At 41.7% G+C, this 1153433-nt stretch overlaps 8 protein-coding genes across 17 annotated transcripts; 3 read left to right on the top strand and 5 right to left on the bottom strand.

Annotated features, from left to right (window-relative positions):
• Positions 1 to 197086: 197086 nt before the first annotated feature.
• On the top strand, positions 197087 to 210310 carry LOC119646155. Its single transcript, XM_038046529.1, has 3 exons — positions 197087 to 197327; positions 202119 to 203722; positions 210110 to 210310. The coding sequence occupies exons 1-3, from the start codon at positions 197087 to 197089 to the stop codon at positions 210308 to 210310; spliced, it is 2046 nt and encodes a 681-aa protein (XP_037902457.1).
• Positions 210311 to 400721: 190411 nt separating this feature from the next.
• On the bottom strand, positions 400722 to 479106 carry LOC119647674 (E3 ubiquitin-protein ligase MIB2). The gene is made up of 10 exons (XM_038048755.1): positions 478268 to 479106; positions 448496 to 448541; positions 423582 to 423888; positions 417030 to 417197; positions 416723 to 416894; positions 412604 to 412719; positions 412300 to 412485; positions 412043 to 412238; positions 411820 to 411982; positions 400722 to 403690 (listed from the first exon to the last, which is right to left on the bottom strand). The coding sequence occupies exons 3-10, from the start codon at positions 423637 to 423639 to the stop codon at positions 401513 to 401515; spliced, it is 3237 nt and encodes a 1078-aa protein (XP_037904683.1). The 5' UTR covers positions 423640 to 423888; positions 448496 to 448541; positions 478268 to 479106; the 3' UTR covers positions 400722 to 401512.
• Positions 479107 to 506698: 27592 nt separating this feature from the next.
• Positions 506699 to 508329, bottom strand: LOC119647682 (odorant receptor 33a-like). Its single transcript, XM_038048767.1, has 3 exons — positions 507548 to 508329; positions 507018 to 507378; positions 506699 to 506960 (listed from the first exon to the last, which is right to left on the bottom strand). Exons 1-3 carry the CDS (start codon positions 508252 to 508254, stop codon positions 506907 to 506909), a joined length of 1122 nt encoding a protein of 373 aa, XP_037904695.1. The 5' UTR covers positions 508255 to 508329; the 3' UTR covers positions 506699 to 506906.
• Positions 508330 to 516554: 8225 nt separating this feature from the next.
• LOC119647692 (odorant receptor 23a-like) lies at positions 516555 to 521907 on the top strand. Its single transcript, XM_038048777.1, has 3 exons — positions 516555 to 517263; positions 517408 to 517768; positions 521625 to 521907. The coding sequence occupies exons 1-3, from the start codon at positions 516557 to 516559 to the stop codon at positions 521676 to 521678; spliced, it is 1122 nt and encodes a 373-aa protein (XP_037904705.1). The 5' UTR covers positions 516555 to 516556; the 3' UTR covers positions 521679 to 521907.
• Positions 521908 to 539889: 17982 nt separating this feature from the next.
• On the bottom strand, positions 539890 to 1045962 carry LOC119646684 (dual 3',5'-cyclic-AMP and -GMP phosphodiesterase 11-like). Of its 8 annotated transcripts, none has more exons than XM_038047243.1 (21): positions 1045627 to 1045962; positions 961415 to 961442; positions 854440 to 854520; positions 788943 to 788999; positions 586801 to 587029; positions 581993 to 582133; positions 571337 to 571553; positions 568371 to 568510; positions 563145 to 563295; positions 562744 to 562899; positions 551283 to 551581; positions 551161 to 551224; positions 550935 to 551093; positions 550559 to 550735; positions 550225 to 550311; positions 549967 to 550134; positions 549769 to 549878; positions 546777 to 546965; positions 546359 to 546587; positions 546207 to 546290; positions 539890 to 541616 (listed from the first exon to the last, which is right to left on the bottom strand). In XM_038047243.1, the coding sequence occupies exons 4-21, from the start codon at positions 788956 to 788958 to the stop codon at positions 540960 to 540962; spliced, it is 3273 nt and encodes a 1090-aa protein (XP_037903171.1). In that variant the 5' UTR covers positions 788959 to 788999; positions 854440 to 854520; positions 961415 to 961442; positions 1045627 to 1045962; the 3' UTR covers positions 539890 to 540959. The 8 variants fall into 8 exon arrangements, with proteins under 8 accessions (XP_037903171.1, XP_037903170.1, XP_037903169.1 ...); XM_038047242.1 differs by lacking the exons at positions 961415 to 961442; positions 1045627 to 1045962 and adding exons at positions 921343 to 921599; positions 921661 to 923070; XM_038047241.1 differs by lacking the exons at positions 961415 to 961442; positions 1045627 to 1045962 and adding an exon at positions 921343 to 923070.
• LOC119646145 lies at positions 799759 to 800742 on the bottom strand. The gene has a single exon (XM_038046507.1). The coding sequence runs from the start codon at positions 800740 to 800742 to the stop codon at positions 799759 to 799761; it is 984 nt and encodes a 327-aa protein (XP_037902435.1).
• Positions 1045963 to 1112070: 66108 nt separating the features above from the next.
• LOC119651608 (ring canal kelch protein) lies at positions 1112071 to 1137216 on the top strand. 3 transcript variants are annotated; one of them, XM_038055264.1, is made up of 8 exons: positions 1112081 to 1112570; positions 1123173 to 1123325; positions 1123406 to 1123807; positions 1123916 to 1124380; positions 1124451 to 1124739; positions 1124863 to 1125222; positions 1125281 to 1125405; positions 1134219 to 1137216. In XM_038055264.1, exons 1-8 carry the CDS (start codon positions 1112404 to 1112406, stop codon positions 1136347 to 1136349), a joined length of 4092 nt encoding a protein of 1363 aa, XP_037911192.1. In that variant the 5' UTR covers positions 1112081 to 1112403; the 3' UTR covers positions 1136350 to 1137216. The 3 variants fall into 3 exon arrangements, with proteins under 3 accessions (XP_037911207.1, XP_037911192.1, XP_037911200.1); XM_038055272.1 differs by lacking the exon at positions 1112081 to 1112570 and adding an exon at positions 1122950 to 1123102; XM_038055279.1 differs by lacking the exon at positions 1134219 to 1137216 and having other exon boundaries at positions 1112071 to 1112570; positions 1125281 to 1125379.
• A 5761-nt stretch (positions 1137217 to 1142977) lies between these two features.
• Positions 1142978 to 1148713, bottom strand: LOC119647071 (signal-induced proliferation-associated 1-like protein 2). Its single transcript, XM_038047829.1, has 3 exons — positions 1148584 to 1148713; positions 1147043 to 1148512; positions 1142978 to 1145334 (listed from the first exon to the last, which is right to left on the bottom strand). Exons 2-3 carry the CDS (start codon positions 1148373 to 1148375, stop codon positions 1143119 to 1143121), a joined length of 3549 nt encoding a protein of 1182 aa, XP_037903757.1. The 5' UTR covers positions 1148376 to 1148512; positions 1148584 to 1148713; the 3' UTR covers positions 1142978 to 1143118.
• Between the last annotated feature and the right edge of the window lie 4720 nt (positions 1148714 to 1153433).

Genomic DNA, 1153433 nt, shown 5'->3' with positions numbered 1-1153433 from the left:
TGATGGGGAAGCATGGTTTTGGTAACCATGACGTGGTTTTCTGCACCTTCCACTCTTTCGTCAATGCTTGCAATAAGGCTGGGTATTAACTAAGCGATACCAGCAATCATATTGACCACTTTGCAATCAACAGTAGATTTAATAGTTGCGTTTCGAATGTTCGTAAAAAGTCTTCGAAAATTGTCATCATTCAATGGTCACTTGCCTTCACTTTCTTGCTGCGTCCGTAATTTCTCGCAAGTTTGGAGAGCGGCGGCCCCAAATTCAACATCGATCGCTTTTATGAGCGACAGTAAGAGAGCTATCTTACTGATAAGACGGCATATATTCTGAGTAAACCGCCTATGAATATCTGTGAACATTGGATTGCCCTCAAAAAATGACATTCTCTTAAGTGCTACGCAGGTCGTCAGCGACATCCCATAGGTGCTACTGGATCTGGCTAACTTCGGAATAGAGCAAGCGGATCGATACTCTCGAGGCCTGATATCGTGCGAAATCACAGAAGGCTCAACTTAGTGGGCACCGTGACAAAAGGTAATGTGGTCAAGAAAGCGGAAACTGCTGCACATAGCAACGTTTTCTGAAGTGTACATGTCATTACGGAAAAACTTGTATTTGGTCGTTGACGATCAACTCTTCATCGACGATGACAAGCAGCTGAAGAGGTGGAACGAACACTTCACCACGGTTTTAACATATTGTGTATGAAATACACATAATGGGCAGAGCATCAAAAACGTTGATCAATTTGTACATCTAGGAAGCGAGGTTTCTGTCGAGGTTTGACGTCGGATACCAGTCGACTCAGCTGTGAATGAATACCTGAGTTAAATCCGGGTAATAATCCCTGACCTGATGCTATTTCGAATAAAGAACTTTGTCGGCGCCCAGGCCAGTTACTCGTGGATGGATGATTTAATCAGAAGTGGATAGGTCACATTAAGAAGGCGCGAATTCTATTGCTGGCTACGCCATGCAGTGAGATCCGCTATTCAGGGTAGTCGTCGAGTGGGCTGTCGCATGAGTACTTGTCACGGAACTAGAAGGAGTGTAGGGTTCTCGGGAAGTCCAGGGAAGAATTGAAGCTCATTTCAGTGGACCGTCTGCGACAGCACGTAGCCGCGCTTGATACGCTGTACCCCACTAAGCGGTGAATTGCAACCATATATTACTATTGATACTGTTTGATAACTTTAACTTTAACAACTAAAACAGGGGCGAAGGGGTGTTTGCATTTTAGTGGTAATGACTTCTAACACATTTTGAGAGGGGGATTTGTGGGCTGTCAACTCGTATATTTCAGAATTATTTTACTATGGAACGTCAAACATGCCCCGGGTAGGGAGTGATTTGACTGCTACGTACTATGGCCGCTGAAAAAAGGCTTCCATTACATTCTATAACCTGCGTACGCTTCTCGACAATGGTAAAAGCGATCGCAGAGTGCTAACTTCCGAGAGGCGTTTGAAATTCCTTACCTAAGTACGAGAAGTATGCACAGTTGACTATGCCAAACAGAATTCCACTATTGAGTTGACCAGGGCAGTAGAAGTTGCCGTAAATAGTAATAATTTCGCTACTATCTACCGCAGCACAAAAGAACTCCCACCTTTGGACCATTGTAAAAGAGTATGGGGAGCTCAACGCATTGATAACAAAAAATTCTCCTTCACTGTTTTGTCCGCAATATGGAGGCAGGTCAACGCCGATATAAAGTTTAGAGAATTAAAACGCAGCACCGTCTCCGTCGCTAATAGTGTTTTTTTTAAGGTTTTGTTTGTAAAACAAAACCTTATTAAAATCAGTTCAATGTCTGTCTGTCTTTCTGTCACAGGCATTTTTCTCGGAAACGGCTATACCGATTGATACGAAATTTGGTGACAAGGTGGGACCTGTGGATCCCCAGACATGCAGTGAGTGATATCCTTCTACGTAGAGATTTAGGGTGGTCCCCATACATGTAAAAGGGGGGTGTAAAATGTTTTTTCACCAAATAAAGTCATGCGTGGGGCATTAAATGAAAGGTCTCAATTAGTACTTTTCGAAGCCGGTCTTAGTTTTGAGATTTGTTAAAAACGCGTGGAGTGGGAGGGGTGGAAAGTGATGATTTCTTTAACGGACCCACTCTCAGAAACTACCCAACCGAAAAATCTGAAAAAAAATCATGAAGCTGCCTCTATATAGTGCCCAGGCTTCAAAATACTCCGCATATCGATATCTCTTCAAACTAAGTTAATAAATTAATTAGGAAGATTGATATCCTTTCTAGGCGGTATCCCGAATTACTGATACCAAGGGTAACATGACAACGAGGTTTCACTTCGATAAGAAGTTTGAAACACGTTGGAGTAACAAGGCAAACTGGGAGAGCGTGGCTGCGATATACGGCTTAAACTAGCAACTGATTACTTGGTACACTGACGGATCCCTCACAACAGAGGGAGCGGGTGCTGGTGTCATTGGTCCAAGGAAAATTTACTTTGAGCCAATGGGCAGGTACACTAGCATATTCCAGGCGGAAATTTACGCCATAGACAAATGTGCCTCCTTTAATCTGCAAAGGAACTACAGGGGGCAGAACATAGCTATTCTCACCGATAGCCAAGCAGCGATCAAGGCACTTAGGTCCAACCAGGTGAACTCTAAACTGGTATGGGAATGCCTTGAGAGACTGAATACACTCGGCTCGTCCAACAGGGTCTGGATACTTTGGGTTCCACGCCATGCTGGGTTGGAAGGCAATGAGGCAGCGGATGAACTAGCCAAGAAGGGAGCAGGGATGCCTTTACACGGGCCAGAACCCTTCTGTGGAATCGGAAACGGTTTCATGGCTATAAATCTAAGAAACGAAGAGAAACGGTTGAGGGAACTATATTGGGCGGGTTTACCAGGGATGGAGCAGTCCAGGGTGCTCATTGGGGGATACGAACCCATGCTACAAAGGATTGCTTAAACCTCACCAAAAAGAACCTCCGAATCATAGTGCGAATTCTCACTGGTCATTGTCGGCTGAGCTATTACCTAGGGAAGCTAGGGATATCTACGGACACTGCCGGCAGGTTTTATGAGGAGGAGGACGAAGCCTCTATGCACATCCTGGGACAGTGTCCGGCACTTGTGCAAATTAGGTCGATACATCTGGGAGAACACTTAATACCAGATGCAAAGCTGAAACTTCTGGAAGTGGGGAACATACTAAATAAAAATAATTAGTTAATTAAATTGAGAAAAAAAACCCTTAAGTTTACCCCAGAGTTATAAAAGTTGGTAGTAGTATAAAATATATTATGAAGCATATTATCTCCAAGTTTGATCAAAATCATACTATTAGTAATAAAGTTACAGTAGCTCAAAGTTGTCTTTACCGTGTAAATTTACAACCCGAAGTATTATACTAAATCTGATATGATAAATGCATATTCTTAACGGGCTACGTACAAATGGGATAGTTCTACACTCAAACATACTAACACAAGAAGCAAACAAAACCTTTCATACCTGAAGTCCCCAGCTTCCGGTTTCCCGACTTGTTTTATTTTTTATTCGACATATATATGTATCAATATTTCGGGAGCAAGTTGTGTTGCGTTTTAGTTCCTTAAACCTTTTCGCTACGAATACACATTGACAACCAAGTTTGGGCTATTCCGGGCGAAATTCTGCTTCCAATCAAAAAGGGGCTAAGAGCTCAAAGCCTTCTTCAACACTTACCTGCGTCACGTAATCGCTTCGTCAACGTACGGGCCAAATAGGATGCAAACTTCTGGGAAAAGCGTGACTATAAGATTCCAACAAGGCTAAGGAATTCCACAAATGCGTAGTGCACCGAGGGAGATTTACGATTTGGTAGAGAAGGATGCATTATATGAGCAGTTACATACACTCCAGGAGAGGCATCTTCCCCAGGCATAGTCTTACTGATTGTAATACCAACGGTGCTACGGTTTTGTGGACTTCTGCAACTTTCACCGTCTTGTCATCGGCGGCACACTGTTAGACCGCACAGCCGGAGATCAGGGTCAGTTTTAACCGAGCGGCAATGGATATTTAATCAGATCGACCATATCGCGATCAGATTTATGAACTGTTTTCTGAACGAGTCTAACAAAAGCAGTGATGACATCGGTGACCATCATTCCATGACGCATTAACAACACAAATACACTTCCGCGGTTTTGTCTAAAATTTGAAAATATATGTTCCACGCCAGTGTTTTTTCTGTGATACTGTATGCAAGTAGTGCGTCGAAGGTGATCAACACTGTAATTCAAAAGATCGAAGTTTTCATCAATTCGTGTCTGTGACGTGTCACCGTAGTATTCTGGCCTTAGGTAATAACTAACGAAGTATTTCATCAGCGTGCAGCTCATTTACCCGTAAATGTGATAATGTGATGCTAAACGTGGCCGTGGACAGGTCACATATTAAGGAAGGGCGGCCACTCTATTGTCAGTTATGTAATGCAGTAGAACCCACTATCCTAGAATGATCAACGAGTTGGTGAGAAATACGTGGCGTAAAACAGGCGAGGCTAGTGCAAGTTGCTCTGGAAATCGTAGACATAATTTGATAGCGCCTAGGTTGACGCGCTATGTTCCACATAAGGTTTATGACAAATCAAGAGAGATTAGAAAGAATGCGTGAAGCTGCTTTTATCTGGCCTTAATAAACGCTACTAATTATAGTATTTCAATCGTTTTTAAATCGATTGCTGTGGAGAGAAAATCTGATTGGTTGCTGATTTCTCCGGAGCAAACCTCTTTTATATGGGTCGATGATGTTCTAAGCGTATGGGACTATCTGAATATTTTATAGACGACACTCAGCGACGTGATAACTATAAAGAATGATAGATTGACGATTAAAAATATTATTACAAAATGTTATAGTGCTAGGAAGTTTAGAACCTATCAACACTTCTTTTTTCCGGCGGGCATACTTCTACTTCGGTTTAAAGAAAAGAAGCGTGATTCGACACATTGTCTTTCTGAAGCTAATAGCCAAGTGTGATTACCATTCCAAACACGCACTTATATTACGTTTGCCATTTATTGGCTACTAGCTGACCCTGCGAACTTTGCTCCGCCTTGGAGGCAAAAACTAAGCAGATTTTTGATTTAATTAAGTTAATTTTTTTATTTATCAAGTATTTCAATGCTTTTTTAATAGGTTGCGCTCTTCAGTTAAGTACCTTGTGATACACGACATTTTTTGTTTTATTATCAGGCGCAAGAACAAACAACGCAGATGGTCTTCCGATCCATGAACATGCCGCATATAATTGACAATGTGAAAAACATTGATTTTCCAGATTCAGACCACAAACTTTCAAGGATTTACCTGTGATTTGTTAATGGTCATGGCGAATGCAAGACGGATCAGTAATTGAAGTCTTTTAAACTCAAACGGCATATCGGTTGGAATCATCGGCATCTTCGGAATGAGAACTTCGTCACCTTCGAATTTTCCTTTGAGTATCGTCGCGTAAATCACATTCTTCATCAATTTACTTACCACCAAACGCGTACCATTGCAAAGTTTTGGTGGGTTTATGTTTCGAAGCAGGATTACTACGGAGCCAACCTTTAGGCGTAAATTGTGCGGTGGCAAGCCAGGCGTATCCAAGGAGTTTAAAAATTCAATTGGAGTTGGTGGCTTCATCTTTATTTGTTACACAGTCAATGGATTTGAAAGAATGCATTGCTCCAATCATATCAGTCTGAAATATGTAGGGGATTGAACTACTAAATCGAATTCCTGGTGATCATATTCACGTTCCCGTTCCAATTCTCGATTAAATGCGTGTGAACGGGACAAAGGCTGAAGAAAAAGAAGATGCATTTCACGATTTGGCGCTGGCATTCCTAACCTGACTAATAAACTACCGCACCTAAGGTAACACATGTCTTCGATCAAGAGTAAAGCCGGGATTTCTGGAACTGATACGTATTTGATGTCAAATATCTTCTGACATATTATCCTTGTATCTATGCCACAGGTTAGATAGGTTCGATGGAAAGTATGTCGAAATGATGATTGCAAATAATGTGCGTATCTGACTTGAAGATGCAGAGATAATGGCTTCAACGATGGTCGTATCCCAATGGGCATCGTTTTCCAGTAAATTGAATTCTTCACTTGCAGCACGATATATTGGGAATATTCTACCATTAACAATCCGTAGTCACTCAAATGACGTTGGCCCACGCACATTTACCAGCAACAACTGCAAATAGAAGCATTCACCATTCTTTGGATCGACTGTATGTATCCGGATAACCAGGAATCGTATCGCCTTGCTTCCGTCGTTGAAAATTCTTCGATGAAGCATTCCAAGTGTAGTAACGTTGCACCTCCCAGTAAAGTAAAGTTCGGATCGCTTTGGCAGATCGCGAAGAAACTGGTTAATGTTGTCGCTGGATGTGTTTCAGCACGTTGAACAACATTCGAAGCCGTGAAATATACTCGTTGACCATTCTCCAGATGCACCGCCAAATGCACAACAATAGGATGACGTTCGTGAATAGGGGATGCGAATATACGCCAAATCGCTTCATTGCAGTTCACATAACGACCAACTTGATAGCGCGCAATTTCATTGGTATTGGAGGATTGGATGCCAAAAACCGCCATATCTCTGTCTTTCGTGACATATTTACAAATGTATTTTATGGACTTTACTGAATTGCAATACTCAACGTTGCAATGTGTCTTGATCATTTTGTAAATAAATGGCGAATATAGAACAATCCAACTGTTGTTGACAACAAAATCCATTCTTTTCACTTTTGTTGTGACAGTTCGACCGTTATCATCGGGTAATCGACGGCGATACAGTGGATAACCATCGTTGCCAATGACGGTCTCCGCTGTTAATTTCTATGGTTATCGTTTGGAATACTTGCCGTCGATCATATCGAAACGCTGCTCGATTCAAATCAGCACTTGATAAATCTCTTCTTGTGCGTCGAAAATTATATACTTGTTGATCTCTGTTATTGGCTCGACGATTTCGCATTGCCAACCGAGCCGTTTCGCGAGCTGCCTCCTTTTGCTGTTGTGACTGAAAAGCACGAAGTTGAGCCATACTAACGCGGCGCTCTTCAGGGCAATTCCTTGTGCTTCTTCAGTCACTTCATTCACAATGTTTCGTATCTTCTTGCATTACGGCTTTGTCGGGAAAGATTCGATCGTGTTGGTCGCGGCATTGTTAATAATGATTCAAAGAGAATACAAATTACTGATGATTATATATTTCTGACAAAATTTATATTATCAAATTTTCTACTTAACCATAGACGTTTAGCTGTCATTTGCGTTTTGTTATTCCATGTCAGATGCGTCTTTGTTATAACACGTTTTATAAGGACTTCACGGAAACGCGGTCGAGCGGGATATCCTATGTCCGTCTCCTGGTTCTAAGCTACCTCTCCACCAATTTTCAGCCAAATCGGTTCCGCCATTCTTGAGTTATAAATAGTGTAACTAACACCACTTTCTTTTATATATATAGATGTTTCAGTCATCACCAGTCAAGCCTTCGGGTTTTTTTTTTGTGTGATTTATATACATAGAATGCTAGCCGAAGTGTTTTCATAGCCCATACTAACATCCTAATTTGATTGCTTCCTTATGAGTTACAACTTATGAAACGTGCATCTGTCATTTGATCTAAAACATTCTTACCTATTAGTATTTCTTTCATCTACAGTATCAATTGCAAACATTTTCCCTTCCGCCTTGATATTTTTTTCCACCGAACAAATATTTTTTTTCTTCCCCAAATCATAAATTATGAATTTAATGAAGTTTTCACCAGGCAAGAAAAAAAGATACCAAGAGGGTTCAACACTTTTCTTCGAATAAACTGGAAAACGGGTAAGTTTCTTTGACTCCTCTTCGTATTCAAAACATCTTGATAAAAAGTTAAAATTTTACAATTTACATTTACACGGAATTCCCCGAAGTGTCCATGCTTCGCTGGAGTGCGAAACCTCCCTGTGGGAAACGACGCCCGAAAGAATTTCTTGAAAGTTATATTTTAGGATTTAATCCTAAAATGAATGTATTTTACCTTAAGTTATAACAGAGCGGCGAAAAGTTTACAAAAGTTGAACAAATTGGGAATACAGATTTTATATTGATTTGTGGGTATCTTATATGGGAGAATATTTCCTAAGGTCTTTCTAAGCACTTTAAAAGAGCTTTAGATCAATTTCCACCAAAAGATACTGATTTTTTTTAGACATTACGAATTTACGTCCGATAAGCCATAACTCTGTTCATATTGTACGTAAAAAACAAATAAAAAGATTCATTCTTTTTGTTATTTAATATGCTCTGTTTCTGTTTAATATCATTGTTACATGAAATGTATAGTTTTCGAGCTATTTGCGAAAAACCGTTGAAAAACATGCATTTTTTTAATGAAAAAACGACATGTTTGAAGATGAATAACTCGAAAACTACTATTTGTATAAAAAAAATTCACTAAACATTTTTTACTTTGAATCGACCAGTTAATCGATTTCCTGGAGGCGCAATCGGTGCTATATAACTTTTGCTTCCTATGCCACGCTCTACCCCCACCCCAAATTCCACGTCAATAGGTCTTGACTGAAAGAAGTCGGAGGTTGAAAGCTTTAATGACTGCACTATTCACAGACCACACACTGCCTTCTCGATGAATTTCGTGATAATAGCTTCAGCCGTTTCCAAGTAAATCGGTTGCGACAGACATTCCAATGAGCTTTTGTCTCACATAAAATCCTAACAAGTCAGGATATCGGAAGCTTAAAGCTTCGGGACACCGCGAGATTTGCACAAAACTTGGCAGTATTATGCGCAATGCTGCCCTCTATGCGACTGCAAAATTGAGTGTACCCGAAAAGGCGAATGGAATGGAAAGAGGAAGGTTAAGCGACACCTTCAACACCGTTATTAGGCTCCATCATTTCGTGGAGGAGATATGGGCGATATGCGCGGAAAAGTGGAGTGGGTTCAATAGGTGAGAATCCCACACACTGCTGCAATCTGGCGTCTTTTTAAGATTTCCACCTTCACCCATAAAAACCAAATAAACTTAAAGAGGGTTTAGTACAATAATATGCAATTATTAATTTTATTTGAGCAGATATTGGAATGGGATGTATTTTGAGGCCCAGATTTTTTATAGGCCCATCACATCTTGTTTTTTGGTTGAATAGGTTCGGAAATCGAGACCTGTTGCACTTTTTGGAGCACACATTATGTTTTCTAACTCTCCTGCGTTTCCCTCAATATCACAAATATGAGAACAAAATTGCTTCTCCCTTTCGCATGTATGAGGACCCCCCATCCCTTAAAACCAACACAAAATGATTAAACTCATTGCACGTTCATCACAAACCACATATATGAATTGGTGCTTTAAGCTTTCGCATGTGATTGAGGTGCGGTGATCCTTTTAGAATTTGTCAAACTGTTACGGGTGCAACGTGTGATGCAAATCCGCAACAAAATCTGCAAGACTTCTCTGCAGCATCTGACGTGAAATTAAAAATGTTCTGCTTTTCACGATAACTTTAGACTTGCGGGCTACCAGAAGATTTTCGCGTCAGCCAAAAATATCGCAATAATAGCATGGCTTCAGCCCAAATGACAAGCAATTTTCCAATTGGGTAAACTCTTTTCATGAAACGCAGTAATTTGATCTTTCCCATTTTCATTTAACACATTTTTTCTTCCTTTAGTTTTACAAAACTCTACTGATGACTATCATAAGCATAATTGTGTTTCCATAATTTATGAATTTATTATCCTTCTGAAGTCGATTGCTAGCAATTTGCATACTTTTCCGCCCTTAACTTCAGGTAATTACTTTTGTGAATTTTTTCGGTCGAAAGTGGCAGATTAGGTGGAACTCAAAAGAGCAGGGCGCCACTTATTATATGTAAATGGATTCATAGATCACACGTTCTTATCGAATTTCGTGACAATATGTTCTGCTGTTTCAGGTTTAGATGACAGATAGACACACACGCAAACAGGCAGACAGACATTTTATCGAATTTAATAAGGTTTTCGTTTCACACAATACCTTAAAAACAGTAGACTACAATTATTCTTATTATTGTGTACAGACGTGCATTTTGGAAGTCACTTGCTTCCTTCCTGCTATCTCTATAGCAATTATCCATAGTTGTAGCCGTACTCGAGAAAAGTGCGGGTGATAGACAAACCGATTATCTATCGGCAGACAGGCTTTCGAGGAGTTGTCAGATCTCTCATCAGGCGCGACCTCAGGTGGCGGATAGATGGACAGACAGACTGTGCTGTTTCCTCATCTCTACTGCGTGGACCAAAATAGCTGGGAAACATACCCAAATATGGGAAACATACCCAAATATAAACCCAAAGGGAAGATGGGAGAAGATAGATACTTACGGTGCAGAACTCGAAAAGCCAGTACTGGCAGGTTTTGTAATTTCGTATTAATATCCCTCGACTGCAGTATCTCGGATAACGCAGTCACCGTGGCGTCAAACGCTATAAGTGAATTAGATTTGGAGAAGGAGGTGTTCAAGGGAAGAAAAACCTTAGCAAAAGCAATAATCATGAAGGCGACAAAAAAGTTAGGCAAAAAGGAGGTATTTGTGGTAATTGTAGGAAGGACCCCACAATTCCCAAAAAAAATATTTTCAGTTCTGGCCAAGCTCTGGTCAATAAGGCGGATTTGCGCTTAATATAATTCGTCGTCATGTCGTGTTCTGCGGATTATATAAAGGAGCACTTAACATCTGCGAGCCGCTTCGGTCACGCTGCCGCCAGGGCAGAGGTGAGGCAGCGTTTGACGATTTGCCTCTGCCCTGGTAAGAAGCCGTAAAGCCGTCTACGCCTGACATTTTTTTAAAAGGAGGTAGTTTGGCTATTTAGGTGGCGCAGCAAAGAGACAGCACACCCAAAGCCAAGCAGTAAGGTTTTCACAAAAAAATTGGATGAGCAAACCTTCATGGAACTGTAGCCCGTTGACCTACATGCTAAGATCGGTGGCCCCACGAAAACGCAATTTATTGTCATGGCATGTGACGCGCTCAAATTTAGGAAATGCACATTCCCTAATAGAAGAACAAACTTCTGCTGGGAGTGTGATCCGTACTCTGCTCGGATGCAGACTTAAATCCATGGGGGCGGGTCTATGCGAATATCTGAGCCGACTCAGAGGTTAGTCGTCTCTATACATCACGTGCCCTACTCTCTTCATCGAAATTATCCAGTGACTATCTGCAGCAGACTAGGCTACAACAAAGTTCCAAGCCCGGAAAGAAAACCACGGGGTATTTCTCGCATCATTGAAGCACCAAAAATACTGCTGCTTTTGTTGAGAGCCAAAGAAGCGTTTTAGATCGCTGTATGAGGAATGGAAAGGGGGGAGGGAAAGGGAACGACGGTTTATCTCCAATCATTGGATAGAAATGTCTGCTTATGTGAAAATGCTCTTTAGCGCAATAACTATCATTAATTTTTTCCGGCATCTCTTCCTGGTTTTTGAATTATGGTATGGGTAAATTCCCAGCGCAAATACTAACAATTCGAAACTATCCGAAAAGAACGACAAAAATACATGTTTCTGAATATCTGAAAAGTATTAGCAGAATTCAGTGTAGAATACACTATTCCCCGATAACAAAAATCTTCTTTAATTTTCATTTGACCATTAATCAAAATTCTTTTAAAATCCTAGATATAGTGCTCTCCTGGTTTCTCCCTCGACCTATTTAATTGATTGTTTTCCTGTCGAGCAATACCCCCCGAGTAACAATGAAAAATAATTTTAGGCCAGGGATTCAAGTTGAAGACCATCACACAGTGTTTCCAACGTCACATAATAGTCGTCGTTATTGTTATAAGCGGCTAGTAATTGGTGAAAAGCGGACAAGCGGCAACAAAAAAAGCTAGCAGAAAGAAACCAAGAGCTATTTAATCTGGTTTCTTACCGTTTTAACATTTCTTGGTCTCTTTCGCCAATTTAAATTTTACTTTAAGTATCGCTGCCATTGCCTGACTAAAGTCCTTACACCACTATGAAGATGCAATGCAATCTTCCATTTCTTTGCTATAAGCTAGCTATAGCTTGACAGATAGCATGATACATAATTATATATATTTCAATATGGCTAAATAAAAAACACCAGAATAAAAGTCCCTATCAGGAAATGTTGGATCCGTACCATGGGCTGTTTACACGAATTCGGTTGATCAACGTTGTGAATATCTGGTCCGAAATTTCTTTAACAATACTTCGTATTCGCTCAAGAATGTCACTTCAATAACCAATGCTTGTTACCCATGCCGTTCTTTCCTTCTGTGTTCTACTCTACATAGATTTAATTCAGATTTAAGTAGATTTCCGAATTATACCCAGCGAATACACGCCGAATTATCACCCTCGGGTGGTGGCAATATTGGATCAGGGCTTATCAATATCAGAAATAAGATCAGTTCCGGAAAGTACTAATCGAGCCTTTTAATTTGATACCCCATATGACCATACTAATAATAATATTCGGTGGCGCAACTACCCATATTGGATCAAGGCCTTGAAGTGGGTTAGAGCACTTCATTGAAGACCAAAGCGGCACACTACAGTACACTGCAGGAGGTAATGCGGTCAGCATTGTGCTCGCATAAGATTATTACCCTGATTTGATTCAGGTACTAAGTCGACTGGTATCCGACAACCAGTCACGATAACAAATCCACTACGACAGCCCAGCACTCTACCCACTTGGACCATGAGTGGACAAGGTTGTCTTCAAACTAAACCCGCTTGGAAAATACAAGACTGAAGAGCCCTCTGCAAGTTTGTGTATAAGGCCAGCAACTTAGTTTTGGACTTTGAATAATCCTTGTCCAAAAGTCCCTCTCTCTCGCTCCAGATTCCAATCTACGAATTGCGTTGATATATATGTTAATAAATATAATTGCAATTCACCCCTTGGCGGGAAATAGCACGCCCAGGACGCCTATGCAGTGACGAACACGGTCCTACGAAATGCAGTTCAACTCCTTCCTGGACTTGCCGAAATCTCACACTAATGCTCTACTGTTCTGCGCCAAGTGTTCTTGGGACAATCACTCATCAACTATCTTGGAAGGCCGGGTTTTATCGCATGGGGAAACCAACAATATAATTATCGTGCTATCCATTGTCACTTCTTCATATCTTCTGATCACGATAGGTTTGAACCCTGCGCCGACCTAGTTCCTTGTTCTAGATAATGTCAGGACAGCGTATCGAGTTGATACATCTCAGACAAGTATTGGCGAACACTTGCAGCTTCTGAGTAGTAGTGGTGGTAACACTTTCCATGTGCTACTACCTTATTGCAATACAGAAAGAACATTTGCCCAGAACAGTTTCAGTTTGGTGTTGACATAACTACATTTCCAAATTGAAAACAAGACAGCGAAAGCGGTTCGAGCGCTGTTAATGCGTCGAGCGATATCAATAGCCAAGGTCCATTATCCGGTGAGAGAATAAACAGATGTCATGAGCGTAGAAGAGGCGTTTGTGGAAAGATATCATAGTCAATTGAAGTCCTCCACGTCTTCCTGACAAAGCACCAAGGAGAACGCCACCGATAACAAGAAGAAGGAAAAGCAGGTAAAACAAAGATTGAAATTTCGCGCGCTGTTCTAAAATGATATGTAGGGTCAGACCGAAAACTAGTCTGCTCTCTGTCGATCAAGCTGTCAAGGTGGGTTATTTTAGCTATTACCTTTGCGAACATGAAATATGAAATCCAACCGTCAATAAAAGCCATATTACACTGTTTGAGCTTTCACTCCGCTATGTTTTACCCAGTTCCATAACTAGTACCAGTTTCCAAAAGTACTAACTGAGCACTTTGATTTGATAACCCCACATGGCCATATTCTGTGGAAAAAAACATTTACACTCTTCCCTTGCTTTTATGGGGAGCTCACCCACCCCTCCCTACACTCAACATAAAATGACGCTACAAACTATTTGTAAAGGGATTCATAGACTACACTCTTTCACCAAATTTCGTGATAATAGGTTTAGTCTTTTCCGTGTAAATCGGGTGTGACCGGAAGACAGACAGACATTGATCTCGATTTTAATAAGGTTTTGTTGCACACAAAATCGTAAAAAAAACAATTCAACGTATAACGGTTCACCACCAACGAGGACGATTATTTTTAGGATCATACTTTTAGATGGCTTAAAGAACCTACCTCGGAAAAGTGTGTAGACCTAAGTGGAGATTATGTCAAAAGAAAAAAAGAAAATATAAAATATTTCTTTTTCAAGGTTTTGTTTGTGGGACAAAATAACAATAATGAAATAATATTGGGCATGAAATGAAAGGTTTCAATTAGTACTTTCGAAGCCAATAATATTGACATTTGTTTGGAAGGCGGTGAATGATCTGAAAACATGAAGCTCCCTCCTTACGATTTTCAGCAGGCAGCAGCAGGCCTCAAAATACTCTGCATATCGATATCTGCTCAAATTAAGTTATGTTTTTGGAAAATTGACTAGAAATCACCCTTAAATTTGTAGTAATGTAGACTATAGTATGGAGCATGAGATCAAACTTTTGAACCCAAAATAAAAAAATTTCCAAGTATGCATGTACATTACGGGCTACGTATAAATGGAACGGTTCTGCATTCAAATATACTTCCTTAGACAATAAACAAAATCATTCCGGCCTGAAGCGTCGCACTTAAAATTTTCGACTTGTTCAATTTTTTTTTGACGGATTTTTTGAATGTCCCTCGTATATTCTGAATTTACTCTGACAACCTCTCTGATAATTCAAATTTTTCATTGATAAATTTGCTCATTTTGAAACAGCCCCAATATTTATGAATCTTCGAATCTTGAAACTTCCCGTTATTTTGTTGATAGTACTTTCAATAAAAGTGTTGATAAAGACTTTATATAGAGGGTCCCTTTTCATTTCAGCGAAATTTTAAGCCAGCTTTCAAATCATAACTGGTCCAATAATTAAGAAAAGTACTTAAGTATGTTATTATTTTTGAAATTGTATGAAATCCCCCCTGAATGCGTCCTACGATTATAAAGTTTCGTGGTGATGTACATACATAGCTTAGCTTGGTGAGGAAGCACTATCCACCCAGCCCTTTTATTAGGCCCAGTGTACCGTCGCCTGAAGTTGCCTAGTCAATAACCTACTATCCATCGTAAAAGACGACTAAAAGGGGTAGAAATCTGAAAGCTAGCCCAATACTGCCGAGTCATGATGCATTCAGTAATACTATCATACCTGGGACACCTGCGGTAATCGATAAGCTGACGTCCACCGAGAGAGTCTAAGCAAAATGGTTCTGTTAAATAGTCAGATGGTATGATCTGCATCCTGTATGTTTTAGATGTTTTGGATTCGATCATAAAGTGGCTGATTGCCGAGTTAGAGATAAGGCTTGTGCGCATTGCCCGCGGACTTGCCTTCTCCAGGGGACTTCGACTGGTCACATGCTGCGGTTGATGTTGCGATCTATCTACGGCGGAAGGGTGGGTAGGGTTAATGCCCGCCACTAAGTGTAGTATCGTTCAGATTGGTACAGTTGAACTGCGCTAGAGCAACTGTTATGATGCACGATCTTGGCCAGCACTTGCGCGAGCTTAAAAATATGCGGGCGATTACTGTTAGGGGGTCGGCCAAGGCGGCTGCTGCAATTAATTATACGTCTCCCGATTGCGATTGAGTCTAATGAGTGACACGTGTGTTTCTCAATCACGCGGCCTTTTGCAAGGTGGATTTGCCTACTCATATACTGTATACGCGTAGATCGCTTGCAGTAGTATACTGTGTATCTGGTTGTGGTGGTTTCGCATCTTTACAAAATTATCCATTATCCTTAGGCATGAACTATAATGCCCGGGCAATATCTTGCCCCCGTGCTAAACGTAGGGGAGAGGTATTTTTGGAACATTTGTAAAGCACAAAAGAGCCTTTCTAGCAGTGATACGCTTAGATGCGCCGGTGAATACGCGCATGTTTCACCTGCAGTGGGCCATATGATGGGCGAATGGCCCGTCCGCAATTCCGTGGACTTTGTGTTGGTTTCTCTTGTCATGTCTTATCTGCTGGGTTGTACGCAGAGCAGCGACTGGTGGAGAGATTTCGTTTTGGTTTTCTGCACCGGTCTAGTCAAGCCGTTGTCTCATGTACTCGAGAGGGACGATCAGGCGATCAGGGACTCTGCAATGAGAGTCATTTGAAATGATTTTTTTCACGAAGCCTTACGGAGGGTTATCTGATACTATGAGAACCGGGATTGTTCTCTGAGAGCCTATAATAATAATCGTTGGGGCAACAACCCAAGTGAAGTATGTTAGAACACTTCATTCAAGACCGTAACGGTACAGTTTACAATACCCTATAGGAGGCAATGTGGTCAGCATTGTGCTCGTCCGAGATTATTTGATGATTTGACTCTACTCATTCACAGCTGAGTCGACTGGTATCCGACATCAAATCCCGAAACAAATCCCACTGTCACCAATGAGATTTGAACCGCGACCTTCCGTACGGTAGCCTTGTGTTCTAATCACCTAGCTATCGGGACAGCAGCATATGCTGCATGATAATTCCTGGAGGATTCGTTCTCGGCCCGGTTATTTGCGGTTAGTCCCCTTGTGATTCTGACTGTGTCCATTTGCAGGCAACGCTTTTTATGGGCTCAAACAGAGAGTTGCCCTCCTTTTCTGCAGAGGAGTTAGATAGACTCCCTATCCACTGGGATGAATGCTGAGCCTTCACTCAATATAAACCAGAACTGCGATCTGAGTTAGATTGTGATGCTCAACTCAATTCGTGTCCACAGTGGAATTTTGCCTCTCTGGCAGGTACTCACGTTAAAACCTCAGGATTTTCTTCGATACCACTTTTCATCAACGTACTCGCGGGTAACTGGCCTGCGTGTAGACGAAGTTCTTAAACTGAAATGATATCACACCAAAGTATCCCATACAATACAACGCATATAACTACTCCCATATAGCAACGCAATTTTCTTACTGCGTTGCTATATGGTAGTAGTTTTCGTCGTACCATGAACCAGCATCTACTTGATATTGCTGTTGAGATAACTGCATTTCCAGATTTATTAATTTCAATGCCTTCGATTTTCTATCCGTTAATGCAGATGCGAAGCGCCATTAGACTGCAAACCCCAGTTTTCTTAGTATTTATCCTCAGTTTGCCACTTTTCCCAAATCCGAAGTCAAGCACCATAATCCGGTGAGAGAGCAAATAGATATCATTAATTAAGGTATTTGAGGAAAGATCCATAAAGCGTTGGCGAAAGCGTTTATCAGACGAGAATTACTTTGAAGGGGATGAAATTGATTTGGAAGAATAGATAAAGAATTTACATTTTATAAACAAATTCACCATACTTTTTCATCACAGTAGTATGTTAGTTTGTTACCATTACTGCCGACGAAGGATTGTCCTTTCACGCAACAATTTACCACTTTTCTGTTAAAAGCTGATTGATTGCTTCAAAAGCAACAAGTAGGAAACACTAAACCGTACGCTTTCACGAAAATACGATCCAAATTATTCGCTCCGTGAAGTCACAGGAAGTGACCAATCACCGCGTTTTCTTTTCCGCTTTATGAAAATTCAGTTTTTAAAACATTATAATTAACGAGTGTTCCTCCAAATAGAAGTTCGGATCGCCGGATACTAGCTGACCTCAATTATACAAAGTTGACAACTTGAAAAATGCGAAGATTATTGGTAGATATATATCTATTAATTATTAGTTTGAATTTTTCATCTACAAAATTGTTGTTCCGGAAACTGGTTTTATTGTTATGAAATAATTGCATTTGTGATATTTGCCGCTTTCCCGTTATCTTATCTATATAAGTTTATGGAAACGCGTATATAAGGGTTTTGCGAATTCAATTCAGATTACAGCCAAAGGTTAAAACAACCCAATCATGGATGGTCCTATAGTTATAAAACGTACCATATACACATACCGAATTACGAAAAAAGGATATTTAAAATATAAAAAAATTGTTTGGTTTTATTATGTATTTAAAAAAAATCCTTTCATAGGGAATAATAGGTTAGATGTTGTCTTCTATTTGTAGTTAAGTATAAAATTGATAGACCAGTAGCTTATATATATGCTATAAAATAAAATTGTAGTTTGGAGTAAGCTACTGGTCTACCAATTTCATAGGGAATATAAGTTTCCACAAAAAATATCCTTTTTGTAGTACCCATCAAGAATCAATTGTTTATTTTTCCAGATTGTTATATGCATACAAGATAGAAGGACGAGCTTTTCCGAGTTCTAAAATATTGCTGCCCATTGACACCACAAAGTTCATTGTAAATAGAGCTATTAAAATGAAAGATATCGAATCCCCGTACGTATTGAAAATACCAACCCCTGTCAGCACCTCCCTTCCACCCATATAAATTGCAGTTTATTTTCACATAACTCTTTAAGAGGTGCCAGCTCCCATTTACGGTAATTTATTTACGGGCAGGGCATCAGTTCTTTGTTCGACGAGCCGCCAGGATATCTCAATTAGACCATAAGTTCGAGCTTCCATCACATCAGATATCGAGCAGTGAAACAAGTCGAAAACCAGATGTTGGACGTTTCAAGTATGATAGGTTTTGTGTATATCCTTTGGAAGTATATTTGAATTCAGAACTATTCTATTTATACGTAGTCCGTAATGTATAAGCATTTTCATGTCAGACTACTGACTTGAGCGTGATATTCATATTTAATATTTTAGATTGCAGTACATTTGCACAAAAGAGACCACTTTGAGACTATAACTACCCTCCACCCTCCGCTCGCATTTCCACTTAACGTAAAAAGATGTAACTCGCTGTATGTGCATTCACAGTTCCCACCTTCCCACAAATGTTCGTGTTAATTGATACGGTTGTATCTGAGAAAAGTGCATGTGACAGGCAAACAGACAGATAAACACGCAGAGAGAACCCACTTAAATTAGATTTATTTTTATACAAAACCTTAAAATGGCGTAGAAACTGTCTCCCACACAGGAATGTCGACAGCTTGACATAGCCACGTAAGTGTACGGCACACAATTCTAAATTTGGTTCTCTCTAATTACGCATGCTATCCTTTTGTAGTAAACGATTGACCAAGTGCATGTTTAGCCCATGCAGACTTGAAACTATTAATTAAAATTACTGGGCAGTTACGATACAACCACAGAGTACAAAAACATTTTCCTGTTTTCTGCGTTCGTTTGAAAAATAATAATGGGGAATAATGGGGATTTCCGGTTGCAATTCTACAAACACTTGCTTCTACTTAATTCGAGTGTATTAATCGCAAATCGAAATTTACTTTTATCGAGAAACAATACTTCTTTTTCATTTGAGCTTTTTATACCTTCATCCTCAACCAATAACCTTGTGAAATTGCCAATATTTAGTTGGATGTTACGAAATAGAATCTCTTCTTATGTATCGTCCTGGTAAACACGATATAATTTGCATAATACAGAATACATGTATATTGAAACACGACTCCATCCATGTTTTGGTTGTCTGCAATATTGAAATAGGATCAATCAAAACTAATTATGTTAAACATCAAATTGGTGCCGGACTAAATAGGCAAAAATTTATTTTTATAATTCATCCGTTTGTGTATATGTTGATGCCAAGCCCCAAAAAGAATCTGCTTTTGTATTCGTATCCCCATTGCTCCTCACAACGCTCTTCGGACTTCCTCAGATCTGGATAAAAACATTTTCCTTACTTATCTCTCATGGTTTCTAGCCCTGCCTTGCCTTCTAGCCTGGCCTTGCAGGAAATGAATGTTTACCCTCATGTAACATTCAATGGCGCAGAACGATAACAACATCCTTTGATCGTATATCTGTAGTGACCGCGGCTGCGCGACGGGAGCGGAATTTCATTCGGCTCTTTCTTAATCAATTTGCTTAAACAATGCATTTAATAGTGTGCAATTGCCTTAAAGTTCGCCGCAGATTGCACATTATTCAATGTATTGAAGCGAATTGATCTTGACAGGAGGGGAATGATTTGCCGCATCTGCAGGCGCATGCGCATGTTGCCGCAACATTGCCGAGTGAGAAAGGCTATGTAGCGGGAATAGAAGCGGTGCACGAACAAAGGCAGCGAGAATGTTGCTGGGAGAAGGTTTTTGGCGGGAAGGAAAAAACGGAGGAGTTGGATTTGAGATCTAGAGGCGAGCGGTTGAAGGAGATTCGAGATGGTTTTTGGAGTTTTTTGGTTGAGAGATCTAGATCTAGAGGCGAGTGGTTGGATGTGATTCGGGAATTGATTTGGAGTTTTTGTGTGAAATCTAGAGGCGAGTGGTTGGATGAGATTCGGGAATTGGATTTTGAAGATTGGAGTGGAAGAAGGAGAAAAAGGCAGCAGCGAGGTTGTTTTCTTGGGCGAAAGAGTTTAGGAGGTGAAGGAGGAAGTTTTTGGAGCTTGAGAACTTAGCGAAGGAAGGTGATGTAATGACCATAGATTCACCATAAAGAAGCAATAGGCACTGGATAAATTTTCACCCGAAAGCAAAAATTGGAAAGGTAATAACACATAATTGACTTAAGGAAAAGATCAGTGAAGCGATTCGCTAATGATTTGATCAGACGAGCAATATAAGTGCCTCTATTTAAGAAATCAGTGAAGTGTTTCGCTAATGGTGTGATCAGACGAGCAAAATAAATACATTTATTTAAGAAATCTTTGAAAAAAGTTGTACCTATAGTCGGAACTAAAAAAGAAAAAATATAGTGAAACAGAAAAACTGTAATTATCATATTGTCATTGCATACGTGACATAATTTATTGTTTTCTTTTAGAACCTGTATACCAGCCGTTAACCGAGCTCGGCGTGACGACTAGAGTCTCCACTAATATCATTACAAATGGCGCCCAACGTGGGGCCCAACATTTCCTGGGTTCAGGCATAATTTTATTATTTACAGGTTTCCTGAATCATGTGGAAGATAGCCTATTCCGTCTCACAACTTCGTTTGGTGGTGTCGGATAGAGAATCAATAGATTCTCAATATTGTTCCCGGCTAGGCTCCACGTACACTTGTCTTCAGATTTCTAGTTTTAGGTTTCACGCCTTTTTCCCCGGAAGCAAGTGTTCCTAAGCCTCAATTTCCTTTCCCACCTTGTAACGTAGAGTTTCCTGCCCTATCCTTGGTAGAATACCAAAAGAGCTAGTCGTTTGTTGTGTTTGTCTTGAGACTTAACGTCTCGTAGGTGATTGCCTCCCAGAAGTCTCTGGATCTACGGGCCTTTGCGGCTATAAGCTGAAAGGTATTGCCGTCCGAGCTTCTGAGGAGTGTCCTTCCCTACCTTTATGTGAAACGGCTATCTCTTCGATTCAGATTTGAAGAAAATTAAATATTCTTTCTTCTTTGTAGGGATGAAGTGACGGGTGAGATGGATCCTTGATGGAATACGGAGGTAGTCGGCTATATGCTGTGCCATTCCGTCCTCAATGATTCATCTTCACTTTGTTCTCTGACTCCAGACGAGGAAGATTGAATTCTCGCGTTCCCTTTTTGCTTGTTCTTTTATTTAATATTCTGCGACGGGGAGCAACTCGATTGTTGTCTCTTCTTGGAAAACACTGTGTGTGGAAGTTCTACACACAGATGAAAAAAATTTATGAGGTTGGGATGGCTTTTTAGTCATCCGAGAGTTTTGCGGGAGTTGACTATGGAGTTGACAAATTAGAGAGAGGGAGGAGTCCTCGTAATTATTATTTTTTTCTTTTTTTTTTCTCTTTTCTTTTCTTATCGTTCGATTTAGATTATTATATAGTTAATTTTTTTTATTTCCTTTAGTTTGCCTTATTTTTTTTATTTTTTCTTCATTTCTTCTTTTTGCTTGATTTGATCATTTTACTCTTTTTTTTCTATATACTTCGTTTCTTTTTCCAATTTATTGCTTCTTTTCGCTTTGGAATTTCGTTTCGTATTTTTCTTGGACTTCCTTTTGGTCGTTTCCAATTTTATTTTTCTTTAAATTTTAATAACGATATGTCCCATCAACGAGATCACGGGTCTCGCGACCTTTATCGTTTCCCTTCCACGTTACCTCCAGGTCAGTGGAGCTCAGCGGAGCCTGACCTGCCAAAACGCCGCGACGACTGACGGTGGCATGAGGCGGCGAGGAGAGATCCTGTGGGTTGGGTTGATCCTTCCACGCGGGATGCTAGGGCGACGGACGCTTCACGAGTTGAAGGATCGGTTCGAGAGCAATTTGCTACGCTTCGAGAATCGAACCAGAACACGCACTCAGTGCATCAGGCAGCTCAACATCAGCCTGCTTCAACTCGTGCAGTGCATTTTGCAGACAGACGTGACTATGGACATAATAAAGACAATTTTTACATACATGACCATAGACGTGACATTGGTTTTTACGGACTTGACGATAGGTCTGGATCCGAGAACTTTCAACGACATGACGACAGATCCGGACTCGACTATATGTACAATTTTACTAACTCTGACGATGACGATTCGCCGTATGGATGCCAGTCACGACCGCTTAGTACCATGTCAGCGGATCGTGTGTATTCAATTTTGGCATCCTGGAACTTGGTTTTTGATGGCACATCGAAAACTTTGCCCATCAACCAATTTTTGTTCCGCGTGGAGGCTTTGACCAACACAACCTTACAGGGGGATTTTGGCCTGCTGTGTACTTATGTACACACTCTTTTCAGAGACAGAGCAGCAGATTGGTACTGGGACTACCACCAGTCTGTCGGACGAATCGAGTGGACCTCTTTTCGTGAGGCTCTTCGCCATGAGTTTAAGGATTCTCTAGATGACTGGGATATCCTTCAACTGATGAGGGAGCGAATGCAAGGTCCATCCGAAGATTTCTACAGTTACTATAAAGCTGTGCGTTCGCTAGCAAATAGGCTAGAAAATTCCTTAACGGAAGAGAAATTGGTAGAGTTGCTACGTCGTGGGCTGAGACCCGACGTTCAGAGGCAACTTCTCTATTTTCCAGCTAGTACGGTTCGCGAGCTGCGTAAGTTAGTACAGCAAAGCGAAATTTTAGAGGAGCGTCTCTCAAGCAGGCTCTCTCACCAATTACACAGCTATTCTGCTGAATCTGAAGAGGGTGTTGACATAAAGAACATCTCAGGAAATCCTCAGTCTGAGATTCATGATCGATATTTGGACTTGGTCTGCTGGAATTGTCGGCAGATTGGACACTTGTTTGAAGACTGTTGGGAAGATCCCAAAGTCTTTTGTTTCGGTTGCGGGCGCCCGAACACTCGTAAGCCCGTATGTCCAAATTGTCGAGTTCCAGAGCCCAGCCCCAGTCATCAGGGCGCTCCTGCATTGGACGCACGTGACTGCGCAGGCGTTGCGACAACGTCTTCCACAGTAACTCCGAAAGTTACCGTGTTGAAGCGGTCCGATAACTTAAATATGACCTACCCGGATTTGACCCCACCACCAATTGTTTCAAGGAAACCGATGCTTTCGGTTCTGAGGCCGTTGCACGTAAGACTGCAACAATATCAAGCGGCCGGAGAACGGATCTTCGGAGTAGCAGAGATGGCGACAAAAAAACCGAAGCGCTCAACTCTTCGCTTACGCCAATATTGGATGCGAATAATGCGCAACCGTCGTCTTTACTACTCTGCCATTCTCACGAGTCGGCCCAATAATGATATTCGCCCGTATGCGGATGTCACAGTCTTGGGTGAGCGTGTTTCAGGACTGATTGATACCGGAGCCACTGTAAGTTGCTTAGCTTCGGATTTCGCCCGGAAAATTATTAACGACGGTCAGGACGGCTGACGGGACTAGCCACTCGACAGTAGGCAGAGTGTCAGCTGACATCACGTTTCGTGATCGGACGGAGTCGATGTCGTTCCTCCTTATCCCGTCGTTAACGCAAAATCTTTACCTTGGAGCTGATTTTGTGCGCAAGTTCGATCTTGCACAGGACTTATTTGTACCTTCCATTTGTTCAATCGAAAATGTTGAGAACGTCAATCAACACCAGTTGACGACACACCAGCGAGCAAGGCTCGATGCTGTCATTGGCAGTTTTCCATCTTTCGAGTCGGAGGGCTTAGGACGTACAAGTCTTACAACACACGTCATCGATGTCGGCGGTAACAAACCGATTAAACAGAGACACTTCTCAGTCTCTCCCGCCATCGAAAAGCTCCTCTACGAAGAGATTGATAGGATGCTGGCTTTGGGAGTCATCGAAGAATCGCAAAGCGCCTGGTCTTCGCCAGTTACCCTTGTGGTGAAACCTGGTAAAGTGCGACTTTGCCTTGATGCACGTAAAGTGAATAGTGTAACAGTGAAGGACGCTTATCCTTTACCTCTCATCGAGGGGATTTTCAGTCGTCTCCCGAAGGCTAGATTCATTACGAGTCTAGATCTGAAGGATGCGTTCTGGCAAATTCCTCTGGATGAGGCGTCCAAGGATAAGACTGCCTTCACCGTCCCAGGTCGACCACTCTATCAGTTTGTGACCATGCCGTTTGGGCTCTGCAATGCACCTCAAACCATGCAGCGACTGATGGATAAGGTCATCCCTGCTCACTTACGTCATCAAGTCTTTGTATATTTAGATGACTTGCTACTTATTACAGAGACCTTCGATCAGCACCTGCTGCTCTTAAGCGAAGTGGCACTCTGTATGAGACGCGCTGGCTTGACGTTGAACATCCGGAAGAGCAAGTTTGTCATGAAGGAAGTTCGATACTTGGGGCACATCATCGGTAACGGGACGATTTGTACCGATCCCGACAAGGTACACGCCATCAAAGATTTTCCGCGGCCGAAAACCGTCAGGCAACTGCGGCGGTTTCTTGGGATGTGTGGGTGGTATCAGCGATTTGTGCCAAATTACGCTTCGCTGACTGCACCGTTGACAGACATGCTTCAGAAGAAGCGTCAGTTTTGCTGGTCTGAGGAAGCTATCTCGGCCTTCGACGCTCTGAAAACGAGTCTCTCCTCGGCTCCAGTTCTGCACAGCCCCGACTTCTCCAAGCCTTTCGCCATACATTGTGACGCAAGTCAACATGGCATAGGAGCGGTGCTGATGCAGAAGACAGAGGAGGGACATGAAGTTCCTATAGCGTATATGTCGAAGAAGCTTACACAGCCTCAGCGAAACTACACTGTCACTGAGCAAGAATGTCTGGCAGCGGTGGAGGCAGTGCGCAAATTCCGAGCGTATGTCGAAGGCACAACATTCGAAGTGGTAACTGACCACGCTTCGCTCAAATGGCTGATGAACCAGTCCGACCTTCACGGCAGACTGGCCAGATGGGCACTGAAGCTTCAAGGATTCTCGTTCATCATTAAACACAGAAAGGGATCACAACATCTGGTCCCGGATTCTCTATCTCGAATGTATTCACCAGCGGAGGTGGATGCTTTGGAGAGAAGTGGGAACAACGCAGACGTGGATTTTAATTCACCACATTTTCGGTCTGCGAACTATTTGCAGTTAATAGAGCGTATTAGGGAGAATTCCAACAAACTCCCTGATCTGCAGGTATGCGATGGGTTGGTATACAAACGAACCAATCATGCTTCAGGAGATGAGATGCAGGAACAACAGGCTTGGAAGCTTTGGATTCCGGAGGAGCTGACGATGGAGGTGATCACCCGTGCCCATGATCATCCTTTGAGTGCACATGGGGGGGTTGGTAAAACCTTGGGTAGACTGCGGTTGTGGTTTTATTGGCCTAAAATGGTTTCACAGGTCAAGGACTATATCCGCAATTGTGAATCGTGCAAGACGTCAAAAGCTCCCAACCAAACGCTCCAACCTCTAATGGGAAAAGCGCTCATCTCCGATCGAGTATTTCAACGTTTGTATATCGATTTGATCGGCCCATACCCCAGATCTCGCGCCGGAAATATCGGAGCAATAGTCGTTCTCGATTCTCTCTCAAAGTTTTTATTTGTGGAGCCGATTAAACGGTTTACCGCAAACGTGCTGACAGAATACTTGGAGAAGAGAATCTTTCATGTGTTTGGAATCCCTGAGTCGATCACATCTGATAATGGGGTACAGTTCAAGTCCGTGGCTTTCAACGATCTTCTGAACCAGTATGGCATTCAACACATTTACACCGCTTTATACTCCCCGCAGGCAAACGCCTCGGAGCGAGTGAATCGCTCACTGTTGGCTGCTATACGCGCTTATATCGGTCCTGATCAAAGAGATTGGGATAACAAGTTGTCATCCATCAACTGTGCCTTGCGTTCAGCGAAACACGTCTCGATAGGGACATCACCCTATCACGTCGTTTTTGGGCAAAGCATGGTCACCCATGGGAGTACCTACGCCCTTTTACGACGCCTGAACGCCTTACCTGATGCAACCTTGGAGATCTGTTCTCAGGATAAACTTGCTATTCTGAGAGCAGAGGTTCAAGGGCGAATCCTTCGGGCAAGAGAGACACAGGAAAGGGGTTACAACTTACGATCCCGAGCTCGTGAATTTCAGGTCGGAGATATCGTGTATAAGCGGCTCTTCAACTTAAGCAGTGCAGCAAAGCGATATAATGCCAAATTGGATCGGAAGTTCGTGAAGGCGAAGGTCATCGGTCGAGTCGGAACGGTTCAATACGAGCTGGAGGACATGGAGGGTCGTAACCTGGGCATCGCTCACGCGAAGGACCTCAAGGCCTAATGTGGGTTTGGATCTCGGTCTACCTTTCCTTGTAACCGCCAACACCCAGCCGCTATCAGCAGTGAGGCCCTCACTGGTCTTCAGCTTTCTTTCCTCGAGCGGGTCTCGAAAACCCAGCTGCCCTGTAGTGACCGCGGCTGCGCGACGGGAGCGGAATTTCATTCGGCTCTTTCTTAATCAATTTGCTTAAACAATGCATTTAATAGTGTGCAATTGCCTTAAAGTTCGCCGCAGATTGCACATTATTCAATGTATTGAAGCGAATTGATCTTGACAGGAGGGGAATGATTTGCCGCATCTGCAGGCGCATGCGCATGTTGCCGCAACATTTCCGAGTGAGAAAGGCTATGTAGCGGGAATAGAAGCGGTGCACGAACAAAGGCAGCGAGAATGTTGCTGGGAGAAGGTTTTTGGCGGGAAGGAAAAAACGGAGGAGTTGGATTTGAGATCTAGAGGCGAGCGGTTGAAGGAGATTCGAGATGGTTTTTGGAGTTTTTTGGTTGAGAGATCTAGATCTAGAGGCGAGTGGTTGGATGTGATTCGGGAATTGATTTGGAGTTTTTGTGTGAAATCTAGAGGCGAGTGGTTGGATGAGATTCGGGAATTGGATTTTGAAGATTGGAGTGGAAGAAGGAGAAAAAGGCAGCAGCGAGGTTGTTTTCTTGGGCGAAAGAGTTTAGGAGGTGAAGGAGGAAGTTTTTGGAGCTTGAGAACTTAGCGAAGGAAGGTGATGTAATGACCATAGATTCACCATAAAGAAGCAATAGGCACTGGATAAATTTTCACCCGAAAGCAAAAATTGGAAAGGTAATAACACATAATTGACTTAAGGAAAAGATCAGTGAAGCGATTCGCTAATGATTTGATCAGACGAGCAATATAAGTGCCTCTATTTAAGAAATCAGTGAAGTGTTTCGCTAATGGTGTGATCAGACGAGCAAAATAAATACATTTATTTAAGAAATCTTTGAAAAAAGTTGTACCTATAGTCGGAACTAAAAAAGAAAAAATATAGTGAAACAGAAAAACTGTAATTATCATATTGTCATTGCATACGTGACATAATTTATTGTTTTCTTTTAGAACCTGTATACCAGCCGTTAACCGAGCTCGGCGTGACGACTAGAGTACGTAAGTGGTTGGATTTTTTTTTTTCTCTTTTATTTTATTTTATTTTCTTTTTTTTTTTTTTATTTATGTTCAATATTTTTCATTTGCCATATTATTTCTTTTTTTTTTGAATTGGTATAATTAGTTATTTTATTGTCACCTTCGTGTTAATAGATAATATCTTAGAATTTTATATTAAATAATGAATTTTTCGTAATCGGAAGTAGTTTGAGGACTCCCTCTCCTTAGTTCCTCCTTTTTTCCCGCGGGATTCTTACAATAGGGACATCCTCTAAAAGAATAACTGGCCGGAGGATGTCGAGGAAGGGTGGGAACCTCACCGGCCGCGCCTCGTTCAAGATCTGAGGCGGAAGGGACGGCAATCGGGAAGGTGATCCGTCGTAGATTTTCCAATACTTGATCGCGGCACTCGGGTCCGGAGACAAACGGCTCCACGCGCGCGGTCGAGCCGTTTTTTTTTTATTTTCCAATTTAGCTCGCGTTCTGGTTTTATTCGATAGGCCGTCGCGAATTCTTACGTGAAATTCGATTTTAAAATCCGGTGCGGACCCACGCACCGGTAAAGACACGTTATTTTAGTAATGAAGCGTGAGGGATCAAAGCGCTCAAAGGACCCCCCCCACATTCCCGAGCCTGGCTAGCACAGAGGCGTGCAAGAACGTGTCGACCGAGAGCTTTGATAGAGCTGCAATCTTCGTGGGCGGACCTTCACGGTCAAATTTTGACAAATTGTTTAGTTTTTTTGGGATAGCTCTGCCCTCTAGGTCGTTATCGGCCACTCAAGGGATCGACTTGATCTCTTATCTCCACAACTATCATTACATATCATATGAAGTTTATTGTCCCAGGAAGCCTTTTATTACTATCATAAAAGACAGGGCTGCCTTCTCTTCATATTATAATATAATTCACCAACAAAGTTATTCGCCGCGTTCCACGTTTGTGTTCATCGAAAACGCCTCTTTCTATCATTTCGAAAATCAAAACACTATATGGAAAACGCCCACTTCTCTCAGGGTCTAAGCCTTAGCAAACTGCATCATTAAGTCAAGTTTGATGTATGGGGGTAATGATACTGCCTCGACTAGTTTTTTGGTTTGTTCCAGATATTTCTAGAGTTTCACGGTTCAGCTTCTTCCTCTTCTATGCCTAATGTTCGTAACTGGCTGATGTTCAACGACATGTTTACGTCTTTGATTTGCCCCAAAGTACGATCAACGGCATGGTAGGACGCATACCCTAGCGGAGGAGAATATTTGGGTGCACAACTGTTCCATTTGCACATACCTCGTAGTGCATACGCATTGGGTATTTCCAACTGTTCACTTGGCCGACGATCAAAAGACCATCCTAATTAGCCGAAGACAGCCAAGAGGGGTGAGACCTGAAAGGGGGGGCGGGAAAGGGTTGATTCGACCCTTCACGTGCTATTTAACGAAAATTCCATGTACAGATGCGTGAATCCGTATTGCAACCTGAAAACCTGAGTTTCGCGGGTTTAAAACGAGAAGAGAAAGGGAGTCCTCAGAATTAAAGAACTTAGACATTTGTCCCATTAGCATCTAGCACGCAATGTATATGCATATCTTATGACAGAATGTTCACTTTCGCATGCTACCGACATTCGGTCTTTGAATTTGCATTGAAGCGATAACTTAGACCTATTATAACTTTGAACTTTGTTAGCAATAGTTTGATTTCCTCCAAACTTGGTAGCATCCCGCTTTATATTATAGCCTATATTACTACAAGTGATTGATTCATACTTGGCCCCAACCGCAAAAGGAGCCAGAACGGCTGGTTTGACGATGAATGTAAGCTAGCAACGGTACGGAAGAATGCCGCATACCGAGTAATGTTGCATTTTCAAAGAACGCGGGCACGTGCAGAGACATATCATGAACTCCGTCGAGCGGAGAAGCGACTTCACAGGCGGAAGAAGGAAGCCTGGGAGAACCAACAAGTCTGTGAACCAGAAAAGTACCGAGAGCAACCGCACCAGGCGCGCAAGTTTTACCAATAAGTCAGCAGGATGAAGCCTTATACACCTCAATGCTCATCCTGCCGAGAAAAAGAGGGAAATCTAATTTCCGACGGAATGGGCATATTGGAGCGATGGGTTGAGTACTTTGATGAGCTACTGTACAGCCAGAACATCGGCGAGTTGGAGGTCCCGCCCACTGAAGGTGACGGACAAATACTGCCACCACCAAGTATAGGGGAAACAGTCCGTACAATTCATCGGCTAAAAAATCATAAGTCGCCAGGAGCCGATGGAATTAGAGCCGAATTGGTTAAATATGGAGGGGACCAGTTACACCAAGTGGTTCATCAACTGATGCTCAAGGTATGGGACAGCGAATCAATGCCTGACGATTGGCAACGACGCATTGTCTGTCTCATACATAAAAAGGGAGATATCACACAGTGCAGCAATTATAGAGGTATCACGTTGCTGAGTACCATCTATAAGATATTCTCCTCTATCTTGCTAGGCCGGATAGCCCCATACGCCCAGAACATCATTGGCCCATACCAAAGAGGGTTCACTCCAGACAAATCAGCAACATATCAGATTTTCTCTCTGCGGCAAGCGATGGAAAAACTGTTGGAATATGGACAACAGTTGCACCATCTATTCATCGACTTTAAAGCCGCCTATGCTAGCATAGCCAGGGTAAAACTGTACATAGCCATGAGAGAATTAGGTATCTCGACGAAATTTATAAGACTGACTAGGCTGACCCTGACCAATGTGCGAGGTCAGATAGAAGCAGCAGTATCACTCTCAAGACCATTCGACATCAACAACGGTCTACGACAAGGGGATGCGCTATCATGCGTCCTCTTTAACCTGGCCCTCGAGAAAGTGATCTGTGATGCCGAGGTAAATGCAAGAGGTACGATCCCCTTTACGTCCACCCAACTACTGGCCTATGCTGACGATATCTACATCATGGGAAGAACCACCCGAGACGTACAAACTGCCTTCATCCGGATCGAGCAGGCGGCGAGTTGCGCGAGATTTTGTACTGCACATCAATGAAGGCAAGACAAAGTATATGGTGGCAATGTCAGCACCAAAAACCAACCAGCCAACAACATCGAACCGCACTGGTCAAACGGGAAGAATAAGGACAGGAGAATACAACTTTGAGACCGTTGATAATTTCTCCTATCTGGGGTCGAAAATCACAACCGATAACAGCTACGATGATGAAATCCGTGCACGGTTGTTGGCCGCCAACAGAGCGTATTTAAGCTTACAAAAACTGTTCCGCTCGGAACTTATCACCATAGGGTCAAAGCTCTTACTGTACAAGACAATGATCTTGCCAGCCCTCACGTATTCCTCGAAGACTTGGGTTCTTAGCAAGAAGAATTACGAACTCTTGGCCGCGTTCGAGAGAAGAATCCTCCGAAGAATTTTTGGCCCCCTACATGAGGATGGACGATTCCGTAGCCTACACAATGACGAAATCTATGAGCGATACCATGACCGTCTGGTTGTGGGTAAAATCTGCCTCAATAGGTTACGGTGGGCGGGTCACTTAATCCGTATGGATGAAGATGATCCAGCCCGGAAAGTCTATAAGGGCAATATCTATGGTAGAAAAAGAAGACGAGGCAGACCCTGCCTAAGATGGAGCGATGACGTAGGCCACGACGTCTGGATGTTCCTTATTAGGGCATGTCTAGACCGGATACCGGTTGTTGCGACGTTGATGATGATGATGCTGATTGATTTTAGGATGAGCTTAAGGGGGATTTTGTAGTCAATTACTAAAACTTATAGTAATATACATAGTATAAGTATTGACTTTATTTGAATAGATATTAGCATGAATAAAAATTTTGGAGCTTAGGCATCGTACAAGGGCAGCTTCGTGATTTTTTTAGATTTTTCCGTTGAGTAGGTTCTGAAAATGGGTCAGTGAAAAAATTGACCACTTTCAACCCCCGCTCTCCCCCCTTGTACATTAAATGTCAGAACTGAGGCCAGCTTTGCAAAGTACTAATAGGTTTTTGTTTGACACACCATAAGTAGATTGTTACTAATGTAAATGATAAATTTGGAATTGAGGCTCTTCTCCCAGAGCTCTCGGGTTGTTTCACGAGTACAATACGGTTTAAATTTTCAAATGTGTAGTTGCCCCGCTTTCTATTACCAATGAAAAATAGTAAACTAAGTCACATTTCAGCCATATATCCGCAGTACCCTCAGTACTGTACAGTACAGTATAGTACACCCTGGTTGGCCGCATCACAATACATCCGCATCTATTCGCTGCCCAACCGAGCAAATCAATTTAAGGGCACATGCACCCCGAACTTTAAAGTCCATTAAGGGGATCATCCCGTGTGTCATATCCGCCGAATCGAATGTTTTTTTTGCATCAATTGTATTTAGATATAGTGTAGAATATATGGGCAAAGTGATTTTTTGATATTAGGTGCCGTTCGGAAATTATAGTGTTAAACACGTGATAAGTCACATGCCAGATTTATGTCGATCGCCGTAATAAAGCTCGTATTTATCGGTCCGAATGACATTTGAATGACTTCGCTAAAAGGGCAAGAGTTGAAGCCAAGGGTGTACATGTGCTTCTTCAAGAAACCTAAGGTTTATGGATTAGGTATAGCAGATTAATGGTCAGTTAAGGTTTTATGGCTAAAAATCGCATTCCACTTTTTAAATGCGTTTTTCCTGAAACTGCATGTTGAAGATCGGCTGCCACCATAGCTCAAAATCTATCCAACCAAATTCTTTGAAATTTTCACGACTTATTCAGAGCATATTTCTACGGTCCGCAAACTAGGATAATTGCGATTCATTTAGTAGTCTTTTTTTATTCATTGAAGAAGCCGTGAAAAAACACAAGTCTTATAACATATTTCGAAGGAAAATAACTTCAGATGGGGATTTCATGGGGAATAAACTGAATGTTCTCCTTCGGATTAACGATGTTCTTTCTGTTCTTAAGGAGTCATTCCACGACAATTAGCAAATTTACCAACAAACCACTTAGCACCTGCAGCATGTATATATGGCCAGAACTCGGTGGGGTGCGAGCGATTTATATTAGCGGTGTAATGTGATTTACAGGATTTAGAAGAATCGTTGAATGACAATGCGCAAGTGCTCGCTCTGCATTAGCTTTACTATGTTTTGTTGATGAACAAGCGGGGAGATCGGAAGCTGGAGGCTAGAGGTATGAAAGGTTTTGCGTATTTCTTATATAAGAATATTTGAGTAGGTATTTGCATATTATGTCAGATTGTTCACTTAAGTGTAAGCCTGACATTCAGTATAGTATATTTGCACAAAAGAGACAAATTTGACCTATTATAACGTAGTTAGTAATGGTGCGATTTCCATCAAACTTGGTATAATCATGCTTCAAAGTATAGCTTATATTACTGCAAAAAGTTTCTGATCTATGGGTTTGCAGACAACTCCTTAAAGATTTAATAATATATTATAGTATCATTAACCTTATTTAAGCAGATATCGACATGGAGGATATTTCGGAACCTAGACACAATTATAATGCCAACTTTCCGGAGTTAATGACAAAGTATCAAAAATCAAGAGGCGACGAAAATAGATTACGGTTTTGTATCAATGTAGAGGCAACTCATCATACAATGTAGTGGTTCGCACCTACGTTGTGCTTTCCGTATTATAAAGAGGAGTGTATAACACCTGCAAATCGTTTCAGTCACGTTGCTCCCAGGGTAAGCGATGCAGCGTCTAATGAGCTGCCTCTGCCCTGGTACGAAACCCTAAGACCTCTTCGCCACCTCTTGATTTTTTATTTGAGCAGTTATTAATGTGAAAAGTATTTTAAGGTCTAGATGTCGTATAGAGGCACCGCCATTATTGTTTCGAATAGGTAGTTTCTATTGAAAAAATAAAAAAAAAAAATTCGGGTAAAACACACTATTTTTCAAAATTACTTTACTTTACTTTAATTCCACCGAATTTTCAGAATTTATTGCGAATCCTTAAATACAGCAGATTCTCAAGGGATTCAGCATACTTTCAACTTATATGAGAAAACAAATTGTTACGGTTTTGTATGAAACAAAACCACTTTATTAAAATCGATTTAATGTCTGTCCTCAGTCTGTCTGTCATACCCGATTTACTCGGAAACTGCTGTAACCAATATAATAGACATGCGCGTACCTTGTTACCAGCGGTCTTCAATTCACATACATATATATGTGTATGCTTTTATCCACGGGGTAAAGTCAAATTGCGTGAAACTGCGATAGATCAATTTAGATGTACACATACATATATATATATATCTATGTGTCGTCATGCGGTAATAGGCAATGTTTGATTATTTTGGATGAACATAGTATTTATGGCTTGATTGTAATATGAAGGAATATTTTGTATTCCTTGCTATGTAGGAATGGAAAATCTTGCATAGAGAGTTTCTCACATAACGCAAAACCTTTATACTCGAAGCGCCCAGCTTTCGGCATGCTGACTTTTAAATTGATTTTAATGTCAAAAATTCAGGTGAATACATTATTTTGATCATATCCCAGTTAATATTTATCGCCCCAACTTCTACTAAACCCTTATTTCAAAGGCCTACTCAAGCACAAAGGTTCAGTTCAATTTCCACGAAAAAGTTGGTGATTTTGCATTATTTGACGTTAAAAGTATTCATTTCTTTAAACCATTACGAGTTTATGTTTGACGAGTCATAAGGCAGTCAATATTGGTCCTACAAAATATGCTTTGTTTCAGTTGATTATTATTTCTATATAACATTATTATTATACTGTTAAGGGGAAGTTGCACCGCGTCCTTAAAGAACTATTTTGCCCCTTTTACTGGTTATAGTGCACCTATTAACTATAGTATCCCAGGAAAGCCCATAACCGTTATGAATTTTAGTATATTCCCTACTTCCAAATCTTTCAACTTTGCATCTGGTATTAACTGTTCCCTCAAGTGACTGGACCTACTTTGCACAAGCTGTCCCAGGACATGTATAGAGGTTTCATCACACTCCGCGCAGAACCTGTAGGCAGTGTCCTTAGATATCCCTAGCTTGCCTAGGTGATAATTTAGTCGGCAGTAACCAGTGAGAACTCCCACTATGATTCGGAGGTTCTTCTTGGTAAGGTTTAAGCTGTCCTTTGTGCGCTTGGGTTCGTATCCCCAATAAGCACCCTGTACTGCTTCATCCCATCAACCGGATCGATTCATTTTTGAAAGTCATAGACATGAACCCGTTTTCGATTCCACAGAAGGGTTCTGGCCCATGTAAAAGCGTGCCTGCTCCTGACATGGCAAGTTCATTCGCAGCCTCCTTGCCTTCCAACCCAACATGGCTTGGAAATCCAAGTATTCAGATCTTATTGAACGAGCCGGGCATATTCAGTCTCTCAAGGCATTCCCATATCAGTTTAGAGTTCTCCTGGTTGGACCTAAGTGCCTTGATCGCTGCTTGACTGCCAATAGGAATAGCACTGTTCTGCCCCCTGTAGTTCCTTTGGAGATTAAAGGAGGCGCATCTGTCTATGGTATATACTTCCGCCTGGAATATGCTACTGTGTTTACCTGTTGGCTCCAAGTACATTTTCATTGGAACAATGACCCCGGCGTCCGCTCCCTCTGCTGTGTGCGATCCGTCAGTGTACCAAGTAGCCAGTTGCTGGTTTAAGCCGTATGTCACAACTAAGCTCTCCCAGTTTGCCTTGTTGCTCCAACGTGTTTCAAACTTCTTATCGAAGTGGAACCTTATTGTCATGTTATCCCTTGTATCAACAGTGTTAACAATTCGAGCTACCACCTAGATAGAAAATCAATCTTGCTTCGCTTTAGGCAGCTCCCGTCTCATTAATACTCCCGGCCATGGTGAAGATTGTCCTCCTTGCCTGCATTTGTATGTGCAGATGGAGAGGGGTTAATCCTAGAAAGATCTTCAGGAATGCCGCTGGGCATGTCGCTATTACCCCGCTAATAGACACGCAAGCCAATCTTTGGAGTTTGTGTGTTCCCCAGCTTGTGTGCTGAGTTCATTTTTTTCTGCCCGTGGTAATCTGAGTAATCATAGATAATTATTGGCCTTACTATCGCAGCGTATATCCAAAGAGGTATTTGCAGGCTGCAACCCCATCTTTTTCCTGCTACAGATTAAAACAATGTCGTCCGCGTAACCCAGGACCGGCAGTCCAGTATTTGTTAGCCCGTCTAGGAGTTCGTCCACTATCATACTCCACGTAAGTGATGATAGTACCCCGCCCTGTAGACAGCCTTGAGTAGTATTCGTCACAATAGAATTTGTACCTGTCGGTACTTCTTTGGCTACTCTCTAGCATTTTCCCCATGCAGAAAGCCAGGGTGTTTCCCACTCCCTTGGGTATCAGGGCATCTTGTATTTCTGTGTGCGATATGCTATCGAATCTTCCTTCTATATCCAAAAAACACACTCAGTGCTATTTCTTTTGTTTCTATAGCATCCCGGAGTACATCCGTCAGCTATAGAACGTTAGTTTCAATATAGTTGTCTATCACCTTCTCCACCGTTTTGAGCACAAACGATGATGTCAGACAAATTGGTCTGAAGGATTTAGGGTGAAGAGGAATAACGTTTACCCGCCTCCATACTCTTGGTATATCTCCCAAGGTTATGCTGCCTTTACCACCCTCAGAAGAGAGTCTAAGATGATTTCTAGGCCTCTCTGGATTAGTGCTGGGAAGATGCTTTCTACTCCGGGTGCTTTTAGCGGTTTAAAAGTTCCCACTGCCAACCTTACCCTATCTTCCTGGCATACCTCTTTTGCTAGTATCCAGTTCTCAATGACGACTGAGTTGAGGTTGTTCACCCCTGTTTCTAGTTCCAGTTCGCTCCTGATGTCACCGGAGGTGAGCCATATTGTTGGGGGCGTTGGATAAGAATCCCAATCCCTTTCTCCTCTCTTGTTCTTCTTATCTCAGAGTTGCCCTCAAACTTGAATCTGATAATTCTGTGATTAGACATAGAGGCCTAATCCAACCCCTTCCAATACTTGACCAGCCCGTTCCTGTCTAGTGCTGGTTACGAATGTTATGTATTTCTAACTTATTGCTAAGCATAAATTCAAGAAGGTACTCTTCAATTGGTGTCGTTGTTTCCCCGGACTTTGTGATAGGCGTTGGCATCGCAGCCGAGGAGAAGTGGTAATGCACTCTTCCCACAGTATTGTCTCGGATATCGTCTCCTGGGAAGTATCCCGATGCCACCACTGCCTTTCGAGTGCTCCCTCCGGCTTCCAGACTTGGATAGCCAAAAGGGACTCTAAAAGACATATATATTTTAAATTACGTTTAAGAATGATGCAAGCTCTTGGTTTTTCACAAGAAGAGCCCCAAATGACCTGCATGCTTCTCCCTTGCAGACCGCGAATCTACCCCCGGTACACCGAGGATTCCTGAGGTAGTACTATTCCAATGTTCTCCTTGGAACTTGCCCTTGCAATTACCTCAAATGCGGCTTTCACATGGGGGAGGTTTATCTGGGCTATCTTAGTGCTGACCATTGGCTACGTTATTGTTTCGAGCTCTTCGCCACTATCGAAGTATCACCCTCCTCCTTTGACATGACATTTTCCTACGCGTCACTGTCCACCCTAAGCCCTAAAAGATGTAGGTCGTCCGGCTTCTGCTCTTCACTGGGAAGCAAGTGTACTTCCCTGGTTAATCCAGTCTTTTCCGCCTCTATGGTTTCCAAGAATGCTTCGAAGACCTTGGTATATTTTCCTCCCGGTGCCTCCTCCGAGATGTCTTTCCACGGCTTTTCCCTAAGTACGTGCACTGATATATTGCTAAATCGATAGTTGATATGGCAACTCCGACGTTTGATTGCCACCAGGGATCGGCCATCTACCCCGAGCGTGAGGAGTTTACCGTTGTCCTCCATTTTGGTTCGGAAGACTCTCCATAATAGCGTAAGGAGATTCTCGTTCTGGGCTATTAGGAGGTTCATGAGATCTTTTGTCTTCATTGTTGTAACCTTCGGGAAAAACACTATCACCATGTGTGCTCCTAGTATATCATAATCAGCACATGTTGACAGTTCTGCTATTTCCCAGCCTGGCAATTTAGGAACTATGGTCCTAAGCAAATCTACAGTGTCTTCCGCAGCGCTGTCCACCAGTATGTGAGCTGGTCGAAAGCATATCCTGGTGAACACAAGTTTCGCAGTCCACCTCTTGCATATCGTCTGACGGCAAAGTCTTCGATAGTTTCCTGCTCCTCACGACTGAGTATTTGCTCGGGAAACATTTTTGGCAATATGGCCAGTCGAATGTCCTTGATCACATGAGCATAGCTAATGGCGGGCTTCCTGATTCCTGCCTTCACCCCTGATTGCACGGATTTTGTCCCCTTTTGGGTTCAGGTTTGGATTTTTCGAGCGCATTCCCTTCATGTGGGCTAATTTTCGCTGCTCCCCGCTTTTTTGTCTCCGATAAAGACAGGTTAGGTGTGTCCTGAGCCTTTTTCTGGTTTCAGGCCTTCCTTCAAGGCGCAAGTACCATTTGACACCTGCGCCACTGAGATCTGTCTTCTTCCTAACGTCTGATATATTGATCTCAAACGTGCTTTTGCTTGTACCTGCTTCTTGAGCAGTGGTCTTTGTTGTTTGTTGCCCTTACAGTATGCTAATGTTGACCTTGGATCTACTGCTTCACGTCCCAACTTCTCCCTTCTTGGGTGTAATCACCTGGCTCTCAGGATTTCGGAGATGTGCCTCCACCTGGTTAACCAATTTGTATGCGTTACAGGGTTCCGCTTGTTTTACTCATTTGATCCACCAGAGGATTCTGGTTACCAGATCCGCCATGCCATAGCCCCCGTAGCACAGCAAGGTTAAACTTACTCACTGAGGCGACCAGATATCAGTGAGCCTGCATACTGAAAACTATCCCATGGGCACGACTCACATGACACCCTGGATTGGGGGATGTGTTTGTCGACTCCTTAGGCTAGGTCCGTAGCGTTTTGTTAATACCATAGCAGGTGGTCAAAGGGTAGTATAGGTCCCGGGGCGAAACGTGGATTGGTACCCACGATGGAGCATAAAATCTGGGAAATGCCTGCTGAACCAACACCAACAGCTCTACTACCAAACCCTATCTCCACCTCCACGTGGTGACCGCTGGGAGCTCTTTCTTGACGAAAAGCTGCAGACGGAGAAGGATGAAGGCGAGTCTCCCGCGCCTAAAAACGGGACAAATTGTACCAACTGGTCCTCCAGGTTGGGGGTTGGGTAGGGCTGACAACCCTACACGGAAAACAACCGTTACGAAGCCACAACAGGAGCCTCGGATAGGATGGATATTAAAACGACGAACCCGGCAACGACAAAGGAACAACGATTTGCGCATTTTCTCATGGAACGTGCGCTCCCTGTACAGAGATGAAGCTGATAAGCAGCTAGCCGATACCCTGTCCCAATATAGGGCTGATGTAACAGCGTTGCAAGAGATGCGATGGACAGGGACCGGTTTCCTGGAGAAGAGCCACTACACCATATATTATAGCGGCCATCCAGTAAACCATGTGCTCGGAGTAGGTTTCTTAGTCAGCCAAAAAATGAAACCTGCTGTTATCGGCTTTGAAAGTATAAGCGAACGGCTATGCACTCTGCGCTTGCGAGGCAAGTTTAGAAATATAAGCCTCATAAACGTTCACGCCCCTACAGAGGAGACTGCAGAGTCGGAGAAGGATACCTTCTACGAGGCAGTAGAAAGAACCCTCGAAGCCTGTCCCAGATATGATATCAAAATCATACTTGGGGATTTTAACAGCCAAGTAGGGAAGGAGCCCGTATTCAGGCGATACGTTGGCTCCCATAGCTTACACGAAAAAACAAATGATAACGGACTGCGGACTATTCAATTAGCAGGGTCACACGAAATGGTTGTTGGAAGTACCTGGTTTGCGCGGAAAGCGGTCCACAAACATACGTGGGCCTCTCCAGATGGGACCACTTTCAACCAAATTGACCACGTGTTGATCGAACGCCGCCACCTCTCAGCCTTGATGAATGTCAGAACATATAGGGGGGCCAATATAGACTCGGATCACTATCTCGTTGGCATGGTGTTCCGAGCTCGAATAACAATACCACCTAGAATCCCCTCTGACAATCAGGTGAGAGTGAACACTGAAGCCATCCACAACACAACCCTCCGCGACACCTATAAGAGGGAAATGGATGCCGCAATAACCGCAGTCAATAGAGGACCTGGAGATGAAGCATCAACTAATGATCTTCACAACCACCTGAAGTACGTTATCATGGATACGGCCACAAATATACTTGGCCCCAGCCGCAAAAGGAGTCGGAACGGCTGGTTTGACGATGAATGTAAGCTAGCAACGGAACGGAAGAATGCCGCATACCGAGTAATGTTGCATTCTCAAAGAACGCGGGCACGCGCAGAGACTTATCACGAACTCCGTCGAGCGGAGAAGCGACTTCACAGACGGAAAAAGGAAGCCTGGGAGAACCAACAAGTCTGTGAACTAGAAAAGTACAGGGAGCAACCGCACCAGGCGCGGAAGTTTTACCAACAAGTCAGCAGGATGAAGCCTTATACACCTCGATGCTCATCCTGCCGAGACAAAGAGGGAAATCTGATTTCCGACAGAATGGGCATATTAGAGCGATGGGTTGAGTACTTTGATGAGCTACTGAACAACCAGAACATCGGCGAGTTGGAGGTCCCGCCCACTGAAGACGACGGACAAATACTGCCACCACCAAGTTTAGGAGAAACAGTCCGTGCAATTCATCGGCTAAAAAATCATAAGTCGCCAGGAGCCGATGGAATTACAGCCGAATTGGTTAAATATGGAGGCGACCAGTTACACCAAGTGGTTCATCAACTTGTGCTCAAGGTATGGGACAGCGAATCAATGCCTGACGATTGGCAGCGAGGCATAATCTGTCTCATACATAAAAAGGGAGATATCACACAGTGCAGCAATTATAGAGGTATCACGTTGCTGAGTACCATCTATAAGATATTCTCCACTATCTTGCTAGGCCGGATAGCCCCATACGCCCAGAACATCATTGGCCCATACCAAAGAGGCTTCACTCCAGGCAAATCAGCAACAGATCAGATTTTCTCTCTGCGGCAGGCGATGGAAAAACTGTTGGAATATGGACAACAGTTGCACCATCTGTTCATCGACTTTAAAGCCGCCTATGATAGCATAGCCAGGGTAAAACTGTACACGGCCATGAGGGAATTCGGTATCCCGACGAAATTAATAAGACTGACTAGGCTGACCCTGACCAATGTGCGAGGCCAGATAAAAGCAGCAGGATCACTCTCAAGACCATTCGACATCAACAACGGTCTACGACAAGGGGATGCGTTATCATGCGTCCTCTTTAACCTGGCCCTCGAGAAGGTGATCCGTGATGCTGAGGTGAATGCAAGAGGTACGATCCTCTTCAAGTCCACCCAACTACTGGCCTATGCTGACGATATCGACATCATGGGAAGAACCACCCGAGACGTTCAAACTGCCTTCATCCAGATCGAGCAGGCGGCGCGAGATCTTGGGCTGCACATCAATGAAGGCAAGACAAAATACATGGTGGCAACGTCAGCACCGAAGACGAATCAACCAACAACATCAAACCGCACTGGTCAAACACAAACACGAACAAGAATAAGGATAGGGGAATACAACTTTGAGACCGTTGACAATTTCTCCTATCTAGGGTCGAAAATCACAACCGATAACAACTACGATGATGAAATCCGCGCACGGTTGTTGTCAGCCAACAGAGCCTATTTCAGCTTACAAAGACTGTTCCGCTCGAAACGTCTCACCATAGGGTCAAAGCTCTTACTGTACAAGACTATGATCTTGCCAGTCCTCATGTATTCCTCGGAAACTTGGGTTCTTAGCAAGAAAAATTGCGAACTCTTGGCCGCGTTCGAGAGAAGAATCCTCCGAAGAATTTTTGGCCCCCTACATGAGGATGGACGATTCCGTAGCCTACACAATGACGAAATCTATGAGCGATACCATGACCGTCCGGTTGTGGATAAAATCCGGCTCAATAGGTTACGGTGGGCGGGTCACTTAATCCGTATGGATGAAGATGATCCCACCCGGAAAGTCTATAAGGGCAATATCTATGGTAGGAAAAGAAGACGAGGCAGACCCTGCCTAAGATGGAGCGATGGTGTGGGCCAGGACGCCAGACAGCTTTTAGGGATATCGAATTGGTGGACCTCGGCGCAAAACCGGGATGTCTGGAGTTCCTTATTAAGGCAGGCCTAGACCGGATACCGGTTGTTGCGCCGTTGATGATGATGATGATGATGATAGCAGGGTCCCCTTGTACAGGATGTGGCTATCACCACTCAGTAACGGTTTTGGTAGACCATAGGCTTAGTCCCTGGAAAGCCACATATCATCCTAGAGGAGAGATAGCTCACTCTTAGAGAGAGATCGGTTGACCCTAGGGAGCTATATTCCGCGTCAGTCCATTCTGCAGTGCACTGCCCCCTACATAATATGCATGGTTTCCGAGATATTTGCGATTTTACACCAACCTCCTCCCATAGACTCCACATAAAGAGATATAATCCGCCACATGTTCGAAGATCACAATTTCAACCCCTGTGTCAATATGGGAAAAGTGCGTGTGACAGGCAGGCAGACAATGAACTAGTTTTTCACAAAACCTTACAAATTATTGTTCTGCAATGTAGACTATTAGAGCTGTTCGTCTATGATTGGGTATCTTCAGCTTTGGCTTCCCGAGAAATTTGCTTATTAGAGACTAGTCTTGCAAGAATTTAATATCACGAAAAGTTAAGTGAAATTTTAATGACAATGGATAAATGTACACTTCTAAGGATCAAATATCGTAGGAATGAAATTTAAAGTACTGAACTTTGGAAATGTACATTTGATTGAAAATGTACATTTGTATGTATGTTTATAGACAGTGCAAAATTTGAAGGCTTCGACGATTCACGAGTAGTGTTATTTCCTCAAACACACAGGACTCTACCATTCCCCGGTTTTATATGGATGGACTGATAAAATACTTTGTCCTCCATAATAAATTCAAAATCATCTTTTGGTAGATTATATCTCACATTCATGCGAGTACAATGTAGCCACAATCAAGTAGTGGATAGCTAATGGAATATAATAACAAAGCTGAGAAGTTGTATAATTCCAATGAGATCTCATAAATGGCGTGGTTTGCGCCAACTTTGGATGGATGCCTCGCAAAGTACCACAAATTATAAGTTTATCTCTCAACTTGTAGGATAATATCTCATTCATTTTCCTTCATATTTTCCATAAATTGAATTTCAGTTGTAGTTTAATGGCAGTTTTATGGTAATTTGGATGTTTTTAGAACTCTGTAAGTAATACAAAAACGGATCCAAATTCGCTCTTAAGGCCAGTCAAAGAACATTATCGCGTAATAAAACTGATATGCTTTCGTATTATAGTCGAAATCGCTGATACCACTCCATAAAAAATATCCAACATAAATTTGTGGGAAATGATTCGAAATGTTTAAATGAAATCACGTTCGGATTCAGCATTAAAACACACAAGGGCGTTACATGGAAGCAAATCTCTATGACCGAACAAAATTGGAGCTCAGAGAGCAACTTGGAAACGCTGATGATGTGATGGCAGATGCGATGGTACTGTTTGAATTAGAATGTATGTCCTTAATAGTTTCAAAATTTTCTGATAAGGCGGAACATCCCACTTGTCTTAGGTGTGAAAGGTAGCGATTTAGCATGAATCACGCTTCCATTTCACCCTGAAGGGACATTTGGCAAAAGAAATCCAAAGAAACGAAAACATTTTTCCTTGAAGGGCACTTCGTACCTCATTATCTGCGTTCTACTTTGTTAACTCACAATTTTCCAATTCTTGACGTGCGGTTTATATAGGCCTATGTTAGCGATGGTTTTAAATGAGAATATTTAATTAAGTTTTTTGTGGGTAAAGTTGGTCTACCAGGAAGTGCGAGCTAAAAGAGGATAATCAGATAAGAAATCCGGAGGCATTGGATTAAGATCTCCCCGCATCTTTCTATTCATATTCATAATAGTGTTTGACCTTTCACTTCTGCAGAACCGATTTAAATTTATAAAAAGTTTCTGAATGGGCGAGGGGTTTGTAGATGCTTTAAACAGTCTGTCTGTCACATGGGAAGCTCCTGAAGACAAATAGGTCCCTAATCTACGGTTAACAAAAAGTGAGCATAATGCAGATATAAAGGAGATAGAGAAGGTTAAGTTTGAATAATATTTTGATTTTATTCTCCCAGGGCGAACAGTTAGGGGTGCTAGATTGTATTTTTTTGTTAGAATGAAAAGTGAACTTTCTACCTGGATTTGATTAAGTGTATTTTGGATTAGCATTAATCAAAAAGGAAAATGAAATGTTTTTGCAGGTCATAGAAAATTATTGATGTGTATTGAGTTTATGCACATTTTTTCATTATTGAACATCTCATGGTATTTTTACCCTTCTTCCCTTGAATATCAGCATCAATTACTTAAAGAAAACATACATATTTTGCTAGGGGTCAAGCAGTGCACTGCAAGATAGACTGACGCAGAACATAGCTCCCTGAGGTCAACATATCTCTGTCTGAGGATGAGCTGTCTCTCCTCTAAGGCGGTGCGTGGCTTTTCAGGGGCCATGTCTCTCGACTACCAAGACCGTTAGTGAGTGGTGATAGCCACACCCTGTACGAGGTGACCCTACTATTAATAAAACGCTACAGATCCTAGACTGGGGAGTCGAAAAACACCTGCCCTAATACAGGGTGTTAAGCGAACCGTGCCCATTGGAAAGTTTGCAGTCGGGGGTAACTGACTGTATTCGAACGGAGCCTCACTGATACCTGGTCGCCTCAGTGAGTAAGTTAGACTTTATAGTATTACGGGGGGCTATGGCACGGCGGACCTCCTAACCCTCATACTCGTGGGAATCAAATGAGTACAAACAAAAAAGAAAATAAAACGAAAACCAATACAGCGGGGCCCCGTAGCACACAAAAACTGGGTAATCAGCCGGAGGCACATCTCCGAATTACTGAGAGCCAGGTGATTACACTCAAGAAGGCAGAAGTTGGGACCTCAAGCAGTGGATCCAAGGTTGACATTGGTATACTACGTGGACAACAACCAACGAACGCCACTGCTCAAAGAGCAGACACCAGCAAAAGCACGTCTGAGATAAATATAACAGACGTTAGGAAGGAGGCAGGTCTCCATTGAGGACCTTGTCGTCAGGCAGATGATCAAGGGATGGACTTCGAAACTTGTGTTCACCGGGAGACGCTTTTAACCAGGCTTTATACTAATGGACTGCGCGACGGAGGACACTGACCATAGTTTCTAGATTGCCAGACTGGGAAGGGGTGGAACTGTCAACATGTGCTGGGGATGATATACCAGGAGCCCATACGGTGACAGTTTTTCTGCCAAAAACCGCGACAATAGAAACGGAAAACCTTATGGGCCTCGTAATCGCCCAGAATCTCCACACCCGACTATAGAGGGGACTGGAAAGTCTTCAGAAGCAAGGTGGAGGGCAAGGGTAAACTGCTCACGATCGGGGTAGATGACCGATCCCTGGAGGCAATCAAACGTCGGAGTTGCCATATCAACTACCAATTCGGCAACATATCCGCGCATGTGCACAGGGACTGGATCAACCAGGGAAGTAGACCTGCTGCCCAGTGAAGAGCAGAAGCTGGACTACCTAGACCTAGGACTCCTAGGGCTCAGGGTGGACAGGGATGCGCGGGAAAGCGTCATGTCTGAGGAGGAGGGCGATACTCCGACAGTGGAGAAGACCTGCAAACAATAACGAAGCCAATGGCCAGCACTAAGATAGCCCAGATAAAGCTTTACCATGCGAAAGCTGCATCTGCAGTAATTGCAAGGGCAAGTTCCAAGGAGAACATTGGAATAGTGCTCTCTCAGAAGCCCTGGGTGTCCCGGGGGAGATTCGAGGTCTACAACGAGGTAGCGTGCAGGTAATTTGGGACTCCACTTGTGAAAAATTTGAAATACATATGTCTTTCAGAGTTCTTAACCTTGTGGCTATCCAAGCCTCATTCGAAGCCAGGAGGAGCACTCGAGAGGCAGTTGTGGCATCGGGATACTTCCCAGGAGACGAAATCCGGGCTCCACCGGAGCAAGTCGGAAAACTGACGAAGTATTGTGAGAAGAGGGCGTTACCACTTCGTTACCACAGCGACACCAATCGTCAAGGTGAGTACTTTCTTGAATTTATTCTTAGCAATAAGTTAGAAATATATAACTTAGGGAACACTCCAATATTTGTGACCAGCACTAGACAGGAGGTACTAGACATTACTCTAGGAAATACTCTAATGAACGGAATGGTCAGGAATTGGAGGGTGTCGAATGAACCCTCTATGTCTGATCACAGGATAATCAGATTTGACAACCACATTCGGCAACAGCATATCCTCTGTCTGTTTGAAGAAGGAAGATGGGACATTTACCGAGAATGAGGTGGACAGGGTACACCTGCTTCTCAGAACTTATTTCCCGGGGTCCTACCCCACGGTGGCAGGCGACAACATTCTGCCTGACACCCCAACAACGAATAAAAGGGGAAGAAAGGAGAGTTGGAAACTAGCAAAAGAGGTATGCTCAGAAGCTAGGCTAAGGTGAGCAGTGGGAACTTTTAAACCACTGAAATTTCCCGGAGTAGATGGCATTTTCCCAGCACTAATCCAGAGAGTCCTAGGAATTATCTTAGAGTCTGTTCTGAGGGTGGTAAGGGGGAGCATAGCACTGGGATACATACCAAGGGCATGGAGACGGGCAAAAGTGGTTTTTATTCCGAAAGCGGGTAAACAGGATCTGTTTCAGCGTTCTCCTAAACGGCCTCTTCCAGTGAACTACCCTGCTTAGGCGTTGGCCAAGCTCGCGCACTTGCTCCTGGATGTTTAACTAGAGGACCGTGGTTGCTCTCGTTCCGGGTTGTCGAAACTTAACTTCGGAACGATGGGGTAATCAAACACCACTGAAACAGAATACACTAAAGGGGTTAGGAATAATACTTACTTGATTGGCTTGGCTTAAGTAAAAGAAAACACTCGCGACTCTACTTCAACAAACCTTTATTTTCTAATCACAATATTCTATTTCTCTCTTATTAATAATTTTTACTTAATTAATCTCAAAAGCGATTTAAAGTAATTCCCGCGCGTAATAAAGTGTTCTCGGATAGAACCCTTTAGCTCTGTTCAGAGGCTTGTTAACAACTCAAAAATTAAAAGTAACGTTATTCTTAAAATCACCTATGTTTGACCCTTCCGTGTTTACACATTGCTTTGAAAGTGTTCTTGTACACAACACAATAACACTTGTTTATTATTATAAATTTGGTTGTCGGCGACAAATCGACACCTGCTGTTGCGCTGCGAACTGCTGACACGGAAGAAAGTCATGTCGAGGCCAAATATACCATTTGGTATGTAACATGCTGATGCAAAGGCGGAAAAGAATCTCGTGATGTCCAAACAGGCCATTTGCATAGCATGTGATGTAACGACGGAAGAGGTTAAATGCGCAGGCAGACTGGGTTTCATGGGGCTAGCTCCAAAGATGCGGCTGCTGGAGAAAATCCGGTGAAATCGCTTGAACAGGATCCCTTTCACCTGTGCTATTCCTATTGGCAGTCAAGCAGCGATCAAGGTACTTAGGTCCAACGAGGTGAACTCTAAACGGGTGTGGGAATGCCTTGAGAGAGGGAACACACTCGGCAAGGTCTAGATACTTTGGGGTTCAGGCCATGCTCTCCAACCCAGCAACGAGGCAGCGGACGTACTAGCCAAGAAAGGAGCAAGAACGCCTTTACACGGGCCAGAACCATTCTGTGGAATCGGAAACGGTTTCGTAGCTATGACTCTATAAAATGAAGAGGAACGATTGAGGGAGCTACAATAGGCGAGCCTACCAGGGATAGAGCAATCCAAGGTGCTTATTGGGGAATGCGAACCCATGCGCACAAAGGATTGGTTAAACCTTACCAAAAAGAACCTCCGAATCATAGTGGGAATTCTCACTGGACATTGTCGGATGAACTATCACCTAGGGGAAGCTAAGGATATCTACGGACGCTGCCTGCGGGTGTTTAAGCGATTTCGCCGGATTTTCTCCAGCAGCCGCATCTTTGGAGCTAGCCCCATGAAACCCAGTATGCATGCGTATTTAACCTCTTCCGTGGTTACATCACCTGCTATGCAAATGGCCTGTTTGGACATCGCGAGATTCTTTTCCGCCATTGCATCAGCATGTTACTTACCAAATGGTATATTTGGCCTCGACATGACTTTCTTCCGTGTCATCAATTCGCAGCGCAACAGCAGGTGTCGATTTGCCGCCAGCAAGAAAATTTATAATAATAAACAAGTGTTATTGTGTTGTGTACAAGAACACTTTCAAACCAATATGTAAACACGGAAGGGTCAAACATAGGTGACTTAAAGAATAGCATTACTTTTAATTTTTAGTAGTCAAAAAGCCTCTGAACAGAGCTAAAGTGTTCTAACCGGGAACACTTTATTTCGCCCGATAATATCTTTAACTCACCTATAGAATTAATTAGTGAAATTGTAAAAAAGAAAAAAAGTAGAATATTGTGTTGTAGTAATAAAAGGTTTGTAGAAGTGGAAACGCGAGTGTTTTTTTTAACTAAATCCAAGTCAATCTACGTAAGTATAATTCCTAACCTTTTAGCCTTTTCTGTTCCAGTAGTTTTTGATTACCCCATCGTTCCGAAGTTAAGTTTCGGCAACCCGGAACGAGAGCAACCACGGTCCTCTAATTAAAAATCCAGGAGCTAGTACGCGAGCTTGGCCAACGCCCAAGCAGGGTAGCCCATTGGAAGAGGCCGTCTAGGATATAGCCGAAACAGTTTTTTTTGGTGAGGAGTATGACGAAACCTCTATACACGTCCTGGGACACTGTCCAGCACTTGTGCAAAGTAGGTCGAGGCATCTGGGAGAACACTTAATACCCGATGCAAAGCTAAAAGATCTGGAAGTAGTGAACATACTAAAGTTCCTGACGGTTATAGGCCTGCTTGAGATACTATGATCAATAGATACACTATAACCAGTAAAAGGGCACAATCGTTTTTTAAGGACGCGTTGCGAATTTCCCTTAACAGAATAATAATTCTATGAAAGGAAATTGCACTGCGTTCCAAGAGCACTATTGTAACCTTTTAGTGATTATTGTGTACCTAATAACTATAGTATATCAAGCAAACCGGTTTTTGCAATTATTCCCTACTTCCGAGGATTTCAACTTGGCATCTGGTATTAAGTATTCCCCAAGTGTCACAACCTAATGTGCACAGTTGCCGGACATTGTTCCAGAACATGTATCTAGGTTTCGTCACTTTCCAGGTGATAGTGGGTATAGTTTGAGCGATCCCCTGAGCGGTTGGGTTGGTATCCGCGAACAACCTGGATTGCTACCTTCCTGATAAGTTCATTCAGTATAGTGCCCTCAATCGTTTCTCTTCATTTTTCAATCTAGTAGCCATGAATCCATTTTTGATTTCACTGAAGGTTTCTGGCCCGCATAAAGGAGTCTCCGCTCCTTTATTGGCCAGTTTTTCTGTTGCCTCATAGCCTTCTAACCAAACGTGGACTGAAACCCAGAGTATCCACACCTCATTGTGCGAGCTGAGTGTGTTTAATCTCTCAAGGCATTGCAATACTAGTTTGGTGTTCATTTGGTTGGACCTAAGTGCCCTCTATAGTTCCTTTCAAGGTTGAAGGAAACAAATCAGTCTATGGTGTATATTTCCGCCTTGAATATACAAGTGCGTAGTACGTTTTCCTTGGATTAACGAACCCCGCAAACCCCCTGAGTAGAAAGTAATCATTGGCCTTACTATCATAGTATATATCCAAAGTAGTATCTTCGGGATGCATCCAAATTTATTTCCTCTTATAGACGTAAAAGTCATGAAAGCCCTCGTGATTTTCCGACATGTGTTTCCAACACAGTAATTGTTGGTGTAGTATAATTACCAAATACTTACCCTTTGTTTCTCGTTTCACCACTGTGCCATGTAATCTAATGGCTCTCAGGTGATCGAGCCTGCGCTTCCTACTACGGTTGCTTTGGTTGGATTTATGGGCAGCCTTGCCGTCTTGCAGCAGGTACTAGTAATTCCTAGTCCAGTTTGAATTCTTTCAAATATTTCCCCCTAAAGATTAAAACAATGTCGTCAGCGTAACTCTGAACTTGTATTCCAATATTTATTAGATCTCCCAAGAATTCATCAACTACCATATACCACACAAGCGGTGATGGTACCCTACTCTATGCACAACTTTGAGAAGTATTCATGACACGTTCCTGCCGTAATTCTATTTGCCTACTCTTTAGCATTTTGTCCGTCTAGAAGGAGCGCAAGTTCTTTGCAGAACAAGGCATCTCATATTTCTTTGTGCGTCCTTGCTTGTTCTCGAACGCTCCTTCGATGTCCAAGAATGCACACAGTTGTCTCTATGGTATCACGTAATATATCCGTCAGACGGTGCAAGGCAGCGTCGGTTGATCGTCCTGTCTGGTAAGCGTGTGGAGACTGATGCAGGGATTGCGCATAAGAAAGTTAGTTATATTATAGTGTTTGGAGTTCTTCTGCACGATCGGAGTATTATCTTTGTCCTCCGACATGGTGCTTTCCTACATGTAAAGTCTAGGATTAGGTCGTCTAGCTTTTCCTCTTCACTGGACAGCAGGTTTACCTAGTCCTGCCCTTTCTGCTTCTCCGGCCTCCGCGATTTTCTCGGGGACCTCGGCAAATATTCCTCCCGATGTGTCCTTCGACGATCTTCCCTAAGCTCCTCCCTGTGCACTTTGGCCTCATCTTTGTTACTAATTACCTAAGCCCATATAAATCAAAATAAATTATTCTGGGCAATTTCAAATACCAATTTATGCGAATAGTGATGTATATTTACACTATTCTTCATACATGCCAGTATGAGTTTACAAATGGTATGGATACACACGGTGGAGATCTTTGGAAACAATTTGGGAGAAAGGTAATGCTAGATACTTCCGAGGAACGTTATTGTTAATATGTTAGTATTGCTCGCGTGTTCCGTTAGTGTACAGCTTTTCCTGCATTTACCTATGATATTCTCGAAAATTAACACATGATTTTCTTTCCAATGAACAGCACAAGGACTATATACTCACCTTCATATGGGAATATCCAGCGAGGAACCCAATCGTAATATCACCTCTAGTGCTCGAATTCCAGGACGTTTTATGATTCGGCTTCCGCGATGTGCTGACAATTGATGTTGGGTATAAACAGCACATCACAAGTATCCATGTTCTCCAAGATGCAACTATTGCCATTTGCGTTTCAATAGAATATTAATCTGGAGATGGAATGTATGCATCCGTATGTGTATGCGTATGCGTTTGCGTTTCAATAGAATATTAATCTGGAGATGGAATGTATGCATCCGTATGTGTATGGAAGTTGGTCCCTCGACTTACAGAAAGGAGCGTTCACTCTGCAAATGGAGAAAACATAAGATATGAATCGAGGCTATGAATATGAAGAAGGGTTAGCGGTGGGAGGAACAAACAGAATTTAGAAACCGACAGCAATATGTTTCCGCTGATGCTCTTGTATGTTTGGACAACGAAATAGTTCAGTGTAACTGCCACATTGTCACCACAGATGGATCAAAAGTAGCAGCAACGACCCAATTTCTACAAAATAAACGAATATTCAAATTGTAACGATGGAAACATTAAAATTCAGGATAAAGTTGAATGCAATGGCAGCACGTAACATACTTAAGAAAGGAAAGCATAAACCCTGATGTTTTAAGTGAACACTATTTTAAAACCGATTCCATGTCTACCATTCCGTCTGGTTGTCTGTCACTAACAGCAAAACCTGTTACCCTGAAATTTGGTGAAAGTATGTGGTCTGGGGAATACTTTAAATGAAAAGGGAATGTAGTCGTGTGGGATGAAAAATAAATTGATTCGGTTGGCTATCAAAACTAACTTTATTTCCGACGTCAATTCAAATAGGAAAATGAGGGTTCAATACATCTGGTCTGGTTCTTGGAACCTACAAAACTGAAATATTATAAAAGAAGTGGTAACGATGTCCCTGTATGAAAGTAGCACCTTGAATTCCCTCTAAAGTTCTCCTAGTAACGTAACATGCTATGCTGGCGATGAATGACAAGGTTACATAGGAAAGTGGCAGGTACAAAATGGCATAGAGTGAATTTCGATTCTAACTCATATAATAAAGAATACATTAGTCGTTTTGCCGTCATCTTAATTATTGTATTCTGTTTGTGGGTCATAGCGCGTCATTCCCGGTAATGCGTTTGAGTTTCCTTTACGACTTTCCGAAAACCTTGCACACATCCGCTATTTTGGGATAGTGGGCTTTATTACATGGAATGGTTATCAGAAACGACACTATCCACATAAACAAATTAATCGACGATGTTCTGTCCACTAATATAAGTGAGAAGAGTGCGTAGGCCAGTGAGAATGAGCTCTCTTTGGTGTCTACCTTCATTCCAACTCTGTTAATTAAGGTCCATGACTCGATGAGAGAGCAGGTAGATGTCATCAGTGTAGTTGGAATTTTGCAAAAAATCGGTCATGGCCCACTGAAATGCCCACGGGAACCATTGTATCCCTCATAAATTTCGTCTTTATATAGGCTACGGAATCATCTAACTAAGAGTGCGTAAGTCTTAGAGGAATACATGAGGACTGGCAAGATCATTGTCTTGCAAGGTAAGAGCTCTTATGGGGCGTTTCGAGCGGGAGGAGTCAGCCTCCTCCCTGGTCGGGTAGTGTGCATTGAACCGGTATTAGTAGACCGCGTTGCCCCGAGCGAGCGCTGATCTGTCCGTGAATTCCGGGATCAGCTAAGTCTAGATCGGGCCTCAGAGTACCGGGGTAGGAGCTTTGTCTCCGAGGGTATACCCGTTCCTGGCTATTGCGGACCGCTCCCTTGCACACGATGCGCTGGTAAAAACTTAAAAGGCGAATAAATAAAATATAAATGAGGAGATAATGGCAATGGAGAATGAGTTGGCTGCGTTTGTACGTAGCAGGAAAGCGTAACGCTCGCCCCAGAAAAAGGCCCCCAAAGCGATGCGGCACCGGCGACGGAGACGGCAACCCAAACAATGCCATGCAGTGCTGTTTTCGCGGAAATAAGCACAGTGATAACTAGTGAAACTGCCCAGATGGATTCGAATATAAGCCGAGTGGGAGCCCTGTCAACTACTCTTGCGAAAGCCGAAGAGGAATGACTTATCAAAAAATGGCAGTTGTGAAGCGCATGTATTCCACGACTTTCCTCCAGAAAAACATCAGAAACGGTGAAAAACGGGCTGATGAAGCTGGAGGAACTTTTGAACAGAATTTCGAATTACAGGCGGGTAAGAGTGTAACAGAAGATGCGTGAAAAACAGAAACAATCGCGCCAACGCTGAGGACACCGCGAACGCCAAATGGATCGCAGAGAGCGCGTTTGAGAACGAACCGGGGGAAAAACGAAAGGAGGAAGAGGCATCTGAAGAAGACTTCACTCAGTTACTTTCCAGGGCTTAAAAAAGAGAGAGAAGAGACTAGACGGCCAGCTCTGCTTATTAAGCCGACGGAAGGCAAGACCGAAGATAGCGGCGTGGAAGTATGTTCCATTCGGAAAACAAAGGGTGATTGAGTCCTCGTAAAATTAGGCCCGAGAACAATAAATAAAGGTAGGTTCTGTGGCAAGGTCAAGGGTTTCGTTGGTTTCTAGCCTAGAACCCACGTCCTCTGGAAATACGAGATCTTGACTGCCTCGAATTCTCGAAAAGGCGGCGAGAATAGGACTTGTCGTTTTAAACACTGGATCCACCCCAACGTCACAGCGCCAGGCTGCGAGAAAGCATCCCAGACGTAACCTTCGCGAATCACTGGTGTCGATGGTGGACGGGTGGCGAATTCTGGAAGATTTTTCAGCAAGCAACCATCAATATATTGAATTTGAAGTGCTTGGCACTAACTCTCGGTGTGCGCCACCCCGGCTCTTTCTGTGCGTAGAACGTCGCGAAAGTGAACACGTGTCTCGGAAGGATGAGTATCGATACTTTTATCCAATTGTCCTCTTGGTAAAACTTGCATGCCTGGTGCTCCACACTTCAGGTATGGGGAGTTTTGTGTATTTTCGATGCTAGAATATTTGAGTGTACATTTGTCACAATTCAGTTAAAGGTAATCACCGCTTTCCTTACAGTAAAGAATATTATGACTCATGATCACCAAAGTGATGATCGCTCCAAGGATTTTAAACATGTTTCAGAGGAAAATTGGGTATTCATCCCAAACAAAGTCTAAGCATATTCACAAGCACATCGTGTAATTACTGCAACCGTTGAAGTTTCTGATTACTCACCTAGGATAATTGTTTCATTAGGTACAACTTAATGATAACCCACTCTTGCCGTTTGACAGCATTTTTAAGGTTTGTGTCGAAAAAAAAAACCTTATTAAAATTGGTTTGTTGCCTCGGTCTGTCACATCCACTATCTCAGAAATGGTTACTCCTTTTGTTACGGTATTTGATAGAACGGTAGGACCTGTCGATCCTATTGCATGCTGGGAGAAACATGGTTCCACAGTGAGTTTAAGGGAGGTCCTCATATATGAAAAAAGGGAGTGTAATTTTGTTTTTTCACAGAGTACAATCGTACGCAATGCAGACTACATTGCCTCCTATAGGGTGTGTGTGTGTGTGTATGGTGGGGGAGAAGCTACAGCGTCTGAGCACTCGGGCCGTGTTGGCCCATTGTACTCGCCTACCCCGTCTAACGGAATATTCCGGATTCGTTAACGTATCGCAGGATTTCCGTTAGTGGATGTGATGCTACCCGTCGCAATTGGAGGACATCGGCACCAAAGATCTGATGCCTGATGCGTCCATAGGGGGGGGCATTCACATAGGAAATGCTCCGTGGATTCCGCTTCCTCATTACAGGAGGAACACGTATCATCTTCGGTAATTCCTATTCTGAACATATGCCCAGCTAGTGAATTATGGCCTGTCAGAATGCCCACAATACACCTGCAAGTCCTCCTGCTTTTCGACAGGATAAACTTTGCGGTACGTATGTTGGGTTCTGGCAGGAAAAGTTTGGTGTGTCGAGCAGCATTTAAGCTCTGCCACCTGTCGTTATGGGAAACTTGTTCCCAGTTTTTGAAAACAGATTTAGCCAATGCTACTGATACCCTAATTGCTGGCTCCGGTCCCGGCATAGGGGAGATTGACCCCTCTTCCGCTAAAGCGTCCGAGATTTCATTTCCCTCTATGCCACAGTGACCAGGTACCCAGAGTAGTTCCACCGTATTGAATCTAGACATAGAGTTCAAACGGTTTCTGCATTCCTGAACGATTTTCGAAGTGATCAAAGGACTGCTCAATGCCCTCAGTGCAGCTTGACTGTCACTGCAGATTGCGATTCGCCTGCCCTTCAACCGCTCGTCAATCACCCAGTTTGCCACCCTTAGGATCGCATAAACTTCGGCTTGAAAAACCGTTGCATATTGTCCCAAAGGAAAAGCCCCCTTCTCGTTTTTATTCGAGAGGTAGACTCCGGCTCCAGAACCCTCTTCTGTTATTGAGCCATCGGTGTAGAAGACTTCCATATATCCCGCCACGCATTCCTCTGGCTCTTCCCAGTCCTCTCTACGCTTCAGGGTAACTACATATCTTCTACCAAACAGATATATGGGGACACAAGAATCGGAAGGCATTGGAAGAACTGAATTTAGTCCTCCAGTAACTCTTCCAATGCTCTGTGCCCCCCACATCCGTTGTTTTCTTATATATCTAGTCGAATTAGCCTATGAGCTGCTCTCATTGCAGTGCTTTGAATAAATATATCCAGGGGCTGCAAATTGAGTAGTGCATTCAGAGCTGCGCCGGATGTCGTGCTCATGGCACCAGTGATACCCAGACAAACAGTTCTTTGCAGTGCGGCTAGCAAACTTTGCAGTTCGCATAGCAGTGAGTCGATCAACATACTCCACAGAAGCGGCGAAAGCACACCTCCTTGGGGGCAGCCCTTCGTGGCTTTCTTAGTCAGGTAGCGATCGACCCCTACCTCAGCGCACAACAATCTTTGCGTTAGCATAGCATGGATCCACTTAATTAAAGCATCATCAACACCATGCGCTCTGGCGGCATCACAAAGTTTTTGAAAAGGCGCACAGTCAAAAGCCCCTTCAATGTCCACGAACACCCCCATCGCGTACTCACCATTCAAAGTTGCATCCTCAATCTTTGTGACCAAAGAATAAAGAGCAGACTCACAGGACTTTCCACGTTGGTAAGCATGTTGGTTTTCACTAAGTGGGTGTGACCTAAGTGCGTTTCCACGAATGTGACGCTCCACCAGTCTCTCCAAACCTTTCAGCAAGAATGAAGTCAAGCTGATTTGTCTGAAGTTCTTTGGATTAGAATAGTCATCTTTCCCAGGTTTCGGTATGAAAACTAACTTAACCTGTTGCCCAGAAGAAGGCACGTAGCCCAGAGCAAGACATCCTCGAAAAATATTTCTTAGAGGTCGCTCTAAATGCTCCATACCCTCCTTTAGCATTGCCGGATAGATGCCATCCATGCCCGGTGCTTTGAAATGTTCAAAGGACAGTATGGCAGCTCTCACCTTTTCATGGGTAACAACCGCTTTCGCAGTGTTCCAGTTCCCCTTGCAACACCTGGGTGTTGATGCACGCAAGAACATAGATTTGATGCAGAAGAAGTGTTGGTTGCAAGAACCGTCAACTCTCCCCCTACCACTTCTCTCACCCGTTCTCCCGGGTGGTGTTCTTCCAGGAGGGTCTGTACTGAGTCCAGTCTGGAGCTCGTGAAAGTACCGTCGGGTTTTCTAAGAGAATCCAACTTGGCCGACTCATCCTTTTTGAGGACTCTGCACAGCCTTGAAGTCTCCCTTTCGCCTTCCAGTTCCTCACAGTATGCTCTAAAGGAATCTCGTTTCGAGCACCTCACGAGCCTCTTATATTCACGTTGTGAGTTCCTGAAATTTAACCAGTCTTCGTTCTTGTTACTTTTGCAAGCACGATTTAGAAGTCGCCTGGTTGATTTCCTGAGTTTTTGCAGTTCTCGGTTCCACCAAGGAACCGTTTTACCGGTTTGACCTCGGGAAATAGGACAAGCCTCTTCATAGCACTCTAAAAGTGTGCAGTTCAGAGTTTTCACTTCATCTTCCAGCACCAAAGGAGTCCTTAGTCGCCTAGGGAACTGTACTTTATTGCCAAGAAGATCTCAATGATCTTCTTGGCAATAAAGTACAGTTTGCCCAATCCGTTTTCCTAGGGTTCCGTCTTTGTATTGCAGACTGTTCGCCCGCAATAGTCAGATTGAATTCTAGATATCGGTGATCTGACAGTGAGACCTCGTCAAGCACTCGCCAGTGTGTAATCAACTCTAACAATTTTGGGGTACAGATTGTTAGGTCAATTACTTCGCTTCTTCTCGGTCCCACGAACGTAGGGGCGCACCCTACGTTTGCAGTCATAAGACCAGCTGAAGTGATGAAATCAAATAGCTTCTCTCCTCTTGGATTGCATTTGCTACTGCCCCAACAAATATGTTGAGCATTTGCATCGCAACCTATTAAGAGTTCGAGACCACTTGATTCTGCATACGCCACCAGATCCCTAAGTTCTTGCGTCGGTGGAGGATACAAAGAATCATAGGGTAAATAAGCGGAGGCAACTATGATGGTTTTCCTCTCGCCAATTATTCGGTATTGTATGATGACCGTAGCTAAGTCCTGGGAACAATATTGTCTCAGCATAGTTGCCTCTAACTCTCTTGACATCAGGACGCAAGCTCTCGGTCTTATGGATCTTTCGTCGTAGAAGATCCTAGCCCCCTTTACTGATCCAATGCCACAGATTCTGTTAGATCGAACCCACGGTTCTTGCACCAGAAAGATATAGGGGAAATCCTGCAGCTTTGTCATTTTCGCTGCCAACAGGTAGGAGGGAGCTTTGGCATGCTGCAGGTTGATGTCTGTATGTTTTCCACTTAGCACCTTAATTGGTTTGCGGTGTCCGGATTGCATAGATTCGATCACTCGAACTGGCATCAAGTCAGTTCCGTTCACGTCTCTGGCTTCCCTTCCTTCCGCCTGTTCCTTGGAAGGTGTAGGCGAAGTTACTAGCAGGTAGGTTTCACTCTGTAGTCCCTTCCCCAGTACGAGCCCCCATATGGGGGGCACACCGGTCCTAATCCCCGCGAGACGCGTGGCGCCCTGGTGCGGAGCACAATAAAGCGTTGTCCACAGCAGATGTGTTGGTCTTACGCTTCTTGCGCGCATTACCGCTGGCAGAAGAGTCTGGTGCGTCCAGTGTGGATCTTACCGGGGTTTCCAGTTTATCCCCACCTTCCGCCGGAGATTCCGCTTCCTTGTGTCCGATTTCTCTGGGCGTTACCGCGCCTAGTGGTACAGCCACGTCCATGTCCTCATTCCCAAGGTGCTTCATCTTCCTTCGCAGTGCTCTCTTCTGCCGTCGGCTTCGGGCCTTTCCAGGTTCACGGTGTCCGGACCGCTCGGATCCATTTCCACACACCGGCGTTAAACCAGTAGCGTCCACGTCACCAGCTTCCCATTCTTCCGCTCTTCCTGGTAAGGATGAAGGAGAAGGTTCTAACAGGCAGAATTCAGCCGTTGTCGGATTTCCAGTTTCTCCCAATTTGAAAGTTTCCGTACTTTCCTTTCTGGCTAACTTCGCCGTAGGCACCAAGTGCAAACTTTCCACTGAGTCGGAAAGCATGCCTTCTACAGATTGATCTATAGGCGAGTATGAATGTGGTGAGGCCTCCAAAATCCGCGCCTCGGCCGCGACATGATTGCTCATGGTCGCGGGTGAATTCGAAGTCTGTGACTTCTTACCACTTGGAGAGTTTAAATCCATCGTTTCCATATTCATATTTTTGGACACCGGGTGTAGTAGAAAACTACTACAGGCTCCCCCACCACGACAAGGTGGTGTCCGAGGGGGAGCTATAGGGTACTGAGATTCTGGAAGGTTCCGTTACGGTCTTGAATGAAGCGCTCTAACACACTTCAAGGCCCTGATCCGCTTGGATTGTTGCGCCAAGGATTATTATTATTATAGTCGTGTGGAGTATCAGATAAAGGATCTCAATTAGTACTTTACGAAGCTGGTATCTATTTTGAGATCGATTGGAAAGGGGAGGGGAGCGGGGTCCGAACAGCTGAAAAGGGTCTTAAGTAATTGACCTAATTAACCTGTTCTTAGAAGCTATCCAACCCAACTATCTGAGCAAAATATGGTAGTCCATGCACATGGTGTATTGGTCTCAAAACAGACTCCATATCAATACCGGTTTAAATAAAGTTAACAATAGTATATTACAATATTCACTTTAAGTATACTTTTTAGAAATTAATTGGAAGTTTATCCTAGAATCATTAGTTTTGCAGCAATAAAAGTTAAAAACTATAGAGCACGATACTGCCAAGTTTGGTGGAAATCTAACAATTTCTAACAGAGTGATAATAGGTCGAAGTTGTCACTTTTGTGCACATTTTTTGTATTCTATGACTTTGTATGTCAGTATCATACTAACGTGAATAATTTGACAAATTAAATGCATATACATTATGAACTAGGTACAAATATGCTTATATAAGCGATGCACAAAACCTTTCATCTCTGAAGCGTTTAGTTTCCGATTTCTCGACTAGTTGCACTTCCACATGAAGACTTTTTGGTAACCAAACTTTTTGGTAAGGTGAAGTTCAAGAACAAATGTCCCCCAATTTCAAAATTATAACATACATATGTTAATAGTAGTTCAAACTTAAGGGTTTATTTAATCAACGCCGCTTTTAAGCAGGCTAGCCTTTAGAGCTGATAAAGATATGGGAATGTATTCTTCAGTATATTATGTAAGGATTTAACGAAAAACCGTAGCTAAAGTAACCAACCAATGCACGAATTGGAAATGCCGGGATAAAGAATCTACTTTGAACGTTAGCAATTTGACGAATTCCACGAGAAATTACTGTGGTAAAGGCGGCGAAATTTTGAAATGCAAAATCACTTTAATTGAAATAATGAAATATAATATATATATAAATTGGTCCAATTCACTGTTATCACTATATAGTCGCCGGCAACTTCCAACCTCCTTGGTGGTTGAGACAGAAGAGACCGGCTTATTTCCATGCGGTCTTTTCTGTCCCAACCAACGGCACTTTCTCACCGCTAATTCTCCACTCCCGTGGCGGGTTCTAAAACGAGTGGAGAGTTCCGCGCTACCTACTTGTCCGCATTCGCAACATTTGAAATAAATTTCGAATGCTGCAGATCCTGCCGCGCCACAAACCTTCTAAAGGAATAAGGTTTCTCGAATTTTGCCACGGACGAAGCGATTGCCAACGCTGTTGCTTGCTGAGCGACAGTTTACCATACCAAATACACCGAGATGAAACTAAAAATCAAATCGCTTTCTCAAGTTTGAACGAGAATTCCAACGATATAAACTGGATATTCTGGGCCCAAACCAAGTAAGATGGTCGGCCTCTGGAGAGTACTTCTCCCCTGCTGCTGCGAGGTAATTCTGTACTCTGAAAAGCATACGCAAATCCGGTGTCGGATTCTTACTGGCAGCTACCGCAAGGCGCGCTCTCTTGACCTGGAAACCATTTCTGGCAGACCCCACGATTGTAGTCTAGGTTAAGGAGCATCACGACTGTACAGTGCTATGCACCAACGAAGGATCGTGATGGATGGTCAGAACGCCAACACCCTGTTAGAAGAAACACTTCACCACGGTTCTTAACCATATGAAATGGCTAGTCACCATAACATGCGGATAGGGACTTCCTAGCAGAAGAGAAATCGTTTCGGCCATCAATATACTCAAACGGTATAATGCCACACTCAGTCTCTCCCCAGAGTTATTTATCATCGCTTCTGCAGTGTCTGAAAATGAAATGTAATGCAAAATGTTCGGTAACTTTATTTACTAGTTGTTAAGTTTTGTGGGTGTTAACTTTATTTATGGCGCTTGACGACACACTTTCCAACCCAAGGATATTATTAATTTCATTTTTATGCACACACGTGTTTCAGTTAATCTTGCCTGCAGTACTGTCGAGAAAATGGACTACAGAGTTCTGAGGTGAAAATTCTCTAATTATCCCCTTTTTTCCATCGAAATTTCTATTTTCAACCTCCTTGAAGATTTCGGACTCCACAACGTATCAAGAAGTAAGTGAGGAAATTGCAAGAATTATGTGGTCCTGGAGGTTACTCCTAGAGGAAGCCACCGCCACATCAGGCAGTTACGTGGATACCATCAAACCGGAATGAAGAATGGATGGTCGGATATACTGACGTTTTCTACATCAATGGCTCAAAGATAGAACAGGGATCTCGAGCCGGAGTCTACCTCTCGAATAAAAACGAGAAATGGGCTTTTCTCCTCGACAATATGCAAAAAATTTTCAAGCTGACGTGTATGCGAGGCTAGCACTGGTTGCCTAGGTAATTAACGAGTGGTTGAAGGGCAGACGCATCGCAGTCTGCAGCGATAGTCAAGCTGCATTGAGGGCGTTGGGAAGTTCACTGATCACTTCAAAAATCGCGTAGAAGCCGACTGAACTCTGCTTCTAGATTTAATACGGTGGAACTACTCTGGGTATCCGGCCATTGTAGTGTAGAGGGAAATGAAATTTCGGCTGCTTTAGCAAGAGATGGTTCAATCTCCCCCATGCCCGGATCGTAACTACCAATTGGGGCGTCAGTAGCATTGGCTAGCTTATTATAGTAGAGTTTCAATGCTACTGAAAGCACCAAACTGTTCCTCTCAGAACCAAAGAAACATACGGCAAAGTTTACTCTGTCGAAAAGCAGGGAGACATGCATAAGTGTTGTGGGCATTCTGATTGGTCATATTTCAGTAGCATATATTCAGAATAGGGATTCTTTAGGATGATACGTGTCCATTCTGTAATGGGGGAGCGGGATCCACAGGACAAGAGAGGCTATCAGGAACGTGGCTCAACCTGCTACAGCTGCTATGCTGCAATCCATAGTCCCACTTCAAATGGTTCGCAGAGGCAGTGCATGAAGATTCCACAATATACGCAAGTAAGTTTGAAGCGGATGGCACACGAATGCCACTTTATCACTCGTAGTGACAGAATCCCGGAAGTAAGGGATGAATTCCAAGTAGCGTGTATATAGCTTTCAGAAATTGACCTTTTGCATAGACTGACCACACTCATGCATTTCCAGCAACTCCGTGAATCTACGCGAAAATCAGTGATGAATCTGCGACTGTGTAATTTGTGTAATGTAATGCAAACTTGACTGTCGGATTCCACGACCAACACAAAACATAAAACCTTTGAGCCGAGAGCGTTCAGCTTCACGTTTCCCGACTTATTTGATCATTTCTCCAGATGCCACATATGACATTCTGTATTATGAAATTTTATTAGGTTGGGCAGTATATGTGCAATTTTAGGTTAATTTAGCTGTGAAGGTTCCCGTCAAATTAAGCATGTTTTAAATGTGATATGAAGTATATACAATATGGTTAGGTTTATGTTGTGTCCTGAAATAGGCTAGGAGGGATATGACATTTTTTTTATCGAAAATGACCTAGTGGGGTATTAAAAAGAAGGTGTACATTAGTACATTTGGTTGGTTCTAAAGGGAGAAGTAGGAGGGGAAGCTAGAAAATAAAAACCAAATAAGAAACCATTTTCAGAAATCACCTAAACAAACCCCCTCCCCTCCAAAAAAACACAATGACATTCCTGTGCAAGATCCATCCCCCCATTACAATATCACCTAAAATAAAATAGCATACATAATTATATTTTACGAATTTTCGAGAAGCCTTCCCCTTAGTGTATCTTCCTGTCAATATAGGCAGTAATAATACTGGGAATTTCGGTGAAAATCATAATAAAGATATATCATATGTAGAGCTGCAAGTTCCCTTCTTCACATATATTCACTATACCTTAACACATCACAGAGTGGCGGTATCATAATACCTACCATCCATATCTACTGCTAAAAGGATCAGCTCGTCTTGATATTCTCTGCTTTTTCTTGGGGGTTTCGGTTTGAGTTTTTATCCCCTTGGGTTGCAGAGAAAATTTACTAATTCAGAGTTCTAACTTATAGTTTAGGGTAGATACTTAAGGAAGGAACCCTCTAATTTGTTATTTCTATTACCACATTCCACATTCGTAATTTTAAGCACTAACTTCAAAAGAAATATTTGTCTCATGAAATATTAATTGACACCATTTATAACTATGCATGTATGAAGACTCACTTTAACATCAATGTAGAATGTTTTCACCACACAAGTGCAGGTTCATAGTTCCAGCATTCAAGTCAAATTTCACATCAATAGGTAGAACCGTCTCAGATAAACGAATAAGGTGACAGGCTGTATTGGGATAAAGTTTTGCTGTACACCCAACTTTAAAAGGACATCGCGAAAATCAATTTTCCTGTCTGAAATGCCACAACTGGATGGGAATTTGATGGAGATGACTCCATGTAATACTATTCAAATAGCCCTGTTGCTCATCAATATTCAAGGCCCATCAGTGTCTTCTTCCCAATAAAAAACATCGGTTGTTTTGACACCCCCCGGCATCCGGGTTCAATATACAAATTTGAATGACTTATGTCGAGGACAGAAATCACCATACACAAGCGAACCATTCCGTCGCTTTCACAGGAATGTTGGAGCACAAATTCGGTTGATAGAGCGTCGGTATGGGCTTGTGACCCAAAATTTCCTTTTTGTGGATTACATGTAGCACATGTTCGACTGTACACGTAGCGTGAAGTCTGATAGGGTGCCAAGATAAAAAAATATTGACGAATATTGGGAGCGAAAAGAATAAATGGGGTAATGGAAACTAGGCTGGAATTGAATTTCGAGGAGAATCAAAGAAAAACACTAGCCATTTGGGGTATAATCTAATGGCAATATTCTAGTGTTTATCAACCCGGAGCATTTTGCCGGGGATATTACCAGGATGTTAAACAGGTCGGGGACTGAGGTGAGCGGAACAGTCGAGATTATAAACAACAGGAATACCAGAAGCCTGACATTTCATTGGGTGTCAACTTGCTGACGTTTGGAAAGCAATTATTGGCAGGAATTTTAGCGCATTGAACAATATACATACATATTCCACATTAAAAGCATTACACGTACCAAGGGTCAAAACTTAAAACTTAATAAATATGGAACAAAGCGTAACAAAAGTACTGAAAGGGAACCGTTGGAGAGATGTAGGGGAATAGCACCCGAACATGGAATCCATGGATCCGTTGTTTCACTCTGTCTGTCTGTCTTTTTTTTTTGAGGAGGTGGAAATCTTCAAAAGACACTGGTCTGGACTTACCAGCGTGTGGGATTTTTACCCACTAAAACCACCCCCGACTCCCTCCCTGCCCCGCGGAACCACCATAAGGTATTACATCACGGGGCGGAGTCAGCTCACTCTAGCTTAATCCCATTTCTTCTATACGCGGCGCACGTGACCGCGCTTTTCTCCTTTCCTCTGCCTTTCGCAATTTATCTTGAATAGATGCGATCATGGAGTTGACCGCATCCCAATTTTCTTGATGTGCTAGCATTTTCGGCACCAGATTTTCTGGTACCAGCACCTCCCCTAGAGTCTCCTCTAGATTCCTCCTTTCTTCCACAAATCTCGGACAGTGGAAGAATACATGCTCTGGGTCCTCTGGGACTCCCTCACAATTTGGACAGCCGGGTGAGGTCTCCAATTTAAACCTGTGAAGGTATTGGAGATATCCTCCATGTCCCGTGAGAAACTGGGTGAGATCATAATTAATCTTATAATTAATCTCACCGTATCGTCTCTCCAACCACTCCTTGATGGCAGGAATGAGCCTGTGAGTCCCACCGACCCTTTCCCGAGCGTTCCCACTGCTCTTGCCATCTATTTATGGATCTCTCCCTTTCAGCGTTCTTCGTCTGCGATAAGGGAGAGATTGGCTTCGCATTGTATATATTCGCCATCTCATCTGCCAAGATGTCAATCGGCATCATTCCAGAGATGACGAATGCTGCGTCATCTGAGACTGTCCTGAAGGCAGATCATACCCTCAGAGCTGTCCTCCTGTAGACTGCATTCAGTTTGCTAGTATTAACTCGCATCCGCAATGCCTCGCTCCAAACTGGGGTCCTCCGGAAGGGGAAGATTAAGTACATCGTTGTACATGATGTTCCACAGTAGGTTGGAATATGTCGGTGCTCTCCTCTTGCTGGGGGAATAACCCCTGGATGATTTTCAGGATGAGGGTAGGACACGTGATTTGCGGAAAGGAGCGGCCCCTAAATGGTCCCATCACTATTCGATAAGCACTCCCCCACGGGTTTATGTCCGCTTCTGAGCAGAGCCCCTTAAAGCATTTCGTCTTGCTTCGCTGGATGGCGAGCTTGAGGGTTTTGCGGGCTGCCTTATAGGCGCACTCTTTCTGCTCCTGATCGGCTCTACCTACCGCCCTCTGAGCCGCTCTTCTGCCTCGGTGGCAGGCTGATCGAAGACCGGTCAGTTCATCATCCCACCAGTAGTTTGGTCTTCTACTGGGGAATGAGCACCTCCTAGGCATAGACGCGTCACATGCTTTGGCGATGCATTGAGCCAGATGGACGGCTCTTTCCGTAGAGGCGCCTGCTTTACCAGGTTGATCTAACCACACCTGTATGAAGGTCTGCTCATCCAAAGATTTTGCAGACCAGCCAGAAACCTTTTTCTGTTTCAGGCATGATAGCTCTTTGCCCTGTGGCTCGACACATGTGAAGATTGCCTGGTAATCACTGTGGCTGTAGTGTTCGCTGACGCACCAGGACATACCACGCGCCAGCGCAGGGCTGATAAAGGTCAGGTCTACAACCGAGCCTGACCCCCCTTTCTGAAAGGTGTTTACGGCACCTTCGTTAGCCAAAACCATGTCCATCTGCTCAAAAGCTTCTAATAGACTGCGCCCCCTAAGCATTTGATTCTCTGCTACCCCACTCTAAGGCCCAAGCATTGAAATCACCAGCAATCACCTTTGGACTTCGTCCCCTTGCGTCGAGAACAAGATTATCAAGCATTTGCTCGAATTCAGACAGTGTCAAACTTGGTGGGGCGTAGCAGCTGTATACATATACACCACTTATTTTCGCCCACACAATGCCACTGGCTGCCTGACTTGCAGTACATTGTATGGCCTGTCGACCACAAGCCCATATCGCCGCTCCACCAGTCGAATCTGTGACCCATACGCCACCGTGACGGTTTCTATACGGTTCACTTAGGATGGCAACTTCCATCTTAGATTCGAACGTGGTCTGCTCAAGTAAATCCTGAGCGACCCTGCAATGATTCAGGTTTATTTGAATAAACCTCATTTTCTCATTGCAGTGAGCGCCTTCCTACATTCCGGACATTTGCCACTTCCGGCAATGTGCCGGTTATCCTGTCCCTCTTTTGCTTCGCACAATAGGCATTTGGGGTCCCTATTGCACTCTCTGGCAATATGGCCTTTAACCCCACACCTTCTGCATCGATCGGACCGATCAATGCTGCTGGTGCATGCCTTCGCAAAGTGCCCAAACATGAGGCATTTAAAGCACCTCTTTAGTGAAGTTTGCTCCCTTAAACGGCAGACAACCCATGCAATCCGAACCCTTCCGTCAGCTAACAACATCTGCGCTGCCTTCACTGGCACTCGTATGGTGGCCGTTTGAATGTCACCATAGGCTTTCCATAGACCGACAACAGACTCCTCTGTAAGTTCTTTCAACTTGAATTGCTCCTTCAGAGCAGTACAAATTTCTCCTTTCGATGTAATTTGATCGAGATCCTTACATTGTATATAGATCTCATGTTTTTGGGCACGCACTGCGGCATTCTCCCCAATTGAGTTTTTCACTTGAGTGCGGAAGTCATCAGTTTTGCCACCGCTGGATCTTTTCAGCTCGAACATGAGACCTCCTTTCTGGGTTCTTCGGATTCTGTTCACATTTCCACTCAGATCTTTTAGGTCGGGATCAGCTTTGACATTTTTGAGTATCTCCGCGTAGGACAGATTGCCCTTACTGGAGATAACAATCGCATCTGGACGAGTTCGCACTTTTGCTTTTCGTTTCGCTTTTTTGTTGGTAACTTTAGTCCATCCATCGTTTTCGTTCGGCTTGGGCTTCGCAACGCTGGTCGAGTTTCCTAGATCCGCTGTATGCTTTCCTCCTTCTGAGCTGTTGGTGCTGGTTTTCAGAATGTCCTGTCCGTCTTTTTTCCTCTTAGGCGCCTGCTGATTATTTAAAGGATCCCCCTCTTTTTCACGTACTCGCTTATTTCGCTGGGATTCGATGGTAGTACGGTTAGGCGTCACTTGCGTCGCTTGTGATACTGTTGGCACAGCGGGGTTCGGCGTGTTCTTATTATTCTTTTCCTCCATCTGTGATCTATTATAGAGGACTCTAATAGCCCTAACCATATTCTTTATGGCTTTGTGCACGTTGTGCTTGTCCTTGAAAAAGTCGGACAGCTCAACTATGTTCGCCCCAAGCAGGGTGAAAGGTAATTCCTCCGGATTGGGACTCTGCTCCCTATAAGTCCCGGCAGGGTTACTCCTTTTACATGGTCCTTCACTTTTGGCCTGTCCTTTATCCTTCACCGTCTTTGTCATTGGTGGAGACCTCAAAGCTGATGAGCTTCTTTTGAATGAATATCTTCCTTGTTCCTGGAGCACCTCCTGCTGTCGAGCATCTTGATGTGCGCTGGGTGTTGTCACGGTTTTTGTTGTCCAAAAAGCTGCTTTTAGTTCATCTTTATTTGGTCTTGTTATTGGTGTTCTCGGTAAAGTCGTACTTCGCTTGAATACCTCCTTCTCCAGATCCAAATCACTTGTAGCATTATATGCCAAGGTGGCCAAGTTGTCCACCACATAGGCACTGCGGTCGAGGGATATCGACGACCGGGAGCCCGCTTGCTCACTCCCAAAAGGCGCCGGTACTGGGGTTCCGAGCCCCTGCACCGTAAGTTTCCTCCTTCTCTCGTCTTCCATGGTGGTTTTATGTTCTGGGTATCCTTCCCATAGCCATTTTGGTCCGCGCACCAGAGATGAGCAAACACTAGCCCATGCACAGTCAGAAAAGAAAAGTGCATGAACACATATTTACACATCAATAGGTACGCCCCAATTCGCCAGCTGGGGTCGCGCCTGATGGGAGATCTGGCCACTCCTCACAGGTCTGTCTGTCTTTTTTTTTTCATCGTTGGAAGGTGGAAAGGTTCAAAACCTACTGCTGGCTCCTGCCAAACAGTTATGTGGGACTTCTCCTCACTAAAACCACCTCCTTCTTCTTCCACTCTCCCCACGGGACTGCTATAAGCATTGCATCGTGGGGCTGGATTAGTTCTTAACTGCGGCGCATTATTGTTCGCTCCCTTTCTTGCTTTCTTCGCAGTTCTTCATGCCTTAGCTGTTCATGAATCATTTTCAGCTCAATTGCCACTTGATTCCAAGCCTCCGTTGATTCCAACATAAACTCCACTATATTTCCAGGTGTTAAGCGCCTGTCTGCGATCGCCTCCAGCCTAGTTCGGTGTGCTGTAAACCTTGGGCACTCAAACACAACATGCTCCGCATTCTCAGCCACGTTACCACATCTTGGGCACCATGGTGACTCGTCGTGTCCAAATCGATAAAGATAAGCCCGATAACCTCCATGTCCACTTAAAAACTGTGTTAGCTCGTAGCTTAGTTCCCCGTGATTCCTTTCCATCCATCTTCGAATGTGTGGAATGATACGGTAGGTCCAACGGCCAGTTTGTGCCTCGTTCCATCTCTTTTGCCATTTTGCGATGGATTCTCGCCGTGCTAGTTGCCATCGAAGTACAATAGACTCACCGATTGCATACATATTGTCGTTGAGCCGCCGACCTTCATCCGCCAAGATGTCTATGGGGATTGTCCCTGCCAGTACATATGCTGCTTTTCCTGATGTCGTTCGATAAGCACTGCATACCCGGAGTGCACTTAGTCGATACGCCATTCCTAGTTTTCCGCAGTTTGATTTGTTTTCCAGAACGGTTGCCCAAACTGGAGCTGCGTAGAGTAGCACGGAACTAACTACCCTTGAAATAAGACGACGTCGACTTTGTCTTGGTCCACCAATGTTCGGTAGTATCCTCGAGATCGTTACAGCAATGGAAGATGCTTTAGTTGCAGCGCACTGAATGTGTTTTTTAAAGTTGAGTCTTTTGTCAATCATTACTCCCAAATATTTAAGCGACTCTTGGGAGTAAATTGTTTTTTCACCAACTTTAATTTTTACGGTCGTGTCTTTCCTTCCTTTGCTGATTAGCACTAGTTCCGTTTTATGTTCAGCAAGTGATAGACCGGACTTTCTCAACCAGGAATTGATCTCCCATATCGCTTCATTTGCATTGATTTCGATCTCGTCTAAGCGTTTTGCCACTATTGTTACCCCGATATCGTCCGCAAAGCCAATAGTTGTCACGCCGTTAGGAAGGCGTAGCGTCAGCACTCCGTTGTACTTTGGAACCTTTAGTTTGGCTAGAGCCTCTACGATTTTCGTTCACTTTGCAGTGTTGAAAGCATTTTTGACATCGAGTGTCACCACTGCGCAGCATTTGCCATCTTGTATTGCAGCGCGAGCCAGGCCAGTCACCATGCTGATTGCATCGATGGTTGTTCTCCCCTTACGAAACCCGAATTGCTTGTCGGATAGGCATCCTTCCTTTTCCGCAACAGCGAGCAGCCTGTTGTATAATACTCGTTCAAACAGTTTACCAATGGTATTAACCAAACATATCGGTCGATATGAGGAGGGGTCTCCCAATAGTTTACCTGGCTTCGGAATAAGTATCAACTTTTGCAGCTTCCATTGCTCGGGGAATTCTCCTTCTCTAAGGCATGCCGTAAAAACTTTGGCAAACAAACCCGGTGCTGACCTGGCTGCCACTTTCAGGGCGATATTCGGGATTCCATCTGGCCCTGGGGTCTTATTTTCAGCGAATTTACTTGGTGCTTCAAAAATTTCCTCTTCTACCACTTCAGGAATTTCGTCGGGGTTTACATGCACTTTAGGCAGATTTGTGTAGTTCACATCCTCTGGGAAGAGAGTGTCCACTATGTTTTCTAATAATTTTGGGCAGGTAATCGGTGGGGAGCACTTGCCTTTCAGTGATGACATTACAGACCTGTAGGCGCCACCCCATGGATCAGAATCAGCTTCGGTACACATCCGCTTGAAATGTTCGGATTTGCTCTTCGTGATAGCTACGAGTACTTGCAATTTTTTCCTCGTGTTCTTATATTGCATGTGCAGCTCAACGAATTCAGGTTGATTTCTTCTGCGCTGGGAGCATCTCCTAGCTCTGAGGCAGTTTTTCCCCCATTCCTCAATTTCTGAATTCCACCAGAAATTGGGATTTCGTCTTCGGAAAGCGCTACGCCGTGGCATAGAGGCATCGCATGCCCGCTGCAATTTTTCCGCGCCCTGTAAAGCTTTTTCTTGTGCGCTTCCCGATACTAATGTGTCATCTAGAAGTACCTCCTTGAACATTTCTTCATCGAATTTGTTAGTTACCCAGCTCATCGTTATTCTTTTTGGTGGCTTCATATAATTCCTACGCGGGGTTTGGAAGACAATAGCCTGATGATCGCTGTGTGTGTACTCTTCGCTAACATGCCACTGCAAGTCTTTGATAAGGGTGTCACTGACGAAAGTGAGGTCTACTACCGATTGTAATTCTGCCCTCCGGTATGTGTTGGCTCCCCCAGAGTTCGCAAGTACGACATTTAGACGCGAGAATGTCTCTAGCAGTATTTGCCCCCTTGCATTTGTTTTCCTGCTTCCCCATTTTTCTACCCATGAGTTGAAATCACCGGCAATTATTTTGGGATTATAGCGCCTGGCATCAAAGGATAGTTTATCAAGTAACAAGGTGAATTCCTCCAGCGTGAGACTCGGGGCTGCGTAACAACTATATACTATAACTATATATGTATATATCTCCTATTTTGGCACGTGTAAATCCGTTCTCTGGCTGTTTTTTTACATCTTCTATAGCACGACTTCCGCAGCTCCATATCGCGGCTTTGCTGTTTTTGTCAGCTACCCATACTCGCTATGAAGATTTTCATATTGTTCGCATACAATAGCTACGTCGATATTATTTTCAAACACGCTCGGGGAGAGCAGGTCTTGGGCCGCTCGACAGTGGTTCAAATTTAGCTGCATAAACTTCATTTGTGCTTATTTATGAACGCCTTTCTGAATACTGGGCAATTACTGCTTCCTGCAATGTGGGCGCTGTCGCTATTTTTTATTTCGACACAAAACACGCATTTGGGCTTTCCGTTGCAATCCTTCGCAAAATGGCCTTGCTCTCCGCACTTGCGACACAGACTAGATCTGTCTTGTGAGCTGGTACAGGCTTTCGCAATGTGGCCGAACTGCCAGCACTTAAAACATTTATGCACCTGACTTTGCTCTCGTATCCGGCAAACCACCCATCGAATAAGAACTTTGCCTGCTGCTATCGCCTTTTTTGCTGCTTCGACAGGAAGACTTATCGACGCTATCTGTGTATCCCCGTACGCCTTCCTAAGTCGTAGCACGTTGGCCTCGCTCACTGACTGTAGTCCTAATTGAGATTGCAAGGCATCCAAGTCGTTACATTCTATCACCACTGAATCTCTGCTCATTTTGATGGCTGCAGCCTCACCTAGTGCCACTTCGATTTTTTTCCGTAGGTTTTCGCCTGCATCTTCACCCGCTTTAAGCTCCAGCAACAGATCACCTTTCTGCGTACGTCTGATACGCGTAACATTACCACTTAGTTCAGTCAGGGAGGTATCTGCTTTTACTGTACGCAAAATCTCCGCGTACGTCAACTCGCTAGTTTTTGTTATGATCAGCGCGTCTGGCGCGGCTCTCCTTTGCAACCGTTTCTTACCTTCTACTTTAGTCCAGGTAGATTCTTCGGCGCGGTTAGTGGCCTTTTCCGGGTGGGCCGATAAGCTTCCGTCACCTGTCTTCGTAGGTTGTGCCGGAATTGGTTTCTCCTTTTTGCGTTTCGCTGTCCGTTGGGGTGATTGTACCTCTTCGTTGGGGTCTCTTTGTCGCTTATTGCGCATTGCTGAGATGTCTCTTTCACCTTGGATACCTTCTTTGTCAAAGAGCCTCTTGGGAAGAGATGTTTTCACCATAGTTTGTGTTGCTACAGTAACCATCACTTTCTGTTGGCTGTTCGGCAGTATACCTTCTTCGCGTGCTTTTACATCCTCTTTAGCCTTAAAGTACGTCGCCCTGATAGAACGCACTTGGTCTTTGATAGCGTGATGGACGTTATTTCGCTGACCAACGTACTCCATCAGATTTTGGATCATTGCTCCCAGCTGTGTGAACGCGTCAGCCTCATTTAAAGAATTGACTCCACAGCTGCTGCTCCTTTGATCCGACATCTGTTTCTCACTCGATTTCGCTGGAGGCGATCGCACTAATTTACCGCTCCGCCTAAAAAGATCATTAAGGCTAAAAACCATCAAAGGCGACTCCCCACTAGCCGTTTTGCTAGTGGGAAGCCCCCCGAAATTCTCGGCTTCCTCCACTGTTTGCAGTGAAGTAATTTACAAACAAATTTGTAGTTGATTCCTACACGCTCTTACTTTGGCTGCTGATCGAACTGAAGGCTATCCACCCGCAAATGGTTCTAAACTGGGGTTTGTTTATTAATGCTTAATGTTTCAAGAAAAAAAGGATCGTCCCGCGCTGCAGCCCGCGATTGAACCTCGATCCTGAGAAACAGCGGCCAAACGTGCTTCCTTTAAGCTGCGCACTACTTGGAAGCACGAGCTCTGCGTAGTGTAGACCATGTAATTATTACACTTTCTAATTAAACTCAATGAAGTTGACTAGAAAAAAAAAATCAATTCAGCACTCAGCGAGAGAGCCGAATAAAGGGAAAGAGTTGCTCCTGTTGCTATTTCGCTTTCTCCAACTACCAACGAACCAAAGACCGATTCAGAACTTCAGAACGATTTGGTCTAGTTTACGATTTTTTGTTTGTAATTTTTTTCTTTGTATAAATAGAAATAAATAGAAAAAAGAAGGCTTACGAAGGTAATCAAACGAGGGGCTACTTGCCCACGAGCAACCGCGCTGCCACTCAGCTGTTCTCAATGTTGTGAAATCTGTTCCTGTGCAACTTGTTCAATGTTTTCAACTAACAGTCGTTAATGTATTGGAAAAACAAGTCGGAATACCGGAAGCTCGCGCTTCGGATATAAAGGTTTTGTGTTCATCTTATCTAAGAAATTTCAACTAACATTTTTCTATCCGTATAGAGCTACAAAACTACGAGACATACGTACATATTACAGCCGTAGATGTTACGTTCACCCTAAACAAACAAACTGTCTATTTTCGAATACTGTACACATATACGCACGTATATAAATTGATCGTACCCATATTTCCGATTTACTTCTTATATCTATCTGAATTAGGCACTACCCGCGAAGTCCATTAGCACGCATATATTATATACCTACATACACACACGTCCCGTTGGAATAATTGACATTCACATACAAATGACTTAAAATCTAAAACAAAATAATCCTTTTCCACCCAATTCATTCGTGGTGGTATTGGCGAATTGATATATGATGATGACGTCATGCAGGTTGTAGAGTGCACGAAATTCACAAAAAATTGTGAAGTTTTACCCCCTATAACTTTGTTAATAATAGTTTGATTTTTTAAACTTTAAACTTGACCAAATTGTGCACTATGTTCTTCTTTATACGCATGCCAAATTTTGTACTTCTGGGATGAAGATAAGGGGGGTGCCGGGTAAATTTCTAAAATGTGGAAATATACTATTATTAACTTTATTTGTGCAGATATCGGAACCGGATATATTTTGAGGCCTAGATTTCGTAGAGATGCACTACTGTGATTTTTTTCAGATTTTTCGGTTGGATAAGTTCTGAGAACGAGACCTGTTACACTTTTTGGGGGTCATATTTCGGGCCCTCACTCCCCTATGTTTCAGCCAACATCAAATATTGAACCAGTTTCGAAAAGTACTAATTGAGACCTTTTATTTGATACCCCACATGGCTACATTCTGTGAAAAAAAATTTTGCACCCTCCTTTCACATGTATGAGAAGCCCCCCCTTAAACTTAACACCAAATGGCGTCAGTTGCTGCATGTAAAGGGAACGGCAGATTACATACTCCTACCAATTTTCGTGACGATTGGTCCAGCCGTTTCCGAATAAATCGGCTGTGACAGACAGACAGACAGACAGACAGACAGACGGACAGACAGACAGACAGACAGACAGACAGACAGACAGACAGACAGACGGACAGACAGACATCGAATCGATTCTAATAAGGTTTTGTTTCACACAAAACCTTAAAAACGGCAACCAAGTGACCGGTTCAGCGAGGAAACAACAAAGAACAAGAAGAAACACTTGCTACTTTTGTTCGTGGTTTAAATAAGAAGTGGTTTTAGATTTCACTTCATCTCCAAGCACTCGCGCACCATACACCTTCCGGCAATTTTTCCGCCAAATCAACTAAAACAATCTTTGTTTTTTTTCACTTCCTATGCGATTTAATTTCACAGCGCTTCCAATTCACGTTCGTTATTATCAACGTACGCGATCTGTCTGTCTGTCCGTCTGTCTGTCTGTCTGTCACAGCAGATTTATTCGGAAACGGCTGGACCGATCGTCACGAAAATTGGTAGAATTATGTGATCTGCCGTTCCCTTTACATGCAGGAACTGACGTCATTTTGTGTTAAGTTTAAGGGGGGCTCCCCCTACATGTGAAAGGAGGGTGCACAATTTTATTTCACAGAATGTAGCCATGTAGGGTATCAAATGAAAGGTCTCAATTAGCGCTTTTCGAAACTGGTTCAATATTTGATACTGGGTGAAACATAGGGGAGTGAGGGCTCAAAATATGACCATCAAAAAGTGTAACAGGTCTCGTTCTCAGAACCTATCCAACCGAAAAATCTGAAAAAAATCGCAGTAGTGCATCTCTACGAAATCTAGGCTTCAAAATATATCCGGTTCCGATATCTGCACAAATAAAGTTAATAATAGTATATTTCCACATTTTAGAAATTTACCCGGCACCCCCCTTGTGTTCATCCCAGAAGTACAAAATTTGGCATGCGTATAAAGAAGAACATAGTGCACAATTTGGTCAAGTTTAAAGTTTAAAAAATCAAACTATTATTAACAAAGTTATAGGGGGTAAAACTTCACAATTTTTTGTGAATTTCGTGCACTCTACAACCTGCATGACGTCATCATCACATATCAATTCATCACAACGAAATAAGTTCGTATGAATTGGGTGGAAAAGAATTATTTTGTTTTAGTTTTTTAATCAGTTTATTCATATACAAGAATATCAATTATTCCAACGGGACATGTGTGTATGTAGGTATATAGTATATGCGTGCTAATGGACTTTGCGGGTAGTGCCTAATTCAGATAGATATAAGAAGTAAATCGGAAATATGGGTACGATCAATCTTTATACGTGCCTATATGTGTACAATATTCGAAAATAGGCAGTTTGTTTGTTTAGGGTGAACGTAACATCTACGGCTGTAATATGTACGTATGTCTCGTAGTTTTGTAGCTGTATACGGATAGAAAAATATTAGTTGAAATTTCTTAGATAAGATGAACACAAAACCTGTATACCCGAAGCGCGAGCTTCCGGTATCCGACTTGTTTAAGTTTTTGGTAGCTCTGTCCTCTTAGCTGATCTTCTGGGAGGGTGTTTTGACATATCCTTCTCTTAATTCTCGCACAGCTCCTAAGAAACGATGAATTCAGCGTAACTTATAAAAGGTAACGAATCAGTAAAAGTATGAAAGACTCCATAGACATTACTTGCATTCCAGCCAAACTTACAGTTATTATCAATCAGTATATGATGGTACATTTTACCTGCTACTATGGCGAAACAAACGTAAACAATTTTTGACAGCGAAAGTTGTTTCTCGATATCAAGGGAAAAATCGAATTATTCTGTCGCTTTTGTCTGGTGATGATGACCAGACCTACCTCCGCATTCGCATTTAATTTAACATGGCTTCTCCGCAGTTGCATTTGGTTTAAAAAATTTTTTCTTAATAATAATAATAATAAGTAGGAAGCGGATGAAATGGACTGAAGAAATGAACCTCTTCATCATCCGTTCCTACTACGAAATAACGGCGGGCGCGGGTACAACATCTTACCGCCCCTTGTTGCACCAGAGATTCGTCGAGCGTTTCCCGCAATTCGCGCACGTGACTGTGCAACGAGTCGCAGACCAGTACCGCTTTATTACTCGCAGCAACACAATCCCGGCCACCATCAGGGAACGTGTTCGACTTGAAGTCATCGGGAAAACTGGTGACCGAGAGTCGATGGAGGCAGAGGCGGTGGCATCAACAACACCACGACGCACTACAGGCAACAGGTTCAGTACTCGCCGAAGCACTCTTCTCCACCGTCCAGCTGAGGTTTCCGCTGAGGTTCGGGACGAATTCCAAAGAGCGTGTATAGAATTCTCGGATATGGATCCTTTGCATAGACCAGGTATTCCCAGGCTCCATGCATCTCCAGCAACTCCGGGAATTCTATCTCAAATCAATGATGAGATTGCGTCTCGACTGTGTGCTGATATTACGCTGCTGCAACTACAATCACTTGTGTATTGTGGTGCAGTTGCGGCTATCAGATTGCACGGTCAGAAGATTCGCTTTCGTGTTATTGGTTTGAGTGACAAAAGAGATCCACCATGGAAAATTCGTCTGGAACGTCGGCGGGACTCACTAAGGCAGGACATTGCTAGACTGATTCAGATCAGCACTGGCAATGCCAGCTGACGGGTGAGAAACAAAGTGCAGAGGGTTTACCGGAACTAGGCCATCCCCAGTGAGACACCCGTAGTTGAAATTCCGGACACACTAAAACAGAAACTTTCTGTCATATCCAGTCGGTTACGACGGTATGGCGAAAGTTATTCTAGACGTGTCCAGAATGCAACATACGCGAGGAACCAGCGGAGCTTTTTCAGATCTCTCAACGAATCCCAACAGAGCGCCCAGACAATACAGTCCTCGTTGACGGAAGCGAAAGAGTATTGGGGTGGACTTTGAGGGTTACCTGCCCAGCATGCTGAGTGGATCACCGCTGAAGGCACCCGCCATGCCAATACACCTCGCATGAATTTTGCGGATGTTACCGAAGAAGAAGTTCGACGAGCCATAAACATCTTGAAGAACTGGAGGGGCCCAGGTCTGGATCGGGTGCAGAATTTCTGGTATAAGAAATTTACCAGCGTACACAGTCGGTTGGCACGCAGTATAAATGAGGTCATGAGTCGGCCGGAGAAATTCCCACCTTTCCTCACTGCGGGGAGTACCTACCTTATCCCTAAGAAAGACAAGGTCCAGGACCGCGCAGACACAAGACCGATCACTTGCTTACCAACCGTCTACAAATTCATCACGTCAATTATTAGTGGAAGGATCAATGCGCACCTCGAGACCAACAACATTCTGTCCGAGTTGGGTCAAGGGGTTACAAAGAGCAACCCATCATCGACTCGGTAGTTGTAGGACAAGTAACTAGTGGCTAAAGGAACCACTTTAGTTGCTATATAGATTATGATAAGGCTTTTGATAGGGTTCCGCATACCTAGCTAATCGATATCCTACATCTGTATCGCATTGATCCGAAACTAATAAAGTTTTTGGCGACAGTCATGGAAGGGTGATATACCACCTTATCAGTATGTACATCTGAGGGTGATAATACCTCAGAGCCCATCCGGATACGAAGGAGCATCTTCCAGGGGGATTCGTCGAGTCCCCTTTGGTTTCGTATGACACTGAATCCCCTTTCATGGCTACTGAATGATGCTAGAGAGCATGATTTTGCAATAAAGTATAGCCTAGGTGCTAATTGCGAACCGACACACTTGATATACCTAGATGACATCAAGCTGTATGCTGGTACTGACGACCATCTTAGAAGTCTGTTACGAATAATAGACATGTTCAGCCGTGATATTCGGATGGAGTTTGGATTAGACAAATGTCGAATCCAAGCCATCCGCAAAGGTCATCACGAGCCGCATGCCGGACATAGCATTGGTGACCTCCACACCGAAGCTATGACCGAGACAAACTTCTACAAGTACCTAGGAATTCTGCAAGGAACCCATGCTCGAGTTGGTGATCTGAAGGAAGCTCTGCTGTCCGAATTCCTGCGACGTGTAAAGCTGGTGCTGAAATCGCATCTCTCGGGGAAGAATAAAATGAGCGCGCTATCCCTTCACTGGCTTATGCATTCGGAATATTGCCGTGGACGAAGACCGACCTGGAAAACGTCCAGCGGCGGAAACGGACAACTATGTCTAAATTCCGAATGCATCAGCCAAAGTCTGCCGTGGAGCGAATGAACCTGCCTCGTGACATCGGAGGTAGGGGCGTGGTTGAAGTGGCGGCATAACATCATCGCCAAGTCGACTCGCTGCGCACTTATTTTTACAGCAAAGAGCAGGCGAGCCCCTTGCATGCGGCTGTCTGTAAGGCAGACTGTGGACTGACTCCACTTAACTTGAAGGATCGATCTTTCAATCCTTTGAGTGGGGTGAAGTCGGACCAAGAGCGGATCGATGAATGGAAGTCGAAGGCAATGCACGGTAAACACGTGAATTATCTTTGGCAGCCATTTGTCGATTTGCATCTGTCGAACAGATGGCTGTGTGCTGGGGAGCTGTTTGCTGAGACGGAGGGGTTCATGTGTGTCATTCAGGATGGCGTGGTCGCCACCCGAGCTTAGAAAAAGCTCATCATGAAAGAACGGGTGGAGAACGACTAGCGCAGAATGTGTGGTTCGGCGTTAGAGACGTTGGACCATCTCATTTCTGGCTGTACTGTTATGGCACCGGTACAATACATCACCAGGCATAATGCTGTATGAGAGGTTATCCATCAAACCCTTGCATATAAGCATGGGCTGATCACGGGATCATGTCCGGTTTATCGATGTGAGCCGCAAACAGTATTTGATAGTTCTACTGACAGCGTGTATTGGGACCGGCAAGTTCTGACTGATCGCCATACTGCACACAATAAGCCTGACGTACTGTTAGTTGACAAGACGGGTCGCTCCGCGTATATTATTGATGTTGCTATCCCCCATAATAGCAACATTGAACGGAAATAGGTGGAGAAGAAGGTGAACTATGAGCCATTGGCTCGGGAAATCAAAGAAATTTGGCGTCTCGAGCGGGTGGTTGTAGTTCCCATAATATTGTCAGCTTGTGGCGCGGCAGGATTCGCAGCATTCGAAATTTATTTCGAATGTTGCGAGTGCGAGCGAATAGATGGTGCGGATCTATCCACTTTGCGTAGCACGCCAATGGAGTGGAAGATCTCAGAAAAGTGTGCGATGAGTAATTTTGTTTTAGGAGACCTGTCACAAATTATAGATATCAAGTTGGGAATTGAGCAGAGAAGTCTTTTTGAGTTCGTTGAATTAAAAAGAATGTTAAGTGTACATTAATGAAAACAACATATGAATTGTTAATTTAAAAATATCTTAAATATTTATAAGGATTGTTGAAATGAGAAGTGGTGTTAATTACTTAACGGATTATTAAAATAAAAAAGTAATTGGATTACTTAATTGGTGACCCCGGAACTTCCTAACGCACAACCACCAGTTCAACTACCTCAACTTCAACAACGCCAATTCCAAGAACCCCAACGACGCCTCCTAGTCCCAGCACAACAACCACGGTCAAGCCTCCTCCGAATTGCCGCCACTTCGATGGACCCTCGTTCATCGGAGGAATCGTCCTTACCATTGGCCTGCTAGCCATCTCCTTCGTGGCCTACAAATTCTACAAGACTCCAAAGACTACTTCAAACGGAAACTGGATTACGTCCAAGAACAAATCGAGAAGATCGATATGCTCCAAATGCAGAAGTCTCAATTCCTCAAGGCTGTGCACGAGGTGTCATATAATTGAAAAACTCAAGCACATCATCATCCCCATCAACAAACCTTCTCTACACAGTGTACTGCGCAACACACGTCGGGACATCACCATCAGATTACTCGGCTATCGGAATAAGAAGACCCCACGACGAAATACATACCAAATGTAACCGCTGCAACTTAACGACCTGAGGAAATTCTCTTTAGTTTTACTTTAAAATGCTCGCGTGGCACGCATGTATTTTTCACTCTTCTTTAAGCGTAATGAGTTTGTCCCAACTTTTTGTATAAATAATAATAAAAAAAATTGAAATCGCTGCAAGAGACGGCGTGCAAGTGTTTAACATCGCGAGTCCTCCATTCTCATTGGTGGTGTTTTTGGTCTGCGCTGGATAGCGTCCGCTTCGTTTTTTCTCGTTTCGTGCGTGCATTTGTGGGTGCGGCCTGCCGTGTCGGTGTAAAGTTCACCGCGTTTCAGAATAAACTCACCGCGTTTGCATTTCAATCTCGTACTTTTCGTGAAACAAGATGTCTTTTGACAATAGGGACGCGGCGGGCCCATCGAACCCGCAAGTGACCGCCCTCGCCGTACGCGTTCCTCCGTTTTGGCGGCGGAACCCCGAACTGTGGTTCGTGCATCTGGAAGCACAGTTCCAAATGTCCGGCATCACATCGGACGCGACCCGCTTCAACTACGCGGTGGTCGGCCTGGACGAAGAGTCCATACTTCTGGTGTCCGACGTGGTGAAGTCGACATCGTATGTGCAGCTCAAGAGCGAGTTGATCAGGCGCCTGTCGGCAAGCGAGTCGGCAAAATTAGACCACTTGCTGGCAGGTTTAACCTTAGGTGATCGAACTCCCAGCCAATTGCTTCGTGAAATGAGGCAATTGGGTGGGAGTAAGATCGGCGAAGACCTGATCAAGTCGCTCTGGCTGCGTCGGCTCCCGGAGGGCACCCAGGCGATCCTCGCTTGCGTCTCCGGTTCCTTAGAGGAACTGGCAGCGACGGCCGACCAGGTTCAGGAGGTGTACGTACGCCCAACCTTGGCGGCCGTTCAACCACCGTCGGAGGAGGTGGGTGAATTGAGGCGCGAGATTGCTGCATTAACAGCCAGTATGGCCGAGATGCGGGCGACGTTGGACGCTCAGCGTTCGGGCGCCAGATCGCGAGCACGCTCGCGGTCTGCCATCCGAAAAGGGCGATCAGGTAGCAGGTCGTCAAGACAGTCCACGGACCCAGGGATTTGCTGGTACCACCGCAGATTCGGGGATAAAGCGACAAGATGTACGCTACCGTGTAGATTCTCTTCTACCGCAAAAAACTAGGTCCGAGGGGGGTCTTGGCGGCGGCCACCCAGAACGCAGCGCCACGTCGCCTAACTATTTTCGACCCTCTCAGCAGGCGCGACTACCTCGTCGACACGGGTGCGGAGGTCTCGGTCCTTCCCGTACCCCAGCATCATCAACTTTTCCCTCAACCGCTCAAACTTGCGGCAGCAAATTCCTCCCGCATAAACACGTACGGGTATAGGCAAGTGGACGTGAGTCTTGGCTTGCGTAGGACGTTTTCGTGGCGTTTCATCCTGGCGGATGTCAGCTTCCCCATACTAGGCGCAGACTTCCTGTGTCACTATGGATTGCTGGTGGACTTGCAAAACAAGTCTCTTATAGATTCCACGACCAACCTTAATTCGTCGGGACATATGGTATCTCACCCAGGCAATAATCTTTCCGTTCTTTTAGAAGACATTACCGACTCTCGTGTTCGGGCACTTCTCCAAAAGTTCAGCCAGATTACTACCAACTGTAGTCTCTCCAAACCAGTGAAGCACAATGTGCAGCACCACATTATCACTACTGGTTCCCCGATCTTCTCGAAGGTGCGTCCTCTACCATCTCAGAAACTGGCAATTGCACGGAAAGAGTTTGAACAACTCGTTCAACAGGGTATCTGCAGGCCCTCAAACAGCTGTTGGTCTTCCCCACTGCATATGGTCCCTAAGCCAAACGGCGAATGGCGCCCATGTGGGGATTACAGAAGACTAAATGCACAGACTGTTCCTGACCGATATCCAATTCCACTCATCCATGACTTTGCGCATCACCTCGCGAATTGCCGCATCTTTTCGACCTTGGACTTAACCAAGGCTTATCACCAAATTCCAGTAGCTCCTGAAGACATTCCAAAGACGGCAATATGCACACCCTTTGGACTCTTCGAGTTCACCCGAATGACTTTCGGATTGTGCAATGCGGCGCAAACCTTTCAAAGGTTCATTCACTCAGTCCTGCGAAACCTCGAATTCTGTTTCGTATATTTGGATGATGTTTTGGTCGCTTCTACCACTGAGTCTGAGCACTTAGCCCATCTCGAGTGCATTTTTCAACGTCTCCTTGAGGCCGGTTTAGTCCTAAACGTTGAGAAATGCAAATTCCTTCAACAACAGGTGAGATTCCTCGGCCATTTCATTTCCCCTGAAGGAATACAGCCCGACCCAGACAAGGTGCAAGCGATATCAAGCTTCCCGCGTCCAAAGACAGTGAGGGAGTTGAGGAGGTTCTTGGGCATGCTAAACTTCTACCGTCGTTTCCTGCCCAAGGCCGCCCATCTCCAGTCCATTTTGAACGCGTACTTGTCTGGCCCCAAAACTAAGGACACACGAGAGATCGTGTGGTCTGAAGAGGCTATCTGCGCGTTTGACAAATCTCGTCAACAACTGGCTGACGCTACGCTCTTGGCATTCCCTCTGCAAGATGCACCCCTAGCCGTTTTTGTTGATGCCTCTGACAACGCAGTAGGTGCTGCCCTTCACCAAAAGGTGGACCAAGTTTGGCAGCCGTTGAGCTTCTTCTCGAAGCAGTTGAATCCCGCTCAACGGAACTACAGCACCTACGATCGCGAACTGCTCGCCGCATACCTGTCCATCAAATACTTCCGTTTCTCCCTAGAAGGCAGGCCGTTCACAGTGTTCACGGACCATAAGCCTCTCACGTTCGCTTTGAAACAGAAGCCCGACAAAGCGTCCCCTCGTCAGCTTCGACACCTGAGCTTCATAAGCCAGTTTACGTCGGACATCCAGCACGTGTCCGGGAAGGACAACATTGTTGCTGACGCTTTGTCTCGTGTCTCCAAAGTTAACATCCCCGCCTCACTCGATTTCTCGGCTATTGCCAAGGCGCAAGTGGATGACGCAGCACTTCAGAGCCTCAAGTCCAACCCCAAATACAAATTTCGGGAGTTGCCCATCTTCGGCTCAAGCCTCTCGCTCTGCTGCGAAGACTCGGAAAAGGGACCTCGGCCATACATTCCGGCCACATTTCGCAAGGAAGTGTTCCACGCAGTTCACGATTTGGCGCACCCCGGCATCAGGACAACAAACCGGTTAGTCACCGGAAAATACTTCTGGCCCTCCATGAACAAGGATATTAATTCCTGGGCCAGAGAGTGCATCGCATGCCAAAAATGTAAGGTCTCCAGGCATGTTAGGAAAGAAGTGGGCTCATTCCCCCGCACTACCAAGCGTTTCCACACCATACACCTCGACATAATAGGGCCTTTGCGAGACTCGCACGGTTATAAGTATTGCCTCACAATCATCGACAGGTTCACGCGGTGGCCTGAGGCAATACCTCTGAAAGACATCACGGCGCAATCATGTGCTGAAGCCCTCTGTCGAGAGTGGATACCTCGCTTTGGCGTCCCTGCAGTGGTCATCACTGACCAGGGAATGCAATTTGAGTCCACCCTTTTCTCCGAGTTAGGCAAACTCCTTGGTTTTAAACGCCAGCGGACTACGGCATACCACCCACAATCCAATGGGATGTTGGAACGTTGGCACCGGACGCTGAAAGCCGCCATTATGGCACGCGACGACCCGTCCTGGACGCAAGTCTTGCCTCTCGTCCTACTCGGCCTTCGAACAACCCGCCGAGAGGAGTTTGCTGCCAGCCCCGCGGAGCTGGTTTACGGGGAGAACCCGAGACTCCCAAGCGATCCGGTCTTCGACAAGAGATCGGGTCTCACGGAGTCGGGGTTGGTGCGTCTGCTGAGAGACAATCTCCGACGCATCAAAGCGCCACCACCCACTCGACACTCGTCCATACCTGCCTGTTCGCCCAAGGAGCTGGACACTTGCACGCACGTGCTGATCAGGACGGATGCCGTCCGGAAGCCGCTGCAGCCTCCATATGAGGGCCCGTACCGCGTTCTCGAGCGGGGAGAACATTTCTTCCAGCTCGAGATCGGTGGTCACAAGAAGGCGGTCTCTTTGTCCAGGCTGAAACCCGCGTGCGCCCCGAAGCAACGTCGTGTCCGCTTTGTGGATTAACGGCGAACGAAGTTCGGGGATCAGTCGCTGAAACCCCTAGGTTTCATCTGGGGGCGGAGTGATGTGGCGCGGCAGGATTCGCAGCATTCGAAATTTATTTCGAATGTTGCGAGTGCGAGCGAATAGATGGTGCGGATCTATCCACTTTGCGTAGCACGCCAATGGAGTGGAAGATCTCAGAAAAGTGTGCGATGAGTAATTTTGTTTTAGGAGACCTGTCACAAATTATAGATATCAAGTTGGGAATTGAGCAGAGAAGTCTTTTTGAGTTCGTTGAATTAAAAAGAATGTTAAGTGTACATTAATGAAAACAACATATGAATTGTTAATTTAAAAATATCTTAAATATTTATAAGGATTGTTGAAATGAGAAGTGGTGTTAATTACTTAACGGATTATTAAAATAAAAAAGTAATTGGATTACTTAAAGCTACAGGTATTGTACCTAAATCCCTCACGGCTTCCCTTGATGTCATGGGACTTTCGCACGGTCTGGTTCAAACCATGCAGAAGTACACCATTCTGCATACGTGCTCGATGTTGCGGGGAGTACTCGACGGATTCTGCCACTGACCTACCACCGGCCACCACCACCAGTGCCCCTTTAGTTTTTAAGTAGGTAGGATCGTCCGAGCCTCAATGCTTGGCACTTAGTGCTAGTATTAGGTAAAATCCGGCATCTGCCGAGATTGTGATAACTCGGAAAAAATAATAATAATTGATTAATTGATAATTTAAGATTAAAAATAAAAAATACTGAGTATCAAATCGTCAACATAAACTCTTTATTAAATACGAGTTAAGTATATTTAAGCAACACTACATCGAAGTCAAATTTCATTGGTAGCGTTGCTTTTTGGCTGGAGGACAGGAGGAGGTCTTGTGAAGCGGATGCCAGACATCGCTCCGCTACAGTCTAATGATCACGGTTCCGCTCATGACATATGATTGCCCTCCCACCGACTCATGGACCTTGATCAAAGTGCTACGGATTTGGAGAAGAAAGCAAACCGCAACTGAGGCTAAATATCAATAAACAGTCTCCCTGTGTGATTCGTCATCACAATCGTCCTACTTGCATTAATGAGCAGAACATCCAATTCGTCCAACCATTTGTTTATTTAGATACCGTTACATTGCGAATGTCAAATAATTGTAAATCTAGGAGGCGTTTCAGTTAAATACCCGTAGTCGCGTTGATAAGGAGGCAGAAGTGCCAGCGGACAGACTACGCGTTAGGGAAGAGCGAAGCCATGCAATAGAATCTACGATCCCAAAATAGCCGACAAGTGAGTCGCCCCAAAAATACAAGGCGCAGAACAGTGGAGTGTCAAAGGGTTATATTTATAGTGGACCTTCGGCTTGCTTGAATTTTCGGTGGTATCAACCCGCCTCTGGACTTCACGTATCAACTAGAGTAGTATATCCTGAGTGAGTTTAGTTTTTGTAATTATCGATTCTAGGCACGTGATTAAAATCTCTGTGTCCTGACAGGGCGACAATATACGAGAACTAAGAACCCCCTCCCCCCCCCCCCTCCCCCACTCACCGAATTTCTAGCATTCGGATTAACTACAGTACGTACCGTCCGGTTCCATACATTACCACGCGCAGTCAGTGTTCAAGACCGGCAAACCTATTAGGGGAGTTTAGTTGGTTAACCTTGTTGGTGCCAAGGTGATGCATCGCCTGCTCTCATTGTAACACCGAAGATATTTCTTTGTGTTATCGTAACGTAGAGGCGTTCAATGGACGATGGCATATTTCCTCAAACACCTAGACTACGTTGATGATATCTGTTTGCTATTTCAGCGAGTCATGAACCTTGACCAAATGGCTCTGGATTTGAAGTAGAGTTGGACTGAAGATAAATACTAACAAAATCCAGATTCCCATTCTTACGAGTCATTGGACTCTACTTATTTGCATTAATGGACGAAGCATCGAAGGCGTCGAACAATTTGTATTCTAGGAGGAATGATTTCTGCGGACGGTAGCAACGAACTGGATGTTGCCTGATGCATTAACAGCGTTAGACCTCCTGGTTGCTGCCTTGGCTTAAATCTGTATATGTTGTTATCTCGACACCAAGATTAAGTCGAGACTGTTATGTGCCAGTGTTCTTTCGGTGTTGCCATATGGAAAAAGCACAGGGAAATTGACCATTACTGCCACTCGAAAACTCTAAGACTTTGTGAACACTTGCCGACGGCGTGTCACCAAAGTACCCTGGCCTAACACCCGAACGGGTGAGAAAGTTGAAAAAACCGGCTTTCTAAATGGAAAAATTGTGATGATTCCAGTAGAGAAAGCCCAGAAAGAGCATGGGCGACCAAAGAAGAAGCTCGACAATGCAAAATTGCAAGCAGTATTGGATGCAGACTCCTTTCAAACGCAAGCACAACTTGCTAATTTGCTAAATTAATAGAAAAAACTTACTAATAACTTCGGCTGCTTTTCTAAGTATTGATGTAATTCACCAACCTATCTTTAACCTGGAAACAGCCTTAACAATAAAACATAAGAAAAGTTAGTATTATGTATGTCGTTTTGTCCGGTTTATTTTGTCCAGGAAAAAAATTAAAAAGAAAAAGCAAGATTGTTCTTTAACTGCTGAATAACATTTATCTCCGATATACCGGTATTTCGGGGACCAGTTGTCCTTGACAAGCCGAACTGAACGTGGATGGCACGCTTTAGAAAATGTGCCACTTAACAGGAAGAGCGAGCAGATTTTGCCCTCACCAGGATGAGGCTCCTTCACGTAATTTCAGGGAGGGTATATCCAATGGACCACTTTCTGATATTTGAAAGAAATGGTTCATTTGAACACCTTTCACATAAAACCTTAAAAACGGTGAGTGTGGGGACTCCCCTTAAACTACATACAAAATTATGACTTCAACTTTATATGGTATTTTATTGTCTATATATGTCCACTAGATGTCCGTTAGTGGATTTAACGTTTTTCAAGTGCATGTGACAGATAGATATATGAACAGTAGTTTGTCCGTAAACCGATTTTACCAAAATTTTTTTTGTCCCAACAGCTTAAAGACTATTGAGTGATCGATCTCAAAAGTAAATACGGGGTGCGGCAGCATAACTTCTTTTTTTCAAAACTCAATAAAAACTATTGTATGCATCGGAAAATATTTATTTATTTTTTATAATGTAGGTACATGTCTAAAGTTTTTATTCACATTGTTTTGAAGATCAAATCTGTTAGGTGACGTCCCCCATTCTCCATACATTGCGTAAACCGATTTCTGGCGTTTGTCATAACTCTTGTTAGCATAGCAGGTGTTATGTTGGCAATTTCTTCTTGGATGTTAGTGTTCAAATCTTGTAGGGTTTTTGGACGGTTCACATAAACACGGGATTTCAAAAAACCCCATAGAAAAAAATCACAAGGGGACAGATCGGGAGAGCGTGCCTGCCATTCCGAATCGTCTCTAATTGAGATAAGGCGCTCTGGAAAGTATTCCCTCAAAATAGCCATCGATGCTCTTGAAATGTGTGCTGTTGCACCGTCTTGTTGGAACCAAGTGTCCCCCAAATCCAAATTTTCTAGCCGTGGGAAAAAAAATTCTGTAGCATGTTTACATACCGGTCCGAATTCACTGTCACTGTAACCTCATTTTCCTCAAAAAACCAGGGACCAATAATTCCAGCTGAGGAAATTGCACACCACACTGTGACTTTAGGTGAATGCAAAGGCTTTTGATGCAATTCTCGAGGGTTGGTGTCAGCCCAGTAGCGCATGTTTTGTTTGTAACCGACCCACACAAATGAAAATGGGCTTCATCGCTAAAAAAAGCAATAGCACCCTCGGGAACGACATCAAGAAGAAGCTCACACGCGTTCATCCGAGAATTGAAGTCACGTTCTGAAAGTTCCTGCACTATCGCCATCTTATAGGGATGAAAATGAAGATCATCACGAAGAATTCTTCTCACAGAACGATCGGATAGTCCAAGGGCAGATGCGTGTTTGCGCGCAGAACGCCGTGGCGATCGCAACATTGACGCTCTCACTGCTTCAATGTTCTCAGGTGATCTAACGGGCCGAGGGACTCCAGTTCTTCCTTTTGTCGCACTTGCAGTTTGTCTGAATGTAGTGACCCATGTAACAATTGATTTGCGGTCTGGGACGGGAACCAACGGGGCTAAATTAAAGCGATTCCGAAATGCACGCTGTGTTGCAATAACCGAACATCCGCTTGAAAAGTAAACCTCAACGGCAAAGGCACGCTCGTCACTATTCCAACGCATGATGGCGACTGAACCGTGTCGGGACAAAACTTTACAGTATGCCCTCTTGAACGAGACCACTAGCGCTCCGCTATGACATCAGTGGCGCGCATTTTAAAAAAGGAAGTTATGCTGCCGCACCCTGTATAACGGAAACCGAAGTCTATGTCTTCATAGTTAGGAATACTCCCAACTAGTCACATGCCTGCACCTATAAAACATTAAATATTATATGATTTATGCTCTCATTTCAACCCCCCTGAGCTGAAAGGGTTGCTAATACAACTCGTGATTTCGGGTAATTAACAGAATGGCAAAAAGTGTGTCCTCCTAAAGCTAAATCAAAACCTCAACAAATATAAGTGGAAATATCAGTATTAGACGAAACCACAGCATTGAAAATTTTGGTAGATTAATTACAAGCTAGATAAATTATAATCCCTCTCATCCAGTGTGGCTTTGATTACAATAGTTCCATAGGGAAGCGCTAGATAGCTGGGTTCCGATCTCTGGGAAAAAGCAATTGGCAGCTGTCTGCCTATCTGCCTGTCCCCTTTACTGTCTATCCATCTAATTGTTTTTAATTGTTTGAAGCAAATCCTCCGCAAAGTAATTATTATATAGAAATTATACGAAGTCATGCATTCCATTGTGTCTGCATTGAAAAGACCCATCTATTCCAAATAGAGAGGTTCCAAAAACGTGATTCAAACATCGCCTCAGATATGTAAATATTGAGAAATAAACCGAATCCACGCAATCTGGGGGACGGTATTCATACGAAACTAATTAATTCAATAATCTAAGCCTCATATCTAGCGATGTCAACCATCAGAACTGTGTATTTGTGGATTTGCATTCGATTAAGTTTCGGTTTGTTTTGACCGTGGTGAAGTTTAGACAAATAGGGCTGAGGGTGATTATGGTGTCACGAGGTAATCAATCTTAATTTGGTTCGAACAGTCAGAAAGCATGTTCTGCACATTCATATAGTATATCAGAAAGGTGGGGAGGACAACGTTGCTAAGACTTAACGTTCAGACTGCTTGAAGCCCTGATATATTGCTATTTTGTCCTTAGCTAAGCTTTCTAAACAGTTATTGCTTGTATCTACGCAATATGAATATTGTGACCGAATTCCGGTACCCTCAACACTTGCAAGTTTTTATTGTTGTAGATATCGAGTCAAGGACTAGAGATACGTCTGAATCTGAATAAATGGGTTTATCTGGGTACGAAACCATTGTTGTGTTTATTACCCGAAAAGTTACAACAGAAGTGTCCGCGCTTATCCGATTTAGAATTGAATGAGCCTTTGTCACTAGCGGCTGAAAAGGACCGAAATGAGTGCTTTTGAATTGCCTTTCCACATATACGAGTCCAAATGTTTATAGCGTTTCAAAAAAAAAGGGAATTTCGGAAATAGTCGTCATTGCCCATGCTTGATGATTTCGAACGTTTGAAGCGTTGGTCAAACAACTTTATTTGCTTACTAACGAAATGAAGTTGTATGGTATTCAGAAGACTTGCATTTGTTGTATAAAGGAATCCAAACTTAATTGTGAGACAAAAAATTGAGAAGTAGATTCTTGATTTACTAGGCTAAAAACAATTGGTTTCAAGTTCATTCGTTACGCTAAAATTCGATAATACTTTTCAAAATTTGCAACTCACAGAAATGAGAAAACCTTGGAAATTAGAGCAAATAATTTACTTACATGTGTCGCTCTGAAATTGGAATAAATGCTACTAATTTCCACGCTTAGAAAGTCATCATCTGTTTATAAAATATATACATTTTATCGTCAAGTGCCTTAACCTGAACCTCGGCGACTTAGAGCAGAATAGACTGCGTTGCACTCATAGGAATAGGACTCATGATAGCTGTAGGACCCCTACATTTGCCGTTAACAGACTCAAGGCTGAAAATCTAGCTACGGCTTGATTTGCTCGAAAAAGCTCATTTTCGAATCGAACATTGATGTAAAGTACTTATCCATTGGTCTTAACTCTATAATCAACTCGCCATTCGGCACGGAATGTAAGTTCGGCATTCTATTTTTAATCACAGTTTCTTCGCACGTAAGGCTGCAATGCACCAATATGCTCTCTCTCTGCGCTTATTCAACAGTGCTGGCAACGACATCTTCCTTTGGCCCTCCAGTGTCTCATGGATCAGGGCGCAGTCTCTCAGATAATACCTTAATATCCACAAGAAATAAGTTGGGAGGGATCAATTCCTCAGATTCCCCATGGATCCGCAACTACCTCGTCGGCTAGCTTCTGCCAGCGGTAAGCTTTGATAATAATAATAATAATAATAATCGTTGGCGCAACAATCCAATTGGATCAGGACCTTGAAGTGTGTTAGAGCACTTCATTCAATATCTTAACGGTACACTACAGAATTACAGAACTCTATAGGAGGTAATGTAGTCAGTATCGCGCTCGCCCGAGATTATTACCCTGATTTGACTCAGGTACTCATTTACAGCTGAGTCGGCTGGTATCCAACATAAAATCACGATACACCAGTGAAATTTGAACCGCGACCTTCCTTACGACAGTTTTGTGCTCCAACCACTCAGCTTTGCGGACGGTAAGTTTTCCTTTTTGTTTATCGTGCAGCGGAGTTCCTCCTGTTCCTTGTGCCAAACGTCAGAGGTTATGACACTCCCTGCGCAAGTTGGCATTTTTCGCCATCCACTAATACATAGAGGACTTGACACGGTTGAGTGCCCTCCGGAGCATGGAAGCCCCGCAAGCTGCCATTACTATTCTACTATAGGGCATATGCAGGAATCATAGAATTGTTAAAGCTTTTCGATCACGTAGATCATGACTTGTTCGAATGGCACAACACACAATGTAAGAATTCCTGTTCCTTCTAGGAAGTAACGCATGCTTGGGTCTAGGAATAGAATGGCAACATTATTAATCAAAGTCAAACCAACTAGCATTGACAATTTCTCCTATCTAGGGTCGAAAATCACAACCGATAACAACTACGATGATGAAATCCGCGCACGGTTGTTGTCAGCCAACAGAGCCTATTTCAGCTTACAAAGACTGTTCCGCTCGAAACGTCTCACCATAGGGTCAAAGCTCTTACTGTACAAGACGATGATCTTGCCAGTCCTCATGTATTCCTCGGAGACTTGGGTTCTTAGCAAGAAGAATTGCTAACTCTTGGCCGCATTCGAGAGAAGAATCCTCCGAAGAATTTTTGGCCCCCTACATGAGGATGGACGATTCCGTAGCCTACACAATGACGAAATCTATGAGCGATACCATGACCGTCCGGTTGTGGATAAAATTCGGCTCAATAGGTTACGGTGGGCGGGTCACTTAATCCGTTTGGATGAGGATGATCCCACCCGGAAAGTCTATAAGGGCAATATCTATGGTAAAAAAAGAAGACGAGGCAGACCCTGCCTAAGATGGAGCGATGGCGTAGGTCAGGACGCCAGACAGCTTTTAAGGATATCGAATTGGTGGACCTCGGCGCAAAACCGGGATGTCTGGAGTTCCTTATTAAGGCAGGCCTAGACCGGATACCGGTTGTTGCGCCGTTGATGATGATGAAACCAACTAGCTACAATTCTGAGGACTAGGGACTAAACACTAGGGACTCCAATGCAGAGGCAATTAATTTAACCAACGGTTTGCTCAGCGAATTTTTCGATTTTTTAAATGTGCGCACGTCCTCGGTAACGACATCGGGGTCCTCAGAATGCTCACTTGTTTCGACTTGAGCGAACGTTCCAGCGTTCCAAGTAGGATATTCTGGGATTAAGTGAAGTGAGATGCTGGGACTCTGCAGAGAACTAATTTCTCTCTTGCGGCTCAGTACAGAATGAGAAACATTTAAATAGTGCAGTATTACACGACAACGGATTCCTAGCGGCATTGTGACGGCGATGGGTAAACTAAATACCAAAGAGGGCTCTGATAACACCTTGTTCAGATATGTGTTTGCGAAATACGGTCTTCGAACTGTAACGATATTGAAGGGGGGCAGCTGACCTCATGTGCCCTTACAACTCACTGGAAAACATACGAGCAATAAGATTGATTCAATTGCGATCAGTATTAAAGTTAGGAGTTGACTTCGCTTGCACCTTCCATCTGGCTCTTCTCGGAAGACTGAAAAGCTATGACCCCGGGAATTCACCATTTACCAATTATATGATCCAGGCTCTCTTGACTGCAAAGCGGAAATGACGCGCTGGAGTTTCGATTCCGTACGAAATCGGGGGAAGTTACAAAAGTAAACTTATTATTATGTTGTTTAGGGAATGTCGAGTTGTCGCAAATAGCAATGCTTTCTGATCGTATACCGCATCACCTTAGAGATTGCTGGTGGTTGCAAATCTTTCAATGGACCTTTGGGAAACGTTAACAGTGTACCCATCAATCACTAGAAAAGGGGCAGGTAGAGAATAATGAATGCGATGAATAGTAATCAGGGACGAGTGCAATGGTGACCACATTGTCTCTAATAGTATATCATAATACGACCACAGATTTATACCTCTTTGCGTGAATTCCTAGCCTCAACCTCACAGGGGAGTCACTACCTCAGTGGCTAAAAGATACTATAAAAGCACCGCCTAAATGTTACAGGGCCATTCAAACTATAGTAATTTGTCCCTCCTCCATTGTCAAACGGGCTTATGATCGTTTTTTGCGGAGTTTGAGAAAATATTAAAAAAAGCAGATAAAACAAAAAATAGATGAAAGTATGAAAGTGAAGTGAAATGCAGGGAATTATGATTTCAAACAAAATGGAGTGAGTGGAGATTTTCTTAGTTTCCCAACATCGTCAAGTCATCACCGTATTTCGATTTGAACTTAGTATGCGACAACGCCAATTCACACCGATCACGAACTTACTCCACCACTACGACTTCCTTTCTTCAAAAAGGGAAAATTGTCCCTATTTTCTCACAATCTAAAAACTGATTCCCCTCTAAATTGTGCAGCAATACTTAAATACGTCAATGTTTCACATTCCCAACACACCATTATACAAAATAGAATTGCTAGCTCACAGCTGTATATGGGAAAACGACAACAAAAATAGTTAATGATTATTTTTAGATATTGGTGGGAATTACAAATTTGAAAGGAGGATAATGGAGGTGGTAAAAAATGCTAGATCGGTGGAAAAGGACAAATGTTGTGTACATGGAAATGGGCCATTAGCTCAGTTCGGTGCAGGGCAAAACCGAAAAATATTGTAATATACTATTATTAACTTAATTTGAACAGATATCGCTGTAGAGGGTATTTTGAGGCCTGGACACCATATGGAGGCAGCTTCATGATTTTTTTCAGATTTTTCGGTTGGGTAGTTTCTGAGAATCGGTCCGTTAAAGAAATCATAACTTTCCACCCCTCCCACTCCCCGCCTTTCCAACAAATCTCAAAATTAAGACCGGCTTCGAAGAGTACCTTTCATTTGATGCCCAACATGGCTATATTCGGCGAAAAAAATGTTACACCCCCGTTTTGCATGTATGGGGACCCCCTTAAATCTCAACGTAGGGGGATATCACTCACTGCATGTCTGGGAGTGCATAGCTCCCACCTTCACACCAAATTTCGTGCCAATCGGTATAGCCATTTCTGAGAAAAATGCCTGTGACAGAAAGACGGACATACCTGTGAGGAGGGGCCAGATCTCCCATCAGGCGCGGCCCCAGCTGCCGGATTGAGGCATACCTATTGATGTGTAAATATGTGTTCATGCACTTCCCTTTTCTGACTGTGCATGGGCTAGGGTTTGCTTACCTCTGGTGCATGGACCAAAATGGCTATGGGAAGGATACCCAGGACATAAAACCACCACGGAAGACGAGAGAAGGAGGAAACTTACGGTGCAGGTGCTCGGAACCCCAGCATCAGCGGCTTTTGGGAGTGAGCAAGCGGGCTGCCGGTCGTCGATATCCCTCGACCGCAGTACTTCGGTGGTAGACAACTTGGCCACCTTGGCATATAATGTTACAAGTGATTTGGATCTGGAGAAGGAAGTGTTCAAGCGAAGTACGACCCTATCAAGAACACCAGTAACAAGACCAAGCAAAGATGAACTGAAGGCAGATCGTTGGATGACAAAAACCGTAATAACACCCACCGCATATGTTCAAGATGCGCAACAGCAGGAGGTGCTCCTGGAACAAGGAAGAGATTCATTCAGAAGAAGCTCGTGAACTTTGAGATCTCCACCAATGACAAAAACGATGAAGGATAAAGTACAGGCAAGGTCAATAAACGCCAAAAGTGAAGGAGCGTATAAAAGGAGTAACCCTACCGGGGCATATAGGGAGCAGAGTCCCGATTCGGAGGAATTACCGTTCACCCAGGTTGTCGCAAAATAGTTGAGCTGTCCGAGTTTATCAAGGACAATCACAACGTGCAGAGTATGGTTAGGGCTATTAGAGTCCTCTATAATAGATCACAGATGGAGGAAAAGAATGATAAGGATACGCCGGACCTCGCTGAGCCAGCAGTATCACAAGCGACCCAAGTGACGCCTAACCGTACTATTATCGAATCACAGCTAAATAAAAGAGTACGTGAAAAAGAAGGGGATCCTATAAATAATCAGCAGGCGCCTAAGAGAAAAAAATGTGGACAGGACATTCTGAAAACCAGCACCAACAGCTCAGAAGGAGGAAAGAGTACAGCGAATGTCGGAAACTCGACCAGCATAGCGAAGCCCAAGGCGAACAAAAACGATGGATGGATTAAAGTTACCAACAAAAAAGCGAAACGAAAAGCAAAAGTGCGAATCCGTCCAGATGCAATTGTTATCTCCAGTAAGGGCTATCTGTTCTACGCGGAGATACTCAAAAAGGTCAAAGCAGATCCCGACCTAAAAGATCTGAGCGGAAATGTGAACAGAATCCGAAGAACCCAGAAAGGCGATCTCATGTTCGAGCTGAAAAGATCCAGCGTGGGAAAAACTGATGACTTTCGCACTCAAGTGAAAAACTCACTTGGGGAGAATGCCGCAGTGCGTGCCCAAAAGCATGAGATCTATATACAATGTAAGGATCTCGATGAAGTCACATCGACAGGCGAAATTTGTACTGCTCTGAAGGAGCATTTTAAGTTGAAAGAACTTACAGAGGAGTCTGTTGTGGGCTTACGAAAAGCCTATGGTGGTACTCAAACGGCCACAATACGAGTACCAGCGGAGGCAGCGCAGATGTTGTTGGCGGCGGAAGGGTTCGGATTGGATGGGTTGTCTGCCGTTTAAGAGAACAAACTTCACCGAAGAGGTGCTTTAAATGCCTCATGTTTGGGCACTTCGCAAAGACAAGCACCAGCAGCACTGATCGATCCAATCCATGCAGAAAGTGTGGAGAGAAAGGCCATATTGCCAGAGAGTGCAATAGGGACCCCAAATGTCTATTGTGCGAAGCAAAAGAGCGACAGGATAGCCGGCACATTGCCGGAAGTGGCAAATGTCCGGAATGTAGGAAGGCGCTCACTGGAATGAGAAAATGAGGCTTATTCAAATAAACCCGAATTATTGCAGGGTTGCTCAGGGTTTACTTGAGCAGACCACGTTCAAATCTGAGATAGAAATTGCCATCTTAATTGAACCATAAAGGAGCCGTCACGGTGGCATATGGGTCACAGATTCGACTGGTGGAGCGGCGATATGGACTTGCGGTCGACAGGCCATACAATGTACTGCAAGTCAGGCAGCCAGTGGCTTTGTGTGGGCGAAAATAAGTGGTATATATGTATACAGCTGCTACGCCCCACCAAGTTTGGCACTGTTTGAATTCGAACAAATGCTTGATAATCTTGTTCTCGACGCAAGCGGAGGAAGTCCAAAGGTAATTGCCGGTGATTTCAATGCTTGGGCCCTAGAGTGGGGTAGCAGAGCTAGACGGAGCAGTTTATTAAAAACTTTTGCGCAAATGGACATAGTTTTGGCTAGCGAAGGTACTGTAAATACCTTTCAGAAAGGGCGGTCAGGCTTGGTTGTAGACCTGACCTTTGTCAGCCCTGCGCTGACGCGTGGTATGTCCTGGTGCGTTAGCGAACGCTACACCCACAGCGATCACCAGGCAATCTACTTTGAGTCATGAGCCGAGGCACAGGGCAAAGAGCTATCATGTCCGAAACCGAAAAAGATTTCAGGCTGGTCTGCAAAATCATTGGATGAGCAGACCTTCATAGAGGTGTAGTTAGCTCAACCTCATAAAGCAGGCGCCTCTACGGAAAGAGCCGTCCATCTGGCTCAATGCATTGCCAAAGCATGTGACGCGTCCATGCCTAGGAGGTGCGCATTCCCCAGTAGATGACCAAACTACTGTTGGAATGATAAATCGACCTTTGATCAGCCTGCCACCGAGCCAGAGGGCGGTAGGTAGAGTCGATCAGGGGCTGAAAGAGTACGCCTATAAGGCAGCCCGCAAAACCCTCAAGCTCGCTATCCAGCGAAGCAAGAGGAAATGTTTAAGGAGCTCTGCTCAGGAGCGAACGTAAACCAGTGGGAGAGTGCTTATAGAATCATGATGGGACGATTCAGAGGCCATTCATCTCCGCAGATCATGTGTCCCACCTTCATGCTGAAAATCATCCAGGGGTTATTTCCCCAGCAAGAGGAGAGCACCAACATATTCCAACCAACTCTGATGTGACGGCAATTCCTCCAGTCACAGGGACAATAAAGCGCCGGGCCAGGAGGGAATACCGAATAAGGCCCTTAAGTTTGCTATGAAATCTAGGCCGGATATGTTCGCTGAGTTGTTCGAATATTTGCACTGCATGGAAGCGGCAGAAGTTGGTACTTCTGCCAAAGCCTGGTAAACCTCCAGATGAATCATCATCATACCGACCCATATGTCTTCTGGACACGGTGGGGAAAATGTTAGAGCGGGTAATATATAATAGATTACTCCCGGTTGTTGAGAGCTAAGACGGCCTTTCGGATCCGAAGTATGGGTTTCGTAAAGCCAGGTCAACCATTGATGTCATCAAATTGGTTACTGGCTTGGCGGAAGACGCAATTCGCAGAAAGGGTAGTACCAGCAGATATTGCGTGGTAGTAACTCTGGATGTGAAAAATACGGCCAATTGGAATCTAATACGGAAATCCCTAGCGAAAGTTGGTATTCCCGCCTATCTCGTTGCTTTGTCGATAGTTATTTAACTGAAAGGAGGCTCCGGTATGACACTGATGACGGACCCCAGGAGTATGTTGTTTCCGCGGGTGTCTCTCAGGGCTCCGTATTGGCTCTACTGCTGTGGAACATCATGTACAACGATGTACTTAATCTTCCCCTTCCGGAGGAAGGCACAGTGGTGGGTTACGCTGACGACATAGCGCTGGTTGTTGTCGCAAAGCATCTCGAAGATTCTGAGTTATACTCAAGCGAGGTAATTAGTGCTGTTAAGAGTTGGCTAGAGAGCTCTGGTCTGACACTGGTGGAGGAAAAAACAGAAGCGGTCCTCATCACTAAGCGCAGGAAGAGAAATCACGCCTGCATTAGAATCGGGAATCATATCATCACTTCCAAGCCTGCCATCAAACACTTGGGGGTGGTGATAGACAGGGAGCTTAGCTATAAGCAACATGTACGATGTGTTTGCGACAAATCATCAACTGCAAGTATGGCCCTGGCAAGAATGAAGGATGTAGGAGGGCCGCGGCATATCTGTAGGTTGCTTATAGCCAAGGTGGAACCCCAGTGTGGAGAGAGGCGTTGTGGATATCAGGGAACGCTACCAAAGTGAGTTCAGTCTACAAGAGGACAGCCCTGAGGGTATGCTCTGCCTTCAGGACTGTCTCAGATGATGCAGCATTCGTTATCTCTGGAATGATGCCGATTGACATCTTGGCAGATGAGATGGCGAATATATACAATGAGAAGTCAACCTCTTCCTCAATGCAGGCAGAGGGAGAGATCCATAAATAGATAGCAAGAGCGGTGGGAACGCTCGGGAAAGGGTCAGTGAACTCGCAGGCTCATTCCTGCCATCAAGGAGTAGTTGGAGAGACGACACGGTTAATTATAATCTCACCCAGTTTCTCACGGGGCATGGAGGATATCGCCAATACCTGCACAGGTTTAAATTGGAGACCTCACCCGACTGTCCAAATCGTGATGGAATGCCAGAGGACCCAGGGGATGTATTCTTCCACTGTCCGAGATTTGTGGAAGAAAAGAGGAATCTAAGCGAGACTCTAGGAGAAGTGCTGGTACCAGAAAATCTGGTGCCGTAAATGGTAGCATTTCAAAAAAATTGGGAAGCGGTCAACTCCATGATCGCATCAATCCAAAACAAACTGTGAAAAGCAGAGGAGTGGAGAAAAGCGCGTTCGCAGGTGCCGCGTATAGAAGAAAGGTGACAAAACTAGAATGAGCTGACTCCGCCCCGTGATGTAATACCTTATTGTGGTTCTGCGGGACTGAGGGGGGGGGGGAGTCGTGGGTGGTTTTAGTGGGTAAAAATCCCACACGCTGGTGTGTTCAGACCAGTGTCTTCTGAAGATTTCCACCTCCTGAAAAAAAAACAAAACCTTAAAAAATGTACACTACTTTCGCATGTATGGGATTCAGGCGTTTCCGTGTAAACCGGTTGTGAGAGACAGGCGGACAGACGGGCAGACCGGACAGACGGGCAGATGGACAAAGGGATAGACGGACAGACGGACAGACGGACAAACGGACAGACGGACAGATGGATAGACCGACAGACGGACAGATGGATAGACCGACAGACGGACAAATAGACGTCGGGCCGATTTTGATCAGGTTTTGTTACACAAAAAACTTTAAAAATGAAAATATTTTTCATTATTATATTATTTTTCAATTGGTGTAAAATTTGTAAATTTGGTTATTTTCACCGACATTCAGGTTCATATTCCCAGAAGATACATTTGTAATTTAAAATTAAAACCTCTTTAGTTTGAGATAAAAATTGGAATCGATATTCGCAATTCAATTTGAGAACTGTAGTTACAACTTTTAGCGGATTATCGTGTAACTTTGTTATTTTTGGCTGAAAAAATTATCGAAAATTTTCCAAAACATGACTAATATAATGTCCAAATTTAATTGAATTCCAATTAATTCTTTTTAAAAATCCCAAAAAATACGTGAAAATAGGCCTTCGATTGTAGCTCGAGGCTAGCTGTCAAGCAGCTAGCCGACACCCTGTTCAAATATAGGGATGATGTAACAGCGTTATAGGATATACGTTGGACAGGGACCGGTTTCCTGGAGAAGAGTCCACTACACCACATATTATAGCGGCCATCCAGTAAACCATGTGCTCGGAGTCGGTTTCTTAGTCACCAAAAAATGAAACCTGCTGTTATCGGCTTTGATAACATAAGCGAAAGACTATGCACTCTGCGTTTGCGAGGCTAGTTTAGAAATATAAGCCTCATTAACGTTCTCGCCCTTACAAAGGAGACTGCAGAGTCGGAGAAGGATACCTTCTACGAGGCAGTAGAACGAACCCTCGAAGCCTGTCCCAGATATGACAACAAAATCATACTTGGGGTTTTCAACAACCAAGTAGGGAAGGAGCCCATATTCAGGCGATACGTTCGCTCCCATAGGTTACATCAAAATACAAATGATAACGGACTGCGGATTATTCAATTAGCAGTGTCATACGAAATGGCGAAAGCGGTCCACAAACATACGTGGTCCTCTGCAGACTGGACTACTTTCAACCAAATTGACCATGTGTTGATTGAACGCTGCCACCTCTCAGCCTGGATGAATGTCACGTCATATAGGGGGGGAAGCAATGTAGACTCGGACCAATATCTCGTTGGAATGGTGCTCCGAGCTCGAATAACAACACCACCCAGAATCCCCTCTGACAATCAGTTGGGAGTTAATTCGGAAGCCATCCACAGCAACACCTATAAGGGCGAATGGATGTCACAATAACCGCAGTCAAAAGAGATCCTGGAGATGAAGCATCAACAAATGATCTTCACAATCACCTGAAGAACGTTATCATAAATACGGCCACAAACATACATGGCCCCAGCTGCAAAAAAAGTCGGAACGGCTGGTTTGCCGATGAATTGATGCTAACAACAGAACGAAAGAATGCCGCATACCGGGAAATGCTGTATTCTCAAAGGACGCGGGCTCGCGCGGAGACTTATCACGAACTCCGTCGAGCGAAGAAGCGACTTCACAGATGAAAAACGGAAGGCTCCCCCCTCCCCAAACGAGTTTGTGAACTCGAAAATTACAGGGAGCAACCGCACCAGGTGCGACAGTTTTATCAACAAGTCAGCAGGATGAAGTCTTACACACCTCGATGTTCATCCTGCCGAGACAAAGAGGGAAATCTGATTTCCGACAGAATGGGCATATTAGAGCGATGGGTTTAGTACTTTGATGAGCTACTGAACAACCAGAACATCGGCGAGCTGGAGGTCCCGCCAACTGAAGACGACAAACAAATACTGCCACTAGCAAGTATAGAAGAAACAGTTCGTGCAATTTATCGGCTTAAAAATCATAAGTCGCCAGGAGCTGATGGAATTACAGCCGAATTGGTTAAATATGGAGCGGTTATGCTGAAGGTGTGGGACAATGAATCAACGCCTGACCACTGGCAAAGAAGCATTATCTGTCTCATACATAAAAAGGGAGATATCACACAGTGCACCAATTATAGAGGTATTACGTTGCTGAGTACCATCTATAAGATATTCTCCACTATCTTGCTGGGCCGGATAGCCCCATACGCCCAGAGCATCATTGGCCCATACCAAAGAGGCTTCACTCCAGGCAACTCAGAAGCAGATCAGATTTTATCTCTGCCGAAAACGATGGAAAAACTGTTGGAATATGGACATCGGTTGCACCATTTATTCATTGACTTTAGAGCCGCCTATAATAGGAAAGCCAGAGTAAAACTGTACCAGGCCATGAGAGAATTCGGTATCCCGATGAAATTGATAAGACTGACTAGGCTGATCCTGACTAATGTGCGAGACCAGATAAAAGCAGCAGGATCACTCTCAAGACCATTCGACATCAACAACGATCTACGACAATGGGATGCCCTATCATGCGTTCTCTTTGACCTGGCCCTGGGGAAAGTGATCCGTGATGCTGAGGTAAATGCAAGGGGTACGATCCTCTTTAAGTCCACCCAACTAGTGGTCCACGCTGATGATGTCGACATCATGGGAAGAACCACCCGAGACATACAAACTGCCTTCATCCATCGAGTAGACGGCGCGAGATCTTGGGCTGCACATCAATGAAGGTAAGACGAAGTATATGGTGGCAACGTCAGCACCAAAAACCAACCAATCAACAACATCGAACCGCACTGGTCAAACGGGAAGAATAAGGACAGGAGAATACAACTTTGAGACCGTTGATAATTTCTCCTATCTGGGGTTGAAAACCACAACCGATAACAGCTACGACGATGAAATTCGCGCATGGTTATTGGCAGCCAACAAAGCCTATTTCAGCTTACAAAAACTGTTCCGCTCGAAACGTCTCATCATAGGGTCAAAGTTCTTACTGTACAAGACAATGATCTTGCCAGTCCTCATGTATTCCTCGGAGACTTGGGTTCTTAGCAAGAAGAATTGCGAACTCTTGGCCGCGTTCGAGAGAAGAATCCTCCGAAGAATTTTTGGCCTCCTGCAAATGCAGCCGTTTCCTTTGGTTCGAGGATAGCTTTGCCCTTTTTGTCGACTCGGATCGTCGGTTTTTAACGCAGAACCCCATGTACGCCCAACCTGTTACCGTTTTCTAAGCGATTCAGTGGAAATCAAAATAACACATTAGTTGATACCCTTTTGACTATTCCTTCTGAGTAGTATGGTTAATATTATTACTCCTGGGAATCAGCAACGTTCTTGTATTCTTTAGTGTTCAGTGTAATGGATTCAGCGCTCACTAAGAAATCGCATTCAATGTCGTTAAAAATGAATAAAAAGCTTCGGACAGATGCTATGATGTTCACCTCAGCCGATGCGGCAGGACTCACCCCAGTTCTGCCAAGAGATGAGCAAGGGGTCTTGCGGTGTAGACGGTGTCAGGACGTAAGTAAATTAATCTAAGCAAAGCAAACCAATGCCTGCACACTATATATTGGTAACTTCATACTAAATATTGGTAACTTAAGACGTAGTAATTCGTAACACTTCAGCGAGTGATCGCAGGATGGTGACTGAATCCGCATAAGACACCGACATTTTATCACCGTTTCTATCAAAAGTTTCTCGTCGATGAAACAAACAAACAAGAATTCAAATCGAGAAGCAAAGAAAGTGACCACAGTTACTCGAGCAGTCCATTACAATGATCGGTAAACTTAATACCTGAAACCGCAAGAGATCCGATAGAAACGCATCGAGCATATTGAAGACGGCTGTTACATTAATAATAAGAACTATACTTTGCTTACCGACAGATGGCAGGAATATTTCGAGTAGATTTCAATGAAAATTTCTAGTCATCATCCGCTTTCACAATCAATGCCGGCATTTGTGGGAATTCTACCTATAAGCGCCACTGACGTCGAAGAAGCAATCAACCGAATAAAACCGGAAAAGCAACAGGACCTGGTGTCATCACAACTGAGTTCTAGAAAGTGAGGAGTTTCAGTCGGGTTATTAAGGAAGGTAGAACACCATCTGCCTGGCAAGAAAGCACACCCTCCCAAAATGGAAAAGACAGCAAAATGTTCATATTACATTATTATATTCTGATCCGGTTGCTGTTCCATACTATGAATATTTCTGAATGCACTTTTTACGTCATTCAAATCAACGTGAACAAGCCAGGTTTATCAAGAACTGCGGAACTTCTGACGCAATACACACTGTGAAGGTTTTTATGGAGAAACAATGTGTGTGGAAACGCCCTCTCTATATTGCATTTCTGAATCTGAAGAAGAAGTTTGACCCTGTGTTGCTCAAATTTATGTGGTATGCTTTACGACAAACCTAGGGTCGCAGGAACTCGTGAACTGGGATAATTTACTTTACCGCGATCTGAAGTGTGGCAGGTAAATCAAAACCGCTTCGTGCCACTGTCGGTGATTATCAAAGAAAGGTCCTGCCGCAAAGCCTCTTTGCTTTTATTACCAAGAGTATCACATGGGACATCAGACGTCCAGCGCCATACACACTTCAGATGATATTCTTCTACCATAGTAAAGCTGATCTTGAGCAACTTTCCCAGAAGCGGAATGGTAGCCCCATGCAATACGGTCTAAGACTAAATCCAAAACAAATAGAATTTTTAACAACCGACCACAATGAATCAGGCATTGCCACTGTCAACGGCTACTGAGGGCTGAGCGATTTAAACATATTGGATCAATCATCATCATCATCAACGACGCAACAACCGGTATCCGGTCTAGGCCTGCCTTAATAAGGAACTCCAGACATCCCGGTTTTGCGCCGAGGTCCACCAATTCGATATCCCTGAAAGCTGTCTGGCGTCCTGCCCTACGCCATCGCTCCATCTTAGGCAGGGTCTGCTTCGTCTTCTTTTTCTACCATAGATATTGCCCTTATAGACTTTCCGGGCTGGATCGTCCTCATCCATACGGATTAAGTGACCCGCCCACCGTAACCTATTGAGCCGGATTTTATACACAACTGGACGGTCATGGTAGTAGGTGTGTAGATGTGTAGGTATGTAGGCTACGGAATCGTCCATCCTCATGTAGGGGGCCAGAAATTCTTCGGAGGATTGTTCTCTCGAACGCGGCTAAGAGTTCGCCATTTTTCTTGCTAAGAACCCAAGTTTCCGAGGAATACATGAGGACTGGCAAGATAACAGTCTTGTACAGTAAGAGTTTTGACCCTATGGTGAGACGTTTCGAGCGGAACAGTTTTTGTAAACTGAAATAGGCTCTGTTGGCTGACAACAACCGTGCGCGGATTTCATCATCATAGCTGTTATCGGTTGTGTTCGACCCTAGATAGGAGAAATTGTCAACGGTCTCAAAGTTGTATTCTCCTATCCTTATTCTTCCTGTTTGACCAGTGCAGTTTGATGTTGTTGGTTGGTTCGTCTTCGGTGCTGACGTTGCCACCATATATTTTGCCTTGCCTTCATTGATGTGCAGCCCAAGATCACGCGCCGCATGCTTGATCTGGATGAAGGCGGTTTGTACGTCTCGGGTCGTTGTTCCCATGATGTCGATATCGTCATCATAGGCCAGTAGTTGGGTGGACTTAAAGAGGATCGTACCTCTTGCATTTACCTCAGCATCACGGATCACTTTCTCGAGGGCCAGGTTAAAGAGGACGCATGATAGCGCATCCCCTTGTCGTAGACCGTTGTTGATGTCGAATGGTCTTGAGAGTGATCCTGCTGCTTTTATCTGGTCTCGCACATTGGTCAGGGTCAGCGTAGTCAGTCTTATTAGTTTCGTCGGGATACCGAATTCTCACATGGCCGTGTACAGTTTTACCCTGGCTATGCTATCATAGGCGGCTTTAAAGTCGATGAATAGATAGTGCAACTATAGTCCATATTCCAACAGTTTTTCCATCGCTTGCCGGAGAGGGAAAATCTGATCTGTTGCTGATTTCCCTGGAGTGCAATCTCTTTGGTATGGGCCAATGATGCTATCATAGGCGGCTTTAAAGTCGAATAGATGGTGCAACTGTTGTCCATATTCCAACAGTTTTTCCATCGCTTGCCGCACAGAGAAAATCTGATCTTTTGTTGATTTGCCTGGGGTGAAGCCTCTTTGTTATGGGCCAATGATGTTCTGGGCGTATGGGGCTATCCGGCCTAGCAAGATAGCGGAGAATATCTTATAGATGGTACTCAGCCACGTGATACCTTTATAATTGCTGCACTGTGTATTATCTCCCTTTTTATGTATGAGACAGATAATGCCTCGTTGCCAATGTCAGGCATTGATTCGCTGTCCCATACCTTGAGCACAAGTTGATGAACCACCTGGTGTAACTGGTCGCCTCCATATTTAACCAATTCGGCTGTAATTCCATCGGCTCCTGGCGACTTATGATTTTTTAGCCGATGAATTGCACGGACTGTTTCTCCTAAACTTGGTGGTGGCAGTATTTGTCCGTCGTCTTCAGTTGGCGGGACCTCCAACTCGCCGATGTTCTGGTTGCTCAGTAGCTCATTAAAGTACTCAACCCATTGCTCTAATATGCCCATTCTGTCAGAAATCAGATTTCCCTCTTTGTCTCGGCAGGATGAACATCGAGGTGTATAAGGCTTCATCCTGCTGACTTGTTTGTAAAACTTGCGCGCCTGGTGCGGTTGCTCCCTGAACTTTTCTAGTTCACAGGTTTGTTGGTTCTCCCAGGCTTCGTTTTTCCGTCTGTGAAGTCGCTTCTCCGCTCGACGGAGTTCGTGATATGTCTCTGCGCGTGCCCGCGTTCTTTGAGAATGCAACATTACTCGGTATGCGGCATTCTTCCGTTCCGTCGCTAGCTTACATTTGTCGTCAAACCAGCCGTTCCGACTCCTTTTGCGGCTGGGGCAAGTACGTTTCTGGCCGTATCCATGATAACGTTCTTCAGGTGGTTGTGAAGATCATTTGTTGATGCTTCATCTCCAGGCCCTCTGTTGACTGCGGTCATTGCGGCATCCATTTCCCTCTTATAGGTGTCGCGGAGGGCTGTGTTGTGGATGGCTTCAGTGTTAACTCTCACCTGATTGTCAGAGGGGATTCTAGGTGGTATTGTTATTCGGATTGTATCAATACTATCAGTAAATGGTGAATTAAGTTGTGGAATTGTTTCACGCATTAGCAAAAGTTCCATAAGTGATTGGCGCATAAACGAACGTCTCAGATTTACCTCAGTGTCGTCCTCTTTGGTTCTGAGTGTTGGCTAATTGAAAAAGACAATGAAGGGCGCCTCGTAGCAATGGAGACAAAGATGTTGCGTTGGAGCAATGGCGTAACACTGATTGATCACATCCAAAATGTGGGTATTCACCATCGAAGAGGGCATTGTGAGAGAACGGAATGACATGTCCATAATTCGTGTTGATGAGAACTCTCTTGCCAGGAATGGTTTAGACATCGAAAATGATAGCTAATCATCAAAAGCGCGATCAAAGCAACGATGACTTGGTACCCTCAATGATGATTTGAGGATTTCTCATCCAGATCAGTCCCCCGACCGAGTAACATGATGTAATCGATCAAGAAGAGTTGGCGGACCTCAGAGGAAAAGACAAACTCCACACACATACACAAAAAACACACACCTGATCTGTATATGCTGCTGAGCTTCTCTGCCCAAAGTTGTCACCAAATGCAAGGCTCAATCCTTCCATCCTCCTTGCGTTCAACACTGAATTCATTTAAAATCTGCACTGAGGTGTGATTTCCGAAAACAGCTACAAACATGCTTTCCTCTGCGTCCTTCTTTTGCTTTCTTAGAACTGTACTTATAGCTAATCTACTACATCGCTAATGGAATGTTTAAATATTCTGGGGCTGATGTCGACGTTCTTTTATCATTTACAAGCATCACGATCACATTCTTGCCTTTTAAACCCTTCATTCGTTCCTTTTCAAATCTTCTCGTATTTTTCGAGTGTACAAGCTTGTTCTCACGCTTTATAGTGTCACAAACAGCTGAAATATGAATGATATTTTGAAGCTATTTCCCAGTACGTTTCATTTTTTGCGGTCTACGAATATCCTTAACTGAACCATTCAATTGAAATTTATTCAGCTTGTCATCCGACAATTTCTTTCAGTTGGTCTCCAATTCCGTTCCTTTTTCGCACTGCATCTTCAATCTTCTCTGCCTTTAACGTCAAGATATTATTTTCAACCCAGCTCCGCTTTGCTGAAAGCAAAGAATTTACTTTTCACTCTATTCATGTTAGCGGAATGAATAGAGCTTTATACACGGAATGAAAAATGAGGACCGTAAATATGTAGATGGAAACAAATATAATACGTTGCTTGCACCGCAGGGAAGACTTAGTTGCCTGTTAACGGGCCTCGGATTAGATTTTGCAATGAGAAGAAAATGAATAATGGATTTGATCCTTTGTTCCATGGTGGTATGTGAACCATAAAATGTGTTGGAGCGATATAAGCAGCGCTGAATGTCGGCAGTTACAATTAGCAATGCCGAATTTTCAAAATTAGCTTTTTCCTGAACTCTTTAAACATTATAACTTCGCGTTCATAAGGAAAACTTTCCATTTGCGAGCGATTTCCTCTTCCCATTCAAAATTTATTCTTTACCTGATTGAAATTCGCTTCAGCTGAAAGGATGATGTTTGCATTGTAATCAGTCGTTACTATTCCATCTGATAGCCATCTACAAACATACCGTCATCCTTTGAGCATAACATGGAATGCAGATCAGGTCTGTATTTTTCTTGTACTATTCACGCCTCATGGACGACTGCTGGGAACGTTCTCCAATTGCTCGTTGCAGATTCACGCCACGTTCTGTCAACAATAATAAAAATTTCATCGTTCCCGGAAGTTCTATGGAACAGTCACTGTGATAATTACAATCACGAGCTCCTTACCAAGTTTATTTACGTATCTTCATTTGCTTCCTTGCTTCCTGTTATGTAGTTCAATTTTTGCTGGCCTGATTGCGTTCATTGCTTCAACATTACCATTGGATTCCCATGGCTTGTGTAACATAAGTTGGAGCCATTCAAATTTGTGTCTTGTCTGCTGGGAATGATTCAGTAATTGCCGTAAGAGAGGAACTGGACATTGCTCAGCTAGATTTTGCGGGCATTCACTTACATATTCTGAGATTCCGAAAACTTTCAAGCATTTCCTTCCACATCAATATACTACTATATATCATATATTATAGCTGAAAACTTTGTCTTCTTTCTATAACTGCAGTACGGCACTTTTGAACATAAGAATAACTCCTCAATTCGAAACTGACAATGCTACGAATACCGGCTCCTAGGTCGTTGCCCTCAGAGTATCTACAGTCGATCAGTCAGACAGCATGATGCTCTGGAATGATAATATTGCTACTACGAACGAAAATAAAAGCTAAGAACACAAAAATTTTCGAATTCAATATTTACTTTTGGACGTCCTTTCATAATATCATACGAATACTTCAAAGTACCACTTTGTTAAAAAAAATGCCTGAAATATATTTAGAGATTTTAAAAAAAAAGATCGTTCATTAAAAATTAAGTTACCCAGAGTCTTTTCTAATAACGGCTATTTTCCATCTTCATGGAAAGTAACAGAAATCGTTGCGATCCGAAACAATAGTTTCTCTTCCAAGCCACACAATTTCAGACCCACTAAGGCAGGACATTGTTAGACTGATTCAGATCAGCACTGGCAATGCCAGCAGACGGGTGAGAAATAAGTGCAGAGGGTTTACCGGAACTATGTCATCCCCAGTGAGACACCCGTAGTTGAAATTCTGGACACACTAAAGCAGAAACTTATGGCGAAAGTAATTTCAGACGTGTCTCGAATGCAACATACGTGAGGAACCAGTGGAGTTTTTTCAGATCTCTCAACGAATCCCAATAGAGCGTCCAGACAGTACAGATTTCGGTGACGGAAGCGAAAGAGCATTGCGGTGGACATTGGGGGTCACCCGCCCAGCATGCTGAGTGGGTCACCGCCGAAGGCGCCCGCCATACCAATACGCCTGGCATGAATTTTGCGGATGTTACCGAAAAGGAAATTCGTCGAGCCATAAACAGAACTGGAGGAACCCAGGTCTGGATCGGGTGCAGAATTTCTGGTACAAGAAATTTACCAGCGTACACAGTCGGTTGGCATATAGTATAAATGACACAACATCGATTACTTGCTTACCAACCCTCTACAAATTCATAACGTCCGTTATTAGTGGAAGGATCAGTCCGCACCTTGAGACCAACAACATTCTGTCCGAGGAGCAGAAGGGGTCCCGAGTTGGGTCAAGGGGTTGCAAAGAGCAACTCATCATCGACTCGGTAGTTGTAGGACAAGTAACTAGTGGCTAAAGGAACCACTTTAGTTACTATATCGATGATGATAAGGCTTTTGATAGCGTTCCGCATACCTGGCTAATCGACATCCTACATCTGTATCGCATTGATCCGAAACTAATAAAGTTTTTGCCGACAGTCATGGAACGGTGGCATACCACCTTATCAATATGTATATCTGAGGGTGCTAATACCTCAGAGCCTATCCGTATACGGAGGGGCATCTTGCAGGGGGATTCGTTGAGTCCCTTTTGGTTTTGTATGGCATTGAATCCCCTTTCATGGCTACTGAATGATGCTAGAGGGCACGGTTTTGCAATTAAATATGGCCTACGTGCTAAGTGCGGACTGACACACTTGATGTACTTAGATGACATCAAGATGTATGCTGGTACTAAAGACCACCTTAGAAATCTGTTGTGATTAGTAGACATGTTCAGTCGTGATATTCGGATTGAATTTGGATTAGTATCGAATCGAAGCCATCCGCAAAGGTCATCACGAGCCGCATACCGTACATAGTGTTGGTGACCCCTACATCGAAGCTATGACCGAGACAGACTTCTACAAGTACCTAGGAATTCTGCAAGGAACCCATGCTCGAGTTGGTGATCTGAAGGATGCTCTGCTGTCCGAATTCCTGCAACGTGTAAAGCTTGTGCTGAAGTCGTATCTCTCGGGGAAGAATAAAATAAGCGCGTTGAATGTATTCGGTATCCCTTCACTGGCTTGTGCATTCGGAATATTGCCGCGGCGGAGCGGATGAACCTGCCTCGTGACATCGGAGGGAGGAGGGTGGTTGACGTGACGGCACAACATCACCGCCAAGTCGACTCGCTGCGCGCTTATTTTTACTGCAAAGAGCAGGCGAGTCCCTTGCATGCGGCTGTCTGTAAGGCAGACTGTGGACTGATTCCACTTAACTTGAAGAATGGAACTTTCAATCCTCTGAGTGGGGTGAAGTCGGACCAAAAGCGGATCGATTAATGAAAGTCGATGGCAATGCATGGTAAACACGTGAATTTATCGAATTTGCATTTGTCGAACAGATGGCTGTGTGCTGAGGAGCTCTTTGCTGAGACGGAAGGATTCATGTATGCCATTCAGGACAGCGTGGTCGCCACCCGAGCTTATAAAAAGCTCATCATGAAAGAAGCGGTTGGAGAACGACCAGTGCAGAATGCGTGGTTCGGCGTTAGAGACGTTAAAAATCTCATTTCTGGCCGTACGGTTATGGCGCCGGTTCAATACACCACCAGGCATAATGCTATTCATCAAAACCTTGCATACAAGCACGGGCTGATCACGGGAACATGTCCGGTTTACCGATATGAGCCGCAAGCAGTACTTGATAGTTCTACTTACAGCATGTATTGGGACAGGCGAATTCTGACTGATGACTGTACTCCACATAACAAGCCTGACGTATTGTTAGTTGACAAGACGGGTTGCTCCGCGTATATTATTGATGTTGTTACCCCCATAATAGCAACATTGAACGGAAATATGTAGAGAAGAAGGCGAATATGAGCCATTGACTCGAAAAATCATAGAAATTTTGCGTCTCGAGTGGGTTGTTGTATAATAATTCCCAAAATATTGTCGGCTATAGGTATTGTACCTAAATTCCATACGGCTTCCCCCCATGTTCTGGAACTTTCAGACAGTCTGGTCCAAACCATATAGAAGTACTCTATTCTGCAAACATGCTCGATAATGCAGGGAGTTCTGGACGGATTTTCCCACAGACCTACTATCCTACCACCACCAGAGTCTCTATATAGTTTTAAGTAGGTAAGATGGTTGGAGCCTAAATGTTTCGGAAAATAAATTGAAGAATATAAAAAGGTCACAAAGTGCCAGAAGAAGATCGTACCCCTCCCAAAGTTCTGGGGTTAGTTTATAAGGAAAGCAGCGAATTGTTTCTCTCATAAATATGTATAAAATGCCAAAAGTTTTTATTAATTTAAAAATAATTTAATTTGAAAATAAAGAAGATATTCTATTATAGGTTATTATGAACAAGATGCAATCTCTCATTAATTTTGAGTAGATGTTAAAAGCTAATGGGCTTTCGAAATCAGGGGTAGTTTAAACCGTCGGGCCGAAAGACCATATTCTAATGCTAAAAGCAGGAAGATTTCCATGTCAAAATCAGTTACAGTACAAACCATGAAGAATTAATTGATAGCTGCAGTCTGAAATTTCTGGATGAAAGAAGAATAGACCGAAACAAGTCGGGAAACCGGAAGCTGGGCGCTTCAGGTATGAAAGGTTTTGTTTGCTTCTTATGTGAGTATATTTGAGTGTAGAACTATCCCATTTGTACGTAGCTCGTTAAGAATATGCATTTAGCATGTCAGATTTAGTACTTCGGGTTGTAAAGATAAAGACAACTTTGAACTACTGTAACTTTGTTACTAGTAGTATGATTTTGATCAAACTTGGGGATAATATGCTTCATATTATATTTTATGCTACTACAACTACTATAACTCTGGGATAAATTTAAGGGGGGTTTTACTCAATTTTAACAAAAATATGGTAATATACTATTATTAACTTAATTTGAACAGATATCGATATGGAGAGTATTTTGAGGCCTGGGCACCATATAGAGGCAGCTTCATGATTTTTTTTCAGATTTTTCGGTTGAGTAGTTTCTGAGAATGGGTCCGTTAAAGAAATCATCACTTTCCACCCCTCCCACTCCCCGCCTTTTTAACAAATCTCAAAACTAAGACCAGCTAATTAAGACCTTTCATTTGATTCTCCACATGACTATATTCGGTGAAAAAAAATTGTACACCCCCCTTTTACATATAGGGGGCACCATCTTTTCATCGACTTCTTGGCTGCTTAGGATAGCGTAGAATTCGATATCCCGATGAAATTAATAAAATTGACTAGGCTGACCATGACCAAAGTGTGAGACAAAATAAAAGCAGCAGGATCACTTTTGAGACCATTCGACATTAACACGACGGTCTAAGGAGAGGAGATACCCTACCGTGCACGCTTTTAACTTGATACTGGAGCAAGTGGACTGTGATGTTGATGTAAGTGCGAAAGGCAATATGCTTTTTAAGTTCACTCAACTATTGGCCTATGTTGACGATATCGATCGAGCAGGTGGTGCGAGATTTTGCCAGTCCTTATGTATTCCTCGGATACTTGGGTTCTTGGCAAGAAGAATTGCGAACTCTTGGCCGCATTCGAGAGTAGAATCCTCTGAAGAATTTTTGGCCCCCTACATGAGGATGGACGATTCTGTAGCCTACATAACGACGAATTCTATGAGCGATATTATGGCCATTTTGTTGTGGATAAAATCCGGCTCAATACGTTGCGGTGGGCGGGTCACTTAATCGGTAGTGATGAAGATGATCCCACCCGGAAAGTCTAGAAGGGCAATATCTATGACAGAAAAAGAAGACGAGGCAGACCGTGCCTGAAAGTGGTGGCAGTGGCGGAGCCCAAAACGCCAGATAGCTTTTGGGGGGCGAGGGGATTATTGCTCAAAAAAGAGATCGTCCTCAATGTGGAATATCTTCATAATCGAAGATTTGTCATTAAAGTTGAATATGAGTCTCAATAACTTGTTTTTGGACCGTTCCTCAAACTCGATATAGCATGATGCTATTTAGTAAGGTTCACAGTTTGATCCTCCCCAATATAGTTCGTGTCATTAAGTGTAACCATTTTTGAAAAAGGGGCGTGTGGCAGACAAGCAAACTGACTGCAACCCGATTTTAATAAAATTTCTTCTTACACGAAACCTTAGTAAAAGTTAAAGATTCACTTAGTGAGCTTCGGTCAAGCTGACATCTAAGGCTATCTACATACATCCATACATACATATGTATTTATGGAAAGTTTCGACACTTTATCTTGCCTTTCCATTCAAATCGCCTTCAGCTTAGAGAGCCAACTCATGAATCTATCATATAATAGGATTACAAACTATTATAATCATTTTATCCGTGTTCACCTAGCCTGCACCAGGCTGTACGTAAGCCGGCAGAATGCTTCACCAGGGTGGAATAACAAAGGATAGAATACTTGTCAATCCAGCAAGCTCTCTCACACTTTTTATGTCTGTACATACACGTATATGTTAGCAGATTTCCCTGGATCAATTAAATTCGAAGGCACATGCTAGACGCAATATTTGGACAAATGAATTGATTTTGAAACTGACTTCTACAAAATTGGGAAATAGAACACACAACGGGGGTTGTGTATTTAATGGAAGAGAAAAAAGTCTTCCCTGTCTCCCGAAATGTTTAGAGTCCACACATATGCGAGCCTTGTTAAATTGAAGAAGAAACATGCAGGAGGCGAGCAGCCGATGAAAAACCTACCAAACTCGATTATTCATGTATCCTGTGCGATTTCTAAAGCATCTGTTGTTCGTCTGCACCGTTATTAGATTTCCTACGACAAAAGGCGATAATTGGAAATAAAGGATATGTTTGTGTGGGTGTGATAACACGACTACTATTTTCAGACAGTTGATGGGGTGTTAGGAATGTGAATTGTTAACAGGAGCTCAAAATACTCTGGTAACATATATACATCATATAAGTTTCGTTGGGTCTTTTGAATGAACTGAGCTCAACAATTGTATCTTTCTTTAAATCTTTATGTGGTGATTTGCCTTATTTATCTTCGTTGGGTTTGACCGTATTTTCGCCACATTCAACGTCAGGGATTTTTATGTTAAATTTCCATCGTCAGGGGTTTTATGTCCGATTTTATGGTTTCTGTGCTCAATTTATAACCCTAGTTATGATCAGGATGCTGGTCACTTTATATAAAGAAAAATTTTTCTCAAAGGTTCTTTTTACTTAAGAAACTTTGGTTGAGTGACTGTTTCATTTAAACGTTATCAGAAAATCAAGTTTTGTGCTTTTTTACTGAATTACCGTATCTGCTCTTAGCTTGTCAAACTGTTCACTTTAATGTGATACTAGCGTTCTTCAAAATTTTAGTGTGTGGTTGGTTTGCATGAAACAGGCACAACAACATGGCTAAAGAGTACGAAGTTTGAGTACTTTTTTTCGTTTGAGTAGTTCCTGAAGATGATCCTGTCTCGCTGTACTGTAAATATGTACATATTTATTGATCCACATTTATTTAACTTGCAATTGAAATCATTGCCAATCCGTGCACGCGAAAAGTAAATTTTGGAGCGAGTATGGTCAATCATGGAGCTATCTTAGAAACTAGAAATATTGCGAAAGTTAAATGTGATAGTCCGCCAGCATCTAAGTCCATATCTACTCAAGGGTGGAAACCGCATTAGGCTGTTTTGTGAATGCTATCCTAGAATACGCTTCAGAAATTTCAAATCAAAATTCACAGTCCTTTAACTTTTGTAGGTGCAAAATTAAGCAATTGTCGGGTACAGGCTAGGGGCCCACTGTCCAGGAAGTAAGCGCTCACTTGTCCTTACGAAATCTTGTAGGATTAATTAAATGTTGTGTTAGCCCCTTGTACGCGCGACGGGAACAACATTTATATATTATGAAACCAACAACGTCGGCACTTCACACAGAGCTCTCAGTGAAAACAGTCTAAGTTTTTCCTTTTTTTTCTTATTATTCGTTCATGACGAGTTGTCACAATCTCGGTAGATGACGCATTTTACCTAATACTAGCGCCAAGTGCCAAGCATTTAGGCTCGGACGATTCTACCTACTGAAATGCTGAAGGGGCGCTGGTGGTGATGGCCGGTGGTAGATTAGTGGGAGAATCCGTCCAGAATTCCCTGTAACATTGAGCACGTCTGTAAAATGGTGTACTTCTGCATGGTTTGAACCAGACAGTGTGAGAGTCCCAGGATATCAAGCGAAGCCGTGAGGGATTTAGGCACAATATCTGTAGCTGACAATATTATGGGAACTACAACCACCCGCTCGAGCCCGTGGCTCATAGTTAACCTTCTTCCCCAGGTATGTCCGTTCAATGTTGCTATTATGGGGAATAGCAACATCAATAATAAACGCGGAGCGACTCGTCTTGTCAACCAGCAGCACGTCAGGTTTGTTGTGTGAAATGTTCCCATCAGTTAGAACTTACCGGTAACAATGCAGGCTGTAAGCAGAACTACCAAGTGCTGCTTTTGGCTCATATCGGTGAACCGAACATTTTCCCGTCATCAGCCCAGGCTTGTATGCGAGGTTTTGATGAATCACCTCACATACAGCATTATGCTTGGTGTTGTATTGCGCCGGTGCCATTAAAGTGCAGCCAGAAAAGACATGGTCCAATGTCTCTAACGCCGAACCACATATTCTGCACTGGTCGTTCTCCACCCGCTCTTCCATGGTGAGCTTTTTTTTATGAATCCCACGGTCTCACCAAGGAACTCCCCAGCACACAGCCATCTGTTCGACAAATGCAAATCGACAAATGACTGCCAATGGCAATTCACGTTCTCATCGTGCATTGCCTTCGAATTCCATTAATCGATTCGCTCTTGGTCTGACCCCACCCCACTCAGAAAATTAAAAGGCCGATCCTTCAAGTTAAGTAAAGTCAGTCCACAGTCTGTCTTACAGACAACCGCATGCAAGGGACCTGCCTGCTCTTTGCTGTACAAATAAGCGTGTAGCGAGTCGACTTGGCAGTGATGTTGTGCCGTTGCGTCAATCACGCCTCTAGGTCCGATGTCGCGAGGTAGGTTCTTTCGCTCCACGGCAGAGTTTCCACCGCTGAACGTTTTTAAGATCGATTTGCGTCCACGGCAATATTCCGAATGCATAAGTCAGTGAAGGGATAGCGAAAATGCTCAGTGGGCTTATTTTATTCCTGCCCGAGAGATGTGATTTCATCACCAGCTCCACACGTCACAGGAATTCGGAAAACGGAGCTTCCTTTAGATCATCAGCTCGAGAATGGGTTCCTTGCAGAATTCTGAGGTATTTATAGAAGTCTGTCTCGGTCTGTCTATGTGGAGGTTACCAATGCTATGTCCGGCATGCGACACTAGTCTAATCCAAATTCCATCCGAACATGGCTTTTACTCACAATAGACTTTTGAGGCGGTCATCAGTACCAACATACAGCTTAATATCATCTGCATATATCAAGTGTGTCCGCTCACACTTGGCAGGTAGGTCCTCTAGTATCATCCAGTAGCCTCAGTGCCATGCAAAACCAAAGGGGAGTTAACGAATCCCTCTGGAAGATGCCTCTCCGTATACAAATAGGCTCTGAGGTAGTTGCTCTAATTGCTTGCTCTACAACTACCGAATCGATAATGAGTTGCTCTTTGTAACCCCTTGACCCAACTCCGCAGCCGTTCTGCTCCTCGGACAGTATGTTGTTAGTCTTGAGGTGCGCATTGACCCCTCCACTAATAACGGACGCTATCACGTTTATGAAGGGTTGGTAATCGGTAAGTAATGGGTCTTGTGTCTGCGAGTTCCTGCACCGTATCCTTTTTTGGGACAAGGTGGTAATTCGCGCAGTGAGGAAGGGTGGAAATCCGCCTGCCCGACTAATGACCTGATGACTTATGTGCCAACCGACCGTGTACGTTGGTAAATTTCTTATAGCAGAAATTCTGCCCCCGGTGCAGATCAGGGCCCCTCCAATTCTTCGAGCTCTTTATGGCTCGTCGAACTTCATCGTCGGTAACATCTGCAAAATTCATGCCTGGCAAAGTGGCATGACGGGTACTTTGACGGTGATACACTTAGCATGTTTAGCATACTGGTCGGGTAACCCTCAGAGCCACCTGAATATTCTGTTGCTTCCGTCACTGAAAATTGTACCGTCTGGGCGCTCTGTTGGGATTCGTTGAGTGATCTGAAAAAACTCCGCTGGTTCCTCGCGTATGTTGCATTCTGGACACGTCTGGAGTGACTTTCGCCATACCGTCGGAATCGACTGCATTGACAGAAAGTTGCTACTTTAATGTGTCTAGAATTTCAACTATGGGTGTTTCACTGGGGATGGCATAATTTCTGTAAACCTTCCGAACTTTGTTTCTTACCCGTCTGCTGGCATTGCCAGTGCTAATTTGAACCAGTCTTGTAATGTCCTGCTTAAGTGAATCCCGGCGATGTTCCAAACGAATTTTTCACGGTGCATCTTCTGACCATGCAATCTGACAGCCGTAACTGCACCAGAACACATGAGTGATTGTAGTTGTAGAAGTCACAATACAGCACACAGTCAAAATTCAATCTCATCATTGATTTGAGATGGAATTCACCGAGTTGCTGGAGATGCATAGGACCTGGGAATACCGGGTCTATGCAATGGTTCCATTTCCGAGAATTCTATATACGCTCTTTGGAATTCGTCCCGAACCTCAGCGGAAACCACAACTGGACGGTGGAGAAGAGAGCTACGGCGAGTATTGAAACTGTTACCTGCAGTGCGGCATGGTGTTGTTGATGCCGCCGTCTCTGCCCCCATCGAGTCTCGATCACCAGTCTCGGCGATGACGTCTGATGATAGCCGGAATTATGTCGCTGCAAGTAATAAAACGGTACTAGTCTGTGACTCGCTGCGCAGACACGTGCGCGAATTGCGAGAAATGCTCAACGAATCTCTGGTGCAAGAAGGGGCGGTAAGATGTTGTACCTGCCCCGCCGTTATTTCATAGTAGGTGCGGATGATGAAGAGGTTGATTTCTTCAGTCCACTTCATTCGCTGCCTACGCAAACATACTGAAGTGGTTGCCAGCAAGCGGAACGATGCTCCTGGTCATCGTGGCGCCTAGACGTTGAATCGCTCCACGACTAGCGGTTTCGACGCCACTCACCAAGTAAGAAAACTCCCGCCAGTTACCCTTATCGGACCTTAAAATTCTCCTTCTCCTGATTTTTGGTAGTGCACTTTATCCCCAACTGCCAAGTGCAGTGATAGTTTCCGCAGTTAGTATTCAGCAAGACTGAAAAGTTCCCGCACTTTCCTTACCTACCCCCTAAGACGCTGCGGTGGTGTACAGCCGTTCAGACTGAAGCTATCTATCTCTCCTCCTTTCACAACCGGGACCTTTTATTCTGTTGCATTATTTATTTTATTATTTTTGCTTTACCAATTTGAATTCGTTATCTTTTTAAGGGTTAATTCTTATTTTTCTTCCTTTCTTCCTTTTGTTTTCCTTTTTGTATATAAGTTATTTTATGTTTCCTTTGTTTCTGATGTTGTTCAGGAATTTTCAATATAGCTGTTACGATGATTTCTAGTTGAATCTATTTAATTTGCGGACTTGCTTCTTCTCTCCTCCTTTTTGACCCCGCAAAACTCCCATAATAAGGACATCCTCCAAATAATGGCCTTAGGAAGTCAAGCAGGAGAGGGAGCTTGAGAGGCCGCGCCTCAATAAACATCTGAGGCAGAAAAGGGAGGGATCGAGGCTGTGATCCGTCGTGAATCTTCCCTCTCGATAGCGGCACTCGGGTCCGAAGATTTACAGCTCCAGGCGCGCGGTCGGACCATCGTCTTTTTTTATTTTTTCATTTTCCAGGTTTTAAACCGCGTTTTGGTTCTTCTTCTAAATCGTCTTCGGCGACTCAAGATGGTTGTTTGATCATCCTATTTTCCAATAGCTTCATTACACCCCATCCGAAAGGGCATTTTTCAAAGGCGTTTTACTCAAAATGAAGTTTTTCACATCTACGGGAATTCTACCTTAAGAAGTAATGAGTCGATCGCTTTGAAATTTGGAGGCATAATTCATTCTAAATAATTAACCAATCGCTGCACAAGCAAGCAGGGAGTTCTGATGCCTACTGATCATATGTAATCACCAATAGAGAAGAATGGTAGTGACTGCCAAACTTTTCACTTTGCATACTTAATGAGACGGATCGGACTTAGTGTGTTCTCGGAAATCCCGAACATAAAACTGGCCCGAAATTTCGGAAACAACAACGACCAACTGGAGGCAAAGCTCAGGGCTCTGCCAAATGCCTTCAAAACCACGTTGAAAGTTCCGTGCCCTCAACATACAGCAAAAAGAAATTGTAAATGTGATGGAATGAAGATCTGTTCAACCTTGGAAAGTCGACTGGGAAAGTCTTCAACATCTATCACAGGCATAAATGCATTTAACATGGTTTGCACCAAGGTCATTAAGGAGACTCCCGCCAGGAGAGGTGTCTTACCCATTGGGGATACTCATGCTAAGAATCAGGACAATTCAATCTAATTTGGGATGTTGCCAGTCCATCAGGAAACCCTTTGCTCACAGCAAAGGGTCGCCAGAGGATGGCGTCATCTTGCCGGTTGAGAGTGATGGATGAAATTCTATGGATATTGAACAGGCGCGGGGTGAAGGTGGTGGAGAACGCTGACGACTTGGTGATACCGGGGTCAGAAATATTCTAATCCATTATGAATGAAAGAGGGTGGATTGAGGAAGGTGTGCTGTAGGGCTGTAACAATCTATTGGACGACTATTGACAGCTTCCACCAATGTGAAGGCTTAAATTGGAGACTAAACATAGAACCCGGTAATACTCAGGCATTTGCAACAACGTTCACCAGTTCTATATCCCTAAAGCTGTCTGGCGTCCTAGCCGACACTATCGCTCCATCCTATTAATCCCAATTCTGTCCATAACCAGACGGTCGTGGTGTCGTTCATAAATTTTGTAGGCTACGGAATTCACCCTCATGTAGGGAAGCAGCTAAGAGTTAGTAATTTTTCGAGCTAAGAGCTGTAGTCCCCGAGGAATACATGAGGATTGGGAAGATTATTGCCTTGTATAGTAAAAGCTTTGACAATATGGTGAGAAGTTTCGTGTGGAATAGCTTTTGTAAGCTAAAATAGGTTCGATCCTAAATAGGAGGAATTATCAGCTGCCTCAAAGTTCTAATCACCTATCTTTATTGTTTCAATTTAACCAGTGCCATTTGATGTTATTTGTTCTTCGAGTTCACAGACCTGTTAGTTCTCTCTAACTTCCTTTTCCGGTCTGTGAAATCGATTCTCCGCTCGACGAAGTTCGTGTCAGGCCGCTGCTCCTGCCCGCGTTCTTCTTTGAGAGTGCAGCATTGCCCATTATGCAATTTTCTTCAATTCCGTTGCTAGCTTACATGTCTGTGGCGTGTCAAGGATAAGTTCTTCAGGTGGTTCTGAAAATAATTTGTCGATTTTCATCACCAGGACATCTGTTAACTGAAGTTATTTTTGCATCTATTTGCTCGGAGAACCATGTCAACATTTCGAAATTTGAATCCCAAACGCCAGAATACATAACAGCAGGTTTGATTTTTTAGCTGACTACGAAACAAAAAGTTGTTATTCTGACCGACAGTGCATTGAGCGTAAGGCTTTATACTTACTGGCGCGATCCTCTAGGCTGATGGGGCAGTGTAGGGATATGCTGAGCAGATAGGCCGTACGGTCAAAGCCATCCTTCTCTGAGCTCCAGGTCATAAGGGTTAGAAGTCGGTCTGTGCACTATTCGGGCGGGACTTTGCTCTCAAGAGTGATAAAACTAGGTAGCTTGCTCCTACTGCAATATATTTTACTAGTTATAATAGTAAATACGTATTTCGAAAGGTACTTACTCTCTTCCTCAGTACTTAAGCTACTTGGAACGATAACTATCTCAAGAGTGCTTTGTGCAGTTAGCGTCACGCTGGTGACAGCCAAAGGTAGAATCTACTTGGGCTATTTAATTGTCGGTGACTTCCGATAATGAAGGTTCACTACCTGCGGTAAGTTGAGAAGGATTTAGTTCTCCTCTAAGAGGAACCAATCGCGAGAGATTTTGGCCCACATGGACCTACCTATCGGATACCATGCCGCCAGACTCGCTACACCCAACTAATTCGCATTAATAAAGCTGTGGAGCTTTAGATAAAGCCAGGCTGCGGACACTAGGTATGGAATTCTTCCGGGACCTCAAGATAGCGACACGATGATCTGGCTCTGAGCTGGCAGGATTCTGTTCCCCTTGCTCTTTCCGCAGCAATTATGATCTCAAAAGTGTGTAGAATCAAAACGGTACACCACAGGGCAAATTCATAAGTAGTACCTTTGTATGAAATCCACCATCCGTTGAACACAAAGCCTGCAGTGTCCTTAGTTTCCAAACAAGTACGCGATGGAACTGTTGATAAATATAAAAATACTTTTGCCTGTACGCTTTTCCTGAAACTTTATGATATTCCCAGAGAGCATGATGATGCTTAAGTTAAGTGGAGACTACCCTGCACTGAAGTAAACGTTGACCGCTACGTGATGGCAGAAACAGTGAAAGACTGCCCCAAGGGGTGAATGATATCGCCACTTCTGTGGAGTATGTTTATTAACTCTTCGCCCAAATCAAAGCCCAAACGTATACAGATGACGTTTTTGATTAAATCCTCAATAGAATATACATCGCACCAGTTATTTCGCTGGTAGTTAGGCTGCAAGTAGCAGAGACCAAATGCCGCTAGACACATCCTTTTTTTCTGCTAGAAACAAGCAAACTAGTGTAAAATTTGTGCTCTTGAATGGTAAGAAAGTTTGACTGCCCATAACTCACTAGCTGGACATATGTTTATAATAGGAATATTACAACATGATTAAAATGATATGTGACCCTCCTGTACTAAAAAAGCAGAATTTACGGAACAAATTCGACGAATCGTAGAAGCGGGTCGATGAGCGGAAGGGATTGAACGCTCTATTACCGCTGCGTGGGATGGCAGGCGTGACAGGGTTAAATTCCGATACCACCTTCCTGAGAAGTTCAGCGCGCTGTGACAAGAGAGAATGTGCTATTGCGTTGGTATTACAAAAGAGCTTGATTCGTGACCACATCGCTAATCTTTTGATGGTCCTGCGAAGGACGTCAACTGTGACCTGCTCATTCACGACGACGAGCAACTGAAAAAGTCGAAGAATACTTCACTACGATTCTTAGCCATATCACATCCGGTGAGGCTTCTCCGCTTGTCGATGAGATGGCTAGTCACCGTAAAATGCGAATACGAATTGTTCGTCTAAGCAGAAGAGAAATCATTTCGGTACTCAAACGGAGCCGTTGGGCTTAACGAGCTCCCCGCATAGTTATTATATTTATCGCTGCAAATGCAGTTTCTGTAGGTCTGCTACTTCCACTCGTACATAGAATCCTAGACTTTCCCCAGAGGATGAAAAAACGAATTGATCGTGAAGACTTCAAAGAAGGCCACCTGTTTTGAATGTGACAATTGAAGCGATGTCTGGGTGCTGTCGCTAAGATAATAGCTAAAATAATCCTGAAACGCATCAAAAAACATCTCGAAAACTTGATCGACAGAGAGCACGCTGGTTTTCGCTTCGGATCCTCCTACATTGACCAGTTCAGCACCCTATTGATAACTTTTGACCAGTGGGCGGAGTTTAAATTTTCGTTGTACCTGCTTTTCATCGATTTCGAGAAAATTTTCAATAGTATGAACAGGACTGTATTTGGACTGGTCTACGCAAGAGGGGCAATTCGAAGAAAATAATAGCCATTATCGGAGCGACACATGATAGCGCAAAATATCATGCCCTGCACCGAGGTAAAATCTTCTAAGATTTTGAGGTAGACCAAACAAGGTTCTGAGTCTGAAGGTCATTGTACTCCCGTTATTCCTGTCGGTGTTGACCAATTTGTATATCTAGGAAGCATGGTTTCTACTAGGTGTTGCGCGATGGATGAAAAACGCTAGATCCGTTTTCGCTGTCATGTCCAAAAGCCCACTGAAGAATTTTGAAGTCGTTTATTTCGGGACCGTAGGTATAGTGTAGAAGGCAAAGTGTTAAGCTTTGTGCTCCCCGGAAATTGTTGTACCGATTTAAATTATGCACTCATTTACAGCCGTGTCGAGATCCGGTTAAATACAAATCCCTTTCCGTAGCGAGATTTGAACCACTAAACCATTTGGACTTGGTTCGACGTACTCTCGGCCGTCTTTTCATTCTTGTTTGTGAGGTTCTGTCAGCAATGTTTGTTAGAGTCCCTAATATTTGTTGGTTTTCTTGACGGTGGCAATAAGACACCTGACATTTTAGATTACGATGTGCGAGCAGGTCAATGTTCTCTCTGCGCTGTTATATAGGGGTAGCATATGGAATATTACCATAATAAAAGGAGCCAGCCTTCGTTAAGACCTGCCTCCGACGTGTCATACTCGCAATCTGGTCTCGGAAAATCTCGAACGATGACCTAGGTTGGCATATGTGTCAGTTCCCGGTGGATTTATTGATTAGAGAATGGAAGTGGTGTTGAATAGGTCACACTTTAATAAAGGGCTATGTGCTAGGTTCATATAAAAATTAGATACTAAGTGGCAACATCTCCGAAAACCCGTCGTTGGATATCGGCCCAGCACTCTCGGCAAAAGAAAATAACTAAAGTTTCGTGAAATAACAGGAGTAAAATATAGTCAATAGCGTGTGCAAAAAAGGGTTGCAAGACTGGCATCAAACTGCTTGGTAACTGTAAAAGCAGGGCTACCTACAACGAATGGGTCCTCGCTGCAAAGAATGCTCTGATCCTGGAGAATATGGTGCATTCCATCAAGCCAGTAACAGACAATAGAAGCCGCAGATGACGCCAGAGCCAAGGCGAAACTGTCAAAGACGCAATGGTCCCTTCGGAACTAACTACAAGTTTAAGACGTGATGCGTTTGATGACTCGATGGTGCTGTAATCCAGCAATTTAAAAAATACGATCAGTACATTGATTCTGGTGCGAGTATGCACTTGCTTGCTATAGCAGACTTTAATTCCTCCACAACATTGCAAAGTGGCTGGTTGATGAATGTCAAAAACTACGACCCTCCAACGGAAAACATGCTGCTCAAGAAGTTATTATTAAACAGCAGAATATACCCTGGCCTGTGGTTCCCTCCTTAGTTCTAACATGACCAGGGCACGTAAGGCTGAGGCTCATAAGTGCACCTCCTGCATCGATTGGATCGATCACTGCTGCTGGTTCATGCCTTCGCGAAGTGTCCAAACATGAGGAGCTTGAAGCTAAAGAGGTGCTTCAATCTGAAATCTGCTCTCACAGGCGGCGGACAACCCATCTAATTCGAAACTTTCCGGGCGATAATACTTTCTGCGCTGCCTACACTGCTAGTCGCATTGTGGCCGTTTAAGTATTACCTTCCAGTTCTTCCAACTGAAATTGTTCTTTTAAGGCAGTGCATATTCTACTCTGGATATCACTTCGTCAAGATCCTTGCACTGTATTTTATCCTTTTGGGCCCGAACTGTAAAATTCTCCTCAAGCGAGCTCTTCACTTGAGTGCGAAAGCCGTCGGGTTTGCCCAAGCTGGATTTTTTGCAGCCCAAAGATGAGGTCGCCTTTCTGGGTCGGATCTTGCTGAAATTTCCACCCCAAATCCCTTAGGTCGGGGTCACATTTCACCTGTTTTTAGAACCTCGCGTACGACAAATTGCTCTTAGTGGAGATAATAATTGCCTCTGGGCGAATTCGCACTTTTGCTTTCTTCTTCGCCTTTTTATTAGCGACCTTCCTGTATCTACTATTTTCGTTCCCCTTCGGTTTGCCATCGATTGCTGACGCTCGCAGGGGGGGGAGGGGCATAGGTTTTTACCTTTCGTGCTTTTAGTTCCATTCTTCGGAACTGCTGGTGTACTTCTTTTCCTATTAAACGCCTGCTGATTCCCTAGCAGATGACCGTCTTTCTGTCGAACTCTTTTGATTGCTGGTTGGTCGCCAACACTACCGTTAGGAGTCACTTGGGTCGCCTATGATACTGTAGAAATGGCAGGCTTCAACAAATTGGTCATATAGAGACCTTAATGGCTCTCAGCGGGTTTTTAATAGCTTGGTGCACACTGTGCATGTCCTTGATGAATTCAGACAGTTTAAATATTTTTAGCCCAAGCTTTTTGAAAGGTAGTCCTTCCTGGTCTTGGCCGGGTTACTCCTACTAAACACATCTTCACCCGTAGCATTTAAAAATAACATGTTTGAACATGAATAAGTTGAAAACTCCTACCTGTATGAAAAATTTTCACTAAACATTTTTAGCTTATAATTGACTATTTAATCAATTTCTGTGGTTATTTCGAAAAAGGAAATTCCCACCCCAGAGGAGGTGCCACTCCGGGGAGCAGGCGCACATAGGCACTAAACAATTTTTGTTTCTTAGACTACTCTCTACCACCACCCTAAATTTTATGTCAATCGGTCTTGCGTGAAAGAATTCGGAGGTTGAAAGCTTTAATGACTAGACTAGACAGAAAGTCTGGAAAGCAAACACTTGGCTACCTAGATGACATCAAAGGTTACCGAATATAAAATCTTAAGGGTGCGTGACTACAAGCAGAGACGTCATTATCATGGAGATCAGTACATCTATTATTGAAGGCGGAAAAAACTCCCATTCAGGGGGGATACAACTTGTGAGGATACATTAGTTCAATAAACATCAGATGGCTCTGAAAGTTTTTAATATAATTTAATATAATAAATAAACAAGTCGGAATACCGGAAGCTCGCGCTTCGGATATAAAGGTTTTGTGTTCGTCCGTATATAGCTACAAATCCAACATAATCCTTCATATTTTTCCAAACTACGAGACATACGTTCATATTACAGCCATAGATATTATGCTCACCCTAAACAAACAAACTGCCTATTTCCTTATACTGTACACATATATGCACGTACATCAATTGATCGTACCCATATTTCCGATTTACTTCTTATATCTATTTGAATTAGGCACTACCTGCAAAGTTCATTAGCACGCATATATTATATACCTACATACACACATGTCTGGTTGACGAATAACTAAAAAACTAAAACAAAATAATTCTCTGCCACCCAATTCATAAGAACTCATTTCGTTGTGGTATTGACGAATTGATATGTGATGATGACGTCATGCAGGTTATAGAGTGCACGAAATTCACGAAAAATTGTAAAGTTTCACCCTCTATAACTTTGTTAATAATAATTGGATTTTCTTCAAACTTGACCAAACTGTGCATTATGTTCTTCATTACACGCATACCAAATTTTGTACTCCAAGAATGAACATAAGGGGGGTGCCGGGTAAATTTCTAAAATGTGAAAATATACTATTATTAACTTTATTTGTGCAAATATCGCAACCGGATATATTTTGAGGCCTAGATTTCGTAGGGATGCACCACTGTGATTTTTTTCAGATTTTTCGGTTGGATAGGTTCTGAAAACGAGACCTGTTACACTTTTTGATGGTCATATTTTGAGCCCTCACTCCCCTATGTTTCACCCAATATCAAATATTGAACCAGTTTCGAAAAGTACTAATTGAGACCTTTCATTTGGTACCCCACATGGCTACATTTTGTGAAAAAAAAATTTGCACCCTCCATTCACATGTATGGGGAGCCCCCCTTAAGCTCAACACAAGATGGCGCCACTTACTGCATGTAACACCAGATTACATACTCTCACCAATTTTCGCGACAATCGGTCTAGCCGTGTCCGAATAAATCGGGTGTGACAGACAAACAGACAGACGGACAGACAGACACCGTCTCGATTCTAATAAGGTTTTGTTTTACACAAAACCTTAAAAAAGACAGAACGCTATGGGATATCAAATACATGTTTCCCAGAGCAAGAAGGCATTGCGAGGGGATGAGAAGAAACGATGGTTGTAAGCAGTGAAAGAAGAACTTCAGTGTTGTCAGGATAATAATGCGTGGGAGCTAGTGGATATGCCAAAAGACAATGAAAGTGTAGTGAGGTGTAAGTGGGTACTGCGTAAAAGCTGGACAATAACAATTGTGTTCGTTACCGTGCCCGATTAATGGCCAAGGGATACATGCAGAAGAAAATGTGCACTATCTAATACTTTCTAGTCTCTGATACTCTTTTACCTGTGGTGAAGCATTTGATTTTGAGATTATTATTCGCTGTTAAACTTAGGTTAGACACTACACACCTAGATGTCACTACAGATTGCTTAAACAGGGATCTTGAGGAGATAATTGTGCAACCGTCAGAACGTTCATTAGATTCTCAGTACAATAAAATCAAGTTACCAAATTGAATAGTGCAATACATGGACTCAAACAGTCCTCAAGAGCCTGGTACAAAAATATCGATGAATGTTTTTAATTTTTTGTGTGAAACAAAACCTTATTAGAATCGAGACGATGTCTGTCTTTTTTTTCTTTTTTTGTTGAGGAGGTGGGAATCTTCAAAAAGACACTGGTCTGGACACACCAGCGTGTGGGATTTTTACCCACTAAAACCACCCCCGACTCCCGCCCCTGCCCCGCGGAACCACCATAAGGGATTACATCACGGGGCGGAGTCAGCTCCCTCTAGCTTTGTCACCTTTCTTCTATACGCGGCACACGTGACCGCGTTTTTCTCCTCTCCTCTGCTTTTCGCAGTTTATTTTGGATAGATGCGATCATGAAGTTTATCGCATCCCAATTCTCTTGATGTGCTAGCATTTTCGGCACCAGATTTTCTGGTACCAGCACCTCCCCTAGAGTCTCCTCTAGATTCCTCCTTTCTTCCACAAATCTCGGACAGTGGAAGAATACATGCTCTGGGTCCTCTGGGCCTCCATTGCAATTTGGACAGTCGGGTGAGGTCTCCAATTTAAACCTGTGAAGGTATTGGAGATATCCTCCGTGCCCCGTGAGAAACTGGGTGAGATTATAATTAATCTCACCGTGTCGTCTCTCCAACCACTCCTTGATGGCAGGAATGAGCCTGTGCGTCCACCGGCCCTTTCCCGAGCGTTCCCACCACTCTTGCCATCTATTTATGGATCTCTCCCTCTCAGCGTTCTTCGTCTGCGATAAAGGAGAGATTGGCTTCGCATGGTATATATTCGCCATCTCATCTGCCAAGATGTCAATCGGCATCATTCCAGAGATGACGAATGCTGCATCATCTGAGACAGTCTTGAAGGCAGAGCATACCCTCAGAGCTATCCTCCTGTAGACTGCATTCAGTTTGCTAGTGTTAACTGACATCCGCAATGCCTCGCTCCAAACTGGGGTCGCATAGAGCATGATTGAAGTCACCACCCTGGCTATAAGCAACCTAGAGTTATGTCGTGGCCCTCCCACATTTGGCATCATCCTCGCCAGGGCCATACTAGCAGTGGATGATTTATCATAAACATACTGTACGTGTTGCTTATAGCTGAGCTTCCTGTCTATCACCACCCCCAAGTATTTGATGGTCGGCTTGGAAGTGATGATATGATTCCCGATTCTAACACAAGCGTAATTTCTCTTCCGGCGCTTCGTCATGAGTGTCATCCGTCATCAGTCTCATACCAGAGCCTCCTTTCAGTTAAGTAACTATCGACGATAGCAGCGAGATAGGCGGGAATACCAACCTTCGCTAGGGATTTGCGTATTAGATTCCAATTGGCCGAATTGAATGCATTTTTCACGTCCAGGGTTACTACCACGCAATATTTGCTGGTACTACCCTTTCCGTGAATTGCATCTTCGGCCAAGCCAGTAACCAATTTGATGGCACCAATGGTTGATCTGGCTTTTCGGAACCCATACTGCCGATCTGAAAGGCCGCCTTGGCTCTCAACAACCGGGAGTAATCTATTATAGATTACCCGCTCTAACACTTTCCCCACCGTGTCCAAAAGACGTATGACGATGGTTCACCTGGAGGTTTACCAGGCTTAGGCAGAAGTATCAACTTCTGTCGCTTCCAAGCCGCCGGAAATATTCCTTCGGACATGCACGCTTCGAACAACTCAGCGAACATGTCCGGCCTGGATTTCACGGCAAGCTTAAGGGCTTTATTCGGTACTCCGTCCAGGCCCGGCGCTTTATTGTCTCCTATTCTACCCCAGATCTCCAGCAGTTCGTCTCTGGTGACTGGAGGAATTGCCGTCACATTCAGAGGTGGTTGGAATATGTCGGTGCTCTCCTCTTGCTGGGGGAATAACCCCTGGATGATTTTCAGCAAGAGGGTGGGACACGTGATCTGCGGAGTGGAGCGGCCTCTGAATCGTCCCATCACTATTCTATAAGCACTCCCCCACGGCTTTATGTCCGCCTCTGAGCAGAGCTCCTTAAAGCATTTCGCCTTGCTTCGCTGGATGGCGAGCTTGAGGGTTTTGCGGGCTGCCTTATAGGCGCACTCTTTCTGCCCCTGACCGACTCTACCTACCGCCCATTGAGCCGCTCTTCTGGCTCGGTAGTAGCTCAGTAGTTTGGCCTTCTACTGGGGAATGAGCACCTCCTAGGCATAGACGCGTCTGTCTGTCTGTCTGTCTGTCACACCCGATTTATTCGGAAACGGCTAGACCGATTGTCACGAAAATTGATGAGAGTATGTAATCTGGTGTTCCCTTTACATGCAGTGAGTGGCCGCATATTGTGTTAAGTTTAAGGAGGGCTCCCCATACATGTGAATGGGGGGTGCAAATTTTCTTTTCACAAAATGTAGCCATATGGGGTATCAAATGAAAGGTCTCAATTAGTACTTTTTGAAACTGGTTCAATATTTGATTTTGGGTGAAACATAAGGGAGTGAGGGCTTAAAATATGACCCCCCAAAAAGTGCAACAGGTCTCGTTCTCAGAACCTATCCAACCGAAAAATCTAAAAAAAATCACAGTGGTGCACCTCTATGAAATCTAGGCCTCAATCCGATTCCGATATCTGCACAAATAAAGTTAATAATAGTATATTTCCACATTTTAAAAATTTACCCGGCACCCCCCTTATTTTCATCCCGGAAGTACAAAATTTGGCATGCGTGTAATGAAGAACATGGTGCACAATTTGGTCAAGTTTGAAGAAAATCCAATTATTATTAACAAAGTTATAGAGGGTAAAACTTCACATTTTTTTTGTGAATTTCGTGCACTCTACAAACTGCATGACGTCCTCATTACATATCAATTCGTCAATACCACAACGAAATGAGTTCTTATGAATTGGGTGGCAGAGAATTATTTTGTTTTAGTTTTTCAGTTATTTGTCAACCAGACATGTGTGTATGTAGGTATATAATATATGCGTGGTAATGAACTTTGCGGGTAGTGCCTAATTCAAATAGATATAAGAAGTAAATCGGAAATGTGGGTACGACCCATTTATATACGTGGATATATATGTATAGTATTCGAAAATAGGCAGTTTGTTTGTTTAGGGTGAGCATAATATCTACGGTTGTAATATGTACGTATGTCTCGTAGTTTGAAAAAATATGAAGGAGTATGTTGGATTTGTAGCTATATACGGATAGAAAAATGTGCGTTGAAATTTCTTATATAATATGAACACAAAACCTTTATATCCGAAGCACGAGCTTTCGGTATTCCGACTTGTTTAGTATTGGCTATAAACGCTCCAATTTAGAATATATACTGAAATTAAGGACGGTGGAGGTACAAAAGTAACTTTGTATGTCGATGATTTTTTTATATTCAGTAATGATAATATTGAATGTAATAATTTGAAAAGGTGTTGGCTTCAAAATTCAAAATAAGATATGGTTAAAAATTATTTAAGAATGACGGTTAATGTTGACGCACAGTAACATACTGTAACGTGGCTGATACACCATCAAATTAGGAAAATCAATTACATTATCAGCAACTTATTGGCGACCTTAGGTATTTAGCAATGCTGGCTAGACTCGACAGCTTTTTCAGTAAATTTTCTAAGCCAATTTAATAATTGCTATATTTCTGAGGCTTGGACATATACTGTACGAATGTTGAGATATATTAAGAAAACGAAAGACTTTGTGACTAGTGTCCGGATAGCTGAGTGGTTAGAGCACAAGGCTGTCGTACGGAAAGTCGCGGTTCAAATCTCGCTGGTGGCAGAGGGATTTGTATCGTGATTTGACGTCGGATACCACTCGAGTCAGCTGTGAATGAGTACCTGAGTCAAATCAGGGTAATAATCTCGGGCGAGCGCAATGCTGACCACATTGTCTCCTACAGTCTACTGTAGTGTACCGTTACGGTCTTGAATGAAGTGCTCTAACACACTTCAAGGCCCTGATCCAATATGGATTGTTGTGCCATCGATTATTATTATTATTAAAGACTTTGGAAGAGAGGTTTAGGGCCGAAACACAACAGCGCAATGACTGCGTGCGTGCGGAGTAAGAGTACTTTCAAATGAAGTACATTACACGGACTTTTATGATCCAATATCCAACAAGTCCGATGCGCAGTGTGGCATGCAAAAAAGTTCGGAAAATTGAACTTTGAAGATTATGTGCAAAGCCGCGATTTTGTGCGCGGACAATCGACCCGCGCGCAATGCTATGAATATCATACAGTTGAATGCCACTAAGGGTGCACACACCTCCGGCTTAAATTCAATTTTTATGATTGGAAGTGACGGGCCTAATACAAGTGGCATTAATAATTAGCACTTGCAACGCAAATAGTAACTTCCGCGGTTCTCAAAACGAATTCATTCAAGAGTAGCAGATAGATAAACTAAGTACTCGAGCAATTAAGCAAAAGAATAACTGATTCGAAATGGTCAATATATTATATAAAATAAAATATCGGAAGATATTAAAGTGTCACTTGCTTTAATAAAAGGATGAAATGTTGAAGATTCATAACCCTAATCTAAAAAAGCCTTAAAGACTCGTCTTAAACTATTTTGTGAGCAAATTGCATATAATTTTCCCCAGAATGTTCACAAAGCGTTGGAATAGTGGAAAACTTGACAGCATCAACTTTTCCTTTTGTATTGATGGAATGAAAAGTGAAGTCATTCGCTTTCAAAAGCACTGCTGCAGCTGGATAATTCAAAGCGCCTTTCAACGCCTTTATGTGAGTAAATAAATTTCAAACAGACATTGCATTAAAAGCTGCGACATCAGAAACTAGAAATTTATTTTCATGGGAAAATTTCTAAACTTATCTCAGTTGCAAGGTAGGAAAAAGCAAATTCCTGCACAGATTTTGAGATTACTCAGATATTTCAATAATAGTCAAACGAAATACATTTGCATCTAATATTTCAAAGATATTTCTTCAGCAAGGTTGACCTCTTTTCATTACCTCTCTTAATCATAACAACTTTTGGAAATCCAATATTTTTGTTTGAAGAAGTAAAGAACTGAGATGGTAAATGCTCGGAATTTTTGTCGTTTCATATAATCTTGATTTGCGTTCCACCCCATAGTTGAAAGCTCCAAAAAAGGATATCAAGCGCTGGTGAAAAAAGAAGGGATAAATTTCTTTTCCGCGAACTGTGTGTCTGTCCGTCCGTCTGTTTGTCTGCTTATCTGTCACACGTACTTTCCTCAGAAACGGTTACACCTATTGATACGAAATTTGGTAGAAAAGTTGGAACTTATAACCCTCACATATGCGATGAATTAAATTTTGTGTTATTCTTGTGTGAGAAACGTTTTTCCACTTGCCACAGCTGAAAATTCCAAATATTCTTTGATATGTCTCCAAACCCTAACTTTGCCGTTCACTTTATATGATGAAGACTTCATATAAATCTCAGAGCGCAATAAATTCACGCGTAATACAGAACTTTGATCTTCTATAACTTTATTAACAATAATTGGATTGCCTTCAAACTTCGGAATTATGTCTAATATTATTACTTATATTGATACCATGAATTTTGTGCTTTCAGAATGGACTTAACGAATGTCTTTAGGAAATTTTTAACATATAGTAATATGCTATTATTAACTTTATCTGAGCAGATATTGCAAAGCGGACTACTTTGGGGCCTAGATACTATGCACACGGGCTACCATATTTTTTTTTTAATTTTTTAGGTTTGGTAGCTTCTGAGAACGGGTCTTTGAAATATCTAATTCCTTTCGTACCCCAGTACTCCTCTCCTTTGCAGCCAATGTCAAAACTAATATCTTCTTTGAGAAGCGCTGATAGAGACACATGACTATATTTTGTGAAAACGAATTTTGCATCCCCCTTTGCATGTATCAGACCCTCTTGAACATAGCATGATGTTACTCTCTGCGAGCAAGGAAATTCACATTTCCCACCTTTTCACCAAATTTCCAATCAATAGTAGTAACCGTTTCTCGTTGGATTAGTGGCCAGACATGCCTTGATCACATCCGAAATGAGACTATCCAGGATCGATATGGGGTTGCACCGATCTTGGAAAAATTGCGAGAGAGGCGTCTTCGATGTTATGGTCATGAAATTGACGCTTATGAGAATTCACTTGCCAAGATTGGGCTGAACATCGAAGTCGATGGGAAGTGGCCAAAAAGCCGGCCGAAATAGTAGTGGCTTGATACACTCTATGCTGATTTGAAGGCCTCGCAACTACATCCAGATAAGACTTTCGATAGAACAAAATGATTGAACTGATCACAACGAGCCGACCCCTCTTGTGAATGGGACAAAGGCCAAAGAAGAAGTGGAGTAACCGTTTCTAAGGAAATGGGTGTGGTAGACCGACAGACGGATAGACAGACAGTGATACGGCAGGCTTCAGAGATGTTTCGGTCCTCTCCTGTGGAACACAATGCTCCTCACTATGCCAAAGGAGCCAACCATAATCGGCTTCGCAGATGATTTAGCCATGGTTGTCATCACGAAACAACCTAAAGGCGTTTAAGTATATATTAACGAAACCATTGGCTTCATAATAGCGGGGCTGAAATTGGTTCAGCTTGATCTTGCTGAACAAAAGAAAGAGATGTTTTTGATTACCAACCATAAAAAGGAATATGATAAATACAAGCGGTGGTGGCCATATCATCCCTTAAAAACCGATTATCAAATACCTGGAGGTGAATATTGATGCTAAGATAAATTTCAAGGAACACCTGAACTATGCAAAAAAGTCAAGCGATGACGGCTTTACGGTTTCTTACCAGGGCAGAGGCAAATCGTCAGACGCTGCCTCACCTCTGCCCTGGGTGCAGCGTGACCGTAGCGGCTCGCAGATGTTGAGTGCTCCTTTATATAATTCGTAGAACAGGACATGCCCACGAATTATATTGAGCGCAAATCCGCCTTATTGACCAGAGCTTGGCCAGAGCTGAAAATATTCGTTTTGAGAATGATGGGGTCCTAAGTCCGCATCAATTTAATGCTGGACCAGACCAAATGTGGAGCACTTACTCCCTCTTTCCTGGTCCATGAACCCCTCGCTTAGGGGAAAAGTTTGGGTGCAAGCGGTGGAAAAATGTCACATTGCTAAGGATTGGGATGAAAGACCCAATTGTCTGTTCTGCAGGCAAATGAATGGCAACAATAGCGCCCACATCATAGGTAGCACACATCTGGTGTTTACAGCCAAACTTGAACCATTGCAGCTGCTATTCCAGACAGTACTGCAAAACAAAATCCACGTTGCCAATGACTGTAAACAATACAAAGACTTACACAGTTGCAGATAAGAGCGGAAAATGGCGATGAACAAAGAAAGTCCATGAAAGTGGCTTCACAAGAGCGAAGATAGTTGCAATATCCATCTACAGTTGTTACGTGGAACCTAGTCTTACGAGAGAGTAGTTCCAATCAATGCCGGAGAAGCCATTGAGGGACGCAAATGACTATAGCTCGCAATTTTAAGGTATGGGCGACGGCCGAGAAACGAACGCAATAGGACGTGTATCACTTGAAGCTCTGTCTTTTCTGAATCTTGCTCCTGGAAATGCAAATGGTTTCATCAACACTTTCCAAAGAAGGAAAGTGGGGTCGGTGATATGTTTCAAATTTGTTAGCGACACTTTAGTTGAGGCACTCTAGTAGCACGTTAAAGAAAGTTACACATACAAAGACCATCGGGCCATAATTTTTGAAATGAAACAATTTCCAAAAATAAATTGATTTCGGAAGGAAACTGTAAAATGGGTAGTCAATAAATTTGACTTGGAGATTTTCAAAGAGGTCCTGCTGCAAAACACAACGCTAGAGGGAACGCAAATTATAAGGCTTCCCGGATCGGCGAAAAATTACGACGAGCATGCTACGCGTTCATGCCAACATGTACTGGTGGAACCCAGAAATCGAGGAATGCCGCAAAGCTTGCCGCACGGTCAGAAGAAGCAATCAGCGAACCAGAGACCGATCTAGATACGAGCAGCTACACGAACAATACAAAGAGGCGAGGAACACTTCAAGCGGCTGTATAAGGAAGCTGGTTCAGACCAGTCAGGAGCCAATGGTAGAATTTCCACCTCAAAATACAAAGAAACAAGTCGGAATACCGGAAGCTCGCGCTTCGGGTATAAAGGTTTTGTGTTCATCTTATGTAAGAAATTTCAACGCACATTTTCATTTTTCTATCCGTATATAGCTACAAACCCAACATATTCCTTCATATTTTTCCAAACTACGAGACATACGTACATATTACAGCCATAGATATTACGCTCACCCTAAACAAACAAACTGCCTATTTCCCATATTTCCGATTTACGTCTTATATCTATCTGAATTAGGCACTACCCGCAGAGTTCATTGGCAAGCATATATTATATACCTACATACACACATGTCTGGTTGACAAATAACTGAAAAACTAAAACAAAATAATTCTCTGCCACCCAATTCATAAGAACTCATTTCGTTGTGGTATTGACGAATTGATATGTGATGATGACGTCATGCAGGTTATAGAGTGCACGAAATTCACGAAAAATTGTGAAGTTTCAGTTGAAGTTTGAAGTTTGTTAATAATAGTTGGATTTTCTTCAAACTTGACCAAACTGTGCATTATGTTCTTCATTACACGCATACCAAATTTTGTACTTCTGGGATGAAAATAAGGGGGGTGCCGAGTAAATTTCTAAAATGTGGAAATATACTATTATTAACTTTATTTGTGCAGATATCGGAACCGGATATATTTTGAGGCCTAGACTTTATAGAGATGCATTATTGCGATTTTTTTCAGATTTTTCGGTTGGATAGGTTCTGAGAACGAGACCTGTTACACTTTTTGGGGGTCATATTTTGAGCTCTCACTCGCTTATGTTTCACCCAATATCAAATATTAAACCAGTTTCGAAAAGTACTAATTGAGACCTTTCGTTTGATACCCCACATGGCTACATTCTGTGAAAAAAAAATTTGGACCCTCCTTTCACTTGTATGGGGAGCCCCCCTTAAATTTAACACAAGATGGCACCACTTACTGCATGTAAAGGGAACAACAGATTACATACTCTTACCAATTTTCGTGACAATCCGTCTAGCCGTTTCCGAATAAATCGTGTGTGACAGACAGACAGACAGACAGACCTGTGCGGAGTTGCTAAATCTCCCATCAGGCGCGTCCCTTCGTGCGGATAAGGGAATGCTCGGCAGATGCGTAGGAATATGCACATATACGCATTTGGAGGTGTGCGTGTATGGGCATGCTTATGCGCAGGCCGGGTAGGTGGGAAGTAAACGCCCGCCCGTGGATAAAAATTGGCTATGGGAAGGATACCCAGAAATAAAACCAAACATGGAGGAACAGAAGGAGAATAAAGTTACGGTGCAGGGCTTCGGAAACCCAGTACCGGCGGCTTTTGGGAGTGGGCAAGGAGGCTCCCGGCCGTCGATATCCCTCGACTGCAGTGCCTCGGTGGTGGATTACTTGGCCACCGTTGCATCAAATACTACAAGTAGCCTGGAGAAAGAGGCATTTAAAAGGAGTACATCACTCCCGAGAACGCCTGTTCAAAACCCAAGAAAAGATGGGGCACAAACTGGTCAGGTATTAGCCCATAGCGGGGTAACTACACCTGGTCGAAATATGTCGCAGGACTTAGTGGTTGATCCATTTAAGAGAAGCTCGACGATAGCGCGATCTCCTCCGAAATCAACCTTGATGAAGGAAGGAAATCAGGGAAGCATTCGGAAGGCTAATAAGTACGTAAGCGCCCAATATGAAAACCAAGCGGAGGAGCTATGTCAGAGTTCGAAAGAATCATCGTTTGCCCTACTCGGAGGTAAAATAATAGAGTTGTCTGAATTTATTAAGGACAAACACAACGTGCACCAGGCCATCAAAAACATGGTGCGTACCATTCGGGTACTATACAATGGTGCCAAGGAAGAAAAAAACGCCTCGAAGAAATCAAGCGTCACCCAGGCAACACAAGTGACACCCCCTCAAAATCCAAAGGGCGGTAAACTTGAAAAGAGGAGTAGAGAGTGCGGGAACGATTCTTTCGGATCCTCACAGGACGCGAAAAGGCAAAAAGGCCTCTCACTGGCAAAAGGCAAGGGAAACAAAGTTACCAACATCGTGGAAACTGCGGCGCCGGCTTCAATTGACTCAAGGGAGGCAAAGCCTCAAAAAGGGACCAAGGAAGCATGGCCCAAGGTTGTTGGAAGGAAAAACACGACGCAGAAAAGAAGATTACGGCCCGAATTAATGATCATCTCCAAAAAAGGGGATATGACTTACGCCGATATCCTTAGGAAGGTCAAATCCGATCCTAAGCTGATGGACCTTGGAGAAAACGTCAGCCGAATCAGACGCTCCCAGAAAGGAGACTTGATGCTGGAGCTGAAGAAGTCTCCGGGCAAAACGGTAGAAAATTTCCTCGGCAAGGTGGAGAAGTCCTTAGGAGAAGAAGCTCAAGTACGGGCCAGAAAGCAGGAGCTTGTCATAGAATGCAAGGACATTGACGAAATCACGACCAAGGAGGATGTCCGTGACGCCCTAGAAAAGCAGTTCGGACCACTTGGCTTGCAAGATTCCGCAATCAGGGGACTGAGGAAGGCATACGGAGGCGCGCAAACGGCAACTATAAGCTTACCAACTGAAGCAGCGTTCAAACTGCTGGCGGCTGGGAAAGTAAAAATAGGTTGGGTCGTTTGCCGACTCAGGGAGCAGGTATCCCTTAAGCGCTGCTTTAGATGCCTGGAATTCGGCCAAATAGCGGCGAAATGCACCGGTGACTGTGACAGGTCAAAATGTTGCAGAAAATGTGGGGGAGAAGGCCATATGTTCAGGGAATGCAAGGCTGAGCCTGAATGCATGCTCTGCAAGGAAAAAAAGGGCGTCGACTGTCGGCACGTTGCAGGCAGCAGCAGATGCCCAGTGCTTAGGCGAGCCTTGAATGCAGTAAAAAAATGAGGTTGATACAAATCAACCTCAACCACTGCGAGGCAGCGCAAGACCTTCTCTCGCAGACCATCTATGAGAAGGGAATCGAAGCTGCGATAATCAGCGAGCCCTATCGCAACAATAAGAGCGGTGCCTGGACTGCAGATGAAACTGGCAAGGCGGCAATATGGGCGTGTGGAAATCAGGCCATTCAAGAAGTGATGGAGTTTCCAGAAGTTGGATTCGTCAGGGCAAAAATAGCTGGTATCTATATTTATAGTTGCTATGCTCCACCAAGCGCGATGATAACAGAATTCGAAGGAATGCTAGGTATGCTAGTCTCGGATGCAAGAAGTGGAAACCCGAAGATCATAGCTGGTGATTTCAACGCGTGGGCCGTGGATTGGGGCAGTCGCACTACGAACACCAGGGGCCGTATCCTGCTCGAGGCTTTCGCGGAGCTAGATTTGGTGCTTGCCAACACGGGAAACGTTTCCACTTTTCGTGGGACAGGGTCGGGCTCAATAGTCGATCTGACATATGTGAGTACCACATTGGCGAGGAGAATGACATGGTTTGTCAGTGAGCATTATACTCACAGCGATCACCAGGCGATTTTCTTCCAGATCGAAAATGGGCCATGCGTCGATGCGTGTTCCCGTGAGGCTGGAAACCGGGGCTGGTCCGTGAAAGGGCTTGAGGAGGATGCATTCATAGAGATGCTATTGGGAGGCCAATGTCCCGGTGGTGCGGCTACGGAAAAGGTAGAGCAAATGATGGGACGCATAACAAGAGCATGCGACGCTGCTATGCCGAGGCGACGAGTTCTCGCAAAAAGGCGCTCAAACTATTGGTGGAATGAAGAGATCGCGGTGCTACGGAATGCATGTTTTCGTGCTAGAAGGATCTGCCAACGATCTAGAGCAAGACCAGACTTCGACGAGAAACGGCTAGCATATGTGAACCTTCGAGGTAAACTTAAGCAGGCTATACGGACCAGCTAGCGAGAATGCTTCAAGGAGCTTTGCACAGAGGCAGACCAAAGCCCCTGGGCAACAGCGTACAGGATAGTTATGAAGAAGATGAGAGGGCGAACACCACAATTGACCTGCCCGCATCTTCTGCTCGATATCGTGACGGCGCTCTTCCCCCCGGATAAAGGGGTGTGCAAACAACACAAGCGAGCACTCGACGTCTACACCATACCTGCGGTAACTGAGGAGGAACTTATGCAAATTTGCCGGAGAATTGGTGATAACGAAGCACCCGGTCTGAATGCTGTTCCCAATAGAGCCCTTAAACTCGCTGTTAAAACCAGACCCGACTGGTTTATCAGTGTGTTTGAGACATGCATGATAGAAGGAATTTTCCCCGATCGGTGGAAGAGGCAAAAACTAGTTTTGCTCCCGAAGCCGAATAAACACCCAGGACACCCATCATCATACCGACCGATTTGCCTTATCGACACGGCAGGAAAGAAGCTCGAAAGGGTCATCTACAACAGACTGCTCCCTATCATCGAATACAAGGATGGACTATCGGAGCGACAATTTGGATTTCGTCAAGCCCACTCAACGATCGACGCCGTAGACGTTGTTTTGAAGCTGGCTCGAGACGCGATGTCGTCTAAAAAATGCTGTGCCGTAGTGACATTGGACATCAAAAATGCGTTCAATTCTGCAAGCTGGGAGTGGATAAAAAGTTCACTGGCTAACACGGGCGTCCCTAGTTACTTGACTAAGCTCCTCAACAGTTACCTTTCGGAGAGGACACTGTGGTACGACACGGATGAGGGATCCAAGCAGTACACCGTCACCGCAGGAGTACCACAGGGCTCAGTGTTGGGTCCTCTCCTGTGGAACGTCATGTACAATGGGGTCCTTGTCCTTCCCGTGCCAAAGGAGGCCACGATAATCGGTTTCGCAGATAATCTAGCTGTGGTTGTAGTCGCGAAAGAACCTGAAGACGTGGAAATGTACGCTAACGAAACCATTAGCGCCATAAAAGCGTGGCTGGAGATGGTTCAGCTTGACCTTGCGGAACAAAAGACGGAGGCGGTCTTGATTACCAATCGTAGGAAGAGGAATACGATTAATATTCGCGTTGGTGGTCACGTCATCACTTCGAAGCAGGTTATCAAATACCTAGGGGTGATGATTGACGCTAAAATCAATTTCAAGGGACATCTGGACTATGCCTGTGAGAAAGCGGCAAATACCAGCGTATCATTAGCGCGGATGATGCCTAACATTGGAGGTCCAAGGTACAGTCGAAGATTACTTGTGGCCGGAGTGGTTCGCTCCACACTATTATACGCGGCACCAGTTTGGGAGGAAGCATTAGCGTGTGAGAGTAATCGTAGGAGAGTGAATATGACTTACCGCTTAGTGGCGCTAAGGGTGTGCAGCGCCTTCAGAACAATATCAGGCGAGGCAGCGTGTGTTATTGCGGGAATGATCCCGATAGACATTCTGGCAAGTGAGACACGCTGCCTGTACGAGACAAGGAAAATGAATCCTCTTGAAAAGGATGCAGAATGCCGAAAGGCGGCAAGGCGAGAGTCGCTGGAGAAGTGGCAGATACGGTTTGATGACTCGCAGAGGGGTCGCTGGACCCACACTTTGATTCCCCGTATTGAAGAATGGATCCAGCGACGACACGGTGAGATTAACTACCATCTGACGCAATTCCTGTCAGGACATGGCGGTTACAGGAAGTACCTGCACCAATTCAGGCTGGATGATTCTCCTTTGGGTCCTGAATGTGGTTGCACACCTGAGGACCCGGAGCATGTTATGTTCCACTGTTCACGATTTCTCGCAGAAAGGAGAAGTCTGGAAGACTCCCTGAAAACCACTCAAGCCCGCAGAAAAAGGAGAAAGTGGGGGTGGTTTTAGTGGGTGAGAATCCCACACGCTGCTGCAACCTGGCGCGGCAGTGCCTTTCTAAGATTTCCACCTCCATCCATAAAAAAAAAAAAAAAAAGACGGACAGACAGACAGACAGACAGACAGACAGACGGACAGACGGACAGACAGACACCGTCTCGATTCTAATAAGGCTTTGTTTCACACAAAACCTTAAAAAGACTGATAGGCAGACATTTCACCGATTTCAGTTTTTTTTTTTTACATAAAGCCTTAGAAATGACATGATAAATAACGAATAAAACAGAAAACAAGTCGGAAAATCAGAAGCTGGACACCTCAGGTTTGAAAGGTTTTGTGAATTTCTTTTATAAAGATATTTGAGAACATATATTATGTGAGAATATCCAGTTTCGGGTGATATTGACATTTAAAGTCTTGAATTTGCAAAGGAGCGACAACTTTGACCTATTATAACTTTGTTAGTAATCGTGTGATTTCTACCAAACTAGGTAGAATCATGCTCTATATTATACCCTATATTGTTGCAAAGCTTTGTGGTGCTAGAAAATAAACGTAAGGGGGTTTTGCAGCCAATTACAAAAAAAAATACAGTAATTTATTAGTATTAACTTTATTTGGACAGATATCGGTATGGAAGGTATTTCGGAACCTAGGTACCATATAGTGGCAGCCTCTTGATTTTTTTAAGATTTTGCTGTTGGATAGTTTCTGAGAATGGGTCCATTAAGGAAACCTAGACCTTTCATTTGATACCCCACGTGACTATATTTGATGAAAAAAAATAATACCCTCCTTTTGAATGTATCCCCCCTTAAATTCGATGTAGATTTATGTAACTCACTGTATGCATGAGCGTCCACAGTTCCCCCAAATTTGATGTGAGTCACTAAAACTGCTTTCTTTTGTATTACACCCCATGCACATGTATATATATATAGCTAGTCATACGATTTCTAGGGGGGCGAACATAAAAATCAAAGGTTCACTCCTTAGCTGAGTATAGGGCCTCCCCACAGTTTTTTGTTGTTGTTGCCTTTGTCTTTTCTTATTTTTCGATGAAACTGTGCTTCAGTTTCAGTACATTGCGTAAGTGATAAGCTCGCAGTAGTTAGACAAACCCGAAACGGACGCAGACATCCATGACGACTGGGATCCGAACCCTGAGTAACGAAATTCGGAGGTTGACGTTCTACCCCTCAAGTATCGCGCCATCAATACAAACTTAGGATGAAGATAATAAGTTTAAGGTGCTAGTACCGTGAAAAGTAATAACAATTACGTGAAATTCAATTCTTTTTCTCAGGTTTTTTATTATAATAAAAAACTCGACGCTAAACATTATTTTAACCTTCGAGAGTTTTTGTCTTTTGTTATTTGTCAAAAAGTTATACAGAACGTTGGAAGACAGGCACTCCAAAAATACACCTTTCCAGTGCACACACCAAATCTCGGCAATGGCACGTCTAAAACAAAAGAAACGAGCAGCATTTCAAAAAGAAAGGCTTTTTACATGACAATTTACAACCGTTTGTGAACAATCAATGGAATATAAACAAGTCGGGAAACCGGAAACTGCACGCTTCAGGTATGAAAGGTTTTGTGTATTTCTTTTCTAAAAATATTTGAATGGACACTTCAGAGAGACCTTTCATTTGATACCCCACATGACCTCATGTGGTGAAAAAAAAATGGACCCCCTTTAGCATGTATGTCGGAAAAATCGACATTTTCCTGAGAATAACTGTCCGCAGTTTGAAAACGTATTAATCCAAGAAAAATGCATTTAAAGCTTTTTCACTATTTATTTAGGTAATATTTTTTAAGAACTTACGTTTTAACATTTACAATTGTTTGCTATCCCTGTACCCCTGAGATGACATTCTCATATTCCTGCCCTTCTCTCTTTTTGGACAAACATCGTCGATGCATCCCTTGCAGTTTTTTCGACATCTCCTCATCTTTTTGTACCCTGTTTTCGTAGGACCCATTACGTCTAGAATTTTTACTAGAGTTATCTGTCCTTCGCACTACCTAGCAGCCGCGGGCCTGAGATGGCGAAGGCTTACAAGCTGTGTCAAATCAAGGAGAATTTGGCCCGCTTATAACATAGTCCGATCACGAGAGCACCTGTGCCAGACGCGTGCAAATCCATTCAAGATTATGGCGGTCTGCACGGGGCACTGGCCCATAGGGGACCATGCCGCTAGCCTCGGCATACCCTACAACTCGCATTGCCGAAGCTGCCGAGAAGGAAGGGAAACACTCATGCACTTTCTCTGCGATTGCCAGCTCTGGCTAGAGTCAGGCTGCGGACACTGGGTAAACCATTCATTGGGGAGAGAGATTTCTAGCTGCAGGGTCGGAGAGCTGCTTTCCTTGGTGAATGCTACGGGCTGGCTGTGAAGATCCGAACCGGCTGGACTCTACTTCCCTGTTCCTATAACAACAGTCACGGTCTCAGGAGTTTGTGGCATCAAAACGGCGCACCAAAGCGCTAATTGGACTCCTCGGAGCGGCCACTGATACCTACCCTACCCTATCTTTCCTTCACTGAACCAGTGAAATAATAACATCCGTGGACCCAATAATCCAGTTGGATCAGGGCCTAGAAGTGTGTTAGAGCGTTTCATTCAAGACCGTACGTAACGGTACACTACAGGATTATAGTACCCTTTTGGAGGCAATGTGGTCAGCATTGCGCCCACCCGAAATTATTACCCTGATTTTACTCAGGTAGGTACTCATTCACAGCTTAGTCGATTGGTATCCGATGTCAAATCACGATACAAATTCCACTACCACTAGTGAGATTTGACCTTCCGTATGACAGCCTTGTTCTCTAAGCACTCAGCTATCCGGAGAGTGAAATATGCTCACCCAATTTGACAACTTCTCTCTCGCGTTTAATATATTCCTATAACTCTAGACTAGGGGCTTGTGCATCTCTTTCTTCGCCTCCAAGTATTTCCAGCACTCTAGGTTACAGTTCTTGTATTGCGCTGGCTGCTGCTACATGGATAAAGATGCATGCAGTAAAACTACTGCAGATTTAATATTTTTTTGAATTTCTTGATGAAGATGTAGCACGTGATTTTAAGGTACATGGAATTGAAAAAAGCAAAAAGCAAAAAATCGATTTTGAAAACTTTTCACGATGCTAGTACTTTTAATAATAGTAAAATTAGCCAAGAAGTGAATTCCTTAAAAATGCCAAATTGATAATCATTTCATTGATTTATGCCTCTTCCTTTATATACATAGATCTTATTATATTCCTCATGTATATATCGATGCATGGATTCGGAGTCAATTTGAGCGCTGAAAACGCACTGAAGAATGGGAAAGATACGAAATGCCGAGCAACATATTTTAGCGTTTATTAAAGATAGTTATGCAACATAATTGGCCTTCAGGGAAAAGATTCAACTTGCAATAGGTTCTATTATGATAAAAGGTCGCCTGTTTGGAGCAAATTCAATTAATTTTTTTCGTATAATCCTCCTTGTATGCTTTACCTAAAACGAGAATACAATCGTCTCCAAATAAAATTATAATCCATTTCCCTTTTGAATACTCTGAGGGCTTTGTATGTGGTCAGTCCATTGTGTAAGCTTTGCGGTTAACCAAAAATAGAGAGATACTAGATAACGAAACAAGGACTTTCTTAGCACAACTTACTGGTTAACTTAAAACCATACAGAGCTTGAGAGCTTCTAATGGGTGTTATATGTAGAATTATGAAATAGAGAAATAAAAATTATTAGTTACACATATGTATTATATGTTAATACATATTTTATGATAACTTATATTGGTCTCAGCAGAACTTCTTAAGAAGTTTAGATTCTGCTCATACTTCATTTTAGGCCAACCGAGTAGTAAATCATGTTGAGAAAGTGAGAACGATTGTGCACGGTGATCATCAACAGTTGAATTTCAGCGAAAAATCAAATCAGTTGATTGATGAAAGTCTTTCGAAACAGGTAAGCAAAGATAACCTTTTAGATAACGAAAAGTAAGCTTTTGTCCCTTTTTCCTTCAAACAATGTATGATATCCAGCGAAAAAAATTTCACTGACACGCAAACATAAGAACTTTCAGGTATTGGTCTTCTTTAGGAAAAGGTAACTTACCTGACGATATTGTGGAGTCCTCTAAACTTAAAAGTAACTCCCGTTAAAGCTGCATCTTAATTGAAAGAAAAGTTGAAAAATGTCTTAGACAAAGTTCTGTAGTGAAAAAAGAAATATAAGGAAAAATGATTGAAGTAGTTATTCTTTCTCGGGAACAAGGCAGCAAACAAAGTAATCTGAAAATTGAGTGGGAAAGTTCTTATCGGAGAACAATGGGAAATGTAAAATGAAAAACCTGCTCCACATTCTATATAACTTCCGTAACTTTACATCCTTACGGATGCAGTCAGTAAAAACTATTCATATCTTCTTTCTTTTTCTTCAGTCTTTGTCCCGTTCACAAGCGGGGTCGGCTCGTCGTGATCGGCTTCGCCATTTGGCTCTATCGAATGCCTGATCTGGGTGCAATCTCGAGGCTTTCAAATCCCCATCCAGCGTATCAAACCACCGTTGCTTAGGTCTGCCTTTTGATCGTTTACCATCGATTTCGATGTTCAGACCAATCTTTGCAAGTGAATTCTCGTTTGCACGAATTGCGTGACCATACCATCGAAGACGCCTCTCTCGCAACTATTCATATGGAATGCATAATATCCTAATATTATATAAAAACTCTTTCAAATGCTGAAATAGCTCAAGTTTTGGGAATGAAAGTGGAAAGAAAAGCAAATAGCTAATGTGTATGTGAGAAAATATTGCCCATCTGAACTAGGGGCAAGGTAGGAATTAGATTCTATAGAAAAGATAAATTGGAGATATAGTCATTATTATCATTTTCAAATGGGCACTTGTCAGAGGGAAGCATTGCAATAGTACGTTGTGAAGTCCGTGCAAAGAAGGCATATACATCTGACAAAAGCCGGGGGGCCGGAATAGAAACTTCAATGGTAACAAGGGGGCTGAATCTCACATAGCCGCAATTCTGGAGAAAGGGAATGAATCTTACAAGGAGGATATGGAGGTTTGGAAAAAGGTGGCACTTTGGAGAAGAAAAGATAATAAGAAAATATGATTCCGAACGAGGTGAAGGATCATACATTGGCATTCTCAAGAGAGTGAAGGCGGACCCAAAACTCACCAATTTGGAAGATAATGTTAATCCCAGAAAGGAGATCTTATATTGGAGCTCACGGAATCTAAAGATGTAACCGAGGACAAATTCTTCAGCTAAATTGGAAAATCCTTAGGACAAGAAGTCAACATAAAGACTAAGAGGCCTCAGATCTCCCTAGTCTGCAAGCATATATTACGAAGAGGTCCATGAGACCTTAGAAAAGGAGTTTGACCTTATCGGAATTGAAGAGTCAGCGGTAAAACGGAACAAAAAGGGACACAAACCGCCATTATCAATCTACCAAAGTGAAGGTAGCACCCAAACGATCAGCAGCACTGAGAGTGAAAATAGGCTCAGTTGTATGCCGTCTTAGGAAATAAGCAGCACTTAAACAGTGCTTTAGATGCCTTAGCTTCGGTCACATTACGAATGCATGTATCAGTGCTGATGCAGATGCGGTCGAAACAATGCAGAGAATGCGAAGAAGGGGACCATGTCAATAAGGGACTTACCCAAACTTCACACTGTAGAAGGGAAAGAACGGTATGGACCATCGGTCCGATGCAGGTAACAGCAGGCGCCCGAAGTACAGGAGAGCATTTAACATAACCAACACAAATCGTAGATAAGGTTGGCGCAAATCAATCTTAACGACTGCCAGGCGACAATGGGGTGGATTTCGCAGCACAAGAGTTTATATCGGCATCTTAACATTGCTATTTCAAGTAGTCCACCGTGCTTTTTCGAAGAGGCATCTCTTTTAAGTAACCACGCAATGAAAATGCATGAGACCCCAACATTCGCGAGTACGGGCTAAGCAGCGTTACGGGCTTACGGAGGATAAGCACTCCGAGAAATAATGCAGCACCCGAAGGAGTCATTTATCATAGCGAAAGTGAAGGGAATGCACATATATGGCAACCTAGCGCAACACTTGCCGAGTATGAGCAAACGTTGAGGGCTCTGGTTTTGGACACCCTAAGTGTAGGGCACCAGGTTTGGATGGCATCTGCAATGTAACTTTGAAGTTGGCGGTGAAGACTAGACGATCTTTTCGTCAACACCTTCAAGACGTGCCTAAAAGAACGTAGCTTTTCTCCTCCTCTCCTCTTCAAAGTCAATAGCTAAATGGAGAATCACCCAATTTATTTGTTGGATACAATGGGGAAGATGCAGATGGAGAGAGACATATACAACAATATCTTATCCATCATCAAATGCGGCAATGACCTATCGGGACGTTAGTGCCGGTTTCGTTGCGCCAACACTACGAGGCATGTAATAAGCACGCCAGATTCGAAAAAAATTTAATTCGTCCTCAACTATGACTCCAATCATGGTGATGCACATCCACCTCATTAGGGCAACCATTCCTTTCTTGTCAAATTGTTGTATCTGTAACCGCTGCAGTTATTTAGCTGAAATGGTCATGGATAGTTCAATGGGATAGTTGAATATTCCTGAAAATCGTATGGGTTTAAGGGAGTAGGCGTTACGGCGCTCAAGTTGGAATTTTTCTAGAACATATGCTCTCAGAGGCCATCCCAGAACTTACTATTTAGCCTGCGCCTGCACAAGGCGGCTAAACAGATGAAAGGATGCTTGTTTGATCTGAGTTAGATCACAAAAATTAATGAGGCCAAATACCATTTTATTCTTTTCAGAGAAAAAACGCTGACGACCATGTTATCGTGATACTTCGGACATGTTTTAATTGGCCTCTTATCGGTTGAACGTTCAGGGTAGTAAGTAGCATTTATTTTTTTCTTTCCAAGAGATCAAGGGGTATGCAACAAAGCTAAGTTGACTTGTTATAAGTTACAATCCTACTTTACATTTAGTACAGTTTTTGCCATAAAACTTCATATTGAACATTTTTATTTTAATTGAAACTGGTCGACAAGAGTTTAAATTAATAGATAGATTTAAGGTTTTTAGAGTGGTCAATGACTATGAAAATGGGTCTAATATCTTGTAAAAACTCTAGTCCGGTATCATGAAAAACAAAATTTCTGAACATTCCCTTGAACGATTTCACTGAAAAGCATGTTGAAATGGATGGCCTATGGTCAACCACGAGGGTTCAGCTATGCCAAAGTCTTAAAATAATTAGCAAAGTTCAACGCATAGGTCCACCAGCACCTGAAATGTTCTGTTGATATGGTTTGCAGACCTTTGTGCTGGCCAGGTTCGGAAATCTAGGAGGAATCCTTTTCCTACAGCCTCACTCTATTCACGTCATTACCAAAATTCCGGTGTCCTGAGTCCGATGCGTCTAATTGTTGCAGAAATGATATACAAAAGGGATATCGTGCGACATTACGCAAGTACTGTGAACACGAATGTGAATTAGATGATTTTTATCCAATATAATTCGTCAATTATAATAAGATTTGGGCGAAAGTTCCCAGTATTGCGGTGCAGCAGGCAGTGACGCCCTCTCAAAATTCAAAAGCCGGTAAACTTGAAAAGAGGAATAGAGAAGAATGTGGCCAATGAATCTAACGAGATAAAGCCCCAAAACGGTACCAGGATAGTTGTAGAAATGATGAAGGTCACAACAAATTTAATAAATAACACTAGCGGAAAAGCAAAGCCAAAATTATTTCAAATACTTTAATCGCTAAAAACACCGCAAAATTACATTTAGACAGTCTGGGAGGCATGGACTAAGGTTGGCGGAAAGACGAACGCGACATTGATCATCACCTCTAAAAAGAAAGATATGACAGACGCTGATTTTCTCAGGAAGGTTAAATTCGATCCGGAACTGATGGGCCTAGGAGAAAGCATTAGCCGGATCAGGTGTTCCCAAAAAGGAAATTTAATGCTGGAGCTGAAGAAGTCTCAGCGTAAGGCCAAAAATTTCCTCGGTAAGGTAAGAAGCCTTTAGGGGAAGAGGCAAAAGTATGGGCTCAAAAGCAAGAAATTTTGATACAGTCTAAAGGCGTTGGTGAAATCGTTATCAAGGAAGACATCGGCGAAGACCTAGAAAAACAGTTCAGGTCACTCGGTTTGCATGAATCCACAATTAAAGGAGTGTAGAACTGACTCTGAATTTATTATTATTATTATTAAAACATTGAAAGTTACTCTACGTACTCTTTCTGGACGTCTTAATTTTTCTCTATGAAATTTTTGATTTGAAATAGTTGCGATAAATTGTTAAAGTATGAAGAGATAAAGTAATTGGCTCATCTCTCAATAATTTCACAAAATTTTTTTTACGCATTCTCTCGGCCAACCAACTAATTCGTTTATTACCTCTGTATATCCACACAAAGGTTAGTATTGGTCAAATTTCTAGCAGAAAATATGGACCCATTTCGGGCAGGACTGCTTTGGCTTTGGTTGAGTAACCTATTCAACATGCTAGGGGGTCTCACAATGCTCGCAATGCGTTGAAGTATATAGAGAATCTGCTGTTCGATAATCTGGACAAGTACTGCTGATTTTTTGCATACTTCTGTTCCATGAAGCTCATCCTGTAACTATCAATTGGCAGCATCTTGACTCGGAAATGCATGGGTATTATTTTGATCCTATTAACGACACTTGAGTCCGCTTCGGTTTCATGTTCGATTCTCCCTACACACAAATATTGGTTCTCATTGTCTGCAGAGATGCATATATTTAATACCACTCACCAACTCAAGTCAGAGGCAAGGGTCATTCTGTTCTGAACTGAAGGATTATATTTCCCCATTTAATGCATTATTAATCCTTTTTGTATTATATATAAGCTCAATTCCATAGAAAATTTTTAGGAAACTTAATCTAATTAGAAGCAGTAAAGACCTAAAATAATTTTGAAATCCATTTCAAGAGAATAACTAACGAAAAGCAGAAATGAATATGGGTTGGGAGGATAATGTCACTTTTCTCCCAAAAAACGGCTCAAGCCTCTGTGAGAAATTGGGAGGCATAAGTCATTGTAACGTGGGCCATTGCTTGTCGCAAAAGGTGATTAATAGGAAGAGCATTTTCGATTTTCCTATTACACCAAAAATGTTTCGTTTAAAGCGCCCAGTTTCAGAAAAACCTGATGACAACTCCACACCAACTGCCTTGATACGTCGTTGCTGTTACTGATAATGCTGTTTGGCTATCGGAACAGATTCGAATGATGCGACGCCGCCATTTTTGTCCAAAACATTTTCCGCTGATAATGAAATGGCATATATTTCCGCCTCAAATGTGGTCATCACTTTTCCGAAAGGTCAGGCCAGTTCCTTAATCGGATTACCCTAGAAGGATTAGATTTAGGATACCTTCGAATGGCACGTCGGCGTACCACTCATTGCTCTAGTAATACTAAGGCAACCAAACCAGTCCCCAGGTTCCTGAATATATATACATTAGCTTGGAGTCGAAATGTACTCCTAAATATTTGACTGTTGTGACAGCTGAATTTCCGGCCCTGCTAAGGTGGGTAGCGTATGATTGTTCCTAATGAACATAACTAGTCCAGTCTCCCTAGCGTTCACCGTGAGTCCATTATGGAGGCACCAACTGTGGAATACATGCGGATTTGCTTTCAAAGGTCACATACTGTACCCGCAAACATTCCAATTATTATTACGACTAGATCGTCCGCGAATGCTTATGCGATGGCCTTTATGTCTTTCAGAAGCCATAACAAGGTATCCAGAAACTATAGGAGAGTAGAGAGCCCTATCTATGAGCAACCCCTAAAGCACCTTGCCTCAATAGACTTCTGTCCGACCAACATGTGGATCTTCCTCCACTCTAGCAAGTGAAGAATCTGACTGACCGACAGTGGATCGATTCCATGCTGTTTTGTCGCGTTACAAATTGCCCCGAGTGAGGCATAATTGAAGGAGCCTTCGATTTCCACTAATGCGCCTATGGCGTATTCTTGATCGGACATCGCTTTCTAAATTTCAGCCGTTAGCTCATGGAATGCTGTCCCCGTGGATTTGCTTTTCTGGTGGTCATGTTGTGAAATGGTAACCTTGGATGTATGTATACCTTATGGACTGATCTAGTAGTCTTCCCAGTCTTTTTTACTTACGTGTAGGTGGGTTTCCCTGGATTGGGAAAGAGGTGATCCCTTCACAACCCGCCACATAATTGGAATATAAGCGTGTGGTAGGCATGCGAATATGCAGATGTAGGGCATTCATTTCTCCGAATTGATGACCACACCCCGGAGAAGTTGTTACCGCGAATCTCCTTGGGACAGCTTTTCGTCGTATGTACCTGCGAGTTAGTATAGCTTAGATCCGCTTAAATAGGGTATCATCATGGTTGCATCACAAACTTGGGAAAAGGGCGCACAGTCAACCCTCTCGGAATCATCCTTCCAAGTTCAATGAGTGATGAGCACAGTTATAGAACTTTCCACGCTGGCAAGTGTGCGACATCCACCACCCTCTCTAGACACTTTATTACAAAAGATTTTAGACTGTTTTTCTGAAGTTCTTTGTGTTTGAATTGTTGTCTTTCTCAGCCTTCGACATAAAAACAACAGTTAGCCCAAAGCAAAATATGCTAAAGAATTGGAGGTCCCTTTAGTTGCTTGCCACTGCTCTCACAATGTTCCAATTCAACCTAAAAATTCTAACTCACTGAACTTTTCCCAATCTGTTTTCCTATATTTTCGCCTTTATAGTCCGTTTGCTCGCGATAGTCAGACTAAATTCTAAGCAACGGCGATCTGAGAGTGGGACTTCATCTAACACCCGACCGTTTCTAATCGAGGCTAATAGTTTTGAAATAGAAGTTGTTGGGTCAATTTCTTCACCTCTCCTTGGCCCGCATTGGCACAAACCCTACGTTCGCAGTCATAAAACCAGCTAACGTGAAATTAAAGCTCCTCTTCCCTAGTAACGCATTTGCTTCTTTCTCAACGAATATGTTAATCGTTCGCATCACAACCTATTAAGTGTTCAAGACTCCACTTACGCTACTAAATTCCCTAGTTTTTGTGTCGATTGAGGAGACAGAACCATATGACAGGTACACAAAGCAACTATGATGCTTTTCCTCTTACTTTTAACCTGGTGTTGTAAGGTAACGCTGCAAGGTCCTGGGCACAGAATTATCTCAATATCGTAGCCTCTTTTACTAATCCAATACCGCAGACTTTATTGAACGGAATTCATGGCTCTTGCACCAGAAAGATGGAAGAGCAAGGGCATAGAAAGGAAGAGGCACTGACATGCTGCACGTAATTTGAAGTGACATCTATGTAGCTTGTCACCACTTTCCACCGCTTTCCTGCATCCGATTGCTCTGGCCATTGCCACGCTGGGTGGTGCAACAAGACCCATTATCTCATTCCCACCAAGCCTCGCCCTCCTTCGCCATGCTCTCTTTAATAAGATTGCTATCATTGGCTCCCAACCTATCCCAGTAATTAAACACATTTTATTGTCTACCTGTCTGCCACACGAACTTTTCTTAAAAAACGTTGTACCGGTTGACAACAAATTTGGTGAGAACTAAGTTACACCGTTATATACGATACTTATCTGCCAGACATGAAAAAGGGGGATGTAAAATTTTTTTCCACCAAATATGGTCATGTGGGGTATGAAATGAAGTGCCTGTTAACAAGGACAAAATCATTGAGTTAGGGAACATCTAAAAGAGATAGAGTTAACCAAACGCCAGAATCATCATTAACGGCAGAACAACCGATATAAGGACTAGGCCTGCCTTAGTAAGGAACTGCAGACATCCCTAAGAAAAAATGTATAATCGGGATTCCCCTAAATTGTCGTTAACGATCGCTAATCGGGTGAATAGGTAAATCAACTGGAAGCCGTGAAGTTAAGGTATTTCCAACTGTAGCATGTCTTGTAAGATTGGGACCTAGAAAATTTTTGATATTATAAGAGTTCTCAGTCAAATTTAGGAGCTGGTATTTAACCTTTTATACTTCTATTATTCGAAATAGGTTTTTGACATATTTTTCGTATGTTGCAGAGTTCAATATACAATTTCAAGAAATTACTCTTATTATAAATTACTCTTATAATAACTTCGAGAGATTAGAAATAATACTGATTTCCGTATGTAACTGTTTTCTTTCTGCACGAAAATCTTTTCTTTCACCGTGACAGCCAACCAACTGTTTTTTTTAATTCTCATTATTATTTTTCCTATCTGACGTTTTTCGTCACCTACTCTGTTCTTCACTCTTGTAGTGAGTTCTGAACTGAGTAGAGCGCCGGTGACGTCATCTGTCCGCTGGTATCCTGCCGCGCCACAATATCTTTACCATCTACGAAAAAAACACCATCCTTACTTAACATTTGTTAGATTAGATTGGCAAATTGCGAAAGCTATATATGCTATAGACAGCAGCTTCACTTCGATCGGGGATAAGCTACCATCACGATTGGATTTGGGAAGGAGATTATTCGATGAAGCTCACAATGAATTCTACTGTGAAAGATCAGACAGTTGACTTGTAATGTGTGGTCCAATGTCCACATACTGAATTTGGAGAGCTGTATTATTGGAAACATCGACATATCTGGAAAACCACATAGAGTTGATTACCTTATAGAATATCAAACGAATTTATAAGAAAATGCCAGAATCAGAAGAAATGCGAAATACGAATAATGCATCAGTCATGACAATAATACGATTAGACTTAGAAAATGATAATGAGAATGAAGAAAGTATATTGACAAGGATTTGAATATTAAAGAGGTACGGGAACTTCTTCTTTAGCCTTTGTCCAGTTCACAAGCGACTCGTCGTGATAGGTTGCGCCATTTTACTCTTGTCATTTACCCGATCTAGACGCAGCCGCGAAACTTTCAAATTCCCATCCACCGTTGTCTCTTATTGTCGGCCAGCACTCAGACCCGTAGAGGACGACACTGCGGTAAATTTTAGATTTGAAACTTTCGTTGATACGTGGATCACAAAGAACTCTACAGCCATTTCATCCTGGTTGCGCTAATGCGTGAAGGATCGATCGACAAACATTCTTTTATTTAGATTCAATCTGAAACCGTTTTGCGTGAGGCGATCATTTCATTTTTGGACAAGATACTTGAGATCATCTTCGCTATGAGACACTGGGAAAACATTTCTGTCACAAAATATAAAAAAACAAATCGGGAAACCGGAAGCTTGACGCTTCAGGTATAAAAGGTTTTGTGTTTCTCTATGTGAGGAGCATAACGTAGTTCTTCATTGGCTTATAGCATTGACCAGAGATATTGAAATCGCTCAGTTCTGGGCAGATTACTGCCATTGCCAGAACTGAGCTATTTAAATATCTCGAAGCGCAGGTTACTGCTATTGCCAGAACTCAGCGATTTAAATATTTCGAGTCAATGCTATCAGCCAATGGAGAACTACGTAATGAAATTGTTTCACGCATTAATGCAACCTAGATGAAGTGGCATTCCCCAACTGGTGTTCTTTGTCATCGACGTATCAGCGCACGTCCCAAATCTAAAATTTACTGCAATGTCGTCCGTCTGCCGCTCTCTATAGTTCTGAGTGTTGGCCGACTATAAAAGACAACGAACGGCGTCTTGCGGTAATGGGGACTGTACTGGTGGCGTGATACGTTTTGATTAAGTCTAAAATGAGAATATCCGCGATCGATATTGATTTGCACCGATCGTGGGAAAACTGCAAGAGAGGCGTTTTCGATGGTGTGGTAACGTAATTCACGCTAACGAGAATTCAACAATCAGTATTGGTCAGAACATCGAAAGCAATGGTAAGCAACCAAAAAGCCGGCCAAAACAATGGTGGCTTTATAGACAGGATGGGGATTTAAAGGTCTCGCGATTACATCCTGATCAGGCATTTGATAAAATAAAATGACGAAACCGATCACGACGAGCCGACCCCACGTCAAATATAAACATGTCGGAATACCGGAAGCTCGCGCTTCGGGTATAAAGGTTTTGTGTTCATCTTATGTCAGAAATTTCAACGCACATTTTTCTATCCGTATATTGCTACAAATTCAACATAATCCTTCATATTTTTCCAAACTACGAGACATACGTACGTATTGCAGCCATAGATATTACGTTCACCCTAAACAAACAAACTGCCTATTTCCGAATACTGTACACATATATCCACGTATATAAATTGATCGTACCCATATTTCCGACTTACTTTGTGCACAAAAGCGTTCATATGTACATAGATAGTACGTATATTAAATACCACTGGTTTAATGTACAAATATCTGAATTAGATACTACTCGCAAACTTCACTAGCACGCATATACTATATACCTACATACATACGTGTCTGTTTGAAGTAAGTGTGATTAAAAAACTAAAACAAAATAATTCTTTGCGACCCCAATCATAAGACGAATTGATATGTAATGATGACGTCATACAGGTTGTAGAGTGCACGAAATTCACAAAAAATGGCAAAGTTTCACACCCTACAACTTTGTTAATAATCATTTAATTTTCTTCAAACTTGACCAATTTATGCATTATGGTCTCCATTATACCCATGCCAAATTTTATAATTCTGGGATGAACATACGGGGGGTTTCCGGGAAATTTTCTATTATTTGTGCAGATATCGGAACCGGATATATTTTGAGGCCTAGATTTCGTAGAGATGCACCACTATGATTTTTTTCAGATTTTTTGGTTGGATAGGTTCTGAGATATATGGTGGCAACGTCAGCACCGAAGACGAATCAACCAACAACATCAAACCGCACTGGTCAAACACGAAGAAGAATAAGGATAGGAGAATACAACTTTGAGACCGTTGACAATTTCTCCTATCTAGGGTCGAAAATCACAACCGATAACAACTACGATGATGAAATCCGCGCATGGTTGTTGTCAGTCAACAGAGCCTACTTCAGCTTACAAAGACTGTTCCGCTCGAAACGTCTCACCATAGGGTCAAAGCTCTTACTCTACAAAACTATGATCTTGCCAGTCCTCATGTATTCCTCGGAAACTTGGGTTCTTAGCAAGAAAAATTGCGAACTCTTGCCCGCGTTCGAGAGAAGTATCCTCCGAAGAATTTTTGGCCCCCTATATGAAGATGGACGATTCCGTAGCCTACATAATGACGAAATCTATGAGCGATACCATGACCTTCAGGTTGTGGATAAAATCCGGCTCAATAGGTTAAGGTGGGCGGGTCACTTAATCCGTATGGATGAAGATGATCCCACCCGGAAAGTCTATAAGGGCAATATCTATGGTAGGAAAAGAAGACGAGGCAGACCCTGCCTAAGATGGAGCGATGGCGTGGGCCAGGACGCCAGACAGCTTTTAGGGATATCGAATTGGTGGACCTCGGCGCAAAACCGGGATGTCTGGAGTTCTTTATTAAGGCAGGCCTACACCGGATACCGGTTGTTGCGCCGTTGATGATGATGATAGGTTCTGAGAACGAGACCTGTTTCACTTTTTGCGGGTCACATTTTGAACCCTCACTCCCCTATGTTTCACCTAATATCAAATATGGAACCAGTTAAAGCTAATTGAGCCCTTTATTTTGATACCCAACATGCCCACATTTTATGAAAAGAAATGTTGCACCCTCCATTCACATGTATGGAGAGCCCCCTTAAACTTAACACAAAATGGCGCCACATGCTGCATGTAAAGGGAACAACAGATCAGACACAGTTACTAATTTTCGTGACAATCGGTTCAGCCGTTTCCGAATAAATCGGCTGTGACAGGCAGACAGACAGGCGGACAGACAGACAGACAGACGGACAGACAGACATCGAATCGATTCTAATAAGGTTTTGTTTCACACAAAACCTTAAAAAAGGCTGGGGAGAATTAGATTCTGCTTGAATGGAATTTTAATATTTCACTGGAATGACAATTATTCTCGTTAATTATGACGTCAGCATCTGATTTGCATGGCTTTGGAAGCAGTAAAATTGCGAAGTTTGAACTGCTATAACTTTGGTGTTAATAGCCAGATTTCCACGAAATTTAGCACGTGTATACGAAATATTGTCTTCTATGCTGGTACAAAATTCAGAAGTCCTAGGATGATTCTAAGGCGGGTTTTCAGTAAATTTTTAAAAAGTACCAATATACTATTAGTAAGTTTATTTGAGCAGATATCGGAATGACACATAGAGACATGAGGCCTAGATTTCATCTAAGCGCACCACCCTGATTTTTTTTCCGGATTTTTAGGTTGGGTAGTTTCCGAAAATGAGTCCTGTCTCACTTTAAGTGCGTACATTTTGACTCCTTACTCATGCACTTTCCAATTCACGCCGAAACTAATATCATTTTCGAAAAGTACAAATCGAGACCTTTCATTTGATACCCCACACGACTATATCCGGTGAAAAAATTTTTGAATCCTCCCTTTGCATATATGGGGAGCCCCCCTTTAAACTCCACCTAAATTTATGCCACTCGCTGTATGCGTGAGATTTCGTCCGCCAAATTTCGTTCGGATCGGTTGAGCGGCTTTCGAGAAAAATGCGTGTTGCAGACAGACAGACAAACAGGTACACATTGAATCGATTTTAATAAGGTTTTGTTTTACACAGAACCTTAAAAAGAGCACATTACCTGGAATGTCACTATCACAAAGGATCGCCAAAGTAAAGAAAGTTCTCGCGCACTCATAGATATCGTAACGCAATATCGTAAAACTTCTTTCCGTGTTCTAAAGTGCAACAGGATGGATTGACATATTAGTTGGTTGTCAAATCTAATGTCAAATTTTATCTTTGCGTTCAGAAATTTAATTTGTAACAAAACTTAGTATCTAGTCTAGGTCTAGGTAGTCTAGTTTGGTCTTGAAATATTTATGGAAATTCAGAGAAGGTTTAAACGGTGAGAAACAAGAATACTAAAAACAGAAATTCTATTTTCCAATACAACATGTTCTGAGCTGTGAAACATTTGATGTCTTTTGTCTTTTTAGAAATAAAAGATTGTCACTTGGTTGTCAAATATTTCTAGTTGCGTTAAAAAATTGTCCGTTTCATAGCTGTAATATGAGGTCCGATGAACACAGTGAGTGATTGAATATCAATAAAGTTCAAATTGACTCTAAATTTTATTTAGAAAAAAACGTTTATATGGGAAGAAGAAAAGTGCTGTTTTTAGAGTTTTACCGGCAATTATTCGAATTTTACTCACCTTTTAAACTTTCCCTAGACCTCCACGGACATTTCAAAACCAAGATAAGATAAATCCGTTCAGCCGTTCTCGACTTTTAGCGAGACTAACGATCTACAAGCCGCCTGGTTTTGATAATTACTTCCTTCAGCTTTTATGATTAAATTGAAGCAGATCGACAACTTGTTTACAATTACTGCTTGCAGGGGAAATAATATTAAACATACAACCGTTTGTGTTTTCTTTGGAATTAAGGGAGCCCTGATGGCAGACTGGATCAATTTGAATGAGATTTCTCTGGTCCATGGACGTCTTTTCCACCTTCGGCCAACTTAGGCCACAACGTATATGCAGTTTTTAAGTTGAATATAATTCACACCCATGCTGCCACTGGGGATGAGTTGCCCCTGCCTTAGACGAAAATGTAGTCTTCTGTATTTTTGTTTTTTTCTAAATCATTCAGTTATAAAAATTTCCACCAGTGCTGTTCTCAGTGTTGGCGGACTATAAGAACAATAAACGGCACCTCACGGTAATGGAGACGAAGATATTGCATCGGACAAGTGAGGAGGTGAAATGAGGATATTCGCAATCGGTATGGTCTTGTACCGATTGTGGAAAAATTACGAGAGACGCATCTTCAATAGTATTGCCATGTAATTCATGGTAACAAGAATTCACTTAGGAGTTGAACAGCGAGCTCGATGAGGAACGACCAAAAGGCTGATCGAAGCAACGGTGGCTTGATATGCTGATTGGTGATCAGGCTTTTGACAGACCAAAATGGCCCAACCGATCAAGACGAATCGACGCCGGTTCTGAAGGAGATAAAGACTGGAGATGAAGAAGAAGAAGTATAAAATCAGTCATATTCATATTACCAGCTTTCCTTTGTGCTGCTTTTTGTGGTCAAGGCGGAAGATAAAGTTCTGACATGCAAGTTTCACTCTATAGCCCCTCTTTTTTACCGTTGAAAGTTTCGCTGAGCCTTCCTCTTCTATTTTCTGTAAGGATTAGGTAGCACCGACCGATCGTAGTTGATTTACATTTACATTTTTGTGGTCTAGCGAAAATTTCTGAACTCCTACCTCTGGAGCCTTCAGCATTTGATAAGCATACCAGCCATTTTACAGTTTCGGCTTTCAATGTTAGATCCCAAAAAGGATGTCATTAAGCGGGATTAAATGCAATTAAGAATAATAATTAGAAATTGGAGTAGGAACATTTAATTTTCGGGCACGGTGTATAAAAGTCTATTAACAGTGAAATTTTCCACTTTACGAACCTTCCAAAACTCTCTCTCGCTGAAATTCAAAATCTTCCCATTTCACAATCTCTGCCCTTGTCGAAATTCGTTGAAGCTGAACCTTTCGACGCTGTAGATCCGTCGTGTTATTTTCCGGGAAATATTTTCTCTCTAATAGGAACATTTAAAGAAAGGACAGGCACAGCGGAATTTTAAATGGGGTGACATTTACCAGCTACAAAAACCCTGGTACAATACACACTTTCATTGGGTAGGTTTATGTTGTTTTTACCTCAGCATGCCTTTGTTCGTGTAAGTAGCGAGATTACTCAAAAACGATGTGGTTTCCATTCTGAAATACTCTCTACTAATTTGAAGAGAATATTTATTGCTCGGTATCCTTCAGTATTGTGTGTGTATGAGAATATTGCGAATTGGATACCGCTTGTATGAAAATGTAAAATCTGAATTATTGATGAGGATTTAGCGGGGACGAAAAATTTTGTATGTTGCCTGAAAGTAATCGCACTCGACATTCGAGAAATAGGGAAACTTAGCGAGTACAATACCATATACGTTCCCATGTCTACTTGAAAAAGGAAGGGGTAGTAATAACAGCAATCTGAATCATCATCAACGGCGCAACAACCGAGAATGGTCGCAATAAATATACAACGGTTAAAGGGTATATGTAAATTTCCTTTTGTCATTTCAGGGGCGCAGGATATACATCAGTCCTTCTAAAGGGTACTGTGGGAGTGGTAACGCGAAAACAATAAGATGGGAATTCAATACCGGGAAATAATTTTGAAAAGCTAACGTTGAATAAAGTCATCCATGGCATGAACCCCACATCCTGCAGTAGGTAGAGAGAAAACCTGAATGTTGTTATTAACTAGCGTCATCCGTCTAATTCTGACACAACAATTGCCCTGTTGAAACAGTGAAATCCCATGTTTTTACAAAGATTAACTGAAACGGTTAAAAATTTACTTAGGCAGCAATGATTTTGTAATATTGAATTACCTATGATCACCTACTCCGCCATAGATAGTCGTTTGGAGAGGAGAAAGGAAGTCACTTTCGTCTAAATAGGCGCGTAACACTTTGGTGGGGGAAACCGGTGCCACGCTGAGGTAATAACTCCCCTATGAGTTAGAGGTTTTAGAATTCACTCAAAGTATTACCTCCTTGCCGGCAAAGATGAGTAAAAGCAATAAAGATCGTTCAAAAATTTCTCCTATCTAGGGTCGAAAATCACAACCGATAACAGCTATGATGAGGAAATTCGCGCACGGTTGTTGGCAGCCCATAGGGTCTATTTCAGCTTACAAAAACTGTTTCATTCTCACCATAGGATCAAAACTCTTACTGTATAAGACTATGATCTTGCCAGTCCTTATGTATTCCTCGGAAACTTGGGTTCTTAAGAAGGAAAATTTCGAACTCTTGGCCACGCTCGAGTGAAGAATTCTCCCTTCGTGAGGATGGACGATTCCATAGCCTACAAATAGACTAAATTTAAGGATTAAAGGATTAAATCAGGTGAAGCATTCCTCTTCCTCAGCGTGAGTCCGGTATCGGACTAAAGCTCACCCCATACGCTAAGCACAATTTCATGTCCTAGGAACCAGTATAAGACAGAATAACAGCTGCAAATAGAATGGCCTGCAAAATGGGCTCTGAAAACGCCCTGCTAGAACATCTGATGGGCAAACGCTGTCTTGCAGACCGGAAAGGTAATGGTGAGAGGTTTGACAGTTTCGCCATTATTAGTGTTACATTGTGCGAACATACAACCTGCCATAAGGTTGGTTGGGTGTCAATTGCTCGGCAATCTACCTCAAACCATGTCAACTATACCGCGATTAACAGCAGATATGTTTCGTCTTCAGAATGTGCGAAATAAACTTATGTGTCGCGTCCGCATCTTTTCCTAGTTGATTTTCGACCGACGAAGCTCAACACGATTTGCTTACAGAATTAGGCTGTCGTTCGTTAGTGACGAAACTACACTATTTCATGATCGGAAGGCAGTCATCACGGACAGCTCGCCGCTATCAAAAGTGTTCGACTCTCTGATGCAAATGACTTTATCGGAAGAGCAACATAAATGCTGGTCCGCAACATGAAGGTGGATCGATAAACGTGGTCTTTATTCTTATAGAAACTGAATAAATAGCACTGCCTGCGTTAATTGGCGCCGAAAGCACATTCGACAGTACATTTATTTATTTATTTAATGAGGACAATACACAGAAAGCAAATTTCTTATTACAGCAGAAGCACGAGATGCCCTGTTTCGCAAGAGAATCGAGAAGCACTTGGTCTTCTCGATGGGCAGGATGTTGAGAGTAGGAAAGTAGAAGTGCCGACTGGTACAAATTCTATTGCTGCGAACACTAATCATGGTTGTCCACAAGATGATGGAATCCTATTCCTGATGACCAAACACCCCCTTGAATGCTCCCCTTTGGGCGAGTAAGTGGCTATGAATTCCTTAGCAAGTACAGCGACGGGGATCACTCCCGCGATCAACATTACAACTGGCTTTGAAGGAATATCGTAAACAAACCCCACCAGCAAAGCTCTCCATCTCTGCACTTGGAAAAGGCGCTTACGATACTCGTATACCTCCATGCAAGAGCACCAGCGTATACGTCTACCTTGTATAGTAGAATGGATTGCGTCGCACTCATGAGATGGTATGTGAGACTGTGCGATGTTTAACGATCGAGATGACCAAGAACGGAGAGCTATTCAGAAAACCTAAAAAAATTGGCAAAATTTACCGTGAAGATCAGCCTGTAAATACTGAAGCTTCACCGAAGTCTTCTATTGATACGCGCTTCCTTGCCTCTGTGCTGACTAGGCGCGGGAATGTGGGAAGAGGGGAGTGTCCTTTGAACACTTCGATTCCTCACATGCCATTAACCGATGTGTAGGTGAAAACAAACAAAAACGAGACTTTGCGCAAATGTCTGGAATTGAAAGAAAAAATAACGGAACGGCCTTGGCATCCTTAGGTTCTAAGAGTCGGAGGATATCGCTGTCATTCTTGTAAAAAAATTATTTTGGTTTTCCAGCTAATGTTAGGCAGTAATTTCCTGTGAAATGTTGCGATAACGAAGCCAGTTCCTGTTCGGTAGATATAACCCAATTCACTGAGTGATAAATTTGTTATAAGTAAACAATCATTATCGCAGTGCTCCATACGTGCGAACCCAATGATCTGATGTTGCATCTCATGTAAATTGTAATCTTAGCACATGATCGACTTCTTATTCAATTTCCCCATGCTCCTTCATATAGAGAGCAGTAAAAGGGTTCTAAAATCAAATTGTTATTGGACAAGGCAAGTGAAATGCTGCACATGTCGCAAGTTATGTTTAAGGAGCCGTCAAAATTAAATTATTTCACTAAGTGGCGGTAGGCGTGAAAAATTGACTGTAAATATAACTACTCCAAAAAACATTTTAGAAAAATGGTATCTAGGGGGAAGAAAATAAAGCAATTTAAGAATGGGCTGACGGTTTGAATTTCATCCATAAATAAAATCTTACCATATCTGAAACTAAGCGGGAAATATTCAATTAGTACCAAAATAAATTACCAAGAACTTAAAAATTCCCGCCTACTTTAATAGAAACCAGTCGAGACTTCATCGCCCTAATCTATAAAGACATTACCAAGCGATTTTACTCATTTAAAATTATATTCCGAGAAAATTGAATCCAAAGAAAGTTTACGAAACGTTGATGGAATCTCCAATGATGAAACGATGAGTGATTGAAAAGCAGTCATCCGCTGTCAACGGCACTGCGATGAACCGGATAATCCGTGGATGTCATACACAACAAAAGTGCCTTCATCCGAGCAATGAAAAATGTTTTAAAAGGACATGCTAGGGAAAGCTGTGACATGAGAAACTAGCAGTCTGTTTCCATGAGTGCAAATAAATTGCTGTATCTTTTAAAGCAATTTTATTGGTATGTGCAATAGTGTGCAAAATACCTGCAGAAATATTCTCAATTTGTGTTAGTTGAATGATAAGAGATGAAAGTTGATATCTTTCATGAGCAGAACTAGATATTTTAATCGTGTTCAAAGCAAATGGTGTCAAATATTTTAGAGATATTTCTTCAGCAAGGAAAATTCATCTCTTCCTTCACATTTTATTGGAAATCATGTCCTTTGAGTCCACTCTTAATTCCTTCCTCCTACTTTCCAACGTAGAGTACGGAAGGCGAGTACATTATAGGAGTGTTCGTGGAGATTACCATAAAGGGACCCATGATTGCGCACCTTTCCAACAACTTTGCAATTCTGCCAGAGAGCAAGGTATTGAACACACTTTAGTTAAGTAAATCTATGCTACGCTAATGTCGATGTTGATCGCTACCTATTGACAGAAGAAACGAAAGGCTGACCCAAAGGGGTTGTGCTATTGTCACTTCTGTGGTGTTTGTTGATCGATCTATCTACAATCTAGAACACAAAGACAGCAAGGAAGGCTTGGCCAGCAACGACTCAGCTTTCATTTGCAGCCAAAGCTATTAAAGTCGATGGATGAGTCCTGTACGACGACACCAACTTATCCGGTTGCGATACCGAGCAATGCAAACAGCTTAGAAGGAAACTAATTCCAGCAGTGCTGAAGTTTTGGAGCAACTTGGTGTTCAGAACAACCTCCACCTGCACGCTGCTAGGCAACAAAGCATAAATCAGGAACTTTCCTTACTATCGGTCTTCCCGGACCGGATATTAAGAAGTTTCGAGAACAATACGGGCTACCAACTCTACTACGGGCTTGGGAACATCACGTTACAAGTGACGGCCCCTAAAATCATTAAAGGGGCGTTCAGTCCATGGCATCTTTATCTGAAGCGTAGATTAAGTGCCATATATCTCAAACAAATTTACAGTATTGTAAAGCGGCGACTGCAATTATCTGTCAGCGGATCAATAGCTGCAAGACATTTATATACCTCATAGAGGAACCATAGGTTGCTGGTGGGGTAGTCAGGGGTTTAAACTTCCAACATGCTGACTTGTTGTATGACAATGAAAGTGATAGACCCGCTCCTGCATGGTGGTCTCAAAAGACCTTCGGGCTAATTTGGTTAGCGACCTATGTGATTACGACACTACAATGGCCATGGCAAAACTATCAAAAGTGAAGAGGAGATGGGGAGATTCTATGGTGATTTCTATATTTTCCATATGATGCAGAAGAACTTCTTCTTCTTCTTCCCGTAAAACATTCATCAGAGTCAATCAATTTGCCGAAGGTAAAGGCATGGGGGTAATAGCAGGATGTAGCCTACAACATATGCTGGGGAAGTTCCAACATCAACGCCAGGGGATCGAAACTATTAGAGTATTTGATAGGAACCGATCAGCAGATCCTCAATTTCGATAACTTTCCTCAACGTGATCCGACGAGAGGTCATAAACATCACGGTGGCATCCTCTGACATTGCGGCTCTCGTCAGAAAGTGGAGAGTATTGAACGATATCGCACTCTCGGATCACAGGCGAATTGAGTTGGTAATGGGCGTGGATCCACCTCCAGCTACTCCATTTCGGAATCCGTATATAATAGAACTAGAACTAGTATTGTAATCTGTACTGTACCGTTACGGTCTTGAATGAAGTGCTCTAGCATAATTTAAAGCCCTGATCCAATATTAATTGTTGCGCCGACGATTATTATCATTATTATATTATCGAACTGAGCGTTCGTTACGGTCCCTAGGAGAGGTATCAACTCCATTGCTGGAATTAAGAAAACAACCCAGATGATCAAAACTAACATGAGAGAAGCTTTCGAAGGACGCAGTCCACTCAAAACCCCAAAGAAGGCTGAAACACCATGGTGGAGCTCAAATTTTGCTAAACAGAGGAGAACGACAATCGCGCCTTGAAGTCTGATTAAACTGCTACCTGGAATCGGTATAAAGAGGCACAGGAAACTCTAAAGAAGAGCATAAAATCGAACGTAGCTAGAAGCTGAGTAATATACGTTTACAGAGCGGGAGGAACACAGAAAGCGATGAAGAAACGGCAAACCATCTACTTGAAGTGCACTTCCCAGGCAACATCCAAAATGTCACCTCGCGGCCAATAGGTGCACACAGCCTTCCATCTAAGGACTGGAATCTGGCATGCAAAGTAATATCAATAGTTTGCAGGTTCGGATGGCATTATTCTTGCGCTAGTAATACCCAATGTAGAGGTAATGGATGCCCTGGATCTATATATTTGGAATATATACCTTGCATGCCTAGCGCACGTTTATATTCCATTTAACTGACGTGATGTGAAGGTGATATTTATTTCCAAACCAGGAAAACCCACCCACATGGACGTAAAAACTTCCTACCGAGCAGTCTGACGTCCTTTCTACTAAAAGAATTGAAAAGACTAGTAGATAGGTTCCTAAGGGATACATATATTCCTAAGCGGCCACTTCACAAAAAGGCGAATCCAGCAAAACAGCACTCCATGAGCTCACTGCAAAATTGAAAGGACGATGTCCGAAAAGGAATACATCTTACATGCATTCATAGGCGTCGAAAGTGCCTTAAATTATGCCTCATTCGTTGCGATTGGTGGCACCGCAAGACAGCATGGAATCGATCCACAATCGATTGGGTCCTTCAAATGCTGGAATGGAGAAAAATTCACGTTCTGGTCGGCCAGAAGTCTATTGAGGGGTAATGTCCTAGGGGCTGCCCGCAAGGAGGAGTTTTCTCTCTCCCATGTTATGGATGCTGGTAATGGACACCCTGCTATAGTTTATGGAGGACACAAAGGTTTTGGCACAAACATTTGCGGACGATCTAACCGTAACAATTAACGCAAGTGTACGGACTGTTTGAATGCAACTCTGCATGTAATCCACTCGCTGGATCTCTAAAAGTTGTCGGCACTAGCATCAGTTTAAAAATGTTGCTTGACATAAAAAATGAATATTGATCACCATTCGCTAAAAGCTTGCTCTTTAAGGTAATTTAAATTAAAAAAAAATGTAAAAGTACATAAGAATATACCTAGTTTAATGTTAAAACATAATGTTTAATGATAAAAGTTGTGTTCACTGCACGATACCCACTTTAGCAACGGCGGACATCCAGCTGGTACAAACAGTCAAGTATTTAGGAATATATTTCGACTCGAAGCTTACGTGGAAGAACCATATCCAAGAATAATATCAGAAATCGTACAGTTTGCTCTGGTACTGTCGGACCGCGATAGGTAAGACTTGAGAACTTTAACTTCAACGGATTCATTGGATGTATACATCCACAAGAAAACCCATTTTAATGTATGCGTGCATGGTCTGGTGACTGAAACTGAGCTTCGCTAACATAGTATTACTGGAGCAATGAGTAGTACGCCGACCGCGGCATTCGAAACTCTCCTAAATCTACCCCCTATTCATTTGTAGGTGAAGCCGAAAGCAGCCAACGACGCGTATAGACTTAATACAATTGGCGCATGGGAAAGAGGCCAATCATACGGTTATACGTCCACCTGGAAATTCCTTGATAAACACTGATGCAGACCGATCATATGATTTCCAGATTCGTCTTTGAAAAGACATACTTTGTGACAATCACCAAAAGAGAAAGATGGTCGATAAATTGCCACAGGTCAGATTCACCGACTGATCAGTCATGGAAGACAAATCAGGCGCTGGGGTGTTCTCGGGTAACCCGATTATGGAACTAGCCCAACTCCTCTGAAAAATGACGACCATATTTCAGGCGGAGATAAACATATACTATTTCATTCGACAAAAATGGCGGGGTTGCACCATTCGAATCTGCTCCGGTAGTCGCTATCAGAACTAAACGGCAACAACATATCACGCCAGTTGGTGTGGAGTTTCCTTGGCCGCCTAAACGAACCATTGCTGATGTGGATGCCAGGGCATTCAGATACCTAAATTAGGAAGCTGACAGACGGTGTCGCCAAGAGACTGAATTCAAACCTGCCAAAACCAACTTTTGTCATCCTACCATGCACTGTCAAATCATTGTTTGACAGTTTGTCTGAACTCCTTACTGTCAGATTCCCTTCCCTCCCTTTATTCCTTTGCGGAGATTTCAACCTCCCCATACTCAACTGGCCAAATCATCCTAGCCTTCCAATTCCTTCCAACAACCTCTCCCATTATTTCCTTCCACTTTCTACCTTTATGAACACTTGCTCTGCCCTGAATTTCAATACCACCAAAAACTCCTTGGGCCGCACTCTTGATCTCTTCCTTTCCAACCTCCCCGAATGCCACCTCTCTTTATTTCCTTGTACATTTCCGTGTGTCAAAACTAACGCTCACCACCCCGCGGATGAATTCGAAGCGGAGCTCCCTCGTTCAAAACCAAAACGAAGCGTAAATCCACTAAGTTCAACTTCCGCAAAGCCAATTTTAACGGTCTGAACTCGGCTTCAGCGTCTTTCAACTGGGTACCTATATTAAGCAACTCATCGTATGATCAAGATCTAAACACCTTTTACAATATCCTCTCCGATCTCCTCTCCTGTTCTGTCCCTTCTTCCCCTCCCTGCCTACGTTCGTACCCAACTTGGTTCACAATGGAAATTTACTTGAAACATACACTGCGGAAGAAGTTTCGGGCTTCTAAGAATGACGCCGACCTTGCTCACTTTAAGGTTATACGCTCTACTGTGAAGTCAATCGTCAGAAAAGCGCGTAAAAGGCACTTGTTGAACGTCGAAGTCGCCCTTGCCCACGGTAACTTAATACCCTTCTGGTCTCACGCGCGCAATTCTCGTAATACCACTCAATCTCTCCCTTCTTTTATCAATTTCGCTGACTCCACTGCCAACTCCCCACAACAATCTTACGACCTTCTCTGCACCTACTTCTCTTCAGTGTTTTCTTCCTCGAGCCCTCCACCCTCTACACCTCTCATAACTGCAGACTGATCAGAATCACTGGCCATTCCTCTCCTACGCCTTCCTTGGTTGAGTTCCTCCTTGGTAATGTTGACCCCCCATGTCGGACCTGGCCCCGATGTGCTTCCTAACCTCTTCCTCCTTACCTGCAGAAAACACATTTCCCTGCCCCTGAGTATAATCTACAGCAAAAGTATAGATGAATGCTACTTTCTTCGTCTCTGGAAAGCGGCTCTTATCATCCCAATTCTTAAGAGCAGAGACCCTTCTCTCGCTGTGAACTACCGTCCCATTTGTGTTCTCTCCTCTCGCTCCAAAATCCTCGAAAGATACGTGAATCCTGGTTGACCGCGCACTTTGGTCACCTCATTGTCAAAGAGCAGCTTGGTTTCTTGAAACATAGATCTACGGCTTCAAACCTTCTGGTCTTTACCAACTTTGTTGCTAAATGCATGAATTCACGACACGAGGTGCATGCTATTTATACTGATTTCTCCAAAACCTTTGATACCGGTGACCATAACATTCTCGTCTCTAAACTTTCATTGCTAGACTTCCCTCCCTCAGTCATCTCCTGGCTTTCCGCCTATCTTTCAAAACGTTCCTGTAAAGTTTCTTTTCATGGTTTGTCCTTCCCTCCTTCCTCTGGTGTTCCCCAAGGCTCTATACTTGACCCGCTACTTTTCCTGTTTTTTATAAATGACCTCGCCTCCATTCTCACCTGCCCGTATTTGCTTTACGCAGACGACCTTAAATTGTTTGTCCCTGTTCCGTCTCCGTTGGGCTGTGCTCTCTTACAGACCAACCTTGATAATTTAGTCCGTTGGTGTTCGGTCAACAAGCTAACACTGAATGTCAACAAATGCCACTGGATGTGCAATTTGTTTTCTGTTATTGTCCTCATTGAATAAATAAATAAATAAAGTCTACTCTGAAGGGTAAAATTGCAAGGATTCACGCAGCCGAGTGGAGAAACTTGAATTCTTACCGGCAGACGAAAATCCTTGTGATGGAACCCGGGGCCGCTAGAGCGGCATTTTTGTTGTCCCTTAAGAAGTGGGACATGAAAACTGGCTTTTGACGAAGCCTTGCCCCTTAAACTAGCGTATGGAAAATATTAGGGTGGTGGTTGCGACTGTATGCAGCCAATGCAAGGAGGAGGAAGAGACGCCCTGTACCTCATATGCAGCTGTCCGGCCTTCTTAGATCTCAGACGAAGACACCCCGGTAAGGTTTTCTTAAACGAAGAATCTCCGCACTCTTTGTCTCTGGAGAATGTTCTCAGATTCGTAAAAGCCTGCAAACGCCGCATGAGGGAAGCCATTGAAGAGGCGATTTATGGGGATATCACAATGAAGCTGATAAAGGCTTGAGTGCTCGAAGCTGCAGCTCCCCCACAAAACTAATACCAAATACTTTCGCAGCTCTTTTACGAACGGTATCTACATATATATATAAAAAACACATCATCAAGCAGTGTAACATCTTCTACATATTATAAGTAAAGCTGTTTGCTACTTTACGATATCTGGTATATAGATTTATACCCGAAGCTTCAAAATATTGGTAGAAAGGCGGGACTTTTTTCTTCCTGCTACATATCTTCTTTACCCACTCACTATTCGTGGGTATGCAAACCCAACTTTACCATGATGATATCAAAATACTCCCCATTAGAGCCGCCATAACCCTGCGAGGATATAACTCAAAACTAAACCCTAACGCTTTAACATGTAGATAGCCCTACTTTGAGGAGCCATGGCATTTGAAAAGGTGGTGACCGCCACAATCCTTTAACGAGATTTCGTCTACATATCCTTGCAATCCAATTCAAATTGGTCCATGATGCAGGCAATACAGAAGGAGCAAACCAAGTGTCTGGGGTCAACGGTATCCGTGAAGTAGGGATAAGATAGCCTGCGGTTGTAGTTGTATCAGTGTATCGATGACGTTCTTACATGTGTTTCTCTAACTAACTAACACGAGACCTAATGCACGGAAATTTTCTCGCGCATTCGCCGTAGACGGTTGAACATGGGCAATGATTTTGTCTATATCATACAAGTTCGAACAATGCGCTAGGAAATGAATCTCCTGTGTTTAATCTTTTTGTCATGGGAATATAAAAAACACTTTGAAGAGCCATCACTCTTTAAGGAGGGTAATCGCCACGAGTTTTATTCGATTTCAAAGAGGGGCACCTCCCCTTTCTCTTCTTCGCCACATACGTGGGCCAACAACCTGCGATATGCAATTTAATTGATATGATATTATTACCTTTGTACCTTTCATGTGATCGTAATATCAACCTTTTTTTTATATAATGTGGGTATACATATGTATATGTAAATTCCCGTGCGCCTGGCTGTTTGTTTATTGTTCGATTTTCTCGCAAAAAAAAGAAGGTAATTCCTACCCATTCATTCCAACGAAAATACTAAACATTACTACCACAAAATAATTTCAAAATTAAGTTGCAAAATTCTAGGGATTGTTTGTAGTGTAAAGCCATCCACAATCAGTTTTGCCTATCAGTTACACCTGAACAGTCCGTAGTTGACCCGCGGGTGGAGTGTGGGCGGGGTCCGATCGGTCTATCAGTTTGGACTATTCACGCGGCCGGTGATCGATTGAATAAAGTTTCGTCTATCCGATCGGCTGGAAAGGAGATAAGGCAATCTGAATAGCTGCAAGATAATCGTTAGCTACACCCCACCATCGGATTCACCAAGGTATACCTTATCACACTCCTGCAGAATTGTACTTGATTATTCGGAAGTTTGTTAATTTTTCATAAAGTGGTTCACATAACCTATGAAAGTTCATTGCACGCTGCCTGGCCAATCAGTGAACATTGCATCTATAATGACGTTGGCGAAGAGATTCTCTAGCAAATATTTATAAATATATAAAAACTGTAAGGATTTCGTTCCATCCGATGTAGAAACGATATTATCAGGCTGTCATCACCCCACTTTCAATTTTAAACAGTGGAAACATATCAAGGATTTTAAAATAGGCTGACGTACCCGCGTATGTAAAATACATTATCTGGAATCATTTCGCAAACACTAGGACCCTTGATGATGAACAACCATATGAAAGTAAAATAACCTAGAGGATACCTCAGGGATCTGTGCTCCGCCTATTATTTTGAATCTGTTTGATAATATGCTTTAGGCAGGCTACACTTAATAACATCGCGACTGTAGTTGCTAATAAATATCTCAAAGCCTGAGCATATAGAGCACCGATAAAATTTATGAAGACTTGTCTGGCAGCATATGGAGACAGGATTATTGGCTTTTGATGACCTTTTATCGTCTTACGGTGAGCTTCATAATTCCCTATTAGTAGAAGAAAATGCATTTCTTGGCGAAAAAGAAAAGAAGGTGCTGATTTGCCGCCTCATCTGATTCATTCAAAGAGTTTTGGGGAGAGCGAAGCAAGTGAAAGTCTCTTAGCGCAAAGTCAGATGAGTATGCTGGATAAAGCATTACATCCCACGTAAGCTCCAATCATTTTTGACGGGCGTGTAGTCTCCCATTGTCGTAATGGAAAATTTTTTTACGATTGACGGGTTCCCAGCATTTCTAAATGAGGGCTGTTTTCAAACTGCCGGATAGCCAGTAATACCTTTCCGCATTAATCGTTCGTTTCCTTGCTAGAACGTAAAAAAAAACATCTAAGCTTGCAAATCCCATCACACTGAGAGTATAGCCTTCCTTTGATGGTGTTTTGCTTTTTGAAATCGTTTCAGGCCGATGATTATGCCAGGACCAACACCATTGGGGTTGCACATTGTTGAAAGCTATTCACTTCTTATCACCAGTTATCAATCTTTTCAAAATATATGTTAGTACGCGTTGTCAAATTCTTTGAATTCATGAACAATCCAAATAAGGTGCTTGTTCAAGTATGGAGGATTCCTTTTAACATCATTAATATCGAAATTTCCAGCATGGAATGGCACTGACTTCCTCGTGGAATATGGTCACCGTGGACATGACATAATTTTTCCAAGGTATCCGCCGCGTTTCCCTTCACGGAAATAAAAATTAACGAGGACGTACAGTTTGGTCTTCTATTTTCAGAATCTCCAAAAATTTAACTAAATCGTTTTAGTTCAAACCACCAGCTGTCAAACGAAATATAACAAACATGCATACAAAGGACCCGTTTGGTACCAAAACTGTACAAACACCATCTGTTGCACTTTTTAGTCAATAGAATACTTCGAATTTGTTACTTTCCTGTCCAGTTCCTTGTAAAGAATATTGGATCCAAACAATCTTCTTCTTTTTACTGTGATTTGATTAATTTTTATTTTTTCATTGAGTCTGTGCTTTACTACCATCACATTTAATGCTGTGAAAGTGATAACATCAAAGAAGCGAGGCAAGCACAAAGTCGAACAAAAACATCTATAACAATAATAATCGTTGGCAAAAGAATCCATATTGGATCAGGACCTTGAAGTGTGTCAAAGCACTTTATTCAAGACAGTAACGGTGTACTACAATACATTGTAGGAGGCAATGTGGTCAGCTTGGCACTCGCCCGAGATTATTACCCTGGTTTGACTCAGGTACTCATTCATAGCTGAGTCGGCTGGTATACGGCATCCAGTCATGATAACAAATCCCTCTGTCACCAGTGAGATTTGAACCGCAATCTTCAGTTAGGACAGCCCAGCGCTCTAACCACTTGCGCCATCCAAACACAAACATCTATATCGACTGGAATTCGAACCGATTTTCCCGAAATTAATAGCTAGCGCCCTACTCCACAACCATTGTGAAGCAGCCTGGGGGTATAGAGTGCGGTAAAATTCGTCAAAGCCGGTCTGATATCATATGGAAACCGTAAAGTTTCACGTAGAAAAATACTTTATAGAGTCTAAACCCAGCATCATGCAATGTTAGATCTCCAGATTTGCTTCAAAAAGAACATTGGCGCATACAAATCAACGAGAAGCTAAAAAGAGTTTGCGGAAGCCCTCAAAATAAAAGCATATAAGCGGGAATTATTGACGATATAGTCTAAGTAGGCCTCGAGCTCCTACTGTATTTCAGCAACATAGGATGAAGGTGCATTCGTGGATATTGGGATAATACCAATTCAATTAGGAGCACTAGCAAGATTCGTACATACCAAATATAAAGATTTGGGTAGTGCGAAGTCCAGGAATCATCTAATGGTCACAAGAACGGAAGGGTCCAGTAAGAGGCATTGCAGGATGTATCCAGGAGAAGCTTAGATGGATGTCAGGACGAGAAAAATTGCCAGAAAGTCTACAGGATTGTAAGCCTAATATTTCTGGAGAGTCAGGTGGGGGATAAGCGGTCGTTTCAGAAGGCATGTACCACATCGTGATCTTATTCAAAACAAGAACATTTTTTAAGTCAGAAATTTCGCCTCTATAATTGGAAAGATATAGGTCATGAAGAAAAGATACAGATATAGAAGGGAAGCTTTATTTCGACATACAAATCCTACAAATAGATGAGTTTATCAATATTTAAGATCATTATATGGCTTCTCAATGAGACTCTTTCCAATATAAATATCATACAATTCTAGGTTGGTCAGGAATTGGAGGGGGCCCTCTATGTCGGATCACAAAATAATCAGCCAAGTCACATTGGGTTAGAAGGCAGTAAAGCAGCGGACGAGCTGGACAAGAAAGGAGCGGCGACGCCGCCATGCTGCGAGGAAAGTGATGAACCCTCCACACATATTTCGGGACCGTATCCCGCACTTGTGCAAAGTAATTTGGGGCCACTGGGAGAATATTTAGTGCCGTAATGCTAGGTTGAAACATTGTAAGAATTGAACACAATAAAGACACACTAACAATGCCACTCACTGTTAAGCGTACGACAGTTTCCTGCCCTCCACCGTCGTCACACACACACAGAGTGGACCTGTAGATTTGAATACGAATAGAAAGCGATCCAGTAGCGCTCCTGCTTAGACCCCATTCCTACCTGATGATACGCCTCAGAATACACAACAAAGTGCCGACTAAAATCAACAAGTAAGAATATTGGAAACTCGGCGCCTCGGATATAAAGGTTTTGTGTACATTTTATGCGAAGGATCGGCACGTTTTACCTTTCCAAACATATGCATATACATATCTGTCTCCAGTAATTGATACTTATGTACAAATGACTAAAAACAAGTCGGGAAACCGGAAGCTGGACTGTGATGTGTCACCTTATGTGGTTGTTGCCAGTCCACTTGGCAATCCCTGTGATGTGCCACCTTATGTGATTGTTGCCAGTCCACTCGGCAATACCTTATTCTTCTTTCTTTCTAGATTAGATTATGGTTAGTCGGAGCAGCTAAATGCCAAAACTCCAGACTAACCAGTTATGGGAGCAGCAATTGCCTGAACTCCACAATGACCTAATCAAGCAGTGTAAATTATGGGAGCAGCGAATTGCTTGGACTCCACAGAATGAAACACGTTAAGCTTGAGTTTGATAGTTCCAACGAACTACGTATTTTTAATTTATATTTCCTTTTTTATACAATTTTTACCTATACTTAGTAGGCCGGTACATATCAATTTACAGTATTTTAGGAAAAATATTACATAGTAGGCAATGATAAGTTTACAGTATTTTTAGAGAAAATAATACATAGTAGGCGATGATAAAGTGAATAAGTTTACAGTATTTTACACCTTACCCCTTTTGAAAAAAATGAATTGTCTTTAGGAACGGTAGACAATTCGTTTTTTCTTTATTGTTTATATTATGTATAGTTAGAAGTTTTTTTTTTTCTTTTTTTTAACAATAATGAGTAATATTTTTAAAGTCTACTTATTGTAATAGTATTGTATTGGTATTGATTAATTAGGTGGTATATTTATATTTATAACAGTATAGGCAATTTCAAAGCAATTTTGTTTATTTTATTTATTTATTTATTCGTCTTAACCTATTTTTGTGAATTTTAGATATTTTATTGTCCTGGTCTTTTATCAGGCAATTTACATTGTCAATTGATATTATGCTATAAGGACCTTCATACAATGGGTCTAGTTTTCGTCTGTTTTCGACGGATAACAAAACTTGATCTCCTATTTTCAATGATAATGGGTTACATTTTGGGTCATTTTGGTTCTTTGTCTTTTTCTTTGCTTTTTCTAGAAGTTGTTTGGCTTTGCTAATGGAATTTTGTAATCTGTATTTTAGTTCATTATTGTACAAATCGTAATTATATATTGGTTCTGGTTTTGTTTTAGAGAGTTCTGAGGGTATATTTACTTTTTTTCCAAACACTAACTCGAATGGTGTGTAACCATGTATGGAATTGGGTGACGTGTTGTAACAGAAAGAGTAGTATTGTACCCAATCATCCCAATCGTCTTTGTTTTCGTTAACGAAACTTCGTAGGTATTCGTTTAGACACTTATGGTTACGTTCTAGAGCTCCTATGGTTTCAGGATGAGCTGGTGTTGCAAATATTTGTTCAATTTTTAGCAATTTACATATCTCTGAGAATACTTGATTTTTGTATTCAGTACCGAGATCTGTTTTTATTTTGTTCATGGGTCCGTAGTTTAATATGAATCCATGGACAATTGCTCTTGCAACAGTGTTCGCTTCTTTGTTTGGAATAGGTATTATTATCACATATTTGCTCAGATCACACTGCATAGTTACAGCGTATTTATTACCTTGGTTGGTTTTGGTAAACGGTCCAACTGTGTCTATGGACATGGTATCGAATACTTTGGTTGGTGTTGTTGTTATCTCTAGTAATTCCCTATTTTGTTTTTGATGTTTATTTTTTGTACATGAACTACAGTTTTTAATATAATTAGCGATTGTTTTTTTCATGTTTTTCCATTTGTATATTTCACGAAGTTTTTTTATACATTCTACTCTGTCCAATGTGTCCTGCTGTTGGAGTAGAGTGATTATTATGCAATATTTCTATTATTTTCGATTTGTCCGTTATCGTAATTAGTGGTTTGTATATTTGGATATCCATATTTTTCAAAGTATGATTCGCTAGCGTTTTAAATGCGGTTGTATTTAATATAGTGAATAATTCACTTTCGGCCGATAGTTTCAGAGTCTTGATCTGAAACCTATTATTTAGATATTTTTCCAACTCTGTGAGTTCCTGCACTAATGCGGGTTCAATTGATTGGTTATTATTTAGATTTATATACCGCTTTATTTGGACTTTATTTTTATGTATTATGTTTATCTCTATATCAGTATTTTTATTTTTATATTGCGCAATATTAAATTTCAATTCCGGTAAATGCATTACTTCATTAGGTGATAGAACCTCGAAAACGTGCAGTTGATCAGGCTGCATGTTTTTGTTAGTAATGTGGTTTTCTGAAGTATTGTGAATGAGTTTTGATTGATTTGTGTTTTTGGTCATTGCTCTTGTTTGTATTTGCAAGATATTTTTCAGGTTTGTCAGGTCTGTTATATCTAGTTCTATTCTAGATAATGTATCTGGGCCAATGTTCTCTTTACCTTTAATGTACTGTATGTCAAATTGATATTCTTCTAGATCAAGCCTCATCCGTGTTAGTTTCGATGATGGGTTTTTCATCCCAAATAAGTAAATAAGTGGCCTATGATCTGTTCTTACTATAAAATGTCTTCCATAAACATATGGTTTGAAATACATTATTGCCCAATGAATTGCTGTTAGTTCTTTTTCTATGGTAGATTTATTTTTTTCACCTTTAGTGAATGTTTTGCTAGCGAAAGCTATTGGCAATTCAGTTCCATCTATTGTCTGTGATAGTATTGCTCCACATGCATTTTCGGATGCATCTGTGGATATTGTAAACTGTTGTTTAAAATCAGGGTACTGAAGTATGGGTGGGGACATTAATATTGTTTTAAGGATGTCGAATGCAGTGCTACACAGTGGTGTCCATTCGAATTTCACATTTTTACGCAACAATTGATTTAAAGGTAGGGCAATTTCAGCGAAATTTGGGACAAAACGTCTGTAATAATTACAGAATGCGACGAATCGTCTTACTTCGTCTGGGTTTTTTGGTACTGGAAATTGTTTAATGACTTCGAATTTTGAAGGATCAGGTTGTATTCCTTCGGCAGAGATCTGATGTCCAAGATATGTTACTTCTGATTGAAAGAATTTACACTTATCAGGGTTTAACTTTAAATTTTTGGCTCGTAAGCACTGAAATACTGAAGTTAGATTTTTTAAGTGATGGTTTTTCGAACATCCAGTGACTATTATGTCGTCAATGTATAAGAAAGCTGTGTCGGGTGATAAACCTGATAATGCTATGGTCATCATTCTCTGAAAGCTATTGGGACTAATATTTAGTCCGAAGGGTAGGCGGGTAAATTGGTAATGTCCCTGGTTTGTAGAAAAAGCTGTGTATTTTCGCGATGATTGTTTTAGAGGTATTTGATGAAATCCAGATAGTAAATCTAAAGTGGAAAAATATTTGGCTCGACCCATTTGGTCAAGAATTTCATCTATTCTGGGAAGTGGGAATTTATCTGCTACCACTTTTTTGTTAAGATTACGAAAATCAACTACCAAACGCCATTTCTTATCTCCTGTTGATGACTTTTTAGGGACTAGTAGTATAGGTGAGTTGAAATGCGATGTTGAGTGCTCAATGATATCGTCGTCCAACATTTGTTTGACTTGACGATTTATTTCTGTTTTGTGGGCTTCAGGTATACGGTAATTTTTTGTGTATACCGCTGAGTTATCACTCAACTGGATATGTTGGCTATAAAAGTTGTTGGTGGTTAATGGCTCATTTTCCATATTAAAAATATCCGCGAATTCTCGGCATAGTGTTTTAAGGTCTTTTATTGCATATTCTGGTACGTGTTCTACGTTCAATGTATTTAACAATTTTTGCATTCTTTGTGTGTTATGCAATTTATCGGTATTGTTGTATACAGAATAATCCGAAAGGTGTTCCCATTGAGGGTTGAGGTTTTTGATTTTTACTGTACTTGAAGTGGTGTTTAGGATTTTAACTAGTGGGTTTTGAGGAGAAATAATTGATCCTGCTAAGAATATTCCGGGTTGTATTTCTTGTCCGGGTATAACTATGTCGTTTAAGAATTGATTGTTTAGTTTGCGTATTACTTCGCATCTGGGCGGGATTAAGATTGTGTTCCGTGTAGGACCATCTAGAATTGGAATTTCATGAAGAATATTATTGATATTAATTGTCAATATCCAGGTGTCATAGTCGATTATTGCCCTATGTTTAGTAAGGAAGTCTAAACCTAGAATTGCATCTGCGTCTAGTGGAAAGTCATTAGCAACTATTTGGAATGTGTGCTCAATTGAAAGAGTACTATCGAATTTTATATGGGTTTTTGTTGCACCAATTGATTCTTTTTGTACCCCAGTAATGCCCTGTATTGTGCATGTGTTATTTGGATAGTATATTTGATTATTGTCAATTTTTCCCCGTTTAAATATAGAAATGTCAGCTCCTGTGTCTATTATAAAGGTACATGTTGTGTTGCACATGTCAACGAAAGCTCGTACAAAGCTTGTGAGCGATGGATTTATAGTATGGAATGTGACCTTTCTTATTGATTTCCCCCCAACCGATTTTGGTTGGTTTCTAGCACCGACTGAGGGGGTTGGGATTCCCCCGAACTCAAATGGTTTATATTTTGTCGGTTGTTACTGTTGTTCCAGAAGGGTCTTCGGTAATTGTTGTTATTATTTCTGAACCTGTTATTTTGGTTGCGGTTATAATTTTGGTTTCTATTTGGAGTATTGTTTCTGTTAAAATTTTCATATGAATTTCTATTTGCGGTATTATTAAAACTTTGATTATTACGTCGGTTTTGGTTATTGAAGTTATTATTGTGATTGTTACCTCTTCTGTTTGTTTTGTAATGATAGACATTTTTGGGAATTGGTTTATCGACTGCAATTGCCTTTGCAATTGTGTCGGATAGATTTGTAAGATTACCGGCACGCAAAATTAATGAGGTTTCGCTGTTCGAAACATTTTCCGCTATTGTTTGCATTGCAAATTTTTCGGCTAATTTCTCTGCAGTTTCGCCCTCTGCGACTTTTTCTGATATAAAGGCTCTTGTCAATTGCCTTGACAAGTCCTCTATTTTATTTGTAAAATCAGTTAATTTGGTATTTCCCTGTTTACAACTTTTAAGTTGTGCCAGAACGGCATCAGACGATATTTTTATAGAGAATTTTACTCTCAGTTTATCGATTAGTTTAGTTATTGTGTTTAATTCCTCGGATACCGTGTATTTGGCTTTGCCGGTTATCCGGGTTTTCACAAATTTAAGTAGAATACCTTTGTGTTCTACTGGTGTGAGTTCGTTCAATAGTGAAACTGACTCAATGAAGGATTCTGTTTCCTCTGGGTTTCCGTCAAAGTATTTGACTAAAGCTGTGGCTGTTTTAATGTCGAAAGCCATGTTCCCTAATTGTTGTTTGTCTAATATTGAAAGTATTTCAGCAGATAGTTGCTGTATTTCCTTGCAAACTCCCTTAATTAGAGTTGCTGTTTTAACGTCTGTTCGTATATTTTGTTCAGTCGACTTTGCGTCTATTAGTGTTTGTTCAATTAATTCGCGTTTTTCACGTATAGTTTTTTCACTGTAAGGACGATTTACACTTTTCCGTAGATTTATTAGTGTAATTTGAAGTTTCTCTTTTAGAGATTCTAATTTGTCCATTTAGAAAAAGCAAAGAATAACATTTTCAGACATCTACTTTTATATTGTTATATTGTCGTGCTTTCAATCATGTGATATAAATACTAACATTATTTAGAACAAACAAAAAAATCATTTATTATTTATTACTATTACATTTATTAAACTATCATAATTCTAATTTGGAACAAACATTTTTTTTTATATTATTTTACTGATTAACTTTATTATTTTTTTTTTGCATTTTTTTTAAATAATTTATTTCTTTTTTAACTTTGGTTATTAAATATTTATACTTGTTGGTCTCTTCTGGTGTAGCTGCGATTTCCTCTAACCGTTTATATTTTATGAACTGCCGCTGGAGTTCTCTTCTTCGTCCTCCTTTAGCGCTGACAGATTCGTTATTGGATAGTCGTTTCGTACGTTTCTTATATTCTTCTATCGTAAGGCGTCGAGGTCCCGCAAGTTTATCATCAACCGTAATTGTCGATGTTGATTCTGACGGCTTCCAGCGTGGTGGTTGCTCTCCAATTTTATATAGTGTTATGCCTCCATTGTTTTGCTCTGGTTTTTTGAGCAATTGCCAGATTTTCTGGTAAAGCTGGTCGAACTTTTCCCCAATGTCGTTCATTTACAGGACCTTGATTTCCAAATTTTCACGATAATAAGTAGAAACGCTAGTAAGCAGAAGTCTTTAGACTGTTACTTATGTATGAAGTCTTTAGACTGTCACGGTCGCCATGTGATGTGTCACCTTATGTGGTTGTTGCCAGTCCACTTGGCAATCCCTGTGATGTGCCACCTTATGTGATTGTTGCCAGTCCACTCGGCAATACCTTATTCTTCTTTCTTTCTAGATTAGATTATGGTTAGTCGGAGCAGCTAAATGCCAAAACTCCAGACTAACCAGTTATGGGAGCAGCAATTGCCTGAACTCCACAATGACCTAATCAAGCAGTGTAAATTATGGGAGCAGCGAATTGCTTGGACTCCACAGAATGAAACACGTTAAGCTTGAGTTTGATAGTTCCAACGAACTACGTATTTTTAATTTATATTTCCTTTTTTATACAATTTTTACCTATACTTAGTAGGCCGGTACATATCAATTTACAGTATTTTAGGAAAAATATTACATAGTAGGCAATGATAAGTTTACAGTATTTTTAGAGAAAATAATACATAGTAGGCGATGATAAAGTGAATAAGTTTACAGTATTTTACAGGACGCTTCAGGTATGAGAGGTTTTGTGTATTTTTTTTGTAAATATATTTGTCCCATTAGTACCTCGCATGTAATATATGCATATATATTACGCCAAAATATTCACTTTGGCGTGATACTGACAACTTTAACCTTTGATAACTTTGTTAGTAATAATGCGATTTCCGACACTTTCAATTCAATTTCGTGATTCTAGGATGAACGTAAAGGGGGTTTTGTAGTCAATTGTTAGCTTTGTTGAACAGATATCAGTATGGAGGGTATATCCGAGCCTAGGCACCATATAATGGCAGCTTCTTGATTTTTTTTCAAAATTTTCGGTAATGCAGCTTCTGAGAATTGGACCGTGAAAGAAATTATCACCACCTTTCCAGCAAATGTCAAAACTAAGACCAGCTTCAGAGAGAACTAATCGAGACCTTTCATTTCATACCCCACATGACTATATTTGGTGAAAAAATGGAAACCTCCCGTTTTTGCATGTACCCCATTAAATTCGAGATAGAATGATGTAACTAATTTAGTGTCAATCGCTATAACAGTTTCCGAGAAAAATGCTTGTAACAACAGATAGACAGTAAAACGATTTTAATAAGGTTTTGTTTCACACAACCTGACTGCAGATAATTTAAACATGTGAGCCTTCTAGTGAAAAAAAAGTATGTTTAACACAAAGTGGGGTAGTTTATTAGAAGTTTTTGTGCAGTTAGATATATTAGTGGTCAATGATGGTGATGTAAATGCCTGTCGGAGAGAAGGATCTGGTTCGAATGTAGATTTGACTTTTGCCAACGCTGCGCTGATGCTTAAAGTATGAAGAGAGCCACTGGATGGAGATTCGCATATCCAAAACCAAACCGGAAGTAGACAGTAGGTTGGTTTATATAGCCATTGGGTGAGCAATCATTCCTAGCGATGTGACTAGAGCACTCTGATAAAGCTGGCTTTCAAAAGAAGGCTCTTCATATGACATACTACCTACGAAGCACATATTGCTGTTGAAGTAGTCAATTGTCTAAACTTTGATCGACCAACTTATAAGAGAAACCCGGAAGCTCAAGCTGGCCATTTAACATATTTGGAGAGTACCCTTTAAGGAACTCTGCTTAGAGGCGTACGTAAGCATTTCGGAGGCGACTTGTGATAGAATATGCAACAACAAAGGTCCGGGGCTAGATGGCATAGGAATAAGGCTTTTATGTTCGCGATGAAATCCATACGTCAAATATTCGCTATGTTATTAGAAGCATGTATGAAGAAGGTATCTCCCCCCTCCATTCACCTATAGAATCATATATTTCCTAGAGACTATATAAGAAAACGTTAAAGAGAGGGAGATGCATTCGAGCCTCTGAGAGCCCAGGCGGACTTGGCTGAATGAGTATATATACAATGATACCATATCTTCACGGTAGTAAATTACGCTGACGGCATGGCACTGGCGGTGGTCATGCAACATATCCAAGCGAAGCAAACTATTTTGTTAAGGTTTAGTTAAAAAGCGCTGAACTAACTCTTATGGAGGAAAACAAGCAAGCGGCGCTCATCACCTAGCTCTATAAAACAAATTACGCCCACATCGGAGCTGGAAATCTTATAATCACTTCCAAATGTTAAACACTTAGGAGTGATGAGAGACACAAGATCAGTTTTAAACAATACTTGCAAGGATGATGCCCGATGCAGGAGAGCCGCGGTATACTTGTAGGTTATTCCTATCCTGGGGTCGTGAGCTCGATCTTGCCTTATGCAGACACAGTTCATGCGAACGGCCTCATGTAATCCATGTAAACTGAGTGCAATCTACGAAAAGACGGCCTTCGTCATCTCAGGAATAATGCATGGCGATCATATACAATCTGAATTGCAAATGAAGAATGGAGAGATCTATAAATACGGGGCAAAGTGATAGGAATGATCAAAAAGTGATTGGAAAGCATAGGAAGATCAGTTATCATATATATAAGATCAGTTATAACCTCATCCAATTTCCTACATGACATTAAGATATCGCCAGTATTTCTACAGATTTAAATTCCATACATTACTCAATTATCTAAACTAAGGAGGAATCCTGGAGTACTCATAGCATATAATTTTCCATTGCCCTACATTAGTGAAAGAAAGGAGACACCAAACGCAAATTGTGGTAGGAGAGGAGGTAGGCTTTTAAACTGTTGAAACTTCGTTCGTACTTTAACCCATTGGTTACTTTACCTATGACTTGATTTGACTACAAATCCAATGCTAAAAAGGGAAAATGAAGAGGTTTTCAAAACCGGTCAATTTAAGATCAATTAATGAAAATATGTACCCATATCACGTAACTTGCTGGAACATAATAGAAAGCTCTCTTCAGAACCTTAAATCCATGTGCTTTAAAATGTTGAGTATTTGAACTCATTTAGACAAAATTTCCAGCATTTTGTCTGCTAATCTCAAAAATTTGTAGCCATAAACTCGCAGCAAGAGATGGAAACAGAAGGGATTCCATAACAAATTGGCATAATTGATTTAAACCTAACAAATTTCAGTTTTGTTTGTAGCAAGATGAAAATATAATCGCCTTACTCCTTTTTTGGCGTCCAGATGAAAATATTATACAGAGAAACAACCTCAAAAGAAAAGTCGCAGTTAAGGCTGAATAATGTGTCCAGGGAAACAACAGCGAACCTTCAAATAATTTACGTCATACTTATATCGGGAGTTTTCTATTAAGAAATTCATTGAGTTCGTACTCAATGTGTCGATAATTTGCCTCTTAATACTGCACTAATTGGGTGGGTTGAACTCAAACTCTGTGCACGCGCGGCAAATTTTGTGATTTTGTGACCTAGAAAATCCGGGAACAGGAAGATTCAGAAGGTAGTACCGCTCCGGTTCTGAATTAGAAGACGCGCTTGTTTTACTAAGAATAGTGGAGGCGAGGACACTCTTGGAACTATAGGTCAGACTATTCGTTAAAAATTGACAATTGACAAGTTACTATTTTTTTGAACAAATTTGACCTGGTGGTCAAAGGGTAGTATAGGTCCCGGGGCGAAACGTGGATTGGTACCCACGATGGAGCATAAAACCTGGGAAATGCCTGCTGAACCAACACCAACAGCTCTACTACCAAATCCTATCTCCACCTCCACGTGGTGACCGCTGGGAGCTCTTTCTTGACGAAAAGCTGCAGACGGAGAAGGATGAAGGCGAGTCTCCCGCGCCTAAAAACGGGACAAATTGTACCAACTGGTCCTCCAGGTTGGGGGTTGGGTAGGGCTGACAACCCTACACGGAAAACAACCGTTACGAAGCCACAACAGGAGCCTCGGATAGGACGGATATTAAAACGACGGACCCGGCAACGACAAAGGAACAACGATTTGCGCATTTTCTCATGGAACGTGCGCTCCCTGTACAGAGATGAAGCTGATAAGCAGCTAGCCGATACCCTGTCCCAATATAGGGCTGATGTAACAGCGTTGCAAGAGATGCGATGGACAGGGACCGGTTTCCTGGAGAAGAGCCACTACACCATATATTATAGCGGCCATCCAGTAAACCATGTGCTCGGAGTAGGTTTCTTAGTCAGCCAAAAAATGAAACCTGCTGTTATCGGCTTTGAAAGTATAAGCGAACGGCTATGCACTCTGCGCTTGCGAGGCAAATTTAGAAATATAAGCCTCATAAACGTTCACGCCCCTACAGAGGAGACTGCAGAGTCGGAGAAGGATACCTTCTACGAGGCAGTAGAAAGAACCCTCGAAGCCTGTCCCAGATATGATATCAAAATCATACTTGGGGATTTTAACAGCCAAGTAGGGAAGGAACCCGTATTCAGGCGATACGTTGGCTCCCATAGCTTACACGAAAAAACAAATGATAACGGACTGCGGACTATTCAACTAGCAGGGTCACACGAAATGGTTGTTGGAAGTACCTGGTTTGCGCGGAAAGCGGTCCACAAACATACGTGGGCCTCTCCAGACGGGACCACTTTCAACCAAATTGACCACGTGTTGATCGAACGCCGCCACCTCTCAGCCTTGATGAATGTCAGAACATATAGGGGGGCCAATATAGACTCGGATCACTATCTCGTTGGCATGGTGCTCCGAGCTCGAATAACAATACCACCTAGAATCCCCTCTGACAATCAGGTGAGAGTGAACACTGAAGCCATCCACAAGACAACCCTCCGCGACACCTATAAGAGGGAAATGGATGCCGCAATAACCGCAGTCAATAGAGGACCTGGAGATGAAGCATCAACTAATGATCTTCACAACCACCTGAAGAACGTTATCATTGATACGGCCACAAATATACTTGGCCCCAGCCGCAAAAGGAGTCGGAACGGCTGGTTTGACGATGAATGTAAGCTAGCAACGGAACGGAAGAATGCCGCATACCGAGTAATGTTGCATTCTCAAAGAACGCGGGCACGCGCAGAGACTTATCACGAACTCCGTCGAGCGGAGAAGCGACTTCACAGACGGAAAAAGGAAGCCTGGGAGAACCAACAAGTCTGTGAACTAGAAAAGTACAGGGAGCAACCGCACCAGGCGCGGAAGTTTTACCAACAAGTCAGCAGGATGAAGCCTTATACACCTCGATGCTCATCCTGCCGAGACAAAGAGGGAAATCTGATTTCCGACAGAATGGGCATATTAGAGCGATGGGTTGAGTACTTTGATGAGCTACTGAACAACCAGAACATCGGCGAGTTGGAGGTCCCGCCAACTGAAGACGACGGACAAATATTGCCACCACCAAGTTTAGGAGAAACAGTCCGTGCAATTCATCGGCTAAAAAATCATAAGTCGCCAGGAGCCGATGGAATTACAGCCGAATTGGTTAAATATGGAGGCGACCAGTTACACCAAGTGGTTCATCAACTTGTGCTCAAGGTATGGGACAGCGAATCAATGCCTGACGATTGGCAGCGAGGCATAATCTGTCTCATACATAAAAAGGGAGATATCACACAGTGCAGCAATTATAGAGGTATCACGTTGCTGAGTACCATCTATAAGATATTCTCCACTATCTTGCTAGGCCGGATAGCCCCATACGCCCAGAACATCATTGGCCCATACCAAAGAGGCTTCACTCCAGGCAAATCAGCAACAGATCAGATTTTCTCTCTGCGGCAGGCGATGGAAAAACTGTTGGAATATGGACAACAGTTGCACCATCTGTTCATCGACTTTAAAGCCGCCTATGATAGCATAGCCAGGGTAAAACTGTACACGGCCATGAGGGAATTCGGTATCCCGACGAAATTAATAAGACTGACTAGGCTGACCCTGACCAATGTGCGAGGCCAGATAAAAGCAGCAGGATCACTCTCAAGACCATTCGACATCAACAACGGTCTACGACAAGGGGATGCGCTATCATGCGTCCTCTTTAACCTGGCCCTCGAGAAGGTGATCCGTGATGCTGAGGTGAATGCAAGAGGTACGATCCTCTTCAAGTCCACCCAACTACTGGCCTATGCTGACGATATCGACATCATGGGAAGAACCACCCGAGACGTACAAACTGCCTTCATCCAGATCGAGCAGGCGGCGCGAGATCTTGGGCTGCACATCAATGAAGGCAAGACAAAATACATGGTGGCAACGTCAGCACCGAAGACGAATCAACCAACAACATCAAACCGCACTGGTCAAACACAAACACGAACAAGAATAAGGATAGGGGAATACAACTTTGAAACCGTTGACAATTTCTCCTATCTAGGGTCGAAAATCACAACCGATAACAACTACGATGATGAAATCCGCGCACGGTTGTTGTCAGCCAACAGAGCCTACTTCAGCTTACAAAGACTGTTCCGCTCGAAACGTCTCACCATAGGGTCAAAGCTCTTACTGTACAAGACTATGATCTTGCCAGTCCTCATGTATTCCTCGGAAACTTGGGTTCTTAGTAAGAAAAATTGCGAACTCTTGGCCGCGTTCGAGAGAAGAATCCTCCGAAGAATTTTTGGCCCCCTACATGAGGATGGACGATTCCGTAGCCTACACAATGACGAAATCTATGAGCGATACCATGACCGTCCGGTTGTGGATAAAATCCGGCTCAATAGGTTACGGTGGGCGGGTCACTTAATCCGTATGGATGAAGATGATCCCGCCCGGAAAGTCTATAAGGGCAATATCTATGGTAGGAAAAGAAGACGAGGCAGACCCTGCCTAAGATGGAGCGATGGCGTGGGCCAGGACGCCAGACAGCTTTTAGGGATATCGAATTGGTGGACCTCGGCGCAAAACCGGGATGTCTGGAGTTCCTTATTAAGGCAGGCCTAGACCGGATACCGGTTGTTGCGCCGTTGATGATGATGATGATGATGATGATTAATGAAAGTAAATTAGAAAGTTATGACTTGTATTGCTGGATATATATACACTCCTAAGATCGATGGAAGTTGGGCTTTAACTTAATTTGTCTAGATCAAGAAATTCTGGCGGTCTAAACTGCTACGGTTGTGTACTTTCTGGGTAAGGATTCCCTTTCACTTTCTATATATACTTTTCAACGGCTCAAATTTAATAGGATATTTTTCATAAATTCTTGCTTTTATGAACACTTAGAGTTTTGCTCTTTGCTCTTTGATATTTCGAGTTTTTTTCATTTTTCGTTGGACATTTTTTGGCGATAGAGGCATGAACCTTGACCAAATGGCTTAGAGAAGGAAACTGTTGAGGTCGGTGTGAAGGTAAATATCAACAAAACCAAGATTCTCAATCTGGTCATCGCATTCTTCTTATCTGCATTAGTGGACAGTGAAGTCCTCGGTGTTTAACGTAGGTACCTGTCTTGAGACTTAATCCTACGGTCCTCTTAAGACACGGATTGATTTTGTGACCACAATCAGAGCCCCGCTGAGACAAGTCACAACGGTACCAGTCTATACCAAGTGCATGGCTTAGCATTCATACTGGTGGATGCATGAATTACCTAAATCTCTACCGGACTATGGAGTACGGCATCCGTGTTGATACGCAACACCACGTCGAGGCCCGAAGGTCTCTTCTCGCTCGAGCACAACCACAGCCCCCATGAAACTCCCACAATGGGGCCAACCGCAACCAACCGAGCTGTACTCAGATACGACAGGAATTCTCCTGAAGTATAAGAGTCCAGGGGATACCTCGGTTCTCATGGTACCAGTATACCCCTGGTAAGGTTTCGTGACGGAAGCCACTTCAGATGAATTCCCGTGTAGACTCGGGTCTGATCGCCCTTGCTAGGCCTTGGAGCATTCGCCTACTGCATCACGGCCGGCAAGCCAATGCGATACAGCGTTTCCCGGCGCCACCACGTGGAGGTTCTCCTCGGCACTTGGTTTTGGTTCAGCCGACAGGGTTGCCGCCCCTTCTTGCTCCCCGCCGCCTCAGAGTACCTGCATTAGTGGACAGAACATCAAACGATTGTATTTCGAGGAAGCTTTATTTCTGGCGACGGCGGCACGGAACTAGATGTCGGCTGACGCATTAACCAGGCTGAATTAGTCTTGGCTGTCTTATCCAAAATCTGGAAATGCAATTATCTCAGCATCATTGTCAATTTAAACCTGTTCTATGCCAATGTGTTCTCTCTGCTACTACATGGTTGCAACGCATAGTAAAGTGAACGCCGCTTTGGGCCAGGAACTTGAAACTTTCATCAGTTCTTGTGGACATAGTATAATGGGGATACATCGGTTTGAGTGAACAACATAAATAATTTTGACCGTGCACGACACGTGCGCATATTCTTAAGAATATCGAAGATGTAGGGCATATGTCAAAATTCTGAAAGGGATGAGGATTATCTCATGCAATGGAGTCGACTATCCCGCCCACTTGTGCGTTGGTTTAGAGCCTCGTGGCACAGAACAGTGGAACTCCTCGATACATCATCAAATCGATGAAGCACATCACTCGAAGTCCACAGCAGCGGTTGACGCGCAATGCCCGCAAGGGGGTTAATGGTACCGATATACCTTACGCTTCATTGAGGTGTGACCCATCTGTCAGGTGAGAATTAAGAACTCCCTACGTGTCGTATAAGGCAACAAAATTTGTGAGCGAACTTCGAATACTGACTTTAGCTCTTGAAACGTTGTTCACACTTTGGATAAGGATGAACTTATCGATTTTTGCATTTCTATACGTTCCTCAACGCCGGTATAGGCGACGCTAATAATACTACTTCTTTTAACTTAGGCGAGAGTTTAACTCGTGCAAATAAGTTGGACCAAAGATTCGTCGAGCGTTTCCCACAATTCACGCACGTGACTGTACAACGATTCGCAGGCCAGTTCCGCTTTATTACTCGCAGCGACACAATCCGGGCCATCATCAGGGAGGGGCTCGATTTGAGGTCATTGCGGAAGCTGGTGACCAACAGTCGATGGGGCAGAGGCGGCGGCATCTACAACACCACGCTGCACTTCAGGCAACAGATTAAGTACACGCCGAAGCTCTATGCATTGCTAGCAACTCAGAAAATTCTATCTCAAATCAATGATGGGATTTCATCTCGACTGTGTGCTGATATGTCACTACTGCAACTACAATCATGTGTCTATTGTGGTACAGGTACAGCTGCCAGATTGCACGGTCAGAAGATGCGCTTTCGTGTTATTGGTTTGAGTGACCGAAGAGATCCACCATGGAAAATTCGTCTGGAACTTCGGCGGGACTCACGAAGGCAGGAAATCGCTAGACTGATTCAAATCATCTCTGGCAGTGCTAGCAGGCAGGTGTGAAATAAAGTGCAGAGGGTTTACGGGAACTACACCATTCCCAATGAAATACCCATAGTTGGAATTCTGGACACACTAAAACAGAAACTTTTTGTCATATGAAGTCGATTACCACGGTATGGTGAAAGTCACTCCAGACGTATTCAGAATGCTTCACTCAACAAATCCCAACACAGCGTCCAGACAGCACAGTTCTCAGCGACGGAAGCGAAACAATATTGGGATGGATTTTCGGTGTTACCCACCCAACATACTGAGTGGATCACCGCCGAAGACACCCGCCATCCCACTGCGACTGGCATGAATTTTACAGATATTACGATATGAGAAAGCTAAACTACAGGTCCATCGTGGAGACCTTGTTTACAGCAATTTGAAACTGTCTTTCTGGACTCCACAATCTGGGCTATCGGATGAAGGAGGAGCAGAACCCAATCATTATCTGCATAACAATGTATTGATTAAATAATGAAACTCTTTGTATCTTTGCAGAAACTATGGATTTCCCTTAGTGACAAACCCTGGGCCTTTTTGATGGAAAAATCTCAATTACTGGTGTCCATCAAATTAAAAGTAGCATCCACTCACATTCCAAGGAATAAGTCTTTTACGAGAGTTTCAAAACCAGGTCCTACTACAAAGAGGAATATTAGTTATTTCCAGTAGCTTCAAGAAACTTACTGTTGACGAAAAAGAAGGACATAAACGACAACAGCGCAAGTAAACAGCAAGTCTGCGGCATCTTTTCGGCAACCGCACAAGCGAACACCATCGGTATTAGTGGAACAAATGTTACACTGTACATTATGATCGAACCTGGATCACAAGCCTCCTTCAATGTATGAAGGCACCAAATAAGCTGGGATCACATAAAAAGAAATTTGAAAAGAGAAAATTGCTGGAATACCTGCAGCAGCAAGGCGGTCCATATAGTACAACTATTTCTCCCATTTTCCAATCAACATTTTCAATTAGTTTGACAGCTTAAACCATGGATTTGATTCTGGGCGCGGAAAACTTCCAGGAAATTATCGGCCAACGCAACAAATGAGAGAACAACAAACTAAATTAAATTGGACGCCATCAGGCAAGCTGTCATATCATTCGATCCATTTCAAATATATCGACAGTGGATTTCAGAAAGGCACTCCAACGTCTCTTTGAGATGGTTCGTTTCCGCCATGCTGGTTCCAAGCCCAGATAAAGGAGGAGGATTTGAGATAAAGTAGTTTGTACTATCCCCAGTAAAACAAAGGCTAAAGAAGACTCTCTAGAAAATGACTGCGAGATAGTTTGTCAAACTTCCAGTTGTCTGCCCGGCTGATGAAAGATACACAATAACTTTCCCAGAATGTACTGTATCCCGACTAACGAACTCCAGAAGTATCGCGATGAACTCTTCTAGGCAATTGAAGAGACATCTAGTCAATGATCTGAACCACCTAAATCATGTCATGACGCAATAAGAGAGTATCTTCAAGCGGGGCACATTGAACCAGCAGTCCCATTCCTTGGATCAGCAATACCCCGTGATCAAAATGAAAAAATCCATGTGGAGACACAGCGCGATGGATTTCTTTTTATATAACCTATGGAGCGGAATTGAAACAAGGAGGAATGTAAAGACACTCATTATCTGAATGATGGAGATGCTAAAACCAGGCAAATGCTCTGAAACCAGCCGCACGATTTTCGCCTAAATGAGATCCAATAAAAAGGTGAAACTAAATCAAAATAGGAAACTGGAAGCTGGATGCTTCAGGTATGAAAGGTTTTTTTTTAGTATTATATTGTATTTTTGTATATTTATAGAAACATATAATGTCCCATTCGAACTTACCACGTATTATATGCATATATTATCCATTTTCGCGCGATACTGCCAATCAAAGTCTTACATTTATACAGAAGCGACTTTGACCTATTATAACTTTGTTAGTAATAGTTCGATTTCCTCCAAACTTGTTAGGATCATGCTCTATGCTATAGCCTACATTGCTGCATGATTCTAGGAAGAACTTAAGGGAGGCCTTGCAGTCAATTACTGCTACTACTACACTATTAATAACTTTATTTGAACAGAGATATCAGTATGAAGAGTATTTTGAGGCCTAGCCACCATCTAATGGTACCCCCCCTACTTTTTTTCAGATTTTCCGGTTGAGTAGTTTCTGAGAATGGATCCTTGAAAGAAATGATCACTTTCGACCCCCTGCACCCCACACCTTTCCAACAAATGTCAAAACTAAAGCCGGTTTCAGTAAGTACTAACTAAGGTCTTTCATTTCATACCCTACATGACCCCCCCCCCCCTGAGCAGTCCTTTGATCGCCTCGAAAATCGTTCAGGAATGCAGAAACCGTTTGAACTCTATGTCTAGATTCAATACGGTGGAACTACTCTGGGTACCTGGTCACTGTGGCATAGAGGGAAATGAAATCGCGGACGCTTTAGCGAAGGAGGGGTCAATCTCCCCTATGCCGGGACCGGAGCCAGCAATTGGGGAATCAGTAGCATTGGCTAAATCTGTTTTCAAAAACTGGGAACAAGTTTCCCATAATGACAGGTGGCAGAGCCTAAATGCTGCTCGACACGCCAAACTTTTCCTGCCAGAACCCAACATACGTACCGCAAAGTTTATCCTGTCGAAAAGCAGGAGGACTTGCAGGTGTATTGTGGGCATTCTGACAGGCCATAATTCACTAGCTGGGCATATGTTCAGAATAGGAATTACCGATACGTGTCCCTCCTGTAATGAGGAAGCGGAATCCACGGAGCATTTCCTATGTGAATGCCCCGCCAATGGACGCATCAGGCATCAGATCTTTGGTGCCGATGTTCTCCAATTGCGACGGGTAGCATCACATCCACTAACGGAAATCCTGCGATACGTTAACGAATCCGGAATATTCCGTTAGACGGGGGTGGCGAGTACAATGGGCCAACACGGCCTGAGTGCTCAGAAGCTGTAGCTTCTCCCCCACCATACACACACACACACACCCTTTTACATGTATGCCCCCCCCCCTTAAATGCAACATAGAATCACATAATTCACTATATGCGTGAGCGTTCACAGGTCCCACTTTCTTTATAACCTTGTCCTAGAAAAATGCGTGCGACAGACAGACGGTTTTGGATTACACAAAACCTTAAAAAAACATCCCAATGAATCGCAATTATCCTAGTTTGGGAACCGTAGAAATATTTTCTGAATAAGTCGTGAAAATTTGAAAGATTTTCCTTGGATAAATTTTGGGCTATGTTGGTAACCGATTTTCCACATGAAGATTCGAACACATTTAAAAATTTAAATTAATATACTGTAATTAGGCCATAAAACATCGGTTTCTCCGGAAAACACATTTAAAGCCATGGCTTCAATTCTTGCTCTTTCAACGAAAGTCATTCGAACAACGTTCGGACCGGTAAAGTCGCAGTCCATTATAGCAATCGACATAAATTTGATATATATTAAATGTTATCTCTTTAGAACTGTAATTTGCAAACGATTCGGAATATCAAAAAACTACTTCGTCTAAATATTCTACGCTGTATCTAGACACAATTGATCCAAAACAAACACAAAATCGACTCCACGGATACGACACACGGGATGACCCCCTTAACACTAGACAATAGTAAAAGTGAGCCAACTTTGCGACTGATGTACTCCAGTACCTTGTTCGTAGAAGTAACGAACGCTAGCCAGGACATAGACTGCTGTTTAAATGAGATACTTGGATTTAAGACAGCGCAGGGAAGTGGAGCTTCGTCCACGACGGGAACGATCTCGAAGGGTTGGACAGCTGTATTGCGGGTAAGCTGCGAATATCCCGTTGTAGGTGCAGAGCAGCGAATCAGGATTAGCGACTTTTTCGGAATAGCTCCAGTGGGAAACTGGGCAACTGCGCAGGCTGTATTGTAGAGTAGGCCTCAGTCAGGGCAGCCGTCTGGACAGCAGGCGGTGTGCAGATGAAAGAAACATGTGAGCCAAAGCCCATTGGTTGTGGATGTACCCAGCTGCCATAGAAGTAGTTCCAGGATCATTGGATGTTGGTATTCGACGAAGTTTTCACGGAATTCTGTCTATGGGCGATTCCAATTGCTGTGGAATAGAGACTAGCATGTTCGAGTGCTGATGGAGTAGGCGAATCGCATATGCAAGCGATGTTTTGCGGCAGTATCACAATGATAAGGAATATTGGATGCGTATTTCGCATGTGAAAGGTTGAAGGACATTTAGTATGGAAAAATAATCAGGTCTAAAAACTTCGTGATAATTCAGGCTAATTGCAGATGGCACAAAAAGTATCGTAGATTGGGGAGTACTTTGTCATTTTGCTTTGAAAGAATTTTACAAGTCTAATTCAGAATTTTCCAAACGAATTCAGACTTTTAGAAACGAATTCAGAGTTTTCCATACTATAATAGTTTCAGAACTTTCCAAGCTAACTTTAGACTTTTCCAAGACAATTTCAAAATTCTCCATTTCAAATTCACACTTTTTCATTTCCAATTCAGAATGTTTTCAATAATTTACTATCAAGTTTCATTTCAACTTTTTACCGCTGGATAAGGATTAACTTATCATTATTTGTTTTATACAGAAACAACACAAATCAAAGTAGAAAATGCAGCACCGAGGACTTAAATTTCTTTTCTCGAGTTTCATGTGACTTACTTTACTGAAGAATGAAGAAAGGCAGAATTCTAACAAATATAGCATATGCTTGTGATGGAAAGATGGCCACAAAATATCAGAATTTGCTTTCATAAATAATTTAACAATGATTGAAACAGTACAAAATTCTAGCACATATTTTATTACTAACGCGAAGGAAGATTGTCAAATTTGACTTTCATTCAGAAAGGGGACACACAGTATTTGCGGAGGGCAATGGATTAAATAAACCATCTTCATGGAATTTCATATTCAATACTTTAAAGGTAGGTCCAAGTAAAGTGCACTTAACGTACGTAACTTCAAAGACGAAGATGCAAAATTTAATTTTGAGATTTTCAGGTGTACACTATCAGAGTCAAGAAGCAGTAACACCGAGTTTTTTTCAACCACTTTCTAACCAGCATTTCTGCACAACAATAGAGTTATCGTAATTTGAAGGATCCCTTATCGGAGGATATTTTTACTAGACACCTGTGATGTCCTCAATAATTATAATTGCTCGGCAATTAGAAATCTACATTCCTAAACGTATATTTAAAGTCTACTGGCAGTTGTGGGTGAATGTCAATGTCGACCCTAATCTCCCGAGTTCAAATCTTAGTTCCCGTCATAGATGTCTCAACTGACCTTTATTTTTATCCGGGTGCTGCCCATTATTAGATATAATGATAATGAAATTGAAAAATTTTCTCATTAAAGCAATGGTTCGTCTTAGTTGCTTGCTAGCTAGTGACACTGGAGTCCAATAGCAAAGGAAGATTATGAGTTAGATTTGGGCTGCAAGTAATCCTACCTTTTATTGGAAATTTCGTTTTTAATTTAATTTAATTGGGCTCGAAAGATAAGAACGAAAAATGATAGCCTAAACTTACCAAACGACAACTATTCTTTTGCTGACGCTGATATATTTCTAAACAACGAAGGTCTAGGTCGGGGCACGGCTCCCCAGCTAGTTTTTATATCTGAAAAGAGGAAATAAATAAAAAATCTGTAAATACTCTGCACAAAGTAATGTATCGATACAAATAAATGGGTTCATCATTTAGAAAGATAACAAATCAGATAATTACTAAAATTGCAAGGAGTAAGGATGCAAAGATTCTAGTTTTAAAGTGCGCGTCAAAAAGTCGGTGGATCATTTCTACGTAATTTTGGAAGAAAAGAATAGGAGAAATGGAAAATAATATTCCCGAAGAGCGGGATTCCTGCTTGTATTTTTTGAAAAGTACTTGATGAAAATCAGGCTAGCACAGAGACTCCGATATAAGGTATGATTAGCTTGTTCACGACTGAGTTAAAATGGGGCCGTGAATACAGAATTCTGCGTACTGAATGCATTTCAATTAAAATCTTGCCTCATCTCGAAAAGAAGGAGGCGCATATAAGATAAGATAAGTTGGTCAACCAAAAAATCTCTTCTCGAAACTAAAAATTAAACTGCAATCTTGATGACCATATTCTGAGACAGAGAGAAGCATCTCATCTATCGAGAATTTAGAATTCAATATTGAGCGAGACAATGTCGGATGTCGCAGGCTTGATATTCTGAACGAGACTGTCTTGACCATGATGGGGGGGCGAATTCTGGTTGGGATGTTTTCAATGCCGGGGACTTGAATGGGGCATGCTTTCCAAAACTGTACAGGGAAATAGATCCCCGAAATGGCGGCGAAAACCGGGCTCATAGTTTTAAGCCCTGGGTCTAAAACGGTCTTCCAGTACAAAGCGAACATTCCCCAGCTCGGTCAGTTATGGATCTTCAATATATTGGTGAATGGTGGAAATTGGCTGGTTGCGGAAGGAGTCTTAAAGGCTCCACCATTTGGCACAACATGCAAACGACCGAGAGGAGCATGCACAACTATTACAGTACAGGTCAGCGAAAACAAGAATCCACAACGAGGTAAATAAAAGAAAACTCTGCTGCTGACAAGACCACGTCAACAAAATGAGCGCGAATCCATTTAGACTTGGTTAAAAACCGTTTACCCGAAAAATCAGGATTCTACAGAAACTCTTTTCACTTAATGCCGAACACATGGACCGTATTGTACCGGCATTATTCCTGATACATCATTTACGGGTTGATGATAACAGCGTGGAAGGTGCCGAGAATTGCCCACTTTTCACCTTGAAAGCAGGAAGAAGCAGTCCGGTCCTTCAGAAACCAAGGGCCGCCAGAACTGGATTGTATCCCGTGCGTGGTGTATAAACTGGTGTTCCACCAACGCCCAGATTGATTTCTACGCGCATTCAACGCTTGGCTGAAAAGGGGCATATTTCCTTCCCGCAGGGCGAGAGACTCGTGCTGATTAGCAAATGGAAAAAAGACCCTCAGCATCCGTCTGCATACCATCCATCCTGCATGCTTGGTACAGACTTAAAAGTGCTGGGAAAGCTTCTGAAGAGTATACTCGCTAAAGCCATACGTTCTGCGGAAGACTTATCTCAAAGACAGTTCAGTTTCAGAGTAGGTATCCTATCAAAGAGATTGTAGTTCATTAAGTTCAGGTACGCAGCAGCCGTTTTCGATGGATAATGTTCCTTATAACGGGCTATGTCAGAAATGCCGTTGATAATAAAGTAAAAACCAACGGTTAACTGCCTTGGATTGACGCTCGACATCAAGGTCCGCTTTTCAGGGCAAATCAAGGTTGCAGCAAACAAGACTGCAGCTGGAACTCGTTTATAGCAAATATTTAGGGTCCTACATCGGACAGACGATGTTCACTGCTCTACGGTACGAGAATGTTGGATGTCTTGCTTAAGTGCAAAGACGGGGAGCTTTACGACGAACCTCTGCGTATAGCACTGTCTCAGTACCGATTGTGATGGTGATCGCAGCAGTGATCCCTTTGCCCTAAGAAACATAAAGCCATGTATAAGAGCAAGGGAGAAGTTTTAATGGAGATGGTTACTCGTGAAGAACAACAATGCATAGTAAATGAGTAGCAGCTTTCTTGGCAAAACGACTCAAGAGGCAGACGGACTGTGTCGCTCATCATCAACTTAGGTTCATGACTGAATCGAAAGCATGGTGAGAATAACTATTTCCTTACTTAGCTTCCAAGCTAGCATAAAGGTCTTCAGTCTTACCCTATAAACGATTGGGAAGGCACGATACCCCAACTGTGGATTCTGCAATTGGGTGGGGAACAACGCACTGAAAGATGGTCTCGCGCATTATGTTCAGGTTACTCTTCTTGTAAAGAAGATAAGCTCGACTGGTGGAAGTGTCGGATAGCGGAGGGTTCCTTAAACTAAGAATTTCCTGACTTGAAAACTCCCAAAGATGGGAAGCAGAAGGGCTAGCCCGAAATAATGTGTCAAACGGTTTCAGGCTAGTTCTCTGACGACGGAGAGGTGTTTAGTTAGCAGTTTGATTGCGTACCGTTGCGGAAGTCCAACACTCTGTGCATATAAGAATTCATTTGTCATATCCAGAACAAAAAAAATCATTTGGTTTTCCGGACCGGAGGCCAACTATGTCCACGAGCTGCATATATAACGGCCCTTACGAACGATAATCAAATGAATCACGGGACTCAGCTAAAAGGAAAGGAAAGGGAGATCCCTTATAAAACTTTCCTTCCTTGAGCCAACCAGGGTATACGCTAACTTTCCGGCCGTGTTTTCTTGACTTAAACTTTAATTCTTTTCATCAACATACAGCTTTAAAATGCGAAAACCCATTGATTTATTTAAGGTTTTTTCTGCCTGTCTATCTGGTGGTCAGATTGGCGGTGAGGATGACGAAGAAACCAAGTGGCCAAGAAGAACCTTCATAGTGGTGGCACCCGGGAACCCTATATTTACTTTGGTTTGCTGACCGCGATGCAGTAGGTGAATGCTCCATGGCCTAATTAGGCCGATCAGACCCGAGTCCCCGAACTTCAGTGCGCCCAGTTTCCGCTCTCCAAATTGTTTTTCTTTCCCATTGTCTTTTTGAACCTGAACATTTACAATAGCCCATGTGTGAGTTCGAAAATTAGTCCTTAGTTGTCTTTAAAGTAACTTCTATTTGAAGGGCATGCAATCCACAATCAGAAAACAAGTCAAGAAACCGGAAACTGGGCGTTTCACATATAAAAGGTTTTGTGTATCCTTATGTGAGGAACTTTGTGTGGATGACAGTTCCACCTGTATATATTTAGCAATTCAATTGGGAACTATTTTGTAAAGAGCCATTCACGCAAATCATTTGATCTGAAACGTGCGGAACTAATAATAGCCAACTTCATACACTTTACACTAGAAGTTCAATATTATCAGGAGGGATGTCGGAAGCTGGGTGCTTCAGCTATGAAAGTTTTGTGAGTAACGTTAAGTGCATGGCAGTTACACTTGTATAATAATTGAAAATTCAATTGCGCACCATATTTCAATAGTCATTTACACTAATAATTTGCTTTGCTCTATCGATTGCGAAAACGAATTCTATCTCACTTTAAGTCCGCACATTTTGTTTTACACGAAGCCTTAAAAAGGGCTGAGGAGAAGTAACGGCTTCATATATGGGACTTTAGTATTACACTCTAATGTCAATTATTCTCGTTAGTTATGACTTCAGCATCCTATTTACATGGTTTAGGATGCGGCAAATTTCCGCAAAATTTATAAGTTTGAACTGTTATAACTTTGCCGTTAATAGCCGAATTTCCATGCAACTTAGATACTGTCCTTTATGCTGGTGCAATGTTTAGTACTCCTAGGATAAAAAAGGCGGATTTTCAGTCAATTTCTAAAAGCTGGTAATATACTATTAGTAAGTCTATTTAAGCCGATATCGGAATGGAATAAATTTCATACACTTACCTCATGTCATTTAGCTTTTAATATTAAACAAGCAGGGATATCGGAAGCTGAGCGCTTCGGGTATAAAGGTTTAGTGTTCATCTTATCTGAAAAACTATATTAGCTATATAAATACTGTGTTCATCCTAATGAACAGACACACTGTCTACTACCGAATGACGATGCACATAATATATATGCGCGCATCTAAATTGATCTGACGCATCTTCACGTATTTCTACTTTAGTCCGTGCATAAAAGTATACATATATACGTTATGTACGTAAATTAATAACCGCTGTAAACCAGGTACGCACATGTCTCTTTTATTGGTTACTACCCGCAGGCTTTACTAGCACATACCCATACATACATATGTCTACCTCGAGTAATTGACAGTGATATGAAAATAACTAAAAAAAAGCCAAAAAAGGAAAACTAAAACGTCCCCATGAACCCCGCCGTTCATATAACTTCACTTTATATGATGATGATGTCATACACTTCTTAGGGTGCCATAAATTGACCTGAAATGGGAAACTTTAACCTCCTCTAACTTTGTTAATGACAGTCGGATTGCCTTCAAACTTTTCAGAATTATGTCCTATATTCTCGCCTATGCTGACGACAAAATGGAATGTATCTGTCTAGATTTTATATAGTTACATCACTGTGATTTTTGTTCAGATTTTTCGGTTTCAGAATTAAGATCAGTTTCGAAAAGTACTAATCGAGCCCTTTCATTTGATATCCCATATGACCATATTCTGTGAAAAAAAAATTTACAGCCCCTTTCGCAAGTATGAGGAGCCCCCGTTCAAACTCAACACACAATGGCGTCATACGCTGCATGTAAAGGACCACACAGACCACATATTCTCACCAAATTTCGTGACAATCGGTTCAACAGTTCCCGAGTAAATCAGATGTGACTGACAGACAAACGGACAGACGCAGACGAATTCACACAATTGTGTTGGATCTGTTACAAATAAGTTTTCATTTATGCACGTGATTAGAATGTTTATATAAAGTTTATATTGTGGAATAAGTGTTTTTATTGAAATGGCAAATAAAGGAAAAGAAAGAGAGAAAAATAATTATTAAATTATGGAATGAGGCACGAAAATTGCGGTAGTAATCAAAAGACAACATTCATCCATCCAACAGCTTGCCGTTCTGGTCGTCCGTCAATGTTGCCCTGGGGAGAACGGCGTAGTATTCTAACAATGTTGAAAAAAATCTTCGACGAACTGCAGGGGCGATAACAGTGGAAATCAAGCAGAAGTTCAATAAGCAAATTTGTGTGGATACCATCAAGAAAATACTTAAAAAGGCTAAATACCGTGGTCGAGTCACGCAGCCAAAACATTTCATTTCGCTGATTATTCGACAAAAGTCGGAAAACCGGAAGCTGGATGCTTCAGGTATGAAAGGTTTTGTTTACTTCTTTTATGAAGACATTTGAGGGTGCATCTGTCCCATTAGTACGTAGCACGTAATCTTAATATATATAAATCTCGTGTCACAATGTTTGTCCTCAATGGACTCCTAAACCACTTAACCGATTATAATAAAATTCGCACACCATGTGCAGTTCGATCCAACTTGAGAGATAGGATAGTTTAAATCTCAAATTATAGTCGCAATTTTAATTTATTGCTAATTATTTGTCTGTTATTATTTGACAGTCACAATTATCTGTTAACTCCAAATGATTCTAACAGATGTCGATACCTTTCGATTGGGTTGAGTAAGTAATAAATAGATGGCGCTGCTATGGTAAATCTACGATCGTGTCATATAAGCTACATTTTAACAGCATAATTACCACGTGTTGTTGACGCTATAAAATTAATTAAATTTATTTTGTAGTGAACGAAATACCGTATAATTCAAGTTGAGTCTGATGTTTTTGGCCAATTCGCGAAGACATTGGTGTTTGGTGATGTTCCACGTTATTTCACATGGAACAAATCCAGTAAAAAATGGGAGCCACGGAAACAAGGAAAACCACATCCTTCTATTACAGGCATATTCAAAGCTAAAACATTGGGGAGACTTTACACGGTACATCCAAAGCAACGTGAGTGCTTCTATTTACGTTTGTTATTGGTGAATGTTCCCGGACCAACGTCTTTTGAATTTTTACGAACAGTTAATGGTCGAGTATTCAATACATACCAGGATGCATGTCGTGAACTGCAATTGCTAGAAGACTATAACCATTGGGACTTAACGCTTGCTGATGCTGCGTTGACATCAACACCGAATAACATTCGTCAGTTGTTTGCAATTATTTTGACGACATGTTATCCCTCGCAAGCACAAACTTTGTGGGAAAAATATAAAAATTGTATGACAGAAGACATCTTGCACCGAATTAAACAAACAAATCAATGCCAAAACATAGATTATACACCAGAGATGTACAATGAAGCATTGGTCTTGATCGAGGATTTATGTGTTCTTATTTCAAATTTACCACTTAATCATTATGGTATGCCATCACCTAATCGTCCAGCCACCGACTTAGTCAATACCGATTTACAACGAGACAATCAATATGACCATGGAAGTTTAGCAACAATTATCATGAACAGTGAACCATTACTGACAGCAGAACAAAAAATTATTTATGATCGGATTATGCTGGCTGTTGCTGCTGAACAAGGCGGTTTTTTTTTCTTGGATGCACCCGGCGGAACCGGTAAGACATTTTTAATATCGTTGATTCTTGCCAAAATACGGTCGCAACAAAAAATCGCATTAGCAGTAGCATCGTCAGGCATTGCGGCTACTTTACTGGATGGTGGGCGAACAGCACATTCAACTTTCAAGCTGCCATTGGACGTTCATAATAAACCAGATGCAATGTGTAAAATCAAAAAGAATAGTGGAATAGCAGCAGTGTTGCGGAAGAGTTCTATAATAATTTGGGATGAGTGCACAATGGCACACAAATATTCACTTGAAGCATTAAACAGAACTATGCAAGATTTAAACAGCAATAATAAACTTTTCGGTGGTGCTATCTTACTTTTGTCTGGTGACTTCCGGCAGACCTTACCGGTTATACCTCGCTCTACTTTCGCGGATGAGGTTAATGCATGTTTGAAACAATCATTCTTATGGCGAAGTGTTGAAACACTTCGATTGACCATAAATATGCGAGTACAATTGCAAAATGATCCATCAGCACAAATATTTTCCGAACAACTACTAGATATTGGGAACGGTAAAATAGAACTGCAACCAAATACGCAATGCATTAAACTACCAGACAATTTTTGCACTGTTGTTCAGGATAAAAATGAATTGATTCAGAGTATTCTCCCGGATATACAGAATAATTATTTGAATCATGAATGGCTTAGTCAACGGGCGATTTTGGCAGCCAAAAACGTTGATGTTGACGAAATTAACTTCCAGATACAACAGTTGTTACCAGGTGATCTGATGTCTTTTAAATCAATCGATACTGTTGTTGATGAAAATGAAAGTGTAAATTTTCCGATTGAATTTTTAAATTCATTAGATATCCCTGGAATGCCACCACATAATCTTCGATTAAAGATTGGTTCCCCTATTATTCTCCTCCGTAATTTGAATCCACCTCAATTATGTAACGGTACGCGTTTGGTCATCAAAAAGATCACCGGAAACATTCTTGAAGCAACCATTTTGGCTGGGAAGTTTAAAGGAAAAGTGGTCCTGCTGCCACGTATTCCGATGATACCATCAGATTCTACCATACCCTTCAAAAGGCTACAGTTTCCAATTCGTTTAGCTTTCGCCATGTCTATAAATAAATCTCAAGGTCAAACAATGTCCATTTGTGGTTTAGATTTGGAAAATCTATGTTTTTCTCATGGGCAACTATATGTTGCGTGTTCACGTGTTGGGAAACCGTCGAATCTATTTGTGTTAGCTAAAGACAGGTTAACAAAAAACATTGTGCACCGATTGGTGTTAAATTAAATTGAAATTGAAAGTATTTATAATTCAAAAAAATAGATATTAATGTTTAAAAGTTTAAGACTGTCTGCCTTGCCTACCTCATTCATGAGTTTAAGCGTCACATGTTATTTACTGTATTATACTGTAATATACTTATATTTGTTATAAAATTAAATGGAAATAATAAATCTGATAAATTTTTATTTTGTACCTATTGATTTCTGCTTAATATCAAGTGTAAGAACATTTTAATTAATTGTGTTCAACGTACTTCCCCTTCAAATCTCAATCCAGTGAATTTGTATACCAACATCAACATTTTCGTCTTTGTTCGTAAATAATTTCATTGTACTAAAGGGTTATAGTAGTAGAAAGTCAAATAAGGAGATCACCATATTTTTTTACAAATTCCATCTGTGCGAAAAAGCATAGTGGACTCCGTGACTGATGTTCTCTTATTGTTCCTCTTAGATTGTTTACTATAATGTAATATAACAAAAACTTTAGCCACAGCAACGCGTGGCCGGGTCAGCTAGTAATGATCATAATAATCGCTACCACAACATCTATATTGGATCAGGGCCTTGCAGAGTGTTAGAGCACTTCATTCAAGGCCATAACGGTACACTACAGTACACTATGAGAGGTAATGTGATCAGCATTGCGCTCGACCGAGATTATTACCATGACAGCTGAGTCGACTGGTATCTGACGTCAAATAACAATACAAATACCACTGCCACCAGCGAGGTTTGAACCACGACCTTCCGTATGAGAGCCTTGTACTCTAGCCGCTCACCTATCCAGACAGGCAGCACGCAATATATCCATATACTATGTGGGGATATCCACTTTAAGGTGATATTGATATTTATAGCCTTGAATTTGAAAATAAATCACAACCTATTATAACTTTGTTAGTAATAGTGCGATTTCCTCCAAACTTGGTAGGATCATGCTCGTTGCTACGTTGTTGCCCGTAGTGCTAGGATGAACTTTAGGGGGATTTTATAGCCAATTACTAAAAAGTACTATACTTTATATTATACTATTATTGATGGACCTCGACGCAAAACCGGGATGTCTGGAGTTCCTTATTAAGGCAGGCCTAGAGCGGATACCGGTTGATGATGATGATGATTATTAACTTTATTTGAACATATATCGATATGAAGGGTATCTCGAAGCCTAGGCAACATATAGTGGCAACATTTTTCAGATTTTTCGGTTGGGTAGTTTCTAAGAATGGGTCCCTTGAAGAAGTGATCACTTTCGACTCCCCGCACTCCCCACGTTTCCAACAAATACCAAAACTAACCCGCTTCGAAAAGTACTAACCGATACCTTTCATTTGATACCCCACATGACTATATTTGATGAAAAAAAAATGTAAACCCCCCCCCCTTTGCATGTATGGAGATCCCCTTAAATTCCATGTAGAATGATGCAACGCACTGTATACAGCCCAAGATTCGTTATTTTTCAAGCGGTTTGTTTAATATTATACTGAAACAAGTCGGAATGCGTACGTATATTGAATATCGCTGGGTCAATTTACAAATATATCTATCTGAATTAGGCACTACCCCAAAGCTTCATTAGCAGTAATTTATATTGGTTAAAAAAAGGTTAAATCTAAATGGTTAAAAACTTAAAAGAAGTGATTCCCTGCGACCCCGCATTTATATGAACTCACTTTGTTGTGGTATTGACGAATTAATATATTATGATGACGTCATACACATACATTTTAAACAAATGCACGAAATTCAGATAAAATGTAAAAATTTTACCTTCTATAACTTTGTTAGTAATAGTACGATTTCATTGAAACTTCCAAAATTATGCCGTATCTTCTTTTTCCTTCTTCTTCTTCAGCCTTTGTCCCGTTCACAAGCGGGGTCGGCTCGTCGTGATCGGTTTCGCCATTTGGTTTTATCGAATCCCTGATCTGGGTGCAATCTCGAAGCTTTCAAATCCCCATCCAGCGTATCTAGCTACCGTTGCTTAGGTCTGCCTTTTGGTCGTTTACCATCGACTTCGATGTTCAGACCAATCTTGGCAAGTGAATTCTCGTTGACACGAATTGCGTGACCATACCATCAAAGACGCCTCTCTCGCAACTTTTCCACGATCGGTGCAACCCCATAACGATCGCGGATATCCTCATTTCGGATGTGATCAAAACGTGTCACGCCACTAGTCCAACGTAACATGTTCGTCTCCATTACCGTATGACGCTCTTCATTGTCTTTTATAGTCGGCTAACACTCACAACCATAGGGAGCGACTGGACGGACGACATTGCGGTAAATTTTAGATTTGAGACGTTCGTTGATACGTCGATCACAAAGAACACTAGTTGTAGAACGCCACTTCATCCAGGTTGTGTTAATGCGTGAAGCAATTTCATAACGCAGTTCTCCATTGGCTCATAGCGTTGACCCGAGGTATTTAAATCGCTCAGCTCTGGGCAGATCACTGCCGCTGACAGTGATTGTGACTGTTTCATGAGGATCGGTCGTCAAAAATTCAGTTTTGTTTAAATTCAATCTGAGACCAGACCAGACCTGCATGAGGCGATCATTCCATTTTTGGACAAGTTGCTCGAGATCATTTTTGCTATCAGATGCTACGAAAACATTATCTGCATAAAGCAATGTGTAAGGCGCTGGAGGTTGAATGTCTCGTGTGACGATGTCCATAACAAGAACAAAGAGGAGTGGTGAGAGGGCGCTTCCTTAATGAACACCAACAGAGACACGAAGCGGTTTTGATACACCCGCCATACTTCGAACTTTACTTTTCGGATCGTGGTGGAGAAATTGAACCCAGCGTACGAGTTCTTCTGGCACGAAGTGTTGTCGTAAAGCATACCAGATGAGTTCGTGTGGTACACGGTCAAACGCTTTCTCTAGATCCAGAAAGGCAACGTAAAGAGAGCGATGCTTCTCACGGTGTTTCTCCATGAGTAACCGCGCAGCGTGTATTGCGTCAGTAGTTCCGTAGTTCTTGACAAATCCGGCTTGATTCACGGTTATTTCAACGATTTCGCGAATACGGTTGTCAAGAATGCGTTCAAAAATCTTTATGGTATGGGAAACTAACCGGATCGGACGGTAATTTGAACATTCTGCTGGACTACCTTTCTTTTTCCATATTGGAACAGTGGTACTTTCTTGCCGGTCAGATGGTGTTCTTCCTTCCTGAATAACCCGGTTAAAGAATTCACTGAGCCACAGTGTTCACTCCCAGTTCTTGGTTTTCCAGAGTCCAGATACGATGTCATCAGGTCCTGTTGCCTTCCCCGACTTTATTTGTTTTATTGCCTCCTCGACTTCAGTTGCGCTGACTGGTGGAACTGCTCCAAATTGCATTGATTGTGGAAGTGGAGGATGAGCAAATTCTTCAGTTGAAATCTACTCGTATTCTTGCCATCTATCCGTTGGGGCTCGACGGTTGGTAAGCAAAGTACCGTTCTTGTCATTAACACAACAGAAGTGTTCGTTATCCTGTGTGCGTTCATTACGGCTTTTAGCAAGTCGATACAGATCTCTCTCGCCATCCCGAGTGTCCAATTTATCGTAAAGATTTTTGAAATGATTCGCTCGGGTGACAGCGACCGCTTTCTTTGCTTCCCGGTTGGCATTCTTATAAATTTGCCAATTAACAGGCGTTTTATTGTCGAGAAATTTGTGGTAGAGCCGTTGCTTTTCACGGACCTTCATTTCCACATCATCATTCCAAAGCCAAGTATCTCAGTTAATGTATCAGTTAATCGGCAATCGTAGAAGTGAAATCGTTTCTTCTTTCTTCTCACCAAATCGCCACCATTTAATGCACCGCGTGCCAGTGCGTTCCTCACCCTGTTTTATCGGCGACTTAATTCGTAGGACGGCAACCTACGGCCGATGTTGAGGTGCGATGGTCTCATAGGGAATGACTTTGTAATCAGTGACAGTGGTAAAATGTTGGCGTCTTATGAGAATATAGTCGATTTGCGTTTTATTGTTCCCACTATAAAATGTGGGAAGATGAGACAATCGTTTTATGAACCATGTATTCATAAGTACAAGGTCATGGGTGTCCGCAAAATCGATTATAAGCTCGCCACCCTCATTGCGCGCTCCGAACCCCTTTCCCCCATGGCACCTCTTACCGTGTACCTTTTCACCCACATGACCATTAAGGTCGCCGGCAATGATTATATAATCGTCAGCAGGCACGTGACAAGTCTTTTCATCGAGAAGTTGGCAGAAGGCATCTTTCTCGGTATCAGGTCGACCTTTCTGCGGTGCGTTCGCGGTGAAGAAGTGAATAGTGCGATCAGCTGATATAATGGGATCATCAAATCGTTCGACTTCTTTAATTGCATCACGGAAACCCTCTGAGATGGCAATGCCAACACCATATTAAGTGTGTTGGTTACCGAAATAGAGAAGTTTGTAGCCATTTTTACCGCGTTCGCGTTCAATGTCGCAGCTTTTGGCACCAGACCATCGGGTTTCTTGCAGAGCGCAGATATCAATGCGCCTTTCCCGAAGCGCTCTTGCGAGTTCCTCGGTCTTTCCAGTTAGGATACCAACATTTAACGTGCAGACACGTATTTGTTTTGTTCGTTGTGTATAGACTAATTTGCTTACGTCCTGACGCCGTCCATGTGTCAAGAACCTTTGCCAATTGCTCGACAGGACCGGGGCCTGCCCTGCCGCGTCGACTGAGCATTTCTCTGAGGCTTGTGACGCAATCCGATCATCATGTTTGTAACGACATTGTATGCATTTTCTTGGTCGACCTGTCGCGGGGCCTGTCACCAAGAGAGATCAGGTAGGATTTAGCATAGTAGAATAACTCCAACTATACTCTATTTATCTCTTTCCCTGATCTCAGCACTTTATTTTTGTTTTACTGAGGATAGTGCAGAGTACGTTGCCTCAAACCTTCCTCGTTTACCTGGGCTTGGGACCAGCATACTATGTTAATAGCATGGCCGTATGCTATCCATTATACCACTGCCATTTTGTATAATACTTCTAGCATGAACTTAAGGATAGTTTCCGATCAAATTTCTCAATTATGCTGATATACGTGCTACGTTTCACCCGATATCAAATATGGGATCAGTTTCAAAAAGTACTAATTGAGCGCTTTTATTTGATACCCCACATGATAATATTCTGAAAAAAATGCTGCACCCCCCTTTCGCATGTAGATCATAAACTCAACACAAGATTGCGTCACTGGCTATTGGTAAAAGGATTCACAGACCACGAATTCTCACAAATTTTTACTTAAATTTTAATTTTTTTATTAGAATGATACGTGCTATGCACCTATCAGAAAAGGAACATGGATTGATCAGAGGGTTAAGAGAGAATGGTCGAGAAATTAGTGAAATTGCAGGAAGACTTAATCGTCATCAAAATAATGTTACTAAGTTTCTAGAAAATTCATATACGTATGGTGTGTGGCGAAGTGGCAGAAAGTTGTCGATTGTTGACCGGCACAAGCGGGCTATTCGACGTCTACCGTTAAGTTTAATGTGACCAGGAATAGAATTTGCCAAATGAAATGAAATGCATGAAAATTGAAACGTTCAATATGCTTCATCAATAGTGAAACCTATGTTGAAACCAATTCATTTAGGAGCCCGATTGCGACTTGCGAAAGACATTACCCTTGGAGGCTGGAATTTCTTCAAGTTATATTGAGTGTTGAAAAAAAAATTAATTTCGATGGCCGTCGATAGCCGAACGAATTGGTCTGGTTTACGACGTCCGAGAGAGAGCAATTTGGAGGCCAACATGTTCGTAGAACTATTTGATAATGTGCCTATACAATATGGTGAAAAAGTTTATAGAGATAACTTATCACCAAGAAAATGCCGCCATTCATAAAGCAAAGGTCACCATCAACCCTTTTAAATTCAAGAATATACCCGTACTGGAGTTGCCAACTAAAAGTCTAGAGTTAAATCCAATCAAACATTTATTCAGTGTACTATTGACCCAAGTTTTCAAAAATGGAGGTCAGATTGCGACTGTTAAAGACTTGAAAGTCACTCTGGAGGACAAATTGTGGAAAATTGATGACAATCTCCTAAAATCATTAATTGATTCAATGCCATCTTGACTAGGAAGAGTTTTATCTAGCGAAAGAGATCCTATTTCCTATTAAACTATATTTTGCATTGAAAAAATTGCATTAAAAACAAAGACTTTTTCGGCACATATCTATATATATATATATATATTTATTAAGAAGTTTTTAAATTTTATGCTTTTTTGTTTATTTTTGTACTTTTAGAATAAACATTGTAGAGCACATTAAACCCATCATGATTCTGCAAAACAAGGTTAAATTAAAATAAAGATTTTTTGTGAAGGAAGAATTTTTATGTTGCACATATAATTATTTAAAAGGGTGTAGTTTGTTAGAACATGGAAATATATTCTGGAATTTTTTAGAAATTGTCAGATTTAGTACCGATATTAGAAAGACTGTAGATAGTGCTTCGGCGGAGTCTCTTCGTCATGGAACGTAACGTAGACTTGGGGTGATAAGTGTTCTCGGCTTCACTGCCAAAAAGAAGAACTTTATTGATCGCGTGAGGATGGTAGTCGCTGCTCGTCGTTTCACAAAAAGTTTGCTGCTTTTTGGCCTTCCTCCTCCGGGTTTATGTTATTTCTCGCAATTTGGTTGCATTTGTCATGACTGGAAGCTTTTTCCAGACCGCCGTTCTGCCACCAGAAAGCGTTTCCTTTCTTTCAATTGATGTATGAGTGAATTCGATTTGATCAGACATATTTTTCAACGCTCGCTAAAAACTCGAGTTAGCAGAACAGGAGTATGTAAAAATAGGATTTCAGTAAGTATCGAATGTCAGACTAATAACTCGGCAGACAGGGAACACTGCGCCATTCAATGGGGTTGAACTGAATTATTAACTGAATTCTAGGTTTTGGAATACATATGACGAAATGTATTTCCTTAGAGCTGCCTACGGCCCTGAATAATTGAATTCAAATTTAAGCTTCGCGAAAGAAAAACCCAATCAGACTTGCTTCGCTTAATCTAGAATTGGTAAAGGAGATGTGACAATGACAATGTCCATCCAGATTCCACTTAATGTCCTTTATAATCAATTTTTCCAGCCAATGCACCGAAAGAGTCAATCTGCCACCATTTATGATGATACAAATATAGATATGCATGTATAGCTTTTTTCATCGTCTAGAATGTAAATCATGAGCAACCAGCCGCGTGGGCGCGTGTTTGACTACCAATGGACATTCGAGATTTCAATACGTCATTTCAATTTCCATTAATTTTTCGTCACTATGTGTTTACACTTCATTCTGGTAAAGGACCAAGATTTACAACACCCAACAAATCTCTAAAAGTCGAATCATTCTCATCACACATGAGAACGAGTTGTCAGAATTCTTCGACATAAGCAGAAGGCACCCTTTCTGCCTTTCCTTTCACTCCCTCTTTTCCTGTTGAGTTGTCCATAGTAAATTGGCTTTTTGTAATATCTTAAGTGGAGAGTGGAGAGGAGAATTTTCATTTGATTTCAATAATTCCATTTATATAAAGCTCGTAGCGTATATATGCATATTAAGTAAGTCGGACTATTTACTTGAATGTAGTATTTATATTTTACTAGCTGACCCGGCAGACTTCGTACTGCCTTCTGTAATTTTTAAAAATTTGTCGATTAATTATTTCCGATACATACATTTTAGTACATATTGAATATTATAAAAAAATATTCTGGTATATAATACCTTGAAAGTGGGCATGGAATTGTCCTGTAAAATATGTGTAGCGCCAAATGATGTCATCTGGAAACAGCTGTTATGAATGTTGGCCAAGAAGTGCTTAGAATCATCTCCAATCCCAGAAACTAAAGATCGTAAAAGATCTGGTGGTGGAAGCAATTGTGACAATTTCACTTTGCCTCCAGCACAACATAATCCAGTAGATTCATGAGTGTATTTTAACGGCTTACAATATTTACAAATCATTTTCATTTCCCCAATTGTTACCGATTTGTCGGCACTATAATCATTTGCCGGATCATCATAGTGGAATGCAGCTCGTTCGAGAATCACAGGAGCATTCCGTCTGCGGCTTCGATCAATTTCATTATGTCGTGATTGCTGTTGTTGTGTTTGATGTGCACGAACTCGTTGCATTCTAAGCCTATCTACTTCATTATCACTCACTAAATAACGCAATTTTGACATAGCAATACGACTATTTTCTTGATCTGTCTCTCTCTGGTCATCAGTGCGGTTAGCACGTGAGGTAGCTTTTCGCACATTTGATTGACTGCGAAGTCAGGTCGTCTTCTCCTCGGCATCGTAAATTGTAAATAATCAAAGTGAGAAAATTTTTCACTCACTTAGCAGTAAAGTGTCATAATCGCAAAATATCAAAAAAAAGAGCACATTTCCTGGAATGTCACTATCACAAAGTATTGCCAAAGTAAAGAAAGCTCTCGCGCACTCATAGATACCGTAATACTTCTTTCCGTGTTCTAAAGTGCAACGAGATGGATTGACATATTAGTTGGTTGTCAAATCTAATGTCAAATATTATCGTTGCATTGAGAAATTTAATTTGTAACAAAACTTAATATCTAGTCTAGGTCTAGGTAGTCTAGTTTGGTCTTGAAATATTTATGGAAATTGAGAGAAGGTTTAAACGGTGAGAAACAAGAATACTAAAAACAGAAATTTTATTTTCCAATACAACATGTTCTGAGCTGTGAAACATTTGATGTCTTTTGTCTTTTTAGAAATAAAAGATTGGCACTTGGTTGTCAAATATTTCTAATTGCGTTAAAAAATTTGTCCGTTTCATAGCTGTAATATAAGGTCCGATGAACACAGTGAGTGATTGAACTTTATTAAATATCAATAAAGTTCAAATTGACTCTAAATTTGATTTAGAAAAAAACGTTTATATGGGAAGAAGAAAAGTGCTGTTTGTAGGGTTTCACCGGCAATTATTCCATTTTTTCTCACCTTTTAAACCTTCCCTAGACCTCCACGGACATTTCAAAACCAAGATAAGATAAATCCGTTCAACCGTTCTCGAGTTTTAGCGAGACTAACGAACAGCAATTGATTTTTATATATAAGATATATAATATACGTCGTAAGATGCAGTAAAAGCAGACGGTTTTTACAGCTGCGTTAATAATAGTTATAAAAATATTAGACGATGACGGCTTTACGATTTCTTACCAGGGCAGAGGCAAATCGTCAGACGCTGTCTCACCTCTGCCCTGGTAGCAGCGTGACCGAAGCGGCTCGCAGATATTAAGTCTCCTTTATATAACTCGCAGAACACAATATGAATACGAATTATATTGAGCGCAAATCCGCCCATACTGTTAACCAAAGCCTGACCAGAGCTGAAAATATTTTTTGGGAATATTTATATTTCTGCTTAACGTTCCAATGCGATGCGTGATCTATGCATATTGCCGCAAAACTGTGTACTCCTTGAACTCAACCCACCTTATTCTAACCCCCACAATCCTTACTTTCGATCTGATTTCAAAACTAAAATCTATTCCTGAAAACAGTAGTGGATACCTTTCATTTGATGGCTATATTTGATAAAAGAAATTACACCCTCCCCCCCTCCTCAATATACTACAAGCATTTGGGTTCAAACTTCCAACCTTGTTACCACCGTGTCAACAGGTGGAGTCAAAACATGCTTGAAACCGACAACAACAGATCGTTGACAGTGAATTATGATAAAAACCGAATATTGAATCAAAAGAGCAGGAGCAGCGGAGATGTTTCTGAAACTAACGCTGACGTGCTCATATGGTCGGTAACAATGATCCAAAATCCAATGCAGTACGTTAACCAGCGAAATAAAGTATACAATGTAATCAAAGAGCATTTTATAGATACAGAAGATGTAAAACCACGTGGGGAAGAAAAATAGTGCCAATCAACCAGTGATGGTGGTGGTTGCAGTAGTAACACAAACGACACCAAAGAAAGACCAGTTGAAGTCATCAAGTCAAATAGCTTCTCTCTTTAAAAATTGCGTGTGCTACAAATATGTTGACCATTGGCATCACAACCCTATTAGGAGTTCAATACACTACCAGATACCTTAGTTCTTGCGTCGGCGGAGGACACAAAGAGTACTAGGGTAAGTCATCATCATCATCAACGGCGCAACAACGGGTATCCGGTCTAGGCATGCCTTAATAAAGAACTCCAAACATCCCGGTTTTGCGCCGAAGTCCACTAATTCGATATCCCTAAAAGGTGTCTGGCGTCCTGACCTACGCCATCGCTCCATCTTAGGCAGCGTCTGCCTCGTCTTCTTTTCTACCATAGATATTGCCTTTATAGACTTTCCGGGCTGGATCATCCTCATCCATACGGATTAAGTGACCCGACCACCGTAACCTATTGAACCGGATTTTATCCACAACCTAACGGTCATGGTATCGCTCATAGATTTCGTCGTTATGTAGGTTACGGCATCGTCCATACTCATGTAGGGGGCCAGACATTTTTCGGAGGATTCTTCTCTCGAACGCGGCCAAGAGTTCGTAATTCTTCTTATTAAGAACCCAAGTGTCCGAGGAATATATGAGGACTGGCAAGATCATTGTCTTGTACAGTAAGAGCTTTGATCCTATGGTGAGACCTTTCGAGCGGAACAGTTTTTGTAAACTGAAATAGGCTCTGTTAGCTGCCAACAACCATGCGCGGATTTCTTCGTCGTAGCTGTTATCGGTTGTGATTGTCAACCCTAGATTGAAGAAATTATCAATGGTCTCAAAGTGGTTCTCCTATCTTTATTCTTCCCGTTTGACCAGTGCAGTTTGATGTTGTTGGTTGATTGGTTTTCGGTGCTGACGTTGCCACCATATACAAGGGTAAGTAAATAGAAGCAACTATGACGTTTCTCCTTTTGCAGTATTGGAAGATGATGTAGTTAAGAGCAGATAGTTCTGTGCTACTCAACGCACATCCATTTTTAGTGGCTATGCAGCAAAAAAAACAAGTTAAGGGGGTCATCCCGTGTGAAGGCCGTTTTATTTTCGCCTTTTTTAGAAATTTTTTGTGAAAAACTGGATAAAGATACAAATACGAATTTTTCACCATATGTTTGCTAATATCTTGAGCATGCGCAATAACTTTTGCAGCCCGATTGCATAGTTCGTTATTGAAATACAGAGCAATTTATACACCCATCTCCAAAAAAGGTGTTTTTCTTCTCCCACGTTAGGGGGCGCTGTGACCATTTTAAAGAAAAAAAAGTAAACGGCATTTGAACGTGCAGACTTAACTACAGTCCGCAAACTAGGATTATTAAAAATATAAAAGCTAAATTTTTGGTCCCGTGTTAAAAGTTTTTTGGGAATTTGTGTTTTTTCACGGCTTCTTCAATGGATACAAAAAAATATTGAATGAATCGCAATTATCCTAGTTTGCGAACCGTAGAAATATGTTCTAAATAAGTCATGAAAATTCAAAAAATTTCTTCGAATAGATTTTGACCTATGATGATAGTAGATTTTCAATATGCGAAGTCATTCCAACATCATTCGGACCGATAAATTCGAGCTTTATTGCGGCGATTGACATAAATCTGGCATGCGACTTAATCCGTATGGATGAAGATGATCCCACCCGGAAAGTCTATAAGGGCAATATCTATGGTAGGAAAAGAAGACGAGGCAGACCCTGCCTAAGATGGAGCGATGGCGTGGGCCAGGATGCCAGACAGCTTTTAGGGATATCGAATTGGTGGACCTCGGCGCAAAACCGGGATGTCTGGAGTTCCTTATTAAGGCAGGCCTAGACCGGATACCGGTTGTTGCGCCGTTGATGATGATGATGATGCGACTTATCACCTATTTAACACTATAATTTCTGAATGACTCGGAATATCAAAAGATCACTTTGCACATATATTCTACACTATATCTAGATGCAATTGATGCCAAAAAAATTCAATTCCTCGGATGCGACGCACGGGATGACCCTCTTAAACTTCTGAAAACTTTGAACAGCGTCGATACGCTGTTCATTCCGAACATGCAGGGTTTACTGGACAGCATGAGTAACATCCCACAAATGATTTAGATTAGGGGCCAAGTACGACCCTACCAATTACAGTAATAACAAAATGGAGAATGATAGGTTGATCAGAAATGATTAACTGACGAGGATAATTTCAACGCCCACCGTGTTTGTTCAGGTCGGCCGACCGCAGGAGGTCTTGCCTTGACCAAGCGCGAAGTAGAAGATTGATTTGAACGACATTTCGCCCTATCGAATGCCTGATCTGGGTGCAATCTCGAGGCTTTTAAATCCCCTTCCAGCGTATCAAGCCACCGTTGTTTAGGCGTGGCCCTTTGGTCGTTTAGACCAATGTTGACAAGTGAATACTCGTTAGCACGAATTGCGTGACAATATCATCGAAGACACCTCTCTCGCAACTTTTCCACGATCGGTGCAACTTCATATCGATCGCGGATATCCTCATTTCGGATGTGATCTAAACGTGTCACGCCACTAGTCCAACGTAACATCTTCGTCTCCATTACCGCAACACGCTGTTCATTGTCTTCTATAGTTGGCCAATACTCAGACACAACACTCAGACCCAACACTCAGAACCGTCCAAGACGGACAACATTGTGGTAAATTTTCGATTTGAGACGGTCGTTAATACGTTGATCACGAAGAACACCAGTTGTGGAACGCCACTTCATCCAGATTGCGTTAATGCGTGACGCAATTTCATAACGCAGTTCTCCATTCGCTGATAGCGTTGACCCGAGGTATTGTAATCACTCAGTTTTGGGCAGATCACTGCCGCTGACAGTGATTGTGCCTTTTTCATGGGGATCGGTAGTCAAAAATTCATTTTTGTTTAGATTTAATCTGAGACCGTGTTGCATGAGGCGATCATTCAATTTTTGGACAAGTTGCTCGAGATCATTTTTGCTATCAGATGCTAGGAAAACATCATCTGCATAAAGCAGTGTGTAAGACGCGGGACGTTGGATATCCCGTGTGACCTTGTCCATAACAAGAGCAAAGAGAAGTAGTGAGAGGGAGCTTCCTTGATGAACACCATCAGAGACACGAAGCGGTTTTGATACACCCGCCATACTTCGAACTTTACTTTTCGGATCGTGGTAGAGCAATCGAACCCACCGCACGAGTTCTTCTGACACTAATTGTTGCCGTAAAGCATACCAGATGAGCTTTCTCTAGATCGAGAAATGCAGTGTAACGAGAGCGGTGCTTCTCACGGTGTTTCTCCATGAGTAACCGTGCAGCGTGTATTGCATCAGTAGTTCCGCAGTTCTTGACAAATCTGGTTTGATGCACGGTTATTTCGACGATTTCGCGAATACGGTTGCCAAGAATGTGTTCAGAAATCTTCATGATATGGGAAAGTAACCGGATCTAACGGTAATTTGATCTGCTAAACTACCTTTCTTTTTCCATATTGGAACAGTGGTACTTTCTTGCCAGTCAGATGATGTTCTTCCTTCCTGAATAACCCGATTAAAGAATTCACTGAGCCATAGTGTTGGGTCTAAGCTCTTCGCTTTCCAGAGCCCAGATGATATATCGTCAGGTCCTGTGGAGTTCCCCGATTTCATTCGTTTTACTGCTTCTTCGACTTCAGTTGCGCTCACAGTGAAGCCCATAGTGTTTTACGTAGGCACCTGTCGTGAGACTTAATCCTACAGTCCTCTTCAGACACGGATTGATTTTGTGACCACAATCAGAGCCCCGCTGAGACAAGTCACAACGGTACCAGTCTATACCAAGTGCATGGCTTAGCATTCATACTGGTGGATGCAAGAATTACCTAAATCTCTACCGAATTATGGAGTACGGCACCCGTGTTGATACGCAACACCACGTCGAGGCCCCAAGGTCTCTTCTCGCTTGAGCACAACCACAACCACCATGAAACTCCCACTAGGGGGGCCAACCGCAAATAACCGAGCTGTCCTCACATACAACAGGAGTTCACCCGAAGTATGTGAGTCCACGGCCTTTCCCGGTTCCCATGGTACCAGTATACCCCTGGTAAGGTTTCGTGACCAATTTGCCACTTCAGATGAGTCCCCGTGCAGACTCGGGTCTGATCGCCCTAATTAGGTCTTTGGAGCATTCGCCTACTGAATCACGGCCGGCAAACCAAAGTGATTACAGCGTCTCCCGGTGCCACCACTATGGAGGTTCTCCTCGACCACTTGGTTTTGGTTGAGGGTGCAAAGGCCACTTTGTGGATCGTGTCTTTCATTTGGTTATTTTTATCATTTGGTATGAGTGAGATCGTTTCTTCTTTCTTCTCTTCAAATCACCTCCATTTAATGCGCCGCGGACCAGTGCGTTCCTCACGCTCATTTATCAGTGGCTTAATCGCAGGACGGTAATCAACGGAGATGCGATGGTCTCATAGGGAACGACTGTGCAATCAGTGACAATGGTAAAATGTTGGCGTCTTATAAGAAAATAGTCGATTTGCGTTTTATTGTTCCCACTATAAAATGTAGGAAGATGAGACAATCGTTTGATGAACCATGTATTCATAGGTTCAAGGTCATGGGTGTCCGCAAAATCGATTATCCGCTCGCCACTCTCATTGCGCGAAGCTCTTTCCCCTACGGCACCTGTTACCGTCTGCCTTTTCACCCACATGACCATTAAGATCACCGGCAATGATAATATAGTCGTCAGCAAGCACGTGACAAGTCTTTTCATGGAGAAGTTGCCAGAAGGCATCTTTCTTGGCATCAGGTCGACCTGTCGATGATGAGTACGCGGTGGAAGAAGTGAGTAGTGCGATCAGCTGATATAATGGTGAGCTTCATCAGCCATTCATCAAATCTTTTGACTTCTTTAATGGCATCACCGAAACCCTCTGAAATGGCAATGCCAACACCATATTGAGTGTGTGAGTTGCCAAAATAGGAAAGTTTATAACCATTTTTACCGCATTCGCGTTCAATATCGCAGCTTTTAGCACCATGCCATCGGGTTTCTTGCAGAGCGCAGATATCAATGCGCCTTTCCCGAAGCGCTCTTGCGAGTTCCTCGGTCTTTCCAGTTAGGCTACCAACATTTAGCGTGCAGACGCGTATTTGTTTTGTTCGGACTAACTTAATTACGTCCTGACGCCGTCCATGCGTCTAAAACTCTTGGCCATTTCTCGATAGGACCAGGGCCCGTAGTACCGCGTCGACTGAGATGGACACCCTACCATTTCTCCGAGCCTTGTGACTCAATCCGATCATCATGTTTGTAACGACATTGTATGCCTTTTCTTGGTCAGCCTGCCACGGGGCCTGTCACCAAGAGAGATCACGTAGGATTTAGCATAGTGGAATAACTCCAACAATACTCTGTATATCTCTTTCCCTGATCTCAGCATTTTATTTTTGTTTTACTGAGGATAGTTCAGAGTACGTTGCCTCAAATCCTCCTCCTTTACTTAGGCTTGGGACCAGCATACTATGTTAATATCATGCCGGAATTATGATTCTAGTTGGAATAATTGCCAATATAGTCGAAAAAATATAACATGGTCGAATTTGATATAATCTTACCTAGTATTACATTGACCAGTACCTCTGTAAGTTTAAATTGGACATTCCACCTGATTGCGATGCAACGGAGTCCTGGAGGACCAAGAAAACGTATTCATGGACCGTCTAAGGTACATGCACAGAAGAAGCTAGTACCGGAAAATTTTCTACGGAGAATGCAGGCATGCCAAGAAGGAGATCAGCTCGAAGAACTGGATCCGTCCAGGATAAAATGTGAAAGGCCGAGGGAACTAAGCTAAAGAGAATTAACTCCACACCTTATAGTGGTTCCAGGGAGCAGGGAGCAGAGAGCGGAGGTGGTTTTAATGGTTAAAATCATATAGGTTTGCTTATCCAAACCAGCCTTCTTCGAAGGTTTCCACCTATTTAAACAAGTCGGGATACCGGAAGCTAGGCGCTTTAGGTACAAAGGTTTTGTGTTCATCTTATGTGGGGAACTCTCTATGCACGTTTGTCAATTCCATAGCTAAGAAGGCAAAACATTCATATAATGCCAAACTACAAATTATACATATGTATATATTAAATACATAAACACCGCATGATCATAAACAAACATTGTAAATCACCATATACAGATGCATATATATATATGTACGCATAAAAAATTGATATAATCCATCTTCAGGCATTTCCGCTTTATTCCGTGCCTAAACGGAATAAAACAACTTTCGCGCTCAATGCTGTTTTATCCTCAATGCGGTTTTTATTCACAGCTAACATCTTGGGAGGAGGAGCTGGCCATAAAGTCACAACTATGGCCAGGAAACACAGGAAACAGTGCAGATTTGACCCTGAAGAGAACAAATCTAGAAAAAACTTTATAAACGATACGGCTGAATGAAATTCCGGACGATTTTACTAAAAATTTATACCAATCCATGCCAGGACGAGTTACAGAGGAGATTAAGGCGAAAGGATTTCATACGAAACACCAAAGACTGAAAATAACAAAAACAAGTCGGGAAACTGGGCGCTTCAAGGTTTTGTTTGTTTCTTGTGTGAGTATATTTGAGTGTAGAACTATCCCATTTGTACGTAGCCCGTTAAGAATATGCATTTAGCATATCAGATTTAGCATTTTGGGTTGTAAATTTACACGGTAAGGCAATTTTGAGCTACTGTAACTTTGTTACTAATAGTACGATTTTCATCAAACTTGGAGATAATATGCTTCATATTATATTTTATACTACTACCAACTTTTATAACTCTGACATAAACTTAAGGGGGGTTTTACTCAATTTTCCCAAAAATACGGTAATATACTATTATTAACTTAATTAAACAGGTATCGATATGGAAAGTATTTTGAGGCCTGGGTACCGTATAGAGGCTGCTCCATGATTTTTTTTCAAATTTTTCGGTTGGGTAGTTTCTGAGAATGGGTCCGTTAGAGAAATCATCACTTTTCACCCCTCCCACTCCCCGGCTTTTTAACGAATCTCAAAACTAAGATCGGCTTCGAAAAGTACTAATTGAGACCTTTCATTTGATACCCCACATGACTATATTTGGTGAAAAAAAATTTCACACCCCCCTTTTACATGTATGGCCCCCCCCTCCCCCCTAAATCTCAACGTAGGAGGATATTGCTCACTGCATGCCTGGGGGTCCACAGTTCCCACCTTCTCACCAAATTTCGTGTCAATCGGTATAGCCGTTTCTGAGAAAAGTGCCTGTGACAGACAGACAGACATTGAACCGATTTTAATAAGGTTTTGTTTTACAAACAAAACCTTAAAAAGCGAAAATTAATGTCTAAACTTTATTTGTGCAGAAATCGAAACCGGATGTATTTCGAGGGCTATCTTTATGATTTTCGGTTGGATAAGTTTGAAGAACGAGGCATGGGGCACACATTTTAAACCTTGACACCCCTATATTTCATTTAGTATCAAAGACAAGATCAGTTCCAAAAAGTACAAACCAAGGCCTTTTATTTGGAATCCCACATGACCATATCACGTGAAAATTTCACACACCTTTTCGCATATATGGAAAACTCTCCCTCAAACTCAACGCAAAATAGTGCCGCTGGCTATATGTAAAGGAATGCACAGCCAACATCTCACCAAATTTCATGACAATAAGTTTTCGAGTAAATCAGGTGTCACAGACAGACATTGAATAGATTTTAATAAGATTTTTTACACACAAAACCTTCAAAGTGACAGATAATAAACCAATTTTAATAAGGTTTTGTTTCCTATATCTTAAGGTAACTTAGAGAAGGTAGTAAAGTTCTTTAAATTATTTTTCACATCAGATTAAATTTTCTTTGAAAAAGGTCACTTACTGACTTATTGAACAAGTCATGCTGAAGAAAACGCAAGAAAATTCTAAACGACCACTAAAAAACTTTTAGCAAACGGGCCCGACTCCGGTCTGCTCTTAAATGTGAAAATTCAGAAAGCAGGAAATTACTTTAATTCATCATAACAATTACTTTGAGTGAATTTTAAGACTGCAGACTTAGAAGCAAATACTATCTTAATGATTTATTTGATGATAACAACATGAAATTGGCCCAGGGATTTTGTCCCTTGCCCTAAGTATGATTGACGTAATCTTCGAGGAAGTGAAAATTCCAGCGAAATAAAGAGTAAGAGGTAGCTTCAATCATTTTTTCTATGGGTTTAATTGAAGTTACTCACATCTCAAGGGGCATTCAAGAAAATTGTTCTTACGCTTGTCATCTTCTACGTCCATTCATTCAAGCGAGAGGAAAGTACAGGATCATATACGTTGAACTATGACCTATTTAAATTTCAATTTGAAAGGAGTTGTCCAAGAAAGGATTAACCACAGACTAGATAAAAAAGCAACGAAATTTGTCTCTCTTATAAGTTTGGAAAGTACAAAATAAACTTTGATCACCATTTCGTCAGAGGTGGATGATGTGAAAGGACAGTTTAGGGTAAACAAACGAATATTCAAGGACTCGGGTAGATTATGAATTAATCGGTTCAAAATCGATTCAAGATGAAAACAAAACGTCCGAATAAAGAGTGGATATAATACCAAGGTCATTGTCGAGAAATTGTTTTGAAATTAAGGGAATTCTGATTTTAAAACTGTTCTACATTTCGATGTGTATGCAAGGAAGGATTATGTTTCTATGAGATTAGTTTGAATTTATGTATAAAGTTTGCGATGCCACATAAAATCAGCAGTTTTTAAAATTTATTTTTTCAGTCGCATAACTAATAAATTGCAAGATGTAAAAACAATTATAAATAAGTCAGGAAACCGGAAGCTCGGCGCTTCAAATATGAAAGGCTTTTTTTGCTTCTTCTGTGAGTATATTTGAGTGCAGAACTTCCCATTTGTACGTACCCCATTATGTATATGCATTTAACATGGCAAACTAGTCACTTCAGTGGGATATATTGTATATAATTAGTTGTAGTAAATTTAAAGAGTAAAGTCAGGTATGAAAGGTTTCGTTTGCTTTTTGTGTGAGTATATTTGAGTGTAGCCCGTTAAGAATATGCAGTTAGCATGTCAGATTTAGTACTTCGGGTTGTACATTTACACGGGAGAACTTTGAGCTGCTGTACCTTTGTTAGTAATATTATCATTTTGATCGAACTTGGGGATAATATGCTTCATATTATATTCTATACCGAACAACATGAACAAAAACCGTGACAACACCCACCGCTCAAGATACGCGACAGCAGGAGGTGCTCCAGGAAAAAAAGAAAGGGATCCATTCAAAAGAAGCTCATCAACTTTGAGATCTCCACGATCCTCCAGATCAATAAACGCCAAAAGAGAAGGAGCGCATAAAAGGAGTAACCCTGCCGGAGTTTATAGAGAGCAGAGTCCCGATCCGGAGGTATTACCCTTCACAGAGCTTGGGGCAAAAATAGTTGAGCTGTCCGAGTTTATCAAGGACAAGCACGACGTGCACCAAGCCATAAAGAATCTGGTGAGGGCTATCAGAATCCTCTATAATAGATCGCAGATGGAGGAACAGAATACTAAGGATACGCCGGACCCTGCTGCACCAACAGTGTCACAAGCGACCCAAGTGACACCTAACCGTACTACCATCGAAACTCGGCGAAATAAACGAGTACGAGCAGGCGCCTTAGAGCAAAACAGGCGGACAGGAAACTCTGAAAACCAGCACTAATAGCTCTGAAGAAGGAAAGCGTACAGCGAATGTAGAAGAGTCGACCAGCGTTGCGAAGCCCACGACGAACGGAAACGATGCATGGACTAAGGTTCCCCGCAAAAAACCGAGACGAAAAGCAAAAGTTCGAACTCGTCCAGATGCGATTTTTATCTCCAGTAAGGGCAATCTGTCCTACGCGGAGATACTCTAAAACGTCAAAGCTGATCCCGACCTAAAAGATGTAAGCGGAAATGTGAACAGAATCCGAAGAACCCAGAAAGGGGATCTCATGTTCGAGTTGAAAAGGTCCAGCGTGGGTAAACCTGATGACTTTCACACTCAAGTGAAAAATTCATTTGGGGAAAATGCCGCAGTGCATGCCCAAAAGCATGAGATCTATATACAATGTAAAGATCTCGTTGAAGTTACATCGAAAGAAGAAATTCGTGCTGCCCTGCAGGAGCAATTCAAGTTGAAAGAACTTACCGAGGAGTCCGTTGTGGGCCTGCGAAAAGCCTATGGTGGCACTCAAATGGCCACAATACGAGTACCAGCGGAGGCAGCGCAGATGTTGTTCGCTGCCGGAAGGGTTCGGATTGGATGGATTGTCTGCCGTTTAAGAGAACAAACTTCACCAAAGAGGTGCTCTAAATGTTTCACGTTAGGGCACTTCGCAGCATTGATCGATCCGATCGGTGCAGAAGGTGTGGTGAGAAAGGCCATATTGCCAGAGAGTGCAATAGGGACCCCAAATGTTTATTGTGCGAAGTAAAATAGGGACAGGATAACCGGCATATTGCCAGAAGTGGTAAATGTTCGGAATTTAGGAAGGCGCTCACTGCAATAAAAAAATTAACTTTATTCAAATAAACCTGAATCATTGCAGAGTCGCTCAGGATTTACTTGAGCAGACCACGTTCGAATTTGAGATGTAAATCGCCATCATAAGTGAACCGTATAGAAACCGTCACGGTAGCATATTGACGATTGAGTTGAGTTGTGCAGTTGATCATACTTTTCTTCAAAATCGAGATCATGGGATGTTAAAGGCATGTTGAGTTCATATTCTTCCAAAACTGTTTTCATTGTTTAGTTCTAACTAATGAATTTCGGTTGAAGTAAGAACTGGGAAGCTGTCTAAATAAGGAATCGGTTGAATAGCAAATGGTAAATTCGGATATTTCATTGTTCCCATTTTTTTTATCTCTGTCTTTTACACTCAACCTAACTGAAATAGGACATAGTCTTATTTTACTCAACAAACAATAAACTTATATGTACATGCATATATTGTACACAAAATTGATCTAACGCATCTTCACGCGGTTCTACATTATTCTCTGCACGAAACCAGTCATACGTACTTGCATGTTCATCTTATTAAACACTACCCGCATATTTCTTTGTCGTATATATATATTCAAATAACTGAAAAACCTAAAAAAGAAAATCGAAAGTATCTCTATGAATCCCGCCTTTGATATAAGTTAACTTTATACATATGATGACGACGTCATACACGTCCTAGAATGCAATAATTTTCCATGAAAAGCAATAATTTGACTTCCAATAAATAACTTTGCTAATAATAGTTGGATTGCATTGCATTTCCAGAATTATGTCTTAAATTATCAGCTACACTGTTGCCAAATTTTGTACTTCCAGCATAAACTTAAGGGGGCTTCTCGGGTAAATTTCTTAAACATGGTAATCAGCTATTATTAACTTTATTTGTGCAGATATCGGAACCCAATGTCTTTTGGCGTCTAGATTTCATATAGATGCGGTTGGATAGGGTCTGAGAACGAGACCTATTTCATTTTGGGGTACACATTTTGAACCCTCAAGATCAGTTTCCGAAAGTATTAGTAGAGCTCTTTCACTTGATACCCCACATGACTATGCTCTGAAAAAAAAAAATCCCAACCCCTTTCGCATGCATGGGAAGCCCCCCTTCAAACTTAATACAAACTGACGCCAGTCGCTGCATGTAAAGAGACGCACATACCACATGTTCTAACCAAATTTCGTGACAATCGGTTTAACAGTCGGCCAGACAGACATTGAACCGATTCTAATAAGGTTTTGTTTCACACAAAACATTAAAAAATCTAGAAACGATGGCATCTTATGTACATACATAAAGTTATATAAATTAACTACAGCTGCTAGAAGCTTGTGAGACTTCCTTTATTCCTGGTAATTCCAATAATCACTTTTTCATTGATTGTCTGTAACTTCGGTTGTTTCCAGTCCATCTTTATTTGTTGCTCCTGTTGCTTTTACTCGTCAGTTAATTTCATCCCCTAAATGCTCAATAGAATTAAAGTCTGGGGACTGAAGAGGTGTTTTCAGATGCCGGGGTGCATTATACAACAGCCATGTTTTCATAAACGTATGCTTCGGGTTGTTACATCGCTGGAAGACGAAAGAGAATGTCAATGTAGACGTGTTGGTCCATAACTCCATTTATAACATGCAAGGCACCAACTCCCTTTCGACTTAAACAGCCCTAGACCATAATAACGCCACCTTCATGTTGTGGGTCGCAAGTTTTTTAGTTTCATCCCGTCTTTCGTATCCACAGCCCAATTCGTCGTACCTTTTTGAGATTTTGGGAACTGTACCTAGATTTTTATTGATAGTCCTCCCAATTTCTCTGACAAAGATATATCTTAGACTTAGATCGACTTTGGTACTTCTACCGTGTATGTAAGCCAAGTATCGTGGTCCCTTACCTTCATGCTAAAATAATGGTGATAGGCTGTCTTAACCAAAGGCGTAAAGTCGCGTTTCTGTGAAAAAAACTTATTCTTCCACAAATGTAACAATAAAAATACTATGAAATTCGCCGTGACCGTTATAATATCATTTATAAAAACCTTCAAACAGCAGATTTATTTGTATTTTGACAGTTAATAGGTGCGCCAACATCAACAATCAAATTTCCTACAAACTGAAGATACAGAATATAGACAATATAGAATGTCGATTGTATCTTTAAAAGTAGAGCTAGTCGAAACTTCGTCATTTTGAATTTAGCAGATGAAACTATCATATATTAGAATAGGTTATTTTCAGCCCCAAATATTTTCATTGTGGGGCAGTGAGTTGGTGTCATAGGTATGTATTTTTAAAAGATCCAAATAAAACTACAATTGCATTATTACTGAAAAGGAGAGAACTGAATGGTCTTTAGTTTCTAGAGATGAGGAGTACAACCCTTCAACTCTCTGAAGATTTGATGTTTGGTAGAAAATGTAACGAAACTGGGTCCAACCAGGATATATTGAGGTCTCTTACACCGATGTTTTAAAAACAGGAGATTGGACTTGGACTTTTTCTTGGGGACAATATCCAACAGCCTTTCAGGCTGAAGTATATATTCGCCTAGGGGCACCAACCTGAGTGACTGAGTAGGGTTTAAAGGGCAGGCGCATCGCAATCTGCATTGAGGGTCTTGATCGCCTTAAAAATCGTTCAGGAATGTAGAAATCGATTGAACTCTATATCTAGACTAACTGCGGTATGGTAACTATTGTTACCTGATCCCTTTGGTGTGAAATTTCGGATGCCGGAGAGTTCAATTCGTCCTTGCTAGAACCAAAACCAACAATTGGAGTGTCAGTAACATCTTCCTATACTGTTATCCAAAACGGGGAACAAAGTTCCCATAATAATATAATAACGATATATAATATAATTAAACTACAGCGGAAAGAATCGAGGATACTCCATTAGACGGAGGGTGTAGAAGAATGGACCACTATCCTGTAAATGCTCAGAGGCTTTACCTATTCACACACATACACCTCATTATTGATAACGCTTAGTTAGTTAGTTTAGTTTAATGGGGGCAGTCGAAGCTCCGAGCACTCGGGCCGTTGTTAAGCCCATTGTACAATCCCCGTAAATCGCCTATTCAATGGCTTCCCGCCTACAGTGTTCGCAGACTATAGCGAATCTGAGACCATTCTCCAGAAGCAGAGAGTGTGCAGATTCTTAATTGAAGAAAACCTTGCCAGCGCGTCTTCGTCTGAGATCTGAGGATGCCGGACAACTGCATAAAAAGTGCAGGGCCGTCTCCTCCTCCTCCTCACATTGGCTGCATATAGTGGAAACCACGACCTTAATCTTTTCCATATGGTAGTTTAAGGAGCAGTGTCCCGTTAAAAGCCCTACTAGGATTTTCATGTCGCACTTCTTAAGAGACAACAGAAATGCCGTTCTAGTGACGCTAGGCTCTTTAAAAAGGATTTTCGCCTGCCGGCAAGAGTCCAAATTTCTCCACTCGGTTGCGTGAATCCGTACAATTCCACCCTTCAGAATATAGAATATGGTCGTCATTTTTCCGAGGGGTCGGGCCAGTTCTATAATCGGATTCTCCGAGAACACCCCTGCGCCCGATCCATCCTCCATGACCGACCCGTCGGTGGAGATTATTAAGTCTGTCATCTGAAAAGACTCATGGCCATTTGTCGACCATTCTTCTCTTTCGGTGATTACGACAGTGTATGTCTTTTCAAAGACGAATCGGTCGGCATCAGGGCTATCGGATGTTTTTCAAGGAATTTCCAGATAGACGCATGACCGTTTGATTGACCGCCTTTCGACGCCTCAATGGTATCGAGCCTATATCCGTCGTTGGGCGTTTTCCGTTTCACCTCCAAGTGAATGGGGGGTAAATTTAGGATAGCTTCAAGTGCCGCAGTCGGCATAGTACTCATTACTCCAGTAATACTTAGGCAACCAAGTCTCTACATCTGCGTTAACAACTTCCTGCTGTTAGCAAAGTTCAGTTTTGGCCACCAGACGATGCATGCATACATCAAAAGGGGTTTTATTATGGATGTATACATCCATCCGTTTGGGTGAAAGTCCCCAGGTCTTACCTATCGCATTCCTACAGCATATGATGCTTCCACGTTAACTTGGAGTCGAAATGTACTCCTGAGTATTTTGTTTGTGCCAGCTGGATTTCCGTCCCTGCTAAGGTGGGTAGCGTATAGCTGCCCCACCTGATGTTTTTAGTGAATATAACTAGTCCAGTCTTCCTAGCGTTCACCGTGAGTCCATTGCGGACCCACCAACTGTGAATTTCATGCAGAGTTGCATTCAAGTAGTCACATACGGTGAACGCAAGCTTGCCAGTAATTATTACGGCTAGGTCGTCCGCAAATGCTTGCGCGAATACTGTTTTGTCCCCCAGGAGCCACAGCAGGGTATCTATTACCAAGAGCCATAACAGTGGAGAAAGAACCCCTCCCTGTGGGCAGCCCCTGAGACATCCTGTTTCAATAGACTTCTGGTGACCGATATGTGGGTTTTTCTCCACTCTAACATGTGAAATATCCAACTGATTAGCAGCGGTTCGATCCATGTTGTCTTGCCGCATCACAAATTGCCGCGACTAAGGCATAATTGAAGGCACCTTCGATGGCCGTGAATACGCCTAAGGTGTATTATTTTTCGAACATCGCCTTTTCAATTTTTGCCGTAAGTTCAAGGAGTGCTGTCTCCGTGGATTTGCCTTTCTGGTAGGCGTGTTACCTATGGTCAAGTTACCACTTAGGAGTGTGTGTATCCCTTATGAACCGATCTACTAGTGTGTAGAAAGGACGTTAGACTGATCGGTCGAAAGCACTTCAAGCAAATGGTTTGCCGTTTCTTCGTCGCTTTCTGTGTACCTCCCGTTCTGTAAACGTAAATAACCCAGTTTCTGGTTACGTTCTTTGAGCAGAATCCGCTTCACCTTTGAGGTTGCCTCAAGAGAGTTAGTTTCTTCGCAAAAGCGTTTCCATGATGATCGTTTAGCCGATCTTATGCTCTTCTTTAGAGCCTTCTGTGCCTCTTTATACCGATTCCAGCTAGCACCTGAATCAAACTTAGGAGCACGATTGAGGAGCATCCTTATCTTTCTCCTCTGTTTTGCCAAATCCGAACTACACCATGGTGTTTTACCCTGCCTTGGCATCTTGAGTGGACAGCTTCCTTCGAAAGCTTCTCTCTTGCTAGTTGTGATCATCTGGGTTGTCTTCTTAATTCCATCAATGGATTTGATGCGCTTCCCAGGGATCGTGACTCGGGCGCTCACTTCTATTTTGTACATCATTCAATCTGTCTTCCTCGGATTCCAAGATGGAGTAGGTGGAGTTGGATCCATGCCCATTACGAAATCAATGCGTATGTGGAACGAGAGTGTGATATCGTTTGATACTCTCCACTCTCCGATCAGAGCCGCGATGTCAGGAGATGCCACCGTGATGTCGATGACCTCTCGCCTGACCACTTTGAAGAAAGTGGGTTCATTACCCAAATTAAGGATCTGCAAATCGGTTCTTACTAGCCACTCCAGTATTCTCGATCCTCCTGCATCGATGTTCGAACTTCCCCAGCATATGTGGTGAGCGTTGACATCACATCCTGCTACATATTACCCCCATGTCTCTACTTTTGACATATTAGATAGCTCTGATGAATGTTCCACTGGGAACGTCTTCTGCGTCATAGGGAAAATATGCAGAGCACCATAGTATCTCTTTATCTCCCTGTTGACTTTTTATGGTTAGCTTAGCCGATGTGGTGTTGCCATCACGACAAAGCTTAATATTACATATAATTTCCATCCAGATTAAGCTGTATGTAAAATTCTAACGAAGTATTCATTGCAAGTGTCATCACACTCAAACACAATAGCTATTTTGTCTATTTTCCAGAACCTTCGTTTAATGAAAGTTCTACACATAGAAAACTGTGAACGATGGAAAAGTAATTTTACTATTTAATCTTTTCCTTTTATCACTGACAAGAGCTAAAAAAATCTTAAACTTGTTTTCATTGTTCTTTTCCTTTATAAAATTAACCTAATGAAAACAAGTCGGGAAACCGGAAGCTGGACGCTTCAGGTACGAAAGGTTTTGTGTATTTCCTGGTACGTAGCACGTAATATATCCATACATTATGTGAGAGTATCCACTTTCGGGTGATATTGACATTCATAGTCTTCAATTTTCAAAGAAGCAACAAATTTGAGGTATTATAACTTTGCTAGTAATTGTGCGATTTCCACTAAACTTGGTAAGATCATGCTCTATATTTTAGCCTATATCACTGCAAAATTGCATGGTACTAGGATGAACTTAAGGGGGGTTTCTAATCAATTACAAAAAATAGTAGTAATATACTATTATTAACTTTATTTAAACAGATATCGGCATGGAAGGTATTTCGGAGCCCAGGCACCATATAGTGGCAGCTGCCTGATTTTTTTCAGATTTTTCGGTTTAGTAGTTTCTGAGAATGGCCCCCTTAAAGAAGTGATCACTTTCAACCCCCCGCGCTCCCCACCTTTCCAACGAATGTCAAAACTAAGATCGGCTTTGAAAAGTACTAATCGAGACCTTTAATTTGATATCCCACATGACTATATTTGATGAAAAAAAATTCTACACCCCCCTTTTGCATGTATGGGGACCCCCCCTTAAATTCGACGTAAAAGGATGTAATTCACTGTATGTGTGAGCGTTCACAGTTCCCACCTTTCTACCAAATTTGGTGTCAATCGCTATAACCGTCTCCAAGAAAACTGCGTGTGACGGACAGACAGACAGACAGACAGACAGACAGACAGACAGACGGACAGACAGACAGACAGACAGACAGACAGACAGTAAACCGATTTTAATAAGGTTTTGTGTTTACACAAAACCTTAAAAAAAAAGCACTGAAGTGTCCAATTCATACAATGAGCACATAGCAAAGAATGAACAAATGAAAAAAATAAACTTTGGCTTCTTTCCAAGTTTTAAAAGTAGCAAATGATTCATGGCCACCATTGCATCGAGAACCAGGGACTGCGACCAGAGTAAAACTAAAATAATTCAAGTAATCTGTGCCACAAATCCTGAACTGACCTCAGAAGCATTAACTTGTGAGGAAACAAATACACTTTCGAAGAATTACATAAATCTTGAATTCGTATTAATGGAGTTCTTATTACTATTTGGATTTCTGAGAAACTATCTTCAAATTGGTTCAGATACGATTATACACTTATGGTATATGCTATAAAGCCCTATTCAGAATACTTCCATAGGCATTGTGTTGATTTCCGATACTCCATGCAAGTTCATCTATCCTCAGATTAATTACCACATTTGGCTTTCATCAAGTCCAAATCTCATAGAGAGTCTAATTAATTGATTTCGTACTGCCTAGCGAGCAGCTTTGCTTCATTTCACATATCTTCCTCCTACTTATACTTAAACAAGCAGAAGTCCACTCCAAATTCTACTATATATAATATCATGAATTAGTTATTCTCTGCTTCATCATCGTCTACTTTCAACGGACTGCCTCATTAATCCTCACGTGGTACTGACGAGTACAGATTTTAGCGAGAATAAACTTCAATTCTGTATAACGCAAATAAATAGTTAAGCTCTGAACGCATATTTATGAACTAAGGCAACCTAACAATAAGAGCGAATCATACCAGTTGTGAAAGTTCAGTTCAGGTGAGCTCCGTTAAAGCCATGGTGTGAAACCGTAGGAATGTAGTGAATAACATCGTTCTACAGTGAATTTAAGGGGGTCATCCCGTGTGATGGCCGTTTTTTTTCGGTTTTTTAAATTTTTTTTTGTGAAGAACTGGATAAAGATACAAATACGAATTTTTCACCATATATTTACTAATATCTTGAGCATGCGTAGTAATTTTTTCAGTCCATTAGCATATTCTATTATTGAAATACAGAGGAATTTACACTCATCTCCAAAAAATGGTGTTTTTCTGCTGCCACGCTGGAGGGCGCTGCGATCATCTTAAAGAAAAAAAGTGAACGAAATTTTATACGGACAGACTTAACTACAGTTCGCAAATTAGGATTATTAAAAAATAATAAAAGCTATAAGAAATTTTTGCTGCAGTGTTAAACTTTTTTTTTGTGAATTTTGGTGTTTTTTCATGGCTTCATCAATAAATAAAAAAAAAACTACTGAATGTATCGCAATTATCCTAGTTTGTGGACCATAGAAATATGTTGTAAATAAGTCAAGAAAATTTAAAGAATTTCGTTGAATAAATTTTGAGCTATGGGGACAGCAGGTTTTCAATATGCGGTTTCGAGAAAAACGTATTTCAAAAGGATGTGATTTTTAGCCATAAAATCTTAACTGACCATTAATCTGCTATACCTAGTCCATAACCCTTAGGTGTCTTCAAGAAACACATGTACAGCCTTGGCTTCAATTCTTATCCTTTTAGCGAACTCATTCGAGCGTCATTCATCATCATCAACGGCGCAACAACCGGTATCCGGTCTAGGCCTGCTTTAATAAGGAACTCCAGACATCCCAGTTTTGCACCGAGGTCCGCCAATTCGACATCCCTAAAAGCTGTCTGGCGTTCTGGCCCACGCCATCGCTCCATCTTAGGCAGGGTCCGCCTGCTGTGTTGTGGATGGCTTCAGTGTTAACTCTCACCTGATTGTCAGAGAGGATTCCAGGTGGTATTGTTATTCGATCTCGGAGCACCATGCCAACGAGATAGTGACCCGAGGCTATATTGGTTCCCCTACTGTTCTGACATTCATCAAGGCTGAGAGGTGGCGGCGTTCGATCAACACGTGGTCCCGTCTGGAGAGGCCCACGTATGTTTGTAGATCGCTTTCCGCGCAAACCGGGTACTTCCAACAACCATTTCGTGTGACCCTGCTAATTGAATAATCCGCAGTCCGTTATCATTTGTCTTTTCGTGTGAGCTATGGGAGCCAGCGTATCGCCTGAATACGGGCTCCTTCCCTACTTGGCTGTTAAAATCCCCAAGTATGAGTTTGATATCACATCTGGGACAGGCTTCGAGGGTTCGTTCTACTGCCTCGTAGAAGGTATCCTTCAAAGAATTTCGTTGAATAAATTTTGAGCTATGGTGGCAGCAAATTTTCAATATCCGGTTTCGAGAAGAACGCATTTAAAAAGTAGGATGTGGTTTTTAGCCATAAAATCTTAACTGACCATTAATCTGCTATACCTAGTCCATAAACCTTAGGTGTCTTCAAGAAACACATGTACAGCCTTGGCTTCAATTCTTATCCTTTTAGCGAATTCATTCGAACGTCATTCAGACCGATAAATATGAGATTTATTACGACGATCAACATAAATCTCGCATGTGGCTTATCACATGTTTAGCACAATAATTTCCGAATATCAAAAAATCACTTTGCCCATATATTCTATATAAAAAAACTCGATTCCGCGAATCGGACACATGGGATGACCCCCTTAAGGGCGATTCCCATACCTGGCAAAGGGGGGGTATTTTTTTTACTGACGATAGCTACGTGGAATATTAATTAAAGGGTCTCGTAGTACGTTCCAAAGCTAGTCTCAGTTCCTACATTTGATGCGAAATGTGGGAATGAGCGGTTGCAAAATGGTAGCTTTTTTCACAGATCTATCTCAGAAATTGCAATGTCGAAAAATCTAAACAAAAACACGAAGCTGCCACTATAGAATGTCTAGGCCCCGAAATACCCCCTATTTCGATATCTGCTAAAATAACTAACAAATTTATAATAGGTCAAAGGTGACGTTTGAAAGCAAATTTACGGCAATCCAAGACTTTGAACAATCACACTAGCCATAATATATACATATACATTACGAACTATAGGACAAATTTTTACTCAACTATTCTTATATAAGAAATATACAAAACTTTTCATACCTGAAGCGTCGAACTTCTAGTTTCTGATTTGTTTTAAAGATATAGACAAGTAATCGACCACCAAAATTTATCGTCACAGCTCATTTTCACCATAGAAAATCGTTGCACTTAGATGAGTCAAACCGGTCTTATCTGTCACATCAGCTGAAAAAGGCCACCTTATCACATTAGCCGTTGTACCCAGCGTTACGAGAATTGCACCTTGAACTTATTTAGCTTCTTTTTCTAGACAACGATATTGAAATGAAGGTCCGTGAAAAGAAAAGCCTGTACCACAAGTTTCTCGACGATAAAACGCACGCCAACTGGTAAATTTATAAGAATGCCAACCGGGAAGCAAAGAAAGAGATCACTGTCTTCCGAGCGGTCCATTACAAAGATCTTCACAGTAAAATAGACACTCGGGATAGCAAGAGAAATCGAAGCAAGGATATCGAACACTTCTGTTGCGTTAATGACAAGAACAGGACTTTATTTACCGACTGTCGAACCGCGACGGATAGATAGCGAGAATATTTCGAACAGATTTCAACTGAAAAATCTGTCCATCCACCACTTCCTCAATCATTGCCGACATTTCGAACAGTTCCACCTGTCAGCGCAACTGGTGCTCAGAGGTAGCGGCGAGGAAGATGGGGCGGCAACCCTATCGGCCAAACCAAAACCAAGTGGTCGAGGAGAACCTCCATAGTGGTGGCACCGGGAGACGCTGTAATCACTTTGGTTTGCCGGCCGTGATTCAGTAGGCGAATGCTCCAAAGATCTAATCAGGGCGATCAGACCCGAGTCTGCACGGGGACTCATCTGAAGTGGCAAATTGGTCACGAAACCTTACCAGGGGTACACTGGTACCATGGGAACCGGGAAAGCCCCTGGACTCACATACTTCGGGTGAACTCCTGTTGTATGTGAGGACAGCTCGGTTATTTGCGGTTGGCTCCCCTAGTGGGAGTTTCATGGTGGTTGTGGTTGTGCTCGACGTGGTGTTGCGTATCAACACGGGTGCCGTACTCCATAGTTTGGTAGAGATTTAGGTAATTCTTGCATCCACCAGTATGAATGCTAAGCCATGCACTTGGTCTAGACTGGTACCGTTGTTGCTTTTCTCAGCGGGGCTCTGATTGTGGTCACAAAATCAATCCGTGTCTGAAGAGGACCGTAGGATTAAGTCTCACGACAGGTGCCTACGTAAAACACTATGGGCTTCACTGTGAGCGCAACTGAAGTCGAAGAAGCAGTAAAACGAATGAAATCGGGGAACTCCACAGGACCTGACGATATATCATCTGGGCTCTGGAAAGCGAAGAGCTTAGACCCAACACTATGGCTCAGTGAATTCTTTAATCGGGTTATTCAGGAAGGAAGAACATCATATGACTGGCAAGAAAGTACCACTGTTCCAATATGGAAAAAGAAAGGTAGTTTAGCAGATCAAATTACCGTTAGATCCGGTTACTTTCCCATACCATGAAGATTTCTGAACACATTCTTGGCAACCGTATTCGCGAAATCGTCGAAATAATCGTGCATCAAACCAGATTTGTCAAGAACTGCGGAACTACTGACGCAACACACGCTATCCGGTTACTCATGGACAAACACCGTGATAAGCATCGCCCCGTTTACCCTTCATTTCTGGATTTAGGGAAAGCGTTTGACGGTATGCCACACGAATTCATCTGGTATGCTCTACGACAACACTTAGTGTCAGAAGAACTCGTGCGCTGGGTTCAATTGGTCTACCATGGTCCGAAAAGTAAAGTTCGAAGTATGGCGGGTGTATCAAAACCGCTTCGTGTCTCTGTTGGTGTTCATCAAGGAAGCGCCTTCTCACCACTCCTCTTTGTTCTTGTTATGGACACTGTCACACGGGATATCCAACGTCCAGCGCTCTACGCATTGCTTTATGCAGATGATGTTTTCCTAGCATCTGATAGCAAAAATAATCTCGAGCAACTTGTCCAAAAATGGAATGATGGCCTCATGCAATTCGGTCTCAGACTAAATCTACATGAAACTGCATTTTTGACGACCGATCCACATGAAACAGGCACAACCACTGTCAGCGGTAGTGACGTGCCAGAACTGAGCGATTTAAATACCTGGGTTCAATGCTATCAGTCAATGTAGAACTGCGCTATGAAATTGCTTCACGTATTAACGCAACCTGGATGAAGTGGTGTTCCACAACTAGTGTTCTTTGTGATCGACGTATCAGCGAACGGCTCAAATCTAAAATTTACCGCAATAACGTCCGCCCTGTCGCTTTCTATGGTTTTGAGTATCGGCCAATAAAAGACAATGAACAGCATCTTGCGGTAATGGAGACGAAGTTGTTGTGTTAGACTAGTAGCGTGACACGTTTTGATCACATTCACATTCATCTTCTATCATCACATCCATTATGGGGTTGCACCGATCCTGGAAAAACTGCGAAAAAGGCGGCTTCGATGGTTCAGTTGCCAAGATTGGTCTAAACATCGTAATCGATGGTGCCGTGCCGGCTAAAACAACGATGGTTAGTACGCTGGATAGGGATTTAAAAGGCCTCGTGATTGCATCCAGACCAAGCATTTGATAGAACCAAATAGCGAAACCGATCACGAAGAGCCGAACGGGGCAAAGCCTGACGAAAAAGAAGCATGCATGGGAGCTGAAGAAAATGCGTGTGGCAAACGGGCAAACAAAAACAATGGATGGATTAAAATTACCAACAACTAAGTCGGAAATCAGAAACGTGGTGCTTGAAGTAAAAGGTGTCTTTGATCTTTTATGTAAGAATATGGGGGTATCGGGTAATTCGATGTGGTATTGACATCTTCTCTAATAGGGCTTATTAATTGGAAGCGAAATAGGCGGCTTTTACCTACTATAATTTTGTTAATAATAATAGGATTTCCACCAAACTTTTCGGTATGATGCCTCATATTAAAACCGATATCATCCAGGATGAACCTACGGGTTCGTAGTAAATTTTCAACATATAATCATTTTCACCTTTATTTATGCAAATTTGGCAACGGAGAGTATTTTGAGACCTAGATACCATATATATGGTCCAACAAAATTCTAATCAGATTTTTCGGTTTGGTGGTTTCCGAGAACAGATCCTTCAAGTAATTGCTTTGAAAAGTATTTATCGAGATCTTTCATTTGATACCAAACCTGGCTATATTCGGTGAATCACCTACCAAACTTCGTGCCGGTGTATAACCGTTTCTGAGGCAAACATACATACAGACGGACTATGGAAAACATACATACAGACGGACAGCCATGCCTTAGAGATGGGGATTCTCTCGTAGAAGACTCAACTACTGGAGAAATAGTGAACCCATCAACTTGCTACTAAGCTGAACGAATGGCTCAGAGGGCGGCAATTGGAATCGATCAGATGTAAAAAGAGCACACATACAAGTAAGCCCCAAAAAATCTCAAGCTGGCCATCCAGCGAAGCAAACCAAACGCTGTAAGGAGCTCTGTTCTGAGACGGACGTAAACCCGTGGGGGAGCACCTACAGAATTGTGATGGGATGATTCAGAGAGTGGTAGTCTCCGCCGATCATGTGCCCTCTCCTCTTGTCGAAAATGTGCAGGGATTATTCTCACAGCAAGAGAGGGGGCTGACACTTTTTAGAGATCTCTGAATGTGATCGCAATTCCGACAGTAATGACAGACGAGCTGCTTGAAATTTGCAGCAGGCCCTAAAGTTCGCCATGAAATCGACATCAAAAATGCTCCATGAGTTGTTCAAAGCATGTACGTAAGAGGGAATATTCCCTACAGCATGAAAGCGGCAGAAATTGGTATTGTTGCTTAAAGCTGGCAAACTAAACCCTATGAAGAAAATGCTGTAGCTATATAAGCTATATAATAGACTGCTCCTGGTCGTTGAGAGTCAAGGACGCCTTTCAGATCGACAATGTGGGTTCCAAAAAGCCAGATCAACCATCGATGCTATCAAATTGGGGACCTATATCAAATTTAAAACCTACAGTATTTTAAGCCTAACTCAGGCTAAAGCTAAATTTGTTGTTGTTGTTGTTTTTGTTTCGCACCCTTGTCGTGTTGGCGATTATATTGTATAGAAGGAGCGATTTCCATCTGTTGCCACTTTCGATTACGCTGCTCCCAGGGCATTTTCTTTATGAAAATTATTACTATCATCGCCAAAATTATCACATTCCTAGAGCTCCGCAATACTTCCTTTTTGTGTCATATTCAAAATTTATACTTGGGACAAATACAAATCTAATGGATAATTCGTAATTTTCAATAAAGCGGTATTAGTTATTAGCAAGAAAAATTGCGAACTCTTGGCCACGTTCGAGAGAAGAATCCTCCGAAGAATTTTTGGCCCCCTACATGAGGATGGATGATTCCGTAGCCTACACAATGACGAAATCTATGAGCGATACCATTACCGTCAGATTGTGGATAAAATTCGGCTCAGTAGGTTACGGTGGGCGGGTCACTTAATCCGTATGGATGAGGATGATCCAACCCGGAAAGTCTATAAGGGCAATATCTATGGTAGAAAAAGAAGACGAGGCAGACCCTGCCTAAGATGGAGCGATGGCGTAGGTCAGGACGCCAGACAGCTTTTAGGGATATCGAATTGGTGGACCTCGGCGCAAAACCGGGATGTCTGAAGGTCCTTATTAAGGCACGCCTAGACCGGATACCGGTTGTTGCGCCGTTGATGATGATGAGTTATTAAACGTGGAGACCGAAATTCGACCTCCGCATACATATGAATACAATAGGCAAACGGAGGGCTATAAAATGTTTGTTCTGTAGTAAGTTCCTTGATTGATCAATATTACTAGAAGTCAATTGGTTTCTCAATTTGTATGGTTAAATAGAACATTCTGCCAGTCATTTTTAAGGTCTAGTGTGAACCAAACGTTATTCAAATCGATTTATTTTCTGGTTGTCCTATGCTTGCCACGCCCATTTTCTCAGAAGCAGTGACTCCTATTGATACGAAATTTGGTAGAATTATGAATCTATTTGAATGCAGTGAGCAACATCGGTCCAAGTTGAATTTGAAGTCTCATACATGCAATATAGAGGTGCAAAAATTTCACCAAATATAATAATGAAGAGTATGAAATCAAAGGTATTCATTAATATTCCTCATTTTTGGCATTTGACATCAGAGGTGGAAAGGTTGGAATTCTTTCACGCGCCCGATTTTCGAAACTTTTCAACTAGAAATTCTGCCGCTATTCGGTGTCTAGGCCTCAAAATACCCCGCTATTGACTTGGAATTCTCCTTTCTGGGGAAATGGGAAGGGAAGGTAGGGTAGGTAAATGCGTTTACACACATAATATTGGAATTCATGGACAACCAGACAAACACCACTGTCAGAGAAGTAGTCTGGAACCATTTATCGTATTACTTCGGGCTAACCCTCCCACCTTGGGATGCTTTCAGATCATGGAATTCCTTACACGAACGTGCTGAAGAAGGAGGCGGAAGGGAAATGTTACTTTAAAGAACACTCTACCATCCTTTATTGCAATAAGGAGAACTCGAAGGTAATGCCCAACACGGTCCCACATGTGCCGGTTGAGAGGCAGTTTGATAGGCAAACGCCAAGCGCAAAGCCCCCCGTTTCTATATTTCCGCAAGACGTTTGCGATATAACTCCTTGTTAAGAGCATCAACCCACATTTCCTCTTCGTAGAACAGAACAGACTCTGCTGCACTCAATGAAAGACATCGCCTGCTAGATGTCGGACCCCCAAAGTTTGCCATTAGTCGACTTAAGGCCGAAACTCCAGCTGCAGACCTGCACACTGCTACTTTGATTTGCTCGAAAATGTTAATCCTTGAGGCGAGCATCAATCCGAAGTACTTAAGCATTGTTTTGGGTTGATTATCAAGGGCCAGGATTCTCTTTACAGTCAGCATAACTACATCGTTTTTTGCAGCGCAAGGCTGAAACCACAGTCATACATCCGCTTACCCGTCGCATCGAAGTCTGGCTTTCCCCCCTCTTTAACAGTGCGTCCAAGTACCGCAAAACCATCTGCATAACCGACCATGCGTGTCTATTCAGAGCAAGCAGTGCTTTATCAAATAATACAGTTCGACACGTGGAATGTATTGTCCAGTGGAGGACATTTCTCCATTTTACAGAATTAACGTTACGAGGAGAACCATCTGTCAAGCTCGGCGGCTGTGTGTCTCTTGGTAAACCGAATCCATGACTTGCATGACAGCATATACTATGGATTTCCCTGCTCTAGAACCCAATTGTCTTGAGGATAAATATTAAGAAGCACGTATCGCTTCACCGAGTTTACTCCTGATAAACTTTCCGAGCATTTTTCTGACCGTGCCAAGCATATAAACTGGTCGATTGCTGATCATTATAAAACTCGCACCTTCCAGCGGCAAACATTGAATTCTAGCCGATGTTGGAGCAGCAGTTTGTATACCTTTACGGGATACAACCGGGTCCTGGCGCTTTTTTATTTATCATACAGCCTCTGGGTAACCCTCGGTGCTTTCCACGCTCCTGTCCCTTACCCGTAAACGATGTGCAGGGAATAGTGCCCGTAGTGTACCGGTTCGAATTCGTGAGAAAATCAGCTGTAGCGCTGTTACCGTCAGGAGTGTTCTTCAGCGCAACTTTACCTGCCCCAAGAACTTCGACATAGCTCCCAATGTTCATTTTCGCGACGTTCCACGCACAGAAAGGACACCACGCTGGTGCACACTTGGAGGTAGCGTCAACCACTTCGAAAACGATGTATTGATAGTCGCTTTCCAGAGCTTTCCACCCATCCACCAGTGATTCCGGCACAAAGATTACGTCGGGAATGGCTCCTTCGCAGTCTGGGCACCTGAACGTTTGTGTGGATCCGGCGTTTAAAACTACGAACTTTGCTCTAGCAGCTATTTCGAAAATTCGTTTTACTCTGAAGTATAGGGGAGGCATACCCTATTCAAATGCCCAGGCATTGAAATCCCAACCAGGATTGACGCGTCCGTGTCCAAGACAGCGTCCTCCAGAGCATTATTCCTGCGTCGAAAGTTCGGCATCGGCTCATTCGATGTTAGACAAACCCAAAAAGAAACGTTACCCCATCCCACAAAATCTAGACAAACCCATGCACTGGACCTTAGGCAAAAACGCTAAGACGGTTGCCTTCCCGAAGTTTCCTCGTGTATTGCTCGGCAACTTCCACTATATAAAGTTTTTATCCTCAGGAATTTGCAGACGTGATATCCATCCGGACATTGGTTACCTCCGGACATTCGCGCTTAATGATCTCTTCCACTTCAACCTTTTCTGTGAGGCAATCAATATCTTAGATTTCCAGTGCTTCACAGAACGTACTATTGTTTGTCGTTTTGGGAGCTAATTCGACGAGGACTCCACCACGATTTGAATTCCGAATGGAAAACACTTCTACTCCGCTGTCTGCAGATTTAATCCTAGATTTCGCTGAGGATTCCCGCAAAGGTCTTGCCTTTCGTCGATTTCTATTATTCGTGTCCACTTTAACTTCAGAGGGTCTTTTGAAGGCGCTGCGTATTGTTGCCTTGTATCCCTCTTCACCTTCTTCCTTCGAGCCGTGGAAACTACCTGAGTGAAATCTCCTTCAAAATGGCCTTCCCCCTCTTACTTTTGCCCGAGTTCGCTCTGGAACAGGCTTCTGCGATCCGTTTATCGGTTATGGTGGAAGATTGATATTCTTTCTAGGCGGTATCCCGAATTACTGATACCAAGGGATAACATGACAACGAGGTTTCACTTCGATAAGAAGTTTGAAACACGTTGGAGTAACAAAGCAAATTGGGAGAGCGTGGCTGCGACATACGACTTAAACCAGCAACTGATTATTTGATACACTGACAGATCCTCACAGCAGAGGGAGCGGCTGCCGGTGTCATTGGTCTAAGGAAGATGTACTTTGAGCCAATGGACAGGTATTCCAGGTGGCATATTCCAGGCGGCAATATACGCCATAGACAAATGTGCCTCCTTTAATCTGCAAATTCTCTGCTATTCTCAGCAGCGATCAAGGCACTTAGGTCCAACCAGGTGAACTCTAAACTTTTGTGGGAATGCCTTGAGAGACTGAATACACTCGGCTCGTCCAATAAGGTCACGATACTTTGGGTTCCAGGCCATGCTGGGTTGGAAGGCAACGAGGCCGCGGACGAACTAGCTAAGAAGGGAGCAGGGACGTCTTTACACGGGCCAGAACCCTTCTGTGGAATAGGAAACGGTTTCATGTCTATGAATTTAAGAAATGAAGATGAACCGTTGAGGGAATTATCTTGGCAGGCCTACCAGGGATGGAGCAGTCCAGGGTGCTTATTGGGGGATACGAAGCCATACGCACAAAGGACTGCTTAAATCTCACCAAAAAGAACCTCCGAATCATAGTGGGAATTCTCACTGGTCATTGTCGGCTGAACTATCACCTAGGGAAGCTAGGGATATATACGGACCCAAGCACGATTGCGAAAGGAGGAAGGATGGGTAGCTTTAGTCTGAATGGCTGTACGCCACCGCAGCGTCTCAGGGGGTAAGTGAGGAAAGTGCAGGTACTTTGCAGTCTTGCAGATTACTCACTGAGGATGCTATCACCACACCTGGCAGTTACGTATAAAATGCAAATCCATCTATAAGAAGATAAAGGAATTTAAGGTCCGGTACGGATAACCGGCGGGAGTCGTCTGACTTGGTAACTGGGTCGGGCTCCCGTAATGGCCAGCACGGCGTCGAAACCGCTAGTCGTGGGTCGGTTCGACGTCAAGGCGCCGCAACGACCATGAGCATTGCTCCGCCTACTGCGGATGAAATGGACTAAAGAAATGAATCTTTTCATCAGCCGCTCCTACTACGAAATAACGGCGAGGGCGGGTACAACGTCTTGCCGCCCTTTCTTGCACCAGAGATTCGTCGAGCGTTTCCCACAATTCGCGCACATGACTGTGCAGCGAGTCGCAGACCAGTACGGCTTTATTACTCGCAGCGACACAATCCCGACCACCATCAGGGAGCGTGTTCGACTTAAGGTCATCAGGGAAACTGGTGACCGAGAGTCGATGGGGACAGAGGCGGCGGCATCAACAACACCACGCCGCACTGCAGGCAACAGGTTCAGTACTCGCCGAAGCACTCTTCTCCACCGTCCAGCTGAGGTTTTCGCTGAGGTTCGGGACGAATTCCAAAGAGCGTGTAAGGAATTCTCGGATATGGATCCTTTGCATAGACCAGGTATTCCCAGGCTCTATGCATCTCCAGCAAATCCGGGAATTCTATCTCAAATCTATGATGGATTGCATCTCGGCTGTGTCCTGATCTGTTGCTGCTGCAACTACAATCACTTGTGCATTGTGGTGCAGTTGCGGCTATCAGATTGCACGGTCAGAAGATTCGCTTTCGTGTTACTGGTTTGAGTGACCAAAGAGATCCACCATGAAAAATTCGTCTGGAACGTCGGCGGGACTCACTAAGGCAGAACATTGCTAGACTGATTCAGATCAGCACTGGCAATGCCAGCAGACGGGTGAGAAACAAAGTGCAGTGGGTTTACCGGAACTATGCCATTTCCAATTCTGGACACACTAAAGCAGAAACTTTCTTCCATATGCATTCGGTTACGACGGTATGGCGAAAGTCATTCCAGACGTGTCCAGAATGCAACATACGCGAATCCCAGCAGACCGTCCAGATAGTGCAGTTTTCGGTGACGGAAGCGAACGAATATTGGGGTGGACTTTGGGGGTTACCTGCCCAGCATGCTGAGTGGATCACCGCCGAAGGCATGAATTTTGCGGATGTTACCGAAGAGGAAGTTCGACGAGCCATAAACAGCTCGAAAAACTGGAGGGGACCAGGTCTGGGTCGGATGCAGAATTTCTGGTATAAGAAATTTACCAGCGTACACAGTCGATTGCACGCAGCATAAATGAGGTCATGAGTCTGCCGGAGGAATTCCCACCCTTCTCACTGCGGGGATTACCTACCTACCCCTAAGAAGGACCTCGCAGACGCAAGACCGATTACTTGCTTACCAACCCTCTACAAATTCATTACGTCCATTATTAGTGAAAGGATCAATACGCACCTCGAGACCAACAACATTCTATCCGAGGAGCAGAATAGTATTGGTGACCTCCACATCGAAGCTATAACCGAGACAGACTTCTACAAGTACCTGGGAATTCTGCAAGGAACCCATGCTCGAGTTGGTGATCTGAAGGATGCTTTGCTGTCCGAATTCCTGCGACGTGTAAAGCTGGTACTGAAATTACATTTCTCGGGGAAGAATAAGATAAGCGCATTGAATGTATTCGCTATCCTTCACTGGCTTATGCATTGGGAATACTGGCGTGGACGAAGACGGATCTGGAAAACGTCCAGTGGCGGATACGGACAAATATGTCCAAATTCCAAATGCTTCATCCAAAGTGGAGCGGATGAACCTGCCTCGTGACATCGGAGATAGGAGCGTGGTTGACGTGGTGGCACAACATCATCGCCAAGTCGACTCGTTGCGCGCTTATTTATACAGCAAAGAGTAGGTGAGTCCCTTGCATGCAGCTGTCTGTAAGGTAGACTGTGGACTGACTCCACTTAACTTGAAGGATCGATCTTTCAATCCTCTGAGTGGGGTGAAGCCGGACCAAGAGCGGATCGATGAACGGAAGTCAAAGGCAATGCACGGTAAACACGTTTGTCGATTTGCATTTGCCGAACAGATGGATGTGTACTGGGGAGCCCATTGCTGCGACGGAGGGGTTCATGTGTGCCATTCAGGATGGAGTGGTCGCCACCCGAACTTGTAAAAAGCTCATCATGAAAGAACGGGTGGAGAACGGCCAGTGCAAAATGTGTGGTTGGGCATTAGAGACGCTGGACCATCTCATTTGGGACTGTACTGTTAACGCACTGCCGCAATACATCACCAGGCATAATGCTGTATGTAAGGTTATCAAAACCTAGCACACAAGCATGGGCTGATGACGGGAACATGTCCGGTTTACCGATATGCTGACAGCACGTATTGGGATCCGCAAGTTCTGAATGATCGCCATACTCTACACAACAAGCCTGGCGTACTGTTAGTTGACAAGACGGGTCGCTCCGAGTATATTATTGATGCTGCTATCCCCCATAATAGCAACATTGAACGGAAATACGTGGAGAAGAAGGTGAACCATGAGCCATTGGCTCGGGAAATCAAGGAAATTTGGCGTCTCGAGCGAGTGGTTGTAGTTCCCATAATATTGTCGTCTACAGGTATTTTACCTAAATCCCTCACTACTTCCCTTGATGTCCTAGAACTTTCGCACAGTCTGGTTCAAACCATGCAGAAGTACACCATCCTGCATACGTGCGCGATGTTGCGGGGAGTTCTCGACGGATTCTCCCAATAACCTACCACCGGCCAGCTCCGCCAGCACCCCTTTAGTTTTTAAGTAAGTAGGATCGTCCGAGCCTAAATGCTTGGCACTTATTGCTAGTATTAAGTAAAATCCTGCATCTGCAGAGATTGTGATAACTCGGAAATAATAATGTGCTCTCAGCAAATACGTGGTTGGTTCTATTGCTATCGATGTCCGCCTATAGAAGAAAATGCGATCAAGGAATTTCTCCGCTTCCATATGTCCGAGTGTTACGTTTTACCGCACTTTTTCTTTCCTCTTCGCAAGGAACTCGCGGACAGATAAGCACTTGTTCCGCGCAGGAATATCGCCAGCTAGGGTCAGGACTACTTGCTCGGGTGTCACTAGGACGCTATTAAGGATCGCTGACAACCCTAGTGCACACTGGAAATCCCCCTTAAGTTTATTCTAGAATCGTCAAGTTTTGGAGTTATATAGGCTACAATATAGAGTGACATATTAAATAGTTGAGCATTACAATTAGATACAAATAGCGCAAATGTACATTACACTATTCTAACATTGGAAATGCACAAAATCTTTTCAACCTGAAGTGCCGAGCTTTTTCCGTCTCCGGACTGGAAAGTGCCTCCACAAGCAGATTAGTTCCGATATTGGCGCTAACTGCTCGGTTAGTAAGTGAAAATTTACCTCATTTTCGTCTTTTTAGCCAGCACAATGGTGGTTTCGGAGAATGACAAGGATAATTCCAGAGTCTAGCCCTACGTTGCACATACAAAGAAATGAAAATGTGAATTTAGATCAAGCATCGCCGCTTATCCCCTTTTGGAAATGGAGCAAAATAGTTTTCGGTCCTTTTCTTTCAACTGTGACCTATTGAAATTTCTATATCATACAAATAGCAAAGGAAATATGAGAAAAGAAACGCAGTCCCAAATCCAAGTTGGTATACTATAAAAGTGATGATATCATTTCCTGGGACGTGGATGACACCGAGGTCAATCCTGCATAAACAAGGTATGTGGAGCATTTGAACCGGAAATATGCATCAACCAAGAATTTCAAAATGGATTTCAGAGGAATGCATTGCAGAGGATTTGAAATGATGAAATACTAAGGGCACAGTGTTCAAATAAAGGGAGCTTTTTCAAAAATATGCTAGTCCCTAGCTTTAGCTACTCCTACTAAACGATAAGTCTTAAATCCATAGATATGATATTGATTTACATTGCCACCCACAAATTTATCTATTTCTACTCCGCTTAATACACTTTTATTGACTCGTAAACTTATGAACTTCTGAACTCTCTTCTGACGTCAAAATTCAGTCGAATTCCGCATTTTAAAATAGTAGACAATATCGGTTGCTCTGTTGAAAGCTAATACGTTAGTAAATATTGTCAGTTTCTGCATGGGAGCGCATAAAAGCCATATTTTAAACGTTTTTTGAGTTTTGTCCTGCCCACGTCAGGATATGAGTAAGTGAAATCTTTTGAGGAGATGATATCAAGGTCTTTTCACAAGTATTATGCCACGGGAATGAAAGCGCGTTATTATTAGATGAGATTCACAATAGGCACGCAAAATCAACCTCTCAATATTCATACGACGGAGCATCATTTTTGAGGATACACAGCCTTTGAGTATCTACAGGTTTGATGTTAGCAAATGTAAGGTAATTGTTTATTACCGGAAACCAGAATGTATACTCATGAAAGATTCAGGTTTCAATAATGAACTGTGGGCAGCATTTTGGAAAAATGAGAAGATTCTTAACTTTATTGAATTAAACCAGGGAGGAGGAGGAGGAGAAGCCGCAATTTTTGCAGTTTGTTTTATGTGTACAACTTTTATCTCAGTTGTTTAATTTTTACCCAATTTTAGATAGGAATATGTACAAAATGGCTAATGATGGCCTTTTCACTAAAAATTTCATCATCTATGGCATATAAGGAACTTTTTATTCCATCCATGTGTCTTAAATATATCCATATTTCTTACGCATTTTTTAATAATACCGTTTCCAAATAAACTGTATTCTCAACATATTATAAATAGAAAGTGAATCAAATTAACGTTCTACACGAAATGTTAGATAATTTCACAAGATATGTTGAATCAACATCTACTCTGACGGATGTCGGTCTTTGACTTTCCGCAGCCAGCTCCTGTATCTAATTCACGATTCACTGGGCGTGAAATTCTTCCAAGAACTTATTACTCGAAGGCATTAACTGCCGGTTGTCCCACTTGATTGGCATCGTTGCTATAACATTTGAATGAATCAAAAGCCTTATAAATTGCCTAGTCTATCTTCCAGTGTTGCGTTAAGGTTTTGTGTAAAAGGAAACTTTATTGAAATCGGTTCATTATCTGGCTGTCGGTTTGTTCAGTTTGTTTATCTGTTTGACTGTTTATTATTTTTGTTTTCTTTCTTAGAGGTGGAAAGCTACGTTTCGATCTCCAGCGTTTTGTCTTAAAATGGAATAATTCTTCTTTAACTGAAGCTCTATTCATACTATCCAGCAGCTAATGTGTTCAACTGGTACCGTGCCCAGCACAGAATAGACCACAATATTCATACTATTCAGCAGCCAGCGTGCCCAGCACTAATCGTATAACACACAAATTATTCCATACATTTACTATGAGAGCATTCGTACTGTTCAGCAGCAAGCGTGTCGTATCCAGCACGGAGCGTGTCAGACACGTTATCGGTAGAAGCCAAGCAGGCACGTCCCCTGGCTTGATTTGTATGGTAAAAGAGAATTATTGAACATGTAATGATGATTTCATCAATGCGAACCAATGAAGAATAAGTGAATGTCAAATTATAATAGAATAGCTTTTATCGACAAATGCAACTACCATACTTTCTGCATGACATTTTAATAATTCGTCCATTTATCCGAGCTGATGATAAATTTACAGCTAAAAAAGGAACAAATCTTTCGCAACACTACTCTTTTCGCGAAATTCACATTGCAGCCTTCACATTGAAACACTTTATATTTGCAAAAATTATGCTTGAATGTTTGAGACAATTATGATATAGATTCGTCTCCGTCAGAACAACTCCTAAAAACCCTTGCGGGTGTCTGTGCTTTTTTGCTTTCAATAGGATGGCTTTTCAATTTCCCCACTAGGACGCATTTTACGGGGAAAAGAATTCTTTGCAGGAATTCTGACTTGTACTGTGCAGTGTTTCTTCAGATACGGAACGCCTGCTGCTGGATAGTATGAATACTATCAATACTTCAATATATACAAGAATTCTTTAATATCTAATACATGAGGTACTGGACACGCTAGTTGCGGGATAGTTTGCTTATATCTTGAATTTAAACAAAATAGAAATTTGTACGACCAACCATAATGAAACAGGCACATCATTGTCATTAGTGTTGACCTGCCCAGAACTGAGGGATTTCAGTATTTCAGATCAGATCAGATCAGATTCAGATCATTCAGACGATCGAGAAATATGGCGCAATCAATCGAAACAAACTTGGAAAACTTGGCTCAGTCTAATAAGCAGAGGTTATATTATGCAATTGAATTAATCCCATTTTAGGGGAGCAAGAGAAAAGCGAACATAACATATTTAACCGCCCACAGTTCCATGTATGAAAATACTTATACTTTGTTTTCCAGAGAATGGACCTAACTTGAACTTCTTTCTTGAGTCGCTTCCTTCGGGAGATACGCCTCTTCAACTCTGATTAAAGAGACATGCAAGAGGATCTATCAAATCCCCCATTTTCACACCCCCTGAAAACACGAGCAGTGACCAACCTTTACAAAGTTAAGAAGCCCCCAAGAAGGGCTATTTTTATATCATGTGTAATGGCAAAAGGAATTGCGTGTTGGCAAAAGATCATCCTAGTTATTCATTGTAAACCTGCAATGGAAAGTTATCTCCAAGATCGGCTAATTGTGGAAATAAAATCTCGGATGCCTTAGCAAAAGAGGATTCAATTTCCCCTCATGCCCGGGCCGGAAGCAGGAATTAGGGTGTCACTAGCAGTGAATAAAATTGGGAGCAAGCTTTCCATAATAACAGGTGTCAAAGCCTTAAGGCTGCTAAATATACCAAACTTTTCCTGTCGGAACCAAACAAACAGAAAGCCCTGAAAAAGGAAAAGCAAGCAAGCAGTTTCGTGGATACACATCTAGGCCAATCAACTGTGCCATTAAAAAAGAAACTAACAGTTCCAGTTTTACCTTGTGTATAAGGCACAATGGAGTAAACTGGAAGAATCCTCAAAAAATACCCAAAATTTGTACCATGTTCACGTCTATGACTAAAATAAAAAAAAAAGTTAAAAAAGGTAAAACTAAGATATTCACATACTTCTTGCTTTTCAGGACCCAATTTATGAGGATGACGTCCAACACGTCTTAGAGTGCAATCAGTTCATATAACATACAAAACCTTCGCCTTCTATAGCTTTGTTAATTTTGGATTTTCTTCAAACTTCCGATTTTGTGTGTTGCGCACAAAACCTTAACAAAAGCCAAACAAGTCGGGAAAGCGGAAGCTGGCCGCTTTAGATATGAAAGGTTTTGTGTATTTCTTTTATAATGATATATCAGTTGAGTGCGCATTTGCACCTAATATATGCATATATTATGTGAGAATACCCACATTCAGTCTTGAATTTGCAAAAAAATGACAACTTCAATTTATTATAACTTTGTTAGAAGTAGTGCGATTTCCACCAAACTTGGTATAATCATGATCTATGTTTTTTCTGGTTTCCTGGTGAACTTAAGCAGGGTTCTGCAGCCAATTACGAAAAATTATAGTAAATACTATTATTAATTTTATTTGAACAGATCTCAGTGTGCAGGGTTTTTCGGAGCCTAGGCACCATATATTGGCAGCCTCCTGATTTTTTTCAGATTTGATCACTTTCGAGCCTCTACACTCCCCACCTTTCCAACAAATGTCAAAATTAAAACCAATTTTGAAAAGTACTAACCGATTCATTCGGTACCCCACATGGCTATATTTGGTGAAAAAAAAATTTACACCCCCCCTTTTGCGAATATTGGGACGCCCCCTCCCCCTTAAATTCAATGTAGAATTATGTAACTCACTGTATGCATGAGCGTTCACAATTTTCACCTTTCCACCAAGTTTGGTATGAATCGCTACAACCTTCTCCGAGAAAAATGCGGACGGACAGACAGACAGACAGTAAACCGATTTTAATAAGATTTTGTTTTACACAAAACCTTAAAAAAGGCAAATATCTCTTATTTTTGTTTGAATTTTGGGTGGCTCGCATTCTTGATTAAATAGAATGGTCGCGCGAGGCCTGGACTAGTGGGTGTAGCCATTCTCGGCAGCAAGGTTTGGATAGACATTCTCAAAAGCTTTCCTGCTAAAAGTTTTCAATTTGATGATTTCTTTTGGAGTGAGAATCATTCTTCGGTGTTTGGGGAAGGTTCGCCCGTAATGGCGAAGATGGAACACGTCGAGGTGAAATTAGAGAATCCTGCACAAAATCTGAGCTGTTGACAGTGGACGCTGAAGCCTATTCAAGCCTAGGTCTGGTTAAGTTCCTATTGGGCATTAAGCTGGAGTCCACTTTTAATACCGGACACTGTCCTTAGAGCGTTGGTTGCAGCTAATATATTAGCTGGTAAGATATCGTCAAAATGAAGTTTAACAGCTGGTTATCGTTCTGCCAAGAATTTGATAGCTGATCTCGTATCCTGATAATGAGTTCTTTTTTTTGACGTTTTACAAATTTTATGATGGAATCAGATCCGCCAGTGAAAAAGGTTGGGGTACACCAGCTATAGTTGGTTCAAACGGAGGCAGCCGCGACGGTGGATGGTATTGAGCCTTTAGCAGGTTGAGGTATTTGACATTGTATTCGTCATTCCATGAGAATTTTTGTTGAGTTTCCTGCGAGGAGTTCTAGATCCGTTTGATGAAAGTCCGGACTACTGAAAGATTAGAGGAGGCTTATTTCCATAGTTTTGGCTTCCTAGAATTATTTTTAATGTGAAAAGCAGCCTGTTAACGTCTGTGCGAAAGGTAAATACATTGCTTGATGGAGAAAGGTATACGGAAACAGTTGTGACATAGGGTTAAAGGTTCTTTATGCAAGCTATGATAATATCATGATACGTTTTGTATGGGACTCTTTGGAAAGCAATGTTGTGTCTGAAGGGGATTGCAGCACACCCAAACAGATCTGGTTTAGTTTAATTTAACAATGATATTGAAATCAAGAATGGGGAAATTACTGCTTTTCTCATAGTATTTGAAAATTTCTGCCAATATCACTATATCAACATAAAGATTGTGAGCATGATATTCAGGAGACGCCTTTCTCCTTCAATTTTCCATTTTTGACGTAAGCGTTCACATTTTTAGCAATGTCAAGGATGACACGAAAACGCGAGAAACCGATTTTCTTTTGATTGCTGCGGAAAAGTGGAGACCATTCAGGCTTTTCATAATTCCTTCTGGCTGGAAAACCTTGTCAACTAAGACTGAGAATAATTTTTTAAGAATGCTTTCGGCTATTGCGCGTCCCTTTCATTTTGGGGGACATCTGGAGACATGCAAAAGAGGCGGGGATACTGACCCGTCCCTTTGTGTCCGTTTTTCTTTTTGGGGCATATTAAAGTCAGGTTTTGGGATTTTATGGGAGCCACTGATGGATATTGATGATCCATAACCGCGGCTTGCACATATAATCGACACATTGGAGACAGAAATGGTTGATTTTCCCTTCTGTTTGTTGATAAAAACTACCCAAGTAGAACGACCGGCACTAACTGACAGAAATTAAGCAGGAGTTCAGAAACAGGATTACCTCACAATTGGTAATCAAAACATTTAGTAAATGGATTTCAGCTGAATGTGTTGTAAAGAAATTTTCCATTAGTTTACAGCTAGCAAAACACGTTCGGCGTATTATATACCTATAAGACACTTGTATAGTGTATTTCAAACTATTGACTTCAATGTGGTGCTAATATTTGCTGGTGTTTTTAGAATGTAGTAAATTCAAACGAAGAAGACAAATTTGTTGCTATAACTTTGCTAATAGTAGTAGAATTCATATAAAACTTTATGGTACTATACGTTTTCTTATGAATTCAACTTACAATAGAGTAAAACGCAAGAAAAAATTCATATAAAAATTCCATATAGCCCATATGGTTGAAATCTCCTATAGCCCCCATCAAAATACTATAACTCGCCAAAAGTCGTTAGCCCTACCGCACGTGGTTTGCCTTTATGGATGTGCAGCCCAAGATATCGCGCCAATTGCCGCCTGCTCGATCTGGATGAAGGCAGTCGGTACGTCTCGGGTCGTTCTTCCCATGATGTAGATATCGTTAGCATAGGCCAGTAGTTGGGTGGACTTAAAGAGGATCGTACCTCTTGCATTTACATCAGCATCACGGATCACTTTCTCAAGGACCAGGTTAAAGAGGACGCATGATAGGGCATCCCCTTGTCGTAGACCGTTGTTGATGTCAAATAGTCTTTAGAGTGATCCTGCGGCTTTTATCTGGCCTCGCACATTGGTCAGGGTCAGCCCAGTCAGCCTTATTAGTTTCATCGGGATACCGAATTCTCTCATGGCCGTGTACAGTTTTACGCTGGCTATGCTATCATAGGCGGCTTTAAAGTCGATGAATAGATGGTGAAACTGTTGTCCATATTCCAACAGTTTTTCCATCGCTTGCCGCAGAGAAAAAATCTGATTTGTTGTTGATTGGCCTGGAGTGAAGCCTCTTTTGTATGGGACTATGATGTTGAGGGCGTATGGGGCTATCCGGCCTAGCAAGAGGAAGACATCTTATAGATAGTACTCAGCAATGTGATACCTCTATAATTGCTGCACTGTGTGGTGTCTCCCTTTTTATGTATGAGACAGATAATGCCTCGTTGCCAATCGTCAGGCATTGATTCGCTGTCCCATACCTTGAGCATCAGTTGATGAACCACTTGGTGTAACTGGTCGCCTCCATATTTAACTAATTCGGCTGTTCCATTGGCTCCTGGCGACTTATGATTTTTAAGTCGATGAATTGGACGGACTGTTTCTCCTATACTTGGTGATGGCAGTATTTGCCCGACATCTTCAGTTAGCGGGACCTCCAACTCACCGATGTTCTGGTTGTTCAGTAGTTCATCAAAGTACTGAACCCATCGCTCCAATATGCCCATTCTATCGGAAATCAGATTCCCCTCTTTGTCTCGGCGAAATCAGATTCCCCTCTTTGTCTTCTGCTGATTTGTCGGTAAAACTTCCGCGCCTAGTGCGGTTGCTCCCAGTACTTTTCTAATTCACAGACTTGGTTGGTTCTCTCAGGCTTCCTTTTTCCGTCTGTGAAGTCGCTTCTCTATTGATGCTGCATCTCCAGGACCTCTGTTGACTGTGGATATTGCGGCATCCATTTCCCTCTTCTAGGTGTCGCGGAGAGCTGTGTTGTGGATGGCTTCAGTATTCACTCTCACCTGATTGTCAGAGGGGATTGTAGGTGGTGCTGTAATTCCAGCTCGAGCACCATGCCAACGAGATAGTGGCTCTGAGTCTATATTAGCCCCCCTTTATGCTCTGACATTTATCAAGGGAGAGAGGTGGCGGCATTCAATCAGCACGTTGTCAATTTGGTTGAAAGTGGTCCCGTCTGGAGAGGTCCACGAATGTTTGTGAACCGTTTTCCGCACAAACCAGGTACTTCCAACAACCATTTCGTGCGATACTGCCAACTGGATAATGCGCAATCCGTTATCATTGGTATCCCTATGTAAGCTATGGGTGCCGACGCATCGCCTGAATACGGATTTCGACCCTACATGACTGTTGAAATCTCCGATTATGATTTTGATATCATACTTGAGACAGGCTTCGAGGGTCCGCTTAACTGCCTCGTAGAAGGTATCCTTCTCCGACTCTGCAATCTCCTCTGTAAGGCCGTGAACGTTTATGAGGCTTATATTTCTGAACTTGCCTCACAAGCGCAGAGTGCATAGACGCTTATGTTTTCAAAGCCGATAACAGCAGGTTTCATTTTTTGGCTAACTAAGAAACCTACTCCGAGCACATGGTTTACTGGATGACCGCTATAATATATGGTGTAGCGGCTCTTCTCCAGGAAAGCGGTCCCTGTCCATCGCATCTCTTGTAACGCTGTTACATCAGCCTTATATTGGAACAGGATATCCGCTAACTGCTCAGCAGCATTCGGTCTGTACAGGGAGCGCACGTTCAATGAGAAAATTCGCAAATCGTTAATCCGTTGTCGTTGCCGGGTTCGTCGTTGTAAGATCCATTCTGTCTGAGGCTCATTTCGTGGCTTCGTAATATCGGTTTTCCGTGTAGAGTTGTCAGCCCTACCCAATCCCCAACCTGGAGGACCAGTTGGTACATTTTGTCCCGTTTTTAGGCGCGGGGGACTCGACTTCATCCTTCTCCGTCTGCAGTTTTTCATAAAGAAAGAACTCCTACGTCGAGGTGGAGATAGGGTTTGGTAGTAGAGCTGTTGGTGTTGGTTCAGCAGGCGTTTCCCAGGTTTTATGCTCCATCGTGGGTACCAATCCACGTTTCGCCTTGAGGGTAGTATAACCCTTTGGCCACTGACTACAAATTCTCAGCTAAATTCATGTCAATAGCCTGAGCCGTTTCGGAATAAACCGGGAGTGACAGACAGATAAACAGACGGACAAATTACAGGCAGACATTGAACCGGTTTTAGTAAGATTTTTTTTAACAGAAAACCTTAAAAAAACCATTTAGAGAGGCAATAACGTCTACAGGGGGTGATCACCAGCAGGGCTGCGATTGAAAATTATATCTTTATCAGTTTTTAAGATTTTGTGTGAAACAAAATCTTATTAAAATCGATTCAATATCTGTCTGCCCGCCAGTCTGTCTGTAAATCGGGTGTGACGATTTATTCTGAAACGACTGAACCGATTGTCACGAAATTTGGTGAGAATATCTGATCTGTGTGTCCTTTTACATGCAGTAAGTGGTGTCATTTTGTGAGCTGAGTTTGAATGATGTTTCCCATGGTGTGGTACCAAATAAAAGCGCTTGGCTTAGTACTTTTCGAAACTGCTCTTATTTTTGATATTGGGTGAAATATAGAGAAATGAAGACTGAAAATGTGTGCCCCGAAAAGTGAAACGGGTCTCGTCCTCAGAACCTATCCATGCAAAAATCAAAATGATAAATCTACGCCTCAAAATGCGTCGATATCTAAATAAATAAAATTAAAAATAGAATATTTACGTATTTTAGAAACTTTACCGAAAACCCGCCTTAAGTTTATCCTGAAAGTACAAAATTTGGTGGCGGTATAGTATTGCGTAAAACAAAAGCTTAATAAAATCAGTTTTTTGTCTGTCTGTCTGAGAAGCACGAACTTTCGTAGTAATATAGGCAACATATAGTACACAGCATTATCGCACATAGTTTGATTGATATTCCACTATTATTAACATAATAGCTCAAATTCTAAGACTTTTGTCAGTACCACGCTAAATACTCTGACATAATATGCATATGCGTTACGGGTTAGGTATAAATGGAAGAAATGTCCACTCAAAAATTTTTATATAGAAAGCACACAAAGCCTTTCATCCTAAAGGGTCCAGCATCCGGTTTCCCGACTTGGAAAAGAAAGGATTTAAAATTTTAACGGTTAGGCGTTCCCTTTTTAATATGTAATTCAGTATGTGATGAACATAAAAATTGTTTCGGTAGTTCGCACCTATTTTTAACATATTTATACTAAAATGAAACACTTATAAATTAGATTCTTAAAATACTGACATCATGAATCGATGCCCAGATGAATTTTGAATTTGAAACATCTAACTACTTACTTATACACATACGATCACAGAAAAATAATTTAGAACACTTGGTAGTGCGGGAATAAATGCTTTCACGACCGATAACGAACCACTAACACCAGATTCTCGAATTTGATGTTTACATAGCTTCTGAAAGTCCTACCTATATGTATTTCGCTTATCAAAACAATGATCTCTGCTAATCCGTAATTATATCAGTTGATTTGATTTTTTTCCACCTGTTTGGCATTCGTAATTAGCTTCCAGACTTCTGAAGCGTAAAACCATTAATTTAATTGTTCCAAACTCTCATTCAGAGCAGTTGACTAAACTGGAATTGTATGTTGGCTATTTAACCACAACCAACCAATCTGATGGATAATGACAACTATCGATGATCTTATTCTGTGTACTATCGAAAGAGGGTCCAAATCAAGCTGATTTCAATTGCATCACCGTACAAAAACTCATCCTTCCAAATGTAGTTCGTCACACAGGAAGGCATACATATTCTAGAACCCAACTCCCTATCCCTGCAGCTAAGGTACTTTCACGGATTTCCTCACATTCTACAGCTAATGAATTAACTATCTAGCATTGCATTCCTGTAGCCGAGAAATTCATTAAGAGTTTGTACTATGCATACATTATTCCCCCAAAGTCTGCTCAGAACCACCCAACCGAACTTTTATCAACAGGATCTAGAGCGTTTGTCTGACTTTGGGAAAGTGTAAGCGTAGAGTAACAATTAGTATGCAGAGGGTATCCAAAGAACAGCACGACTAAAAAAATACACACAAATGCATAAATTTTGCATTCCCACAAGGAACGGATCTAAAAAGCAAAATTAACTTGCTTAAACCAGTACCATGAAAATTGGACGCAGAATTTATCTTCACCTAATCTTGAATTTAATGAGGATTTCCACAAAACGGAGGCTTCTGCGTTTATACACAAAGGAGAGTAATATAAGTTGAAGCATAAATTTTCCTTATGCATCCAAATGTTAATAATACGATGCCCATACCTCAACTGGTTAGCATCCAAGGAGCTGTTTATAAAAACAAACACAATTCCTCACCGGAATCACAACACTACCCGAACACCTTTCCAAGAACTCCAATTTCCCGCTCAAAACATTTTCATCACATTCCAGTAAACACACTTTTTAAACACTTGAACAATCCTCGAACTGTTTTTCATAATTACCTCGTCCACTTCCCAAAACTTTTTTCTCATCAAATTGAGCACATTTCCGATACCTACGCGCTCAATGGATACGAATGAATGGAAACAAATTTTCCGATAACAGGAAGTTTTTAAAGGACTTATTTATTCTTTCCACTGACCGGTCAGGAGATGCCGAATTTAGCTTATTTCCCGTGGAAAAGCCGGCACGAACTGAATCAACAGCGTGGAGCACAAACTGTTTTCTTTCATTTGGGCCGAATGTCCTTCCGGTGGGGCGAGAAAGATTTCAATGTCACTACGCAAATTCGGAACATTTTAGGGTTGCTGTTCTCTAGGATGTGCAAATTGTCTAGATAAATTTAATTTTATGAATAAAGATATTGTTTCATCATGTGAAACAACTTCCGGTGTCCGGTCCAGGCCCGCTTTAACGAAGAACTCCAAGCATCCTGGTTTTGCGCCAAGGACTATCAATTCGATAGCATAAGCAACTTCCTAGCGCTCTGGGCTAAGCCATTGCTCAATTTGAGGCAGCTTCTGCTGCGTCTTTTAAGGTTTTGTGTAAAACAAAATTTCGCTAGAATCGGTTTACTGTCTATCTGTCCGTCCGACTGCCTGCCATTTCTTTTCATCGTTGGAAGGTGGCAAGGTTCGAAAGCTCCTGCTGGCTTCTGCCATGCAGTTATGTGAGGCTCTTACTCACTAAAACCACCTCCTTCCCTTCTCTCCCGGGGCTGCTGTAAAGTAATGCGTCGTGGGCTTGATCACTTCTTAAGTGTAGCTCGTTATGCTTCTCTCCCTTTTCTTTTCTTCGGAAATCTTCCTACCTAAGCTGTTGGTTAATATTTCCTAACACTTGTTTCCAAGACTCCAGCATGAACTCTTCAATATTTTCAGATGGTAAGCGCCTATCTACGACAGTCTCCAATCTCATCCAGTGCACAGTAAGCCTGGGCCAATCTAACACAACATGCTACACATTTTCAGCAATATTAACGCACCTTCTAATAGGTAAGCGCGATAATCTACATACGTGCTCAAGAATTATGTCAGCTTCGTCCAATCCATCTTCAAATAATGAGGTATGTCCAACTACCAGTTTGCGACTCATCCCATCTGTGTCCAATGTCAATATTCTCGAGATCGTTGCAGCGATGAAAGGCGCCTAGTGCTGCACACCCGATGCGTTTCTTGAAGCTTAGTGCTGGTTTAACAAGGTTATTTCCTTGCTTATTTTGCTGATTAGAACTACTTCTTCTTAATTTTCAGCAAGTAATAGTCTTGTTAGCACTGATGATGGGAACAAGTGGTTCCCGAAAGAATAAATATCTACACCAACGAAAAAGAAACGAATAAGTTTTTTAGTATTTCAAATAATTCATATGTTTGTCGGGTTTTCAATTAAACAAAGTGGAGCAAAGTGTCACCTGTAGCCCGTTTCAGTCAAGGTGCTACTCAGGGTGGAGGCTCATATGTAAATATATCTGAAAGTTTGGAAACGATTATGAGGGAATACTTTGAATTTTTATCTGCAAAAAAACAAGTATAGAAAGTTCCTCAATAAGATGAACACAAAATCTTTATACCCGAAGCGCCCAACTTCACCAAAAGGTTTACGTCGTCTGTAGTTGCCGCGGCTCAGCGACGGGAGCGGGATTTCATTCACCTTTGTCGGGGTCAGTTTGACCAAACAATGCATTCGATCATGTGTAATAATCCCTCTAGTGTGGTGTTTTTCTCTAACCCTTTGTTTTAATACAATTCCCTCCCTCCTTCCTTTGAATATACATTTCAATTAATTAAATTTACTCCCTATTTTTTTAAATCCACCCACTGGCGCGTCTACCTTAAAGTTCGTAGCATATTGCGCATTATTGAATGCAGGCAGGCGAATTGATCGTGACTGAGGGAGATGATCTGCCACATCCGTCGACATAAGTGCGTACGTTGCTATCAACGCAGAGCCGGCAGGATTTATTGGGATCGAGAACGGTTTACCGATGGACAGCTAAGGAGCGGGTAGGCTGGACCGGCAATAGTCACTCTTGAAGTGACTTTGAACTGGTGGAAAAGTTCTCAAGAAATAAAGTTTAAGTCCATGCATTTTACTTTCGACCAAATCTGAACATAAAGATGAAAAGGTTTGTGGAGGATTTCTTGTTTGCACAGAAAGGGAATTGGGAATCCTGTGGTTTTCTGCTGCAATTCCAATGTGTTTAGTCGTTGGGTGGTGCTAACGGTTCAGGTAAGGTAGCTTTGCTTATATCAAGGATCCGTGAAGAATACCCAGATAGAATAATGAACACATATTTCGTTGTACCATAGCCAACAGTATCAGATACCATTGTATCTAAAAGCATACAATGCCGCACTGTTCGTAGGTCAATTAGTCGAGAATACAGACGTGACGGACTTCATCAAGCTGAAGCTCCCTGCGACATCTGATTTAGGACTCGGACTTATTGGATTACCTGTGAATTTTGAAGATCAAATGTGATCGCGGGAACCAGAATTTAACCATCGATGGATCCGTTAATAAAATGGAGAGATCAGTGATTCGAGTGTCTTGAGCAAATAACGAAAATCAAACCGAAACCAGCGCGGCAAATCCGAAAAAAGCGCAAAGTTGCAAAGTTGTGTAGCTGCGTCAGGACCACGTACGATTACACCACGGATCATTTTCCGACGACGTAATGACCAGGCTCCATTCCACGCTAGACTGATTTGACGTTTCGCGTTCGCTGAACAACAGCCTTTTACGATGATCAGGCTGGTGGCACTTTATTTACTTTTTGTTGTTTTGGTTGGTGAGTGGAGATAGCTTGGAAAGGCGGCTTGCCAAATTGGTCAGCGTTGAGAGTGAAATCATGTTTTGGAGTGAATTTGAGTCCAATATTTCTCGTTGCTATCACCGGAACAATGGGAGCAGCATTTTAATTGAAGTGTTATCAATATCAATTAGAAAGATTTGACAGTGGGATAGTAGAACTTCGTAAGAATGGTCGGTACTTGAGGTCGATTTAGAATTCTTTCGCTCAACCATTTCGTGCAGCAACTGGCAATCTAGGTTTGATCTATAAGCAAGGGAGTCAGATCAAGAGTTTATCACATAGCCTGCGCCTTATTCGTTTATTCTCAACACAGGGAAACTACTAATATTTGTGTTTTTGGTTATAATACTCTATTTTCCATTTTTGGAAGTAGAATCAATTATCACGCAGAGCGGTGTGTCACAATCTGGCTTACCTATTACGAGCAACAAGTCCCAGTCATTTAGGCTCAGGCGATCCAACGTTGAACACGTATGCAGAACGGTGTACTTCGCATGGTTTGAGCCAGACTGTGTAAGAGTCCCAGGACATCAAGGGAAGCCGTGTACAATATCTATAACTAACAATGTTATGGGAACTACAACCACTTTCTCTTTCTTTAATTTCATAGTTCAACTTTTTCTCCACGTATTTGCGCTCAATGTTGCTATTATGGGGGAGCAACATCAATAATATACGCGGAGTGACCCATCTTGTCAACCAACAGCACGTCAGGCTTGTTGTGCGATATGTGGTGATCAGTTAGAACTTGCCAGTCCCAATACATGCTGTAAGCAGAACTATCAAGTACTGCTTGCGGCTCATATCGGTAAACCAGACATATTCCCATAATCAGCCCATGTTTGCATGAAAGGTTTTGATGGATGACCTTACAGACAGCATTACGCCTGGTGATGTATTGCTCCGATGTCTTAACAGCGCGGCCAGAATTGAGATGGTCCACCGTCTCTAACGATGAACCACATATTCAGCACTGGTCGTTCTCCACCTGTTCTTTCATGATGAGCTTATATAAGCTCGGGAGGTAACCAAGTCGTCCTGAATAGCACAGATGAATCCCTCTATCTCAACAAAGAGCTCTCCAGCACACAGCCATCTGTTCGACAAATGCAAATCGACAAATGGTTGCTAATGACAGTTCACGTATTTACCGTGCATTGCCTTCGACTTCCATTGATCGATCCGCATGCAGGGTACTCGCCCGCCTTTTGTTGTAAAATAAGCGCACAGCGAGTCGATTTGGCGATGATATTATGCCGCCACGGCAACCACGCCCTCACGTCCGATGTCACGGGAATATTCTGAATGCATAAGCCAATGAGGGGATAGCGAATATATTCAACGCGCTTGTTTTATTCTTCCTTAAGAGAGATGCGATTTCAGTACCAGCCTTACACGTCGCACGAATTCGGAAAGCAGAGCATCCTTCAGATCACCAACTCGAGCACGGGTCCCTTGCAGAATTCCCAGGTATTTGTATCATAGAAGTCATGCGGCTCGTGATGACCTTTGCGGATGGCTTCGATTCGACACTTGTCTAATCTAAGTTCAATCCGAATATCACGGCTGAACACGTCTACTATTCACAACAGATTTCTAAGGCGGTCGTTAGTACCAGCATACATCTTGATATCATCTAAGTACATCAAATGTGCCAGTTCGCACTTAGCACGTAGGCCATATTTAATTGCAAAACCATGCCCTCTAGCATCATTCAGTAGCCATGAAAGGGGGTTCATTCCCATGCAAAACCAAAGGGGACTTAACGAATCCCCCTGGAAGAGGTCCGTCCGTATATGGATAAGCTCTGAGGTATTAGCACCCTCAGTGGTACGCACAGATAAGGTCGTATTTCACCCTCCCGTGATTGTCGCCAAAAACGTTACTAGTTTCGGATCAATGCGATACAGATATAGGACATCGACTAGTCAGGTATGCGGGATGCTATCGAAAGCCTTGGCATAATCGATATAACAACTAAAGAGGTTTCTTTGGCCTCTAGCTGCTTGTGCCACAACTACCGAATTGATAATGAATTGCTCTGCCCCTTGACTCAACTCGTCAGCCCTTCTGCTCCTCGGACAGAATGTTGTTGGTCTCGAGGTGCGCATTGATCCTTCCATTAATAATGGGCGTTATGAATTTGTAGAGGCTTAGTGAGGAAGTAATTGGTCTTGTGCCTGCGGGGTCCTAAACCGTGTCCTTCATAAAGATAAGGTAGGCAATTCCCGCAGTAAGGAAATTCCTTCGGCCGACTAATGAACTGATTTATGCTGTGTGCCAACCGACCATGTATACTGATGAACATTTTGTACCAGAACCTTCGGCGGTGATCCAGTCAGCATGCTGGGCGGGTAAACCTCAAAGTCCACCCTAGTATTCTTTCGCTTCCATTACCGAAAACTGCACTGTCTGGACGCTCTGTTGAGATTCGTTGCGACATCTGGAAAAGCTCCGCTGTTTGCTCGCGTATGTTGCATTCTGGACATGTCTGAAGTGACTTTCGCCATACCGTCGTAACCGACTTCATATGGCAGAAAGTTTCTGCTTTAGTGTGTCCAGAATTTTATCTGCGGATGTTCCTATAAACCCTCTGCACGTTATTCCTCGCCCGCCTGCTGGCACTGCCAGAGCTAATTTGAATTAATCTAACAATGTCTACCTTTAGTGAGTCCCGCCCACATTCCATACGAATTTTCTATGGTGGATCTCTTCGTCCATTCAAGCCAATAATACGAAAGCGAATCTTCTAACCGTGCAATCTAACGGCCGTAAGTGCACCACAATACACAATTGATTGTAATTGCCCGCCCCCACCGTTATTTCGTAGTAGGAGCGGATTATAAAGAGGTTCATTTCCTCAGTCTACTTCATCCGCTGCCTACCCAAACCTATTGAAGTGGTCGCCACAGACTGTGGGGAAACAGTTGCAGCAGGCGGAGCAATGCTCCTGGTCGTATGGCGCCTAGAAACCGAACCGCCCCACGACTAGCGGTTTCTACGTCTTGCAGTCCATTACGGGAGTCCGACCTAGTCACCAAGTCAGACGACTCCCGCCCGTTATCCGTACGGGAGTTTCCATTTCTTCTCATTAGATGGATTTGCATTTGATACTCAACTGCCAGGTGTGGTGATAGCTCCCTCAGTGAGTAAACTGCAAGACTGCAAAGTTCCTGCACTTTGCTCACCTACCCCCTGAGACGCTGCGGTGGCGTACAGCCATTCAGACTAAAGCTATCCATCCCTCTTCCTTTCGCAACCGGGCTTGGGACCGCGACGAGGGAGTTTTATTCCCTTCATTTTCCGAGTTATCACAATCTCGGCAGATGCCGGGTTTTACCTAATACTAGCACCAAGTGCAAGCAATTAGGCTCGGACGATCCTACCTACTTAAGGGGGTCATCCCGTGTGTCGGGTTGGAGAAATCGTTTTTTTTTTGCATGAATTGTATCTAACATATATATAGTCGAGAATATGTGGGCAAAGGGAGTTTTCGATATTCCGAGTCATTCAGAAATTACAGTGTTAAACAGATAAGGAGTTTGCAGCCGCGGCTAGAGTACTCGATGAGAAAGAGCATCGAATCTTTTTTTACCTGTTAGGCTCAGGTAAAAGAGCCTTATAAATTCGAACACAGGTATAAATATAAATAGATGGAAAACCAGTCAATTGTCTAAACTTATTTGCTGTTTGGAATAAAAAGGATAATCTAATCTAGAGTGAGCACTGAAAGGCTTTCAAGCTATACTCAGTTATATTTTGTTGTAAGTATTGTGCTGTTTGTGTGTTCAGTGATTTTTTTAAATGGATCGTACGAAGGGAGATCGCTTTAACGTTCAATGTCATGCTCGCACTAAAAAACGAGTATTTCATGGGAATCGATACTTATCAGAGAAGAAAAAGGACTTCGCATCAACATCAGCAAAGAAACTTTTAGCAAGCATGAACATGGATGTTCCAATTGCGACAAGTTTTGTATATTGTATATTGGATTTTGCTGGAGTTTTGTCCGGTATTTCTGCAGATTTCTGCAAATAATAAAATATACATAGTAGTAAAAAAGGAATGCGTAGGACATGTGGAGAAAAGAGTGGGAACGCGGCTTAGAAATGCAAAGAAGAATCACAAAGGCATTAGTGGAAAAGGGGCTGGAAAACTTACTGATAAGGTTATTAATGACCTCACCAGCTATTCGTCGACGCGCAAATTCGATAGAATGAATGAAGCAAGAAATTCGGGCAACTTTCTTCCATAAATGTTCTACAGACGAAAATCCTCAGCATTAAAATTGTCCAGCAGGCAAGGACAGTTGGTGCAAATGGCGCAAATCGGAAACTAAAGGAGAACTGGATAGTTTCCACCACGAGAAGGCACCTTTGACTGAAGAAGTTTAAACAGTCATCAAACCAATCTACGAAGATTTGTCATGAGATGATCTCTTGAACAGATGTTTAGGAGCAGAGACCCAGATTAACAATGAGTCGTTAAATGCATTGATCTGGACTTTCGCTCCTAAACACCTTCATTTTGGGGCCTAGGTCGTAGAAATAGCCACTTTTCTGACTGTAATTATTTTCAATGAAGGATTCAATGGCATTCTCAAAATCCTAGTCACAAAGGGATGTCAAGTTGGTCACATATGTCACGTTTATGCCGACCACCGTAATGAAGCGCGAATTTGGCGGTCCGAACGACGATCGACTAACATCGCTAAAAGAGCCAGAATTGAAACCAGAGAGCAACAATCTGCCTTGCAAGACTTTTTTAAAGAAACGGAGGGTGCTCTCTATAGACCAGGTATAGCAGATTAATGATGAGTAAAAATTTTACTGTTGATAATCACATTTAAATTTTAAAATGCGTTTTTCTCGAAACTGCATCTTGAAAATCGACTGTCACCATAGCTCAAAATCTATCCAACCAAATTCTTTGAAATTTTTACGACTTCTTTAATATATATTTCTACGGTCCGAAAACTAGGATAATTGCAATCGGACGGGTCGCTTTTTTTTATTTATAAAAAAAGTCGTAAAAAAACAATAAAATCCAAAAGAATAAGTTTAAAAGCCCACAAAAAAATTTACCCTTTAATATTTTCTAATTATCCTAGTTTGCGGAGCGTGGAATATTGTGCACATTAAAATGCTGTTTAGTTTTTTTTCCTCAGATGAACACAGCGCCGTCAAGCGTGGCAGCAGAAAAACACCCTTTTTTGGAGATGGGTGCATAAATTGACACGTATTCCGAAAACTAGCTACGGTATCAAGCTGAAATGAATTTATCACATATACTAGAGATATCAATAAACATATGGTGAAAAAATCACGTTTCTATCTTTATCCAGTCCTCCAAAATAATTTTTCAAAAAAAGGCAAAAAAACGGCCTTCACACGTGATGACCCCCTTAAAAACTAAAGTGGTGCTGGTGGTGGTGGTCGGTGGTAGGTTAATGGGAGAATCCGTCGAGAACTCCCCGCAACATCGATCACGTGTGCAGAATGGTGTAATTCTGCATGATTTGAATCAGACTGTGCGAAAATCCCAGGACAACAACGGAAGCCCTTTATTTTTTAATTTATTATTTAAATTTTACGAGTATATTATCTTTTAGTTGTATTCCCAACAAAAATTGTTATGGTTCCTTTTATTTTGAGTCATTTTTAAGGTCTTGTGTAAACCATCAATCAATCGGTTTACTGTCTGTCTGTCTGTCACTCCATTTTTATCGGAAACAGTTATAGCGATTGACATCAAATTTGGTGTAAAGATGGGAACTATGAACGTCCACGCATACAGTGAGTTACATCATTCTTCATAGAATTTAAAGAGTGGGGGTTCCCATACATACAAAAAGGTGGTCTAACAACTTGTTCACCAAATATAGTCATGTGGGGTATCAAATGAAAGGTCTCGATTAATACTTCCCCAAGGCGGGCTTAGTTTTGTCATTTGTTGAAAAGGTGGGGAGTGCGAAACTGGTCATTTCTTCCACGGACCCATTCTCAGAAATTACCCAAACGAAAAATCTAAAAAAAATCAAGAGGCTGCCACCATATGGTGCCTAAGCTCCGAAATACCCTCCATACCGATATCCTTTCAAATAAAGTTAATAATAGTATATCACTAAAGTTTTTGATAATTCACTGCGAAACCCCCCTTACGTTCATTAAAATTTTGTAGTAATGCAGGCTATAACATAGAGCATGATTCTACCACGTTTCGTGGAAATCGCACTATATTAGTATAGTTTCGCTTTGTTAGCAAAGCGATGATAGGTCAAAGTTGTCACAAATTCTAAGACTTTGAATGTCAGTATCACCTGAAAGCGGATATTCTCACATAATATAAGCATATATTACGTGCGAGGTACTAATGGGACAAATGTCCACTCAAATTGTGTTTATAAAAGATGATATATATGATGAATTTGAGTTAAATTCTTGTTCGTTGTGGATCCTTCCTTTCGATCGCGGCACTCGGGTCCAGTGTTCTGTTTTACTTTCAAATTTAGCTCGGGTGTGTTCATATCGTTAGGTGCACGCGAATCCCCGCGTTTGTTTATTCTTTTTTAAGATCCGGCTCGGACTCACGCGGCGGCCAAGACACGTGAATTTTTGATTTAATTACACGTCCCTAACGAAGCGCTCAAAGGACATTCCCGGACCTGGATAGCACGGAATCGTGCAAGCATGTGTCAACGGAGCGCTTCGATGGAGCTTCAATATTTGGGTGCGAAACCATGTATTGTGTATTTAAGATTATATATTTCTACCTTCCGGTCTACCTACCACTTTCGGTCACGCTGCTACCAGGGCGGAAGTGAGGCCGCGTCTGATGAGTTGCCTCTTTCCTGGACGAAACCGTTAGTCTTTCTTTTTAATAAAAAGTTGAAAGCCAATCCAAGCCAATAATGTATACCTTAAACACAAAAAATAATAGTGGACTTATTTTGCGGAGGTCATTTTCACAAAAAAAAGACCTCTTCTCTGCAAATCAATATTGAGAATTTTCTAAAATAATACCGTAATTTTGCTTTATGCACAAAAAAATACATAGGAAGAAAATTTCGAGAAAATGGGGTGGCTGTATAACTTTCGCAGTTTTCTTCATGCCCCGAATAGCATTATCAAGGGGCCATCATCTCTTGAACAAACGTCTACCATATGAAAACGTGGAAAAGTGTTTATTTTTCTGAAAGCCCATTTTCAATCTCTACAACATCTCCTGTAGTATGTCCGCAGTTCGTCGTTATCATCCGCTGTCCTGTATATCGTCACGTGCACAGTTGGATTTTCAGGACATGGCGCGTAAAAATGAAAAGTCGACTGGACTCCGGACGATTGAGGTCAGTGGGCGCTCGCCACTTAACTTAACTATCCTGTGTAAACTAATATTTAGTAGTACTCACCGGATGGGGTTGATAAACTCGGTTTTGGGGCTCCGCCACGGATAAAAGCTCCCGTTCGGAGTGAAGGTCACTTGGCGTACAATGGACCTTCCTCCAGCGGATTTAGAGGATATCACAAGGATTGGTTGTTTCCCCGTAGAAGTTATAAAGATTTTCGAGTGCTTCTTTGATCTTCTATAATGCATTTCGGCGTGTTCCGATTTCAGTCACTTTCCAATACGCACTACATTGACACAACACTTCCCCCTTTGCAATACTGGAAGCGCAAAGTGACGTGCGATTTTGCGCGTAACTTTTTGTTTTTATTTCTCAACAGCGCGTTGTCGGGAAATAAGTGGAAAGGAGGACGAGACTAGGAAAATTTATAGGTGAAAGTTTTTGTGACGAGGTCTCAGCTATGTACTATAAAGTTACAACCGAATCTACATACACTACGCGACGCGATCACTGCACTCAAAATATTGTTGATATGTTTTTATAGGGGAGCTGGGGGGACTGGTTTGTTCGCTTATCAAACATGCAAACTTGGAATTGATTGTGATGCTAGTGAAATATGAGCTTCTCGCGTCGCCACAGTTGTACTCAATGCGGTTTTGCGTCCCGTAACACAGATGAGGTCGTCCGCTTAGACTGGATAATAGACCGTGTGAAGTAGACTTATGTTTGGGAGTACCAAATAAAGAATTTGAGATCATGGGTTAGTATAAGGAAATAAAAGAATATTCCGTGAGTGAAGAAGAAAGGAAAGTATCCTTGAAGACTTGAAAGGACAAAGTTCATTCCAATAGAACAGAGAAAGTGTTGTGGGAGGCGCAAGCAAACTGAAGGTGAAGATTATGAGAAGACTTCAAGAGAACGTAAATTTCCCGCGTTTGAAGATGGGACACCGGGAGAGGATCCGCAGGTTAGTTCACCGATTTTTTATCCACGCGAAATTCTCTTACCTTACTTCCATTTCCTTTTCAAATTAATTTGATCTTTTTTACCATTTTCTCGTTGCCACAATATCGATTGATATCGGATTCCAAGTTCCGCGATCCTACCTACTTAAAAAATCAAAAATCCCAGGGGTGGTGGCCAGTGGAGGTTAGTGAGGGAATCCGTCGAGACCTCCCCGCAACATCGAGTATGTATGCAGAATGGGGCACTTCTGCATGTTTTGAACCAGACTGTGTGAAAGTTTCAGGATATCAAGGGAAGTCAATACCTGTAGCTGACAATATTATGGGAACTACAACCAACCTCTTGAGACAAAAGTTTTTTGTTTGATTTCCCGAGCCAATGGCTCATAGTTCACTTCTCTTCACATAGTCCCGTTCAATTTTGCTATTATCGTTTGCTTGTTGTGTAGTACAACAAGTTTAAACTTGGGGATTTCAATATATGCCGTAAGCGGAACTATCACGCAGTCACCTGTTCGGCAGATGCAGATCGAAAGTGGCAGTTCACATTTTTACCGTGCATTTCCTTCACCTTCTATTCATTGATCCCTATAAGCATGTCATTTAAGTACATCAAGTGAGTCAGCTCCCACTTAGCAGTTAGACAATATTTTATTGCGAAGCCATCCCCTCTAGTATCATGCAGCAGGTTAGGTCCCATACCTTGGAAGATGGATCTCCGTATACGAATGAGCTTTAAAATGTTGGTACCCTCAGATGAACGTACTGGCGAGGTGGTAAGCCACTCTTCCTTTGGCCGTATCGTCACAACCGACTGCATACCACTGGCCTAAATTTCAACCACGGGATTCTCATTGGGAAAGACATACTTCCTGTAAATCCTCTACACTTTATACGTCTGCTGGAAGTGCGAATGCTAATTTCAGCGAACGTGGCAATGTTCTGTCTTAATTTCGGATCTCTTCGTTTACTCAAGCCAGTAAACCAATGACACGAAAGCGATTCATCTGGCCATGCAACCGTATAACCGCAGCAGCGCCACAATTCACAGTCGAGAAATAATCTCATCATTGATTTGAGATACAATTCTCGGAGTTGCTGGAGATGTATATAGCGCCTGGAAATACGTGGCCCATGCAAAGGATCTATTTCCTAAAACCCTATTCACGCTCTTTGGAATCTGTCCCGAACCTCAGCAGAGACTTCAGACGGACGATGAAGAGAGAAGAGAATCATGTGTGCTTATTGCAAGAAACGCTCGTACCTATCCTGGGTAGTTATTTCGCAGTAAATCGGTTGGCGAACCTGCTCAAATGGTCGCAACAGAGTGTGGCAAAAAAGCTGCGGCAGACGGAGCTGTCGAACTGCTCCACAATCGCGCAGTGCTTCCATTACGGTTATCCTTACCGGACCTTAAATTCCTCCTCCTCAATTCATGGATTTGCATTTTATACCGAACTGACTGAACTGCCTTTTCCTTGATCACAGGACTACCGCTGCAAATGTGCCTGCGCCTTAATCGTTCGTCAGTCACTCAGATTACTGGCTTCAGGTTCACATACACTTCAGCCTAAAAGTCCGTTGCATCTTGCCCCAAGGGAAAATGCCCGGTCCTATTAGAAAAGTACACTTCTACTCCAGAACCCTGTTCTGTTTTTAAACCACCTGTGTAGAATACCTAAGTATATCCGGCTGCACATTCTGTTTCTGTTACCAGTGTGACGCTCAGCCTATCCCTTCAACCATTTCAACAACAATGATCTTAAGTTAATCTATCTGAAGTTCTTTGTGTTTGCTTGCTTGTTGCTTCAATATAGACACTACATTTTCAAATGACTGTACAGCCTTTTAAATGGTAAGCACGGCTCGCGCAGGATTTCGATTCCTCTTGCAGCACTGAAAGATTCGCAGAAACCGCCAACTCCCTTCTTCCCACTTCTATTACTTGTTCCTGCAGATGGTGTCCGAATAAGTCTATACTGACTCAGCTCTGGAAGTTTGGAAAGTACCATCTGGTTCTGGTTGACTCGTCCATTCTAAGGGCTCTGCATCGCCTTGAAGTCCATCATATTCCGTCCAGTTCCATACAGTATATTTTAAATAAGCTTAGCTTCGAAGTTTATATTCACACTGGGAGTTCCCGAAGTTTAGCCGTTTCTTTTGTTAAGCTTCTTCAAAGCACTCCAGAAATGTGCGATTCAGAGTTTCCAGTTAACATTTTATCTCTGAAGGAATCCTTAGTCGCCTAGTTCACAGAACTTTCTATAGTGCGCCTTTCTAGGATTCTTTCGTTGTATTACACTCCCATTCTTCTGTAATTGTCAGACTGTCCATGTATCGGTGGCCTGACAGTGAGACTTCATCTAGCACTTGCCAGTCTCTAATCAAATCTAACATTTTTGAAACGCGTATTTTCAGGTCAATTACTTTAATTAACCTTGCACGAAAAACAGAGGGACACACCCAACCTTGATAGAAACGATAAATATTTAATGGGTCATTGCGAGTCAAACATACTTATAAGCAATCGTTTATAGTTCGCCGAAATGTCCTTGAACTCCACGCAGGACGCTGCACTCCTCCTCCACTGTTTTGTGTCATGTGCTGCTGGAGCGACTTATTCATCCGCCAATTTGGGATAGTGGATTTCTTTGCATAGCCCAGTCAATAGTGGAATTATCATCCTTTCTTTATATGTAATCCATCTACTGTCACTTCCGCCTTCTGACCAGCATTTCGGTGAATCTATTTTTATGCATAGTCGGTTCATGCCCGTGTATCCACACATTACATTTACTCTATAATATATTTTACTGTGAGAATTTCGTCCATCTCGTTTATGGCGAGTACCTTGGATGTTTCTTCAACTCAATTTGTTAATTAGGTCTTGTAATTGCTTCATTTTTATGGTGAGTAAGATAATGCATGAATAATGAATGCATGAATTATTGATAATAGCAAGACAGTGTATCAAAATATTGTATTATTTGAGTATAGTTATTATTATAATTATTGTTCGTTGATACACTACACCTGCCTTGTGCGCCGACCAAATTTCTCTTTTCCAGAGGTCGCCTGTAAAGGGCTAATGATAATTCCTTACTTTAATGCCACCAGGCGGAAAGTCGTCGACATCAGGATATAACACTCTTAGACCACAGGCGCATTGATGCCTCCTCCACAACGATTTCACGTTCATCAACGACGCAACAAACGGTATCAGGCGTAGGCCTGCCTTAATAAGGAACTCCAGACAACCCGGTTTTGCGCTGAGGTCCACCAATTCGATATCCCTAAGACCTGTCTGGCGTCCTAACCTACGCCACCCCTCCATTGGATACACTTTTCGGGCTGGATCATCCTCATCCATACAGATTAAGTGTCTGTGTGTCCGTGGCCTCCTCCGGAACCGGTCGGTTAAGTACATCATTATGCATGATGTTCCACAGTAGTGGGCCCAGTACAGAGCCCTGTGGGACACCCGTAGAGACAGTGTACTCCTTGGGTTCATCATCGCTATCATACCAGAGCATCCGCTCTTGCAAGTAGCTATCGAAAATAGCGGCGAGGTAAATTGGAACACCAATGGTCGCCAGAGATTTTCGAATAAGGTTCCAATTGGCTGAGTTGCAGGCATACCTCACATCCAGGGTCACCACCACTCAATATTTGCTGCTGCAACCCCTTCCGTGAATTGCATTTGCGGCAAAGCCATTAACCATTTTGATCGCATCAATGGTTGATCTGGTTTTACGGAACCCATACTGCCTATCTAAAAGGCCCCTTTGGCTCTCGGCGACTGGGAGTAATCTATTATAAATTACCCGCTCCAACATTTTCCCCATAGTGTCTAGAAGACAGAGGTTTGCCAACCTTAGGCAGCAATACCAGCTTCTGCCACTTCCACGGTGCAGGAAAGATACCCTCGGACATGCACGTTTCGAACAGTTCCGCGAATATATTCGATCTACATTTGACGGCAAGTTTGAGGAACTTATTCGGTATGCCGTCCAGACCCGGGGCTTTGCTGTCGCCTATTCGACGACAGATCTCCAGCAGCTCGTCCCTGGTGGCTAGTATAATCGGCGTCAGATTCAAGGGGCGCTGTCTTTTTTTCTTGAGGAGGTGGAAATCTTCAAAAACACTGGCCTGAACACGCCAGCATGTGGGATTCTTGCCCACTAAAACCACATCCGACTGCCCCAAGCCAAGAGTGAGCTCATTTCATCTTAGTCCCCTTTCGTTTCTACGCGGCGTACGTAACCGCGCTTTTCTAGTCTTTTCTGCCTTTCGCAGTTTGGATAGATGCTCTGGATAGATGCGACCATGAAGTTCATCGCATCGCAGTCCTCCTGACGTGCTAACATTATTCACACCAAATTTTCTGGTATGAGTACCTCTCCTAGGTCTCCTTTAGGTTCTTCCTTTCCTCCACAAACCTTGGACAGTGGAAGAATAGATGATCTGGTTCCTCTGGGACTCCATTGCAGTTTGGACAATCGTGTTAGGTATCTAGTTTAAACCTGAACAGGTACTCGCGATATCCTCCATGCCCGTGAGAAACTGGATAAAATTACAATTAATCTCACCGTGCTGTCTCTCCAACCACTCCTTGATGGCAAGGATGAGCCTATGTGTACACCGACCCTTTCCCGAGCTTTCCCAACACTCTTGCTATCTATTTAGAGATCTCTCTCTTTCGGCATTGTTCGTCTGCGATAAAGGAGGATAGACTTCGCATTGTATATATTCATCATCTCATCTGCCATGATGGCAATGGGCATCATTCCAGAGACGACGAATGCTGCATCATCTGAGACACTCCTGAATGCCGAGCACACCCTTAGGGTTGTTCTTCTGTAGACTGAACTCAGTTTGTTAGCGTTAGATGTAACCTGCAATGCCTTTCCCCAAACTGGAGCTGCATAGAGCAGGATCGAAATCACTACCCTAGCTATAAGCAACCTGGAAGCATGCCGTGGCCCTCCCACGTTCGACATCATTCTTGCCAGGGCCACACTCGCAGTGGATGCTTTGTCGGGCGGCTTATAGCTAAGCTTCCCATCTATCATCACTCCCAAGTATTTGATCGTAGGCTTAGAAGTGATGATATGATTCCCAATTTGAATACGGGCCAAATTTCATTTACGGTGCTTGGTGATGGTGGTTTTTTCCTCCGCAAGTTTCAGACCAGAACTCTCTAGCCAACCCTTAACAGCACTGATTGTTTCGCATGAGTGTAACTCAGCATCTTCGAGGTGCACTTGAAGCACCCCTTAGAGAAATCTGCTCTCTCAGACGGCAAACAACCCATCCGATTCGAACCTTCCTGGCCGCCAATAACTTCTGCGCTGCGTCCACTGGTAATCGCAATGTGGCCGCTTGAGTATTGCCATTGGCTTTCTGCAAACTCACAATGGACTCCTCGGCAAGTTCCTCCAGCTTGATCTGTTCCATCAAGGCAGTGTAAATTTCTGCTTTGGATGTCCCTTCATCGATATCCTTGCACTGTATATAGACCTCATGTTTTCGGGTCCGTACTGTGACCTTCTCCCCGAGTGAGCTCTTAACCTGAGTTCGGAACCCATCAGTTTTACCCAAACTAGTTTTTTTCAGTTCAAACAGTGCGTGCGAGTAGTAGACCTATGCGCCGACCAAGTTCTTGGTGTGAGATAAGCCAACGTACTCCGATGATACGACCCAGACATCTATTGACGAACGCTTGGAGCTTCTGGGTAACAGTCAAGTTCAATATCCATGTGCTACTCCCTCTTAGCAACACATAAAGGACATTAGCATAGAACAATCCCAACTTGATCTTTGTGTTGAAATAACTGCATTTTCAAATTTTAGACAGGGCAGCCAAAACGGATCTAGTGCTGTTAATGGAACATCCAGTCCGGTACCGCTATCGACTGAAACCACGTTTCCTAGATATATAAATTGATTAACACTTTCAATGCTCTGTTTTGTTGGTGTTTATGTAGTTCAACTCCACTTGACTCTCTTTCCAAATGCAGAGCCATTTAGCCTGGGTCCATGACCCGGTGAAAGAGCAAATAGATGTCATCAGCATAGTCGAGGTGTTTGAGAAAAAATGTCATTATCCATTGTATTCCTCCACGTCCTCCGGAACGGAAGCATGAAGAACTTCACCGATAACAAAAAGAAATAATATTGAAGACAGGATGGCAGACTCCGCTTCGGACCTCAAAATACTCCGAGATTTTACTTCGGTTCAGCACGTGACATTTTCCGCCATCATATGTTGCTCTAATAACAGCCATTCATTCCTCCGGAATGCCCCTCCAGCGTAGAGTACTCCAGATACACTCTCTGTTCACACTATAGATAGCTTAATCAAAATTGATGAAGAGCAGAGGCAACAAAAATCTAAATTCCGCGCACTGAACCAAAATGATCCATAAGGTGTTGATGTGGTCATTGCAGGAGAATCCGGAACGGAAACGAGCCTGCTCTCTGTCCATCAAACTTTCGAGATATTCTTTGATGCGTACCATGGATTACTTTAGCTATTATCTTTGCGACGGCAGGGAGCACGTAGTTACCCTGCCGGTTGTCGCACTCAAAACGGGTCCCCTTCTTTGAAATCGTAACCCTCTGAGAAAGGTTTCGGATTCTCAGGATTTTCGTATAGTGGAAGTAGCAAATCTGCAGTAACTGCAGGGGCAGCCATAAATAACTCTGCGAGGAGAACGCCAATCCCCATGACTTTACTCCGTTTGAGTGGATTCATGGCTGAAATGATTTCTCTTTTGCTTGGAGGAACAGTCACGTCACCGCGCACACTACGCTGAATTTCTCGGGATTTCGCTCGGTATTGAAGTTTGAGTGCGTCACGCCCGGTATCACCCGCAGCAGTCAGTAGAGCCTTCACCCCCTTCCGTTCCTCGATCCGCCCGTGTAGCACCCGAGAAAAGAACATTTTTGATGACAGCCCAATGCTCATCGATATTCCCAAGTGGTTTACTCAGTATATCTGCCGCCTCATCAGGGAGATAGCTCTCCCACTGTCGAGCGACAACTTACGACAAGCAGAGAAGGCTTTCTGTTGCTTTTCCCGATTGCATTCGTTTTATTGCTTCCCCGACTTCAGTGGCGCTAACAGTTAAGTCCTTGAGGGTTTAACGTGAGCACCTGTCTTGCGACTAAATCCCACGGTCTTCTTAAGACACGGATTGATTTTGTGACCACAATCAGAGCCCCGCTGAGACAAGCAACAACGGTACCAGTCTATACGAAGTGCATTGCTTAGCATTCATACTGGTGGATGCAAGACATACCTAAATCTCTACCGAACTAATGAGTACAGTACCCGTGTTGAAACGCAACACCACGCCGAGGCCCGAAGGTCTCTTCTCGCTTGAGCATAACCACAACCCCCATGAAACTCCCACTAGGGGACCTACCGCAAATAACCGAGCTGTACTCACATACAACGGGAGTTCACCCGAAGTATGAGAGTCCACGAGCTATTCCGGTTCCCATGGTACCAGTATACCCCTGGTAAGGTTTCGTGACCAATTTGACCCTTCAGATGAGTCTGATCGCCCTGATTAGGCCTTTGGAGCATTCGCCTACTGCATCACGGCCGGCAAGCCAAAGTGAGTACAGCGTCTCCCGGTGCCACCACTATGGAGGTTCTCCTCGGCCACTTGGTTTTGGTTTGGCCTACAGGGTTGCCGCCCCGTCTTCCTCACCGCCACCTCTGAGCACCAGTGGCGCTGACAAGTGGAATTACTCCAAACGTCGTTAACGCGTGAGCAAGTGGGGGATGGACAAATTCTTCCATTGCATCCTGGTCGAAGTGTTCTCGCCATCTATCCGTTTCGGCTCGCCGATTCGTAGCCAAAGTACAGTTCTTGTCATTAACGCAATAGAAGTGATCAATATCTTGTGTGCGTTCGTGTCGGCTTTTAACAAGTCAGTACATCTCTATCGCCATCCCAAGTGCCCAGTTTACCGAAAAGATCTTTGTAATGGATCGCTCGGATGAAAGAGATCTCTTTCTTTGAGTCCTGATTGGTTTTCTTGTAAATTGGCCAATTGGCCAACGTTTTATCGTCGATAGACTTGTGGTAAAGGCATTTCTTTTGACGGACCTTCATTTGAACACCGTTATTCCAAATCTAAGTGTCTCGGCCGATGAACCGCTTGCTGGCTTGGTGACTCCAAGGATTGCATAGACCGCTTTGTGGATCGTCTTTTTAACGTGGTTCCATCATTCTCCCACATTCGTAATGGTTGTTATTAGCGTAAGTGACATTATTTCCTTTTCGCCGAATCGCCACCATTTAACACGCGGCGGGCCAGTGTCTTATGAGAATAAAATGGTTTTACGTTTACGGCTAAATTTTACATAGATCTATCTTTGAACCAGTTGTGGCTAATCGTCGCGGGAACTGAAGGCAGTACAATTCAAAGCTTTTTCCAACCCTAGCGCCTCCTCCTTCAATATAGCTTCCTCTCAATAAACTGAACCATCTGATATCAACTGTTTGTTGTTTGTATGCTACGCTCACTTTAATACTTCCTCTAGGCCGAGCATTTCTAAACCTTCTGCCCTTATCTACCCAAATAGAAGTATGTGCTCGAGATTTTTAAATAGCAAACTTTTTTGGATAAAACAATTATGCAGACAGCTTATACTCAAATTTTGTACAAAGAGCGAACCAGAACCCTACGAAAAATTTAGGTCTTAGGTGCAAATCATGCACAGAAACTCAGCCGAGGTCAATATAGTGTGGCCCCACTGTTATCCCCCTTTTTAAGGTTTTGTTTTCAAAACTTTTCTCAGAAACGCCTATACCGATTGACACGAAATTTGGTGAGAAGGTGGGACCTGTGGACCCCCAGACATGCAGGGAGTGATATCCTCCTACGTTGAGATTTAGGGGGGTCCCCATACATATAAAAGGGGGGTGTAAATTGTTTTTCATCAAATATGGTCATGTGGGGCATCAAATTAAAGGTCTCGGTTAGTGCTTTTCGAACCCGGTCTTAGTTTTGTCATTTGTTGGGTAGGTGGGGAGTGCGCGGGGTGGAAACTACCCAACCTGAAAACCTGAAAAAAATCAGGGGGCTGCCACTATGTATATGGTGCCTGGGCTCCAAAATACCTTCCATACCGATATCTGTTCAAATAGTATATTACTATAATTTTTAGTAATTGGCTGCAAAAACCCCCTTAAGTTCATCCTAGCACCACCTACCACCATCCTAGCAGGGATGTAGGCTATAATATAGAGCAAGATCTTACCAAGTTTGGTGGAAATCACCCTATTACTAACAAAGTTATAATAAGTCAAAGTTGCTACTTCTTTGCAAATTCATGACTATGAATGTCAATATCACCCGAAAGTGAATACTCTCACATAATATATGCATATATTACGTGCTACATACTGATGGGACGAATGCACACTCAAATCTCTTTATAAAAGAAATACACAAAACAGCAACGCTTCAGGTATGAAATTGAAGCGTCTACCTTCCGGTTTCCCGGTTTGTTAATTAAAATTTCTATGCCCCACGTTGGTTTGTTAATATACACCTACATACATGAATATAGAAAGACTTGTCATTTGCGCCGTGGAATCGACCCTTTCACTTCGATTTAAAGAAATTAAAATACAGTCGAATCCCGATAATTCATATGGTCAAGGGAGTGACGATTTTGTACGAAATATCGGGATCACCAATTATTGGGAGTGCAAAATAAAGAAAGGACCGGCAAATTTATGCGAATTAGCCAGAAATAGAATAATCGATGTACGAATTAACGAGATTCCATTCTATATAAAATATTTGCCCAAAAGTTACAAAATTTAATCTGACCAAGAAGAATTTTCGACTGTATGGTTTGATGGTTTGACTGTATTTTGATATCGGAACTCATTCCTGACATGTGAGACATCTCTAGTCGGCGCTCGTTGTTTGTCATCAACTTCCTGTACTTTATTCACTTACCACCGTAAAACGCTTCCTGGTTTTCTCACATTTAGATTTTTGGTACATGTTAGTGCTATGGTGGGGTGGCTGGTATTCTTGGAGGGGAACGAAAATACGAATATATACATCAAAATTTAACAAAAAATAGACGTGCTAGCGCAGAGAAGTAGGGTATTTGTCAAAAATTGAGAGACAGTGCCCCGAAATATAAAGTGCGAAAAGTACGCATGTCGGGGTGTTCAATTGTCCGAAACTACTCAAAACCTCTTCACAATCCTCGGACTTCCATATTAATGAAAACCTGCAAGACAATGTCGACGATAGATTTCGGGAAAGTTCCATTTCAAGCAAAAAATATTGGATGGAATGTCTTCTGGGTGTCTGCATTTCAATTCTGCTCACTGTATATATTTTTCTGTATTGTATTGGAGGAGCATATGCCCTGACTCAACTGCATTTTGATAAATGAACTACCTTTGGATTACAGGATACAGAATTTGCTTATATTTACTGCCGGTACAAAAGTATTATCCAAAGTGTAAACTCCCTCCTTTCTTCCTTTTATTTCTCAGTAGAATCAGTTCCAAATCGCCCGAAGGTCCTAGTACCCAGAATTGAAAATAAATGAGCTTGTGGACAACACCAATTGAAGAAGTGTTAATATTCCAGTGTACTGAATAAGACAAAAGTAAATAGGTATTAAGTACATTAAGGAAGTTCACTGGGGTTACCATCGTGATAATGCCTAAAACCTGCAATCCAATTCGCCAATTTTCTCTTTATTACCTTCGCCATAGGTATATTGAGATAAATGAAATTGAAATGAAATTACTCAACTGTCTTTCCTCCTACGTAAGTAAAGTTAAATCGTCCTAATCACCGCAAGCCAAACACCTGATATTAGCTATCTTTCAAATAAACTTATTGAAGCGGATCCCTAGTGAAAAGGATTTTGCAGATTCCCACCAGGTTTTACGAAGATTTATTGGGAGCCTTGCGGAACATGTATCAGATGTAATTTGCGATTGTTTACTCGCGTAGACGAAAGTATGCTAACCTACCACCTGTTCATTATATTATACATTTGTGTGATAAATTATTGAAGGGAAAGATAATATTGATATTCTTAAGACACGCGCCGACTTCGGAATTCAACAATAGGACCGACTTCAAAAACATGCCAATTGCTTGGAAAGTGACAGCTGAAAACACTTTGGTTCCTTCCAAGCAGTGAATGCAAAGTGATTTGTTTTTATAAAGGAGACATGGATTTTTAAGGATTAGACGAAAACGTAAGTATTGTGAAGTGGTGATTGACATAAAGATTTGAATGTCCTTTAGGCTCCTCGGATTACTTACAGTAATTAGATTACTAATTTATTTTTCTTTTTTTTTGTAATTACTATGACTGCTTATATCAATCATCATAGCGGGTTTCCCTTTTATATTAAAATACCCCGAATAAAATGCACATTTCCTGTTTAGGGTACACCATCGGCAGTACCTGTTTCCCTTGAATTTTATTTTAGTAATTTATCGCCACACCTACACTTTCTGCTGATCTGCTACTTCCACTGGTACGGAAATCTTGGTAATCCGAGACCTCCCCCAGAGAGTGGAAGAATGGAATGATTGCTAACATCCCAAACATCCCATTTTGAGTGTGAAATTTGCAGAGGTAATCTTGGCATGCATGAAGAACATCTCGAAAGCTTGATCGACAGAGACCGAGTTAATTTCGGCTCCGGATCGTCGGGGATTGACCAAATCAACACTCTACGATTTCGAAAAGGCTTTTGACACCGCGAACAGTGGACGTATCTGGCGTGATCTACGCAGGAGGGGCTTTCCGCAGAAATTAATAGTCATTATCAAAAGATTTTAATGTCCAAAGCGGAGTCCGCCGGAATCCATCTATTCACCGATATTATTTCTTCCTGTTATCGGTGAAATTTTTCATGCTGTCTTATCCGGACGACGTGGAGGAGTTCAATTAGCCATGACCATCTTTCCACAAACACCTCATTTACGCTGATAGCATGTTACCTCTCTCACCGGGTCATTTACCTTGGTCAAGTGACTCTGGGTTCCCAAAGAGAGGCAAATAGACTTGGAGTGAAGATAAACACCATCATCAAAGTATGCTGGCCTGCTGTAATTTCAAACGAAGAGCTTGGTGGAGACACGGGCCTGTCACCCGCGGACGATTTAATAGAAAAGCGGAAGTAGTAGTGGGCAGATCTTACATTAAAGAGGGGCTAACTACGCCATGCAGGATCCATACCCTTTCCGTAGATGACCAACGAGTGGGTCGCCAACAAAAGCACTTGACTCATAACAGTAGAGGAAGAGTGCAGGCATTTCCAAAATTGCTGGGAGGAGCTGAAGCGTATTTCAGCGAACCATGAACGAGGCGCACAGGTGTATTTGATGCACTATAACCCACCCAGGGGAGAATATTATTATAGTCACCTGTGTGTAGCATGACAAATCAACCACACCCACATGTAATTGTCAGTTCTCGGCAATGTATTTCAACTGTCCCCACGATTTCCCGTGGAGTTTATACTCCTCCTTCAATGTTCCGTGCCAAACAGTTGGATAGTATAACCCGCAATGGAGGTGCCGCCCTTTCTCAATATGTGACATATTCACGGTCGATTATACCTTCTAATTAACATGTGGACGGATCTCAGGGTCATACTCCAATCTTGGAGCAGAAAACCCCGGTAACACAACGCAAACACCAGTTGATGATCTGTCGAGTAAGCGTTCAAGGGTTCTTTTGTGCCTTGCAGTTCAGTGGGTGTCATTTTGAAGGTTTTGTGTAAAACAAAATCTGTCTGTCTGTCTGTATGTATGTCTATCTGTCCGTCACACGCATTTTTTTTTTTAATCTGCCCTTTCTTCACACATATTGAAAAGATCTCAGATTGGCAGGATATACGAATGAGTGGAAGTAACTGCAGAGGCTGCACGGAGCAATTCCACAAGCAGACTACCGAATCCAACGGCACTGCTCAGCTTGAGTGCATTAACTGCCAAGATAAAATCATGTTTGTTTGGAGGAGCGATACGTATCCGCTAGTTACAGTGATTAAGTAGTTCCCTCCTTAAGAGCTGGAACAGCACCAGATGTTCTATGCTTGAAAACTGGGGTGAAATGATCCTTCCACCTCTTGAGCTGCTCATCATCGTGGTTGAGGAGTCTACCGTTAATGTTCTTGACCGGACCTTCACACTGTAATCGGCCAGGTCTTACGACGTTCTTCTGAAACGTGACTTGCAACTTCAGTAGTGGCAGAAAAAAGACATGGCGGCGAATGTTCATAAATATTCTCGGGTGGGTTCTTTTGAGTGTGTGCTTTTGCGCAACAAAAAAGTGTTCACGAGAACGACTGGTATTGTACTTAGGGAGCGAGCCTTTGTTGCCCTATGATCATACTAAATAGTGACACGCAAAGTAAGGTAAGCAACCATCAGATTTCTCCATCTTAAGTTCAGATTATTGGCTTTGCATTCCGGAGTAAGATTGGTTATGTTCAATGGAGCGGGCTCCTTCGCTGGAAGTAGACTCAATCTATGTATTGCTCTGGTGAATGTGTCACTACCTTTGTAAGCGAAGCAACAGAATATTGCAATATTTGCCCCCTGTGGCTGTTGTCCTCTGAGTTGGAAGTGGTAGTATATAGGACCACAGCAATCGACATTAGTGTTTATAAATGGTTGTGCTGACTATACTCTTAGTGCTGCTATGTTAGCTTACCCATCATTTGGGCCGATTGCATTTGAATGAATCTCGCTAGTCTTTTGCTCTTAAGTGGTGAAGCCTGTCTTGTTAAGGCTAAAAGACCTTGAGAACCCACACGGATATGATGGGGATTATATCTTGCATGATTATCCTGGTTATGTGGTCTGGGAGTAATAGATAAATTTGTTACTTAAAATCTGCTACCTATTCGAAAGATCCCGTGTTCGTTTAAAAACGCAGTAAAATGGCTTATTCCGATGGAAATATGAAGCTTTTGATGTAAGTGTCCTTCGTCCTTGAAATGTTCTCGTTGGATAAGTCCGCCGATGCATCATTTCGCGTCAGCATCCTTGACATTGCTTTCTGCAGTGATTAATGAATTGCAATATGAATCCCTAGTGTCCGTCTAGCCAGAATGTGAGGTGAGTTCTTCTTAGTACTGACGTGAGGGGGACGTTGAAGGTGGTCCGCAAATTTGTGAATGGCAGTGATCCTTTTAGCCACAAACGTGGGTAAGGCACAAGACTGTGATTGAATCCAAGATAAGGCAAGTATCTGTCCAGTAATATGTCGGAGTATCAGACACGTTCAATATATCATTGATATAATCTGTTAACTCTACTGCCAAATTAGCTGTGCACAGCTCCAACCGTGGTACAGTGACTTGGTTACATGAGACTTTGCTCAGAATAACCTTTTACCTTTTACCTGAACGTATATACGTGCCAGCGCGGTATATTCCTTTGATTTTCTCTCGATTGTCACCGCATGGCTACATTTTTCATTGCCTCGAATCCTTGCGAAATTTCATCCATTTCGTATGTGTTTCCATGGCCACCGCAGCATCTCAACCAGTTCAGTTTTCGTGATTCTAGTGGAGTTGCTTCAAGTTGTATTGGTATTAAAATCAACGGTCCTAAGGCCTACGATAATAATTATAATACTGAAATCAAGGCTCATGATGTCGTCGACATATCAGTTTCGTAATATTGCTTGTGCCGCGTAAAGATGACTGGCCTGCCATTTCTGGCCAAGCTTTCTAACACTCGCTTGCAAGATATGGAACTGACTGTATACCATACGTAATAGTATTTAACTGATACGGCCTTACCCGTTCTTCCGAACTTCCTGTGTGTTCAACGGAATTTTTTTTCAAAGTATGTGGCCATCTGCGGTATGTCAATTAGTATTTTTTCAAACTGGTCAAATATTTGATATCGGGTGAAACGTAGGGGAGTAAGGGCTCAAAATATGAGCCTCAAAAAGTGTAACAGGTCTCGCTCTCAGAACCTATCCAACTGAAAAATCTGAAAAAAATCACAGTGGTGTATCTAATCGAAATCTAGGCCTCAAAATACATCCCGTTCCGATATCTGCACAAATAAGGTTAATAATAATAAATTAGCTTTATTTAGAAATTTAGCCTAAAACACTCCTTAAGTTCATGCTAGAACTACTCATGCAGGCAGTGGTATAAGGGATAACATAAGGCATAACTTTGGGAAATTCGAAGGAAATCCAACTATTATTAATAAGATAAGATTACATTTTGTGTAAATTTCGTGCATTCTGAAACGTTTATGACGTCATTATAATATATCAATTCGTCAACACTACAACAAAGTGAGCTCACGTGAATGAGAGGTCCCAGGGAAACATTTCGTTTTAGTTTTTTTATCACTTATTATGTATTAATATGTATATGTAAATGAAGCTTTGGGGTAAAACCTAATTCAGATAGATATATTTGTACATTGAGGAGGCGGTATTCAATATACGTACTTTGTATGTACATACACATGTATACTTTTATGCACGAAGTAAATCGAAAATAGGTGTACGATCAATTTATATACATGAAGTAGTATTCGGTAATAGACATTGTGTGTTTGCTTAGGGTGAGCATAATATCTACGTCTGTCATATGTACGTAAATATTGTAGTTTGAAAAAAGTATGAAGGAATAATTTGGGTTTTTACCCATATACGAACGGAAAAATACACGTAGAATGTTTCTTACATAAGATGAACACAACAACACAACAGTTTCTGCTGCATGATGGGACCCATAAAAAATATTTCGAATGCGAACGTTGGAAGTAGTTTATTTGACGCATTGAAGATCATCCTGATTTTTTTTTTTGGCACTGTCAGACTTACCAACGCAATGATGAGATAACAAGTAGTGCGACTGAGGGAAGTCTGTTCCTCCTGCACGTGGCTCAGTTCCGGATACTAAATACCATAAATTTGATGTAAGTACATGCTAACTTGCATTGTTTTTCACTTGGTGAGGTATTCTGTTTGTTATGGGAAACACTGTCTCTACAAACTTCCTACTGTTCATACAGACCTTCTTACTTGATTGCGATTCTATATGCCGCGCTGTTTTGCTGCGCTGTCCCCTGTACAATATTTCTCAGGATAGGGAAGCTTTCTCCCAGCTTAATTTGTGATAATAGAACTTGACAACAAAAAGCAAATCCACTTCATCAGGCGTGTAGAAGTGTAGGTCTGCCTGAATATTTCGTGGGATTTTCCACGTGCTTACATCAGATTTCTTTGAAGACTGCGAAGAAATGCCTCTACTTCCGTTAAGAACGCTGTGACTTATAGATTTAACTCCAATTGTTGTGTATTGTATTATTGCAATTTTACAAAGTCAACTGGAGCTTCTTAAAAATCCGTTCTTCCACTCGGCTTTTGAAGAGATCTGAAAATTCATAGTTCGTAGTTTCTCTTAAATAGATCTTTTAACTCTATAGCAATGGGCTTGATGATTTCTTTTGTGGCTTTGTTAGCGACGTTCTCTGAAGTGATTGACCGCCTTCACGAAACTTCCCTTTGGAGCATCTTGTTGCGTTAGATGTGAGAGCAGTCAAGTTATCCGCCACTAAGTCACCGTACGCAAAATATCTCACCAACGGAGACCCGGCTTGCCCATTCCAAGAAGCCGGCACCCGAGTTTTAGTCCATCTAAGAAATGTATGAAGAAAGACAAGGCATATGCTTCCACCGCCCACCTTTGCATTAAGATCTCTGATCACTATTGCAATGACCCCTTTAGGAAATCTCTCCTGAACTGCGTTGAGTTGCTCATAGAAAGCGCCTTTCTTCTCTACATCGGTGGTTCCCGCTGATGCGTTAGACTGCACTAATGAGGTGTTCCTAATCGTGGACCGGAATCTCGCAGTTAATATGCTGTCTGACACCGGTTCCCAGAAAAAGAGGGAAGATATAACGGATACCGTCTAATTCTGGCAGACTTGCTAGAATATAACAGCAACAAGCCGCAGAAGGAAAGGGGGCCCCGCCTCGCTGAAGTCGGTACAACCGAACATTCTGCGGCGCATCGATACCGTCGTCGAGCACCAAACTCCATCCTAAATCGTTGACGGGAGCTAAAATTGAAGAGCCATAACCACTTTCGAAGTATAATCAATTTCAAGATTTGCAGGTTGCTAAGCCCACAAATATCTATGGCTTTCTATTTTAGTCGCCTTTCACGACAAGCAGGAAGTACTTTAAGCGGATTGCGCAACCTCCAACTCATAGAGAAGTCACAACCTCAGCGGATCAACAGCTTCTCGTCTTAATAAAAAAGCACCTTTCGCCAGGGTCGGGTTCCTACTCGGTCGGCCTACTTCCTGAGATAGGGTATTACGCGGCTATTCTGATCATAGCGACCCCTCCCTGCTCCTTTCTCAAACAGGCTTGAAGGTGTTACTCGAGCCTAAAGAGGCATCGTGAAATAGTAATCGCGAACTTTCAGGAATCCTTACCGGAGGCACTTACGGCTTTTAGACGCCTCTGTCTCCGACATAAATTCCCGCAGTAACCAGAGACGAATTACTGAAATCTGCGGTAGAATAGCGAACGAAAAGCTCGGGGCCATAACGAATGTCACCCTTAAGCTTGGAGTGGAGTATGTATCGGCAATTTATCGATATTTAATAACCCTGGTGCTGCATTGAAAAGTATAATGAACATCCCGCAATCAACGCGACAGTCGGAGATACATATGCTGCCTGGTTCGATCCGCTCAGATAATATGTATCTACTGCGGACTCGAATTTAAATATACATATATACATCATTACAATGCTAAAAAGGCCAATGATTAGTTCTTTTTTTTCCTCTAGCATTATTTTGAGGACATTCTTTACTCTCAAGTCACAGGAGATTTCGATGAGGTCGATGGTGCATTGATTTAGTAGTGACTAGTATCAGCAATGCGTATTATTTCCCCCATCTACTTACGAAGGCATCTAAGCCTTTCTCGTCTATTCTTTCTAAGTATATGGTAAATGTAAATAAAATTTAGTATTAATGAAAATAACTTCATTTGCCAATTAAGTAAAATTTAAATTTTCAACTCTAATGGTAGTCTTCAAAATTGCTTAATTCCTCTTATTTTTATTGCACATTTAAATGAATTTCGAATTTCTGGATTGGTATTAGTAATACTGGACTATAATATTATTATTAGGCCAAATATCCTCGAACAATCAGTTGTGTTTCCATGGTATTTCCACAGAATACACAAATGAAGTTTCGTTCTTGCCAGCAGTGCAGAAACCAGGAATTGTGAATACGAGATGCATTGAAGGGAATTTCTCAAATTGCTGTTATTGCTTCCTCAGATACGTGCATGTTCTCATAAAATCGTCAGCATTGGTCATCTGGAATATTACATTTTCAGAGACCTTCATAGAATCCTGTCCGGCAGAAAATATCATTCCCAATCCACTTCATTACATCTCCACCAGCAACTAATTCCTTTCCAAGGTGGGTATATTCGCGGTACTGCGGTAGATTGTCCTGCACGAATGCGACTCTTGTTGTCACACATTAGGGAAACATTCCACTTGCAATTCTTCGAAATTTTGTTCACTCAAAAGTCCAGAGGAGACTATTTGTGTAAAGTCTGCTTTCAAAATGCTCTTCCATGTGACGAGGAGCTTCCGAATAAATATTTTCTTTGTTTCCTATTTAGCCAGTGGCAGGTGCGGAGGTGTCCTCAGATACTACAAGATTGAAAGAACGGTTTTCAAAAATATGTTTGCTGTCTAGAAATGATAGATTATGGAACCTCATGAAAGGAAAAAGTGCGATAATGTCCTTGCCAAATGGAATGGAATCACCGATCAGATAAATAGGATTATTTTGTTTTGAAGTCAAGTTGGCTCCCAATGAAAGATTTATTTGCGGGATTCATCTGAATTTGACGGAGAAAATACCCAGACAGATGAAATGGACGATACGGACTGAAAATAGAAAAATATTTAAAAAGAGCACAACCATTTCATATTATCTTTTTCCGTAGTGATATTTTGATTTTTGCCAGACGCTTAATTTATAATCCTTGTCTGGAGTTTACAAGGGAGTTTCAAATAATACATACACGTGTAAATGCACTGCAATAGTTGTCTTATTTCCTCTATTATTCCGAAAATAAGTTTGAGAAAGCAGCATATTATGGCTCAAAATGATCGTTAGGTCGAAAAGAAATACTATTTGTATGCCAACAACAACTTTCTTTTGTTGTACAACAGCGACGTAGCAATATGCGAAAATTGTCGTTTAATACGTTATTTCAAATGTATGTGACTATTGGGGAGTTTTAAAGCAATACTATTTTTAAAACTGACATTTTCTTAAAATGATAACTTTTGTTTAAATCAATTTGGCAAAACTTCTTCCATGTTGGTTCCGCTTTAAAGAAAAGCCTTGTGTGTGTGTGTATGTATATGTGTTTGAAGTGAGGGAGCTGCAAAGCCTCTGAGCACTCAGAGCTTAGTGGTCCATTGCACTCGATTCCCCCATCTAACAGAATATCCCGGATTTGTTTGTACATCGCAGGATTTCCGCTAGTGGATGTGATGCATTTGGAGCATATCAGCACCAAAAATCTAATGTCTGATGCGTCCAAAGGCGGGGCACTCACATAGAAAATGTTCCGTGGATTCCGCTCCCTTATTACAGGATTGACACGTATCATCTCGTATAATTCCTATTCTAAACATATGCCCAGCTAGTAAGTAAGGGCCAGTCAGAATGTCCACAACACTTCTGCAACTTTTCCTGCTTTTCGACAAGATAAACTTTGCAGTATGTTTGTTTGGTTCTGACAGGAAAAGTTTGGTCTGTCTGGCAGCATTGAGTCTTCACCACCTGTCATTGTGGGAATCTTGTTCCCAGGTTTTGATAGCAGCATCAGCCAATGCTACTGACACCCTAATTGCTAGTTCCGGTCAAAGCATGGGAAAAGTTGAAGTCTCTTTTGCTAAGGCATCCGAGATTTCAATTCCTTCAACACCACAATGACCAGGTACCCAGAGTAATTTCACCCTATTGAATCTACAAACAGACTTCAATCGGTTTCTACATTCCTAAACGATTTTTGAAGTGATCAAAGTACTACCCAACGCCTTCAATGCAGCTTGACTATCGCTACAGATTGCGATGCGACTGCCCTTCAACCGCTCGTCAATCATGCAGGTTCCCGCCCCTAGGATCAGATACAATTTAGCCTGAAAGACCGTTGCGTATTTTCCCAAAGGAAAAGCCCATTTCTCGTTTTTATTCGAGAGATATTTCCGTTCTTCGAAGAGTTGAAGGGTTGTACCCCTCATCTCTTGAAGGCAAAGACCATTCAGTTTCCTCCTTTTCGTAAATAGTACCATTGTGGTTTTATTTGGATTTACTGAAAGGTCATGCCTGAGACACAAACTGTCAATCAAATCAACGGCGCGTTGTGTATTTCTACACACCATTCCGAGATCCCGACCATCAGCCAGCACAGTTACGTCATCCGCATAAGCTTGAACGTGTATTGGCAGATTTGATCAGCAGACTCCATAGAAGTGGCGATAGCACACCTCTTTGAGGGCAGCCTTTCGTCGCTGCCGTTGTTAGGTAGCGATCAACACCCACTTCACTACACAGTAATCTCTATGTTAGCATAGCGTAGAAACACTTTATTAGAGTTTCGTCAACATCATACTCTCTGGTGGCATCACAGAGCTTTTGGAAGAGCGCACAGTCAAAGGCCCTTCAATGTCCACGAACACCCCCATCGCGTACTTACCCTTCAGAATTGCATCCTCCATCTGTGAAACAAAAGAGTGAACAGCAGACTCTCAGCATTGTCCATGTTGATAAGTATGTAGGGTTTCATGTAGTGGGTGCAATCTTAGCGCCTTCTCACGAATGTGACACTCAACCAGTCTCTCTAGACATTTCAGCGAAAGTGATGTTAAGCTGATTTGCCTGAAGTTCTTTAGATTTGAATAGTCATCTTTCCCAGGCTTTGGTATGAAGACTACCTTCTACCAAGAGTAGGACACGTAGCCCAGAGTAAGACATCTTCGAAAAATATTTCTTAGAAGTTGCTCTACGTGCTCTATACCCTCCTTTAGCATCGCTGCGTAGGTGTCATGCATGCCAGGTGCTTTGAAGTGTTCAAATGATAGTATAGCAGCTCTCGCCTTTTCATTGGCAACAACCGCTCTCGTAGTGTGCCAATTCCCCTTGCAACATCTTCGTGTTGAAGGGTTTGCAGAAACCGCCAAATCACTTCTTCCCATTTCTGAGACCTGTTCTCCCGGATGGTGTGCTTCCGAAAGAGTCTGTATAAACTCAACTCTGAAGAAGAACTCTACACAACCTGGAAGTCTCCCTTTCACCTTCCAGTTTTTCACAATATGCTCCAAAAGAGTCTCGTTTCGATCGTTTTACGAACCAATTATATTCACGCTGCGAGTTCCAGAAGTTTAGCCAGTCTTCATCTTTATTGCTTTTGCAAGCACAATTTGGAAGTCGTCTGGTTGATTTCCTGAGTCTCTGCAGTTCTCGGTTCCACCATGGAACCGTTTTACCACTTTGGCCTCGGAAAATAGGAGAGTTTTAAATCGATCTTCTATCGCCAAAGGAGTCCTTAGTCGGCTAGGGAGCTCAACTTTGTCGCCAAGAAGTTCATTGAACTTCGTCCAATCCGCTTTCCTAGGATTCCGTCTTTGTATTCGCCTGCAATAATCAGACTAAATTCTAAGTAACTGTGCTCTGAAAGTGAGACTTTATCTAGCACTCGCCAGTTTCTAATCAACTCTAACAACTTTGAAGTGCAGATTATTAGGTCAATTATTTCACTTTTTCTTGGCCCCACTAACGTAGGGGCACACTCTACGTTCATCAGACCAGCTGAAGTTATAAAATCAAATAGCTTCTCTCCTCTAGGATTGCATTTGCTACTGCCCTAACCAATATGCTGAGCAGCACATCACAGCCCATTAAAACTTCAAGGCCATTTGATTCTACTTACACTACCAGAACCCTTAGTTCTTGCGTCGACGGAGGGCACAAAGTATCATAGGGTAAGTAAGCAGAGGAAACTATGACGTTTCTCCTATTACCATTAACGTGGTATTGTAAGTTGGCCGTAGCAAGAATTGTCTCAGCATGGTTGCCTCTAACAATTTTGACATCAGAACGCAAGCCCTCGGTCTCGAGGATCTTTCATCGAAGAAGATCCTAGCTCCCTTGACTGATCCAATACCACAGATTCTGTTAAAACGGCTCTTGAACCAGAAATACGTATATAAGGACAGTCCTGCAACTTTGTCAGCTTTGCCGCCAGTAGATAGGAAGAAACTTTGACACGCTGCGGGTTGATTTGACTAACCCTTATGTTTGTAGCCATAAGTGGAGTCTAATATGAAAACTGCCGCTAACTGAAAAGTCTGCCGCGTTCAGTGTGGATCTCACTGGGATTACCAGCTTTTCCGCACCTTCTGCCGAAAGTTTTGATTTCTTATATCCGATTTCTCTGGATATCGCCACACTTGGTGGTGTAGCAACGTCCATGTCATCATTCCCAGGAAACTTCGCCTTCCTCCGCAGTGCCGTCCGTTGTCGTCGGCTAGAAGCCCTCCCAGGTTCAGGATTCCAGGCTGCAAGGATCTGCTTTCACATACCGGCGTTAGACCAGTTGCGTTCACATTACCAGCTTGCCTTTCTTTCGCAAGGACTTAACGGAGACAACATAAAATCCGAATTAATTTTTGTCGTAACGAGAGATACTTTACTAGAGGAACAGGATATGATATTAAACAGTCTGAAGTTGTGGTGCGAAATACAACTGAAATACAACAACAATTGAAACTTGCTGTGACAGACCAACACATTGCACTTGCCTTCATATGAACAACTAAACGCCTATGTGCAGGTAGTTTTTTTAAATAACACCGTAAGGACGTCAGACTGGAATTTGACAAAAAGGCGGACTACCGAGTCGGAAAAAAAATGTTTCCTCAGTTGGAAAAAACATTTTTGACAATTTTGGCTCTTTCCTTTGTTATTGCTATAAGATCAGAAAGAAAGTTATTCGCACATCGAAAATCAATTTTAGAGGTTTAGGTGGTTTAGACTTCATTCCCAGCGCCCGGAAAAGCGACTTATTGCTTAATTTCTCCAAAAATGAATTCCCTTATATGCAATGAAAGAGTGGAAGGTGCCCCTACTCCTTTCAGGGATTAGAAAATCGGTGACGGCTGCATTTTCCGGTTCAGAGAACAAAAAATACCACTATTAGAGCTGTCAGCGTATAGTGCGGGTCTGAATCCCACGAAATAATCGGTGGCGTTACACGTCAACCAACATTTATAAAAATAAAACGCAAAATCGCACTTTCCGTATTGCAACGGAACTAAGGCTAAGCATAAATGGGGTATAGGGTCAAATAGACCTCAGTTTGCTTCAAACTTTAGCGAAATTCATGTTAAACCGAATTTTCGAAATTGTTCTAAAATATGATAGTCCTGTTTCTTATTAATAACTACGGTTTAATAGGTTTTTATAAATGCGTTTAAACGTATATGTGGCCCAATTTGATGCAAGAATTTACAAAAAATGTTATTAAAAATACGGTAATATCCTTTTGTTAAAAACCTAAAAATATGAAAAGAAACATACTAAATTTGAAGTAAAAAACAACTAAGCATAATTTTTTTATAATATTTAAAAGTAACACTAAAAAATGTAATTTTTCAAATGTGCGTTTATACTTATACGTGTCAATATGTATTGTAGCCATATGCAAAAATCTAGCACCCTCTTCTCACCGAACAGGCATGTTGAAAACTTTTCCTTGCATTGTTCCGGTGTCTTGGATCAGTTTGAAGGGAATGGTGGGGAGAAGCAAAGCCTCCTGAGGACTCAGAGAAGTTTCATGGTGTTGAATCTTGAAACAGAGTTGAATAGGTTTCTATATTCCTGAACGATTTTTGAAGTGATCAACGCAATAAACGTAGTTTGATTATCGCTACAGATTGCAATGCGCCTGTCCTGCGACCGCTCGTCAATGCCTCAGGTTGCCGCCGCTACCCTTCACCCTGAGGGACTGTTGTATATTGGCCCAGGGGAAAGTCCATTTCTCATTTTTACTTCAGAAGTGGACTCCGCTCCCGAACACTTTTGTGTTTTTAAGCCATCGGGGTAGAAAACTTGAGTATATCTTGTCACGCCTTCTTCTCGTTTGTCCCAATTTTCTCTAATTTTGAAGATAACTTGATATCTACTACCAAACAGATGTATTAGACTGAGAGCTGGCTACATGAAAATTTGCATGACTTTGCACGGAAAGTTTCACATCGAATAGTCAGAAGGTCTACTGGAAGACTAAAGCGGGGCGGGCTGTCAAACCTACCAAATTTTCATCAAAAACGAAGTGATTCTTGTACAGGTGAATTTTTGCATAGATACCCAGCAAAGACCCACAAATATAGGAGAAATATTGTCAGAAGCCTATGTGGAAGATAAACGGCTATCAGAAGGCTTAAAGTTGGAAGAATCACGTAAAATTTACATATTAAAAAGCACTTCGACAATTCCTTCACGTATACAGGGTGTCTCAAAATTAGTTGACTAACTGTATGCCAAGCAATTCCTCATGCAATTCTAAGCAAAAAATACTCAGTAATTTTTTTCTTAACCCTTTATATGCCACAGACATTTCAATTTCGATCATGATTTTAACATACGCAATAAGTCAATTTTCTTACGAAAAATGAATTTCTTTTTTATCGTGATATAATTTTGTTAACTACATTTTATCTTAGGTGTTCAATTTATGGTTGTTATGATATGTTAAATGAAAACCCACCCATTGAAAAGAAACACATGTATCCATGGCTTTGCAACAACATTTGCCTCGTCCAGGGACAATTTGACAAGAGAATGTTTTTAGTATAATAATATGCAACACTCCTTCGTTTTCTCACGTTTTAGCACCACTTAGCTTTTCTAATTTGTTCCTTTCAATTTCCTAATTTCCATCCCAACATTTACTGATGTCAAAAATTTAATATTTAGATTTAGATATTAAGGTAACAAATCTGGTTATCGTGTCAATTTTCACTTTGTTGAAAATTTATATTTTGATTTTATTTTAGCGTTTTAGCAATTCTTGTAAAACAACAAATGGTCCATCATTGGAGAATACAACAATGCAAGGAAAAGAAGGATACGAGAAATAACATCTTGAAGTGATGTCCTTGGGCACATGAAGGAGTTCAATTCAATTAACGTGGAGGATGCCATTGAGTAGGAGGTGTTTGTTTCTTCTTCTTCTGTGAAAATTTCACCGGAGGGTAAATTCATGGACAATTTCCCCGAAAAGGAGGACAGGGTAGAAAACTGGTACATCGAAATGTCAATGATCCCACAAAATAAATTTCTTTCGCTGTGGAATTTTCAACTGACTATGAGTGCCGTGTGGGTAATTATTATTCATTATTATTACACACGGATAATACAAAGATGTACTGTAATTATTTCAATATGCTGAATTTGTGAATTTGATTACTTCGATCCAGATAACAATTGCTGTTGAAGATCGCATAAACTAAAATATTCAGAAAATTTCTTTATACCACTTGTAAATCATGAAGGCGGCTGCATTAATAAAATTTGTGGATGCGGGGACGAATGTAAAAAATGATATTATACAATTGTGGAACACAACACACATACAAAAATTATCCGTAATTATTTGAGAACCAGACCTTCTCATAAGGCTTTTCTTTATTTGAATTTCGTTCATTCTCCTTTTAAAATCCTGGGTAGAAATTATTAGAAACCAACCTACAGGGTCTTATATTCTCCCAGACCGATTGAACCTATGAATCTTTTTTTGCGGGATATACCGCTGGGATCATCAGGGGAGGAGTAGCATCTGAGATCATCAGGGTTTAAGGCTTCCACCTAATTTTAGAAGCATTACATTCCTTCTCAATAAAAAATCACGTTAATGGAGACTGCTATAGCCTGGTAAATGTCGTACAAAATCATCCGATTTAAATCCAAAAAAGTCGGAACACCGGAAGCTGGTGCTTCGGGTATAAAGGTTTTGTGTCTATTTTTGTGATATGAGTTCATTTTGTTGTGATATTGACGAAATGATATCTCATGATGACGTCATACATGCTTTAGAATGCACGAAATTCACATAAAATGTAAAAGTTTCATCTTCTATAACTTTGTTAATAATAGTACACCGTACCACACTCCGGACGCATAAGCGAACATTGGCTTAATGATAGATGATGACATATATTCACATTATTACCTAAATCCAATGTAGAGGCAAAGGTATGCTTACACAGCCCATAAACTGTGAGAGCTAGTTTCATCTTTGCCTTCACACTTCTGGTTGATGCGACCTTAATGCCTTCTCGTGGATATGACGTTCAACCAGTCTCTCCAAATATTTCAGTGAAAATGACGTTAAGCTGATTTACCTGAAGTTCTTTACATGTGAACAGTCATCCTTCCAAGACTTACGTATGAAGACTACCTTAACCTTCTGCCAAGAAGTATCTAACTAGCCTTGAGCAAGCCATCCTCGAAAAATATTTCTTAGAAGCTGCTCTTAGTGCTCGAAACCCTTCTATAGCATCAATGGATAGATGCCATTTATGCCAGGTGCTTAGAAGTTTTGGCCGACTCATCCCTTTTAAGGACGCTACACAACTTGGAAGTCTCTCTCTCATCTTCCAGTTCCTCCTCGTACTTCAAACCTCTTACGACCGTCTTAATATCTTCATCTTCATTCTTATTGCTTTTAAAAGCACGATTCAGAATTCGCCTGGTTGATTTACTGAGTCCTTGCCATTCTCAATTCCACCATGGAACCGTTTTACCAGTTTAGCCTCGGAAAGAAGACAAGATTCTTCAAGGCACTCTAAAAGTGTGCGATTCAGAGTTTCCAATTGATCTTCTATCGCCAAAGGAGTTCCACTTTGCCTAGGGAGCTGCACTTCATTGCCAAAAAGTCCGTTGAACTTTGTCCAATCCGTTTTCCTAGGATTCTGTTTTGTATTGAATCCTGTGCGCCTATAATAATAATCGCTAGCTCAACAATCCATGGTGGATCAGAACCTTCAAGTGTGTTAGAGCGCTTCTTTCAAGACCGCAACGGATTCCTACAGTACACTATAGGAAGCATTGTGGTCAGCATTGCGCTCGTCCGAGATTATTATCCTGATTTGGCTCAGGTACTCATTTCCAGCTAAGTCGGCTCGAATCCGACTTTCAGTCACGATAACAAATCCCTCTGCCACCAGTGATATTCGAATCGAGACCTTCCGCTACGACTGGTTAGCGCTCTAACCACTTGGGCCATCCGGACACTGATACAATAGTCACACTAAATTCAAAGTAACCATGATCTGACAGTGTTACCTTTCCAGCACTCTAGCACCCACCACTGTATTTCATTTAGGCTCTACGAACCTAGGGGCGTACCTAACGCTCGCGGTAATCTGACTAGTGCTAAAATCAAACAATTTCTCTCGTCAAAGATTGCATTTGCTACTGCCCCAACCAATATGCTAAGCGTTCGCCTCAGAGCCTATTAAGAGCTTAAGGCCACTTGATTCTGCATGCACTACCAGATCCCTTAGTTCTTACGTCGGCGGAGAACACCAAGAATCGTATGGTAAGTAAGCAGAGGCAACTATAATGTTTCGGTTCTTGTCATTAACTTGGATTTATAAGTTGGCGCAACTAGGACCTAGGAACCGACTTGTCTCATCATGTTTGTTTTTAACAAGTTTGACATTAGGACACAGTCTCTTGCACCAGAAACCACCTTTATGTTTGTAGACGCCAATGTAGTTTAATATATAAAGCGGCGCTAACTGGAGAGTCTGCTGCGTTCGTGAATTTCACCGGGGTTACCAGCTTGCCCTCACCTTCCGTCGAAAGTTTCGCTTTCTTGCGTCCGATTTCTCTGAATATCGCCACATTTGATACTGTAGCAATGCCCATGTCCTCATTCTCGAGAAACTTCGCCTTTCTACGCAATGCCTTCCCACCTTCTCAAGTTCATGTTGTCCGGACTGCATGGACCAGTTGCATCCACATCACTACCTTCCCTTTCTTCTGCTTTTCCTAAGCGGCGGCGGAAGAGAAAGGTCTAACAGGTTGCTGTTCACTCTCCTTTGCGGCTGAAGTGTCCTTCTGCCGAGTTTTTCTCTCCTCTTTTCTGGTAGAATTTTCAACGAGGTCACCATAGGTCGCCCGTAATCAGATTTCCAGTTTCTCTCATTAAGAGAGTTGCTGTATTATAATTTCTAACTGACCGCCTGGATTAGCTGGATACAGGCGTTCCTATGAAGTGAAGAGCATGTCTTCCACCGATTTCTCCGTGGAGAAAGATGAATTTGGTGTGGCCACCAAAATTCATGCCTTGGCCGTGACCTAATTTTCTCAAAGCTGCGGGTGAATTCGAAGTCTGTGACTGGTTACACCTTGAAGAGTTACATTACTTCCATCTTCATATATTTTGGACACCCTTATTGTAGTAGTAAAACCAGTCCAGGCTCCCCGGTCACGACCAGGTGTTGTCCGAGGTAGAGATAGAGTAATGTGAGTACCAATATTGTTGTATATTATTTCAGCAAAGAGGAAGTTGAAAAGGGCACAGCTAGATACGAATGAAACGATACAATTAAAACACATTTATTCCGACGCTAACACGAAGTAGCCAAAGAGAATGAACATAGTCGAAAAAATACAATCATGGCAAGAACAATTAACAGATTCCAACCAAATTCGAGCATTCACTAAATTGGAAAGTATTGAATTAGTTTCGTGGAATACTTTCCTAAAATTTTTGGAGGAGATCTGCTATATCTGGACCTAGAATGTATGGATCTGGAGTTCGAGTAAATGCTACCATCACGTTAAGGTTTACCGATAACGATTCTTGTTGATGCGTTTTGTAACAAGTTGAAACATAGCGTTCTAGTCAATAAACACCAATCTATTAACTCGGGCCGCTTTGAAACCCCAAATGATTCCGGCCATTATGCTTGCTTTAAGGATTCTCTTTAATCATCAAATACAGAAATGGCTCACAACATCTGGTGCCTAATATTGTATCTCGCATGAATTCACCACCGGAGGTGAATGCTTGGTAGAAAAAGGGTAATGGCGCAAAATAGCCTCCTTTTATTGTGCGTGTTATTTTTCCAACAACTACCCTTACCCGTCTGTCGACAGATCCTAAATCCGTTTTACTCTACTGTATCACCCCGAAAGTATATAGAAGGACGGAAAAATCAATTATGCTGATTGCCATGATTTTATTTTTCCCGAGCAGCTCAGTTTTCATAACAAAATCCAGGTGCAACTAAAATTCCCTCAGCAATTTAGGCGGCAAGCGATGGAAAAACTGTTGGAATATGGACAACAGTTGCACCATCTGTTCATCGACTTTAAAGCCGCCTATGATAGCATAGCCAGGGTAAAACTGTACACGGCCATGAGAGAATTCGGTATCCCGACGAAATTAATAAGACTGACTAGGCTGACCCTGACCAATGTGTGAGGCCAGATAAAAGCAGCAGGATCACTCTCAAGACCATTCGACATCAACAACGGTCTACGACAAGGGGATGCGCTATCATGCGTCCTCTTTAACCTGGCCCTCGAGAAAGTGATCCGTGATGCTGAGGTAAATGCAAGAGGTACGATCCTCTTTAAGTCCACCCAACTACTGGCGTATGCTGACGATATCGACATCATGGGAAGAACCACCCAAGATGTACAAACTGCCTTCATCCAGATCGCGCAGGCGGCAGTCGGCGCGAGATCTTGGGCTACACATAGATGAAGGCAAGATAGAATAAATGGTGGCAACGTCAGCACCGAAGACGAATCAACCAGCAACATCAAACCGCACTGGTCAAACAGGAAGAATAAAGATAGGAGAATACAACTTTGAGACCGTTGACAATTTTTCCTATCTAGGGTCGAAAATCACAACCGATAACAACTACGATGGTGAAATCCGCGCACGGTTGTTGTCAGCCAACAGAGCCTATTTCAGCTTACAAAGACTGTTCCGCTCGAAACGTCTCACCATAGGGTCAAAGCTCTTACTGTACAAGACTATGATCTTGCCAGTCCTCATGTATTCCTCGGAAACTTGGGTTCTTAGCAAGAAAAATTGTGAACTCTTGGCCGCGTTCGAGAGAGGAATCCTGAGAAGAATTTTTGGCGCCCTACATGAGGATGGACGATTCCATAGCCTACACAATGACGAAATCTATGAGCGATACCATGACCGTCCGGTTGTAGATAAAATCCGACTCAATGGGTTACGGTGGGCGGGTCACTTAATCCGTATGGATGAGGATGATCCCGCCCGGAAAGTCTATAAGGGCAATATCTATGGTAGAAAAAGAAGACGAGGCAGACCCTGCCTAAGATGGAGCGATGGTTTGGTTTCGCCGAACAAGTATTTTTGATATATCTCCAAACTCATCTGCATGCCAATATCCCGGCTGAGCTGGATGGTTGCGTCCAGGAACAAACGAAATTGGTTTTCTTCCTGATGTCATTATTATATATTAAATCACTTTGTGTACATTTCGACTTTACACCTCTGGAACGCTTTGACAGCTTAGATCTGGAAATCTTCTGCTCAAAATTATTTTGTAGATCGAGGTTGCTTTCCAACCTAGATCGGCAAGATTTTTGTAAAATCTTCTATGGTTTTGGACGAATTAGGTATTGTGTATTGCACAGCCAAATAATTGGTGACATATATAATAAGTATATATTTCAAATTATGTAAAATCCAATCTTTTGTAGACGGCATTCACGATCCTGCCACGAAACGAGTGGTTATTAAATGACCAAAAGTACCCTCCCGTATTCTTAGGCCTGCCCAGCAGAGAGGTGTGCAAGGACGTGCTCTCACTGGGCTACATTCCTTGAGGACGGAGCTTCATGGTCAATTTTGTCTTTTCTGTAGGTTTTTGGGGCAGCTCTGCCCTTTCGGTCTCTGGCAATCGCTCAATGGCATAAATCATCATAAATATTGGCCTTGGTTGGCTAGTCAAGTGGAGAGGTCGCTCATGGGCTGACACAAATCTTCATGTGCAGTGTGCGCCGACGAAGATCCTAGATTCATATCCAGATATACAGTTCTTTGCAGTGACAGTTCTTAACTAAAATAACTTCCAGATATTTCACTTCATGATAAGTTCAGGGTTTGTTCTGCTCATCTTTGGAAACTCAAGACAATTCAGTTTCCTCTTTTTTGTAAATAACATCATTGCGGTTTTATTTGAATTTGTTGAAAACACCTACCTAAGGAACCAACACACGACCTTTCACGGTGATTTCAGCAAGACAAGTCGGAATACCGGAAGCTCGCGCTTCGGATATAAAGGTTTTGTGTTCATCTTATGTAAGAAATTTCAACGCACATTTTTCTATACGTATATAGCTACAAATCCAACATAATCCTTCATATTTTGCCAAACTACGAGACATACGTACATATTACAGCCATAGATATCACCCTCACCCTAAACAAACAAACTGCCTATTTCCGAATACTGTACACATATATGCACGTATATAAATTGATCGTACCCATATTTCCGATGTACTTCCTATATCTATTTGAATTAGGCACTACCCGCAAAGTTCATTAGCACGCATATATTATATACCTACATGCACACATGTCTGGCTGGCAAATAACTAAAAAAACTTAAACAAAATAATTCTCTGGGACCCAATTCATAAGAACTCATTTCTTTGTGGTATTGACGAATTGATATGTGATGATGACGTCATGCAGGTTGTAGAGTGCACGAAATTCACAAAAAATTGTAAAGTTTCACCCCCTATAACTTTGTTAATAATAATTGGATTTTCTTCAAACTTGACCAAATTGTGCATTATGTTCTTCATTACACGCATGCCAAATTTTGTACTTCTAGGATGAACATAAGGGGGGTGCCGGGTAAATTTCTAAAATGTGGAAATATACTATTATTAACTTTATTTGTGCAGATGTCGGAACCGGATATATTTTGAGGCCTAGATTTCGTAGAGATGCGCCACTGTGATTTTTTTCAGATTTTTCGGTTGGATAGGTTCTGAGAACGAGACCTGTTACACTTTTTGGGGGTCATATTTTGAGCCCTCACTCCCCTATGTTTCACCCAATATCAAATATTGAACCAGTTTCGAAAAGTACTAATTGAGACCTTTCATTTGATACCCCACATGGCTACATTCTGTGAAAAAAAAATTTGCACCCTCCATTCACATGTATGGGAAGCCCCCCCTTAAACTTAACACAAGATGGCGCCACTTATTGCATGTAAAGGGAACACCAGATTACATACTCTTACGAATTTTCGTGACAATCGGTCCAGCCGTTTCCGAATAAATCGGGTGTGACAGACAGACAGACAGACAGACAGACAGACAGACAGACAGACAGACAGACAGACAGACGGACAGACGGACAGACAGACACCGTCTCGATTCTAATAAGGTTTTGTTTCACACAAAACCTTAAAAAAGCCCGTATAATCGCAATTGTTTTTAGTAGCTTTGTACTGATGAAGAGGTAAGCTGCTCCCGAAATGTATATCTACATTGAAAAATAAAAATTGTAGTTTGGAGGAAGCTACTGGTCTATCAATTTTATTTCACATTAACTAAAATAGGACAAATATTTAAAAAAAAAAAAACCCCAAATATAGAAAGCCGCCATTACACACACGAAGTGTCTTATGCTGCTGTGGAAAAGTGTAAAACACAACCAGCTTTAGCGGACAGGAACTGGCATTTTAACATCAACCTTCCTTCAATCAAATCGAGGTACTGTCAAAAACTTTTCCACAATACCCACGAACAAATTATCATATGAGGCCATACAGATAAAGCCGAGATGCTGAGCATCAGTCTCAGTCAATTCGCGCCATTGAAATTTCATACTCAAATTACTCGTATTTTATTATATTTGGAGCGTATCACACATTTTGCAGTCGTGAGACCAGCTGAAGTTTTTCTTTTCTCCAACGAGTAATTATGCGTTCGCATCACAACCTAGTAAGAGTTCAAAAACACCTGACTTAAAATACCACCAGATCCAATACTTCTCCAGTCGGCAATTGACAGGAAGAATAATAGGCAACTGTGTATGATTTTTTTTTGTCATTATCCGATTATTGTAAGGTGATCACCGGCCTGGCCTGAGCACAGAATTTTCCCAACATAGCAAATTCCGCCGAGTGTTCCGCTTCCTTGCACTTCTCTAATTATTACCACATCTAGTGGCTTTCTTTCACTGTCGTCAACCAGAAGCTATTCCTGGACACGGTGACCCTTCCACATGGATCCGTTTTCACATATTGAGCTGAACTCTGCTTCCTGGCTAACTGCTCTGCACTGAATGAGCGCAAACTTTCCACTGAAGTGGATTTCTGTGTAGGGAACATGAATCTATTGAAGTATCATCAAAACCACGGATGGATTCGAAGTATTCCATATTCATATTTTGGTCACTGTTTAGTAATAGTAAACTATTACTAGCCAAGTTGGTGCCCGAGTGAAGGCGCTAACCGTAGTTCACCACTTGATTGGCTAGTAGCTATCCAAACCGGCTGTCTGGAAAATATGATTCCACCTAAATCGGAAATAAATAAGGATCATTCCTAACCAACAACTTTCCGTTGTGGGGCTCAACGCTTTTCGTCCCTGTCAACAATTATGACTAGTATAGATTAACTTTGACATCGTCTTTAGTCAAATTTATATATTCAACGGGTCTTTTATCAAAAATGATATCTTTCTATTTTCCAGAATATCGAAAAAGGCATCTGTAAGACTTGTTATTGTCTATAATCAAAACTCTGCTATGTGGAGAGGGAAATATCTTTAGCACAACACCATCTTACGTGGCTCAAACTGACAGCATCCAACCATGTGCATATAAGCGAATGAGGTTGAGTCTGGCAAAGACTGAGGTCATTGATTCTGTCCTAACGCAGGAATTTCTATTTCTTCCAGTTGCATTTTATTAAAAGCGGAGATTACAATGAGCGCCGTCTTGACTGCCAGAAAATCAAGGTAAACTCATGGAATATGAAGCACAACGCACCCATCCTTGTGCACTTCTGCCGTGAAGGGAGCGTAGCAAATCCTCGAAGTCATGTTGCAATTTATTGCACTATTTTGAATGAAAACATTCGCACTCTAGGAAAGGACTGTTGGCAATAGTATGCATTTCCCTCCATTTGTTAAACAATCTAAAATTTAATGAAATTTCTGCCGAGAGCAGTGCGTTATAAACGATTTCTGTTTCCAGTGCAAGCATGAAGTGTTATTAACCTAAATCAATTTCTGAGTGGAATTTACGGGCCACAAAGCATTGGAATACATAAATTCAGTAGTTCACAGCAATATGGCTTCCACGTGAAAACTGGTAACAAATGGAATGGCGCTCCTCTTCATATGTTTGTTCGCTTCTCAATAAATACAATTCTAGATTAATCGGTGAACTAAGGGTTGAACTAGAAGTGAGAAGTTGTATATGCGTTTGTATCCTTGCTGGGTACTCGAAACGTATTCAATTGCCAAACTTGCATTCAAGATACGATTAAAGGTTCGATGTGTTTCAAATGAATGCAGAATGGGTTATCATTCAACCTAACCTACTTTGTCCGCATCCAGTATTTATCTAAGCTGCTGTCTTTGCAGGATTTTATTGGCAGGAGAGCATAAGCTCTATGAGTTGTCAAACGATAAATAATTAGTAGGATGCCGTGCCAAAACCCGCAGGTTATATATGGTCCGCATGCATAAATATTAAAATATAGCCCTGTTATCAGTTGATTTATTGGAAACCCTAGTTTTGAACGCACGAAAAAGCTGCTACAACTAGGCTGAGAATTAATGGGGATGAAAAGTAATTAATTTAAATTAATGCGCCAGGTAATAATCACTGACCATTTCTGCCGCCAAATGTCCTGCTTCTTCGGACAAATATTCTAATATTCTCACTACGAGGAGTGCTTTGCAGGTGTCGCCAGTTATAATGAGTAAGAATGTTGATTAAAGGCGAACACAAACATCCATGACGAACCAGGATTCGAACCAGAAGCAACAAGATCTAGTAATCGATGCTCAATCAACTTGACTTGCACTGTGAAATAGAAACTTGGCTTAGTTAAATGTTTAACTCACCATCCGACTAGACTATTGGTAACTATAAGCGCACGAATAATTGCAGTTCGACCACCAGCACTGATGGAAGGAGCAATAGGGTTGTCCCTAATCGAAAAAATCAACTCTTTGTTGTCCTAACATCGCATTGAACAAAAAACATATAAGTGGTTATCCCCATTTCAGACTTCAACCAGGATGGACCTTATAACCAGAAATGCAAATAGTAATGTAAATCGCTAAGAGTACAGGCAATTCGGAACAAAACACAGGTTCAGAAGCTACGTTAAAGAAGAATTAAATTGGGCGGTGCAGATATATTACGGATTTTACGGAACTAGGATGAATTTTAGGGTGGCATAACAACGCTAAACTATCGTACGGAAGGTCACAGTTCAAATCTCACTGGTGGCAGTGGGGTTTGCATCATGACTTGACATTGGATACCAGTCGACCCATCTGTGAATGAGTACCTGAATCAAATCAGGGTAATAATCACGGCCGAGTACAATGCCCACCACATTGTCTCCTACAGGTTGCTGTAGTGTACCGTTATGGTCCCGAATGAAGTGCTCTGACACACTTTGAGGCCCCGATCCTGGATTGTCACGCTAATAGTTATTAGTAAGGGGGGTTTGGTATAAATTTTCAAAGTATAATGATATACTATGCTTTACTTTAAGCAGATTCCTTATGTAGAGTATCCGGCCTTTAATTAATTAATTAATTTTTAATTATTTTAATTTAAATTGCAACCAATATCAAGGCGAACATCTGCATTTCCGCCCTTATTTTACATGTATGGGGACCTCACCTTAAGATCAAAGTGTACTAATATAATTCACCGCATGTTTGGAGCACATTAAATGATGGTATGTCTTTTTTTTTTCTTTGTGCGTACACGGAGGTGGAAAATCTTAGAAAGACACGTCCGCCGCAACTCCGCCGCCCGAACGGCGGAACTACAGCGGGCGCGTGTGGGATTCACACCCACTAAAAATCACCCTCGGTCTCTCCAGCCCCAGCCCCGCGGGACCACCATTGAGGTATTACTTCGCGGGGTAGGTTTGCTCTTAGGCACTCATCCTTCTCCTATTTGCAGCTTTCCTCCTTCTTTGTTCCTTCAGCAACTCCTCCTGCATTTGCGCGTTGCTAGAGATCAAGCGACTCTGACCTTGCCGCATTTCTACGCTGTGCATACCCCTCCATATGTCTTGCATTATACAGGACACTCATTTCTTTGGCCAGAATGTCAACCGGGATCATGCCTACTACCACCAATACTGCCTCATCTGATGTGGTTTTGAAAGCACTGCAAACCCTCAAAGCCATCCGCCGGTAAACCGAGTTCACCTGCTTCCGTCTCTGAGAGTTTGCAAGCGCCTCTGCCCACACAGGCGACGAGTAGAGCAGGATGGAGCGCACCACTCCCGCTAGCACCAACCTCCGGCAATGTTTCGGTTCACCAATATTTGGCAACATTTTTGCAAGCGCCGTGATGGCACTGGCTGCCTTTTGGCATGCATACTCTAGGTGTTCCCTAAAACTCAATTTGGTGTCAATTATTACCCCCAGGTATTTGATAGCCGGCTTTGATACGACCGTATGTCCACCGACCTCCACTTTTACAGTGTTATTTTTCCTGCGTTTCGTTATTAAGACCGCTTCCGTTTTCGCGTCCGCCAAGGTCAGCCCGGCCTTTTCTAGCCAGGACTTTACCGCTCTCACTGTTTCCGTTGCGTAAACATCCACATCTTCTGGGTGTTTTGCTGCAACAACCACAGCTAGGTCATCAGCAAAGCCGATAATCGTAGTCCCCTCTGGGACGGGAAGAGCAAGCACCCCATTATACATGATATTCCACAACAGGGGACCAAGTACCGATCCCTGTCGTACCCCGGCTGTGACAATGTACTCTTTGGGGCCCTCATTCGTACCGTACCAGAGAGTCCTCTCTGAGAGGTAGTTTTCCACCAAATTCGCTAAGTATCCGGGGACACCTATGTCAGTCAACGCCCCTTTAATTCTATTCCAGTTGGCCGAGTTGAATGCGTTTTTCACATCCAACGCCACCACGGCATAGCAGCCGCCAGAAATCAGTGCACCTTTTGCCAGGTTTACCGCCATGCCAATTGCGTCGACCGTAGAGTAGGCGCGTCGGAAACCAAACTGGCGTTCCGACAAACCATTGTTGGCTTCGACGATGGGCAGGAGTCTGTTGTAAACGACTCTCTCCATCATCTTCCCCATTGTATCCAACAGGCAGATAGGACGATACGACGCTGGGTTTCCAGGTGGCTTGCCAGGCTTCGGAAGCAACACCAACTTTTGCTTTTTCCACTGGGCAGGGAATATTCCTTCTTTTAGGCACGCCTCGAAGGTGTTGGCGAAAAGGTCGGGCCTAGTCTTCACTGCCAGTTTCAAAGCTCGGTTGGGGATGCCATCCAAACCTGGGGCCTTGTTGCCACCGAACCTACCACATATTTCCCGCAGCTCCTCCGCAGTTACAGGCGGTATTATGCTGTCATTTAGCTGGACAAAAATTTGCCTTTCCCTATTTTCGTGGTGAGGGAACAGAGTGTTAACAATCTGTTTCAGGAGGCGCGGACAGGTCACCTGGGGTGATTTCCGCAGCCTTTTCATCACCACTCTGTAAGCCTCGCCCCAAGGGTTTATGTCGGCATGGTCGCACAGTTGTTTGAAGCAGTCCTTTTTGCTCCTCCGAATGGCTTCCTTTAGGCGACCACGCAATTGCTTGTGCACCTCCTCTCGACCGTCGCCACCGGGTTTTCCCCTGAGCCTCTAGCAAAGCCTCCTTGCCCGAAAACATGCGGCTCGCAAACTTGTGATTTCGTTGTTCCACCAGTAGTTGGGTTGCCTACTGGGGAACAATCGCCTTCTGGGCATAGTAGCATCGCATGCTTCCGTCACCCATCGAGTGATCTGGATGGCTTTCTCTCCAGCCGTACCATTCAGGGATATGTCGGATTTGAGCACCGCGGAAAACGTGTCCCCCTCGAACGCTTTCACTGTCCAGCCAAGCATACCACCCGGCATTTTGCGAAAACTCTTTTTCGAGCTCGATCCGAGCTTGATCTCTATGCATCTCTATCTCTATCTGGTGGTCGCTGTGAGTATAGTCCTCACTGACATGCCAAGCGATTCTACTGGCTAAAGTGGCACTCACGTATGTCAGGTCCACTATAGACCCTAGGCCCCTTACCCGGAAAGTGTACGAAGACCCAACATTCGCCAGTACCACGTCCAGCTCCGCGAATGCTTCGAGGAGAACACGTCCCCTCACATTAGTTATGCGGCTGCCCCATTCAAGAGCCCACGCATTGAAATCGCCTACTATTATGATCGGCCAACGTCCTCTTGCATCCAAAACAAGAGCAGCAAGCATCCGCTCATACTCGACGAGTGTAGCGCTGGGTGGAGCATAGCAGCTGTAGATGTGGATGCCCTTCACCTTCGCTCTGATGGAGCCCTCCTCCGGGTGCTCCATTATTTCCTGGAAGGCTTGTTCTCCACAAGTCCACAGTGCTTCTTTGCCCCTTTTGGTCTTTGACCCAAATGCTACCACCGCGATTTCGGTATGGTTCACCTAGTATGGCCACATCGATGTTTTTCTCGCGGGTGGTTTAGGCGGGTTTATCCTGCGCCGCCTCGCAGTGGTTGAGGTTAATTTGTATCAACCTCATCTGCGATTTGTGCTAAGGGCTCTTCTGTATTCCGGGCACCTGCTGCTGCCCGCAATATGCCGATGGTCCACACCCTCCTTTGCTTTGCACAGTAGACAATTTGGGTCAGCTCCGCAGTCTTTGCTGATATGGCCTTCCACTGCGCATCTCCTGCATTGCTTCGACCTGTCATTTGAGTTAGTGCATGCCTTCGCAATGTGACCAAAGCCAAGGCATCTAAAGCTCCGTTTTAACGCCACCTGTTCCCTAAGGCGACACATAACCCAGCCTATTCTTACTCTCCCTGCTGCTAATAGTTTGAGTGCGTTCTCCACCGGTAGGCTGATGATGGCGGTTTGTGCTCCCCCATAGGCTTTCCTTAGCGATGGCGGTTTGTGTTCCCCCATAGGCTTTCCTTAGCGTTTTCACCACTGACTCTTGTAGTCCGGCAAGATCGAACTGTTTCTCCAACGCTTCGCGAACCTCCTCCTTCGTCGTGATTTCATCTATATCTTTGCAGATTATAGTGATCTCCGGCCTGCTAGCTCTTATGTCGGCTTGCTGCCCTAAAGTCTTCCCGATTTGGCTTAAGAATTTGTCCGCGGTTACATCCTTGGATTTCTTAAGTTTCAACATAAGATCTCCCTTCTGGTACCGTCTAATGCGGCTGACGTTGTCTCCCAAATTAATGAGTTCGGGGTCTGCCTTCACTTTCCTGAGAATGTCGACGTATGACCCTTCGCCCCGTTTGGAAATGAAAATCACCTCCGGTCTAATCTTCCTCCGGTAATTTCTTTTCCGCGGTTCTACCTTCCTTCAAGCTTCCGCATCCGCCTGTGAAGGTTCGATCCCTTTTCTCGAGGTAGCCACTGCAGTATTTTCACTGGGAGCTTCAGATGTACTTTTCATGAGCTCCGCCTTTTCGGGAGTTTAGTCCTTTTTTCTTTTCGGGGTTTGCTGGCCTGTTGAGTCATTCCTTCTCGCGCAGCCTCTTCCCCGGTTTCTCCCCTTTTGTGTTTTGAACCGGCGTTACTTGAGTTGCCTGGTTCACTTTTCCAATCGGCGACTTCCCTACTCGTTCATCCTGAGCCTTGCCATACGTCAAACGGATGCCGCTTATCATGGCCCTTATATTTTGGTGAATGTTCCTGCGCTCCTTTATAAAGTCACACAGCTCCATGATCTTTTTACCGAGGGCAGTAAAGGCAGCTCCAGACTGATCATTGCCCAAAACATCGCTCGGGTGAATCGACGTCAGTGATTCTTCCTCATCGAAGACTCCCGCTATATGCTTCCCACTGGGGGTAGCGATCGTGGGGGCTTGTGCCGGTGTGGAAGGGGATCTGCGAAAAATCGAGCTCCTTCTGAACGGATCCATCATTGGAGCCAGTTCAAGTTCCCCCCGTACGCTTATAACATTAGATGCCACAGTAGCCAAGGTTCCCACTACTGAGACACTGATGGTATGTCTAGAAGAAGTAATCCGGCCAAGGCTCATAGAGAACAAACCCCTAACACATCCAGCTTGAAGCAAAAATAGTTAGACTGACTCGATTAAGGATAAACACAACATGCACCAAGCAATCAATAACATGGTGGAAGCCATTCGATTTCTCTATATGTATAAAAGACCGCGGGAAGAGGAAAAACCAAGAAAGCAAAAGCCGAAACATGTCGTCCCAATGTCATAGGCAACCCAGGTGACAGCTAACCGCAACGTGATCGACTTGCCACTTCATTGAGAAAGTCAATAAAGAGGCGCTTCAAGTGCCTTATGTTTGGACATTTCGCGGAAGCATGCACCAGCGGCATTGATTGGTCCGCATGATGAAGAAGATGTAGGGAGAAAGGCTATATTACCAAGGAGGTGCAATAGAGACCTCAAATGCTTATTGTGCTAAGGCAAGGAAGGACAGGATACCAGCCGCAAGTTAATTTAAAGAAATGTTGACTGTTTCGGAAAACTGAAGTATATTCGAATAAACCCAAATTATTGAAGAAGCACTCGGGGTTTACTTGAGGAAACTGCCATCATTGGTGAACAATACAGAAACCAAAAAAGTGGCCTATGGATTAGAGATTCGGTGTGGTTGCCGTTCGCTTTGTGTGGACGAATATAAGCAGTGGGTATGTGGATGCTATGCCCCACTCAGTCTCACATTGTCTAAAGTTGAAGACATGTTAGACAACCTCATTCACGACGGGAGAGAACCAAATCCAAAGAAGATTGTCGATAATTTCAATGCGCGGGCCGTCGAATGCCGAAGCTTAGACAACAATTAGAGGCTTTTACGCAGTTGTATATAGCTCTAACCAACGAAAGTGTTTATGAACACCTTTCGGAAAGAGGGGTCGGCCTTTATCATAGACCTGACCTTTGTCAACGCCTGGTGCGTAGTATATACTGGCACGTTAACAACGCCTACATCCACAACGACCACCAGATAATTATCTTCGAAGTATAGAGAGAGCCACACGTCAGCGAAACAGCATATCCAAAACCGAGAAGGACATAAAGGTGGTCTACAAAAGCATCGGGATGAAGTTCATCAAGATCAACCTACTAAGGTAGGCATCTCCACAGAAAGAGGTCTCCATGCGTCGCAATGCATCACCATAACGTGTAACACATCCATTCCGAGAAGGTATACATTCTCCAATAGTATTCATGGAATTGTGAACTGAACGATCAGCATTCCACCGAGTCAAATGACTTAGAGGACGTTAGGTAGGATTGATTGGATACAAAAAAGCAAGCATATTAGGATACCACAAAAACCTCAAGCTAGTCATCGGGGTGAACAAGAGGGGATGCCCTTGGGGGGGAAACAGAGGGAGCTCTATTATAGCTCGCCCACGAGGAGTTGCGTCCGCGATATTGGCACAACCACCATGAAATTGCTTCAAGGGAGCCAACCGCAAATAATGTCATCAAATTGGTAACTGACTTGGCGTAGAATGCAATTCATGGTTAATAAGACCCTTATACAGAAGTCGCTACCTCCCTGTGGGGCGTACTGGGCCCACTGCTGTGAAACATATTCTGTAATGATGAAATTAATCTTCCGGTTCCGGAGAAGGCCACGATGGTGGATTACGCCGACGACATAACATTGAACGTTGTCACAAATCATCTCTAAGATGCTGAATTGTGCACATGTGAAGGCCTGGTTTGATAGTGCTGGACTGACATTTGCGAAGGAAAAGACAAAGCGATCCTCATCATCAAGCGCCGTAAGAGAATTTAGGCTCGCATTAGAGTTAGGATCATAGTTTCACTTTCTAACCGACCATCAAATGCTTGGATGTAATGATAGGTACAATGCGCAACTTTAAGCAGGACGAGCAGAATTCTTGCGGAAAGACATCCACCGGGAGTATGGGTCTAGCCGAATGTGAAAAGGCAGTGGCATATTTGCAAGATGTTTATAGCGAGGCTGGTTAGTTCTATCTCGCTGTATGTAGTTACAGTTTGGGGCATAGTATTGCATGTTTATGTAACGCACATAAACTGAGTGTTGTCTATGGAAAAGAAGCCTTAAGGGTATGTTCCGCCTTCAGAACGATCTCAGATGATGTGGCATTCATCATCTAGGGAGTGTTGCCGATTAACATTTCGGCAGACGAAATGGCGAACATATGTAACGTCAAATCCATCTTTCCTTTGTTGCTGGCGAAAAAGCCTAAAGAGAGAAATCTATAAGTAGATGGCAATAACAATGGTATAACACAAAAAATGTGTATTACACAAAAAATGGATCCGAGGAATTGCATTTTTTTTTTGCATCAATTGTATCTAGATATAGTGTAAAAGTCGTTCGGAAATTATAGTCTTAAACAAGTAAAATGTCGCATGCCAGATTTACGTCGATCGCCGTAATAAAACGCGTATTTATCGGTTCGAATAACGTTCGAATGGTTTCGCTAAAATGATAAGAATTGAAGCCAAGCCTTTGCATGTGTTTCTTCAAGCAACCTAAAGTTGATGAATTAGGTATAGCAGATTAATGGTCAGTTCAGATTTTATAGCTAAAAATCACATTCTACTTTTTAAATCCGTTTTCCTCGAAACTACATTCTGCTGCCACCATAACCCAAATTCTATCCAACGGAATTCTTTGAAATTTTCACGATTTATTTAGAACATATTTCTACGGTCCACAAACTAGGATTATTGCGATTCATTCTGTAGTTCTTATTTTATTCATTAAAGAAACCCTGAAAAAACACCAAAATTCACAACAAAAGTTTAACAAGGCACCAAAAATTTAGCTTCCAATATTTTTTAATAATCCTAATTTCCGCACTGTGGTCAAGTCCGCACATTAAAATTCCGTTTACATTTTTCCTTTATATGCTCAATATATTAATAAATATACGGTGAAAAGTTCGTATTTGTATCTTTATCCGGCTCTTCACAAAAAAATTCTAAAAAAAGCCAAGGGGATGACCCCCTTAATAGAGTGGAAACATTCCGGGGCAAGTTGTTCACTTAATAGTGAGTCATTCACATTATTTCGAATGGTGGTAGTCGTGTTGACGCAAATTTCATTTTCCTATTGATTGTACATGCAAACGAGAAATTCTATGGTAATGCGACCAGTTTGACCAACTCGTGATTGGAAATAAGGAAACCTTTCACCGTTGCCGTTGCGTTCACAGAAACCATATTGCCTTATTAGGAATCTGAGCAGGGTGTTATCAAACACCAGCTTGACCTGGCTTTTCAATCTCTCACAAAGACGAAAATGCCACCTTCCCTAGACGCTTAGCAATACAAGAAAGTATACTACGTGCAAATTCATAATTTCAATTTCACGAGCGAGCAACTATCACTATGGTATGGTCAATGCATTGGAACTAATATAATAATCTCTTCAAAATAATTGCACTTGAATTTTACCCAACCTATTCCCTAAAGATGTATTTCCCAGTAATTCAAACTTGAATGACTTTCCATCCTCATTCTCTAACCAGTCGCCCATCCTAACCTTCACACATTTAAATGAAAGAAACCCTAGTTAGAATTCCAGTTTGTAAGCTTACATGGAAATATACTTCCTTATTAATTACAATTAATTATAAATAAATGAAATTCCATAATTGAATTCAACTTCAATGCATGGATAAACGTGATATTCTGAAAGGTGCAGGTGCATAAACTGTGAGTAACACGTAACCTGCATATTGTATAATGAACTGGAAAATTAAAATATTTCCTGGACTAAAAGCGCTTTCACTAAATTAAGGTCATGAATATTCCCTCTTTGTGTAATTAATTAGTGATAATTGGCATTAATAATTTGAATAAAGGGTAATCCATTAAGGATTATTTTCATAACACAGTTTCAAGCTAATCCATGCTCCCTAATTGATGAAAATTACCTGGACCAAGTTTTTTTGTCTAATTTCCAAAATTTGCACAGCCTTGAGAGGTCGCTAAAATGTCATCAACCCTGATGGTGGATAAGGTGTCAGAATTGACGGAAACTTCCCATTCGCTGAAACGCCCACCGCCAGGTAGCTGATTTTAGTTCAGGAAAGTGAGAAATTGATGGGTGAATAGACATTCCCTCAAGTTACTTTACTTTTCGGCAGTAATGGTAACAGGCTATATAGCATATTCTGACCTTACCTGAACGGCGGGCTTTTCAGTCCTTTTTGAATTCGCTTCAAATTTAAAATGCTGATAATTTCACACACACAGTTTTTTTCAAAAACGGGGTTTCAGAGTTTTGTCAGATTACACCATAGAAGTGATTTCCGCCGTTAGTCAAAATAAGACGGGGACACTATTAGTGGATTTTTCAATTTTGCTGTTGGAGCAGAGGGTAGTTGAACTGTAAAGGGGCCAGACTTATCACCTGTCGTTAGGCCGACTAGCTTTGCAAACCAGTTTTTCTGCTTGCGTGGCCTTTTGATATTTTGCCCCCCAGATAGATGCCCGATTTTGTTCCCAAGTAAACATAGGGATATATCACCAAGTTTCCAATTAACTTCGAACACTTTATAGTTTTACTGTTTATTTAGCTTCTTGCACGCTTTTCACCAATTCATTTTATTTTTTCCACGCTTATTTTCATAGCCATCCTTTTTCACTTTCGGCATCACTGGCAGATAAAACGTCCGTTCATCTCGATAGATTGAGTCCAAACTATAATATTAAATATATATGTATTCTATAACCAAGTAACTAACGTTTCCGAAGTCGCTGGACGCATTAGCAACGCTACATCGCGTACAATATTTTGTCCATAATCTGAAAATACAACTAACTAAACACGACTATCCAATTGTTGCTTGTCAATGGTTCCTTTGTATATGTGTATATTATGGGATTAGTAAAGGGAAAGTGAATGTCGCTGGTAGTAAAAAGCTCCAAGCGTTCATCAATTCATATCTGCGTCACATTGTCGGGGTTTCCCGGCCTGCGACAATAATAAGTAAAGAACTTAGTCGGCGTACGGGTTAGATACCCGTAGAAATGTTGATGAGAAGGCGGAAGTAACAGTGGATAGTTCACACACGAAAGAAAGGCAGCTTCATTACGGGTGATGACATGCAATAGGCCCCACTATGTCGGGATGGCTTACGCGGGGATCCCCCAAAAAATACGTGGCCAAGAGCAGCGGGGCTTCCCAGAAAACCGTGGGATGAGTTGAAATGCATTTCACGAAACCAACAACGATGAAGTGTCGGCGTGGTTGATGCGCTATGTCCCACTTTGATGTTTATTATCATCAATAACGGCGAAACAACCGGTGTCCGGTCTAGCTCTGCCTAAGTAAGGAATTCCAGACATCCCGATTTTCCGCTGAGGTCCACCAATTCGATATCTCTAAAATCTGGCTGGCATCCTGACCTACGCCATCGCTCCATCTTAGCCAGGGTCTGCCTCGTCTTCTTTTTCAACCATAGATATTGCTCTTATAGACTTTCCGAGTGGGATCATTCTCATCCATATGGATTAAGTGACTCGGCCACCGTAACCTATTGAGCCGGATTTTATCCACAACCTGATGGTCATGGTATCGCTCATAGATTTCGTCGTTATGTAGGCTACGGAATCGTCCACCCTCATGTAGGGGACCAAAAATTCTTCGGAGGGTTCTTCTCTCGAACGCGGCCAAGAGTTCGCAATTCTTCTTGCTAAGAACCCAAGTCTCCGAGGAATATATGAGGACTGACAAGATCATTGTCTTGTACAGTAAGAGCTTTAACCCTATAGTGAAAAGTTTCGAGCGGAACAGTTTTTGTAAGCTGAAATAGGCTCTGTTGGCTGACAACAACCGTGCGCGGATTTCATCATTGTAACTATTATCGGTTGTGATTTTCGACCCTAGAAAGGAGAAATTATCAATGGTCTCAAAGTTGTATTCTCCTATCTTTATTCCTCCCGTTTGACCAGTGCGGTTTCATATTGTTGGTTGGTTGGTTTTTGGTGCTGACGTTGCCAATATATATTTTGTTTTGCCTTCATTGATGTGCAGCCCAAGATCTCGCGCCACCTGTTTGATCTGGATGAAGGCAGTTTGAACGTCTCGGGTCGTTATTCCCATGATGTCGATATCGTCAGCATAGGCCAGTAGTTGAGTGTACCTCTTGCATTTACCTCTTGCATTTACCTCAGCATCACGAATCACTTTCTCCAGGGCCACGCTAAAGCCTAGCAAGATAGTGGAGAATATCTTATAGATGGTACTCAGCAACGTGATACCTCTATAATTGCTGCACTATGTGATCTCTCCCTTTTTCTGTATGAGACAGATAATCCCTCTTTCTCAGTCGTCAGGCATTGATTCGTCCGTCGTCCTCAGTTGGCGAGACCTCCAACTCGCCGATGTTCTGGTTGTTCAGTAGTTCATCAAAGTACTCAATCCATCGCTTCAATATGCCCATTCTGTCGGAAATCAGATTTCCCTCTTTCGCGCTTGGTGCGGTTGCTCCCAGTACTGTTCTAGTTCACAGACCTGTTGGTTCTCCCAAGCTTCTTTTTCCGCCTGTGAAGTCGCTTCTCCGCTCGCCGTAGTTCGTGATAAGTCTCCGCGCAATATTGCTCGGTATGCAGCATTCTTCCGTTCCGTAGCTAGCTTATATTCATCGTCAAACCAGTCGTTCCAAATCTTTTTTCGGTTGGGACCAAATATCTTTGGGACCGTATTTATGATAACGTTCTTCAGGTGATTGTGAAGATCATTTGTTGATGCTTCATCTCCAGGATCTCTGTTGACTGCGGTTATTGCGGAGGGCTGTGTTGTGGATGACTTCAGTGTTAACTCTCACTTGATTGTCAGAGGGGATTCTGGGTGGTGATGTTATTCGAGTTCAGAGCACCATGCCAATGAAATAGTGATCTGCGTTTATATTGGCCCCCCTATATGTTCTGACATTCTTCAAGGCTGAGAGATGGCGGCATTCGATCAACACGTGATCAATTTGGTTGAAAGTGGTTCCATATCGTTCCGCACAAACCAGGTACTTCCAACAACCATTTCGTGTGACGCTGCTAATTGAATGATCCGCAGTCCGTTATCATTTATATTTTGATATAAGCTATGGGAGCCAAAGTATATGGTGTAATGACTCTTCTCCACGAAATCGGTCCCTGTTCAACGCATCTCCTGTAAGACTGTTACATCAGCCCTATATTGAAACAGGCTATCGGCTAGTTCCATTTCTGTACAGAGAGCGCACGTTCCATGAGAAAATGCGCAAATCGTTATTCATTTCTCGTTGCCGCGTTTTTCGTTGTATTATCCGTCCGAGGCTCCTGTTTTGGCTTCATAACTTCGGATTTCCTTGTGGGGTTGTCAGCCCGACCCAAATCCGAACCTGGAGGACCAGTTTGTACAATTTGTCCCGTTTTTAGGCACGGGAGACTCGAGCTCCCAGCGGTCACCACGTAGAGGTGGAGATAGGATTTGGTAGTAGAGCTGTCGGTGTTGGTTCAGCGGACGTTTCCCGTAAGCGTATTAGTCATAGGTGCGTAATAAATGTGGAAAGAAAGGAATGTGTATATTTGAGAGAATATAGTATTTTGTGCTTTGATATTGTTAATTTTAGTCCAAGTTTAGATTTCGAATCTGCTACATCACTCCTTGGCTTTCAAAATATAGATTTAAAAAAAAACATATTTGTTTCTTGTTATAAGAAAGGACTTTCTGGCCATATTCCAATAATTCCAACAGATTTCCATATCTGATCTGTTGCTGCAGTGAAGCCTCTTTTGCATGGGCCATTGATGCTCTAGATATATGGGGCTATCCGACTTGGTAAGATAGCAGAGAATATCTTTAGATGGTACTCAGCAATATTATACCTCTATAATTGTTGCACTGCCTAATATCCGCCCTTTTTTGTATGGAATAGATAATGCCTCGTTGCCAATCGTCAGGTATTGATTCGCTCGCCACACCTTGAGTAAAATTTGACGAGCCTGGTGTAGTTGGTCGCCTCCATATTTAACCTGCTCCTAGCGACTTACGGTTCTTAAGCCGGTGGATTGCACAGACTGTTTCTTCTATGTTTGGTGCTGGCAGCATTTGACTTAATTTTCAATTGACACGACCTCCAACTCGCCGATATTTTGGTTGTTAAGTAGTTCATCAAAGTACTCAACTCACCGCTCCAATATGTCCCTTCTGTCAGAAATCAGATTTCCTTCTTTCTCTTGGCTGGCTGAGCATCGAAGTGGATAAGGCTCAATCCTGCTCATTTGTTGGTGCCCGGTGCGGTCGCTTCCTGTACTTTTCGAGTTTACAGGCCCATTGGTTCTCCCAGACTTTCGTCTGTGAAAGGAGCTCGTCATAGGTCTTTGTTCGTGCCGTGTTCTTTAAGAGTGCAATATTACACGATATGCATCATTCTGCCGTTCCATAGTTAGCTTATATTCACCGTCGAACGAGCCGTTCCGACTTTTTTAGCAGTTGGAGCCAAGAATGTTTTTGGCCACACCAATGATAACGTTCTTCAGGTGGTTGTGACGATCAGATGGTTTATCTTCAGTACCTCTGGTAACTGCGCTTATTGCGGTATCCATTTTCTTCTTATTGGTGTTATGGAAGGCTGTCTTGTGGAGGGCTTCAGTCTTTACTTTATGTCAACCAGATAACGGTCCGAGTTTTTATTGCCCCCCCCCCCCCTATTATATGTTCTGACATTCATCAAGGCTGAGCGGTGGTGGAGCTCAATTAACACGCGGTCAATTCGGTTGAAAGTAGTCCCATCTGGAGAGGCCAAAGTATATTTGTGGACCGCTTTCCGTCCAAACTAGATACTATTAACAACCATTCCGTGCGACACTGCTAGTTGAATAGTCCACAGTCTATTGTCATTGGTAGTTTTGTGTAAGCTATGGGAGCTAGCGTATTGCCTGGAAAGGCTCCGTTCCTACTTCTCTGTTAAAATATGGGGATTATGGCAACCATATATAGTGTACGCGTCTTTTGCTACACGTGCAGAACTTTATTCGCCTCTTCCAGAGGTAATCTTAAAACAAAATGCATTTAATAATAGTTAATATTGTTCCCTTTTCTTCAATTTTAACACCCTTTTCCTTTCCCAATATACTTCCAGAATTTCTTATTTCCCACCCACTTACATTAATCATATATTGTCAATTTATAATTTCATTTCTAGTTTCCGTGTTACCTTTTTCAAAAATGTCCAAAACCCATTTCCATTTTAAATATTTGTCCATTTGCACATAATAATAATTCTTGAATAGTGCATAACCGATCAGAAAGAAACATTGGCCTTGCAAAAAAATGACGGCTTTACGGGTTCTTACCAGGGCAGAGGCAAATCGTCTGACGCTGCCTCCCCTCTGCCCTGAGAGCAGCGTGACCGAAGCGGCTCGCAAATGACTACGAGTTATATTGAGCGCAAATCCGCCTTATTGACTAGAGCTTGGCCAGAACTGAAAATATTTTTTTGAGAATTGTGGGGTCCTAAGTCCGCATCAACTTAATACCGGATGACGATTTGCCTCTGCCCTGGTAAGAAGCCGTTATCGCCTGACATTTTTTTCAAGTTTGGGTGCTAAGCTTTAACAAGGGGTCCGTGGGAAAAAAAAAAGAGTATGTTTGATTGTGGTTATCAGTGGCGACTTTTTTCCCAAATTTCCTCAAAAAAATCCAGCGCTGGTGGTGGTGTGATTTCAGAAATCCTTCTGGAAACGAGCTAACTTAGCTCAAGCGTAAAATTTCGACGAAAAACCTCGGTTTGAGGTTGTTCTCTGTTAAAGAAAACATTAGAGTGCGTTTTCAGTTTTGAAGGATTCACCAAGAGTTTCTATCAATCCACTGTACTACAAAAGGAGAAAATCAAATGGGCACACTCCTTTCTTCAAACTCACAATGGAAATTAGCCAGCCTGGGAGTTTTGGATGGGTGAGAAACTAGAGTGCACATGAATAAGTGAAAGGAATGACCAATAATGGAAATTTTAACAGGTGACCTCAATTCGACGTTTTGCTCTGAAACTTTCCTGTGTGTTGTTACTGTTGCGGCCGCGACCACCCAATGAATAGATGCATTTTTCCCTTCCCGGGGTCTTGCTCCGCTTGCGTTCTTCACGTATCGAGAGGGATGCTAGTGCACCGACGAAATATTAAAATTGAAAAATATGCGAGCAGTGGTTGGAAACAAGTGAAATTGTTTCGGATTTTCGCCGCGCGAACGTTGATCAGCGATCGGGGATATTTAACACGAAAAGAAGGACTATGTCTTGTCAGTATCTTTTGGACACTCTCAGCATCTTGAGTGCGCCGTAATTCCGAACTAAAACGAATTTATCCTGTATTCTCCAACACGCTCGACTCAATGCTGACTTCATTCTTTCTGTGTTCTATCGGACTTTGCTAAAGTGAACATAATTCAACCGACACAGATCGTGTTGATTTCGTGAAAAACTCCTGAATGGCATAAGCTATCTTCTTATTTTTATTTCTTTTCCTTTCTTTTTTTGTCACAATCTCAGCAGATGAGGGATTTTACCTAATACTGGAACTAAGTGCCAAGAAATTAGACATGGACGATCCTACCTACTTAAATTATAAAGGGGCGCTGGCAGAGGTGGTAGGTTTATGGGAGAATCCGTCGAGAACTCCCGCAACATCGAGCACGTACGCAGATTGGTATATTTTTGCATGGTTTAAACCAGATTGTTTGAGAGTCCCAGGACATCAAGGGAAGCCGTGAGGGATTTTGTTACAATGCCTGTAGCTGACAATATTATGGGAACTACAACCACCCGCTCGAGACGCCAAATTTCTTTGATTTCCCGAGCCAATGACTCATAGTTCACTTTCTTCTCCAAGTATTTCCGTTCGATGTTGATTCTATGAGGGATAGCAACATCAATAATATACGCGGAGCGACCCGTCTTGTTAACTAACAAAACGTCAGGCTTGCTGTGCAATATGTGGCGATCAGTTACAACTTACCCAATGCATGCTGTAAGCAGAACTATCAAGTATTGCCTGCGGCTAATATCGGTAGACCAGACATGTTCCCGTGATCGACCCATGCTTGTATGCAAGGTTTTGATGGATTACCTTACATACAGCGCTATGCCTGTTCCGATGCCATAACAGTGCAGCCAGAAATGAGATGTTCTAACGTTTCTAATGTAAACCACCCATGCTGCACTGGTCGTTCTCCACCCGTTCTTTCATTATGAGCTTTGAGGCGCACATAAATCCCTCCGTCTCAGTAAAGAGTTCCCCAGCACATAGCCATCTGTTCGACAAATGCAAATCGACAAATGGCTGCCAAAGACAATTCACGTGTTTACCATGCATTGCCTTCGACTTCCATTCATCGATTCGCTCTTGGTCTGACTTCACCCCAATCAGAGGATTGGAAGATCCATTCTTCAAATGAAGTGGAATCCGCGCTCAGTCTGCCTTACAAATAGCCGAATGCAAGAGACTCGCCTGATCTTTGCTATAAAAATAAGCACGTACAAAGTTGACTTGACGGTGATGTTGTGCCGCCACATCAACCACACCCCTGCCTCTGATGTCACGAGGCAGGTTCAACCGCTCCACGGTAGAGTTTGGATGATGCATCCGACATTTGGACATAGGTAGTAGTGCGTATCCGCCGCTGGACGTTTTCCAGATCAATCCAAATGCCGGTGAAAGGATAGCGAATATCAGTACGCCTATTTTATTCTTCCCCGAGAGATGCCACCCTTTCATGATTGCCGTCAACAATTTTATTAATTTGGGATCAATAAGATACAGATGTAGGACATCAATTAGCCAGGTATGCGGTACGTTATTGAAAGCCTTGGCATAATCGATGTAGCAACTAAAGAGATTTCTTTGGCCTCTAGTTGCTAGTCCTACAACTACCAAGTCGATAATGAGTTGCACTTTGCAACTCCTTGAACCAACTCGGCAGCCCTTCTGCTCCCCGGACAGAATGTTGTTGGTATCCAGGTGCGCACTGACCCTTCCACTAATAATGGACTATAAATTCATAATTTATAGAGGTTTGTCAAGCAAGTAATTGGCTGCGGGGTTCTGTACCCTGTCTTTTTTGGAAGAAAATTCCTCATGCCGACTAATGACCTGATGTTATGTGCCTACCGACTGCGTACACTGGTAAATTTATTATACCAGAAATAACGCATCCGATTCTGACCTGGGCCCCTCCAGTTCTTCGAGCTGCTGATGGCTCGTCGAAATTCGTCTTCGATAACATTTGAAAAATTCATGCCAACCAAAGTAGCATAGCGGGTGGCTCCGGCGGTAATCCACTCAGCATGCTGGGCGGGTAACCCCCAAAGCTCACCCCAATATTCTCCCGCTTCCGTTACCGAAAACTGTACTGTCTGGGCGTTCTGTTGGGATTCGTTGAGGGATATGAACAAGTCGGGAAACCGGAAGCTGGGCGCTTCAGGTTTTCTTTGCTTCTTGTGTGAGTATATTTGAGTGTAGAACTATCCCATTTGTACGTAGCCCGTTAAGAATATGCATTTAGCATGTCAGATTTAGTACTTCGGGTTGTAAATTTACACGGTAAAGACAACTTTGAGCTACTGTAACTTTGTTACTAATAGCATGATTTTGATCAAACTTGGAGATAATATGCGTCATATTATATTTTACACTACTTTTATAACTTTGAGGTAAACTCAAGGAGGGTTTTACTCAATTTTCCCAAAAATATGGTAATATACTATTATTAACTTAATTTGAACAGATATCGATATGGGCACCATATAGAGACAGCTTCGTGATTTTTTTTTAGATTTTTCGGTTGAGTAATTTCTGAGAATGGGCCCGTTACATAAATCATCACTTTCCACCCCTCCCACTCCCCGCCTTTTTAACAAATCTCAAAACTAAGACCGGTTTCGAAAAGTACTAATTAAGACCTTTCATTTCATTTGGGATATCAACCCAACATGACTATATTTGGTGAAACAAAATTTTACACCCCCTTTTACATGTATGGGGACCCTCCCTAAATCTCAACGTACAAGGATATCACTCACTGCATGTCTGGGGGTCTACAGATCCCACCTTCTCACCAAATTTCGTGTCAATCAGTATAGCCGTTTCTGAAAAAAGTGCTTGTGACAGACAGACAGACAGACGGACAGACAGATAGACATTGAACCGATTTTAATAAGGTTTTGTTTTGCAAACAAAACCTTAAAAAACTCGTCTGGTTCCTCACGTACGTAACCGACTGCATATAACAGAAAGTGGTTGCTTTTCTGTGTCCTGAAGTTGGCTTGGCATGTTACTGTAAACCACCTGTACTTTATTTCTCACCCGCCTGCTGGCATTACCAGCGCTCTTTGTTTTAATTTTTATTTTTCCACTTCCTTTTTCTTATTTATATTTTCTTATCTAGAGTTTCTATTATTAATTTTTTTATTACTCTGAATTTATATTTTTTATTTCTTTTTATGAAATGCAAATTTAAATGAATTCGAACTAATTTCCTTTTAATTTGAGGACATTCTTTCCCCCTATTCTTTTTTAACCCCGCAAAACTGTTACATAAAGGACATCCTCCAATATTATGGGCTGAGGATGTTAAGGCAGGGCAGGAACCCCAAAGGCGGTTCCTCATAATACATCTAAGACACGGGATACCTTGATTGAGGATGTGATCCGTCGTGGATCCTCCTTCTCGATCGCCCCTCCCCCCTTAAAAAAGCACAATCCTGCCAAGTTTGATGAAGATGCGTTAGATCAATTTGTCGTTGCGATGATAGACACAGTATTTATGGCGTTGATATGTATGTACATATGTGTATCTTAGAGTTTAGAAAAATATTGTGGAATATTTTGTATTTTTAGCTATGCATGAATGGAAAATCGTGCCTATAGAGTTGCTCACCTAAGATGAACACAAAACCTTTTACCTGAAGCCCGAAGTTTCCGGCATTCCGACTTGTTTTATTTTTTTCATTTCGAGGTTTAACTCGCGTATTGTTCATTTCGATAGGTGCGCACAAATCCCCGTGTGTGATTTATTTCTCAAGATCCGGTGCGGATCCACGTACCGGAAAAGACACCTGAGTTTTTGTGAAACGACATGTGAATGATCGAAGTGTTACTTTGGTATAATTTCTTTAGTGCTTTAGTGATCCCACTTCGCTATTTTAGTTCAGTATTTAGTCATAATTCTCTACCCATTTAAAAGTTTGCCACAGTCTTCAAGAGCCTAGAATTTTAATTTACTCATCATGTTTATTCGCCAGAAAATGAACACTTTGTACTACATCATAATAAATATTTTCCTACGTGTTTATTACTATAAGCAATCCAATTCTATCCGACCCCTAAAGTTTATACCGATTCAAAGAATGTTTATGAATACATAATGGCGGTGGATGCCTACCTTCGGTTTATTGGCATGCCTGGACATTTGTTGTACATGTTCAGTGGACCTGGAATTAATGAGGACGATGACAAATAGATCAAGGCCAGCGAATAAATACACCGTTTCCGAGCCCCCTTTAATTTTGCCGTTTTCATGGTACAAGACGCGAAGCCACAATTGACATAATGCGAAAAATTTGTCATCTTTCCACTTTTAATATAACAATCGAGACGAAACCAAGCTTTTCAAGAAACAGCTTAATTGTGTAATTTTAAGCAAATTCGACACAGAAACTCCAATATTAAACCGCACGTGGCTTGCGAGCAAGGGAGAGTAGTAATTATCTTCCCCATTTCTTTGTAATTTCATTTTGAATTGTAAATAGTCATTTAATTAATCTATTTAGCTATTCCTCGAAAAGCTTGCGTCTTGTTTTTGAACCTGGCTTATATTACCCCTGGCCCCACAACACCAGCCCCTGCGTCTGAGGGCCTCATTGTTAATTCGAAATAATGGATTTGAAGAATTGGATTGAACTTCTTCAGGTTAAAAGATAAAGAACATTCACTTTGGATGTCGAGATGGCGAGACGATTTCTGTTTTTGTTAATGGAAATCTTCAAGAAAAGTTTAAAGGGCAAGGATCCGTTTTGAAATCACTCTTATTTGCGAAAATTAGTGTCACGTTTTCGCCATGAAAAATGGATACTATGTACATCTGTACGTATATATATATATACCTGCTGACACTCGACACTCCTAGAAAATGCTAGGCAGGATGTAGCCAATGCTGTGTATAGATACTATGTATATGGCATGTATCCATATTTATTACTTTTATGGAAATTCCTGTTCTGAGGTTTGGATTCGGTTTAATTAAACCGTATTGATTACGTGGTATTGCATATTTTATTATTTTGTGGCACTCGTAGTTGGAATATCCCTCTTGGGGTCCCTTCCTTTATCAAATGTGTATGAATATAAGTTTGTTTTAGCAGTTTGAAGTGGAAATTTCAAAGTGTAAAGGAGTGTAAAGGAGTAATAGAAAACAGTTGTGTGTCCAATATTGATTTTTAGCTGTTCAACCAAGAAGATTGGCAAATGTTTGGAAAACAAATTGAAGGTAAGGGGGGGGGGGAGTTATGAGGGACAAACCACCCACTACCCCCTTCTTCGGGTTGAAAATTCAAACTTTCCCTTAATATGAAAAGCTCCCGGTTCGAGGCTTCTCCTTAAAGACGAGCGCACGGTATCCATTCTGATGCTGTTTTTCTTTGCATGTTTTGAGACCAATAACATGAGCGAGAAGCACAAGCATCCGATTATACATCGCGCCACCACCACCATCCAATCTACAAGGCTCAGTTTCTCATCCCCGGGGCCTTAATATCTCTGATCCTCTCGCATTTTATCTGCAGTTTCTCCTGGATGTATCGCACACTCGTTAATTTCCACTAGCAGTTGCCTTCCACTGTTTTTGTGGTTTGGAAGAATAGTGGTAGCAAATTGTTTGAAAAGGCACGAGCAGGTTATCATCATCATCATCAACGGCGCAACAACCGGTATCTGGCCTAGGGCTGCCATTTTGAAGCTCAGACCCTCTACCACTAGCAGTGATCGCAAATTAAGCTCCTTTCTGCGAAATTCTCAATATTAACGGAGATATAAGCGTTTAAAGTTTTTCCCCAGATTCCTCCAAAAATCAGAAATTTTCCTGGCACCTAGACCCCACAACCTATATACCATTTTGAAGCTCAGACCCTCTATCACTAGTAGTGATCACAAATTAAGCTCCTTTCTGCGAAATTCTCAATATTAACGGAGATATAAGCGTTTAAAGTTTTTCCCCAGATTCCTGCAAAAATCAGAAATTTTCCAGGCACCTAGACCCCACAACCTATATACCATTTTGAAGCTCAGACCCTCTACCAATAGTAGTGATCACAAATTAAGCTCCTTTTTGCGAAATTCTCAATATTAACGGAGATATAAGCGTTTAAAGTTTTTCCCCAGATTCCTGCAAAAATCAGAAATTTTCCTGGCACCTAGACCCCACAACCTATATACCATTTTGAAGCTCAGACCCTCTACCAGTAGTAGTGATCACAAATTAAGCTCCTTTTGCGAAATTCTCAATATTAACGGAGATATAAGCGTTTAAAGTTTTTCCCCAGATTCCTGCAAAAATCAGAAATTTTCCTGGCACCTAGACCCCACAACCTATATACCATTTTGAAGCTCAGACCCTCTACCAGTAGTAGTGATCACAAATTAAGCTCCTTTTTGCGAAATTCTCAATATTAACGGAGATATAAGCGTTTAAAGTTTTTCCCCAGATTCCTGCAAAAATCAGAAATTTTCCTGGCACCTAGACCCCACAACCTATATACCATTTTGAAGCTCAGACCCTCTACCAGTAGTAGTGATCACAAATTAAGCTCCTTTTTGCGAAATTCTCAATATTAACGGAGATATAAGCGTTTAAAGTTTTTCCCCAGATTCCTGCAAAAATCAGAAATTTTCCTGGCACCTAGACCCCACAACCTATATACCATTTTGAAGCTCAGACCCTCTACCAGTAGTAGTGATCACAAATTAAGCTCCTTTTTGCGAAATTCTCAATATTAACGGAGATATAAGCGTTTAAAGTTTTTCCCCAGATTCCTGCAAAAATCAGAAATTTTCCTCGGCACCTAGACCCCACAACCTATATACCATTTTGAAGCTCAGACCCTCTACCAGTAGTAGTGATCACAAATTAAGCTCCTTTTTGCGAAATTCTCAATATTAACGGAGATATAAGCGTTTAAAGTTTTTCCCCAGATTCCTGCAAAAATCAGAAATTTTCCTGGCACCTAGACCCCACAACCTATATACCATTTTGAAGCTCAGACCCTCTACCAGTAGTAGTGATCACAAATTAAGCTCCTTTTTGCGAAATTCTCAATATTAACGGAGATATAAGCGTTTAAAGTTTTTCCCCAGATTCCTGCAAAAATCAGAAATTTTCCTGGCACCTAGACCCCACAACCTATATACCATTTTGAAGCTCAGACCCTCTACCAGTAGTAGTGATCACAAATTAAGCTCCTTTTTGCGAAATTCTCAATATTAACGGAGATATAAGCGTTTAAAGTTTTTCCCCAGATTCCTGCAAAAATCAGAAATTTTCCTGGCACCTAGACCCCACAACCTATATACCATTTTGAAGCTCAGACCCTCTACCAGTAGTAGTGATCACAAATTAAGCTCCTTTTTGCGAAATTCTCAATATTAACGGAGATATAAGCGTTTAAAGTTTTTCCCCAGATTCCTGCAAAAATCAGAAATTTTCCTGGCACCTAGACCCCACAACCTATATACCATTTTGAAGCTCAGACCCTCTACCAGTAGTAGTGATCACAAATTAAGCTCCTTTTTGCGAAATTCTCAATATTAACGGAGATATAAGCGTTTAAAGTTTTTCCCCAGATTCCTGCAAAAATCAGAAATTTTCCTGGCACCTAGACCCCACAACCTATATACCATTTTGAAGCTCAGACCCTCTACCAGTAGTAGTGATCACAAATTAAGCTCCTTTTTGCGAAATTCTCAATATTAACGGAGATATAAGCGTTTAAAGTTTTTCCCCAGATTCCTGCAAAAATCAGAAATTTTCCTGGCACCTAGACCCCACAACCTATATACCATTTTGAAGCTCAGACCCTCTACCAGTAGTAGTGATCACAAATTAAGCTCCTTTTTGCGAAATTCTCAATATTAACGGAGATATAAGCGTTTAAAGTTTTTCCCCAGATTCCTGCAAAAATCAGAAATTTTCCTGGCACCTAGACCCCACAACCTATATACCATTTTGAAGCTCAGACCCTCTACCAGTAGTAGTGATCACAAATTAAGCTCCTTTTTGCGAAATTCTCAATATTAACGGAGATATAAGCGTTTAAAGTTTTTCCCCAGATTCCTGCAAAAATCAGAAATTTTCCTGGCACCTAGACCCCACAACCTATATACCATTTTGAAGCTCAGACCCTCTACCAGTAGTAGTGATCACAAATTAAGCTCCTTTTTGCGAAATTCTCAATATTAACGGAGATATAAGCGTTTAAAGTTTTTCCCCAGATTCCTGCAAAAATCAGAAATTTTCCTGGCACCTAGACCCCACAACCTATATACCATTTTGAAGCTCAGACCCTCTACCAGTAGTAGTGATCACAAATTAAGCTCCTTTTTGCGAAATTCTCAATATTAACGGAGATATAAGCGTTTAAAGTTTTTCCCCAGATTCCTGCAAAAATCAGAAATTTTCCTGGCACCTAGACCCCACAACCTATATACCATTTTGAAGCTCAGACCCTCTACCAGTAGTAGTGATCACAAATTAAGCTCCTTTTTGCGAAATTCTCAATATTAACGGAGATATAAGCGTTTAAAGTTTTTCCCCAGATTCCTGCAAAAATCAGAAATTTTCCTGGCACCTAGACCCCACAACCTATATACCATTTTGAAGCTCAGACCCTCTACCAGTAGTAGTGATCACAAATTAAGCTCCTTTTTGCGAAATTCTCAATATTAACGGAGATATAAGCGTTTAAAGTTTTTCCCCAGATTCCTGCAAAAATCAGAAATTTTCCTGGCACCTAGACCCCACAACCTATATACCATTTTGAAGCTCAGACCCTCTACCAGTAGTAGTGATCACAAATTAAGCTCCTTTTTGCGAAATTCTCAATATTAACGGAGATATAAGCGTTTAAAGTTTTTCCCCAGATTCCTGCAAAAATCAGAAATTTTCCTGGCACCTAGACCCCACAACCTATATACCATTTTGAAGCTCAGACCCTCTACCAGTAGTAGTGATCACAAATTAAGCTCCTTTTTGCGAAATTCTCAATATTAACGGAGATATAAGCGTTTAAAGTTTTTCCCCAGATTCCTGCAAAAATCAGAAATTTTCCTGGCACCTAGACCCCACAACCTATATACCATTTTGAAGCTCAGACCCTCTACCAGTAGTAGTGATCACAAATTAAGCTCCTTTTTGCGAAATTCTCAATATTAACGGAGATATAAGCGTTTAAAGTTTTTCCCCAGATTCCTGCAAAAATCAGAAATTTTCCTGGCACCTAGACCCCACAACCTATATACCATTTTGAAGCTCAGACCCTCTACCAGTAGTAGTGATCACAAATTAAGCTCCTTTTTGCGAAATTCTCAATATTAACGGAGATATAAGCGTTTAAAGTTTTTCCCCAGATTCCTGCAAAAATCAGAAATTTTCCTGGCACCTAGACCCCACAACCTATATACCATTTTGAAGCTCAGACCCTCTACCAGTAGTAGTGATCACAAATTAATGCTCCTTTTTGCGAAATTCTCAATATTAACGGAGATATAAGCGTTTAAAGTTTTTCCCCAGATTCCTGCAAAAATCAGAAATTTTCCTGGCACCTAGACCCCACAACCTATATACCATTTTGAAGCTCAGACCCTCTACCAGTAGTAGTGATCACAAATTATGCTCCTTTTTGCGAAATTCTCAATATTAACGGAGATATAAGCGTTTAAAGTTTTTCCCCAGATTCCTGCAAAAATCAGAAATTTTCCTGGCACCTAGACCCCACAACCTATATACCATTTTGAAGCTCAGACCCTCTACCAGTAGTAGTGATCACAAATTAAGCTCCTTTTTGCGAAATTCTCAATATTAACGGAGATATAAGCGTTTAAAGTTTTTCCCCAGATTCCTGCAAAAATCAGAAATTTTCCTGGCACCTAGACCCCACAACCTATATACCATTTTGAAGCTCAGACCCTCTACCAGTAGTAGTGATCACAAATTAAGCTCCTTTTTGCGAAATTCTCAATATTAACGGAGATATAAGCGTTTAAAGTTTTTCCCCAGATTCCTGCAAAAATCAGAAATTTTCCTGGCACCTAGACCCCACAACCTATATACCATTTTGAAGCTCAGACCCTCTACCAGTAGTAGTGATCACAAATTAAGCTCCTTTTTGCGAAATTCTCAATATTAACGGAGATATAAGCGTTTAAAGTTTTTCCCCAGATTCCTGCAAAAATCAGAAATTTTCCTGGCACCTAGACCCCACAACCTATATACCATTTTGAAGCTCAGACCCTCTACCAGTAGTAGTGATCACAAATTAATGCTCCTTTTTGCGAAATTCTCAATATTAACGGAGATATAAGCGTTTAAAGTTTTTCCCCAGATTCCTGCAAAAATCAGAAATTTTCCTGGCACCTAGACCCCACAACCTATATACCATTTTGAAGCTCAGACCCTCTACCAGTAGTAGTGATCACAAATTAAGCTCCTTTTTGCGAAATTCTCAATATTAACGGAGATATAAGCGTTTAAAGTTTTTCCCCAGATTCCTGCAAAAATCAGAAATTTTCCTGGCACCTAGACCCCACAACCTATATACCATTTTGAAGCTCAGACCCTCTACCAGTAGTAGTGATCACAAATTATGCTCCTTTTTGCGAAATTCTCAATATTAACGGAGATATAAGCGTTTAAAGTTTTTCCCCAGATTCCTGCAAAAATCAGAAATTTTCCTGGCACCTAGACCCCACAACCTATATACCATTTTGAAGCTCAGACCCTCTACCAGTAGTAGTGATCACAAATTAATGCTCCTTTTTGCGAAATTCTCAATATTAACGGAGATATAAGCGTTTAAAGTTTTTCCCCAGATTCCTGCAAAAATCAGAAATTTTCCTGGCACCTAGACCCCACAACCTATATACCATTTTGAAGCTCAGACCCTCTACCAGTAGTAGTGATCACAAATTAATGCTCCTTTTTGCGAAATTCTCAATATTAACGGAGATATAAGCGTTTAAAGTTTTTCCCCAGATTCCTGCAAAAATCAGAAATTTTCCTGGCACCTAGACCCCACAACCTATATACCATTTTGAAGCTCAGACCCTCTACCAGTAGTAGTGATCACAAATTATGCTCCTTTTTGCGAAATTCTCAATATTAACGGAGATATAAGCGTTTAAAGTTTTTCCCCAGATTCCTGCAAAAATCAGAAATTTTCCTGGCACCTAGACCCCACAACCTATATACCATTTTGAAGCTCAGACCCTCTACCAGTAGTAGTGATCACAAATTATGCTCCTTTTTGCGAAATTCTCAATATTAACGGAGATATAAGCGTTTAAAGTTTTTCCCCAGATTCCTGCAAAAATCAGAAATTTTCCTGGCACCTAGACCCCACAACCTATATACCATTTTGAAGCTCAGACCCTCTACCAGTAGTAGTGATCACAAATTATGCTCCTTTTTGCGAAATTCTCAATATTAACGGAGATATAAGCGTTTAAAGTTTTTCCCCAGATTCCTGCAAAAATCAGAAATTTTCCTGGCACCTAGACCCCACAACCTATATACCATTTTGAAGCTCAGACCCTCTACCAGTAGTAGTGATCACAAATTAAGCTCCTTTTTGCGAAATTCTCAATATTAACGGAGATATAAGCGTTTAAAGTTTTTCCCCAGATTCCTGCAAAAATCAGAAATTTTCCTGGCACCTAGACCCCACAACCTATATACCATTTTGAAGCTCAGACCCTCTACCAGTAGTAGTGATCACAAATTAAGCTCCTTTTTGCGAAATTCTCAATATTAACGGAGATATAAGCGTTTAAAGTTTTTCCCCAGATTCCTGCAAAAATCAGAAATTTTCCTGGCACCTAGACCCCACAACCTATATACCATTTTGAAGCTCAGACCCTCTACCAGTAGTAGTGATCACAAATTAAGCTCCTTTTTGCGAAATTCTCAATATTAACGGAGATATAAGCGTTTAAAGTTTTTCCCCAGATTCCTGCAAAAATCAGAAATTTTCCTGGCACCTAGACCCCACAACCTATATACCATTTTGAAGCTCAGACCCTCTACCAGTAGTAGTGATCACAAATTAAGCTCCTTTTTGCGAAATTCTCAATATTAACGGAGATATAAGCGTTTAAAGTTTTTCCCCAGATTCCTGCAAAAATCAGAAATTTTCCTGGCACCTAGACCCCACAACCTATATACCATTTTGAAGCTCAGACCCTCTACCAGTAGTAGTGATCACAAATTATGCTCCTTTTTGCGAAATTCTCAATATTAACGGAGATATAAGCGTTTAAAGTTTTTCCCCAGATTCCTGCAAAAATCAGAAATTTTCCTGGCACCTAGACCCCACAACCTATATACCATTTTGAAGCTCAGACCCTCTACCAGTAGTAGTGATCACAAATTATGCTCCTTTTTGCGAAATTCTCAATATTAACGGAGATATAAGCGTTTAAAGTTTTTCCCCAGATTCCTGCAAAAATCAGAAATTTTCCTGGCACCTAGACCCCACAACCTATATACCATTTTGAAGCTCAGACCCTCTACCAGTAGTAGTGATCACAAATTAAGCTCCTTTTTGCGAAATTCTCAATATTAACGGAGATATAAGCGTTTAAAGTTTTTCCCCAGATTCCTGCAAAAATCAGAAATTTTCCTGGCACCTAGACCCCACAACCTATATACCATTTTGAAGCTCAGACCCTCTACCAGTAGTAGTGATCACAAATTAAGCTCCTTTTTGCGAAATTCTCAATATTAACGGAGATATAAGCGTTTAAAGTTTTTCCCCAGATTCCTGCAAAAATCAGAAATTTTCCTGGCACCTAGACCCCACAACCTATATACCATTTTGAAGCTCAGACCCTCTACCAGTAGTAGTGATCACAAATTAAGCTCCTTTTTGCGAAATTCTCAATATTAACGGAGATATAAGCGTTTAAAGTTTTTCCCCAGATTCCTGCAAAAATCAGAAATTTTCCTGGCACCTAGACCCCACAACCTATATACCATTTTGAAGCTCAGACCCTCTACCAGTAGTAGTGATCACAAATTAATGCTCCTTTTTGCGAAATTCTCAATATTAACGGAGATATAAGCGTTTAAAGTTTTTCCCCAGATTCCTGCAAAAATCAGAAATTTTCCTGGCACCTAGACCCCACAACCTATATACCATTTTGAAGCTCAGACCCTCTACCAGTAGTAGTGATCACAAATTAATGCTCCTTTTTGCGAAATTCTCAATATTAACGGAGATATAAGCGTTTAAAGTTTTTCCCCAGATTCCTGCAAAAATCAGAAATTTTCCTGGCACCTAGACCCCACAACCTATATACCATTTTGAAGCTCAGACCCTCTACCAGTAGTAGTGATCACAAATTAAGCTCCTTTTTGCGAAATTCTCAATATTAACGGAGATATAAGCGTTTAAAGTTTTTCCCCAGATTCCTGCAAAAATCAGAAATTTTCCTGGCACCTAGACCCCACAACCTATATACCATTTTGAAGCTCAGACCCTCTACCAGTAGTAGTGATCACAAATTAAGCTCCTTTTTGCGAAATTCTCAATATTAACGGAGATATAAGCGTTTAAAGTTTTTCCCCAGATTCCTGCAAAAATCAGAAATTTTCCTGGCACCTAGACCCCACAACCTATATACCATTTTGAAGCTCAGACCCTCTACCAGTAGTAGTGATCACAAATTAATGCTCCTTTTTGCGAAATTCTCAATATTAACGGAGATATAAGCGTTTAAAGTTTTTCCCCAGATTCCTGCAAAAATCAGAAATTTTCCTGGCACCTAGACCCCACAACCTATATACCATTTTGAAGCTCAGACCCTCTACCAGTAGTAGTGATCACAAATTAAGCTCCTTTTTGCGAAATTCTCAATATTAACGGAGATATAAGCGTTTAAAGTTTTTCCCCAGATTCCTGCAAAAATCAGAAATTTTCCTGGCACCTAGACCCCACAACCTATATACCATTTTGAAGCTCAGACCCTCTACCAGTAGTAGTGATCACAAATTAATGCTCCTTTTTGCGAAATTCTCAATATTAACGGAGATATAAGCGTTTAAAGTTTTTCCCCAGATTCCTGCAAAAATCAGAAATTTTCCTGGCACCTAGACCCCACAACCTATATACCATTTTGAAGCTCAGACCCTCTACCAGTAGTAGTGATCACAAATTAAGCTCCTTTTTGCGAAATTCTCAATATTAACGGAGATATAAGCGTTTAAAGTTTTTCCCCAGATTCCTGCAAAAATCAGAAATTTTCCTGGCACCTAGACCCCACAACCTATATACCATTTTGAAGCTCAGACCCTCTACCAGTAGTAGTGATCACAAATTAAGCTCCTTTTTGCGAAATTCTCAATATTAACGGAGATATAAGCGTTTAAAGTTTTTCCCCAGATTCCTGCAAAAATCAGAAATTTTCCTGGCACCTAGACCCCACAACCTATATACCATTTTGAAGCTCAGACCCTCTACCAGTAGTAGTGATCACAAATTAATGCTCCTTTTTGCGAAATTCTCAATATTAACGGAGATATAAGCGTTTAAAGTTTTTCCCCAGATTCCTGCAAAAATCAGAAATTTTCCTGGCACCTAGACCCCACAACCTATATACCATTTTGAAGCTCAGACCCTCTACCAGTAGTAGTGATCACAAATTAATGCTCCTTTTTGCGAAATTCTCAATATTAACGGAGATATAAGCGTTTAAAGTTTTTCCCCAGATTCCTGCAAAAATCAGAAATTTTCCTGGCACCTAGACCCCACAACCTATATACCATTTTGAAGCTCAGACCCTCTACCAGTAGTAGTGATCACAAATTAAGCTCCTTTTTGCGAAATTCTCAATATTAACGGAGATATAAGCGTTTAAAGTTTTTCCCCAGATTCCTGCAAAAATCAGAAATTTTCCTGGCACCTAGACCCCACAACCTATATACCATTTTGAAGCTCAGACCCTCTACCAGTAGTAGTGATCACAAATTAAGCTCCTTTTTGCGAAATTCTCAATATTAACGGAGATATAAGCGTTTAAAGTTTTTCCCCAGATTCCTGCAAAAATCAGAAATTTTCCTGGCACCTAGACCCCACAACCTATATACCATTTTGAAGCTCAGACCCTCTACCAGTAGTAGTGATCACAAATTAAGCTCCTTTTTGCGAAATTCTCAATATTAACGGAGATATAAGCGTTTAAAGTTTTTCCCCAGATTCCTGCAAAAATCAGAAATTTTCCTGGCACCTAGACCCCACAACCTATATACCATTTTGAAGCTCAGACCCTCTACCAGTAGTAGTGATCACAAATTATGCTCCTTTTTGCGAAATTCTCAATATTAACGGAGATATAAGCGTTTAAAGTTTTTCCCCAGATTCCTGCAAAAATCAGAAATTTTCCTGGCACCTAGACCCCACAACCTATATACCATTTTGAAGCTCAGACCCTCTACCAGTAGTAGTGATCACAAATTATGCTCCTTTTTGCGAAATTCTCAATATTAACGGAGATATAAGCGTTTAAAGTTTTTCCCCAGATTCCTGCAAAAATCAGAAATTTTCCTGGCACCTAGACCCCACAACCTATATACCATTTTGAAGCTCAGACCCTCTACCAGTAGTAGTGATCACAAATTAAGCTCCTTTTTGCGAAATTCTCAATATTAACGGAGATATAAGCGTTTAAAGTTTTTCCCCAGATTCCTGCAAAAATCAGAAATTTTCCTGGCACCTAGACCCCACAACCTATATACCATTTTGAAGCTCAGACCCTCTACCAGTAGTAGTGATCACAAATTATGCTCCTTTTTGCGAAATTCTCAATATTAACGGAGATATAAGCGTTTAAAGTTTTTCCCCAGATTCCTGCAAAAATCAGAAATTTTCCTGGCACCTAGACCCCACAACCTATATACCATTTTGAAGCTCAGACCCTCTACCAGTAGTAGTGATCACAAATTAAGCTCCTTTTTGCGAAATTCTCAATATTAACGGAGATATAAGCGTTTAAAGTTTTTCCCCAGATTCCTGCAAAAATCAGAAATTTTCCTGGCACCTAGACCCCACAACCTATATACCATTTTGAAGCTCAGACCCTCTACCAGTAGTAGTGATCACAAATTAAGCTCCTTTTTGCGAAATTCTCAATATTAACGGAGATATAAGCGTTTAAAGTTTTTCCCCAGATTCCTGCAAAAATCAGAAATTTTCCTGGCACCTAGACCCCACAACCTATACCATTTTGAAGCTCAGACCCTCTACCAGTAGTAGTGATCACAAATTAAGCTCCTTTTTGCGAAATTCTCAATATTAACGGAGATATAAGCGTTTAAAGTTTTTCCCCAGATTCCTGCAAAAATCAGAAATTTTCCTGGCACCTAGACCCCACAACCTATATACCATTTTGAAGCTCAGACCCTCTACCAGTAGTAGTGATCACAAATTAAGCTCCTTTTTGCGAAATTCTCAATATTAACGGAGATATAAGCGTTTAAAGTTTTTCCCCAGATTCCTGCAAAAATCAGAAATTTTCCTGGCACCTAGACCCCACAACCTATATACCATTTTGAAGCTCAGACCCTCTACCAGTAGTAGTGATCACAAATTATGCTCCTTTTTGCGAAATTCTCAATATTAACGGAGATATAAGCGTTTAAAGTTTTTCCCCAGATTCCTGCAAAAATCAGAAATTTTCCTGGCACCTAGACCCCACAACCTATATACCATTTTGAAGCTCAGACCCTCTACCAGTAGTAGTGATCACAAATTATGCTCCTTTTTGCGAAATTCTCAATATTAACGGAGATATAAGCGTTTAAAGTTTTTCCCCAGATTCCTGCAAAAATCAGAAATTTTCCTGGCACCTAGACCCCACAACCTATATACCATTTTGAAGCTCAGACCCTCTACCAGTAGTAGTGATCACAAATTATGCTCCTTTTTGCGAAATTCTCAATATTAACGGAGATATAAGCGTTTAAAGTTTTTCCCCAGATTCCTGCAAAAATCAGAAATTTTCCTGGCACCTAGACCCCACAACCTATATACCATTTTGAAGCTCAGACCCTCTACCAGTAGTAGTGATCACAAATTAAGCTCCTTTTTGCGAAATTCTCAATATTAACGGAGATATAAGCGTTTAAAGTTTTTCCCCAGATTCCTGCAAAAATCAGAAATTTTCCTGGCACCTAGACCCCACAACCTATATACCATTTTGAAGCTCAGACCCTCTACCAGTAGTAGTGATCACAAATTATGCTCCTTTTTGCGAAATTCTCAATATTAACGGAGATATAAGCGTTTAAAGTTTTTCCCCAGATTCCTGCAAAAATCAGAAATTTTCCTGGCACCTAGACCCCACAACCTATATACCATTTTGAAGCTCAGACCCTCTACCAGTAGTAGTGATCACAAATTAAGCTCCTTTTTGCGAAATTCTCAATATTAACGGAGATATAAGCGTTTAAAGTTTTTCCCCAGATTCCTGCAAAAATCAGAAATTTTCCTGGCACCTAGACCCCACAACCTATATACCATTTTGAAGCTCAGACCCTCTACCAGTAGTAGTGATCACAAATTATGCTCCTTTTTGCGAAATTCTCAATATTAACGGAGATATAAGCGTTTAAAGTTTTTCCCCAGATTCCTGCAAAAATCAGAAATTTTCCTGGCACCTAGACCCCACAACCTATATACCATTTTGAAGCTCAGACCCTCTACCAGTAGTAGTGATCACAAATTATGCTCCTTTTTGCGAAATTCTCAATATTAACGGAGATATAAGCGTTTAAAGTTTTTCCCCAGATTCCTGCAAAAATCAGAAATTTTCCTGGCACCTAGACCCCACAACCTATATACCATTTTGAAGCTCAGACCCTCTACCAGTAGTAGTGATCACAAATTATGCTCCTTTTTGCGAAATTCTCAATATTAACGGAGATATAAGCGTTTAAAGTTTTTCCCCAGATTCCTGCAAAAATCAGAAATTTTCCTGGCACCTAGACCCCACAACCTATATACCATTTTGAAGCTCAGACCCTCTACCAGTAGTAGTGATCACAAATTATGCTCCTTTTTGCGAAATTCTCAATATTAACGGAGATATAAGCGTTTAAAGTTTTTCCCCAGATTCCTGCAAAAATCAGAAATTTTCCTGGCACCTAGACCCCACAACCTATATACCATTTTGAAGCTCAGACCCTCTACCAGTAGTAGTGATCACAAATTAATGCTCCTTTTTGCGAAATTCTCAATATTAACGGAGATATAAGCGTTTAAAGTTTTTCCCCAGATTCCTGCAAAAATCAGAAATTTTCCTGGCACCTAGACCCCACAACCTATATACCATTTTGAAGCTCAGACCCTCTACCAGTAGTAGTGATCACAAATTAATGCTCCTTTTTGCGAAATTCTCAATATTAACGGAGATATAAGCGTTTAAAGTTTTTCCCCAGATTCCTGCAAAAATCAGAAATTTTCCTGGCACCTAGACCCCACAACCTATATACCATTTTGAAGCTCAGACCCTCTACCAGTAGTAGTGATCACAAATTATGCTCCTTTTTGCGAAATTCTCAATATTAACGGAGATATAAGCGTTTAAAGTTTTTCCCCAGATTCCTGCAAAAATCAGAAATTTTCCTGGCACCTAGACCCCACAACCTATATACCATTTTGAAGCTCAGACCCTCTACCAGTAGTAGTGATCACAAATTATGCTCCTTTTTGCGAAATTCTCAATATTAACGGAGATATAAGCGTTTAAAGTTTTTCCCCAGATTCCTGCAAAAATCAGAAATTTTCCTGGCACCTAGACCCCACAACCTATATACCATTTTGAAGCTCAGACCCTCTACCAGTAGTAGTGATCACAAATTATGCTCCTTTTTGCGAAATTCTCAATATTAACGGAGATATAAGCGTTTAAAGTTTTTCCCCAGATTCCTGCAAAAATCAGAAATTTTCCTGGCACCTAGACCCCACAACCTATATACCATTTTGAAGCTCAGACCCTCTACCAGTAGTAGTGATCACAAATTATGCTCCTTTTTGCGAAATTCTCAATATTAACGGAGATATAAGCGTTTAAAGTTTTTCCCCAGATTCCTGCAAAAATCAGAAATTTTCCTGGCACCTAGACCCCACAACCTATATACCATTTTGAAGCTCAGACCCTCTACCAGTAGTAGTGATCACAAATTATGCTCCTTTTTGCGAAATTCTCAATATTAACGGAGATATAAGCGTTTAAAGTTTTTCCCCAGATTCCTGCAAAAATCAGAAATTTTCCTGGCACCTAGACCCCACAACCTATATACCATTTTGAAGCTCAGACCCTCTACCAGTAGTAGTGATCACAAATTAATGCTCCTTTTTGCGAAATTCTCAATATTAACGGAGATATAAGCGTTTAAAGTTTTTCCCCAGATTCCTGCAAAAATCAGAAATTTTCCTGGCACCTAGACCCCACAACCTATATACCATTTTGAAGCTCAGACCCTCTACCAGTAGTAGTGATCACAAATTAAGCTCCTTTTTGCGAAATTCTCAATATTAACGGAGATATAAGCGTTTAAAGTTTTTCCCCAGATTCCTGCAAAAATCAGAAATTTTCCTGGCACCTAGACCCCACAACCTATATACCATTTTGAAGCTCAGACCCTCTACCAGTAGTAGTGATCACAAATTAATGCTCCTTTTTGCGAAATTCTCAATATTAACGGAGATATAAGCGTTTAAAGTTTTTCCCCAGATTCCTGCAAAAATCAGAAATTTTCCTGGCACCTAGACCCCACAACCTATATACCATTTTGAAGCTCAGACCCTCTACCAGTAGTAGTGATCACAAATTAAGCTCCTTTTTGCGAAATTCTCAATATTAACGGAGATATAAGCGTTTAAAGTTTTTCCCCAGATTCCTGCAAAAATCAGAAATTTTCCTGGCACCTAGACCCCACAACCTATATACCATTTTGAAGCTCAGACCCTCTACCAGTAGTAGTGATCACAAATTATGCTCCTTTTTGCGAAATTCTCAATATTAACGGAGATATAAGCGTTTAAAGTTTTTCCCCAGATTCCTGCAAAAATCAGAAATTTTCCTGGCACCTAGACCCCACAACCTATATACCATTTTGAAGCTCAGACCCTCTACCAGTAGTAGTGATCACAAATTATGCTCCTTTTTGCGAAATTCTCAATATTAACGGAGATATAAGCGTTTAAAGTTTTTCCCCAGATTCCTGCAAAAATCAGAAATTTTCCTGGCACCTAGACCCCACAACCTATATACCATTTTGAAGCTCAGACCCTCTACCAGTAGTAGTGATCACAAATTAAGCTCCTTTTTGCGAAATTCTCAATATTAACGGAGATATAAGCGTTTAAAGTTTTTCCCCAGATTCCTGCAAAAATCAGAAATTTTCCTGGCACCTAGACCCCACAACCTATATACCATTTTGAAGCTCAGACCCTCTACCAGTAGTAGTGATCACAAATTATGCTCCTTTTTGCGAAATTCTCAATATTAACGGAGATATAAGCGTTTAAAGTTTTTCCCCAGATTCCTGCAAAAATCAGAAATTTTCCTGGCACCTAGACCCCACAACCTATATACCATTTTGAAGCTCAGACCCTCTACCAGTAGTAGTGATCACAAATTATGCTCCTTTTTGCGAAATTCTCAATATTAACGGAGATATAAGCGTTTAAAGTTTTTCCCCAGATTCCTGCAAAAATCAGAAATTTTCCTGGCACCTAGACCCCACAACCTATATACCATTTTGAAGCTCAGACCCTCTACCAGTAGTAGTGATCACAAATTAATGCTCCTTTTTGCGAAATTCTCAATATTAACGGAGATATAAGCGTTTAAAGTTTTTCCCCAGATTCCTGCAAAAATCAGAAATTTTCCTGGCACCTAGACCCCACAACCTATATACCATTTTGAAGCTCAGACCCTCTACCAGTAGTAGTGATCACAAATTATGCTCCTTTTTGCGAAATTCTCAATATTAACGGAGATATAAGCGTTTAAAGTTTTTCCCCAGATTCCTGCAAAAATCAGAAATTTTCCTGGCACCTAGACCCCACAACCTATATACCATTTTGAAGCTCAGACCCTCTACCAGTAGTAGTGATCACAAATTATGCTCCTTTTTGCGAAATTCTCAATATTAACGGAGATATAAGCGTTTAAAGTTTTTCCCCAGATTCCTGCAAAAATCAGAAATTTTCCTGGCACCTAGACCCCACAACCTATATACCATTTTGAAGCTCAGACCCTCTACCAGTAGTAGTGATCACAAATTATGCTCCTTTTTGCGAAATTCTCAATATTAACGGAGATATAAGCGTTTAAAGTTTTTCCCCAGATTCCTGCAAAAATCAGAAATTTTCCTGGCACCTAGACCCCACAACCTATATACCATTTTGAAGCTCAGACCCTCTACCAGTAGTAGTGATCACAAATTAAGCTCCTTTTTGCGAAATTCTCAATATTAACGGAGATATAAGCGTTTAAAGTTTTTCCCCAGATTCCTGCAAAAATCAGAAATTTTCCTGGCACCTAGACCCCACAACCTATATACCATTTTGAAGCTCAGACCCTCTACCAGTAGTAGTGATCACAAATTAAGCTCCTTTTTGCGAAATTCTCAATATTAACGGAGATATAAGCGTTTAAAGTTTTTCCCCAGATTCCTGCAAAAATCAGAAATTTTCCATGGCACCTAGACCCCACAACCTATATACCATTTTGAAGCTCAGACCCTCTACCAGTAGTAGTGATCACAAATTAAGCTCCTTTTTGCGAAATTCTCAATATTAACGGAGATATAAGCGTTTAAAGTTTTTCCCCAGATTCCTGCAAAAATCAGAAATTTTCCAGGCACCTAGACCCCACAACCTATATACCATTTTGAAGCTCAGACCCTCTACCAGTAGTAGTGATCACAAATTAAGCTCCTTTTTGCGAAATTCTCAATATTAACGGAGATATAAGCGTTTAAAGTTTTTCCCCAGATTCCTGCAAAAATCAGAAATTTTCCAGGCACCTAGACCCCACAACCTATATACCATTTTGAAGCTCAGACCCTCTACCAGTAGTAGTGATCACAAATTAAGCTCCTTTTTGCGAAATTCTCAATATTAACGGAGATATAAGCGTTTAAAGTTTTTCCCCAGATTCCTGCAAAAATCAGAAATTTTCCAGGCACCTAGACCCCACAACCTATATACCATTTTGAAGCTCAGACCCTCTACCAATAGTAGTGATCACAAATTAAGCTCCTTTTTGCGAAATTCTCAATATTAACGGAGATATAAGCGTTTAAAGTTTTTCCCCAGATTCCTGCAAAAATCAGAAATTTTCCAGGCACCTAGACCCCACAACCTATGTACCATTTTCAAGTTCAGACCCTCTACCAGTAGTAGTGATCACAAATTAAGCTCGTTTTTGCGAAATTCTCAATATTAACGGAGATATAAGCGTTTAAAGTTTTTCCCCAGATTCCTGCAAAAATCAGAAATTTTCCAGGCACCTAGACCCCACAACCTAGATACCATTTTGAAGCTCAGACCCTCTACCAATAGTAGTGATCACAAATTAAGCTCCTTTTTCCGAAATTCTCAATATTAACGGAGATATAAGCGTTTAAAGTTTTTCCCCAGATTCCTGCAAAAATCAGAAATTTTCCTGGCACCTAGACCCCATAACCTACATACCATTTTGAAGCTCAGACCCTCTACCAGTAGTAGTGATCACAAATTAAGCTCCTTTTTGCGAAATTCTCAATATTAACGGAGATACAAGCGTTTAAAGTTTTTCCCCAGATTCCTGCAAAAATCAGAAATTTTCCTGGCACCTAGACCCCACAACCTATATACCATTTTCAAGCTCGGACCCTCTACGAATAGTAGTGATCACAAATTAAGCTCCTTTTTGCGAAATTCTCAATATTAACGGAGATATAAGCGTTTAAAGTTTTTCCCCAGATTCCTGCAAAAATCAGAAATTTTCAAGGCACCTAGACCCCACAACCTATATACCATTTTGAAGCTCAGACCCTCTACCAGTAGTAGTGATCACAAATTAAGCTCCTTTTTGCGAAATTCTCAATATTAACGGAGATATAAGCGTTTAAAGTTTTTCCCCAGATTCCTGCAAAAATCAGAAATTTTCCATGGCACCTAGACCCCACAACCTATATACCATTTTGAAGCTCAGACCCTCTACCAGTAGTAGTGATCACAAATTAAGCTCCTTTTTGCGAAATTCTCAATATTAACGGAGATATAAGCGTTTAAAGTTTTTCCCCAGATTCCTGCAAAAATCAGAAATTTTCCAGGCACCTAGACCCCACAACCTATATACCATTTTGAAGCTCAGACCCTCTACCAATAGTAGTGATCACAAATTAAGCTCCTTTTTGCGAAATTCTCAATATTAACGGAGATAGAAGCGTTTAAAGTTTTTCCCCAGATTCCTGCAAAAATCAGAAATTTTCCAGGCACCTAGACCCCACAACCTATATACCATTTTGAAGCTCAGACCCTCTACCAATAGTAGTGATCACAAATTAAGCTCCTTTTTGCGAAATTCTCAATATTAACGGAGATATAAGCGTTTAAAGTTTTTCCCCAGATTCCTGCAAAAATCAGAAATTTTCCAGGCACCTAGACCCCACAACCTATATACCATTTTGAAGCTCAGACCCTCTACCAATAGTAGTGATCACAAATTAAGCTCCTTTTTCCGAAATTCTCAATATTAACGGAGATATAAGCGTTTAAAGTTTTTCCCCAGATTCCTGCAAAAATCAGAAATTTTCCTGGCACCTAGACCCCATAACCTACATACCATTTTGAAGCTCAGACCCTCTACCAGTAGTAGTGATCACAAATTAAGCTCCTTTTTGCGAAATTCTCAATATTAACGGAGATATAAGCGTTTAAAGTTTTTCCCCAGATTCCTGCAAAAATCAGAAATTTTCCTGGCACCCAGACCCCACAACCTGTATACCATTTTGAAGCTCAGACCCTCTACGAATAGTAGTGATCACAAATTAAGCTCCTTTTTGCGAAATTCTCAATATTAACGGAGATATAAGCGTTTAAAGTTTTTCCCCAGATTCCCGCAAAAATCAGAAATTTTCCTGGCACCTAGACCCCACAACCTATATACCATTTTGAAGCTCAGACCCTCTACGAATAGTAGTGATCACAAATTAAGCTCCTTTTTGCGAAATTCTCAATATTAACGGAGATATAAGCGTTTAAAGTTTTTCCCCAGATTCCTGCAAAAATCAGAAATTTTCCTGGCACCCAGACCCCACAACCTGTATACCATTTTGAAGCTCAGACCCTCTACCAGTAGTAGTGATCACAAATTAAGCTCCTTTTTGCGAAATTCTCAATATTAACGGAGATATAAGCGTTTAAAGTTTTTCCCCAGATTCCTGCAAAAATCAGAAATTTTCCAGGCACCTAGACCCCACAACCTATATACCATTTTGAAACTCGGACCCTCTGCCAATAGTAGTGATCACAAATTAAGCTCCTTTTTGCGAAATTCTCAATATTAACGGAGATATAAGCGTTTAAAGTTTTTCCCCAGATTCCTGCAAAAATCAGAAATTTTCCTGACACCCAGACCCCACAACTTATATACCATTTTGAAGCTCAGACCCTCTACCAGTAGTAGTGATCACAAATTAAGCTCCTTTTTGCGAAATTCTCAATATTAACGGAGATATAAGCGTTTAAAATTTTTCCCCAGATTCCTGCAAAAATCAGAAATTTTCCTGGCACCTAGACCCCACAACCTATATACCATTTTGAAGCTCAGACCCTCTACCAATAGTAGTGATCAAAAATTAAGCTCCTTTTTGCGAAATTCTCAATATTAACGGAGATATAAGCGTTGAAAGTTTTTCCCCAGATTCCTGCAAAAATCAGAAATTTTCCAGGCACCTAGACCCCACAACCTATATACCATTTTGAAGCCCAGACCGTCTACCAATAGTAGTGATCACAAATTAAGCTCCTTTTTGCGAAATTCTCAATATTAACGGAGATATAAGCGTTTAAAGTTTTTCCCCAGATTCCTGCAAAAATCAGAAATTTTCCTGGCGCCTAGACCCCACAACCTATACACCATTTTGAAGCTCAGACCACCTACCAGTAGTAGTGATCACAAATTAAGCTCATTTTTGCGAAATTCTCAATATTAACGGAGATATAAGCGTTTAAAGTTTTTCCCCAGATTCCTGCAAAAATCAGAAATTTTCCAGGCACCTAGACCCCACAACCTATATACCATTTTGAAGCTCAGACCCTCTACCAATAGTAGTGATCACAAATTAAGCTCCTTTTTGCGAAATTCTCAATATTAACGGAGATATAAGCGTTTAAAGTTTTTCCCCAGATTCCTGCAAAAATCAGAAATTTTTCAGGCACCTAGACCCCACAACCTATATACCATTTTGAAGCTCAGACCCTCTAGCAGTAGTAGTGATCACAAATTAAGCTCCCTTTTGCGAAATTCTCAATGTTAATGGAGATATAAGCGTTTGAGGTTTTTCCCCAGATTCCTGCAAAAATCAGAAATTTTCAAGGCACCTAGACCCCATAACCTACATACCATTTTGAAGCTCAGACCCTCTACCAGTAGTAGTGATCACAAATTAAGCTCCTTTTTGCGAAATTCTCAATATTAACGGAGATATAAGCGTTTAAAATTTTTCCCCAGATTCCTGCAAAAATCAGAAATTTTCCTGGCACCTAGACCCCACAACCTATATACCATTTTGAAGCTCAGACCCTCTACCAATAGTAGTGATCACAAATTAAGCTCCTTTTTGCGAAATTCTCAATATTAACGGAGATATAAGCGTTGAAAGTTTTTGCCCAGATTCCTGCAAAAATCAGAAATTTTCCAGGCACCTAGACCCCACAACCTATATACCATTTTGAAGCTCAGACCCTCTACCAATAGTAGTGATCACAGATTAAGCTCCTTTTTGCGAAATTCTCAATATTAACGGAGATATAAGGGTTTAAAGTTTTTCCTCAGATTCCTGCAGACACCCTGGTTTTTCCCTAAAAGCTGTCTGGGATCCTGACCTACGTCGTGGCTCCATCTCAGGCAGAGTCTGCCTAGTCTTCTTTTTCCACCATAGATATTGCCCTTATAGACTTCCCGGGCTGGATTATCCTCATCAATACGGATTAAGTGGCCCGCGTTGTAATTTTCGACCCTAGATAGGAGAAATTATCAGCGGTCTCAAATTTGTATTCTCCTATCTTTATTCTTCCCATTTGACCAATGCGGTTTGATGTTGTTGGTTGGTTGGTTTTCGGTCCTGACGTTGTCACCATATACTTTGTCTTGCCTTCATTAATGTGCAGCCCAAGATCTCGCGGAGCCTGCTCGATCCGGATGAAGGCAGTTTGTACGTCTCGGGTCGTTCTTCCCATAATGTCGATATCGTCAGCATAGGCCAGTAGTTGGGTGGACATAAAGAGGATCGTGCCTCTTGCATTTACCTCAGCATCACGGATCACTTTCTCGAGGGCAAGGTTAAAGAGGACGCATGATAGGGCATCCCCTTGTCGTAGACCGTTGTTGATGTCGAATGGTCTTGAGAGTGATCCTGCTGCTTTTGTCTGGCCTCGCACATTGGCCAGGGTCATCCAAATCAGTCTTATCAATTTCGTCGGGTTACCGAATTCTCTCATGGCCGTGTACAGTTTTATCCTGGCTATGCTGTCATAGGTGGCTTTAAAGTCGATGAAAAGATGGTGCAACTGATGTCCATCTTCCAACAGTTTTTCAATCGCTTGCCGCAGAGAGAAAATCTGATTTTTTGCTGATTTAGCTGGAGTGAAGCCTCTTTGGTATGGACCAAAGATGTTCTGGGCGTATGGGGCTATCCGGCCTAGCAAAATAGCGGAGAATATCTTATAGATGGTACTCAGCAACGTGATAACTCTATAATTGCTGCACTAGGTGATGTCTCCCTTCTTATGTATGAGGCCTCGTTGCCAATCGTCAGGCATTGATTCGCTGTCCCATACCTTGAGTACAAGTTGATGAACCACTTGGTGTCTCCATTAATACCAATTTGGCTGTAATTCCATCGGCTTATTTTAGCCAATGAATTGCACGGACTGTTTCTTCTATACTTGGTGGTGGCAGTATTTGTCCATCGTCTTGAGTTCCCAACGTTCACCACGTGGAAGTGGAGATAGGGTTTGGTAGTGGAGCTGTTGGTGTTGGTTCAACAGGCATTTCCCAGGTTTTATGCTCCATCGTGAGTACCAATCCACGTTTCGCCTGGGACCAATACTACCCGTTGACCACCACCTATACTACCCTTTGACCACCACGAGCAGGTTGCCTGGGCTTATATTTGTCGTTGGCATGTAAACCAAGTCCCAAAGGAATATATCGGCATCCTCGTATACCTGTTTGAAGATACCTTGAACCGCGTTCAACTGCACAAACATTTCGAGCAAAACAGTACCTTTGAAATTTGTTTTTCGATTCCTCCAGTTTAGAGCACATGCGTTATGATTTTCGGGCTGTCTCGTTTCGCGTCCAACACTAGGGAGCACAATATCTGCTCAAATTTTAGAAAATCTACCCCAACCAAAGATGTTGCTTTAAATCTATTTCCATTCTATTGCCATGATAATATGAGAAACGAGATCATCCAAGATGAGCATGACGTTACACCGATCGTGAAAGAAATGTGAGAGACAGGCCTCCTATGCTACGAATATGTAATTCGCAGTAAGGAAAGCTACTCAGCTAAGATTGGCCTAAACATCACAATCAACGGGAAATTACTAAAGCAACGATGGGTTGATACGTTGATAGTGACCTCTCGACTGCATCTGGACCAATCCTGTGACCGAGAAAAATTACGCAATAGATTAAAATGAACCAACCGGTTACTAAACGAGACAAAGTATAAAAAAAATGCTGTGCTGTGTTAATTGTTCAAGTGGGGAATAAGACGGACCACCTCCTAGCTGGGAACTTCCTCCAAACTAAGAATATTTTAAAATCACCAAACTGTCTCCGATAGCAGCGATATTTGCAGGTTCTTTTACATTGCTATTTTCGTCGTTAACTCAATCCAAATGCTCCTTTTAATGTATGTCAAACAAAACCTTACTAGAATCGAGACGATGTCTGTCTGTCTATCGGTCACCTCCGATTTGTTCGGAAACAGATAGACCGATTGTCACTAAAGTTGGTTAGAGCGTGTGGTCTGCGGATCCCTTTACATACAGCAAGTGGCGCCATTTTGCGTTAAGTTTGAGGGGGGCTCCCATACGTGCGAAAGGAGGGTATTAATCAACGGAAAGGACTCAATTAGTACTTTTCTAAACCCATATTTGATCTAGAGTGAAGCGTAGGGAAGTGAGGACTCAAAATATGACCCCACAGGTCTCGTTTTCAGAACCTATCCAACCGAAAAATGGTGCATCTAAACAAAATCTAGGCCTCAAAATACATTCCGTTCCGATATCTACATAAATAAAGTGAATAATAGTATATTAACATATTTTAGAAACTTTCCGGAAACGCAAGGGAGGTCCTGATACTTCATCGCCCTGATCCAATATGGATTGCTGCGCCAACGATTATTATTAAGGGGGGCTTCATTCATTCTAGAAGTATACAATTTAGCAACAGTATAGGTGGTAAAATAGGGCATAATTTCTGAAAGTTTGAATGCAATCCAGCTATTACTAACAAAGTTATTAAAAGTAAAATTAAATTAAAATGTTACGTAAGTTTATTGCACTCTAAGATGTGTATGACGTCATAATCATATAAATCGAACTTATCTAAACGACAGGGCTCCTGGGATGATTTTCGTTTTTCCTTTTAGCTGCTTTTAATTATTTGAATATCAGTATCAATTACTGGTGACAGGCATATGTATGTATATGTATGTGCTAATGGAGTTTGCGGGTAGTGTTCAATAAGTTGGACATGCGTGTACGTATGTAACAAATACTTTCATGCATAGAGTAAAGTGGAAATGCACCAAGATTCGTTAGATCAATTAGATGGAATATTTGTTTATTTAGGATGAACACAATATTCGCATATACCTTTAATATGCTCACATAAGATGAACACAGCCTGAACGGCCGAGCTTCCGGTGTTCCGACTTGTTGAAACTAATGCAGCTTTTTTGCTTTTACATCATCGAAAAGATATGTTACAATAAATTTTTTAAAGCTCTGTGTAAAAATACCTTAACTTTACACGAAATCTTCTTAGACCCGGAAAAAAAAGGGTGTCCTGTGGTTGGTTTTCGCAAGTGGACTCTTAGGGATCATAACCCGGGCGCTCACTTCTATCTTGTACGTCGCCGAATCTACCTTCTGCGAATCCCGAAATGGAGTAGTTAGAAATAGAATAATGCCCATTACGAAATCAATGCGTCAGTGGTTTGAGAGCGTTATATCGTTTGATACTCTCCACTCTCCGAAAAGACCCGTCATGCAAGGGGATGCCACCCTAATATCCTTGACTTTTCACTTGACCGCATTGCAGAAAGTGTCTTCATTACTCAAGTTGAGGACTTGAATTGCCAAAGTTAAAGATTTGATAGTCTCCATACTCTCGTTTTGATGTTATTAAGTAATCAAGGGTCGTCAACGATCCTTAACGTCCGGCTTACGATATGGGGAGGGGCGTCCCAAGGTGCCCGAGTAAGTAGTTCTGACCTCCTAACTGGCATAATACCTCAGTCCTAGGTAGTAACCCCAAGAAAGTTTCTCGCGGACGGTGGAGAGCGAACTGCTAATGACGGATACAAACGGCGAGTCCGCGGAGTCGTCGATGACTCCTTGCCGACATTGATGGGGTGATGTGAACCTAGCTATGCCAAGGTGGTAGTTGTAGCCTGTATCAGAAGCCAGCCTCTTCGGGACGCTGGTTGGGTAGTGTGCATTGGACTGGTATTAGTAGACCGCATTGCCCCAAGCGAGAACTGATCCGTCTGCGAGTTCCGGACCCTGGTCGGGGAGTATGCATTAAACCGGTATCAGGAAACCGCGTTGCCCCGAGCGACCGTTGATTCGTCCGTGAACTCCGGGATCAGCTAAGCGTAGATCACGCCTCAGGAAACTACGGTGGGGGCTGTGTCCCCGAGGGTACACTCATTCCCGACTGCACACGATGAGCTGCTAAAAAACACAACACAAACAAAACGGACGAGGAGATAGTGGGAATGATGAACTGACTGCGTTTATACGCTGCACGAAAATGCGTGCCTCGCCCCAGCGTCCAGCGAAAACGCAGCAAGGGCTGAAATACTCGACGAGACATCGGGATGCGCAGATGGAGAAGAAGATTCGCAAAGTAATGCGACACCTGCAACGAAGACGGGAACCCAGACAGTATCACATAGTGCTATAGTTGCGGAAAGAGGCACAGTGGAAACTGGCGAAACTAACCAAATGGTTTCGAATATAAGCCGAGCTTATAAAAGAGTTATTAAGAAATGTATGGCAGTTGTGAAACGCATGCGATCTGCGACGCTCCTCCAGAAAAACATCAGCAAAGGGGTGAAAGACGGGCTGCTGGAGGTGGAGGAGGCCTCGACCAAATGTTACAGATGTTTTAATTATGGGCACACGTCTGCAATTTGTCGGGGACCTAACAGAAGGGCAATATGCCACAAATGTGATCAATTAGGCCATAAAGTAAACACTTGCAATGAAAAGGAAGGCGGCGTTTTATGGGGAGAGCGCGCGTCTGTTGAGAACGTTGCGCACACTGCGGGCTCAGAGCGGTGTCCAGTCTTCAGAGCAGAACTGGAAAGAGGTAGGACGTGGTCAACATGATTTGCATCCTACAAATCAAATGCACCAGAGGGCAACCGCTCACGAGTTGCTAGCGCAGTTTGCTGCGGAGACTAGATTTAGTGCTCATCAGTGAGCAGTACCGAAACAAGGACCCAGCTTCATGGCACCCTCACATATCAGGTACCGCTGCCATATGAGTTCGGGACGGCACTCTCCTTAGGGTTCTTACCCAAGGCCCAGGGGACGGCTTTGTCTGGATTCGGTGCTCAGGGATAACGTTTTTCAGTGTCTATCTTACGCCGAATGAGACGATGCCGGACTTTCGACACAGGCTGGATGCTGAGGAGAACCCGATCTTGGGCACGAATGAGCGGATCCTGGTCGGAGGTGACTTCAATATCCGGGCACTTGAATGGGGCGGTCACTGGTATCGCTGGTGGACGGGTTGCGAGTTCTGGAAAACTATCAATGTGTATGGAATGTCGCGAAAGTGGATACCGGGAGGTTTTCCGAAACTCTTGGAACAAGAGGCTGCGCTCCTGAGGTGCCGGTGCTGCAGCTGACAGTGTCGTAAATTCAGTTATGAACCTGATAACCAGCCTCCATGTCTCGTATTGGTGGACAGCGGAAATTGCAGAGCTCCAGCTCCGCCGCTTAACATAACGTTTAAACGACCGGGAGGGGCATGTACCATAATAACGGAGACTCCGCAGCGCAATAGACAGGTGCAAAACCTCGCTGCTGTCAGGATCTGGTCGAAGAGGTTAATGGGGAACTCGGTTACAAACTGATAACACGAAAAATCGGGGTTCTGATGAAACCGTGTTCACTTAAGGCCGAGCAAATGGCCTGTATTGTACGTGCACTATTCCCTACGCACGCCGTATGGGAAGATGACGTCCGCGCGGACAGCGCCGAGGACTGTCCACTTTTCTCTATAAAAGAATTGAAACAGGCAGTCCTCTCTATGAAAAGCGAAAAGATACCAGGATCCGATGATATTCCAGCAGAGGTATGCAAATTGGTATTCCAACGCCGGATAGATCTACTGCTCGGTGCATTTAAGGCTTCGCCGAGAGAGAATGCATGTTCCCTGCTCGTTGGAAAGTGGCGAGTCTTGCGCTGATCAGCAAAGGGAAAAACGACTCTGAGTTGCCGTCTTCATACCGCCCACTTTATATGCTTGACAGTGCTGGAAAAGTGTTCGAAAAGTTCATCAGAAGTAGACTCGCTGAAGCGATATGCGCTGCCTGAGACTTATCTCAACGGCAGTTCGGTTTTAGAGCAATTGTCATGAAAATTATGGATGCCGTTCGACGAGCGGAGGCACATGCCACCGAACTCGTCTGGTAGTGCTGTTCGTAACGCTTGATGTCAGAAACGCCGTTAATTCCGTAAGACATTCTAGGCACACTAGGCAATACTTTCCACGTACCGAACTATCTCTTACGGATATTGAGGGACTATCTAAGGAACCGCTCCCTGCTCTATCAAACGTCACAGGAGGATGGAGGTCACGTTGGGGGTAGCACAGGGATCCATCCTAGAGCCGGACCTCTGGAACGCTACCTATGATAGTCTAGTTAAACTCAACATGCGGAAGGGTCGCAACTGATCAGTTATGCATATGGCTCTTGTTGCTGGACGCACTATCAAAAAGGCGCAAAGTAGACGCGGCATATTGATGCGACGGATAAGCAGATGAATGGCTATTCATGGTTTCAATCTTGCACTGGAAAAAACTGAAGTAGTCATCCTAAATAAAAAGAGAATTCCGACCGTGCGTCCCATATCGTTCGGCGAGTTGACAATCAAGTCAAAACCAGCCGTAAAGTTCTTCGGGCTCACTCTTGACTCAAAGATGAGCTTTTTTGAGCAAATCAAAGCAGCAGTGAACAAGGCTGCAGCTGGAGTTTCGGCGTTAAGTAGGCTAATGGCAAATATTAGGAGTTCCACATCTAGCAGGCTACATTTACTGATGAGTTCAACGCAGTGTGTCCTGCTCTACCGTACAGAGGTATGGGCTAGCGCTCTTGGCAAAGAAGTATACCGTAAGCGCCTGGCGCAAGTACAGAGACGAAGAGCTTTGTGTCTTACCTGCACAAGATCGGAAAGGTACGATCACCGGATTGTGTGTTTTGCATGGAGTTGTGGAGGACGCCCATCACACCTTTTTCTCTTGTGGAAGATAGAACGGAATTCGTCAGCAGTTCTATTTAAACAGAGGGGATCTTCCTCCATACAACATTGTTGAGGAGATGCTGAGAGATGCTGGCAGGTCCTTCTCGTTGAAAAGAAGATAGAGTTCAACCGTTGAAGTAGCCGGATGCCAGGGGATTCTCTGGACTGGCAGTTCCCCCACTCCTCTCTCCTCCCGTTGGTGAAAGGAATTCGCTGATTTGAAGGCTCCGCAAGGCGAGAGAGTTCGGGGACTACCCCGAAGTAATGTGACAAATGGTTCCAGGCTAGCTCTCTGACGATGGGGAGGTGCTGAGTTGCTGACCCGACGACGTTTCGTTGCGGGAGTTCAACACTCTGTGCGTAAATGCAATCACCTACGCCACCCCAAAAAAAGTAAGTCCTGAATAAATGTGGTAGGCGTTAAAATTACATGCTGCTATTACCCCATGCCTTTATTCCAGCATATTGGATACGTCTAATGAAGGTTCTTCTGGTCCTCGCAAAAGGGAAAATAAGCACAACACCATCTCCACCTTCTATGGACTTTTTATGGACAATGTGACCGTTGTTTTGTGCACTGACCGGAGGTGCATGAACTTGTAACTTTGCTCCCGAACTTTCTTAAAATCCGGTTCAGGAATGTTTTAGTGCTTTATTGCCTAAAAGCAATTAGGTGGCATTATTGAGGTTATTCTCGACACCAAGTTTTCCCGGAAACTTAATGCCATTACGCGTTTGCTCCTGTATCTTTCTTAAATTCGGAATTTGGAAGTCGGAGAAGAGGCTGAATTTTAGCTTCAGCAGGTAACGCCGAATGAATCCCGGGGTCAAGAGTGCTAACAGAATGAACCTGCTCCGTTTCACCTGTTCCTTAACTGGTATAAAAATTGGATTAGTTCTCAATTGAATCAGTCTAAACTCTTGTTTAGTTTTGATTTATGTTTTAATTCTTGTTTTATATCGTAAAATTTATCATATTTGGCTGTCATGGGGTTTGTTTCATCGTAAGTCGGTGAAGTAAGTCGATATTTTTGAAACTGGGAATCGCCTGGTACCCAGAGCCCACCATTCACATCTTGGCCTATCTCAACATGGTATTCCTAGTTCGGTTTTGGGTTTGGTAATCAATATGCCATTAACTTCCTTGCTTACAGCTCAGTCTCAACTAGAGACTCTCCTGAACGAATAGCGAGAACTGGGCCTGCTGTTTCTACATTCTAGGATCCAGTTGAGTAGTTATGAGTTCATTTATGTGATCGTTTCTTTCTATTTCGATAAGTCGATGCTGGAAAGAGGTCAAGCTTTTCTGACAATCGTGGGGTGATTTGGAGCATATTGCCAACAACCGACAGTGAAGGTGTGTCACATAGGGGTGTATGCGAAACATGTAAAGCCGATAAACAAGCAGTGTCAGGAATCAGAGTGAGCAGGAGCTCCACTCTAATAGTTGAAAACGGAAAGCCTCTTTTTCACTATTACCACAACAAAGTGGTGTTAATCGAATTTTACTAACCAAATTAAACATTTTAAAAGAGTTTAATAATAAACGAACAACTTTGGAAAGTATTGAATTCAATCTTAAGTTATCAAAGCTTTCGCTTATTCTTCCTATTATAAGTAATCAGGAAACCTCCCACACAAATCGATAAAGACCATCAATTTGCGTCTATAAAATTCGAGGTAAACTTTTCCAATTCTTCACCAAGTCATAGGCGTGGGAAGGCAGTCTATCTCGTTTTAAACAGCATCATGGAATATTCAATGAAAATGGAAAAGTTGGGCATTAGTGGACAAATTTTGGAGGTAAAAATGGGAAAGAGATAAAATTTCACAATGCTATGCTACATAAAGGCTTTGATAATAGTTAGCCAAAATGAGTTATTACGTATTTCACTTCTGCAAACACATTAATAAATGATGAAAATATACGAGCCTGAAATAATATCGAAAATTTGATTGCAGAAGGAGAGGATATTGATTGATGTCCTCGAATAAGTACCACCCATGATTGACTGAAATTGCCAACTAAATATGAAATTGAACCAAAACTCTTATCTTTTATTAATAATGAAACCGTGAAAAACATCCTTTCAAATTTATTATGTTTGCATTTTTAGAAAATGAAGCTATGGCGAAGAAAAGGGATACTTCCAGTTAACTAACTGTACTTGCTTACCTCCACAAATCTAGAACAATGGAACACCCTCGGGATACTGTCATAGCTGGGACATAGTGAACTTTCCAGTTTAAAACTATATGGATTTCGAAAATTCATTGAGTACAACAAGGTTTCTACCAATTTACCAAATTTCGTGTCAGTAGGTATAACAGTTTCTGAGAATAGCGCATGTGACAATCAGACAGACCTATGGGGACCTATGGGAATTCGCCAGACATCCCATCCCATCCCATCAGGCACATGTTAAAAACCATAAAAGGTAAAGCACACTAAATGCCTGAGAGTTTTCACACTCAATTTGAAAACTCGCTTGGGGAGAACGATATCCATATACAGCGCAAAGATCTCGATGAACTGAAATACAAAGGAGAAATCGACACTGCTATGAAGTAAAACCAATCACACATCCTTTTAGATCAACAGTATGCGTTCCGTAAAGCTCGATCAACTATTGATGCCATCAAAGTGATTTCTGACTTGGTTTTGCAATTCACTGAAAAGGTACTACGGGGGTAGGTAGGATTGTAGGTACGGTGTAGTTTTTACCCCGGGCTTGACAAATGAATTCAGTTCGGCCAATTGGAGCCTAATATGATAATCTTCAATTATCTCACTGCTCTTGTGGATTAAAGGCGAAGGAATAACTCTGGTATGACACCCATGACGGACCTCAGGATTACTTTATCATCACGGATGCCGCACCGAGCTCCGTACTGACACATCATGTACAATGATATATTTAATCTTCCTGTTTGGGAGGAAGCCACAGTGGTGGGATGCACCGACGATACAGCACTAGTTGCATCCGCAAAATATCTAGAAGATTCTGAACTACACTAACGCGAAGCAATCAGTGCCGTCCAAGCTTGCGTAGAAAACTCTAGATTAACACTTGCAAAGGAAAAGATGGAAATGGGCCTCATTGCCAAGCGCCATAAGAGAAATTACGCACCTCTTAAAATTGGAAAGTATGCATACCATCACTTATAAGCCAGCCAGCAAAGGCTTGGGATTGATGATAAGCACGAAGTTCAGTTATAAACAGCACGTACAATGTCCACGTTCATCCAAGGTAAGCATAGTTCTAATAAAAATGATATCGAATGTAGGAGAGCCACGATATACTTAGGAACTGCTTATAGCCAGAGTGGTGAGCTTGATTTTGCCCCTGCCGCCCCCGTTTGGAAAAAATATCTCATTTTTTGCTTACAAACTGAGTGCGCCCAGATAGCTGAGTGATTAGAGCACAAGGCTGTCGCACGGAAGGTCGCCGTTCAAACCTCACGGGTGTCAGTGGAATTTGTATCGTAATTTGACATCGGATACCAGTCGACTCAGCTGTGAATGAGTACCTGAGTCAAATCAGGGTAATTATCTCGGGCGAGCTCAATGCTGACCACATTACCTCCTATAGGGTACTGTGACCCTGTAGTGTACCGTTACGATCTTGAATGAAGTGCCTTAACACACTTCAAGGCCCTGATACAATTGGATTGGTGCGCCAACGATTATTATTATTAAACTGAATGCAGTCCATCAAAGCACAGCCCTAAGGGTATGTATGGCGAGCACATTTTGAGCGTTCAGGAAAGAGACCCACAGGCTAACCCGTACCATTAAGGAGTGGTTAGAAAGACTGAATGGTGAGATCAATTATAACCTTACCCAGTTTCTCACGTAATTTGTAGGATATTGCCAATTCCTGTGCAGGTCACACGATTACCAAAACTGTGATTAAATACCAGAGGTCCCAGAGCACACGACGATTCCAAATTTATGGAAGAAAGGAGAAACCTAGAGAAAACTTCAGACCGGGTACTGGTACCAGGAAATCTGGTGCGCGAAATCCTGACATATTAGGAATCGATACAAAAGGTTGAGGAGACCACCAAAGTGAGTTTACAAGGGCCTCGTATAGATGAACGGAAACTCAGCTAGGGTACGCCTACTGCGCTCCGTGATATAATACTTTATATTGATTCCACGGAGCAGGAGGGAATTCAGAGGTGGTTTGTTGTTACCCCAGACACTACTAAATCTAAGCTTTTGAAGATTTCCACTTTCGCAAAAAAGAGAAACCGGTGCTCTGAAGCGATAAGTGTTTCAAGGTAGTGAGTCCTTGAATATTTTACGTAGGTACCCGTCGTGGAGACTTAATCCCATGGTCTTCATAAGCACGAATTGATTTTGTGCTGTGACAAGGAACAACGGTCTCCGGTCCAGTCTATACCAAATGCATGGCTTAGCATTCATACTGGAGGATGGAAGACCTACCTAAATCTCTACCGAACTAAGGAGTACGGCACCCGTGTTGAAACGCAACACCACGCCGAGGCCGGAAGGTCTCTTCTCGCTTGAGCGGAACCAATAACGCCCATGAACCTCCCACTAGAGGGCCAATCGCAAACAACCGAGCTGTACTCACATACAAGGGAATTCACCCGAAGTATAAGAGTCAAGGGGCTACCCCGGTTCCCATGGTACCAGTATACTCCTGGTGAGGTTTCGTGACAAAATTGCCACTTCAGATGGGTCCCCGTGCAGACTCGAGTCTGATCGCCCTGATTAGGTCTTTGGAGTATTCGCCTACTGCATCACGGCCGGCAAGCCAAAGTGAATACAGCGTCTCCCGGCGCCACCACTATGGAGGTTCTCCTCGGCCACTTGATTTTGGTTCGACCAATAGGGTTGCCGCCCCGTCTTCCTCACCGCCACCTCTGAGCACCTGTTTCAAGGTAGTGCAAATTTCTGCCGTAGAAGTGACTTCGTCTAACTCGTTGCTCTGGATTGAGATTTCATGTTTCACGCATCGCAGCTTTGCTGTCGCCGCCGCTATATGTAGAAATAATTCTTAATAATATATGTAGAACTGATTTCCGCCTCGATTTCCATTTTCTCGTCACTTTTTAGCCTTTTCTTGCCCAACGTCTCATCATATTCTTTATTGCTTGGCGCACGTTGCGAGCTCCGAGCAAAATAAAAGATGACTCTTTCAGGTCAGACTTTTCTTCAATAGCTCTTTTTCGCGCCTGAGTGACCTCCACTCCTACTTTGTCACACGTGATGTTGAGGAAAATTTTTTGTATCACTTCTCCAACCGCCCTAGGTATTAGAGAGAGTTTCGCAATCGCTAAGCTTTTCTTGAATGGATTCAACTCTCGATCATGTGAAGCCTTTTGTGGTTTCTTACGCTCAGATGCGATTGATGTCATTACGGCTTGCAATGGCTATCGGGTATTCTAGGACGCCACGTACCTTTGTTCTAAGCTTCCTGCAGTATTAGATGCCAGGCTGCAAATGCTGTGCATCATCAAGACACTGCCCCTCCCAGAAGGAAGTTGGGGGGTTCGAAGTCCATGCACTTGAAATTTTCATCTTTTTTCTCCGTCCATATTGTTTTATTGTTCTACGTGCCCTTCCCACAGCCGTTTTCCGCCCAACTATCCGACTATTCACTTTAGTCTGATACTGGCATTCGTCTTAAATTGCATTTAATTTACAGAGAGCTTTGATCTATTATAAAAAAGAGACAACTTGGATATATTATAACATACTCTGTATGTATTATCCTCTTCTTTTTCTTCAGCCTTTGCCCCATTCACAAGCTTAGAAAAATATATTATAGCCTATATTATTACAAATCTTGACGATTCTGGGAAGAACCTAAGGTGGGTTTCCAGTCAACTGCTTAAAAATATAGTAATATACTATTATTAACTTTATTTAAACAGATCACGATGTGGAGGGTATTTTGAGGCCTAGATGGTGGCTGCTCCGTGATTTTTTTCAAAAGCTTAGGTTAAGTAGTTTCTGAGAATGGGTCCGTGAATGAAATTATTACTTTCACAGACTACTTCCTCCTTTTGCATCAAAAGTAAAAAATTAGACCAGCTTTAGAAAGTACTGAGTAAGACCTTTTATTCGATACCCCACATGATTACATTCGTTGGAAAAAATTGATACCTCCCATAAACTCAACGTAGAACGATGTTACTGCATGTGAAAGGATATACACTATCAAACGGAGTAACCGTTTCTAAGGAAATGGGTGTGACAAGCAAGTAGAGAGACAGATATATGCACAAACAATAAACTGATTTTAGTAAGGTTTTGTTTTACGAAAAAGTAAATAAGGTTTTTGTTTTATACAACACCTGCCTGTACCTGTATGCAGAAAACATACAAGTCCGGAAACCGAAAGCTCACCGCTTCAATTATGAATGGTTTTGTGTAGTTATTATATAAGAACATTTGAGTGATCATTTACGCCATTTGTACCGAACTCGTAATGTTTATGCATTTACTTTGCCAAAGTAGATTAGAGTAGAGTAGAAAGTAGAAAAGAGTCGTAGATTGTTATAAATTTGCACATAGGAGGTACTTTTTCCTATTATAACTTTCTTAGTAATAATGCGATTTCCACCAAATCTGGTAGTATCAGTGGGGCTTAAGAATACACTCTTCCCTAGTGGTCGTAACTGGCGGCTAAAATGGATGAAAATTGGTGAGCTTGTAACCTGCTCATTTTGCAGCTGCTACCGAAACCGAACAACCGATGAGGTGCAAAGGACACTTCACCATGGTTCTCCTCCGTAAAGACGCTGTCCTTGACGGTCTCCCCACAAAGTTGTTTATCGCCGCACCTGCAGTTACTTCCGAAATCTTGGGAATCCGAGACAATAGCTAAAATAATCCTGGAAGGGAACAAAGAACATCTTGAAAGCTTCATCGACAGAAAGCGAGGTTCCTGCTCTGGATTCTCCTGCATTCAACACATCAACACCTTACGGATCATTTGGAAACAGTGCGCAGAGTTTAGATCTTCGTTGCATCTGCTCTTCATCGATTTCAAGAAAATTTTCGACAGCGTGAACAGGAAGTGTATATGGAGAAGAGAAACTAATAGCTATTATCAGAGCGACATATAATAATAATCGTCGGCGCAACAATCCATATTGGATCAGGACCTTGAAGTGTGTTAGAGCACTTCATTCAAGACCGTAACGGTATACTACAGGATAACCTATAGGAGGCAATGTGGTCAGCATTGAGCGGCATATCATAGCAGAAAATGTCACGTGCTCAACCGAGGTGAAACCTCGGATGATCTTGAGGTCCAAAGCGGAGTCCGCCAGTGTTGCATCCTGTCATCGATATTATTTCGTCTGTCTGCGTATTGTCAACGGGTTACGCTTACCTGACACTATCTCAAACGAAGAACTTGGTTGGTGTACGGGGCTGACATTCGTACGCACTGTGATCAGAAGATGGAAGTGGCAGTGGATAAATCAAACATTAAGAAGGCGCGACAATTGCATTGTGGGCTATGCAATTCGGTTGATTCCACTCTCCAAGATGGCCGACGAGTGGCTCTTCCCAAGGCCATTTAACGCAGAACAATAGAAGAAGAGTGCGAGCGTCTCGATAAGGCGTGGGAACTGCTGGAAGGCATTTGGCGTAACTGCGAACGATAGCGCGTTTTTTGTAAAACAAAACCTTACTAAAATCGATTCAATGTCTGCCTGTCAGTCAGTCCCCCCTGATTTACTCGAAAATGACTGAACCCATTGTTACTTAATTTGGTGAGAAGCTGTGGTCTGTAAATCCCTTTACATATAGCGAATGGCGCCATTTTGTGCTGAGTTTGAGGAAGGGATCCCCATACATATGAAAGGGGGTATTTCACCAAATGTGGAGTATCAAATGAAAGGGCTCGATTAGTACGTTTCGAAAATGATCCTGTTTCCAATATTGGGTGAAACAACAAATCTATATACGGATAGAAAATTGTGCGTAGAAGTTTCTAACATAAGATGAACACAAAACCTTTATCGCTTCAAGTAATCCAACTTGTTTATTGTATGCATTCGAACTGCTGGCGAAATTTATTGATTGTGCCCAGAAATTTTCGCTTTCTCCGCCACATAGTATCTTTTATCATTCCAATAATCTCATTTCGTCCCAATTTCTCCTTAATAATAATTATCGTATTTTAAAACGTCTGTTATATAAGGTGTATTTTAAAATACTTCGAATGTATAAGGCTCTATCCTGCTGACTTGTTGGTAAAACTTGCGCGCCTGGTGTGGTTACTCCCTGTACTTTTCGAGTTCACAAACTTGTTGGTTCTTCCAGGCTTCCTTTTTCCGTCTGTGAAGTCGCTTCTCCGCTCGCCGGAGTACGTGATAAGTCTCCGCATGAGCCAGCGTTCTTTGAGAATGCAACATTACTCGGTATGCAGCATTGTTCCGTTCCATTTCTAGCTTACATTCGTCATGAAAGCGGTCCTTCCGACTCTTTTTGCGGCTGGGACCAAGTATGTTTGTGGCCGTATTTATGATAACGTTCTGCAGGTGATTGTGAAGATCATTTGTTGATGTTTCATCTCCAGGATCTCTGTTGACTGCAGTAATTGCGGCATCCCTTTCCCCCTTATAGGTGTCGCGGAGGCTTCAGTATTCACTCTCACCTGATTGTCGGAGGGGATTGTACGTGGTGTCGTAATTCGAGCTGGGCGCACCATGGCAACGAGATAATGATCCGAGTCTATATTGGCCCCCCCCCCTATATGTTCTGACATTCATCAAGGCTGAGAGGGGGCGGCGTTCAATCAACACTTGGTTGACGTCTGGAAAGGTCCACGTATGTTTGTGGACCGCTTTCCGCGCAAACCAGGTACTTCCAACAACCATTTCGTGTGACACTGCTAATTGGATAATCCGCAGTCCGTTATAATTTGTGTTTTTCCCTACTTGAGTGTTAAAATCCCCAAGTATGATTTTGATATCATATCTGGGACTGGCTTCGAGAGTTCGTTTTACAGCCGTTTCCTCTGTAGGGGCGTGAATGTTAATGAGGCTTATGTTTCCAGATTTGCCTGGCAAACGCAGAGTGCATAGAAGTTTGCTTATGTTTTCAAAGCCGATAACAGCAGGTTCCATTTTTTGGCTGACTAAAAACCCTACTCCGAGCACATGGTTTACTGAATGGCCGCTATAATATATGGTGTAGCGACTCTTCTCCAGGAAACCAGTCCCTATCAATCGCAACTCCTTCAATGCTGTTGCATCAACCCTATATTGGGACAGGATATCGGCTAGCTACTTGGCAGCTCCATCTCTGTACAGGGAGCGCACGTTACATGAGAAAATGGGCAAATCGTTATTCCTTCTTCGTTGCCTAGGTTTGTCGTTGTAAAATTCATCCAATCCGAGGCTCCTGTTGTGGCTTCGTAACAGGTTTTTTCCGTGTAGGATTGTCAGCACAACCTAACCCCCAACCTGGAGGACCAGTTGGTACAATTTGTCCCGTTTTTAAGCACGGGAGACTCGCCTTCTCCGCCTGCAGCTTTTCGCTAAGAGAGAGCTCCCAGCGGTCACCACGTGGAGGTGGAGATAGGGTTTGGTAGTAGAGCTGTTGGTGTTGGTTCTGCAGGCGTTTCCCAGATTTTATGCTCCATCGTGAGTACCAATCCACGTTTCGCCCTGGGACCAATACTACCCTTTGACCACCATATATATTGGAATTCCCTTTCGATTACGTTTTTGTACTCCTAATGGACTTCATTGAGGATGACGCTGCAGACGTCAGATGTTGTAGGAAAAAAAATTCACTGGACTACCACGGCTAAACACTCTCTTGGTAGCTTGATATTCATTATCATTATAAAAATAGCCGCTGTGTCCGGGCACTATAAGATAACCACATGTTCCATTTTTGCTGTCCTCATTTCTTAATTTTGGTAATTAACAGGGTCTTATGAATTTTTCGCAAGCTGTAATTTCAATTGTATTTACATTCTGTTCTTGTGCTCTTTTGATGCGGATGGAATATGCGGATAGTAGTTAGACGCTGTTAACTCTTATAAGGATATTTGTTTTGCAAAAATAACAAATCTTGGGGTACCAAACCTTACGTGTCTATAATTAACTAGCAATCATTCCTCAGTTTGTCAACCGTCTCCTCGTAAATTTTTGATAAAATCTGATATGGTACTGGAGTCCGAGTTGCCGAAGGGCTTAACTAAATAGAAGTTCGTGTAAATGTGTGGCACCGTCAAAAATGTCAAATTTCCTGAAGAAAATAGTTAGCCCATTATTGGTGTGACAACGGAAACAATGGAAGGAAAAGGTGAAGGGGTTATTGGTTTCGTACTTGCTGGTTTCCTATCCTGAGGGGAGTGTTTTTTTCTGAGGGTGGAGCGCAACAGAAGTTAGTCGACCTGGCGAGGGCGAAAACCACAGGAGATTGGTGGACCGGGTTAGTCTTAGACATCTACGTGGAAAAGCGCTGTTAATGATTCAGTTTTGTTGTCGGAATTTTGGGAGCGGCTACCATGGTGGGAGAAATGTAATTAAGAATTGGTCTAATATCTCCCCTATCACGTAAAACATTGGTTTTGTTAGGATGCTTTCCAAGAGCCACAAGTCCACTCTCCCTAGGGAATCACACAGCGTGATTTTTTACCATTTTGATCAATGAGACTGTATCTCAGTTGCATTGTCATTACCCTTAACACTATGTATGTGATAAATCGACAGCAGCAGGTAACACAAAAATGAAAACATTCATGACAAACCAAAATTCAAACAATCAGCAAGGACACGACTTTCGTGGTTCTTACCATAGCCAGACAGATAGAGCCACCCGTCGATAGTTGAAATACATACAAAAGAGAAATGGATTGAAAGTTATCGAAATCACTTACAACCCTTTTTTTGGGTGTAGGGGGAGGAATAGGAACTATTTGAATTTCAAACCAACTCCTCCGAAATAGGTTTTTAATTGAGCCAGTCAGTCTTGTAGATACTTGTTACAAAGCGACGTGTTATCTTGACATTTGATTCGAAGAAGATCGAATCTTTAGGAGAATTAATGGAAACGACATTGTACGCAGCTCTGGAATTTAGGTAGCTTGTTATCACTATATCCTATTTAAGTTTTAGGAAAGAAACTAGTTTATTGAGTTCTTACTTACATGTTTTGCCCGTAGTAGATGGTGGAAAGTAAGAGTAGACTATAAACAGTCGTCCCTATTTTTCATGATCATGTTGTCTGCAAATAGAAACCTGTTAGCAGTGCCTATCTTGCAAAACATGCTTTGACACGACATACCTACTTATGATAGTGAAAAAATATAAATGCGCGTTGGAAGAATATTAATAGGAACATGGATTTGAAGAAAGGTTTTATTTTACGAAAGTAATGTTCTTTGGTCTTTTGTTTTACAGAAGTCCTCTAGTAAAGATTTGTAACTTTTGCAGGTAAATTTGCTAAAGTATTGCTTAACTAAACTTTTCAGTAGCTTTATACTGATGGAGGGAGTAAGTTGCTCCCGAAATGTATATATACATAATAAAATAAAATTGTAGTTTGGAGTAAGCTACTGGTCTATCAATTTTGGACTTAACTACAAATAGAAGACAATATCTAACCTCTTAAACTAGATAGTTTTTAATCATTTTTAATTTACAAATACTTCTTTCTGCGGAAGCTTTACTTATAGGCATAGTCAACATAATTGTAACAGCAATGTAAACATATTTGTAATTATGATACATGTTCAACAAGAAAGTGACCGCCATTATTCAGAAAAAATAAATCAGACAATTTGTTACCAAATTTTTTGTTGAAGTACATGATGTTGTATTGTATTGCGCAGTCACTCAATAATTTGTCAGATCGCTGTCATTATTTATTATAGCTTCACACCTTTTTTCCATATTTTTTGACGAGATTTTCCGCGGTAAAGACCGCCGTATCTTCCTAATTTGATAACACAGTTGCTTCTCCATGAATACTGACCTTCCTTTTAATTGCATTTTAACGTAAGACCACACATTTTCTATTGGGTTCGCGTCTGGAGACATTGCCAGCTATTTTATACATTCTTTCAGCATTTAAAATACAGGTGAACACAATAAGATAACCACTTTTTTCACCGGATATAGTCGTGTGAGTATCAAATGAAAGGTATCGGTTTGCACTTTCTGAAACTGATATTAGTGAACTGTAAAGTGCGCGAGTAAGGAGTTAAACGGTGCACACTACTCAACAAAAACTACCAAAAAAATCAGGGTGGAGCGTTTATATGAAATCTATTACCGATTTTTAAAAATTGATCGAAAAAAACCCCTTAAGTTCATCCTAGAAATACCAAATTGCAACAGCATCTTGCACACAGATGCCAAATTTCATGGAAATCTGGCAATAAACCCCAAAGTTATAGTAGTTTAAACTTAGCAATTTCGCGCGAATTTACAGTTTCTAAAGCCGTGTAAATAAGATGCTGACGTCATAATTAACGAGAATAATTGACATTCGAGTGAAATATTAAAATTCCATTCCTGAAGAATCTACTTTCCCCCAGTCCTTTTTAAAGTTTTGTATGAAAGCATTCCTTATTAGAATCGATTCGATGTCTGTCTGTCTATCTTTTTAAAACAAAACAAACAAAACCTTATTAAAATCGGTTTAATGTCTGTCTGTCTGTCTGTCTGTCCGTCTGGCCGTCTGTCTGTCACAGGTACTTTTCTCGGAAATGGCTATACCAATTGACACGAAATTTGGTGAGAAGGTGGGACCTGTGGACCCCCAGACATGCAGTGAGTGATATGCCCCTACGTAGAGTTTTAGGGGGGGGGGGGGCCCAAACATGTAAAAGGGGGTGTACAATCTTTTTTCACCAAATATAGTCACGTGGAGTATCTTAATTAGTACTTTTCGAAGCCGGTCTTAGTTTTGAGATTTGTTAAAAAGGCGGGGAGTGGGAAGGGTGGAAAGTGATGATTTCTTTAACGGACCCATTCTCAGAAACTACCCAACCCAAAAATCTGAAAAAAATCATAAAGCTGCCTCTATATGGAGCCCAGGCCTCAAAATACTCTCCATATCGATATCTGTTCAAATTAAGTTAATAATAGTATATTACCGTATTTTTGGGAAAATTGAGTAAAACCCCACTTAAGTTTATGTCAGAGTTATGAAAGTTGGTAGTAGTATAAAATATAATATGAAGCATATTTTCTCCAAATTTGATCAAAATCATACTATCAGTAACGAAGTTACAGTAGCTCAAAGTTGCCTTACCGTCAAGCGACGACGGCTTTACGGTTTCTTACCAAGGCAGAGGCAAATCGTCAGACGCTGCCTCACCTCTGCCCTGGGAGCATTATATTGAGCGCAAATCCGCCTTATTGACCAGAGCTTGGCCAGAGCTGAAATATTCGTTTTGAGAATGAAGGGGGTCCTAAGTCCGCATCAACTTAATGCAGGACCGGACCAACTGGGGAGCAACTTACTCCCTCTTAAGTTGATGCGGACTTAGGACCCCCTTCATTCTCAAAACGAATATTTCAGCTCTGGCCAAGCTCTGGTCAATAAGGCGGATTTGCGCTCAATATAATTCGTAGGCATGTCGTATTCTGCGAATTATATAAATGAGCATTCAACATCTGCGAGCCGCTACGGTCACGCTGATCCCAGGGCAGAGGTGAGGCAGCGTCTGACGATTTGCCTCTGCCCTGGTAAGAAACCGTAAAGCCGTCGTCGCTTGACTTTTTTTAAAAGTTTGGGTGCAAGCCCTAAGCGAGGAGTCCGTGGACCAGAAAAGAGGGAGTAAGTTGCTCCCCAGTTGGTCCGGTCCTGCATTAAGTTGATGCGGACTTACATTTTGTGTGGAATTTCGTGCATTATAAAACGTGTATGACGCTCACGTGAATGGAAGGTGGCAAGGAAACATTTCGTTTTAGTTTTTTAATCATTTAATATTACTATCAATTACTCCAGACGGCCATATGTATGTGTTCATATGTATATGTAAATGAAACTTGGGGGTAGTGCCTAATTCAGTTAGATATATTTGTACAGTGAACAAGCGCTATTCAATATACGTACTTTGGATGTACATATGTATACTTTTATGGACAAAATAAATCGGAAATATGTGTACGATCAATTTATATACATGCATATATGAGTATAGTATTCGGTAATAGGCAATGTTTGTTTTGTTCAGGGTGAGTATAATATCTACGTCTGTATATGTATGTGTAGTTTGAAAAATGTATAAAGGAATATTTTGGGTTTTTAGCCATATATGAATGCAAAAATGTGCGTATTAAGTTTCTCACATATGAATGAACACAAAACCTTTATATCGGAAGCGCCAGCTTCCGGTATTTCGACTTGTTTTGTTAATATAACCTTCTTTTTTCAGCCTTTGTCCCGTTCACAAGCGGGGTCGGCTCGTCGTGATCGGTTTCGCCATTTGGCTCTATCAAATGCCTGATCTCCAGCGTATTAAGCCACCGTTGTTTCAGCCGGCCTTTTAGCCGTTTACCATTGACTTCGATGTTCAGACCAATCTTGGCAAGTGAATTTTCATCAGCACGAATTGGGTGACCATACCATCGAAGACGCCTCTCTCGCAATTTTTCCATGATCGGTGCAACCCCATAACGATCGCGGATAACCTTATTTCGTACGTCATCAAAACGTATCACGCCACTAATTCAACGCAACATCTTCATCTCCATTACCGCAAGACGCCGTTCGTTGTTTTTTATAGTCGGCCAACACTCAGAACCATAGAGGGCGACAGGACGGACGACACTGGGGTAAATTTTAGATTTGAGACGTTCGTCGATACATGGGTCACAAAGAATACCAGTTGTGGAACGCCACTTCATCCAGGTTGCGTCAATGCTTGAAAAAATTTCATTACGCAATTCTCCATTGGCTGATAGCGTTGACCCGAGGTATTTAAATAAATCACTGCCGTTGACAGTGATTGTGCTTGTTTTATGGGGATCGGCCGTCAAAAATGCAGTTTTGTTTAAACTCATCTGAATGTAATTACGCGGTTTTCCTAGCGATTAAAAACTTGTTTTTCCTATTCGCTAGTGTTGATTTATATTTTGAAAACACCGATATTTCGAGAACCACTTGTTCCCTTTACCAGTGCTAATAAGTCTGCTCATCATTAGGTTTGTTAGCTATAGCTGATAGCGTTGACCCAAGGTATTAAATCGCTCAGTTCTGAGCAGATCACTGCCGCTGACAGTGGCTGAGCCGGTTTCATGGGAATCGGTCGTCAAAAATTCAGTTTTGTTTAGATTCAATCTGAGACCGAGTTGCTATTAGATGCTAGGATTTGCATAAGGTATAAGGATGCGTCATCTGCATAAGGCAGTGTATAGAGCGCTGGACGTTGGAAGACCTGTGTGACGGTGTATATAACAAGAACAAAGAGGAGTGGTGAGAGCAAGCTTCCTTGATGAACATCAACAGAGACACGAAACGGGTTTAATACACCCGCCATACTTCGAACTGTACTTTTCGGATCGTGGTAGAGCAATTGAACCCAGCGCATGAGTTCTTCTGGCACTAAATGTTGTCGTAGAGCATACCAGATGAGTTCGTGTGGCACACGGTCAAACGCTTTCTCTAGATCCAGAAATGCAATGAAAAAGGGGAATGCTTCTCACGGTGTTTCTCCATTAGTAACCGCGCAGCGTGTATTGCGTCAGTAGTTCCGCAGTTTTTGACAAATCCGGCTTGATTCACGGTTATTTCAACGATTTCGCGAATACGGTTGTCAAGAATTCGTTTAAAATTCTTCATTCTGCTGGACTACCTTTCCTTTTCTTGCCAGTTATATGGTGTTCCTCCTTCCTGAATAACCCGATTAAAGAATTCACTGAGCCACAGTGTTGGATCCCAGCTCTTCGCTTTCCAGAGTTCAAATACGATGTCGTCAAGTCTTGTGGCTTTCCCTGATTTCATTCGTTTTATTGCCTCCTCGAATTCAGTTGCGCTGATAGGTGGAACTGCTCCAAATGTCGGCAATGATTGTGAAAATGGAGGATGTGCAAATTCTTCAGTTGAAATCTGCTCGAAATATTCTCGCCATCTATCCGCTACGGCTCGACGTTTGGTAAGCAAAGTACCGTTCTTGTCAATAACGCAACAGAAGTGTTTGATATCTTGTGTACGTTCGTTACGGCTTTTAGCAAGTCGATACAGATCTCTCTCGCTATCCCGAGTGTCCAGTTTAAAAATTTTTGTAATGGCCCGCTCGGGTGACAGCGACCGCTTTCTTCGTTTCCCGGTTGGCATTCTTATAAATTGGCCAGTGTTTTATCGACGAGGAATTTGTAGTAGAAACGTTTCTTTTCACCGACCTTCATTTCAACATCGCCATTCCAAGGCTAAGTATCTATAATAGATTAATGTATCACTTACCCTTGTTTGTGACCCTGAAGGTTGTAGAGGCCGCTTTGTGAGTCGTTTCTTTAATTTGGTTCCAGGATTCTTCCACATTCGTAATGGTTGGTCATCGCGTAAGTGAGATCATTTCTTCTTTCTTCTCACCAAATCGCCACCATTTAATGCACGGCGGGCCAGTGCATTCGTCACGTTATTTTATCCGTAGCTTAATTCGCAGGATGTTGAGGGGCGATGGTTTCATAGGGAAAAGCTTTGCAATCAGTGACAGTGGTCAAATGTCGGCGTTTTATGAGAATATATTCGATTTGCGTTTTACTGTTCCCACTATAAAATGTAGGAAGATGAGACAATCGTTTGAAGAGCCATGTATTCATAAGTACAAGGTCATGGGTGTCCGCAAAATCGATTATACGCTAGCAACCCTCATTGTGCGCTCCGAAACCCTTTCCCCCATGGTACCTGTTACCGTCTGTTTTTTCACCCGCATGACCACTAAGCTCGCCAACAATGATGATATGGTCGTGACAAGTTTTTTCATCGAGAAATTGTGTAGCGTATGCGGCGAAGATGAGAACAGTGCAATCAGGTGATATAATGGTGAGCTTCATCAACCAATTATCAAATCGTTCGACTTCTTGAATGGAGTCACGGAAACCCTCTGAGATGGCAATGTCAACACCATATTGAGTATGTGGGTTACCAAATCAGAAAAGTTTATAGCCATTTTTATCGCGTTCGCGTTCAATGTCGTTTTTGCCACTAGACCATCGGGTTTCTTGCAGAGGGCAGATATAAATGCGCCTTTTCCAAAGGGCTATTGCGAGTTCCTTGGTCTTTCCAGTTAGGGTGCCAACGTTTAGCGTGCACGTATTTGTTTTGTACGGACTTACGTCCTGACGCCGTCGATATGTCAAGAACCCTTGCCCATTTTCACAGGACCTGGGCCCATCCTGCCGCGTCGACTGAGGTGGGCGCCGTAGCATTTTTCCGAGGCTTGTGACTCAATCCGATCATCTTGTTTCTAACGACGTTGTAAGCATTTTCTTGGTTGGCCTCTCGCGGGACCTGTCACCAAGAGAGATCAGGTAGCATTTAGGATAGGATTTAGCATAGTGGAATAACTCCAACTATACTCTATTTATCTCTTTCCCTGATCTCAGCATTTTATTTTTGTTTTACTGAGGATAGTACAAACTACGTTGCCACAAACCCTCCTCCTTTGCCTGTTTGTGTTGTAATATAACCGTCTATAATAAATTCTATATGCATACATCGAAAGTTGAGAAGGTTTGTAACTAATATTATGAATATTACATTGGACAAAAATTATATTTACGAGGTCCATTGTCAACGATACTGATAATCTATCTATCTATACTGATTTCTTACTTGATAAATGGAATTCATTCAGTTGAAAAATTAGTGATTTATTCATTCGATCGTTGGTTCAAACAAGATAAATAAATATAGAAGGATCCGATCATTCGAAGAAAGTAACCAACACTTTCAATAATTTTTATACAATCCGTATAATCAGTAACAATTTAACACAATTAGTAAAAGTAACTAACTAAAAATATCTATATATATATATATATATATATATATATATATATACCTGGCGTACCAGGTTTACCCTCACCTGAGTTGCAAACGTAGAGCTGCATGCGACCAGGCGCGTGTCATGGGTTGCGGATAATGACATGACCCACCGGGTCAGCTACGAATATCGCAAGTTAATCTTGTAAATAAGTAGCCGCGGACAAGCAGAACGTTTCCCTTTGTGTTCGTCCTCCCTTACCGATTCTTCCCGTTCAGGGGGAGTAAACCTCCTTTACAAATCCGTAATCCGGGGTGAAGGGATCGACGCGCCTATCGGATGAATTGCAGTGACGTTACACTGTATTTCAGCGGCTCCCCTCCAAATACCTTCCCTACCTTTGGAGGTAACCATGGGGCATCGCAACATTGGGGCTCTGTTGCAGGGCTGACTGGTTCCCCATTACTCGTGGGAATAAAATTGGGGACTTTGGTTTAAATTCTTTAAATGGGACCCCAGGGACACGAAGACAGTACCCAACACGGTTAAGGGTCGTTCAACAACATCAGAGCGGCTCTTCGCCCTTGGATGTTTTGGCGGTTATGCCGTCAACCACCAGGGACGGGAGACCTAGGCGTCGTATGGTTTGGACGAGCCAACTCAACGAATTTATCGTCCGCGCCTATTACCGTGTCACGGATTTGGAACGGAATCCATCAGGGTACAGACATCGACTACATGACGCGTTCATAACCCGATTTCCGGAGCTAAGTCATGTTCCGGAACAGAACGTCGTCAACCAGTACCGAGTGATCGTGAATAACAACCGAGTTGCCTTACCAACTAGGCAACAAATCTTCCAAGAGGTTTCACTTGAGCTCGGGCTGGAGTCATCAAATTACCGGACTAGTCAAAGGAGTAACACAAGTACTCCACCTGTAAGGCACTCCATGAATCCAGTAGTCAGGAGAAGCTTAGTAACTGGGGATGTCGACCCAATTTATAATGAGGCTTTGACCGCATTCCAGGTCGCATTCACAGAGTATGCTGAGATTCTCCCAGACGCTAGGCCAAGGATCCCAAAACTGAAGTTTACTTCGGCAACTACTAACATCATTGCTGCCGTTGACAGAATTTTGGCTGATCGTTTGGCTAGCGAGATTACTGCTACAGAGGTTCACAGCCTGATCTACGTTGCAGCTGCCACGGTTATTCGTCTCCATAACCAACATCTTAGTGCGAATAACAGAGGTATGCGCAGAGGGACTTTACCGTTCTGGGTGTTTCGACTCAACAAAAGAGTCGAAAAGTTGAGAAAGGAGATTGGTCGTGTGACGCAAGCACTCCTTGGAAATCCATCACCAAGAGTGCACAGATGCGTTGCGAACATCATTGGAAACTACCATCTATCCAATGATATGCCAATCGAAGAAATCCTCGAGGTGCTGAAACAGAAACTTGCGGTATGCTCCAATCGCATCCGTAGGTATCAGAAAAGCTTTCAACGAAGGACAGACAACACCTTGTTCTTCCAGAACCAACGAGGATTCTACAAAAATCTCATCAACTCAGGTAGGGAAAGTAACCTCAATCTGGATCAGGCAGAAGACTTCTGGAGAAGTGTTTGGAGCGAATCCAGTCGTTGCAATTTAGAAGCAGCGTGGCTCCCAAACCTTATGCGTTCATGCGAGGCCCTCCCCGAAATGACCATGCCTGACGTAACTGAAGTCGACGTTAAAGCAGTCCTTGACAAGGCAGGTAACTGGAAGGCGCCAGGAGTTGACAAGATTCACAACTTCTGGCTGAAGCGGTTCAAGAGCACTCACAGGATATTGGCAAATCAATTTAATCAGATGATTGCCGATCCTGATTTAGTTCCACCATTTTTCACCAAGGGGATAACTTTCCTCATCCCCAAGGAACAGGGTGCCTCTTGCCCTTCAAAATGTCGACCAATTACTTGTCTTCCTACCATCTACAAGGTCTTCACTTCAGTTCTGTGCGCGAACATCTCAAAACATCTTGATGTTCATAAATTGATAGCTGAGGAGCAAAAAGGATGCGCAAAAGGCTGCCGAGGCTGCAAAGAACAGCTTATAATCGATACGGTAGCTGTAAAGCAGGCTGTCCACCAAAAACGAAACATCTCGACAGCCTACATCGATTATAAATCAGCCTTTGACTCCATATCACATTCGTGGTTACTACAAGTGTTACGCTTGTATAAAATCAACCCGAATGTTGTTCTTCTACTGAGAACAGTAATGAAGAATTGGAGCACGAAGCTATCGGTATCTTCGCAAACATCAGGAGAGATACCAATCAGGCGTGGCATTTTCCAAGGCGACTCTCTAAGCCCACTGTGGTTTTGTTTGGCTTTGAATTCGCTATCCCATCTTTTGCATGAAAGCAAATACGGGTTCCAAGTCAAGCATGGCATATTGTCGAAATGTACATTGAGCCATTTAATGTACATTGACGACATCAAATTGTATGCCAAAGACGAGAACCAACTTCGTTCCTTGCTGGACATCACCATCCAGTTCAGCAGGGATATCGGCATGCAGTTGGGTTTGGAGAAATGTCGCATAAAAACAATTGTTCGGGGAAAACACACCGACAACGAAGGATACAGCCAAAATAACATCCGAATTGAGGGCATGGATTCGGACGACGTCTACAAATACCTCGGCATATTGCAAGCAACAACACCTGCTGTGGCAATCTAAGTTGCTGGGGGAATTTGAGCGGCGTCTGGATCTTGTCCTTAAAACTGAGCTGTACGGGAAAAATAAAATCATGGCAATCAACACCTTCGCCATTCCCGTCCTTCTATACACTTTCGGTGTGATACAGTGGAGTAATACTGATTTAGAATCTGTCAATAGACGGGTAAGGGTAGTTCTTGCAAACAACAACATGCACAATAGAGCTGCCGAAAAATTGAGAATCACTATCCCATGTCATCAGGGAGGAAGGGGGGTACTTGATTTAAAAACGATGCACTACAATCAAGTGCATTCTCTTCGTGAGTTTTTCTACGAGAAACAATCCTCTAGCCAAATAAATCAGGCTACCGTCATGGCAGATAAATAAAATAAATAAATAAATTATCTCCTTTGAACTTGAGAAGCAGAGAATGGGATCCCGTGTCGAATGTTACTTCAGTCCAACAGAAGATCGACATGTGGAAAGAAAAACCCATTCACGGAGGTCATATAAAAAATTTGTTGTTGTCAGGCATTGACATCAAAGCCTCCAACAAATGGTTGACAAATGGTGTACTTTTCTATGAGACCGAAGCATTCCTAACTTCAATTCAGGATGCTTCGCTCCCAACAAAAAATTATAAACGGTACATTCTTCACGACTCCTCAATCACCAACTCCAGTTGTAGGTTATGCAACTGTGAAGAGGAGACCATCCAGCACATAACATCTGCGTGCATGATGTTGAGCGGTACCGAGTACACCAATCGTCATAACTCCGTCTGCAAGATTCTCCATCAAAACCTTGCGTTGAAGTATAACTTAGTGGCAACCTACCATCCTTACTATAAGTATACTCCGCAGAGAATCTTGGAAAATGATCGGGTCAAACTACTGTGGGATCACACTATTGCCACCGACCACAGTGTTAATCATAACAGACCCGATCTAGTTCTGCTTCTGAAGGAAGAACGAGCGTGCTTTATAATCGATGTAGCCGTACCGTTGGACCGGAACACTGTTGAAAAACAGCACGAAAAAATCCGGAACTACGGCCCCTTGGCAGACGATATGAAGCAGACTTGGAGACTACAAAAGATCCAAGTAGTCCCAGTAATAATTTCAGCGACGGGATTAGTCCCGCAGAACTTACATAAAGCGCTGAAAACGCTCGATCTTAGGGCTGGACTATACATGGAGATGCAAAAAGCAGTTATCCTGGCAACCTGTGCTATAGTCCGAAGAGTCCTGTCCGGTAACAATCTGACCTAATGGGTTTCTGTCTTGATCCGCACTGTCTTCAATATAAGATCCATGTCTCTGTAGTGTAGGACCTCCGCGTCATTGGCTGAAGTGTTTGCGACAATCGGGATGTAGCAGTACATTTTCGCATGGTCGCACACACTTTGCGTTAAAACGCATCATCGCTGTGATGCGGGCCTTTGGATGTTGCCTTCAGCCCATCCTTAGGTTGGTCGCCCCTCGGTCCGGTTGGGCGGGAAGAGGGTCCGTGGGCTTTTTGAACTATATATATATATATAGTACTTATAATGAAATGACGACATTATTACGGATGTGAGAGACAGTTAAGCCCTTGTGTGTTTAACGTAGGTATCTGTCGTGGAGACTTAATCTTACGCTCCTCTTCAGACACGGATTGATTTTGTGACCACAATCAGAGCCCCGCTGAGACAAGCAACAACGGTATTAGTCTATATCAAGTGCATGGCTTAGCATTCATGGTGGATGCAAGAATTACCTAAATCTCTACCGAACTAATGAGTACGGCACCCGTGTTAAAACGCAACACCACGCCGAGGCCCGAAGGTCTCTTCTCGCTTGAGCACAACCACAACCACCATGAAACTCCCACTAGGGGGACCAACCGTAAACAACCGAGCTGTACTCACATACAACGGGAGTTCACCCGGAGTATGAGAGTCCAGGGGCTATCCCGGTTCTCATGATACCAGTATACCCCTGGTAAGATTTCGTGACCAATTTGCCACTTCAGATGAGTCCCCGTGCAGACTCGGGTCTGATCGCCCTAATTAGGCCTTTAGAGCATTCGCGCACTGCATCCCGGCCGGCAAACCAAAGTGAGTACAGCGTCTCCCGGTACCACCACTATGGAGGTTCTCCTCGGCCACTTGATTTTGGTTTGGCCGACAGGGTTGTCGCACCGTCTTCCTCACCGCCACCTCTGAGCACCGGATGTGAGAGACAGCAAGACCCGAACAAAGATCGGGGAATCCCCAATTCATAGACAAACTTTCTTATTATAAGCGACTCACCCACTCGAGTCACACGCGCCAAGTTTAAATAAGCGAAAAGTTGCCGTGTCTTTATAAATCGTAAAACTGGGTGTTATGTTTCGTGGTTATTTCAGGTTCAGGAAAGTGACGCGTGAGTTATGTACCCATCGTCACATAATTTAAATCAAACTATAAGCAACGTGATTTCTTACCTTGATCAGATATCGAGTCTAGACGCTGAATCAGCACAATAAGTATTTCAAAGAACCTGGCCAGGTAGCTCAACCCCCAATATATTGTAACCAGTAGTACAGTTTTTGTTAATTAGAATTAAACCAGTTCAGTTCTAATAAAGCACTTCAAGTGATAACATCGTCTTTTCAAATGTTGAGCAACTTCTCTTTTTGAAGATCCGCTCGGTAACACAGTTAATTCGCAATATTTTTTAGGTTTTTATTTAATTTAAAAATAAACGAAAATTTTAAGTCTGGTGGCATTGCATTTAAAGAGGCCTCGTGAGGCGCTTTAAGTGCGAGGGTCCGCGATTGGCCCCAATAGTCCGAAATTTCGCGGAAAATGCAGCGTACCATAAGAAAACAGAATTTATTATTGGACTTGTCAGGGAGGCAAATAATAATTATTTGACCACAGTATACCGCCGAAATCTGAAATCTTTCCCATCGACAAATAAACACCAACAAAACCAGAGTTCTAAGTCTGACTAGCAATTGAACTCCTCTTATCTGCAATAAACATCGAAGGCGTTGCGCAATTTGTCTCTCTGGATGGACTGAGCTTGACGTTACCCCACGCAATCTTACTCAAAGGTTCCAAAACCTATCCTCACCGTAAAAAGTTGCGTTGAAGTATGGGCCAGGTACTGATAGACGTATTGACGTGATTGTAGAAGAAATAGTGAATAGGTCACACTTAAAGCAAGGGTGATAACTCCATTGCTGCTATGCCATGAATCCACTTCTCAGAGTGGCTGACAAATAGGTCATCATAGAAATACTATACATTGCCCAGAAGAAGTGGAGATGAATTTATGTTATTCTGGAAGACTTGGGTACGGCACGTAGGGTTGCTCGACCTCCTATCCTTCATTTAAGAGATATTACCAAGTATTTACCATAAAAGTGGATAATGTTGCAAATTTAGCTTAATAATTCCATTCTCTAGACCGCCAACCCCCCCACCCCCCATTTGAACAAAGAATTGAACTGGAAAAACTAGGATACAAATTAGTCGTGAAAGCGAACACCGCTCTTTTCTAGTTATAAAAATACAGAAAATTGTGAAGCAATACGAAACCATGTCTCCATAGGTTAAGGGCCTAGGTAATTCTATTTTTGTAAATGTAACACCCTTCTGTGCGAAATTGCACGGCAAGAGATGTGTGGGTGACTAATGCGTATTCTCTCTAAACTTTAAATTACTCTTATGAATAAAAACAAATCCCCGCCGAAGCTAAAATTATATTTTTCAATTTGTTTTTCTTCTTCCTTGTAAAGTAAAATTGTACCTAATTCGAAAAGTTTTATAAACAACGACATTGGTATGGTAATTTCCGTTGTATAGGTATAAAACTCTGATCCATTATATCTTGTTCGCATCCTTTCCCAGTTGCAATCTAATCAAGCAGCACGGCGGGATATAAATCATTCGCTCCCAGGCAGCCGAACTTCTCCTTTATTTTGCCTTAAAAAATGACATGGAAATGTGTTGGAAAACAGAAGCCGAATTGAGCAAGATATCAACATAATGTTATGTGAAACAAAGGGGTTTAGCCTATCCATTCCTTACCGGAAAATTGAAATTCTAAGAAAAATCTCATCATAGAAAATGAGGAAAGGATATTTAGGAAAGTTTGAGTGACACGTTTTCCATTTCGGTTAGTAATATTTTCCCGTTTAGGCTTTGTAATGTGAATTGCTTCCTCCAGAAGTGAAGACATTCACTGAAGTGGAACCGTCATCTAAATGAAAGAATAAAATAACTCCTCAAGTGCATGACCAACAGAAGGGTCCTGAGTACTCTCGTGATAAAATTATATAGACCCTTCAACTTTAGGTTTTGGAACTCATTCTAATAAATGAGAAAGGTAAGATTCCAACTTATCCAGATAGAACATCTAATGTACCTGTTTAAAATCATGCTAGCGCTGCTTTCGCACCATATACGGCCCACAAAATCTACTCAAACAAATGCTCTTCATGCACAGTTCAATTCTGATACATTGTTACCTCAGATGAACATATAGAGGCTGGTATGCAGCCCTTCTATGTTATGGCCAAACATTTTATTATGGAGAAATCCAAGAGGAAGAAAATAGTAGCTAATGTGAATTGCTGGGTATTCAATGTTATGCACAGTTATACACATTTCATTTGGTCCTTGTTGCTTGTTCTTTAAATACCGAATCGATAACCAGGCCGGAGAGTTGCAGACAACAACTCATAGTTGTTTGCAACTCTCCGGCCCAACTAGTCGGCCTTTCTTTTAGTCGGATAAAAACCAGCTGCCCTTCGGGGGCGCCTAGATTCTTCTGTTATATATTGAATTTACGATGTGAGAAAACAAGTCATTAGCTATGGGTATGAAATAATCTATTCGGAAGAAGATAAGTAACTTTCACAATGAGATATCATACACTAATAGCGTTCCTTCACCGAAAGTGGCGATTTCGATCAAAAGTCCTTTTCAATCATGCTCTCCAGTTTATATGGAACATCCGTTCTTCACTCTACTTGGAACTAAAATTGTTGAACATGTTGAAAGCCATCAGTCGCTTGTAATCATATACCCGGCAATAAACAAACCAGGAATGAAAGATTTTGTATATTTAATATGGGAGAATACTTTGCTGCACGACGAATCCATTTGTACATAACTAATAGGTCGCAGTATATATGAGTTTAATATGCCAAACTATTCACTCTAATATGATACTGGCATTCTACGCTGTCTTGGGGTACAAGAAATTCACATTTTTTATTTGGTTTCGAAAGAGGAAGTTTGATATGTTTTAGTGGCTTTAAGGCTCTTCCACTTGTCCTTATGGGAAGCTTACTTATAGTTTTTGATAGCAATGGCAGCCAATGTTACTGACTCTGCAGTTGTTGATTCCTGTCTCGACAAAACAGAAGTTGAACCCTTTTTTGTTAGGGCATCCGAGATTTCATTTTCCTCTGTGACTAGTGACCTAGAAGATGTCAAACGGTTTCTATATTCCTAAATGATTGTTAAGGTGAAAATGAAAAACCTGATCAATGTCCTCAGTGCAGCTTGGCTATTGCTGCACATTACGATACGCTTGTCCTTCAATCGTTCGTCAATTACCCAGGCTGTTCCTCTAATGGTTGCATACACTTCAGCCTGAGTGACTTTAATAAATTGTCTCAATTCCGGTTTTTATCCAAAAAGTAGGGTCCTGCTCCAAAACCCTATTCTGTCTTCAGGCCATCAGTGTAGCAATATGGTGAAATATAGTGGATTCCAGTGCATAATGTAGCCACCAATGGAATTGTCGTTTTTCTTTAATGTGTGACCCATTGGGCCAGCGTATTCCGATAATACGATCCGAGCAGATGTTCATGAATCCTCGAAGCGTTCCCATTTCCTTCGATTATCAGCCCATTAACGCAGATAAGGAGAGTGCGATTACCTCTCAGATAACATTGGCTTTGTTGGCGTTCATCTTCAGTCCAACTCTACCTGCCTCTCTTCCAAAATGCAGAGCCATTTAGCAAAAGCCCATGACCCGATGAGAGAGCAAATAGATATCATTAGCGTAGCCGAGGTGTTTGGGGAAAGATGTCATAGCTCACCCACGTCCTCTGGACAAGGCAGCATGAAGAACATCACCGATAACAAAAATAAATAATATCAGTGACAAGATGTAACCCTTGCGACTCCGCTTTCGACATTAAATTTCTCTAAGATTTGACTTCGATACAGCACGTGATAGTTTACACCATCATTATGTCACTCCAGCGGAGAGCCCAGTAGATACACAACCTATTCACGGTGTTGAAAGCTTTCTCGAAATCGACGAAGATACAACTATGTCCAAATTCCGAATGAATCATCTTAAGTCTACCGTAGAGAGGATGAACCTGTTTCGTGACAACAGAGGTAAGGGCGTGGTTGACGTGGCGGCACAACATCATCGCCAAGTCGACTCGCCGCGCGCTTATTTTTACAGCAAAGAGCAGGCGAGTCTCTTGCATGCAGCTGTCTGTAAGGTAGACTGTGGGCTGACTCCACTTAATTTGAAGGATCGATCTTTCACTTGGTCCAACCGCAAGAAAAGTCGGAACAGCTGGTTTGACGATGAATGTAAGCTAGCAACGGAACGGAAGAATGCCGCATACCGAGTAATGTTGCATTCTTAAAGAACGCGGGCACGCGCAGACACTTATCACGAACTCCGTCGACTTCACAGCCGGAAAAAGGAAGCCTCCGAGAACCAACAAGTCTGTGAACTAGAAAATTACAGGGAGCAACCGCACCAGGCGCGCAAGTTTTACCAACAAGTCAGCAGGATGAAGCCTTATACATCTCGATGCTCATCCTGCCGAGATAAAGAGGGAAATCCGAATTCCAACAGAATGGACATATTGGAGCGCCGGGTGATGAACCGCTCAACAACTAAACTATCGGCGAGTTAGATGTCCCGCCAATTGAAGACGACGGACAAATACTGCCACCACCAAGTATAGGAGAAGGAGTCCGTGCAATTCATCGGCTTAAAAATCATAAGTCGCCAGGAGCCGATAGAATTACAGTGGTTCATCAACTTGTGCTCAAGATATGGGACTGCCAATCAATGCCTGACGATTTGCAAAGAGGTATTATCTGCCTCATAAATAAAAAGGGACATATCACACAGTGCAGCAATTATAGAGGTATCACGTTGCAGAGTACCATCTATAAGATATCCTCCACTATCTTGCTAGGCCGGATATCCCCATACACCCAGAACATCATTGGCCCATACCAAAGAGGCTTCACTCCAGGCAAATCAACAACAGATCAGATTATCTCTCTGCGGCAAGCGATGGAAAAACTGTTGGAATATGGACAATAGTTGGACCATCTATTCATCGACTTTAAAGCCGCCTATGATAGCATAGCCAGGGTAAAACTGTACATGGCCATGAGAGAATTCGGTATCCCGACGAAATTGATAAGACTGACTAGGCTGACCCTGAAAACTATGTGAGGCCAAATAAAAGCAGCAGGATCACACTCAAGACCATTCGACATCAACAACGGTCTACGACAAGGGGATGCCCTATCATGCATCCTCTTTAACCTGGCCCTCGAGAAAGTGATCCGTGGTGCTGAGGTAAATGCAAGAGGTACGATCCTCTTTAAGTCCACCCAACTACTGGTCTATGCTGACGATATCGACATCATGGGAAGAACCACCCGAGATGTACAAACTGCCTTCATCCAGATCGAGCAGGTGGCGCGACATCTTGGGCTAGGAGAATACAAATTTGAGACCGTTGATAAATCCTCCTATCTAGGGTCGAAAATCACAACCGATTACAGCTACGATGATGAAATCCGCGCACGGTTGTTGTCAGCCAATAGAGCCTATTTCAGCTTACAGAAACTGTTCCGCTCGAAACGTTCGTAGGGTCAAATCTCTTACTGTACAAGACTATGAACTTGGGTTCTTAGCAAGAAACATTGCGAACTCTTGGCCGCGTTCGAGAGAAGAATCCTCCGAAGAATTTTTGGCCCCTACATGAGGATGGATGATTCCGTAGCCTACATAACGACGAAATCTATGAACGATACCATAACCGTCCGGTTGTGGATAAAATCCGGCTCAATAGTTTACGGTAGGCGGGTCACTGAATCTGTATGGATGAGGATGATCCCACCCGGAAAGTCTATAAGGACAATATCTATGGTAGAAAAAGAAGACGAAGCAGACTCTGCCTAAGATGGACGGGATATCGAATTAGTGGACCTCGGCGCAAAACCGGGCCTAGACCGGATACCGGTTGTTGCGTCGTTGATGATGATGTGATGATAGACTTAGCACTCCTGAAATAGATAAATAAATAAATCCAAATGTAATTTTCGTTAATTATATTAAAGACAAGTTGTCAAAGCGAAGTATTTCGTCTGTTCAACCGAGTTCAAACAGAGTAAGTTAACATTGGGGTGGAAGTACGTTTATTACGATAATCTAAACTTTCTTTTTCTTCAGCCTTTGTCCCGTTCACAAGTGAGATTGCCTCGTCGTGATCGGTTTCGCCATTTAGCTCTATCGAATGCCTGATCTGGGTGCAATCTTGAGGTTTTTAAATCACCATCCAGCGTATCAAGCCACCTTTGGTTCGACCTGGTCGTTTCCCATCGATTTCGATGTTCAGACCAATGTTGGCAAGTGAATTCTCGTTAGCACGAATTGGGTGACCATACCATCGAAGACGCCTCTCTCTCGCCTTCCACGATTGGTGTAACTCCATAACGATTGCGGATATCCTTATTTCGGATGTGATCAGTACGTGTCACGCCACTAGTCCAACGCAACATCTTCATCTCGTCGGCCAACACTCAGAACCATAGGGCGACAAGACAGACGACATTGCGATAAATTTTAGATTTGAAACGTTCGTTGATACGTCGACCACAAAGAACACCAGTTGTGGAACGCCACTTCATCCAGGTTGCGTTAATGCGTGAAAAAATATCACAACGTAGTTCTCCATTGGCTGATAGAGTTGGCCCGAGGTATTTAAATCGGTCAGTTCTGGGCAGGTCACTGCAATTGACAGTGATTGTGTCTGTTTCATGGAGATCGGCTGTCAAAAATTCAGTTTTGTTTTGATCTAATCTAAGACCGTGTTGCATGCGGCGATCATTCCATTTTTGAACAAGTTGCTCCAGATCATTTTTGCTATCAGATGCTAGGAAAACATCATCTGCATAAAGCAGTGTGTAGGGCGCTGGATGTTGGATATCTCGTGTGACAAGAACAAACAGGAGTGGTGAGACAGCGCTTCCTTGATGAACCAACAGAGACACGAAGCGATTTTGATACACCCGCCATACTTCGAACTTCACTTTTTGGATCCTGGTAGAGCAATTGACCCCAGTGCACGAGTTCTTCTGACACTAATTGTTGCCGTAAAGCATACCAGATGAGTTCGTGTGGCACACGGTCAAACGCTTTCTCTACATCCAGAAATGCAATGTAAAGGGGGCGATATTTCTCACGGTGTTTCTCCATGAGTAACCGTGCAGCGTATATTGCGTCAGTAGTTCCGCAGTTTTTGAAAATTCCGGCTTGATTCACGGTTATTCCAGCGATTTCGCGAATACGATTGTCAAGAATACGTTCAAAAATCTTCATGGTATGGGAAAGTAACCGGATTGGACGGCAGTTTTAACATTCTGCTGGACCACCTTTCTTTTTCCATATTGAAATAGTGGTACTTTCTTGTCAGTCAGATGGTGTTCTTCCTTCCTGAATAACCCAATTAAAGAATTCACTGAGCCACAGTGTTGGGTCCCAGCTCTTCGCTTTCCAGAGCTCAGATGCTAATCTAAATAAATGTTTAAAACAAGATTACGATTGTAAGAATTGGAAATATTGGAGCTACAACGAGAAAACGGGCAACTCAAAGTTCGCAATAAAAAAATACTTAGACGTCTACAAATAGCAGAACGTACTATTTCTTCACTCACGGATGTTTTCACGAAAAGGCAAATTCGGAAAATGGGAACTCCAAACAAAAAGATACGTCGTGAAGATAGTGAAGATATTTCTTCTGCCATTTCTCTTCACTGTGCTGGATCATGAGCATACGAGCTTCTATACAAGAGAAAGGTAGCACTGCCAAGAGTTCCGACACTAAGGAAATGGGCTGCAAAGATATTACTAAATACTGGAATCGTGGATTCTGTGCTGCAACTATTATAAAAATCAAAGTACGACATTAAGGAACGACTATGTGTTTTATCTTTTGACGAGACAAAGATCAAAAATACTTTTGAGTATGATAAAACCAACGACTGTGTTTTGCATCCATATAAATATGTGCAAGTGGCCAAGTAAATAAGTTTTGTAAATAACAGGAATCTATTTACAAAACTTGGAAGCGAGTCATATATTACGATTATGATTGTGCTATGACCGTCTCAATATCTAAGCATATAGTTGAGAGACTACGGAGTATTAATTTCACTGTTGTAACCGTAGTTTCAAATATGGGACCCGCAAACGTAGCATTACCCAGAGAACTTGTAATGAATGAAGCTAAGCCATGGTTCGAAATATCACCAGATGAAAAAATTGTCTTCTTCTTTGATGTACCTACACCTTATAAAATAAAATTATAAAGGGTAAATTCATAAATACTCAGTCAATAAAAGACGCTTTGAATTAAAAAACAGGTGAGTTATTTTTTAGTACTTTTCGAAGCCGGTCTTAGTTTTGACATTTGTTGGAAAGGTGGAGAGTGTGGGGGTCGAAAGTGATCATTTCTTTAATGGACCCATTCCCAGAAACTACTTAGTCCAAAATTCTGAAAAAAATCAAAGGGCTGTCACTATATGGTGCCTAGGCTCCGAAATACTCTCCATACCAATATCTGCCCAAATAAAGTTAATAATAGTATGTTACTATAATTTTTAGTAATAGCACTACGAATTTGTAACAATATAGGGTATAACACAGAGCATGATCTTACCAAGTTTAACGGAAATCGCGCTATTACTAACAAAATTATAATAGATAAAAATTGTCACAAGTTAACTGATTTAGCGAAAACTGCTGAAGACAAGGGAGCGGGATCAGTTTCCGCTGAAAAAACTGTAAGCAGCCTGCAGGGAGAAATAAAAAATATACTCTTCGGCTTGAAGAAACCAAACCAACATTTTATTGAATTCGTCTTCAAATTAGAGGAAATATTCAAAAGGCTAAATGGAGACAAAATTTTTAGTTACAAAAGTTACTTAAAAAGGCACATTTCCTACCCTAAAGGTATTCCATTAGCTGCTAACACCAAAAAGTTATTTTTTAAATGCGTCTCTATTTTCGAATTCGTCATCATCATCAACGGCGCAACAACCGGTATCCGGTCTAGGCCTGCCTTAATAAGGAACTCCATACATCCCGGTTTTGCGTCGAGATCCACCAATTCGATATCCATAAAAGTTGTCTGGTGTCCTGACTTACGCCATCGCTCCATCTTAGGCAGGGTCTGTCTCATCTTCTTTTTCTACCATAGATATTGCCCTTATAGACTTTCCGGGTGGGATCATCCTCATCCATACGGATTAAGTGACCCGCCCACCTTAACCTATTGAGACGGATTTTATTCACAACCTGACGGTCATGGCATCGCTCATAGATTCGTCGTTATGTAGGCTACGGAATCGTCCATCCTCATGTAGGGCGCCAAAAATTCTTCGGAGGATTTTTCTTTAGAACGCGGCCAAGAGTTCGCAATTCTTCTTCTTCTACATTGGATGCTGTTATGGAGGTCGTAGATGCGTTTAATCGAGCCGGGGCACAAAGCCGCCGATCTCGACGGATAGTGCTCCTCATAATGCTTGATGCCAGAAATGCCTTCAATTCCGTAAGATGGACAGATATGCTAGGCACACTAGAGAACTCCTTTCACGTGCCAAGCTATCTCTTGCGGATATTGAGGGATTATCTGAAAGACCGCTCCCTGCTCTATGAAACGCTAGAGGGCCAGAGGAGGATGAAAGTCACGTCGGGAATAGCGGAGGGATCCATCCTAGGGCCGGACCTCTGGAACGTTTCTTATGATAGTCTGCTGAGACTCGATATGCCAGAAGAGTCGCGCATGGTCGATTATGCAGACGACGTTGCGGCACTTGTTGCCGGACGCACTGTTGAACAGGCGCAAAGCAGACTTGGCATATTGATGCGACGGGTAAGCGGATGGATGGACTGCTCACGGTTTCAACCTTGCGCTGGAAAAAACCGAAGTAGTCATGACCAGAAGGAGAATCCCGACCTTGCGTCCCATATCGATCGACGAGTTGACTATAGAGTCAAAACCAGCGATTAAATACCTTGGTTTAATGCTCGACTCGAAGATGAGCTTCTTCGAGCAAATCAAAGCAGCCGCGGACAGGGCTGCAGCAGGAGTCGCGGCCTTGAGTCGGCTAATGGCGAATGTCGGCGGCCCTATATCAACTAGGAGATGTTTCCTCATGGGAGCAACGCAGTCCGTCCTTCTCTATGGTGCGGAGGTATGGGCTGATGCCCTTGACAAGAAGGTGCATCGTAAACGCCTCGCTCAAGTGCAGAGGCGGAGCGAGTGGCGTCTGCTTATCGCTCCGTCTCCGAACCGGCTGTAATGGTGATTGCGGGAGTGATCCCCGTTGCCCTCCTTGCCAAGGAGCGCAAAGCTATCTATCGCCGTAAGGGCGAGAAGTGGTTGCCCGTGAAGAACGTCAACGCACCCTTAGCGAGTGGCAACTTTCTTGGCAAAATGAGCCAAAGGGCAGGTGGACTGCGCGGCTCATCGACAAATTAGACCCATGGTTGAACAGAAAGCACGGTGAGATTGATTATTTCCTTACCCAATTTCTAAGTGGTCATGGAGTTTTCAGTCTTACCTGCACAGGGTTGGGAAGGCGCGATCTCCTGATTGTGTGTTCTGCAATAGAGTGGCGGATGACGCTAAACTTGCGAGAGGTGGGACGGCCTCCGCCAGCAGCTTTATGCAGACACAGGGGAACTCTCTCCAGGCAACATTGTCAGAGAGATGCTGAAGAGCGCTGGCAGCTGGAATCGTATTGTGCATTATGTTCGGGCTCTTCTTACTACGAAGAAGATTGAACTCGACCGGCAGAGGGATCGGACGGTAAGGGGTTTCCTGAACTAACAACAACTCCCTTCCTCCCCTCCCCTCCCGTTGGTGAAAGGAATTCCCTGACTTGAAGGCTCCCAAATCCGGGAGAGCGGGAAGGCTAGCCCGAAGTAATGTGTCAAACGGTTCCAGACTAGTTCTCTGATGCCAGGGAGGTGTTTAGTTGGTAGTTCGCCAGCGTTGTTGCGCTGTTGCGGGAGTCCAACACTCTGTGCGTAAACGCATTCACCTACCCTACTCCCAAAAAAAAAAAAAAAATACTATCATATGCAGCTTTAAAGTTGATGAATAGATGGTGCAACTATTGTCCATAAACCAACAGTTTTTCCATCGCTTGCCGCAGAGAACAAATCTGATCTGTTGCTGATTTGCCTGGAGTAAAGCCTCTTTGGTATGGGCCAATGATGTTCTGGGCGTATGGGGCTATCCGGCCTAGCAAGATAGCGTAGATGGTACTCAGCAACGTGATACCTCTATAATTGCTGCACTGTGTGATATCTCCTATCTATTTTCGAATTAGGCACCTAAATTATTTTCTTCCGCAAACGGCCACTAAAATAAGGAAAATTATTAACACTATTTATTAATTTTATATCTTCATGGTACGTTTATGTTCTTTATTGAACATCGATTAATTTTATTATAAATGAATTTTGCAAATTTTTATTTGAATTTCTGAAAGTGATTTACTAACAAAAAATTTTAGTGATGGCTTTATTTTTGGTTGCAATATTAATAAATCTGTGATCATCTTACCAAATTGGAATTTCGAAATCGAATATCTCTGAGACTTTCATAGAAATGGACTTTATTCCTAGATGGACACCTACAAATCTTAATTTATAACTTTCCTTTAGCCATATTAGTACAGAGATACAAAATATTCATTAAATTTCACTATACATTACATCGACTCAAGAGACGTCATCAGCAATTTGACGTTTCGTATTGATATCACCTTGTCTAGTCTGTGTACATTGCCTTGCATTTCTGGTTAATCTTCCAATGTTTCTCACTAATCACAGTTATTACTTGTCATGACGATTGGTTGAAAGGTGTATAATTTGATCCATTGCAGCATCATCTAGGGATAATTTAGAACAACATGGAAAGCACCAAAATATTTTCCATTAAAAACCACATATATGTATATACCAATTTTCATAGGGATTGGGTGAACAGTATCGAAGCGAGCTACAAAAACGTAGATGGGATCGACATATTTTCTATGAGAAAATACAGTCCGCATCACCAGTTTTTCTTGCTTCCGCTCTTACTGATAAGAGTGGAGAGAGTTCTAAGTGGCAGCCTATAGGCCTCTTCCCTTGGCAGTGTCACAGTCATGCTGTCTGTAGTCGGATTTCAAGCTTCTCTTCCTGGCGACTGGCCGCGCCATAGCTGCTAAGGTAATTCGAAATTTTCGACTTTTTTCACTTGGAGAGTAAATATCCTGACTCCATAATCTCTCACTCACGCAACCTCACGATAACAAAGTTGTGTACGAGAGGAGATTATTCAGTGACTTTGGAATGAAATTTTTGAATTCTAACAAATTAGTCACATTCGGACGAATTGGAACCCATGCTATTTCTTTACAGTAAGCTAGCCGAAACGAAAGGCAATTTTTTCGTACCCCTCAACAATTTTTAAATGAAAGCGGTTTTGGGCTATTGTATTGTTGCATTTTTTGTATAACGGGTTAACGCAAATTTCTTCCGACATACCTAGAAAAATCTGGGTAAACTCTTGTTATAAATTGTAGGGAAGGGAAGGAAGGGAGATATTATGTTAAGACCAAAGGTTTGGAGTGCTATCGGGACCAATGTCCACCGTTAACGTCATTTTTAAAGGTTTAATGCAAAAGAAAACCTTATTAAAATCGGTTCATTATCTGTCACATCTGTCATGCAATTTTCTCAGTAATGCTTATACTTATTGACACAAAACTTGACGAAAAGATTGGAACGCCCACGCATCCGGTAATTAACATCGTTCTCCTTTCAGAAGGGTAACTATACATCCAAAAGGGGGTTGAAACTTTTTTTTAAATCGAATATAGTCACGTATCCCCTGTTTGTTGAAGTTTAAGAACTCACTCAACGTATTGTCTTCTTATCGCAAAAGGCTAGGGGATAGAAATTTGTGGGCTAGCTATTTGTAATTGGCTACCGAAACGGATAAGGACCCACCACACAGTTACGAGCTTTAGCTGTCGAAAACAGACTATGATTAGCTTCTGAAATGTACACACGCTCCTCGACAACGATAGCCAGTTTCCCCAGAATGCTTCCCATGAAGCCGTAGTCGAGCTGATATTGACTGCTACCCCATGGGGCGATTTTTTTATTTGAGAATCGGTTTCTGATAGGATTTGGACTGCAAGATTCCGGTCCAGGTTAAAGAGTATAGTAGAGCAGCATGGTTTCTACGAGCAATTCCACGGATTTCAGGAAAAGTTTCCTAACGGTGAGATTGTAATCATGATGGGTTATCCGAATGCCAAAGTGGGCACTGGCTCGCCAGTTGGATTTCAACTGACCGACACCGCACGAGAAATCAGATCGACCACTTTGCGATCAGCAATAGATTTAGAAGTTACCTCCGAGCTGTTCGGAAGGAATCACCATCTGATGGCCGTCTGCCTTCACTTACCTGTTGCATCCGCCACTTCTCGTAAGGTTGAAGAACTGTAACCCCTCACCACCCGCAAGTTTAACATCGATCGCTTAAATAATCCAGCTGTCGCTGGCTTTCTTACTAGTCGGACCGCCAATACCCTGAATCACCCGCCTGAAGAGCATTGGGTCGCGTTCACAAGATCTGAAATCGCAATCAATTCAGAACCATATACCACCTCACAAAAAAACTTGCTCGTGCTCGAAAACCATTCAATGGTCCTGTAAGAAGTGTTAACAGTCGACGCCTCATCCAGTATGGTAAGCAGCTGAAAAGCTGGAAGGAACACTTTACCACGGTTCTTAACCGTATGGCTGAACAAACTGGTTAATCACCGTGACATGCAGATACAGACTGTTCCCCAAACATTAACGGACTCCCCGCAGAGTTGTTTATCGCTGTTTCTGTAGATCTGCTACTTCCATTCAAACGGAAATTCTTCCCCAGAAAGATTCCAAAAATGGCGCCCGTCTTGAGTGCAATAATTGGATTGCTGCGTGCTCGCTGTGTTCGCAAAGATAATAATTAAAATTAGACTGGAACACATCAAAGGACGTCTCGAGAGCTTGAAAAGAGAGCACGCTAGTTTCCGCCCTCGATTCTCCTCCATTTTGTAACAGTGCGCGGAGTCCCAATCTTCGCTTCGCTTGTTCTTCATCTATTTAGGCTTTTGACAGCGTGAAAGGGAGAAACTAATAGCTAATATCGGAGTGACTCATGATGGTGCAAAATGTCACGTGCTACATCGAACTAAAAACTCAGAGGAATTTGAGGTCCAAAGCGGAGTCCGCCAGGGTTACGTCTTGTCACCGATATTATTTCTTCTTGTGATCGGTGACGTTCTCCATGTAGTCTTATCCTAAGGAAATAGGGGAGTTCAGTTGATCATAACCATATTTCCCCAAGCACTTCCAACATGCTGATGACATCAGAGAAAAAGATTTTTCAAAAAGTCATGAAGTGCTTAAACAGCATGATTTCAGGATCGATTAACATGAAAATCAATAAGAAGAGGCGACGGTGTCAAATATGGTGAACCGGTAGAAAATAAAATGAAGCGATTGTCAACAAGGTTGGCCATATCAAAGCAAAGATTTGGTTATTGCCATTGCGATTAATTTTAGATTGTAAAGCGGGGAAAGGATTCATGGACTGTATAAGAGTTGTTATATAATTAGGGTGGACGGAACGACCGGGGGAAACGAGCAATTCACTTGAAGGGAAATTATGAACTTAGAGAGATGACTAAAGGTAAGTCAGTATATTAACCTGAGAGAGCGTATGTATATAACCTGATAAATTCTTCAAGAAGATACGCTGGACACGAACAGGGTGAGTAGACATATGATATTTTAAACGGGCACTTTTCGAAGGGGGTTGGACGTTTGGACACTAACAAGAGCCAAACAACGGAAATTAAATAGAGCTTCCCGGAAAATCTCATAGATGCATTTTGAAATAGGATGGCAGATCTCTTATTTGATTGCTATTAATTAAGATCGGGATGCGTCTTATAGGTTTCGAGCCACCACATCATACTATGCACGCAAGTCCAAAGAAGTCTGCATGTTGAAAGTGACGTAACTGCATCAGCAGGTGATGCAGGGTTAATGCATTATGCAGAGCTGCCGCGTAAATGAACTAACCAAACAACAGCATTTTCATGTTTATCATTTAATGAGGTTTTATTCATTATTGCATATTGTGCCATATTAACGTTCAACATTTGCTGCCTTTTTCTCATTTCGAGTTTTTTCATGCTTTCCATTCAAACAATTTCAAATTTGAGTTATCTTTAACTCTACAATAACTCCATTCAAATCTTAGATTATTCCATCTTAAATAGAATTTCAAGAATGTTATAGCTCTATGAAACTTATAATTTCAAGAATAGATATGAGATAAAATTAAAAATTACAAATTAAGACTGCACTAGGAAGTGCCTTGTTTTTATTTTATTGGAAAGGATGTCTCGCAACCATATTTGATTATATCTAACAATTTATATCATTCCAATGGACGATCTACAGAAAGACAGCTACCGATGGAGTGGCAAATGTATATTAGTCCATGACAATTCAGAAACAAACTACACGACGAATTCCAAGGAACCGAAACTTGTCAAGAACTGCGAAACTACTGACATAACATTCCCTTTGCAGTTACTCATGGAGAAACACCGTGAGAAGTACAGAAGGCTTTTGATCATATTCCACACAGATTAATCTGGTATGCATTGCGACAACATCTAGTGCTAGAGTAATTCGTGCACTGTGTTATATAAACGGCTCTACCATGATACGAAGGGCAGGTGTATAATAACCACCCCATGTCCCTTTCGATGTTCATTTACCACTTGACCCAGTCGTCTACACACTGCTCTACGCAGGTGATGTTTTCCTAATGCTCAGAGCCGAAAGCTAAACGATTTAAGAATCTGGGGTCAATGTTCGCAGCCAGGGATAAACTACGCTATGAAATGACTTCACGTTTTATCGAAACTTTGAATGAAATGGCACTGGGGTTCTTTGTGATCGACGCGTCATCGAATGTCTCGAATACAAAACCTATCAATGCTGCTGGCCTTGTCTTTCTTTATGATTCTGAGGGTCCACCGACTAACAAAGATAATGAACGGTGCCTCGTGGGAAAATCGTGGAGGAGGCCTCTTTGATGGCATGATCATATAATTCTTATTGTCGAGAGCTCACTAGCTAACTAAGTGATAAATTCAATTTAGATGAATCGGCTCCGTTTCTGAACGGGCAAAGATTAAAGCAGAAGAGGAAGTGATATTCCTTTGCGACCCTTGTCATAATAGCCGAAGCACTCACAGAAGCCATCTGTTTCGGGCTTTTGGTAGTAGTCATTTAGCCTTATCTTTGAGTAGCCGCCCGGGAACTTTTCTGCCGTCTACAGACTCTGCATACGTGACCGCACCCTGGAGCGTTCTTATCTCAAAATGGAAGGGGGCTTTTGATTCATCTTATAATAGATACAACTCACCGTTGTTTCTTCTTCGCCATCAGCCATCCACCTTCACTAAGCCTAAGATTCACCTAAGGACTGTACCTTCAAAAACATATATTTTCTGCTCTTCGGCCTGACGGCTGGCCGAATTAACATTTTATACATTTTCTCCCTCAAGCTTTTCCAAGGCGTCCACTGTTTTTCGCTTGTGTCAAGATATTTATATCATTCACGTATGCCACTATCTGCGATGCAACGTGCCATTTACATAAATTTGTTAGTATTTTTCGGATTAGATACTCAAAAACGATTTAGAATAATGTTGAGGGCAGCCCATAATAATAGTAATTGCGCAACAATCCATATTGGATCAGGGCCTTGAAGTGTGTTAGAGCACTTCATTCAAGACCATAACGGTACACTACAGTAGCACTGTACGAGGAAGTGTGGTCGGCATTGCGCTCACAATAGTATTAATAATCGTGGCCCGGCATCCGATTGGATCTTGGTCTTGAAGCGTGTTAGACCGCTTCACTTATTCACAGCTAAGTCGACTGGTGAGCAACATCCAGCCACGATACAAATGCGTTTGCCAGCAGTAAGATTTGAAGCGCAACCTTCGACAACGAAAGCCTAATACTCTGACCACTGAACCGCCCGCATTTCCAGCCCATAGCCTTGTTTTACAATAGTTAGGAAGGCACGAAAGTATATTGCTAGTTGTTTTGTATCCTTACAGAAACGCTAGGACGGCTCATTGGCATTCTAATTAGTCAAATCAATTTCGCTGAAATTTAGACAATGTATGCCTTTTTGAAATCAACTGAAAGTTGATGAACATTAGCATTATATTTTCAAGACTTCTCCATCAAGAATATTTTATCGATCGTTGATATTCCACGTTTCAATCCTCCCTGATATTCGCCAATAATAGTTTTTGGTTAGGGTTCGTGCTTTCTTTCATTCTTCTTCTTTATTTTTGACAATACTTTTAACTATGTACTATAGAGCCGCAGAGTTGGTTTCTTTTTCTAGAAATAGTGCAAATGACACTTTTGCGCTGATCCTTCCGCATAGTTTCGTCAGAACCCTTGAAATCAGTTTACAATAGATGAGGGTAGAAAGAAGTCGCCGAAAATAAGGGGCCATTCTCAGAAAATGTCCAAAAGTTTGAAAAAAACGGAGTGATGCCTTATATAAAATCTAGCCTTTGAAATATCCCCATTGCAATATACGTATTAGTATTAGTCCTACATATCCAATGAATATTAGTCCGGCGTACTTAATGCATATTAGCCCGACATAGTTAATGCTTATGCAAGTTTCACTAGAAGCCAGGGGAGAAACCGAGAGGCAGCCGTTGCATCGCGCTACTTCCCAAGAAATGACTCCCGGTCCCACCGGAATTAGTTGTTATACGGTGGTAGTTCTGCGAGAGGAAGGCACCACTACTCCTGGACTCCGATGCTAACGTCTATCATGAAAGTTATCCTTAGTAATAAGCTAGAAGTATATAATGTAGGGAACATGGGTGTCGGATGAACCCTCTATAATGGATCAGATGTTCACCAGACTCGACATTCAGGACAACTTCGAAATAGAATGAATAGGAAGGAATCTCAGAAGAATAGAAAGGCAGCTGAACAACAACATGGCTCACGTACAGGTGTTCGGTGACATCAGGAACGGAATAGAGTTGAAAACAGTGGTGGAAGATCTCATCAGTATCGTCATTGTCATCATCAAGGGATGAAGCCCGGTGGCACAGAGACCTACCCAAAGTGAGAACAGAGGTCAGAAACTCTTCAATAGCGCAAAACAAACCGGGAACTGACAGAGATATAAAAATATACTGACGTATAACAACGCGATCAGGGAATTATTTGACGGGATTTATCAAACCATAAAAGCATCCAGGCTATACAGAGCTATGATAAAAGGCAGGGCAATATCTTATGTTTGTCACAAGAAGGAAGATGGGACACTTACCAATAATGAGGAGAAAAGAGTACATCTGATTCTGAGAACTCAATTCTCGGAATCCTACTCCACGGCCGAAGACAACAACACACTGCCTGACACCCCAAACAGAAGGGATGAAAAGAAAAATTGGAAACTAGCAAAAGAGATATGCTGAACCACTGAAATCACCAGGAGTAGATGACATTTTCCAAGCAGTACTTCAGACAGCTTTCGAAATCATGTTAGGATCTCTACTAAAGGCGATAACGGGCAGTATAGCTTTGAGGTTATATCAATGGCACGGAGGCCCTAAAAAAGGTGTCCATCTGATTACGGACTAAATGATCTATGAGGTGCCATCATCCAACAGGCGCACTTATTTAATTGTATGTTACGTCTTGAATACTTCCCAAAATGCTGCGGTATAATAGCCTGAGAGGAGAAATTCTTTGTCTTCCTGAATATGTAAAATAAATCTGATCTTTTTAAGTTTTATGATTTGATAATTTTTAAGGTTCTATGTAAAACAAAACCTTATTAAAATCGGTTTACTGTCTGTCTAACTGTCCGTCACACGTATTTTTCTCGCAGGCCATTATAGCGATTGACACCACATTTGGTGGAAAAGTGGGAACTCTGAACGCTCACGCATATAGTGAGTTACATCCTTTTACGTTGAATTTAAGAGAGGGTCCCCATACATGAAAAACAATATGTGGAGTATCAAATGAAAGGTATCGGTTAGTACTTTCTGAAGCCGGTCTTGTTTTGTCATTTGTTGGAAAGGTGGGGAGTGCGGGGGGTTGAAAGTAATCATTTTTTTAACGGACCCATTCTGAGAAACTACCCAACCGAAAAATCTGAAACAATCAAGAGGCTGCCACCTAGGCTCCGAAATAACTTCCATACCGATATCCTTTCAAATAAAGTTAATAATAGTATATTACTATATTTTTTTGTAATTGGCTGCAAATCCTCCCTTAAGTTCACCCTATTGCAGTAATGTAGGCTATAGCATAGAGCAGAGATTCTACTAAGTTTGGTGAAAATCGCACTATTGCTAACAAAGTTATAATAGGTAAAAGTTTCTTTGCAAATTCAAGACTATAAAAGTTAATATCACTCGAAAGTAAATACTCTCACATATCACATATGCATATATTACGTGCTACGTACTAATTAGACAAAGGCACACTCAAATATCTTCATATAAGAAATACACAAAACCTTTCTTACCTGAAGCGACCTGCCTCCAGTTTGCCGACTTGTTTATTATAGATGGATGCAAAGGCAAATGTAACGCCCAAGTTCGTTGAAAAGGGTGTGAGAATGAGATCTATGGGGAGTGGGCGGTTGATCGATTTTCACCTGGGGCTTAATTTTCTTTCTATAGCCCTGGTGTAGAAGAGGTCTTTCCAGAACGTCCCCGATTATTATGTTTCAATGAAGGACACCTCGAAAATTAATGGCTGTGGATATTGAAATCCTTCGTGAATCTGTTGATGCAAATCCGTCATCACGCACTAGTAGGTTATTCGCCAAACCGGAAAATTTCCAAAAATCACTTGTTCGACCTCTCCGTGCAATGAAATTAATGCTATACTCAGTAAAATAAAAATAAATTGCTGGGATCAAGGAAAGAGGCAAATAAAGTACAAGTATATAAGTTGTCCCGGTCTGCTGTCTGTCCCATCCAGGGAAGACCGCCAAAGGGAAACGCATTCATTGTTACAAAAGAACTAATCATCAATCGACGTGGCAGAGCGGGAAATGAGCAAAGACTCTTGAAATTTGGACAGCTTCCGGACGTAAACATATTAGCCCGAGTCACACATCCATGCTTACCATAATATTCGTGCCCTCCCTGATAACACGAAGGAATTTGCAGAAGCCCTTTAAAAGAGGCGCACCGAAATCTTCGCTCGCAAGGAACTCGTTGGGGTGGTGCCAAAAGCTATGATATATAATGTAAATAGCGATAAACATTTTTGTAAATTACTATACTTGCTAAGCCCATGCATTCAATATGTTGCTTTCATCGCCATCTCTGAGAACTATCATCAGTTCATTAAAGAAGTCGAAAGATAATGATCACCGCACGATTCATTGCTTCACCGCAACCGGTGCCAGTGAGAATGGCAAGCGTATTGTCAAATTTGCCGATACTTACAATCTCGCACTTCTCAGACATGGTTTATTATTTGGTTACCTTGTTATTCTACCTTTTAAGTTAGAATAGTCAAACCCAAGTCGCACCTCAAAATCGGCAATTGATTGCTGTGCAAATCAAGCCATCATTAAAACAAAGTGAGGAACGCACTGATCAGCCGCGAATTAAATGGTGCCGATTTCATGAGAAAAGAGAAGAAATTTGTTGCTGTGCCTGTCAAGGAAACAAAGCTGCTGCAGAACTTGTATGTGATAGTAAATGTTTAGATGACCCTGCGATTCGCAGCTGAAGAGATGGACGGAATACTTCACCACAGTTCTTAATCGTGAGATGCGGACGAAATGGCTGGTCACTGTAAAAGTGGATACGGAATTCTCCTTCAAATAGAAGCGAAATCATCTCGGTTGGGTTGACGATCTCCCCACAGTGCGATGCATCGCTGCTTCTATAGTTTTATGTAGAGCTGCTACTCCCCCTTATATGAAAATCCTGAGAATGATGATGATCATTAAGGTTTCGGAAAAGGATACCCGTTTTGAGTGCGACAATTGGAGCGGTATTTGCGTGCTTCCTGCCGTTGCAATGATAGTAGCTAAAATAATCCTGCAACGCATGAAGGAAATAGGAGCTTGATCGACAGAGAGAAGGCTGATTTCCGTTCTGGATTCTCCCGCATTGGCCACATCAACCAACTGCGGATCGTTTAAAACAGTGCGCGAAATTCAGACCTCCACTTCCCTTGCTCTTTCGAAGAGGCTTTCGACCGAGTTACAGAGAGTGTGGAGTGCAACAACTAACATTTAAGTTATTATCAGAGCGACAATAATCGTGCAAAATGCCAGAGAAATATGAGGTCCAAATCGGAGTCCGCAAGGGTTGCATGTTGTCACTCACATTATATCTTTTTTTATCAAAAACAATCTTGCTACGTTGTCCAGAGGACGTGGAGGACTTCAATAGACAATGACATCGTCCTTCAAACAATTTGGTTACACTGAAGACATCTGTTTGCTCTGCTTGCTCTTTCACCGAGTTGTGAACCTTGAACAGATGGCTCTGGATTTGTAAAAAGAGAGAGAAAGAGTGGAGTTAGATTAAAAATGAACACCGAAAAAACCAAAGTTGTCAGTTTGAAGCCCCATCAATAATAATAATAATAATCGTTGGCGCAACAATCCATATAGGATCAGGGCCTTGAAGTGTGCTAGGGCAGTTTATTCAAGATCGCAACGGTACATAGCGAGCAATATGGTCAGCATTGCGCTTGTTCGAGATTATTATGCTGATTTGACTCAGGTACTCGTCCACAGCTGAGTCCACTGGTATCCGACATCAAATCACGATACAAATCCAACTGCCTCCAGTGAGATTTGAACCGCGACATTCCGTACGACAGGTTTGTGCTATAACCACTCACGGAACACGATATGTACCATATACATATGTGGACTAAATCCGAAGCTCAGGTGTGGATTTTTTATTCCTGTAAGCATAGTTTTGGCTTGGTGAACATTTAAATTCTTCTAGCCACTCGTAGAGCCGATCTTTGACCATTGCGTTAAGTGTCTTCACCGGTACGTTGCTTAACGAAATTGTTCTAAAGTTGCGGATGTCTGTCAGATCATTGTTTTTTTTTAGAATCCGCAAGATTCTTCATTTAGCGGTTACCTGCCTCTATACAGACTTCAGAGATTGTAACAGTTCCGTGTGAGCTGTCTCATTATCATCCAGGGTTGCGTTTGAGAGCACAATCATCAGACCAATCGGTGCTAAAATTTGTAGTATACAGGACAGAGTAGGTTCGGACGGGAGTAAACGCGAGAGTGCATCCTATTGAACCTTTAGCAAATCAAGATATTCGAGGTTGTACTCCTCGTTTCAGGAGAATTTTAGTTGGTTGTTCAACCAGGAGTTTTAGATTTGTTTGTTGAAGGTCCTAGAATTTGTGATATTGGAGAAACGGCTGATTTCCTAAATTTTGGTATTCCAGTGCTGACCTCACGGACTTTTTGTTTTCATTCCTCTGAAGTTTCTTTGAATAAGCCAAATGGGTTAGGTGTGGCATGAAAAGCTTTGTATAATCACTGTTTTAATCAAAAAAGGGTTTTAGACGGGGATTCCATCAGCTTTTGGGTTCATGGAGTTATTAGAACGAAAATTGGAGTTCGATACTTCAGACTGTAGACCAGACCCCATCTACCAGAAAAACTCGTTGATTTGGATTAATCGGGAGCCACGTAATACGCTCTAGAGCATGGAAAAGCGAACAACTGGTGCAAGACAGGATGGGGCTCTACCCTTCCTAGATCTGAGTATCGTCAACTCTAGCGGGAAGCTAAATTCACGATATACCGTAAATCAACAGCAACGCAGAGAACGATACCAGCCTATAATTTATAATTCACCGACTAATCACATACCCTCTTTCGGAATACGGCTCCAATAAGGAACGACAGCATATTATTGACACTGCTATTAAGAATGGGTATAATCCTCAGACTATTGAGGAGCTGATCGTAAGGAGCAGCCTACAAGAGAAAAATGCTTCCAAAATGTCTAAACTCGAGCCCAAAAGAGGGGAAATCTCGGGCCAATCAGGAGTGAAGGCAGGAGCCAGGAGACCCGCCGTTAGCTCTGTTAATGCGACGGATCCATTACGGCAGAAGGAGCAGGCGCTGGGGCCACTGATCCAAGGAAAACGTATTTTGAAACCATGGGTAACGATACCATATTATTCGTGGCAGAAATACACGCCACAAGTACGTGTGCCTCCTCCAACCTCGAAAGGAATTCTAGGGGGCAGAACATTACTATTCTAAAAGGACCAACCAAGTAAATTCTAAACTGGTATGGCTTCACAGGCTGAACACGCTCGTCTCGCTCAACAAAGTCTGAATACTCTGGACGCCAGACCATATTGAATTAGAAGGCAATGACGCACTGATCAGAGCCATTCCGTGGAGTCAGAAATTTGTTTATGGCCAGTATGCTACAAAATAAAGAGGAACAACAGAGGGAGCTGTACTGGGCGAGCCTACTAGGAATGGAACAGTCCAAAGTGCTCACGGGCGAATACGAACCCAAGCACTCCATAGATTGCTTAAACCTTACCAAGAAATGACCTTCGGATTATAGTGGGAATACTGGGGTAATTAGCGATATATTCGAAACTGTCTGCAACCTCTGCAAAAAGAGTGATGAAACCATCACACACGTTCTGGGACAGTGTCCGGCACTTATGCGAAGTAGGTTTCGGCACCTTGGAGAATACTTAATACGGGATGCCAGGTTGAAGCACTTGAAAGTAGGGAACAGAATAACCTTCCTGTCGGTAACAAACTTAAACGACATACTATAGCTTATGGGTATACTATAACGAGTAACGGTAGCTAATGGTTCTTTTAGAAGGCAGTGCAATGTCCTGTGAAAATATGATTATTAGGTAACGATTTCGGTTTTTCAATGAAGGCGTTGGGGCATCGCAGGTTCCACTTAGAATCGGCATGTTAGAAGCTGAAATAGCTGACTTACCCTTTTGTCAGTTGATAGAAAAGCTTACTCAAGTAAGGTACCCGAACTAATTGAAAATTCAATTAGCGGACAGATGTCAGAATACCACATGTTCCTTGATGCCGTCAGATGTGGAATCATAGAAATCAAGCGCTGGAATAAATCCACACTCCACTAAAAATAGAATTTACTAGGCACAAAAAAGAAAAACACAATCCGCATACCCCGGCGGCCGTATGAAGAGTATTTGCGAAAGCAACTTCCACGTAAATTTATATTAATTTGACTTCTGACGTGTAAGCGAGTAAATATCACAGGAAAAGTACTACTATATTTCAATTTCATCAGTTCAAGTTATAATCCAAGCAACTGAGCGCTATTTTTCTTACTTTTCCGCAAGCTAATTTTCTGACGAGCCCACAGCTTACCCTGACAACTTCAACATCACCCGGACCAAGTACATGAACCTTCGACCAATAAACTACCAGAAGAGCGTCAGAATGAACACATGCCACCATAGCTGCAGACGAGACACACATTCTGCTCAGAACTCGCATTTTCTGACTCTTCCTCCCTTTTATCAACCCTGCTGAAATGCTGTTACAACCAAAGATTTGTGTTCAAACTTTGGAAATCCTCAGAAGAACTCCAATGTACAGTTCGACTCTCAAAGCCGCCTCGATAGCTTAGCCTGAACGTGATTGAAATAATATAAAATTCTATAGAATTAACCAAAACATTTAATGTAAACACCATAATCTGCAACATTACAATTGAAATTTCAGTATTAGTTCTCTCTTGTCATAGTATTCCTAAATCGTCGACAAAACGTTACGTTGCGTTTCGCTACAAGATTTCATAATCATTGCTTTCGTTAATCCATTTTCACTTAACTTGGAAAAAAATAGTTTCGAGACATCTTTTCTCGTAAGTCTCAGAGAAATGTGTATAATGTGACTGACAAATTTCATAAATGCCTAAATGAGGATATAATGACAATTGAATCGAACCAATGAATACAATAATGATTAAAATAACTATTAACAATTAGGGAAAGATATAAATACTGAAAATTAATAATAACATAATAGTAAAAACGAATAGTTTTAAATAAAAAGTCTAAATGGATTTTTTCGAATTGTTAAGATACATAACGGTCGTGAAAGTACAGCGTTCGGAATGCTTAGTAGGAACAAAATAACTCCGTTCAATTCTTAAAACCAGAAATCTGTGAATTTCGTGGGAAATAAAACGAGAAACACCGTTCATGCTGTTTTCAGTCTCAATTTTAGTTTGTGTTTACGGAAATTTAGTGCCATCGTCTTGCAATGTCGTTTGGCTTATCGAAAGGATGTGGCAACTACGATCTGTATTGGGCATTAAAGCCAGCAAAAACGCAGCAGCTCTTGCTATTTCAATGGTAAGCTTTCCAAATGCTTTACATCCACGACTTGTGAAAACGAAACATACGTCACACGTCAAAATATATATACATACATAATAGTGTCCCACTTTAATATAAGTTTATCTTTTTCGCGATTGTTTTCCTACACATGTGGCAGGTACGTAAGGTTTCGGCGCATTGGGAACAGGACCCGTGGCCGCACAAAAATGCCACGTCTCTTGTACGTTCCATGCATATACTACAGTAGTGAGTCTCCTCGTACTCTTGAACTTTATTCTCTAAATATCGCAGACGGTCGGCCGACGGTAGCCGATTTTGTTCCTTATTGCTTACGATACGCCCATTGATGCCGTATCGGCGTTCGATCGGGACGCCACACGACAGGCATTTCTTCATGCGTACACCGCATTCTTCGCATGAAATTTGGTGTTGGCACGGCTCAAATGTGATAAGGTGAAGGACTTCATTGCAAACTATGCATTCTTGCGGTTGCATATTGATTGCTAGCGGTTTGGCAATGGGCGTTCCACTGTTCACGTTGTTCAGTTGCTTCCGGCTGACGTGACGCGAGGCAGTGGATGGCAAACTGTCGTTGCCTGCAGCTCCGCTTTTGTTTTTATTCGCCACCATTTCAACATATTGCGATGAGTGGGTTATTGGGGAGGTCATTTGCATTCGATTGGAATCTATATTGATCTTCTTTGGCACAGCCGGGAGGGCGTTTGGTTGATTCGCGTCGTCACAGTTATGGTTGCTGTTAGCGATCTGAGAAAGCGGAGGAGTAGCCGCATCTCCACGACTATTTAGGCGGCTGCGCTGAGCTGGAGCAGGGGCGTTTGATCCCGATGAATTCGCCTCACCTATTTCAGTCATACTTGTATTATTGCTGCTGCTTGCATCTGCACTTTCGTTCAAATTCAATGATTGGATATTGTCGATAACATTTCTCGTGATTTCAGCACCTGTGCCGGACTCTAATTGTAATGTGCCGCTTCCATCAAGTGATCCGTTTTGTTGGTAACCAATGATGGTATCTAATAATTCTCTGTCTGTTATCCAATCGGTAATCTTTGCCCCCTTGTTGTTTGCCTCAATCGGACAGCCTTTTTTCATGAGATAACATAAAATAGCGTACATCATGCGATATTCTGTTACTGCATGCAAACTATTGTAAATTTCTTGAATCTCAGGAGCATCAGTAGGCGCGGCAGCCTGAATTAAATTCGTCTTCTTAATGACACATAAATGCATTGCATTGTCGCCTTCCTCATCTTTTGCTGAAATATCACAACCCAAGCTGACAAGTTTCTCGATTGCAGCCGGATGTCCTTGTGATACGGCCAACAAGAACGGCGTCTGTCGACGATTATTTCTAATATCTATTTCAGCTCTGCCCTCATTTATCAGAACCTCAACGACTTTTGCATGCCCGTTCAGAGCAGCCAAATGAAGCGCGGAAAATCCGTCATCCTTTTTAACGTTCACTAACTGCCGAGCAAGTTGCAGAATTCGTTTTGTTGCTATCACATTACCCTTCAGCGACGCGTGATGAAGGACGTTGAATCCTCGTTTGTTCCGCACAGTAAAATCTAAGTTAGGAGCATTGCACAGCAACTCTACAACTTCAGTGTTCTCCTTTCCGATTGCGTCATGTAACGCAGTATCTCCGTATGAGTCCTGTATGTTTACGTCGGCCCTAAATTCGAGAAGCACACGCACACAATGCGGTGTTTTCTTATGCGCACAGATATGTAGAGCTGAACAATGGCTCGCATTTAAAAAGTTAATATCCGCCCCATTCTGTAGCAAAATTCGCATTGTTTCCTGTTGATTCCCGAAAGCTGCGTAATGTAAAGTTGAATCGCCTTCCTTATCAACTACATTAACATTTGCTCCTAAATCTAATAAGTAACGAACTATATTAACGTGACCTTGATGAGCGGCAACTTGCAAACAGGTTTTCCCGCCGCTCATCACATCCACCTGATTGGGATGTTGATCTAAGTATTGCTGTACGTATTCGAAGTGCCCCTGTGCTGCCTCTCGTACAAGTTTATCAGCCAGAGAAGTGCCCGACAGTCCAGATAGAGGGGTCATTACATGGTCAGCGCGCTGATGACTTAAATCCATCATACTGTTTGACCTTTCAGCGGCCGTAGCGAGGGGTGATCGTTCCAATTTGACACATTTTGGATTGAGAGTCCACTCAGCACTGTCGTCCAACTGTTGAATCCGAAGGTCACCATCAGAGTAGACTTTGATGACTTTGCAGAGTTTTCCTAGAGCCTGAAAAAAAATAGACATAAAAATCAATTATGCAATCGGAAGCAACCAACACAACTGTATAAACATCTTCAGTAAAATGCTTCATTTTAAATCTACAAAATGCTCAATTAACAAAAAGCTGTAACCTTTCTGATTGAATATTCAAAATATTAATATATGGGGCTTCCAGAAAGAAGTACAAAACGCCGACAGGAATTACCAAGATTACCAAGTTTCTTTGGTGCTTGGAGATAATATGGAGTTGGTCCCTATCGAATCGAAGTAATAAATGGGCGGCAAAATGATGACAATACTTTCTTCTCAGTTGAAAGAATCAAAATTCATTCATCACGTGCCTCTACATCAGTTTTGCTGGCAGTAGTCGTACTTAAATTGTCAGGCGTATTTCATTCAAATAAGGTACCACGGGACAGTGTAGATCCTGGAGCGAAACGATGGAGAATAACACTCGGGAATCACCTGCTGAGCCAACACCAACAGCTCTACTACCAAGCTTTATCTCCACCTTCACGTGGTAATCGCTAGGAGCTCTTTCATAATTAACAACAGCAGACATGGAAGGATGAAAGAGAAACTCCCGCACCTAAAAACGAGACAAATTGTACCAACCGGCCTTTCAGGCTGAGAGTTGGGTAGGGCTGACAAAGCTTACGGAGCCATAGTAGGAGCCTCGGGCTGGATGGATCTTACAACGGCGGAGCTGGCAACGAAAACGAATGAACAATTTGCACATTTTCTCATGGAGCGTGTACTCCTTGTACAGAAAAAGAGCTCCCAAATAGCTAGCCGATACCCTGTCCCAATATAAGGCTGATATAACAGCGGACCCTCGAAGCCTGCCTCAGGAATAATATTAAAATCATGTCGAAATTATTTTCTAAAAAGTCATAGGACAGCCCGAATCTTTTAACTTTTGCATTAAAGCACTGATCATGCTGCCATAGACTGCTCCCCAGGATGGGGTTCCGTGTGTACTGGAGTGTGAAAAGGCTCATCATAGAATACTCTGCCAAAGCTGTCCTCACTAGCCGCTGGAGAACTAAGAACGCTCCATTTTATCATTTCTACGCTTGTAAATGAACTCCCCCCCACATAACGTTTTTGCTACTTTTCAAGCAGAAAAAGAAATAATCAGGATCAAAAGAGAAAACCCAATCTTCTTCCAGGCTCTAAAAGAAACTCCTAACGAAAAAAATGGGTCTTCCAACAGACCTTTGGCAACAATGTAATAAATTGCTGCCCGAAACTCTTTCCTGACATCACTGCTTTAACCACATACAGGAATTGTATCTCGGAGGCAAGTTTGTGAAGTGGATGCTAAAGGCTTGTACCACAGGATCACCTTCTGGTTACCAAGAAGAGACGAAGCCAATCAACCTGACGTTTGTACTCACAAAGCAGTTCAAGCGGCGGTTAGTCAAAGACTCTCATCAAAAGGTCAAGGCCGTTGTCACGGATGCTTGTGTTCTAAGGAAATAGATTACAAAGAGGTGAAACACGGAATATCATATAATAGCGCATGTAATAGGTAGGCCAAAGAACAGTTTTTTGCTAACTTGTTTCCAACCATTCCAGTGAAACCCTCCATCCCGATCTCCTCATTAGAGGTAGCACCAAAAGGCGGGCAAACAATTGGTGGAACGGAAAAATTGTAGAACTACAAGAGCCAAGTTTTCAAGCATGAATGATCTGCCAACCAGGAAAACTGGATGGCAGTTCTAAACTCCTGGGGAACAGCGTACAAGGCTTTTATGAAGAATTTGCGTGGGCAAACGCCACAACTGTCTTGCACGCATCTTCTGGCTACCTGATGGCACTCTTGCCCCATAAAGGAGAGCGAAAAAGTATAAACAAATGGTAGACGTCTTCACCATACCTGCCGTAACTGAGGAACGCGCCGTAACGCGAAACGGATTATCATGACCTCCTTTGGCATTGGAGGCACAAACACCATAGGAGAGGACCCAACACTGAGCCCTGTGGTACTCCTGTCGTGATTGTGTCCCTCATCCGTATCGTATCATCCGTTTCAATAATGAATTTCTGCCTCTTTCACCATGGGGGAAACCCTCCTTCTACCATTTATGTTTCAAATACGCTGATAAACCATGGCCTGGTCATAACAGCGTGTTAAAGGCTCTATTGGAAACAGGATCCAAATCGGGAGTTTTATTATTACCCATTCTCGGCAAATCTTCCTAAGTCCGTAACAACCGTAGAAAAAGAAATCCACGTTGGGGTCCACACTGTCGCTTCAAAGCCGGGTACGATTACCTAGGATCAATTATCAGCAAGAGTTGCGAAGTTGACTTCAATTGCGTGTACAATGAAAGACGGCGTGGATCATGGGCACATTTCAAGAAGCTGCAGATGCCCAGTCTATAGAATGAGCCTCAGCCACAGCGAGGTGACATAGGTCTTACTCTCAATGATGCCATAATCAGTGAGCCATCCAGGAATTCCGAGAGCAGAGTTTGGATGCAGCAGCGCTGTTAAGTTTGAGGAAGTCTAACCTTCGATAAAGCAATGAAACAGCCAGAAGCAGCAATCAGTGGGGCGAAGATGGAAGAATATATAGATTTCTCGATTGACTGAGCTTTAGGAGGCACAAGCCTGTCCTGAGCATCGCCTGTAAATGTCAGTGTGATTGTTTCCGCAGTCACCGCATTTTTCGGCAGAGGAATTTTCCTTGCGTAATGGGTATTTAGCTATCGAATGGAAATCACCGCATAGGAGGTATACAGTTGGAAGTGTGCAGTATGATTTCGTATGTTGCGTTGGTTTTTCAACTGCTATTCTCCTATGAAGAAGATATCGCCAGGTTTAAATAGAATTACCTTTGTTAATTTTTTTAGGATCCGGCTCCAGACTCTGAATCGGTTCTTAACATTACATACTGATTGAAAGAGCAGAGGCCGCACAGGCCCCTACCCAACCACCTGCACGAAAAGAAGGATGCATTTAAAACGACCAGAAACAAGAAAGCGCCTGGTGTGGATGTGTGGAGTTACTAAAACCAATTGACAATACAACGACGAACGGCAACCAAAACGGAATAATAATTTGCGCATTTTCTCATAGAATCAGCGGTTCCTGTGCAAACAGCTAGCTATATAGGGCTGATGTAACAGCGTTGCAAGAGATGCATTGGAGAAGAGCCTTTACACCATATATTATAGTGGCCATCCAATAAACCATGTGAGCAGATCGTTTTTTAGTCAGCCAAAAAATGAAACCTGCTGTTTTCGAGCTTGAAAATATAACCGAAAGGCAAGGTAATGCCTCCCATAGCTTACATAAAGATACCAATAATAACGGACTGCGGGTTATTCAATTGGCAGTGTCACACGAAATGGTTGTTGGAAGTACCTGGATTGCGCGGAAAGCAGTCCATAAACAAATGTGGGAAACCATTTTCAACCAAATTGACGATGTGTTAATCGAATGCGGCCAACTTTCAGTCAGAACATATAGGGGGGGCCAATATAAACTCGGATCACTATCTCGTTGGCATGATGCTCCGGGCTCAAATAACAACATCACCTAAAATCCCCTTCGACAATCAGGTAAGAGTTAACACTGAAGCCATCCACAGCACAGCCCTGCGTAACACCTATAAAGAGGAAATGGATTCCGCAATAACCGCAGTTAACAGAGATCCTGAAGCGTCAACGAATCGTCTTCAGAACAAACTGGAGAACGCAAAAAAGGTCGGAACGGCTGATTCGACGATGAATGTGAACTAACAACGGAACGAAAAAATGCCGCGTACCGAGAAATGCTGCATTCTCAAAAAATGCCGGCACGTGCGGAGAAGCGAATTCACAGACGAAAAAGGGAAGACTGGGAGCACCAACAAGTCTGTGAACTCCAAAAGTACAGCAAGCAGCCACATCAGGCGCAGGAGCTTTACCAGCAGATCAGCAGAATGAAACCTTATACACCTCGATGTTCATCCTGCCGCGACAAAGAGGGAACTCTGATTTACGACAGAATGGGCAAATTGGAGCGAAGGGTTGAGTACTTTGATGAGCTACTGAACAACCAGGACATCGGCGAGTTGCAGGTCCCACCAACTGAAGACAACGGACAAATACTGCCGCCACCAAATATAGAGGAAACAGTCCGCGCAATTGATCGGCATAAAAATCATAAGTCGCCAGGAGCCGAACCGGTTTACATATGGAGGCGACCACCAACACCAACCGATTCATTAACTTATGCTCAAAGTGTTGCACAGCAAATTTGTCCCATGCATAAAAATGGGGAAATTAGGCAGTGCAGCAATTATAGAGGTATTACGTTGGTGAGTACCATCTATAAGATATTCTCAGCTATCTTGCCAGCTCGGATAATTCCATACGCCCAGAACATCATGGGTCCATACCAAATAGCCTCTACTCCAGGCAAATCAACCACAGATCATATTTACTCTCTGCGGCAACCGATAGAAAAATTGTTGGAATATGGACATCAGTTGCACCATCTTTTCATCGACGTTAAGGCCGCCTATGATAACATAGCCAGGGTAAAACTTTATACGGCCATGAGGGAATTCAGTATCCCGAAGAAATTGAAAAAACTGTCTATGGTGACCCTGATCAATGTGCGAGGCCAAATAGTAGCAGTAGGATTACTTTCGAGACCGTTCAACATCATCAACGGTTTAAGGCAAGGGGATGCCCTATCATCCTCTTTAACAAAGCCCTGAAAAAAGTGATCCGTGATGCTGAAGTAAATGGAAGAGGCACCATCGTTTCGTATCGGCATCATGGGAACAACGACCGGAGACCTAAACACTACCTTCGTCCAGACCGAGCAGGCGGCGCGAAATCTTGGGCTGCACATCAATGAAGGCAGGAAGAAATATATGGTGACAACGGCAGCACCAAAAACCAACCAACAACATCAAATCGCACTGATCAAATCAGAATAATAAAGATAGGAGACTACAACTTTGAGACCGTTGATAACTTCAAAATCACAGTCGGCAGCCTACAGAGCCTATTTCAGCTTACAAACGCTGTTCCGCTCGAAACGTCTCACCATAGAGTCAAAGCTCTTACTGTACAAGACTATGATCTTGCCAGTCCTTATACTCGTATATTCCTCGGAGACTTGGGTTCTTAGCAAGAAAAATTGCGAACTATTAGCCGCGTTCTAAAGAAGAATCCTCCGAAGCATTTTTGGCCCCCTACATGAACCATTTCGTAGCCTACATAATGACGAAGTCTATGAGCGGTACCATAACCGTCTGGTTGTGGATAAAATCCAACTCAATAGGCTGCGGTGGGTGGGTCACCTAATCCGTATGGATGAGCATAATCCAGCCCGGAAAGTTTATAAGGGCAATATCTGTGGTAGAAAAGAAGACGAGGCAGACCCTGCCTGAGATGGAGCAATGGCGTAGGCCAGGACGCCAGACAGCTTTTATGGATATCGGCACAAAACCGCGATGTCTGGAGTTCTTTATTAAAGCAGGGCTAGACCGGATACCGGTTATTGCGCCGGTGATGATGATGATCAGAGAGGATTTTAGCATGGATATTCAAGGGTTAATCAGATATTCCCAGTGAGGCGAATATTGAAGAAGTGTCGGGAATATAACGTTGATGTCTACCTAATTTTCAACTTGAAACAGGGATACGAAAGTATCGGCCGCTTGATACTAAACACATTATTATCTGAGTTTGAAGTTCCAGTGAAACTGATTGCGCTTATTGGAACGGCAATTCGTCGCTCAAGAGAAGCTGGAAAACCAGCAAACAAGTTGGTTCGATCTAGATTTCGGCTGGCTCCAAAAATTATTATACATCACTCTGAAGTATATAATCCAAAAGTTGTCAATGCATCTGAATTCATCATCCCAAATAGTAGCCAACGTGGATGATATAAATATCCTGATGATCCAGGTGCAAAGCAAGTTCTGGTAGAGCTTGATGAAGTAGGACGGAAGACACAAATTAGAAGAAAGACGCCAATCAGACAAACTATTATATAATACTAAACGATTGAGTGAATGTGTGTGTTTTCAGTATGAGGGAAAGGCGTAGCCTCTAAACATTGACCATAGTGGCCCCTTGTACTCGACTCGCCCGTCTAACAAAATAGTCCAGACACGTTATGTACCCTACAATTTCCTTTAGAGAATGTGATACTACCCGCTGCAACTGGAGCACATCAACACCAAAGATCAAATGCATCCGTAGATAGGCCATTTACATTGAAAATGCTCTGAGATACTATTGTACGGAGTAACTTCCAGTAAGCAACAACTCTCCACAAAATGTCTCTATCAACCGCTTAACAATCAAACAGATGACGAGGCAGCGTTTACTGAAGCAACCTAAGTCAGATTTTAGATTTCAATTATGCCGTGCAATATTGATATTCTATGAAATATAAGCGTAAACTTCTGATGGTCACGCAATTCGTGCTAACGAGAATTCACTTGCCAAGATTGGTCTGAACATCGAAGTCGATGGTAAACGACCAAAAGGCAGGCCTAAACAACGGTGACTTGATACGCTAAATGGGGATTTAAAAGCCTCGAGATTGCACCCAGATCAGGCATTCGATAGAGCCAAATGGCGAAACAGATCACGACGAGCCGACCCCGCTTGTGAACGGGACAAAGGCTGAAGAAAAAGAAGAAGAAGATAAGCCTAAATTTCTGAAAAGCCTTGACTTACATAATATTGTGTTAGCTAGTTACAGATATATTCCAGCTCTCTTTGTTCGATTGCCGAATGCAGGAAGCAAATCAAATAATAATTTCCGGAAGTATTTTCCACATAATTGAGCTGTTGTACCTATTATAGTGAAAATCCATTTCCAAATCAAACAAAACTCTTCCAGTATTGTTCGCATAAAAGGAAATTATCACGCCATCCAACTTTATGCAATGGAGTGGAGTCAATCCTTGCAACACAAAAGAAGAATAGTTAAATTCATTTGACACCGAGAGATTTGCCGATAGGAATGTCTGTCGTACTGCACTGAATTGATCCAGATGTCTTACAGAGCGAAATACAAGAACAAAACTAGTTAAACGAGTATCTCAGAAACAATCAAAGCCCCATTGAGGGAGTAACTCAATTGTCACCAAAATGCAATAAATTGTCATGTCAGTGCCAAAATGACTTTGGTGATTCACGATCACGTCTCGGTAAAGTTATTTCGTTCGTCCCGCAGAAACGAATAAATCATACTTCGTCGTCATGAAAACAAACTATTGTTGGATTAGTCACAAATGTGATCGAAAACTTCACGACTTCTACAATATTACAATCACAACTAGAACTGTGAATCAACAATCTGCTCAGCATTTCCAAGTCACCGTCAGCTGGTATCCAATTATGTTAATCGTAAGCCTGACACTGAGAACCAATCAACTAATAGCAAATCGACCCTACTAAGAAATCATATTAACTCCCAAAGTAGAGGTTGATTTGCTACTTTTTTTTAAGGTGTTTCATTTTCGAGGAATTCCTTTGGAACGACGTGGGAATTTTCTCTAGGGAATCCAAAATTATACTCTACGTTATAAACTTTATTCCATTTTCAATAAATCTCCCACTGGGGAAAGTTGTGCACATTGGAAAGTGTTGTAGGCGCACAATTGCATACAATGTAAGGACAATAAGCGTCGTTTTTGAATGCAGGAAGGCACAAGGAAATAATGAAATATTGCGATCAGATAAGTTATTCAATTAAATTTATGTTTTCGTGACTTAGAAGAAAGTTGAACTTACACGACGAAAAATACGCCGAAAATAGAATACATTGGAAGGAATAATGCGTGGGATAATAGACCGCAGAGGAAAAGCTGATTAATAAAGAAACTGATATAAGGGGAAATGAACATTTAACGACAATAAGAGCAGACGTTCATCTAAATAACTCAAGTGATATCAGATCAGATGCTAACGCTTAATTCATTATGGTTTGATTTACTAGACCCAAGTTCAGATATCAGGGATTCAAACATTGCGAAAGATTGAAATAAAAACTAAAATTCCTTGTATTCCTCATAATTCGCTGCATATCAGTAGCAACAAAACACTTAAAAGCAACAATTCAAGATGAATTCGTGTTAGCACTTATCGCAAATTCCCACATCTACTTACATTTTTCATTGTATCCACCCATTCGCCGTGACCTTTTTGCAATTGCTGAACTTTAGCTGCATCATTGATTATAGTCACAAGATCGCCCACACGAAACGAACAGACTTTAACTAAAGCGGCCGGATGAAATGTCCATCGATTTGGACAATTTTCATATTGTACTCTGGAAAAAAACGAGAAGCAATAAATCTCGATGATGACATAAATCCAACTTTGAACTTACCTAACATCTCCTTTCTCAGTTATCCGATGAACTGTACCCAATTTCGCGAGATGATCAATCATTCGTGGATTCCATCCACCGTGACCTTGTTGCAATTTCATCAACGCATCCACTTCTAGGCAAACTTTTACACGATCGCCAACAGAAAACGTTGGCCTGACAGTTGGAACAACTGGCTGTTGCTCCTCAGGTTGACCTAGAAATTTTAACTTCATCAGTTGAACACATTTAAATGGATAAATGAATGTTACACGAACCTAACACAGGCATGTGATCTTTATAATAGTATCCACCAAAAGCAGGAACGACGTATTTCAAATCGACATTGCCTTTATGGCCAAGTCTGTAGACATTCGTAGAACCAGATACCCATGAAACATTTGCAACGCTTCGACACGATTCGTTGTCCCAGCCTCTTATTTCCATAACACGTCCAGTTTTACCTAAACAAGAAAGCAGGGCATTGTGACAATGGTACTAGAAAACAGTGTAATGATAAATCTTTGGCATGATTAGATTCAATGCAAATCATGATCAAAGATTGTTCATGTCGATACAAACCTTCACCTCCATCCTGTTGGCCCCACTCCCAATCGGGTCCACGGACAACTTTAGCACCAACAAATATGCCTTTTAATCGTAGCTGAGCTGAACCTTTTCTGGGCGGAACACGAACACTGAAATTGTAATCATATATCAAACTTCTTGTTTACGCTAGGAAATGCAAACACCCATTAATTACGTAGCTAAATTTTATCTTATGTATGAAATTGAAAGGAAAGAATTGGACTGTACAAATCTACCCAGAGTATTCATTGATTGAGAGATTAAATGGCATAGATATAGCCGGGTAATTTTTAAATTTCGATAATTTGGAAGCAATGACCAAACCTCAATATTATATTGACCATATTATTTTCGGTTGTCAGATAAACACTGGAATGGGCACTTGTAATGTATATGTTCAATAGTATTAACAGGAATTTACCTCACGGGGAAGGGGAATTTGGGATATTTTTGATGTGAGCATTTATCAAAAGTCTTAATTAGCGACATAAGATTCTCGTTCACATCCTAAACAAACACGAATTCCTCGTTCACATCCTAAACAACCATTTCTGGGCGATTGGCCGAATCATTTTCATTCGATCACAGGCCGCCGAACAATCAAAACGGGCAGATCAACGCATCCCATCCACGTTACGGCCGCCGGCCAAACTCGGACTATTCAGGTGTAACTGACAGGCCGAACTGTACGTGGATGGCGGGCTTTAAGCAGCAGTAAAGCCGCTCACATCGCGTGTGAGTGAGAACTTTATGGGCATCTTTATCGCTAATGAACATTTTCATGTCAGTTCAACTGGCGCCCGGGTGCATTGAATTGTCAGGATGACTTTAGGATGACGCTAAACAAACTTTGAATTGATCTCTACCAAACGTTGTACCAAGGGGACTATAAACAAAAGGAGCAACTTCAGCGGCACAGCAGCATTGAATCTCATTGTGCACCTTTCATGTAGGGACAAGGTAAGTAAGACCCATGTTGTTAATGTATTGGTGTGTCGGTGTCTGTAACCATATGTTTTCTTGTATATGTGCCCTCATCATATTCAGCTGGAGAAGAATGCACCCGAAAGTTGATCTTGAATACATCTACTTATTTCCTCCCTTCACTTCCTAGGAGAGCTAACATGAGTGAATCTATTGCCCAGAATGTTGCGCGTGTTTGTTTCCACCAAGCTTCCCATAGAGGAGTTTTGAAGCATCATTCGCTTACATTAAGATCCAATACCATTATTCCGAAATTAGTCTTTAAGGAAGCTCTGTATTTGGTTTCCGCTGGGATGTGCGAAGCCATAAACAGCTCTGCAATATCTATTGGTGTGACAGATGCCGCCACGTGCCCGCAGCCATGTGCGCGCAACCATGAGGGTGCACACCAACGCAGGGATTTTGGGTTATGCAAGTCCCATCGCGGTCGAAGATCTACAGGGATTTTCCGTCACCATAAAATTTCAGAGCTGTGAGTTGAATCTCCTGTGTATAGTCTAGTTGCGTTGTACTGATTCCGGTGATGTACAGCCAGGCAGCGATCGATTTTTTGTGCTGTGAGAACTCAAAAAAAAAACGCAATTGTTATAAGGAATTTGCTCCAAGTTAATCAAATATTATTTACTGGTGTGATCAACTTAAACCCGGCGCTGCAACCGTCGATGACGCCCAATGCTGTAGTCGCTCATATTCGGCAATTTTTTCTTGTACGACTTGCGGGTTCATCCTGGGCGGAGGCAACTCATCAGACACTGCCTTGCCTCTTTCCTTGGAGCAACGTAACCGAAGTGGCTACAAGACAGTTTTGACTACTCCGTATATTTTGTATATTTGGTGCTAGCACAAAACAGAGAGTCTGTAAATCACAGATAATGCGAGAAAATTTCTTCTCAAGTTGTCCAGTCCACCATCAAGTGGAGGGCGGATTCCGGATTTTCACAATTCCAAGAAGAAGTTTACTTCTGTTTTTTCCCCGAAAAAAATATTAAAAGGATACACATGGTGCATGCATGGGCGATTGCATCAGATAAGTGGCACTCTCAAGATATCAGGAGGTAGTATGTTTATAACTTCACAGGAACACCTGAGAATGAATAAATTGTTTTAGAAGTGGGGGCCACGTTTGATCACATGTGATCAAAAATAAGAACGTGTCTAAGATTCAAAACGCTATTTGGGCTGCTCAAATAAGATAAATACGAAATAATAACAAAAATTTAACCTAAATCCACTGATACTCAATCGAATCAAAAAGATCAGATCAACTGAGTGAACAGCAACCTCTGAAACGTGTCCAAATGGACCAGAAATCCAAGGCAGCTGTCAATGTCACCATTTTCAGACTTTAGAAGGCGCGTCATTGAATCAATTGTCGGTCAAATTTAATGAAAAATACTTTGAATTACGTCACAAATGATTTTTGATAATATTAACAGAGAGTGTGTCTGACGCATTCTGTCTACTAGGGTGCATTATTAGAGCGGTAGAATTACAAAAGTGTTGCTGGCCTCGAAAAGGATCTATCCAATGATCACTTACGTTCCCTTACGTGTCGCTACTCTATCTGCTCGCAGGGGAATAGAGACCCGAATTCAATACGAGCCCAATATAGTCGGTGGGAGTGAATGCGAACCGCTGGAGCTCCGTTGCAGTGAAAAAGTACGGGAAGTATAGGGTAGCATATGTCATGACAAAAAGAATTCCACTATTGCTTGACCCAAGAAGCAGAAGGTGCTACAAATAAAAACGATGTCGACACCGTTTACAGATTGCAACTTGCAGGTAGTCGTAAACTCTTTCGATAGTCCTATGAGGGACGTTAACTGATAGCTTTTTACTCTCGATGATGAGCCGTGATTCTAAATCGTGGAACATTCTGTGACCCCTCGTGCCCATGAAATAGCAAGCCCCTTAATATGTGCTCTTCCAAATAGAAGGGAAATTATTTTTGCTAGCAACGAATTCAAGCAAAGTATATCAGCCGGATACAACGATCTCCCTGCGGAGTTGTTCCTTGCACCGTCTCTGCAGGCGTACTTCCGCTCATTTACAAATCCCATGAAGTTGAAATCTTTTCTAGTGAGTGGGAGGAAAAGGGAAATGAGTATTTCGATTCGGAAGAATATCCGCCTTGAGCGCGATAATTGGAGGAATGCTCGCGTGTTTTATGGAATGGATCAAAGAAAACTTCGAAAGCTTGATCGACACAGAATAGGCTAATTTTTGTTCTGAATTCTTCTGTAGCAATCATAGTAATACCTTCCGAATCAATGTGGAGCAGTATGCGTGGTTTAGATCTCGGCTGCTATTTGGTACTAGTACTCGAAAGCTACAAACTATCGTCAAATCATGTCTGCGTCAAATTACTGGGGTACTCTGGCCTGAGACTATATGAAGAACTTCGTTGACATACGGGCCGAATAGCCATGTTTGTGTTGATCAGAAAGCGGAAGGGCAGTGGATTGACTGAACATTGTGGATTATGCCATACAACGGAAACCATTATCCCAGATGACTGATGAGTGTATCGTCCTACAGTTTCATAGCGCAGAATGGTGAAGGCTGAGTGCAAGCTTCTCAGTAAGAGGTCGTGTTTATTGGCTTTATTGAGGTCGGAGTGTATATTAAACTTGCCGTCCCAAAGACAATAAAACATATTCTGCTCAATTATAGACCGTTCTCTCAAAATATTGCCTGTTCATTTCGAATTTCTAGGCATAAGTAGTTTCCGTTTAAGAAAAATATTTAAACTACCAAAATTAGTTTATAAATTAAGCCTAACAACAAGAGATTGTCCCATCTTCATAGACATATTATCACCAACTGATCGCTCAGGAACATGAAATCTGCTAGTAGACTAGTACCTAGTAGGTTTTGTTCTGAGAACCATAATTCAGAAAAATTAAAATTGAGAAAATCTCTAACTTTTTTCCCATCTGCTTTCGATCAACGATTATCCACCGATGCGGACGTTCCACCCCCTAACAGTCACAATCACCGGAAAGCACAATATTCAATTAAACTATTTTTACCCGTTCTAAAAATATGAAGCATTGATACTGAAATTCCAATACCCAATTCACTTCGAAAATTCTTATCTCCACAGTGCAAATTATAAATCATACGTACCCAATAGAATTTGGTGTTGTATATCTAATGAATGAATGTTCTGTATCGTGTACGTCAGCACCGTAGCAAGCGGCGCACAAATGGTAATTCGGGCACTGAGCACAACGAAAAACAATTCCAGCTATTCCACCTTTCGAGCAACCATCACACACCACGTTTGAATGTCGAACACCTAAATTAGAATTAAGAAATCCACATTTAATTATTTTCAGATAAAGATAGGTGATTTCAGGAACGAATCCTTCTTGCACGAGATGAGTAGTTCTTCCCACATGAGATGGAGTCTATTCCGAGTCAATATACTTACCAACTTGGGCATTATCAACGATTATCAAATCATACTGCCCTTGGTAGCCTACGCGATAGTTGGTTCGATGTCCGGAGTCCCAATTCACGACGACTGTCTTCTCGGGCGAATGTGTCGAGCCGAAACGTCCAATCTCACAAACCGTCCCCACATGACCTTCCCCATCGTCTGCCAAAAGAGGAAGCAACAGGAGAACACATTAGTTACATACACTCAAGGGGGTTCAATAAAATCCAATTTAAATCAGAGAATATTTTTTCCTAAAGGCAGGGATCTATGTTCTCAGCTCTCCTCGAAGTAGATTTGTTCAAACTTCTACTGTGAAAAAGCCGACTTAATTGTTTACCTCATTTCTATGGAATACCAATTTGAGAATTATATAGCGTACTTCCTAGTGTTTCCTAGTAACTGCAAGAGCCACAAAGTTATATTTTATTTATATTTTATTTTTTATATTTTTCCACAAGTGAACACAATTAACGAACTAAGAGTGTATGCTATACCCTAGACGATTGAAAATAGATAATGCATTGTAAATGTGTAGTAAATCCTAAAAAGACGACTGCAATCTATTTTTAAATCAAGTCTGCATGTTCATATGGTCCCAGAACTCACTACAAAAAAATTTGTTTCAGGAGAAAGGAAATGTTGACATTAAATCAGTGACACGAATCACATTGGGAATGTTCCCCTAATACACAGGACTTAAAGTAAAGACGGGAAATAGAAAAAATCGATATTTTGCAATCACAGAAACAAAACCAGGCGTAACTAGTAAAAGATGGAAGAAACGATTTTTTCTAGCTCAGATGCTACTATTGGTCCGAAATTTGATACAAAGTTTGGAATAGTGAATCCCCGGTAAATTACATTGTTCTACGTTAAACTTAAGGGTGGTTCCGATAAACGGAAATAAGAGATGAAACATTTTTTCATTGTATATAAGCATATAGGGTCGCTGTACCCCACATGCTTATATGGGGCAACAAAAGTTTGACACTTTCATTTTTAATTAGGGTTATTTTGTAAATTGGATGTTGTTTGTCATAGTTTAGCGATATTTTATTTAAAATTTCAGAAAAATTAGTGAAAATGGATACCAGAAAATACACATTTGATGATGCTAGTCTCGCACTTCCCACCAGTACAAAAAAAAAACAGTTTTCGACGTGAATTGAAGCAAAGTTTTAATGAAACCCAAAATGCATATGGGTCGTATGCACCCTCTCTGAAAATTGTGTCAAATTGGAGGACGAACCCCACGAAAATCGCCCCAAATTTTCGACTGTGGAAAGGACCTAGTAAAAGCTAAAATAAACGCAGTTCCCAGATTGACCCAAGAAATGGTTGACAATGAACTGAGCTATAATGCCAAGTCTGCGGCAAGAATATTCGATCATCGATAGATTCCATGCAATGTAAAAGACCCTTAAAAGCAGGCACGCGTTCATTTCCTTCCTAATCACAGCCAGTCTAATGTCTTGAACAACATCAAAAATCAACCCGTTCGCAAAGGCAAGGCAACAAAAGTCAACACCAAGACTGATGATGTCAACTTATTTTACCAAAGCTAAAACTGTAGCTGCTATTCTTCCAGAAACTGGACAAATAATAACAGCGAAGTGATATACAAAAAGATGCTTCCCACAAGTTTTCACGCCAACTTTATACAAAACCTTAAAAAGAGCCCATAAGGGTGTAATAAGATAATAGATAGTACAATGTTTTCATATGCAAAGAACAGGGAATCATGATTTTTGCGAATGGGCATTACTTCATTTAAATCTTATCCCTGCTTGGTATAATTAAAGTTTACCCATCACACACAAAATCGAAATCAGCTTTTCACATCAAAGCAAGAAGAGAGAACAACAAAGTCGCCACCGATGGCCGGTATCAACGACCGCTTGTACTAGGAAATATTACATAGACCAATACTATACACACATCAACCAGCAGTCGACATTTATTACAAACCGTAGCATAAACCAATTACTTAAGCCCAAGAATCTGCATCCCCATATTCACATGTACTTGAAGTCATTTTTTAGCCCAAAGTCAGCTTCACCATCGGCATCGACAACTGCCACCGCGACTTGGTAGGAAGAGGAGGGTCTTGTGATATCACATGGGTCATCCCGTGTGTCGAATCCGGGGTTTCGAATTTTTTTTTGCATCAGTTGTATCTAAATATAGTGTAGAATATATGGGAAAAGTGATTTTTTAATATTCGTAGTCGTCTGAAAATTATAGTGTTAAACACGTGATAAATTACATGCCAGATTTATGACAATCGCCGTAATAAAGTTCGTATTTATCGGTCCGAATGACGTTCCAATAACTTCGCTAAAAGAACAAGAATTGAAGTCAAGGCCGAACATGTGTTTCTTCAAGAAACCCAAGATCTATGGACTAGGTATAATAGATTAATGGGCAGTTAAGGTTCAATAACTAAAACCCGCATTCTACTTCTACTCGAAACTGCTAGTTGAGAATCGGTTGCTACCATAGCCGAAAATCTATCCAGCGAAATTCTTTGAAATTTTCACGAATTAATCAGAACATATTTCTACGGTCCGCAAACTAGGATAATTGGGATTGATGCAGAAGTTATTTTTATTCATTGAAGAAGCCGTGAAAAAACACCAAAATTTACAAAAAAAAAGACTAACACGGCACCAAAAATTTATCTTTTAATAATCCTAGTTTGCGGACTGTAGTTAAGTCTTGACGTTAAAATACCGTTTACTTTTTTTTCTTTAAGATAATCATGGCGCCCCCTAGCGTGGCAGCAGAAAACTACCTTTTTTTGAAGATGGGTGTATAAATTGCTCTATATTTTTCAATAACGAACTATGCGATCAGACTGAAAAATTACTATGAACGCTCAAGATATTAATAAATATATGGTGAAAAAATTTGTATTTGTATGATATCTTTATCCACTTCTTCACAAAAAAAATTCTAAAAAAAAATAAAAACAAAACGGTCTAAACACGGGATGACCTTTAAGATGATATAATTTTTGTAATAATACATACATCACCTATCTCTAATATGCAGCCAATGTATGAAAGGGAAGAAGATGGCATCGCCTTTCATATGCAGCTGCTCCGCAGAGAGAAATATTTCAGAGAGGCGTTCTTAATTACGAAAAGTCCACACTCAGCAAGCTGCCAGAATAGACAGACGGAGAAGGATAAAGGCGAATCTCCCGCGCCTCAAAACTGGACAAAATATACCAACTGGTCCTCCAGGTTGGAGGTTGGATAGGATTGACAACCCTACACGGAAAAACAAGAAGATTTTCATGGAACGTACGCTCCCTGTACAAACCGAATGCTGCGGGTATGCTAGCCGGTATCCTGTCCCAATATAAGGCTGATGTAAGAGCGTTCCAAGAGATGCGATGGACAGAGACGGGTTTCCTGGAGAAGAGCCACTACACCATACAAAAAGTAGCCATCCAGTAAACCATGTGATCGCAGTAGGTTTCTTAGCCATCCAAAAAATGAAACCTGCTGTTATCATCTTGGAGAATATAAGACTCCCATAGCTTACATAGGGATACCAATGATAACGGGCTGCAAATTATTCAATAAACAGTATCGCATGAACTGGTTTTTGGAAGTACCTGGTTTGCGCGGAAAGCGATCCACAAACATACGTGGGCCTCTCCAGACGGGACCACTTTCAACCAAATTGATGACGTTCTGATTGAACGCCACCACCTATCAGCCTTGATGAATGTAAGAACATATAGGGGTCAATATAGACTCAGATCGCTATCTCGTTGGCATAGTGCTCCGAGCTCGAATTACGACACCACCTACAATCTCCTCTGACAATCAGGTGAGAGTTAACACTGAAGCCATTCACACTCAGCCCTCCGCAACACCTATAAGGGAGAAATGAACGCCGCAATAACCGCAGCTAACATATGTCCTGCAGATGAAGCATCGACAAATGATCTTCACAATCACCTGAAGAACGTTGTCATTGATACGGTCACAAACATACTTGGCCCAGCCGCATGAAAAATCGGAACGACTGGTTCGACGATGAATGTAAGCTACCAATAGAACGAACGAATGCCGCATATCGAGTAATGTTGCATTCACAAAGAACGCGGGCACGCCCAGACTTATCACGAACTCCGTCGAGCAGAGAAGCGACTTCACAGACGGAAAAAGGAAGCCTGGAAGAACCAGCAAATCTCTGAATTCGGAAAGTACAGAGAGCAGCCACACGAGGCGTGGAAGCTTTACCAGCAAGTCAGCAGAATGAAACCTTATACACCCCGATGCTCATCCTGTCGAAACTAAGAGGGTAATCTGATTTCCGGCAGAATGGGCATATCGGAATGATGGGTTGAATGTTTTGATGAACTACTCAAAAACCAAAATACTGGAGAGTTGGAGGTCCCGCCAACTGAAGACGACGGCATAGAAGAAACAACAGGGCGTTATCTGTCCCATACATAAAAAGGGGGATATCACGCAGTGCAGCAATTATAGAGGTGTCACGTTGCTGAGTACCATCTATAAGATATTTTCCGCTATCTTGCTAGGCCGGATAGCCCCGTATGCCCAGAACATCATTGGCCTATACCAAAGAGGCTTCACCCCAGGTAAATCAGCAACAGATCAGATTTTCTCTCTGCGGCAAGCGATGGAAAAATTGTTGGAATATGGACATCAGTTGCACCATCTTTTCATCGACTTTAAAGCCGCCTATGACCGAAAGTACGAACAACATCGAATCGCACTGGTCAAACGAAAACAACGAAGATAGAAGACTACAACTTTGAGACCGTTGAAAATTTCTCCTATCTAGGATCGAAAATCACAACTAATAACAGCTATGACTATGAAATCGCGCACAGTTGTTGGCAACCACCAGAGCCTATTTCAACTGATAAAAACTGTTTCGCTCGAAACGTCTCACTATAGGGCTAAAGCTATTACTGTACAAGACTATGATCTTGCCAGTCCTTATACGTTCCTCGGGAACCTGGATTCTAAGCAAAAAAACTGCAAACTCTTGGCCCCGTTCGAGAGAAGAATCCTCCGAAGAATTTTTGGCTTTTTGGATGGACGATTTCGTAGCGTACATGACAACGAAATCTATGAGCGAAACCACGACGGTCTCGTTGTGGATAAAATCCGACTCAACAGGCTGCGGTGGGCGGGTCACTTAATCCGTATGGATGAGGATGATTGGTCGACCTCGGTGCAAAACCAGGATGCCGCGAGTTCCTTATTAAGGCGGGCCTAGATCAGATACAGGATGTTGCGCTGTTGATGATGATTTATTTTGGTACTATATTTCGGAAACTTTTTCCCTTCTTTAGTGCTATACATCGTACTAAAGAAGGAAACAAGTTATTTCCGAGATATCAATATATGCGCACCAAAATGAATGCAAACGAGAAAGAAACGTCATCTAATCTAAAATCTGAGTGGTTGGAACTGCGACTCTGCCCCTTCACAGACAAAATAACATCATGATCGTAGACTTCTATCTAATCGTTCTACAAAATGATTGACGGAAAATATCACCACGCATTGCACTAGCTTAAGCGACGTGGAAATGTCAGATGGGCAAGAAGATTTCACACTTGGGAAATACAGCTGCTAAATTGGAAGCAATATACTCTAGATGCCTAAGTTTGTTTTTGACTATTTTGTTATTTATGTTGAAAAGAGGCAAAAATAAAAAATGTTCTAAGATATGGCAGAGAGATAAACAATAAACGAAACATAAAAAATCTCATTGAAAAATGTTACTTCATAATCTTAAGTTCCTTACAAATGAACTGTAGGAAGGACCTTATGATTTTCGATACCGGAAGAAACTGTCCTCATATCGGTTTAAAATCTTATGTATGCACAAAAAAAGTAAATAGAGATATTTAAAAAAAGGCACACATACCGCATTCACAAACTTGGAAACATCACAGATAAAACAAACTAACATTAAAAAAACGCATCAAAAACTAAGACAACATTCCCAGCTGATCACCAAGAAATTCGTCTAAAATTCTTAGAACCTAAGCCTCCACGATGAAATGATCAACTATCAAATCAGTACAAGCAAGCACCAACCAGACTACATCCAAACCCTAACATTATCACTTCCCACGCAACTTCTTCGAACATCTTCCCTATTTTTTGCTCCTCCAACTTATTCAGTAAGACACGCGCCCTTATTGATTGCATCTTATGTGACAACATCTGCACCACATAAATACCGTCTTAATGGGGTTCTTACGGAAGTGGGAGAGTCAGACACATGAGAAGCGATGATAGGAAGGAAATTATTGGACGAAGCAAAAAACCGAGCAGCAATTCCACTCGAGATATTCCCCGAGTGCTAGACATACAACCGCAACACGTCCATAAATAACACAGTCAAACTTTAAGAGGATTCCCTGCATCTATTCTCCATGGCTTTGACAATATCAGTTCATTAATCCTGGGGCGTTCCAACAATTCTATTTCTGGATAGCTGCAGACGCTCTCACATTTGCCTTAAGTGTTTATTACTCACCTTGGTTTTGCCATATCCAATGAGGACCTCGCACCACTCGGATTCCCGGCGGTATCATACTGCGCGTGAAGACGTAGCAGCAGGAGCAGCAACAACAATAAACAACAACGGCAGCAGAATTAACAAATTCCAGAGATTTATTTCGTCTAGTCTAGAGCAATGTGCAGCGACGACGTCGACGACGATTATGACTTGAACCGCACACAAGTTGGATATTCATCAGATCAGATTCTTGGGTGGTACTCTCCGCCAGCTTCATCAACCCGAGACATCGAGCGCAAAGTGATGTGGAATTTTTAGTGAAATTCTGGAAAAAATTAAACGAAATAAATAAGTCATTTATGTGGAATTTTATGAATAGGCGCATGAAAGTATTTTGCGAGATGAAAATACTGCGTGGATTCGGTAAAATGTCCCAGAAATGGACCACATTAATCAAACCGTTCCATTCGCAAATAAATAGGAAGTGAGGCACATAAATATTAAAATAGTCGAACTAACTAAAACTAAGAAAGGGTTTGGTGTGTTCTTAATCAAAAAGCACAATAGCAAGAGACCGACCAGGCTGTAAGGCCCACAGGTCCAATTTTCCGGGACGATAGCTGTAAGTCATAGAAAAACTGAGCCTCGTTCTATTATCACGATTTGAAGGCAACGAAAAGTTAACACACTCTTTATGCTTTCCTTCAAGTGCAGGCAATCGGCGACACCACATGGTTCACCTCCGTAGTCCTTTTTCTGCCAACGCAATGCTGACTTTGGGAGCTGAAATCTTTGATAAGAACCATTTCAAAAGTGTGAATGAATGTACTACACAGGGTCAAAAAATTCGCGGAGTCGAAGTGAAGAAATCGTTTTTCCTGAATAAATTTTATTTATTGTTCAACATGTTCCCCTTCTAGAGAAATACACCTTTTGCGGCGTTCCACCACCCTTTCTACACTTTTCCTAAGGTAGTTTCGTAGTTTTATAGAACGCCACAAAATAAGCCTTGGTTTCCTGTTTGACCACTTCATTCGAGTAATATCTCTTGTCCTGTTGCCACCTCTCCAAGTTCAGGAACAGGAACTAATCGTCCAGGGCCATGTCTGGAGAGAAAGTGATTGGGAAAATGTTCGTAGTTTAATTTAGAGACTGCCTTTTCAGATGTGTGTAATGCGCGGACGTAGAACGTTTTTTTCTTGATGTGCGATTGCCTTTAAAGCTTTGTGTAAAACAACATCTTATTAAAGTCTGTTTACTCTGTCTGTCACACGCAGTTTTCTCGAAAAACGTTGTACCGGTTGACACCAAATTTGGGGAGAATTATTAATACTCATACATGCAGTGAGTTACACGTTATATGTGGAACTTATCTCATAGACATGAAAAAGGCGGATGTAAATTTTTTTCCCACCAAATATGGTCATGTGGGGTATCAAATGAAGTGGCTGTTAACAACTGAAAAGGACAAAATCAACAGAAAGAAAAAAAGCGGGATATAATGGATGAAGTGTAATAGCTACCCAAAAAACGTACATTGGCCAGATAAAAAAGTTTGTTCATGCTCGAGTTAGGGAGCATCTAAAGGAGGCAGAATTAGCCAAACACCAGAATCAATATCATCAACGGCGGAACAACCGGTATAAGGTCTAGGCCTGCTTTATTAAGAAATTACAGGCATCCCTAAGAAAAATTGTATAATCGAATTCTCCTAAAATATGAATATGAATAAAATATGAAAAATGAATCAACTGGAACGCGTGAAGGTAAGGTATTTTCACCTGCAACAAATGCTGCTGCACCATTGTTACTTAATATTTGTTGTAAGGAGTTCGAGTGAGCTCAGGTAGAGATAATTAGATAGGCAAATTGAGAAAGCTATATATGCTATAGACAGCAGCTTCACTTCGATCGGGGATAAGCCACAATCACGATTGGATTTGGGAAGCAGATTACTCAATGAAGCTAACAATGAATTCTATTGTGAAAGATCAGACAGTTGATTCGTAATGTGTGGTCTAATGTTTACATTGGTCCTATCATTTTCAGCTGTTACTACTGAATTTGGAGAGGTGTATTATGGAAAACATCGACACATCTGGAAAACTACATAGAGTTGATCGAATATCAAACGAATTTATGAGAAAAAGCAAGAATCAGTAGAAATGTAAACACAAATTTAGCTACAAATAGTACATCAGTCATGCCAATAATGCGATTGGACTTAGAAAATGATAATGAGAATGAAAAAGATATATTAACAAGGAACACTCAGAACAATAGAGGACGACATTGCGGTAAATGTTAGATTTGAGACCTTCGTTGATACGTCGATCACAAAGAACTCTACAGCCATTTCATCCAGCTTGAGCTAATGCGTGAAGCAATTCATATTCATAATACAGTTCTCCATTGGCTGAGAGCATTGACCCGACCCGCTCATTTCTGGACAGGACACTGCCACTGACAGTCAGTTCATAGGGATCGATCGACAAAAATTCTTTTTATTTAGATTCAATCTGAAACCGTTTTGCGTGAGACGATCATTTCATTTTTGGACAAGTTACTTGAGATCAGCAAAATATTTTCAAAGTAATCTCTCTGCTGGAATCCTATTAGATCCTCCGGAAATATATTTTCTAAAATAGCAAAAAATGTTGAGGATATGTGAATATAAACCTGATAATGTGGAGGTCAGCCTAAAATTTATTAAAAATCTCCAAACCCTCCTGCCTTTGATAATTACTTCCTTCGGGTTTTATAATTAAATTGAAGCTGCTCTACAACTGGCTTTCAAGTACTGCTTGCAAAGGAAATGATAAAAAACAAACAACCGTTTGTTTTGTTTGGAATTAAGGGAACCCTGATGACAGACTGGATCAATTGGAAAGAGATTTTTCTGGTCCATGGACACCTCTTCCACCTTTGACCAGCTTAGGCCACAACGTGTATGCGGTTTTTAAGTTGACTATAATTCGCACCCATGCTGCCGCAGGTGAGGCAGCACTTAATGAGTTGCCTCTGCCTTGGACGAAACTGTAATCTTCTGTATTTTTTTTTATAAAATCTTTTCAATGATAGAAATCACAGTTAAGTAGCATAGATGAAGATAATCAATTAACGACTACTTTATGCTAGCCGTTTACAGCCGGAACATGGTCTGCATCTGTAGAAAGGATTTTTTCTACATTTGATCCGGTCCAACCTAATCTTCGGAGGAGGCTGGACAGTGAAAAATCAGCAAAATTGGTATTCTTTTTTAAATATTTTAGTAAAGTGTTGTTGTTAATTGATTGTCTTATTCATTTGTAGTTTGCTTTAATAATATAGTTTACATTAATAAATGAAAATACCTATTCAAGTATATTTTTGGTGTATGTAACTGATTTGATTATCAAGATTTTAGGTAAGCATAACATCTATGAAAAAAATCAATTCTGATTTAAAACAAATTTTTTATAGAAAAAATCACCTGATATAAATAATTGATTTAAATCAACTAACCCTGGTTTACAACGCACCAACAAGGGGCAAGGGATGAAGTCAGAAAACCAAACCGTAAGCAATTACAGTCACATAAAATTGTAGACGGTAGTTTAAATAGCGTTAGAGCTCCTAGAAGAAAATCCCAAAAACCCTAAAAGTGGGAGTGGGTTGTAAGACAAGTCACGATAATGTATATTGAAAGACCCAGAATTACCTATCAAGCTGCTTTAAAGTTTGAAGAGGACTCATGCGACAATGAAAGTTCATTTTTGTTGGAGAGATGACAGATTATTTGTAAAAAAACCAATCGACGAGGGAAACTAAAATACGAGAAGATTTAAAAATAACGTAAACTTCGTTTGAACTGCCACAGGCTAATAGAGTCGGACATATAAAGCAGTGGCCCTGGATAGCCACTAAAGCGACTAAGTAATGTGAATGACGACGATGACGACCGGGCTTGACATGAACTGCAGATTTGACTAAGATTAGGAATTGGTTGCATATGAACTGACAGGTAGTACATTCTGTTGCCTTACTATACCAGAGTATTTTGTGGCTAATGTAATAGCAGCCTCCGTTCAAGAATACTCGTGGCAAATTTACAAGTATGCACGTAGCTATGAAACTATTGAAGTAATGAAGACTCAGTTGCGACGGGCTGGTAACTAGTTCTAGTTCTCTCCGTGCTTGCATAGATAATCACGGAAATATTCAAAGACGACCGTCCATAGTGGACTGCGACTGGGACCGATCAAATAACAAAACAATAATACGGACTACAACAGTGACAACCCAACGGATAATAGCTGAAATTTTTAGGAGTAACAGTATACCACTCAGCTGTCTTCCCAAATGAACAAAATTTATTTTACCATACATCCTGTTGCAAAAAGTTATAGCAGTCCCAGTGGGGGAGGGGGCAGGAAAAGGCGGATCTGGTACTGAGAAGGAGAAAAGCATCACAAATACCAATGGCTTACCATAGTAAGTCATCCATAATAGTAATAGCGGCACCAAAGAAACAAGAAAAGGGCAAGCCACGTCCAAACACTACCGGAACGATTAAAAGTCTTCTAAGTTCTTTACAAAAACCGCAACAATATCAAACCGATATTTAGGCCCATTGTTCAGCTTCAAAGACTGGTTGCAAATATTGTCTGTAATTTAGGTCTAATGATTGTTGGACTCTGCCAATTTCAACCCTTCATTTTTTAATAAGACTGCGTTTCTAACAAATAAACGCTCTATATTCAAATTCTGAAAAAGTGAGGAACAGGGATGTGCTATTTGCTTTTTCAGGCTTTCTTTTTCGTTCATTTATCTGCAGATTAAACTGAACAGGAAAAATTATTTCGACCTTAATTCGAACTATGCTCATGTATGAATTGGACAATTTCAATCGAATCTGACCAACCACAACGTTCACTTTCTCGCTTAAACACTCTGCATTATTGTATTCCGGAAAACCGAATAGTAGGCGGATCTGATAATGGACTAATGCTAAGTGAATCCACGAGGCACTCCTCCAAATCCCGTGAACCGGTGTCAGAAAGGATACTGACTGTAGAATTCTGGTCAGAAATAAGGAACATCTCAATACTATTACTACTACTATGCAATAAATGTATGGGAAATACAGAAGAGAGGGAAGTTTTCTATGAGCAATTAAGTGAGGTCCTGCAGAGGTTTGGGTGGGTGATTTGCATGCCGCAGTGTGCTCTAATAACACCTTGCTCGAACATGTGTCCGAGAAATGCGGACTTTGATACCTTAACGACAACGTTGAAAGCTTTGTGTTCTTCTACAGCTTCCTCCGACTCATCAGTGATGGAACATTGCTCGAGCATAAAGCCTGCGATTAGGTCATTTGTGTTTTAGTTGGCTGACAACGTATATCTAATCAAATCAGCCACATTGCAGTTAGCAACAGATTTAGTAGTTGACTTCTGAAAAAACTGGACAAAGAGGCGTTCACATCGGTCAGGCCCTAGGGTACATGTGTTGATAGCCACTGACCTTCGTTTGCATGTTGTGTTCGTTGTTTCCTGCAGCTTTGGAGAGCTACGACTCCCTCAATTTAACATCGACCGTCAATTGGAACTGTGGTTCGACAGTGGGCAAACTATCTTACTGATCCGATGTAGTTGTCCTGAAGGGACCGACGAAAATGTTGATAAATATTACACCCAATTAAGAATAATCTTTTTCTCTGGCCTTGCTGGTATTGTTCTCCTAAAGCGGCGTCAAAAGATTTGCTTGACCACGGGAATGTCCAATCGGATCGATAGACGTAAGAAGTTGAAGGCCCTACTGTGTTTTTTTGAAGCGTTGAACTTTTTGGTTGTCCTGTGTTTCAACCCTATTGTTTTTATTAGCATATATCGATATTTCGGGGGCAAGTTGCTCACTTCTTCAGTGCTTACAATCAGATATATGCTAATAGGATTTTCTCAATCAAAAAAACAATATTTTCATTTAGTTGAGGGCCGTATAACATCCGGTAAAGTTACACTTCTCATTTATGAAATTGTTAATCTTCGTAACATGCGCTTCTCCAAATAAAAATGAAGTCATCTTTGCCGCTAATAGTAACGCGGAACTTTTCTAGCGGCAGAGGCCGTCTTTCCGGCATTTTTGCTTATACTTATCCAACAATTCTGGATATCCGAGGTAATTCCTAGATAGTGGTAAAAGAGGATGATCGTCAAGATTCACACACAAGGTAATGCGGTAATTGGAGGATTATCTGAGTGCTCTCCGCTATCGCAAAGACTATAGTTAAGTACCAAAGAGCGCCTCGAAAGTTTGATCGACAGAGGAAATAGAGCCGGTGTCGTACTACATCATCATGTGTTGACCACATCAATACCTTAAGGATTGTTGTAGAACAATGTGAGCAATTCAAATCATTGGTTTGCTTAATTTCCATCGACTTTGAAAAAAATTTCAACCAAGGGTATATTTGGAGAGACATTCTGGAGAAAATGATTGTTATTATCAGAGCGTCAAACGATGGCGCAAATTTGATGTACTGCATCGAGGAACACGAAATCGAAAGTAGAGCCTGCCAGAGTCGCATTCTTCCATCTCGTTATCGGTAATATGCCGCCCTCGCTGAAGGGCGTGAATCTCGACTATGATGATATTTACTTTTTTTCTTCCAGCTCTGGATTTGGACAGGGAAGCAAAACGAATCGAAATAAAGATAAATACAAACAAAATCACGGTTCTCAGTCTATCTGGTCATCGTGCTTTTGCTATTTGTCTTAATGGGCAGATGATTGTAGCGTCGATTCTGTGGCATTATTTCTGCTGATGGTGACATCGAACTTGATGTAACTGGACGTACATATCAATTTTGCTAAATTCAGCCATTTCCGGATACCTGAGTGGTTAGAGCACAGGGCTACCATACGAAAGGTCGCGATTCAAATATCACTGGTGGCAGTGGGATTTGTATCGTGATTTAACGTCGGATATCAGTCGTCTCAGCTGTGAATGAGTCCCTGAGTCAAATCAGGGTAATAATCTCGGGCGAGCGCAATACTGACAACATTGTCTCCTATAGGGCACTGTAATCCTGTAGTATACCGTTACGGTCTGGAACGCCTCTCCACGCCTACCAGAAAGGCAAATCCACGGAGACAGCACTCCATGAACTTACGGCAAAAATTGAAAAGGCGATGTCCGAAAAAGGATACGCCTTAGGCGCATTCATGGACATCGAAGGTGCCTTCAATTATGCCTCATTCGCGGCAATTTGTGATGCGGCAAGACAGCATGGAATCGAACCGCTGCTAATCAGTTGGATCCTTCACATGCTAGAGTGGAGAAAAATCCACATATCGGTCGACCAGAAGTCTATTGAAGCAGGATGTCTCAGGGGCTGCTCACAGGGAGGGGTTCTCTCCCCACTGTTATGGCTCTTGGTGATGGATACCCTGCTGTGGCTCCTGGAGGACAAAAAAGTCTTCGCGCAAGCATTTGCGGACGACCTAGCCGTAATAATTACCGGCAAGTTTGCGGACACAGTATGTGACTGCTTGAATGCAACTCTGCATGTAATCCACAGCTGGTGCCTCCGCAATGGACTCACGATCAACGCTAGGAAGACTGGACTAGTTATATTCAGTAGGAACGTCAGGTGGGGCAGCTATACGCTACCAACCTTAGCAGGGGCGGAAATCCAGCTGGCACGAAACAGACAAGTACTTAGGAATACATATCGACTCCAAGTTAACTTGGAAGCATCATATCCAGGAACAATATCAGAAATCCTGCAGATTGCTCTGGTGCTGTAGGAATGCGATAGGTAAGACCTGGGGACTTTCACCTAAACGGATACACTGGATGTATACATCCATAATAAAACCCATTTTGATGTATGCATGCATCGTCTGGTGGCCAAGACTGAATTTTGCTAACAGCAGGAAGCTGCTAACGCAGATTCAGAGACTTGGTTGCCTAAGTATTACTGGAGCAATGAGTACTACGCCGACTGCGGCACTTGAAGCTATCCTAAATTTACCCCCCCATTCACTTGGAGGCGAAACGGAAAGCGGCCAATGACGCATATAGGCTCGATACCATTGGGGCGTGGAAATGCGGCCAATCAAACGGTCATGCGTCTATCTGCAAATTCCTTGAAAAACATCCGGTAGCCCTGATGCCGACCGATCATATGGTTTCCAGATTCGTCTTTGGAAAAACATACACTGTCGTAATCACCGAAAGAGAAGAATGGTCGACAAGTGGCCATGAGTCTTTTCAGATTACAGACCTAATAATCTTCACCGACGGGTCAGTCATGGAGGATGGATCGGGTGCAGGGGTGTTCTCGGAGAATCCGATTATAAAACTGGCCCGACCCCTCGGAAAAATTACGACCACATTCCACGCGGAGATATATGCCATTTCATTGGCAGCAGAAGAATGTCTGCGACAAAAATGGAGGGATCGCACCATTCGAATCTGTTCCGACAGTCGGGCGGCATTATCAACACTAAATGGCAACAACATATCAAGCCAGTTGGTGTGGAGTTGTCATCAGGTGCTGCTGAAACTTGGCCGACTGAACGAAACATTCCTGATGTGGGTGCCGGGGCACTCTAACATCGCCGGCAATGAGGAGGCTGACAGACTGGCTCGCCGAGGGTCTGGATCCACAATGGTGGGGCCAGAACCAGCTCTTGGAATCCGACCATCTACTGTCAAGTCTACTCTGAAGGGTAAAATTGCAAGGATTCACGCAACCAAGTGGAAAAATTTGGACTCTTGCCGGCAAGCGAAAATCCTTGTGAAGGAGCCTAGGGCCACTAGAGCGGCATTTTTTTTGTCCCTTAAGAAGTCGGACATGAAAACCCTAGTAGGGCTTTTGACGGGACACTGCCCCTTTCGGCTGTGTGCAGCCAATGTGACGAGGACGAGGAGACGGCCCTGCACTTTTTATGCAGCTGCCCGGCATCCTCAGATCTCAGACGAAGACACCTTGGCAAGGTTTTCTTCAATGAAGAATCTGCACACTCTCTGCCTCTGGAGAATGTTCTCAGATTCGCTAAAGCCTGCGAACTCCGTAGGCAGGCAGCCATTGAATAGGCAACTTACGGGAATAGTACAATGGGCCTAATAATGGCCTGAGTGCTCGGAGCTGCGGTTCCCCCCAGTTAACTAAACTAACTAACTAACTACTCTAACACACTTCAAGGCCCTGATACAATATGGATTGTTGCGCCAACGATTATTATTATTATTAATATAAATTCGGTCGTGTTGCTTAATCTAAAATCTGAGAAAATAGATACCTCAAAGGCAACATCAAGTTGAAACTGTTCCGATGAAACTGTTCCGCACCAATGTTTTCTGTGCTACTATTATTCGAAAGTTCGGAGCCTTCTTAGACACCTGTCTTTGTACTCTACTCCGACATAAACTGGAGGCAAGCACTTCGTCGGCGAAGAGAGCAGATAATCGTGGACCTATTTATTAAAAGGTGGAGGTGGCAGAGAATAGGCCGCACTACGCACGTTGATGCGCTAAGTCCCATTTAGGGGAAAATGGCAATCTTATTTACTACTTACTTTTTACAATTATGTGTACAAAGATGATTAGTTTAGCTTTTATCCAGAGATCCAATTTACAACTTTCGTTATTCAAGAATTTTGATTTGTGATTTGTGCAACTTTTAAGACCTAATAATAATCTTCTGGAAAAAGATACTTGTCGCAGTGTAATGCCAGAACATATGTATTAGTAGTCATGCTTACAACGCAGGCTGATATATTGGGTTTGTGAAAAAGAAATGTCGTATTTTGCCAATAGAAGGCGACACTTAAACATATTTTGTGTTGTACTTATTTCATCGGGTCATACTATACAGCGATTTAAAGACGACAATATGTGCTACAAGTGTCTCTTTGACAGTGTTGTGATCGTACGTTTCAGTCTCAAGTTATAGCGCGTTAAAGATGGAGTCCACCAAGGAAGAAATTCGTCATATTTTACGTTTTTACTACCTGAGAGGTAAAAATGCGTCGAAGGCGGCCGAAAAAATTTGTGAAGCTTATGGGCCCGATACTGTAACGATTCGAACAGCACAGCATTGTTTCGATCGATTTCCTTCTGGTGTAATGGATGTCGAAAATACACCCCGTACTGGTAGGCTAATCGTCATAGAAACCGATAAAATCCTCGAAATCATCCAACTAGACCGGCATGTGAGTATTCGCTTGATTGGCTAGGAACTGGGTATAGACCATAAAACCGTTTGGAACCATTTGCAGAAGACTGGATTCCAAAAAAGCTGGATGTTTAGGTGCCACACAAGTTGACGCAAAAAAATCTCTTGAACCGAATTAACGCCTGCGATGCACTGCTGAAACGGAACGAATTCGGCCGGTTCGAAATGTTTGCGTGATGCCAGTTAACCCGTTGGGGAGTTACGTCTGCAAGGAACTCATCTGAAGTGGCTCTGCCACGAAGCCTCACCGGAGGTTAGCTAGTACCATGGGAACCGGGATGGCCCTCTGAGAGCATATGCTCCAGGAGAATTCCTGGAGGATGTGTTTTCGGCCCAGTTATTTGCGGTTGGCCCCCTAGTGGGAGTTTCATGGTGTTTGTGGTTATGCCTACATCGCGGGCAGAGCTCCTCGGAGCTCAAGCGTGGAGTTGCGCTGTACAACTCGGGCGCCATACCCCTTTGTTGCGGCAGAGGTGTTAGATAGGCCTCGCATCCACTGGTATGAATGCTGAGCCTGCACTGAGTATAAACCAGGACCGCTGTGCTTGCATGGCGGGGCTCTGATTGTGGTCACAAAATCAATCCGCGTCCGAGAGGATTAAGCCTCCACGGCAGGTACTCACGTTAAACCCCCAGGACCCAGGCGCATATTTGATTTAAATCGGATCATTCTAAGTATGTTAAATAAAGCGTCAAATTTCGATCATAAATACGACATTTATTTTTCCCCAACCCTATATATAAGACACGACTTATTTTGCTACTTTTCCAGCACTTATAATTGATAAGAGCCAGCCCATATAATAACATAAATGGCATACTAGTAGATGTATGTATACTGTGTCGGTAGCTTATTACCTAGAGAATGTCGAATGACGGTTGTAGCCTAGATCCAGGTAGGTTTATCAGAAATTTAACGGTGACCTCGCTACCAATTCTTCCCAATCTGCTCCAAAAAGTATTTTTGAAAACTGGAACAAAAAAACGTGCTTCAATAAAATTAATTTATAGCAGCTAAACTCGTGACTCATATTTGTCACCAGTTACTACAGTATGTGTTTCTTGTATGAGAGAGAAATTAAGACCGAAAAATTGCGAAGCCTATGCTAATTCCGTCAATAAAGAAGACTTACAATCACCAAGAGGGTTTTCCTCCTCTGAATCATCTCATCATCTGCGGTTTCACAAAATTAGGAGCAAAGGTCAATTATCGAAATTCCCGAAAATGAATAATCTTCAAATAACCAAGAAGAATGAATACATGTCAGAGAATTTCCCTACATGGCCCAAGGCGAGACAGCTCCAATAACTACAGAAAGGTATGAATTTCTCCTCATATGCAAATCTGTCATACTTCAACAAATAGACTTTCTGTTGGCTTTCAGATATTGGCTGAGGCCATTAGCGGTAGCAGACACGAAGCAATTAAAACCATGCAACGACGATGATTCACTTTGACGAGTCGCGCAATTTATAATTCAAGTGAGTGCATGAGTATGTGCTTCTGGGTGGTGATTGGATTAAAGAGGATCAACAAAAATCTACGTAAACAACTGCAATAGAAATATTAGTCATTAGCCATAGGCTAGCGATCCAAAGTATATTTTCTAAGGGAGTAATGTTATGTTCCTGTTTTCTATAGAAGAATTATGATGAATCATAAGCAAAACACAAATACTTTCATAGCGAATGAATAGCCCTGAAGTAAATTTTTGTCAAGTCTATAAAGCACCACCTCTGAGTAAAGAGAAATAGTAGAAATTACTAGACTGATACAAGTGGGCTATTAATTCAAATATCCAAGGGAAACCCTGGGAGTGCATTTGTTGCTGGTGAATCACCAGCGAGAATCGATTACAACCATGTCGGCCACAAATTCATCTAGTCTCCCCACTAGAACACCCCCTTAAATAGAAACAAGACCCATTCATCAATTGGAAACGTAGATTATATTAACTTTATCGGTTTAGGCAGCATTTCTGCGTTGAATTCATTTCTTTGAACTCGTGGATTATTGGATTTCATTGATAAAATGAGGAGCAGAAAAACTGTTGTGTGCACGGATGGCTGCTTGAAGTTTCCATGTCAATGCCGTCGGTGAATTCAATTTATAATTGAATATGTTAACTTTTTATTGTAGTCATTCGTAGCGGCGATGCTTTCCGCCGGTCTCGTGCCGGAATTTTAAATGGCACGAGCTAATTTGCATTTAGGGTGTGTATGTACATAGCCAGCTCCGTCGGTTGATAAGTTGAAAATATTAATTGCTGGTGATTTTTGAGAAGAGTAAATCATATATGGCATGCCGGAGTGATTATTCATAGTTTGCAAACAGTAATCAGCGGAAATCGTATATACGGAAGCTGTGTATTTGATTTCTATGCTAGTTTATGAGACCGTCCCCAATCTAAAATTGTATATATCCAAGAGAGTTGGACGAATCATGCAAAGCGTCCTCTAAATAGCAACATTCTCCGGATGTTTATCGCGCCATATTCGATTTGCGTATAAATACCTCCGTCTATTTCAACGTTAGTCATTGCGATGTTGGAAGTCATCTTTGTGCATACCAGAACGTCAGAAGCTAATGTCCACGATTCGTAATGAAGTTTGTTTTTATCTATTAAACGATCAAGCATCGTCAGGGTGTCTCGCCCTGTGAGTTGGGCCTGAAGAATACACTCAAAAGTATTGTCGTAAGAGGCGACTAAAAGGTATAGAAAATTTTGGACTAACAACCTGCAAATTTTCCAAACTTTATTGTTACCGAAACGTCAACAACGCCTTTGATAGGGGCTGATCTATTGCAACGACATTTGGCTATCGAAAACGGGCTATGATTGGTTTCGGCAATGTGCGCATGCTCCTCGACAACGGTAGCAATGGTCCCTAAAGGTGACATTGTAATCGTCATGGGTGATTTGAATGCCAAGGGGGGCTCTGACAACACCTTCCTGCCGGAACACGGTCTTAACGTAACGATAATGCTGGGAGGTTTGTGGATTTCTGCAAATTCCATCACCTCGTCATTATTGATACATTGTTCGAGCACAGAGGTTGCCATAAGGTCAGTTGGGTTTTAACTGACCGACACCGTATCAACAATCGCGATCAGTAGAGCTATGAATTGCCTCCTGATATACGTAACAAGACAGGTGCTGACATCGGCTTTGAAAGGGATGGCCATCTTACGTGCGCTTGTGTATTGCATATGCCAATTCTCGCAAGGTTGGGGAGCTGCGACCCCCTAAGTTCAACATCGACCGCTTGTATGATTCAGCTATCGTTCGACAGTGGGAGAGTTATATTGCTGTTCGGACGGCAGATATACTGAGTAATGCGTCTGAAAATATCGATCAACAAGTTGGAATACAAGATATACATACATATTACAGACGTGGACATTATACTCCCAATAAAAAAAAACAAACATTGCTTATTACCGAACACTATGCTTATACACCCAGCGAAATAATTATATGTGCAAACAATTATTTTGAAATTGATAACAAAAGTGGTTTTATTTGATTTTGTTTATATTTTTATTGAAACAGGTTTAATATAAGAATACAAAAAATAGATTGCCCTTTTTATTCTGTTGGCTCTTTTAGTCAATATAAAGTGAAAAAATTAAGCTCCGAAGGAAATATTTATATGTGCAAAAGTAAATTAGATTATAAAAAAAATAAGAAAGATAAGCTATAAAAACAAGAATTGATATTTTAGTATTTAGTATGGTCTCCATTATTATAAACCACTTGACTTAATCTAAATGGCATAGAATTAATTAAGGAATGGAGCGTAGAATCGTCGATTTTGGCCCATTCTTCCTTGATAGCTTCTTTGAGGTCCTTGAGGGTGTCAAATTGGCGGCCATTTTTATAGACTTGCTGAGAAAGAATACTCCACAAATTCTCCACTGGATTTAAGTCTGGACTGACAGCAGGCCACTCCAATAAAGGCACATTTTTGGAAGCAAAGAATTGCTTTGTAAACTTAGCAGAATGTATTGAAGCGTTTTCCTGCTGAAAAGTCCAGGACTCACCATAAATATCTTCAGAAAAGTCTAACAATACATCGTTAAGGAGTTCCACGTACATCTGCGGGTTGACTTTATGCGAAATAAAGCAAATTGGTGTCTTTCCATGGTACCCGAAACCTGCCCATGCCATCAGAGATCCGCCGCTGAAATTGCGAGAGTAGCGCGTCTGTCGTGGTTGTCTGGAATCTCGCCAATACTTTTGGGAACCATCTGGTCCATCCAGATTAAACTTTTTCTCATCGCTGAAGATGACATTTCGCCACTCTTCGCGCCAAAATTTATATTTTTCAGCGAACTGGAGACGTGCCTTCTTATGGTGAGGGAAGAGTCTGGGTTTGGCATTGCGGTTTTCATATCGAATGTTACTGCTTTCATGTAAAATTAGTTGAATACGACGCCTAGTCACTTGCAGATCCAGTTCTGCTTTAATTTGTCCAGCACTCATGTTTTTGAACACAGCTAGGCGACCGATTTCCCGTTTGGTCCTATCACAAACCATGGGTTTTCTTCCACTTCGCTTGATTTTGGCATAATTTTCAGAGTCGTCCAGAAAGTTTCTAATCGTATTCCGATGGCGATTAACTCTTGCAGCAATTTCCCCAATTTTCATACCAGATTCATGAAGACCAATTACGATCCCACGCTCATTTTCCGTCAGAGTGGTTCCACGTGGCATAGTGCTTTAAAAAAAATTTTTCTGTTCGAAAAATAACTATTTTAATCTATAAATATAAATTTACCTTCTTCTTGAATTTCCTTACTGATTAAAATACTCACAAAACGTAATTACTTTCACACTGCGCGCTTCAAAACACTATCGCTATTGAAATGCACATATAAATATTTCCTTTCACAGACAGACGCCGCCGCAGGTTTTTGTTAAATAACGGTACCGCAACAGAGCGAAAATGAAAAAAAACCGATTGTGTTAAGAAACTACACACATACACGAAGTTATCTGCGTACTCAATGAATAATAACAATTATTATAAAAAGAAATCATACCAAATATATTTTTGCACATATAATTCTTTCGCTGGGTGTACATGCACGTATATAAATTGATCGTACACACATTTCCAATTTACTTCGTACCAAAAGCATTCATATGTACATATACAGTACTTATATTGAATACCGTTGGTTTAATGTACAAATATATCTATATGATTGGTGCTCCTTCAAAGCTTCATTAGCATATACATATAAATACATACATACGTATGTCTGTTCCAGTAATAGATATTGATATACAAATGATTAAAAAACGAAAACGCAATGTTTCCCTGCGACACCCTTTCATATGGACTCACTCTGTTGTTGGTATTGACGAATTGATATTTTATGATGACGTCTAATACGTTTTAGAATACTCGAAATTGACATAAAATGTAAAAGTTTCACCTTCTATGGCTTTGTTAATAATAGTTGGATTGCTTTAAAAACTTTCCAAATTTATGCCTTATGTTACCCCTTATATCACTATCAGATTGCCTTATACTTCTAGCATGAATTTAAGGGGGTTTCCGGTTAAATTTCTAATATATGTTAATATACTATTATTAGGTTGTTGCAAATGAAATGTCGGATATTTGAGTAAAATTTCAAAAAACTATAACTTTTATGAAAATTAATTTTATTAGTCAAAATGAGAACCAGCAGCTTCAATGCACTTCTCCCAACGAGATACAAGGGCATTTATTCCAGTTTCGTAAAAGTCTGGGTTTCTAGAGCTAAGAAATTCTTCAAAGGCACTTTTGACAGCTACTTCATTGCTGAATTGTTTCCCCGCCAAAAAGTGATCCAAATGCTTAAAAAAGTGGTAGTCGGTTGGCGAGAGGTCGGGTGAATATGGTGGATGAGGAAGAGTCTCATATCGTAATTCATTTAATTTTTGGACTCATGTTTCCAGAAGGTCGGGCGTTATCATGGAGCAGTATCACTCCATCTCTGTTGACCAATCTAGGCCGCTGAACACGTAATTTCTCGTGCATTTCATCAAGTTGGGCACAATATTTCTCTGCATTAATTGTTTCACCACGCTCCAAAAACGAATAATGAATAATTCCAGATGCAGACCACCGAACAGTTACCATTACCTTCTTCGGGTGAAGGCTCGGTTTTGGCATGTGTTGTGGAGGCTGATCGGCATCTAGCCATTGCGCTGATCTGCGACGGTTGTCGTACAATATCCACTTTTCATCGCATGTCACTATTCTGCGCAAAAAGGGATTGTTCCTGTTGCGGTTGAGTAGAGAACTGGATATTTCCATTCGCAGCGCCATGTTTTGCTCGTTGAGTTCATGCGGAACCCACTTATCAAGCTTCTTCACCTTTCCAAGCTGTTGTAAATGCCGAGATACTGTCGAATAGTGTACGCCTATTTTCTCTGCAATGTCACGAATCGATGATCGGGGATCAGATTCCACTATCAAACGCAACTCGTCGTTGTCGATCGATGGTCCTGGGTGTCCACAAGGTTCACTTTGGAGGGTCATGTCGCCTGATCGGAATTTTTCGAACCACCGCTGTGTCGTTCGTTCGTTTGCTGCGTCAGCTCCAAATGCTCTGCAAATGTTTCTGGTTGCCTCCGCTGCGTTGTGACCAAGTTTAAATTCATATAGAAAAATTAGACGTTTTTGACTCCCTTCCATGCTTTTTTCTTTGAGTTTTACTTGGAACTTCAATGACGATTGAAACTGAAATGACTCCTTGATCGAACGAACGACTATCTATACTCAATTATCCCATACCACCAGAGTCACCTTGCGGCAGTTTTAAACATTAAAATCATAACTAACTTCACTTCATTGAAAAATCCGACATTTCATTTGCAACAACCTAATATTAACTTTATTTGTACATATATCGGAACAGGATTTATTTAGAGCCTATTTCATTTAGATACACCACCGCGCTTCTGGTTGGATGAATAGGTTCTGAAAACGAGACCTGTCACACTTTTTAAGGGTCATATTCTGAGACCATATTCCACCCCAGGTCTTCGGTTATAAGATCTGGCTGAATGCGAAATCGTAGAAACGGATCGATGGACGGAATGAGTTGACATTGAATTCCGATAAAGATCAACATAATGTACGCCGTGACAAGAGAGAATTTGCTATTGTGCTAGTCAGGAAAGCGGAAGACACGGCAAAATGCAATGATTTCTGAAGTGTGTACCCCATTTCGAGAGAACCCGCATGTGGTTGCAAATTTTTCAATGATCCTGTGAAGGACACCAACGGTCAACTTCTCATCCATGATGATGATCAGTTGAAGAGGTCGAGATAATCATGCATCTTAACCATATCACATCCGCTGCTCCTACTGCAGTTCTTCTACTTCCACTCGTACGAAATCTTCTGCATTGACCATTCCAACACCTTACGGATCATTTTGAGACAGTAAATGACGTTTAGATCTTCGCTGCACCTGGTCTTCATCAATTTCGAAAAAGTTCGATAGCATGAGCAGCGAGTGTACTTTGAGAGCTGTACAAAGGAGGAGCATTCCGGAGAAATAAATAGCTATTATCAAAGTGACACATCTGTTTGCTCTATCACCGGGTCATGGACCTTGCCCAAATGGCTCTGGATTTAGAAAAAAAGGCAAGTAGATTTGGACTGAAGATAAACACCAACAAAACCAAACCAAAACCAGTCTCACAGATCATCGCACTCATCCTATCTGCATTAATGGGCAGTGCATTGAAGGGAATTTGTATATATACGAAACGTGGTTTCTGTTGACGGTGGCACTGAACTAGGTACATATTGTCCGACGCATTAGCAGCGGTAGATCCGCTTTCATTGCCCTGTTTAAAGTTTGGAAATGCAGTTATCTTAACACCAAAATCAAGTTAGGACTGTTTTGTGTTATAGTTCTTTCTGTATTGCTATATGGTAGAAGCACATAGAAAGTGAGCTCCACTGTTCTCCAAGCTCCAAGCCTTCGTCAATACTTATCTGCGTCGGATCATTGCAGTATGCTTGTCTGACACTAACTCAAACGGAGATCTTAGTCGGCGCACAGGCCTCGCACTCATACGCACTGTGCTCAGAACATGGAAGTGACTAGGTAATACATTAAGGATGTGCATTGCTCGGTACGCCATGGAGTGGAATCCACTCTCCTAAGATTGCCACGAGTGGATCATTCCGGGGCCCCTTAGCGCAGAACAGTAGTGGAGAAGTGCGGACGTCTCGGAAGGTCGTGCGCGAACGATGGCGCGTAGGTGTGGTTGCCGCACTGTGTCCCACCAAAGGGTAAATTGCGCTATGTTTGGGTTTTAGATCAACGCTTTGAATTCCAGGTGTAGTTTGAAGTGTCTGTTAATCAGCCAGAGTACATAGGGTACCAAATTTCGGGTTGATTTGAAATCTCTCTTTTTCAAATATGATTTTTCCAGATGAGTTTCCTACTTAATGTATTTGGTTCCAAGAGGCTGCGGGGTGAATACGCTATTCAGTTCGACAGAGTAAGGCGGCATAATTGATTTCCCTCTCTCGGTTGCGAATCCCTTAAACTTCATTTCTTATTTTGAGTTTCCGCCAATTACGAGGAGAGCGGACAGAAAAACTATTTAGAATATGTGATTTCCTGAATGTACTCTCTCTCTCTCTGACATACAGAGATGCAATGAAAGGATGTTCAAAACGAACGTCCCAGCAAATAGCGGAGAGTCATACTCTTGCAGAGTGTAATAAAGTTTGTATTCGCAAAGGATATCCCGCCTACATCACAGACTTAATTGCGTAAAGAAGAAAAATACGCGAGAAATAACGTAGTCTCAATCATCTTCTAGAAAAACACATCAGAGCTTTCGAAAATATATCCATCTTAAGATTTCTACAAAATTTAATTGCTAACAAACCCACCAAAAAATTTGAAGAGACCCCAGATGAATGTCCGTCGCTAAAAATCAATTCTCCAGGGACTTTCTCGGCAAATGCATCGCTAAGATCAGCGACACCTGGAAGAGTATAAAGCTCAAGGTTGTCCTATACAACGAGATTCCCGCGAGAATCCGTAAAGGATATCCAATATGATTCTGAACACTGCAAGCGGAGCTTCAAGAACAATTTTACTATGAGTTTTCCAAGTAAGGCAGGAGAAGAATGGATATCTTGTAAGGTATTGCCACTGTATTCTTCAGCAGCGCAGGGGTTTTCTTGGATAAACAGAGTCTAGCCAAGTCGTACAGTTTTCCCGAGATTCACCAGTGAATTCCAAGGGAATTTATTGGCAATACCTGTCTATGGTTAGAGCATGATTCAAACACCAAGCGTAACATACCCATTCTGGCCATAGGTTCTGTCAACGACAACAGCGTACCATTGCTCAGATTTCGAAATTGAACACACGATCGATGGATTGAGATGGTTAGACGAAGGATATATAGAAGGTCCGAAGTGCGCTGTAAAGTCCCGACGACAACGACGACCAAATTTATAGTGTAAGTCAACGACTGATAGATTTGAACAAGACAAACGAATATTTTTTTTTTAATTTTCAAATAAAATACTTCAGTTTAATCAAACATGGATTGGTTTATTTGAATATAAAACGCGTTACCAGACTAGCTTCCCAAAATAGAATTTCTTAAGTCAATCAAGATTGATAAGGAGATGAATCTAGAACAACGATTACAATTGGAACCAGCGTGTATGTAGCCTTAAGTTCCATCATCCATTTTAACATTATTTCGTCTCCTAAAAATAAGTGCTTGCGAATCAAGAGTAAATAATATATAAAATAGCAATACAGAAAAAACAATGGTTCCAAAATAAACCCAATTCAATTTTGATGTTGAAAGGATGAAAGGAGCTATAAACAAGCAAATCAGTCGCAATTCATTTCATTCTTTTCAACTCCGTGTAAGCTGGGGAAATACATTAATGTGGGCTCAATCATTGTTACCAGGGAATTGATTGCTTAAAAGCTATATTTTTTAGGCACGGAGTGCTTTCCCATCTGTGGGAAAGTTGCAACCCTTGTGCTGATAAGCAACGGGCTCTTAAACTGGCTTGAGTTTGCCCATCTTTCGGCATGTTAAACGCAATGGGTAACCCCATCAAGCCAAGACTGACTAATGCGATAACGTGCTACAGGAGACCTGACATCAAAACAGAATGGAAGCGGACAATCCACAATGATGCGGCTTAGAAGATGGCCCAAGTAGTCCGACGAACTTAGGCATACGACCGCAATTGTCTACAAGTGACACTCTTCATAACGCGTTAACAAATTACTCCAATTCCGCAAGTTGGGCTGACATGTTTGAAGCACTGAAAATCGTTTTCTCGTTTCAGACTCCCTTTATTGAAGATTACCTACTTACTCTATGAAACCCGGCAAGGATAACGGATAATGAAAATGACAACGGGAGTGGTAGAGAGATCTATCCTTTTGGATCTTTGGAACACCTCAAATAGTGGTTTGCTGCGGTTCGATACGCCCAATTAAGCATAGTTGGTAGGATACGCGGTTGCAGCATTAGTAGTTTGTTTGAACAAATCCACTGGCAATTATGATGCAGCGAATCAGTAGATGGATGACTTTTGTAGATTCTTCCTAGTTCTTGAGGAAACTGGAGTGGACGTCCAGGACAGTGGACGTAGCAGGATTACGATCCAATCTAAGCCTACGTAATAGACAGGCTTAAAGATATGCGATTCTTTCAGGAAAGGTGAGGAGGATAACGTATCACTCGCCCTCTCAACACATAGCAGAAATACTGGGGTTGTACTAAATTGAATAGGTCTAGCCTGGTGTCCTGACGCAACATTTATCTATTTATCTATTCCTACGACACTTTACTCCGATTTCTTTGGATTCAAATATTTGGCCAAGTTTCGTCGCAGGAAAAAATTCATTTCAGAAATACATCTGCAGCCTTTCCCTTGCAAATGTCATAAATTAAGCTGCCAAAAAGAGTGGCAATCACCTGACACTGTTCTATAAACCTCTATAGTGATTATTATCTCACATTAGATATAACTTCAAACAACCTGATTCCCACATATGTGCCGAGGGGAGGTGTGTCGAAATATGTAATGAAATAAATCTTAATGAGTACTTCTGAAAACCTCACCTCCCTATGTTAATATTGCTGCGTTCTTTGTTAAGTCAAAGTTCCGCAGTTCTAGACTCGACCTTTCTAGAAACTAACAGGTGGGGTATGGGGTAAGGTAGTTTTCTATTGAAGCATCAAATCATCAAATCAATAATTTAGTTTCGCAGCGACGCCCTAACCAGCATTGCGGAAAAATACAGTTGCAAAGACAACATTTCAAGGCGGATAAACGGATAAAATGTCCCCATGGAAGAATGTCATGCAAACCAACGGACTATAAAGAAATGATTGAAATCGAAAATATGAATCACTAAGAGAAAATATCCAGTGAAATTCACAGATGTCCTATCGAGCTTTAGAAAAAGAAGAATATTGGTCCGTGATTGTTTTTGGAAGGGAAATCGCGCATTGATATCAAAGAGCGTTTGGATGTTATATACGGTGTGTCTGTTATTGCGATGTCGACCATAAAAAATTGGTTTAACCAGTTTCAAGAGAGAGATAGCTGAGACAGAAGTCATCTCAAAATACCGTGTGGGTCATATCCTGCAGAAAATTTTGGCCATGAGAAAATAGTCGGCGCGATGGGTGCTGCGTTTGCTCACTCCGGACAACAACAACAAACGCAACCATGAGACCAACTCAAAGCAGTGTTTGACGTTGTTTAAGCAGAAATGGGAAGGAGTTTCTGCACCGTGTCGTGACCGTCGACAAAACATGGCTCCACTGGTACATACCGGAGACCAATCAACTGTCGAAATAGTGGACTTCAACCCACGAACGTGCTCCGAAGAAGACTGCCCTATCGGCCAGAAAAGTGATGGCCACCAGTATCTGGGATTCACAAGATGTGGTCTGCATCGACTACCTGGAGAAAGGCAAAACCGTCACAGGGCTCTACTATGCCGAATTATAGGGCCGATTCGACGGCAAATTGCTAACAAGAGGCCTCATTTGGCGAAGAAAAAACTGCTCTTCCACCGTGACAACCAACTAGCTCACAACTCCGTTGTTGCCACGTCCAAACTGGGCTATGAGATGCTACCACATCAACCGCATTCTCCAAATTTGGCCCCGTGCGACTCTTTTCTGTTTCCAAACTCAAAAAAAATCACTCGCCAGTCAGAAATTTTTGTCGAATGAGGTGATCATTGTCGCCACGGAGGCTTACTTCGCGACCTAAAAAAACGTATTTCTTAGACGGGTGAAAGAAGTTGAAGCATAACTGGATCAAGTATATCGAGCTAAGAGAAGACTATGTTGAGGAATAAATAGCTACCTTTTGAAAATTTACATTTTTCTTGTGGTGGCTAAGTACTTATCGAGCCGCCCTCATATATCATAAAATAAAATATTTATATTTCTCGCTTTTTGCAAAAGGAATAAACTAAAATTTGTGGTGAAAAAAGAAGACGCGGTTATGGCTAATATCCTGTTGTTCCTAAAAACAAAACAAACCATACCTCTGATTCTCAGGCCATTTTTTCCTTTTCCTTATAAAAAAGTACCAATGTGACGAGTTCAGTATTCCTACGTTAAAATGTTGATCTTATAACGGAGAAAAAATCGCATTTTCATGCACTATTTTCTGCTTTGAGAACTTATAATTTCCCCACAAAAATGGATTTGTAGCTCAAATATATTTCTGCTCACGAAAAACACAGGAAAAGCTATTCGAATGGTTCTAGGCAGCATTTAAAGTTGTGATAAGAAAGCGTTTTATAGTTTTCAGCTGGCCCCATGTCATGACTTCTAATTACTGATAAATAAAGACGTGTGGAAACTGATGTTATTGAATGAATCACACAATTCAATTTTTATCCAGATATTTAGTTTTTCTTTTTTTCCAAGATGAGTAATAAAATTAATAGAAAGAAACTTTAAAAGGGGGGGCTAAATCGGAAAAAAAAACATAAAATCTTGGATTCGATTGTGATCGCTTGTAGGCGGAATATGAGTTTATGGTGATGATCAAGACATTTTTTATATTAGATAGTTCAACGTGATTGTCCCGGAAAAATAATGAGACCCAAATTAGATAAATAGCATGACGCAAAAGTTTCTAGACCTTTTATTCTTTGTATGAAGTTTAAATGAAAAAAGGAAAGTTAATCTTTATCATTTCATTATCAGGGACACATTAGGTTATGTAAAATGAAAGTAATGAGTGTGCTTTCCACAAATTTTTTAGGTCCCCTGCCGAAATTGGGTTCCACTCAAACTGTATTCGTTCAATCAACTGCTGTCTGTTTTTGGGTTTGAGCTCCGTAGACCCAGTTCCCTTCAAACTGGATCACACATTTTCTGTGGGATTTTAACCCGGAGAGTTGAAAATTCACTTTGTCCAAACATTTGCGAAGGGCTCGTAAATTCCTTGGTAAGTTGTCAAAGCTTTGTATGGTTGAGCTTCATAAGTTGCCAGACACAATTGAGGCGTTTTGTAAACATAGTATTTTCCAATAACGAATGCTTCTTCCTGAACAAAGTGTAGTCGGCTTTATCCGCGACTGCTAGCCAATAATGACTTTTACTTCGAATATCAGGGACTATATTACGGGAATACTCGCAAGATCGCTCATTCTCACTCTCCTGTTGTGTCGATTGAGCAGAGAATGCAGTTGTGCCTACGATTCGACCTTAAACAGGATGTTTGTACGTCGCTCCCGAAAACAGGCTTTATCATTATTAGCGAAAAGCAAGCTTTTTGGTCAACTAAGTGAATTCTTGCGAGTTTCTTATTGTAAATACATAATAAGCCGATTTTTCAACTTGTTTCTTTCTTCAGTACTATACGGTTTTAGATAGTTTGCCTCGGCACTTTTTACCGAGCCCCTTGGATCCTATCAACTGTTTTGCCACTGTGCCTGTGCGCGTGCCTACTCTTGGCTAATTTTCGGATTTTTCTTTTCACTTCTGCGAAAAGCGTTGTTGTTCAAACGATTTCTTTTCATTAAAATCGACATTTCCGCCTGTTGAGAAAATTTATGTTCACATAGTGTTCTTTTCAACCCCCAATATCTTAGAGATATAGCCGTTGCTATAGTCAAACCAATGAATTTCATTTTTCGATTGGGGTGTTCATCATCGCTATTGTGCAGCAAGTTCACTTCTATGCAAAAAATCGCGGTGCTTACCTAGACATGCAGTGTTCATTTCAGCTAACGATAGTTTATTGAAGAAATATTCTTTTTGGATACTCTTGTTATTCTTGGAGACAGCACTCGAATCTTAATAAAAACAAAAAGTCCTCAGATAATGGGGCATTTGTATATTTTCTTAAAGGTTGCACGCCCTTACAAATCATCTTCAAATTTTCGTACCTGCTCTTAGGCATTTTTAAGCCATTGAAAATTTGATAACCTCTCTGTTTAAAAGAGAGTTAGAAGAGAAGAGAGTCCAGAAGTTTTTGCGTCACCCTTATGTCAGGTAAAAAATTCTAAATAATGTTCTTCAGCCTCCATCCAGCTGTACGAGATATTTCGAGTGAAGTTCCACATTTCAGAAACAACTTGAGGAATTTATTTTTATATTATATTTATATTTATTTATTCAAAAAAAAAGTTAGCTATATTAGTATCACTACTTACTTCAGTTTCTCAGGCGCCTTGAAAAATAATCAATGACGTCTCTAACCTGAAAAAAAGATATTAGATAGTTCAATTAATTCAATTTGATCTGATGATATATTTTCTATTTATAAAGTGCAATATTCTAGCAATATGCTTTAAGTTGAAGGATTAATATAACAAGAACACAAAAAGCGCATCTAATGGAATAACTTGAAGTTGTTGTCTCTAGTAAACTGATGGAAACCCATTATTATAGAAGGTAGGCCTGAACTGGATACTGGCAGATTTATGATAGTGATTTGATGGTATGCCTTTCGGCAATATCTAGTGCCAAAGAAACTAGTGCGCTGCCTAAAACTGCTCTATCGAAATCCAAAGACTACTGTTCGAAGTCTAGCAAGCCATGGTATCAAACAGTCTCATGTCTCTGTCGATGTTCAACAGGGAAGTGCCCTCTTCAAAACAAAGCCCATACACCTAAAAGGGGGCTGCATTTTTTTTTGTGGGATATCAAAGGAAAGGTCACGACTTACTACTTTCCGAAGCAGATACAGTAGGATCCCGATAACTCGTACGGTCAAGAGACTGTTGAGTTTATACAAATATGGAGATTACCAATTATCGGGAGTGCAAAATAAAGAAAATTAAATCTGGATGAACGGCAGATTTGTACGAATTAGCCGGAAATACAAATAATATTAGTTTTGACATTGATTGTGGGAAATTTGCTTAACCGTATACAGAAATTTCCAAAAAAGTAAGGATAAAACGCCGACAGTAAAAATTTTATTTATGGGGAGTGCAATAACAAAATTAAGAATATAAGGATATTCCAATTTTAATATGTCCATTGGATGCTATTTTTTTGCCACGAAATTTGGTTAGGGCAGTGCCATTTGAAGCGTCGTGTCGGTGAGTTCTCTTCAATTCTCGGTATTTTGTAAATATTTCGGAAAAACTAATTTCTGAGAATTATTTCAGGCTAACAATTTCAATCGAAAAAAGCGAAATATTAAAAAGACAAGGGGAACTCTCTAGAAAAAGTGGGAAAAGCAAAATTGCAGTTTTAAAAGAAACTGAAATTTCAAGTTGAATTAATAGATCGGATTTTTTTTAAAAGTTTTTGTGAAGAACTGGATAAAGGTACAAATATGAATTATTCACCATTTCTTTATTAATATCTTGAGCATGCGTAGTAATTTTTCCAGCCCGATAGCAGAGTCCATTATTGAAATACAGAACAACGTATACACCCATCTCCAAAAAAAGGTGTTCTTCTGTTGCCACGCTAGAATGCGCTATGATCATCTTAAAGAAAAAATGTAAACGGCATTTTAACTTGCGGACAGTCCACAAACCAGGATTATTAAAAAATATTGAACGCTAAATTTTTGGTGCTTTTCTGAAATAATAAAAAACTTCTTTTTCTTTGCTGAACCGGACCAAATGGGGAGCAATTTACTCCCTCTTTCCTGGTCCACGGACCCCTCGCTTAGGGCTTGCACCCAAACTTTTCAAAAAAATCAAGCGATGACGGCTTTACGGTTTCTTACCAGGGCAGAGACAAATCGTTAGACGCTGCCTCACCTCTGCCCTGAGAACAGCGTGACCGTAGCGGCTCACAGATGTTGAGTACTCCCAGGGCAGAGGTGAGGCAGCGTCTAACGATTTGCCTCTGCCCTGGTAAGAAACCGTAAAGCCGTCATCGCTTGACTTTTTTTAATAAAAAACTTGTTGTTTCTTTTTCGTTGCTGTAGATATTTGTTCTTGCAAATACCAATATTTCGGGAACCACTTGTTCCTTTGATCAGTGCTAACAAGTCTCTTATTAGCACTGATTAAATAACAAGTTTTTTAGTATTTCAAGATAATTAATCGTTGGAAACACCGCATAATTACACTCAGATTTTGGTGCTTTGTTTGTGTTTGTAAATTTTGGTATTTTTCGAGGCTTCTTTAATGAATAAAAAAACCCGAATGAATCGCAATTATCCTAGTTTGTCGTGAAAATTTCAAAGAATTTCGTCGGATAGATTTTTGGCTATGATGGCAGCAGATTTTCAATATGTAGTTTCGAGAAAAACGCATTTAAAAAGTACAATGCGATTTGTAAAATCTTAACTGACCATTAATCTGTTATACCTTGTCCATAAACATTAGGTTTCTTGAAGAAACATAAGTAAAGCCATGGCTTCAATTCTTATGATAGGGAATTCATTTGAACATCATTCGGACCATTAAACACGCACTTTATTACGGCGATCGACATAAACCTGGCTTGTGACATTTTACCTGTTTAACACTAACTTCCGAACGACTCCGAATATCAAGGACTGACTGCCTATGTATTCTACACTATGTCTAGATACAATTGATGCAAAAAAATCGATTCCTCGGATCCGACGTACAAGATGATCCCCTTAAATTGGATGACAAATATAGCATTTCCACTTCAAATTTGCAGGAAACATGAAGATACAGCCGGCAAGTCAACATTTTCAAGGAAAAAAGTATCTAAAAATGGGTTAAGCGCATCACGAATTGTGTCAGAATTGCAAATTCCAACTAGAAAGCATCGAGTGTAATAGATTTCAAGCGTGGATAGAAACATCAAATGGAAAAAAAAAACGATTACATAGAAAGTCATATGGCTTGGACGAAAAAGGGGCATAGAGCCAATATTTCAAATGAGAAAAGGATTAATCTAGACGGACCCGACAGACGTAGCTTCTATTGGTAGGATCTGCGTGCAAATAACCCCTCAGGAGTGAACCGTGCGTCGATCATGATATGGGGAGTAAATTCTTATTACGGAAAACTGTAATTGTGTTTTATAACAAACAAAATGTAGACAGAAAGATTTGTGGGGATCTTGGGCGATGTTCTAATTAACTATTCAAAAGACAAATCATGTAGCAAAAACGTAAAAAAATGTCCACCTCGATAAATACTACATCCGTGTCCGGATGGCTCAAGGGGTTAGAGCGCTTGGCTGCCGTAGTGGAAGGTCGCGGTTCAAATTTCACTGGTGGCAGAGTGATTTGCTATCGTGACTGGATATCGGACACCAGTCGACTCAGCAGTGAATGAGTACCTGAGTCAAATCAGGGTAATAATCTCGGGCGAGCGTAATGCTGATCACATTGCCTCCTACAGTGTACTGTAGTATACCGTTACGGTTTTGAATGAAGTGCTCTAACACACTTCAAGGCCCTGATCCAATTTGAATTCTCGCGTCAGCGATTATTATTATAGGCAAATGGTTGGTAGTATTTAACAACAACGCAGTTAAAAACGGCAATTCTGCAAGGGTGGCTGGATTTGGACATAAAGATACCTCGAAAATTAACTAATTTACTGCCAAAGAAAAATTAAGAAAAGAACTAGGTATTGTTCCTTATACTGTAAATATTTTTATTTTCCTTCCACACGTTGCGCAGTTTCCTTCATTGTGATTTAAGGTTACCTGCCTTCCTTCTTTGATGATACATATACTTCCCACTGCATCCAAAAGGTGGGTTTTCTGCACCCGCTTTATAACATCCACATTGTCCATCGTTACGGTATGTCCCTCTTCCACCATATGCCTTGCTACCATTGACTTGATGTTTCGAGAGTCGTCGCTTTTCCGTTTTGTGTACTCTCTTATGGGTTCCTCGAACTTGTGGTCACTAGCCGTTTAGTCTGACCAAAATATACTTTTTCACATTCTGGGCAGCTAACCTTGTAAATTCCACTCATCTCTCTCTCTCTATGTATCATACTGTTGTAAGCCGCCATTTTCTACCCATATGTATGTTTCGACGTCCTCGGATTGGATAGCATGACTAGACGTCGGATATCAGTTGACTCAACTCACTTAGCTCAAATTAAGATCATAATCATGGTCGAGCGTATTGTTTACCACATTGCTCCCTGTCCCCGGCATTAAGAGGAGAAATCCCTGCACATTTTTTTTTTAATTTTGATCATTCACCATCTGTAAAATGTATTCTTCGCCTGAAAAGTTCCTGTATATTCCCCAAATTTACCGATTTCCCTTTGTGAATAATAGGGACCACTTGCGATATTTATGTGTCTTGTGTAACAGCCGTTCATTATTTTCAACGAAACAGTCTAGAGAGAGTTTAAGTAAGTATAACTCATTATAAACTATCCTTTTCACGAACGAAAACTTTAAATGCGATTTTCTCAAAACGCGTTTTTTCCCGCGCTGTTCAATGTAACTCAAAAAGCAATGAAGCAACTTCAAATTTGATACAGATATTCCTCAACTCATTAACCTTTGCATGAAACTAAAATTTCAAATTCATGCAAAAAATGTGTTTCTTTGGTTTTTTGGCCTTTATTTATTTATCATTTTTTTCTCCAATTTGTTTTTTTTTGCCGACACAAAAATTTTTCTGAATACCTTTCAATGTCAATAATATCATACAATAATATATTGATGACGATTCAATACATTCTGAAGGAACATTCGAAACTAAATAAAATAAAGACATTAATTGATATAAGACGGTAAATTACAACTCGTGAGTTCGCTGATTCTTATTACTATTTTAGGACTCTACCTTACAATATCGCACTCAATTCTGAAATTTACTGTCGTCTACTGGGTAAACTGAACGAATCACGAAAATAAAAGTTTAATGTGAGACCTCACATAAGTTAGCGTATGAAAAACTTTTACCGTTTTCTCTGAATCTGACATTTTCCGACTAGTGCCTACTTCGGTCTCTACAAAATTTCTTGAAGTAGTAAAAGCTTTACTTCAAAAAGCACTTGGATCACTTTATTCGTCGGTAGGGAATTATCAATACATCATTGAGATGCTAAGTTCTGGCCCTCGGAGAGAGACTGATCATTGACATGTAAGGTTAAATAATTTGAGTGAGTCAAAAGGTCATTTTCTCCATTCCATTAATAAAAATCTACGGTCCAAATAACGTCATTCCTAATCTATTTGTACAAGGAATCGTGCACATAGGCCTGCTTATCAAAAATAATTTCCGCGAGTGATTAGCGTTCAAATCTGGAAGTTAGGCTTTAATAACACCCTCAAAGTAGTTCCTGCTTGTCAAAAAGGCGACTAAAAGCGATCGAAATTTGTATGATACTACTACTCTGCTGCTACCAAAACGTCAATTAAATATCAGATAGTACCTGACTTCGATAGATGTCGTAGAGACAGCTATCGAAAAAGATTTATGATTGATATTTTTAATATGTGCGTGTCCGGATAGCTGAGTGGTTAGAGCACAAGGCTGTCGTACGGAAGGTCACGGTTCAAATCTCGCTGGCGGCAGTGGGATTTGTATCGTGATTTAACGTCGGATACCAGTCGACTCAGCTGTGAATGAGTACCTGAGTCAAATCAGGGTAATAATCTCGGACGAGCGCAATGCTGACCACATTGCCTCCTAGTGTATCATTACGGTCTTGAACGAAGTGCTCTAACACACTTCAAAGCCCTGGTCCAATATGGATTGTTGTGCCAACGATTATTATTATTATATATATTTAATATGTGCACGTTAATCCAATCTAGAAATTTTGGGCCCAAACGAAATATGATGGATGGAGATGATGGAACTTTGGAAAATGCTCCCCACTCTGCGACACTGTGTTTTTATGTTCTAAAAAGTCTAGGGGTAGGAACAAGAAGATTACATAAAGAAGCCGATTTCTGACAGGATCTAGACTGTACGATTCTGTTTAAAAGAATTTCACATTTGCACGATACTACGCACCAAAGGAAATTTATTATATAGTGAAGAAGGATGTGTTCTATAAACAAATATGCGCAGCTCAGGAGAAGCTTCTCAAAAGTGACATTGTCATTCTGATAGGCATTGTGATCATTGTGATTTAAATGTCAAAATGGGCTTTGATAACATCTTACTTGGACATGTAATATAGAAGCAAGGTCTTGATGACCAGAACAAAAATGATGAAAGGTTTGTAGTCTTCTGCAACTTGTCAAAAAACCTGAATTACAGCATAGTCTGTGCCGTCGTAAAAGGAAAAACCGCAATTGGGGTAGAGAAACTGGCGCTGCCTAACACAGGAAGGGCATTGCAGAGAAACTAACAGTTTTTATCAGAGCGAACTTGGCGGTGTAAAGTGACATGTGCTTCATCGAGATACAATTTCAGTGGAATTTTGAAGTCCAAAGCAGAGTTCGCCAGGGTTGCAGCAATATTTCTCCGTTTCGTCATCGGTGTTATTTTTTAGGCTGACTTACCCGGGGCCTTGAGGTGCAATCTAGGAACTTGGCGAAATTGCTCTGGATTTGGAGAAGGAGGCAAGGATGGTTGGATTGAAGATAAAGACCAACCAAATCAGGGGGGAAGACGGACGGGTTATCGCACTCTCTTGCATCAATGGATAGAACCATCTCAACACGAAGAAGTTGAAGCGGTTATACGGCAATATTCTCTCTATCCTGCTATATGGGAACAGTATATGAAAAGTGACCACCACAGTTACTCAAAAATTCTAAGCCTTCATTAACTAGCCGGAAAAAGCAGTAGATATGTCTTATTGTGTGTTATGACATGCATTAATATAATCTACTATCAGGGGATGGTTGGCGAGTAAATCGTCCTAAAACAGGATAGGAAGATTGCAAACTTTTCGGAAATTAGTAAGATGCATATTGCCAGGAATTGACAGTTTTGGCGCATTGGGGTAATTGACACAGACCAACCATATATATATACATAATGTGGAAAATCGGCAAGAATCTGCGACTACCTCCATTTTAAAGTCCAAAGTGATGTAGACATACATCGCTTAGCAATCGAGGTTGAACTTTGGTAGTAGTAAGAAAATGAGGCATTACTAGAGAAATGTAAACTGCGCCATTAGCGGCCCCCGAAGCTGTCCTAAATCCCCGTCCCATTAACGTGGAGGTGAAATGCGAAGAGGCCATTGAGGTATATAAGCGCGAAAAAAGGGTGGTTTGCCATATCACGTGATCACATTCTGGGCAGACATGCGGAATTAACAGTACTAAATAAAAACACCATATCAATTGGTGTGGTATGCAACTGTCACCAGCGATTCTCAAGTATGCAACTGAACGTCATTCAAAAAAAGAGGCCATTAGATAAGTTGACAAAGGGTATAACTCCAAAGTTGTGAGACCAAAACTAGCTCAAGTCGCAACGATTCCCACAGTCAAATGGAATAATTTGAAATGTAATCGAAACTCTTCACAAAAAAACCTGACATCCTTACTGTCCCTCAAGAAGGGATGGAATGGAAATAATTCGCTCGAACTTTTTTTTCAAAATAAAATTTACACAGACGACAAATATGTTTCTCGAACTACGCCTTTAGCAGGAGCAAATGACTAAAGAGGAAAAATTTGACATTACAAGTGGATTTCCAAAACGTTCAGTAACAATTCAGCTCTAAATAATATAGGGAGCTATGAACTGTCACAAATTATTTCAATTTAATATCCCGAGTCTCCAAGCGAAACTTATTATTTTCCCCCACAAGAAATGCACTACTCATGGAGTCGCGAAGACAAGCAATTACATCCACTTCGTCCAGTGGTCAACGATCCAACTTCCAAAGTACACAACCAAAAATAATCTCTGAATGGTCTGCGTAAAATGGAGTTTTCTGTATAAATACATAGCTATGTTCGGGTCGTTGTCAGCACAACTTTCTTATAAGTCACATTTCCGGGAGGGAGCCCCAAACACGATTACACAACAACCCAAGCGTTTAACAATTTAATACTCCACCGGGCCGTCCAGTGTAGAACTGTCCATGTGGCCACCTAAACTCATACCGGGAACAATATACCGAACAAAACGAGAACCTGTTGATTTGCATGAGGTAATATTTCGTTTAATTTCCACTTTCCGGTGGAATATTTATAGATTACGCTCATTTCAACAATGACTGGGCAAAGAAGACTTCCACTCATTATACTCGATGTTGGCGTTACATGAGTTTTCTAGACGAAGACCAATCCTTCGCGGTCTGGCTGCGTCCTAAATGTACATTGAAAGTGTGCGAACATAAAGCCTTAAAAGTTCACTACCTTACCCTGTATTCTTGCTAATTTGAGTGAAAGCGGATCAACCAAGTGAAAGAGCTCGAGTGAGGCTCGTTTTACGGAACAAATGGCACACTCGTGCTAGGCAAAAGTAAATATTGATACGCAACCCCCACGAGAAAGGCTGTGAAGTACTTAGTGTAAATCACTATAATAGTAATAATGGCGCTCTTGAATGGCTACATACATTAGGTGTCACGGGCTATTTTCCACGAAAACCCTATGAAGTTTTAGCTTTGATTGGATTAAAGTTAAAATTTGGTCTCCTGAGAAGCAGTGTAGGTATGCGGGCAGTCCGCAACGGTCTTATCTCTTTAAACGAATTAGAGACTCCCACATAGCCGCTGTTACATTAGCACCTTCTAAACACTCTCCTATGAATTAGTGTAAATCAAATCACAAGAGATAGTGTACTATACTCCCAGTTGCCGACAGTCAGTGAAGACTTAGGAATTCTAACAGTGCAGGCTGATACTCATGTTATCTATTATTGTTAGTGGCACCCTCGCTCGTCGAAGGAAAATGCGATTAGAGAAATTTTCTGGGCAATGAAACCAGTGAGTTTCGAATGCCTCATGCAGGCATCCCATACGCCTACCCACTTGGGGCGAAGCAATGTAAAAACTGTCGGCTATGACTTCGCAGGTTGTGTAGTCGCATCGCACCCACTCGAAGTCGTTCAGCCATAAAATATCTTTTGAAATTTTAGCTTTTATCCGGAAGAAGAGGTGAACTGAGCAGGGGAGAATTTTTACATCACATTTGTAAAGATTGGCTTATGAAATAAATATAAATAATGAAAAAGGAATTGGGTCAACATTTCATGGAACGTAAATTTAGGGAAAGTTAGTTTTGATAAATCCTTTTTTGGGTTCTTATTCACTATGAACAGTACGATTATCGCATGGGTATATACTTGGCTTTTCGGTTCGTTTGTATGTTTCTGATTCTGAGCGCTTTACTCAAAGGGAGAAAAGCCAACAGGAGGAATAAAGCCTAGGAATCACCTAGAACAAAAAGAATTTTTCGTTGCGTTATTATATATGAGTTATAGTTACTATTACCTATACCTCTAGTAAGCGAAGTTGTTATATGTAGTCATTAAGGGGGTCATCCCGTGTGTCGGATCCGCGGAAGCGAATTTTTTTGGCATCAATTGTATCTAGATATAGTGTACAATATATGGGCATATTCGGAGTCGTTCGGAAATTATAGTGTTAAACACGTGATAAGTCACACGCCAGATTTATGTCGATCGCCGTAATTACGCTCGTCGTTATGTCCAAATGACTTCGCTAAAAGGACAAGAATTGAAGCCAACGCCGTACATGTGTTTCTTGGAGAAACCTAAGGTTTATGGACTAGGTATAGTAGATTAATGGTCAGTTAAGGTTTTATGGCTAAAAATCGCATTCTACATTTTAAATGCACTTTTCTCGAAACTGCATGTTGAAAATCGGCTGCCCAAAATCTATCCAACCAAATTCTTTGAAATTTTCACGACTTATTCAGAACATATTTCTACGCTCCGCAAACTAGGATAATTGCGATTCATCAGTAGTTTTTTTTTATTCATCGAAGAAGCCTTAAAAAAACACCAAAATTCAAAAAAAAAGTTTAACAAGGCACCAACAATTTTTTAATAATCCTAGTTTGCGGACAGTAGTTAAGTCTGTACGTTAAAATTCCGTTTATTTTTTTCTCTAAGATGATCGCAGCAGCCTCTAGCGTGGCAGCAGAAAAACACCTTTTTTTGAAGATGGACTTTGCTTTGTATTTCAATAACGAACTATGTGATCGGGCTGGAAAAATTACTATGCACGCTCAAGATATTAGTAAAGCTATGGTGAAAAATTCACAAAAAAATTCTAAAAAAAGCCAAAAAACGACCTTCACACCGGAGGACCCCCTCAATGCACTATAATAATAAATGGGACCAGTCTCATCAAACGTCTCACTGGTAAGCAATGGAGATTAAAAATTAGTTCTTACTCCAAAACCAAATTCCCATAAGGCTTAAGAACTTCTCCAAATTATAAAGACTGCATCATCGCAAAGCATCAAAATTCGCTTGTGAGTCGGTAGGTGTATGTCGTAAAAAGTTGCAGCTGAACTTTGCCCAAGAAAGATTGACTCAGGCAGTACTGCTCCTCTCTCCATGATGTATGAGAGAGGGCGCGATTAACCTCAAAGGTCTTTGAGCTGCCATCGTTCAATAAGTGCTTTAACTGTCAACAGGCAGACTGAAAATGTCAACTCCTACGATCAGTGGAGGACGTACAGCCCACGGCATCTTTATCTAAGATTAGATGTAAGTTCTCAAATAAATTTCCTACATTATAAATCGGATCAATTACTGGAAACCCTTTATATACCTCATACATCCATGGTTGGTGTTCCCGAACAAGGAGTTTAAATTTCCGACTCGCTGACCAAGGAAGAAGTGGAGCATAAGGTCGACTAAATAATCAATATACAAATGATTGTCCGAAGAGACTAATTAGTTCAAGGCAACTACGAATTTAAATGGGAGTCCTTGTAAAAGCATATAGCCAGCAGTCGGGTAATCTACGTTTACATTCTAATTGCCTGGGGTGCTGTCATACAAGGACGGAAAATGAGACTAACTTCTGTGTTACTAAAAGGGCTGGAGAAGGAGCGGATCAGTTCATTGGAAACATGTATTTCAGGTAGCCGCTTATCTGCAGGCAACATACATAGTAGAAAGGCAAATCCATGGAGACAGCACTCGCCACTTGAGCTCATGGCAAAAATTGAACATGTGATATCAGAAAGGAAATACGATCTGCGCGCATTTATGGACATTAAAAGGGTGCCTTCAACAAAGCAGCGGTTTGAAACGCAGCAAGACAGCATGGAATCGATCCTATTGAAGCAGGATGGGCTACCCACAGTTCTTATCATTGCTATTGCCCCGGTTGCTCTAACCTTAATAAAAATCAGCTAGTTTGCAGATACAATATGTGACCTCTCGCATGCAACTCCGCAGAAAATCGACATTTCGTGGCTGCTTAATGAACTCATGATGAAAGCTAGGAAGGCTGGATCAGTATGGGGGCGGATTGAGATCAGGAGTGTTTTTGGAAAACTAAATGAAGGAATTATTTCGACCTCTTAGAAAGATAGTCATATTTCAGGCGGCATGTATATCATTTTATTGGCGGCAGAAGAATGTTTGCGTCAGAAATGACAGAGTTCACGATTCGAATCTGTTTCCATAGTCAAGCAGCGCTATCAGGACTAAATAGCAACACTATATGGAGTCAATCGATAAGGGATTAGTAGTTGCCACTAAGTCCTGGTCTTGCTGGAAATCATCCGATTGAAGGAAACATTTCTGATGTGGATGGAAGGGCGCTCAAACACCGCTTGTAAGACTGATCGACTGGGTAGTGGCACCAAAGCCAACATTTACATTTGCATTGATGTTGAACTATCCGTCTAAATACTTAACACATGAATCCAATGTGTCCTTACAGTTGAAAATCAGACTCCCATTTCTTGTTTTGATCCTTCATCCTGCTGATTTGTTGGTAAAATATCCGTGTCCGTTCATAGACTTACTGACACTCCCAAATTAGTTTCTTCTATTTATGAAATCGCATCTCTAGTTCGCGGAGTTCACCATAAAAGTCTTCTCATGCACCTGTTTTTTGAGATTACTGCATTGCGCGGTACGCAATATTCTTTCGTGACTTTGGTAGCTTACAATCATCACCAGACCAATCTTCCCGACTACTCTTGCGACTGATGGCAAATATGCGTGAGACCTGTTAGTAGCCAGCAACGAACAGCATCAATTGTTGATGCTCCATCTACAGAAAATCTGATAGCTGCGGTTATTGGGGCACCCATTTCCCCCTTGGCCTACTACGGAGAAATTTGTTATGGTTATCTTCAATGTTTACTTTAACCTGATTCTCAGGCCAGATTTGCGATGGTGATATTCAGAGTTGATTTGCGCCCCAGAGAACCATGCCAACAAGATGGCGATCTAAGTCTTTATTGACCCCCATGTGTTCAGAGAGTCACCAAGGCAAATATGTACCCAATTTGGTTAAAATAGTCCTGTTTCCTGAAATTGCAGCAATATTTTGCCTGAACACAACACGATTATGGAACTACGAAATTCATTCATAAACTTCCGTTCCGAAGGCGTGGTTAGTACATTCTTTCGATTAAACCCACATTTGTTGATCACTTTTTGCTAAATTTGATATACTCGAAAATTGCTGATATTGGAAGACATAGAATCCACATGGCTAATAATACATCATTTAATTTTGAATTTAAGTGAAATCAGTATCATTTTCGAACCTAAATTTTTCCCCGGCGCCCGCATAATTTCAAAATCTTTCATACTTTATGATTACACCCATTTTCTGGCTCTCATGTTAATATAATCTACACCAAAGTCGATTTTTCGGCTCACTCTGTAGCTGTTAGTAACTCGAGTTTGAAATAAACGAACCAGAATACTCCAAGTGCGCTCTGATAAGTATTGGAAATGATGTTCGCTTCAGTGAAAATTGTTTTCACTCAATGATTATGCTCACCGACAATGAACTCTTCGTGATACCCCAAAGCATAGTATTTGATGTGAATCATTTTGTGGGGAATGCAACCAGATTAGACTTTCGGTAGATTGGTTCGACGATAATTGAAGTCATTTAGGCGTTGACTATTTTGATGAATTGGATTATGGAAATTCGGGCTAGATTCTACCAAGTGGGAAGAATTTTTTCTGAATTACGCCCGGATTTCCATTGAGCACCCATTTGGCCGAGTGATGAAACAAGGAACCCCAGAGCTCAGGAATGCATCAAGTAACATGATTATAATTCAGATGAGAATCTCGACCTTATTATCGAGGGCTTTCGCTATGACTGTTCAATGCCCCATTTTATAGGAAAAATCTCTAAATAAAACCACATAACTTGAAAGAATTCAACCCTCCGCCGACACGAAGGAACCAAAATAAACGGACAATTTGAAAGCATTACAAAAAAACCATTTCCGCTTGCGACAAGTTTTCAAGCATCCAACAGCATGAGAACTTCCAATTTCCGATGAAAATAAATAAAAAGTTCCCTCCTGGCACAACCCCACTGAAGTTTATTTTCCACGGAAATTTCTATCATCAGACGATAAACCAAAATGAAATATTCTACCGGAGGCGAGGCCCATATTCGCGTAGGCACACTCGTAATGCAAAGCTTTCCATTTTCCATCTTCATTTCCAGCATTTTCTAAACAATCGACTCGCAATATAGTCTCGGACTGAGGATGTCACGTATTCTGTTTTTTGCCATCATCCATTATGGAAAAATTCATCGAGTTCATCTGCATACTATGTAGATAAAATGTTTGACATACTCAACTACAATGTAAGTGAAGGAAAAGGTTAAGCCACTAACAAAATAGGGCCAGGGAAGGAACAGAACTTCAACGAAGAAGGAAAGTAAGCGCCAGCCATTAGCGACCCTGCACCAGCTTCCCTTGCGGGACGAACGGACTCGTTACATCAATGCAAATGCCATTCAAATCCCAGAACATTGCCTTAGGAATCCATTCGGAAAATTAATTCACAGATTCTACGGGCAAATGTTTGATCTGCCCATTTGTATGTGTAGCTGCTTCAAGAAATCAATAAATATGGAGCCTTGGGTTGTATGGTGCGGTACAAAAATAGAAGCAAATAGTAGAGGACTTTCAGGGAATTCTTTCTCAAAAATGACGCTAGGCTTATGTAGGCATAAAGCCATTTTATGATAGCGAAATCAGGAGCCGACAAGGAAAGACAATTCAACTCCCAGAAACATCCCCAGCCATTTATAAGTAGCTTCACATTTTTGGGTGCTGGATAAAAGTGAAAATTCATAGGAAAAATTCCACAGCTTCAATCTCTTTAAGAAATTCTTCCAATAAATGTTTTCGGCAAAGTGAGTGAGTAACGAGAGAGGAAGAGGTCTTTTAGGATGAATCAGTTCATTCAAATTAACTTCCTAGTATTCCTTTGGAAAACGCAAACTTTCAGCAAAGAACAAAAAAATCTACTTTAAAATGATAGTATACCTGCAGCTAAAATTGGACAGTCACAAAGCACTCTTTAAATGCTGATCCTTAGTCACCATTAATCATGCAATATCTGGTTACCTAATGCGCCAACTGAACAGAACAGTGGGAATATAAAACTCTGTAAACAGTTCATGCCACCAAAGACGGAAAAACTGGATTCCGAAGACAAAAGAGTCATATGATGAGCAAGGGAGAGCATTTATTTATTTAATTAAAAACAATACAGAGAAAGTAAATTGCTAGTTACATATTGTGCTCAAAGGGAGGAGCAAGTAAATGGTTTAACTTAAACTTACGCTACAAGAGAGCCCAGTCCAGCGGAGACGAAACAGAGATGTAGGAGGAAACGCTATTTTAATCATCGACTTTACAGTGGGGCACATAACCTTCAAATGGGGCATGGTCGGCGTCGTTCTTTGAAGTCCGAAATTTCTCCTGCAATGCATGATTCAGGCGAATGTTATTAAGGATCTCCGCTGTGAACCAAGTTGGGTAAGAACAAAGACAAATAGGAAAAGAAGCGACATAACAGGAGAGGAGATCGGAGAGGATATTATAAAAGGTGCCAAGAGGTTGATCACGCGTTGAATTTGATACTATTGATTGGCGTTAAGGTTGAGTTGAGTCTGTCAAATTTGGTTTTCCGGAAGTTCACAATAAACAATAAATGAAAAGAGAAGAATAGAGTGCAAGAGGTTGTTGGAAGGAATAGTATAGCTGGGATGATTAGGCTAGGCCGCAGAGGAAGAAAGGAAGGGAAGGAAATTTGACAGTAAGGATTTCAGACAACCCGTCAAACAATTCTCCGTACGGGTGGGAAGGACCTAGAACAGGATACACGCATAGAATATCCACAGGGCAGTATACTAAGACGAGGCAGACCCTGCCTAAGATGGAGCGATGGCGTAGGTCAGGATGCCAGACAGCTTTTAAAGATATCAAATTGGTGGGCCTCCGCGCGGGATGTCTGGAGTTCCTTATTAAGGCAGGCCTAGTCCGGATACCGGTTGTTGCGCCGTTGATGATGATGATGAATACACTACCACTTCTATTGTTTGATAATGTAGTGCACAAACTACTAATCTTGCTGAACGGAGCAAGTTGTCATGTACCCTGATATTATCAACACACTAATATCGACAAAATTCGCGCAAACGGATTCAAAGTTGAAGGATCGTGTGAAGTCAATATTTTCACGATAAACTACCACATGACCAATCTCTCCTACTTTTTTTTTGGTGAACAATTTTATTTGTCAAGTCAAGCCAAATAACTGGGAGTTATCTTTGATACGAAGTTAAATTGCAGCAAATATTTCGAACGTGTATTAAACAAGGCCAAGGACACTTTTCACCACAAAAGGGACCTTTGGTAAGACATAACGATTGAAATCATACTTAGTACACTTGATGAAGTTCTAGAATTTGTAAATTTGTGGACATTGATAATGAATCTAGTAACCAACCAGTATCGTCTACGGAAGCATCCCTACACGATGACGGTTGATCAGGTTCACCTAGTAAATTATCTATTTAGTCCAGCCATTAGGATTAGGATCTATAAGATATTCTCCGATATCTTGCTAGGCCGGATAGCCTCATAAGCTCAGAACATCATTGGCCCATACCAAAGAAGCTTCACTCCAGGCAAGTCAGCAACAGATCAGTTTTTCTCTCTACGGCAAGCGATGGAAAAACTGTTGGAATATGGACAACAGTTGCACCATCTATTCATCGACTTTAAAGCCGCCTGTGATAGCATGCCAGGGTAAAACTGTACATGGCCATGAGAGAATTCGGTATCCCGACGAAACTAATAAGATTGACTAGGCTGACCCTGACCAATGTGCGAAGCCAGATAAAAGCAGCAGGATCACTCTCAAGACCATTCGACATCAACAACGGTCTACAACAAGGAGATGCCCTATCATGCGTCCTCTTTAACCTGGCCCTCGAGAAAGTGATCTGTGATGCTGATGTAAATGCAAGAGGTACGATCCTCTCTAAGTCCACCCAACTGCTGGCCTTTGCTGACGATATCGACATCATTGGAAGAACCACCCGAGACGCACAAACTGACTTCATCCAGATCGAGCAGGCGGCACAAGATCTTGGGTTGCACACAATGAAGGCAAGACAAAATATATGGTGGCAACGTCAGCACCGAAGACGAACCAACCAACAATATCAAACTGCACTGGTCAAACAGGAAGAATAAGGATAGGAGAATACAACTTTGAGACCGTTGACAAATTCTCCTATCTAGGGTCGAAAATCACAACCGATAACAGCTACGATGATGAAATCCGCGCACGGTTGTTGTCAGCCAACACAGTCTATTTCAGCTTACAAAAACTGTTCCGCTCACCATAGCGTCAAAGCTCTTACTGTACAAGACTATGATCTTGCCAATCCTCATGTATTCCTCGGAAACTTGGGTTGTTAGCATGAAAAATTGCGAACTCTTGGCCGCGTTCCAGAGAAGAATCCTCCGAAGAATTTTTGGCCCCCTATATGAGGATGGACGATTCCGTAGCCTACACAATGACGAAATCTATGAGCGATACCGTGGCCGTCCGGTTGTGGATAAAATCCGGCTCAATAGGTTACGGGGGGCGGGTCACTTAATCCGTAAAAATGAGGATGATTCCACCCGGAAAGTCTATAAGGGCGATATCTATGGTAGAAAAAGAAGACGAGGCAGCCCCTGCCTAAGATGGAGCGATGACGTAGGCCAGGACGGCGGACAGCTTTTAGGGATATCGAATTGGTGGACCTCGGCGCAAACCGGGATGTCTGGAGTTCATTATTAAAGCAGGCCTAGACCGGATACCGGTTGTTGCGCCGTTGATGATGATGATGATGATTAGGAAGGGACTTTCCACGTTAACGAACTCTGGGAAAAGTTATAGCAAAGAGACTAATCACAGCACCTCATCTATTCATTCATCCAGAGAAATGAACAATTGTTATTGGTAGGACACTCTACCCAATATTCTAAATTCAAAAGGGTAGAAGCCATGAAACTGTGATGTTAATGGTCACGATATTTGTTGGAGAAATTTTAGTATCAACAACAGACTGTTGAACTATCTACTGAAGTCAGGAGAATAATTCAATTTGTATTTGGATATTATAGTAGCATCCCCTAGTATAGCGCATTTAGTCGGAACCTGGTATTTCTCAAACGATATCACGCTCTCAACTATAGTACTGTTACGTACGAAGTGCACTTCTCCCGCCGAAACATAAATGTTAACCTGTCCAAGCTTGTCCCTCAATCTCAAGACATGGCATGGAAAATTTTCAATCAAGTGGGCATTTAACTCATTCCATGGATGCAAATTTGGGGCAACAAATACCACCGCTCCACTAGTGATAAAAAGAATAGCTACCCTAGACTTGGATCTACATAGAGGAAATGTTTCCGACCGATCTACCTAACATCGTTTTTCATTGAAGGATTGGCAACTTTATCCATAGGAACTGCTTATATTTTCAAGTGCCCGTTTCATGGCAGACTACGGAGACAGTCCTCGTTGAGATTGTTATTACACTTGCGACAGTAATATTCCAGAACCATATCGCTCAAGGGACCTATAATTACATAATGTTCATCTCTCAAATGGCAAGACAGCAACGAACTGGTCTGCTTCTAAATAACTGGGTCATCTACAGACTAAAACGGAAGCAGGTCCTTATTATTGTTGAAATTAAACGCGAAGGTACGTTGAATCCTCACCATTAAAGAAACATGGACCCATTATAATATGCTAGGAACTAATGGATGTGTTTAAATAAAATGAATGCGAAGGGGACAGTCTAACCAGCTGAAAAAACCCCGGTTAAGATCTTCCTGAGTTCCTCTTTTTGGCAAAAAACAATACCAGGGGAGCAGTGAATAATTGGGCAACTAGCGGCAAAGAAAAAGGCGATCGTTCTTTACCTGTTTGGGACTAGTCAAAGGACCGCACTCAAAACCCAGTTATGGATCTGGACCAGCCCTGGGAAGAAAGAAAAAAATATACCTGGCGAAGATATTCAACGTTACATTAGCAACAAAAAAGGATGCGGTAAAACTGATTAGGTAGTACCATTCCAACTTATCCTGACAGCTAATCAACATTTCAAGAGTTACGCTGCATCAAGTCAAATGAAATCGGGGTGTTTAAAGTCCATCGATTGAACAAAACATTGGTGATATTGGTCCTATCAAGCATCACTGATAATGAGGCTGACAGATTGGTTCGACAAGCATCAGACCCCAGAAACATCTTACCCCAGAGTCACCATCTCAAATTAAAGTAAGCATTGCTAAGCTTATCCTCAAGGGAGAAGCCGCAAGGATCCAAGGAGCTAAACGATGAAACTTAAAAATTGCGAACGCACACGAGGCTGCTTGAGCAGCATTTTTATTATCTCTTACGGAATGGAGCATGGTGTTTTGCTTTTTTTAAAAAGCAATTTTGAAAGAAAATTGGAGTAAATAAAGAAACCGGATAATCGTTATGACACAGAGAAGATCCAATTGAAATTTATTCAAAGAGGTTTGTATATTTAAGATGATAGGAAGCTAAAAAAAATTGTATACAACTGGACGACACTATTGCCAAGCTTTACCGAGTGATCAAACGAAACATATGACGTGTGAGCATTTTTGCGAAACAAAGAGAAGAGAAAAAACGACTTGCGGGTCTGAAATCTTGAAGGTGCAAAAGTTGACCGAGTATTTGAAAAGGACAAGAAACAAAGCAAGAATTAACCAATAACACAACAGGACGTTTACCAAGTCAAACTTCTTCAAATTATATTCATATATGTGCATATCATATGTCTAATCAACAGGCAAGAAGCATTCTCATGTTACACACTATAATCCAAGAGATTCTCCCCATCTCCAAATTCAAATTTGCTCTAGTGTCGCAACTACGACAAGGCCGTTCGCGACTTCGCTAGAAGGCGAAATGTCGAAGAAAACTTAATCAATACACGTTTAAGTGGAAGAAAATGAAAGGAACTGTCGCGCAAAACCCACATTGGAGGAAGCGAAACGAATGAACGACAAGCGTAAAATTAAAGCATAAGAGCCTCTCTCACGTTGTGTCGCCTCAATTCGATTCTTTACCATGAAAACATAAAGAGCCCGTGACGTGTACTTTCCGCGCTTCGTTTGTGCACTTCCTTTACCGCCCCTTTGATGTGACTTCCGCATTTAGAGGACTTCGTGAACGTTTATTGACATCCTTTCTCCTTGCTCTTCAGGATGGCCATTGAACTTGTTGGAAAATGTATTGGCTGAGTGTGAAGGATATCGCATTGTAAGGAAGTTGTGTGGAAAGTGTGAAAATGAATTTCCGACATTGATAAGGTGAGGGTTGAAGGATATTTTTGAATTGTGAATACAAGGCAGGATATGTCGGTCAGCCCTAGTTTTTAATTGTGGAAATAACCTACTCAACTAAAGATAACTGTAGACATTCATATCAGACGAACAATTTCTAAATTATATTTTAGTTATTCTCAGTTTATGTGAGTTTCCCAGGGGGAATGTTCTAACGCACATATTCAGAACTGGGAAAAATTGGGTAGATTTTGCGTCTTTCAGTAATGGAGCATTGCTTAGCACGGAAGTGGAATCCACATGCGATGATCTTGTGGTCGAGAAGCTTCAATCATAACAGTGTAGTTTAACTGATGAAATCCGCTAATAAAAGAAACAGCCTACACTCTGCGATCTTTCGACCTGGGCGTTCTAACTTGATAATGGACAAGTCGGGAAGCACAATTATATTCGGTGAAAAAAAAATGTTACACCCGCCTTTTGCATGTCCCCCTTAAACTCAAACTCAGCATAGAAAGATGTAATATACCCCACGCGTGGGCGTTCACAGTTCCCATCTTCTCACCGGATTCCATGTCAATGGGTATAGCCGTTTCTGAGAAAAGTGCGTGTGACAGGCAGACAAACATTGAACCGATTTTAATAGAGTTTGTCTTACCAACAAACCCTTAAAAATGAAGTTCGGGCGCTTCCAAATACAAACCAATTGTTTAGTAGTTCAGAAAATTGAAATCTCACCTCCCGACCAGTTCATCAGCAAGCATCATACATTAGGAAGACTACAGCCCACATAAGACAATACCTCCTGTCAAGCATTACAGAATGTAATATCTTTAAAAAATCGCAAAATTCCCCAGCTTTACTGCTGGCATTCAAAAAACGTTTACAATAACGAAAGCTCTTTAGACAGGGATGGTTACTTTTCTTAAAACTAAACTTTGCACCGCAGTACCCACGGTTGTCGATTTATAGCATAGATCATCTAGTTTGTCAATACATTGAAGCTACTCAGCAACAAGCAAGCGGGAATACTGGGATTTTAGGTGCAGCAGATCCATAACAGAAGCGACAGCACTTCTCGAAATAATCCGGTAATTCCGTACGTTTCTGATTTTCATTCTTCCATTCATCCAGTTCCATCGAACGTCAAGGTATTTCTCTACGTTGCACTAGTTGTCATAATTGGTGTACCTTTAGCTTTATGCTTAACAAGCTTGTGTACTTGCTGACACAATAAGTTAAAACTGCCTCCCAGTGTAGAGCGAGAGGAAGTCTCCACTTGAAAGAGGAATCCCTCGAGGGAAGTAGCGCCGTGCTAACCTGAGATTTTCACATTCCATCGTGAATATGCATTGGCCTGCAGCACATTTCTGGGACTAGCTGACATTTCTACGGTGGAGGTAAATAATGTAGGCACACCTCTCGTCATTTGCGATGGACAGACACGGACAGACACGGACAAAACACTGTTTCTTTCTTCAATTACCAGTTTTCTTGGCCAGTGTAGCATAGTTGAGATGAAAACCTTGACATAACTATCAAAATTAATAAAATATTTTTTTTTTCGAATTTAGATAAAATCTTTTTGATTATTGCAAAGATTTCCAGCTTCGACCACATACCGTAGAAAATCTGAATAATAAACTTTCCGTGATACTCGTTCATTTTAGAATAAACAACAACCACTCAACTGTCGCCATAATTCAATTAAACATCAATTAACCTTCCCGTTCGCTCTGAATTGTATGGCTATCTTCACGCATACTAACCCACACAAGTAGGTTACTGCAGTGCCTCCACCCTCATATTTCGCTTAGATAGTATCGCACTTCGAGAGTTTCTACGGTAATTATTTAATTTGCGTATCAATTTACTTTCGCGCCGATGTGAACTTCGTTTTATCATCGACTGACATGCACCAGAATTTTCTCGGCACCGGCTGTTGCCGCTTCTTCTAATTTATTTTTAGATGGAATCTAACTCACAATGAAATGGAAAAGTTGGAAAACATGTCTTGGGGGCGCAGTTTGTAAACCAACGGTTCTCAGAAGAAAGGTGAACCATAAATTTCGTAAACAAATAAATAATACGTGGCGCCCGGAATTCTTTGAATAGAAGCAAAATATTTTCGCGATTCTGACAGGTTCAGTTTTACGCATTCATCGAAACTTCGTCAATGGAACAGTTTAGGGGGTATTTTCATTGTTAGGAATGGGGAGAGGTCTATAAAATAGAGTGGACGTCAGCAGTAGACTGAACTTTCGAGAAAGAAAGTTCCCACTTGACAAGCAGAAAATCAAGGAAACCTAAATATGGCTGGATAATTGGCAATGCTAACAATAGCAATAGCTGGATTGGATTTATTTACGTTTATTCTTTTCATAAGTCGATAATATAATAATAGAAATATGATGACGATGAGGTGATGGCACCGTGAACCACTTCGAACCTTAGTTCCTTGAATAGATTTCCAGCTATCTTGCTTTAGGGACCGGGTCCTCCGATTTGAAAATCTTAGAAACAATTTGCTGCCTGTGTCAATTTAGACTTTCTACATTTTCCCTGTAGTTGATCTCCTCCACTCTACGTTTAACGAGGCATTTCGGGATTCGATCTCTGTGATTTCGCTCTATATAAATGACCTATAAGAACAAATCGATGAATACGTTGACACTAAACGTCAGCAAATGCCACTCGATAAGTTGCTGGCTCAAATCCTCCCCACTACCCTTTCTCTACTTTTTTGATGGACGGCTGTGTATGTGTGTATGGTGGGGGAGAAGCTACAGCTTCTGAGCACTCAGGCCGTGTTGGCCCATTGTACTCGTACTAAGGCTAAGGCTGATGGACGGCTACTGTGATCTCTGAACTCCTTTCAAGATCTAGGTGTAACTTTCATCGACAAGCTTTGTTTCAAGTCCCAATTCTCTCGATCCCGTTACCTCATTCGGTCTTGGTTGCTTTTGTTCGTCTTTGTGCTGTCTCGGTGCTGTAGATTTATCACCCTCACAGCATTAAGCTTCCGTTTCATTTACAAATATTAAAAAATAGCAACAATAAAGAAAAAAGGCTGTATGAATACCCTGTACTCCACAAAGAAATGAACAGGAAACATCTAATTTCGGAACCTTCGCGCTACAGTAACGGACACTACCTTGATGAACGAATCTGGGATTTTTCGTTTATGAAACTTAACAGGAATATTCATACCCGCCCTAAATCTACTCCAGTCCTTTTGGCAACGATGAGGAATGTAGCGGGGAATTAAAGTTAGATTAATGATGACAAAGACCGCGAAGTGCTGCCTTAAGTCATGGAAGCCGCTTCCAGAGCAGAGTCTAATTACGGAATTTCAGCCTTGGATGAAAAGGAGACTTGACACAAAAAGGGCTATACTCTATGAGTAATCAGCTGCTTAGAACCGAATTCATAAATATGACAGACACACTTTCTCTTACAAATTTATACACATATGTGCTGTCGCACAGCGGCCTTCCCCTCTCCAGGACATAATACAAGCGAATTTATTAAGAAACGCAGGGATATGCACAAGAATATAAAGACCATAATACGAGACATCAAGTTCGAATACGGTGAGGCCCAAATGTCGTCGTCATCATCAACGGCGCAGCGTATCCGGTCTAGACCTGCCTTAGTAAGGAACTTCAGACACCCCGGTTTTGCGCCAAGGTCCACCAATTCCATATCCTTAAAAGCTGTCTGGTTTCCTGACCTACGCCATCGCTCCATCTCAGGCAGGGTCTGCCTGGTTTTCTTTCTCTCCCATAAATATTGCCCTTATAGACTTTCCGGGCTGCATCATATTCATCTATACGAATTAGAAGACCCGCCCACCGCAACCTGTTGTGCCGAACTTTATCCACAACCAAACGGTCATGGTGTCGCTCATAGATTTCGTCGTTATGTAGGCTACGGAATCGTAGGGGACCAAAAATTCTTCGGAGGATTCTTCTCTCGAACGCGGCCAAGAGTTCGTAATTCTTCCTGCTAAGACCCCAGGTCCACGAGGAATGTATAAGGACTGGCCAGATCATAGTTTTGTACAGTAAGAACTTTGACCCTATGGTGAGTCGTTTCGAGCGAAACAGTTTTTATTAGCTGAAATAAACTCCGTTCGTAGCCAACAACCATGCGCGAATTTCGTCGTCGGTTGTGATTTTCGATCCTAGATAGGAGAAATTTTCAACGGTCTCAAAGTAGCAGCCTCCTATCTTTATAGTTTTCGTTTGACCAGTGCGATTCGATGTTATGTCATTTACAGCATCAATGAGTAGTTCTGGACCTATTCTCGGGGACCTCCAAAAACATTTTTATTCCACAACGAACCGCAAGCGCCTTACATCGGACCCACACAGTGAAAAAACTTTGGGAATCTTCTAAAATCGTCTGACAACTCTCTAAGGAATTTTATATTATTGGAATTCCCCTAAATTACCGTACATGATCGTTAGTCGGGTGAATAGGTGCTGTAATCGCGTCAATCCAATTGAATAAGGGCCCTGAAGTGTGTTGGAGCACTTCATTCAAAACCGTCACGGCAGAATCCTGCAGTTACAAATATTGCTTAACATTTTTTGTAAGGAGTTCAGGTATCTAACTGATAGGCAAATTGTGAAAGCTATATATGCTATAAAAAGCAGCTTCGGCTGATCACCTCATAGAGTTGCAATGCAAGAATCAGTAGAAATGTAGATAATTCGATTGGACTTAGAAAATGATAATGGAAATGATGAAAGTATATTGACAAGGATTGAATATTAAAGACGCGCGAGAGCTTCTTCTTTTTCTTTAGCCTTTGTCTCGTTCACAAGCGAGGTCGGCTAGTCAAGATCGGTTGCGCCATTTTGTTGTTATTTGCCTGAACTGAATGCAATCTCGAGACTTTCGCCATTCAGCGTATCAAACTACCGTTGTTTCCCATCAACTTTGATAATCATACCAATACCAGCAAGTGAATTCCGCTTGGCGCGAAATACGTGACCATACCATCGAAGAGGGCAACAGGGCGGACGACACTACGGCAAATTTTAGATTTGAGACGTTCGTTGATATGTCGATCACAAGGAGCACCTGTTGTGAAACGTCACTTAATTCAAGTTGCGCAAATACGTGAAGCAATTTCATGACGCAGTTCTCTATTGACTGAAAGCATTGGCCCGAGATATTTAAATCGTTCGGTTCTGGGCAGGTCACTGTAAATAACAGTGATAGTGCCTATTTAATGGGGATTGGTCGACAACCATTCTTTTTTATGCAGATTCAATCTGAGAGTTGCTCGAAATAATTTTTGCTATAAGATGCTAGGAAAACATCAAATTAATAAAGGAAAATATTTTCAATTTAATCTCTTTGCTTTTCTGGTCCATGGATTGCTCTTCCAGCTTCGGCCACAATGTGAATGCGGTTTTCAAGTTGAATATAATTCGCACCAATGTTACCAGAGGTGAGGCAGTGCCTGATGAATCGCCTCGGCGTTGGATGAAACCCTACATGAATACAGATGGCTGTATTTCATTATACAATTTTTGAAATGATGGGAATCCAAGTTAATCAGCATAAATAAGCATGGTCAACTAACGCCAGCATCTGTAGAAAAAATTCTTTCTACATTTGATCGGGTCCAATCTACTCTTCGGAAAAGGCTGGGCAGTGAAAAAGTGGGAAAATTGGTATTCTTTTTCAAATATTTTAGTAAAAATTTATTATTGTTTGATTTTCTTACTCATTTGTAGTTTGCTTGGTATAGCAAAGACATAAAAAGAGAGATATCACACAGTGTAGCAATTATAGAGGTATCACGTTGCTGAGTACCATCTATAAGATATTCTCCGCTATTCAAGCTATCCGGATAGCTCCATACGCCCAGAACATCATCGGCCCATACCAAAGAGGCTTCACTCCAGGCAAATCAGCAACAAATAAAATTTTCTCTTTTCTCTCTTTTTTTTTCACGATAGAATAACTATTGGAATATGGTCATCTTTTCTTCGATCTTAAGACCGCCTATAATAGCAGAGCCCCACGGCCATAAGAGAATTTTTATAAGACTGATTAGGCTGACCCTGACCAATGTGCGAGACCGAATAAAAACAGCAGGACCGCTCTCGAGACCATTCAACATCAACAACGGTCTAAGACAAGGGGATGCAAGACATAAAGGCAAATGTCAAGCATGATGGCTGGAATCGATTAAGATGGGGCTTCGAAGCGACCAGAGTGAGTCATTTAATATGTTAGGCATAAAGCAACCGTTTGTCTTCTGTCAGGACAATGACCCCAGGTACATTTCATTCTCGGCATAAGAAGACTGCCTTGGTAAGGAACTCCAGACACCCCGGTCTTGCTCCGAGGTTCACCTATTCGGTATCCCTAAAAGTTGCCTGGCGCCCTGATCTACGCCATCGCTTCATCTCAGGCAGAGTCTGCCTCGTCTTCTTTTCTACTACAGATATTGCCCTTATAAACTTTCCGGGCTGGATCATCCTCATCCATACGGACGATCTCAAAGAATGTGTTTCCTAGTGAACATAACCTGGCTCTAGCTAGAGCTGGGCAATCGCAAAGAAAGTGCTTGAGAGTTTCTTCCTCCTCTTCGTAGCTTCGACAAGGCGAGAATGCAGAATCAGGCAACATGGTTCTCTAAAGGCCAGTGCTTCGTACAGACTGTCGTAATCCTGTACACATTTGCCCCACAAGCTCTTGCGATCAGGTTTTGTTACAAACGGTGAGTGTTCGTCATCTCAAATCAATGGCTACTAAGTAGAGCGAATAGATTCCATTCCTGACGCCAGTGGGACACAATTTGTGCCCATGAACTACCAAAACCAAAGCCTCGCCTAGCCAATCCGCTCATTCCCCTCTATGTTCCCATGAGCCAGACCTTGCAACACACTCTAGTTGCAAAATCCATAGCAAAATTCCAAGTAAAACTCGGCTTAAAGTTGGCCTTGTCCGTTGGGAACACCTAGAGTTCTCGAGGTGCATTCGCCTAGGTTATTACTATGGTCATAATGCTTCACTATCCAACACCCGGGCTCACGTGGTCTGAAAGTACTGCACGCTGTAGCGAATTGAATGTGCTGCGCAGGACTTCAGATCACTTGTTTTTTTAATCCTATTAAGCTTCTTTCTATTGTACTTCTTGTTCAGCATCTGCCACCACACAATAGAGCCGTACGTTATGATTGGACTATACGGGCAACTATGAAACCTCTCTACCCACAATACTTTGCGTATGTTCTAGGAGTGAACATGTCTGAACGTAACTGTCGCATTCCTTCGAAGTCGCAGCATTCTCTGTGAAATACGAATGACAGTGTGTTGTTTTCGCCAGCTTCGAACTGCATTTACTAAAACCGCTACTTTGTTTTTACAATTTTACAGAAATTTCACGAAGCGATCACAGACGGTGTAATGTTACCATTTCAATCGGTATACTAATTACCAGCACCTATTGAGTACTGAAGGAAGGAAAATAAATACTAAGGTACCGTTGAACTTCAAATAACAACTGGGTCAGGGCGCTGAACTGTGTTGAAGCACTTTACTCAAAACCATACCGATACAATACAGTACCATGTAGAAGGTAATGTTATCAGCATTGCGCTTGCCCGAGATTATTACCCTGACTTGAGTCAGCTATCACTGACAACTGAGTCGACTGGTATTCAACATCCCGTTACGATAGCAAATTCCTCTGCCACCAGTAAGCTTTAAACCGTGACCTTCTTCTATGAGAGACCAGCGCTGTTACCACTTAAACTTCAAATGGAACTAAATTTGTTGTGTTTGGTAACAAAAGCCCAAACCTGCTCGAAACTGATGGGAGGGCTCAGTGAACCACACCACACAAGCTACATAATTCTAGATATCTGAAACTGGAACCCCCATTACTCGTCCAAGTGTCCTAACAATAGACATTGCACAGTTGTTAATGGCTTCCCACATGCCAGTGGGAATCAAAGGCATAACTTCCTTAAATATTCATTTCGCATTAATGGTAATGGATCTTTACGGAATCAGTAAGCGAATGATCCTTCAAAATTCCTCAATCGAAACTTGGTACAAGCAAACACGCGCAACGTCTTTGGCGATTTATGTTTGCTCTCCTAGGAAGTGAGCAGGAATTAAGTAAATGCAACCAAGATCAATTTTTCGGATTTATGCGTTCCCTGCTGGGATAAGATGAAGAAACTCACAAGACAACCATCCATCGACACACTGACACACCAATTGTCTACCACGTCCCTACCCAAAAGGTCTTGCTGAGAGATTCCGTGCCCCTTAGCCGCTTAAGTTCCTCCTGTGTTTAGACTTCTTGATTAAGCTGTATTCATACTTACCAGTGCGTAGCGTGTCCGACAGAAAAGTATCCTTTCTTATATTTACTGTGTGAGTATTCATATTTGCAAGCAGACATAGGCAATAGCAATAGCAGGAATGGATATTGTTGCCGTGCGATGAATATTCATCCGTCGTGTCTGCGGAGGGCTGTACTTTTCTATTCGACCAGTGCCTATTTGTGGCAGTAATGCAAATTGTTCTCAATTAAATTTGCTGTGTTTAGTTTTCACATTGAAAGTGGACAATGAGGCATTGATTTAATTGAAGATTGGTATAAGATTTTCACACGACGCCTCTGCAATTACTTTTGTATTAACCCTTTGGCCTATATGTCTGCTGGGTGTAGTCGTATACGTTACCTGGTTGGAAGCATGAATACTTTGGTCCGCGTTACGACTGACACACTAGACACGTGCTGAACACGATACGGTTACTGCTTTTATATATATATATAGTCGCAAAGTGATTAAATGAAAGAACACTTTTGTATCTGACATGCTACGTGCTGGTAAGTATGAGTAGGGTTTTACTCGTTACTCATTTTAAGTCGTTGGGGTTAGAAAATCCCGGTATGAATGATGTAGCGACATGGGTGTCCCCCATTTTCCTTCTCAATTTCCGGTTCATCGATTCATTGATTCCCATTGGGTGAAGGGACGACATAGGCACCGGAGCACAGAAATATCCAAGAGCAGAAAGTCAATTTGTGGAACGGTTACTTTTGTAAAATACTTTTTAGGGATCGAGTGGCCAGTCTTCAGCCTCTCCGAAGAGTCTCCTCACCATTTCAAGCAAAAACTTCAATTCGGATTTTGGTGCTTTTGTTGTTAATGCCCTTCCATAAATCACAGATAAAACAAAAGAATAAAAGATCACTGAACAACTACGGGAGGATCCTAACTCTGTCAAAACTTAACGGCCGAAAGGCTGAAAAGGAAAACGCCCACCTTAAGCAGTGATACCACATGCACATCTAACAGTCATATCAGCGGAATCGAGGCCTGTCTGGAAGATAGAACTGCAACCAGCAGCCGGTTGGAAGAAAGCGTAACTGCACTCCAAGTTCAAGGAACTATCCCCGGACTGCCAGCACTCCCATGTTACCAATTGGATCCGTGCGATCGGGCATTGGTCACCGTCCCACTTTACTCATTCTTCGTTATCCTTGGGTTTTATCCTGAAGTCATCTTAGTTTTGGCTTGAAACTATTCGACGTTCTGTTGTACTTTTAGTTAATCTTCAAACGATGTAAACGTAATTTCATACTTGGGAATCACGGAATTCATCCCTTCAAACGGAGTAAGGAACTGCCTAGCATTTCAAAGCGAATCCGGCAAAATTAGCCGAGCCATAACACAATAACCAATTTAGTCACAATCACAAAACTTTCGAACAGTTGTGTCGTTTGCTGCGGTCGCTGCCCCGCATAAAAACTATCGTTTGCAAATCGCAGGTGAACGAAAGGTGAAAGAACAGCGGAAGTGGTGTGCGGCCAACCGTTGCAAAAGGCAGTAAAGCATTTCACCGCGCGGAGCGATATCTGCTCATGTGGCACTCGGATTCGAGGGGACACCGGTGCACCTCGGGACGCATTCCATGGGAGCGGGATCGGCGAGTGCCATTCGCTCGCTGCTCCAGAATCGAATGATTCCGTCAAACCAGTTGACCCAACATTTCCTTCTGTGGCAGCTCGAATTTCCCTCAAACGATGAACGAACAAATGCAACCGCCGCCCACTCGCCAGTAATCAAAATAAAGCGCTGGGACGGGATCGGCCTGCAAGCCGCACACTTTCGGGCCATGCACTGAGACGTCACGAGGTCGCACGCGACTTCCGGCCGGGGTTGCGTCAGCGGGTCGCCGGAAGAAACCCAATCTGGACGGAATTCTCAAAAAACGTGTCAACTTACTTCAAGAAATTGTCGCCGTCGAAGGCTAGCGTTCCAGCAGGAGGCGCGGGGTGGGAATCCCCAGCTTTGCGTCTGTCAGGCGACCGACAGTGAGTCAGCGAGCGACGTTGACGTCTCGCGAGGAGCTCGGCAAGCGGACGCTGGGCGCCCTTGCACTGACGTCTGGGGTTCTTTCCCTGGCAGGAACCCTTCTTTTCGCGATTTCTTCAATGACGTCTTCTGCAGCAAGTGGTTCTCTCCTCGCGCCTTGCACTTACTTTGCCACTTCACTGGTACCCGACAAACTTGCGGCCTTGCTCACTCCATTCACGGCTCCGAATTTGGAATCCATCGACGGCCGCACTTTGCATTGACGAACACACACACGCACGCACTGTGAAATTTTCTTGGCACTTCTCTGCAGATCACAACCGACGAGCGGAAACTCCTTGGTCACTCGCGGAATCACTCGCCCCAACGACACGGAAAATGCGAGCAATTGGCACAGGACTCACGACAGCCGACTGGACATATCAAAGCAAACTCCTACCAACGCGTCCCCAGCGAATTATCAGGAATTTTCTCCAGATTTTGACAACCGTCCAGCGACACACGAACAAGACGAACGTCCGTCTTTTGCAAACAATTACAAATGGCTGACAGCCTGGGCCAGTGTGGTGAGTATGTCGGATGTGTCGTAGGTGAAAAGTCCGCGTCGAGGGCCATCTAACGGATGCTAGAAATTTACATTAACCAGTGTTGAAATCTGTTTTTCCCTTGGTTCGGACCGTGGCTAACTATTTCAAAATGGAAAATAGTAAATAAAGTATATACCTTTTGTAACGACCTCGAAGGCATCGGTTATAACCGTATGCATATACCAGATGAATACTCCAAAAATACTTTTTATTTATGATAGAAAACAACAAAAATTATACATTCTACGTAATTTACTCAACAACATGGCTCAGATGATTTTAGTTCCGTTTTTACAAAAAAAAATCGTCATTTTAGTTTGTTTTTGAGATTTCCTGTTTTTCTGTGTCTTCCAATTACTTTTTCCAAATGTAATAAAGCAAAATCTGTTTTATCTTCTTTCAAACTTTCAATAAATATAAAAAAAAATAATCGCTGAAAATGCACCCTTCAAGGGGATCGATCATCCCGTGTGTCGGATTCGCGGAATCGAACTTTTTTACACCAATTGTATTTAGATATAGTCTAGAATATACGGGCTAAGTGATTTTTTGATATTCGGAGTCGTTCGGAAATTATAGTGTTAAACACGTGATAAGTCACATGCCAGATTTATGTCGATCGCCGTAATTACGCTCGTATTTATCGGTCCAAATGACGTTCGAATAACTTCCCTAAAAGGACAAGAATTCAAGCCAAGGCTGTACATGTGTTTCTTGAAGAAACCTAAAGTTTATGGACTAGGTATAGCAGATTAATGGTCAGTTAAGGTTTTATGACTAAAAATCTCAATGTACTTTTTAAATGCGTTCTCTCGAAACTGCATGTTAAAAATCGGCTGCCACCATAGCCCAAAATCTGTCCAATGAAATTCTTTGAAATTTTCGCGACTTATTCAGAACATATTTCTACGGTCCGCAAACTAGTATAATTGTGATTCATTCAGTAGTTTTTTTATTCATTGAAGAAGCCGTGAAAAAACACCAAAATTCACAAAAAAAAGTTTAAGAAGGCGAAAAAAATTTAGCTTTTAATATTTTTTAAGGTTTTGTGTGAAACAAAACCTTATTAGAATCGAGACGGTGTCTGTCTGTCCGTCTGTCTGTCTGTCACACCCGATTTATTCGGAAACGGCCGGACCGATTGTCACAAAAATTGGTGAGAGTATGTAATCTGGTGATCCCTTTACATACAGTAAGTGGCGCCATCTTAAGTTAAGTTTAAGGGGGGGCTCCCCGTACATGTGAATGGAGGGTGCAAATTTTTTTTTCGCAGAATGTAGCCATGTAGGGTATCAAATGAAAGGTCTCAATTAGTACTTTTCGAATCTGGTGCAATATTTGATATTGGGTGAAACATAGGGGAGTGAGGGTTCAAAATATGACCCACAAAAAGTGTAACAGGTCTCGTTCTCAGAACCTATCCAACCGAAAAATCTGAAAAAAATCACAGTAATGCATCTCTACGAAATCTAGGCCTCAAAATATATCCGGTTCCGATATCTGCACAAATAAAGTTAATAATAGTATATTTCCACATTTTAGAAATTTACCCGGTATCCCCGCTTATGTTCATCCCAGAAGTACAAAATTTGGCATGCGTATAATGAAGAATATAGTGCACAGTTTGGTGAAGTTTGAAGAATATCCAACTATTATTAACAAAGTTATAGGGGGTGAAACTTTACAGTTTTTTGTGAATTTCGTGCACTCTACAACCCGCATGACGTCATCATCACATATCAATTCGTCAATACCATAACGAAATGAATTCTTATGAATTGGGTCGCAGACAATTATTTTGTTTTAGTTTTTTAGTTATTTGTCAACCAGACATGTGTGTATGTAGGTATATAATATATGCGTGCTAATGAACTTTGCGGGTAGTGCCTAATTCAGATAGATATAAGACGTAAATCGGAAATATGGGTACGATAAATGTAGATACGTGCATATATGTGTACAGCAGGTAATAGGCAGTTTGTTTGTTTAGGGTGAGCGTGATATCTATGGCTCTAATATGTACGTATGTCTCGTAGTTTGGAAAAATATGAAGGATTATGTTGGATTTGTAGCTATATACGGACAGAAAAATGTGCGTCTCTTACATAAGATGAACACAAAACCTTTATACCCGAAGCGCGAGCTTCCGGTATTCCGACTTGTTAATAATCTTAGTTTGCGGACTGTAGTTAAGTCTGTACGTTAAAATGCCATTTTCTTTTTTCTCTAAGATGATCGCAGCGCCCTCTAGTGTGGCAGCAGAAAATACCTTTTTTTGGAGATAGGTGCATGAATCGCTCTGTATTTTAATAACGAACGACGTTATCGTGCTGGGAAAATTACTATGCACGCTCAAGATATCTATGGTGAAAAATTCGTATCTGTACATTTATCCAGTTCTTGACAAAAAAATTCAAATAAAAACAGCCTTCACACGGGATGACCCCCTTAAAGTAGATGGCTGGAAATCGATAGTTTCATCCGTTTTCATTTCGCCGGTATTTATGTTTGAATTCGCATTTGCATTTGTGAAAGCTAAAATTTCATGTTCAGCCATATCCTCGACTGTTTCAAGTTCGTCATCAATACTTGAAAAATCTCTCCAACATTCTTGTGTTGCCAAAGTGCGGACCCATTAAGCTAAAGGTAGATTATTCTCATCCTCATCTCGATCATTTTGTAGCTGTGATTGCGTACCTGAGTCAAATCAGGGCAATAATCTCGGGCAAGCGCAATGCTGACCACATTGCCTCCTATAGGGTACTGTAATACTGTAGTGTATCGTTACGGTCTTGAATGAAATACTCTAACACACTTCAAGGCCCTGATCCAATATGGATTGTTGCGCCAACGATTATTATCATTTGTTTCGTTTAAATTAAATCCTGCATGTGCAAAAGAATTGGCTATTGTGCGTGAAAAAACACAATCCCAAGCTTTTGAAATTAAAACAAGTCGGAATACCGGAAGCTCGCGCTTCGGGTATAAAGGTTTTGTGTTCATCTTATGTAAGAGACGCACATTTTTCTGTCCGTATATAGCTACAAATCCAACATAATCCTTCATATTTTTCCAAACTACGAGACATACGTACATATTAGAGCCATAGATATCACGCTCACCCTAAACAAACAAACTGCCTATTACCTGCTGTACACATATATGCACGTATCTACATTTATCGTACCCATATTTCCGATTTACGTCTTATATCTATCTGAATTAGGCACTACCCGCAAAGTTCATTAGCACGCATATATTATATACCTACATACACACATGTCTGGTTGACAAATAACTAAAAAACTAAAACAAAATAATTGTCTGCGACCCAATTCATAAGAATTCATTTCGTTATGGTATTGACGAATTGATATGTGATGATGACGTCATGCGGGTTGTAGAGTGCACGAAATTCACAAAAAACTGTAAAGTTTCACCCCCTATAACTTTGTTAATAATAGTTGGATATTCTTCAAACTTCACCAAACTGTGCACTATATTCTTCATTATACGCATGCCAAATTTTGTACTTCTGGGATGAACATAAGCGGGGATACCGGGTAAATTTCTAAAATGTGGAAATATACTATTATTAACTTTATTTGTGCAGATATCGGAACCGGATATATTTTGAGGCCTAGATTTCGTAGAGATGCATTACTGTGATTTTTTTCAGATTTTTCGGTTGGATAGGTTCTGAGAACGAGACCTGTTACACTTTTTGTGGGTCATATTTTGAACCCTCACTCCCCTATGTTTCACCCAATATCAAATATTGCACCAGATTCGAAAAGTACTAATTGAGACCTTTCATTTGATACCCTACATGGCTACATTCTGCGAAAAAAAAATTTGCACCCTCCATTCACATGTACGGGGAGCCCCCCCTTAAACTTAACTTAAGATGGCGCCACTTACTGTATGTAAAGGGATCACCAGATTACATACTCTCACCAATTTTTGTGACAATCGGTCCGGCCGTTTCCGAATAAATCGGGTGTGACAGACAGACAGACAGACAGACAGACAGACGGACAGACAACAAAACCTTAAAAATGGCCTCAAAAATATGTAACACCTTTTTCTCTGATGTCTTTTAGAAGTTTCATGATTTGAAGTTTTCTAAGATGTGTTTCCAGTGATTTTATTACGTCCTGATTCATGAAGGACTGCCGTAGTATTTGGAGGGAGAAAGACCAGTTTTATTGCTTTTTAAATTTTTAAATTGCTCACCGGGCGAGCTGGACAGTTATCCAAGAACAATAAAATTTTCTTTTTTTGCCGAATAAATTTATTGTCCCATCGCGCAATATTTTTCTTCAAACAATGCTGACATCCAGGCTCTTGGGTTGTTTTCACATTCAACAGGCAGTGATTTAACATTTTTCAAGCATCAAAGCCGTTTAGCTTTGCCAATAACCACAAATTTAAATTTTTCTGATCCAGGCATATTTGCTGCTACAAGAATAGTTAATTGAAATAATAAAAACTTGTTGTTTCTTTTTCGTTGTCAGTCTTCCTGACATGCTAACATTCTTCGCACTAGATTCTCTGGTACGAACACCTCTCCTAGAGCCCCCTCTAGGTTCTTCCTTTCTTCCACAAACCTTGCACAGCGGAAGAATACATGGTCTGGGTCCTCTGGGACTCCATCGCAGTTTGGACAATCGGGTGAGGTATCTATCTGAGACAGTCCTGAATGCCGAGCACACCCTTAGGGCTGTTCTTCTATAGACTGAAATCAGTCTGTTAGCGTTAAATGTAACCTGCAATGCCTTTTCCCAAACTGGAGCTGCATAAAGCCGGGGTCCGTCATCGGTGTCATACCAAAGCCTCCGTTCTTGTAAATAGCTGTTGACAATAGCTGCAAGATAACCGGGAATACCAATCTTCGCCAGAGATTCCCGTATTAGGTTCCAATTAGCCGAATTGAATGGATTTCTCACATCCAGGGTCCCTACTATGCAATATTTGCTAGTACTGCCCTTTCCATGGATTGCATCTTCGGCCAAGCCAATAACCATTTTGATGGCATCACTGGTTGATCTGCCTTTACGGAACCCATTTTGTCCACAGTGTCCAAAAGACAAATGGGTCTGTCGGAGGTTGGCTCACCTGGAGGTTTGCCAGCCTCAGGCAGTAGCACCAACTTCTGTCATTTCCATGATGTAGGAAATATCCCCTCGTACATGCAACGCTTCGAAGAGCTCAGCGAACATGTCCGGTCTGGATTTCACGGCAAGCTTAAGGGCCTTATTCGGCATGCCATCCAGACCCGGAGTTTTCTCATCTCCTGTCAAAACGCAGATCTCCAGCAGCTCGTCACTGGTGACTGGCGGTATTGCCGTGTCGTTCAGAGGTCGCTGGAAGCTGTCTATGCCCTCCTCTTTCTGAGGGAATAACCTCTGGATAATTATTCACAAGAGTGAAGGACACGTGATCTGCGGAGATGATCGGTCTCTGAATCGCCCCATCACGATTCTATAGGCGCTCCCCCACGGGTTTACGTCCACTTCTAAACAGAGTCCCCTAAAGCATTCCCTCTTGCTCCGTTGGATGGCGAGCTTATGGGTTTTGCGGCCTTCCTTATAGTCGCGCTCTTTTTGCCCTTGGTCGATTCTGCCTACCGCTCTTTGAGCCGCTCTTCTGCCTCGGTGACAGGCCGATCGAAGGCTGCCCAGCTTAGCATTCCACCAGTAGTTTGGTCTTCTACTGGGGAATGAGCACCTCCTCGGCATGGACGCGTCACACGCTTTGGCGATGCATTGGGCCACATAGGCAGCTCTTTCCGTAGAGGCGCCTGCTCAATTAGGTTGGTCTAACCACACCTCCATGAAGGTCTGCTCATCCAGAGCTTTAGCGGACCAGCCTGACATCTTTCTCGGATTCGGGCATGATGGTCTTATGCCCGGTGACTCCACTCATAGCCCAAAGAAGATTGTCTGGTAATCGCTGTGGGTGTAGTGCCCGCTGACGCACCAATTCATACCACGTGCCAGTGCAGGGCTCACGAAAGTTAGGTCTACGATTGAGGTAGACACCCCTTTCTGAAAGGTGTTTACATATCCTTCGTTGGCCAGAATGATATCCAACTGTGCGAAAGCGTCTAATAGACTACGGCCCCTTGCATTTGTCTCTCTGCTACTCCACTCACGGGCCCAAGCATTGAAGTCACCGGCAATCACCCTTGGACTACGACCCCTTGCGTCGAGAACAAGACTGTCAAGCATTTCCTCGAATTCGATACAAATAAGAATTTTTCACCATATATTTATTGATATCTTGAGCATGCGTAATATTTTTTCTAGTCCGATAGCATAGTTATTGAAATACAGAGCAATTTCTACCAAAAAAAGGTATTTTTCTGCTGCCACGCTAGATGGCGCTGCGATCATCTTGAAGAAAAAAAAGTAAACGGCATTTTAACGTGCAGACTTAACTACAGTCCGCAAACTAGGATTATTAGAAAATATTAAATGCTAAATTTTTGGTGCCTTTTTAAACTTTTTTTTTGTGAATTTTGGTGTTTTTAAGGCTTCTTTAGTAAATAAAAAAAACGACTGAATGAATCGCAATTATCCTAGTTTGCGGACCGTAGAAATATGTTTTGAATAAGTCGTGAAAATTTCAAAGGATTTCGTTGGATAGATTTAGGACTATGGCGGCAGCAGATTTTCAATATTCAGTTTCGAGAAAAACATTTAAAAAGTAGAATGTGATTTTTGGCCATAAAATCTTAACTGATCGTTAATCTGCTATACCTAGTCCATAAACCTTAGGTTTCCTCAAGAAACACATGTACAGCATTGGCTTCCATTCATGTCTTTTTTGCGAAGTCATTTGGACCGATAAATACGCGCTTTATTACGGCGATCGGCATAAATCTTGCATGTGACGTATTACCTGTCTAACACTACCATTTCCGAACGACTTCGAATATCAAAAAAACCACTATACACTAGATACGATTGATGCAAAAAAAATCGATTCCACGGATCCGACACAGGGGATGACCCCCTTATACGTTCGTACTCTTCCGTTTACGTTATTTTCACTTTTTCATTCTCTTTCACTATTTGTGTGTTTTGAAACAAATTACGGTATTTTTTCTATTTCAAACACATTTTTCAATGGTTTTTTTGCGATTTACTCCTCCGTCTATTTCTTTAACTGGCGAAAGGTTTTCAGCAATTATTGAATGATAGCAATCACTTCTTCTTCTTCAATCTCCTTCTTATGATACAGTACCAGCTCAAAGATTAGAAAACAAATTTTTGTCCAATTATAATTCCTAATTTCCAAGCGTTTTTAATAATGGCAAAAATAAGGTCCTTTATCAGATTTCAAAAGCGTTGCATATAAGATTAATTGTTCGAAGAATTTATAATGTGTAAAATAATGTCCAAAGTAAATCAAAAGGATCAGGAAATGAAGGAATCATTTATTTTAGATTGCCTTTTGCCAGCTTTTGCGGACAAGCTTATGACTTTGATCTAACATTCGATGGGAAAAATTTTGGACACCGACAAATAGTTGCGCTTAGTCTAGCTAAGCAAACCCTTAGTAAAATGAATTGCCTCTTCATGGGAAGCTTTTTATGTTCAATTGCTCGTCCTCGGTATCGATGTTAGTCGATGAATTTAACTTTTGGTCAATAATGTCGTCATTCTTCGATCCAAGCTCCATTGCTTGTTACGCGCATTTGAAATCCATACATTGTAAGTTTGAATGATATTAAAAAACTCATAATCTACCATATTTGATCCAGAAATTTTAACAGATCTATACTTCCTGTCTAAGCTTTGAAATAGCAACAGAATATTATCTTCCTCTTACCAATCACTTTTCTCGGCCATGTTCGTAACAGTGCTATCGGCTCAGTGATCAAAAGTTTCTTTCTCGAATGCAGTACAGTCTGAGAAACAGAATCTCAATTGAGCTTTGAAAACAGAATAGCTTTCCGGATTGTAGCTTTTTTTGAATGCACTGACTGCCTTTTTTTATACATAGCAATTTTAATGTTTCAGGTTTGATTTACCGAGCCTCAGTTTTCTTCATTGATAGTTTTTAAAAGTTATGATTATCTGGTTTGGTATGTTGTGTGTACATATATGACCACAGCTAACATGATTCGCATCGAAATAATTCAACAGCTCACGAGTTGCTAACACAATTCGCTCCGGAAGTAAAAGCTAATCTAGTGCTAATCAGCGCGCAGTGTCGGAAGAAGGACCCAGCCACATGGCATCCCAACTTATCAGCACCGCTGCCAGCTAGGTTCGGGATGGCGCCCGACTTCGGGTTCGGGCCTAACACCTGGTTTTGTCTGGATTCGCTGTTTAGGGATAACGTCTTCCAATGTCTATCTAATACCGAAGCGCCCAGATTGCCAAGGAAAGTTTCCCGACGGATTCTTGGCATTGGAATCAGTACTGTCGTCGGTGGATTCGTGGCGACATCCCGGCGAGCGACCATCAATATATCGCGTTTGAAATAGTTGACCCTGCACAACCGCCAGACGCTTTCCCAGCATGTAATGTGGCAAAAGTTAACGTCGGGAGATTCGTTGAAACTCTTAGAACAGGCAGAGCACTTGCAAATTTTGTTATAAACCAGATAACAACCGCTTGCGGGCTCCCATATCTCGACCATGACAAACCTTCTTTACACGGCGGAAATTGCAATAGTTGGAGACTGCGCGTCTACAAACTTTCACTCGAAAAATTTCAAAATTTCATTATAGAAATATACGTGATTGTTATATCATGAGAAGTCAACGCATCTTGGTCACACAGATCTTTGTATATTCACCAATATATAGCATATTTCGAAGAAACTGTCTTGACATTCGGAGCCGAGGCCAGAAGATCATCAAAGCTCGTTACACTTAAGAGATCATAAGAGCAATTAAAAATGAATCCCAAGTACAAACTTAAAATCTTCTTCTTTCTTCTTTCACTTCTGTCTTCTGTCCCGTTCACAAGCGGGGTCAGCTCGTCGTGATCGGCTTCGTCATTTGGTCGAAAGCCTGATCTAGACGCAATCGCGAGGCTCTCAAATCTCCATCCATCGTATCAACCCACCGTTGTTTCGGTTGGGCTTTGGTCGTTTGGTCAAAGGGTAGTATAGGTCCCAGGGCGAAACCTGGATTGGCACCCACGATAGAGCGTGAAACCTGAGAAACGCCTGCTAAACCCACAGCAACTGCTCTACTGCCAAACCCGATCTCCACCTCTCCGTGGTGGCCGCTGGGAACTCTTTTTTAACGAAAAGCTGCAGACAGAGAAGGATGACGGCGAGTCTCCCACGCCTAAAAGAGGGACAAATTATACCAACAGGTCCTTCAGATTGGGCATTGCTGACAACCATGTACGGAAAACAACTTGTTACGAAGCTACAAAAGGAGCCTCGGACTGGACTGATAACACAACGATGAACCCGGCAACGAAAACGGCGACAGTAAACGGCCAAGCAGATAGCCGATACCCTGTCCCAATATAGGGCTGATATAACAGCGTTTGTGGAGATGCGGTCCACAGGCTTTCCCGGAGAAAAGCCATTACATCATTATATTATAGTGGCAGTAGAACGAACCCTCGAAGCCTGTCCCAGGTACGATATCTAACTCATACTTGGGAATTTAGGGACGGTGCAATTAGCAATGTCACACGAAATGGTTGTTGGAAGTACCTGGTTTGCGCGGAAAGCGGTCCAGAAAGAAACGCGGGCCTCTCCAGACGGGACCACTTTCAACCAAATTAACAACGTGTTGATCGAACGCCGCCATCTCTCAGCCTCGATGACTAATGTAGATTCGGATTACTATCACGTTGGGATGCTGTTCCGGGCTCTAGAACAACACCGCCCAGAATTCCCTCTGACAATCAGGTGAGAGTTAACACTGAAGCCGTCCACAGCACAGCCCTCCATAACACCTATAAGGACAAAATGCATGCCGCAATAACCGCAGTCAACAGAGATCCTGAAGATGAAGCATCAACAAATGATCTTCACAATTACCTTAAGAACGTTATCATGGATACGGCCACAAAGATACTTGGCCCCAGCCGCAAAAGGAGTGGGAACGGCTGGTTTGACGATGAATGTAAGTTAGCAACGGAACGGAAGAATGCCGCATACCGAGTAATGTTGCATTCTCAAAGAACGCGGGCACGTGCAGAGATTTATCACGAACTCCGTCGGGAGGAGAAGCGACTTCATAAGCGGAAAAAAGACGCTTGGGAGAACCAACAGGTCTGTGAATTCGAAAAGTACAGGGAACAACCGCACCAAGTGCGGAAGTTTTACTAACAAGTCACCAGGAAGAAGTCTTACACACCTCGATGCTCATGCTGCCGAGATAAAGAGGGAAATTTGATTTCCAACAGAATGAGCATATTGGAGCAATGGGTTGAGTATTTTGATAAATTGCTCAACAACCAGAACATCGGCGAGTTGGAAGGTCCCGCCAACTGAAGACGACGGACAAATATTGCCACCACCAAGTATAGAAGAAACAGTCCGTGCTGATGGAATAACAGCGGAATTGGTTAAATATGGAGGCGGCCAATTATACCAAGCGATTCATCAACTTATGCTCAAGATGTGGGACCGCAATTCAACGCCTGACGGCAATGAGGCATTATCTGCCTCATACATAAAAAGGGAAATATCACACAGTGCAGTAATTATAGAGGTATCACGTTGGTGAGTACCATCTATATGATATTCTTCGCTATCTTGCTAGGTCGGATAGGCTGATACGCCCAGAACATCATCGGTCTATACCGTCACTCCCGGCAAATCAGCAACAGATCAGATTTTCTCTCTGCCGCAAGCGATGGAAAAACTACTGGAATATGGACATCAGTTCCACCGTCTTTTCATCGGCTCGGAGACCGCCTATGATAGCATTTGGTATCCCGACGAAATTGATAAAACTGACTAGACTGATCCTGACCAATGTGCGAGGTCAGGTAAAAGCAGCAGGATCAGTCTTGAGACCATTCTACATCAACAAAGGTCTAAGACAAGGGGATGCCCTATCATGGGTCCTCTTTAACCGGTGATCCGTGATGCTAAAGTATATGCGAAAGGCACAATCCTTTTTGATTCCACCCAACTACTGGCCTATGCTCACGATATCGAAATCATGGGAAGAAAAACCCGAAACGTACAAACTGCCTTTATCCGGATCGAGCAAGCGGCGCGAGATCTTGGGCTGCACATTAATGAAGACAAGATTAAATATATGGTAGCAATGTCAGCACCAAAAACCAACCAACCAACAATATCAAATCGCACTGATCAAACGAGAAGAATAAAAATAGAAGACTACAACTCCGGCCGTTGATAATTTCTCCTATCTAGAGTCGAAAATCACAACTGATAACAGCTATGATGATGAGATACGCGCACGGTTGTTGGCAGCTAACAGAGCCTATTTCAGCTTATAAAAACCGTTTCGCTCGGTGCCCCGGTCAAAACTGTTACTGTACAAGACCATGATCTTTCCAGTCCTTAGATATTCCTCGGAGACCTGAGTTCTTAGCAAGAAGAATTGCGAACTTTTAGCCGCGTTTGAAGGATTTTTGGCCCCTACATGAAGATGGACGACTCCGTAGCCTAGATAATGACGAAATCTATGAGTGATACCATGACCGTCAGGTTATGGAAAAAATCCGGCTCAATAGGTGGGCGGGCCACTTAATCCTGCCTGAGAAGGAACGATGGGGTAGACCAGAACGCCTTTAGGGATATCGAATTGGTGGATCTCGGCGCAAAACCGAGATGTCTAGAGTTCTCTATTAAGGCAGGCTTAGACCGGAAACCGGTTGTTGCGCCTTTGATGATGATGATTTTGGTCGCTTATCATCGACTTTGATGCTCAGACCAAGTACAAGCTGAAATTGCTTGCTAAATCGGTTGTTAGGAAGAATATCGCGAACAACTGATCAACAATCACACGAATACTATGACGTCAAATATCGTCAATTAAGAAACTTTGGAATCAAGTGAAGGAACTCGAACTCAATATTTGGGAGATGACAGATGACAGATGATATGCTGCTGAGAGTTATCTGGATCTGCTAGAAGCAATAAGAGATACCCTCATCAAGCTGGCGTCGGAACGAGTGAAACTTTTGGGTTTCTGAGAACTGCAACACAGAATCCCCATAAGGCTACCGAAACTGAGCCAGCCCCGTTTTGATGGAGACTACGGGAAATAGCGACAGTTTACTGGTTTATTCGATCAGTTGCCGATTGCCAGAAGGTATTTTATCTCGAGGCAAACCTTTCTGGTGCGGGAGAGAAACTGATAAGACCAACGAAAATTATCGGGCGGTATGTAAACCACTTTAAGACCGCTATGAATACTTGTGACAACATTAGTGAATAATTTGTTGGCACAACTCATAAATAGTTCAGAATCGAACATAAACGCCATCAAGGCTATTCACGACACAACAAAGGAGTACTTACTTGGTTTGGAAAACCTGGACATATCAACGAGACACTAGGATCCAATCTTGTCGTCACACTGGGGCCTTTTCTTCGTAAATAGTGCTCAAAACCTTAATTTTAATTTTACGTTAGTTTGAATTTATTATATGACTAAGACAATGTAAATATTTCGGCAAATCATCAGGTAAACAGGTTTAGTCCCAATTGTTTACTTTTACCATTCTTAGTCCTTGTCATTTCCCGTTAGTATTAGACTTAATTATTACATATATTCGAAGTGGCAAAAGCAAAGATACGTCAGTGTCTTATCTTTCGCAAGTTCTGCTTCAAATTACTGGGGCGAATTCTAGTAATGGTATGTAATACATTAAAATGCAAAAAACAAATTTTAATGGTGAAATTAGGGAGAAATTTGCATTCAAATCTGACCAGTCACTTTTATTTTTGAATGTAAATATTTCAATTTCGCGCAAGGGGATTTCAAACCCGCCAATGTAATGTTACAATAGAAGGTCCAAATAAATTTAATATGAACGAAAAAGTGAAATCCTCTTGCGCAAAATTGAAAAAATTTTCGTTCTATTCTAGCCGATTCTTGCACTCAAACTTCCATCACAAGAAAGAAAATGTGCGAAATATTCTTCAAAACTAAACAAACATCATTTGATGAAAAGTTTGAAGATGCTTAGAAGTTTATTAGTCAAAAAGTACCATCGCAAGTTAATCGCCTGAATCCATGCCAAATAACTTTAAACATTTTTAAAACGCACTTAAAAATGCATAAGTTGCAATAGACATAAGGACCGATTTTTTCAAATAGAAAAGAGATGGCTAGAAGGGTCCCGCGTATTTCAAATCAACCGACATTGAAGAGGTGGTTGCGGTCGGCACTATTAGATTTCCAAGCAAGTACCAAGCAGACGCAACGTCGGAAAACAGCACCTTTGCGTGTTGGGAATAACCCAGATGTTTTAGCTTATGCTATGCAAATGCAATTGGGGGCGAGCGGTAGAAAATTTGAAGCAGACGTGGTGAAGAAAGTAACCGAAATACTAGGGTTTGCTCAAAAACATATAAAAGATAAATATGTCCAGAAGTGAATATATTTGCTAGTAACTGATGTGTCCTGTCTATGATAATTGAAGCTGAATTATCCAAAAAAGAATATAACGTAGTTCGAAGTTATGCGAAGCAATTATTCCCCAATTACAAATTTGCACAAAAAGAAAAATTATAATGTTACCCAGAAAACATTTCATTAAAAGAAAGTGAAGCTGAGATACCATTACAATCAGTTTTAGACCATACTGCCTGTCGGCTACTGTCAGCGCAAAAAGATGTTATTAGAAGTTTGGATCCATCGGATTCTCTAACCCTAATTTCAAAGTGGGTTTCAATGGTAATTCAAGTCATACGCAGTACAAACAAAAATTCGATGCTATTTTTCGGTGCCGCGTCTAAAGATTTTAACAACTAACAATGAATATTATCTAAAATTCTCGATGGCTTTCTGTCATTTAGTATTTCAGTGTTACATTCATGGATGAGAACATTTGAATTTTGACTGCAACTATAATATAAATTACCGATTAAATCTTGGCGAATCGCAACCGATATTGTTGAGAACAACAAAAAAAACATCGTCAAGAAAAAGTTGGGAAAAAATGTTACTAGTAATCGGTCAAACAACCAAGAATTTTTTTCAAAATTTCAAAGAATCCGCAACTATTTCTGGAGTTGATAAAGAACTTATTAGACATTATTATTGATTCTACAAACAATTTCAAGTGGTTTCGATATAAATAAAGAAAAAATTCAAAATTTATTATTTAGAAACTGCCAAATTATACATACGATTATATCCATGGAAATACATAAGTCGGACTGTGCATAAGATTTTAATTCACGTCCCAGAAATTATTTTGCACGCATTGTTCCCAATCGGACGACTTAGCGAGGAAGCACAGGAAGCCCGAAATAAAGATTTTAAGGCCTACAGGGAACATTTTAGCCGAAAGACTTCAAGGCTTCATAATATTACAGACACTTTCAATAGATTTTCAATTTCTTGTGATCCCTTAATTACTAACCTACGAAAACTACCAACTGTAAACAGAAAATCATTGGATAGGCAGGTTTGTAATATGCTAACGGTGGACTTGGATAATTCAGCTTCAACTTCAAAGCACGGATTTTGATGATTCCGCCTAATCAGATTCAAAATTTATTACTGGCTCTAATATGAATCAAGTGCAAATAAATACATTCATATTTCTTCCCATTTTTTAAGGTTTTGTGTAAACTGTCTGTCTGTCCGTCTGTCTGTCTGTCTGTCTGTCCGTCACACGGATTTTTTTCGGAGACGGTTATAGCGATTGACACCAAATTTGGTGGAAAGGTGGGAACTGTGAACGCTCACGCATACAGTGAATTACATTCTTTTACGTTGAATTTAAGGGGGGGTCCCCATGCATGCAAAAGGGGGGTGTAAAATTTTTTTTCATCAAATATAGTCATGTGGGGTATCAAATTAAAGGCCTCGATTAGTACTTTCCAAAGCTGATCCTAGTTTTGACATTTGTTGGAAGGGTGAGGAGCCCGGGGGGTTGAAAGTGATCACTTCTTTAAGAGGGCCATTCTCAGAAACTACCAAACCGAAAAATCTGAAAAGAATCAGGAGGCTGCCACTATATGGTGCCTGGGCTCCGAAATACCTTCCATGCCGATACCTGTTTAAATAAAGTGAATAATAGTATATTACTACAATTTTTTGTAATTGGTTAGAAACCCCCCTTAAGTTTATCCCAGTACCATGAAATTTTGCAGTGATATAAGCTATAATATAAAGCATAATCTTACCAAGTTTGGTGGAAATCGCACTATTACTAAGAAAGTTATAATACCTCAAATTTGTTGCTTCTTTGAAAATTGAATACTATGGATGTCAATATCACCCGAAAGTGGATACTCTCACATAGTATATGGATATATTACGTGCTACGTACAAAGAAATACACAAAACCTTTCGTACCTGAAGCGTCCAGCTTCCGGTTTCCCGACTTGTTTTTTATTATAATCATTTTTTATTGAGATGATTCTTATCTTAATATTTTACCTTACTTACCGTACTTAACAACCGAACCAAGCTTTGAAAATATATTATAAATGTTCTCGGATTTTTCACTTTTATTGTTTCAAATTTTTGCGTTTTATATTAAATATAAATATATTATGCGAAATTAAGCCTTTTCTAGTGATGCCTGTTTTTATCTCATTATTTATTATTTACAATAAGATTCTAACACGGAAAAAAATGGTTTTGAAATTTTGAGCACGAGTGCCCTGTAAAGGCCCCAGTGTGGTCGTTGAAAAATCCGAGACAACTTCAAACCATAGACTGATTTTTGGAATTTCTTGAAACACGGTTATAGTCACTTGAAGCCTTATTACTGAAAGGCATCAATCGATAAACAGGCACCGCCAAAAGCAACTCAAGCATTCATATCAGTAGTGTCACTTTCATGGAACCCTTAACGAGAGAATGCAAATTGTCCGAAGGAACCATCTGGGTGCCAACTGCCCCAAATCCAACCATACCTGTGGAGGGAGTTTCTGGGCGAGAATAGTGCAACACACTGTTGCATAATGGTAAGGGAAAGAAGAATACGACACGACAGAAAAGAAGGCATGTAATAAGCCACTCAAGATGATCAGTAAACAGCAAAATATTATATGTTCTCTTGAGCACTGCAAGGGCGACAGCCAATGGGCAATTTGGAATGTCGAGCTGTACTAGATCCAGGATCGCAGGTGAATCTCATCACAAAGAAATTAGTGAGGAAATTGGGTGTGACCACAAATTTAGGCAAATTGTCCATTCAAAGCATTGGTAATAGGAAACAACCTACTCAAAGTTGGACTAAAGTGCGATTAGAATCTAGAATCACGGAATTCTCACAACCCTTTGAGGCATACGTTTTACAACAAATGGTACCTCCGCAACCAGCAGAGACATTCGACATTAGGAAGTGGTTGATCTCAAAAAATATCAGTTTAGTAGAACCCGGCTTCAATATTTGACAAGCCATCGACGTGCTAACTGGTGCGGAATTTTACAATAAATTGTTGGTCATCGACCAAATGAAGCTCCACAATGACTTTTCAACATTACAGAACTCTGTATTCGGTACGATCACATTTCTGGCGGGATAAAGGACCATGCAAACCAAAAAGCTGGCTTCTGGCAAATCGAAGAAATAGATTCAGGCGCAACAACACTAACGTCTATGGAAAAGCCCCGCGAAAACCACTTTAATCCAACAGCCAACCGATCACCAGATGGAAGGTTCACGACATGTTCACACACTTCAGTGGAAAACCTACAGCCGGTGACTATGGTGCGATCAACCAGAAAGATGGTGCAGCAACTTTCTTAGTTAGAGGAACTGGAAACATGATGCTGCAGGCCTGTCTGTGACACTCTTGTCTAATTCTTTCAGAAAAGGGAGAGGAAGGCTCGGCTTCGCTCCCGGAACCTCCTCCCTCACCTCTACTAGAAAAAGCGGAAGAAAGGGAAGCTATTGATGTGGACGCAAGGGGTTTAATTCTGGTATGCAGAAACAGATCCATGCAGCCTGAACACCGTGCACCTGGGAGGACTCCCAGCCGATGACAATGGAAGATTCTGCGAAAGAAGGCGAAACTTCTTGAGAATGAGAATATGGGCATTGCTAAACCACCGAGTGTGGTGATGTCCACAGAAATCAGACACGAAAAAGAGGAACTTTCGACGGAAGGTGAGAACAAACTGGTAACCCCAGTGAGACCCACATTGAACGCAGCAGACTTTTCAGTTAGCGCGGTTTTACTTATGCCTCCAAACATAAAGGATAGTCAAATAATCATGCAGCATGCCAAAGCCTCATTTTGTCTACTGCCAGAAAGGCTTGCAGGACTGTCCTTATATATTTCTGATCTAAGAGCCGTGAGTTCATTTCAATAAAATCGGTGGTACTGATCCAAAGTAAAGGGGACTAGGATCTTCTTGGATGAGAGATCCTCGAGACTGAGGGCCTGTGTCCTGATGCCAAAATTGTTAGAAGCAACCATGATGAGACAATCCTGTTCCCAGGACCGGTCAACATACCACGTCAATGGTAAGAGGAGAAATACTGTGCCACTTAGGACTCCTTTGGCGATAGAAGAGCAATTGGAAACTCTAATCGCGCACTTTTACAGGGATTTGCAGAGACTTGTCCTATTTCTTGAAGTCAACGCGATAAAACGGTTTCATAATCGAACCGAGAACTGCAAAAACTCAGGAAATCAACCAGACGACTTCTAAATCGTGTTTGCAAAAGCAATAACAATTAACACTAGTTAAACTTCCGGAGCTCACAGAGTGAATATAAGAAGCTTGCAAAACGGTCGAAAGAGGCTTCTTTAAAACATATTGTGAGGAACTGGAAGGTGAAAGGGAGACTTCCAGACTGTGCAGAGTCCTTAATAAGGATGAATGGGCCAAGATGGACTCCCTTAGAAAACTGGATGGTACTTTCACGATCTCCAGAGTTGAGCCTAAACAGACGATCTTGGAGGTACGCCACTGGGGAGAACAGGTCTCTGATGTGGGAGGAAGAGAATTGGCGGTTTCTAAAAACCCTTCAACACCTTGAAAAGGCGAGAGCTGGTATACTATCTTTTTAATACTTCGAAGCACCTGGCAGGGTACCGAGCGCTTAGAGCAACAGCTAAGAAATATTTTTCAGGGGTGCGGCTGCTATGGGCTACGTACTTTCCTCTTCACAAAATGTTAAGATAGTCCTCCTAACGAACTTCAGACAAATCAGCTGTCTGGAGAGACAGGTCGAACGTCACATTCGCGAGAAGGCTCTAAGGTGTCACCTACTAAATGAAAACGAATCGTGCGTGCAAAGCGTGTAAGGTACTGTGAGTCTGCTTTTCACTCTTTGGTTTCAAAGATAGAAGACGCGACTCTGAAAAGACACAATGGAAGTGTTCGTGAACGTTGAAGGGGCGTTTGACTGTGCGCACTTCCAAGGCTTGATGAACAACTGAAGCGACGAAAGGCTGCCCTCAAGGAGGTGTAATATCGCCACTTCTGTGGAGTATGTTGATAGACTAACTACTATGCAAATTGCAAACTCTGCCAATATGCTTATGCGGATGACGTGGCTGTGCTGTTGGTTAAGTTCTCGGAACGGTGTGTAGAAAAAGCCACCGCGCCGTTGATTTGATTGACAGCTGGTGACTCAGGCATGGACTTTCAGTAAATCCAAATTAAAAAACTATGGTATTATTTACAAAAAGGAGGAAAATAAATGGTCTTTCCTTTCTAGAGATGAAGGGTACAACCCTTCAACTCTCCGAAGAAGTCAAACATCTTGGAGTTATTCTAGACCAGAACATTCTTTACAACAAACATGTAAACGTAAAGATGAAACGACCTCTCACAGACCTTTGCCTTGACATGGGGACTTAGATCTCTGGTAGTAATATGAATATATATTGCTAACATTAGGCCGATGTTCACTTATGCATCCGTAGTGTGGTGAGTTAAGGGGAAACAAAAGAGTTTTCGCTGTAAACTAGCCACACTGCAAAGAACTGCGTGCCCGGGTATTACCGGTGCCATGAGCACGACATACGACGCAGCTCTGAATGCATCACTTAATTTGCAGCCTTCGGATTTGGTCATTCACGGGAGCAGCTCGTAGCCCAATTCGGGTAGATCTAGTGGCAAACAATGGACGTGAGGCGCACAGAGCATTGGAAGAATTATAGGGAGAACTGAATCCAGTTTTCGCGATGCCTTCTGATTCTCGGATCCCCAATACAGTTTGGTAGAAAATATGAAGTTATCTTGAAACGAAGAGAAAACTGGGGCGAACCAGAAGAATGCGATACAGGATATACTGATGTCTTCTACCACGTTGGCTCAAAAAACTGAACAGGGTTCTGAAGCAGGAGTCTACCTCTTGAATAAAAACGAGAAATGGACTTTTCTCTTGGGACGATATACAACGGTTTCTCAGGCTGTGATCCTAAGAGCGGCAACCTGGATAATTGGCAAACGGTTGAAGGGCAGGCGCATCGCAATCTGTAGCGATAGTCAAGCTGCATTAAGGGAGTTGAGCAATCCTTTGATCAATTCAAAAATTGTTCAGGAATTGATTCAGGAAATTGATTGAACTCTGGTTCTAGATTCAATACGGTTGGGGTTGGTATTGGAGGGTTCAATTTCCCCCATATCCGGGGCGGAACTAGCAATTGCGGTGTCAGTAGCATTGTCTAAAACTGGGAACTAGCTTCCCTTAATGACAAATGGCCGAACTTTAATGCTGTTAAACACAGCAAATTTTTCCCGTCAGAGCCAAAAACACATATGGAAAACTAGGAAGGCTTGCAGAAGTGTTGTGGGCATTCTGACTGGCCATAATTCTCATAAGAATTCTCGGAGATGGTACGTGTCCATCTTGTAATGAGGAAGCAGAATCTGCGGGATATTTCTATATAAGTGCCCCGCCTGTCGACGCCTCAGACATCAGATTTTTGGTGCTGATGTGCTACAGCTGCAGTGGGTTGGATCACATCCACTATCGGAAATCGGGGGATTCATAAACGAATCCGGGCTATTCCGTTAGACAGGGAGAATCGAGTATAATTGGCACTAGGGTCTGAGTGCTCAGAGGCATAGCCTCTCCCCCAACCCAACAGCATCGATAGAAGACGAGGATAATATCACAAATAATATCAGTGACGGAAGTTCAGTTTCAAAACTAGAATGAATCTTAGCATACGTTGTGGAATTCATTAATCGAACAAGAAATTTTGAAACGTCGCTTACAACAGAAGAGCTGAGCAAACCTCTTCAAATAATTGTTAAAGATTCCTAAAGAGACGACTTCAAGGAGATTTGTCAACTGCAACAACATGGTAGGGTCGACCAGAAAAGTTAATTAAATGAGTTATCCCCGTTTCTGAATGATAAACGAATTTTGCGTGTCACTCGACGATTAACAGATTTGACTCTAGCATGCCCAGATATTGTTGCCATATTCTTGTCCCATGACAAAACTAATAATGAGTGAACGTCATCAGCGTAAAAGTCACGGAGGGGCGAACGCCTTACTAGCCGGCACTAGGAGGAAGTTGTGGCCTGCACCGGATGCACCGTCACCAGGTCTGTAGCACATCATTGCGTACGATGAACAAGGGTGAAGCTAAAAATGGTCCAACAAATGATGGAGAACTTATCATCTCCAAGAATACAACCAGCTCGGGCATTCATAAATTCCGGTGTTGATTTCGGGGGTCATTATGGGTTGATTATAGGGCCAGTGGCAAAAGGTCTCACAAATGTCATCTGGCAGTATTCTGTTGCTTTGCCACTTAGGCATTGCATCTTAAATTCGTCTTGGAATTCACCACTGATTCATTCACTGGAGCACTTAAGTGATTTATGGCTGGAAGAAGAAGATGTAAGGAGCTCTATTGCGACAACGCAACGAATTGTGTTGGATCTGGCTACGATCATTTATTCAAATGAGACACGGGAGACGATATAATCACTGGCAGCTCGAGAGGAGTCAATTTCAACTTTATTCCCCCTTGAGCACCAATTCCAATAACAACGATATCTGCTAATCCCTACGATCTGACCACTCTAATCTCCGGCCATTTTCTAATAGGGGAACTTCTCAGAGCCTCCGTTGATCCAGATCCAGGTGAAAGAAAGCCTAGCTTAATCAACAGATGGAAACTGGCTTCTCATCTTAAACACGAATTTGGCGAGGATGGACTCGCAAATATTAAGCGAGCTGGAGTACCAACGAATGAAAAACACCATCTCCAAATGTGCAACTCAGGGCAATGGTTATTGTCTAAGATGAAAACCCACCAGTTCTGAAATGGCCGTCAGGGAGATTTGTAGAAATTCACACTGGAAGAGATGGTTACGTAAGGGTGATCGGTGTTAAAACTTCAAGTACTGCAAACTTCGATCCGGAATTGAAAACTTCGTTGAACTAGAATCCACCATGGTTGATATTCGTCGTAATTAGCAGACAAGTCGTAGTGATACTTTGAAGAGGAGAGCTAGTCGAGAGCTGTCGACAATTACTTGCCAAGTAATTTTTACCACCTGTAATCCCCGAACAGGTTTATGACGACCATTATGAGGTTAAATTTTTTCAAGTGGTGCAAATATCGGGCGAAAATTGATCCTCGAAGACAGCATTTAGGCGGGAGGTTTTTTTTTAATTCAGAAAGTAGAAGAGTTTTGATGGTAGCAGCCGGAAATAGGTTGCTGACAGGAACACAACAACGCACAAGTTTGCAGAATGGTGAACTTCAGTATGGCTTGAACCAGACTGTGCGAGAGTCCCAGGACATCTATCATAGCCATGAGATATTTAGACACAACACCTGTAGCTGACAATATTATGTGGACTACAGCAACCCTCTTGGGATTTCAATGTCAATTTCACCCTTTTCTCCGCGTATTTCCTCTCAATATTAATATAATTATATATTATAGGTGGACGTTTCCCAAATCGATCGAATGCATATGTCAGTGAAAGGATATTATATATTATTTTTCCCCGAGAAATGTAAATCCAACAGCAGTAGACTAGAAGCCTGCCTCGACCATAACTTAGATGTAGAGGTTACCAATGCTATGTCCGGCACACGGTTTGTGATGAACTTTGCGAATGGGTTGGATTTGACACTTCATCACCATCAACGGCATAACAACCGGTGTCCGATCTAGGCCTATCTCAATGAGGAACTCCAGGCATCGGAGTTTTGTGCTATGGTCCACAGATTCGCTGTCCCAAACAGCTGTCTGGCGTCCTGGCGTATGCCGTCGCTCCATCTGCGAAATGATTTGCCTTTATAGACTTTCTGGTCTGGATCATCCTCATCCATACGGATTAACGGTCAAATGGCGCGATTTCATTAACGACTTCGTTAAAGGTTAAACCTTGCAAAATATTTCCCTCAGGAACTCATTCATCAGCATCGTTCATAAATCTCGTCATTATATACATATTCATCCTCTTGTAGAGGCCCAAAAATTCTTCGGTGAATTCTTCTCTAGAACGCGGTTAAGAGTTCGCAATTTTTTTTGCTAAGAACCCAAGTCTCCGAGGAATACATGAGGACTGGCAAAACCACTGCTTTGACCCTATGGTGAGACGTTTCGGGTGAAAGAGTTTTTGTAAGCTGCAATAGGCTCCTATGGTGAGCCGTTTCAAGCGGTACAGTTTTTGTAGACTTTGCTGACTTCCAACATCTATACATGGATTTCGTCGTAGCTATTATCAGTTGAGACGTTCGATCCCAGATAGGAAAAATTATCAACGGTTTCAAAGTTGTATTCTTCTATCATTTTTGTTTTCATTTGACGAGTCCTATTTTTAAGGTCTTGTGTGAAACAAAACCCTATTAAAATTCAGTCGATGTCTGTCTTTCCATCTGTCTGTCTGTCATACCCGATTTATTCGGAAACGGCTGGACGGCTAAAGCTGGTTAGAGCGTGTGTCCTGTAGATCCCTTTACATACAGTAAGTGCCGCCATTTTGTGTTCAGTTTAAGGGCGGGGGGCTCCCCATACATGCGCAAGGAGGATGCAAAACTTTTTTACAGAATGTGGCGGCGTGGCGTGTGAAATGAAAGAGTTCAATTAATACTTTTTGAAACCAGTTTCCGGTATTCTGATTTGTTTGTTGTTTCTTTCGTTTTTAAGGTTTTGTGTAAAATAAAACTGTCCGTCTGCCTGCCACACGTATTTTTCCCGGAGACAGCTGTAGCGATTCCCACCAAATTTAATGAAAACGTGAATTCTACATTGAATTTAAAAGGGAGGAGGGGGGGTCCTCATATATGCAAAAGGGGGCGTACATTTTTTATTATCAAATATAGCCATGTGGGGTACCAAAGGAAAGGTCTCGATTAATACTTTCTGAAGCCGGTTTTAGTTTCGAGATCTGTTAGAAAGGTGGATGGTGCAGGGGGTCGAAATTGATGATTTCTTTAACGGACTTATTCTCAGAAACTACCCAACCGAAAAATCTGAAAAAAATCAACAGACTGCCACTATATAGTGCCTAGGCTCCGAAAGACCCTCCATGCCGATATATGTTCAAATAAAGTTAATGATATTATATTATCATAATTTTTAGTAATTTGCTGTAAAACTCCTCTTAAATTTATTCTAACACTACGATGCAACAATGTGGAGTATAACATAGAGCATGATCGCACCAAGTTTGGTGGAAATTGCAGTATTACTAACAAAGTTATAATAGGTCAAAATTGTCGCTTCTTTGCGAATTCAAGACTGAATGTGGATATTCGCACATAATATATTCATATACTTATTACGTGCTACTTAGTAATGGGACAAATGCACACTCAAATGTCCTTATATATACGCAAAACCTTTCATACCTGAAGCGTTCAGCTTGCGTTTTCTCGACTTGCTCGATTTAGATGAAGCATTTTGTACATTTTGGATTCTTCTTATCATAATTTCGATATTATCACCATAGGCTAGTAGGTGGGTGGACTTGAAGAGGATAGTCTCTCTGGAATATCTGGAATATCAGCGTCGCGGATCATTTTCTCCAAAGACCAGGTTAAAAAGGATGCATGATAGGGCATCCCCTAGTTTTAGGCCATCGTGGATTTTGAATAATCTCGAGTAATTCTGCTGCCTTTATCCGGCCTCGCACATTGTCCAAAGTCAGCCTAGTCAGTCTTATCAATTTAGTCATGATTCTGAATTCTCTCATAGCTGTTTACAATTTTAAGTCGAGTAAAATTGAATGCAACTGATAGCCATATTTCAACAATTTTTCCATCGCTTGCCGCAGAGAGAAAATCTGATCTGTTGCTGATTTTTTTAGAGGAAAGCCTCTTTGTCATGGGCCAATTATGTTCTTGGCGTGTGAGGTTATCCGGCCTAGCAAGATAGTAGAGAATATCATATAGATGGTACTCAGCAATATGATACCTCTATAATTGCGGCAGTGTCGAAAGACACTGATTCGCTGCCTCGCACCTTGAGCGGAATTTCATATTTAACCAGTTCGGCTGTAATTTCATTCAAACTTATCTAAACCAAATTCAATTCAAATATTATGTTCGTGAAGCACATCAAGTATGTCACCATCACCATCAACGGTGCAACAACTGGTCTCCGGCCTGCCTTAGTAAGGAACTCCAGACGTCCGGATTTTACGCCGAGGTCCCCTATTTCAATTATGTCAGATCGCATTTAATACACAGATTACATTTTATTGCAAAGTTGTGCCCTCAGGCATCAGTCGGTCGCTATGGGTGAGGATTTACAATATCAAAGAGGACTCAATGAATTCCTTGGAAAATGGATATGGATGAGCCTTGAAGCGTTGTTTGGCTCAGATGATCGCACTGGCAAGGCGGTATACACCTTTCCATGACACTTGCCAACAATTTTACCATTTCAGATCTATGTGATACGGATATAGAAAATCGATTAACCGGGTATGTGAGACGCTATCAGAAGTTTTGAAGTAATCCCTGTGCAATCCGTGGATTCTTCTTCTTTTCGGACAAAATCATATTAATCTCGAGGTATGTACTGATCGTTCCGCAATAAAAGACGTTAAGAATTCATAGAGAGGGTTCTTTTTGGGATGCAGTCCCGCGTCCTTTCAAGGAGAAGGTGGATACGCTCCACCATGGAAAAAATGGAATTTCCTCCGGCAGACTAAAGTCTATACTTTGTACCTATCAAAACTGCATATTTGCATTGAACTTGTTGACGGGCGGCTGCCTTCGGCGGCTGTATTATCTGGAGACTATCACTCCCTATTTTCTTGATTACGTTGCATTCTGGACATGTTTGGAGTGACTATCGTTCCCGATTGCAACCGTGTTTGAGCGTCCAAAATTTCAACTACAGGTCTTTTAATGGGAATGACATTGTTGCAGTAAACACTATACACTTCGCAGTTTTGAATTAATCTAGCGATGTCTTCTTTGACAGTACTTTTGATGTCTGATTGGCATGTATCGGAAGACACTCCGTGAATAATCGGGAAGGCGTTGGCTTTGGACCACCAACTTCTGTGATTGCTTCATTGCCATATTGCATATTGTGAGAAACGCTCGAAGAATCGTTAATCCAACAAGGGGTGATATGATGTTCTACCTGTGTGGGCTGTTTCGAAGTAGCATCGAATTATAAATAGGTCCATTTACTCTGCCTATGGGTATTCGTTGAAGCAGTTGTTATACATTCTGACGAAGTGGCTTCAACAGGAGACAACGTCATGCCGAATTGTCGAAAAACCCAATTTCAAGCAATTGCAACGTCATGTTAAACGATTCCAGCCGGTTATCCGCACCAGACCTCGCTCTTTGGTGGCGCATTTTATATCTTATTGCCAGTATAACGATAGTTTTTCCAGTTAGTATTCAAGAAGACCACAAAGTTTTCGCACTTTCCTCATCTATCCCCTGAATAAATGCGGAGGCTTTCACCCATTAAAATTGAAGCTTACCCTCCCTCCTCCTTTCGCAGCCGAGCTTGACACTAACAAGTGTGGCGTTTTCTTCCGATAATGCTATTGTTATTATTAATTTTTCCTTTTTTTCTTTCGATTTAATTCAGTTGGTGGGAATGTGGGGCCTCTGAGTGAACTCGCAGCTAGCAGCAGAATTCAAGAGAGGGGGGACTCTCTCTTCCCATACATGCAAAAGGGGTGTGTACATTTTTTTTCATCAAATATAGTCATGTTTGGTGTCAAATGAAAGATTTCTATTAGTACTTTTCAAAGCTGGTCTCAGTTCTGACATCTAGAACACAAGGGGGGAGGGCGAGGGGTGAAAAAAAGTCATATCTTTCACGAACCCATTCCCAGAACCTATCCATCGGAAAAATCTGAAAAAAATCACGAAGGTGTCAATACTGATGGTGCATTATAATAAGTCATATTTGCCGGTTCAATTCAAATTCTAAGACTTTGAATGTCACTAGCATGCGAAAGTAAATATCCTGACATAATATATGCATATACATCACGTGCTAGGTACTAATGGGATAAATGTTCACTCAAATATTTTTATATAAGAAATACTCAACGAAAATTCGCACTCTTTTTTACTAAAATTTGAAAGTTTTTAACATTTTGTAGGTTCAACTAGAAACTATATGTTTATAATTAGCGAATTTGGCATGCCAATTTCGACGTCCTTAAAATAAGTGCAAATATTATGGCCATGTTGTTTTTTTAATGGTATGCGGATTTAGGGAGTCCTGTGTCCACATCGACAGACTGGACTATTTGGGAATCAACTTACTTCTTGAAGGAGATTCCGCGAAGAATTGAACAAAGCTTGGATGCATCTAGGGTATACAGGGCTATAGCCAAGGATAGAACAATATCCTTTCTGTCTCAAGAAGGTAGATGGGACATTACCGAGAATGAGGAGGACAGGATACATCCCCTTTTTAAAATCCATTTCCTGGGGTCTTATTCCAAGGCGGGGGACAACAACAATATATTTGACACTCCAATAACTGAACAAAAGAGGAAAAAGGAAAATTGGAAAATAGCAGAAGAGGTATGCTCGGAAGTTAGAGCTAGATGGTCAGTGAGAACCTTTAAACGACTGAAATCATCGACAGTAAATGACATCTTCCCAGTACTACTTTTGAGGGTCCTGGAGAGCGTCTTGGACAATTACATTAGAACTAGTGTTTTAGCACTTAATCCCTTGTATCCATGTCAAAATGCTTGTCGAGCAAAACATATGTATTTTTTCTGTTGAAAGAGCTTTCGACAACACATCGCCTGGAGAGATAAGAATTGGTCTAATCCGCAAGAGAGTCGGGAACACCTTGGCATTCTGGCTAGGCAGAATGTTAGAGAACAGGCGAGTAGAACTACTAACAGGTACTGATCTTATTGTCATCAACACAACTCAAACAGGCCGCGGGGTGGAGTACCATCATCGTTAATGTGGAGTATGGTAGTTGACGACGGGCGAACAAATCTGGAGTACAGGTTCAGGGTCACATTGACCATATTGCATTAATCTTCAGGACCGCATGTTTTTCCGTCTTATATTGTTTGAAAATCAAAGGCTTTTAACTTTATAAACATAGCTATCACCAAATAGGGTTAAGTAGGATCGAAAGCCTCTATTTTGTGCTATATTAAAGGATATAATGATGCACGCTTAAGACTAGCACAATAACCCAAAAGTATAGTTTATGTTATGTCTCGCGATTATTAACATTCAAAAAATTTTATATTTATATATTTATCATATAATATTTTTCGTGTTTTTGGGGCTCAGCCGATTATAATGATTTAAAACTTTAGATCCTCTTGGTTGTCGAAATAATTTGAGTCCCATAATTAATTTATTTAATTGGTTTTAAGAGACAATAACTTCGATCTTCTGAAAATAGTTATTCAATTATTGAGCTGATGTAGCACGGCAAACAGAGAATACGAAGATTTCAACACCTAAAATTAGAAACATAAATAGGGTCATTTGGAAGTGGTAGACATAGCAAAATTTACCACTAAAAATGTCGGCAACGAAACTGGAATGATTCCTCCAGCTAAAATTCGAAGATTACGACTGGACCGAATTAGCATTCCCAGCAAAACGAGCTTGAATTTCTGGTCCTGATCACTCCAATTACAAGAATAAACGGCGGTCATAAACCGCTCGCTCAAATATTCAAATTCACTCCCAAAGTAACACTGAAGGCTGTTCACCAGAAATAGGGATGTAGCAAATCCTGCGAAACAACATTTTACAAAGAAATCATCATCCCAAAACAGGATGTGGTAAAGGCTTGTGCAAATGGCCATCTGGAATGCGATTAGTACTACCATGAATGTCTTGGACATGATTTGGTTAAAGTTTGCGATAATGCTGCAGAAAAAAAAAAAGAAATTTATTATATTTCCCTTAACAAGGTTTGGCTAAATATAGGGAGGAAGCTAGAAGAATTCTTCAGCGTCTCTGCGACTCTATAGAAATCTCGCTGGATTTGGACTTTTGAATATAGTATGTAACTAAGTTGAAAATCCTATCCAAGTACCTTATAATCATCTGGTGTGTGCGAACGCATCCAATTAATTCCTCGTAGTTTTCCCTGTTGCTTTTAAACTGGTCGTAACCGATTCTTGAAACTCTCTCTCCAAGGACATACAGATGACCGGGTATTATTAAAATGTAGATAATCCGCACTAAATCACCCAACAAATCCTCAAATGCTATACATGCATATGAGAGCAACGCACAGCAGAGTACTGTCCAATAAATAAGTCGCGAGTTTTGCCAATCAAACGGGATCCACATCGGGAAAAGGAGTTTTCCGGTGAGAAGTGCAGAAAAGATAGCCGCCAAACAGGTACTAATGCTAACAACAACGTAAGCGCGACACAATTGGCTCCCGAAACGGATTCGTTTGCACAAGTAGTCTTTCAACTCAGGTTGTTGGACTTCTAGATCCAGTTTATGAATTAGATTTGCGAGGTCGGATAATTTGCGAATATTGAGAGCGATGCTGGAATATTTCCAGAAAAGAGTTACTACCGCGATGAAAACAGCAAGAGTTTTCATGGTCTCTTCATGAAAATTCATAACGAGTTGCATAAACGGCAGAAATAGGAAAACAGCGTTTCCGGTAGAGTAATATAACGCAATTAAGATCCTCTTAGGGAGCGCGTTATAATGCGAAACAATTAGAATTTCGGCCCAAGATAAAAGCCTTTTGAAAAGGTCTTGGGAAAAATGACTCCCCATACTCGCTAACGACGCGATATAGTACCATTTAAGAATAACCGAACAGAATGCAGACCCTCCTTGAAGTCTCTTACGAAAAGCTTTAACTTAAATCCTTACTATTCTGTAATGTTATTTTTTTGCAATCTTTTATACTTGAACAATGACGCCCTTGATTGATTGTATAATGAATAATTTGTGATGATGTCCGCCTCTACGTAATATTAGACACGTCGAACAAGAAAATTGGACAATTTAGAATCATCAAAGGGAAAGTATGATTCGAATGTATATTTTATTATATCAGAGAGTGGGGCGATGAAATTCAAAGTGCAAGAAAAATCGGCTGCATGCATGACATCCTTTGAACCTCTCGTAAGTATTGAATAAAATTTCAATGGAGCCTTTTGGAAAACTCCTACCAATGACGCCCTCGAGCCGGTTTTTTGAGGACGAAAGTCCATTGATTGTTATCCACTATTTAGTTCAACACCCACTCTAATTAACAAACTTAAGGCTAATGGAAATAATTCGAATGACAATTTCTTGAGTTGAGTAGAAAAGAGCCTTTGACTGGACGGATTTTACAACGACGGACTCGGCAATTGAAAATGGATTAACGATTTACGCATTTTCTCATAGAACGTGCCCTTCCTGTATAGACTGAATGTTGCCTAGCGGCTAACCAATACCTTAATATAATAATAATCTTTGGCGCAACAATCCAATTGGATCGGGGCTTTGAAGTGTGTTAGAGCACTTCATTCAAGACCGTAACGGTACACTACAAGATTACAGTACCCTACAGGAAGCAACGTGGTCGGCATTGCGCTCGTCCGAGATTATTACCCTGATTTTGACTCAGGTACACAGCTGAGTCCACTGGTATCCAACGTCAAATCACGATACAAATTGCATTGCCACCAGTCAGATTTGAATCGCGACCTCCGTACGACAGCCTTGTGCTCTAACCACTCAGCTATCCAGACACCTTCCGGATATCCTAATATCCTCTCCCAATATAAGTCGATGTAACATCGTTGCAGGCGATGCGATGGACAGGGAACGGTTTTTTGGAGAAGAGCCACTACACCATATATAAAAACGACTATCCGGGACACCATATGCTTGGAGTCAGTTTCCTAGTCAGCCAAAAAACCTAATGGCTTTGGAAATTAACTCATTAACTACGGAAGAGACTTCTACGAGGCAGTAAAGCGGCCAGAGTGAATAATGAAGCTATCCACAATAAAGCCCTCCGTATCACTTATAAAGGGGAAATAGATGCCACAATAACCGCATTCAACAACTTCACAACTACATGAAGAATGTTATCATTGATACAGCCACAGACATACTTGGCTCCATTTGCAAAAAAGTCAGAACGACTGTTTCGACGAAGAATGTAAATTAGCAAAGTAACGGAAGAATGCTGCATATCGGACTATACTGCACTCTCAAGGATCGCGGGAACACACAGAGTGGAGAAACGTCTTCACAGACGGAAAAAGGAAGCTCGAGAGAATCAATAAGTCAGTGAATATCACGCAGCTCAGCAATTATAGAGGTATCACATTGGTGAGTACCACCTATAAGGTGTTCTCCGTTATCTTCCTGGGCCGGATAGCGCCATAAGCTTAGAACGTCATTGGTCCATACCAAAGAGGCTTCATTCCAGGTAAAGCAGTAACAGGTAAGATTTTTTTTTTGGGCGGGAAGCGATGGAAAAACTTTTGCACCATCTTTTCATCGACTTTAAGGCCGCATATAATAGCATAGCCGTGGTAAAAGTTTAGGAGAAGCAGTCCGTGCAATTCATCGGCTAAAAAATCATAAGTCGCCAGGAGCCGATGGAATTACAGCCGAATTGGTTAAATATGGAGGCGACCAGTTACACCAAGTGGTTCATCAACTTGTGCTCAAGGTATGGGACAGCGAACCAATGCCTGACGATTGGCAGCGAGGCATAATCTGTCTCATACATAAAAAGGGAGATATCACACAGTGCAGCAATTATAGAGGTATCACGTTGCTGAGTACCATCTATAAGATATTCTCCACTATCTTGCTAGGCCGGATAGCCCCATACGCCCAGACCATCATTGGCCCATACCAAAGAGGCTTCACTCCAGGCAAATCAGCAACAGATCAGATTTTCTCTCTGCGGCAGGCGATGGAAAAACTGTTGGAATATGGACAACAGTTGCACCATCTGTTCATCGACTTTAAAGCCGCCTATGATAGCATAGCCAGGGTAAAATTGTACACGGCCATGAGGGAATTCGGTATCCCGACGAAATTAATAAGACTGACTAGGCTGACCCTGACCAATGTGCGAGGCCAGATAAAAGCAGCAGGATCACTCTCAAGACCATTAGACATCAACAACGGTCTACGACAAGGGGATGCGCTAGCATGCGTCCTCTTTAACCTGGCCCTCGATAAGGTGATCCGTGATGCTGAGGTGAATGCAAGAGGTACGATCCTCTTCAAGTCCACCCAACTACTGGCCTATGCTGACGATATCGACATCATGGGAAGAACCACCCGAGACGTTCAAACTGCCTTCATCCAGATCGAGCAGGCGGCGATTGAAGCGAGATCTTGGGCTGCACATCAATGAAGGCAAGACAAAATACATGGTGGCAACGTCAGCACCGAAGAGGAATCAACCAACAACATCAAACCGCACTGGTCAAACACAAGCACGAACAAGAATAAGGATAGGGGAATACAACTTTGAGACCGTTGACAATTTCTCCTATCTAGGGTCGAAAATCACAACGGATAACAACTACGATGATGAAATCCGCGCACGGTTGTTGTCAGCCAGCAGAGCCTACTTCAGCTTACAAAGACTGTTCCGCTCGAAACGTCTCACCATAGGGTCAAAGCTCTTACTGTACAAGACTATGATCTTGCCAGTCCTCATGTATTCCTCGGAAACTTGGGTTCTTAGCAAGCAAAAATTGCGAACTCTTGGCCGCGTTCGAGAGAAGAATCCTCCGCAGAATTTTGGGCCCCTACATGAGGATGGACGATTCCGTAGCCTACACAATGACGAAATCTATGAGCGATACCATGACCGTCCGGTTGTGGATAAAATCCGGCTCAATAGGTTACGGTGGGCGGGTCACTTAATCCGTATGGATGAGGATGATCCCACCCGGAAAGTCTATAAGGGCAATATCTATGGTAGGAAAAGAAGACGAGGCAGACCCTGCCTAAGATGGAGCGATGGCGTGGGCCAGGACGCCAGACAGCTTTTAGGGATATCGAATTGGTGGACCTCGGCGCAAAACCGGGATGTCTGGAGTTCCTTATTAAGGCAGGCCTAGACCGGATACCGGTTGTTGCGCCGTTGATGATGATGACGTGGTAAAACTGTACACAGCCATGAGAGAACTCGGTATCCCGACGAAATCGATAAGACTGGCTAGGCTGATCTTGACCAGTGTGATCTTCAACATCAAAACGGTGTAAGACAAGAGGATGCCCTATAAAGCAAGCCTCTCTAACTTGCCCAGGGAAAAGTGATCAGTGACGCTGAGGTAAATGCGAGAGGCCTCCTCTTTAAGTCCACCCAACTACTGGCCTACGCTGACGATATTGACATTATGGGAAGAACAACCCGAGATGTACAGTCTACTTCCATCCAGATCGCGCAATTGCCGATCGTTGCGAGATCTTGGGCTGCACATTAATTAAAGCAAGATGAAGTACATGGTGGCAACGTCAGCATCAAGACCCAACAACATCAAATAGCACTGGTCAAACAGCAGCAAAAAAGATAGGAGCTACAACTTTGAGACCGTTAATAATCTGATCTGATTCCCGGTATTCCCCGGGGACCTCGGTGCAAAACCGGAATGTCTCGAGTTCTCTATTAAAGCAGACCGGCCTAGATGGGATACTGGTTGTTGCGCCGTTAATGATGATGAATGGAAGGGAAACCGCAGTTCATAGTCAGCAAGACTTCAGAAGAAAGCAAAGACAATTAAACTTATCCCGAATACTCGGTTCACCATACGGGATAATGTGACTAAGCCATTTCAAAATCGGAAACCCGCGCACAAGCTTAAAAGTCCTCGAAATTGGGGGTTACATTGGGCTATTTGTGTGAGCTGGAGGAGAGGCAAAGCCTCTGAGCACTCAAACCCCAGTGGTAAATTGTACGCGGATCCCCGTGTAACGGAATATTCCGAATCCATATATGTATCGCAGGATTTCCGTTAGTTGATGTGAAAATTTTCCGGGGATCCCGTCTCCTCATTTCTGTTAGTATATGTGATGCGACCCGTTACAACTGGAGCACATCGGCAAAGAGCCGATGTCTGATGCGCTCATAGACGGGCATTCACAAGGAAAATGTTCCATGAATTCCGCTTCCTCATTACGGAGGGACGCGCTTCAACTTGAATGATTCCTATTCTGAACATGTGCTCAGCTAGCAATTATGGCCAGTCAGGATGCTTACAATACTCCTGCAAGTCTTGCTGCTTTTCGGCCGGATACGTTTTGCGTGTTTTGTGTGTCCGGATAGCTCAGTGGTTAGAGCACTAGGTTGTCATACGCAAGGTCGCGGTTCAAATCTCACTGGTGGCAGTGGAATTTGCATCGTGATTTGACGTCGGATACCAGTCGACTCAGCTGTGAATGAGTACCTGAGTCAAATCAGGGTAATAATCTCGGGCGAGCGCAATGCTGACCACATTGCCTCCTAGTGTACCGTTACGGTCTTGAATGAAGTGCTCTAACACACTTCAAGGCCCTGATCTAATATGGATTGTTGCGCCAACGATTATTATATTATTATTACGTTTTGCGGTATGCATGTTTAATTCTGACAGGAAAAGTCTGGTGTGTCAGCGTTTAGGCTCTGTCACCTGCTGTTATGGAAAGCTTGTTCCCAGTTTATGACGGCAGCCTTAGCTAATGCTACTGATATTCCAATTGCTGTTTCCGGTCCTGGCATGGAGGAAATTGAACATTCTTTTGCGAAGGCATCCGAGATTTCATTTGTCTCTATACCACAGTGACAAGAAACCCAGAGTGGTTCCACCGTATTGAATCTAGAGATATAATTCGAACAGTTTCAGCATCCCTGAACGATTTTCGGGGTGATCAGAGGAGTAATTAACGCCCTTAACGCCCTCACTTTGCTCCCTTTAGGATTGCACAAACTTCAGCTTGAAAATCCGTTGCATATTGTCCCAAAGGAAAAGCCCACTTCTCGATTTTATTCGAGAGGTAGAGGCCGGCTTGTGAGTGATTTAAATATCTCGGATCGAGAAAAAGAAAAGATCTGATCAATTCTTGGCTTTTGACATTGAAATCCTCCGTAACATCCAGGAACAATATTTTTTTTGAGAAAGGTTCGGGCCTTCTTTCAGGCCTTTTTGACAGCATTTTTTAACATGTGCACAACAACATTCCTCTTGGTTCTTTCAGATAAGCTTGCCACATTTCTAAGGTTCAGTCTAAAACAAAACTTTAGTTAAATCGGTTTATTGTCTGTCACACGCATTTTCCTCAGAAACGGTTATGCCGATTGACACTAAGTTTGATAGAAGGGTGGGAAGTGTGAGTTACATTGTTCTACGTGTAATTTAAGAAGGGGATCTAAAATTATAATTTTTTTTTCGCCGAATATACTCATGTGAGGTATCAAATGATTAGTACTTTTGAAGGCTGGTTTCAGTTCTGACATTGAATGCGCAAAGGTTGGGGGGGGACTGAAAATTGGTCCTTTCTTCCACGAACCCATTTTTGAAACCTACACAGTCGAAAAATCTGAAAAAAATGCTGCCACTATACTTTGCCTATATGCTCCGAAATCCCACTCGTATCAATATCTATTCAAATAAAATTAATAAGTATTATTATAATTTTTGGTAATTGACTGTAAAACCCCCTTAAGTTGATACTAGGATCATGAAATGCAATAATAATATATATAGTTCAAAAAGCACACGGACCTTCTTCCCGTCCAACCGGAACGAGAGGCGACCAGCCTAAGGATGGGCTAAAGGCATCATTCAACGGCTCGCATCACAACGATAATGCGTTTCAACACAAACTGTGTGCGACCATGCCAAAATGTATTCCTACATCCTGATTGTCGCAAACCCTTCAAACAATGACGTGGTGATTCTATACCACCAATGGAAGACAATACGAATCAAGACTGAAGCCCACTAGGTCAGATTGTTACCGGACAGGACTCTTTGCACTATAGCACAGGTTGCAAGGATAACCGCTTTTTGCAACTCCATGCATAGTCCAGCCCTAAGATCGAGCGTTTTCAGCGCTTTATGTAAATTTTCCGGGACTAATCCCGTCTCCAAATCTGCTTCATATCGTCCGTCAAGGGTCCATAGTTCCGAGCTTCTTCTTGCTGTTTTGCCAACAGTGTTCCGGTGCAACGGTACGGATTAGGAAGCACGCTCGTACTTCCTTGAGAAGCAGAACCAAATCAGATCGGTTGTGGTTAACACTGTGGTCGGTGGCAATAGTGTGATCTCACAGTAGTTTGTCCCGATCATTTTTCAAGATTCTCTGCGGAGTATACTTATAATAAGGATGGTAGGTTGCCACTAAATTATACTTCAACGCGAAGTTTTGATGGAGAATCTTGCAGACGGAGTTATGACGACTGGTGTACTCGCTACTGCTCAACATCCTGTACGCACCTGTTACGTGCTGGATGGTCTCCTCTTCACAGTTGTATAACCTACAACTGGAGTTGGTGATTGAGGAGTCGTGAAGAATGTACCGTTTATAATTGTTTGTTGGGAGCGATGCATCCTGAATTGAAGTTAGGAATGCTTCGGGTAGAATAGAAAAGTACAGGAGGCTTCGATGTCAATGCCTGACAATAACAAATTTGTATGGCCTCCGTGAATAAGTTTCTCCTTCCACATGTCGATCTTCTGTTCGACTGAAGTAACAGTCGAAATGGGATCCCACTCTCTGCTTCTCAAGTTCAAAGGAGATAATTTATTATCTGCCATGACGGTAGCCTGATGTAATTGGCTAGAGATTGTTTCTCAAAGAAAAACTCTCGAAGAGAATACACTTGATTGTAGTGCAATGTTTTCAAATCAAGCATCCCACTTTCTCCTCGCTGACGTGGGATAGTGATTCCCAATATTTCGGCAGCTCTATTGTACATGTTGTTATTTGCAAGAACTGTCCGTCTATTCTTCTTCTTCTTCAGCCTTTGTCCACTTTAGAAGCGGGGTCTGTTTGTCTTGATCGGCTGCGCAATTATCCTCTGTCAAATGCCTGATCTGGATACAGCCGCGAGGCTTTCAAATCGCATCCCACCGTATCAAACCACCGTTATTTCGGCCCTCCATTGGCCGACTTCAATGTTAAGACCAATCTTGGCAAGTGACTTCTCGTTAGCGCAAATTACGTGACCATACCCCATATCGATCGCGAGTATCCTAATTTCGGATGTGATCAAAACGTGTCACGCCACTAGTCCAACACAAAATTAGATGTGGGAGCCATGCTGTTTCTAAATCGCGACGAATAGGTTGGCTCCATTCATTCCTCTTCTGCCTGATCCAGGTTACTTTCCCAACCTTAGTTAGCGAGCTTCCTATAAAATCCTCTTTGGTTTTGGAAGAACAAAGTGACATTTAACCTTCGCTGACAACTCTTTCAATACCTTCAGATGCGATCGGAACATACTGTCAATTTCTGTTTCAGCAACTTGAGGATTTCTGCGGCTGGCATATCGTTGGAGAAATGGTAGTCTCAAGTGATGTTCCCAAAACATCTGTACACCCTTGGTGATGGATTTTCTTTCTCAACTTTTCAACTCCCCGTCATTATTGCTCGATTTCCAAACATGTAAAAATTATGGCCCACATAATTTTGAGTTGTCGTTTAGGTCCAACTGTTATACTGTTTGGCCCCAGGTCACATTCGTATTGTCTTAACTCAGTTGACACTAAGAATTATTAACGACATTTCATTCCTCCTTTTCTTTCACTCAAGCTTAAAACCGTCTTTGGCAACGAATAACCCATAATAGTTTTGTTAATTCTCGAAATTAGGTCAAGGTTTCTGTTAATTTGAAAGTTCATCACTTGAAAGCGTAGAATATGAAACCACTGCATGAAATAGTCACTCTATTAAGAAACAATTTCCTTTGTCCGCTATGCAGAAATTTCCCCGGCCAAAACCGCAGAAATCCTTTTGAAGTGGAAAGTTGAAAGGAATCTTCCTCGTGGGAAAGAATTTTCTTGGTGGAAATAAATGTTTCTTGAATTGCCATTGCCAGTACTGTGAGTCGTGATCGTTTGGCAGCATGGACGTTCATTCCTCTGAAAGTATTTTTAATTTTTTATTCGCTTGTGCTCGTCTGATAATTCCTTTACGGGAGCATGGGATCACTAAACGAATCCTAATTATTTTGTATTTTCTCATAACGAACGGTGCTTTATTATTGTGCATAGGCATTGAGTTTTATGCAACCGAACGAAAAGATATAATCAAACATATTTTGGAGTTCGTAGCCGTTTTCGTCGCCTTCTGGAAATTCACCGACTTCCTTCTCAAAGTCGACAAGATGACCACCTTAACCCATTCAATCCTTGAATTGGAGAAGGAAATCAACGACGCGGAAATGGAAGGTTATTTGAGTGAACGCATTTCTTTCGGAAAGAACCTCTGCCGCGTATTTATGACTCTGAAATTTTGGACTTGGATTGGAGCGCTTATATCCGTCCTTCTAACGAAGCAGCTGGCGTTCCCGATGTGGTTTCCCCTAGACTGGGAAGGGTCTACATTGAACTATTACATCGTAGTTTCCTTCCAATTCGTTTCATACGCTGGACTGGTTTTCCAAGACACTATCAGCGATCTAACGCGGTTGATGTATGTTTTGATCATGTCGGGCCACTTACATGCGCTGGGGATCAAAGTATCGCGAATTGGCTACACTGATCCGTATAATTGGCACAACAATAACGTAGAATTGAATAAATGCATTCAGCGGCACCAAATTATCATAAGGTATTAAATTGAATCCCAACAGGATAATCCTTGCTTTGACTGTAATCATATTTCCATATATCCTTTCCCGTTCAAAGGAATCATTTTAAATTTAACTTTTGGGAAACAGCTTTTAAAGTAATTATTTATCCTTTTTCGTTACAGAATTGTCGACGAATTGAACGCAATCATATCCAAAACTTATCTGGTCGTGCTAATCGTGGTTGAAATCAACATTTGCGGTAGTTTCTACCAAGTCCTGTTTTTGGGAGAGGAGGCTTACATGAAGGCATGTTTAATTGCTTACGCAGTGTCCTTGAGTATTTCCACTGGTCTTCAGTGCTTTTTCGGGAGTGAAATCCAGGATAAGAGTGAGCGTTTCATGGAGGCAATTTACTGCTGCAATTGGCCCGATCAAGACCAAAAATTCAAAAAGTCTCTACTCATCTTGATGACGCGATCGCGAAAGGATATACTGATAATGGCAGGTGGAGTTATGCCCGTATCACTACCGACTTGCTTGGTTGTAAGTTTTGTTAACAAAATGTTGGGTTTTCTCAATCGGCTCTTTCAGAAGTTGCAGGTCTGATTAAATACTTTCAACTTCGCATAATTATATTACAATTCAACCAGTTTCAATTATAAATGCACACTCAACGTATTTCTTGTTTGTCGTTGAAGATGGCAGTAAGGAATTAAAATTTGTAGGCTAGCATTCCGTAAATTTATTGAGGTGAGTGATGAGACTCTCGGGAGTACGTCTCTCCCTGTTGCACTGCGCTTTGGCACTCTGGAAAGCCAAGTATTATATCTCATAAATGGTACTCAGCAACGTCATACCTCTATAACTGCGGCACTGCCTGATATCCCCCTTTATATGTATGGGACAGATAATGCCCCGTTGCCAGTCCTCAGGCATTGATTCGCTATTCCACACTTTGAGTATCAGTTGATGAATCGCATGGGGTAGTTAGTCGCCCCAAGAGTTCGGCTGTAATTCCATCGGCTCCTCGCGACTAATGGTTTTTAAACCGATGATATTGACGACTCTTTCTGCCATGTTTGATGGTGGCAGTATTTGTTCATCATCTTCAATTAGCGGGACCACCAACTCACCGTTATTTTCGTTGTTGGGTATTTCATTAAAGTACTCAACCCTTGGATCCGTATAGCTGAGTAGTTAGAGCACAAGGCTGTCGTTGCGGTTCAAATCTCACTGGTGGCAGTGGGATTTGTATGGTGATTTCACGTTGGATACTAGTCGACTCAGCTGTGAATGAGTCAACATCATCATCAACGCCGCAACAACCGCTATCCGGTCTAGGCCTGCCTTAATAAGGAACTCCAGACATCCCGGTTTTGCGCCGAGGTCCACCAAATCAATATCTCTAGAAGCAGTCTGGCGTCCTGATCTACGCCATCACTCCATCTCAGGCAGAGTCTGCTTCGTCTTCTTTTTCTACCATAGATATTGCCCTTATAGACTTTCCGGACTGGACCATGCTCATCCATACTGATTAAGTGACCCGCCCACCGTAACCAATTGAGCCCGATTTTATCCACAACTTGACGGTTATGGTATCGCTCATAGATTTCGTCGTTATTTAGGCTACGGAATCGTCCATCCTCATGTAGGGGACTAAAAATTCTTCGGAGGATTTTTGTCTCGAACGCGGCCAAGAGTTCACAATTTTTCTTGCTAAAAACCCAAGTTTCCGAGGAATACATGAGGACTGGCAAGATCATAGTCTTGTACAGTAAGAACTTTGAACCTATGGTGAGACGTTTCGACAAAAACCGTGTGCGGATTTCATCATCGTAGCTGTTATCGATTGTAATTTTTGACCATAGATAGGAGAAATTATCAACGGTCTCAAAGTTATAGTCTCCAATCTTTATTCTTCCCGTTCGACCAGTGCGGTTTGAAGTTGTTGGTTGTTTGTTTTTTGGTGCTGACGTTGCCACCATATACTTTGTCTTGCCTTCATTGATATCTCGCGCCGCCTGCTCGATCTGGATGAAGGCAGTTTGTACGTTCGTCCCATGATGTCAATATCGTCAGCATAAGCCAATAGTTGGGTGGACTTAAAGAGGATCGTATCTCTTGCATTTACATCAGCATCACGGATCACTTTCTCGAGGGCCAGGTTAAAGAGGACGCATAATAGGGCATGCCCTTTTCGTAGACCGTTGTTGATGTCGAATGGTCTTGATGATGATCCTGCTGCTTTTATCTGGCCTCGCACATTGGTCAGGGTCAGCCTAGTCAGTCTTATCAATTTCGTCGGGATGCCGAATTCTCTTATGACCGTGTACAGTTTTACCTTGGCTATGCTATCTTAGGCGGCTTAAAAGTCGATGAATAGATGGTGCAATTGATGTTCATATTCCACCAGTTTTTCCATCGCTTGTCGCAGAGAGAAAATCTGACCTGTTGCTGATTTGCCTGGAGTGAAGCCTCTTTGGTAGGGGCCATTGATGTTGTGGGCGTATGGGGCTATCCGGCCTAACAATATAGCGAATATAGAATATCTTATAGATGGTACTCAAGCAACGTGATATCTCTAAAATTGCTTCCCTCTTTGTGCTGGCAGGATGAGCATCGAGGTGTATAAGGCTTCATTCTGTTGACTGTTGGTGAAACTTCCGCGCCTGGTGCGGTTGCTCCCTGCACTTTTCGAGTTCACAGACTTGTTGGTTCTCCCAGGCTTCCTTTTTCCGTCTGTGAAGTCGCTTCTCCGCTCGACGGAGTACATGATAAGTCTCTGCGCGTGCCCGCGTTCTTTGAGAATGCAACATTAATCGATATGTAGCATTCTTCCGTTCCGTTGCTAGCTTACATTCATCGTCAAACCTACCGTTCCGACTTTTTTTGCGGCTGGGACCAAGTATCTTTGTTGATGCTTCATCTCCAGGACCTCTGTTGACAGCGGTTATTGCGACATCCATTTCCCTCTTATAGGTGTCGCAGAGGGCTGTGTTGTGGATGGCTTCAGTATTCACTTTCACCTGATTGTCAGAAGGGATTGTAGGTGGTGTCGTAATTCGAGCTCGGAGCACCATGAAAACGAGATAGTGGTCCGAGTCTATATTGGCCTCCCCTATATGTTCTGACATTCATCAGGGCTGAGAGGTGGCGGTGTTCAATCAGCACGTGGTCAATTTGGTTGAAAGTGGTCCCGTCTGGAGAGGCCCACTTATGTTTGTGAACCGCTTTCCGCGCAAACCAGGCACTTCCAACAGCCATTTCGTGTGATACTGCTAAATGGATAATGCGCAATCCGTTATGATTGGTATCCTTATGTAAGCTATGGGAGCCATCGTATCGTCTGAATACGGGGTCCGTCCCTACTTGACTGTTAAAATCTCCAAGTATGATTTTGATATCATACTTGGGACAGGCTTCGAGGGTCCCCTCGAATGCCTCGTAGAATTTACCCTTCTCCGACTCTGCAGTCTCCTCTGTAGGGGCGTGAACGTTTATGAGGCTTATATTTCTAAACTTGCCTCGCAAACGCAGAGTGCATAGCCTTCCGCTTATATTTTCAATGCCGATAACAGTAGGTTTTATTTTTTGGCTGACTAAGGAACCTACTCCGAGCATATGGTTTAGTGGATGACCGCTATAATATATGGTGTAGCGGTTCTTCTCCAGGAAACCGGTCCCTGTTCAGCACATCTCTTGCAACGCTATAATATCAGCCTTATATTGGGTATCGGCTAGTTGCTCAGTAGCATTCGGTCTGTACAGGGACCGCACGTTCCATGAGAAAATGTGCAAATCGTTAGTCGTTGTCGTTGCCGGGTTCGTCGTTTTGAAATTCATCCTGTCCGAGGCTCCTGTTGTGGCTTCGTAACAAGTTGTTTTCCGTGTAGGGTTGTCAGCCCTACCCAACCCCCAACCTGGAGGACCAGTTGGTACAATTTGTCCCGTTTTTAGGCGCGGGAGACTCGCCTTCATCCTTCTCCGTCTTTATATAAAAGGGGGAATTTTCCAATTGGGATCAGTAGTACTAGAGGTATTGAGTAAGCATGGGTTAAGCACGTATTTGTTGGGAATTGTAGTTAAGAAAAAAACCTGAGACAAAAAGCTTTCAGTCTATTCTTAAACCCGCCTTTACTTCTTTTGGCAGGCAAATGCTTTTTCCTTTTTATACATTTTTCAAAATTTAAGAAAAGTACCTGCTTTGGTTTTCAAAAAGCTCCAATAAATAATTTAGGTTGAAGATGCAGGGAGTGAATGAGAGGTGAGGCAGCGTCCGATGAGTTGCATTTGCCCTGGACGAAACCGTCAGTCAACCTATTTTTTTTTTAAAATAATTTATGGTTTAAATAAACCTGAGTATTTCGGACTTCCAAATTTAAAATAAATTTATTTTTAGGTCTTTAAATCATCATACTCGCTGTTTGCTCTATTGCAGCAAATGAACCGCTGAAGCCGGTAAGACGCCTTCAATTTGAGCTTGTGTTTTAATATAGGTTGAAAACATATGAACCTCCTGGAGGAGTATACAATTACCATATAAAAAATTGAAATATTTGGTAGTGTACCCTGCACAGTTTTCGGATACTTTTAAACAAAACGACATCGTTTTTAGTCTCTAAGATGAAGTTCATCATAGTTAGAACGAATTTATACACGTTGTTACTTAAGTACAGTTTTAAATACATATGCATGTTTGAATATGCACAATAATTTGTTATTTTTTATTTAGTTTCCTCTGCTTATCCACCGATAAGGAACTCCAGACATCCCGGTTTTGCGCCGAGGTCCACCAACTCGATATCCCTGAAAGCTGTCTGGCGTCCTGACCTACGTCATCGCTGCATCTCAGGCAGGGTGTGCCCCGTCTTCTTTTTCTACCATAGATATTGCCCTTATAGACTTTTCGGGCTAGATCATACTCATCCATGCGGATTAAGTGGCCTGCCTACCGCAGCCTGATGAGTCGGATTTGAACCACAACCTTCGTTATATAGGCTACGGAATCGACCATCCTCATGTAGAGGGCCAAATATTCTTCTGAGGATTCTTCTCTCGAATGCGGCTAAGAGTCCCCAATTTTTTTTTCTAAGAACCCAAGTCTCCGAGGAATACATGAGGACTGGCAAGGTCATTGTCTTGTATAGTGAGAACTTTGAGACGTTTCGAGCGAAAAAGTTTTTGTAAGCTGAAATGGCTCTGTTGGCTGTCAACAACCGTGTGCGGATTTCAACATCATAGCTGTTATCGGTTGTGATATTCTACCCTAGATAGGAGAAATTTTCAACGATCTGAAAGTTGTAGTCTCCTATCTTCATCGCTTTCGTTTGACCAATGCAATTCGACGTTGTTCGTGATAAGTTTCCGCGCGTGCCTGCGTTCTTTGAGTATACATTACCCGGTATGCGGCATTCTTCCGTTCCGTTGCTAACTTACATTCATCGTCAAACTAGCCGTTCCGACTTTTCTTGTGGCTGGGGCCAAGTAGCTTTGTGGCCGTTTCAATGATAACGTTCTTCAGGTGTTTGTGAAGATCATTTGTTGATGCTTCATCTCCAGGACATCTGTTAGCTGCGGTTATTACGGCATCCATTTCCCCCTGATAGATGTTACGGAGGGCTGTGTTGTAAATGGCTTCAGTATTCACTCTCACCCGATTTTTAGAGGGGACGATCTCAAAATACGACCTCGGAGCACTATGGCAACGAGATAGAGATCCGAGTCTATATTGGGCCCGCTATATGCTCTAACATTCATCAAGGCTGGGAGGTGGGGACGTTCGATCAGCACGAGGTCAATTTGGTTGAAAGTGTTTCCGGGCTGGAGAGGCCCACCTATGGTTGTGTACCCGCAAACCAGGTACTTCCAATAACTATTGGATAAATGAATAATCCGCAGTCCGTTATCATTGGTATGTAAACTATGGGAGTCGACGTATCGCCTGAATATGGGCTCCTTCCCTATGTGACTGTTGAAATCTCCAAGTATGATTTTGATATCATACCTGGGATAGGCTTCGAATGTCCGCTCAACTGAATCGTAGAAGGTATCCTTCTCCGACTCTGTAGTTCCCTATGTAGGGGCGTGAACGCAAAGTGTATAGCCTTTTGTTTATATTTTCAAAGCCGATAACAACAGGTTTCATTTTTTGATTCACTAAGAAACCTACTCCGAGCACATGGTAATGGTTTACTGTTACTGTTACATCAGCCTTATATTGGGACAAGTTATCGGTTAGCTGCTCAGCAGCATTCGGTCTGTACAGGGAGCGCACGTTCCATGAGAAAATGCGCAAATCGTTATTCCGTTGCCGTTGTGGGTTCGTCGTTTTGAAGCCCATCCTGTCCGAGGTTCCTTCCGAGGCTTTGTAACTTTGTTTTTCCTTGTAGGGTTGTCAGCCCTACCCAACCCCTAATCTGGTGGACCAGTTGGTGAATTTTGTCCCGTTTTTAGGCGTGGTAGACTCGCCTTCATTCGAGAAGCCAAAACGATTCTAGCAGGCTAATGGCATGAACGTGAAGATGAATTAGCTAGTGCCTAAGACAGACCCAGTCATTTGCCAGTTACAAACACAGAAGTTTGTTTGACACAGACATTTACCGGAGACAGACATTTATCTGACACGGAAATAGACATTTGGTTGTCTGATGCCTGAAACAGGCACAGGTCTGCCGGTTATCTAAGGCGGACAGAGACATTTATCTAAGCCAGACAAAAGTGAATAATAGTGTTTTCAATGTGAATATATTGTAAATACTTTAGGCCGTGTCATGTTGTGTCAGACTCAGAAGGCGTTCACAATGGGGGTTAGAAAATCGATCACTTCATATCGTGCCGTTCCCAATTGACGCTATCCTTTAGATGGCAATAAATCCGCATGAAATAGAAAACCTTGACCTACTGTAACTTTGTTAGCGCTAATTAGATTGTGTTCAAACTCTCCAGAATTGTTATATTATCACTTATTCTGATGCCAAATTGTACTTCTGGAATAAATTTAAGAGGTTTTGGGGGGCTATGGTAATATCCCATTCTTAAGTGTGTTTTGAGCAGATATCAGGATGGGATGTATTTTGAGGTTGAGATTTGATATGAGCACATCACCCTCACTTTTAAGATTTTGTTGAAAAAAAACCTTATTGAACGTGTGTTCATCTGTCTGTCTACCCAATCCATTTCTTCGGAAATGGTTACTCCTATTAATACCAAATTTTGGTATTTTGGTTGCGGTGGGCCCGGTTCGATTAGGACTCATTCTCAGAAACTACCCAACCTAAAAATCTGAAAAAAAAAATAATTGTGGTTCGTGCACATGCGATTTAAGCATTATTATATTTTTAAAATGTATTGCGAAGTTCACCTTAGACCCATTCGCAATGAGGTAGACTTTAATAGAAAGTATCACACTAGAAAATTTGGTGGAAATCCTACTACTATTAACAAAGATATAGTTACTCAAATTTATCCTTTTCGCATCAGAACCCTAGTCCCAATGTTAGTGCCACATCGATTTGAATATAGGAGATATTCAACGTGTATACACTACGAGCTATTTGCAAATATTATCACATAAACAAGTCGGGAAACCGGAACTTCCGCGCTTCAGGTATGAAAGGTTTTGTTTGTTTCTTCTGTGAGTATATCTTACTGCGGAACTATCCCATTTGAACGTAGCCCGTTATGTATATGCATTTAATATGCCAGACTACTCACTTTAGTGTGATATTGATATTTAGTACTTTGGGTTTCAGTAAATTTACACGGTAAAGACAACTGAGCTATTGTAACTTTGTTAGTAATAGTATGCCTTTGATAAAACTTGGAGATAACAACATTTTTATAACTCTAGGATGAACTTAACGCGGGGTTTCTACTCGGTTTCCCCAGAAATATAGTAATGTACAATTATTAACTTAATTCGAGCAGCTATCGATATAGAGAGTATTTTGAGGCCTGGACAACGTACAGAGGCAGTTTCATGATTTTTTTCAGATTTTTCAGTCGGGCAATTTCTGAGAATGGGTCCGTTAAAAAAATCATCAAATCAAATTTCAAAATTAAGACATCAAAGAGTCCTTTTATTTGATACCTCTTTTGCATGTATGAGAAACCCCCCTGGATAGGTTCAGAGAAACGAAACCAGAAAAATCCTGAAATCGATTTGGAAAAATATCAGGTCTGGAACTAGTTTGGAAAATTCTGAATGTGGTTTGGAAAATTTTGAATTAGGCTTGCAAAACCTATATACAGACGCCCAGTATAGTTCCCTCAAACTTCATCCACCTCTTCATTTTTTAATGTCATAGCCATGAACCCGTTTCCTATTCTACAGAAGGGTTCTGGCCCATGTAAAGGCGTCCCTACTCCGTTCTTGGTAGTTCATCCGCTGCCTGATTACATTCCAACTCAACATTGCCTGGAACCCAAAGTATCCAGACCTTATTGAACGAGCCGGATATATTCAGTCTCTCAAGGCATTCCCATACCAGTTCAGAGTTCACCTGATTGGACCTAAGTGCCTTGATCGCTCCTTGGCTGTCAGTCAGAACAGCAATGTTCTGCTCTCTGTAGTTCCTTTGAAGATTAAAGGAGGCACATATTTTTACGGCATATATTTCCGCTTCGAGTATGCTAGTGTACTTACCCATTGGCTCCAAGTAGATTTTCCTTGGACCAGTGACCCCGGCACTTGCTCCCTTTGCTGTTGGGGATCCGTCAGTATACCAAGTTATCAGTTGCTGGTATAAGCCGTAAGTCACAGCCACGCTTCCCCAGTTTATCTTGTTACTCCAACTTATTTCAAACTTCTTATTGAACTGAAACTTCGTTGTCATGTTATCCCTTGGTACAATAATGCCATTGGCGATGTCCTCATTGCCCTACTGATACACACGCAAGCCAATCTTTGGAGTTTGTGTAATTCCTTGGCTTTCGTGCTGAGTTCAGTTCTTTCTGCCCAGATTTTCGCCAATGGGTAATCCTTGGCCTTACTATTGCAGTGTACAGCCAAAGTAGTGCCTCCGGGCTGCAACCCCATTTTTTTCTGCTATAGATCTGTGTCCTGATAGCTGAGTGGTTAGAGCACAAAGCTATCGTACGGAAGGTTGCGGGTCAAATCTCACTGGTAGCAGTGGGATTTGTATCGTGATTTGACGTCGGATACCAGTCGACTCAGCTGTGAATGAGTACCTGAGTCAAATCAGGGTAATAATCTCGGGCGAGCGCAATGCTGACCACATTGCCTCCTACAGTACACTGTAGTGTGTAGTGTACCGTTTCGGTCTTGAATGAAGTGCTCTAACACACTTTAAGAACCTGATTCAACTGGATGCGCCAACGATTATTATAATTATTATATTATGTATTTTTCAGAGTATTTTTTAGTTATGGGAAGATGCCATTTACTTCGGGTGATGTCAGGGGTTTAAAAGTTTCCACTTCCGACCTTACCTTAGCTTCTGAGCATACTTCTTTTGCTAGTTTCTAGTTCCCCTTTCTTCTCATTTTATTCCTTGTTGGGGGAAATGAGTTCCGAGAAGCAGCTATAATCTGTCCTCTTGATTCTCGGCAAATGCCCCATCCTCCTTCTTCAAACAGACAGAGGATATTACCCGTCTTTGGCTACAGCTTTGTAAAGGTTAGTTGTTTCTGAGATTTGTTCGATCCCTTCACCAAATTCCCTGAAGCTGTTCCGTTTTGCTTCCTTGATCGTGTTGCTATACGCAGTCAATGCATTTGTGCACCTCGGCCAGTTTCCGGCTTGTTTTGCCCGGTTGAAAAGTTTTCTTACCTCTGTTCTCATTCTGGCTAGGTTCCACCAGGGTACATCCCCTGATGACTTAACTATCTTAGCCGGACAGATGGCCTCATATGCGTCAATGGCGACTGCGCTGAGGTTTTCCACCACTATTTCTACTATAGTTCCAGTTCGCTTCTGATGTCACCGCCCCCTTGAAAGTAACTATGTTGCTTCTCAGATGCGTTGCATAGGAACCCCAATCCGTTGTCCTGGGATCCCTAATTATTCTTTTTATTTAGGAGTTGCTCACAATGTCGAATCTTATTATTCTAATGAAGTGGTATAGTGTGACAGGTTGAAAAAAAAGATTTTTTTTATTTACATATTTTAAAAGTATAAGATATTGAAAATGTTTTTTGTTTGTCAAAATCTCAGTCAACTATCCTGCAGTTGCTCTAATCGCCCCTGCAGACATGTCAGCAGTTAGCGTTGTTATGAAACATCTATTCATGAGGTTGATACAAATCAACCTCAACCACTGCGAGGCGGCGCAAGATCTACTCGCGCAAACCATCCGCGAGAAAAACATCGATGTGGCCATACTAAGTGAACCATACCAAAACCGCGGTGGTAGCGTTTGGGTCAAAGACCAAACGGGCCAAGCGGCGCTGTGGACTTGTGGAGAACAAGCCTTCCAGGAAATAATGGAGCACCCGGAGGAGGGCTTCATCAGAGCGAAGGTGAAGGGCATCCACATCTACAGCTGCTATGCTCCACCCAGCGCTACACTTGTCGAGTATGAGCGGATGCTTGCCGCTCTTGTTTTGGATGCAAGAGGACGTTGGCCGATCATAATAGGAGGCGATTTCAATGCGTGGGCTCTTGAATGGGGCAGCCGGATAACTAATGTGTGGGGACGTGTTCTCCTCGAAGCATTCGCGGAGCTGGACGTGGTACTGGCGAATGTTGGGTCTTCGTACACTTTCCGGGGAAGGGGCCTGGGGTCTATAGTGGACCTGACATACGTGAGTGCCACTTTAGCCAGTAGAATCGCTAGGCATGTTAGTGAGGACTATACTCACAGCGACCACCAGGCAATCTGCATAGAGATCAAGGGCGGCTCGAGCTCGAAAAAGAGTTTTCGCAGAATGCCGGGTGGTATGCTTGGCTGGACAGTGAAAGCTTTCGAGGGGGCACGTTTTCCGCGGTGCTCAAATCCGACATATCCCTGAATGGTACGGCTGGAGAGAAAGCCACCCAGATCACTCGATGGTGACGGAGGCATGCGATGCTACTATGCCCAGAAGGCGATTGCTCCCCAGTAGGCAACCCAACTACTGGTGGAACAACGAAATCGCAAGTTTGCGAGCCGCATATTTTCGGGCAAGGAGGCTTTGCCAGAGGCTCAGGGGAAAACCCGGTGGCGACGGTCGAGAGGAGGCACACAAGCAATTGCGTGACCGCCTAAAGGAAGCCATTCGGAGGAGCAAAAAGAACTGCTTCAAACAGCTGTGTGACCATGCCGACATAAACCCTTGGGGCGAGGCTTACAGAGTGGTGATGAAAAGGCTGCGGAAATCGCCCCAGGTGACCTGTCCGCGCCTCCTGAAACAGATTGTTACCACTCTGTTCCCTCACCACGAAAATAGGGGAAGGCAAATTTTTGTCCAGCTAAATGACGGCATAATACCGCCTGTAACTGTGGAGGAGCTGCGGGAAATATGTGGTAGGCTCGGTGACAACAAGGCCCCAGGTTTGGATCGCATCCCCAACCGAGCTTTGAAACTGGCAGTGAAGACTAGGCCCGAACTTTTCGCCAACACCTTCGAGGCGTGCCTAAAAGAAGGAATATTCCCTGCCCAGTGGAAAAAGCAAAAGTTGGGGTTGCTTCCGAAGCCTGGCAAGCCACCTGGAAACCCAGCGTCTTATCGTCCTATCTGCCTGTTGGATACAATGGGGAAGATGATGGAGAGAGTCATCTACAACAGACTCCTGTCCATCGTCGAAGCCAGCAATGATTTGTCGGAACGCCAGTTTGGTTTCCGACACGCCCACTCTACGGTAGACGCAATTGGCATGGTGGTAAACCTGGCAAAAGGTGCACTGATTTCTGGCGGCTGCTGTGTCGTGGTGGCGTTGGATGTCAAAAACGCATTCAACTCGGCCAACTGGAATAGAATTAAACGAGCGTTGGCTGACATAGGTGTCCCCGGATACTTAGCGAATTTGGTGGAAAACTACCTCTCAGAGAGGACTCTCTGGTACGGGACGGATGAGGGCCCCAAAGAGTACATTGTCACAGCCGAGGTACCACAGGGATCGGTACTTGGTCCACTGTTGTGGAATATCATGTATAATGGGGTGCTTGCTCTTCCCGTCCCAGAGGGGACTACGATTGTCGGCTTTGCTGATGACCTAGCTGTGGTGGTTGCAACAAAACACCCAGAAGATGTGGAGGTTCACGCGACGGAAACAGTGAGAGCGGTAAAGTCCTGGCTAGAAAAGGCCGGGCTGACCTTGGCGGACGCGAAAACGGAAGCGGTCTTAATAACGAAACGTAGGAAAAACAACACTGTAAAAGTGGAGGTCGGTGGACATACGGTCGTATCAAAACCGGCTATCAAATACCTGGGGGTAATAATTGACACCAAATTGAGTTTTAGGGAACACCTAGAGTATGCATGCCAAAAGGCAGCCAGTGCCACCACGGCACTTGCAAAAATGTTGCCAAATATTGGTGGGCCGAAACATTGCCGGAGGTTGGTGCTAGCCGGAGGGGTGCGCTCCATCCTGCTCTACTCGTCGCCTGTGTGGGCAGAGGCGCTTGCAAACTCTCAGAGGCGGAAGCAGGTGAACTCGATTTACCGGCGGATGGCTCTGAGGGTTTGCAGTGCTTTTAGAACCACAGAGAGAGGCAGTATTGGTGGTGGCAGGCATGATCCCGGTTGATATTCTGGCCAAAGAAATGAGTGTCCTGTACAATGCAAGACATATGGAGGGGCATGCACAGCGTAGAAATGCGGCAAGGTCAGAGTCGCTTGATCTCTGGCAACGCAGATGGGACGAGTCTACGAAAGGTCGGTGGACGCACAGGCTCATTCCCAACATTAGGGTGTGGCTTGCGCGAAAACATGGGGAGACCAACTACCACATTACCCAGTTCCTCACGGGGCACGGCGGTTGCTACAGGCAGTATCTGAACTGCTTTGGGTTGGATGATTCTCCGAATTGTCCCAGATGCGATGGTATACCGGAGGATCCAGAGCACGTGATGTTTCGCTGCCCACGATTTGCGATGAAGAGAAGGAGCTTAAACCAGGTGCTGGGCAGGAGTGGGACCCCGGAGAGCTTGGTTACTGAGGTGCTGGAGTCCGAGGAGAAATGGCTTGCGGTTGGCTCCGCAATCATCCAAATGCAGGAGGAGTTGCTGAAAGAACAAAGAAGGAGGAAAGCTGCAAATATGAGAAGGATGAGTGCCTAAGAGCAAACCCACCCCGCGAAGTAATACCTCAATGGTGGTCCCGAGGGGCTGGGGCTGGAGAGACCGGGGGTGGTTTTTAGTGGGTGTGAATCCCACACGCGCCCGCTGTAGTTCCACCGTTCGGACGGCGGAGCTACGGCGGACGTGTCTTTCTAAGATTTTCCACCTCCGTGTACGCACAAAATAAAAAACTACCTTAACTATATCCTTGGGTCGAAATGTGAGTGGCTAAAACGATATGAACTTAAAAATTGAATTTGAAAACAAGTCGGGAAACCGGAAGCTGGAACCTTCAGGTACGAAAGGTTTCGTGTGCTTGTATAAAGACATTTGAGTGAGCATTTGTCCCATTAGTACGTAGCACCTTACATATGCATATATTATATTATGTGAGAGTATCCACTTTGGGGTGGTACACATTCATTCATAGTCTTGAATTTTCACAGAACCGACAACTTTGATGTATTATAACTTTGTTAGTAATAAGGCGACTCCAACCAACCTTGTTAGAACCATGCTCCATGTTATAGCCTACATCACTGCAATCGTAGATTAACTTAAGGGGGTTTTGCAGCCAATTACTAAAAATTATAGTAATATATAATATATATTTCGGAGCCCAGGCATCATATAGTGGCAACGAACTCTCTACCTTTCCAACAAATGTCAAAACTAAGACCGGCTCTGGAAAGTACCTTTCATTTGATACCCCACATGACTATATTTGGTGAAAAAAAATGGACACCCCCTTCTCAAAGTTTCCATGTACCTCCCCTTATATTCGACGTAAAAGGATGCAACTCACTTCCCTTGAGTAGCAGTCATGACCACCTTTCCACCAAATTTGGTGTCAATCGCTGCAACAGCCTCCGAGAAAAATGCATGTGATGGACAGACAGACAGACAGTAAACCAATTTTAATAGGGTTTTGTTTTGCACAAAACCTTAAAAAGTATCTAAAAAATTATTATCCGGCGTCGAAACGAGCGGAGCCAAAACGTTCGTGTCGACAAAAGACGTTGCTATGTTACACCAAGCGCAGCGATGGCCGAAAATTGGTAGGCGTTCTAGTTTCAATTGCACAAAGTCGAAACCCCAAAACCATACCTAGTGATTTCAAGGCGCGAGTTATTCATTGAGGGAGTTGAAATATGAATGCTTGAGGCTTTCATCTATTGTTTTGATGGCATGCATTCATAGAGAAGCTATTTGGAGGCCATGATTCCGATGGTTCGGCTTCAGAGAAAGTAGGACAAATAATGGGACGGAATGAAAACATAGCATGCTGGTATACCGAGGCGGCGAATCCCTACTGATAGGCTATCCGTGCTAATAATCTGGAAAACCACACTCCTGGGCGAGGTAGGCTTAAACAAGCTATACGAACTAGCAAGCGGGAATGTTTTAAGGAACTCTGCGCGGAGCAGACTAAAAATTTCGGGGAACAGGGTACAGGGCTGCTATGAGGAATGCAATGTAACGAGGGCGATGCTTCTCACGGTGTTTCTCCGTAGCGTTCCTCACGCTATTTTATCGGTGGCTTAATTCGCAGGACAACAATCAATGGTCGATGTTGAGGTGCGACGTTCTCATAGGGAACGGCTTTGCAATCAGTGACAGTAGTAAAATGTCAGCGTCTTATGAGAATATAGTCGATTTCCGTTTTACTGTTCCCACTATAAAATATAGGAAGATGAGAGAATCATTTGATGAGCCATGTATTCATAAGTACAAGGTCATGGGTATCCACAAAATCGATTATACCCTCATTGCGCGTTCCGAACCCCTTTCCCCCATGGCACCTGTTACCGTCTGCCTTTTCACCTACATGACCATTAAGGTCGCCGGCAATGATGATATAGTCGTCAGCAGGCACGTGACAAGTCTTTTCATCGAGAAGTTGCCAGAAGACATCTTTCTCGGCATCAGGTCGACCTGTCTGTGGTGCGTACGCGGTCAAGAAGTGAATAGTGCGATCAGCTGATGTAATGGTGAGCTTCATCAGCTGATCATCAAATCGTTCGACTTCTTTAATGGCATCACGAAAACCCTCTGAGATGCCAATGCCAACACTGTATTGAGTGTGTCGGCTACCAAAATAGAGAAGTTTGTAGCCATTTTTACCGCATTCGCGTTCAATTTCGCAGCTTTTGACACCAGGCCATCGGGTTTCTTGCAGAGCGCAGATATCAATGCGCCTTTTCCGAAGGACTCTTGCGAGTTCCTCGGTTTTCCCAGTTAAGGTGCCAACATTTAGCGTGCAACATATTTGTTTTGTTCGGACTAACTTGCTTACGTCCTGACGCCATCCATGCGTCAGGAACCCTTGCCAATTTCTCAGGACTGGGGCCCGTCCTGCCGCGTCGACTGAGGTGGACACTCTAGCATAATAATAGTTGGATTGCCTTCAAACTTTTCAGGGTTATGTCCTATATTATCGTCTATGGTGATATCAATTGCACTCCTGGGGCGAACTTAAGTGGCTTTCCGGTAAATTTCGAAAACATAATAATATACTATTAATATCTTTATTTGTGCAGATATTGGAATGGGATGTATTTTGAGGCCTAGATTTCATATAATTGCACCACTGTGATTTTTTTCAGATTTTTCGGTTGGGTAGGTTCTGAGAACGAGACCGTTTCTGAGTAAATCGAGTATGACAGACAGTCATTGAAACGATTTTAATAAAATAAAATAAAATAAAATAATAGGCGAAAAGAAGTAGAGGAACATCATCACGCTTAACATGAACAACACATCGCTAGTTATAATTAATTACTGATTTCGTCATGCGACGCAATATTGTAAAAATGATTACATATTTTGCTCAAAATGTTTCTGAGAAAAACGCGAAAAAATTATTGCTTCTTGTTATTCCTCCATATTACCTTACCTCAGAGAATGATTTAAAGCCTGGGATATCGTTATTTGATGCCCAACGAGAGTTGACAATCTATCATTTCATCGGGTACTCTCTTTGCTACTTTATTAAAACCTGTAGAATACACTCAACTACAAATTATGCCCTTATTTTCTGCAGATAAAAGAGAATATTAAATGTTGCTTGGTATGGATGAAAAGCATTAAAAGTGACGCCCTATTCGTCCACAAAATATTTAAATTATTCATAATACTGAACAGGGCTTATAACTATTCCCACAATTTGCTGCGTTCATGAGTAACGTGAGCTGAGGTCAAACTGAAATAGAAATAACATACTTACACGTACATACAAGGTACTTTTAATGTTTCACTTATTTGCAATGGAGACCGTTTAAAATGGAATTAAATTAATAAAGGAATTTAGAAGGAACTAAAATTGCGGTTATTAGTTAAGTCGATATTCAGAAATTTAGATGTAGAATAAAACTTTGTTAAAATTCTCCTTCTGCTGGAGGTGGAAACTTTCTAAATGATACCAATATGTTTTCAGTTTGTTCCTGTTCTACAGCACCATAGTAAAATACCATTTGGTGGGACATACCTAGGGCTTGGTAACTATCTTTTCACCCAGCATTAGCGCTTGTAAGCGCGTTCCTAGGCTCTGTCACTTAGCTTAAATTATTATATTTTGTTACCTTATCTAATGCTGAATGGTTGTGGAAAATAGAACCCTTCCACGGAATTTACATAGCATACTGGTCTCAAGCCCAGACAAAGAAGGAGGGTTTGATGGATACTTTATTGTAATAATCGTCGGCGCAACAATCCACATTAGATCAGACCTTGAAGTGTGTTAGAGCACTTCATTCAAAACCGTAGCGGTTCACAACAGTACACTGTAGGAGGCAATGTGGTCAGCATTACGCTCGCCCGATTATTACCCTGATTTGACTCAGGTACTCATTCACAGCTAAGTCGTATCCGATATCCAGTCACGCTAACAACTTTGTAGTGCCATCAGTAAACAAAAATAAAATGCTGAATATGCGAACACTCACGACCTTATACTTGTGAATGCATGGTTTACCAAACGACTGTTTCGTCTGCCTATATTTTATATTGGGAACAGTAAAGCACAAATCTACAATACTCTCGTAAGATGCCGACATTTTACCACCGTCACTGACTGCATAGCAGTTCCCTATGGGACCATCGCAACTCAACATCAGCCGATGATTGCTATTTTGCGCATCAAGCCGTCAAGCCTCTGGCCCGCGGCGTATTAAACGGTGAGAATTTCGTAAGAAGAAAGAAGGAATAAACGCGACTGCCAGCCTTTACTATTGTCGAAGAATTGTGAAATCAAGTTAAAAACATCATCATCAACGGCGCAACAACCGGTATACGGTCTAGGCCTGCCTTAATAAGGAACTCCAGACATTCCGGTTTTGCGCCGAGGTCAACCAAGTCGATATCCCTAAAAGCTGTCTGGCGTTCTGACTTACACCATCGCTCCGTCTCAGGCAGGGTCTGCCTAGTCTTCTTTTTTTACCATAGATATTGCCCTTATAGACTTTCCGGGCTGAATCATCCTCATCCATACGAATTAAGTGACACGCCCACCGTAACCTATTCAGCCGGATTTTATCCACAACCAGACGGGCATGGTATCGCTCATAGATTCCGTCGTTATGTAGACTACGGAATCGTCCATCCTCATGTAGTGGGCCAAAAATTCTTCGAAGGATTCTTCTCTCGAATGCGGCCAATAGTTCGCAATTCTTCTTGCTAAAACCCCACGTCTCCGAGGAATACATGGGGACTGGCAAGATCATTGTCTTGTACAGTAAGAGCTTTGACCCTACGGTGATACGTTTCGAGCGGAACAGTTTTTGTAAGCTGAAATAACCTCTGTTGGCTGACAAAAACCGTCCGCGGATTTCATCAGGCTTTGAATAGAGTTAAAAATAATTTATTTTTCTATGTAGTCTTCTAAAAAGTCAATACATTTAGTCCATCTTTTTTCCAAATCCGGGATTTGCTTAGAAAAAAATCTTTACCTTAACCCTCCAAAAATTCTTCAACAGTGGTCATCACTACGTACTTCGTACTTCGGAGGTGTTCTTTGGGACGAGTAAACAGGAAGAAGTCACTGGACGATAGATTTGACGAATCCCATTTCTCGAATGACGGCGGCTTTGTGGTTGTGGTTGCCAGTTTTTGTAAGCTGAAATAGGCTCTGTTGACTGCCAACCACCGTGCGCGGAGACTCATCGTAGACTCGCGGAGAATCATCGTAGTTGTTATCGGTTGTGATTTTCGACCCTAGATAGGAGAAATTATCAACGGCCTCAAAGTTGTAGTCTCCTATTTTTATTCTTCCTGTTTGACCAGTGCGGTTTGATGTTGTTGGTTGGTTGGTTTTCGCTGCTGACGTTGCCACCATATATTTTGTCTTGTCTTCATTGATGTGCAGCCCAAGATCTCGCTTCGCTTGCCGCCTGCTCGATCTGGATGAAGGCAGTTTTTACGCCTCGGGTCGTTCTTCCCATGATGTCGATATCGTCAACATAGGCCAGTATTTGGGTGGACTTGGATTGTACTTCTTGCATTGACCTCAGCATCACGGATCACTTTCTCGAAGGCCAGGTTAAAGAGGACACATGATAGGGCATCCCCTTGTCGTAGACCGTTGTTGATGTCGAATAGTTAAAAACACGATCCACAAAGCGGTCTATGCAAACCCTTGGAGTCACCAAGCCTTGTAAGCGGTTCATCAGCTGAGATACCTGGCTTTATAACGACAATGTTCAAATGAAAGTTCCTGAAAAGAGATGCGTCTACCACAAGTTTCTTGATGATAAAACCCTGCCCAATTGCCAAATGCAACATCAAACCGCACTGGTCAAACACGAAGAAGAATAAGGATAGGAGAATACAACTTTGAGACCGTTGACAATTTTTCCTATCTAGGGTCGAAAATCACAACCGATAACAGCTACGATGATGAAATCCGCGCGCGGTTCTTGTCGAAACGTCGCTCCATAGGGTCAAAGCTCTTACTGTACAAGACTATGATCTTGCCAGTCCTCATGTATTCCTCGGAAACTTGGGTCCTTAGCAAGAAGAATTGCGAACTATTGGCCGCATTCGAGAGAAGAATCCTTCGAAGAATTTTTGGCCCACTACATGAGGATGGACGATTCCGTAGTCTACATAACGACGGAATCTATGAGCGATACCATGCCCCTCTGGTTGTGGATAAAATCCGGCTGAATAGGTTACGGTGGGCGTGTCACTTAATTCGTACGGATGAGGATGATTCAGCCCGGAAAGTCTATAAGGGCAATATCTATGGTAGAAAAAGAAGACGAGGCAGACCCTGCCTAAGATGGAGCGATGGCGTAAGTCAGGACGCCGGACAGCTTTTAGGGATATCGAATTGGTGGACCTCGGCGCAAAACCGGGATGTCTGGAGTTCCTTATTAAGGCAGGCCTAGACCGTATACCGGTTGTTGCGCCGTTGATGATGATGATGATGAATTGCCAAATTTACAAGAATGCTAACCTTGAAGCAAAACATTACGAAGATCTTAAACTGGACATTCGGGATGGCGAGAGAGATTTGTATATCTGTATCGAATTTTCAAAAGCCGACACCAACGCATACAGGATTTTGAACACTTCTCTTGTGTTAATGACAAGAACGCTACTTTGCTTAACGAGCTGCGATGGATAGATGGCGGTAATATACCCGCCACTTCCACAAGCACTGCCGACACTTGGAGCAATTCCATCTGCCAGCGCATATCAAAACTCCTTCATGTCTCTGTCGGTATTTATCGGGACAGCGCCCCTTCACCACTTCTATTTGTTCTTGCTATGGACATTATCAAACGGGACATCCAATGTTCAGCGTGCTATACACTGCTTAATGCTAATGTTGTTTTCCTGGCGTCTCATAACAAAGCTGATCTAGCGCAACTTGTTCAAAAATTGAATCTGGATGAAACAGACTTTTGACGATCAATCCTAATGAAACAGGCACCATCTGTGGCAGTGATCTACCCAGAACTGAACGATTTCAATATCTTGGATCAATACTATCGGCCAATGGTGAATTACTTTATGACCCCGCTTCACACATTAGTGCAACCTAGATGAAGTCGTGTTTCACAACCGGCTTTTTAAGGTTTTGTGTGAAACGCCTTCCATGTGGCGCCATTTTGTGTTAAGTTTCAGGGAGCACCTCATACATACCAAAGGGGGATGTAAAAATTAAATTATTTTTTTTTTAATTTAGCCGGAAACCCCATTAAGTTTGTGCTAGAATTACAAAATTACAAAATTCATACCATCAAGTCATGGTTACGAATGGTCAAGCTGGACCTGGCGGACGAAAAGACGGAGGCGGTCCTCATTACCAACCGTAGGAAGAACAATACGGTTACCATCCAGGTTGGTAATCGTGAGGTCGTCTCAAAATCCATTGTCAAATACCTGGGGGTGATGATCGACGCCAAGCTGAGTTTCAAGGGACACTTGGATTATGCGCGAGAGAAGGCAGCAAATGCCAGCTCATCCCTTGCAAGGATGATGCCTAACGTGGGAAGCCCGAAGTATAGTCGCAGGCTACCCATCGCGGGAGTGGTGAGGTCGATCCTGCTATACGCGGCCCCTGTCTGGGCGGGAGCGTTGAACCACGCTGTCAACCGGAGGAAGACAAGTTCGGCATACCGGCCAATTGCGCTAAGGGTGTGCAGCGCATTTAGGACGGCGTCGACGGAGGCAGTGTGTGTCATCGCAGGAATGATCCCTATAGATCTTCTTGCGGGCGAGGCACACTGGCTCTACGAAAAACGGAAGGCAAATCCAGCCGAGGTGAATGCGGATTTCCGAAAAGCCATCAGGAGAGGGTTGTGTGGCAAGTGGCAACAACGATGGGATAACTCCGACAAGGGCCGGTGGACACATTGATCCCGTGTATCGAGAAATGGGTCAACCGAAAGCACGGAGAATTGAATTACCACCTGACACAGTTCCTTACGGGACACGGTGGCTATAGGAAGTACTTGCATCGCTTCAAGTTGGACGAGTCTCCCAACTGTCCTGAATGCGGTGCTACACCCGAGGACCCGGAACACGTTATGTTCCATTGTCCCAGATTTCTGCAACAGAAAAGGAGGTTGAACAGCATCTTAGGGGCGGAGATCGAGCCCTCCAGCCTGGTGGAAGAGATGCTGAAGTCGGAGGAAAACTGGATGGCGGTAAATGAGGCAGTAGCCGTGGTGCAGACAAAACTCCTGGAGTTGGATCGAGCTCGGAAGGCGTTGCGACGGAGACGTGACATGGACGAGCTGGTATAGTGAACCAGAGCCTCTCCCGCGAAGTAATACTTCACGGTGGTCCCGCGTCTTTCTAAGATGTCCACCTCCAACCATAACGAAAAAAAAAAAAAATAGACAATGTTTGCTTGTTTAGGGTGAGCATAATATCTATGTCTGTAATATGCATTTATATCTTGTAGTTTGAAAGAAATATGAAGAAATATATGAATAGAAAAATGTGCGCAGAAGTTTCCCACATAAAATGCGCACAAAACCTTTATACCAGCTTCCAGCATTCCGACTTTCCGATTATTAACGTCTTAACAAACATCTCAAATCCAAAATTAACCGCAGTGCCGTCCACCCTGTCACCCTTTATATTATAGTTCCGACTGTTGGCAGACTATAAAAGATAATGAACGGCTCCTCGCGGGAATGGTGACGAAGAAGTTGCGTTGGACGAGTGGCGTAACACGCCATCATCGGATAGAACGGTCGGGTAATCCGCGCTAACGAGAATTTGGACGATTGGTCTAAACATCGAAGTCAATGGGAAATGACCAAAAAGCCGGTCGAAACAATAGTGGCTATGGTGGAGGATGATTTGAAAGCCTCGCAGTAGCATCCAGATCAGGCCTTTGACAGAACAAAACGACGCAATCGCTTCTGAACGGAGCTGAAGGCTGATGAAGAAGCAGTCGTAGTGGAAAATAAACAATTAATCTTTGTAATTAGTTTAGTTCAAATTATCGTTGTTGGCGGCGGATCTAAGGGGCAGAAAAATTGCGAATAGGGGAGAAATTTCAAACGACCGTATCGCGATTTTCGAGAAAAAGAGCGAAATGTGTGATCATATGTTTTAGAACAGAAATAGATCTGCAAAATGATATAAAGGTTGGGGTTAGGGGGTGTTTGTTATATTCCGCGAAATAGGGACTTTTGAGAAATTTTAAACGCCTGTATCCGCAGTTTTAGAGTATATAACAACTTCTAAAATGGTGGATAAATTTGGGAGTCTATACGGTGGAAAAAGTGAGAGTGTATTGGATTTACTTTTTGCTAAATTTTAAAGTTGTAAAAGACTATTCCTTCCTGGTAAAATTTAATATTCAACCTACCGTTTTAAATCTCGCTTTGGTGCAATATAGCGAATGGAACTATTCGTATTAAAGCTAAATAATCAATTGAATGGGTAGTGAATCCGATTTCTATTAATACTGAAACAATTAAGTTATTTTTGAGCTTTACAGTTTTTATTTGTGCAAAAACGTTCATAAATAGTTTATTTTTTCTATTCTCTTGCCTTTTTATTTCCTGCGTTCACTTTTCTACATAATTTCAATATTACAACCTCCTCCGTCAAACAATCTTCTTTATTTCACAGTGAAAAATACAAAAAGTCGCTCACAAAATGAAGAAAACAAACAATACATAAATTATCATAAAGTATTTTTGTGCTTTTTTCTGATATTTCTCCGATTATACTTAAAATCTTCGTGATAATATAGAGCTTTACAGCGGTTGAATTAAATCGCTCTCCAAACCTTCGTCTATAATACAATGAAATGTAGAAAAATGTGTCGAACAACCAAAAACAATTAATGCAGTTGTTTCGTTTGCAAAGCTTCCAACATGTTGCTTCCCCTCCCTCTTTCTAGATCTACCAAGGGTTCTACAAATCTATTCTCTATGAAAGTAGTTGCTAAGAAGTAAGGAGAGATGTTGGGAAACGACTTTCATAATTTATAATATAGAAAAAAACTGCAAAAGTAATACGAAACCTTATGTAACAAAACAACTAGAATAGTTTGGGGTAATCAGTAGTTTGTTTCACACAAGACAGACATACAGATTCTAAATTGGTACAGCTACTACAATGTCGCTCTTACACAGTTTTTATTCATTTTTCTGTTGCTATTATTTATACTCTCCCTGTCTCTATCACTAATAGTTTCCTCAGTTAATCTAAACAACTACATATATACACAGTTACAGCATCTGCTCATATAAATAATTTCTACAATTTATATTAGTTTATAGTTTTACTTCTCTTACTTGCAAAGCATAAATAGATAGTTGATTCCTCACGACTAAAACTAGAAAATAAACTTTAAACTCTTTTACAGAAGGATTTGTTTATTTGTAGGATTTGGATAAAATTCAGGACATTCACGACGATGCCTTCGACCTCCTTATCTATATTTAGTTTAATTTTATTTTTGTTTCTTGTAAAAGATATTAAAATAAATATAAAGTGTCCTCTTATTTCTCGTAAATGGTTGGTCGCGTGCGTCCGCTCGGTCACTGCGGGAAGAAGTTGGGTATGTGCGTGCCATAGACGCCCCCATTCTGATAGCTGAAGTTCGCATTCGCCTCCAGATTCCCCAGTTTTCCAACAATTTTCGGTATTCGGTCGGCTTCATTTGCGTGTTGGCTATTCACTAACGTCGGTGTCGATGTTGAACTGCCATTACTCCTCGCCGCTCCAGACAATTTCATGCTCCCCGATGAGGAAGTGAGGGTCCCATTCAACTTAGGCTTCAGGTGATCGGGTGGCGTTGTGGTGTTATACTTCCGGTGGCAGTTATTCTCCCTTAGGCCTGTTTTGCCCGGGTCACCACGACCACCCCCACCAGTTATGGGAAACGAATTGATTTTACGTATACTTTTCTTTCCGGAAGTTTGTCTACCGTTTTCTGTGTTATTATTGCTACTAGTTTTGTGCTTATCACGTTCTGATTTTGTTGCAGGCCTTACTGTGTCCGGTGTCAATGCCTTTTCTTCATTCACTGGAAATTTTTCCGTGTTGTTCTCGATTTGTTCTGTTTCAACTTCTGCTTCATCGCATTTTGGCGACTGATTTGTTTGTACTTTGCCGGCTAACTCTAGCCAATGTTTTTTATTTGCTCGAACCCCCTCGACAAGAGGCTCCAATTCTTCAGATAAAACAGAGAAAGCCTGCAAAGATTTATTACATAAATTATTAATTAACTGATTAATTTGATTGCACCATGTGTTTTGCATCGGAAACTCTTTACACTTAATAAGCAATTATGAAAAAGAAATATCGTTTTCAAAAGTGATAGTTCTCGTTTCGTTAATAGCGAGACCGGTTGTAGAAAATTTTCGCAGCAATTCTGATTACTAAAAAGTTGAAATTGTAGAAAATTTTCGCAGCAATTCTGATTACTAAAAAGTTGAAAATAACAAAGTATATTTCGCTATCCACGGGTTACACACGGTACAGGGAGTACATTCTATCCCTATTTTAACTTGTGGCCTTGAGAAAGCTTCTCGGTGAAGAGCGAACCGCGAGTAAATGGTGCACGTCGGTGCACGCAGGGGATCCCCGCAGTCAACGACAGTTCTCTGCGGACGTCGGCGGGATAATTTGAAGCTGGTTCTATCAAGGTGCTAGTTGTCACGTGCATCAGCAGCCAGACCTACGGGACTCTGATGAGGTACTGTGCTGATCCATCCGTAGATTCACCTAAGCGTAGGTCAGAGATCAGGGAACCGGGGCAGGGGCGTTGCTCCCAAGAGTACACGCGTTTCTGACTATTGGGGTTCGCTCCTTTACACACAATAAACTGTTTCAAATTCTACAGAGAATGAAAACACTAAAACCGAGGAGATATAACGGTTGGAGGAGTACGAAAATGCATCGCTCGCTGCAGTGCTCAGAGAAGGAAGAAATACCCGCAGTGCTCCAGTTCTAGAAAGAAACCAAAAAGGCGATCGCTGAAACTGGGCAGAAGGCTTTGAGGTTAGACCCAGTGGAAGACCAGTTAAATGTGCTTGCCAGATCTAAAGGGAAACTGCTTATTCGGAAATACCCGACAGTTATAATGAACATAATGAATGTTATCTGCAATCTTCTCCCAGAAATATCGGGACCGGGGAAAAGCACAGGAAGCAAGATGCATCTGGAGGAGACTTCATTCAGGTAGCCTCCAAGGTGGAGTAACAAAAAACGGGCGATGAAACAAAAGAGGACTAAAGGAAAGTAAAGTGTGGCAAGTAAATCAAATCCGTTCCGTGTCTCTGTCGGTGTTTATCAAGGAGTGACGAGAGGACTCCTCTTTGTTCTTGTTATGGACACATTCGCACGAGACATCTACCTCCCAGCACCATGCACAGTGTTCTAAGCAGATGATAGTTTCTTAGAAAGAACTGAGCGATTTAAATATCTCGGATTAATGCTATCTGCCAATAGTGAACCGTGTTATGAAATTGCTTCACGCATAAGGCGGAGAGCCGTCTTCGATGCTATGGACATGAAATTCGTGCTGACGAGAACGCATTTACCACAATTAGTCGATGTCGATGAGAAACGAGAAAAAGGTCGACCCAAACAACGGTGGTATGGTATTGTGCGATATGAAAACCTCTTCATCCAGATCAGGCGTATGACGAGCGAAATGAAGCAATCGAGAAAGACGAGTCGACCCCGCATCTGAACGGGACAAAGGCTGAAGAAGGAAAAGATAATTTAGATAAAACTTAGACTCATATTGAGGAATACACCAAAGTCTCATCTCTTCGTTTATTGATCAAGATCATTCATTGTTATTTCGAGAACCAAGCATCCCTTTCATTAGACCTCTATTACGAAATACAGCCCGGAAATTACAACATTTCCCAGAGGCAGAGAGTACGCAGATTCTTCGTTGAAAAAAATCTTATCGAGGTGTCTTCGTCTGAGATATGAGGAGAACGGGCATGAACGTCTCCCCCTCCTCTTCACATTGGCTGCATATAGCCAAGACCACCATCTCAATTTTTTCCATGAGGTAGTTTGAGGAGCAGCGTCCCGATAAAAGCTTTATTGGATTTTCATGTCCCACATTTTAAGGGACAACAAAAATGCCGCCCTACCGCCCCCGAGTTCTTGTTTGTGGTGGGTGATTAACGATAGTTTCGGGGGCCATGGTCCACATATTACTCATTTTTTCAGTAATACTTAAGCAGCCGATCCTTTGAATCTGCATCAGCATCCTCCTGATGTTAGCAAAGTTCAGTCTCGGCCAACATGCATACATCAGAATAGACTTTGTTATGGATGTATGTATCCAATGAATTCGTTGTGGTGAAAGTTGTTAGGTCTTACCTATTGCAGTCCTACAGCACCAGCAATCTGAAGGATTTCTGGTATTGTTCCTGGATATGGTGCTTCCACCTTAGTTTGAAGTCGAAATTTACTCCTAAATACTTAACTGTTTATATCAACTGGATCTCCGCCCCCGATAAGGGGGCTGTTGATAGTGAACATAATTAGTTCAATTACAGGGGCATCAACTGTAGATTACACGCAGAGTTGCATTGAAGCGGTCAAATATTGTGTCCGCAATAGTTATAATGGCTAGACCGTCCGCAAATGCTTATGTGTCCTTTATGCACATGACAAGGTTTTCATTACCAGGAGCCATAACAGCGAAGAGAGTACCCCTCCCGTCCTTGTAGGTGGGCTTCCTTAGTTTTGGGAATAACTATTACTTTCACATTGCGCCAGTTAATTGGAATATACGGTATATGTTCCGCATATATAGACCCAGGACACCAATTCGCTCTATTACTAGAAGGAATGATACCATCTGGACTCTTCGGATTAAAATGTGAGTATATATTTTTTGTGGCGTATTCTGTAAAGGCGGAAATACGAACCACCTGTGCATATCATTGGTGCGTGCATTGATCATTTACTTCATTTAAACTACAATCTTCAAGTCAAATACGCAGTTAATTAGGTTTGAAGGGGTAACATTGTTCCCTTATCCTTTTGTAATCAATTTGCTCCAGATTCCAAAAAGCTGAAAGAGGGTAACGCCAACCAGTCCAAGTGACTTGTATCCTTTTTGGCGCATGTATTCGTAATACGCACTCATGATGCAAAGCGCAGCTAGATGCAAGCCTAACGAGAAGGAATTTGAAAGGAGAGGGGATTCCTCCGGACCTAGAGTTTTCCATGCGTTTCGGAGCAGAAATTTCAATGAAAAACGGATGGTAGAGGGCCTGCATAATTTTCACTCCGGTCCTATATAATCTTCACCATGGATTGGTTTCACAAGAAGTTCCTTTCGCAATATGGGCGCCACTACAACCCCATGAAACAACCACAAGGGAGCCAGCCGCAAATACATAACTTCCTTTTTTAAAATGCGCGCCACTCAGTTAGTTGATGTCATAGCGGAGCGCTAGTGGTTTCGTTCAAGAGGAGATACTGTAAAGTTTTGTCCCGACACGGTTCAGTCACCATCATGCGTTGGAATAGTGAGGAGCGTGCCTTTGCCGTTGAGGTTTACTTTTCAAGCGGATGTTCGGTTATTGCAACACAGCGTGCATTTCGGAATCGCTTTAATTTAGCCCTGTTGGCTCCCGTCCCAGACCGCAAATCAATTGTTACATGGGTCACTACATTCAGACAAACTGCAAGTGCGACAAAAGGAAGAACTGGAGTCCCTCGGCCCGTTAGATCACCTGAGAACATTGAAGCAATGAGAGCGTCAATGTTGCGATCGCCACGGCGTTCTGCGCGCAAACACGCATCTGCCCTTGGACTGTCCGATCGTTCTGTGAGAAGAATTCTTCGTGATGATCTTCATTTTCATCCCTATAAGATGGCGATAGTGCAGGAACTTTCAGAACGTGGCTTCAATTCTCGGATGAACGCGTGTGAGCTTCTTCTTGATGTCGTTCCCGAGAGTGCTATTGTTTTTTTTTAGCGATGAAGCCCATTTTCATTTGTGTGGGTCGGTTAACAAACAAAACATGCGCTACTGGGCTGACACCAACTCTCGAGAATTGCATCAAAAGCCTTTGCATTCACCCAAAGTCACAGTGTGGTGTGCAATTTCCTCAGCTGGAATTATTGGTCCCTGGTTTTTTGAGGAAAATGAGGTTACAGTGACAGTGAATTTGGACCGGTATGTAAACATGCTACAGAATTTTTTTTTCCCACGGCTAGAAAATTTGGATTTGGGGGACACTTGGTTCCAACAAGACGGTGCAACAGCACACACTTCAAGAGCATCGATGACTGTTTTGAGGGAGCACTTTCCAGAGCGCCTTATCTCAATTAGAGGCGATTTGGAATGGCCGGCACGCTCTCCCTGATTTTTTTCTAGAGGTTTTTTTGAAATCCCGTGTTTATGTGAACCGTCCAAGAACCCTACAAGATTTGAAGACCAACATCCAAGAAGAAATTGCCAACATAACACCTGCTATGCTAACAAGAGTCATGACAAACGCCAGAAATCGGTTTACGCAATGTATGGAGAATGGGGGACGTCACCTAACAGATTTGATCTTCAAAACAATGTAAATAAAAACTTTAGACATGTACCTACATTATAAAAAATAAATAAATATTTTCCGATGCATACAATAATTTTTATTGAGTTTTGAAAAAAGGAAGTTATGCTGCCGCACCCTGTAGTTGAAAATGATTTCAATTCTTTTTATTACTTAGTTACTTTAGTGTAGAAGCTATCAAATTCTAAGGCTTATCCCACATAATGCTAACGAACTTTATGGAACAAATTATCTCACCTCATAAATTGGTAAACAAATTGAATCGATGAATCCAACCTGCATCATAGGTAACTGGTCTTCCTTTTCACGATTCATGATATCCTAAAAAGCGAAATTGTTTCCATTAGGGATGTAAATACTTCCATGCTCTGTCCACACTCAATACTCACGATCGGTGTAATATTCAATTCCTGCTTCTCCATATCTCCTTGCTCGAAAAATTCTGAGCTAACTAAATCTGCGACTCGTTTCTCGATCTCCCACGGCTTTGTAATCGCTGATAAATCGCAAACGGTCATACTCATTGCTCGGAGTAAAGCGCGAGGTTCTTCGCCGAACCAGTAGTTCATTGGTTTCTCCTCCACGGCTGTTAAGAATGGTCCACGTTTCCTAGAATTACTGCTACCGTTAACGAACATTCTAAGCTAATAATGTAAATTAAGGCAGCTGAGAAAAATTTTACGACTACCTAATGCCTCGTCTCCTTAGCGGGTTCGGCATTCGCCCTTTTAATTTGGCACGAATGTATTGTAACTTTGGTGGTCGTGCAAATTTTGTAGCCAGTAGCGGTAATTTATTACAACTTACCTAAAATAGATAGCTAAGTCTGTTGATAAAATTGCATCCTCCAGGACGCGTATCACACGACTGTAATCTTCTGATGATAAATTCGATAAGATTTGATTTCCAGGACTGTTCAAGATCATCAAACATTGGTCGAAGTGATGATGTTCCATTGTGGATGTTGAATATAATTGTGCCAATGGTGAAGATGCTCTGGAATAGCAACAAACACATTGAAATAGATTGAACTACATAGTTGTCTACTTTATTTATTTATTTATTAAAAAGAACAATGCACAGAAGGGCTGAATTGCTGTTTACGTATTATACTCAGAGAAAGCAACAAGGAAATCATTCTAGGTTTAAAACTACGAAAAGAAGAGAATGAAAGTTGCTACCGAGCTCCGCAAAGGGAACGTCGAAAAAATCGGCTGCTATGAGAACTAAAGCACAAGATAAAATCCGAAAAGGCGGAGCTGTCTATCATGGAATTACAGATAAAAGTACACATATCAGGGAAGACTCGACGTTGTTACAAGTAAGGGCGATCGAGAACGCGGTGTGGGAAAGTATAGTCAACATAGGGAAAGTTCGTTTTGAAGAAGAGGAGTGGAGTGAATTTGCATTGTTTGGCTTTAAGAACAAAGTAGTCACAATTGTGGAACGGAGACCAAGACGTAGAGCAATATTCAAGGACGTTTCCAACGAGAGAGCGATAAATGGTTAAGAAGAGCTGGATTGAGGTGAAATTGGAACAGGAACGCGAGATAAAACCAGACATTTTGGAAGCACGATTGGCAATGCCAACGAAGTGGAAATTAAAACAAAGCTTGTTGTCAAAACAAAAGGCATTGAAATGAGCTCAGAAATGATAAAGGTTCTCCACCAAGAGAGTAGGGAAAAGAAGTGTTGGGAGATTTGAGTCAGTATCAAATCATATAGCATTTATATAATAATAATAATCGTTCGCACAACAGTCCAATTGGATCAGGGCCTTGAGGTGTGTTAGAGCACTTCATTCAAGACCGTAAAGGTACACTAAAGGATTATAGTACCCTATACGCATTACGCTCGCCCGAGATTATTACCGTGATTTAACTCAGGTACGTATTCACAACTGAGTCCACTGATATCCGACGTCAAATCACGGTACAGCCCGCGACCTTCCGTACGATAGCTTTGTGCTCTAACCACTCAGCAATCCGGACATATAGCATTTGCTTGGATTCCAAGACAGAATAGTTCAGCGGGAATGAAACAGAGGCAAACAATCTCTAAGATCATCTATGAAGAGCTATCGATGCCAGCTAGCAAATAAGCAGCAGGCTCACCTAAGCTATCAGGTTCGATAGACTCCTGGACGAAGAAATGGGTTTGGAATATGTCGGAGCGTTTGAAGAACGAATCCCACAGACGTTGAACCGACACTAGGATACATACAGCATTGATATGGATTAGCTGAAAGGCGCCATCAAAAAGGCTGCAGAGAAAACCATTGAACACGAACACCGTCGCAAAAACAATGAATGGTTTGACAAAAAATGTATCAGGCAATCGATTTAGAAAAACACTCCTTACAACTGATGAAAAGAACTATAGCAAAATACCAGCCTAGGACTATATTTTGCAGGAACGCAGTAGATAATCTTCTCGGAGACGTGGAACTCGATAGGCTTGATATTTCAAAGAGCTACTCAAGCCCACAACCAAATCTTCGCACATTGAAGGAGCAAAGGCCGTACAAGCACCTGTTCTAACACTTACACTCGAAGAAGTCAAGGATGCACTTAAAACGCTCAGACACAACAAAGCACCGAGTGTGGATGGAATATCTGCGAAGCTACTAAAACATGGCAATATGGGGATGGCGTTTTGGGCTGGCAAAACTATGCCGGTCGAATGTGGCAAAAGAATAATTCACCCTATTTAAAAAAAATGTGACAAATTCGGCTGGCACAACTTAATGGTCGACAGGATGCTCGAACTCAGCTAAAAAATGCTGTCGCCGAATATCCAAGAGGATTTCAACATGGGAAGTCATCAATTCGTCAAATATCCTTGGTGAAGCAGATACTGGAGAAGTGTTGGGAATGTAGCATCAACGTTCCATCAAATTGTCGTGCATATCAAGCAGGCATACGACGATATAGATCGCCCGATACTGGACAAAATATTTTCTGAATTTGAAGTTCCAAGGAATTTGAACAAATTATTAGAATGACAATGAGTAAGTTTAGCGCTGAAGTATTTCAAAACTGGAAAATGTTAGTGGATTTAAATCGTATGTTACCGCACAAACCATCTCAGATAGTGGCCTATGCGGAGCACATGAAAACTTACATATATAAAAATTTATCCGAATTGATTATTACGCTTGATGATACGCGCTTTTCACCGCTGGAGTTGAACTGATGATGCCAGCTGATTTGCTCTTACATGTATGGTATTTCCAGTGCAACAAGCAACCGGATGGACTGTGGACTGTTCAGGCGTAGCTGCCAGGCCTACCTAATTATGTGTGGTGTGGCAGGCTTTACGCAGTATGATGTGAACAGTGAACAAGGACGGCGAGGAAAACATCAACGCTTTCGAACGTCGAGACGTCAAGAAAATTTTTGGGCCTAGTGCGAATGAACGGCGGATGGCCAATGAGATACAACAGTGAGTAGTACCTATTATTGGATGAACCAGAAGCCGCCATCCTTGCTAGGATTTGAAAACTCCAGTGTTCAGGCCATGGAAAACCACAAACAAGATGGGAGGACAATGCAAGTTACACGTTGTTTGGTTTCTAAAATTGGAGACGTCTGAAGACGTAGACTTCGGGAGGCCAAGGACTGACAAAGGATTGTAGCGTCACACAAAAATTCAGAATGCACTATTCTATACTTTTTCTATACTGAGGCCAACTAAAGCTGATATTTAGGGCTATAAGTCGGTGATGCCGCCAGCATAGAGGCTCATGAACTAACTAAAAGATTTCTTTGAAGGAAAATCTTATAAAACAATGACTCACTTTATTTGAAATGAATTATTGGTCCCTCGATGATCCAAATCATGACATAAACAACCAATGATTAATGCAAGGCACTCAATTTCACCAAAGATTTTCCACCATTGTGTAGCCTGTAGAAATGTAGCAGATATTTACATAAAATTCGAGGTACATATCTAATTGAATCAGATAATTGCTATATCAACCCAAATTACTCACCGTCAAAATGGCAAACATCATTTGAGCAACGTTAAAAGCATGCCGCCAGTTATGATACGTAACATTTCGATAATTTTTCTTAACACTTAATAGCCAACGACACAATACTTCGTATTCGATATGAAATCTCTCGACAAAATCGAGATCTAGGAACATTCGTAGGCATGCCTGAAAGTAGATACGAATACGTGAAATAGATATGGTTGAGATGAAAACGACAAACAGAATAATTAGGAGCTAAAATCATTCAATACGCACTCTAAGTGTATCATCGTCTTCCATTCGAATATCATCGAACTTGAAGTCGTGAAGGTTAAAATGTGCCGCTGACGGTACCTTTAATTTCTGAAATGTGAGATGAGAACATAATTACCAGAGCGTCGTTTTATTTATATCCTTAATTGGCATAACTATGAATGAGGGATGTAGAGGGTCGCATTAAAAACTAGAAACATGTGTCCTTTAGAAATATGACTCTTAACTACTTTATCATTACTTGAAGTCCCAACCCACTCGGAGTTATAAACTTCCTGCTAGATCCTTATCATTCCTGACTAAAAGTTTCGCAAGCCGGTGTGAAAATTCTACTCACCCTTATTCGTTGAGCATCGTCAATTGAGGCAGACGCATGATAACTTAAAACTTCTAATGTAACACTTTGTTTGGCCATTGCAGCAATAGCTTTCTCATACATGTGCGTATTATGGATGCCCATCCCGCAGAAAATCGCGAAGGCTTCCACGAAATTCTCATCGTTTTTGGTAAAAATCTATGAAAATAAATAGTTTCAAAATATTTATTGTTAGCTGTTGTTAATTAGTGATAAAAGCAAATTAGTCCTTGGAGCTTGCTTTAAGAAAAGAAGAAAACTGAACGTGTATTCGGAATTCCTTTAGAGTAGCACAATGATACATTTTCTTATAGTACTTTAGCTACTTTATCATGGTGGCGAGGATTTATCAACTTACCATATCATTAAATTTATTAATAAGTTGAATTACTCCTATAATTTGACCTAATGAATTTTTAATAGCCATACAGAGGATTGATTTGTGCTTAAAAGCGAGGCCTTCATCTACACTAGGGTCAAAGCGGCCGTCCTCATAGGCATTTGGTATATTAACAGTCTGCAAAGAGGAAGGGAATTGGAAATAAATTAAATCAAATCCATAACCAGTTATGCCAAACACTCACCTCTCCTGTAGTCGCTACATATCCTGTAATTCCAATATTTATGGGAAACCTGGATTCGAACGGACTGAAAGAGATTTAGTTCAAGTCATCATCCTTTGCCAGGGAAAATACAAGAAACTTACCTCGTTCGTGAACTCGAATCGTCTTCACTCAAGTCGTTCGCTTCGAAATCGAATACCCGCGAAAAACTGCCCCGTGACGCTTGGTGCACCAACAAAATTTGAACTCTTTGGCATTGTATTAAACTCTGCATATGTGTCAAGATCCTGAATACCATATGCTCGATTGTGCTTTGCTCCTCAAATATCATGCGTGCTAAATCGAGCAAGACTTGATTACGTTTCACTTCTAACTGGGATTTCTCGTAGAGTTGAGCGTTTCGTAGACCGATACCGCAAAATTGAAGATATGATGCAAAGACCTAAAGTGATTATTTATTAAAATGTCGTTCAAGAATGGTAATCTAATCCCAAATAATCATCAGGTTTCTTCCATATAAAGAGAATATATGGTCTGGGTTTCTCCTCATAATAGGATTAGCAATACGGTCCTTTGTCTTGGCTTCGTCCTTTGAAGCGCATCTACAACTAATAAAATATAGGGGCGGACGATTCATTTCAAATATACAGACAACCCGTTTGTGAACGGGACAAAGGCTGAAGAAGGCTGTTTCAAGTTTATATTGCACTTTGACTCTGACTTTGGGTGTCGAAGTCTCTTATAATACTCTCTTATAGGCAGCGGAATTTTGGAAAGACTATCAGCGGAAACCGCCGATGTGGAGAATTCACGTCCCCTTTAATAGAAGTGGGTAGGTGACGTGTGTCATATCAAAGAATGTAATATTAAATTAGCATCACCGAGTGCGTTCCAAACATCATTTAGCAGCACCACATCACCGCATCTTGTGATAAGTGATGTTTTGTAATGTTCGTGCGGTTGTGATATCACATTACACATTACATTATCAAGTGGCGTGGCTGTCGAGTGGTTGTAGATTTGTTAGTTTTATGATTCCCTGCTCTCTGGCTGGCTTTGGCCTGGAAAAATAATTTCGGGTTTGGTCACACGACCGGAAACTTGCTCCACACAGCAAAGCGACTACAAAAAATATTGCATGTTCTACGTATTTTTTCTAGTCTGAGTATAAATGTATTGACGAATCATCGGTACGGTATAGGTATTTTAGGTAGCCTCCTGGGGCAGATAGTAACTGAGTTAGCTGGTCACTAAAGCTTGCAACTATCCCGCATATGAATGATTGGAGTTAGCTTACATGTCCATCGATCTTTCGTTGAGCTATCCAATCTAGTCTGCCATTTGGCCACTATTTCATTCTTGTTTTTTCTGGTATTGACTTGGCATATCGATCCCTTGGTGTCAGCCTTGACGAGAGAGAGGCAGGTGAAACTGGCTAACGAAAGTGATGATCCAGCAAACTTTTGTGGGTGCTTGATAAGACTTTCTACAAAACAAAATGCACTATTAAGGTGATACACATTTCTCAGTAAAGCAATTGTTTAAAGGGTAGTAGATGAGATTGAAAAGCTTGAAGAAAAAAGTCAGTTTTTTAGCAAAACTGCGATGAATATAAGTATTTGCTGAGTCTCTAGGGTCGCAATAGGGTCATTGGAAAGCTATACGAGAAATCAAGTGCATTCACTTCACCATCATTCAGATATTGTCTTAGTAAGCAGGGGACATTACTGCCATAAAAAATAGAACGACATAACAATAAAACCCGCAGTTACAAGAAACAGAACAAGAGTAGGATATGGGGAAAGAAACCTTTGAGCTCGGAGGGAAACCTAAGGAAGCGTTTAAGCTCGTGGTAAAGACAAGGTCTGGCCCGATTGTGCTGGCACCTAAAGCTAGTAAATTTTTTTGGGAACCATATTCTTATTGTTACATATAACAGTGAAAGTGATGAAGTAGGGAATGAATATTCTGGGCCGCTAATGGCCTGGAAGCTCTTCAAATTTTAATACTGATTTATTATGTGCGTAATGTTCATTCTTAAGGAGTTATATGGAATACTTTAAGATTACTCAAGCTTGGGGAGAGGAGGGCATAGAATTTTTTGAACATAGATACCCAACGAAACAGCTGAGTTAAAGGGATAATAACTGATCCATTCTTTATCTCTACGGCCCTGTCTGGTGTTTATTTATGTCATCTCTTCTGTCGTGATGTCTGCCATATTGTTCGACAGCTACTAATGCATGTATCCCGTATAGCCAGGATAGCCTTTTTCTTCCGTAGTTAACGTCAAAGCACATACAGGAGTGGGTTGGGGCAAGACCGATCTAGTGTCTCGAAACAGCAACATGATGGTGACGTATCTGGGTCTCCTCATATTTGATAGCATTCACGAAAGTGTGGTGATTTTTTCTTTACGTATTCCATATGCACTTTAAATTTTAGTTTATTTTCGAGCAATATTGCTAAGTATTTGACTGTCTCTTCGATTCTTATGGTCTGATTTTGAATAGTTATTTTGATATATTTCAGAGCTTTCGGCTTGTTACTAAGGCAGCCTCCGTTTTGGAATCTGGGAATACTAGTCTCACTTCAAGTTTTGAGCCAACCTTGGATCTGCCAGATTGTTCCATCCACTGCTGTCCCAACTTCATGGATGTGTTTTGCCACAACCATGGAAATATTGTCGGCGAACCCAACATTTACTCTTTCTGCTAAAAATAGGTCCCATAAGCGTGAACCCAGTACTGACCCCAGAGAAACCCTGATTGGGACACGATGTCTTCGTCACTTTTAGATTTTAGCTCCCTGTCAGGTAAGTAGCTAGCCATTGTATTCCTCAGGTAGCGCGAAGTATTCATTCTGACGAGCAACATTTTGATAGATGGCCAGTTCACCGAGTTAAAAGCATTCCTAGGTTTTTAAAGTTACTGTTTTTTTCTATCGGGCTTCAATTGTTTAAACGTAGCGAGCTACTCTTGAAAGTTTGCTCTTCTTCTCGGTCCTTGGACGATTCTTCGGTCTTGTAGGCGTGTTGCTCCAGGTACGTTTATTTTCTCATTCCTCTAATAGCAAGACGCGCCTCTTCCGTTGGGCGTCCTTCTTGAAATAGCTGCATCCTTATATTTTAGACCTGCCAATCTGGCATTCTAAAATTTTCTGTGGTATTTGACTTCGAACATTAATACCTCATGATTTTTATGCGCAAATTTCCCACTAATCAACGTCCATGTCTTAGGCAGAATGGATCAAGTGGTCAAAGTGGTGTCCATGATTGAACCTACACCGGCTTTACGTCCTAGGTTTGCCTCATCGTTATTCGCAATTTCTATTTCTAAAGCTGAAAATGTTTCAAGCAAGTTACAGCCTCTGATATAAATCCGCCAAACCATTAAAGTTGGTGTCGTTTCTTTTATCTTGCACGAAACCCTCTAGTCGCCCTTTGAATTCTGAGAACGCTTGCACCTGCTTCAAAAAAATTAATTCCACTTTTTTCAGGAAGGACAAGTGCTGTAGTTTATATGTCGTGGTGCCCTTTGCGAGGAGATATTGTCTACAAGGTAATCCTAGCCCGATTTTGAACTGAGAGTGAATCGTGGTGACTATATTCTTCTAAGTAGAGTTGTCAATTGAGTTTTGATGATTGTGGTCGTCAAGTTTCCGGATTCGCGATTAGGGTACCATGCTCAGCCTTCAGTAATAGCGTTATCAAAAATGTTTTTGGATCCAGAAATAGTTAATTTGGCGACATTGCCAACCGGGTCACGTGGCCAAGATATGCTTCTTTCTTACAATGTTCAGCCAAATGGTCAGGCGGTACGTGTTACTTGCACAATTAAGTGTTTGGGAAAATACATCTGGAATCTTTCATATCCGGCAGAACGAAAACGTGAAATATCAATCAATCCTACACACCATCGTTATCGATTCTTGCTGCCTACATAAGTATCCAACAAGCTTACGTCATTTCGCCGTTGCTTGGTGCCATATAGCGCCAGAGCCTACTCGTTGGCTATCCTGGGATAGTGTTTTGGCCTCTCCCAAATGGTCACCTAATTATTGCTTCTTCCATAGGTACTTAACCAGTATGTTCAAAACAGTCTTCCGTTTGCTTATCTCCAACCAGATTACTTCGATGGCACGACGCACACATCGACTAATAAAAACTTGGAGTTTTTGGGTAAATGTGGCAGTCGAAACTGTCTCAACAGTTGAGATGTCCGCACTTACAGATTTATTCCGATAATGAATAACATCAGCGTCGGAGTCTAACCCTGTCGGGCTCTATTTTGGATCTTAAATTTCACTGAGATTGAGATTTTAATTCGATGCAGCACATTATATTTTACGCAGTCATACGTATACGCCTGAGATAATAGATATTCATTTCTCCGGAAGGCCCTTTTATGTAGAGAACCCTAGATACCATCCTCGTTCAAGCTATCGACAGCCTTCTGAAAATCGGTTACAAGCATGTAAAGCGTAGGTCTAAACTCTACACCTTGTTCTACAATGACCAGGTTGGTTAGTGTAAGAAGATATTGGGTAGAGACCCGTCTGCTCTCGATTGATCAATCTCCCGAGCTATTCTTTGAAGCGTTCTAGAATTGTTTTAGCTATTATCTTTGCAACTGCAGGGGGAAGTAAATTCCCTTACAATTGTCGTACTCAAGTCGGGTGTTCTTCTTCGTAACGATCATCCCCATCTTCCAGTTGGTTCCTCCACTATCGAACAACAGCTGGATTATGACTCTAGAAGCAGCGGATGCAGCATAGGAGCGAAAATAAGCAACTACTGATCGAGCTATAATTTATATTATTATCCGTACGCGCCGGTCTTTTAAAACCTAACTGAACTTGGGGTAGGTTTTGTGCTCGAACAATCTGACCAGGCGGTGGAAGTTGTAGAATGCCTCAAACTTCTCCTTGTGTTTTCCCCGTCACATTTTCGCTACTCCAGCTTGAGTGTGTTCTCGGCAGTTACGCCATTGAACCTCACTTAACCCAGAATGTCCAATCTGTACCGCATGCACCAGCAGACGACTTTCCGATCGCTTTTTGATAAATCAACACATGGTTCCTGGTGTTTGTTTCCCCTGCATTCCCAAAAAAGATCTAAATTATCTGTAAGAGCAATTGGCACGTCAAAGCTAATCTGACTACAGCCACGAGCAATTATTCTTCCAGGACCCCAGCAGCTCATTCATCCATGGAAATCGATTTTCCAGGTCAATTTACGTTTGTAAAACTTAAGGGGCATTCAAGTCAAGTTTAATAAATGTATTTTTAAACATCACAGAAATATATGCCAAAACTATTTGGAAAAATTCAATATATAAAAAAAATTATAGACACAATTGTGAACGCCCGTAGAATTAGTTTTGGTGGCGTCGAGCGCGGTTTGCGCTATAGCTGCTTCGCCTCGTGCATATCTAACTGTTATATTTGCATGTAAAATACATATTGTATTTAAATACACTATTCTGTTGCTTTGTATCATTCATCGAAAAGCACATATTATAATTTCTTAAGTTTCGAACAAGTGTGTGAAAATGATAAGCGTGCATAAACAAACTTCTCGAAGGAATCCTCGCTCCAAACAGCCCATTCGTTGCCAGACAAGTTCTAGACGTAGCATCATGAATAGCTGCATGTGCTTTTAATGAAGGAGCATGAAAAGTGGCTACACTGGTATGACTTCCCCGGAAATGTATGCTGTATATCGCAAACTGATTGAAGGAGCACCGTAAATTAAAACAAATCGGGTATGAAAGGTTTTGTGTATTTCTTTTATAAAGACACTTAAGGGGGGTTTTGCAGCCAATTACTAAAAATTATCGCAATATAGTATTATTAACTTTATTTGGAGAGATATCCTTATGAAAGATATTTCGGAGCCTAGACACCATATAGCGGCAGCTTCTTTTTCAGATTTTTTGGTAGTTTCTGACCACCAACCCAGACTTATAATTTGATACCCCTCACGACTACACATGCTGAAAAAAAATGTACACCCCCTTTTGCATGTATGACGATCTCCCCTTAAATTTGTCGTTAAAGGATGTAACTCACTGTGTCCGTGGGCGTTCACAGTTCCCACCTTTCCACCAAATTTCGTGTTAATCGCTATAACCGCTTCCGAGAAAAATGCGTATGACAGACAGACAGACAGACATACAAGCAAACAAACGGACAGACAAACATAAAAACCGAGGTTTTGTTTTACACAATTTTTTTATTTAAGAGAGGGACAGTACTCATGAAAATGCTGCGCTCGAACGAAAAAAGAACAAATCGGGCAACCGAAAGCTCCACCCTTTAAGTATAAAGGGCTTTGCGTTTCCCTATGTGAGGAACGATTAGTACATGACAGTTCCATGTGTACATAGGTAAATATTCAACTGTGTGCTATCCCTTAGAGGTCAATTTACACGAAAAAAATGTCTGGAAAGCACTGTATTGATAATAGTCAACGTTATAGGCTTGACACTAGGAAATGTGATGAAGTTAACCTACAACAGATACAAAAAAAACTGGGGAGAAGTAGATTCTTGATGAATGGAATTTTAATATTTCACTCGAATGTCAATTATTCTTGTTAATTAAGACATCAGCATCTTATTTGCATGGCTTGGGATGCAGTTAATTCGTACAAAATTGTAAAGTTTGAACTCCTATAACTTTGACACTAATAGTCGGATGTCCATGGCATGCGTATGCGTGATACTGTCTATGCCCGCGCAAAATTTAGTACTCCTAGGATGAACTTAAGGGGGGTTTTCAGCCAATTTTTAAAAGTTGGTAATATACTATTAGTAAGTTTATTTGAGCAAATATCGATATGGGACATATTTTGAAGCCTAGATTTCATATAAGCGCACCTTCCTGACTTTTATCGAATTCGTAGATTGAGTAATTTCCGAAAGTGGATCTTGTCTCACTTTAAGTGGGTACATTTTGACTCCTTGCTCGCGCAATTTACAGTTCGCTTGAAAACTCTATCCGATTCGGAAAGTATTAACCCAAACCTTTCATTTGATACCCCACCGATGAAACAAAATCGTTACATCCCCCTTTCGCGTAAATGGGGAACTCAACGTAAATTTATGTCACTCACCGTATGCGAGGGATTTCATAGTTCCCATATGTCCATCAAATTTCGTTTAGACTGGTTGAGCCGTTTTGGGAAAAAGTACGTGTGACAGACAGACAGATAGACAGATAGACAGTGAATCGATTTTAATAATTTGTGTAAAACAAAATCTTAAAAACCATATGTAAACAATTATACGTGCTTTCTGTGCTATATAGAACAGTCGCCCTTTTTTCCTTTGATTGATTACTCTGTTCGTAATTGGCCAAAAAGTGAATATCACTGAAAAATGAACTCGTCCAACTTAACGGCAAATAACGGTATTTAGAAACATGGGATCGCAGTGTCATGCGTGGCAGCATGCGCCAATTGTTTGGATAGTGTTCGTGGTACAGTGCGAATGATTATACCGGACAAAGTGTAAATGTTGGATAAAATAATAATATTTTTGGATTTTTTGTATTAAAAATTAGTGAGTAAAAAAAATTAAGAGAGTAGAAAAAATTAAAAAGATTTTTTCGCAATAAAAAACACTTCAGAAAAATGAAAACTTCCAATCCTGCGAGTGCATTGTAAAGTGTGGATGAACGTCTGAAATTTTTATTATTCGAGATTGAAGGCATGTTCTATTCGCCATATTGCAATTTTTATCTTTAGTGATTAAAACAAGTTCAATTCGAATGGTTCTGATGATTTTAAAAATTTTTGGGAGGAGGTTCGCCAAGAGTGTGAAACACGATACCCTTGAAATCTTAAGGAAAATTATCATTAATCATTATCAAAATCCATACCATTTTATAGGCTGATTTTGGATATCATGGAAGGTCCCCAATTAGCTTTGGAAGGTATAAAATCGACTCCATCTATTCTTGCTGCATGTTGGAAAACGTACTTCTAAAGTTTGGTATTGGTCTATCGCCTTTAGACTGGACATTGCAACAGGACAACGCAGTGATTGACACGTTTCGAACCAAATTACAATTTTCTGGTGTTGAAAAATATCGCAATGTTGCAACGCTGCAGGTCTTCATTTAAACTTCATAGAAAATCTACGGGTAATTTATTTAACCGCATTTTTGCTGAAGACTGTCCCCAAGCTCAAAGTTGCCATTTAAGGAAATTTGGAAAACATTGAGAATATGCGTCTGAAATCCCTCATAAATTAAATCAAAGGACGTGTAATGGAAAAACAAACCCTGTCTGGTATATTTATTTTGTTTGACTTGTTTTTTTAATAATTATTATCTTTTGTTGTTGCATATTATTATTTTAATGAAGTGAGGATTTATTACTTAATGTATTTATGCTCCGATTACATAAATAATAAACAAAAAGGAAATGGATTAAATAATTTTATAATAAATTTGATACTATCCGGTATAATTATTTCGCGCACTGTACTAAGGAATATGCCAACGGATAGGTTCTTTTTTTGGGACAACTCAAATCAGAAGTGTATACTGTCCCAAACTTTGCGAGCAGAGGTATTAACTGGGGGCATCGTGTAAATTCGACCGTAGCAGTCCGCAGAGAAAGACTACAAAGATGATTTGCTTAAAAGTCATAATGTTCAATTTCACTTACTACGGGAAGCTGGTGCTTCGGGTATAAAAATTTTGTGCTCATCTTATGTGAGAAACTTTCTAGGCACATTTTCCATTCGCATATGGCTAAAAACCCAAAATATTTCTTCATATTCTTTTAAACTACAAGAAATACATATTACAGCTCACGCTAAACAAAAAAACATTGCCTATTGGCATGTATTCTATATGCATGTATATAAAATGATGGCGCATCAATTTTCGATTTACTTTGTGCATAAAAGTGCACATATGTACATATAAAGTATGCAGATAGCATACCGCTTGTTCAATGTACAAATATATCTATCTGAATTACGCACTACTTCAAAGCTTCATTTACATACTTATGTCTGTCTGAAGTTATCGATATTCATATACAAATGATTAAAAAACTAAAATGAAATGTATCCCTCCGACTTCCCATTCAAGTGAGCTCACGTTGCAAAACAAAACCTTATTAAAGTCGGTTCAATGTCTGTCTGTCACACGAACTTTTCTCAGAAACGGCTATACCGAATGACACGAAATTTGGTGAGAAGGTGGGAACTGTGAACGCCCAGACATGCACTGAGTGATATCCTTCTATGTTGAGGTAAAGGGAATCCCCATACATGCAAAAGGGGAGTGTAAAACTTTTTTCATCGAATATAGTCATGTTGGGTATCAAATGGAAGGTCTCGATTAGTACTTTTCGGAGCCGGTGGAAAGTGAAGATTTTTTAACAGACTCATTCTCAGAAACTACAGAACTGAAAAATCGGAAAAAAATCATGAAGCTGTGTATAGTGTCCAGGCCTCAAAATAGTCTTCATATCGATATCTGCTCAAATTAAGTTAATTATAGTATATTTCCAGATTTTTGGGGAAATTGAGTAAAACCCCTCCTTAAGTTTATCCCAAAGTTATTAAAGTTAGTAATAGTATAGAATATAATATGAAGCATATTATCTCCAGTTTGATCAGAATCATACTAGTACTAACAAAGCTACAGTAGCTGAAAGTTGACTTTACCGCCTAAATTTACTACACCTAAATATCAATACCAAACTAAAGTGATAAAGTGACATGCTAAAGGCATATACATAACGGGCTACGTATAAATGGGACAGTTTTGCACTAAAATATACTCACAGAAAAAGCAAGCAAAACCTTTCATAACTGAAGCGTCCAGCTTCCGGTTTCCCGACTTGTTTCAGATTTTTCAATTGGATAGATTGGGGGAACGAGAGCTGTTACACTTTTTGGAGGTCATATCTTGAACCCTTACTCCGTACGTTTCACCCGAGATCAAATATAGGATCAGTTTCGAAAAGTACTAATTGAGTATTTTCATTTGACACCCCACCTTCCATTCACATGTATGTTGTAAAAGGGCGATTCAAAATTTTTTCTCGGAATATAGTCGCGAGTGCTATTAAAAGTCGGGGGAGCTCTTCTTGCTGCACTCTGTTCAAAGCAGTTATAGTCAATGAGGAATTAGATCCCAAAATGTTTAAGAAGGAGTGAAAAAAGTAAAGATCTTCCTAACTTAAAATATCCATGACGACGAGCTTCTAATCCTTAACATTGATGTTCCTATATTTTCACCATCCTGCTCACACAAATTGAAGGAAATTCACTCAAAATGGTTTATTCTTTCTGGAATTTTTATTATCCCTTACACTTTACTCAGAAAACCTTTTCATTTTCACTCAATCTGCCCTCCTTCGTTCATTACGAATAACAAGAAATGATGATAGATGTAACCATTAAGCTTTTATTTACTTTAAATGGATCTTTCTAGTCATCCGTTTCCATACCAGATTAAGGGAATGAATTGCTGGTGGCATCCTAGACTAACACACGTAATGGAACATCCAAATTAATTTTCCATCTTGAAATAAAAGTTAGGCTGTCGTCGCCTTGGAATAACCTCCATCAGTCGAGGACCACAGTGACGACGTTGACGGGGACTACTTTAATGAATTGGAAATCTATTTCAAAGAAAATATTTTTCTTGTAGTCAGTATTGACGTCAATATTTGGAGGAGTTCCGGTGGAATGGATTAAAGGAGACTTATCCTCATGACTTAGTCAAGTAAAGAGAAACTAGGATAAAGTGAAATTGTGAAAGTAACACGAAGAGTGTTGTGAAAAATATTGAATTACTTTTGTAATTGGAGTTTTCTTGAACAATCTTTTGGAACTAAAATATTTTTAGTATCCATGAGTCTTTGAACCCTGGACATTGTATTTTCAAGTAAGTTTGCAACTCCAAGGGGCCGTGTCGATCGACGACCGACTGACTTGGATTGGCATTGATTGATATTGCTCTCTAGGCAAAGGTGATAGATGAAAATAAATTATATCATGTTCAGATCCTGTTTTTGAGTGGTGGATTACAGACTGAACGTAGCTATTATATTTGAATATCATAGGAGCAACTTCGCATACATCCATTCACCACAAGCGAGCATAAATCTTTCAAAGATGAAAAAGTTTAAGTGCTTCTGTAGCTATTTATCTTATAGGATGTTTAGAAATAAATGGATCTCCCCTTTCTCAAAACCAAGTGCTATTGTTTTCGAAACTAAATATGTGTTGCTAACACCTCAGTTTTTATTTAGGCTGAATACCATCACAGGGCATCAGCATTGGCATCAATACGACATAATCCAAAGTTTCTTTTCAATTGTGCACACAGAGTCAAACAGAAACAACAAAGTCAAATATGTTGACATAGGACAAGGCACATCAAGCAGCATTCCAAGAAATCTCCATCATCCACGAAAAAATCACCCCGCCGCGCCAAAGCTCAGAGCAAATACATACTAAAGCGGCAACAACAAGAACAATAAACAGGAAAAAAGCAGACTGAGCCAAGACTAGGGGACCTGTAACCATACGCTAAAGGAAATTGAAAGGAGCTCCTTGAGTCAGAACAAACCTTCTCGTCGTTCTCCGTGAATGATTCTCCGTTGAGTTTGTTGATAACTTGTGCCACCCCAACAACATCGCCCGATGAATCCTTAATCGGCATGCATAGCAGCGCCTTGGTTCGATACCCTGTCAGACTATCGATTTCTCGATTAAATCGTTCATCCTGTAAGCGAAAATAGAGAAGAAGCGTTAGAGGAGAGTGGCATAAATAAACAACAGATTAAAGTGAATGTATCTACACAAATAAATAAACAATCAGAAAACATGGAAACGTGATTAAACATTGGATACTCTTCGGTTACACTTTGGTAAACCGTTGATGGAGGGATTGATGGAAGGCCCCATTTTGCATTCAAACTGATTGAAATGTTTCTTCCCCATTTCCATTTGTGAGCTCAAATCACTTACCTTATAAGCGTCGGGAATATTCACGGGCTCACCACTCTCAGCAACATGTCCTGCAATTCCAGTGCCCCACGCAACGCGCACCTCTTCCTGTTGTTCCATTTCCTCCACGGTACTCCGTGAACAGACATCAAAAAGTTTTGAAACCAGACACCTGCGACAAAGAAACGAGAAAGCAAGAAAAGAGTTAGCTTCCAAATTAAAACGAAATTTAATTCTTTTTGATGAATGCCAGACTTTTCACAAAAAAACCTTTTCTTCCGTTATTCCTCATCGTCACACTCGTGTTTCCTACGCTCAAAAAGGACCGAGTTTCACATTATGAGTTATGCCATTCTTGCTCGACTTTCATTTCGTCGGAGAAATATGCGTGCAAATTTAAAATGTACAATTTATTTATTTCTCCAGAGTGAGGGGAGTGAGAAAAGACCTTGCATTTGTCATTCATGGCAGGCGAGAGCGCTTGATAAAAAATGTATGTGCATTACAATGAGTTGATCTCAGGAGAAGGGGTGAGGGCACCCTCGAATGCAGAATACATGAACAAAGCTCTGGCCAGGGCAGCCAAACGTCAAAGTAAAAGGAGTGACGACAAGCACTTCCCTTAGCCCCGGGAAGACATAAATGAATAACAATAGTGAGGCGGACACAAATCGAATGCTTGAGAAGTTTTCCTCGCAGAAAAGTTTATGGTTTTCTGGCCAAAGGGAAAATGATGAAGAGCAAACTTCTACTTTTTCTTCTAAGAAAAGTTTCAGACGGTATCCTTTTGTCCAGAAGCACAGCGATTTCGATCTTTCCTTAATGTTCGTCAGCAGTTGGCGTGGAAAAGTTTATCGTGCTATTTCGGGTTGACCATGCAAAAAGTCGAAACTCTGTACTTCCAAGTTTTGAAGAAAATTCGTTGGTGTGGGTTGAATTTGAATTTTATGGTCAATGGTTCAATTCAATCCCAATAAAATAATAATCAAAGAAACTAAAAGATGAATATTGTAGCAATTATAACTCCTTATTATCATATAATAATGAGCCGTGTTGTCGGGTCCAGAAAATGAGAGAGAGAATGAGTAAGTTGAAAAGCATAAACTATTCTTTGAGGTGGTTAGCGCGCTACCTAGTTTGATTGTTAACTTAGCTACACCAGAATAAACTGCAAAAATTTCAAAGCGAAATTCGGTTTCGTGAGCGGTAAACCGAGCGATTATCGGGTACAGGCTCAGACTCGACCGACTAGGTAGTCGTTTTATGTCCTTACGTAAACTTGTAGCGCTATGTAAATAGCGTATTTATAAATACTCGGAGTCAGTTCCTTCTACGACTGAATTTGTTTTTTTAACTATATTGTAATTACGAATGAGAAATGGTTTCTTATTTGAAAAACGTCTTTATAAACAATTTTTTTTTTCAAACGTCTCAAAATAACGTCTTTCATTTTGGCGGGAATTTTAACTCAAAAAGTAATAAACCGATCATTATGAAATTTGCAGGTATAATTCCTTATAAAATTACTAAGAATATGAGCCAACATTTGGGATAATATCATGTTCTTAATGGTACTTTTTTTGCATTATTTGTAAAAAAGTGGCGCAAATTGAAAAACAATTTTCAACAGCCGCAAAAGTTTTGATTGATGATGATTTTTATCCGCATTGGGATTCATATATTATATTTGGAAAATAAGTTAATAATGTAAAATTATTAACTTACTGTCTACATGTCCCACAATTGATAAAATGTCCAAATTTGATTGAATTCTACACAATTTTCCCCACTTAAAAAAAATTCTCAAAAACACGTGAAAATAGGTCTTCTAATGTGGTTTCCCCCCTTAAGGGCACTTTTCATATCCAGAGCGCAATTAGTAGTGTTTTCAAATTTGTAATTTCTCGGAAATGAAATAATATATTAATTTGCTTTTTTGATTTAAAAAATGAAGAATTAGATCAAAATAAAAAAGGTATTTGTTTGTTGTTGTTATACCCATGGTTGTATTTGATGTTGAAATTTCCCCTTTTTTTGAGAGTTGATCAATTTCTCCTGCTTTGTGAACCCGAAGAAGAAAGTTCAAATACAGTTTCACACATCCAGTTATGGCCCGAACTAGAACTACCGGGATTGATAAAAAAGTAGAAATTTGGCAACTTTTAAAAAATTAAATTTCAAAATCGTTGTCATTTAAAAAAAAACTCCGAAAAACGGGACTTTATGTCCATCCAGTAGTTCCTGAGAAAGATAAGGAGAAGCTTTGAAAAACACGTATTTTCGAAATAAACGCGTTCAAAATTTCAGAAGATGTTTGCGACCATTCGGAGTGCAAAATTTGTTAATTTCGAAATTGAATAATAAATGGCAGAGCAGTCTCACAAAACCGAAAATTCTGGTGTCATAAATACAATTCATATGAAAAATGTGCTGTTTTCCTGACTTGCTTTCAGGAATAAAATTTAAAAAAAAATATTACTAGTTTCGACTTGAAATTTCGAGGGATGGGTTCTTATGACTATATTTTGTTTTTTATTAAAAAAAATTCCAAAAAAATACTGACTATGAAAAGTCCCCTTAAATATGAAGTATACCTAATAACTAGGCGGTTAAAATCGACCCCCGCCTTGGGAGCAAAGAAGCGAAATTCTCATGATGATCCAAAGATTTACTTGCTGCCAGACCCCATTTAGTTTGATACTTCAAAGATCACCTCACCAAGCTTTAGCAAGCAACAAATGAAATGGAATCCGGAGAACTTCTAATCATTTGCTTTCAATTTATTCTCAGCTATAAGGAATACAGAGAAACATCGAATAATACAAAACAATAAGAATAGACTCAATACTGTACGCAAACTGGGTTATCAGACGAGGTAATATCACGAAACTGTTAATATACATGTTTCTGAAAACAACAATCAAGCGAGGTCAAGTATAATTTAGGCCCGCTTTAAAGACAGTTGCAAACGGAAAACAGCGAACGGTAAGAGTCCGCCCGCGAGAATGAGAAATATTTCAATAAATACTATGCACAAACAAAGACTTCCGATACAAAAGAAAAGAAGGATTTATCAGCAACTGAATGCAGTCTGGCGGTCAAAAGCTGGTATAGGTCCTGAGGCGAAAGTGTGGATATGTACCTAGGATGGAGGGCAAAACCTGCGAAACGCCTGCTGATCCAATACCCAAAAACTCCGCTACCAAACCCTATCTCCATCTCCACTTGGTGATCATTGGAAGCTCTTTTTTTTAGCGAGAAACTGCAGACAGAGGCGAGTCTCCGGTGCCTAAAAATGGACAAAATGTGCCAACTGATCCTTCAGATTGCAAGTTGGGTAAAGCTGTCAACCCTACATAGAAAATAATTGTTACGAAATTACAAACACAAAGCCTCGAACTGAATTGACAACACAACGACGGCACCAAAAAGGACAATTGATTGCAGCAGGTGGTATGTGCCAAGAATAGATTTTCTAATCAGCCAAAAAATGAAACCTTTTGTTATCGGCTTTGAAAACATAAGCGAACGGCTGTGCACTCTGCGCTTCCTAGGTAAATTTTGAAATGCAAGCCTCATTAACGTTCATGCCCCAACAGAGGAGCCTGGAGACTAGGAGGATACCTTTAACGAAGCAGTGGAATCAACCCTTGAAGCCTGCTCCAGTATTATATCAAAATCATATTTGAAGATGTTAAGTAGGGTTCGATAATCTGATAACGACTAACATCTACATGCCGCAATGCCGTAATAAAAAACAATGTAAATGAGCAATGGGGCGGAAGAATGATGCACACCAAGCAATGTAGCCGATGGACAATTACAGAGGTATTATATCGCTGAATGACATCTATCTATATTCTACAATATCTTGATAACCAAGAGAGCTGCCCTTCGAGAGGGAAAAAATTATCTTGTTGATGGAACGGCGGATATCGTGAAGAGTAGGTTTGTGAATATTGACTAGCATTGGGCAACTATTAAAAATGCTCATTTCTCAGGGACTATTTATACAAGACTTGGCTGACTACGGAATCCTGGAAGCAAATTAATGAATATAAGTAATTGAAAGAATTGATGGACTGCACGCGATGGAGTACATAGCGCATTAAAACTCCTACACCGTGAGAAATCCCGAAAAATTCAACCATTTTTATAAAATTGACTTTCATCATCATCATCAACGGCGCAACAACCGGTATTCGGTCTAGGCTTAAGGAACTCCAGACATCCCGGTTTTTCGCCGAGGTCCACCAATTCGATATCCCTAAAAGCTGTCTGGCGTCCTGACCTACGCCATCGCTCGATCTTCGGCAAGGTCTGCCTCGTCTTCTTTTTCTACCATAGATATTGCCCTTACAGACTTTCCGGGCTGGACCATTCTCATCCATACGGATTAAGTGACCTGCCCACCGTGACCTATTGAGCCGGATTTTAGCCACAACCTGACGGTCATGGTATCGCTCATAGATTTCGTCGTTATGTAGGCTACGGAATCGTCCATCCTCATGTAGGGGCCAAAAATTCTTCAGAGGATTCTTCTCTCCAACGCGGCCAACATTTCGCAGTTCTTCTTGCTAAGAACCCAAATTTCCGAGGAATGCTTGAGGACTGGTAAGATCATTGTCTTGTATAGTAAGATCTTTGACCCTATGGAGAGACGTTTCGAGCGGAAGAGTTTTTGTAAGCTGAAATAGGCTCTGTTGGCTGACAACAACCGTGCGCGGATTTCATCATCGTAGCTGTTATCCGTTGTGATTTTCGACCCTAGATAGGAGAAATTATCAACGGTCTCAAAGTTGTATTCTCCTATTTTTATTCTTCCCGTTTGACCAGTACGGTTTGATGTTGTTGGTTGGTTCGTTTTCGGTGCTGACGTTGCCACCATATATTTTGTCTTGCCTTCATTGATGTGCAGACCAAGATCTCGCTTCGCTTGCCGCCTGCTCGTTCTGGATGAATGCAGCTTGTGCGTCTCTGACTTTACATTCCAAAAGGATAATGTTCAGATACATATAAGACATAAAACTATTGACTAATCTGCTCCTTAACAAATCAATTTTATCATTTACTATTTTCTCGGTATTTTATGGATAAAATTTAATGTAATAGTGTTAACAAGGCTTTCAGACGATCTTATGGTAGGCTCATAGTTATAAAATACACCATAATAGAACGCTTTTAACGCTTTGTTATAGCATCATATATGTAAATCCACGTAGACTATTTTTATTATTATCAACTTACTTCTTCGATCCCTCTGTTCCATTACATCTTCCCTGTACTAAAAATAATGACCCTCGATCAGCGTTCAGCAGAATTGATACATTTTGAAGAATCTTATGACATAGTGATCGGACATCGAGATCATTACAAATATCTTTAACCTGAAACAATTTGAGAAAAAATATCAACATTACTTTGAGTTTAAACGTAAAAATATTAGAAACAATGAAAAATATAAGATTATGACTCCGTGCTGAGAACATTTTTTTCTGAAATTAACTAGTACGACCAAGCTTGCCAAACTCGCAATTACATAAGATAGGTTAAAAAGTAGGTAGTGAAACTAGCAAAGTGGATACAAATTACTATAATTTATTGAAACTCTGAAGAAGATTTGAATGCGAAATTCTCCGAGATTCTAAAACAAAAAAATCTCCGTCACAAGAACACATAAACCCGATTTGAATTGATTCAGGCAAGAACAGACCCAAATATCCTTCACTACATATTCGAAACAAGCCTATTGTCAGTAAAACAGCTTCAATTTTTGAACAGTCAACTTACTTTATAGTCTGTTAGTGCCAAAGATTGCTGAGCATTTTTCTCGAGACTGACGTAAAAATGCAGGATCAAGAACTATTTTCAATATACTCCAGCTTACGCTCTCCTTCCCAGGATTAAGAATCCTGGTGGGGCTCACAGTGAATGGAATGGCTAAAACTCAATATTGAATATTTCTAGATATCATTAGAAAGTCTTTGGAAACTTAGTAAAACTCCTAGAATTTGTCTTCGAAAATTTATGCTGCAATAAGAAATAAAAAGATTCTTATTAATAATCGTTGGCGCAACAATCCAATTGGATCAGGGCCTTGAAGCGTGTTAGAGCACTTTGTTCAAGACCGTAACGGTACACTACAGTACACTGTAGGAGGCAATGTGTTCAGCATTGCGCTCGCCCGAGATTATTACCCTGATTTGACTCAGATACTCAATTCACAGATGAGTCGACTGGTATCCGACGTCAAATCACGATACAAATTGCACTGCCACCAATAAGATTTGAACGGTGACCTTCCGTACGACAGCCTTGTGCTCTAACCACTCAGCAATCTGGACAAAGATGCTTATTACTTCTTCTTTTTCTTCAGCCTTTGTCCCGTTCACAAGCAACTATGATCGAGGAATTGGTTAATTTCTAGTGTCCTACAACCCCCGGCTGAGGAAGTTCTTCGGACGAAAACGTCACAATTACTCTCAGTTCAAGATCAACTGACGGTTTTCCTAACTTAGAGCCTTAGACATGAATCCAACAGAACTCTATTCCTAGAGATGTCAAAATCGATTGAAGCGAAGCGCTACGGAAGAATCATTCGCTCCCTATGCTGGCCCGCTTTGGGATAGCACTTTTTTATTGTTACGTACCAAAAGTGTCTGAAGCTTTCGGAGGGGAGTTTCTACATGGTGGCAACGCCGAAAAAGTTCATCGTTCAAGATAGTTTCGGAGGAGACTACACTGATGATATGACATAGGTATGTGCTGAGGAATGCTAGGTACCCTGAAATAACAGCGGTAATCATTTTCCAAGCGCCACTCCCATCAAAAGTGAAAACAGATTTCGCGCCTACCTAAGCATACAAATTAATGTAAATAGGAAGAATGCGGTTTCCCGTCACATGGGGATCATGATCTTTGTTGGTGTTTATCTCCAATCCAACTCTGCTTACAAGATATTCCAGACAGATCTTGGTTTTTTTCGCCTTTGCCGGGGGCAGGCGAGGCGATTCTTATCCCGCTTATATTGGAGCACTCCCTCCTCAAAACTGAAATTTCTGTACTGCGGACAGGGAGATAAATGGCTATGTAATTTCCTCGCGCTAAAAATATTCAACTTCAAAAAAAAAAGTAGTTCCGCAAGTATCAAAACATCAGAAAACTAAGCAAGAGGCTGTTTGAAATAATAAACTTGTTGTTTCTTTTTCGTTGGTGTGGATATTTATTATAGTCAGTTAGCACTGATGAAGGCAACATGTGGTTCCCGAAATATTGGTATTTGCAAGAATAAATATCCACACCAACGAAAAAGAAACAACAAGTTTTTTATTATTTCAAATAATTAATCGTTGGAAACGCCGCATAATTATACTCAGACAAGAAAGAAGCCTTAAAAGCAACAAATTATCACAAAACCTAGCCATAAAACCTTCGAGTATACACTCAATTTTCCTAAGTAGAAGTAGAGCCAATCTAACAACGGCAAATTAGTACCATGTTTAAGGATGTCATTCACGTTCATTTCAGCCTGTCAGCTATGCCGGAAGGGCCTACAGCGCCCCCACACATACCGACAAACCAAACGACATCATTAGTTCAACTCTGGATGTAGAACGGCTTGAGACGCAAACTTAGATATTTCCGTGTGTGATCATTTATAAAAAATATTTACCAGGGATCAAAATGACCATAAACAAACATGTCTGGCCGGTTGGTCGATATGTTTTTTTAGGGGGACGGTTTAGGCGTAACTAACAGGCTGAGCCGAGTATGAATTCTTCACCAAGGAACTACCCACAAGAAGCTGGCTGACAAAGGTATTGCTAAGAAAATTGGCTTCCCATCGGTCATTTGCTCTGCATCATATTATATTTTTAAACCTCAGGTTAATCGAGTCCTATGTAACCTGGCGCTAGGGATAGGGACCAAAAACGTAGCCGGATAACGAAGACTAACACTCAAATATTTCTGCAGATGTTCAACTTTACATTTACCTTAAGGTATTTTACTTACAGTGCAGAAGTACAGCAAGTTTGGCAGCCTTATGATTTGACCATGAAATGTAACGTACCCTCGCTTTGACTCTCTATGATTTTGAGTATCAATTATCACCATTTGTTTTTTGTAACTTTAAGCTTCATTTAGAATAATTTCTTTGGAATAATGATATATTTCTACCCATAATGACAAATCACATCTCGACGATACCTTACCAATTCAAAAATTAGCTCCTTCTCATCCAACTGCTTCAATTCATTCCTTGATAACCTTTGTGGTCGACAACTGTGCAAATGTCCCAATTGATTGTTATACGCATGAATATATCCTTCGTTTTGTGTTCCAATACTCAAAAATGTTGGTGTTCCGTCTATAGTATTCACAATTGGTTTTAGTAAGCCGCCACGTTCAAATTCATGTGCTGATATTTTCCTGTAAAAAAAAGAAATCATAGAGAGTTTATTCAAAAAAGTTAATTTACCTTATATTTATATATATTTAAAGCATTTGAAGAACTAATTTTAGATATGTGGATTGTGACTGCAAAGGTACATATCGCATATGAATGGGGATAGAAACGAGTAACGCTAGAAGCAAACAGCTCTTTCACATAACAGCCAGGCTGGGATTAATCGTAGTTAATGCCAGTACCACTACAAACTTGGGAGACAACGATGTGAGAAAGCCACCCTGAAAGTCACGTTAGTGTTACAAAGTTCTAATGGCTTGCGAAAGAATCGACATCGTAATCAACAACCGAGACATATTATTTAAAAATGCAGATCTTACTGATCTAACATGAGTACCTACCACGTAGACATAATCTCGCGGTCCTCTTCGAACACAGATTAATTTGCCGACCACAATCAGAATTCCATCGTGGCTAGTATCGTGGTACTGGTTCATTTTGAGAGGTTGAATTTGTTCAGACACATAGCGTAAAGTTCCTGATCGCCTTTAACTCGCAAAGGCCAGTGTTGACCATTGTCCATGTCTGGATCAAGTAGACTCACACCTCTCAGTGGTAGCTTTAGATAACCGTAAGACAACCGTCATGTGGTGAACAAACGTAAACGGCTTCTCAGCGCATACTCTAATAAAGGGAGCGCTGAACCTGGCAAGAGGTATAAATTGCACTCATCCATACCAGTGGAACACAGCGATGGAACATATACCCCAGGTGGCAGCCCGGTTGTACTTTAAAATCCACCCTCTCAGGAGGTCGGTCCTACGGATTCTGGGGAGGACTTTTTACTGCATTTGATTGACCCTTTTAGTAGGAGTTCAAGGGTTGCAAAATTATCACCATCTATCAAAAACGTAACCCAAATAACAAAAAAAATATCACTAATACCAAAGGAAGGAAAAGCTAAAGCGATAAAACCAACTATTAGTGTAGCGAAAAAACCTCAGGAAATAGAAAATTAGGAACTGCGCGAAAAGTTAGAAAAATTTACATTGCAGCTTAGTGTCCAAATTAAAGAACTACAACAGGAAACGAAAAGGATACCACACAGATGAAGAATTAGCCAGAGAAACTGACTGGATCTTGCAAACAAGAAGAGCATCCAAGAAAGGAAAGGCAAAGTCGTCCAACCAACGACGGCGGACAGAATATGGCCATCCTGACTGATAGCCAGGTGACTATAAAACCAATTAAGTCCAAACAGATAAACTCTAGACTAGTATGAATATGCCTTGATAAATTAAATACACTTGGCTTGTACAAAAGGGTCTCATGGTTTGGATTCCAGACCAGGAAGGAAGCAGAAATAAGATTCTATGAACCTTTCTGTGGAATTGGACTACAAAATGCAGGCACGCATGAGCAAATTATCCATACATATTCTCAGATAATGATCAGAACCGGAGGCTTAAAATATTATACTAGGCCTAGGAAATATCCAAAATAGTTAATAAGAAAGGGCACAGCAGTTCTTCAAAACGCAGTACAGTTTCCCTTGATGTCCTAATAATATTTAAAGAAAAAAACTCAGCATAAAATCACGTTATTCGCTTGTGCGCAATTTAATATTTTCCCGCACCCCCACCAAATTGTACACCAATACCTGCAATCTTTTGCGAATAAATTACTTCTGATAAACCGATTTTGTGATGCCGATTTTGTTTAAATTACCTAAGATCATGCCAATATAAGATCAGATATGGTTTCTTATGAAATACAACATGCCATTTGAGTACTACAAATAGGAGGAATACAGCCCTTTCAATTTTAAAACATAAAGATGGCCCAATTTAATTGTAGCATGGAAAGGACACCCAGGTTGCATATCTATAAAACTACAACTAGACGAATGCAGGAATAAATTCACTTCGTAGCCACACTACCCTTCTCACACCTTGGGTTCGATGTAAGGTTTGATCTTTGAAGTGGATATGTTCCAACTTCTTCCAGTGCAAAGTTTGCACAGCAGGCGCAGCATGATTTTCATTAATGAGATAAAGCAACATCAACAACAAGTCGGGAAACCGGAAGCTGGATACTTCAGGTACGAAAGGTTTTATGTGTTTTTTAGTACGTAACACGTAATATATGCATATATGTTATTACAGCCTACATCACTGCAAAATTCGTGGTGCTAGGATGAATTTAAGGGGGGTTCTGCAGCCAATTACTAAAAATTATAGTAATATACTATTATTAACTTTATTTGAATAAATATCGGTATGGAAGGTATTTCGGAGCCGAAGGCAACATATAGTGGCAGCCTCCTGATTTTTGTTCAGATTTTTCGATTGGGTAGTTTTTGAGAATGGCCTCCTTAAAGAAATGCTCACTTTCAACCCCCTGGCTGCAACCCCCCCTTCCAACAAATGTCAAAACTAAGATAAGTACTAACCGAGACCTTTAATTTAACATCCCACATAACTATGTTTCGTGAAAAAAAAATGTACACCCTCCTTTTGTATGTTGGGGAGGAGTGAGCAAAGGCATTTTCAAGAAAAGAGTTTTATACTAGATAACTGCAAGAGGAAATCTAGCTTTCCCTTAACAGAATAATACTTGAAAAAGCGATTCGATTATCGAAAAAATATGTATATTCAAGAAGAGAGATGGAGCGAGGGAAATCAACTGGAACATGTAATCAAAAAAGGAAGCACCTTATAACCACTGTCTTAATTAAGGCCGCCTTCACTTTATATTTTCAGGAGCTTCAGCAAAGCTACGATGTCCATTATTCGTTATTCTAGTTTCCCCCAACATAATTAATTGCCATTTTTAAAAAATAATCTTCTTTTTCGAAAATAATCTTATTTCATTTTCTTGCCTAAAATTATTTCTTTCCCACTAATAACCGCAAATGATTCCTCTTCATCTTATTGCTTCAAATGATTCCTTTTGCTTTTTTTCCGTATCAACTTTCATTTCATCTAATATAATAGCTTAACGACAATACCTTCAATTACTGAAAGCAAAGTTGAGTGGATCTATTTCTGGCAACGCAAGGCCTGAGAAAAATCAATCAGGGATATAATGGCCTAAATTGAAATTTAATTGAAAAGCAACATTTCCATTTGGAAAAATCATTTGATAGTTGGGAAGGTAGAATCGTTCAACGGGTATCGTTAAACGAAGTGCAAACGCGACGAAGCTTTTTAGTTTGAGTTATTTTTACTACTCAAAAAGAAAATGGAGAAAAGGAAAGTACAACCTACTTAGAAGGAGTTGTATGGGTTTTTTCCTTAATGATGTGTTCTTCAGATTCAAGTCGATGCCCTTCTGAGGGAGGTAGGCAATACTAGGCTATTAAAGAAGGCTTCTCTATACTTTGCTGCCTGGAATGAGGTGTCTCCGCTTAGCATAGCAACTTGAGGGTTCCTGTGGGTGTTTACCTTTTTTAAATGCCAAGCTATACCAGTGATCATTTAGCTTCATTTGCAGTGCCTCTGTTTAGATAAGTGTCAATTGACTGAAACCTTAACTCATTTTTGCTGCATCAGGGAGGAAGTGATGTGATAATAATCGGTTTCGATTATGCGAACTCTCCATTTTGTAAGCGGCTTTTCAAAAGTTGCTAAGTAAATTTGCAGATTTTTTGATGCAACCTTAGGATCGAAATGGGTATCTGAGATGACATTATCATCTGGAAACTATATAGGTATGTCGCCATAACTTCAGTTGGAAGATATGAAGTGAAGATGAGGTAGAGTGTCAGCGCTAGGACAGTATCTTGATGACCTGCAGTTTGGATTTTTTTCGATGTTGAAATCGTGTAATCTAAGAGAAAAGATTCCAAAATTTATTGGAAGCAACCTCTTTATTTTAATGAAAAAACACTGAGCAATGCTTTCTACACCACACTGTACTCCTTATCTCAGAGACAATCCTAAGAAGTTGCTCGATTCCACCGTGCTTCTTTCGGAAGTCAGATTGATGTATGATGTTACTTGGACCCGATCCTTCCCACATTTAGGCATTATTGCAATTTCCAGAATCTTCTAAACTTTAGGTTAATAGATGGGACAGAGAATAAACCCGTTCCCTAGAGCTTCTTCAATTGCTCTTCAATTACAAATCGAGCAACTTGTTTGACTTGTTTGGCTCGAAATGAGAAGTACCCTTTGGCGTTGTCATAGATACTTGTGGAAGTGTTATCTCCATATGCGGTAAATAGGAGAGAAATATATTTTCCAGGTGTTTTGTAAACGTTGCTCCATCCATAAACAGGTCACTTTATAATTTTATTAGCTTTGCATAGGAAAAAGTCAGTTGATATAGTGGTCGATAAGTTTCTTAAGTAGTTTTTTAATTTTTGCTCCCGTTGATACTTGAAGCCTTTATGGAAGGGACGATTTGCCCTGATTAATTATTTTTTCTACGTATAGAAATGTGTGCCTCTGCTATTTTCTTCTCAACTTGCGGTTCCCTTCGACCAGCTATAATATTCTATGTACGTACTATTTCTTGTAAGGATGACATAAATATGGAGCGGACCCATTAGAACGTTCCTTTCAGTTTAAAAGGGCTTTCTCTACTTCATATTGGATTTTCAAAAGAATGTTGATCTGTAAGTAAGCGATTATGTGTTTTTCGAAATTCAACCAATTGGTTAATTCAACTGTTAGTCTCCCACATTTTTTTCTTGGTAAAGGTGCGCTCGCAAGCTACAAAGTAACTAGCAAATGATGAAAAAAAGCTCGCGACGTGGTTCGCTTGTCTTCAGCACATTTATCATATTTTCAGTAACGCCAAAATCAATCAGGTCCTGGCCTAATGTCTCGGGGCTAGCACGTCCTCCAACTTGCGCTTTCGTAGTGCTGATTAGTATAGGGTTCACATTGTTTCCAGTTAAAAGCCTTTGAAATCACGTTTCTGCATAGTTAAACATTTTTCCATTCAGACAGCATGTTTACTGATGCCATTTTCAAAGAATGAACTAGTGTGGAGTTGAGCATGGTATCCCAAAACGTTGTCAACCAAACAATTCTTAGACAGAATTTTGCATCCAAAGACCAGTTCTGTATAGTGGATACTATACAGCGCGTTGCATTTCTAGCAATGGATAGTTAGTAATCTTTACCTGAAGTCAATAATGTAATATTTTTTTGTTGAGGATGCTGGGAGTCCTGAGTCTGCACCCACTTAGTGACGGACCGAACCACTTGGAAGGCAACTTACTCCCTCTTTTGTATTTCCCGGACTCCTCTTTTTTGAGTTAAACCCAAGTTTACAAAAAAGCAAAAAGTTGATTGACGGTTTCGTCCAGGGCAGAGGCAACTCATCAGATGCTGCCTCACCTCTACCTTGGGAGCAGCGTGAAATGTTCCACTTAAATATAATGTTCCACTTAAATATAATGTTCCACTTAAATATAATCGCAAACATGTAATGGGTGCGAATTATATTTAAGTGAAATCCGTCATCAGTCCAGACCTAAACCAGGCCGAAGTAAATAATATTTTTTGTTGAGGATGCTGCCGCTGCTTAAGTGGAGCATTTACCATCTATCGTTACTTTCGGTCACGCTGCACCCAGGGCAGAGGTGAGGCAGCGTCTGATGAGTTGCCTCTGCCCTGGACGAAACCGTCAGTCAACTTTTTGGTTTTTTTTTAATAATGTAAGTTAATTGAAAGTGGTTTCGAAAAATGAAATATTTATATATTTTAATTCGCTCTCATGAGCAAGAAATTTAATTTGAAAGACAATAATGAAGAAGAAACTTCGTCGGTGTATCGTGTTGATGAGAAGGCGCAAGTGGCAGTCGATTGGTAATAAATTGAGAAAAGAAGACAACTCAATGGTGGATGAGTGAAACCTTCTCGGAAAATCATGGAGGCAGTGGAAACATATTGCCAGAAACGTGCCACTTACTTTTAAGGGTCTCTTTTTGGAAACAAAGAATACGCAAATATTCTGCACTGTTTTTTTAACACCATTTACCAGACATTAATGTTTTTGGTACGAACCTGCCCAGGAACTTTAAATTTTTTTTCAAAATCTCTTCCTGTTAACGATAGCAGTATTAAAATACTCAAATTTTCTACAGTGCTGCACATAATAAGGCTTTACCCTTTCCAGTAGACACCAGTGTATACCACTAAAGGCGAAGATCCAATCAGAAGGATAATTTTGTCGATTTCTCATAAATTTCTATACAGAAAATTCCTACTACCAACATATTCTGTGGAAGGACGGGTCTATAATCAACCAAGATTGCATCCATCGCAAATTATCAAAAGGCGCACTAGTGTCCCTTAAGATAAACCCAAGAAAATTTGAACAATTTTCTCACTGGCAAGGATTTTATTTTAATGTTTTACAATTATACTATACCGGTCATTTCGATTAGTCACTTGAATGGGGTTACTATGGAAGTTTTTTTCTCGATGGATTTGCAAACCTGCTGGAAAATGTATTGCGAACCACAAAATCAAAGATGAGATATGAACTCCACAGCTTCACAACTCATAACCCAGAAATGAACGATAGGGACTCGTCATAAACTATCCAAACCGTTGGATAAGTCACGGTGAGAGGAGTTTCTAATTAACTAGAAGTCTGGGCTTAGCCCCATGTGATTTTTACATTTAGGATAACATGAAAAACTTGGCGATATCGATGAGTTAAGGGAGAAGATTTCAATGGCCATCCAGTAAATGAAAAGCACTATTTCGTCTTGACCCGGCGGCGGGAATGTAGAGGTCATTGTGGACACTGCAGTCTCTCTCAAGTCATTTACAAGGTTTACACATGCCCTTCAAAGGGTGTATGAGGACCACAAAAGAAGGTGGAATACAAAAAGGTTAATATGCCACGAAAATACGTAAACAGCGCACAGCTGAAAGTTTGAAAAAAATACCAGTTATCAGGAAACGCAGCATTTGGGGTCCTCTCTCTACTTCGAAATTTTCCCCAAATTGTAATTGAAGATGCCCCTTTAATGCAGGAGACTGTGCAGCGGACTGCGGACCAGAACCACTTCATTACTCGCACCAACACGATCCCGATTGTCATCAGGGACCCCCCCAAACAATGCCAGTCCGCGGCGAAGTACTCTTTTTCACCCTTAGGTTGAAGTCTTCCTTGAGGCTTCGGACGAATTCTGAAGAGCGTGTATAGAATTTAAGGAATTTCATTCTTTGCACAGATCAGGTATTTCCAAGTTTTAAGTATCTCCTGCCCCACCGAGAATTATATCCCAACTCAATGATTTTGTAAAGTGAAGTTCACCTTTGGGAATCTAAAGGGGGAAGATCTGAGCTCGTGCCTGTTTCTTATTATTTTTTTAATTTTATTTTTCATTTATCATGTCTGTTTATTATTTTATTATCTAATATCCTTCTAGATCCTTGAATTTTGGTTTTGTTTCCTTTTATTTGCTCAATACTAGCACTAAGTGCCAAGCATTTAGGCTCGGACGAGCCCACCTAAAACCTACCCAAATTATAAAGGGGCGCTGCTGGTGGTGGCCGGTGGTAGGTCAATGGGAGAATCCGTTGAGAACTCCCCACAACATCGAGCTCGTATGCAGAATGGTATATTTCTGCATGGTTTGAACCAGACTGTGTAAGGATCCCAGGACATTAAGGGAAGCCGTGAGGGATTTAGGTACAATACCTATAGCTGACAATATTATGCGAATTACAACTACACGCTCGAGGCGCCAAATTTCTTTGATTTCCCGAGCTAGTGGCTCTTCTCCACGTATATCCGTTCAATTTTGCTATTATGTGGGATAGCAACATCAATAATATACGCTGAGCCAACAATCTTGTTAACTAATAATACGTCAAACTTGTGGTGTGGAATATGGCGATCAGTTAGATCTTGCCGGTCCCAATACAACATGTAAGCAGAACTATCAAGTACAAGTAGGCAGATTTTGGATGAGGCATTCGGAATTTGGGCATAGTTGTCCGTATCCGCCATTGGATGTTCTGGGGATCGGGTTTCGTCCGCGGCAATATTCCGAATGCGTTAACCAGAGAAGGGATAGCGAATATATTCAATGCGCTTATTTTATTCTTCCCCGAGAGATGCGATTTCAGTACCAGATTTATATGTCGCAGCAATTCGGACAACAGAACATCTTTCAGATCACCAAGGATGGACTCCTTGCATAATTCCTAGGTATTTGTAGAGGTCTGTCTCGGTCATATTTTATTTATTAGTTTGTTTTTCTTGGTTGAATTGAGTAACTTCGGCATGATAATTATAAAAATATATTTTATAATGAATTATATCTGGATACTTCTGATTTCTTCCTTCCTAATCCTCTCTAGCTCTGTAAAACTCAATTAAAAAAGGGGCAGCCTCAAAGGCCGCTCCTCAGAATATATCTGAGGCAGGCGAAACATTGATCGAGTATGTGATCCGTCGTGGATCCTTCTTTTAGAACGCGGCAGACGGGTACGGAGTTTTACGGCTCCACGCGCGCGGTCGAGTGATTTCCTTTTTCCTTTTTATGTATGCTTGGTATTTCTATAGGTGGACGCGAATCCCCGTGTTTGTGTTTATTTTTCAGGATCCGGTGCGGACCCATGCATCGGAAAGGACACGTGAATTTTTGGTATAATGACGCATGAGGGATCGAAGTGATGAAATTTGGTTTAGACAAGCATCGAATCCAAGCCATTCGTAAAGGTCATGGCGAGCTACATGTCGGAGGTAGAATTGGTGACCTCCAGATCCAGGCTATCATCGAACTTCTACACTTAAATAGGAATTCTGCAAACAACCCATACTCGAGTTGGTGATTTGAAAGATACTCTGCTGTCCCAATTCGAGGCGAGTGAAACTGGCGCTGAAATCGTATCCCTCAGGGAAGAATAAAATAAGCTAACCTAATATCTTCGTTGTCACCTCACTGGGATATGCGGAATGGTTGAACCTGCGCGTTCAGCAGAATATCCTGCCAAGGCAACTTGCTACACTCTGAAGACCAAGAGCGGATCGATGAATGGAAGGCGGAGGCAAGTACAGCAAATATGTGTGTTGCCCCTGACAACTATTTGTCGATCTGCATTCTTAGATCGGCTGTTTGTTGCGGGGATCTTTGTTGAGACGGAGAGATTTTTGTGCAACATTCAGGATGGTGTGGTCGCGAGCCGGGTTTATAAAACCTCATAATGACTAGTGCAGAATATGTGGCTCGACGTTGGAGACGTAGGACCATCTCATTATTATATAAGCAAAATGGTTTGTACTCTATTCAAAATACAATTCAACTAAATTTTTAAAATCAACTAATTTTTCGGAATCGATTGGTAAAACGAAAACACCAAACTCCACTCTTTGAGTTCTTCCACTACAAAATATATTTTGTCCGGAACAAACGTCGACATACCTAGAATGTGCACGATTCTTTTCAGATGCTCGTTTTCCAGTAATTAGGGCTGTTGATATGTGACGACATAATGAACTTACATATAGAAGATTGTGGATCTCGGATCGCCGGAAAGCCATTGCCGATATCAAAAGCAGACACAGGAGGATGATAAGTTCGGAGTACGATGCTATCATTTTCTATGCGATTTTTATGGTTCCGTTCGAGAAAATTCCATAACGGTTTCCTCGACAGATGATGATGATATGATATATATGCACGGAGTTGACCATTATTGTACTTTCCACTATTTTCACGAAACTGTGGCGGATGTCATTAAATTGTGGCTATTATAATCACCCTTATGCACAAGGTGTCGCAGCAGATCTAAATAAAACTCTTTCCTTTCATTTTCAATTGTAAAACTGACTCAAACAAAAAAGCCTTGATACACAAGCGACAACCCGAAATAAAGCTCTTCAGCCAGTTACTTGCCGGTTCACCTTAGCTCAGCTGCGCAATGTCTCCCTAATTTTTCGACCCAGATCTTTAACCCAAAGCTCAGGCAACAACAAAAGTAGCCTGGAATTTTTCTATAATTTGAATCAAGCTGTCCTGCCTCGAACAGGCCTCATTACAAAAAGAAAATCCACGAAATCTACGCTAAATTCCCAGTATCCGTATTCATCATGCTTTCGCCAAAAATGAACGTTAGAAATGCGTTTAATATTATAATATGCAATGTGAAAACAACACCAACAACAATTTCTGTTATTCTTGAAAATATTTAAATAGAATTTACAATTTTGAGGGAAGTTAAAAAGAAAGACGGTTTTGTAAAGAAAATCGTCAAAAGGAAAATTAAAATGACCAGTTTTATATGAATATTTTAAAATGGTTATAATATTTTATTTAGCAGATACCTTGTCCTTCATACGTAGTGACTAATAAATCCTAGATTAAGTCTCTAATTTAATATATTAAAGGCCGATAATTGTAGGCATCTAATTTGATATACTACAGCGGGGCACAAGTTGTTTGTTCAGCTTTTCTTATCCTAATATACACAAATATATGACTTACCTAACGGGCGTTGTTGCCCCCGAACCACCTCGTGATGAGCAATTTGGGGCATTTCCATGCGTCGGTGAACCTCCAACATCATTTCCTGCGGATGTTGCATGTGACACTAACCATGCATCTACTACTTGCCGTGTTCCTTTCCTGAAATGAGCAAAGACAGTTCCATTAAGTCTGGTTGATAGCTGGGAAGATATTACTTTAGATAGAAAATCTAAGTCACTATTCCAAGAATTTCAAAGCGTAAAAACAGTTGTTTGTTTGTACGATTTGAAGCGAGACCAGAATTTCCACTAACCAAAATAAAACGTAACAGATAGTTGCCCAAATTAGCGTATGGAAATATACCCGTAATTATAACGACCACCTGGTCGCCGCAAATTTACTAAAATCTTAATACATATTAGCAGCAGAGTGCTACAATGAAATCGATATAGTAGGCACCTTCTAATGCCCCATAAAATCACACTCCATTGCTAGTAGTCCAACGAGCACACGCTTCTTGAGAACGGAGTGCCTTCAATTAAAATTAAATTAGAACCTTCTCAGTTACTCGTGAATTTTTACGATTTCAAGTACACTTTGGACGCCAGAGATAAACGGCCAAAAAGTCATCCCCGTAAACACTAGACAGATATACGTATGATGGTGGTGAGCTTCTTTGCATACGAGAATGCTATTTCTAACCATCTTAGTCTCGGCCTCTGTCTGCGAGTGCGGAACTGCTATCCAAAACATTCATGACTGTCGTTCGGCAGAGGACCTGGTACCGATTGCGTGAGTTCAAAGTCAACACAATTAACTTGTAAAAATCTTGAGACCGGTTCCAATTGATAGTCAAACAGAGATGCGATAAAATCACAGATTCACACTTTTAGTCGCGCAAAAAGAGAGCACGTTGAATGGTAATCTGCGAAGTATTGCACAAAGGCTTTTCGCGTCAGCCTCAATGGAAATTGCTGTCATATGATGGAACGCGTTAATTTTTTGGTCACAGTTTCAGATTTTCGGTGGATCATCTGGTGTAGTTGTGAAAGGAATGATTTTTCCCTATGCGACGATAAAAGCGGGGTGAAGGTATGCTTCGGACAAAGCAATGTTTGTAGTCTTTAAGGGCTCCAAGGCCGACTACCTAACTTTCGTTTTTACTGACTGGTGAAGTACATCAGCTGGTTCTCTCGCACTATGTGTATTACTACTGTATGTTATCCTATGGAAACTGAAAACTGAAAGTCCTTGAAAAACGTAAGAAGAATTATGTTAAGTAAAAATGACTTTGCAAAAAAAGTATTTTGGCGTTTTGCACGAGAGGCTTAAAAATCGCAAATATATAGCATATATAACAAGTGCAAAGATGGGGGCTTTAAGTGAACTCCCCCCATATAATCCACTTTCTTCTGGGAATGAATTGCATTTGTGATAACACAGAATTCCCCCATAACTGTAAAGGACTCTTATACAGGATGGTGCTCCTAGTCATTACAGATTTCTATATAGAAAACAAATGTTTTCGTCGTAAGCTCTTAATTTGCGACTTGTCGTTAGTTTACCTTTTGATCCTAACAAGTTTCAAGGCCAATGTGGCTTTCTATCTAGCTTGTGATTTAGAGTGAGTTAGAAACTAAAACGTCCGAATAGAATCAGTAACATTTATGGATGAAATATTATACTTTTAACGGCAAACTTAACAGAAAAGTAAGTCAGTCCGTTGACAATTAATTAGTTGACAAGAATGTGCCAAAAGAAATGGATGCACCTTGGTGGAGGTTGGAAAAAAAACATGGACGCAATTACAAGATAAGTAATTTCGGGAGACGGTAGACTTAAGATATCGACGGAAGATAGAAGGTGAACTAGAGGCTATCATGTCTGAATGCAAAACATTAAGTTTGAATACGCACACTCCTCATTATATTTTGGTCGACGACTTTTGTGTTCTAAGCGCTCAATACTTTTAGATCTTGTTAGAAAAAAATCAACAACGCTTCCAATAGGAACTGCCTTCACAGCTCTGACCCTTCATCATCATCATCCACGGCGCAACAACCGGTATCCGGTCTAGGCCTGACTTAATAAGGAACTCCAGACATCCCGGTTTTGGGCCGGGATCCACCAATTCCAGATCCCTAAAAGCTGTCTGGCGTCTTGGCCTACGTCATCGCTCCATCTTAGGCAGGGTCTGCCTCGTCTTCTTTTCCTCCCATACATATTGCCCTTATAGACTTTCCGGGCTGGATCATCCTCATCCATACGAATCAAGTGACGCGCCCGCCGTAACCTATTGAGCCGGATTTTATCCACAACCCGCCGCAGAGAGAAAATGGTCATGGTAACAATCATAGATTTCGTCGTTATGTAGGCTACAGAATCGTCCATCCTCATGTAGGGGGCCAAAAATTCTTCGAAGGATTCTTCTCTCGAACGCGGCCAAGAGTTCGCACTTTTTCTTGCTAAGAACCCAAGTCTCCGAGGAATATATGAGAACTGGCAAGATCATTGTATTGTACAGTAAGAGCCCTATGGTAACCAACCGTGCGCGGATTTCATCATCATAGCTGTTATCGGTTGTGATTTTCGACCCTAGATAGGAGAAATTGTCAACGGTCTCAAAGTTGTATTCTCCTATCTTTATTCTTCCCGTTTGACCAGTGCGGTTTGATGTTGTTGGCTAGTTCGTTTTCGGTGCTGACGTTGCCACCGTATATTTTGTCTTCCCTTCATTGATGTGCAGTCCAAGATCTCGCTTCGCTTGCCGCCTGCTCGATCTGGATGAAGGCAGTTTGTACGTCTCGGGTGGTTCTACCCATGATGTCGATATCGTCAGCATAGGCCAGTAGTTGGGTGGACTTAAAGAGAATCATACCTCTTGCATTTGCCTCAGCATCACGGATCACTTTCTCGAGGGCCTGGTTAACGAGGACGCATGATAGTGCATCCCCTTGTCGTAGACCGTTGTTGATGTCGAATCGTCTTGAGAGTGATCCTGCTGCCTAGCCAGTCTTATTAATTTCGTCGGGATATCGAATTCTCTCATGGCCGTGTACCCTGGCCTGGCCTGCCCTGGCTATGTTATCATAGGCGGCTTTAAAGTCGATGAATAGATGGTGCAACTGTGTCCATATTCCAACAGTTTTTCCATCGCTTGCCGTAGAATGAAAATCTGAACTGTTGCTGTTTTGCCAGGAGCGAAGCCTCTTTGGTATGGGCCAATGATGTTCTGGGCATATGGGGCTATCCGGCCTAGCAAGATAGCGGAGAATATGTTATTGATGATACTCAGCAACGTGATACCTCTATAATTGCTGCACTGTGTGATATCTCCCTTTTTATGTATGAGACAGATAATGCCTCGTTGCCAATCGTCAGGCATTGATTCGCTGTCCCATACCTTGAGCACAAGTTGACCAATCACTTGGTGCAACTGGTCGCCTCCATATTTAACCAATTTGGCTGTAATTCCATCGGCTCCTGGCGACTTATGATTTTTTCGCCGATGAATTGACTGTTTCTCCTAAACTTGGTGGTGGCAGTATTTGTTCGTCATCTTCAGTTGGCGGGACCTCCAACTCGCCGATGTTCTGGTTGTTCATCGCTCCAATATGCCCATTCTGTCGGAAATCAGATTTCCCTCTTTGTCTCGGCAGGATGAGCATCGAGGTGTATAAGGCTTCATCCTGCTGACTTGTTGGTAAAACTTCCGCGCCTGGTGCGGTTGCTCCCTGTACTTTTCTAGTTCACAGACTTGTTGGTTCTCCCAGGCTTCCTTTTTCCGTCTGTGAAGTCGCTTCTCCGCTCGACGGAGTTCATGATAAGTCTCTGCGCGTGCCCGCATTCTTTGAGAATGCAACATGCCCTGCTGTCACTGTGCTATAAGGGAGTAGCACATGTACAAAAGCAACTTTTACTCAAAAGCTCTAAGCGTGTGTTAATACCGGTGTCATCGAGATATTCAGCCCGGTGCAATCTCGAACGAAAAACTACGGCTAGATATGTATAGGTGCAGTGAAAGTGAAGACTGCCAATTCCATTCCTGATTGCCATGTAATGGATGTCGCCCTAGAAATATATAATGCAGAACCGTAGAGAAGGCGTGTAGATTTCTCGGGAAGTGCTGATCAAGCTAAACTACATCTTTTCGGAGTGGGAGTGGCAACTATATAGGTGTGTGTTTATTGAGCCAAATATTTTATGCTTCAGTTTCAAAATCTCGCTTCACGCCACGTCAGTTTCAAAATCTCTCTTTCATGCCACGTCCACTTTCAACTTCGCTAATATCATTCGCTAATCATACGGGCGAAATCTGGTCAAATCTTCGGTCCAGTTGTCTCTTGCTGTGAACACGTCGAGAATTTCTAGTTAAGGAAAGTTCCAGAGATTCAATGATACGCTTGGCACAGAATGGTCCTCCGTTGGTAATATGAGTGGTTTAATAGTCGAAGGTGCCCCTTACTTTTTTCTTTGCCACTGCAATTAAACTCTCCATAGGTACCGGCTCTAAACCTATCGTCCCTTTCCATTAACGATTGCAGCCAAAGTAAAATCATAGACTAGTATCTCTGGGATATATTTAATTAAAAATGTTCATGTGTGTGCATTCGCAGTAGAGAGCAGGTATATTTCAGACTTCCAATACTTCCCTTTGATGGAGTTTTATAGAGTATCCAATTCAAAGTTTTCACCCAAGTACTTTACTTCCAACCCATAGAGTTCTCGCAGATTAAATTAGCATTCCCGGTACTTTGGCAATATGATATTGCAGATTTATATGCATGCAATTTATCAATACATCCAACAAAAAGAATCGATCCTACCTTATGAAATAATCCTGCACAAATTCAGGGTTTTCATCCATCCAGGACTCCATGCGAGCATACTCGACATCATAGCAGGTCTGTTGTGTCGGTGGCAGCATTTGTTGTGATGGCAGGGGGACGCCGGTACGAGATCCCAAACTATCAAATCCCGATCCCGGGCCCCCCTGCTCAGATGGCATCCTGTTGTTGGGCTGCTGAGGCTCCTCTATGCTACGTAAATGCAAACCTGCAAATAAATGTTGAATAATTAATCACGAGTTCAATACATTTAGTTGGAAGTGAAGATTAAATATGAGAGAAATTATTATAGCAAATTCCATTGAAGGCAAAGTCGATCAGCCAACACAGATGAATACTATGCTGTGACCGACGTCAACTGAACTGGGAGGGTCGTTTGCATGCCAATATTGTAATGAGCCGATGGCGGATCAAAGAGCTGGTAGAATTCAGGGCACCTGCTGCCATTCATACGTAAACTCAACTGCATGGAGTCTATTGCAGTCTATTCACGGCAAAATTCGAGGATGACTTTGAGCCTTTGTGCCTGCACTCGATTTGCAGCTAATTGGAATTTTTGCCTTTGTTCAACTTTCCCTAGTTGCAACCCTCAAATACTATCGAGCAAGTGCTACTACACGCTTGTACTCAGCTCATTACAAAATTATATTAATTCTAATCACACTTTTGTGCTGCGGAATTACATTCGTGATTATATAATTCGGAATTTTGCGAAAAGTATGTACTGAAAGTCTATTTTAAATGACCCACCCCTACTTCTTCGGTGGCGCAATACCTTTTATTTTAGTCTTGGGTACCTTGTGGGCTGTGTCGAATATTTAGAATTAAACATGAGACTCGTCTTAGAATTACTCGGTATATTTTCGCGGTAAAATTGAAACACGTTGCCCCATAAAAACTGTCTTCTGCGGAATTTGCAAAGCAAAAAGGCAATTTCAAGGTATTCTAATGTTTCTGCTGCCGCCATGTAAACGTCCTTGCTAGAAAGTGAAGCACTTTTTAGGCCACACAGGTGAACTGCTCGTTCAAAAATGATTGTTGCAATATTCTTTTCAAAAATTTATGCAAAAGATCACTGTTTCAGCGGAGTCAGAGAGGGTAAATTTGGTTCAACTTTACAGTTGGAATTTGATGTTATTTTAATAGCCTATTATACTCCCAAAATCATGAATTCTGGAGCACTACTGAAGTGTGTAAGGCAAAGTTCACCCATTCACGCCTTGCCTGCACCAAATTCAGGAAGACGAACATTCAAATGACATGCACTTTGGAGCGTTCAACGCAAACATCATTCCCCATTATTAAGAGTTCTGTAACAAATATTCTACTTCAGAATAATCAATGCGAAACGTGTCGATAACCATCGCCACTTGGAAAAAGGTCGAGCTAGGAGGAAACACAATTTCCAAAGCGAGAACGCTTAACGCAATATTCACTCGTTTTTGTCCCTGAACAATCGAACCGAGACCATCTAAATGTGCTGTTGTACTCGTAGATATTGGTATCCAGTATGACTGACAACCACTATGTTATCTATTTAGAACGCTATTTTACCATATTTATTATGTTCACTGGGAAATACATACAGTGACACGACGTCAGCCAGCATAAACATTTGCATACAGAGGAGGCAACGCTATTCGACTATTGTAGAATTCCTAATTAGTTTTACCAGAGGTCTGCTATCGTTGGCTCAGTATTGTAGCATCAAAGTTCCCGAACGGGCAAGAACTTACCCTCATGCTGTTGATTCTCGATATCTGATGCGGACTATTACTTGGCACCGAGAAGACCGACAAGGAGCAGTAGTTATCTTGTGGCAAAACTTTCCCGTCATCCTTCCATTTGTCCTTGCTACTCGTGCCTGCACCCAGGGAACATGGCTGCTTCTAACGCAGGAAAGATCCTTGCTTACACAGCAAACAATTTTGCATACATAACCTATATGTGTGCTCAGGTTCCTGCTACAACGAAGAGGCCAACCAAATTCGATATGCAAAATGTGTGCAACAACTTTTTTCTTTTCTAAAAGGCAAAATGAATCCCCACAGCAACACGAATGTTGGCTGAATTGTATACATCAATTTGAATCAACAAAAAGGACATATTTCCTTTAGAGGGTGGTAAATGCAAATGTTTCCAACGTAGTGACGGTGGTACAGATGATTCGAAAAGTATTTGTATACCACGGAAAGAAGAAAAGATACCGTTGAGGAGAGTAATTTCTAATTGACCGGTTTTTCTTTTTTGAAGCCTAGAGAGTTTTGATCCTCGAAGTTGTCATCATCCAAGTTTCCAAGAGCTGATAGTTGTGTCTGTGTCTGTGTCTCTCTGTCGGGGAACAGTCTGTTCTTGCCAATAAAGTGCAGGTCCGTAGGAGGTTAAGGACTTCATTGGAAGCTCAATTGGAAACTCTGAATTGCACACTTTTAGCATTCTGTGAAACATATCCGAAGCCAACACGGTTAAATGATTCCCTGGTAGAACAGAATGCCAAAACTCAGGAATCATCAACTATTAAACCGTGCTTGTAAGAAGCAATAACAATGAAGACTGGTTAAACTTCAAGAACCCCAGCGTGTATATAAGCAGCTCATAAGAAGGTTAAAGCGAGGTTCCTTTAGAACATACTGTGATAAACTGGAAGGAAAAAAAGAGAGATTTTAAGGCTGCGTAGAGTTGTTAAAAGAGTTGAGTCAAATCTTTTAGAAAACCGGATAATACTTTGATGAACTTCGGAGTTGAGTCAGTACAGACTCTTAAGTGATACAAAAGAAGAGGAACGAAGAGGAGGGAGAATTGGTAGTTTCTGAAAATCTCTAAAGACAAAAGAGTTGCAAAAGAAACTGGAACATTGCGAGAGCAGTGGTGAAGAAAGAAAAGGTGGTAAACTTTCCTCTGAACAAGAAGGGTACAGAGTATCTAGACTTTTGGCTATATTTTACTAGCATCCCTTGCTCTGGGCTACGTACTTACCTTTTGGTTGCAAATTAAGGTAAGGAGTCAAACCCAAACAACTTTGAATAATTAATGTCAGGAAATTCCAACTGTGGGTCACATTCGTTAGAAGGAGCTAAAATCGTACACCTTAAATAAAAACTAATATGCTTCCTAGCATGGGGAGTCCTGTGAGCCGTTTCTCTAGTTCTTGGTTTCCAAAATAGAGGCCATTAAAGAGGCTTCTGAATGGGACGCCTTTCCGAAAGCTGTGTGATGCGGCCAGAGGATATGATGTGGATGATACTTTAATGAAGAGGATCTATGCATAAACATAGCATTCACAAAGATTGCTATGCGTTGAAGTAGGTGATAACAAAAAAATGAAAGGTTGCCCTCAAGGCGGCGTGCTATCGGCACTTGAACTGAAAAGTTTACCAGCTGGTGGTATTGATTTGATTGGTGGTTGTTTCCCCAGTCCCAAGTTTTTATAAACCCAATTAAAACCAAGGTGGTATTATTTGCAAAAAGGAAAATGGGATAACTCTTGCAACCTCTTCGGAAGGTGGAGGAAGGGAGTGAAATATCTAGAAACTATCTTAAATAAGAAACTTGTTTGGAACAAACATGTAGAGACAAAGATGAAATGAGCTCTTAGGGTTTATGGGATGTGTAGAGGAACATTTCCCTCGACATTCGAACTAAATCCTTATGCTCTAATGTGCTATAATCAGGCTGATATTTGCCTATGTATCCGTGGTGTGGTGGATTAAGATTAGACAGCAAAGCCTTCAGTATAGTGCCTCACTATAAAGCAGTGTAAGCCGGGAATCACCAGTGTCATGAGCACGAAAATCGTCGTAACTCCAGATGCATTACTTAATTTGCAGCCCTTGTATATACATATATATTCACTTAAAGTGATGAGAGTAGTAGTTCGTTTAGATCTATGGAAAAACAGCAGACGTGAAGGAAGCAGAAAACTGAATCCAGGTCTGGTAATATCTTCCGATTCTCAGATCCCCGTCTCTTTGGTTCTCAAACACAGAAAAAACGGGTCTGAACGACAAGTATCTTCTACACCGGTGATTCAAAAACTGAAAGTGTCCTGTGGCATTAGTCTACCTCTCGGTAGCGAGGGGACATGTTTTTTTTGGACAATATACAACCGTTTCCCAGGCTATAGTGTAAGCCACCCTGAAAATAGCAATCTTAGAGATTGATAAGCGACTGAAGGGCAGACACATTACAATCTGCAGCGCCGGTGAAGCTGTCGTGAGAGTGTTGGGTAGTCTTTTGAGAACAGAAATCGTTTAGAAATGTCGAAATCGTTGGACCTTCATATTTAGATTCAATACAATGGAACTATTATGGGTACCTGATTACTGTGGCGGACAGGGAAATGAAATCGCGGGTGGCTTAACAAACAAGTCGGAAAACACTTCTGGTTTTCCGACTTGTTTGTTAAGCTCGGCACTTTAGATATGGAAGGTTTTGTATATTTCTTGTATAAGAACATTGGAATGGAGCGGGGTCCAATCTGTATCTACCTCATTACCTGATCCACTTTAATGTGATACTGATATTCAAAGCCTTAAATGGCCTATTATAACTTTGTTAATAGCCCGATTTCTATCAAGCTTGGTAGTATCATCTTCTATATTATGGACTATTTACTGCATCATTTTATGATTCAAGGATGAATCTAAGGAGAATTTTCAGTAAATTCTTAAAAAATATAACAATATATCATTTTCTAAGGAGGGCAGGAACCTAGACACCGTATACTTCGTGATTTATTTTCAATTTTTTTGGTTTGATAGCTTCAGGAATTGGATAAAAAAGTTTCAGCTGGAAGTCGTAGATTCGAGCCGATCGTCGACCTTGCGGAAAGCGTCAAGGATCCTTTTGCAGCGGAGGAAAAAGCGGTATATACCGAATAACCTCCAGCGTAATAAGATATATGTAGGACAGACTAAATGCTTGATAACGACTAGATTTAATGAACACATCAAGGAAGCGGTAAGAAGTGTTCGGAAACAAGTCGTGCATAAGATCATTAGTGGCAGCGCACATAGTCGAGTCGGCTGTCACTATATGGTGCCTGGGCTCCGAAGCACCTTCCATGCCGATATCTGCTTAAATAAAGTTAATAATAGTATATTACTACAATTTTTTGTAATTGGTTAGAAACCCCCCTTAAAATCATCGATTATAGTCGATGCAACGGGAAAATCTTGAGCTCTTGCGTCATACAAATCGAACGACAACCTTGGACCCTTGGGAAACTTTAGAAATTTTGAGAGAAGACGCGACGCGGTTTTAGTAGCTTTGTACTGATGAAGGGGGTAAGTTGCTCCCGAAATATATATCTACATTGAAAACTAAAAATTTTAGTTTGGGGGCAGCTACTTGTCTATCAATTTTGGGCTAGACTACAAACAACAGACAAATATCTAATCTCTTAAGGGGGTCATCCCGTGTATCGGATCAGAGGAATCGATTTTTTTTGGCTTCAATTGTATCTAGATATATAGTGTAGAATATACGGGCAGTGATTTTTCGATATTCGGAGTCGTTCGGAAATTGCAGTGTTAAACAGGTAAAATGTCACATGCCAGGTTTATATTGATCGCCGTAATAGAGCGCGTATTTATCGGTTCGAATAACTTTGCTAAAATCATAAGAATTGAAGCCAAGGCTTTACTTGTGTTTTTCATGAAACCTAAGGTTTATGGACTAGATATAGCAGGCTAATGGTCAGTTAAGTTTTTTTTGTTAAAAGTCGCATTCTACTTTTTAAATGCGTTTTTCTCGAAGCTGCATGTTCAAAATCTGCTGCCAGCACGACTTATTCAGAACATATTTTTCTACGGTCCGCAAACTAGGATAATTGCGATCCATTCAGTAGTTTTTTTTAGTCATTAAAGAAGCCTTGAAAAACACCAAAATTCACAAAAAAAAAGTTTAACAAGGCACCAAAAATTGTGCCTTCAATATTTCCTAATAATTCTAGTTTGCGAACTGTGATTAAATGGGCACGTTAAAGCGCCATTTACATTTTTTCTTTAAAATGATTACAGTAGAGGCAGCTTCTTGATCCTTTTCAGTTGAGTAGTTTCTGAGAATGGATCTGTTGAAGAAATCATCACTTTTGACCCCTCCCACTCCCCATTTTTCTCACAAATCTCATAACTAAGAGCAACTTCGAGTACTAATCAAGATCTTTCATTTGATATTCAACATGATTATAAAGGGTGAAAACAATGGTACAGCCCCCTTTTGCATGTATGGCGACGCCCCCTAAATCTCAACCTAGAAGGATATCATTCACTGCATGTTTGGGCGTTCACAGTTCCCATCTTCTCACCAAATCTCGTGTCAATCGGAATAGCCGTTTCTGAGAAGACTGCGTGTGACGGACAAACAAACAGACATTGAACCGATTTTAATAAGGTTTTGTTTGCAAACAAAACTTTAAAAGGAAAGCATTTTAAGTGAGGCAAAGAAATAGTTCCAACCATTTGTCGAATGCATGAAGAGGTCATGATTATGAAAACAGTGCGGATTCCAAGGCAAAAGCGTGGAGGAGAACTCAAAAGTCAAGGTCGGATAATGTTATGGATACTTTTGCTAGTCGACAACATATTACATACTGCCTTATCAACAAGACATGCGAAAACACAACCGATAAGATACCTTTCTGATACTACGCGAATAAACGGATTATATCTGTCTACTATCTTAGCAAACCATAAATCGATGCAAAATGAGCTATGGGAATAATTTAAGAGGATCATATTGACCATAAATATCACCAGAACTAAAATTTCATTGATCCACTTGTGCAAAATCATTGCTTGCAAAATCTTAGAATGCAAGAAATTTGCACGAAAGTGACCTATTGTAACTTTGTTAGTAAAAGTGCGATTTCTACCAAACTTAGTAGTATCATGCTCTATAGTACCATATAGCCTTTATTATTGCAAATAAGATAAACTAAAGGGCTGTTTCCAACCAATTTCTAAAAAATATACTTATAATGAATGCGATAATAAACTATGATTAACTTTATTTAAACAAGCATCGATATGGAGATAATTTTGAGTTCTAGATACCATACGCATGGACCATGTTTATGTTTAGATTTTTGGATTAGGTAGTTTCTGAGAACAGGTCCTTGAAGCAACTGGCCCCTTTCAGGCCCCCACACGCCTCAATTTGGCAACCAACGTCAAAATTTCGGTTTCGTAAAGTGCTGATTCAGCCCTTTCATTTGATACAAGTCTACACTGGGTGAAAAAAAAATTTACACCCCCCTTAAAATCAACGTCAAACTATGTTACCCACTGCATGCAATGGAGTTCATAGGTCTTACTTTTCTTCCAAATTGGATATCAATAGGAGTACCCGTTTCTGAGATTATAAGTGTGACAGATAGATAGGCAGACAGACGAACGGATCGACAGTTAGGTAAACAGTAAACCGATTTTAATAAGTTTTCGTTTTACACAAAACCTGAAAAAAATAAATTCGCCTACTGTCTGATAACTCTGAGAGTTTGCAGCGCATTTAGAATATAAGATGAGGTCGTGTCAGTTGTAGCAGGTATGGGCTGTGTGTGTGTACTAGAGAACGTAAATGAACTTACCAGCAGCGAGTGGAAAGCATAAATTTGTGACTAGGATGGATCACTAGGAACGTAGATGGAAATATTCCCCGAGGGGTTCGGGGAGGGAAAAATTCATCCCTAATATTAGGGAAGTCACGGGGATACAAAGTACAACCTACACAGTTCTTCCCAAGACATAAAAGCAATAAGAGTTTGAATGGGATAATTTTAGGAATAATCCTACAAGTGGTAGAATGCTGGAGGAGCCACTATAAGTTACGGAGATTGTTTACCAAATTTCTGCGCACATAAGCCTTAAACTTTTATCAACAAATTCCCCAAATTCCGAGTAGAGTCGGGATAACTACGACGAAGCCCATAATAAGCGCGGAAAAAATGTGAATCCTTAGAAGAACCCAGTAAAAATATATTCAGCACCATTCGGCGGATCAATGAATTTACCCAAGTCAAAAAGAGGCAATCGAATCAATGGGAACCAATTTTGCCGGAAAGCTCAAAAAAGACTTAACCGCTTAAAAGGCTACTTCAAAGGTGGGACAAACAAGTATTGGGATCGCATACTGATAGGAATTCAATTAATTGCTCTGTATAATATTGAGGTTATTAAAAAAAAGTCCAATCAACTATACTGCACCGTGAGACTGTTAGTATATAGGATGACGTTTTTTACGATACAATTTTGAGGAGTAAGGAATCGAAAAATTTCGCTACTGTTGCATCTACTGAAATAGAGTTAAAACTGGAGCAGAGGAAATCACATTCATACTGGATCCTTTTCGTAACAGCTTGGAGCTTGAGAGGTCTCCACTGAAGTCAACGTTGTCGCTTGTCAGTCGAGGGTCATCGCAGGGCTCGGAGAGAAATGCGAATAGTTCCTGGATCGGCACAAACTTTGAAGCGTTTCTTTCAAAGAGCAATGGCATCAATGAACTGTTAGAATTCATAAAGAAGATGGTGTATCTCACCAAAAGATCAGGACTCGAATAAGACGCATTACGTGGTACTGTATCGATCACTAATGAAGAAAAACGGACAAGAGTCAACTGACAAGGCCATCCAAAAAACGCAGGTCAGATCTACTCAAGATAACGCCGGCGAGAAAGCAGGTCGTAACAAGTGGCAAAACGAAAAAATCTGATCAAATTTTACGACAGTGTGAATCGCATCAGATAGAAAGAGGCGACCTGATGTTGAAATTGAAAAAATCCGGCGAGAAGTCCGCGGAAGTCGAGTGATGAACGTTATTTGAAACTTTTGTGGAGCTGGTAGGGTAAGGCTCGATGTCGATTTGACATATCTCAGTACCTCGTTCAGGGGAGGAATGGTACGGGAGGCGAGTAAAGACCCTCCCATAGTGATTTCTAAAAGTGGAAAAACAAGGATAACTGGTTGGCCTACCAGCACTTTTGAGAGTGCATTGTTGCCGGCTCTAGAAGGAGGTCACGACCAGAAGGAATAGTGCAAGGGTGAGCCAGATATGTCAGCATGCGACACTATAGTAGGAAAAAAACTACTGGTGGAGCCAGTAAATTTCGACGTACTCATTTTGTATGCCAGCAAGGGGCAAGGAAGAAGCCGGAACTCTGGAAGCAGAAGGAGGAATATGGGAACCTGAATGAAGTTGCTACACGAAGCTGTGCTTTGAGAGAAATGCCAACCATTGTGCCGCTGCCTACGAAATTGCAATAAATGCGATTCGTGGGCAAAAATCATCCCAAGGGACATGCCCGCGCGTTTGCTTCAAAATAATTACAACTCTCGCCGAAATATAGAAAGGGGTATAACAGGATGTCATCTCGATCCTCGGGGTTACTGAGGAGCTTCGTGTTAGAATAACAAGCCTCCGGAATAGGAACCGGATTCCGCACAAAATCCTGAAATTGACTATTAAAATCAGGTCCATAGAGTTCATAAGTATAACTGAATCCTGTAATGTTTCCCGCTTGGTGGAAACAGAATTACCAGAGCTCCAGACATAACCTGGCGTATTCTATATTGGCCTATCTAGATGGTGATATGTAACAGACTGCTTCCGTTCATCGAGCTGATGTATAGTCTATCAGAGCGGCAGTATGGGCTTTGGCGATAGTAATGCTCATTTGACTGTCTATTACACTTCTTTTATTTGAGAAAAATTACAAATAGGGGCACGAAATTCGGTTGATATATTAATCGACTAGTATCCGACATCCACTCACGATACAAATCCCTCTGGCATTAACAAGATTTGAACCGTGAGCCTCCGCTACGACATCAGTTGCGTAAGAGAGGAGAGATAAAAAAGTAGCGACTTGAAAAGAAGCAGGACTCATTTTCAAAAACTAGTTAACCAAGAATGCCGAAAAAAGAATGATGACCTACAAAATACTCATATACCCCTCCCTTATCTACAAGACGAAGTGCGTCAATACAAATCAAAATATTGTATAAAGTGCGATTTTGGAAGTTTTAGTACGAATACTATTACTATTAGCAGAGTTATAGTAGATAAAACTTGCGAAAATATGAATTCCAAAAATAGCGCGACTAACTTGAATGCAAGGAGTCGCATCTTCAGAAGCGCCTGTAATACCAAAATCCATTGTTTGTTATATTTAATATATAGAATTTGAAAGTAGATGGCTGACAAACTCTTTCCTTGGATAGCAACTGGTACAAAGACTTTCACATCGCTCTGTATCGCATAAAATTGCAAATATGTACATATACGCCATAGATTTCAACCATGATATTGTGCCGTTGTTAGGATGCCCGAGACAGGTGCGGTATACAAAGAAAAACGATATCAACAGCATTGAAATAAGGAGTGCAATAAACATTTTCCCTCTGGGGAAATTAATTTACCCGCAAGGTTAGTTCAGGTTGAAATGATTCAGAGAATGCTTCAAATTAATTGCAAAAAGCTAGGAAAATTTCCACTGTGCATGCAACTGGCTTTTCACAATGTACATGAAGTTTTTATCTTGAGGGTGTTTTCTATTGAATTTGAATTCCAAATATATGAGAGTACCTGAAGTTGCACCCCAATTTCAATTCAGTGTATGGTAGACCTACGCTTAAGGCTTTCAAATTTTCCGATTGTTGAGTATGAAAATCCTTACTTCAGCCTACACATTTTCCATATTCTGGTGATGGTTTTCGAGTTTACCAAAATAGTAACGTGTTTTACGTCCCTAGGCCCTGAATCAGATGCAGAAATTTTAAACATTTTCTGCAGAATCTATTCGCACTCATCACACCATTTTGGAAATGGAAAGTAATCTGCAGAGAGTGCTTTGTACAACTCACCAGGTTATCTATTTTTGAAAACGAATTATCGATGATTACAATGTACATTCAATCTGAAACGTGGAAAATTTCCCATTTATCTATTTGCGGAGCAGCAATGCCACTCACCTACTGGCGGTTTGTAGGTACACAAAAGAAAATACCTTAGCACCAAAGTAGATGTTTCCTTGAGATTTTCGGAGCCAAAAAATGGGTTGCGAGCGTCATTATAAGGAAACAATTTTGCAAATGAATGCGAGATAAAAAGAAATTTACAAAAATAAAACGTGCCCTGAAAAATTCAAAGGTACCTAAGAAATAAACCGCCATATTCAACGAAAAAATTGAAAAGACGATTGTCTACTCTTGAGCATTATAAAATACCATAGAAAAATGCAGTTTGGTTCTCCGCAGATTTATTTAAGGTCCAGCACTATATCTAAACATTCAGGCGTTAAGCAAGATTAGATGGTGGGACTCTGGAGGGCACTCCTTTTTTTATTACAGCATTGTGGTATTACCCTCTACGGTGCTACATACCAAGAAAGATTTCCAATACAAAGATACAGGAGGCTTCTTATGAGCAATTGAACACAGTCCAGGAGGGGTTCCTAAAGGTGGCATTGTGATCGTCGTGATTGATCTGGGCGCTGAACACCTTTCGCGGACGCTTGCGAAACAAGATTTCACAAAACTTTAAAAAGGAAACAAGTCGTTGAACCGGAACCTCGGCGCTTCAGGTATGAAAGGCTTTGTTTGCTTCTTCTGTGAGTATATTTGAGTGCAGAACTATTCCATTTACACGTAGCCCATTATGTATATCCATTTAGCATCTCAGACTACTCACGTTGGTGTCATATTGACAGTTGCAGAGCAGATACCGATATGGAGAGTATTTTGAGGCCTGGATACCATATAGAGGCAGCTTCGTGTTTCTTTTCAGATTTTTTGGTTGGGTAGTTTCTGAGAAATGGTCAGTTAAAGAAATCATCGCTTTCCACCCCTCCCACTCCCCGTCTTTCTAACAAATCTCAAAACTAAGACCTGGAAAAGTACTAAGCGATACCTTTCATTTGATACCCAACATTATTCTTTTGTTAAGGGAAAGTCGCACCGCGTCCTTGAAGAACTATTGTGCCCCTTTTACTGGTTATAGTGTACCTATTGATCATAGTATCTCAAGCAGGCCAGTAACCGTTAGGAACTTTAGTATGTTCCCCACTTCCAGAAGTTTCAGCTTTGCATCTGGTATTAAGTGTTCTCCCAGATGTATCGACCTACTTTGCACAAGTGCTGGACACTGTCCCAGGACGTGCATAGAGGTTTCCTCCTCCTCCTCACAGAACCTGCAGGCAGTGTCCGTAGATATCCCTAGCTTTCCTAGGTGGTAGTTCAGCCGACAATGACCAGTGAGAATTCCCACTATGATTCGGAGGTTCTTTTTGGTGAGGTTTAAGCAATCCTTTGTGCGCATGGGTTCGTATCCCCCAATAAGCACCCTGGACTGCTCCATCCCTGGTAGGCCCGCCCAATATAGTTCCCTCAACCGTTTTTCTTCGTTTCTTAGATTCATAGCCATGAAACCGTTTCCGATTCCACAGAAGGGTTCTGGCCCGTATAAAGGCATCCCTGCTCCCTGATTGGCTAGTTCATCCGCTGCCTCATTGCCTTCCAGCCCAGCATGGCCTTGAACCCAAAGTATCCAGACCTTGTTGGACGAGCCGAGTGTATTCAGTCTCTCAAGGCATTCCCATACCAGTTTAGAGTTCACCTGGTTGGACCTAAGTGCCTTGATCGCTGCTTGGCTATCGGTGAGAATAGCTATGTCCTGCCCCCTGTAATTCCTTTGCAGATTAAAGGAGGCACATTTGTCTATGGCGTAAATTTCCGCCTGGAATATGCTAGTGTACCTACCCATTGGCTCAAAGTACATTTTCCTTGGACCAATGACACCGGCACCCGCTCCCTCTGCTGTGAGGGATCCGTCAGTGTACCAAGTAATCAGTTGCTGGTTTAAGCCGTATGTCACAGCCACGCTTTCCCAGTTTGTCTTGTTACTCCAACGTGTTTCAAACTTCTTATCGAAGTGAAACCTCGTTGTCATGTTGTCCCTCGGTATCAGTAATTCGGGATACCGTCTAGAAAGGATATCAATCTTCCTTCGATTTAGGCAGCTCCCCGCCTCACTCATGCTACCGGCCATCCTGAATATTGATCTCCTTGCCTGCATCTGTATGTGCAGATGGAGAGGGGTTAATCTCAGAAGGACCTCCAGGGATGCCGTTGGGCATGTCCTCATTGCCCCACTGATACACACGCAAGCCAGCCTTTGGAGCTTATGTAATTCCCTGGCTTGTGTGCTGAGTTGGGTTCTTTCTGCCCAGATTACCGCTCCATAGGTAATCATTGGTCTTACTATTGCAGTATATATCCAAAGTAGTATCTTCGGGCTACAACCCCATTTTTTTCCTGCTATGGATCTGCAAGTCATCAGAGCCCTCGTGGCTTTCCGACAAGTGTTTCCGACATGTGTCTTCCAGAGTAATTTTTGGTCTAGCGTGATTCCCAAGTATTTGACCTCTGTTTCTCGTTTCACCTCCATATCATGTAATGTTATGGCTTTCAGGTGATCCAGTTTACGCCTCCTAGTGAATGGTACTATGGTGGTTTTGGTTGGGTTGATCCGCAGTCCCACCTTCCTGCACCAGGCACTAGTAACCCTTAATCCAGTTTGGATTCTATCACATAGGGTATCTACATATTTGCCCCTACAGATTAGAACAATGTCGTCCGCGTAGCCCTGGACTTGTATTCCAGTATTAGTTAACACGTCCAGGAGTTCATCCACTACCATACTCCACATCAGCGGCGATAGTACTCCGCCCTGTGGACAGCCTTGAGTGGTGTTCATGATAATAGAATTTGTACCTGTTTGTACCTCTATTTGTCTGCTTTCTAGCATTTTGCCCATCCAGAGTGCCAGGGTGTTTCCCACTCCTTTGCGGCTCAGGGCATCCTGTATCTCTGTGTGCGATGTGCTGTCGAATGCTCCTTCGATATCCAAAAACGCGCACAGTGCAATTTCTTTTGTTTCAATGGCGTCCCGTAGTACCTCTGTCAGCTGATACAGAGCAGTTTCAGTTGACCTTCCTGCCCGGTAACCGTGTTGACAGTGATGTAAGGGATTACGCTTTAGAACGTTAGTTCTAATATAGTTGTCTATGACCTTCTCCACCGTTTTGAGTACGAACGATGTTAGGCAGATTGGTCTGAAAGATTTAGGGTGAAAAGGATCCTTTTTACCCGCCTTCGGAATAAAGACCACTTTTGCCCGTCTCCATGCCCTTGGTATGTAACCCAGTGCTATGCTCCCCCTTACCACCCTCAGAAGAGACTCTAGGATAATTCCTAGGCCCCTCTGGATAAGTGCAGGGAAAATGCCATCTGCTCCGGGAGATTTCATTGATTGAAAGGTTCCCACTGCCCATCTTAGCCTAGCTTCTGAGCATACCTCTTTTGCTAGTTTCCAGCTCTCTTTCCTTCCCCTTTTATTCGTTGTTGGGGTGTCAGGCAGATTATTGTCGCCTGCCGCCGAGGGGTAGGACCCCGGGAAATGAGTTCCGAGAAGCAGGTGTACCCTGTCCTCCTCATTCTCGGTGAATGTCCCATCTTCCTTTTTCAAGCAGACAGAGGATATTCTCCCGTCTTTGGCTACAGCCTTGTACAGCCTAGTTGCTTCTGTGATCTGTTCAATCCCTTCACAGAATTCCCTAAAGCTGTTCCGTTTCGCTTCCCTGATGGCGTTGCTATACGCAGTCAGTGCATTTTTATACCTCCGCCAGTCCCCGGTTCGTTTTGCCCGGTTAAAGAGTTTTTGTACCTCCGTTCTCATTCTGGCTAAGTTTCTGTTCCACCATGGTACATCCCTTGATGACTTGAGTGTCTTGGCCGGACAGCTGGCCTCATATGCGTCAATGACGATTGTGTTGAGGTCTTCCACCACCGTTTCTAATTCTAATTCGCTCCTGATGTCCCCGCTCCCTTGAAGGTGGGCAATGTTGTTGCTCAGGTGCATTGTGTAAGATTCCCAATCCGTTCTCTTGGGATTCCTTATTATTCTTTTTATTTCGGAGTTACCCTCAATGTCGAATCTGATTATCCTGTGATCAGACATTGAGGGTTCATCCGACTATATTCGGTAAAAAAAAATTTTACACCCCTCTTTTGCATGTAATCTCAAGGTAGGAGGATATCAGTCACTGCACTGTCTGGGCGTTCACAGTTCCCATCTTCTCACCAAATTTCGTGTCAATCGGTATAGCAGTTTCGAGAAAAGTGCCTGTGACAGACAGACAGGCAGACAGTACACGGACAGAAGACACAGCCAACGTTTCAGAAACCGGTCTGAGTCTGAAGAGTTACACAACACAACACAACAATATAAGAGGGCGAGGAAAGAATTGAAAGCAATCATCTCTTGCCGAAAATAAAGCCCCAGGTTTAGACGGCATTCCAAATAAAGCACTGACAGTGGCCCTCGAAACAGTTCCAAGATGGTTCGCTGAAACATTTACGGCGTGCCTCATAGATGGGATTTTCCCGGAAGAGTGGAAGAAACAGAAGCTTGTGCTAATCCCGAAGCCAAATAAACCTTTGGATGATCCTTCGTTTTATAGACCTATATGCCTGCTAAACGGTGGTCTCTCAGACAGGCAGTTGGGATTGCGAAAAGCAAGATCTACTGTCAATGCCATCAGCACGGTGACAAAAATTGCAGAAAAAGCAATGGAGGCCAATAAATCTTGCGCGGTAGTTACTCCCGACGTGAAGGATGCCTTCAATACGGCAAAATGGAGCAAAATAATTTCGGCTTTAGCCAAATTGGGCACTCCTAAATACCTGGTGCACATAGTCATGGGATTTCTCCGAGAGAGGATATTGTGTTACGATTCGGGCGGTGGACCTAAGACGTATACAACAACCTGCGGGGTTCCACAAGGATCAGTCCTCGGTCCTTTCCTGTGGATAATAATGTATGACGGAATTCTAAAGTTGCATCTACCCAAAGGAGTGACAATCATTGGCTTCGCAGACAATATCGGAGTAACTATCGTGGTACAAGATATTGATGAGATGGAGGTACTCACAAACAAGGCAATTTTTTAAATCAGGTCTTAGCTAGGAGTCATGGTTGACTAAAGACTGAAATTCAAGTCCCATCTTGAAAATTTTGCAACTAAGACTTCCAGAGTGGCTACATTGTTGGCAAGAATGTTACCAAATATAGGTGGTCCTAGGCAAAGCCGTCGACTCTTGATCTCGAGAGTTGTTAGCTCCATCTTGCTTTATGCAGCTCCAGTCTGGGCTTTGTCTTTGAAGGTGGAAGCAAAAAGAAGAAAAATCGCAGCCCCATACCGATTGAGTGCATTGCGAACGTCATGCGCTTACTGTACAACTTCGGATGAAGCAGTTTGTGTGATAGCAGGCATGATCCCCATCAACATCTTCGCGAACGAGGGTCGACGCCTCTATAAACCATCATATGCAATCGGTGAGTCCTATACCAATCGTCGGCAATTGGCACGAAGTGGACCTATTTTGAAATGGCAAAAAGATGGGATAATGCCCTACAGGACGCTGGATACACAGGATTATTCCAGATGTCTCTAAATGGATCAAGCGAAGACACGGTGAGGTTAGTTACCACCTAACACAATTCCTAAGCGGACACGGAAGGTACCGTGCATACGTTTATCGCTTCGGGCGTAACGACCCCCCGTATTGCCCAATATGCGTGATGATTTCGGAAAATGCGGAGAATGTTGCTTTTAACTGCCCGCCGTTCGCCGCACACAGAGCGGAGGCGGAAATTGACGGCGAGGCACGGTTAACAACCGAGAATATGGTGGACCACATGCAAACCTTTGAAACATCCTGGAGGGCGGTAGAAAAATTAATGAAGGCGATTTACAACCTGCTGAGGAGGGAGGAGCTTCGGAGGAAAGTTACAAATAACGACAGAAGTCGGTTCATAACTGATCTTGCCCCGCGATGTAATACCAAAATGGCAGTCCCGCGGGTTAAGCGAAGGAGAAGGAGGCGGTCTTAGTGAGTAAAAGTCTCACATAACCGTATGGCAGGAGCCAAGGGTAGGTTTTGAACCTTTCCACCTTCCAACCTATCAAAAAAAAGATAAACGGACAGACATTGAACCGATTTTAATAAGGTTTTGTTTTGCGGAGTGGAGTGTTGACTTTAAATCAGTGCCTTGTCTGGATAACCGAGTATTTATTACCCTATCTAGGCCAAAGTTATGTTCACTGTTGAAAGGTTACCATAGCGCAACTTATTAGGTCAGTATAGTGCAAAATATTAAAATTAATTAAAATGATATAGCTGATGCAACGCCGGTATGAGAAGAGAAAACTTTGTTCAAACATCATCGCACCGTCACTCCGTTAGTTTAAAGGTTTACCGCGCAAGCATTTAACTTCGGTAACGGGCTCTGTTCAGTAAATAATGGCTCACTTCAATGAATAATACATGCTGTCGATATTGGGATAAGATATTGTCAACTCCTATGGGAAAAATTCCTGCGGCAACAATTTTCAACCATCAATCATATCGTTTCCACTTTGCATTCTGCTTCGCCTTCAACTACACTTCAGTTTTCAACATTCTCACCCCTCATACTTGACAATACTTCACGACTCCACTCGTTCCATCCGCAGCATAGAAACCAACCGAACATTATTTGTTCTTAAAATGTTCAAGAATAGGCGTATGGCTCTCATCCCCAGTCGAGTTATCCATACCTATAAATTGAAGAATGCCCCCGAGAATAATAACCAAGTAAAACGACGGGGATGAAAACGACATGTCACTCTGTATGTGGTAAGTGGTGAGCACGCTTAGAAACACATTACCTAAAATAGGAAAAAGAGCAAGTCGTCAAGCTCATCCTGAAAGCCGCTTTCTCACCTTCTTAAGATTTTCTATTGAAGCTTCTGCTCTTATTGCCTGGAAAGATTTTTGTCTGTTTCTCAAAGAAAAATAAGCCCCAAATGAAAAAGGACGAAATTTGTAGAGAAAGAGAAAAAAGCCACCAATGTGATGTCTTAAGAGTGAAACTGTCCATTCACCTAGATGAAAATGAAAGCAAATTTTTCGCCGAGCCAGACAATATTCTGGATAATAGATTCAGGATGTAAGGAACCTAGAGCGCAAATTTATTCCAGAAGGTCAATTATCACTTCTTGGTACTGAGGAAGAATATTGCCTCAGTGTTGCTCTTATTCTCGCTTTCACTCAAGTTCTTAGAATATAAGTCAATTTCCATAAATGGGTGAAATAGGATCCTTACTACAGACCGAATGAAATGAAGAGAGAATGTATTCATCTAATTTACATCCAAGTGTTTCCTTTTACCCTCGTACGTGTTTGCCAGTCTTCTATAAGTCTCCGAGCAGGAGTACATTTGTCGGAACTCGTTTATTTAATTGCATTTATTTATGTGCTATGGAACAAAATTCTTTTATATTCTTTCGAAACGTTTTCATTAGAGTTGTATTCAATGATATAATAAAAACATAAAAGATTTGTTCGCTAATTTCACATGCTCAATTTGTTTACAATAGTATCAGGATCTTTGCTTGATTCTGACTTTAGTCTAGTTGCTTATAATAAAAACTCCCCTTTGGATATCTTGCATACACTTATCCTTCCCTTCTCATCCCAAGTAACTTTCTTCCAAATATTATAGTTCCTGAACAAACTTAGAAGAAGCAAAACAAAAACAACTAAAGCAACATCGATAGCTGTTGCTTTAGGGCAGGACCATTTTCTTGACATTGAGCTCCTACCCTAGACGTCCGGAGTAGATAAATCATCGTATCAATCCCCATCCCTCGGGGCACTAGCATCCAGAATACAAATTAATCACCATTCGCTTTTTGTAACCTCGTTCGCCTTCTAAAATTAGGCTATCGATTGAGCTTCAAGGAAATTCAGTGTAAAAATAGAATTGTAATCCTTTATGGCAAGACTCCTAACTCATGCGCTCCCCAAGACGGTCCGAGAAAATTTTCTTTACAAGTTATCGAATGGCTCCAAAGTACCGAACTCAGTTGCTAGGATATTGTTCATGTTTCTCTCCTCCCCGAAGTGCTTTAGTTCTAGGGCTGGATGGCACTGACAACATCAGCACGCGTCCCATTACTCATTTCCACGTTGAAGCAACTCGCAACCGAGTGCAATGGAATTTTCTAAAAATAGCTTGAACCGTAAGGAAAGCGGATTGGCAGACTCCACCTCGATTTTATTGTTTGGGTAAAGATATATTTCCCCTGGCAAACATTACCGCACGGAATTAATACCGCGCCTTGGGATAAGGGATTGAGAATTGCATGTAGGGACAGAGGTTGCGGTCGTCAAGTGGATCGATGGTAACTTTCATTGCATCTCCTCGATATGCAGCTCGCTCGGACCAGCTTTTCGATGAAAAGAGGAACGAACCGTGTTTTCATTCCTGGAAGAAGTCCACGCAATAAAAAATCCAAGCTTGTGTAATGGAAATAATGAGGGCTTATTTCTAATAGTTCTTCTTGGAATTGAAGGAGCTGCCTTCTGTGTCAGTTGGGTTCGATTCGGAAGAAAATTTACTTTGTGGGTATTAATTAATTTATAAAAGGCTGCCACTATACATAATCTCCCTCGTAATAACGGACCGGAAAAAAGTTCGGTTTCGCAGAAATTCTTGCACCAGATAAGATAGCATAAGCACAATTTCACCCTTATACTAGGGTTAAGCCATTTGAATCACAGCATTATTTAGATTCGTTACTTATCTTGTAAGTTGTAATAAAAACGGGAAAACCGCAACCCCGGCGCATCAAGTATAAAACGTCTTGAATTATAATAAATATATATGAAACAGACTTGCTATAACTTGATAAATAATCGTGGTGGAGGGATTTGCACCAAAATTTCCAGTATAATCTTTTGGGTCACAGGCACAAGGTTTCCAGCAACTTCGATTCACAGGGTAGTTGCTGTAACCTGAACACAATTTTTTATACATCCCGAAAAAATCGGTAGAAGACTCGCGTTACTTTTGGGCCCAACTGTGGATTCGCTCCTAGAGATTAATGTCGGATAGCCGACCGCGAAATTCATTCCAGAGAGCGTTTCGCAGTCTCGGCCAACTAACCTCAACACTGGACTACCGATACTACATGTACCGGTTAACCGCATCCCAGGCCTGCAGAATTGACTGGGAGCATCAATGCAGAGAACATTAGACGGTAGTAAAACAGGAACTCGAAGTCGTTCTATCACTGACAGGTTCTTGTGGGTGAACGAACATTGTTCTTCTTGTAGAACTTCCTTAACGAATAATATTTGCTTAGATACCAGCCGAACACAGGGTCGCTAGTTAAGTGATTGTGAATGATTAAACTCACGTTGAATGTCTTCAGTTTGAGGGCGGGCAACATGGGCGTATATTTTCGTGGTCAGGCACTGTTTCGAACGCACACGCAAATCAACAAACAAAAGGGAATCTCAAGAATTTAATCTTCCTTGTTTGGAGTCTGAAAACAAGAAAGAAGCAAGAAATATTGAGGACAGAATAGGCACAACTTCAGCTGACTGCCTCCATATTCCATTTAAGTTTTATATCATCCATTGCTTTATCCAGAGGAACGGAAGGGCTGAAAAACCCAAAAGAACCCCTCCACATTCACGAACCTGGCTAACACAGAGGCAAGCGCGTCTCGGGGGGTACTTCAGTGGAGGTGTGTTACTTGTGGGCAGGTCTTTGCAGTTAATTCAGTTATTTCTTTAGGCGGCCGTGTGGTCTTTTAGTCATCGTCTGAAGTCCTAATTAATAGAGTACTACCTTTTTTTCAAAATTTGTAAAAACTCCTTAACCAGTCAATTTTCCAAAAAATAAAAAAATCTTTATTATTAATTTTACTTGAGCAGATATCGGTATGGAGGGCATTTGGAAGCCTAATGACATATGAATGAAACTTCATGCTTTTTTCGGTGATTTATAACGGTGTTTAGCACCTCGACTTACCTCCCTTTATACATAATTCCAATACGTCGACTTATATCCTAAAGTACCAATCAAGGTCTACCCTCAAATAGCTACATTCGGTGAAAAAATGGTATACCTCCTTTTATATGAATGGGGTCTCTGAATATACCGCACAGGGAGTCACAGTAGCCCGATTGTAAGATTTGTTTTACCCCAAACCTTAGAAAGCGAGGTAGGGTCGGGTTGATCCATTTTATGAAAATACAATCAAGTCATTTTTTGTTGTAACACTTAAGTGTTTTGGAATGCAAAGGGTGAAGAAATTGAGACTTATCTCAAGTCCAAAACCTAAAATTTTCGCACTTGACTCTCAACGACCCCGGCTCAAGCCCAGTCAGCCTAACCAGGACTAGCTTTCAGAATTCCTTGAAATCGTTGGTTACATTCGATGATGGCATTCTGAATAGTCGAGCCTTCGCGTCAATATTAGCCAAGACTAGTAGAAGACACACAAAAAGTCCACCAGGGAAGTTACTTATCTTATGGTAAGGTGCTATTTACGGAGAGCATTGTATTGATCTAATACTAGCTATAAAAATCTCAGAAAGATATGTACATCAGCTTCAGCTTGGAGGTGTACGGGTAGTGCGGGCACATGTAGAACTCTCGCCCACCAAAACGCACCCATGTCTTTCCGGATCTACCCCCTACCTGTTCACCATCAAAGTATCCCTTTGTTTCCCCAGGTGGACATCACTTGTACTAGGGGTGCCTACGCTAGTTCACTACTACATTAAGAATGTCCAAAATAGGAATAATGGCATGTATGAGTATTTTCTAAGTGGTAAGGAGTCACAGACTTCGCTACCTTGAGTAACAATCATATGCCCAAAGCGTAGATTTTCTTTTTCGCCACGAAGAAATCTCTGGTAACTTTGCCTTTAATTTTTACTAAAAGCCTGCATTTAGTACTACATCGCAGTAGGCTAAAAGGACATTACAGAAACTCTAACGGGGAGAACTGGAAACCCGATTGTCGGCAATCTTCAGCATTGTTACCTAAATCTCTCAGAAAACGGAAGTGCCTGGCAGAAAGAAACTTCAGCCATTTACGGAGTAGAGATTACAGGCAAAATCGTGTGTTTTCTACGCTCCTAGAAAGGAAGTGAAAGGAATGGAAACCGGTGATATGGATTCTACTGGGTACCAAAATCTGACTTGTGTGGCCAAGACACTATGAATCTGAAATGACACCAGCCGGCAGCAAAGAAAGGCATTACGAAAAATGACGAACCCCAGTGTATTCTTCGGTCAACGGCCCATGCGAAGAAAATGCAAAACAAACATACCATGATCACTCGTCAAATTTTTCCGTCACAACTTAAGCGTTGCGTGACAGGTAGCCCCAACTTATTGGAACCACTGCCCAGATATATCGATTTTGTCGAATTCTAACTACAGAAAGTCTTCAAACATCGCTCCTTATAGAGGACCATCGATCTTCAATTCTAAAAAAAATAAGCTCCAATGATGCCACCATGCCATAGACCGCACCTAAATATCAATCTTTGTGGAAGCATTGATGCTTCGCCGAACAGTTGTGAGTTGAGATCACTCCAATAACAGGGCTTACCTGAGATGATTTTTGGTCAAAATCCGGATCTCTGGCAACATTTGCAGTGCAATGTTGGTCCAAAACCAACCGCAAAAGAAGTTGGGTTCATTCTCTGGCGATTCCCAATTCAGTTGATCGGCGTTGAATTGACACTTCCGAGAGAGTGTACTCATGATGAAACTATTCCACAGTGCGATTAACTACTTGTGAACTGAAGCCCTGATAAAAATCGAGGACACGGTGAAATTTACGTTGCACATTTACATGAGTGTCCGGATGGCTTAAGTAGTTAGAGCGCTGGGCTGTCGTAGCAAAAGGTCACAGTTCAAATGATGGCAGACGGATGGTTTGTTATCGTGACTGGATGTGACTGAGAACCTGAGACCAATCAGGGTAATCACTTCAAGGCGCTAATCCAATATGGATTGCTGCGCCAACGGTTATTATTATTTACAACGACAACTATTGCATCGACTATAGAATAGGCACACCAAATCGCGGATGAACTTTGGCACCATTGCTTTATGGGCATTTGGGTAAATAAAGCGGTAGCCACCAAATGGAATACCCCCAAGCAAAATAGAGTAGTTCGGCGAAAGAAAAGGAATTCATCAACGTAGTTTCAGAGACTCACACTTCTGCAAAAGGAGTTCTGGGGGATAAAATAAATTGAGTAAAATAATTAAGGTCTTATCGGTGAAAACACTCCAAAACAAATTCTGAATGAAAATTATTAGCGACCCAGGCTCGCTGCTGAAAGCGATACTTTCATTGTCTTCCGTGGAAGCATCTTTCGAAGTTGCTTTGTCATTTCCTTTCTATACAAATTATCTATTTCATGATGACTGCAACTTCCCGAACCACTCCGTCTTTAAGGCTATAAGATCGCACATTTTTCATAGCTTCTTTTGGCTTCCTAGTTTTAAGTTTTCCTCTATAACTGATTTCCCCTCTTCAGTACTTTTTTTCCCAAAGATTCAAAAGCGACACCAACTACTCCAGCTGGTACTCCAATATTCGTTAGATTTACATATTGTTAAAATTTGAATATATTATTTAATCCCATCGTGCACTCGCAGAGAGAAAATCGATTGCCATTTTCCGTCCTTATTTAAATCAGTAGGCTCAGTTGTTTTCCATTTTAAATTCTTTTCCATTTACACATACCAAGGAAGGTGCAAATTGTCCTTGAACTATTCTGCCGGGAAAACCAACTTCGTACGGCATAAAATAATTCGACCTCGAATCTTTTGTGAAATTTTCTTACAAATAAATAGGGAATCTCATGCTAAAACTTTCTGGGAAGGATATGCACACGACATGTACACGAGAATATACCCCCTCAGCTCGGTTCTGTTTTCCGAAACAAACGTAGAACGTTTCCTAGTTCCCTAAAAGCCCCATATTGTCCAGGATACAGTAAATTGCAGAAATTTTCAAAGCTGAGAGTATAAAATGACTCAAAACGATTTTGCCAAAGTTGTTGCAATAACGTGCTCTAGGGATTGAAGTGGAGGAAACCTTTTTCTGTTGCATTCCTAATGGACCTGACGCAATAATGCCTGTTTGTACTATACAAGGCGCCATAAGTATAGGCCTGTTTGCGTAAATACATTTTTTGAGACGTATGCATTCCATTCGTAGAAGACCTTCAACATATATCCATCTGAGAAGTTCCAACAGGATTTCGCACCTCATACTCAATTCCTAGATACATCTGGATTTCTACAGAAAGGAATTCTGCTGGCTAAAAATACAGAGAGTCAGACACTACAAATGAAATGAGCAAGTCGAGCAAACTTTATGCCTTGCCTAGAACAAAAACACCTACGTCGTATCTTATGGTATTCCTGAGAAAATTAAGAAAATTCGTGGAAATGCTGATGTTTTTAGAGCACGAGTGTAATTAAAATTATTTGCTGGCTTTTATGAGAGGTGAAAGCTATTTATGGAAAATTTATTGTTTTTATGCGGCGTTGGTCGTACTGAGAAACGTCGTCTGCATACCATTTCGTCTGGTTTCCAGAGGAATTCTTACCGACAAAAAGACAAATGTATAGTATGTCCGAAGAAAGTCTTGGAATATAGTCAGGGCTGCAATGGTGTTGAGCTGGTGTTAGAGGTGTAGAAGATTAATTTTGAGTTTTGAAATGCGAAAATGCTTGTTCGATGCGATAGTTTGCACTTCTTAGAAACTATTTGAGATGCACAGCGCCCATATGTGTACACACATATATAGATACAATGGTAGGTGTCAATAAATGTTGAGCTCCATTATTGTGCAGAACGAGCACACTAGCAGCCTAATATAGGAATTCTTAATTCAACTCATATAAGATTTTCAGAATCTTAGCAGAATAGTCGGTATCTGGTAAGCCCCTGCTTCTGTACTGTAGTGGCTAACCCGGTAGCAACTTTGATCGCTCATACTTCGAACAGCAGTAGATTGAGGATTGTCTTCTGAATATCCGCGGAAAAGGGAAGTATGCGTCGACCATGAAAATTCAACATAAGCCACGCTTGCGATCTGGCAGCAGTGGAAAAACCACCTTGCCATGGACAGTTATGCTGCAATTGTTACAAATTAAACTCCCTTTGCCGTGAATAGGGGATTTCTTACTCAACATAGAATATCATTCACGGTCGCTCCCGCCTCTCCACCAAATTTCGTATCAATTCGCTAGAACTGCTTCAGAGAAAGTGCGCATGACAGACAGGAAGATGGACGGGCGGACAAACAGATACGAAACGGGGGAGGGTGACGGTAGAAGTAAAACGGAGTAGAAATCGCGTAGTCATCGAATATAATGGCGAGATTACTGCGAAAGGGAAAAGTTGCCGGTTAGGAATATAGTTTGTAAGGACACAGATATTGTACGGCGAAGGAGCCGTATAGCGGCCCGCAAGCTACGACGATAAGTCTGTCGCCTAAAGCGACGAAAACAGCTATAACCGTCAGCTGATGGTACTCTCTCAGATGATACTTAAAAACAAAATTAACGTCCCCATTGCCTGCGAACAATACACAGATCGACACAGTGGGGTTTGAGTTGCGGATAGCTAAGGATCTTCAGTGGTACGCCAATAAAGACTATACACACAGTGACCACCAGATTATCAGTTTAAACCATCAAATGCACGAGAATAAATTGACCCCGAAAAATAGTAGTAAAATGGGCAGCCAACAAGTTTGACGATGAAACTTTCAACGAAGTTTTCCAGTAAAATACCACGTTCAAAGGAAATTTGGATGATAAGGCTTTACAGGTCGGCGAAGTTTGTTGTATCCCAGAAACGAGTACCGATTACCGAGTACGATTTTTGGTGGAACGCTGAAATCGGAGAATACCGCATGGGCTTTAAAGCAAAAAGACACAGCCAGTGAAACGGAACGCAGCCAAAATAGCGCGAAATAAGTTTAGCGAGACATTTATCGCATTATTCCAAAGCCAAACAAACCTTTGAATGAGCATCCGCACAGAACAAATTGGAACTGTGTATCGCATAAGGACATTCGGAACGTGCTGCGCTTAGCGAATAATATGTTATCTGGCGAAGCAGTCTGCGTAACAGTAGGAATGATTCCGATTGATATTCTGGCGAGAGAAGAACAACGTCCTTCTGATCAAGCCTATCTCACCGGGGCACTTCTGCCCCGGCGGCAATTTGCATGAAGTTAAACTATCCCTGAATGGCAGGAGAAGTGGAACTACTCAGAGAAGGGCCGCTGGACCCACAGAATAATGTGGAATATTCGGAGATGGATCGAGATGGCGAAGTTTGTTTCGGCCTAAACACAGCTCTTGAGCGGATACGGATATTATCAAGCATACCTTTATCGATTTGGTCATAACGGTTTAGCCAATAATAATAATAATAATCGTTGGCGCAACAATCCATATTGGATCAGGGCCTTGAATTGTGTTAGAGCACTTCATTCAAGACCGGAACGGTACACTAGGAGACAATGTGGTCAGCATTGTGGTTTAGCCAAAGTGTCCGAAAATTGTAGACGACGTAGAATACATTCTATTTCAATGCTCGAGAATTGTTTGGAAGCTGCAACCGTAGAGAACTTAACATGCGAAAAGATAATATACTACATTGTACTATATGCGATGCAGGGTCATTAATTCTAACACGGAAGAAATCTTCAAAGGTTTAAAAGCGAAAGAAAGAAAAGTATAGAATGCCCGAAGGGTAATGACCCATGGATTGAGCGTGGTTAGTATTCATAGTTGTCGTTGGTAAGTTTTGCAGTGGATTCTTGCATGACCAATGATCCAGATTTCATTAGCCTTCCGGGCTCCGCGAAACGTCAGCGAAAAGGAATTAGTTTCTTGCAGGTTGGTTGCCAAATGAAATTTACTTAATTTGGAGTATAAATGATCTTATTTCATCTACATTTGTATTATGATGTGATACGAATACGTTAATGTCATCCGTTCACTCGGGACATTGTGATATAATGTAGGCCTGGAAATGCCCAAGGAAGCTTAGTGGCCCCAAACCCTGCTTCAATCGGAAGGTAGATGATTTCCATAGATGTGTAATTTGTTGTGGATCTTTCATCTTAGATTTGCTGCTAGATCCGAGTATTTTGGCTCTGCGTGCGGTTGTGCTGTCATTTCTTTTGTTTTCACGCCCAAGCGACTTATGCCTAAGCTTAAAACAGGAAGTAGTGAACCCTGTAAGTAATCAAGAGAAAGCGATCAGAGCAAGAGGCTCCACCGCCTCCTCGGACACCTTGTCGTGGTGAGGGAGCTTGTGGGAGCTTACTACTACACTAAGGGTTTCCAAAACTACATGAAGATAGAAACAAAGGATTGTAACTGTCCAAGTGGTTAGAAGTCACAGACTTCGAATCCACTCTTCTAAAATACGGGAGAGGAAGGCAGAAGGAAACTTTAGCTGCAAAGGAAAACGGAAGAAAGGGCAGCTGATAATGTGGACGCAACTGGTCTAACACCTAACGGTCTAATGTGAAAACATCCATGCAGACCGGACTCCAAGAACATGGGAGGGCTTCTAGCCGACGACAACGGAAGGCATTGCGAAAGAAGGCGAAGTTTCTTGGGAATGAGGATATAGACGTTGCTTCACCACTAAGTGTAGCGATATCCAGAGAAATCGGACGCAAGAAAACGGAACTTTAGGCAGAAAGTGAGGACAAGCTGGTAACCCCGGTGAGATCCACACTGAACGAAGCAAACTTTTCAGTTAGCGGCGGTTTTCATATTAGACTGCACTTATCGCTACAAGCATAACAGTTAGTCAAATCAACCTGCAGCATGCCAAAGCTTCTTCCTATCTACTGGCGGCAAAGCTGGCAAAGTTGTAGGACTGTCCTTATATATTTCTGGTTCAAGAGCCATGGGTTCGTTTTAACAGAATCTGTGATATTGGATCAGTCAAGGGGACTAGGATGCTCTTCGATGAAAGATCCTCGAGACCGAGGGATTGCGTTCTGATGCCCATGCTGGGACAATTCTGTTCACAGCAATTTGTTGCGGTAAATTTACAATACTAGGTTAATGGTAAGAGGAGAAACGTCAAGTACCTCTGCTTACTTACCCTATGATTCTTTGTGGCCTCTGCCGACGCAAGAACTAAGGGATCTGGCAGTGTATGCAGAGTCAAGTGACCTTGACTCTTTAATAAGCTGTGATGCGAACGCTCAGCATATTTATTGGGGCAGTAGCAAATGCAATCCTAGAAGAGAGGAGCTGTTTGATTTTATCACTTCAGCTGGTCTGATGACCGCGAACGTAGGGTGTGCACTTGCGCCCCCTACCCTAAATGTAGTAATTGACCAACACTTTGCACTTCAAAGTTGTTAGAGTTGATTAGAAACTGAAGAGTGCTAGATGAAGTCTCACTCTTAGATCACCGTTATTTACAATTTAGTTTGACTATTGCAAGCGAACAGCCTGTAATAAAAGACGGAATCCTAGCAAAACGGATTCGATGAAGTTCAATGAACTTCTTGGCGATAAAGTTGAGCTCCCTGGGCGACTAAGGACTCCTTTGACGATAAAAGATCAATTGAAAACACTGAATCGGACACTTTTAGAGTGATTGTCCTATTTCCCGATGGCCCTTTGGTTTCAAACATACAGGATGCAACTCTGAAGTGTGACTACGCGATGGGGAAATTGTCCTGGCGCCCTTCCAAAAGCGCTATGATGCCGCCAGAGAGCATGGTGTTGACGAAACTCTAATAAAGTGGATCTACGCTATGCTAACGCAGAGATTGCTGTGTGCTGAAGTGGGTGTTGATCGCTACCTAACAACGATAGACTGCCCTCAAGGAGGTGTGCTATCGCACTTCTGTGGAGTATGCTGATCAACTCACTACTATGCAAACTGCAAAATCTGCCAATACACGTTTCAAGCTCATGCGGATGACGTGGCTGTGCTGGCTGATGATCGATATTTTAGAATGTGGTGTAGACATGCACAACGCGCCATTGATTTAATTGACAGTTGGTGCATGCACTTTCAGTAAATCCAAACAAAATCACAATGGTATTATTTTCAAAAAGGAGGAAACTGAATATCTTTGCCTTACAGAGATGGGGGGTACAACCCTTCAACTCTCCGAAGAAGTGAAATATCTGAGAGTTATTCTAGACAAGAAACTTCTTTGGAACAATCATGTAGAGATAAAGATGAAACGAGCTCTCACGACTTATGAGCTGTGCAGGCGAACGTTAGTAATGTGGATATATGTTGCTATTATTAGGCCGATGTTCGCTTATGTATCCGTAGTGTGGTGGGTTGAGGTGAAACAAAAGAGTTTTCGCTATAAATTAGCCGCACTGCAAAGAACAATGAGCCTGGGTATTAGCGGTGCAGTCCTTGGATTTGCTTATTCAGAACACTCCAATCAGAGCAGCTCATAGAATAATTCGATTAGATCTATGGAAAAACAATGGACGCACAGAGCATTGGGAGAATTGAATCTAGTTGTCGCAATGCCTTCCGAGTCTCAGATCACCATACATCTGTTTGGTAGAAGATATGATGCTATCTTGAAACGAAGAGAGAACTGGGACGAACTAGGTGTCAGGATATACTGATGTCTTCTTCAACGATGGCTAAAAAACAGAAAATGGTTCTAGAGCAGGAGTCTACCGTTCGAATAAAAACGAAAAGTGGGCTCTTTCTTTGGGACAATGCACAACGGTTTTTCACGCTGAAGTGTAAACGATCCTAAGGGCGACAACCTGGATGATTGGTGAACGGTTGAAGGGCAGGCGCGTCGCAATATGTAGTGATAATGAAGCTGCATTGAGGGCGTTGAGTAGTACTTTGATCATTTCCAAAATCCTTCAGGAATGTAGCAATAGAAACCGATTGAACTCTGTTTCTAGATTCAATACGAGGGATTTACTCTGGGTACCTGGTCATTGTGGTGTAGAGGGAAATGAAATCTCGGATGCCTTAGCAAAAGAGGCTTAAACCTTCCCCATATCTGGACCGGAACCAGCAATTGAGGTGTCAGTAGCATTGGTTGATGATGCTCTCAAAAGCTGGAAACAAGCTTCCCATAATGACAGGTGGCGAAGCCTTAATGCTGCTAGACACACCAAACTCTTCTTGTCAGAACCAAACAAACACACTGCAAAGTTTATCCTGTCTTAAAGCAGGAAGACTTGCAGAAGTATTGTGGACATTCTGCCTGGCCATAATTTACTATAATAGTTGAGCATATGTTCAGAATAGGAATTATCCAAGATAATACGTGTCCATCCTGTAATGAGGAAGCGGAATCCACGGAACATTTTCTATGTGAGTGCCTCGCATATGGACGCATTGGACGTCAGATTTTGGTGCTGATATGTTCCAACTGCAGCGGATAGCATCCCATCCACTAACGCAAATCCTGTGATACATAAACGAATCCGGGATATTCCGTTAGACGGGGGCATCGAGTCTGGGGTCTGAGTGTTCAGAGGCTTTGCCTCTCCCCCACTTCAAATACGCACAAAAGAGGCTTCACTCGTCCGTCTGTCTTTCTATCTGTCGGATACACCTATCTTCATAAAATTTGATGGAAAGATTTGACGTGCAAAACCTGAGGCATGGAGCGAGTGACATTGTTTTAGGTTAAGTTGGAGGGTATGTAGGTTATAGGTTAACATCATTCACAAAATGAAGGAGTAGGTGGAGACATTTTGCGCCAACATGTACCACTCTAATAATAGCTATTAGTTTTTCCGGAATACCCGTCCTACGTAGAGCAGCATTCCAAATACACTCCCTGTTCACGATATTGAAAGCCTTGTCGAAATCGATAAAGAACAGCTGCAGCGAAAATCTAAACTCCGCGCAATATTCCAAAATGACCCGTAGGGTGTTAATGTGGTCAATGCAGGAGGATTCGGAGCGGGAACTAGTCTGCCCTCTGTCGATCAAGCTTTCGACATGTTGTTGGATGCGTTCCAGGATTATTTTTACTATTATCTTTGTAATGGCAGGAACCACGCCGGTACCCCCCTTATGACGCTCAGAACGGGTCCCCTTCTTTGGAATCTTGGCGATCATGTCCTTCTTCCACTCCCGGGCAAGGTTTCAGATTTCCAAGACTTTCGTATAACTGGAAGCAGCAAATTTGCAATAACTGCATGTATAACGATAAATAACTCTGTAGGGAGGTCGTGAAGCCCAGTGACTTTAGTCCGTTTGAGTACATTGATGACCGAAATGATTTCTCTTCTGTTGGGAGGGACAGTCCGCATCCGCATATTATGGTGACTAACTATTTCATCTACAAGAGGAGGAATTGTGTGATACGGTTAACAACCGTGGTGAAGTGTTCTTCGCCCTCTTCAGCTGTTTATCATCCTGGATGATAAGTCGACCGTTGAGGCCTTTGACTGGACCATCGAAAGATTTGCGACCACATGTAAGCTCTTTCGTGATGCGGTTTACGTTCCTGTAATTATTGCTATCTATGGCATCTTCGGTTTCCATGACCAGCGTAATAGCAAATTTTCTCTTGTCACGGCGTATGTTAGCAGAACTTCTCGGGATTTCGCTCGATATCGAGTGTCCGAGCGCGTCATGCCTGCCTTCAACCCCTTCCGTTAATCGATCCCAATCCATGATCTCGCACTCAGCCAGATCTTATGACGCTCCTTCGGGACGTGGCCGACGACTTGTGTAGCACTCGAGAAAAGAGCATTTTTGATGGCAACCCAATGCTCAACTATATTCTCAGGCGGGTTACTCAGTACATCTGCAGTTCGATCAGGAAGATAGTTATCCCACTGTTGAGCGGAAGCTGGGTCATACAAGCGGTCGATGTTGCACTTGTGGGGTTCGTAACTCCCCAACCCCGTGAGAAGTGGCGGTCGCAACACGCAAGCGAAGGTAAACGACCAAAACATAGGTGATCCTCATTCGCCATTTTTAATTACTTTATGTTTTCTTCAAGTAGTAGCTCGGCTACATTATTGGGTTTCCGTTCCACTTGATTCGAATATCAAAGTTAGTTTCAAGTACTAAACACATACACATTTTCCACGATCCGCCAAATTATGAGGAGGAATTCACCAGAAAACCACTTTGTGTAGATTCCTGCCACATCCATTAACAGATAAATTCCATTCATATCGTGTTAATCCCATCGAAAGCCAAGAGGCAATATTGATTCTGCCACATTTGAATAATAACTCCTAGTTGACATGCTGTCCACATATTGACAAATACTCTCAAAATGCCATAACTTTGTGGTCATGAACAAATAGGACAACTTCTGTGCTCTCCGTAAATGTGCGAACAAGTATGCGATTTTGAGGACCACATCAACCGACTATTTCACGTCACCACATACTATTCAACGGAGCCAGGAAGTTATCGAGTGTTAGCATTGGTTTCAGGTTTTCCTCATTAAAATTTCGCTACGAAACTTTATTAGGACAGATATCCTTTTGTGGAAATGTATGTATGATATGTGGTCTGGACATATACACTTTTCGTTATTAATTATTTGCACCAGGAAAGTTGCAACTGTGGATTGCAGATAATAAGAGGACACACCTCTCCCCAGTTTGAGTTATTGAAATTTAAAACATAACCAAATTATGAAGTTCCGAAATATGCAGCAATATCCATTTACAAATGAATCGCAAATAAATGAAAAGTCATTAACCATCAAAGGTGAGCCATTTTCTCGTGGGTGGTAAATCGCAGCCCGAAAATCAACAGCAACGAACGAAAATAAATAAAAAATCCTTTCAAGTTCAAGCGAATAATCAATTCCTCACACACTTTTATTCATACAATAAACAAATTAAATATTGTCACGGACTTGGGTAATATTGTCTGTAAGAAATTGTTTATAATTCACCACTGCAATGTGGGTGGTTCAATGCAGCGATATCATATTTTACGTGGCGACGGTCGGTGGCAAATTTCAACGGACTCGCTGGCAACCACGTTCCAGCATACGCTTCAGATGAATTAATTGACGAATTAAGATGCCAAGAATGCTTACAATACGCGCATAGTTTCCAAGAGGTAACAACGGAACAGAAAGGTATTAAAATTCACAATGGATGGCGCAGAAATGTTGTTGACATTCTATTAGCTCATGTCACGCCGTCCGAATGGTTGAACTTCCTCCTTTTAATTAATAACATTACAGACTGACCACGTCTAGGGGCTGGTTGGGAGTCTATTGATCTGTCTGTCGGCCCCATTCCATTTGCTTAACATACTCAGACGCTATTGACTGCTGAAACACTGTTACCTTTATGAGAGTCTTGCAACTATCAGACAATGGACTCTGTCTTTAAGAAACGAGACAGGAGTAGAAGGAATCCTTCAACAATTTAACTGATGCTTCGAAATCAGTTGGTATTTTCAGCGCTGGGAGTTACAGAAAGTATCTTACTTTCAATATCCACCCCATTGAAAAGCTTTAAAAATTATAATTTAGCTTTCGTGGAAAACCCAGGTTCTAAAACACAGAATAATAGAGGTATCTGCAGGGTCATTCGGAAGATATGAATTGTTTCTCTGTTATTAAGTAGGATTGGAACAATTTGCGTTTACTATCCAATTTATATAGAATGAACGACACTTTTATTAGATATATTACGAAAAAAATGCTAAACTGAGCTTAGTAGAACTGAGAACATTTAATTTATAGCTTCAATTTATATTCCAAAACTACTATTTAGAAAAAAACACGTACCAATAACAAAAGATGAGCAGCTGCTGGCCTATGACTGTCGCTCCATATTAGACAACGTCTGCCGTTTTTATAGATAGATAGATAGATATAATAGATAAATATTTCCCTCATAGACTTTCTGCACTAGGTCGTCGTCACCCCTATTCATTAGATCACGACCTATCGCAATCTATTAAGGGGGTCATCCCGGGTGTCGGATCCGCCGAATCGAATTTTTTTTTTGCATCAGTTGTATCAAGATATAATGTAGAATATATGGGCAAAGTGATTTTTTGATATTCAGAAATTATAGTGAGACACGTAATAAGCCACATGCCAGATTTATGTCGATCGCCGTAATAAAGCTCGTATTTATCGGTCCGAATGACGTTCAAATGACTTCCCTAAAAGGACAAGAATTGAAGCCAAGGCTGTACATGTGTTTCTTGAAGAAACCTAAGGTTTATAGACTAGGTGTAGCAGATTAATGGTCAGCTGAGACTTTATAGCTAAAAATCACATTCTACTTTTTAAATGCCTTTTTCTCGAAACTGCATATTGAAAATCTGCTGCCACCATAGCCCAAGATCTATCCAACGAAATTCCTTAAAATGTTCAGGACTTATTCAGAACATATTTCTACGGTGTGCAAACTAGGATTGCGATTCATTCAGTAGTGTTTTTTTATTTATTAAAGAAGCCTTAAAGAACACAAAAATTCACCAAGTTTAACACGGCACCAAAAATTTAGCTTTCAATATTTTTTAATAATCGTAGTTTGCGGATTGTAGTTAAGTCTGCACGTTAAAATGCCGTTTACTTTTTTCTTAAAGATGACCACAGCGCCCTCTAGCATGGCAGCAGAAAAACACCTTTTTTGGGGATGAGTGTATAAATTGCTCTGTATTTCAATAACGAATTATGCTCTCGGGCTGGAAAAATAATTACGCATGCTCAAGATATTAATTAATATATAGTGCAAAATTCTTATTTGTATCTTTATTCAGTTCTTCACAAAACAATCGAAAAAAAAGGCCTTAACACGGGATGACCTCTTTAAGTCGGATTTTAGAGTTTTCACAACCACCGCAAGATTGGTAAGATCTAAGTCTCGTACAGTTAGGCGTTCCAAACGGAAGAGGTTTTGTAAGCTGAAATAGATTCTGTTTGCTGCCGACAACTGTGCACAGATTTCGTCATAAAAGCTGTTATCGGCTGTGAGGTTTACCCTAAATGAGAAGAGTTTTCAACGGTTTCAAAGTGGTAACCTTCTTCTTCATTGTTTTCTGGTGATCAGTGTTATTAGATGTCATTGCCACCATGTACTTCATCTACCTTCCATAAATGTGTACCCCAAGATCTTGCGTCGCGGGCTCAATTTGGATGAAAGCATTATGGCAATATCATTAGCATACTTACTAGCATACTTTTTCGGCGGCGAAGGATAATTCATTCCAGTTCCGCCCTTACCCAAAATTATATTTGGATCATTTGCATCTAACCCTTGAGCGCGTTAAAGGGGTCATCCCGTGTGTCGGGTTGGGGAAATCGATTTTTTTGTTTTGCATGAATTGTATCTATATATAGTGGAGAATATGTGGGCAAAGGGATTTTCCGATATTCCGAGTCGTTCAGAAATTACAGTGTTAAACAGGTAAGGAGTTTGCAGCCACGGCTAGAGTACTCGATGAGAAAGAGCATCCAATCTTTTTTTACCTGTTAGTCTTTTACCTGAGCCTTATAAATTGAAACACAGGTACAAATATATAAAGATAGAAAACCAATCAATTGTTTAAACTTATTTGCTGTTTGGAATAAAAAGGATAATCCAGTCTAGAGTGAGCACTGAAAGGCTTTCAAGCTATATTGAGTTATATTTTGTTGTAAGTATTGTGCTGTTAGTGTGTTCAGTGATTTTTTAAATGGATCGTACGAAGGGAGATCGCTTTAACATTCAACGTCATGCTCGCACTAAAAAAAAACGAGTATTTCATGGGAATCGATACTTATCAGAGAAGAAAAAGGACTTCGCATCAACATCAGCAAAGAAACTTTTAGCAAGCATGAACATGGATGTTCCAATTGCGACAAGTTTTGTATATTGTGTATGGTATTTTCCTGGAGTTTTCTCCGGTATTTCTGCATATTTCTGCAAATAATAAAATATACGTGGTAGTAAAAAAGGAATGCGTAGGACATGTTGAGAAAAGAATGGGAACGCGGCTTAGAAATGCAAAGAAGAATCACAAAGGCATTGGTGGAAAAGGGGCTGGAAAACTTACTGATAAGGTTATATACGACCTCACTATATTTTTTGGGCTAGCTATTCGTGGACACGTAAATTCGATAGAAGTAATGAAGCAAGAAATTTGGGTAACTTTCTTCCATAAATGGTCTACAGAGGAAAATCCTCAGCATCAAAATTGTCCAGCAGGCGAGGACAGTTGGTGCAAATGCGCAAAGCGAAACTAAAGGAGAACTGGGTAATTTCCACCACGAGAAGGCACCTTGGACTGAAGAAGTTCAAATAGTCATCAAACCAATCTACGAAGATTTGTCATGAGATGATCTCTTGAACAAATGTTTAGGAGCAGAGACCCAGAATAACAATGAGTCGTTAAATGCATTGATCTGGACTTTCGCTCCAAAACACCTTCATTCTGTGACCAAGGTCATAGAAATAGCCACTTTTCTGGCTGTAATTATTTTCAATGAAGGATTCAATGGCATTCTGAAAATCCTAGTGACAATGGGATGTCAAGTTGGTCACATATGTCAGGTTTATGTCGACCGCCGTAATGAAGCGCGAATTTGGCGGTTCGAATGACGATCGACTGATCTCGCTAAAAGAGCCAGAATTGAAACCAAAGGGCAACAATCGTCTTTACAAGACTTTTTTGGAGAAACGGAGGGTGCTCTCTATGGACCAGGTATAGCCGATTAATGGTGAGTTAAAATTTTACTGTTGATAATCACATTTAAATTTTCAAATGCGTTTTTCTCGAAACTGCATCTTGAAAATCGGCTGCCACCATAGCTCAAAATCGATCAAACCAAATTCTTTGAAATTTTCATAACTTCTGTAATACATATTTCTACGGTCCGCAAACTAGGATAATTGCAATCGGACGGGTTTTTTTTTATTCATAAAAAAGCCGTAAAAAAACACCAAAATCCAAAAAATTAAGTTTAAAAGCCCACCAAAAATTTACCTTTAAATATTTTCTAATTATCCTAGTTTGCGGACCGCTGTGTGTTGTTTAGCTTTTTTTCCTCAGATGAACACAGCGCCCTCCAGCGTGGCAGCAGAAAAACACCTTTTTTGGAGATGCGTGCATAAATTGTTGAGTATGCGAGCGAATGACGCATATTTTTAGAGTTGCTAGGGAGAAACGCCCAGCGCGCCTGGAAGACCAGACACGATTGGTGTTAAATCATCAGAGGAAATCTTGCAAAGGCAAATATAAAATAAAGTAATATTCGGAAGTGAAATAATTTACGGTTACTGAACACAATGTCAGACGTTTTGACTGGAAAGTGGGTACTTATGGAAAGTGTGCAAAGTTATTTTTAGGCCTCGTAGAAAAGGATCAAGCAGTGAGGAAACCTAAATTCTACACCCTCAGAATGGTTGGTAGCAGACGAAGACGAAAAACATACAGTAATTGTGATACTTGATGACAGATGTGTTGAAAGGAATTCTGATCGAAGTGATTTCATGGACGGAACTTTTCTGGAAATTTCGCCCGTGAATAAGGGACTCTAGATCCGCGATCGTATTCATATTTAGTCAAGTTGGGTTGCCAAGCACACACTTGGTAGGGAAGCAGTAAGAGCTTTAGCTTAACCCCGCTCAGCGCCTGCACCCTAGCCGACCGGTTTTTAAGGTTTTGTGTAAACACAAAACCTTATTAAAATCGGTTTACTGTCTGTCTGTCTGTCTGTCTGTCTGTCTGTCTGTCCGTCTGTCTGTCTGTCTGTCTGTCTGTCTGTCTGTCTGTCTGTCCGTCACACGCATTTTTCTCGGAGACGGTTGCAGCGATTGACACCAAATTTGGTGAAAAGCTGGGAACTGTGAACGCTCACGCATACAGTGAATTACATCCTTTTACAATGAATTTAAGGGGGGGTCCCCATACATGCAAAAGGAGGGTGTAAATTTTTTTTTTCATCAAATATAGTCATGTGGGGTATCAAATTAAAGGTCTCGGCCAGTACTTTTCGAAGCTGGTCTTAGTTTTTACATTTGTTGGAAAGGTGGGGAGTGCGGGTGGTTGAAAGTGACCATTCCTTTACGGGGGCCATTCTCAGAAACTACCAAACCGAAAAATCTGAAAAAAATTGAGAGGCTGCCACTATATAGTACCTGGGCTCCGAAATACCTTCCACACTGATATCTGCATAAATAAAGTTAATAATAGTATATTACTATAATTTTTAGTAATTCGCTGCAGAACCCCCCTTAAATTCATGCTAGGACCACGAAATCGCAACAATATAGGGTATAATATAGAGCATGATCTTACCAAGTTTGGTGGAAATCGCACTATTACTAACAAAGTTATAAAACGTCAAAGTTGTCGCTTCTTCGCAAATTCAAGACTATAAATGTCAATATCATCCGAAAGTGGATATTCCCACATAATATATGCATATATTACGTGCTGCGTACTAAGAAATACACAAAACCTTTCGTACCTGAAGCGTCCAGCTTCCGGTTTCCCGACTTGTTTATTATCTGCACACCAGTCCCTACGATCCAACCGTTGCACAGGAGGGATCTACTAAATTCTTTCCTTCATAATGCCGGCGTCTGTCGAACGAATTTTTCATTTATATTTTCTCAGTCATAAGGATACTTCTTTCTCGAACTATCTTTTACTTATGCAGACTAGCATCTGTAAGTCTATTTTCAAGTTTAGGATTTTGTCTTGTACACCCCATTTATGTAAATGATTAAAAATCTTGCTTATCGGGGTCAGACTCAATTTAGAAGTGATCAGAAATGAGTCCGATTATGAGAATGTTGAAGTTAAAAGAAATGCATTATGTGTATGCATTAAGCGTGAATAAAAAAATAGGCGTTATTTGCAGACCACCGCAATACTTATGGGTAAAAATTCCTAAGACAAAAATTTCAAAAACAGTCATATTTCGACTCAAAAAGTTTCGAGATATTACGCAATAGTAACAGCTCAAAATGTGGGCGTAACACATAACATACAACAATAATATTATACATATAAGTGAAATAGATATAAATATCTTTCGTTTCAGAAAAAACTTACGCTATGCTATAGCATGTCGTTTGCAGGTTGAAAGCAAGTAGTTGACTTACCTAGAATAAAAGAAAAAAAGCGTTAGTTGAATTATTTTTTTTAGCGATATCTAAACATAAATATAACATAATAATAACATATTTGCCGCACGGATATAAATTATTCTAAGAATATTTGCCCCACCTTGGTGCAACTTAAAAAGCATTCATTTAATTGCCAGCGATTCAGAAAAGATTGATACTAAAATTTTACGAAGCCTGCACGCTTCAGCGAAATAAAGGACAAAGACATATGTGAAGTAATAAGACTTTGCGAATGACCACTTTTTTAAGGACCTACTACTACTTTCATTAGAAAAATTCTCCGAATACTCTCGCGTATTCGAAAAATGATTCAGATACTGAAAGAAGAAAAACTGTGTACTTTTCAGTAAATGAAAATATTTTATCAAATTAAGATGTTCGACACCAACACTATCAAGCTCAACACAATTTTAAAAATTTTAAATTTTTAAGACAAGAATTCTGCTTAGTCCGATAAATTCTCGACCTATATGTACATATATGGCGTACCAGGTTAATCAGTGCCATGTGTTGCGGATAATAACACGACCCACCGCGTCAGTTATCAATATCAGAGTTAATTCTGCAAATAACTAACCGTGAACAAGAAAGCTTCCCTTTGTATTTCTTTCCTGTACCAATTTTTTCGTTTTGGGGGAATAAACCTGGATGAATTAAAAATTTGATGAATTATTGTGATGCTACACTGTATTTCAGCGGCTCTCCTCCAAATACCTTCTCCACCCTTGGAGGTAACCATGGGGCATTGCAACATTGGGCTTTGCTGCGGGGCTGACTTATGCCCCATCATCACTCCTGGGAAGAAAATCGGAACATTTGAGAAAATTCTTTTTATAGGACCCAAAATGCACGAAGGCAGTACAACGCGGTTAAGAATCTTAAAACAAAGGTTTACTTCGACAACTGCAAACATGATTGCTGCCGTTGATAGAATTTTGGCCGATCGTTTGGCCACCGATAGAGGTTCAATAATCAACAAACTTTACTGTTCTGGGTGTTTCGACTCAACAAAAGAGTTCAAAAGTTGATAAAGATGATTGGGAGCCACGCAAGCACTTCTTGGAAATCCATCACTAAGAATGCACAAATGCGTTGCGAACATTATTGGAAACTACCATCTCTCCAATGATATGACCATTGAAGAAAACGTCGAAACTTGCGGTATGATCCGATCCGTAGAAAGGTTTGTCTGACCTTCTGTTTCCACAATCAACGAGCACTTTATAAAAATCCACTGATTAAGCCACAGACTTCTGGAGAAAAGCTTGGAACGAACCCAGCCGTTGTAATTTAGAAACAACGTGTCTCCCACTCCTTTCCCTTTGCTGTTCGTGTGAGACTCTCCGCTAAATGACCACGCCTGATATAACTGAAGTTGATATTGGAATAGCTCTCGGAAGAGTAGGTAATTCGAAGGCACAAGGAGAGATAAAATTCATAATTTCTGATTTCTTTCGAGAACACTGACAGGATATTGGCAAATGATTTTAATCAGATGATTGCCTATCAGCTTCACCATTTTTTACCAAAAGGATTACTTAATCTTAAGGGACAGTTCTCTGCGGGAAAATCTCGAAATCTTTGATGATCATGAATTGATATTAGAGGGAAGAGCAAAAACGTTGCGGTTCGTATATAAGTCGCCATTCAATAGGGATATCAGCATGCTGTTGGGTTTGGAGAAATGTCGTATGAAGACTATTATTCAGGAAAAACACACGGACAATGAAGGATAAAGCCAAAACTACATCTGCAAACAACAACACCTGCTATAGCAATTATTAGAGATGAGAATTGGATGTTATTATAATATGTATAATATGAGAAAAGTGATATCACCTTAAAGTGTAATATCGCATTACCATCACCAAGCCCGGTCCAAACATTACCAAGCATTAGAACATTACCAAACATTATCGCATAACCAAACTGATGGTGATATTACTTCTAGGCAGTGTTTTGTAATGTGATATCACATTACAAGGTATTTTGGTGAAAAGAAACTTTAATTAGATATGATTATAAAATGTGCTAATGTATGGAAATTTACTTTTGCTTGAAAAATATTTGATAAATCTTTTTCCATCTCGTGCGCTTTTAAATTAATAAAGGAACTAAATCTTTTCACTGCTCCGTGCCAACACTGATTCCATGACCAACTCCAAATTAAAGAAATATTCGATTTTGTTTTAGGAAAATTAGGGAGTCCTGAGTGCGCCATCCACTTAATAGCGAACCGACTAGTTGGAACGCAACTTGTTTTCACGCTTGTAGTCCACGGCCTCCTCAGTCTTGGCCAACACCCAAGTTTCGCCAATAAGTTGACGGCAAAAAGGATCATGGGTTGATGTTTACAGGACAGGTACTTACGTGAAAGTTCATATACACTCTATATATAAGAAGCTAGCTGATACTAAACTCAAAAAATCACTAGCATTCTTCAATCTACGTTAACCTTATCAAAACTGCAAACAATCTTAATTAATTTGTAATCTTACAAAAAATGTTTTTCTTCCGTTAAGAAATGTCTTTACTTCGTCTTAATCCCTGATTAACGCCGATTCATGCCAGCATGCCCACTCATCCCCTTCCTCCTTCCTTACGCTTTTCTGTTTTATTTCAACACAGATAATTTTATTCATGTTACACATTATCACAAAACGCGGTTCTATCAACTTATTAGTTTATAAATCAGCATTTTATGTTCTCGCTAAACATCAGACGAAAGCACCCATAAACAACACGTAAAAAATCAAAATAAAATAAAACCAAGAGTGTCGATGAGTTTATACAAATTTAAATGTTGATCAGGTTTTTTTTCGTTCCAATCTGATTTCGGTCTTGCATTTATTTAATTTTGACGCCGGTTGACCTTTGGCAATGTTATTATGACGACGCAGTTTTCAGAAAAAAGTCAATTGTCTATTTTTTCTTCATTCATTTATAAATAAGTTATTATTTATTGCAAATTTTTTGGCAAACGTTCAAGAGAATTACTTTTTCTCTAATTCAGTGGGTTGTCAAGGAAGCTTTTTTATTGAGGGATTTCGAAAGCTGCGAGACTGTGATGGGAGAGATTCTTCAGAATCAGAACAATAATGATGCAATTAGCCTTGACTTAAGGTGTTTGAAGATCGGGTAAAACCAGACATTAAGAAAATAAAAACATTTAGATACTAATCACAAGACTGGTGATGAAAACTTTAGGGGTGAATTAGCTCTCACTGTCAAAGAAATGAGTATGGTAGCCATGCTCGAAATTCTTTGACAATCTCTTACCACCAAACCACTTGTGACTGGATTCATCTGATGATTTGAGAAAATCCCAACAAACACTTATATATCTTTTTTTTTTGAAAATGTGGTTGCACTGGGAAAACCTTACAAAAAAGCATAGGCCTTGTAGGAATGCTGCCACGTGCAATAGAATTTGGTACAGCAAACCTCTTCAAGGATAAAGAAACGCGCAAAAACTTTGTTAGTAAAACCATCAGCAGTTCAGCCAAACTTTCCCATACTAATCCGTAGAATGTAGAATGTTTAGGGAGTCCTTGAATTAAATTTCTTTTTCTTTCCAAATTGTTGGTGAGTTAATTTGTGATAAATACCAAACTGGGAGAGCTCCTAAATCATTACTCTGGAAGTGTTAGGCAGGCTAGCGATAACGCTGGTTCCCATCAAAAGACTTTAAGGAAAACAAATCGAAATCAAGCATCTAAACGACTAATGCGTCGCATTTTCTTCGGAAATTTGTTGTACACCTAGCAAGAAATGAGACTGTAATTGGATGACATTTTTAAGCTTCTAACCTAGACAATTAGAGAACATAAATTTTCACTCGATGAATTTAGAGGTAACTTCATAAGCAATGGGTGTATCAAAACTCTAACTGCTGTATCGCTGGTCAAATGTATAGCAGAACAGAGACTTTTATTGACTTAAAACACTGAACTTCTCAAAAAGGATTAAATTCAAGAGTAATTTTACCTTCTGTTCTATTATTCCATTGTTTATATCCTCAGAAGCCGTTAAATTATGGACCTATTATGAAGAGAATTAGTAAGGAAGTCGGAAAGTGGAAGCTAGGTTCTTTCAGTATAAACAATTTGTAATTTCTTTTGTAAAAATGTTCGTTTTATGGGGGAAACACACAACGCCCAGGACTGGAATAACCTAACTCCTTTCAATGAAGCGGGCGCAGTTTCAAATTGACGATGATTATCCCTCCAGTGTTAAAGGTCATACGTGTATTAAGGGAGCGAAGATATTTGCCAGACAATTGAGGATAAAGGTGCCATTCCCATTAGAGCCCTTAAGCTCTCTGTTAAAATCAGATCCGACTGGTTTGTCAGCAGTGGCGTGGCGTCATTGAAAGCAACGGAAACATTGCTTCCCCTGATTAACTAAATAAAATATGGTAACAGGAAAATAACAGAAAAGCTACTCTAAGAAAATGTAACATAGATCAAACTTCTGCTTCTTAACAGCAGTTAGGCAATTACATTCCTTTGGGTTTTATGTGAGCACCTGTCCAGTGGACTTAATCCCACGGTCTTCTTAAGATACGGATTGATTTTGTGACGATAATCAGGGCTCACAAAGACGATAATCAGGGCTCCGCTGAGACAAGGACAATGGGACCAGTCTATACTGAGTGTGCGTTTCAATTTTTTCATACTAGTGAATGCAAGACCTACCTTAATCTCTACCGAACTTTGGAGTACAGCACCTGTGTCGAACCACAACGCCATGTTTGAGGTCCAAGGGTCTCTTGTTCGCTTAAACGTTACCACAGCACCCAAGAAGCTCCCACAAGGGGGCCAACCGCAAACAATTGAGCTGAATTCACATGCTCCAGGATTTCTCCTGAAACATGAGAATTTAGGGGCTATCTCAGTATACCCCTGGTAAGGTTTCGTGCCCAAAGGCACTTCAGATGAGTCCCCGTGCAGACTCGCCTGATTGCCCTAATTAGGCTATGGAGCATTCGCCTATGCATCACTACCAGCAAACCAAATTGAATACAGCGTTTCCCGATGCCGCCGCAAGGAGGAACTCCACAGGCTCTTGGTTTTGATTTGATTGGATTAGAGGGGTATCTGACGTATTGGATTATATTCATGCTAAATGCCAGGATAATCCAGTCGGATCTGAGAGGAAACCACTTGACCAAAGCTGTGAACAGCGGCACACCCCAGGGTGGCCCCATTTCCCCCGTGCTCTGGTTAATAGTGATGGACGAAACTATAAGAATATTAGATAGGAGCGGGGTGAAGATAGTGGCGTAGTATCAGGGATGTTTCCGTCCATTATGAGCGACATCATGGAAGGAGCGTTGCGAAAGGTGTGCCTGTGGACCGCAAGATGCGGACTCGGCATAAATTCAACCAAAACGGAACTAATACTATTCGCCACCAAGACAAGGGTACCTGAATTCCACCTACCACGGCTGAATAAACAATGATTGGTTCTTTCCTCCAATGTAAAGTAGGTGGGTGTAATCCTGGATCTAAAACTAAATTGGAGATTGAACATAGAATTGAGGGTTAAAAAATGGGCTTTCTGGCCGAGGATGGCTCTCTGGATGTTTACCGCTGTGGCGCGTCCAATCCTTAGGTACAGCTCTATTGTATGTGGCAAGCAGTCCTGCCCGGCAGATGTTCTCAATGTGCTTCTGTATCTCCTCCCCTTAGACCTCCACACTAAATACTTTGTAGCGTGCAGTCAGAATGCTGGACAGCGAAGTCCTACGGCCACAGTTACATCCCAGACGAAGTACCTCGAGAAATCTGGGCATTCCCCACAGATAATCCACACGCAAGTTAAGTTTACGAGAAACTTTGCTGTCCACTTTCCAACCAGGGCAAAGTAGAAGACCGGCGGCGTCTTGCAAGGTTATGACACAATGTTCTTCACTGATGGATGGGGCGGCAGTTTTCTCGGATACACACAGTGTATCCGAGTCGTATGATCTCGCAAGTCTCGCCAGTGTATTCCAAGCGGAAGTACTGGCGATATTGGAAGTCTGTCGATGGCTGGAGCATGATCCGAGCCCCAAGCGTAACAGCCATTCTGACCGACAGCCAAGCGGCCATTAAGACCTCAGCGACGACATCCTTCAGGTTGGTGCGGCAAAAACGTGCTGAACAGTCTGGGCGGCACGCTCAAGGTCATTTTCCTCTGGGTTTCTGAGCATAGGAACATAGAGGGGAATGAGCGGGTTGACGGACTTGCTAGGCAGAGCTTTGCCCCTTCGGCAGGTACAGTCGGAGTCTCGCTAGCTGCTGTCAAGGAGGGAATCTACTCACACTGCTTAGCAGCTCCGGGTCTTAGATTGCGAAGGCTTACCACCTGTGCCAAGTTAAGGTAGATTTGACCCGTTTGTAGCATAACCCGATCACGAGAGCTCTTGTGCCAGATGCGTGCAAATGCATTCAAGATTACAGCGGTCTCCACTGGGCACTGGCCCATAGGGGACCATGCCACCAGGCTCGGCATACCCTACAATTCGCATTGCCGGAGCTGCGTAGAAGCGGGGAGGGGGGGCCTTCAGGCACTTCCTCTACGATTGCCCACCTCTAGCTACAGTCAGGCTACGGACATTGGGTAAACGATCCTTTGAGGACCTTAAAGATATTTCTAGTTGCAGGATGGAAGAGCTGCTTTCCTTCGTGAATACTACGGGCTGGGTCTGAAGATCCGAGCCGGCTAGGCTCCGCCTCCCTTCTCGCATAACAGCAGTCACGGACTTAGAAGTTTGTGGCATCAAAACTATGCACCACAACGCTAATTGGGCTGCCCGGATCGGCCGCTACTTACACACTACTTACAGATTTGCCTCCGGAGCAGCAGAATAGGTTGCTGGATGAATCGTGTGGTGTGTTGATTCGATCGAATGAACAAAGAATACTTAATTTCAAATTTCATTTTAATCGAAATGAACAGTGAATGCGTAAGTTTCCAATTTGATTTGGGCTAGCATGTCATTTGTAGTTTATTGAACAGTGGAGTTCTTTAACGCTGTAAGTCTTTATTTGAATTTTGGTATGGCAACATGGAGGCCAAATTGCTACATGTCCTCGTTCGCGCTACGTGGGTGTACCGAGTACCAGCAAGGCAAGAATTACTGAGAAAGTGACAACCACGGTAAGATAATTCGTAAAATTCTCCATATTAAAGAAACAGAATGTTCACATCACCGTCCGATCCAGTTGCTCTTTCATATCATCAAGATTTTTGAACGCATTCTTGACAATTGTACCCGCGAGATCGTTCAAATAATCGTGAATCAACCTGGGTTTATCAAGAACTGCGAAACTACTGACGCATTATATGATGCCTGGGTACTCATGGAAAAACATGGTGAGAAGCATCGCCCTCTCTACATTGCATTTCTAGATCTGGAGAAAGCGTCTCACCGTGTGCCACATTAACTCATCTGGTATGCTCTACGACAACACCTCATGCCAGTAGAACTCGTGCGCTTGGTTCAATTGCTATACCACGATATGAAAAGTAAACTGCTTTATGCAGATGATGTTTTCATGGCGTCCAATAGCAAAAATGATCTCGAGCAACTTGTCCAAAAGTGGAAGGATTGTCTCAAGCAAGACGGTTTCAGACTGAATCTGAATAAAACTGAATTCAAAGAAGTAAAAAAGTAGTCAAGGGTTGGATTCAACCTTTATCACTTCATCTATTAATGATACCCCTCGAAGCTACAGAAATGAAAGAACTAGCATACCCACAAATTCGGAGTAATAACATCCAGTGAAGAACTTCTGAAATTGAACACTATTGATTTGGCGCTGGCAGATGCTTATTGAGCAATATGTTTGCCATCAAACACCTAATCGAACAGCAATATGGTTGCAATCAATCATCGTTATCAGTTCGCCAAAATCTGCTTCAGATCTCTTCAGATCCCCCCAAGAAGCCTACAGTCCTCTGCTGTTCTGCACCATGTGTTTCAACAGAAACATACTCATTGACCACTCTATGGTAGCGCATTGTTTCCATGCAATGGAGTTGTTGCTCTTTTTAAAGTGTAACCTATTAACTGCTATTCCCGCCTACCAATCAACCCACCGGAATCTCATCCGTACGCCACCGTAATTCTTCGTTCGAAATTATATTGAACCAGAGGTCACCGATAATATGGCGCAGTGACGAGTGACGTCTGTTCCTTTGCGGTCCGATTTGCCAGTTTGTCAGATTTCATTGGGTCCTTTCAAAATGTGAAACTAGAGTTGCGCCAGAAAAAAGAACACCTTCGGTGATGGCCTAGCGCTCATGAATATTATCCGAGAAATTGTTGAATATATCTGTCGTACGGTTAGCAAAATAATTTTCGCATTGCCAAACCACAACTGAGTCTCAAAAGTGTAGTGTGTTGAAATTCGGGAGTCTAGGCTTATCAATCCTGCGGGTAGATGTGGAAGCAATAAGCAAGCGGTCGCCAAATGTTATCACGTCCGAAACCAATGTGGGCACCTTACTTGTTTCGGACATCCAGAAGACCACTCCTAAATCTACTTCGAATGATGAGGTGCTCGATCTTATTAGATTTACATTGCCGGTGAGATAAAACCCTGCTGACCTTATGGCAAACTCTCACTGAGTTCTGACAGTGGTCCACCAATAATGAAGCCGTATAAGTTGCCATAAAGTTATCACTTTCATTACTTCCCACAAGAGTGTATTTTTCCATCACATTCTAAGGAAGGTTTTATCTCAGCCCACCACATTCAGATTGCTCAGCTTGGTCACAATGTTACCTTTAGCAAGCCTTCCCTGGACTGCATTGAGCTGCTCACGAAAAGCATCTATGGCGGAAAAAAAGGATTTGAATAAAAAAAAATTACCAAGACTGTACTCATATAGTCATGTATAGAAGGGTAATGAAGAATTAGTATAAGTAGAAGTGACCGTTCCATCTACAGGCTCTTAATATTGCACCCTTATGACCACTTCACATGAAAAACGTATTCACAAAAGTAATTACATACGTTTATATGACCTGGTGATCTTCCTGCTGTACTGCGATCTTACAAGAAAACAAAAAAGGAAGAGAAATAAAAACGCATTTCCTAGAGAGATAATTTTAGATTAAGATATTAGTATTTTTGTCATTGTTTCTAGTTTTTTATTTTTTCTAGTTCCTATTTTCTTTAAAAATTGTGATGTATACTTTCCTCAAAATTCATTTTACGGGCACCTACTAAAAGGGAAATGCTCTATTTACTCTCAATTCATTGATATGGTCCAAATGTCCCACATCGCTTTTTCCACTCCTTCTTTATTTTGAACTTCCCATGTGTTCAATCGTGTCCTGATTCTGTTTCAATCGGATTAGTGCTATTTCTGATGCCCCACAGCTTAAGCAATAAAGCAACCCTACGCAGTCGCCTATAAAATTTCTGTAACCAAATTTTGTTCGGTGCAAAACTGTCTTACCTGATTTGTTCTTTTTGTAACGACATCCACGAAATCGGCACATGCTAGCAGCCTGGCCCATGGGGCCCGCCAGTAGGGCAAACGTTAGACCCTCCGTTTTAATGAATTTAATTTTGTAACACTTTTGAATACTGTAAGGAACAACTTAAGCATAATTGTCTTATCACACGTGTGAGGAAATGTTCACTTTTCACTGGTTTGTTGTAAGTTCCTCCGAAAAAATATTCCAAACCTGCAGATACAGAATTTAATTGAAAATTAGGCTCAGATAGCTTGAATTTTCAAGCCTGAAATTGCGAGAAGCATTCAACAATTCGTCAAATTATCGCAACTTCAGCTTCCTGGTTGGTATTCGCAAGCATACCCACGTTCCCGCAAGGTATATACTGTACTTCGTCTATTTCTTTTTCTATTCAATTTATTCAATAATAAAGCCTAATGGCACAGGAAATGAAATCCGCCATGTCACCTTTTATTATCGCAGTAAAAGGAAAGTTTTTTTGATACTTTTGCCTTGGCCTTGTATCCACTCACTTCGCTTGTTGTCAGCCTCTAAACTTCGCCTCATTAGGAATCCATCAAAACCGAATTGAATATGCCTTGAACCGAATTCCTCTTCGTCTCTGCTCCCCTTCTGAGCACGGACAGAGTGAATAATTTCGGAAACCAAATATGTACAATAAAAGGATGAAGAAATGTCATGGAAACTCCGACGGGTGTGGGCATAGTGGTGCCGAAAAGAGTTTATCCTTTCAGAAGCGGCAAAAGAAAAGTTCCCCAATAACATTTTATTGCTCGATAGCAGGATGTTTGCAGAATACGGAACAATTAAATATCACGCGGAAAGAATAAGGCCAAAGGTCTTACGGACGTTATCCAAGGATGTATATCTTTGCTCCAGGGCTTGAGGTTATAGACTCTGCGGTTGTAAAAGCAATAATTAGCAACAAAAGCTATTTTTAGGAAAGCGAATTTATGCGATGTTTGTTCCGCGGACGTCTAAATTTAGCGTCCTTGGTGTACAAAAGGAAGAAGATAAGAAATTATAAATTTCCTGAGTCCTTAGAAATAGAATACAAAAAAATTCCGATATACAATGATTCCTTATTCCACTTGAATTGGACTTTAGAAAGCGGAATCAAATATTTTTCAGAATTAAATCCTTAACAATTCAATGGATATTTAGGCTTTCATGATTATAATTAGCGGAGAAGGCAGCAAAAGAAGAGATTAAGTCTTCCCCATCAGTCACCAGTTGGGAATAATATTCAAAGCAGAAGCAAGGCGCTCACCACGGAAGAAAACAAGAATTTCCTATTTATTTATTCCTGCCCATTTGGGCTACGAAGAAGAATGAATGATACGCAAGGACCATTAAAAAACGTGCATGAAGACAAATCAAGTGCCTAAAAATTCAGGGTGGGTGATAAATTTCGTAAAAAAATAATAGGGGATTATACGTTAGAACGTTAGTTTTAATTTATTGCTCGAATTGGAGTGAAAGTTCTACATAATTCTGAGGATATGCGATAATGGATTCCACGAAATGATGTTCTCATTTATACCGTTTTTTATTGAAAAAGCGCTCCTTTCGTAAATATCCATTTTAATGAAACTAATACGACCCCAAGCCAAGGTAGGATAGTATTCGCTGAATGCTTCAAGCACTTTCAGTTTTCATTAAGAATCTTAGCCGGGCTAGTTAGGGTGGTCTTTATAAAATGGAGGATAGAAAACGGCGCTGATGCCGGGCACCGCCGAAAGCAGTACAGCGGATGCCAGCCATAACACCTCTGTGCTGGAGTCAACAGCGGGGACGGACGAGTGCGAGGCACCAAACAAACTAGAGGTTTCCAGCCTGGAAAGCACCGTCGTTTAGTTAGATATAACAAGAACCAGCTATAGTACTTCTCCCTCTAAATTGTCACCTTCGGGATTTTCCCGGGCAACGACAAGAATGCCAGTAGCCTGAAGCCAACAAAGGCGGTCCATATTCTGGGGAAGATTATGAAGAATAAAGAGGTCGGCACTGTCGACAAACAGGGCGGTAATTATACCGCTACATATCAGCCGATTTTCACAAAATATAATAGTAGACGCTTGGAAAACCAGCTGAAGGGGGAAACTACCGCTTTAAAATGCAATCGATGACATGATGTACTTGAGCTAGAAAAACAAAGTGCAAGTTTTCCAATTCCCGGATGCCAAGCAACCTCTGCAGACAGAACAGCAAAGGCTAGCCTTCCGCAATATAGTCAGGAGTAATGTACATGTTACGCTGGTGGATGACAATTCCAATGAATCTGGATAGTAAGTTTAAGAAAGAGGATATATTTCCTACTTCGATTAGTCCCGGTGGCCCATGACTGTCATATAATAGCATGTGTGGACCATTTTTTCAGCTCGCAGATTGCTAAGTTCAGTGACACCTGGCTGCCAGTGTAGCTCAAGATCATACTAAGCGATGACGAGACCTACTTGCATCTGGTTACCGAAGATCCGCATGGATAAGGAGAAGCTCGTCAAATCTCTACGTCTTCAAAACCCGAAGATCCCGATAGTTGACTGGGTGAGGACCGAGAGAGAAAATTCCTAGATGAACAGCCAGCCCTTCTTGCTCTGCATAATTAAAGAGTGCTCGGAAACACTGAAAGTTGCGAACTACAGAATACGATTATGACGCTCATCGAAGCCGGTAGACGACTTGAACTTAACCGACACCGCGAACGATGCGTTGGAGGAGATAAAATACGGTAGTTTGACCTTCCGCTTCCTCAGCTCGAGAAATTGTAATAATTGGGAAGTGTCTCTGATATCACATTACTAACTGGCGAGTATCTGATCTTCAGATCATACCTGAATACTTTCCAATCTGAATCTCGTTGAATTGGTTTACTAAACTTACTGACTGTTTTTTCAGGTTATCAAAACGAAACTAACCATTGCTCCTAATGTTAGCATCCCTACGATAGGCGAACTACACGCAAAGGTCGGGGCTCTAGAGAAAATATTCGGGATTGCCTTTAGAATCTCGTGCCACACGAAATACAGCAAAAAGACATTACCACTATAGCGAAACGAAGACCTGACCACTCAGAACAAGAAAGGTCTTTCATATCTGCAGGCGGCACAAGGGCTATCTGAAAAATTGTAGACTTGGAAAAACCCGGTCCTGGCTAAAGTATTGTTAGCACTTTGCGATTCTGCGAGACTCAATAAGACACGGGGCAGATGAGGGGAGACCCTGCAGCTGCTAGTCTGGGCGGATTTCTCTGTCAGCGAGAAGGACTGCGAGTCAGAACCATGCTTGGATGTTAAATAGCCCCATGCAGAAGTTGCCCCTTTCCAAATCCCAATATGCCTCTCTAAAAGACAAATCCACAGACACCGCTTAGCAGTCATGGATATAGACGTTGGGGTCACCTGCACCAAGTAAAAGAAAAATCTGACCTTCTTGCAACAAAACTCGATCACTCGAGTCAATAAGGGGCACTCCCTTTGCAATTACCCAACTTCAGCTAGAGCCACTAAATATACAATACTTTGGCGATCTCAAAAGATCTACGGCTGCGAGCTTACTCTGAATTCCATTATATTCTACTCTTCTTGCTCTCCATTCTTCGCACAGCAATCACGGTCTTAGAAATTTGCATAATATAGTGTTGTTTGGATACATATGAATATGATCATGAATGCATCAGGAGATTTGTAAACAGGAATGGCTATGAGCAGGTCGCAGCAGCGTAAATGGAAAGGAAAATTCCCCCTCTCCGTCCGCGTTAACATACACAAATCTCAACTAGAATGATACCTTGTAACAAGAAACTAGCACAGAGGAAATAAGAGGGAAACGGTGAAGAATTTATGAAATCTAATCCCAGCAATTTTCGAAAAGCTTTGGTGCCTCCAAACTGACAAACCCTGACCTCTAATGTTAGAGACTATGGAAGAGCAGACTTTGTAGTCTTACCAAAGGAGTTCCACACCATTGTTCCTGGTCGTTTGCAAAACTGGCTCAACTTTAAAGGCAAGATATTAGTGTAAATCAGGATTCAAATCGGAAATATGATAAAAAGAAAAGATGACCGGGCTGCAGATAGAGCTATGAAGCCCACACTAAGTTTAATTATTGATCTGGGCCTCTTGGGTAATGAATATTATATGCTTATTTATGAACCCATTAACCCGTTCTGAATAAAAATATTTAAAGTTCCTACAAAAAGCTCGATATTTTCAAATTCATTTCACTACTACCCAATGTGCCATATTATAATTAATTCATGCCACCAAAACCACTAATTTTGCGCTGGAAAACATGATTCGGAAATCCCAACGACACATCAAGCCATTTGTATTCGAAATTCAAATAAAAACTTTTAATGGGCCCCAGCTTCAGATGCTTATCCACTCATGCATGCATGTTTGTTCGAGTCCTCACGCAGGAACCCCCCAGCTATCGGCCATGTATTCATCCGAGGATAATTCCCTACAACATACTTGACGCCATTTCTGTCCATGGGTTCCTGATGAATATTCATAAAGCCATTAAATATGACCAACTGATGGCAAATGTTTTATTATGAAGCAGAGAGGCTTGGCTACAGGAATCGAATTAAAAAAATGATGGATTGGAAATAAAATACAATATATTAAATGTTCAGTTCAGTAGAAAGGATAGAAAGTTTTCGACAGTTACTGATGAATGCAGTCTCTGGACTTGATACTTGATTGACACTGCCTGAATCTGCGGTTGACTGGTGAAGACGAGTAGATAGAACAAGTTGTCTCCTCTGGATGTGATGGGAAATTGAGTAGTTCGTAGGGAAGCGAGTAGAGCAACGGTTATAAAGGACATTTAACCCAAAGTCATATACCAGATCGATTTCAAATTGCAAAGAAAGTTGGGGATGTGTACCTTTGCCATAAACATGCTGGGAAGATGGCATTCGAACATAATTTGGAACTCGTCAAGGCCAAGGCAAATCCGAATACATTAGGTTATTCACCTTCACCTACTTTCTTTTGCATCTATATATCCTATATCTTTTGTGTCTGCATAGATACATTGATATGGGAAAGAAAAATGAACTTATCGATCTTACTGAAATCCGTAATGTCATACATATGTTACTATAATTTTTATTGTCGTAAAGGGTCTTTCAAAAGTAGCGTCAAGATACTATTTTTGGAATAGAAAGAGAATGAACATTTTTTTGTCTACTTTCGCAAGCTGGGACCACAAAAAATCTGCGATCATTTTTCTGACGCGTTCTGTGTTGGAATTAACAGCTTTTTTATTTGCATATTCCAAGGAAAATGGCCAATGGCTCTAGTAGGCCATAAATCACCCCAAACCGTAATTTTTTTTGGGATTACCTTCATCGCGCAGTTTGTTGGCGAATCCATCCAGTATAAAATTAGCTCCATTACTAAAAATGACTTTGTTTGAAAAACGAGCATCTTGGTCTAATAACCAATTGATGTAAGTTCTGGCTTGATAATAATCTATTGGCTTTGATTCTTGTTCTTTTATTAATTGGATATTTTAACGACCCCTAAAGCAAGCTCTTATATAAAATACATATGGCCGTAGAGAGAATATCCGGGTTCGTTATGAAAATTGTACGGACTCCTTTATTATTCCCCATTTCGTTACTCCATTCCAGGTCCACGAAAAATGTCCGAGCCTGATAAGAATTATCTTCTCCTATCTTCTTGTCCTCAGGACTAAGCAACCTAAAAGTAGACCCTAGAAGACTGAGCGCAGGAGATTCAACTACCAGCATATTGTTCGAAATTGTATGATGAGAAAAAATCATTGCGCATGTTCGACCGTCTACGGTAAATACGTGAAAAAAATGTCGCGCATTAGGTCTGATGTTAATGCGGTGTATATGATACAGTGTATTGGTGTGCGGCCATGTTGTGGCGAGCACATGGTTAAGAGCTATTTATGGCTTCAACATTGGATGCGGAAAAGCTAGAAAACTATCTAGGGCCATCGACATTCATACACCACAATAACTGAAGCATAAGGGCCACGGGCCAATAAGCTATGTCGTCCGAACTCCACGGATACACAGTGACATTCAGTACCCTGTATGCGCTTCATTTGCTCCTCCTGTATTCAGTTTTCTTGGATAGACCACATTCTTATTGCATTTGGCATCATTCTTATCTGAACCACACTGCAATGCAACGCCGGGTGACCCATCACCAACTATTCTTAGATTCCAGTTAACAACTATATCAATTCTGACCATTTTACATGCTTACGCCAAGCGGATTTACTACTATTCCCCTGATGGTAGTTACCATTAAATGCCATAGTATGACAATCGCATGCGAAAAAGTTGTCATTTCCGTCTGCATAGCAAAACAGAATTCGGAAAAAGAGCCACCTTGTTGCTAATAATAATTTGTTCTGCCTATGGACGGTCTCGAGATGAGTAAACCTTCCACTATCGCAATTATTCGTTGAAAACATTTTCAGTTCGGGAGAAACCTAAGGATCCTCATTCGTTCCCTATGAATTTCAGTCTGACCTACCCACTTGATAAATTTCTAATGGCGTAAAACTTTTCCCAATCAAAAGAGCAACAACTCTATTTTCGATTCACACATGGAGCCCCTCATTCATGATTTGGCCGCAAAGTAAGTCCTGTTTCAGAAAGTATTTATCAAGACCTTTTATTTAATATCCCACACGGACATATAGAGCTGGAGCCTCACATTAATTCCCATAAAAAAATATTGTATCTGTGGGATTTGACAGTTTCCATGTCAATAGCAACTGATACAGATAAACAAAGAGCTGAGCAACGAATATATGTGAGGCTAAGAGAACTGCATCGGTGTATATTTTCCAGAAAATATAATTGCAGATGAGGACACAGATGGGAAGCGCAGCAAAAAGGGTGCCAGAGATTGTCGGTAAGATACAAAGAGCATGTGAACCTTCGATGCCACGTCCCGTCGTATCCAAGAAACGAATACCCAATTTCTAGTGGAATTTAGAAATAGAAGAATGCCGCAGTCTACCTTAAAACCAGGAGGCATAGCCACCGTAGCCACCTAACTCTATTCCCTTCCCGGCTTGAAATGAGGCAAGCCTACCCTTTGTTCAGGTAAACTTGTATAAAATTCCCACATAGTTACATGAGAAGTCATTGGAACCTCAGAAATTACCGAAACTAAAACCTCAACCTAGACTGGTATCACGAACCATTAAGACACTACCGAATTGGTTCGTTTGAGCATTTATAGCGAGTTTGAAAGAAGGGGTTTTCCTCGCACAGTGGATGGAAAAGAAACTAGTGACGACTATGAAGCCAAATAAATCAGTGGCCCATACTTTATCCCATAGACCCACATCACTATTAAACCGCATAGGCAAACTATTTGAATGCGACTAGGACGGTCACGAAAATTGTAGAAGCAGCAATAGTGCTCTGGAGTAATTCTGGATGTGAGGAGTTCGTTTAATTTTCCAGGTGGAAAAAAATTGAAGCTGTAGCCAAATTAGGGGTTCCTAGACATTTGGAATTTATCGTTATATAATTTCTCCTAAGAGACTGCTGTACTACGATTCGGACGATCAACCTAAACTTCTCTCCTGCTATTTTAATTTTACATTGTCGCAGCATATCGAGGAAAGCTAAGGTAGCTCTTGTCACGGAACGAAGATTAGGATTGGCGAACAGCAAGGGCTCAGGTTGAAAAACGGAAATCGGGGGTGAAAATTGTACGGCCCCCCTATTATCTTTGCATTTATTGAAATTTATATTTTAGACCCCCCCCCCCCCCCCCCTGCCCCAGGAGAAATCTCTCTCCCCCTTCATCGTGAGGTCTGAAGTAAAGATAGACTAAAAACTAACTTTCAAGCGATATAAGAGTTTAGCATCAAAGGATTACTTGTGAGAATATTGCCAAATATATTTGGTATAATGCAAAGCGGTCAGCTCTTTGCCTTGCTCCAATCTCGCTTTACACAGCTTCGATCTGGACCTTGGCATTAGGAAAAATCATAGGGAAAAAAATCGAAACTCCGTCCTTAACGGGTTAAGTACGTCGTGAACATCGTATGCCTGCCGAACAACACCTAACGAAGCAATATGGATGATATCTGGCATGATATCCACCGACTTCTTGGTGAACGAGGATTGACTATATGACCTAACATATAGAGTCAACGATTGTCATAACTATCATCGACAATTAAAGATCCCTAAAATAGATTTTGTTTTACACGAAACGGAATCATTAGCAAAAATTTTAATATTTTTCTTCATTTGGAAGAAACCATAGTGAAGCGGGTGTTCATGGTTCCAAAACAAAACAAGTCAGGAAACGGGAAACTGAACGCGGGATTTTACCAAACTTTCCAATATGATGCTTCCTATTAAAGTCTATCTTACTAAAATTTAACTTAATATAATATTATTTACTTTATTTGACCAGATATCATAATGGGAAATATTTTGAGGCCCAGATACCATGTAAACGGACCACCATTTTTTCAGATCCTTGAAATAATTGACCTCTTTCGAATCCCCGCCCCCGAACCAATCTCAAAACTAATATCTGCCCCGAAAAGAACAAATCGAGGCCATACCCCATATGACTGTATTCGTTGAGAAAAAATGTTAGCCCTCTCCCTTTTGCATGTTTTCAACAAACCCTTAAAATATCGGAGCTGGAATGCAATGTACACCGAGAAAATATGCTGCAATTTTTTGACAAATGGAAGGAATGAACCCTGGCATAGACTTAATTAGCCGGATCCATCCTCAGCAACCCGAATTGACCGGTTTTAGAGCTTTACTGACGTTGTCAGCGCTCCATAATATTTCAAAGAAACCGCTTGTTGTTATCGCACTTACGTTCGAGCTTTCCATGAAGGCCGGGTGATGAGGCAGTATCTGCTGTTTTCCCAAGTTTGCTAGCTTTCTTTGCCATCTACACGAAGAGGACTGATAAATTCCCTGTGGCATTATAAACTCACCCTAAACTCGTGCGCTTTGCTGGTTTCCGAGGATAAGCCTGACGGAGAAGCTTAGTGGATGTTTTTATCCATTTTGAGAGGAAGTACAGAAAAGTATTCTTATTTTTTGATCCCATAAAATTAAGTCATAATCTATACCCGCTGTACCCGACCGTCTGAACTCGAAATAAAGGGGTTCTTTATTAAAAAAAATATTGAAAATTTTATCAAATTTTTGGTTATTATTTTATAATTGTCAATGAGACTGCATTTCAGGTTCATTATTATTACATTTAATAGTGCACAGTGATACGCCCACAGTAGCGAAATAAGTACAAAGGCAAGGACAAGCAACGATGACAGGTGATACGAAATCAATGCTCAATCCATTTTACCATCGTTCCGTCACATCCTTCAAACTTGATGAAAAATTTCAAACGCGCCAGCATCGAAACTCGAGCAGAAGTATTTCATTAAACGCGCACCATAAATCCACAATTAAATGAGATGAAAGATTTGGCTGCCATAAACCTACTAAACCTACACCGAGAGCAACAATGAAAATTTAATTGTCATTTTAACGGAAATTAACCATAGTTACAAGACTAATAAAAACCCTGATGTGATTCGAAGAAGCTGATTTAATGCCTCTGTTGTCCTAGATTTGCTCGATAAACACGATATCATTCATTAAAGAATGAAGCATAAGAAATTGTAAGGATAATGTATACGGTCTGTCATTCATTGGGGACAAATGGCACAAAAGCGATGGAGGTATAGGGTCAGGGAATGGAGCAAATGGACACCTATCAGGTTGATGTTATATAAATTTAGGGAAAGCACAAATACGGCTGAGATTCAGAGAGTATTCTGCTCGACGGCGATTGATAAAATAGTTTTCTCTATTATTTCCCTAATGAAGAGTTCAATAACTCCTTCCCATCTTGTGAAACAATCAAACAATCAATCAATCTGATTGAGACAATGAATAATTAATCACCGTTTAATAATAGAAAAAAAGGTTTCGTTTGAAAAGTCGAATAAAAAGTGGATTAACGTAGCCTTGTTAGAATGATTCAGTTTGGAAGAAAACTGCAGACATTTCCTCCCTAAAAATCTGCCAGGGGACGCTCAAACTTTTAATAACAAAATCAAAAGGAAATAAAACACTTACTAGGACGGGTTCTTAACAGTATGGGATGTCCTACAGTCTACAAAGGAGTGAACCGGAGAAAAACATTCTTAGCAGTTTGCAATCTAAAGTCAAGGCTGACAAGTTTGAACGATTTGGAATCTGATGGAACGCTGTATTTACTTCACTACGTAACAATGCGATTATTGTAGCTAATTAATAACTGTCGCACTGATATATTCCCTAAACTGTCTGCAAGCGTGTATTTCTATCACTGTTTGTTAATTTATAGTACTGTCATGATTGCATCCTTGATGATACGAATACGATGAAAAGAAAAATAAAAAGCATAATCTGAAAGAAGCCACACTAAAATTAAAGAGTTATCGAAATAAATAACAATGTTATTAGTGACGGAAACGCCGTTTATAAGATAAATTTCTTTATTTTATTCGCTGGAACACGGTCAATACTCAACAGTGGTATCCTCAGGAAGTTGGGTTACCCATTCGACCGTACTCTAAAAGTTTGTATTCACGAATTTCTAACAACTCTAATGTAGGTGATTTCCGCTGTATGCCTCCAGAACGTAAGGCTTCATACACTTTTTGATATGCGTGCTTTCTGCCATGGCAGATAATAGCTAAAATGTCCCTGCAACGTATCAAAGAACATTTTTAAAGCTATCAACAACCTTCAACCTACATAATGACGAAATCTATGAGATCGTCTAGTTGTAGAGAAAATCTGGCTCAACAAGTTGCGGTGGGCGGGTCACTTAATTCGTATGGATGAGGATGATCCAGCCCGAAAAGTCTATAAGTTCAATATCTATCTATCTAAGAGGAGACGAAGCCGACCCTGCCTGAGATGGAGCGATGGCGTAGGTCAGGATGCCAGACAGCTTTAAGGGATATCGAATTAGTGGACCTCGGCGCAAAACCGGGGTGTCTGGATTTCCTTACTAAGGCAGGCCAGCACCGGATACCAGTTGTTGCGCCGTTTATGATGATGGCAACTAATTCCTTCTTGCGCTTTCATCGGCCATCCTGTGATAATCCGTATAATCCGCAATGGAGTTGTCGTCCTTCCTTAATGTTTGATCTATCTACTGTCTCTCCTGCCTTCTCATCAACATGTCCAAGGTCGTTTGAGACTGTATCTGTGTTGCCTTCGGATAATAGTGGTGGTCACGTTAGTTGCCCGTGTATACCAACACAGGAAAGACATTAGTACAACACTGTCTTAACTTAATGTTGATGTTGAGTAGTGGATGCACTGACAAATAGGATTGAGAAAATTGGTTTTGATGGTGTATATTTTCAATTGTACTCTGCTTCCTTTCTTGTCCAAATCCCGAGCCATTCTCCCAAGGTTTATCACTCCGTAAGTATGCAAATAGATATCATCATCTTGGTTGAGTTGTTAGAGGAAACATGCCATCGTCCATTGAATCTCTCCACATTTTCTAGGCAGTTACCAATAACAAGAAGTTTTCTTTTTGTTATGATAAAAGCAGCGCTGACAAACTCCGGTTTCAAGAAATTTCTCTGAGATTTTATCTCGATGAAACATCTGATATACTTTGTTCTCATATGATGAAAACTCTCCTGGGTAGAGCATCTCAGATAAACTCCCTGTTCGCTGTCAAATGTTTTCTCGAAATAAATGAAGACTAAGTGGAGCGATAAATCAATCTCCGCCCATAATTCCACAATAATCCGAAGGGTGTTAATGTGATCAGTGCCGTAGGATCGAGAACGAAAATCAGCCTGCTCTCTATCGATTAAGCTGTTAAGGTGTTTCTTCATGTGTTAAGGGCTGATTTTAACTAGAATCTTCGAGACAACAGGAAATTGGCTTCGAATCCCCTTAGGTTTAATAGTTATACAGGCTATACTATAGAGCATAATACTACCGAATTTGGTGAAAATCGCACTATCACTAACAGAGTTATAATACCTACCTAAATGCATAAACTTTACGAGCTAGGCACAATCGGACAAATGGCCATTCATTTATTCACACAAACCTCTCATACCTGAAATGTTCAGCTTCCTGGTTCCCGACTTATTTGAAAAGTGTGAAAAGGGTGATGACAAATGGATCATTTACAAGAATGTGCAACGCAGATGAGCTTGATTCCGACATAAAAATCCTCCTCAAACGGCTTTAACCACACAACTTCATCAAAAAAATCATGATCTCATTGTGATATGATTGGAAGGGCGTGGTGTCTTTCCGCTCCTGTAAGGAACCGCAATATCAATTCGGAAAAGTATTGTCGGAAATTGGACAGTTTGAATGCACCTTTCATCTGTGAACATCCGAAACCCATCAATCGTAAAGTAGTTATGTTCCATCATGACAATGTGAGGCAGGATATTCGCTCAGGATATTCGCCTGATCCTGCGCCTTCAGATTTCCACTTGCTTCATTCTCTTCAAAATTACTTGAATCAAGTAATGTGATGAATTGGTAAAGCAGCACTTTTTTCAGTTTTTCGTCAATGAAGACAAGTTCTTCTAGGAACTGAGCATTATGAAGCTCACAGAAAGGTGGCAAAAATAATCGAACAAAACGGAAAATATACCACCGGTATATACATACCATACAGGTATGAAAGGTTTTGTTTGCTTGTCTAAGTATATTTGAGTGTAGAACTACCCCATTTGTACGTAGCCCGTTATGTATATGCATTTAGCATGTCAGAATTAATACTTCGGGTTGTAAATTTACACGGTAAAGACAACTTTGAGCTACTGTAACTTTGTTACTAATAGTATGATTTTGATCAAACTTGGAGATAATATGCTTCATATTATATTTTATACTACTACCAACTTTTATTACTCTGAGATAAACTTAAGGGGTGTTTTTCTCAATTTTCCCAAGAATATGATAATATACTATTATTAACTTAACTTAAACAGATATCGATATGGCGAGTATTTGAGGCCTAGGCACCGTATAAAGGCAGCTTTATGATTTTTTCACATTTTTCGGTTGGGTAGTTTCTGAGAATGGGTCCGTTAAAGAAATCATCACTTTGCACCCATCCCACTCCCCGCCTTTTTAACGAATCTCAAAACTAAGACCGACTGTGAAAAGTACTAATCGAGACCTTTCATTTGATACCCCGCATGACTATATTTGGTGAAAAAAAAATTTACAGGTTTAAATTGGAGACCTCACCCGACTGTCCAAATTGTGATGGAATCCCGGAGGACCCAGAGCATGTATTCTTCCACTGTCCGAGATTTGTGGAAGAAAGGAGGAATCTAGAGGAGACTCTAGGAGAAGTGCCGAAAATGCTAGCACATCAAGAGAATGTGGTCAACTCCATGATCGCATCTATTCAAGATAAATTGCGAAAAGCAGAGGAAAGGAGAGAAGCGCGGTCGCGTGCGCCGCGTATAGAAGAAATGGGATTAAGCTAGAGTGAGCTGACTTTTTGTTTTACAAACAAAACCTTAAAAAGGAACCCAAAGGCAACTCTTATTTTTAAAATCAGATGCAGGCCAAGTGATCTTTCTTTTCATTCATAATGCTCAGGTCGTGAGTTTTCTGGCTCCACGGCACAGTCGAATTGGGATTTTTAAGGTTTTGCGTGAGACAAAACCTTATTAGAATCGATTCGATGTCTGCCTGTCCGTCTATCTGGCTGCCTGTCACACCCGATTGATTCGCGGATGGCTGGACTGATTGTCACGAAATTTGGTAGGAATGTCTGGTCTGTGAAACCCTTTACAAATAGCAAATGGCGCCATTTTGTATTGAGTTGCAAAGGTGCAAAAAATTTAGGCTCAATTGATACTTTTGGAAACTGGTCCAATATTTGACATCGGGTGATATGCTCTCCTCCTCCTGAAGGCAACAGGTAACTGGAGTTTACTCTATTTATTGTTCGTTAATATTCGTTCGTTCGCTCGTTGATATCTCTTTTTGAATATAGAGAACATGCATCAATGCAATTGACTCATAACAACCGCAAAACATCATTTTAAACTTGAGGAAGATTCAATGAATATTTATCAGCACTTTTGGAACTCTGTTTGCTTTGCGAAAAATTCAACATTGCTCTTCAAGCATCTTAGTTCCAAATTCTTGTCGAGTCCTATCCAAAATGCTCCTCCATTGTTCAGAAGCATTTGGAACGAAGGGAGCTATTATACTATTGCAGAATAGTATACCAAGCTCCCATAGCTAAGAGGAAAAATCTGCTGTTACTTAGTTATTTAAGCTAATATTATGAAAGACTCTCTACTTGCTTATTTAAAATATTCCGTGGGCATCCATGGAAGTGAAGCTCAAATTTGCATATTACACACAAGTACCTTCGGGTTTCCGAATTCCGATTGCTTGCAGCTACCGATAACAAGTTTTATTCTTTTGAATAGACTTAGCTTCCGCCTTTTGTTCGCTTCTTATCGGGATGAAATTCGTTTAGCATATCTTTTATGTGGGGCCTTGACGCATGCATATTAATTCTGTATTCAGTCCTTAGGAATGTAATAGCACCACATATTTCTTCACATATTCTTCTGCAGCGGGTGCCATTATTCACTTAGATTCAATTACTAAAAACTTGAATTTCAAGGTCAGTGATATCATCATTGAACATTTGATTTTATGGAGTCTAGAACCCATGGGGGAACGACATTTGGAGATAACATATATGTGAAAATTACTGTAAGCTTAAGTATGTAAAAGCACTAAAATACATGCTCAAATTCAATATCGGAAGCAAATTTTTATTAGGTTTACATTGGGAATTCCAATGACATAATTCATTAATAGCCAGTGGCTTGCTTTCAGATCTCAGCACTCGTTTAGAAATTATTTTTCAGTCAATCTGTCATTATTAATGCATAATTTATTTTTCTTCGTAAAAGTAGAAGCTGCAATACACCAGCAGGACTTTTGGTTCAATCAGAAAATAAAACTCTTTGCTTCCCTAAATATATTTCGTTTTTACATGATTCATTATATTGTCTCCGCCTCTACTTATTTGTAGTAACATTCTTACCAGATACACTCTTTACTCACTACCAGATAGATATTGTTGATTCAACGACCCCAAAACATATTCTTGCCGAATACCAATAAAGAAGTTGATTCTTGCAAGGCTACTCAATAGACGGAGGCGCAGAAACACTACTCTCATCCTATATAGACATACAGACTAGTTTCAGAGGATAAGAACTATGCAGCAGGTCGAAAAGTTGGTCACAAAGAAGCTAAAAAGCATAAGGAATTAAGGAAGGGTTTTGATAAGAGAAAATGGGTCAGGAAAACGGGAATGCTGTACAACATTTATACTCAACCAATAAGTAATAGTAATATTCCTAATTGCATTATTCTTCTTGAAACATATTTTTCAGATTATGACCGCTAAACGGTCGCTTTTACAGTAGTCTACCGGAATTCTCTGCCATTCATTCGAACTGAAACTATTATACATCGAGCAACCCTTATTTCTTCCTCTTCCTAGCATCCCGATCGCATCTATCCAAAATCCTAAATCCCATCACTGTTAAAATTTATTTTTGCGACAGTAAACTAATGGGAAAAAACCTCCGTTGAACTAATCGAGCGATTTCTTACCACCCCTCCATGCCATTGTATTTTGTATTCTTTCACGATGTTGCTATTCTGAGGAACAACTGGATGTAAAGCCTCAACCTTGCAAACGAAATTATTTTTGAATCTAAATTATAAAATTATATTTCGTTCGGGCGTATTGTTATTGCCTAAGGTATGTTGGTACCAGCCTACTGAATATTGATTTAAAAAATGTCTCAAGGACAATCTCTAGTTGTAAAAAATGGAAGAAAGCTCTTAAACGGATATGAAACCGTACAAATTTGTTTGCCTATCTTACTGCCTCTTTATTACTGCATCTTCTTTCCCACAGAAGGTTCTTATATGTTAAAAACTACCCATAAACAGCGTTCTTTACCATAGCAAAAGGATGCTATATTCTTTAAAGGATATTGTTTTAAATTTTTAACGTACAGTGAATGAAGAATCAGATTAACCCGTTTAAATGATGAGCCTATCAGGCGATTTATCAAGCAATTTGGTAATTTAGCATATCAGATATTTTCAGGTCCTCATGAATCTTTGGGATCGCTCGTCATTGATCGCAATATTTTTTTTTCAACCCAAACACAAACCCCGAAAAACATTTACACTGTCGCAGTTTAGACCTTTTGCAAAGGAGTTAGTGTAAACTTCTCGCTTTGAAATTTAGTTTTAATTTCTGTTCGATACGTTTCTTCCATATCAACCCTTTAGCGAAATGCGAAGAACGTAAGGCAAGTAGATTACCCAGGCCTCATGAGAGTGTGGCGCGGCAGGATTCGCGGCATTCGAAATTTATTTCGAATGTTGCGAATGCGAACGAATAGATGGCGCGGATCTGTCCACTTTGCGGAACACGCCACGGGAGTGGGGGACCGGCGAAAAAAGTGTGCCATGAGTTGGGGGCAGAAAAGAAACAGATGAAAGGAGTTTTCTTCTGCCTCTAACGTTTTGATGATTAAGTTGCCAACCGCTGACTAAGTCGGTCACATTCATTTTACGTTTCATTTTTCATTTGTACAGTTGTCTTGTAACCAAACATATCATCTTAAAGTAAAATTTGTATTTCAAAGATATATTATAAAGAATAAGCTAGAGAGTAGAGTAGAACTCCGATTGCAAAAAGAAATAATAAGAATAACTTCACTACAAAGTCTAGTGTGAACACTCAGGAAGTCGTCTAAGCACAAATTCACTTCCCAAATCTGAAGAAGTCCAATATGCACTGAGAAAGAACCACATCCGCAAGCTTGATCGATACGAAACTGAAGGAGGAGGTTCCACGGTAAAGGCTAAACCAACTGTCAACGGTTATTAGCATTTCAATGTTTCGAGGTTTGGTTATACGACTTTGTGCAAGTTATTGGGTGACAATAGGAAATACATGAAAGCCATCTATCTACTACTTGCTGATTCTTTGCGAAAATTGTTGTTAAAAATCCCCCTAAGTTGACATTTGTCAATCCTAAAAGTACTTCAAAGAAGAAAGAAGCAAATATAGGGCATAAGGATTTGCTCATACTCAAGTGCAACTTCACAGAACTATCCCTTAAAATATGAGTGCATGTGGCTAAGCAAGCTAATCACTCTAAATATCCCCTCGGTAAGTCCGGAAAAGGACGAAAAAATAATAAACATCTTCGCGGGAGAGGCCCGTTCTATTCATAGGCACAAGAGAGATTTGCAATAAGACGGAAACTTCTTCAATGGACGAAGGAAACCGCGAGGCGCGATCTAATTCCGGTATTTAAAATTGGGCACAAAAAAAATAGTTGGACGAAAAACCCGAATTTTGTGTTGAACCAGGGGTATCTACCCCTATCTGTGGATCCAGATCCACACGTACACCAAACAGCACTGATTCAGCCCCCGCTGACGGTGAAGCATGGCCTTTTATTCAGTCCTTTCCTCTCTGTACAAATTCATCCAATGAAAGGTTTCCAAAAATAATCTCCCCGTTTTTTTTCTACCGTCACTGCCAACATGAAAAATGAAGATGATCCGCATTCTTACAAGTGATCCACTCGACTGACGGAAATATTCGAAAACGAAAGGGAAATACATGATTGATTTCGATCCAGATTAAACTATTTGGCGAAGTGAATGAGCAATAAAAACCAAAAGACTCGAATCGAAAGAATTTATCGAACTTCCCCGAATTGCAGATCAATTGGAGACAGGACCAAGTCAACCACCGAGCACCAAGGTAACGTAGCACAGCGCAAGGTGAGATGAAATCCCAATCCACGCCAACTGGACAGAGGAATGGAATCACACACTTTGGGAGAAAGTTGATGGAAACAACTAGAACCGAAGTAGTACGCTATTTAGATCCGGATCCAGAGGGCAAAATTAAATTAACGGCGGCATCATCCCTTGCAGAAAAACAGAACTGGCAACGAAATTGGGCATCACTTGATAACATTACCGTATTCATATCAGAATAACCAGCTCTGAATCTAGTAGATGTGTTGAAGTTGAATTGGTACTCTAACCCCATCCCTTTTCTGTGAACAGCTCTAGTTATCAACTGAGGCAAAATAACTGCAAAAGATCCTGGATTAATTAGAATAAACATTGCAAGTGTGTAATAAACAAAGGCAAATGGGAACTTGCCGCCACAAAAAGAACGAAAAGTAGGACAACGGGATTGAAATCACCAGCAAACCGAAGTTTGACCCATGATTATCTACAAAGCAGAAGTAAGCTGGCCCAGAGTGGCGTCGAAGCAAGACTCGGTGGATCGCCGCGTACGAGCTTTAGCTGAACAACGTCCAGATGGTTCTAGCATACGTGCATCACAAAACCATCAATGCAATCGCAAACCGAACTCTGGCGGTGTTGGACAGCGACTTTCGATCACTCGAGCATTACATCAAGTTGAGGCTAATCCACGCAAATATTGTGTAGTGTAGTGGATTTCAGTTAGAACATGGCACTGAGCCTGAGATGTATCTAGTGAACAGGAAGCACAGGATGTCACAACCCCTACGTCAATATACAACATGTTTTTCAGATACCATGGTAGATATGCATGCGATAAACCTGACTGTCGGAGAAAATCTACGAGGGAAGGTCGAATATTCTAAAATCCGCATTCATTCGAAGAGTCTAACAACAATAAGGGTTATTCGATTGCCCAAATCAGATATAGACTTATAGGCGATTGCGAATGACACATGGAAACACGATGGGGATTTATAATGAAGGCCTAATATGAAGACTCTGAAGAGGACGAAACAGCCGCCTACAGCATATTGGAGCCATTCGTCTCCCCGATGGTAACATACCATCTGCGAACAAAAAACCCTGAAGGCGTCGATCATTGTCTACTTAGCAACTGCAACTTTCGTAGGATATAAAATGAGCAAACAGACTACCATATAGGACAATGAAACCAAATCCTACACAAAGAACCATCCATTCACAGCCTTCCAATAAAAAAAAAATAAATATTACTATGCTTGGAGATACATGGACGGCAAATAAAATAGAATCCAATTCAAAATTCTTCACAGTCACTTGCATTTTGGTACGGCACACGTGTTTAACTCCACCTATCTGTTTCACATCCTTTACAATTTCAACATGCCATCTCTTCATACAGGTAATCACATCCATTATCGACAGCATTTCGCCCCGCTACCTTCCAGACAACTCTTTTGCTACGTATTACCGATCTTTTCTAAAATCTTGACAGTGACAACAAAAGCAAGCAATACTTGGAATTGATACGGAAACACGAGCTGAACAAAGGACGAATAAAATACTGTTTTCTACAAGGACATTCTGACAGAGGATAAATAAAATGAAATGGCTTTTTAAATCAGTCCGTCTTTGAAATGTACAGGACGAAATATTTTATTTTATTAGGGAAATTGCCAAGGGAGCATTATAGGGAAATAGGGTGGAATGAAGGGTAAATAAATTGGTTAGGATCCGCTTTAATAGGTAGGGAGAAAAGAAATATTTTATGGTTGTATATAAATAGAGCACACGTCTATGTAGGTCAAGGACAAGGTATTCAAAGGAAGTGTTCAAAGAAAAATACAAAATATTATTTAGCAGGAAAGTTGACCAAGCTTACACGACTTTCATTGAAGATAACGAAATGCTCAGTCGACAAGGTTTACACTTCAAACGCATTTCCATTGCCAAACTTGGAAGGTAGCATAAAAGTATGTTGCATTTTAATCTTTCCAAAAGCGGATAAACAATTGATAAAACTAGAGTTGAACGTGAGGTCGTAATAGCAGTTATATAAGACAGAATAGAATAAATAGATAGATAGAATCGATCCAGGTATCGAGGTCAAATGACGAGCAGTCGAACACGGGGCGCAGTATAATATTTCTCATCCCCTTTTAACTTATTTACGGTGCTTCTTCACATGTTTTAAAAGCCTCTTGTACTGCCACCTTAAACAACAGTGACCGAACGTCATATAGCTAAGTCCTCTTTTTCCGCTTTGGCTTTTGTACCGTTGAATAGCAGGATCAGCTAATCTAAATCGGAGCTTGGTTTGGGTGGGGTCGAGAGAACTCAAATCACCATATAGTGAATCAAATCGTCGCTGTTTAGGTTGGTCTTCGAGTCGTTTCCCATTAATCTTGGCGTTCAAGCCAATCTTAAGTAATAAGAAATCTCGTCAGATCCAATTAGATGACGATGACATGGAAGATGCTTGTCTCCCAATTTTCCCACGATGGAAATCCATATCAGTCATGGATATTCTCATTTCGGACTTGATACACTATGAGTCACAATAATTGGACCCAACATTTTCTTGTCCATTACCGGGAGGCGCAGCTTATTGCTTTTGGTAGTCAGCCAACACTCAGGACCATAACAAGCAACAGAGTGACACTGCGGTAGATGACTCCATTCAAGTCGCGGTGATGCGTGGCTGATCAAGACTCTTAAATAGCTCAGTTCCCGACAGGTCGTCGTCATTGACAGTAAAAGCCCTACTTCGTTCAGGCCAGTGATCAGAGCCTGTATTTTGTTCAGATTCCCTTGAAAACTGTGCTGATGAAGCATCATTCCACTTTGGGGCACCGTCTATGGAATCAGTTTTGCCGTAACACGCTGGGAAAACATCATCTGCGTGGTGCAGTGTATCGGATGCTCCATGTGACGATGTCCAAGAAAAAAACGCTCGCCTTGATTGCGTATTCCAAAGCGTTTCTTCTATTATACCTCTTACCGTTTACCGTCAGAAGGCGATTATTTTCTGAACAACAACTCTATTTTGGTTTAGTATTGGTAGGTAGCGGACCGCATTTATTTGTAAAATTGAGTATTCGCCGAAAGACAGAAGGAGTGAGTACCTCCTAAAAATATACCGTCCGTCATCGACGGCGTCTGATGAGTTTGCCTCTGCCCTGACGAACGAAACCGTCAGCAAACAATTTTCTAGCAGATTTGAAGAATTTAAGAAAATCAAGGTGGTGGATTGGTCTGTCTATTATCGAAGAGGAGGCGGTTCTCCTTATTATTTGTAATTATCTAGCTTTCTCATATTTAGGACGAAGATGCCAAGAAAGTGTCCTGTTCAATGAATGAACTGCGTTCTCCTTGCCATAACGTTTTTACAGTGGGCGGAACAGCCTCAAAACTTGCCAAATAAACGCATCAGGTGATGGTGCAATGGACCTAGTATGGCATAGTGGACAGCGTTTTCTCCACCCAACATTGGTCAGTATGTTTTCAAATAATTCCTATCCCCTGTAGTCAATCAGCTGCAATAGTTTCGACAACAATAGGATAACGAAACTTTTGAAGTGCAAATGACCAGAACTATTACTGAATCTTCGCAAATAGGATTCACGACCATTAGACTAAGTGGTGGCTCCAACAAGTAAATATGCAGTGCATTGCAATTAAGGGGTTTCAAAGATTTAAGTACAGTGTTGGGACTATGCGACTCTCATAATATTGAAGCAAGTGCACAAAGAATACAATAAACAGTTTAGATCGCCCAGCACCTAGGATGTCAAAATTACAATGTTGAGAAAATCCGAAGCCTACTCAACAGAGAAGGGATAGATAATGCGTTCTCGTGCATAGTATGTAGTAGTGGTATACTCACCTAATCACTCAAACAAATGTACACAAACGGCTAACTAAGGATGACTGGCTACGCAGAAATCGTAAATCAAAAACTCATAGCCAATTTACAGCCGAATTCAAATTAAATTCCGGACACAATATCCTTTCTCATTTTACCCATATTTCCACTACCAAGTGACAAGCTTGCCGAATTACCGCCCTCCATCATCAGCAGCAATAACTCATTTCGATACTTTCCTTGAAAATCACAACGGCCTTCTGTTGTCTCTCCTCTAAACAGCGTTGAATTATTTCATGGATGCGGTACAGAAAGGATTATAGCAGCTCATAATTCTAAATGCGAACGAGCTTCATTTAACAACTTCCTTCTGGTGGCAAATAATTTATTTTCTTCCTTTTCAGAAACGACTGGAAATTTCGGTTTCTATCCAGAGGAAAGACCGAATGGGCTATCTGGCGTTTGCGTTTCATTAACTTTCACAAATGGATTTCAAAGCAACTCGCTTCTATGTCGTCTTGGAAATGTGGCTGAAAGTGACTAAAAGGATAATCCGCACTAGTATAATGGAACGGAAATTGTTCGGACTTGTGCACAGAATGCGGAGCACAATTCTAGGACTGCTACCATAAATTGAATTACGACATCTTTTCAAGAACGATGGGAAAGCTGTGGTTTTGGCGTTCTGCCAAGATAATGAATGAACTGACAATCCTTCCATATTGCGCCAGGTTTAGGTGTCCGTCCAGTGTCGTTTTTTTTTTTCAATACAATGCTTACGTGATAATACGAGTGGAGTTTTAACTCTGAAAATCAAGTAAATGGGGCAACGAATAATAAGTGATTGTGGTCCGTTTCTGAACCCCATATGCCACATGTATGATACCCAGGTATTGGCAACTGTTTTCCTGGTGTATGCGTTTAGGGTCTACTCGCGATATAATCTGGGAAACTCTGAATTTTCTAGTGACTACATCAGAGTATTCAGAGTGTTTGCAAGCATTCTAACTCCCATTCAATAGATCACGCACGGCGACCTTGATTAAGAAAAGTGAATTAAAGATAATTAAAGAGATTGAGTCTCTGAAGAATCATTCCCATAGCTTCTTTTCACCATGACTTGAAGCTAACTTAGATTTAACCAAAAGGAATCGAAGTCCTAGTGGGATTGATTACGTAACTGAGCGAACAAATACATATGTATATCCTTCCCGATACTGTGAACGTTCACCAACTCTTAACTTCCTTCCAATAGACATCTCTCAACACGACCACCCACTTAATTTTGCATTCATCTCGTCGACTATCTGGCGGGATTTATTTCTTGATTTGCTGGAGCACCAATTGAAATAGTGATAGTGCTCCCGGTGCTGCATACGAGTACTCCCCCGCACATTAGGTATCCAACTATTGGGAGCTGCGAGTGATGAGGCACAAATGTGAACGGGTTACTATAGTAGCATAAAGGCATTGGATGGATTATGCGAACAGAATTTATCAGCGAAATTGCCAATGAAACCTTTATTTGCAACGTCTATGAATCTTTCTCTATTGCCGACGATCCACATATCCCGGATAAAAATAGAGCTTGAGGCTGGAGGAACACGTGTGAGAATGATGGGCGAGTTCATAGATTAGCCGAAGGTTCAATTTATTTTCCAAAGTTTACTGGCGAGCTCTCAAATTTGAAGAGATAGATAGTGTCACGTATGCTGTGGGTTAGTGAACTCCTTGGAAATTATCTACCATTAGTTGGAAGGGTTTTCGTAAAAAGTTCGAATACGATTTCGGAGGCACTCCATCTGGCATAAAGCTAGCTCTCGCTAAGATATCAGCCTAAATCCTCGTAAAGTGTAGCAATATTGATCTGGGGTGAAGATATCCCTTTGTAAGTGTTTAAATGTGCATATCGAAAGGTTATAAATTTAAATTGATATTGAAGTTTGGGCTATGAATATGTAAATAGGCTATTGACATTCATATCAGAAATATTTGCATTGCTGGGTTTAGAAAGATGTTTTACAGTTTTTAGGAAGCTTAAAAATCCTAATCGTGCCCTCCTGTCTGGTGATATACATATATCTAAAGGCATTGATTTGAGGGGATTGACCGCATGTAAATGGTGTGGGAATAGAACATTGTTGGCGATTATCGATATGTTTATAATTGAAATAGGTGGATAGCCAAAGGGAGGGACTGTTGAAGCTTGAAAAGTAGTAGTTGATAATATAAGAGCTAAGAGAATTAGAATTGAATGAAACTAAGGTGAATGTGAAGGTTATATTCATATTAACTATTACAAAACAATACTTTCAATCTGACGGTCTCAATCAAATTTAGGCAATCCATGAATAAGGCGAAGAGAGTGCTAAGAAATATTGAATTTACTATTGCAAAGTAATATAAATCATCGCATAGGAGAAGTAAAAGAAACTATTCCACCATGAATTCGGGTAATGCCATGCATTTGGTAAACCTACAACGATATTACAAACACAAAAACAACCAATAAACAAGAAAGAAATACAGCGGCCAACCAATGGTCATGAAAATATACTTATGCGAAAGCCTTATTGTTGGGCCCTACGTTATTGAATAGTACTACTATTGGCCAACTGCTTTACCATCAATAATTGTTACTCACACTAGCGTCGACATAGCTCTAACGATACTTCACCAAGTGATAACTGGCAGACCATTACCTATCGGGGGAAAGAAATGAGGTTGACATCGAAAATGGCTTCAAGCATCAAAAACACATCTTGTAAAATGAGGCATATTGCTATCTCCTAGGGGTCACCATTATGATCAGTTCACCCCAGCTCAACCTTTAAAAAATTTACGAAGCTGTATTCTGCATCCTCTCTTACGCTTCAACGAACCTATCCTCCAAAAATTTAAAAACAAGATGTAACGCTAATCAGACTTTTACATACTTTTGCTTTTATCTCAAATAGCAGCGAATATGTTTCAGGTGGTAGTCCTAACACCTTTTTAATTGGTGCGGGACAGGTGATACTTCATTGATTCGCTGTCGCAAACCTTAAGGGAGTGAATTTTTAACTGCAATTTCTAACATCCATAATTAGCTCGATTATAATTCTCTCCCAACAATTACTGGAAATTGAGATGAAAGAGACTGATCTTTCCATTTAAATCAATTCACACAAACCCTAGCCGTATACAACAATGATAACGATTTTGATCGACCGACAAAATAGAGTTTCCCCTGGGGACGTGCTCAGGCGTAGAGTAGAGTGCTGTATAATTCGGGTACCGCACCTCTTAATTGTAAAAAAGGTGTTAGATAGGCCTCGTATGCACAGGCACGAGCCTGTAATCAATGTACACCAATACCGTAGTGCGGGTCACGGCGGAGCTCCGACTGTGGTCTGTGGAGTATGGGTTCGAACAGATTTGTGGGGTTATGCTTACTTGGGAGGTACTAACGTTAAACCCCTAGGGTCTTCCCTTTATAATCCGCACTGACCCATAACAACCAAAAATATTACCGGCAAAATTATATCTTCTATCGCAGCCAACATCACCCTAAAAAAGACCTCACTTGCTCGCTTCGACAAAATAGAAAACGACGCGGTAAAATCACTTCTGGACAAGGGAAATCATTCCTTTACACCAAAAATCAATCAAGTTGGTGCTGTGAGGATACGATTTTATATACTGCTTCCAGGAAATACTTGGTGACCCGCATTGTCTAGCCGTCACCGACGCCATACGCGACGGCCTGCACGAGACGAGCACCTGAAAACGTAACTATCGATCCCCTATACCTCCTTTCAGTTACATTTAACTCAAAATGCCACCAGCAAACAATTCCAAAGGCTTTGGCCATATTCCACCATCTAACTGCAATTTGCTTGAGTGTAGTGTTCATCACGGGGAGCGCAAAATCCCCAGCTTCTCTTAACAATCCAAGGCCGGAGCGGTTTGGTCCAACATCAACTGAATGCGGACTTAGGATCCTTCAATCCTTAAACAAATGCATAGCTAACAAGTTCAGAGTGAGACCACTGCAACAAATTAATAGTGAATGGTTTGAGAGAGCCATATACAGCAACGACTCCAAATTTTTTAAAATTTCCTTCGTTTGAGGCAAGTAAAAATTAATTAGGAATACATATAGTATATAATAATATCAAAAACACCACCTAAGCTAACCTTTCCCGAAATGTGGATGCTATATAGGGAGTCGTTACCCTAACAGATTCGCAAAAGATAGTCAGCGTCAGCTCGGCAGTCGACAACCGCCATCGCCATTTTCACTAAGAGAAGCAATATATCGAATAGTACGATCCGAAGATGTAATTTTATCTAACAAAATCTGCACCTTCTTGTCAACTAACTTAGCTAAGTGATACAGCAGGTGGCCTGTGATATAGTCAGGTTGCTGGATTTGAGAATATGTACAGAATTTTTCGATTGAAATTATCCCTGGATTTCTAGGTTTCCCAGCTAGTCTTTATCCTAACATTTTTTTTCGCGCACTTTTTATTGGATTTCAAACTTTGCCACCTGTAAGGTGAAAAAAATCAGGAGTCCTTAATTATTCCAATTCCCTTTATTGGTCACGTGAAGCTCATAGCATGACCAACCAAAAGCATGTTTAAAACCATCATCACGAAGAAAAGAAAGACCCAACTTTGAAGAATTCTTTTAAAAAACAAGCATCGTAATTACTTTGGCCCTCCATTTTTGTAGACAACTTTAGAATGTTACTTCAGTTATAAAATTTCTTGGGAATCAAAAATTAAGGACAGTAATATAAACTTGGAATTATACCTAAAATGTGTTACAGTCACCACAAGTAATTAACCTAGAACTAAGCGATCAACTTGTCCTCATCATTAAACTCCTAGCTTAGAATTTAAAAAAGAGTCCTTCAAAATGTTCACCCAAAGGACCAGGGAAGGCCACATTCCGGGACCTCACGTCGGGCATCAGTTAATATATTAATATCTTCCAGGAAAAAATTTCAAGTCAATGAAATTAGATTTAACACAGGAAATTGGATATAGCCAATAAATATCTAAAAATAGGAATATTTTTTATCATTTCAAAGACAGTGAACACGGGTAAAAATTAAAAACACGAATATAATTCCCTTGAATGCCTCCTAAAGTCAAAATGTGAGTATTCCACAGAATATACCAACGCTTACTTAGCAACTGAAATTTTTGAAATCGAATTTTGCAGTCGTATGATTACACTCGAATGCGTTTGTCCTTTTACCCTCCCATTTCCGCCATAAGCGCAAAATTCGACAAGGGCTTTAAATAACTTGGCATACTTTATAGAGACTTTCTTTTACTTTTCTTTCCGTGCTTCATCGAGTATATCTCCTGCAGTAAAACATGTTTACCGAAAAAAAAAACCCACGAGGAGAGGCACCGAGGGGCCTAAAAATCTTGTAGGATTCCACCAGTTCTCTTCAATTAAATTTTCGTCCTGACTTCACCAGCAGCGACAATTGAACCACAAATTTTCTCGAATGTGCGATACTGCGACGACATGATTTCAAATTGATTTCAGATTGCTGCGGTGATTTCGTTGTATGTGTTTTATTTTTATCCTGGAGGACTTCATATTGTGAGTTTCAGTGCGGAATAGAAATTGATATAGAAGATGTGAAAGAGTGGAAACTGAGGGTGAAATGAAGGAGAAGGAAAGTTCTGTAGAAAATAATAAAGCATGTCGAATGACTGAGGAGTAGCTCGTTTAGGTGACTTCGTTCAAGTGAAATCGAATACTGGCTGGCAAGGACTTCTGAATTTTATTATCCACCAATTTTTTCAAGTTTCCAATTTTCGAGCCACGGTACCGACGTTATTGCATATGCACGAAAAATTGGGAATACCGACAGGTGGCATTTATTTTCAGAACAATGGGGTTTATTTTTATTTTAGTCTACTTTACAATAGCTAAGATTACCGACCATTCGAAATTCTGACAAAAAGTGGATGAATACACATTGTATTACGTTTGACTAGAAGCCTACCCCATTTGAGTGTAGTTATTTTTGGCATAATAAAAAAAGATTTTCGAGATTCCATATCAAATGACATAATTAGACTACTAATTTTTTTCAATTGGAGTAACCAGCATAAATAGAGGTTAACCCTTCAGTGGGAAAGTCCCCGATAGGGTAATAATAAGGACGTTTAGGGAGATCAACCTATGAATGAATGAATTGCCAGCTCAGCCCCTACTATCATCAAATTCGTTTTTGCTTACATAAACTCTAAATTCGTTTTCGCTTGGTCAACCCCTTTCGCTATTTGTTTTCAGTGCTCCTTTCGTCAACATTTTTTTATTCTTCGAACTTGACCATCAAATCGCCATTGCAACTCAGCAAGCATAGTGCTATCGCTTTCTATCATTAATGACAGCTATCAATTGTTCAGAAAACGCCAAATCTTGGAAGACACATGGTCTTCATTCAAACAGTTGCGAGTTGAATTTCCACGGACGACCATTTTCGGATTCGCCCCGCGTGATGAGAAAAGAGGGAAAGAGAGTGACTCCCACCAGCCCGATATTTTTTCGGGAGCTCGTATATCTGGATAATTCGTTCACGAGTTTTCTTTTTACGGCTTAGGTGGTTCCATTCTATCGGGAAACTTAACCAATGTTTGAAGAAAGCGAGTCTGTGTGGCAACTTACGATTTATCAGGAGTTTGTGTAAATTTTTAACTGGTTCAAGATAACATGCTTGCGATCTTCTAGCCAGAGAGTACGGTATCCACTGCGATGGGTGCGCGGAATATACTAAACAACAGATTCGGTGAATCAATTCAAGCTTCAGCATCACACTCGGAAATGGGATGGCGGTTTCTTATATTTCACAATAATTTAAAAAAAAAAATTGGTAACTCTACTGAACAATTAGCTTATGCCAAAATTAATTAATTACCCTCTTCGCACCTTCTTTTTTCTCTAACTAAAAAATGTTATCTCATTTTAAATGAAGTCAACGCCTAAAGACTCAAATTTTTCGGGCAGCGCTGAGGTTCAGAATGTACCTACCTACCAGGCTGAAGAATGCATCACTTAAAAGCTCATATTTTAAAATGTCTCCTACCTAGGAACCGCACTACTCTATTTCAACTCGAGCTGGAATGAAAATTATCCACATTTTTGCACATGAACAACCACTATAACTTGTTAGCCTCTCTTTTCCGGCTTCTGAGAAAACAACGGGCCCGGGGAACTCACCCCGTTCTCGCCGGCTCTCTCGATAGATTAGCTTCAATTTTTTTTTGCTTTCCGAGGAGTTGCTCAATTTTCCCTAAGGGAATGGAGTGAACAGCATTACGTTTTGTAAACACTCAAAATTTGCCACTTCTGAGTAATCCTGTTTTATCGCCTACCACAAACTTTTGTTTCTAGTGAAGGCAGTTCAAGTTTCTTTTCTTAACAATTGTACATTTGCTAATTTGCTACAAAAATATCCGTTTTACAATCAGTTCCAGAGTCAGACGACACTGGCAACTTCACTATCGCAAGGCAAACATGACCTCGAAGTGTGAAAAGCTCAGAGTTCTTGGTACACAGAGAACTTGAGACTTGTCTACCATACATCGCTAGCTCTTCTTACAACTGACAAAAAACACTTTGAAGCGCACTTTCATAGAAGAAATTCATCATGTAGATTTGTACGCAAAGCGGTAGTTGACTAGTAGAAAGGTTTCGTTGCGGTCTTCCGCACCGGGCCGATTCTACTCACCATTGGGGAATGCTATCCCCACGTACTCAAGGAGCTGGATCAGATCTGAAGTGGCTCTTGGCACGAAGCCTCACTGGAGGTTATCTGATATCATACTCTAAAATCGGTTATTTGTGTTTAGTGTTTTTCATCTGGTTGTGACAAAAGAATGGCAAAAGTGTTAGATACTGGTATGAATGCTGATTTTGCACAAAGTATAAACCAGTACCGTGGTGCCAGTTACGGTGAAGTTCTGATTGTGGTCTCCAAATCAATCCGCGTTCGAAGAGGACCGTGAAACTATGCCTACATGTCAGATAGTCACATTAAACCATCAGGTAGATATATAGTTTAACTCGCAGTACCGAATCGAGGAAAACTGATGTAGGATGCCTCAAATCAGTGCTCAAGTGTTTCTCAAATTATGAAAAACTCAAACAGTTTTAAACTCCAGAACACATAGCTCAACAAGCTTAATCAAACTTAGGTAGTAGCTCGAACTTAATATCTAGCAACACAGTCGACAAGATAACCTTACAGCCTCTGAGAAACTGCCATCGTTGCAGACTCATGCTTTTACTGTTTGCATCACCATGAAGTCCCAAGTGAACAAAGTATCACTAAAAAATGAGGGTCATTTTCAGCGGATAAACTAGGGCAATTCCTTACATATGGATACAAAGCGACTTCGGCTTCGTCGTTGCCAACCTTTACGTTCGTCTCTGGGTCTCACACAACCTTCTTCAGCGGGGACATAACCACGACATTTAGTCAGATAAGATTTGCAGGTGATTTTATAGGTCGATCACCATAACAAAATTATTCGATATTAATTCACTACCATAACTTATGGAACGAGATCACTTCCATTCCATGTAGTGCAAGTTTTACTATAGCTTAATGAACGCTGAAGGCCGTTATGTTGACGATATCTTTGGCGGGTCGGACACAGTAAAAGAAGCACAACAGATCTAGATCATCAGTCTCTGCAAGGCAGGAAGCCTCCCACTAAGTAAATGGTCAGACAATATCCCCGACTGCCTACAAATTCGGCAACTCGAAAGCGATACAGAATTAGGACTTCTAGGGCTGCAGGCCTTTATTTTATCAAATGGATTATACACAGGACTAGATGGCTTTCCAGATCCATCACAGTTATCCATGAAATTCATTTAAATTGGAAACCCAAGTGAATGAGCTTAAGTAACTTTGTTTTCTGCTAAAATCAAGACAGCAATATAACTGCTATATAGATCTTACCAAAGCTGATCAAACACATTCCAAAGGTGCCCATTCGCCTCTCTTTGCACAGATTGACTCCTTAGTTGTGTGGATCTGAAATTATCCATCAAGCGAGGCATCTCCAGTTCAAAAACTTAAACAGCAAATCGGCAATTGGCCCTGGGAAGCAAAACATATCCAAATGTGCATGAGGAGATACGTGCAGCTCAATTAACATCCTTCAAACTTTACTAGAATGGTACAGCTGCTGAGCAGAGTGAGAAATCATTTTAGCCAACATAACAATTCAAAATTCAATTTCATATCAGTTCTTAAAAAAGGGAGAAAATAGCTCCTAAACGCCATGTAGACAACAATCCTAGCAAGGAGGATCACGGTTAGTATCAGGGATACAAATAATCCGCATGGATCTTAACGATCCTCCTGGATTATCAGAGGTAGAGCTGCGCTGGGTACTGGACATTGCCATATTTTCACATTTCCTGGTTCAGTTATGATATTTATATCTAAATTTTCACTCAAAAAACTAGTTGTTGAAGTGCTTTCAATGCTACCAAGCGAAAGCCATGTGACACCGTGAAGATCATAAACTAACACTCGTATAATTTTTTCTAATGTGGGATGAATATTTCCTTCTGGTTTGATAGTCGTTAACTTCATCCAGGACTCCAGGTCAATCTAGGATTAACCAGATCAAGTCCGCATCACCAACGCTCACACAGTTTTAATTATTTACTGGTGATTCGTAACCGCTAAGTTGACGAGTTAGTTCTTAGTTGCTATTTCCTTTTTAGCATTAGCTCCACCATGCACAGTCCTAAGCTCTTGTGAAAGAAGACGAAGGCAGAGTCAGCTGTGAAATATCTATGCGTTTAGAGTGTGGGAGGCCTCAACACCACCCTGAATACCAATATTAAATTTCAAGTCGAGAATTTTGGCGAGCTTAGGATTTAAAATATACTAAAAGAATTCCCAGTAAAAAAGCCGATTGAAATTTTCTTATTTTATTGATTTCAGGTACTGAGTCTCCTTACGGTACAGGCTAGACATCCTGAGGTCAAGCGAAGTAAGGAGGTGACTCTTGGGTGTCTTCCCTCTGATCCTATTCCTCATGAGGCAACAAGCATAAATCCAGTATCGATATCTATTGCATCCGTAAACAGCGCCTTCATATCCTGGGAAACCTTACCGGACTGAATATTGATTGTGAGATTGCCATCCAGAATGGGAAACATGTCAATACTATAGGGCTGTACATCAACGGAAACTTTCGATATAAAAATGAAAGAGGCTTTCTATGAGTAGTTGAATGGAGGCTTTCTAAAGGTGGAACTGCTATTTGTAGGGAACCATCAATGATGAGAAGTTTATCGATTCCGGCAGCTCCCACCGTTAGTCATTACCCTCGCCTTGAAATGGATTTGGACTTCAACTGAGCGGCAACTGACATCTAATCTTCTGTGTGTGTGCGCGACAAGAGAAGTTGACATCGGCCTCGAACGTGATCATCTCTTGTTGATTGGTTACCCCCGCAGAGATAGACAAATTCACAAATCACGGTAAATCTCGAGAAACGCAGTGTAGCGTACGGCGTAACAATAGAAAATATATTATGTTATTTCACTGGTCGTGAAACCACCGTTAACAATAATTAAATTCATGCATATACCATATGACGAAAAAACTTATGCGAGTGGCTGCGAGTCTTTTGCTCTCTGGCATTGCTCTACTCAGGAAGAACATTCCGGAGAAGCTATGAACACTGTCACACGGGACATCCAGCTTCCAGCGCCCTAAAAACTGCTCTACATAGTTGATGTTTTTTAGCATCTCATTGCAAAGCTGATCTGTTCAAACATGAGTTGATCGCCTCATGTAACAATGTCTAGGACTGAATCTGAATAAAACAGAATTTTTGACGATTGAACCCAATGAAAAAGACACTATCACTGGACTGCCCAAAAATTGCATCCTAGATCGTATGGTCATATAATTTGCGTCGACGAGAACTCATTATGCTAGGATTATTTTGGATGTTGAGGTAGAAGGAAAAGGACCAAAATACCGACCGAAACAACGATGGCTTGATACACATGATGGTGATTTGACAGCTTTGCGACTTCATCCTAATTATACCTATTGCGAAGTAAAATTGCGCAACCGATCAAGACGAAGCGACCCCCTTTTTGAATGGGCCAAAGCTGAAGAAGAAGATTATCAGAGTGATATATGATGCCGTAAAATATCAATTGCTGTATCGAGAGAAATTTTAAAGGAGTCATCCTGTGTGAAGGCCGTTTTTTTTGCCTTTTTTTAGAAATTCTTTGTGAGGAACTGGATGAAGATACAAATACGAATTTTTCTCCATATATTTATTAATATGTCGAGTATGCATAGTAATTTTTCAGTACGATAGCATAGTTCATTATTGAAATACAAAGCAATTTATAAACCCATCTCCGAAAAAGGTTTTTTTCTGCTGCCACGCTAGAAGGCGCTGCGATGATCTTAAAGGTAAAACGTAAACGGCATTTTAACGTACAGACTTAACTACAGTCCGCAAACTAGGATTATTAAAAAATATTAATTAATTAAGGCTCCTTTAATGAATAAAAAAACTACTGAATGAATGGCAATTATCCTAGTTTGCGGACCGTAGAGATATGTTTTGAATAGTCGTGAAAATTTCAAAGAATTTCGTTGGAGGGATTTTGGGCTATGGTGGTAGCAGATTTTCAATATGCAGTTTCGAGAAAAGCGCATTTAAAAAGTAGAATGTGATTTTTAGCCATAAAATCTTAACTGATCATTAATCTGCTATACCTAGTCCATAAACCTTAGGTTTCTTCAAGAAACACATGTACAGCCTTGGCTTGAATTCTTGTCCTTTTAGTGAAATCATTCCAACGTCATTCAGTCCGATAAAAACGTACTTTATTACGGCGATCGACATAAATCTGGCATATGATTTATTACGTGTTTAACACTATAATTTCCGAATAAATTCTATGATATTCTACACTATATCAATTGATGCCAAATAAAAATTCGATTCCGCGGAACCGACACACGGGATGACCCCCTTGAGTCGAGAGCGGCTTCATTTTGTTGCCATTACCATTTCTTCTCACCATTGATGACGTCTTTCACGCTGCCTTGTCTGGAGTAAATAGACGGTATCATACAATCTTCCCTCAGACAAAGCGATTACGTGGATGATATTTGCTTACTTTGGTACAGCGCTGGGTTTGGAGAAATTGGAAAGCGAAGTCAGACCGAAGGCAAGACAAGACCAAGGCTCTTAGCCTGACTAGTCATCGTACATTGACACAACGAACAATGGGTTTATCTTTGCAGCGTTGGTTCTGATAATGGTGGCGCCGAACTTGAAGTTACTTGGCGTCCTAGATCACTGTTTTCTCTAAAATTAAGAAATACAGACACCTGAACACCTACATAAACTTTATGCTGTTCCACGACAACATTCTCTCGGTGCTGATATATGAGAGCAGCACATGAAAAATGACCGCCGCATTCAAAAGTTAACTCCGCCATGTAATCTGAGTATTCCGGCATGGAACTATCTCAAAGGAAGAGCAATCCAGGTGCCGGTAGGTTAGAATGAGGATGCATAGGGCAGGGGATAGAAGAAAAGGCAACAAATTTTGCTAGCTATGTCGTGCAATGTATTCCGCCATCCGAGAGTGATCAACGAATGGATCGCCCTACAAATCCGTGGAGCAGAGCAGTAAGGAAAAATGTAGGCTTCTCAAGAAAATCTGTAAGGGAGCTGAAGGACATAGGTGGAGCGACAGGTGTACTTACGTCTCATTTAGGAGATAATTGAATACATATATTTTTAGATTTCCTAGTCGGTTCCTAATGATAAACATATTGGGCGTTGACGTTGGATGCACATAGAGAAAAACTGAAAAGAAACTTGGAAGTCACTAGAGGCACGAAGGGAAATTTAGCTCAACAGAGGAAGAGCTTTCTATTATCCCCAATGTTTACTTTCTGTCAAATATGATTATTTTCAGTAATTGCTCCCAGCAATTTTAATGTGAAGGACATGCTAGCATTAAAAGCCAACTCAAAGTCATCGATTTTCCAGAACGCAATGTAACCGCACTGGCATGAACAGCTACGGACATACAAACCCCATTTCCATCAAATTCATCTCTACGTCAGATATCAATTGAATGTCTATCTGTTTGTCTGTCCGCACAGACCACTCGATTCAGATATATTGCCATGACTGCATGTTCGACCATCCAATCATCAAAGTGGAAAGCATCATTATCTGCGATGGAAAGTCATAAAATTCAATAAAAAAATACCAAGTCAGCCATCCAAACCCATAGACCATTACTGGTATCACCGCCACATTACCCTACCCAATTGTCGTCATTATGAAATCTTTTTAGTATCTCTCGGTGCAATTTCATTATATAAACTCAATTAAAATTTTGTCGTTTTTCAGAGAGATCGAAGCCAGAACAATGCAACATTAATCATTGTCGAGACCGGATCTGAAAGATGAATTGCAGCATCGACATGATTCCTATCGTGGCTTTATAGTGGAGCAACGTCGTCCATTGTAGGGTGGGGAAGAAGAAAGTCTTCCCAAGTTCCTGATAAGGAAGTGGTGAAAGCGTAAAGAATTTAGTAATTTAAATTTTGGCTTTGACTCTAGTTCGAGTGAAAAATTTCGAGGTTGAGCGCTCAATGGAGCTTGTAAGAAATGGAAATTAAATTTTAATGAGGCTAAAGACGGAGGAGGAACTGAAGTTCAAGAAGTTATATAATAATAATTAAGCTCCTTTAAAGTCTCTATCGATTTCACCTGAGTAGGGAACATTTCATTGGCAAAATGATAATCTTAGACCAGTTGAGATTAGGTCCCAGATATTAGCAGGATATAATTACACCCTTATTCAAATCGGTCGCGCTTATGGGATCCGGTCACCGATTTGAGACAATGATGACAAGTGTAGTACATAATATACTTTTGAATCTAATTGGATATTATTTGAAATGTCAAATAATTTGACTTAAAACGATTTCTTTTACCAAGAGCTTCAGAATTGTTACAGATGTCGGCCCTATTTTACTTTCCTAAAATATAGTCCTGAATTTATTAGGTTTGGCAAAACTTTTAAAGAACTTCTCTTATTATTTGAAAATTTGGGGCCGCAAATCTCCCAGCCCAGCATCTTTTATGCCAACTTATCTGTAAGCCTGTGATATAGCCCACAAACAACAGCAGAGAGCAGCCATTTCCTTCAGAAAACGTTAGCAGATAATTGCAGTAAGTACGACGCTGTGTCGGAATGCACCGCGCAGTCCCATTGCACGTATCAAACAGTTCGTTCTATTGAGCGCAAATGCAATTACGGGTACCAGCCGACGACGCAGTGTCACCCTTGCCCCAACATGCACTTTCGAAATATAATTCATTTATTGAGAGCTCAGATAATAATGGTTCCATTTAGAAATCGCGCTCCTGCATGATCCGTCTCGCACTTGGAAAATCCAATAAATTAATAATGTGACAACAACAGATGGAGGTATGATCCGCACAATGAATTGGGGTCGCGTTCGATGCAATTAAGGAACAATAGCGCACTGACGATGGGATGCAGATCGAATATAATATGTATGTACGTATGCAGGGAGTTTTTCTTGGGAATGCATAGAAGGGGAGCAAAACTATTTTCTTCTTCAATTGAAAAGCACTAGAAATCTGGGGAGAAAGTAGGTCGCCCGATAATAATGGAATTCGCTGACCTAGCAAATTCGTTATTGTTTGCGGAATGTAAGATTGATGATTTCATTAAAAATATTGGGCAAAATATCCTTGAGCTCCTGAATTTTAATTGCTCAAAAAGATATCAAGGGCAGAATTGTGAGTTGCTTAAAATAAAGCAGATAGTAAGCAGGAAAAAGATACGTCGTACCCCTTCTAAGAGAAATGGCAGATGGTAGTGAGTATTTTTTCTAACTCCACCTATTGGCGTCAGACGACCAAATTTGAAGAGGATATGAGGAGGACATTATTCGAATCAATTAGAATTAAAATTATCATTAAATAAGCGACTCTTTTGCTGAATGGTTATGTAGGAGCTCCTCCAATAACTTTGTTTTTAAGTCATTAATGGCGCCAGCATTACACCATTCCGTCCTTCTCTTTAGCCTCAGGAATAGAAAGAAACCATATATTTAAGGTATTGTGTATTAAAGTCGGTTTACTGTTTGCCTGTCTGTCGCTCACACGCATTTCTCAGAAACCGTTATACCGATTGACAACAAATTTGGTGGAAAGGAGGAAACTGTAAACTGCCTAAACAGTAAATTAGAGTGTTCTTCGTAGAATTTAAGGGGGGTTTTAACCGAATATAGTCATGTGGGGTATCTAGAGCTTTTCAAAACTGATCTCATCTCAATTTTGACACGTAACATATAAGGGGGAGGGCGGTTGCTGAAAAGTGGTCATTTATTCCAAGGGTAGAATCTACCCAATCAAAAAATCTGAAAAAAATCACGAAGGTGCTACTATACGGTGCCTAGGCTCCGAAATACCCTGCATGCGGATACCTCTTCAAATAAAGTTCATAATGTTACTATAATGTTTATTAATTGACTACATGACTCATGAACTTATGCAACTATATAGATATAGGTGATATAAAGCATAATCTTACCAAGTTAGGTGGAAACCGCACTAATATTAACAAAGTGATAATAGGTCACATTTGTCACTTCAGTGTAAATTCAAAGAGTTTTAATATCATTAGCACGCGAAAGTAAATATTCTGACAAAATATATGCATATACTTTACGTGCTAGGTACTAATGGGACGAATGTCCACTCAGCTGTTTTTATATAAGAAATACACAAAATCTTCAATACTTTAGGTATCCAGCTTCTGGTTTGCCGACTTATTTCCAAATTACAAACAAATAGTGACCTTATTTTCCACAAAATGCAGCAATTTGGGAAGACATTTTGCAGCTAAACAGCTCGCGCTAAAATTATCCAAAAAATGAATTTTTGGGCCATTTCATTCTGAGACGAGTAGGATAATAATTTCAGAGAAATGCAAATAGCAGCGAACTCGACCTTACAAAAGATTGAAAAGTGACTTCTGAACAACATAAACAATTTGGTCTATCAATGGGAAACACTGTCCGAATAGCTCAGTGGTTAGAGCACTGGGTTGTCATACGGAAGGCGCGGTTCAAATCTCGCTGGTGGCAGTGGGATTTGTATCGTGACTTGACGTCGGATACCAGTGTGAATGAGTACCTGAGTCAAATCAGGGTAATAATCTCGGCCGAGCGCAATGCTGACCACATTGCCTCCTATAGTGTACTGTAGTGTACCGTTGCGGTCTTGAATGAAGTACTCTAACACACTTCAAGGCCCTGATCCAATATGGATTGTTGCGCCAACGATTATTATTATTATTAATGGGAAACCCGGAGACTGGACAAAGTACAAAGAAAACAAGAAGATAGAACAATGGTCTTATTCGGCATAAAAGTCCTTTTCCGAACACCCCGCTAAAGTACACAGCTTGTTTGAGAAATAGCTTAATACTTATGAGGAACCGGTTGGGAGAAAGAGGAGGGTCAAGTTATACGAGAAACTAAACTAACAGCACCCATAAAGGGACGCACTTCCAAGATATTGATTATGTACTGGCGATAATAAGAAATGAGGAAGTGCGCACAATTTTTCAAGGACTCAACAAAACAAACGAAAACCTAGCATTTACCACAGGGATCGTGAAAGGAGATGAGCTTCCGAGATCTTAAGACAATTAGAAAAGACAGAAATTTTGAATACATCCGCATGAAAACAGCATTTAAACACTCTCAGATAACTCAGAAAAATGAAGGGGAAAAAGGAAAAGAGCAGATTCTATAGAGTAACCTACCCAGATACATTCTGGGATGATATATGTTACATAGGTAAATCAAAGGACTCATCCACACGCAAAGCCTAATAAATAGCCAGTACTTCAGGTCTGCAATTGCTAAGCATACTATATTGGAAATCTATTAGAAAAACATGTCTGACGTCAATTTTAAATTATAGTGATCACAATCGACGAGGATAATAGTAAGGCGTACATTTAGCTAGAATACTTGATAACACATGTAGTTTTCTAGTATTCCGTCCGCCCTCAGAGCCGATCCAGTTTTAGAATATGACGAATACCAGTGTGTGCAAATCGTTTGAGTGTGGAAAATTAGACATAACGATTCCGATTATGGAAGTCTCATACGAAAGTTGATTTTGCAAAACGATAGCCAGCCCGAAAACAGAAGCGTTGGCATCCCCGTGGCCATATTGTAGAACATAGGTATGGCACCATGAGAAACGATCACGGTGATCAAAGAAATGAGTAACACTGAGACCTAAAGACATAAACACATACAGCTGCCATTGTTTCCTAAATAGGGCATAGCGCGTCAACCACATTTAGGAGTCTTCTCTATCGTACTCCTCCTCTACTCTATTTTGCAACGTGTTTCAAGGTTTCATTGAAAATAACAACTCCCCTTGTGACAGCGTAAAGAGCACTTTCCAAACCTTATCAATACTTTCTCGTGTGCTTTTCAAGATGGTTGCGTGCGGTCACAAAAGTAATTCTCCCAATGACGAACGACAACTGGATTGCGAAAGCGGAGGCTGTTGGGATTGAGGAGTCAAAGCTATCCACTTCTACGAATAAGGGCAAAAGTAAATCAAATGATGTTCTCGCTTGAGGCCGACGTCAGAGTCTCTCTTATTTCACACAACCGGAAAACAATTTTTGAATGTGTTGCTGACCGCGATTAGGTCGATCTGATAACCTGCCTACCCATCACTTGTTCGAACAAAGCATCATCACCCACCATGATCGCAACGTTCGACATATTTCCAAAATCGTATTACCTTCAATCCCACAAAGTTCAGCCTGTATCGCTGAAATTTCTGCTAAAGTTGAAAGAAAGCGACCATTCTAAAAAGGTACCCTGGCATTCGCACATTATAAATGATGAAAGCAAAAGATTGCAGCCAAAGAAAAAGGAAGATGCGAGATGTTCAGATTCCTAGTCCACAAATTTCTATTCTTTTTGCCCGCCTTCTATGACAAGTAGCTCCAGGTCCAGCAGTAAATATTATTTAACCCAATGAATAACCTACTTGTTACACAGCCAATCAATTTATAGTGACTCGATCCTCTCAAACGAACTTGGAAAAATGCTTCCCGTGGAGCGGATTAACAGTAACTTAGGGAACAATTCCTTAATTTTTATTCTTCTATTTTAGCTTTAGTCTGACATCGGTTCGTTTATATCGCGTTCATCGACTTCCATCAGAACGAAAATACTTCTGTCCTCATTTTTCCACGATGGGTGTCAGTTAAGAAGACAGGAGATTCCAATCCCAGCGCATCCTTTGAAATTTTGGAAATTATGGTGACGGAGTTTCTGGCTGCCGATTATCGACCTCCAGTTTTCGAAGAGATGGCTGTAGGATGAGGAGCTCTTTACTGAAACGATTGACAAAGCTGATAATGAAATTACGAGGTTGAGAAACCACCAGTGCGCAATGTGCGGTTGGGCGTTGGGGCTTTTGAAGTATCTCGAGAGGTGGTTGTAATTCCCATAACATTATCAGCTACAGGTACTGAACCCAAGTCCCTCACAGCTTCCTTACATGTCTTGGGATTCTCACACAATCTGGTTTCAACCATGCGGAGCTCCAGCATTTCGCAGACATGCCCAATATTGCGGATGCTACCAAAGCGGATAGCATCGTCCAAGAGCAACAGCTGCACATTAGTGCTCGTTTTAGGCAAAAATCTGGGATTAGTCAAGATTCTGGGAACTGGGACGTAATATAATTATAACAGTGCCTCTTTGGTGGTTATGGTGTACCAAGCAACAGTGCACCTATTAACAGTAGTACTTATGTCAATCAATCCTTTAACTGGGAGAGATTTTAGGACGTTTCAGGTATTCAGCCTACCATTTGGTATTAAATATTCTCCCAAGTGTCCTAACCTACTTTATACAAGTGCTGCACATTGCTCCGGAATATGTAAAAATATTCCATCACGCTCCTCACCGAATTCCCAGCTTTCTCAGTTGGCAGTTTAGCTTGCAGTGACCACCGGGTATCACCACTATTATAATAAGTCCCTTCTCGGTGAGCTTTAAATTATTCTGCGAGCTCTTTAGTTCATGTCACGCCATGAGTACCCTAGGCTGTGCTCTCAGCCGTTCTTCTTCCTCCTTCAGTGATATGGCATCCGGTTCCACAATAGGGTTTTAATCTGTACAGCGGCATTTCTGCTCCTGTCCTGGTCATTTCATCCGTTGACCCACGATCTTGAAACCAAATATTTTCTTGAACCCAGAGTATCCAGACCCTATTGTGCTAACCGATGTTTAAATTACTGAGGCAATCGCATGCCAGTTTAGAGTTCACCTGGTTCAACCTAAGTGCATTCATAACCGCCTGACAGTAGGTTAGAAATACTATATTCTACCCTCCATAGTTCCTCTGAAGGTTATATCTATAGGTGCTGGTACGCTTATTCAATGGTTCCAAGTACGTTCTTTGGACCAATGAAAGCCCTCTCCTGCTCCCATTGCTGGCAGAGACTCGTTAAGTAGCAATTAACCAGTTACTAGTTCAAAACGCAGATCACTGCCATGCACTCTCATTTTATCCTGTTGCCCAATCGTATTTCAAAGTTCTTCTCGAAATGAAAGTTCATTGTTAAACTACCCCATGGAATCAGTAATTCAAAGAACGTCAATCTTCTTTTGCTTTAGGCAGCTCTCTGCCTGGCTGATACCCCAGAACTTTTTAAAGATTGCCCTCCTTGCCTGCATTTAAGTATATGTGAAGGTGAAGGATCTCTAGGGACGCCGTGGGACGTCCTCTCATTGCCCTAGTGATACATGCACTAGCCCCACTTTGTACTTTGTGTACTTCCCTAATTATTTCCGAAATGTACTCATCCATTTGCAATCAAAATCAAACTAAAATATTTTCAAAACTTCCTGTCACCCACCTTATCGTTGCAAGCTGGAGATGAAAAACTATTAACTCATTTAAAGTTCAGTACACTGAATTTTGGACAATCGATGGGAAAAATCTATAAAACTGCAAAACGTCCAGGAGAGCTTCCACACCAACATTGCGATACTTGATACGGCACTAGCAATCGTGGAATAAACACCTATGCTTAGATGCAACATGGCTTCCTCAGCATGGTTGAATGAACAATAAACCCCAAATGCTTCACCATTTCTAGTTGAGTTCAATGAACCTTTGACTGTTGTCGAGTGGTGCTCCAGACTCTGTGCAAATAGTGCACTTGCGAATGTTTTAAACAATGGGTTTGGAATCTGGCTAATCACAAAGACCAATCGAAGGCTTAATGGATCCTGAATTCAAATTGTCACCACTATCGTGGCGGGCTAGAGTGGAAATTGATGCCATAACTATACCATTGTCGCAATTTTTCACTAAATAGGAGTCATTTAACTGGTCTTTAATATATTAATAATGGAAGACTACATCCTCTGCGCAATTTGAATTCGAACCCTTCAAAGGATGGAAAAAGGAAAGAAATGTTCATTCGAACGTCAACTTTAAATGTGGAAAGACGAGAGCATTTGTGAATTCTAGGATTCTGCCGCGCTCCATTTATGCCAAATAAAAAAGTCATTTCCGCCGATTTCATACAATTGACATAGCAGACGACCGAACTCGGATCACTTAAGAATTGATTCAAAATTCAATTTGCTCTTAATGGCGACCAAGCAGCCTTGGGATGGAATGAATGAATGGATTAAACATATCAATATCGATTCTAATGATCCGAAAGATTTCCTTCAAAGCAATCTCAAAATCAAAACTTCACAACGTCAGGCACACAATTGACCTTCTAAACGGGGCTCGAGGTTCTCAAGGACTGCTAATATTTTCCGCATTCCGTACACTCGTTGCGAAGCTATAGTCCTCATTCGTAAGGACTGCAACAGCTCGGAAGGTTCCTTGCTCAGTATTGTTAGGCAACTTCCAATTCAATGGAAGTCGTCATGTTTCGCCGAATTGCTCACGACTCCAGAAACTTCCACTTTTGCCGACTTGAGAGGATTTATGCTCGGTGGTAGGTTAGGCGATGCTCAATAAATTGTGCTTGAATAATATCTGAGCGGGTGGTAAACATGGTAGAGCGGCAATTAGAAAATCAATATGTGAAAAGCTAATTGTTTGCAGACGTTAAGGTTCCACCCAGCGCTGCGAACGGTTCCTGCTTTTTCCTGAGCCGATGGAACCGTCGAATTGAGAAGCATGTGCTTGGCTTTTTATGATTATTATGATGTGTGGCAGCAAAATATTCAAGGACATTCATTCTTTTGTAGTCTGGAAGTCTTATAGAATTCAGAAGACGTTGCTATGGCACTCGAATCACTTATGGATGAGCAGCAGATAGCAACGCTTGATATCCACAAGAGCCGACCCGGAATGAAGCTAAATTTTAATAAAATCATTAATAATCACAAGGTAATATATTAGGATCTGATAATAGAAGTTTGAAGGTAGAAAAGGAATATAATTTTCTTTCTAATTTTTGATGAAATTCTAAAAAACAAGGACCTCTTTATCGGTCTCGTGGAAACTCTCCGGATATGCCTTGTAACATATCGAAAAGCTGAAGTACGCCTAACTTCATTCATGCGAAATCAAAAATCTTACGAAGTAGGTGATAAAATTAGAATGGATTAAGTGCACAGAGAGATTTAAAATGCTACTACGAAACTCCAGTTTCATTCCAATCTCAGCTCATACTTATTTCGACCTTTTCGGAAATCGACGAAAAAACAATGCTCTTTTAATTGCTCAGTAGCCAATTGAATTTTTGAATTATTTTACTCCTATTTCTTGGGATTGAGGAGCATTTGCTTCCGACTAGTAGATAAAAAGTACTAAAATTGCTAAACAAGCAGTCAAATGTAAAGAGTTAACTTCCGTTACATACCGTTGTGAGAACCTCCATAACACTATAAATTAATAAACGACTATTTCCTCTATAGGTGAACGAAAGTATGCACTAATAAATATATGTAATCGTACTTAAAAGAAAAAGCAAAAGGATCTACATTAGTTGATTATTATTATTCTGTCGAGGGAAAGTCACACCGCGTCCTTAAAGAACTATTGTTCCCCTTTTACTAGTTATAGTGTACCTATTGATCATAGTATCTCAAGCAGGTCTATAACCGTCAGGAACTTTAGTATGTTCCCTGCTTCCAGGTCTTTCAACTTTGCATCTGGTATTAAGTGTTCCAGATGCCTCAACCTACTATGTGCCGGACACTGTCCCAGGACGTGTATAGAGGTTTCGTCATACTCCTCACGAAACCTGCAGGTAGTATCCGTAGATATCCCTAGCTTCCCTAGGTGATAGTTCAGCCGACAATCACCAGTGAGAATTCCCGCTATGATTCGGAGGTTCTTTTTTCCCTTGGGCGTATAGGTTCGTATTCCCCAATAAGCACCCTGGACTGCTCCATCCAAACCCAAAGTATCCAGACCTTGTTGAATGAGCCGAGTGTATTCAGTATCTCAAGGCATTCCCACACCAACCAGTTTAGAGTTCACCTGGTTGGACCTAAGCTATGTTCTACCCACTGTAGTTCCTTTGCACATTAAAGGAGGCACATTTGTCTATGGCGTATGGTTCCGCCTGCAATATGCTAGGGCACCTGCCCATTGGCTCAAAGTACATTTTCCTTGGACCAATGACACCGGCACCCGCTCCCTCTGCGTCAGTGTACCAAGTAATCAGTTGCTGGTTTAAGCCGTATGTCGCAGCCACGCTCTCCCAGTTTGCCTCGTTACTCCATCGTGTTTCAAACTTCTTATCGAAGTAAAACCTCGTTTTCATGTTATCCCTCGGTATCAGTAACACTCTGGCTTCACTTCAGTATCGAATAAATCTTTCGACTTTTTTACATTAGTCCATATGATAGACATTGGTTGGAACTGAGACACCACCTACTATAATTGTGGTAATGATAGCACGATTCCTACTAAACAAAGTACACAACCAGTTAAATTCAATTCCACTGAAATGAAGGCAGGCCCAGGAGTGGAGGGGGGTTCACACTTGCACACTTTAGTCGATGACCACTTACGAACTTTCTACGGCCCATCCTCCGATGCGCTTGGCCCACACCAGAACCTGAAATCCACAAAAGGGAATATAGCACGGGGAGAACGGTGAAGGCGCAGCTAAGAATTGCAAATTAAATTAAAAAAATACTAGCTCGTTCGCATGCAGCAAGAAAACTGGTAACCCGTTTTCCACGATTAGGGAGAGAATATCCACGAACCTCAGCATATTGCGACCATTGTAATTGGGGAGGTGTAAATCATACAGGGAGCTAGGACGGGGAGGAAGAGGATCCAAAAACGTTTTACGCTCCGTGTGGGGTTAAGGCTAAGTTTTGGGGTTGAGGGGGTTATGAAATAAAATGTAGAAAGTGAATGAAACTTTCTCTCAGTCATTTTCACGTACTTCTGGTATGAAAACGGGAAAAGGGGAATTAGGCCCGTTCTACCTTCCCGTGTGAACACACGCTGCGTAGGACTTGCACGCAACAATAGGTGAAACTAGCTGGCATCTCTTCAGCATGCGGTGTTTCATGCACTTTCGACGATATGCATTTCGGAACCTAGATTTCCCTAAGCGGCTGTCATAAGTCCATTCATCAAAAATTAACTGACGAGAGACTGGTGAACTGAAGACGAGAAAAAGAGTGTCGCATGGATTTGAATATCTGAACAATTAGCTAAGCGTGTTCCAACTAACACCAAAATAACAACTACACTAGACCCAGTCTGTTATCAGTCTAACCAAACTGACGGATTTTATTTAAAAATTTGAATATTCATCTCTCTCAGTTATTACCATAACCGATCAGTTTGGAATACTTTTGACTGACGTCAAACTGATAAAACATCATTCACCGCAGATGCAGTTGACATGTCTCTATCAGCATTCATGTACAGTAGCAACTTTGTATCGCATACCCCTGCCGCGGCTACATATATGCTCGTATAAGTAAAATTCACAATAGCATCTAAGGAGAGATTTGTCTTAGCCTCCGGGCCCCAACACCGTTGCGTCACATTAGCTTGACACCGTTTTTAAAGTTTTGTGTGAAACAAAATCTTATTAGAATCGAGTCGATATCTGCCTGTCTGTCTGTCACACCTGATTTATTCGGAAACGAAAATTGATGAGAGCATGTGGTCTGGTGTTCCCTTTATATACAAGATACGGTATCAAATGAAAGGGCTCAATTAGTACTTTTCGAAGCTGGTGCCGTACTTGATATCGGGGGAAACGTAGAGGAGTGAGGGCTCAAAATAAGACCCCCAAAAAGGGTAATAGGTCTCGTTCTCACAACCTATCCAACCGGAAAATCTGAGACAAAACAATTCGTGTATTTAAAGAAAATCTACGCCACAAAATACATCTCGTTACTATATCTGCACAAATAAAGTTAATAATAGTATATTACTACATTTTAGATATTTAGCCAGAAACCCCCCTTAAGTTCGTGCTAGAAATACAAAATTTCCATTTGCATAAGGGATAACATAAGGCACAACTTTGGGAAATTTGAAGGAAATCCAACTATTATTAATAAAATTATATCAGGTGCAACTTTTAATTTAGTGTGATTTCCTTGCATTCTAAAACGTGTATGACGTCATCATATCAATTCATCAATATCACACAAAGTGAAGTGAATGCAGGGTCGGAGAAATATATTTCGTCTTAGTTTTTTATCCATTTCTATATCAATATCAATTACTCCAGACAGACATGCAAATGAAGTTTTGGGGTAGCACCTAATTCAGATAGATATATTTGAATATTGAACAAGCAGTATTCAATATACGTACTTTATATGTACATATGTATGCTTTTGTTCAGGAAGTAAATCGGAAATATGTGTTTGATCAATTTATATACGTGCATACATATATAAGTACAGTATTTGATAATATGCAATGTTTGTTTGTTTAGGGTGAGCATAATATCTACGTCTGTAATCTGTACGTATTTCTTGTCATTTGGAAAAAAACAGGAAGTAATATTTTGGATTTATAGCCATATACGAATGGAAAAATTACGTACAATGTTTCTCACATAAGATGAACACAAAACCTTCATACCCGAAGTGCTAGTTATCGGTATTCCGACTTGTTTATCATAGGTAAAAGATATCACTGTACACTACCTTTGAAACTAAACTCCGCTATTGGCAGATATCCGCCTGTATTTGCTGCTATCAGGGCCAAATTAGAAACCCAATCAGTCGATTGCACCATCTATTCATCGACTTTAAAGCCACCTATGATAGCATAGCCAGGGTAAAACTGTACACGGCCATGAGAGAATTCGGTATCCCGATGAAATTGACAAGACTGACTAGGCTGACCCTGACCAATATGCGAGGCCAGATAAAAGCAGCAGGATAACTCTCACGACCATTCGAGATCAACAACGGTCTACGACAAGGGGATGCCCTATCATGCGTCCTCTTTAATCTGGCCCTCGAGAAAGTGATCCGTGATGCTGAGGTAAATGCAAGAGGTACGATCCTCTTTAAATCCACCCAAATACTGGGCTATGCTGACGATATCGACATCATGGGAAGAATCACCCGAGACGTACAAACTGCCTTCATCCAGATCGAGCAGGCGATAATCGGCGCGAGATCTTGGGCTGCACATCAATGAAGGCAAGACAAAGTACATGGTGGCAACGACAGCACCAAAAACCAACCAACCAACAACATCATACCGCACTAGTCAAACAGGAAGAATAAGGGTAGGAGAATACAACTTTGAGACCATTAATAATTTCTCCTATTTAATAATAATAATAATAATCGTTGGCGCAACAATCCATATTGGATCAAGGCCTTGAAGTGTGTTAGAGCACTTCATTCAAGACCATAACGGTACACCACCGTACACTGTGGGAGGCAATGTGGTCAGCATTGCGCTCGCCCGAGATTATTACCCTGATTTGACTCAGGTACTCATTCACAGCTGAGTCGACTGGTGTCCGACATCCAATCACGATAACAAATTCCTCTGCCCCCAGCGAGATTTGAACCGCGACCTTCCGCTACGACTGCCCAGCGCTCTAACCACTTGAGCCATCCGACCACAAATTTCTCCTATTTAGGGTCGAAAATCACAACCGATAACAGTTACGATGAGGAAATCCGTGCACGGTTGTTGTCAGCCAACAGAGCCAATTCCAGCTTACAAAAACTGTTCTGCTCGAAACGTCTCACCATAGGTTCAAAGCTCTTACCGTACAAGACTATGATCTTGCCAGTCCTAATGTATTCCTCGGAGATTTGGGTTCTTAGCAAGAAGAATTGGGAACTCTTGGCCGCATTCGAGAGAAGAATCCTCCGAAGAATTTTTTGTCCCCTACATGAGGATGGACGATTCCGTAGCCTACACAATGACGAAATCTATGAGCGATACCATGACCGTCCGGTTGTGGATAAAATCCGGCTCAATAGGTTACGGTGGGCGGGTCACTTAATCCGTATGGATGAGGATGATCCCACCCGGAAAGTCTAAACAAACTATGGCTGGCCTATTCCACCCGCATTCTTCCGCGGGAAAAATTGTTCTGGACGAAAAACTAAAACAAATTCTGCCAGTTAACAGCGATTCGCGTGCTCGGAATGCGCGCCGCACTGCAACCTTCACCATCTTGATCCTGTTTTCGGCATTCAGGTAAGAACTCGGGTTTCGGCCCTTAATCACTGCAATAGGCGAAAAACAGCTTATTCGAGCATCTTGCAGCATTTGAAAAACTATCAGCCATGGCGTCAAGCGATGTATCTATTATACGCGCATTTTTTTATATACTTCCGCAACCACCACGCTTCTTCTCCGAGAAGACAACACGATTCTATACAGTGAACGATATGTACGTACATTCTAAAAAGGATCTATCAATTTCGAACTCAGACTGCGTTGAGTTTTTCTCTGGACATTCATCATCACGATATTCGGGTTTATTTATCGGATACTAAGATACAGAAAAAACATCTGTCTGAAATTTTCGAAATTGACAAATGTGACCTCGTTCAAAAGTCAGTTTTCTCAGATATATAATATCAACCTTTATCAAAGAAAGCCGAGGGTCATTCATTAAGTCATTTCTGTGAATGATCGATTATACAAACATTGTCTACCTCACTCCGGTCAAAAACAATCTACTGGTTCTGATTAAATAGAAACAAACTTAGCTTGGACACAAGAATCCATCAATGAATACGAGAAATACAAAACAGACTTAGCAAACGCTGCTTCTTTAGCAAACCTGGATAACTCCGCTACTTAGATCCTTGGCGTACGTGCATTCGACTTTGGAATCGAGGTATATTGCAGCAGACCAACGAAGACTTGACAGGATTGGATTTTACTCATCCCCCAGGATCCCAGCAGATGTACAATACTTACGACAGAGAAGCTTATAATTGACAACCATTTTTGACCCAAGAGGAAAAGTAATAATGAGCAATTCTCACACATCAACAAAGATCGTTAGACTACGGTTTTCCCTGCTTTTTTTTCGCTAGACCGAAGCAATTCCACTTCAGACAATCACTACCTGCGCGGTAACCAAAGCGCTTTTAAACGATTGGATTAGCCGATCCGAAGTACCCGCCAAAATTACTGTTACTACTTACTGTCGACCGCAGCTGAAAAGCTGAATCTTTGGGGAGCTCGACAAATTGGTCGGAGCAATTCATTTCCGGAAAACTCCACATCAGTCAGCAGGAAATGATATCATCAAGCCGTGTGAATGGGTAAAATCATCACCACTGATACTCCTTGACTTGTGATCAAGAAAGGAAGAAATCTGGAGCTGAGATGGTATACGGAGCGATGCTGCGCCTTCTGAGAGAATTCTTCTTGGAATTAATGGCATCCGTCAGCGAAACACAGAGAGACATACAGGCGGACAGTCAGATGACGGGACAAAGACGGATTCGGACGACGGACCTGAAACGTATCGGACAAAATTTTCCCTACCCACAATATTCGAGGTGGAAGCATGCTTAAGGTTTGCGGCGATTATTCCAACTTAAATAGTTACAGTACCCCGAAAAGGAACTATTTTGATATCATTAGTAAACTTTGTGCTAAGGCATTGATCGCCATTATTTGCGCGCGGCTGACCGTACTTGTGTCTTAACGGCATTAGGGAGAGAAAACTCCCTCCTTCTTCTTCCATTCTTACCTTAATCTCCGCATTCTGACATCAAAATAACCCCATTTTGAGGTGCGATGACTTTTTAAGTGGGATTGACTACCGCAAATTTTTAACTATTTTACAGAGAGGGGACCTTACTCTTCCTTCAAGATACTCTCTAGTTCCGGGATAGAGTTAGAAGTGCTTATTAATATGGAGAAGTCACCTTCCATTTGCTATCTACATTGGTCCTTAACAAATGTGCGATATTTAATCAGCAGTCCACTCATTTTTTGTAGGTAATATAATATCATGCTACGAAAAGGATTAAAACTGGTCTAATTCAAACATTTTTCATTTCATAAACAAATTAATTCCGCGAATAATAAAGATTAATGGGAAACAGCTGATCACATTGCCATCGCTCGCCATTGTTTTCCTAATTATTCAGACCGCAAGCATCCTTTTGAATACAAATAGAGCGAATCCGATGGTGGAATACGTAATCAATTGATTTGTGTACATCTGTTCCATTAATTATACGATCTGAGAACAGATTTCCGCCACCTGCCCTCGATACTTTTACGCGGGCAGATTTCCCCGAATTTTCCTCTGAATACCGACAGAAAGATTTGAATTTCTATTTACAAACAAATTAGTAGTGACGCGAACGTGAGAGCGTCGGCTAGTACTGCGTAGAACGATTTATATACAAGTATTTTCCGGGGAAAATGGTAATTTTCTCATGCCGTTTGTATTACACTTGAATCATATAGCAAACAATCGAAATATCCAGCATTTTATTGGAATTGAATCGAATATTACATGAAGCGCAAAAAATTGAAATCAAATATGAATTTGACCGTAAACGGTGCCTCCACGGAAAGAATCTTTTTCGTGATTTTTCCGCCGCCCGGCTTCGAAAACACAAGAAAGCCATTTGTAAATAGCGTCTGAGGGAAAGTGGAAGGAAATTGCTTGTGCATAATTGAATTTCTTTCTTGTTTTCGCCAGTTCCCAATTCATAACTTGCCAATAATTTTTTCCAGATGATGCGTTAACCGTACTCATATCCATATGTATGCCGCGCAGAATAAATACATACGCGATTTAACCAGTACCTGGAGCAGAAAGGAAATTCGATTCGAACGTAAGCATAAGCGTGTCCTTGGCAAACGGAATTCTAACAAAAGTTTGGTGATGGAATGCAAGAACATTCTCTTGATTGAAAAAATCTTCACAAAGGAGAAATTTCTTTATTGGAAATACAAAGAAGAGGTTAGGAATGTTCTGGAATATTTTATATATATAGATTCATATATTTCTGCCGTATCTGGGTATATCTCCATACATATGTATGTAGGCATGCATATTTCGCAAGGGTATGAAGAGTATTGAGAAAAACATATTTTGATATTTTTCTTATGGAAGATGTACCTCTCAAAGGACCCGATGACTATGAACCTAGTTATATCTAGTTATATTACATCCGTACTTCACTGTGTCAAGGCTGTTTTATTGTATCTACATATCGATTTTACCATACCATACCATTTTTTGACCACCTTCACGCGGATCGTTTTCAGCATTTATACGACCATATTTAGATTGAACAACCTATCTACCTACTGTTCTAAATGAAAGGGAAGAGTTGTTAATGTTTTACATTAATTCATGGATCTACTTTGGTCCTACCCTTTCAAAAATAAAAAGTTCCATCTCTTGTGGATGAAATAGCTAGTGACCGTAACATATGTGGACTTTTGTTCCTCCCAAAAGACAAATCGGCAGTCAAAGCACCCAAACAGAGTAAAGCGCGCTCGTTTCAGTTTTCGGGACCTCCATCAGATGGAACGAAATCAGCTTGATGGCAAAGGAGTGAAATGTGAAAATGTATATTACTGCAAGATTTTACAGATATAGGATGAATTTAACGGGGGATTGCAGTACATTTTACAAATATAATAATATTTGAGCAGATATCCCAACGGAGGCATAGATACCACGTGCATCATCAACATTTTTTCAGAGTTTTCGGCAAGATAGATAGATCTGAGAATGGATCCTTGAAGTATTATAGTTGAACCCTTTCGGACCCCCATGCTCCTCCCGTTTGCAAGCAATGTCAAAACTAATATTTGCTTCGAAAAGTACTAATCGGGACCTTTGATTTGAAACCCTACATGGATATATTAGGTAACAACGAATTTTTGCACCCATCTTTTACTTGTATGAAGTTCCCCCTTACGTTTAACGTGGAACAATGGAATTCATCGCATCAGTGGGCGTTCGCTGTTCCAAACTTTCTACGATATTCTGAGTGTATAGATGTTACAGTTGATTTTCGTTTTAGGTCCTTTACAAGCCAAGAGAAACCTGCGAAAATCGTGTGCGAAGTTATTCGAAAAACTGTTGTTTATTTGCTTCGATTATGTATTGGCTCTGCTAATAACCTTTTCTGGAGATAATAATAATAATAATCCTTGGCGCAATAACCCATATTGGATCAGGACCTTGAAGTGTGTTAGAGCACTTCATTCGAAACCGTAACTGTGCACTACAGGATTATAGTACTCTGCAGGAGGCAATCTGGTCAGCATTGCGCTCGCCCGAGATCACTACCTTGATTTGACTCAGATACTCATTCACAGCTGAGTCGACTGGTATCCAACGTCAAATCACGATACAAATTGGACCTTCTGTACGACAGCCTTGTGCTCAATCCACTCAGCTATCCAGACAGGAGACTGGAGATAGCCAATCCTGAAAAGGATATATTAGCCAAGAAAGGTAGTAAGCGAAACCATTTATAATTGCATGTAACTTACCGAGTCGAAAGCTGGTGTAGACAACATGCGCTTTTCACTGAAAATTCAAACATTTTGCCATAATGGCTGACATTTTGCAAAATTGTACTTCTGTTTGAATATATAGTGGTCGAGCGAGCGATCACCCAGTCGCCTCTTAAGGATTTGAAGCGAATATTGAGGACCTCTTTCCAAGCCTAGTGCCTTCATTAGTTTCGAACCTCTCGTCCAAAATTATGCTGACTGAGAGAGAAATGGACTATTTGGTTTCTGCCAGAAAGAAGGTTTGAAAGATTTGAAGGAAACTATCCAGCATTCAAATAAACACTTTCAGTCGAGAACTCGACCAATAAAAAAATAAATAAAGGAGATGGTAGATGGTAAGGAGCAGTCTACATCCGAATTAAAGAGCTGAATGATGAACGGATGAAAAAGGCGAGTGAACGCTAAAGTACCGACAACACTAGAGCGATCCCCACAACTTGCAGCATTCCAGAAATGTAAGAATGTTTTTTATCAATGGGTAGTATTTAAATGTTCCAACATATCCTAACGAAGGAAACCTAAGTGTAATCTCTCGGTGTTTCAAGCGATTAAATTATTTGAAATAATCAAGACTTGCTTCTCTTTTCGCAACTAATATTTATTAATAATAATAATAATAATAATCGTTGGCCCAATAATCCATATTGGATCAGGGCCTTGAAGTGTGTTAGAGCACTTTATTTAAGACCGTACACTACAGTGCAAATTGCAAATACCGATATTTCGGAAACAAGTGGTTTCATCAGTGCTACAAAGCTTGTACTGTGTATTAATAGGTAAGTAAATATTACTAGCGAAAAGAAAGGCAATACGTATTTATTTCAAACCTGAAAAACTCATTCAAAAGTATGAGTACAAACCAAATTCTATTCACCGGATCGGTGGGAAAAGGATAAAAGACTACATTGTAGAAGAAGGCTGCTTTTCCCAGCCTATTTCATCGGAATCGAACTCGCTCGCCCTAAGTGGAGGTGGCCAATTTCGACGCGCTGTCAAAATGCAGCTCAACGGAAGTATCCTGCCAGCACGTGCTGAGGGTAATTTGGCTTTAAGACTTTAGTTCCTCACACGCCATGTACAAACATTGTAGAAAAGTCATTTGGTGTTGTAATTCGCGTTGACGAAAGCACACAAACTAAGATTAGCCCAAACAACCAAGTCGATGGGAAATAGCAAAAGGGTCGACCGAAACAGCAATGACGATTAATGGTGATTGGAGGGCATCTTGATTCTACCCTTAGTCCGGGTCCGGGTCTATCACCAAGAAAAAACTAACTGGCTTCACTGCTGGACGGGACAAATGCAAAAGAAAAGGGAAGGGAACATTAAGTAACACCATCGTATACGGTCCAAAGCTCGTTGAAAAAGGAAGAGAGAAAAGTCACTATATTTTAAATGGGCGTGTAACACCTAAACCTCTCGGGGAGTAAGAAGGACAGGCAGGTTTAAATTTAACTTGGGTCCATTACTACATTACTATGCACTGATAACTACAGGTAGCAGATATATTGGTGAGATAGTAACCTTCCTTCCTTTGAGCTATAAGCAGGGCGGTAAGTATTCAGTCAAAATACAGAATCGCAGCGACCATAGATGTTCACGTTGGTATTTGTGCTGGTCTCGCTACTACAGACTTATCACCTGCACAGCGTTAAAAATCTAACAAAACAAGACGCAGTCATGAAGAGAAAAAAAAAACAAGAAGGAGGAAAAGCCTCTATATATGCCCTATTTTCCATAATATATATGTCAACAAGAGACATATAGCACTATGCTTGTTAAAAAGGCGGCCAAAGGAGCAGAAATTTATGGGTTATTAATTTAAAATGAAAATTTTGCAATTCTAACTTTTCTAGTTACGATCTGTGGCTATCATTTATGGACTAAAGTTGCCGTTTTGTATGTCCGCCCGTTTCTCGATAATGGTACCGAAGGCCCTTAAAGTACTCGATTCCACCAATTTTAGTAAGCTTTTCTACGATATCGATCGGACATTCCGAGTCTGAGCATAAAAATAAAATGATAGGACTTGAAGAGTACTCCTCTCTCCCCTATGGGATGGTACTTTTGTGTTCATGAAGACTTACCTGAACCTTAAGCTTATAAATGCTAATAAAAGGCTTCGAAGAAACCTAAGGATAAGAGCTGACAGCTGATTTCATTGCCATGTATTGCATCACGAAAGAGCGAGCCAATGAGCCAAGAGGTAGAAGGAGCACTTCACCATGATTCTCAATCGTATAATATTAGGTTGTTTCACATGAAATGGCCGATTTGGCAATCAAGTAAAGTTAGTTGCGATTTTGATAAGCGAACGAACCACACGGCGGTGGTTCGAAAAATTCCGGTCAGGCGACGTAAACCTTCAAAGTGAGCCACGTGGACATCCAGGACCATCGATTGACAACGACGAGCTGCGTTTGCTAGCCGAATCCGACTCACGTCAGTCTGTGAGAGACATTGCAGAGAAACTGGGCGTACACTATTCGATAGCTTCCCGGTACAACAACAACTTGGAAAGGTGAAAAAGCTCGACAAATGGGTTGCGTATGCGAACGTTTTGGTGGTCTACAGCTGGCGTTATCCACTATTCTTTTTTGGCGCCTGGAGAAATGATAAATGCACAGAAATACTGTGCCCAACTCGAGGAAATGCACAAAAATTGAGTATTCAACGGCCAAGATTAGTCAGCAAAGACGGTGCGATATTCCTTCATGACAATACACGACCTCATGTTTCTAGAGCAACGGTTCAAAAGTTGAATGAATTGCAGCATCCAAGTTATGAACTCTGTCTCATCCACCATATTCACCGGACCTTTCGCCAACCGGCTACCACTTTTTTAAGAATTTGGATAATTTTTTGGCGGAAAAACAATTTAGGAACGAAGAACCTGTCAAAATTGCCTTCGAAGAATTTATCAACACCCGACAGTTGGATTTCTACGAATCTCGTTGGGAGAAGTATTTGGAATCGACTGGCATCTATTTTGATTAAATAAATAAATTTTTGTAAGCTTTACAGTCGTTTTAAATTTTAGTACCAAAACGGCCATTTCATTTTCAACAGCCTAATATTAGGAAAAATTTTGCCTCTCATGAACGATATGGAAAACCACTGTAACCGCGGATGTGGACTGCTCCTCTAAATTAAAGTGAAACCGTCTTCACCGTCAACGTACTCAAACGATTTTAAATTCTCATTGAAGAGCTGTTTATTGCGCACCTTTGTAAATTCTGTTGAGTTGCTAGTTTCTCTGTTCCTGTCTGTCCGACAGATCATCACACTCATCCTTTCTGCATTACTGGGCAGCTCATCCAGGGCTTGGCACAAAATTCATTGTTTTATTCAAAATCTAGAAATGCAGTCAAGCAAACAGTGACACATGAAAATTATATGCATTTGAATAGCCATAGAACCCAGACTGAAGCGGGATATGACAAATCTATTAAAAATTCAAAAGACACGCAGCCAGAATAACAGTATTTTTTCAGATATGCAGATGCTCTGTATGGAAAGCCACGAACACAGGCATATCGTGCGAAATCGTAAAAAATTCCATACAGAAACATCCAAGTTATGAACATAAATCCTTGATATCGCCATATCATGATCTTTCCGCCAGCGGCCAATCGCAAGCTTTCCACATAACTTTCCCGTGATATATAGCACAACTTATGAATCTGAATTGCAAATAGTCCCCACGTTATGAACTACAAGGAATTTCGAATATTTTCTGAAATCTACAAATTCCTCCTCTCCAGTAATGAGTTGCACAGCCTTTCCGCCGTTTCGGATGTGCTCGTATGCTGAAATGATGATAGGCGAAGCAATTTTGCTGCTTCTCGTATGGCAGCTTAGGAAGCAGACCATTCCCGTAGGAGTTCAGGAAGCTGCGAACATGTTGAATTTGTAAGTTTACACAGCATTATTTAACATGCAAATTATTCCTCTCTGCGGATTTCCAGTAACTTCTATTATGGTGTAGGATATGAAGTGCAAACTGTATGGCGGTGCCAGCTCATCTGGCTCACTTTTTCATTTACGACGATGTTAGGCAGGAGCGAAGCTCTTTTTCACGTAATTCAATTTATTCTAGAAAAATATTTCAGTTTAATACAATGAAGTCGGATCCTCCCTCAGTTGTCGCTCCTGTAGACTACGAATATGAAGCGCCAGATGCAACAATAAATAACCAAGTTCGAAATTAAGGACAAACATTCTCCTGCCAAATGTTCCTCAGAGACTGATATGCAAAGCGTGATCGAAACAAACGATGCAATTAAAATATAATACTTACGAGGTTTGTTCAGAACTGGAGAACTGGACTCACGAAGAGTACTGAAGAGCAGAAAGATTCTAGGAAACATGTTCGATGTAAATCAGAGGACCATCAATATTTGTGCATCTGCTATTTCAAAACAACTCACAAACGAGAATTCTGTTTCCTGAAATCTACCATTCTGCCAGGGAAAGCATTAGGTTACCGCCAGAATTTTCCGCAACTGACGACGATATTAGCATGCTTGAACGAAAGTACTCAGCATGTCCTTTTGCATATTGCAAAAGCATGTTACGGTAGCCAAATCTCCCGGGGCAGAGATAAAACCTTTTCGCGTCCTTGTATACATGAACGAGGATTCTGCATGGACAACATAAAATGTGAAATCATTTCATTTATATGTAGATACACAGCATACAGGAAGCATGACAAAGTAATTTACAACCGTTATAGCGACCTATGGATCCTTTTCCCCCGATCTGACATTAATCCACTTCGCAGCTTCCGTCATATCAGAACTAACAACGTTGTCTTTCAAATTTTCTTATCTACTATTTGTTGCCTGCTTTTCTCTTATCAAAGTGAAAACTGATAGTACGCCAGCATTTTATCTTACAGATATCGTGGAAAAATGATTGCAACGCGAAGCCAACTGGAGCGCTGCTACCAGGGAGGATTAAAGTTGAGAACTATCTCGGATATTATGTTGTATATGTGGAAAAGCTTTAGCTCGTAATGTAACCGTGAAAGGCATTTGGGAATGAAATTATTAAAAGCAAGAGAAAATACGTTGAAAATTATCTCGCCTAATGGGAAATGAAGAGTGACAGAAATGAGGTTATTAGATTTTCATGCAAATGAAATTTAAATTAGGGACAAAAAGGATTTAGTAATGCCGAGACTCTACGCAAACTACTACGTTAATCTGACAACTGTTTTATTATGGAAATTTCCAGAATTTTAGATTAGGAAAATTTTTGTAGGAAGAGGGTGATTGACGTCCTTCGGCAAAACAACTAAATTGCTACATATTTTCCTGGCTCTACAACTTGGTAAGCACTTCTGCGAAAATGACCACTACATATACAAATGGTATAGACTATAAATATTATTTTGTAATGTGTTATGCCTTAATGAAAAAACGGAGGCAGCACCTGAGGAGTATTTGCCCATGTATGTCACATCCACCATATTTCACTGAAACTTCCAATATGTCCAAGAACATGAGCTAACAATTTACAGAGCTTACGGTATATGGGATGGTCTATACAATTAGTAAGAAGCAACTAAATGAACACAAATGTAGCATCTGCTGTCTTTCTTTAGAAACGTCAAAGGGCCACACTCAGCTTTCTTCATATAAGTGTACGTAGGCAACTTAACTAGTAGGTTTAGCGAATAGCAGACATGCGGAGTATCCAAAAGCACTCGAGTAAAAAAAAACATACTTCCGTGGTTGACGCTAAATAGAAAGGACAGCTAACACAGGTTCCGATGTAAATCCCGATTTCGTTGAACCCATAACAAATCAACTCGCAGGAATCAAACTAGAGGAGGCTTTAGATACAAGTAAATCACTGGTGAAACTGGCCCGGGGACTACAAGCAATAACTACCTCTTGAGGGACACAATGGGCACAACCATCGAACATGGACACTACATCTGCCGCACCAGGAAAGCCAGCAGACCAGTAGCGATCAACGTGCAAGAGGTAGCCACACGAATAAACGCTTTGAAAGTAGGAAGAAAGTGCCAAAATGAATTTTAGAGCCGACCAGACAATCATCTCCGATTCCGTTACCAAGAACCTCCCGGTAAAAAAATAAGGCAACTCCGACCACTAGGTCTTCCTCAAAAATAAAAAAGTCCAGGTTAATGAGCACCTCGAAAGAACGAGACAAAGTTTTACACTTTCTCTACGGAGAAAACGACATCACTAATCCTTTGTGGACCACATTTATCCCGTATATGAAATTGCTGAGGGTCTAAAGGCCCAAGGAATCTTTAGCGTCCTTTTTATTGAACCCTTTCTCGAAACGAAGACAAGATAAGAGGACCGTAATATGAGCCTGTGGATTATCAAATTTGACGTCTTTTTCACGATTGGCGATGTCACGCCGATCGAAATAATAGATCAAAATTTGGTGCGCTGTGTACGTGCAAAATATGTCAACATGCTAACTGTCTTCAGAACCGCTACGTTAAATGTAGTGGCACACACGGATCAGATGTATGAACCAAGAAGAAACATGGATGTTAGTATCATAGAATTGAACATCCAAAGTCGAGTTCGAGTTGTTCCTGCGTGAACGAAAACCAGAAATGGTACGATTGTATGCAAGCAAGACTGCACTACTTTCTACCGCCTTAAACAGTTATCAATTCTTTGACCACTTCCTGATTATTAACCAATGGACCATTATCCGCGATATATAACCTCCTGATTGAACAATCGGCTCTCTGCCCCTAATAGTACCTGACTTCAGGAATGCCAACTGCTGGCTTTACTTAATTAATCTCTTAAGGCCAGACTCTCCTAAATCCAACAAACCGCCGCATATCATAGGCATTACATTACAATGAGCTTATGCCGATGCTAGCTTTCCCTTACCGCAACCTTAGCTTTCAGGATATCCACTATAAAAAAACTCTACGGCGAATACTATTCGGGAATAGGCACACTAGGCATTATCTGACGGCTCGTTGATTGAGGGGGTAGAGCGTGAGCCTTTCAATTACGCTGCACTGAGTTTGAATCCCAGTCGTCATGAGTATCTGTGCTCGTCTTCCTGCTGTGCTTTATCACTTGCACAACATTAAGTGTAATGATAGTAACATTGAAGCACAATCTGACTGCGTGAATGCCCTATACTCCATCTCTTCCTAAAAGACGAAATACTCGATCACGAAGGAATCCCCAATTTAGCAAGATCATCAATCGCAATAATATTCTGCTTCAAAAATCTATTTTGCGCAAAAAGCAAATGCATTTGTGAAACATTTGCCCAAGGACATTATCGCTTAACATATACGACCAAATCTTTGAAGCCGAAGACAATGCATCAATTGCAATCCAAGTCCATAAATTAATACGCCCAAATTACGAGCCTGGACTATTTTAGCATCCATTTCTACCAGCCAGCTTCCCTGGTTCAAATTTTCAACAAGAGGTCGGTATGGCTTGACAAAATCTCAACCATCATCCTAAAGAAATGTTCTGCGACCATTAGTTCTTTCCTTCCCTTTTCATTGCCGTATCATACCCGTTTCTAAACAAAACGAGAACCCATTGCTTCGTAATAGTCCCCGACTTATCTCCGTCTTCTCAACCCTCCTCAAAATCTTTAGTTGTAATAGAAATAATTCTATATCTCAAAGTTCCAGTTCACAAACCGAAAGTTACTCGGCTCCACGTACCTTTCTTATCCTTGAAACGAAATCTTGCTCGGAACTAACCATTACCACAATAATAATAATAATCGTTAGCGCAACAATCCATATTGGATCAGGGCCTTGAAGTGTGTTAGAGCACTTCATTCAAGACCGAAACTGTACACTATAGTATACTGTAGAAGGCAATGTGGTCAGCATTGCGCTCGCCTTAATAATAATAATTACCCTAATTACCCTAATTTGACGCAGGATCTCATTCACAGCTGAGTCGACTGGTATCCGACGTCAAATCACGATACAAATCCCATGCCACCAGTGAGATTTGAACCGCGACCTTCCGTTCGACAGCCTTGTGCTCTAACCACTCAGCTATCCATTAGCACAATCATTGATATAAGGAAAGATTTCGATTCCGAATGACAATACAGACTCATCTGTAAGCTGAAAAACATCCTTAACTTGCACCCAAATTTCTATAAGCTAATCGCAAATCTCGCAGAAACTACATCCTTCCCGCAATCCTTTTCTCGCTATGTACAACAGATATCCCTAAGCCCGCTCTTAACCACGACTTAACAAAGATCCTTCAAACTTCCAATGACCTCGTCGTTTATACCCCCACAAAAGATATTCTGTGCTGCCAGGCTCGTCTGAAATCATATTTAACATAGATGGACTTTATAATGGTAATAGTCGTTGACGCAACAATCCAATAGGATTAAGGCTTTGAAGTGTGTTAAAGCACTTCTTTCAAGCCCGAAACGATACACTATAGTAATATGACAATGTGGTCAGCATTGCGTTCCGCGAGATTATTACCCTGATTACTCTGCTACCTGTGAGAGTTAAAATGCAACCTTTCGCTATGACAGCCTAGCGCTCTAACTACTTGAGTCATCCGGACATATTTTATCAAGTAGAAGCTTGATCTTAGACCCCAAAAACGTCAGATCGCCTTTCTCAGGAAGAAAATGAGGATGACTCCGAAAATGATTATCAATACCAAGAACCTGCCCTCTAGCATCTCCTATCTAGGTTTTGATCTGTCCATACATTAAAAATGCATTACGCAGAAACCTTCTCTAAAGCCAGGAATGCAATGAAGAGGAACGATGCTTCTCAGGATGTCTTCATTGTATTATTTGTATTTCCATAGCTCTTGACAAACCTGGTGTGCCCACGTGCTTCTCACTTTGTTTCAATGATGGCTTGATAATAATCAACGGCTGCTGTTGAGGTGCGATGCTCTCGTAGGGGACGACTTTGTTGTCAGTGTAAAAAACTAGCGGTGTTTTATGACTTGCCTATTACAAGGTCATGAGTACCGTAGCCCTCGTTGCTAATTCCAAAGTCTTTAATCGTTGCCATCTGCGTTTTCACCGATATGACGATTAACGTCACTCGCAAAGACGATATAGTCATCGGCGGGCATATTACAAAAATTTGCTTGCTTGTTTTTGGCATTAGATCGATTTGTCTGTAGTCTATATGTGGTAGAGATTTGAATCGTCCATGATGATATTATACTTAACCTCGTCCTTGCAAATTTCTCTATCTTACCAGTGGAGGGTATCAAGACGAATTTGTGGGGCTCACACTAATCTCTTTACGTCCGGAAACCGTCCATATGTCACTAATTTTTCGGCAGGACCACGTTCCGCTCTGTCCTGTCGACATTCAAGGCATTTCTCTTGGTCAGTCTGTGGTGAGAGCTGTGGCCAAGAGAGATAAACATAGTCAAGCCGCTTCAGCTATAGTTTATTTGCCTGATGAGGTTCTAACTAAAACCCTACTGTTTTATAATGAAAATAGCTCCAATTTTGTAACGAACATATTACTGTAACAAGTCATATTAAGGCGGTAAGAAACCATCAGAGTTGGAGTCGAAAACAGTTTCTTCTTTGGACAAAAGTTTTGTTGCAGTTTGTGTCATGTATACCGTATTTTGGACGTCAGCTCAAGAAGAAGAGAACAACTGGATCCCGAAATACTTTATCTGCGGAAATTAGATGTAAGTTTTATCTAAAAAGCAAATATTTTATTTGATTCCCACTATGTTGACAAAACGATTCATTTCAGTGTGAAAAAAAAATCAAAACCAGACTATCTGAAAGGGCCGCACCTTCACTACAAAACCATGGTTCACTCATAGCGTTTGAACTGTCTTTAGTTGACAGTGCGTACACATTTGCACTTACCCAAATTATAAAATTAACCTCGATAAATCGTAAATACAAAGCATAGTGAAACTGCTGCCTTATAACCCAACAAAAAATTTTGGAAGGTCGTTTTATCTAATCTCAAATGACAACATCGAGAATCAAATTGTTTGATCTCCACTAAATGTTATTCTTATCCTCCGAGTTCTCTGTAGTAGGGGAATTTCCATTCAGAAAATTTTTCTAATTCTCATATATTTTGTTGGAAATGATTAGTCACCACTTCTGATCCTCCCCCCTATACGAAGTTGCTACTTGAATTTCGGAATCTGTAGATTTATCTAAATATACGAAAAAGAAACCACAAAAATAAGTATAGTAGAGAATAAGCCCGATGATCACATCTCGGACATCTCAATTTATTTTAGTATGTTGCGAGATGATCGCCGCCAACATAAAGTGCGGGGACCACTACTCATGTGTCTGAAAATTTGAGTTTGAAACGTGAAGAAATAGCGTATGTCGCCCAACCAAATGTACTAAGTAAATCGGCCGGGGCCCCGATCTGACAGGCATCTGAGGAAAAAATCCAGTTGAATCGATTACCAGCAACCATATTTGAATTGAAGTCGTCTTAAAACAGCGAGACCTACTCTGGGGTTTTCGTTTGCTTATGGAAACTGAAAGCTAAGCCATGAACTTATCCACTACCGAATCTTGACACGCTCTCATGTAGGCTTTGATTTGTTGTAATAAATCTTGAAAACCTTAAAAGTATCTTGTTTCGATTGGTTTACACACAACAATCGTAGGAGATACCTTTGCGACTATCACTTTATGCGTTATGTAAACTCTCATATCTCCACTTGTCTAGACCGTTCCCAGGCGGGAAAGGTAGTTAAAACCGGGTTTAGATCAAAGATCGGCACCATCCATGCACGTATTCAAGTACTCGACTCATGTTGGGAAACCAAGATTTGTAATGAAATGATTGCTTTAGTATATTGCGCCGCAGTTATTACAATGGCGCCGGCTCTTACATTATTACTTGTAATTATTTTGTCACCGATGTATACTCACTTAACAGTCATTTACAACGAGAGTATAGAAATCAAGTAAGCGGAATATGGAGAAAAAATGCTGTATTTCTGTTGATGCATCTAAGCGCCAGTAGCCACAATCTCACAATCTGCCTCATTGGCGCAGTAGTGCTACTTAGCCCGTACAGTATTAGTGCAGAGATCGTGAAAAGTTTTTTCTTCGAAATTAATTTAAATAGTCTCGGGGCAGAGGAAACGTGACGATATAATTTAGATAATATGACCGCTCTGCCACATTAAAATTTTATGTTATGGCGTGCTGACAAGCTTATTAATTACCAGAAGTACCTTAGGTTTTTGAGAAAAAATACAAAAGGATTCTTTACTGTCAATTAATATTCTAGCAATTAAAACTCTGCCTTGTGATTTATCTGGAGTAACCAACAGCCTAGACCATCCTCTTCTATGGCTCACAATCAACCACTCTCGCAAAATGAATTGAAATCCCGCTAAAGGAACTAAAATCGCCTTCCCCTCAAGAGTATCTCGTCTAGTTTGCTTGTATATATTCTGGAAAAGAAGGGAAACCGTAAATACTTATTTATTTACTTAAGAATAGTCTACATTACGTGCCAGCTTAGGGAGCAAGTGACACTGAAGCAGTTCTTTACATGCCAATTCAAATGAACGGAGGACCATGTCAGTAAAGACTGTGGAGCTGACCCACATTGCTTATTGTGCAAAGGGAAGGACGGTGTGGGCCATCGACACATTGCAGGTAGCAGCAGATGCCCGGCAGACAGGAGAGCCCTCAACGCACATCGCAGAACCAGTTGCTACAAATTAACCTCAGCCACTGCCAGGCGATGCGGGGCCTACTCTCGGAAGTTATCCGCCTGGTGTCTATAGTGGACCTGACATACGTCAGCGCGGACTATACTTCCAATGACCACTCGGCAAATGATTGGAATGAAGAAGTTCTATCAAACCTATATTTGAATATCGAAACTCCAACTGTGTAGGATATTGTAAACAAAAAGTCAGGTCAAACTGATAGACCTGTCTAGGTCCAAAATTGTCTTTTACTTATTGTTTGAACTTATTTTTGTCAACCTTGATTTATTCAAACTATATTTATCAAGATCTAAGAACATTAACTTGGAATTCTTAATTTTTTAGACGGATATGCAAAAAAAAATCGTGGCATAATCAAATCATCAACAAGGGGGATCTCATCTACATCTAAAGATAAATAAAAGCCCACTTGAATGCTTGATAGGTAAGATGACTAGTTCGAGCAAAAACATGCGCGAAATATTCACAGCTAATTAGGAGCTAGAATTGAAAACTTTCAATCTAAGCTGCTATGCTAAAAATAAGCCGAATTTTGATTTAAAAAATACGCGTTCTTTGAATATCAACGTAAACTCTTTTTTTCTGCATTGGTACAACTGTCATCAACATCAGACAAGAGTTTCATGTCATTCTCTTTATTGGCTTAAAAATTAGAATGTCTGCGGTTTAAAATTTTTGTCGACGTATTTTTAAAATAGATAAATTTAAGAATTATATATATTATAATAAATTATTTAAATTAAAAAAATATTAATATAACATCAGTATCAAGAATAAAATCGTGAATGTGCGGGTGAAGAGCATTTTTAATCCACGCAAATATATGATCAAAGAATTACGCAGTAAGAAAAGTACAAAAAGTAACACAAACACTTTAGAGATGATAGACAACCAGTTGAATCATAAATCTGCTGGGAACCAAAATGTCAAAACAAGGGCTTTGAACCCAGCAATCTTTGGCTAACTATCATGTTACAGACATTGCAGATATGATTGGAATCTCAACTAGATCAAGCAAGTTGTCGGGTTTTATTATTTAATGTGTTTAAATTTAAATAAAAGTTTGAAGTATTTGATTTGAAGTTTTGCCCCAAGGAATAACCAATTTCTTGATAAAAATATATGCAGTTAAATTAAACTTGTTCGTAATAAACAATGTTGACCCTCGAAAATTTTGGAATGTTTTCATTGTAATAACTTAAAAGATTTGAGGATCGTCCAAAGAAATGCCACCTTAACTATTGTTTCCTTACCACTATATGAAACCCGGAAATTTGAACTTTTTTATCTAAACAAAATCTTAGAATTCGGCATAGTTTTGACTAAGATTATTCCGGCCATACAATCGCTAGCATGCTTTCACATAACTCTTCGAAAAGTAACGTAATAATCAATTTTCACGTTTAACTAGGCTCTCCACTGCCTAGGAACCTCAGAGCAAACATTTCATACTAACTTTTGCTAACCGGTCAGCATTCGTTAATATGTAGGCCGAAATAACCAAACTCATTCACTACAACCATCGCTGATAATTATCCCCCGTGCATCTAATTATCTACTACGCCAATGATACATAGCGAAAGAATAATAAAAAAAAGTGAATAAACAATTTCATTTATATTAATCTGAGGATTATCGGGCTTGGGTCTGAATAGAATTTTTTTCGAATTAACTTGAAGATAGAATTATGAGATACCGAAAAGAGGAACTAGAAAATAAGGATAAAGGGAACTGTTGAAATCCTCGGCTGTAAGAGAAGAAGAGGATTTGGGTGATTTTCCAAGCGATTCTGTGACAAATCCAAGCAAAGGTGCAAATGCTTTTTAGGCCGTGAAATCCTGAGAATAAACCAATTTTCCACAGTAAAATTATTTAGAGTGATATTACCACGTTATTACCTTTATACAGAGTAATATTGCATTCACGTCAACTCACTGCCTGTTTGTTTTCCATATGTAATTTCTGGAGACGGCTATGATCACATTTTGACTCCTCTATGCGTCAATACTTCACAAAGCTCTCAATTAATTGATCTACACTATTCAGTTTTTACCTGGAATAGCTAGAGTGCCGTCATAATAGTTTTATATGAAAGTTGAAGCAGCGACTTTCTTTTTCTAAGTAACTCATCTGCAGGTATCATGTACATATGTGCACCAATAATGTCCACCGAAGCCCTGTCTTCATTACTAAGTGAACTGCGTTCAGGACTTGAAAATAAAATGGCGAAAATTGCTCGCTGTATCGAACAACGCTTTCGGTATTTTGTGCAATACCCTGACATGACAGCTAATCACAAACTGGGGTGATTGTCCACGATGTCCGCGGACTGGTGTAAAAATAGTCCAAGAGTCCCAACTTTTAGAGGTTCAATGGTCAAGTTTGACAACAATGTGTTGACTTATATCAAAGGCACACTCACTTACGTGATCTAACTTTTGTTAATATGGAAAACATGGACAACAATGAGTTCATGTATACCGAATATAAACATGACTTTTTAATGGGGAAAGATACCGTCCAAACCAGAAAAACCCTTGAAAATTATTAACTGGAGCTGTCTCTGGAAGAAATTGGTTTTCTGCAGGCCGAAAACATCGATGAAATCCACCGCATCGCTTTAGATAGCAGACAGATCATGCGCGGAGCATCTTGCGTTAATATTTGCAAATGAAAAAATCTTGTACACGGATAATTCAAAGCACTGCTCAGAGCTCTTGCAGTATAATCAAACAGAATTCATCCAACGGTATGTGATAATGGTGAAGACGATCAAGTTAGGCCTTGTTAACAATCTGAGCAATAGCTAGAACAAGGTGGCGAAGACAAATTGAACGAGCTTAAATCTTTCTTTCTTTTATTCCATGGACATGGCACCGGACAGTCAACTTTTGTTCTCGGAAGTTGAAGAGAGAGCAGGAGATTTTACTCAAATGAAGAAGTCAAACAGAAAACAGAGGCTTATTTTGAGGGGAAGAAACATGTAAAAAGGGTAGAAGAACATCATAAAAACCCTTTTGCTGTAAAATGTGACCTGAACAGTAAATAAAAATTTTTCCGAGAAAACGATTTTTTCCCTTTGAGTTCGCCGCTTTTTCACCCCAGTGTTTGCAAACGAAAACAATGAAGATAGGAGACTAAAACTTTGAGACCGTTGAAAATTTTTCCTATCTATGGTCGAAAATCACAAGCGATAACAGCTATGACGATGAAACGGACGGTTTTTGGCTGCCAACAGAGCTATTTTAGCTTACAAAGACTGTTTCGTTAGAAACGTCTCACCATAGGGTCAATGCGTTTACAGTCTTACCAGTTCTTTTTAAGGTTTTGTGTCTGTCTGTCTGTCTGTCTGTCACACCCGATTTATTCGGAAACGGCTGAACCGATTGTCACGAAAATTGGTAGGAGTATGTGATCTGCCGTTCCCTTTACATGCAGCGACTGGCGCCATTTTGTGTTAAGTTTAAGGGGGGGCTCTCCATACATGTGAAAGGAGCGTGCAAAATTTCTTTTCATAAAATGTGGCCATGTGGGGTATCAAATGAAAGGTCTCAATTAGTACTTTTCGAAACTGGTTCAATATTTGATATTGGGTGAAACATAGGAGAGTGAGGGTTCAAAATATGACCCCCAAAAAGTGTAACAGGTCTCGTTCTCAGAACCTATCCAACCGAAAAATCAGAAAAAAATCTCAATAGTGCATCTCTACGAAATCTAGGCCTCAAAGTATATCCAGTTCCGATATCTGCACAAATAAAGTTAATAATAGTATATTTCCACATTTTAGAAATTTACCCAGCACCCCCCTTTTGTTCGTCCGAGAAGTATAAAATTTGGCATGGGTATAATGAAGAATATAATGCACAATTTGGTGAAGTTTGAAGAAAATCCAACTATTATTAACAAAGTTATAGGGGGTAAAACTTTACAATTTTTTGTGAATGTCGTGCACTCTACAACCTGTTGACGTCATCATCACATATCAATTCGTCAATACCACACGAAGTAAGTTCGTATGAATTGGGTGGAAAAGAATTATTTTGTTTTAGTTCTTTAATCATTTGTATATGAATATCAATTATTCCAACGAGACATGTGTGTATGTAGGTATATATCATAGTATATGCGTGCTAATGAACTTTGTGGGTAGAGCCTAATTCAGATAGATATAAGAAGTAAATCGGAAATATGGGTTCGATCAATTTATATACGTGCCTATATGTGTACAGTATTCGGAAATAGGCAGTTTGTTTGTTTAGGGTGAGCGTAACATCTACGGCTGTAATATGTACGTATGTCTCGTAGTTTTGTAGCTGTATACGGATAGAAAAATGTGCGTTGAAATTGCTTAGATAAGATGAACACAAAACCTTTATATCCGAAGCACGAGCTTCCGGTATTCCGACTTGTTTATTCCTCAGAGACTTAGCAAAAACATTGCGGACTCTTCACCGCATTCGAGAAAAGAATCCTCTGAAGAATTTTTGGCCCCCTACATGAGGATAGACGATTCCGTAGCCTACATAACGACGAAATCTATGAGCGATATCACGACCGTCTAGTTCTAGATAAAATTCGGCTCAACAGGTTACGGTGAGCGGGTCACTTAATCCGTATCGATGAGGATGATCTAGCCCGGAAAGTCTACAAGGGCAATATCTATGGTAGAAAAAGAAGACGAGGCAGACCATGCCTGAGATGGAGCGCGAAACCGGGACCGGATACCAGTTGTTGTACCGTTGATGATGAAAGGGTTTACAATTAGAGGGGACCGGATTTTGATAATTCATAGCGCGCAACTATATTTACGGATGCATTTTTCGCATATAATGCCAGTTGTGTTCAGTAACGTTTACCATTTTACCATGTATAGGTTTACGTTGCCCAAAATCCAACAAGTTTTATTGCTGCTCAAAGAGCCATCCGCGTAAAATATAACCATCATTGTTCTTCCCTTTGGAGTTGGCTATACGCCATATATATGATAAATTTAAGTGAGTTTCGCGCAGAGTAACTGCATGGAACTAAGCCACCAAAATGACATCACAGCGCACGTAGTTCCGAGATTATCACAACTGTTCCAGCGAGTGTAGCCGCCATTGATGTGTGGATTCTGGGCGGTTCGCAATATTTGGGTCTGTCTAGGCCTATTTTCCATTTCGATCTTGGATTGCATCTATGTATGGGCACGAGAACTCAAGCCAAATGATTATCGTTTACGACGGGAGTTCTTATGAATCTGGAAGCAGATCGAAATTTCAATCAAAAAATCATTTTCTCTGATTAAACGTTTTTGGTTAAATGCCCTTGTTAGTAAGCAAAACGTTATTGGTTTCAGTAAAAAAATCCTCAAGTGGTTCATGGGGCGAAGGCTGGTCTATTGTTGTTAATGAGTCGAGCGACATGCTACCGTTGACAACGACTACGCTTGCTAGATGTAACATACATCCACAAATTCGATACAGCGCGACTTCGATACAGCACGTTTTGTGATATATAACGTTGAATAACTCTGCAGGGAGACCGTCAAAATCACCGTGTTTCCTCCGTTAAAGTGCACTGATGGCCGAGATGATTTTTCTTCTAATTGGAACTGCAGTCCGTATTCGCGTCTCACGGTGACTAGCCATTTCATCTACAAGAGGTGGAACAAGCATGGAATACTTTGATTGTATTCTTGGATATCTACCCACCGGAAATAGGGTACTTCATTGAATCCCTTCCTACCCAGAGTAAATCGTATTGAATCTAGAAACAGAGTTCAATCGGTTTCTAGATTCCTGAACGATTTTTGAAATGATCAAAATACTACTCTACAACCTCAATGTAGCTTGATTATCGCTACAGATTGCGACGCGCCTGCCCTTTAACCGCTTGTCAATCATCCAGGTTGCTGCCCTTAGGATCGCTTACACTTCAGTGTATTGTCCCGAGGAAAAACCCACTTCTCGTTTTTATTCGAGAAGTAGATTCCTGCTCCAGAACCCTATTCTGTTTTTGAGCCATCCGTGTAGAAGACATCAGTATATCCTGACATTCTTCTGGTTCGTCCCAGTTTTCCCTTCGTTTCAAGGTAACATCATATCCTCTACCAAACAGATGTATGATGATGCGAAAATCGGAATTAGTCTATGAGCTGCTCTCATTGCAGTGCCCTGAATAAACAAATCCAAGGGCTGCAAATTGAGAAATGCATTCAGAGCTGCGCCGGATGTCGGATGGATGTCGGCACCGGCAATTCCGAGACACAGTCTGCAGTGTGACAAGTTTACAGCGAAAACTCTTTTGTTTCACCTTAATCCACCACATTATGGATACATAAGCGAACATCGGCCTAATGATAGCAACATATATTCACATTACTACCTGAGGCCTAAGTCCCCATATCAAGGAAAAGGTCCGCCTAAACAGCCCATAAGTCGTGAGAGCTCATTTCATCTTTATTTCTACATGTTTGTTCCAAAGAAACTTTTTATCTAGAATAACTCCAAGATATTTCACTTCTTCGGAGAGTTGAAGGGTTGTACCCCTCATCTCTGAAAGGCAAAGGCAAGTTTCATCCTTTTTGTAAATAACAACATTGTGTTTTTTTTTTTATTTACTATTTATTTAAGTCCATGCCTAAGACACCAACTGTCAATCAAATCAACGGCGCGTTGTGTATGTCTACACACCATTCCAAGATCTAGACCAATAGCCAGTACAGCGACGTCATCCGCATAAGCTTGAACGTATATTGGCAGATTTTGCAGTTTGCAATAGTAGTGTGTTGTCCGATAGCACACCTCCTTGAGGGCAGCCTTTCGTCGCTTCCGTTGTTAGGTAGGGATCAATACCCACTTCAGCACACAGCAATCTCTGCGATAGCATAGCGTAGATCTATTTTATTAGAGTTTCGCTCAAATAGTATTTCTTAATATCGTCAGAATAGTCTACACAAGTAGAGTATCCCGCATATATATACTCCCTACTGCTAATATTGCCGAAAACCTCCCAGAAATCAACAGCCAAGGAGAAATTAGAAATGTTGGTCCTTTTCATCAATCATTCCCTATGCACAAAGTTTCCTCCAAAAGATCACTCACCAGTGAATAGCATTTCGGCCTTTAAAGTGAAATCTGTAAGTTAGCAGCACCCAAACTTTTGACAAAATAATTCTGAGATCATGCATCCAAACCATTAAACAAGTGTGTTCAAATGTTAGGGGATTATTTTCAAGAAACTAAAATTCGAAATTGGTTAAATTTATAAAAATTCTAAACACAGTAATGCAAGCGCATGATTAAAGGAATACAAATAGTGCCCCCCAAAACCTTGCGTATTGAATAAGTGTGTGCAAACCTGCAAATTTTTAACCTGATGCAGCTTGGATAGCCTCACCAAATTCACGATTGACACGTCCGTTTCAGATAACGAGTGGCTTTCTTTTTTGCGCCTATATTACATAGGAATAGAGCAGGCAAGCAAGTACCTATATTGGTTGTGATGCATTGGATAAAGTTCAAACAGGACTTAAATATCGAAGGGATTAAGTCAACAATTTATCCAGCTCATTCGTTCTATTTTTGGTGGTATTTCTGGCCATTCTCCCCACCGACAGGTGAAAGTGGGCAACAGGAAACCAGTTTTACTTGGAAGTGCCTATGATGTTTCCGAAAAATTAAGCTGCGCCTGGACAGTCTAGCGCTTGTCTTGGAAATATGGGAAAAACTACAAAATCTCAAATCAAAAATAAACCCATGTAAATAACGATTCCAAGACTCATTCAAAATCTACAATTCAGTTAACTCTGCCAGTGCCACTTCCACCCCAAAATGTTAGATGTAAATTTGAGGAAGAAGCATATCAAAACAGATTACTTCCTATTGCAAAATTAAGAGTGGAAATGCAAAAGCTACTTCTTTTTCGGTTTGAATCCCCAAACTGTAATGGGTGGAGATACAGCGTGAACGAAAAGATGCAGCCAACAAACAACCTCCGTATTTCCAACACTGAATCCGACAACGTTCCCAACTAAAACAATACATTGTTGCCTTCGCAATGAGTTTGGCAAGACCCTAAGGGTCTCTTCTTAAACTGTTGAAGTTCAAAGTTAGTTCCTTGCTTACACATTGCTTGCTACTTCCCATGTACGAGCAAAACTGATTCACTCCACCTGTTGCGATTAGCATCCCAAACCTTATTTTTCAACTTCTCGATCTCAACACTAACCGAAAAAAAAAACAAAAAAAAAATCAGAATATTCTGAAAAATGAATAGAGAATAGATATGGTAAAATATCTTCTTTTCCACTCAGTGATACTATTTAGTTCACTTTCCCGTGAGCTTTTGGATGATCTCTACATGCTATCTTATGCGACATAACTTGACCTTCATTAACCGTACGAGTGAGCTAAATATGGCACAGAAAAAATTGTAGGTTAAATTACCTTACGAAGCTGGTGCAGCTGTTTTATTAAGTTATACTGTCTCTAGGTACTTCTATTCAGACAGCCTCTTGCTTGCACAGCACACAGGGTTCTGCAAATCTGACGACATCCCTTGACGAGAGAGCGATCCTGATCCTTCTCTGAAAGACACCGTACCAGGGATTTATGTCTTAAGTTAAAGAAATGCTAACAGCTGATAATAATTGCAGGGTCCTTTTCGGCATCATATTGGCCGGAAATAGCCTAATCCACCATTCTAATTGTCTCCGGGTGATAATTTCAGATCCAGTGCCCTATTGGCGCCCTTAATATCACTTTCTTTTTCAGCATCAATAATGGTTACGAAAAAAGTTCAGATGGAAATATTCGATCCAGCCAAGATTAGATTTCAAGCACTTTTCTCTCGTTTCTTGCGAAAGAATTGCTTGAAAAAGGTTCAAGTACAAAAAATGCATTGTTGTCGAAAAAGATACATCGATACATCGTTTCTCTCCTACTTCAAACTCCAAACTCCAAACATTTCGCGCACTTTAGGATCCTTTCACCAGTTGTCGGAATGCATTGCAGCCTTGAACCTAGAACTATTTATAAAAATGTAAATTCTTGACATTTAAATTTGAAATGATGAAGACATGCAAAGAAGCAACTCAATTTGATAAACCAGACAAAGGCTTACTTTCACACATTCAAAGGAACTTGGTGGAAAATACTGGCAGACACCATTGTATTCTATTCTCTTCATTCAAAATCAGATCCTTTCAATCGCTTGAGGGTTCGATAACGAATTTTCTCCCAATACATATATTATTTTGGTTCATCTCCTTATCCTTTTTCATCTTCTTCCCAAGTTGTTAAGAATAGAAGTAGAAAAATCAAATAAAAATCTTTGAATATTTATCCGAATTTTATTCAAATCAGATTTCTCATCTTTTCTTTCACGTAAGATAAGATAAAGCTTTCTCCTTATTCAAGTGTTACATTTTACAAATATCCCGAACAAATACAGAACACAAACTTGCATAAATCCTGTGACCATGTGGTGCTGACAAACACTTCCATTCGTGATTTCTGCTGGAATCTGTATACGTCCCGAAAAATCCTTGAACAATATGTTGCGTGTTCGATGTAATGTCTCAAAGAAAGTATTTGCTTGTCGCAGTTTTATCTTTTTATTTGAGGGAATTTGTCAGTGAAAGGAAAGTGTTTGTTATGAATTGTAAATGGTTTGGAAGTATCACATGCAGGAGGAGATAGTAGGCGATTGCCGATGTGTTTGCAGTTGGTGTGTGGTAAGATATGAGGGAGTTAAGTGATATGACATATAGGTTTGTAGCTTTGATTTACCTTTCAAAAATATTTCGACTATTTTTAATGAAGTTTGCACAGTGCAATTGCTAATTCACACCAACAGTCGAAGCTTGTAATTTCAAGATTATATTTTCTGATAAAGCTAGGCAAAGGTATGTTTCTAATGAAAAATAAAGGATACGAGTTACACAGGATACCAAGTACTACCTCCAATTGGAGAGCCCATCTGTGCATTACAGCATTCTGAGTCAAAAATTTTATGCTGGGATCGACAATGGTATACGTAGATATGCACCATTATCTGTCCTCTGAATAGTCATTTTTCGAATTAAATGTTGCGTTTTAGCATTACCATGAGCAGCCAGAAGTCCTTGTCGCTTCCGACCTCCTTCATTCCGGCTAAAAAAATTTTCATTGTTTAGTGAGTGCTGAGGATTGGCGAGTGATCCCGGAGTGAGAATGTATGATAACAGAAAAGTCAAAAGAGTGGATTCAGATGTTCAAACAACCTCCCGTTGCAATCTCTAAAAAAGCGATGAAATATAGACTGAATCGCAACTCCTAATGTGTGATATGGTATTGTTGGCTGAAAGCAGCCATCCAAAATCCGGCAGACCTGTCAGTTATGCCTAAAACGCGGCCATCCATCCACGTACCGGCAAACCATAACTTCAGCCACGGAAGGGTTTGAGGTGCAAATTTCAGATTTTTTTTTGTGTTTGAACACTCATAAAAAATGTTTACCAGCGATGAAAATGGCCATGGAATTCTCGCTCACTACCTAAATGGCCTGGCGACCGCCGCAAGAGCGCATTAACGGACACATAAACCGGTTTGCCCTATTTATCTGTATTCAAGCCGACCGGAAAGCCAAATCATTATTCGTCTGAACAGGCAGGCCGGATATCACCAATATTTCGGCCGCGGACCAACTGCGACCGCTCAAGCATAACTGACAGACTGAATAGCGGTCTCCAGCGACTCCGTAGATCACATTTCTAAAAAAACACCAGAGGCAGACAGAGATACTGAATGGGGATGCAATCCATCGCAAATTCTCGCGGTCTAGACTGGAGTATCCGAGAGTAATCATCGAGTATGGTCGAGCCGCTTTTTGGTTCACCGGCTATCTGTCTATTTGTGACATACATTTTGCTCAGAAAGGTTACTCATTTGTTGACATGCAACGAATGACATCATTCTACGTTTACAGTGGAAAGTCCTTATTCAGTTGGCTTTTCCACCGAGTGTAGCCATGTGTGGTATCCAATGAAATATTAACATTGTTTCGGTCTCTGTTGAAAAGTAGGGGAAAGTACCTATTTGGTGGTCAAAGGGTAGTTTAGGTCCCAGGGCGAAACGTGGATTGGTACCCGCGATGGAGCATAAAACCTGGGAAATGCCTGCTGAACCAACACCAACAGCTCTACTACCAAACCCTATCCCGCTGGGAGCTCTTTCGTAACGAAAAGCTGCAGACGGAGAAGGATGAAGGCGAGTCTCCTGCGTCTAAAAACGGGACAAACCAACTGGTCCTCCAGGTTGGGGGTTGGGTAGCGCTAACAGCCCTACACGGAAAATGACTTGTTACGAAGCCACAACAGGAGACTCGGACTGGATGGATTACACAACGTCGAACCCGGCAACGACAAAGGAATAACGATTTGCGCATTTTCTCATGGAACGTGCGCTCCCGGTACACAGATAAAGCTGCTGAGCAGCTAGCCGATACCCTGATCCAATATAGGGCTGATGTAACAGCGTTACAGGAGGTGCGTTGGACCGGGATCGGGTTCCTGGAGAAGAGCCGCCACACCATATATTAGGTTGGGAAAAAAGTTCGTATTTTGTCAATATATGGCGACACTTTTTGTGTTGTACTTATCGCATCGGGTGATACTGTACGGTAATTTGAAGACGAAAATCTGGGCTACAGGTGTCTCTTTGACAGTTTTATGATCGTAGTATCCTGGGATATCATGAGAAGAACCACCTGAGACGTACAAACTACCTTCAACCAGATCGAGCAGGCGACGCGAGATCTTGGGCTGCACATCAATGAAGGCAAGACAAAATATATCGCGGCAACGTCAGCACCGAAGACGAACCAACCAACAACATTAAACCGCACAAGTCAAACACGAAGAAGAATAAGGATAGGAGAATGCAACTTTGAGACCGTTGACAATTTCTCCAATCTAGGGTCGAAAATCACAACCGATAACAGCTACGATGATGAAATCTGCGCACGGTTGTTGTCAGCCAACAAAGCCTATTTCAGCTTACAAAGACTGTTCCGCTCGAAACGTCTCACCATAGGGTAAAAGTTCTTACTGTACAAGACTATGATCTAGCCAGTCCTCATGTATTCCTCGGAAACTTGGTTTCTTAGCAAGAAAAATTGCGAACTCTTGGCCGCGTTCGAGAGAAGAATCCTCCGAAGAATTTTTGGCCTATGGATGAGGATGATCCCACTCGGAAAGTCTATAAGGGTAATATCTATGGTAGAAAAAGAAGACGAGGCAGACCCTGCCTAAGATGGAGCGATGGCATAGGCCAGGACGCCAGACAGCTTTTAGCGATATCGAATTGGTGGACCTCGGCGCAAAACCGGGATGTCTGGAGTTCCTTATTAAGGCAGGCCTAGAACGGATACCGGTTGTTGCGCCGTTGATGATGATAATGAGTATCCTAGGTAGGTCCTTCAAGCAATTGATACTTTCGGGCCCTCGCAACTCTCGCCTTTGTAACCAATGTTAAAACCAATATCTGAGACCTCTCCTTCTCGACAAATTTCGTGTCAATCGGAGCAGTCGTGCTAAGAAAAGTGCATGTGACAGACAGACTGTGAATCGGTTTTAATAACGTTTTGTTTTTAACAAAACATTGAAAAGTGAATAAAGGTTGACCCTCACCAAAGCAAGAAAAGACTATTTATGGTAATGTAATTGTGGTGATACCATGCGAACGACAACCGGGACTGAATGATATCAAGATTTCACTCCGCCTGTCATCATCAAGCCAATAATACAGACGGATTATGCTCAAAGTTTTTTCCGAAAATTTTGGAATATTGTAATAAACAACAAGAAAGAATTAACGCCATAGAAAGTGTCAACTGTGCTTGGATAATTGGCGAGGAATTAATGAAAATTAAATTCAAATAACAGTCCAAATGTCCCCAGAAGGTACTCTCCCGAACTATATAACCAAAACACATAAATAACTCGAACAATTTCCCCATCTAGTCTTAAAAACAACAAAGTAGATAAAACCGATCTTCGGACCAAAAAACGTGTTCTTTTTCTCAACCAACAAATTCCAATTAATAATAGTCCTTCTCCACAGTGTCCTAGAACACTTCGGCACTAACACTTTTCTAGAATACTTTGTACCCAAAAACGTGTGGATCCCGCCGGGAATCGTATTCAAAGGAGAGCGAGCAACAATTCCGATGGAATGGCTAAAAATAAAGTTTACATAACGAGCGTCGGCACCGTCTCCATCAAAACGCGACGTTACGCCCCAAACCACATTTTCGTTCGATAGACATTACGACGAGGGGGCAATGCGAAATGGCGTCTGCCCAAGGAATTTCCAAAGAGAAATGTGGGCTTGCACATCTACCATCGGCCGGATTTTCGACTGTTGCAGCATCGTCGCCGCGTGACTACAAAGTCCGAAATAGATGGAATAATAACTTTATTCGGACGAGTGAAATCCACCTTGTTAATTGGTAATAATACGCGGGGGCATAGTACCTAAGCGGGTTTCTGTTGTATTCTTCATTTTGCGTAGGACCTTGTGACTTACGTCACTTAATGGAAAACTTAACGCTTGGGTAGGTCGGGCTCGGCAAGCAGTGACCGCCTTGCATATCTGCAAATGTTACTCGTAATTATCAGGTTGCTGATCTCCCGACGAAAGCTTCAGTTGAAAAGATTAGAAACTCACCGCCAACTTTATTCGGCCAGGCGGAAATATCTCATGAGCAGAAGTGAACAGAATTAGTTCGTAATCTGTTGATTGGAATATAATCTTCGCTTCGAACGAGGGGGTGAATATACAAACTTTTGTTCTGTGTAACCAATTGCTTTTGCAATATGATGATGCCTACGGGAACGATAGGCAAGAATAATGATATTTCCGTCGTCTACACCGCGGCACAGGTGGGATAAATTAACGTGCAATTCAGCGAAACGGATAGCTCAAGGGGTAGTAAAAATGACCTCAAGAAACGGCAACTTCGTTACCAAACGCCCATACAAAAACCTAAATAACTGATTAATCATAACACAGCCCACGTCGGGTGACAGAGTTTCAAAGCAAATGCGTAAATTAGTTTTTAAAGGGTTGATTTTTTTAATAAATTCTCACAATGCCTCTGCTGCATATTACACTGAGTTGCATCTGGGATTTCTTATTCGTATGACATTGCATGACGGTGGCAACCAGTTCAACTATATTTCCATCGGCTGAATCACGTGTCTGTTCCATCTGATTAAAATCTCATATATATTTATATCTAGGGAGGCCTATCAGTAGCTTATATAGCATAGGTAAATTTCAGTAATCAGGACTATGAAGCCCCACTGAATGCGCTTTCGCACACTGAGCTGAACATTAGCAGTTACAGCCTTCATTTATCCTTATCCTTGATTTATCTTTTGACTTTAATAACAATGAATGAAATAGAGTAAAACTGGCTTTGATGCTTTAACCTACATAAAAAGAGGCCTAACGCGTATCTGATGTACTTTTTATATCAATCGGTAATTCGATGCAGTTGCGATTGCAGAATGGTTTATCAAAAACGCCGATCGCGCAACAATCGCTATCAATCGCGTAGGATTCGATATAATCATTGAACTTCGAACCTTGCTTTTCTGTAATGAACTGTGATGAAGGTTCCAGTCAGCAGGCAAATGGGGGATAGAGATCAAGCACCACAATATACGAATTCATCCTGGTTCTAAGAGTCACATCTCCGCAAAGAAACTTTCGTACGGCAATGCGGAGTGATAAAAGCTTTGCCCTCAGCACAAGCTTCTTATGGAGGAGAAGACCATTTTATTAGTTAACAAAGATTTGGTTATAAGAACCAAGGGCATTGAAAGCATTGGAAAGCAGATGAAATTAAAGGCGATTTGGATGACGAACTATAGGAAAAAGAGTAAAATTAGCATTCGAGTGGATGACTACACAATCACTTTAAAGATGATTATCAGATCATGAGACAGCATGGAAGGCTCATGTTAAAGAGAGTATCATGGCCGAATATGATATTTTGAAACCGATGTCTAGCTGCAGTTTGAGAAAACCCATTAACCCTCCCCCCGAGAGGATAATTACAAAAAAAAGATAAGTGAGATTACGCTGGCTTTCTAGGGTAGATGATTCCACGCAGACACCAACTTGTTGCGGTGGGGTAGCTTCTAGCTGTTCACTACTGCACTGAGGATATCTAAAAGATGTGGTCATAAACTTCGAATCCACCCGCTACTTTGAGCAGTCGAGTTGCGGCTGAGGCAAGGATTTTGAAGGTTTCACCAGATTCATGTTCCTTTACGGAAAAATCTGCAGAAAACATGCTCTCCCTTTAGTACCTACGGCGCAACCTGAAAGAAAGTTGAGTACAGCAACTCCCATAAAGAAAGAAACTGCAAACCCGACTAAAGCGTAGACCATGAGACTGTTGCCTAAGCTTTTCCGAAAAGTAAGATATGGGAGAATTTTCCCCACAGAACCTCTTCTGCCGCTTCTAGGAAGGAAGGAATTGAAGCTGGCCATTTGGACGCAGCTGATCTGATACCGATATGTAGAAATGGATCCATACGGACCGAACGCAGTGAATTTGGGACGAGTTGTAGGTGATGGAGAACACTGTGGGGGAAATGGAGAAACGGTCATATCAGGTCTGACAATATCCAGAGATACCAAGGAATGGAAATCTCGGCAGATGACCTCGGTGAGACCCATACTGGAGGCAGCAGACTCATTGGTCAAGGGCAATGCGCACAAGAAGAGCAGGGGCAACACACCTGTGACGGCTTTGTTCTGCTCCGCAATAGGGCCTACTTCCAGGCTTCTCACGGAAACTAGGACTAGTTTGCCGAAGGGTGATTAAATCGGCGAGGGAGGATTCAATGAAGCTCGTCCTCCCCTTAGGAATAAGAACACAAAGGCGGGAAAGTAGAGGACGTAAACAGATGCTACAACCTCATTTCTGATCGCTGCCAAGGAAGCTTCTTCCAAGGATTGGTAAAATGTCATGAGGACAATACCATCCTCCAAGAATGCCTATGGAAAATAATGTTGGAGCCCGGAACGCAGCTTTGAGTATTGGTGGTTGGTCCAATTTCACCATGGTAAATACCAAGCTATACATATAAAATGTTGGCTACCTGCTTTCCGGTAGGGGACATCAGTCACATTCTTGGTACACAGAACCCAAGCATTAATCTTGGACACGAGTTTGAAGTTCATTAATGCAATGAAGAGCAAATCCACAAACGTAGAGTTTCCGCTTGATGCTCAAACTGGTCCGAAAGAGGCTGAAGGCGCTCAGGCAGTCACCATATGATACTGTCTGTTAGTAATATCCCCTACACCTTTAACGGAACAAACGAAAGGAGGGAAAGATTGAGACGTGAATGGAACTGGTGGGTCTGTGTGAACTGGACACCGATAACCAGAGAATACAGAAGCGTGAAGAGACAAGACCCTTTGTTGATGAGAACATGGTTGCTGCTATACCACCAAATGCGTCAATTTTCAGCGAAATCGATTAGTAGTAGATCGAGTCTTTGAGGGAAACCTGGTTAGACGAAGTCTCACTATCAGACAAATACGGAATCGGAAAACGGATTGGAAAAAGTTTAACGAACCTTTTGGGAATAACCTAAAATTCTCTAGACGAATAAAGAGCTTTGGAAAGGCTTGTTCTATTGATGACATCTGCGATGCTGCAGGAGGGTATAGAGCAACTAAAGCGACTTTCAGGAAATATTGTAGACTAATATCGATGTCGATGTCGTGCTCTAGGCTACTTGCCTACCTCTAGGTACAAGGTTAAAGCAGTCTTCATATCGAAGTCTGAGAGAGAGAGCTTCAGATAGATCAGCTTAACATCATTCTGGGTGAAATGTCTGGACAGCGTGATCCAAAAATAGAGGATGGTCCTCAGAAAGACGAATACGCGATGGGGATGTTTGGGGATATTGAAGGGTTTTTTAGCTGTGTGCTTTTCCAAAAACTTTGTTATCGCCAGAAAGCATGGTGCCGATAATATTTTAGTTGAGTAGGTCTATGCTATACTACAGCAAGAGAGAGATGTTGTGTGCTGAAGTAGTGTTGATATCTACCTGATGACAAAAGCAACGAACGGGTGCTCCTAGTGCTGTGCGCTAGTTTCGTCGAGAATATTGATCGACTCATTGCTATATGAGTTGCACTGACGAAATTAGTGGATCAACAAAAACGACTCTTTTGTCAATCACCACGTGTTAGAATGTATAACTAACTGAATAATGCCTTTGATGCAGCCGCCGAATTGAAGTGAGGATATGGACCAGCTCCATTGTTTAGCCTAGCTCTCGAGTACGCAATAACAGAGATACTAATTGAAATAAAGACTAGTTTGTTCTATAAGTTTAAACAATTATGTCTTACGTAGGCGACAATAATGTTCTATCATGTTCACTGACATTCACTAAAAGATCCTGATATTCCTGAACCAAGAGGCCAAGCAGATAGTGCTACAAATCAATGCGATAGCGCAAACAAAACCTATGAGACAAATGAAAAAAATCTCGCAATATATAGAAAATACGACAAATTTGCTATTGATGGACAGAGGTAACTGGAGGTGCTGCCAGCAAGGACCCAAGTCCTGTGACGACGGCAACGAACTTACTTCCTAAAGATATATTAAAACAAAATAATTTGAACGTGGGTGGAAGAAGAAATTCCTTCTTTTGGATATAATTTTGATTTGAGTACGGAATGTACAGTATTTCGGGGGCCAATTGTCAGATTCTTCATTACAACATCTTCTCCACTCTACATCATTTAAAGTTCTCTGATGAAGTATGTGAGGTTTTCTGTAAAAGGAAATATCAAGAATTACAGCCAAATTACCCAGGTTAATCCAATGGTAATTTCATATGAAGCACTTCCACGAATTAAATGCATTGGGGCCCTCACGGCCGTAGGGAATGGTTTTTTCACATGTTGGCAAAGCTGCCGATAATTTTGACTTTTCCCTTTCAAATTAAGACCAAGTCGAGGTTAGTATGTTTAAAAAAAGGATCACCTCTTGCAAAAAATGTCTATCCAATATCCCACGAAATGCACACCGTCATCTGCTACCTTGTTACAAAGAGAAAAACTTCAGTTGAGATTTTCAATGAGGTTAAACCTGTTTCAATCTCCGCCAAAAAATTCAAAAACGCAATTTCAGCTAAAATATTAATGGCATCCGTGTTTTAAGATCATAGAAGAATAATTTTAATTAAATAACAGGGATACCATTAACGCGGCAAGATACCTAGACCCTAAACAAATGAAAGGGGCGATCCAAAATAAAAGGGGGATCATGCTGACGAAGGGGTAAAATTTTTTTCGAAGAGACATCAACAAATTGATTCCATTTTTTCAAGCCTGCACAGCTTGGACGTGCCTTGTGATTCTAAAAGAACCAGATCTAAAATATTCGAAGTAGATATAATTGCAACCCATACCTCGAAATATTCTGAATAGCCCGCGGTTAAGGGACGTTTCCCAACCTCACAAGATCAGAGCGATAAATCAATGTTACAAAGATAAGTGAATCACCTTAGTCCAGAAGTTCATTATCAATATTACAAGTAAAGCTTGGCTCATAGACAATTTATCGAAATTGTGCAATCTGGATGTTTCGCTTGTATGGCAGGCAGCAATTATATTCGAACAATGATCATGCCAAACCAATATACCGGGAGATACGTGAATATATGTCAGCCTTGTTATCAAGCATTTTCTGTGATAATTTCTGGAGGCGCTTGACTCCATTCACCTTGCCAACTGAGAGATATAGTCCAATCAATCGATAAAATTCGATGTTATCAGAACCAGTTTAATTTTTTTGATAGCTTTTCATTGGGAAGTTAGTAATTCGCAATTTTTTATTGGCTTCTCTCTGTACCGGCGACTATTAGAAACAGAAGCGATTAAATAAACAATTAAATTGTTAGAAATGGAAAGAAATTAAATAAATAAATGGTGGCTTTATTGCGTACTATTGAAGACGCCGATATATTCTTACGGTAGTTAGGAAAGTTAAGTGTGTATTCGGAGATTTCAGTTAATCCCGCTCGATTCGATTGATGATTTTCAGCAATTCTAATAAAGTAGGGTCTTTTGTTTTGGACTTAGAATTTTCCTTCGGACAAGAGGTTACTTCTGCCTCGTCTTCAATATTATCGGGGAAAGCTAGACTTCTTGCTTAATTTGATAATCGGTATTGGTGGCTCCAGATTCAAGTGAAGTGACGATAATAAGCGTTTGGATAACTATGTAGATGTAGATAGAGCTCTGGCTCTCAGAAGCTGAATGATATAACCTTATGGTGATATTCAACAGTGAATAACGCAAAGTACTTCGAGTAAGGTGGGAGGCGAACTTATTGCAAAATCTGAATGCCATCACATCTTCAAAAACTAATACGGCAACATTGGTAGGAAGCTATATTTGCATAACACTACTCACGATAAGATCAACTAAATGCAAAGAAAAAATATTTTTCAGAGAATTCTGGAATGTGCAGCCTTTATCAGGCATTCGGGCCTATGAACGGATGAATGCATTACTTTCTAACTGCGCTGATTTGGTAAATTTTTCGATGCGCACAGGGCTATGCGAGCCTAAGTGCCATAGAAAAACTTTCTCTCAGCGTCTCAAACACCAATATTGTTTTCCCAGACTGGTAGAACTACGAACATACAGATATGATCCCATTTAGTTAATATGTCTGCGAAATGCGGAAGCTACTTGACTATTTCAGAAGAAGCAAGTCACATTTTCGGGATTGACGTCAATAATTCAATGATCGATATCTCTCAAACACCCCATCTTTTTAATGTAAATTTATCCCCTGGTTTGCTTTCTAAGCCAGTTTTTTATGGACGCTCAAAAAAAAAAACAGTGGTGGTCTCTCTCTACTGAAAGTGGAAGATTTTAGTGTCTCTACCTAATTTCTCTACCATTTTCATATAAACGGCTGCTAGTCGGAAAAGTATAATATTTTGAGCTGTGCTTGATTAGTTTCTTTCAACAGAAAATCGGGCAAAAACTTTCTGAAAGACGAAACATCCACTTCTAGAAAATAGTCCGGTTCTGTATCACTTGATCAGGCATCAATAGAGTCGAGAGTTTAAATTCTTAAATTGTCCCAATGTCATCATTTTGCGGACATACACAGAAATCAATTAATAGCAGTACCAGTGATTGAAACAACAGAAGGAAAAGAATATAAAGGTAAGTTTTCCTGAAACTGAACTACAGCTTTGAAATATGTTATCCATTTATCGAACGAGTGCTCTGTAATATCAGCATCCTCACATTCCACAAATGAAGTGACAAGAAGCGAAAACAGCAACTACGGACCCCACAAAATGCCAGTATCTAAGCACCCAATGTGACGAAGACGAGAGGACTCTGCATTTCACATGCAATTGCTTGGCCTTCTCAGGCCTAAGATAAAAAAATCTTGGAATGGATTTTTCCACTTTCCGCCTCTGCAAAACCTTCTCATATTTCCAAAAGCTGCAAATAGAAAGCCGTTGAATAGACGGTTTAGGGAGTAGAGTAATTGTCCTAATAAAAGGCCTTAGTGTTTGGAGCTGCATGTTGCATCCAATCTCTAAACACATCCTAGCCTATTATTAACTATTAAGGTTTTCTTTTGCACAAAAAGGGCTGGCATAGAGCTTTGTCGAAATCATAAACTTATAGTGAATATATGGAATGAGATTGGCTAAGGATGGTCGGTATTATATTGTGGTGTACATCTTATAAAAAGCAATGATAAAAATGGCCACCGAAAACATTATTCAGAAATATCAAGGAGGCTTCAGATCAGAACGATCCACTACGCACCAGTGAAGCCGGCTATTGAAATATGTTAGCAATAAATCATCGCCTACTTCCTATCAACACTAGCCTTATAAGTGTGTCAGACAGACGGACGGATAGTCAGACACGAAACCGACTTTAGTGAGGTTTTATTTTACAGAAAACCTTAAAAATGAGAACTAAAATGTACCTTTTTTAATAATAGTTTGAATGGGTTACAGAATTATATCCTATATTATCACTTATACTGACGCCAAATCATACTTGTAGAATGAACTTAAAGGAAGTTAGAATAAATTTCCAAAATGTAATAATATAACATCTTTAACTTTATTTGGGCAGATATCTTCATAGGATGTATTTTGAAGCCTAGATGCATCAATGTGATTTTTTTCAGATTTTGCGGCTGAATAGGTTCTTTTGGGTCGCACATTTTGAACCTGGTTTCCAATATATGTCATCCAATATCAAAAATAGTAGTTTCGAAAGGTACTAATTGAGCCCATGACTTTATTCTGTGAAAAATGACTTACACTCCCCTTTTGTATGTATAGGGAGCCCCCATTAAAAACACCACAAACCACACCTTCTCAACAAATTTCATGACAATAGGTTGAGTTGCTCCACAATAAATCGGGTCTGAAGACAGACAAGCATCGAACCGATTTTAATAAAGTTTCGCATCACACGAAACCTTAAAAAGGAAGGTTAATAAAAACAGGCATCTTCTTAGTCTTTTATGGCTTCGGAGTCCGAAGTTGGACGAAAAAAGAGGTTGAGGACTTGAACCAAAATACATAAAAATTTAGGGAATTTAGGGAAATGCGTTTTTTAAGAAACGGTTTCTTTATCGAAATAGACAAACAGACTCCAATCATAAGTTCAAAATTTTGGGATAGCACTATTGACGTCTGGACACTGATTCGAAATAGTTTGCAGAGAGGGTTTACGTCCACCATATTGGAATGATGTTCGCAATACAGAGGAGCTAAAGGTGAGCCCAGATCACAATCGTCCCAAAAAAGAATGAGAATCCTTTACAGCACAATAGCTACAGACCAACTTCTATCTTCTTAATTTCTGCCAAAATCGTTGAACGGACCATCAAATCGATCAATGATGAGCACTTTGATGAGAGCAATACAATCCCAGGGTTTCCATTTGTTAAACGACGTCTTGCTCATAATTAACGACAAGAAACCTGTTTCTTTGATAAAACAAAAGGCATTTAACCTTGTATGGCACTACGGACTCGTCTTTAAGCTACTAGCATTCTTCACTCCCACTTACACCCCTGCAACTATTCATCTAGTGGATCGATATCTCTCGCGACTGAGATAGAGAGATTCCACCTCAAGAAAAAGCAGATCTTGAAGCTTATTCAAGATCGATTATATGAAGAACATATCAAATCAAATTGTATAGGAAGCTTTCAAAACATCGCGCATCGAAGTATCCGGTAGAGATCCTTGAAAGAGAAGGCGAACCCTCTAGTTGACAAGTGTTTAAGCATCGAGATCCGAGAAATTAAAGTAGTCTACTACATAAGCCAGTTCTCCCATGCACAAAACTCGCTTCTCTGATAGCCCGCCAAGAACACCCTTTCAAAAGATAAACTTCAGATCGCAACAGTGGCGGGTATTTATAAAGCGAGCATTCGCCTTGTGTTTACTTATGGACTTAAAAGCAAAATCAAAGATGAAAGGACGCAGTCCTTAGTGAATGCAGCATAGATATGAATTCAACGAAAAAAATCGCCCGGGATAAGGAACGAGGGCACAAAAATACGTTAGGGCAAAAGACCATTTCAAAAAAAAGCAATAGAGTGAATATATCAGGCAAGATTCACCACCATCATCAGAGTCACAAACAATTCGAAGCCACGTGCGAAGGACCTTCAAACAGGTCACCAAAGCGGCAAAACAAGTTCGATCGGCAAGTTTAAGAGGGAGTTAACGGGACGAAAGACTAGTTGAAAATAAGAACCAGAACAGGAGCAAACAAGAGCAATTATTAGTAACCAAGTAAGTGAAAGCCAAACGAGAAATGACATATTTCCAATGAAACGTGATATGAGAGTCAAAAAGGATAAATTTCTCTCTTGAAACAGAACAACATGGAACTGAAATAAACTTTTATGTAAAATGGTGGTAGAGGCTAGAAAATCTGCGACAAAAATATCGCAAAAGGACAGTATCATAAGGACAAATGGCACCAGCAAAGGACGACTCCCAAAAAAGGATGACTTGAAGAACTTCCAATAACTGTTACACTGTTAAGCTGCGGAAGCAAGATCCTTGCCTTCCGTTCTAGAACAGTACAGTCCATAGAAGGGCACCTACACTGAAAAAATACCCGTGAAACACCCAACGACTAATTTTTGAATGGTCAACACAACTCTTGAAATCGATGGCAAATGATCAAAAGACCAATCGAAACAAAGAGAGCCTCTCGACTCGATAGACCTATGACTGAGCATAATAGCGCCACCGATCAAGAAGAAAAAGACGATACACCGTACACGATACTGTTCGAATTCTCGGTTCAAACCAGAGAAGAAATGAAAACAAATTGTATAAATTGACCAGTAATCCCCGCGACATGGCAAGGCTGATCTTTATTGCATACGGTTTTGAAAGCCTTGGGGTACAACAGGAATGAAGGAGACGCTATGTCAGTTGGCTTAGTTAGTTAGTTTAGTTAACTGGGGAGAGCCGCAGCTCCGAGCACTCAGGCCATTATTAGGCCCATTGTACTATCCCCGTAAGTTGCCTATTCAATGGCTTCCCGCCTACGGTATTCGCAGGCTTTAGCGAATCTGAGAACATTTTCAAGAGGCAGAGAGTGTGCAGATTCTTCATTGGAGAAAACCTTGCCAAGGTGTCTTCGTCTGAGATCTGAGGATGCCGGACAGCTGCATAAAAAGTGCAGGGCTGTCTCCCCCTCCTCCTCACATTGGCTGCACACAGCCGAAACCACTACCACAATCTTTTCCATATGGTAGTTTAAGGGGCAGTGTCCCGTCAAAAGCCCTACTAGGGTTTTCATGTCTCATTTCTTAAGGGACAACAAAAATGCCGCTCTAGTGGCCCTAGGCTCCTTCACAAGGATTTTCGCTTGCCGGCAAGAGTCCAAATTTCTCAACTCGGTTGTGTGAATCTTTGCAATTTCACCCTTCAGAGTAGACTTGACAGTAGATGGTCAGATTCCAAGAGCTGGTTCTGACCCCACCATTGTGGATCCAGACCCTCGGCGAGCCAGTCTGTCAGCCTCCTCATTACCGGCGATGTTAGAGTGCCCCGGCACCCACATCAGGAATGTTTCATTCAGTCGGCCAAATTTCAGCAGCACCTGATGACAACTCCACACCAACTGGCTTGATATGTTGTAGCCATTTAGTGCTGATAATGCCGCCCGACTGTCGGAACAGATTCGAGTGGTGCGTCCCCTTCACTTTTGTGCAGACATTCTTCTGCTGCCAATGAAATGGCATACACCTCCGCCTGGAATATGGTCGTCATTTTTCCGAGGGGTCGGGCCAGTTCTATAATCGGATTCTCGGAGGATCCGATCCATCCTCCGTGACTGACCCGTCGGTGAAGATTATTAGGTCTGTAATCTGAAAAGACTCATGGCCATTTGTCGACCATTCTTCTCTTTCGGTGATTACGACAGTGTATGTCTTTTCAAAGACGAATCTGGAAACCATATGATCGGTCGGCATCAGGGCTACCGAATGTTTTTCAAGGAATTTCCAGATAGAGGCATGCCCGTTGGATTGGCTGCCTTTCCACGTCCCAATGGTATTGAGCCTATATGCGTCGTTGGCCGCTTTCCGCTTCACCTCCCAAGTGAATAGGGGGTAAATTTAGGATAGCTTCAAGTGCCGCAGTCGGCGTAGTACTCATTGTTCCAGTAATACTTAGGCAACCAAGTCTCTGAATCTGCCCTCGCAGCTTCCTGCTGTTAGTAAAGTTCAGTGTTCACCAAACGTTACATGCATACATCAAAATGGGTTTTATTATGGTTGTATACATCCAGAATATCCGTTTTGGTGAAAGTCCCCAGGTCTTACCTATCGCACTCCTACAGCACCAGAGCATTCTGCAGGATTTCTGATATTGTTCCTGGATATGATGCTTTCACGTTAACTTGGAGTCGAAATGTACTCCTAAGTACTTGACTGTTTGTGTCAGCTGGCTAGTGAACATAACTAGTCCAGTCTTCCTAGCGTTCACCGTGAGTCCATTGCAGAGGCACCAGCTGTGGATTATATGCAGAGTTGCATTCAGGCGGTCACATACTGTGTCCGCAAACTGGCCGGTAATTATTACGGCTAGGTCGTCCGCAAATGCTTGCGCGAAGTCTTTTTTGTCCTCCAGGAGCCACAGCAGGGTATCAACCACCAAGAGCCATAACAGTGTAGAGAGAACCCCTCCCTGAGATATCCTGCTTCAATAGACTTCTGGCCGACCGATATGTGGATTTTTCTTCACTCTAGCATGTGAAGGATCCAACTGGAAGCGGTTCGATTCCATGCTGTCTTGCCGCATCACAAATTGGCGCAAATCAGGCATAATTGAAGACACCTTCGATGTCCATGAATGCGCCTAAGGCGTATTCTTTTTCGGACATCGCCTTTTCAATTTTTGCCGTAAGTTCATGGAGTGCTGTCTCCGTGGATTTGCCTTTCTGGTAGGCGTGTTGCCTATGGTGAAGTGGCCATTTAGGAATGTGTGTATCCCTTATGAACCGATCTCAGTTGGCTTACTTGATTGATACAAATAACTCTGCGAACTCGGTAATAAATTCTTGAAATTTGCCTTTTCATATATAGGATTTGAGTCTAGCAGAAAATACCTACCTAATCAAAATTAATCAATTTTGTACTTTACGACAGTTCGACCTCAAACTGAGGAAAGGGTTGTGAGATACTCGAACAAAAACTAATTCATCTATAAAATCTGTGGGAAAATCAACGAGAAGGTGAATATTTATGGGTGCGCCAAGACAAGAGTCATGATTACACATGAGCCGCCATACAGCTTCCTGGGAATCAAATATTGCAATCAACTTTTAGGGAGCTCTTGAACCACTTGAAGGCACCATCGATACACAGTTGACGACCTGCCAGACAATTTCACTTGTTCATACAATGATCCACAGTCAGTTGAACACAAATATGAAGAAAAAAGTTCAGAACGTTATATATGTACAAAGAAACAAATATAAACCCTCAATTCATCGAAATCCAAATCAATGGAATCCAAGAACTCTATCAGAAATTCCAATAAAAGTGTCAATACAATTATCAGTAACACCGCACTTCGTCATATTCCTGAATGTGGGCAGAATCAAACATCTCGGAAATAATCAAGAAAATTTTCCACTACAAGGAAGACAGTGAGATTTCATTGCTCCACTTGCAGTTGTTCTGCAGAATTAGCTGAGGATTTGTGAGAAGAGAGTGGCAGCTTCTGGAGCATTTAGTCAGTGGAGACAGCGCATTCAAAGAACAGTGAGTGGATACCGACCCCAGCATTACGCATGCCTATACAGCTGTATGCCCCAAGGGAAAGTGAGTATGCTTGCATTTAAAGAATACCAAAAGATACTTATTTATCTAAAATTCAAGAAATACAAAGTACCAGATGATGATGTTGTTAATGTTTTCCGCCTAGGGCTATTCCCCTCTGCAACCGGACTTTTCTAACTTCACATGAAATACACTCGTTTTGCGTCCCACTAACGTGACAGTCACGGCGTACACGCGTCTTGGAAAAATGCGTCACTCTGGGCGCGATCGCACTGAAATAGCTGATCTTTTTCAGTTAAGCCGCTCTAGCCAAGCCTCATTAGAACGTCATGAGAGGCTACCGCTGCTACCGTAGTCAAAGTCTCGCACATTTTTCGCGCAACTTTTTTCACATGTGATCGTATTCACACTAAGTGATCAATGCAATGCTAATTTCCACGATCACCACTACACCACGAAAACCTCACCGCAAATTGACTTCATCACTCGAAACACACTCGCAGGGAAAACAAATAAATGGGAAACAAGAAAACTGGAAACAGTTCAAGAACAAAACTCAAACACTAGATAAGACCCTGTGCACTCTCAGTAACTTCAGCTACGCGATCAAAAAAATCAACGGAATTATCATCAGCGCGAAGAAGAAGAAATTCCCAACTGATAAAGGTTGTAAATAAGATGTTTTGTCGTCGACATAGTACTCGTTGTTGTTGCTCAGTAGATACGGTGGCAAGCGCCCCGAGTGCTCGGCTCAGACCTGATGTTATTATTATCAGAATGATCGCGCCGTCTCCGAACTAGTTTTTGTTCGCTCTCCCACTCGTCTGCGCTTCCTGCTTTTCAAATGAACCACCAATTCATGCTTTCCGCACGGACTGACTAACGCACGTATGAATTCCTAATTGGATCGCGCTGTTTTCTCTAAGATATAAGATACTAGCGGCAATCGCGATCTTTCAACTAATTGCGGTATCACTGCATGCCCACTTAGCACGAGACCTCGATTGGAAAAGCGCCGAATCGTCGAACTAGCAATTTCCGTCACTAATTCACGTTCTACAGCTGGGGGCGACCGATCAGTAGTAGCTCAACTTCAGATCGACTGAAGAACTCAACTAGCTGTTCCGAATCTGATCCATCTGCGGTAAAGCATAGTCCGGAGTGTACTATCTGTCGAAGTAGATTCGAATAGCGCGGAGACTATTATTCCGTTGCCGACGAGGTAATATCGCCGCTAGAGCACACATGCACATAGCATTATTCACGTTTTCCTACCCAAACAAACCACCCGCGGAAGCTTTTACTCCGAAAAACAGTTGGAGTCCACAGCGCAAAACAACCATCCGCGGAGCGTACTCGCAAGTCAACCAAATGACGGACAATTTGCTTGTACAGAGTAGTCCCCGAACTAAGGACAATGTTCAAGTATTTGAGCTCGATTCCAAGCAGCAGCGAATTCGCCCGTCTTCGCTCGGAAAGCATTCACTCCGAAAAGCTTCCATTCATCAAGATAAGACTGCGATTGCGCGCCAAAAGCCGGCTGGCTCCTCTTCCAACACTCGCCGGGGGATCCCATGCATTCGTAACGTAACGACAAACACGGGCGGTTAGCAAAATGTGCATATGTTGGCAAACACAGACTACTTGTGGGTGGTATTCCCCCGCGTGCTGACCAAACAACTTCCCAACATGCCAGAGTTAGTGCGGAGTTGGAGCGAACACTCCAGCGGAATGAGGAACTATCGCACCCACAGCGGCGCGTATATAATGGCCCCCGCCGGAAGTGGAACCAACCTTTATCGTTTTACACTATTTCAATAATTTCCAATTGAGTGGGTCAGGTTGATAACGTGTTTCTTAGCCGGAGTGTTTGGTCTTTGACCGCAAGACCGACCAAAAATGAAATCGATTCAATCAAAATTAATCCCGAGATATGGTTTACGGAGCGGGCGATGCTGATTTGATTCCACTTCAAATCCGGTAGTTTTCATTGTTTCCGAGATAAGCTTGCACTCATTACCGCGGTTGTAGGCTGTTATCGGTCAAATTGCCAAACCACTTGTTTTTTAAGTCAAGCCCACATTAAGCCGAACCTAATTCCGAAAAGATGCATTCACTTTATGTCTTCAGCATAAATCTGAATGGATTTCCTAGCATAATTCTTAGATTTACATAAATTTCAGAATTTTGGTAGACCTTTCTCCAAATCACAGACTTACGAGCGGTACAGTTTCAGTGTGTTTTCATGGTAAGGCGAGCAACTCAACAGAGTGGAAATTTGAAGGCCTGTTCTGTCCCAAAGAATCTGGCAGATATAATTTTCCGAGCTATGTGCATACCTGATATGAATGTCTAGATTGGGTTCGAAACGAAATCGCCTCAAAATAATATTGACTAGTGAACTAGACACAAGTGGGATTTCGGAGGTTCGGCGATTCAGGTATGAAAGATTTTGTGTATTTCATAGGTCAGAATATTTCTTACACCATCATTCCATTTGGACGCAGTTGATAGGCCATTGTATGTACATTTTATACCAGACAATTGACTTTAATATGATATTGGTATTCTATGCTGTGTCACCTACAGCAAATTGCCACAGACCACGTATTATAACTTTGTTAATTATAGTACGATTCCCATCAAACTTTTGAACGTCATTTTCCTCCATATCAAGGGCGGTAAGCGAGTGAGGGATCTTGTGCAATATCTAAAGCTCTGAAAGGCATGGTTCAAAGGAACTCTCTAAACATTCTGAAATATGGATAACGGGAGAAAGGTTGTTAAGTTGAGGGAGGGAAAAAATACGAGGAAAACCATCAAGCTACTGCTTCTGCGGCAACACAGTCAACACAAGTGATATCCGACATTTTACCCGCAGAAGTACAAGCTACCAAATGGGCACAAGAAAAGTAGACAGGACACCTAAGGAACCAACTGCTCACTTACTTTGAGGAAAGAGTATTGAAGCCTGGGTAGGGCCAAAATAATGCCAAAAAAGCTAGCGCCAGGAAGGTGGCCGATGCTGAGTTACCGTTAGTTTGTCAGTAATAACACGATTTGCACTAAACTTGAGGATATCATGCTTTATACTATAGCCTAAATTACCAGGCTTATGATTCTAGGATAAAGTTAAAGGAGGTTTTTTAGTGAATTTTCCCAAAACCTAGTAATATACTGTAATTAACTTGATTTGAGGGGGGTATTTTGAGGCCTGAACAACGTGTGGGATGAGCAAGCGGGTTCCCGGCCGTCGATATCCTTCAAGCGAGTGTCTCGGTGGTGCACAACTTGACCAGCATTCCATTTAATGCTACAAGTGTTTTAGATTTGAAGAAGGTGGTGTTCAAACGAAGCATAATTCTGCCAAGAATGCTAACAACAAAGGCAGAAAATGTGGGGGCCGAAAGGAGACGTCTGACCATAGAAAGCGAGTTCGACAATCGCTTCTGCTTAAGACGTGCTCCAAGACCAAGAAATACACTCATTCAGGAGAAGCTCATCAATTTTAAGAATTTCTCCAATGCCAAAGACGGCAAGAGAGAAAGCTCATAGAAGCTTAGTCAATGATAAAGGTGATGGAGCCTGTAAAATGAGTCATCATCATCAACGGCGCAACAACCGGTATTCGGTCTAGGCCTGCCTTAATAAGGAACTCCAGACATCCCGGTTTTGCGCCGAGGTCCACCGATTCGATATCCCTAAAAGCTCTTAGGCAGGGTTTGCCTCGTCTTCTTTTTCTTCCATAGATATTGCCCTTATAGACTTTCTGGGTGGGATCATTCTCATCCATATGGATCAAGTGACCTGCCCACCGTAACCTATTGAGCCGAATTTTATCCACAACCGGACGGTCATTGTATCGCTCATAGATTTCGTCATTGTGTAGGCTACCGAATCGTCCATCCTCATGTAGGGGGCCGAAAATTCTTCGGAGGATTCTTCTCTAAAACGCGGCCAAGCGTTCGCAATTTTTCTTGCTAAGAACGCAAGTCTCCGAGGTATACATGAGAACTGACAAGATCATTGTCTACAGTAAGAGCTTTGACTCTATGGTGAGACATTTCGAGCGGAACAGTTTTTCCAAGCTGAAATAGGCTCTGTTGGCTGACAACAACCGTGCGTGGATTTCATCATCGTAGCTGTTGTCAATTGTCAACGGTCTCAAAGTTGTATTCTCCTATCCTTATTTTTCTTCGTGTTTGACCAGTGCGGTTTGATGTTGTTGGTTGATTCGTCTTCGGTGCTGACGTTGCCACCATATATTTTGTCTTGCCTTCATTGATGTGCAGCCCAAGATGTCGCGCCGCCTGCTCGATCTGGATGAAGGCAGTTTGTACGTCTCGGCTGGTTCTTCCCGTGATGTCGATATCGTCAGCATAGGCCAGTAGTTGGGTGGACTTGAAGACGATCGTAACTCCTGCATTTGCCTCAGCATCACGGATCACTTTCTCGAGGGGCAGGTTAAATAGGACGCATGATAGCGCATCCCCTTGTCGTAGACCGTTGTTGATGTCGAATGGTCTTGAGAGTGATATTGGTCAGGGTCAGCCTAGTCAGTCTTATTAATTTGGTCGGGATACCGAATTCTCTCATGGCCGTGTACAGTTTTACCCTGGCTATGCTATCATAGGCTGCTTTAAAGTCGATGAATAGATGGTGCAACTGGTGTCCATATTCCAACATTCCATCGCTTGCCACAGAGAGAAAATCTGATCAGCAGATTTGCCTGGAGTGAAGCCTCTTTAGTATGGGCCAATGATCTTCTGGGCGTATGGGTCTACCCGGCCTAGCAAGATAGTGGAGAATATCTTATAGATGGTACTCAGCAACGTGACACCTCTATAATTGCTGCACTGTGTGATATCTCCCTTTTTATGTATGAGATAGATAATGCCTCGTTGCCGATCGTCAGGCATTGATTCGCTGTCCCATACCTTGCGCACAAGTTGATGAACCACTTGGTGTAACTGGTCGCCTCCATATTTAACCAAGTCGGCTGTAATTCCATCGGCTCCTGGCGACTTATGATTTTTTAGCCGATGAATTGCACGGACTATTTCTCCTAGCCTTGGTGGTGGCAGTATTTGTCCGTCGTCTTCAGTTGGCGGGACCTCCAACTCGCAGATGTTCTGGTTGTTCAGTAGGTCATCAAAGTATTCAACCCATCGCTCTAATATGCCCATTCTGTCGGAAATCAGATTTCCCTCTTTGTCTCGGAATGAATGAGCATCGTGGTGTATAAGGCTTCATCCTGCTGATTTGTTGGTAAAACTTCCGCGCGTGGTGCGGTTGCTCTCTGTACTTTTCTAGTTCACAGACTTGTTGGTTCTCCCAGGGTTCCTTTTTCCGTCTGTGAAGTCGCTTCTCCGCTCGGCGGAGTTCGTGATAAGTCTCTGCGCGTGCTCGCGTTCTTTGAGAATGCAACGTTACTCGGTATGCGGCATTCTTCCGTTCCGTTGCTAGCTTACATTCATGTCAAATCAGCCGTTCCGACTCCTTTTGCGGCTGGGGCCACGTATGTTTGTGGCCGTATCCATGATAACGTTCTTCAGGTGATTGTGAAGATCATTTGTTGATGCTTCATCTCCAGGTCCTCTGTTGACTGCGGTTACTGCGGGATCCATTTCTCTCTTATGAGTGTCGCGGAGGACTGTGTTGTGGATGGCTTCAGTGTTCACTCTCACCTGATTGTCAGAGGGGATTCTAGGTGGTACTGTTCTTCCAGCTCGGAGCACCATGCAAACGTGATAGTGATCCGAGCCTATACCGGCTTCCCTATATGTTCTGACATTCATCAAGGCTGAGAGGTGGCGGCGTTCGATCAACACGTGGTCAATTTGATTGAAAGTGGTCCCGTCTGGAGAGGCCCACGTATGTTTGTGGACCGCTTTCCGCGCAAACCAGGTACTTCTAACAACCATTTCGTGTGACCCTGCTAATTGAATAATCCGCAATCCATTGTTTTTTCGTATAAGCTACTGGAGCCAACGTATCGCCTAAATACGGGCTCTTTCCCTACTTGGCTGTTAAAATGATTTTGATATCATATCTGGGACAGGCTTCGAGGCTTCGTTCTACTGTCTCGTAGAAGGTATCCTTCTCCGACTCCGCAGTCTCCTCTGTAGGGGCGTGGACGTTAATGAGGCCGGGTTCGTCGTTGTAAGATCCATCCTGTCCGAAGCTCCTTTCGTGGCATCATAACATCGGTTTTCCATGTAGGGTTGTCAGCCCTACCCGAGGCTCCTTTCGTGGCTTCGTAACATGAGTAATCCGGCCGAAAGTGGAGCCCTTATCCAGAAGAACTGGTTTTTATGCAGTTTGGGACTAAAATAGTTGAGCTGTCCGAATTTGTCACGTACAAAATGTGCACCAAGCTATTTAGAACATGATGAGCGTCATCGGGGTGCTCTATAACAGGTCGCAGGTGGAAGGAAGAAGACCCGAGGGAAATTCGAAACCTGCCGCCCCAACAGTGACATCAAAGCGCAAGGCCAGCGAGTTCCGGACAATCAAAAGAGTGCCAGGTGCGAGGGGAACTTTTAAGGAATAAACAAGCACTTAAAAAGAAAAAAACACGTCAGGAAACACAACGACAAGCGGAACTAAAAGTTCAGAAGGGGGAAACATATGTTATACCCAAAGTAGAAGTGTCGGCTAGCGAAGCGAGACCAGAAGAAAATCAAAACGGTTGAAAAAAACCAAAGGTGGGAATTCGTCCAGAAGCAATTGTAATCTCTAGCAAGGGAAATCTATCGTATGCGGAGATACCAAAAAAGGTCAAAGCTGACCCCGACCTAAGAAGCGTAAGCGCAAATGTCAGCAAAATCCGAAAAACTCAGAAAGTGAAACTCTTGTTTGAACTTAAAAAATCCACTATAGAGAAAACTGATGGCTTTCGCAACCAAGTTATAAACTCGCTTCGAGAGAATGTCACCTTCCTCAGATTCCTAAAAACATGAGATCTATATGCAGTGGAAGGACCTCGATAAGGTGATATCCAGAGAAGAAATTTGCACTACCTTGAAACAATAATTCAAGTTGGACGAATTCGGTGAAGAATTCAAGGTGACTCTGAGAAAATTTTATGGCAGTACTCAAACGGCTACAATGCGACTGTCAGTGAAGGCCACGTAGAAGTTGTCGGCCGTAGAACAAGTTCAAATTGGATGAATTACTTGCGGTGTAACGGAACAGATCTTTCTAAAGAAGTGCTCCAATTTCCTGATGTTTGGACACTTTCCGAAACCATGTACCGGCGGCATCGTTCGCTCTGAACAATGCAGAACATGTGGGGTAAATGCCATATTACCAAGGAATACAATAGGGATCCCAAATGCTTATTGTGCGAAGAAAATAGGGGACAGAATAACCGGGATATCGCCAGAAGTAGTTAATATTTGGATTTTAGGAACGCGTTGACTGCACTGTAAAAATGAAGTTTATTCAAATAAATCTCAATCATTGTACTCATGATTTATTTGAACAAACAAACATGACCTTAAATGGAGATTGCCATCGTAAGTGAACCATACAGGAATCTTCACGGGAACGTATGGATCACAGAGTCGACGGAGTGGCGATATGGGCTTGCGGTAGGCACCTATACAATGCACCATGAGTCAGTCGGCCAGTAGCAACCTTGTTCATAACCTAAGGAAGAAGATGATTGCCGATGATTTTAATACGTTGGCCCTTGAATGGCGGAGCAGTGAGAATAACGCAACGGGTCGAAGTCTATTAAAGGCTTCTCGGCAGTTAGACCTAGTTCTGGCCAATGAAGGAAATCGTACAGCTGACATTTCTTAGTCCTGCATTGGTGAGTTGTATGTCTTGGCATTAGCGAGGCGTTAGGGAGGACTATACCCACAGTGATCACTGGGTTCGAACTATGAAGACACCTACATCGTAGGAAAACTACATGCCCAAAGCCGAAGAGGACATCAGGTTGGTCTACAAAAGCACCAGAAACTCACTCGGCTAGACTAAGCTACTAGCGCTGGCATCCGCCCGAAAAGAGCCAAGGAGATCTACATTCCTCAACAACTGGTGGAATAGTGAACTAGCCGGCCTTCGATCAAGCTGCCACCGAGCCAGAGGGCGGTAAGTAGGATCGATCAGATGCAAAAAGAGCATGCATATAAGGAAGCCCGCAAAAATCTTAAGCTGGCCAACCAGTGAAATGTTTGCTGGAGGAGGGTTTTAAGGAGGGCTATTCTGAGGCGGATGCCTGTAGAATTGTGATCATGTGCCCTATCCTCTTATTGAAAATCATCCAGGGTTATTCTCGCAACAAGAGAGTGGCACCGAGACTTTTCAGAGTTTTCAGAATTCCAGCAGTAAGCACATACGTTGGAGATCTGCAGCAGGATAGGTGATAACAAAGTTCCGAGTCGTGAAGGAGTACCAAATAGGACGGATAAGCTCACGGTGAAATCCAAACCGGACAGTTTCGTTGATTTGTTCGAAGCGTGCATGCCCGAGGGGATATTCCTTACCACATAGAAATGACAGAAGTTCATACTGTTGTCCTATAGATGTTTTAGTGGGTAAAATGACGCACAGGGAAAAAATGAGGAACTGTCCCGAAGCGATTATTTCTAGCTTGCATACTATTATATTCAAGGAAAGGCCACCGAATTTTAACAGGATCAACAAAAACTAAATGCATAAAATCTCTGTTCTGTGCAAAGTCCTAGACGAGGTTACTTTGAAGCAAGAAAACTGCTGTTTAAGTTAGAGTCCCTTATGGTGGTGCATCATATTTAGACATCCGGGTAGTAGTACGCTCCTGGACGTTGGTAAGGTTCGTATTGAAGCAGACCTTTTTGAAAAGATGCCTCAAATGTTTTTTGTTCGGACATGTGGCGTGGGCGTGTACAACAGCCTCTAATCGATTTGATCTGATGTAGAAGAGGCCGAAGAAAAGGCTCATGTATACTGATATTGGTTAGTGTCTTGAGTGCAAAAAGACCTTAACTACGGTGGAAAAATGAGGACGATTCAAATGGCTCTTAACCAATTCAGAATTACTCAACACGTTGCAGATTGAGGTGAAGCGACGTTGTGGGCTTACGGCAATCAAGCGATACAGTCTGTAACTTGATTTATATAAGCAGAAATAGACGGCAGATACTTCGCCTATAGTTGCTCAAACTGACTGACTTCAAGAACAAGTTGGCCTTGGATGCAAAAGGACCGAAACCAAGATTCATTGCGGTGACTGGGGAAGTTAACTAATGAGTGCAAGAACTTGTTGTTTTTTGAGGTCTTCACGCAATTACTCATCATATTGGTCAACAATATTTATCAACCGAAAAGCAGGATCCTGCTCGTTTGTGAATCTGCCTATCATTAGCCTTTCCCACAACGATTGACGAAGGTGCAAGAATAAAAGATACTTCAGGGTGATCTTCGAAAGCAATTGACGAGCGAACATTTACGGGAGAGGCTACGGAGGAGTCTTCCCTACCATGAAGGGCATTGGAATTCATCAATTCCAGGACGTTGTACTTTCTCCCGTATAAAGCCCAATTGTTAGTGGAACAATAAATTTTCTGATTCTTAATCGGCATGAAGCAGTGAATAGCACTGTGCTAGCTAAGGAAAGCTACAAGTTAGCTACATAGTGAAGGAAGGGAAATGCTTTAAACAATTATGCATAGATGTGAATATTAACCCATGAGGAAGCCCCTACAGGAATGTAATAAGATTCAAAGGTCAGACAGGTGTTCTGATCACCCCGTAAAAATTGTTCAGAGTTTATTTACTCAGCAGCACAGTCCGGGTAATGGTCTCTAGGGACCTTTAGACATGGCAATGATACCCATAATACTGACGAAAGAAGTGCTGGATATTTGCAGTACACTGGGAGATAGAAAAGAACCGGGCTTTTACGACATACCAAACAGACTCCTGTGAAGTCCATTCTTCACATATTTGTGGAGCTATTTGAGGCATGCTCGGAGGATGCCCAAAGGCTACTGTTTCTGCCTATAGCTGGCAAACTTTCTGTTGAACCATCCTCGTACAAACCTATGTAACCTATGGTGAAAATACTAGAGCGAATAATGTATAACAGATTACTCTGGAGGGCTCATTAGACCGAAAATTCATATAGCCAGATCAGCTATTGTCGTGATCAAACTGAAATGATAGTACTAACAAGTACTGTACAGTGAATAGCCCATCCAACTAAGCCAATTGGAATCCAGAAAGGAGGACGTTTGGTATGCTCAGTCACTTGGTCCCGCTTATCGATAGCTATTTAATAGGGTGAACGATTTTGGTATGATTCATAGGACCCTGTAGTGACATCACGTTTGAGGAATATCATATACCCAATGATTAAAAAGTACCGCGCGGACATCGATTTTTGAAGTGAATAATGACCCGACTTTCATGGAACTCATAATTATGGTGATGAGGCGTGGATTCACGAGTTTAAACATATAGACAAGTCAACAACCGTCCGAGTGATGCTCCGAAGATGAGCCGCACAAAAGACTGAATGCGGGGAGGGAGCTAAAGGCCTACCAACGGTGCATGGACGAGTGAGTGAACCACTGGCATATGTGGTGACGCTTGAGATAAATTTTATTTTCAAGGAGTATGCAGTGAGTACAAGAGTGAGGAACTATATCATCCCTTCAAAACCTGCAATCAATGTTGAATTGCCCAATTTGATAATTACGCACCTTTGTTAGGGTTATCTTCGTTAATTCAATTGTATTTTGATGAGTTCAAGCGAAACTTTGGCCAGAAATTATTGGTTGTCACTAAAAGTGGCGAAAACTAAGCGAGTAGCAAACCAAACCACCATGCATGCCGATCAAAAAGAATAGGAACAGGCTTGCGCCGTAAATAAAAGCCATATGGGCTGCAATTACCTGTTTCGATATCCTAGCAGTCCTATCCTGGTTAAGCGATTATTAAACTTCCAAAGAAGGCCACTTGCCTTGACTGCAATAGTTAAAAGGGTATTTTTACTGAGTTGTGAAGTTAAGCAGGAGTAGTCGTGATATAATCAACATTTTTCTTTTGAAGATTGCTTACCTCACTATAGTAGAAAAGCACGGCAAGAACGAGAAGAAAAGATGAAGATAAACTGCAACAAACTCCCAGCCAAGGTGTGACGTCTTTTACAAGGGTAGGTGGGATTAAAGGACCAGGCAGCCACCCACAGAGATCGATTTCATTTCCACTTAAAACTTAAAGCTATGGCAAAAACAAAAGGTAAATTTCAATTTCCACGATCGAATTCTCTGTCCCAAGGCTATTGGGACACATCTGCGGCCAATAAATCGTCATTTCCCCTGTTTTTCATGGTGATTTTGAAAATCCTCGAAGCTATACGACTTATATGATGGTCAAATTGATCATAAGAGGCTAACAGGCAGATTCTTTAATACGCTGTTTGTTTTGTGGCGAGGATGAAGTTATCGAACATTCTAAATAGCTTTGCGTCAGAATAGTGTCTAAGGTCAAACTGACAGGTTCGCACTTTTGGAATCGAGTGGGACAGTCAATGGATGTTATCAGCAATGAATGACAATACCATATTAAGACGTTTGGTCTTGTGCTGTTAAAACTGGGTCGACTGTACGAAACGATTCTGACTAGCATTACTGGTAACAAAGAGATTAACAGATAGGTACGCCAAAAGCCGGATCCGTAAATAGTAACACCAACGCAGAGAAAGCGTCTATTCTTAAGGTTATGCTAAAAGTGTGAGTTCGTGGCAGTTAGCGAAAATCTAGGTGGAACAGTCTAAAGAGTCTAATTTTAATTGTCTTTAAAGATGTAGCTCATAAAAATTTTAGTAGAGCTTTTCAGCGTCATCGCTCCTTAAAGTAGTTCTTCAAGGGACTCATGCAGGAAGGTTGTGGATGCATTCCACATGCAGCTTTCCGGCTTTATTTTTACCTTTATATTTTTGTTTTTTTTATGTGGAGAGGTAAGATAAGTATAACAAAAGCGGAACCACTTCAGAATATACTCTATATGAGAGGTGGACAAATTCATAAATATGATATGCGACGCTACAATTTTCTACGCATTTACATTATAGCAAGAAACAAAACGCTTTTCGGAATTAGGAAATTTAACGTGGGAACTTTTCCATAGGTCAAAAGAGAAACCAGAACATCGGAGACAGGAGGAAGAATACCGGCTTCATCGAACTAGCCTTAAAAAAGCCATACTACAAACGAACCAAGATTCCTACAGCAAGCTGTACCTTGAGACTAATAAAAACTCGAGGGGATTACGAAGCTGTAATGAATAAGATTCATGACGAAAAATAACATGCCGGCTGTTCCTGTCGAAAATAATTGCAGCGTTTTCTGTGAGCAACTCTGAAGGAAGGTAGACGATTCAAAAGGATGCCTTTTCAATTCCTGGGGTTACGGAAGAGAAACTACTAAAGATCTGCGAACCAACAAAGCTTTGAAGTTGTCTGCTAAAACTAGACTCCAATAGTTCATAAACACATTTCAATCGCACACGGTAGAAGGAATGACTTCAGCCCAATAGAAGACACAGAAGTTGGTTGTGATATCAAAGTCTAAACGCTACCCGGCTTCTATTTTCATACCACCTTACCTGGCTTTCATATACTATGGGGAAGATGTTCGAGAAGGTGATATTCAAAAAGCCACCTTGTTTCAACAAGCTAGTAGGTGGTTTGGGGTTGGCCGTGACTATGTATCACAATGGGATGACTTTTAGCAAGCAAACTAATAAGCGCTGCACAGTGGTTATGATAGATGTTCAGAATGTCCTGAATTTGATTAATGTAAGTTGGATTAACAGTACCTTAGTTGAATTGGGTGTTTGTGGCTACTTACTTCGGTTAACTGAGAGTTACCTTTCAAGAAGGCTTCTCTGGTATGAGATGAGCTACGGGCCTAAAAAATTATATTGTGACAGTAGATGTTCCTCAAGGTTCCATATTGGGGCCCCTGCTATGGAATATCATGGAGTGCATGATCTTCGCGTGCCCGAGCAGGCAACGTTGGTCGGTTGTACAGACTATTTACCGGTTGCGAAGCACCTCGAGGGTGGGGAAATATGGAAGTAAAACAAACCTTTTATGTCATCAAAGCTAGATATGCCGGGTTGGTAATAATGAGGTCGACTCCAAATCGATCATTAGATACCTGGGGTTGATAGACTCTGCCATCTTGAGCTTTAACGGCGCTTAGACTAAAGACGCAACTTCTACCTAGCGGATGTAGTGGACGACGCTGCAAATAAATCAAAGCAAAGTGAGTTTTGCATACCGCCCTATCGCGTTGATAGTGCCCAGCGCGAATAAGATGCTTTCGAGTGACCTTTTAGCAAACAAGGTGTACCATCACTACCGAAGAAAAAGAGCAAATCCATCCGGAGCGACTCCGCATTGATTCGCTGCCCATATCGTGAGCATATGTTGATGAACCACTTGGTGTAATTGGTTGCCTCCATATTTAACCAATTTGGCTGTAACTCTATCGGGTAATGGCGACTTAAGGGTTTAAAGCCGATGAATTGCACGCAGTTTCTTTTATACTTGGTTGTTCGTCTTCTTCAGTTGGCGGGACCTCTAACTCGGCGATGTTCTGGTTGTTGAGCAGTTCATCAGAATAGGTCTTATCCTGCTGACTTCTAAGTAAAACGTCCGCGCCTGGTGCGGTTGCTCCCTGTACTTTTCCAGTTCACAGACCTGTTGGTTCTCCCTGGCTTCCTTTTTCCGTCTGTGAAGTCGCTTCTCCGCTCGCCGGAGTTCATGGTAAGTCTCCGCGCGTGCCCTCGTTCTTTGAGAATGCAACAATACTCGGTATGCAGCATTGTTCTGTTCCGTTGCTAGCTTACATTCATCGTGGAAGCAGCGGTTCCGACCCTTTTTTCGACTGGGGTCAAGTATGTTTGTGGCCGTATTTATGATAACGTTCTTCAGGTAATTGTGAAGATCATTTGTTGATGCTTCATCTCCAGGATCTCTGTTAACTGCGGTTATTGTGGCATCAATTTCCCCTTTATAGGTGTTGTGGAGGGCTGTGCTGTGGATGGCTTCAATGTTAACTCTCACCTGATTGTCAAAGGGGATTCTGGGTGGTGTTGTTATTCGATCTCGGAGCACCATGCCAACGAGATAGTGATCCGAGTCTATATTGGCTCCCCTATATGTTCAATCAGCACGTGGTCAATTTAGCTGAAAGTGGTTCCATCTGGAGAGGCCCACGTATGTTTGTGGAGTGCTTTCCGCGTAAACAGACTTTTTAAACTCATATGGTGTCCCTTACAGGAAATATTTCCATCGTCTTACGGGAAATAGTTCCATCGTTTCCCGGGAGTAAAATATTTTTTATTACCCGATATACACGAAGCGGAGGGGATGATTTAAAACGCCATTAATGTAGATATTGGGCTCACAACCCATCAGAATGAGATTATCATAAACACCACAATAGTCACAATCGGTCGCATGCAGGTTTGTAACGTGACGATAGAGACCAGAGTGCTCCCCATAATGTAATACTTCACGGTATTTCAGCGAGTGTATTGCAGAAAAGTGGGGGTAGTTTTGATGTATAAGAATTTCACACACTGCTGGAACCTATCCTGAAAGCACGTATCACATGAGACTATACAGCCTGTTGGGTTTCATTTATTTGGTAACGTGCACCACTTGACCAAGTTGCGATATTCAATTCAGTGCGCGCTGCAAATTCTGACCTAAGATCAATCAAAGTTCGATCTATCGCTTGTCATCACTAAATATCTTAAACAACAACAGCAACAATTCTTCGCCAGTACTTAGGCAAGTCTTCAACCGAAATAAATTGACACTCACCCTTGAGTGATCAATTAAACTTATTGAACACAAATTTCATTTCGATAGGTTGTTCTTGAGAAGTTAGGAAGTTACATACAGTACATGTTTTTAGTCTTTGAAACGAATTTTCCTGGCATCATAGCAAAACGCATGCCCACAGTATGTCTGTAGACCAAGATCCATCTTTTTATAATAATGTCAAGTTTAAATAACCCAACTTGTACGCTCAAGATTCTTTCACTTTCCACTTTCACTTCTTCTTTGGATCATTCAAGAAAACATTCTCGGTAGATGAGTGAATGTGCTGATGCCAACATATTTGTGCATTTCCTACTTTTCATATTATAATTTTAAGCGAAATGTCTGTTATTCACTTTCACTGTTTGATTTTATTATTAACACGCTCTTTTCTGCCGATTTAGATCTTCAATTCTCGGATCAATTTTTTCGTCTTTAAGATAGTTGTTCGAGGTTGATGGAACTTCGTTTTACTTTTTCTTCCACTAATTTTTCCCATTTTATACCAATGCCAGAAATTCTAAGACTTTCCCCTGGCTCAGTAAAAACCATGCTTCTCCAGTCTTCGGCTCGCTGCATAAGGCGTTTCCAACGACAATATTACGATGAAATCTATGAGCAATACCGCGAATGACAATCATTGATAAAATCAGGCTAAATAAATTGCGATGGCGTTGACGTTTGACGACAAGAGTAACAAAAAGTAAATCAACGAATTTGGTAGGGGATGAGAGTTACGGAGTTTTCGATTGTGGTAGGCCCAGGCCGCATACTGTTCTGGAATGGAAGTCTTTTCTCTAACAAATTGCTACCGAAGATGAGGAATGGAATGAACATGCAAAAAAGCGGAAGGATATATATGGGATCAGGAAAGTATAGAATATTATGAGCTTCTAATTCCAGCCAATGCGATAACTGTACATTGCGGCCGACAACAATTAATCAACTGCAACGAGACACCGAAAGAAAGGTGTCAAGATCGGCTAATAGAAATGGTAAAGTAATGCACCTACTTCACCCTAGCATGTTGACTCTGCCAGGAAATCGCACAAGGTAACCAAAATTCAACTCAAGCAGAATCCAGAGGATGGTCGACAGTTGTCAAGAGGGAAACTCCAGTACAATAAGTTTCACATCAGAAGGCTTTTTTCAATAAGGTGACGACAAGTCATCTACAGATGACATGGAGATGAAATTCTTGGAGATGGTGGCTAACTACCTGTTGGATCATACCTTATAAGAGCCAGAACCCTGTCGTTGACGATTAAAATCGTCCGGGGGCATTACGAGTATATTACACGGGATTGCCTGGTACTGTATGTAACTAAGATGAACGAGATTCCCAGGCGGTATATTGGCAGAATTTGGCTACCGAGAGTCAATACCGATAGAGTAAAGCAAATTCCGGTATCGATGCAGATTACTTGTTCTAAGGGATATCGATTAGGGACAGTGTTCAGGTAAGGAAGTAAGCAGCCACTTCCAAAACCAGTGCTGCTGAAGACAGTGCGAATTACCCTTCAGATAGAAATAGATTATAGACATATGTACCTCTCGTTCAGGAGCTTTGAGTGAGTTAGTTTTCAATGTAAATATATATTTCGCGAGCAACGTACCCCCTTCATCATTACAGATGCCCTTTGGAAGCTCCCTTCCTGCTCGGCTACCATACTGAATATACAGTAACGTGCAGAACATGCGGTTCAGTCCAACAGTGAGAATCAGGATGCTGAGAACGAAGCCTTATGGACACAGAAACAACCTAATATGCAATTATCGGGCTCTAGCGAAAGCCAGAAAATGGAAGATGAGTAGGGCTTCCCTGAAAGATCAAACAGATAACTCTAAAAATAAGATCACGGAAATATCAACTTATCTGAACGCTACCAATTGGTGTAGGGAGTCACAATCAGGAGTCATATCACAATGGATATGTGGTTCAAGAGCGGCTCGATTGTGGTAAATGAGCCTATATACGCGAAGAACTGCCAACCAGAAATGGGCATAGGACAACACAGTTGGCAGATAAACGAACGTCAATCTTTGAATGGCAAACGCAGACCATTGCGCGTATTCCTTGTCGATGGATACCGATAGCAACTGAAATTTTCGAGGAAAAGTATCATTGAAGGAACTGGAATTCAATGAGCAGATGCATACAGCATATTTCGACATAATTACGGTTTGGCGGCGCGATGGTGGAGGGATAGAGCGTAAGCCTCTCCAGCTTGTTGCTCTGAGGCCGAATCCCAGCTGTCATGGATGTCTATGTTTGTCTCGCTGCTGTGAGCTTATCATTTGCACAGCGTATGTATGATGATAGTAGAACTGAAGCACAATCTGACTATGTGGATGCTCTATATTCCACTAAGAAGTGAACAGGAAACACCACGGTTGAAGCGATGGACGAGTATCAACTATAATGTCAACACGAACTGCAACGAGTCGAACCAGCGAAGAAGGAGTCCAACTCCCAGGTCATTCGAAATGATGGACAACGGGGTATGCCAAAAAACACGGTAGCGGAAAACAAAGGCCTTACCAGCCAACTTCTGATACACAGTTCATTGTTGACTATGAAACTCGCGGATATCACCAACTCACTCGAAAATTGTGGTCAAAATAGGCGACTTTTGAAAGAACGAACAACGTTTGGCAATTGACTGCTCAGTCTCCGCAATATAACATTACTATTATAGCTTTGGGAACTATTTCGATAAACGATTTAGCCTTTCCATCTTCGCTTCACAGACGGGAAAGCTGCGAAGAAGAAGGGCGGAACGAGGGACAACTCATGACGAAAGAACCGCAAGACCAAAGGGATGCTTCTGCATTGGATCTGCAATTATGGAGTAGCTAGACTCTCTATTTAAAAACGAGACATAGGTGGGAATGGATGTATTAACTCCCCCAGGGAATTTTCAAAGTCATACATTACGATCACGGAAACCTTGAGAGATATAAAACAAAGTGGTAATCAAAGGGTGTGCAGAGCGTGCGGCTACAAGGAAAACTATGTTCCATTCGCGGAACTCACGACTCCAAAGATCGCCATCCACGATTAGTGACGCTCCAGTTGACCAGTGTTCGGAACATGAATGGAATCCTGCGGATCTGTCAGTTTGTTCAAGCGGCCGATTATTGAAAAGCCTGGCCAGAAAGGAAATAATTACAACCGGTACGTGTGTGCGTTGGTGCGACCTATCCACGGTCGTGGCACAGGCTGTTTAGGCAACAAGCAAGAATTTCATGTGCACCTTCATCGTTGTAAAACGTTTTTTATAAATGCTCAAACACAAAAGTATCTCTGCTTTGCGTCTCAACGCCTTTCACGGCCAGAGTAGTCCGACTTGCCAGTACGTGAATGGTGTTTTCAGTTTAATAGGTGGTCGGATGGACTGAGGACTGTTCAGGTATGGCTGACAGAACAGCCTGACTATGAATGGATGGCTTAAGGATAATATTGTTGATTATTATTATTACTCTATAGATGAGAAAAATGCGTTACCTTATAAAAAGTTGATTGAGGAATTCAAATATCTGCCATCTGTCCTTAATAACAAATGCTTGCGCATAGAAAGAAAATTGGAAAAAGCACAGACATTAAAAAAAGATCTGGTATCACGAAAAAAACGATGAAGCTGTCCTAAAGCAGAATTTGTACCTCGGGAAACTGGCTAGAAACTCCAGTGGAAGCAAATATGGAATTTCCCCGGAAAGATAACACGTGATAATGAGGATACTTCTAACTGCGAACGTTAGGATGGGATTCAGGATCTTTTATCCTTAGATTGACAATATCACCTTTAACAAATAAAAGTTGTTGGTTCACGATTCCTTATGCACTTCAAAACAATACTGGAAGTCTCAATAGTAGTAAATACTTGTCTTGAGGAAGAAAGCAGTCCTTGGGATGGTTTTGTGGCCACTCCCCATACTCATGATAAACTTTATGAAAAGGAAACAATTTATCTCTAATATTCTACAGAATCTAACAAAGCTACTTAACAAACAGAAAACAATAGATGAAGTCGATATAATAAATGTCAACATCATCGAAAACATTCACCCTTTCTCCGTGGTAATGTCAATCTCATCTTTCTATTCAAATTCAGTTACCAGCAAAACATTTCGATTATAATCATCATCATGTACAATGACAACAATAAATTTTATCAGTCATTCGGGTCAAGGTTCATTTCTCTGGGAGTTCAACTTGCTCATCCTTTCTCTTCAGTCATTAGGACTGAAATCTGTAATGTAATGAGCAAAGATGAACGCGGCGTGATCCAACCGAATTTCAAGATGGAAAGTAAGTAGTCATCAAATTTAAAAGGATATTTTCGTTTAGATAAATTATCTTACTGCGAAGAAAATGCTGATACTGTTTAAAGGGAAGGGGAAAGCATCTACGCCGAGAAGTCAAAAAGTCATGAACTTAACTCCTCGGCGGCATATGTTGATTTAGGCTCAGCAACTGGTGCTGATGAGAAAATCATACTGAAAGGATTTCCCTTCAAGAAGTGCTAAAAAAATAAGATGAAATTCTTTTGATTTCCATTCCAACTCTTTTGCCTATAAACAATTTAAATCTGAAGTGGACTCAATTCTGGTCTAGAAACATTGAAATATGAAGAAACCATGAGTCACTAAATTAGTAACAATTCGAAAACAATAAGGGCAAGGCTATTATAGTATACTAGAGGGGCGGGCACCGGTACGACAGAAAAGATACTTAATCGATTTATGAAAAATCTGAACTCGAACAAAAATGGGGATAACATAAATTTTGGATTCGCAATATTCAGACATTGTTTAGTAAAGCTAGCACCAATTTTAAGTGTTTGGACAATATTTTATCCTAAACTTTCTAACTGGGCACAGGGCACCGAGGGCTGATCAAAACACAAAGACGCAAGTAACGCAAAAAAGCTTCTGGAAGTTCTGTGGAGGGACTAAACGAACCGCAGACCTATAGAGGCTCCACGAGATTTTAGCCAAGGGTAGACCAATATCCTTCGTCTCTTTCAAAAGGAAAAATGGGCATTTACCAAGAATTAAGAGAGTAAAGTGTATCTATTCCACAAAACTCATTTCTCAGGGGAGTACAATTAATGAAGAGGTGAGAGTTTTTAAACTATTACGTCCAAGAAATAAATCCTTTGAATCAATGGCTAAACAGAAGGATATATTTCAGTCGGAAGTACATATACAACAAAGATAGGTATGCCTACCATACCCTCAAAAGGAGCCAAATTAAATTAACAACGAGGTGTTAATTAAGGCACTCAGGTTCAAGGTGATGGATCTACGCTATTACGGGAATATTATGATAAATTGTCTACGTTTGGTTCGTACAACAGGGTTTGAATTATGGGCCATATTGAGTGAGGAGCCAATGGAGCAGTGGATGGGCATAGAAGAAAGGGAGCAGGAACGCCATTTTGTGGACCAGAACCGTTCAGTGGAAATGCGGTTTCATGGTCATTACCCTCAAGAAAAAGGAGTAACGAATGAGGGAGTTATACTGGACGAACGTACAAAAAATGGAAGAGTCCAGAGTAGTCATAGAGAAATATGAATCGAAAACCTCGCAGAATTACTAAACCTCGCCAAATAGTAGGAATAAGCACCGAAGGCTTACCTGTGAAAGCAAGACTAAAACATCTGGTAATAGAAAAATCCTAAAATTGTTGTCAGTTATAAAACTGCTTTTAGGAATGTCCAATCATAGAATCCATTATTAAACAGAGAATACTAGAGGTTAACTATCCTGGAGCTCTTGCACGCTATTAAAGAAAAGTGGGCATTTAAGTTTAACCTGAGCAAGCTTTTCCGATTTTTTTCCCTCACGTGCGGTATTTCAACAGTGCACCTAAAATATACAGTTTTCCATTAACATCAAAATACATTGCGAACTTTTCCGATGCTTCCGAAATTCGGATTTTGTCATACTCATATATGCATTTACAACGGGGTAGTGAGAAGAGAAAAATCCTCACATTTCCGAATAACATCGAAGACGCAGGTTAGTACAGGCAATAAACCCTTGTGCAACCACGTTCAGGATTCCTCCGGTCTGCAAGCTTATTATAATCTTTTCATAGAGCCACTACTCTTCAATAATCCAGACGACACCGGACATCGTTCCTATTAACCACTTCTAAACAAAACATTAGAAGACACGGTTTGGTATCATTGAATAACCACAACCCGATGATTTTCATTACAATATTTGATAAAACGATAAATAATGGAAATAACCAATGAGTTTCTATGATGAGAAACACTTACAACATATCCTTCGAGATAAGTCAACTTACCTGAAAGAAAGAAAAGAACATATTAGTTAACCAATTTTGCAACATATAATAGATAAAGTTATTTTCTCTCAGTAAGTTTAGCAATTCTTAGTCGCATTAATTCAAATCCACCAAGTTAAATAAAACACAAAAAATCTTCATCCCACGGAACCTGCAGGCAGAACGCTAACTGTGACATTTCGGTAAAGACTAACAGTATCTTAACTAACGGATGTTTTCAACATAAAGTAGAAAGATGCTTTCTATGAGAAAACGCAGGCTGTCCAAGAGGCGCTGCCTGAAGGTCACATTTTGATCATGATTTGAGATTTGAATACTAAGGTAGCCTTTGACAACACTTTAAGGACCACGCCAAATTCACATTCTAGAACTTTCGCAATCGCTATCATCGAAAACAGAGCTTCTCATAAATCGTCATGTATAACTGACATCTGTTTTAGAAGAAACCATCACTTAATAATCGCATTCCTGAGTACGGATGTTACGTCGTAGCGATGTAGAGATTCAGCTCGCCAAAGTAAACACAATTTTCTCACATTTCCTATCAATATTGTTTTTTTTTTCTTGGTGGGTAAAGTAGATCTTTTTACGCAATGAGTGTTGGGCTCCCGCAACAGGTCACCATCGTACTACCAACTTAACACCTCCCCTGCATAAAAGAACTAGCCTGAAGCCACTTGACACATTACTTCGGGCTAGCCCTCCTGTTCTCCCGGCTTAGGGGCCTTCAAGTCAGGGAGCTCCTTTCTGCCAAGGCTCCTCATCATCTTTCTGATAACGTTGTCTGGGGAAACCCCCCATAAACTTGTTGATGAATCACATCCCATCAGAGATCGCTGATGACTGATGACGTGATAGCACGGATCATGGACCTGGGCCAAATGGCTCTGGATTCGGAAAGAAAGGCAAGTAGATTCGAACTCAAGATAAGCACCAACAATACCAAGGTTCTCAGTCCTAAGGATATCACACCCTTTCTATCTACAATAAGGGCAGAATATCGAATGCATTAAGCAATTGGTATATCTAGGTAGCGTGATTTCTGTCACCAGCGGCATCTAACCGGATGTCTTTCGAGGCGTTACCAGATCCACTTTCTCTCTCTTCTGTTCTATGTTAATTTTTTTTCTGTGTCATTATATTGGAGTACCACAAGCAAAGTAACCCCCCAAAGTAACTCAGAAGCTCCAACCGTTCATCAAAACTTGTCTGCAACGTATCAGAGCAATAGAGTAGGAGTGCGGGTGTCTAGGGAAAGGAAGGAGGAAGGAGTTGAACCGCATTTGAGCGAACCGTGATCAATGGTAGGTAGGCGCGGTTGACGCGCAATGCCACACCAAGATGTTAAAGGCAACTATATACATTTCAGCTTCTTACGCTGCTTTGCTCTGCCTTGGGAGCAGCGTAATTGAAGGCGGCTGCTATGTGCTGTTCCTTTCTTTGGATAGATTCATAAACACGACATGAGCATGAATTATACTGAGGACGAAACCACCTAATTCAGGCGTAAGCATACTTTTTTAAGGTTTTGTATGAAACAAAACCCTATTAAATTCAGCTTAATATCTGTCTGTCCGTCCACAGTCTATCTGTCTGTCTGCCACACTCATTTTCTCAGAAACAATTACATCTATTGATACGAAATTTGGTGGAAACTGTGATTCCCCTTGCACGTAGTGAGTAGGATCGTTATAGGTTGAGTGCAAAAAGGGTGTGTATTTTTTTTTGTCTGGTATAGTCATGTGGTCTCGAGAGGCGCATTCCAAAGTTGGGGTCATTTTTGACATTTGATCCAAGGATGAAAAGTGATAATTTCTTTCAAGGGCCCATTCTGAATTACTCAACCAAAAAATATGGAAAGAATCACGAAGCTGCCACTATATGGTGTCTAGGCCTCCACATTAGTATTAGTATTATTAGTAAATGTTTGAGAAATCGACTAGAAAGCCCCTTTAAATTTATTCTAGAATCAAAAGTTCTGCAGCAATATAGGTTCTAACATAGTTATAATATGCCCAATTTGACTTTTGTGAACATTTACTTTAATATAGGATATTGTCACTAAAACGAATAGTCTGACAAACTAAATGCATAAGCATTACGAGCTGACTACAAATGGGATAAATGCGTACTCAAATATTCTTATATAAAAAGTTGGTTGTTTAGCGCAAAACAGATGTCCATCGAACAAAAGAAAATGGAAAAAGTTTCTCCTACCAAATGATTCAGTCACCTGATAACCTGTCAAACTGAGAATCTTGTTTACATTAGTAATCATATTCTTTTTCTGGCTTCCAGAACAGGAGCGTAATGGTGCTAAAGTCCAGGAGCAATTTGGTGTCTAGAATAATCTGAACATCTCCACCTGGATGCTGTTAGAGAACGAAGCAGAAAAAAAAGCCGCTTGGCCGGCAACTTTCCTCACTATCGGCGTTCCTGAGCCAGATATTAAAAAGTTTCCGGAACAAGCGAGCTGCCAACTCTACTACGGGCTTGGGACCGTCATATTGCAAGTGTCGGCTTCTAAAACCATCGGATGCGGAGCAAACGACATTTTCATCTGAATAGTAGATGAGGTGCCATATCTCTTAAATAAATTTGCAGCACTCTAAAGCCACGACTGCATTTATCAGTCGTTCGGATCAATAGCTGCAAGACATGTATATAGCTCATAAAAGAACCATAGGTTTATGGGGAAATTAGGGGCTTCAGACATGCTGTGATTTCGTAATGTGCATGGATCCATCTTCGCCTACTCCATTTTGGCATCCACGTAAGGCAGATTGGGTAACGTACAAGACAAAGCCGAGTGCCCGAGTTAGGGTCCTTTGAAGACGTATCAAATATAATGCTGGAATTGAGAAACCCAGGTGATCACAAATAGCATAAGAGAAGCTTCCGAAGAGAACTGCCCACTTAAAACGCCAAAGAAAAGTAAAACACCATGGTGGAACATGGATTTGGCAAAACACAGGAGGCAAGGGTCGTTCTCAACGGAGTTCTAAAGTCTGATTTAGCCGTTGGCTGGAATCGATACAAAAAGGCTCAAAAAGCTCCAAAAAGGAGCATAAGGTCCGCTTAACTGTCATCATGGAGAGGCTTTTGCGAAGAGACCAACTCTCATGAGGCAACCTCAAAGCTGAAGCGGATTGTTGTCAAAGAACGTAGCCAGCAGCTGAGTTATCTACGTTTACAGAGCCGGAGGTACCCAGAAAGTGATGAAGAAATGGCAAACCATCAAGCAAATGGTGCACTCCCCAGGCAGCATCCAAAATGTCATCTCGGAGCTGACAGATGCATACAGCCCGTAAACGAAACATTGGACTCTGGCAAAGTAGAATCACTGGAACGAGTGAAATGGGCATTTAACTCGTTTCATAGATATATCTTCTGCAGGTCCGGACGGCATTATTCCTGTTCTAGTAATAGAGGGAATGGACGCCCTGAGCCTATATATTCGGAACATATGCTTGGCTAGCACACGCTTATATTATAATTATAATATTTATTCCCAAACCAAAAAGCTTCTGACCGATCAGCCTAACTTTATTTCTACTAAAAAGATTAGAAAAACTAGAAGATCGGTTCATTGGAGATATAAACATTCGTAGGTGGCCACTTCACCATAGGCAACACGCCTACCAGAAAGGCAAATCCACGGAGACAGCACTCCATGAACTTACGGCAAAAATTGAGAAGGCGATGTCCGATGGAGAATACACCTTAAGCGCATTCAAGGACTTCGAAGGCGCCTTTAATTATGCCTCATTCGCAGCTATTTGTCACGCGGCTAGACAGCATGAAATCGATCCACTGTTAATTAGTTGGATTTTCCACATGATAGAATAGAAAAAAATTCACATATTGGTTGGACAGAAGTCCATTGAGGCGGGATGTCTTAGGGATTCCCTCATTTCTATTATGGCCCCTGGTTATGGACACCTTGCAATGACTCTTCGAGGATACAAAGGCCTTCGCACAAGTGTTTGCGGATGATCTAGCCGTATCGGCGAGCGAGCACAGTATATAACCGCTCGAATGCAACATTGCATGTAGTCCACAGTTGGTGCTACGGTAATGAACTCAAGGTGACCACTAGGAAGACTGGACTAGTTATGTTCACCAGGAACAGGCAGCTACGCGTCACCCATCTTAGCTGGGGTGGAAATCCAGTTGGTACAAACAGTCAAATATTTAGTAATACATTTCGACTACAAGTTAACGTAGAAGCACCATATCCAGGAACAATACCACAAATCCTGCAGAGCTGCGATAGGTAAGACTTGAGGACATTCACAAAAACGGATTCATTGGATGTATACATCCATAATAAAATATATTTTGATGTGTACATGCACCGTCTGGTGGCCGAAGCAGAACTTTGCTAACAGCAAGAAATTGCTGATGCAGATTCAGAGGCTCGGTTGCCTAAGTATTACTGGAGCAATGAGTACGCCGACCACGGCACTCGAGGGTAACTTAAATCTACCCGCTGTTCGTTTGGAGGTGGAAAGCAGCGTGGAAAGATGGTAAGTCATACGGCTATGTGTCCATTTGGAAACTCCTTGGGAAACATCAGATGGCTCTGATGTCTGCGGCTCTAATGGCTGCCAGCTTCGATGCCTCGTGGAAAAGTGTTAACCGAAGAAGAAAAAAGCTAATTTGCCGGAATGGGAAATTCGGGCTGCACAATGAGAGCGATGTTGAGGGAAATTGGTAGATCCGACGAAGTTGCGTGGAATTTCTTTAGATTAAAGAGGAAATACGGTACAAAAAAGCATCCGCGTGGAAATGAAAGAAATTGGGGAAAGAGAAACGGCCCTGATTAAGGAGGAAGCTACTAGAAATACACTTTAGTTCGCCCAAGGTCGGGTCGAAATTACTTCTTCCTATTAAAAAGGGAGCAGATTTTGCATGCTGATAACAGCATTAAATATAAAAGGCCTGCTAAATCGCCTCATTTAATAATTGGATTGAGGTAGAATGATGTCACTCACTGTATGCGTGAGCGTTCACATTCCCACCTTCCCACCAAATTTGACATCAATGGCTATAGCGGTTTCCGGGAAAAATGCGTGTGACAGACATACCAACAGTTAACCGACTTCAATAAGGTTTTGTTTTACAGAAAACCTTAAAAATGAAGCTCCTCGAATGAGTCGCAGTGTTATGGTTTGGGTAAGCGTCGACAGGGAATCGTACCCACCAAAATGAACTCAGTATTTGATGCTGCGCTTCTGGATCAGAATAATAACATTGACTGGACTTTCACAATATGACAACGCCGCGGTTGACCCTTCTGGAGAAATCATTTTTAAAGTAAAAACCAATAAAAATTTTGTAGTAGCAACATCGAAGTCCTGATCTTAACCCCATAGAGAATCGATGGGGGTCCATAAAGGATCTATGGAGGATACTTGCAAGGAAAGTTGCAAATGAACGCCAATTTAGCTCCGTACTAGAATTAAAGAAAAAAGCTGTAGAATGCTGGGACCAAATCGAAGAAAATACTTTAAAAAATTTAATAGCTTCAACGCCAAATCGAATATTTGAAGTTATAAAGTATAATGGCGGCAAACAAAATATTAGTAACTTAGTCAATATGCGTTTATTTATTTCAATAGACTAAAGAGAGCATAGAATATATATAGAAATTGGGCAAGAAAAATTTATTTTTTATTAATTTAAAAAGAACGAAGATGTATTCTGTTAATTCCTTTTTATTATTCTAAACTTAAATAAAGATACATTTACTATCATGTAAGCTTTATATTCCTCAAGGCTTCTATATAATCACAACGAGTAATGTATGGGGTACGTATATAGAGATTGCAGTCACTGTTCTCCATTTAATCTCCAAAAGAGGAGAATGGCCGATAAATGGTCACCAGTCTTTTCGGTCTACGGACTTAATAATCTTCTCCGACGAGTCAGTCATGGAAGACGGATCGGGCGCAGGGGTGTTCTCGGGAGATCCTATTATGGAACTGGCTCGACTGCTCAGAAAAATGACGAGCATTTTCCAGGCGGAGATGTATACCATTTCATTGGCAGCAGAAGAATGTTTGTGAAAAACACTGGACGGGTCACACCATTCGAATCTGCTCTAACAATTGAGCAACATTATCAGGACCAAACAGCAACAACATATCAAGCCAGTTGGTGTGCAGTGTTCATCATGTGCTGCTGAAACTGGAGGAATTTTAACTTCTGTTGGTAAGCGAAAAACTTTGTAAATAAACCCAGGGCCTTTGCCCCTTAAGAAGTGGGACATGAAAATCCTAGTAAGGCTTTTCAAGGGACGCTGCTCCTTAAATTATCACATGGAAGAAATTGGAATGGTGGACTCGGCTATATGCAGCCAATGTGAGGAGGAGGAAGAGATGGCCCTGCACTTCGTATGGAGCTGCCCGGCCTCCTCAGCCCTCAGAAGATACCTTGGTAAGGTTTTCTTCAACGAAGAGTCAGAGCATTATCTGTATCTGAAAAATGTTAGTTCGAGAAAGCATCAGGTAATACGGTGGCCCTAACAAAGGTCTAAGTGCTTGGAGTTGCGGCTTCCCCCCTAAACTAAACTAACTAATCATATGCAACCACACTCTGCTTGTGTCGTTTTCTAAATTCGGAACCATTCGTTAAATGTCAATGAGAAGGAGAGCATGCAGATGTCCTCCGGCCAAAGCTTCGTGGCGAATATCACCAATAACAAGAAGAAATAATGTCGATACATGCACTCCTATTAGTCTCTGCCTCGATCTTTGAATTCCTCCTGGACATCACCTCGATGCAGCATGACCCATTTCGTGCAAAGAACAGCGTGAAAAGGGTACAGGTTTTTCAGAAAGTTTTTGGGGAAGAAAGAAAGGAGTTGAAGCATATTATCAGGAATCGACAATAATGGTGAGTAGGTGTGTTCGTGAAAGAAATTATCACTTTCCCCTCATCCCCTTCATCCCCATTTACATCAAATGTCAAAAATTAGGCCTGCTTTATCCCACAACAAGAAGACTACAAACAGATTGTATGGCAGAAAAAAATGGTTGCACACATTTGAGTGTCTACGGTGTGTGCGCGAGAAAAATTCTGGGCATTAGCTCTGGTGTTATTGCCGTGTATGTGACGCAGTGCACTAGTGTGTGGTCACACATTGTACAGTTTTTTGTGACTTGCTACATGGAATGGAGAAACATACACAAGGAAACCATTTAGGCGCCATGCAATAGATAAACCAGAAGGCCGATCGCTCAGTTAGCTACCTCGTCCTCGCCCAAATACGCAATGACATTCAGTGCCTCCTAGACACTTGACTTGCTCCTCCTTTGTTTAATTTTTACACTTTAGATCTACTTTTCCCATGTATGAGGACCCGCATTAAACTGAGTGTAGAGCGATGTCATTTACGTTATGCGAGGGGATTCACAGTTCCCACCTTTCCGCCAAATTTCGAATCAATAGGAGCAACCGTCTCTGAGAAAATGGGTGTGACAGACAAATGGACGAGCAGTCAGGAAACGGATTTTTTTTTCACAAAAAACCTTAAAAAGCAATAGAATGATAAAATTTATAGATCTCTGGTTGACATTTCGGTATAAACTATAGGAAGTAAGGCAGCAGCACGAATAGAAAATCAAACTCTGGGGCAGTCAAATTTTCGGTCAGATCATGTATATTGTAAATACAGTTATGTATCACTGCAGTTACATTAAATCGTCCTCTCTCATGCCCTAGATTTAAAGAGAATTATAAATAAATTTCCCTGAATATATCACATCTTTCCTCTATTTACAAGGATTCAACGCGTAGCTGATGAACCACAACAAATGAACAGCCCTTTTTAAAAAAATTACGCCAATAATGATTAACCCATAAATTTCCGATTCAATCATTAACGTAACTCCCAAACTAATTTGCACCAAAAATCAAATTTACCGAGGATGACCCATCACATACTTTTCAGAGCGCATTAAGTCCATAATCATCGTGTGTCGTAATAGAAAAGATGAAGACATAAAACTTTCTCTACAACACATTTCCCTGACAAATTATCACCGATTTGTTCTTGTCAAAGCGGCTCTCGTAATGTTCGTTTTGTCACTTGATTCCACTCTTTGGAAACCAGTTTGTCTCTGATTCAACTCAACACGGCCGTTGTCAGCTTCCCAAATCTGAATCAATCTTTCCCTTTATTCCAACGCGGAGTGAGAGCCGTTACAAAATAAGTTTTATGTGGATTTATTATTTTTTGTCTCTTCTTTGTTATTTATTACTAAAAAGACGAGTTCTTGCTAAAGCTACTGTGGACATTCCAGAGTGAAAGCAATAAATCTGGTGGCCACACATTTATTTCCAACTTTCTCCAGTATTGAAGGTCAGTTGTCTCCGAGTCGGGAACTCTTCCGAAGGGATTTTTCCCTTTTTTGGGACGAAAGTGATTTATTTGGGGCCTTATTATAAATTTCAAAACAAATATTCAAATACAGTCTGGACCTCAATCTACAGCTACCAACTTATCCTTGTGGAAACTGTTTCGAAATAAATCCGAACGAATTCAACTGATCCGTCCAATATCCTCTTTTGCAAAGTCAATGATTTATTTGAACTGACGATAATAGCATAATCCAATTGAATGGACTCCGCGTTGGAACCGCAGTTTAACCAGCTGAAGGAAGTCATAGAATTAAACTACATCGTCTCCTCGTTTCAAAGCCAACGCACCCACATGCTCTGTCCTATCCAATCGGCAAACCAAAGAGCTACTCTCCCATTTGCAATTCGAATCGCTAACTTCTATCTACCCCCAATAAGCATTTTTATCACTTTCAGGAACGGAATCCAACAGTGTTATGTGACTTCCCAAGCTAAAATATGTTTGCAGGACCGCATATTGCCAAACTAGAAATTAATACAGACCAGACCAGACTGGACTAGACGTAACAATTGTAATTTAAGTGAATGCGACGGTGACGAGGACAACGACAACAGCAACAAGACGACAACCATTACAGATGTAGGGTTGCAGAATTTAAATCATTGCCATGGCATTAGTTGTACACAATCGGCTCCGAAGCCTTCATAAGGGTCGATAGACCCGAAGGACATGGTAAAGTACAGCAGCGATTCGTTCCCTGAGACTATCCTTCCACACTTGACTGACCGCTGAAATAGCCGTGGAGCGTGAGGATTTAAGTCACCCCCTGTGGCGGTTATACCGTTTCAAAACAAATGGACAGACTGCATCAGACTGGAACCCAAACTAGCAATTTATCTGCGTCTCTGTCGCCAAATTGGTTGACCAGAATTCGAAGTTGAAGGCCATAAGGCTAAAGTACCTTCTGATCCACTTTGGTATTATACCTTGAACAATATGGAGGATGTATCGGCCCGAGTCATCCTTCCCACCTGCACTACCTCGTTTCAGTCTATCGAAGGATTACCCATTCACCTCCTCGCTCCCTGCATTTGCAGAAACACTTTTGTAATGGCTGCATCTATTATGGAGCAAGCATTGTCCACTTAAGTTCGTGACCGACCTCTTCAAGCTGAGACAGTCCACCGACCCACCCCATGTTCACACGCGAATTTCTATCTAATGCGTGCAAGTACCACCTGCAATGGTAGGGTGAAATAGCTCCCGCCAACTACTATGTTCGAGTCGGCGTAAGGAGCATTTTCTTTGTTAAATCGACTGAACTCTAATCACTTGATTATGTTCGGAATTTTCCGTGGGAAATTTACAGTCAGCGGGGATTCTTTGTAAAAGGATTGCTTACTCAGATAAAATCAATAATTCTCGCTTCTTTCCTTGTGGGTGAAAGTCACTAAAAATATTCAAGGGGACGAGATCAGCTTCTTAACATTAAATGTCAGGTGAGGGGTAGAACTTGATACAGAAGAGCTAATAGGAACATTGTTCTTGGGAGGACAGAAAGCGCTTTATGAAATATTTAGCGAGAAAGTCAGACTGGACTCATGGAACTTCCTGAGAAACGAAGTAAAACAATTACTTGGAAGAATAACTTTGCGTTCAATGATGGGAAATTCGATAGAAACCTCTTTCAATTAGCGAATAATGCAATAACCTATAAATTCGAAGTGTCCTTTGCACTGAAGACGCCATTGCGTCCCTATTATTATGAGGAAGGTGTTCAGTGGTACCTAGGAGAACAGGATTAGAACTGACCTTGGAAGGAAAGAAACAAACAAATTCTTGGCGCGTGCACTCAATCTAAAGTACATGAGCCATCAAACAAAATTATACGAAAAAGAAGAGAATCTGACTCCAGAGAGGAAACGTCGCCTTCAAGCAAAAACAAATACGATTACAAAAACCACTTTCAATTTTTAACTAAGCCCTGGACCCTCGTCAAACTTTTCCAATGGTCGTCAACCAAATCGATATCGAATGCGGACAACAGAATTCTTGAGGCAATAAAAGTGATGGACTTTTAGGGAATTTTCTATGAGGGATGAATATTGAAATCATTTCTTGATTTTGGTTTACTCCGGAAATGATGCATGGGAAATGAACGGAGGCAGAAAATGTCGGGAACGAAGGGGAGTTCCTTCTATAGACAGAACAGGGCAGAGGAAACAATCAAAGTCATCTTTCTAGAATAGCGGTTGGTGAGATTGACAGCTACAACGGATAATGTAAAGGTAGGAAGCATGAGATCACTGTAGTGCGCTGAGGGTTTGAGTTTTAGTAAGAAAAGCCACCATGATTTACTAATGATACTGCACTACCGGCCAAAAAGAACTTCCCCGAAAACTGCACAAGTCAGAAACTTGCCGTTTTTATTTTCATATTGTATCTTTGTTTAATATTTCAGACCATCTACCTTACTATAAAACTGACCCTAAGACGTCAAACTTAGCTTATATAGGGTGTTCAAATAGAAATGGTAGTTTTCCCAGGTAAGTTTCAGCAGCTGTCAAAATTACTAATGATTTTCAGCTATCAAAATATTCAGTAAGTTTTGTTAGCTCATCATGAATGCGAAACGATGCAGCTTATAGGAGGATAACTATTAAAACAAGTCGGGAAACCGGAAGTTGGACGCTTCAGGTTTTGTGCATTTCTTATATGAGTGGTCATTTGTGCCAAGTTTGTAATATGTATGTCTATATTTTGACAGTCTTGTTTTGTTTTGTTTTTAAAATCATTTTTATTTTTAAGAAATAGGTAACAATAGTATATAGATTGGAAAAATGAACAATAAAAAACAATCTTTTAAAATAACAAAAATAACTTAAATCTAATGGCCACTGTGGGCTCTCAAAATTTTTGAATAACGATTTACAGACAGAGAAGAGAAACAGTAAGAAATGAAAATCTAATTTTACAATAAGTTGTCGGGAAATGGTCAAAAACCCGACAGAATTCACTTGGCCTTAGTGGCAAATAAAGAAATATAAAAGTAATAATAAATATTTGATCGCTTCAAAAGATACTTTTAACTTAAATTATTGTTCTTAAAACTATCATAATTATATATTTTATATTACACATTTTTTCTTTTTTTTTACAATAACATCCATACAAAAAAAAAAAAGAATAACAACGTATGTATTTATAAGTTACAACTGGAGACAAAATCAGCACCCGTTCAATGTGTACATTTTTACAAAGCCCCACCAAGAAACAAATGGCAGAACAGAGCACGGCCACCGCTAACCGGCATCCCGCAGCCACCAGTACCAAGATTTCTCTTTTTCATCCCGCTTAATGTCAATTGCTCTCGCTCTGGAGTATCTCCAGTCGAATCCCGGAGCCCCCACTGTCAAATTCGGGGGGTATTCTATCCTTTTGTCCGTGGCCCGTCTATGTATATGATACATAACCGGATCACCGGCAGAATCAAGAATTAGACCATTCCTGTCAAGATACACGAACGCTTCGGGAGGAATGAAGCCTGTCGTGAGAGTTTTCTCGAAATACCCATCATTTGGGTAGAACGGCTGCGAAACCCAAGGGTTCTCACCATGCGAAGCAGATCGCACTATATGATTCCGAATTAATCTGACGATAACTGTATCGATTCTTGGCACAGCAGCAGCTGCATACATCACTTCATTAGTTACATAGTGCTCATAGTTTGACGAAGCAGTCCTATTAAGCCCCGTGCAAGCACGTAGACATTTCCTTTCAAAGATCCTTATTTTCTCCATTTGGCTAGCACTCAAATTAAACCAGATAGCACACCCGTAGGTAAGCCCCGGTCTAACCAAAGTAAGATAGCAAATAATCTTAACCTTCCGGCTAAGATGTGGAGCATAAAAGAGTCTTCGAAGAGACATGAATGCCTTGCGAGCGCTTTCTAGCGCGACTTTAACGTGCTCGTTAAATTGGAGACGCTCGTCAAGACGCACACCCAGGTATCTAACGCACTTCTTATGAGGAATGCGCTCTGAACTATCCTCGTTCGCGACAATGTGGAAATCTCTCCAATTCCTTTTCAAGTTCCTACTGGCATACGCCAAGGAATTTCGAAACAGAATCGTTTCACACTTTTGCGCATTGATTTTCATCCGCCAACTGTTCGTGAAGAACTTAATATCATTGAACATCTTCTGAAGTTCAACTTGCACCTCAGTTACCTTCTTGTGCGCCGTGTAGGCTATCAGATCGTCAGCAAAGGCAACCAACGACCTTTTAGGAGATTTATTCAAATCGAAAGAATTGAGCAATTCGCCGACAAATACCGCAAAAAGTGTAGGCGCAGTCACTGTCCCTTGCTGTAATCCATTCAGAACATGAAATTCTCTGTTAGTAGTGAGATTTCCGTCCGTAATGACAAAGCACTTGTCATACAGCATACTACACATCATCGCTACGAGGTGACTGGGAAACTCATTCTTCAGGAGCCTGAAAATCAGTCCATCCCACCAGACGGTATCAAAGGCTTTCTCCATGTCTATAAGGCAAGCGCCTACGCACTCACCATTGTTAATCCGCCAGCAAATATCAGACGTTACCTTCGTTATTGCATGTATTGTCGAATGTCCAGATCGAAATCCGAATTGCGCGTTCGGCAATAATTCCTTCTTCTTCATATGCCCGTTCAAGGCTTTCAATACCAAAACCTCAAACACCTTGCTGATGTTAGGCAGCAAACTGATTGGGCGGTAGCTTTGAGGGCTGGATGAATCCTTCCCTCTCTTTAAAATCGGGAATACTCGGGCTTTCTTCCATTGCCCTGGAAAGAAGGAATTGTTCAATAAATTGTTGAACAAAATCCAATAATTACGAATGGCAATGTCTGGTAAATGCCTGAGGACCACGTTGGGAATGCCATCCATACCGGATGATCTCTTATTGTTTACTCTTCTGAATATGCAAGTTAACTCAACACATGAGACAAAGTAATCAAGCAGATTATCACTCGGTATGAGATCAGCCTGCAACGCAGAGCTAAATTGGAGAACTGTGGTGCCGTTCAGGCTATATTTGAAATTGTGGACATTTCGTTCTACAATTTCCGAAAGTCGCGTTGGCTCTAAGTCCGTTCTGGGCCGATGCACCGATTCAAAGTGCTCCCCTATAAGTTCAAGTTTCAGAGCATCATCCATCACGATGTAATTGCCTTGCGCATCAGCAGTTAAACTATTTGTGTCTATACCAGAGTCAATAAGGTGTTGTATCTCGCTGCCACCGACTTTAATTCTCGGCACAGTTATTCGTGACTTCTTCCGAAATAACGTATTTATCTTAGTAAACATGGAATCTGGATCGCTTGGTGAAATACCCTTTAACTTCTCCCGCCACTGGGAGTTCACTTCATTTACGTAATGTTGACGGATAAGATCCCGCGCGATCTTTAGTAGTGATTTGAACTCAACCAATATGGGATGATGATAGTCCCCATATCTCCGATAGATTTTGTTGACGCGAGTGAGCAGAAGGCTTTTCACTTTTTTCAACCGTTTTCTGCTGCAGTTTCATATCCTTCCATATTATTGCGAGGTTTAATTTTAGGGACGACTTGTTCAATTGTTTCCAGCGTCAAGTTCTCCAGCTTGAGAACTGAAGTATTTCCTCGTTGCTCAAGTTCCTGTCACCTGGTGCAATTGTACTATCGTTTTCCCCATCAAGAGGTGGGCATTCCTCTCGATATCCCCGAATAAACCTCTCTTGGAATTTCTTCCAATTTGTTTGTTTAAAGTTCAGCCTGTGGACGCCACTGTCCATCGGCAGAAGGCGAACTCTTCGTCCATCAAACAGAACTTCAATAAGAATAGCGTTATGATCGCTATCGTAAGGAAGAGTCTGTAGTTTCCGTTGAGGATTCCTAAAATTAAAGTTCAAGCGCGCGTCAGCAATGCACAAATCCAGATAGGAATTTGCCCTGGGCCAGGTTGGACTCTCTGATCCATATAATTCGCATTTATACTCTATCTGGTATTGCTCTATCCAAGATTTGAGGAATACCCCTCTGGGATTGTTTGTGGCGTTTAGCCACGAGGTATGCTTAGCATTCAAGTCGCCAGCTATAATATATAATAGTAATTATGCAGCCTATTCAGTTCGAGTATCGTAAACAGAGAATGAAATTCCTCCTTGAACTTGGCTCGGTTGTTTCCCACTGCATAGACTGACAGAATGTATAAATTCCCTCCTCTAGGCAGTGAAAAAAGAATACATGAGACTTCGATACACTCAAAGGTTCCAAATTCAGGCCTATTAATATGCCTGAAACGATAATGGCGACCCACAAGTATTCCGGTACCACCTCCCCCATCACAATTTCGTCTATCGTTCCTCACGAATTCAACATCCTTGAATGTTATCGAATGCCTCGGATTGAGGTGGGTTTCTGAAATGAAGACTATGTCAGGCTGTTGTCTGGCAGCGAAATCAAGGAGCTCCGCTCTTCGATGGATTCCTACGATGGAATTCACATTAATCGCGATGATCCGGAGACCATCCAGTGGTACCGCTGTGACTGCAGACCTAGGAGCGGGCATGCTGTTTGTGTAAATATTCTGTTATGCTATTTATTTTTGTATTGTGTACGTGTAGCGTATGCTGCATGTTTTCACACATGGTTAGTATTTTATTGAGGATAGTGTTCATCCCGCCACTTGCATCTTGTTGGGGCTTCTTAGCTCCCCTTGTCGAACTACTTCTGCAAATGGGATCCCCGAGACGATTGGTGCCGAAGAGACGGTACCATCCAACGCCGCTGACACCTTCGTTCTTTGGGCCGATCTCGGTGCTTGCTGCCTTGTGACCTTAACATTGCGGTATGCAGGACATCCACGGTACGAAGCCGGATGCCCTCCGCTTCCGCAGTTAACACAGAAAGTTTTTTCCTTGCCATCTGCTTCAGTCAGCGAACATTCAGCTGCGGTATGGTCTTTCCCGCACTTTACACATCGTAAGGTCATTTGACAGTTCACTGCCGAGTGACCATAGCGCTGGCATCTTCGACACTGGACTATTTCGCCCCTTAGCAGGCGCTCAAAACGAATGGCCTGGTAATTCCCCGGCTCTCCGGGCTTTTTCCAAAACGGACCTCCTCGTACTAAACCGTGACACTGAGAGGAACTTAACCTCAGTTCCCGTCTCCCGGAGCATTTTGAGCGCCTCCTTGGTGTCTTCCTCCGCATCCAAGCCTTTCAGAAGGAAGGTTTGCACCTTCTCTTCCTTTGGAGTGTAGGTGAAGTGAGGAGCCTTCACTCGCTCGAGGACCTCCCGTGCTTTTTTGTAATCTGCAATTTTATTGCATTTGACTTGGGCTCTCTCGGCCCCTGTCTTTTTAATAACAAAATTTGAGAGCCCCGCGCTCCTATTAAGTAGAGTGGCTAAATCTCTACCACCTAACTTATAAACATTAATGGTGGGCACCCTTTCCCCCTTTTCTTTATTTCGGGTGCTAATTGTATCCCCAGTCGGACCATTTTTTAAATTTTCACTCGTACTTGCATTATTTTTAACATTATTTAACATTTTTTCTTGAGTTTTGTTTTTTTTCTTTAATTTTTTGGAAACATAGACCAAAAACTCACCCAATTTTCCATCTTCATTATTGCAACTTGCCTGGTTAGCATCCTCTTCTGGGACATTTCCATCGCCACCGTTGTCGCCGACTCTCGTATCGTCTGCTTTACTGCTCTCTATGTCCTCCATACGGACAGATTCGCTGTCGAGAACTTGTTCGCCCTCAAGGCAGCCCGGTTCCTCCATGATTGCAAAAGTAGTCGAAGATAGCTTAACCTTTTTTCTGGCTACCTTTGGAGACGGCGGGCCCGCCTCCTCAGCCATTAGCTGCTCTGTAAGCTTTTCATTTTTTTTTTATCAATGTTGTCATTTGCTTTTTGAAATCTTCGAGTGTCTTCGCCAGCTCGCCATTTCTTCTTTCAAGATTGGCTATCCTCACTTTGGCTATTTTCAAGTCTGGATCCTCCTCGTTGCGGACTCCACGACCGATCCGAGTGCCCCTAGGCCTTATGGTGGGGGGCCGGTCTGGTCCGCCACCCGCCGGCGGCTCGCCGTCCATTCCCGCCAAGCCAAAAAAAAACGAATTTTTTCTCAAAACTTTTTAAGGAAAAGTAACTTAGATAATAACTCAAAAGTAAATTAGTTTCAATTAAGTTTTAAATTATATATTATTAATTACGTAATATAAGTATCTTTTTATGTTCTTGATAAAAGTTAATTTAATTTCAATTTTAAATTATTTTTATTAATAATATCAATTTGTAGACACGTCCGTTCTCTACAAATGTCAGCCTACTAATTATTTTGACAGTATATTCACTTTTGTGTGATATAGCTATTCAAAGACTTAAGAGTACACAAATTAGCAGAAAAAGCACAATTTCAACCTATTTGAACTTTGGTACGATTCTCACCAAATTTGGTAGTATCATGCTCGATATTATAGCCCATATTACTGTAATTTTACGATTGTAAGATGAACTTGGTAATCAAAGGGTAGTATAGGAATCAAGGCAACAATATGGATTGGTACCCACGTTGGAGCATAAAACCTGTTCCCCGTAGAGATCGATAACCTGTCCCAATATAAGGCTGAAATAACAGCTTTACAAAAGATGCGCTGGACAGGGTCCGGTTTCGTGGAGAAGAGCCACTACACCATATATTGCCCATCCAGTAAATAATGGGCTCAGAGAAGGTTCCTTAGTTAGCTAAAAGATGAATATATAAACGAAAGGCACTCTGCCCTTTCGAGACAAATTTAGAAATATATGAGGAGACTGCAGAGTCGGAGTAGGATACCTTCTACGAGGCAGTAGAATCATGACAACAAAATCGCACTAAGAAATTTTAACAGTTAAGCCCGTATTCAGGCGATACGTTGGCTTCTTCAATTAGCAGGGATAGGTTGAGTAGAATATCGGCGAGTTAGAGGTCTCGCCAACTGAAGACGATGGACAAATGCTACCACCACCAACCATGGAAGAGGCAGTCCGTACAATATATCGGCTTCAGAATCATAAGTCGCCACGAGCCGTTTAAATTACAGCCGAACTGGTTAAATATGGAAATATGAGGGCGAGCAATTACACCAAGCGGCGCATCAACTTAGGCTTACGGTGAAGAACAGCAAATCAATGCCTGACGACTGGCGAGGAGGCATCATCTGTCATTAAAAAGGCATCCCGCTGCTGAGTACCATCTATAAAATATTTTGCGTTACCTTGCTAGTCCCGATAGCCCCCTAGGCCCAGAATATCATTGGCTCATCCCAAAAAGGCTTCACTCTAGACAAATCAGCAACAGATCAGATTTTCTCTCTGCGCAAGCGATGGAAAAGTTGTAGGAATATGGTCATCAGTTGCATCTTTTCATCGACTTCAAGGCTGCCTATGATAAGTAACTAGGGTAATATTATACATATTCACGAGCGAATTCGACATCGCGACGAAATTGGTAAGACTGGCTAAGCTGACAATGACAAGTGCCAGACCAGATAAAAGCAGCAGAATCACTTTCGAGATCATTCAACATCAACAACGGTCGAAGACAAGAGGATACCCTCTCATGTGTCCTGTATAACCTGGCCCTGGAAAAAGTGATCCGTGATGCTGAGGTAAAAGCGAGGAGTAGGACCCACTTTACGTCCACCCAACTACTAGCTTATGCTAATGATATCGACATATAGGAAGAACAACCACCAAGAGGAAGAACAAACTGCCATCATTCACATAGAATAGGCAGTGCGGGATCTTGGGCAGCAACTTCACCACCAAAACCAAAGAGACAAAAAACGCCACCGGCTAAAGTAGAACAATAAAGATAGGAGACTACAACTTTGAGACCGTTGAAAATTTCTCCTATCTAGGGTCGAAAATCACAACTGATAACAGCTACGATGATGAAATCCGCGCACGGTTGTTGACAGTCAATCGCGCCTACAGCTTACAAAACCTGTTCCGCACCAAACGTCTCACCAAGGATCAAAGCTCTTACTGTTCAAAACAATGTTCTTGCCAGTTCCCATGTATTCCTCGAAAATTTGGGATCTTAGCAAGAAAAAATACGAACTCTTTACTAGAGGAGAAATTCTCCGAATAATTTTTGGTCCCCTACATGAGGATATATAAAGTCGCAATTTATAAGCAATACCATGAAAGTCTGGTTGTGAAAAAATTCGGCTCAATAGGTTGCGGTGGGCGGGTCAAGTCTAAGTCTATAATGGCAACATCTATTGTAAAAAAAGAATACATGGCAGATTCTGTCTGAGATGGAACCATGGGCGAGGCAAGGACGCCAGACAACTTCTAGGGATATCAAATTGGTGGATCTCGGCGGAAAACGGGGCTGGCTGGAGTTCTTACGTAGGCAGGTCTAGACCCGATACAAGCTGTTGCGTTGTTGTGCACCTAATGGCAATACGGTCGATTTACGATGAAACAAAACAAAAAAAAAATGCAGAGAAAACAGAAGAAACAGAAGATAGTTTACGAAATACGCGGGCGTTCTAAGAAACGGAACTAGGTTCAGAAGTTTCGGAAGAACGAAAGCAGTTACTCAAAGTGCAAATTTGCAATGCCTCAGGGGAACAATTTAAGTTTGTGAATTTTGGAGAGGAATTTATGTGAGTTTGAGAAAAGCCTATTCGTCGGCCAGGAGAGGCGCTTTTTCCTTTACATAATACATTGAAGTAAGGAGCAACTAAATCAGGCATTTGTTTAATAAATCACTTAGTGTGCAAAAAAGAAAAAAAAGCCTTTTTAATTTCCGTATCTGAAATTCAAGGATCATCAATAGGGACACTAAAAGCTTCTAAAGATATCTGGATATGAAAACAACTCCAGTAGTCACCAAACATGGGATATTACAAATCTGCAGCAAAATAGGCGAAAACAAAACTTCAGACCTGGACAGCATACCGACTATGGCTCTTAAGTTCCCGGAAAAGCCTAAACCGGACGCAACAGATGTTGTCTTCGCAGCTATCGCACACACTACTGTGAAACACCATGTACAATGATGCAATCAATCTTCCAGTTTAGCAGAAAGCCACGGTGATGATCTACGCCGACAAATTAGCACTGGTTGGGTTGCAAACTATCTGGAGGATGCCGAATTTTATTTTTTCGGAGCAATCAGAGCTGGTAAGGTTGGATTAGAGAGCTCTAAACTGAGGCTCTCACTGGAGCACAAAGCTTCAAAAGCGGGTCGAGAACATAAGTAGATTTCCACGTTCGCAGCTTTCTTGGCCAAAGAACGACTGGGCACGCAATATTCAATTGGAATACATAGATCTCTTGCACGTAGTCTTAATTTTTCAGATTGGGATTTTTGTTTCCTTGAATTGGCTTCCCTTCCTTTTCTTCAATTTTCACCTATATCACTTCATCTCTAGTTTCTCTACTTTCTTTCTTTGTATGGTTTTCATATACCAATTTTTTTATCCTTTGATCTTTGTCTCAAATCAATTCTGGTTCATTGATCCCCTTCCAAAAGGAAATCCTAAGTAAAGCGTATTCAACGTGTGGAGATGCCAAGGAAAAGAATGGCCATAAAGGCGTGCTGGTCCTACAGGATGAAGGAATGACCAGGACAATGCAATTATATAAGCCAGGCCGATGACTGTGTCCAAGGATGCAGAAGAGTGGCTCTAACTGTTTATGAACTGTTAATAATATTATAGGAGGCAATGTGGTTAGCATTGCGCTCGCCCGAGATTATTACCCTGATTTGACTGAGGTCCCCTTTCACAGCTGAGTCGACACTGCAACCAATGGGATTTGAAGCGCCAACCACTCAGCAGTCCGGATGAACTATTGTTCAAGAATAATACAGGAAGCTGTCTTACCGTCAACGCTAATTCGCTTCTCTCGAACATGAGTGCGAATTTATCTCTTGAATTTTTATTTATATCTCTCATCTGGCATCGATTACTTTGAGCAAGATATGTTCATATGGTTGGGAACTAGGCCCAGGCACTATATTGATGAAGTTACGACGAAGCAGGCTTTTCCCGAGGATCCAGAAAAGTAATTGAATGCAGAAGGATTGCAAGAACAGGGACTTACAAAGCCAATGGAACTTCGAAAATTGCAATCACCATTTTACCCATAGTTTTCTAGCGGCAGGCAAACTAAAAGTAGGACTGGTCGTTTACCACCTTAAAAAAATTTAAATTTGAATTTGATCATACAATGGCAAGATCCACCGATGACTACGACAGGTGAAGAAAGTGCAGGAAGTGTAGAAGAGAAGGCCATATACATTCAAGGAATGCAATATTGATTGCGAATATACTGTGCTGTTACTGAATGAACTGAATGGCCATACAACACCTAGAAAGTAAGTCAAGAAATTTCATGGTTTGTCAATGTTATTATGCCTTACTAATGCGCGGACTCCTCTGTGAGTTGGGAATAAAAGATTCAATCAAAGTACAAAGTACAAACCTTCAAATGTTGAATGTTTACAGAATCAGTAACTACGTCTCTCACTATGTTCGGATATGTGATGAGTAAATACAGTCGCGAGTAATACCATTTGTGAAAAGATTGCGGATTTTTACAGTTTCCACCGCCTCAACACTGACAGCGCATTGTTTCAGCGCAAAACCTTCCATAAGATCATTAGGATCGATAGTGTAAGAACAATTAAATGGGCGAAGTGGTGCTCAGCAATATAGGTATAAGATGGATATGAGTAATACCAGAGGCGTTGACACCGACTTGGAGATCATCGCCTGATGGTCCTGATGGTCCTTTACCCCGTCATCATTAATTCAGGGCTTTACAGGCAATTACACGACCCAACCCTCGTTCGACAGTAGAATAACTCTCTTGCTGATTGCACGGTAGATATCTTGAGCAGTCCAATTGAGAATACGGTATTAGTGGGCATTGGGCCCATATTAAAAATGGAGATGAATCGATAAATTTATAGAATTGAAGTCCTCATTGATTACTGCGAGTAGTGAACGCGCTCGAGTTCTGATATCGTGACAAATCTCGTCAAGTGCAGCGCATCTTAAAAAACAAATTTACTGCTGCACCGGCCATGGAAGCAAAAATAACCTTTACAGAACCATATGCCGTATCACGAAACAGCTTGCAGGTGGTTCAGAGGCTTCTCATCCACCACCATGAGCAGCTTTAGAGGTGGAAGGAGCCAGTATGATACTTACTCGAACAACATCCGGTGAATTTATCAAAGATAACGTAGTTACCTCAATTACTAAGTCTTTAAAATCAGTTGATACCTCAAAAATGGTGAACAACAACTTGAATTAGTGATTTGAATTCCGAGGTCCTCAGGATCAACAGTCATAACAAGTATAAGTCATGTAAGAGAACTTGAATTTGAGTTTTTGCTTTGTAAAACAAGGTCTCGAATAACTTCTTGGCAACTTATTAGCCGAAAAAAATAGTCAAATTGTTCAGTTTAAGCAGGAAACGAATTAATAATGCTATGCATCCACCATTTTGTTTACTTGAACCAACTGTTTTCGTTAGCTAGCGAAAGACTAACTGAAAACTTCTGGTAATTTTCCAATTACAAAATGCCGCCAATTATAGGCTGCCACCCGGGGTACTCACTGAATATTTCAAATGTAGTGGAAAAGGTTAACGTGCTACTGATGGTATTTTCCATCTTTAAAGACCATGACTAGACACTGCTTCAGTAGACGAAGAACGTCTACGTCTGGGCTTAGAATTTCAGTGGAAGAAAAAGCGTTAGAAGTCAAGACCCCTGCGATGTTAGGGAACATAATGATGATGGCGGATTGGCATTCACTATAATGATGACATCTAGCTTAATAGCGTACATCGGTTATATGGGGTGACGGGGCACAGGTGCTGGAGTGTATATGGGGCATGTCTCCAGTTCGCAGAGTCGTCTCTGGTGAAATGTAATAGTTGTTTATGGGGTCGTGATTCACTCATGGAACGTATGTTTTTTGGATGGTATAAAAAAATGGCCTGACTTGACTGACATTTGAGGCGGTTTGCTGACTTGTGTGTAGCATGGCATGATTACATTTTCTCAAGCGTCAAATTGCACTGTTTGCTTTGACTGTAATCAATGCAACGATAATTTGAGCTGCTCTTTGTTTTGGTAAACTTTTTAATTTCGGCCTCGGAATTATGTAGTACTATCACTATTTACGGCTCTAGTTGTCTAGTCTATTCTTCAACATATTGTCGCAGTTTGCAGACACCTAAAACTTTCATAAAAATTGCTTACAACGACTTGCAATTCGCATATATTGTTCATATTTGCGCCTCTAGGGCCTGTTGACCGTTAACGAAGAAGGTAATTCCGAATAATCAAGTCGAAAGCAGACTTTGGAACAAGTGCGTTACCAGACAGTTCTTCTGTATGCGTGCCTCCAGTAATGATTACGTACTGTGCAATGTGTGCAAAATCAGTCATTTAATTCCATGCACTCGAAAATGCCTAACCTACTGGTGACCATCGCCTTTTATTAGCAATGTTGTTGATTGAGCTCGTTGACTTCAAACGTATTTGCTAATCATGGACGTTGGAATCCTGGCTTAATGCTTCTGTTATAACCGCGGGCCGTGAACGTCAATAAAGATTTGTTCCAGCTTTCCGGACTGCAATCTCAATCAGAGAGTGAAAATCGCAAAATGTTTGAAAGAAGCGGAGTCAATCACCAGACACAGTTCCCCCAACATGATTAATAAAACGAACAGGACAATAATAAGCCAGCCTTAGTGAAGAAGGAACATACTGCCTTTATAAAAGTTACGGCGGGTGTAAGTCCAACGAGAAAAGAAAAACATCAGTGGAACCAGCGGCGAAGGAAATAATAGTGCTTCCAGATTTTATCAAATTTGTCGTGTCCGATTGTTTCAGTGTATATAAAGAATCCCTCTACTCCCTTCAGCGTATTTTAACACAGTACCTTATCAGAAATCATCTACTAAGAATAGATCCCACGCTTCGGTATTCCAGCCGTAACAATCACAGACCAGTGAATGCAGTGCGAATCCGTTCTCTTGCCGGAGCTCAAAAAGCTATTCCGTTTCGGTTACAGCCGCCCGTGAAGAATTTACGGCCTTCTCTGCTGGTCTGGCCTTACGAGGAAAAACGGCGACTACCCGGCGACCTGATGCACGACAAGAGATACTGGACTGTTGCGCCTGCTCCGGAGACCATTGCCAAATCGAAGCCGTTATCGCCATCACGCCACGAATCCAATGGTCAGCACGCTTAAAGACCTTGGAATCTGCAACCACATCCTAGTAAGGACTGATGCCACCCGGAGGCTGCTACAGCCACGATAGGAGGGCTTCTGTAAGTTTCTCGAGCGTGTAGAGCACTCGTTCAAACTGGACGTTAGGGCAACGCAGGGCAGGCTCCTTAGACTAGGGAGCAGATGTCATTGGGAGGAAGAGTAAACATCGCCTCCGTCGGCCAGTAAACCTCTGTGGCTGAGTAACCGCGCCGCAGGTTTTTTCACCAAAACAACTTGGTTTCTGCTGAGGGCAATGTATTGTGACAGAGTGAGATTCAATTCCAAGCAGTTGTCGACTGCGGAGAACGTTTTTTTATTCGATTGATTGACCAAAACAACTTGAATTGATTATTTAAGGAAAAAAAAAGAAAGTGAACATTTCATCTGTCATTCTACCAGTAATAATTTTTATTATAATATATTCTCATTTAATATATCATATTTAATATAATAGGGATTTAAGCATCTATCAGCCATCGATATCCAGCGACCGCTAAGCCTCAGTAGAGAAACCTAGCTATTTTGGCATAATTACTGATGTAAAAAATGAGCTTAGAAGGCAGCAAACTGCAGCAGCGTTTATTTCACTGGGAGAACGTATAAATGAACGGTATAAATTCATCAAGGAGAGGCAGAATATCCACCAAAATATCAGGGCTCTGATATTGGAGGGACCTCCTCTTGAATTCAATTTAGGAGGATGTAACTTACTGTATGTGCGTGCGTTCACAGTTTCCACCTTTCCATCAAATTTGGTGTTAATCGCTATAGCCGTCTGCGAGAAAAATGCGTGTGACGGACAAACGGACAGACAGACATACAGACGGACAGACAGTAAACTGATTTTAATAAAATTTTATGTTTACACAAAATCTTAAAAAGGAGATAAAGGAGATACATCTTACGCCGATATCTTTCGGTAATTCAAAGCCCAGCCCTGGGAAAACACTTAACACCAGACGCAAAGCTGAAAGATCTGGAAGTAGGGAACATACTAAAGTTCCTGACGGTTATAGGCCTCCTTGAGATACTATGATCAATAGGTACACTATAACCACTAAAAGGGGCACAATGGCTCTTTAAGGACGCGGTGCGGCTTTCCCTTAACAGAATAATAATAATAATAAAGCCCATCCGGAATTGCCAGACCTGACGACAGTGTGAGTCGTATCAAGCAAATGAGAGTCTGATGCTGAAGGTAAACAAATCCAACGAAAAGACAGCAGATAGTTTTCGTTGCCAGGTGAAAAAGCCGAGCAAGCTGAAGTGAAAGCTCGAAAGCAACAGGCAGCAATCGAGTACAAAAACCTAGACGAGATCATATCACGTGTTGCGCTAAGGGAACTATGCAATCTTAGTGGAATAGAAGAAAGCGCGATATGAAGGCGTATGGAGGTACGCATAGCTTGCCGGTTAAATCAGGGGTTAAACTGATTATCGCGGGCAAGGAAAGAATAGGCTGGGTCTTGTACTTGTGCTTCAGATGCCTCGATTTCGGTCACTTCGCAACAGCAGTGTGACTGGTGCAGACGGCCTGGCGTTGGTAGTAGTTACGAAACACTCCCAGGACATAGAACTGTATGGAAGTGGAACCATTCATGCCATCAAAGCATGGCTCCAAATGGTGAAACTGGGCCTAGTGAAAGATAAGGTGGAGGCGGCCCTTATTACCAATCACATGAAGAAAAACAATACTGTCGAAATCCGGCGTGGTAATCACGAGGTCGTTCCAAATTCGATCATTAGATACATGAGGGTAATGATCGACGCCAAGTTCAGTTTTAAGGGGCACCTTCACTATCCGCGCGAAAAGGCAGCAAAGGCTATCTTACCTCTAGCAAGAACGATGCCTAATATTGAAGGGCTGCTTATCGCAGGGGTGGTGAAACCCATGCGCACTTGATAACACAGTGAACCAGGAAAGGGTAAGTTTGGCATACTCGCTAAACGCGCTGAGAGTGTGCGGTGTATATAGGACGGTATCTGGTGAGGCTGTCGTACGGACGTCGCGATTCAAATCTCACTGATGGCAATGGGATTTGTATCGTGATTTGGCCAGGTCCGCAATGAATTCTCCTGCAATTAATATGAGGTTGCACCCAGCGTGAAGTAGTTGCTAAAATGGTCCTGGAGGTTGTCTGAGTTATAATAGATGGATGAAAAATGACCCAAAGATCGACTGACATGGTCTGATACAATAGGAGATTATTAGAGATCCTCATTTATCAGCTTGGCAAAGTCCATGCAGAAAAAGGACATATATGTTGCTTGGATCGAGGAATCGATTAGGATAGGGGAAGAACGTGACGGAAGTAAAAGAATGTTTGGTCGAGAATGGTGCGGTAGGATGGTCTTGCTAGCACGAAATACGTTGAATTTTGGAAATGTGGGTCATCGTCCGTGACCAAAATGAGTTCACACAACAGCGCTATTGGGGGTTTGTGTTCAACGTGGGATACTTCGAAATTTCGTCTATGGGTAGTTGATTGACGAAACTTTGGGTTAACTGGAATTTCAGTGGTTCACGCATATGACTGCCACAAATCATACGAGTAGCCGAAAGAATAATGCCAATGGCGCTGTGATTACGCTAGATTTCGTTGGAAAGATTGAGTTGATCCAGAATATAGGGGCCATTTCTCACGTGTCTCCCGTCGCGATCACTCTAATAAAGTTGGGACTAGCCTAATTAGTTAACAAGTCGGAATACCGGAAGCTCGCGCTTCGGGTATAAAGGTTTTGTGTCTTATCTAAGAAATTTCAACGCACATTTTTCTATCTGTATACAGCTACAGATGTTACGCTCACCCTAAACAAACAAACTGCCTATTTTCCAATACTGTACACATATAGGCACGTATATAAACTGATCTATCTATCTATATACTATATACCTACATACACACATGTCTCCTTGGAATAATTGATATTCATATATAAATGATTAAAAAACTAAAACAAAATAATTCTTTTCCACCCAATTCATACTAACTTACTTCGTTGTGGTATTGACGAATTGATATGTGATGATGACGTCATGCAGGTTGTAGAGTGCATGAAATTCACAAAAAATTGTAAAGTTTTACCCCCTATAATTTTGTTAAAAATAGTTTGATTTTCTTCAAACTTGACCAAATTGTGCATTATGTTCTTCATTATACGCATGCCAAATTTTGAACTTCTGGGATGAACATAAGGGGGGTGCCGGGTAAATTTCTAAAATATGGAAATATACTATTATTAGCTTTATTTGTGCAGATATCGGAACCGGATATATTTTGAGGCCTAGATTTCGTAGAGATGCACTACTGCGATTTTTTCCAGATTTTTCGGTTGGATAGGTTCTGAGAACGAGACCTGTTACACTTTTTGATGGTCATATTTTGAGCCCTTACTCCCCTATGTTTCACCCAATATCAAATATTGAACCAGTTTCGAAAAGTACTAATGGAGACCTTTCATTTGATACCCCACATGGCGACATTCTGTGAAAAAAAATTGCACCATCCTTTCACATGTATGGGGAGCCCCCCTTAAACTTAACACAAAATGGGGTCAGTTGCTGCATGTAAAGGGAACGGCAGACCACATACTCTTACCAATTTCCGTGACAATCGGTCCAGCCGTTTCCGAATAAATCGGCTGTGACAGACAGACAGACATCGAATCGATTCTAATAAGGCTTTGTTTTACACAAAACCTTAAAAATTAGCAAATACAGAGAGCTTTTCATTCCATTTATCCAGTAATAATCTGATTTAAGGCGTTTCTCATAGGGAAGGATTTGAAGATTTCGCCATTGATACGTTTTCTAAAACCAAAGGACGGCGGCAAGTGAGTAATGGACTTCCTTATCCAGGGCCACTATTGACCCTATCTATAATAATAATGTGAATAGTTGGTGCATCAATGCAATTGGAAGGAGGCTTTGAAGAGTGTTAGGGAACTCCATTTAAGACTGTATAGCTGGTATGCTAGTATACCATTGTGGTTTGCATTGCGCTTGCCCGTGATTATTGTTCCGATTTGACTGCACAGCTAATTCTCTCAAACGCCAGCTATCCTGGAATAGTGGATTTCATTGCTTGGAGTAACTCGCAATGGAGTTGTTGTCCTTTCTCAATTTGTGACCTATCCATCCATCCATGAAATTTTTTATTTTACTTCGAAAACATAAGTTGGCAAAAGCTTGGAGTTTCCTAGCAATGGTAGTGATCACTTTGGAGGTCCTGCTTCCATAGAACAGTGAAGCAACATCATCACGGAACAGTCTCAGTCATTGATGTTGTTCTTGAGGTATTAACATTGCCTCCACTTTTTAGACAAAACGGCTAAAACGCATCTACAGGAGGATCCAAAGCGAAAACCCGACTCCTCTCTGTCGATTACATTCTCGAGGCGTCCCTTGATACGTTCCGGGATAATTTTCATTAATATCTGGGGGAAGGGGAAATATCAACTTTGCAGAAATTGTAGGGACTGTACAGAAAAATTTCAAACGGTACATTCTCCGCTGGTGAATTTGTTGCGTTTGAGGGGATTGATATGAAGAATAAATTCGCTCTTGTTTGTGAGACCAGTAAATGTCAACATATTACGTTGGGTTGCCATATGATCTTCAACTTCACCGACGACTAAAAATGATAGTGAACCTCTCCCGCCGCTCATCACCGTGGTTGAGAAGTTTACCGTAAATGTTCCATACACGACTATCCAGAGGATTACAACCAAATGCAATCTTTTTGATGATGCAAATCTTTGTTACTTGTGGGCAGCAACACCTCAGATAGGGTCTGTGCACAGAATACTGAACAAAGGCATCGAGGATCCCCAGAATGCTTGCTTTCTCCAACTCGAGTAAGAACTCCAATGATATAAGCTGCACATTCTGGGCCTAAGTGAAGTAAGATGGTGAAACTCTGGAGAATGCTAACTTCTCTCTCGTGGCAAGGTGCTTTTGTACTCTACAAAACTAAGTGGTAGCATACCCGCAGCCGGTGTGGGTTATTTCTGGCGGGTACTGCGTTCAGGAGAAACTTTCTAAGGACAAAATTGTAATGCGTGATCTGACTGCCATGGTGGGATCTGATAAGACTGCTGGGGCATGTGAGCAAAGTTTGGGCGACCGTAATGATAGTGGCGACATCACACGAACAATCAGATTGACCACTTTGCGATCAGTAGTCGATTTATAAGTTGTCTCCTGGATGTGCGTAATAAGAGGGTTGCTGACATCGACCTCAAAAGGAATCAAAATCTGATGGCCGCTGACAATCGTTTGCACGTTGGGAAGTACCTTGCTGGTCGGACGGCAGATGCACTGATTAACCCATCCGAAAATATCGATGAATATTGGACCGCCATCAAAAGTGCTCTTTTCTCGGGTGTTGGGTAGGTCGTCTATCACGCTTCAAAGGGTCGTAATGAGATCTGGCTGACTCTAGAATCGTGGAATCGAATCGATGAACGAAAGGGGTTGCAGACCCTACTGATCGCTATGAGTGTTAGCAAGAATGACGCCCTTGAACTACGACGCCGTTTGAATTACCGAGAAGTTCAAAGCAATGTTTTCAGAAGTGCATATTACATCACGAAAGAACTTGCATGTTCTCGCAAACCTTTCGATGCTCCTGTGATGGACATTAACGGTCGACCCTTCATACACGATGACGGGTAGTTAAAGAGGTGGAAGGAACATTTCATTGCGGTTTTTAAGGGTTACACATCTAGCGAAGTTCCGGCTCTTCTGGACTAAATGGCTAATCACCATAATACGCAGGTATGGACTATTCCTTCAAGCAGAAGAGAAATCATTTCGAGCATCAATGCACTCAAACGGAGTAAAGCTGTTGGCCTCGGCAGACGACAGGTGGTGATCGTTAAGATTCCAAAAAGAGCCACCCACCTTCTGTGTGACAATTGGGCGGATATCTGCTTGATTCCTATCGTCGCAAAGATAAAAGCTAAAACAATTCGCAAGCGCAGCAAAGAACGAACGAAATAGAACAAAGTTGGTTTTCGCACCGGATCCTTCTGCATTAACCACACCAAACCTCTACGGACCATTTTGGAACAGAAGGCTGAGAATCGATGGTGTCGATCAATTTGTATATTGGAAGCTTGATTTCTGATGACGATAACTGCATTGCTAGCTATGCCATTCAATGGAAACCATTCTTCCAAGATGGCCGACGAGAGGATTGATCCATTGGCCATAGGGGAGGATTGCGGGCATATCGGGAAGTTCTGGAGGAGCTGAAGCGCATTGCGGTAAAGCACAAACAATGACGCATGGGTGTGGTTGGCCTACTATACCCCACCAAGAGGTAAATGGGAAAGATATATATATGCCGAGGTTACACCATTCGATTCCCTTCCGACATGATGTTAGATCTATTATGAAAGGTGGCGATTAGAGAATTTGAGCTTTAAACTTCTAAATCAACCTCTGGAGAAAAGTTCGTCGCTGTCTCGACAATACGCAGCCAATAGGAGGAAGCGGAGGAGACAGCCTTTATATGCAGATGTCTGGCTTAATAAATAATAGGTTTTAACGGCGGAACAGAAAACGGACACAATTCTTGCAAGAAACCGCGAAAGCCAACCTGTAGTTAATAGCTAATGATCTCATCATGGCTTCGAAGGCGCCTATCGTATACTTGGGGGCATGGTCAAGGCGAAGCTCAGTAAGATAGATGACTGCAAGATAGCAACAATGACTAGCGCATCACCATTGAGGTTAATGTTCAAGGTCTTAGGACAGATTGTTTGTGGCCAGTGTGGCGTGCTGTACCGTTTTGTATGCTAGCCCAGCTGACATGCACGCCTGCTGATGATATTTCCATGTATACTCATGGAAATTGCACCTTTGATAGTCTATTCTAGCTAAACTGGCAATACTATGACGATTTCTGCAAGTCTTCAGTTAACAGAGGATCGTGCCAGTAAACTAGGCAAAAAATGTTGTTTTCTATTCAAGCTGAACCCCTGATATTCTTAAGAATGGATCTATCATTTTTTTCACCAAATAATTCGACTGGCCATCTTATGTAATTCTCAAGGATAATTGACCTCACCAGTCTGAATTTCAATAGCACTTCTAGCCCAGTTTCGCTTCTAAGAACGCCAAGCTGTAAGAGCGCCTTTGAAAATAAGACAAACACAAGATGAGTTATTTCTTCTGTAGCTTTTTTACATACTAAAGTCTGACGACCTTGGCTGATCAGAATGCTTGTGTGGTGTGAATATAAACTTCTCGTTCGTCCGTGAATGTCTGATTAACACAATTTACAGACAAGAAAGAATGAGAACGAAATCCGGACAAGGTGGAGCGGGCCCATACTGAGCCCATAGCATTCTCCTTTTTACTGCTGCCCTCCTTCGAAGAGACATAATGCCATTCATATGTGTTGTTGGTGTTGGGCAGTCTGCATTTTTGCATATTATATTCGACAACCCGCTGGCTCTAGTGCGCAATAAAATCGCAGCACAGCAAAATTATGCTAGCGAAGCTTCAAGCTAATCGTTCTCGTTTCTCTTGAGATGATTCTTCAATAATTCGGCTCATCTCCCGGGATTGCCGCGAGCAGAACATCGGTGTCGATCGATTTGTGTTTTTGTTTTATAAACAAATCGGATTAGTATCTCTTTTCTTCCATACACAGATAGGTATGTAAATATTTATGTGGGTCGTATGATGATTTCAAACTTGTAGAGCTTGCAATACTTAGTGTGGAATTGACAAATTCTCATTATAAAATTAAGCGAAGATAAACCAAACTTGCATACATATGCACATATGCGACTTTAATAGATCTTAAATTGAATTTGACCGCACATTTTCGCACATAGAGCCAGTGTTGCCTTTGGTTATATATCAAATTTATGCAGATGATAAGATTGGCAGTCCTCGTAAAGCCAGGATAAAACCAGGCTCAAGCCAAAGCTTATCGCTTTAGAGAAATTGAAAAAGACACAAATCAGCGAGATGTTAACATCTCGCCTCCCACCTCCCAACCAGGGTACTTTTCAACCGAAGAAATATTCCGGAACAGTTACACTAGCTAGTATCAAGAAACTGTATTCATCATCTAAGATCTGGCTATTGGAATTCTAACAGATACATTGCTTTCAATAACACCTCCTTTGAATCGCCAAGAAGCACGGTAGACGTTACCATCATTGCTAGAATACAGGCAGTTTAGTAATTACGGCATGTACGCTATTATATGTAAATCGTCCGTAGAAGGTTCCGATGGCCCTATTAAATCAATTAAACCAAGGTCTTGACCTGGACCAGAAAGAGAAATTCCCATCCCCATTCTCCATGCACAGCACTATTGAGGCAAACACTCTGAGCATAACCAAAGGCAAGCTGTCACTCTTTCCTGAAAAAGGATATGACATAAGAAGGTTAAGAGCACACATTCGTTGTAAGTTATGGTCAGAATTGTAGAATTGTTTTTATTTACAGAGCTCTACTGCTGTAGGCAAAGGTAGAGCAGGAAAAAGCTGACAAGGAATTATTCTGGCTTGACAGTTTCACCTGACATTCCATTACGGATGTCCACCAGTATCCTTACCTGGAAAACAAAGTTGCTACTGTCAACCTTAGACCTTACATTAAAAACAGCGGCAGAGCTTATAGCATCCAGAGTCCAACTACATAGTATATAGGTAGCTAAGGCATACGGACACAGTAAGTTAATATAAGGGTCTCAACACAAGCGACGACCTTCAGATATATTGTTTATTGTAGTGCCTGCGGCTTCCCAATATCCGCAGCATTTATTTCGCTTTGCCCTACCACGAGAGATTTATATTATATATTATATTATTATATTTCCTTTTCCCTCTTCTTTATTTCCTTCATAACCCCTATTTTCCCCCTTTAAATTTCCCACTTCTCATTCTAACTTATTTTAAAGTATTACCTAACTTATTTTAAAGTATGACCTTTTTTTTATTTTCTTTTTATAACTTTATTTACAAAGCGCTGCCAAATTTTAACTTCCTCAAAACCCTAAAATTTATTTGAATATTTCTAATTTTTATATAGCAATTTCTAATATTTCGGAAACGATGATTAGCCTTTTTTTGTCGTTTTAGCTAAGACCTGCCCATGCTGCATATGATTAAATGCATTCTAATATTTATTTCTGGCTAAGGATAATTATTATGCATGCAAACGATGCCGGAGATTCGGATGTGATTTTGCTTTTGGAATGACGACGGCTCGTGGTAGGACGGCTCGATACGGATTATAAAAAACGCGGAGCAGTTTTTGTTCTTGTTCCAATTAAGAAGGAATTTCGGGTACAAGGTCTGGCCCGAATAAAAACGGCAAGTCACCTGACTCGATAGGTTGGCCCGGGGCCGCTGTTGGAGTCACATCGTCGGTAGATTTAAAAAGAAAAAAAAAACTGAAGTGGAAGAAGGATTGTGATTCCAAATTTGCTCATAATGGTTGAGCAAGTGCTCCGGACAGATAAACTAAAGATGGTATTGGACTAAGCGCGCAATTACTTTCCACTCGACTAATGAACGCGTAAAATTTGCCGGTATGTTCAAGGTTTTCTTCCTAAATTTCGATGAAAATCGAAAAAGGACCATTTTTAAGAAACATCGACCGAATTTTCGCTAAGATTCAACGACGACCGGAAACAGTTGAGCAGGGTCTCCGGGTGACACCTTTGGAGTCGGTAGTAGGGAAAATTCCCGCACAGTTCCCGGCCGCACAACGTCAGGAATTTTCAATTTCGTTTAATATGCTTTACCGATAGCGGTAATGCGGATCATAAACAGGGCTGACTAGGAAAATCAAACATCCAATCGCTTGTAAACAAGTCCCTACCAATCATTTATCTCAGGAAAAAAGTTACATTAGGTCACCGTTAGTAATCTACACGTTGGCAGCAACAACGATGCAACCATATCTTTAGCGGAATCATTGCAGCTCACTGTAAAACCCGTTGAATTATGTCTTGTGAATTGGAACCCCCGTGTTGAGTTCATGGTTTACCCATAGAATATTTGAGTGTTGCTGTGTGCTTGGTGCTAATCACTACCCTGAATGAATATTTCTATTTCTCCTCATTTTCATTTTATGATTAATTTTAAAGCAAAGATCTAATTAAACATCATAGTTTTTAGTTCGGGTTAGTTAGGGATAGTTAGGGAGTTAGGTATCGCGATAATTCCTATGATCAGAGGACTGACGATTTGGTACGAAATATCGGGATAACCATCCGCCAATATTAAGGGCTGAGGATACAAACGCAGTTTTTGAGGATATAATCCATCGTGAAACTTCTTTCTCGATCGCAGTGCCCGGATTTGAAGTTTTACGGTTCCACGCGTGTAAGCGAGCCATTATTTTTTGTTTTATTATGTTTTCTCCTAGCGGTCAAAGGGTAGTATAGGTCCCAGGGCGAAACGTGGATTGGTATCCACGATGAAGCATAAAACCTGGGAAATGCCTGCTGAACCAACACCAACAGCTCTACTACCAAACTCTATCTCCACGTCCACGTGGTGATCGCTGGGAGTTCTTTCTTTATGAAAAACTGCAGACGGAGAAGGATGAAAGCGAGTCTCCCGCGCCTAAAAACGGGACCAAATGTACTAACTGGTCCTCCAGGTTGGGGGTTGGATAGGGCTGACAACCCTACATGGAAAACCGATGTTACGAAGCCACGAAAGGAGCCTCGGACAGGATGGACCTTACAACGACGACAACGGATTAACGATTTGCGCATTTTCTCATGGAACGTGCGCTCCCTGTACAGACCGAATGCTGCTGAGCAGCTAGCCGTTACCCTGTCCCAATATAGGGCTGATGTAACAGCGTTACAAGAAATGCGATAGACAGGGACCGGTTTCCTGGAGAAGAGCCGCTACACCATATATTGTAGCGGTCATCCAGTAAACCATGTGCTCGGAGTAGGTTTCCTAGTCAGCCAAAAAATGAAACTTGCTGTTATCGGCTTTGAAAATATAAGCGAAAGGCTATGCACTCTGCGTTTGCGAGGCAAGTTTAGAAATATAAGCCTCATAAACGTTCACGCCTTTACAGAGGAGACTACAGAGTCGGAGAAGGATACCTTCTACAAGGCAGTTGAGCGGACCCTCGAAGCCTGTCCCAAGTATGATATCAAAATCATACTTGGAGATTTCAACAGTCAAGTAGGGACGGAGCCAGTATTCAGGCGATACATTGGCTCCCATAGCTTATCCAGTTAGCAGCATCACACGAAATGGTTGTTGGAAGTACCTGATTTGCGCGGAAAGCGGTTCACAAACATACGTGGGCCTCTCCAGACGGGACCACTTTCAACAAAATTGACCACGTGTTGATTGAACGTCGCCACCACTCAGCCTTGATGAATGTCAGAACATATAGGGGGGCCAATATAGACTCGGATCACTATCTCGTTGGCATGGTGCTTCGAACTCCAATTACGACATCACCTGCAATCCCCTCTGACAATCAGGTGAGAATGAATACTGAAGCCATCCACAACACAGCCCTCCGCGACAATTATAAGAGGGAAATGGATGCCGCAATAATCGCTGTCAACAAAGGTCTTGGAGATGAAGCATCAACAAATGATCTTCACAACCACTTGAAAAATGTTATCATTGATAACAGCCGTAGAAAAAGTCGGAACGGCTGGTTTGACGATGAATGTAAGCTAGCAACGGAACGGAAGAATGCCGCATACCGAGTAATGTTGCATTCTCAAAGAACGCGGGCACCCGCAGAGACTTATCACGAACTCCGTCGAGCGGAGAAGCCACTTCACAGATGGAAAAAGGAAGCCTAGGAGAATCAATAAGTCTGTTAACTCGAAAAGTGTAGGGAGCAACCGCACCAGGCGCGCAAGTTTTAACAGCAAGTCAGCAGGATGAAGCCTTATACACCTCGATGCTCATCCTGCCGAGACAAAGAGGGAAATCTGATTTCCGATAGAATGGGCATATTGGAGCGATGGATTTGTACTTTGATGAGCTACTGAACAACCAGAACATCGGCGAGTTGGAGGTCCCGCCAACTGAAGACGACGGACAAATACTGCCACCACCAAGTATAGGAGAAACAATCCGTGCAATTCATCGACTTAAAAATCATAAGTCGCCAAGAGCCGATGGAATTACAGCCGAATTAGTTAAATATGGTGGCGAACAGTTACACCAAGTGGTTCATCAACTTGTGCTCAAGGTATGGGATAGCAAATCAATGCCTGACGATTGGCAAAGAGGCATTATCTGTCTTATACATAAAAAGGGAGATATCATATAATGCAGCAATTATAGAGGTATCACGTTGCTGAGTACCATCTATAAGATATTCTACGCTATCTTGCTAGGCCGGATAGCCCCATATGCCCAGAACATCTTTGGCCAATACCAAAGAGGCTTCAGTCCAGGCAAATCAGCAACAGATCAGATTTTCTCTCTGCGGCAAGCGATGGAAAAACTGTTGGAATATGACACCAGTTGCACCATCTATTCATCGACTTTAAAGCCGCCTATGATAGCATTGCCAGAGTAAAACTGTACACGGCTATGAGAGAATTCGGTATCCCGACGAAATTGATAAGACTGACTACGCTGACCCTGACCAATGTGCGAGGCCAAATAAAAGAAGCAGGATCACTCTCAAAACCATTCGACATGAACAACGGTCCACCACAAGTGGATGCCCAATCATGCGTCCTCTTTAACCTGGCCCTCGAGAAAGTGATTCGTGATGCTGAGGTAAATGCAAGATCCTCTTTAAGTCCACCTAACTACTGGCCTATGCTGACGGTGTCGACATGATGGGAAGAACGACCCGAGACGTACAAACTGCCTTCATCCAGATCGGGCAGGCGATGAGTGGCGTGAGATCTTGGGCTACACATTAATGAAGGCAAGACAAAGTAAATGGTGGCAACGTCAGCACCAAAAACCAACCAACCAACAACATCAAACCACACTGGTCAAACTGGAAGAATAAAGAGAGCAAAACTTTGAGACTCCTATCTAGGTTCGAAAATCACAACCGATAACAGCTACGATGATGAAATCCGTGTCCGGTTGTTGTAAGCCAACGGAGCCTATTTCAGCTTACAAAACCTCTTCCGCCCGAAACGTCTCATCATAGGGTCAGAGCTCTTACTGTACAAGACTATGATCTTGCCAGTTCTCATGTATTCCTCGGAGACTTGGGTTCTTAGCAAAAAGAATTGAGAACTCTTGGCCGCGTTCGAGAGAAGAGTCCTCCGAAGAATTTTTGGCCGCCTACATGAGGATGGACGATTCCGTAGCCTACATAACGACGAAATCTATGACCGATACCATGACCGTTCGGTTGCGGATAAAATCCGGCTCAATAGGTTACAGGGTCAGGGTTATAGGGTCACTTAATCCGTATGGATGAGGATGATCCCACCAGGAAATTCTATAAGGGCAATATCTGTGGTAGAAAAAGAAGACGAGACAGACCCTGCCTAAGATGAAGCGATGGCGTAGGTCAGGACGTCAGACAGCGTTTAGGGATATCGAATTGGTGGACCTCGGCGCAAAACCGGGATGTCTGGAGTTCCTTATTAAGGCAGGCCTAGACCGTATACCGGTTGTTGCGCCGTTGATGATGATGATATTTTCTCCTGTTCGCGTCAGATACTGTTTCGTATGTTTTTCGGGTTCTCGGTGGGGGGGAGGTTTCAGGTTCAGACCCACACATCGGTTTGAGGACATGTGAAATTTTGTACAATGACACATGAGGAAGTGGAGTGTTCAAACTTAAGAATTCTTCTGGCTTCCGGCTGACTCCAACCTGCATCCATAAAAGATACAGCTAACGTTGGTTTGGTGACTGGTCGTCGGAACGTTTTAAGGAAAGTCACGTTGTTGGATAAATGGTTATGTAAACAAAATTGCTGTAATGGGACGACACCAACGCAGAAGAGGTTTATCAGGTGGCAATGCATCCACAAAAGCTATTGTTTCGGATGCATTTTGGGTCAACATCTATACTGGAGACAAAATATGAATATTCCGCAATGAAGAGAATGAGATGGTTTCTTATACCATACAAGACTATAGTGAAGGTTACTACCTGAGAAGTAATAAGCCCCGGAAAAGAACTTTACAAATTCACTTAGTCGGATATCTCTTAGACTTACCAAGTAGGGCGGAGAATATCACTTAAGCGGACTTTGCTTAGACATATAATAAGCAAATATTCTGTAATGAAGGGATACAAAGTCCGATCCTATACAAGATACTTACTCATCCATCCACCATATATAATATTCTTTAGGTGAATGTCGACTAAAAAAATTGCCTCAATGGCAAAGTGCAGACACAATTTCACACATTCTCCGACCAACTAGGAAAATACTAGTCAATACAATTTGTTTGACAATTTAAAACCATAAATGCACCACTTCAAATTTCTGCAGATTAAGAAAAACTTAGATACTATGAATAGGCAGAAATCTTTTTCGGATCGAATATGAAAGATGACATTCAAATTTTAAAACTAGAACCGCATTTGTTGTATCTTTTAATGAAGAGAATTTTCCGCTCTTGGTCGAATCCCAATCGGCTCTTTTCAGTCGCCAAATGAATATCTAACTAAACTGTGATATTCTGGTTACCATATAAGAAATCTGTCACAGGGGGATACATTGGTTATGCTGAAAACGGAATGAAAACTATACCAGCGGAATAAAAGGGGGCATAGAAGGTACTCAACTAAACCTTCACGTGGGGATGCTCCCACGTCAATTAACAAGCCACGACAAATTGATGCCTAAAAACTGATCCCTAATCTAAGGAGCTGAATAATATTGCGAGTTAGCAGGCATGTGCTGGTATGGTAGTCTACAGGCCAGCCTGAAGGATGTCGTACAAGGAATTAATGGCGGCTTGGCTCTCGCTCGGAATGATTATGTTACGGTGGCGGCTCGAATCACGCCCCAGCTGTGGCCTCTAGTTCAGTCAGTACTTCCGCTTGGAATACACTTGCTTATCCTGGGCGAACATATGACTCAACTACACTGTGCATATTTAAGAATACTCCTGCTTTGATTCAACAAATCATCTTTTATCCACCAATAAAGAATGCCGTGTGGAATTTCTGCAATAAATTTTCGGCCATCCATTCTGCCTCCGTCCCAGTACAAAAATTCTCTTAAAGCTCGAGTTGTATATGGTGTAGTCCATTGGTTATGTCCAGAGTTTCTTTGGTACTTGGCCTAGCATGCTTACTAACGGAGTTTGACATCATTGCACGATGCAGCTTATTTAACATTAATGTATAAGATGGTCTTTTGTATTTCTTGTTCAGCGGAGGGACGGTCTATTAGGATGGGGCGCATGATGCCTATGTATATCCTTACGAAGGCTTTTTGGCAAGCGTAAACGGCTTCCTAATCCTCAATTTACGTTTAGTCTCTAATTTATGGTAGCAACTGTTTTAAACGGTCAGTGGAAAATCATTGGAATATGTCTTCTTTTCTCCAGTAGCTAACATTCTCAGTAGCCAATGTCTACAAGACATAACTATGGGTCTATAAGAAAATGGTTCACCTGCAGGTTTAACAGGCTTAGGCAACAGCACTAGCACTCGGCGAATGTGTCCGATATAAATTTGACGGCGAGCTTAAAAGCCGTATTCTGCTGCAGGCACGTTCTGACATTTCTGAAAAGTGTCAATGTCCCACTCTCGCTGGTGAAATAATACCTGCATGATTTTCAAAAAGAGAGTAAGGCATGTGATCTGTGGGGATGACATCTGATGATATCAATCTGCCAAACATAGATTTCTCAGAAGTAAAGTGATACCAAATTTTAGTAGGAAAACTCACACTGTGAACGCCCACACATGCGGTAGATCATTTTGTTCCACGTTGATTTGCATATGGTATGTAGGACTCAAAATTTGCTGCGTACCCTCTTTTAGTTCATATATAGAAGATCTAGGTCTGACTATGAAGCATGATACTGAAATATTTTGTGGAACACTTATTGTTATTAACAAAACTATGATGGTTCAAATTTTTCTCTATGACGTCAAATACTTTCAGACTGATGCAAGACTTCTCCAGCATTTAACCTGTAACTACGGAAGAACAAAACTTTTGGGTTCAAAAATGTTACACCATAGACTGACAATTTGATATCAGAGAAGATTGCTAAAGTACCTTGAAATTTGCGGGACTGCCGATGAAGCAAGCAAAGTTGCAGGGCCGCCTGCCATTATGTGGATGAGTGTGAGAACGAAGGTGAAAACGAGGTGAAACAATGTCCACTTTATGCTGGCATTTAGCTAAGATATTAGCTATGTAATCAAGAGCTCTTAAAAGATTTCATTACTTACCGAAATTTCCCATAATGTCTAATAGGTAGTCCATAAAATACTTGGAAGAATCCAATTTAAGTTAAACACATCTCTATTTTTTCTATTTGTTTCCTTAGGATGTCCCTTCAGTGCAGAACTGAAATCGTGAAAAGCAATACGAGAGGGAAATTGAAATATACGAAAATTTTTCTTGTGTTGCACAGGATGGTCAATTGATTACTAAAAGGAATCGAGGGAAACCAGCCTCCTTCATTGACGTGAACTTTCATATATCCTGCGATTATTTTACCAATAATCTTAGCCATAGCAAGCAAATATGTGCGGCCTTCCATTATCGCATTTAACGTACATGTCATTCACTTTCACCAATATACATTCGCTTTATCCCCAAATCCTTAGCTTTTTTAGAATCAGCAGAAGTAGCTGTCCTAAAAAGGACTGGAAGAAACAGTTTCGCTGCAGTTACAGACTTTTGATGACTTCCGATTTTATTCAAAGAAGAAGTCTCGTGATAGTCAAATGATTCTTCCTCACGATAACTTCTATTTTCAGGACCAGCACAATGGTAAATTTGTCGTAGGTTTTGCCTTGATACCGAGGTTTTCTTCTTCTTGCTGCTCAACAATACTCTCTCGTAAATTGTTAAAAATATCTGTTGCCCAAGTAGCAAGATGGTCTCCTCAATACTGAATATCAGTCGCATTCAAACAGCAGGTTTTACTGCATTATGAGGCATAAATGCCTCGCTCTGCGTAATATACAAAGTAACCATCCAGTTTGGGAAGGAGTTGTGATGGAATTGCACGAAGACTCCTAAGGCCTTCACATTCAATAGTCGAAAATGACAAGAATCTTAAACTTCTTCAACAGTTTGCAACTTCTCGACAATGGGCGTGATGTCATATCCATCAAGACTGTCCTCGTTTCGGACATGATCATAGCGAGGCACGGATCCAAAGCAACATCTCCAGCCAAAGTTGCAGCAGAAAAAGATCATAGTGGCTGTTTGATCAGGTGCGGCTGTTCTTATCCAAAACAGCTTCGTGGCGAAACGATTACGGTGCAAAAATACTGCCAACAAATCAAAGAAATTAACTAAAAGCTGTAGCGCATGCGCTCGGTATTGGTCAAAAGAACGTGGCCTATTCTGCATCACGGCAATGATTGGCCGCACGTCAAAGACCTAACTTTGCAGAATTTGAACGGATTGGACTTCATTATACTTGTCAGCTTCCTTCAATAGAAGAAGTATCAGAAACGACAACATTCAGACATTCAGATTAAAACGAAAAAATAAAAGATATTTTAACTTCGTTGTAATACTAATAATGAAATGATAATCGTCCATGGTATTTATTAAAACTGTGATTAGAATTACTTACAGTTCGTGGTTTTCATTTGGTCAAATGGAAGTATCACATAATTGTGCCGACACTCACCTGAAAAAAAGAAAATAAATTAGAAATCAGATTTCGGCACTCGTTTCTACGATCATTGGATATAATGAAATATTGGAAATTGAAAAGAGTCAGGAAACCATAAGCTGGACGCTTTATGAAAGGTTTTGTATTTTTTTGGCAAAAGGTCGCAATCGTTCCATTTATATATTGTCGACAACATGAGGGCGAATAATAATATTCAAGTGAAATCCACCGCAGACCTAAACTGTTTGAGTTCAGGTCTCAATACAAGGCGAACTTGATTTGAATATAATCCACTACCACCACCTGTCGCCACTTTTGGTTAGGACCTGGATGTGGTCCATGAACGCGAACCTGCGTCTGAATCCGGGGCAAATACTCAAATAAAAACATGGATGTAAAAAATGAATTACTATTACTACTGAAGGACGGAGAGGATATTGTCGCGACTGTGGTTATGGGACCAACGGGGGCAGGTAATTTGACAAGTCATAAAGAAGCGGTGACGAACTTACACCCCTTTAGAGGAAGTGGTAAAATGCAACGCTCACCACCCAGGACCATGCAGGCGAATGGACGACCAGGTACTGATGGTGCTGTACAGGATTTAGCAAGAAAAAGTGATGCATGCCAACAACGGTGATGACGCAGTGTTGACAAACATACCGAGGGTTAAAAGCTATCTAGAGGAGATGGGTAACACCCCTACAAATTCATTGCAGCGAAGCACAACATACACCGATATTTAAAAGTGGTGGTCCGGAAATTTAAAGATACCCTCAGAAGGCCATGAGTGAATTGGGTGCGACGGCTCCTCTTATGACGAATGCTGAACTGTTACAAATTTGTACGGTGACTCAATTCCAGCAGGTACCCATTGATACTAAAATCCTGGAATAAGTCACTCAGCAAGCTCAAAATGGAAAGCTTTAGATGGCATAAAGAAAAGCAGAGAAGGAATGAAGGAAATTGATCCAAAGCTTACAAGGGGAGTGCAACGTCTAGATTTCAAATCGGGTTCAAAAATGAAATCCCAGAAGTTCACCTCAACGCATGGTCTATCGAGTGGCTAATAATAGAAGCCTCTTCTTTGTGGGACGTTGAGCTCGCTAATACCAGAAGTACACATACCTTCTGTAAAGGAAGGATTAGCTCAGTGGTAAATATTACCTTCGTAACCAATGCGTTGATGAGAGATAACTGGCGAGTGAGAGCAGACTACAGTCATAGCGACCATCAAGCTATACGGTTTAGTGCAATGGAAAGTAGGAGAATGGAGTAGCACGAAACAGTGGAGTTGAAAGATGTTGAACGCAATAATCGCTGAGACACTAAAGAAAAGTTCCACGCCACAGTGCCGCAAAAATCTTAGCAAATTGTCATAAATGTGGTCGTAGCCTGTGATGGCTCTATGCCAAGGCGCAGAAATAATGCCCACAAATTACCGGAACTCTGATGGAATGACGAAAGCAGGCAACTGGGTGCTGAATACTTGCAAGCGAGAAGAAATTACTAATGCGCGGATGATGAACAGTAAACTGCACGGAGAAAGACAAGGTACAAATCTTGCCTTGAGAGAGCTACGTGAAATTCCTTTAAGGAGCTGTGCGAAGAGTTCGACGAGCCTATAAAGCGATAATGCCTAAACTGAAAGGAAGGAAGGCCCCACTGATAAAGTGTCTAGTTTACCGAATGATACTGACTACTTCTAAGTCGAGGCAATCATTTCACAAATGATCGATTCCCAAGAAATATGAAGCACAGTTAGTGGCACCATCAAGCTATATTCTAAGGTTAGAACACTTTCACGGCAGAGGGAGGAATAATTCTCACCAGCAGGGCTTGAGCCCGCCCGACAATATGAAGCCTTTAGATAGCCCCACAGCGGATGAGGAGAGGTGATTATGATGGGTTAAAATCCCGCATTGTGATTTTCGATGCTTTCCACTTGTATAAAAAAAGAACGACATACAGAAAGGTAGACATTAAATAAAAATTAATATTTCCTTTTGCACACTTAAAAAAATCCATTACTGTTTTTCAGAGGCCAACTACTCCTTTTAAAAGTGTGCTCAACTTTGATAAGAAAGATGCTGGAAACTCGCAGATCGCCAACGATCCATCATTTCTGGTGAAAGTACCTATACTACCGATGGTGGCTCATTTTTGCAGCGTCATAATGAACGTAAAGCCATGATAGTAAATCATAAAGAAACTATGAATTAAATTTTATGTTGTGGTTAATTAACAGTTGGTATAGCGTGTCAACCACATTTGCGCGACATGGTTCGCGGTTACGTAAAATGCACTTCAGTTCCCTCAGGATTTAACGAGATTCTCACACTCCTCCGTTACTGTTCTGCGCCATGTGCCTTTGGGCAATTCAGTTCTGGCCCATCTTAGGAGAGTAAGTTCCTCTGCATAGCGTAGCTAGCAATGCAAATGTCGACCCTCAGATCACACACAGATCACAGATTTGTATTGTGATTGGATGTCGGATACCAGTCGACTCAGCTGTGAATGAGTTCTTGGGAAAAATCAGGGTAATAACTACGGGTGAGCTCAATGCTAAACATATTGCGTCCTATAGCGCACCGTAATCCTCTACAGTACCGTTACGGTCTTCAAGGAAGTTTTTCAAATCACTTCGAGGCCCACATCCAATTGGATTGTCGTCACAACAATTATTATTATTATTATTAATAGAAAAGAAGTTCACTGATCATTTCACCCAGGGCAGTATTTGATGAGTTGCCTCTGCCCTGGATGAAACCATCACTTTATGTCTCTCGGATACCCCATTCTCTTACTTTCTATTGTATCATACTAAACCGTACAGCTTGATGGTCGTTATATCTGCAGTCTGCTCTCATTCGCCAGTTACATTTCAGCAACGTACTGGTTATGAAGGTAATATTTACCACTAAGCCGATCTTCCATTTACGGAAGGCATGTATACTTCTGATATTAGCAAGCTCAACATCCCACAAAGAAAATGCTTCCAGTGAGACTAGCCGCCTGTTATTAGAAACGTTGCTTTCCCACTCGACAGGCGTTGAAATACCCGCGGTGACAATAAAGGATCGTACTTTTGCATCCCACTATTGTTCATGTATTATATTATTCGCTCATATTTCACGTCTGTCGCACTTGGCGCATCATAGCGACTATAGACATGAACACCGTTGATTTTAGCTATTACAAATTACCAAGTATTGTAGTCACTTTTTCGAATGGCTACCTTCCTGCTATCCGCATAGACTTTTGCTCTGTATGGTTCGCTAATAATCGCCTAGTCCACATCGACCTCTTGGAGTGACTGGTACAAAAGATTGTGTGTGGTTGATAGTGGTTGATGATTCTCTGAATAAACCCCATTTAGATTTTGCTTTTGGTTCCCTCCTAGATAACGGGCATTTGCGGCATCCTGAGGCATGACCTTTATCATCGAAACCTGCATCTTTGCACAACATGTATTCAATATTTTTATCCCAATTTCGTGCTAGATAGCGTTTCTCGTCAGATCTACCTGATCCTTATGGTAAATGTAGCTATATTTACAGTAATATAACCAGATCCAGCCCAGATCAGTCCAGTGCCCACACGTATAAAATGTATAGGAGAACATATTTGCTTATGAATCCTGTAAACAAGCCATCCGATCTTGAATTTGCCAGCGGGCAAGCTGATGACGGCCATATGCATGTCACCATCCGGTCTGGAATTTGAAATTTTTGCACCCGTTCCCACTGTCTCAATCCTGATAGGTCCACTCGGTGATACACCGGGTGAGTCTCTCTTCTTGATCAAGTGAAACACCTGCTCAAGTCAAAACCAAGTAAAGTTCGTTTTCAAGTCTGTCTGTATGTTCATTGGGTGAAACACCGAATGAGTCTGTCTTTTCTTAATTGGGTGAAACACCGAATCAAGTTCAGTCCAGTAGAGTATATTTCCAAATCTTCGAAGTCTCCAGCAGCCTCACTGGAGAAGAATAAAAGGCTTAGTTCTTCGGGACTTGAAAATACACTAAATTCTTTATTAATTGTTCTCGCTTAAATAGGTACAAAAGTGCTTACGCGCTAATATCAAAAAGTGTACAAAAATGCTTACTTGCTATGAGAAAAATTACAAATTGCTTACATGCTAAATATGCGTGCATGCGGAAAATATTCACCTTGGATATGCAAATATTTTTTGCATGCACCGGATGCGCGTGCAGACGGTTTTTTTTACTGCAGCCTGAACATCCTCCCCTCCGTTGAGCGTTAGGTCAACCGTTATTCTGGATCAATCGCAATCGTAAAGGCTGAGGTTGAAAGATTCCTAGGTAGAGGTATCGGTTTCGTAGTAGTGTTACGAGAGGTCCTACATCTGTGTTTCCAATAAAGGTAAATTACTACTGTTAGAATACCACCGAGACAAATGTAGGCGATAGTGATATGGTGAACGTCCTTTGGGAGTATGGTAGTCACTAGATGCTCCCGTTGTTGCAAGTTGTATAGATCCATCTTCAGTTCTGTTAAATTTTTCAGAAGGTATTCTCCTATGCCTTCGTCATTACTTAATTCGCTGCTATGTGGTGGTAAAACGAATTCGGTAAGATTTTGAATTGGTGTAAATGAAATGTTAATAGTGCTTGGAAATACTTGATGTGCTTGGATAGTTAGTGATTCCTCTCTTATGGTGCAACCTTCACGTAGTTCAATGATACCGCTTCCTGATAGAGTCATCTGAGTAACTGTTGTGCCGCAGCCTATGTTTATCTCCTTGTCTTCGAAGAAATATATCCAACGGTTGGTGTTTGGCAACTGGATCCATCGTGATGGGTTGTCTAATTTGGACATTTTGCATCGTTCTTTGGAAGGAATGTGACTGATGAAGCTCATTTCACATGCATTAACTCTTGATCCTATCCGATATAGGGGATGCCGTTGTCTGCAGACGTAGTTCAACTTCTGAGTCCGATGGCAGTGCTCCACCTTCTGATCAGGCATGGGATAGTACTGGTCACGATCCCAATTAACGATTAGATAACGTAACGTTGTTGTGATTGCAGTGACGATTCCATTAGCAGAGATGGGCACAGGAACAATATAGAATAGCTCGAAACTTTCGACCGATATTAATGGTAGTTTTAATCGGAAGATAATATGCTCTGCCATGATGCGTCCTTCAATAGTCATGATATTATACAGCTCTAGTAGATCGTTCGATTTAGTTGGCACCCGTAAATGTGGAGGTAGTTCCTCCCTGATGTTGGATAACTCCTGTTGTAGTTGTTGTGGTGCCAACAATTGCGGGTTAAATTTTCCATGGTGCGTGTCAATAAGGATGTCTAGTAAACTGGTTTGTACCTTTTGATAGTGGTTGACTGATAATAAGAGCTGCAACGCTGCTGATGAAAAGGTCTGCATCACTTCTTGCTCCCACACTTCCTTGGCTATTTTGTTTGTTTGTGTGGCGGTATGGTTGAGAGCTACGTTTAGAGTTTGCATCGATTTGTGGGTTGATTGCTCCAAGTTCATCATTACATTGACCGTGGAGTCAACGATGGACGTCTGGTTTTTCATTAGTTGCAGGAGATGTTCGTCGTTCCCCTTTAAGTTCTTTATAGTTTCTGTCATCTTTGTAGCATAGTCAGAATCGAGTACTCCGAAGAGTGAGTTGGCAAGGTTACCAACGATATTTAGAGCTCCTCTTTTATGTCTTCGTGACATCTCGTTATTGAATGGCCGTAACAGTTCGTTATTAACTGATATATCGCTTAAGAGATGGTTAAGCTGCATTGTGGTGGCTAAACAGGAGTTATTGTTGTGTAGTTGGTTACAAATATTATGAAGTCTCGCAATTCCTGTTTGTAGGTTGTCCATGTTCTTCCAGTATGATGTGAGGTTGTAATAGATTATCAAATTCCAATCGTTCAAGATCAAGTGGGCGGCTCCTAAATTTTCGAAGTAGATACCTGGTGGAGATTGGAAAGGGGTGATCCGTGCTGGGTTGGCTAGAACGGGTAGGATTAAACTAGTCCACAATAGCAGGTTTACGGGGGAGTGCGAAATTCTCTTCTTCTTCGCTCTTGAACCTCGGGTTGCTTCTGAGTTTTGCGTGCAGGTATCTATAATCCGTTCCTTTGATGGAGCTGGGGGTTTTTGCTGCGAGGAGTCTTCGGTGTCGTTCGGTTCTACCGGTAACGGTGCTAAGTTATGAATTGCTCTCTGTAGGACTCCTGACGATGTTTTGATCTCTGCTATTCTTATTAGACCATCTCGACCTTTTATCCCCTTTATTATTCGCCCCAATCTCCACTGCAGAACGGGAATATTGTCTTCTTTGATAGCCACCAGCATTCCAGGTTTTACGTTTTCGCAGCTCTGTTTCCATTTTTGACGCTGTTGTAGTTCCGACAAATATTCGCTTGACCATCTTTGCCAGAATCTATTCTTTATGTCGTTGATTTCCTTCCATCTTTGCGGTAAATTTGCCTTTACTGCTTGGGCGTGTACATCAACTGGGTTCGTTAGTGGTTCCCCAATTAAGAAATGGCCTGGAGTTAATGCCGTAAGGTCTCCGGCCTCGGATGATAGAGGTGTCAGTGGCCTTGAATTCAAAATAGCCTCGACTTCGATTATTAAAGTTGCCATTTCTTCATACGTAAGTTTTGCTGGGGACGTGTTTCTGATTAAAAAGTGTTTGGCAGATTTTACTGCCGCCTCCCACAGGCCACCGAAATGAGGCGATCTTGGTGGAATAAAATGAAAATCAATACCCTTGGGTGTGCAAAAATTGATCAGTTGTTCTTGGGATTGTTCCCCGTATATGCTTTCGTTTAATTCTGCTAGTTGATTTTTGGCGCCCACAAAGTTAGTTGCATTGTCGCAATATAGATTTCGACAATGTCCTCTACGCCCAATGAAACGTTTCAGCGCATTGATGAAGGCTTCTGTCGTTAGATTCGTCACTAGTTCCAGGTGCACCGCCTTTGTTGCAAAGCAACAAAAAACAGCAAGGTACGCCTTTTGCGGACGATTGCCTCTCCCCTTAAAGTGAATCCATAGAGGGCCGGCGAAGTCGATACCAGTATTCGTGAATGGTCTGGCTGGTTGTACTCGATGGGCGGGCAGGTTTCCCATGAGCTGCGTCATGAGTTTTGGTTTCGCCCTTGCGCATTTCATACAGCTCTGCACGATAGATCTGATGGCTGCTTTGCCCTTGATAGGCCAAAATCGTTGTCTCGCTATTGCCAATAAGGCTTGTGGTCCGGCGTGAAGATGCTTATGATGCAGATCATTTAAAATCAATCGAGTTACATAATGGCCGTAAGGAAGAACGATCGGGTGTTTGGTATCATAAGTTAAATTTGAAGCTTCAAGCCGACCGCCGACTCTCAAAAGTCCGAATTCGTCTAAGAATGGATGCAGACTGCTCAATGGATCGCTGTTGTTTAATTGCTTGTTACATGTTAGTTGCTGCATAGATTCTCGATACACATCCAATTGAGCTTCCTTTACTATTACTCGCAAGGCTTCCTCCATTTCGCTTGCAGTTAAGAGCGATTTTTCTCGTTCCTTGTGGTTCGTTGTTCGTGCATTCCTAACGAACCGTAGCACATGTGCCATTATGCGTTGCAGTCGTTGAAAAGAGTTTTGATGGTCGATTTGATTGATAAGGGAAATTGAGTCCTTCACCATGGCCAATACCATTTTTGAACGTTTCTTCTCCAAGGTGGTATCTACACTATGAAACCTTTCCGGCCAGCACTCTTCAGTCCCATGAAGAAATATAGGCCCATAGAACCAGAGGGCATAATTCTGCAGTTTTCCTGGAGCGACACCTCTCGATACCAAATCTGCTGGATTCTCCTTCGAATGTATGTGCCTCCATTGTTTGGGTGAGGATTTTTGTTGTATAGCAGCGACTCGATTAGCCACGAACGTATAAAATGACGATGCTTCTGCATTGATCCAATTTAGGACAATTTCGGAGTCGGTCCAGTAAAAGCAATTATAGTCTGGAATTTCTATGTCCCGTTTAAGCCGATGAACGAGTTCAGCTGCTAGCCTTGCTGCACACAATTCCAATCTTGGTAGGGTCACTCGTTTTAATGGTGCCACCTTCGACTTTGCACATAAAAGACGAACTGTGCGAACCCCATCTGACTGAATAGCTCGTAAATATACCGCTGCACCATACGCCTTTTCCGAAGCGTCCGAAAAGACATGTAACTGTATTTTTTCAGGTACCTTCCCTCCAAATATGTGACGAGGTACCTTAATTTGATTCAACCCCTGCAAGTCATTATAATATCTTGACCATTCCGCCTGTAGTTCTAAAGGAATTTCTTCATCCCAACCTATTTTGAGACTCCACAGCCTTTGAAGGAAGATTTTAGCAGTAACTGTAACTGGTGCCATCAATCCTAGCGGATCGAACAGATGAGCGATATCGGATAGCGCTGATCTCTTTGTTACTTTCTTAGATTCCGTGTATGGGCATCTAATTTGAAATTCATCTGTCTTAGGAGTCCAAACTAATCCGAGTGTCTTCACGTTTTCCTCCCCTTCTTGGGTTATGTCCAGTTGGAGTGCCTGATCTTCAACAGGAATGTTGTTTAAAAGATTCTTGTTGTTTGCACACCACTTTCGAAGCTTAAAGCCGGCTGATTGCAAGATTGTGCGAAGTTGATGTTGCGTCTCAATAGCTTCTGTCAAGGTGTTTGCACCTGACATCACATCGTCCATATAAAAATCCCGTCTTAATGCAGTCGAACCGGATGGGTATTTGTGCGTTGTCTGTGATGACAATTCTTGTAGGCATTTGGTGGCTAGATATGGTGCAGAGGAAGTACCATATGTGACCGTGTTCAGCTGATAACATCTTATAGGTTCATTAGGCTCATTTCGCCATAGAATTAGTTGAAATCTCTTGTCTTCCTCCGACACCTGGACTTGTCGATACATCTTTTCGATGTCAGCAGTAAAAACAAAGCAAGGCAGCCGAAATCGTACGAGAATGGTAAATAATTCGGATTGGATGGTAGGACCTGTAGCAAGTACATCGTTCAAACTATATCCAGAAGAGGTTTCCGAAGAGGCGTCAAAAACTACTCTAAGTTTAGTGGTGGTGCTCTCTGGCTTCAGAACGCTATGATGGGGAAGAAAGTAATGAAGACTCGGAATGCTTCCTTCATCTATTTCCGTCATATGCCCCAGTTGCTTGTATTCGTCCATAAATTCATTGTACTGTTTGCGTAGTTCTGGGTTTCGTGCTAATCTCCATTCTAATTTGAAAAGTCGCCTCTCCGCATTGCCCCTAGATTTGCCGAGTTTTGCTGGATCCACCTTGAAAGGCAGTTTCACAATGAAACGTCCATTGTTCGTTCGTTTCATGGTTTGAGCAAAATGATTTTCACACTTTATTTCTTGTGTTGTCATCGCAAGGTTCTCTGTAGATTCTGGTTCCTCCAGTTTCCAAAAACGCTCTATCTGCTCGCTGAGCTTGGAATCATCGGTGTTGAGGATGCCGCATGTAACCTCTTTCTGATAGGATGTTGCAACCCTTCCAGCAATTATCCAACCAAAGACCGTGTTTTGCAGCAGTGGCAGGTTCCTTGATAGCCGCATTTGCCCTGTAGCTAATAGTTCGTAGTAGATGTCAGCTCCGAGCAGTAGATCAATACGCCCTTCCCGGTCAAAATGAGGATCGGCAAGCTGAATGTTGCCGGGTATGGCCCAATTCCTTGAATTCAGACCTTGCGATGGTTGAGAGGATGTTATATGTGGTAAAACTATAGCGTCTATCTTCCGTGCAAACGTAGTGATTCTTGATTGCAATGACAACGTTACCTTCTGTTGCGATTGTTGCGACGCTCCGCCCAGACCACGAATGTGTATATGGTAACTAGTTGGTTGTAGTCCCAGCTTTCTCACAGCCGTTTCTGTAATTATGTTTATTTGGGAGCCACTATCCAGCAGAGCTCTCATTTCTATCGACTTGCCCTTTTGGTTTGTCACCTTGATGAGTGCAGTAGCTAATAGAACAAAAGGTCCCTCTGATGCTGATATTTCCGTTGATAATGCAATAGAATGGTTGACATTTGTAGAACCCTTGTCCTTTACAATACTTGATACTTGACCTTGCTTGGTGGCGTTGGCTGTTGTTTGAATTGCGGTGATAGAGGGCGTTGTTTTGTCTTGATTGTTGGCGTCCATATGTAGTAGAGTGTTGTGCTTCTTTCCACATTTAAGACAACTTCCTGCGCTGCATTGTGCACTTCGATGTCCTTCCCGTAGGCAGTTCAAACATAGCCTCAGCTGCTTGATTTTGGCTACTCGATCCCAGATGGACAATTGTTTAAAGGCTTCACATGTGTAGATTCGATGGCTTCCCTTGCAGTTTTTGCACTGTAAAGATTGACTGTCCTTGGTGGATATTAAAGCCGAGGTTCGGTTTGTATGTTTGTTTTGAGTCGTACTCCTCTTGTCGCTACACAAGGCCTCTAAAGACTGAAAGCGTCTTTCCAAAAACGCGAGAAATGCATCAACCGGCTGCAGTTCTCGTTGTGAAGTCAAAGTTTGTTCGTATAAGGCGTGCGTAACCTTGTCTAACTTTTTCAGTAAAATATGTAATAAAATGGGATCCCAACTAGCTATATTGATATTAAAGTTCTTGAGTCCTGCTAGACATTCCTTCGTAATGTCATGAAGTTTTTTCAAAGCACTGGGGGAGTCCGCAGTAATCATCGGCTGCTGTGTGAGCCTATCCAATAGCGTGGCTACCGTCAATCGTTGATTCGTTGATTGCTGTAGCGGTTTGTTAGCGTTGTCCATGCAATGTCATAATTTTCGTCAGTGATGGGCAGATGACGTATAAGTCGCTCTGCTTCACCCTTTAGATTGGTCTTCAAATACCACATTTTCTGAGCATTTCCCAATTGCTGCTCGTGGATCATCTGACGGAATAAGTCGTGGAAGGATTGCCATTGTGCATAATCGCCGTCAAAGGCAGGAATTGTCACGTGTGGCAAGTTGATGCTTGGAAAGGCCCTTGTAGCGGTAGCTATGCTAGGCTCTAGCTTTGAACGGCATTCAGCGAGAAATATTAAAGTGTCTTGAATTCGCTCTTCGAGGTTGAGAAAATTCTCCTCGTTGTACCCTAACTCATTTGGATCGCTGGAATATTGCCATATATTCTGATGGCCTTGACGCAACTCTTCCCAGTACTTTGATAAAGTAGCTGTCTTCAATTCGTAGTATGATTTGGGTTGTGCCTGTTCAACTGTGTCGATGCCGCTAATAATGTTTTCCACAGCCCGTATCCTTGATTGCTGTTGCCTTATTAGTACCACGACATCGCTGGGAAGCTCGTTCTGAGCATTGTTTGCTGCCGTGGCGGCCCTTGTATCTAAAGCACCCGTGTCTGATTTACCCAAATCGATATTCAACTTGGACGTGCCTTCCAAACCCTGAAGGCGTTCCGCAATGTCCTCCTTGTACTTGGTGTACTCGCGCTGCATTGAAGAGAAATATTGTTTCTCGAAATATGGATGAGCTGGAAGATAATGCGCTAACTCTTCAAGCTCTTCATTTCTCTCCGAAAAGGCTGTCCAGAGATTTTCCAATTGTTCCAATCTCGTCGTGAGATATTCCCTTGTCTTACGAGCTACCGAATCTTTCCGGTAGTTACTCAAAAGACGCTGAATCTCCTGGCCCGTCACATCTTGTTGTTGAGTAAGATTATTAACTTTCTCAAGTATCGCCTCCATGATTGGCTAAGATAATTCCACAAAGTTATTAACTCGCCTCGTGTCCTTTTAATGTTGTGATCGGCCGATCACGTCGGGGTCACCAAAAAATGTCTCAATCCTGATAGGTCCACTCGGTGATACACCGGGTGAGTCTCTCTTCTTGATCAAGTGAAACACCTGCTCAAGTCAAAACCAAGTAAAGTTCGTTTTCAAGTCTGTCTGTATGTTCATTGGGTGAAACACCGAATGAGTCTGTCTTTTCTTAATTGGGTGAAACACCGAATCAAGTTCAGTCCAGTAGAGTATATTTCCAAATCTTCGAAGTCTCCAGCAGCCTCACTGGAGAAGAATAAAAGGCTTAGTTCTTCGGGACTTGAAAATACACTAAATTCTTTATTAATTGTTCTCGCTTAAATAGGTACAAAAGTGCTTACGCGCTAATATCAAAAAGTGTACAAAAATGCTTACTTGCTATGAGAAAAATTACAAATTGCTTACATGCTAAATATGCGTGCATGCGGAAAATATTCACCTTGGATATGCAAATATTTTTTGCATGCACCGGATGCGCGTGCAGACGGTTTTTTTTACTGCAGCCTAAACACCCACCATATGTTTTCCTTCGTCGTAATTTCGTTGAGATCCTTGCACTCCACAATTATCTTGTATGTCAATTGCCTCACCGCAACCTCCTCACTTACGGAGCTACCATGTTCTGGTAGTTGAGCGTCCTTTCGTCCTGCGTCTGTCGAAGCTCCCTTTTGCGTTTACTGATTCTTGCCGCGTTATCTCCTCCTAGGCTGCCTACTGTCCAATCTCCCTTGAGTTTCCGTAAAATTTCAGTGTGACCTCATCTTTATTCTCGATAAAAAGGTATGCAGACTTTCGCTTTATAGTTGTCCAAGCCTTTGCTCCCATCTTTCATTTCAAACCCGATTTGAAATCCAGACCCTTGTAAGCTTTAGATCAATATCCTGCTTCCCTCCCCCTCCTCTTTATACTGTCTACAGTTTTCAATTTTCCACATCCAACTGAATTGTCGCGCCAACAATTATTATTATTTGTCCAGGACAAAGGCAACTCATCAGACAATGCCACACCTCTGCCCTGGAAGCAGCGTGACTGAAAGAAGCGACGGGTAGAAGTCGCTCCACCTGTATATAATCGCGAAAATGAAATCCGTCGTATGTTCAAACCTAAACTAGGCTAACGTGACTTTTTGAAGAGTTGCCTTTGCCCTGGATGAAACCATCAGTCAACTTTTTTAAAAAACTTGGGTTTTTAGCCTAGAAGGAGAGGTTCTTGGACCACAATGGAGGAAGCAAATTGGTTCCAGTACTCCCTGCATTCTTAAAAAAAATTATTATTAAACTCAATTACTCTCAAGAAAGCATTTCCATGGTTGACATTTTCAGCTCCTTGTAAACTCTTCTCTACTTCGACACCCATTGTCATTTGAAAGGTACTAAGGATTACCCTATTTGTTACTCGGCATGAATACGCAGAAAAAAAGCACTTATACACAGAAAGTCGTCATGAGCAAGCCATGCGAACAAGCATTTACAGCCCAGCCTTATTTCGTCATCAATATAATATAAAAACTTACGCTAAAGTATGGCTTCATATTACAAGCAAAACCTTTAAAGGATCTTGAAAAGTAATCGATCCACGGAACAAGAAGTAATTTCGTGCCACAACCAATGACCCTAAAAGGCATCAAAACTAACATCGATTGGTAGTGTCTTTATGAAATTCGCAGAAAAAATAAGCCATGCAGAAAGTGATGATTCCTATCCTAAGGAAAACCCTTTTTAAGCGGATAAAAAAGAATTAAAAAGAGAAAAGCTAGTATTGTAGCAAACTTTTAAATACCAATAATAAGCAAACCTGTCCCTTATGATTCTACACCAACCACTAAAATTTCGGCAATTGCTGAATACAATGTAACTGTACTTTCACTTTTGAAAACCCCCAAAGGGAGCGGTCTTAAAACAACATAAGGATATCAGAACAGATAGGACCATAAAATATTTTCTCTTATCGGAGGAAAAGGACTGAATTACTCTTCAGGTACTTAAGGTAATTAAGGGGGGTTTTCAGGTAAATTTCGGAAATATAGTAATATGCAATTATTAACTCTATCTATATCGGAATGGGATGTTTTTGAGGCGCAGATATACACACGGAATCTGCACCATTGTCATTTCTGAAACGAGACACGAGGCACACATGTTAAGCACTAACCCTCCTATGTTTCACCCAATATCAGAAATGAGATAAGTTTCGAAAAATCTCTAACGAACCACAAAACATGGAATATAAAATTTCCAGTCTATTACCGGGAGCACCGCGAGTATTCATTTCTGACATTTCTGATATTTTAATTTTCCTTTTTTTTAATGTTTTTAGTTATTTGTAGCCATTACTGGAGATAGGAATATGTATATGTATGCACTAATGAAGTTTGCGGGTAGTGCTCAATTCAGATGTGTACGTTAGTATCAACGATATCTAATCTGCATACATCATATATGTATGTTTTTGTGTACGGGGTAAAGTGGGAATCATCATTCAGATCCGTTAGATTAATTTAGATGCGTAAATACAAGTATAGATAGTAGGCAATGTTTGTTTATTTAGGACGAGTACCATATTTATGCCCTTAATATGTATGTGTATATTTATATCTTGCAGTTTGGCAATATATGAGAGAATATTTTGTAATGCTAGCTATGTAAGAATGGAAAAACTTGCAGAGAGTTCCTCATATAAAATGAACACAAAAGCTTCATACCCGAAGCGCCCAGCTTCCGATATACTGACTTGTTTCTTAATTTAGGAGAAACCAGGTCGAAGGGAATACGATTTAGAACAGGATTTTGCTACCAGACCCAATGATTACACATCCGATAGATGTCCTATCACATTGCGAATGGTTGTGTATGTTGTCATAGAACTGGAATTTCCCCCTGACTTTATTCTTCTACTCTTTTTAGTGGAAATAATGGTGTTTATAACGAATATTAATGTCCCCATGACCATGACTTCTGTACAAACTACAAAAAAGAAAAATTACACGCATTCAGTAGCAAAGACAGTAAAATTTGGGTCATCATCTAATTAGAATTTATTACGTCCAAAGACTCTCTTGAAAAAGTAGTTTTTCCTCATTTTTCCAAGTTCCCAGCAGATTCTCCTTTTATTTCCTAGTTTTTCTGGTTTGCGTTAATTTGTATTATTTCTTTACTAGACTAATTGCTAATTGTGTACATGGAACTGCACACTGAGCGTGAATACGCTTATGGAGGCTAGGAAGAAAAAAAAGTGACCCGTAAACAGGTAATTCATGGGCGTAGTTCTTCTGAAGAAAAGAGGATAATATTTTGGACAGGTATACTACTTTCCTTATTCAGGCATTATTTTGATTATAACTGGAAATGAACAAATTTTCGATAGGTTCGACAACTTTTAAGGAATTATGTAAGGCTCAACTTTCGTTTGTAATCTCTACCTAGCATTTGTGCGATACTAGGAACAATAAGCGCACTGGCCATAGTAAAACCACGGATATCCTTTCGATGAGTTTTGTCGGAACGTTTTGCAAAGTGTAAAAGAAACTTCCGCACCCGCCCCCTTCTCTATCATCCGGTAATATACTGACAACCGTAAATTCTTCATAGAGGAGCGTAACCATACTTGAGGACGGTTTGGGACAAATGACTCGCTAACTGAATTCAGCTTCTTGAATTAATTCAGACAAGTATACAAAATAAAGATGATAGCATTATTAATAATGACCAGGACTTCAAGAATAGGTGGCCATAATTCCGATTTAGGGTTGGCGTTCACGGATATAATCATTCCAGAGGACCAGCTGAAGAGCACACGCTTATACCAACCAATATGCAGTAAAAGCAATTCTCTCGGCGATAAAATTAACCAAGGCCTCGGTGAAATTCAGTTAAAAAAGTACTGACTGTAAACAATTTAAATTGTTGCAAACATTAAATAACTTGCAAAGTTTGGAAGGAAGGTTGGTTCAAAAGTATGTCTGCCAAATTTAAAAACAGGTCGGTATACCAGAAATAGACGCTTCGAGTATAAAGGTTTTGCGGTTATTCAATGCGGGGAATTTTCTATGGACGTTTTTTAGCACATACCTAAAAATTAAAAATACTCCTTCATATTATGCCAAATTTCCAAATATATGTGCATATTAAGGCACAAGAGGAAGAAATAACCTCTAAGGAAAAGCTAAAAGCTGTTGTCCTAATAATGGCAACAGAACATGAAGAGACCAGGAAAAGGATCTCATCTTGCGGCTGAGAAGATCCAGCAGGAGTAAAACTGATCACTTTCGCACTCAGGTTTAAACCTGACTTGAAGCGAATGATGCAGTGCCTGCCCAAAAGAATGGAATCTGCATACAATATAAGGATCTCTATAAAGAAATAAAAATAAAAACTGCCTTGAAGGAGCAATTTCAAACACACAGTTCTCCTCAAAAAGATGCACATTTAGATACTTCACAAAAGCATGTACCACCGGTATTGATAGATCGATGCAGAAGGTGTGGGGAAAAGGAAATTTTGGCAGAGAGTGCAATAATGATTCCAAATGCCTATTGTGCGAAGAAAAGTACGGGCCAGCCGGCATATTGCTAAAAGCGGTAAATACCCGAAATTTAGGCGAAGGCGTTCACTGCAATGAGAAATAAACCTCAATCAGTGCAGGGTGTCAGGATTTACTTGGGCGGACCTACGAATCTGGGATGGGAATTGCCATCAGAGGTGAACTTTAAAGAAATCGCCACGGTAACATATGGATCACCGATTCGACTCGTAGACTAGCGATATGGAAATACGGTAGACAAGTTACACAATGAACTATAAGTCAGACAATTAGTGACCTTGTATCGGCAAAAATAACTGATGTATATGTGTATGTGCTCCTATGCCTCACCAAGTCTAACGTTGCCTAAATTCGGCATGACAATATTCTTCTCGACGCTAGCAGGCGAAATCCAAAAGTGATTGGCAAAGACTTCAACGCCTGGGCCCTTGAGTGAGGTAGCGGAGAATCAAATGCAAGGAGGCGCAGTATATTAGAAGTTTTAGTGTATTTGGATATAATTCTGGTCAACGGGGATGTAAATACCTTTGGGAAAGGGCTAAATGCGCAGCGATCGCCAACGGAAATGCCTGAAAGACCAGCGGAAACCGACCACCAGGCAATCTTCTTTGAACCATCATATCCAGAATCAAGAAAGATGTCAGGCTGGTCTGCAAAAGCTTTAAAACAGGCACCTCTTCGGAAAGAAAAAATTAATCATGCATAACGATGTTTTTAATATAACGGCTCTGGAGGAAGCCAAGGTAGTGGGATACGCCGACGAAATAGCACTGGCTGTGGTTACAAAGCACCTTGAAGACGCTGAGTTATACTCGTGCGAAACAATCAGTGCTATTATTAGAGGGATCTGGTCTGACACTTACGGAGGGAAACACAGAAGCGGTCCTCATAACCAAAAACATTCAACTTGGGAGTCATATCATCACTTCTAAGCCGGCCTATAAATACTTTGAAACGATGACAGATGTAAAACTCGGTTTTAATCAACACGTAGACAGGGTGATGAACTCTAACACGTTGTATGCAGTCCCAGTATGGGGAGCAGCGCTGCTTGATTTATGTAACAGAAACTAAGTGCGGTCTACAACGGAACATCCCTAAGGGTGTGTCCTGCTTTCCGGCATTCGTCTCGGGTATGATGCCGAATGTCATCTTAGCAGACGAGATGATGACAAGGTAAAGCTCATGATCGCATTTAATCCGGCAAACGTTATTAATGATCCTTGTCCATTCTTTACTCAAGTGGACTCATACATTCCAATGGTAGTCCTGGATAACCACCGGGCAAGGGTGGCATGATGAACACGCATGAGTGGCTTCCCAGCGCAATAATACGACTAAATAAAAGTGCAGCGAAAGGGCATCAGGGAAAATCTTCTGGAAAAGCCCAATAGATCAAAGAAAGTCATGCTGCAGTTTAGTTCCCAAATTTAAGAACTTCAGCAAAATTCCCAAGAGAATATCTCAGGGTATTTCACTTTCAGCAAGATGTAATAGTTCCAGAGAAATGAACCAGTAGAAGATGAAGAAGAACTGGCTAGAGAAAATTACTAAGTCCTTCGAAAGAAGAAACGCATAATCGCCACTAGAAATTATTAAGCAAAGCCCATCGAAAACTAAGAAAGAGAAAAACGCAACGGAATAAAAAGTGAAAAGTACCCTACCGATTAGCATCGATAAGTGTCCTTAATATATACTTCATTTAGTTCGCTTTATCCTATCCGAACTGACAGGGTTAATATAGAAATTTTCTAACATTTTAAAAATGATCGTTAACCTTTTTGTTTGTTGATTTCATACTAGACCTGATCATGTTGCATATTCTTGAATAATTACAAAGCTTGAGGCTGACCAAATTTTAAAGCAGACGTTTACACGCAAATGATCGGAAGTGTTACATTTTGTGAAGAAAAAAATAGTAAATAGTTTCGGATCTCGGCAAATTAGGCTTTGAAAATAAAACCGAAAATAAAATCGAACTTGTCATCAACAAATATTTCGGCATTTCCTACAATTTCTGATAGAAGTTTGTGAGATACATAGACTATAGAAGGGAAGAGAAGAAAAGGGACAACTTTAATTTTGGAAAAGAGGAAATAGGTAAGTATTCGCCATCCTTGTAGACATATCCTTCTAATCAATCCAAGAGAGAGTGCTCTAGGGAATGCTGAAGAGATTTCCTTTATTTTATGGTGATTTATTATCTTAATATTCTCCTACTTATGTTTTAGTTCTCCTTGTTTTTTATCTGTGTTAACCAATTTTCTTTCCACTTTTTTTTACATTTCTTCCTTTCCTCTTTATTTTTAGTGTTTGCCTTAATTTTTTTTTAAGTTGATTATTGTTTTTTTTTGAATATTTCTGTCTTTTTTGATGAATTTTTACCACACTGAGATCTTTAATTTCATAAATCCCTCTTCCCCTCCTCCATACGAACTCTCGAAACTTAGGAGAACTGGAAACTAGCAAAAGAGTTATGATTGGAAGCCAGGGTAAGGTAGGCAATGGGAACCTTTAAGTTACTAAAATCACTATCAGTAGATGACATTTTCCCAGTACTACTCCTGGGAGGCCTAGAATCATCTTAGGATCTCTTCTGAGGATGGTCAGGAACAGCATAGCCTTAGGATAAATGTCAAGAGCACGGAGGCGGGCAAAAGTGGTCTTCATTTCGAAAGTGGGTAAATAGGATCTTTTCCCTAAATCTTTCAGACCAATTTGCGTATCGTGCGGACTCAAAACAGTGGAGAAAGTCATAGACAACTATTAACATTCTACACTAGTGTGAAAACACCTACCGGGCAGGAAGGTCAACCGAATCTGCCTCCCTCAGCTAAGGGATGCAACAGAAACAAAACAAATAGCACTGTTTGCGTTTTTGGACATCGACACCTGATCCGTAAGGAAACATCCTGTACTTCTAGATCCGCAGAATGTTAGAGAATACGCAAATGGAAGTCTCACTGCCAGCAGTGAGATTTGAAATACTACCTTCCGTACAACAGCCTAGCGCTCTAACCGCCGAGCCATCCGGACAGTGGAGTATGGTAGTGGAGGAACTACTAGAAGAGCTAACAAATACTGGAATACAAGTTCAGGGTTACGCTACTGAGATTGTTTAATCTATAGGGGAAAATATGGATGGAATAATGGACTAAGGGTCATTAGTACCTGGTACAGGAACGGTATCATGCACTAGGAAGTTTCATTCTGATCACCTCAGAACTATTAGGTTACATAGCATGGAGGTGAAACAAGTCAAATATCCGGGAATTACACAGGATCAAGAATTACTCTGTCTCTCATGTCGAAAAGCGATGAAGGCTGTGATGACTTGCAGGCCTATACCAGGGAAAAACTTGGGTTGCACCCCGAAGATATACACATACAACGATTAAGTACAGGGCGGTAATTGGGGCAAAAATAACTGAACTCAGCACAACAGGGAGTTACAAAAACTTTAAAACTGACTTGCGTGAGTTTCAGTGAAGGAAGGAGGACATGCCCAGTGGCATTAATAGAGGTCCTTCTGGGATTAACTTCTCTCGATCTCCACATACAGATGCAGACAAGGAGGACTGTCTTCAGAATGGCCGGGAGCATCAGTGTTGCGGGGTGCTGAAGGAAAATTGATAATCTTCCTAGATGGGGTCCCAAATTACTGATACTAAAGGCATTACAACGGGTTCATTTCGATAAGAACTTTGAAACACGTTATCTACGGACACTGCCTGCAGGTTCTATGTGGAGTGTGACGCATGTTCTGGGACGGTGTCCGGCATTTGTGCAAAGTAAGTCGAGGTACGTTTGAGAATACTTGATACCAGATTCCAAGTAGAAATATTGGAAGTCGGCTTGCTTGACATACTACAGTTAATAGGTACACTGTAGGGCAACGCAGGGCAACTTCCGTTAACAAAATAATAATAATCCTTCAATAGGCTTAAAAATGCCATGGTAGGCAGGAAACCCTAAAAGCCGCGCCTCATGAAGTGTGATCCTTCATGGATCTTTCCTTTCGATTACTGTACTCGGGTCCGGAGTTTTACGGCGCCACTCGCGACCAAGTCGTTACTCAGAGTGAAATTATGCGGTGTTTCCAACGATTAATTAATTGAAGTAGTAAAAACTTGTTGTTTCTTTTTCGTTGGTGTGGGTATTTATTCTTGCAAATACCGATATTTCGGGAACCACTTGTTCCCTTCATCAACGAAAAAGAAACAACAAGTTTTTATTACTTCAATCAAGTCGTTACTTCTTTTCACATTCATTCCGCGATATCGATATCGATAATCGTTAATCGGTCTTTAGATAGCCGCTTTTGCTCAGATTGTTTCCCAATCTTCCGGAGGTTAACAAATAGCCTGACTCACAATAGACATTCCAATTCACGAAAAATTCTGTTGAAGTGCATACATGCAAAATTAATGGTGACTTAAGAATTCACGGCTTATGCCCCGCTGAGCTGAATTAACCTCTTCAGCATCTCCTGACGTAGAACGTAGCGACCATTAATTTTTTGAATTACACCAGAAAAAATCTAGTCCCATGAAAGTCAACTTGCTCTTGTCGCGAGCTTCGACGTCTTTGAGTGACTGAGTATCTAAATTGTTATCTTTTCCGCCCCTCAATCCGCGAGGTCTTGTTCCGGTTTAAATCAATTACTGAATGTCTGCTGTCACATTCAGAAAATCACATAAAGTTTAAAGTTGGCACGCTAATTGAAGTGTCACCAGAAGTCAGTGGCGGCTTTTAATTAATGCTTGTCAACTAATTGTCGGCTTGAACTGGAGATGCTGAGCTGGACCATGCAAGTTGTTCGCTTGTCTGTGATCAATTAAAATGTCCACAAACAATCACACGATCTTGCCCTCCAGGCAATGAGATCAAGTGAGCAGAGATCTGGTGTAAAGTGAATTGCTAAATGGTTTCTGTCACTTTATTAAATGCATTATTGCGCTACTGTCCTACGGGATGACACTACAGAGGAGTCGGTAGGAGTAAATGTGCCAGCAAAGTGTCTAGAAGGTATTCGTTAATTGGCGACCATAAATGAAATAGTTGACGACTTGGCATTACTTGACAACTCCTGGCTTGCAATAAACCCCCCGCAAACAAAGCGGGAGTGGAGAGCAGATTCAGTTTGGTAATATCTACTTCTTGAAAGAATACGCCAGATTCAACTAATCCAAAAGATACAGAATGCTTAGATTTCAGATAACTTTCAAAACCTATTAAATGGGAGACGATAAGATCACCCTGCTATCATAAAATCGTTTCCTGATTATAATCAGGGTAGATTGCTTGCGTCAATTTTGAAGTCGAACTTTGTAATGCCCGTGGCTGCTGATCACGTTTCGCTTTTATAGTCACAATAAAAAAACCACCCATCGACTGACTTTTGTAGTTGTGCTAGTTGCAATAATACCAAAGGTAGCACATGCGAGTTTCCCATAATATTAACATAAAGTCACCAATCTTTCTAAAATTTTTCAAAGAATAGATTTTTTTATCTGGGAAGTCGTAATTAGAAACAAGTTTGCCCAGAATTTGACTGATATTGCTTGTATATGTCAGGTCGTGAGTAGGTTAATGAAGTGGTAGTTGGCAACTGATGATTTCCAAGTTGCTGAATAACTTGAGTCATCTTTCTAATGATCGTTGGAATGATTTGGGAATTGTTTGAAAGTTCAAATGTCCCAATAGTCATGACAATTAAAGAGGTACCAGATCGCAATCTACAGAATGGGTCCATGTTTGATTTAAAAATTTAATTCTGTTGCACCTTAATCAAAAGTTATTGTTTTCAGCGGCTATCTGCGAAAAAATTATTCGATGATAAAGAGAAAGTTAGCTCCTTACTTTTGGGTTTCCTGAAAAACACGCACTTCTTTTGTAAAAAATGGAATTCACGTTTGAAATTACTATACCCCATTGAGCATAGAATATTAGACGATCAGGGTTTTTCTTTTGCAGTTTAACATCACTTTTACTTTATCAGAGAAAGGTCCACCAATATATAGTACTTCTGACATTTGTCAGTCATTTTTACTTTTTACTAGGTTAGCCAGAGCAACAAGTTTTAGAGAAATTTCTTAGAATTGAAACAGTTGAGATGAAATACGCTAACATAGAACAACACCACCGTTCCTGATATACCCATCCAGAACCTATTAAGAGGCAATGCGTTTTCCAAGCCCGTCTATTGACATCATAGTCTCCAGATAAGCTTAAGGCATAATCCTTGTTCAATAGTATTGATAAGGTCGGTCGAACAATCAAGACCAGCTACTAATACGTAGGTAAAAAGATACCGATCTCACCAATACATTAGCAAATCGGCGATCCGATTTCCCTCAAATCTCCCTTGTACTCAAGGCCAGAGTAATTTAAGATGGCGCGTACCCGCATTGATTACATAGTCACCTTGCAGCCGGCTGCCGTGGGCAGGACAGCGTGTAGCATATTAACGACGTTTCCAAGAATAACGTAGGGTGGGAGGATCTGAAATTAGCAATGATTTCGATTCACCGCAGCAAATGCCTACGGAGACTAGAGAGCTAGCGGAAATGCAAGCTAAATCGTCCTGCTGACAAAAATGATCTTCGAGCTTAGGGACCTAGTAAAGTCTCTGTAATCTATGCTGACAACAATATTTCTCGCTATGAACAAGGAGCAACACACTACAGCGCTGATGAAGACAACAGAAGTATTAGCTAACTTCTTAATATTGCGCGAGCCACGTCAAGCAACAACTTCGTCATCCCGTCTCTCCTCCTGCAGCCGCAAAGCAAATCAAACAAGGCAACCGAAGCAGAGAAGACGTGCATTGAGGTTATCGGGGAGGAGCAACAAGAAGATCCGTTCAACGTCGTCTGTCGATGGAAAAAAAGGCAAAACGCAGGAGGTGAGTGCTGAAAGTGTAAGTGCCCTCCAAGTGGCAGTGCTTCCTTTGCTTCCAATACCTCGAAACCCAAGAAGGGGCAATTCCTCCAAATGGGGCATATAATATTAATGTATTATTGTATGTATATTAATGTGTAATATTATCAAACCCTCAAACTTTGAACTCTCCCAACAGCTAAGCTTTAAAGTGAAATACATCTTCATTCAAATATTATTTAGAAAAGGTGAAACCTGTGAAGGAAGTGCAGTGCTACAACTGCCAAAACTCAAGGCATGGCGTCCAAACTTATTCGATGATACACAGATGCATTAAATGACAAAAACCAATCCGCATAGGGAATGCTCACGACCCATGACGCAAGTTTCGCATTGTTATAACCGCAACCAAACTGGGCACTCTGCAAACTATCTCGAAAGCTTTAAAGAAATAGTACCTAGCAAGCCACTAGAAAATCTTTTCCTAAAGCACCTCCTGCGCTCAATAACGAGTGGCGTAAACTCACTGCAATTAAGCTCATGGACTTAAATATTGTCACATTTAACTCTGCGTTCCTGATCTCATTCGCCAAACGTGCTACGGTCCAGTTGTATATCGATACTCTGAAGGGAGACCTCTACTGCATTTCGGAGACTCATTTTATAAGCAGGCATAGCGTAAACTTCACCGGATATAAGACGACACCACATTTTTTCACTCACCAATATTTAGATGGTTTTACCAGATACCCCGATAAGGCCGGGTAGTCAATCTCTCCTTCGTTACTTCTTACTGTCTAACAAAGTTTTCAGACAGGTGAATTCCTGTAAAATATCCAGGTATGTATGACTCATTTAGCAATTAAATTTCAACTTTCCTCGTCTTCTCAATTTCAAAGAGTATTAACCACTAGCAGATCTGTCACTTACATAGACTGGGCTGGACTTGAAAAAATCGTCATAATCCGCAATTTGTTAGAAAAATAAATCGATGAAGCTATCATTTTGGCTGTCAATGACATCAACGCTACTACACGAAGAAACACCAAGCCGATAAGAGTCGCTGACGACTACCGTAAGGTGCCTTCTTTTGCCGTAGGAGCCGGCTTCTGACAAGATCTTTGCAGCAAGATTCCGAATCAGATTAAGAAGTATTGTGTAGTCCTATGCACCAGCGACGTGGAAAAAGAGGTCTTTTATGAACAACTACACGTTCACAGTTCGCGAGAGGTTTGTGATCGTGATGGGTGATCTGAATCCTAAAGAATCCTAAAGGCGAACGAGGTCTAAAACCAAGACCAAAGCATGTTGGGAGTTATTCACGAGAAACTAAGATCGAAGGAGTGAAGAAGAGAACAAGGAATGCAGGGAGACATATCGAGGCACAGTTAAAGATTGATTCAACCCCACAATACAATTTTTATGGCGGCCCACAGGGAATGTGAAAGTAAAAGAAAGTGAGTTTAGAAAGTGAAAGTCTCATTGTACTTAATGGCAAGGCTAATGGTAGGTTTTGAATCTTTACACTTTCCAACTTTGTCTGTCAGACAGATAGGCAAACAGTGGGACAGTACCGCCGCATCCTTGTACCCTTTTTATATCAATGTTTGGTGAGTTCTATTTGGTTCGATTCAGCCTTCCCACTCTATGGCGGCAGCAACGCTAGGTTTACTTAAGCATTCCATCTTCCAATGATGGAAAAAATGCAGACGGTGCGGTCTGCAGGAGGACAATCCTCAATCCTCAATCTGTGTCTGCTTTCAGGACCGCCATAGATGATGCAGTATTCACCATTTCGAGAATGATGACCGTGGATTTCTTGGCGGTTGAGACGACGAACATAAATGTACAATATGAACTGAATCTGGCTTTTTCCGCAGCTGAAGAATGCCGGAAGCGACAGATCTATAAATAAATGGCAACAGCGGTGAAAATGCCCAGGAAAGGGTTGGCCGGTTTTGTTAGTTTGAACCGGGGGCAAATATCACAATACGATCATTCCTTCTACTCGGTCATTTTACCTGATTGTCTAAACTGCGATGGAGTCCTGGAACTAATGCGGCAAATGCCAGCAAGTCAGGAGGATTATAATAGAATGAATTCCGTAATCGGATGTATCCAAAGTAAATTACAAAAGGCAGGGGAGATCAGGAAAGCCAGGTTAACGGGTAAACATTTTGACACACTGGCTAGCCCAGGCCAAGTTGCTTTGGCGATTTCCACCTCCTAAAAGAAAAGGCAGACAGATATTAAACCACTTTCAACAAGGTTTTATTTTCCACAAAACGTTAAGGAGTGTTTCCATTTGGGTAAGCAAAATCGCTCTGGTGTAGATTCTTGAAGTCAAGAGATATTGAAAAAGTTCATTTTATACATTCCAACTTCACTAAGCCTAGTATTAATTTTGTGGGAAGAACAGACGGGTTCCAAGAACTGGATTTGATGCAGAATTTCTAAAAGCGTTCCAATGTACATTTTTCCTTGACATAAAGTATCATGCAATAAGGTAGCATGATTATGGACAACGAGTCTCCCGCCGATAATTTACTTATCCCTTTTTAACAACGCCCGCTATTATTGGAAGAATTTCGAGATTAGCAACATGTGACTGGAGAAATAGACAGGTTGAATGGAGGGCATCAAGAAGCAATTAATTTTTAATTGGTGGGCTGGAATGTTATTCAGTTACTACACCTCACCAAGGTTGTTAATGAAGGTTAGTTAATACAATTTAGGTCAAGGTCTTGAAGCGTAGTAGAGCACGTGAAGCCTGTAAAAGTACAGTAGAGGCCAATATGGAATCCGCTGAATTCGCTAATAGTAAGTTTTCTTGACAATTAAGAAAGGATAACATCCCACGTTCGGAGATCAAAGGACAGTGCAAGTCTTAAAAGCGAAACGGTGGAATAGCACCCAATATGAAGCATGAAGCTCAGAAATCGACTGCTGAATCAGCACAAATAGCTCCCTTTCTATACAACATTCTCCCTCCACTTCCACGTAGTTTTCGGTGGGAGTTCATTCTTAACTAAAAATTTTAAATCGGTACAGAGGGGCAAAGAAAAGGAACAAACGATTTGCGCAATTTTTCATGGAACGTACGCTCCCTGTACAGATTGAAAGCAATAGATGTGCAATGCAGGAAATAGTAGTAGAAATACCTGTTTTTGCGCGGAAAGAGATCCCCAAACAAACGTGGGTCTCTCCAGATGGGACCACCATTGACCATGTATCTGTTTAATCGATACATGTCAGGGCGTATAAAGGAACCAATATAGAAGTGGATCATCATCTCGTTAGCAAGATGCCTCGGGCTCGAATAAAACATCAACTCGAATCGGCTTTGAGAATTATGCGATAGTAAACAATGAAGCTATCCACAGCAAAGTCCTTCATAACTCCTACAAGGGGGGAAATGAATGCCACAATAACCACGCCTATTCGATGTCCTGGAAATGAAACCTCTGGAAAACTCACATCCAGACTCGGCTCCAGTCGCGAAAAAATGTCGAAACAACTGGTAATCTAACAGCAGAACTCAGAGATGATAGCGTGAACCAAGAGGCACCCAAGCTTCACCAATAACTCAATAAGTATATACACATTTAAGCATACCCTGTCGAGGCAAAGAGAGAAATCTGATTTCCGACCGCATGGATATACTGCAGCGATGGGTTGAACATCTGCTCAATAACCGAAACACGGCAAGTGGGAGATCCCGTTAACTAAAGACGACGGGCGGGAAAATGTTGCCACTTCTAATAATAGAAGAAACGATTTTTTCAATTCAACGGCTTAAGAATCATTAGTCATCAGGAGTCGATTGAATTACGTCTGAACTGGCCTGCGTCTTAATGAAGGTAAGACGAAATACGTGGTTGCAACGTCAGCAACAAAACCGAAGACCACGACCTTATTCAATAGCACTAACCAATGGAAAACGATAAAGATCCAAAGTACGACTTAGATAACTTTGAACATTTTTCTTATCTAGGGTATTAAATCACAATCCACGACAGCGGCAAATGCGCGCGGCTAACTTACAAAAATTGCTCCACTCGAAACGCCTCACCATAGGATCAAAGTGCTTACTTTACAAGACAATTATCTTGCAGGTGCCTATAAATTCCCTGGCATTCCCTTCGCATGCAAGACAATAATCGTCCAGAGAATTTTTCGTCCCCTACAAAGGATAGATGACAACCTAGACAATGTTGCAGTTTATCAACAATTTTACCCACTTTTGATTGAGGTCCTAATTTGCGCGGGTGAGGATATCCCATCCCCGGTAGAAAAGGAAGATATAACCGCTGCGTCAGATGGAATGATGGTGGATGATGAACATCCCACGACCAATTGTTACAAAATAAAGATAAAGAAATCTTGCTCCCGATCTTCTCAACATAATCATTTCTAAGGGTAAGTATTTGGGGGTTCAGGGCTACTAAGTCCGCGTCCATTTGATGTCACAACGGACTAAAGCAATTGTCCCCACTTTTTTGGTCTACGGACTCCTCGTTTGGAGCTTAGCATCCAAAGTTCAAAAATCGGGACCACTTACGTTTTTGTCCATGGCAGAAACAACTCATGAGACGTTGCCTCACCCCTGCTCTGGGAGTTGCATGACCGAGCGCCTCGTATATGTTAACGTCCTTTTTTCATACATTGTCCAGTCTAACATCAAGTGAACACGGGCTGAGAACCTCTCAATCTTCAAGCAAAAAATCTAGCTTCGGGCAAGCTTTGACGGATTTAGGCTGGTTATAATTCGTAGCCATGTTCTGTTTTCGAATGTATAATAATAATAATAACAATAAAAGGACTGCAATCTGCAAATCGCTTCTGACGAACTGCCCCTGCCCTAGACGAGGCCCTAAGCTGTTTTCCTCGCTAAGGTTTTAGAATCTACATCTCCAACTTAATTGGACTATTGGTAAATTAGCATAGTGTGAATTAAACGAAAAGTATCTGTACAATTCATTTTTTCCCATAGACGACAAAAATCGTACCCAAAGTACCACCACCAAGAACAAATCTTTTATCATACTTCATTTTGTTTTATTCCTCATTACCCTTTTCGTAGCTATAAGGTGCCCTGTCGACACGTGGCGCGTGGGTTTCGTTATCAAGTACACATATCATTGAGATTACTCGATGTAAACATAGTTTTTTTCCCACATTTATTACGGAAGAATCCCCGGCAATATACTGTTATCAAATGTCAAAGATAGCCTATTTCCGGGACGGGAACTTTTCAAGAGTTAACTCTACAATTTTCGATACTCCATAAATTTCTCCGAGACAATGGAATCCACTTTGTTTTACTTTCGGCTTCAGAGAATCCGCAGAAAACAACTGCAACTGAAACACAGTCTAAATATATTAATTGATAAAGATGAGATGAGATGTCCTTTTAATCCACTCTTCTTTCTTGTCAAAATCTATTGATGAAAGAAGATCCTACGAATTTCAACCGGCAAAAACGCTAACCCGGTGCTGAATTAACCCACTGTAAGTGATGTAATATGTATTATAGATAATTTATCTAGTACATTGAATCACTTCCCTAAATATGTAATCCGAAAAACTTCCTTATCCTTTCATCGCATATGCCACTTTACAGCCTCTAATCTAGAGTGATTTGTCAAAAAGCACCTGAATGTTGTGATTTATCATTCCCATCACCTTCTCCCCGAGCTTACGTCAATCAATGAAAAAACCAACAAAGTCGGCATTCGACCAAATTACGGCGCAAAAGTAATTAGAATAGAAAAGGCCTAAACTGATTGGATTTAGCGCCCGCAGATAAAAAGACAGCTTGTCAAGATAACGCAGGAAAATAATAAACTGCGTCATGTGTGCATTTATTCATACAATTTAGTTATACGGGAACCCATCAGGGTGTACTATGCGTACAATAACATTCTATTCATTAATATCTACTTGATTCCGATAATGATGTTCATCTTCGGGAATGTTTACAACAATAATATCATCTGAAAAATCTGATGATGTTAAGATAAGCCACCAACATGGCTTTTCCGATACGATAACGATGTCAAACATTTCTGCTTTAATCCTTTCTAGTATATTTGATTTCGCCCTGATCAACGCTATCTTCGACACCGTTCTAGCCGAATAACATTTTATATTTTATCACCTTAACCACTGCGCTTAAAGTTTTCTCAATGGAGAAAAAGTAAGATTTAAGATGAGTGTAACTACCAACGGACTCCGTCTAGCGTCTAAAAAAAACTCTAGCGTCTAGAAAGAAAGGGACGCGAATCCTTTATCTTAAAATGAAAATGACAGTCAATGTCTCAGATGCAATGGCAACAATAACTCGTGCTATAGAAGAATCCATCAAGGGATGAAATGACTGTAAAGGACATTTACCAATTCTCACGGGTGTCGGATATTTAAGAATGGCGAACAGTGGACACAAGTTAAGAGTTAAACCTTAACCGCCCAGGACCTTCTTTCAAAGACTGCACTCAAAGATAATTTCAATTCTCAGTGCATCAAAGTTGAGCCGAAAATATAAAGAAATTAAAGGAAACAACCTTTAGGCAGGCTAAGATCTAGCCTTGGATTCAGATGATTGTTGTTGAGGTTAAACTGAAGAAAGCAAGTGGTCATGTAAATGGATAGTGGAGAGGAGTGGGAGGATGACTAATAGGTCAGCTGAGCATCGCAAAATACTTTTAGGTAGCTAGCAGACACCTCCACTGTGCTACTTACCTAATGCAGGTTACCCTTTTTACAAGGATGGCTGAGGTATTATCGGGAGACAAATTTAATTTCAATAAATCAGATGTTAACAAAACAAACGACCTGCAGGAAAACTTGCTTCTTATACCCCGCCTGCCATTCCTTTTTATTAAAATCGGTTCAATGTCTGTCTGCTTATCTGTTACATGCACTTTTCTCAGAAACGGCTATACCGATTTATACGAAATATGGTGGGAAGATGGAAACTGTGAACGCCCGGGCATGCATTTTTTTACGTTGAGATTAAGGGAGGGTACATACAAAAGGAGGGTTGTAAATTTTTCGATTAGTACTTTGCCAGTTTAGTTTTAGTTTAGTTTACTGGGGGGAGCCGCAACTCCGAACACTCAGGCCATTGTTAGGCCCATTGTACTATCCCCGTAAATCGCCTATTCAATGGCTTCCCGCCTACGGTGTTCGCAGGCTTTAGTGAATCTGAAACATTCTCCAGAGGCAGAGAGTGTGCAGATTCTTCATTGAAGAAAACCTTGCCAAGGTGTCTTCGTCTGAGATCTAAGGATGCCGGGCAGCTGCATAAAAAGTGCAGGGCCTCCTTCTCACATTGGCTGCACATAACCGAAACCACTACCCCAATCTTTTCCATATGGTAGTTTAAGGAGCAGTGTCCCGTTAAAAGCCCTACGAGGGTTTTCATGTCCTACTTCTTAAGGGAGAATAAAAATGCCGCTCTAGTGGCCCTAGGCTTTTTCACAAGTAATCTGCAAAGGCTCATGGCCATTTATCGACCATTCTTCTCTTTCGGTGATTACGACAGTGTATGTCTTTTCAAAGACGAATCTGGAAACCATCAGGGCTACCGGATGTTTTTCAAGGAATTTCCAGATAGACGCATGACCGTGTGATTGGCCGCCTTTCCACGCCCCAATGGTATCGAGCCTATATGCGTCGTTAGCTGCTTTCCGTTTCACTTCCAAGTGAATGAGGGGTAAATTTAGGATAGCTTTCCGCAGCAGTCGGCGTAGTACTCATTGTTCCAGTAATACTTAGGCAACCAAGTCTCTGAATCAGCGTTAGCAGCTTCCTGCTGTTAGCAAAGTTCAGTGTTAGCCACCAAACGTTATATGCATACATCAAAATGGGTTTTATTATGGATGTATACATCCAGAATATCCATTTTGGTGAAAGCCCCCAGGTGTTACCTATCGCATTCCTACATTACTAGAGCAATCGGCATGATTTCTGATATTGTTCCTGGATATGGTGCTTCTACATTACCTTAGAGTCGAAATGTACTACTAAGTACTTGACTGTTTGTGCCAGCTGGATTTGGGTAGCGTATAGCTGCCCCACTTGACGTTCATAGTGAACATAACTAGCCAATCTTCCTAGCGTTGACCGTGAGTCCATTGTGGAGGCACCAGCTGTGGATTTCATGCAGAGTGGCATTCAAGCTGGTCACATACTGTGCCCGCAAACTTGCCGGTAATTATTACGGCTAGGTCATCCGCAAATGCTTGCGCGAAGACTTTTTTGTCCTCCAGGAGCCACAGCAGGGTATCCATTACCAAGAGCCATAACAGTGGAGAGAGAACCCCTTCCTGCGGGCAGCCCCTGAGAGATCCTGCTTCATTAAACTTCTGGCCGACCGATATGTGGATTTTTCTCCACTCTAGCATGTGGAGCATCGAACTGATTAGCAGCGGCTCGATTCCATGCTGTCTTGCCGCATCACAAATTGCCGCGAATGAGGCATAATTGAAGGCACCTTCGATGTCCATGAATGCGCCTAAGGCGTATTCTTTTTAGAACATCGTCTTTTCAATTTTTGCCGTAAGTTCATGGAGTGCTGTCTCCGTGGATTTGCCTTTCTGGTAGGCGTGTTGCCTATGGTGAAGTGGCCACTTAGGAATGTGTGTAACTCTTATGAACCGATCTACTAGTCTTTCTAGTCCTTTTAGCAGAAAGGAAGTTAGAGTGATCGGCCGGAAGCTTTTTGCGTCTGTGTAGGTGGTTTTCCCTGGTTTAGGAATGAATAACTCCTGCACATCACGCCATTTAATTGGAATATAGGCGTGTGCTAGGCATGCGCGATATATATTCCGAATAGGTAGACCCAGGGCATCCATTCCCTCTATTACTAGCTCAGGAATATTGCCATCCGGACCTGCTGACGTGCATCTATGGAACGAGTTAAATGCCCCTTTCACTCGCTCCAGTGATACTACTTTGCATGCCAGATTCCAGCCTCTCGGTTGAGGGCTCCATGCACTTGTTCGCCCCGAGATTAGATTTTGGATACTGCCTGGAAAGTGCACTTCAAACAAATGGTTTACCGTTTTTCATCGCTTTCTGTGTACCTCCCGTTCTGTAAACGTAAATAACCCAGTTTCTGGCTACGTTCTTTAACCAGAATGCGCTTCAGCTTTGAGGTTGCCTCAAGAGAGTTAGTCTCTTCGCAAAAGCGTCTCCATGATGATGGTTTAGCCGATCTTATGCTCTTCTTTAGAGTCTTCTGCGCCTGCCGATTCCAACTAGAGCCTGAATCACACTTCAGAGCATGATTGAGGCGCATCCTTGTCGTTCTCCTCTGTTTTGTCAAATCCGAGATCCACCATGGTGTTTTACCCTTTTTTGGCATCTTGAGTGGAGAGCTTTCTTCGAAAACTTCTCTCATGTTAGTTGTAGTTGATTTGATGCGCTTCCCAGTGAACTTGCTGCCTAGCAGCAACCTGGTGAAAGTGTTGAGGTTGTTCTGCACACCAAGCTGTTCCGGAACCCCAGCACTATTCCGCTCTTCTTCTCACTTCCAGAGGAATCGCTTTTTGATCGATGAAAGCTCAGAGACCCTTTTCAAGGTTAGTCGCGCACCCTCCCACACATCGTTAAGTGAGGAGCAGTACTGCCTGAGCCACCCGTTCGTGTCTTCGTCAGCAAACTTCAGTCGTAACATTTTACGGTATACATCTACTGACTCAAAGCAAAGCGCGGATGTAGTCCTTACAACAGTTTAATTTTAGTGACATGTATTCGAAAGGCGGGGAGTGCAGGTAGTGCTGATTTCTTTAATGGACCCATTCTCAGAAACTACCAGACCGAAAAATCTTTAAAAAAAAACCATGAAGCCGCTCCTATGTTCATATCGATGTCTGCTTAAATTAAGTTAATGATAATAATATATTTCTATATTTTTGGGGAAATTGACGTCGTTCTAGCACGGTGCACTATTTGATTCCGATACTCGTGGAATAGGGAAAGTAACGATAAGAAAATTTTGTTAATGCAGAAGCCAAATGGCATTTGGCCTATCTGAAGAAAGGAATAGGCCTTCAAAAAGGCACAAGGAATAGGCCTTCAAAAAGGCACAGGATAGAATTGAGTCTCTAAAAGCAGAACCTCCCAAGCAACTCAACTACAAAGGGAAGGAAGTCTTAGGTAGCATAGGAGTAAAAATAGTAGCCCAAGCAGCCAGGCTGGAAAGGAGCTTTCGGCATATGCTAGAGTTGATATACTAGGATTACACATGGTACTTCCCCAAAACCGCAACGATAGAGGCTGGGAAACTTCTAAGCCTAATGTTTGGCGAAAATGGGGAAATCTATGCCCGACTGTGGAGAGCAAAGCGGAAGGTAATGGCGTATCTACAAGTTTGCATAAATCCCCAAAGGAATCGTGAAGTTATGGATGCCGAAAAAGCAGGAACGAGCAACGAAGTAGATCTGCTGCCTACCAAGAAGATGCTAGATGATCTTCCGCGGAATTTCGTAAAGCTCAAGGGGCACAGCGTGCACAGGCAAGTTGTATGTCACAGAAGCAGGAGGATGATACGCTGACATTGGAGAAGTTCAACCATTCATGGAGTCAATAGCCAGTATTAAGATAGCATACACCCACATTTTAACATGCAAAAGTTACGTTTGTAGTAATTGCAAGAGCAATTTGAAAGAAAGACATTAGAATAGTGTTGGCCCAATAGCCCTTGGTGTACGAGAAGTGAATTCATTGCCTACATGAAAGAAAAACGAGAAGTTCTGTCATTTTTAAATACAAACGAGACTTCGTTGACAGCAAAATTCTGTTAGAAGCAGATCATCTAGAGTCGTGCCATTGAAGTACTACACAAAAAAGACGACATCCGGATTCCAGAAGAGTGAGTCGTTCGAATGATAAGGAGTTGAGGGATAGAAACGGTATTGTTGCTTCCCGGCTATGACGCCAACGTACCAAAGAAAAGCAGAACTGAAGAAATGAGTACCTTCTTGAAATTAACTAGTAATAGGTAAGAATTACACCAAATTCTAAACATAACCCTGTGGAATGTTGGACTAGGAGCTGGAGAGTTTCGGAAGAACTCTTTATTTCGGATCATACACAATCAGATTTGTCGTTGAGGTCAATTCAAAAGTAGATAGAATAGTAAGGAATCCAATGACGAGAGACGATGCAAATGAATCAGAGCCTTGAACCATGTTAGAGTGCTTCATTGGAGATTGTAATGGTACACTGCATGGCTACGGTACTCTATAGGAGGGAGTGTGATCAACATTGTGCTCGTGAGTGATTATTACCTTGATTTGACTCAGGTATCCGGCATTCAGTCACGATATAAATCCCTTTGCCACCAGTGACATTTTGGACCGCGACCTTCCGCAAAGCGCTTTACCGACTGGGCCAACCGGATAAACACAGACCAGGATACCTGAGTAATAATATGGCTCATCTGGCGATGAGTAGTGATATCAGAAATGAACTAGAACTGGAAACAATGGTGGAAGAAATGAATACAGTTATCATTAGCACGTATGAAACCAGTTATTTGGTTAAGGTTGTTACCCCATCAGACGTATCCTGGTGCAACAACCAAGATGAGAAGGGAATGATCAAGGTAGGAAAGCGCATCGGCGACATAAAATGAACTGTCCAGAGACCGAAACGCTCGTAGAAGCGTCCGTACAAGATTTCAACCAAGGACAGAGCAATATCCGTTCTCTGTTTGCAAAACGACGATAGGACATTTACTGAAAATGAGGGCAGTACTACTTTATAGAAAATCAAAATAAGACACAACGGAAGCAAAAAAGGAAGACAAGAAAAGAGCGAAAAACGTATGTGGAAGATAGTGTAAGATGGAGAACCTGTTGCTAATAATACCTTCCCAGCACGAGAAATCCTTCGTTTCATTTATTTATTTATCTAATGCACAATAAACGGTTGATTCCCTAATTACTTATCGTATATACATATAGAAAAATACACTGCCCAATAACTACATTTTTCGGAGGAAGTAGAGAAGAAAGTACTAAGCTATGAATGAATACATATATCGCATAACATTCTAGGCAAAGGGAGAGTTGAAGTAGCACAAGAGCTCCACAGCACCTCAACGATTAAGGTTGCGAACATTGTGAATGTGTCGCGGCTGTGTATTATGGAAACTTTTCTTATGATCATCAAGCTGTTACAAAGGACACATACATCAGTCAAAGATCTTCGATATTGTAGGAATGATAGCCTAAGGAAAATCCGACGATCAGGATAACAAGTGTAGGGAAGATCATCTTTAAAGTTTAGGGATCAAACGAAACCCCTTTTGAACATACCCAATTGAATGGCAATCTTAATTATCTTAAGGCGACCGCATTACGGATACATATTCAAGTACAATGCCGAAGATGAAATTATAAAGGATAACTGACGAGTGGCTACCCTCAAATTGATTGAAGAACTAGGGATAGAGCCAGAAATTCTGGAAGCTCTGGAAGGTCGGCGTTTCGTGTACGACAGTGAGAGCCTTGAAAAAGGCTGGTTATCCAAATAGTACGCGGGTATGCGGGAGATGTTTTTGGTGAATAACGAGTAGCATTTCCTTATATTAAGTGACAACTTTTTCCGAAGACTTTTCTGATCAACAGATGAATCAACAACAGAAATCGTCTGCTAATAGAAAAACTAGGACAGAAAATAAGGAAGGAAGTTTTATGAGAAGTGAAAACTGAAGTAAACGAGGGTCGATCTATGAGGCACTCCGATGAGGTAAGAAATGCAAACCAGATGTAACTAATAAAGGAACCTTGATTTACTTTATCACTTAGGTAAGATGTCAACAAGAAAGTTGATGAATTTCAACAGATTCGTCAGAGTCAAGTGACCGCGTTGAAACCCATGCTACTCCTTCACAACGAAAGGCACTGAAAATATAGCATAAATCTTCAAGGATAAATGTGAGGACACAAGGATATAATAGAATTGCACTGAGGCTAGTGGCTAGTGCAAGAGGGCGAGACTGGGTCTAAATCTAATTTCTAGGAAGCATAAGCTTGATAACTTAAGAGCTATTCGTCTACTATACAAAGATGAAAAAGAGGCCACACATTTAGGAGGTTCACTAGAATACTACTATGAAAGATGCACTTCTGACATATGTGTAAATATAAAATAAAGCCCCAAAAGTCTTAAGGACTTGTAGGTCAGTAACAGGAAAAAAATTGAGGTGCACCATGAAAATAATACGTTGGACATACCCTGCAACAGTAAGGCCAATGATTGCCCACGGGGCAGTAATCTGGGCGGGCAGAACCAAACTGGCTATAACAATCAGGGAGCCACACAGCCAGCCGAATTACTAATTCCAAGCGATAGCATAACAAGGAATGCGATAAGAACTTTGCCCTGTTACTCAGTCATGCCCCAGAGTAGGAGGATTGCTAATAACCATCAAAGAGGCATAATAGTTCTTCAGAACGCAATGCAATCTATCTTAATATTATTAATGCTGAGCTTGCATATGAAATCGGAGGAGTTAGTGTCTCCGTTCAAATTTCATTTGTCTGCAAACCAGATACCTGGAATCTAAAACACCCATACACGTGTATGTAATAGTTGATATTTGCCCGCTTTTAATGATTCATTTCAATTATATTTCAGTGAAACAATGAAATCATTAAGACCTAATGAATATACGGACATGTTCGAAAGCAAATCTTACTTTCCCATAATTACCGACAGAAAGGTCAGATAGATTTTCGAAACGGCCGGAATGGAACTGATAAATTTCGCAGGAACTTCATTATCCGCCACTTACAAAGATACACGACCCAACCGAAATTCTTCCATGACCAACAGAAACAAGTCCATTGTTTACTTGCGTTGTCTATTCCCATCCGATTTCCGATTATCAGAGAATTTATTAACATAAACAAATATTTATTTGTTGTTGGTATCGTTTTTCAAGTTTATTACCATGACGATAATAATTAAGTTTATTATTTTCCTCAAATCGTTGTAAGCACATGAGTGGATGTGTTAACTAGTGAGCACATCATGCCCTGGAAAAATTTCAGGAATACCCCGTAGTCATCGCCGTAAATATGTTGTTCGTGCATTCATTTATTTGGCAAACACAATTCTATGGAACTTTTGAATTAGAACTAGATTTTAAGCGTGTGGAAATAGAGTTGTTTCGCATGAAGTTCAACACGAGATAGATGGAGTTGTAGAGTACTTACTTAGCACCTGGAAGGGAAGTGATTTTCCCTTAAGAAATTTAAACGACTTCTGCCCAAAAGTACAAATAAAATTATGGCAATTGCAACACTGCATTAGAGGAACCATGGAATCTATTATTTAGTGGTAGTCCACAACCCCTGATAAGATTTTCAAAGTTCATATGAGTGAGCTCCAGGAATGCACATTTGGAAAGCATTTCTTCCCATGCCATCGTTCTCACTTTGACGATATTTGGAGATTTGGAAATAGAATAACTTTCGACCTTCGGCCTTCATTCAGGAAGTACTAATTAAAGCGTTTTATTTGATATCCTACGTGAAATGCCCTTCGCTAAAAGTTGTCACTGAATGTTTTAAAGGTTCATACCACTAGACAGACGGACGGGCACACAAACAGGCTGATAGACGAGCCTGCACAATTTCTGCAATTGCTGTAAATACCTATTGGGCATAGCACGACGGTCACACTTACACAGCACAGTTTACGGGGAGTGAATGAAGTGCTCGAACACGCTTCGAGACCCAGATCCAATTGGATTCCCTCCACTGACTATTCTACACCCAGGATATTGGTTCCAATCTTTTTCGGAATGCAGAGCCATTTGGCCAAAGTCCGTGGCTTGGCACTCAATTGTCATCAGCAATCATTATACTTTTTGTCTTGTAGTTAGTTCCAGTATGCAGTCGTTGTCTTCCGTGATGTGAGCAGCAGCAGAAACAACAATCAGCAACGTCGGCATCAACGCCATCTTCATAAACCAGCCGGCATTCCAAGAAAAAAACAAGTGGGGAAACCGGAAGCTTGACGCTTCAGGTATAAAAGGTTTTGTGTTTCTCTATGTGAGGAGCGTAACGTAGCCCTCCATTGGCTTATAGCATTGACCCGAGATAGTGAAATCGCTCAGTTCTGGGCAGGTTACTGCCATTGCCAGAACTGAGCGATTTAAATATCTCGAGTCAATGCTATCAACCAATGGAGAACTGCGTAATGAAATTGCTTCGCGCATTAACGCAACCTGGATGAGGTGGCATCCCACAACTGGTGTTCTTTGTGATCGAAATCTGAAATTTACTGCAATGTCGTCCGTCTGACGCTCTCTATAGTTCTGTGTGTTGGCCGATTATAAAAGACAATAAACGGCGTCTTGGGGAGGAAGATGTTGCATTGCAATGGTGACGTGACAAGTTTTGATCACGTCCGAAATGAGAATATCCGCGATCGATATGGGTTTGCACCGATCGTGAAAAAATTACGAAGGAGGCGTCTTCGATGGTCGATGGTAAGCGACCAAAAGGCCGGCTGGAACCTAGGTGGCTTGATACCCTGGATGGGGATTTGAAAGCCTCGCGATTACATCCAGATCAGGCTTTTGATAGAATCAAAGAAAGGCTGGAGATGGCATTTGAATTTTGACTCCTTACCTACGTACCTTGCAATTCAAGCCAAAACTAATGTCAGCTGCGGAAAGTACAAAACGAGACCTTTCATTTGATGCCCTACACTACTATATCCGGTGAAAACATTTTTTGAATCCCCCCTTTGCATGTATGGGGAGCCCCCCTTTAAACTCCAACAAAATATATGCGACCCGCTGTATGCGTGGGATTTCATAGTTCCCGTCTGTCCACCAAATTTCGTTCGGATCGGTTTAACTGTTTTGGAGAAAAGTGCGTGTGACAGACAGACAAACAGACAGACATTGAATCGAATCGACGATCCAGTCAAAATCGAATCGAAAACAGTTGGAATCTAAAACATCTGCTTCGGCAGTGACGGAAATTATCGAAGAGATGGAGGCATACCACGTCGAAAAACTGCTACAGGTGAAATGAGAGGTCTAGATTCGCAATGGTGGAGAACGTTTAAAACATTTCTCAGGCGCTCATCAATTCATATACAATCAAATTAGAAGCATTTAAGTGGAAAAGAGAAACTAGAATTTACAAATTGACATTGGGAAGCATATGAAAGAAACACGAAACGAAATAAAGGAATGAGAAGTATCTTCTGGAGTGAGTTCTTCTAAAAAATTACAGATTGAACATTGACTTTAGAATAAATTATTTGTTATTATTGCTTTAAAAAAATAATAAAAAGAATTCGGTGAGCTCTTTTCCTTCCGCTCTTTTCAGCCCTCGTTTCTCCTGCGTGTGGTTTGTCTCTGCGGATTGCCTTGCTTCGTCATAAAATGTTTTTCCGCAAAAAGCAAGATTGCTAGGAACTCTGGTGATGGCTACCCGAAATGCAGCACCACGTCGCCTAATAATTTGACACTTGGAGCCGGTGCTACTACTTAATCGATACAGGCACTGAAGTGTCAATGGTGACGGTAGCAAATTCCTCGTCGATCCACACTTATGGCTGTAGGTAGGTAGATATGAATCTAGGAAAATCTAGATACAGGCTTGTTGTGTCAATATGAATTGTTATTCAAGCTACACAGCAGATCTCTCATTGACCCCAGAACTTCACTTAGGCGATCAGGAAGAATCTGAACTTACACGGCCAATACTCTTTCTATCGTTTTTGAACACGATGCTGATTCACATGTTCGTGAACACCCCCAAAAATACCGCAAGATCACTACCGAGCATAGTCTCTCTGAGTCTCTTAGCACTACCGGTTGAATTATCTTTTTACCACTGCAGAAGCTCGCAGTTGCGCGAAAAGAGTTCAAAAGGCTAGGTTAGTTGCATACCTTCAAGCAGGTGTTGGTCTTCACCACTTCACATTGTCTCTAAACCCAATGACAAATGGAAACCTTGTGGCGATTGCAGAATTCTAAATGTTCAGACGACTCCAAGTGGATACCCTCATTCCACTCATTCACAACTTCGCACTCTTTCGCAGGCTGTCATATTTTCTCGATTGACTTTGTCAAAGCATATCACCAAATCGCTGCAGTACCGGAAGCCATTTCAGGACTGTAGTGAGTGGCGAGAGGCACTCTATACTATGAATCATCCACGTTCCTTTCGTATATTTGGATGATGTTCATTTCCCTCTGAGCATTTAGAGCACTTTGAATGCCTCGTAATAAACCCCGATCCAGTCAAAATGAAAATAGTTGAGAATCTGGAAGCTGAATGGAAGCTACACTTTTGGCATGCTCTCAACAAGATGCACACTCAACCCGCATTCGTCGACTTTAGACAGGTGTTGTCCTTCACCAAAAAGTGAACGAAATCTGACAGTCGCTGAGTTTTTTTCCAAGAAAGTTGACTTTTCTCAACGGAACTTCATAACATACAATCCTGAATTATTGGCCGTGCATCTATCAATAGGCCGTTCACAGTCTTCATGGAACATACGTCACTCACTTCTACTTTAAAATAAAAGCCTGACAAAACGTTCCTTCGTCAGCTTCTTCGGCTCAACGTCGACCATATACTGCCAGAAGTGCAGGTAGGCGTATTCCTTCGGTTCACCAGGTGTTTCCGGACGATCCATCTGATCATAACCTGCCCTCTATGAGGCTCCCACGGTTTCAGATATTCTTTACAATCATCCATAGGATCATGCGGCGGCCTGAGATGATTCCACTAAAAAACAAGCAAAATCTTGTGCCGGGATCTTTTGCCTAGACTGGATTCCACGCTTCGATATGCCGCAGAATTGTAAGGTAAAAGTAAAATCCGGTAGGGTTGCATCCTGTCACCGATATTAATTCTTCTTGTTATTGGTGACGTTCCTCATGCTACCTTGTAAGGAGTACTTCCAGGAATTCAATGGGCGATGACACCTTTTCTCAAACACCTCGACTATGCTCATGACACCTATTTGCTTTCTCATCGTAGAGTTGGACTGAAGATAAACACCAACAAAACCAAGGTTCTTAGTCTGATGGGTCGTCGCGCTTTTCTTATCTGTCGATCAATTTATGTATCTAGGAAGCGTGGTTTCTTAAGAGGGCGGCACCGAAATAAATGTTGCTCGACGCCTTGTCAGCGCTAGATTCGCTTTCACTGCATTGTCTAATATCTGGAAATGCAGTTATCTCAACACTAAGATTAAGTTGAGGTTGTTCTGCGCTAGTGTCCTTTCCGTGTTGCTATATGGGAGTAGCACTTCGAAAGTGAGCTCCACTGTTACTGAAAAGCTCCAAGCTTTCGACAATACTTGTCTGCGTCGTATTATTGCAGTACGGTGACCTAACAATATCTCAAACGAACAACTTGGTCGGCGTACAGGTTTGGCAGTGGATAGGTTACAAATTAAGGAGGGACGACAATTGCATTGCGGGCTATGCCATGCAGTGGAATCCACCCGCTCGAGATGGCCAACGTGTGGGTTGCCTCAAGGGCGCTTGACATAGAACAGTAAAGGGCGAGTGTGAGCGTCTCAGGAAATCGTGGGGGGAGCTGAAGAGAGCAATGACGCATAGGTGTGGTTGACGCAATACATCCCACCAAAGGATGAAAAGCAACCATATATCATATATATACACGCAATTGTAATCGCCGACCCGGGAATTCAGTTCCAATCCTCCATTTTACTGGAGATAGGTAAACAAACGCCACCAGACAAGGGCATTCCATCCGCAGCCCAATGGAGCCGTTATAATGGCACAAGAGGACACTTCTTGGTCAGAAGTCCTACCACTCGTCCTATTTGCGCTCCGGACAGCTGATCACGAAAAATTTACTGTAAGTCCCGCGGAATTGGTATACGGGCAGAACATGAGACTTCCCAACAACCCTGCACTCGACATTAGGTGGAGTCTTTACATCTCCGAATTGTTGCATTTGTCAAGGAAGCATTACGGAAGTTAAAGCCGCCCCCAACCGCCAACTACGCGAAAAATGCGGTCGATGGGCTCAGGGATCGCAACGCTTCCCAGAAGTCGCTACACCTTACGATGATCCCCTCAAAGCTCTCGAGCGAAACTCACACAATTTCGGCCTTGACACACAGTAATCGCAGCCTACATGCCCTCAAAGTAAGTTAGTGGGTGGAAAAGTGGAGAAGTAGAGTTAGGACTGTACTATTGTGCCCTTTGGGTCATAGCAAACGATAAAAAACAAAGGCTCTTCAACGAAAAAAGCTGACCCGGCGAAGATGCATGCGTAAGTTTGTGATTTCTCGAATGAGGTCTCAATACTGGTAAAAGAGATAAAAATCGAAAACTTGCAAACCCGAACACGAAACTTACGACAGTAAGTAAACACCAAAAAGACAAAAGAAAGAACCAAGGAGTTATGTCTGGCAGTGATTTCTTTCGACAGATGAAAGTAAAGTAAGCCATATCATCAATATAGAAAGGGAAATCCAACACGATGTCAAAAGGATCCGGTAGGATACACGGCCAGATAGTTTTAAATGAACAAGCTGACATTAGAGCCCAAAACCAGGGGATAACAACCGAGTCCAACGACCAAGAAAACTATATATAAGAAGAGTAACTCCAACGGCAAAGGAGCACGGAATCTCGTTGTGCACCTCTCGGATAGGGACGAAATAGGTGGCCCAAGACCCATATATTTAATGTATTGGTGTGTCGATGTCGCCAAGATGATTCTCATGTGTTTCCTCATCTTATCCCAGCAGGAAACGATCGACACACCCGAAAGGTTGGTCTCGGATGCATCTACTTATTTCCTCTTCACTTCCTAGGATATCAAACATTGATCTATTGCCGAGAATGTTGCGCGTGTTTACTTCCACCAAGCTTTCCATGGAGGAATTTTAAAACATCATTCATTCAGTGATTCCGTTAAGATCCATTACCAATAATCCGAAATGCATCTTGAAGGAAGCTCTACCTTGGGTTCCCGCTGGGATGTGTGAAGCCACTAACAGCAGCGCAATCACGTGAGTGCACACAAATGCACTGCATCACATACATGGTACGACTCCCTACGGGGTCGAATATGTGCAAGGATTTTCCGTCTCCATAAAATTTCAAAGAAAGCGCTCTGCTGTATATACCAAAGCCCCAGAAACCAACCGATGTGAACTCTTCATCTTCTTTTTCTTCAGCCTTTGTCCCGTTCATAAGAGGGGTCGGCTCGTCGTGATCGGTTTCGCCATTTGGCTCTATCGAATGCCTGATATGGGTGCAATCTCAAGGCTTTCAAATCACCATCCAGCGTATCAAGCCACCGTTGTTTCGGTCTGCCTTTTGGTCGTTTACCATCGACTTCGATGTTCAGACCAATCTTGGCAAGTGAATTCTCGTTTGCACGAATTCCGTGACCATACCAACGTGTGACGCCACTAGTCCAACGTAGCATCTTCGTCTCCATTACCGCAAGTCGCCGTTCATTGTCTTTTATGGTCGGCCAAAACTCAGAACCATAGAGAGCAACTGGACGGACGACATTGCGGTAAATTTTAGATTTGAGACGTTCGTTGATACGTCGATCACAAAGAACACCAGTTGTGGAACGCCACTTCATCCAGGTTGCGTTAATGCGTGAAGCAATTTCATAACGCAGTTCTCCATTGGCTGATAGCGTTGACCCGAGGTATTTAAATCGCTCAGTTCTGGGCAGATCACTGCCGCTGACAGTGATTGTGCCTGTTTCATGGGGATCGGTCGTCAAAAATTGAGTTTTGTTTAAATTCAAGCTGAGACCGTGTTGCATGAGGCGATCATTCCATTTTTGAACAAGTTGCTCGAGATCATTTTTGCTATCAGATGCTAGGAAAACATCATCTGCATAAAGCAGTGTATAGGGCGCTGGACGTTGGATATCCCGTGTGACGGTGTCCATAACAAGAACAAAGAGGAGTGGGGGATGATGTTGAAGAAGATGATAAATAACAATCCATTCACGTTGATAGAGCTACAGGGCGGCCAACCGAAATGACAATTTGGGGTCCGGCAAGCCAGACAGTGAAGAGTTGCAACTTCTAAATTTTAAAACTATTGGAGGAAAAAACTTGATTTGACTCAGCTTGACCGACTGGTATCCGACATCCAGTTGCGGTACAAATTCCTCTACCACCAATGAGATTTGAACCGCAACCATTCCCAGCTCTAGCCACTAACCGCTCTAACCACTAAGCCATCCGGACACTATCTTCAACTATGCGAGGGAGGGTACATTTTTAACAACAAATGGTTGCCATAGACTTCTACCTGAAGCATAACGCGTCAACCACACCTACACTTTATCGCCGTCGATTACTGGCAATGTTATTAAACTCATTTCACGAATTCCCGATTATTCCCGAGGCTCTTCACTGTTTAAGCCGCATGTCCGGTCCATTGGTCCAAGGGAAACGTATTTTGCACCAAAGAGTGAACATACTAGTACAGTTATAGTCAGTAAGTACAGTTACAGTCGGAAATATACCTCATAGATAGGGAATAGCACATTACTAATCTAATCAATAGTAAAGCGCTTAAGTTCAAACAGGTGAAATCTAAAGAGGTACAGAAATGCCGTAACGGACTGAACATCTTCGTGTCGCTTAATACGGTTTGCGTTCCAGGTCACATTACGAACGAGCTGGCCAGGGAAGGAGCAGGGACGCCGCTGTAAGACGCTGAGAAACGACGACCGGCTGAAAAAATTGTACTAGGCGAACTAACCACGAATGGAACAGTCCAGGGTGCTCATGGGGAATACAAGCTCAAGCGCTTGATAGATTGTTTAAACAAGATCAAACATATTAGGAATACTCACCGGTCACTAAATTCACGCAACATAATAAAGTTCCTATTAGTTATAACCTTGAACGACATATTATAGTTAATAGATATACTACCATATAACTAGTAAAGAGGCCCAATAGTTCCTCTCGGACGCAGTCCAACTTCCCCTTGACAGTATCAGTAACAGTAGTTTGTGGCTACATAGTACCAGAGTGAAACCCTCTCCAGCTATCTTGGGATAGTAATCGAATTGTTGCCCTTTCTCAATATGTGACCTATCCAATAGCACTTCTGTTTTCTCAACAACACGCCCATGGGCATCTGGTTCGCATGCCAATGACGCGGTGTAGATATAAACTTATGAAAGCTTGGAGATTTTAAGTGGCAGTGGTTGCCACTTTCCATATAGTAGCACCAAGAAAATCCAGACACGGAACAGCCTCAGCTTGAATTTAGTGTTGAAATAGTTGTATTTCCAAATGTTGAAGTGATATACGCAATATACGGCAGCGAAAAGGTTACAAATTGCTGGAGCTTCTGGCTCCCTTACCAAGGCAATCGCAAATCGACATGCTTCCTACACAAGCGCAAATGACTCGGACCTCCCGAGATGACATTACCTTCAACCAGATAACACTATGTTTCCATCACCAAAAGATCACCCAGAATCCTCGAAGTTGCCGAGCCTCAAAAACGCCCGGAATAAAAACCAACCTACTTCGAAAATTTGAGCTTGGAAAATTAAAAACATGATAGGTGTACGGAAATGTACACGGTAAAACGATTAGGTCCTCTACTCCAGAATTTCACGAAGAAACCCATAGATGACACCAGGTGTGACGTAAAACGCGCTGTCAAAACAACAGAAGACGAAGTGGTTGGGTATGAATTGACTTCGGACAGGCATATGCAAAACTGGTAAACCCTTAACTTGAAAAAAACTAGTCAATATCTTCAAGAAGAGAGACCTGAGACGAAAAATAGAAGGAGAGGACAATTAATGGCGAATCAGATAGAATCATCAAGGATCGGAAAGCCCCGAACGTGCTATACAGATTTGGTTGACAAAGACAGCACATCACTGTTCGGATTTCGAAATTGGAAGATGCGGTCAATGGATGGAGATGGCTAGAGGAAAGACATCCTGAAGCTGAAGGCCCGAAATGGGTTGTAGAGCTTCAACGATGACAATCAGGAGATTGAAATCGACATAATTATATTTGTGCCTTGGTGAAGCGATTATGTACCTTAAAATAATTAACAGTGTGGTTGACGTATGCAGCTATTAGAGAAGAATCCAGTATGCTACTCATATAGGGAAGAGGAAGTGTCCGTTTACGTTGAAGGGTTACTTTTCAAGCAAGGCAGTTCGTTGCGCGACAAAAATGGGATTGAATTGCACAAAAAGACCCAGATCCGGGATTTAACACTAAAACATAATATTGATGGATAAATATCAGAATATATCAGCATATCTGGGGTAAATGCTCCCACGCCCAAAGTCTGTAATTATGTTTTGCTTTTCAAATCTTTCCGGGCAAAATTTGTAAATCATATGTTATACTGAAAGCAGAAAACATTCACGCGTGCAGGTTCTTTTGCAGATTCTGTATTCCCATATGCGGAAGATTTTGTGCATTTGCAGTTCTTTACATTCAGGATCCTTTGCAAGCCCCCAAAACGAATGAACGAGGTCATCGGCCTCGTAGGAACAATGAGGATCCATAGAGGGAGTTCAATCACATATGAAAAAAGAAGCTAAAGAACGACACTGTCGGCATAAACTCGATGGTCAACTGGCTGGAATGGAATGTCTGGTAAGAAGGGTATAGCTAAAATTATTCCAGATCTTGTTCAATGTTTATATAAATGACAGGATGCTCCTGAATACCAGGTGAATTTTAAGCCTAAGTCGGCATAAATTAATTTTGGGTGTTCTTCATGCCTTCGGCACAAGTTTCTTTTAAAATTATAAACAATTCCAGTTGACATTCCCGTAACGATTTAGATTTCTTAGAGTTTTGAAGGATAGTAATTCGGTTCATTTCGATCGGTATTCCTCCCTTAAACATCCTAAACGCTGGAAGTAACCACTGTGTATATAGAACCCACCAATGGTAAGAGTTGAGCCGTTATCCGTAACTGACTGACTTGATTTTCTGCTCACGCTTTCAAATCTAAATTCCCATCCCTACAACAGTCTCCGTTGAAGTCCTTTTTCGTCAAGCGATTACAAATTCTTACCCGACACCATCTGATACAACATTTTATAGTTGCCCACATTCTTATAACGTAGAAAAGGCTACTGCTGCGTAGGATTCTTTATGGTCTCGTTTGGCATTTTGTAGACCGATAGTCAAAAAGAATGCTTAAGACCCATTTCCAGCTTAAAGTAATTAATCTCATTAAGCACATTCGACTGCTTTCTTAAAACTGAATCCATGAAATTAAAGCAAATTTGGTACTTTCCTTCCATAACATTCGGACGGAAGTGCATTGTTAGATTACTGGAAGCATCTTGCGGAAGTGCCATCTCGACAACATGTAGCCTCTAATTCCAAATGCAATCTCTCGTGCAGAAGATGGAAGATGGATGTTAATTATAATTGTGCGTTTTGCACAACGATTCGTTTCGTTTTATTTCAGCTGCTCTGGCATTAATTGCCCCTAACGGCCGTCTTTGGCGGAACCCGCCAGCAATAGTTAATTCACTGTTCCGTAATGGAAGTTTTACGACACATTTCAGTGCTTTACGGTTTTTTTTCGACGTTTGTTCAGGGAAAATTACTCCGAGAAAATCTTCTTGGCTGTTTTATGAATGGATACGACATACAAATTGCGCGGAGGCGGACAGACAGACCAATATGAATGCATATCCTCTCGATACGGAGCAGAATGTTGGGTAATAATTTTGCAGTTGGGGATTTCCTGGAAGTCTGCAGCAATCAACTGACCAGAGAAGGAATATTTCAATCTTGGATCATGTCCGATGATTTTATGAATGACGTGATGGATGCAGTGAATTTTTTGCGGAAGTTTGTAATACTCAGATATGCATTTAATTGTTATGGTTGTGACTTTGATTGCAGCGGCGTTTCAGCCGCTGTGGAGCGGATCATTCACGTACTAGTTCGTCACATTAACATTCTGGGGTTGAACTCATTAAGAGCTTGTTAGAAATTAGTCGGTATTTGCACAATTGCTTTCAATTTATCTTTTGAAGAAAAATCTCGTTAACTAATGGGCCAAAAAAGATGAAACTACTACGCTAGCAACTAGGAATCGGAAATTCATACACCAGCAGATACCCCATGAATTTGTTTCTTAAGCAGTAGGTGATGTTCGAATATCCTCGCAAACGAAAGACACAAACTGGAAGTGGATAAATTTAACCGCGCTGTCTTTATAAGCACATCCCCGTCCGATTGTCATACCTATTGAAATTGTCTAAAAGCATACTCTTAAATCACAGGTGACTGTTCGGAAAAAGGCAAGAAACTAAATGAGTCATGTACAAGGAGCATCATCATCATCATCAACGGCGCAACAACCGGTATCCGGTCTAGGCCTGCCTTAATAAGAAACTCCAGACATCTCGGTTCTGCGCCGAGGTCCACCAATTCGATATCCCTAAAAGCTGTCTGGTGGCTTGACCTATGCCATCGCTCCATCTTAGGCAGGGTCTGCCTCGTCTTCTTTTCTACCATAGATATTGCCCTTATAGACTTTCCGGGCGGGATCATCCGCATCCATACGGATTAAGTGACCCGCCCACCGTAACTTATTCAGCCGGATTTTATCCACAACCAGACGGTCATGGTGTCGCTCATAGATTTCGTCGTTATGTAGGCTACGGAATCGTCCATCCTCATGTAGGGGGTCAAAAAGGTCTTCGGAGGATTCTTCTCTCAAACGCGGCCAAGAGCTCGCAATTTTCTGCAGTTTTCGTGGAATACAAAAGGACTGGCGAGATCATTGTCTTGCACGGTAAGAGCTTTGACCTCATGGTGAGACGTTTCGAGCGGAACAGTTTTTGTAAGCTGAAATAGGCTCTTTTGGCTGATAACAATCGTGCGCGGATTTCCGACAGGGAGATGCCCTATTAATGGTCCGCTTTAACCTGGCCCTCGAGAAAGTGATCCTTGATGCTGAGGTAAATGCAAGAGGTACGATCCTCTTCAAGTCCACCCAACTACTGGCCTATGCTGACGATATTGACATCAAGGGAAGAATGACCCGAGACGTACAAACTACCTTCATCCAGATTGAGCAAGCGGCAAGCGAAGCGAGATCTTGGGCTGCACATCAATGAAGGCAAGATTAAATAAATGGTGGCAACGTCAGCACCGAAAACCAACAACATCAAACCGCACTAGTCAAACGGGAAGAATAAAGATAGGAGAATACAACTTTGAGACCGTTGATAATTTCTCCTATCTAGGGTCGAAAATCACAACCGATAACAGCTACGATGATAAAATCCAAGCATGGTTGTTGTCAGCCAACAGAGCCTATTTCAGCTTACAAAAACTGTTTCGCTCGAAACGTCTCACCACAAGGTCAAAGCTCTTACCGTACAAAACAATGGTCTTGCCAGTCCCCGTATATTCCTCGGAGACTTGGGTTCTTAGCAAAAAAATTCCGAATTCTTGACCGCGTTCGAGAGAAGAATCTTTCCAAGAATTGGCCCCCTACATGAGGATGGACGAGTCCGTAGCCTACATAACGACGAAATCTATGAACGATACCATGACCGTCAGTTTGTGGATAAAATCCGGCTCAATAGGTTACGGTGGCCAAGTCACTTAATCCGTATGGATGAGGATGATCCAGTCCGGAAAGTGTATAAGGGCAATATCTATGGTAGAAAAAGAAGACGAGGCAGACCTTGCCTGAGATGGATCGATGGCGTAGGTCAGGACGCCAGACAGCTTTTAGGGATATCGAATCGGTGGACCTCGGCGCAAAACCGAGATGTCTAGAGTTCCTTATTAAGGCGGACCTGGACCTGATACAGATTGTTGCGCCGTTGATGATGGTGATGACGGGTCGGGCTTGGAAGGAGTGTCGGGCTACGAAGTGTTACCAAAAGGTGTGATTAAGGAGCTGGCCTATAGAGGCTATAACCCACCGCCAGTTAAAGTCGCAAACTAATTTAGAAAGAAATATAAAAATTAATTGCACATAAGTACATACATCGTATTTCATATGTACGATTAATCCACTTCATTAGCAGCATCTAACCATATACATACTTTCCACACTCTCAGAAAAAATCTAAGATAATAACATCAGACAGAAGCCAATAAAATAACAGATAGCATCCTTCAGACTGCGCACTGAGTAAGTTTCTTAAGCTGGACAGTAAATCATCTATTTTGATTAGTGTCGATCTTCCACTTATCGTGGAAGAGATAAACGTCAGTTTGCCTATGAATAGATAGAGGTGATTTGCCAGCCTGATCGTCTAGCGAGCCGTCTCATCTCATGACCAATGTCTACATGAATATTGCATTCGTGAGATTTATTTTCCAGTACTCTGGACAACAAGGGTTGCTTTGTTATGGAAGTGATCAGAGGAGGAAAAGAGTAGTAACCGAAAAATTATTATTCAGCAGTTTAGTGTCTACCGCTGTCGAACTACTGGTAATGCCTGTCAACTTTGTTATCTGTTATTCCTGCAAATATTTTTCCTTCTTTAATCTTGTGAGTTGATTGTAAGGCTTTTCTCGGTCATAGGCCCGACGTGAATCGAGTCGAGAGGGTCTCAATCTACCATTTATGTTATCACGTCATCGTTTTGTTGGTCTGGCTTCATCCACTGAGAGAGTCATCAGCGTAATCGAGGTGTTCAAGGAAAAATTTTATAGTCCATTCAACTCCTCCACGGTCTCTGGACAAGGCAGCATGAAAAACGTCACCGATATAAAGAAGAAATAATAATGATGATTTTACCCCAGCGTAGCACGTGACGTTTTACGCCATGGTATGCCGCTCTCATCATAACTATTAGTTTCTCCGGAATGCCCCTCCTCCGTAGAGCAATCCAGATACACTTTCTTTTCACGCTGTCGAAAGCCGTGTTGAAATCGATGAAGAACAGGTGAAGCGAAGAACTAACCTCCGCGTACTATTCTAGCATGACCCGTAGGGTGCTGAGGATCGAGAGCGGAAACTAGTCTACTGCCAGTCGAGCAAGACTTCGAGCTGTTTCTTGATGCATTCCAGATTACTTTAGCTATTATTTTTGCGGCGGTAGTGAGCACGGAAACACCCTTACAATTGTCGCACTCAAAATCGTTGCCCTTCTTTGGAATTTTAACCATCATATCCTGAGCAGTGATGTTCACCGTAAAGCAACACAAAAGAAGTACTGTTCATATTAGCGTTGGATCCTATATGGCAGCTTCAAAGTAGCCGCTACGCGTTTGTATACAACTGTCTAAGTATGTTAAGCACGTCCTTCAATTTCTTACATTCAATAGCATTTCACCATCGGCGCCAAATGCTCTTTCCCATCTCTTTCTCAATTTTCCGACTACCCAATAAAGTTTCTTTAATTATATTATGGTTCTAAACCTATGGTCCACCATAGATGATCTGATGCGTTATTTAGTGCTAAATTGAAAGACATAGGGGTCCGCCTCCTTGTTTTAACCGTGTTCGAGCTTCATGCTTACTTGTTTTTGCTTACGCGCTGCAACGGTATCTGAAGTTACGCCCCTAATGACACGATAAAGCCACTGTAACATGCGGATATAGACTGCTCTCCGAACAAAAACTAAGTCATCTCAGCGATCATGGCCTACTCTCGGCCTCCGGAAGGCCCGCAAAACTGCTTCACTAACTAATTTTGAAGTTGTGGGAAGCTGAGACCTTTTACAAGGAGTGGAACAAAGAGACTATCATTAAGACCACGAAACCCCCAAATGTTGGAGTGAAGTTTGGTGTTCAATTTCTTGCAAAAATAACAGCTAAAGCAATTCCAGAACACTTGGAAGAACACATCACGTAAAATGTCAAATGGGGCATCCGGAGCCTGTCAAAGTTGCATTCTACTGCCATTACCAGTGCTGGTTACCGATAAAAAGATAAAGAGAGTCGACGTAAAACTATGTGGTGTGAAACAGTAGGCAAAGAGTGCAGACTTCTAGGGAAGTCGTTGGTAAAACTTAAGCACAGTGTCGGGAATCGTTAACCATAACACGCAGGCATATAGAAATCTAATAATAATAATAATCGTTGGCGCAACAATCCATATTGGATCAAGGCCTTGAAGTGTGTTAGAGCACTTCATTCAAGACCGTAACGGTACACCATAGTACACTGTGGGAGGCAACGTGGTCAGCATTGCGCTCGCCCGAGATTATTACCCTGATTTGACTCAGGTACTCATTCACAGCTGAGTCGATTGGTGTCCGACATCCAATCACGATAACAAATTTCTCTGCCCCCAGCGAGATTTGAACCGCGACCTTCCGCTACGATAGCCCAGCGCTCTAACCACTTGAGCCATCCGGACATCATAGAAATCTAAGGCAATATTAAATTGCATCCATAGTTTGAGTACACGTGACCTGAATAAAAAAGACTGTCGTGTGAAAGCACGGATCCACTGTCTCCTGAAATGTGATTAACCTTATAGTATGACATATATTCGAGCACTTTGCAGGTCTCCTTGAAACAGAACCTGATTTGGTAACCACAATTGGAGCCCTGTGTAGTGTACCCAAACTTCAGCCGGTGCGGCTATGATAAAAAGCGGCACATTCAACTTCATAGATCGATTATTCGCATTTCCTATTAATTTGTATAAATTTTCCGGTTCCCAGAGTTAATTTCCTTTATTTTACACTCCCGCTAATTGTTAATCCCGATATTTCGTACCAAAACGTCATTTTCTTGACAATACGAATTATCGGCATTTTACTGTACAAGCAAACACAATGTTAAACTTCTTGAATAAAGGCCGATTCGAATGGGTGGAAATGCAGAGTCGGGAGTTATCGCCATTTAAGGAGGATTTAAGGATACGTGAGAAAAGTACCATTGGCCGACGTAGAGTAAACCCTCAATTCAACACCCACCACTCAAAACCCGCCTGCGTGCTTATAATGCCATACTGCCCCAGCTGCAGTTCTTAGCTGAAGAATAGACCTGCACAATTAATATTAACTTTTTTGAATATAGCATCTCAAGCAATCTCCGCATTTCGAAGTCATATTCCTAGGTAGAATCATATAACGAAGGCAAGTATCTATATTTCTGTTGATGGGAACACAATTTCACTTTATTCGCGATCTCATCGTTATTCATCTCCCATGCTTCCACCGAAAATAATATACTTTGTATCTTTCGATACTTTTTGTTCAGCACAACTTAAAATCCCAACAAAATGAATGTAAGCAAACAAGATAAGCATGACTATACCACCAGTGGTATCACTGACGTCGACAACTGTAAGAATTAATGAATGTATATGGGCTTTTAGGATTTTGCCTATTATATTCAAAATTGCAATGTCAACCTATTTTTAATTTTTCCTTGTTTAAGCAATTAAACACTAACTAGATTTGGGTATTTTTTTTTTTAATTTCAGATTATATTCCATATTGGGTGTTTTTACGTGAGCACTCGCCATGTAGGGCTAATCCCCATCGGAGACGGATGGACTTGGAGATCACAATCAGAGCCCCGTTGTGGCTCGCACGATAGTCCCAATTTATTCTAAATGCGGGCTCAGCATTCTTACTGGAGGATGCAAATCTACCAACCTGAAGCCTTTACCGGAACTAAGGAATATGGTACCCGACTTGTATAGCGCAACTCCACGCTTGAGCCCATCAGAAGTGCCCGCTTTGTGGGCACAACCACTATGAAACACCCATTAAGGGGCCAACCGCAAATAACCGGGCCGAAAACGCATCCTTCAGGAATTCTCCTGAGACTTAAGAATTCGGAGGGCTATCTCGTTGACCACTTGTTGAAATTGTGTGTAAATTTTTTTTACGCTAAAAAAGTCAATAAGATATCAATGGCTAGCGAAGGCTCCAAAAATAGTACTTAAAATGGGACCCGCTCGCAGAAACCACACACCACACAATCAGAAGAAAATATGATGGTGCTCCTATTTAACGTCCATCATTGCAACTGCCATCATCATGATATCAGCTCTAAGAAAGTTAATACTATTATTTTATTATGTGTCCGGATAGCTGAGTGGTTAGAGCATAAGGCTGTCGTACGGAAGGTCGCGGTTCAAATCTCGCTGGCGGCAGTGGGATTTGTATCGTGATTTGACGTCGGATACCAGTCGACTCAGCTGTGAATGAGTACCTGAGTCAAATCGGGGTAATAATCTCGGGCGAGCGTAATGCTGACCACATTGCCTCCTACAGTGCTCTGTAGTGTACCGTTACGGTCTTGAATGAAGTGCTCTAACACACTTCAAGGCCCTGATCCAATATGGATTGTTGTGCCAACGATTATTATTATTATTATTATTATTTTATTATGTTCATCTTAGGCGGAAAAGACTATGAAGTGCTATAGGCTACAATATTTAACATATTGTAGCATGATATTGAAAAGTTTGGTGAAAGTTGTACTATTATTAATAAAGCAGGTTATTTTGATGCGAATTTCATTGGCTCGCCCGACATTATTACCCTGATTTGACTTAGGTACTCATGCACAGCTGAATGACGACTGGTATCCGACGTCAAATCATGATACGACAGCCTCGCGCTCATTCACTCAGCTACCCGGACACTTGGTTCCCATAGCTTACATAAAAACACCAATAACGACGGTCTATGAATTATTCAATGAGATGATTGCTGGAAGTTCCTAGTTTGCCCGGAAAGCGGTCTACAAACGGGTGCTACTTCAGCCTGGATCTCTTTCAATCAAATTAAGCACGTGAACACCACCATCTCTGTCATGATAAATGTCAGAACATATGGGAGGGGCACTGAGTCGGAGGTCCGCCCAACTGATGCTTAAGGTGTGGGACAACGAATCAAAGCCTGACGACTGGCAACAAGACATTACCTATCCCATATATACAACTGGGGATGTTACGCAGTGCAGCAATTATAGAGGAATCACGTTGCTAAGTACAATCAATAAGATATTCTTTGCTACCTTACTAGACCAGTTAGGTTTATATGCTCAGAACATCATCACCCCATATCAACGAGGTTGAGGCAAATCATAAAGAATTCGGTATCCCGACAAAATTAATAAGGCTGACTAGGCTGTCCGATAAAACCTGCAGGATCACTCATAGTCTAAGTCCAATCAAGTACTGGCCTATGCTGACGATACTGACATTGTAAAATGAACAACCAGGGATGAATAGTTTACGTTCATCCAGATCGAACAGGCAGGAATCGCCTGAGATCTTGGGCTACATATTAATGAAGGCAAGACCAAGTACATGCTTGTCAAATTTTGCTGGTGACATAGGGATTTGTATCGTCACTGGATGTCGTATACCAGTCGACTCAACTGTGGATGAGTAACAGAATGAAATCAGGGTAATAGTTACGAAAAATGTTTACCACATTGCCTCCTACAATGCACTGTAGTATGCCGTTACAATTTGGAGACCGTTGATAATTTCTCCCAACTAGGGTCGAAAATCACAACCGATAACAGCTACGACGGGAAAACCCGCACACAATTGTTGGCTAACAACAGAGTCTACTTCAGCTTACAAAAACTGTTCCACTAGAAACGTCTCACCATAAGTATAAAGCTCTCAATGTACAAGACAATAATTTTGCCAGTCTCTATGGATTCTTTAGAGAATTCGATTATTAGTAAGAAAAATTAAGAACTCTTCGCGGTTTTCGAGCTCAATCAAATTTACGCGCCATTGTCCACGGTTACTTTAAATGCCCGTCAACTCCCCCCAGGACTTCTCGAAACGCTCGCACTCGTCTTCTACTGTTCTGCGCCAAGTGTCCTTGGGGCGACCCACTCGTCGGAGTGGATTCCACTGCATGGTATAAACCACAATGTAACTGTGGCCCCTCGTTAATGCGCGACCTATCCAATGCCACTTCCGTCTTCCGATCACATCGCATAGGAGCCGACAAAGTTGTTCGTTTGAAATAGTGTCAGGCCAGCGTACTCCGATGATATGATGCAGGCAGGTATTGACAAAAGCTTGGAGCTTTTGAATTACAGTGAAGTTCGCTTTCCATGTGCTACTCCCATACAGCAACACGGAGATAACACTTGATCTTACTTTTGAGATAACCGCATTTTCAGATTACAGACAGGGCACTGAAAGAGGATCTAACGCAATTAATGTGTCGAGCAGTATTTAGTTCGGTACCGCCGATGCACGATTCCATGATACACAAATTGATCGACGCCATCAATACTCTGCATATTAATGCAGATGTGGAGAGTACGATGACACGTCCGACTGAAAACCGACGTTTTGGGCCTGCTTATCTTCACTCCAACTCTACTTGCCTCTCTTTCCAAATGCAGAGCCATTTGGCCAAGGTTCATGACCCGGTGAGAAAGCAAACAGATGTCATCAGCGTAGTCGAGTTTGAGGAAAGATGCCATTAAATTCCTCGACGTCCTCCGGACAAGACAGCATGCAAAACATCACCGATAACAGAAGAACAGAAGAAATAATATCGGTGACAGGATGCAACCCTGGCGGACTCCGCTTTCGACCTCAAAATCCTCCTAGATTTTACCTCGATGCAGCACGTGATTATTTTGCGCCACCATCAAATTCGCTCTGATAATAGTTATTAGTTTCTCCATAATGCCCCTCCTACGTAGAGTACTCCAAATAAACTCTTTGTTCATGTTATAGAAAGCTTTCTCAAAATCGATAAAGAGCAGGTGCAGCGAAGATCTCAATTCCGAGTCCTGTTCCAAAATGATGAGGAGGATTCTTATCGGAAACTGGCCTGCTATTATCTTAGCGACGGCAGGGAGCACGCAGATATAACTTCCATTGTCACACCCAAAATGTGTGCCCCTTTATGGAATCTCACCGATCATCCCCTTCTTCGACTTTCTGGGAAAAGTCTCAGATTCCCAAGATTTCCGTGCGAGTGGAAGCAGCAGATCTGCAGTAATCCAGTGCAGCCATAAATAACTTTGCGGAGAGACCGTCAAATCAGGCGGCTTTATCCCGTTTAAATGTATTGATGTCCGAAATGATTTCTCTTCACGTCGCGGTGGCTAGCCATTTCATCCACAAGAGAAGGAACTTCGGGTGAAATACTGTTAAATATCATGGTGAAGTATTCTTCCCACCACTTCAGTTCTTCATCATCGTGGATAAGAAGTCCGTCGATTACGTCCTTCAGAGGATCATCGAAAGGTTTGCTACCACGTACAAGCTCTACTTTTCGATCAGTAAGATAGCTCTCCTACCGTCGAACGGCAGCTGGGTCATATAAGCGGTCGATGTTGAATTTAGAGGGTCGCACCTCGCCAACCTTCCGAGGGGTGGCGGACACAGCACGCAAATTAACGTAAGCGATCATCAGATGGTCATCCCTTTAGAGGCCGATGTCAACGCCTCTCTTGTTATGCATATCCAGAAAACAACTCCTTAAATCTACTTCGCATTTTATGTATGTGTACAATCGCAAGGCTTTATCATTTTTAGGGCACCTGTGATTGCATTCTTGTCTGTTGATGCTGACACCAAAATTAATTAAGCAAATTTCATAATGATTAAAAATACCATAGATCCTTCACAACTTGCTAGACTGAAAAATTTGAACATCAGTTCTTCCTTCATAATGAATCACATTTTCATTTTCCATAACAATTTTCACTTTACCTGAAGACTGAGAAATGAAAGAATAAAATACAAACTCCACTAGAAGATAGTCCCATAAATTATGAAAGTTCGTTTATCGAAAAAGGATTCAGAGTCCCTCTAATTCGAAAGCAAAAAGAACCCTAAAATGAAGCACGCCCCATCAATATATCTATTTTTCTATTTCTCTTGCTTTTGAAAGTTAGTGTAAACTGATAGCATTAAAGAAACGAAGCTGAGACACACACACAAACCCCCATGACTTAAACCAGAAGCCAAACTCAGGACATGGTCACGACGGCGGAAAAAGAGTTTGATTTTATCTATCCACACCACAATCTGTATTCCATCTGTCAAGGTATGAATTTATCTTTTCGCAGGAGGAAATCCGATTTTTTTAACAGCCTCCACCAGTTCGTTCACACTTTTTCACACCTGAATCGACATTTTTTATTTTCCACGTTTCACATCGGAAAACAATGTCGATATTAATGTCCGGTCGTTATCATTACAATGAATATTGTGGCAAATAAAAAATTACGACACCATCGGCCATCTTTTTATTGTTAAAGATATAAACAATAGCCATACGAGGAAATCGAAACATAAAAATTCAATATTATTTACGCTTCTCGCCTTTTAAAAGACAATTAACCGCCTTCCAGTCATAAATTGAACTTGGGGATGTCATGAATAATAGAATTAATCACTCACTTCGAAAGGTGGAGAAAATAAGATAATAAAAGTTTCAAAAGGAATGGAAATTATGAATTCAGAGCGTACAATTGATTGGGCAGTGGAATTGCAAGTCTTTCAATGCAGGGGAGAAATGTACTGCGCATTTGTAAATATCTTGAATCACGGCAGACTGGGTGTTCGGATTACTTAAGAAAATAATTTAGAGGTTTTAATTGATTTAAGAAAAAATATATTATTAATTATTTTTCCCGAGTTATCACAACCTCGGCAGATGCCGGATTTTACCTAATACTAGCACTAAGTGCCAAGCATTTCGGCTCGGACGAACCTACCTACTTAAAAACTAAAGGGGCACTGGTGGTGGTGGCCGGTGGTAGGTCAGTGGGAGAATCCGTCGAGTACTCCCCGCAACATCGAGCACGTATGCAGAATGGTGTACTTCTGCATGGTTTGAACCAGACTGTGCAAAAGTCCCAGAAAATCAAGCGAAGTCGTGAAGGATTTAGGAACAATACCTGTAGCGGACAATATTATGGGAACTACAACCACCCGCTCGAGACGCCAAATTTCTTTGATTTCCCGAGCCAATGGCTCATAGTTCACCTTCTTCCGTTCGATGTTGCTCTTATGGCGGATAGCAACATCAATAATATACGCGGACCGATCTGTCTTATCAACTAACAATATGTCAGCCTTGTTGTGTGAAGTATGGCGATCAGTCAGAACTTGCCAGTCCCACTACATGCTGTAAGCAGAACTATCAAGTACTGCTTGCGGTTCATATGGGTAAACCGGACATTTTCCCGTGATCAACCCATGCTTGTATTCAAGGTTTTGATGGATAACCTTACATACAGCATTATGCCTGGTGATGTATTACACCGGTGCCATAACAGTACAGCCAAAAATGAGATTTTCCAACGTCTCTAACGCCGAACCACACATTCTGTACTGGTCGTTCTTCACACGTTCTTTCATGATGAGCCTTTTATAAGCTCGGGTAGCGACCACGCCGTCCTGAATGGCAGACATAAGCCTCTCTGTCTCAGCAAGGAGCTCCCTAGAAAACAGCCATCTGTTCGACAAATGCAAATCGACAAATGGCTGCCAAAGACAATTCACGTGTTTACCGTGCATTGCCTTCGGCTTCCACTCATCGATCCGCCCTTGGTCCGACTTCACCCCACTCAGAGGATTGAAAGATCGATCCTTCAAGTTATGCGACTCATGATGACCTTTGCGGATGGCTTGGATTCGACGATAATATAAACTCCATCCGAATATCAAGACTTAAGATGTCTATTATTTGCAACAGACTTCTAAGATGGTCGTCAATCCCAGCATACAGCTTGATGCCATCTAAGTACATCAAGTGTGTTAGTTCGCACTTAGCACGTAGGCAAAACCATGCCCTCTAGCATCATTCAGTAGCCATGAAAGGGAGTTCAGTTCCATACAAAACCAAAGGGGACTCAACGAATTCCCCTAGAAAATGCCCCTCCGTATACGGATGGGCTCTGAGGTATTAGCACCTTCAGATGTACACACTGATAAGGTGGTATGCCACCCTTCCATGGCTGTCGCCAAACACTTTATTAGTTTCGGATCAATGCGATACAGATGTAGGATATCGTTTAGCCAGGTATGCGGAACGCTATCAAAAGCCTTGGCATAATCGATATAGCAACTAAAGAGGTTTCTCTGGAATCTAGTTGCTTGTCCTACAACTACCGAGTCGATAATGAGTTGCTCTTTGCAATCTCTTGACCCAACTCGGCAGCCCTTCTGCTCCTCGGACAGAATGTTGTTGATCTCGAGGTGCGCATTGATCCTTCCACTAATAATGGACGTGATGAATTTGTAGAGGGTTGGTAAGCAAGTAATCGGTCTTGTGTCTGCGGGGTCCTGCACCGTGTCCTTCTTGCGGATAAGGTAGCACTCAGTATGCTCAGCATGCTGGGCGGGTAACCCCCAAAGTCCACCCCAATATTCTTTCGCTTCCGTCACCGAAAACTGCACTGTCTGGACGCTCTGTTGGGATTCGTTGAGAGATCTGAAAAAGCTCCGCTGATTCCTCACGTATGTTGCATTCTGGACGCGTCTGGAATGACTTTCGCCATACCGTCGTAACTGACTGCATATGACAGAAAGTTTCTGTTTTAGTGAGTCCAGAATTTCGACTACGGATGTCTCATTGGGGATGGCATAGTTCCGGTAAACCATCTGCACTTTATTTTTCACTGCTGTCTGCTGGCATTGACAGTGCTGATCTGAATCGGTCTAGCAATGTCCTGCCTTAGTGAGTCCCGACGACGTTCCAGACGAATTTTCCATGGTGGATCTCTTTGGTCACTCAAACCAATAACACGAAAGCGAATCTTCTGACCGTGCAATCTGATAGCCGCAACTGCACCACAATACACAAGTGATTGTAATTGCAGCAGCGACATATCAGCACACAGTCGAGATGCAATCTCATCATTGATTTGAGATAGAATTCCCGGAGTTGCTGGAGATGCATAGAGCCTGGGAATACATGGTCTATGCAAAGGATCCATATCCGAGAATTCAATACACACTCTTTGAAATTCGTCCCGAACCTCAGCGGAAACCTCAGCTAGACGGTGGAGAAGAGTGCTTCGGCGAGTACTGAAACTGTTGCCTGCAGTGCGGCGTGTTGTTGATGCCGCCGCCTCTGCCCCCTCGACTCTTGGTCACCAGTTTCCCGGATGACCTCAAGTCGAACACGCTCCCTGATGGTGGCCGGGATTGTGTCGCTGCGAGTAATAAAGCGGTACTGGTCTGCGACTCGCTGCACAGTCACGTGCGCGAATTGCGAGACTTGGTGCAACGTTATTTCGTAGTAGGAGCGGATCATGAAGGGGTTCATTTCTTCAGTCCATTTCATCCGCTGCCTACGCGAACCTGCTGAAGTGGTCGCCACAGATTGTGGCAGCAGGCGGAGCTGTGCTCCTGGTCATTGTGGCGCCTAGACGTCGAACCGCCCAACGACTAGCGATTTCGATGCCGTGCTGTCCATTACGGGAGCCCGACCCAGTCACCAAGTCAGATGATTCTCGCCGGTTACCGGTACCGGACCTCAAATTTCTCTTTCTTCTCATTGGATGGATTTGCATTTTATACCTAACTGCCAGGTGTTGGGATAGCTTCCTCAGTGAGTAATCTGCAAGACTGCAAAGTTCCTTTATTTTCCTCACCTACCCCCTAAGACGCTGCGGTGGCCTTCAGCCATTCAGACTGAAGCTTTCCATCTCTCTTCCTTTCACAACCGGGTTGGGGACCGGCTTCGAATGACAGATAGTACGAAATTGTCTACATTTTCGAGACGGAGACAATTAGTAGCTTTCAGAAAATCTAACTGTACAGTATATTGTTAACATAAAAGTTAATCATGTTCTACGGATTTTCCAACACGAAATGCCATATAGAAAAGTTAGTCTAGGTCAAGGGATTAAGGGATTCATCTTTCCAAGCAGTCAGAAGATCACAATAGGCGCTCTATTTCGAGTCTATGCCTTTGTTAGTCTTTTAGAAATCTACAAAAGTTCCCTCTAGGCAAAGAATGTATAGATTTTTTATTGAAGTTGATCCTTCCCATGTATCTTCATTTTAAACAGGACAATCGCATACGAAGTGTTGACCTGTCTTCTCCATTGATCACAAACAATCAAGGTTACGATCAGCTCCCCATTAAGGGCTTTGCTAGCGTATTGTTTGTCCCTCTTTCCGAACGACTAAAAGGGTCCCATTTTGGCAACCTCTAGTTTCTTCGCCCGGCGACAGAACTTTAAATTACTCAATTTGGCAGCGTAAAACTTTGTGGTCTCGCCTTTTACAACAGTGTTTACAGTGGATGGTATGCTAGCTAGCTCTAAACTAGCCTAAGCTTATTATTATTAATACATCAGGAAGATTTTAATCAGTCCACTGGGTTCAAATAGCAGCTAGTGGCAGCTCCGTACTAATTGGGTATTTGTTCACTCGTGATAATGCTGCTTAACTGCCGGAACTACTTCGAATAGTATACTCTCGTCAGCTTTGCAAGGAGCATTTTTCCCCCGGGGATAGACTGACCAATATTTGCGCATAGAATATGGTCGTGATTATATATATATTATACCCTTGGGCCCGTCAACTTGTCATAACTGATCTATCTATGAAGATTACTGGTAACTCTTCTAAGTTCTAAAGCTAGAAATCGACTATCAGTCTAAATATTTACTAGACGTCATTAATGAATGGATGATTCTTTTTCGGTAGTTTCAAGTGCCTAGAGGAGCACAATTGTCATCTGCTTTGATAAACCGTGTTAACCGCTTTCTACTATTTTTCTAAAGTTTTCTTTGGTCTATGAATGGGTCTACTGCACAATCCGTTTTGGTGAAAGCCTCAACATTTTAACCTCGTGAGCCTGTAGCACGAGAGCAATTTAATTCTTCGATGTTCTCGTGAGTTCCTAAGGTCAACACTTTTTGTATACCGCCAGCTTATAAAGGGCCATTTTCATGGGTTCGCCACGCTTGAATAGTCATGATATCTGCTCTTGGGAAAATACATTGAACTGATTTAGCAATATTTCCAATACTTAGAATTAGGTGTCCGGGTAGCTGAGTAGTTAGAGCACAAGGCTGTCGTATGGAAGGTCGCGATTCAAATCTCACTGGTGGCAAAAGGATTTGTATCGTGATTTGACATCGATTACCAGAAGATTCAGTTGTGAATGAGTACCTGAGTCAAATCAGGGTAATATTCTCAGGCGAGCGCAATGCTGACCACCTTGCCTCCTATACTGTACTTTAGGCCTTGAATAATCTGCTCTTACAAACCCAAATCCGAACCCATCAAAAATGAAATCTTAGGAAGATCTGGGGTGGCTCGCCGTTAGGGACTGGAGTGAATGCTAAGGTGTAGGGCAATCGGCGACACCAATCCTTAATGAGAGGTTAGAAATACATAATGTAGGAAACAGGCCAAAAGGAGAATAAATAGAGCATAGTTGGCAAGCAGCTATAACAGGCAATCCCCTACCAGCAGTCAATTTATCCGAAAACTGATAAAATTCGTCCAAAGTTTAGTCATCATAGACAAGAGTAAGAAAACTAAATCTAATCAAGGGACTTTGAGCATACCGTACGAAACTATTAGGTTTGATTGAGGAACTGTCGACAGAATATCATAAAGACACTACCGACATAGAATCTCTTCATTTTGTTCAAAATTGGGAATCGTAATCATGACACATGAAATTCGATGGTTCGGTTCTGAGCCCTTATCTAATACACAGGAAAAGATCGATCAGGAGACTTACTGGCCATTTAGCGTGAATTATCATTTTGACATGATGACATATCTCCATTTTCCTGGGTATTCCGTCGGGTCCAAGGACTCAGAAACATAGTTTTCGGACGTGCATCACCAGGCCCCCGATACTAATCCAAAATCCTTAAAGATAAGCTCCAGATGGCCGCCAAACCACAAGATATCTTTAAAGAATTTATGCAATAGTTCATAAATCCGTCCAGAATATACAAGATATTGTTTGAATGAACAAGACAAATGTTTGTGAGACTTATAAAGCAATCGATTCATGGCTGGTTTATCAAAAGTTATGTAGATATAATATTGTCACCGCCTAAATAACGGAAGCTGTATGCAATGCTCAAAGTACATTGGCTAGAAGCAAATATGCTATTCATTTTCCTGGGTAAGTGCCACTTCAAAACTCACCCAGACTACAGGAGAACGCTTGCCCACTCTCTGAGTGTCTCCCATCTAACATCATTTATCTCGCAAACCCTGACATATTGTTTATTCCCCACTAAATCGAAAAAAGTAGAGACGGTCGAATACATTCGGTAAACAAAGAGAATATAAACTTTTGGATTACACGCCTGATATGCCATTCTCTTTACCAGCTATACTCCTGTGTATCCTCCGGATTAAGGGTATTACGTTCGCTTCGCTATCATGAATAGCAAGAACTACATATTCCACGTTGCAGGACTTTTCTACGTAGGATAGGTCATCGTAATTTCTCGTAAATGATTACTGAGTCATTGCTTACCCGTGGCAAAAAGATCATTTTCAGACAAAACCATAATCCTTCATACACTGTGACATTCTGGAATCACTTCCTGCACAATACGTCTATCGGCCGGAGGGATATTCTCCTGAACATGAAAGGTTAAGTACAAGTAGCTACGAAGTTTGTCATTGTCAGGCATGTGATCAAACATTCTGCTATCTTGAACGTGTATCGACATCCAGCTTGAAGATGTGTTCCGACCTTTCATCTTTTCCCCAAACCATATGCAGGATGCGCCTGTTGAGAATGTTTTATTTACAGTTCGAAATGTGAATTTTATCGATGTCAAGTGACTTTTTGATGGTGTCATAAACGTTCCTATTATCAACAGATAGGCGTACATATCTTGACAAGATGTATTCTCGTGTTCTGGACTGCATACGAGCACACGTGCTGCTATAACTTTTGGGGCTCTTCAATTCGGGATGTGGCCGTAAAACGTATCTCACGCAACCGGCATACTAAAGAAAAAACGAAAAGATGTATGTATCTTGAATCTGGGGCCGTGTCTACTTTTTATTATTGCCGGAATACCGAAGTTATGAACAAGCGATTTAGATGCACGAGGATGCGAAATGACTCCAAGTTAGGCTTAAGGGCTTTGACTAAAGTGACATGATATTTTGAAGTTAATGTTTATGGGAGAGGGTGGGAATTTATATCTGAAATACTAATGAGTTCTCAACCTCTTTTGTGTAAAATTGGTAGACACTAATTTACTTTAAATTTTGCTTTTTTCACACTTACCGACTTTCCTTCGCGCGCGCCACAGCACGGGCGGAACCGTGTTACCTGGGGCAGCCAGCGTGACGGTCGTTAATAAAAAACCTGGAAAAATAAGACGGTTTTTAGTTAATATTGTTAATTAATTAATTCTTGTAGTATAAATTGAGAAACAAAAGTTATTTGAAAAACAAGTCGGAAAACTGAAAGCTGGACGCTTCAGGTATGAGAGGTTTTGTGTATTTCTTTTATAAAAGCATTTGAGTGGACATTTGTCCCATTAGTACTTAGCTCGTAATATATGTATATATTATGTGAGAATATTCATTTTCGCGTGATACTGACATTCAAAATATTCCCACAGAAGCGACACGTTTGACCTATTATAACTTTGTTAGCAATAGTGCGATTTCCATCAAACTTGGTAGGATCATACTCTATATTACAACCTACATTGCTGCAATTTCGTGATTCTATGATGAACTTAAGGGGGTTCTGCACTTAATTACTAAAAATTATAGCAATATACTATTATTAACTTTATTTTTCGGTACCGGTGTGAAGGGTATTTCAGAGGCTAAGCACCATATAGTGGCAGCCTCCCGATTTTTTTGCGTGTGACAGACAAACAGAAAGACAGGGAGAGCCTGTGAGGAGTCGATAGATCTCCCATCACCCAAGCTGGAGGATACGGGGATACCTATTGATGTGCAAATATGTGTTCAGGTACTTTCTTTTCTGACTCTGCATGGGCTAGTGTTTGTTTATCTCCGGTGCGTGGGTCAAAATTGCTATGGGAAAATAAAACCAACATAAAAGAAGAGAGAAGGAGAAAACTTAAGGTGCAAGGGCTCGGAACTCCAATACCGACGGCTTTTGGGAGTGCGCAAGCGGGCTCGATATCTTTCGAACGCAGTGTTTCGGTTGTGGACAACTTGGTCACGGTGGCATCTAATTCAACATGTGTTGAGTTGAAGGACGCATTCAAGCGAAGCAAGGGCTTGCTAAGAAAACCAATAGCATCATCATCATCAACGGCGCAACAACCGGTATCCGGTCTAGGTCAGCCTAAATAAGGAACTTCAGACATCCCGGTTTTGCGCCGAGGTCCAACAATTCGATATCCCCAAAAGCTGTCTGGCGTCCTGACCTACGCCATCGCTCCATCTTAGGCAGGGTCTGCCTCGTCTTCTTTTTCTACCATAGATATTGCCCTTATAGACTTTCCGGGTGATATCATCCTCATCCATACGGATTAAGTGACCCGCCCACCATAACCTATTGAGCCGGATTTTATCCACAACCGGACGGTCATGGTATCGCTCATATCCAAAAATGTAGGCAAAAAATGATGTTTCTTCGGTTGTGTGTGTCGTTTTTTCAGCTAGAATGGAAAAAAGATAGTGAGTTTTTTATTCCTCATATATAGGAGGTACTCCGAGACCAAGAAATTGACCCATTCAGGAGAAGCTCCTCAATTCTCCGATCTTCACTAACGCCAAAGATGGGAAAAAATAAAATACACGAATGCATTTTAATTTCTACGGTTGACGGTGCGTTTAGAAGGAATAATCCCGCCTAGAGAGAATAGGGCTCTGACGCGGAGGAACTACCTTTCAAGCAACTTGGAGCAAAAATAGTTGAGCTTTCCGTGTTCATCAAAAGCATACAATAGGTCGCAGGAGGAGGACAGGGGTCAGTGTCACAAGCGAGCCGAGCGAAACCGGACCGTTGTGTTAGCAACCTGCCAGCAAAGAAAAGAGACAGGGAGAAAGGCAGTAATCTTCTAGGGAATCAGCAGGCGCCTAAGAGGAACAAAAGTACACTAAGAGTTTCGAGAACGGAACTAAATACACGGAAAGTAAAAAACCTGTGCCCCAAGTGCGAGCATCAGTAATCGAAAGGAAACAAGAACGAGAAAAGAGGAACGAAAAGGGTAGATGGAGTGGTTAATAAAAAGCAGCAGAAGAAAACAAAAGTTCGAATTCGCCCAGGGAGAATTGTCATCTCCACTAAGGGAGCGTATTAGGAGCGTATAATCCACTTATGCTGCCTTGTACATCCCGAAATGCAAATATCTTAATACCAGCATCAAATTGGGGTTGTTTCATGCCAAGTTCTCTCTGTACTTCCTTAGAAAGTGACTACCACTGTTACTTGGAGAAATTCATCAAAGCACGTGTTGATAAGAAGGCTGAAGTAGCGCTGAATAGGTTATACATTGAGAAAGGGAATGTAATGCAATGGAACCCAACCCCAACAAAAAGAGTGTTCGCGCGAGTCTACCGAAATAAGATCATGCGAACTAAGGTGGAACCAAAATAAAAACAGGAACGGCTCTATCGTGCGCATGTAGATGTAAAACTCCGCACCCGAGTGCCACGATCGAAAAAGAAGATCCAAGACGGATCCTCTACCTCAGAGGTTCCCACCCTGCCTTGAAATGTCATGCTATTACATTCAAGGATGCCCTTTTCACCCTAAATTGTTTAACTCTCTAAACAACTGCTGCAAAACTCAAGGATGGCCAAAATGTCATCCTAAACTCAAAAACTGTTGCAGGATGTGCAACAAAACTCCCGTCTACAATGCTTATCAACGGAAAAATAATGTATGATAGTTGCTCCCCCTTGTAAAGTATTAGGCAAACAAAAACAAGCAAGCAAAGGAATCGCGAGGAGAAAGTGAGCATGTATCATTGAGGACGGAACAGCACAGCATTTAGACAACTGCCTCCGTACTCCATCTAAGTTTCATCTCACCTTTCACTTCAACGCTACGAAAAAGGAAGATTATTTCACTTTTCAATCACTGAAACGAAGTGATAGATGTTTCACATAAAAGTACGGAGGGATACTCCTCAGAAGATCGGGCGACAATACCTTTCAACGTAGAGCTGCAAAGGCCCGTAGATCCAGAGATTTCTAGAAGGCAATCACCTACGAGACGAGTTTCAAAGATACACACAAGAAACGACCAATTTTTCTGGTATACTACCGATGATAGGACAGGAAATTCTACTCTCAAGGTGGGAGGGGAAAATGAAACTTGAAAGATGAAGTAAAGTGTACGTAGAGCGTAGCCCGGAACAATGTTGAGAAACTATTATATCTCTACCTGACACAACAAAACGAAGTTGTGAAATGCACTAAAAAAATTGCCGTGATATTCGGATGGAGTTTGGATTAGACAAGTGTCAAATTCAAGCCACCCGCAAAGCTCATCACGAGCTGCATTCCGGGTATAGCATTGGTGACCTCCACATCGAAGCTATGACCGAGACAGACTTTTCTACAAGTACCTAGGGATTCTGCAAGGAACCCATGCTCGAATTGGTGATCTGAAGATGCTGTCCGAATTCCTGCGATGTGTAAAGTTGGTGCTGAAATTACATCTCCCGGGGAAGAAGAATAAATAAAAGAATAAAATAAGCGCGTTGAATACATTCGCTATCCCTTCACTGGCTTATGCATTCGGAATATTGCCGTGGACGACGACCGATCTGGAAAACGTCCAGCGGCGGATACGGACAACTATGCTCAAATTCCGAATGCATCATCCAAACTCTACCGTTGAGTGAATGAACCTGCCTCGTGTCATCGGGGGTAGGGGCGTGGTTGACTTGGCAGCACAACATCATCGCGAAGTCGACTCGCTGTGCACTTATTTTTACAGCAAAGAGAAGGCGGGCTCCTTGCATGCGGCTATCTGTAAGGCAGACTGTGGGTTGACTCCACTTAATTTGAAGGATCGATCTTTTAATCGTCTGAGTGAGGTGAAGTCGGATCAAGAGCGGATCGATGAATGGAAGTTGAAGGCAATGCACGGTGAACATGTGAATTGTCTTTGGCAACCATTTGTCAATTTGCATTTGGCGTGGTCGCCACTCGAGCTTATAAAAAGCTCATCACGAAAGAACGGGTGGAGAACGACGTTGGACCATCTCATTTCTGGCTATATTGTTATGGCACCGGTGCAATAAATCACCAGGCATAATGCTGTATGTAAGGTTATCCATCAAAACCTTGAATACAAGCATGGGCTCATCACGGGAACATGTCCGGTTTACCGATATGAGCCGCAAGCAGTAATTGATAGTTCTGCTTACAGCATGTATTGGGACCGGCAAATTGTGACTGTTCGCCATATGCACATAACAAGCCTGACGTACTGTTAGTTGACAAGACGAGTCACTCCGCGTATATTATTGATGTTGCTATCCCCCATAATAGCAACATCGAACGGAAATACGTGGAGAAGAAGGTGGCTCGGGAAATCAAAGAAATTTGGCGTCTCGAGCGGGTGGTTGCAGTTCCCATAATTTTGTCGGTTATAGGTATTGTACCTAAATCTCTCACGGCTTCCCTTGATGTTTGGGATGGACAATCTGGTTCAAACCGTGCAGAACTTCACCATTCTGCATACGTGCTTGATGTTGCGCGGAATTCTCGACGGATTTTCCGATTGACCTACCACCAGCGTCCCTTTAGTTTTTAAGTACGTAGGATCATCCGAGCCTAAACGCTTAGCACTTAGTGCTAGTATTAGGTAAAATACAGCATCTGCCGAAATTGTGATAGCTCGGAAATAAAATGAATCGGCACAAAGTGAAAATGTTGAAACTCAAGTGGCAATCATTATATTCTAAAGTTTATATTTTCTTAGTTTTTTTTCAATGGAAAGACTTTCACATACATAGGAAAATTCCGAAAGTGAAGGCATCTCTAGATCTAATTCTGCTAGTAGATTTCATCCATTGTTTTGAGAAAATTAGACTATATTCTTCTTGTTTGCGTTGGAGCTACACTAATGTGAGCTAATCACCATTTTCGCTATTGTAAGGCCCCAAATGATTCCCTATCTAAACAAATTTGTGATTCATTATTTGCTACAGGAATATAACTTTCAACAGTCCATTGACATGCAAACGTGCCTCTATTTACATAATTTTTTTGTTTCCCTCATATCACTAAATCGGTTAATAACCCGGTTCTTGTTTTGTTTGATTTGAAGCCTCAGAGTACGAGTATGCTGATGGAGAGCTGACATGAACCCAGCATCAGGTCTTGCACGCGCATCTCAGAAGAAACCAAGCCTCTCAAAAAACTCTTCAATGAGGTACCTGAAGCAATGGTTTTTTATCTTAAGGCAAGATTAGTTCTGAACAATGACTGGCATCTTGCAAACTTTGGAAATTCACGATCAAATTATGCAAACGTAGGCGAATATCAGCACGGGGTAAATATTCAATTTTATAAATAGAACAAATTAGAACGACAATAGACGGTTGAATAGGCGCAAAGCCGCAAGTGTGAAAATCAACAGTTCCCACATCTGTTTCGGGACATAACCACGTAACTCAGGTATTGGTTCAGTGATAAATTACACTTACATACATTTTGTATTTGAATAAATGTTCTTAATTTTACTTCGTCAGGTTAGTGTACCTTTCATGCATAATTTGATCCGTGCAAATTGAAGTCAATTTGCACACCTCCTGCTAATTGGATTCGACCCTGTGGAGCTCCTTTTAGATTTCTTGGCAGATGTGCATATACACAAAAATAAACTACAGCCTTTCTGCAATTTTGGACCATTTTTCTTTGTAGATATTTTCCAAAACCATCTGTTGCTATTTTGATTTCAGTTTCTGTTGTATCACGTGTTGAAACTTCTCAAAAAAGTTGACAAAGCAGAATAAATTGAACAGATCGACTACTATACTGCAGCGTTGAAGGCGGTTAAAATTTGATAGAAAGTGGAATTCTGTTATTTTAAAAACCATAATTTTAGTATTGAAGTAAACAGCTAAACCGCTTTCTTATTCCCTATATTTCCATTCATCAATTCCTGTCTTTCTATTATATGCTATTAGGTATATATGACCTAATCGGTGTCTATGTGGAGGAATACTATCGCTAAACCCTTTGCCAGTTTTTCCTTAAAAAAGGTATTGTGGGCGGCTGATATCAGTCTACTAAAATGGCATTCCTTTGCTATGAACCCAGATGAAATAAAGCGCTGTATCTACCGATTTTTCACAATACTTTTCCCACCCGGCTAGGATTTTTCGGAAAGCCTAATCCCCTACTACACTACTTCTACTTCTTAAAAGCTCTCATGCCATTCATTCAATGGTCCTGCACCACAATTTTTTATTAATAATGCCCTAAAACGATCCTCAAACTTTTGATAACTACATGAACATAGTTCAACAAATCGGCAAACCGAAAGCGGAACGCTGCAAGTGTGAAAGGTTTTTTGCTTTCTTATGTGAGGAACCATGAGCACACAACAGTTCTCCTTGCACATAGCTAAAAATCTGGTCTGGAAAGTCACCTAAACCAGATGCAAACAAGTGGCAATAAGGAAAACTGCACACTTCGTGTGTAAAGGTTTCATGTTCACCTTATGTCAAAAACTTTCTGTACACTTTTCGTAGATAGCTAGAAATTCAAAATATTCCTGCTTATATGTATTTCCAAAATTCAAGATATACATATGTAGATATTAAACACATAAATATTATGCTCATCGTGAACAAATAAACATTGTCTATTACCGCATCTAAATTGCACGCATCTAAGTATTTCCAGTTTACCCCTTGCCCCAAAGTACGCATACTGTATATACGTCAATTAAATACCGCTGGCACTCGGAAGGCGACGGTGGTGCAGATCAACGAATGGGTGATTCGTCCAGTTATTTACAGTTTTGAAGCTAGTGGGGAGTCGCTTAGCGGATCCCCATCGTCCGAATTCAACACTAAAGTAGCGTAACTTCCTCATCCTGTAATTTAGCATTTCGGTTCGAGTGGTTCCGCGCCGGGGGTGAGTTCCGATTCGGTCGTAGCTAAGTTTTTACGTTTTTCGTTTGTCGTGGAGCTCGGAAGAATTTCCGCTAAGCGACTCCGCAGTACAACACCTCCACACTGGTACTAAACGTTAGCTCGCTAACATCTGCGAGGTGTGCCTAAAAGAAAAAAACAACAAAAGCTGGTGTTGCTTCCCGGACCCAATAAGTCATCTAGAGATCGTGCCATATACCTGCTGGATATAATGAGGAAGATGATGAAGAAAGCCATCTACAACAGACTTTTACCACTGGGCCCCCTACTGTGAAATGTCATGTATAAGGACTTGAGCAGCAAAGGATGCAGAGAAGGTGAACGTTTACGAAACGAAGATGTTAAGCGCGATGAAGAAAGGCTGGAAAAGGCCAGGTTGACAATGCTGGATAAGAAAACGGAAGCGCTGTTAATAACAAACCGTAGAAAGTAAAAGTCCGTAAAGGCAAGTTGAGAGACACATGGTCACTGGCAAAGCAGATGGAACGAGCCTTCGAAGGGTTGATGGACGCACGGGCGCATTCTCAAAATCAGGCCAAAAATTCTTCAAGGGATTCTTCTCTCGAATACGGGCAAGAGTTCGCAGTTTTTCTTGCTAAGAACCCATGTTTCCGGGGAATACGTAAGGACTGGCAAGATCATTGTTTTGTACAGTAAGAGATTTGGCCCTATGGTGAGACGTTTCGAGCGAAACAGTTTTTGTAAGCTGAAATAGGCTCTGTTGGCAGCCAACATCGTCATAGCTGTTATCGGCTGTGATTGAAATGATTAATGCTGATTGCTAAAAACAGCCAAAAAAGGATATATAAAATGTTCCCCTGCGGCCCGATGTTCGCAGAAATTCACATTATATGGTGATGAAGTCACACACATCTTAGAATGCAATAAATACACACTCATTTACATCTAGGATGAACTGGGGGAGGAGAGGGGTTGCGTAGGTCACACCTTCTCGATGAAGTTCGTTATATATTTTCAGATGCTTTCGAGGAGGCCAAGGGCCGTATGGAATCACGAATATCGCTCTGAAAATGGCAGCCAGGACAGCAGTAGATATGACTGCCCAAGTTTTTACGGCATACCTTAAAGACGGAGAATTCCCCGATAAATGCAAGCTATAAAATATATACTTGTTCCGAAGGCAGGTAAATAGTTGAAAAAAGCCTTTCTGGCAAGCAATTCGAGTTTCGTAAGATGAAATGAACCGTCAACACGCTGTGTTAATTAGACTGGCTCGGACTGCAATACAAGATGACCTGTAATCCTGCCCAACGGTAATCCTAGATGTGAAAAATGTGTTCCACACTGAAAAATTGAAGAAAATCATCGAATCCCCAGCCAAACCGAAGGCACTGAAAAACATTCTATGCATTGTTATCGAATTTCACTTAGGGATTCGGTTCTAGGACCCCAACTGTGGTTAATTATATTGTATTATGTTGTTGCTACCCAAACCACCGCTTAAATCATCATCATCAGCGGCGCAACAACCGGTATCCGGTCTAGGCTGCCTTAATAAGGAACTCCAGACATCCCGGTTTTGCGCCGGGGTCCACCAATTCGATATCCCTAAAAGCTGTCTGCCGTAGGTATCGTATCCATCTCAGGCAGAGTCTGCCTCGTATTCTTTTTCTACCATACATATTGCCCTTATAGACTTTCCGGGCTGGATCATTCTCATCCATACGGATTAAATGACCCATCCACCGCAACCTATTGAGCCGGATTTTATCCACAACCTGGCGGTCATGGTATCGCTCATAGATTTTGTCGTTATGTAGGCTAGGGAATCGTCCATCCTCATGTAGGGAGTCAAAAACTCTTCGGAGGATTCTTCTCTCGAACGCGGCCAAGAGTTCGCAATTTTGGTTGCTAAGAACCCAAGTCGCCGAGGAATACATAAGGACTAGCAAGATCATTGTCTTGTACAGTAAGAGCTTTGACCCTATGGTGAGACTTTTCGGGCGGAACAGTTTTTGTAAGCTGAAATAGGCTCTGTTGGCTGACAACAACCGTGCGCGAATTTTGTCATGGTAGCTGTTATCGGTTGTGATTTTCGACCCTAGATAGGCGACATTATCAACGATCTCAAAGTTGTAGTCTCCTATTTTTATTCTTCCCGTTTGACCAATGCGATCTGGATAAAGGCAGTTTGTACGTCTCGGGTGGTTCTTCCCATGATGTCGATATCGTCAGCAAAGGCCAGTAGTTGGGTTGACTTAAAGAGGTTCGTACCCCTTGCATATCTCCAGGGCCAGGTTAAAGAGGTTGCATGATAGGGCATCCCCCTTGTCATCGACCGCTGTTGATGTCGTATGGTCTTTTGAGTGATACTGCTGCTTTTATCTGGCCTCGCGCATTAGTTGGGGTCAGTCTAGTCAGTCTTACCAATTTCATCGGGATACCGAATTCTCTCATGGCCGTGTACAATTTTACCCTGGCTGTGTTATCATAGGCGGATTTAAAGTGGATGAATAAATGCACCTGATGTCCATATTCCAACAGTTTTTCCGTCGCTTGTTACAGACAGAAAATCTGAGCTGTCTGCAGTGAAGCCTCTTTGGTATGTTCCAATGATGCTCTGCGCGTATGGGGCGTATGGGTGATGGATGATTGCTGCACTGTGTGATATTTCTCTTTTTATGTATGAGACAGATAATGCCTCTTTGCCAGTCACCAGACATTGATTCGCTGTCTCACACCTTGGGCACAAGTTGATGAACCACTTGGTGTAATTGGTCGCCTCCATATTTAACCAATTCGGCTGTAATTCCATCGGCTCCTGGCGACTTATGATTTTTAAGCCGATGAATTACACGGACTGTTTCTCCTATACTTGGTGGAGGCAGTACTTAGGAATAATGACCGACATTTCGAGCGTATTTCGAGGATAGCTGACTCGGTGGGAGTCGATCGTAGAATGGCAAAAGATGTGGAACCAGTCGCAAACTGGTCGTTGATTATAACCCATCATTCCGGACATTTGAAAATGGATTGGAAAAAGGCACGACGAATTAAATTACGAGCTTATACAATTCTTAAGTTGGAATAGAAGTTATAGTGGTTATCTACATTGTTTTGTTCAAGGCGAGTCACCATACTGCCTAAGATGTGGTAACCTGGGCAAGAATGTGGAGCACGGTATACAGGGTGCGGCAGCATAACTTCCTTTTTTAAAATGCGCGCCACTCAGTTAGTTGATGTCATAGCGGAGCGCTAGTGGTCTCGTTCAAGAGGGGATACTGTAAAGTTTTGTCCCGGCACGGTTCAGTCGCCATCATGCGTTGGAATAGTGAGGAGCGTGCCTTTGCCGTTGAGGTTTACTTTTCAAGCGGATGTTCGGTTATTACAACACAGCGTGCATTTCGGAATCGTTTTAGTTTAACCCCGTTGGCTCCCGTCCCAGACCGCAAATCAATTGTTACATGGGTCACTACATTCAGACAAACTGCAAGTGCGACAAAAGGAAGAACTGGAGTCCCTCGGCCCATTAGATCAGCTGAGAACATTGAAGCAGTTAGAGCGTCAATGTTGTGATCGCCACGGCGTTCTGCGTGCAAACACGCATCTGCCCTTGGACTATCCAATCGTTCTGTGAGAAGAATTCTTCGTGAATTCTTCATCCCTATAAGATGGCGATAGTGCAGGAACTTTCAGAACGTGACTTCAATTCTCGGTTGAACGCGTGTGAGCTTCTTCTTGATGTCGTTCCCGAGGGTGCTATTGTTTTTTTTACCGATGAAGCCTATTTTCATTTGCGTGGGTCGGTTAACAAACAAAACATGCGCTACTGGGCTGACACCAACCCTCGAGAATTGCATCAAAAGCCTTTGCATTCACCCAACATCACAGTGTGGTGTGCAATTTTCTCAGCTGGAATTATTGGTTCCTGGTTTTTTGAGGAAAATGAGGTTACAGTGACAGTGAATTCGGACCGGTATGTAAACATGCTACAGAATTTTTTTTCCCACGGCTAGAAAATTTGGATTTGGGGGACACTTGGTTCCAACAAGACGGTGCAACAACACACACTTCAAGAGCATCGATGGCTGTTTTGAGGGAACACTTTCCAGAGAGCCTTATCTCAATTAGAGGCGATTTGGAATGGCCAGCATGCTCTCCCGATCTGTCCCCTTGTGATTTTTTTCTATGGGGTTTTTTGAAATCCCGTGTTTATGTGAACCGTCCAAGAACCCTACAAGATTTGAAGACCAACATCCAAGAAGAAATTGCCAACATAACACCTGCTATGCTAACAAGAGTCATAACAAACGCCAGAAATCGGTTTACGCAATGTATGGAGAATGGGGGACGTCACCTAACAGATTTGATCTTCAAGACAATGTAAATAAAAACTTTAGACATATACCTACATTATAAAAAATAAATAAATATTTTCCGATGCATACAATAGTTTTTATTGAGTTTTGAAAAAAGGAAGTTATGCTGCCGCACTCTGTATTTAATTGCTCCAGATTATTATAGCTGACCGGCGTTTAATACCCGAAAATATTGGGAGTTCATGCTGGAGACATTGGCTGCTTGGAACCAGCTTGGAAGTTGAAAAAGAGCCGAAAAATATTCATGAGTAGCATTGCGTGGGTAGATAACAATGGATCATTACAGTGAAAACGAGTCAAGATCAGCATCAGCCGAATGGGGGGGAAAGGGTGAAAGCCGGCGAAAGCGTCCAAAGACCCAACAGTCAGCAGGGAGGTCATTGACGTTGCGGTATACCTTAATGACTTGCTATTCTTAAAAAAAAATATCGACCAGCATTTGCGGCTCTTCAGCGGAATGGCTGAATCTCTGCATAAGATGCGCTGATCTGACAATGAGTTTTGATACTCAAAAGAGGCAAGACAAAATAATAGTAAATACTCAAGGGAGGCAATACAAAATGGTAAAAGTAGTAAATAATGAGGAAAAATTTAAAATAGACTGTTTGACTAGCAATTTAGGCTTTTTAAGGTTTTGTGTAAAACAATTTTTATATTTCTTAGGAGGTGAGGAATGCGAGGGGTCGAAAGTGATCATTTCTTCACACGTACCCATTCTCAGAAACTATTCAACCGAAAAATATGAGAAAACTCCAAAGGTGCCTAGGCTATGTAGGCTATAATATAGAGCATGATCCTACCAAGTTTGGTGGAAATCGCACTATTACTAACAAAGTTATAACAGGTCAACATTGTCACTTCTTTGCAAATTTAAGACTTTGAATGTCAATATCAGCCGAGAGTGGATATTCTCACATAATAAATGCATATATTACGTGTTAAATAATAATGGGACAAATGTACACTCAAATGTCTTTATAAAAGTGATACACAAACCTTTCATATCTGAAACGTCCAGCTTCCGGTTTCCCGATTTACTTGCCCTAGAAAACGAGTTTTTAAATCAACAAAACTATAACTGGTTTTCCGATGCCATAATCCCACGAAAAAAATATTACCATGTGGACTCCCTATACTTCAAGAAGAGATGAACAGGATACATACAAAGTGTTAAGGACCATATCCACAGTGGAAAAATTCGAAAGCTCTGAAACAACAACTAATCTCTGGCAGAATTTTCAAAGGCTTGTCTATCGTTAATATGTTTGGAATCTCTGAGCCGATAACAAAATGCACTAGACCACTATGAACTAGACACATGGGCTTTCGTACATAACCTAAGAGGAATTGAATTATCCAAAGGAACTTTCCCATATTGCAGAGCCTGGCTAGCACACAGAGCGTACAGAAAGTCTGTTTGTCGCTACAAAAGATTGTACATCTATGTGTACGAAAATAAGAGCCACACTATAGAATTTAATTTGGACCTATATTAATCATTCAACTTCTACGGAGATATGAATTCTGACATTATGAATTCACCAGTACTCTCCACCAGTACATCAACAATCAACTTTCTCTTTAATTTTCTCAGATTCTGGAAGCTACCCAAAAGCTGCTCACACAATAGCTAATTCGGTGTATGTAGAATTGTTTGCGCTTAAATTTGAGAAACAGAATTTCTTACGAACGACCCTAATGAGCTCGGGACCACAACTCAGTGACGAGATCTTCCTCAATAGATTTCTTATTCTGACTTTTCAACAATAATTTCTCTTCTTTATTCAACTGTCCTTGCCGTCGATATACGGATTATCCAGCCCAAATAAAAAAATAAGTTTCAATCAAACTGCTTCAACGATGCATCAGGAACAAGTTGGCACTTAATCTCATATGTTACGTTATTCATTGAGAACTTCGCTGTTAGTACCTTCTTACCTTACCTCGCCAACTATTAAGTATAAGCACTACAATAATAAGGAACTACTTATTTTCTACTTAAGATGCATTGCGAGGGCATTACCAGCTGAGCCTCCAAAATCTATGGCTTTATATTTTGTACCATTTATCAATTCATTAACATCCAGATGTCACCTTTTGGTCTTCCTTTATAATTCCTTCGTCCATAATATTCTGTAACGTACTATTGTTTCCTTATCACAATTGCCTTGCAATCCTTAGTTCAAAGGAAGTCCATTTGCTCTTTGTATTCCAAAAAAAATCTCACTTTACACTGTTTAGAATACCGTCTAGCCTTCCTGGCCTTACCATATTTACAATCCCGAAGATTTGCAAATGTTCTGCGGGATCGGCTCGCCTGAATTTTATTCATTGAATTTTTCGATAATAGGTTTCATCCGGGTGGAGTTGAGAGGCTCTCAAATCACCATCTAATATATCAACCCATCGTTGTTTGGACCGGTCTTTTGGTCGTTTCATGTCGACTGCTATGTTCAGACCAATTATAGATTGTAAGCTCACGTCGGCGTGAATTACATGATCATACCGCCGAAGATGCCTATCGCAGGCAATTGGTGCAATTTCATTTGGATCGCCAATGTTCTCATTTCAGATGTGATCATAACATGTAACACCACTGATCTAAGAAAGCATTTCCATCTTGGTCATGGCGAGGCGTCGTTCATTGTCTTTAGTAGCTAACACTCGTAGCAATAGAATGCGACATCGAAAACGACACTATCATTAGATTTTCGATTAAAGACATACGTTAATGCGTCAACTAGAAAGGGCACCAGTTGTGGAGTGACCTTCATCCAGGTTGCGACGATGCGTGGTGTAAGCGAATAAACAAGTAGTTGAGCTGGTTGTGTATATACTTCATAAAATGTAAAAAGAGATATAGACAAGCACATATATAGTATGTTTACTATATGGCAGTTGTTATCGACTCATATGAAGCTTCCAGATCTGCCCCAGACTTAACCACACATTTGTATCGCGAAAACCAGAAACTACTTTCGATAGTCCCCACTTCAACAGAGTTATTGCTCAGTTGAGTACATTGTTCAATCACATAGCCAACAGTGCCAATCTTAAGCAAACCATTTTGGTTTCAGCTTTGTTGTTAGGAATGAGTAGTCCTCAACCCCCCATTCACTTGATGCGAACCGTACTAATTATGTTCGGACTACTTTAACAATTTTTGGACCCCAGTGCTTGTTACCGTCCTGTATGTGGACAAAAGTACTTAGTTTATTGATCTTCTGGTATTTAGAGTTAATATATGTCAATCAAGATCAAGAGATACAAAATAACTGATAATCCCAGGGTTTTCTCTTGTATATGCCTTCATTAAGGTGCCTCGGCGAATAGTTATTTTCAGTTTCATTAAGTACAGATTTTTTAGCTTATTGCTACTACCAAACTCAAGAGCTAATGAAAAACAAGGAAAACCACGCGCTGGAATTACTATTCTAAATATGCAAAGCATTAAAATGCAGGAAATCACTTGACAACTACGTTTCCGTCTACAGATTTGAAAAATTAAGGTTTCTTCTTCTTTGAAAACTTTTTCAAATACACCACTTTTTACAAAAAAAAACAGCCTCTTCTCCAAAAAAGCTGTCAATATCTCGCAAGCCGGTAAAGTGATGATAAATCATTTGTAGAAATTAAAATAAAATTCCACAAAAAGTCAATAATTCCACGAGTGTGTGAAAAATTCCAATGAAGACCGCATAATGTATGCGACTTTTTGTGGACGTCTTATTCACAAACCTGTTGCGAGCGCTTCAAATCATAGGCCAGGTGTAAATAAACCATTAAAACTAGTTATGAGGTATTGAGTGGTAGCTATGAGGAAAATGCCACATGCTTCTGATAAATGACTTTAATATCAAATATTTTGAATGGCGTGGACAGTAGGCATGAGGATCTCTGTGATTTAACCACGGACAACAAACACACAAAACATCTTACATTTTGTTCATCATCTCACTTATCTACTACCTCAAGCAATATATTTTGAGCAGTTTTCCTTTCCAACCTGAAAAATATTCATCAATTTCGATGAGAAAATATTTCCATCCATCGATAATAGCTATAGAATATTCAATAAATAATAATATACCCGGCATTGACCCCTGCATTCGCGAAACATGTCAAATACACCCACGCGTCACTGTTGCTGATTTCCTTCGAGAGAAGCTAAGACACCCCCCCCCCCCCCCCTGTTGCATCATGCATTTCTAGGTCACCAAAATTACCGACCATCCTGGAATACTGGATTTTGTTTTGAATGGCACATGGGAGTCGTTGTTCTTTCTTAGTAAGCAACACGTTACCGGGCATCTGGGAACAGGTGTTGGGGCTTTCCAGTTTTACGTAACAGTAGTATTTCCGCGCGTGTCCCCTACATAACAGCACACAAAGAACATAATATTGAAGTAACTGAGTTTCTAAATTTGAGAGAAAAACAAGGTAGGCGGATCTGACGCAACTAGTGGAACTGTGGAAGGAACAAAGCTTCTCAGATAAAAATAATTTATTATTTTAAGCTTTTCTTATTCTGTCAACCAAATCAGGTACAGATGATCACGGGACGGTTTCTATGCAGCAGCGTGCATTGTCCGCAGCATGCGCACCAGTTCGTTCCATTTGTCCTGTGACAAACTGACGAGAAAATTTACCTGCTAATATGCAACATTTTTCCTTTTCACGTTTTAGTACCTCATAACTTCTCCATTACACTCCTTTCATTTTCCTATCGCGACATTCACTTGTTTTAAAATATTAATCTAAAAATGATCACTTTTTCTCTTTCTCACTTTTTAATTTCACTCAAAACATCCATTTAAATTGTTTTGATTTACATAGAGCAATTTTCTAATATTCCAATAATGATCATTAACCTTTGTTGTTGTTTTCACATAAATCCAATCATGCTGGATATTATTAAATGTACTCATTTCTGGCTAAAACATAATGTGAATGCATGTGAATGCAAATGCTGGGATATCGCCAGATTGTGACAGTTCTATGAAGGATTGCTGAGCCGGTGCTAAAGAGAGTTGAGTATGGAGTTTCTTTCAAACTGAAGGTATGTACGTAACGACTTACAATGCAATAAACTAACTTTATTGATTTCTACACTAGATTGTACTCTTGTGAATTGAGAATATTTGAGAAGAATAAAGCTATGTGAACTCGTGTTATATGTAAATTTTGACGTGGTGAATCAGCTCCAGCTCCAGTATGACTCTAACCGTTTAAGGTCATCGAGCTTTTAAGGAAGAAAAGAGCTGCAAAAATATTGAAAAGGAGAAACCTGATTTGTTGAAAGTTTCCAACCAGAAATCATGTCCTTTGGATAACGGTGAATAAATTAAGTAGACTGATCCTACTCAAGTCACAAATCCGCGGTAACGAGAAGGGCACAATCTGTACATTTAAGAGACGTTTTTCAGCTACACCCAGAGCTAACGAAGGAAGATTTTCGATTTTCGATTTTCCAAGGTGCATTCCAACTTGTTCGTTTCAAAACGTCGAAGTCGAAATAATTACAGAACCAACAGAATTTACCGGCATTCAACTTACACGCTCATTTAATGGTATCGTACGTCTTGGTTACTTTAGCAAATGTGGTGAATTGTCGTAAATAACGATGATCATGAAGGAAGGTAAAGATGCAAGGCATGTCACATTCTATAGAGCGATAACCCCGCCCAGCTCGCTGTGAGAGATATTCTAGAAACCGCTACCATTCAAGCTACAACAAAATTTCAAACAAACAACAGATGGGAGTACTTAACAAATATCATGAGCCACACGTGTTCGGACTCATCATCGAGAAGACGTGGTACTTCGACAGAGAAGAGTTATTTCGGGGCAGCATGGGAAAAGGAAAATGTTTAAAAACAGGCAGAAAAAGGAAGCCTACGAGAACACTTTGATCCCTCATGTGTCATCGCGCAAAAATTTACGTCCCTTTTTAATCGAGGCTTAGGTCGCACTGGATCCTGAAAATTCATAAATATGAGGATTAACGCGAGCGTGCCGGAAGATCAATTCTCAAGCTAAAACTGAAAGTTAAAAATAAAAAAAACGTATCGTAGGAGGAGTATTCAAAGGACCCCCACCGCCCCGCTCCCATTAACGGAGCCTGGCAAGGACAAAGGCATGAAAGCACATGTCGACGGAGATTTCGATTCACCTTCAATATTTGCAGACGTACCTTCATGGTCAATTTTGCCATCTTCTTAGGTTTTGGAGTAGTTCTCCCATCCTGGTCGTCTCCGGCAACTCAGGATGGTCTTCTGACGAAACCTCAGGCTGCACATTAATGAAACCAAGGCGAAATGTCAGCATCAAAAACCAAAGGAACAACAACAAATGGCACTGGTCAACTGAGAATGATAAAGATAGGAGAATGCAACTTTGAAACTGTTGATAATTTCTCCTAGGGTCGAAAATCACAACCTATAACAGCTTCGGCCATGAAATCCGCGCACGGTTTTTGTTTCGGCTTACAAACACTGTTCCGCTCGAACGCGAACGCGAACGCGTTTACTGTACAAAACGATGGTCTTGCTTGTCCTCATCTATTCCTCGAAGACTTGACTTCTTAACAAAAAAATGTTAACTTTTCGCTTTTCGAGAGAAGAATCCTTCGACGATTTTTTGGCACCCTATAAGAGAATGGACGACTGCGCTGCCTATTTAACGACGAAATCTATGAGCGATACCATAGCCGCCAGAGTTCGATAAGTTGTGATGCGCGGGTAAGTGACCAGTATGGGTGAGGATAATCCAACCCGGATGGTGGCAGACCCTGCCCCAGATGGAGAGATGGCGTAAGCCAGGACACCAGAGAGCTTCTACGAATATCGAATTGGTGACGCAAAACCAGGTTATCTAGAGTTTCATATTGAGGTAGGCGTAGACCGGATACCGGTTGATGCGCCGTTGATATTGATGATTATTTCATGACTCCTGCTAAGCTTTCTCAGCATTAATAAAACTACAAATATATGCAAAAATTATGATAGGAGTAGAAAGTATTCTACGCACTGACAAAAAATCCTTTGGATATAATTTAAAAGGTTTAATCATTTCAAATAGCTGAGTACTCAATGGAAATGGAACTGACGGAAGGAAATGGCAAATACACCTCAGAAAGAAAACTCGACTTCAGTTCTACGTACACTTACGATCCACGTGCTATGAGTGAACAATGTAAGCCATTACACCAATATCGCAGAGAGGAGAGATAACTCAGAATCATCAAAGCTAAACTTGATAGGGAGCTGTAATGAAATTAATCTATACAAGCAAAAGTTTACTGAAATTATCAATGATTCGCAGCCTTCCATTTGCTGAAAATGCAGTGGCAAGGACACATAATTTTAGAAGCACAGAGCAGATTCAACAAAGAAATACAACATAATAATGACCTGCTTTACAAAGAGGACAAAGTCCATTTAATTGTATGGGCTCTATGATAACGAGGAAGAGGATGCCATTAACCAAACTGCGAATCCCCTATTTTCTGCGCACAAAGTACTAACATAAATGTAACCTATGCGAAGATAGTACATGGGCCAAATTCCAACGACTGAATTTCAAAATCAACGAATCATAGACATTGCTCTATTGTAATCCCAAATGGCGAAGCCGATCACGACGAGCCGACCCCGCTTGTGAACGGGACAAAGGCTGAAGAAAAAGAAGAAGCTCTATTGTAATCCCCGAGGTGTTGCAGGAGTTTGTTCGTCTCTACTAGTTATGGCTGCTGATACTTTCATCGGAGGAAGCGTAATCCTATCTTCGCAATTTCTGCATTCGAAAAAAGTTGGTAAATGGGACTCCAAACATTCTATTCGCCACTCGAACTGGAACTTTAGGCCTTTGAGGATTTGTCAGAATAACCGAACCAATTTTTCAAAAGCTACAGGAGCTCACGATATCATTTAAGGTTCCATTAGGTTTCTTCAACATTGCCAATCAGTAGATATATAGTAGATATGCGATTCATAGTTATCTATCCGAATACTTACTAGTATTCAGCAAAAGTTTTCACTTTCTCCTTCAACCAGCTTCAAAAGACACAACTTCCAACGACAACTGCGGTAGCTCCTCTTTACAACGAGATGATGTTTACACAAATTCTGAAAAGACACTAATCTAATCGATATCTTGAAACAGCGTCATAGGATCCGCAACTTGAAAACCCACTCAAATACTCGTATGTGCCCCCAAACATGATCTTGGAATGACGTGTGTTATCTTTTAACGCTTATAATTGCCAACAATGGACTGGTTATCGCAGGCAATTAGCGGGACCACGGTGATGAAAGAGAACCTACAAATATTTTGCGAGATTATTGAGATGACGACTGCGACACTATTGTAGCCATGAACATGTATTTGAAGTTTCAATCAGAATTGGTGTACGGAATGCGGCAAATCATTCTGAGTTTGAGGTGATTTCAAAGTGACCGAACTGCATATTAATTATGGTCCGAATAAATATGGTAAATATCATCAAAATTTGATGATTAGTGGTCAATTATTTGAAAAAAGTAATTAATTCGTTCACTGAAAAGATCCTGATAACATTCAAAACCAACAAAATTGGTTCGAGAGTTCTTTTCGTCGACCACCTTGGAAAGTTTCCAATGACATCGTTTTAGACAGATACTCCTCGGAAATCTTTTGTTGTTGCCAGTAAGTAATTTAAGTGCTGACTGATTAGTTTTGAGAAACTTATCAGGGGGTTCATTTTCTGCAATATATGTGTGAATAGTAAGGAGACACGAATATTTCGAAATACGGCACTATGAATTGGAAAGACAATGAAGTAAGCAAAAATAAACCGCCACAACTAAGCAATGGAGTGTCTAATGTACATCTGCTATGCATAGAGTATACAGTCCTTCTTCTGCTTCTCTTTTAGCCTTGGTCCCATTCGAACTGGTCTAGATCAAATTCGCTACTTTTCTCAGTCATAAGCTTGATCCAGGGGGAGCCGAGACGCTCTCAACATATATCACTATCTAGCGTTTCATGCCAATGATTTTATTATACTTAGGCATTTGGATTGTTCCCCAGCGACTTGATGTTCATGCCAATCTTTTCAAGCAGTGACGTCTTTATTTCGAACGTGATCAAAGCGTTTTCAGCAACATCTTCGTCTAACCATAAAGACCTTGTAGTTATAATCGTGAAAATTTTGCGGTCCTTCGTATTATCCATTGTGAAGGTTTTGTTTGCAAAACGAAACCTTAATAAAATGGGTTCAATGTCTGTCTGTCACACACACTTTTCTCAGAAGCGGCTATATCGATTGTCACGAAATTTGGTGAGAAATTTTTCTACGTTAAAATAAAGGGGGGAGGGGGGCTTAACGCATGCAGAAGAGGGGTGTAAAATCTTTCACGGAATATAGTCAAGTTGGGTATCAAATGAGAGGTTTCGATTACTAGTTTTCAACGACAGTCTTAGTTTTGACATTTGTTGGAATGGCGGGCAGTGCAGGAGGTCCATGATGATTTCTTTAACAGACCCAGTCTCAGAAACTACCCAACACAAAGATCTGAAAATCTGAAATCATGCAGCTGCCTCTACACGTCGCTGCAGGCCTCAAAATACTGCCTATATCGATATGCCCTCAAATTAAGTTATTAATGGTATATTTGGAGAAATTGACTAGAAACTCGCCTTACATTTATCTTAGAGTTACAAAAATATAGATTATAGTATGGAGCATGATACCCCCAATTTTGATCAAAATGTTACTATTTCTAATAAAGTTATAGTAGTTTAAAATTGTCTTTTCTGTGTAAATTTACTGCAAACATCAATATCACATTAAAGTGAACAGTTTGACATGCATATACATTACAGACTACGAACAAATGAGATAGTTCTGCGCTCAAATATACTTACATAAGAAACAAACAAAACCTTTCATATCTGAAGCGTCTAGCTTACGATTTTCCGACTTGTTTTAAAATAATATCTCTATTCCAGACCTACGAGAAAACTCCAAGCTACTCTCGCCAGGGTTGGGCCCCCGTTTGACACTAACCGCTACTTCATTTACATCCTTGAGTTATATGAGGTAGGGGAGAGGCAAAGCTTCTGCGCACTCAGACCATATTGTATTCGATTCCCCCGTCTAATAGAATACAGGCGGAGCACTCACAAAGAAAATGTTCCATAGATCCCGCTTCCTCATGGCAGGAAGAACACGTATCACCTTGTAGAATTCCTATTCTGAACATATGCCAACAATGTGAATTATGACCAGCTAGAATTACCACAATAGCTCTGCAAGCCTTCCTGCTTTTCGACAGGATAAACTTTCCAGTACGCTTGTTTAGTTTTGAGAAGAAAAGTTTGATGTGTTTAGGAGCGTCAAGATTCTGCCACCTGCCATTATAGAAAGCTTATTCCTAGCTTTTAATAGCTGCATTAGTCAATACTACTGATACCCCAATTACCGGTTCTGGTGTTGATATGGGGGAAATTGAACCCTTTTTTTGCTAAAGCATCCGAGATTTCATTTCTCTCTGGACCACAATGTCCCGGGTAGTCAGAATAGTTCCACGGTTTGAGTCTAGGTTTTTACATCCTTAAAATAATCAAAGGACTGCACAACGCCCTCAATGCAGATTGACTATCGAACGGATTGCAATGCACCCGCCCTTCAACCACTTGTAAATCACCCAGGTTGTCGGCCTTAGGATCGCATACATACATATAAACAAAACTAAGGAGTCATGTATACAACAGGCTGCTCCCGTTCATCGAGATTGCGGGTGGTCTTTCAGAGCGGCAATATGGGTTTCGGCGAGCCCGTTCTACGGTCGATCCAGTAGCAAAGGTCGTGGAATTGGCTCGAAATGCAATGGCTATGGGCAAATGCTGTGCTCTGGTGACGCTGGACCTCAAAAATGCTTTTAACTCAGCCAACTGGGGCTGGATTAAGGGCGCTTTGGCCAAACTGGGTGTTCCTAGCTACTTGGCTCGGCCCATCGAGAGTTACTTTTCGGACAGACTTCTCTGGTACGAGACGGACGACGGGCCGAAGGAGTACATTGTGAGAGCAGGTGTGCCTCAAAGTTCTGTATTGGGACCGCTGCTGTGGAACATAATGTACGACGGAGTGCTTGGCCTTCGCGTGCCGGAGGAGACAACGCTGATTGGTTTTGCGGACGACTTGGCGGTAGTTGCAATTGCAAAGCATCCCGAGGACGTGGAGCTTTATGCAAATGAAGCCATTCATACCATCAAGTCATGGTTACGAATGGTCAAGCTGGACCTGGCGGACGAAAAGACGGAGGCGGTCCTCATTACCAACCGTAGGAAGAACAACGCGGTTACCATCCAGGTTGGTAATCGTGAGGTCGTCTCAAAATCGGTTGTCAAATACCTGGGGATGATGATCGATGCCAAGCTGAGTTTCAAGGGACACTTGGATTATGCGCGAGAGATGGCAGCAAATACCAGCTCATCCCTTGCAAGGATAATGCCTAACGTGGGAGGGCCGAAGTATAGTCGCAGGCTACTCATCGCGAGAGTGGTGAGGTCGATCCTGCTATACGCGGCCCCTGTCTGGGCGGGAGCGTTGAACCATGCTGTCAACCGGAGGAAGATATGTTCGGCATACCGGCCAATTGCGCTAAGGGTGTGTAGCGCATTTAGGACGGCGTCGACGGAGGCAGTGTGTGTTATCGCAGGAATGATCCCTATAGATCTTCTAGCGAGCGAGGCACACTCGCTCTACGAAAAACGGAAGGCAAATCCAGCCGAGGTGAATGCGGATTTCTGAAAAGCCATCAGGAGAGAGTTGTGTGGCAAGTGGCAACAACGATGGGATAAATCCGACAAGGGCAGGTGGACTCAAACATTGATCCCGTGTATCGAGAAATGGGTCAACCGAAAGCACGGAGAATTGAATTACCACCTGACACAGTTCCTTACGGGAGACGGTGGCTATAGGAAGTACTTGCATCGCTTCGAGTTGGACGAGTCTCCCAACTGTCCTGAATGCGGTGCTACACTCGAGGACCCGGAGCACGTTATGTTCCATTGTCCCAGATTTCTGCAGCAGAAAAGCAGGTTGAACAGCATCTTAGGGGCGGACATCGAGCCCTCCAACCTGGTAGAAGAGATGTTGAAGTCGGAGGAAAACTGGATGGCGGTAAATGAGGCAGTAGCCGTGGTGCAGACAAAACTCCTGGAGTTGGATTGAGCTCGGAAGGCGCCGCGACGGAGACGTGACATGGACGAGCTGGTATAGCGAACCAGAGCGTCCCCCGCGAAGTAATACTTCACGGTGGTCCCGCGGGGAGCGGCGGAAGAGTGGGGGTGGTTTTAGTGGGTGTGAATCCCACACACTGCTGCAACCTGGCGCAGCAGCGTCTTTCTAAGATTTCCACCTCCATCCATAAAAAAAAAGGAGTCATGTATATAGAGCTACGCCGAATATCGTGCTCATGGCGCCGGTAATGCTCAGACACATAGTTTTTTGCAGTGTAGCTAGTTTACAACCAAAACTCGTTTGTTTCACCTTAACCCACCACTCTACGGGTACATAAGCGAACACTGTCCTAATGATAGCAACATATATCCACATTACTATCACATCATGTGGAGGCCAGCCCATAAACTGTTTCATTTTTACCTCTACATGTTAGTTCCAAAGAAGTTTCTTGTCTAGAATAACTCCCAGATATTTCACTTCGCTTTCGCAGTGTCCCAATTCCCCCTTACAATAACTTCGTGTTGAATTGTTTGCAAGATTACATTTGCTACTGCCGCAACAAATGTGCTGAGGGTTTGCATCACAACCTTTTAAGCGTTCAAGGCCACTTCATTCTGCAGACACTACCAGACTCCTTAGTTTTTAAGTCGGCGGAGGACAAAAAGAATCAAAGTTTAAGTACTGATTAACTTACGAAAAAAAATGTGTGACAGCCGATAAAACAAGGTCATCCAGACATGGCTACACAGTTATTATAATAATTTCAGAAAATATGATTTAGCGCCCAAATGCATTCCCTTTAAAAAATCGAGCTGAGGAGTTGCTCGATAGGGAAGAACTAAAAATCGAATACATTATTTGAAGGCAGCCGAGATTCGAATTTTTGGCTGTGACCCCGATGGGACCACACACGGGTTTAGCGGAAATGGCTTCTGATGCAGGTTTTGGTACTAGACGTAAGGGTTGAAATATTAAAGTGCAGCTCGTGTTAGAAGACATTTTAAAGGAGAACCTCTCAAACGAGACGTGCCTCAGCCCAACTTTCGTGGCAGACAATTGTACCCCACATTTCCGTGATCTTGTTCCCAAAAGTTCATGAAGAATAGGCAGTGACAATTAGTAGACTGCCCTTCAGGACAACTAAAAACTATTCCAAAAGTTCTAATGAAGTGAATCTGAAACATTGGATAAGCCAACGTAGGCAGTTTTGCCGCAGCTTTTCTTAAGACCTTGCCTCCCTTAGTGCCGTAATCAGGTCGATAGTACATATCCAATTGGAACGTCTACCTAAAATGTCGAAAAGGTTAACATAGACATTAATCCAAACTTTTCTAATAGATACTTTCAATTTTAAAAGCGCCTCGCTTGCACAAATTTGAAGAGTTTAGGAAAAATCATTCTAGAAAAAGTTTGCATACTTTGTAATCTCACGGGGGAAGTGAGATCCCAACAGATTTCGCTAAATAGTACGAACTTTCTTTTACCTGTTGAGGATTGAGTTCCGATATCATGAGCGGAAATAATTCCGACTGTATATGTAAGCAACTTTGGCTCAGATTTTCGACGGGCTTAAGGTGTCTCCCTCGGTCAAGTCATGATCATCGAGATATAGACAGAGTCCTTTTTTCAGGATGAAGCTAGTTGTAGGTAGTGTGCTGGCGTCAGGACGGACAATCTTAATATCTATGTACGAAGCACCTCCACGAGAAGGAATTTAAGATACTTAGCTATCTGAAAAATAAAGTTGGGAACATTTTGGACTGTCAAGTGCATTCCTCTCGAAAAGTCAGGTGCATAGAAACTTTGTATACCAAATAGATAAATTTAGAGATTTAAAGTTTACCTAGATGAACAAAAGAGAAATTGAATATTTCTCGTAAGATGGGACTTGATTAAACTCAATATTATCTGTTACAGGAAGCAAGGAAATATCTAATTATTACACTCAAGACGGAAGCACTTTTTTACAATTACCTACTTCCCCGATTTCCTTAAAAAAGGTCTCAGTTTCACTTTTAAGACAAATTGAAGAGAAAGAGTTCCTGGTAACCATTACCACAACCGATTATGATAACTTTTTTGAAAGTGGTATATTTGGCCCAAAACGAGGAATCCATGTTCCTGAAATGAGCAATTCATTTCCCAGCAGCCAATACGGTTCAACATCAATATATGATTGTTATAAACTCCTATATGGAGCATAGTATTAAACCACACCTATGCGCCGGCTCACGATTTTCCGACAAGTTACCCTATTCCATATTACTTAGATTTAAGGTGACCCACCCACCGATCGTCTTGAAATAGTGGATTCCGTTACATGCCACAACCCACAATGGTGTTGTCGCCCTTTCTCAATGTGTCACCTATAATCTGTCACTGGCGTCTTCTCATCAATACGTTCACGGGTATATGACAGGTTCACCGAATATGTTTTTCTTTTGAAAGCAAATAGATATCATCAGCATGGTCGTGTTTTGTGAAAGATGAACCATTTGTTGAACCTCTCCACGTTTTCCGGCGAAGGCAGCAACGAGAAGCTTGCCGTTGACAAGATTCAACCCCAAAGGATATCGTTTTTGGTTTCAAATTCCTCTGAAATTTTACCTCGATGAAGCACGTGATATTGTGTGACATCATATGTTGTTCTGATAGCATAAAATTATCAGATTCTCTGAAATACCCCTTCATCACAGATTGCCCAAGATACACTCCCTTTTCACCGTCTCACATTTTTAAGTTTTGTCAAACTTTCTCCAAATCGATGGAGAACAGATGAGGTAATGATCGGTACACTGTTCCAAAATGATCCGAAGGGCGTTGTTGGAGAATTTAGTGGCTAAATTAGTAACTCTCCAGTTGTTGCCGTTCTCAAGACCAGTGCCTTTCTTCGGAGTTTTTACGACTGCTTGTTTCACTCAGTGGAAAAGATCTCAAATTCCCACGATTTAAAAGTTAATGGAAGTAGCAACTCTGCAGAGACTGTATCACTGCACGGAAAAATTCAGCGAGGAGATCGTCAGAGCCACCACGTTATTCTGTTTTCACTCCTGAAGGACTAAAAACTTGATTTATTAAATAAAAGCACTACTTAGACATTGCAATTAATGTATTCCATGGGTCGCCCGACGTAACGCGGTGGCTACTGGCAGCAGAAAAGCTTCAGCCCACTCAATATCTTATGACTTAGAACAGATTACGAAATACTTACCCAAGATCATACCAGCCAATATAACAAGGTATTACAAAATTGTCTCGATCACGGTTCAATCGAGCATTCTTGAAATTGAGAATTGAATAAATGAAGTTGGCAATGCCAATTCAGCTGAATCCGACTTACCTTTTCTTCCTTATATCTGCACTAATATAGGTAGCCTACAATGTTGCAAAATTATTGAAAGCAAATTTTCTTATGCACGAAGTACCAACATTTTCATTAATTCGAACATTGCAGAACCAGAAAATCAGAAGCACGCGCTTTCTCCAAGCCAGTGATTCACAAGAAGCCCTCATCCGTGTAACTTCCTATTGTTCCTGCATAACTGAGCATATGCAAATGTTCATAAATCCACTGGTAGTTCCCAGAAGGAAAGGACACGTCCTTTGTTTCGAACGGTAGAAGCAGTTTATTATTACTTCTAACCATATTTTCATAGAGACGCAAAATGCTCGGTTTGCGGTCTTTACCGACTGAAAATTGCGTGGCTCAAAGACCAGAAGCTAGATTTTCATAAGGACATCCGCGAAAAATGTTTTGAGGAGAAACATTAACCATATTACGTTCATTCATAAATTGATGTGCATTTGTAAAAAACTACCGATCCAGCAGAGTTTTGATAACATTCTAAATCGAGCGGTATCTCGAAGTCCTTGGTTCGTAGATTTATTCTAAAGATTAGGGCTACGATATGAGCACATGCACGTGATGCGAATACCATCGCAAGTTTCGGTTTAAAATGTGTGAATTGTCGTCTTTTGTCTTCTCGTCCTTTTGTAATTTAGGACTTTGCATATGACTGATGACGAATAGTCCATGAGTTTATAGATTAAGGATGTCTGTTCAACTAAGTTTATGGGAAGAATGCCTTGAGATGAATAGAAGTTGAAGAGGTTTGTGTATGTTAGCTGCGGATTATCCTGACATTTCATGTGTGCATATATTATTATAATTCCATCCTTGAGAAGATAAGAAGAAAATCATACGCTTGTGGTATTCAGATAATGTCGCCTCGTGTCAAGGATAATTTAACGTATTAGAGGTTAAGTACCGACTTTAGACATTATTCAGGAATCGACTTAACCTGGGAAATTCGGAATTAGTAGTTATGATATTTTGGGACCATAGGTATTACTATTGCTTACTTTATTAATCATTGTAATGGAGTGAACCCCAACTTTTAGATGCAAGAGAAAAAGGTCTTAAAATTGGTCAATCCAGAGAAATGAAACAAGTCGGAATACCGGAAGCTCGTGCTTCGGGTATAAAGGTTTTGTGTTCATCTTATGGAAGAAACTTCAACGCACATTTTTCTGTCCGTATATAGCTACAAATCCAACATAATCTTTCATATTTTTCCAAACTACGAGACATACGTACATATTGCAGCCATAGATATCACGCTCACCCTAAACAAACAAACTGCCTATTACCGAATACTGTACACATATATGCACGTATATAAAATGATCGCATCCATATTTCCGATTTACTTCTTATATCTATTTGAATTAGGCACTACCCTACTTCATTAGCACGCATATATTATATACCTACATACACACATGTCTGGCTGACAACTAAAAAACTAAAACAAAATAATTCTCTGCGACCCAATTCATAAGAACTCATTTCGTTGTGGTATTGACGAATTGACATGTGTTGATGAAGTCATGCAGGTTGTAGAGTCCACGAAATTCACAAAAGATTGTAAAGTTTCACCCCCTATAACTTTGTTAATAATTGTTGGATTTTCTTCAAACTTGACCAAACTGTGCATTATATTCTTCTTTACAGGCATGCCAAATTTTGTACTCCTGGGATGAACATAAGGGTGGGTGCCGGGTAAATTTCTAAAATGTGGAAATATATCATACTATTATTAACTTTATTTGTGCAGATATCGGAACCGGATATATTTTGAGGCCTAGATTTCGTAGAGATGCACCATTGTGAATTTTTTCAGATTTTTCGGTTGGATAGGTTTTGAGAACGAGACCTGTTACACTTTTTGTGGGTCATATTTTGAACCCTCACTTCCCTATGTTTCACCCAATATCAAATATTGAACCAGATTCGAAAAGTACTAATTGAGACCTTTCGTTTGATACCCTACATGGCTACATTCTGTGAAAAAAAAATTTACACCCTCCATTCACATGTACGGGGAGCCCCCTTCAAACTTAACACAAGATGGCGCCACTTACTGCATGTAAAGGGATCACCAGATTACATACTCTCACCAATTTTCGTGACAACGGTCTAGCCGTTTCCGAATAAATCGGGTGTGACAGACAGACAGACAGACAGACGGACAGACAGACACCGTCTCGATTCGAATAAAGTTTTGTTTCACACAAAACCTTAAAAAGGGTCTCAAAATTATTACTGTGGGGAGAACTCTACTAAATGGAATCTTACCTTTTAATTGAAAATAAAATAAAGGAAATTTCGAAATTTCTTCACAGTAGGAAGTCCACCAATTCTAGCTAATAGAAGAGAAAGTTCTACAGCTTTAGAAGGTTTGTCTTGCCTATGACTTAACTGTATAACGATAGCTCCTGAAGAAGATAAAGCGCAGCTACGGTTGAAGTAGGCGTTAAGTTAGTGGAAGCTGGGTCCGTCAATAAAGCTATTACCGAAAATAATTTTTCCTGTTATTATTATTTGTGAGATTACATATCACTCCGCTTATAACATAGCCCGATCACGAGAGCTCCTGTGCCAGACGCGTGCAAATGCATTCAAGATTACGGCGGTCTGCACGGGGCACTGGCCCATAGGGGACCATGCCGCTAGGCTCGGCTTACCCTACAACTCGCATTGCCGAAGCTGCGGAGAAGGAAGGGAAACCCTCATGCACTTCCTCTGCGATTGCCCGGCTCTGGCTCGAGCCAGGCTGCGGACACTGGGTAAACCATTCTTTGGGGACCTCAGTGAGATTTCTAGTTGCAGGGTCGGAGAGCTGCTTTCCTTCGTGAATGCTACGGGCTGGCTCTGAAGATCCGAGCCAGCTGGACTCCGCTTCCCTGTTCCTATAACAACAGTCACGGTCTTAGGAGTTTGTGGCATCAAAACGGCGCACCAAAGCGCTAATTGGGCTCCTCGGAGCGGCCACTCATACCTACCTACCTACCTACATATCACTCAAAAGTCACAAATGGACGGATAGACAAACGAGTCAATAAGCTGGAATGCACAATGTTTTAGGCGCCATTAACAATGTACCTACTAAAAACTGAAACATTCAACAGAGATTAATGAAAAGTGCAGGTTAAGCTTTTTCAGTGTTTGTTGTTTTCACGCTCTGTCGATGTTATCGGTCATTTCCTCGGTCTACTCCGGAACTGGTCCGTTCATTTTTTTTTCCATTCACACAATGTTTCAGTACATTCCTGACAGCAACCACAAACGGGATTCGAACTCGGAGTAACGAGTTTGGGTTGGTCCCATGATATTGCTCCCTTGTATCTCAATCAGATATACTCTTTGTATATTGCAAGCAGTCTTGTCCGTTTACATAGGGAAACGTATGTTTTCTTGTGCTCCGCTTAGACTAGAACAGAGGTGTGTCTTTACAAGGATACAGACTATTGGAATACCTTGAAATTGATAAACCTATATTACGATAACTGTAATTTTCCAGGTCCAGATGGACCGAAAGCGGATTTCAAAAATTTCAGGAGCTATTAGTCGTTCGAAAATTTTGCTCAGATTAATGCTAATGAAGGTAGTTTTACTTACCCTAAGGGAAATATTTTGGGAATAGTTAGAAGTAAACATTTTTTGGATTGTTCATGTTTTAAAGTCAGTTTTGTGTGGAAACTTAAAAGTCAATTTCTGAGGTTTCCTTCTTGATGGGTACTGACCTTTTTATGTATCCACAGCTAAAGCTTCTAAGGATTAAATATGAGAACATACCATACAGTAGAATCCAACTGGGATTGAGATATAGATAAACGCCACTTTCGCACTATTTACTACGAAACATAACCTAGAAAAAATAAGGGCCTTCAAATACCACAATATAGAAGTTAAACAAGAGGTCAGATATTTGGAAATTAGCTAGACGAAGAGCTACTCTGGGAGATACACGTGACGTCGGAACGGCTTCAATGGCTTGCAAGTACATAGCAGGTAAAAAATGAGGCTAAATCCCAATGATACTACGATGGGTATATACTGCGACAGTAGATAATGATCAGCAATTCTGTACGAGCTTGGGAGGATAGCAATAATACCAGCACGGCAACCGAGGAGTCGCACAAATTAGAAAAATTTGCTACACACACATTTCACTTGGAGATGCAGGTAAAGATAGTAATCTTCAGAATATGCTCTTCAAGGGCGCCAGCGATCCTTAACGAGTCGCCTACGATACATGGAGTGGTGTCCCCAAGGTGCCCGACTAAATCATTCTGACCCACTAGCTGAAAATATAACCGCGTCCTAGCCATGAGAAAGTTCCTCGGCGAAGAGTGAATTGCCCCGAAAGGTACAGGTGTAGTCAACTATTCTTCGCTGACGTCGATGGGGTAATATGAGCCTAACTCTGCCAAATCAAATATAAGCCGAGTGGGAGCACATTCGACTGTCCTCGCGAAAGTCGAAGAGGAAAGGCTTATCAGAAAATACGTATCAGTTGGGAAGCGCATGCGGTCTGCAACACTCCTACAGAAAAACATCAGCAGACGTGTTTATGGCACTCCTTGATCGCATTTTCTTCAACAGGAGATCATGAAGAGCAACATAAGATGCGCGAAAAACAGAGAAATGGAGATCAGCCAAAAGTAGATCGCGCAGCGCGATAAACAGAGGCCAAGCTCGCACCTATTCCTCGCGGTGAATGAGAACCCAACCCCGAGTTATAAATTGATAACCCAAAAAATTGGGAAGTAGACTCGGTGAAGCGATACGTGCTGCTGCAGATTTATCCCAAGCTAGTTTTCTGAACCGACTGTCATGGTGATCGCAGGAGTGATCGCTGTTCCCTTCTTGCTGAGGAATATAAAACCATTTACATGCGCAAGGATGAAGCCGCAAGGGAGGTGGTTGTTCGCGAAGAACGGCAACGTACATTAAATGAGTGGCAACTCTCCTGGCAGGAACGAGGCAAGAGGCAGATGGACTGCCCGACTTAGATGCGTGGCTAAACCAAAAGCATGGGGAAAGTGCCTATTTCCTTATCTAGTTCTTGAGTATGGAACTTTTCAATCAAGATCATATCCTTTTTTCTTGTGGAAGGTAGGATAGGATTCGTCAACAGCTTTATTTAAACACAGGCGAGCACTTTCCAGTAAACATTGTCGAGAAGATATTAATTAGTACTGACAGGTGGGGCCGTGTTGGGCATCAAGTTCGGATTCTTCTTATTGCAAAGACGATCCAGCTCGACTAGTGGAGGAGAAGGGGATTTCTTAAACTAACAGTCCCTTTCCTTCTCCCCCCCCCCTCTTTTGATGAAAGGCTTTCCCTGACATGGAAGTGGGAGAGCCGGGTGGACTAGCCCGAAGTAATGTTGCAAACGGTTCCAGACTGGTTCACTGACAATGGGGAGGTGTTTAATCGGTAGCGCGGGGTGTACATTTGCGGAGATCTAATGCTCTGTGGGTCAACGAAATTCGGGAAACCGTGAGGAATTTAGGTACAATACCTGTAGCTGACAATTTTACGGGAACGACAACCATCTTCTAGAACCAACCGCCAAATATCTTTGATTCCCCGAGTGACTGACCAGTCAAGCATGTTGTGTGCAATCTAGCGATTAGTTAAGACTTGTCGATCCGACTACATGCCGTAAGTAGACTTCCGGAGTTATGCCTGAGTTTGCTATCAATAAACCGTTTCCTATCAATAAACTTTCAACACCACTCTCCATCGCCTCTTTCATCATAAGCTTCTATAAAGACACTCCATCCTGGAGTGCGCAGCTAAAACTCTTCGCCTCAGCAAGAACATCCACTTGTTTGGTAAACAATTTTCGTGTTAACCGTACATTACCTTCGACTCAGAGGATTGAAAGACCTATCTTCCAAGGTAAGTGGAGTCAGCACGCAATGTGCCTTACAAACAGTCGTATGCAATGGATTCGCCTATTCTTTGATATAAAAATTAGCGCGTAGCGAGTCGGCTTAGTAGTGATTTTCTTTCGCAAGGGAGTCAAGTACCGAATCAATAATGAATTCGTCTTTGTAATCCAGAGAGTCCGGATGGCTCAAGTGGTTAGAACGCCGGGCTGTCGTAGCGGAAGTGCTGGTGGCAGAGAAATTTGTTAATGTGACTGGATGTCGGATACCAGTCGACTCAACTGACCTAAGTCAAATCAGGGTAGTAATCTCGGTCGAGCGCAATGCTGACCACATTGCTTCCTGCAGTGTACTGGAGTGTACTGTTACGGTCTTGAATAAACTGCTTTAACACACTTCAAGTCCCTGATCCAATATGGATTGTTGCGCCAACGATTATTAATATTTGCCACCCGTCGAAGAGGAGCCTATCTTGGTTCCTAGATGCCGAACCAACCCTCGGTTAGTGGTTCCGTCACCATGATATCCATAGCGGGAGCCCAACCCATTCATCCAGTTAGACTGCACTCGCTACTTTTCCTTAAAGAGCCTTAAGTCCTTTCTTCTTCTCATTATTTTGTGGTGTATTTTATACCTGATTGGTAGCTGTCGCGACAGCTTACAGGGTATATGTTATGTTATGGATTAAATGAAGGCGTGATTTCGGTAACAACTTGAGAGCCGAAGTACTCAGAACCCGGGTGTCAACGATTGCTTTGGTCAAATTATGCAAAGGTCCTGGTGGACCTAAACGGTCAGCATTAACCACTTCTTCAGCTTTCGAATAGGCCTGAACTTAACGTAGACAGAAGTCAACTAGTGCGCATATATGGTGCATTTTTAACGTCCTATCTCTTTGAAAGTTCAGACCATAATTATAATTGAAGCCATTCTTTAGAAAAAGGAAAAACTAATTCCCAGGCATATTATGGTCAATTACTGTAAATCAATATCTTCTTGATAGATCAACCCCAAAAACATTGAAGAGAGAAGCATGATCCGCTGGCGCTAACCAAGCCTAAATAAGACATAAAACAGGTTACGTACCTGAAATGTCAATCATTCGAGAAATTATGGAGAACATAATTCTGATGAGCAAATATCATTGGTCAGTATATCTAAAATTACGATAATCCTGGGTGAATTGTTGTCTAAATTGAAAATGGCATTTAGACAACGAATTATAAACTAGTTTTTGAAATCCTACGAAGTTTGTTCATTTACACGTGTAGGCAAAACGGGGCTTTTCAGCGGCAATGGAAGAACTATAAACTGCTTTTATTATCAAAATATGCCTGGAGGAAGTTATTTATAACCGACTACTACCAATCTAAAAATACATGGGTGACTAATTGGATCGACAACTTTGATATATCGAATTTATTCTACTGCTCCGAAAAAATGTGTTGATGGGCTTGACTCAAAACAGACTTATCTTGATGAAGATTTTCTATTCTATTTTATTAATTAGGCCGGATTAGAGGATTTTCGACTACCACAGGTGTTTCGGGTTAACTTGGTTTCGTTAACTAGAACGAATCAAAGGTTGGTTCATTGGCTATAACTGATGCCTCTGGGCATTTTTGCTTAAGTTCATCGACATCTGCTTTTCCGGAAGAACATGAGTTCGTTGTAGCACGTGCTTCATTGAGTTCGATCCCCGGATGTCTTCTGTGGGACGTGACATAGGTTTACCAGATTATTAGCAGCAGGGAAAAAATATCTTCAGTTTTTTGTCACACAACCACAAAACCGGTTTTTGAATACGTTAGATTAATAATTAACCCGAAGGCCACTGTCTAAATAAGTATACCAAAAATATGTATAATATGTTTCAGAGAAAACGGTAAGGATTCACGGATCAATAGCAGAAAGAATGCCCAATATCTGGGTACTTAAGTACTACTACGACATTAATCATAGTATATGCTAGCTACGAGGAAGCTACTGCTCAAACAGTAAAACTCTTTAGAACCAGTTTTGTTGAGCAGAACCCAGGCCTTATTAAATAGAAGCTCACATGAACTTGCATTACCAATATATGGCTAAAAACTAACTGAAGGATTGACTTTTATCTCCACAAATACTATACTTTCAACAAGGTAAAAAACTGGCGGAATATTTTATTTTGTGCGCCAGAGCATGAACGTGCCTAGGTTCCCCAGCAGTGGTGGTCGGCAATACCTTATATGCCACTTCACCAGCCATCAGAGCAAGCGAGTAGGGTTCTCACCCTTCATCTTCTTCTAATTGTTTATTCACAATAAAAACATGTTCTAGTCTTCGCGATACGAACCTTTCACAATATAGCCAGCAAGTCAGGGGAAAATTGAAGGTGGTCTCGCTATAAAATGATATTAACATATTAATGCTATTGAAAGAATTGGTCACCGCCAAAGACGATCCCAAGTTGATTTGATAGAGAAGGGAAGAGTTACTATAGGATGATTGTGAAATTTCTGACCAAATTAAGAAGCATTAATGTAGTGCAGAGGCATGCAGAAAAAAAGCTGCTTTTTATGAGTAGCAGTATGGAGTCCAGGAGATCCCTTCTGAAGGTGACAATGTCATCGTAAAAGGTAATCTGAATACCAAGGAGGGCTCTGATAACCCCTTCGAAGTGTTGAGTCGTGTTTAACGCTGGACGTAAAAATTACATTCAACTACGCGATGAATCAAAGGTGTATCGGTTCAAATCGGTTTTCCTGTTAACTTGGTGAACAATTAAAGATTACCTGTCAGGGAAGTCTCTCTGATTCAAGATGGACGATGGACCTAGTGAAAAGAACTGGTTTGATTTTAGCAGAGGAGAAAACAGAATAGTCAGAAAGAGGAACTCTATAACAAAGAAAGTCAGTGAACATACAGTCATTTCAAATATCAACGTGACAGGCTCGCAGCATCAATGAAGTTAAATTCAGTTTTTTGCAGCCGATAATTTTTTAAACTGGTTTTAAGTCAAATGATTAAATCGAAGTGACCAATGAAGAAGGTCAACAGAAATTGGGCACACCAGGAACAGTACATCGAACTATTCTTCGAGAGCCTTCTATGGAAAAAGTTTCTTAGGTCAATCTTTTAATATCTTGCACATGTGGCGTTCCAGTGTCAGTATATAGGCTACGCCCGTGACAAAACCTACTGCACTGGTGGACCAACGAACTATGGACTTCAGAAGAGTGATCTGATTTACAATACGAATATATTATAAATATTAATCAGATCCGATGTGATCGGTGAATAAATTAGGAGCACTCTAATACTTTCTACTGCTAATATCGATTTCCGTCAATAACAGCATATTATAGTATGACTCCGATGACGTTACATTACAATAATGCAAATGGTGTTTCGCAAGGATTTGTTCTGGGGACAATACTTTGTATATCGAGCCTCAAGCTCCTGAAGGAGACAACAATAACAGAATTCGGTGGTGACAGAAAAAGGAAGAGGAATCTGGAAATAATGAAACTATTTACAAATGAAAGGATACATATAATGAATTACCGGTTGGAGACCGGTGGTCTGAAAATAACAGTAAGGCTGAAACATTGGAAATCACTCTTAGCAATCGGACAAGACAATTCACTCCTGATATTCCTTTGGTCAAATCCAAGCTTAATTTAATGAAGGCTTCGAGTACAAGCGCAGCACTTACTACATTGGTGGACCCAACCAGAGTCGTTAGACTCCAACCCCTTCTTCTGACTTACTCCAAGCAACACTGTTTTATGCAAATATATTGAACTTCATCGACCAAGGGTACTTCCTATAACTCAAGCTTAATGAAATGTTCATCGGGAGAAACGTCATATTTTATCAGGTGAGATAGGAAGGATCCATAAAAATAACAGCGTAGAGGCATGGCAGAGACGTGGGCACTAAGATATACCCTCTCTACAAGCTAGAGTAGTGGGCAGCACGAAGAAGCAACATACGATTTCGACCTGACGGATTTCGCCCCGACGATTCCTCGAACTGCCCGGGCTAGAAGTAGAATAGGACCGAAAAGTTGTTCTATTCAATTGTTGTCGCTGTGATGCACGAGTATAGCGTTAGCGTCGTCATATTGTAGGAATCCTGCGCCGTCAATGGCTGCGTCAGGGCTTATTTGCGGAGGTTCACTGCTAAGAGCGCGGCCAAAGCGACCGCATCTAGATTGCGTCTATGCTGAGACTCTCACTAATGAATGAGGTGTACATGTCTCAATCACGGGGCGTTTAGACGGTGTTGCTTCATAAGTATGTACTGTTCACCCACAGATGACCTGGAGCAGTATATCGCCCACCTGGATAGACACAATCGATAAGTTGTCCCAGCGCACGTATAGTCTGAAACGCTGTTGAAGCACGATTTGTTTTGTTTGAATGTCCCGTTAAATGTGTATAGTCTTGAGAGCTCCAGGGACGTTAGTCAGGTTGACAATCCATTTGTTAATTCTGCAACAAAGGCGTTCAACCGGTCACGGAAATTGTTGGATGGATGTAACGCTAGTGACTACACTGCAGCATTGCGCCATCACAGAGAGCATAGCGGAGCTTATGTCTCGGAAGTCACCTGACTGGCTGGCGGGATGTGTAAATCCATCTGGCTTACCATCCCATCTCATGTCCAGTAACCGTATAATTGTTCTTTCCGGGAGGAGGGAATATTTCCCTGCTTTCAGGGTGACTTTCAGGGTTGTTGTGATCCTAAAGTCACCAGAAAATAATATGTAGGAGTAATCCTCCATTATTCAGAGTAATATCTCCTCTCCTGGCCCTTGGCAAGTTTCTGGAGAGCATTATGGTCCAGTGAGCAGTATGGCTTCCGAACTGGCAGCTCCACCGACGACGCCTTAATACGAGTCAGAAGCTTGGTTGTCGATTGTGCAAAAATACACGTTTTTGGAATTTTTGTTGATTTCAAAGGCGCGTTTGACTAACAAAGTTGGTCACCCGGGTTGTCAAAGTTTGGCTGTGGCTGCTAGAACTAAGCTCTGTAGAAGACTTACTTCCATGATAGGAAAGCATTCGTTCAAGGTATCAGTGAGTGTTTGTGCGCGGCTGCCCACAGAGATCTATGGCAGGCTCATTTATATATAACCTAATGATGGATGAAATGTTGGGAGAGCTTAGTTTGGTGGTTACACATGGACTGCTTACATGGATGATTTCCTGTCTTGTTGAAGGGAGCAGCCGATTCGAGCTCAAGCTACAGAGTACTGATCATGTGAACATCGTTAACGGGTGATCTCTTAAAGTCGGTGTCGGAAAAAACACCACGGTGTTATTAACAGGCAACATATGGGATCCGGAAAAAATATCCAAGGAAAGTGACATACTTGGGCGTCACAATTGCGGAAGGCATGCGCTTTTACCCGCCCCTGATCGGGCTGTCGTTTAATCCAATTGGTATATATACCTTTGCTGCAAACACATTTAGTTAATACCGATCAGGTGGAGGGGTTCCAACCGGTTGCAGTCAAAGATTGTTAACTGAGAGTATTACATGTAATGGCCGGCAATATGGATAGATTTACTAAGTTCTCGAAAGGTTATCTTTAATGGTAGAGAGGCGATTGAGCGAAGTTATGGAGAAATGACGGGCATTGAGAATATTGCAATAGTTCTAACTATAACACCCCAGCGAGGCCACAGCGAGCACCGTGTTTTGTTGCGTTATTTTGAAGACTGAGTATAGGAAGCTTAAAGAGCCATCAAATGTGAGTGTGCGTTATAATAATATAGGCGCAAGCAGGCAAAGACGAAAAGGCCAATGTGGCTTTTGGTAGCTGAGAATCCTATTGTACATCCCCAGTTGTCAAGACGCCTCTCGTAGACTTTTCTGCTGAAACGAACATATTTTTCTTAGGTCTTATACGTATGTCACAAAATCTTATAATGCTGTTATATTGGAGCTGTATACCGAATTCATGCACTCATAAAAATAATCAAAAACAGAACAAGTTGTTTAGAAATCGAAAATGGCAGGGGGCAGTTCACATATTACAAAAAACTGTTAATACAAACTGGACATGACAAAGCAAAGAAAATGGCTGGATTCAACTGTCCTAAGTTCCCAAGAAATTATACAGGAAAAATTGCAATAAATAACAGGAAATACATAATTCTTAGGTGAGCAATGTGTAGAAAACTGAAAAGAATTTTGTCGAATATAATATAAGAGCTGAAAGACATAAATAGCTATGCCACAACCCAATTAATCATAATAGGAAGGGGATGATCGCTAAGTTTCCAAAGAAGACTAACCGTTTTGAGTGTGTTAATTAGAGGGGTATCAGTATGCTTCCTGCTGTCGCAAAGATAATAGCTAAAATAAACCTGGAACGCATCAAAGAACATCTCAAAAACATGGCCGACAGTGAGCAACCTATTTTCCACGTTATATTCTTCTGTATTGACCTCATGAACAACCTACGGATCATTTTGGAACAGTATGCGGAGAGAGAGAGCGAGAAAGCTTTCGATAGCATCAACAGGGATTGTATCTGGCATGGTCTATGCAGGAGGGCCGTTCGGAAGATAATGCACCGGCGTCAAATCTCAGATGAATTTGAAGTCCAAAGTGGAGTCCACCAGAGTTTCATTATCACCAATATTATTTCCTCTTGTTATTGGTGGCGTTCTTCTTGCCGCCTTGTCGCGCGGGGGATGTGAAGAAGTTCTATGCGCCATGACATCTTTCCGCAAACACCTCGACTACCTTCTGGATTTAGAAAGAGAAGCATGGCAATTTCCCTATCTGCATTAGTGGGCAGAGCAAACGTTGATAAATTTGTGTATCTCGAAAGTTTGGTTTCTGCCGACGTCGTTCGACGCATTGACAGTGCTAGATCCACTTCCGCTGCCTTGTCTAAAATCTAGAAATGCAGTTAAGACTGTTTTACGCCAGCGTTCTTTCTGTCGCTATGTGGGAGTAGCATAAAGGAAAATGACCCCCATTGTCACTCGTTCCAAGTATACAATTGATACTATATATTTCAAACGAAGAACTGGATGCACATGACGAGTGGGTCGCCACAAGAGCTCTTGGCGCAAAACAGTAGACGAGGGGTTCGGAAGTCTCGTCAAGTCCTTGGAGAAACTGGACCGCATTTCAGTGAACCACGAATGATGGCGCGCAAGTGTGGTTGATGCACTATGTACCGCCAAGGGGTCAATTGCAACCATATATTATTAAAGTGTGGGGAAACGTAACGGGACCCTCTAATGGACAAATACTAATACCGGATGGTCGCGTAAACGCATCCAAATATAAGGAAATTCTGCAGGACGTAAAAGTGACTCAAAGCTGCACAGAATAGCAATACAGTTTTTTATCCAGTTGGAAAATTTCGATGACAAGTGAGGTATTTATTCCCCATCGTAATATTCTCCAGCAATGTGTATCCATAATTTTCTTTGGTATCTATTAAATGTGCCGAAGAATGCAAAAATATGCATAAGGGTGTACAATACATGACTTAGTTGCATTCCTTCAATCCAGGGATGCGGATGTGGAAAATTATTGCTGTCAACCTGACGCAATAAGCCAGACTATTACATAAACTTCAGTAAAATAAAAATTCTTCAACTTTCCGATCACCTCATACCATAATTTAAAAAAAAAAAGAATTTGGGCACGACATATATATATACATCATACATACATATATCATTCCAGTGACACAACAAGGTAATTACGAATTAAAATGCGTGGCTGAATTCCATATCCAGAACAGTTCTTGTTTCTTTATTTCCATAAACAAGTGAGTCAAGGTAAATCTTATCAATAAAATCCCATTAGCAATTTTAGTTTCTTGACCTTATGCTCAGAACTTCAAGGCATCAACACTAAATCATTGTTATAAACAAGTTGAAATAATTTGGAAAAAAACGTTGATTACTGATACGCACTAGGCTTCAGTTGGTAACAATCGAGCCCCCCTAGGGTTGACAATTTCCTTATTTCACCAATGATTTATGCAAATCCCTTTGGATCACAATTTTTTCCTTAAATTAAATTCTTGTTTGCCAAGAATTTCAAATGCTTGAATAATTACGTCAGCTGAACAGATGAACGACCTGATTTAGATACTTTTGAAAATAGTAATTCCGGCTCAGAAATTTATGATAATATGATGCACGTATTTTTTAGCGTTTATTTTGCTCATAAATCCATCGTTTTGGAGTAATTCCAAAACCTATATGAGCAACAGAAAGGTATCTCCATGCTGCAGAATATATTTAAAACTTTAATTGAATCCAAAATGCATCTGAACACGTCCCTCAGGCAAATCCCGTAAAAAAATCGTTAAATCTGGATCAAAGAAAGCATCCCATGTTAATAGAGAAAAGTTGTATCAGTGCAAAAAGTTGCTATCTGAAAGTCCGAAGTTATATGGAAAAATACTGGCGCCATCTCGAAAACAGATTTTTTAATCAATTTCGTTTGGATTTATGGTAAAAAAAAAATATGTCATGCTCATGCCGCTGAAAGGCAATACTGTCGCGTTAAAAAACTTCTACTTTGACGCCTGACGGAAAAAATTGGTAGATTCCACTTGCCAGAGAAGCTTTCTAATCTCTGGAATCCTTGTTGGGCGGTTATCATATTATAATATGGCAAGAAAAACCGTGCCCAATTTAATTTTTATTTGCGATTTTACGTGCACCTTTTTTCCTCCTTTCTGTTAAAATGTGAAGCGAAGGAGGCCTAATCAAGGAAAACAACAGCTGCCGAAACTAATTCGGGAAACTAAATTCGTTGTCCCAAATTACGGTCGCGAAGGACGATTAACTTCGACTTCCTAATCGCCAACTAACTATCCGTGATCGGAAAAGCAAAACTCATTTCAGTATTGACACTGGATCCGACTTTTCGATCCTACCATGTGGTCAGATTTAAAACTTTCTTTTCTTCTTCTTTGTCCCGCACAGAAGCGGAGGCGGCTCGTCTTGGTCGCTTTTTGGGCGGTCAAAAGCTTAATCTGGATCGAGTCGTGACGCACTCAAATCACCATCCAGCGTATTAAGTCATCGTTGCTTCGGTCGGCCTGTTGATCGTTTCTCATCGACGTTTGGACCAACCTGAGCAAGTGAATTCTCGTTAACGCGAATTACCTGACCATACTATCGACGTTGTCTCTCTCGCAATTTTTCCACAATCAGTACAACCCCATATCGATTGCGAATATTCTCATCTCGTCCAACGTAACATTTTCGTCTCTATTACCGGAAGACGCCGTATTGTCTTTTATGGTCGGTCAACAAACAAAACCGAACAGGGCGAGAGGGCGGATGGCGCTGTGGTAAATTTTCGATCTGAAACGTTAGTTGATACGCCGATCACAAAGAACGACTGTTGTACAACACGACTTGATCCAAGTTGGGCCGATGCGTGAAGCAATTTCATAATACAGTTCCCCATGGGCTGATGGCATTGATCCGAAACATTTAAATCTCTCAGTTCTGGGCAGGACAATACCACTGACAGTGATAGTACCTGTTTCATTGGGCTCGATCATCTAAAATGTTGATTTGTTCAGATTCAATCTAATACCATGTTGCATAAGGTGATCATGCCAACCACTCTTCGAACTATGGTTTTCGAATCGCGGTAGAGCAATTTAACCCAGCGCACGAATTCCTATGACTCTTGATGAGCTTGTGCGGCACACGGTGAAACCTCTCCTCTAGATTCAAAAATACAATGTTACGAGGACGATGTATCTCACGGTATTTCTCCATGAATAACCGCGTGTATTGCGTCTATAGTTCCGCAGTTCTTCACAAAACTGGCTTGATTCACAGTTTTTTTAATGATGCCGCGAATACGGTTGTCAATACGTTCAAAAATTTTCATGGTATTGAACAGCAACCGAATCAGACGGTAATTGCTGCTGGTCTACTTTTCATTTTGCATGTTGGAACTATTATGCTTGCTTTCAGTCAGATGGTGTTCTATCCTCTTCAGTAACCCAATTCAACAACTCACTGGGTCACAGCGTTGGGTCTTAACTCTTCGCTTTCCAGAGGTCTGATGCGATGTCGTCAGATCCAGTTACTTTCCTGGTTTCATTTGTTTCATTACTTCTTTGATTTCAGTGGCGCTGACCGGTGGAATTAACCCTAATGTTGGTAATGATTCTAGAAGTAAAGGACGAACAAATTCTTTCATTGAAATCTGCTGGAAATATTGCCCCCGTCGCAGCTTGTCGATCGGTAAACATAGTATCGTTTTTGTCATTAACATAACAGAAATGTTTGATATCCTGTATGGGTTCGTGCCGGCTTTTGACAAGTCGATACAGATCTCTCTCGCCATCCCGAGTATCCAGTTTATCGTGAAGATCTTTTTAAGGGATCGCTTGGGTAATAGCGATCGCTTTCTTTGCTTTCCGTTGAGAATTCTTGTAAACTTGCCAATCGCCCACCTTCTTATTGCCGATAAACTTACGGTAGACCTTCATTTGGACATCGTGATTCCAGAGCCAAATATCTCGGTTGATGAACCACGTACGAGGCTTGGTGACCCCAAGGAGTTGTATAGGCTGGTTTGGGGGTCATGCTTCTTAGTTGGTTCCACTATTCTTCGGCATTCGTAACGATGGGTAATCGCGAAACTGAGATCATTTCTTCTTTTCTCTCAAGAAAGCGCCTCCGTTTAATTTGCAGCAAGCCAGTACGCTCACTGTTTTTCGGTGACTTGATTCGCAAGACCGCAATCCAAGGGCGGCATTGACGTGCTAGGCTCTCGTAAGGTACGGCTACTGACGGTGATAAAATGCGTCTTATGAGGATATTGTCGATTTGCGTTCTATTGTTCCGGAAAATGAGACAATCGTTTGATAAACCATGTACAGATATATATTAAGTTCGTGAGGTTCCGTAAACTCGTCTATACACCACCGGTTTTGTATGCTCCAAACCCTATCCTCCATGGCATCTATCGCATCGCCTGGCTTTCCACCCACATGACCATTAACATCGCTCGTAATGACGATATAGTTACCGGTAGGCAAGGCCGTTATGACGAGAAATTGCTAGAAGGACTCATTCTGTATGTATGTGGTGCATATGCAGTGAGGAAGTACATAGTGAGTGATAATTTTATCTCTAGGTCATAGAATCACTCGACTTCTTTAAGGTCATCACGGAAACCCTTAGAAATGGTGATGCGGACAACATATTGAGTGTGTGGGCTACCAAAATAATCGAGTTTCTTGTAGAGCGCAAATACCAATGCGACTTTTCAGAAGGGCTAGCGCTAGGTTCTCCGTTTTTCCAACGTTTGGCGAACAGATACGTATTTCTTTTGCTAGGACTAATTTAGTTATGTCCAGACGCCGTCCATTCGTATGGAACCCTTGCAATTTCTCGACAAGGGCTCATCCTACCGCGTCGACTAAGGTCCCTAGTATTTCTGTAAGATTTTGGGTTCGACAGGAAATAGTGCAAAGTTCGTTGTCTTCAACCCTCCTCCTTTATCTGGGCTTGGGACCAGCATGCTATGTAAATAACATTCCAGGATAAAAACCTAGGTTCACGAGGTTTGACCGAAGACCGTTTGCTTGGAAATTCGTAATTGCAAATTACGGCAACGAGACGAAATAGCTACCAGTACCAGGCGCACAGATGAGGCTCATGCAACTATTAGTAGACATGGAGCGCCAGGATCTTCTAAAGGAATATGTCGATTTAAATGTTGCTTCCAACTCAGGAAGAATGATAGCTCACGGCATTTACCAAGAAAGCTGAAACGATTGTCCTGGAACTTTGCAGATTCTTGGGAGGAATTCTAGCGTCAATAACTGAGGAATGCAGCACCTATTCAAACGTCTCTTCTGAGTCTGTCGGTGCAAGAAAGAAATATAAACTGTATGGAACTCATAGGCGAAAGCTTTGGAAGAATGCAAGATGCAGTACAAATACAACGCTTACGTCCCCGAACTACATGCGATTTATAGTGCAATAAAGGCCGTCCGCTTATTATTAAGACTAATCACAAGCCTATCATATTTACGTTTATACAAGCGACAAGCAATACATCTTTTTTTATTAGTTCGCAACTAATATCGCCGAGCACGTGGGAGAAGAGAGCGTAATAGCTGATGAGCAATCTCGTTTTAGGGCCCTAACAATGCCGATTGCGGTATGATAACTACAAAAGAGTTAGCGAAGGCTTAGCAGGGGATGAAGGATTGTCATATATTTTGACGACCATTCAGAGATTCACAAGATGACCTGAGGTAATCTCATCAAAACAATCTCGTCAGACGAAATTGAAGCTTTCGAGAAAAATGAAATAAAACGAAAACGCAAACACTGCGAAAGGCAACAGGTAGTCACCGAAACATACATATGAAATAAAAACAATTAATCAAATAAACAGAAAGGTTTCGTGTTCTTTTTCATTTTGATTATCAGTGCTTTACTTAAACGCTAGATAAAAGATTCTTTTTAATTTTGAGAAAGCTTTGTTTCGACAGCATTCAAAGGGAGTGCACTAGGAGTCGTCTGAGCGGAAGAGATATTCTAGAGGAACTCAAAGCCGTTACCAGAACAAGATTCACCAATGTAAAATCTCTGAACAATTGGAGATTAAAAGTGGAGTGGGGTACAACGGCAGCCATATCAACGCATTGAGTGGGAGTCACGACAAATAATATGCGATCGCACATTCTCTTTACAAGTACGAAAGACTCGTGAAGCAGGGAGTTTAGTAAGGCGTTCATTGTCCACAACTCTTTTAATCGTGACATTAGAGATTTCAAACCAATCAAAAAAATTCGTCTAAAGCTAACATTTTTCAATTTCTCCATGATTGTCATACATCAAATGAGGACAAAAAAAAACAATCAAGGACGAATTTTAGAGAAACCTTTCCCAATGCTGTTAACTCGAACGACATAAAATTGGTATCAGTTGGATTTTAACACAAAACTTATAAGGGAGCACAGCCTCCATAAAGCAGACAAAACCAATAGTTAGTGTTTGGTCGACTTTACTAGCCCCACATTCTTCCCGCATCGAGACCTTCACAAACAGAATTAGGACTTATCAAACGGTTCACATTCGATCAAGTAGATCACCTTCTAGTTGAAAAAATCGTTGTCACCAGTACCTTGGATATCGTGGTCTAAAACATGGCTTACACTATTATCTAATAGCGAAACATGTCAACTATAAGAAAATAAAAACACGGAAATGGACAAAAATGTGAAGGAAATGTGGAGTATCGAAAGTCGGTATGTTGCTGGCGGCAGCAAATGCCAAGTATCCGGAACACCCTTGGACACAAAGAACAAATGAGGTTGATACAAACTTATCTCGGCCATTGTGAAGCAACGCAGGACCTGCTCTCACAAACCATCTATGACAAGGAGCAATATCGCAACAATAACGTTGAAGCCTAGTCAAAAATGTAACTGGGAAGGCGGCTATAAGAACTTGTGAAATCAAGCCACCCAAGAAGTGATGGAGTTTACGAAAGTTGGATTTGTCATAGTAAAAATAGTAGACATCTACATATACAGTTGCTATGCTCCACCAAGCGCAATGATGGCACAATACGAGGTGTGGCTTCATAAAGTTTCGGGCTGCATGCTGTCGAGCAAGAAGGATCTGTCAACGATCTAGAGGAAGGCCAGGCTACGGGGGGAAACGTGAACCCTCCAGGTAGGTTTAAGAGGACTATACGCACCAGCAAGCAGTAATACTTTAAAGATCTTCGCGCGAAGGCAGGCCTAAAAACCCCTCGGGAACGTAAAATAACTACAGATAAAGTAGATCGCAAAAAGTATAAACAACAACGGTTGGACCCATTAACAGTTGTAGTGATTGATTCAGATTGAATGACTCTCTCTCGCCCTAAATATAAGTCGGTCTAAGCCCGCAGAACACCGTCGGCGAAATGCCGAAATCGGAGGAAAACGGATGAGAAGTGAAGTGAAGTGAAGACGTAAAAAACATTCCGTCCGAGGAACAGGGGGGTCGAGGGGATGCAAAAAGCAACTCATAATGGAGTCGATAGTTGTAAGATAGGCAACTAGCGGCGAAAATCTGTTTAGTTGCTATATCGATTATGCCAAGGCTTTCGGCAGCGCCCCGCATACCTGGCTAATCGATCGCATTGATCCGATAGTCATGGAATGATGGCAAACCACGTTCATTGTAGGGTGTCAATACTCCAGAGCCTATCCATATACGAGAAGGGATCTTCCAGCGAGATTCGTTGAGTCCCCTCTGGTTTTGGATAGCACTGAACCCTCTTTCATGGCTACAGAATGATGCTAGAGAGCATGGTTTTGCAATCAAATATGGCCTACGTTCTAAGCGCGAACTGGCACATGATGATGTATTTAGATGACATCAAGCTATATCCTGATACTGACGACCACCTTAGAAGTCTGTTGCAAATAGTAGACATGTTCAGCCGAGATATCCGGATGGACTTTGGATTAGACGAGTGTCGAATTCAAGCCATGCAAGCTATGACCGAGAAAAACTTCTATAAATACCTAGGAATTCTGCGAGGAACCCATGCTCAAGTTGGTGATCTGAAAGATGCTCAGCTGTGCGAATTTTTGCGACGTGTAATCCTGGTGGTGAAATCTCAATTATCGGGGAAGAATAAAATATGGGCATTGAATGTATTCATTACCCCTTAGCTTATGCATTCGGAATATTGCCGTGAGCGAAACCCGATCTGGAAAACGTCTAGCGGCGTATACAGACTACTATGTCTAAATTCCGAATGCATGGCGGAGGTAGGGGCATGGTTTACGTGGCGACACAACATTACGGCCAAGTCGACTCACTGCGCGCTTATTTTTACAGCAAAAAACAGGCGAGCCTCTTTCATGTGGTTGGCTGGCTCTACTTAACTTGAAGGATCGATTTTCAATCCTCTGAGTGGGATGAAGTCAGACCAAGAACGAGTTGATGAACTAAAGTCGAATGTATTGCACGGTAAACACGTGAATTGTCTTTAATAATAAAAATAATAATTGGCGCAACAATCCATGTTGGTTCAGGGTCTTGAAGTGTGTTAGAGTACTTCATTCAAATTATAACGGTACACTACAGTACACTGTAAGAGGCAATGTGTTCAGCATTGCGTTCGCCCGAGATTATTACTCTGATTTGACTCAGGTACTCATTCACAGCTGAGTCGACTGGCATCCGATGTCCAGTAACGATAACAAATCTCTCTGCCACCAATGAGATTTGAATCACGTCCTTCCGCTACGACAGTCCAGCGCTCTAACCACTTGAGTCATCCGGAGATTGTCTTTGGTAGCCATTTGTCAACTTGCATTTGTCAAACAGAAGGCTGTGTGCTGGGGAGCTCTTTGCTGAGACGGTGGGATTTATATGTGCCATTCAGGATGACGTGGTTGCCACACGAGCTTTTAGAAAGCCCATAATGAAAGAGCAGGTGGAGAACGACCAGTGCAGAATGTGTGGTTCAGCGTTAGATACGTTCGACCATCTCATTTCTGGCTGCACTCTAATGTCACTCGTGCAATACACATGCAGGCATAATGTTGTCTGTGTATGTAAATCTTGCATCCAAACATGGGCTGACCATGGGAACAAATCCGATTTATCAATAGCAAGTTCTAACTAGTTGCCACATACCACACAACAAGCCTGACGTGATTGATGTTGCTATCCGCCTTAATAGCAACATTGGACGGAAATATTTGAAGTAGAAGGTGAAGTATGAGCCACTGGCTTGGGAAATCAAAGAAATTTGTCGTCTCGAGAAAGTGGTTCTCGTTCCCATAACATTGTCGGCTACATTTATTGTACCCAAATCCTTCACAGCTTCCGTTGATGTCCTGGAACTGTCACACAGTCAGGTTCAAACCATACAAAAGTACACCATTCTGCATACGTGCTCGATGTTGCGGAGAGTTCTCAACGGATGCTTCCATTAACCTACCACCAGCGTCCCTTTTTCTTTTGAGAAGGTAGGAATATGGGACAAAGGACCCCATTCACTTGAGAGCTCTGAAGGGGAAGTTCACATGAATTATTTGATGAAAGCGTAACCGACTTAGTTATGAGATGAATTAGGATAACACTATTCAGAAAAGTATATGATTATACTTGGAGGCATCGGTATGCCGAATAGTTTAAAACTGTTTCTTGCTGGGTCTATGTGATTCACTCACTCCGGTTTAATTAACTAAGTGGAATCCCTAACGCTTTCAGAAAAAAAATTATATATAAGTGAAGTACCGTGCCAAATAGAATTCCCAGTAGTGCAATAGTGTGAAGTACACCAAAATTGTATTTTGTCGGCAATGTTACACTGGTTGCCATTGTTGTACCACATTCCTTTCTGGCGAGGACAATTCGACTGCACGTTAAAGAAGCTCCTTCCAGAAGCTGTATTCACAGATATCGAACTCTGCGAAGGACTTTCCTAACGATGAACCTCGTCTCCACTACCCAATTTCAAACCTCCACGTGAACTTTTCAAACACTGGCTTGACCAATTTACGCTTACCTTTAATTTGCGCCTCAGATTTCACACTACAGTCACGTCATGCTAATTTGCAGTTAATCATTTATTTGCGGTATCCATAATTTAATTAAAATTGTAATTTATTGTTCGTTATATTTCCTAAACGAATTCTTTGTTAGTTTAATGTCTCTTGTACTTTTTTAAAATTTCGAATTCCCAAAGAAAACGATCTGACCCCCACAGCGGCCTCGAATCAACCCCTCCAATTAATTCGTGTGAATCTGTCTGTAGCGGACAAATGAAGACAGCTTGCGGGTGTGCCGTCGTGCGCGACCGATTTAGCGTTTAGCGGGAGCGTTTCAAATTTCGACTTTGCATAATATGATCCTGGTCCGGTGGCAGGTGGTGGTAGGGTGGTTACGAATGGCACTTACTTCCTAGCTATCGTGTTTTGCACGTCTTTGTTTGCCACTAAAAAGAACAAGGGTCCGCAGTTGACCGGGTAGGGATCGAGAAAATGCTGCCTATTGATTAAAGTAAAGTAAACAAAGCACAATAAAAACTCTAGGAATTGATCACCATGCTCGAAGAAATATATCGTTAATCGTCTGGACGGCCAAACCGAACAATACCGTAAACGCTAGCAGGACATCCTGGGACGCAACAAAGTTGCGATCGGTAACTTCAGTTCTACCCATCGATGCAAGCGTTGAGCTAGAGGCGGTTCGGAAATTGGCGATGCTTCACCGACTTCTTCAATACTTTTCAATCTTACGAGAATGTTGGAGCCTCTAAACTTCCAATTTGTAAAGAATTTGATCGCGATTGATTACACGGCGCTATCCTTTCAACAATTGCTGAGCTCTCTTGATCCGAACACTGCAGGCCTCGCCACGTCTGGTGTTTCTTGGTCCGAATTCAGGTCGGTTGCTCACGGCAAGTCTGCCGATAAGCAAATGAACAGATCAATATGCTTGTCGTTTTTTCACATTACACAATTACAGCTGCCCACCCATAAGCTGATCCCGTTCCCGCTAATGCCTAATGCAAAGATACATTTTCAGTCGCCTCACCCAGAAACAAACGGTAGGCCTAGCATTGTTATTATGTACACATTGACAATTTGCTAAAATATAAAAAAGTTTTATGATTTTTAGGGAAAGGTAACAAGTAGGCTTTGGGCAAATAAAAATGAAACTATAAATTTGAAAATATTATACGATTCAAGTAAGTAAATGTTGGGGTGGAAAATAAGAAATAGAGGGAGATATTGGAAAAATATGGTGCATTAAAATGAAAGAAAGGGGAAGAATATTACCTATTATTGGTCAAAAGGTAGTATAGGTCTCAGGGCGAAACGTTGATTGGTACCCACGATGGAGCATAAAAACTGGGAAATGCCTGCTGAACCAACCAACATCATCAACGGCGCAAAAAACGGTATCCGGTCTTGGCCTGCCTTAATAAGGAACTCCAGACCTCCCGGTTTTGCGCCGAAGTCCACCAATTCGATATCCCTGGCATCCTGATCTACGCCATCGCTCCATCTTAGGCAGGGTCTGCCTCGTTTTCTTTTTCTATCATAGATATTGCCCTTATAGACTTTCCGGGTGGGATCATCCTCATCCATAAGGATTAAGTGACCCGCCCACCGTAGCCTATTGAGCCGGATTGTGTCCACAACCGAAATCGGCCATCCTCATGTAGGGGGCCAAAAATCCTTCGGAGGATTCTTCTCTCTTGCTAAAAACCCAAGTCTCCGAGGAATACATGAAGATTGGCAAGATCATTGCCTCGTACAGTAAAAGCTTTGATGCTATGGTGAGACGTTTCGAGCGGAACAGTCTTTGTACGTTAAAATAGGCTCTGTTGGCTGACAACAACCGTGCGCGGATTTCATCATCGTAGCTATTATCGGTTGTGATTTTCGATCCTAGATAGGAGAAATTATCAACGGTCTCAGAGTTGTATTCTCCTATCCTTATTCTTTCTGTTTGACCAGTGCGGTTTGATGTTGTTGGTTGTTTGTGCTGATGTTGCCACCATATACTTTGTCTTCCTTCATTGATGTGCAGCCCAAGATCTCGCGCCCCTCGCCGCCTGCTCGATCTGGATAAAGCCAATTTGTACGCCTCGGGTGGTTCTTCCCATGATGTCGATATCGTCAGCATAGACCAATAGTTGGGTGGACTTAAAGAGGATCGTACCTCTTGCATTTACATCAGCATCACGGATCACTTTCTCGAGGGCCAGGTTAAAGAGGACGATTAATAGGGCATCCCCTTATCGTAGACCATTGTTGATGCCGAATGGTCTTGAGAGTGATCGTGCCGCTTTTATCTGACCTCGCATATTGGCCACTGTCAGCCTAGTCAGTCTTTTCAATTCCGTCGGGATACCAAATTCTCGCATGGCCGTGTACAGTTTTACCCTGGGTATGCTATCATAGGCGCCTTTAAAGTCGATGAATACATGGTGCAACTGTTGTCCATATTCTAACAGTTTTTCCATCGCTTGCCGCAGAGAGAAAATCTGATCTATTCCTGATTTGCCTGGAGTGAAGCCTCTTTGGTATGGGCCAGTGATGTTCTGGGAGTATGGGGCTATCCGGCCTAGCAAGATAGAGGAAAATAACTTATAGATAGTACTCAGCAACGTGATACCTCTATAATTGCTGCACTGTGTGATATCTTCCTTTTTATGTATGAGACAGATAATGCCTCGTTACCAATTGTCAGGCATTGATTCGCTATTGCCATACCTTGAGCACAAGTTGATGAACCACTTGGTGTAACTGATCACCTCCAGTTTTAACATTGATTGTAAAAAGAGCGAGAAGGGAAAAGGTTGCTAAAAATGGCACACTGAATTCAAGGATCATGACATGGGCCATCTAGGCCTCAAAATACTGTTAATTCTAATATCATTTCAAGCAGAGTTGACAATAGCACAGTATCTTATCCTTCTTTAAGCTCTTCCAATAATTACGAATATGCAGAAAGAGCGCGATGCTGCAAAGTTTGGTGGAAATGCCACAATTATGAGCAAAGTTATAATAGGTCAAAGTTGTCTGTTTCGCAACAATTTATTGCATTTGGGACATGTATATGCTCGTTCATTTCGAGCCATGAGCTACATAAAAATGAAACCATCCTAGTCCCTTACATTTTTGTATAAGAGATACACCAAACCTTCAAACTTCAACTTGTTTATTTAGGCAGGAAGATTATGATAACAGCAAGAAAGATTGTGATAGCTACACCCCCGTGCTAGCAGTCGCATAGTCACGATATTTTTCAAATAATCTATCTTTGCAGTTTGTTTATTTGGAATGTAATCACTTTCTATTGTCTACATCAAATCTGATAAATTTCAGTTGACGTTCGTCAAAATTATCGTGAAAATACGAAAATATAATCCACATAACTGTATCTGCTTTATTCATTCTACATATTTTCAGTAATTTACCCCGACATTCTTATTATGATATTTTGCTTCGAAAGCAATCAAATCCGGAGAACTTTTAATATTAGAAATAATTAGAGAAATTATCAAAATTCACACATAGTAAATTGAAAGCGGTCTTTGAAAGTTGATTTTGATATCAGCGAAATTGTTTTTTAGCATAGGAATGATCTGCAATCAGAAAGATTTTTTACAAATAAAACAATAAAAATATAAACAAACATTGCTTCTTACCGCATGACGATGCATACATATATATGTATTAGGGCATTCAAATTGATCTAAGCCATCTTCACGCTTTTCCACTTTACTCCTTGCACAAAGGCGTACTCGACAACGTACACACATACTCGTATCTATTATATTGGTCAACACCCTTTCGCTTTAGCTTTATCAGCACATATCCATATATAGATGCACATGTCTAACTCGAGTAATTGACACCGATATACAAATAAATAACCTAAAAAGTCTTAGAGTGCCATAAATTTACATGAAATGGGAAAGTTCAACTTTCTGTTATATAAGTTTGTTAGTAAAATTTGGATGGCGTTCTTTTCAGAATTATGTCCAATATTATCGCCTATGCCGATGCCACACGTACTTCTGGGATGAAGAGAGGTTTTCTGTAAAATTTCTAAAACATGGATAATTGCACAGAAATCGAAACGATGTATTTTGAGATTTAGATTTCATATAGATGCATCATTGTGATTTTTTCCAGATTTTTCGGTGGGATAGGTTCTGAAAACGAAACCTGTTTCACTTTTTGTAGCACACATTTTGAGCCCTCACTCTAATATTTTTCACCCAATATCAGAAATAAGATTATTTCCAGATAGTATTAATCGAGCCCTTCCATTTGAGGCCCTACATGACTATATTCTGGGGAAAAAAATTACACCCGCTTGTATGGGGAGCCCCCTTCCAAACTGAATACAAAATATCGCCACTGTCTGCATGTAAAGGGACACACAGACGACATATTCTCACTAAATTTCGTCACAATCGGTTCAACCATTTCCGAGTAAATCAGGTGTGAGAGACAGACGGTGAATCGATTTTAGCACGGTTTTATTTCACACAAAAACTTCAAAAAGGACTAGGGAGAAGCAGATTTTTCATTAATGAAATTTTAATATTAGGTTGGAGAAAAAGTATCTTGTGTTGTACTTGTCGCATCGTGTTATGCTATACGGCGTTTTGAAGACGACAATCTCGGCTACAGGTGTCTTTTTGACAGTTTTATGATCGTATGTTTCAGTCTCAAGTTATAGCGCGTTAAAGATGGAGTCCCCCAAGGAAGAAATTCGTCATATTTTACAATTTTACTACCTGAGAGGTAAAAATGCAATGAAGGCGGCCAAACAAATTTGTGAAGTTTATGGGTCCGGTACTCTAACGATTTGCACAGCACAGCCTTGGTTCGATCGATTTCGTTCTGGTGTAGTGTATGTCGAAGATACACCCCGTACCGGTAAGCTAATCGTCGTAGAAACCGATAAAATCGTCGAAATCATCCAAGTAGACCGGCATGTGAGCGTTCGCTCGATTGGCCAAGAACTGGGTAAGGACCATAAAACCGTTTGGAACCATTTGCAGAAGATTGGATTCCAAAAAAAGCTGGATGTTTGGGTGCCACACGAATTGACGGAAAAAATCTCTTGGACCGAATCAACGCCTGCGATGCACTGCTGAAACGGAACGAATTCGACCCATTTTGAAGCGGATGGTGACTGGTGATGAATCACGTACGAAAGTCTCTAGCGAAAAGGATCGTGGTCGAAGCGCGGCGAGCCGCCCAAACCATCGCCAAGCCCGGATTGGCGGCCAGGAAGGTTTTGCTAGGTGCTTGGTGGGATTGGAAGGCAATCATCCACTATGAGCTGCTCAACTATGGCCAGACCCTCAATTTGGTCCTCTACTATGAGCAACTCAACCATTTGAAGCAGGCGATTGACCAGAAGCGGCCAGGATTGGTCAATAGGAATGGTGTTCTGTTCCACCAGGACAACACTCGGCCTCACACATCTTTGATGATCCGCCAGAAGCTACGGGAGCTCGGATGGGTTATCCTATCGCATCCACCGTATAGCCCGGACCTGGCACCAAGTGATTATCATCTCTTCCGGCCCATGCAAAACGCTCTTGGTGCTACTAAGTTCGCCTCAAAAGAGACTTGCGAAAACTAGCTGAGTTTTTGCAAATAAGGAGGGGGGTTTTATAAGAGGGGGATAATGGAGTTGCCTTCTAAATGACAACAAGTTTGCCAACAAAGCGGCGCATATTTGACTTAAATCGGATAATTCTAACTATGTTCAATAAAGCGTTAAAATTCAATCACAAATACGACATTACTTTTTCCCCAACCCAATATTTCACAGGAATGATAATTATTCCCATTAATTATGATGTCAGCATCTTATTTCCAAGGCCTAAGACGCCATAAATTCGAGCAAAATTGATAAATTTAAGCTGCTATAACTTCCACACTTATGGCTCATATACGCATATGAGCGATACTCTCATCCAAGCTGCCGCAAAATTTAGTACTCCTAGGATGAACTTAAGGGAGGTTTTCAATCAATTAATAGAAGTTGGTAGTTAGTAGGTTTATTTGAGTAGATATCGAAATGGCACTAAACGCACCAACTTAATTTTTTTTTCAGATTTTTGGATTAGATAGTTTCCGAAGATAAGTCCTGCCTCACTTTATTTGCGCACATTTTGACTTCTTACTCGCGCACTTTACAATGTACATTAAAACCAATATCAGGTTCGGAAAGTAATCAATCGGAGCCTTTCATTAGATACCCCACCTGGCTATATTCGGTGAAACAAGATTTTACATTTGCCTTCTGTATATATCGGGAGCCCCCCTTTAAAATTCACTTCAATTTATGCCACTCACTATATTTCGTATGGATCGGTGTAGCCATTTTAGCTTGAATGGAATGATGTTTATCGGGGGAGTGATCATCGTTTCCCTCCTTACTAAGAAAGGTAAGGCACGGTCCTCTGACTGTATATTGTGTGTTCTGCAATAGAGTGGTAGACGACGCAAATTACAGCTTTTTCTCTTGTGGAAAGTGGAATGGAATTCGTCAACAACTCTATGCAGACACAGGGGAACTCCCCCAGACAACGTTGTGAGAAAGATGTTGAAGAGCCATATCGCCCTTGTAGTAGGGCTCTTTTTGTTGTGAAGATTGAGTGCGGATGCAAGGACCGGATTGCAAGCGGTGACTTCAACTAACGATTGCTCTCCCCTACTTTCCCCCCATTCGCGAAAGGAACTTGCTTATTTCCGAAGGCGAAAGTGTAAAAGGGTTAGTCGTCAATAATGTGACAAACGATTCCAAGCTGGTTCTATGAAGAAAGGCACGGGTTTAGTTGGTAGTCCCACTACGTATAATGACGGAAGCCCAACACGCATCGCGTAAACATATTCACTTTAGTCACAAAAATCAAGCTGTTATTATTTCAAGGTTAACTCAAGAACTGAATAAAGAAGGAAACACAGAGAACGTCTCCTTTTTTTTTCAAAAATACTGTCTTTTTTGCTTCTAGGTTAGATGCAAGTTTGGTTGAAATATGACTTGTGTCTCAGTGTTTTAGTCAAGCTGACACAGATATCTAAAATAAAACCCTGAGTAATGCACTAGTACCCCTACCCTCCTTAGTACCTCCTCCTAATAGTACACCGGCTAGTCTGCCAGGTTATGGAACTCAAACTTGAGATACGGAACGAATCGGATTTACAACGACAACCAAGGCCTCGGAAAATGGAATAACAAACCACTTCAGTGGAAAGCCTGCACGTGGTTAACTGTTGGCCGATCCGCGGAACTACTGTCTAAATCGACCAGAAAAAAAGGCTTGGGTAAAAAAATTTCAAGTACAAATAATTGGGGACTATAGGCTAAATCATGTGTGTAAGACCCCCTCCATCGATCGTAATTGGAAAAGCGGAAGAAAGGGAAACTGATGTTGTGGACGCAACGGACCCAATAAAGGTATGTGAAAATTTATTCATGTGAACGTAGGAAGGCTCCCAGAGCAAAGAAAGACACTAACAAAGAAGCGACAAGATTGGTAGTCGAACTGGACCACAAAAGTCTGAAGGAGGTCAGAGGTAGTCAGCATATTATACACCACTTTTCGCTTAAAAGATTGACATTCCATCATGGCAGGAAGCTATAGATTGCTATTTTTATTTGGAGAGTAAACAATAATGATGGTCTTCGGGTCATATAAAACACATTCACTTCTCCAGAAAGGAACCTCCGTATGAGGGCCGTACTAGGGAATGCACTACAGGGTAAATATTACCCCTCGCTCACTTTTAGAGAATAAGGGAAGCGGGGCTTTGACAAAAAAAATTAAGAAAAACTGGATAACTTCTCCTGGTTTTGAACCCTTAAAGCATTGTGATGCGCACGATCGTTATATTTGTTAGAGAACTAATAAATGCAATCTTAGAGGAGAAAAGCTTTTTGAATCCATCACTTCATCTTGCCTCATAACCGGGATATGCCCTAACGTCAAGGGGTCTAGAAGAAGTGAGCTAATTGGCCTAACAATCTGCATTTGAAAGATGTTAGACTTGATTAAAGCGTTGCTAGGGGAAGACTCACTGACGTATAATTTATATTACACAGAGGAATTGCAGGGAAATGGATTAGGTAAAGTTCTACGAATTCCTTGAAAAAAAGTGCGACTCCCTACACGACCAAGGATGATGGAAACTCTCAATTGCACGCGTTTAGAGTACTTCACAAATGCTTGTCCTATTACGCGAGATAAGCGCGATAATCCTTCCCTAATGGAACCAAAAATTGCAAAAAATCAGGAAATCAGGAGACGAATCCTTAATCGTGCTTATAAATCGATAAGAAACAACAACTTGGTAAATTTCAGAAGCTCCCAAAATGAATTATAATACCGGATAGTACTTTGATCAGCATCAGAGCTCAGTCAATACAGACTATCTTGGATTTGCACCATTCGAGGGAACTGCTAACAGAAGTGGAAGAAAATTTAGAGAGAATTGTCAGTTAGCGAGGGAGAGCGGTGGTTACTAGAGAAAAATTAAGAGCTGCTGTACTATCTCTTCAGGATTTGAAAATATCTGGCATAAGGTAACATTCATCCCGCTATGCTAAAGTAGGGAATAGAGCACATATAGCGGCCTCCAGCAAATATTGTTCTAGCATGTCTTGCTCTGGACCACATGCCCATCACTTTGCTGATGGTTAAGGTGGTCTTCATACAAGGACAGATGGGAAAGACGACTATTCAAATCCAAAGAACTTTAGACAAACCAGCTTAACATCACTCCCGCTGAACTAGTAGAATCTTATATTCGCAAGAGGAAGGTTGTACACAATAAATAACAACCAACCTGCGTGGAAACTCATGTACGAGAGCTTTCAAGGGGCCTTGGACTGTGTGCCTTTTCAGAATCTTTGCAATGGTGCCAGGGAGAATGAGCAGAGGTTGTTGTGTGCTGAAACAGCTTTTGATTGCTACCAGACAACAAAAACAACGAAAGGGTGATCCAAAGAAGGCGAGTTATCGTCACTTCAGTGGTGTCTGTTGATCGACTCGCAGGTATGAAAACTGCGAAATCTGCCTATACACGCCCATGCTTATGTGATTGGCCTGGGTATGCTAGTGTTGATCGAGACCTCGGAACGCTGTGTAGCGCACTCTTGATTTGATGGATATTTGGTGGAAAGGGGCTTTCAGTAAATTTAAATAAAACCACCATGGTATTACTTTTGAAAAGAAACTGAATGGTCTTTGACTTCCAAGGATGCGAGGAACAACTTTTCTACTCTCCGAAGACGTGAAATATTTGGGAAGCATTTTAGATAAGAGAGAAGCAACGGATGTAAGTAGCACAGAACGTTGGAACGGAAATTGAGTGAACTGAATACCATTTTTAAAATATCTCCTGATTTTAGGATCGCCATGCATCTTTTTGATAGAAAATATAATAAAATATAAAGCTATCCTCAAACACAGAGCATACTAGAACAAACAAAACGGGATATACTAAATCCACCTACACCCATGGCTCGAAGACAGAACAAGATTCTTGAGCAGGAGTCTACCTTTCGGATAAAAGCGGGTAGTGAGGTTTTTCCTTGGAACAATATATTTACAGCGGTCTTCTAAGTTGAAGTGTATGCGATCCTAAGAACTACAACTTGGATGCTTAACGAGCCGTTAATTCTATCTAATCTTATATCTAAATTCAATTCAGTTGGTCACTAAGGCGTAAGGAGGAATAAAATGTCAGATGCCATAGGAGCTAAATTTCTTCCTTGCCAGGAGCGGAACTAGCAATTGGAATGTAGTAGCATTGCTAATGCTGCTATCAGGAACTGGGAACAAGCTTTCCTTGAAGAGAAGTGATAGAGCCTAGATGCCACATAATAATATACTGCGAAGTGTACCCGGTCGAGAAGTAGACAAATTTGAAAAAAGTATTTTGGCCATTCTCATTGGCCACAGTGCCCTAGCTGGACATATGATCGGAATTGGAGTCCTACAAGGTGGTACGTATCATTCCGCAATCTACATCTTAGGCAAGGAACTTTTTCAGTTTATTAAATAGCTCTGCCCGAAGATTGTTTCCTATCATCCCAACTAATTGGTTCATTCAAAATTTATTTAGCTTTGAAGATTTCCGAAAAGATTCCATCTTTTTTGCATATTATTATGATGAAAATGCAAGAAAAAAAAATTATAGATAATTCGAATGTCTAATAGTTCTGAATAAAATTAACTGTTAAAAACTCAGGCTTCTTTTTAAAATTAAACCGAAGTGGTTCCCAACATAAACGAAATGATTTGACTTTCCTACTCGATCTGAACGGTTGCCCTTTTTCGCAACATTTGACTGAACTTTTGCTGGTCATTGAAATCAAATAAGATCTCCGATAAAGCCACGTGCCATGAGTATCTACTGAAGATATCCCATTGGAATCTGGTTCTTTTGCATTAACACACCGGTTTGTTCAATTCTAAATTTATTCAATGATTTTTTACCTTTCTCGATAGCAGATTTTTGGAAGCCACATGATCAGATACTCATCCATTCCGTCAATTGTGTGAAATCGGTCCTTAGCAGAGAATATATGGAATTTGTACCGAATTCGATCTTGAATATTCATCAGAATTCTGAGTTTTAATATTCGTCAATGGAATTCCCAGAATATGACGACGACTCAAAAGCGTGGAAAAGTTTCCGGCTTTTGTTTGTTTATAAATTATTTTTAGGTCCGCTTCATGCCTAAATATAAATATTGTAAACATTGACTGGAAATGAAACTTTCGAGTACTGAGAGTTCATAAATCCGGGTATATTCACTTCTGTCCAAGCGCATGTGAAGGCTCATAAAAGTGAGAGAATGTTTCGTACGTAGATTCAAAGTGTAGTGAATTTCGCCTTTTTTCTAATCAATTTTTCGACTCTAGCACATGATTACTACTACATACATAAATTCCCTGTATATCAAATTAACTGAGATTATAAAATAAGACGGAAAACGGCGTCTACTTACCGCCGATATGTATAGCTTATAATTGAAAATGCTCCCTAGATATCAGCTTAAGCATTTGGACCATTTTTACGGGGACGGTAAACACCTCCAATTCTGTATAACCTGGGAAGGTTAAATCCAAGGAGCCCGGCAGATTTTTCGCTAGAGTTATATTATGTAAGATATGTCGCCCACACCGTTGCACCTTCATTGGGGCAAAATCAGGAAGGTTCTGAATTCTAGGTGCAAAAGCAACAAATCGAATGGATATGCTTGTTGCAACTCCCCTTGTGTACTGTACAAAACTGTAGTGATCAATTGAAAACCCGAATATTAGTAAAACTCCACCTTTCATCTACTAATGTAACGTTTACGTGGTAATCAGTTAAGTGTATTAGAAACTGCAATGTTCTTTGAAAGAGCTCATAGATTATCCCGTCACTAAATCGTCCTACCTCGTTGGAAAATACCACTAGTTTTTCTTTTTTTCGGCAACAGTAGCTTTGGAATTCCGTTTACTTAGTTTCTCCATTCCACATCTAAATCCTTAATTGGAAAAAAAATACTTATAGAATTTCCCACTTTAAATTGATTCTGAATTAAGTATCCTCACGGGAGGTAATCCCTAATCTCACCATGCTGGGATTTATAGTGAATTAGATGCATGGTTTAGACATTGCATATGAGTTTACCTCACTTGAGGGGGGGGGGGGGGGGATTAATAACACACCGGATGACTGAAAAGCGGGACAATGCTAATTGGCGGACGGGGGAATGGGGTGCAAGCGGAGAAGCTAGTGATAATCCCCACCATCATGAATTGCGAAAACAACTATCCAGCAAAGTGTAGAGGTTGCCTAATATACCCCGAGATCAAAAAAGACTTGCCTCAGTGTCCTCAAATCATTGTAAACATCGCTTTCAAGTTCTGGTAATCGGACCCCATCCACTATCTCCGTAATGGTTTTTCTTTGGCAAGCGACATTAAATCCACTACTTTTTTTGGCGCAATGAACAATGGAAAGTGGCACATAAAAAAAAACAGAGCCTTACATTTTTTAAAGAAACCTTGGTCCCACTACCGCCTTGAGCTACTCCCCATGGAAAGAAGTCAAAAACCCCAAAAACATCAGATCATTGTGAATCACCAAAACGACTACCCGACAGTACTTGGGCTTGGAGTAATACCAAAAGACAAGATTTTAGCTTTCCAGAAACATTCAAGACACTTCGTCTTGGTACGCCTAAAATCATATGAAAATACACTGACCTTATAAAAACACCTACGCAAGACCTGATTTCGAACAAAATTAACAAACAACCCAGGACAGGAGGGATATCCAATGCCTAACCAGTTGAAGAAAGGGGACTTAGTACCTATGTCAATCCCTTGCAAGGAAAAGGAACTGCAATTAGCAGCAGATACTATAATAATTGGGAGACACTTGCAAACCTCCAGCATGGAGTAATGAGTTGCATTCGTCCGGCAATGAAGTGATTCCTGGGCAGGGCCACTCACAGATTCTTCGTCCCTAAAGTACCGACCTCGACCCAACCCACCCATCTTGGAAATCCCTATGTTTGGTAGGGTAATCAGTCAGTATGGACCATTCCGAAGTCTATTTAATTCAGTCCATCATGTTTCTAAAAAAAAGAGATCCAAGCATTAACAGATTTTCCGTAAATAGGCAAAAGGGAGCAGAGAATTATAGGCAATGCTTTAGATACGAAGCGTTTCGTACTCCAGAACCTGCGTCGAAGCGGATTCCACGCAGCCGAAAGAGTTACTTCAATCCCGTTTGACAAAACAAGGAATATGGGAATGTTGCCCGCTACCATTAATTGGATTGGTCGATTTTTGGAAAATAAATATGCGGTTGTGGCTCCTGTCTGGGAATCATAAATGTGAGGTCTCCCTCTAGCCACAAAAAGGAAGTCAGGAAGGAGATAATGCTTCACGTTAATACAGATGAAGAGAAGGAAAAGGTACTTCCCAAATTTGTTGAGAGCGACAAGAAAAAGCTGCTCCCCCAGCTCTATTTACGTTTTCCTTGTGTTTCTCATAAATGCGAGAAAGGAACAACTTGCAATGACCACAACACTTGGAGTGCGAAATAAGTAAAGAGCCGCATATAACGGTGATGCAACCAAGCAAAGTTGGAGTAGAGACGCACGCGGAAAACTCAACAGCTCTAGCTTAATCGACTACCCTCCTTTTTACGGCAGTGGTCTAACTAGGAAAAACAGATTGTACCGATTTGGAAAGGCAGAGCAGCTGCATAAATTAGAACCTGGGGTAAACATTTTTGTTAAAAAAGAAGGAAACTATTATCGTATCCGTGGGTACGAGCAATCTCGGCCGAAATGGGGTCGTCGGTCGTTTGTATCAATCTTTACTTAAATGATGACTCCAAGGTCAGTACATAGGCTGTGGTGGTCAAAAGCATGACTAAAGGCTGCTTTTCTCGCGTTCACATCGAGTGAAAGCCTTGCTACAGGGAGAAAATTTGACAGATCCTGTAAGCATATTCATAGTATGGTCGTCTTAGTGAGGTCTAGTGCTCTACCGCAGTTAACCCATTCAACACGGCAGCCATTTTGGTTCAGTGTCTCGAAATGGACTCCATGACGCGTCAGTGCGCTCGCCGTGTGGAATGGGTTAATCGTGGATGGTGTAATTCCAAAACACGAGACTGAATTGGATAAAGTTTCGTCCAGTAGAAAGCAGTCAGTATACCTAAGCATATGTGCTAATGGAGGAGTACGATGAAAGGCCTTTTATGTAGGTTATGTCACTAAGGAGATATGACCCAAATCTTAAAAAAAATCATTATGGAAGACGGTCGGTACACGGATCAGCAATTCGTACCATAGAACAAAAAGTTAAAAATCTAAATTTAAAGCTCAAAACAGATGAATCAATAGCAAAGTATATGAGCTTGGGGCATATTGCAGAAGCCTCAATGGAGAAATATACTAAATTCCGTATCTAAAGTGTAATTCGTTGACTTGAGCGAAAATACGGAACGCGTGCAGTCAAGTGCGACTTTGAATCGAGTCAGTTTAAACCAAAAAATCCAACGAAGATGCAGAAACCTCTCTTCGACTTTCTCACTACAATACGGTAGCCTGAATACGTGTATTTTGATAAAATCACTAGAAAATGTGAGTGGATACCATTGAAACCAGAGGATCAGATAAAACTCAGGATCTTATGCAGGAAATAGCCTGAAGAAGTAATTAGGGAAATCCCTTTTATATGGAGGATCTGTGATGCGGGACCCAAAAAGTTATCGAAGCCCAAGTCCGCATTCGCAAATAGAGATATGGTGAGATTCGAATTACAATCCCATTTATTTGTATTGATCAGAGAGAGACTCTGGAATCACCATCCAGCATAACGAGCGATCGTTGGTTGGACCGACCTTTTGGTCGTTCCTCATCGGCTTCGATGTGCAGACAAATATTAACAAGTGAATTTCCGATAGAATGAATGACTTGAAAACGATTCGCTCGTAATTTTTACACGATCGATGCAACTTCATATTGATCGCCGATATTCTCAATACGTATGTGACATTGCCATTGTACGACACTACCCCAATGTAACATCTTCGTTTCTGTTACGGCGAGGCGCTTTTCATTGTCTTTCATAGTCGCTCAACACTCAAAACCATAGAGGACGACAAGACTGTCGTCCGTCTTGCGGTAAATTTTGGGTTTGAGACATTCGTTGATAAGTTGATCACAAATAACGCCTTTTTTGGAACACTACTTCATCCAAGTTGCGTTAATAATGGCATTTAGCCGAAATATCTAAATCCCTCAGTTCTGAGCATATCAACGCTAATGACAGTGATAATGCCTTTCCCATTAGAATCGTTCGTCAAAAGCCTGTTTTAGTTAGCTTCAGTCTGACACCGTGTTGTATGAGGTAATCACTTGATTTTCAAACAAATTAATCGCTGCTATTAGTGCAGTGCAGTGTGCGGATGGCTCAAGTGGTTAGAGCGTTGGTTGTCGTAGCGGAAGGTCGCGGTTCAAATCTCATTGGTGGCAGAAGGATTTGTTATCGTGACTGGATGTCGTACACCAGTTCACTCAGCTGTGAATGAGTACCAGAGTCAAATCAGGGTAATAATCTCGGGCGAGCGTAATGCTGACTACATTGCCTCCTACAGTGTACTGTAGTGTACCGTTACGATCTTGAATCAAGTACGCTAACACACTTCTAGGTCCTGATCCAATTATTCTTATGGATGCGATGAGATGCTAGGAGGGTATCAGCTGTATAGATCAATTTTTAGGGTCCTGGACGTTGGATGTTTCTTGTGACAGTGTGCATAACAACAACAAAGAGGATTGGTGAGATGAACGTCGATAGAGACACGAATCAGTTTGGATATACCCGCCACCCTTCGAACTTTACTTTTCGGATGGTGGTGGAGCAATTTAACCCAAGGCACCAGTTCCTCTGTGCGTTGCCGTAAAGCATACCAAATGAATTGACATGGTCAAACGTTTTCTCTAGATCCAGAATGCAATGTAAAGAGGGCGATGCATCTCGCTTTACCTGATTTCATTCGTTTTATTGCTTTCTCGACTCCAGTCGCGCTTACGCGTGGAATTGCTCCAAATGTCGGAATGCTTGTGGAAGTGGAGGATGAACAAATTCTTCAGTTGAAATCTGTTCGAAATGTTCTCGCTACCTACTATTCTTGTTATTAATGCAACATAAGTGCTCAATATCCTGCGTGCGTTGTTGCCGGCTTTTGACACGAATGTCCAATTTGTTTCCTGATTGGTATTCTTGTAAATTTGGTGACGAGCCAGTGTTTCATAGTCGAGAAGCTTGTGGTAGAAGCGTGTTTCCTCGCTGACCTTCATTCGGGCATCGCCATTTCAAGCTAGTGGGATCCTCTCGCTGTTTTACCGTTGGCTTGATTCGCAAGGCAGCAGTCATCGGCCGATGTTGATTTGCGATAGTTTCATAGGGAACAGCTTTGTAATCAGCGCCGATAATAAAATGCAGGCGTCTTGTGAGGATGTAGTCGATTTGCTGTTTGCTATATATAGGAAGACAAAGCCAATGATAAACGATTTATTGACAAGTACAAAGTCATGAATGTCTGTGAATTCGACTATTCGCTCTCCGACTTCATTCCGTGATCCAAACCCGGTTGCTCGTCTGAAATCACAGCATAATTGGGTAACATTCTTTAGCCTGAAAAAGTTTGTAGTTGACTACGATAATCAACAATGGTAAAGCTCTTGACTCACGTAACAGCGATCCTTTTCTTTGCTTCACAGTTCATATTCTTCTAAATTGCCAATTGGTCAGCGCTTGTCGACCAGAAAATCGCAATAGAGGCGTGTCTTTTCATGAAGCTTCATTTGAACATTGTCCTTCCAAAGGCAAGTATCTCGACAGAAGAATCGCTCGCTGCGATTGATGACTCCGGGTTTACGTAAGTCATAACGGATTGTACTTTTAGTTTGATTTCACGTTGGTATTGGCTGGCAATCTTCTGTGTGAAATCATTTCTTATCTTTTCACGTGAAATTATTGAAATTATGCTCGCGTTGTTTCATCGATGGCTTAACTCCCGGGATAGAAATGAACGGCCTTTCACGTGACGCACATTCAACAATTAATAATATGAGTTTCAACTGTGCACCCATCGTTGGTGAACTTCTGACAAATGCTACTCACTATGCTCTTTGTACCTTCAAACCCGAGCCGAATGTACCCTTCAAAAAATTCTGGTCAAAGCCAAGGAACTTTACTGGAACCTGTCACAGCTCAGCTGCAGCACATGAAACATGATCATTCACGATGTCCTGAGCCGGTAATTCTTTTGACGTATATCTAAAGTAAATACGTCACAAAAACCTATCTCAAGTAGGACATAAACTTTATAAAAATAGATTCCATATTTTGCGGTTCTATTAGTTTGCCTTGATTTTAGTTTTATGGCTCTGCAAACTTGTTTGGCCCAGTATTTGCGCCGGTCGATTCGCAAAGTGTCACCAAAATATTATCTGCTTTGCATATGCTGAACCCGTTTTCTAGGCGGCGTACGTTAACTGGCTTCTCTCAAATGTGATTACACATGTAAATAAATAGCTCGGAACTTTCCACTTCATTCATAATTTTTTTCTTCCCGAGTGAGAACTGGCAGATCACTGACGTCAAAGAAGGAGATTGGCTCCGCTTAGACGTCACGCTGAATTAGTAACAAATTGTAATCACAAAGTTACCAAAATGCCATCAAATCGCGTGGGTGCATATGTATATGTTTGTTTATGCTGGTGGGAGACGCTTATTTGCCGCGAATCAAGTTGAATGGATGCACAAAAGAAAAAAAATTTGCGGCTTTTTTGAGTATTTCACGCCACAGTGGATGTTGTCGTCTTCCGTACCATTTTCAGTCATTCCCAAATCTGTTGATTGCTTGTGAATGCTGGTGGACGTGTTCCGTTTGAAAATTGAGAAATTTCTGGCTTCGAATCTCGCCAACTGAAAATGTCAACAGTTCGCGATACTTTGCGCCGAGTCGTTGCAAATTTCTCAGGTACAACGGCGCGAAAAAGCAGGGGACGCAAGGGGGGAAGCGAATGTTTGGCTTTTGGTGTAGCGAAAATCCACACAATTCACTTGACATACGGGTCGTAATTAGCAGCTGCTTGTGGTGTAATCTACATTTATATATTGAGAAAATAGAAATGCTTAAAATAAGTTTCACTTACATTTCACTCCGTAACGAACAGGAAAAGTGGACACTTGAATGTAATCCCAATAGACGACTTGGTCGATGCGGTGTGCGTCGTCACAAATCTGATACTTCCCGGAATTCCTACGCAGATTCCAACTGGACACGCTTTCAATTTGAATTACTTCGTATACTATTTTCCGGTTTTCACTCTCACTAAGAACGAATTTTCAAACTGATTGCGAAAACACACAAGAGATGGGAGATTTTCACAAAAATTTTCGCAATTGAGCACTAGAAAAAAAAATTCTTGACGAAAAAATTTAGCAACGAAGTGTTTCTATTAACACCATACCCTTGGCTGCTAATGAGATAACGCAACAAATATACACTCAAGTGATATATTGAACGCGCTGATAAGGCGCGTTTGCAAAACAATACAGCAAAGCTATCACCAACACCACAAACACAATGTGGCGATAACCTTTACGAAATTTCTAATTTTCCCGATAATACGGCTCTTGAGTCACCCAGTTTTCCCTGGCGAGTGGAGGGACCAGATGTGGGGTAGTCAGCCCTTTCTTATCTCTCCAATAACAAACTTTGTGAGGTTCTGGTTATACATACATATGGGCTGGATTGGACTCCTTAGAAGCCTTTATGTAACAATAACAGTTTCTGTGGGCATACCAGTTCTGCTAGCAAACGTCAACGGTATTTCAGGAAAACTGCGGAAACAGCGCACTTCCCATGACCTCCATTAGGATTTTGGAGCCAGAGCTATATGTCCAGAATTTATTTTCGAAACACTCTGCTCGGCTGGATGTTTGCATATCATTTATAACGTGAGCTTTGCGTGCCGATGGTGGATCGTCGTCATCGCCGCATTTAATATTTCTGTGTATTCACGTTTGCATAAGTAAATCGCGTGCCACACATACGGGACTGGCGCAACAAGGCCTTTGGCATACAACACACTCACACGATCGATATGAACTTTCTGGTACGTAAGTCGTTCTGAATATAATTCAAGATAAAACAGGGAGGATTAGCGGGTGCAGCGTCTGAAGTAGTTCATTGCGATAAAGAGCTTAACTCGAATAACCCCCAGACACCGCTATGACTGGCATTCCAATCCCCAAAACAGCAGACACTGAACAACTCGCGGAAACACCTTCGCTATTGATCGATTTCCTCATACGTTTGGTGATAAGGCCACCGGGTTTTAATTACTGCTCCTAAACATGTGTTCAGATAACAATGCGGTCAGGTGAAGCACTATTGCCAATTAGAAGGGAGGAATTGAAGCCCATCAATAAGATGTCTCTTAGGAATTTCCGCTTCGGGTTGACGAATTCGGAACACGGTATAGTACGAGTAATCACGGTAGCAATCGCGGGTTTCAACAACCGAAGAAGCAGTCCAACGCACTGTAAATACTCGCCGGGAGAAGTATCTTTCCCGAAAGAACTACCTCTGCCGCAATTTAAAGTAAAATTAGATAAATCGCGCACTGTCCCTGGTATTAGTTCTGGCTCTCTTCCGACATTCGTACCTAAAATGTTTATCCACTTTACAGCCTCTCCACGTTACACAAAACGCCGCGACGATCCTCTGCTGCTAAAGGCTGTCAGCTCAAAACTGTTCATCGAATTCATTCTGAATCTTTTTACAACACAACCATAGCACCTGAAACGAAATCCATACCCCGACCATCGATCAGTGATCTTCGTACTTCGAGTTCCAGTCAATGAGTTTTAGAGCGGCGCTTTTTGGTTTTGTTTATTCCCACATGAAGGCGAAGCAAATGAGCATTTCCACCATAGTATCTTCGGATCATAACGCTGTTCCCATAAAACATGGCTTGAAAAAGCCTCCGAGTGATCTTCGCCGCGTATTTTGCAACTCAATACATCAATTCCGTGTGCAGCTATATGTGGACCTAGGTTGTCTCTACGCTGTGTAGTCACACGCCACTACCACACTAAACGTACCAAGCTGAGTAAACCAGACTGGCTTGCGAGTACTATCTTGGAAACTTTAAGAGCACACGCAGCTAGTACCCATTCATCTTTTTCCGTAGCTCAGACGTCTATGCACCCAGGCCCCTTTGTTCAGAACGTGCACACACCGCTCGGCCCAGCGCACGCGATCCCAAAATAAAATAACTCAGAGGTGTTAACAAATGCAGGCAGTAATGACTTCTTCTTTGGGGGGGGCTCTCCACCGAGATCAGCTGGCCTAGCACTAGCAGTTGTGTGGGTGAATTCGCTCGACAGCGCGTTCTAACCGAAGCAAGTACAGAGCGCAGATCAGGGACCGTACAATGTTGACACTCGAGGTACTTGAAAAGTTCAACGAAGAGGGGAATTTCGTTGAGTTTTGCGAACACCGATCAGTTTGAACAGTGATGGCATGTCGGTGTAAAGTTTGACGCTTATGAAGACATTTAAAATCTCCTTCGTTTCTCACGCCACTGACAAGTTCCTACAATTTTCGAAAAGTAAGTATTACACTAGCCAATCTGTTGAGAAAAGATTGACAGCAATAATTAAACAGGAGGGTCTGTCCTTCGGGTATGAAAGATTTGTGTATTTCATATGTTAAAATATTTTGATGCACACGGTTCTATTTGTACATAGCTAACTGCCCGTATTGTACATGAATTCAACATGTCAAACTCAATATTGCCCTTTTGTTACCAAAAGTAACAAGTTTAGTATCTTATGAAGTTCAATAGTACCTCCGTGCTTATTTTCTTATTTCAGCACTTCTTAACATAAACCGAACCAAAGTAATATTTAGCAATATAACGTTTTGCTGAATGACAATGTGATCAAAAATTTGAACTAGTAATGTTAAGCTTCCCCAAGAGATGCCATAAACCTTGTATGTTTTCGGAAAACGCGACCGAATAAATTTTCAAAATATAAGAATATACTATTATTAACTTTATTTGAGCATTTGTATGTAGGATATTTTGAGTTTGTTCGACGTGATTTGACGATCTACAAAAAGAGCAGCTGATCCCCCGTTCAAGGGTTCAGGTAGTGAAGCACACAACTCCATGTGTCAAGGCAATCTCTGATGGCTCGCAGTACCAACTACTAGGACAGTATCTGAAAATTACGGCCACCGCTAAGTTTTGCCATAATACAAAATACCATGTTTATCGGCGAAATGCTAAGTAATTTTGGTTTCGCCAACCCGTATATAGACGATATCCTGATTGTACCGAACACTTCAAGATAGTCTTCGAGCGCTTTCAGAAGTATGGCATCGTCGTGGATCCTTCAAAGTGCGAGCTCAACCAGGACAAAGTGCACTCCTTCAGCTATATCGCCTCGCGCCGAGGCTCTGCCGCCGTCATGGCCCATCAGCCGAGAAGGCAGCTGTCATACAAAACTTCCCGGAACCCAAACCGGAAAACATCTACAGAAAATGCATACCCCACGCGACAAGGACCCAAGATCCGCTAACAACTTGTGACAAGGCAAAATCAAAGAAAAGGCGTTCGCAATTTGGACACTAGCTGCTTGTGGAGCTTTTGAGAAAGCGGAGAGGAGCCTTTTGAGTGCTGTATTGCTTGCACACCCATGTGCCATCACGCGTCTAGACCTCACGTGCTTGGAGCAAAAACATGGTAGCTTTTAGGAACCACTAGCCTTCGACCCTAAGCTTTTGACAATTTATAGCGCTATTAAGAATTTCAAACACACGCTCGGACCGCGTGATTTTATAATTTTTACCCACCACAAGCCTCGCCAAGCTTGGCAACTGTATTATATATGTATTATATATATATAAGTTCAACACCGTCACCGACCCACTTTCACGAGCCGAAACTGTCAGGGTCCAAATAGACACAACGCATCGACACTGAAGTGCAGCACCTTCTGCATGATCTGGCCCTCGATTGGAACTCAAGAAAATTCTGGGCGCAACCATCGAAGTTTATTGTGACACTTTCCCCGAAAGAGGTTGGCAATTAATCTCGCCAGAATGCAGAAAAGCTTCATCACGTACGTGCACGGACTGTCACATCGGAGAGTACACTGCACTGGTAAGAAGACTGCGGAGTGGTTCTGCTGGATCAACATCAACGTCGATTGTAGGGCATGGGCCCAAGTGTTTCGACAGTGCCAGTAATCGAAGGTAAGCCGACACGTACGATTAGCGCCGGGCCACTTCACGTCACCGTCAGCTCGTTTCGAACATGTTCACGTAGACATAATCCTTGTTACCTTACTTCGAGGCAAACCGCCATTGTCTTAAATACCAGAACCACTACTTGCCGTGGGTGGAACCTTTCCTATGGCTGACCAGGAAGACTGAACGGGTACTCGCCTTTTTTAAGGATTTTGGATTTGGTTGGATTTGCCGCTTTGGGAGCCCATTGCACCCGCTGATCAGGGCTGCAATTCGGGCTAAGTCTATTTCAAGCACCTAACCGCTTGACAGGTACGGATTATTAACATATGACTTCTTACCATCCGCAGGCGAACGGTTTGGTCGAAGAATTCCACCGGCAACAGCCACCAAAGCGAATCGTGGACTCGAATATTGCACGCTGAAAATGCTCTACGACGGCGTGGATAAAGTCGTAACTAGGACCGACAAGATGTTCGTGTTACAAATACGAGGCCGGAAATCCGCTCGCAAACAATGACCAATGAAAAAGTGGAAATGATCATGGTAGAAATCGAAGCGATTTTAATCTCACAACCGATAACAACAACGTTTGCTAAACTCAACCATTACTCAACGCACATATTTTGAGCCCTCACTCCTCTAGGTTTCACCCAATATCAGAAATAAGATCAGTTTGAAAAGTACTAATCGAGCCCTTTCATTTGATATCTCAGATGACATCAGCAGATGACAGAGCATTGTAGGCACGGAAGCAGTGGTTTCCAGTTTAGAACCCATGCGCCCCCTTCCAATAAGGGATCTGAGTTGTCTCACTAATACGGATAAAAAGGGATTACCCAGATGTTAGTAGCCTGAAGGCTAGAGTTACGTCTGTCAACTCAAGAAGACAAAATTGGCTATTGTCACTGTCCCTGGGAAGGCAGCGAGCCAACTCCTCCATTGCGGGAAAATACAGATCCGGTGGATAATTTGCCAAATAAACCGGAGGGCAGTTCCAACCAGTTTTGGGTATATAGATATACAGCAGAGGCTTGCGAATGGCAGGAGCGAAGCACTTGGTGTTTCTCCAATAGTGATGAATCAGGGCACAAAGCGAAAACAAAAAGATGTGCCTTTTGCAAGGACCGCAGTAAGGAGATGTAGCTAATGTTCCCGGTTCAGGGCGTTGCCAGGTCTTCAAAGAAGAACTACAGAAAGCGAAAAGTCAAGCACCATGATCCACATTCAGTAAACTAGCATGCATAGGAGTGCAACTGTTCACAACCTGATGGGGCTGATGGTGCAGTTAACTTGCGAGTGCAGGCCAATGATCGAGCAGACGGCTTTGTTTGGGTTCGTTATGCGAAACTGACATCGAACAAATCTATGCAAGTTTTCGGAATAGGTTCACCATCTTGGAGGGCGAGATTAGAAATACGGAAGGGAGATTTTTAGTCGGAGAAGACTTTGACGCCAGAGCCCTCGAATGGGGTACGCCTCAAGCAGATTCTCGAAGCACAAAGAGTTTGGAGATAGTCACCAGCAGGGCGTATTGTCCTAAATACTGATAACACCTCCGACATTCTGATGACATTGTTACGAGGGCACCATCCCCAACGTACCTTCTGCTACGGACCCCTTAGTTTCAGTGGTCCAACGATGGAAGTTTCATGGTCAGTGATCATCAGTATAGTTCCTTCGAAATGACAAACGGCCCTTCTCAATGTTCAGCCGTCCGGTAGACACCTACCGGCTGGAACATCGGGAAAATCGACATTGCAAAAAATAAATCAGCGGCGAGACCCAGGCATAGATAGAAGAACTGTAATTGAATCGCTAGTAGTAGTGGGAAAAAAAGGAAATCCGCCGCTTTTGGCATGGGGCATGGGGCCTCGAGTATAAGCTGGTTACCAAAAAACTCATCAATCACCCTTTTGTATGGAAGCGAAGGTGGAAGGAATCGTGTAGGCTCTTTTCTCTGTCGACCCCATCCGAACGATGAAGGAGAGAACCGACGAATGCCCACTCTTCACGGCACAGGAACTAGAGGAGACGATTCTTTCCATCAAGGACAAGAAAGCACTAGGACCGGATGATATACCAAGTGTTGAAGCTCGTATGTAAATACAAGCCGAATGCAAAGACGACCCTAAGGCGCCGTCAGCCTATCTTCCACTCAGTATGTTGGACACAGTGGGGAAGCTGCATGAGTAGCTGCTCCTTGTGACGCCTTCAATTCTGTGAGGTGGCGTCACATGCTTGAGAAAACTTGTTTCCCTACTCCAGGTAACCTATTCCAGCTGTTGAGGTACTATTTAAAGAACCATGCCATGCTCTACCAGACCGGGGAAGGACAGCGCAGAATGTAGGTGACTTTGGGGTCGACTCGGGGATCTATCCTTGTTCCAGATCTTTGGAAAGCCTTATACGGTAGTCTTCTATGACTCGAGATGCCTGAGAAATTGCATCTGGTCGGATATGCGGATGATATAGTGGCACTGGTTACCGTCCGCTTCGTTGAACCAGCTGCCTTTATAAGGAACTCCAGACATACGCCGAGGTCCACCAATCCGATATCCCTAAAAGTTGTCTGGCGTCCTGACCTACGCTATCCCTTCATCTTAGGCAGGATCTGCCTCGTCTTCTTTTTCTATCATAGATATTGCCCTTATAGAATTTCCTGGTGGGATCATTCTCATCCATACGGATTAAGAGACCCGCCCACCGTAACCCATTGAGCCGGATTTTATCCACAACCGGACGCTCATAGATTTCGTCATTGTGTAGGCTACGGAATCGTCCATCCTCATGTAGGGGGCCAAAAATTCTTCGGAGGATTCTTCTCTCCAACGCGGCCAAAAGTTCGCAATTCTTCTTGCTAAGAACCCAAGTCTCCGAGGAATACATGAAGACTGGCAAGATCATTGTCTTGTAGAGTAAGAGCTCTGTTGGCTGTCAACAACCGTGCGCGGATTTCATCATCGTAGCTGTTATCGGTTGTGATTTTCGACCCTAGATAGGAGAAATTGTCAACGGTCTCAAAGTTGTATTCTCCTATCCTTATTCTTCCTGTTTGACCAGTGCGGTTTGATGTTGTTGGTTGGTTCGTCTTCGGTGCTGACGTTGCCACCATATATTTTGTTTTACCTTCATTGATGTGCAGCCCAACATCTTGCGCTGCCTGCTCGATCTGGATGAAGGCAGTTTGAATGTCTCGGGTGGTTCTTCCCATGATGTCGATATGGTCAGCGTAGGCCAGTAGTTGAGTGGACTTGAAGAGGATCGTAGCTCTTGCATTTACATCAGCATCACGGATCACTTTCTCAAGGGCCAGGTAAAAGAGGACGCATGATAGGGCATCCCCTTGTCGTAGACCGTTGTTGATGTCGAATGATCTTGAGCGTGATTTTGCTGCTTTTATCATAGGCGGCTTTAAAGTCGATGAATAGATGGTGGAAATGTTGTCCATATTCCGACAGTTTTTCCATAGATATAGAGTGTATTCAATGTATATAGTATAAATGGAACGTGCGAACTATGTACAAATGGAACCACAGTATTTTCAAATATTCAGACACAAAAAATTCACAAAGCCTTTCAGAAGTGAAGCGCCGATCTTCCGGCTTTCGGCTTGTTTTTTCTTTGAAGTTTCTATCTCGAGTTCTCGGGGAAATTTTTGGGCCCGAGGACCCCCCTTGCTACTCTCCCTCGTTAGGCCTACAAGTACAAATCCCAATCTAATGTTCCATAATAATAATGTATAATCGCACCAAGTGGTGGGGTGATTTATACCAGGATATAGCTATATGTAAAGCTATCATGTTATCTTCAGGGGATACATGGTACTTATCAATTCTTTTTATTCGCATTTAAGTAGATATGTTCTTGTGAAAACTGGGATGTGTAGCAAAATGTTGCTAATATTGAAAGAAAGCAGGCAACATTCTTGATAATCTGATGGTGAAGCAATACTTTCATAGCAGGGAATAAAATCGATCGGAAAACTGTAGTTGAAAAGATTCCCTCATGCTAAATTTCATTCAACTCAATACATAAAGCAGGTCTTATCTCGGCACACGGTACACTGACTTTCTTAAACCGTAGCTCTATTCAAACGACGTAAGAATGCCACACATTGTGCGACTTACTTCATAAATCCAAACAATTGATAAATACGTATCCAATTGTCATTGTTTTTTATTGTCAATTGCCATCAATTTCCGGCATACACACATACTGATATGCGCGCATATAAACAACAATAATTTCCGATCAAAGTATATTTTCGCAAAAGTTTCCGAAATCGTTGAATGTTTCTTTCCGAGGCTTATCTCGTTAATTGCAGGTTTGTTATCTGCAGAAGTTAAACGGCATATTAGGTTACCTAAATTGGATTCTTTCCCTGGCCGAAAAATCTATTGATTGTGCTGCTTTTTACGATTATAGATAAACTGCTTCGCCGTCCAGATTGTGAAAATGCAATATTATCGCTGCGGATTGGGGCAAATTTGTCAGCAGCTAGCTTAAAGATACTTTTGCTCAGTGGGACTTAAGGAGTAATACCACCTTGGGTGAAGTGAAGTGATCGTTCTACGGATTCCATTATAAACAGATGAAAAAATATGTTTGCATTTAGGCCATGGATCAATGTTTAAATTAGATACACACATTGAACAATATGAAACTTTTTAAAACAAAATTAGGGAAATATTTTTCGGTTATGCTACTCCCAGGGCAGAGGGGAGGCAGCGTCTGACGACGCAAGAAACCGCAAAGCCGTTATCGACTAATAAAATTAAGGAAACTAGTAAAATAGAAAAAAAAGCTCTGAAAACATGTCATCAAATCCACCCCTTATAACCAGGTTTTCGTATTATTGTTGGATAGTTTAGAAACCCAATAAAAAATGGGGAAAATTTGCAAAGTGATACCACCCCTTAAACAACTTTATGAATTTCAATTTGGGTGGGTCCAAATTAGAGTAAAGCTGCAGACCAGTAAAGAGTTCACGATATCTAGGTCTTCTATTTTTCGGTTAAAATGATGTAGCTTATACCCCGATTTTTAATTTGTTTATTTTGGTTTTGTTATTGAAACATTTTATTCCTGTCGTTTACTGGTTTGCTTTTATTATGATCCGAGCTCATTAATCGTATAAATTACTGTATATTATTGAGTGTATGAAAAATGTTTACATTTTTTCCTAAAAATCGGCATTTACTCAATAAATTATTTATGTAATTTAATTTAGCATTATATGGTCTTTGCAGTATTTGGTTAACTTTCGGGTTATTTAGAGATATCTTGTCTAAAGAAGCGCATGTGCTCGAGACGGTCGAATTGCCAGGTACAAGCCAGCTTGATAATGGGAAGCAAGGTTTCTAGTTTATGGAGTCTGAATACCTTTGGCATCTTCAGTTTCCAAAAAGGTTCTGGTGGCCAGGCAATCCAGGGTGGACATTTTTCCAAAATAACCCGTGGGACAAGTAATGGACTCAAAAAACACAAATAAAAAATGGACAATGAAGGAAGAATAGGTGGTGATGCCAGGCAAATCATAGGACGACCTGCTGGTAGTCGGTGCCAACTGTAGCACCGCTGTGCTGAAACCAACGTCCGTGTGCGAGGTGATAGACTTACTAGCGGTTTCTAGTTTGAAAACCACTGCCGTTGAACTAGATGTGGCAAGTCCATAGTACTCCAACCCAGAAACCGTCGACGCAGGAGGTTCCTAAAGAAGACCGAAGAAAAGGAAGTCCGCTGAAGTCTTGCTAAACGCTCAGGACCAGAAGGCCATATATATTTTGAGTAAGATTAAGAGAAAAAAGGAAACCGATGCTGTCGACGAACGGGATGAAAAAGAGCTCACTAAATACCGGGAAACCAGTAGAAGGTAAAATCTACTGCCTTCAAGCGCAATAGATTTCAAGATGAGGTCGAACAACAGAGCAAAAGAAGCAGAGTGTTCGAAGGCTCGAATGTCAAGCAACCTGTGCAAACAATGAAGAGGCAGCGGCCGAGCAGGAGTCACTTGCGTTTGGCGCTTGCGGATGCAAATTCTGCCAGCGGGGAACTGTAAAGGAGAACAGGGGCATATATCCCCTACATTGACACCTCCCAGGTGTCCGTAGATTCCACATGATAGCATCGGAGGACGACTCTTCCAGGGATTTTCTCAGTTCGTGCGTCGTTAAGATCAACAATGAGTCTATGACGAGATTGTCAGGAGACCAGTTGCTCGCATGTGGTTCTTGAAGATCCGCGTCTTCAAAACTCCAGCATCCCCATGAACGACTGGGTGGCTATTAAGGAAGAAAAACCTCTGGTGAACAATCGACCTTTTCTACTTCGAATAAAGAATGCATGGAGGCAGTGGAAAAGGTGAACTATACATAAAGTGTGGTTCGGAGTCAAGAACACAAGGGCGGAAGGAACGCCAAAGGGAAAATGTTTCGCCGTCGACGAGGGTTTCGAGGAAATGAAAATTGTCGACTCGATAGCGACTCACGATCCCCTTGCGCAAACAGATCATGCTGTGGCGGTTGGAAAGAGATCCTGGATATCAGCCTACTAACCGGCAATGGGGCTTTTAAGGTGGAGAAGTGGACGATGTCTGACCAGAGATCTTTCTTACATCATAGTTGATACTTTTCAGTCTAAATCTCGCCGTAGAAGTTTTTACTCCCTCCGGAGAACCCAGGGTGGCTGACTGGAGGAAATTTGGTCAAGTAGTTAAGAACAAAATCGGTAACATTGGCACGACCTATGAACCGTCAAATCTTGGATCTCCCTCAAACGCATTCGAAACCGCCTTGTGGAATGAAAATATGTACAACCTCAGAAAGCTGACCTGGGAGGGCTTCAACATCTGTTACCTCAACAAATACTGGCGGCCATACAATCTGACCATCAAGACTACCAATAAGCGGTCTTGGTTTCACTATTGTCATCACATGGAATGCCTCAGCGAGTCTGCGAGACACAGTAAGATTCTGATGAAAAGAATATAGGAGCTCACCCTTTCTTAAAAGGTCAGAAGGCTCCTGGAGGAATCCAGGAGCCTTCCAGCTTCTAGTGAGACCATAAATTTTCTAATTCGTGCACGCTTCTCCGCCAGCGAGGAGTGTGTGAGTCAGAGCTTTGCTTGGAGGGTATGCATACCAGCTTTGTAAGATTATCAAATTGGTAATAACGAGGATAAAAAAGCTTCTCCACGTGGAAACGTTGTTTAATGTCAGTCATTTTTCAAAAACAGTAAGAGCTGCGGAGCTGCGTTTCTTTCGTATATGTACTGCACTCCTGGAGACGCGTTTGAGTGGTCGCTATTGAAAGGTTATCTCAAGAATTGGATAGTATCCATGCTAAGAATTAGAATAATCCAATTTGATCTGGGATGTAGCCAGTTATCCAGAGCTGTGAGCGGAGGGACGTTTCAAGGTGGCGCCATCTTTCGGATTCTCTGGCCGATACTGATGAACGAAATTCTACACATATTGGACAGCAGTGGGGTAAACGGCCGACAACTTGGTGATATCGGTGTCAGTGATGCTTCCCTTTGTTAAGAATAAACTCGTGAAGGGGGGGGGGGTGTGTGTGTGGATGGGGGAAGGTGACCCAATGGGCTGCAGGATCCCAACTCGACGTAAATTCAAAACTGATGCTATTATATTTACCACCAAGACAAAAGTACCCGAATTCTACCTCCCGTGGTTAAATAAGATTGACTCTTTCTTTCAATGTAAGGTATGCTCGTTAAGTTAAACTTGAGACTGTACATAGAACTGAAAGTCAAGAAGCCTTATATGCCTGCAAGAATACCTTTGTAAGGAAATAGAGCCAAGGCCAAGGGTGGTTCTCTGGATGTATACAGCCGTGGTTCGTCCCCTTCCTAACGTACGGTTTTAATAAGTGGTGGCAGTGTATAATTGTACCTCCTCCCCGTCAACCTCCATTTTAAATATGCTGTAGCGCTCAGTGCTGTCAGACTACGTGAGTCCGGATATTGGACAGCGAAGCCCTACGCCCATTATAACTTATTAGACCCAGTAGCTCGAGGAGTCCGGGCAAACCCAACGAACTATACTACAGGCAAACCGAGAAGCATGAGGAATTTTACTTTGCACTTTCCAAATAGGATAAAGTGGAGAACCGGTGACATGTTGCAAGGCTATAACACAATTTTCTTCACCAATGAATCAAAGATGATCTATGAAGCTAATCCAGGAGTTTCCATGAATCCACGCAGTGTAGGTGAGTCGTACGATCTCCCAGGATTTGCCGTGTCTTCCAGGTAGAATTACTGGTGATACTGGATGGCCATCGGCGGGTGGGGCATAACCCAACCCCCAAATCTAACATAGCCATTCCGACCGATTGCGACGTCCTTCAGGTTGGTGAGGTAGTTCATGGATTCACTGAATAATCTGGCCGACACGCTCGAAGACAGCCTTCTCTGGGTTCCCGATCATAACAGCGGATGGATGGACTGGCCAGGCAGGGCTCTGATCTTGACAGTTCCTGGGTGGGTGGCAGATTTGCGAAGTGGCCGCTATAGAATGTCGGATATCTTTTCACTGAAATATCAATAATATGCCTGAGGTCATGTGCGAATCATAAATTGGTAAATTTCGTTCTCGAACAACAAAAAGATGTCACGGAATTTCCAGTTGACCAGAGAAAAAGGACTGAACATAGAAGAGCTGTCTGAAACATGAAGCTCTGTAAGTAGAGATGGTAAAAATTGTGAATAAGCTACACAATAGTTGCAAAGCCAGAACCGTTTTCCACAAGTTTACATCAAACTTAAACAAGATTTCAAGCTTTAAATAGAGAAAATATTGCTTTTAACATTTTGCTTCTACTTCTCATACTATGTCTTTCGAGAATATTCAACAGGTCTAGAATTCCAAATACCAAAAGAGGAATTTTCCAGCAAGATGAAAAAAGGAAAGCGGTTGTTTTTTGGTATTTACGAAGCAACAACAGGGAAGTACGAATTATTGGTTCAAAAGAAACTGTTGGTTTTCCGCAACATAGAGGATGAAATGAGCATGAAGCTTCCTTCCAAAAACACCGTGAAACCTAAAAGAAGGCTGCTCCTTCTTGTTCATGTATCGCGTATAAACCTACTCACACGGGCAAAAAACTTCAGTCACCGATCCAGCTATTCGTCTATCTGGCTAGCAATGAGTCCTCCGCTGCCATCAAAGCGCTTTCATCTCTGGCTCTAATTATATTGTCAAGCTCGTCTCATCGAGGGACGTAAATACGTCGGAATAGTGGACGACGCTTCGGGTATAAAGATTTTGTGCTCATCTTGTGTGAGAAACTTTCCGTGCATATTTTTTTGCATTTGTACATAGCGAAAAATTTTACAATATTCCTTGATATGTCAATAAACTCCAACTCCAACTCCGGTGTTGATATGAATTTACTTTACATGTCTTAGAGTGCAATAAATTCCCGTGAAATACAAAACTTCGACATTTTATAATTTAATTAATTATTGAATAGACTTCAAACTTTTCGGAATTATGTCTAATAAACTTGAAACCAAATTTTGTCCTTCTTAAATTAAATAATTCTAAAATATGGTATTTTGCTATTGTTAACTTTATTTGAACAGATATGATAATAGGAATGGATGACACCTAGATTTTATATACTTTTTTTCAGGTTTTTTTTGGTGGGATAGGTTCAGATAACGAGAGTTTAACTTTTTGGCAGACATTTCGAGTCCTCTCACAGTGAAACGCAGAGATTTCACTAAATATCAGAAATAAGATCATTTTAGGAAAGCACTAATTGAAAGCTTTCGTTTGATACCCACATGACCATATGCATATGAAAAAAAAATTTTGCCCCCTTTTCGGGTATTAGGGGAACCAAGATAAAACTGACTAGGTTGTCCCTGACCAATGGGCGAGGCCAGATAAAAGCAGCAGGATCACTCTCAACACCACTCGACATCAACAACGGTCTACGACAAGGGGATGCCCTATCATGCGTCCTCTTGAACCTGGCCCTCGAGAAAGTTATCCGTGATGCTGAGGTAAACGCAAGAGGTACGATCCTCTTTAAGAACACCCAAATATTGGTCTATGCTGAGGATATCGACATCATGGGAAGAACCACCCGAGACATACAAACTGCCTTCATCCAGATTGAGCAGGTGGCGCGAGATCTTGGGCTGCACATCAATGACGGCAAAACAAAATATATGGTGGCAACGTCAGCACCGAAAACCAACCAACTAACAACATCAAATCGTACTGGTCAAACGGGAAGAATAAAGATAGGAGACTACAACTTTGAGACCGTGGATAATTTCTCCTATTTAGGGTCGAAAATTACAACCGATAACAGCTACGCGCGCGCACGGTTGTTGTCAGCCAACAGAGCCTATTTCAGCTTACAAGAACTGTTCCGCTCGATACGTCTCACCATAGGGTCAAAGCTCTTACTATACAAAAGTATGATCTTGCCAGTCCTCATGTATTTCTCGGAGACTTGGGTTCTTAGCAAGAAGAATTGCGAACTCTTGGACGAGTTCGAGAGAAAATTGTTCGGCCACCTACATATGCATGGACGATTCCGTAGCCTACATAACGACGAAATCTATGAGCGATACCATGACCGTCCGGTTGTGGATAAAATCCGGCTCAATAGGTTAGGGTGGGCGGGTCATTTAATCCGTATGGATGAGGATGATCCAGCCCGGAAAGTCTATAAGGGCAATATCTATGGTAGAAAAAGCAGACGAGGCAGACCCTGCCTAAGATGGAGCGATAGCGTAGGTCAGGATGCCAGACAGCCTTTAGGGATATCGAATTGGTGAACCTCGGCGCAAAACCGGGATGTCTGGAGTTCCTTATTACGGCAGGCCTAGACCGGATACCGGTTGTTGCGCCGTTGATGATGATGATGAAGGGTGGTATCTCGCACATAAAGCATCACGAATTTTTACTGTTAGTTATCTATAGAGCTTATGACACGAGCTGGGAGCATAGCATGGAAGCAGTTTTTCAAAGAAGTCATAAAACTCTGTGGCAGCCTAGTCGCAAGATAAGTTTTGAAGAGCAGCGCTCCAATAAACTAAGGAGATAAACTTATTTACTGCCTTGGGTCGACTCTGTGGAAGTTGAATCTTGGAATCTTATGCATCGGTTGTTCCATGGATCGATTAATATGAAAAGCGGCTTCAAGACTGGAATGGTGAACATACATTTTAAGATAAATCGAGGCGATATGTTTAAGAAGGACGGATAGAGCGGCAGAGGTCGGATGAATGGCTGGTTCGCATATTTAATTGAAAATCCGCCAACCGATCAAAGAATTCTTTCAGAAGAGAAACTGGGCAAGAACATGGAAACAGAGGAAATAATTAATGGGACGCAGTGATTGCCTCATGGGCGGGGGTGCTTAGCAAGGTGAGGGGGACAATAGGAATAAGTTATTTCACGACAACTAAAACACTTTCACCTATGGGTTTGTTCGAAACCGGCACATTGCGATCGCAACGGAAAATTCAGTACTCATCGAGATGCTCAGAGTTAAACATACTACTATCATGCTATGTTTCAATGAGTCAGATGAGATCATACCATGAGAATGTGGTCGATATCCGCAAATCCTGAGGCCTATAACAATTTGGTAGGATAATGTGACCAGAATCTAGTGCACCGTCGAGGACGGTGTCCTCTTTATAAATTTTTAAGGCGCTCCAGACAATTGGAATTTTTGCTGCCTGGCTGCCAGAACAGCATATTAAGACCGCATTATTTTAAATAACACTATAACTTTGCTGTCCTTAGTCGGAAGAAAATGGAAAAGACAAGTACCCTAGCCTATATTCTCAGTCGATATATTGGACGTTAATCTGGAAAGGAAAAGTTGTTTAGATCGCAAAACGACACTTAAATTTGGAGTAGCCGAGGGATGAATTGACATTACCACTTCGTGAGAAATATCTCCGCCCAAAATTGCCGATAATGCACTTTGAGTGGAGTTGTTAGTATACAACCCTACGCGTGCAGTCTGCAGGAAGGACACCTTGGAAAAAGTATCTGATGCAACTGATGGTGGATTGGTTGATTTTTTTTTTGTGAGCCGATTACAAAATCACCGTTATCGTTGTATCGAAGCGGTTGAAGAGATCAACAAAATAAAATGCCATACAACGGCTTGAAACATCTTTCTTTCACTAATCAAGGTTTGTAACCATGAGCAATAAATTTACCTGCGGTGCTCGATTCCCACTTAATAGTGAAAGTGTGGCCGATTATATGCTGCATGTCAACAGAGGCGAAACGGATAAATCAAGTATTTAAGCAAACTGAAATTTAACAGTAGCTTAAAATATTTTCTCAGAGACTAAACTGATCTCTTTCGGAAGATGCGAAAAATAAAATTTTATTAAAACTTGACAATAAATAGGAAAAGTGCAACCGTTCTTTGTAACAAGACAATGGCGATTTATCGATTAATAATAATAATAAAAATCGTTGGCGCAACAATCCCTATTGGATCAGGACCTTGAAGTGTCTTAGAGCACTTCATTCAAGGCCGTAACGGTACACTACAGTAGACTGTAGAAGACAATGTGGTCAGCACTGCGCTCGCCCGAGATTATTAGCCAGATTTGACTCAGGTACTCATTCATAGCTGAGTCGACTGGTATCCGATGTCAAATCACGATACAAATCCCTCTACTACTAGCGAGATTTGAACCGCGACCTTCCGTACGACAGCCTTGTGCTCTAACCACTCAGCTATCCGAGAACTTGTCGATTACTATCCCAAAATATTTCAGACTCCCATTGAAAAATTCTCATTTTCATGCTTCCCTATTACACACATGAGTGTTTCTACAGATTGGATCATAGTGAAGCTCCTATAAATTATATGTCGTACATATTTGCATTCAGTATGTTAGTCAGTTCACTGCTATTCTCTTATGCCTTGATGTAGCGGTTAATCCTTTACGATTTAATTTTGAGAAGGGTGACTCACATCAGCTTGACCAGAAGATACCAAAGCACTGGAACAATAGAAGTATTATGAAAGAATGCAATCATTTGTTGAATTTCCTCCTCCGGTTTTCCGATTACAAGATATTTGGCTCCAAACGCATGGTGGAGTAGTAAAGTTTCTTCAGTTCTTTCATTTACGAGGCAGGACTTTTGCCATGAGGTTAGCTATGTTTTTTTAGTGATGGCATTCCGGCGCAATATATAAATAAATACGCCAATCCTAAGAAGGAAAACACCTCAGATTTTCCGTATATTCTCTTTAAGTTACTATATGGGTGTTGTGCCAGGAACCGACAGTGACTACGAGTAGGTGTGGTTGACGGACTATGCCCCATTTGGCGATAAATGGCAACTATAGGCTCCAAATTGTTAACAATGATGTAAAAGAGACTGAAGCGCCACAGGAACTAACTCACTTTTGCGAATTGACTAGCAAAGAAAGAAGAAAGTCTGCCTAAGTGATGCTGATACTGGACTGTCAGAAATCGCCACAGTTCTACTCTTGCATATTCTATTCTTTCTTTTCCAATAGATTAATGACTTGCTTACTTACTGTTTCCTGTGCTCTCAAGATTTATCGTAAAAAAAAAGTAGAACTTTTCTTCTAATAAAGTCGCTTATGACATCGAATGAAAGCTGAATGTTAATTTCATAAATGATAGAAGTACAACGAACATAAAGTGCAACAAATTTCGTTTTCAAAAACTATGCAGCCCTAAATTCTGAAAAAAACATATATACACGAATATTATATCTGTCATTCCAATATTAAATCTATGAGTCTGTGTACGTAACAACCCGTTATAATATCTGTTCAATTGAAAAAAGAATTTAAGGAAAAATGCAGTCGAACATTCTTAGATAGTCAAGAAACCTTTTAAACTTAAAGCGCGAAGCTATTAGTGCTTCTATTTTCCTTGTTCTTTGCTTTTATCTTTTTCTGTAAGGTCCTCTTGCTTGCATGCTTACAGGTCACTATATCATTTAAGGTAAATATACCTGCAAAGCAGGAAAAGTCCTCCGCTAGCATTTTCATCCCATCCCTATTAAAAGGGCGCAAGTCATCGAGTATCCACTAGAACGACCTCTTCGATACAGCTTTCAGACCAATGGACAATAGCCTTATTCAGAAGTATCGCCTTGCAGGATCCACATATAAATAATTTATAGTACGAAAAGGAAAGAATTTAGAACATGTGTAGTTCTCTTTAGATTATCTGAACAAACTTTCGACATTTCGTTGAGTGAATCTCAGATAAAATAACTTTTATCGTAGTCACACTTGTGAGTTAAAGGTTTAGCTAGAGCTTTTTCGTTCAGTTTCCCCTTCGTTGAATATATGAAACTTATACACATTAATTCACATGAGCTGCATGTCCGTTGTTTTTGGCTTGAAATTCTGTACTTTGAGTTTTTGAAAAAAGTTGTAATAATGGCAAGCGAAATAAATATATAAAATAAAGCGAAGAAGAGCTTGAAAGCATAGACTTTAGGTTATCCTTGGAAGGAGAGATTATGGTACCGTTTGCCTTTTGCTGAGATTGCAGACATGAGAGCAAATAATGTGCGCTGATGATGATATGGGAAGCTGGGAAATCCTTTCTACAGGAGGACACCGAGTACTTGATTGTTAAATGCAATGAGAAAATGGAACAAAACTAGCAGAAAAATGTACTTTTGTATTCAAACCGAATTGGCACATAATATGGGTGCATATGTAAGCGTATATTTCCCTCCTTTACATGGGGCTGCAATCGACTATAAAACTTAATTGGAAGGATTCAGGCGAGAAAGACCTACTTTGCACAAGTTTCGGACACTGTCCCAGGACGTGTATAGAGGTTTTGTCACACTCCTCACAAAACCTGTAGGCAGTGTCCGTTGATATCCCTAGCTTCCCTAGGTGATAGTTCAGCCGTCAGTGACCAATGAGAATTCCCACTATGATTCGAACTTTCTTTTTGGTGAGGTTTAAGCAATCCTTTGTGCCCATGGATTCGTATCCTCCAATAAGCACCCTGGACTGCACCATCTCTGCTAGGCCCACCTCAACCGTTCCTCTTCATTTCTTAGAGTCATAGGCATGAAACCGTTTCCGATTCCACAGAAGGGCCCGTGTAAAGGCGTCCCTGCTCCCTCCTTGGCTAGTTCGTCCGCTGCCTCGTTGCCTTCCAACCTAGCATGGCCTGGAACACAAATTATCCAGACCTAGTTGGACGAGCCGAATGTATTCAGTCTCTTAAGGCATTCCCATACCAGCTTAGAGTCCACCTGGTTGGACCTAAGTGCCTTGATCGCTGCTTGGCTATCGGTGAGAATAGCAATGTTCTGTCCCCTGTAGTTCCTTTGGAGATGAAAGGAGGCACATCTGTCTATAGCGTAAATGTCCGCCTGGAATATGTTAGTGTACCTGCCCATTGGCTCAGAGTACATTTTCCTTGGACCAATGACACCGGCACCCGCTCCCTCTGCTGTGAGGGATCCGTCAGTGTACCAAGCAATAATCTTCAAAGAAATAATGGTCGTTAATTCTCTTCTTCTTCTAATCTCTGTCCTGTGACGAGCGGCGAGAGATTCATTTCCTTGCATGCAGCATATTTTCTTTTCTCCTACCTAACTCTCTTTAAAAACTACATTACCCTCCACTCCCTTGTTGCTATCCCGACATTCGCTGGTTCTAAAATAATGATTTAAAAATGATCATTTTTATTGTTCACTTCAAAACTCTCACACCCTTTAACCTCCTAAAGTCACTCTCTCTATATCTAAATGTTTCAAGGTTAATATAACCATTTTCTGATATTTCGAAAACGACAATTAACCTCTGGTTGTTTAGGCACAGATGTATGTTGCATATTATGAAATGCATTCGCAATGCTCGTTTCTGGCAAAAAGGGAAATATTGGGCATGCGCATTGAGTGCCGAGTTAATGTCCTGAGGCGGAAGTGTCATTGGTGGTCACTGGGTACAGTAGCAAGGTAATGCAGATGCAACCGCTTGCGCATTACTATTTGACGATTCTTTTAAGTTTGATCAACCTGTACTTGCATCAGTTGCATCACATCGCTAATGCAACTTGTTCGCACCTCACTCTTTTTCGGATTGGCTTGCTAAACCAACGCCAACATCTCTGCTACCAAACCCTATCTCCAACTTCATTAGGTGATCGCTGCAAGTTCTTTCTTAAAGAAAAACTGCAGACGGAGTACGATGAAGGCGAATCTCCCGCGCCAGAAAATGGGGCAAATTGTATCAACTATTTCTCCAGGTTGAGGGTTGGGTAGGGCTGACAAACCTACACAGAAAGTCGAAATTACAAAAACACGAAAAGAGCATCGGACTGAACGGATTTTACAACGACAAACCCGATAACGATAACGGACTAACGATTTACGCATTTTCTCATGGAATATAGTGAAAAGGACCTGCCACTACACCATATATTATAGTGACCATCCAGTAAACCACGTGCTCGGAGCTCCTAGTAAGCCAAAAATGAATCCTGATGTTATCGGCCTTAAAAACAAAAGCGAAAGGCTATGCACTCCGCGTTTGCGAGCCAAATTTTGAAATGTAAGTCTCATTAGCGTTCACGCCCCTACAGAAAAGACTGCAGAATCGGAGGAACACTCTGGATATGATATCAAAATTATACTTAGTGATCTCAATAGTCAAGATAGAGTTCGTATTCAGGCGATACGTCGTGCCCACAGCCAATACGGAAACACCAATCATAAGAGACTGCAGATAATTCAGCTAGCAATATCGCCTGAAATGGTTGTTGGGAGTACCGGGTTTGTTCGAAAAGCAGTCTACAAACAAACATGGGCCTCTCCAGATAGGACCGCTTTCAACCAAATTGACCATGTGTTGATTGAGCGCCACCACCTCTCAGTCTAGATGAATGTTAGAACATATAGGGGGGCCAATATATACTCGGGTCCCCATCTCGCTGGCACAGTGCTCCGAGCTCGAATTAAAACACCACCCAGAATCTCCTCTGACAATCAGCTGAAAGTGAATACTGAAACCATCCACAACAAAGCCCTCCGTAACACTTATAAGGGGAAATGGATGCTGCAATAGCCGAAGCTAACAAAGGTCCTGAAGATGAAGCATCGACAAATGATCTTCAGAACCCCCTGAAGAATGTTATCATTAACAGGGCCCCAAACATACTTATGGAATGACTGGTTTGACGATGCATGTATCGAGTAATGGAACGGGCAGTGCTTCATTCTCAAAGAACGCGGGAGCGTGCGTAGGGTTATCATGAACTTCGGAGAGTGGAGGCTTATCATGAACTTCGGAAGCCTGGGAGAACCAACAAGTCTGTGAACTCGAGAAGCACAGGGGAGCAACCGCACCAGATACGGAAGTTTTACCAACAAGTCAGCAGGATGAAGCCTTATATATTTCGATGGTCGTCCTACCGCGACAAAGAGGGAAATCTGATTTCTGACAGAATGGCATATTGGACCCATGAGTTGAGTACTATGATGATCTCCTCAACAACCAAAAATCAGCGAGTTGGAGGTCCCGCCAACTGAAGGCGACGAACAAATACTGCCACCAGCAAGTATAGGAGAAACAATTCATCGGCTTAAAAATCATAAGTCGCCAGGAACCGATAGAATCACAACCAAACTGATTAAATATGGAGGTGACTAATTACACCAAGCGGTACATCCAGCGAATTACGCGTTAGTGGACTGATACTCGCCGAGAAAGGCACCAAAAAGTGTCGAAAGACCAGTTAAGTTTGCATTAAGATTAGAAATAATAATTCAGAGGGCTGTCATATACATGCAGCCAGGATGGTAAGCTACCAATTTGAGCTTATGTAATGCAACTGAAGTATGAGCTGTATACAGAACGACCATCCTAAGGTTGTGTTCTGCCTTTAGAACTATTTTGGGTGATGGTACATTTTTCTCAGGGATGATACTAAAAACTCGAATAACGAAATCTCTGCCATCTGTGTACCATCACGGATAAAAAGCACCGATAGGGAAAGATTTATCAGTACTACATGGCACCAGAAAATTTTGTGTAAATACTACTTGTATCAACCCTCTACTCAACCAAATTGACTAACACAGGAAATCAAATGTAAGGACATCGGTAAAATAAGCACGAAGAAGAAGATTTACGAAACTCTGTAAGTAGAAGTCGAGTTTCTGTAAATATAATAATGTAATCATAAACGAATGGTCGCCAAAGTACAGACCGTAAAAAGTTGAAGTAATGCTTTTTTCCCCGAAGTTTATAAATAGCGCCAGTGGATATCCGCGCACATTATAGGTTAAAAAAAGGAAATCTTAAACAGATAGGAAGTAAAAATTGTAAAGTGTACTGTTAGTGATGTCCTGTGAATTTATTCAACAGCGATGAGAAAAATATTGACCTAGGCGACATTATGACATCAGTATCTACGTTAAAAGCCCACCAAGATGGACAGCATTTGAGAAGAAAGTCATCCAATAAGTCTACTTCCAACAGTTCGTTTCGGAATGGTAAAAATTAGCTTTTTTTTTCATCAAGTCGCTAATTATTTAAATCGCTTATAGCCTAAAACTCATAGCGACATAAACATTGAATCCTGGAACACTGAATGACAAATGCTAGGGTCTAACTCGCCTGGAACAATTGGGAAAGTCATCCGTGATATTGCTTAGTCCTACCGTCAATGAAAGGCCTAAACTCTACATTGAAGCTCATTTGCGAAGGCACTATTTTCGCAAAGGCACAGGAATAACCTGGAAATCGATTTTTATTTCCTGTGGAAACCAAGGATGAGTGCACGCGACTCATAACGAATTCTTAAAAAGCATTAGCATCTGCCAATCAGTCGACTATTCACGAAACCGTTCTTGGGATAGGACTCACCAATGGGTCACATATCGCTCGTTGTAAAGAGAAAGTAGGTCCATGAGCTTTATAGGTAACTTAGTTACAATGATCACCAGCATACACAGACAATATAGTCAGTAGAGTTCTGGCGGTCGTAAATTCAATAAATTCCACGATCTTACAGTTGTGGTTTGTAGATGCGAACGTAGAAGATTCTTATTTATCATATTTCATTAGGTGTCAAAATCTGGAAATCTCATAATGGTTTGTCCCCTTCCATAAACATTTGTAATTGACCTCGACAAATATCGCTATTAAAGAAACTGAAACTGTTGAACACATATGACAGCTTCCAACGTAAGATAGTGAGCCATTTCCGGATCTAAATGATCTTATTCTGTATTAAATGACCGCCATCAAAACCATACAATATGGAATAAGATTTCCTGTTGCCGTTCAGGGTTACTATTGAAGATTTTCACCCCATCCGTCCCTAAATTAAAAGTTCACAGCAATGGGGGATCATCCTCTATGGAATCTTTTCCAAGTTTCTTCCGTCATTTCCAATAACATTCGATTCTTATATATAGTTCCACCAATTCATTAAGTTGTACTTCCCGTCGACTTCAATCTGTAGTTAAGTTACCACCCTCTCTCCCAGTTCCAATAACCAAACAGCTCTTTATATCCTTTTAATATGAAAGCCAGTAGCTAAAGTACGTGTTTGCTTGTCTGTGAGATTTACAACACTCATAAAAATGTGCATATTTGTAAGGACTCCTAGAAGCAGACGTAGCATCAGCGACAATATGGAAGCAAGTGGAAGGACGAGACAAATAGAAGACTTCGAAGGACGGGGGTGTAATCGTTTTCTGATACAGCTCCACATATTGGAATTTATGAGAATATTTGGCTCTACGTATGTGACAAGAGGTTTAGCTTCCTCAAAAATTCTCACCGATAGACTGATCAGAAACATCTTTTCCGTATGGAACAATTCTTGCGGAGATAGGATTGTGTCGTTGCGGTTCTGCAGGATTGAGGCGGGTGAACAAACTCTTTACGAGCAAATAAAAATCTGCTTTGGTTGGGAAGTGCTAGAAATAGATGCAAAAACAATAAAGGAGGAAGAAAGCATGATGGGGATCGGTTTGGTTACGAAACCTGCAGAAGAAAAAGTCATTTACATGTTGATGGAAGGAAAACAATGTTGTTCACCTTCACATCTTTGAATAATATAGTTTATATTGAAGGTGGAAGAGATGTGTTCATCAAGGACGTTTAAGAGTGGAGGCAGTCTTCAAGGATTTTTGTTAACAATTTGGAAAAATTTGAAGATTTCATTATCTCTGTAAATGCTTATGGAGGCTATATCCAAAAACGATTTTCTAGGCCAAAGCCGTTGCTGTCACACCCGTTGAGACGTCTAATCATCTCACAGTGGTGATATTTTTTGCATATTTTATTCCTCATTTTTCTGAATCTGGTGCTTCTCAGTAAGTTAAACTGCTTCTTCACAATTATTGTCTCCTGGAAGGCAAGGAAATGTGTACTTGTTGAAGGATTCATGTACGAGAGGTTACAATTGAATACTTCTCCTAATAGGCGGAAGCAGACTCTTTTTATCACCACCAACTGCATTCCCTCCGTTGAATTTGTAATATTTTAATATTGTCTAGGATTTCGAAGAAAAAGTATAAGTCAATGTGAATGAAACCTCTACTGTTCTGCGCGGGGTGACCTTGGGGCGACCCACTCGTCGGCCAACTTGGGAGAGGGAATTCCACTGCATGGCATAGCCAGCAATGCGAATTTCGCCTCTCCTTAATGTACCTATTAATGCAGATAGAGATAGGGTGATAATCCGCACAACTGAGATCCTTGATTTTTGTTGGTGTTTATTTTCAGTCTAACTCTACTCGCCTCTGAGATTTTACCTCAGCGCAGTAAGATGAAGAACAGATGCAGCGAATATTTAAACTCCGCGCACTGTTTCAAAATGATCCTTGCGGTGTTAAGGTGGTTAATGCAGGAGAACCCGGAGCAGAAACCAGCATGTTCTCTGTCGATCAAGCTTTCGAGATGCGTTCCAGGCAGGGACTACGCAGATACGCTTCTATTGTCACACTCAAAACGTGTGCCCTTCTTTGGAAACTTAACGATCATCAGTCTCTGACACAGCTCTCGGATTCTCTAGATTTCCGTACCAGTGGAAGAAGCATATATTCAGTAGCTCGAGGTGTAACCATAAATAACTCTGCATGAAGACTGTCAAGCCAAAACGGTTTTGTTCCATTGGAGTGCATTGATGGCCGAAATGATATCCCTTCTGCTTGGAGGAACAGTCCGTATCCGCATGTTACGGTGACTAGCCATTCCACCCACAAGGAGACGAATCTCACCGGAAGTGATACGATTAAGAATTGTAATGAAGTGTTCTTTCCACCTTTTCAGTTGCTCATCGTCATGGATGAGAAGTCGACCGTTGACGTCCTTTACAGGATCATCGACAGAATTGTGACCACCTGCAAGCTTTTTCGCTTCCCTGACCAGCGCAATAGTAAATTCTCTCTTGTCACGACGTACACTACGCTGAAGTCCTCAGGATTTTTCTAGGTATCGGTGTTCGAACGCGTCACGCTCACCACCACTCGCAGGAGTCATTACAACTTCCGTTCATCGATCCACTTCATCATTTGGCAGTCAACCAAATTTTATGACTGCCCTTAGCGACGTGGCCGACGCCTGTGTAGCACCCGAAGACAGGAAAGAAGTACTCTCGATAGACTTAGATATATAATTTCAAGCCAATAAGGGCCTCAATAACTTCTTCGAAAAGTGTCCGCACGCTACAGAAAGTTTATAACTTTCCTGTCCCATCCATTAGGCTTGGAGTACAATTCACTGACTTGGTAAAAACAAAAGGGGAAAATTTTGCTGCCTTGTCAAACAATATGAACCAGAAAATAATAATATGATGCCCGAGTGTTTCCTGCTGGTCGTAAGAGGTGATTAAAAGGGGTAGAAATTTATGGGCCAGCAACTTGAAAAACTTGAAACTACGGCTACGAATCTGTGCACCTAGGCAGGTAGCAAGGGTCCTCAGAATGCTCACTTCCTCCAACTTGAGCGGGAGTATGGATGATATAAGCTGAATATTCTGCGCCTAAGCAAAGTAAGATGGAGAGCACTCCTTGATCTGGGAGCCGGTTTCTGACAGACTTCTAACTACGACATTGTGGTACAGGTTAAGGAGCATCAATACTATGCACCAACGGAGACTTCTGATATCGGGGAGAAGAATGTTTTCCACGAGCAATTACACGGAGTTTAGGGGAGGTTTGCTAAAGATGACAGCAAGTTGTCTCCTGGATGTGTTTAACTGAGAGACGCTGACATTGGCATCGAAAGAGAGCACCATCTGATGGTCACTTACGTTTGCTTTCATGTTGCGTCCGCCACTTCTCACAGGACTGGAGAGCTATGGCCACCGAAGTTCAACATCGACCGCTTGTATGATCCAGCTACACAGTGGGAGAGCTATCTTGCTGATCGTTCAACAGATATACTGAGTAACCGGCCAGAGAATATGGATGAACATTGTACTGGCATCAAAAATACTATGTCTTCGTGTGCTACACAGGCGTCGGCCACGTTGCTAAGGGCAGTAATAAAATTTGGTTGACTGCCAAATGGTGAAGTGGATCGATGAACGGAAGTTGTAATGACTCCTGCGAGTGGTGGCGAGCGTGACGCGTTCGAACACCGATACCTAGAAAAATCCTGAGGACTTCAGCGTAGTGTACGTCGTGACAAGAGAGAATTTGCTATTGCGCTGGTCAGGGAAGCGAAAAAGCTTGCAGGTGGTCACAATTCTTTCGATGATCCTGTAAAGGACGTCAACGGTCGACTTCTCATCCACGACGATGAGCAACTGAAAAGGTGGAAAGAACACTTCATCACAGTCAGCAAACTGGTAGCCGCAACTGCGCCACAATACACAAGTGCATGGTCGAAGCGCAATCTCATAATTGATTTCGGATATAGATTCCTCAGAGTTGCTAGCGGGAGATGCTCCGTTTATGCAAAGGATCCACCTCCAAAAATCCTCTAGTCTGACGGTGTAGGATGGTGTAGTTGATGCCTCGACCGTTTCCCCTTTCATTTTTTGGTAACAATTACTTTGTTTCTTCCTCCTTCTCCTAACTCCCTGCACTTATCAGACAAAAGGGGAATCTCCATAATCAATGCCGAAAAATGCCGAGCAAAAAAGGAACCTCATAGGGTGTATCTCATCGAAATCTGAAGCAGAATCGGCACTAATGTCACAAGTTTTCCGACACAACGCACGCTGTCGAATTTTTTTTTCTATTTTCCAGTTATTCCGAACTTCATGCGGATTTCTCCGAATTCTTGATTAAAATTTTCATTCGATTCCAACGTATCATGTATAAGGCATGTGAAGTTTTGTATATGACCTGCGAGGGACAAGTCTCCAAAAGGAACCTCCCTACCATATTTTCGAGCCTGGTTAGCAGAGACATGTGCAAGCACGTGTCGATGGGACATTTCATTCGAGTGCTGGGGGACCTGCATGATCAACTTTCGCCACTTTTTCTGTTTTCGGAACAGTTTTGGCCGGACATGTTGTCTATAGTCAACCCAGAAAGTTAACAGGCCATATGCCACATCTCCGTTTATTACAGTAGGAACTACGAGTTCATTTCAAAATACTCTCCAAAGTGCTTTATGTAATAAGATTGAGAAAAGGGAAAACGCAGGACAAAAATATGATACTCGGCAAAAGCGAAAGTGTTTGTTTCCCAGATAGAAAAAAAGTACGTTTCCTTCATTGTGAGTGCCATCTCCAGCCTTTCTTTGATTCTATCAAAAGCCTGATCTGGATGTAATCGCGAGGCTTTCAAATCCCCATCCAGCGTATCAAGCCACCTAGGTTCCAACCGGCCTTTTGGTCGCTTACCATCGACTATGGTGTTCAGACCAATCTTGGCAAGTGAATTCTCGTTAGCATGAATTGCGTGACCATACCATCGAAGACGCCTCCTTCGTAATTTTTTCACGATCGGTGCAACTCCATATCGATTGCGGATATACTCATCTCGGATGTAATCAAAACGTGTCACGCCACTAGTCCAACGCAACATCTTCGTCTCCATTACCGCAAGACGCCGTTCATAGTTTTTCATAGTCGGGCAGCACTCACAACCACAGAGAAACAGGACGGACGACATTCCGGTAAGTTTAAGATTTGAGACGATCGTTGATACGTAAATCACAAAGAACAAAAGTTGTGGAACGTCACTTAATCCAGCTTGCGCTAATGCGTGAAGGAACCTCATATCGCAGTTCCCCATTGGCTAATAGCATTGACGCGGGATGTTTAAATCGCTTAGTTTTCGGCAAGTCACTGCCGCTGACAGTGATTGTGACTGTTTCATGGGGGTCGGTCGTCAAAAATGCAGTTTTATTTAAATTCAATCTGAGATCGTATTGCATAAGGCGATCACTCCAATTTGGGACAAATTGCTCGAGATCATTTTCGCTATTAGACGCTAGGAAAACATTGGATGTTCTTCCTTCCTGAATCATCCGATTAAAGAATCAGTGTTGGGCCGCAAATCTTCGCTTTCCAGAGCTCAGATGCGATGTCGTCAGGTTCTGTTGATTTCCCCGATTGCATCCGTTTTATTGCTTCCTCGACATCAGTTGCGCTGACAGGTGGAACTGCTCCAAATGTTAAAATTTGTTATCGAAGTGGAGTATGAACAAATTTTTCAGTTGAAATCTGCAATAACTCTAGAATGAATCAGTGCGAAAAAACCATAATTGATGACTGAGGCTGTCATGGAAATTTAGGCAACTGGAGACCTAGGTCGCAGAACTGCGATTATCAAAGGAGGAAAATGTTGCTGATCGGTTTCGAGCGCAGGGCAGAGGCGATCTTTGCCTTAAGCCCGCTATTCACGTTCAGTTCGCCAGGCCATTTACGCCGGATGAACCCACACTACACCCGACCAGTTGAACTAAAACCACCATCCATGTACCGGCAAGCCAAGCGGCATCATTATTTCAACTCTACATGTGAAAGGCGTTGACATGCTAATTTGAGATATTTTTGGGCGTGAGCATTTACGTAAAATACTAGCTTATCGCCGGGGACTTTGTTGACCTCCTATCTGTGAATATTTGCAAAAACTCTTCTTTTCTGCTACTGGAAGAAGAAACCCAATCTAATGATAAAATTTTTCAATTTGAATGTGGGGGCGAAAGTACCATATTTTACAATGTTCGTCACTTCAAACGATGCTATTTCAAAATATGCATTGTATTTCTGGATTTGTTGTCAAAAGTGAATTCTTGAATAGCTCCAGCTATTTCAACTAGAAGTGGCTCTGGTCACTAGGTCAGTGGTGTAAATGGACTTTGCATTTTTTAAACAAACTCCAAGGCGCGACAATGGATGCGCAATATGACCATTAGATCAATGTAATCTGCAATCGTAGTCTTCATTGTAATTGAATGCTGCTTTATGGGGGTCGATTCTCAATATTAATCCAACCTCTCGTAAACGTTAACGTCGTTGGTCTCACTCTTCATGAATTGCACGAGGTCTGTAAATAGTCGCGTTTCCTCGAAGATTTATAATTGGTACACCATGTTGTTGAGATCTTTCGACATATCTTAAAATGAAATCTCAAACTCTTTCTGTTTCCCGTGACGAGTCTTGTTTTTCATATATTTTAGCATCTCTACAAACTGACAGTAGCCGTGCATGTCTAGTTGATCTTCTAATGTTCAATTATTTGGGCGGCATTTTTACTAGTTTTCAGAATTTCAGTCCCATTTCTGGATTAGGTGAAAAGTTTATGGGGGAGGAAAGGGAGGTCTCCCCTTTTCAAACCCGATGAAAACTCATGGTGGTTGAAAATTCGCAGCGAAAGAAAGCTGAGACCGACGCTAAAAACCCATAATGGTCACGGTATTCTCAAAAAAATACGGAGAGGGGCTATTTTCACAACATTAATAAGCTTATTAATAGAGCAATCATCGTGGCCATGTCCAAGGGGCGAACCCCTACAGTAACTTCCTTGGCATATCGAGATGGTGATTATCCTACTTAAATTTAATCAATTAATGTTACGGAAGTAGCCCATTTTTAAGGTGTAATAACCTTCCAACAAATGGTGACGCATAATTCTTCTCTAGGACGGAGAGACCTTATTCTTCCCTCTGTGTAAGCTCTTTATTCCCTCCCTTATTGGGGGCGCTACAAATCAAACTACCATAATGAATCAGAATGCCCTTCATTTGAGGCGCCATTACATTTTAAGAGGGTCACCCCGTGTGTCGGATCCGAAGAATCGATTTTTTTTCTGGCATCAATTGTATCTAGATATAGTGTAGAATATATTGACAAAGTGATTTTTTGATATTCGGAGCCGCTCGGAAATTACAGTGTAAAACAGGCAAAATGTCACATGCCAGGTTTATGTTGAACGCCGTAATAAAGCGTGTATTTGTCCGAATGACGTTCGAATGGCTTCGGTAAAATCATAAGAATTGAAGCCAAGGCTTTACATTTGTTTCTTTAACAAACCTAAGGTTTATGGATTAGATATAGGAGATTAATGGTCAGTTAAGATTTTATGGTTAAAAATCGCATTCTACTTTTTAAATGCGTTTTTCTCGAATCGGCATGTCAAAAATCGGTTGCCACCATAGCCCAAAATTCTTTGAAATTTGCACGACTTATTCAGAACATATCTCTACGGTCCGTAAACTAGGATAATTGCGACTCATTCGGCAGTTTTTCTTATTCATTAAAGAAGCCTTGAAAAAACATCAAAGTTTATAAAAAAATTTAACAAGGCACCAACAATTTAGGTTTCAATATTTTTTAATAATCCTAGTTAAGCCCGCACGTTAAAATGCCGTTTACATTTTTTCTTAAAGATAATCACAGCGCCTTTCAGCGTGGCAGCAGAAAAACACCTTTTTTGGGGATGGGTGTATAAGTTAAAAAAAGATTACTACGCATGCTCAAGATACATATACATAAATACATGGTGAAAAATTTGTAAATTCAACCGGTTCTTCACAAAAAATGTCTATAAAAAGCGAAAAACCCCTTAAGCGGAGATGATTGCAATTTTTCAATGGGCTTTGAGAGAGAAGATCTTCCGCTTCCCCATTCATATTCTTCTTTTTGCCCGAGAGGATGAGGTTCAAAGTTAAACCCTTGCATGTTAACGAGGATGGCCTTAGCAATTTTTTAAACGGATTAGAGAGAGAGTCCTCTTCCTCTTGCATACCTTCACCTGAAGCGCCGTACCTTTTCAAACACCGCCACATGCTTTCATCAGGATTGAAGTGAGGGCCACCCCTCTTCCCCTGAATAAACTCGTACCCCCTAAGAGGATGGGGTTCAAAATTCAACCTTCACCCTAATTTTCATGGTTCTCCGGTGAACGGGGTAGATGTTAATCCTTTGCAGCGCCATCTCCATTAAAAAGTACTTGTATATACCAATTTTCATGGCGAGCTGTTCAACGGCTTCGGAGTCTATCGATCACAAATATATATACCAACCACTTCCATTTTTGTATAATAGACTTACCAGCGATAAAGATGCCCATCTAATTCTCGCTCACAACCTAAACATACATGTCTGGCCAGTTGGCCGAATCATTTTTCATTCAATCACTGGTTGCCTGATCAGTTAAAACTGACAGACCAACTGTCCACCAACCGTCAACTGCGGACTGTTCAGACATAATGACAGGCCGAACTGAAAGTGGATGGTTCTATCTAAAACACACATAACCAAAACCAAGAAGGACCGTGATGAGTGTTCAAAAATACACCCTAAAGAAACGACAATGACGACTGACTGAAGTAACCAGAGATTATTTATATTAAGGAACTATAAAAATCTGTTCTTTTGTCATAACACCATTATTCGATATCCTTTACGTTGTTTATTCTACATTATATCACAATGCCTCTAAGAATCACCCTCTCGACCAAACAAACAGTTCTGTATCAGTATTTCTAATGCTATTCCTTACATCAACTATAGCACCCCATGGTTTTTATTTTTTTGTGCGGACTTCAATGTTGGCAACAATAAATCTTTCTCTAGATTAAACGAAAATTGAGCCCAAGGCAAGAAAAATCATCAATTTGAATGCAAAGCAAGTAAATACGCAAACTTGCCGGGAAAAATACCAATTAGGCCATTGTGTACAGGAAGACGCATTTGCGTAGCTCTCGCAAACAGGTTTGCATCCTATTGTCTATTCAATAAATACAATCAAAAGAAAGTGATCCAAGGTTACGGAGTACTTTTTGTTTCTCTTTTCAAATGTCCTTGTGAAACTTTCACTCCAACCTCAATTGTCTTCCCGTATCATTTGAATCATGTTTGCCATCAATCCGGCCGTAATGTCTCGACACCCAAAGTGGGGTTGGCGCCAATCACGAAATCTTCCTCGCAAGAGATACAGATTACCAACCCGTTCCGCAAACATGTGGACTACGTAAAAGCGAGGGCGGCCGGCATCATTGCTGGCTCACTTTCACTTTGACTGTCTCGGTGACGAGGAAAGTGCGAAGCGATGAGGTCAATTACAGATTACGTCCTTTTGTCCAGTAGGTTGAAAAGGAAGCAATACGTACGTAGTCCTTGAGTGCGGTGTTATATAAGATTCCACAAGGTTTGCTTTGTATCACAGTCGCCTCTAGTCAAGCAAAATATGAAGCAAGCTATCAAGTGGGTGTCATTCCAATCGACTCACGCAATACGTTACTAACTACCAACATCTTGTTTAGGCAATCTTTTCCTTGATTAGAGTCACGCGTTGTAGTTCTGGAGCATATTCCGTTTGATGTCCTATGGCAAGTACTATAACTGAATTCATGAATTATGGAACATGTAGGTTGTTGGATTGTCTGTCGCGAGCATCTTAGGTATTTCACCTTCGAACGTTTTTCGCTTTAGTTTTTTTTTGCGAAAACACGCGCTCACCACCTTCCTGCTTCCTCAGAAGGCAAATAATAAATAAACCCATTTCTTGCAAAAGGAGTCGAAGCCATAGATGGTAAACGTCATGACCAGACGTGACTTGAAGCGTGAATAGCGCGCAAAATAGTGCCACGTGCAGCCCAAGTCTATCTGGACCCAATGACATTGAGCTTATGAAGATTTAATACTCCTTGCAGACACGCTATTTTTTGCCAACTCGGCCAACGAAATCACAGAGTAGGATATGAGAAAAATAAACAGCACGAACGTGCTCTGCCGCCTTGTCATACCACCCCCAAAGCAATTAGATGCGGTGATTTTTCCTCGTTCTTGCGATTCCTCCCGCTTGGGTCTTAATTACAATGACGAAAATTCGCGAGCAAGGTCAAGAGGAAGTAATTCGATTTAATTTAGCTCAGAGGGCAAAAAATCAATGTTTATGAACAGTGAACCAATTCCTACATGTCTTTAGTGTCTACGTATTTCCCTTTCGTGAAATTAGATCTACATTTTGTAAGAGGGGACTACCGGAGGTAGACTATTTTGAACTTGGAGTAATTTAGCGGAGGTGAGGAAGTAACTGCGATGAATTTGAAAACAAATCAACTAACCCTCATCGAAAAACTTTCTCCATAACTCATTCAGGGGATAGAAATGGGGAGGAGTAGCTTCTTCTTCCAACGAAAATAGAAGCAAAGCTGCGAGTAGCAGATCAAAGATAAGGATACGCTCATGAAGTGGAGATGACAGCATGTAAATATAATGTGAGGAACTGAGCCCAGCTGACAACGGCGCAAAAAAATCTAGCAACTATCTTTACAAATATATATATGTTACTTTTAACATAAAGACTTCAAATAACTTGATTAACCTTAAAAACAGGCGTTGATATCAAGGGACGAATAATATCAAGTCAACATCTGCTTCTGCCTGCATATAATCGAACTAAATGCACCGTCATTTACAGCCACCAAAATTTGAAACTAAAGCTACTGAAAAGGACATACTTTTAATGTATCTAAAGCCAAGTTTAAGGGAGAGCAGTCGGTCTGGCGGTGACCTGTGTTATCCTTCAGACAGATGTATGAATGGACGGATCGTTAAATAAGTTCAAATTGAGTTTCGTGACCATAGACTGCTTCTAGGCTTATTGAACATTGTCCTATTAAAGTTCGTTAAACGAATATAACCCCTTCTGATTTTCTAGGCTCAGCAGCTGTTCGGCTAGGTGCATCTTGGCAAAAAATTATCTCTCGGTTGTTATTCCCGGATAGTAGCCGCGTAAGTGTCTTTTCATCCTTCTTGCAAAACATACATGTTGAGTCTCGATTATTATGCCCATCTGAACAGATACCCAATCTCTTTACGATGGAGGAATGCGGCCACCTCAGGGTCTCGAAAATAAGAAAGTATGGCATTTAATACTGTAAGACATAATAGAGCAGTAGTGGAAACTATACTCGTATATTTATCCCTTGTTCTTTTAGGAGAAGAACACCGAAGAAAACATTACAACTCCGCCTTCCCGCAGGCAGTCCAGATTCATCGCGGGACTTTCAAAGGGGCCGTAGTCCGGCATCGAAACAATAACTTTTGGTGCAGAACACAGACTGCAAAAAGAAGCAGCCCGTGGCGGGTTTTTTCGTTGGGAAAATACGTAAGTAACTAGGTTTATCAAGGAGATTGGAATATTGATCAACATATCAAGGCTCTGATAAGGGCAACACTCACGCAAGTGGCACCTTCCTAGATAACAATAATAATAATCGTTGGCGCAAAAAACCAATTGGATCAGAGCCTTGAAATGTGTTAGAGCGCTTCATTAAACACCGTAACGGTGCACTGCAGATTATAGTACCATATCGGAGGCAACATAGTCAGCATTGCGCTTGCCAGTGATTATTAACCTGATTTGACTCAGGTACTCATTCACAGCTGGGTCGACTTACATCCGACGTCAAGTCACGATATAGATCCCACTGCCACCAGTGAGATTTAAAACGCGAGCTTGTGTACAAGAACAGCCTAGCGCTCTAACCGCTGAGCCATCCGGACACTACCAAGGTAAGGTAGGTGGAAAAGTGGAGGGGGGTAGTCCGAAAGAAGGAGATGACAATCGAATACAAGGACCTAGACCAGGTTATCTTGTGGGAAGATATCTATGTTGCGTTGAGGGAATAATTTAATTTTAATGGGTCTGTTCACCATTAAAAGGATGAAAAGATAAGGCTACTCTAAAATAATTGTCAGCGATTACAACGCTTGGCCCTCTAAACTAATCGTACACCTGACATAACGCAGCACCCCGTTTGGGGAGAGGGAAGATATAATACGAATTCGCCGAATGAGTAAATAAAGGTCATAATGAACACGATATATGTATAAAAATCACCCCAAGAGAAGAACTGGAAACCTAACTATGGTCGGGCTGTCGGTGTCCGCCAGCGCGACGGAGACTGTGCATACCAAGGAACTGCCTAAAGTAGAGCCCCGTCTGGCCAGTCCGTCAGCCCGCTCATTCCCTATTTTCCTATGACCGGAATCCCAGAGTAGGGTGAGTTTGAGCGTCTCGCCCAGACTGTTCAACGCGTCCTTACACTACTCCAACAACCTGGAAGATGTCGTACTTCAGTACAAGGCTATTGGCCAAAATGGCGATGTGATGCTTGGGGCTCGTATCATCGAGATGCCGCCAATAACGCCAATACTGCAGCTTGGAATACACTAGCGAATCCTGGTAGACGATACGACTCGGTTATGCTGTCCAAAAAATCCCCGCACCAACTCCTCAGACTATATTTGATCCGTCGATGAAGAATATTGTGTCATAATTTTGCAGCACAGGGCTGGTCCTCCATTCTACCCTCGTTGGAAAGTCCACAGTAAAACTTTTCGTGAAGCTCGGATTACGTGCGGCGTAGTCTGTTCGGAATGCCCAAAGTTTCCGAGGTATTTCGACTAGGATGGTACTATGGACGTAGGTCCAGGGAGAAGAGGGGCAGGAGTACATTGAGGGCAACTCCAGGGTGAGATGGAAAGCCGCAGTAGCACCTGAACACGCAGTTCTTGAAGTCCTATTGTACTTGTTGCGCGCCTGTCATCACGCAATAGAACCGTGCGATGGGATAAGACGAACAACGGTTATGTACATCCAGGAAGCCATCCTCAGCCGGAGATCTTAATTTCTTACAAAGGTTCTCTTACAAATGTAGAAAGCAATACTGGCCTTTTCAGCGTACAGCTTTATGTTGAGCCCCCAATTCAACTTAGGATCCAGGACCACACCCAGATACTTTACATTGGAGGAAACCAACCAAGCTAATCTCGGTTCATCTAGCCGTGGGATGCGGAATTCGATTGATTTTTGTTCGTTTCGATTGGATGTATGTCGAGTCCGCATATTGCAGTCCACTAACGTCACCAAATCATCCATTCCACTCCTGTTTAATATGCGTGGAATTTCGTCCTATCGATCCGAGCACTGGAAAAATTATGTCACCCTGGAGCGCATCTCTACTCAAAGGTCAAGTGGCTACTCCCCAGATCAGATCCAATGCGTAAGATCCAAGGCTATTCTGGTTAGAGCTTCCTTGATAGCTATTAACGTTCTATATCCAGGAAGGCAGCTAGAGTATATTGCTTGTACAGTAGCGACGGATGAACCATGCTAACTACCTCGTGAAAAGCGGTTTCTGTGGATTTGCTTTTAAGGTAGGCACGGATGTTCAGGACGAGCTCTAGCATATTCAATACGAGTGTCTTTCTTGCCATTTTTGTATAATGAATGACACTATCCCACTTGGCTTCAGAGATTAATATCCGCAGAAACTGTTCATAGCCTAAGATATTTTACACTCGGTAAGTACCGATTTGATAATCTTACATGCATATCCTTAAAGTGAGGTTCTGACACAGTTGCAGTTGCAGAGTCTGACCAAAAGATTCCACCTAGAAGCCTTCCGATCTTTTAAGGAAGAATGGGCTCTTGTATTCCTTGATCACACTCGTACTGAGTCTCGCAGATTCGCTGGTAGCCTCAATGCTGTGAGAATAATCCAACTAGGACCATTCCTTGGCATCCAACTAAGACCACTGCTTGGCAGCCACGTTTTTAGGCTTGTATGACTACCAGTATTTGCACCTACAGTAAATGTTGAATACCACAGTGACCAACTTTCTGAGGTTGGTGACAATGTCTGCTGGTATTTAGCAGAGCACGAGACTTTGGAAGCAGTTTCCTTTTGACTTTTCTAGAGCCGCGACCTTCAACTCCATCCCCCCTGCCGTACCAATGTCGTGAATTTGCGCATCGGAGAGTTTTGCTCTTGATAACCTGGCCAAACTTTTTCCTGTCGATTCTCATGGGGTCTGTGGGAGGGATTGGAAACTTCTAGATTTAGGCTGATCTGAGAATGATACCTGGTCAAACACTCTCCACCCTAAAAACCCCATTGTCGTTTAGTAGGTAATTAGGGAGGAAATAAAGAAGAGGATACATTCCCCTGTTCCCCTTTGCTGTTCAGAATATGGTCGATGACTATCGCCGATTATGGTTTCCGTGGTCGTGATGACGGATTCTGGCACCATGACCAAAAATAAGATTTAAATAAGAAAAAAAATTTCGAAATCTCCTGTCGTTTTTGAAATATCGAAGGTTGAAGTTCTCGAATTGGCCCCTAGCCAAAACATGTACTTCGTCACGGTTCCGGTAGCCACAGGTTTTGATGATGGATTCTCGTAAAATAAAACAAAATGAAACGAAAACAAAATGTTTCGACATTTCGGTTAGCTTTCGGAATATTGATAACTTTTCGCTTAGTTTTTCGTCAAATTGGATTTCAGTTCGTTCGCTGCCATTTTATTGTATTTTCTTATTCAATTTTAATTAAACAAACAACTTAATAAATTCTTTTGTTAAAAATTTAGCTTAAAAAACTTATTATTCATTTTGTGCGAATTTACTACGAAATTAAAGGTGCACAGGCTACTCAGAGGCCAAGTGCCCCATTGATCACTCAACCCTCGGCGTATGCTGTTCCGACTTATCGTGGGGTCCTATTGGCATTTTTGCGGTGTAAGGAGGACGATCTCCGGGCTGTTGCATTGGTTCATCTCCCCGCCGGATCCGCCTGCCCCAAAAACATGACCAGCAGGCAAATAGATCCCAGTCCGACCATACACACCCCCTTGGCCTGTCCAGAGATGGTTTCCAACGGCCACCGTGGTCGAACTAATAGTATGTCAAAGTTTTTCTCTCTGCATGGATTTGTTGCACACTAAGCCATAATACATAGAATATATTATATTTTATTGTATACTGATAAATATCAGCACCACAATAAAAACGAGTAGTCAAAGATACAGAGCCGTATATATGGCTCTACGTAAAACAAAACCTTATTAAAGTCGGTTTACAGTCTGCCTATTATGAATTCAGTGACATCGTTCTATATTGAGTTTAAGGAGACACATGCAAAAGGGGGAGTGTAAGAATTTTTTTCACTGAATATAGTCATATGGGGTATCAAATGAAAGGTCCCCATTACTACTCAAAGTTGACCTCACTTTTAACATTTGATGTATGACGGGGGAAGTTAGGTTCTGGAAACTGTTCTCAGAAACTACTCAACTGAAAAACCTGAAAAAAATTACGAAGCTGCCACTATGCGGTATCTAGGCCCCAAAATACCCTCCATATAGATATCAATTTAGATAAAGTGAATAATAATAATGGAGGAGTTGCACCCGAAGTTCCATCCCCGCTGGTACGTCCTTCCGGCTCCGATTTGTTTCTGTAATTAAATTATACCGTTTTCCCAGGGTGCTAAAGTCTATTTCAACTTCCAGGAATAACGAATTAAACCACGCAATTACTTTCTTCCTTTTGTAATAAATAACGGGGCAACTACTAATGATTGACAAGATAATTTCCTCTTATATAACCGAAAATCTGATGATATAAAGGGGTGAAAAATGGAATCTTACTACTTTCTCCAGTTTTATGTAAGATTACATTTTGAGAGATACGGAAAATATAAATTCTATTTCAATGGTAGATTGGCTCTAGCGTAGGAAAATCCGACCTGATTACTTTCCATGGTTTCCTATCCATTTTCCAGGAATGTTGAATGTTTTCCTACACAAACGAATTCCAAATCACCGATTTGCGGGATGTGTTCACTCTCTCCATATCATTTCAATCGAACAAATAGGTTTCTAAATAATGGAGTAATTTCCATTTTGGCAATCAGCTTTTCCATTGAAAACCGAATGGAATAAACCATTTGAATATTACAAGTATTACCCATATCTGCTTTCAGGCAGTTTCCTTTCCCTTTGTCCGACTTACCAACAAACAAAAGTTGCAAAGAAAATAGCATCACGTGTAGCAAGTTTATTAGGAGCTAAAGGAAAGCAACAAGTTGTTATTGAATTTTCCTCTTGAAGGCATCGCTTTTTATATCATACAATGTACAAGCACAGGACGAAATACACAATTGAATTTTGTTTTTGATAGGCCTTAATTATGTTTGATGAAGTTGTTTCGAAGATTTAATAGAATTTTCAGAAAACTTTCCGATTGTGTGGCAAAGAAAATGGATGAGTGAACACTTGATGTGGTGAATGTAGGCAAGATTCAATGGAGCTTTCGGTATAAAATGGATTATTTCAGAGAGAGGAACGAGGAAGGATGCGCTTTCTGGGAGTTAATTGAAATCAAAATTGCAAAATTGTTTGGCAAAGGCAAGTTAGGAAAGCGAACAATAAGGACATTGATAAATAGATACATAACTCTGCAAGAAGGTGGTAGGTGTGTCTAATAGTTTCTATATTCATATAAACATCATTAAAATAATGAAGCGAACTTTGATTTTGAATTTAGCAAGACAACGTTCAAATATACCGTGAACAAGGTCACGTCTATATTTAGATAAAAATTTTTAGGCAGCTTTTGATTTTCTCCTCCATAAATGTAGTGCTTCAGATGAAAGAATAACATGGAGACGAGCAAATCTCTATTGTTAGCCCATTAATGTAAGCTACTTACCGAGAAAAGCAGAAAAAAAAGTCGTCAGCTGAAAGAGAAGAAAATATTTCAAGTTAGATTCACGTAAATACCATATACCCGAAGGGTATACCCTCGTTAGATATTATTGATTGGAATATAAGAAAAACACAAGTAAAAAAATTTTCTTTTATATAAAAACGTTGGCATTTTTGTTTCAGAAACTGTGTTCTGGAACGCAGTTATGGTTTTCCTCTTTTTCAATCTTAGAAGAATGATTTAAAAGCTGCGCACCTTAATACCAAAACTGAAATAATGTTCGTATATTTTTGTTCGTAAGATGAAACTCATACACCATACAACAATAAATAATGGAAATTTCCATTAGAAAGTGTCTATCAAGTACGTGAAAGTAGCTTTCTGAATTTCTCGACTTCTTAAAAAGTTCTGCCAGCTAATTATGTCAGCAGAGAGAGAAAGAACTTCCATTGGGACTTTATAGAAATAGTTTAACCCTATCAATATGATGGCGCGATGATTGAATTGAATTGAACCAGCTTTTCAACTTCGTGGCTCTGGGTTTGAATCGGGATCGTAATGATGAAGCTGAGCCGCAACCAAGTCCGGAAACCAGATCTTGGATGCTTCGGCTATGAACGATTTTGTGTTTTACTTATGTGATGAATTTTCAATGTTAGTTTTCCTATTCATAAATAGTTAAAAATTAAGTTTCATGATTTTTCTTCAAATTGTCCGGTTGGGTAGTTTCTGAGAATGGGTCCCTGAAATGATTGACAGCCCCAGAACTCCTACTCCCACCGATCGCCGTCAGGCCGTAACGACACCAAATGCATCCGTGCATAAGAGATCAAAGGAGGCTGCTCAAAATCGAGACCCGAATCCGTTCAGGAAAAGCTCAACGATTATGAGATATCTTCCAAAATTACAGGCGGTAAAAGGCGACATTTGAGGAAACAGGAAGCGAAATAATTCTTGCGAAAAAGGCCATGGAGCAAATGGCGGGCTTGGAAGAGTCTCCCTGCATTTTTCTTGAAGTGACAATTGTTGAGCTGCTGGAATTCACCAAAGAGAAGCACAACGTGCACCAAGCAATGGCTTCACCATCAGGGTTCTATACAACACATCGTGAAAAGATGCGAAAAAATCGAAGGAGAGTTCTAAAATTTTAGTCAACTCGTGAATAGGCAGAGAAGCAAGAGGATTCAAGAAAAGGAAGACGAACAGCCAGGAAACCAGCAGTCTCTAGAAAATCAAAAAGGTGTGTCTCTCAATTTGCGGAAGAAACCTAAAACTTCAATACTGGGAAATTTTGCTTAAAACACTATCGTCACCAAGGGAGCCGATGTCCAATCAAAAAGAATATAACGCTCGGACATACTATGAAATGTGAAAGCTGGCCCTGATCTCAAAAGCATGGGGGAAAATGCCAATAGAATCCGAAAGAACAAGGAGATCTCATACTGGAGCTGAGGTCCGAAGAAAATAAAGCATTCCAAATAAGTTAACAATGGTCAGGTTAAGGGGGTCATCCCGTGTGAAGGCCATTTTTTTTGCCTTTCTTTGAAAAATTATTTTGGAGGACTGGATAAAGATAGAAACGTGATTTTTTCACCATATGTTTATTGATATCTGCAGTATATGTAATGAATTGATATCTTAGCTAGTTTTCGGAATAAATGTACTGCCACGCTGGAGGGCGCTGTGTTCATCTGAGGAAAGAAAACTAAACGGCTTTTTTTATGAATAAAAAAAAACGACCCATCCGATAGCAATTATCCTAGTTTGCGGACCGTAGAAATATGTATTAAAGAAGTCGTGAAAATTTCAAAGAATTTGGTTGGATAGCTTTTGAGCTATGGTGGCAGTCGATTTTCAAGATGCAGTTTTGAGAAAAACGCATTTGAAAATTTAAATGTGATTATCAACAGTAAAATTTTAACTCACCATTAATCTGCTACACCTGGTCCATAGAGAGCACCCTCCGTTTCTTCAAAAAAGTCTTGTAAGCCCGATTGTTGCTCTCTGGTTTCAATTCTGGCTCTTTTAGCGAGGTCAGTCGATCGTCGTTCGGACCGCCAAATTCGCGCTTCATTACGGCGGTCGACACTAGGATTTTCAGAATGCCATTGAATCCCTCATTGAAAATAATTACAGCCAGAAAAGTGGCTATTTCTACGACCTTGGCCCCAGAATGAAGGTGTTTAGGAGCGAAAGTCCAGATCAATGCATTTAACGACTCATTGTTATTCTGGATCTGTGCTCCTAAACATCTGTTCAAGAGATCATCTCATGACAAATCTTCGTAGATTGGTTTGATGACTGTTTGAACTTCTTCTGTCAAAGGTGCCCTCTCGTGGTGGAAACTATCCAGTTCTCCTTTAGCTTCCGCTTTGCGGCATTTGCACCAACTGTCCTCGCCTGCTGGGCAATTTTGATGCTGAGGATTTTCGTCTGTAGAGCATTTATGGAAGAAAGTTACCCAAATTTCTTGCTTCATTCCTTCTATCGAATTTGCGTGTCGACGAATAGCTAGCCCAAAAAATGTAGTGAGATCGTTAACAACCTTATCAGTAAGTTTTCCAGCCCCTTTTCCACCAATGCCTTTGTGATTCTTCTTTGCATTTCTAAGTCGCGTTCCCATTCTTTTGTCGACATATCCTACGCATTTTATTATTTGCAGAAATTTGTAGAAATACCGGAGAAAACTCCAGCAAAATCCAGTATACAATATACAAAACTTGTCGCAATTGGAACATCCATGTTTATGCTTGCTAAAAGTTTCTTTGTTGATGTTGATGCGAAGTCCTTTTTCTTCTCTGATAAGTATCGATTCCCATGAAATACTCGTTTTTTAGTGCAAGCATGACGTTGAACGTTATAGCTGCCTCCCTTCGTACGATCCATTTAAAAAAATCACTGAACACACAAACAACACAATACTTACAACAAAATATAACCGAGTATAGCTTGAAAGCCTTTCAGTGCTCACTTTAGACTGGATTATCCTTTTTATTCCAAACAGCAAATAAGTTTAGACAATTGATTGGTTTTCCATCTCTTTATATTTATACCTGTGTTCGAATTTATAAGGCTCAGGTAAAAATCTAACAGGTAAAAAGATTCGATGCTTCGTCTCATCGAGTACTCTAGCCGCGGCTGCAAACTCGTTACCTGTTTAACACTGTAATTTCTGAACGACTCGGAATATCGGAAAATCCCTTTGCCCACATACAATTCATGCAAAAAAAAATCGATTTCTCCAGCCCGACACACGGGATGACCACCTCAATACTTAATATGGGAAGGGAAGATCAGGCTCCGTTGTGAATCTGATTTTTGTTAGTTCTGAAGCTGAAGAACAAACCAATCGGATGGGGAACAAAGTTGAGGAAAACACTAGGTTGGTCTGCCAAAGCAATGGGCAAGCAAACATTCCGAGATGTGCGGTTAGACCTGGACGCACTACCAGGGACACCTTCAAAAATAACTTTCCAGATCGTGCAGTGCATCGCGGCGGCATGCGACTCATCGATGCCGAAGGCCTAACTGTAGGTGGAGCAGTGGTCTGTCTGGTCTTCGGTGAGCGCGTCATAGAGCCAACCAACGGCAATGTCTAGAATTGACCAAGAGGTGAAGCTAGTTACACAGCAAAACAAGAGGGGCAGCTTATACAACTCTGCACAAAGGCGAATATAAACCCTTTGGGAAACGCATACAGGGTTGTAATGGAGAAATTCAAATGTCAGGCAGATCCCCAAAACACATACCCCGATCTGCTAGTGAAAATACTGGAGATTTGCAGTCGACTGAGAAACAATAAAGCAACTAACCTCGACGGTATATAAAACAAAACCCTTAAGCTGGCTGTTAAGTCGAGCCGGCCATATTCGTCGAGTTGCTTGAAGCAATCTTTCCAGAGATATGGAAACTTGAAACGACAGTCTTGTTGTCATAACCTGGTAAACCTTCTGGTGAACCATCCGCCTACGAATCTATCTCTCCATTGGACACTATGGGGAAATACTAGACACTATGGGGATTGTTCTCGGCTGTAGAGGACCTGGGAGGCTTATCAGGTGCATCTCGCGACATAATACTTTACGTGGTTCCGTGGGAAGGAGGGCCGGAGGTAAGGGGTGGTTTTAATGGACGCTTATTTGACCGATTAATCCATAGAAGACATCAAACTTGTTACTGGCTTAGCTGGAAATACGATGCACGGAAAGGGTAGTACTAACAAGTATTGCGCCCTAATTACCCTTGCTGTGCGGGTGGCATTCAACACGGCCAGTTGGAAAGAAAGAGTCTAGAGGACACATTGAGAAGGACATTAGCACCGGAAATTTTAATGGGGAAAAACTTGCGTGCGAGAAGAATTGGAATGCAATTAACCACATGGTGGTGGACAGCGTCGATGCGAATGCAATTAAAGGACAAAGGGAGAGGCTAGACCCATGTCCACCCCGCGACATAATACTTTGTTTGGTTTCGCGGGAAGGAGAGCCGGAGGTAGGGAGTGGTTTTACTGGGTTAAAGTCCGTCACGCTGGAACATGTGTACCAGTGCCTTTTGAAGATTTTTGCCACCGGAAAAAAAGACTGACAGTCCTGTAAGGAGTTGCCAGATCATCCATCAGGCGGGAATCCAGTTACCGGATAGGGACATTCCAGTCGACATGTAAATTTGTGTTAAAGTACTTTCATTTCAGACTGTTCAGGGACAAGTGCTTGCTCATCTCTGGTGAGTGAACCATAATGGTTATGGGATAGATAGCCGGAGCATAAAACTATTAGAAAAGACGAGAGTAGGAGTGATTTCACGATGCAGGGACTCGGAACCCGAGTATAGCCGGCCTTTGGGAGTAAACAAGCAGTTCTTCATATCCCTCGACCGCGATGCTTCGTTGGGAACAACTTGACCATGTAGCATTTAATGTTACAAACAATTTATATTTGAACAAGTAGATATTGAAAAGAAGCACAATTCTACCAAGATCACCAATAACAAAAGCGAGGCATCATGAGGAAACGGCCGATGAAGAGGATTACAACACCCACCGCATCCGTTTCAGAGGACTCCAAGACTACGAAACGGACCGATTCAGGCAAAGCTTTAAGATCTCCTCCAATACCAAAGACGACAAAAGAGAAAGTTGAGGGAAGCTCAATTAATGCTAAAAGTGGAGGAATGGTAAAACAAGTAGTAATATGACAGAGCCCCAATCCGAAGGAATTACTTTTCACGCAACCTGGAGTTAAAATCGTTCCGCTCTCCGAGTTCATCAAGGAAAAACAAAACATGAATTAAGCCATTAAAAAACATGGTGAAAGTTAAAGAAAGGTACTTTATAATAGGTCGCACAATGAAGAAAGAAGGCCTAATGAAAAGCCCAAACCTGATGTCTCCAACAATGTCACAGCCGACCCTTTAAACGGCATGACACTCGACATATGGCTAAATAAAAGAACGCGAGACAAAAGGGCGAAACATCAAGCAAATCAACAAGCGTCTGAGAGGAAAACAAGTCGAAGTTGGGCGCTACTGGTATGATATTTCATGAAATATAAAATTTTGACCTTCCATGACTTTCTTGATAATAGTTGAATTTCTTTCAAATTATCCAAAATTTTGTTTTATATTATTACTTATAATGGTACCAAATTATGCTTCTAGGATGAACTGATGGAAGGTCGTCGTGCAAATTTCTAAAATACGGTAATTAAATTATTGAATTTACTTGAGCAAGTAGCAGAACTAGATTCTGTATAGGTGCACCATTGTAAATATTTCAGATGCAGAGCATATATTTTGAGTCCTCACTCACCCAATATCAGAAATAGAAAGCATGGCTAACGGTAACTAAATGGTAGCATTCAATCGATTTGCCACCGAGCCAGATGGGCGGCTTACACGGCGGTAGGTAGGATCGCTCAAACCAAAAACAACATGTTTATAAGGAAATTAGCAAGAACCTTAAGCAGGCCGTCCACCAGGAATATTTGAAGGAGCTCTGCACGGAGTCGCTCTTTGTATATCACGTGTCCTTTTGCTGAAACTCATCCAGCAGTTATTCATACAGTAAGAAGAGGGCACTAATAACTTCCAGCGACTTTTAAATGTGACAGAAATTCCGGTAGTCGGACGTTACGTCGTGGTGGTTTTACGTGAGTTTCCACCATGTAGGCCTAACCCCACAGCCCAAGAACACATTCTTCAGGAATTCTCCTGAGACATATGAACTCGGAGAGTAATCCCGGTTTCCATGGCACCAGACAACTTCTGGTGAAACTTCATGGTCCAAACCACTTCAGATGAGTCCTGCGCGGAATTGGAGCTGAGCGCTGAAAGCCTAAGAGTATTCGGCGACTGCATCACGACCAACAAGTAAATGTGAATACAGCGTTTCCCGGTGTTACCATATGGAGGATCCCTTTGGCCACTTAGTGTCGATTCAGTTGATAAAGTTGCGGGCTCGTCTATCTCCTCGCCCCTCAGAGCACCAGTGGCTTCGTATGGGCGAAAACAAGCAGTGTGTACGTGAACAGCCGCTACGCCCTAGTCTTACATTGTCTTAATTTGAAGTCATGCTACACAACCTTTTTTTTTTTTTTTTTGGAGTAGGGTAGGTGAATGCGTTTACGCACAGAGTGTTGGACTCCCGCAAAAGCACGCTGGCGAACTAAACACCTCCCTGTCATCAGAGAACTAGCCTGGAACCGTTTGACACATTACTTCGGGCTAGCCCTCCCGCTCTCCCGGCTTTGGGAGCCTTCAAGTCAGGGAATTCCTTTCACCAACGGAAGGGGAGGGGAGAAAGGGAGTTGTTAGTTCAGGGAACCCCTTACCGTCCGATCCCTCTGCCGGTCGAGTTCAATCTTCTTCGTAGTAAGAAGAGCCCGAACATAATGCGCAACACGATTCCAGCTGCCAGCGCTCTTCAGCATCTCTCTGACAATGTTGTCTGGAGAGAGCTCCCCTGTGTCTGCATAAAGCTGCTGGCGGAGGCCATCCCACCTCTCGCAAGAGAAAAAGGTGTGTTCAGCGTCATCCGGCACTCTATTGCAGAACACACAATCAGGAGATCGCGCCTTCCCAACCCTGTGCAGGTAAGACTGAAAACCTCCATGCCCACTTAGAAGTTGGGTAAGGAAGTAATCAATCTCACCGTGCTTTCTGTTCAACCATGGGTCTAATTTGTCGATGAGCCGCGCAGTCCACTTGCCCCTTGGCTCATTTTGGCAAGAAACTTGCCCCTCGTTAAGGGTGCGTTGACGTTCTTCACGGGCAACCACTTCTCTTAAGTTTTCGCCCTTACGGCGATAGATAGCTTTGCGCTCCTTGGCAAGGAGGGCAACGGGGATCACTCCCGCAATCACCATCACAGCCGGTTCGGAGACAGTGCGATAAGCAGACGCCACTCGCAAAGCTCCTCGCCTCTGCACTTGAGCTAGGCGTTTACGATGCACCTCCTTGTCAACGGCATCAGCCCATACCTCCGCACCATAGAGAAGGACGGACTGCGTTGCTCCCATGAGGAGACGTCTCCTAGTTGATATAGGGCCGCCCACATTCGCCATTAGCCGACTCAAGGCCGCGACTCCTGCTGCAGCCCTGTCCGCGGCTGCTTTGATTTGCTCGAAGAAGCTCATCTTCGAGTTGAGCATTAAACCAAGGTATTTAACCGCTGGTTTTGACTCTATAGTCAACTCGCCGATCGATATGGGACGCAAGGTCGGGATTCTCCTTCTGGTCAGGATGACTACTTCGGTTTTCTCCAGCGCAAGGTTGAAACCGTGAGCAGTCATCCATCCGCTTACCCGTCGCATCAATATGCCAAGTCTGCTTTGCGCCTGTTCAACAGTGCGTCCGGCAACAAGTGCCGCAACGTCGTCTGCATAACCGACCAGGCGCGACTCTTCAGGCATATCGAGTCTCAGCAGACTATCGTAGGAAGCGTTCCAGAGGTCCGGCCCTAGGATGGATCCCTGCGCTACTCCCGACGTGATTTCCATCCTCCTCTGGCCCTCTAGCGTCTCATAGAACAGGGAGCGGTCTTTCAGATAATCCCTCAATATCCGCAAGAGATAGCTTGGCACGTGAAAGGAGTTCTCTAGTGTGCCCAGCATATCTGTCCATCTTACGGAATTGAAGGCATTTCTGACGTCAAGCGTTATGAGGAGCACTATCCGTCGAGATCGGCGGCTGTGCGCCCCGGCTCGATTAAACGCATCTACGACCTCCATAACAGCATCCACTGTAGATTTCCCTGTTCTAAACCCGAACTGCCTTGCGGATAAGTCCCCGGCAGCACGGATCGCTTCAGCGAGTCTACCCCTGATGAGCTTCTCGAGCACTTTTCCGGCCGTGTCAAGCATACACAGCGGTCGGTATGCAGACGGGAGCTCCGGATCTCCTTTACCCTTACGGATCAACGCGAGTCAGGCCACTTTCCAGCGAGAAGGAAAAATGCCCTCCTTCAAGCACGCGTTGGACGCTTCGAGCAGCAATTCTGGCCGTTGGCGGAACACCAGTTTGTAAACTTCCGCCGGGATGCCATCAGGACCTGGCGCCTTACTGTTTTTCATAGTGAGAACCGCTTCTTCGAGTTCTCCCATTGTGAAAAGGGGGCAATCCACGACGCTTTCCGCGCTGTTTACATCAACCCGTACAGGGTGTCTGGGGAACAATGCCCGCACAATGCCGTCCATCTGGTCGGTGTTCAGTATGCAGGGCTTCCGCAGAGCCCCGATTTTCCGAGTGACAAGCTTATAGCCAAGTCCCCACGGGTCATCATTCACCTCATTAACAAGATTTTGCCAGCCGCGAGCTTTGCTTTTATTTATAGCGCTGCGGAGTCTCCTTTTTGCTGATCTATATTGTGCCTTTATGGCACACGCCTCCTCGTTGGCGTACAAACGTTGTGCCAAACGGCGGAGCTTATGACACTCCTTCCGTAGGTCGGCAATTTCCGCCGTCCACCAGTACATAGAAGGCTTGTCGCGCCTGGGGCCCCTCCGGGGCATGGAAGCCTCACACGCCGTCGTTATCAGATTCATCACTGAATTTACGACGGTGTCAGCTGCGACACCACCACCCCCCGGAGTGCCCCCCAGTGCGGCCCTACCTGCTCCAAGAGCTTCGACGAACCTTCCGATGTTCACCTTCGCGACATTCCACACGCAGGGGGAACGTCGTGTTGGTGCTCGCCGGCAAGTAGCGTCAAACACTTCGAACGCAATGTACTGATGATCACTTGCCGAGAAGTCTTCTAGGATTCGCCACCCGTCCACCGATGATGCCAGAGATTCCGATGCAAAAGTGATGTCGGGAATGCTTCCTTCACAACCTGAGCGCCGAAACGTTGGCGTGGATCCGGTGTTTAAAATTACGAGCCCGGTTCTCGCCGCCATTTCCAGAATCCGTTTCCCTCTGGAGTCTGATTGAGGCATGCCCCATTCAAGAGCCCTGGCATTAAAATCACCGCCAACCAGGATTCGTCCCTCCGTGCTCGAAACGGCGTCCTCCAGAGCATCAAGCCGGCGTTGAAAGTCCGGAATCGACTCATTCGGCGTCAGGTAAACGCTAAAAAACGTTATCCCTAAACACCGGATCCAGGCAAATCCGTCCCCCCGGCCTTCGGCAAGAACACGAAGTCGAACGTCGTCCCGAACCCAGATGGCAGCGGTGCCCGATAAGTCCAGATACCATGAGGACGGGTCCTTGTTTCGGTATTGCTCGCTAATCAGCACTAGAGCAGCATTTACTTCCGCAGCGAACTGCGCTAGCAACTGGTGAGCGGTTGCACTCCCGTGCATGTTAATTTGCAAAATGCGGATCATGGCGTTCGCACCCTAGCCCTCTCCAATTCCGCCCTGAAGATCGGACACCGTCCCGAGCCCGCAGTGTGTGCGACGCTTTCGCCAGACGCACCACGATCCCTGCAGAGAACACAACTCTCGCTTTCCTTGCAAGTCTTCGCTTGATGACCCGCTTGGCCGCATCTCCGGCATGCTGTCCTCCTGTCCGGACCCTTGCAAGCTGCTGACGTGTGTCCATAGTCCAGACACCTGTAGCACTTGGTGGGGACTATCCGCATTCGTACTCTGCATACTACCCATCCGATTTTGATTCTCCCGCTGTTAAGGAGTTTCCTCGCATATTGCTCGGGGACATCCACCACGGCAAGTTTTTGGCCTCGAGCATTTACAGAGGTAATAGCTACCCGGGCATTGGTTACCTCTGGACATTCACGCTTTAGAGCCTCCTCTACTTCGACCTTTTCTGTGAGGCAGTCAAGATCCCGTATTTCCAGAGAGCACATGGGTTCTAGGCTGGAAACAAGGGCCTTCTCCCCCAATAGCCCCTTGATCGCTTCGCAGAACGTGCTCTTGTTGGTCGTCTTTGGGCCCAGTTCGACGAGAACTCCACCACTCCTCGTTTTCCGTATCGAAGACACCTCTGCTCCGTTCTCCTCGGGTTTCATCCTGTAGCGGATTTCACTAAGGACTTCCGCAAATGTCTTGCCTTCCGTCGGCTTAATGAGCAGAGCCGACGGTCTAGTCCTTCTTCGTTTCCTCGTTTTTTCCGCTACTGGCTTTGGGTTGGCAGCCTCCTTGTTTTTGGACAGACGTGTCTCTGGCGCCGGAGTCCGTTGTTTCTTTTTATCCTTTTTCGCCTTTTTTTTTTGGGCCTTGGAGACTACTTCGATAAAGTCTCCTTCAGGCACGTCGTCCTCTTTCCGCTTTTTCCCCTGTTCACTTTGCAGAGGGCTATCTGCGGTCCGTTTGACGCAAGCAGCATTCTCAGCGGGGAGTGCGACTGTTTCTGCTCTACAATCGTCTTCCGCTGCTCTCCACGTGCGTCTATAAAAGGAAACGCGGTCCAGTAGTTCCTCCAGTTCCATCAGCCCGTTTTTGACGCCTTTGCTGACGTTTCTCTGAAGGAACGTTGCCGACCGCATACGCTTCACCACTGCTGCGCACTTTCGGATGAGCCTTTCCTCTTCGGCTCTAGCGAGGACGGTCGAATGCATTTCCACTCGATTTGTGCCCAAATCCATCTGCTCAGGACTAGCGTTTCTCACTGAGCTTACTTCCAGGACAGGGGCACTGCAAGGTAGTGGAGTTGCAATCCCCGCACGGTCAGTCGCACCACTTGATGAGGCTTCCTCTTTATTTGGGCGCCCCGGTGTCTCAGCGGGTATATCAGCCCTCGTTGCCTCTTTCACTGGTCGCTGCGGTGAACGACGCATCTTTGTGCTCCGCCCAAACGCACCCAGCTCTTCCTCCTTGTCTGTTGTTTCGTCGTTTTTTTTTATAATTTTCAGAATATTCTCCATGAAAAAGTTACCAGCGCATCGTGTGCAAGGGAGCGGGCCGCAATAGTCAAGAACGGGTATACCCTCGGGGACACAGCCCCTACCCCAGTTACCTGGGGCCTGACCTACGCTTAGCTGATCCCGGAATTCACGGACGGATCAGCGCTCGCTCGGGGCAACGCGGTCTACTAACACCGGTTCAATGCACACTTCCCGACCAGGGTCCCGAAGGGGCTGGCTCCTGATACACGTCGCAACTACCACCTTGGCAGAGCTACGCTCACATCACCCCGTCGACGCCGACAGAGAGTTGTCGACGGCTCCGGAGACTCCCAGTGTGTCCCGACGTGTACCGGTCATTCGCGGTTCGCTCTTCACCGAGAAGCTTTCTCGAGGCTACTACCTAGGACGGAGGTATGCTGCCAGCTAGGGGGCAAAACTACTTACTCGGGCACCTCGGGGACGTCACACTCCGTATCGTAAGCGACCCGTTTAAAAATCGCTAACGACCCCTGAGGGGATGCTACACAACCTTACTCTTAACTCAAGAGAACGAAGTCTAAAGCTGATTGCCGGCGACTTCAACTATTGGATCCTCTAGTGAGAAAGCAAAGGGGCACAGTCTATTAGAACCATTTCCCCAATTAGATATAGTTCCAGAGGGTCATGTAAGTACCATTCGAGAAGCGGGTCTGCTTCAATCACAGGCGCCCATGCGGAAGAAGCAAAATTTCGTGTTATCGGTATAGTTATTTCGGAGAAAACTGCATGTGACAGATAGACAAATAGTGAATCGATTTTAATAACGATTTCAATGCAACCTTAAAAATGGTGGCGATTTTAGCAAAATTTTTTGTATAAATCGTAAATCCTTCAGTAAAAAGTTATCATCCTAATTAATAAGTATTCAAAATTTAGGTTGATTGGACTAGTAGTTTTTGAATAACCGTTTCCACCGCAAAGACACTTTTACAAAAGCATGATTATGAGATAATCGCGTTTAAAGTTTCAAGTTTGTGTTTTCCATTTTAAAAATTAACTTATTTATTTAGATAGAGTTGTAGAATCCTGCAGACTCCAAAAAATCGATCTGATGCTGGCTACAGGACCCTATAGCTACCCTTGCAAATATATACTGCTTGCAGTTGGAACCGCCGGAGTAGCGGGGATGAACGTTTAAAATGCTATGGGCAACTACGCAGAAACAGCGAGGTAATGTGCTATAAAAACCTGGAACTTCCGACGTGATACTCCGATCGTTATGAAATTCGGTGGGGACATTCTTGAGATAATGTCCTTAAAGAATAAGCAATAAACTTTCTTCCGGTTTCTGCAGCAATCACAACTGTATATAACACCTTAAGCTCACCGTGAAATCCAGCTCGGACATTTCCGCTAAATTGTTTGAAATCCGTGCATATCTGCCTCAAAGTTAGGAATTTCTTCTTCTTCAAACTGCCCGATCGATGGAAGTCCGATTAATTTATTTTCGGATGACTCAGTGGTTAGCACACTAGGCTGTTGTAGCGAAAGTTCGCGGTTTAAATCTCACTGGTGGAAGAGAGATTTGTATCGGGACTGAATGTTCTATACCAGTGGAATCAGCTGTGAATGTGTGCTTGAGTCAAATCAGGGTAACAATCACGGACAAGCACAATGCTGACCACATTGCCTCCTACAGTAATGTACCGTCATCGTTGTGAATGAGGTGTTCTAATACGCTCCAAAGCCCTGATCCTATTGGATTTTCGCACCACAGAATATTATTATCTCTGAGTTGTCAGAATTTTTAAGGATTTGTGTGAAACAAAACCTTATTAGAATCGATTCGATGTCTGTCTGTCTTTTTAAGGTTTTGTGTGAAACAAAACCTTATTAGAATCGATTCGATGTCTGTCTGTCCGTCTGTCTGTCTGTCTGTCTGTCCGTCTGTCTGTCTGTCTGTCTGTCTGTCACAGCCGATTTATTCAGAAACGGCTGGACCGATCGTCACGAAAATTAGTAGGAGTATGTGATCTGCCGTTCCCTTTACATGCAGCAACTGACGCCATTTTGTGTTAAGTTTAAGGGGGGCTCCCCATACATGTGAAAGGAGGTTGCAAAATTTTTTTTCACAGAATGTAGCCATGTGGGGTATCAAATGAAAGATCTCAATTAGTACTTTTCGAAACTGGTTCAATTTTTGATATTGGGTGAAACATAGGGAAGTGAGGGCTCAAAATAGGACCATCAAAAAGTGTAACAGGTCTCGTTCTCAGAACCTATCCAACCGAAAAATCTCAAAAAAATCCTAGTAGTGCATCTCTACGAAATCTAGGCCTCAAAATATATCCGGTTCGGATATCTGCACAAATAAAGTTAATAATAGTATATTTCCACATTTTAGAAATTTACCCGGCACCCCCCTTATGTTCATCCCAAAAGTACAAAATTCGGCATGCGTATAAAGAATAATATAACGCACAATTTGGTGAAGTTTGAAGCAAATCAAACTATTATTAACAAAGTTATAGGGGGTAAAACTTTACAATTTTTCGTAAATTTCGTGCACTCTACAACCTGCATGACGTCGTCTTCACATATCAATTCGTCAATACCACAACGAAGTAAATTCGTATGAATTGGGTGGAAAAGAATTGTTTTGTTTTAGTTTTTTAATAATTTTTTATATGAATATCAATTATTCCAACGGGACATGTGTGTATGTATGTATATAGTATATGCGTGCTAATGGACTTTGCGGGTAGTGCCTAATTGAGATAGATATAAGAAGTAAATCGGAAATATGGGTACGATCAATCTATATACGTGCCTATAAGTGTACAGTATTCGAAAATAGGCAGTTTGTTTGTTTAGGGTAAACGTAACATCTACGGCTGTAATATGTACGTATGTCTCGTAGTTTTGTAGCTGTATACGAATAGAGAAATGTTAGTTGAAATTTCTTAGATAAGATGAACACAAAACCTTTATACCCGAAGCGGGAGCTTCTGGTATTCCGACTTGTTTTTTTTTTTTTTTGCGGAGTTGGAAATCTTCAAAAGACACTGGTGTGGGATTTTTACCCACTAAAACCACCCCCGACTCCCTCCCTGCCCCGCGGAACCACCATAAGGTATTACATCACGGGGCGGAGTCAGCTCACTCTAGCTTAAACCCATTTCTTCTATACGCGGCACACGTGACCGCGTTTTTCTCCTTTCCTCTGCCTTTCGCAATTTATCTTGAATTGATGCGATCATGGAGTTGACCGCATCCCAATTCTCTTGATGTGCTAGCATTTTCGGCACCAGATTTTCTGGTACCAGCACCTCTCCTAGAGTCTCCTCTAAGTTCCTCCTTTCTTCCACAAATCTCGGACAGTGGAAGAATACATGCTCTGGGTCCTCTGGGACTCCATCGCAATTTGGACAGTCGGGTGAGGTCTCCAATTTAAACCTGTGAAGGTATTGGAGATATCCTCCATGTCCCGTGAGAAACTGGGTGAGATTATAATTAATATCACCGTGTCGTCTCTCCAACCACTCCTTGATGACAGGAATGAGCCTGTGAGTCCACCGACCCTTTCCCGAGCGCTCCCACCGCTCTTGCCATCTATTTATGGATCTCTCCCTCGCAGCCTTCTTCGTCTGCAATAAGGGAGAGATTGGTTTCGCATGGTATATATTCGCCATCTCATCTGCCAAGATGTCAATCGGCATCATTCCAGAGATGACAAATGCTGCATCATCTGAGACAGTCCTGAAGGCAGAGCATACCCTCAGAGCTGTCCTCCTGTAGACTGCATTCAGTTTGCTAGTGTTAACTGACATCCGCAACGCCTCGCTCCAAACTGGGGTCGCATAGAGCATAATTGAGGTCACCACCCTGGCTATAAGCAACCTAGAGGTATGCCGTGGCCCTCCCACGTTCGGCATCATCCTCGCCAGGGCCATACTAGCTTTGGATGATTTGTCACAAACATACTGTACGTGTTGTTTATAGCTGAGCTTCCTGTCTATCACCACCCCCAAGTATTTAATGGCCGGCTTGGAAGTGATGATATAATTCCCGACTCTAACACTGTCTGTCTGTCTGTCTGTCTATCACAGTCGATTTATTCGGAAACGGCTAGACCGATTGTCACGAGAATTGGTAGGAGTATGTGATCTGCCGTTCCCTTTACATGCAGCAACTGACGCCATTTTGCGGCTCCCCATACATGTGAAAGGAGGGTGAAAAATTTTTTTTCAAAGAATGTAACCATGTGGCATATCAAATGAAAGGTCTCAATTTGTACTTTTCGAAACGGGTTCAATATTTGATATTGGGTGAAACATAGGGGAGTGAGGGCTCAAAATATGACCATCAAAAAGTGTAACAGGTCTCGTTCTCAGAACCTATCCAACCGAAAAATCTGAAAAAAATCGCAGTAGTGCATCTGTACGAAATCTAGGCCTCAAAATATATCCGGCTCCGATACCTGCACAAATAAAGTTAATAATAGTATATTTCCACATTTTGGAAATTTACCCGACACCCCCCTTATGTTCATCCCAGAAGTACAAAATGGCATGCGTATAAAGAAGAACACAATGCACAATTTGGTGAAGTTTGAAGAAAATCCAACTATTATTAACAAAGTTATAGGGGGTAAAACTTTAAAATTTTTTGTGAATTTCGTGCACTCTACAACCTGTATGACGTTATCATCACATATCAATTCGTCAATACCACAACGAAGCAAGTTCCTATGAATTGGGTGGAAAAGAATTATTTTATTTTAGTTTTTTAATCATTTGTATATGAATATCAATTATTCCAACGGGACATGTGTGTATGTAGGTATATAGTATATGCGTGCTAATGGACTTTGCGGGTAATGCCTAATTCAGATAGATATTAGAAGTAAATCGGAAATATGGGTACGATCAATCTATATACGTGCCTATATGTACAGTATTCGAAAATAGGCAGTTTGTTTGTTTAGGGTGAACGTAGCATCTACGGCTGTAATATGTACGTATGTCTCGTAGTTTTGTAGCTGCATACGGATAGAAAAATGTGCGTTGAAATTTCTTAGATAAGATGAACACAAAACCTTTATACCCGAAGCGCGAGCTTCCGGTATTCCGACTTGTTTAAAGCTTTGTTTGCAAAACAAAATCTTATTGAAATCGGTTCAATGTCTGTCTGTCTGTCTGTCACACGCACTTTTCCCAGAAACGGCTCTATCGATTGACATGAAATTTGGTGAGAAAGTGGGGACAGTGAACGCCCAGACATGCAGTGAGTGATATCCTTCTACGTTAAGATTTAGGAGGGGACCCCATACATGTAAAAGGGGGGTGTACAATTTTTTTTCGCCGAATATAGTCATGTGGGGTATTAAATGAAAGGTCTCGAGTAGTACTTTTCGAAGCCGCTCTTGATTTTGAGATTGAGAAAGGCGGGGAGTGGGATGGGTGGAAAGTGATGATTTCTTTAACGGACCCATTCTCAGAAACTACACAACCGAAAAATCTGAACAAAATCATAAATCATAAATACTCTTCATATCGATATCTGTTCAAATTAAGTTAATAACAGTATATTACTATATTTTTCCATACTATTAGTAACAAAGTTATAGTAACTCAAAGTTGACTTTACCGTGTAAATTTATTGCAACTAAATATCAATATCACACTAAAGTGAGTAGTCAGACATGCTAAATGCCTATAGATAAAGGGCTACGTGGAAATGGGGTAGTTCTACATTCAATATACTCACAGAAGAAGCAAACAAAACCTTTCATACCTGCAGCGCCCAGCTTCCGGTTTCCCGACTTTTTAGGCTCGGATGATCCTGATGATAGCGGCCGCTGGTAGATTAGTGGAAGAATTTGTCGAGAACTCCCCGCAACATCGAGCACGTGCACAGAATGGTGTACTTCTGCATGGTTGGAACCAGACTGTGTGAGAGTCCCAGGACATCGAAGGAAGGCGTGAGGGATTTTTATGGGATTATGCGAACCAAAATCATCCCCTCGAGATGTCAAATTTCTTTGATTTCCTGAGCCAGTGGCTGATAGTTTACCTTCTTCTCTTCTCTTCGGCGATAGAAACATCAATAAGATACGCGGAGCGACCCATCTTGTCAACTAACAGTACGTCATGCTAGTTGTGCCGTATGTGACGATCAATTATAACTTGTCAGCCCCAATACATACTGTAAGCAGAACTATCAAGTATTACTTGCGGCTCATATCGGTAAACCGGACATTATTATTATTATTATCCAATTCGTCTTTTGGAAATTTTGAACTCAGAATTGACGGATGACTCTTTCAGGAAATTGAATGTCCAGAATTACAGCACTATGCTCAGGGATAAGAAATGCCGGGGACTGGTTCCAGGAAATAATAGGCATTACGATGAGGAGTTAACAGTAATATTATTGTTGATAGTGATTCAGATAGGAGTGATAATACCCTTTATCGAAAAAGTAAAGAGCTAGGTTAAACGGGACAGGTTCATGCTGGGATGAACGTTTGTTATAATAGAAGGGAGGAGTCTTTCCCCATTCTCTTTCGATGGTTCATCGAACCAAGTACTTGGTATAGTACTTGGCGTTGAAGTCCAGCTATAATTAAGTACCAGGCTTTGCCGTTTCCTCTTGGTTGCTAAGCTCAGATACGATTCCTTTGGAAATCATGTTGAGGGTCGGAAAGCAGGAGTAAACGGTGGCAACGAAAACCAAGGGCGATCGGTTTTCAAAGAAAAGGAGGATAAATTCTTATACATCCACTTTTTCACTAGACAGTCCGAATTCAGAAGATGAAAATTCCAAATTATGAAATTTGAGTCCTTCTAGAGATGTCTCGCCCACTTTGACAAGAAAATTAGCATACAACATGCATAGATAAAGAATATTATTCTTGTTTTGGGTCAATTTCGAGTCTCTTGAATCGTACGCGCTGATGCATAAATCGTCTGGGGCAACAGATAATGACGACTTGTCAAGGACTTTTCGTTTTTCAAAATTCATTTTTATTCATAATACACAAGGAAAAAAAAATAAAAAGATAGAAAACGCATCAGAAAAAGTATAATGAAACAGAAAAGCTTAGAATTAATTAAATGGTCTTTGACGGCATTCAAAATTATTCAAAGAAAAGTAAGACGGAATTCCTCTAAGACATAATTTTTATGCAGCTATTGAGACTATCATTTGTGTATATGTGAAAATGACTGGAAAGCAAGTCCGAAAATCACAAGCTAAACGCTTAGGTATGAAAGGTTTTGTGTATTTCTTATATAGAAACATTTGAGTGTACATTTGCCCCATATGTATATGCATATTTTATGTATTATCGACATTCTAAGTCTTAGAATTTGCACTAAAGCGACAATTTTGAACCATTGTAAACTTTACTAGCAACAACACGATTTCTATCAAACTTCGTAGGATCATGGTTTATATTATAGTCTATATTACTGTCGAAACCGTTAGGTAGTTCGACGTTTTGGCTCCACGATGACCAAGAGCATGACTTCGCCTGAAGTAGATTTTTCGCCACAATTCGGTGTCGCCCGATGAATTCCTCACTACTGAAATTACGTACCTTATCTCCAAAAAGGACATGGTGCAGGACCCCGCAGATGGAAAACCGATTACATGCGACCTACACAGATTCGTAACGTCAAATATTATTGGAATGGTCAACGGGTACCTCGAGAACAACAAGATTCTGTCCGAGAAGCAAAACGCCGATTTGGATCAAGAACCGAATGAACGCAATGGTTGATTAAAGCAAATATCGATAGAAATTTGATGGGCCGCTCTTCTTCATCCTCATCCAGTTGTAAGGATTCGATTGAAAAACTTCATAGTAAGATATTGAAAAAATTCGGAATTGGAAATGGAAAATACGGATTTCGGGATAGAAAAGTCTGAATTTGAAATTGACTTGGAAAAATCTGAAGATAATTCGGAAAGGTCTGAAATTAATTTTGAAGATTCCGAATTGGAAAATTCTAAATTGGATTTGCAAAACCCATATTTCTATTGCCAAAAATAAATTCAAAACAAGCCGAGAAACCGGAAGCTCTGCACTTCAGGTATGAAAGGTTTTGTTTGTTTCTTCTGTGAGTATATTTGAGTGCAGAACTATCCCGTTTGTACGTAGCCCGTTATGTGTATGCATTTAGCATGTCTGTCTACTCACTTTAGTGGGATATTGATATTTAGTTCCAGTAAATTTACACGGTAAATCAAATTCGAGCTACTGTAACTTCGTTAGTAATAGCATTATATTACATTTTATACTATTACCAACTTTTAAAACTCTGGGATAAACTTAAGGGGGGTTTTATTCAATTTCCCCGAATGGTAATACACTATTATTAACTTAATTTGAACAGATTTTGATATGGAGAGTAGCTTCATGAATTTTTTTCAGATTTTTCGGTTGGGTAGTTTCTGAGAATGGTTCCGTTAAAGAAATCATCACTTTCCACCCCTCCCACTCCTCGCTTTTCTAACAAATTTCAAAACGAAGACCGGCATCAAAAAGCACTAAACGAGACCTTTCATTTGATACCCCACATGGCTATATTCGGTGAAAAAATCGATCATGCTCTATGCAACCCCGGTTTGGAAGGAGGCGTTGCGGTTGTCAGGGAACACTACCAAACTGAGTTCAGTCTACAGGAGGACAGCACTGAGGGTATGCTCTGCCTTCAGGACTGTCTCAGATGATGCAGCATTCGCCATCTCTGGAATGATGCCGATTGATATCTTGGCAGATAAGATGGCGAACATATACAATTCGAAGCCAACCTCTTCCTCATCGTGGTCGAAGAAGACTGAAAGGGAGAAATCCATAAATAGATGCCAAGAGCGGTGGGAACGCTCGGGAAAGGATCGGTGGACTCACAGGCTCATTCCATTTCAAGGAGTGGTTGGAAAGACGACACGGTGAGATTAATTATAATCTCACCCAGTTTCTCACGGGGCATGGAGGATATCTCCAATACCTTCACAGGTTTAAATTGGAGACCTCACCCGACTGTCCAAATTGCAATGGAGTCCCAGAGGAAGAAAGGAGGAATCTAGAGGAGACTCTAGGAGAGGTGTTGGTACCAGAAAATCTGATGCCGAAAATGCTAGCACATCAAGAGAATTGGGATGCGGTCAATTCCATGATCGCATCTATCCAAAATAAAGGAGAGGAGAAAAGCCCGGTCACGTGCACCGCGTATAGAAGATAGGTGACTAAGCTAGAGTGAGCTGACTCCGCCCCGTGATGTAATACCTTATGGTGGTTCCGTGAGGCAGGGAGGGACTCGCGGGTGGTTTTAGTGGGTAAAAATCTCACACGCTGGTGTGTCCAGACCAGTATCTTTTGAAGATTTCCACCTCCTCAACAAAAAAAACAAAAAAAAAACGGACAGACAGAAACATACAAAACAAAACCTTAAAAAGGTTGAAATATCGAGCATCATATTGGAAAACCCCAGAATAATAAAAACCAAATACACTGTGTGGATGCCCTAAACTTCGTAAAGGAGAGAACAGGAAATAAACAAGTTATATTCTGGCACTGATAATCACCTTACAAGCATTGGAATTCTACGAAGACTCCATGCTAGAGGTGGTCATTTGAATGATTCTCTGCTGTTTGAATTCCTGCGACAAGTGAGCTGCTGTTGAAATAGCTTCTTCTTGTTCTTCAGCCTTTGCCCCGTTCACAAGCAAGGTCGGCTCGTCGTGATAGGTTTCGCCATTTGGCTCTATCGAATGCCTGATCTGGGTGTATTCTCTCCCCATACTGCGTATTAAGCCACCGTTGTTTCGGACGGCCTTTTGGCCATTTACCATCGACTTCGATGTTCAGACCAATCTTGGCAAGTGAATTCTCGTTAGCACGAATTGCGTGACCATACCATCGGAAACGCCTCTCTCGCAAATTTTTCCACGATGGGTGCAACCCTATAACGATCGCGGATATCCTCATTTTGGGTGAGATCAAAACTTGTCACGCCACTAGTCGAACGCAACATGTTCGTCTCCATTACCGCAAGACGCCGTTCATTGTCTTTTACAGTCGGTCAACACTCAGAACCATAAAGGGCGACAGGAAATAACATCTCTCGGAAAAGAATAAAATAGGCGCAATGAATGTGTTCGCTATCGCTAGAATATGTATTGGTAATGTTGCCGTGGACGAAAACTGACCTGGAAAACGTCCACTGGCGGATACGGACTACAATGACCAACCTGCGTCATGTCGAACAAATGACTGTGTGTTGGCGATTTTTTTTACTGAAACGGAGGGATTTGTGTATACCATTCAGCATGGCGTGGTCACCACCCGGCCTCATGAAAAGCTTATAATTAAAGAACGGGTAGCCAACGACCGCGCAGAATGTGTCCTTGGGCGTTAGAGGCACTATTATGGCGTCGATATAATATAGGGAAGGGCATATTGCTGTATATAAGGTGCTTCATCTGAACCTTGCATACAAGCATGGGCTGATCACGGAAACATGACCGGTTTATCGATACGAACCGCAGGCAGTACTTGATAGTTCTGCTTATTGGGACTGCCAAGTTAATGATAACTCGAAAATGTTATCAATATTATCATTAGTATTAGTATTAAGGGAAATTGCGCTGTCTCCTAAAAGAACTATTGTGTTTTTTGATAGCTATAGTGTAACATAAATATAGTATGTCAAGAAAGACTTTTATGGAAGATGTTTCAGCTTGGGAATTTGATTATTCTTCTTTTTGAGGTCTAAATAATCTTACAAGCGTTTGGATTCGTATTTTCCCATAAGCATCCTGGAGTGTTCCTTTCCTGGTAAATCCCTGGAGTGTTCCCTGTCATTCCCCAGCCCATTTCATGGAAGGTTTCTGGACTACTCATCTGCTACCTTATTTCCTTCGCACCAAATATGGTTTCGAAACCTGAGTATTTAGCCCTGATTTTACGAGCAATGCGCTTACAATTTATTTAGGTATCCTCAATCAATTTAATAATAACTGTGTCGATTCTTAAGTACAGCTGCATACATCACCTCAATAGCTGCATAATGTTAGTAGTTTGACGAGTCTGTTTCCACGGTGTTTAGGTAGTCCGTACAAGATCGAAGATCCTTATCTTCTCCACTTTACCAGCAATCAGGTTAAACTTTGTTTGAAAATTGCGGGTGTCCTGAGTTCGCCATCTCAAGTTAGACCAAATAGGACATCCGGAGTTGAGAACTGCTCTAACCAAAGTTAGGTAACTGGCCAACCTTTCGACGAAGATCTGCTTGTTAAATTAGAGGCATTTGCCAAGACGCACACTAAAGTATCTAACGCAGTTCTTATTAGAAATGCACTCAGAATCATTCGTGAAGAATTTCGAAACAGAATCTGTTGTTCATGAAGAAGTTAATGTTGTTGAACATCTTCTTTGAAGGCTGTTAGATTGTGAGCGAAAGCAACTCACGACTCTTTCTAATATTTATTAAACTCAAGTAAGTTAAGTAATTCCCCGGCAAATACCGAAAAAAGTGTAGGCAAAGTCACTGTTCCATCTGTGATGACAAACCACTTGGCAGCCAACATGCTACATATCATCGCTACAAAGTGACAAGAAAATTAGTCCTACAAGAACCCGAAGATCAAAGGTCTCCGCACCATTATTACTTCTCCAGCCAATATCGTTACCACGAGGCCCAAGGCCTGGTGGAATAAGAAACTAGGATCCCATCTAAGGGAAAAAATGGAAGCGATGAGAGCTTTCAGAAAATATTTGTACCCAAGAGTAAGGGTAGAGTCGTGAGAACGATGTCTTTTGTCATCAGCAAAGCGTACGAAACAGTGGACTTACTACTTCTTGCCCAAAACTATGTGAGGGAAAAACGTGCCATCTGACATATTCTCTTGGACTCTGCACTTTCTGGAAGCAAGCTGAAGCTGCTACCCCAAGGAACTGTTTTAAGTCCGGTACTTTTCAATCTGTACACAACCTCGCTTCACTCTAAACTCAATGACTCTACTGACATTTGCCAATACGAAGATGACTTTATCATCCTTGCGATGGGGACAGAAGATGATCAGGTGGATAGGCTACTACAAAAACAGGCTGACCTTTTTGTGAATAAATGTAACACCCATAAACTCCCTGTGAACATGACAAACCATGTCAAATTCTAGTACATCAGTCCCCTCTAAAACAGGTACCGGAGATAACATTTCATTTCCTATCCCTGAAAGATCAAGTCAATAATACAATCATAAAGGCGAAACATACTTTGATAGTAGTAAGTTTTGCCACAGGTTTCTCATAGGAATTAAAACCTGAGAGAGCCATAAAACTGTTTAGGAACATTGTGAGACCAGTGTTAGATTTTTCTGCTGCCTCCACGCTCTTGACGCCCAAATACCTGAACAACAGAATAGCCACGATTGTGGCGTCTCAGTTGAAAAGATGTGGCTCATGTTCTAACAGGCGAACTCCCCAATAAGTTTAGAAAGGCGCTATTGGCCTCTAAGGAGCTGATAATGCTTGAAAGATCTGCTCACTCCTCCTATAGAGTGGTCATAGACAATCCCATAGCTAAAAATTGTCTATCGGTAACTTCCAAGCCTTTAATAACTTCAACTTCAAGTTCCCTGAGGAGGAAAGAAAAGTGGGAAACCTGCTGGTCTGGAGTGGGTGAGGCAGGGAAGGAATGGGAACAGAAACGGTTGGGTAGCTAAAATCCGAAATGAAATAGCTGAACTCAGAAACAAGGGTTTTGCCTTATATGGAACTGATGCAGCAACATCGACTTTGGCCTCCAGCTGTGCGGTGGCCTCTGTCAAAGCTGGTTACAGGATGCAAGCAATGACGGTCTGCTGAACTGAATGGGATAATGGGATGGCCACGCAAATGACAAAGGAAATATCAAAAAGAAGATAGCAATAATCACAGTCTCACAAAAAGGCTGTACTCTTCTGGAGAAGCAAGACATCAGAGATCCCATTGTCGGGGAAATAATTAACGCAATAGCGAATTCTAACTTCAAAGAGATAGAAATTCTGTGGTGCCCAGCTAAAAGTGAAACTATGCTGAACAAGATGGCCCAGTCAGCATCAAAGGCAGTCCTAATCAGCGGAAGTACCATGGTTTCCTTTGCAGCTGAGAATGTACGATGGGGGGTGCAGAATCAAATCAAGAAGGACTGGCTAGATGAATACCAGACAACATCGAGATTAAAAGGCAAAGATTTCGCTGCAATCTTCCCGGAACTGCCCACTGAATACCAGGTTTCATCTCAACAAATAATGTAGCAATTGTAAAAACTTTCAATAGACTTTACTGAAACCATGTCTACAGCAAACCTTTCCTACCTAAAATTGGCAAAATCAAGAATAACAATTGTCTAAACCAGAGACCACCTAATTTTTGAGGGTAAGAAACACAGTGTGGCTACGAACAAATTCAATTGAAAAGAGTTTTTCAACTCCCAAAAGATTTTTTAAAAGAAGATTGAGTAGTTGATCGGCTTCTTAAAAGAATCAAGAATCAAGCTTTCGGACTACGCGTCTACTCTCATGTTTTATCTATTTTATATTTCATTTACCTTGGTTTTGTAAAAAAAAGGTAAATATCGCAGGCCACAACGCATTCCCTATCCCAAAGCATCCTTGCTAGTTCATTTCACCCAATTCATCTTCCTGGTTAAGATCAATGTGAATGAGTAGTGCGATATAGCACATACTGGTTTCAAATAAAACAAATCACTGATCTGAACTGAAATCACAAAAACTGATTTAAGTTATCAGCACAACAAAACATGTAGTGGCAAATAATACAAAATCTAGGACAGGTAAAAAACAACATGACCTAACCACAATCATATAAAAACATTAGCTGTGTCTAAACTTAGGACACGTGTCCTGTCTATTTGGACAGGCTCCGACATAATTGTGCTCGCAAGTGTTGGCACAAAACGTATTCAAACGTACGTGAGTTATCTGAGCCGGACCAGCGAACTTAGCTCTCTCTGTTAGCCTGCCAGAACGTTGTGGGATAACTAAAACCTACAACAACAACAACACCAACGTGAACATGGTATTCGAATCGTTGGGTACCCTTTAACTCCTCCCGACAAACTCCTCGTCCATCAAACAGAAACTCCTTTAGGAAAGCTTTATGGTCGCTATCATAGGGGAGAGTCTGTAGTCTCCGTATTGCTCAGGGAATAGAGTTCCTCCTTAGACTTAGCCCAAGGTTTCCCAGTTCCCAGGCCCAGTTCAGACATATTAATTTGCCCGAAATGATAGTGACAATTTCGCCTACAATTTCTCATGAATTCAAAATACTTGAATGTTATAGGGTACCTCGGTTTGAGGCAAATTCTGGAAATCAACACAATATCATTCACGAGCTCCGCTTTTCAGTAGCTAATATAAAAAAGAACTCAATAGAGATGTAAACAGCTTCTAGGCATATATCTCAGAGGTGCGTCCTCTACCATCCCAGAAGCTAATTATTAAACGGAAAGAATTAGAGCATAAAACAAGATATCTGCAGACCTTCAGACAGCTGTTGGTCTTCCCTACTCCATATGGTCCCTAAGCTAAACGGCGAATGGCGCCTCTGTGGAGATTATAGAAGGCTAAGCGCACTGACTGTTCCTGACCAATATCCTATTCCACTCATCCACAACTTTGCGCATCATCTCGCATACTGCCGCATGTTTTCGATCTTGGATTTAACCAAGGCCTATCACCAAATCCCTGTAGCTCCAGAAGACATTCCAAAGACGGCAATATGCATACCCTTTGGACTCTTCGAGTTCACCCGGATGACTTTCGGTTTATATAATGCGGCGCAAACCTTTCAAAGGTTCATTCAATCGGTCCAGCGAAATTTCAACTTCTGTTTCTTGTATTTGGATGATGTTCTGGTCGCTTCTTCCTCAGAGTCTGAGTGTTTAGCCCATCTCGAGTACATTTTTTAACGTCTCCTTGAGGCCGGTTTAGTCCTAAACGTTGACAAAAAAAGACACACGAAAGATTGTGCGGTCTGTAAAGGCTGTCCGCGTGTTTGACAAATTCCGACAACAACTGGCTCATGCTACACTCTTGACATTTCCTCGACAAGATGCACCCCTAGCTGTTTTTGTTGATGCCTCTGACATCGCAGTAGGTCCTGCTCTTAACCAAAAGGTGAATCAAGTCTGGCAGCCGTTGAGCTCTCTCTCTCAGTTGAACCCCGCTCAATGGAACTACAGCACCTACGATCGAGAACTGCTCGCCGCGTACTTGAACATTAAATACTTCCGTTTCTCCCTAGAAGGCAGGCCATTCACAGTGTGTCTCACGTATGCTTTAAAACAAAAGCCCGGCAAAACGTCCCCTCGTCAGCTTTGACACCTGAGCGTTATAAGCCAGTTCACGTCCGGCATACAACACATGTCCGGCAAGGACAACGTAGTTGCTGACGCTTTGTCACGTATCTTCGAGGTTAACATCCCCGCCTCACTCGACTTCTCGGTTATCGACAAGGCGCAGGAGGATGACGCAGTACTTCAGAGCCTCAAATCCAACCCCAAATACAAATTTCGGGAGTTGCCCATCTTCGGCTCGAGCTTCTCTCTCTGCTGCGAGTACTCGGAAAAGAGACCCCGGCCACCTTTCGCAAGGAAGTGTTCCACGCAGTTCACGACTTAGCGCATCCAGGCATCAGGAGGACAAATCGGCTAGTCACCGAAAAAATACTTCTGGCCCTCCATGAGGACATCAACTCCTGGGCCGAAGAGTGCATCGCATGCCAAAAGTGTAAGGTCACCAGGCATGGAAGAAAAGAAGTGGGCACGCACTACCAAGCGTTTAAACACAATACACCTCGACATCGTTGGCCCTTTGTGGGACCCGCACGGTTTCAAGTATTGCCTCACAATCATCGACAGATTTACGCGGTGGCCTGAAGCAATACCTCTGAAGAAAATCACGGCGCAATCTTGTGCCGAAGCCGTGTCGAGAATGGATCCCTCGCGTCTTGTGTCGTGACCAGGGAATACAATTTGAGTCTATCCTTTTTTCGGAGTTAGGCAAGCTCCTGGGATTCAAACGCCAACGGACTATTACATACCACCCGTAAACCAATGGGATGCTAGAGCGTTGGCACCGGACGCTGAAATCCGCCATTATGGGCCGCGACGATCCGTCCTCCGAATAACCCAACGAGAGGAGTTTGCGCCCCAAATCAACGTCATGGTGCAGGTCAGTTGACACCCTAACTGACCTTGTAGAAGACTCTGTACAATGCGCCGCCGACGACGAAGCGATAGGAGCTGGGGAAATCCATAAGCCTATTGCCATTATTGTTAGGGTCACCAATTCTGAACAAAGTCTGATCAGACCCCATCTTGGCATTAAATTCAACCATCACGGTCAATGACAAGAGGATGCCCTATCATGCGTTCTCTTTAACCTGGCCCTCGAAAAAGTGATCCGTGATGCTGAGGTAAATGCAAGAGGAAAGATCCTCTTTAAGTCCACCCAACTACTGGCCTATGCTGACGATATCGACATCATGGGAAGAACGACCCGAGATGTAGAAACTGCCTTCATCCAAATCGAGCAGGCGGCGCCGAGACTTATCCTGCACATCAATGAAGGCAAGACAAAATATATGGTGGCAACGTCAGCACCGAAAACCAAACAACCAACAACATCAAACCGCACTGGTTAAACGGGAAGAATAAAGATAGGAGACTACAACTTTGAGACTGTTGATAATTTCTCCTATCTAGGGTCGAAAATCACAACCGATAACAGCTACGATGATGAAATCCGCGCACGGTTGTTGTCAGCCAACAGAGCCTATTTCAGTTTACAAAAAATGTTCCGCTTGAACCGTCTCATCATAGGGTCAAAGCTCTTGCTGTACAAGACAATGCGAACTCTTGGCTGCGTTTGAGAGAAGAATCCTCCGAAGAATCTTTGGCCCCCTACATGGGATGGGCGATTCCGTAGCCTACATAACGACGAAATCTATGAGCCGTCAGGTTGTGATGAGGATGATCCAGCCCGGAAAGTATATAAGGGCAATATCTATGGTAGGAAAAGAAGACGAGGCAGACCCTGCCTGAGATGGAGCGATGGCGTAGGTCAGACAGCTTTTAAGGATATCGAATTGGTGGACCTCAGCGACGTTGCTGATGATCACGATCGAAATGACCTAGCAAGTCTGTCGGTTGCAGTTGTTCATAGAAAGCGTCCTTCGCCTTTCTTTCATAAGCCTTCCTTTCGTACAAAACGTAGCCAGTTATGGTTTATAAAAGTATGATATGAGAATAACAGTCTCCAGTCTCGATATCAGTCGCGGTCGACAACTCGGAAATATCAATGGAAGAGAACTTTTTTCAAATTGAAAGACTCACAAATAATTTAAAACCCAGCAAAAATCAAAATCACAGATTAGCTAACCATCAACTTTATTCATTTTCGAAACAATAGAAGAACATTATGAAATAACTTTTGGTCAGAGGAATGAACAGTACATCTGACTGTATTATCGAATAGATATTTATTATATAGCTACACCAGGAGGCTCCCGTACATTATGCAGGAATGAATAAAATGGTCCTTTTCAATTTATCTTTAGAAACTTTCATTCAAACTTGAACAAATATTTGATACGTTCGGAACCTTCCTCAAACTTTCCAAAGCCAAATTTCTTCCCAGAATTTATGTAATCCCCCTTCCTTTAGTAGATTCCGGTTTTACCTCAACAAATCTCTTATTACGTACTTATCAGAGCATGTGTGTACTTTCTTCATAGTAAAAGATACTCACAATGCAGTGAAAATCCTTTGAAATTTCTATCCATCTTCACTCTGATGTGGTACCGTAACCATGACAAAATCCCACTTAATAGCTCGGCAAAAAGCAGATATTGTAGTTGTCGCTAGCGTTGTCAACCAAGATATTGGATATGTACCCACACGTATGATGCTTTGACGACTAATCTTATTCCAACAGAGAAGAAGTCTTACCTCGAATAAATTTATTTATAAAGGAGCAAGAGATTTGTTATTGGAACAACCACACGTACTTAAGATCCAATAATTCTGCTGAGTAATAATAAAAGAACGTATATGATGTTAGGAGTAAAGAAACAACACATAGTTTGGAGAAAATATTACCAAAAGCGTTTAGCTGAAAGAAGGAAGTAGTCCATAAAAACATAAACGAAAACAAGTCGCGAAACTGAAAGCTGGACGCTGTAGGTAGGAAAGGGTTTTGCGTATTTCTTTTATAAAGAGATTTGAACGTGAATTTGCCCCATTAGTACGTGGCACGTAATAATGTATATATTATGTGGGAAAATCCACTTTCGGGTGAGATTGACATTCAAAATTTCGATTTTCCAAAGAAGTGACAACTTTGACCTATTATAACTTTGTTAATAATAGTGCGATTTCCACCAAACTTGGTAGGATCAACTCGATACTATAGCCTACATTGCTGCAATTCGCGGTGCTCGGATGAATTTAAGGGGGGTTCTGCAGTCAATTGCTGATTATTATAGTAATATACTATTATTAACTTCATTTGGAGGGATATCGTTATGGAAGGCATTTCGGAGCCTAGGCACCATTTGGTGACAGCCTCTTGATTTTTTTCAGATTTTTCGGTTAAGCAGTTTCTGAGAATGGCCCCGTTGAACAATGATCACTTTCGACCCCCTGAACTCCCTGCCTTTCCAACACAAAACCAGCTTTGAAAAGTACTAACCGAGACCTTTCATTTAATACCCCACATGACTATATTTGTGTCCGGGTAGCTGAGTGGTTAGAGCACTAGGCTACCGTACGGAAGGTCGCGGTTCAAATCTCACTGGTGACAGTGGAATTTGTATCGTGATTTGACGTCGGATACCAGTCGACTCAGCTGTGAATGAGTACCTGAGTGAAATCAGGGTAATAATCTCGGGCGAGCGCAATGCTGACCACATTGCCTCCTACAGTCTACTGTAGTGTACCGTTACGGTCTTGAATGAAGTGCTCTAACACACTTCAAGGCCTAGATCCAATATGGATTGTTGCGCCAACGATTATTATTATTATGACTATATTTGGTGAAAAAAAAAATTACACCCCCCTTTTGCATGTATGGGGACCTCCCCTTAAATTCGACGTAAAAGGATGTAACTCACTGCATGTGTCGGCGTTCACAGTTCCCACCTTTCCACCAAATTTCGTATCAATCGCTACTACAGTCTCTGAGAAAAATGTGTGTGACGGACAGACGGTAAACCGATTTTAATAAGGTTTTGTTTTACACAAAACCTTAAAAACTGGACCTTTACGGTTGAAATCTGATTTTTCTAAATTAATAAAAGAGAGAAAGCGTAGTAAGGGACAAAACAAAGAAGGAATAATAGTGAAACCAAAGAAGATATTGATGTTACCGGAAGGTCCAACTGAGAGGGTTTTTTTTGCGTTGATCATGCCTGAATCCAACGGTAAATTAGAAAAATTCTGAGAACCAACCAAGTCCTGATGACTATAATCTACATATGTGAAGCCTTTTAAATTTTATATTCCACAGAATGCAATATAATGTGGATATTAAAAGAATTTGATACAAACACATAAGCTTTATTATGTTTAAGAATTGAGGGGATCTTGGGTCGGCTTCTTCCTGACGACGAACTGGATCAATTGCAGAAAAACTGCCTCCCACTTGTTTGGTCCACGGACTCTCCATTTTGAGCAAATCACGCAGGGCAGCACATCAGGATGGAAGACCCCTCAATCCTTAAACAAAATTTGCTTCGATTAGCTCAGGACTGAACTAGACGGCTTTCGCCCTCCATATAACTTAAACTTATGTCATGTTTCTCAAAGTATATAAGGGAGAAATCACTACCGGGTAGACGTCAGGCAGCATTTAATGAGCTACCATTGGCCGGCGCCACATATAGGTACATAAAATCTTGTAAATACTTTTTGCTTATAAGGGCAATACAATCTATTTCACAATTCAAAGCCTTGTGCGAAGATATGAAGTAAAATGCAGTATGGCCCACCATACATGAACTCAAACCCGTTTGAAAGAAGCGGAGGAAGAGAACTGCTATACGCTGAATAGCGTCTCAGCGAGTACGTTAGGTCCACCCGAATTGATAGTATTTTGAGATAGCAATTCCCCTTTGAATTCGGGGTGTAGAATTTACTCCAAATATGCCCTGCTTGTCATAAAATGCAACTAAAAGTGGTAGAGATTAGTGCGCTAGTATCTTGTAGAACTTGGAGCTGATCGGTAAGCGTAGGAAACTAAGCGTTCTTATTTCCATTGCGAATGGAGGTGAATATGATGCGCTAGAGCGTAACGTGCACTGTTAAAAAAAAAACATTTATTATTGCATTGGTCAATTTACAATGATTTCTGTACCGTATGCGGTATCATAAAACGAAGTCCAGGGAAGCGCAAGTCTCTCGGTGGTGCGGTCAGTGATACCAACAGTTGTCTCCTCATCCACCATAATCAGCTATTTAAAAGGTGGAAGGATCGCGGTTCTCAGCCGTATAACATCTAGTGAAGTTCCACCACTTATGAATGAAATGACAAATGACGGTATGATGCGAATACGGGCTACTGAAACCATTTCAACCGTAGATGTACTAAGGCGCTGAGCTTAATGGCCTTAATGCCCCTTATAGTTATGCTACAGCATTCTCTGTTGGGTTGCCGCTTCCCTGATATTGCGAGGCCTTTCCTAATGATAAAATAAGGAGATGATCGCTAAGATTCCAAAAAATGGCATCCCTCATGAATGTTACCATTAGAGAGATATTGGTCATGACATCGAAAAAATAATAACTAAAATAATTTTGAAACGTATCAAAGGACACCTCAAAGGAGAGCAGGTCAATTCCCGTTCTGCAAACTACGTACTGACTGTATCAACACCCTCCGTATTATTTAGTAGCAATGTATCAAATTTAGAGTAGAGGGTTTATCTGGAGTGCCATACGGAGATACCCGCAAGAAACTATTAAGATACCTGTTATCGGGGCGTATATGATGGCGTAAAATGCCACATGCTATCGAGGTAAAATTTTTGAGGAATTTGATGTCCAAAGCGGAGTTCAGCAAGGATGCATCAGGGGATGTTTAGGGCTTAAGAGGGCCTCGACATTTTTCCTTAAACATATAGCTTACCCTGATGATACCTGCTTGCTTTCTCACGAATTTTGTAACTTGGCCAAATCAAGTCACAAATTAAAAAGTCGTGTCGGGAAGGAATCATCTGGAACGCCTGGAGCATTTGTTATTTTGAAGTCGATAGATGGATCTTCTATGACGACACGAATCTATTCAGTTACGATACTGAGCAGTGCGAACATCTTGGAAATTCCTTCTAGCTCTATGGACTGCATCTTCTAGACCCCACTCCAGAATGGTGGTTTCAATAGACATCCACACTATCCTGGCTAACGACATATGTGATATTGATCAATCATAGAAATTTGAAATGGGAGATAAAAAGACTCTTTGAGGTTTTGCTTACTTTCCATGACATAGACGAAATTTCACTCATTCAATATGCCAAAAATAAAAGCATGAGGTAATAGCAACATGTGATGTTCTATGCTGGGGAAGCTTGAGCACCAGCACGAGAGGATCCAGACTACTAGAGTATCTGGGAGGAACCAAACAACAGATCCTCAATTTGGATAATAAACCCACTGTCTACAACAGTCAGTAACACTAAGTTGGCACCCTTCCACTTTGCGGCTCTTATCGGAAAGTGGAGATTATTGAACAATATCTCATTTTCGGACCACAGCCGGATTGATTTCGTATTGGGCATATATTCACCTTATTTCGGGGTGGAATACAAAATAGACCTGCGCCCCCGAATTACGCTCTCCGGGAGAGGAATCAAATCCATGGTTGGAATTGAAAAAACAACTCAGATGACCACAACTAGCATGAGAGAAGCTTTCGAAGAGAGCTGTCCACTCAATACACCAAAGAAGGGTAAAATACTTCGGTGGAATTCAAATTTGTCAAAACAGAGCTCTAAAGTCTGATTGAGCCGTTAGCTGGAATCGGTACTAGACGATCAACATGGAGACACTTCTGCGAAGAAATTCACTCTCCTGAGACGACCTCAAAGTTATAGCCAGGTTATGTAAGTCTACGGCAAGCGATAATGATACGCTGAAGTGCTTTCCCAGAAAGCATCCAAAATTTCAGGTCAGAGCCGATAGGGTTATACAGCCCTGAGCCGGGAGACTGTAAGGGAGGGGTTTTCTCCCTTCTGTTATGGTTGTCCATAATGAACCCATTGCGAGGCTTTCTGGAAGGCACAAGCATTTGAGAACGACCTAACCGTAATAATTATCGGTAAGTTTGCGGACATAGTATGTGATCGCTTGAATGCAACTCTGCGGGTTACCCACAGTCAGTACCTCCGTAGCGAACTGACGGTGAACACTACGAAGACGGAACTAGTTAGCTTCACTAGGAACATTAGATGGGGAAGTTACATGCTACACGCCTTACCAGGGACAGGACTTCAGCAGGTACAAACAGTCAAATATTTAGGATTACATATCGATACCAAGTTAAACCGGGCGGACCATACGCAGAAACAATATCAGAAATCCTACAGGTTGCTCTGGTGCTGCAGAACTTCGATAAGTAATACCTGAGGCTTTAACCACAATGGATTCATTAGATGTATACATGCACAAAAAGGTTCATTATAATATATGCATGCATCGTCTGGGGGTCAAGACTTAACTTTGCTAACTACACGACTACTATTAGCGTGGATTAAAAGGCTCGGTAGCTTAAATACCATATAACTGTACCTATTAATTTGAAGCTGAAACGGAAAACAGCCAACGACGCAAATAGGTTCGATGCCACGTGGAAGGCGGCCAATCTTAGAATCATACGTCCATCTAAAAATTCCTTGGCAAACATCTGCTAGCTTTACTACCGGCCGATCATATGGGGTCCAGGTTAGTTTCTGAAAAGGCGTCCTCCATCGTAGTCACCAAAAAATAAGGATGGTCGATAAAAGGCACGGGTTTTCTGGCAATACAGACCTAACAACCTTCACCGGCGGGCAAGTCATGATAGACGGATCAGGAACTTGCTCGACCTCTTGGAAAAATGACGACCATATTCCAGGCGAATATACATGCCATTTTATTGGCAGCAGGAGAATGTTTGCGACAAAAATTCAGGTTTACACCACTCGAATCTGTCCCCGATAGGGGAGGGTTATCATCAGTAAATAGCAACAACTGTTGCCGTTGAAACTAACCCAACTGAAATGAGCCAGTTCATTTAGTCCAAGGATCTGGATCAACAATAGTAGTAGGACTTTTAACGGGACAATGATCCTTAAACTACCACATGGAAACAATTGAGTTGTAGCCTACGGTATATGTAACCAAAGTAAGGAGAAGCACGAGACGGCAGTTGCTCGGCGTTCTCAGATTTTAAACGAAGACACCTCGGTAAGTTTTCTTCAACGGAGAATCTGCGCACTCTGTGTGTGAGCGCCACAGACGAAAGGTGGTTGAATGAGTTTAACAAAGGTCTGAGTTATAATAATAAATAATAATAATCGTTGGCACAATAATCCTGTGTGAATTATGTTAGAGCACTACATTCAAGACCGCTAATCTAAATGAAGACTAAAAACCAAGAAGGGCAAAACCTCCTCGCCGGCTTATGCCATGGTATGAAATCCCCTATCCAAGGCTGGCCCTAGGAACACGTGGCGATCAGGTATGGGGCATGCCAAACCCCTTCAAACATTCACACAACAATGGCAACCCTTGAATATCCCTCTTTTATTATACATCCCTCTTTGACATTGTGGCAGAAAATATATAAACAAGTCGGGAAACCGGAAGCTGGACGCTTCAGGTACGAAAGGTTTTGTGTATTTCTTAGTATGTAGCACGTAATATATCCATATATTCTGTGAGAGTATCCACTTGTGATATTGACATTCATAGTCTTCAATTTTCAAAGAAGCAAAAGCTTTGACGTACTATAACTTTGTTAGTGATAGCACGATTTCCACCAAACTTGGTATGATCATGCTCTATATTATAGCCTACATCACTGCACTGTGGTACTAGAATGAACTTAAGGGGCGTTTTCAGACAATTATAAAAAATATAGTAATACACTTTTATTTGAACAGATATTTATATGGAAGATATTTCGGAGCCCAGGCACGAGATAGTGGCAGCCTTCTGATGTTTTTCAGATATTTCGGTTGGGTAGTTTCTGAGAATGGCCCCCTTAAAGAAATGATCACTTTCAATCCGCCGCACTCCCCACCTTTGCAACGAAAAGTACTAACCGAGACCTTTCATTTGATACCCCACATGACGATATTTGATAAAAAAATGTTACACCCCCCTTTTTCATGTATGGGGACCCCCCTTATATGAGCACACAGTTACAGTTCCCACCTTTCTACCAAATTTGGTGTCAATCGCTATAACCATCTCCGAGAAAAATGTGTGTGACGGACAGACAGACAAACAGACAGTAAACCGATTTTAATAAGGTTTTGTGTTTATACAAAACCTTAAAAACGAATATGAAAAAAACCTCCAGAACAACAAACCAATTCTAATGAGATGAGTGATCAAGGAAATTCAACTCAAAGTGGGCGTCACATTAAAGCATCAAAATTAGCCACAATTTCAAGCAGACTATATTGCATAAACTTTAGAGCAACAAGATTCGGTTCCAAAGTGAATCAACGAGAAGACAAAAATTCTTTCCAGATAATTTAGTACTGAAGCTAACGTCGCCGAACAAAGCTTGAAAGGAGATGAAGCCAGGAAAGCAGAAGGCTATAAGCTCAACATAGGGCGAGGCAATGAACGGTGACATGAAGAAGAAAAACTGATTCGAGCCTAAGTCAGAAAGAAGCCGAAAGTTTAGCACCTCCGATTCCTAGCGTTCTACGGTTTGTTTTTATTTAAAAAGCTTTACGGGGGCAAAAGTACATTTTTTTCATACAAATTCATTTAACTTACGATTATTAAAGCGATTGATCAGCAGTTGCAGTAATTCCATAACAATGTTATAGTATGTATGTAAGACCTTTCACTTTACTGTTATGCCAGCATTCTTCCACATCTTAGCGAATTTGTCTCATAACTTTATTAGTGATAGTGGTGCTTACACGAAACTTTTCACTATCGTACCCTGTATTATAGTTTGTGTTGTCTTGTAAGCCTATAATAAACGTAAGGGTTTTGTAGTAAGTGGTAATCTATAAAGTGTGATAATATAGTGTTGTTAACCTAATTTGAAAGATTAGATATCTTTCCTCAAACCCGATAATAGGTCATTTTCATCTACAGTAGTAGAAACTACAACACCTTGCTGACTTTTTAACTGTGCTAAGACACTACATCGTTCATTATCTATCATCAACACAGTTGATTCGTGTCGTTTAGAGTGTCTGAAACCACCAGACTTTCGACGAACTTTGGAAATATGCACAAAAAAGTACTGGACCATCGAACTTCTATTGCCGCACAAGTCACTAAAATCTAGAGCAACGCCAGATTGGTACGAAAAAAACAGTGAAACCAAAGAAATTTAAACCAAAATTCAAAATCAACCGCAATGCACATGAGAAAAGAATATGTCGACAGGGTCTAGTCTCCCCAGTTTGCTGGCGAAGATGTCATTCCTCTGCTGGCAACATATCCGGCAACAATTGTAACACTACAACGTGTAAGGTGACAATGAGGACGCTGTGACGCCACATGGACAGCTTTTTCGTTGTCGAGATTCATCACATTTGCCGTGCCTCAATCAACATAATCATAAATATTAACTGATCTGGCCGCCGAGCAGAGCATATACAGCTTCTAAATATACAGGAGAACGAGAATGCGTCGGAGATAAACAACATTGTAGAAAAGTAAAAAGTAGCTAATCTTTAACCACGAGTTCTAAAAACATCCTATTACACCTATATGTAATACCACTTTGCACTCAAGTTTTATTTTCCTATAGTAGCGTCAGCGATAGTCCAACGACCCTTGCAAGACCACAATTTGTCTATCGTCATTGGCGTTTCCTTAATAGATAGGCGAAGACTTCCAGACATCTCGCATGAACGTGGATCCTTCCTAGATATCCAGCCGTGGACTCACTGAGCACAATGTGAAGCTTGCAGCTATGCAAAGATGTAGAAAAGCAGAGTCACACCTTCATAGCCCCTCAAGTCAACGAAGCCTTCGCCGAATCCAAATCTGGAAAAAAATTAGGTTTCAATTGACAGACTCTGCGATCAGCAGTAAATTTAGTAGTTGTCTTCTGTAACAAGACCGATGCAGACATTGGCCTCGAAAGGGATTACCGTCTGATGGTCGCTTGCTTTCACTTGTGTATAGCGTCCGCCACTTCCCGCAGGGTTGGAGAACTGCGACCCCTCAAGTTCAACATCGACCGCATATGTGAACCAGCAACCGCTCGACAGTGGGATAGCTTCGATATCGTGCGAACTCCCAAGAAGTTCAACATAGTGTGCGCCGTGACAAAAAGGATTTTTTTACTGCACTAGTCAGGGAAGTACGAGTATGTGCCGCATCACGAAGGAATTTTCATGTGATTGCAAATCTTTCGATGACCCTGTGTGGGCCAGCAGTTAACGGAACACTCTTCATTCACGATAACGAGTAGTCGAAAAGGTGGACGGAGCATTTAATCATGCTCCTTAACTGTATGACGTCCGATAAAATTCACCTCTCGTGCATGAAATGGACAGTCATCGTAGCATACGGATGTGAAGCTGTTGCTCAAAACAGTAGAAATATCATCTCGGCCATGAATGCACTCTAACGCAGTAAAGCCGCTGGGCTTGACGGTCTCCCGCAGCGTTATTGCTGCACCTGCAGTTACTGCAGATCTGCAACTTCCACTCGTACGGAAATGCTGGGAACCCAAGACCTTTCCCAGAAAATGGGGATGATCGTTAAGATCTAAATAAAGGCAACTGTCCTGAGCCTAACAATTGGTGGGGATTTGTATGCGCCCTGCCGTTGTAAAGATAATAGCCAAAATGATACTGGAACGCAACAAAGAACATCTCGAAAGCATGATCGACAGAGAGCAGGCTGGTTTCCGCTACATATCGTCCTGCCTTGATCACAGCAAAATCCCATGCATCATTTTAGAGCATTTCGCGGACCTTAGATCTTCGCTTCCTCTGCTCCTCGTCGATTCCGAGACAGCTTTCGATAGTGTGAACATTGAGTGTATCGCACATGCTCTACACAGAGAAGACATTCCGGGAAAGCTATTGACAGAGCGACATTTGCTGCACCGAGGTAAAATCTCAGAGAATTTTGAGATCCAAAGAGGAGTTCGCCAGGGTTGCATTTTGTCACTGATATTATTTCTTGTTATCGATGGACAAGCAACATGAAGAATATCTTCACGCTACTTTGTCCGTAGGACTTAAAGGAATGGACTATGACATCGTTTCACAAATACCTCGACTATGCTGATAACATTTATTCTTTCTCTCACCGGGCCATGGACCCTAGACAAAAGGCTCTGGATTTTCAAAGAGAACAAGCAGAGTTGGACTAAAGATAAACAACAAAAAACCAGTCTGACTCTCAGTCTCCCTATCTACATTAATGACGTCGATCATTTGTATATCTAGGAAGCGTGACTTCTGCGGGTAGAGGAAACAAAGTAAATGTTGCCCGACGCATTAACAGCGACAAACCCACTATCGCTGCCTTTAAAACCTGGAAAAGCAGTTATCTGAACACCAAGATTATGTTGAGATTGGTCTCTACTAATGTTCTTTTTGTGTTGTTATGGGATTAGCACATGGAAACTGAAACCCACTGTTACTCAGAAGCTCCGAACTTTCCTCAACAGCTATCTGCGTCGTATCATTGGAGTACGCTGGCCTGAAACTATGACAAACGAGGAGCTTTGACGGCGCACAGGCCTAGCACTGCTACGCATTGCGGTCAGAAGGCAGAAGTGACAGTGGATAAGCCACACATTAAGGAAGGGCGAAAATCATCTTCATCCACGGCGCAACAACCGGTACCCGGTCTAGGCCGGTCTTAATAAGGAATTCCAGACATCCGGGTTTTCCGAGGTCCAGTAATTCGATATCCCTAAAAGCTGTCTGGCGTCCTGACCTACGCCATCGCTCCATCTTAGGCAGGGTCTGCCTCGTCTTCTTTTTCTACCATAGATATTGCCCTATAGACTTTCCGGATGGGATCATCCTCATCCATATTAAGTGACCCACCCACCGTAACCTATTGAGCCGGATTTTATCCACAACCGGACTCTTATGGTATCGTTCATAGATTTCGTCATTGTGTAGGATTCTTCTCTCGAACGCGGCCAAGAGTTCGCAATTTTTCTTGCTAAGAACCCAAGTTTCCGAGGAATACATGAGGACTGGCAATATCATAGTCTTGTACAGTTAAAGCTTTGACCCTATGGTGAGACGTTTCGAGCGGAACAGTTTTTGTATACAGAAATATTCTCTGTTGGCTGACAACAACCGTGCGCGGATTTCATCATCGTAGCTGTTATCGGTTGTGATTTTCGACCCTAGATAGAAGAAATTATCAACGGTCTCAAAGTTGTATTCTCCTATCCTTATTCTTCCTGTTTGACCAGTGCGATTTGATATTGTTGGTTCATTCTTCTTCGGTGCTGACGTCTTTGTCTTGTCTTCATTGATGTGCAGTCCAAGATCTCGCGCAGCATGCTCGATCTGGATGAAGGCAGTTTGTATGTCTCGGGTGGTTCTTCCCATCATGTCGATATCGTCAGCATAGGCCAGTACTTGGCAGGACTTAAAGAGGATCATATCTTTTGCATTTACCTCAGCACCACGGATCACTTTCTCAAGGGCCAGGTTAAAGAGGACGCATGATAGAGCATCCCCTTGTCGTAGACCGTTGTTCATGTCGAATGGTCTTGAGAGTGATCCTGCTGCTTTTATCTGGCCTCGCACGTTAGTCAGGGTCAGCCTAGTCATTCTTATTAGTTTCGTCGGGATACCGAATTCTCTCATGGCGGTGTACAGTTTTACCCTGGCTATGCTATCATAGGCGGCTTTAAAGTCGATGAATAGATGCAACTGTTGTCCATATTCCAACAGGTTTTCCATTGCTTGCCGCAGACAGAAAACCTGATCTGTTGCTGATTTGCCTGGAGTGAAGCCTCTTTGGTATGGGCCAATGATGTTCTGGGCGCATGGCGCTATCCGGGCTAGCAAGATAGTGGAGAATATCTTATAGATGGTACTTAGCAACGTGATACCTCTATAATTGCTACACTGTGTGATAGCTTCCTTTTTATGTATGAGACAGATAATGCCTCGTTGCCAATCGTCAGGCATTGATACGCTGTCCCATGCCTTGAGCACAAGCTGATGAACCACTTGGTGTAACTGGTCGCCTCCATATTTAACCAATTCGGTTGTAATTCCATCGGCTCTTGGCGACTTATGATTTTCTAGCCGATGAATTGCACGGACTGTTTCTCCTATACTTGGTGGTGGCAGTATTTGTCCGTCGTCTTCAGTTGATGGGACCTCCAACTTACCGATGTTCTGCTTGTTCAGTAGCTCATAAAAGTACTCAACCCATCGCTTCAAAATCAGATGTCGGCAGGATGAGCATCGCTGTGTATAAGGCTTCATTCTGCTGACTTGTTGGTAAAACGTCCGCGCCTGGTGCGGTTGCTCCCTGTACTTTTCTAGAGAACCATAAAGGCATTCCATCAACATCATTTCAGTCTGAATAGATATTTTAATGAGGATGTGGATCCTCCAAATGTCGTTCTCCGCTGCGTTCAAGTTTTCCGATTCTGGGCGGTCAAGCGGTTATTCGTTTTCACAATGTCCTGGCGTGTAAATAACAACTGCGGTTTCCCCAGTCAATAAACGAACTTTGCATTTCGACGCAAATCACAATGGCATCTATGTTTTAGGCACGATATTTGTTTTTGTAATTGTGAAAGGGAGACTGTAATATTCAAATGACCACCCCAGATTTCCCGAACCAGGCTACCGAAGAGACATGCAAGGACTTGCCGAGTTTGAGATATCCTTACTATCTCTTAATTAACTGAAGATCTAGAAATATGTGTAAAGCGGTAGAAGCAGATGCTACATCTCCTGCTAAAATAGGAAAGTTACAAACTACCTCAAGAGTACCGATACGCGGTACAGTCACACGTTCATTGACGCTGTTGGACCTTTCATCAGATCTTGTGACGATGTACCCAAGACCGCCAGAGGTCGCAGCAATCAAAACACAAAACCGCCGAAACAGTAACAACAGTTTTTACTCCTAGATCTCCAGATTCGGGTCCCAACAACCTTCGCATCGAACCTGGGATCCCAGTTGGAGGCATTGTTATTAAAACTATCTCACTTGGTGTGCAGAGCACCAGGTCAACAGCCGCTTATTTGCTATATTTTCCGGTGCATCTGTCCATACTGGGGCTGCATACAGTAGGATCGAACTGACCACCTTCGAAATAAGGAGTCGACGGCTCGGCCTTGGGCCATCTATATTTGGTAGCATTCTCGCAACCAGCGCTTCGATGTTATATGCCTTGGTTGCTGCACCCTCCACATGCAATCTGAAATTTCACCTCTGGTCAATCATTACACCTAAGTACTTAAGTGCAGGCTTGGAATGAATTGTTTGCGTTCCAACTTTAATCTTTATGGAAATGGACTTTCTCCGCTTGGTAATAAGTACTACTTCCGTTTTATGCTCTGCGAGCTGTAGACTAGCATTCTCTAACCAGGATTTAATCTCATAGACTGCTTCATTTGCATAAAGCTGGACTTCTTCAAGAAAGCGTGAAGCGTGCAACAACCGTCACACCAATATCGTCCGCGAAACCAATGGAGGCCACACCGGTAGGAAGGTCTAGGGTCAGTACTCCGTTATACATAATAATCCACAAGAGTGGCCCTAGGACAGACCCTTGTGGAACTCCCCATGTCGTTTGGTATGATTTCATTTCTTCGTCTGATTCGCAGCACAGTATCCTATTGATTAAGAAGTCGGCAACGATACGCACCAGGCACTTCGCCACGCCTAAATTGATTAGGGACTCAAGTATCTTGCTCCATCTAGCGGAATTGAAGGCATTCTTCACATCAAGTGTAATCACTGCACAACATTTGCCCTCGTCAAGTGTGGTGTGCCTTGAGAGCTTTATTGGGGATGCTATCCAAACCAGATGCTTTAGTTCCAACAATTTTATCCGCAGCTTCGAGGACCTCCTTTTCACTTACCATGGGAAATTCGGCGGTGTCTATCTCGACAGTGGGAAGATTAGCGGTACTCACATTCTGTGGGAAAAGATCCGTTACTAGGGAAAGAGATCGGTGGGGAGCGTCTGCCTTTAACTTTTGTTATTATGGTTTTATAAGCGCCGCCCCAGGGGATCTTTAAAGTGTTCGCTTTCACTTTTTATGATGGCCACATGTAATTTCCTCCAAGTGTTTTATTATATTATTATATATTATATATTCTTTTATTATATCTATTATATTCTTCATATAATTGCTCGTATCCAGATCGGTTTCTATTTCGCTGACTGCGCCTTCTGGCCTTGAGACAGGCCTTGCCGCATTCTCTGATTTCAGAATTCCACCAAAAGTTCGAAACTTGCTTCGGTGATGCAACATACCTTGGCATGGATGCATCACATACTCATCGCAACTTTTCACCAATCTGTAAAGGTTTATTTTCTGGGGTTCCTTCCAAGCGCTGTATTTTGCTGCAGAACTTCTTCGAAAGTCTGCTCGTCAAACTTATTAGCTGCCCACCTTTCAGTTCTCGTCCGAGACCATTTCATTCGTTTACCATGCCTGATTTCAAAAATGATGGTCTGGTGGTTGCTATGTATATATTCGTCAATGACATACCACTGCAGATCCTTAGCTAAAACATCGCTAACAAAAGTCACATTTATCATGGACCCCATTTCTCTCTTACGGAAAGTGTTCACGCATCCAGTGTTAGCAACTACAAGATTCAGACGAGAAAGAACTTCGAGTGATGTACGTCCACTATCTTAGGGCTATGATAGTGTGCATCCGTTGCTAGCCACTCCACCAAAGAATGGAACTCCTCTGTCGTAAGGCTTGGAGCGGCATAACAGCTGTTAATAGATATTCCGCATATTTTTGCTCTAGCGAAGCCATTCTCGAGGATCTTCGTGGTTCCTTCTATGGCCCAATTTCCGCAATTCCATGTCGCTGCCTTTCCGCTCTTATCAGCGACCCAAACTCCGCTGTCTAGATTTTTGTACTGCTCGCAGAGAATAGCAACGTCGATTTTGTTTTCCAATATCATCTGGGAGAGCAGGTGCTGAGCCGCTTGGCAATGGTTCAGGTTTAGCTGTAGAAACATCATTTGCACATAGTGTCGAACGCCTTCCTATGCACCGGATATGGGCGCTGTCAATATCGTTTATTTGCCTACAGAACAGACAATTGAGTTTTTCTTCGCAGGCTTTTGCAATGTGGCTTTTATTTCCGCATTTACGACACAAGTCGGACCTATCGTGAACGCTAGTACATTTTTTCGCCACGGGCCCAAATTCCAAACACTTGAAGCATCTTTTCAGAGTTATCTACTCTCGTAGTCGGCAGACGACCCAACCTATCACTCCACATCCAATGACATGATACCGTGCGCTCTAGAAACAGTCATCATGTCACACTTCAACGTGAGTCAGGTCAACGAGTTTCCCACAGCTCTACTCGGTTTACGCAATCTCAAAGAGGAGAGAGAACAGAATAAACAGACCGCTAGAACAACCCTATGAGAGGTTAGATATTGTCTTCTATTTGTAGTTAAGTCCAAAATTGATAGACCAGTAGCTTACTCCAAACTACAATTTTATTTTATTATGTATATATATATTTCGGGATCAACTTACTCTTTTCAAGTTTTCACTCAGTTAATTAGCAGCCAAAATGCTAATGCCACCTCGAGAATAGCCTCTCAATCACTTTACTACCTTTGACACAGTCAAGAACAGCGTTCGATAAAGTGGAAAACTTTAGGAAAATATCGAACTGATTACAGACTCATGCAAGCTTTAGAAATTACCTGCTTCTCTAGTATCAGACTGGCGTACCAGATAGAGCGAAAGCCGTTTTAGTCATAAGCCTCTCTCAGGACTTGGTTTCGGCCTTTCTTGGGGACATTCCTTTCCTCTCCGTACCCCCAACGTGTAGGTAATCAAACATACTGGACTTTACGAACTCACGCTGCACAGGTGTCATCAGCCATAGATAGACCCCCATGAATTTTATTGACTATAATCTGTTTATAATAAAGTGATTTAGCACATGACTTCATAAAAAGGTTGCACAGCAAGCGAATTGCTGATAAATGGAAAGACATACTTTTATACTAAATCAATTATTGCTTCAACTTTTGCACTTCTGATATCTTTACCTCATTCCTCGTTAATCATGAAATTATCCTCGGTAACTAAATATGATATTTCCGTTGTTTACTTCGAATGTTATCACGTCATACTTTGGAGCTTATTTAGAAATTTAAAAAATGGAAACTACTACGCACAATGTTAATTAGCGCCTTCATCCACAACAAGTCATATCAAAGCCTGCCTAATGGTGTCCACACCCACACCAGCAACACTGACGTTAAGTGAAACAAAAAAGTACGAGTGAAAGTGCAAATTTTGATTGAAAACAGCCGGCAATGTTTGCCAGAACATTTTAGCGTTGATTCGATTGGTTGCGTTCTACTTTATCGGCTTTTAATTTTGCGTGTACTTTTCTTTGCATGTGCTCCCTCTACGGACAAGGCTTTCCCAATCTGCAGGCGGGCTCCAATAAAAATGTTATTCTCACTCTGTTTTGTTTATTTACATCTTTAATCAATGATAGGAAGGGAAACATTGTTCCATTCATTTACTTTCTAAAGATTTTTAAACACATCAAGGCCTAGAATTCAGTAGCCCGGGAGCTGAAAAGTAGCAAATTATTTGCGCAATTTTTTGCTCTCATCAAAAGCGAATACGTTTATTAGGTAATTAAACCAGATAAATATGGAAATGAAGTCAGTTTTATGGTGGCTTGGAAATGGTATCTTGTTTTGGGAAAAATGGGTCAACTTGGCCTTTTCAGAACATGCTGTCTGAGAGATACAATGAAACCATTGATAGACAGACAGAATAAATTATGTCGCTACTCTTGAAATGTGAGCCCGGGGTCTTGGGTTTCTACAAGGGAGGAACTAGGTCTTACGTTTCGGTTTAGATTTGATTCTATAATCAGCGAAATTGTTAACTTTTGTGTGTATCTTCACCACTAAATCCTGGGTTATTATATGATAAAGTAAGCCGCCATTTCCCCAATTGTATGTGCTTCAATGCCATTTTGAGAGTGCATTACAAGGAGTCCCACCAAATAATAAATTAAATTATGACGAAATATAGTTCTGCGGCAAGCGATGGAAAAACTGTTGGAATATGGACTACAGTTTCATCGACTTTAAAGCCGGCTTTGATAGCAAAGCCAGGGTAAAACTGTGCACGGCCATGAGAGAATTCGACGAAATGAATAAGATTGACTAAGCTGACCCTGACCAATGTGCGAAGCCAGGTAAAAGCAGCAGGATCACTCTCGAGACCTTTCAACATTAACAACGGTCTAAGACAAGGTTATGCCCTATCATGCGTCCTCTTTACCCTGGTCCTGGAGAAAGTGATTCGCGATGCCGATGTAAATGTAGAGTCTACCTTCATCCGAATTGAGCAGGTCGTTGTGCCGTTGATGCTGATGAAGAAACAAACTTCAGTGATGACTCTGGATCAAGGAGAGTGGTTTTTGTATGATTTTGTAACGGTTGAAGTGCCCTGAATAAGTGACAAATTCAACAACGACTTTTCTAGTGGCTTCACGGACTTTGCTACAGTATTATTCTGTATACCGAGCAGAGTTCATGTAAACCTCGTGGGTAGACGATGACCCGTCATGAATTTACCACGGGAAAATCAAAAGTGGGTGGTTCAATGGTGCTCACTTTGAAGAATGATGTTATCACATCCGAAATGAGGATATCCGCGATCAATATAGGATTGCACCGATAGTGGAAAAATTGCGAACGAAGCGTTTTCGATGGTATGGTCATGTAATTTGCACTAAAGAGAATTCACTTGCCAAAATTGGTCTGAACATCGAAGTCGATGGTAAGCGATTTATAAGAGTAAGAACTTGGATTTTACTATAACCCATGCCGTTTGCCCCCTTAAAATAACTGTACAAAAAATTTTAGGGAAATACAAACAATTCTATTTAATTGAAAAAAGGAAATTACCATCACAGTTTCATGGCCTAAGATGCAGTAAATTCATCTGATCTCGTAGCATTTTGTTACTAATTGCTGAATTTGCATGAAAATTTCCAGTATTATGTGCCTTACTATTTTTCACGCCATCGCATTTGGTACTCCTTATATGAACTTAAGGATGGTTTCACTGCCAATTGGGTGCAGGATGGGGCCCGACTTCAGGTTCGGGTACTTGACGGTGGATTGCTGCAGCTGGAACGTTGTAAATTCAATTATGAACTATACATGGTTAGGTTATGTATGTAAAATCACAGAAGTGATATCACCTTAAAATGTTAATATTACCGAGCGCAATCGAAACATTACCAGACATTAAAACATCCCCTAGCATTACCGCACCATTAACGTCACTGTATTACCTTATATCACCGCATTACCTAAAATCAATACGGTACCTAACATCATTGCACTACCGAAGTGATGGTGGTATTGATTCCATGGTATGTTTTTAATGTGTACATCTTAGCGGCAGTTGTCGCGGACCGAACCAATGCAGAGTATCGCTTGCGAGTACAATGGGCCAACACGGCCTGAGTGCTCAGAAGCTGTAGCTTCTCCCCACCACACACACATCGCTTGCGAATCTATTGTTGTTATGATTGCCTGTTCTTTTGGCTGGCTTCAGACTGGCTTTGGCTTTGCTTTGCTTTTTTAAAAAGTCATATGATTTACATCTTTATTATGAACTTGATAACGGCAGCCGGCGGGGCTTTCACGACACGGAAGGCACAAAACCGTGACAAGCCTACAGTATATTATAGGACGCCGCGCTGAGCACAAAGCACGCAGCAAAGGCAGAGGAGAGTCTGTGTAGGCATCTGCATATCAACTATTCTGTATGTTTGCCTCAGTAGGAAAAACGTTCGAAGAGCTCGTCAGGAGTAAATATGCGTAGGTGTTATCCCCAAGAAAGTTGGGTTTTAGAGTAGGAAGATTCACACCGGATTTTGTCATGGAGGTCGTGGATGTGACAAGCAAAGGACAATCATCCCCCGGATCTCGGAAACACTTGCTACGATAGTATGCAAATACATGGCAGAAGAGAGCAGTCATCTATGCAGACGGTTTAGTACTTTGGATTGAAGCAATAGTGGACAGGGCTGCAGTTAGAGTTTCAGGCCTTAAGTTGGGTATGGTAAATGTGGAGACATCTTCTCGTAAATACGACGTAGTCCGTTCTTTACGACACGGAGGCAGGGGCAAGGAACTCAAGTGTGTACAAGTACAGCCACAGGGAGCTCTGCGCGTGACCTCAGATAGCCGCACTGTCTCCGATGGGTGATCATGGTCATAATCAGCCTAGTCAGTCTTATCAATTTCGTCGGGATACCGAATTCTCCCATGGCTTTAAAGTTGACGAAAATATAGTACAACTGATGTTCATATTCCAACAGTTTTTTCATCGCCTGCCGCACAGAGAAAATCTGATCTGTTGCTGATTTGCTTGAAGGGAAGCCTCCTTGGTATGGGAAAACTCTAAATACTCAACCCATTGCTTCAATATGCCCATTCTGTCAGATATCAGATTTCCCTCTTTGTCTCGGCAGGATTGGCATCTAGGTGTATAAGATTGCACCCTGCTGACTTGTTGGTAAGACTTCCGCGCTTGGTACAGCTGCTCAATATACTTTTCGAATTTGCAGATCTGTTGGTTCTTCCAGGCTTCCTTTTCCGTCTGTATAATCCCTTCTCCGCTCGACGAAGTTCTTGGTAGGTCTCCGCACGTACCCGCGTTCTTTGAAAATACAACATTACTCGATATGCACAGCATTCTTCCAGTCAGTTGCTAGCTTACATTCATCGTCAAACCAGTCGTTCCGACTTTTCTTGTGGCTGGGGCCAAATGTGCTTGTGGCCGTATTAATGATTTCTCGCTTCAGGTGGTTGGGAAGATCATTTGTTGATGGTTCATCTTCAGGACATCTATTAGCTGCGGTTATTGTCGCATCCATTTTCCCCTTATATGTGTGACGGAGGGCTGTGTTGTGAGTTGCTTCATTATTCACTCTCACCTCATTGTCAGAGGGGATCCTAGGTGGTGTTGTAATTCGAACTCGGAGCACCATGCCATCGAGATAGTGATCCCTGTCTATATTGGCCCCTATATGTTCTGACATTCATCAAGGCTGAGAAGCGGTGGCGTGGTTAATTTGGTGGAAAGTGGTTCTGTCTGGAGAGGCTCACGTATATTTGTGAACCGCTTTCCGCCCAAATCAGGTACTTGCAACAGCCATTTTGTGCGAGACTGCTAACTGAACAATCCACAGTCCGTTATCATTGCTTCCCTATGGAAACTTTGGAAGCCAACTTATCCCCTGAATAGGCTCCATCTCTACTTAACTGTTGAAATCTCCAAGTATGACTTTGATATCATACTTGGGACAGGCTTCGAGGGTCCGCTCAACTGCCTCGTATAAGGTATCCTTCTCCGGCTCTGCAGTCTCCTCTGTAAGGGCGTGAACGTTTATGAGGCTAATATTTCATAGCATAGCCTTTCGCTTATATTTTCAAAGCCAATAACAATAGGTTCCATTTTTTGGCTGACTAAGAAACCTACTCCGAGCACATGGTTTACTGGATGGTGGCTATAATATATGGCGTAGCGGCTCTTCGCCAGGAAACCGGTCCTTGTCCAGCGCAGCTCTTGCACCGCTGTTACATCGGCCTTATTTTGGGACAGCCTATTGGCTAACTGTGCAGCAGTATCGGTACAGGAGGCACACGCTCCATGAGAAAATGCGCAAATTGTTATTCCGTTGTCGTTGCCGGGTTCGTCGTTTTAAATTCCATCCTGTCCGAGGTTCCTTCTGTGGCTACATCACTTGGGATTTCCATGTAGCGTTGTCAGCCCTACCCAACTCCCAACCTGGAGGATCAATTGGTACAATTTGTTCCACTTTTAGGCGCAGGAGACTCGCCTTCATCCTTCTCCGTCTGCAGCTTTTCATTAAGAAAGAACTCCTAGCGATCACCACGTGGAGGTAGAGATAGGGTTTGGTAGTAGAGCTGTTGGTGTTGATTCAGCAGGCGCTTCCCAGATTTTATGCTCCATCGTGGGTACCAATCCACGGTTTTCCCTGGCACATATATTATCTTTGACTAAATAAAAACAAGTCGAAATACCAGAACCGGGGCGCTTCGGGTATAAAGATTTCTTTTCATGCATAACTAAAAACTCAAAATATTCCTTGATATACCCATACACGTCCCAGATTTCAATAAATTCACTTAGAATACCAAATTTTGACCTCCTATAAATTTGTTAATAATAGTTGGCTTTTATTCAAACTTTCCAAAATTATGTATTATATTATTACTTATAATGGTAGTCAATTGCGTACTTTTAGGATGAACTTAACTGTGCAGGAAATCGTAAAATACGGTATTATACTATTAATAATTTTATTTGAGTAAGTGTCGGAATGGAATGGGGAAAGGCCTAGATTTTGTGTAGATGCACCGTTATAAATTCGATCTGGACTCATGTGGATCTTTATAGTGTCCTGTGACGGTAATATATATAGCATTGTATTCGCGAAGATAAAATTCCGTGGCTAATGGTATTTCTTCGTATGACCGTTGATTTACTTTACCCTGCCTGAAAGGTGCAAATTTTAATTGAAAATGAACCATGCCTACCCCGCTTTTAATTCAGAAAAAGAGGTAAATATAATCAAACCAACGTTAGCTAAGAGCTGATACATGCACATTACGTAATTATGCAATTATATACTACAGGAGTTTTCTTAACAGAAAATGCGGTGTGAGCTACGAATGCAGCTCTCTTCATCTATTCCCCGAAATATATCGATATGAATCATTCAAACAAGGACTTAAAGCCCCTTTTTTTAAAATTATCTATTTGAGCAGCATAACACTATCGGAACAAGCCGCAATACCGCGCGCTTTGCTGTGGTATTGCCGAATTGATACATTATGATGACGTCATACACATGTTAGAATGCATGAAATTCACATAAAATATAAAACTTCTTCTATAACTTTGTTAATAATAGTGGGATTTCCTTAAAATTTCCTTTATGCCTTATGCTATCCGTTATACTACTGCCAAATTGTGTACTTCTAGCATGTACTTAATGGTGGTTTTCGGCCAAATTTTTAAAATATGCTAATATACTATTATTAACTTTATTTATGCAGATATCGGAACGGGATGTATTTTCAGGCCTAGATTTTGTTTCGATTCACCGCTGAATTTTTTCCAGATTTTCAGTTGGTTGGATACTGAGAACGTACATTTTTTGAGGATCATATTTTGAGCCCTTCTGATATTAAATATGGGACGCTCTACCCGATATTAAATATGGGACTAGTTTCGAAAAGTACAAATCGAACCTTTTCATTTCATACCCTACATATTCTGTGACCCCCTTTCGTCCAGCCGTTTTGGAATAAATCGGGTGTGATAGCAGATAGACAGACATCAAATCGATTCTAATAAGGTGTCGTTTCACAGAAAACCTTAAAAATAAACTACGATCATCATGCATGCAAAAGTAACTCATCAGCTATTTCTTCATTCGCAAACAAAGCAAAAACAAAAGTTTTCTAAAAAAAATTAAGGATTTTGCTCAAAATGAAGCGGCTACACACCGAGGCAATTTCTTTTCAATTGGTACGATTTGACACTAAATGGAGTCCAAATTCACAATAAAGAACGTGATATTATTGACTTGGAACTACAATATCTCCCCAAGAAAAGAGAAAAAGTTGCTGTCGATACGCTTTCCATTTCCAGCATACTCCTGAAACCTATTTGGAATCCATCTTTGCTAGGACAACATTGAAAATTGTCTTTAGATAACTGATTCATTGCAGTCACCTTCATCACTTAAAGCTCCTTTAGAGCAGCCAAAGGCAATTTCCCCTTCAAACGAAAAGGTATAAATATCTATCTAATAAACATTTCTTGCACATATCTGACTTTCCTAATATGCGACGCCTTGACAATGCCCCTACATAGTCAATCATAAATGTCTGGACCATGAAATCCTATTCAAATGCCAATAGCACGCACGCACAAAAGGATCTAATAGAATTTTTCTCAACCGAAATAAACTTCTGAGTGCCAAATGGCAGTGACATTTTCTGACATTTGCTCCAACCAATTTTAAATTAGCAAAAAAGATGATTTATTACGAAAGCTTGCCTGTCTAGTCATTGTTATCATACCTCGCCCACTTGAAATGAAAGCTTTAAACTCTTTTGAAATGCTAACAATTTCATTTCTTATTGTTATGCATTTAGAAATGTATGTAGAGCCTATTGTTATAATGGGTGAAAGATATAAACCTATCTCCGTTTATCTGAACACGTCTAAAGAACGTTTTGTTACGTAAATGAATCTACTCAAGATGGTCTCTGGAGAATTGTTTGAACTTTGACACTAAGTGGCTTTGTTATGTCATCTATTTTTGTGAACACCAATGTAAAGATTCATTTATCTTCAACACTCCGTCATTTATCTTTTTGTTAGCGTTTGGACTTTCTACGAATTTCCCCATGTGCCGCAATGCTCACATATAATTTTTCAATGTTCGGATTAGGAGGAATCAGCAATATACCACAATTGAATTCGCAAATCCATGCATGAAGTCAAAATGTTAAGTTCCAGATCCCTATGCCATACACAAAATCTGTATTTCATAGATTCAAAATGCTCCCGATATTTGAACCGCTACGTGACTAGCAAACAAGCAACGTGGTTGTCACCATCACGCTATTCATTGTTCATTTATTTCAATTCAGACAGGCAGCATTCACTCGTACTAGCACCATGTTGGACTGCTTAGTCCTTCGGGAGTGAAGACGATGCGATGGGAATATCAGATCAAATTAGCGTTAAATCCTATCACATCGTTTTGATAGAGTGATATTTGCTTATGTGCTACAAGCAGGAACGCACCCACACGTAATATCTGTATCCTGCCATCAGCGTATATTCTTGGATTACTCGATTTCACGAAGCTTGCCTTCACTTTGCCATTCAGCCAGTCTCCGTACACAAGGGTACATCCATACTTAACAGGTAACGTGACTCCAAGATAAACCCACTATTATCTTATCGCACCTGTTGCTTGTTTACACGAGTGTAATATGCTCCATAATGATTCAGAGAGTGTAACGTTTGTTTTCGGTGAGTGGGGCAAACAAACTTGATAACACCCATAAATACTTCAGCATCATCTCTAGGTACTTTGGATCCATAAACGCGAATGGGCCACCCGCAATTTTCTTGAGTGTCATAATGTGGGGAATTATAAGGCTTGCGAACCTAAAGGTGTTAAAAAGGTTGTTCACATTTTGATTGCTAGCGTACTCCACACCTAATTATGCTTTTATGATATCACGGATAATACTTTGATGGGACTTTCATAGCATTACGTGTTCAGAGGCATTCAATTACCACTATGTAGCAGGAAAGAGATTTTAGGGCATTTTGTGTGACAACTACTGAATATCCTATCAAGACCTATTGATGCGGAAGACGTCAAACCTGACGCCAAGCTATATAATCATATCTCTACTGACATTTGATATAACATTATTGGGGCAAGAGGGTGAAATTATGTCTCCTATTCAAATTGAATACCATTTGGGAGATTTGCACGAAGCTGCTGGTTGGAATATTAATGCGAAAAGCTGCAGCAATTGTGGTGGACCACACACGGCTAACTACAGAGGTTGCCCAATCTATGCTGATATCAAGCGAAAATCGCAACCAAAATGACGAATTCAATGTGTCGAAACAAACACCACTCTCGCCGGCACATTTGCAGTTGAAGACTCTAAGAACATAGCACAACAAGACGTGAGCCATGATAGAGTTTTGAAATCTTTCTTCAGCCCGCGTCCCGTTCACAAGCGGGGTCGGCTATGATAGAGTTTTGAAATCCGTACCTGAAACAAGAAAATACATATATACCCACCACCCGCAATCTGGAAGGGTCTCGATGCAAAATATGATACGTAATAAAGTTCATATCCCAAATGCATCTGACTCACAGCAACATCCGTAAGAAAAGCCCAGGGTGGTACCACATTAAGCATCTTCTAGGGGATAACTGCAAAGACTACCGCCAAGCAACTTCAATTCGATTGCTAGAATTGGCCACCTAGATAACCATCACTGCGATCTATTGTCCTCCAAAGTTCAAAGGTCAGCTAGGACTTCCCAGACATTCGAATTAACACACTAAGGAACAGATTTCTTGCCGCGGGGGATTTTAATGATAAACACATTAAGGATCAAGACTGTCCACTCCAAAAGGAAGAAAGTCGTGGAGCTTACTAGCCCAGCCCACTTATTAGCCAGCAGATCGACGACAAATTCCGGACCTGATTGACCATCATCATTAACGGCGCAACAACCGGTATCCGATCTAGGCTTGCCTTAGGAAGAAATGGAGGCCTTAATAAGGAGCTTCAGACATCCCGGTTTTGCGCCGAGGTCCACCAATTCGATATCCCTAAAAGCTGTCTGGCGTCCTAAACTACGCCATCGTTCCATCTCAGGCAGGGTCTGCTTCGTCTTCTTTTTCTACCATAGATATTGCCCTTATAAACTTTCGGCGCTAAATCATCCTCATCTTTACGGACTAGATGACCCGCCCACAGCAACCGGTTGAGTCGGATTTTATCCATAACCAAACGGTCATGGTATCGCCCATATAGGCTACGGAATCGTCCATCCTCATGGAGGGGGCCAAAAATTCTTCGGAGGATTCTTCTCTCGAACGCGGTCAACAGTTAGCATTTTTTTGCTAAGAACCCAGATTTCTGAGGAATACATAAGGACTGGCACGATCATAGTCTTGTACAGTAAGAGCTTTGACCCTATGGTGAGACGTTTCAAGCCAAACAACTTTTGTAAGCTGAAATAGGCTCTGTTGGCTGCCAGCCGTCCGCGGATTTCATTATCATAGCTCCTCCTAAACACTCCCCCTGGGACACCACCTTGTCGTGGTGGGGGAGCCTGTAGTAGTTTACTATTACACTAAGGGTGTCCAAAAATATGAATATGGAAACGATGGATATAAACTCTCCAAGTGATAAGAAGTCACAGACTTCGAATCCACCCGCGACCATGAGCAATCATGTCGCGGCCGAAGCGCGGATTTTGGAGGCCTCACCACGTTCATATTTGCCTATAGAGCAATCTGTAGAAGGCATGCTTTCCGACTCAGTGGAAAGTTTGCATTTAGTGCCTACGGCGAAGTTAGCCAGAAAGGAAAGTACGGAAACTCTCAAATTGGGAGAAACTGGAAATCCGACTACGGCCGGCCCGTCCGCGGTACTACAGCCCAAATCTACCCGCAAGCGGAAGAGAAAGGCCCGGCAGAAGGGAACTTCGACCACTAAGGAGGGGGGACTACAGGCTGAATCCTGCCTGTCAAAACCTTCTCCGCCATCCTTACTGGGAAGAGCGGAAGAACGGGAAGCTGGTGACGTGGACGCTACTGGTTCAACGCCAGTATGTGGAAATGGATCCAAGCGGTCCGAACACCGTGAACCTGGAAAGGCCCTAAGCCGACGGCAGAAGAGAGCACTGCGAAGGAAGATGAAGCACCTTGGGAATGAGGACATGGACGTGGCTGTACCACTAGGCGCGGTAACGCCCAGAGAAATCGGACGCAAGGTAGCGGAATCTCCGGTGGAAGGTGGGGATAAACTGGAAACCCCGGTAAGATCCACACTGGACGCACCAGACTCTTCAGTCAGCGGTAATGCGCGCAAGAAGCGTAAGACCAACACATCTGCTGTGGCCGACGCTTTATTGTGCTCCGCACCAGGGCTTACATCCACGCGTCTCGCGGGGATTAGGACCGGTGTGCCGGGAGGTGATCAAATCAGCGAGAGAGATCTCAATGAAGCTGGTCCCTCCCACAGGAATACGAACACGAAGGCGGGAAGGAAGAAGACGTATGCGCAAGCTGCGGCCTCTGTTCTGACTGCTGCCGTGGGAGTTTCCTCCAGGGATGGCAAAATGTCAGAGGGACAATTTACCATCCTCCAGGAATGCCTGTGGAAGAAAATGATGGAGCCTGGAACGAAGCCACGTGATGGGCTTCTACATTTGGAGTGCGCTGACGAGGCTGCCTTAAAGTGGCTCCAGCAGGTAATCCCAACTTTGAGTTCCGGCGGTCGGCCCAGGTTCACTATTGTGAACACTGAGCTACGCAGGACAGAACATGTCGGATGTTGGCTACCGGGCCCTCGAAGGAAGGCAGAGGACATCATCCGCTTGCTGGGTGAACAGAACCCGGGCATGGACTTTGGGCACTGGAGGGTAAAGTTCATGAATGCCAGGAAGGCTTCAACTGCTCGGGGGAAGTCACCATATGGTGCTCCACTTTTTCCTATATAGACTGAAATTCGGTGATATCAGGAAACTGTAGGGCATCATCTCCATTTTGAGAGCGAAGAACAATGATGGTCTTCGACTCACACAACATAGAGCAAATTGCAGCAACTTCGGTGCGCTCTCCCACCATAGAGACGTGCGCCGAGGATAGTGCATACAGGGGCGGAACCCCCGTATGGGGGCTCGCACTGAGGAAGGGACTACAGAGTGAATCCTACCTGCTAGTAACTTCTCCTACACCTTCCAAGGAACAGGCGGAAGGAAGGGAAGCCAGAGACGTGAACGAAACTGACTTGATGCCAGTTCGAGTGATCGAATCTATGCAACCCGAACACCGCAAACCAAGTAAGGTGCTAAGTAGAAAACAGACGAATGCTCTGCGGGATGAGGTGAGATCTTTCGTGGATGAGAACATGGGAATTGCGGTACTCCCAAGTACGGCTTTTCTCAGAGAAATCAATCACGAGGGGATCGAGTCTCTGGCGGTACGGTGTGGGGGAAACCCCGTCATACGCGGACTGCCGCATACGCTTCTAACTGTTTTCCATAAGACAATAGACTAAGTTTATGTCGAAAAACATAAAGATTGGTCAAATCAACCTGCAGCATGCCAAAGCTCCCTCCTACCTGTTGGCAGCGAGAATGACAAAGCTACAGGATTTCCCCTATATCTTTCTGGTGCAAAAACCGTGGGTTCGATTTAACAGAATCTGTGGTATTGGATCAGTAAAGGGGGCTAGGATCTTCTACGACGAAAGATCCATAAGACCGAGAGCTTGCGTCCTGATGTCAAGACGGTTAGAGGCAACTATGCTGAGACAATATTGTTCCCAGGACTTAGCTACGGTCATCATACAATACCAGATAAATGGCGAGAGGAAAAACATCATAGTTGCCTCCGCTTATTTACCCTATGATTCTTTGTATCCTCCACCGACGCAAGAACTTAGGGATCTGGTGGCGTATGCAGAATCAAGTAGTCTCGAACTCTTAATAGGTTGCGATGCGAATGCTCAACATATTTGTTGGGGCAGTAGCAAATGCAATCCAAGAGGAGAGAAGCTATTTGATTTCATCACTTCAGCTGGTCTTATGACTGCAAACGTGGGGTGCGCCCCTACGTTCGTGGGACCGAGAAGAAGCGAAGTAATTGACCTAACAATCTGTACCCCAAAATTGTTAGAGTTGATTACACACTGGCGAGTGCTAGACGAGGTCTCACTGTCAGATCACCGATATCTAGAATTCAATCTGACTATTGCGGGCGAACAGTCTGCAGTACAAAGACGGAACCCTAGGAAAACGGATTGGGCAAAGTTCAATGAACTTCTTGGCAATAAAGTACAGTTCCCTAGGCGACTAAGGACTCCTTTGGTGCTGGAAGATGAATTGAAAACTCTGAACTACACACTTTTAGAGTGTTATGAAGAGGCTTGTCCTATTTTCCGAGGCCAAAGCGGTAAAACAGTTCCTTGGTGGAACCGAGAACTGCAAAAACTCAGGAAATCAACCAGGCGACTTCTAAATCGTGCTTGCAAAAGTAACAAGAACGAAGACTGGTTAAATGTCAGGAACTCACAACGTGAATATAAGAGGCTCGTGAGGTGCTCGAAATGAGACTCCTTTAGAGCGTACTGTGAGGAACTGGAAGGCGAAAGGGAGACTTCAAGGCTGTGCAGAGTCCTCAAAAGGGATGAGTCGGCCAAGTTGGATTCTCTTAGAAAACCCGACGGTACTTTCACGAACTCCAGACTGGACTCAGTACAGACCCTCCTGGAAGTACACCACCCGGGGGAACGAGTGAGAGAAGTGGTAGGGGGAGAGATGACGCTTCTTGCAACCCCTTCAACACGCAAGTGTTGCAAGAGGAACTGGAACACTGCGAAAGCGGTTGTTACCCTTGAAAAGGTGAGAGCTGCGATACTGTCCTTTGAACATTTCAAAGCACCTGGCATGGATGGCATCTATCCGGCAATGCTAAAGGGGGGTATGGAGCATTTAGAGCGACCTCTAAGAAATATTTTTCGAGGATGTCTTGCTCTGGGCTACGTGCCTTCTTCTTGGCAACAGGTTAAAGTAGTTTTCATACCGAAACCTGAGAAAGATGACTATTCTAATCCAAAGAACTTCAGACAGATCAGCTTGACTTCATTCTTGCTGAAAGGTTTGGAGAGACTGGTGGAGCGTCATATTCGTGGAAAGGCACTTAGGTCACACCCACTTAGTGAAAACCAACATGCTTACCAACGTGGAAAGTCCTGTGAGTCTGCTCTTCATTCTTTGGTCACAAAGATAGAGGATGCAACTTTGAATGGTGAGTACGCGATGGGAGTGTTCGTGGACATTGAAGGGGCTTTTGACTGTGCGCCTTTTCAAAAATTTTGTGATGCCGCCAGAACGCATGGTGTTTATGATGCTTTAATTAAGTGGATCCATGCTATGCTAACGCAAAGATTGCTGTGCGCTGAGGTAGGGGTCGATCGCTACCTAACTACGGAGGCAACGAAGGGCTGCCCCCAAGGAGGTGTGCTTTCGCCGCTTCTGTGGAGTATGCTGATCGACTCACTGCTATGCGAACTGCAAAATTTGCCAATACACGCTCAAGCTTATGCTGATGACGTGGCTGTACTTGCTGTTGATCGGGATCTTGGAACGGTGTGTAGGAATATACAGCGTGCCGTTGATTTGATAGACAGCTGGTACCTTAGACATGGTTTGTCAGTTAATCCAAATAAAACCACAATGGTTTTATTCACAAAAAGGAGAAAACTGGATGGACTCTGCCTCCCTGAGATGAGGGGTACTACCCTTCAACTCTCCGAAGAAGTGAAATACCTGGGGGTTACTCTAGATAAAAAACTTCTTTGGAACAAACATGTAGGGGTAAAGATGAAACGAGCTCTCACAGCTTATGGGCTGTGCAGACGGTCCTTTGCCTCGACATGGGGACTCATGGGGACTGTGGTAATGTGGATATACGTTGCCATCATTAGGCCGATGTTCGTATATGCATCCGTAGTGGGGTGAGTTAAAGTGAGACAAAAAGGTTTTCACCGTAGACTAGCTGCACTGCAAAGAACTGTTTGTCTGGGTATCACTGGTGCCATGAGCACGACATCCGGCGCAGCTCTGAATGCACTACTCAATTTGCAGCCCCTGGATATATTTATTCAAAGCACTGCAATGAGAGCAGCTCATAGGCTAATTCGATTAGATCTATGGGAAAACAACGGATGTGGGGGCACAGAGCATTGGAAGAGTTACTGGGAGGACTGAATCCAGTTCTTATAATGCCTTCCGATTCTCGTGTCCCCATACATCTGTTTGGTAGAAGATATGTAGTTACCCTGAAGCGTAGAGAGGACTGGCAAGACCCAGAGGAATGCGTGGAGGGATATACGGAAGTCTTCTACACCGATGGCTCAAAAACAGAAGAGGGTTCTGGAGCCGGAGTCTGCCTCTCGAATAAAAACGAGAAGTGGGCTTTTCCTTTGGGACAATATGCAACGGTTTTTCAAGCCGAAGTTTATGCGATCCTAAGGGTGGCAAACTGGGTGATTGACGAGCGGTTGAAGGGCAGGCGCATCGCAATCTGCAGTGACAGTCAAGCTGCACTGAGGGCATTGAGCAGTCCTTTGATCACCTCGAAAATCGTTCAGGAATGCAGAAACCGTTTGAACTCTATGTCTAGATTCAATACGGTGGAACTACTCTGGGTACCTGGTCACTGTGGCATAGAGGGAAATGAAATCTCGGACGCTTTAGCGAAAGAGGGGTCAATCACCATTATGCCGGGACCGGAGCCAGCAATTGGGGTATCAGTAGCATTGGCTAAATCTGTTTTCAAAAATTGGGAACAAGTTTCCCATAATGACAGGTGGCAGAGCCTAAATGCTGCTCGACACACCAAACTTTTCCTGCCAGAACCCAACATACGTACCACAAAGTTTATCCTGTCGAAAAGCAGGAGGACTTGCAGGTGTATTGTGGGCATTCTGACAGGCCATAATTCACTAGCTGGGCATATGTTCAGAATAGGAATTACCGAAGATGATACGTGTCCCTCCTGTAATGAGGAAGCGGAATCCACGGAGCATTTCCTATGTGAATGCCCCGCCTATGGACGCACCAGGCATCAAATCTTTGGTGCCGATGTTCTCCAATTACGACGGGTAGCATCACATCCACTAACGGAAATCCAACGATACGTTAACGAATCCGGAATATTCCGTTAGACGGGGGACGCGAGTACAATGAGCCAACACGGCCTGAGTGCTCAGAAGCTGTAGCTTCTCCCCACCACACACACACACACACACTCCTCCTAAACAACAACCTAGTATTATCATAGCTGTTATCGGTTGTGATTTTCGTAGTCTCCTATCTTTATTATTTTCGTTTGACCAGCGCGATTCGATGTTGTTCGTTCTTTGGCTTTTGGCGCTGACGTTGTCACCATGTACTTCGTCTTGCCTTCATTTATGTGCAGCCCCAGATCACGCACCGCCGGCTCGATCTGTACATCTCTGGTTGTTCTTCCCATACTGTCAATTTCGTCAGCGTAGGCCAATACCTGGCCTGGAGGACTTGAAGAGGATGGTGCCTCTGGCATATACCCCACCATCGCGAATCACTTTCGCCAGAGCCAGGTTAACGAAGACGCATGATAGGGCTAGACCGTTTCTGATCTTGAGTGGTCTCGAAAATGATCCTGCTGATTTTATCTGGCCTCGCACATTGGTCAGGGTCAACCTAGTCAGTCTTATTAATTTCCTTGGGATACCGAATTCTCTCATGGCCGCGTACAGTTTTAACCTGACTATGCTGTCATAAGCGGCTTTAAACTCAATGCGAAGATGGTGCAACTGATGTCCATATTCTAACAGTTTTTCCATCGCTTGCCGCAGACAGAAAATCTGATCTGTTGCTGATTTGCCTGGAGTGAAGCCTCTTTGGTATGAGCCAATGATGTTCTGGGCGTATGGGACTGTCCGGCCTAGCAAAATAACGGAGAATATCTTATAGATGGTACTCAGCAACGTGATACCTTTATAATTGTTGCACTGCCTGATATTCTCCTTTTTATGTACAGCACAGATAATGTTCCGTTGTTAATCGTCAGGCATTGATTCTCTGTTCCACACCTTGAGCACAAGTTGATGAACCACTTGTAAGTGGTCGCCTCCATATTTAAATAATTCGGCTGTAATTCAATCGGCTCCTGGCAAATAATGATTTTTAAGCCGATGAATTGCACGGACTGTTTCTTCTATGCTTCGTGGTGGTCGCATTTGTCCGTTGTCTTCAGTTGACGAGACTTCCAACGCGCCGATATTTTGGTTGTTGAGCAGTTCATCAAAGTACATCCCCATTCTGTCCCAAATCAGATTTCCCTCATTGTGTGTGTTTATGAGGCTTCATCCTGCTGACTTCTTGGTAAAACTTCCGTGCCTGGTGCGGATGGCTTCCTTTTTCCGCATGCGTCGCGTCTCCGCTCGACGGAGTTCTTGGTAGGTCTCTGCGCGTACCTGTGTTCTTTGAGAATACAACATTACTCGATATGCGGCATTCTTCCGTTCCGTTACTAGCTTCATGGTCAAACCAATGATAACGCTCTTCAGGTGGTTGTGAAGATCATTGGTTAATGCTTCATATCCAGGGCCTCTGTTAGCTGCGGTTATTGCGGCATCGATTTTCCCCTTATATGTGTTATGAAGGGATGTGTTGTGAATGGCTTGAGTATTCACTCTCACCTCATTGTCAGAGGGGATTTTAGGTGGTATTGCAATTCGAGCCCGGAGCCCTACGTGAACGAGCTAGTGATCCCAGTCCATATTGGCCCCCCTATATGTTCTGACATTCATCGAAGCTAAGAGTTGGCGGCATTCGATTAGCACGTGATCAACTTGGTTGAGTGTTCCCGTCTGGAGACGCCCACGTAGGTTTCTGGACCGCTTTGCGCGCAAAATTTCAAACAACCATTTCATGCGACACTTCTAACTGAATAATCCAATATATCGCTTGAATACGAACTCCATCTCTATTTGACTGTTGAAATCTCCAAGTATGATTTTGATATCAATCTGCGCCAGGAGACCGGTCCTTGTCCAACGCATCTCTTGCAATGCTGTTACACCGTTATAGTCGGTATCGGCTAACTGTTCAGCAGCATTCGGTTTGTACAGGGAGCGCACATTCCATAAGAAAATGCGCAAATCGTTATTCCGTTGTCGGTGCCGGGTTCGTCGTTGTAAAATCCATCCTGTCCGAGGCTCCTTTCGTGGCTTCGCAACATCGCTTTTCCGTGTAGGGTTGGCAGCCCTACCCAACCGCCAAATTGGGGGACCAGTGGGTATAATTTGTCCCGTTTTTAAGCGCGGGAGACTCGCCTTCATCTTTCCCCGTCTGTAGTTTTTCATTAAGAAAGAACTCCCAGCGATCACCACGTGGAGGTGAAGATAATGTTTAGTAGGAGAGCTGTTGGTGTCAGTTCAACAGGCATTTCCAAGGTTTTATGCTCCATCGTGGGTACCAATCTACGTTTCGCCCAGGAACCTACAATAGTCCTTGAGGCCCCTGATTGGCTATGGTGTTACCAAAAATGTGAGACGAGAGTTGATAACGAGCAGCTCGTGCTACGAGCTGGTTTCGGACGTTTCGCCCGTCACTAAAACACCTGCGAGCGTACCTTCTATAGCAAGCGAAGTAAGTAGGAAATTAATCGAATCAACGAATTTGTTGAATTTCCTTAGCACTCATCTGCAAATTAACAATCCCTTGAAAACCAGAGGTGAAATAGACAAAGACCTGTTGTGTCCGTACAGTCCTTTAACCCACGCACATATATCGTCTTCCAAAAATAGTACACCGCATAGCATAGTACAGCTGGTCCAAGTAAAGTGAAAATTGAGAAAACAATGGTAGGCTCACAGACCTCCAGACCCAAAAAAGCTATTGGCCAGAAAAAGTCACTACAGCCCTTAAAGATCAACAGGAACGGGAGTTACTAAGTTACTTACCAGGTTTATCGGCTACTGCATCAATTGATTTTTCCCTGTGGAAAGCTACAAGAAAATTTAAGAGAGCTGGGCAAGAAGTGATGCCGAAAAAGGGGCGGCATTTCCAAAACATCTGCAAAAGGTATTTCTCCCCCGGAGATGAAGTCAAGCAAGGTTCTCATTTAGAGCAAAACAAATTGCTCAAATTTTAAGAGAACAAGTGGACTCAAAAGAAGTCCCAGGATATGACCTAATCACGGAAAAAATGTTGAAGGAACCTCCAGGTATCGCAATCCAGAGTTCCGTATCCGCCGCTGGACGTTTTCCAGATCGGTCTTCGTCCACGGAAATATTCCGAATGCATAAGCCAGTGAAGGGATGGCGAATACATTCAACGCGCTTATTTTATTCTTCTCCGAAAGATGCGATTTCAGCACCAGCTTTACACGTCGCAGGAATTCAGACAGCAGAGCATCATCAGATCACCAACTCGAGCATGGGTTCCTTGTAGAATTCCTAGGAACTTGTAGAAGTCTGCCTCGGTCATACCTTCAATGCGGAGGCCACCAATGCTATGTCCGGCATGCGGCCCGTGATGACCTTTGCGGCATGGATTCGACACTTGTCTAATCCAAACTCTACCCAAATATCACGGCTGAACATGTCTACTATTCGCAACAAACTTCTAAGATGGTCGTCAGTACCAGCATACAGCTTGATGTCATCTATGTACATCAAGTGTGCCAGTTCGCACTTAACAGATAGGCTAAATTTGCAAAACCATGTCCTCTAGCTTCATTCTTTCGCCAAAAACTTATCAATGCGATACACATGAAGGACATCGATTAGCCAGGTGCGGGACACTATCGAAAGCCTTGGCATAATCAATATAGCAACTAAAGAGGTTTCTTTGGCCTCTAGTTGCTGCCTATTCTAAGGCCAGATTAACAGGAATGCACGATTCATCCCGTTTCCTTAGACCGTTGTTGATGGTAAGACCATGAGGGTTTATATGCTACTTTTATCAGGCCTCGCATATTGGTCAGGGCCACCCTTGTCAGTCTTATTAATTTTGTCAAGATTCCAAACTCTCCCATAACCGGCGGCCTTAAAGTTTACAAAAAGATGGTGCAACTGATGCTCTTCATTTTTTCAATCGATTGTCGCTGAGAACAAATCTGATCTTTTGTTGATTTGCCTGAAGCGAAGCCTTTTTGATGTGGGGCGATGCTATTCTGGGCGTATGTGTACATCCATCTGAAGACTATAGTGGAGAATATCTCATAAATTGTGCTCAGCAACAATACCGCTATAATCACTGTAGTAACGACATCAAGTTGTTATGTGTGGGCCAGAAAATGCTTCATTGCTAGTCGTCAGGCATTGTAATTTGTTGTAATTTGACTAATGATTTTTAAGCCGATGAACTGTACATAGCGTTTCTTTTACGCTTCATGGTGGCAGCACTGTAATTAGTTTGAATAAACCAAAATAAAAAAAAATTTAAAATACTTTTCCGATTTAATTACTAGAGTATCTAGTGATGGGTTGAGTTTTTTTTGATGAACTGCTCAACAACCAAAATATCGGCGAGTTGCAGGTCCCGCCAACTGAAGACGACGGACAAATACTGCCACCACCAAGCATAAAAGAAATAGTCCGTGCAATTCATCGGTTCAAAAATCAGAAGTCGCCAGGAGCCAATGGAGTTACAGTCGAATTGGTTAAATATGGAGGCGACCAATTACACAAAGTGGTTCATCAACTGGCACTCAAAGTATGGGACAGCGAATCAATACCTGACGACTGGAAACGAGGCATTATCTGTCTCATACATAAAACGAAGGATATCACGCAGTGCAGCAATTATAGAGGTATCACGTTGCTGAGTACCATCTATAAGATATTCTCCGCTATCTTGCTAGACCCGATAGCCCCATACGCCCAGAACATCATTGGCCCATACCAAAGAGGGTTCACTCCAGACAAATCAGCAACAGATCAGATTTTCTCTCTGCGGCAACTGATGGAAAAACTGTTGGGATATCAACATCAGTTGCACCATCTTTTCATCGACTTTAGAGCCGCATATGACAGCAGAGCAATGGTAAAACTGTACATGGCCATGAGAGAATTTGGTATCCCAAGGAAATTGATAAGACTGACCCTGACCAATGTGCGGGGGCAGAAAAAAGCAGCAGGGTCACTCTCGAGACAATTCAACATCAACAACGGTCTACGACAAAGGGATGCCTTATCTTGCGTCCTCTTTAATTTGGCCATCGAGAAAGTGATTAACGATGCAGATTTAAATACAAGAAGCACCATCCTCTTCAAGTCCATCCAACTACTGACCTACGCTGACGATATCGACATCATGGGAAGAACCACCAGAGATGTACAGTCTACCTTCATCCAGATCGAGCAGGCGGCGCGAGATCTTGGGCTGCACATTAATGAAGGCAAGACGAAGTACATGGTGGCAAAGTCAGCACCAAAACCGAAAGAACGAACAACATCGAATCGCACTGGCCAAACGAAAATAATGAAGATAGGAAACTACAACTTTGAGATCGTTGAAAATTTCTCCTATCTAGGGTCGAAAATCACAACCGATAACGGCTACGATGATGAAATCCGCGAATGGTTCTTGTTAGCCAACAGAGCCTATTTCAGCCTACAAAAACTCTTTCGCTCGAAACGTCTCACCATAGGTCAAAGCACTTATTGTACAAGACAATGATCTTGCCAGTCCTTATGTATTAAATTGCAAACTCTTGGCCACGTTCGAGAGAAGAATCCTCCGAAGAATTTTTGGCCCCCTACATGAGGATGGACGATTCCGTAGCCTACATAACGACGAAATCTATGAGCGATACCATAACCGTGAAGTTGTGGATCCGGCTCAATAGGTTACGGTGGGCAGGTCACTTAATCCGTATAGATGAGGATAATCCAGCCCGGAAAGTCTATAAGGGCAATATTTATGGTAGAAAAAGAAGACGAGGCAGACCTTGCCTGAGATGGAGTGATGGCGTAGGCCAGGACGCTAGACAGCTTTTAGGGATATCGAATTGGTGGACCTCGGCGCAAAACCGAGGTGTTTGGAGTTCCTTAAGGCAGGCCTAGACCGGATACCGGTTGTGGTTGATGATTTTCTCAACGCGGACAAGGCAAACAACGTCGTTGTTATGGGCAAAAAGAAGTATGACCAGGCTGTTTTTCGAAAACTGGAGAGTGGAACCTTCTTCGAATTGCGGAACAACCAGCTTCTCGAATCTATCAAAAGGGTTGATCGAGTGTTGAAGGGAGCTAGTTCGGTATTCCCGAACATTGGGCGACTCCGAATGCTTAATCCTGCGCTTCCAAGAATCAGAAAATCTACAAGGAGGGGGACAGGATGCGAGAAATCATGGCGGACTAGAACTTACCGACGTACAACATCGTCAAGTGGTTGATGAATGCGAGGCCCTTGGGACGTAGTAAATATTCAGTGGCTAACTCCCACGAACTAATACAGAAGCTGCAACGCATTGAGATGATGGGTGAGGTGATGGTGTCGTTCGACGTCAAGGCACTGTTTCCCAACACGCCAATGAAAGAGTCAATTTTTGGAACTCGAGAGATGGCTAAGTCGGTTTGGATCTAACCCGGAATGGAGAAGAATAGTTCGAATATATGCAAACTTTGCCAGGCTCTGCATGAACGAAAACGATTTTACGTTTCGGGATAGATTCAATAAAACTACTTCGGGAGTAGCGATGATGAGTCCCCTTTCACCGTTACTCACTGAAAGGTTCATGTCATCAATCGCAGAAGAAATTGATTCGAGGGGAATGATGCCTAAAGTATAGTTTAGGTATGTAGACGACGTATTTACAATTATTGAAAGAGACGATATCGACATGGTCATCTCCTCTATAAACAAGATTCATCATAAAATCGAGTTTACACTGGAGATAGAAAAGGATGCCGCTCTACCCTTTCTACATAGATCTGAATGTCGTCAACTCTAGCGGGAACCTTAAATTCGAGATATACCGTACGCCTACAGCAAAGTACCGCTATTAAGAATGGGTATAACCCTCAGACTATTGAGAAGGTGATCGTAAGAAAAATCAAACAACACAATAGGCATGAGAGAGGGGTAAGTATCCCATTTTCGTACCTATTTAAGAACATCAGGAATTGGATAAAAAAGTTTCAACTGGAAGTCGTAGTTTCAAGTCGATTGTCCATCGTGCAGAATTTACTGGGAAACGTCAAGGAACGAAGGATAACGTGCAGCGAGTGTAATAAGATACATATATATAGGACAGACTAAACGCCTGTTAACGACTAGATTTAATGAACACATCAAGGAAGCGGTAAGTAGTGGTCGGAAACAAAAGCCGTGCATAAGATCATCAGTTCAGATAACTGCCCCCCGAAATTAATATGACTCGCCGCGGTAATTAACAAGTAATTAGGTTGGTAGTTTAAAAAATTAAGCAATTAGTGAATGAGTATAAAAGAACCTTATAATCGCAATTAGTTTTCATTTGCTTCGTACTAATGAAGAGGGTAAATCACTCCCGGAATATATATTTACATTTAAACTAAAAATTGCTGTCTATCTGTCAGTCTATCACACCCGACTTATTGGGAACCGGCTGAACTGATTGTCACGAAATTTGGTGAAAATGTGCAGTTTGAATCAAACTCATACTCAAATCATGCTCATACATACGAAAGGGGGGTGTAAATTTATCTTTTCACACAACAGTCATGTGGTGTATCAAACGAAAGGGCTTGAATAGTACTTTCCGAAACGATCTTATATCTGATATGTATTGGAAGAAACATAGTGGAGTGGGAGATCAAAATGTGAGCCTCAAAAAGTGAAACAGATCACGTTCTCAGAACCTATCCAACCGACAAATCTGAAAAAAAAACAGTGATGCGTCTGTACGAAACCTAGGCCTCAAAATACGTCCCCCGTACAAAATATAGAGGCTAATGTAGGACATAATTCTTGAAAGTTTGAGCGCAATCCAACTATTATAAACAAAGTTATTAAAGGCCACAATTTTACTTTTCGTCTGACAGATGTGCAGACAATTTCGCTTTTCTTTTTTAGCTTTTTTTTTTGTTATTTGAATATAAGTATCAATTACTGCAGACCGGCAGGTTTTACACAAAACCTCAAAAAGAAGTTGGAAGATGTCAAGTTATGGCGAAGCTATACATATGTAAGACAATATTCAAAAAATCCGTCAGCTCAGAATACAACCCATTGCACTAACCTCATTCTCAAATTTAATTTAATTAATTTTTGTCAATTCTGCAAGCCTTTCTTCAGTTAAAAACAGGACAAGTGTGTGCCGCATTCCAGGAATTTTTTCCGTATATAAAACATTATCATCAACGGCCCAACAACCGATATCCGGTCTAGGCTTGCCTTAGTAAGGAACTCCAGACATTCCGGTGTTGTGCCGAGGTCTATCAATTCGATATCCCTCAAATCTGTCTGGCGTCCTGGCCTACGCCATCGCTCCATCTTAGGCAGGGTCTGCCTCGTCTTCTTTTTCTACCATAGATATTGCCCTTATAGACTTTCCGGGTGGGATCATCCTCATCCATACGGAGTAAGTGACCTGCCCACCGTAACCTATTGAGCCGGATTTTATCCACAACCGGACGGTCATGGTATCGCTAATAAATTTCGTCATTGTGTAGGCTACGGAATCGTCCATCCTCATGTAGGGGGCTAAAAATTCTTCGGAGGATTCTTCTCTCCAACGCGGCCAAGAGTTCCCAATTTTTCTTGCTAAGAACCCAAGTTTGCGAGAAATACATGAGGACTGGCAAGATCATTGTCTTGTACAGTAAGAGCTTTGACCCTATGGTAAGACGTTTCGAGTGGAACAGCCTTTGTAAGCTGAAATAGGCTCATATCGTAGCTGTTATAGGTTATGAATTTCGACCCTAGATAGGAGAAATTATGAACGGTCTCAAAGTTGTATTCTCCTATCCTCACTCTTCCTGTTTGACCAGTGCGGTTTGATGTTGTTGGTTGGTTGGTTTTTGGTGCTGATGTTGCCACCATATACTTTGTCTTGTCCTCATTGATGTGCAGCCCAAGATCTCGTGCCGATTATCGCCTGCTCGATCTGGATGAAGGCAGTTTGTAGGTCTGGGGTGATTCTTCCCATGATGTCGATATCGTCAGCATAGGCCAGTAGTTGGGTGGACTTAAAGAGGATCGTATCTCCTGCATTTACCTCAGCATCACGGATCACTTTCTCGATGGCCAGGTTAAAGAGGACGCATGATAAGAGCATCCCCTTGTCGTAGACCGTTGTTGATGTCGAATGGTCTTGAGAGTCATCCTGCTGCTTTTATCTGGCCTCGCACATTGGTCAGGGTCAGCCTAGTCAGTCTTATTAATTTCGGCGGGATACCGAATTCTCTCATGGCCGTGTACAGTTTTACCCTGGCTATGCTATCATAGCCGGCTTTAAAGTCAATGAACAGATGGTGCAACTGTTGTCCATATTCCAACAGTTTTTCCATCGGTTGCCGCAGAGAGAAAATCTGATATGTTGCTGATTTGCCTGGAGTGAAGCCTCTTTGGTATGGGCCAATGGCGTTCTGGGCGTATGGGGCTATCCGGCCAAGCAAAATAGCGGAAAATATTTTATAGATGGTACTCAGCAACATGATACCTCTATAATTGCTGCACTATGTGATATCTCCCTTTTTATATATGAGACAGATAATGCGTCGTTGCCAATCGTCAGGCATTGATTCGCTGTCCCATACCTTGAGCACAAGTTGATGAACCACTGGGTGTAACTGGTCGCCTCCATATTTAACCAATTCGGCTGTAATTCCATCGGCTCCTGGCGACTTATGATTTTTTAGCCGATGAATTGCACGGACTGTTTCTCCTAAACTTGGTGGTGGCAGTATTTGTCCGTCGTCTTCAGTTGGCGGGACCTCCAACTCGCCGATATTTTGGTTGTTGAGCAGTTCATCAAAATACTCAACCCATCACTAGATACTCTAGTAATTAAATCGGAAAAGTATTTTACTCACCCCATCTCTCCAATATGCCCATTCTGTCGGAAATCAGATTTCCCTTTTTGTCTCGGCAGGATGACCATCGAGGTGTATAAGGCTTCATCTTGCTGACTTGTTGGTAAAACTTCCGCGCCTGGTGCGGTTGCTCCTTGTACTTTTCTAGTTCACAGACTTGTTGGTTCTCCCAGGCTTCCTTTTTCCGTCTGTGAATAAAACATGGTTATACATCTCCCGATTCCTTTTTTTATCAGAAACTCTTGCCGGACTAGAACAGCCGCCGTTTTGTATCTTATTATGGAAGTGCATTCTCCTCACCACATGGAAATGGAACAGGCGAGAACACTGTCAATACTTCTTGGTCGGCTACCACACTCCAAGCGGGTAAGCCCAATCAACCGAGCGGACAGGCATGCCAAATAGTGTTGTTTGAGCGAGTAAAATGAATGAAATTTAAATCGTCCCATAGACAGAAATATATACAAACCGGTGGGCCTAGATGATACCATTCCTAGAAGGAATAGGCATACTGACAATTGCTTATATTCTAATTACCTGGAGTCATATGAAGGTCATATACATATATTCCCAAACCAGGAAAACCTGTCTGCATGGGCCCAACAAACATCTGACCGATCGGCTTTATTTCGTTCCAACTAAAAAGTCTGGAAAGATTAGTATGTCCTGTCTGCACGCCAAGAAATTACGGCAAAAATTAAAAAGACGATATTTGAAAGGAATACGCTTTGGACGCATTCAAGGCTATTAAAAATGTCTTCAACTATACATCGTTCGCTATGATCAGGACAGCAGAAAATCAATCCGCTATTAATCAAAAAGTCTCTCAAAACAGAATATACTGGGGGCTGGCCACACAAAGGGTTTCTCGCTCCCTTTTTAGAAACACAGCGCAAGTTTGCAAATAATCTACAGTTGGCACTTCCGTAACGGACTCAAGGTGAACGCTAGGAAGATTGAACCGGTTATGAAGGGAGACATGAAAACCTTCGTAAAATCCGCCACCCACGTACAGTTCGGCTTGTCAGTTACGCCCGCAGTGGCGCAGTAATTAACTAATTTGTTAGTTAGCTAATTATTTGACTAATAATTAATTCAGTCTCAATTGCAATGATCGACCACGAGTAAGGAACTAATTTTTCAATTTTCATTCGTCCTTCAAACCTTGCAACTAACAATTAAAAATTTAAGAAATTAGTGGCATGATGATTCCCACTAATCAATTGTGATCCGTTAATTGAAATTGACAATTAGCCTTCTAATTAATTCTACAGGAATCGTGTCTTCAAAAAATTATACGAGTTGAAAATGAAGATTTTATTAAGGTTTTGTATAAAACAAAACTTTTTTTTAAAACTGTTTTTGTGTCAACATGCTAAAAACCAACTGCAAAAAAATGTCTCCAAGCAACACCAAAAATGAAAGTTTTGTGGCGGGGGCGTTATTTTTCTAAACTTTATTCCGCCAAAAACTATAAAACAGTAAGTAACCCTTTTTTCAATATTTCGCTGCTTATAAAATCAGAATCAGAACCCTAACCCCTTCTATCGAAAACAATTCGCGTTCCGCAACCATTAACATAGAAAAATCTAAAAAGAGCAAACGCCGCAACCCTGTTCACTAAATACCTATAAAACAACGTCGTTAGCCGCAACTAACTTTTACACAACACTGATGTTACGCCTGAATAGTCTACATTTGACCGGCGACCGTAGCGAGAATGGGAACTTGGTCCGTCCGTTTTGACTGTTCAGCGGTCGCTGATCGAATAAAAAAGATTCGGTCAACCGGCCAGATATCTTTGTTAAGGCTGTAAGCAAGAATGGGCTGGTGAATGCTCACACACAAAACTATCTCAAATTCTCGTCTCAACGCCTTTCACGTCCAGAGTTGAACTAATGATGATGCGGGTTGCCGGTACGTAGATGGTGCATTCAATTCAACTGGTGGGCGGGTGCACTGCGGGTTCTTCCAGCCTAACCGAAAAGCCGAACTCTACGTGGATGACGGGCTTAATGCGTTTAACGGCACACTGTTCCTTAGACTATTGCACGCAAAAATTGCGGTATTGGTCTCGGTTATGTGTAGCCAATGCAAGAAAGAGGAGGAGGGCTAACCCCCACCCCCCCTCCCCACATGGTAGATGAGATAGCTCGAAAAGAATTTCTTGAACGAAAAAGCTCCCTCTGCCTCTCGAAGGGGTTCTCAGATTTGCAAAAGGTTACGAGGTCCTCAAATATACAATTTCAGAAGGTAGTACAATGGGTCTAATAAAAGGCCTAAGTAGCTGCGGATCACTTCTCTAAAATAGTCTAACTCTAAACTAAGTCGAACCAGAGATAAACCTAATAAAAAATTCACAAGGACATTGTCAAGATGAAACAAGTCGAGAAACGGGAATCTGGATGCTTCAGGTATGAAAGGTTTTGTGTAGTTCTTTTATAAAAACATTTGAGTGTGAATTTGTCCCATTAGTAGGTAACACGTAATATACGCATATATTATGTGAGAATATCTACTTTCGAGTCATATTGACATTAAAAATCTGGAATTTCCAAAGAAGTGACAACTTTGACCTATTATAACTTTGTTAGTAACGGACAGACAGACAGTAAATCGACTTTAATAAGACTTGATTTTACACAAAACCTTAAAAATGATACCAGAGAAAACAAAAGTTAAATTTTAATAAGAACAAAATCATTCCAGAGCTGTTTTGAAATAAATAGCTTTATCAACTTTAATAGAAATTTCTCGAAATACATAATATGCATGTTATCTTCTTTTCCACAGGACTCCATGATTACTAAACCATAGACGTAGACATTTTACCGACTGTTATTAATGGCGATGGCTCAGCAATCCAGTCCATTTCCAAAGTAAAGGTGGACTAATTCTGTATAATCAATACAGTGGCATAAAATTGAGGGGAGTGAAAGCCTTATTTTCAGTGGCAAATTATGAAACAACATAAAATGGCATAAGTTGGCTCAAAATGGCTCAAAAGTTTCAAACTCATAGATTATATAAAACACTTACAAATTCATAACTTACCCGATCTCCTGTGTGTCTCTCGTTTAATCTGTCTTAAAGGAAATGATCAAATGTGAATATTCTTACAGGACATGAATAGCGCGGCATGGCCTCCCCCTTTCAAAACACGAGAAATTATTTGATTTCCCTTAAAAGGAATTCCAGTCTGAATGGAAAATTTTCCGAAAATTGTTTTATATTCAGGATATAATTAGTAACGGAAGCATAAGCTTAATTACCAACCATCGTCTTGGTTTGCCGAAATTCCAAAAGTTGATGTCTATTTGACGGTCCGATTAAAAGTTAATTACACCCTTAAGAGGGGGAACAAGGTAAAATCATTAAGCCAAGTTGGGTGAGAGAGCTCGCAAACTTTCTGGCATTCCCATCCACTTCATATTCACTTGAATAGAAAAAAACCCCTCCCATGATTTCAGTGTACTGTGTATCTGCTGTGTATAATGAGGCCTGTAATTAAGTTTGACGTACTAGAAATTAGAAATCAGCAACATGTCAAGGGTGGGTGTATTTTGCGGTATTTACAATTAATCGATTAGCCATGGTTGGATCTGTTGACATAAATGGATATTTCAGGTGACTGGGGATGTAAAGGCTAAGGCCATATCATAGAGGGTTAACCGTTTGGAATTAAATGTAGCGAAAATTATCTCACTCGTTGCTGGTTGGTAAGTGTGGTACAAACTTATTCGGAAAGACTTTCATTAGGCTACACAACCAACAAATCCTTTTCGTAAGAGGCGGCATCAATAAAGAAGCGTGAGTCTTGGAATTCTGGTAAAAAAATAGTATATAATTGGGATAACTAAACACCTCAAAGTAGTTAATGGAATAGCCCGATTTTTATAGGATAATTCATAACCTTATCTACGCAGCAAACCGATATAGTTTGGAAGCGTAAGTTAAATATCAAACAACCTTAAAACAAGAAGATCGAGGCTTCAGGTGAGAATATTTTTGTGATTTTCAGACAATCTATAATAGAGTACGAAACATATGACCGGAATACATCTTTGGTTATTTTACGGAATTTTCTAGTGTTTTGGGCAGTATTATTTCCGCACCTTGCATTTGTATAATCTCAAGGGAGTTTTCCAGTAAATTTTCCCAAATTTAGTGATATATCATTATTAACTTCATTTGAGGAAATTTCAGGACGAGATTTATACTATTTTGAGGCCTAGATTTTACATAGAGGCACCATCAGAATTTTTCAGAGATTTTTCGGTTGAATAGTTTCTAAGAATGATCATTACCCGCTTCCAAAATTAAGACTTATTTGAGAAAGTACTACTTAAGCCGTTTCATTTGATAGTCCACAATACTATATTCGAAGAAAAAGGGAACACGCTTTCCTGAGCATATGCGGTGACTCCACAATCTCCACAAGTTCACTAAGTTTTCAAAAAAGCAGTAAAGGACGTTAATCATGAAGACGAGTTTCAAGGAATTGCATTCTAAACCGGCAGGACTTGATTCTGTCAGCTTAAAATTCCTTCAAGTTATCAGTGTCGTTTCCCATGCTGTTTAGCCGAGAGAACGTGAAAAGTTTCAATGGAACAGAAAGTAAAGTTGAGGTTATGATGTATCTCTCTGTGATTCCATATATGAATATAGTAGTCGGAAGATCTAAGCTTCCAAAACACCACCTAACATATCAAGCCACCGTTGTTTCGGCCGGCCGTTTGGTCGCTTGCCGTCGACCTCGACGTTCGGACCAATCTCTTTTATTCTCATTAGCGTGATCATACTATCGAAGACGCCTCTCGCAAATTTTTCCACGATCGATGGAACCCCATATCGATCGCGAATATCTTCATTTCGGATGTGATCAAAGCATGTCACACCACTAGTCCAACGCAACATCTTCGTTTCCATTACTGCAGGACGCTGTTCATAATCTTTTATAGTCGGTCAACATTCAGAGCCATTGCGGGCGACAGGGCGGACGACATTAGGGAAAATTTTAGATTTGAGACGTTCGTTGATACATCGATCACACAGAACATCAGTTGTGAAACGCCAGTTCATCCAGGTTCGGCTAATGCGTGACGCAATTTCATAACGCAGTTCTCCATTGTCTGATAAGATTGACATTGACTGCCGCTGACAATGATTGTGTCTGTTTCATGGGGATCGGTCATCAAAAATTCAGTTTTGTTTAGACTCAATCTAAGACCGTGTTGCATAAGGGTATCATTCCCTTTTCGGAAACGTTGCTCGAGATCATTTTTAGACGCTAGGAAAACATCATCTGCATAAAGCAGTATATATGGCGCTGGACGTTGGGTGTCGCCCCTGGACGATGGTGTCCATAACAACGTAGTAGTGAGAGGGCGCTTCCTTGATGAACACCAACAGAAGCACGAAGCGGTTTTGGTACACTCGCCACACTTCGAACTTTATTTTTCGGATTGCAATTGAACCCAGTGCACGAGTTCTTCTGGCACTAAGTGTTGTCGTAGAGCATGTCAGATGATTTGGTGTGGTACAGGGTCAAACGCTTTCTCTAGATCCAGAAATGCATGTTCCACCCACAATGTTCATCGATATTCTGAGGGGGGTTACTCAGTACATCTGCCACGTGACCAGTAAGATAGCTCTCTCGCTATCGAGCAGCAGCTGGATCACACAAGTGGTCGATGTTAAACTTGGGAGCTCGCAATTTCCCAACCATGTGAGAAGTGGCGGGCGCAGCACGTAAACGAACGTAAGCGAACATTGGACAGTGATCCCTTTCGAAGCCGTCAGAGACTGGTTACCAGGTGAACAGAGCGCGCCTTGCGATAGCCAACAGAAGCAATCTGGCACCGGATTCGCGCCTGCTACCACTTGGCTTTCCAAAGTATAAAAGCACATCAGTGTGTCAAGAGGGAGAGGAGCACTCTCTAGAATTCCGGTATCTTACTTCGCTTAGGCTCAGAATCTCCAGCTTATATCGTTGGAATTCCCGCTTAAGTTGGAGAAAGCGAGCATTCTGAGGACCCTTGGTACGTGCGTGCGCACATTCCAGAAATCAATCATAGTCTGTTTTCGATTGTCAAAGATCGTAGTGAGCTCTATTAGAGAATACAACTTTTATAAGGAGCACTCGTTCTTCACTTTACTTGAAGCAAAAAATGGTGAATTGTCTCAATTCAAGAAAAGTACAACATGGACCAAATCAGCGCCACAAGCACAAAGAAATATATCGCACAATGAAATATTGAGAGAAAAACCGAAACTGATTGAAATCTTGATCGAGCAGAGCAAACGTCAGGTATATTCAAATAAATTGCAATGGAAGCCACATTCTGAATTAAAAAACTCCGACTAGACCGCGGTTGAAGACTTCTACGTTACAGACACCTCTGAGGAAAGCATCTCTATGATCGCAAAGAAGTGAAGACACCAAAAAAGTCGATAAAAAGAACAGACTCAAGCAAAACAGAATATTTGCTGCCCACAGAAGTTCATCTTGGTTCATCGCTAATACTACGTAGGCAAGTGATACACGAGTTCTGGTATAACGAGACTATTGTAACATTTGCGTAGATAGTTGCCGTAAACACCTATGCGGGCATAGCCTGCCAGCCACACTCGTGATGAAATGTACTTCAGCTTCAGAGATGTTGAAAAAGGTCAAAGTCGATCTCGACCTAAAAGATCTAGGTGGAAATGTCAGCAAGATCTGAAAGATCCAGAAAGACTATCTTACGTTTGAGTTGAAAAACTGCAGCTTAAGCAAAGCTGATGGTCTTGGCATTCAAATTAAGAGCTCACCTGGGGAGAGAGGGGGCTTAAAAGAGATAGTAGATACCCCAAACACTTATTGTATAAAAAAAGAAGGAGGGACGGATAACCGACATATTACGTGAATTGCTCATGATCAACTTGAGCAGACCACTTATAAGATATAGTTCTGAATAACCAAGGTAATGTACGTACTTTTTGGAAAGGGGAAACTGTCTCAAGCGTGGAGCTGACCTTTGTCTCCGTTAGCGAAGTCTACACCCACAACGACTACCAGGCAATTATCCTCGAACTACGAAGAGAGCCAAAAGGCTTGGCAACAACATACCTAACGATAAGAAGGACATCAGAAGGAGACGAAAAAGGTCGCTCGAAACAACGCTCGCCAAAACATTCCTATATCCAGGAATTTCACATTCGCCAATAGAAAATCGAATTACTGGTGGAATTATAATATGGCCAGCCTTCGATCAGCTTGCCATAGAGCCAGACGAATAGCTCTGTGATCACTACAAAAAGAGCATGCAGAGGAGGAAATGCAAAAGAAACTTCAAGCTGGGCATCCAGCAGAGCAAAAGGGTATGTTTTAAGGGACTCTGCTCGAAGACGTTTGTAAACCCTTGAGAAAGCGCCTATAAAATCTGGTGGGATGACTCAGAGGTCGATCATCCTCGCAGATCACGTGCCGCATCCTCTTGTTGAAAATCATCCAGGGAGTTATTCACCCAGAAAGAGACGGGCACGGACGTCTTTCAGAGGTCTCTGAATGAAGCAGAACATACGAGCTATTGGAGATTTGCAACAAAGCCTCGGGTTTGGACGGAGTACTAAAGAGGGTGTTCGAAGGGTGTGTAAATAGTATTGTTTGAAAACCAGGAAACCGGGGTGTCTGGAGTTCCTTATTAAGGCAGGCCTAGCCCGGATACCGGTTGTTGTGCCGTTGATGATGATGATTGCTACAAAACTCTCCAATTGTCAAATATAAATGAAAAAAAGTAAACTTTTCCGTCAAGAATTTAAATACGCTGTACTTTTAAGTAGCGCGTTTAAATGAATATGTTTTGCTTATATTGCAGCCCCGCTGCGACAAAAGAAAAGAAAGTTATTATTATCAACTCTGGAGACCGCGATGATATATGACAATCAGAGTTAGATGAGGGCACATGAGATTCGAAGTCTACATAGTCTAGGTAGCACTTCCATAACTGAGTCAATGGTTAGTTTCAATCTGACTATTCACAAGCGAAATATAATAAAAATTGTATTGTAGGATACCACGTATAAGCAAGTTGAGACCCAACTTACCCAACAACGATATTAGATCAGTGCCTGATTGCATAGGGCAGTTATTCTGTACACAAATTGTCAATCCATCATACTCGGGAAAACCAAAAAAAAAAAATTCTCCCTTTAGTACCGTAAATGAGCTGCCTACATCAGGGTAGGGAAAACTCCGCTATTAAGCAAAACGTTCAATTTTGAATTCTAAAGAACGGCATAACATGCGTGCATTTTCGTAGAATGAAAATCCGGACCCGGAGTGAAATTTACCGCCTGCCCTCCACTCTGATTCTAGACAAAGCAACATGTAAAACACATAAAAACTTTTGGGCACGATGTACAGAACAACTACCGCGAAGGTATATCACATCCCCACAGCAATATTCAACAATGCAAGACCATAGAGAGGTGAGGAGGATTCCGTAGCCTACATAACAAGGAAATCTATGAACGATACCATGGTTGTGGATAAAATCCGGCTCAATAGGCTGCGGTGGACGGCTCACTTAATCCGTATGGATGAGAATGATCCAGCCCCGAAAGTCTATAAAGACAATATCTATGGTAGAAAAAGGAGTCGAGGCAGACCCCGTCTGATATAGAGCGATACCGTAGGCCAGGACGCCAAACAGCTTTTAGAGATATCGAATTGGTGGACCTCGGTGCAAAAACGGGACGTCTGGAGTTCCTTATTAAGGCAGGCCTAGACCAAATACCGGTTGTTACGCCGTTGATGATGCTAATGATAGAGAGATGAAAATTAAGCCATATTATCCCTTTTGTTTCATTGAAATTTCCACTGTGGACCCAAAGTAAATCCTCCTTTCCCACGCCTCTCTCATCAGCCCTGCCATGGCGAGAAAATTGCTGGCCAGCCTAAGAGGACGAAAAACCATGCCTACATTACAGGAAACGCCGCTTCTGAAAACGGGACATTAACTAATAGCAAAAACCGCGAGTGTATAATAGTAGTGTAGAGAATAGTCAAAAGAAATTCTTCAGTCGAATAAAATGACTTTATCGAATTCATCAGTAGCAATGAAATTCATCACAATAAAATCCAAAGTTTAAATTGAAAAGTTTGCCCGACATTCCCACCGATAGCGGCTTCCCGAGTAAAGGGAAAGGGCTAAGCAGCATATTATCACCATATCAAAGACGCTTGAGTTTCAAGAAAAATGCACTGAAATCAATTCCATGAAAAAAGGTATCCAGTATGAGCTTCAATAACCGAAGAGATCAAGAGGTTAAGTAATTAGAGGATTAGCCAAAGTAAAGTCAACTTCAGGATGAAAATTCCAATAACGTAATTTTTTAAACAAGTTGGAATACCGCAACCTGGCGCGTCGGGTATAAAGGTTTTGTGGTCATCTTATGTGAGAAACTTTCTACGCTCATTTCTGTATTTCACCCTAAACAAGCAAACATTGACTATTACCGAATACTATACTTATACATGTATGTATATAAATTGATTGTACACATATTTCCGATTTACTTTGGGCACAAAAGCGCACATATGCATGTACATATAAAGTGTAAATACGTATGTTGAATACCGCTACTTCAATGTATAAATATATCTATTTGAATTAGGCACTACCAAAAAGCTTCATTAGAATATTCATATAAAGACACACATATGTATATTGTCTAGAGTAATTGATATAAATGATTAAAAACTAAAACGAATTTTTTTCCTGCGAACCCCATTAATATGAGCTCATTTTGTTATGGTATTGACGAATTGATATGTTATTATAACGTCATACACGTTTTAGAATGCATGAAATCACTTAAAATGTAAAAGTTTCACTTTTTATAACTTTGTTAATGACAGCGGGATTTCCTTCAAACTTCCCAAAGTTATGCCTTATGTTATCGCTCATACCACTGCCAAATTTGTACTTCTAGCATATACTTAAGGGGGGTTTCCGGCTAAATATCTAAAATATGGCAATATACTATTATTGACTTTATTGTAGATATCGGAATGGGATGTACATATTTTGAGGCTTAGATTTCGTCTAGGTATACCACTGTGATTTTTTTTTTTTGCAGATTTCTCGGTTGGATAGGTTCTGAGAACGAGACCTGTTACACTTTTTGAGGATCATATTTTGAGTCTTCACCCCCCACCATTTCAAACAAGGACCAGTTTCGAAACGTACTAATTGAACCATTTCATCCATATCGTCTCGTTAACACGGACCCCAATTGAGATTTGTTCCTCATACTGCGCGCAAAAAGAAAGTATGCACTTTTCAGTGGCAGCAATTAACATTTTCCAAATAACTGAAACTATAATACAATTATAATACTTTTCAACATTTTAACGTAATTGTTCGTTTGATCAACTTCATTGATATACTTAAACCGAAAACAACTTCAAAGAATTTCCATAAATCATAAATTTTATTTAACAAATCTATTAGATTTGGTTACATAATGATTTCAAACAAAACAACAACAATCATAGCACATATACCAGTATATTTAGCTGGGAGAGCTAATTAAATTTCACCGACACTTGAGGGCAGAAAACAAGCAACGTGGAAATATGTAATTCGCCTGGAGACACCCCTTCAACGCCCGGGAAAGTGATGTAGCGCTTCGTTATGTGGACTGTTGCGAAAACATTCTGGAACCTAGTGATGAGCCAATTTCTAAGGAGGAAAGTGTTACTACTAATTAAGACGAATTGAGCGCAAAGCAAAAATTGTAAACACCTTCTCACTGATTTTAATAAATTCATGTCACGATTTTGGAGTTTAGAGCTGAATTTCGTCGAAGAAAGGAACAAAATCATTCAAAATCATGTACTATAATTATTCGTAAATGGATGTTAATGGATTGAATTATGATAATTAATATTGATGTTTTCCTTCTTTCAATCAGGAAAACGTAGATAAAGTATTACGTCTTGTTTATGCTTAAAATTTTAGAATACTTTCGAAAGCATTTAACGCGATCAAATCTTGAGGCAACCTCAAAGCTGAAGCGGATTCTGGTCAAAGAACGTAGCCAGAAACTGGGCTATTTATGTTTACAGAATAGAAAGTACACAGAAAGCGATGAAGAAACGGCAAATCATTTGCTTGAAGTACACTTCCCAGGCAGCAGAAGAGTTCTCTCTCCACTGTTATGGCTCTTGGTAATGGATATCCTGCTGCGGCTCCTGGAAGACAAAAAAGTCTTCGCTCAAGCATTTGCGGACGACCTAGCCGTAATAATTACCGACAAGTTTGCGGACACAGTATGTGACCGCTTGAATGCAACTCTGCATGAAATCCACAGCTGGTGCCTCTGCAATGGACTCACGATCAACGCTAGGAAGACTGGACTAGTTATGTTCACTAGGAACGTCAGGTGGGGCAGCCATACGCTACCCACCTTAGCAGGGGCGGAAATCCAGCTGGCACAAACAGTCAAGTACTTAGGAGTACATTTCGACTCCAAGTTCACGTGGAAGCATAATATCCAGGAACAATATCAGAAATCCTGCAGATTGCTCTGGTGCTGTAGGAATGCGATAGGTAAGACCTGGAGACTTTCACCTAAACGGATATACTGGATGTATACATCCATAATAAAACCCATTTTGATGTATGCATGCATCGTCTGGTGACCAAGACTGAACTTTGCTAACAGCAGGAAGCTGCTAACGCAGATTCAGAGACTTGGTTGCCTAAGTATTACTGGAGAAATGAGTACTACGCCGACTGTGGCACTTGAAGCTATCCTAAATTTACCCCCCATTCACTTGGAGCTGAAACGGAAAGCGGCCAACGAAGCATATAGGCTCGATACCATTGGGGCGTGGAAAGGCGGCCAATCAAATGGTCATGCGTCCATCTGGAAATTCCTTGAAAAACATCCGGTAGCCCTGATGCCGACCGATCATACGGTTTCCAGATTCGTCTTTGAAAAGACATACACTGTCGTAATCACCGAAAGAGAAGAATGGTCGACAAGTGGCCATGAGTCTTTTCAGATTACAGACCTAATAATCTTCACCGACGGGTCAGTCATGAAGGATGGATCGGGCGCAGGGGTGTTCTCGGAGAATCCGATTATAGAACTGGCCCGACCCCTCGGAAAAATGACGACCATATTCCAGGCGGAGATATATGCCATTTCATTGGCAGCAGAAGAATGTCCGCGACAGAAATGGAGGGGTCGCACCATTCGAATCTGTTCCGACAGTCAGGCGGCATTATCAGCACTAAATGGTAAAATCATCATCAGGTGCTGCTGAAACATGGCCGACTGAACGAAACATTCCTAATGAGGGTGCCGGGGCACTCTAACATCACCGGTAATGAGGAGGCCGACAGACTGGCTCGCGAGGGTCTGGATCCACAATGGTGGGGCCAGAACCAGCTCTTGGAATCGGACCATCTACTGTCAAGTCTACTCTGAAGGGTGAAATTGCAAGGATTCACGGAACCGAGTGGAGAAATTTGGACTCTTGCCGGCAAGCGAAAATCCTTGTGAAGGAGCCTAGGGCCACTAGAGCGGCATTTTTGTTGTCCCGTAAGAAGTGGGACATGAAAAATGAAGTAGGGCTTTTGACGGGACACTGCCCCTTATACTACCATATACAAAAGATTGGGGTAGTAGTTTCGGCTGTGCGCAGCCAATGTGAGGAGGAGACGGCCCTACACTTTTTATGCAGCTGCCCGGCATCCTCAGATCTCAGACGAAGACACCTTGGCAAGGTTTTCTTCAATGAAGAATCTGCACACTCTCTGCCTCTGGAGAATGGTCGAAATGATGCGAATCGAGATTTTGGCCGACGAGATGACGCACATCTATCTATCTCCTGATCAGCACTTACAAACCCCGAAAGGGAGGATTCATTAGCAGATGACAACAACGGTGGGAAAAGGTCGATGGACGCACAGATTGACTCCTAGCATCAAAGCATGGACGCGGAGAGCGCATAGTGAAGCATGTTCTCTTGAATTGTCCTAAATTCGCAGAAGAAAAGAAAAGTCTAGAGGAAACATTGAGAGTAGTACGGAAAAGTTTAATTACGAAAAGGCTTGCGTGCCAGGAGAACTAGAAGAGAAGAAGAGAAAGGCGCGGTTGGGAATGCAATCGATGGGCGAAGGGTGCCATGTCCACACCGACACGTAATAATATGTGATGCTGCTGCGGGGAAGAGCAAAAGATTTAGGGGGTGGTTTTAGCGGGTAAAGACACCACATGCTGATACATGTGTACCTTTTAAAGATTTCCACCTTCGGAAAATAACAGGCAGACACACAGTAAACCGATGTTAATGTGTTAATGTTTTGTTTTAGATAAAACGACAGCTGACGCGCAAATGGCAAAAGTTAAATCGCCAAGTTCAAAAAAACAAAATCAGGCAAAAGAGAATCACTAGAAGCATTGAGAAACGCAGACCAATTTGAAGAAAAGAAAGTGCTTTTTCATCAAGACAATGCATCGTGTCACAAATCAATGAAAACGATGGCAAAGTTGGATGGATTGGGCATCGATTTACTTTCACATCCACCGTATTCACCATATCTGACCCACAGCAACTTCTTCCTCTTCTCAGACGTCAAGACAATCCTCGCTGAAAATAAGTTTAGCACCGATGAAGAGACAATCGCTGCAACTGAGGCCTAATTTGAGGCTAAAGACAAATCGTAATATAAAAATGGTATAGACAAATTGTATGACTGATAAAATCGTTTTATCGCCCTCGAAGGCAACTATGATATATTGAATAATAAAATCAAATTTTATAAAAAACTGTTGATATAAAGGATAGCATACCATTTTTATTTAATGTAGAAACGCAAATGAAGAGCCAGTTAAATATGCGATTTTCGATATTAAGACCTAATCCTAATGAAGAGTTACCATACCAATAGCCACTTCACTTCTCTTCCAAATATCTCCTTGAAGATAAATTGTCATATCTAAAAATAAATACTCACCTCCCGCAAAAGCAGTGGGTCCAAAAGCACCACTCACTGATATCCTCCTTCCTGAACCCGGCCGGGGTTATCTGTGAAATTATTTAACCCGAAACGTGTCACCACGTCGCAGCACTTAATCTTCTTTGGTGTCAATACGAATAAATATTACACACACATCGAACACCGAATATTTGTCACGTATTTAGTCACACTTCAATGCAACCGGTCTCTCATCTAAGACGTCGTATTTCATTCGAACTTTGCTTGTCCATTTGCCCAAAAAAAAATTCTCTCCTTTCACACAAGAACGATTTCAACAGAAATTTTACATCGAATGAGCGATGATGATGACGATGGCTTGGAAGAAATTCTTACATCAAGATTTTCAATCCATCTTGTCGGTGCTTGACAAAAATTCATATAGAATGTACGACGGGAGGAATACCATTCGTCCTAAACGCATTTTACATTCACTTGCACGGACACACGCTTGCTGAGTGAGGATGAAAAGAAACGCTCGGCTCCTTCCCCGGGAGTGATGTGTGCGATAAAAAGAATCCTGAAACGAAAAGTTGGATAAAGTGAGCGAAAAGCTGGAGGAAGTTTGAAATTTTCTTCTACATATTTTCAATAAGAAACAGATGTGACTCTAATAAAGGATATGGAATTTCATGGATTTTCTTAATGGAATTCCGTGAGGTTCAAATCGAGAAAGTGTAAAGTCCTATTTTATGCACGTGTACCATATTGGAACGTACACACCTTCACCTACTGAACGTACTCATTGCGGATAAAGCCTCTTTCAAGGTAAACCTAAACGCAGCTAGAATTTCTATTTTTCCATAAAAACCACTTTGAAAATGAATTACGAAAAGCTTCATCCATTGTAACTCAACCTACCATTCTAGCCATCCAATTTAAAAAAGGAAGGATATCTTAAAAGCGCCCAAATGACATAGAAAGTAATTTCCTCGTCGTCCAAAAAGCATAACTTGAGCCGATTATATAATGGAGGGCAGAAAACTCATCAATTTGTTCATTTCATGAGCTAACCCACCATAAAGGATAACGCACAACGACACACTGCAGCCATAAATCCCGAAGTCTATGATCGCAACCATTCACGCTCTCCTAGGAAAGTTTTCTTCCTAGAATCAACTGCTTGGCTATATTGCCCGTGAACACTCACCTAAGCGGAAAGGAATAATGCCTTGTCGCCGGCTGTGTACGATGTGCTGTAAAATTAATTATATTATCGAAGTTTAATGAGCATTGCAACAAAGGGCAAGGCGGCACGTATCACATTTCAGGAGAGCATAGCCCCACCTCAGGTGCGGAAAACGTCTCGGTCCCACTCCACTGCCACAGATTCTAATCGTGGGCATCTAAGTGCATATTGAGTTTATTAAAATTTCTTTTGGAAAGATAAGAAATATTGCCCAGGCATTCCCATTTCCCACGCGATAAGTATGTTTGCAGCGAAGTGGATAAGGAACTTTTTTTGATAAATGAACGCAATTCCTGGAACGATGAAATAAGATACCCAGCTTTCGTTGTAAGCAGAGTCTTGCGGTTATACCACGAAATTTCACTTCCAAGATCAACTTTGAATGCGAATCTCCTCCAACGTGTACAAAATTTCTTTAAAAATGAAATTGTCAATTTGTTAGCCTTTCCTGGGAATAGAAGTTTCAAAGTTATATGTTTGCTTAATTATTTATGGAGCGAACAATACCCAGAACGGTTAATTTCCAATTACATATTGTCTTCAGAAGGAGGAGCAAGTAAGTATCTAAAGCTGAGGAAGAAAACAGAGCTAAGGGACGCTAACAGTAGGGTGTTGTAGTACCGGCATAGTCACGGGATCAGGGAGTGAAAGTAGATTACGATTCCAATGTCCACACTGCGTGTTCTACGGGAGGCGATTCAGAGTATAATATCGAAGTTAGCAGAGGAAACCATCAGGCAATTACCGAGTTTGAAAAGGGTGCACATGTCAAAGAAGATGCAGCGTCATTGAAGAGAATGGGATTGAGGGCGAAAAACCGGGAAGGATAGTTCATCCGGGGAAGGTTTCTTTTGAAGAAGAGGTTCCGAGTGAACTGCATTGTACGGAGCCATTCGGCATCTAGACTCCGAATCAAAGGACATCGTTCGTAAAGAAGTGGGGGATATTCTGGACAAGGGAACAACAAGTGAAAAAACATACAGATATGACCCGGTAGTTAAGAAATTACGAGAAAAGGATGTTTTCTACACGAAAGCCGACAAAGGAAACGCGGTTGTAATAATGGATAAGAATGAATACCACAGTGCCCTAGAAGAAAAATTGAAAAAAAGGGATTTTTTTCAAGTTGAAAAAACAATCCTCTTCCCGACTCTATAAAATGGGTAGAAAAGACGCTCAACGAAAGTAGGAAAACACTAGAAAACATTGCAGACTTGAGGATGCCAAACCCGTCTTTACTGAGAATGAGAATCCAGCCAAACATCCATAGGCAAGGTAATGAGACACGAGAAATCATAGCGGACACCAACTCTCCAACCTATAAAATTGGAAAGTGGCTTATGAAAGAAATCAGCACCCTCGGAATTATCACAGCAAGTATTCAGTAAGGAATAGCATGGAGCTAGTGGAGAAACTTGCTGCACACAAAAACCTGGAGGAAAGCGACCGTCTGGTATCATTCGATGTGAAAGCCTTATATCTGAGAATACAACGAAAGAAGCCATCTGGAAACTCGAGGATTGGTAAACGGAACGTGTGGGGGGTCATCCCGTGTGTCGGATTCGCGGAATCGATTATTTTTTGGCTTCAATTATATCTAGATATAGTGTAGAATATATGGGCAAAGTGATTTTTTGACATTCGAAGTGGTTCGGAAATTATAGTGGTCAACACGTAATAGGTCACTTGGCAGATTTATGTCGATCGCCGTAATAAACCTCGTATTTATCGATCCGAATGACGTTCGAATGACTTCGCTAAAAGGACAAAATTGAAGCCAAGGGTGTACATGGATTAGGTATAGCAGAGTAATGGTCAGTTAAGGTTTTATAGCTAAAAATCACATTCTACTTTTTAAATGCGTTTTTTCTCGAAACTGTATGTTGAAAATCGGCTGCCACCATAGCCCAAAATCTATCCAACAAAATTCTTTGAAATTTTCACCACCTATTCAGAACATATTTCTACGGTCCGCAAACTAGGATAATTGCGATTCGTTCAGTAGTTTTTTTTTATTCATTGAAGAAGCCGTAAAAAACACCAAAATTCACAAAAAAAAAATTTAACACGCCACCAAAAATTTAGCTTTTAATATTTTTTAATAATCCTAGTTTGCGGACTGTTGTCTGCACGTTAAAATACCGTTTACTTTTCTTCTTTAGGATGACCACAGCGCCCTCTAGCGTAGCAGCAGAAAAACCCTTTTTTTTGGAGATGGGTGTATAAATTGGTCTGTATTTCAATAACCAACTATGCGATCAGAGTGAAAAAATTACTATGCATACTCAAAACATTAATAAATCTATGATGAAAAATCCGTATTTCTATCTTTATCCAGTTCTTCACAAAAAATTTCTAAAAAGAGCCAAAAAAACGGTACACGGGATGACCCCCTTAACGAGGGGTACCAAAAAGGCGAAAATCTACGTAAAATTAGCAGCTCTCTGTATGATTGAGAATTATTAGGTTGTTGCACATGAAATGGCCGTACTAAAATTTGAAACGACTGTAAAGCTTACAAAAAGTTAATTAATTAATCAAAATAGGTGCCAGTCGACTCAAAATACTTCTCCCAGCGAGATACAAGAGTTTCGTAGAAGTTCAATTTTCGGGTGTTGATAAACTCATCGAAGGCAATTTTGATGGCCTCTCCATTCCTAAATTGTTTTTCCGCCAAAAAATTATCCAAATGCTTCAAAAAGTGGTAGTCGATTGGCGAAAGCTCCGGTGAATATGGTGGATGAGGCAGAGTCTCATATTGCAATTCGGTCAACTTTTGCACCGTTGTTCTGGATACATGAGGTGGAGGAGTATTACACCATCTCTTTTGACTAATCTCGGCCGTTGAATAATCAATTTTTGGTGCATTTCCTCGAGCTGGGCACAGTATTTCTGGGCATTTATCATTTCTCCAGATGCCAAAAAAGAATAGTGGATAACTCCAGCTGTAGACCACCAAACAGCGACCATTACCTTCTTCGGATGGAGGCTCGGTTTCGGCATATGCTTCGGTGGCTCATCAGCACTAGCCATTGTGCTGATCGGCGACGATTGTGGTATAATATCCATTTTTCATCACATGTCACTACTCTGTGCAAAAAGGGATCGCTTTTGTTGCGGAAGAGTAAGGAACTGCAAATTACCGTTGGAAGCGCCATGTTTTGCTCCGTAAGGGTATGCGGAACCCATTTGTCGAGCTTTCCAAGTTGTTGCAAGTGCCGGGAAACTATCGAATAATGTACGCCCAGTTTCTCTGCAATGTCTATCACAAACTGACGTGCGTCGGATTCGACTAGCAGACGCAGCTCCTCGTTGTCAATCGATGGTCCTGGATGTCCACTCACTCACTTTGAAGGTTTACGTCGCTTGACCAGAATTTTTCGAACTGCCGTATCAGCTCCAAATGCGCTCTTAATGTTCCTGGTCGCCTCCGCTGCTTTATGATCGAGTTTGAACTCATACAGGAAAAGTATACGTTTTTGGCTCTCTTCATCCTTTTTTCCTTTTTATTCACTGTTATCACAACGATGGTCAAAACTGAAACAATTCCTTGATTAAATGTAGGAGTATTTATATTTCATTATCCGACACCAACAGCGCCAACTGGTGGTGGTTTGATACAGCAAAATCGCAATTAACTTCACTTGATTGCCAAATCGGCCATTTCATGTGCAACAATTTAATACTTCATCTGTAGAGACCAATTTTGCAAAACCACTTCAGGAACTGCAATGAGGAATCTCTCTCTCTATCTCTTGATAAGCGAAACCTTCATGAAAAGCATAGAAGAAGAAATTGAAAAACGGGGTATCATGCCAAAACCCTAGGCGTGCTACGTAGACGTATTAGTTATAATCCCAAACGAAGATATCGAGACAACACTGGAAGCAATAAACAGCATACATCGCAACATAGCTTTCACAATGGAAAAGGAAGATGAACAACGAATAGCATTTCTGGACCTATCAATAATAAGAAGCAACAATAAACTCGAGTTCCATATATTCAGAAAGAAAACTCACACCCAGTGTACCATACTGAGGACCTCAAAACACACATATGGGCAGAAGATAGCGGCTTACCACAGTATGGTGCATAGATTTCTAGTGACACCATTGACGGAAGAGCGCTTCAAAAAGGAAATAAACTACATAAAAGACACAACGGTGAAAAATGCGTATAGTAGGGAGAACTAGACACTCTACCAACAGCAAAAATAGGGATAATCCACCTATCAAAGAGAACATTACATTTTCGTCATTAACGAGCAAAATAAGAAATACGTTTTCGAAACACAACATCGAAGTAGTAAGTACAAGCGCTAGGAGACAAATGAGGGCTAAGCTAGGTTCTACCAAAGACAAATTAAAACAAGTCGGAATGCCGGAAGCTCACGCTTCGGGTAGAAAGGTTTTGTGTTCATCTTATGTAAGAAACTTCAACGCACATTTTTCTATCCGTATATAGCTAGAAATCCAACATATTCCTTCATATTTTTCCAAACTACGACACATACATACTTACGTATTACAGCCATAGATATTACACTCACTCTAAACACACAAACTGCCTATTTCCCAATACTGTACACATATATGCACGTATATAAATTGATCGTACCCATATTTTCGATTTATTTCTTATATTTATCTGAATTACGCACTACCCGCAAAGTTCATTAGCACGCATATACTATATACCTACATACACACATGTCTGGTTGGAGTAATTGATATTCATATATAAATGACTAAAAAACTAAAAATAATTCTATGAAACCTCATTCATAAGAACTCATTTCGTCCTGGTATTGACGAATTGATATGTGGTGATGACGTCATGCAGGTTGTAGAGTGCACGAAATTCACAAAAAATGGTAAAGTTTTACCCCTTATAACTTTGTTAATAATAGATGGATCTTTCTTTAAACTTGACCAAATTGTGTATTATGGTCTTCACTACATGCATGCCAAATTTTGTACTTCTGGGATGAACATAAGGGGGGTGCCGGGTAAATTTCTAAAATATGGAAATATACTTTTTTTCCGAGTTATCACAATCTCGGCAGATGCCGGATTTTACCTAATACTAGCACTAAGTGCCAAGCATTTAGGCTCGGACGATCCTACATACAGACAGACAGACAGGCAGGTTCGAAACGGATGGATTGTTTGCCGTCTGAGAGAGCAGATTTCTCTAAAGAAGTGCTTCAAATTCCTCGCGTTTGGTCATTTCGCGAAGGCATGCATCGATGCAGAAGGTGTGGGGAGAAAGGCCATATTGCCAAAGTGTGCAATAGGGACCCCAAATGCTTATTATGCGAAGGAAGTGAGGGACGGGATTACCGGCATATTGCCGGAAGTGCTAAATGCCCGGAATTTAGGAAAGCGCTGACTTCAATGAAAAAATGAGGTTTATTCAAATAAACTTCAATCATTGTAGGCTCGCTCAAGATTTACTCGAGCAGACCATCTACGAATCCGAGGTGGAAATTGCCATCACTAGCGAACCCTATAGAAATCGTCACGGTGGCGTGTGGGTTATAGATTCGTCTGGTAGAGCGGCGATATGGGCATGCGGTCGACAAGCCATACAATGTACTGGGAATCAGACATACAGCGGCTTTGTGTTGGCGAAAATAAACGCGGTATATGGGTACAGCTGTTACGCCCCACCAAACCTGACACTGCCCGAATTCGAGGAACTGCTTGACAGTCTTGTTCTCGATGCAAGGGGTCGTAGTCCAAGGGTGATTGCTGGTGACTTCAATGCTTGGGCCCGTGAGTGGGGTAGCAGAGAGACAAATGCAAGGGGCCGGAGTCTATTAGACGCTTTCGCACAGTTGGATGTCGTTCTGGCCAACGAAGGATATGTAAACACCTTTCAGAAAGGGGGGCCTACCTCAATCGTAGACCTAACTTGCGTCAGCCCAGCACTGGCACGTAGTATGTCTTGGTGCGTCAGCAACCACTAAACCCGCAGCGATCACCAGGCAATCTTCTTTGGGCTGGGTTGAGTCACCCACATATGGCAAACATAAAATTCTCAACAGAGAATGTTTGACAATTATACACTGAATCCTAATATCTGGGAAACAGATAAGATAAGAAGATTACTCTTGAGTCATCGGCAGCATCATAAATCTTTAACAACTCATGTACCTACGTTTACATATGGTTTGAAACGGATATCTATATTATACATTTCCCGATAAGATATGCCCTGTACCATTAGATAATAAGATGGACTGGGAATTCTCTTTAGTTTGTAAGGAAAAGATGTACGTTCGTAGGTTACATTAGATCTAAGCAAATCGGCAGCAGGCAGTCTAAAAGAAATATGGTGTAGTGAAGTTCGTATTGTCTTTTCATAACTCATGCCCGAAACCGAGAAAGATGTCAGGCTGGTCCGCTAAAGCTCTGGATGAGCAGACCTTCATGGAGCTGCTGGAGATCTGCACTAGGATAGGAGATAATAAAGCTCCGGGTCTGGATGGCGTGTCGAATAAGGCCCTTAAGCTTGCCGTGAAATCCAGACCGGACATGTTCGCTGAGTCGGTCGAAGCGTGCATGTTCGAGGGGATGTTTCCTGCATCATGGAAAGACATAATTTGGTGCTACTGCCTAAGGCTGGCAAACCTCCAGGTGAGCCAGTTTGGGGAAAGACATTGCAGGTTACATTTAACGGTAACAAACTGAGTTCAGTCTACAGAAGAACAGCCCTAAGAGTGTGCTCGGCATTCAGGACTGTCTCAGATGATGCAGCATTCGTCATTTCTGGAATGATGCCCATTGACATCTTGGCAGATGAGATATATATATAATGCGAAGTCTATCTCTCCTTTATCGCAGACGAAGAACGCCGAAAGGGAGAGATTGCTAAATAGATGGCAAAAGCATTGGGAATGCTCGGGAAAGGGTCGGTGGACACACAGGCTCATCCCTGCCATCAAGGAGTGGTTTGAGAGACGGCACGGTGAGATTAATTATAATCTTACTCAGTTTCTCACGGAGCATGGACGATATCGCCAGTAACTGTTCAAGTTTCAACTGGATACCTCACCCGACTGTCGAAACTGCGATGGAGTCCCAGAGGACCCAGACCATGTATTCTTCCACTGTCCAAGGTTTGTGGAGGAAAGGAAGAACCTAGAGGAGACTCTAGGAGAGGTGCTTGTACCAGAGAATCTGGTACGAAGAATGCTAACATGTCAGGAAGACTGGGATGCGATCAACTCCATGGTCGTATCTATCCAGAGCAAACTGCGAAAGGTAGAGGAGATCAGAAATGCGCGGTTACGTACGCCGCGTAGAGACGAAACGGGACCAAGCTAAAATGAGCTGACTCCGCCGCGTGATGTAATACCGTACGGTGGTTCCACGGGGCTTGGAGGGAGTCGGGGATGCTTTTAGTGGGTAAGAATCCCCCACGCTGGCGTGTCCAGGCCAGTGAGTGTCTTATAAAGATTGCCACCTCCTCAAAAAAAAAAAAGATGAGTGGAATTTATAAGGTCAGTTGCCTAGAATGTGAAAAAGTGTTAATTGGTGAGACTAAAAGGCTAGTGACCACAAGATTCGAGGAACACATAAAAGAGTACACCAAACGAGAAAGCGACGAGAGACACCAAACGAGAAAGCGACGAGAGAGTTAAAAGTTACCGAATAAATAGGGGTAGTTTAAGACATATTAATTGATTAGGTGGTAGCACTGACGAAGGAGGCGCGTGGTCTCCGAAACAATTGGATGCGATAGGAAAATATAAAAAAAAAATACAGAATAAGGAACAAAACCTAGTTCTTTTCTTAATTTATGCATTGAGCGCGACAGTCACGATTGCGGAAGGGAAACCAAACTACACAGCGATGTTCAAGGATATTTCTAACAAGCGAGTTGAAAAGTGTTGAGAAGGGCTAGATGGAAATGAAGTCGAAGAGTTCGACAAAAAAAAAAAATACTGTAATTCATGTATCAACTGTCCCTTCTTGAGTTTCAGAAAAGAGGAAACATGTATTTGTCTTAGAGAGATCGCTGGTCGCCGCGACAGATCGCGTTTTGTGTGGCAAAGGTTTAAAACTAGACATTTTGGAAGCGCAATTGATGATATCAACGAAATGCGAGGTGAAACGAAGTTTGCCATCCACGATTACACTCAGGTCTTGAAAGGAGATCGCCAGTGGCATTTGCTGACATTCAGTCAGCATTTAACCGAGCACCAAAGTATTTACTACAGGTTGGACTGCAAAAGAGCACAGTCCAACAAAGACGAAATAGAGGCAAACAATTTAAAGTCGTCTGCGTAAAACAAACACGGGCAGCTGCGGATGGAGGGGCGGTCATTAATGCAAAATAGAAAGAATAAGATGCCAAGAATTGAGCCTTGGGGAACACTAAAGAAAGGAAAGAAGAAACGGGATAAGCAAGCATGAAAAGAAACTCTGCACGAACGGTTCGATAGGTAAGAGGAAAGCCATGAGATAATTGAGGAGGAAAAGTTAAATAGGAAAAGTTTGAAGAGAAGAATATTGTAGGCTTTGGAGAAATCGGTATAAATAACGTGTGCCTCCTGTCGTAAATTTAAAGCATTTGGTAAAGACTAGAAAGTTTGAAGCAGTAGACCGTAAACATGGAACCATCCTGCACTTTCGCAATGAGGTAGAAGATTAGACTTGTGTAGTCGCAACATGAACTTCCGGCGGCTAAACTTTGCGTCTTTACAAGAGGCAGTATAATTGCTGTTCTCACAAGATTTATTTTGACAGAGTTCGAAAACACACTTCGACAGAGTGCTTTCCGATGCTCATGATTGCTAATAAGCAGAATAAATCCAAGAAAGCAGAATTTATTGTTAGATTTTGCACAGTTGAACAAGGTATAGCCAACGAAAGTATGATACATAACTAAAAGGTGAGTTCGGTTGAATTATGGACTAACATTCGTAGCCGCCGCACTGGTGCATATCATGTCTCAGCACTTTAATGAGCATTCTTCCAGCTAGGGAAGGAATGTGCGAGAAATGTGCAGACTGTCAAGTTTGCAAGCGAAATCAATGACTCAGCAAATTCTCGTACCTACACAGACACCACAAAATGCGGCTCAAAGTTGAGATCACAGTAGATCTACTATAGGCAGTACCCTTACAAAAATGACCCCACTTGCAAATGTGCTTGCAGAAGCTTATCTGCACACATCAGAGACGCTAAACAAGGAAAAGGCATAATCTTCGTCAAATCGTATTGGTAAGAGAGAGATCGGTGAGCTTCTGCTATTCTGGTACTACGGCGTGCTCACCCATATAGCAAAAAGTTGTTTCACGTATTCACTTATACATGAGCAAAAACTTGCCAATCTCACCAATACATTGGCAAGTCCGGGCAGTATGCCAAACACAGCTGATCGGGTTTTCGGTACATCTCCCTCATGCTCAAAGGCAAAACAATTTGAAATCGTGTGTACTCGCACTGATTTCCCCCCTTGAGGGGCAAGGGGGAGTGAGGTAGCTGTCTAGTATCTAACTGTGGTTGAGATGATGCACATTCTTGAGACAAACTTCTGATGGAATATTTAATTGCCTAATTTTTGCTCAGATTGCAGTAAAACCCAACAATCGCCTAGAGGGCGGTAGATTATTAAGAATTAAAGAACAGAACAAAGAAACCTAAAGAAACGTCAAGTTAATTGTTTGGCGAAGATTCTGAAGAAGATTCTGTTCAGAGACGAATATAAGTTTTCGATAGGCGTCTAGAAAGTTGTGATCCAAGAGGCATACTAAGGATTATGTGCGCTGATTTCATCATCATGCAGGGGCTATTGTCTAAGCAAGCGAGGAATCCTGACAGCCATAAGAAACTTGGGAGATACTAGTAATACCAGCAGCTTTTAAAAAAAACTGAGGAAGCAAAGCTTCGGACCCAGACGGAAAACCTAACAAGGCATTCAATATCGCGGTAAAGACAATATCGGAAATGTTTACCAAGTTGCGCGGGCATACATCGCTGAGAAAATCCTAGTAGCATTATGAAAGTAGCACAAGCTTGTGTTGATACTTAAAGCTGGTAAACCTTTAGGCAATTCACCCTTTTATTAACGCTCCAAGTAATAGATGACCCGAAAGCTTTTCAAATTAGCAATCTAAGAAGCGATCTTACTACTACTATTCAAACCGTAGAATTCGTTAACGGCTTGACTGAAAATGTCAAAATGCGGATATTCCACAAAATCTATGCTGCACTCACTACTTTAGAACATCCACCGATAGTGAAAAAGGCGCAGGACCTACTCTCTATAATTAGTGCACCATATCGAAATCAAGTTGGTCGCATTTGGATGAAAGACCAAATGGGCCGGGCGGCGCTATTGGCAAACCTTTCAGGAATTAATGGAGCACCCAGAGGATGGATTCATCACAGCAATTAGACATCACAGCAGTGGACGTGTTCTGCTTAAAGCATTCGTGGGGCTAAACGTGGTACTCGCGAATGTCGGGACTTCAAATTCCTTTAGAGGACGAAGCCTGGGGACTATAGTGGTCCTGACATAGGTGACTGTCGCTTAAGCCAGTAGTGTCGCTTGGCAAGTCAGTACTATACTCACCGAGACCACGATGCAATGTGCGCGGAGTCACATATTTCCGGGCAAGTAGGTTTTATCAGAGACTCAGGGCGAAAGTCCGGTGGCGAACGTCTACGAAGTCGCTTAAAAGAAACCATTTGGTGAAAAGAACTGCTTGAAACACTTGTAAAACCATGCCGACAAAAACCCTTCTGGTGAGACCTACAGGAAGGCTGCGAATAATGCCCAGGGGACCTGCCCGCCCCTCCTGAAAGAGATTGTTGCCACTCTGTTTCCTCACCACCAAAATAGCAGAAAACGAACGGTTGTCCAGTTCGACGAGCGTACAGTACCTCTAGTAAATGTGGAGAGGCTGCGCGAAATGGTAGGATCACCGACAACAGCTTTGAAGCTGACATTGAAGACTAGGCCACTAGACACTGTCGAAGGATGCTTCTATCCGAAGTGGTGCAATCCATTCTGTTTTATGCTTCACCTGTGTGAGCAGAGACGCTTGATAACTTTCAAAGACGGAAGCAGGTAAATTCGGTTAGGCATTGAGGGTATGCAGCGCTTTTAGAACCACATCAGGTGAGCAAGTATTGGTGGCTGCGGGCATGATCCCAGTGGACATTCTGGCGAAAGAATGAGTATGGTGTACCATGTAAGACGTTTGGAAGAACACGCAGCGCACAGGAATGCGGCAAAGCAAAGTCGAATAATCTCTGGTAGCACAAATTGAGTAATGTGAGTACAATGGGCCAACACGCCTGAGTGCTCAGAAGCTGTAGCTTCTCCCCCACCACACACACACAGTATAAATGGAACGAGACTAGCATAATTTGCTGGACGCATAGGCTCATTCCCAAAATTAAGATGTGGCTTTGGCAGAAATATGGAAAGACCAACTACCACAATACCTAATTCCTCATGGGACTTGGGAATTGTCCTAATGCGTTAGCATACCAGACGATCCAGAGGATAGGATGTTTCATTGTCCAAGGTTCGCAATGGGGGAGAAGGAATTTGAACCGCAGGAGCGTGAGCCAGGAGAATATAGTTGCAAAAATGCTCAGGTCTAGGAGTACTGGCAATTGCAAAAATACAGCAGAAGTTGCTGAAGGAAACGAGAAAGGAGCAAAAGGACGAGTGCTTAAAAGTAAACCCACCTCGCGAAGTAATACCTTAATGGTGGTCCCACAGGGCTGCAGTTAGAGAGACCGGGGGTGGTTTTCAGCGGGTACGAATCTCACACACACCCGCTCTAACTCCAACGCTAGTGCCGCCAATCTGGAGCAGATGTATCTTTCTAAAAATTTTCCTCCGAGCGGAAAAAGGGGTAACCCCCCTCAGGCCCACAATTTTCGCGTGTGGCTAAAATAGAGAGCAGGCTGATGACAAACGGGGATAATAATTGCCATATTTTCAGATTACTCAAGCCTGAGAATAGGAGGGAAAATGGAGGTGTTTATTCCGAAGCCCACGATTTTCACGAAATAACATAACTGAAGAAATATTTAACCATACCATCATCATCATCGTCATCATCAACGGCGCAACAACCGGCATCCGGTCTAGGCTTGCCTTATTAAGGAACTCCAGACATCCCGGTTTTGCGCCGAGATCCACCAGTTCGATATCCCTAAAACCTGTCTGGCGTCCTGACCTACGCCATCGCTCCATCTTAGGCAGAGTCTGCCTCGTCTTCTTTTTCTACCACAGATATTGCCCTTACAGATTTTCCGGGCTGGATCATCCTCATCCATACGGATTAAGTGACCCGCCCACACCTAACCTATTGAGCCGGATTTTATCCACAACCGGACTCTCATGGTATCGCTCATAGATTTCGTCGTTATGCAGGCTACGGAATCGTCCATCCTCCTATTCTTGGGAGGATTCTTCTCTCCAACGCGGCCATGAGCTCGCAATTTTTCTTACTAAGAACCCAAGTCTCCGAGGAATACATGAGGGCTGGCAAGATCATTGTCTTGACAAGTAAGAGCTTTGACCCTATGGAGAGACGTTTCGCGCGGAACAGTTTTTGTACGCTGAAATAGGCTCTGCTGGCTGACAACAACCGTGCGCGGATTTCATCATCGTAGCTGTTATCGGTTGTGATTTTCGACCCTAGATAGGAGAAATTATCAACCGTCTCAAAATTGTAGTCTCCTATCTTTATTTGACCAGTGCGATTTGATGTTGTTGGTTGGTTAGTTTTCGGTGCTGACGTTGCCACCATATATTTTTCCTTGCCTTGATGTGCAGCCCAAGATCTCGCTTCGCTTGCCGCCTGCTCGATCTGGATGAAGGCAGTTTGTACGTCTCGCGTCGTTTTTCCCATGATGTCGATATTGTCAGCATAGGCCAGTAGTTGGGTGGACTTAAAGAGGATCGTACCTCTTGCATTTACCTCAGCATCACGGATCACTTTCTCGAGGGTCAGGGTAAAAAGGACGCATGATAGGGCATCCCCTTGTTGTAGACCGTTGTTGATGTCGAATGGTCTTGAGAGTGATCCTGCTGCTTTTATCTGGCCTCGCACATTGGTCAGGGTCAGCCTTGTCAGTCTTATTAGTTTCCTCGGGATACCGAATTCTCATGGCCGTGTATAATTTTACCCTGGGTATGCTATCATAGGCGGCTTTAAAGTCGATGAATAGATAGTGCAACTGTTGTCCATATTCCAACAGTTTTTCCATCACTTGCCGCAGAGAGAAAATCTGATCTGTTGCTGATTTGTCTGGAGTGAAGCCTCTTTGATATGGGCCAATGATGTTCTGGGCGTATGGGGCTATCCGGCCTAGCAAGATAGCGGCGAATATCTTGTAGATGGTACTCAGCAACGTGATAACTCTATAATGGCTGCACTGTGTGATATCTCCCTTTTTATGTATCAGATAGATAATGCCTAGTTGCCAATCGTCAGGCATTGATTCGCTGTTCCATACCTTGAGCACAAATTGATAAACCACTTGGTGTAACTGGTCCCCCCAATATTTAACCAATTCGGCTTTAATTCCATCGGCTCCTGCCGAGTTATGATTTTTTAGCCTACACGGACTGTTTCTCCTATACTTGATGGTGGTAGTATTTCCGTCTGTGAAGTCGCTTCTCCGCTCGACGGAGTTCGTGATAAATCTCTGCGCAAGTCCGCGTTCTTTGAGAATGCAACATTACTCGGTATGCGGCATTCTTCCGTTCCGTCGCTAGCTTACATTCAACGTCAAAACAGGCGTTCCGACTTTTTTGCGGCTGGGGTCAAGTATCTTTGTGGCCTTATCAATGACAACGTTCTTCAGGTGGTTGTGAAGATCATTTGTTGATGGTTCATCTCGGCATGCGGTTATTGCGGCATCCATTTCCCTCTTATAGGTGTCGCGGAGGGCTGTGTTGTGGATGACTTCAGTATTCACTCTCACCTGATTGTCAGAGGGGATTGTAGGGGGTTCGAGGTCGGAACATCATGCCAACGAGATAGTGGTCCGAGTCTATATTGGCCCCTATATGTTCTGACATTCATCAAGGCTGAGAGGTGGCGGCGTTCGATCAGCAGGTAGTCAATTTGGTTGAAAGTGGTCCCGTCTGGAGAGGCCCACATTTGTTTGTGACACCGCTTTCCGCGCAAACCAGGTACTTCCAACAACCATTTCGTGCGATACTGCTAACTTGATAATGCGCAATTCGTTATCATAGGTATCCCTATGTAAATTATGGGAGCCGACGTGTCGCATGAATACGGGCTCCGTCCCTACTTGACTGTTGAAATTTCCAAGTTTGGTTTTGATATCATACTTGGGACAGGCTTTGAGGGACCGCTCAACTGCCCCGTAGAAGGTATCCTTCTCCGATTCTGCAGTCTGCTCTGAAGGGGCGTGAACGTTTATGAGACTTATATTTCTAAACTTGCCTCGCAAACACAGAGTGCATAGCCTCTCGCTTATATTTTAGAAGCCGATAACAGCAGATTTAATTTTTTGGCTGACTAAGAAACTTACTCCGAGCACATGGTATACTGGATGGCCGGTATAATATATGGTGTAGCGGCTCTTCTCCAGGAAACCGGTCCCTGTCCATCGCATCTCTTGCAACGCTGTTACATCAGCCTTATATTGGGACAGGGTATCGACTAGCTGCTCAGCAGCATTCGGTCTGTACAGTGAGCACATCCGTTGTCGTTGCCGGGTTCGTCGTTGTAAGATCCATACTGTCCGAGGCTCCTTTCGTGGGGTCGCAACATCGGTTTTCCGTGTAGGGTGGTCAGCCTTACCCAACCCCCAACCTAGAGGACCAGTTGGTACATTTTATCCCATTTTTAGGCGCGGGAGACTCGCCTTCATCCTTCTCCGTCAGTAGTTTTTCATAAAGAAAGAACTTCCAGCGATTACCACGTGGAGGTGGAGATAAGGTTTGGTAGTAGAACTATTGGTGGTGGTTCAGCAGGCGTTTCCCAGGTTTTATGCTCCATCGTGGGTACCAATCCACGTTTCGCCCTGGGACCTATACTACCCTTTGACCGCTCCATACCATACCTACCTGAAAGACCGAAGCTTTCGTACTGGGCATTTTTACGCATATTTAAAAAAAAAATTATAATAGTATAGATGCATATTGTAACCGTTTTGCATGCCTTTTTCAGCACTTCTTATGCTACATTGAATCGAAATGCCCTACCCTTGAATAGTTACAACAAAAACTCAACAAACTGGATGCATCAGTTCCAACTTTGAAACTTATTCTTGAGAAGTTCTAGCAGGACTTTCTTAATTAATCCAGATTGGTGACATTGAAAAAATAATTGCTTCATTATTTGCTCAGAGTGAACGAAAATACCGTGAACCCACCCCCAAATATGAGGATGTTATATTCATACTAATACACCCATACTATATATCTAATGTGTCCTTAATCTAGTTTTTCATTCTATTCCTACTCATTTTCGCAACACTAATTTACTATCTGTGTCCATATGTCTATCCAGCTGAATGGATGTGCCTGCAAATGAATGGAATTGTACGGATGATAAATTGACTACAAATGTAGCTTAGTTTCAAAAGGTTTCGAAAGCTTTACGGAAAAAATAGGCAGCACATGAGATGAGAGTCACATGGAAACATAAATGAAAGCACTTTAGCCCACGCCAAAAATGCTTTTACTTTTTTCAGGATTTTCCCCAACAGACTACTTAGTAGGACACATATCAAGCTGTATTTTGGAATATGGCAACTGATTAATTCAATTTATGATTCTGATAGTTCGAATATTGTTTCCGTTCATTTCGCGTGTTTTTATGGTTTTAATCCGACAGAGGCAGAACTGATAAACGCGCACGGAATTCAATTGAAATTAGTGAAATAGGTCCGCAACCCCCTTCACGTGCAGGGAATTCATCGCGGCAATCAAGTGAATGACAATATTGAATAACGCTTAATCCCACGATAAAATGCTTATCCAATTCAAGGCAAGTGTGTACTGACACGCGATTGCCCGCCCAATATTTATTTATGGAAGAGAAGGCTTATCAGTTTCCAAATATCTTTGATAAAAAGCAAAATTTTATGGTATTATCTGTGTGTTATTTTGGAAGGAAAGCCGCCAATGTCCAATTATCCTGAGCACTTTGGGACAATAATCGCGTGCTTGGAAAAAGTATGAATAAACTGGGACAAGTCAGGGCCGCGTAGCCTACCAGCACCAGTACCCACTATCTGTAATTTGATTGCTTCAATATGACACAACAGTTCTGGAAAATTTTCGTTCTACGAAGCAATCTTTTGAACTTATACTAAGGTTCAAATCAAAGATAATATCCAGTTTGAATGAGCTTGTGGCCAAAAATGTTCCTTCGATTAGATTTATTACTTTGTACGGAATCGAAGCTGATGGCGGAAATCACGTTGAAGGTAAAGCAGCCATATTCTCTGCCGTTTGGAATATACACATATTGGAAGATATTTATAGAGTTAATTCTAGAAAGAAGTTGTTAAGTGACGCGTGGAGATTGGTATTCTTTCCAGGCGGTATCCCGAATTACTGATACCAAGGGATAACATGACAACGAGGTTTCACTTCGATAAGAAGTTTGAAACACGTTGGAGTAACAAGGCAAACTGGGAGAGCGTGGCTGCGACATACGGCTTAAACCAGCAACTGATTATTTGGTACACCGACGGATCCCTCACAGCAGAGGGAGCGGGTGCCGGTGTCATTGGTCCAAGGAAAATGTACTTTGAGCCAATGGGCAGGTAAACTAGCATATTCCAGGCGGAAATATACGCCATAGACAAATGTACCTCCTTTAATCTGCAAAGGAACTACAGGGAGCAGAACATAGCTATTCTCACCGATAGCCAAGCTGCGATCAAGGCACTTAGGTCCAACCAGGTGAACTCTAAACTGGTATGGGAATGCTTTGAGAGACTGAATACACTGAGCCCGTCCAACAAGGTCTGGATACTTTGGGTTCCAGGCCATGCTGGGTTGGAAGGCAACGAGGCAGCGGATGAACTAGCCAAGAAGGGAGCAGGGATGCCTTTACACCGGCGAGAACCATTCTGTGGAATCGGAAACGGTTTCATGGCTATGAATCTAAGAAACGAAGAGAAACGGTTGAGGGAACTATATTGGGCGGGCCTACCAGGGATGAAGCAGTCCAGGGTGCTTATTGGGGGATACGAACCCATGCGTACAAAGGATTGCTGGGGGAATTCTCACTGGTCATTGTCGGCTGAACTATCACCTAGGGAAGCTAGGGATATCTACGAACACTGCCTGCAGGTTTTGTGAGGAGGAGGACGAAACATCTATACACGTCCTGGGACAGTGTCCGGCACTTGTGCAACATAGGTCGAGACATCTGGGAGAACACTTGATACCAGATAATAATAATAATAATAATCGTTGGCGCAACAATCCATATTGGATCAGGGCCTTGAAGTGTGTTAGAGCACTTCATTCAAGACCGTAACGGTACACTAGGAGGCAATGTGGTCAGCATTGCGCTCGCCCGAGATTATTACCCTGATTTGACTCAGGTACTCATTCACAGCTGAGTCGACTGGTATCCGACGTCAAATCACGATGCAAATTCCACTGCCACCAGTGAGATTTGAACCACGACCTTCCGTATGACAGCCTAGTGCTCTAACCACTGAGCTATCCGGACACACTATATGATACCAGATGCAAAGCTGAAACATCTGGAAGTGGGGAACATACTAAAGTTCCTGACGGTTACAGGCCTGCTTGAGATACTATGATCAATAGGTACACTATAACCAGTAAAAGGGGCACAATAGTTCTTCAAGGACGCGGTGCGACTTTCAATTACCAGAATAATAAATAATAATGGTAACATCATCGGGCCACAGAAGGAAGAGCCGTAATTGTGGATGGAGAGCGCTATCGTTCGATGTTGACCGATATTTTTGCAGATGATATTTATTTTCAGCAAAGCGACGGAGCTTGCCACACTGCCACGTACCAATGGATTTATTGCGCGGGAGTTCGATGAGTCATTAATTTCGGGAAATACCCCACAGCTAGACACCAAAATCATGTGATTTAACACCATTGGACTATCTTCAATGGGGTCATGTTAAATCACAGGTTTTTGACAACAAACACACGAATCTCGGTCAACTTGAAGCCAACATTCGAGCTATTATCGACGCCATTTCATCCGGACTGGTGCACCGAGTCATGTCCGAATCAACCATGCCTTACATTATGGTTTTGTGTTGCTGCGAAATCCGGAACTTTCAAAATTTTCAAAATATATAAATAGATCCAATGACATCGGACACACAAGGCAATGTTGGTGGTGGGTATCAGCTCATACCTTCTCAATTAGTCACTAGCCAGGTAATGCATAGCGTAAACGGTGACGATGACCGCATGACGCATGACGTGGACGTGGACCTCAGATTATGGCTAACTATTAGGAATAGTTGCAACACATCTATCATCATTGTATACTAAAGCCGAATATCGTAGATACAAGTTTTGGGCTAATATTACTATATGAATATGTTCAAAGTTACGATACCATGAAGTTTGTAATGCGTGCCCAGTTAAGATAGATACTGACTAATTCCTGCTTGCACAGATAACCAAAGGGACGACTGCACATCCCAGCAGAGATGACAGCTGGAACTCATAAACTCAATATTAACGGCAAAAACAACAAAAATAGCAATAGCTGACATTTTTGCGAGAATCCTATCTTTAGTCCCTTTACAATAAGTATGAAGTTAAAGCGGTCTTCAACTCGGAAATCTTGTGAAAATGACTCCACCGCAACAAATTTTAAATCAACTACAACAGCAATAATCTCCAAAGGTTCTTCTCAGCAAGTCGACCGATATTGGTCTTTCTTCAAATGTCCTTTAAAAAATTCGACACCACGCTAAGCCAGATGGCGACGAAGTCAAGCCAATGGTACACTTGTCGAAATTATGATGAAAACTGACAAGAAGAATATAACCTACAACTGTTGGGGAAGAAAGCAACAGTTTTGTACCTTGAATTGACGCCAGCTTTTAAAGGAAGGCATCAGAACTGTCTTATGAACAAGAAAAATGTAGATAAAATGATTAGGCGGAACTACACAGATATGAACAATCTGAAGGTATAAATCAAATTTGCAACTTCAGAGGGCAAACAAAACACAGCGTACCCGAGAACACAACATGAAAGACAGAAACGGATGGCGAGCAAGGCTTGGACTCACCTGTAAAGGTAGAGAGGAACTCTCCTAACTATCGACGAGTGCTCTTTGCAGTACTATTTATCCATATACTTCAGAGAAGATGAGGAGTATAACGGAGTAGTCACTCATGAAGAGAGGGTGCACAATTTCAACGCATGAAAGAACCCTTGGAAAACCTAATCGGGGGATAGGTGGACCGTACAATTCATTAGAAATGTGCGACTTTAGTTAAGCCAGAAGGAGGAAGAGGAGTTTGACTATTACCTATTCCAACAATCAGCATCAGGTCTTTTTGGTCTCACGGACGTGGACGTTATCACCAATGTTTCTTTGCTGGATGGTGTCAAGTACATCTGGACACCCTGATTAAAACCACGCTACAAAGTAAAGACATCTGGAGCCGAATGGCAAGTTCCACTCAAGGCGTTCTCCTTGAACCTAAGATTGCCTGGTGTTGTTGAGATAACACCATTCTCAGTTATTGTGCAAAAAAGTAAAAGTGATGAGTGCTATTATTGTATCCAACAACAAGTTTGGTGTCACCGTCGGCAGGAGAAACACTTCATAGATGAACAAACTTTCTATTGATCTCATTGTTCTGCCCTCTATTATGGACAGAACGAGATTGGTGACCTATAAGACTGAAAACTTTGATATGGACTCTATTTGCCTCCTGGTCCAATCCAGGGCCATTTGATCAACGTCCATGACATATAGAAGTCGTCGTCGTAGTGATGATCTTTGAGGAAAGACAAGGCCGCAGAAAGAGTGTCATCGATAATGAGACAAAAAGTATCAATGACAGGATGCAACCCTGGTGAACTCCGCTTTGGAATTCTCCTCTGGAACAGATTATATTTTGCGCCATCATATGTCATAGTGTCCGGGTAGCTGAGTGGTTATAGCACAAGGCTGTCGTATGGAAGGTCACGGTTAAAATCTCACTGGTGGCAATGGGATTTGTATCGCGATTTGACGTCGGATGCCAGTCGACTCAGCTGTGAAAGAGTACCTGAGTCAAATCAGTGTGATAACCACATTGCATCCTACAGTGTACTGTAGTGTACCGATACGGTGTTGAATGAAGTGCTCTAACACACTTCAAGGCCCTGGTCCAGTATGAATTGCTGCGCCAACGATTATTATTATTATATGTCATTTCTTTAGAATGCCCTCCTGCGCAAAACACTCTATACTCCTGTTGACGCTTTCAAAAGGCTTCTCGAACCCGATGAAAAGCAGGTGAAATGAAAAATGAATTCTGCAAACTATACAACAGCAATTCACATGGCGTTACCGAGGCCGCTGCAAGAGAATCCATAGCGTAAGTGCCCTTTGATACCTCCCTGGATTATTTAAACGCAAATAACCCTCCAATTATCGCACTCAAGACGAGTGAGTGCCTTCTTGGATATGTTGACAGTCAGCCCCTGAAAAGATCAAGGACTTTGACTCTCAACAAGATATTTAAGACTACTGGTATGACTCTTGAAATAAGCATATTATTTCGATTTAGTTTCTCATATTATCATTAAATATGCATATCATCGGGAAATTTACACAGTTAATCCGATCAAGCTTTCAAATTTCATTAATAAATATGTAAATTCGACAGTAAAAAGTAAATGAAATGGAAGAAATCAATTTAGATTTGGAAAATTTGTGAAAATCTTTTTTTCGTGAGAGTTTTAAGTGAAAAATCAAAATCTAAGTCATTCCAACAATCGAAAATCAATAGGCCCATTTGTCTCCTTTCAACTTCAAAGAAGCTTCCTTTTTAGGTAGACGATGACATATTTTCTTTGCTTGTTCAGGACATGCATGTACAATCAGTACGAGAACATATGCATAGTAAACACAGCAAAATTGACGAGAGCAGTTATTCTTACAAAATGATTTGCATGATTCGCCGAGGAAATGATATTACTGGTTGTACATATTTACACACATACATAATGCATATTCACGCACACTCAAGAACGTTATATTTTTTTTTACACTCAGATTTATGATAAAGATGAATCATATATCAAAGTTTTCTTGGCGAGAGAATATATGGCAGATCCTGTATAAAATTCAGATAAATCGTTATCGTTTTATCATGAATTCAGTTCAAGGCAGCTGATGGGCTTCCTGATTAAGTGCATGCATGTTTTGTGTTTTTGTACATATTTACCGCTAGTTGTTTTTTTGGAAAGTGGAATCTAAAAAATGAATTTATCCGTTGATAGTAATGTTTATCCAATTTATGACCAATGATAGTAAATTATTCAAGCTTCAAAATTACATATATATGACGAAGAAGAGTTTTTCATTTCTGCATGTTTTTGGAACTTGATTAATGCTTTGATAAAAGTAGAATTTTGAATCCCATCCTCGGAGAAGGTGGACAGTTTGTGGTCGGGAAGAGGGAGCCCACCCTCTGCAAACTCAATGAAATTTTATGGGGGCCACTCCCTTAAAAAATTATGAACTCTGAAAGTAAGGGTTTTTTGATGAAATCACTACCTCGGGCAAAGTTACGGCACCCCAAAACCCCTACTTTTTCATATCATTAATAAGCTTGTCGTCAATTATCATTACGATATGCAAGGTGGGTTACAGCGGAGGCCGCCTTCATCCATAAACTTTCCACATCCTCCGTGGTATCATCTTGCGACAGGTTTAAGGGGGGGCTCCCAATAAAACGGAAGGGGGGTTTAAAATTGTTTTTCACAAAATATGGTCATGTGGGATATCAAATGAATGAGCTTCATTAGTACTTTCCCAAGTTGATCTTATTTCTGATATTGATTAAAACAAAAGGAGGTGACGGCTCGTAATGTGTGCCCCGGAAAATATAAAAGGTCTCGTTCTTAGAACTCCAGAGAGGTCTAGGAATTCTCTTATAGTCTCTTCTGAGCATAGCACTGGGATACATACCAAGGGCATGGAAACGGGTGTTTATTCCGAAAGCGGGTAAAAAGGATCCTTTTCACCCTCAATCTTTCAGACCAATTTGAATAACATCGTTCGTACTCAAAACAGTGAAGAAGGACATAGACAACTATATTAGAACTAACGTTCTAAAGCGTGATCGCCGACATCACTGTCAGCACGCTTACCGGGCAGGACGGTCAACTGAAACTGCTCTGTATCAGCTGACAGAGGTACTACGGGATGCCATAGAAACAAAAGAAATTGCTTTGTGCGCGTTTTTGGATATCGAAGGAGCATTCGACAACACATCGCACACAGAGATAAAAGATGCCCTGAACCGCAAAGGAGTGGGAAACACCCTGGCATTCTAGATGGGCAAAATGCTAGAAAGCAGACAAATAGAGGTACCGACAGATACAAATTCTATTATCATGAACACCACTCAAGGCTGTCCACAGGGTGAGGTACTATCGCCGCAGATGTGGAGTATGGTAGTAGATGAACTCCCGGACGTATTAACAAATACTGGAATACAAGTCCAGAGTTACGCGGACGACAGTGTTTTAATCTGTAGGGGCAAATATGAAGATACCCTATGTGATAGAATCCAAACTGGACTAAGGGTTACTAGTGCCTGGTGCAGAAAGGTGGGACTGCGCATCAACCCAGCCAAAACCACCATAGTACCATTCACTAGGAGGCATAAGCTGGATCACTTCAGAGCCATAACATTACATGATATGGAGGTGAAAAGAGAAACAGAGGTCAAATATTTGGGAATTATGCTAGACCAAAAATTACTCTGGAAGACACATGTCGGAAAGCCACGAGGGCTCTAACGACTTGCAGATCCATAGCAGGAAAAAATGGGGTTGCAGCCCGAAGATACTACTTTGGATATATACTGCAATGTTAAGGCCAATGATTACCTATGGAGCGGTTATCTGGGCAGAAAGAACCCAACTCAGCACACAAGCCAGGGAATTACATAAGCTCCAAAGGCTGGCTTGCGTGTGTATCAGTGGGGCAATGAGGACATGCCCAACGGCATCCCCGGAGGTCCTTCTGGGATTAACCCCTCTCCAGATGCAGGCAAGGAGATCAATATTCAGCCGGTAGTATGAGTGAGGCGGGGAGCTGCCTAAATCGAAGGAAGATTGATATCCTTTCTAGGCGGTATCCCGAATTACTGATACCGAGGGATAACATGACAACGAGGTTTCACTTCGATAAGAAGTTTGAAACACGTAACAAGGCAAACTGGGAGAGCGACATACGGCTTAAACCGGCAACTGATGACTTGGTACACTGACGGATCCCTCACAGCAGAGGGAGCGGGTGCCGGTATCATTAATAATAATAAAAATAATCGTTGGCACAACAATCCATATTGGATCAGGGCCTTGAAGTGTGTTAGAGCACTTCATTCAAGACCGTAACGATGCACTACAGTACACTGTAAGAGGCAATGTGGTCAGCATTGCGCTCGCCCGAGATTATTACCCTTATTTGACTCAGATACTCATTGACAGCTGAGTCGATTGGTATCCGACGTCAAATCACGATACAAACTCCACTGCCACCAGTGAGATTTGAACCACGACCTTCCGTACGACCGCCTTGTGCTCTAACCAGTCAGCTATCCGGTATCATTGGTCCACGGAAAATGTACTTAGAGCCAATGGGCAGGTACACTAGCATATTCTAGGCGGAAATATACGCCATAGACAAATGTGCCTCCTTTAATCTGCAAAGGAACTACAGGGGGCAGAACATAGCTATTCTCACTGATAGCCAAGCAGTGATCAAGGCACTTAGGTCCAACCGGGTGAACTCTAAACTGGTGTGGGAATGACTTGAGAGACTGAATACACTCGGCTCGTCCAACAAGGTCTGGATACTTTGGGTTCCAGGCCATGCTGTTGTTCGGTTTTCAGAACGCGCGACGGTTTACTCAAGCTAGCGATTCAAAAGTAGATAAAGAACAGCAATCAAGAAGCAGTAGATAACTTAAAGAACTTTCTTTAATATTGTCCTATAATTCGACTGCTGAATATATAAATGAAAACAGTCTCTTTTTGAAGTGCTTACCAAACAGCTAAAAGAGCGTGGTAGCGTCATTCAGTCAGTAATGGGGAAAAGTAACACATTTAATAATTTTCGACGAATAAATTACCTATCGTGGTTTACATGGCAAACTGGCCGTCATCGATGACAAGGGATATTTTTGCAAGTTAGTTGATAGGTGAGGACAATAATATGATTAGTGAGTTCAACGTGGGAATCATTCACCTGCCACCTTTGGAAAATTTAAAAAGAAACCAACCCGTACTTCAGATGTCACACCTACTATAGTATAACAAAAAATGATTTCCAAGGTTTCGAGAAATTCGAGTGGGATGACGATGACCATTTACTATTGCATTTTTCCAACACAATCAACGAGCATAAAACAAGTGTTAGCAATTAAAAATAATGCCGATTGTTCCTAGCTACTGGACTATGTTCAGAATGACAACCACTCCCTGCAAAAAAAATTGTTCTACATTATTTTAAAACAAAGTGGCGGCGCATCAACTGATTCAATGAAGCTCCCTTTTTGAATGACCTCAATGGGCGAAAGTGTGCAGGCCTTAATTTTGATCAAAAGCAGAAAACCAGAAAGTTTTTATAAGTTGACATAAAAGCCTAGTGAAGTACGTGTCTGTTTGTCTGTCTGCCTGTCTACCACACCCGATTTACTGGGAGACAGCTCAACCTATTGTCACGAACTTCGGTGAAAACTTAAGTTAATCCTGGAAACGGAATTTTTCGTGAGAAATGGCATTTTTCACATTAAATGGCCGTCGAAAATTTTAAAATGGAAAAAAAAAATCTGAGACCGTTGACGAAATGACTTACTAATATTATGACTAAATTCAAATAATTTTCAGCTGAGATACAGTGAACACGGCTTTTTCCAAAGGTACTCTGGGAAAAGCTCTACCACCGGCTACTTTGTGAACATTCTTGTATCAAAATTTTACAAAATATTCTTAAATGCATACTAATGATTTACAAAAGGTTTCAAGAAATCTAATCACACCATTTGTCTTAAAACAAAAATCCTAAAAAAAAGTGCATTTTTTCATGCTGAAGTTTGCTCGTCGTAGGCACGAACGGTAGGACGACAAAAGTCGCACGGCATTTTTTCTACATAACAAAGGTAGTATAGTTTTATAATTATACACAATAAAATCCCTTGATGATTTACCTTTCCTTAAAACTGTAACTCGCCTGAGGATGCCAACGCATAGTGGGAACCCCAAAAGCCACACCTCTTCAACATCTGTCGCGACAAATCGCCTCACTCGGCTGCGGGGTTTTCCGAGGATATATCTCCCTCCTTGGTCGTCATCGACCACTCAGGATGATCAATTAGACATCATAAACTCATTTATGTCACAGTCAGGGAACCGTCTCTTCCCAATCTACAGACAACAGTATAAATATCCGTGCCCGCTTAGAAGCTGCGTAAATAAGCAATCTCACCATACTTTCGGTTCAGCCACGAATCTAACTTGCCGATGAGTCGCGCAATCACACTACCTCTTCAATCGTTTTGCTAAGAGAGTTGTCACTCATTTAGTGTATTCACGAGCAAACAATTCCCTCAAGTCTCCTTCCTTGTTCTTGTAGATCAGGTTACGTTCCTTGTGAAGGAGAGTAACCAAGATTACTTCCGCGAACACCATCACAGGCGTCACCCGAAAAGCTCTCCGTCTCGCAAAAGACGTTGGTGATACACTTTTGTCAAAAGGATCAAGTAAAACCGTGTATCATACGTGAAATCCTTGCTTCGCTGCATAGGCGCCAAAACGTTCGAGTAGACCTACTGTTTTAAACTACGAGCCCCGTTCTCGACACCATTACCAGGATCCGTTTTCCGAGTTTGCATGAGGCGTGTCTCATTCGGGTACCCTGGCATTGAAGTTAACCCGGAACAAAATCCGCTCCTTCGTGCTCAGAGCAGCAACCTCTAGAGCATCAGGATAACGTCAAAAATCCGCCATTGTCTTATTAGAAAGAGGCCGAAAAACGTAATCCTTAAAAAAGGCAATAGTAGATACCAGATAAGTCGGGATGCCATGCGACTCGGTCCTTCTTCCGGTACTGATCCCTGATAAGCACTGAATCAGTTTTACCTCCGCAGCGACTGTTGAGTGGTTGCACTCCAGTGCATGTTGATCTGTAAGATATGTAGGATGACAGACGCAACAAGCCTTCTATGGCGGACAGCAAAAATTGCCGACCTACGGAAGGAATATCTTAAGCTTCGCTATTGCACAACTTTTACACGCCAGCGAGGAGACATGCGCCATAAAGGCAGAGTAAAGATTAACAAAAAGTTGACCCGCAGTGCGATAAATAAAAGCTAAGGTCGTTAGCCGCGAATCAAGAATCTAGTCGACGAGGCAAATGAGGACTCGTGGGGACTTGACTATAAACTTGCCAACTGGAAAATCGGGGCTCTGCGGAAACCCTGCATACTAAGTACCAACCAGACGGGCCGCCTTGTACGGGCATTATTCGTTAGATATCCCGTACAGGTTTATGTAGCCAGCACGAAAAGCGTCAAGGACTGCCCCCTTTTCGTAATAAAAGGGCTTAAAGGAGCAGTTCTGGCCATAGAAAATAAGAAGGCGCCAGGTCCTGATTGTATCCCAGCAAAAGTTTATAAACTAGTGTTCCGCCAACGGTCAGACGTTTCGCTCGAATTGTTCAACACCTGCCTGAATGAGAGCATTTTTCCTTATCGCTAGTGACTCGCGCTAATTAACAAATGAATGGTTATGCAGGCAGCAGCTCAGGGCCATCCGCATACTCACCGCTGTGTATGCTTGACACGGCCTGGAATGTGCTCGAATAACTCATCAAGGGTAGACTCGCTGGAGCCATCCGCGCTGCCAGGGACTTATCCCCAAGGCATTTCGGATTCAGAGCACGAAGATCCATGATGGATGATGTTATGGAGGTCGTGGAAATGGTTCACTTAGCCGAGGCACGCAGCCGCCGATCTCGACGGATAGTGCTCCTCATAACGCTTGATGTCAGAAACGTCTTCAATTCCGCAAAATGGACAGATATGCTTGGTACATTAGAAACTTCATTCTATGTGCCGAGCTATCTCTTGCGGATATTGAAGGATTATCTGAAAGACCGATGAGAAGCTAAACGGCCAGAAAAGTCAGTTGTCATCTTGACCAGAAAGAGAATCTTGACCCTGCGTCATCGATCAGCGAGTTGACTATAAAATCAAAACCAGCTGCTAAATACCTTGGTGCAATGCTCGACTCGAAGATGAGCTTCTTCGAGCAAATCAAAGTAGCAGCTGCAGCTGCGGCTAATGGCGAATGTTGGAGACCCTCTATCTACCAGGAGAGTCTGTTCCGTTTTACTCCGCGGAGGTATGAGCTGATTTCCTTGACAAGGAGATACATCGTAAGCGCCTTGCCAAACTGCAGAGACGAGGAGTTTTGCGAGTGACGCCTGCTTATCGCACTGTCTCAGAACCGACCATAATGGTGATCATGCGAGTGATCCCCGTGGCCCTCCTGGCTATCTACAGTTGGAAGGACAAAAATTTACGAGAATTGATTGCCTGTGATAAACGTCAACGCTTACTTACCGAGTGGCCACTGTTTTGGCAAAATGAGCCAAGAGGCAGATGGAATGCGCGACTCATCGACTCAACCGAACACATGGTAAAATTGATTACTTCCTCACTCAACTCTTGTGAAAAGTGGGACGGCTTTCGTCAGCACCTTTATGTAGACACAGGAGAGCTCTCTTCATACAACATAATTAGAGAAATGTTGAGTAGCGCTAGTAGATGCAATCGTGTTGTACATTATGTTCGGGCTCTCCCTGTTGCGAAGAAGATTGAGTTCGACCGGCGGAGGACGGGAAGGCAAGAGATTTCCTGAACTAACAACTCCCTTCCTCCTCTCGCCTCCCGTTGGTGAAACGTATTCCCCTTCCTGAAGGTTCCCTAAGCCGGCAGAGCGGTAAGTAAAGTGAGTAAGTACATATGCATAATGCATCTTCTATGAAATCGTTTGAAAATGTGGTCACGAACATTTACTTCTATCATAACTGAAAACGGTTGGAAATTAGAAATGATAAAAATTAAAATTAACCAAAACTCATTTTCGAGCTGGTGCTGTACTGTACTTCAGTCGAAAGCTACTATTCAGGAGGAAAAATTAAAGGCATTCCCACTAAACGCAATGCCACCCTCAAAAAGTCCCACATTCCATTTGATTTACTCAACTATAAACCTAGGCACTAGCGAAGTCAAAACAATAAATCAAGAAGAGTCGGAATCTTCAAACAATAAAATTCAGCCCATCAAAATTCAAATTTGATATATCAACTATCTATAAAAACCCCCATTTGACCGCGATGATTTATTCAATTTTTTGCTTTATTTAAGGTGACCACAATATTATTTAATTTGATTTAAGTTTTCCTGCTCAATCCAATGTGATTGGACTTTCAGATCGCCAAAAAAGCATCAATGGTGGTGTGTCAGCTCAACCTCTGGAACAGCCACGAAAGTGAAAATTAAAATTCCAGCCACATTTGTTTTTAATCGTTTCTCCCATGTGTCGTAAAAATAGAAGAGAGTATGAACCGCTCGCTGTTTTGCAAACAACAAAATTTACAAAAGTTCTCTATTACAGCGGCATTAGCTGCCTACGATATTTATGAAACGCTCCATCAACAACCTTTTGGAATAAAACTGAATAATCGCGGAAAAGCAGGGAAATTTTTATGGAATGAATTTATGGCTTTCTCATTGAATGGTTTTATTGATATTTTTCTTATGATTATCGCGATTCCACTTGATTAGAATTTGTGACGAATGTGAAGGGAATTTATTTCCAATACGTGGGGTGATTTGAATGAAAAATGGTGATTGAATTATAATTTATGATATTGACGCCTCATTGTGTGGAGATCGATCGCAATAAGGATGTTTATACCTCACCAGGAATACGTGTGGAATGATTGCCGGAATTCTTTACCCAAAACTCTGACACCTGAACGCGTAACAGTTTGTCCACATGCAGATGAATATAACTGAAAAATAATAGCAGCCAAAAGACCACCATTTAACATTATAAACGCGCACTTAGATTCACGACTTTATTGCCAACCAAATTAACTGAATAGTAACTCAGTGAACTAGTCTCTGTGTTGTCTGACTAGAGTCACGTATGGAGCCTGATTTGATTCACTCAGGCGAATGAACTGCCGTGAAAACCGATGATTTGTACTCAAACGCACCAACGATTGGGGTCGCATCCACGTGTCTTTGAAATAATCATTTCCACTGAAAGTTTATTATCTTGGCTTCCTTTGCCAAAAAATGCCAGAAGATGTTCAGCGTTAAATTAGATTTTACGTTGTAAAAGACAAACATTCGCCAAGATTATTATCCTGTTATGTTTGCGACAACAAATCATCATGTTAAGCACATGAAAAGTAACAACATAAAATTTGATAGACTGTAGATGTCCTAACATAAGACCAGAATTGACTTTCTCAGCTCACTCAGGTCCTTTTTTATCATCATCGACTTCGTAACGTATTATCGGGTCAGTATCTAAAATAAAGCGCCTCCCACCTAATAAATTTTAGGAGCACACCGGCATGTACATATGTATATAACTAGAAATTGAATTGTGTCCTATTCGTGAATCACACCGCGAGTAGTTTCTGTACTTCGTGCGAAATAGTACACTTGCGGCAATGTCTACCTTGACTATGAAAATTAAACAATATTTTACAAGCCTAACGCGGCCACAGACCGTCCGTACTCCATTTGAGAAAGGAGGAGGGCAATATCCCTATAGTCTGAACCGCCGGCATACTTCATTCAGCCTAACATTATTTTTGAAGTGGTCACTCCTGTAAGCTGAGGGTTTATAATTGCTTGAAGTATTCCCTGATTGTCAGAAAAATCTTCATCTTTCATCTTTCATAAGCGGTTTGGTTTCAATGTACGAAAGTATCTCGACGACGGTATTGTAGCGCCTCAGAATGCTCGCTTGGTCTAACTCTGAGAAGCGTTCCTCTCCTTCTTGCAGCACTGTGCCTGCTGGACACCATATTAACTGTCAGATCCTTAATTCTACTGTTGTATATGTCGTTTTGTGCGGTTTCATGATAACTATTATAGAAACAAATCGAGAATCCGAAAGCTCGAAACTTCAGGTATGAAAGAATAAGAATATTTGTCATCATCATCAACGGCGCAATAACCGGTGTCCGGTGTAGGCCTGCCTTAATCCACACATCCCGGTTTTGCGAGGTCCACCAATTCGATATCCCTAAAAGCTGTCTGGCGTCCTGACCTACGCCATCGCTCCATCTCAGGCAGAGTCTGCCTCGTCTTCTTTTCTACCATAGATTTTCCCCTTACAGACTTTCCGGCTGGATCATCCTCATCCATACGGATTAAGTGACCCGCCTACACCTAACCTATTGAGCCCGATTTCATCCACGACCTAACCGTCCATAATATCGCTCATAGGTTTCGTCGTTATGTAGGCTATGGAATCGTTCATCCTCATATAGGGGGCCAATAATTCTTCGGAGGATTCTTCCCTCAAACGCAGCCAAGAGTTCGCAATTTTTCTTGCTAAGAACCCAAGTGTCCGAGGAATACATGAGGACTGGCAAGATCATTGTCTTGTACAGGAGGAGCATTGACCCTTTGGTAAGACGTTTCGATTGGAACAGTTTTTGTAAGCTGAAATAGGCTCTGTTGGCTCCCAACAACCGTGTGCGGATTTCATCGTCGTAGCTGTTATCGGTTGTGATTTTTTACCGTAGATAGGAGAAGTTATCAACGGTCTCAGAGTTGTAGTCTGCATCTTTATTCTTCCCGTTTGACCCATGCGTTTTGATGTTGTTGGTTGGTTGACTTTCGGTGCTGACGTTGCCACCATATATTTTGTCTTGCCTTCATTGATGTGCAGCCCAAGATTTCCCGCCACTCGCCGCCTGCTCGATCTGGATGAAGGCAGTTTGTTTGTCTCGGGTCGTTCTTCCCATGAGCTCGATATCGTCAGCATAGGCCAGTAGTTGGGTGGACTTAAATAGGATCGTACCCCTCGCATTTACCTCAGCATCACGGATCATTTTCTCGAGGGCCAGGTGAAAGAGGATAGGGCATCCCTTTGTCTTAGACCGTTATGGATGTCGAATGGTCTTGAGAGTGATCCTGCTGCTTTTATCAGGCCTCGTACACAGGCTAGGGTCAGCCTAGTCAGTGTTATCAATTTCGTCGGGATACCGAATTCTCTCATGGCTAATTGCAGTTTTACCCTGGCAATGCTATCATGGGCGGCTTTAAAGTCGATGAAAAGATGGTGCCACTGATTTCCATATTACAACAGTTTTCCTTTGCTCGCCGTACAGACAAAATGTGATCTGTTGCTGATTTGCCTGGAGTGAAGCCTCTTTGGTATGGGCCAGAGAGCAGAGAATATCTTATAGATAATACTCAGCAACGTGATACTTCTATAATTGCTGCACTGTGCGATATCTCCCTTTTTATGTATGAGACAGATAATGTCCCTTTGCCAGTCGTCAGGCATTGATTCGCTGTCCCATACCTTGAGCACAAGTTGATGAACCACTTGGTGTAACTGGTCGCCTCCATATTTAACCAATTCGGCTGTAATTCCATCGGCTCCTGGCGACTTATGAGTTTTAAGCCGATGAATTGCACGGACTTTTTCTTTTATACTTGGTGATGACATTATTTGTCCGTCGTCTTCAGTTGGCGGGACATCCAACTCGCCGATGTTCTAGTTGTTCGGTAGTTCATCACAGTATTCAACCCATCGATCTAATGTGGCCATTCTGTCGGAAATCAAATTTCCCTCTTTATATTGGCAGGATGAGTATCGAGGCGTGTAAGGCTTCATCCAGCTGACTGGTTGGTAAAGACTCCGCGCCTGGTTCTCCCAGGCTACTTTTTCCCTCTGTGAAGTCACTTCTCCGCTCGATGGAATTCGTGACAAGTCTCCGCACGTGCGCGCTTTCCTTTAGAATGCAACATTACTCGATATGCATTTTTCCGTTTCGTTGGTAGCTTACATTCATTGTGAAACCAACCGTTCCGACTCTCTTTGCAATTGGGGCCAAGTATATTTGTGGCTTCAAGTGATTGTGATAACGTTCTTCAGGTGATTATGAAGATCATTTGTTAATGCTTCATCTCCAGGGTCTCTGTTGACTGCGGTTGTTGCGGCATCCATTTCCCTCTTATAGGTGTTGCGCAGGGCTGTGTTGTGGATGGCTTCAGTGTTAACTCTCACCTGATTGTCAGAGGGGATTCTGGGTGGTATTGTTATTCGAACTCGGAGTACCATGCCAACGACACAGTGATCCGAGTGTATATTGGCCCCCCTATATGTGCTGACATTCATCAAGGCTGAGAGGTGGCGGCGTTCGATCAGCACGTGGTCAATTTTGTTGAAAGTGGTCCCGTCCGGAGAGGCCCACGTTTCTTCGTAAAGCGCTTGCGGCGCAAACCAGGTACTTCCAACAACCATTTCATAAGACACTGCTAATTAAATAATCTGCAGTCCGTCATCATTTGTATTTTGATGTAAGCCATGGGAGCCAACGTATCACCTGAATACGGGCTCCTTCCCTACTTGGCTATTAAAATCCCCAAGTAAGATTTTGATATCACATCTGCGACAGGCTTCGAGGGTTCGTTCTATTGCCTCGTAGAAGGTATCCTTCTCCGACTATACAGTCTCCTCTATATGGGCGTGAACGTTAATGAGGCTTATATTTCTAACTTTGCCTCCCAAGCGTAGAGTGCATAGCCTTTCGCTTATGTTTTCAAAGCCGATAACAGCAGGTTTCATTTTTTGGCTGACTAAGAAACCTACTCCGAGCACATGGTTTACTGGATGGCCGCTATAATATATGGTGTACAGACTCTTCTCCACTAACAAGTTGTTTTCCGTGTAGGGGGTGTAGGGGTTCCGCTGTTACATCAGCCGTATATTGGGACAGGGTATCGGCTAGCTGCTCATCAGCTTCATCTCTGTACAGGGAGCGCACGTTCCATGAGGAAGTGCGCAAATCGTTATTCCGTTGTCATTGCCGGGTTCGTCATTGTGTAATCCGTCCAGTCCGAGGCTCCTGTTGTGGCTTCGTAACAAGTTGTTTTCCATGTCCTACCCAACCCCCAACCTGGAGGACCAGTTGGTACAATTTGTCCCGTTTTTAGGCGCGGGAGACTCGCCTTCATCCTTCTCAGTCTGCAGCTTTTCGTTAAGAAAAAGGTCCCAGCGGTCACCACGTGGAGGTGGAGATAGGGTTTGGTAGTAGATCTGTTGCTGTTGGTTCAGCAGGGGTTTCCCAGGTTTAATGCTCCATCGTGGGTACCAATCCATGTTTCGCCCTAGGATTTATACTACTCTTTAACCAGGGTACACGATAATTCCATTTATACATAGCTAGTAATGCATTTGCGTTGGATATGACCGATATTCGCCAAAGACGCACATTTTACCTAAGATAATTTTATTAATAACAGTAGCAACTTTTCAATATGATACTCCATATTAAAACCTATACTACTGCAATTTAAGAAGGATTCACAGTAAATTTGCGAAATGCAATAATATATTATTATTCATTTTATTTCAGCAAATATCGCAATCTAGCCTATTTTAAGACCCAGATATGCCATCGGCGTCAACCATCCTATTTTTTTTCAGGCTTTCCACCTGTGTACTTTCTGAGAATGTTTCTTTGAACTTTTGGACCCTTTCTTAGCCCCAACGATGCTCCCCTTTCCAAACATTATCAAAAATTTAAACTTCTTCGAAAAGTGTTAATCGAGACCTTTCGCTTGATACCCCACACGCCTATATTCGGTTAACAATATTTTCCACACCTCTTTGCATATATTGGGTCCCCCCCTTAAGTTCAATATAGAATAACGTAATGCTGCTCGAAAGCCAACGAAATAACCAAAATTGTGGAAACAGCGGCGCCGGCTTTAATGAACTCAAGCGAGGTAAAGCGCCACAAGGGAACTGGGGAGGCTTGGAACAAAATGGTTGGCAAAAAGAAAAACGCGACATGCAAAAGAAGATTACGACATAGTGGCATTCATCATCATCATCAGAGTGGCACGACATATACCAATATTCTCAGCCAAGTCAAATCCGATCCCGAACTTATCGCTCAAAATAGATTGAGTCGTTTGCCGACTCAGAAAATAAGTATTCTTCGAGCGCTGTTTTTATGGTTGTCCTTCACTACTTGGTGAGATATAGCGCGTCAACCACACCTCTCTCTTCACTCTCCTGCGCCAAGTGCCCTTAGAGAGAGTGGATTCCACTGCATGCCGTTGCCAGCTTTTATTCTAGTCGGACAGCCGGAACTCAGATTGTGGGACGGGGAGAATGTTCGCAAGTGCTTCACGTGCCGAGTCGACTTCATGACCGTTGACTGTCCGAATGTCAATAGGAAGGCACTGAGCAAACTCCTGAATGGAAAAGATAAGTCCGACCATTGTAAATATAAAAGTAAATCATATCGAAACTTTGAATTTTTATACAACAACAACAAATCACTGAAACTACTTTTTTCATTTTCGCTGAAAAAGGAAAGCATTATCGAAAGCCATATCCTTTAAAGTCTCTCTCAACCATAAACTGTATTGTTTACTCTTTTTCATTTCGGAGTGCAGGACATCAACCCAGTTTCTTCTTATTGTTATTTCCTCCCTCCCCCCGCCATTTCCAGTACAGTACAGTTTCATTACTTCAGTTTTATTATCATTACTTTTTATATTGTGCAAATGATAAGCCTAAAGTAGCGCAATAAGTACAAAGACGACCATGGCGACCGGAATTGGAACCCGGGGCAATAAGTTTGAGAGGCAAACGTTCAACCAACACAATCATCGTGTTGTCCAACCGCAAATTTTGCGTGATACCAATTTTAAAATACCACAATCAGGAAAGCCATCATAACCTCCATCACAGCAGTTTCAGATACATGGTCTATTTGGTCGCCAACCGAATGTATCATATGCAAATATAGTGAATTTGACCCCAGGAACCGACATTTTCATTTTCATCCCCAATGAACTCAAATAATTTTCATGAAACTTCTATACGAATTCAACCTGTTATCAAGCACTAGTATCCTTCCCGAGGACTTTCTAATTACAGACTCATCTTAATCAACTAAACCCTCTGCAGGGAGGAAAAACTGACTATAATTCTACTTGAAACCTCATATACTTGCTGAATTCAATTCAATTCCTCAAGAACAGAAAACCCAATCCCAATAACTAATCACCATAAACTAAGCCCAGGAAATCATCTCATAAATAATCTGAGTTCCAATGAAACACCCAAGGGTTAGCATTTACGAAATAGTATGAAGGTATGCCGATTGTAATTTCCAATTAATATGAAATATTTCCGCTTCCATGAATAACCTCTACTTAATTATTGTTAAGCGGAACATTGCTGGAAAATTGGAAAATATCTTCCATTTGGCGTGTCATAAATCGGAACCTTTTTCTTGGCCATTATCATCGATTCCTAATTTATTGGATGGAGAGAATGCCAAGAATAAACGGGATTAAATCTAGGCTATTTGATTAAACCACTCGTTTCCAATTATTTAGCTAAATGAAATGCGAAAGTTCTTGAAAGACAAAGGATTTAGTTTTCAATTGAATCTTCATCTGTAGAGTACTTATCTTCACACAAATATTCTCCCGACTAAGATCCCATATTAACAGAAAAAATCATATTCACGACTATAAAGGATTGTTGCTAATGAGTTTCTTTGGCAACAGATATTGATTTTGCTCCACAGCTGTCTTCAAAGGAAGACGCTATTGGGTTCATGTTGATGCTGCCGCTTGAATCCCTTGAGTAAGTTCAATATCTGATATCCTCCACTTGCTCTCATGACTCCTTCCAAGGCGCCATATTAGCTGGAGTGAGTTCGTAATAAAATCTACGTTGATTCTCATTGAGTAGATACTTTTGCTCTGGGTGTTAGCTCTTCGTTCGATATCCATTTCAAGTGCACTCGAGATAATTTGAGCAATAGCTCTTATTCTCGAACTCAAAGCCGGAACTTGTTCTTACGGTGGAAGGATAAATGTAGGTAACAATCACCAGGTTCAAGCTGTTTCGATATTCTTACGTAGAATGTTTGCTAAATGCTTGTGGTTTCCACGAAACAATTATTTTTTCTACTTATTGTACGGGAAGAAATATGATTAGTAGAAACCTCTTTGATGCGAAAGCTCCTCAGATAACATCAACTCATGAGATAATGTATCAATTGTTAAAATAATCTTGTATGTAGGGTCGTTGCGACTCAAGCGATAGTTATCTGCAATCTTTTCTTACATCTACGTACATGCAAGGAGAATCTAGGCTTACGCGCAGTTTAAGCTCGACTCTAAAATGTGTAGGAGTTGACCAATTGTGTAATTTACTCTGTGAATCGCAACAGTCAAGATATCTCGGGTGCGGATAGATATTAAGTCCAGTATAGATAACACACAGGGGCATTTTGATTGAATTAAATATCTCACTTAAATTATATTGATGAAAGGTGAGATTGAATGGAAGGTTAAATCTTCTTTCTTGCCTTTTGCGTCGCTTCCGCTGAGGTGTTGAATGGGCTATGCCAGATTGTAGTATTTTTGGAGTACCACCTCGTTGTTTATGAATAAATTTGTTTTTTATAGATGGAAGTTCTCGACATTCTATTTTTGGTGCAAATCAACTGAAGGTTAGAATACGTTCTCGTAATTGTAGACAAGGTCATTCACACAAACCACTTGAAGTCAACATCTTCTCACTCGAGAATTCGGATGTTATCCTATCTTCGTTTCTTTAGGAAATATTCGTGCCATTGTTTTTCTGTTAAATTGATATTCATATATATCACTCACCATCCCACCTGCACCATTACCCGTTTACCCATTTAAATGAAATGCTCGCAAAAGCATAATCGATAACTACAATACCCATCAATAATCAAAACTTGCTTTGGGTTACATTACACATTGAAGTTCAGCGGAAGTTGCAGTGGAAAAGTCAGTATAAAAAAAGAATAAGGTTTATTTTATTTACTATGGAAAAGAAAGCAATGCGACAAATAGGCAGCGAGAAACCCAGAAAAAAATGATGCAACCGAAATGGACGAGGCGCCAGTGAACCACCAAGATTAAAAAGGACTCTTTGCCGACGATACAACTAATGAGTCGGAAATATACGAGAAAATACTTATGCTATTATTTCTAGTTAATAGTTCCAGGAAAAAAGTCCCCAGGTCCCTAAAGGATATGTGTATGATACTCACCCGAAGCTAAAAGGGAATGCGAACCTGTAATGTTATTGGTCCCCCAGAAAACAACAGTAAAAGCTTTGCAGATTTATGCATCTTCCACCGCCTCGTCATTGGCGGTGCATTGTTCGAACATAGGTCCTGACATAAGACCAGCTGGTATTCGAAATGCCAACAATGAACATGTAATCAAATCGTCAACAACGCGATCATCAGTAGATTTGAATGGGTGTAACTTAAGATCATCTCCGCCTGCGCCTCTTATATGCGTCGATCCCTCAAAATTTAATACCAGCAGTGGGAAAACTTTCTCGTTGTGCAAACTATAAACAACTTTCCAAAAAATTTTGATAAACACGACATTAAAGGTGCTTTTATTTCTGACGCGGGCTATCGACAGCTTCCGAAAGGAACATCACAAGCCCCTCTAACTGCGAAAAAGATGACCCCTCTCTTGATCTCTACGAAGGGGACGAGTGCAACGTGCTAAAGTTCCGTAAAAAAGTTACAAAAGGTGGAGAGAATACTTCACCACTGATTTTCACTTGTATAACCATCAGTGAAGTTTCCACCTCTCATGAATAAATCTCTAACCTCCTTCAGAAAGGAAGGCATCTGTACAATCAATGTTCTTAAGAAGCGGACGGATTCCTCGGGGAAGTATCTCTTACAACTCCTGCAGTTTCTGTAAAGTTGTCTTTCGGCCTCATATATATCTACATAAATACTGTGAATTTGGGAGCGGTCCAGTAAGTGCAGAAAAGGGATGATCGCTAAGCAATAAAATCCTGTAACATTTTTTAATACGAACAGTCGAAGAGCTTGCATCAAAATGGAGAAAAACGAAATCAGAACAGATAGAATATACAGCTGAAGTTACAGGAACCTGACATGGCAGCGTTCAAGGAATTCTCATGAACGAATAACGTCTGAGAAAAGTCTCTGCGCGTTGGGCACCGAGGTGACATTTAAGAGAAAAATCTACAAAAGTTCCAAGTGGATCAAGAAAATTTTTTTATCACGTTTTGACTATAGATAACAATCCATGATTTCGAAACGAACCTCATCACCGATGCCAAACAAATTCCAGATCCGCCCAATCGGAGACATCCGGCTTCTAGGACGCTGAAATAATAATTATAGTGATATATTTGGAAATGAGAAGAAACAATCATCGGCTCTTTCTATGGGCACCAAACAAAAAGGATGCGAGAGGCAATCAAGAAAACAAGTCGGGAAACCGAAAACTGAACGCTTCAGGTATGTCGCTTATATAAGTGTATTTGAATGGTCATTTATCAGACCATCCACTTTGGTATAACACTGACATTCAACGTCTTAGAATGCAAGAAATTTGCACATTTTGACTTATTATAACTTTATATATAATAGTGCGACACCAAACTTGGCATACTTATAATAAATATGGTAATATACTATTATTAACTTTATTTAAGCAGGTATAGAGCGCATTTTGAGGTTTAGATACCATGCGCATATACCACCATATTTCTTTTCAGATATTTGGGTTGAGTAGTTACAGACAACGGATCCTTGAAGTAACTGATCCTTTTCGGAATTCCTTCCTTTGCAACCAATGCCAACACTAATATCGATTTCAAAAAGTATTAATCGAGACCTTTCATCTGATACCCCACACGACTATACTCGGTGAAAAAAATGTTACACACCCCCTTTGCATGTGTAGGGAGCGACCCGTTTAAACACAACGTGAAAGTATGTTACTTACTACCTGCATGCAATGGGATTCACAGTATCCACCTTTCAACCAAATTTCATATCAATAGGAATAACCGCTTCTAAGATAATATAAAATATATGTCGGACAGACAAGCAGACAGACAGTTAACCGATTTTAATAGGGTTTTGTTTTAGAAACTGCGGACTGGAGCATGAAGACAACGCTCCCAACCACAAAGCCGCCCCCATTCGAGAAATGGGATTCGTCAAATATATCGTCCAGTGACTTCTTCCTCCTTACTCGTCCCAAGGAACACCTTCGAAGCACGAACACTGAAGACGATAACGTAGTGATTGCTGCTGTTGAACAATTTTTGAAGGGTTAAGGTAAAGATTTTTTTTCTTAGAAGACTACATAGAAAAATAATTTATTTTTTAACATAGAAAAATAAATTATTTTTTAATTCAAAGCCCTTTACTTCGCTTATCACTACTTTTGTATCAACCATCATATTTACTTATTTCCCATCTTCAATACATCAAGATAACGACCATTATGATGCCTAACAAAGGCACAAACCTTGAATGCGACAAATGAAAGAGTGTTTGCTCACTCTCTGCTCTCACATAGGTAACAGCTAAAATGATTCTCATACGTATCAAAAATATCTCGAAAGCTTAGTCCATATAGAACAGGCCGGTTTGCCTTCTGGATCCTTTTAAACCTTATCTTATTTTGGAATACACTTCCACTTGCTCTTCAACGACTTCGAGAAGACTGCCGACAGTGTCACAAAGTATGCATCTGTAGTCTGGAGGGGCATGCCCAAGAAGAAAATTGCTATTACCAGGACGCCATACAAACCCGCAAAACATTATGTGCTGTATTGAAAAAGTGTCGTCGACTTCATCGACCGTGACGGGCCCTTTTGGTTTTGTAAAATCATAGTATGGGTCAGTCACACTGCGCGTCAAAATGTGCATCTTTCACGTCAGGGCAAAAGGAATAGATGGTATGGCTTCAGTTCCATTGTAAATTCTACAAACCTTCTGTGAAATTTGGTTGAATTAGCGCCGGAAGACCAAAAAGGAGAGATTTGCAAATAGATAGCAAGAGCGTTAGGAACGTTCGGGAAAGATCAGGACACATAGGTTGACTCCTGCCAAGGAGTGATTGGAGAGAAAGCATAGAGAGATCAATTGTAACCATATTCTCACGGGCAGGGGGATATCGGAAGCGCCTGTACAGGTTTAAACTCTCCACTCTCCCAGATTCGTGGAAAAAAGAAGAATCTAGAGCGAGCTGTAGGAGAAGTGCTAGTAATCTAAAAATCTGGTGGGGAGAATGATAGGATTTCGGAAGGATTGGGAGGCAGTCAAATTCATAATCGCATCCATCCAGAGCAAAGTGCGAAAGGCAGAGGAAACCAGAAAAGTGCGATTAAGGATGTCGCATACAAAAGAAGAGAGAGAAGGGAGTCGGGGTGCTTTAGTAAGTAAAAGCAACACAACATAGCGTGACCAGTCTAACGTCCTTTGACGATTTCTACCTCCTCAAAAAAAGTGATGGACAGATAGTAAACCGAATTTAATACGATTTTCTTTTACACAAAAAGGTAAAGGCTTCTAATGCTCAGTATTTGCGCTCAATCCATAGATAAGCTTTAGTTTCCAAAACATAAAGAGGCCAAAAATCTTTGATAAAGAATCGTAAGCCAGTAGAACGATATTGACTATGCCCTAAGAATAACTTTTAATGGAACACTGCCCCTAAACTGTAGAGGGAAACAAAATCTCGGATACCTTAGCAAAATGGAGTTCAATTTTCAACATATCCGGACCACAACCAGCAACTGGAATGTCAATAGCTTTGGCCAAGGCTGTTATCAAAAACTTGCAACAAGCTTCCCATAATGACACGTGATAGCCGAAATGCTGCTAGACACACAGAACTATTTCTGTCAGAACCAAACACACATATTGCAAAGTGTTTCATATCCAAAAGCAGAAAGGCTTGGGCATTATGACTGGCCATATGTTCAGAATAGGAGTAATGAGGAAGTGGAATCCACGGAGCATGTTACATGTAAATGCCTCACCTATGGACGCATCAGGCATCAGATCTCTATTGCTGATGTGCTCCAGTTGCAGCAGGTGAGATCACATCCACAAACAGATATCTTGCGATACATAAACGTATCTGAGATATCTCGTTAGACTGAAAAGTCGACTACATTATGACACCACGGTGTGAGTGCTCAGAGGCTGCACGAAATAGTACATTGAGGTATTGAGCCTAATACTGACGCTTTCCAGCTTCATAGTCTGACCTAACTATCATCTCATCCAGACAAGATTCAGTTATTCAAATGATGTAATGCTGGAAAGTAAAAGCAGAACTTTAAAAATTTGTCTTTTGTTGCACTTGTTAGACTTCATAGGAACATTAGGGGGTCAGACCAAAGTTAGAGACAGTGATGCAGAAAATGTTAGTAGAGTTCACTTAACTAAAGGGCTTAATTTCTGGCGAATAGACGATTTCGCATCGATAAGAGCAATACATTAGTACAACCATTATATCCGGACATGATATTTGAAGAGAACTTTCGTTCCTACTCAACGCTTGGTCTCCGTGGCAGAATTTTTCCCTGCAGGCTGTGACATCTAAAGGCTTATTTACTTAGAGATTCCATATCAGGGCAACAAGATTGAAAGGGCAGTGTTCAATCAGCTCAACAATTACGCGTCAACTAATGAAAGGCCACACTGAATTTCTGTCGGTATTACTGTTAAAGCTGTTTAAATCGAGAATCTGAATCAACATATGCAATCCTATACCCCCAATATACGCAAAAGATATTGGTGCCTGTTCCGTTACATGCATCCAAAATTTTAACATATCGATCATCCACTGTGTACACAATAAAAAATTTTAGAAAGCCCTCTAAAGGAAATTCATTTCGAACCAAAATCGTACAAGTGAAACCCATCCTTACCAAGTGAACATTATCAGCATTAACCCGATACCCTGCTATCATTCATTTAGAGAGGGCTTACAGGAATGGTTCAAAGGAAAGGTAAAATAAACCAGTAAACGTAATCAAACAGCTAATCCTTCTCCGTTTGATTTTGAAACTTGCAGATTTCTGGCCTAGCATTTCTATCCCTTTGCTAGACTTCAATTACTTTATAGATATGAATTGTAAACCTCCAATTGCAGGGGGGTTTCACAGAAGTGAAACAAATATTAATACAATGAAAAAAACTACAATAAACAAGCGAGACCTCAAACCGCACATCAACTGATCCTTCAGGCGTAGGTACATCTCTGCAATGCTGACAACCATGTGGTAACACTCAAGAAAGAAAAAATTGCAAAGTCAGGCAGCGGAGCCAAGGTCAATAATGACAAAGACAAACCAAATCAAAGTCCATGATTAGAAGGCAGGGAACAGCAACAGTATGTCTGAAGTTAGCGTATCAGACTTCAGAACAAAAACAAGCCTCAGTGACACGGTCGCTTAATCATATTTGCGATATTTGAAGGTTCCGGACCGGCTTACGCCTTCAACTGTGCAACCGAAAAAGAGGAAAGCAGTCGAGACTAACCCACAATAGGAGAATGCTCCTTACAAACCTAAACTCAAGAAGAAGGAAATCTCAGGTTCAGAGCAAAAGTGGAGGCCAGGAGACCTGCGATGAAGGGCGAGGCTGCAGTTCATTCCAGCCAAGGCTACCATAGTACCATTCACTAGGAAGCGCAAACTTGACCACTTGAGGGCCACTAAAGTGCATGGCATAGAAGTTAGATGAGAAGCAGAGGTTAAATACTTTAGAATTATACTAAACCAAAAACCAGTCTGGAAGACGCACGTCGGGAACATATGTCGATGAGCAAAGCCCTAAAAAGGTTTACAGGTCCATAGCAGGGAAATAATAGAGATGCATTCCGACAAAAACATTCCCATTTACTGCTATCCAGAGATATCATGACAAGGAAGGAAGGAAGGAAGACAAAAAAAAAATGAAAATACAATGGAGCAACAGGGTGGGCTGAGAGAACATGATACTCACCTACGGCTTAAATCAGCAATTGGCTTCGTGACTCACTCAGCAGGCACAAGGGAGACTGTTTTAAGTGAACAGGTAAACATACCAATATATTTCGTCTGTAAATCTACACTATCGTCTGTAAATCTACTACACTGTAAGTGCCTAGTTCAACTTACAAGGGAGTCATAGAGGGAAGAATATCGCGATTCTAACCAATAGCCAAATAACTATCAAGGCAAAATCCCGCCGAGTGAACTCTATGGTGGTATGGGAGTACCTTTATAAATTAAATACGCTTGTCTCGGACAATAGCGATTGGAAAATTTGAGTTAAAATGCGATCTGCTGGCTAGGAAACGAGCTCAAACCCTATTATATAGCCCATTGGCATGACAGTCAGAAATGAAGAGGGACGGTTGGGAAACTATTATACTAGATGACCTAGCCTAGGGTGCTCACAAAGGAGATAAACGAAATCAATCAGAGAATTGTTTAAATCTCCCAAAAAAGGCCTTATTATCGATGGGCAAAACATCGAGGCCATTGGTAAATTTCTACATACATCTAGGAAGCATTGCTTTTGCCGTCGCCGTCACCAAATTTAATGTGGTTCGACTCATTAACAGCTCTAACCCCGCCTCTGCTGTTTTATGCACCACTTTGAAGTGCAACTATTTCAACAGTAATATCAAGTTGACGTTATTTTACCCCAATACATATTCTCTCTGCGCCACCATATAGGAATATTACATGGAAAACGGCCTCCATTATTACCTTAAAGGCCAAGCTTTCAACAATCGTCATATCGTTTGAGTATTTTGGCCTAAGACAAAACCTAATGAATAACTTGGTCGGCGCACAAGCTAAACACCCGTAGAATTGTTGATTAAATATCGAAAAAGACAGTAGATCTCTACACATTAAGGAAGAAGAACAACTCGATAGCGGTGTATGCCATGCGCCCTATCTTGGAAAGGTCGACGAGAATTGTTGAGAGTGAAGGCAAGCTTCTCGAAAAATCGTGAAGGCAGTTAAATCGGATTGTTAGGAAATGCAAACGATTGTTTGTAGATATGTTTGACAAGCTATGCCTCCAATAGGGGTTTTTAACAACCATATATAAGAAAAGCATTAGGATCATAGTGGAGTGACTGCAAGTACCTGGTGAAACTAACTACATCTGCGGACAATGTCTGCAGATTCTGTGGGGAGAGTTATGAAACCTCCATATATATTCCGAGACAATGTCCGGCACTTACACAAAGGAGGTTCATGGACCTGGGAGAATACTTAATAACAGATGCTAGACTGAAACAAGACCTTTGTCGGATGGATTGGCATACTATATAGATTAAAGGGACGCAATAGTTCTAAGGGTTCGAAGGGTAGTATGGTGGTGACCGCTGTTAACCGCGCTTTCTTAACGAAAAGCTGAAAGCGGAGAAAGATGAAGGCGAATCTCCGGCGCCTAAAAACGGGACAAATTGTACCAACTGTTGCTGGGTAGGGTTGATCACCCTACACGGAAAATAGAAATTACGGGGCCTCGGACGGGATGGATTTTACGATGAACCCGGCAACGAAAACGGACGAATAATTGACGCATTTGCTCACGGAACATGCGCTCCTTTTACAGATCGAATGCTGCCCAGCAGATAGCTGATACCTTGTCAGAATATAAAGCAGATGTAAAAGCGTTACATGAGATACGATGAACAGAAACCGGTTCTCTGGAGAAAGAGAGCGACTACACCATATACTATAGTGCCCTCCAGTAAACCATGGGCCCGGAGTAGACTTCCTAGCCAGCCACGAAATGAAACCCGCTATTCCCAGTCTTGAAAAAAAAATTGAGAAGTCAAACCCTATTAACGTTCACGTCCCTACAGAGAAGACTGCAGAATCAAAGAAGAATACCTTCAAGGAGGCGATAGAACGAAGCCTCGAAGTCTGTCCCTGGTATGATATCAAAATCATACTTGGAGATTTTAACAGTCACGTAAAGATGAAACTCGTTTTTTGGCGATAAATTGACTACCATAGCTTACATAAAAAATAATTAGCTGTGTCGCAGGATATGGTTATTGGAACTAACTGGCTGGCGAAATAACAGGTCCACAAACAAACGTGGGCCTCTCTAGGTGGATAAATAGTGGCACCTTCAAGCATAGAAGAAACAATCCGAGCAAACCATCAGCTTAAAAATCATGAGCCAGGAGGCGATAGAATTAAATCGAGTCACCAACTTATGCTCGAAGTGTAGGACAGCAAATCAATGCCTAATCATAGATGCATTATCTGCCCCATACATAAAAAGGTGGATATCAACGCAGTGTAGCAATAATAGGGGTATCACGTTGAGTTCCATCTATAAGGTATTCTCCGCCATCTTGCTATGTCCGACAGCACAGGCAAATCAGCAACAGATCAGACTTGCTCTCTGCGACAAGCGATCTTTTCATCGACTTTAAAACCGTCTATGATAGCATAGCCAGGGTAAAACTGTACACTGCGGGGGAGAATTCGGTATCCCCACGAAAATGATAAGACTGGCTTTGATGACCCTGACCAATGTGCGAGGCAAGGTGAAAGCACGAGGATTCGAGACCATTCGACATCAACAAGGATGTAAGACAGAGAGATGGCCCTTCGTGCACCCTTTTTAACCTGGCTCTGGAAAAAGTTATACATGATGCTGAGGTAAGTGCGAAAGGCATTATCACTTCCAAGTCCATCTAACTACTGGCCTATATGGACGGTATCGACACCATGGGAAAAACAACCCGAAATGCACAATCTACGTTCATCCAGAGCAGACGACAATCGGTGCGAGATCTTAGGCTGTACATCAATAAAGGTAAGACAAAATATATGGTGGCAACGTCAGCGCCAAAAACCAAAGAAGCAACAACATAAATACCAGTAGTCAAATGAGACCAATGAAGATAAATTCGAGACCGTTGATAATTTCTCCTATTTCGGGTTGAAAATCACAACCGATAACAGCTACGACGATGAAATCCGCGCTCGGTTTTTTGGCAGCCAACAGAACCTATCTCGTGTGCGGGTAGCTGAATGGTTAGAGCACAAGACAATCGTACTGAAGGTCGAGGTTCAAATCTCACTGGTGACAGTGGAAGTTGTATCGTGATTTGACGTAGGATACCAATCGACTCAACTGTGAATGATTATCTGAATAAAATTAGGGTAATAAGCTCCGCACATTTTCCCCTATAGTGTACTGTAATGAAGTGCTCTAACACGCTTCAAGGCCCTGATTCAATTGGATTGTTGCGCCAATTACCAGAACCTATCTATCTACCTATCTATATTTCGGCTTACAAAAATGGTTCCGCTCGAAACATCTCACTATAGGGCCAAAACTCTTACTGTACAAGACAACGATCTTGGCACGAACTCCTAGCCACGTTCATGGGGAAGAATCCCCCCCCCCCCCTTACAAGAGGATGGACGATTCCGTAGTCATTATAACGATAAAATCTATGAGCAGACTGTGGGCAAAATCCGATTCAATAAGCTGAGGTCGCCTGGTCACTCAATCCGCATGATCCAGCTCGGAAAGTCTATAAAGACAACATCTATGGCAGAAAAGGAAGATCTTGCGTCAGATGGAGCAATCTCGTAGGACGCTTTTGGAGAAATTGAACTGATAGATCTCGCGCAAAGCCGGGATCTAGAGTTCGTTATCAAGCCAGGCCTGGACCGGATACCGGTTGTTGCGTCATTGATGATGATGATGAATAGTTCTTTTAAGACGCAGTGCGACTTCACTGGCTATTATTTTTATTATGATAACCCGTTTGTTTAGCCAAAACCTCTGTAAGACAAACTTGGATGATCATGCTATCAAGTAATGCGTAAAATAGAACATCAAACCATCAAAAAGTACTCCCAAATTGGATTACCCACTAAACCACATGAACCGTTTAATTAGGGTTTTCTTTATGTGAATAACGGAAAAATTCACTGTTGTACCGGGAAATAAAATAAATAAATAAAATATTAGGGAACAATAACGGGAATGCGCTTTTGAACTCGTGGAAATCTTATCAAAATTTCAATGCGATAAACTAACACTTTACCCAAATATTTACGAAAAAATTGCTTGCTTTCATGGTGGTCTGATAAGCCAACTTACTGTGCGCAAACATTATAGCATACATCCACACATACATAAGTATTTGCACTTCCGAATTAGAAACAATAAATTCAAATTAATTGAGTCCAAATAAAAACTGGTGGAAACCTTGAGAAACCGAGCGGAGCTGCTGAATTCCTACCATCACAATTAAATTTCTTATTCTGTATTTACTCCTCGTACGGAAGAAAAAGTAATTACGTTTGTTATATTTAAGTCGATGTGTAAAATAAGGTCCATCTCGACCAACGTTCCACTTTCACTCACTAATTAAATCCATTCTTCCGGTAGAAAACGTCCATTACCTACGTCACTGCAGCATGTCATTTAAGCAATCTCTTTCTTCTACGTCACCCTCCCCATTCCCAGGGCCAGGACGCAAATGCAAGCTAAGAAACTCGAACCAGAACCCAGAGAACAGTAACAACAAACTGTGTACATACATACATGCAAGGAACAGAGTCATTGAATTGCTGAACGCATAAAATCGCTGCTTCTTACGGACTGTGTCCTGCATGCATCCTTGGCATCCCTGCAAAGCATTGTCCTTTGCATTCCAATCTCATCATTGGCACAAGATTAACCCCAGACAACCGAGAAGGACAAAGCGGAACGGGAAATTGCATGCACTACTGACGGCGGTTACTATGGCGATAAAACCCTATCTTCCCATGCCGCAGCGAGACCCAAACCTGCTGGCCCCGGATGCAGCGCTTCTTGGACCTGGCGGATTAGAATAAAAGACCAGCAAAAAGAGGAATTCCAGCAAATGCAAAGACCAAACGCGGCACTCAAAGAAGGAAAACCTGTCGGAGTCATAAATAAAAGAATCAGAGGTTCTTACCCTAATCGCAAAATCCACAGCAACACTCGCCTCTTCAGCTGTTCATCAGGCGGAAACAAAGAAATCGCGTCTGACTGAGACGTCTTTTTACCGCTCGCCACCCACTGAGAATCCGCAAGGTCGTCGTTTTGGCAGCGCCTAACTGCCGCAGGACCGCACTCCACTTCTCAAACAAACAATTGCCGCCCTTTTCGCGGATTTACGACGGGAACCCTCATGCACAACAAAGCCCCTGCTTACTTTCACCGTTAGCCTTTCCACTATCACTTCACTGTCGAAGCGCCGTTAGTTCCGCCGCGAGACGAACCTGCTCCACTTGAACACAACACAACGAACTTCTGCGTCGAACATCCGACTCGTACTGGAGCTTCGGCGACATAAACAATTCGCGGATAGTGGAGTTGTTGGGAAAGCTCGCGTGCGGGCGAACTCGGGCAAACAGGTTGACTCGGTTCCGAGAACGCCGGCCGCAAAAACGGCGAGAACGCGTGCTGGACCGGCATCTTGGCCTTGGACGGATGCTTGGGGGCGCTGAGCTTTGCCGAAGACAGACCATCTAGAATTCAAGCTTCTGCCCATGCACCTGGCGGCGAAAGCACCAAGCTCTACAATAAGAACCGTTAGAAATGGAAATTCCTTGGTTTTGGGATGGCTTCTGAAATGGAAGTCAAGCGAATTTCTGCACGAATTCCAACTAAAAAACATCTTTTCTAGCATCGTTAGAAGAGATTTTAATATAATCCGGAGCGTTTGCCTTATCAAGAGAAATGCTATTCCTACTAATGGAAAGAATCTAATGCTTCGCAGCGCCTCAGATTTAAGTTCATATTTCACGAAATTGTAATGATCATGAGAGTCGTGAATGCTCAAATAATCACCTGAGCTGACTATTGTTCACCACGAGGACGACAATCCGAAAAATTGGCGAAATGACTCCCCACGTTAGAAAATGAGCAGGTTCACCTGCCAAATTACCATATCCGTTAAAAAACCAATTCAGGACGCTCATTTGTTAATGGTTTAGAAATTGAATTGTCACAAGGCGGAAAAGAAAACGCGGTGACGTCATCGAGCGAGCAATTTGAATCTTAGTTACGTGAAGGCATCCGGTTTAGTGTTTGATGCTTGCTACTTTTCAAGTAATCAATCAGTTTTTAACAGGAAAGTGGGGAATGGATAACCCGATATCTCTTCTCTTGTGACTTGATTTGAATTTTAATAATAGTAACATCAAATTCAATTCGCCGAATTAGGCGGTCAAAGGGTAGATAGGTCCCAGGCCGAAACGTGGATTGGTACCCACGATGGAGCATACAACCTGGGAAACGCCTGCTGAACCAACACCAACAGCTCTACTGCCAAACCCTATCTCCACCTCCACGTGGTGATGATCACTGGGAGTTTTTTCTTTATGAACTGCAGACGGAGAAGGATGAAGGCGAGTTTCCCGCGCATAAAAACGGGACAAAATGTACCAACTGGTCCTCCAGGTTGGGGGTTGGGTAGGGCTCACAACCCTACATGGAAAACCGATGTTACGAAGCCACGAAAGGAGCCTCGGACAGGGTGGATCTTACAACGACGAACCCGGCAACGACAACGGATTAACGATTTGCGCATTTCCTCATGGAACGTGCACTCTCTGTACAGACCGAAGGCTGCTGAGCAGCTAGTCGATACCCTGCCCCAATATAAAGCTGATGTAACAGCATTGCAAGAGATGCTCTGGGCAGGGACCGGTTTCCTGGAGAAAAGTCGCTACACCATGTATTATAGCGGCCATCCAGTAAATCATATACTCGGAGTCAGCCAAAAAATGAAACCTGCTGTTATTGGCTTTGAAAATATAAGCGAACGGCTATGCACTCTGCGTCTACGAAGCAAATTTAGAAATATAATAATCATTCACGTTCACGCCCCTACAGAGGAGACTGTAGAAGGATACCTTTTATAAGGCAGTTGAGCGGACTCTCGAAGCCTGTCCCAAGCATTATATCAAAATCATACTTGGAAATTTCAAAAGTCAAGTAGGGACGGAGCCCGTATTCAGGCGATACGTCGGCTCCTATAGCTTATATAGGGACACCAATTATAACGGGCTGCGGATTATTCAAATAGCAGTATCACGCGAAATGGTTGTTAGAAGATTTTTTCCATATCTTAGAGCACTAAAGGTAGAGGTTCCAAATTACCGTACGACTATCTAGGCAGTTGCCACGTCAGTTGTAACGGGGCGCACATTATCGGATAACTAGCTGCCGGAATCCAGCCAGGAGGCATTAGTCGCCGAGGGCAGTGCCGTCGGTGACAGCCGTAGCACCGCTGCGCTGCAACCAACCGCAGGGACCTCCTAGAGCGAAGCGGCAGGCGGACTAGTGGTTTCCAGCTTGGATTCCGACTATCGTCGAGCTTGGTGTAGTGAGTGCCAGCCATAGTACTCCTAATGCGAAACCGCCGATGACAGACGCCTCCTCAAAACCAAGGACTGACAGAAACGTTGGTTACCAGAAACCGGTTAAGAAGCAAAGGTCCTGCTCAGGAGCCCAAACGAGAAGACCATCCATATTCTAAGCAAGATTAGGAAGAATAAGGAGGCCGGTACTGTCGACACGCGGGATGAAAAGGAGCTCGCAAATTACTAGGATTCCCATGGACGGCTTTGTAGTTATCAAAGTGGAGGCACCCCAGGCGAACAGTCAACTTTCCCTCCTCCATATAAACGGAGAGTGGCTGAAGGTACTGAGAAAAGTAGATTACAAAGTATGTTTCGGAGTGAAAGGCAAAAGTGTTCCGCTCCGCAAAACCGGACGACGCTGTCAAAGAGTTGTTGGAGGATATGAGGATCGACCATCCGGCGGGAACTGACGAACTCTCCACACGAGCGGATCATGCTGAGAGAGCGCAGGTCACCATAGCAGCAACGAACTTCAACCTGTTGATAGATCGCGACGCCAATGCTTTAAGGCAGCTCGGAAATCAACGAAAGAAGTGAGTCATTCTTTGAATTTATTATTAATATTATACAAATCTATTGGTGTTTAATGGGGATAGTACACCAACCTTCCGTTTTCCCAACTCGGAGAACTGTGACGGTTGGGTCGAGGTCCTTGATATCACCCTACTAACCGACAATGCGATTGCTAGGGTGGAAAACTGGAGAGTGTTTGAACAGAGATCCTTCTCAGATCATAGTTAGATACTTTTCAGTCTAGATCTCGTCACAGAGGTTTCCAAACCTTTCAGAGACCCCAGGTGGATCGACTGGAGAAAGTTTATCAAGTTATTAAGAACAAACTCTCCGGTGCGCAAATTGGCAAAATTGGCACGACAGACGAACTGAGTCAAAGGTCGGGACTCTGGAAAAGACGTTCATTACCGCGTCTAGAGTCTCGTGCCCTGCAAGAGCCAGTCCTGGTTCGACAGTTGTCAAAACATTGGAAGTGCCAGCGAATCTGCGAGACTCAGTATGATTTTGCCCAAGGAACGTAGCCCATCCTTTCTTAAAAAGTCGGAAGACTCTTAGACGGAATCTTCTGCTGAAACCTTGGAGGTGTTGGTTAAAACGCGTTTCCCCGCCAGCGAGGAGGACTGCGAGTCAGAGCCTTACTTAAAAGGTATGCACATGACTACCAAATCGATAATTACTGGGGATAAAATCGGCTGGGTTATAAACAGCTTCTCCGCATATAAATCTCCGGGCCCTGATGGCATAATGCTAGTCATGCTACAGGAGCAACAAGTACCACTGTTATGGAGACGTGCCGAGTGGTTTTCATACCAAAAGCGAGCAGGCGCGGCCATGATTCCCCGAAGGACTTGCGACCAATCAGCCTCATTTCTTTCGTGTTGAAGACCCTAGAGCGCGTCCTGGATATCCACTTAAGAATGATTATGGAGAGAACGCCTTTCTTTAAGTCCGACCACGCCTGAAAGGATGGTGCAAATGATAGTCACAGTCTAACAGTTCCGTCATCACTTCCCGCAGAGAAAAAATCTGATCTATTGCTGATTTGCCTTAAGTGAAGCTTCTTTGGTATGGGTCCATGAAGTTCTAGGCGTATGGCTTCAACCAGCTGGCTTGTTGGTAAAATTTCAGCGTCTGGTGCGGCTACTCCTTGTACTTTTCGAAATCACAGATCTGTGGATCCTCCCAAGCTGCCTTTTTTTGGCTGTGAAGTCGCTTCTCCGCGCAACGGAGTTCGTGATAGGTCTCTGTGCGCAACCGCATTCTCTAAAATTGCTGCATTGCCCAGTATGTGGCATTCTTCCGTTCCGTTGCTACCTTACACTCAGCGTCAAAGTGGCCTTACTTTGGTGGTTGTGGGTTGTGAAGAGCATTTGTGCAAGTCTCATCTCCAGGACCGCTGTTAGGTGCTCTTGCTGTCGTACGCATTATAGATTTTACGGAAGGCTTTGCCATGGACACTGAAATCATCTCACTTGATTGTCAGGAGGAATTCGAGGTGGTGTTGTTGTTCCAACCAGGATGCCTATGCCAACAAGATAATGATCCGAGCCTTATCAAGACAGAGATGGCGGCGTTTTATCAACACGTGGTCAATTTGGTTGAAAGTAGTCCTGTCTGAAGATATCCTTCCAATGACCATTTCGTGTGACACTGCTAGTTGAATAATATGAAGCCAACTTGTATAAATATAACATCCTGAAGCTACCTGAAATCTTCAGTCATCGTGAAGCTCTTTCTCAGAATTCCAATCTCAGATTCAAAAGTCTTTACAAACTAAGGAAAAATCAACATAAGATTCGACAACGTAACATCACAAAATTAAAGCTAAAAACTTAGCCAGCCATCAATCACTACTGTCGCTATTAACATAAACTGTCAAAAAACAAATCAGTGTGAGAATTCTTCATTTTGATACCGCTGGCGATATGGGCGTTCATCCGTCTACAAGCGGGTCATCATGAGTCGTATCGAGGACCACAAGGACAGAACAATCTACTCTGTCTTCCTCAAAAAGGAAAATGAGACATTTAATAACAAGGAGGAGGGCAGGGTGTACCTACTTCACAAAACTCATTTCTCTGGGTTTGAGCCCACGGCAGGAGGCAACAACATCCTCAATGATACCCAAATAACAGGCAGAAGGAAGAAGAAGTAAAATTTCGAAACTATCAAAAGAGGTATGTTGTGAAGCTAGACTAAGATGGGTAGTGAGATCTTTAAAATCAGTAATATCACCGGAAGTAGATGATATCTTCCCAGGACTACTTCGAAGGTGCCTAGGAATCATTCTAGGCTCCCTCTTGAGGGTGGTAAGTGTAGCCTTGGGGCACATACCAAGGACATGAAGATGGTCTGCTTTCCAAAAGCGGGTAGAAACCAGATTTTTCACTCTACGTCTTTCAGACCAATTCGCCTCACCTTTGTACGGAATACAGTGAAGAAGGTCTTAGGCGTTTGGTCATTGGTTGTCATGATACGCAATAAAATAATGTATACCTCATTTTAAAAATTCACAATTTAATATGAAAATATTAAATAAAATATGAAAATGTGTGTTTCCAGGCAGACACCAGACGGAAATATATTACATAAATAGGTATGACTACTTTAACCTGGAAAAGAATAATGGTGGCAGAAGATTGCAATCCTAATCGACAGACAGGTGATTATCAAGCACTTAAGTCCAATCAGATGAACTCCAGATTGGTGTGGTAAACCCTGATAATTTGACTACGCTTGGCTTGCACTATAGGGCCTGAATACTCTGGTTTCCAGGCCATCTTGAATTACAAGGCAACTGAACAGCGAATGAGCTTGGTGGGAAAAGAGCACAACCCTCTAAATAAATCACAATTCTTTGGAGAAATCATTAAGAGTTTCATGACCATGACAAGGAGAGGAGAGAAATGACTGAGAGAACTATACTGGGGCAAAATACCCGCGAATTGTTTAAATCTCATCAAGAGGAGTCCTAAGTTTATAATAGGAGTACTCACAGGTCACTGCATCACCTGGGGAAACTGGATGTGGAGAGCAATGAAACTCCTATACATATTCTGGGACATGTCCGGCACTTCAGCAAAAGAGGTTAGTGCTCCAGGGAGAACATTTTATACCGCAAGACCAAAAGACTTAGAAGTTGAAAAAATATTAAAGCTCCTGTTTGTTATGGGATCGACTGACATCCTCCTATACCACTACAGTCCGACTTCGGCCCTTGTTCTCCCCAAGTCTTCTTCTCCGTTCTCCTCGGTCGAGTTTCCATGGCCTTCAATTTTGGAATTTTAACAGTATACAGCTTCCATTGTGCAGTCCAGTTGGTGGTCTCTCGTTCATGCGCTTTATATGGCCTGCCCACTAGAGTTTTCAAATCTTTACTTGGATGGCGGCTTCTGATTGGTCGTATGATAGTTACAACTCACTGTTGTATCTCATTCGCCATCCACCCTCCTAGACCTAAGATTCTTAACCCACGTCTCGCTGCCGCAACACAAGACCAGCCAACGTTTTATGTAGTGTGCTTTGTTTTCCTGTGCACATTCTTATTTTTCAGAATTGGCAATACGAGGTAAAATACTCTGTTGACAAACATGTTGATTTTGTCTATTCTGTTGGAGTCCTTAGGGGAGAGTTTTGCTAAGAACACGCAACTATCGATTTGTTCGAAGTTGTAATTATTTAATGCCGTGTTTTGTCTGATTGGCGGCTTTCTACTGGTTTACCTCATGACTCATGATCATCTCTCCGTTTATGTTTCTTCATTCTTCTTCGCTACTTTGTCAAGCTTCACCAGGGACTCTTTTGCCCTATCTTTGGGTGTGCTAGAATGGGGTGATTTACATGGCAGTATACAATTTAGACAAAAACTTCAAATTTAGACAGTACTAGCTGAGCCCGCCAGACGTTGTTCTGCCTAGGTATAATTGCAAACACTGAGGATTTTCTTTGTGTACTGGAAGAAGAAAAAAACTGATGATACACTTGCCCTTGCAAGAGGTGCAAAGAAGGTAATCAGACTCGAACATGTAATGGGATCTATCTGAAGTGGCTCCTACCACGAAGCTTGACGGATGTTATCTATTACCATCGGAACCTGGATGGCCGTCTGAAGCATATGCTCCAGAAAATTCTTGTGGGATTTTCAAGGTGGCCCATATCGCGAGCAGAGCTCTCAGGGGGCTGTAGTGTAGAAGTGCGCTGTGCAACTCGGGCGCCGTACTCTTTAATTGCGGCAGAGGTACTAGATAGGCCTCTCATGCACTCAATGCAAACCAGTACAGCTGTGCCAATATTGGCGGGACTATAATTGTGGTCTCCAAATCAATCAATCAGTATGACTAGAAGTGGATTTGGCGAGTCAGTGAGTGATAGCAAATTGACCTTGCCAATGGAACAACACATAGTAGGCATTTATTACTGAAACTTCAAAGCGCGCCGATGTAAGCACAATATAGCCATTAGATCAATGAGGACATTTCCATGCATTTTGCAGTCGCTTTATTGGGATCGATTCTCACTCTTGTTCGAGCCTGCCGTTTGTGCTCAACTTTACAACGTTGTGTGTCTTGCTCTTCTGGAATTCCAACAGCTCTGAAAGCAGACGGTTTTGCTCGAAGATTTGTAATTCGTACCCCATGTCATTGAGATGTTTTGGCACCTTTTGAAGTGAAAGCTCTACTCGAAGGGTCTTAAGTCGTGCAACTCGCTTTTCTCATGTTTCGGCAACCTTTGAAATGAAGGCTCTGATTCGTTCTATTTCTAGCAGCGCATCTTGTTTGCAAATGTTTCAGCAATTGTACTGGCTGACAGTTCCCGTACCTGTCTAGTTAATCTTCCAATATTTGATTTTTTGGGTGGCATTTTTATAAATTTTCAGAATTTCAGCCCATACCTAGGGCGGGTAAAAACTTTTTGGTGGGGGAGAGGGAACTCCCTCCCCTCTTCAAAGCCGATGAAAACTCGTGATGTTTGGAAAATCTTCGCGAAAAACCCCGCTAAGAGGACGGAATATTTTGATATTATCATAGTAGAATGATATGCCAAATCCGCCACCGGAAAGGGAGGAGGTAAAAATAGAAGGAGTAAGAAAATCCCTCCTTTCTACCCCCGCTAAAGCCCATAATGGTCACTTATTCTTTAAAAGTTACGAAGCCTTGAAAAGGAACTATTTTCATCATCATCAAGGGCGCAACAACTGGTATCCGGTCTAGGCCTGCCTTAATAAGGAACTCCAGACATCCCGGCTTTGAGCCGAGGTCCACCAATTCGATATCCCTAAAAGCTGTCAGGCGTCCTGGCCTACGCCATCGCTCCATCTTAGGCAGGGTCTGCCTCGTCTTCTTTTTCTACCATAGATACTGCCTTTATAGACTTTCCGGGTGGGACCATCCTCATCCATACGGATTAAGTGTCGGACGGTCATGGTATCGCTCATAGATTTCGTCGTTATATAGGCTACGGAATCGTCCATCCTCATGTAGGAAGCCAAAAATTCTTCGGAGGATTCTTCTCTCGAACGTGGCCAAGAGTCCGCAATTCTTCTAGCTAAAAACCCAAGTCTCCAAGGAATACATGAGGACTGGCAAGATCATTGTCTTGTACAGTAAGAGCTTTGACCCTATGGTGTCGGGCGGAACAGTTTTTGTAAACTGAAATAGGCTCTGTTGGCCGACAACAACCGTACGCGGATTTCCTCATCATAGCTGTTATCGGTTGTGATTTTCGACCCTAGATAGGAGAAATTATCAACGGTCTCAAAGTTGTAGTCTCCTATCCTTATTCTTCCCGTTCGACCAGTGCGGTTTGATGTTGTTGGCTGGTTCGTTTTCGGTGCTGGCGTTGCCACCATATATTTTCTCTTGCCTTGATTAATGTGCAGCCCAAGATCTCGGGCCGCCTGCTCGATCTGGATGAAGGCAGTTTATATGTCTCGGGTGGTTCTCCCCATGATGTCGATATTGTCAGCATATGCCAATAGTTGGGTCGACTTAACGAGGATCGTACCTCTTGCATTTACCTCAGCATTAGGATCACTTTCTCTAGGGCCAGGTTAAAGAGGACGCATGAAAGGGCATCCCCTTGTTGTAGACCGTTGTTGATGTCGAATGGTCTTAAGTGTTATCCTTCTGCTTTTATCTGGCCTTGCATATTGGTCAGGGTCAGCCTAGTCAGTCTTATTAATTTCGTCGGGATACGGAATTCTCTCATGGCGTGTACAGTTTTACCCTGGCTATGCTATCATAGGCGGCTTTAAAGTCGATGAATAGATGCCGCAACTGTTGTCCATATTCCAACAGTTTTTCCATAGATATAGAGTATATTCAACGTATATAGTACAAATGGAATGTGTGATCTATGTACAAATGGAACCACAGTGTTCTCAAATATTCAGACACAAAAAATTCACAAAGCCTTTCAGAACTGAAGCGCCGGGCTTCCGGTTTTCGGCTTGTTTTTTCTTTGAAGTTTCTATCTCGGGTTCTTGGGAAAATTTCCCCCCTTTCTACTCTCCCTCGTTAGGAATACATTAGGAATACCGTTGTTGATGTCGAATGGTCTTGAGAGTGATCTTGCTGCTTTTATCTGGCCTCGCACATTGGTCAGGGTCAGCCTAGTCACTCTTATCTGTTTCGTCGGGATACCGAATTCTCTCACGGCCGTGTATAATTTTACTCTGGGTATGCTATCATAGGCGGCTTTAAAGTCGATGAATAGATGGGGCAACTGTTGTTCATATTCCAACAGTTTTTCCATCGCTTGCCGCAGAGAGAAAATCTGATCTGGCCAATGATGTTCTGGGCGTATGAGGCTATCCGGCCTAGCAAGATAGTGGCGAATATCTTATAGATGGTACTCAGCAACGTGATGCCTCTATAATTGCTGCATTGTGTGATATCTCCCTTTTTATGTATGAGACAGATAACGCCTCATTGCCAATCGTCAGGCATTGATTCGCTGTCCCATACCTTGAGCACAAGTTGATGAACCACTTGGTGTAACTGGTCGCCTTCATATTTAACCAATTCGGCTGTAATTCCATCGGCCCCAGGCGAATTATGATTCTTTAGCAGATGAATTGCACGAACTGTGTCTCCTAAACTTGGTGGTGGCAGTATTTGTCCGTCGTCTTCAGTTGGCGGGACCCCCAACTCGCCGATGTTCTTGTTGTTCAGTAGCTCTTCAAAGTCCTCAACCCATCGCTCCAAAATGCCCATTCCGTCGGAAATCAGATTTCCCTCTTTGTCTTAGCAGGATGAGCATCGAGGTGTATAATGCTCCATCCTGTTGACTTGTTGGTAAAACTTCCGCGCCTGGTGCGTTTGCTCCCTGTACTTTTCGAGTTCACAGACCTGTTGGTTCCCCCAGGGTTCCTTTTTCCGTCTATGAAGTCGCTTCTCCGCTCGACGTTGTTCGTGATAAGTCTCTGCGCATGCCCGCGTTCTTTGAGAATGCAACATTACTCGGTATGTGGCATTCTTCCGTCCCGTTGCTAGCTTACATTCATCGTCAAACCAGTCATTCCGACTCCTTTTATTTCCAGGTCCTCTGTTGACTGCGGTTATTGCGGCATCCATTTCCTTCTTATAGGCATCGCGGAAGACTGTGTTGTGGATGGCTTAAGTGTTCACTCTCACCTGATTGTCAAAGCGGATTCTGGGTGGTGTTGTTATTCGAGCTCGGAACACCATGCCAAGGAGATAGTGATCCGAGTTTATGTTGGCCCCCCTATATGTTCTGATATTCATCAAGACTGAGAAGTGGCGGCGTACAATCAACACGTGGTCAATTTGGTTGAAAGTGGTCCCGTCTGGAGAGGCCCACGTATGTTCGTGGACCGCTTTCCGCGCAAACCAGGTACTTCCAACAACCATTTCGTGTGACACTGCTAATTGAATAATCCGCAGTCCGTTATCATTTGTATTTTCGTGTAAGCTATGGGAGCCAGCGTATCGCCTGAATACGGGCTCCGTCCCTACTTGGCTGTTAAAATCCCCAAGTATGATTTTAATATCATATCTGGGACAGGCTTCGAGGGTTTGTTCTACTGCCTCGTAGAAGGTATTCTGCTTATATTTTCAAAGCAGATAAAAGCAGGTTTCAGTTTTTGGCTGACTCCGAGCATATGGTTTACTGGATGGCGGCTATAATATATGGTGTAGTGGCTCTTCTCCAGGAAACCGGTCCCTGCCCAACGCATCTCCTGTAACGCTGTTACATCAGCCGTATATTGGGACAGGGTATCGGCTAGCTGCTCATCAGCTTCATCTCTGTACAGGGAGCGCACGTTCCATGAGGAAGTGCGCAAATCGTTATTCCGTTGTCGTTCCCGGGTTCGTCATTGTGTAATCCGTCCAGTCCGAGGCTCCTGTTGTGGCTTCGTAACAAGTTGTTTTCCATGTCCTACCCAACCCCCAACCTGGAGGACCAGTTGGTACAATTTGTCCCGTTTTTAGGCGTTAAGAAAGAGCTCCCAACGGTCACCACGTGGAGGTGGAGATAGGGTTTGGCAGTAGAGCTGTTGGTGTTGGTTCAGCAGGCATTTCCCAGGTTTCCCAGGTTTTATGCTATTTTCCTAACGTTAGTAAGCCTGCTGGTAGGGCAATCACGTCGCGATGTGCAAAGGGATTCCAGAGAGGCTGCTCTTTATGCCTCCACCCCCTCCGGCTTCCACGCAGGTGAGGAATAGGCGGGGGTATAGCGCGGCGTTCATCTGTAAAGTGAGGAAGTGACCGTTAACATTTTTCAACAGGCTTTGAGGGAGAAGATCTCCCGCTTCTCCATTCATACTCTCCTTTCCGCCTGGGGGGATGGGGTTCAAAATTACCCTCTACCATTTCAACATGAAAATAGTTCTAGTTTGGGATGGCACAACTTTTTCAGTGAAAATGCAATTTTTTGACGGGGTTACAAAGGGGACCCTCCTCTTCTGCTTGCATACCCCTCAATACTTTCCCTTTAATGGAGTAGGGTTTAATTTAAACGTTGCCATGATGACATAACAAAAACCCACTTTGAAGGACCAGGACTTTTCAAGGGGTGAATGGTGTAGAAGTTGATCCTTTTCGGCGCCATTTAGTGGCGAATTAAAGCAACGTATATAGCGTAAAAACGTTCTCCTGTAAAAAATATATGTATGCATCAATTTTCAGCAATCAGTTGAACGGTTTCGGAATATATCACAAACGGATATATATATTAACCATTTCCATTAGTGCTTAAAGGTAACTTTAGTTGCTCTAACTATCCACATTTTTAATAAATTTAAACATTGACATATTATCAAGACATCGACGTTTTCTTATACCTGTATCCGATTTCCCACGACCGTCCTAATCCGTTTGTGACCAGATGTCCTATTATGGAGGGGTGTCAATTTTTCTTCCCTAAGTACCTCCTTTGTCGGCCTCAGTCTTGGTTTGTCATGCTTGAGAGCACATTGTATTCTTGTATTCTTCCCCAGTCCCATCCACTTGACGTTGGACTGGACCAAATGAAGAGCAACTTACTCCCACGTTTTTTTATCCATGAACCCTTCGTCGTGGTGGACCAAAAACCGGGAGTAAATTTCTCTTCAGTTGGTGCGGCCCAACATCAAGTGGATGTGGACTTAGGCTCTCTCTCTTGTCGTATTTTTCCTTTTATATAAAGGAGCGTTTTCCAAATGTTGCCACTTTCGGTCACGCTACTCCCAGGGCAGAGGTGAGGCAGCGTCTGACAAGTTGCCGCTGCCCTGAACGAAACCGTCAGCCTTTCTTTCTAATTTGCCACAATTTTCACCAAGAGAGTGGAATCCTGACGTACTTAACGAACTGTTCAACTCTTTTTGATTTTTTTAAAATATTTTTTCAAAGGAGTTAGTAGATTTATTCTTTGTTAAATAATTAGGTACGCTACTTCAAAAGGGGACCACAATTTTTCTATAAATGAAAACGAAATATATGCCCTTATAGGCATTTTATGATTTCCTGGCTACCATACGTTGCCCCATCGTCGTATATACTGGAGTCGGGATTCAGGGGAAATAAATTTGACGATATTGTACGTTTTTTGCATTTAGCTGACGATAGCAAAATTGACGCTTTGGATAGGCCTTATAAGGCTTTATTGCTAACTAATTGGCTAATTAACTACCTCCTATTTCAAACCAAAAATTTCAAATTATTTCCAAGGGGGGATCATTGTTCGGTTGACAAATCCATAATTCCCAACTATGATGATGACATGCTGACCCTGCGACGGCCCACTCAATCCTAAATATTCGCCCGCTGTCGCTTCAAATATCATGGAGGGACCCTAACTACAGGGGAGGACTGATGCTTCCTGGGAGAGGGTTAGGGACAAACATAACCTCCGTTCAACGCTTGATTATAATTTATATTAGAGGTATACCTCGACTTATCACACTTTGACTTATATCATTTTTGACTTATAACACTCGAAAAATTAAGGAGCGTGCTTCGAGTTAACAAGTTTTTGCGTCAAACTATCACACAATTTTTTAAATTAAAATGGAAATAATTAAACATTTGGACGAAGGAGAAAGAGCTGCGCAAATTGCTTTTTTCTTAGGATTGAAGGGATGTGCTATCAGATAGATAAAAAGGAATGCGGAAAAAATTGGTGAGCATATTAAGGCGGGAATTTCTTCGCCAGGAAGTAGCATAATAACGAAATACCGACCTTTTTTATTAGAGAAGATTAGAATTTCAACTGCAGTCATCCAAGAAAAGGCGAAGAGTTGGTTCAATACCATCAGAAGTGAAAACGAAGCCTTCGAATTTAATGCAAGCCGAGGGTGGTTCGGCAAGTTCAAGTCAAGATTTGGTCTGCATAATTTAAAATTGACTGGAGAAGCGGGTAGTGCTGATTATAAAGAAGCGAAAAAATTTCCCAACATGCTTAAAAATTATTAATTAAGGCGGTTACAGCCCAGGACAAATTTTTAATGTCGATGAGACAGGACTTTACTGAAAGCGTTTACCATCACATACATTTATTTCCAAGGAAGAAGCTACAACACCAGGTTTCAAAGTCTCCAAAGACAGGCTTACACTTGTTTTGAACGGAAATGCCGCTGGCACACCACCACACCACACTGCCAGTTATTTGGAGACAATAAAAAGGGCTTGGGTAACTTCGGCGTTATTCACTGAATGGTTTAGAAATGAATTTTGTCCAAAAATCAAAGAATACTGTAGGAAGAATAACTTATAGCACAAGATTTTTATTTTGAATTGATTCTTAATGGCTGCTATATGCGAAATGTTAGTTACTTCATAAATAAGAAGCGACAATTAACGAAGAATTCTACTCTTCCTTCCCTATGCATATAAGCATGTATTTCTTACGCTTCGACTTATCACATTTTCGACTTATAACGCATTTTCATGGAACCAATTGACGTGATAAATCGAAGTATGCCTGTACTTTCATATATTCTTATATGTAATTCAAATATAATATATAACCAGTCGGGAAACCGGAAGCTAGATGCTTCAGGTATGAAAGGTTTTGTGTATTTCTTTTATAAAGACATTTGAGTGTACATTTGTCCCATTACTCCGTAGCACGTAATATATGCGTATATTATGCGATAATATACACTTTCAAGTGATATTGACACTAGAAGTGACAATTTTGACTTATTATAACTTTCTTAATAATAGGGCGATTTTCACCACATGGTGGGATGATACTCCGCATCATAACCTACATTACTGAATAATTTCGTGGTTCAAGGAACATCGTAAGAGGAGTTCCATGGCCAATAACTTAAAATTAGAGTAATATACTATTGTTACCTTTATTTGAACAGATATAGGGATGGAGGATATTTCGGAGCCTAGGCACCATTAGCTTACTCCAAACCACAATTTCATTTTATATATATATAATCTGTACAATCGCAATTGTTTTCAGTAGCTTTGGACTGACGAAGAGAGTAAGTTGCTCCCGAAATATATATATATACACAATAAAATAAAATTGTAGTTGGGAGTAAGCTACTGGTCGATCAATTTTAAACTTAACTACAAATAGAAGACAATATCTAACCTCCTAGGCACTATATAGCGGCAGTCTCTTGTTTTTTTCAGATTTATCGGTTCGGTAATTTCTGAGAATGGGTCCGTTAAATAAATGATCACTTTCAACCCCCCTCACTCCCCACCTTTCCAACAAATATCAAAACTAAAACCGGCTTCGGAAAGTACTAATCGAGACCTTTCATTTGATACCCCACGTGACTATATTCGGCGAAAAAAAAATGACACCTCCCCCTTTTGCATGTATGGACCCCCTTAAATTCAACTTAAAAGGATGTAACTCACGGTATGCGTGAGCGTTCACAGTTTCCACCCTTGCACCAAATTTGGTGTCAATCGCTATAACAGTCTCCGAGAAAAATTCGTGTTACGGACAGACGGACAGACAAACAACTCCTGTGAGGAGCTGCAAGATCTCCCATCAGGCGCCACCCCAGGGGGCAGATAGGGGAATACCTATTGATGTGTAAATATGTGTTCATGCTTTTCGTTTCTGACTGTACATGGACTAGTATTTACTTATCTCTGATGCGTGGACCAAAATGACTATGAAAAGGACACCCAGAAAATAAAACCAAAGGATGGGTTAAAAAGATTTGACCAAGAGGTACTCCAGCAGCAGCAAATATATCTATTCCGGAGAAGCTCAGCAATTTTACGATCTCCTCCAATACCAAAGCCGAGAGAAAGCTCATGGGAGCTTAGCAATTGAAAAAGGCGAAGGAGTCTGTAAAAGGAGTAATTTGTTTGCAAGCTGTGGCCAGAGTGGTGAGTTCTATCTTGTTGCATCCACTCCCAGTTTGGGGAAAAGCATGTTTTAAGCAATGCACATAAAGTGAGTACGGTCTACAGAAGAACAGCCTTAAGGATGTGTTCTGCCTTCAAGAGCGTCTCAGATGATGTAACGTTCGTTATCTCGGCAATGATGGCGATTGACATCCTGGCAACCGAGATAGTGAACATTTATAACACCAGGTCCATCTCTCCTTTATCGCAGGTGAGAAAAGTCGAAAGGGAGAGATCCATAAGCAGTTGGCAACAACGATGGGACCAGTCAGAAAAGGGTCGTTAGATTTACAGGTCGATACCTTCCATCGGGGAGTGGCTGGAGAGAAAGCATGAGGAGATCAATTATAATCTCACCCAGGCGTGGTTTCAGTGGGTAAAAATCCCACAATTTGGCGTGCCCAGGCGTTTGCTTGCGATGTTGCTTGTTATCGTTTGTGAAGCCTTCGCTTCTAATTTGTGTTTACAACATCAACATAAGCTGATTTCTGTTACTTCCATTGTTTCTATGCTTCTATATGAGGTGATAGTAGGGGATACTAGTTGGCGTACAACATTTTAAAAGGGTGCGTTCTCCCATGGTAGTTAAACTAGATGCTTTTTTCTATACTGGTCATATGCAATTGCAACACTTGGTATTCGATTCATCATTGGCGCAAATATTTTCCTAATTCGTATTTACTTTTCTGTAAATTAAGTAGAATTATTGATAAGAGCAAATAGTAACAATTTGAGTTCTATTTTCTTGAGTATAATAATTTGACCACCCACTGTCAACGTGGCAATAGTATCTTAAAGAAAATGAAGTTTAAGTTGGCTTTTGCCTGATATTTTAAGGGGCGGAACATGGGGGACTGTAAGCCTTTTATTTGATTTTGACTTTCAGTTTCTGGTCAAAATTTACCATTTTAACATTAACACTTTTCTCATTCATGAAAGTAAAATAAATGAATTAGTTTAGTTATGAGCTTTCAATAATATAGGTGTAATGAAAATAGTTTATTTTATTCTTCCGCCTTCGTTTTTGCATAATCGTTAACATTTCAAATGTAACTGCCAGCGAAAAACTCTCCACACCACCCATTCCAGCAATTTCGAAACCGACTGTAGCTTCCCCTCACTTAAGACAGCAATAGATCGAAAATGGCGTCTTCGATTTTCTTACCAACTTCACGCAGTCGACTTTTACAATTCTCGTGAAAATTGAAATTTTGTGACGATGGCGTGAAATTTCGTTCTAGAAATCATTCAAAAACGAGACGTTGGCGTGCCTGTGTCCTCCTGCATCGTTTGTGGCCCATCTAAAGTGTGTTGAAAAGCAGAAAGTGATTTTGAAAATTTCGTGACAGGCAAAGTGTTTGGATCTGCGGTTGTCAGTTGTAAAAGTAATAATTTCGGTTTCGAAACGCGGCGCCGTATTTTATGATATCTCTGAGCGCTCTCATAACGAAGTACACGTTCAATATAATGAGCAATTTAAATGGAAACCTCGGAAATAACAATAACGGCGGAAATGTAGCTGGCGGGGGCGGCGGTGGCGGTGGAGGAAATCAGAATCTCGCCGCCGAAGGAAGCATCGAGCGGGGAAGGTAAGTTTGCAACAAGCAAATAAACCAGTTCCGATGCGGGCGCGCACGGTCGTTGAATTCCATTGGGGCTGTTGGAGATTGCGGGGGAGTTTCGCAACGTCTCCACACAGCTCAGCTGTTTTGGTTCTCCTGTTCTTGCGTTTCCCCGCCTCGGCGGACAGCTGATGTTTGTTTTGTTTTGGCGCGGCGCTGGCCCGTTTTTGCAATGGACGCGCTTTGTTTGTAAACATGCGGAAGCATGTGCGACGGTTGGCTTCGAGGCTGTTTCCATGGGGAAATGTGTCAATATTTTGCTTGGACTGTGCTGTTCAAAGGGCGAAGTTTATAGAGAAATTCAGGGAGAAAGTGGCTACTGTAGGGGTCAGAGGTCTTTCGTTTCATAGCACTTGATCCTGCCGCATCGTTTTCCATTTAATCTAAGTCAACTACTTTGACAGGAAACCGTGTATTTGGCGAGACATGCGTTTGCTGCGTGGCTAGAAATAGCGTCTAAATTTAAATATGTGGCGAGTGTTTGTTCTTGTTCCGCGTCCGCAACTTCCTGGTGTGCACTTTCTCGCAATGAAAATATTCTTCTGGATATTTTCTCAGACGTTCAGTCTTCACTTCAAACAGTAAAAATGTCGGGATCTCGATTTCTCGTTTTGTACTTAAACGTTTAATGGGGTCAATTTCTAATTTTAATATATTTAGGATGGAACGGCTGTGGCGGAGTTTTTACAAACAGGATAGGGAGGACCACCGCCTCATTATGTCAAAATCGAAAGAATTTCGCTTGTCTTTTAAAGTGAGAAATGTGAGGTTCCATATTTTTGAAACTTTGTCATCAGATTCAAACAACACAAGCTCGGTTCCTATGCATCACAGAAGTTTTTCGCGCTAACAAAAATTGTAGGCAAGCGGTCCGCGAATCAAAGCTTCTTTATAATTGCAAATAATCAGAGCAAAACACCTTGATTATAACAAATAAATCCTCCCCTAACCATCATTAATTGTAAGTTACCGAACTCTTTGTAATGCGTTCCTATTTTCAGTGATTACGGATAAGTATTTTTTCTTAAGGAGTCTCTGTTACTAGGGCAGGAATAATGCCGTTTATATCAATAGATTTTTGTCTATGTGACGAGAAAGAAACATTCAACACGCTTAAATAACGATAATTTTTGTATTCCAAGAACTAGCTCGTGACCTGGAGTTACGACTGTGAATATTACCTGCTTTGCTATTTACTCATACCTTTCAATTTACTCCTACTTTGTAAACGTACGCCACGAAGTTCCCTTTTTCGCTTCCCAGAGGTAGTCACTGGGTTGCCCACAGCAAATTTCATACTTTGACCAGTCGGCCTTCTGCGAATTTCGGGATAAGGTTCCATTCCATTCCACCCATTACAATATGTGTTCCGAGAATTTGATATCGTTTGATTCACCGAACGAGGTACGGAAACGACACCATCTGCGATTATATCCTCGAGTATCAATGGCAAAGCATTCCACTATTATCCCCGTACTTTCACTTTTGACAGCTTAGATAACTCCGTTCACTTTAATTCCATCCTCATTGTAAGGGAAGTAACCAGACTCGGATTAGTTTGCTATCATTCCATAGATCCATAGGGACCATGATATAAGAACAGGCTTGGTTAGCATACGATAAACCAGCGTTCCGGAGTAGGTCTACAATTTCTCTAGGAATTATCCATGGTTCTTGTGTAATGTACAGTAATACCTCTCTCAACCGAGTTCTCATTTGCCAGGGAAAATACAAAGATTTCGAATTAAGAGGCTATTCTATGTAGTGTTAACAAATTTCCTCCATTTTTAAGGTTTTGTGTAAAACAAAAGCTTATTAAAGTCGGTTTACTGCCTGTCTTGTCTTTTACAAGAACTTTTCTTGTATACGCTTATAGCGATTGACACCAAGTTTGGTGGAAAGGTGGAAACATTCACGCATACAGTAAGTTACATTATTCTACATTGGATTTAAGAGGGGGTCCCCATACATGCAAAAGGCGGGGTGCAATTTTTTTTTTATCAAATATAGTCATGTTGGGTATCAAATGACAGGTCTTGGTCTCTTAGGTTGTTGCAAATGAAATGACCGTTTTGGTAATAAAATTTGAAACGACTGTAAAGCTTACAAAAATTTATTTAATTAATCAAGATAGGTGCCAGTGAATTCAAAACACTTCTCCCAGCGAGATTCAAGAGCATGTATGCCAGTTTCGTAGAAGTCTAAATGTCGGGTGTTGATTAATTCGTCGGAGGCAATTTTGACAACCTCTTCGTTCCTAAATTGTTTTTCCGCCAAAAAATGATCCAAATGCTTAAAAAAGTACGTAAGTCCCCATACACGTAAAAGGGGGTATACATTTTTTTTTCATCAAATATAGTCATATAGTCATAGTACTTTTCGAAGGCGGTCTTAGTTTTGCCATTTGTTGGAAAGGTGGGGTATGCGGCGGGTTAAAACTAATCATTCGTTTAAGTGGGCCATTCTCAGAAACAACCCAACCGAAAAACCTGAAAGGAGGCTGCCACTATATGGTGCCTGGTCTCCGAAATACCTTTCATACTGATATCTGTACAAATAAAGTTAATAATATTACATTACTATAATTTTTAGTAATTGGCCGCAAATCCCCCCTTAAGTTCATGCTAGCACCACGAAATATCGCAACAATATAGAGTATAATATAGAGCATTATCTCACCAAGAGTGGTGGAAGTCGCACTATTACTAACAAAGTCATAATACGTCAAAGTTGTCACTTCTTAGCAAATTCAAAATTAGGAATGTCAATATCATTCGAAAGTGGATATTCTCACATAATATATGCATATATTACGTGCTACGTATTAAGAAATACACAAAATCTTTCGTACCTGAACCGTACAGCTTCCGGTTTCCCGACTTATATTCACTATTATCAGAACCATGGTCAAAACTGAAATGACTCCTTGATCAATTCAATTCAATTCATTTATTTAAATAGTGACTTACAACTAGACGATGGTTACTTAATGCTAGCTTAAATAATGGCTAATTGATCTTAACTCTATCAAACGGGTGACTATTACATTGTTTGGCCAACCCGACCTTCTCTGTAATTTACTTTACTTAGTATATAATTTTTTACATACATGGATCTTGACAATTTGTTGTACAATCTTGACTTTTCAATACTGCGCCTTCACTAAAGACGCGAGAAGGTTGAAATTTACTTACTTAACCTAACTTATTTTAACTTAATCTAGCTTAATCTAATATATACAATAAGCACTTACAAATGACTGTGCTTAGCCTCTATCCACTCCTATCAGGCAGGGAGCTTCAAAAAGGGTGCGGATTTTCGGTCTGTGGGATGAACTCACGATTTGGCAGGGCCTTAAGGATGTGGCCAATGGGGAGGTTTTACCCTGTTGGTAGAGATGCCGAATTAATGGGTTGGGGTGGTCCTCCGTTCTTTCGAAGAACCTTTCCATTATTGTGAGAACGTGTTCTCGAAGTGGTTTGACTTTGGCTCGCCTATACACTTCGGCGTTTTTGCCGATCTTTCTGGTTTTCCAGTTGTAAGACAAGCCTGTGCAATGTCTAAGGATTCGGCGTTCGAATGACTCGCATTTTGCCATGGCTTGGTTGGAGCATGAGATCCAAGTTGGTGCTCCGTAACAGATAACGGGTCTAATCAGGGTCTTATACAGTGTCAGTTTGGTTTTGGTGCTGAGACCTACTGTCTTGCGAAGAAGAGAGTAGATGCCACTGACTGCACCGCGTGCCTTGCTGATAGCGAGCTGTAGGTGGGGTTTGAACTTGAGGAGTTCATGCAGGGTTACTCCCAAATATTTGATTGAACTAGATCTACTCACTGTGGTGTTCCCGATTCTCATTTTCAAGCGTTTAGCTTTCCTGTGGATGCTTCTAGAACCTAAGTATCTAGATTTTCTCCTAAAAGTGCAGATTTGCGTTTTTCCCTCGTTTATCTTGATTCCCCAACTACGGTAGTACCTGCAGAGGACTACAATGTAGTTCTCAACCGCTCTGGCTGCCCTGTTGGAGTGGAGGTTTGAAGCGAAGATAAGCGTATCATCGGCGAATTGGATGAGGTCAACGCCATCATCGGGGATCGGAATGTCAGCCGTGAAGATGTTGTAGAATGTTGGCCCTGAAATGGATCCTTGCGGTACACCCGACGTTACCGGCAAGAGATCGGAGAATTCATTCCCAAGGCTGACATAAAAGTGCCTATCTTCGAAGAAACTTAACGCAAGTCTAATTATCGGGACTGGGAATTCATTGTCTATTAATTTGTATATAAGTCCGTTTACCCACACGGAGTCGAAGGCCTGACTCCTTGATTAAATGTAGGAGTATTTATACTTCATTATCCGATACCAACAGCGCCAACTGGTGATGGTTTGATACAGCAAAATTGCAACTAACTTCACTTGATTGCCAAATCGGCCATTTCATGTGCAACAACCTAATACTTTCTGGAGCCAAAAGGTGGGGAGTACGAAGGGTCAAAACAGATCATTTACTTAACGGACCCATTCTTAGAAACTACACTACTATATGCCTAGTCTCCGAAATACCCACCATACCGATATTTGTCTAAATGTGATTAGCAATAGTATATTTCTATAATTTTTAGTAATTGGCTTCTAAACCCCTTTGGAGATCATCCTAGAAGCACGAAATTTGCAGCAATGTAGGTTATAACAAGAAATCATGATCCTATCAAGTAGGAGGGAAATCGCACTATTACAAATAAAGTAATAATAACCTGAAGCGTCCAGCATCCGGTTTCCCGACTTATTTTGTCGTTTTTCCGGTCACATATAACTTTTTCAGATTTTTTCATAACGCCCACACTTAGATTTTCACTTTCAAACCGACTGCCCGTGTCATTTCTCTTTTCCCCAGAGTTTATTCTAATGTGAAAGATATCCACATGGATAATTATGTTACCCCCTCTGCCGAGCAACTAACATTCTGCACTTCTGCTCTATCACTAATAAGTTCATCGTCATGACTGACTCCAGTTAAGGGTTACCTTTTGCTTTAAGGGGCCATCCCGTGTGAAGACCGTTTTTTTTTCGATTTTTCTAGAATTTTTTTTGTGAAGAACTGATTAAAGGTACAAGCGCGAATTTCACCATATATTTATTAATATCTTGGGCATGCGTAGAATTTTTTTCAGTCCGATAGCATGGTTCATTATTGAAATACAGAGCAATTTATACACCCATCTCCAAAAAAAGGTCTTTTCTGTTGCCACCCTAGAGGGCACTGCGTTCATCTTAAAAAAAAACTAAACGGCATTTTAACGTGCAGACTTAACTACAGTCCGCAAACTAGGATTATTGAAAAATATTAAAAACTACATTTTTGGTGCCGTGTTAAACTTTTTTTTTTAAATTTTGCCGTTTTTTACGGTTTCTTCAATGAATAAAAAAAACTACTGAACGAATCGCAATTATCCTAGTTTGCGGACCGTAGAAATATGTTCTGAATAAGTCGTGAAAATTTCAAAGAATTTCATTGGATAAATTTTAAGCTATGGTGGCAGCAGGTTTTTAATATGCGGTTCAAGAAAAGAAGATTTAAAAATCGATTCCGCGGATCCGACACATGGGATGACCCCCTTAAATTCTATAAGCATATTTCGAGACGTGCGTCGAACCGTATAAATCTTAACAAAAGCTGTTTCTCACGGTTGAAAAGTGGTCATTTCTTTGATTGGTCCATTCTCAGAACCTGTCCAACCAAACGAATCCAGAAAAAAATCACGAAGCTGCCACTATACACAGTTTAGGCTTTTAAATACTTGTCTATTGGAAATGATCAAAGGCCGGCCGAAACAACGTTAACTCGATACGCTGGATGGTGATTTGAAGACCGTTCGATTGCATCCAGATCAGACATATGTACGAGCCAATACCACTTCTGAACGGGATAAAGACTGAATTGGAAGAAGTGGGACAGTTAGTATGTCTGGTAGGCGTTAAGAAACTTTAAGGAAATTGATTGAAAAGAATGACTGACAGTTTTATCGTTAGGGGTCAGGTAACTTTTCAGGTGCTACTTCACTTTTGCTCCGCAGAGCAGCGTGACCGAAAGCAGTGGCGGACATTGTTGAATCCAAATATGTTGACTTGAAAACTCGGCTTGAGTCATATCGAGCGAAACATCGTCTGTAGAAACTTTATCTGGTCTTGATAAAAACAAAAAAGTTTTTTATGATCTAACAGAATAACTGTTAATCGTTACAGTATCAAATTGATTGTGAAAATTGTGCCAAGACCAAGGCGATGCAGGCAAATTATGAAGCTAATATTAAGATGGCACGATCATTCCAGATACTTATAAAATTATGAAAGAAGGATGGTTCACCCTCACGGAGAATCAATACGGCGTAAGCCATCTGTCTGTCTGCAGAATTATAGTCGTTCAATAGATATTAACAGATTTATCAAGAACGATAAACGGATTAAATAAAACAAGTCGGGAAAACGGAAGCTAGACGCTTCAGGTATAAAAAGTTTTGTGTTTCCCTATGTGAGGAATGATGAATACATAAATACATACATAAATGTCCCCTACTTTTTAAAAAGCTATTTACGCAAATAATCTGATCTGAAAAGCACTGTGTTGATGATTACACTTTTCGGCGGTCATATTTTGAGCCCTCACTCCCTTATGTTTCACCTGAGATCGAATATGAGGCCTGTTTCGAAAAGTACGAATTGAGCCCTTTCATTTGATACCACATCTGGGCACATTCTGTAAAAAAAATTTGCACCCTCCTTAAGCTTCATGCAAAATGGCGCCACTTGCTCCAATCAACTTTCGTGACAATCGGTTCTTCATGAATTTAATTTTAATTTTTCTCTCGAATGTCAATTATTCTCGTTAGTTATGATGTCAGCATCTTATTTGCAGCCGGATTTCCATGAAACTTAGCATGTTTATGTGCGATACTGTCCTCTATGCTGCAAATTCATTACTCCTACGATGAAATTAATGGGGGGGGGGGGGGGGGGTTTCAATCAATTTCTAAAAGTTGGTAATATATTAATAAGTTTATTTGAGCAGATATCGGAGTGAGACATATTTTGAAACCTAGATTTCATATAAGTTTTTACACAAAACCTTAAAAAGGGCCGGAGAGAAGTTTCCAACAATTTTCGCTATAGCAACCAGAAACAGATGTGAAAGATTTTGTTGATTTTTATTTAAGAATATTTGGGTCCACGAAGTAGCTTGTAATAATATATACGTTGAGTATACCAGATATTCAATTCGAGAAGGAATAATTTGACCTGGAAGAGACAACTTTGATTTCAATTACTTTGTTATCGCCATATTTTACTGATCTAGGAAAAACTTACGGAAAAATCGAGACCCTTTGATGGGGTATCATGGCTTTTTTATAAGGGACCCCCTCCCCTTAAGTTCACCATGCAGCAATGAAATGCATTGCATTTCTACAGAATTTCGTGTCAATAGGTGGAACCGTTACCGTTTCCAACAAGACTTTAAAAAGGGTAGTTTCTCACGTGTGTGGAATTTCAAGATTAAAAAGGTTTTTTTTTATTTATAAATAATATCCCTTCGCATCCAAAGGAAAAATGGTAAAGAAGGAATGACATCAAACTTCAGTTTTTAGCACCTAACAAAAGTGTATTTCATCCAATGAATCAAGGGGTACTAGAGAACATAAATGGAAATTATAGACGTTCATTTCTTGATCTTGCAGAATAAGCAGAAAATGAAGACATTTCCAACTACGAAAACGAAATTAATATTGAATCTTTTATAAGCCAAACGTAGGAAAAATGTTGCTCTTAAACAATAAAAGTAATATAATGCAATAAGAGAAGGGAAATGTCCGGTTAGAGCGCTAGGCTCTTTCGCGTTTCAAATCTCGGTGGTGACAGTGGGATTTGTACCGTGACTAGATGTCGAATACCAGTCGACTTAACTGTGAATGAGTGCCTGAACCAAATCAGGGCAATAATCATGGGCGAGAGCAAAGCTGCTCCTCCAGGGTACCGTAATCCTGTAGTTGACATTTAAATAAATTACTCTAATACCCTTCAAGGCCCAGTTCCAATTATTGGATTGTCGCGCAATTATTATAATGAAGTAATTCTGAATGGTAATAAATATGAATTAATCATTTAAACAACACTAAACAAGTCGGGAAACCGGAAGCTGGACGCTTCAGGTACGAAAGGTTTTGTGTATTTCTTAGTACGTAGCACGTAATATATCCATATATTATGTGAGAGTATCCACTTTCGGGTGATATTGACATTCATAGTCTTCAATTTTCAAAGAAGCAACAAATTTGAGGTATTATAACTTTGTTAGTAATAGCGCGATTTCCACTAAACTTGGTAAGATCATGCTCTATATTATAGCCTATATCACTGCAAAATTTCATGGTACTAGGATGAACTTAAGAGGGGTTTATAACCAATTACAGAAAATTGTAGTAATATATTATTATTAACTTTATTTAAACAGATATCGGCATGGAAGGTATTTCGGAGCCCAGGCACCATATAGTGGCAGCCTCCTGATTTTTTTCAGATTTTTCGGTTTGGTAGTTTCTAAGAATGGCCCCCTTAAAGAAGTGATCACTTTCAACCCCCCCGCGCTCCACATCCTTCCAACGAATGTCAAAACTAAGATCGGCTTTGAAGAGTACTAATCGAGACCTTTAATTTGATACCCCACATGACTATATTTAATGAAAAAAAATATTACACCCCCCTTTTGCATGTATGAGGACCCCCCTTAAATTCGACATAAGAGGATGTAATTCACTGTATGCGTGAGCGTTCACAGTTCCCACCTTTCTGTCAAATTTGGTCTCAATCGCTATAGCCGTCTTCGAGAAAAATGCGTGTGACGGACAGACAGACAGTAAACCGATTTTAATAAGGTTTTGTGTTTACGAATCATGAACTTTTACCAAATGGCCATGTACTCCATGCAAGCCGATTTAAAGTGAAGATTTACAAAATACCAATTTGGGTCAGTTCTACGCCAATGTTCGCTTTGTACTTGTACTGTACTACGGGGAACGGCCCATGAAAAGGATTTGGCACTGCTACCTGAAAGTCCCAAGCTTTCATTAACTCATGTCTGCCCCACATCATCTAGGTACTCTGTCCTGAGACAATAACTAATGGAAAATTTGGTGGGGCCAAGTACCCGCGGGTGTAACAGTCAGAAGGCCGAAGTGGCAGTGGTTAGGTCGCACATTGATATGACAAAGCAGTGGAACATTTTTCTCGATCTTCTAATTTTTCAGCATCGATTTCGGCTAGCGATGTACTATCAAATTAATTAATACCCATGACAGATCTTCCGAATTAATTTTATGTAACTGATGATAGCTGAATTTTGGTCATCAAAAGTGATCAGCGGACAATGATTCTGTGCTTTTCAGAGTGTTGCGATACGGAAAGCAAAAAACAGAAAACAGCTCACCATCAAACATTTGCTCCCGGTGAAATACATGACTCTTTGGGAGCTATCATTGGTGGTTTTATATTCCTTGGGATACATATATCCGTCTAATCTTAATGGTTAATTTATCTGGTGCTATTTTTCTACCTTTAAAAAAGAATCGTAGGTTGGTTCTGAATCATCGAAAACAATTGCAATTCCAAAGCAATGCACTCAATTCCTTTCCATTACCTTGCAATCATGAGAAGGAAAAGAAATCGAAAGAAAAAGAAATCCTTTGTTGACGTTCTTCAACGTGATTTAAGTCATGTAAACTAAAAGATGATCTTCACCTAAATAAACAAACATCGTCAAAGCATGTTCGCTATTGATACATCAAAGTATTATCTCAGCTTTCAATCATTTGTTTTCATGCTGTTTCTATTCGAAGCAACTAAAGATTTTTCTGTAAGCGTGTACCATCTGTAAATTGCCTTACTTACTTTATTGCTACTCAACTTGAAGCCGAATTCCCTCAGATTTGAATAGAACGAAACATGATGCACATTGATTCCGATAAAGCCCAATGAATGCGAACTTTGTCCCGGCGAAGACGCTACAGCTTTGCACTCTGTTTTTTTTCATGTTCGTAATGGCTATGCTCCCATGACCTTAAGTACGCTTTTATTTACTTATGCGTGCACGCGTCACATCATGTAAAGCTGCCACTTTCCTCTTCTTATACTTTGAAGTTTTCAACGCTTGGAGTGATAATTCTTAGAATGGCAAGTGGATCTTCACTTATCGCGGAAACTCGGCAACGGCAATAAACCACACTCGAAATACTACACGCAAACATAATCTGCGAATGGTTTCGCTTGTTCATAGCGCAACGTTGTCTTATCATTTCTACTCGACTGCGAAAAATGGAGCTAATTAAAACTGCTTTCAACCGTGCAGTATTTCGACAAGTCTGATTCGTGCAATTAGTCTTGTTTCGTTATTAGTCGGAATTGGATGTCACATCCATTATTGGTGGTAGTCTTGCTGCGGAGCAATGTATTTAAGGTTGCTTCTTGTTTTAATTTAGCACTTAATTGCCATCTGATTTCAAGATTAAATATTTTCATTTTTTCAGCTGCCTGCTTATGCGTTACGCTAGCCAGAACTCTCTAGATGAGAGCTCTCAAAAACATATAACTCGTCCAAGCGGGAAGGATCCGAGCTCAGGATTGTATCGAAATGACCAGCATACCTCGCGATCCTTCGAATCAATGAATGAAATGCGAAAGTAAGTATAGTTCATATTTTCCAAGTGGGTCTGTACCCATTTGAACGGGGAGAGAAAATTGACGGAGTTGCATTTTACAGGGAAAACTTACTTTGCGATGTAACACTCGTTGCCGAAGACATGGAAATTTCTGCCCACAAAATGGTTTTGGCGTCTTGCAGTCCATATTTCTATGCAATGTTTACAAGTTTTGAAGAATCACGTCAAGATCGAATAACATTACAAGGTGTCGACTTTCACGCATTGGAACTTTTAATTGAGTACGTTTACACGTCTGAAGTGGAAGTGAATGAAGACGATGTGCAATCACTGTTGACTGCAGCCAATCTGCTTCAACTGACTGATGTTCGAGACGCTTGCTGTGACTACCTCCAATCACAATTGGATGCTAGCAATTGTTTAGGAATCCGAGAGTTTGCTGATATTCATGGGTGTATTGATCTATTCAATTATGCAGACACATATATTGAGCAACACTTCAAGTAAGTAGAGTGATTTATTTCGTTCCGTAAAAGTTATGGAAAGAATGTCAATCGTAATAGTACTCCAGATTTGCGAATCAATTTAACAATCCTTCATTTTTCCTATAGCGACGTAATAAAATTCGACGAATTTCTCAGTCTTTCCCACGAACAAGTTGTCAATCTTATAAAAAACGACCGAATCTGCGTGCCAAGCGAAGAAAAAGTCTATGAAAGTGTCATTGCCTGGATTCGGTACGATCCACTAGTCCGCGAGCAATATCTGTCTGATCTGATGGAGCATGTTCGACTGCCATTTCTATCGAAAGAATATCTCACACAAAAAGTCGACAAGGAGGCATTATTTGAAGGGAATATTAAATGTAAAAATCTAATAATTGAAGCACTTACTTATCACCTGTTGCCTAATGAAACAAAAAGTGCCCGCACAGTTCCACGACAACCAATAGGACTGCCTAAAATCCTTCTGGTGATTGGAGGGCAGGCACCCAAAGCTATTCGGTCAGTTGAATGTTATGACTTGAGAGATGAACGCTGGTATCAAGTGGCCGAGATGCCTAATCGAAGATGTCGGTAAGTGTAGAACAATGTCGTGTGCTAGAAAATATAATAAATTGAATGGTTTTGTAATTATTCCAACCAGCGCTGGTCTAGCAGTTTTGGGAGATAAAGTGTATGCAGTGGGTGGATTTAATGGCTCGCTCCGAGTGCGAACGGTTGATGTTTATGATCCCGCCTCTGATAGCTGGTCCACCTGTAACAGTATGGAAGCAAGGCGATCCACTTTAGGAGTGGCCGTTCTGAATGGTTGTATCTACGCTGTCGGAGGATTTGATGGTTCGACAGGCCTAAGCAGTGCGGAGATGTTTGACCCCAAAACACAAGAATGGCGAATGATTGCTTCAATGTCCACGCGAAGAAGTTCAGTTGGGGTAAGTATATTAATTGAGTTCCTTCCACTTATTGTGTTTATTTCACATTGAATATTATGCGCATAATTACTTCGACGAGTAAAATCCTGTTAATAACGAAAGTGTTTCATTTCTATTTCAAAGGTTGGAGTTGTAAATAATCTCCTCTATGCAGTTGGGGGTTACGATGGCTCCTCACGGCAATGCCTAGCCACAGTGGAACGCTACAACTCGGAAACAGACACATGGAGTCAAGTGGCTGAAATGACGGCAAGACGAAGTGGCGCCGGTGTTGGGGTATTGAACAACATTCTATACGCCGTCGGTGGTCATGACGGGCCTCTCGTACGAAAATCTGTTGAAGCCTACGATCCAGAGACAAATAAATGGCATTCGGTAGCGGACATGTCATTCTGTCGACGTAATGCAGGCGTCGTGGCCCATGCAGGCATGCTATATGTGATAGGAGGCGATGATGGTACTTCAAACTTATCGTCAGTTGAAGTAGGAGAAAGTTTCTTCGAGGAAAATGCAAAACAAACTAAGACAACATTTTTTGCAGGTTTACAGTCCAGATACGGATTCATGGCGAATTCTTCCTGCCGCTATGGGCATTGGTCGCAGTTACGCTGGCGTATGCATAGTAGATAGGCCCATGTGAATGGAACAGCAGGGTGCGGTGGCACGGTAAGTAGTATTCAATAAAATTGTGCAATTTTAAATTTTGTTCAGACATTTCTGTTTGAACGTTTAATAAATGCTAGTGGATAAGCTAAGTTAAGTTAATTGCCTGAGCTATTAAAGGAGAGGCAATGCTCCCAGTCATTCCTACCAATTACTGGAATATATTTTACTTATATCAGATATAGATGCGCCGGAGTTTTTTTCAATTGTAATATATGAAAAACAAATGTTTCTTAATTAAGAATGTAAGGTTTCTAGAAGTTAGTCAAAAGTACTGCTACGTTGTTTTAAATAAAGTTACTATTCTTGCGAAGCGTAAAGGAATTCCGATGATGGCTAAGATTCTCAAACGTTTAATAGCATAGACTTTTTATTTCATGTCTCTATCTAACCAGGGTGGACCTTTTATAGGAAAAAAATTATAAATACATTGATCTGTCGCAATGAACGCTCGATTGATGTCGTCGCTATTGATAATATTCGCAATATAAGATTTCAAAAATTCCTAGCTATGAAACATTTCGACCTTAGAGTGTTTAAAAATAATGCTGAGTTCGTGAGCCGGTCCACTCGGATACTGCATGTATGTCGTAGCCAGCAGTGGATTCGCCACTTTTGCCCTCTGATTAACACGTCGACGGATAACTGGGCTGTAGGTAGATGAAGTTCTTCACTCAAAATTATATCCGGCTGGTTTACCTCGATGATATCGCGCATACAAGTATTGACGGCTTGAAGCTTTGGAATAATAGTGTTGGTGGTCACTTTCAATGTGCTACTCCCATATAACATAGAAAGAACATTATCATAGAACAGCCGCAACTTGATCCTGGTGTTAAGATAACTTTTTTCCAGATTTAAGACAAAGTAGCGAAGGTAAATCTAGCGCTGAAAATGCGATAAGAGAAATGACGCTTCCAAGAATTACAAATTGATCAACGCCTTCGATATTTTGCCCAAAACTGTAGGTTTGGAGAGTGCAACAGATCGTCAGACAGAGGACCTTGGCTTTGTTGGTGGTTATCTTCAGTTCAGTTCAAGTTTACGTACCTCTCTTTCTAAATCTAGAACCATTTGGCCGAGGTCCATGACTCGCTGATAGAGCAGCGTGTCGGCGTCCTCGGGGCAAGGCAGTATGAAGAACTTCATCGATATTAAAAAGAAGTACAATACAATCGCGACGGACTGCGCTTTGGGCCTCAAATTCATTCAAGATTTTATCTCTGTGCACCACGTGACGTCTTGCGCCATCATCGCGCTGGTTATAGCTAATAGTTTTCGGGAATGCGTTTCCTGCATAAAGCAGTCCAGATACACTCCTTGTTGACGCTGTCAAAAGCCTTTTCGAAATCGACGAAGAGCAGGTTAAGTGGAGATCTGAATTCCAGGCACTGTCTCAAAATGATTCACAGAGCGTTGATGCGGTCAATGCAGGGAGAGGGAAGGTTGTCTGTTCTCTTTAGATTAAATTTTCGAGGTTTTTTTGATACGCTCCAAGATTATTTTAGCTATTACTTTTGCCACGGCAGAAACATGCAAATATCAGTTGCAGAAATCCTCCCATCATTATCGTTACGTTCGTCAAGCCCGTTTCTTCACATCACATATTTGAGCAAGGTGTTGTCAGAGCCCATCCTGAAATTCAGATGACCAGTCGCGATCATAGTGTCATCTTTAGGAGGCCTGTCCTTTCTTATAGAAAGTCACCTCCTCTGCATTGGAAGGCTCAAATGTTCCTCGTACTGTACCGGTTTTTAGCAGTCAATGTCTGTATAATTTGCTGCGCATTTCATATAGACGCTTTTCAGATTTTGTTACACATTTTTAGATATTGCACTTTTTTTAAAATTGTACTAAACTTTTATCTGAAATTGAAGTAATTTAATAATAATTTGTTTTTCACTTCAACTTCTATGCATTTTGTGGAGATTTCTTTTTTTTTTTATTTCCCCAAAATTCTCCGTCTTGTCCCGATAGCTCACTGGTTAGAGCACAAGACTGTCGTATGGAAGGTCGCGGTTCAAATCTCACAGTGCGATTTATATCGTGACTTGCCGTCGGACACCACACCACTCAGCTGTGAATGAGTACCTGAGCCAAATCAGGGTAATAATCTCAGGCGAGTGCAATGCTGACCACATTGCCTCCTACAGTGTACTGTAGTGTACCATTACGGTCTTGAATGAAGTGTTCTAACAAATTTCAAAGCCCTGATCCAATATGGATTGTTGCGCCAACGATTACTATACTACTATACTTACTATTATTATTATTATTAAAATTCTCCATTGCATTTAGATCTGGAGTTCAGACACTCCATTAATTTTTTTAAGAGGTGGAAATCTTTAAAATACGAACACGATCGTGAGGCCTGGATCTCTGAGAGTGTGGGATTGGGCCACGATTAGATTTCATTTGAAATAATTACGGCTTACTTTTTTTATTCGCTAGTGATATTTTTTATGGTTGCAAAAACCGATATTTCGAGAACCACTTGTAGATTTCCTACCACTGATGAAGGGAACAAGTGGTTCCCGAAATTTCGGTATTTGCAATCATAAGAAATGTCACTAGCGAATAAAAAAAAGTAAGTCTTAATTATTTTAAATAATTTATTTGCTAGAAACATCACGAAATTACACATAGATTAAATTTCATCATATAGCAGCTTTCTTTGCATGTTTAAATTTCGTTTTTATTGGGAGAAGACCTTGCAGCCAACCCCAACACTTTGGTTGGCTTCGCTGAGGGACTGGCTGTTCCTCAGTAGCTTAGATCATTAGGCATCCTTAATGTTAGCAAGCCATTTGGCTTTACTGTCTTCAGTCATCTCATTATATTAGAGATATCAGCCAATTTTCTAAATCCGTTATTTTCATGTGATTGTTTGCCATGCTTTGATGAATTCACTAAGTCACTGTACTTTCAGGTTCCTATTCAGATCCTCATTACGAATGAACCGGATAGCGTTTACTATACTTCTAAAGACTTTATTTTGGAACGTTCGTATGACCTTCAAGTTTGATTCTTTGGTCCATATAGGCCTTAGGATCTGCTTATAAATTAGTAATTTGTTGTCGACAGTCAGATGGGAATTCCTGGCCAACAGTCAGTACATCTGTCTGCAACTGGTATTTAATTCGTCCTTCTTAGGATGTATCTTTTCCAGCTGAGCTTAGCATCGCGCGTCATATCTAAATACAATATTTGGCCTCACCCGCCCGCCGCACATCTTGTCCGTATATGATGACTTTGGCTGTATTTTCTTCTTTGGTTGTGAAGTTAATGACGCTGATTTGCTTTCGTTTAATTTTATTTTGAATTTCTCGGCCCATTCTACAATGTTGTTGTTTGTAGCTTTATTTTTGCTTCTTCCATAGTTTTTAACATGTCGATTTTTTGGCTTCTTCATGGCAAGGTATATCATTGGTATACGAAAACAAGTCGGGAAACCGAAAGCTGGACGCTTCAGGTACGAAAGGTTTTGTGTATGGTTAGTACGTAGCACGTAATATATGCATATATTATGTGAGAATATCTACTTTCGGATGATATTGGCATTCATTGTCTTGAATTTGCAAAGAAGCGACAACTTTAACGTATTATAACTTTGTTAGTAATAGTGAGATTTCCATCAAATTTGGTGAGATCATGCTCTATATTATACCCTATGTTGTTGCGTGCTAGCATGAACTTAAGGGGGTTTATAAAAAATTGATGGACAGCCAAAACGTTTCTCAAAGAATCTCAGTTCCATCTGTATTCAGTAGCAAAAACTGAAAAGTATGAATTTAAAATGAAAAATTCTGAAAAGTCTGAAATTGAAAACTTCTGGAATTAGTCTGGAACCTTCTGAATTGGTTTGGAAAATTTTGAATTTGACTTGCAAAACCTATATTTCTTGGCATTGACATGTCGGTGGTGCGTATGCGGTGAAGAAATTAAATAATCATATAATAGTAAGTTTAATCAACCGATCATCAAATTACTCGACTTCTTTACTGGCATCACGAAAATCCTCCAAGATGGCAATACCGACATCATATTGAGTGTGTGGGCTACCAAAGTAGAGAAATCCATTTTCAATGTCACCCCATCACCGAGTTTCTCGTAGAACGCAAATATCATTGTGCCTCCTCTGAAGAGCTCTTGCGAGTGCAGGCAAATATTTGTTAAGTGCGGATTTATTTACTTATGTCCTGGCGCCGTCCATACAACTCTCGCTGATTTCTCCACAGGACTAGGGTCCGCCCTGTCTCGTCGACTGAACTTAACCACCTGGTGTTTCCCCGGGTTCAATGGCAACTTCGCGTTGTCGCAGTCCCATTCCTCTATTCAATACTTTCAATTGCGCGACCTAATCTGCTTGATTAATACTAAGTAAAATTGCCCTCAACTGGATCGGGGGGATGTCTGGAGTTCCTTACTAAGACAGGCCTAAACCGAATACCGGTTGTTGCGCCGTTGATGACGATGATGATTAACCGTAGCGGAATCTAAGTCATCAGAGTTGGAAAGAAGATGATTCAGGTAAAAACTATTATACATTGAAATTAAAATAAAAAGTATACCTGAAAATTAGGAGGGTAAGACGCCAAGACCCTCATCAAAGAAGCTGGGCTTGTCAAGAGTCGCTCAGAGCGAAAAATAGTTTTATCGCCATTCCTCTGGGTTCTAGTCATGAATACTGCCACGCGAGACATTTAATGTTCAGCGACTTACATGCTGCTCTATGCAGATGATGTTTTCCTAGCGTTGATCCCAAGGACTTCGTCCAAAAATTGCACTTGCACATCATATGCGAATTTCCCATAAAGGAAGGGGTCCCAAGGCAGGGTGATTGTCCTTCTATTATTGGATATGTGCACACAGAGCCAAAACGAGCGGAGACTAATCGCAGCGTATGAAGTAGCTGTTCCTGAAACTATGGGTTGTCAAATTTTCAGCTCGAAGTACTAACTTGATTATTTCAACTAACTTGATACTATACATTTGATGGGGCATTATGTTTCAAATAATTTGAAGATAACATCGACGTTTTCGGCAACGCCGACAATCAATCAATTTAGCCAATTCTCTCCCTTCTATTTTCGTATTCGAAATGTTTACTTTGTTTTCCACATTGATCAAAAACATTTTGAGAATGCGGTATCAAAAAAAATTTGCATCACCTCAAAGGAAAAACCACCACTAGGATGTCACATATTACAAGGTCATTCTGAAACTAATTTAGACCAATGGGATATAGCTCACGACGCAGACATGAACTGATGAAACTTGTGATTAACAGTGGCGGCCAAATTTTCATTCATTTCGGTTGATGCAAATAAAAATTGGTTTTTATGGTGTTTGTCTTCAATCCGACTCTACTTGCTTCCTTTTGCAAATGCAGAGCTATTTGACTGAGATCTATGATTCGATGAGAGAGCAAGCAGATGTGATCAGCTTAGTCAAGATGTTTACAAGGCAGTATGAAGAACGCCTCTGATAACAAGAAGAAATAATATTGGTGGCTTATTGCAAATCTGACTTGCATCGCTTAGAACTCTCTGAGAGTTCAGTCGGAAGGGCTGCTTTTACTCCTCTTGAGTGCTTTGATAGTAAAGATAATTTCGTTTGTATTTAGAGGAGCAGCCTAATGACTTGCGTTATCAGCCATAAGATGTTTTTGTTACGGTCACCAAGGCCATGTATTCCAATCACTTATCCGAACAAGGTGTTGTTAGAGTCAACTTTGGCAATCAGATCACCCATTACGATCGCAATGTCACCTTATGAAGTCTCTCCTGGACAGGATGCGCACAATTACAATGTTCTTGAACCTGGATCGGAATCTAGCAGTCAAGAACTTGAAGTCATGAGGACATCTTTTGCGGAGCCATCAGCAATAGCCCGATACTTGATTCGCATCTAGGGGAGGAGTACTCTGAAGCGTTTCATTATCCCAATTCGCTTAGGCCCAGGTCATAACAGCGCAACTCCCGGTCAAGTTGCAAAAAGCAACTATTTTAGAACCTTCGATACCGCTGTCGAGCGTATTATAAATCGTTTTCATTAAAACGGCAAAAGGTGTAGTCGTGGAGTCAATCCCTATCCGAGGCATTATTGACGTTTCGGTAGCAAAAATGTTTCGAAATTTTTTTCGGTACTTTAGTACGCCAAAATAACCAATATCGGGATTAGGAGATATCGCTCGTTAGAGATGAGGTTATGGTGTTAAAGCCTTCGTTATACCAAAATCAACTTGTAAGAAACCAATTGTTACAGCGAGTATAATTAAATTTCTTTGTATAGTTAATTTTAAAATTTGTAAAGTTTGGGCTACAATTTTCTAATATTATTTTGTAGTTTAAATTTCCATTAATATTAAGAATTGGTTAGCTGGTTATTTTCTTTGGTAGTTTGTTGAATGAAGAAGAGATTCAGAAAAGAGAAGCGTCGGTTTCGTCTAGGGTAGAGGTAATTTCCTAGATGCCGTCTCCCCTGTTTCCTTACCGCAGCGTGACCGTAAGTGACTAGATATTAGTAACGCACTTTCTATTAATTTGCAAAAAACACGTCATGATTACGAATTCTATTGAATTCAAAAACGTTACGCGTGTTAACTGATCAAACATGGGTGTGCACTTGCTTCAATAAGGCATATCAACGTGATACAATATAATACCCAAGAAAAGGGGTCCTTTTGTCACGCAACTATCGCTGTTCAGTAGTATTTTTTCAAGAAACAATCGCCGAGTTCGTCAAAAATCGCGCGCGAACCTCATTGGGATTGCGAACTGCCTGATTCCATCAGTCAAATACATGGATGAATTTCTATATTTGCTGTTGATTGCTTCTTTTTTAAAGTTAATGAAAATCAACCATAGGTGTACTCCAGAAAATTGTCGAAATTCTTACAGCCCACTATTTTGACTATTTCTTCGTCCTGGGCATGACATTATGGACTCGTTTAATCCATTCCAATCATTTGCAAAAAAATTTGTTCTAAAAATCTTCGTTTATTCGCCAGACCCTCGTCCCCGTAATATATGCATTTAGCATATCAGACTACTCACTTTAGTGTGATATTGATATTAAGTTGCAGTAAATTTACACGGTAAAGCCAATTTTAGGCTACTGTAACTTTGTTAGTAATAGTATGATTTTGATCAAATATAACATCATTTATATTTATATTCTATACTACAAACTTTTATAACTCTAGGATAAACTTAAGGGGGGTTTTTACTCAATCTCCCCAAAAATATGGTAATATACTATTATCAACTTAATTTGAGCAGATATCGATATGGAGAGTATTTTGAGACCTGGATACCATATAGAGGCAGCTGATTTTTTGGTTAGGTAGTTTATGAGAATGGGTCCGTTAAAGAAGTCATCACTTTCCACTCCTCCCACTCCCCGCCTTTCTAACAAATGTCAAAATTAAGACCGGCTTCGAAAAGTACTAATCGAGACCTAATCGAGAAGGATATCACTCACTGCATGTCTGGACGTTCACAGTTCCGACTTTCTTACCAAATTTCGTGTCAATCGGTATAGCCGTTTCTGAGAAAAGTGCGTGTGGCAGACAGATAGCCATTGAACCGATTTTAATAAGGTTTTGTTTTGCAAACAAAACCTGAAAAAACCTGGCACGCATCCGAGATATTGAAGCTTGATCGACAGTGAGCAGACTGGTTTTCGTTCTCCATCCTCCTGCATTGACCACATCAACACCACTTCGGAACAGGGCGCGGAGTTTGGAGCTCTTCATCGATTTCAAAAAAGCTTTCGACAAGGAGTGTGTCTGGCGTGCTCTACGCAGAAGGGTCATACCGGAGAAACTAATAGCTATTATCAGAAAATGCGATTGTCTCAACACCAACATCAAGTTATGACTATTTCCATGCTCGTGTTATTTCTTTGGTCTTATATGCGCGTTATTATTACGCACGGAAAGTGACCACCACTCTCATTCGAAAGATCGTTGTTTTGAACTAAGAGGTTAGAGTAAAGTATTAGTAAGTAAAAGATTGATTTGGGAGATAGCTTCCTTTATTGGCTAATAGTTATGGTAAAATAGATACAAATACGTATTTCGAGGACCAACTATACGTATTTGCATCTATTTTACATAACTATTAGCCAATCAAAGAAATTATCTTTCAAATCAATATTTTACTTGTCACACATTCTGAAAGGGCGACAATTGCATTGCTATCTATGCCGTGCAGTGCAACCTCTAAGATGACCGGCGACTGGGTCATCCCAAGAGCACTTGACTCAGAACAGTAGAGGAATAGTACGGAAATCTCGGAAAATCGTAAGGGAACGCGCTATAGCCCACCAAGGGGAAATGGCAATCATATATGAGTATTAAGTATTTAACATTACTTATATTTATTATAATATTTAAGTTAACATTTATTATTAAATTAGTTATACATGTTATTTGACCTAATCTTAGTCGTCGGACTCAACTTCCGTTTTCCTATTTTTAATTCAAAAGACTTCAGTATTTATTCATATATTCGAACTTAATATTACAAATTAGAGACATTTACGAAAAACATAATTACTGCATTAGATTAATTTTTTGTGTGTGTCTACTACGTTTTAGACAACAACTCATGGCACACTTTTCTGCGATCTTCCACTCCCGTGGCGTGCTACGCAAAGTGGATAGATCCACGCCATCTATTCGCTCGCACTCGCAACATTCGAAATAAATTTCGAATGCTGCGAATCCTGCCGCGCCACAAGTATATATATATAAGGTATCAAAAAAGTTGATAACAAGTTTCTTAATTTATATTTTTTCGGTTTTCCAGGCAAGCACCAACAGCAAATGCAGACGACGAGAATAGCCAAGCAGAAGGAACAGCCGAAGGTGCCGTAGGCTATTCTCGACCCACACAAGATAATTGCACAAACCAACAACAGCAAGCAGCTGCAAATGGAGCGGGTGGACAAAATGTGGTGAACAATCCACATTACGAAAACATCTACGAATCCATTGAACAGTACAATGCTGCCGCTGCTGCCAATAATGATGTCGTCGCAAATGTTGTTGGCGCTGGCAATGCTGCCGGCCCTGCTGATAATAGTAATGGACCCTCTGCTGCAGTTGCAAATGCCCCACATCCGCAGAATCAACAGCAACAAAACAGCCGAGCGCAAAATTCAAATATAAATTATCGTAACGATCTCTACGATCGCGCCAATAATTTCGCATATGATGTGCCACGATCCGTGCGGAGTAGTTTAGGAATGCGTCGTAATAATTTGCAGTTGGATCTAAATACAAACAGGATTCGTTGTAGCGGAACACGAGGCGGTGAAAATTTGAACGGTATTTCTGGATACGGACCGCACCGCCAAAGAAGTTTCGACGACACGGAATCCTATCATTATTATAATCTCAATAGTAACGTTGGTGGGGCTTATGGATCGACGCGGTATGAAAATATTTACGAGCAAATACGCGATGAACCAATTTATCGGAATACGACGGGTGGTGCGGGGAACTCTCGAATGTATGGAAGACTGGATGTTATTGGACATGGTATAGGACGAATTGAAAGGCACTTGAGCTCATCGTGTGGGAATATCGATCACTACAACTTGGGAGGGCACTATGCAGTTTTAGGGCACTCTCACTTTGGAACGGTTGGGCACATCAGACTGAATGCATCCAATACAAGCAACAATGCCCATGCGCGGGATAATGCAGGAGTAAAGTCTAGCAATTCTTCCTTTTTTAGTTGCTTGGGAGGGGAAAATTCCCAGTCGATGAGCAATATATATCGCGCTGCGTCAAGCAATGGAGGTCAACCTTTTCAACAAACGAATAGCACCCGGTCAAATTTTAGCAGTGCCGCGGCCGGAAACTCTTCCTCAAAATGCACAGGCGCTATCCCAAAAGCTAAAACAAAGCAGTCCCAAACTCAGTCCTCCTCTAGTAAAGCAACTTCTGCAGCAAATAACAGTAGTCCAGAACATTCAAGTACACTAAATCGAATTTCAAAATCGTCTCTGCAATGGCTGCTCATGAACAAGTGGCTCCCACTTTGGATAGGACAAGGACCTGATTGCAAAATCATTGATTTCAATTTCATGTTTTCTCGGAACTGCGACAGTTGCGACCAGACCTCATCCTCCAACACATCATCTTCTCAGCGAAGAGATCTTGTCCGCTTCAATGGGCGAGCTGAAATGCATACCCGACGTGATCCAAGTGGTCGACCCCTTCGTAGTACACTGACAAGATTGCGTGAATCTGAATGTCCATCTGCGCGCCGCTGCTTCGAAGAAAACAATTACGAAAATGTTCATGTTCAATTCCAAAACGGATTTGAATTTGGCAGATCACGAGATATGTATGAATCCGGTCGATCGACCCTTCCACATCGTGCTCGTTCGGAAAGTCCAAATTTCGCCGACCGAGTATGCACCCAGCGGCACAATTCTTTATGCTCCACAAAATACTCTGATCCTTTTAAAAATTACGAACTCAACACCGAAAATAACTCTTTCAAACCACGAACTGTACCGAAGAAGATGCGAAGAATTGCTTTGCAACATGAGGCATCGAACGAGACTTCAACCAGTACATCATCGAGTCCAACGAGTCGGGACGAACCTGGGCCTTCGGGTATTGTGTTCCGATCAAATGGCAGAAGGAAGATTTCCTGCATCAAAGGGAAAAGGCTGCCGCCCGTAGAACCAGTATTAAATGCTGCCAGTGTTGATAGCAACGACGAAGACTTACAAGCAAACTTGGGCAACTCGGCAATCGTCGATGCGACAGAGGACGATCAAGGGGCGGAGGCGATTGCAGCCGCTATGAACAGCGGACCAACTGGCAGTGAATCAGTGAGTGGAGAAATGACTGATGAACGCAACAACAGCAGTGGTGACGGATTTGACGAGGCCGAAGGCAACTCCAGCAACGAACGCTAAAGCCAAATGAACACTACATTTTTTTAAAGCAAATTCTTATTTTATGTGTTGGAAAATTCAGTAGAGGTGTTTTTACGCAGATGTACATTACGCTCAAAACTTTCAATACGAACTTGTTATGCGTCAAAATCAATGTAGAATGCATGTTGCCGCAATAAGTTTATAAGTTGCATCGTCCTGCGGCTGACAAAACTATATCATACTAACTTTCGCACCCTCATAACTCGCATCGTGGACTATTGGGGTCTCACTTCCCCATCAATTTCTCGCTCTCTGTATTTCTCCCCATTCCATGATGCTCTTTAACACTTGCTCGTTGCTGCTAACTCATTCAGGACTTTTTTACTCACATATTCAAGTTGCACTCAACACTCCTCAAGGCAATCTGTACTCGAATAGAACAAATGAAAACTTAGCATTAGACATTCAGGACAAGTCCAAACACGAAGCCAATTTATTATGATAAGGATAATATCGTCGCATTCTCATGTGTAACGGAAAAATGTTTATCTAATACTAAAAATTATCAACTCATTACTGTGTAGATTTGTAAAGTAAGTCGTTCCCTTAGTTTTTAAATATATATTTACTACTTGTTTCGAGCCGTTTGTTTGTATACTTGCTTTATGTTCACCCTGTAAATAATAAGATACTCGTTCAGTATTTTCGTTTCGATTCTTTTGAATTGGATTGGTCGAAAGCATGAAAATCAAATATGAAATGTTTCTTTTTGGGAATCTTTAATCTATCGAATTTCTTGTGATGATATGAATACAAAATACAAAATTGTAAGACATTTTAAATTGTAAATTTTACTAAATGTGTTGTGATTTGGTTAGAAAAACAATAAAAGTATATTAAGTGAAACGACGTGTGTTTATCTAAGGTGAGGTAGATGTGTGAAGAACGAATCACAGAAGATCATCCGCGGGCAGAGAGCCCGCAAATTCTTCGTTGAAGTAAACCGTACCGAGGTAAGCTCGTGTGTGGTCTGAGGAGCCCGAGCAGCTTCGTATGCAACGCAGGACCGTCTCTCTCCTCTCTTCACATTGGCTACGTATAGCCGAGAATACCACCCCCTTTTTTTCAAACTTGGTAGTCTACGGAGCAGTGTCTGATTAAAAGCCCTACCAGGGTATTAACGTCAAGGGCGAATAAAAACGCCGCTTTAGAGGCCCCGGGTTCTTTCACAAAAAATTGTCCTCTGCGGGCAACTACTTAAACTTCTCGTTTCGGCTGCGTGAGCCTTTGCAACTTCATCCTTCAAAGCAGACTTGACAGTGTATTGTGGAACTAGACCCTTGGAGAGCCATTCTCTCGGCCTTGTGAATTCCAACGATGTTCGGGTGTCCTGGTTCCCACATCAGGAATATTTCGTTCAGTCGACCAAGTCGCAGCAGCAACTGGCGGCAACTTCACATCAACTGGCTTGATATGATGTTGTTATTTAGTACAGATAACGCTGCCCAACTGTTAGAATAGATTCTATTGCTGCCCATAAATGATTCATTACCTCCTTTCCGTTCCACCGCAAAATGATTAAGATAACTTCGAAGACCCTTATTATGGATTTGTACATTTAATAAATCCATTGTGGGGAAAGTCCCCAAGTCTTACCTATCGCAGTCTTACAGCACCAGAGCAACCTGCGGGATTTCTGATATTTTTCCTAGATAGGATGCTTCCACGTTAACTTTGACTCGGTATCTATTTTTAGGTGTTTACTCTTTGTACCAGCTAGGTTTGACATTTCCTAAAGAGTTAATCTCATAAGATGAGAGTTTCCTTCTTTCTTTCGGTGTTGGTCGGGGCCTCCTGACGACTTCGTCTCCACTTTTCTCTTTCGCATCCAACCGAGTAGTATGTACTCGTATTGAGTCCTCCGTCTGTTTTCAGGTTTACCTCGATTCGTTGAACGTTACATTCGCGATGAGGCACTAAGGTCGTATCCACAAAATGTTCTATGAATGTGCTCTTCATTCTTTGATTTCAAAGGTAGAAGACGCCATTCTGAAAGACGAATACGCGATGGGGGTGTTCGTTACATTGAAGGAGTCTAACTGCCACTAGAAGCATTTTTTCAAGAGATAGATATCTTCCAAAGACTAACCCCAGAGTTTACGTGCCCTAAGAGTATGCGAATTTTAATCACTAACGCTACCTCTCGCCAAGCCAAGCAAACTTCAACCCCAGGACCTTGATTGGCTTTGCTGAGGAACAGGCTTTTCCCCAACGTTTATATTCTCCAGCAATTCCGCTCTTCATTTGCAAGTCATTTGACTTTACTCTTTTCAGTTGTCTCGTCATACTTAAGATAACTGTCAGTTTTTGGACTTCGTTATTTTCATGTGAACGCTGGTTATGCTTAATTGCATGCTCTTGGCCTCACTAAACCTCTGTTTTCTCAGGTTCCTATGCAAATCCACATTACAAATGAATCAGAGAGCGTCTACTATACTATATACTATGCTTATATGCACTTTGTTTCGAAACGTTTGTATGACTTTCAAGTCTGTTTCTTTAGCACAGCCTCAGAGCTGTGTGTCATACGTCCATATGGGCTTTAGGATCTGCTTGTAAATAAGCAATCTATTGTCGACGATGAGCTGGGAATTCCTTTCAAACAGCCAGTGATGTACTATACTGTCTACATCTTTCAATTAATTCTTCTTTCTCTTTTAACATCTTAAAATATTTAACCTCATTCGCCTGTGGTACGTCTTGTCTGTTTATGATGGCTTTAGCTGGATCCTCTGGTTGACCATTTTAAGTTGCGTTTACATCTGACACTTCTCTCAATATATTTATGTCATGGATAAGTGTATGACAGACGTTACGAACGGCTGCATCACTTTAAATGAAATTTGGTGGACATATAGGAACTATGAAATTCCACGCATAGAGTGGGTGGAATAAGTTTATATGAAGTTGAAAGGTAGCTTCCCACATATGCAACTGGACTGAACTAAGAATCACTAGTGCCTGGTACAAGAAGGCGAGGCATCAATCTAGCTAAGGCCGCCATAGTACCATTTAGCATACAAGACAGAGTTACACAAACCTAAACCGCTAATCTGATTTTTTTAAGTAAACTTCATCTATTTTGTGCTACTGCGTCAACCAATTTCATTACGTACTCCACCATTTCTTGATAGCATTGATCCGAGATAGTTAAATCACTCAGTTGTGGGCAGGTCACCGCCATTGGAAGTGATGTTGCCTGTTTCATGGGGATAGGTCATCAAAAATTCTGTTTTATTCAGATTGAGTCGTGGACGTGTTGCATGAGGCGGTCATTCCATTTTTTAACATAGATTTCCCATGTGACAGTGTCCATAACAAAAACAAAGAGGAGTGGTAAGAGGGTGCTTCCTTGATAAACTTAGCTAGAGACTCGAAGCGGTTTTGATACGCCCGCCACACTTCGTCCTTTACTTTTCGGATCGTGGTAGAGCAATTAAACCCAGCGCATGAGTTACTACTTGTTGCCGCAGGACATACCAGATTTGCGTGTTTGGCACGGGGTCAAACACCTTGTTTAGAAATGCAATGTAAAGATGGCGATGCCTCTGACAATGTTTCGCCATGAGTAACTGACAAACTCGGCTTGATTCGCGGTTATTTGAATGATGTAGCGAGTTCGGTTGTCAAGAATGCTTTCAAAAATCTTTATGGTATGGGCAGCAACCGGATCGGACAGTAATTTAAAGACCGCTAGACTACTTTATTTATAGTTAGTTATGTAAATAGTTCTTTAAAATAATACATACCCAGCTTCCGATTCCTCGATTTGTGTTATTATTCTAAAAATGGAGGGGTGAAACCACGACTTATGTGGGTTTGGGAGTGGATTTTGAGACATGAAAAAGTCGTTGCCAATTAATGCCTGAGCTCAGTATTAATGATCCTGCACTGTTTTGGATTTTTTTTAGGGATAAAACCTACCGATTTGGAATGCTTGCTTTTAAAGCTAACCCCTTGCAAACTGGCGATATTAAAATTTAGCAATAGATAATCTACCTCTGGCACATCAGGGTAGTCCTAACTACTGAAACGACGCTAAAGAAGTACGGGCAGAGTATAAAGAATATTTTGCAAGCAGCTTCTTGGCCATACGGCCGGATCTTGTAAAAGTGATTCATCAAGTTATGAATTTCGCTTTGCATTTTTTCTGAGCGTCGTTCTAAATTCTTTCGTCATTTCCTTCAAGGCATCTTCTTGAGTTTATTTTTATAATTGTTGCTTGTTATATCTGATAATTCTGATTTATCGTGATACACGTTCGATTTCGGCTGTAAACTACTCTTTTTTCTCACCCATATTCAAACGACACTTATTTCACTATCCTGAAAAGTAGCCAAACAATCAACTGTCGCGAAAAGTGTGACACTTTTGAATTTGCAACTAATCGGTGTTTACGTTTGCTGGTATAGAAGTGTCGACACAAATAGCTAGCGGTTGAAAGCAATATGTCTGACATAAATTCTTCACCGTTTACATTAGTCGCGATTTCTGTCCGACATAAGTGTCATATGTAAATGCTCCTTTATATCGTCGAGGAACGTATTTTAATCTTACCGCTGCATTGATTATTTGTAACAATTTGCTTAGACCCTTTTCTAGCAATTCTTTTAGTATTTTTCCTGCAGCCATGAGTTTTATTGGGAGGCATATTTAGTTTTACACGCCGTATTGGGTAATTGTCACCTTTTCGGGTTGGGGTTAGGCTTGTATTTAGAGACTGGAAGGTATTTTCCAGATGCTCTGCGAAAAGATCTGCCTCATCCTTTGCAGAATGATCGCAGTTCCCTATTTTCTGTGGTGAGATTTGCGGTCTGGGTTTTGTTAGATCTTCCGCAACCTTCCATTTAGCCCTGTGTCTTGTTGTGATGTATCTGTTGAAGGACTCGTTCTAATATTTATTAAGTAAGGGCCTTAGTTGGTTTGACAGGAAGTTCCAAAATTCTTCCTTTCCGTTGTGCGGTGCTGTGCTTTACGTTTCTCTTGAATTAGTTCAGTGTAGGACTGTCAGTATATTTCTTATTTAATCCATAATGCCAACCAACCAACAACATCAAACCGCACTGGTCAAACGGGAAGAATAAAGATAGGAGACTACAGCTTTAAGACCGTTGATAATTTCTCCTATCTAGGATCGAAAATCACAATCGGTAACAGCTATGATGATGAAAACCGCACGGTTGTTGGCAGCCAACAGAGCCTATTTCACCAGCCAACTGTTCCGCACGAAACGTCTCACCATAGGGTCAAAGCTTTTACTATACAAGACAATGATCTTGCCAGTCCTCATTTATTCCTCGGAGACTTTTGTTCTTAGCAAGAAGAATTGCGGACTCTTGGCTGCATTCGAGAGAAGAATCCTTCGAAGAATTTTTGGCCCCCTACATGAGGATGGACGATTCCGTAGCTTACATAACGACGAAATCTATGAGCGATACCATGACCGTCAGGTTGTTGATAAAATGCGGCTCAATAGGTTACGGTGGACGGGTCACTTAATCCGTATGGATGAGAATGATCCAGCCCGGAAAGTCTATAAAGGTAATATCTATTGAAGAAAAAGAAGACGAGGCAGACCCTGCCTGAGATGGACCGATGACGTAGGTCAGGACGCCAGACAACTTTTAGGGATATCGAATTGATGGACCTCAGCGCAAAACCGGGATGTCTGGAGTTCCTTATTAAGGCAGACCTAGACCGGATACCGGTTGTTGCGCCGTTGATGATTATGATGATGATAAGCGCTATGTTCACCACATTGCCTCCAACAGTGTACGGTATTGTACCGTTACGGTCTTGCATGAAGTGCTTTAACACACTGCAAGGCCCTGATCCAATCGAATTGTTGCGTCAACGATTATTATTATTATACTCTACGCGCTGATGCGGACGTGATGATATGACTCCCAATTTTAATGCGAGCGTAATTTCTCTTATGGCGTTTGGTAATGAGGACCGCTTCCGTTTCTTTCCTCTGCAGGTGCCAGTTCATAGCTCTCTAGCCGCACCTTGAAAACATTGATTTCTTCTCCTGAATACATCCAGCATCTAAGAGATGCTTTGCGATCACCACCAATGTTACGTCTGCGGCGTAACCCATAATATGCCCTCCTCCGGAACTGGAAGATTGAACACATCAGTGTATATGATGCCTCACAGTAGAGACTGACACTTAGCTAACTCGGCCTTCGCACCGCCGGTGGCGAGAGTGAAAGGGAGATCTACTCGCACTACTTGACAACTAACTTCAGATGGAAAAGTTTCACCATCAGCACTAAATCAAGAAACAAAGCTTTTGGGATACGCCTAAACATTGCATGGGGTTGCATGGGACACTGGGCTATAGCGGGCTATACTCCCGGACTGAACATATCCTATAATTTGATCAGTCGAAGTTGCAGAGAAGAGGGAAACGCCCTGTGGTCATGGAGTGGGAAACGATGAGAATATTTTTCGTTTATAATTTTAAAATACCTGAAAGTTAATTTTCGCTCTGCGAAAAACAATCAGAAAAGGATGTTTCTTTCCAATTTTAGTTTTCAGCTCTGCTCCTCGAATTATATAGTATTGAAAATAATGTATATTTCGCAATGGAAAGACCAACATATTTCAATTCTTCGTCATTTATTATTACTGTTACATGACCATCGTACAAGTATGTCTTAAAACTACAAAAGTTCATATCAAATTATTTTAGAAACTATGAAACCATAGATGAAGATATTATAACTGTCCTTAAAGACTAAAACTACTCTGTGGTCCGTTGAATAGTTTGAGAGTACAAATCAGTGAAGACTCTCAGTTGTCGCTTGACAGCCTGACTTTCGCCGTGCAAACGCCGATTCTCCTCGGTCAAGCGAAGAACCGCTTGTTCTAGATCCTGTCTTTGTTGTGCTTCGCGAAGCATTCGATCCTCCACTTCTGTTAATTGCGTTTGAAATTCAGGGATTGGTGCAAGTAATTCTTCTGAACTTTGTGAAGAAGTGGAACTGTATGGATGTTCGCTCGAAGAATAGACGGCTTGGAATACTTGATCTGGATATCCAAAATGGATAGGTACATAATCGTCAATTTGGTCTTGTCCATTTTCCAGGCCAATAGCATGGGATGTAGATTTAGCTTTCACGCTGTCACATCTATTTGAACTAGGTGTTAAGAGTTGAGGTGGCGCTTCCTTTCCTAGATTGATGCCGATGCGAGAACGAGATGTGTTTCTGTATAAGAGATCTTCAGCAGGATGATTTACTCTTAATTGAACATTCATTTTCGGAGTATACTCTACACTATGACTGTTATTGGTGACGTTATTGGTTGGTGCATGATTAGTCCTCGGGAGTGGGTTTCTAGGAAACTTTCCTACATGGTTAGTGTAACCTTTTCTAAGAAATTGATTGTCAGCCTTGTGCTGAGTGACTCCCGGCTGAAGGTCCAATCCCATCGGTGGCAGCATGGCTTTGTTTTGATCACCGTTTTGACTTAATGAGGCAGATGAATCAGATCCAATTCCAATGTCTAAAGATGCTATGGATCCTCGGAATCGTGGTAAATTGTTTCCCGATTTTGGAATGATTCTGTCATTGATTGGCTTCAGATTAGCATAGGCAGAATGAATGGAATTTTCGTCGCTTATTGACAAACTAAACCTTTTTGACATGTCTCGCGTCTGTCCGACAGATTTATGAATTTGGTTCCGTTGAGTCTTTGCGACCAAGTACTCAACGTTGGATAAACGGTAGACAGATTGATTTTGCTTGTTAATTGGCAGGCGTTGCTTGGTTGAGTCTTTTACGGACATTGCTAACTGCGGAAGTGATTGGGTTCCAAGTCGTTTTGGGTGGGCTCCACTGCATACATGATACGGTTGCTGTAAATGATGGTCTGGATGGGAGTTCTGCTCACTGGCATCTAATGAATGATCTGATGATGAGAGCGTTGCATGCTGCACATGAGATAATCTTTGTATATCTTCAGTGTATATGAAAGATGATAATTTTTGGACTGAATTGTTTGTCAAATTTCGTGCATATCTACGACGTTGATATGCTTCCAGTTCTTCTTTTAGTACATTTGGAGACGCTCTTGATCTCATCATTGGAACTGCAACCTGTAAATTGCGGATGCTACTATACTCTGCTTCCTCAGCCATGATATTGAATTCACACTTCTCTTTGAAGCATCCATTGCGGGGTACCAATTCTACCAGCGATTCTATTGCAGTGACCCTTACTTTGTCTGAAGATTTCAGCAGATCAATCATTTGTTCAATTGATATAGTAGCCACTATGACATTGCATATTTCAACCAATCGGAATCCCCGTCGTAATCCCGCCTCCCACGCTTGCCCGCATGTATCTACCTTAGTTACTAGTCCATCAGGTTGCACATGGAAACCCAACTGCTTCATTGAATTTCTCGAAAGATAAAACTCCAAAGCGTCACATCCAGGAGTAACGGATCTCAGCCTTTGGACGACCTCCAACTGCTCTTCAGATTTCATGTTCATTGTTATGCATTCACCACGGTGGTGATAGATTCGTAATTCATTCGTACGCGTAGACCACCCAAGAATTCCTTTCGTCGGGGTAACAAAAACAATCTGGCGACTGCATTCTTCAATCAGGACAAATGTATCTGCTGAAATGCCTAATAAGCAATTGATAGCCGTCGAAATTCCTGCATCCTGAACGATAACTTGCCAACAGAATGCCCCTTGCTGTGCTGCATCCGCGGAGAATTTAGCCTTGGCTTTCTCCTTTTTCTTGCTAGTGAAGATAGAGAATTTTGTACCAACATTCAAAGTAGTCGTCGTGGAGAAGTTGTTGACTATATTTTTGAGATATTCCTGACGAGTCTTCATTGAAATCTTTGTAAATTTCTCTGAAGAGTAGACTGCGTTTTTGGCGTTTATAATTTTCATATAAAGAAACTCGACAAACTTTTTGCCTCGAGTGAAGGTGGCTCCAGCTGAAAGAATAGAAAAAATTATGAAAAATATATACAGAAATAAAATAGGGAGTGGTCTACATTTATATATAAAAGAACGGGATAAGAAAAATAAAAAAATTGACTTCTCATTAGAGAGTGCCCATATCTAATCATCGTTTGCAAATGCGAAATATGCAGGGTTAGCATTACTAAAAATGTACTTTACTTACTTTCTACTATCTACGGCTACTCAGAAATAATGGCGACGTAAAAGATCACAGCACCCAAACATGTGTCCGACAAAATCTTTGAAACTTTGGTTAACGCATTAATCTTTACGGCCCTATTCTCAAGCCAGAGCCAAACAGAAATGTTCAGTACCCTCTGGTTCCAAATATACTTAGTGCTTCAATCTCGCAAATTAGGAAGTCCCAAAGCAAAAAAAAAAGTCAGCTGGTCCAAAAAAAACCCATCGACTTCCATACTTTCAGATAGACATCATTGACCAACATAATTTCAAAGAATTTCGTTGGATAGATTTTGGGCTATGATGACAGCCGATTTTCAATATGCAGTTTAGAGCAAAACGCATTTAAAAGCAGAATGCGATTTTTAGCCATAAAACCTTAACTGACCATTAATCGGTTATACCTAATCCATAAACTTTAGGTTTCTTCAAAAAACACATGTACAGCCTTGGTTTCAATTCTTATCCTTTTAGCGAAGTCATTCGAACATCATTCGGAATGATAAATACGCGCTTTATTACGGCGATCGACATAAATCTGGCATGTGACTTATCACATGTTTAACACTATAATTTCCGAACGACCCCGAATATAAAAAAACCCCTTGGCTCATATATTCTACACTATATCTAGATACAATTGATGCAAAAAAAAATTCGATTCCGCGAATCCGACACACGGGATGACCCCTTTAAGGTACATTTTAAAAATATAAAAAATATTTTAACATCGCAAAACTTTGATGGATATTCAAAGAATATATTTCGTTTTTTGGGTCAAGGTTTCATTTCATTTTTCCATGTACAGTATTTCGGGAACTACCTATTCATTTTGTCAGTGCGATATCTGCTGCTCGCAATATAGAAGGGAACAACGGGTCTGCGAAAAAATACACATATGGGCACGCAACGCAAAACGAACCTTTATCCCCCTGGATAAAAAATATCCATTTGAAAAAAGGAAAGATTATATGCCAAGGTGGAAAATTAAGTAGAACACCTGCTCAATTTAGGAAAGTCCTTAAGATATTTACAAGAAATACCAACCTTGCTAAAAATGTGCTTGAACCACCTTTTCAGAATTAGACGGTAGATAGCGTCAACAATCTAGAAAAAAAACGATAAAAGCGTTTTTTTTATCACTATTGGTACTGGTGAAAACTGGGAGAATATTGCAGACTGGAGCATATGGAGTTTCACATATTTCTTGGTTGTATGTGATTGCCTCGTTGCTGTTTTAAATATAATGAACCAGCAAAACCATCCCTCAACCACCGTCACCAAAATCTAATTAAACATCCTCAGGCAAAGGATGTAAAAATAACGACTTCTGTGAAGAGCGAGGAAAAAGGATAAAAGACGAAACCTACTATGTTCATAACATCCTTCACAGACAAGTATTATAAACAAAATTGCCGAAACATAAGAGATATAATCGGCAGCTTGTTAGTGTATATCGTATTCATCCTTTAAAGAATTAAAAATTGAAAAAACTCTTACCAGGTATTGGAGGTCCAAACGCCAGCACATCCTTCGACCGAGACACAGCCACTCTGTAGAAGGTCCCTCCTGATTTCACTACACGAATTATTATAAACACGTGCTGGAATTGACTCCGAATATTCCTTGCAGTAAATGGTTGAGCGCCTGATTCTTGGAACACAATTGTTACGACATCATTTCCAATGTGCTGCTTCCTGAATAACTGCTGAGAAGAGTCCGGCGCAAATGGAAGCATTGTTGAAACATGGAACATTATTTCGCAGTTGTTGTGCGTAGCGTAAAGTGAATGTGTTCCTGTCGAATCCGACTTAGTATCTAATCCACCACTAAACTTATCGAATCCTTTCAGACGCACTTGCCTCCCTATGGTATTCAGGAACTCAATGAACTCGGGCCCAGCTTTTTCGTTGCTGTACATTTCCGCCTCAGATGACTGACCCGATTTACAGTAGAGTATTCCCACTTTGTATTGGTTCGTTGGGCTTTGCTCATCCAGTGTCATCAATTGTTGTTCACATTCAAGCGTATCCACACCCAGGCGAAGGCAATTCAGTTTTATTTCAGGTGCAACGCATTCTAAAACATCTTTGGTAGTAACATGCTTTCCTCGACGATTAGGAATCGAATCCTCCATAATCGAACCTCGCAATGTGAGAATTTCGGAAGTGCGGATAATTAGACGATATTTATGACGGGCAGGAGTATTCCCTTCCTTTTCTTGTAATTCTTCTCTTTTGACTGAAATAGCTACCGGTCCCAGCCGCTCGTCCATTCCAAACCAATTTTGATGGTCTTCGCTGTGGAAATACCGTCGGTAATAATGAGCTCCATGATCCATAACTTCAACGGCTCTAGGACCCTTTTGATAAATACACGAGTCCTTCCATCTATCCTCATTTGGAACGCTTTCTAGGATGGATAAACCGCAAGCCAAACCTGGGATGTGGGTAGTCCCTTCCGGTTCTGTACCTTCCAAACTGCGAATACGCGACGCACTAATCTGCCATTCCTTTTCTCCTCCGATTTCATTGCGAACGTAAGGACAATTTTGAACCAATTCATTAGACCGTCCGTCGCCAAAATCTTTCTCCCAATCGTCAGCATCAGATGTGTCAAAGCAGGGGTCCATTTTTGAAGCTGCAGAAGCCCTACTTGGGGTATTTTGCCTCCGCGTGAGCATAAAAGCTCTGGATGTGGCGGCATTTTTGAGACTTGCTGCGAGACTTTGACAATCGTAATGGGCAAAGGCGCGTCTCCTTTGCCTTTCTGCGAAATCTGGTGGATTCGTTTCAGTACTCATGTTGTTGCGGTTTATAATGTTTGTGGGCATGGTTCGCGGTTGCTCTTAAAAGGACTTTGCGATGGAGATTACGGTCGACACTTTACTAACGAAAAGACAAATTTCCAAACGTTCTGTGATTCAGACTGTACCTCGATTTCGAAAAACCACTCTTAACTTGAGATAATCTGAAAGTGAAATGATCAATGTTATTGATAAAATTAAAATGTTATAGATAAGAAGTTCGAAATAAAATTACCTGGTGTAAATCGGTCTTGATATGTCTGAAGGGAACCCAACTGTATTTTTACACACGAAGTCTGCCTTTCATTCCAAATCTTATAATGAAAAGGATTCGATTTGATGTTGAATTTATACTAAACTGGCACTGTCCTGCGAAGGTCCAGGTAACTCTGCAAAAATCCACACTTGTTTAACCACTTTTGTAGTTCATTTTGTAATTTACTCCTATCTTAATTAAAAGTACGGGTCAAAACCTTAATGGCACATTTGTAAAGTGGTCCTTATTCGCCATTGATCCCGGATGCTAAATGCATCTGCACTCAATCCCTAAAAGTTGGTGCTTAAATACTCTCAGGATTTTCCTAATTACTATTTAACGATATATAAGTATCTTTTAGTAACTGGATGGATTCATGACTATGCGTTTTTCTGGGGGATTAATGTAGAAACTATACCCACTAATTTCCTAGAAGTAGTCATTGTCATTTTTGAAAGGTGCCGATTTCCTCTTACTGATTTATTTAGATGGTTTTATAGTCATTGCGTTCCGAGATTTTCATGGCTTTTGAAATTATAGGTGGAAACATTTATGAGGCCAATGGACATACGTTTTTGCTTACAAATCAACGAAACCCTTCTGCGGCAACTCGTTGTTAACCTATTAAGGGCTATGCATTTATACCCGATTCATGTACGGAAATCCATGCCCATCTTATACTACCCTAAAGGAGGAAACCAGCTGGATGGGGAAATCGTCAAATTGACAAATTTTGGGAACGCAACATTATTTTCAGACTGACCAAATCTTTTTTAATTTCCCTCTCACCAAAAGTTAAAGATAGGCTATACTTTTGCCTCAATTAAGAGACAACTAGTAATCCATTAACCATATATGTAATATTGCGCAGGTTAAATTTCGATGACCTTTAAAGCCGTCTATATTCTCGGAACATCCTATGTCAATATACTGGGAGAACTTACTGACAATGACGGCAGCGCAATCCCTTACAGTGGATCGACCAGATAATCTAAGTATCGCCCCTACTGGTAGCAAACTTTCGGTTTATATTCTTAGTGCTGTGGTTGTGACTAACCACACTAATAGTCTCCTTTTGAAAGCAGTTTTCCGACTAAATCATACGGTACTTTCCCGAACAAGGTCTAAATTTATATGGTTTCTATAGCTTTGGTTCCTCAGGTTCTTAAATATATAAACAACCCAAAAATTAAATTGTATAAAACATCATTCATAGTGACCCATCTGAACCTTGGATATGATTACAAAAATTTCAATAGATCTTTCGAATAAAACAAATGAGAGAGCGAGTTCAGGTCAATCCGTTACTCTCCGTTCGCCCATATCTACCACAAAGAATTTTTAACACATTATCTTCGACTGAAGTCAATACTTTGTAGCAATTTTTTCCAAATGTCCATCCATCTTCCAATCTTTTGTTAAATTGCCACTCGAAAGGGAATTCGTGGAACTTTAGATCCTAATTTGCCCAACCCGTCGCTTCATTGGCTTATGTGTGTATGGCATGGGGGAGAGGTATAGCCTCTGAGTTACAGGCCGTATGGATCAGGATGATCCAGCCCGAAAAGTCTATAAGGGCAATATCTATGGTAGAAAAAGAAGACGGGGCAGACCTTGCCTGAGATGGAGCGATGGCATAGGTCAGGAAGCCAAACAGCTTTTAGACAGGTTGTCGACACGTTCCAAAGGGGCGTCATAAGATCTGGCTGACTGTGGAGTCGCGGAAGCGGATCCAGGAATGGAAGGGATTGAAGGCTTTAATGACCACTGGGAATGGGATGTATTTTGAGGCCTACATTTCATATAGATGGACCATTATGAATTTTTTTTTTCAAATTTTTTCGTTGAATAAGTTCTGAGAACGAGACCTGTTACACTTTTCGGGGCACACATTTTGAGCCCTCGATGCCTTATTTTTCACCCACTAGTGCAAGGACTTAGATGAAGTCACCTCTAAGGCCTTAGCCTTAGCTGAGCAGTGCTAGCTGGACAATTTGCAGGGGGCATCTATTGTAAGCCTCAGAAATGCGTATGTAGACGGCGACCATCCGGCTACCAGTAGATGTTGTATTGGATGGGTAATATGCCACCTTAGAGAGCAAATCTCTTTGAAGAGACGCTTCAAATGTCTCTTGTACGGACATCTGGCGAGAGGATGCATACGTCGGTCTGACCGATGCAGACGTAGTGCAGATACCGGTCACACTTCCCGGGAATATAACAAACGAATGTTTTGCGAAGAAAGGAGGAGAGGAGGACCTGGACAGCGAGCATATTGCCGGAAGCGGCAAGTATCCTGAGTTCAAAAGGGCGCTAAATGCAGTGCGAAAAAGAGGTTGACTCAACCAACCTCAATCAGTTAAGGGTGCTCAAGACCTGCTTTCGCAGACCACGCCAGAATCGAAAGAAGTGCGGATAATTAGACGATATACGATAACGGGCGAAAAAGGGTCGATGGACGTACATGTTGATTCCCAGCATCAAGGTGTGCATGCAGAGAACGCCTGGTAAAATAAACTATGATTTCACACAGTTTCTCATGAGATGTGGCGGTTACCTTAAATACTCCTGTAGGTTAAACTGGAGAGCTTTCATAACTGTCCCAGCTGCGACGGATTTCCGGAGGACCCGGAGCATGTTTTCTTCCATTGTCCAAGGTTCCCAGAAGAAAAGAGGATTCTAGGGGCGACATTGGGATTTCAAGAGAACTGGAATGCAGTTAATAACATGGTGGGGCGGATTCAATGCAGGTTGAAAGACGAAATACTGTGCGGTGATTCTGCGGGGAGGACAGAGTAAGGGCGTGGTTTTAATTGGCAAAAATCCCACACGTTAGCACATGTGTAGCAGTGTTTTTGGAAGATTTCCACCTCGAAAAAAAAAAGACAGACAGGCAGACATTGAATCGATTCTAATAAGTTTTCGTTGCACACAAAACCTTAATCAAATCGGGAAACCGGGAGCTGAACGCTTCCATTATGAAAGATTTTGTCTATTGCTTATATAAACATGGGCGTTTGTCCCATTTGTGCCTACCTCGTAGGGTTTATGCATTTAGTTTGTCAGACCTTCCACCTGTACTGACATCCGAAGTCTTAGAATGCAATGACAATTATAACTCTGAATAATATTCAATCAAATCAACGTCTTGAAATTTAAGGATTTTGAACGAATATCAATATTTATCTTTGCTCAATATTCTACGCCAAATTTTGTTAAGTGTGGGTTTTTTACCGGCCTCCTGCGTAGAAAGCCGGCATTCTTCAGTCTCTTTTGCAAAGCTGGCTCCGAAGTTTTTACGCTAGCATCATTTATTGAACTGCGGCCCCGCGGTTCCAAGTAGCAATTGCACACAACTTTCCGTTCTGGCCTAGACCTGGTTTTCCTCATTCGTCTATAATTAGCCTGCTTTAAAGAAATCACAGATGAATTTTGCTATATTTTTGGAAATGTGGACTATATGATGAAACTCCCTGAAGACAAGAAATTGCGCTAATTAGATGATTCCCTGTTCTCACTAGTGCAAAAATTGCACGTTTTTTTTTAATTCGAGACATCGTCACATTACAGAATCTAATCACCAAGTTTTGAATTTTGATTAGTTTTGTTCTTTTTTTAATGAAATAATGTTTGCAAATACACCAATCTCACTACATACGCAGCATTTCGTTATTTATTATAATTATTGTGGCGCGGTTCAGCTTTTGCTGATGCAGCGGGATCAAGTGAGTGAATGGAGTGACCAGATAAACCTTTTTATCATCCACTACTACTATGAAATAGCGAATACTGCCTCTTGTTGCACTAGAGATTCGTCGAGCGTTTCTCGCAATATGCCCACGTGATTGTTCAGCGAGTTGCAGACCAGTACCACTTCATGACTCGCAGCGATACGATCCTTGCCGAAGCATTATCCTTCACCGTCCAGGTGAAGTCTCCGCTGAGGTCCGGAACGAATTATAAAAAAAGGTGTATAGAGTTCTCGGAAATCGATCCTCTGCATAGACCACGTTTTCCCAGGCTCTATGTATCTCCAGCAACTCCAAGAATTTTATCTTAAATCAATGATGAGATTGCATCTCGACTGTATGCTGATTTGTCGCTGTTGTGGTGCAGTTGCGGCTGCACGGTCAGAAGATTCGCTTTCGCGTCATTAGTTTCAGTGACCCAAGAGATCCACCATGAAGAATTCGTCTGGAATATCGACGAGACCCATTACGGCCGGACATTGCTAAACTGACTTAAATCAGCTCTGACAATGCAATAGAGTGCAAAGGGTTTAACTTAACTATGCCATCCCCAGTGAGATACCCTTAGTTGAAATTCTGGACACACTAAAACAGAAACTTTCTATTATATGTAGTCGGTTGCGATTGTATGGCGAAAGTCACTCCCAGCCTTGTCCAGAATGTAATGTACACGACAAACCAACGAAGCTTTTTTCAGATCACTCAACGAATCCCAACAGATCGTCCAGACAGTGCAGTTTTCGGTAGCGGAAGCGAAAGAATATTGGGGTGGACTTTGGGTGTTACCCGGCCAGCATGAAGGCACCTGCCATGCTACTTTGCCGGGCATGAAGCTTGTGAATATTACGGAAGAGGAGGTTTGACAAAACAAAAACAGCTCGAAGAACTGAAGGGGCTCAGGTCTAAATCGGGTGCAGAATTTCTAGTAAAAAAAGTTCATCAGTATCCATGGTCGGTTAGCAGTAAGGATAAATCAGGTCATTAGTCGGTCGGAGGAATTTCCATCCTTCCTCACTGCAGCGATTACTTACCTTATCCATAAGAAGGACACGGTGCAGGACTCCGCAGACCCAAGAGTGA

This window comes from Hermetia illucens, chromosome 1 (genome assembly GCF_905115235.1).
Source record: "Hermetia illucens chromosome 1, iHerIll2.2.curated.20191125, whole genome shotgun sequence".
Lineage (NCBI taxonomy): Eukaryota > Metazoa > Arthropoda > Insecta > Diptera > Stratiomyidae > Hermetia > Hermetia illucens.
Note: the sequence above shows the minus strand (reverse complement) of the source record. Positions and strands in the feature narration are given on the sequence as shown.

Bases quoted from the DNA above. Each gene is read 5' to 3' on its own strand.
- LOC119647692 (XM_038048777.1), top strand. From the start codon at position 516,557: ATGGACGTTCATTCCTCTGAAAGTATTTTTAATTTTTTATTCGCTTGT. The intron at 517,264-517,407 runs GTATTAAATTGA...TTTTCGTTACAG, and splicing joins CGGCACCAAATTATCATAAG to AATTGTCGACGAATTGAACG. The intron at 517,769-521,624 runs GTAAGTTTTGTT...ATTTATTTTTAG, and splicing joins CACTACCGACTTGCTTGGTT to GTCTTTAAATCATCATACTC.
- LOC119646145 (XM_038046507.1), bottom strand. From the start codon at position 800,742: ATGGAGGCGATACTTGAGAAAGTTAATAATCTTACTCAACAACAAGAT.
- LOC119646684 (XM_038047239.1), bottom strand. From the start codon at position 635,379: ATGGGCCAGGCTGCTAGCATGTGCCGATTTCGTGGATGTCGTTACAAA. The intron at 562,900-563,144 runs GTAAGTGATTTG...TTTCGCTTACAG, and splicing joins ATATTCCCGACGCTTATAAG to GATGAACGATTTAATCGAGA. The intron at 551,582-562,743 runs GTTTGTTCTGAC...TAATCACTTTAG, and splicing joins TCACGGAGAACGACGAGAAG to GTCTTTGCATCATATCTTCA.
- LOC119647682 (XM_038048767.1), bottom strand. From the start codon at position 508,254: ATGGGGAGTCATTTTTCCCAAGACCTTTTCAAAAGGCTTTTATCTTGG. The intron at 507,379-507,547 runs GTACTTGGATAG...TTTTTTCTGCAG, and splicing joins ACACACCAGATGATTATAAG to CATTATCGCAAACTTTAACC. The intron at 506,961-507,017 runs GTAAATTTTGCT...TTCTAATTTTAG, and splicing joins CGTTGCCGACATTTTTAGTG to GTGTTGAAATCTTCGTATTC.
- LOC119646155 (XM_038046529.1), top strand. From the start codon at position 197,087: ATGGCGGCGAAAACCGGGCTCATAGTTTTAAGCCCTGGGTCTAAAACG. The intron at 197,328-202,118 runs GTAAATAAAAGA...GTATAATTCAAG, and splicing joins AAACAAGAATCCACAACGAG to TTGAGTCTGATGTTTTTGGC. The intron at 203,723-210,109 runs GTAAATTTTCCG...TTTAAATTCAAG, and splicing joins TTGTTGATGAAAATGAAAGT to AATATACCCGTACTGGAGTT.
- LOC119651608 (XM_038055279.1), top strand. From the start codon at position 1,112,404: ATGATATCTCTGAGCGCTCTCATAACGAAGTACACGTTCAATATAATG. The intron at 1,123,808-1,123,915 runs GTAAGTAGAGTG...TTTTTCCTATAG, and splicing joins TATATTGAGCAACACTTCAA to CGACGTAATAAAATTCGACG. The intron at 1,124,740-1,124,862 runs GTAAGTATATTA...TCTATTTCAAAG, and splicing joins CGCGAAGAAGTTCAGTTGGG to GTTGGAGTTGTAAATAATCT.
- LOC119647674 (XM_038048755.1), bottom strand. From the start codon at position 423,639: ATGATACCGCCGGGAATCCGAGTGGTGCGAGGTCCTCATTGGATATGG. The intron at 417,198-423,581 runs GTGAGTAATAAA...CTCTTTTGGCAG, and splicing joins TTGGATATGGCAAAACCAAG to ACGATGGGGAAGGTCATGTG. The intron at 412,486-412,603 runs GTTTGTATCGAC...TTTCTTGTTTAG, and splicing joins CCAACAGGATGGAGGTGAAG to GTAAAACTGGACGTGTTATG.
- LOC119647071 (XM_038047829.1), bottom strand. From the start codon at position 1,148,375: ATGCCCACAAACATTATAAACCGCAACAACATGAGTACTGAAACGAAT. The intron at 1,145,335-1,147,042 runs GTAAGAGTTTTT...CTATTCTTTCAG, and splicing joins GTTTGGACCTCCAATACCTG to CTGGAGCCACCTTCACTCGA.